Source organism: Gavia stellata, chromosome 2 (assembly GCF_030936135.1).
Source record: "Gavia stellata isolate bGavSte3 chromosome 2, bGavSte3.hap2, whole genome shotgun sequence".
Classification (NCBI taxonomy): Eukaryota; Metazoa; Chordata; class Aves; order Gaviiformes; family Gaviidae; genus Gavia; species Gavia stellata.
In genome coordinates this window covers 54,300,981-55,444,891 of record NC_082595.1, presented here as the reverse complement: position 1 = coordinate 55,444,891, position 1,143,911 = coordinate 54,300,981, and the positions used below count along the sequence as shown (strand labels likewise).

Here is a 1,143,911-nt window from a genome sequence, read left to right as displayed (position 1 = left end):
AAAATATCAAAGCCAATTAAATGTTGTCCTTCTCATAGGAAGCCATATTGCAGCTAGTGTATTGACTGCTGTTTTGTTTTCTCTCTCCAATGCTCATGTAGTGTGCAAAGATAAAGAGGGAATTTAAGAACTTGGAGATGCTGTAATCAGTAGAATATTTCCTAACTGTGGGAATTGATTTCCCAAATAACATTGTGGCTTAGGATTGTGATTTAGCATAAACCATGTAGCATTGTGAAAAAGATAACAGATGAGCTGGAACCAACTCTTTGACAGCTTTGTTGTTTGGCTGTATGGATCTGTGAGGTTTCTTCCTTAACTTTTCATTTACAGTTTGCAAGTAACCCGGCTTGTTACCCTAATCTGGGTGTTGTAATGTGGGACACATTGGAGTTACTTCTCTTGCATTTTGGGTGCATGTCAAGAATTTTTCCAGAACTCTGTTCTCCCTTGGAATGAGAAAATAGTCTTCTAAATACTGCGTAATAACTGGTATTTGAAAGTAAAGCCTGGCAGCAGAGGTTAAAAGTTAATCACTGAATCCTGTGCACTGGGAGACTGGATACATATATATATTTTTACCAATCTCTGACAAGCATACAAGGTGACATTGTTAGACAAGTATATTTAACTGAAGGTTTATACAAGAAATCATACCTATTCAATGTACTTAGATATATTATAGATTGTGTATTGAGACACTGTCATTATTAATATAGCAAAACTTTCCATAGAACAACAGCATCCCACTCCAAGCAAGGATTAATATGAATAAGTTGCAGTCAAACATCTCAGCCTATGTGTTTAGGTCACTTTTGTTTTGATTGTAGTGTAACTGTATATATTGAACATGTGCCATAATAGAGAAATACATTTTACCCCAGAAGGGCAACAGGTTTCGCTAGGGATTGGGTAAATCAGCTGAAATGCAGGGGCTGTGTGCTGGCAGATGTGTGTGCTGGCAGGTGTGTGTGCAGCCTGTTGTGTGCTGAGGCAAGAATGTAGTTTCTTATTAGGACTTAAGTCTTCAATCAGAGTGAGAAAGACACAGGGTGCCCACCAAGACATGTGAATAGTTAGAGGTATTGTAAGAGCATGTCCGGGCAATGCAGGGATTAGTTTAGAATACACTGACCACAGTGGAGGAGATAGCTCACAGCAACCCCACCTCCCAAGCGCCGGAGTTTAAAGAATTTCTTCCATCACCTCAGTGATCACTGAAGTTTCAAAGTCACCAGTTGTAGGTCACCTCTCCTCACCCAGGATGATTGCAGCTGTAAGATTTAGTAGGCTGGGATGCGTTAAGAGAGAGCAGAGAGTGAAATCTTGGAAGTGTGTTGTCTCAGAATTTAGCTGTAACTCCTGTGGTGGCAGCTTTGGCATTTCTCAGGGCTGAGACAACCCTGTCTCTTCCAGCATCACCCTTGATTAGCCCAGGCAGCACACAGATAAAGCTTTCCTACTTCGCAGTTCATTAGCAGGACTGATAAATAGTGTATGGCCCAACATGCCATTGCATTGCAGGAACAAGTCATTGCCTTTCTGCTCTCATAATTCTATTTTCATGATATGTGTTATGAAATGCAAAGAGAAAAGATATGGAGCCTGAATGTTTTTTCAGTCCGTCCTACAAGTTTTCAGTAGTAGAAACTGTGGTAATACCACTTCTGTGGTCTGAGAGACTTGAAAGATTGTTGAATTCTTATATACTATTTTATTCAGTCCTATTTTTCACATACCTTGTAACATCATGCTGGATAGGTGAGATGTGTCTCTAGGGTTTGTATAAGTGCCATATTTGAATGTATGTTATATATGCCCACACTTATAGAAGAATAGTAGAATAATATATTGCCATCGATCTGATTTTAAATCCTTATCAGATAAAACTCTAACATCAGTAGAAATTTTCTGCTTGTAAGGGCTTCAGGATTTAGTCAGTATTCCATATGTATGCAAACTGTGACACAGTGGTGATCAAAATCTTCATGAATGCTTTTCGATACATGGCCCAAACCTTGGTGTAAACCAGCACAATGCTGATTTTAGAGTACACCAGCTGTCTGGTCAGAAAGTGCAAATGCCTCTTATATCCCCACAGAGCATCTTTGTAAGAAAGTGTATCTGCTCAACTGTATGAAGCTTAACATTTGTTTTGAAGCTTATACACTTGTTTTGTTTGCAAATCCTTTATTTATGCACTTAGCTGTAATTTCTGTAATGTTTTCTGATGCCTGATTTCAGCTTCAACTTAATGAGTATTAATATATACTTTCCAGAAAGTGGAAGTAGAATACATTATAAGTTTGTGTAACTGGGATCTCATCTTTCACCAAGAACAAAACTTCTTTTTCAATAAGATGCTCACTGTTAAGGAGTTGGGCTACAGGTCTGCAGCTTTTATTTCGCTGAAGCAAATTCTGGCAGTGGTAACTGCAGTTGTGACATTGGATAAGAATATGAAAATGGGTAAGAAAAATAATTACCCTTTACATGCTCTCAGTATTCTTTGAAGGCATTTCTCTTTTACACATCAGGGTACATAAAGCATTTCCACCTTTCCCTTGCTTATTGTAGAAAATCTTTATATGTAGGTCAATTTTTAATAGACTAAATTTGGAGAATTGAAGTGCTAAAAGTAGAGTTCAAATGCTTGGGAGGAAATCCTCTTGATTTCTTACCTTTGTTATGTATTGGGTAGAATAAACCTTGTTGTAATTACGCATGCCGATATGCATATAAAAAAATATCCTGCAATTTGAGGAACTTAGTGGAAAAACTGGATACAGCTGTCCAAGCAACTAAGTGAAAAAAACAGGGGAGAAAAAAAAGTGTAAAACTTGATAGTTTCAGGCCTTTGGCAAGATCTAAAAATGTCCCCTTACACGATGTCTCCTCCATGAAACAAGTGTTTAAAAATATATGGAAAAATTATGGAAACTTCCATGCCCAAAGCCTTCCTCCTGTAATCTGAGATGTAAATAGTCTCTTGGCTTTATAAAGACAGGTAATCAGTCCCACTAAGCTCCAGCAAATACACAGGCTCCCAATAGTTATTAGTTGTAAAATAGCTTTAAGATGTCTTTACAGAAATGTAAATTTACTGTATAGCATATTTAAAAGGATGTTTTGCACTCTACAAACATGCTATGCATAGTCACAAAAGATATTTGTAGAGACATACATAAACTAAACACAGAATTAAAGAAAATAGGAGTAGAAGAGACCTCAAGAGGTCATTGATATGTGGAGGAGCAGATTCGCTTTCATGTCTCTCTTAAAGAATAGTTTTAGCTCAATACCTTGCATGGAAAGCTTTTTGCATTATTTCATCACAGTCATAGCAAAGCCTAAGCACATTACCTGACAAAATTGTAACCTGAGAGTATTTTGTTCATGCCTTTTATTATTTACCTGTTCTCTTTGGGAAATTAAAAAGTTTGCCAAACGTCATAAGAACTACCATTTAGAGTTACCTGGGAAACACTTTGCAATAAACTTTGGTCATGTCCCTGTTATTATATTGTTTCTGTTATGATCAGTGTATGTATTCATCAAGATTTTTGAAAAAGTCATGTTTGAAAGAGCATGGAAGAGAGAAAAATTCAAAATCAGGCTTCTGTTTATAGCATGAAAATAGGATTTTGGGGGTGCACTGAGTTTGGTTTTGATAATCTTTGTTTGCCTATGGAGAATGTCCTGCTATCGACAGCATTGGGTACCAGGACAAATTCGGAAGATAAATACCAATGTGAAAGGCAAGGCAAAGGTCTCAAAGGATTGTACTGAAAAATCACTTGGCTAGCTGTGTCATGTCCTTCTAAAGAAAGACATTTTGCAAGTAGCTTATAAGTATGTATTTGTGGTGCTGAAAATAGTACTTTTGTCCGTGAAGTTCAAAGCACACTATGAAATCAAGAAAATAATAGTTATCCCATTTCTCAGGTAGCAAAACAGAAACACAGCCAGTTAGAGACATTAAAATTTCCGTGGAAGACATTCACATTGTGTTTATATGTGGCAAAAGTGACACTTTGATCACTCAAGTCTGGTTTGAACTGCAGGAGAAAAAATAATGTGTCCCTATTTTGTGTGAGAAGAACGTCTAGTTGTTGATTCAGTCATGCCTAGTTTCTTTAGAAACCTACCTAAATGTTTTACCATGAGACCTTTACAAACCAGGGGTGATCTGCTTTCCTGTGGTGTTAAATCTGAATGTACATTTTACCATTTCTGCTGAGGAAACGGTAAAAAGGAAGTCTGTCCCCCAAATGAAATGCCTTTCTTCCCTGTATAATTGATGGAAAAAAGGTAGTTTACTCTGAAGACTCGCAAAATGAAATCTTAGCTGCCCTGTAAAGAATTCTGAACTTGCTCAGGGAGGATCTCCTTTTGATGGCCTTGAAAGATACTTATTTTCCATTAACTATACAAGGAATGTCAGCATTTTATTTAGAGGCATGCTTAAGTGACCAGAAATGAAAGTGGAAGCCAGGCAGATAGGACCCCACATCCTGTATTGCCTTGTAACCTTGAATGATCCTGTGTCAAGGGTCTGTATTTAGCACATTGACTTGGACATACCCTTCAGTCTGCATTTCAGCTTTCAGTTGTGTGGGAATTTTTTCCTATCAGCTTTTGGGATCTTAATTTGTTCCCTTCATATGGGCCTGTTGCCAAAAAATGGCATTGACCCCTGTTGGATTGCACAATTTGCAAACTGATTTTTTTATTAAAAGATAACAACTTGAGGTATGCTGGGCAGTGGTGAATTTGAAACATAGGTCACAAGCTCCCACTACTTTGTCCGTCACTCTCCAGTGTTTTGTGTGTGTAAACTGCTTTGAGTGATAACAGACATGTCAGACGGGCATGATATGAGTTTAAAAAGAGAGAAAACAGAGGAGTTTCTGCAGTGAGTTAAAAATCTGAGTTGATGGTATAGCTGTGCAATCCAAATGGAGGGGAAGCACTGCACGCAGGCAAAATAGAGAGACCTCCAAGGAAAGATGCTGATGCTTCCTTATGGCACACATTTTTGTTAAAACATGTCCAAAGTATTTTGTCTATGGGGACCATGGTCAGCCAGCTGTGTTGTTTCTGAATCAGTCACTTACAACAAGTCCTCTCTAATAAAGGTGTGACAAAGCTTGCTCTTGCTGTTAGTGGAGAATTCACTTCCAGAGGATTGGCATATCTGTCAATTTGCAGCAGACAAATTGTAGGGGTTAATTAAGATTTGTATTTGATATGGAAATGCTGCTGTGATTCCTTAAAGAGGCTGTCACATCATCATCAGCGCACAGCAGTGCCTAAATCAGGTCCCTTGGTTAATAAAAATTTAAGGGGAGAAAAAAGTAAGGGAAAAGATAATAGAAAATGATAAAATGCAATAATTAAAATAAAAAACAGAAGAAAGCCTGCAGTGGAAAGCTGTATTGAATGGCAAAAATGATGTGAGTGAACTTGTACGAACACTTCGAAGAAGTGCATCAGTAGGCTGTCTTGTGTCCCCCATCTACATTATGAGCAGAGTTCCCATTTTTCACATGGTCTACCTTGTATGGCCGTGGTGGAGTTTCCTAAATCTTTAGAAAATGCTTGAGTTACCATGTGAAATTGTAGGTCCAGTAGCTGAGCTTGTGAACATGGTTTAATGGATCAGTGCATGCCACCAGATCCTTACCTGGAGATGGGCCCCGGGCTGACCCAGAGCCAGTACCCAAAGGAATATGTGAAAAGCTGTGTTCTTCCTGGCTTAAGAAGTCATGCAGGGAGAGAAGGAAAGGAGCCGCATGCCTGTAAGGAAAGGTGGGAGGCCTATGGAGAAAACAACAGGGAGTTGGAGTGAACTGATCATTTAAATGTAATGGTGAGGGAGGCTTTCATTTGCTCTGTAACATAAGAGAGGACTTACAAACTCCACCACACATCTGTCATCAGAAAGGAGAGGGAACATCTTTCTCTCTTTCCAGCACAAACTTGGTTTCAATATATTTAAACCCGATGTATATGCCAGGCCTGAACTGCCTCTGCTGCTGCTGTTCCCACAGTGTCTCTTGGGATGTGGGTATCATATAGCATGCAGGAGCTGGAAAGCCAACGTTCACCGATCTGTCCATAGGAAGAGAAGGGAGGGATGTATTCTGCAAGTCCCTGCTGCAGAGATCACTCCGTAGGAGAATTCAGCTCTTGCTTGGATTAAAGCCTGTCTTGCCCTGACATCAATATCAGTGCCTACTCTGTGTAGAAGTCTGTGAGTGTAAGCAGTATGGGAATCTCCTCTGTGCACCTTGGCGTCCTGTGCCAATTATACAGCTTTCAAGCTGTAGCTGGTGATCTGTGCCCTGTGTCTTTAAACAGTTCTGCTGGTGATGTTAATCGTAGCCATCAGTCCCTCAGAGTGGAGATGATTTAAAGGAAACTGACAACTTTAAGCATTACACTTAATGTCTAAAAATATTAATTTGGTGATTGTTACAAGTAAGGCCTAAGATTATGATAACTTAAAGAGTTTCAGGGTTTGGTTGCATTGTACCCTTAATGGGGCTTAGCGTATAATCACTTTCCCTTAAATATGGTTTTCCCTGAGGTTCATGTGCATCTTTCACGCATCAGTGGCAGAAGGAATTAAATAGTGGAAAATATGGTTCTAAAACTATGAATATATTCAGAGGGGGACAGATAGAATACCTGACACTATTTAAAAAAAAAAAAAAAAGTTTTGCCGTTAACTAGTTTCAATTTGACAATAATGTCTCTCTTAAATCATTTGGTTCTCTAGCTCTTTCACCCTGTGGACTGTTGTGTGAAAGGTGTCCTACAAAACTTTCCCAGCTCTTCATCTTTTCTTCTCCTACCCCCTTGCAGTCAACAACATCTTGTCTTCTGTAAGTACTTTATTCTATGAATAACTGGAGAAAACTGTAAAAAAAACCCAGCACCCTGATAATCTGCAGACTAGGGCTAAAGCTTGAGGACCACTATTTTAAATATTTCCCTTATACAAATCTCTGGTAACAGGGTGAAATGGAAAATGAGAGCAACAGCTGACCTCATCATAGAGGAATACAGAAAAGACTCTGGCTAGGAATCCGCACAAGGGTAGATAGACAGTCATCTGAGACAGCTCTTGTGATTTAAGATGTTACCTTCCCCTGACTGTTAATTACCACTTTTTCAGGTAGGGACTACTGCCCCAACATTTAAGCAACAGCAGATTATGGAAGTACTCTTCTCCCAATGAAGGCTGTGCACAACTCACGCTAACTCTGTTGATTCTGCACTCATGCAAATGTAAAATCACTCACAAAATCTGTTAGTACAACTCTGTTATGAGAATAATGATTAACAGCTAGTCATGGCAACATCTAAAATTGCTAGATTGGCTATCTGTGCCTTAAGGCTCTCGTGATCTGTAGTACTTGCATAGCAGTAACCACTGAATACATTTTTTTCGCATGCAACAGTCTACTGTGGAGCCTTATGGGAAATACTATAGCACCGTATGGAAAATTTAAAAATTAATTACAGGAGTAATTTGCAAACAGTGCTTGCATCCTCAGGATAAAATTTGTTTGTTTCTCAGTTTAGTATTGTTAGGACTCAGGGGGTCTGAGATTTGAAAAGCCAGGACAAGTCTATCAATCATGTTCTCTCTATGTATAGTTTCAGTAACTATTCTCTTTTCACAACTTGTTGTCAGTTTGAATTTTATTCTTGGACCTAGTAAGATGGTTACTTTTGGTCTGTTGTGTTCCAACCTAAAATCTGAAGATTAAGCAACTTTGTGGAACATGTCACTCTTTATATTGTATATTTAATTATCATCATTTCTCTGTGATCAATGGGCTGCTTTGGAGAGTACTACTACTTTAAATCATTGTTGGTTACTGAGGAAAAATGACATTCTGTTAAATAAAATATGACCAAATGAAAATTAAAATACATATATATTTTTGTGTTTGTACATGGGACTGTTTGTCTGGCTTGCTTGTGCTGAAATATATGTGGAGGACATTTTAATTCGATGAACTGTACTTGAAAAATAACTGGGTGGTATATGTAAGTTTTTTCTGGGAACACTGAACATCTCTTTCCACCCAACAGTAAGTTTCAGAGAGCTGACATATTCCACGTTTACAATACTGTTGTGAGCTGTCACTTCTTGGAAGTCTGCAGGTTGTGAATGTCCTCACAGCTGGAGATCACAGAATCACTAAGGTTGGAAAAGACCTGTAAGATCATCAAGTCCAATCATCAACCCAACACCACCATGCCCATTAAACCATGTCCCACAATGCCTCGTCCACACATTCCTTGAATACCTCCAGGGAGGGTGACTCCACCACTTCCCTGGGCAGTCTATTCCAGTGTTTCACCATTCTCTCAGTAAAGAATTTTTTCCTAATGTCCAGTCTAAACCTCCCCTCGAGCAACTTGAGGCCATTTCCTCTTGTCCTGTCACTAGTCACTTGGGAGAAGAGACCAACACCCACCTCTGCAACCCCCTTTCAGGTAGTTGTAGAGAGCGATGAGGTCTCCCCTCAGCCTCCTCTTCTCCAGACTGAACAACCCCAGCTCCCTCAGCTGCTCCTCATAAGACTTGTGCTCCAGACCCCTCACCAGCTTCATCGCCCTTCTCTGGACACATTCCAGCACCTCAATGTCCTTCCTGCAGTGAGGGGCCCAAAACTGAACACAGTATTCGAGGTGCGGCCTCACCAGAGCCGAGTACAGAGGCACGATCACCTCCCTACTCCTGCTGGCCACACTGTTTCTGATACAGGCCAGGATGCCGTTGGCCTTCTTGGCCACCTGGGCACACTGCTGGCTCATACTCAGCCGGCTGTCGACCAACACCCCCAGGTCCTTTTCTGCAGGGGAGCTTTCCAGCCACTCGTCCCCAAGCCTGTAGCATTGCATAGGGTTGTTGTGACCCAAGTGCAGGACCCGGCACTTGGCCTTGTTGAACCTCATCCAAGTGGCCTCGGCCCATGGATCCAGCCTGTCCAGATCCCTCTGCAGAGCCTTCTGACCCTCAAGCAGATCAACACTCCCGCCCAACTTGGTGTCATCTGCAAACTTGCTGAGGGTGCACTCAATCCCCTCATCCAGATCATCGATAAAGATATTAAACAAGACCTGCCCCAAAAGCTGAGCCCTGGGGGACTCCGCTTGTGACCGGCCGCCAACTGGATTTCACCCCATTCACCACAACTCTCTGGGCTCGGCCATCCAGCCAGTTTTTTACCCAGTGAAGAGTGCACCTGTCTAAGCCACGAGTCGCCAGCTTCTCCAGGAGAGTACTGTGGGAGACAGTGTCAAAGGCTTTACTAAAGTCCAGGTAGACAACATCCACAGCCTTTCCCTCACCCACTAAGCGGGTCACCTGGTCATAGAAGGAGATCAGGTTGGTCAAGCAGGACCTGCCTCTCATGAACCCGTGCTGGCTTGGCCTGATCCCTTGGTTGTACTGCACATGCCCTGTGAGCACCCTCAAGACGAACCTCAAAATCCCTCACATCCCTCTTACTGAGCAGAATTAAAGCCCCCGTAAGCCGGTGTAGTTTGCTGCAATACCTCACTACAGCGCTTTGAGCTACAACCACTATCCATTTGTACGTTGCTAGGCTGCTTTCCCCTGAAAACAATGTGATCCCAGTGTGTGCATGTGTGTATACATGTCTGCTTGTCTCCTCCCACCTCCTGTTTTGGAGCCCTTTTACCAATGTCAGTTATCTTTGGGAAAAAGACAGAGGCCTCAAAGCTCTCATTTGTGTTGCCATGTGACAGCATGGTGTGACGTGGCCAGATTGCCCGGCCCTGATGTGGGAGGTGGCTGGAGCATCCTGCAGCTCACGTGCAACTCCAGCACCTTCAGTTCCTACCAGAGGAGCCAGGCTGTGAGCTGGGGGATGAGGGAAAGAGTACTAGACTTGTCTTTGGTCTGAGGGAACCAGGATTCAATGGGGATGCTAGGGCTACACAGACAGTTTAGATGTGTAGTACCATAAAAGTAGGTGTGTGGGCAGAGGAGAGCAATGCTTTTCACTCCCTGAATGTGAGCAGAGTCAGGAACCAGTATTTCTGTAGGGGCAGGAGGTCATACACAACTTCCAGCCAAAAGGGGAGTGTGAATGTGAGTCCCACTGGTGTAGAGGCATGGTCAGCAGGATGTGCAAGAGTACGGGAGATTCGTCTGGGGAATTAACTACCTATCATGCTACCACAACTTGGGTGAAGCCTACAATAGCACTGTAATGGTGTAGGATGCAGGAGTGGATAGTGAAACTGGGAGCAATGCTATTAATTTCAATAGTACTGGTGGTGTTTACGCAACTCTGTAAGCATCTATTGAGCATAATAGAAACATAGTAAGTGTTCACAAAGCTGAAAGTTCTCTATGACAGTAGAAAATAAAGTATTTTGTCTCATTGTCTGCATGTGTCTTGACAGTGCTGGCTTCATTCTCATGAGCTGAGTAGCAGGGAAAAACAGCACTTGGCCTTCTAGACATGTACAGATGGTTGACTGGTCAAAAGCCCTTCCAGTACCTGAACCCTGATTGACAGTGTCCTTTCCCCTCTGGATAGATTACCAGGCTGTCAAGCAATTTTTCTTCCCTTCATCCATCAACTTAATTGTTGAAAACTCTGGAGGTTAGCAGCTGAGAAAGTGAATATGTAGCAAAAATGTCACACTGGTCAAAATGGAGATAATTATTTTTTTTACACTATCGTTCTCTTCTATTCAGAGCTACAACTTTTTAACTTTTGTCTTTTGTGAAAAATTTAACACTGCCTCTTCCCAAATTTACAGGAAAAAATTATTAATGAAAAAATATTAATGAAATATCATTGTTTAAATTTTATTTCCAGCAGTGGTAATGTTAGCGGAACCAGTTAACTGTTATTGCTAGAGGAACTAGTTATTATTTGATAGCAATATTTTTCATTTCAGTCTCTGGAAATAAATACTTTTTTTTAACAGACATGTAATTTCTTCCTCATGAAGCAACGAAGTGAGAATCACCATATCGAGTTCCTAGAATCACTGCATAAAGGCTAACTCCGATGAAGAAACTGTCAAAATAGTGATCTTAAGAAAAAAAAATCAGTTTTTCTTTTAGTTCGGTGTATAAACAGAAAATTTATAAAATTTGAATATGAAATATAAAGCTTTTAATTAGTTTCTAAAATAACACAATTGTGGAAAATGACAACACATTCAAAAGCTTTACAATTCTTTCTTTTTTTAATGTGTATAAACTTCTACAGTTCTGATCAAGCTACCAAACCCAAAGGAAAATACCCTGAAATCTTGAAGTGCTCAGAATAAAGTATGAGGTACAACTGTGCATCATACTACCAACTGGACATTTTTTTTGCTGTTAAGGCTTTACATTATCATTATTAGATCCTTTTAATGCTCATACAGCAAAGACCTCAATGAGAAAGAAAGCATCTTGTTTCAGAAACCAAAAAAAAAACCCAGAAAAGAAACATAGAACTGGCATACCACAGCTTATACTGCTCTTTCTTGATTTAATTCCTCATACATGTGACTTTCTTCTCTTCTTTAAAAAAAACTGTAGCCATGGATCTCAGCCCATGTGGTGCAGAAGGTGATGCACCCCAGTACAAGCGTGCTAAACCATAATAGCTTCTTACGTTATTATAGTGTCATTAAAAACATTTGACATAGTGTAGTTTGAAAAAAAGTTATAGGCTAAACTCAATCATGAAATAAAGATGCAGCACTGAAAAGAATGTTTGGAAAAACCCTTGCAAAGATACCTGTCAGGTACACAGTCTCTTCAAGAGGTATGGTTTGCAGTCACTTTAGGGTACGACGGTCTTCAAGCTCCAGAATTAAAGAAAGGGGAAAATGAATGTATCTGCTAGTAATACATGTAAATCAGCTGAATTAATAAGAGACCATGCTATGGAAAAGTGGATTTATCCTACTGTTAATTTCTCACTATCAGAAAACTGCCTTGTTATAAAGCTTTAGTAAAATGCAGAGGCAACTGCAGTGTGGTGTGGATTAATTAAAATTCAGGCATAAACTGAGATTTACCTCAAGTCATAATTCCTGTAAGTAACATCCTTGGGTACTTGTTTTTGTGGAGGATCTTATGGAAGTCTTCAGGGAAAGTGGGAATGTCACCTACTACCATTGCTTCTTCCCTACTTTAAGTTCTCTAAAGCTCATTGCCTTTAAATTTCTCTGCTAATGTCCCTGCATTATGAAGGGAAGCAGATGGATCTACTATATAATAATTTCTTTAGTCTTCACTTATTGCCAGTTCCCTGTCTTCTAATTTTATTGATGCTGAGGTGGCTTTTGTGTCAGGCTTTTTTTTTGGGGGGGGAAGTTGGGGAGATGAGTCCTTTTTTCCATTTCAAGGTAATTCATCAAATGATTTTTTCATAACCTTGCAGTTGCAGACATTTATTTTTGACTGTTTAATTCCCCCCAGTTTATTATTCAAAGATCATCTGTTTGTAATGATTAAATATAAGCATCTCAGAAATGCATAATGATGCCAATTTTCTGCCTAGTTTCCCTTTCCTAGAAGCACCTTATCAGTGCAATATAAAGCCCAAGATGACAGCAATTTACACCTCTGCAGAGACAATAAAATGCAAATAACGTGGTTTAGCTTGAGTATTTTCCCCTGGAAATAATTAGTTTTACCTTCTCATTATTTTCCCTTGTGCGAAAAAATATGCACTAATAAGATGACTCCTGTTTTGTTTTGGTTTATTCATTTATTTATTTATTTAGCTCAGATAAGAATTTATCTATTACAAATGCCTATCAGGGAAAGTTGTGTATTTGTTGGATGCCACATAATGAAGAGGCGCCTGCCTGCTGCCTTTCACCACTGCTTGTTTGCAGAGTGACATTTGTGGGTTTCAGATTGCAGAAGTGCGTTTGTGTTACGCGCTGAAGCCACTAAATAATGAGGGGCCATAGAGGTTAGATACAGCACAGCTTCTTGGCTTGGATTTGTGATACACAAACCTCTTCTTTATGAATGGTACTTTATATGGGTTTTAGTTTCTGTGGGATTTTTGTCACATAGCCTCGCTGAACAAAACTGCTGCACCCTAGGGAGAACAGTATTGGTGCTGTCAGAGAACTAATTTTGGGAAGGCAGAGAATAAAACTGTCAGCTTTTCTGAGCTGAAAGAGTTTCCCAAAGGGACTTTTTATTTTGTGAGGAAAGCTACCAGAGGCTTGTAGCATTGCTGGTATTGATTTTAATGTTCCAGTTTGCAGTCTTTATTTGCAAGAGCATTTTGATTAAAATGACTTGTCTTTGATTTTCCTTCTCAAAATGGCTTTGATTTTAAAATTGTTTTTATGACGATTTATAACATATAACTAAAATGGTTAAAGTAATTTCTTTTTTTTAAAATCAAAACCACTATTCTGATTATTAATGTTAAAGTAATATTATGAGTGTGAATTATTAACATTACATTTTTTGAAGGAAGTCTCAGGTCATGTTTTGTTCTCAGGTTATGTTTGGTTCTGTGTCAGAATAAACTCAAATGCCAAACTACCATGATTTCTCATGAAAAAGAAACTCATAGATTGAAGCTGCTCTGTTGTTTGACTTCTGTCAAAATAAGTCATAGATAGCAAATATATATTGGTTCTTTTCACTGATTCACTCAAATAAGATTAAAGAGAATAAGAGGACACTATAAGTCACTTACTTGCTGAGTTACTGAACTAGAAAAATAATCGGATCATTAACTCCCATCTTAAAATGTAAGACTAGTCTTCTGAGAAGTTTAGTTAGTGCTTGCACCTGCTCTATAAATTCAAGCAACTCATCCCTCAGCTTTATTACCTCCATGACATCCACAGCTAGTGAGGTCCATAATTCCAGAGCACAGATGATTAATGTCACCCTATTTGGATTCCTTACTGTAGTCCAGAATCAGAGATCATCAGAAACTGCCTGCATCTGCGTGATGAGGCAGGCAGGGTGGGAGGGGACTGTTTCAAGTCTTTGAATTTTTTCCATCATTAAGCTTTTCGTTCCCTATTCTCCTGAGTGAGACTGGTCAGATTTTGTCCAAGAAGCTCTTTCCTACCGAAGATTTTGGATATAGAAAAATTGTAACTGTGAAACATTTCAGTCTCATCTACATTTTCAAAGTAAATTTTTAAAGCAGTTTAAATACATTTATTTTTATATGGTTTTTCTTTTGATGATATGTTAGTAAAAACAATGACATAAAATATTTCTGCTTCCATTTGGATATTTTATTTTGTTAAAGCTTTTGAGATTTTTACACTTCATTATTATTTGAGACAAATATAATTTCAAAATCCATAAAGTATGCTGAGAAACAAAATTTCCTTTTTTATTTTTTGTTTGCATCAGGTTCTCTATTTTGCTGTAGATGACTTTCGGAAAGGTCATGATGTGATTAATATATGCCTCCAGCCCTTCAGAAGCATATTCATCCATTTGAAGTTTTGTCCTTTTTTTTCCTTCCTTTTCATCTATCCCAAAGTTTCTGCCTCATCCACTCTCACCTGAGGACAGCCACAGAGATCTTCTTCTGAGGCATATATTAAATAAACAAGCTGGTGGCTTTGCATCTTTCCTTTCAAAATCCTACAATTATCAGACATACTATGTTAGAAGCACTTTCTAATGTATTAACCACATGTGAAAACAAACACATTTCTTGATACCATGAGAGCAAGCAAATCATGTATATCAAGGACGCAAAAATAACCACACCAGAGAGAGAGGGAGTAGATAAGAGAGAGGAAAAAGTGAAGATCCAGACCTGACAGTGATGGCAAGAAACTAAAGCATTAGAATAAATATTGCCATGCTCTAATTGTTATTCAGCATGTAAGGGTTCCCTTTCCTTGCTGATCAGCTATCAACTGAAAATCAATTTACTTTAGCAGAGAGCACACCACATGTTATTGTGTTATCTATACAAAAAATTGTATCCCCTTTGCAGTGCTGTTGACTGCCATCAGCAGTCAATCTAGAAAGTACAGCTCTGAGCTAGCTTGCACAGAGAGGATATAATAAAACTAAAAATTAGTAGAGAGTGATAATAAACATGAACGTAACGGTATCTGCACATGGAGAGTAAATGTGCTAGGGCAGTTCAGCCCTGAAAATAGCCAGTGGGGTTTGAGGCATGATGAAAGCCTACAAACTCATGAGTGGCTTGGAGAAACTGAATAGCCTTCATTTTCTTCATACAAGAGCAAAGAGTCACCACACAAAATGATCAGACTGCACATTCAGGATGCATAAGAGAGTCTTCATGCAACTTCTCATTAAAATCTTCACATCATCGCCACAGGGCACTGTAGATGCTGAAAGTATATATGACTCCCAAAAGCATATTCATCAAAGATTTACTTATCCAGGGTCATTAAATGCAAAAAAGTATGGCCACTGGCTCAGGGAGATCTTGAGACACAGGTCTCAAGATCCTACAGTTCACCAGGGGAGCATCAGTTCCTGCTTGCAGCATTCTCATATCCTTCCTGGGCATCAGCTGCTGCCCACTGTCAGAAACAGGACTAGGTGGACCTTTAGTCTTTCGCAGTATGGCTTTTCCTACTTTCACTAAAAATTGCTCGCATGCTACGGATTTATACAGTGTCTGACACTGTGATGGGTTTGAGATTTGCTTGTTATAAGAGCTGTCTTCTCTTGTGATTCTTCAAAGTCTGTTATGCTATAGGGGCTTGCTATTGTTTAAGACAGATATGGGGAATTCATCTCACCCAACTTTAGACCTCTACATGTGAGGTAATTGCCTGGATCCCTGCTCTGATCAGTGGAGAAGAAAATTCATGGTTAGGGTCATCTCACCTAGGAGGTGAGCTGCATGCTGTGGAACCTATCACACTCTGTAGAGGGAGCCAAGTGACTAACGCCCATGTAGACACCTACACCGCAGTCATCAAAATTTGGATATGTGAATCGCACTATGTCTGGAACTAGGTGACGGTCTAACTAGGAAAACTGAATGTTTTTTTCCCTGTTTTTGAAATCAGGAGATTTCTATTAACAGGGCCATTGCTCTTGACTGGCGTCCACATTGAAGATAATGTGTGGGAGCATTGATAAGGAAAGGAAGTAAGTAGTGAGATGTATCCTGGTTCTGCTTCCTCCCTCATGGAGTACATTGCATAAAAATGGAGGAAATATGGCTTTTTTTCCAAAGAGAGATTGGCGTATTTTCTAAAACAATAGTGCAAGGGCAAGACAGCTGGAAAAGCTGTCTGGTGTACAGACTTTAACCAGGTTTGAGGTCCACAAGGGTGTTACAGACAGGCTTTGTTATCCAGAAAGATCCTTTATTTTCTTCTTGAGTGTAACATGTCTGCAGAAGATAAATACAACTAGAAAAATATATTAATTGCTTTATTATCATGTAGTTCCTCCAAAATCACAGTTCTACAATTCAAAGGGCTAGGGCTGAGAAAAATGATTTAAAACACTGCTGGCTCTTAGAAGCTGTGTTACGGAAATAAGGCTGCCTAAGAATGATGTCAGACAGGAGATGTTCACATAGGAGCACATCTGAAGGGTAGCACTTGGAACAGTGGACAGGTATTACTGAGGTTCAGAGGAACTGGACTGTATAGCTCCTGGTGGTTGAATTCATTCACAATAGAATTGTATCCAGGTATATGACATACATAATTTTCAGTATTGTTTCTGTTTTCAAGATAAAATCATCTGGCCTTCTGCTATATGGGAGCTTGTTTGTTACCTGAATGTTTTTCTTATCACCAGTGAAGAACAGCTTCCCAAAGTCTATCTGTATCTATACTTACAGTTATACCTATACCTTCGACTATCTGTATAATTTTTTCTGAGCTGAAAATCATTCTCCTTGATTCCTCTTTGTCTGCATCTATAATATGTCATTGTTTCTTCATGATGACACTTAAATTTCTCACCACTCCTTCAGCCAAATGAAATGTACCACAGTGTTTTGAAGATACCCAATCTACCTTGAGATGGGGTTCTTCATATAATCTATGCTCCAGATGTCGTGTTTTGCATTGTTAATCTGAAAGGAACTACTTGCTGTCATGGTGTAATCTTTTGATGCAAAGATGCAGCTACTGGATATTTACTTGAAGGAGAACATACAATAAAAACAGCTGACGATTATCATTTGAGTCAAAATGGGTGGGATTCATTTGACCAAATTTCAGCTACATGTGACCTAGCTTTATACACCCTAGTCAATAAAGAGGAAGAGTCACTTCCAAGGCACTACTCATCACATCCTAAAGCAGAAATCTTAGCTAGGGGAAGCTATCGGTATGACTGGTAAGGGAGGCATAATGGGAACCTGAAACAGCATACATGCTACACGGAGGCAGTACAGTGGAGAAGAGAATGTTTCCTTTACAAATTATTCAACAGAAGGAAGCCCTTTGACACCTTTTATTTGTAATGAAAAGGTAGGTCTCTGAAGGAAAATGCTTGCTTAATGAAATATATTTAATCAGGGCCTTCATCTTCAAAGAGGCACCACTGCACATGTCTGCTCCCCTCCTTCACAGAAGACATGTTGACTCAGGCTAAAAGTACTGAAATGTGCTGAGGCTAATCTTTCCAGAGGCAAGGCAAAAGGAGTGTACTGTGTTATGGCATAAAGCCTTTCCAAGTTGATCTTTATTATGGTGAATATTCAAGTGCTCAGAAGTGTGAGGAATGTAAGTTCAAGCTTCCAGAAAAATTGATCTGCATGGTGATGGATCAATAAAAGACACTGCAGTGGATCTTAACAAAAGGTGCCTCTTACCCCGTTCAGCACACACTGAACATTAAACTAGCTTTTGGGGTAGATGCATACCACAGTTTTGAAGTTTTTCTTCTTTCCTTAAAAATAAAAACATCCAAAAATCCTAGGGTCCTGTGCTGGATCTAAGGACTCATTGCCTATAAATCTGGAAAACAGTTTTTCTGTGGTCAAATAAATCTCTTCCTTGAAAAAAACCCCTCTATTCAAACAGCAATGGAGGCTCAAAGCCTTCCCCCTGGAGGCTTTACTCTAAGGTCTCCCTGACCCTTTTGCTAAGGGGGTATCACAACCCAGAGATCCAAAGCTATTTTAAGTGGTGCAGTTGGAACTTACTACACGTTTAAATTCTGAATTACTCTTTATTTTTCATAAAGTGCAGGAAATCTTCAGAATGGGCAGTGCTTACGTGTTTGGGATTGTGCTTACTGTAATTTGGTTAGGTGGTATGAATAACTCAGACATCTGCTCTGAGCAATGACTTTGTGAGTTTGAGCACTGGCTGAACATTGACTCACGTGTGGACAGGGAACGGAGACACAGGTCTGATTCTTGGCCCACCAGTATGCACTGATCAGCAGAAAATTATTTTGGTACTCCCTTGTTCTGTAATTTAAATGGACAACTATCCTTGTATGTGCAGGCTTTAAAGGAGGCAAAAGAGCAAAAGGTGAGAGAAGAGATGACAGCGAAGCATTTAAAGTATTAGCATACTTATCCTGGTGTGTGAGTTGGAGCTTTACTTTATCTAACGCTGGAAGCTGCTCTAATATAACATGTCTGTAAGCACATACCCACCCTTTGCCATGGGGTGCTGAAAGCAACAAGAGCCACTGCTAGCTGTGCAGTCAGACACAGGACTCTGGAGATGGACCAAGATGTGTATGGCTCTCCTTCAAAAGAGACAGGCTGTATATCCAGAGCCAAAGCCTGCGTATTGCTGATGTATCTGAATTTGGCTATTTTTCAAAATGACTGAGAGTAGCATCAGAAGATTTGGGAGCCTGAAAACCAAGTGTGGCCAGACTGTGTCTATTTCATTAGGAATCAGGACTTTCTGAGGTCTGAGTTTATTTCAGAATGGCAGCTTGGTCCTCTTAGCAATTTAAAAAACCCTCCTGCCTGTCTTTTCATGAACTGCCTGAGCTTGTAACACATCAAATAGCTCTTACCCTCCTGTACATTGGTATACTACCTTCTTCTGGCTCCAGCCATGCAGTTGTCTATACTTCTGAGTACATGTTGTACCTTTATCTCCTGTAACATTTCCGTGGAGGGGCAGGTGATAACAATGATTACTGTACAGGTTTGAACAATATTTTCTTGGTTTGTTGTGAGAATTCTGTGGTAGGGCCACCTAAGGCTAATGAACAAAAAAGAAATGGTGTCAGCAGTGGTTAAAAGGTAATTTAAAGAACTCACAGCAGGAAAAGAAAATGCTGTACACAAACTAGTTTATAAATTTCCGACCTTCTACTTAAACAGAAGTAGGTGGTAGCTTCCATATTGTGAATCCAAGGCTTTTTTATTGGAAATCAATCATTCCTTCCTTGGGAATCCATTAGAAACTGTTAATCATAGCAATCTATTGCACCTCGCTGATAGGTTTTGCAGCAGTCTGATCTCCTGGACTTGTATTTACCAATGATTTAGGATGGCTGGCATCTCTAAAAGACATTAATTAGCTGTACTCCTACTGTGTTTAAATTCTTGCATAAAGACATTGTATATTAATCATAGTTTTCCTCTGGGATTACGGGGAACAAACTTGGTATGTTTAGGAGCTAGCTTGATTTCATGCTAGAGAACTGAGCACATTATTCATAAATAAAAATGCAACTGTGAATATAAGGGGAGGAAAAATTTATAATAACAGCACAGCTTCAGATGTTTTTGTGGCTTCAGACCCTCCTTTGGGAACGTATGCATTATGTTCCCCATCCCCCATGACATTAAAGTAATTCTTGGCCTCTTGTATTTTCTCTCCAAAAAGGATTCGGGCAAAGAGCTGGCTATAGCTTGAGTCTCCAGCTTGGATGGAAGGGAGCTCCTTGAAGAACTGGGAGGATATAGAGGACAACTCAAAACATTTGTTTTAAAGAACAATAGACGTTTTGCATCCTGATATATCTTTAGTTTTTACCGTGATCATAACCTGCACGCACGCCTCTCTCTCCTTGGATATGAAGGCAGGGCCCCTTTCCAGCTGGGTGGAGAAGGTTCTTCTCTTCTGCCTGCTTTAGAAGGAGAACAAGAGTGTGTGCCTAGCGCAAAGGCACATGTCTGCCTGCACTCACACATGGGCTGGTCAGGAGTCAGATTTTTTTCTGATATGGGGATGACCTGAAGTAACCTTCCTGTCAGATCCAAGTGTATAAGGGAGAATATTAGTACTGACCACGTTATTATATTTGTCAAAATTTGATATTTACTAAGACTCTTTTAAACACTATGTATGCAAGCAGAAAGCAGGTATACTTTTGGGTGAGTACCTAAATGTTTTCAAGACAGTATTTGGACCTCAGGCGTAAGTATGTATTTTAATTTAGTGGGAGAAAGGGTTCCTGTTAGTAGAGTAACAAGATTAATTATCTTGTGATGTATTTATGCACGAATCTGAAATGCTAGTCTGAGCAGTGTAAACTAGTTAATTGGGAAGTTTTAACATCAAAAAACTTATTAGACATTTCTGTGTTTTCTAAGAAGGTAGAAAGCTTAATCAGCAGTGCAGTGACTTGAAGGACATTAAACAGTAGATGTTTATTTAGTAACTTGCTCTATTCTTAATCAACAATAGTTTATATATGCTTTCAGCTATGTAATCTGAGGAAAATAACATGTTGAGAAAGGGGAGCTCTTCTTTACAGCATAAATCTGTAATGTGTCATTTATCTTATTTGTAGTAAGCAAAGAGAAACCTTGTGGGTCTAACTTTCTCGTTGTTAGAAAGCTTATTTGAAGATTTATAATAAACTTTTACCTTATTGTTCTACTACGTAAACATAAATATTTATTTTAAGAATGCCATTAATGTGGTGTGTTTAAAAAGATTTATCTTACTAAAAAATGTATATTTAACTGATTTTTGTTTGTCCAAAAGTCCAGAAACATGCAGCCATACATCAGGCCCTGTTGGTGAGGTAAATGCTTGCATGTATTTTGATTAGAATAAAGAATGCTTTTCCAGTTGTCATGTAATCCACAAGTCAAGTTCTGTTGACTAAATACAGCATGTTTTTTGACCTCACTGTACAAGCGTGAAAGGGTTAGGAGTCTGAGCATGTCCTCTAGGGATGGCTATTAAATCATGTTTTTCACTCCACCTACTCAGGATCCACAGCCTGTCTACTGACAGGAATGATCTGCACCCTCTCTTTCAAAAAAACCAAGAAGGTCTTAGCCTTTAAAAACACAACTGGTTTCCCTGCCCACTCTTTGTATAACAGGGTATTTGCAACAAATGTTCCTAACAATGAGGAGACTAAGGTTTGACCTGAGGGGATACACATTTCCCATCTCCCTTTTGTACACTAGATCAGGCTATGGGGAAGTATGGATATGGAATGTGAGTTGGAGGGGCACTCGCTGCTGCTCTGACCTGGGGATGGGGCACTGAGCAGCACTGATATCAAACGTGAGGGAAAGGGACTGCAAGCATGGTAATGCTGTACTGCCCAGTGGTTATGGCACTACTCTGCTCCTGAAAAAACTCATATGCTTTATCCAGTGGATGTTACACAAAGGCAGAATAGGATGTGATGAGCAACAGTCAGTGAGAAAGGTTGCTGCTTGTGTGTGAAGATAGTGACAATTCTTGGAAGTTTCTCCACTAGTATTCGAGTGCTGGCCTAACCAGTGTCACATACAGAAGTACGCTCTTGTCCCCAACCTCTGCTCCACTATTTACACACTTACAGTGACCTCTTTAACCCCCTTTCACCTCCTCATCACTCTGGAAGCTTGTGCTCAGTTGCTCATCCTGTGTGGTTCTCACTGAGCCCCCGTTCCGTATGCATTATTTAATTTCACAGGCATGGTCCAGACGCTTTGCTCTGGAGATACTTGGCATTTAAAAAGATCATTTGTTTGAACCTTTGACACTGTCTCCCACAGTATTCTCCTGGAGAAGCTGGCGACTCGTGGCATAGACAGGTGCACTCTTCGCTGGGTTAAAAACTGGCTGGACGGCCGAGCCCAGAGAGTTGTGGTGAATGGAGTCAAATCCAGCTGGCGGCCGGTCACAAGCGGAGTCCCCCAGGGCTCAGTTTTGGGGCTGGTCTTGTTTAATATATTTATTGATGATCTGGATGAGGGGATTGAGTGCTCCCTCAGCAAGTTTGCAGACGACACCAAGTTGGGAGGGAGTGTTGATCTGCTCGAGGGTTGGAAGGCTCTGCAGAGGGATCTGGACAGGCTGGATCCATGGGCCGAGGCTAATTGGATGAAGTTCAACAAGGCCAAATGCCGGGTTCTACACTTTGGCCACAACAACCCCAGACAACGTTACAAGCTTGGGGACGAGTGGCTGGAAAGCTCCCCTGCAGAAAAGGACCTGGGGGTGTTGACTGGCAGCCGGCTGAATAGGAGCCAGCAGTGTGCCCAGGTGGCCAAGAAGGCCAACGGCATCCTGGCCTGTATCAGAAACAGTGTGGCCAGCAGGAGTAGGGAGGTGATCGTGCCCCTGTACTCGGCTCTGGTGAGGCCGCACCTCGAATCCTGTGTTCAGTTTTGGGCCCCTCACTACAAGAAAGACATTGAGGTGCTGGAGTGTGTCCAGAGAAGGGCGATGAAGCTGGTGAGGGGTCTGGAGCACAAGTCTTATGAGGAGGGGCTGATGGAGCTGGGGTTGTTCAGTCTGGAGAAGAGGAGGCTGAGGGGCGACCTCATCGCTCTCTACAACTACCTGAAAGGGGGTTGCAGAGAGGTGGGTGTTGGTCTCTTCTCCCAGGTGACTAGCAATAGGACAAGAGGAAACAGCCTCAAGTTGCGCCAGGGGAGGTTCAGGCTGGATATTAGGAAAAAGTTCTTTACTGAGAGAGTAGTGAAACACTGGAACAGGCTGCCCAGGGAGGTGGTAGAGTCACTCTCCTGGAGGTATTCAAGGAGCGTGTGGATGTGGCATTGTGGGATGTGGCTTGATGGGTATGGTGCTGTGTGGTGTGGGTGGGTTGTTTTTGGTGTGGGTTGTGGTGTGTTTTGTGGTTTGTGGGTGGTTTTGGTTTTTTGTGGGTGGGTTTTTTTTTTTTTTTTTTTTTTTTATGGGTGGACTTGATGATCTTACAGGTCTTTTCCAACCTTAGTGATTCTGTGATTCTGTGAGTGAGCCCAGACTGACAAGTTGGATGTCTTCATCATTATTATCTGCTCTTCTGGCAATCTATGTGTCATCCACACATTTTACCAGCAGTGATATTGTGTATTATTTGAGAGCATTAATAAAATATTTTTGAATTAATCCCTGCAAAGGGATCTTCCTGTTAGAATATTCCTCACTTCAGTATGAATCTCCATTGACAGCTGCATTTGAGCATCTGCCAATTAGTGAGTTCTTAATCCATTTAATGTGTTCTTTACTGGTTTATAAGAGACTAATTTTATAGTAAGACTCACATGTGGTACTAAATCAAACACTTTATAAAAGGCAAAAGTTACCAATTACTTTTGTCAAGTTAGAAATCTCATCAAAGAAAACCATAGATACAGTCATCTTGGGGGCTGAGGTACAGAATCTGAATCAAAACGTCTTCTAAAGAGAAAAGTACTTAAATATTTTGTTAGGGCTAATTTCACTGAGGGAATTTAGAACTGGGAGCCTGAACTGTAACCCAGGCACTGGCTCTTCCTTATCTTCTGAAAGAAAGATGGTAGCTTCAGGAGAAGACAATTAACTTTCCTAATGGAAAGAGGTGCAACACAGGGTAAGGTGTCCAAATTCTTCCCTCCTCTCCTTCCTTCAATCTCTGTTTCTGAATGATTAGTTTGGATGTCTCCCAACTCAGCCTTTGTGCAGCCCATTTTTAGGTACCTGAAAGGATATCTGCATAGGCTGTTGCCTACAGATATGCATGTGCTCTGCCTCAGTCTAAGCCAGGTAAACGTAGGTCTCCACTGGTCAAGCTGCCGTTTTAGCATGGCACTCTACTAGAGTCAATATACCTTTCCTCTTCAGAGGGAGCAGCGTTATATTGCACTTAGTAGCCCTTTCTCTTCCCAGTCCTACTGCCAGAAGTGAAAATAATAAACTCCGGGGTCTTCAGCTGAAGGCCAGGCTTTTAGTACATCAATGCTTTTGTGGCTCTAAGTATTAGCATTTGGTAATAGAAGAAAAATCTACCCTGAAAGTGTAATGTGAGGTCATTCAAACTAATATCATATGAAATTTTTTTTTTTCTTTTTTTAAGAAGGCAACAGGTGCCTACAAACTGAGAACACTAGCTGCACCAATCTTATAAATATTAATAGGTCAGAAACAACTCTTAAGATGTTCCATACTAATAGTGATATTATGCAAAATAACAGCATGCAAGGAAAATCATGTAGACTTTTGGGAAATATAATACTCTGTCTTTCCAGATCTATCCAGACATCTATATCATAGTTTTAAAATACCATAATTCCCTTCTATATGGCATCAGTCAGTTTTATGATCTTTAGGGTAATTTAACTGTGCAGGTGTCGAAAGATTTAGAGTTACTGTCATCAGCCATTCCTTCAGGTAATCATTGTTACTAGAGAAGATGGGAGGAAACGGATTTAAATATAAAGATCTTGACAAATTTGAGAAATGGTCTCAAAAAACTAGGTTGCAGTTCGATAAGAGTGAGAACAAAGACTATACTTAGGTGAAAATAAAAGCAGCACACAAGATAGGAAAAAGGCAACTAGGTAGAAGTTCCCAAGGAAAGGATCATGAGTTGTATTATAAATATAAATATAGCCATATGGGGTAAGGTCAAAGCTCCACCTAGACTAGTGTCTCTTTCTGACAGTGAACAACATTTCATGCTTTGGAAAAGACTGCAAGAAACAGGAAGGGCAGCGTGCCACCTCTCCTGATGCACTCTTTGCCCTTCTGGCACTCTGGATTAGGAGCTTACTGAAGCAGAGTCACATCTCCAACATCTTATTTTAGAATACCTTAGTGGATCTTCCATGATTTATTAAAAAAATGTCTGGACCTATTCATATTTGTGCTATCCAGATCATCCTGTGGCAGAAGGTTCCACAATTTAATTGTGTACTGTGTGAAAGTTTCCTTCCTTTTGTTTGTGTTAAACCTGCTGCCTATAATTTAATTGTATGCCCCTTATCTCATATATTATGAAAAATAATATATCATTGTTCCCTATTTATGTTTTTGATGACATGTTTTTTTTTTAATTTAAAAAATAATTTTATAAACGTTGGTTATGTCTTTCTAAATTTTAAGAAGGGTCCTACTCTATGTAATTAGTCCTCAGAGGCCATCACATACTTCTGATAATCCTTGTCACATTTCTCAGTGCCTCTTCTGATTCTGCTTTACCAGTTTCTGATGTCTGCTATATGATTTCTGATATGTGGTGGCCAGAATAGCACACAGCATTTGACATATAAATGCACAAGGGTTTTATCCAGTGACCTTATGCAGTTTTCTTCCTTTTTGCTTTCCTAATAGTTCCACATATTCTAATTGTTCTTGTGACTGCTGTTGAGTACTGAACTAACGTTTTCAAAGAATTGTTCACAGTACCTCCAAAGTCTCATTTCTGAGTCATAAAATCTTATTGAAAGCCTGTTGCTGTACATATAGAATTACAATTGCTTCTTTTCATGTGATATCTTTTGCATGTATTGACACTGAAGTTCTCCTGAAATCTTTTCATGCTTTATCAAGAGATCCTTCTTCAGCTAGTTTCAGCCAGTTTAGCTGTAACTAACCTGAATGTGGGAGCTGGGACTGCACCCCAAGTATTAGTCCACCTCTGACTTAGAAGTGGATCTGTATACTTACATCATTTGTTTGCCTATGTGCACAGCCACTCAGAATTTAAGTATGTATGCGTGCAGATACCTCATTTGTGATTACCCAGCTGACATTTATGCACATCAGGCATCCACAAACATCTGTGTTTGCCTGTCTCTGAAAATGTGGTCCTCAGTGAATTAAATGACATCCTAATTAAAAACATAGCTGCATGCTACACGCTGCACAAGCACTATGTGCGTATTTTACAATCTATGAGTCCCAGGACTGAAAGAAAAGTCAGTCATAAACTCTGCATGTTGGTGCTATTGGTGTCAAATTCTTCTCAAAAGTTTAATAGATTGCTGTGGAATGGAGTCTGTAAACTGATTAATGACAACACCAACATTGTGGCCTAATTGGACTTTGTATAGTTTTCAGACAAGGCTGAACTGGAAAAAAAAAAAAAGCTTATAGCTGCTGTGTATGTTCTTTGTGGACAAATGTGATTTCCCTTTGTTCAATTTTATAACTAAGAAAGAATTATTATAAAGCCATCACCCAAAATGTTAAAGGTAAGCAGAAAACTAGGAAAATAATTTTCAAAATGAGGTGTGCCCAATTAGGTGTGAGTTAGCTGAATGCCTGATTGCACACCCAATTGGCACATTAAATTTATCATGGTTTCTTATTCAGTTTGGGTAATTGTGCATGCAAATGAAGAGGTAGTCATGTAACCTATAATTTCCATAACTAATTGACATATTTGCATGTGTAATTACTTTCTTCGTAACTGAAACTCAAATTTTGACGACCTTAAGGTTCATGAAGAGCATAAGGTTTGGTCCTTTCAACAGGAAATGAAGTTCACCCTGACAAAACGGAGTTCACCTCAAAAATGGGGAATTACCTTGCCAACCTAGATTATCCTAAAATGTTCTTTTGCTGACCTAGGAAGGAGGGATACCAGCCTGGATCACCAGTGATAGGTGACAAGATCCTGGCTAAATGTAAGCAACAAGAATCTAGTTACAAAGAGATTATTCGTAGTAGACACTAAGTCATTAAGATTTTTTTTAGAAAGAATAAAAATGGGAGTAGCTGGTCAGCCTGTCAAAGGTTTCTATACTATATCATAGATACTACCCAGGCATCTATATATTAATGCAAGAAACTTAATCTCATCACTGTAACTGCATAACAGAGATGGGATAACTCATATGACTAGAGGATGAACATAGATCGGTGTCGTATGCTCAAGAAGGACAAACAAGGGAGAAGGGAAAAAGTGTTATCTTGTGTACATCAGTGGTAAAAGGAAGACTAGGGAAAATGTGGGCCCTCTCTGGAAGGAAGTGGGAGACCTGCTTACCCGGGATTTGGAGAAGTCTGAGGTACTCAACAATTTTTTTGCCTCAGTCTTAACCAGCAAGTGCTCAAGCCACACTACCCAAGTCACAGAAGGCAAAGGCACGGGCTGGGAGAATGAATAACCGCCCACTGTAGGAGAAGATCAGGTTTGAGACCGTCTAAGGCACCTGAAGGTGCACAAGTCCATGGGACCTGATGAGGTGCATTTGCAGGTCCTGAGGGAACTGGTGGGTGAAGTTGCTAAGCCATTATCCATCATATTTGAGAAGTCGTGGCAGTCCAGTGAAGTTCCCGTTGACTGGAAAAGGGCAAACATAGCCCCATTTTTAAAAAGGGAGAAAAGGAAGACCCGAGGAACTACAGGCCAGTCAGTCTCACCCCTGTGCCTGGCAGGATCATGGAGCAGATCCTCCTGGAAACTATGCTAAGGCACGTGGAAAACAGGGAGGTGATTTGTGACAGCCAGCATGGCTTCACTAAGGGCAAATCATGCCTGACACATTTGGTGGTCTTATTTGACTGGGTTACAGCACTGGGGAAGAGCAACTCACGTCATCAACCCGGACTTGTGCAAAGCATTTGACACTGGCCTGCATGACATCCTTGTCTCTAAATTGGAGAGACATGGATTTGACTGATGGACCACTCAGTGGATAAGGAATTGGCTGGATGGTCTCACTCAAAGAGTTGTGGTTGACGGCTCAGTGTCCAAGTGGAAACCAGTGACGAGTGGCGTTCCTGAGGGGTCAGTATTGGGACTGGTGCTGTTTAACATCTTTGTTGATGACATGGACAGTGGCATTGAGTGCACCCTCAGCAAGTTTGCCAATGACACCAAGCTGTGTGATGCGGTTGACACGCTGGAGAGAAGGGATGCCATCCAGAGGGACCTTGACAGCCTTGAGAGGTGGGCCTATGTGAACCTCATGAAGTTCCACAAGGCCAAGTGCAAGGTCCTGCACATGGGTCAGGGCAATCCCAAGCACAAATACAGGCTGGGCGTAGAATGGATTGAGAGCAGCCCTGAGGAGAAGGACTTGGGTGTGTTGGTTGATGAGAAGCTCCACATGAGCCGGCAATGCACGCTTGCAGCCCAGAAAGCCAACCGTATCCTGGGCTGCATCAAAAGAAGTGTGACCAGCAGGTCGAGGGAGGTGATTCTCTCCCCCTACTCCACTCTTGTCAGACCCCACCTGGAGTACTGCGTCCAGCTCTGGGGCCCCCAGCATAAGAAGGACATGGACCTGTCCATGAGGAGGGCCACGAGGATAATCCAGAGGGCTGGAGCACCTCTCCTATGAAGACAGGCTGAGGGAGTTGGGGTTGTTCAGCCTGGACAAGAGAAGGCTCTGGAGTGACATTATAGCAGCCTTCCAGTACCTGAAGGGGGCCTACAAGAAAGCTGGAGAGGGACTTTTTACAAGGGCATGTAGTGATAGGACAAGGGGTAATGGTTTTAAGCTGAAAGAGGGTAGATTTACGTTAAATATTAGGAAGAAATTCTTCACCGTGAGGGTGGTGAGGCACTGGAACAGGTTGCCCAGAGAAGTTGTGGATGCCCCAACCCTGGAAGTGTTCAAGGCCAGGTTGGATGGGGCTTTGAGCAACCTGGTCTAGTGGAAGGTGTCCCCGCCCATGGCAGGGGGCATTGAAACTAGATGATCTTTAAGGTCCTTTCCAACCCAAACCATTCTATGACTCTGTAATTCTAGATGCAAGATAACAGACTTGCTTGGTGTTGAAAGTGTAAAGTGAATGCCAAAACTCTCCGGTTTACAGTTAAAGAGAATAGGGAAAAAAGACTGCATGTATGTTGACAGATCTTGACAATTTGGTCTGAAAAACCAAGATGAAGCTTAATGGCAACACAGGTGGGAATAATCGGCAAAACAGAAATAGGATGAAATACGAGATCTTTGAGAGAGAATGTGGGATTTATGGTGGACCACAAGCTGAACATAAGTTAATAAGGTTGTACAGCTGTGAACATCATGTCTGGGATGTATAGCCAGAAATGCAGCCCACAGGATTTCTATTCCTCTCAGACCTGTATTGCCAATCTGGATTGCTGTGGTCATTACACTTTGAGAAAGATGTGAAGTGACCAGAGAGAGTCTAGGAAAATCTCTAGAAAAGATGGCCTTTGGGGAAATACTGAAAAAAATGGACCTGAGTAAGACACAGAATAGGAAATTACTGGGACAAGGTAACAGACTTTAAGCGTACAGACGTCTGCTACAAAGAATGAGAGGACAAACTATTTTCCAAGTCTTTGGTAGATAAAGAAACAGTAATAGGCTTTGTTTTCAGCAAGAAAAGATCAAGTAGGAAACACTTCCTACTTATAAGGGAAAGTGACAGTGCTAGTCAAAAATATAGCTTGGTGCTGTATGAGCAGACATCTGCAGAGGTTGTAAAATTGTAATTGCTGGAGATATTAAAAACAGTTTAGCCATATGTCTTTCATGAACGACACACGGATAATTGATCCTGCCAGAGTTGGCCTAACTGATATTCTCAGGCTTACTCCTAACTGCTCTTTACATAATTCTGTTATTTTACGTTTGTATTTAAAATTATGCATTTTTAGTAATTGCTTAAGCTTTCAGAAAACCAGAATTGAAAAATTTTAATAAGCCAGCAGTGTATAGTTTCACAGCTTCCTACAGTTCCTGTTGTTCTTTCGGTCTCTTTATTTAGTGGTTGTTTTCAGAAAAACAGTGGCTTAGTGGCTTAATGTGCTTGTCCCTTTGGAGGGAGCCTGAGAAGAGTCTGGAGGCAAATTCAGTGTCCATGAAGGCTTTATTCCTCTGAAAGTTGGCTAAACCAAGCAGTCAAGGCTGTCAAGAGTTGGATAGTTCTCAAGGTCTCTCAAGAATAAAATGGCTCTGACTTCCAGTCTATTTTTTGTCATTTCTTATCCTGACTTCACACTATGGGAGGTAACTGTGGAAAAGGTACAAAACCCCCAGACTCATATGATGCACTTCTGAGGGGAGCTCCTTTTGATTCTTTGATCCAGAGATCCGAAAGCTGATAACAGGTACTGGGGAGGGAACACAAGTGGACGCCCATACTGGCAGAGTCTTCTATCTTTCCTGAAATTTGTATCCATAAAAGACATGTGCAGTCTCAAGCAAAATGCTGGAATAACACCAAAATCCAAAGTTTTAATAAAGTAGTTATGACATGTTTTTAATGAAGATTACTTGGTTTAATTATTTTTAATAATTTTGATTAGGACAAGAGGAAATGGCTGCAAGTTGTGCCAGGGGAGGTTTAGACTGGATATTAGGCAAAACTTCTTCACTGAAAAGGTTGTCAGACATTGGAATAGGTTGCCCAGGGAGGTGGTTGACTCGCCATCCCTGGAGGTATTTAAAAGACGTGTGGATGTGGTGCTTAGGGACATGGTTTAGTGGTGGACTTGGCAGGGTTAGGTTTACGGTTGGACTTGATGATCTTAAAGGTCTTTTCCAACCTAATGATTCTACGATTCTATGATTATTTTAATGAAGATTTAATAAAGACAATAATGAAGATTCATGGTCAAATTTTATAGACTTGAAAACACCTAGCAATACACACTAGCTAGCATAACTTTACAACGGGAATCAGTGGGAAGCCCACCTTCTTCAGTCCTTCCCCACCCTTCCCACACCAGTAGTGACCGGGCTAGGTGGGGGTCTGCTGTCGCACTGCTTGGATCTGTGCTGTGTCTGCACCTGGCTAGTGTAGATGGAGATGGCACAGTGGGGAAAATCTAAACCACAATAGTAGTACAAAATGTGCTCCACCGGCATGACCCTGAATTGAAGCTGGAAGCCAAACTTGGTGTATCTAGAGAAGAGAGAGAAATCCTCCAGAACTTTGTGGGATTACTTGACTATGCCACTATTTCATGAAGAGGAATATCAGCTTCTTAGATCAACATATGCCAGAAGGGCCTTGTGTGAAACACCCAGAAAAAGTCAGGAATACTCTTACTGTTAAGAATAACAATTTATATCGCCCATGCTTGCAGTCCTGTAAGTATGATTCTGAATTTACTACCTTCAACTCTGATAAATAAGCCTCTCCTTTGTCTTACAGCAAAGCCTGCATGGTATTGGGGGGAGAAATGAATCTGAAATGAAAAAACAGTAGACAGAGGGGGCCTGCTCTGACAGAGGCAGTCAGCGAGCATGGGTTAGGGTGTGCTGGCAGCTCAGAGGTGTCCACCTCCTGGGGACTAGCTCGAGGGTGCTGGCATCCAGCAACCAGACTGCCAGACATGTCGGGGAGTGACAAGGAATGTTGTGTTAGCAGCCTCTGAGTCTGCAGCAGGAGGTATCTCTAGAAGTGACAAAGAGGAGCTCTGTCTGAAGGAATCAGACAACAGTAGATACCGGTCGGCCTGGGATCCCACTTGAGCTCCCAGAGCCACAGCCTGCTGGCCACCACGCTGCATGAAAGGCGCTGTGATGAGCAACCTTTGAGAATGATATGAGTCAGTGAAAACTAGCGGTGCTATGCAGAGGTTTGCCTTACCAAAGGCTGTTGTGCAGTCAGATCAAGCAGGCGTTAGTGAGACTCCTGGTCTCCAAGGATTGCTGTGCAGCAAAACCCAGCACAAGCCAGGTTCCTGTACCGGCAGCTCGGCTGGGGCTACAGCTTCCTTTCTGAGAGGGGAAAGGAGAACGAACACATTTGCCATTTATATTGTTGACAAAAAAGATCACTGATCTTTGCAAATTCAGACTCGACATCATAGCCATGTTCTTCTAGCTGCTTTTTAAAACTCTAAGGATCTCTGCACTATGAAATAATCGGGCATACATTCACACAAGTGCTCTCTTCAAAATATGAAATGAAACAAACTGATGCTGAAAACTCAGTTGCATAATTTCTGTGAGAGAGATTGTTTTGTTTGGTATGTGAATGCTGCCGTAAGACCCATTTACAGTTATCAGGATTTTTCCTTATAAGTGTATATCTTCCCTGGGCTAAAGTAATTACATTTAAATGACGGTTTGCTTTCAGAGTGCTGCAGAAAGACAAATATTCAGACTTCAGAGCATTCACAGTGAAATGGTGTCATAGTAGATGCATTTCAGTTCCACTTGCAGCAATCTTGATGGTTTAAGGAAGATCCACAGAACAAAATTGTTCTATGTCTTATGAAAACACATGCAGAAGCTGCTTTCCTTCTAATATTTTAACAAGGAATTTATTCAGATGTTATTGCTATGAATTAAATTTTTGTTCTTGCATCTCAATCTCTCTCATATGTATGTATATGCCCATGGCCAAATCCTGGGTCGTATTTTTTGCAGTCAAAGAAGAAATAGCATAGCATGAGACCCCTAACATTTCTTAATAGTAGGCAGTGAAAAGAATTAGGTTGGGAAGCTGTAGGTAGGTGGCATTTTGAAGATGTCTCTGAATGAGCCTTTACATTGTTTTCTACAGAAGGGTGTCAGCTACCATCTGTCTAGAATACATAGAAAATAAAATGACGGACTTAAATTTTGAAGCTTTTCCAAAGAGGATTCTTCCAAGATTAAAGTGAAGCAAAGCAGATCTCCTCCTTAAGGATGTATTTTACTTAGCAGTCGCTAATAAGAATTTTTGTACATCACATTTGTATTACTTGTGTAGTTGTAGATATGATGGTAAGAACTTGAAACAAGAATGTTTCTCTTCTGCATTAATTTTGCTGGACTCATGTTTCTGTAAAAATGTTTCATTGATAGGTTGGCTTTGTGAGGTCCTTTCCTCCCAATGTAATCAAAAGTTAGGGTAAGTGGAAAAGATCATTGTCCTTTGTATTATGGCTAAGGAACACAGGTCTTCTCTTTCTCTGTGGGAAGTGGTGGTAAGGTTGATGTAAAGATAGTGAAGGTATGCAGGAGGTACCCTGGAAACAGGGTACCCAGGAAAAATTTTGCATCTCTATTATTGGAGGGTTTTAAAAAATAAGACAGGGAGAAATCTGTTGGCAATAGTTTAGGCACAGTTTATCTTGCTTACTCAAGATCCCTCCCAGTTCCGTTTTCTATTATTTAGTTATTTTTATCACACATCTCAAACTGTGTTGGGGTTTTTTTGTGGTTTTTTTTTTGGTGTTGTTTGATTGTTTCTTCTGCTTTTTGGGGCCTTTTTTTTTCTTTTTTTAAGCTGCATCCTTCAGTACTGTGAGAACATAAGCTGTCAATGAAAAAAAGTAAGTTTCTACCTTCAGAGAAAGGCTGAAATAATTGACTCTAAGGTAGCCTGAGGACACAACACAAGAAGGATGTAACAGTAAAACCCCATTCTTAAAACAAATCATTCTGGGAGCAACGGAACCAAGGAAGCCTAGTTTCCTGTGGATTCTTGCACAGCATTTCTTGCCTCTCCACCATCATAATCCCAACATTCTGCAACTATTCCATGCCCCCTACCATGATACCTCTCATTCTTCTACAAGCTCTCTGTAATTGGTCAGAATAAGAACTTCATTTTTCTCACACAGCAAAAGATACTAATCTTCCCCAAGAACATAATTTGCTTTACCTACCTCTTTATAATGCTGCTCGGGCAAGCACCAATTGATTCAAAGCTGTGGAGATGGTGACTGCTGGCTGCTGCTGCTGTTGGGCAAGATCTGCCCCTGCCTTTCCACCACCAGGTACACCACCGGCACTCCACCGGACTGGTGGTTTTCATTGCACTTGCAGGAACTTTGTGAGACCTCAGTACCTCTGCAAAAATTTGATTAATATTACTTAGTGCCCAAAAGTGACTCTTGGAGACTGGTGGGCAGATAACATGATCACTGAAGTCTCAACTAAATTAGGTAAAATAAATCTTACAATTTCCAAGATAATGAAGTTTTTGGAAACCTGGCTCATGGTTTCTGAACTGCTGGAACTGTCAGGTTGGAACAAAATGTGCTTTATAATAAATAACTCCACAATCTAGTATCTTGCAAGCACTGTCACTGGCTGCTTTAAATAAATACCTTTCTTTGCCAGGAATGTAACTCCACTCTTTCATTTTAACCTCAGCAATACGGAATTGTTCTGGTAAACTAATATATCTTTCTCTGGAATTGAGAAAACTACAACTGGTTCCAAGTCACATAAAATATTTCAGAGCTGATAAAAGATGTCCTGCAGGTCTGATTAAGAATTTAATCACTGGAGAGCAGCATGTTCTGATATCAGGAGATGTTTTGGAAATATGCTCATGTGTGTTTACATCACCTGCTTGCAGGAAAGGACAAAACAAACTGATACTGATTCTTGTTAGAATTCCTTTGTTTTGTCTGCAGATATGGATTTTCTTAAAAAATATGTTTAGATTATTTTTCCATTGGACATAGTGATTATAAAACCAAAGATCATCTTTGGAATCTAATAACCTGACTGTAGTTTATTACGTGTAGTAACTTTTAGAATATTTTGTGTGTAGAATTTTGGTTTTGATAACTAAAAGACAAAATACTGTATTAACCTGAAGCACATACATGAAATATTTATTTCCACCATGAGCTAAATAAATATTATGAAATGTTAACTTTAAAGACTCAGAAATAATACTCAGAAAATTATTGAAAGGTAATATTGCTGAAGGACACTCATTCAAATATCTCTTAAATTTCCCTGCAATGATTTAATATGACAGGAAAGAAACCCCAAAGACTCTACAGCAGCAGGAGTTCACGACTTTTTGCTGTGTTCATCTAACCTAATCCAGTTAGAAGCCCAGATCTGGAAATCATAGTTCTAAGTCTTAAAATGGGAGGATTTTTACCCCTTTGCTGGTGATCTATTGTTCTTTTCTGGTTGCACGTATAAAGTAGGAAATGGACATGAAACAGACCTGTCATCAAAGGCCAGCCTGCAAATCACATTTGAATACTAAGTGTACTGGCAATAACACTTCTTCAATGCTATGCTTTTTCTATAGTTAAACCAACAGTAAATGGTAGTGCCTTTAACTTCTGCAACTTATCCCTAATCTTATGTTGACTTTATATTCTCAGTAGGATTTGGTTGTCCTCAGGCCAGAAAAAAGCTTACATTGTTACTAACATTGAATTTGGGACTTACTGTCATCACATTCTCTGTCATCTCCTTTTGGGCTGGAGCAGCAGAGTAAGTCGTGACATGGAGTATATGATACTGAAGCTTTGGATTTCATAGAATATTGTATGGGAAGTTGAAGTGCAATATGACATTGCTTCACGTGTCTCAAAAACAGTGGTAAGAAAGAAATGTCTCTTTCCCTTGAAAGTGATGACTACCTGTGGTCCTTATTTTTGATATTTGGACATTGCGTTTAGACTAAAAATTTCTCTTCTCCAGAAATTCTCCTTAATGGTTTTTCTCTTTTCCTCACAGGTAGCTCAACAAATCATCTAGGAAGCTTGGTGATGTAGCAAGACAAGGTCGGCTGTTTCTTTGCATTACCTTCTTTCAGTTCTACAGCAGTTGAAAACATGTTTTTCCCCTGAGGCCAGGGGGGCAGAGGCAGAGGCTGCCCAGGGAGGCTGCACCAGCTCCGTCCTGGGGGGTTTCCAGCTTGGATGGGGCACAGCCCTGAGCAGCCCGCTATGACCTCAGCTCTGAGCCTGCTGAGGCAGGGCTGGACCAGGGACCACCTGAGCCGCTGTCTAGCCTGAGTTGTCTGCGACCCTATGGTATATTAGTGCTCTTTACCTTCACTTACTATAGTAGTCCCACATTCTTACTGATTTCTGACCACACCCCTCTGGGTAAAGATGAATTTAAGGACAAGACCACATTTCGTGCTGCCAGAATTCACAGAATCACAGAATCACATAATCACTAAGGTTGGAAAAGACCTTTAAGATCATCAAGTCCAACCATCAACTAACACCACCATGCCCACTAAACCATGTCCCACAACGCCTCGTCCACACGTTCCTTGAACACCTCCAGGGACGGTGACTCCACCACTTCCCTGGGCAGTTTACTCCAGTGTCTCACCGCTCTCTCGGTAAAGAAATTTTTCCTAATACCCAGCCTGAACCTCCCCTGGCGCAACTTGAGGCCATGTCCTCTTGTCCTATTGCTAGCCACCTGGGAGAAGAGACCCACCTCTCTGCAACCCCCTTTCAGGTAATTGTAGAGAGCGATGAGGTCTCCCCTCAGCCTCCTTTTCTCCAGACTGAACAACCCCAGTTCCCTCAGCTGCTCCTCATAAGACTTGTGCTCCAGACCCCTCACCAGCTTCGTCACCCTTCTCTGGACACTCTCCAGCACCTCAATGTCCTTCTTGTAGTGAGGGGCTCAAAACTGAACACAGGATTCGAGGTGCAGCCTCACCAGTGCCAAGTACAGGGGCACGATGACCTCCCTATTCCTGCTGGCCACACTGTTTCTGATCCAGGCCAGGATGCCGTTGGCCTTCTTGGCCACCTGGGCACACTGCTGGCTCATATTCAGCCGGCTGCCAGTCAACACCCCCAGGTCCTTTTCTGTGGGGGAGCTTTCCAGCCACTCGCCCCCAAGCCTGTAGCGTTGCATGGGGTTGTTGTGACCCAAGTGCAGGACCCGGCACTTGGCCTTGTTGAACCTCATACAATTGGCCTGGGCCCATGGATCCAGCCTGTCCAGATCCCTCTGCAGAGCCTTCCGACCCTCGAGCAGATCAACACTCCCACCCAACTTGGTGTCATCTGCAAACTTGCTGAGAGTGCACTCAATCCCCTCATCCAGATCATGGATAAATATATTAAACAAGACCGGCCCCAAAACTGAGCCCTGGGGGACTCCGCTTGTGACCAGCCGCCAACTGGATTTCGCTCCATTCACCACAACTCTCTGGGCTCGGCCATCCAGCCAGTTTTTAACCCAGCGAAGAGTGCACCTGTCTGAGCCACGAGTCGCCAGCTTCTCCAGGAGAATACTGTGGGAGACAGTGTCAAAGGCTTTACTAAAGTCCAGGTAGACAACATCAACAGCCTTTCCCTCACCCACTCGGCGGGTCACCTGGTCATAGCAGGAGATCAGGTTGGTCAAGCAGGACCTGCCTTTCATGAACCCGTGCTGGCTGGGCCTGATCCCTTGGTTGTCCTGCACGTGCCCTGTGAGCACCCTCAGGATGAACCTCTCCATAATCTTCCCCAGCACCGAGGCCAGGCTGACAGGCCTGTAGTTCCCCGCATCCTCCTTCCGGCCCTTCTTGTAGACGGGCGTCACGTTGGCAAGCCTCCAGTTGTCCGGGACCTCCCCCGTTAACCAGGACAGTTGATAAGAGATGGAGAGCGGCTTGGCAAGCAATTGTCCTTATTAGGAAGAAAAAAAGAATCTGAAACATGTAGAGTCAAAAAATCCAATAGTTCTGTGATTGAAACTTCCTTTATGGTCCTCTCCATCTGAACAGTAAAATGTCTGTCCTGTTTGGAATGGTCAAATGAAGGTTTTATTATTGAAGGACAGATGGGATCATTTTCTCTGTATGAAAAGAGATAGTCACTGATATGAGGAAAAATTCACTCCTGGTTTTTAATTTGAGATCTGAGAAATTAAGAAACCCCAAATATTTATCTGGTAATAACATGACCATTGAGTATTTCACTCAGGTGGACACACCTTTGTGAGGATGTCTATGCAGACAGCAGCACATAGACATTTTCAGTGGACTGTAAAGAAGTTGATTCTGAAAATGTCATGGAGGTCTTTACTTTGTGTATTGGGATGCCTTCTTGCCTCTAAATGCTAGCCTTTCCATGACTTTTCCTTTTCATTGTGGGCTATTACTCATGCAACCACCTGATAAGTCTTGCCCAGCAATGTCTTTGCCTTACATTTCAAGAAAGTTGGCCCTTCTCCTATGGAACAAAAAAAAAAAAGATAGAGGAAATTTCAGCTGCAGCACTGATAGCAATAGTAGGCAATATCAGCAAAACAAGGGCATTAGTGATTGCTTAACTCTACCTCATCTAGATTTGAGCAACTGTATGTGAGCTATAGGAAATATACCAGTAGCAACAGTTTCCTCAGCCATTGAACTGCAGTGTAAGGATATATGATACTCAGAAAAAAAAGTTCATACAGAAAAACTTCAATCACAGTATTTACCGGAATCACTTTTGTACCAGCACTATCAATAGTGGAAGTGGTGTCACAGACAGAGGCAGAGGTAAGGGGTGTGCCTGTGCTAGTCAATGCAGACTTGCTCAGCAGACATTGGAGAAAACTGGAAGTCATCTATTCTCTTTCAGATGCTTGTTTTATAAATGATACCGGTTCTCTTTGACAATGCAGACAAGTTCTCCATTGATGAGAAAGGGATCCTGGGGTGATTTGCAGCAAAGATAGCCATTTAGTCAGGTGAGTCCTCTCTTCCAGTCTCCTACTCTAGGAGGTTTGTGGGTGGCTCTACAAACTCAAATTCACCTGCACACACCACAAGTTGTCTTTAAACCTTAACTGTTACTGCAGGTCATGGAGGTGTTCTTTGAAATACGTTAGCATGCCTTGCCCGCAATGGTTTTCTCCACTGCAGAAAAGTCTGTGCAGATTAAGAAATTTTCTCTCACAAAGAGCTTGCAGAAAGATTTCTGGCATTTTATTCATCCCTTTTGTAAGGAAATGGGTCAAATAAAACTCATATATTTGAAAGAGAGTCAGGTTTTTAGGGACAGCTTGCACATATTGCTATTTATGTGTTCAGTACTTTACATTTGAACTGACATAGGGAGAAGTGACATGACAGGCATGGCTAACCTGGTGTCAATGCAGAATTGTTAATGGCAAGGCTGCTCTCTTCTCTTACCTTATTTCCATCTGCAGCTATAAAATGATGGGCACTTCCTAATAATTTTTGATGTGGGCCTTCTGATTTCTCCTCACCACATGAATGTATCGTATAGGAACTGTAGAAGTGTGTGAATGGTTTGAGGAATATGGCTCATTATAGAATAGGATGTCTGTATGTGTATGTTTTGTTTATTTTTTTCATCATGGTAACAGGATTGCTATATCAGATCAAACCACTGGCTCTTCATATCTTGTAGTCTGCCTCTTGCCCTAGCTAATATCTGAGGGTTTAAAAGACAAGGTAAAAAGTCCTGTAATGCACCTGGACCATTGGGCAGTACTCTGGATCTGAACTGGGTATAGACAAGATTTCTATCTGACCTCTTTTACAAGATATGTTTCTATATCTAAGATTTTATTATCTGTTACTTCAGATGCATCATTGCTATAGTAATACAATTCACCCTTTTCTTAAAATAAGTCCATAATATTTGATGCAATGGAAGGGTCTTAAAAATCTACAAATCACTGTGAATCCCCAAGAGTTTTAATTAAGCACTAATGGGGCAGACCAGGAATCATGATGCTTTTGCATACAGAGAAAGACAGAAATAGAAAATACTTTAATTATTATTATATTGCTCATTTCTTTCAGAAACAACCCATCATTTTTATCTCTGGTTCTTTGTTACTTGGTCAGGGTCTTTTGTCTACAGCTAAGATCATAGTGGTTAGCTGAATCAAAATAACATACCTGCTGAAGGGGATATGAATGCATTATTGTTATGCAGCTGACCTTTTGTCAAGAACATAAATACATACTCAAAGACAAAGAAGAACTGGGCGTAACATCAGGGTTTCTTTTGTAAAGTTTTCAGTTTACTGAAGATTTAAATTTTTAATTGCTATTAGTCCATGTGAAAAATTTGGTGTGCAGATGGAAGGCATCACTTCAACAGGCTGAGAATGCATAGCTGATTAATCAGTGAGCTGGCTGGAAACCTGTGTTTCGTTCAGTTTCCAGATCTCCCATAGACTTGCATGACCTTGGGTAAATCCCCCGTGCTAAGCCCTTGAAAGAACATCTCTCATTTTATGCATTTCACAACCCCTGTGCAATGCGTAGGAAGCCATATAGCCCAGCTTTGTATGACCTTCTTGCTGATTTACTATGGGAGGAACTGACCCTGCATTACTTAATACTACACAGAGCAGGACCAGAGCTGGAATTTAGGCTGAGGGAATCACAGGACAGTTCTGGTTGGAAGGAAGCTCTGCAGGTGATCTAGTCCTACCTCCTGCACAGAGCTGAACTGTTGTCAAAGTTATACCATTTTGCTCAGGAACTGACCAGGGTAGTGAAATTGTGAAAGTCTCAGGATGAAGCTTTCAAAGACGCTCTGTGCACCTGTTCTGGTGCTTACCACTCTGATGGTGAAACTTTTTTCTCTTGCTGGCACTTGTGACTATTGCACCTCCGAGAAGAAAGTGGTTTTGCCTTTTCTGTAACCGCACTTTAGGTTGTGGAAGATTGCAGTTAGTCTTCACTCTTCGCTTTCCCTTCTCCAGGCTGAAAGAACCCTGTTCCCTCAGTCTTTCCCCATGTACTTGCAGTACATGCAGTACATGCAAAACCCATGTAGTGCATTTTGCAGTCCATGCAAAAACCATGCCCCTAACAGGCCCTCCTCTGGCCTGTCTGCAGGTCACGTCTCTTGTACTGGGGTGGCAGAACTGGAGACAGGGCACCACATACCTCCTCACAAGAGCCAAGCCAAGCAGAATAATTGTTTTCCCCAACCTACTTACTGTAGTCCTGTGAATGCAGCACAGCATGCTGTTAGCCTTCATCACTGCAAGGATGCACTGCTGCCCCTCATGATTAACTTGTTTCCTACCATGATCCCCATGTTTTTTCTGCAGAAGAATTACCCAGCCAGCCAGTCACTAGCCTGTATTGTTGCATGATTTTTTCGTGCCCCGAGGCACTTAAATTTATCTTTGTTGAAGTCTGAATCATTGACCACAACTTTGAGCTAGTTTTTGGTCCAGCAAGTGGTTCACCCACCTTGTAGTTTAGTCATCCAGTCCCTCTCCCCAAATCTTACAGAGATATTTTTAAATTAGTTTTCTGTATTCCTAGTCCCATTGTTATAACTTAAAATTTTGCTCACTGAGTGAATGACAGTAAAAACACAGAGGGGAAGCAAGTTTTCCCTTTTCATTTAGCAATAAAGATAATTGGTTTTAGTGTTTGAATACACTATCAAGCAGAAGCTGTTCTGGACAATGTCTATAGCACAAATATTGCAATTTTATTGCAGGGAGAGAGGAATACTGGGTCAGGCTGACTGGGGAATAAATAGTGCCCACCTCAGTTAGTGCCAGGGAGCACTACCAAGGATGGAGTATGATGGCTCTGGCTGAGAGGGTGACAGAGGAGTGCTGAGCATCTGCACAGGAGGTCTAGTTCTGGGGACTTTAGGTATGAACATTTTGGCATGTCCTAAATGCAGCAGAATAATTATTCCACAAGCTACAAGTGGATACTGAAGATTAATTGTCCCAGCTGTCTCATTCACTGTTCACTTGCTGCCCTCTCTCCTTGTAGGTCAGTTGTCATTTTGTGCAGCTTACTGGTTGTGCATTAAACTCCCAGAGGGATGATGCTAGCAGGAGTTAGCACATTCAATTGCCCTGAAGCAGGAATGCTGAAAACATATACATGCAGTTCATTAAATTTTGTTCTCATTAGAGTTCTATTAAGTCCATTTATTTACCTCCTACTGCTATTTATCCTGTTTTCTCTGGAGTCATGTATTTACTGGAGTCAAGCATTAATGTTATTGATCAAATCAATTAATGTTATTGATCAAATTTGCAGTGCTATTCCTACTATATATTTAATTCAGTAAGAGGTCTGACCTCAAGAATAAGTCAAACAAATATAAAAGCAATAGCCTGTTCACTCTAAATGAAAACTAAATATTTGCTGTAAATGAGTAATTTCAACACTACATGTGCAATTTTTTGAGCATATTTCTGTTTCTCCATAATGGAGAAAGATTTGGTTTAGAGAGCACAATGAAGTATTTTTTCCTTTGTGAAGGAAAAAGCTCTAAAGAATCATGTTAAGAGAGGGAAGCAGAACATGTAAAAGCACAGCTGCCTGAAGGAAGAGGCAAAAGGAGACAACCATTAAGTAATTGGATTAACCTCTATTGGGCCTTTTTCAGCAGAGTGAGATTTATTTTGATAACATACTGTTTGTTTTATTCCAGGTTTGCGCACAATGTAGAAGCTTTTCTCAAAGACTGAAAAAGAAACTGAAGCATGCATCTCAGTAAAAGTCCCTGACTGGGTAATAAAAGAATCCATCTTTCAGTAACTTGGAATCTGGAACAAGGTTGTCCCAGTAGCCATAACCTGAATAATACACAAATGGAGATACTGTCTTATACACAACTTTCCGAATTGTAGCCGCAAGGACAAGTTAGGGAGGAAATGAGGAAGAAAGCTTCTCTCGTTTTACTTGAAAATGGATTTACTGAAGAAAAATTACCTATCTTATATTAGAATAAAGCATCAAAATCTAAGGCTTTGAAAAAAATGGAAGTCCAAAATATCTTTGATTCAAATAAAATATATTTTCCATTAGTTTTTTTAATTTTTCACTGAGATCTAAAAAAATGTATTGTGCTTAAATTGAATATATTTAGCTTAATTGAAAACCAAAGTTATTTCAAACTGGGAAAGCGAAAGCTTTTTGTTAGAAAAGATCAAAATATTTAGTTTTGACAATTTTGAAAGTTAAAAACCCAGTTATTTTCTGCTAATATTTTAGCCTACTGTACAGATACATAATTGAAAAATTCTTTATCACACATATAAATTTTGTAGCAACTGTAGGAAATGCTTATTTTGCTCAGAGCATCCATCTTAATTTATCTAGTTTCTGTATATTTTGCTTGAGGAGAACTTCAGCAAGGACGCAGTGCATTTTCCGTTTCTGTGGATGAGTTGTATCAGGGTTTCCTTTGTCTGGTCTGAACATAGGTCTGGTGTGAGAGTGGTCCAGCCCATGACCTTCAGCTGTATCCATCCAAAACACCCAACCCAGCCATAGAGACTGCATCTATTATTGAGATGAGGATGGGTTTGGGGCCAAGGGCTGGCTGGCTGATGTTTGATTTGAAAGGGACCAAAGTGCTGGCTACGGGAAACAGCAGGAACAGATGACAAAGATAATATTGCAACATTTGACTCAGAAGAGGCAAAGTTAGTTCACTGCTGATATTAAAAAATCAGACAGCTGCTATAGAGGAAGGGATCTGGTTTCCCTCCTTGTCCTTCACCCTCATTTAGTTAATTAGTTGGGCTCATTTCTCTAAGTCATGCATTTGGTAGCTATTACTTTCAGCTCAGACTTTGCAATGAATTTTACTAAGGGCTATACTTTACAACCATCTGGAGATTGAACGAGTAACGGAATTCGAGTCTCTTCTCATTAAGAGCATATCTTTCTGGAGTGCACACACTAATGTTTCTGTGTTTGTACCATCTACACAGTAGGATCTAAATAGGATTTTGGTTAATTTGTTGGCCTGGGACCAGCTTTGCTAAAATATCTCCTCTCTCCTCAGGCCAATCTGTTGTCGTTGTGGTTAGAAGGAGACACATTTCACCCCTTCCCTCTGAAAAGCCCAATTGCCCACAGAGGATACTGCAGTCAGCAGCCTGCCTGTCAGAGTCCTGCCTTCCAGAGGTGAGTGGGGTGATGGACGGGTTAAATGAAGCACAACCTCTTTTTCATGCTACCCAATGCCCTTTCACACATCTCTCCAAACTCCCGGAGGGTAGTTACAGCCCCAGGAGCTTTGAAATAGTGTCAGGACAAAAAAAGAGGTTTCACAAATACCTTGTCCAAGCATTGGGAGTGTCAGAATTTGTATAAAACTGGAACAGAAAGTGTTCTTTCACAAGAAATTTACTTGTTTTTTTCTTCTCTCATCAAAAAAGAAGAAGGACTGTACACAGCTGATGTCTCCCTATTTCTCCACTGAATAGGTGGGTTTTTTTTACAATGTAGCCAGGACATTACTTGTTGAATTATTTATTTTTCAACAGAGGACATGAACACAGAGTGACCCCAGTTTTCACTTGTGAAAGGCTCTTCACAAATAAATATTTTGAAAGCCAGCACGTAGGTGAGATGCCCTAGGTATGTTTAATTATTTAAGTTAACTTTCATCCTCTTTTCTCAGCAGGCTTAGCAATTTTAATGGACACTTTTAAGGGAGACTGTGACAAATGTGGTATCTCTTTTTGCTCTCAATAAGGTGCTGTGTTCCCTCATTTTGAAAATATTTTCTCTAGTTTCAGGAAGTGGAAAAGGGCAGGTTTATATCTTAGAAAACTCAGATTGGATTTGGATTTTGTTACAGCTAATAACTGAATAATACATGTTAGGAAAGATGTTCTGAAAATCCACTAAGGGGAAAATGACTTGAAAGATGTGACCAGGGTGAAAGAAATGCTTTTTTAGCAATTTATTTCAATGATCAAATTGCCCTGCCCCCAGGAGCTGAAATCCTAATCACACAGACAAATCTGGGTGACTTTCCAGCAAACAATAGATAGGCTTTAATACAGTAGGCAATGTGTTCTGGGACAAATGTTATTTAGTGTCATAATTTTAAATCTGAAGCAAAGATGTATTCCGGTTAGGTCACTTAATACTTCAGATAAACAACAGATGTTGATGTTAGGAGAAACAATGGTGTCAAAATATGAATCCAGAAGCTGAACCCTCTTCTTTCCTATAAGGCATGGAATGTTATCAAAAAAAGAGCATAATATTTGCTTTATAACTTGCTCTTTCATCTACAGGGAGCTGTAATAGTATTTTGCCTAGGTACATTTTTTTGTGTATATTCTCATAGCTGCATCATATGGATCATCAGTCCCTCAATCATTAATTTTCATTCTCATGCTTTTACATTTCCAAATGATTAACTGTCAGGTCACAGTCCCCCTGTGAACAACCTTCTACTCTGTAGTCCTCAGTTTCATCCCACCCTGTTATTCCAGTCCCAAAGATCATTTAGTTCTTTCCTATCCTCCCTGAATTGATAATGTTACTCTTTATTAGGTCTTATAAAAGTTTCATTTTTACAGTCCTAGTTATTTTGTCCCTGATGAAGTTCTTTGCAATTAAATTAATTTTGCTGAAGAACTTTCTCCTGAACCATAATTTCTCTAAATGTACTACCCAGCCTGGCATACTGATTTCCGATGGGTTACAATGGGATCTTTTTCCCACATGAAAGGCAGTTATAGTTTCTTTTTCAGTTCCATCAAAGTCCTTTCTAGTAATGCATGAAAATTTGTAAGAAAAATATTCAAGTCTCCTTAACACTGAAGAGATCAGACATAAAATCAAGTAAGTCTCTTTTCCGTTTGGATAAACTGACTACTGATTTAAATACACCACATGTTGAAACAATTGCATGATCCTAGGAAAAAAGTTAGCATTCAGTCATTCATATCTAGAACTTGAAATTGAAATTCACAGTGTGATTTATTCTAATGTTTCATAAGCAGAGATAATCAGTTAAGACACCAATCTGGTACAGTTACAGGCAGCACAATATTTGAGAAATCTTAGAAGGCAGCATGCTGCATAAACATTTCTCTACTATATATGAAATATTATAGGCTATACAGGACACCTTTCTAAAAAGTAGCAATGATATGGCACAACTGGGAGTCATTTTACTACGAAAACATTTAAGAAAAGTAGCCTTATGAGTGCATGGATTTTGTGCTTTACCCTGCTTTTTGAGCTTTATCCTGGGGACAATTACCCAATGCTATTGGATCCTTTTTGGACTGCAAAAAAGTTTATTTGGTTCCAGGAATTATAGATAGTGGGGACTTATTTCCATTTCATTTGAAATAGTGGGAAAATTAGTCAAAGAAGAAATTGTGAATATTTACCTGAATTTGACTGGTGGGGACAAACAAACCAAGATAAGAAAAAGGAGAATCATACTCTTCTAAAATGTTAGAAGAATCTGTCTAGAGAAATTATCTATTATTTTAACATTAGTTACTGTATTGGGTTTGTGTGTCAAGGTTTTGGTAGCGGGGGGGCTACAGGGGTGGCTTCTGTGATAAGCTGCTAGAAGCTTCCCCTATGTCTGAGAGAGCCAATGCCAGCCGGCTACAAGATGGACCCGCTGCTGGCCAAGGCCAAGCCAGTCAGCGACGGTGGTAGCACCTCTGGGTTAACATAGTTAAGAAGGGGAAAAACAACTGCGCAACGGCAGCTGGAGAAGAGAGGAGTGAGAATACGTGAGAGAAACAACTCTGCAGAGACCAAAGTCAGTGAAGAAGGAGGGGGAAGAGGTTCTCCACCTGCAGCCCATGGAGGACCTCATGCCAGAGCCTGAAGGAGGCTGTGACCCCTTGGGAAGCCTGTGTTGTAGCAGGCTCCTGGCAGGACCTGTGGACCCATGGAGGGAGAAGCCCATGCTGGACAGGTTTGCTGGCAGGACTTGTGACCCCAGAATCACAGAATCACAGACTAACTAAGGTTGGAAAAGACCTGTAAGATCATCAAGCCCAACCATCAACCAAAAAAACACCACCATGCCCATTAAACCATGTCCTACAATGCCACGGCCACACGTTCCTTGAATACCTCCAGGGAGGGTGACTCCACCACTTTCCTGGGCAGTTTATTCCAGTGTCTCACCACTCTCTCAGTAAAGAAATTTTTCCTAATATCCAGTCTGAACCTCCCCTGGTGCAACTTGAGGCCATTTCCTCTTGTCCTGTCACTCGTCACCTGGGAGAAGAGACCAACACCCACCTCTCTGCAACCCCCTTTCAGGTAGTTGTAGAGAGCGATGAGGTCTCCCCTCAGCCTCCTCTTCTCCAGACTGAACAACCCCAGCTCCCTCAGCCGCTCCTCATAAGACTTGTGCTCCAGACCCCTCACCAGCTTCGTCGCCCTTCTCTGGACACGCTCCAGCACCTCAATGTCCTTCTGTAGTGAGGGGTCCAAAACTGAACACAGTATTTGAGGTGCAGCCTCACCAGTGCCAAGTACAGGGGCACGATCACCTCCCTACTCCTGCTGGCCACACCATTTCTGATACAGGCCAGGATGCCGTTGGCCTTCTTGGCCACCTGGGCACACTGCTGGCTCATATTCAGCCGGCTGTCAACCAACACTCCCGTGGGGGACCCACGCTGGAGCAGTCTGTTCCTGAAGGACTGACTGCAGCCCGTGGGAAGGACTCATGTTGGAGAAGGTCATGGAGGACTGTCTCTTATGGGAGGGACCCCATGCTGGAGCAGGGGAAGAGTGTGAGGAGTCTTCCCCCTGAGGAGGAAGGAGCAGCAGAGACAATGTGAGATGAACTGACCACAACCCCCATTCCCCGTCCCCCTGTGCAGCTGCTGGGTGAGAAAGTAGAGAAAATCAGGAGTGAAGTTGAGCCTGGGAAGAAGGGAGGGGTGAGGGAAGGTGTTTTAAGATTTGGTTTTATTTCTCATTATCCTAATCTGATTTGATTGGTTATAAATTAAACTAATTTCCCCAAATTGAGTCTGTTTTGCCTGTGACAGTAATTGGTGAATGATCTCTCCCTGTCCTTATCTCAATCCACGAGACTTTTGTTATATTTTCTCTCCCCTGTCCAGATGGGGATGGGGAGTGATAGAGCGGCTTGGTGGGCACCTGATGTTCAGCCAGCGTCAACCCACCACAGTTACAATAGTTGTCCTTTAAATGAATTATTTTGTTGTTGTATTTCATGAGAGTTGTTGAATCTGACAAGCTCTCGGTGAGAAAGTTTTTTTTTTTTAATCCAAGGGAGGCTATCTTGTTATTTCCAGAGGCTGTAGAAAAAGGGAAGGTGGAAGGAGAGAGAGGGAAAAGCTAGAAAGAAGAGGAATCACAGAGAACTATTACCCTACCAAATGCTGACACTTTCAATCTAAGAAAAATCATTGTGGGATAAATCTGTTCAGTGAACATGTTCAAATGCTTTAATTCCAAATGGAATAAAAATAGTCTTTTAAGTATCAGATGATGGCTGATGAGCCAGCTTTGCTGATTTTCAACAATTACCTACCACAAAGCATAACATCAAAACAATTATTTAGATATCAATTTCTTCATTCTTAAGAAGAGAACAGGCTTCTGTTCTAGTGATATAACCTTGCAAATAGTACCATTTCTGTTGGCATTGTTTCTCTGATGTTCCAGAGATAGAAAAGAATTGCTTGTTTTGGGCAAATACCATGCCTCTGATGCTGATTACACAGTGCCAACATGTTTCAGTATTTGTAGATGTTGGATCTGATTTCACCTTTACATGTGGTAAAAGTAATTAGTAACTTGACTAAAGTCAGTGGAGTTTTTCTAAAATGACTAAAAATGCTTTTAGTTTGAAAACATTTGTCCTTGAATTATGAGATATAGAAACTTTGTTTCTCCAGTTATTTCAGTGGGGTTGTGCCACTTCCATGCTAGCAAAACTCCATTGAGCTAATCTGCAGGAGTCACACCTAAAATTTGCCTTTGTTAGACTAATAGATTATTTTGGTACAGACTTTTGAATCTAGGATTCGTGTGTTCTTACATGAAGGAAGACCTACCTATTTTGTTAACAATCAAATAGTACTACTTTTAGGTACTGTCTATTCATTGATCTTTAATATGATATCTGAGCTCAGAAAGATAATATTACACATTTCTCTGGGTCCAGAGCTTCCTGTGCTGTAATGCGAAATGTTGTTATTTCAGAATAATTTTCTTACATAACTTAACAGCTCCTCGTATGTTTTCAGTTTAACTTTTTTATTTTGTTGACAGATTCCATAAGCATTTTTTTTTTAACTGGATTTAAATTTGACCTTGGAGTATTTTCAAAATCAAAGTTTATTGAAGATAAAGAGAAATAAAGAGTCTTCTCCATAGAAGCAGTTCTTGCCAGCACTCAGAACATTAAGGTAAATTAGGAAAGACTATCACACTTGTTACTTACTAAGCCTGGGACACGTCTGCCATTAGCATTCTAACCAAGAAGGAACTGCTGTGTGAAGCACAGATAACCAGTTTTGGACCATCAGTGTCTCTATAGATACATTATGTCTTTCTCCATCACTGGCTTTGCCTGTTCCAGTGTTAGACTGGCAGACTTTTCAAAATCTAATAGTTTGTTAAAGAAAAATCCTTGCTAGGCTCCATGCTCTATTTGACAAGACATACTATATGGGACATAAAGACTGCCTCATGTCCAAACAGGATGAGAGTTCATTGTTCAGCTCTTTCAGCATGATTCATAAAGCATCTGAAAATGAAGGTGACCTCAATTAAGAATCGTCTCAATCTGCTTTTTCAGGTCAGATCAAGAGCTATAGCAATACAGCTAATGGCTGCCATGTCTCTACAAACTGTCAGTTTACCACCCTCTGCTAAACAAGATGCAGGAGAATCATGGGAGGAAAGAAGGGAAATGAGATATTGTTAAAAAGCATCTGTCAACAGGAATTGTCTCAAGAAAGTTTCTGAGGTGAAAGGCTCCTTTGACAAATAACAGGTTGTCTTTGTTGTGCTAAATCAGAGGAGGGTTGTAATTTAGTTGTCATTAATTGACTAAAGAAAGAGAATGTAAAGTTGATATTAATATGATTGGAAATTGGAAACTTACCAAATGCCCAAAATAAATGGCAGCATGTCAAAGGATAAGGCACTTCCACTTCAATAATGTACAGGAAATAGAGGTCATCCTCCTTAAAAAATTAAAAATTTAAACCATTCTGGTGGGAAACATGTCCCATGTCATAGCTCAAGTCAAGACATCTGAACTTTACCTAGTACTACTTTACAGTTTTTGACAAAATATTCTAATTCAAGAAGAGCCGTATGCAGAAGGTAGATAGACAATGTGAAAGCAACAAGGTAACAGTAACAGTAAAATATTATGTCAGCAAAACTTTCCAGTTTGGTGCAGAATCATAACTGAACCACTGCAATTTTGATAGATAGAGCTTAGCTACTAGAAAGCCTTCCATGAAACAGAGTTGTGTGAGCACTGTTTTGAGACCAGTTTCTTAAGGAAAAGATCTGATCAGACTTTATGTCTGTTCATGTCTGTTTTCTTTATGCAGTTGTGAAATGTTAAGCAAATTTCAACCAAGTTTGACAGAAGAGTTAGTTCTTAAATTGATTTTGTTCTAGCAAATGTTACATGAAGTGGTGCCTAGGTAGAGGAGAGGTGCCCATGTTGGTGCTTCTCTTGGTGGAAAAGCATGTGGAAATGGGAACAGCAGTAAGCCATCCAAATGGTGGTGCACATCAGTACATCTTTAACAGGCAGTGTCGTGACCTGCCTCTGACTTTGCTGAAAAAATGAAGAGTGTGCCATGCGGCTAGGTGACAAAGGGAGGGCTCATGACATTGTGGGAGTAGGCCATAAGGGTTTGGCAGGACATCCTGAGATAGGGAAAGTTACAAGAGTGTGGAAGGGACCTACTATCGTGGAAGGGACCTACTATCATGGAGGGACATGGGGGATTCATTGATTCGACTGTTGCAGAACAACATTCATTTTTGTGTCTTTTATATATTTGTTCATTATGACATTAATAATGCTGCTCTCCTCTATGATCTCAAACAAATATCTTCACCTTCCTTTTCCTTAGTTTCTCATATGTGCAATGATACTAACTTTCTTTCCGTATCTTGGAAATGCACAGACCATTTTTAAAAAATGTTTTTGTTATTAATCTTCTGGGAAACATCAGTCCAGGTAAGTCTAATTAAAATAATAGGACAGTGTGCAAGGTTGATTTTGGCAAGGATATGTCATGAAAATTTTATACAGAGAGGACTAATTCTGTTAATGTGTTGCTGGACTAGCGAAAAAGAAAGTCTGATGGCAAAAGTGTTCTGGAAAGAATCCTCGCAATGTGGAGAGAGGTAAACCTTTCAAGCTTGGAAGAAATAATGTGCAGTCTGATAGGCACAGAATGCAGAAGAGTACGATCAGTACCAGAATGAGTGAATAAATTGTGTGGGGTATATCAGACATGAAATGTCAATGTGAAACTTAGAAAGTTCCAAAAAGCATGCATATAATCACACTGATGAATCATTAGTATTACTTTTTGAAAGGACTGGCTTAGGTTTGCCTAGCGCTTTTTGACTGTGATCCTTCATTCATCTACTTCTGTCTTATAATTCAAACCACAGGTTATACAGTCTAAAAAAGAATTGTGTGTTTCAGCCACTTCCTTGCAGAGCTTGTGTTGATTATTCTTTGGGGACAAGTCAGGAACATAGTAGGTAACTAAGTTAGCTAGGTAGTCTGCCTACGTTACCTCTCTAGTCCATGAAGAGTGATAAACACTTTCAGAAGGTGATTCAGAGCAATCAGAATCAGCTTCTATCTTAAATGGATACATTAAATGTTTATAGATGAATGGAGAAGATATACACCAGTCTGGATATATTTGGTGGGAGGCAATCGCTGTAGTGTTGTATCTTCCTTGCTAGTGGACTAGAAGATATCAAGGGAAAAAGTGGTACAGCTGTCACACCACTTCTTAATATATTTAATTCCTTATGGAGAGAAGGTGAGCATTTTGCATTCTGATTAACAAAGAACCAAAGTGTTCCTGTGCCAGAGCAGTATGAGAAGAAATGGTCACTCACAACCTCATTTCTTCTTCAGATGCTGTCAGGGCTTCTCAGCTATATAGCATCCCATGAACAAAGCTTGTTGAAACATATAGATCTTGTTGAGAGTTATTTGTTCATTTCTTCCACTCTGCAAGACTCAATACAGGAACAATACCTCCATATTTATATATTCAGGTGATCAATCTTTTTCTGCTTCATGTGAATCTGTTGTTCTATGATACATTTACCATTAGGCAACTTTCCCTGAGACTGACATTAAATTTGTACCAGATTGTAAGGGAGAGTCCACAAAAGCACTTGATATGAATAAGCACAGCTGAGTGCTGGCAGGCTGTTAAACATTTGGGAGCTTTGAACCGGGATTTCCCAACAGAAGGGTCAAATGCAGACAGGCTTAGCACTGCTCCAGGGTGATAAATCTGAAGACACTTCACTCTGAGAGCATCAAGATGAATCAGAAGCCAAAATCATTTCACCATAGTCTGCTCAAGAAGGTGCTTTCCTCATACAGATGAACACCCTTTTCCTGTAGCATGACAATGCTATCTGTCTTACAAAGGATGTTGGATTTTGTTTTTAGTTTCTTACTGACAGGTTTTAGTACCAGTAAGAAAAATATTATTGGTAGCATTGCTTTGGTATTTGTGTAGTCACTGGATGTGTCACTTCTGTTGCAAACAGCTAATGAAGACAAATAAATGGTGCCAAAGATGGCCACATTTGCTCTATTTCATGATTGCTTGTGATATAATGGAGCACATACAACAAAACCTCAGCAAAGGTCAGCACACAGAATGGGCAATGGAGAATACATCTATAATTGTCCAAATGTCCCCTCTAGCTGGAAATATTTTGCTGATAAATATCCCAGGAGAAACGAGGATACACACGGATGAGTCAGAAATTGCCCTGGCCAAGTTCTAATACCCAGTCAACTTTACACATTAGGGAAAGGTGAACCTGTATGCAGAGCCAGCATGCACAGAAGAACCTTATCTTAATAGTATACCCTCTCTTAGTAGTATAAATTAATCACCTAATAGTAACAGATTGATCCCAACCCAGAGATGTAGCTTTCAATTTAAATCAGCCTTTAATCTGGCAGTGCCAAAGGGGGTGGTCTAACATAGTGCCTGCCTACCATGGTAGGTACTGATCTGTAAAACCAACGTGTTCAACAGTGGAGCAGGTATCATTACTTGTACGCTTCCCTCTAGAAGCTAGAAATTTGTAGCTAGGGCTACAAAGATGACTAGGGGACTGGAACATCTTATGAGGAAAGGCTGAGGGACTTGGGTCTTTTTAGTCTGGAGAAGAGAAGACTGAGGGGGGATCTTATCAATGCTTATAAACACTTAAGGGGTGGGTGCCAGGAAGATGGGGCCAGTCTTTTTTCTGTGGTGCCCAGTGACAGGACAAGAGGTAAAGGGCATAAACTTGGTCATAGGAAGTTCCATCTAAACATGAGGAGGAACTTCTTCACTTTGAGGGTGGCAGAGCACTGGAACAAGCTGCCCAGAGAGGTTGTGGAGTCTCCTTCTCTGGAGATATTCAAGACTCGCCTGGACGCATTCCTGTGCAATCTGCTCTAGGTGAACCTGCTCTGGCGGTGGGGGTTGGACTAGGTGATCTCCAGAGTTCCCTTCCAACCCTATCATTCTGTGATTCTGTGTAATTTGACTATGCATAAGAGATTTGTTAATGATGTTAGTACATGTGAAAGTCTTACTAGTGATAATTAGCATAGCTATATCACAGTTATATGCCATGAGGACTTACTTCTTGCAGTATAACTCTATGGTTTTGGTTTACTCTTAATCTCTTTCTGAGAAACATGAGTTTATACAAAATAAGAAAGACTACACTAAGAAAAGGATAGTGAAGACAGAAAAGAGAAGGGAATAATGGGACATGGTCCTGTGCAACAGGCTCTAGGTAGCCCTCATTGACCAGGGATGTTGGACCAGATGACCTCCAGAGGTCCCTTCCAACCTTAACCATTCTGTGCTTCTGTGAATAATCTATCAGTGTACTTGTTTAACTTGTATTTTAGCTTATTCTGAGATAAGTGTCCTGTGCAGAAAAAGATGCTTAAGCTCATGGTGGAGGAGTATTTACCATAGGAAACAAAGGAAAAAACACTAAATATATACATGCTTAGTAGAGCTTATCAGAAATAAATTGTACTTCATGAACGTAACTTATACAGAAATTTGGTTTTCCTTGAAATATTTCAACAAAAGTTTATAACTTTTTTTTCTTGGTTTGGGTGGAGGGGAAGACGAGAATGTCTTCAAGAAATGCTTTTCCTCCTGAGGGGAAGAAAGAGAAGGGGGGAGAAAAGAGAAGAGAGAAAGTAAAGCACGTCCTGAATACTTAAAAACACTGAAGCACTGAGGTAATGTGGTGCTGAGCACCAGAATCATACCATGTGCTGAAGCACAGGTGAAAACCGGAGCCTGTATTCTTATGAAACCTACTTACCCCTTCTCCCCCATTTCATCTTTTTCATCATCAAAAGATAAAAAAGGAAGCCATAGAACGAAAGAAGATTTCCATTACTACTGGAAGAATGATGGAACAGGAAATATATTTGTGAGGGTGATGAAGAGAAAAGTCTCCCTGGGTTTTCATTTTGTTTAGACTTTTGTCTCAAAAAATATTATTATTCTTATTTTCACAGAGGAAAATAACAAAGAATATGCTGATGTTATTTCCCCCCTTGAAGAACACGGCAACCTCTGAATTCTCTCGATATATTAAATGTAAGCCATTACTGTTGCTATTCTGTTCACACAACTACTTTTCCAGTCAACAGTTTCTCCATGTATGGTGTAGCTGTATTCTTGGAGGCACATTTGATTGTCTTTATTCTGATTGAAATGTTTGTTTTTCAAACAGTATTATTAACTCAAAACTCCTCTGGGAAATTCAATCATCTTAGATGCAGTCAGGTTATGAAGGTGCTGTTGTCAGTGGTGGGTGGAAGTCGGCTGTGTCTGCATATGCCACTGAGCTGGTGCAGAACAGGCATTGGTTGATGTTGCAAAGTTCTTCCATTGGCTCACGGGGAAATTAATTCCTTATTTCATTCACTGAAAGAATAGAGACCGCCTTAATGCACAAAGAGATTGAAACTGCAGAAATAGCTGATGAACAGACCAAGAAAGGCCAGCAGTGGTACTGGCTTTTCTAATGTGGGCTTCTTTTCTTCAGGAAGTGAACTAGGAAAACAATTGTTTTCACAGCTGGCTGCACTTTCAAGTGGAAATAATGCTCAGGCAGTAGCAGCCAGGTCTGGCTTGAAACCAGCTTTCAGTATGGAGTCTTGGTATCCCACTGCAATTCCCCTGACCTCTACAGCTGTTTGACTATAAAATTTAGCCAACTACCAACCACATGTTCTCTGAGCACTGTGGTGTGGAAAATGAATAGTTAAGTTTTCAACAGTTGTCTGATGACAGGTTATTTTTTGCAGGATATGAATTGTTTTGTTGGATGGTTCTGTTCTGCTGCACCCTTGGGCCTCATATCTCATCACTCAGACCTATACTGTTTATTTCCACAGACATAAATTTGGTAAGTTGAAATACACGTGTCAACTGTAGCCCAGCATTTTATACATGACTACTTTTTGTGAGTGTTTTTACCTAATCTGCTAGATACAACAGCTCCTGGGGTCCTTCGTTTTGATAGAGGGTTGTGCCTCTCTAGTGTAATCTAGCTGCATGTTGGCAGTCTGTATGTTGGCAGTATTCATGCCCTGCCTGATATTTCCAGGCCTGATACATGCAAGAAGACTCTGTACTCCAGCCTAATGGCCTTACTAAAATTAAGCCTCTCGGGCACAGACAAATTTTTGCAACGAAGATGCTGTCTCTATGGCAAGAACTTCTATAAGGGAACCAGATACTATATTCTGAATTATTCCAACACACAGCCTATTCTTAGTATTTATTGATAAGCAACAGTAACAAAGTAGGTGCTTTTTAATGAAGGGTTAAGCAGCACTGCACATCCAGCATTGCTCACTATACTGGAATTTACACAGTCCTCAGTACATTAACCATGCATGCTAAAACCCTAATGTATAGTGCCCCAGAGGTTTATTGAAAAACCACTACCAAGGAGATCTTCCTTGTTCTTCAGAATTGCAAATCTTCAGAACTCAGACACCTGTTCTCAAGCAAACACCTGAACAAGAGCACCCTCACAGGAAATCTGTGTTTGTATTTTTTGTATAAATATTAGTGGAAAGCAACACACGGATTTCTTTGCAAATTTTTGTAGATAACAAAAATTATATCAGCAAAAGATGTGCATGTTTAGTACCACTTTTGCTTTAATTCTTACCTCAATAAAACAGCACAAATAAACAGATACCCTTTTCAACATTACTTCACTAATGAATGACAATGTAGACTGGGGCTCTTCAAGTTGAAAAAAGAGTGTGACTGGGGATATAAAAGAAAACCATGAAATCAGGAGTATCATAAAGGACAGAAATAGGAAATTACTGTACACTCCCTTCTAGCACACAACTGCAGGTCAATCAAATGAAACTAGCAAGTGGCAGGGGAAAACAAACTAAAGGCTATGATTCTTCACACAGCATGTTATTACACAGTGGAGCCCATTCACTCCAAAATATTTTGGATGCTAATATTTTACAGAGTTTAAAAACTGGTTAAACTCATGAAAGAAGAATTTGTTTAAGGTTACTAATTAGAAAGACAACCCTAGTTCAGGAAACTTGTTTCTGCATGTTGTTGAATTTTCAAGGAAAATACCATATATCTACCCTATTCTTGTACTGTTTCCTAGGCATCTTCTGCCAGTGACAGACATTAGTCTAAACAGAGCAAAAATATGTCTACTTTTCTGTTCCAGTGGAAAAATTGTCTGGTCTGGTTAAGTGATGTGCTGTTTTATTACCTTTGAAGAGACTGTGCTTTCTTTGCCCTATCTTTGATGTGTACCGAGTGACATTTAATTTATGTAGTTAACTGGTCATGGAGTGAGACAGAAAAATGGAGATCCTTCTGACTTCCCATTCAAGATTGTATCTCCCAATCCAGTTGTTTCAGCTAAAGTGCACAGTGAGCAGGACCCTTCTGGTGTAACTAATGCAGTGCACTGCAGACTTACTTACCCAAGCTATTTCTAAATATGCTTCCAGGTTCCTAATCAACTCCCTTATCTAGCTGTGTCATAGACTTCAATATGGTTATAACCTAAGAAACATGCAAAATTAACTCTGCCAAACACCTCTTTCACTTCCAGTAGTTTCATATCATTAGGTGATGCTTCTTCCCCCTTCTTCATGTTTCATCTTGCCTGTAGGTTGGCCCTAGCTTCATATCTGGAGAACAGTTGAGATTGCCAGGGAAACTAACAGGTTTTACCTCTTAACTCTCTTGACTGACTGGGCAACACCTACAGCATTACATCGCTTTATTCTAATCATATGCAAAGATTCATAATTGTAATGGATAAGTGCTCTAATCTGGAAGTAATTTAGTGTTTATATTATTTGCAGGTATGTTGTTTTCAGCACTATGAAGAAGCTGAACTGGAATTGCACAATAAATGTTAATTAACTCCTGAGAACAACTTCTGTAAAATAATACTCGTTATTCACTTATTAATACAAAAAGGACACAACAGTGATGTGCATGGGAAATAAATTATTCAGAGTATGAAACAAGAGATGGCACTAATATATGATGTATTTGGTGCAGAGAATTCACTGGAGAGATCGGAAGAGAAATTCAGTGTGATCATAGTGGCAGACAAAGTGAATGAAGTTTGCCTCAATATGTTTAATAGCTAAGAGGATGAAGAAAAAGTGAGAATGTAGGAAGTTAAAATGGGATAAAATGCACTAGTCAAAGTTTGGAATGGTCAGAAAATGCCTACTTTATTTTGTTGTGGAGTGGAGAAGAATCCATAAATTTTAGTAATATGGAAATAAAAACACATTACGTCATTGATGCCGTATTGGAAGAATTGATGGTTTGAATGATGCTGTTGGCTAGATAGCTCTTTTTTCCTCCATCACAGAAAAAGGAAAAAGTAATATTCAATTTAATTCTTTAAATTGCTTCTTCTTTCTCTGTTGTCCTTACAGCAATTATGTATTTGGACATGTCCTTTGAGTCACTGACTAGCTTTTTAAACACGCACAAGGAGAAGAAACAAGGCAAAGCCAAATTTTAGAGACAGGATGATGAGAAATTTAAGCCCTGAACTTCGCCCAACGATAGAATAACTTGTGTGTGATGTCAGCCCTTTCAATGGTGCTGTAATTGAGTGAACTGCAACACTGTTTACCATCAACCCTTCACATACGTGCTCCTCTGCATATACTCCGTATGCAAAATATGTATAGAGAGACTTAGCATGACTATATGTTATCACAAAAATGAATAAGCATATTAATGTCTACACATTAAAATTTTACATATAAAATATTTTATTTATCATATGCTAAATGAAGCACACAGAGGATTCAGAAATTTTATGTCGCTTGCCTGCTTTTTATTAATCAATTGGTGTTTCATTGGAACTGTTCCTTATCTACAGCAAAAAAATGCCAAATAAAAATGTCTTTTGATTTATTAAAGAAGTCTTAATAACTTGATTTCAGTTATAATTTCTCATTTAAGTCAACATTTCATTAATTTTATCAACAAGTTCAAGCACTAAAAATAATTAGTAATAGAAACCCTTTAACTGTATTATACTATATCTTTATTATACCTTAATCACTTGGAGAAAGTACCTGCAAGGGAAACATTAAAACCACAAATGCATTTATCATTAATAACTGGAACTACATTGGTTTTACTCTGTATTTTCATTATGGTTTTTTTTCTGTGTCAAAAATTGCCAACACATGGGATCTTGGTACCAACCCACGTTTATCTACTAAGTGTGAAGAAAAAAATATTGAAAAGTAAGAGGAAAAAACTGCAAATGAAGAGAAAGATAAAACTTTTCAATTTTATTTTCCTATTTTCTGTTTATCAATGGGTTTTCAATCTTTTCTTTACAGCTTTTTCTTCTGAAATGCTTAAAAGGCTGTAATTCATACAAAAATAATATTTCTGATATAAAAAACTTAAAATGGAAAGGTCATTTAATCTGATAAAATAGCATATTTGAATAACTTTTAAATAAAGAATTCAGTAACATATTCAGTAATGGTAACTTATTTAGTATTCCACAGGCAAAACTGTATCGATATGGTCTCCATGAATTCATACTGGCATGGTACAATTTTTTGGTGTGGGATGGTTACTCAAATCCATAGATCCATTTAGAGTACACATACACATATTACATGGCCTTCCATCTAAATCAGTTTCTTTGAGGAATTCATTCCTTCAGACCTCCTTCAATCATGCTTAAGAAACATTGACAATATCAACTGTTGACAGCAATTGAGAGCTATAATGGCTTATTCAGTACAATAATATAAAATTCAGGGCTTTTTCGGTGTGATTTATTATACATGTTAAGCATGTTCTGCCTACCTCAGACTGACATATCTATGAAAGCAGGTGTATTTTTTTTTGAAGTCCAAGAGAAGAATTCAGGATCTCTTCTCTAGTGGGCATAGTGCAGATGAAAAAATGGAGTTAGACAAAAATTTTTAAAAATACAGTGTTGGCACTGACAATGATAAAGACCAGAGGGGCTGATATTTTAAAATCACTCTAGACGTTACAGTATGCTAAGGTAGGAGTAAACTATATTCACTTTCATTAAAGATGTAGGAAGCATGACAGAGCCATGCACTCAGAACTCTAAATTTGTCATGTTTGGTACACAGCTGAAACAGCAGAAATATCTTGTACTCTGGACAATTGAAAAGTAAGTATAGCCCAGCATGGGCTTGCTCTCCCCAGTCCTGTCATTGAGGAACTCACCATTGAAGGAGAAGAGGATCAGAGGCAAATAGTCTGTATCCACATGGTAGAAGGCACATTGCCTTTTATATTGCACCTGACTGGCATCTGTACCTTAAGGACCTGACCTTCCAGTGTTTTGAAGAGTGGAAATGCTCCAGCTGACTTCAGCGATGCAAATTCGGGCTTTTAAGCTGAGACGAAAGCTTTTGCCGAGGTTTTACTCCTGAACAAGAATATTATTGGCTGCCATGGTTTCATCAGTGTCTCTGCAGAGGAATGAATCACTGATTAGGAAATGAGCAGTTTACACCTTTGTAAATTTGAAGCAATTGTAATAAGTCAAAGAAAAAAACCCTCTGCTTAAAAAAAAGGAATTTCCCCCCCGCCTTTTATAAAGTCTCGAACAATTCAAACAATCCTTATGTTCTACATAGTTCCATGGGGGTTGAGGCAGTCAAGGGATACTGTAAAAATATTGTTCAGACTTTGAGCTGATTTATGCTCATATTGTTTGAATCCCACCCGGCTGCTGTCTATGTGCTTTCTTTTAGACTGTTTCCTACGTTACTTTCATTCTTGAAGAGAAAATAGAAGAGAAATGGAAAGCAGCCTATTGTTTATAGAACCAGGGACGTGGCAGCCAGCATCAGTGCTTAGGGGTGGCTTTTCCTTGTTTGGGTCTGCAGTAACTCTGTTATGAAAATACGTATTTTCAACATCAGTAAGTCCTTGTATTGTAACTCCCTCACCTCACTTACCACAAAAAGGCAAAACCTACAAGTCCAAGTTATGCTTGTTCCATTTTCATTCACTAGATAGAGTTATGTAAATAGTAGTGGCCTCTGTGAACCGTCACCTCTTCACTTGGTGAGAAAAAAAAATCCAATTAGAAAGTCTAGTGGAAACCTACTCCTGTGACATTCATAGTGTTCTTTGAGTGATACAGTTCTGTATTCGCTCTGAGCTTAGCTGTTCTCCTTTTGTATAGCAGCTCATCTTCACTGTTACCTATCGGGAAATCAGAAATATAGCCTCAGAGTTTGTTCACAGTTTGCTTTATAGATTTATTCTCATAAAGTCTAAAGTAATAAAAATATGTAATACAGCTGGATTTTTTTTCCTCATTCCTCTATGGCTCTACAAATTAGGACAGCTGCAGATGCAGAAGTTAGTCCAGCTGCAGGAATCTTAAATAACAGGATTTAATTTCTAGATGTTGGTGCTACTCAACGTTCCTGGAAGAGCAGTTGTGTCACTGGGATTCACAAAGCTTTTACTACTGATGAAGAGGTCTGAATTATGAGAAATACATTTCATGTAACCACTGTTTTCAAAGATATTTAAAAATATGCCATAGTATTGAATGTCAGAATGCAGCAGTTTCGACAAAAGCACCTCAAATGCTGTTTTGGAAGCTGGTTAACTTTGGAGAAGCATATATTTTCCTGGCATTTCAGAATTTATTGCTACACCAAGAAAAATGTTAAAGATATACACGAACTCACCTATAGCACATAGGGCTAGAATGGACATTGCAAGGTGATCACCCTTGCCCCTAGGCAGGATCAGCTATAATGGTGTCACTCCTGAAACATGTTTATCTAACCTTTCTTTTAAAAGTTCTGAAAATTCTGTAAAGTCTACCAGTTTTCCACTGATTAACTACCTTTACAACCAGAAAGTGGTTTCTAATGTTTAACCAAAACCCTTAAGTATTTCTATTTTTTTCTGATAGTTGGAGTGTAGGCCGAGAGTCTAAGTCCGTCTTTATTTCTGCAGTGAGAGGAATATGTGCATTTTCTTCTTTTTATCCTCGCACATTGGAATATTAGTCAGCAACCAGAATCACATTTGTTGAAATACTACACCATATAGACCAAAAGAGATGGTGCCTGCTTTGAAGGAAAAAAGTTTTTTTATGTATGAATATTTGTTTCACATAGAGAATTCCTAGTATTGGTATCTGAGGTTATACTTCTGTAGAGCACAAAGGCAGAAGCATTAAGCCCAGGGCTGTGGTTTGCAAGAAAATGTAACGGTTAAAAAGACTGAGCTGTTTTCTATTCTGTCATGAATGACTGGAAGAAGAAAGCAATGGAACAAATGTTGTTTCATAGAATCTTGTGGAAGGCTGGGGCAGGAGCTGTGGGAAGGGAAAAAATTTTATTGCTGTGATATCAGGCTCTGCACATCTCTTCCTACAGCTTAGACAGAAGATACTTCATTGTCTCATGGAATATTAGTGATTTTTTTTTCTTTAACAGAAAAGAACAGAAACATTATCTAGTATTTGGTACAATGGAAAAAAAAATTAAACATCCAAGGATGCCTTTGAACGTATTAAAGGAGCAAAAAAGAGCAAAATTAATTAACTTTAGTATGAGCAGTTGATTTTCTGTCAGGCACAGTGATGAGATCTGGGGCCTTCTGTTTTTCTGTCTTGTACTTGTGAGGGTATAATAGAAATTGTTGCTCATTGAAATTGGACAAGGGGATAGAACTCATTACACTTTTTCGTACATATTTTAAAGTTTTTAAATTAGATAAGCTTACCAGTGACTGTTTTGCTTTTGTCAGTTTTCAGGTTAAGACAAGAATTAACCCAGTAATATACATTGTACTCATGATCGTTAAAGACCAGATGACCAGGTGACCCGCCTAGTGGACGAGGGGAAGGCTGTTGATGTTGTCTACCTGGACTTCAGCAAAGCCTTTGACACTGTTCCCCACAGTATTCTCCTAGAGAAGCTGGCGGCCCGTGGTTTAGACAGGTACACTCTTCGCTGGGTTAAAAACTGGCTGGATGGCCGAGCCCAGAGAGTTGTGGTGAATGGGGTGAAATCCAGTTGGCGGCCGGTCACAAGCGGAGTCCCCCAGGGCTCAGTTTTGGGACCGGTCTTGTTTAATGTCTTCATTGATGATCTGGATGAGGGGATAGAGTGCACCCTCAGCAAATTTGCAGACGACACCAAGTTGGGAGGGAGTGTTGATCTGCTTGAGGGTAGGAAGGCTCTGCAGAGGGATCTGGACAGGCTGGATCCATGGGCTGAGACCAATCGGATGAAGTTCAATAAGGCCAAGTGCCGGGTTCTACACTTTGGCCACAACAACCCCAGGCAACGCTACAGGCTTGGGGATGAGTGGCTGGAAAGCTCCCCTGCAGAAAAGGACCTGGGGGTGTTGATCGACACCCGGCTGAATATGAGCCAGCAGTGTGCCCAGGTGGCCAAGAAGGCCAACGGCATCCTGGCCTGTATCAGAAATGGTGTGGCCAGCAGGAGCAGGGACGTAATCATGCCTCTGTACTCGGCGCTGGTGAGGCCGCACCTCGAATACTGTGTTCAGTTTTGGGCCCCTCCCTACAAGAAAGACATGGAGGTGCTGGAGCGTGTCCAGAGAAGGGCGACGAAGCTGGTGAGGGGTCTGGAACACAAGTCTTATGAGGAGCGGCTGAGGGAGCTGGGGTTGTTTAGCCTGGAGAAGAGGAGGCTGACGGGAGACCTTATCGCTCTCTACAACTACCTGAAGGGGGGTTGCAGAGAGGTGGGTGTTGGTCTCTTCTTCCAAGTGACAAGTGACAGGACTAGAGGAAATGGCCTCAAGTTGCGCCAGGGGAGGTTCAGGCTAGATATTAGGAAAAAGTTCTTTACCGAGAGAGTAGTGAAACATTGGAATAGGCTGCCCAGGGAGGTGGTAGAGTCACCCTCCCTGGAGGTATTCAAGGAGCGTGTGGATGTGGCATTGTGGGATGTAGCTTGATGGACATGGTGCTGTGTGGTGTTGGGTGGGTTGGTTTTTGGTGTGTTGTGCCTTGTTGTTGTTGTGTGGTGGTTGGCTTGCGTGGCTTGTTTGTGTGGTTATTTTTTTTTTGTTTTTGTTTTTGTTTTTGTTTTTTTTCAGGTTGGACTTGATGATCTTACAGGTCTTTTCCAACCGTAGTGATTCTGTGATTCTGTGATTCTGTGACATTTTATCTCAATTGTCATTATCATAGTATATAATTATTAATATATATTATTATTATGATATTGATGTTCACTCATGTTTGTGCCCTCAATCTCTCACTGTCATGTGTGTGATTTTTGACACAATAGTTTTCCCCCAGGTGTCTTTCTCACAAGTCTAAAATTGGCTTCATAAAGCATCCACTAGTTTGGATACTTTGGAAGGCTTTCCATTAAAAGAAAGTCTGTTTTTAAGCTTTAAAATAATTTTTCAGTTAATTTTAATGTACAAACATTAAATTCTAGTGAACAAACATGCACATTTAATATAAACTGAGCTATTGTCCTAGGTAAACATGTCAGTGCTCCAAAATCAAAAGCTTTACAGCTTTTTCACATTTTACTCTCCTGGAGAACACCAGTGATTGGGTTTGTTTGAATCTGTGCCTCCTGCATGTCTTCATGGTAGGAAAAATCTGATTTTCAGGGTCAAATAAAACAATAATTGGCATAGCTTCATCAATGAACCACAGTGAAGTGATTTGTTCAGGTCTCTGCCTTCTGTGGGTCTTCACAGTAGGCAAAATCCAATTCTGAGAGTCACATATAACAATAAATTGACATAGCTTCATCAATGTCAACGGAAGAACAGTAATGTAAACCATTACTAAAGTGACAGTAGTTGTGTTTGTGAAAAGATGAGACAGGAAGAAGAGAGTGCTTAATCTACCAAACTTTTGTTAGTTTCTCCAAGATGGACTTTAAACAGTTGTGCTTTATTCCAGCTTGAGTTATTGGACTTGATATAAAAAGCCACAGAATGAAAGATAAGTGCTTATTTTGGCTTTAAATCCCATGAATTTACAAATGTGTGCTGAGGGAGAGTGCTTAGTTCTCTGCATGCATGTGTCCGTATGAGTACAGGTGCCTTGCTGCATCCACACACACGCAGACATTTCTTCTCATCAGTCTTTGCATGCTATTGTTGCAATGACTGTGAACGCCATGTCCTCAGATTGCTGATATGGTGTAGCTCCACTAAATGTACTTCTCAAGTGATTGGTATTTGAGCTATCAACAGGGAAGATACCATCCACAGTGTGAAAAGCATTCATTGCTGACATCTTAGAAGACAACATCTATGCCATATGATTCTGGATTTAACTATCGATTGCTATTTTTTAAAAACAACCTTTAATGTGTACAAAAAGGACAAGTGGAGAAGGTCTTCCATACTATTACCTAGTGATCTTAGTAAAAGTATGAAGCAACCTCCCAATTTAATTTAAATAATTTTCTTTCACTTATAAGTTTTGGTTAAGACATTTATATGACAAAAATAAAAGAACAGAACTGGCTGATTTAAAAATGAAATACAAAACTCGCTCATACTGATAGTTCCATTACAAGCTTAAAATACTCAGCTCCGTACTAAAACTAAGTCTTGGCATCATAGCCAATGATTTTATTTTTACAACATATTAATACTAGAGAACAAATGTTAGAGAATGATTTTAACACTCTAAAAATATGCATATTTCTAAACAAAAGCAGAGACTGGTACATTCTTAGAAGCAGAAGACTGACAATGGTTGCATGCGATAGAAGTCCTTCATAGTAGAGGTCTCAATATGAAGGGTGAAAGCTGTCAAATGGTGTCATACTCAAACCTTGTTAACTGCTCTATTGCTGCATTTTTTTTCTGAGAATTTATGATGTCAAGTAAATTTCAGAAACCCTTTTTATTGCAGTGTGCCAATCACTACTGTCCATAACAGCTGCCCACAAACAGATGAATCTGTAAAATATCCCTATGAAAAATGTGGTCTACCATACCTGGATTAATTTTACAATATTACTGCCTTTGGTTACATGGACTTACCATTCTCACTAGTTGTAACCCACTGAAACTATAGGACATCAACAGCACTACTATAAACTGAAAATGCTAGACTAATTTTTCCTTAAATCATTACATTTCAGGCAAATTAGAGGCACACTGTTGGTTTTATTTCCTGTAAGCCAAAGCACCCAGATGTTTAATTTTCAGTGACATTTAGCATTTAATAACCTCACTGTCATTGGTACTAATTTTCCAAGTGCCTTTTTTGTTTTTGCTTTGAAAATGAATATGTGAAAAAATGCTTTGGTACTTCAATTTTCTCTTCTACTTTTTGGGGAAGCTTCCAAAATGATTAGCTAAATGATCAATCAGTTAAAAAAAGTGGATTCAGGGTTGGATCCATATGTCCTTAAAGTCTATAGAATTCTATTAACTTCTATTACTTATGCCCAGAGATGATAAATAAGTTGGCAAGGCATTCATGGGAAAAACACTCTGGAAAATTAACTAAAAAGGAAGAAGGTTTGCCTGATTTAAACAGCTAGGGTCTTAAAATCTTTTTAGAAAAGCATATCTTTTAATTGGTTTTCCTCTTCTACTTTTGTAATTTTTTTTACATTTTTTGTGAATTTGAAAAGAACACTTAATGTTATTTGACTCACCACTCCAGCTTCCTTGTTCTAGTTTACTAATTTGATCTATCAGAGAACATGTTTTCATTCCAATTGAAATGTCAGTGGTAGCTATGCAAGTATAGTATACCTATGTATACACTCACAGATAGATATATATATGTATATGACAGCAGAACACTGTATTGACTTCCACTATCTAAAAAATCACCAAGCAGTAGTGATTTATTCAGATTTTCTCAAGCCAGACTTACACCCACTCACATCAAGGTCAAGGAGAGAACAAAGGGACTCAGCTGTTTTGAGAAAGGGTGGCCATATCACTTTGACAGGAAGATACGATATTTAGAGAGGCATATCAAAGGTTCTAATCAAGTTGTCTTCATGTTGCCTTTTCTTCATTGAAATGCTACAGCTAAGCTCTAATTTAACAGCATGGTACTCAAGACTCCTCCTTTGCATTGTTCATTTTCTGAAAGAAAAAAAGCACAGAAGGTGAGTTGCACAATGAATGTGCATTTATATCCTTGTCATTCAGCTGGAAAGTGTGTTGGAGTATTAATGTCAGCAGCTTTATTTTCCCATTTCTTTGACAGGTCCAAAACCGAGAAGACCTTCACTTTGTAATGCCCCTTCACAGAATAAAAAAGCAACTGATTAAAGTGTTTCTGTTTACCCTTTACCATAATTACAATTTTCCAGTTAGGTGATTTAGTTTGAAAGAATGTTTGCATTTTCTGCTAGCTGGAGCTTAGCATGGGGTAGATGGGAGCATAAATGTATTTCTGAGCAAAATTTAGCACAAAAAATGAGAAAACTTTAGAATTATAAAAGCAAATATCACACTTATCAGGAAGAAACTGCTTATTACCTCCACTACTAAACACGTTCAGTGATTTGCTGGTTCAAACACCAGACAATATTACCTAATACAATTTGCTATTGGTGACTGAGACAAAACCCAAAGGTTTAGGATATGGGCATGCTTATTACCATTGATATTCTGAGAGAAAATTAAGACAAGATTTCAGGTAAAAACAAATCTGGAAAGAAGTTTGCCTGTGGGCAGAGTATCCTTTCTTCTACCTAAAATGAGACCACTTAGGTTTTTCTTAACACAGAACAAGAATCAAACCAAAGGGAACATAGGGATCACATTGGTCATTTGAGCAAGAACATATTTTTCCCTTTGAGAATAAGGAACTCATGCAAAGAAACAGGCTCAAAGTTGTAAACAAATTTTATCTAGTGAGTATTGGTAAAACAGAACCACCTTTTCCCCCATACGTAATGAAAGGGATATCTGGAAAGTGTATTTTTTGCAATACCTTTCCAAAAGGAACCATCACTGAGCAAATTAAATCACTGGGCTTTTGGATCAGGCAAAATAAAATTGTGTTCTAAAAATTTCACTCATTTCTATCGTAATAAAACACAAGACTGGAAATTGAAGAAAACTACTGAGAAGTATTTACAGCAATAACTAACACAGTTCTTGAGATGCGAGAACTGTAGAACAGATTGTTGTGTAGAGGATGTATCACAAGCAACATGCATACACAGAAATCCATAAACCAAGAGAAAAACCACAAAAGGTCACATTATTTCATTGTTTAATTGAAAGGTTAAGACTTCTGCATTGAGAGGTACACTCTGTATAAGGAGATTTTGCCAACAGGTGAATAATACGACTCCTTAACTATTTGGCTAATTGGGAATTTCTGGAGAACTTCACTCAGGATAAATAGATGGTATGAAAGCTAGAAATCTAGTGACCTTTTCAGGTGTATAAATAATACATGCTTCATATTTTCATTTGCCTTTGTGTTTCTTCCTTCCAGAGAACTAAAATGTGGCAGAAATATCACCTTCTCAAAGCTGGATCTTTAGCAAATTCTTCTTCTTTTATGCATAGTTCCTGCCTAGGAACCCTCATAAGGCATTTGATATTTCCTTTTATTTCATCAGTTACCAGCCTCTCACACCTTCACTTTCTCCTTCTCCCAGTACTATTTGTTACTCTTTTACTTTTTTTCATGGCTTCCAAAATCTTGAATCCTTGGAAAGAAGTGCTACTGATGGTATGTAACTGCAGGCAGTCAGCAGCCGAGTCCAAAGTCTTTGCAAAGTCCAAAGCAGCTTAAACAACTAGTGTTCTCCCTAAGGGAGTACGTCTTTCACTCATTTCTCACTATACTGAGTGGATTATACACTGGGATGCTGAAGTGAAAGTAAAGCGTTAAGTAGGATAGGAAAGGGAACAGACTTTCAGCTGCTCTCCTGAGTGCCTATGTCCTGGCAGATAAAGACATCCCTCTGCAACTGTGCTTACCGCACTTCTCGTATTATGTTGGATTAAAGCAAAGTGTCATAGAGTTTTTCTGCAGGGAGTTTGGCATCCAAACTAGACTATACTAAATAGTAAATGTCTGTGTATAAAAAAGCTGGCAGTGTAGTTCTAGAGGTGGGGATCAATGGGATAAATCTTTGCAGCAATGTACAAGTTATGTATGATCTGCCTTGTGTTTTAAGTGGAGACCCTAAATGTGGGACAAATAGCAATTTGTTTCCATTTTGTAGGAGGTGTATAGTAGCTGTATAACAACAGCTGTGGTGGGTTAGCCTTGGCTAACAGCCAAACTCCCACCCAGCCGCTCGCTCACTTCTCCCCTCAGGGGGGGAAAATAGGAAGAAATGAGAAAGCTCATGGGTTGACATAAAGACAGGCAGGTTGATTACTAATTACTGTCATGGACAAAGCAGACTGGGGGAAAATTAGCCCATAAAAATGTAATTACTAATTTGGATAGTGGGAAACAGAAACACAAACATTAAAAAAACACCTTTCCTCCCCCCTTTCCCAGGCTCAAATTCACTCCAGTCTCCAGCAGTTATGGTTGGTATACAGTGGTTCCTCTCCGCTGCTCTGTCCTCCTCACACTTTTTTGCCTGCTCCAGCACGGGTCCTCCACAGGCTGCAGGGGAATCTCCGCTCCGGTGTGGAGCACCTCCTCTTCCTCCTCCTCTTCTGACCTTGGTGCTCGCTCTGCTGCTTCTCACTCTTTTTGTTCCCTCCTCCTCTCTCTCTGTGGCATTGTCTGCCCTTCCTTACACACGCTTTCCCAGTAGGTGCCACCATTTTGGCTGCGGGGCTCCGCTGTGCCCTGGGGGGGGTCCGTTGGAGCCGGCTGGAGCCGGCTGGAACCGGCTGTGTCTGGTAAGGGGCAGCCCCGGCCTCTCCTCACAGAGGCCGCCCTGCAGCCCCCCGCTGCCAGCACCTGGGCACCTGCACCCGGTGCACCGGCACAGTTAATCACCAAAGCATCTTCTTACACAGACTTTCCAACCTTCCCTTGGAAACTGTGTCAGCAACAGGAGCAATAGAAATGAGCCATTGAGAAAAGCTCTCATTTGCTGGAAGGTTTTAAAATGGACAAAATCAGACTCCAGCTGTGACATGGGTAAGAGCGTGAAACACCGAATGCGGACTGAGGGCTGCCGTCAGAGTCCACGGACTGCACCAGTGAGAGCAGGCAGCTCTGGGGCGGGCAACTTACTCTTGGCTGAGCAGGGCAAAACTGATCTCATTGGGCTTGGTCAGGTCTTGATTTTCAGAGTTGCTGGAAATTTACTGTTCCTGTTGACTTCAGGAGGATTTTAGCATCTCGGAGAAAGGCGCACATTTTGGGGAAGAAGGGATTAGAAATGCTGATCCACCCGCACAACCAAACTGCTGCGCGACAAACCTCCCACGTGGGAAGGCTCACCAAACTCCACGGGACAAAGGACTCTTAAACCCCAACACAGAGCTGCGCAATGGCAGCTGTGCTATCTTCAGGTCTGGTTCGTGCACCAGCTCAACTGTTTTAGCAATTGCTGATACAGGCAAGCCATAGTTCCTGTGGAGGGGGCAGAAATCTCACCATTTTTAGTCTCTCAGTTTCTTGGTGGTCATTTTCCCAATTTTCTGGACTACAGACTAGCTATTGGAGATTGCAGGTTTGTCTGTATTGGTTGTGCAGTTGTATTTTAAATAACCGCTTTGATGAACATATGTGATTTTGGTACAGATGAAGTCCTACCTTGAATGACTGCAGCAACCATTTAGCTTTTCATATGGCAGAGTGTAATCCACAAAGTGTGTAAAAAGACTAGATAAGTATTGCAAAAAGCTCATTAGGAAGAAATACAATGCTGAGTGATTCATTTTTCCAGGATAATTATAAGAAATGCCACGTCTTCATATTCAGAAGATTCACATGTACTTAGCGGGGATAGAAAACTTACATATGTAAACCCTTGTCCTCCACTTTTGGATTCACAGGAAAACATATCACAGCCACTGGAACAAGGTTTATATTCTTTATTTCCCAAAATGGATAACAATCAGCATATGATTTAGCAATATTTCAGGCTAATCTGAGTAAAACCATGCAATTCAAGTATTTTTTTTAAAGTTTCTAGGTGAATTTAAAGAGAAAAATGCTTACCACTTTGAGATTGGACCTGTTTCTCCTGTTCTTGAAGGCAGTGACTGAGATTAGGAAACAGTTGTTTGTATTTCCAAAGCTTTCAGATATTTAATTGAAACATTATGGAAATGAGATCTGGAAGATATTCTTGTCATCTCCCAACTCAAATGGGAAGAAAGGATTAAGGCTAACTATAATGAACAAAATTTATTTTGTCAAAAGAAGCTGAAAAATAAAAGGCTTATATTATATTAAAATTTTGTCCTGATTATTTGAATTAGATAAAGTCTTGAATTAAATGAACTGATTTTCAGAAAGTTATAATCTCATTTTAAGACAGCTTTCACAGTAAAAACCTAGGGCAATAACATCCATAATATTATATACAAAATCACAAAATACCAAGAGAAAAAAGTAACTGGAAATATTAAAAGCCCCACTGAAAGAAAATTAAAGATTGTTATATTACCATGAAATATTATCTGTTGGCAGCTCTATCTCCAGAGCAGATTTCACAGGTGACAATGGAGGCATTCACCATGAACACATTTATCTGCAGTGTGTTCCTATGTGGAAGAGCTACTCCTAGGGCAGGACTTGTTCCTACCTCTTTCGAGAGACCACTGTCTAGACTGCTTGTTTCAATGACAGTTTTTGCAGCACAGGACCTGTGCAATATGAGAGTACATTAAAACCAAGAACCCCGTTCACATAAGGCCATGACCAGTAATCAGAGTACCAACCTGACCCAGCAGTGTAACAGCAAAGCTTTCTGTATTGCATTAACCTGTCAAAGACTCAGTTGTCCAAAACTCATGTGAGTCAATTATTTGATTAAGGCAAGAATGGGTCATCAGGGAGAGGGGATGGGGGAAGGGGCTGATGTTATCTTGAACTATGCTAAAAATAAAAAAGCAGTATATAGTTACTGGTGTGATTAGACTCTGCAAGTAGCCGGCTTGTACAAAGAGCATCATGCTGCTTCACCAGGTAACTATATAACTAAGATCACTGCTGTACATTTCACAGATTAAATGCAAAAATATAGTAAGGAAATACAAACAAATAGCAGCTTGCAAAAACGCATGATTATTTACATTGCCAGCCATACAGACAATTGAGATGCCAGTTTTCAGTCATGTGCTTTCACGTGGATCAAATGCCATCCCATCTCTTTCTTAAGGCAACATATCCATTATCTCCACAGAAATGCACAAAAGAAAGTTGAGGATTGGCAGATCTACTTCCAGTTCTCATACTGTTATCAACAGTAGTGTGCTGTGAGGAAGTCCTTCCATTTCATCTAGTAATATCAGCTACCCAGATTATTTAATATGCTCCTGTATGTTTTTTTTTGTTTGGGTTTGGGTGGTTTTTTTTTGTTCCCTGATCTGAGATTGAATCAAATAGGCATGTTTACCTATTGGAAATCTGGGTTGCTTTAGTTTCATGAGTGGCATCTCACATCATAGCTTTTCATCTGGCTTACGCTAATAGCGAATGTTTGGCTGGTATATTCTACATTTACATGACCTTTGCTGCAAGTCAATCATCTGATATACCCACAGAAGAAAAGTAGAAGTACTAAAATTATTTCATTTGTTTCTTGGGACCTTCATGTTGGTAAAACACTGGTTTTCCTCAACTTTGCCATGTTGTTTCACTTTCTCCACTCACTTTGGGCTTTAGAAAGTGAAGAGTTTGTATTTCACCAACAGGCAAGGCAAACAGACCATGCTTTTACTGTTTCAAGTTAAATAGAAATATTCATCATTAACATGACTTGCAGACTCAATGTACTGATAGCATATTGAGCTGCTCAGAGCAAGTCTGAGCTTCAGGCTACACTGGTCAATGAGACATAAAAATAGCACCAGTCACAGAGCACATTTTCATGACTTAGTGAGGCTTTTTCCTGTCAGCAATTTGATTGAACATTAGGAAGAAATGATTTAGGATTGCAGGTAGTCTTCTGATGTAAAAGCTACATTCAACATTTCACTCCCTAGATAAGATTAAAGGGAAAACAGACTCATATCAACACTGAGAAGGTAGGTAAAGAAAAACAAGAGCAAAAGAGGCGGGAAAACACACACGCTCACACACACAATCAGGTCAATGCTTTGTTAGCATTGCAGCCTTTCCATGAGAAACAGGGCACTTTTACATTTCTACCTTTGTGAAACACAGCTCATTACTGCTTGTTTTGCCTCTGCCCCACGGAAACTTTTTCCGGGTACATGTGTCCAAGTGGATCACATTCTTGCAATACAAGTACCACTGTAACTTCTGTGGACCTCAGCAGAAAACATAAAGTGCAAAATGTGAGCGATTACAGGACTGAGTGTCTCTACTGCCCTGGTTTCCTTGTCTTTCTCTTGGAAGTCTTTGAGTGAGTCTTTTCTTCCTTGTCTGAAGGGGGATTAGTGGGAAATTGCAGTCCAAATCCATTAGGTCCATTTAGGAAGACACATTGAAAGTAGCGGACAGGAGCTAGGAAAACAAGGAACAGATGGTTAAAGTTCATGGCTTCCAAACTGGGACTATGAGTCTATTCCATGTCCTTTCATTCCCATTAACTGAGTTCTAATAGCACAAATCTCTAGTATGATCACAAGCCAGGTTCCACATATCAAGAACATTTTAGCTAAAAGGCTCAGTGAGACATCTTTGTAGCACAAGATTAGAAATTATTGACAATTTCACATTTAAATCCTTTATTCCACTCAGTGTTGTGTCCTACTTCTCCGAGAATATTTGCATTTTGGGATAGCTGAATGGAAGTCCCTGAAACTCACACATGTATTTTTCACATGTATTTTATATCTCATAGCCACTTTCAGATACATTGAGGAGTTCCAGAAGGACTCACATCTAATAGTGGTAATGGCATATTTTATTAGGTCTTAAATGAATTATCTTTTATTCTGAATAAGGGGATCATAAATGAGGGTACGTTTTCCCCAGTTTTTCACAATCGGGGAGATTTTGTCCCTTCTGAATTTTAAGCACTAGCCTGTGTAGTCACACTTCTTTCCATTATGTTTTAAAGGCTTTCAAGAACACATACTTTCAGCACAGATGGAATTGACCTAATTTGTTACAAAAGCTGTGTTTTGCACTCTGAGATTAACGTTGACAAGATTTTAAAAGATAACTATTAGTTATGTGTTTAGGAAAATGATTGGAGGAATGTTGGCATCTGAAACAAGTTAGTTTTCATGCAATTGATTTTCTGATGCCTTTTTCTTTCCTCTGCTGTTCATTTCCTATTAAGAAAATTAGCTGTTCCCTGTGGTAGTTCTAATCTGAGATGGACTCCAGGGTTCCCTGTGTTATAAACTGACGTGCAGGGTTTATCTATTGACTGCCATGTCACAATAAATGGTGGAACACAGAGCGGTGTGACAGAAATGCTAGTATATTCAATCCAGTTATATTATCCTCCATGGTCTTCTTGCCTGACTCATGTGAAGGTTTAGTCTTTGTTATCTAAAAAGCACGCTTGAAAATGGAGTTAGAAATCAGATCCTCCTGCAAATGACTTACTGCTTTCCCACTAAATTGAAGACTGGTAACAATTTTTTCCCCCAAATTTTCAGTATTTCTGATGTTCCTCTGTGAGATGAATCTGAGATTTCTTCAGAAAACAGAGACAAAGCGACTCCCATGACTAGAGCTTACAGCCCAAATGTGACGGACCAAGGTTCCCCTGGGAGGTCTGACAAGCCACAGACTAGGTGCGTGATGTGGATGTGCTATGTCCTCTGCCATTGGCCATTTTACAGTGGCACTTGGGCAAGACCAGAAAGTTTCTGGGATATGTTATAGTTTCAACAAATAGACTTATTCCATCCTTGAACTAAAGTAACTTTTGTGAGCAAAACTAACTAAAACTGGCTGGATGGCCGAGCCCAGAGGGTTGTGGTGAATGGGGTGAAATCCAGCTGGCGGCCGGTCACAAGTGGAGTCCCCCAGGGCTCGGTTTTGGGACCGGTCTTGTTTAATATCTTCATTGATGATCTGGATGAGGGGATAGAGTGCTCCCTCAGCAAGTTTGCAGACGACACCAAGTTGGGAGGGAGTGTTGATCTGCTTGAGGGTAGGAAGGCTCTGCAGAGGGATCTGGACAGGCTGGATCGATGGGCTGAGGCCAACCGGATGAAGTTCAATAAGGCCAAGTGCCGGGTTCTACACTTCGGCCACAACAACCCCAGGCAACGCTACAGGCTTGGGGATGAGTGGCTGGAAAGTTCCCCTGCAGAAAAGGACCTGGGGGTGTTGATCGACACCCGGCTGAATATGAGCCAGCAGTGTGCCCAGGTGGCCAAGAAGGCCAACGGCATCCTGGCTTGCATCAGAAATGGTGTGGCCAGCAGGAGCAGGGAGGTGATCATGCCTCTGTACTCGGCTCTGGTGAGGCCGCACCTCGAATACTGTGTTCAGTTTTGGGCCCCTCACTACAAGAAGGACATTGAGGTGCTGGAGCGTGTCCAGAGAAGGGCGACGAAGCTGGTGAGGGGTCTGGAACACAAGTCTTATGAGGAGCGGCTGAGCGAGCTGGGGTTGTTTAGCCTGGAGAAGAGGAGGCTGAGGGGAGACCTTATCGCTCTCTACAACTACCTGAAAGGGGGTTGCAGAGAGGTGGGTGTTGGTCTCTTCTCCCAAGTGACTAGTGACAGGACTAGAGGAAATGGCCTCAAGTTGCGCCAGGGGAGGTTCAGGCTAGACATTAGGAAAAAGTTCTTCACTGAGAGAGTGGTGAAACACTGGAATAGGCTGCCCAGGGAGGTGGTAGAGTCACCCTCCCTGGAGGTATTCAAGGAGCGTGTGGATGTAGCATTGTGGGATGTAGCTTGATGGACATGGTGCTGTGTGGTGTTGGGTGGGTTGTGGCTTGTTATTGTTGTTGTGTGGCGTGGGTTTTGTGGTGGTTTTTTTTTTTTTTTTTTTTTTTTGTTTTTTTTTTTTTTTTCCCCCCCCAGGTTGGACTCGATGATCTTACAGGTCTTTTCCAACCGTACTGATTCTGTGATTCTGTGATTCTGTAAAAGCAGTATATTGTCATAAAACCTGCTATGATTAAAACCAATATTTTCTTACCAAAGTACTTTGTCAGAGATTTCTCAATCAGATCTTCTTTAAAAAATCCCCAAACACAAAACCCCCTAAAATTTACTCGTAGTGGGTGCCAGTTTGATAAAGAGAAATATCTTACAGGAAAAAAGCTGCCAATTAAAAACACATTTCTCTGTTTAAATGGAAATTATTTCTGCATATTCCTCTTATGGATATAAAAATAAAAATAAAAAAGTCAATAACTCTCTCTTCTTTATGAAGAAGGCAAGTAAGGCATCATGCACTTGCTAGCCCCAATAAATACCGATAAAAAATTTACTTAAGGGTAGCAAAAACGATTAACCCCCACCTTGTATTTTACATGCAATCAGAATGCAGCTCTTCTTTACATACATTCGCAATGTCCTGATACATACTAACTTACACAGCTACATACTTAGAAGCATTTTAAACATGGTTATATATTGTAATTATAGCATGCCTGACACCATGGTGTTTTCCAGAGGTGTTATCTGATCATCATTCTAAAATGACTGGTAGTACTGGCCAATGCAACCATTTAATTTGAAAATCTGACTTACAGTCTATTGTTAAAAGCTGCTAAACTCATGGAGGGAAAGGGAAAGGACAAACTTTCAGATTTGTGCAACTTGGCCAACAGCCACAAAATATTTACACTGGTCTGTAATATTAAATTTGAAAAATAGGCACAGAAATCGATTGGGTTTAAAAAAATAATCTAAAATTTATGTGTATTTGGAATGTGCAATGCTAAAGATCACCCTTGATTGTGTTATTTCTGAGATACCTGTAGTGTTTGTGAAGTGAGCCCTGTTGTTTGGTTAGTTGTACTTTTGTCGAGTGCAACATTTTGAAGTGACATTCAAATGTTTATGTAGCCTATTACTTATGATCTGTCTTCAGAAAATATCAGGAAAATGTAGGATAAAGAAGAAACTCAGGAGAGATAGGAATAGTTGCTACTTCCTTTTGTAAGACTCTAATTCCAGTAACTTAATTTGTTACCCCATTTAACTACCTGTGGTGAAACTTTCAGTGCTGAAATTAGCTGCAGGATGAGCTTGATTTTTTGGCAAAGAACCCCAAAAGAGCAATGTAGGTATATTAAAAAAACCCAAAAAACCCAAAACAGCAAGGAAAAAAAAAGGTTTTATTTTCTTGGTATAAAAAATCTTTTCTTTAAAAAGTGTCAGCATGCTAGGAGGTTAGAGGGGCAATGTTGAGGGCAGAAGACATCTGACTTTTGTGTCAAGGATGGTAAGACTGAGATGGGAGACCGTGGTGGAGACTGTGACTGCTCAAGGAAAAAAAGTCGTCTGCATAGTAGGAGACCAACACTCATCTAGCAAAGTGCCTGGGCCAGGTGATACTCGGGTTGACTGGAAGAAAAAACAGGTGATGTACAACTTGACCAAAGAGCTTGTGGAGAAAAGTGGACATAGCTGTGTCAAGAAATTGTGGCCAAGTGGCTGGAAAGTGATAGGGGAACCTCATGGTAAGAAGGGAGACAAGGGCTGGAGGACAGGGTATTTGCTTCTTTGTTTTTCACTTTGTGAAAGGAAAGGGCACTTTTTTCCCCTCACAAAAAGAGAGAAATCTTTTAAATTATTATTGATCTTTTAAAATTATTTTTGCCTGGATGGAAATCCGTTTGGAGTGAGAACAGCCAAGATGAGTTCCAGAAAGCAGAGAAACAAACAAGCCCGCCCTGGATTCAGGGTTTGTGTGAAGCTGTTCAGGTCTCATCAAGAGGAAAGGCTAAGTACATTCCATAGATATCCAACTAATACAAATATTCCATGGAGCTTATGTGTGCTCTTGATCTCTGAGTGACATGCATCTCACACAGAGGGCTGGTTTCAAGAAATGTGAGGAATATTGCAAGAGCACTCTCCTGCTGTTTTCAATTCTTCAGCAGAAAGGAGGAAACCAGCCTATTGAGGTCCCTTTGGATGGTAACACAACCCTCTGGTGTATCAGCCATCCTCCCCAGTATTGCGTCATCTGCAAACTTGCTGAGAGTACACTCTACTGCATCATCCAGATCATTAATGTAGATGTTAAATAGATTGAATATTCACCCCTGGGTTACCCCACTAGTTACTGGCCTCCAGCTAGACTTCCTGCCACTGATCACCACCCTCTGGGCCTGGCAGTTTAGCCAGTTTTCAATCCACCTCACTGTCTGGTCCTCCAGCTCATACTTCATAAGCTTCTCTATGAGTATCCTATGGGAGACAGTGCCAAAAACCTTACTGATGTCAAGGTAGACAATATCCACTGCTCTCCCCTTGTCTACCAAGCCAGTCATTTCATCACAGAAGGTTGTCAGGTTGGTCAAGTATAACTTTTTCTTTGTGAATCCATGCTGACTATTCCTGATCAACTTCTTGTCCTTCATGTGCCTGGCAATGGTTTCCAGGATTAGCTGCTCCATCACCTTCCCAGGGATCAAGGTGAGGCTGATCAGCCTGTAATTCCCTGGGTCCTTCTTGCCCTTTTTGAAGACAGGGGCAACATTTGCTTTCTGCCAGTCCTCAGGCACCTCTCCCACATGCCATGATTGTTAAAAAATTATTGATTTTGCTTTGAGGATCTAGTTTAATGTTTAAAGAGCTAGAATGCAAATTACATACTGTTTGTTGTTAATTGTTCTCTTTAAGCCTGTTGAATGGAAAAAGTAACAGGTAACAGGTAAAAGACAACTGGCTGACACAAGTCCCAGTATGGGACTAGACACTAGAGAACAAAGACAATCCCAAAGCTATAAGATTGTTGGAATAATTAAACGGTGATTTTTGACACTGTTCTATTTCCACATATTCACATAAGGCAAAGATACCAGCAGAATTTACCTGACTGAAAACCAGTGGACAGGCTCACAGAAGTCCAATTACATCCCAGAATCAGATCTAACTTTCAAAGCATGCACATCTATCGTATCCCCTACAGATACTATTATGGTGTCATCCACAAGTCCTTTACCATCCCCGATAGATTGATTACTCCATGTCTCATCCCTGGCAAAGGCGGTGAAGAGTTAAATCCATCTGTATATGGCATAAATAATCAATTTATGTGAATCTGTATAGAATATTAGAATCAGTGTATGAGAAAGCTTCACTTTCAGGTTTGAATATTGCTTAACAGGTGGTTACAGTTTTTTGCCTTATGGTGGCTTATATTGATTAACAGTCTTTATTTACTGTCTGGGCAGAAAGATTCACACTCAGCCATTTACATTTCCAAAGCATGAGAAAGCAGACACTGATGAAGTGACAATAAGATCCAAAATCTCTTCCAGCTGAGAGAAAGATTAAGAAATTGCTGGAAAAGAGAGGAGTTTTAAATCTGAATAGATCACCAGAAGAACTTCCCATACAAAGGGAATAAAGGGGTCTTCAGCCAGAAGATCCTTTCTGTGACAAATCTGGATGGGGAAAGATTTTCATGAGAAGCCCAGTCACCAGGACAAGGACTATTAAGCATCAGTTAGCTAATTAAATGAACCCTGTAGAGACACTATAAAACTCAGTGCTAGGCAAGCACCAACTTGTTCATTTACATCCTGCATATTTATGCTTTATAGATCCTTACATCCTAAGCAGTGTATTTTGGAATTTTTCTATGCTCATTTAGCTGAAGTAGTTCTTCAAGAAAACTGATAAATATGAGGGCACTCCATCCTTAGAGATGGAATAATGGATCTTAAAAGTCAAGGTGCTGGGACACTGGAAAAGAGTTTGGCTTCCAATACGTGATCCAGACTTTCCAAAGGATGATGGGCTCTAGCTCCACTTAAGCAGCAAGTCTGGTTTGGGAATTGGTAATTCAGGGGCTAAAGCAGAAAAAAAAATTTCATTTCCTCCTTTAGCTGTGTGCAGTCTAGTTGGGAATGTATTTAAACTCCAAGGATGTCCAAGGACCTTGTGATAATTTTCATTAAAGCTTCTCCTGAGTTAGTATCATTTAGTATCATTTTAAAGAAGACTACTTAGGCGTCGCTTTCTACCACTCAAAGTGCTAAACTACCACTGAAGTGCCTACTCAAGCAATTAATGGGAGTTTTGTGTAAGGAATTATGGTGATCCAAACAACAAAAAAAAATGTATTTTTTCATGATAGTCTTTTTTTAAGTTCATCTTATAAGGAAAGGGGATAGAAAATTCAGAGAGGAATAGAATTTACTAATCCTAAAGAATGTAAAAGTGTTCCTGTTTATGTGTTATGATGATTAAAGTCCCATTTCTACAAGGCTCAGATAGCTGTTTTTAAGGCAAGTCACCAAATAAAATACTCATTAAAAAGCAATAGCTTTTAGCAATAACAGTTTGGTTATTAAGGAAAAATTACAGAGAATGTGTGAGGAAACAATTTTTATTACTGGTGTTTTCTAGTTTGAATCAAATTTCTTCACTTAGAGCCTTTCCTAACAGAATTAAACAATTCAACAAAGCACAAAAATTCAGGCAATCATAGCATTAGAAACAACTAACTGGTAAGCAATTTTAAGAGAAAGTATTAACAATTGCACTAATTTCTTTCTGATTGCTTCTCAGGAATGCACATACTGTGTTTTGGTTCAGCAATCAAAACTGAACCACACAAGAACGAAGAAAACTTGTTCCAATGACTGGGGAGCTGAATTTTTTTTCACTTACTAGTGAAAAGAAGAGTGAAGAGAAACAGGTATTTTCCCCCTTGCTCTTCTTCTTTCCCTAGCAAAGAATTTGGGCTCTTTCCCTTAACGTTTCTGTAAAATTATAGTATGACAAACTGACCAGAGAAAGCACAGGGGCAATGGGGAAGGGAAGTGCTTAGCTGCACTGTGTAACTGACATTTGATTAAATCCCATTTTTCTGAATAGCAAAGCTGAATGTTGAGGGCCTATGCAGAAAACCAAATACGGTTTTCTTAAATTCACAATATAGTCCATGTTTAGATACTGGCTATTCAAAAAAAATGGTTTGCTTCAAAAATTTAGATTTATCTTTTTTTGATGAATCCTTTTCAACTCCTTTCTTATTATTGAGCATGCTGTACAGCCATATTACTGCCATTCCTAGGAAGTACAATGCTTAATGAGAAGGCGTAGTGGGAAAAGAAGAGGAGAAAACTTTTATATGTCCATTACACATAAGCAAGAAATAGCATTAACACTTTAAAATAGATATCTAAAAGCATCCCCTTAAAACGACATTTTTCTAGCATTGTCTAGACAATATGTAGACAGTAAAGGGAAAAAAAGAAACTGTCCCATGAGGATAGTAAAGGCCCTTTGCATCTTATTTTGTGTCTTGAATAAGGAAAGAAAATAAAGAATGGTAGGAAAGTAGCTCTCAAAAGCTACTTTCAAAGTGTCTGTGATATAACGCAATTAATTGCTTGTCTTTGCAAACACCATGCAGGTTTTCATATCAATTTTAGCAGGAGGTCTGTCAGATAATAAGTAATTTAATAAAAAAGTACTAAAGGTGTTTGAGTAGCAGAGTTAAATACGAGCAACAACTGTTACTACAGCCATGAGAACTCAGATCGCATGTTCTCCTTAATGAATCTTTTTCAAGCATTGTGGGACTGCAAGATCTGGAGAAGGTAAAATAGTTATACTTTAAAAGAATAAATACACCTCCTCTCAAAAATAGTACTCAACAGTGAGCAAAAAACACCCAGACGATTGTTCCATTTCTTAAGTGTGTCCGTGGTCCCAACACACTCAAGAAAATTGCTAAATACACAGAAGAAAGCAGCCTTTATCAGTGTTTCAATCAGTGGGACAAAAATAGTATCAGTACAAAGTCAGTAGTACATGTCCTTAATAACAATTTCTTGGTGTAAAACATGTTGTAAATGTATCAAATCAATAATGCTAGAAGGTCACTCTGGTCATATTTAATGTCATTAGAGGGGAAAAAAATCACCACAGTAAGAACATATATAAGGTCCCAAGACCAGAACTGGTTAAAACCAGTTATGATTTGTTACTTGTCAAAGTCAGTGCTCTTTTTGACACATAACAACAAAGCTCAATGAATGAGACCTTTATTTGAACAAAACCAATTTCTACAATAAAAGGTGAAACATGTTATTTCTATCTTTTAGCTTGAATGTGATAGATGACACATAATAACCATTTAAGGGAGAAAAAAAATCTGTATTTTGCTAACTGGCTCTTGTATTGTCTAGTAAGAAGGCTTAATGGATAAATAAGCTATATGTTTAGAGAAAAGTGTTATATGCTATGTTATGGTCACTGCACACAAACCATGTAATTCTCACATAAATATGTGAATATCCCCAAAGTGTGACATTCCCCCAAAATTCATTAAAGATTTATTTCTGTTAGACAGTAAAACCATGCAAGATGTAACAGTGCGACACATATGTGGTAATACAGACACTTCCAACAAAGCATAGCAATGATCAGAGTACACAGTCTTTACAATTTTGCTAGCATTGAGCTTTCAAAGGAGTCTGGTACTGGCATTATGTGTTTTATTAGTGAAACATAGGAGCAAACAGATGAATCATTCAAGTAATGATATTTAAGAGGGACCAAAAATTAATGCAGGCCTGATCCAGTCTATTAAAACCTGCTGGATTTTTTCACAGTCTGCAGTGGTAGTTACATCAGACTACAGTGGTATTTGGTGGGCACCGATACAGAATTCAATTTTATTGCTATTGCTCAATAACCAATGACAGTGTCTCGATAGGATGCACTGTGTGCTGATCATGTACCTTAGGCATGTTGACGTGACATGGTCTCTGCCGACTCATTCCTATGGCCAGCATGTTCAACTAATGTAATTACAACATATTGCATTAAAATAATTGTTTCTAAACAACTGTCAATCATTAAAGATTGATTTAAACATTACATACAAACATAATTATGCACACAAAACCCATATAAAACCAAAGAAGAGGGTAAAAACAATCAGGGATCTTACTATGTTAGCAAGAATGGTAACACATACTGGAAGTTAATACCAGATACTCATTCAGCTGTGAAGGCATGGGATGGAGGAGAGGATGAGAGGAGAGGAGAGGGGAGAGAAGAGGAACAGTGAATAAGTCATTTAAGGAACTAATGAAAGTGAAGCTGGTATTCGAACGATACAAGTGCTTTCTTTGTTTCAGTTGTCATTCTAGATGAAATCTTTATTAAATAAAGTTTTTTTTGGATGTGTGTAGTATTATGTATACACATTTATTTTCCTCAGTGAGAACTTTTCTACTGGGAGCAGCAGTACTTCTTTATGACAATAAAAACTCAGGAAAGAGACAGTGCTTTAAGGATGCTACTGACAAACCCTGATAGGCCCAAATTAATCCTGCTTAACATCAGACACTAGAGGCACTACCTTCTGGATTTAGCTCTAGCTAAATGATGAAATGCGAAGAGGCAATTCAGATTTCGAAAGGAGGAGTAACCCCTTGGAGAAGTTCCTCTTTCATTGACCATGGAACTTGTGCAAATATGCCCTTATTTAAGTTCTTATGATTTGGAGGGTCAAATCTGTGCCTGTGTGGTACTTACAATAAAAAATGAAGCTAAATTAGAATGTCTTCCCTATCCTGAATTTGCACGGTTCTAGGAACAAGGGAAAACAGAAAGAAACCATAGGAGCTCAATAGGCTGGCTTCTTTAAAATATTTCACAGCATCTGCTGTCAGTTCTGGTCTCACTAATTAAGAATTGCATCACATAATTATGATTTGTCCACTGGATTTGACTATACTGATGATAACCTGTAAACATGAACTCACTCCAACATCAGGATGCCTGTTTTCCAGCTGATAAATGTTTAAAACCAAAATCTATGTTGATAAGAAAGTAAGAGAGTTGCTCTGTCCTCTAAGCAATGTCCCCATTAGAAGAGAAGGAATATGACATTGGAGGAATTACTTTCCTAAAGTTCAAGTGGGATTTGAAGAAATGGCCATTTATCTGGAACAAAGATAAATAATCTCTGACTCAGAAACTGTTGAAGAACTACATTTTGTATAGAACTTCGCTTCCATGAGATATGTCATGGAAATGCATAATATGTACTTCTTGTTTCTTTTCTTGCAGTGTGATTTAAGAAGATATACCAGTCAAACTAAAGGGCAAAATAACTCATCAATGAGAAACATTAAGATGCTAGTTATTGAGATTTCATTTGTGGCAAAATAACTCAGAGATTTATACTACTATGTATTTATTTTTCCATTTGTCTTGGCACAAATTTAATGCATATTTATAAATGCTTGGAGCCACTTAGTTTAATTTTAGTGAAATGTCTTGACCCAGTTAAGAGGAAGGGAATGAAATCTTTGTCCAACAGGCATAAATAATATTACTAACTGGATTCATTTTGCAAAGTTAGGCAAATCAGATTCTCATTACTGGATCTAAACCAGCACGCTAAAAAATAATACTTTTTTTTCATAGTCTTTTTTTCCATAGGCTGTGGCCCTCACATGTTGTTTAGTTAGACCAATTTATCCCTACACTTATAGTAAATATAGGTGTGCCTGTAATAATTTGCTAGGCAAATAATTTTTAGGCTTAGCATGAGAAGTAATCAATTCATGAACTAATTGTAAAAACCCAGCTTTTGACTACCTTGTCCGTTGTCAACTTCTGCTCATCCTCCAACACATTTTTTCACCAAAGGTCCCTCTTTATTTTTGGGATCTCTCCCTGGGCTCTGATTTTTCCCTTAGTGTATTCCCTGGTAGAATTTTGCTCGTTTCCTTTTGATGTAAACAATCATTCCAAGATCAGAGGGCACATTGTCAAGTGTAATGGGAGAGGTCCGATAACATTTGTGGACCAAGATTTAGACTGTGCTTTAGACACATTGAACATGACTTAGGTTGAATGACAGCACCTACATGTGAAGTCATGTTCACAAACCAGGTCTCCAATGACAACAGAAAATATCCCTCCATTATGGACTGCAAATCTGTCCAGGTATTAAACTTAGTGCTGTACTTATGCATCAGCCACAAGAGCTAGCTAAATACATTACTGATATATGCCTGATAGTACAAGAATTAGTCCAGAATTATTTCTCAATTTTACCAAGTGACTATTTTGAAGTATTTTACCTAAAGAAGTCTCTGAAGCAGAAACAGACCTTTATATCAAATAGATAAAAATGGAAGGTATAAAGTTGAGTCTCTCCGGGTAGAGGGTGAGTGTCAACTAAAGAGTGTCAACTAAATCCCTTGGAGAGTACACAACGATTATGGGAAATGTGGTTACATCAGACTGGCAGTCAGTCACCAGTGGGGTTCTCCAGGGCTCAATTTTAGGGGCAGTTCTCTTCAATGTTTTTATAAATGATCTGGATGCAGGAATTGCCAATGATACTGAATTAGGAGGAGCTGTGGACTCTGTCGATGGTAGAGAGACCTTACAGAGAGATCTGGTTAGACTAGAGAGCTGGGCAATCACCAACTGTATGAAATTTAACAAGAGCAAGTGCCAGATTCTGCACCTGGGATGGTGTAATCCTGATTATACATTCCAATTAGGGGATGAGATGCTGGACAGCAGCCCTGTGGAAAGAGATCTGGGTGTTTGGGTTGATGGCAAGTTGAATATGAGTCAACAGTGTGCCCTGGCGGCCAAAAGGGCCAACCATGTCCTGGGGTGCATCTAGCACAGCATAGCTAGATGGTTGAGGGAGGTGATTGTCCCACTCTACACACTGGTGTGTCCTCACCTTGAGTACTGTGTGCAGTCTTGGGCACATCAATATAAGAAGGACATCAAACTATTAGAGTGTGTCCAGAGGAGGGTGACCAAGATGATGCAAGGTCTCAAGGGCAAGACTTATGAGGAGTAGGTGAGGTCACTTGGTGTGTTCAGCTTGGAGAAGAGAAGGCTGAGGGGTGACCTCATCGCAGTCTACAACTTCCTCATGGGGGGCAGCGGAGGGGGAGGTGCTGATCTCCTCTCTCTGGTGACCAGTGATAGGGCACGAGGAAATGGAATGAAGCTGTGTCAGGGGAAGTTCAGACTGGACATTAGGAAAAGGTTCTTCACTGAGAGAGTGGTCACTGGAACAGGGTCCCCAGGGAAGGGGTCACGGCACCAAGCCTGTCAGAGTTCAAGGAGCTTATGGGCAATGCTGTTAGTCATATGGTTTGCTTTTAGACACTCCTGCAGGAGCAGGGAGTTGGACTTGATGATCCTTATGGGTCCCTTCTGACTCGAGATATTTTATGATTCTATGATTCTATGACTCTATGATCCATGAGGATAGAGAAATTATCACTGTCACCACCATTTTAGAAGTAAAGTAATTACAGCTGCATTTTGTCAAGGGCTTGATGTTGCTGATGTGTTAGTTGTACTCAAAACATGTCTGGCAGACAGGAATTTTTAGGAAGTTTCTGGATCCTAAAGGAGTTTTTGTAGGAACTGGGCACTGGGCCAGCAGTTTTCCCTTTTTCAAAAACAGGGATGAAGGGGCCAAAAAATTCTGTGCTTGCATGGGGAAGTGCTTTATGAATGTAAAAACCTTAGGCTTTATGGAACCTCTTTGACAGACTATTTGGGATGTTAAAATCCTCTAAAATATTATCTTGGGTCTGACCTTATATTTTTAACAGTCGTTTTCACTGTTGATTGGCAAGGACTCTCTCTGCTCGTTACTCTTCTGGATTTATCTTTCAATGTGGTCTATAAAGTACATTCACAGTTGTGGCACAGGTAAAGCTTGCATAACAATAAGGAAATGTTCTCAGTAATTTGAAGATTGAGCTAGTAAAATTCAAGTGCTATTAACATGTAGCTACCATTTAGGTGCTACATAGAAATTGGACTGAATCAACCCTTCTTTTGTCACTGTGTTGATTACTGTGAAAACTTATGATTGTTTGCTGGGGAGGTGGACTTTAAACTGAGTCCAAGTAACTCTCATCGTAATGCAAAGCTGATTGAGAATCTCTCTCAGTAATTCCTAACTGTAAACAAATCGTGACAACATATAAACTCAAGGTAAGGTGATGGAATTACCCAATATAGCCAAAGATAAAAAAAGGGTATTAGTTTAGAACTAGGGATAGACATCCTCCTGTAGAAGACACAGAAGGAACCCAGACATTCTCCCCATGAATCTCTTTGTTTCAAAAGATAAAACTTAACCTTTGGGCATCTAAATAGAATGTCTGTAATTCATAATTTAGACTACAATATCACTATGCTGACAGGCTTTTTATAAGCTTATAATTAACATGAAAACTGATGTATTGTTCTCATTTGTGGTGTGTATTTACAGATTTTGAGTTTCAAAACTTATTGCAACCTATAAGAAGTTTTCCAGTGACATTTAATCAGTTTCATACTGGACCATAAAGCTTTTATTTTACCTAGCTACCACAATATGTCTCATATTTCCCCCTTATATGCCTTTTCTTTGTAGAAACAATCAGGAAAATTAATTCAAGTTAACTTAAAAAATGGATTAATTAGGCCATATAAAAGTGTTGTGTGGACACTTATTCAGAATTAAAGCAGGCTCAGTGAAATTTTCATCAATTCAGTTTCAAAATAGGTTAAACTAAATTAAATCAAGGTCACCTTAGTTCTTAATAAGTGATGACTCAAGCATTTAGCACTGTTTAACTGATCTCTTTAAACATACACCTCTTGTTAACACACAGTATGCCTCTGATTAGGCAAGCCTGCTGAGATTTAGTCTCCAAGTATTTCTTTAAAAGTCAACTTCAGAATAGTGGAATGAGTAACACCAGGTTGTTGGAAAGCCTGCATTTGCAGCCTTGGTCCTCACAATTCTAACAAACATGAAATGTCGAGACATTCCTGTACACCCGCAGAACAGAGGCTGTTCTACATGGACTCTTTTGCAAGCAGCCTTAGTGTACAGCTCATCCTGCTCTCATGCTGAGCGCTTGCACTGCAGAGTGATGAGCACCCTCAAAAATCTTACTGAATGAGAATATCCTGCATAGATACAGGTCTTGTAAATGAATGAGCACAGTTCTTATACAAAAAATTCTGAAACTTCTTAGAGTGCCAGTTCCTTCTATTATTTTCCAGCCAATGACACACTTTCTTATGTCCAGAAAATACAACACTAATATTAATGATTTATTGCTGAATTCTGGTGAGAAAAAATGATGACTCTCTAATATAAATTGTTTCCAGGATGCTATTACTGTTTTCATTATTACTTTCAGAGGCACAGCTGTTACAGTTAATGATCTCTTCCTTGATCTATATTTCTATTTTGAGAAAGGACATCATAGCTTTTCTCCTCAATATTTTTGTTCAGCTTCTTTGATCTAGTTGCATTCAAATGGTCAGCTTCAGGAGTATGGGTTTATCCAGCTGAAGTTCTGTAAGAAACTGCTGACAGAATACCAGAACCATCATACATCTGAGATACATAGACTGTCTGGGTGGCAAGGAGAGTAGAAAATATAGTATCTGCAATTCCTCACCTACCTATAGCTGAGAGCTACCTGTCCTGCAGTGATGACATTCCTGCCTTCTGTTTTGAATATTGTGCATTATTTTTAAAGTAGTTCAATGCTTCTATTTTATAGAACGGTACCAATATGTTTGTGCTTAATGAAATTGACAAAAAACACAACTTCAGAATAATGAAAAAGATTGTATTTTCCTCCAAAGTCTTCAAATGCTTCAGAACCCAGGAAAAAATAAAGGAAAGTGGTCTCATTCTATTTCAAAATAATGATTCATGGAAAAAATCTTACACATTTTATAGCTGACAAGTTTATGTTCCCTCAGCATTGAGGAAACATCCTTGACGGTCTCTCAAATTGCTCTCATATCAAATCTCACATTAAACAGAACTTTCTGGTTTTGCAGATTTGGAAATTGTCTTTGCATTGGAAAATATATTACGGGAAGACAGAAAGTGAAAAGCAATAAACCAACCTTTCAGTAATAAAACAATCACCACATGTTAATACAGACATGTAATGAATTAATCCACTGGAGTTGCTAGGTTTTTATGTGGTGATCACTATGTGCCATTGAATATCTTTTGCTGATAATACAATCAAATGATTCCTCTTTATGCTAGAAAACATCTGAGAAACTGTATTGCTCTCTAACACTGCAGAAGCAGAGCAAAAATCTGCCCTAGAAATGCTTTTTTTCATAAAAGTGCTAGCATAGTATGGTCATACAAAAGGTGTTCCAATGCTGCTTAATGATAATTTTAGTTTTCCCAGAGGTACAACTTCTTTGACCAGACAGCAAGTATGTCCAAGAAAGTTTTAAACCTCTAATAATGTATGAAGGTAGATGCACGAATTACCTAAGACTATTTACAGTACATCTATTAACATGGAAGTTAGCATGACTAGTTTGATTTCTCTTGACCTTCAGAATAATCCATACATTTCTCTAATTTAACAAAGAAATTTATACAGCATTACCATCAATCTCATTATTTCTCACTTTTCATGCTCTTCCATCACAACCTCTCCTTATTTCTGCCACATTTGCATATCTGTGGGCTTAGATAACAGCACAGTAAAAACATCAACCTCTTCAACTAACTGTATGACAAACAACACACATTTTTTCCTGAGTTTTCAGCCATAAGGACAGTTACAAGGTAATTGCAAATAATCAACTTTTGATTAATTTAGATTTTCATACTCTGGTATAAGCCTTAAAACAAAGTAGGACTTATATAAAAGTATACAGCTGTTCATATAAAGGGTATGGTAGATAGTCCTCACCACAGATCGGAATTTGTACAATCCTCAAATTTTACTCCAAGATTCAAAAAATCTGCTTCTGTGTGCTTGCAAATACATTTGTTATAAGATAGAAGAAAAAAAATGAAGTTCCAAGAATTCCCATTTTTTTTGTGAGGGTAAGTTTCAGTCTGGGCACAGGTGTCAATTTTGACATTTAGGACAGGAGGAAGAAGGAGAAAGAATTCTAAGTAATTGCTTGCAGCTCTACAGAGGAGTGAAATTTAGTATCTACTGCACATATCACCATTGTTTATGAAAGGTACAGTACTGCTTAAAATTCAGTTTAAATGTGGAGCATTCTAAAATTGAAGATATTCAGAGCTTTTTAAATTGCTTATTTGTCTTTATCTGATTGCTTTTTAATATCAGGGAAAGGTTGAAGGACTCTGATTAAAATCTAAGATCACATGAATCTACTCTATTCAGCTTTGGAAAGCTGAAAAAAGATTTACTGTTTAAATTCTTACATTAGCTCAGAATGTGTAAATCCTTTTCTACTTCCATTCATCAGCAAAAAGTATTAGTATTCAGTGCACTGTGGAAAATGCACTGGCTTCATCTGCAAGCAGAACAGGCAAAAGCTAGCAAGTTCCATCTCAAGTGTACATGACCTAGGATTTGGTCTCAACTTTTAAATTCTCTATGTGAGCAAATACCAAAGAACAACATTCATAAAGAGAAATCACTTTGATGTTTTTCCACAAACCTTTCATCCATTGTCTGAAAACTTATTCTTTTTAATGGACAAAGAATAGTTTGAAAATACTTACATAGTAAGTTCTCTTTGCAAAGTCAGTTATGAGGAACTGTTTGCACAGAGCTGCTTATGATCTGGGAAACATCCAGTCAAGAATAATTGCACAATGATAATGTAAAATTAAATTAACCAATCATAACAATTACTGTAAATGAAAACCACAGTAACACAGTTTTTGAATGATGTTAATTTTGCAGGAGTGTGGTGTGCAGGAGAAAGTCCACTGGCAGGTAAGTTTTAGTACACTCCTATTTTACACTAAATTTGGAATTTTGCTCCATAAGATAATTCTTTTCTCTCCTGGCAAAATCTTTGGTTTAATTTCATGGTTATTTATTATGATGAGCACTACTTGACCCATATGAATTCTATATTAATAAAAAAATAGTAACTTTTTGCTAGCATAGATTGTACCTGCTGTATTTATCAGTTAACAACATAATCATCAAGAGGAATTAAAGTCTATATCTGACTCTATAACTCTGTATTCCTGATTAAAAAAAAAAAAAAGAAAAAGAAAAGCTAAGCCATTCTTATATGTAAATGTAGTTACCCTTATACAACAGAGTCTTGTGAGCCATGTGTGCAAATATTTCCTTACAAATACACATGCTAACATTTGGATGCTTAACATTAGCATTTCATTTGCTTTTTGTCTTCCTTGGTCAGAGTGCTCTGTACTTGTTTAGTACTTTTTATGTTAATTGTTATTCAAATATTTTAAGTTTATACATATGGATAAATAGATATTTCTAAATACATAGATCCATACAACTACACATATATTACTCATTTTATATCATGTATATAGGACTCTAAAACATTCTACTTACTTATAGTAAAAGAGGTAAGAAAATTGTATACAACAAAACAGTCTGGATGATTAGAGGTGAAATTCTTTCCTCAGTAATTTAAGACAACAAAGTTGCACTGGGAGGATCCATATTTATATATAGTTCATATTTTCTGTGTGAACCAGTTGCACCTCCCAGGTGAAATTAAAGACTTCGATCCTTGTCTGTCATGAATCACTGCAGTTCCACTGAAGTCACAGGCATTAATTTATACTAGTTGAGAATCTGGAACATATTTTTATTTTTACCATAAACTAGGAAAAACATGGAGCTAACTGATAACACAATGCAGGGAGATTTCCTCTTAAGATGCCTTACATTTATTCACCTTTTCTCCAGGGACGTTGTGGAGGAGGGCACACGGTAATGGGAGACAATATTTATTAATGTGAGAAAAAAGAAATTGAACATGCTTCTCCTTATGTGGTTTTGTTATGGAACAGATTTTCTATGAGGAGCATATGCTTGTTTTAAATAAACAAGACAAATTAATTGATTTATAAAGTAATTAGCTGAATATATGTTTAAAAGTTTAGGAAGTTCATAAAGAAATAGCATTTGAGCAAATCATTCTCCATAGGAACAATATTCATGGATTTGATTTACCTGGCTTGCCTCACATCTTGTCTCCTAGACTTCAATGAGAGATGTGAAAAGGTCGCAAGGGTGAGCTTCTTTACAAAAAAACCCAAGAACCCAGAAACAAAAACCAAAATACAAAAAGGAAAATTTTGGAAAACAAAAGGAAGTTCCTTTACAATTAAGGAAAACCATGTACCTGATGTCAGGTTATGATGTCGTGGAGCTTCTTTTACTGGCGGGATTCCTAAAGAACAAAACAGATGACAAATTAATCTTCTGTTTCAGGCCAAAATATTTAAATAAATTTCAATAAGAAACAGGCTAGTTTCTTGGAATCAGCTAACAGATAGGAAACTGTATAAAACAGATTAGTTTTTTAAATGTGATTTTCCTAGTAAGTTATTTAAACATAGGAATTTTATGTCTAGTAAAACCATAGAAGCAAACAGCTTCTAGGTACTAGTCTAGCAAACTTGCACCAGTACAACTAACTAACTGTTACTCTTTGAGGTTCCAGGACTTCAATATACAATGTTTATATGCGAGTCACTGTCTTTAACCAATGTAGAGAAGACATTTATGTCTTAGACCACTAACTTAATAAATTACTGTAACTTATTACTATTAATTATCTTTAGAGGTATAGCAGAAACCATTTCTCTCTCTGCATATTACTGTAGGGAGGAACAATCAAGACAGTGCTGTATCCAACAGGTTAGTCAGAATATAGGTGACCATGAAGTCCATCTTATGTGTAAAAAGCACTTCTTGTTATCAATGTAGTTATGCTACAGTTTAAAGCTGGTGATCTAAACCATCACACAAGCTATGGAGATGAGCTTTGCACTACCTCACTAGGGAGCATAACAGCAGACTAAGTGGGGACTACTGATCCACTCGTCGGTGGATACAGTGCTGGAGGACCCTGCAGACAGGCTAATGCTGTACCAGCCAGGGAGGGTCACAGGCAGGCGCTGCTGCAGCCAGATTGGATATGCTGATGTAATCCTTGATATTCACGTGCAAAGGAGCCAGCAGACACTCAATTACTGGGGATTTATGCACAATTTCATCATTTTGGCTTACTTGCACATATTTAGAAAGGCTAACAAAGCTCCTCTTTCCAATCCCATGAAAAAACTATTGTTTGCATTTTCATTGCTGTTTGCAGAGATTTTCATCCCTTTATTACCCTTTGTTTTTTTTACCTTTCAGATGTTTCTTCTCAATTGGTTTTTCTAGCAAGGAAAAAGTAGCACAGTTCAAGGTTGGTAAATTGACTGCTGAATAGTTTATTACCTAGATTTTTCAAGTAAAATTCTTTGAAAATTAACAAATAGCAATACATTTCAAATAGCAATACATGCAAAATTGTAATCTCATTCTATTCTTATTGTAATCTTCTACATATATATGCACATAGAGAGTGAACTCCTACCTTCTTTTTCCTTAGCTGTCTTTGTTTTTTTCGTGGCTAGAAAGATTTGCAAGGAAACAACATTAAGTGACAGGCATCAGAAATATGGGGCCTTTAAAACAAGTACATTGCACAAAGCTGATCTCCCTAGTAATTGCCCTGGAATAGTAACTGTGCTAAATGTGTCTCATAGCATGTATGCAATGTATCTAATATTGCAACAGTGGCTGCTACCCTTAGTAGCAGTAGCAGTTCTGGGCTTTCTAAACAGTCGCTGGAAATTGTTTGAATATTGCTCATTGCAGAGTAGTTTGGAAACTCCTGATAAAGGCTTTAGGCACTAGAATTCTGTAAATCCCTAATTACCACCAGAATTCCCTAATTATTGGTTCCCAAAAAGCATCAGGGAAGGATCCCTCTGCCTATTGCCTGCTTTTTACCCTCTTTCCCAGAGAAATCTCTACTGTCTGAAACAAATAAACAAAAAAACCCCAGGATATGGAGCTAGATGGACCTTTAGAACCACCAAATGTGACCATTCTGAAGTCCTGCAGCACTAGATTCTGTTTTATTTTATTTAGTTTGTTTTTCTTTAATTGTACATTCACTTAGAACTTATGCTTTTTTCTTTTCGGCATCCTTTTCCTCAGCCCACAAACACAGACATTTGGTCTGTGACTCCATTCAACAAGGCAGACTGAAATTAAACAAGGTGTATTGCTTCAGGCGTCTGAGCCCATTTCAGTATTCCCTGTTGAATACAGCAGAAAACTGGCAGGCTGCCTTCGAACTGTTCATTTTCACTTCATGTCACCCAACCAGTTGTAATAATGCTTTGTTCAAAGTCTTCCAGTGCATCTGTTATCTGATTAACACTAGCTTGCTCAGTGCTGACTGCCTGTGTCTAGATCATCAAAACATGCTACAGAAGATGAACAAGGAAAATAACATAATTAGCTGATCAGAAGAGTCTTCGGTAGAGAACTGTGTAGCTGCAATGCTGTCAGTTTACCAATGCTGGTTTACACCAGCATTGTTCATTGCTGACGAACAATATGTATTAATCAACACTGGTATGTTCATTAATTCTTTCCATAAGGCATACCAGAGAAATGTAGTATTTACCTGCTGTTGGAATTTCACCCGTTGGTTCTCCAGGAAGATAATCAGAAATGAAGAGGAAAGGGGGAAGGAAAAGAATATGGGGTTCAGTACGATGTTTTTTCAAGACAGGTAACCATTTAAATAGATCTCTTTCATCTGCAACTTTTCTGCAGGATATTAGTTTGCAAAGAAATGTGCCTTAACAATGCGCGTGTACACAGAATTTCACACTGAAAACTAGGAGTCCCACTCTTTGAAGTACTATAATCCAGCATGCAATGGTTCCTGCAAATGCAAACACTGTGCCAATCAAAGCTTTCTGGCAGGCAAATATTTAAATAGAATTCTTTTTGAATGTGCATTCAAGGTTATAGCTGACCATGCTATTTTCTAAAAAATGTATGCAGTTTAATTGTTACCTCTCTTTTCTTATCATCCACACATCCCAACCAAAGACTGACACTGACCTTGAGTAGCTGGCATTCACCCCCGTATAACTGTTTCTCCTGTGTTATCAGTTTGCCTTGCCTTTCAAGAGTGAAATCTCTTGAGAGCTGGAAAAATTTTGACTACATCTTTGCATAGCACTTAGCACAAAAGAAGCATATATTCCCATGCTGTTATAATACCCATAATAATAAATGAAAATTGATCAATGAAATGGGATAGAAATTCCCTGCTATAAACCATCATTACTCTTTTTAAATCAAAGGAATGAATTAAACTGTGATTTGGAATCCAAGAACTTTTTACCCATTGCTACTTCATTAGTCCCAGTTTTATTTTATAACCCAATTTTAAGGAAAGAAAATAATCTCACTAGCCAGGCAAAACCTGCATTCTTTGAACCTAGACCTGGATGAAAAAGGAATATGCTCACAAAACATTTCAAGGTTTCCTTTGATTGAATTATCTCTGTATTTTCTTCTTTATCAGTTTTGGCTTCAGATGAACATGAGGTTCTACAGCTCACACCAAGTTGAAAATGTTTCAGTCAATGCTTTTACAACAGGAAGACTGAGCAGTTAAGTATGGTTTTCACTAACACATCCCAGGAAACTTTCATTCAGGTCTTCATTCATAAGGAGACTCATAAATGCCAGTGCTCAATACTTAGGCACCACAGGCATTCAGCGAAGGCCAGTTTTGCTGCTATTAAATGCTAGCATGCTTAAGTCCTTTAATATCTACATTTCTGCTTATGATCAAGCTCATACTTGCTGAAAGCTGATACATCACTGCATCGTGACCCATGGATTAATGCTGCTTCTCATTTTCAGAAGAAAAAAAAAAGATTTGCCTGAGGCACCAAATCTAGGAAAGGTGTTCATGCCCTCACTCCTTAACTGAGGAGTTCTTCCTCTTGATTGCAAAACACGGTTTGGTATTACTTCTTGCATGAGTAAGAAATGCCACCAGTTTTGTCCTCTGTTCAAGGTAACTGCTCACAATTTGAGAGTCTTTAGTCAGTATGCAGGGACTAAATTCTGAATTTCATTACACATTCAAATTTGATATGGGATCAATTGCTGTCAAAGACCATCCTGCATGCTAAAACAGAAATAGTGAAAAATAAGATCGTTTACTAGTTACTTTTATAATTGCATAGTAATTCACTTAGCAGCTTACTATAAAAATGTATTTGTTGTTAATTTGGGGACTTTTCAATCTCAAACTTGTACTTCTGTTTCTAACCTGTTATTCATTTAATGATACAATCTCCCTACTGATTTAAACCCCATTTACTTTTACAGTAAGACTGCACAGGATGTAATGTTTGAATAAATTTGTCCCAGGAAAAATGTATGGATTTATTCCACGTTCCTGCTAGACCTGAACTCCAAAATCAGTGAGTATTTGGTGTCCATGGCTATGTCTCATGCTGAATTACATGATAGCTGTGTTCATGTTATAGCAAGCATACTGTACATCTGGCTGAGAAATATATGAAGCAAAGCTATATAAAGCTCTAGAAATAAAGAAGGCAGTGGTCCAACTAAGTGTTCTTCTTTGGGTGGAAAAAAGTAATTAAAAATAGATAGCTCTGGTGCTTAAAATCTTGAACTAAATATATTCAAGGATGATTAGCTCAAAATAGGCACTGTAAACAGAATTACTTTTGTATATGAACATTGTTACTGTTTTTTCTCTTTTTTTTTTCCTTTTCTTTTTCTAAAGGCACGATTAACCTTTATAATGATTTCAAACAGCAGGATATAAGCTCAGGAATGTGCTACAAATATCCCTTTGCAAAGGTCAAGGGAAAATATCTTGGCTGTTCCTTATATTCACAATATGCCAGGGTAATATAGCTCTTGATAAAAAAGCATTGTAGGCAGTGATTTTGGCATAGAATGATCCTTATTGCAGAAAGCATGAGGAATTAGTCACTTAAATCTCTGATGCTTCTCTAATAGAAGAGAGTGCCATCAGTGGGTCTCTCAAATCAGTCAGAAGACATAAAATGTCAGTGAACAGATCCAGTGAACATAAGACTGAACAAATCTGAAAAATGGAACAAAACAGAGGGAAATTTACTTAAAATACTGGCAAAAATGGAAATAAACCCACCAATAGCTTCACAGGAAGTAATACTTTTGCAATGATGACTTGAAAACTGAACACTGCAATTCAGGATTGCAGGACATCCTTCAGTGTTGGCACAATTCAGATGCTTTGTGTTCCCCCTTTCCCTTTGGAGCTGGGGTTCAGAATAGCAGAATGTGTCTTCTGACAGGTGTTTAACAGTGAGTATGCGTCTTGTCTAACTTCAAGGACCTAACATAGGAGACTGATTTAGGAAGCTTAATTGAATCAGTTTGCCTTGCCTTGTTGTCAGCTTCTGACCTGGAGGAGGAAGATATCTGTGTCTCATGGGGCTTGGCCTTGGGTTTGGATGCTCTTTATACATTACTTTGCAGGAGAATAACACATGGTTTTGTTTTGATGTGCCAGGCACAGTATAAAAAAAGAAAACAAAGAACCTGTGCTATAGAGGCTACAGCTAATTAATCTGTGAAGGTCCATACTTCAACATTTTCAGAATTCAAAGTATGCAGTGTAAACACTGTCCTTCTGATTGTTGTCTGATCATGATTTGCAGTATGTAATATGCAATGACTTGCCACAATAACCATCGATCCTAGTCTTTATCTATTCACAGAAGTCTTACTGACCTGAACAAGGACACTGTCCAATGACTTCAGTGGAAGTCTTTGTTATGCAAGAAATTCCCCTTGAATCCTCCTTAAAACTCATCTAAAATGGAAATATTCCTTTCTCTTCTTTAATTTAATTTAGTTTTTTATTAAAGTAGGGAAAAAATAGCGTATTGAAACAAAGCCAAGAACATGCTTAGTGAATTCATGAAATAAGTAATTTCCAAATGGTAAAAGAATTAATGAAAAGGTTGTCTAATTCAGTTATGCTACATGCCATTTTGTTATTTTTAATAAACAATATATTTGCATAAAGATAAATCATGTGTCCACACTCATCTAAAATCACCAGAGCATCAATTATGCTACCAGCATAATTTACTTTGCTTTTATAAAAAGTAAAAATTGCAAACAGAGTTTGAGTGCTGCAGCTTCACAACATTAAATTATAAATGTACTTAGTTTTGGTGTGTTCAGCTGTTACTAAGCAGACTGAGTACAAGAGTATCTGTAGTATAAGCAAGAAAATAGCATTATCTAACACGACAAAATTGCAAAAATGCAAATTGAGACAACATGCATCTGAAAGGAAGGTTTATATTCCATAGGAAACAAGACATGACATGTACTTGCAGTGTTTTTCAGTTTGACTGGAAAGTAAAAAGAGGAAGGAAAAATGGTAAGAACAGTCAGGTGCAGCATAATACTGTTATGGTGGAGAATCACCTTATTTGTTCTATGTATTTACTGCATATCAAAACATAATTTTTAGTAATCTCAGTAATTAATAACAATCTAATGATGGATAATAAAAGTAGGGATGTTCTCATCTACACATGATAAGGATGAATAATACTAATAAGTATTTTAATTCTTCACTAATTTCCTTTCACTGAGAAGCATGGAAAAGACATTTTTTTAAACCCATGGTGATTACTTCACAGTGAAACTGAACTGTACTTCTTCCTATACCTGCAGTAATTTTGCTCTATCTTGTACAAGTGGCTGCATAGGAGTTATGATATGCAGAGACATTTATCACAGATGATGGATAGTGCCAGGTCATGATCTGAATAGTACATCGTATAATACCTGCTATGGAGGAAAATTAAACTGTTGCTGGTCCTGAGAAGTTGACGCATACAGGAAGGCTGTGAAGTCCAATTAAATGGCAGATACCCACAAATAATTAGCAAAATGAAGCTATTTAAAGCAAGCACTTTCAGAAAACAGTTCAAATTCTTTGCTGGCATAACTTCTTTGACATTGGTGGAATTACAGAAGCAGAAATTTGACCTTTGATATATATATCTCCAGAAAATGACAACAGGCATTGCAAGTACGTACTGTGCTACCTTAGCTATGGCATGACATATCAAGGCCATTCTATATGGAAAAATGGATCAAAGGGCCATGATTTTGACATTTGTCACATGCAATTGTATTCTGCAATTTCTTTAAATAATAGTTTCAAAAGTAATGAATGCATAAAATGCAGGAGGGCCTACCTGGTTTTGTAGGTGGAACATCTTTTTCATGTCTGACTGCTTCATGCTCTAGGTAAAAGAAACAGCATAACAAAATTGCTTCTAAGTTACTTTTTTTTTTTTTTTTTTTGTGTCTAAGAAGGATTGCATGTATATTTTTCAGGAATAAACATTCGTTTTCTCTTTCTTCATGCTGTTATTTTGGAAAAAAGCCACATGACTAGTTACTAACAGATTATCCACTGAGGGATCTGCCACAAAATAGCGAAGCTCAGTAGTACTGCACATAGCTCCACACATATAGCTACTATTAATGTTACTAAGAGTCATGCATGTATCTTAAGGAAGAAGTCAGTTAACAAGGTCTCCCCTCAGTTTCTCAAACGTAATTTGTATCTACTCTCCATTTTTGTTATTTGACAGGAGACTACAGGACAAGCTCAGTAACCATTCACTCGACTTTTATGTTGTTGAGTCACACATACTTCAGCTGAATTCCTGAAGTCTCAAACACATCCTATTCCATACGAATACATTTTATCTAACTGTGGAAAATCAGAGAACTAGCACTGCTTGGTAGGCAATGCAACTTTTGTTTTTTTTTCCTGTTTTCCTTTCTATTTCATAATTATTACTGGAAAAAAAAGAGAATTTCTGTTAGGTTGCTGGAAATAGAAAAGATGAAGAAGCATTGCTTTAAAAACAAGGTCTAGCACTATGTAATTTATAGAAAAGTCACACCTGCTTAACAGGAATTGAAAAAAAACCCACCCCACAGATCTCATAGCATAGCAGCAGCTATGGCAAATGCATGCAAATAGGGGCCACAATACATTTTAGAGCTGAGGAATCAATGGACAGCTATGCTGCCCTGTTTCCAGGTGATGTTTCCCACAGCTAAAAATCTGTGCATCAGGTTCTTTTTGAGCAAGAAGAAGGACACAAAGGTGGGCTGTAAAGTGGAAAATGTTCAAAATGTGAGTAGCCCCTGAAAAAATGACAGTATGCCTCAGCCTTTCTGCTACTTAGATGAATAATTGAACTCCTAGCAACTGTGATTTTGGGTGAAGATATATGCCGGGAAATGCCAAGGTGAAGACATGATAAGGAATTTCAAATGGGAAACAGTTTTATGAGGTGTGATTTAAAGCTTATGTCAGTGAAGAGTGATATTTTCCCCACATCTGGGCTTTTTCTGAGTGTGGCAGTATTTGGGGACTTCACTGAATTTTTTTTTTTGCTTTTGCAGTTTACCTTGCATGCTGAAGGCATGAAAGGTACTGAAAGTTAAAAAGCAGGCTGCATGGTAAGTTAAGGCATGGATTCTCTTCAGTTCTTTTTGACTGAGAAAAATTCTAGATGCAGTTATACTAAAATAATAAATTATTAGTAAAAAGATTTGATTATGTCTTTCTTTTTCTCTTTTTAATTCAGCAGGAGTATTTATTCAACCCAACTAATTGTTAACAGTGATTTTTAAAAAGCTTGTCACTCCTGTATTAATTTTTTTTGTTGAGACTTGTGATATAGGAAGCATAGAAAGAGTTGACTCCTGTACTGAATCAATTGGTTATGGCAAATGGACTTTTAAATGACAATGACAAGACAATATGTTAAATGAAAGTAATGGAAGGCATGATGATAGAGACACTATAGTTTTAAGCACAACTAGAAATTGCCAAGGGACAGTTTCCATATGTTAAAGACAAAAAAGCCACACATATCCAGCTATATTATAGGAATTTTTCTGATCAATGTAGATACCACGTACTTGCTGGCTTTGCCTGGACTACAGAAGACAAAAGAAGGTAAATTGTGATATGTAGATATAAAGAGAAAAGAGATTCTACTTTTTTTATTTTTATTTTTAATATTAAAATATTTTTATAGCAGTTAGTTCTCACTTGTTTTTAGCTTCCTCTACTCATGTAAAGATGCACAGCATTCAGGCCCCTAAAATGCAGGTAGTCTCTAACATGTTTAGACCTTTGCAAGTCCCACTAGCTTTCAGCTCCTGCTGAAATAATGTGGTATCCTGTCATTTAGCACAGTAATACATTTATGTATTCCAGGACCATTTCTCCCTGTGTAACAGTCTAAATCAGAAGTAGCTCCAGTCCAGTCAACAGATGATTGGAAATTTTGTGTGGGATTCAACTGATTTGCAACATCAAGAAAACATTAATTTACACTTTCAGTCAGGAGAGTGCTAGTCATCTCCAGAGGATAATTCATATCATTATAAAATGTTTGTTAAAGATGGGATGACTTACCCAATGTTTGAAGTTGCCTGTTTCAAGCTCAACAGGTATTGATCTGAAAACTTACAAGTTATTTTTGTAGTCGCTTATGTTAAGATGGCCAACCTGAAATACTGCATTTTCAGTTTGGTGCCAACAAACAGGAAAGACTTGGCAAGCAACTGTCTCAAACAAATCTTACAAAAAGTAGTCAAGTCATGATATTTCTAGCAGCTTTGTTTCCAACCACTGCTAAACCACAGTTTGAGCCTTCTGATTTTGCTCACAAACTAAGAGTGAAGCTTAGCTGATACTACAAAAAAATTGCGAATTTAGGAGTGGAAATCCTGTAAATTCAAAGATGTCATTTCTTCCTTCTCCAGACTTCTTTGCCTATCAGTAATTGCTAACTCATTAGATGTTCAAGTTAGAAATATATTGAAGTATTTTGCAGTAATTTGTCCAATTGTATTAAAAGAATTATAATTTATATGGTTTTGAAGAAGCTACAGCAGTTTATGATCAGACAAAAACTATCAAAACAATGTTTTTATTGGATAAACAGCTAGAGTGCTGTAAAACATCACTCCATAGTAAAATGATAGATTATCAGGAGAGTTTTTCTAGAAAGCTATATAAAATCACAAATTATACGAAAGTTCACAATAGAGACAGAACCATATTATTCTATACAACATCTATTCTGCTACTGAAGAGAAGAAAAAACATATACAAAGTAAGAATAGAAATGAGGTAGTAAACAACATCATTCAGCTTAAAACAAAAGAGCATTTTATTTTATTGAAAATATTCATCATCACCATCATCATCATGTCAAATGAAAAGCTGTTGTTGGCATCATTGTGTAAGATTTGGCAATCTTTCATTTCATGTTTTGATCAAGGCTACCCCCAGTAGAAATCAAGAGGTTGATATCTAGAAAAAGCCTTCAAAACACCTTTGTGTATACTGTCAATGATGATGAGAATGTTCTAATTCCTTGGGTGACCCTTCGGGCCTTCTATAAGAGTCAATATTTCTTGAATTTTTTCTGTCAGCATTATTATTACAAAACGTACAAGGTATAAATCAGAGAAAAGACGCAAAGACTTAGAAGTTAGTTCCAAAAACATTTTCCCCATGAGAAAGCCAGTTTAAGACCCATTCAAGTCCCTAATCCAAGTGGTGATTCACCCTCCTGCATCACTCCCTACTTGGGCGCTGTGCTGTAAATTCAGTTGCTTGAAAGGTCTGAGTTTAAAAAAACCCAAAAAGCCAGCAATGTCTTACAAGGATATTTGGGTCATTTCAGAGATCTGATTTACAGCTCCACTCCCTTTCATTAGCCCAGCTCTGTCAGAGAGACTGGAACAAGCAGCCCAAGAGCTGAAATGCCTTGACCTGGCTTTGGCTTTGGAAAGACTGTGCTTAGAATGGTATCTGCAGTTGCCAATCTGCTGGATTTGCTCAAAGAAGGCTTTATCAGTCACATATATCAAAATACCATAAAAAATATTGCAATGCAAATGTACTACATTAGAAGAGTCCTGAATAGTGTTAAAAACTCTGCCCCCCCATAAATCAGGAGAGAATGATTTGTTCCTACCTGACTTCTCAGTGGGAGTTGTCTTCTGTTGTTTAATTTTCTCCTCTGTATTGTGAAAGCAGCATTGTTAGAAATTCACACTGTGTTAGCAAAGGTGCATATAACCAGAAAAATATTTCTAGATGTGATGTTATAAATATGGTTCACAATGACAAAATAAATGTATGTCTTTAACATCACTATCCCATCGTGGCACTGTAAAACAACATATACGCATTAAAAGTTCAGACTGCATGGTGAGATCACGCTCCATGGAAAAAATAAATTACTGGGCCTAATGTCTCAGCCACCAGAAAACTGCCACATACCTGGTAGTGTCTTTCAGGTAGGCACTCAGGTGGAAACTTTATTCTAATAATACAACTATTGTAACTTTGTGGACATCACCTTGCTAAATGTCTAAGTTCAACAGTTTGGTATTATACAACGTTGAGAACTTCTACTCAGATACTGGCTAACCACAATTATGTATGGATGTATCCATGTGTGTCTACACTCTGAAGATAAGAAAGGTACGGAGACTCCCAAGCACATGCTAACTCACAGAGCCATATCCACGTGGGACAGTGCCAGCCTGAATGCCAGTTCATACCACCTGCTACTGGACAAGCCTACCTAGACCCAGCTGCATATCTGTCACAAAACCTTAGAGCAGCCCTAAGCTTCTGCTAATCTCATGAGAAAAGCTGCCCAAGTTCACATGCTCTTGAGCTGCCTGTGGCTTTGCTCAGCACCGTTCTCAGATGATGTGGACCCATGTCGACATGAGCCACCAGGCATGAGCTGCCTCTCCTCCAAGCAGGCTGGTGGATGAAGCTTCAGGCAGAGGTGCAGGCAGGACTACACTTTCTGATCAGGTGGGGTTTGTCTTAACTGCCCAATGGCCCAGTCAGGTGGGAACTGGGACATTTGTTTTCGGATCTCTACTCAACCCAGTTTGGTTGACTCTAACTTTCCCCTTCCTGATCCTGTCATAGCTCTACTCCCATTTTCTCTCTTTTCCCATACCTGAATTCAAACCCCTCTCCTAACCTCTACCTTTCACCATTCACATACATCACTACTTTTCTTTTTAAATATACATTCAGAACGTATTTCCCCTTCCTTTCCCTGATGGAAGCAGTTTACAGTCACATGCCTCTGGCCTCTTTCTTTTCCCCAAGACCTCTCCAAGGCATCAGATTCAAGCTGACAATGACTGGGTGGAGGTCAGGTCATGCAGGGATGTCTTGTCCCCTGAAGCCGTTCAACTCATCTGAGTGCTAGTTGGCTAGAAACCCTCCCGGGTAGTCTATCTGTGCATGCACAAAGCTGCTTGGCTCCTGAATATAAGCAATGTTTCCAGCCTGGCAGTCAAACATGTTCTTAAATGAGATGATGGAGGGAGGTACTGGGGAGGTGATGAGGGGCTAGAGCCACTTGTGAATTATCATATCCCTGGTTTACCTGTCACTGTACCTATGTACCCTCAAGCAGTCAACATCAAGAACTGCTGCTTTTTTTGTGGGGGCTATTTCTCTGGAACCCAAACGTCCAAGTTTGGATGCTAAATCCAAATCTGCACTCTGACTAAGTATGTGGATAGTACAGTATTTAGAAGAGCAGACTGTTGAGTGGTCTCAACATACATGACATTTCCTTTGAATTTAGCATGTAACTTCCAGAGGATTTTTTTTCTGAGGGCACAGAGCAGGTTTATCTTCTTCTCTGTGCTGATTTCTTTTTCACTTAGCTCTCTGAGATTCCCAGAGGTATACACTTGCCAAAGAGGCCTAAAAAGACTTTTATCATATGTCAATAGATGGAGAAACAGCCTCATTGCTGTACAGTCCATGTTTTTCATCCATAACACAACAGCATCCAGCAAGGCTACAGTGCAAGCATGGGCATGAAACATACAGCAATTGTGGTTTGTGTTTTGTTTGGTTGGTTTGGGGTTTTTTTGGTTGGTTTCTGGAAGGAAATCAGCACTGATGGGGGAAAATACAGGGAGGGATAAAGCTCCATGGTTACTGATCTTTTCTATTCTTTGGAAATAAAATATAGCCTGCATTGCTATGCTTTTCAGTTGTCATCTGGTAGGTGGTGATTTAATTTCTCTTCACTTGTATTAAGTTTAGGGCTTTTTTTCCCCCTTACTCAGCTATTGTTATTGTCAGCTTCTTATGAAAGCAGTGAATTCAAAAATCTCATCTCTATTTCATGGCTGTCTGTAAAGCTAGAAATGTTTTTATAGCACAACCAGCAGCTTCAAGATGCAACTTGTTGAGATAAAGTATCTTCTTCCTGCTTAGATGAGCTTTAGCATATAACAGTGCATTTCACTAATTTAGATTGGGGTATTAAGTTTTCCATGTACCAATAGACAAAAAAGCCCAGCATGCTGACTTTAAACACAGGCCCTGTACCATCCGCTGGATTAATGACAAGTAAAGCTCAAAAGGTTTGGAGCTTCTCTTTCTTTGGCTATTATCCCTGCTCGTTTGAACACTAAATAGGATATTTTTGCTTTTTCTAATTCTGGTGAGAATTTATAGCAACGTTTGCTCTGTAACTCTAGGAGTCAATCAAGTAAGTTTGTGAGTGGATGGCATGTCTGATCCATTGAAAAGTATGGGAGGGGTTTTCTTTTCAAAATGAATTAATTCATGAAAACAGTGTCTTGGACAGGCCTGTGGACTTGCATTCATCTGGGAATAAATACAGTAATTCTTTGGTATTCATTAACCTGCCTATTCTGCAACCTAACCATACAGCAACTATTGATCTGCTGATTCCACTGGCGAACATCCTGACCTGTTTCCTGGCAGATCTCCAGGAGGTGACTGTATGGCTTTTTTCTCTGAGTTTCTAGCCATTGGTTGTAACCAGAAGGAAAAATGAAGGAGCAGATTATTAAAACTTAAGGAGAACGCTCTCTACAAGGGAACACACTTCAAGAAGTCAGGAAGCTTCACAAAATCAATTATGTTCACCAGAATTCAGTGTGAAGAAAAGCAGTGAAAAAAAATCTGATGAGGGTAATACATAGTATTTTGGCAAGAACAGAAATATTTCGATTTTTTATGTAATTTCTGTTTACTATATCATGAGGAGTCAGCAAAAAAAAAAAAAAAAAAAAAAGAAATTTTGATGACTTCATAAAGCTACAAAAAGTCCAAAATAATTTTTTGTGAATATTTCAGAAAGAATCAGATTTTCTTCTGATTTTGAGTAAGTCCAAAGTTTAAAGTTCTGAAATCATTCAATGGAGAGAATTTCTTTCCTCTGCAGAGCTCTAGTTTTGCAGCACTACAAGCATTAATATTACTTTTTTCCCTGATGTATCTAATTTAAATGGAAAAATATAAAGCTGTAAACATTTCTCTGTGTTTTTCAGGCAGTTTCAGAAGAATTACATCAGGAATGAATCTCTTGCTTTACTTGCCCTCACACACATACACAAAACACTCTTTAATTTAAACATTTCCCAACAGGGTCAATCTATTTTCTGAAATTCTCTCGTTGCTCAGTCATGTGATACTTCTAAGTCTGATGGTGGGAGACATAGGAATAATAGTTTGAAGCTGCTCTGAATGAAGGTGAAAAAGGAGGCCACCACTTTGTACAGAATGAGGCTTTTATAATTCAGTCTGCTAACTCAAGAGCACTCATTGGCACACAGCAGGCAGAAGCAGTATTACCACCAGTACTTGCAGATTAATACTTCCAGTCATCAACTGAAACTCAAAACATCCACTGCTCTCCATAATAACCATTAATAAGAGAAGAGATCTTTTATGCTAAAGGAAATTTAGTAAGTCTTTTTTTTCCTTTTTTTTTTTTTCTTCAAGCATTTAAATTTCAAGGGCTTTAGTCTGGAATATACTGTACTATACTAGAGTAAGCTCCTAATCAGTCCAATGTACTGTTTTGTGACATGGTGCTCTTATGTTTGCGAAAGCCTCACCAGGGAAAATTATTTTTATGCTGCTATCTGGATGAGATCAGGCTGATTGTGCAGCAGGACTGATTTCATTTTGCAGGAAAGGTGAGTGGTCGTGTCACCTGCCTGGGCAACCCACTGTTTGGCTGCCACTGACCCCTCTCAGGATGCACAGAGCTGGATGGGGTGGCTTCCTTGCTAGGACGTTCCCACCTTGCTGAGCCCATCCGCACCCACCTGCTGGCTGAAGCACTCTGCTAACTGTTAATACACAAAAAGTGGTCAATGAGGCAAAAATAAAAGCTGGGGCTCCATGTCTTTGAAGGCTGGAGTGAGAAACATTGCTTTTTTCCCCCTGTTGACTCAAAACCAGCAATACAACTTCACTAAATCAGCTGCTCAAGTCTTGCAGAAAGCCTCAAAATGTCTGTGGAAATACTTAAATTCAACTAGAATATTGGATTACAAAAACAAAAGAGATAAATAGTAAATGCATAGGAGAAATTGTTTTCTTTCAAAAAAAATGCAGGAAAAGAAGCATAATAAGAAAAAGACTGCCTGCTTATCATTGAACACATAAGGTTTTAAGTGGTTTATCCAATCACTTATTCATGAGCACTTCATTTTTATGCGAAGTTCAAACAGCAACACTGCCAGCAAAGGTCGATGGGACGCTGATACTTGCTTTTCAGTGCCCACTGCATCTGGCAAGACCACTCAGGAGCGACGTAAGCAGAGCACCAATAGCTGAGTTTTCTATGAGGATATGCTCTTAGTCTTGTTTCTTCACACCAGACCCAACTGTGGATTCCTGAGTGTCTTCCTCCTCAAAAAGCATGATGAGGCACAAAGCCCTGGCCTGAAAGGGGGGACCCCTGTCCTGCTCACCACAGTCAGTTGTCTCTGGTTATTACTTACAGTTTACCCGAGTGCATAGCCATCCCAAGATTCTTTTTTTTTTTTTCATTTGTTCAGCTTCTGTTCTTCTGAGATTCAGAAACTGGAGGCTGCCTCTGTGCAGGCTATCATGTACTTGGTGAGATTGCAGCGCCTCCTTTTCGGGGACCAGACTCACTTCATGTAACAGCTGATTTACTGAAAAGGCTGAGATGGGATAATTCCCAGTATTCCTCTTTGATGTACTGAAGGGCAGTAGAGAACTCCTTCCCCAAACGCTGGCTAATGCTTTATAAGCTGTATTGCACCAATGAGAGAAAGAGTCACAGGAACTATGAAAAACTGTGAAAGCCGAATCCTTTTAGTTAAATTTCACCCTCATTCTTGTTCCTCTCCCGAACGCTGGAAAAAACAGTGACGCAAAGGAAAAAACCAGTGCCTAGCTCAAGAAAGTCTCCAAGTTTTGCAAACCACACGTATCCTTATTGAGTGGAGCCTGGAGTAACTGGAAATCAAATTACAAAACCTACCTGGCTTAGTCTGAGAGATAGCTTTTTCACGTTTAATGCGTTCATGCTCTGCAAATAAGAACCCCTACATTAGAAGGTTTTTTAATTTTTAGAAGATTTTAAAAATAAAAGATTCTCATTATGATTTTAAAAGATGACTTTGCATTACATATTCACACTAGACTGGAGAAGAATTTTTTGACAAATATCTTTCTTGAGAAAAGGTATTTAATTAATTTTTTCCCTAAAAAAATAAAAATAATGCCAAACAAAATTTTTTACTTTTTAATGTGGTTTAAGAAATGACAAAATTCGATTCTGTGTTTTTCAGAAAGATCATAGCATTTCTAAAATTGTGACATGCTTCTACTACTAATTTTGATTGCTATCACTGATCTTCTATATAGAAAATTTCTCCTTGATGTTTAATATAGAAATCATGAAAGTATTTTATTACAACAGAAGTGTGGCTGTTTCATATAGAAAGGCAAATATAAGTTCAGTATACTGCATAAAGAAAAAATAGCTTTCTATATTTCTCTGTTAGCCTGGATCCCATAGGTATATTGTGAAGCGGTAGCAATAATAAATATTATACTGTATTAAAATATAAGCTGTATGCAATTTTGTGCTATTTAAAAACAGTATGATACCCAAAAGCCAACATTATGAGACAGAAAAAAGAAAGATATGGCATTTCAAAGAAATGTTAAAATCATGTTTCATTCTGATTTATACCAGCTATGTCTAAATTGTGTAGCAGGTGAGGGCTGCAGCTTACCAAGAGATAAATCTCTCTATTGCTTGGATCAGAGCCCTAGCCAGAGAATTGCACAGACCCTTCCTCGTCTGTGTCCCCCTTGATTTTTTGCCAGTGCGAAGCTGCCACGGAGGCAGAGGGCACAAGCGGGTCTTATCTCAGCCCGAATTGGAAAATGGTTTCCACGCAAACTAGGACCTGTGAAACACATCTGGTCCTGCGTTACAGAGATAATAATTGAAAACCAGTTTCATGAGTCAAAATTTCCTTTGAGTTTGTGTTGAAGAATCCTATCTTAAGCTGCTAAAGCTTTGAACAACATAAAGAAATACCTTCCTCCTAAAAGCTGAAATAAAAATATTCTTTATCAACTTGATACTTACTGTGTTCGTGAGGTTTCTCTGAGGTACCTAGGAGTGAACAAAACAGGTGTATTTTAATATTTTTGTCACTGCAATGCAGGATTTAATGCACTTATTCATGACATTTGTAGACACGCAAAATAAACATTCCGTGAAATCTGTATTAAAATGTGCGACAGTTAGCATTGTCTTACTTATACTATCCAGCCAGACACCTGACTGGGACACTTAGTCAAGGAACACAGGCACCCTAAATTCCTCATTTAGCTAATGTTTGGTACAAATACCCTGGAAGGCTCTGCGCCTCCTCGGTGGGCTGCGTCGCCCTCACTAAATGGGGACCATAAATCAAACCTAGGGCAATTACCTTGCTAAGTGAGGTGCTCAGTTCAGTGCCCACTAAGGGACAGGGCAAGTTCAGATCATAAGGTGCCCAGCACTGGACAAAGCCAGAGAAATAATTTTAGGTTGAGTGAGGAAATGACACCTAGGGCGGTCTAAATGTAAGAGTAAGAGTCCCTGACAATTGCACCTGCTCTAGTGAGGTCGATGAATTTCAGATAGACACAGTGATACTCCAGGGAGCACAAGGATGTATTTGAAAATGTAATTAATGTAATTAGGGCACATCTAAACAAAAGGACTCATCATTCCAGTGCCACAGCTCCTAAAATTTGCGCTATTTCATTTTCCACTTTTTTCAGGAAAAACAGATGAGGCAAAACTGAAAACTGAGTTAATACTTTCTATGGACCTTAAGAGAACATTTCTCGGGTAAAACAAGAGCTCAGGGAGCTGTACCCGATGCCACTATTGGTGCTGCAGAAGGAAATGAAATGCCAAGGCCTAGCCCCCAAGCTGGATTTCTCTTCTTGACTTTTGTAAAGCAGCTGTTGTTTTTAAGAGAATAAAAGCTCCTCCACCTGCATGTAGCAGTCCACTGTGTGTGAAAGAGCATAATCCCACAGAGAGGTGCAGCAGTGCTGGGAATGAGCTGCCTTTGCAGGCCCAGCACCACGAGCAATAATTCTGCTGCTCTGAGCTCCTGGGCTGTGATTCACTGAGCTCCCGAGCTCCCACTTAGGGCAAAAAGTAAGTAACTGCTGTGCAAGCGCGTTTTTGTTTTGCATGTTTTCCCTGCAGTATAAAACTGCTCCCGTTTTATATCCAGTCTCTATTTAATCCAAGTTGTTGCTGTGCATTTAAGGAGACAGTCAGTGGAGATGGTGTGCACAGCAAAGCAAAAATAACGGGACATTTTTGGGGGTAACGGAGACTAAAAATACAAATTACGTGTATATACTTGCTCCTAAGTGAGGAAGCAGAAATAAGAAACAGCAAAAAACCAGGGATCCTATGATAAAGCCACATTTGTTATCTTTATGTGCATAAGAAAATCTTCGTGTAAATTTAGGCTCAATTGTTTTGCCTAAACACAACAAAACCCACAAAAAATAGTTCCCTAAACATCATAAGCTTTGGTAAATTCTATTGTAATTGAGTATCCATGAAATATGTCTGAAATTTGTAGAGGAAATTGATTTTCCATTGTGTCAAAAGACTTAGAGAGATATGTTCATCTAGCTATGAATTTCAATTTGCAAAAGGAAATTCATGGCAAATATGACAAAAAAATCTGAACTTCAGGGGCTGGTATAATGACTTACATAACTATCACAGAATATTGTGTCACATAACACTTTCAGTAACCACCAACAACGATCAGAGCTAGGCCACATAAGAATAGTATTAATTTAAAGACTCTTTACTGACACTGCTTAATGTATTCTACAAACAAGCTTTTATTATAGCGTCCTTATCTCAGATCTGCAATTTTTTTTAAAAACAGTAAAATCAAAGCAAAACCATTACACCTTAACTTTCTAGTGAAGCAAGTGCAGTTATATCCCTTTTTCTGCTGGTGAGTGTGAGTCACGGAGAATGTTTAAAGCAATAGGAACTCAGCTCAGGCCTGGCCCCTCAAGTTTAGGAAGGTATCTGTGTTGCTCTTGTCCATATTTTCTGTGGAGGTATTAATTAGCCAAACTCGTATAGTGTCAGTATCCAGGCAGAGCTTGAACACTGAGATTATGGCTATCAGAGCTTTTCCTAAAAGCCCAGCCTTCTTTTTTCTGGCGTTACACTCAGAGGACTAACTAACAGGACTACCTGTTGGGTAAATAACTGCTTGTTGTTCACATTGTTAGAAAACTCAGTCCTAAGTAAGTACTTTATCTTCATTTGTTTAACGCTTAAAGTATATTAGAGGAGGAAAAGGGTCAGACTCGGATCTAATGAAAACAGATGGATCTTTGATGAAATACTTGAAGCTACATAGGATCTGAACTGGATCAATGAAATTATCTGGTTCTACCCTCAGCAAAAATGTTTTTGAAATTTCTTTTGTGTCATTGTAAATTAAACTTGGTAACTGGGCTTGGTAGTTATCTTGCTGTTTTTCACATTCACTTCAAATTTTCTTTCACTCTAGCCTGCTATTCTAAATGCCAGAAGGGTATTAATTATATACGGCATATTTTTGTAAATTAGCTTCTGATATGGGTTCAGAAAAGAAATCCTATGGTTTATTGAACCATAAATTGGTGAGGCTAAAAGCAGAACATGCTTTTTGATTATAGCATGTCTATTTTCCATCTGGATAACAGTCATTTGCTGTTCAGACAGCAAATATATTTGTGAGTGTGCGCACTCTGTAACAAAAGAATACGTCATGCAGGAAAAGAAAGCAATGCCAGAACTATTTCTTTTAGTGAAGAATAACAAAATAATAATACATGTTGTAGCTGAGAAAATTATTTCTAATTGGATAGTTACATGTGTATTATAAATAAGAGAGTTACTTTCCATTAGGCTAAGTAAGAGCCTGCTTCATCTCTCATTAAAGAGGGCACAAAGACTCTTTAACAGGATTTGGACTGGGCATTAGACAAACACACCTATGATGTTAATCTGTAACAACATTACAGGCCAAAAGAGGAATCAATATCAACAGGAGTCTTTGAATGGAATTCTCAACATCTGTGCCTTAACCTTCCAGTTTATACATCATGACAAAGGATAAATCTTTGATTTCCTTATTTAAGATAAGTCCATTCTCCCTGAAAATTAACTCTAGACAAACTAACAATCTGGCCTTTAGACAAACTAATGGACATTTCTCCTTCAAAATTCAGTGGAAATACTCTAGTCTGTAAGAACTTAAGATGCCACATCATTCTGCCTAATCATCAATGCGCTTTTAATTTAAGGTTGAATAAAACAGTTTTGTTCTAGTCAGTGCATGGTTTTTCAGACTGTGGAGCAACTGTGTTATCAAAAAGTCAACTAGAATAAAACATATTCCTCACATTGGGCCAGTTCAGAATGTCTCAGATGATAATAACTTTGGAAAAAAAGCAATTATTAGGATTTATCACTCTGTTCAAGAGCAGCTCCCCGCCTTTGTGAAGTTATTGTCTGTATGCTTTGTCATTCAAAGGAGGAGTCAAATGTTCCCACAAGTTTTTTAGATCAGTGGACCTCATCCCTCATATCTGCCTGTGTCCTCCTCAAGTCCTACTGGCTGGCTGAGCAGCTGGCAGACTGTACAGAAAAAACAGTCTGATGAGCATATGTCTAAAAAAACGATTCCTCACAAAACAGATTAGCTCCAACAAGCTTCCCGTAAAGAGAATGGCGTGTGCTTGCCCTGACCCCTGCTCTATGTTAGGAAATTGCCTTACCAGTGTATGGCAATAGTTACCCTATGGATGGGTCAAAGTAAAGAAAGCAAGAAGAGTGTGGTGGTGGTGGTGGAACAAATAGAGGGAGCTGGTGTATGATTATTTTAACGTGCATGCTATGTAAGCCTTGTCCTTACAGAATCTCTTAATTCCCTACAGCTTCCATTTTACATTTCTGGTTTACTTTTAACCTAGTATTTTCCAGGATATTTGATCAGGTTTCTACACAATAAGGAAGTACTATTCCAAATTAACATGACAGGTATGAAATACTAAGCAATTTATCGAAGGTTATCTGAAAGGTTTGCAGGGAAGAAGAGAACTTGAGCTTCCAGCTAGCACTCTCTTACTCATTATCAGGGAGTGCTTGTCTGGGTCTGCGCAGCACCACACTCTTCCTCGGACCACTGTTTCAGCAGGACTCTTGTGACTAATGATGACAACAGGGTAAATTGTTAAGACAAACCCTCCTAAAATTCCGTGGTTTGCCATTATAATTAATAATTAACAACTAATTATTAGATATTAGATATTCGAGCCTGTAGGGTATTCACTTGCAACAGACTGATCTTTCTATTGCCACTTTCTGCCAAAAAAGCTGGCAGGCTGCTCTCACAGTTCCTTCTGCTTTATTTCCATTACCAGAGCAGCCTGGTCCAAGATATTTGCCTTCATACAGTTAGCCCGTTTGTGTCCCTGCAGTTTGGTTTGCCTTATACCTGAAGGCTGTATAGTGAGGAATGAGCTGACTCTTGGTTTTGGGGGATTTTGCTGTTGTTGTCTAGAACAACTTGTTTTTTAAGACTTATTTTTAACTGGCAGTTCAAGAGTACTTTATATACCTGGGAAAAACAAAAAGTAGTTCAGAAAGAGGAGGGAAGGGAGAAACTTTAGCATGGGGTAAATATAGTAGAAGTAGCAAAGAAATACAGACATTTCCAATATTTTTTAATGAGTTTTAATGAGAGGAATTGCTTCAACTTGAATCTGAGGTGCATGCCTATAGGGAGAATCAGTAATGATCCCAATCTTTCTTTGTTTCCCAGTTTGTCAGATAAAAAATAGAAATGCACTGGGAAGTGTAAGTCTTGTTGAAACAGCAATCTTGTATGATAGCACTGAAAGTTAATGTCTTTAAAGTACTATAAGTCTTAAAATCCCAGGAGGACAAATCTTCCATCGATGGAGCTGGAAAGAATAAAATTTCAGTCAAATGTAGATGAGGTGCATGTGCCGCATTAATGCATTTCATCTTTAGGCACGTGTGGTGACAGACCTGAAGAGCTTCCTCTCAATATCATCCTCAGCTTCTGACGTTTTCATATGCTCTTCCCTGAAATTATGGGATGGGAACATACAGATGAGGGAGAATATGCTTAACAAGCTTTCACTTTTAGTAATATCAGTTTTACATTTGCATATAGCTAAGGCAAAATGTAGCCAAGCTCAGGCCATGCTTTATTGCAACACAAATTACTGACTCATAAAAGGTAACTGAGTGAAACTGGGCAGAATAAGGTATGTAGGATGTTAGAGAGATGACATTTTTTTCTGAATATTGACTTCAGTTTATGTAAAAATAGTGTTGTTCACCATGCTGTATAAACAGTTGGAGACAAAAGGAGCACCTGCTGCAGATCTTAATGTTCATTAATATTTGAATCTTCAGTCTATTTCATAATGCCTGTTTGTGAAACGTGCCAAACTAACATCCTGGGTCCAGACTCCATGCAAATACTTCGAATATGAACTTCTTTGTGGAGCTCCTTCTTGACTATGACTGGATTTGTAAAACTATAATCTTTTCATATGTTATTAAAGGAATGTAAAATAATAATCATTAAGACAAGAATAAGATGACCTCATGAAAATCTAGGAAAGAAGAATTTTGGAGCAAAATGTCATTAGTTGATATTAGGAGTGGAGAACAATAAAAAATTATTAGCTTTTGAAAAGATGGACTTTTCCCAGTGTGCTACCCAAATTAATATGGTGATTAAAGCAGAGGGCTAATGACTAGCTTCTAGAGGAAGAACACCCTGAGCTGTCTTCGTTCCTCATGAAATGCTGCTGAACACTGTTTTTGCTTTAATTACACCTTTGTAAGAACACATATCTGAAAATGATTTCTGCATAGATAAAAAAGGAAATGAAGATTACCACTAGAAGAACTGTTAATTCTGGAATTGCATCTGAATAGAATACTTCTGAATGTTTATTTGCAGACACCTTTGCGCAGAGCAATAAAGTAATAGTTTATCCCATAGGGAAATTTTTAGCCAATTCACCATGTGTTATATGGTTATCCAGGTGTTTAAGCATATCATGCTGATTGACAGGTGAGAGTGTTGCTGACATGATGCCAATATGCATGTATTACACCTAACTTATAGTAACAACACAGGCCACCAATTACACAGATCACTCTTCAGAAACCACAGCTGTATCATAATCATTAAAATACTAGTTTAACTGGCTCCATTTATTGGTAGCAGGCACTGAATAAATTACTGTTGTACTTTAAGGCAAGTAAGAATGACTAACACAAGTTGTAACCATAAGTGCAATTGAAATGCTGTGCCAGATCTATCAATATGAATTGTTTTGCAGGTTTGTTGTTACATAAGACATACAAAAAAGCATAATCTCAATTTAACTTGAATGGACTACAAAGGTGTAACCAATTACAAGGTTTAGATTAAATCCTGTTAAGAATAAAACTGTGAGTATTTTTAAAAAAACATTGATGCAAGTTAACATCATTAGTTTTATGTGTCTTAACTATGAGTACACTGAAAACGAGGTGCTAGGGAGCTAAACACGGACTTTGCAGTTTAATGATAAGAATTCTAGATTAAATATCTGCATTAGTCCCTCCATCTAAGTACAATGAGAGTGGATATTAAATCAGCTATTAAGATTTATAAATGACTTTCTGCTTTTTCTCACCTTTCTTCTCTTTTGATGTCAGATTCTTAAAAGAGAAAAATTAATTAAAGGTTTAGGGAGGGTTGTTAAAAGAATTAACAACAAACTATCCTGATGTTCATTGCAGTTTGTTTTCTGTATTTGTTACTAAACCTAAACTATGTTCCTTGCTATAATCAAGTCAGAAGTATTGGTATCTCCAGGGGGCAATTCTTTGCATTCTGACAGAGATATAAGACAGATCGAACACTCTCTGCAGATGCTTATTTCTATCCATTAACTAAAGTGAGACTAGGGTGAATAGCTTTAACATAGATGACTAACTTTAGACATATAAATTTGCATGAGTTAAAGTTTCTTAATGATTAAGTTCATCTGAGGATCTGAAAAAGTTATTTAAATTTATGAATTCAGTGAAAAGTGTTGAGCCCACTGCACTCACCATTCCTCTGCCCACTTTCTACTTATATTGAATGGGTACTCTGGAGAGTGCTTTCTGGTCATGTCTTATCCTAACTGAAATATCTGCTACATGGAAAGTACATGAGCCTGGTCCCTCAAGATCTGGCCATCACTTAACAGAGGTTGTACAGATCATTAAGTTTCACATAACCCTGCAAAATGGACATAAATTATTTATAGCCCCCAAGATAGTTGGTAAACAGAGGTCAAATAAATTTCAGCTAACTGATGTAGACTTTTCAAAGCATTTTCTGTGTTTCATGCAAATTCTCCATTCATCACTGTTCATTGAAAATGCCGGGGTTTTGTTGCTTCAGCATGGGCAATCAAAGCTCATCAACGTATGGCCAGTCATCTATTAAATGAAAAATATCTTTAGGCAGGAGTGGATTTACACTGAAGAATATGCTGTCTGTAGCTTGAGACTCCCGTAAAGTGTTCTTCGGTAAAACCGTGTTATTTAGTTCTCAGTCTGATTCAGGAAGGCAATGTTAACTACTGGCTCGAAGATCCTTTGGGCTCCATCTTGTGGCTAGTTCAACGACTGTTACGTTACCTCTTCAGGGAGATGCTTACCTTCAACTACAGTCAAAATAGCACTGCTAGTTTAAGCAGCATAGTAGCATGTGACTGTTTTTATTATTTTCTCATACATAATACTGAATTTTTGACACTATTTTAAGAAATATTTTTACAAGTATTTCTACTTTTTTTTTTTCTCTGTTTAGGAATACGCATTCTATTGGGGGCTGTCTAATACACTTTGCAGTTATAGAATTAGGTAGTCCACTTTCTTACCCGTTGAGGCATGTTAGAAAACTACATAATGAAGGTGTGGTTCATGTTGCGCAGGTGGTATTTGCAGCTGAGCAGAAATCCCACGCAGCTGTGACCATTTGCTTTATGAATAAGAAGGCTGCCTTCCAGTTTTTCCGGTCAAGTCCAATGCTAAGCAGTTCTGAAATGCACTACTGCCCAGTTCTTCGTCAGTTTGGAAAGCATCTTGATTTTTATATACATTGAAAAAGGTCACTGCTGTGCCTTGGCCAGTTTATACCGCACTCTGTATGCAGAGCAGCAGTTTCCAAGCAATGGATAGGGTACCATTGCCAGGAGTAATTGAAAGAAATTGTCCTTTACTGGATCGGCAAAAATATGCAGTTTGGAGCTGGAATGTACATGCCTTGCCCATTTTCTGCATTTGTTTGATATTAGCTGCCCTCAGACTATAAACAGTTTTTTACACCATGATGCGTTTATTGGGAATGGGTCAAAATGTGGTCCTGCATAGTCTCCTGTCAATTTATTATTGATGAAACTTGTCAGATGAATGTGGTTTTTGGCTTTCTAAAGACTATTAAATGAATTTAAGAACAAGCTGCCAGAGCCATAATGCTGAAAATCAGAACAGGAGTCATGTTATCGATAGGGAACTAGCTTCTGCATCTCACTAGCTTACAAGCACTCATAACATCTAACTGTAGGCAGTCTATATAGGAGATGAGACTCCCAGAATACAACTACCCTAAATTAGATGTGCACTCTAACTTGCTCTTAAAAGCAAGACAGAGCTCTCTCTTTCTGTCTCGTTCATTAGCTGTAGGTAACCTGGAGAAACCAACTTCCTGGCAACTCAGGTTCGTGATTCACTTTAAACGGTGAGATGGTTCTTCTTATAAGTATGCACGTGGACTCGTAACTCACAGGGACTGTGCAATGGTTAAATCCTGTTTGGGTTTGGGATACTAGAATCACAGAAGTAACTAATCTTCAGGCAAGCTTTCCAGAGACTGACCTGGAGAGAGAACTTACTAAGCTTGTTAAGGTAGCTTGCTTGACATCCCCATCTCAGTCCATGCCCTCTTTAGTCAGAAATCAATAAGGTATGGGAGTTATGAACTGAAATGAGAAATTCCATTTTATGCAGAACTAGGAAACCTTGAAATTGGCTTTAATCTGGCTCCATTTCACACAAAGCATTTTTGGAACTCTCTGTAGTTATGAAATGTTTTTGAATAAAAATATTAACATTCCTTTCCTTTTAAAAGGGCATTTAAAACTGAAAAAATGTTGAAATACTTTGGTGTTACACTCTGTTTAGTGTTTTCTGGAGGTGCCCTGAAGCTGATGGGCTTTATCTCACATCACCAATACCCGTGTCTATTGTAATTCACTTGAATCCCTGCTTGCAGTGCTTTGAATTATGAGCAAGACTGAAAAATATTTGTGTACTGGCAGCCAAATTTGCTCTTGGGGATTTTAGGAAGTGCCTTCCTCATGCAAAGGTTTGCTACTTCTTGCCCTTTAGGAACTGACAATTTTTCATATGCTTCTATGACAGCTCCTCTATCCCACACACGTTGAAAGAAGGCATAACATGATGCTGGAAGCTGAAGCTGACTATTTTCTAGGACTTCAGTCGTAAAGTCTTAGAGAGCTAACCTTTCAAAGAGAAATGGTTAATGCATAAATTTCATGCACAAATTGTGCCTTAAAGTTCCTGTTAGTATCACTCGCATTCGGAGAAATCAGTGAAATATGTAAGCTTTCTCCATCTTAATTTTGTTCTTTTCTGTCTCTTTCAAACTCCTTCATGTCTGATTTATGCTATGCACAGAATGTACCGTCGATAGATGGCTTGCCACTCTGTATTGTTCATTATTCTTGTTTTTCTAGATGAGGGGTGTGTATTTGAATAAGACAGAATAATTGGAGAAAGCTTCTTATACAGTACAGTGCGTATGTGCTGCATGATTCACATGAGAAATGATAAAGTGGTATTTGAACTGTGCATGCTACTACCACAATATATTTTGGATAATGAGCCAGTCAATTTAGAGCACTGCCCGGCTACTTCTATTATTTTTGCAGCTGGGCAAAAATACTCTGTCCTTAAACAAAACCAGCAAAAACTGCCCCTTTTTATTGAGAGCCAGAGGAATACACATGCAGCCTGGAGCAATTTTTGATGATAACAGAACAAGCAGAAATATACAAAACATGATGATTTTGGGACTTAGCTAGTAATATTCAGTATTTTCTGAGTGGGGCCTGCAGAGACTGTGAAGCTAGATGAGGAAGCTAAAGCATGGTATGTTCACTTTTTGGAAGAGGCCTTATTAATTCTCTCCAGTTGTCCAGTTTAGTGCATTATCTACTGAAGACAGGAACATTGCTGAACCAGTTTTCCATAGTTACTAGAAAATTTCATTGGACTAGCATGTTTTCCACTACAATCACTACCTTTCTTGCTGACAATGTTGTTTATGATCTCAGCAAACCAGAGCGGGGTTTCGTCCCAAAATAAATAAAATTATGATATCAGGAGAACGACCAAAGCTGACTTTCAGTTTGCACCTCCATGTTTCTGTGAAATAGGTTGGTGGTAACCAGTAGGATGAGGTACACGCTGCCCTGAGCCAGGTGCTTGAAAGTATCCTGCCTATACTTGCTGGTAAAATCCTTTCAACAAATCGAGAAATCACAGGAAATTTTTTTTTAGCAGAAAATATATAAAAAAAGAAAATTAAATGGAAAAATTGATCCAACTTCAAAGAAAGTACAATAAAACTGCATTTTAAAATCAGTTTTGTTGGGGAAGATTATAGTTAAGGAGGAAAAAAATTCTAACCTGTGAAAAATGAACTAAGGGCAAGAAATAGGTATTTCAAGCAAATTCCCTTGATGTTCTTCTGTAATGAATGGACCCATAACCTGTGGCAAGGCTGACAGAAGTAGCACCCTTAACAATTACCTCACTCCTTTCTTTCCATTAAGGATGTAACAGTCCATGTGATAAATTCAAGGCTGTGAACACAGCAGGCATTTTGATGTCTGAAAACCAATGGCTGTAAATGTAGCTGCCAGTCTTCTGATTCTCCCTGCTTCGTGTGCTACTTTTCGTGCCTCAGCTGTTGCAAATTAATCTTTGGACAAAATATCCTGCTTGATACCTATTAAGCATGGTTGTTTTTGATAACCAAAATTAATTTTATTATTTTGTTAAACACATGAGGTGAAATTTTGGCTCCAGTGGAGTGAATGGAAATTTTCCCACTAACATCAACACAGCCAAGATTTCACTCATGAGCTGTTAAAACCGTTGAGACTATAATTTTTTTCCAGTTCAGTTAACAACTCTGTATAGAGATAACAGAAGAAGCAATAAATTAGCAGGACTGAAAATGTCTTCATGTATAGACAGCAAAGACTGGCTCCATTGTTCAATTCCAAATCTTTTTGAAATGACAAAAGACACTCCCTCCCCCCAAAAATTAACCCACTCCATCCGTAAACTTCAGAAATAAAAAGCCATTTTTTTTCTCACTTACTCAATACTAAATCTCAAATAATCCTCTGAAATCTATGGAAAAGTTCTGGAAATGTTCCAAGTTTAGTGAGCAAAATATGGCTTATAAACCAAATAATCAATAAAGTTGAATAGTTTAAAGAAAAACATCACCTTAGTACTAATATTTCATTATTTTTGCTGTTGAAATAAAATCGAAAAATTACAAAAAAATGTTTCAACTCAGCAAATCTTATTCTGAAGGACAACACTATAAATAGATATTTAGGGTCTGATAAATACAGTATATTTATCTTTAAGCATTTTAAGTAATGTTTTGTGTTCTGATTCAGGGCAAATTTTTCTACTAATCTGTTAAAATACCAAAGAACGACTTCAGCAAAGGTTACATGCATGCTCCATACATATCTGAAAAGAGGAAATCAAATGTGCCTAGGAAAGCAAAGAACAAACAGCCAGGTCAGCATGCACGATGCACTGCAAGTTTTGTTCTCTTTGATAAATCCTAACATGGTAACAAAGACCTTTCATTTTCTTCCCAGTCAGAACGATGAAGTGTCTGATACTGGGCTGTGTTGGCCTGTGGTAAAAGGAGCTAACAATACTGGAAATGACAACTGTATTATCACAGTAGGAGTAGATAAAACCGGCTGATGGTAGCACACGAGGTGGTGTATGTCATCGCAATTGTATCACTGAATGAAAGAAACATTTCTCACAGCGGTCACAGCCTGAAAGATACTTCAGTCAAGGGAAAATAATTGATTTACCTTTCTTCTCCCCCTCCTTTTTCACTGCAGCTGAAATGGAAATAAAAATACTGTATTTTCACAATCAAAGTTAATAACGTGTAACATCAGTAAAAATAATTCAAACACCTACATATGAGCCTTTTCTCTATGTATCTCAAACCATACATATATTATGCAATATAGGAATAGATTTCCTTGCCACGTGTAGAAACTGATGACCAGAAAGATGAAGTATTTCTTCACAGACACCCAGCTCTGCTATGGATGAGAGCAAATTCCAGCTTTCTAGATTCTCACATGTAACTTTAGTCGCAGACTCATGGTTCCTCCCAGACCAGACACAAAATACTGGGAGATAGAGGAATGGAGTGAATATTTAAAAATCAACAATTAAGAAGGACTATAAACTGGAATGGGAAGGCATGAAGGAGTAAGGAGAGTCTAGAGGAAGGTTATGAAGCATCATCTGTTTAAGAGAAATATGTGGCTTTTTTGCTATTAAAGCTTGTAGTGGTAAAGAAATTCATAAAAAAAAAAGAAGTAAAAAACCACCTGAAGACATGTTCAGGTTTCTAAGCCTCTGTCTAACATGGGGAATTACAAGACCGGATCATGCAGCAATCCCACCTCCAAATCCCACAGCGTGAGTTTTGTGGGAAGGAAGACTGGAAAGAGACTTCAAACTCAGTTTAAACAACCTGGAATTTGTTCCCCAGAGCAAGCTGTGCTGTGTGACCAGTATTCAAACTCTGGAGACAGAATAAAAGTTCTCCAAAATCTCAGCTTGGGATTCCAATAAAACATTGCATGTATCTGCAATGGGTACTGTGAAAACATATCAAAATTTTACTAAAAGGACTGAGGTGTCTGAAATGGGAGAGTTACCAGCATTTACAGATGACTGCTGCAATCCTGACGGAGCTGAGCCAAGCTCATATCTTAGTCCATTTGAAATCCATGCATTACCCATTCCCCAGCCTACATTTATAGGCCTGAACCTTCTAAAAATGTAGTTGCAGATGTCACTTTCTTTTGAAACATGTCTGTTAGAAGTGGCGGTAGTAGGCCTCTGCCTTAGGCTAGCATTTGCGGGCAAAAGAAGACAGAGGAATTAAAATTCCGAGCTCTTACTCCCCAGAAAAGGGTGCTCAGCACCAGGCTGCTGGTATGAACAGATCTGATGTGGCACTGGAACTGGAAAAGAAACAAGCAGAAGCAGAGCTCTGCCCTTCCTTTGGAGGATGTGCCCTGGTACAGGACAGAACGCAAGGGTGAGGTCAAAGGAGGGAGTAGGCACAGTCTCAGGTGTTTGCATTTTGGGTTTGGGTGCTGATCTCTGCATCTTCAGTGTTCTTAAAATGAAAAGTCCTTCTATTTCAAACTGTTAGTACATTTGGATAAAACAGATCAAAAAAGGAAAAGGTTAAACCTGAAATTACTGAAATGTTATCTATCAATGGCCGGCAGCAAAAAAACATTCAGATTTCAAAGATTTTTGAAGTTTTCTACCACTTATTCTCTTTTGAGAATGAAATAAATTTTTAGTATCATAAGAATGTCCCCAGCAGTAAAAAGGTTTCATACCTAGAATTAGTGAAAAACAGGCACAAGGTTTCCAGGATCTGGTCCTTTTTTCAATCACTTTGCTTTCTTAGGTGATGTGCATATCAAAGCTGTGAAGTGCACCTTTCACAAAACTGCTGTTACAGCAGATTTAGTATTTTTTCCACCAGAAGCTGCTGCAGAAGCCTCAATGGCTTTCGAAATGCGTACTTACATTGCCACTTGAAGTGTGGTGGAGGGACTCCCAAATCAGCAGAAACCCACAAGACTCTGGGTAGGGCTTATAAGTGAACGTGCAGTGCACCTCTGGGCTCCTCCTGACTTCTGTCCTGCCAGCTTACGGGGTGTGGCTCACCACGCTTCTGGTCTGGAGGCTAGCCTGGGCAGAGCAAGGTCCATCCATGCCCGCCACTGGTCTTATGGCTAGCTAATTTCTGTTGTGATGCTATTATATCCTGTTGTGACATCTGTTTGAATTTTTACCTTGGCCACAGTTTTTCTGATGGAATGTACTGTAAATACTCAACAAATCTTAAGAGACAGAAGAGACCTCATTCTGACTACTGTTGCCAATAGCATTCCTCTGATCAAATCCTGTTATTCACACTTAAAATGAGAAGGAATAAATGAAAATGAGCACAAACACCATCCTTTACATTGCTCTTTCAGAAGCTGAGCAATGTGTTTGTATCTGAAATGCAGCAAAAAGATGGATAGATTACCCAAGGAATTTGGTCTCCAACTGATAAAAAGCCAGATTACCTGCTGAGAACAAATGTGAGTAATATATTGTAGCTGGGCAGGGAAAGACATGAAATAAAGTAAAATGATGAACTAGAAAATGTGGTGCTCAGATATGAGAGATGCTCTTGGCTGTGTTCTTTTTTACCTTGATTATTTGGAGAAAGAACAAATTCTTAAGCCAACATTTTTTGCACTGCACTGATGAGAAGTATCTTCTAGTTCTTGAATTAGGAATTTTTACTTATAAACCTGCCTACAGAGGACTATATTAACAGCCTTAAATTACAGTCTTCCTTTCCTAGACCTTTCCAAATCCAGTCATACCTTTCCAGTTAACACAGATACGATACAAAGCAAAATACGTTTATCAAGGGTACACATCCCATTTTCAGGGATTGTGACTCCAGATTGACAACTACCCCAGAAACCAGAAGTGAGCACCATCATCTTTTATGTTTTGGGGATGGGGAGAAAAATCATTACAAACCATTGCAGACCTTCTTCAAAAATTTTTCAGTGGGGTGGGAAACTAAAGGTAAATTTCCAGTGGTGGAAAGGTCACAGAAGTGTGTCAATGTGGTAAGTATTTTCATGGAGAAAACCCATAAAATTCAGGTTCAGGATGGTTCTATTCTTTTTAACTTGTATCAGAAACTTGAATCTAGATCACCACTTTAATCCCATAGATAGTGATGGTTCTGAGGGACTTTTTTTCTGAGCTATTCAGCAAACAGAAACATTTCCCAAATCTTGAAAATGTCTTGAAAACACCCAAAATCTTGAAAATACTGTTTCCTACTCAACAATAGTCTGTTCCATGTAGCTTTATGGCCCACCAGTAGCCAGGAACAATATTTAGTCTGAATACTGTCAAAGAAGTGACTTCCACAAATTCTCCTGTTATTTTCTTATAACAAACAATTGGTTTCCGTCCTGACACATGAAATTTAGCTTCCTTTCTAAATTTACGATAATTAATTATGAAAATTTGGGCTATGAAAACTGCATTTCCATATAGATATCCAGTTCCTCTGTGGTGTTTTTGAAGAGCCCTTGACTTAGATTTATTATTTTCAATCTTAACTTGATGATAATAATTAATCTCAAAGGTAATCAGAATCTATTTCTCTTTCTATAAGACTTTTGTTGCTCTTTCCTAGTACACTCCAGTGCCACATTATCATGTAAGAATTTTGTACACAACACTCCAGACAAGATGTATCTTAGATTTACACAATGGCTTTAAAAAACTATATGCATTTTTCCTAATGCATCTGCATATGGAAGAAAGTCCTGCACTGACTTGTCTGCAGTAATACTTAGGTTCCTTCCTGAATTTACATAGCTAATTTAGAGATAAATTATTATTTAATATTACCCCTCCAGTATATATTACATTCTATTTACTGACACTAAATTTTCTTTGCCATCATGCTGTCTGTTCACCTTGTAAATTCAGGGCATCACAGCCCCTTCTGATCCTGAATTCTTTAACTAATTTTATGTCATCTGAAAATTTCATTACATTACTATTTCTATCTTTTCCTGTTAATTAAGGAATATAACATGAGTCCAGACATGGAATCATAAGCAATTATTCTGTAAATGGGCTGCAAGATGAAAATGAATCAATTGCTCTCTGCTTCCTAATCAGATATTTATTTCCTTCAATACTGTGCCTCTTAGGCAGCAGCTATTTAGTTTTTGCAGTAATTCCTGTACTGGAACTTTCCAAAAGCCTATTTAAAACATCCCATAAATGCTGTGCTTATTACTTTATTAAGATGTTCAAAACACTTATTACCAAGACATAATTTCCTTTTGCAAAAACCATGCAGGCTAGATCTCTGCGCTGTGATTTTCCAGATATTTGTTTTTGTTATGATTTTAATTATGATTTCATAAATTTTCTGACTGATTTTTAAATCTCTGAATAACCCTGGAATAATTTAAAATATTGTATTTACTCTGACACACTTGGAGACAGACAGTAACTGATTTGGGTGAAGTTGGTGGAAGCTTTGTCTAAGTTCTTATATTTATTTTGGTGATAGACATGTAAATTATGGCAAAACAAGATCAAATGCAGGCTCATCCCTTGTGTCAGGTACTCTGTGATAACTGTTCATATGCATGCTGTTATGCTGAAGTGAAAACCACCTCATGTAGGCAGCTATAGCAAAGCAGCTGGCATTCACTAAGTTGATACTGTCTTTGCCCATCTCGCCATAAATTGTCCATCTGTTCATAGCTTGAGAAGAAGGTACTCTTTTAAAATATTTAAGAACCATATAAAGTGATATTTCTCTCTCAGGTCTTCCTAACATATATTTTATCTCTCTCTTCCAGTCTTTTTGAGTTCAGAATTTCTCTTATCCATGTCAAGAGAAATTTTAATCATGTTAAGAAACCACAGTTAAAAGAACCAGTATAGTGGGCAACAGAGAGGAGAATTTAGCCTTTAAATTAGTTGGAGCATGTGTGTTTAGAATGATTCTCATTCAGTAGCAGGAAACACTTTTCCTGCCCTTTTCCTCCTCTGGTCCAGGTTTTAATGAGCAGGTTTGGAGAAATAACTTCTTATTCAATTATCTTCATGCATTTTATTATTAACGGGCAAGGAAGATGTTGCGGTTGAACTCCCCTGCATAACCTGACTAACCCTTTTGTCCAAATTTGTAAGACATAGCTGTCAGACCTACTAAGAAAAATTTAATTCACTAGATAACCCCCCAAAAAGTTTACAGTGTTTTTCTCTTTATTACCAGCAATGCCTTAATGAGAATACACAAGCACATCGTCTAGAATGAAAGCAACACAGGTGTGCAAGCTCTGTTTCAGATTACCAGGATTCACATTATATGGATTATCAGGCCCCCTGTAAAGCCACTGGGTAGAGGTGGTAAGAGAGTGGTTACATTCCTGAGCAAGTCCCCTTTGACTGTATGTGGAGTCTGGTCCAGCCTCTTATCAACAACTAAGGAATGGGAAATGCTGACTAACAGCAGAAGCCTGGCTTCTCCCATCCCTGCCTGAGTCCTTGAAACTTGATACCTAAAATGTATGAGGATTAATTCAAGCACACTCCCAAAGACAGGCACAAATCTGTGTTTGAAAGTATCGCAAAAGACCAAGGAGTAGGGCAGAGCTATCCAGGAATCTGCTCTCTCTGCTGCATCAGAGGGTGCCAATCTCTCTCTGCCAGTCTCACTTCAGATAGAGTGCCCAAAGCACAAAGTGTTTTTGGAGAGGGACAGTTTTTCACTGGATCTGTGCAGAAAAAAGTGCAATTGACAATAAACCAGAGGGATCCTGATTCTGTGAGCTGTTGAGAAGCACAGAGAGTGCGCAGAGAGTCAGAGAGAATCCTGGTTTCTGATCGAAATATTATGTGAAACAATAATATTATGCAACAAGAATTTTGTTTTATTGCATAAACATGTATAAATAAAAAGTTATAGATATGCAATCACAGGACTTTTCAGAGTGCTGTTGTGGAGATCTGGGAGTCCCAGCATACAGCAGTCCTAACCTCCAGGAAATACATAAGTATCCGTTGACATACTTTCATTTACAAACCTGTTTTGGCTACTGACTGTATATTGCCACATATATATGCAGATGCTACTTATTCAGCTTGAATATTTTCCTTAAAAAAAAAATTAAAAATCAAGTATCAAACCATAAGGACAACATTACCCTTCATAGTTTGCCATAAAACATGCCTCATATTTAATTTATAAAAACTGCTTCTTGGAATTAAAATTTTATATCCTTCCTTTTATAAAATTGTATTCATTCATATTATGTATGTTATTTCTGTTATTTTTCTCTTATTTTCTAATGTCTAGTGAAGATTTTTTACAGGGAAGTGCTGACTCACAATGGGAATTTTATACCTCCCACTACGACGGTCTTGGTATTTATGTATCTGTCATTATCTTAGTGTCTGACTTTTCAAGCTCTGATATTTTCTTGAAGTATTTCTTGTTGCTGATATTCAGCAATGAGGTTCTGTAATGGATGGGTCATTTGAACAGGCTGATATTGCAATTTTTATACACCTAATATATCTACCTTACCTTTAGCTTTTCTATTATTCAGGATTTTCTGTTGCATTTCTATATCCAGGTTGTATGAATTCGATTTTCACATTTCAAAAATGTATTTATCTTAACAAAGGGGTTACACTGTGGCCACTTCTATTAATGCAATGTACACTGGATTTGACAGACCTCTGTAAAGTGGCAAGTGGTAATCAAACCACTGCTGTTTCTCAAGGTGTCTTTTTGCTTGGCTAGTTTAAACTGAGATGTCCACTGAAGAAGCTCCCTGTGTACTCTCAGTTGGCTAAAAACAGTACCAGTGCTCAGAAAGGTGACCTCCTCTTCGCACTTCTTCACAGGGCAATGGCCACAAAATTTATAGAACACTTTTGCCTACAGAGGTTTTTCTCAAACTGTCTGCCTGATCTATGCGACATGTCACTTATCATTGTTAAGAAAGAGAGGTTTAGTGAAGCACAGCATCCCACATGGATGCTTAAAGCCATTTTTCGCATTGGGGTTACACTCTTCTGACAAAATGTCAATGTCTTGTCATACACATTCAGTGTCACTGAGTTAGTTGTATTTGGTTTTAGAAGTGCTGCATTTGTATGAATCCCAGCAGCTAAGAAATGGCTTATGAAGATCTGTCACATGGAACAGAAAAGACAGAAACAACTTTTAAAAACCTGCAGCCACTGAGCTGAACTGCCTTCAAAGTGAGCTTGTATAAGATTTGCTGTGTCGTGAACTTTGTTGACTAGAAAAAGACTGAATCCTATTGTAGACGCTAAGGTGGCGTCACTATACACATGTATACAACCTGAGATCTTCCCACTCAAGTTGCACTTTTCTGTTGCAGTCTTGCTCCAGGGGCCTTGAAGGATCTGCAATCCTATTCAGAACAGCCACTTTACAGACCTAATTAAGATACACAAGGCTTAAAAGGAAGGCAGCTAGCCTGATCATGTGTCTGACAGCATCTAATCCAAATATTTTAAGTTCTTATAGAGCCAGCTAGAGTCAAAGAGAAATGCTCTTACTGCTGTGAGATATCAGCTGCTCTCAGTGAGCTGTGCCGGGCATCAAGTACAGGCAAGGCCGTGTGCAAGCCACTAGGAAAAACTGAAGTGAGTAGTGCTCATCTCACTTGGGAAGCTAGTAAAGGCTCAGCATTAATAGTCCCCACTAAATTACGGCATTGCTCATCCAAATATCCTGCTGTTACTGTAAAAACCAACCAGTTCTAGTTCAGACTTCATCCAAGCCATTGTTCTTTATCAGAATAATCACAGGTGTCTTTAATGCGACCTTGTACTGCAGTGGACTTAAACTCAGCGTACTCTGCACTAAACATTCAGATCTTGGTTCTTGTGTCTTGACAAGCAGGAAACTGTAAGACTGTAAGATGACACAGCAACACAGAATCTTTTACGTCTCTTACAGTGTTTTAATCTATAGGTTAAAAAGTTAGGCCATGTGGAAAAATTGTGTGTGATATGAAGGTTCACTGGGAACATAGCTCATATTTTCTACTGCTGTAGTCTAAGGAAAATCTTGCATGTGTCCTATCAACTACTATAGTAAGAAGACTAAATTTTATTTAAAAAAAAGAGATAGTGGAGTTAATCACTTCTGGGTACTGACTTTTGTTGTTCTCAAATATACTGACCATAAACCACTTCATGTGCAGTCAGTGAAATTCTACAATGCTTAATTAAACATGTCCTTTCTTGAAAGAACTCAGTTTTGGAACTTGAAAGGAGCTGTTATTCACTGGTTGTTTCACTGGCTGATCAAACTGAGTTAATTAAGTCCTTTTTAAATACTTATTTTTTTGTATATTTAGGTGGGTGTTTGACACTTCACTGAAGCTAATTCATGAGCACTGCAGCTAAAAAACTTACAGACATGTATTATTTCTTTATAATATTTGATCTTTTGTAATGAATAGTATTTTACTTTTGTTATCACTTAAATTTAAATGAATCAGTCTTCAAACCGGAAATATTTATGGAGAGCTGAAGATAAAAATTAGATAAGAAACTTAATGGGAAGCTCAAAAGTCAAATACTTAAGGGTCTAATCAATGTTTAACTCTTCATTAACCTACCTATGTTTCACAGATATGTTTGCAAGGAAGACCATAGGCCTTGCTTGCCTGAAGCTCAAAATAAAAAAGCCAAGTTGTATTAAATCAGTAATCAATATACAAAAAAACCCCAGCACTTCAGTACTCCCTGTTGACTAAAGTAAACTAAAAGAAATGGTACAATAATGAGTCCCTATTTTTCTAATGTCCTTGACCTTGGACTGACAATCCAGGTTCATCTACTTTGACTGCTTCAAAGAGTTTCAGACTATTTAAGCCCTAGTTCCTTTTGTAGCACTTAAGCCTTCACTTTACTTCAGAACGATACAACTGTGCACAGTAATAGCTCATTGCTACTATTCTGCTGTATACTACCTACATACACTATGTGAAAAAGCTGCATTTAAAAACTTGCAAATGTTATCTTCCATAACTTTGTTAGAGACAATATTGTCTCATTATTTCTAGTGATCCTTAGGGAAAATCTAAAGATAGGAAGTAATATTATTCAATTATTTGGAGTAGTTTTCAAAACTGACCAGTAGTTTTTAAGATTGACTACTATATTCCCATGGCTCAAATGACTGTTATTTGTTAACAGTTCTTACATATTCTTATCCATGTTAAATTATTTACACATTTAACTTGAGAGACTGCTTTCTAATGAGCAAGTGGTATTTAATCAATGCAAATAGTGTCAAAGTAAAACTAAGTTTTGTTTGAATTTAGTTGAGATGAATAAATAAACCTGAAAGTAGTTAGTTAATTATAATTACAGTTTTATCACTGCCTAAAAATGCCTAGTATTTAAGAGGTACTATAAATTGTAATTGATTTTTATTTGATGGCTAGTGCTGATATTTCAATGTAAGAAGAGAGAGCAAAGCACAATCAAATAAGGTGTTATAGAATAAAAGTAAAATGCAATCTGAAATGACAAATTTAAATAGAAATAATTAAGAAATATAGAAATTAATTAAGAAATAATTAAGAAAGAAAAAAATAAGTTCTCATAACTGAGGTCTATAAAGTACCACTGCTACAGTTTCCGTGTATAGCCCCATATGTATCTCTCATTTATCAGCCAGGTAAAAAGAATGTCCAGCAGCAAAGGATGCCATTCAATGATATTTATGGATGGCTAAGTGAAGAAACTAGAATTTCATTTGGGAATACTGACACAATGGATTTATTTTCTCAACTGAATCTTATGCTAAGGCTCAGCTCAGCTTGGGATTGTTACCTTTTTCCTTAGTCATAGTTGAAGCCTTATTTTCTTTTCCTTTTGAAGAGTCTGGAAAAGATATCGAACATAAAAATAGAAGGAGAAGGTTAGTAATGTAAGTATACACTGTGCCCATCAGTACTATAACAAACATGCATAACACCAGATCAACCAAATGTGCAAAAGAGATAAGTGTTAAGAATTAGAATTTCTGTTTACTTCAATTTAAGATTTGAAAGCAAAACAAAAATAATTCCCACTAAATTAGCTGGCAAAGTTTCTGCAGTTCAAACCATGCACTCATTCCTGTGCAGCCTATCATTTCAGCTTGTCATATGAATTCAGTAACAGTGTCGTTACTAATTCACTCAGAAAAGACCAGAATTCCTGCTGCAGTATTGGCTCTGCAGGTCAGACATTGGTTAAAGAACACCACAATAAGGGTTATGATTTTATTATTTCTGAATCATGTCAGACATTGCTCCTTTCAATGTATCAGATCTATTAAGTGAGAAGAAGCTAAGTTTAGTTGCTTTTCACCAAAAGCCTGTAATTCAAAATATATAGAAACTGCACTGAGATACCAGCAGACCCTTTCATGAGGACGACTTGTTATTTCCCAACCACATAATGATAAGACATTACCCTTTTCCTTTAAGGCTGCAGGCGGCTTCACATCTTTTCTTTTACCAATCTCTAGAAAGAAACATTTAACATTTATCTCAAGTCAGGTTAGAGAAATAAGATGACACTTGAAAAGAAAGCAAGTCAAACAATTTGATATGTAGAGAGCAAAAAAGATGTGATAATTTAATGGATTTAACAGCATGGAAATAAAGAACAGGACAAAACAACGAGGTCATTCATTCATCCTTTTAGACTTGGATATGCAAAATAATAAGCCTTCGATACGTCATCAGTTTCTTCGTGTTTTGAGAAAACTGTACTGTTAAGCTGTCTCTCAAGTAGGCAATGAAGAATAATAACTTACAAAGAGGGAAGCAATTCTATAAAGCAGTTGGCATCAATGGATTTTTCTTTTGCTGAACCCCCCCAAAAAAATAATCCACATTGATACAATTAAGATATTACGAATACTGGTCTTGAAAGCCAGAGGCTGCTGATAAAAGTAAGTGGGAGTTTTCTTTATTCAGGAGTCACAAAAGGACCGGTTACTCATTCAGGACTCCATTATTTTTTTAATACCAAAGAGGCCATATGTGTATTGCCTGTGAACAGGATTTCACTTCCTGCATATATATAGCCTTTTAAAATCATAAGCAAGCTGGGTATAAAATAAAGAGCAGTGCTCATCCTTCGAATGTACATTCATCTATTTTGTGTCACAACAAATAGTCCAAGAACATAATGGTATCTTTAATTTTTCTGCAGTATACGACAAAGTATTAAAGGAGATGAGAAAAAACATTGATATTCTAGTTCTCTCTTTCTTGTACCTGACAAGGCAGAACCCAAGGACAAAAGAAAATCTAGAAGTTGGCTAAGCACAAAAAAAAGGAAAACTATGATCTTCTTGTGGTGCCCAGGTGAGACGCATGGACTGACAACAGTGACAAAGAGGAGAATCCTGAGCCCCAAGTGGTACCCTGGCTTCATTCCCTGGAGTTTTCACAAGGAATAATACATTCCTCCCAGAAGTGCATCACTTTTTACTGTATGTCTATTCAGTACTCTGCACTATGCCAGCCATAAACTGGACTGCACTGAGTATCTCCAGCTTCCAAAAAAATGGGACTTCATCGCTGTTTGTACCTTGGATGTGCCTTTATAGCTCAGGAACCATGCACCGTTCTGCTAACCTTTGCTGTTTCCCTTAAATTTTTGAGCTGTTTCAATACTCTCCAGAAAGTCATCAGTGCCCGCAAATCCTATAATTCTTTGTATTAGTGTTCAATATATGTCACATTGCAACAAACAGAGTTTTCTCTAAATAGACACTAAAGAATCCGTGACCTCTGTGTGCACAGCTAGCAGGCCAACGTCCTGTAGCTAAAAGATTAGAGATGTATGTGTTCATGTTGCCAACAAATTAGGAAGAAACCCTGACTTATACCCGTCACCCTCGAACACCTGGATCTGTCAGTAGCCTCAGCCAGTCTCATTCTCAGTCAACCACATTCTGGAGCCACATGGACCAGATTTAGTCTAGTTCCCTGCAGGAATGCCCCTACTATGGGATTTAGACAACTTGTTTTTGGCAGATTAACATTCAAAGGTGGTATAAAAACATATTTTAGTATTTCCCCCAGGATGCAAATTCAAATTTCCGCATTTAAAAGAAGCCCAGGTAGTTACTAGGGACTTTACTGGCGTTCTTTCTGTACAGCACAAATGTTGTTAAAAACAAAATAATGGATAAAATAATCTAAACACGAACCAGGATGGGTTTGGTTTTCCATCCTCATATATTCCTACTCAAGACTTATTTGTAGCACTGAATAGCTTTTCTGATATTCAGTTCTGAATTTCTTAACTTCTTCACTTACCTTTTTCCTTTGACCCCTCTGGATTCTTGGGATTTTTTCCTTTCAGAGAATCTGTAAGGAGATAATTAAGTTTTTTGAGATTCAGAAGATAGGACTGCCCTTCTACACTTAAAAGAAAAACCAATAAATATTTAAAAATTAAGACTAAAATTGTGAACACAAATGGATGCAACCTTGACCTGTCTTTACAGCCTCTCTAGTGACCACCTTATATTTTTTAATGTGCAATAATGTTAATAGCATATGCAAGAATAGAAGTTAATATCGATCACTCTGTCTGTAGAGACCTCACAGAAAGGAGAAATCGGAAAGGAGAAGCGGAAAATGCAAGTAACGACACAGGATTAGGAATTCTTAAGGCCTTATCCAATACTTTATGAAGATAGAAAGGATTATTCTGTTTTCTCTGATGGGCTGAAGCCTAGTTTTTTGACTCAGTCCTTCAGGGAGCATGCATTCAGGGTCAGCAAGCACAGGAAAAACATACATTATGTTGCATAAACACCTAATTTTTTTTTAAAAAAGCAATTGCCTCTTGACCTCTTAAGTGTATGTGTTGCGGGATATTAGGAGGAAGTAGTTTATTCCAAAGTGAGGAATTAATTTCATGGGCTTATGAATGTATGTGGTTTGACTGTGAGAATAGCACAGCTTGCAGGAAGCTGAGTAGACCCAATTGCACTCCATCTGACAGGATGTAGCACCTAGGCATCTAGAAAAAACATGCCAATTATTCCAAAGGAAAGTTAACTAAATCTTCAGTAAAACAGATAAAGCTAAAAGAAGATCCTTTCCAAAATAAGTTTAACTTTGATTATCTTCCTGGCTGCCATGGTACCAGGAAGCCATCCCACTTATCCATCTGGCTTTAAGTGCGAGTTGTAACAGAAGTTCACTCCCAGGGTGGCTGAAGCCATTGCAGAAATCACACTGTTCAGGGATAGGTACTTAAATTGGGAGCCTGATCTTCACAGCAGCAGGTGGACTCCTTCAGGAGATTGAGAGACAACTTCCAGTGTGAAGACTGAAACCCTTTGAAGTAGCCTCTGTGTTGACCTCATAGGAAGCCTTCAGACAACAGCTACCCAACTTGATGATTTTACTTCATGTGCACATCTGGGATCTCAAAGATCAGCAGCCACTGTTACAGCCACAGGCACAAACCATAGCCTTAGGCCTTGTGGGTTTGGTGGCTTATGCCCATGAGGTTTTTTTGTCATCCATGTAGCAGGACCTACAATTTATAGTTCCTAAAGCAGGTTCAGCACTTTTGACTCTTACAACTTGTGGATGCAGCTATCAGTGCAGGACACTTCCAATGGTGCACTGACTTCCCCACTCTCTGAGTCAAGACTACTGAGATCACGAGTCCTGTTTCCCTTCCAGGGAGCAGGTTTTCTTCTTCAGGGGTTTAAACAGGGACTTGCTGAAGACTTTTCAAACTTCTGCTCTCAACTGACCACTTTCCTGCTGGTCCCAGAAGGAGAAAAACATAAAGTTGGGTTGCTGCTTTCCTCCCGCATTCTACTGCAGGGGTGAAGCTGGGTCAGGTTAGGAAGATGATATAGAAAGATGCAGCAGCAGTATGTGAACTCTTCAGGATAAAGATCTAGTTCTTGTGCAAATGACAACAACAAATAAGCAGATGGAAATAGCAGGAAATATTAACTGAACAGGCACTGCTTTTCTGTGGGTGAGTCTCACAGCATAAACTTCTACTTTTAAAGAAAAAAAATGTCTGTTATAAGATAAAAAATGCTACAGGCAAGATGTTATTTCATTTTATTTTTACTTTAAAGGAAGCACAAGCATTGCATAGCAAGTGCAAATCAGCGCATTTGTTTCTTTAATGACAATGTGCTATTATCTATATGGCAAGAAAGAAATACACACTACTGACTTATTTCCCCTAGCAGTCTGTGCATAAAAATAAATAGGCTTATTATCCACACATAACTGACATAAGAAAAGATGCAAAGATATCCCAAAACATGGCAAAAGCAAACAAGAGGGGAAAAAGGAGCATTTGTTTGGAAAACAAATCATGGAACACAGGGTAAGAATGAATTTACGTTGTCTCTACAGCACAAATGCTGTCACTTTAATAACCCAGCATAGTGCAATTCTAGCAAATTTCTTAGAAAAATTCAGTGAGGAGTTATATATGATATATCAAGAGCTTTTAGTGCCACTGTTAGAGACTCTGGATGAACGAGCTTCTACTCTGATTAGCTGGGTAAGATATCTACCAAAAAACCATATAGCAAATTATACCATAGAGTTTCATTAGCCTCACATTATTTGAATGTGCTTATGTCAACAGAAAATCAGCTTTCTTATTCATTATTATAAATGGGCTTCTTAACTCTTCTTTACTTCAAGAAAAAGCTGAAAAGCTAGTTATAAATTCAGAAGGAGTCTTGAGATGTCCTTTGTCACAAGACAGCGGCAAGTATATTCTTACAGTGTTCTCCTTAATTACTGCCAATAAAATTAGACTCTAAGATTGAAGACATTTTATTCGCCTCATAAAATAGATAAGGGAACATTGTGAGGTTGTGATCTATAAAGTAACCCAGCGATAACTCCAAATTCAGGGATTTATTTTTCCTGTCTCTGCTTTAAATAAAAACACTATGCATCAGCTTATGAAAAATAGCCTGCTTTATGATAAGGTTTTTGGTCTGGACATCTTCCTTGTTCATCCAAACTTAGCCCATCCTTCAAACAGAATGAGATATGAAGATGCCTCTTTTATTGCCTAAGGTGCCAGGCAAACATTAATCATCACCAGTATTTAACACCTCATCTGAAACTGTTCCTTTATTTGGTTTTATATGAATAGTACCAAACTCCCAAGATACATAATTAGCATGTGGATGCAGTCTTAAAAATCCTTACTTTCCTGTGTTCTTCAATATATTTTTATTTGCCAGAAACATTCACTTTAAGAAACAGATTGTAAGACATCAAGTTGCAAAGAGTGAAAAGAAGGCCCCAATAACCTGGTCACCCTTTACAGAGGCCCACTGAGGAGGCTTGAAGAGGTGATGGAGAGGGGAAAGAGTGGCATGCAAATAAAGCTTTGATTAATTTATAAGCTACAATTGGGGCAAGTATGGTGACTGAAATGCGGGATTTATAGTGCTAAATATATGTTTATGTAGCAGAGTAATCCAGAATGCAATAGGGAAAGCACATAGCCCAGAAAGGCATCAAGATTCCTAAGGGTTTCTCCCACACAGCTTTTTAAGTTCTTCCTGCCGCCAATGTATTTTGAACTGAGCTAGTCAGCTCGCTATTCAGCACCCACATTTTTAGACACAGACACTGAAATGTGCAAATTTGATGCCTATCATGGGAAATAGCCATGGCTGCATCAGCAAGTGCTCTTAGGATCTGAGGGGCCAGGCTTGGCTGGGCTGGCCATCAGCGTTGCTGCAGTGGCTCAGGAGCCTGCCATGAGTTTACAGCTGGATTCAGCATCGAGTAGTAGGTCGAGATCTTGCTGATAGCAGCAATAATGCATTGGGCATATACGACTGTATTACATAGGCTAAAGAAAGTGGCGTGAAGCTCTAGTTGGTAACACTTTGAGTAATACGTTGGAATTGTTACAGAGATTTTCGCCTTGTTTTCCTAAAATGTAGGGAAGCTGATATAACATGGCCTGCACTTGATGTTTAAAATAATTTCCTGCCTGCCCCTTTCTGAAGGCTGGGTGGAGAAGGTCTAACCTCCCGTGCCATGTTAGAAGGACCTGTTAATAACTTAGTGGTTGAAGTCACTGACCTATTGAGCATGAGCCCAGGAGATTAAAAGCAGTGCCGTGGGAGCACTCAGCGAATGCCACGCTACAGAAGCCTGTTCAGGGCTGGCAAACCCCTTTGCGCTTGTTCTAAAGAAACTCTTGCCAAAGAGGAAAAATGTTTTGGGTCTCCTCTCTCTTTCTTTTTCTTCCCTGGCCCCCCCACGCCCCCCACCCCGTAATCCTTTGAAAGGAGCAGCAGGCTGAGCAAAGTTGCCATTCAAGTGCCTCTTCTAATTTTTCAGCACAACCCCATCAGGGAACAACAGATTATAGCCAGTCTGTGGAGAAGGCCACGGGACCCCAGGAGAGTTCAGATATACAGTTCTGGTCGAGATAACCAAGCTCTTGTAAATGGGACATGTGTACATTAGGAGTAGAATACACATAGAAGAACAATACATGAACCACAGAATTTGCAGATTATTATAATTTCATTTTAATTTCTGTTTAAAGAAATGATTAATTAGTGATTGCCCAATTAAGCAAGGGTGAGTGAACGAACACAGCTTTCAGGATTTTGAAAATATGTCTAGCAATAAGATTATTCCTCCTTTGGTTTTAGGGTTTTTTTTGTTCATCTTTCCATAGTGCTTGAACTAAACTTTTCATAGCATATAATGACTATAATTTAGAGTAAATATTAATATGTCTGTCTATATGGTAGATCTTTTTATCATGAAGATCCTAAAGAACATGTCAAATAAGACTTATCCATAAATCACTTCTCCTTTCAAATACAGCTATCTCTAGAAAGGAGGGAAGCAATAAGATGGGTAAAAAGCACCCAGTAAAATAATGGATGAAAGGAAATTTAGTTGAGCTAACCATCTACTTTGACCAAATTAAAAAAGACATGGGAAATGTTTGGTAAAAAATAAGACATAAAAGAAAGATTCAGACCAACTCTCGTATTGCAGGTGATTGACTGGATGAAACTATGGATTTTTAACTATAGTTTTTACAGAGTCCAGAAAGCATTGTTCTTAAATATTACTCAGAGTGGTTTTGTGATATTTGTGATATTTATTTAACTGATTTAATTTAATTAATTTTGAGACTTCTGAACGTTAATTGTCTCAGCATATTCTCTTTATTGGCTTTTTTTTTTTTTTCTGTTTTTTAATGCTACAAATCCTGTAGCATATTTTAACCAATTAAATGTTGATTGGTTAAGATTTATTGTGGGAAAGATGTATAATGACTATTTTAAAATTAATATTCTCATTCTACTTCGTGTAGTTTTCAACAAGTTTTATATTCTACTGTGTATTCTTACCTTTATCTTTTAAAGCTGTAGGATTCTTTCCTTTCTTTTCTTTAGCATGCTCTGTAAAAATAATTTATTAATTTTCAAACTAGAGTGATAAAAGGTTAACATCTAATACCTCTGGGATAATGATTGATTGAATAATTGGCGGGTTCTAACTGAGCCATGATACCAATTAAATGTGTAGCACAAAACTGTTTTTCATCAATTTTAGCATGCTCACAAAGTGAAACCATGAACTTTTCTTAAGTGTGATGAAAGAACAAAGATCACGCAAAACTTAATTCACTTTGCAGCTTGTAATAACAAAGGTTAACAAGTGTTCCTTAATTCTAAATTTGGACTTCTAAGCTTTCATACAGATGCTTCATATCCAAGATTCTATTTGCACTTCTGATCCAGGTAATGACAATTAAGTTTTATCATTAATTTACTAAAATAATATTATGTTCATAAATTCCCAACTAAACTCTACCGTAAAAACAAAATGGCCAATGCATTGCAAGAATTTTTTCTTGATGCACATGGATCTTAGGGTTTTGTACAATTTTGTCCTGCCATGTTACCTTTATCTTCTGTAGCAGCTGGAGAATTCAATTTTTTCTCTTTTCCAGGATCTGTAAAAGAAGTATTCACACCAATGAAGTGACAGTCAGGAGCCACAACTGACTGAAACTATGAGATTTAATCATAAGAGAGAATGAGGCATCTAGATCATATAAAAGACTATAACTGTATATTGGAAGAAATAGTGAAAAATGGTGTGATTGGAAGAGTTGTACGAAATGCACCTGTTTCTGTTCAGAGAGCTCAGTCCACAAAATATGTTTTATTGATTTAACTTTGACACCTATAAAATTTGCAAACTTCAACTTAATATGAGATAAGGATAGTTTTTCAACTTTCTTAACCAGAAAGGACGAAACTGACCGTTTGCCAGTTTTGACTCATCAGAGCTGGCTGTCGCCTACTTCCCTCATCTGGGATTGTCCGTTCTTGCTGAGCAAGTCCAAGGATCTCCTTATTGAAGCTATTCTTTTCTAAGGGTCAGATGTGTATCAGATTAAGAGAGCAACAAAATAGTGACAAATAGGAAGATGAACAGTTCTTTTTATTCTGCCTACAGAGAAGTAGTGAAGATGGCTAGGCCACACCATCCTTCATGGATACTGTATGAGGAAGGGCAGCCCCCTGTAAAAGGCATAAGAAATAACTTGAACCAGACAGAAAACAAGAATTCTGTTTCAGACAAAATGCGAGATCTTCATTCTGGTCTGATGAAACCAAAGCTTTTCCCACCAAAATTAAAAAGACAGATGAGACTGTCCCAAAACAGGCTAGTCAGAAAGAACAGAGACTTGGATTTTGAGTTCTTGCATGTTAAGTGAGCGTTTTAGACATCTGACTACTGGTTACACTGGTTTATACATGTCGTCCGAGAAATACTAATTAACAAGTATTTTCTGGAAAACAAAATAGTATGATGTTTTCCATCAGATATGAAGCAAAAGATTCTTTCTATTGAGAAACTTGGCAGTAATTCAGTACCAGAAGATCTTAAAGAACTCTGTTAGAAGACCCTCTTGGTTTCTACAAATAGGATAAGAGGTCAAGAATCCTAATGAGGAGGAGGTTGTGTTTAGCAGATAGATATGAAACTTGCAGCAGCTATAATGGGTAGCCGCAGTGATAATTGTTTCCTGCCTTAAGCACACACAATTCACAAATTGTCGCTTTTGTTATAAAAGCATGGAATGTGTCCAATAGTAATTTATCATGGTAGCAATAAAGCTTCTTGTTCATGATTTAGTATTCGGCTCTGTGTAACACAAACTGAGCTCATGGGGAATCTGAATTGAAGGAATCCAGGAATAATAAAATTTTATTTATGGTAGAAGTAACCATCAAGTGGAAAAACTTCATTTACTGTTGACATTGAAACTCCTGTTCTATTGGGGCTGATGTCAAGCGGTAAATGTTTCATTATTTTTCTCCTTCTGTATTGTGCTTCTAAAAAGGCAGTACTTCTAGATGACATAATTTTTAAAGGAGAAGACTTGGGAAAGGAATTTGTTGAACAAGGTCAATAGTGTAATTTTATTTTAATAAAGCTGTCTCTTTCCATCCTTGCTACATTGCAGACATCTGCTTCAGAAGCTACCCCTGCACTCCTGCTTCTACCTTCAGGTTTTGTATTCGCCAGTTTATGATTCAGTCACTAATTTTCAAAGTGAGAAAACAAACATTTATTGCAGATGTCTGTGAGGCATATACAGTGAACTAAGTGCCTCTAATAGTCCTAACAAAAATTCAACACCAATTTAAAAATATTAAGTTGATGGCAGAAATCTGTGCTAACAGAAATAAAACTCAGTGAGAAGACTGAAAAGCTTGTTCTTCTGTGTTCATGAGTTATGAAAAATTCCCAAGATAGATTCCATGTTTGGTGCAATGGCCTCTACAAAAAAAAGAGGAGAGCGGAAGACACAGACCTTTCTCTTTTTTTTTCATGAATCACAATTCAAATACAGATTTTGTGATTAATACAAGAATACAAGTAACACAGTGAAATACTACACTGTTATGCCTTTACCAAAATAAATCATTTAATGCACAATACAAACCCTTTACTTTCAGGATCCTGCCTGTAAAAACTTAAAGTTGTTGTGCACCTCCATTATTAAGAACACAGTTACCCAAATTGTCATAGAAGATGTTACCTCAATTATGCATTTTGAAAAAGAGAACATTAAACAATTTTGAACTGAAGCTTGAGTCATTACTGACAAAGCTTGATGTCCCATGTGATCCCTAAAAAAAGAAACCTTTGGGAAGGTGCTTCAGAGATATAGTTGTCATCTCCAGGAGAAAAAATGACTTTTAGGATGGTGTGGCATGTGACACAGATGTTGCTGAAGAATTTAAAAAATGACCCAGGACTGACCTGGAATTGTGAAATTAAAGTGTAAATAAACTCCAGCCATATTCTGTAGGACTGAACTTAGCGAGGTCTGTTAGACAGTCTGCCACAACTTGGCAAAACGACAACCTGTAGCACAAATTCCATGACAGGAGTCTTGTGTTACTTGCTCTGCATTGATTTGCAGTGTTAAGCTCATATTGACATCAGAATACATAACTGAGACCTGTAATGAGCCTAGCAGGTGTGGAGAGAAGAATTTTGTGTGTGAAATAACAAATATAAACTTTATAAGTATTTTTTTTGTGCTGGCATTGCACAAGTATCTTCCTTTCATCAAGGAAGAATACACAGTATTGGGATGAAACTTCTTTGGCTTAAACAGACTAGAATTTCTCGACATATCCATTATTACTATTATCAGATTTGTTGTATCAGTTCTAGTCTGTCTAATCAACCGTAATCTGCAATTCTGACTAGCAGCAGGAGCTCTGACATGGCTTTATCAGTTATAGGGAGAAGCAATATGTAAAACTATAGCTTACTTCCTTGTTTCATCTTTGGTTTATCTGAGGAAAGAGAAGAGAAGGGAAGAAAAAGTGAAAAGAGAAAAGAAAAAGGAAATATTAGAATACATGTTCACATAGGGAATCATTCTTAATACAATCAGCTAATGAAAATGTATTTAATTATATGTTGTCCCTAAGTGTTTAAATATACCTTGAAAGCGATTTCCACTCCATTGTTGCTTGACAGTGTATGTGAAAATAGTTCATGGTTCCCACCTAGTACCTTGCAGACGTGCAACAAGAACATAAAAAAACCCAGTCTCATATGACCTGCTTTAACTGATGGTAATTAACTCCTTCCTTAGTACTATTGGAAATCACACAGAAAAATGTTTGCCTTTTCCTCACTTCCTTTAATGCCTTAATAACAGGCAGTAACTCCCTGGCAACCGTCTGGCACTTGCTTGTGCCATTTTTCAAACAAACAGGGCCAAGAGTTAAAGCGCTGTCTTTTTCTAGACACTTTTGGCAGTTCTCTGCCTTCTTGCTCTCCTTTTAAAAATTAAAAACATGACATGCAACTTTGCTTTACTACTAATAAAAGATCAGTGAACTGAAATGTTGCTACAACCTTTTAGCCCATTTCCAGACCGTAAGGATTTGAGGTCAAAGCTGCAATAGCATGTTTGATTGCTAAAACCTTCAGGTTTGAAACAATGAAGCTATGTCCTGATTGCTAAACAAATAGAGCCACCAACACTCCAGATTTTCCTGCAAGTCTCCTTATACTTAGTGTTTCTCTTAAATTACAAATCTTAATTTTGACCAGGTTTGAATCCCTCTACTTTTTGACATGTGTCCTGACGTACAATAGCTAGCAGAGCACATGATTTCATTTCTCAGTCTAAAAGGCTCAAAAATCCCTTTCAGTTTAAAAACTATTTCCTGGTGCATACATACTTTCCTGATTAAGAAAAAGAGTCCTCTCTTTTCCTCAGATCTTCCAGATACCTGGAATCAGTGAATTAGGTACAGTTTTCTCTTCACTCAAAATGGGACTCAGAGCTGCTTCCATCACTGTATATTTTACTCTTCCATGAGAAATATAAGTACGTGCTAATATTCAAAAAACTTCCTGAAAGGTTTTTTGGCTCATTTGTCTTTGAGTGGTCAATGTGTTGGCAGTAGCTCCATACATATAGGGTGCATAAATGAGAAGCTGAGGCAATTGCTGTCTGAAAGTGTTTATGCTCACTTCTGTGCAGCAGAGGAACAGAGCTGCTGCCAGCGCTTGGAAGTAGCTGCAGAAATAGTTGAGATAGACATTACATGTTGTTCTTATTCCTTTGACTTGCAGAAACTGAATGGCTGCTGGCATGGGGAGATAGTGCTGCTGCTGCTGCTGACTGCTGTCATGAGAAACAGTTTGTCCCCCTTTTGAACTGCCTGGGTATCAGAACCGATGGTTTAGAAATCCCTGCTCAATGTCAACCATGTGAAACTATGGTTTGTACTGCTCAGTCCGTGCTCTTTATGACACAGTTAAAATATTTTGCAGATAAAGTCCCATCTAATGGTGGCACATTGTATAAGGGACAAATCTTAGAGCAAACGCCACCTCATTGCTGCATGAGATAGTCAAATAAAGGGGAAGCAGTGCAGATGGCTGGGGAAGCACTTGTATGGCAATGGAAAACAGTGTGGAGATACCCAGACTAACAATGACTGAAATCTAGGACAAGGCCCACCTAATTATAACATTTTCCATGACAAATAACAAGCAGCTGACAGCTGCTGCAGGGTGCCTGCGCTGGCTTGAGTACTGCTGAGTAAAGCTGAAGCTGAGAAACTGGAGAAAAGAAAAGGATAATAGCCTAACTGACCAAAGCTACATTAGTAAATATGTCCTATACCTTATTCTAAAGGTTACTGGCAAGTTTGGAAAAACTCCAGTATGATAAGGCTGAAAATGCCAAATTCATCATCAGGGCTCTAATTGCCAATTTGAGCATGAGTAAATACAAAAATCACCTTGGTAGACAGTAACAAAATACCATAGATTAGGATGCGCATCATATAAAGGAAGCCAGGGCTGATAAGCTTTTGGTACTTACGTCAGTGCTTCACTACTTTGCACCTTACCATACTAACCTAAAAAAGTATGGATTGCTTTTAAGTGTACAAGAAGGAAATATGCAGGATATAATGCTGAAAGTAACAATAATAATAAATATAAGTGTATATAATGGGAAAAGGCACATCTTTATCTAGATGCTTTAAGGCTCCAATTCTCTTCTTTTTATGTTCAGCATCATCACTCAGTGGCTTGAGTTTTGCTTTAGCCTGGATGTAGCCTGTCCCTTGGTGTTCTTGCTCTGATTGGCTTGGGAAACTGTATGTAGTCTTTGTGACCTTCTGAACTATGTGCCATCATCACGTTTAGTTCTTGTATCCATTCTTCTTCTGGTGTTCCCACTCCCAGACATTTCCATTCAGGCCACATCCATACCAATCCTAAGCTTTTTGCTACAAACATCTACAAGTTCTGGTCTCAAAAGCTTTTGCGTTTCTCTGCAGTGGACCTTCATGGCTCTTCATGGGGCTAATGTTTCATTTGGGATAAGAAAGGCAGCTCAGCTGAATTTAGGGGGCCTCTGCCCCTTTACCTCATTGCAAGTCACTTGCTAAGACTGAACAGTAAAGGCTGATCCCTGCCCAGGCTACAGGGCAGGAAACCTCTCGCAGGATCTGCGGGACACAAAGTCCCAGCACAGGACCTTGAAGCTGAAGCAGGCGGTCTCTTCACCTGAAGCTTCTGTGGGGGTTGTGGAAGTGGGACAAAGTCAGTTTCCTGGTGGAAATTCCCTGTTGCTCTGATAAACACAACAGAGCCCTAGCAAATAACTAGCAGAGCAATGGATTTAAAGGTTGCTGTCACTCAGCTGTCTGAATCTGAGGTTTTTGTTTCTGTGCCGTTGTATTTTAAGAGAGATAATGCCAGCATGCTTTGTTTTCTTTTTACCTTGCTCTGCTGCCTTCATTGCTTTTTCTTCCTTCTTTTCAGGTACCACTGCAAAACAAAGATAAGGTTTAAGTAAGATTTCTAGTTAGAAGTGTTATTCCAACAAACAAAGCTTTTCTTAAATGTTTACATATTACTTTGAGGCAAATGATTTCAAAGATTTGCAACCATGAGATACCTTTTTCCCCTCGATATATGACTACATAATAAGTATATTTTACCTATCTTAAAAAGAAAAGAGGAAAAGCAAACAGGGAAATTTTTCTTTCAGAAAATAAATAACAGCATTGTCTTCTAGATCTCAGGTGCAACAGAGGCTAAACTGCAGTGCATATCACATAACAGAGGAGAGAGCAAAGCAAACAGGTCTCTACTTTGCCAGCCCTGTGAGGGTTCCCCCACGTGAGTGTGGTTTTCTTTTTGCACCAGCAGAAACGTCCACTACGCATCCATGACGCAGCAAAATACTTCCACATCGCCTTAATTTTAAGCATGTAGTTAATCTCAGTCAGGACAGTGGGCCACAGTCAGACTGTGTATTACAGGTACCTAATTTAGACCTTGTGAATACTGCGATTTCTGCATGCAAGAAAGAAGAGTGAACCAAACTAGTTGGGCAGCAGGGCAGCTAGACATTGACTGATGCCAGGGGAAGCTGTTGTAACAGCCTGGGTCAGGATGTCTGGACATATCCAACTGATTAGTCACAAGCTTTAGCTTGCGCAGTTCCTAAATGGATTTGCACAGCTAGAGAGACAAGGGACAGAGATTATTTGTTCATGGCTCCACATGATCTAAGAGTAGGAGGTGCAGGAAGGAATCCCTTCAGACTTTGTTCTCTTAGGAAACTTACATAAATATGGGTATCTTCTGTAGTTTCTGACAATTTACATGGCAGGTTTGGCAATGTACAAGATTTCCTGTAGATTACTGAATATATTTAGCACAACAAATATATTTTCTCATCTAATTGAATTGTTTAGGCTTAAGTCTTGCAAATATGTAAACATATTTGTTTAGCTGTAAATGGAACGGCCAACACTTCACTTTTGTAAAACCAAGCTTTTGTAGCCATAATCTATAACTATTATGCTGAAGGAGAAGCGTTGCTTTAATTTAAAAAGGCATCTTCTTACAGTGTTTGGGACAAAAAATGTGGCATTACGAAAATAAGCTTCACTGTCATTGCCTAGTTTAAAAGTAGTGCAAAGAATAAACAATCAGCATAAACGGCATGATATAAAGCGGATGGTGAAAATTAATTTACATCAAATGACTGATAAGCATAGAAATGTCTTTGCAGCTACAGAATTATCAGCACATAACATCCCCTCAGCTTGTTATTTCAACCTGTCAAGCACAGAAATAATTTCAGTGCAATGTTTTGTTACAGCAAATCACAGTTGTACATTAAGAGCTTGGCTTTTGGAGCCAAGGTAAATACTGTGGGTCATGTTACGTTATCATTGTTTATGCTGAGAAATTCAGGGAATTTGAAGGACCTATGAAGTCCCTCCAGGTGTGCTCACTGCTCTTGGAGGGGTGTCCTGGTGGTGCTGCTGGGGCTGGGCTTGCAGCCCAGGCAGCAGGGAAGCCTTCTGAAGCTGCTGGGCATGATGGCCCAAGCAGGCCAGCCAAGTTAGTGAGCTACGGCCTCTCTGCAATGTCTGCCAGTGGGCTGGAGGCCAAAAGAAGGTTCTTCTGTTCCCAGAAGGAAACCTTTCTGAGATTCAGTGAAATGTCGAGTATGGACAGATGAACTGCTTCATGTTGAGTGGGATGGACCACCCTACACACATCAATCACTCCCTTGCCACTTGCTCTTGTTTATCCCAGGATGCTGTGGGGTGAGCGGGTGTTTGTGAGCAAGCTCCATGAAAACAGTGAAATATTGCACCTCTGCACCTCAGTTACCTCAGTTAGCTTATTTTATTGAAGATAATCTTCTGTTTACCTGAAAATCAAGTCTAGGCTGAAAGGATGACTGACTGGATCCACAGGAAAAAAAAAAAAAAGTGAGTACTCTGTTCCTATCTAAGTACCTAACTTTGTATTGGTGTTACTGGACATAGAGAAAGCCAACGAGGAGTAAAATCCCTTCATGTTTATTGCAGATGTCTGCTATTAACAGCCCTGTTACTTAGGCCCAGATTAGCAGGGCTACTTAACTCAGCAATAAACTAGACACCTACATGCCTAGATTAAACTGGGCATCGAGCCCTGCCACTGAGCAAACCAATGTCACAGTGCTTCAAAAAATCTTGCTGAAGTAGTTGGCATCTTGAAGAATAAGCTTATTTTAATATGGAAAAAAGGATATGAAAAGGGGCACCAGAAACCAGTCCCATATACATTCCAAAATGTATTTTTAGTTTCTAAAGCTGCAAAAGCCGCTATAAGAGTAAAATAAATTCTTGAGAACTGTTGTTTCCTCCAAAGCATGTTTATCCTTTTTAGATAAAACTAAAGCAGTTTTCGTTTAATTTCTGAAAACCAGAATACTGACAGAATAAAAATTAGAAGTATTTTCTGGATACTGAACTGCAGTCTAGAAGAGCAGTACAGCTTTCTGAGAAGATCGGCTATTTAGAGTCATCAAATTCATGTGGCAGTGGTAGACCATGAGTGCAGTTATGGTGAAGGAACCAGCCATCCTTGAGAAGCATTGAGGCTGCTATTTTAAAATACCAACTAGTACTATCAATAGTATTCTGGCTATGTAAAGAAGAACTTGCTGAGACAGATCAGAGCTTTAGTAACTTCTGGGAGCTGCCAGGTAGCATCAACTGGACATAGCAGAGCAGTATAGGGAAGGACAAACAGGACATTACGTTATTGCCTTTGTGTTTTGAGAAGGGAGGTGTGAGCTACTTTGATGATGCTGAGAGGTCTTATACCATCAAGGTAATAGGTGTCAGTTTAACAGTCTGTATAAATAGAAAGCCTGCACACATAGGGTCAGCGTTTGGAAAAAGACTTCAAAGAATGTTTTGTTTTGTTTGTATTAGGCAGAAGTTTTCTGAGTAGCTCAAGATTTCATCCCCTCCACTCAGCATTTTCAAAGTTGTTGCCACTTTTGAGTGGCAGCCTGAAAGATGATCTCTTTGTAAAAAATGGTCCCGTTGCAGGTGTTCCTGATTTGAAGAGCTGATCCTTTAGCCATATGACTTAAGTAACATGGATGCATTATAATTTTCTCCTCAGCAAAACATCAAGTGTTTAAAAAAAAAACAACAACCCAGATGTATTGGGTTTGCGTGGCAGCGCTTTGGTAGCAGGGGGGGCTACAGGGGTGGCTTCTGTGAGAAGCTGCTAGAAGCTTCCCCTATGTCTGATAGAGCCAATGCCAGCCGACTCCAAGACGGATCTGCCACTGGCTAAGGCCGAGCTAATCAGCAACAGTGGTAGCGCCTCTGTGATAACATATTTAAGAAGGGGGGGAAAAACTGGGAAATGGCAGCCGGAGAAGAGAGGAGTGAGAATATGTGAGAGAAACAACTCTGCAGACACCAAGGTCAGTGAAGAAGGAGGGGGAGGAGGTGCTCCAGGCGCAAGAGCAGAGATGCCCCTGCAGCCCGTGGTGAAGACCATGGTGAAGCAGGTTGTCCCCCTGCAGCCCATGGAGGTCCACGGTGGAGCAGATATCCACCTGCAGCCCGTGGAGGACCCCACGCTGGAGCAGGTGGATGCCTGAAGGAGGCTGTGATCCTGTGGGAAGCCCATGCTGGAGCAGGCTCCTGGCAGGACCTGTGGAGCCGTGGAGAGAGGAGCCCACGCTGGAGCAGGTTTGCTGGCAGGACTTGCGATCCCGCGGGGGACCCACGCTGGAGCAGTCTGTTCCTGAAGGACTGCACCCCGTGGAACGGACCCATGCTGGAGCAGTTCGTGAAGAACTGCAGCCCGTGGGAAGAACCCACGTTGGAGAAGTTCGTGGAGAACTGTCTCCTGTGGGAGGGACCCCACGCTGGAGCAGGGGAAGAGTGTGAGGAGGAAGGAGCGGCAGAAATAACGTATGATGAACTGACCGCAACCCCCATTCCCCGTCCCCCTGCGCCGCTCGGGGGGAGAGGTAGAAAATCGGGAGTGAAGTTGAGCCCGGGAAGAAGGGAGGGGTGGGGGGAAGGTGTTGTTTTTTTAAGATTTGGTTTTACTTCTCATTATCCTACTCTGATTTTGATTGGTAATAAATTAAACTAATTTCCCCAAGTCAAGTCTGTTTTGCCCATGATGGTAATTGGTGAGTGATCTCCCTATGTCCTTATCTCGACCTACGAGCCTTTTCCTCATATTTTCTCTCTCCTGTCCAGCTGAGGAAGGGGAGTGAGTGAGCAGCTGTGTGGTGATTAGTCCGGCTGGGACTAAACCATGACACCAGAAAACCAAACCAAAAGCACCAAAAAACCCTGCCCAAAATAATACAAAATAAAATGAATGCACATAAAGGCAAAAGTAGAAATTTGCCAGGAATCCATATTTTCAGTAAATTCTGTTTAAAAAAAAATTGATTAAATAAATGGAGTCTGGACTCACGTATTTACTTTGTCATTTCTCAGCAAAATTCTCGACAGCTTGGCATGATGTAGATCAAATGGATGGTTTCTGTGATAATTGTTTCTCTGATTCCATCATAAGCTCTTTGGAATCAAATGAGAAAAAGCTTAGCAGACATTGTTTTGTGCTGAAAGTAGCCAGCAGAGCAATTCATCAGTCAAATATTTCTGCAGTCTCAATAGTTGTAGGCTACAATCAAATTTGTCAGAATATTTTTATCACAAAAGAGTCAGGTTGCATAACTAGCATCCATACCAGAAATATGCATTCCAAAATGTCACTGATTTTAAAGCTATTTTGAGATGTTTGCTCGGTGTGAAGGAAAGCTAAAAGAAATCATTCTGACTGGAGACAACAAACACTTCACTTATTGAACCCTGAGGTCAGAGGCAGGAGGTCCTCATTGTGACATCACTAATATCAAGAAATCATGAACCTAAGAAATATCTAATATGATTTAGGAACTGTTCTGTTACATGAAGAAATGAAAAAATTCCCTGCCATAATGGCATTACAGAAACTTTTGTGACAAAATGCAACAAACTTTCATATAAGCTTGATAGTTTATCAGAAGTACAAGCTAGTGGGAATGGCCCAGACCTCCTCCTATGCCAGCAGATTAATTTTTTTAATTACCAAAGAAGAGAATTTCATCAAAAGCCTCACTGGTTTTCAGAACAGGACTGTTTACCTTCCATGAATATGCTTAAAAATTTTTAAATTTGCCAACAGCTACCGAATATTGGAAACCACGTTGCACCCAGAGAGCTGCTAATTCTAGATGGATTAATAGCAGAAAAATGGGAAGCAAGTAAATAAAGAGCAGCAATAAGGAACAAACACATACAGATTTAAAAGCAATGGTTTTGTTTAAACTTAGTGAAAGGTATAGCTATTAAAGACTACTAGAATTTGTCTGTCATCATAAAAAGTATATTTAGAAGAAATTAACGGCATTCCTTTGTGATTCTCACTAAGAGGCAAAAAGAACAGCTGTAACATTTTAATATAAATATCATTTTTCCCCTGGAGTAAAGGCTATGTTTGAGTTTCAAAATTAGCAACATCAAGTTAAATTTAGATTACTTGTTAACAAATAATTTTTCAGAAATTAACAATTACTCCAGAGATAACATCACCTATTTCTTTAATGGGGATTGGTGACTGATTAAAACAAAATCATTATTTACTTAAATACTGGGGAATAATTTCGGGTTCAACATTAGGTTGATTCTATGGTAAAACTGAGATGGTTGAGACCAGCATTTTCAGTTGTGAGACTGCTCTTTTGACAACAGAAACAACAGAATGATTCCTGTTTTATATAATAGAAACCTACAATTTCTATTTATCCTTAATGAACTGTGAACTTCCTAGAAAATTTTTTGAAGTGCCCCTTAATTCAGTAACTCATAAGGGTTGGATTCCATCCTGCAAAATGCTGGAGACATGATGAAGTCCTATTACATATACACAACTGTTTGCTTCTTAGTTAAATAAACATAAAATATGGTATTCACTAGAAAGATTTGAGGCCACTCACAGCAACAAAACATAGAGGTAAAAACTCTGTTTTTTTTTCAAAAACCCTGCTAATTCTGTTTGTAAACTTTACAAGTGACCTAAACAAAAACCTTTTAATAAAAGGGTAAATATAATCAGTGGGAATAACAATTTCAAAAGGTATATGACAACATTTCCCAGTAGTGGCCAAAGAAAACTTCAAGCTTCCAGAAGGGGACTTAATTCTGCAAGAAATAACTGCTTTGCTTCGTTTCATACCCTGATGGACACAGGCTTGGCAGGAATGGGTTCCCAGATGTTGAAATGTTGCCTTCATATGCATAGTACAGCATTACAGAAGAAATAATAATTTCTTAAAAAGATTTGCTCGGAAGCTTCAGGCAATAGGGGAAAGTTTTATTCAATCATCCATAGCAGCAAGACTACCTTTATTTTCAGCTTTGTCTGTCTAGAATTTGCTAAATATGCAAAAGCTTAACTCAACATACTTTTTTTTCCCTTTAGTTTCTCTGGTTTATCTGGTGGGAGTATAAAGAGAACAAATGCCTAAATTACTCTGGTTTCTGTTTTGCTCAATACAATTAGCTGCAGAGCAATGACAGCATTATGAATTTAGCCCATGAAGCAGGGAACTTAAAAACATCCAATAAAGGGAATAATGTATCAGCTTTGATTTCCTTACATTAATCTCCACAGCTGCGATTCTGCAACCCTTCCTCATGCTCCAGAAGAGCAGTCTATTACCTTGCAATTCAGCCTGGTTACTTGTGTCAGTATTTACTGGTTAACGTGAATGAGGCTTCAGGGATGACCTCTAAAATAAAAGAAGATGCTTGAATGATAGCAGGGTATTAAAGCCTGGAAATTCTCATTTCCCTACCTTTGACTTGTGGTGGACAGCTAGGAGACCACAATTCACAAGTCTGAGCTGTTGATACATGCAGTCCCATCTGTTTGAAAGGGAACGTTTATAAAGCAAGGTGGTCATTGATAAGAGTAAACATGGACTGAGAATGAAGTACAGTTTGTAACTTGCCATCCCATTTTCCATTTGCACCTAGGATACAACTGTCATCTGTAATGTTCTTGAAGGCAATTTGGAGCTAGTATCTTGCATTGTATATATGTAAAAAGTCAGACACTGACACAAACAATTAAATATTTGCTCAGCTCGAGCTTAAGCCCTTGAGGCTTCTCACCAGTCCCAGTTCCCTGTGCCTTCAGGAAAGGAGCAACCTTTGGAGCAAGCACTGATGTTCCCACACCTCCCACCTTCTCACATCGGCAATTCTTGTATGAAAGGAAGGCAAAAACTCTTTCACTGAACGTCCCTGTAAAACTTCCTGGACTCAGTAAAGAAAACAACTGTTTAGTCACTGGGTTTGTGCTGCAACTGAAGTGGCAAAAAGAGAAATATTACTCTTTGTGTCATGACTCTATAGAAGATTGGTTACTTCTCCTTTCTGCCTTTCACAAAAACCTTATAGTTTGAGTTAGGGTTAGAAACTGAATTTGATATAGTTGAGAATTAGAGTTTGTTAGGCTACAGACAACTCAGAAAAAAGACACCTGTCTTCTAGAGATGCTTTGAGGTGCTGCAAGGAAGAAGCCATTACAATGTAAAAGGTCCACTTTGTTTTGTGTGACACCTGTTAGCAGTTTTGTCACAAGAAGCTTTTTCATTAATAGTAGAGTCAACAACAGCATTCTTCCATTTCAACTTCAAAACCAAATAAAGTAACCCACCTTTTGACTTCAGAGTTTCCACAGATGCTGTAAAATAAAAGAAAACATTCCAGAAAACAAATTTTGCAAATACATAAAGAAAACTGAGATTGATCCTAACACCTCTTCCCTTGGGCAATATGCTACCTATCTGTGCAGAGCAGGCATTCATTTTTTTATGCAGAGGAAAACTGACACACATGTTGCTTGTTTGGATAGTCTCATGGCAGATGACTAATTAACCTGCAGATTAAAAGCAATGGAAAACAAGGTCAATAGATAAATTATATATGGAGCTTCAATAGCTCCACTATTTTCAAGTAACGAGGGTGAGAGAAGGAGTAAAAACAGGTTTCAGAATAGGCACATAACAAACATAGGTGGAGGGTATGTGATAGAAATATGCTTTTAAAAATTTCAGTAATTTGGGGAAGTTAAGGATTTTTTTTTTTTAGTTTGTTGAAAACTCAAAGCACAGAACTCTCTTAGTATTGATACAGGTGAAGATCCACTTTCAAAAGACTTGCTTGAACATATATTTTTTTCAGTTTGATTTGTTTATTATTCTTCATAATTTCATTAATTAAATCCAAATTAATTTAACTACCACATTTCTTTCTCATGATTCACACTTTCATTCTGAAGCACTGTGTCAGGTTTTTATGCTATAAAAAAGGACAGATTCATTTTTCTATAAATTGACTCTCTACTGCAGGTATTTTTTGCTTAGAATTTATATCTGAGAAAATAGAGTCATCTGATGAATGAGTCATCAAGCTTGGCTGTAAAAGGAGTTGAAAATCTTTATGCTCTCCCAAATTTGGATAAACTGGAGAAGTAGATTCCAGTCAGGAATAAGAAAAGCACCTAGCTACAACAATAAAATACGTGGACATGGGTACTTGGAATAAAAACAAAATAAAACAACCTACATTTTTCCTCCCCTCCACACTCTGAAGCTCCTGTTTTGCATTTTGGTCTCCATCCTCCTCCAAGCAAGACCCCTTCCTCCTTGAAAGGATAAACCTTTTAAAAGCTGAAATAAAAAGTTCTCACCCTCATTGTTCTTCTCAGCAACATTGATCAGATCTCAGTTCCAGAAGATCAAATGGCTGCATATATGCTCCACAGCCATTCATTTGCTCAAGTAACTTTGATTAAACCAGCAAATCTTTATATCTGGCTTCACTTTTTTGTCCCTCTATGTAATCCTGTCTCAACTTAAAATCAAACCAGATAAATGAGACTCTAAAACTTACTGTCTTTCAAGGTCTTACCATGTACTTTTACTTCTTTCTTTGCTGTTTTGGCTGTAAAAACAAACAAACAAAAATCAACTATTGAATTCTGACATGAATTAATTTAAAACATTAGGACAATTGAAAAGTAAGAGAAAAAGGGGAGAATATTCACCAGTTTCCATAATTTTTTCTTTCTTGTGTGGTTCTGAAAAAGAACAATAATTTTCATGTTACTAGTGGCTGTTGGATGTGGCATATTACTTTGGACTCTCAGTTTAGGTGAGCCCTTCCCTACTTTCCTGTCAAAATAAAACCTTTATAGTTGTCATCAGTCTCTTCAGTGGTTTTTACGCTGTGCAGACAGGGTCAGATTACCCATTTATAATGGACACCAAAATCACAGAATCACAGAATCACTAAGGTTGGAAAAGACCTGTAAGGTCAAGTCCAACCACCAACCCACCACCGCCATGCCCACTACACCGTGTCCCACAATGCCACGTCCACAGGTTCCTTGAACACCTCCAGGGATGGTGACTCCACCACCTCCCTGGGCAGCCTGTTCCAGTGTCTCACCACTCTCTCAGTCAAGAAATTTTTCCTAATACCCAGCCTGAACCTCCCCTGGCGCAACTTGAGGCCATGTCCTCTTATCCTGTTGCTAGTCACTTGGGAGAAGAGACCAACACCCACCTCTGCAACCCCCTTTCAGGTAATTGTAGAGAGCGATGAGGTCTCCCCTCAGCCTCCTCTTCTCCAGACTGAACAACCCCAGTTCCCTCAGCCGCTCCTCATAAGACTTGTGTTCCAGACCCCTCACCCGCTTCGTCACCCTTCTCTGGACACGCTCCAGCACCTCAATGTCCTTCTTGTAGTGAGGGGCCCAAAACTGAACACAGTATTTGAGGTGCAGCCTCACCAGTGCTGAGTACAGGGGCACGATTTAACTCTTATAATAAGGTGCTAAAAGGAAACTCTAGCAACGAGAGTTAAAATATCTGCGGTTTTACTTCAGGGTGGTCTAAATGGAGGCCTGTGAACCAGCCTTATGTGCTTCAGGACATCTGCCTTTCTTCCCAGGTACTGGAGAATAAGCGGAGCATCTGGTCCAGCCACTGCCACTCTACAGCCATGGGAGAAGGGCAGGGAGTCCTGGCCTCTTTTACATGAATACACAGTGTGGGGCAAGTCACAGCCCACAGGAGCTGATCACCAAAACAGGATCTGGAACCTAAAGCTGCAAAGCTTCATCCACCTAAACCCTCTACCCTCTGACAAACCATGACTGGGATTTACAGATTTTTAATGGCAGTTTCTGTAACGTCTCTTCCCATCTTGCCAGGATGTGCTTCAAAACCCCCTCAGAGAAGGAGTAGGCGTCATACCAGAGGGAAGAGGGAGAGACTGAACGTGTCTCGCAGAAACTGAGCGTGATCATCCATCAGCCAGGGCTGACGTTCACAGTAGCAAAAATATAGATGAGCTTTTTCTGTCTGCAGATGATGTCTGCAGATGCTTTTAAACAGAATATGTAAAGTTTCTGGTGTGCAGCTTTGGATCCACACAGGCACATTACCTAAATTCAGGAGTATCTGAGCTGACTGATTACAAGATAAAGGCAGTTTCTATTAAATACGTGCTTTTGCCCATGCTCGTTGCTTACTGGTATCTGATGACTATATTTTCTCCATGCTTATTGTAGGATATATTTGTATTAGTCCTGTGATATACAGTTGAGGAATATTAATGTTTAAACAGTTTCCACTCTAGAATCAAGATTTCCATGTTCAAAGTGATTCTGAATGTTGTGCCCTCACTAAAAGCAAGGTTATCCTTAAATTTGAGCTATCCTCGAATTGAATAAGGAAAAAGGAACAAGAACTGCCAATGAAAAATTAAATATGTTGATCAACAATATTAATATGAGTAATATTCACATTAAATATTAATTCATAATCAATATTAATTCTGAATGCACAGTGGACATCTAAAAGAGGTACACTCCACACAGAGCTATGAAAATAATTGATATTAGAAAAGACAGGCTCATCTGAAATACGAAAAAAACCCACAACTGCTAAGTTTTAAACAAAACATGTCATTGCTCCATACTCCCATTCCCAGTAAGTAAGCAACGCATGTAGTTCTATCTGAAATAAAATGTTAATTTTTGAGTTTTTAAATCTAACTGAGGAGCCAGCTTATATATATTTTAAAAGAAAATGTAGTTTGTAAAATAAAGTTTTGCTCTGAGTTCTTAAAAAAAAAATAATTGACTTTTATTTTTCTATTTTCACCAAAAATATTGGTGGAATTTCATCACAATTTCATAACTAATATCTTTCAGCCAAAATGTATACTTTAAAGCATCAAGACTAGTTGACTGAAATCAGGGACACTGCTTTAATATGGTTATATAAAGCACATTTTAATGTGTTTATTATATAACATATATGTATTTAAAATATCATAGGTGCTTTATAGTCACATTGTATATGAGACCTGAGATTCAGTGGAAACGGTCATTAAACAGGTTAATGTGGTCAAAGCAATGAGCCAGGAATACGAGTTTCCCAGCAATATGGAAAAGTGATGGAGCTAGAGACTGAGTTGGCATTAAATAGTTTATTGCCTGAATAAATGTTATATTTTCTTGATAGCATCCTGCCTTGGGTGGCAATCCTAGTATAGGTCAAGGAGGAGAAACATAGCAAAAAGTGAGAGGACAGAAGTTTGGGACTCAGTAGTGTGGCTGATTCAATGAGCTTAATCATAACAACAGCTGCAGCTTTGGTTTTGTGAAGCCCAAGTGCTCTTCAGAGTATCCAATTTCATATAGATATTTTAGGAGTCATTCTGTGAAATGAGAATTTTGATTGGTTTCGTGGGGTTTTCTGTTTTGCTATTGCTCAGGACTGCTTCCTGGAAACTGAAGGAAATGTAATTATGACTTTAGTGGTTCTGAGGCAATTATTTCTCCCCTCTCATTTTAAGATCTGTCAGCTCTCATGAGATCAGGGGACAGTATGACATTAACAACACTCAGCAAGTGTTTTTGCAAAGTATAAAATTTTCCATTTATTTAGCTTTATTTTTTTGTTTTTCAAAACTGCAAACATTAAGGAAGTTCTATAGAGTTTCACTTCCTATTCGATAAGTTTTACTTCCAGAAGCATATGAAATAAGATCCTTCCCCACAGGGAAAAGAAAAAAAATTAATAACGTAGAATATGACATCAAGCATTTCTAGTGAAATCTGACATGATATGAAATTTCAGGTGATTCCTGCTCTGATATTTTAATGGAATGAACTGAAACCTTTCATTACATGAGCCATAAACTTCAGGAAAGTTCAGACCTAGATCTTTCCTTTTTGTTACAGGTTATCATTGCTTGATCTCAATGTCTTTTTTTTTTCTTTTTTTTTTTTTTTTTGTTACTAATGAGTAGTTAGTATGACACACAAAAGGATATTGCCAACCAGATACATTAGGCATTTGCCATGACATTTGTAATTCTTTTTATCTTTAACCGATTTTCTATGTATATAAGACTATACAACATGATTTTGTTCAGGAAACTTTTGCTGGTAATATATTATTTTTCTACCACGCATGGAACTGAGATTTTCTTTAGTTTGACATTTCACCATCTTTATAAGCTCTGATGCTTTGAACAAATGGCTTTTTTTCTTTATGAAAATTGGCAAAAAGTTATATATAACATGTCCATAAAACCATATGAACATATTTTTTGTTTCATTACTAGTGGCATACTCCTAGACACCCCTGGAGCAGATGGGAGAGAGAGGAAAACCTGAACCTGCCTCTGCAGCTCTTCCCTAAGCTACACTCTTCCCTAAAGTGCAAACAGTGCTGAAAAGAATCTAGACTGGCACATTTGCTGTGGTGCACTTTAATCTTTATCACCAGGTTGGATAGTCAAAACTGTGACCCTCTGCCATCCACCAAGAGAGAACAATTGATATCCCATCCTAATTTGTATAGCTATGTGTGCACATATATGCATGTGTGTGCACGTGTGTTATCTCCTAATTCATATAAAGCATTCATGTCCAAGAAGTGTTCAGAGAAATAAAAATTGTATATGGAATCACACAGATTGAGAAAAAGTTTAAATAAATCTCATTTCAAGTGGATTTGCTGTTCTGTGGTATGCACCACATGTTAAATAGCCAACACCATTCTGTTTGCACTCAGTAGCTGCATAAAAATGGTGTTTTCTGTACTGTTGTTTAATTTTTGCCACAAGTATTTCAATGAATCTAGTTTTATATTCATTAAAGCCTACTGTTTTCATATTCCATGCAGTGCGTTGAATATTTAAATCCTTAGACAGTAGAAAGTTAGCCTGGTTTTACAGTCCTGTAATCTTGGTTTTATAGGCTATATGCCTGTCATTTCCCTTCTCAGACCTTCATATCACGTTGGTTAATTAAAACCAAATGAGACAGGGTGGTAAAGCTCTCCAAGATATCCTTTCATTAAGAATATTGTGAACATAAGCAGCTAGATACAGAAAAGGTCCCTTCAGTCCCTCCTGTTGGAGGGAAAGGTTGCAATACGAGCTCAGTCACGCTATTAGACCTGAGATAATCCACATGAGAAACTTTTGCATCAAACTAAATTTTTCCAGTTCTCCTGCTCCCAAGAAGTACTTGTTCTGCTTTATTAGACAGCCGTTCTACTTACTGGATCAATGGAGAAAAACTCAGTGCCACCATATGCTTTATTTATAATGATAACGGACTGGTCAAATGTATTTCTTTCTGGAATAAAAACACACCAAGGAAACCCCTTACTTGGTGAGATCATGCCATGCATATACATGTTCCTCTATAAATGAACATCTTTTGAGGGGGGTAACAAACAGTTTTTCTGATGGATTTTTGTGAAGAAAAGGAAAGCATGAGACAGTTCTCTATATCAGTATCTTTGTATTAGAAATCTGCTACTATGTTGGGAAATATTTGGGAAAAACATTGTGCAAAGAAAAGAAAGAAAAGAGGCCTAGGTGAAATGCAAATGCTTTCAGTCCAATCTATTGGGTCTGTAGATTTTCTTCACAGACAGAAAGCAATGGCAGCAAAACTGAGGATGGAAGTCTTTACCACCGAGCAATGTCTCAGGATCCCTGAATAAAGGAGAAGCTGACAAAAGGATTTAAAGACTTTCCTGCAGAGGATTATGCTTTTATTCAGGCTTTTGATACTGGAGTGTTATACTTTGGTGATTTCACTTAACAAAATAAATAAATAAATAAACGGGAGGTGGGAGATGGAGATGTTGCCTCATATCCAAACATTTGCTTTCAGTAGTTGCCTTAGCCTCATTTTAATTCAACTAATTTCTTGTTTAATGCAGCTCATGCATTGTTCTCGATGCATGACTGAAACTCAGAGAGGAATCTAGTATTAGGATAGAAACCATGAAATTGGCCAAGGTCCCTAATTTTGGGTGAATGTGGTCAGTCCTCAGCAAAGGCAAGCTAGGCACTTGTGTTTTCAAAATCCTCCCACATCACCATATATCAGTTTTGCAATAAAAGTCATTACGAGAAAGAGGCTGAACTGGTTGTAACTTGGTATACCTCTTTTTATGTTTCAAAGGAGTCAACAGGATCTGCCTTTTCCTCAGAAGGTGTACCCAACTGAAAAAACCCATCTTGAAGTTAGAAACAGTACATGGTCTTCTGTGTTATGTGGACATACTTGAATACAGATTGCTAAAAACCTTCATTCAAGTCTAGTACCCCTTTCTTACTCATCAGCAAGCTAGATGAAAAAAAGAAAAAAGAAAAGAGGTGATCAAAATGCACTGAGCACTGTCCCTAGGATGTGAGACTTAGAAGCTGGGGTCATTCTTAGATTTCAGATCCTTCTTTGAAGCTGATGGGATCTATCTTCCCATACTTGAGTAGGCAGAAAGTCTATCTTCTTTTTTTAGAACATCAGGTTGCATTAACACAGAGGGAAAGCAAACACCTTTCCACAATACTCCAGTATAATTGTACTGAAGCCTAAAGACAAAGCTGTCTCTCAGAAAACAGGCAGGAACTTTTTCCTCTCCACAGCCTGAAATGCTCTGTTAGTTTCTGCAACAGTTGTGATAATCAAGAGAAAAGGAACCATCATAAAGAGGAAATGGAAAGAATGCAGATTTCTGATGTCTGTCCTGCCAGCCTGGCAAAGCTCTCCTCAGTTAGAGGAAAAACATTCCCCAAGGGCTCAAGTCACAGGCAAATCAATTGCTCAAGTCAACACTCTTGAAGCACATACTTACGTGAATGTAGAGTATATTTGATCACTCCTAGGAAAACAACACACTTTCATCACTTTTGCCATATGAGAAGGAGAAGTATGAGAACTTCTAGGTTTTGCCTGTCATTAAGTAAACATGATGTGCAGATTAAATTAGCTAATTTAGCAACAAAAGCAATAGACCCTAAAAATTAATGCAATGAGATCCTAAAGGAATAAATTTAATTCGAAGTTAATGAACTTAGTACAGGAGTTCTAACTGTAGCTCTTGACTTAGAGCTGGGTACTGATGTCATTTAGCCTAAAGGAGTAGGGTAGAATAAGACACTGAGAAAAAGCTTTGGTATATTTGCTCACAGAGCACAAGCCAAAGGATGTGCATGTGGTTAAATACTTCAAAAGGCTTCCTTGACTGCCAACTTTTTCAGAGGGTATTTGCAGAGGCAGGGTCATGAAGGAGGACATTGACAGAAGGCACTAGGAAAAGTGTACAGCTCAAACAGTCAATAAAATGCTGGGAGGAGTCTACTGTATGCATGAAATAAACCCAGCAACCACTATTTCTGGGCACTCCAAGCAGCTGTTATAGAAGAGAAAAAAATAATCAGATTATTCGTGGCACTCTGCAGACTAAAGTGGTACTGTGCATTGATAACAACTTGTTTTGTACTTATAAAACTTCTTAATACAAAAACTTTCAAATCTGTAGTTGAAGAGTATTGTGTTTCCACTTGCACTCTCTCTAAAACATAACACTGCCATATCCAAGAACATCATAAATTGTAGTTGTAATATAATCATATACAGTACAGAAAACGGTAGTCCACACCACTGTTCCTCTGAAAATCAAGTGCCATTTTCATAATGGTCTCAATGATCAAGATGAGGCCCATTTATTCCCTTTCTAGCAAAGTCAAGGTGGTACCACTTCCAAAAGATTAATGCCTGGGAAGTTAATCATATATATAGTGTATGTGACAGTCTGGATTCAACAAAGCTTAAGCATGAGCTTAAATGCTTTGCTGACTCAAGATAGAGTTAAAGATATGTTAAGTGCGTTGCTGAAATTGGGCCCAATTCTTGCCAAAAGTGCCCTTAAATCATGAAACAACTTCAGGGCTATGAAAAATTGTCAGCCTCAGAACAAAACACTTTAAAAGGCCTTTTCCATGAAGAGTGGACACTTAAATAATCCTTTTAACTCTGTTTTGTGTTTAAATAGCATTTAATTTTGACCCTATTTTATTCTCATTATTGTTACTTTCATGGATTAAATAATTTCTTTTTTGTAGTTAACTTGCTCCCCCTGCCTTGCTCTTAAAGTAATGCCATTTTTGTGTTAGTAATATAACAGTACTTTGCTGCGTTGCATAGGGTGGACTGTGGCATTTAATAATATCTGGTGCTAACAAAAGAAGCAAGGCTGCATTTTTAGTGTAAGTGTCTTCACAGTTCACTATGATGTGAAAGGAAGTGTAGGAAATTATTTTAACTCTATATGATCCTGAGACAGAGGATACTGTAAGGAACGTATAAACGCAACAGTAGTATGCCAGGCTATGAGACTGGGCATTTCAACATCCTAGCAAAAGTAGCAAAATTATCCCGAATTCTAGGCCATTTACGCAAAAAGATTTTAAAAATTGGTGAATAAAAACTGGATTTCAGATTAGAAAGCTTAGTGTAAAATAAGCTATTTCATGCTCCATTTAAATAAATCCTGTATGTAAAGAATTCAGGGTTGTAAAATAGCATCTTCTAACATTGGAAAATTCCCCTTTGAGGGCATATATTGTGACATAAGTCAAGAATTTATTTTTCCTTTCCCATCCAGAGTTAGATAAAATCCAGTTTACATAATCCTGCAGGCAATTTAAGATCTCCTAGTCTGCAATAGTTTCTCAGACTTGAGGTGGGATGAAAATGTCAGTAGGTTGGAATGATTTGTGGAATTCATGTCCATCCACATAAGAGATTCCTGCAGATATTAAGAAGTGGCTGAGTGATGGACTACTGCAACAGCAGCAAGGTTTTAGCTGCTGAGGGTATAGTGCATTCCTGGCAGACCAGGAGCAGAGTCAGCTGTGAGGCTTCACTAAGCCTAGTGGAAGCTATCTGGGACAAACAGGTGAGGACCAAGACCCAGTTTCTCCTGTCCTTCTACTGGTTGCTGAGGACTGAGCTCAGATAATTTCCACCTACTGTGCAAAGACAGCCAAGCCTGTATCTCTCCCTTTAAAACCAGAAAGAAACTGAAGAAGTCAGAGAAGATACGATATTTAACTACCCAAAGAGTTAAGGTGGGAAAGAGGAAGAAATATGCTAACCTGGACTGAAAGGGAAGTATCTGTGATTCAAAAGGACTATAGAATGATCCTGAACCTAAGCCCAAGGACCCTGAGCAGCAGGATTAATCACAGAATCATTTAGGTTGGAAAAGACCTTTAAGATCATCGAGTCCAACCGTAAACCTAACACTGCCAAGATGTACCTGACACAGAGTCTCTTTAGCACAAAGCCTGCAGATAGCAGAAAGCCAACTATACATTTTTTAATGCGTTTTATTTTTCCTGTGTTTTTTTTTTTTAATATTTTAAAAATTAAAATACAGATGGTGTACCTATAATATTTTGGGCCATTTTATACAACTTTGTAAATAATACTAGACTCACCTTGCAGGCTGACACAAAGCACAGACAAATAAGAAAGTTTTCTTCTCTTTTCTTTCTGCATACTTGACACAGGAGTGAGGCTAAAACAGGAGGAAGAGACAATATCACCCAAAAATGTGTTTTGAAAGAGGTGGCAGAGGGCAGATGTATCAGGCTGTTTGGTTGGCTGTACAGGTAGGGTTTCATTATTTTGTTTACCAATGTATATTCACCTGCTACCTGAGTGAATATTTATTTTATCAGGAAATAAACTGCAAAGCCTATCCTTATGCATGCAATAAGCTACCTCTATAATTTGTCCCTGAAAAGTTAAACTGTAAACTCAGAAAATAAACCCTGAGAATGGCTGTGCTTATGTTAGGAAAAACTCTGAGAAGGTTAACATCAGGAACTGGAAAACTGAACAGAGTATTCCAGCTACAAGAAGAATTTGCTGGGTAACACCTGTACCACAGAAATACATGCAGAGATGCAAACCAGGGGCAATGGCTGCTTATAAAAAGAAATTTCAGGGCACACAGAGGCACTCAGACATAAGATCCTGAAGACACTGCAGGATGGCAAACTCTCCTAGGGTCGTGTTCATGTATGGTGAGAGAGAAAGAGAAAGAAACACTGTTTCTCTCGTTTTCCTCTTTCCAAAAGTATTTACATGGGGATTTGTAACAAACATACAATTTACATTGGTTTTTGATGCCTCTTCTCTTGGGCGATATATCTACACAAGAAGAGAACAAGTAGGTGGATGGATGATGGAGGGGGTGTGGTGTTGTGAGTAAAATATATTCTTGACGTGTGAGTCGAGAGAGCTACCTGACTGTGAGAAACCCGAAAAAGAATCCATGACAATTTTGCCTGTTCCACTGTGTTGGTAAATTGTTCAATAGATATGATGAATTTTATTAATCTTTTGTAACATTTACATGACTTTAGCATCCTTTCTACCTAATTCTGTCCTATACGTGATCATTAAAAGACAACCAATGAACCCAGCTCCTTAACAAACCTTTCCTCCATTTTAAATCTACCTGCTGTCCCATAAACTTTGTGTTATTTCTTTCTTTTTAAGTAGAATAGAACTGGTTATACCATATGGCAAGTACAAAGATTCTTCCCTGCTCCCATTTTAGTTGCTGTTGTTCACCTTGAACCAAGAATTAAAATCATTTGTCTGTTAAGTAAATACTTCCCATCACCAGTAGCACAGCTCTTCCTGCCTTAGGCAGAGTGATCTGAACGTCTTAAACTGATCCTCTGACCAGGTTTTTCAGTATAGCCTAGATCTAATATTCTGTATTTATTTCATGAACTCATTTCCTACATAATGTCCTTCTTTTTTTTTTGTGCTTCTTGCCAACAGTGGAAAAATCAGAGGCATAATAAAATAATAATTATAGCATAACTGACAGTCAGTTTGAGAGCTTGGATGCAGCTGATACCTGAGCACTTAAAATTGGCTATTTGTCTGTCATACTTATTTTATTCTTTCTGGGTCCAAAGTAAATTTCACTGATTTTTGAAGGGGATATGGTGCTCAAGAAGAGTTTGTATTATGAACCAAAAGGGAGGAATGAATAAGACTTTTTTTGCATGTGTGTGGAGATGAAAAGGGGAAAAATTAGGCATTAAAAATCAGTCATTAGGCAGTCAAGTGACAATACGAAATCTGTTAAACATACTGTAAAATTAAATTAAAAAATGCAAGACCATTCCTGGGAAATTCTAAATTGCAATTAGGATTTAATTTTTACAGTGTTGAAAAGGGTTAGATCTGATTTTTAAACCAGGCAAATCATCAGGGGAAAGCACTATCACTGGTGCTTAAAGAAGGTGCAGGAGCATTGTATATAATGTGAGGTTATCCCATGCAAGGACTCACAGGCTTCATCCACAGTTCCCATCCCTGACCCTAGCTAAGGGAGCACACGGGACTCGGTGGCACCGAGGTTCCTTGCTGCCTGCCGGGGAACCCAGTCACCCTTCTGTTAATCCGGTTGCAAACACTCCCTGCGTGGTTTGAGCCTGTGCTCCCTTCCCTGCCCTGCACCGCCATGCGCTTGCTTTCCTCACAGTGCCAAAACAGACCCAACAAAATTACCAAGCTGAGGTGTGATGTGTCAGTGCCCCACCGCTGACACCTCGACCGCTGACCCAGCAGAGAGTTAGCGAGAGCTGCGGGGTGCAGTATGTGGTGAAGTGTGGGAGCTCTTCCCAGGTGAGGCTCCGTGGGGACGGGGGCAAGGGGGAAGTTTCCCTCCCAGCCGCTTGTCCTGCCATAGGATGAGGCAGGTGCTCAGCACCTACACCCCCAGCTCTGAGAAACCCTCCAGAGAACATGCTGGGCCCAGCACACATGGAGTGCCTGAGGAAATCCTGTGAAAGGAACCGGTGCCCCTCCTCAGGGAAGAACGATAGGCAGCTATTTTGTAAGGCTAGGCCACCCTCAGACCCGTCCTGCTGGCACAGCTGGGGAGGTGATGCGCCATGGTGAAAGAAGAGGAAATGGCAACGGGGTTTGGGATGGGGACATCATAAGACAGTGTAACTAAAGAAGACTAGGGTCATGAAATACCTTCAACTCTGGTTTCTCCCTTCAGAATAGCATCACTTGCATATATCTATGAAACTATTCTGCTTTAAAGCCAAATACTATGCTCTCCAGCCCAGCTTCAGATGGGTGCCAGAGAGGTCATTTTTTCCAGTTAGAGAAAACACCACATATGAAAATATCCACTTCGAAAATCAAGTAACAGATATTCATTGAGGCTGGTTTCCTAGAGCAGCCATCAGTTTCCAGATGCAGAAGTGCTCACAGACTTCCAAATTCCACATTCACTCTCTTTGCTTTCTCTGTATAAATATATGGAGATAAAAATAGTGCACAGTGTATTAGGCAGGGTTTTCTTCACCAGTGACATTAACACCAGGAACATATGTGATGCAGAAGCACTGGAAGATGACCAGCTGTACTTTCAGTCTGTTCAGTCTGTTAATAGGACTAAACCTTCAGCTTTAGGCATTCTGGGGTACAGATTGCGATGTAATAAGATATTTGGAAGAAAATGAAATATGAAATTGGATAATGTATTTAATTTACTGTACTAATAGGCAGCAGTCTAGTTACGATGTTGCCAAACAAGCATATTTAATATTTTGCTATGGTGAGTTATTCTGGGGGTAAATTAATTTTCAGAGAACAGTGCCATTTGGGAAGGGGAAACAAAAATGTAGAAGGCAAAACCTATGGCTCTTTATCACTTTTAAGGCAAACTAGATATTTAGAAATGTGTCAGCACAGACAAACTCATTTTATTTTTCCATAAGAAGCCATGCCAGTTTTTCCCCTTTTCTTTATCTTAAGCAGATTACTGTCATCACCATTCTTGCCAACAAACAGACTCATTGGAATATTTTTCAAAAATGAGCACAAATATTGGATGCAAGCAGGTGGAATGAATTAATTATAAGCATATGGTTCTAACATAACGATTTCTGCAGTGTACTGTCGAGACATCTAAGGGTCTAGCTATACAACACACTTTGGCAACAAAGCTGCTTTAAGAAATTATCAGTTACACGGATATAAATGTTTGTGGAGCCAGACTTACTGAAATGATCCAGACTGAACACCCTGCCACACACACACATTTCTAGGATAGTTTTTAGCTCTAAGCCATGGCAATGGTGTGGTTTACATTGTTGTTGTCCCAGTCATGTTAGCAGAACTGAACAGCATCAAGCAAACACTGCAGGCAGGGACTCAGAACATTGGTGGTGCTTCTTAGGCCAGCTTCACACAGTACATTGTACCGCTGTACAATATGCCCTATGCTAGCGCGTATCGACTGCAATTCTATGCTGCAGGTCCTTTTGTGGTAGAGGCAATTGAAGATGTTCCTGGCTTGCACTGATCCTTGACCAATTCCCAATCTCCCCTACTGATGCAAGTTATTATTCCCTTATTTGGTGGAGGTGATCTCTGAGATAGACCACCAAAAAGGTCTGAATTAGAAAAAAACAACTAGAGAACAATCTTAAAGTAAAAAAAAAGACAATAAAAAGATCCCAGATCCACATAGATCCACATAGCCACATATAGTGGGAACAGCTGGAGGCAAGGAGCAGCAGAGGGAGTGGGCTGGCTACTCTTGTGATGCCAGCACCAGGTACAGCTCAGCAGCACAGACCGTGGTGCAGCATCAGCCACCCTACTTTAAAGTAGAATAATATTATGGTTTTATATTGATCACATTTTCACATGCAAATTCCTGGGGTTTTTTTGTTAGTTAATTTAAAATGTAGCAAAACTACAAATATCCCGAATATTAAATTGTTAGTAATTATATTGGGGTTTATTAGATTAAGCAGAAAAGTGACGTGGCATTTTTGAAGATGGCTGTGAAGCAGAACAGGTCAGAAATCAATAAAATTTGTAGATTTTTTACGCTCCAATCTGAATTGAGATAAGAATTTGTGCCATTATTTTGTTCAAAAATATTTGCTTGCCTTTTCAGAGCATATTTATGATTATCTAAGAGCTCCATTTTTGTAAAACCTGCTGTGAGACCAGCACTTTGAAAAACCAGATACCCTTCTTGAAGGGCTTGAATACAGCTTCACATGGAAACTCATTTCTGTAAATACTGCTTTTTATATCGATCTTTAGATTCAGATTCATTTTTTGGTCTCAAGCCCTGCAGAATGGCCCAATATGGCACCTTACAGCTGCTATGAGAGGACAAGCAACCATAATGTTAGAGAACAATGCAGATGCTGTTGTTCTTAACAAAGATTTCACATACAAATTATCACAGTAATTTAGACCAGACAAAAAAACCCCCAAACCACTGGCTTTTGTATAATCCAGCAGATGGTGCTCTGATGCAATGAACTGGTTCAAGAATACAAGAAATACACTGAATGTGAACATTTTATTCTTTTACCTGGTGTTGCTGCTTTTTTGGTGGCTGGTTTGGCGGCAGGAGTTTTTGCTGGCTCTTAAAAAAAGAGAACAGATGAAACCAATTACTACAAAGCGATATATTTCAGAAAACGAGAAATCTGAGGAAAGGCTTCCAATGAGGTACAGCCTGTAGCAATTTTTTCACTGAAGAGTTAGACAAAGAGATAACCCAAAGAGAAAAGAGCTGAGTTGCCTTCAATGAACTCAAAGGCATCAACAAAACAGCCAGTCAAAGGGCTAGTAAACTCTTGCTGTTAGGCACTGAATCACTTCTTTTAGAATTTCTGTCTAGTAATTCTATATATATTGGCAAAGCTGAGCAAAGCACGTACCTAGGGGTTCGGGCATGGCCTTGCTGCTCAAGCAGCAGCTGTGTGCTGGGAGCCTCCACATTTGATCTTGCAGCTATGAGAGCAGAAGGTCCTGAACTAGCCTACAGCAGCTGGAGAGGATTCACTGCTGTGAATTCAGCAGTGATGCTTCTTGGGATCCCACAGATATTCACGGTGGCATCCTTTCCCCTAATCTGAATCTCTCCCTGATGAGAAAAGGTGAAATCGGGCTACTTCTGCAAAGTACATTCACAGACACAGCTACACCAGGAATCTCTCTCCATCCTGAGGAATGGAGGAACATTAGGAGAAAAACTTCATGTTTGATCCTGCACTTGAAAGAGCAACTGCAGGGTTCTCCTAGCAGGGAAACAGGCCCTCTCAGCCTGCTTAACCATAGTCCTTCTGTTCGTGGTCTTTTCATGAAACATTTGCACTATCCTCTCTTTGCTGAGGTAGGACATTTCACAGAATCACAGAATCATTAAGGTTGGAAAAGACATGTAAGTTCATTAAGTACAACCATCAGCCCAACACCACCATGCCCACTAAACCGTGTCCCGCAATGCCAGGTCTACATGTTCCTTGAACACCTCCAGGGATGGTGACTCCACCACCTCCCTGGGCAGCCTGTTCCAGTGTTTCACCACTCTCAGTAAAGAATTTTTTCCTAATATCCAGCCTGAACCTCCCCTGGTGCAACTTGAGGCCATTTCCTCTTGTCCTGTCACTAATCCCTTGGGAGAAGAGACCAACACCCACCTCTCTGCCACCCCCTTTCAGGTAATGGTAGAGAGCAATATGGTCTCCCCTCAGCCTCCTCTTCTCCAGACTGAACAACCCCAGCTCCCTCAGCCGCTCCTCATAAGACTTGTGCTCCAGACCCCTCACCAGCTTCGTCGCCCTTCTCTGGACAATCTCCAGCACCTCAATGTCCTTTTTGTGAGGGGCCTATTTCCTTGCAGAATGAAGGTCCAAATGATGAAAGGTATGTACATCCCCAAGCAAACTTGGAGAATCTCAGCCCTGGATAGAAGAACCTAACTAGGCTACTGGACTTATTTACTCTTTACTAGTGTTTAGTTAATATTTTTTTCATATTAAAACAGGCTGTACTTAAACCACGATAATTTAACAAATATCCAGAAGCTAAACTCCACGCACTTTCATAATGTATTTTTTATATCAACTAGAAAATCCTCTAACTTAAAATTCACATTTCCATATTGTGAGAGGAAATAATTAATCATTTTAATCACAATCTGAATTACAGAATGCCAAAAAAATGTTAGTTAGTGCTTCACATGTGTCACTGTGTTATTACAAAGAAAAAGAATATGGCTAAATCAGGAATGTAATTTTGAGTTCTTCCCCTCCAGTCTTTTGAGAAGTTCATAAAAGATGCATCAGATTGTCTTGTGAAACAGAATGAAAACAAAATACAGTTTGCATGTGTGGAATTGTTTTGTTTCCATCCATTTAAAATTCTGCAGCACATAATTACATCCTAAAGTAGTTACTATCACATCATTGTAATTACTTGGGGTGCTCACCCCTCCTCCAGGGAAATACGTAGAAGATCTTGAAGAAGAGCTTACTTAGTACTACTTTCCTGAGTGCCTGTTCTTGCAGAAGAAGCAGGAGATCCAACACACATTCTAAAAGTGACAAGATGGACTTAATACAAAACTGCAGGACTCCTGCATTTATTCCCTTCTGAGCTCTCAGCTAGAGCTTGCTGGCCAGCGAGACTTTTTTTTACTTTTGTTCGTAATATCCATGAAAAGAAATTAAGCTAGGATTCTTTTTGTTCTACCAAAATTTTTTTTTTCATTTGAAATATTTCATTTCTGAGAAACTAAAATAATTTTAATTGATGAAAAAAATTAAAATTAAGGATATTTTTAACCAGAAACTTCTGTAATTTACTTATTTTTTATTTACATTTTCAGTAGCATTGAAACAGATTTTAAATTTTCTTTTGTAAGTATATGCTTTTTAGTTTGTAATTCACAAATTATTTCAGTGCTAATGACTCTGCACCTTTATATGAACAAATTTCAGCTGATAATTTCACCCTGCGAATTTCACTTGTGATGGAGCTGGGAAGTTTTCCTGTGACAGCTGCTGGGGTGTTCTCCCATGAGAGGAATCATGTGCTCAAATCAATAGATCCTTTAAGACCTGCTTGCAAAAAGGCAGTTATTTCACTAACAAGACGTTACTTGTAGAGTAAGTCCATTGAATCTTTTGTTCAACGTTTCTGCAATTTTGAGTAGGAAACCAATGTATAAGCTTCTCTTGATTGCCGAAAGAAATCTTTTAATAAATTCCTGCAAAACTGAGAATGTCAGGAGATTCTTCTGCCGTACTGGTCTGGAAAGATCATATAAGGAGACGGGAGCCAGTGCATTCTTTAATCACGAATTTGAATAAGATTTCAAAGCCCCATAACTTTCCTAATTTTTCTTCTATACCATACTTTCAGAACAGAGATCTGAGCAGATGAAGTCTTGCCAGTGAAACTGTCATATTATCCTTACTGTGTTGAGGCATTGATGCTTGCAAATTTCTAGAAAAGGAAGGTGTAAGAGTTCCCTTGTTAACAATACCATGTTCTCAGAGCATTTTTTAGCTATTTATGCAGAAGAGCCCAGCCCCTACCTCTCTTCTGCCTTGCGAGTCTATGTCTGAATCTGAGGTAACTAGATAGGCAGGGCCCTTGTTTTGCATTTGTGAAGATAAATTTGGTGGTCCTCAGCACGTTGGACTCTCAGTCTTCTCAGCCCGTTTACCAAAATTGCTGCCACTGAAAGCACGTTCAGCTGAGACCTCATTTGACATTTCCTTCCCCATGAAACCTTTGTTTTTGAAGACAGTGATAGAAAAGAGGGGAAGGCAAAACTGTCAGTCACAAAGAGGAGTGTGGAATCAGAAGTAGGATGAGAATGGATTTAGAAAGTAGGAGGCAGCTGAAGTCTAAACATGTCATTTTTCAATTATAAATGGTGTAGCTACTTTCTTCTTTGTATTTTCAACAATTCAATAACTATTATTTTGGATTATTGAAATGTACTGTTTGAAACTACATGACATATAGAAGAGATTGTAACCTATGGCACAGTAGTTTCTTACTTTTGAGTTCTTTGGACACAGCAGCTTCTTTTTTATCTGTAAGATAAAAAAACACATTTGCATAAAAACATAGGAAGGATAGGTAGATAGAAAACTGCAGTGTGTGCTTTAGAGGTGAAACAAAGTGCGTTTGAATGATGCAGTGAATCAGTTCACTTCTCTTTCACGGTACAGCTGCGCTAATTTAACCTTAAGTGTAAATGCAACAAAACCTGTGTGAATATGAACATTTTTTTAATTTCAGTATTGTAATATGTGAGATTTGACATGTGATTGAGTTACTATGGCTTACATGTACTAGCCGAGCCATGGTTGCTCACCATGTGCATATTGTCAGGTTGCAGAAATGCAAGGGAAGATGCGCTAGAAGCCTAAGAATAGAGACATGTAATGAATGGCATTATCTTCCTACAACTGTTGACAATCATACAATTGAGGCCTAATTTGGAAGACTCCACGTTAACACTTACCCAAAACTCCAGCTGCCACGTATTTCCCACATGCCAAAACAAATGGAAGATTTACAGTTAAAGAGAAGAGAGAGAGAATCCAAACCATCCCTCCAGTCCAGCCTGGAGAAAAGATGCCTGCTTCTCCAAACTTTTCCCAATGTTCAATTAAAGTTCAAGCTAATGCATTTCTTTCATGTTTGTGAAAAAACAGCACACTTTTACCAAAACTGAACCAACGTGGAATAGCTTATGAACCTGAAGAAACTTAGTCAGTCCTACATATGGACCATGTAAGAGTAGGCACAATCTGTCCCTGGTTGATTTAAATAAAGTTAAAATAATTCCGCTATATCAAAATACAGCATGGTCAGGCAGCCTACCAGAGAGATTTAATTAAGCTGTTCAGTCTCATCTACAGTTAAGGTGGCATTTTTGTGCCATTTTTTTGTAGGACTGATGGCTGAGAAGAGTTGGAATCTTTACTAAGTAGATGTAAGTGGGCAGAAGTACTCAGTGACAGCTTCTCTCTCCATTGTAATTCTTCTTGTTATTCTACCTCAGGGCATTTGTCTGGGTGTAAAAATTGGCCACTTTTATAACCATGCTTGGGGCTTTATGTACCTTTTTCACTAGTCTCATATGTACAACTAAGAAATGGTTCATAGAAGTCCTGTGAGACAGGAAGCAAAGAGATGCATAGAGTAGTGATAGAAATTACTCCCATGGGTGCCCATGAGGAAATGAACATCCTCTCTAATAATCTATGGAATGCCTAGAATATAGGCAGGATAATCATGGAATCATAGAATCGTTTAGGTTGGAAAAGACCTTTAAGACCATGAAGTCCAAACATAAACCTAACACTGCCAAGTCCACCACTAAAACATGCCCCTAAGCGCCTCATCCACACATCTTTTAAATACCTCCAGGGATGGTGACTCAGCCACATCCCTGGGCAGCCTGTTCCAACGCTTGACAACCCTTTCAGTGAAGAAATTTTTTCCTAATATCCAGTCTAAACCTCCCTTGGTGCAACTTGAGGCCATTTCCTCTCATCCTATCACTTGTCACTTGGGAGAAGACACCAACACCCACCACGATACAACCTCTTTTCAGGTAGTTGTAGAGAGCGATAAGGTCTCCCCTCAGCCTCCTCTTCTCCAGACTAAACAACCCCAGCTCCCTCAGCCCCTCCTCATAAGACTTGTGCTCCAGACCCCTCAACAGCTTCGTCGCCCTTCTCTGGACACACTCCAGCACCTCAATGTCTTTCTTGTAGTGAAGGGCCCAAAACTGAACACAGTATTTGAGGTGCAACCTCACCAGCGCTGAGTACAGGGGGACTATCACTTCCGTAGTCCTGCTGGCCACACTGTTTCTGATACAGGCCAGGATGCCATTGGCCTTCTTGGCCACCTGGGCACACTGCTGGCTCCTATTCAGCCGGCTGTCAATCAACACCCCCAGGTCCTTTTCCGTTGGGCAGCTTTCCAGCCACTCGTCCCCAAGCTTGCAGTGTTGCATGGGGTTGTTGTGACCCAAGTGTAGCACTCGGCACTTGGCCTTGTTGAACCTCATCCAATTGGCCTGGGCCCATGGATCCAGCCTGTCCAGATCCCTCTGCAGAGCCTTCCTACCCCCGAGCAGATCAACGCTCCCACCCAACTTGGTGTCATCTGCAAACTTACTGAGGGTGCACTCGACCCCATTGTCCAGACCATTGATAAAGATATTAAACAAAACTGGCCTCAAAACTGAGCCCTGGGGAACACCATTTGTGACCGACTGCCAACAGGATTTCACTCCATTCACCACAACCCTTTGGGCCCGGCCATCCAGCCAGTTTTTTACCCAGCGAAGAGTGTGCTCATCCAAGCCATGAGCAGCCAGTTTCTCCAGGAGAATGGTGTGGGAAACGGTGTCAAAGGCTTTACTAAAGTCTGGGTAGACAACATCCACAGCCTTTCTCTCGTCCACTACATGGGTCACATTGTCACAGAAGGAGATCAGGTTAGTCAGGCAGGACCTGCCTTTCATAAACCAAAGCTGACAGGGCCTGATTGCCTGGTTGTCCTGTACATGCCGCATGATGGCACTCAAGATGAACCTCTCCATAATCTTCCCCAGCACCGAGGTCAGGCTGACAGGCCTGTATTTCCCCGGATCCTCCTTTCGGCCTTTATTGAAGATGGCCGTCACATTTGCTAATATCCAGTCCACTGGGACGTCCCCAGTGCTTACGTCCACATGATGTCCACGTTATGTAATAATGTTTATGTCCACAACATATATGAATGATAAGTTAACTGTGCTCTTAAACACTAATACAAGAAATACTTCAGGGCAGAAGCTGCCAAAATAAGTAGCTTGCAAAACCAAGACTATCCCATTACTGATAAAAATACAAAGTTGCTTCAGTTTCTGTTGCTCTCTAAATTGCTGTGAAGAAGTTGATATGTGATAAGGTAATGCAAATGTCTGCCAAGTAGACTAATAAAAAGTCTTGAAAAATTCAGGGGAAAATACATTTCTGTTTGGGTGCTATGTTGCTCTGAACTGAAATGTTTCTAGGTTAATCCTCTGCTTCCACTAACTCTCTGTGAAAGCATGTTTTGCAGGCATTACTTCAAAGTATGATAATTACGACATTTAGATGAAATTAATCATGAGGCAGCTTTCAGCGACGTTATCTGGCTAAGGAGCCTGTTGAAGCCTTCAAGAAGTGCCTTTTAGTTGCCAGATATGGAAATTTTAAAAGGTGTATATTGCAGCGATATGAATCATTTATCACAATAATCTTCTATTGCTGGAGGTTATAAAAAATAAATAAATTGGCAGCATCATTTACAATAACAGACTGGATCTAAATAAAGCCCTCAAGTTCTTTCTTTCCTTTTTTCATATAAGTCATCATTTATTAGGACAACATACTTTAATATATTTTAGAGCCATAATTTGTGTTAAAAGAATCAATGTGTTTTTCCATCATCTGAAACACATAACATATAGTAAAGTCAGAGTAAATATCTGGACAATTTTTCCAGTAAGAAAACCTTGTAATTTGTTTTTTTTTGGGTGTATTTTTGTTTTGTTTTTGTTTTTTAAGAGCAGAAAAATTACCAATAGCTGATTCCAATACCACACTATGATATGAAAATGTAATTATTTTTGCCCTTAGGTGATGCTTTTCAAGCCAAGGTGCCTAAAGTTTGATTTCTAAAGCCATACTTATGCAACTAGGTTGGAATGGTTTACAGAAAATTGTCCAGAGGAGGTTTTGTAGGACCTTGAGCCATGGAGGTTCCTTTGAATGTATATAGCATTTACATCTGTGCACCTCACACTTGAATGAAATAAGTGACCTAAGTACAAAGAACTGATCAATTGGTAAATCTCACAGAAGGAGGGAAAACTGATCAGGACTTCTGAAGCCCCTAAATGTAGTTACCTGCTTTAAGGCACAAGGAGTACATAACTAAACTCAAAGGAAAAGAATACCAAAAATGAATTGAACAATGAGTCATATTAGTGTAATTAAAGCCAATGAGCATTTTGCCTCATTTGTTTTTGTTTTGCACAGGTCTAGGGTTTCACTTTTACTCTATGAGAGTGTGGGGGATGCAGCTTATATCACATCAGGTTTTTTACAGTCATTATGTCTTTTTCTTAAAAACAATAGCAACAAGCTCTCTGGCCTCTTGGTGAGTCTTGCTTTTCAGGTTAGTTAAGAAGAGGAATTTCCAGAAGAAATTAACTTTTTTTCCAAACGCCAGTGCTAGGCACCATATGAACATTATCCTAAACACATATTTGCCAATCAGCCTAGGAAGTATACTCTCCAGAGCTTTAGGCTATTTTGTCTTTAAAACTTTATATCTGAAGTCTGGCAACAGAAAAGGCAAGTGTATGACATGAGAATGACGCCCACACTTCCTGGAAGCCATGTAACTTCATTAGGACTCATATAACACACGAACATCAGTTTGGGTCCTCTAGCAGCCTTGACCAGTAGTACGGTCAAAAGCACTGTGACTGTCCTTGGTACTGGGGACAGAATTAGTTGATATCCAGCAACACGGAATGCATTTTATTTTCAAGAAAAGCGCTACTTCTAAAACAATGTAAAGCAATATTAAAAAAAAAAAGAAAAAAAACAACAGCCTTCAGTACTATAGGAGGAAAGACTTCAAAATCTGATGCTTCTGGTAATTTGGTGCCCAATCTGAAGCAGCCATTTTTTTAGTTGTTGAGGACACATTTGATATTCAGGTCTTCTTAAAGGTCTTATGTAGACCACCCAAATACTGAGAAATCCAAAGTTTTTGGATACCCCTCACAACCCTAGCCATGGACTTTTTTGAAAGCACCTGGAACAGGCTTTAACAAGCTAAGAACCATAGCTAACAAAATCATTCATCAGCTGTGGAGGACTGTGAAGCACCCTTTTCATTTTACAGTTATTCTCAGGAGATATTTGAAGACAGTTGTATTCTGGTCTGTGTTCTCAAAAAGCAAGCATGGTTGTACAAGCTCCCCTCTTCCCAGGTGAATGAGCAGATTTTTCTTTTACTGGCTCTTGAGAAAGATTAAAGTACAGTAAAACTTTTAAAAATTATTTTATTGAAAAACAGCAAATATTTAAACAAACATGATCTAACTTTGTTCTTACCTGTACAGGCTAAAAGGATCAATTTTGTATTCAAACTAGGAATGAGCATCTGGCAGCCAGCACAGATGTATCTCAGTGAAACAGCAAAGCAGTACTTTATTCTTTTGCCTCTTTTTAGCACATAGCTCAATCTTTTCCTCAGGCCTCGATCAGCATTCTTTTGAAGTGAACTAGCAATACACAGTAACTGCAAATGACATCTAAACTACACATGGGGCATGGGGCAAGAAAAGAAAAAATCCCTCTAAGCTTATATAGTGCCTTTCATGCCAGCAAGTCCCTAGAAGGTTGGTAATAAGCCATTAGACAAGGATGCCCCAGTGCTCTAGTACAGAGTGTGGTTGTTTGAGTTTAAACAAACTTCCAAAATGGAATATTTCAAAGATTGCTCTGAAGTGAATTCTAGATCTGGGGTTCACAAAATTTTTACACCTTTTTTAGCAATGGATTTATGAAACAGTGTACATTGTATGTTTGAGAACAGCACATCTTCAGCAGCTCCATACAACCTATAATTTTTATATATAAAAAGAAGTTCTGGGAAATAAATGGGTCTCAAATTGTAGTCTCTTGAAAGGCTTCTCTGTGTGTTTTCTTCCTAGAAATGTCTCACTCAAATATATATAAGCATATAAAAAATCTTAAACTAAAAGTGTTATTCAGATAATTGAATATTACAGAGACATTGTATTGATAGCTCTGCTAATGATGCATTGTTTAAAATAGCTGCCTAAACCCACTTCTACTATTGGAAGCATTATTTTATGTGTTGTACATAAACCAACCTTTCTCTTTGGAAGCTTACCAAAGAACATGACAGTAATATCAAATTTACAAACAGAAATGAATTTCAGCAGAAGTTGGCAATCACAGTGTCTGAACTGAATGGTAGCTAATAACCCAATCAAACATTGTGTAACCCAATAGCTATGGTTAAGGATGCTAAGAATGCAAGGATCCCTCTGTACTGGCTGATCTGGACTAAGCACCAAGACCCCAGGTAGCTACCAGGTGCCTCTGAAAGACATGATTCACTGAATCAAAAACTAAAGAGAAATTTAAAATGTTAAGCACTTGCTAAGGGAGGAATTCTCATCCTAAACCTCAGCTATCACTGAGCATCTACCTTCTCTACCTTTTAGCTGATGTTCATATACTAGAATGGACTTAATCAAACCCCACTGATTGGCTAATTACCTATGTAGACCCACAGAAAATAAGTTGTGTGATGAAGATGCCTCACACAACGTGACCATAGTTCTATCAGCTGACTCAAAGAAGAATGTTTCTAATAAGACTTACACAAATCTTGCATCATTACTTGATTCTTACCATTTATTTTGACTTAGGTTTTCAATTCATTTTGTAATTAAAAGTAGGAGAAGAAAAAAAGAAGAGGGCAGAAAAATGACCAGAAAATTCAAGAATCAGAGACGATTGTGTTGAAAATTGAAACAATATTTTCCAATGTCTTGAAGTCAATACTGTGCTGGTTCTCCAGAAAAAAAAAGGCTTCTGGTTGTTATTACTGACCAAAGCACAACAGAGAACATGCTTTGGGAGCTTGGTTCTGGCTTTGCAAATGCAATACAACAGCAGAGCTTTTAAGAGAATGCACCTTACAAGTAAGACAGCTAATGTTCCCTTTGCTGCCCTGAGCAAGAGTTCACAAAAGTGGAAATAAAAATGATAGCAGGTGGCATCTGATGGCTGAGAATTTCCATCACGTGAATGAAAAACATAATTAAAGTCGTCTAGAGACAAGTCTCAGTACAGTCTGCTCCTAAGCTAGCAGATGTACCAGAATTTAAAAACAATTTATTAAGTAGCAAGATTTGCAGTTAATGTGATTTACAGCGGTAAAAGAGCAAGACACCCCAGATAGCTGAGCATTATGAAAAATTAACTGCTATTGAACATATAGTAATTAAACAAGCATTTTCAAACCTCCTATTGAAATATACTGTGGTCTAGCATTTCTTTTTTCATTTACTTGGAGTTCTTAAAGCTTATTTCCACAAAATCATATTGATTTCAACTAATATTCCTACATTCTGAGAAGTGTTCAATACTGAACTGTCTTTAAGAATTTGTTACTCAGTTGCTTTTTAACTTATACTATTTTTCATAATTTTACACTAATTTTATGGCATTAATTAAGTAATTGTCACCTTACCACATCTCAAAGCTTTTGGGAGTATTTTTTGGTTTTATTTCAGTCACTTCTGAAACATCAGATGCCCACGCATTTTACCAGAGTGCCTACAAATTCTATTGTAATGTCTCCATTTTATAACTGAGATTTAAAAAATTTCATATTGCAGGGAATTAAAACAATATTGTTTATTCTTTTCAGTGGGCTTAAAATCTAGGAAGGCTCTATCAAAACTGCTCATACTAATGTAAGATCAATTTTTTAACATACTTTCCCAAAATCCTAAAATTTGACATTGGCATAAAAAAGCTGTTCAGAAATACCAACATTTCTCCCACATGGAAAATTCTGTGTTTGGACCAACACTTGATTTTGTTCCCTGTCTTAATCACTGAGCATGATATTGCCATATGGTCTGTGACAATGACTGACAGAAAGTCCTCTTGCCTTTCCAAAATATCATTTCTTGGTGAGCATAAGAAAGGCATCTCGCTGCACCGGCAAGGCTGAAGATGTGCACAAGGAAAAACAAGGTACTGTGCCACTGCTGCGTCACAGCAGTTCCCTGACCCATTCGATGACAGCAATAAACTCCCCAACCAGCGTTTAACTAGCTTCCTTTGAGAATAACAGGGAAGTTTATTGGCAGAGGCCAGCAAGCCTTGAATCCCAGATTGCAGGTTTTGTGTTTAAATCTCTCCAGGCTGTAGGACACAAAGTAAGGGGAAACTGCAGATGATGTTACTATTGTTGGGTGAAAATGGGAGGAAGAGGAGCTTCTGGAAAATAAAATCAAGTTTCCTCAGTACTGATAACCAGTGTGGGATATAAAGGGGTTTGAAGAAGTTTGGACCATGAAAAACTAGCTAACTAACTAACATTCTGTTGTTGATTTAGCATTCTAAAATTTTGACAAATCATTTTCCATTGAAGCAGGAAAAATATTCAAGCCCTTTCTTCCACTTTCTGTGAAGGGTGCCCTCTCTCCTCACCATCATCTCTATTTCCTCCCCACTCACAGTAGCAGGCTTTTTGATCATTTCTTAATTTCTTTGGTGTCTAGAAGTCTCTTCTGATCACCAGCCCTTGCACATGTTGCTTCTCCACTGCACTGTCTCCTCACACCCCTCTGTCCATCACTGTTTACAAAGGAGCTCTCCTACAAAGCACGGAGTGCCTGCAAGCCCTGAGCAGCAGAGCATCAGAGGCAGGTAGTAGCCTAAAGCCCACAGAGCTTTCCAGAAAGTTGTGTGGCAATGCATGTGGCTGAAATACTAAATGTTATTTCAAACAGATTTCCCAAGATCATTAAAAAAGTTTACTCAATAGAGTAAAAAATAAAGCAAGTAGAGAGGGATGTGAGCAAACAAGTGATTCACCTATAGTTGTAGTAAGAAACAGTCTGCAATTTAGGAATGGCCAATTTCAAATGTACCGGTGATTCATGGTTCCACAAATTAGCAATTTCTCCTTTCTGCCTTGTAATTGCTGAAATGGATTCAGTCTCCCCCGCTGCAGAGCAGGTGGAAACATGTTCCACTGCCTTCTGTATTCATCAGGAGTGGTTTAAAAAAAGCAAAACTCTGGAGCACAATGTGAAATCACAGTCATCCACACACAGGAAGCTGCAAGTGCAGTTAATTACTCAAGCTGCAGTCATTTAGGGAAAAGGTAATGCTTTTTGTGTAGCAAATGCAGGTAATAACATTAATTCCTAAAATTTAAGAATCAGCTCTTTTCCTGGAATAAAATGTCATTTGAATTAGTGTAAATATTATAACAGTTGAAAATTTTCTTCAGCATTTTTTACCTTTTCTTCGAACAGCATGGGGGATATACTCTACATTTTTCCTAAAAAAGTTCAGCACCAATACTTTTTGAATCATTCACAAGACAATTTTTTTTTACAGTCAGAACAGGCTTTGTTAGTGTATGTATGCTATGCATCCTTGTGATATCTCTTTCTGTACTTCTCAACACATTTTAATTTCTTTCTGTTGGCTAGCTGGATGTACAGATGGCATCTGTAGATATTATCACTAGGATGAAGATATTTTTTGTACTTCTGAACATAGATGCAGTCAGCATTCTCACTCTGTGAAAATGGAGATCTTGAATAATGTAATGTCCATCCGTTCATCTTTATATGTGACACACTACTCTAATTACACTCTCGTAAATGAAGCAAAATCTATGAGAAAGCAACCTCATGCAGAACCTACTGCAATCAAGCTAAAAATCAATGCACTTATAACCACAGCTATGTATGGGTTTTCTGCTTAAGAGCATCTGCCCATTCTATTATCCTAATCATTCAATAATACTTCATCCGACTTAGTCTCTCAGAGTTATGTATAGAAAAGCCACAAAGTTGGCTCTGCTTCTTGAAAAAACAGATCAAGAGAACAGGCATGGTCATTGGGAACATTTACTGAAAGGTTAAACAATTGCAACTAAGAGTGAAGTGTAAAGGATGCCTTATTATAAGTCAGGAATACCTCTAGTCTCTGAACCTTTCTAGGGGAAAGCCATCCAAGAGACTGAACTACACTTTCAAATAAGTGACATGAAAGTCTTTATCAAATATTTGTTCTTTAAAACTTAGTAAAAGCTTTTAAAACTTCTTTTTTAAGTCAAGGGAAACCTTACTTTTTCTTTCTATGTGTAAAGCAAAAGAAAAGAAAGAAAATCAGCCTGACCGCAAATCCTGAAGATTACTACTGACTTTATTTAGCTGTGGGTCAAGCCTTCAACTTGTCCATTGAGTGACAGCAGAAAATAGATAGCACTGCATAGGTATGTCATTGCAACCTGGCGGATAGGTCTGTGCATGGATGTTTCACATAGAATAATTATCCTAAATATCAGGCCTGCTGACTCAGATGTACATCTTATTTTGAGGGCACAGAACTGTTTTCCTTCATTAAAAAGATTAACTTTCCATTGTTTGAGGCATTGGCGTAGTCTAATCCTGTTATTTCTGGATGTGACCAGAAAAATAAACATTACATTAATCCCCAGACCAACATAAACAGAGTTGGTGCAATAAATTAGATTCTTTAATTAAAGGTACGCCACCCAGCTGCTTGCACAGCACAGGTACTTCATTCTACATATCTGAAAGTCCAAAGGCAAACTGATTGTTTGGTTACCTCTGTGGACTTTAGATTGAGTATGTATCACCTTCAAGCTTGATTATTTCTAGTATCACATTTCCCCAAAAAGTTCTTTACAAGACTGGCAATGCAGCGGTGGAAGAGATTGCTTGTCAGATACTAAAATAACATCTATGCTTTGCTCAAGGAAGATTCTTTTGCCAACTCATCAAAAAGACAGTTTGTAGTACAAGCCCAAGCCTCCTCCCTTTTCTCTGTATTTATTAAAGGGTTGACATTTCTAATTCTTTGCCAACCAGATCTTACCACCATCATTCAACATTTGCCTTTCTCACATCACTGTCTGCTTTGTGCAGGCAAAGATGGAAAAGAACAAACACAGAGAAACAGGTCTGGGCTGAGCAATACTCAGCATAGCCTTGAAAGTGCTCCACTCAAAATAGTTAGCAAAGGAGCCACTGAAAGGTGCTTAAAGCTTATTCATCTGCTGCTAACATTTCATGGACAGAGTAGGCACCTCAAACAGCGAATATTCTTCTCTTCTAGAGCTTTCTTTGCACAACACATGGGGATGGGCAAGGATGGGAAGGGAGACAGAGTTTCCTCTTAAGCTGCTTCATACTAAATGAAAGAGGAGGTCAGTCTTCCACCTCAGAGTCGCCACATCAATCACAATGGAGAGTCAGTCTTACGTTGAGCCAGTTGTTACTATGCGGTGAGGGAGAGACAAGGAGAAGGCAGGAAAAACTTGTTTCTAACTCCTTACCTCTTTGCATTTCATCTCATTTCTAGCTCTTGGACACTGAATCCTAACCATGTCATGGAAGGGCATAAGAGTTTGGTTTGCTCTTGGTTCCCAGCTGAAGAACTCTTTCAACAGGCAATAAGGGACAATATTTTCAGAAACACTACAGTGACTTTGCAGCCTCTGTACTTTTTTCAAAAGTGTTAGAAGTGTTTAGGAGCTCAGTTCTCACAGAAAATCAATGGGAGTTATGTGCCTGGCCTACTTTGACGTGCTTGTAAATCCCACCAGGTGCCATGCTACATCTTTAGGCACGTAAATATCTTTGAAATCGTGTTGTCAATCACTGCTGAAGGTGGAGCATAGAATTCAAAGTCCACTGAGTGCTTTGAAACTTTCAGTGTAGGTCATATTTGAGCTGCCTTTTGTCTTGTTTCAGGAGCAGACTCCCTTAACAGCCAGTTACATGGAAACCATGGGAATTGCTTTTCTGCTGTGTTTGCATCTTTACTCTTCTGGATTTTTTGCCTTGTCCCTCACTGTGACCCCATTTTTATTATTCTGTTTTCATCTGTTTGGGAACATGCAATTTGATTTTTACTAAATAGCCATATCTGTCTGTTGATGATTTCTGGAAATACCGATTAGAAAAGCAGGCTTTCCTATTTTCCACGGAAGGCTGAATACTTAGAGGATGACTACCAGTCATGTGTTCAGCTTACAAAAGCTTATAAAAATAATGCAGAAAGGAATTTACGTTTTTCCAACGAACCTGCAAGACAGTTGTCTTCAGCTGCATTCCTGCACTGACTTCCACTGCCTTCTCTTTTAGCTTATCATGTGTATCTCTAAGGATATACCTCCATAATGTTCAAGGCTAGAACACACCACCAGGTTATCTAGTCTGACACTTTGTTGTCAGAGACTCCTATATTTTAACTAGGCACCCTTTCAACTGATGTGTATCTTCCATTAGGTAAACAATCATCTTCTGCAGACATCAGGGAAAGCAATATTCCCCCTATGCTGTGGTAGTTTATCACTCTTAGTGTTAAGAACGTGTACTTCATTTTCAGTCTGGATTAGTTAGCTTCAGCTCCCAGTCATTCATTCATCCCAGTCATTCATTACTAGATTAAAGGGAGCTATAGTAGCCAGAATCTTTTTTTTCCTGTGAAGGTACTTAGTATCCACAATAACAAAGTCACCTCTTTCTGAAGAGATGAATAGAATACTTTATTCCTCTCTGTGAAGAATATCCTTAATTTGTAATAATGTGAGTGACTTTTTTCTGTCTTTTCTCCAATTTGAACACTGTATCGACATGCAAGTTCCAGTCTCTCCAGTGCCTTCTACACAGGTGATGTGTGGCCATGGTCTGTGTTCCCTGTTGCAAGGTTTATAATTTCACGTCTGTATGAAAAAAATATCAACCTCAACTTGCCATTCAACTTGTCAGTTTTAAAGCTACTTTCCAGATGTAAATGTAAGTGGCAATATAACACATGAGGCAGTATGGAATTGGGCCCTGAGGTTAGAAAGACTGTATTTGGGTGTCACAAGAGGATATAACTCTGAGTAATGGGATAAAATTAAGCAAGGGAAAATTTAGGCAGACTGGAATGAAATACTTCTTAACTGTGAGATCTATTAGGTTGCAGAATAATCTTCTGTGGGAATTGATGGAGGCCTAGTTACTTCAGACATTTAAAACTAAACTGGATAAAGCACTTGAAGATATTCTGTAAGGAATTACCCAGTATTGCCAGAGGGAAGGATTAGATGACCTAGTAGGTCATTTCCATATCCACTTTCTGTGATTTTGTTGTACAAAGCCCCCCAAACAGGAAATTGTTATCAAAGTCAAGACAAGTCAAGAATAGTGAATAACATCACCTGCTGGTAACTGTGCAGGAATCCTAATCCAGCATTTCTGTGGGTTAGTAAACACAACCAGTGCTGAGGGCTGGGTGCATAGCTTGTGTCTGAAAGCAGAAGCCTTTACTAATGCAAAAATGTCAGGAAACAGCAGGTGAGTGATGAGTAGGATCCAGCAGAGGAGGTGTAGGCAAGAAAAAATCAGGATGGCCCTGACATGCATAATAGTGTCACGAGCAAGTTATTAGTCAAGCATGTATGAGCCTGTAGTACAGGAGATGAAACCTGAAGCTCCAGTCAGCCGGCTGGGAAAACTAGATGGGTTTTGTAGGCTTGGGTGTATGGACATTGATTCATAAAATGATATTACCAATTGAAATAATAGTTAAGATGAGACCAGAACCAGGGTCTTTGCTAAGGGTTGCACAAACACACAGCAAGCCAAGCCATGGCCCCTGCAGAAATGTAGAAGTTGGTGAACAGTCTAGCAGAGAAAGCTGTCAAAAGGATATTGATAAGTAATACCCTAGAGAAGGATGATACAGTTCTAAGGTCCATAACTTGATCTTCCTTTTTGTGTGTGTGTGCTTTAACACGATTTGTTCCTAAATTTGCTCTTAACTTGTAACACACTGTGCTCCCTTAATTATTGCTCTTATACATTCGTCTGTATGAGGAATCACTAGGCAACTCATTGCTTGTTATTTCTGTTACTTAATTTTTCTCTAAACCTAGCTGCAAATAAACATGAATTATAGGTTCCTGTACTGGGTCTGTCTGGGAAGGTGTTAATTTTCTTCATAGCAACCTGTATGGTGCTGTGTTTTGGGTTTGTGGCTCAAACATTGTTAACACACCTGTGTTTTGGCTATTGCTGAACAGTGCTTGCACAGCATCAAAGCTTTCTCTTTTTCCCACTCTGCCTGTCCCCACCAAGCTGGGGAGAGGTTGGGAGGGGACACAGCTGGGACAGCTGACCCAAATTCACCAAAGGGATATTCCCTACTATATAATGTCACGCTCAGAATGGCGATTGCCATTACATCATTTGGTTTTTTCCTCTTTCTTGCACTTATTAAGCTGTCTTTGTCATGACCCACAAGTTTTCTCACTTTTGCTCTTCCTATTCTCTCCCCCATCCCATTGGTGAGTGGGGAGTGAGTGAGCAGTTGCATGGGTGTTTAGCTGCTGGCCAGGCTCTACCCACTACAGTGTCTTTTTTCATTTAAAAAAAAAAATTAAGCAAAGAAACAGTCAGACAGGGTTCTACGCCTCAAAACTCCTACCTTCTACATGTTGTAGCAGCCACTCTAAAAACAGGCCTGGCCAATCCAAAATGCACAATAGCATGTATACATGCACCCCAGTTCCTCACCACTGTAGTTTTTACCTTTTCCTCATACTTTGTCTAATAAGCCATAAGAAAATTCATGAATAAACATGTTTGGTTTTCTGTATGTAACCAGCTACTTTCAAAATACCTTGGGCTCTCTTGGTCTGGCTTCACAACTCCATTCTGCCCTTGTAAGCAGCCTAAATTGAGACAGCCTCTACACCTCACTGGCCCTTGCAGATCTGACATCAGGGTTCTTCTGAAAGCACCCATCACCCTCTCATCTGTTAACATCTATCGTGTGACATCTATCACATTAGAGAACATGAGACACATGGCAGTGCCCAAGCTGGGATGCTGAAAGCTGTCAGCACTTCAGTTATTTCCTAGCTGGAAATACACTCCTGGGAGTGGGCAGGGCAGAGTGAGGAGTTTCAAACCCTGCTCTTGAGAGACAACAGAGATGTCTTCCTACAAATGTGTGCAAGCACAACCCATTTCCTCATCAGAAAAAATCTGGGATCAACATTTGCATCTCAGATGAAGCGTTCAATCCATTGCAGATGGATCAACCCAAAGCCTTTCGGGCAGTGTGGTGTGCATCTACTCCTCTTGATCAGGGGGTATGCTAAGCATGGGTTTTTTCTAAGTATAAACTTATGTCATAAGGTATGTTTTAGTTCATTTTTACTTTTCTGGCAGTGCTGAAAGTACTGTCTTTCCAAAATGTTTCTTCTCAGAATGGTGCCACATTTGGATGACATTCTAACACCTTTCTAGCCATGAAAGCAATAGGATAAGGAGAGTAGGGAAATAAGTAACAGGTTCATCATTTCATCAGCAAACTCTTTAAATAGCCACATCTGAAAGCAAACAATGAAAAAAACCAGGCATATAGAATGAAAGAAAAAGAAAATTGGCCACCAGGTGTCAGTAGTTGTTCTCTTATTGTAATGGAAGGATTACTATCAAGACTGCATGGGTAACAGCTGAACCAAGAAGTCACAAAATCAAGTGGATTTTTTGTTGTTGTTCAGACCAGGAATTTAAAAACAATCAGAGGAATTTGTCTCCCTGTCTGTATAGAGCACAATGACAAAAGGCACACTGTTGATATATAAAATGGTCTTGTCCCTCCATTTCCTATTAAATCATTGGTTTTTTGCAAATTACAAAGGCTGGCCTTTAAAGCAAAGAAAGTATAGTTGATGAAAAGGCATGTGTGGTCAACCCATGCAAAAAAATCACGGTGACTCTTCTCTCAAGTGACTAGCAACAGGACAAGAGGAAATGGCCTCAAGTTTTGCCCGGGGAGGTTTAGGCTGGATATTAGGAAAAATTTCTTTACTGAGAGAGTGGTAACACACTGGAACAGACTGCCCAGGGAAGTGGTGGAGTCACCGTCCCTGGATGTGTTCAAGGAACGTGTGGACGTGGCATTGTGGGACATGGTTTAGTGGGCATGATGGTGTTAGTTGATGGTTGGACTTAATGATCTTACAGGTCTTTTCCAACCTTAGTTAGTCTGTGATTCTGTGATTCTGTGATGCTGGCAAGTCTTGTTTGCTCTTGCCTGATCACTTCCACTTTGCTCTGCCTTCCTAGTGCTATAACATCCCTCCTCCAAAGGGTGATTAAACATAGACCTTCCCCTCCACCTACATGATATCATTGGATGACAGGGTAGTAAGAATAACCTGGTTAACCTGGTTCTGTGGCAGTCATAAGGTAATGTTTTCAATTTTTACATCTAAGATTAACTTTTAGTTTATTTTTCCATGACTGCAGAGTGAGTTCACTTGATTGGATGGAATTGGCTGGATGGTCACGCTCAAAGAGTTGCAGTCAATAGCTCGATGTCCAAGTGGAGACCCGTGATGAGTGACTTTCCTCAGGGGTTGGTATTAGGACTGGTACTGTTTAACATCTTTGTCGATGACATGGACAGTGGGATTGAGAGCACCCTCAGAAAGTTTGCAGGCAACACCAAGCTGTGTGGTGCGGTCGACACGCTGGAGGGAAGGGATGCCATTCAGAGGGACCTAGACAGCCTTGAGAGGTGGGCCTATGTGAACCTCATGAAGTTCAACAAGGCCAAGTGCAAGGTCCTGCACGTGGTTCGGGGCAATCCCAAGCACAAATACAGGCTGGGCGGAGAATGAATTGAGAGCAGCCCTGAGGAGAAGGACTTGGGAGCGTTTGTTGATGAGAAGCTCCACATGAGCCGGCAATGAACGCTTGCAGCCCAGAAAGCCAACCGTATCCTGGGCTGCATCAAAAGAAGCATGACAAGCAGGTCGAGGGAGGTGATTCTCTCCTTCTACTCCACTCTTGTGAGACCCCACCTGGAGTACTGCATCCAGCTCTGGGGCCCCCAAAATAAGAAGGACATGGACCTGTTGGGCAAGTCCAGAGGAGGGCCACGAAGATGATCCAGAGGGCTGGAGAACCTCTCCTATGAAGACAGGCTGAGAGAGTTGGGGTTGTTCAGCCTGGACAAGAGAAGGCTCTGGAGGGACATTATAGCAGCCTTCCAGTACCTGAAGGGGACCTACAAGAAAGCTGGTGAGGGACTTTTTACAAGGGCATGTAGTGATAGGACAAGAGGTAATGGCTTTAAGCTGAAAGAGGATATATTTAGATTCGATATTAGGAAGAGATTCTTCACCATGAGGGTGGTGAGGCACTGGAACAGGTTGCCCAGAGAAGTTGTGGATGCCCCAACCCTGGAAGTGTTCAAGGCCAGGATGGATGGGGCTTTGAGCAACCTGGTCTAGTGGAAGGTGTCCCTGCCCATGGCAGGGGGGTTGGAACTAGATGGTCTTTAAGGTCCTTTCCAACCCAAACTGTTCTATGATTCTATGACTGTTACAGTGATGTCATTAAAATGTACCTCAGTGTTTGTTACCTTAAACCCCCAGAGACATTTCCTATTTTTCGTAGCTAGAAAGACATCACCACTTCCCTCTTCTGCTAACACTGCCTGTTGTGAAACATATGACACAATATCATGCATCACATATATACCTCTATCATAGTCATATCTTTATCAATGATCTGGATAAGGGGATCAGTTGCACCCCCAGTAAGTCTGCAGATGACACCAAGTTGGATGGGTGTGTTGATCTGCTTGAGGGTAGGAAGGCTCTGCAGAAGGATCTGGACAGGCTGGATTGGTGGACCAAGGTCAATTGTATGAGGTTCAACAAGGCCAAGTGCTGAGCCCTACACTTGGGTCACAACAACCCCATGCAACACTACAGGCTTGGGGACGAGTGGCTGGAAAGCTGCCCAACGGAAAAGGACCTGGGGGTGTTGGTTGACAGCCGGCTGAATATGAGCCAGCAGTGTGCCCAGGTGGCCAAGAAGGCCAATGGCATCCTGGCTTGTATTGGAAACAGTGTGGCCAGCAGGACTACGGAAGTGATCGTCCCCCTGTACTGGGCACTGGTGAGGTTACACCTCGAATACTGCGTTCAGTTTTGGGCCCTTCACTACAAGAAAGACATTGAGGTGCTGGAGCGTGTCCAGAGAAGGGCGACGAAGCTGTTGAGGGGTCTGGAGCACAAGTCTTATGAGGAGCAGCTGAGGGAACTGGGGTCGTCTAGCCTGGAGAAGAGGAGGCTGAGGGGAGACCTTATCGCTCTCTACAACTACCTGAAAGGGGGTTGCAGAGAGGTGGATGTTGGTCTCTTCTCCCAAGTGACAAGTGATAGGACGAGAGGAAATGGCCTCAAGTTGCGCCAGGGGAGGTTTAGACTGGATATTAGGAAAAATTTCTTCACTGAAAAGGTTGTCAAGCATTGGAACGGGCTGCCCAGGGATGTGGCTGAGTCACCATCCCTGGAGGTATTTAAAAGATGTGTAGATGTGGCACTTAGGGACATAGTTTAATGGTAGACTTGGCAGTGTTAGGTTTATGGTTGGATTCAGTGATCTTAAAGGTCTTTTCCAACTTAATTCCATGATTCTGTGATAGATGCATCCACGACACTGGATGTGCAGCTGCTGCAACCTAGCTTCCTGATTTAGGTAGGGGCTGCAATCGTCCTCAGTAAAGGCTTGGATGCTTTGTTGGGAGCATGCATGTATCAACACAACAAAATACAAGTCAGATCATGCTCCCTGATCTGGGGTGAGTGGATCTGTACACCAAGACCTTGTCTTGTTTTATCTCTGCTAAGCAGAACTGCTCAGGGAGGTACCTGGGTTTGACACCCTTAAAATGCTGATCAGGTCTTATGTTTTTAAGCAAAAACATTTTCTTCCTAAACATCATTTGCATTGGTTTGTGCCCCTGGTTTTTCATTAGGGAAATAATGAAAGTGTATAAAAATTTGGTATCTTTAATCCAGCTAGCACTGGTTTGGCATTCCAAAGATACAAATTATAAGCCCGTGGACAACTGGCCTGGGTGACATGTCTATACCCAAATTTCCCTGTGTGGAAAGTGGAGGAATAGGCACTGACTATCCTTCTGAAGTGATGTTAAGATTTACTATCAAAAAATGCTGCACAAGACCTAGGTATTTTTACTACCATTATTATTTGAAATTATGCAGCAATAACAGGAAGGCAAGATCATCAATGACAGCTGAATAGAGCTTTAGGTAGGAAATGATGTGATGATCCAAGCTGACATTTTCATTTCTTTATAAGCTCATTTATTGCCTATATTATTTGTTGTGAGAACCAAAACAAAGTGGGAAAGGAGTTTGCAGCAACCAAACTTAAAGACAAAAGCTGCATGTGAACATGATGAATTTTTAGGAAAGCTGATACAAGAAGGAACAGAGAAGCTCCAGACTGTTGAAACTCTGAGAAAGGGACCATCAGGAGACACTCTGTAAGCAAACTATGAGTACCTGAGAACACCAATCTCTGCATATTCATTTTCATGTAGGGCTGGGCACCAAAACTTTAACAGAAAGGGTCGCCTTTCTCAGTCAGATTGCAGGTTGGACCCCTCTGAGCTGATGTGTCCCAACCACCGGGAGCTTTGGGAGAGCCTGACAAAGGCTTGTCTCTGCAGAAGCTCAGCAAGCCCCTTCATGGGAATTTGGAGATGCAGCTCCTTCTTTATCCAGAGTAGCGCTGGATAGATTTTTGTAAAACGTTTTGAAGTGTGACTGTGCCAGACCCTTGTGTCTGACAATTATGTTTGTTTAAGCAAGACCTCTTAGTTTGTAACAATGGAATTATCTATTTTTCAGGACAATTAACACAATGTTTTTGTATGAGCTGAAGGTCAGAGGATTAATGTGGTTTTATCTACAACGCATTTTTAAAAGCTAATTAAGAATCATTCAGTTCACTCTGTACTAAAGACTGAGAACATTTCACATTAGATGACTCTTGCCCCTCTGCTGCAGCAGAAAGAGAGAGAGAGAGGAATGGAGGAAGAGAGGAACGGAGAAAGAGTGAGCTGGCATGCAAATAAACAAATACATCACAGGGATGCAGTTAATGGAGAGCAATAAAAAGCTTCATTCTGGTAACACTAGAGATAAAATTGTCTCTTGGACAAAAGGGCTAATCTAAAATAATAATCAACAAAAATATTCAGTATTTGCAATCACAAGCATTCCTTGTTAGAGGAAGAGAGATGGAGAAGAATAGAGGGAAGTGCTGCTCTCAGAGCATTATTTTAGAGATGTTTTTATCACCTAGTGTTTATGGAGCACCTCCTCCTCTCTCTCTCTTTCTTGCGCCTAACAGCCTGTACACACCACCATTCCTCTGTGGGGAAAGCCTGGTTAACAGGCCTCCTGTCAGAGGTGAGTCTTCTGGCAGGAGGTACATGAGGGTGAGGAGCAGAGGTGGGACTGGGGTGTCCGGCAGTCAAGGAGCTGCCTGCTGGCACGGGGATGGGTGTGGGTGGCGTTGAGGAGGCAGCACGCCCCACAAGCACCTCGGCTTCAGGGACTGCAAAGGTTGGGGGAAGCAAAACGAGACACAAAATCAGAGGCATCCAGAGGTAATGTGAGGATTTGAAAACCAGGGCGAGGAGTTTATTTTTAATGCAGCAGCCTCTGCCTAGCCCTTAATGGGAAAAGGTAAGAAAATTGGAAGCTGTTCCTATACTCTTGCTTTTGGATGCTTATCTACGCTGCTGATTCAAGCGTTCTGAGGTTTATTTGCTGTGTCTGCCCAAAGCATGCAAATACTATCAGACATTGAGGTGCCTCATTTTAAAACTGGGCTATGCACTACTATTCTGTTGATCAAATGTCGCAATTATTTCAGGCTTAAAACCTTTTAGGGATAACAATAGGTGCTGCCAATCAAAGCTAGAAAGTACACATGCATTCAAAGAGCAAGCTGAATGAGGAATAACAGCAACATGTGTAGCTAGAATATATTATGGATTACCATCCTCTTACACAAAAGCTAGTAAACTCTTCAAAATGCAGCAACCTACGGAGCTAATAAAAGGGACAGAAATGTGCGGATGTCTCGGTTTGTCTAATTTGTGTCTTTCTAGCATTGGTAGGATGACTCACTGGATTTAGCAACAGCTTGTGAAGATGAACATATTAATAACTTTATACTGCAGCTCTGCCATAAAATGTAATCTTTTACAATTCTGTATGCTCAAGTGAAATACAAGCTTAGAACCAGAATAAAATTAGAAAAGATATTTGAATTGTCAGCTTATTTTCTTTTTAAATCTGTATTTATACATTTAAATATGCAACTTAACTTGGGAAATAGTATTCCCTTTCATCCCCATCCCTTCCCCAGTGTACCACTCCCTACTGCAAAAGACGGAAACGTGTTTAAATACGGGGCTACCAGGATAGTACGCCAAGGTATTCTGTGTCATTCTGTGTATTTTTCTATTGAACCAAACATAAATTATTTTTATTCGCATCCATAAACACTTGAATAGGAAAGCTTATGTAGACCACGTATGACTCAATGGCAAAGCAGCCAGTTGCATATTGAAATTTGCATATGTAATCCGCAGTGTTAGTAAACAATGAGATATATATCCTTTCAGCTTTTGATAAAATTCAACAGATTTGAATAATCAGATAACAGAGCACAAGGCTTGCCTTGAGGACATAGTAACTATAGCCCTGAATCTTGCAATCCTATTTTAAACTTTTCTCCACGGTTCTAGGCATTACCCGAGTCTGCAGAAAGGTTCATCTGAGTACTTGATGGCTTGTAGAAGGTTATATAGAAAGCGTCTGACAAAGCAGCAAGTAGAACCAGTGTTTCTAGGTATTAAGATGATGACCAAACCACTAGGCTGACCATTTTGTTTCTCCTTGATTTTAATGAGACTTGATTTTAAGAAGACAGTTTCATAGACCGTGTCACTTACTGGAGATATGTTTGCATTTGTGCATTAAACATACTTGCAAATTTACTGAAATAATGAGAAAGAAAAGTTACAACAATTTTAGTGTAGACAAGACCCAAATGTTAATTTCTAATCGTATGGAAAAATTTACCTTTTTGTGCTAAATAGCATGAAACACAATTGATTAGGTTCAGGACATTCACTAACTTTATTTTTAACCTTTAAAAAAATATTTTCTGGGTGTCAATAAAGCCTCAGAAAGATATTTTCTACCACATTAAGTGGTTTGATATGTTGATGTTTCTATTTACTACTTAAAATTGATGAATTTGTGAAATAATTAATGCAAAAATCCATGCACTCCATCTAGTCTTTCCATGCCATGAACCCTTTGAAACTACTTATGCTCTTGATTGATTTAGTGTATAAGAGAAAGCAGTGTTTCTAATGTTTTTGTAAAAATCCCAAGCTCATAGAATTGAAAATTACATGTATTATATATACACATATGTATATGTATATATATAATGTGCATAAAATACTATCTATATAATATAAAAAAACATTACACACATATATATAAATACACTGTGATATATGTGTGTATATATATATCTCCAGCTTGGATTCTTAAGTGATAATGAATTACATACACCCCTATCTCAAATGCTTAAAACCCGAAAGTGCTTACAGTAAATAATAAGGTATCTACTGCAGAGAAAGACAGACTTCAATCTCTTACCTGCTTTTTTAATTTTGGGGACAGCTGTCTTCTCATGAGCTTTCTCTTTTTTTCCTTCTTTTTCTAAGATTTAATTAAAGGAAGTAATTTGATATGCTAGAACTCTGAATCATACACTCAAATATGCAGTCAGCCAAGTCCTGGTGGGCACATGCTGAAAAAAAAGTCACTTATTTGGGAGTTTAGTTCAGATTATTCCCTTATAGCACTTGCACCCAAGTAGCCACAGAGCAATGAGCTGAAAATGAAAATTAATCAGTATGCATCAACTATGGATGATTTAGACCCTTAATAATTCATCAAAGGCTAAGCGAAAATCATCCGTGCATGAATGTGGTACCTTTTAGCTTAAGCTCCAGTAGCAATGAGATCATTAAAAAATAATGAATGACACAAATATTTTTCCATGAAAGCAAGACCTTAGTGGATTTTAGATGCTTCCTGGGAATGAATGATCCAAAATGCTATTTAGATGGATATCAAGGCTTTGCAGGTTGGTCACTGCAAGTTTTGGTTGTGAATCTATAAAATAAATAAATAAATCTACCCCACCTTCAGAAAGTGGCATACCATGAACTGAGTGATATCTCCCATGAGTTTTGTGTATGGCGGTATAACTAAGTCCTGGTATATATGGGGACTCCATTAAGTTGTTTAACAAGCCCATAGATGGTCACCAAACAGGACTTCTTATTTGTCAGAAAAAGAGTTTAGAAAATATTGGACACTGAACACGTCAGACATCGGATACTGAAGAAGCCGTAACATGCAAATAGTGACTAAGCAACTAAGAGAAGGATAATACAGAGCCAGAAGCATAGGATTAACTTAACAAAAACCAATGGGATTTGAGCCAGGAGTGGGAGTAAAAGCTGAATGAGGCCAAAGACAATCATTCCCAAACCATACCTTTCTTCTTAGTTTCAGTCGTAGTCCTCCTTACATCAGCCTTTTTCTTTTCCTCTTTTCCTTCTAAAAAAGGAAATAGAAGTTCAATTGACAACTTTTACACAGAGAGCTATATATACACACACACGTATGTATATATATTTGGGATGGGAATCCTTGACTAACTGCCGTAGGTTCTAGATTTGATAAGCTGGTCACTTATTTAGGAGATTACTATCAGCAGCTCAGAAATACAGCTTAATATTCAGAGAGTGAATGTGGTGCTAAGGATAGAACTGGAACCTGTATGTACTCTAGATAATTAAAGTAAGTACTAATTCAAGAAATTATGCCCACTAACCTGGTGTAACTAAGTTTATCGTGGTTGATTCAGTAGCCATGCACCTGTTCTGCTTCTTTTATAAAATCTGACTGAATGGCAGCAAAACTTGCAAGTGGTACTTGGAAATAAGTGCAGAATGCCATGAAAAGCCTGCATATATAATATATCTTTAGAACTCTTTTTATGAATTGAATCTTTGAAACTGTCATTACAGGACTTCTATTATTCATGGAGAATTGCAGTTAAAGCATCATCTACAAAAGAACATGACTTGTTCTTTTAAAAGCATCTGCCTCTATTTTGTCAATTAATTGGACAACAGTAGAAATAAGGATAATGTTTTTGCTTTTTTCACAAAAAGCTACAACAATTTAATTACTTATTCTATGAATGTTACTAATTAGAAAATTGAAAGTTCAGTAGAGGAAATGAGGAAGCTATAATTCTTATTTTTCCTTTGGGAAATGAATCCCCATTTTGATAGGGAAGAATACAAGGGTACAAGAATAGCTGATCTAAATGCTTGTTTTAACTGTTCATCCACAAAAAGCCAAATTTGTTACCTTCAGTTTGTGCCGCATGGCTTTGGGTGTTGGTGTGGTTAGCAGAATTATGGTTTTCTTTTTTGGATGTTTTACTGTTATGAATGTGGATAAGAAACCAAGTTTTATTACCACACAAAATGGCACAAAACACAGGACCATAAGCCTTCAAGTGAGAGTCTTTACTTGAAAAATACTTAAGGTATAGGAATATTTTCTGAAGTCAGGAGATCTAAGAAGCAAATATGCTATTATCCCTTGCATAAACTAACATGAAGATAAAGGAAAAATGAAGAAACTTGCTTTTCACTTCTCTAGCTACTACAACAGACTTTTCTGCATGAAAAAATATATACAAACAGGGAATGAAAAAAATTACTTGAAATACTGCACAGCCTGCTTCCTAAACAAAAAAAAAAATACATGTATGTTTGATAGAAAAAATGCTATTTTCATAGAGTACATGAATTCCACAGTCTGTCCATGGTGGTTTCATAAATAAAGTTCTTTTGGCTATCGTGGAGGCAATGTATTTACTAATACTCAGGGTCTCCCCAAAGCATACTTCTGCTGATTTTCTGACAGTAGTATTTAATGTTAAGCAGCATCTTGATGTGTGCCAATTCTTCCTTGTTTTAGACAGCTTTGTTCAGTGTGTTTCCCTTGTTATTGTCTTGACAAAATGAAGCAGAAAATCCTTGCATGTGTTTTACAGAATGCTTCCGCCAGCGTTTGGTGTGCTTAATTCTCCCTGCTGAAACCCTGAGTGGACTGGACTTCAAGCTACAAATCCCTTTGTGTCATGAGCATGCTTTATGATACTCGGGTTTCTTAGGCATGTATAGAGCATCAGAGCAGTGCTCATCCTCCAGAAGCTTGTTTGGAGCTTCATTGTCTTGTATATTTTAATATTCTTGCTATTGTCTATCTCTAGGGTTCCCAGGAGTCTCTCTCTCTTTGACATCCAGAGACTCATGCTAGGGACTGTGGCTGCCTCCTCAAAATGGAAGACTCTGCAGCCTCAGGTTACACACAAGCTGTTCCACAGCTCCACTTTCCTGTGCCACATATGACTTTTCAGTGTTTCATTTCCACATGCAACGTACAACTCTTCTAATTTCTAAAATGCGGTTTAATTGTTTGTTTACTCTGCCTGATGTAACTGAAACGGTTAAACATATGAAGTCTATCAGTTACTGTCAGAGAAAAGCTTCCTTCTAACTTTCTTCCCTCCACCAGCCTTTACTCCTAGTAACTAGAGACTGAAATGCTGCTGGCACTTCTGTAATTTCCATTTTTTTTTGAGTGCCTCAGTTCTGGTGGAGCTGTTGACAACTCCACTCTTTCAGTTAGATTAATTTTTTTGCTTTCTTATGTTTCTGGTGCTAGGTGATGCACAGGAACAATTTGTAAGCCCAAGGTCCTTACAACCAAGTTTCTCTTTAATCAGAGACCATTTCTGCCTTTGAATCTGTAGCATTTTGCATGCTTCTGGGGCCCAGCTAAGCCACATGAAATCTACTCTAAGTTTCATAGCAAGGTTCAGAGCCATATGTGTCTTGAGAGCCATGAGCTGACACATGGAGCTTTAAGAAGTGGAGCTTTGTATGGAGGATGTGCAGGAAGTAGTAGGATTTTTTACTGCAAATAATTTAAGCACAAGGAGACTACATCCCTGGCTGCTAAGTCATTCTGCCAATTAATTCCACTGACATAATTTTCTTCCATCAAGCTCTCAAGTTGCAATATTCAGAGTGTCCAGGGAGCCTAGACACATCTATATTCGTTATGAATTTTCTAGAGGATGATTACATAGCGGTATTAAAGGACTGTGGCCCCTATTTCCCATTAGCGTTGCCCAATGCAAGATATGCACTCTTGGTCAAGTCTGAGAAAAGGTGTCACAGGGCTTCCATTCACATGTCAGCTGCATCTAGCCCCATTGACGTCCCTCACAGCTACTACTGACAAAAGTTTATGTAAATGAGAACGATGGACTTGGTAAATGGATATTATGGAAAGAGTTATTTCTGATTTAAGGAAGCAATCCCATTTCTTGACTAAATTTATTTCCTCTCAATGTGAGTAGCTCACATTTAGATTGTTGCATATTAAGTGTATATTTAACAGAGGCAAAAATTGTAATTTCTGAAGCAGTAAATGCAGTGGGTTTTCTCCAGATATGTACACAGCTAAATTAAAAGGCAGAGCAAATAATTAAATAGGAACTACGCAGGTCTTTTGCACTGTAAAATATGAACCCCATCTGTTAATTGAAAGTACTTATTTTTTTAGCTAGGAACAGTAACAGGACTACAAATGTCCATGGATCAGCTGCATAAAGAGGGATCATAACATGCACCAACAGTGGGTTGCACAAGGAAATACAAGGTGTTTTTGATGATTCAGGGTTGACTACAATACAGAACTCAAATGCAATTGACTATTGAAAAATCTATTGTTATTGTTACTGTTTCTTGATAATGTAATTAATGCTATTTTTTCACCAGGGGCACTAGGCCTGAACCGCATTTTACATACAAGGTGTAAGAGATGTGCATACAAAAAGACCTCACCTTCAAAAGCCTGCAGTGCCTTTACAAGAATGAAATACGGACATATGCAGATGGCAGAGTACAAGATGACAGAATCGGTCAGCAAGACAAGCAACCAACTTTGCATTTAGTCAAGTTTTTTCTGTAGAGTCTACACAGAAGTGGAGCTTTATGTAATACAAGGAGGAATCCAATGAGCATGAGAAGTGTGAATTAAAGCAATGACATGCTACTGAATGGCAAATTCAGGTAAAAATTTTTTCTGGAGGAAAAAAAAGAAGCAGCATAGAATAGTTTTTCTCGGGAAGTTACTGGAGCAAAGAGAACAGCCCTAAAGCAAAGAAACATCTGAGATGGAATTGTTTATTTCCAAATAAGGGGTGAAAGACCGAGGACACTGGTGGAAATCCAAGTAAGATTCAACAGACACCAAGAAAGAGGTGTTTCAATCTGAATTGACTTTACCAGCTTTGACAATGTCTTTGTGTTATTCTCCTGGGGCATCTACTAATTCTTGGACAACAGGGGGAGGGGAGATAACAGAAACATGCTAACAACGCGGCACTTGAAAACAGGCCTGGTAAGACCAGTGTGCTACTGTGCCAGCGCTGAGTGGAATCTAAATTTAGGAATGCATGTGAGTTACTGGGCATAGTGTCATGGGAATGCCAGCTGGTAACTGGAAGAGGAAGGTCCTCTAAGAGTTTCTTCTCCACATTGCCCCAGATGCTCCATGTGCTTATGTAGACACTGACTCTGGAAGGAATTGTCAGCTCATCCCATCCCCTCTGAAAAACTGAGGTAAGGAGGATAGCAAAGTACAGCCACCGGTACCTTCTTGTGGAGAGGCACGCATGTAACACACACTAACTAGTGGGACTGAATGCCAGAAACTGGGAGTAGTTTTGGTTCAGATAAGCCTTCTATAGTTCAGATACTTATACAAGGCTTATCTGCATTTATCTAAAACCCTGTTGTCAGGAAATCTCAGGAGAAGAGCTCTTGAGAGAGACTTTGGGTATTGCCTGGCTTTGTGAAATACTGCAACAGCTTTTCTTGCCTACTGATTCTGGTCCTGGCAGAAATGAGGAGCAGCAGAGATACATGTATACTCAGATACAAAACAGAACGAAACAAACATTAATTTAGCTTTTTCTAAGAAACAATAATTCAGACTGTGCGCAATAACTTCATTCCAGGTAAAGCTTCATTCCTTTTTTTCTGGCAGCATCTCTGTACATCTTAAGCTGTCACAGGCATAATTTTAAAAGACCATTGCAAAAAAACCTGTCGTATTTTTAAAATTGTATTTCCTTATTGATTTTGAAGAGATAGTTGTTCTTCCTTTGTTTTAATTGGTGACTGAAATCCTTTCCCTGCTGAACTCAATGAAAGTTTTGCTGTTGATTTCAGCAGGACCTGGATATCCTTTTAGATAGTAAAATAACTCATTACCTTTCAGTTTTTGATGACATTTCTTTCCCCTTTGCATGTTGCTTAGGGTGGAGACTGACAATGACGGATCAGTTGCACTTTTAATTCTAAACAATTTCACATACATTCACACAATAAGGCCCCTTCAGGTTTACGAACATTTTAGAGGAATTAAAAAAAATGCAAGGAGATATTTCTGTTTAGTTTAGGATGTCATGGAAACCCATACTTTTAAAGTTAAATTTAAATTTCAAGTAAAAATTTAACTCAGCTGTCTCTTTGAAAAAAAATCCCTTTCTGGGGTAAGAGTGTCCTTGTTGGTCCAGTTATTTTCTCTATGAGAAATAATTCTATCTTGTCTCAGCCAAACTACTGAAAAGTCAAGAAAGATCAAAGAAACCTAAATAGTATTAATCTAGAGTTCTTAGAATTGCTTCTTTTCACACACAAACACATTTACGTGTGTGTGCACACACACAGACTAATGTACTTTCTCTAACTTACAGGTGGGTGCTTAGGCCAAAATTAAGTGTATGTTTTTGCAAAGCTCTGTTTAAACCGCACCATTTCATTTCAGCAGAATAATGCAATACGATTTTTTCTCATATCGAGCAAATGAAAGACTAATGGGGCACACAGGTCATTGGAGATATAGTACATGCTGAAGTCCTAGGCAATCGGTCCAGCCTGATTTTGCTTTTTGAAACTGCTTTGCTGTTTTCAAATCCCAATCTGAAACACTATTTGGCAGCTTTGAAAATTGCTTATGGAGATATTTTTGAGGTCTGCAGAAAGTATGTAGTATCAATATCATGCTTGAAATTCCTAATGCTTTCATGTGACCCACATAAGTGTTCCTTTTTTCTCCCTGTAGTGATTATAGGCTCCTTTTTCATGGCTCTGTTGAATTAAGCACCAAAACTGTTCGTTAATAGCATGGGGCCATATGTTGCCCTCACTAAACAACACAGTGGGAAGCAAAGGAGTACAAATACCAGTGTAATGAAGCCAGAGTATGCATGCCAAAGGAGAAAAGTGAGGGCATGCCAACTTCCATGACAAGACCAGCAATAGAAACTCCATTGGACAATGGTCAGTGACAAATATGGTGCAAATATGATTATGAAGAATTAAATTCCCAGGGGAACACTGACTTATGGTACAACCTTCCCTAGCAAAAGCCAAACCAAGACAGCTAAGGCAGAAGGGTTAGCCTTCTCCCTCCTTGTAAGTGACATTCCTACTAGGCAACACGAATCAACAGGAGCACCAATTGTGTTACCAGTGCTGGGAAGGGTTTTGATGATGTTGTTTATGGGGCATGCTTTTGAGCAAGAATGTCTGAAGGTTAGGAAAATGGGATGACCAGGCTATGCAGGACCTCTTCTGCAAGGGTTTTATTTTTCTTTCCAAAGAAATGTGGAATTTCTGCCTTTGAAAGCCCAGAGAATCTTAATCCAAGTAAGTATTTTCCATTGGCAGGTGCAACATATACAAAAGATTATTGCTTTTCAGTAACAGTTAAAAAACGTTTTAAAAAGTTAAAATAATTTTCAGAGGTATTTGGTTTTGTTTTATGAGGTAGATTTTGGTGAATATTTATTTTTGAATGCATAATCTGATACTGTAAATTGGATTATTCTTCTTAATAATAACAATGAGAAAACATAGTAATACATCTAGTCAAGATATACATATCTTTGTACATATTTTTTCTACCTTCTAGTAAGCTTTTTTCCCAATGTCTGTTTAATTTTTTCTGTCTTATGCCAGAATAAAAGTAGTACAAAATAGCCTCACGTCATTAAATAAAATGTCAAGGGCTTTCTGAAACAGTGAAGATTTAGGCTTTTTTCATCATAGCTAAATCATTAGAGTTTACTGCTTGAATGTCTAATCTAAATCATTAAATAAATCATTTTGAAACCTTGTGCATTTATTTCAAAGGTTTTACTGTCTTCAGTACAGACTCATGGAGATGTAGAGCCCATATTTCTCAAAAAAACTTGCTTTTATGCTGTATATACAGTACCTTGTTAAAGCTACCTAAACTGTTTCTTCTAATAAACTATATTGAATTCTAGACCATTGTATTATGATATTTCTGACATAAATATTTTTCTTATTTCTTTTTGTTCTCCCTTGGATTCAAGTTTATCAGAAAAAGGATTTTTACCAACAAATCATGTCAGTATTATTAAAAATGTTCTAAATTTGGAGAAAATGTAAAAATTCTGCATTTTTGAGAGGTTTCTGTTGTATCTTGACTAACTGTCTTTCACTAGAAGGATTTTTTTTAAGGGTAATTGATTTTACAGTAGACAAGAAAAAAAGTTTTTTATAGAACAATCTATGTACAGAAGAGAAGGTGGCCATTGACAGACTGTACAGAGGCAGATTGATTTGTACGAGATTTATGCACTTCTATACATTGAGGGAGCTTGTCAAAATTTGTATTGGCTTTAGTAATTTAGATACTCTTGTTTATAATGTTATATTCATTAACTGAGGTATAGACTAGAAATTCTTAAGATAGTCAGACAGTGTACATTCTGTACAGCAACAAAGATAGATGCAGATTTCTATTTCAATGCCAATTTAGCCTCCGCAGGAGCTTTGGAGGAAGTTAAACATATTTCACAGCAACTCACTTTACTGCATTCTGCAAAATCTGTAATTAGAGGATTCAAACAGTGATCTAGAGAATTTTTTTCCTAAAAGATCCTCTGAAGACATTACAAAGATTCCAAATTTTTCTTTTTTACCTCATTTTATATCACAAATACCAGAAAGATGGCAAAGAACAGCCAGTATACTTCAGTCAAAGGAGGGGGATGTTTCAGAGCACATCATGATCCATTAACAGATCAGAACAGTTATTTTGATGACTCTTCCATGATAAATGCTCTCCCACTCAAAGATGCAAGCACAGATTTCTAGGACAACATAACCTGGAAAATTATACTCAAATACAATGCTGTTCAAAGTTTTTTTTGTGATACAATGCTCTTCAAAGTGGTACAAAGTATACCGTCTGTTTGAGATCACATGTAATATGCATTAAGATGCCTTCCACTGAAAGAAGGACATGCTATTTTAAAACAATTAATATGAAGCCTTACTAATAACTAACTAAGCCTCTGAGCTTAGTTTCAACATTTCTTGTCTAACTGCAGCACCTTCCTGAGAGGTTGCCCTGCCATGTCAGAGAGTGTAATATGGGAAGACTATCAGAAAGAAGAGTCCTTCTCAGGTGAATGGGGAAATGGAGGAAGCTAAAAGCTATGTGAGCTGAGCAAAAAAGTCAAAACCTGAGAAGGAGATTCACAGAGACTCAATGTACACTGCAGAGCAGTTTTAGGATGTCAATGGATAACAAAATACAAGAAAGATAGCGTTAAAAGAGGTGGAGAAGACTCCAGTCAAGGAAGAAGCACACTAAAGTCAAAGTTCAGATAGCCATGGAGAATAGATCTGCTCAAATTAGAGCTAGCACCAGCATCCTCCCTAGATGGCAGCATCAGAGTGTTAGCCAAGCTGAGAGTGCTGCTTCCAAGTCCTTGTGAAAGCTCCAGAAAAAGATAAGATAAAAAATTTAAAATAAGTTATTTTACTTCGTGGTTTGCCAAACAAGGTTTCCAAGCCTGGAACACAGGTAGAAGTTATGTATCAATATCTGCCTCTTCACAAATTCCCTTTCCCTCTTTCTCTTGTTTATTGTTACAGGATCTTTTGTTTTGTTTTGTTATTCTCTTCTGTTGGTGACCTGAAACTTCAAACTTTTCATTGAACTTGGAGTGTAATATCTCAAGACAGCAGTGCTTTTTGAAAAGAGCCAAGCCACCATGAAATAGGAGAGCAATGATCTGTTCTTTTCCCTTCTGACCAGATGAGTACAAAGCATTTTGCTTTCTGACCAGGAGATAGCTGAAAAGTTCAATTCACATGCACACACTTCAATGCAATTTATTGCCTATTACTAGAATATAGCGTACAAATTGGGATTGTCTTACATAATCACCCCTTTTCCAAAAGATTTACTGTGGAGGTGAAGGAAGCGAAAATGGCAGTGACAAGAAGAGAAAGACTGAGATTTAATACATAATAACAATATGCTGGTTTTCTACGACCTCACAAGTTCAGCAGAGCATAGTTTCTACTGGGCATTGGATACTATCCAGGAAAAGCTTTCTATCCGAAAATATCAAATAATCTAAAAATGTTAGAGACATCTGGCACGTACACTGCCACTATTTTCACCTTATCAGAAATCAAGAATTGTCCAAGATTACCGAAGAAGGCAGTGGCAAAACAGGGCAATAGGGAAAACATCTTAATCTAGAAAAAGAGTAAAATATTTTCAGCCATTACCAGCTACATGGTTTTGTATCTAGTGTTTGAATATCACTGAGCTGGAAAGCCTAGGGTCTAAATAGACTGGTTTAATAAATTTTCTGTGTGACAACCGTCTGTTACTGTCTATGGTTATACTTTCTTTCAGAGCTGGTTGCTTCTGTCAAAGGCTGGGCCAGTCCTTCCATGCTATATAAAGTACATTTCTCAATTAACAAATGCTTGTACTTGGTCCCTATTCTGAGAACTTATTATACTATCTTCAAATATATTTATGATAAGAAGAATCTTTTGTTTCAATCTGTCCCTTCACTTGATCAGTGATATTTAGTGAGGTACCAGTCATAAAGGTATGTAAGCATTAAGAAGTCACAGACAGATATCTTTTCAACTATTCCAGAGATATAAATTTCTCTGCCTACTCCTCTTTGTCCCTTCTGACATTGTGCCAAATATTCCCATAAATTACTTAATTATTTTCCCCAGGGCTGAAAGAAAGCTTCAGGGTTTAGGTTTCCTAAAGGCACTGTGGCATATTTTCTCATATATGGAAAGCACGCAATAACGCAATGTAACAGCTTTTCACAGCAGCATTTTACAAGTAATTCTTCCTTCATTTCCTCCAAAACTCTTGCATGAACGGTATTGTATCTTAGTGACTGGCCTTGAGCCTTTAAGGGAATTTAGTTGTATGATTCTGAGCGGATAATCTGCCCCCCAATTCATTTGCCAAATGGGTGTCTAATTTACATTCACAATTACCTCAATTGCATGCATAAATGAGCTAATGAAACACACAAATGTGTAACTGGTCATAAATAGTCATTTCCATGTGCAATTGCAGTAATTGCATGCTCCTCATGATTTTGAAAATCAAGAACTTAATGTTAATTTGATGCTAGTTCATGTTGTATAACAGTTATATTTAAAGATTAAGTTTATCACTCAGCAACTGCAGCAGTCTTTTTCTATTATGCCTTTTTTCCATTATGGTTAATTGGTGGATAACAGTGTTTAACATTTCAGGGACTTCTTCTTGCTGAAAAGCATGTTCAGACATTTTCCTAAAATAAGCAGGACTGCAAATCTATTTATATACTATATTGTGTCACAATATCTACAGTTTTATACTCCTTTAAACAGTGAGTTTATAAAGAAATATTAATTTGAGGTAAAAGAGATTTTGGGGAAAGAGATAATAAGTCATGTAACTTTTTTTATCCAAAAATTCTGATTCACAATAGTCACCTTACAGAAAGATCTAATTAATTTAACTCTTTGTTTTAGTCATAGGCTCTGCCAAAATCTAATTCTCATTTTCTGTTTCCAAATGCAGACAAATCTTGTAGCTCTTGTTACTTATTCTGCTGCCATCCCATCTGTTTTTCTCTTAGATTGCAATTCCTTTCTGAATAACATAGAACTAAGACCTCTGTGAGAGAGATTAGCAAGTACCATGGTGTGACTGAATGACTCCAAAGTATTATATGAAAACTGCTATATAATTACATGAAAAGACTCACGTGTTTTGTACTATTAAATTGTATGGTGTAGAGACCAAGAATGTATATTGCAGTAGTAGTTTTAAGCCATGGGACATAGTCCATTTTAAAATTAAAATGCATATTTCAACCATTTTATTGATATGATTAGACTGTAAACAATATAATTCAATTGTGGGGGTTATGTTTTAATCTTCTGAAGGTAAGATCTGACTTTGTATTTTCCTTTCAGTGGTTTTAACAATAGGAATAGGGTTGATAAATGCAGAGGAAGAAATATTATGTTCATTATTGCCGATAATACACAGAAACATTACTGAATAACAATAGCTGAAAGAGTAATCCAAAGTATATTAAGAGGATAATGTTGATTATGTTTACAATTAGATGGCAATTTATGGCTGAACACCATGCAAAGCATTTTACAGATTGGGTCTCAATCCTGTAATCTATTTCACTCAGGAAATCCCCTGAGCCACCTGTGGGACTACTATAAGGAATATTTAGGTCTTGTCATGCAAATACGATTGTGCCATTCATGTCCCAGGCCTAATCATTTGATCAGTTTTGCAATATAGGTTATATTTGTAAACAAAATTCATTTGAACAGAGAGTCAAGTTAATGCGTAGAAGCCAGTAAAGGAGGAAAAAACTCAAACTTGCCTTCGATAGCTTCTGGTTTCTTTCTCGGACTATGTTCAAGAAGAAGACGAGGTGGTACCATTTCCTTATGTCCTGCACATGAGTATACAGGTTAAGAAGCACAGAAAATGTATGCACTAAGAGGCTAAGCAGATTCACTGGGAGGCTGAGCAACCTTCAGAATTGTTCATGTTTAAAATATTACACTGTGCATAAAAGCTATTTTCTTCCAGACACCATAGGAAGGAAACGTATGTCTCAACAAATAAAGTAATTTATTTTTAAGAGACACATTTTAAATCAGTGAAGTCTAAGTGACTCAAGCATATGCTGAAATGCTTACAGTTCTATTTTTCTTCATTAGACTAAAAAAACTCTGAAGAATAATACTGTGATAATAATGTTACATATTCATGATGCCTCTTCTACAGTAAAAGCTTATTTTCTTCTGTCAAACAAATGATCTTCAGTTGTTCCCTCAAGTCCACTTATTATGAACTTCTTGAAACACCAGTAAAAATTATTATGTTTCTCATCCTTAAGGATTATTCTTAATTAGCCAACACCAACCAGGTCATGCACTATAAACACTGATGAAGTTCTGATTCCAGCTGCTGACTGAAACACCTCTACTCTCTCAGAGTGTTGAACTGTACTGTCTCACAGTATTGAACTGGGACTTTCTGTACTGTCTTAGCCTATGAGCAGATACCATGCTTTATTCAAAACATTTTTCACTTTGTTTCCCCAAAGATTCACAAACAGACCTATTGCACTCTTATAGTACTTATGCTTCTTTTCTGGTTTATAACACCTGTTTGCAGTCTCCTTATTTCCTTTTAATTTCTTTATCTAACATTTATGCTGAGTAGCTATCATGCCATTGTCATTTGGAAAGCACAAGTTGTTGCGACCTGTGGAATAAAACTAAGTGGTTAAATATAATATCAATTCAGTCATATGCACCAGCATGCATTCACTGCAACAGAGTCCACATGCAATCAGGCTGTTAAATCTCAGCTCCAGCTCCACATCAGAAACTCAAAGCCATGCCTCATGCTTGGTGATAGACTCAGAAGAGAAATAAAGATCTTAATGAGCCTTGGAAACTGCAGTGTCATACTTAGCCCTCTCATTTTACAAAGGTATGTATACTCATGTGGTGGGAAATCTTGAGAAAAACAGCGTCTTGAAGACAGCAGTGGGATTTGAGCACCATGGTCTTAATGCTATTGCATCTCACCAGCATATATACAATTGCAAGCAAATAATTTGCAAGCATGTAGTTTAGTTCATCTGGTAATTTGTATAAAATGTCACACACAGAGCCACTCAAACTTGACTCACATGCCCGAGCCAGTGACAAAATGTCGACACATTGACAAAATCAATGCATTGAAGACACCGTGCAACAAATGGTAGAAATCTTAGGTTTTACATGTATTTTCTGTCTTGGCAATAATCACAAGTGTGTATTTACCAAGCTCATCACAGAATGACTCTAGCCTTAAAATGAAAGGTAGGCAAACTTCAGGAATCCAGATGTCTAGCCATGATTTTCCAAACACTTTATGTCTCAAAAAAAAAAAAAAAAAAAAATCTTGAAATTGCAAACTGAGCTAATGTTATGCTAAATACCATTTGTTGCCAACCAGAATAGAAAAGTTATATCCATAACCTCTGTCAACATACAGAAACTTCATTAATTGAATTCCTAGTTCAGAATGAAAACAAAACCAATATAAAAATCAATGAAGAACAGGTAAATAATCTTATTCTTTCTGCTAGTTTTGATTAAAGTCCTAGACTAAAGTTTACTTCTTTTTTTCTTTGCTTTGTTTTTGCCTAAACTACATCACTTATCCCTAGATGGAAAAAGTGATAAATTTTATAACTTGCGCTAATTGTTTTGTGTGAAAGATGATAAAGGGCAGTGGCTCTGAATGTTGAGTAGATCAGTAATGAAGAAAAATAGTCAATAATTTGGACTGCAGTGTGGTATCTACTGTGTGGGGCAATGATCTAACACCTCTAGGTCAAAGTATAGGCTAGCCCCATTATCCTCCTGTTCTTTGCTGTAGTAGCAGCTTTCTAATGATTGCACCAGTGTTAGTTAGTATAATGCCAGTGCGATACCACTTACTGCTGATGACTTGTCAAGTTCTGTTTTATAGTTTTACAAGTTTTAAGCAAATCATTTATTTCATGCAAATTGACCACATGATCCAATATGAGAGTGTTTTAAGCACCAAAAGCTTGAGCTTCACAGATCAAAAACTTTCCCTTAGGCCAGAATGTTTGTTCTGAGCAGGTTCCCATCCACTCTGATAAAAAGCTTCTTTAATGTTTCCATGTGTTATTAAATGTCTCTCTATTCACTTTGATGGGAATGCAAAGGACAGTAGCTGAATAAATATTTTATCCATTCTTTTGATGAAATATGTTAAAGGGGATATCCTAAGTAAAATTTCTTTTCTCTTCCTTTTTCTCTCCTCTGGAAGTCATAAAGCACAAGTGGTTTTCTGCAGTACAGAGAACTCATAAATAGAAATGAGGAATTGGCCTCAGCAGATCAGACCATTAGGATTAATGGTGTCTACTATCTTGACTCCAGCAGTGGCCAGTTGGACACATATCCATGATGTAAATGAGAGGAAGGCAGGATGTTTTTAATCATCCCAGTGGACAATCAGATTAGTCCATGAATCATGAGAAGTCATTATCCAGATTACCACTATTATTATTGGACATACAGTTATCTCACTGCTTTAAAAATGCAGCCACAGAAGAGCACTGACATTTAGTGTCTGCATATTTATTTGTTTCTCATTTCAAATGTAGACTTTATTTTTCTACTATGTGATAAGCTGAAAAGGTTCATTTGACTTGATTTTGGTTTTTTTTATTAGGGTTTGATTGCTCCAAAAGATGTATTTGCAAACACAAAAATGTGCATACATTTTGATGCCTTATCTGTCCATGCAGTTGCGCTACAGATACCTCCTTCACATATGACATCGTAAACAGCTATCTGACAATAGATTACCAAAACAGTGAAATGTTTTGACTTTAAGCTCATGGGAATGTGCTCACCAGAAGAAGTGTCATGTTAAGACATGAATTGCTTCCTCCACTGCCTGAAAGGAAAGAAATATGCTGCAAAGATGAGCAGAAGGTTTAAGACACTAGATGGTATCGTGAATTCTTCATTAAAAATAAGCTACAGTCCTCAAGCTCCATGAAACTTCTGTCATCAGTATTTATTAAATCACTTGAGATGTCATGAAGAAATTCATTCTGACTTGGTTTATTAATATTTTAGATTTTATATTACATGATAAGGAATACAAGACAAACTTTAATTACCTTACTTTTCTCAATCTAGGAAGCGTCTTTCTACATGTGTCAAAAATGTCATGTCTGAGCATTGAGGATAAATTGATTTTTTATCATAACAGCAAATCATGTGGGTTTTCTTTCTTCCCTGATCTGCCCAGTTCAATTTGTCTGCAGTGCCCTTAATTGACATAGATAAAGTCTCTAAATTTATCTTTCTAAATCAGAAGATCATGGGATAAAAGAAAATACTTCTAAAATTATTCTAAAATTATTATTATTATTAAAGAACTAAAGGCATTGTAGACGGCTGAATATTCCAATTGTATATGGGGAGAAATAATGCCACCACAGAAAGCAATATGTGGAAACACTGTTCCTATGACTGTGCACTTCCTCATATCCAAATACCAGTTATCTGAACAGTGGGAATCCTACAATCCAACAGCACCAACACTTTGTTACAGCATCTGTCAAATAGCGCAGCAAAATGTCTTCCGATAAATCCCATTCTGCTGAAATGTGACATCTTTCCCTAATGACAGTAGGAATAATTAAAGCAAGTGTGCTCTTTGCAGAGTCATTTGTTATGAAAAGTAAATTAAAATCAAATGTTTCATGAAGCTTGGAATAAGACATGGATCAGCAGAATGAGGTAAGAATGCCAAATAGGCTTTTAGAAGATTGAAATCCTAACGGAGTTCCACCTTTCTGTCCAGGCTTCCAGTTTTGACATGTAAGTTGCTTGAAGTTAAAGATAAGCCTCTCCCTTGTTATTAGTCGTTACTCTTCAGACATTAGACTGCCACTATTCTGAGGAAGGGTTTCTCTGCTTATTAGTACATGTGCATGTAAGACTATGAGCAAACTGGTTTTCATTAAGAAATCTCCAGAGGTGAGATTGTGTAACTGCTTTGAACAACGCAAATGCTCATTTTGAGGAAGGAATGAATTGAAATACAGGTGCCCCAAATAGGCAGTCTTTCTAAGGAACACATCATAACACAATGGTTTTATATAAGCTAGTAAATGAAATGGTGCCTGGGAATGTTACTGGGTTCTGGAATTCAGACATACCTATCCTGCAACATTTTTTTGAATAGCCTCCAACAATTTTGACCTGTACCAAGTAGCAATGTCTCAAACAATTCATTGATTGGTTCAGTTCAGGAGTTAGCAAGGGCCAGGGACCACTCCCAATAGACAGCCGGGATGCAGCTGGCCCATTTTGACCTTGAGGAAGTGTAATGTCACTCTATGACAGAAGGAATCACACTAAGAGAACAGTTGAGTTGAGTGTGATTTACTAATCTAGATGTAGTCCACAAGTCTTAAAAGTGATAACAAAATTATGTCAAATGGAAAAAAATAGTTTAAACAGGGTCTTAATGACCTATTTGGAACTCAATTTTTGACAGTGGCAGATGGAACTAATGGATAGTAAAATGAGGCTTTTAAGGAGGTCTGTCCTAGTAGCCAACATATATTTCAGTTTTTCAATTACACTGAGGATCTGGCTCTTTATCAAATGGATAATTGCCCACCATACAGTGAAGCTCTCGGTTTGTATGAGGTTGATATTACCTAAGGAAAAACACTGCTTCCGTATATGCAGCAATTACCAGTAGCAATACGATGCTTTAAATTTTCATATTGTTTTACATTGGCTATCAGCCAGTTACTATTATGATGCATAAGAAAAGAAGAAAAGGAGAGATTGCATGGATAATGCCAAATCTATTCTTTCCACTTGCATTTAAAATACATTAAAAATATCACAGATAATATTGTAGCTCTCCATAGTGTCTAACTTATGTGTAAAGCATGTTATTGAGAGATACTCCTCCCTCAACACACAGACAACAAAACCAAGCCTATTATAAATAACCTAACAGCCTTGGGAGGCCATCCATCTATTAAGCTAAAAGCAAGGACCAGCAGGTTAACAGTGAAGGTGTAGGAAGGATGGATGCAGACTGATAATCTAAATGCTCTTTTGAATGGAGTAGGGGCAAGGATTAAATTTCCCTTCTCAAGGCACCAAGCAAAAAGTAGCAGCAACTTGATGGTCTTGTATTTTTAATATGTAGAGATCTGAGTTCATCCTTTGTTTTTGATGATGAATTCTTATATATATTTATGTATATTTAGACATATACATTGTTATATACTTATCTATATATGTGCATGCACGAGCATGTGTGTACATATGCATGCACAGATATCTATAGATATTTATTTAGTGATGTTTCTGAACAAAAAATGCTTTTTCTAGCCCTACTTGATTTGGTAACTGAACAGGCGTGAGATTTCATTGGTGCAGATTCCTGGAGGTTGTGTGAACATCAGTTAGTTGGTACGTTTTCACTCAGCCACCAAACCCAATTAAAGTCACAGCTGGGAATTTGTTTGATATTTTTTTCTTTTCCTGTGGGTTTGTATCTCACACAATGCAAGTGTGCATAACAACTGTATAAATTAGGCAGGCAAGAGCGGCATGGGTAGAGCTATGAGTGGGGGGTTTTTTTGCTGTTTTAACCTACAGCTGATGCTATTGGTCCCAATCAGAAATGTATGAAATTTATCGTAGCTGCACAACAGAGCTGTACAGTTAAGCACAACAGAGCTGTACAGTTAAACCCACTTACAACAATATATCTGTTGACAATTCTTTTCCAGAGATTTTTACCACACTGAGGCTCCAAAATCCCTCTTTAGCTCATCCATATCTTGTGACAGCTGTTCTAATTTTTGTGTTCAGAAGATTGAAGTCATTACGGAGTTAAAAGTTAAGTTTTAACAGTTTTGTCGTTACACATTAAGTAAGAATTCACACAGCCTTTCCTGACATTAAAAGAAAATTGAATTGAAAAAACTGAAATTTGAACTGAATTGTCTCCACTTCCTCACATTATTTATCCTGTGCATTTAGCAGGTAAAAATAATCCTACATGTTATGTTTAGAAATATTGAAAGATGGATCTCAAAGAACTAAGTCCTAGGACAGTGAAAATGACAGATTATTGTGTGGAAATGATGGGTTATTATAGTTATTGCTACATACTGAAATGCAAAAAGGCTGTAAAAGCAGATTATAAAATGAAAAGATATATTCAGCCTTCATCTCTCTCCCCAAATAACCTTTAATAAATTGGTATTTTATACACTGATCCCTAGCATAATTAACATGAATATCAGGAGTTGGTATAGATGCATACTTTTCACAATGTGAAGTAACCACAGGAAAATAATTAAAACAGAGAAAAGAAAACACTGCAATTAAATACTTGCTGCTAACAGTTAAACAGAATGGAGGGGACTGATAAGCTGTTATGATGAAAGGCAATAGACACTGACTATGCCATGGGATCATTGCTCAGTAATTTATGAGTTACTTGTATTTGGTTTATCTGTACATAGCATAATTTCAACTGTCATTAGTCCAACTACATCTCAGAAACAGTCAGTGCTAAAGTCAGAAAAGCTATCTAGACATTACTTCAAGAATGCTAAAACTTTATGTTGTCTTCAAGAAAGAGTGCATATGCCAGGTCTTGCTAAACAAAAACAGCCTAACACTGATAAAATCAAATTATAGACACTATAATCTCTTACAAAAGTTAGGGATATTTGTAGATAATGAATATGTCTAATATAGAAATCACTGGAAGTCCAGCTGAATCCAAATAGCTGTGACGCAAGCCAAGAAGTTTTTCATCTCTCTGAATCCTCTTGCCAGAGTGAGAGAAACAAGAAGTGAATGATTATGTTACTTGTCTTGTCCATACTTGACAATGACCTAAGAGTGAATCTATAACCATTTTTCTGAAGTTAGCATTTCAATAATGCAGTTTGAAGTTAGAGGGAAAAGAACTGAGAGATTTTATTAGGTCAAATATCAAGAGTAGGGCCCAAAAGTGCAGAGGTGTTGGCTACTAACTCCTGGTCCTGATTCCCACTGAAATCAATGAGAACTAAGTATTAGGTAGGCATTAAGTATCTAATACCTTTGAAGGTTAGCCTCCGTGTAATTAAGAAACTCAGTAAGCTTTCTCTTTCTTCTAAAAGTGTCATGGGTGTAATATTTTTGGAAATTACAAGATTATGACATAGTGATAGTAAAAAAATAAATATCGAAATTCGAGGCTAAAATTTACACCCTTTAAAACATATAGTGATGTTATGTTTGATTCAATACTCCTCAGCAGCTGTGGTTTCTACAGCAAGACAGAATACATGGCCTGAACTGTTTCAGGCTGAAACAATTTCAGCTAAAGCTGCTGATTTTGCATAAAGGGTAGGAAGAATTATGAGAAATACTTGAATGAAAAAACTGTAATACTGGATATAAGAATTATTTTAAACCAACCACATTTTGGTAACTTCTGATTCTTCCTTCCCTTTCCTTTTCCCAGGAAAGATCCTCTTTCTTATAAAGAGGTTATTATTAGAACAAAGAGTCCTGGGATTCACTGTCATGAGTTCCAACCCTTGTGCTCAAAGCCTCCTCTATGATTTTTGGGAAACTGACTTAACTTATCATGCTTTTCTATTCCACTTATAAACAGATATAACAGAAATTTAAAAAAAAATAAAATTTAATTTCGTAAGCATACAGCAAGTAAAAATTCCAAAGCTGAAATTCTATGAAAATGGAAGCTATAAAGACTGGGGCTTTCTTCCGATGCTAGAATTATTTAAGCTTCTTTTGTTTGGCACATGTGGACAGGGAATGCCCTCTGTATTTGTTCAAGAAAATATTTCCCTCTACATTTCTTCCTTTACCCCTTCTCTCACTCCCAAAATACTATAGCAATGCTATTATTGCTAGTCATACTTTTCAGAGTGGCACTGCCAATTTCTTGGCTGAGCCAACAGCTGCTTCTGATAATACCATTTGAAATCTTACAGTAAATTTGTCATTTCAAGTCTTCATTTGAATGAAATCCTTGCTTGCATATTTTTAGCATACTTCTTGAATGTATGTAGGGTCTTTCTCAACCAGACATTTAAAAGTTAACTTTTAGACAGTTAAATCTAGATAAGTCACCCGAGGGATCCATTTATAGTCAATGGAGAGAAATTGGTACCTTCAAAGGGTGATTCATCTTTTCTATCTTAGGCATCTTTTTTAGGATGAAATTGTCCTCTGGAGGCCTCCATTTCATACCATTGGCTATAAAGACAGCTAAAGGTTAAAGTTTAGCAATTAACTTCTGGGTATCTAAGTGAGGTGCAATGAATTGCAAACATCTCATTTTAAAGTTCTACGTAAAGGTGACACTACATGCCACTAAAGTATTCCAGGACTAAAATCAAGAGCTGTGCATGATTTTTCACAGTGTAACTGATGCTTAGTAACACAGTACTCCCCAAAACCCCAGCAATTATATGAATGAATATCACATAGAGAGAAAGGATTTTTTTGTGAAGCTTAACTAAAAAAAAAAAAAAAAGATAAAAGTATTGTTTAGTTTTAATGTGTGTGGGCATTGAGCGCCTTTTGAACTGTATGTGTTGTTTACTCCGTCAGATAATACTGAGTGTCTTGAAGGACAAAGTGAACAAGAGGAAAGAAAGTGAAGTACTAGAGGGAAGAATAGCATTTCCTGATGAAGAAAAAATAAGTTAGTCTTGACTGATTCTAGGTATATGTCAGTAAGTTGCACGTCTTTTTTGATAAAGCAGATATATGCAGAAAGAAAGTGGATGGCAAAAGAAAGAAGCACCTGAACGGAGAATGGTGAAAGGAATGGACCTGCCACAGCTAACTGTCACAGTGGCTGCAGACTAGATGCAGAAGGAAGTGGATGTAAGCAAGGCAGGGAGAGCACATGCTGCTTAGGCCACAGCTGAACACTCTTCTGTCCTCTGCATTGCATGTTCTCACAGCAGAAGAGGTGAGGAATTATTGCTAAGCTGGAAATGCTTCATGATGGAATGTATCTCGTCAAAGCATTTGTAGATGCTGTCTACGCTCTTTTTATCTGTGAGGTATGGTGACCAGGTACCGTTTCTGTTGTTAAAACTGAGCTTCCTCGTTTTCCAGCAGAGAAAAAAGAGAATCTATATTTGGATGAGGAGAGTAACTTCTCTCAGTCCCACAGTGGAGCTATAGGTTTTGCCTTGTTAATGAAAGATTCAGAAGAAAACTGGAAGCCCTTCAGTATACATTTTTCCCTCTTCATGATGTTTCAGTGTATTCAGCATCAGGAGGTGTTTAAAGATATGATTACATAGATCTCAGCTATTTTCCTTTCTGTTAAAGTTTGGAGAGGCTCATTGTATGGTGGTTAACTTCCCTAAGACAGTTTCAGGAGTATATTCTAAAGGTAATGGATGCATTAGCTCACTTTTAATTCTAAAATTATATATATTTTAGAGATCTATAACCTGGGCTTATACAACTAACTGAGGGAGAAGATTGTGGGTTGTTGTGTCTTGTCAAAGACAGATGTTTGCTTGCAGCCCATGTGATGTTCCTAGTTTCCTGAAATAGTTGGCATTTAAGAAGTAGTTGGCTGGCTTGGTTGGCTTAAGCAAAAGTGCTTTCTACAGGTCAAGCTTGCTCTCCAACTTTAGAAAATGACAGAACCAAGAGGTAAATATACGTGCATCCTTGTAGATAATCCTAAACTCGTTTTGACTATACTATTTGCTAACAGGATGTTGCCGAGCAGATGTTCCAACCTGTGAAACAAGTAAGTCAAGCCTTTTAGCAAGTCCCACTTTTAGCTAGTTTAGGAACACTTAGAACATTTGAAAGGGAAGGACTGAAGGTGACAAATTTTAATTGGTTAACACAAAATATCTTTCTAAGTGTTGGAAATGGATGAAACATTTTGCCTAAACTAATCATCTTTACTGGAAGAATAACCTGTCATGGCAAGTTTTGAACCCTACCAGCCGAAGTTTGGCAGAGCTATATGTAGCTGACTTCAGTGATAGTCTTTTCTACCAACATTGTTTATAATGTGATTTCAGCTCTATCAACAATTGTATCCCATCCCTTTCAGTAACTAATCCTATGTGTGTTCCAAATAGAAATACTGTCAGAAAGATCTGCGATATACATGATCATTGTCTGGGTCCTTTTGCAATATACTGATTTTTTAAAAGCTGATAAATAAAGGCTTGAAAAGGAGGCTTTTTCTTTTGGGAATTGTGTTTTTCCCTATACTTGAAGCCATCCAAGCTCTAAGAAAGAAACATATGCTCTTACAGGCTGACATTTGGAACTTAGGTTTTTAGGTTTCTGAGTTGTTTCCTTGCCAACTATGCCTCAAAAATATGGATAAAACTACTTTTGGCTTAAATAATTTTCTGCAAATATTTTTCATATTGAATTCACTTCTGACAATGATATTGAGTACTGAAGAAGGGTTGTGTAGTACTATAATGTTTCCATTTTTTAACCTACTTGAAATACCATCAGTATTTGTTGTAATAATTCTAACTGGAAATCAATGATGACAATGAGTCATTAAATGTAATAACTATTTTACAAGGTTACTGCTTAAACTTACTTTTGCATTTTTAATACGAAACTCAATTTGTTTATTATTAGCTCTTTTTTTTTTTGCATTTAACTTTTGCCTAACTTTCTAAATAGCTTAATTTCAAAACTAAAGTGGTTGAGTCTTTTGATGATCCTCCACAACACAACTAGCTTTTTTCAGACATTGTTAATGAATCTTTTGAAATGACCCTTGATTTTTAAACTTTATTACTGAAATATATGAAGTGGTTATAATATGAAATAGTAGTAATAAAATATAATACAAGTGTGAGAATACTTTTGTTAGTCTAGTCTCTCTGCCTTCACAGATTAGAGTGGATTATTTCCATTAAAATCAAGGATTTAGACTCATTTACACCAGCAAAGGTTTTGGCTTTCTTTTGTGTCACATAATTCTGACTCCTCAGAGTGGCTTGCAGTGAACTATCAAAGAAAGACATCCGTTCCTCTCTACAGAAGCAGAATACCACGCATTCCCGGGGTAGCTGCTTCTGAGAGAGTGAAAGTCGTTTGAAAATTTTTTTGGCAAAGTTACAATAAAGTGCCATAAGAGTGTTGACAGATGCAGCTTTGTGTGCCAGCATCTGTCTCTGATTCACAGTGGGATGATATAAACAGGGAATAATGGATAGCTGTTTTGCCTCTGTGGGATGGTGTCAGGATTGTGTGTTGATAACATCCCCATTAAGAGATCAATGTCATTTCAGAGTTTGACCAAATAGACATAGCTTTTGGGGTGAGAGGGGAGTCATAGACAAGAACCTCATTAAAATTGCATCAGTGGATGTCTTCTCATAGTTTTACATAACTGAATAGAAATGTAAAGAAGCAATATTTAGACTCCAAATGACAGCTGAAACTATTGCAAAAATTGCACATTAATAAATTAGCTAGAAATTTTTCAATAATTAAAACTTAATTTTCAGTTTCTCATACATATATTTAAAATTACTTTTCTTCACTTCTTTCCTTTCAGACTTTGAAAAGTATTCAGAACTCTCCCAGGAGATTACTAGACGAGTAAATGCTTCTGTTGTTCAATCATCTCCATTTATGTCATCAGCAGAAACAAATGTGTTGACAAGTCTTTCATCATAGGAACAACTTTTTTATAAACTGATGGAGAATTAACTGTCAACTCTGAAGATGAATCCAGATGAGCCTGGGCAAATTTTGGGGTACGATACTGCCCTTAGAGGCAGAAGACATGTTAGTTCTCAGGTACTTTTCCTGTTTAAAAAGTAAAACTGGAAAAGTTTCACAGCTCCCAAACTCTCCCTTTAGCATTTTACTAAAACAAATATTTGGTTTGTTTGTTTTCTACTGTAGGGGAGAGGGCTATTGAGTAGGTAGCATCAGAAAACATCTCTCCATAGAAAGAAATAATATTCTCTGGCGTTCTCTCTCAAATGTAAAAGCCTGTAACTCAGTCCACATTTTTTTGTGCTGAATTTCTCCAAACAAGAAGCAAATAACATGTTACTTACTTATTTATTACGACTGATTTTTTTATTGCATTGGGTCAAATATATCCGCAGAGAAACTACACTGCTATCAAAGTTGTCCCCACGTAAGTGTATTGTAAGAAGGTGAAAAGTTACACCCTGTCATTGATATATCCACAACACATCCTAGTCTTTAATCAAGTAGGAGTGACACTTAAAAATAGTTCAAGAGCCTAAAGCGTTTTGCTATCTGAACAGCAGAGGGCAAGTAATTAACTCCATTACTACAGCCCACCCACAGCAAATAGAGGCATTTTCACTTACAAAATTAAGCACTTAATGCTCTCAGGTTTTTTGCAGTAATATACTCTTGCAATATTGATGTACTTTTATACCAGTATCTCCATAAATCTTTTTGGGTATTAAATGGCAAGTATCATACTGACAATGTCTTGGAATTCTCTTACCACATTGCGTAATAACAATAATCCCTGCTCTTTGACTGAATACTTCTTGACAATGGAAGAGAAGAGACCTTCTCCCAAGGAGAAGGTGGGATGACTGTTTTACCCTATAGGATACACTCTTGCCGTGCAAACGTGCCAGAAATCCTGATGAATTTCTCCAAGGCAAATACTTTTTCAACAGCATAAGATTAGCAAAATTGTGTACATCACTTTGGCTTTTAGACCCTGGCATGGGAATACACAATAAGCATATGAAGGTAAATTGATGAAAGGAAATGGTATGGCCACATTCCTTTGAAGTCTAGCTATTACTGGCAACAGTTGTGTAGTAGTATAAGCTCAGGTAATTGGGTGCTTCACTGCAAAGATTTTAGGCAGGCTAAATTGACAATAATATCACATCTGTGCTCCCACTGTCTTTGCTGTCAATTAGGTAACTGTAAAGATCATCCAGTAGTGAGTCCAGTCTACTGTGAAATGCAAGTTGTTTAACCAAAACTAGAACACAGTAAAACTATGCACATAAGATAAACTTCCAAGTGATTAAAACGAAAACAAAATCTGACCATAAATATACAGTATGCCTGTGGGAAACAAGGGCACCACATTACCACTAAATACCTAAGAGATGCTTATCACTGTTAATTCAGCAGTACGCAGCATGCACAACCACATGCTGAGGTGGGCATGCAAAAAGGCAGACACACAAGGATCCACTTTATGTAGCTGCAAAATAAAAAGGGCATTTCATTGGAACAACTCCTTGATCTGCCAGAGTAGTTCAGGAAATGTGAATGTAAAGCAAGCTGGCAAACATTGCAAGGAAAGCAGGGGAGGAGTATGGCACAGGGGGAAGAAAATCGAGCAGATCCAGTTAACTTAAAGAAGCATGTGCTACATGCTAAAAGAGTGACCAACTAGTGTCCCTGAAATCCATCCACATAGATGAGGATTTCAAACTCTATAAGAGCAAAAAAATAGTTATGAAAATCAAGTTAAAGGTTTCTACTAAAATAGAACCTTTTCTGCTGCAATAAAATATAAAAAGACTAATAAGAACACTAGAAATATTACTCAGAACAAAATTTTGGAATATAAAATAGATCATCAAATACCTTGAATAGACTATATCCATGAAACTAGACAAAAGAAAGTCAGTGGCCTTCTGTATCAGAAAGACTATCTTGGATCTCAGAAATACAAGTACCAGTAGAAGAATAGAGGTGCCAGTCAGAACCAATGTGTCTCAGCATCTTTTAAAAAACAAGCTTTTTTTTAAATGCTGAGACAGTACTGCCCGTACTTGGCTGAGAAACTGTAGTCCAGAGATAAATAAGATCAGAAAATCTATCCTTTGGAGGAAAGGTGGTTCAGCAGTCCCTCTGAGAAATTGTCACTTATCACATGCATGTTAGACAGAAAGTAAAAAATATTCTCAAGCTCCATAATTCATCAGATAAAATCAGAAAGTAATTTTTTATACTGTATACAGTAGAGCTCAAGAGGGCTCTATAAATGTCTCAGTAGAATCCAGGGTACGTCACTGTTGCAGTCATGATATTCCATGAGGTGGAATTCTGGTTTAGCAAAACCTATCTGAGTTTATGGCTGAAACTCCACTGATATCTATTGTAAAGGGCTGAGAACGTCAAATACTTTTCTTTTATAAAAAGTAAAATAAAAGTCTCAGAAGTTAACTGATATTGATGTAATCATTGTGCTTTACAGAAGGCTCTGCATGAAACTAGTCAGCATCAGGGACAAATGCTGGCCAGAGAAACAAGAATACCAGCTAATGCTTCATGAAGCAGCTTAGCAAGAATTCTCCCTTCTGTGGCATCCTATGAATTCGCTGTGTACAGTTTACATACATTTAATTCATTTTTTAAAGCTAAGACTACAGCAACATGACAAAACTTTGAGTAAATGAACAACATTTCAGCCTCATTTATTAAAATCAATACAAGAGTATTAACTGACCTGCAACAGATTCTTCAGGTGACTGTCAAACTGTATTAACTGATGTATTTTGGAAAGTGAAATGAAACCCAAGGGTGTGAGTATTACTTTTAATTATTTGATCACTATGAAATGCCATCTTAAATGGTCTACTTAGCTATAAATTCTTGCATAAAATCTATATAAACCTAAAATAATCAAATGTTGCCAGTAACGAATATGAATTTTTCAATAATAGAAATATTCCAAAATTACTATAAAAGAATAAATACTGAATGGTATTGTTATTGCCGACATTATAAATCCATACATTGTGCCTAGGAAATCTAATGAGTGGGACACTGCTTTTATAAACTCAAGAATACAGAAATTCATATTTGGTGTAAACAATCCTACAAAAAGCCAATATAGCTATGTGAAGGAATCTTCTATGGGAAAATTTTTTTTTTCTCCTTCACAAATGGCAATATTGGATTGACAGAAATGATTCCTGGTTTGAAAGTATTGCAGTGTCAGGGTGACTGTAATTAAATTCCTTAGCTGAATTGCACTCAAATCTCTTTGTTTGGACAATGTAATTTACCATAAAATATATAAACTGATAAAAGGATAAAATATAGCAGATTTTAAAGCTAATTGGGTATTAGGGTTATTAAAGGGACTTAGTGTGGTGGTGTTCCCCGCATTTATCTATTCAAGAAAATGAATTACAGTAATATTTTAGTTCACAAAGGTCAGTGTGAAATGAGGACATTGCCTGAGAAAGGCAGTAACACTGACTAACTGAGCAGTGTTTGGTGGCACTCTCCTCAATGATTTCTATAAAGAGCACAGAGCTGGACGTACCTGGCCTTTACTTTGCTTCTCAGAGACATGGTCTGGATGTTTCAGCATTGCCTTTCACAGCTTGTGGGTTGACTAAAGGTTGTTTTGAAGGCCATGCTTTCTTTTACCGCCCACAAAAATGTATCAGGCTCCATCACAACAACCATTCACAGCATTTAACTTCAGATGTCAACAAATGACTTAGCAGGTCAAAAAGCAGTTGCTTTACAGGTGGAGCCATGGGTGGACTTTTGGAGACCCTTAGTTAAGGGGCTGTCCTCTTCCTTTTCATCTACAAATCAGATGATTTAAACTGCTTTATGACTTATTTCCGCTTTCTGGGGCCTCAGGCTGTCACCCTAGCTGTTCACCTGTAAGGCCAGCTGACCACCCAATGACCAGTGAACATTTTTCAGCTGTTTAACCTGTGTGTTCTCAGCACAACTCTGTCATATCATACTGAAATGACACAAGGCAAACATTGGGAGGCAAGATCAGACAGTCATGTCTTTTTTCGCCTGATATTCAAGTCACTATAGACTTCCCTATCTCCCTGCTCCCCTTCATCGTCTTCCCAGTTTCCTCGTAGCTGGAAATGTCAAAACTGAAAAGCACTCTTCTCCAGAGCTCCCTTCCCACAACATGTCTTCTCTGCCTTAGGAGAGTGTCAAACAGCCCAGTGAGCCATCTGGAAAAAAGGGCTCTGATGTGTCAAAGCTGCTTGCAAATGTCAGAACTATAACAGAGATCTTAAAGATCTCTATGCAAGTATTTGTGTTGTGTTTTATTAATGGTACAGCTGTGTAAGCCAGAAGTGGGGTGAACCACATCTGGTACAGGGGGTTATTTTTTAAATCAAAGCATAACTGAAAGTCTCTGGTAAGTTTTGCTAACCTTTCTCCCACTCTGAGCCTAGACCAGTCTCTCTGTATATAACTGGCTGTCTTTAAAAGTCCTAGAGGCAATATAATACTTTGCTCTCTTTTAATGGAACCCCCTACATCTCCATGTCACTCTTTGAGAACAGGCCATACAAACCCTCTCCTCCAAAATCCCAAGCTTGCTCATTTTCCCTCCACAAAAATCTGTGTCCTCGCCCTCCCCATTTGGGAGTCTCTGCTTCTCAGCTACATCCTTAGGACTTCCCAGATACATCCTTAGGACTTCCCAGCTCTGACTGGACCTGGGCATGTCAAGAGAGGACCTAAGTCACAAGGTAGAGCTAAGGAAACACATCCAATTCAGAGAAGTACCACTGGAGAGCTTCTTGAACAAATAACTGAGTAAACAAAGTTTGTAAGGCTTAGTGTGTCCTTAAATATTCTATCCTTGACTCTTTTCATAAATATCATTGCTTATCATTCCTAGGATTATGTCCTTTCTACAGTATGTCCTTTTGTGCTGGATTTCAGAAGGAAGCGTGTCCATTAAATAAGGTCAGGGTAGATTGACTTAATATTATAAGACGATGCTCAGTCATCATCAGTAGCTGTTTTTTGGCTAAGAATTAAGTGTCTGTGTTAGAACAGATGAGCATGGAGATGTGGGAAGAGAGAAGTTAAAGCACAGAAGTGATGGATCAGCTGAGATATTTTATATACTAAGAAAAATAATGGCAGTTCTATTTTTGAAGCATTCTGGGGTTAAGGCTTGGTATCTGTGGGGAAAAAAACCAGTAAGCTATTAACAATAAGCTCCTTCCTCCTGCATCTCAGCCAAAAAAAGCGTGGACAATTTTAGCAATTTCTACAGCCTTCCATTGATTCTACTTTTAACATAACCTTAATTTTAATTCATGCATTGTAGACAGAAAATTAAAAGCTTTAATAATACAGCCATTAGCTCTTATGCTTTATTAAAACTATTTGCACACTCTTGGTTGCACTTGTGAGACCTTTCAACAATACAAAACACACTTTTAATGCATAAAGGAGCAGAAACTCTCAGGGAAACAGAGGAATATTAGAACAGAGTTCAATGATGTAGGAAAGTACCTGGATAAAAATCCCCTTGCGCAAACATGTCAATCACATAGCGACAGAATGCATATTGATCTAACAGAGCAAAAAGGAAAAAAAGAGTAATGAAGAAAGTAAATTTAATATGTTGTTTCTATTTAACAGTGAAGATAAAGCTTGGCAGTGCGAAGACACATTTCAGGGATAGTCTTACTTATATGTTTGCTTTTTTTCCCTGGCCTTCAAGTAATTCATATGTTCAGAAAGAGGCAATTTATTGTCCAGATCTAATTCAAGCCTCCCAGCCAAGAACTTCAGAGCTACCACTGCCTCAGAGCTACCAACTCTTCTTCTGGGCCAGCAGGACACAGCGCGCGCCCTGGGTCAGCAGTGCGCAGCCTCGGTTTTGGCATACGTCCTGACCCCAGGCACAAGTACTGTGCAAACTGCTGCCTGGCCACAGGTCCCAGAGACTTTTTCTTATCCTTGAAGATCCATTTCAAATAGTTGCAGCCAGGTGATAGAAAAATTCAATCAAGTTTTATATCACAGTATTTTGCTAATATTGTTTTAACAGTATAATCAATATGTACATTTAGAGAATGGGAATATAAAGAGACCTCTGTGTACTTACACTCCTCTAACAGTGAGATTTTCCACAGAATTCTATTGTTTCACTACAGAATTATTTTCCAAACACTAATATTTACATATATATATGTATATATTAAATCTGGATATATATATTAAAATTGTGCTATTCAGAAATTAAGGCTTCTGAATCTAAATGAAACTCTGATTTCAGAAATGTTGATTGTCTATTGATTTCTCCTGTACATAAGCAGAGATGAAGACCTTAGTAATAATTTCTGGTGAAGAAAAGTTACCAGTTTTAGTTGAGTGCAAAAGAATTGCAAAATTATTGCTGCATTCTCCAGTTGGCCATAAAAAAGCACGTTGCGCCACTGGACTTAAAGGGACATTAGCTTTGAAAGTTAATGTTGATGACTATATGCCAACTCTGGTTAGCTAAGTTAGTTTCCAACTGTCTTTGAGTTAAGCATATTCATCTGTCTGTCCTAGACTGATCTAGCACAGTTCCTAGGCTACAGAAGTTACATCTCTTCCTCTCTCCACCTACTGTTGCATCTCTGTCCTACTTACCTACAAAGCCACTTGCTTTCTCTTTGCCAACTTCAAACCAAAATTATGCAGACTTTGGAATACTTAACATTTTTTAAATGGCGCAACTGTTATATTTAAATGCAAAATGACGTTCCCAGTTATATAGAGCTCATTGCATTATTTGCTTTCTTATGTAGTTCACTGGAGCATCAGTATTAGTTGATGCTGAGGCATTTATGTGATTGCTGCTCTGTTATGTTCACTGCCATAGAAGTCCTTGGGTGGAGAACTGTAGCTTTCAAGTCAGGATTTCCCATGCAATTGTAGAAGTTAGGAAAGGGTTTACAAGCTCAGCAAATATCCAATTATTTCTACTAGTGGATAGGAGCCCATGCAGCTGTTTTTTGTTGCTGAGAGGGCAAGGGTAATACTAGTCAGTATTGTAGAACCTGGGGCAAACCTTTCAGGACATACACAGGCCTGTGGCTATAAACACTGCTTTAAAAACCTTTAATGACTATTCTTAATATTTAAGAATTCAAATTTATCATTCTGGCTGGCTCCAGCTTTGGATTCCATCCTTAAGGAATTTAAAGAATTTGGCTGCAATATCTGCCCTAAGTCTATGTGCTAGTTTTCTGAAAAAAAGTAGCAGCATATGTGTGAGAAAGCAAGTATGTACAAATCTGTGCTCTCAGTAAGCCCATCTAAAGCCACTGAAGTCAGCAAAGTGTTTGCACTGACTTCAACGTACTTGCAAATAGGGCCTCAGTGAGTCAGTCTGTATTAATAATTAAAATACAACAATGCCAATTCTTTAGCCCAGAAAGCAAATGGCAGGGCACAGCTCTTGCCCACAAACCTGAGTTTTCCTTACCCCTCTTTTGCCAAAACAAGCTGCCTTCATCCATGCTGCCCACTAGGAAGACCCCTGGACTGTTTTGGAGCATCGCATGGAAGACTGCTAGATGGCATGGGACAAAACTATGCCGGGGGCACAAGCTGTATGGACAATCACAGGACAGAGCACAATCCTGTGATGGTTCTATTTAGGTTATGATATAGACATAGCCTGAGGGCCTAGCAGCTCACATTATTTCATTGATATTAGAATAATCCATTTTTAAACATAGTAATATAGACCAGGATTAATAGAGACTGTGGGTGTTTGAGGGTTCTTTTTTGTTTGGTTTGGGTTTTGGTGGCTTGCTTGTTTGCTTGTTTGTTTGTTTTGGGTCTTTTTGGTGGAAATGTGATTTGAATAAACTTTTTAACAAAGGTTTAATCTCAGTTGTACCTGAGAAGAAAGACTTTGTATTAATCTTCTCATAGGATTTCTTTAGGAACTCAACCTCTGAAAACTGGGATTTATAAAAAAAATTGAAGGCAGAATGTTAAACTCTGAATAACAAAAATAGTATTTCTACCGTATATGAAATAATAAGGTGCACAGTAACATCCCGCTGAAGTTCATGGGAATTCTGCCAATCAGCAAAGATTGAAATCTAAGGAAATTTAAATGAATACGATTTTTCAAATGTCTTTTCATGGCTAAAAATTCATTTTAATTTAAACTCTCCTGTTAAAAAGAAACTTTCACACTATGGTTTTCACCTTATAACTCTGTAACAGTGGCACAGATATTCATCCGAGGACTAATAAATCATGTCAAAGTTTGGGACTAGATTCTTACTGATAAAACCAGTCATAGATATTTCTGCCATCGGATCTCATCTGATTTACCCTAGGAGATGACCTATCTTTTTTAATTTTAATTTGAGTAAGGAATGATGCAACAGTAGGGACATCATAACAACCTTTCTGTGATTACTGTTATATTTTTTACATTGTTGCAGAAAAGCTGGCAGAACTACTCCCTTGAGCAAGGAAAAGTAAGGATTGCAGGATCGGGAAATCTTGGCAAAACCATATTGACTTCAAAATTATGTTTACCTTGGGTCACAGTGGGACTGAAATATAGAGCTGAATTTTCTGAGAGTACCCAGCTGGGCAGCAGTGGCTTATGGTGGAAAAATGAAGGACGAAAGTAGAAAAGGCAGCTTTCACTGGACGTGTGTAGCCCTGTCTCCAGCGATAAGGGCAGTTTAAGAGGCTCCTTCCTTCCCTCTACTCCAGCTGCTCAGTCCCACTTTCACTTTCCGTGGTTCAGCGCACAGTCCCTGGGGTCCCACTCTAAAGCAGACTTACAAAGTGATCTGTCAATGTTTGATGTTAATATGGATCATTTTGCTAATTTTTATCAGTTAAAGGCGGGAAAAAACCCCACAAAAAACCCCCAAACAAACAAAAAACCCGCCACCACTCTTGATTGCGCTCTGTAATCTTTGACCCCTACTTACTTAAAATATTTTGCTGTCAGGGAGTAATGTGCTTCATCTGCACACCACTGCTTTTTGAGAGCCTTATCCTGAACAGTATGGAGTAGATCCCACTGTGCGCTGCAGCTCTGTCAGAGCAAACAAAAACTGAAAGAGATTTGCACCTCCCAAGAGGAGCTCAACAATTTGCTGAACTTTCCGCTTGGTCACAGCAATCAGCATGAAAGATGCTGCTTTGATTTTATGCCTCAAAGGCTCCAGTATTTCAAATAAAACCCAGAATTAACTAGAATACAAATAAATGTTAAAAAATACTGCTTCAGCACACTATGCATGTCAGGAAGGAGGCTATGTCTCAAAATCTCTTCGATTTCTAGAAATGTGTAGTTTAGGCAACTCCTAAGGGGTCCAGAGCTGATGGCGATGAAATTCTGAGAGATCTGCCCAGGCAGATTCAGATATCAAGCCAGGGTGGCTGCTTTGATGCTCAGGCATAACGATTTATCTGTGGTTATCAGCTGAAAGGATCAGATAGGTGTGCCACACAACGCTGAGCTGCCTCTATTAATGTCAGAATAATCCCATGCCTGCAGTGTGGCAATTCGTACAGAGAGGTAGGTCCTGCCGCCTTCATTCATACAAAATTGTACCTAACGCCACGGAATAGCCATAGGGAAATTAGGGAACCAGTCAGTGCAACTTGGGAGTGGAAGAACCCAGGCTGGCTCTGACAAAGAGGAGCATATAGTTTACACCTCCATTTGGTGTTGATGCATGTTGATCCTTTATCACTTAATTTCTTCCTTTCACCAGGGTAATGGCATTTCTGTCCTTTTTAGGAGAAACTTGGAAGCTGTTCACATCGAATTACATCAGGCAGGTATATCATTATGTCATACAATACCTGACAACATGACAATGCCTCATATAATCTGATGCAATAAAAATTATTACGTTCCCTTTCCTTTGCTGCTACTTTCTTTATTGCTGCTGAGGACATGCACAGATGTAGGAACAAAACATAATTCCCAACGGGTCATTAGACAGTCTGTATTTTCCAAAATAACTTTACTATCAATACACTACATAATATTCTACTGAGCAAATCCATGAAGACTCAGGCCTATGTGAAGAGAAATTGGTCCTTGGTAGAGAGGAATTTAAACTAAAATGAATCTTTAGCCATGACAAACAGTTAGAACATTCTGGTTGTTTAGATTAAACTTATTTTATTCTTGGTAGCCTCCTCCTAGAGGTCTGAGATTCGTCTGGAATCTATTTCTACTGCACTTTTCTTTTTCACAGGTGGACTTTGGTCCTTGCCAGCTTTAACTCCATTCTCTCTGCTTCTTCCCTACTACCTTTTTAAGATCTTCATCTGTTTCCTCCTGGTTCTGTTTACCTTTCTTTTCCGATTTAGTTACAGTCTGAAGAGCTTTCTCCTCCTTAACTTTCGGTTTGGCCTTTATTAGCCCAACTTCTGTTGTTTTAGTCTCTGCCTGCTTGACCTTCTCAGTCATCTTTTCTTCTCCTTTTCCATCCTTCACTTCCTTTTTAACTTTTGCTTCCACTTTAGGGCTCTTTACTTTCTTCTCCTCTGCAGGTAATAAAGAAAAAGTTTTCAGTGTCATTCTTTCCCCCCAGAATAATACTCAGTACCATTTATTTTATCTTGTGTTATTACTAATGAGTATTTCCTTATCATTAACACCTTGCTCAGATCTGGTGAAAGCTATAATGCCCCAAAACCACTTAGACAGAAATATGGGGTGCAATCACATTTTGTCTTCAGTCCTGTACCAAGTATTTGGCTGATGCTAAGGATAGTAGGCTATGGCAAATAATATTCAATGTTTGTAATGACAATATGTTAGCTTTTATGGTATAAACTACGGAGACAAATCTTGGTCACGAAGCAAACAAATATGGAAGGTACTTCCAGGCTAAATCTGAGCAACTTTGAATTCAGAGATCAGAGCTAAACTCTGTTGTAAGCTGTAAGTGTTGTTGATTTAAAGTGTGGCTATTTGTAAGGGTTGCTTTTGTGCTCTGATTCTAGGTCTCTGCCCAAGAAGTCTTGAGTTCTTGAGTCTCCCCCTACACAAATTCCCCGGGCTGAAAGACTAGTCTGAGACAGGCCAATTCATGACTTGCCCTGCAGCAGAGTGAGAAGGTTTCCAAACAGAATTACTGAATTGTAAATATCAGTGGCTGAAGCTACACAGGGTTGGTGAGACCAGGAGTATTCCTTCTGCTTGTATGTATCAGCAGCTTTTTCTCCTCTGAGACATGGGTGCTGACAATATGTGTGTTTCTAGTTCACTTCAGTGGAAAATCCAACAGTAATTTAAGATGCCACTAAACATGATTTAAACTAATCTGTTTAGTGTGATGTTCACACTTCTGTTTTCTTCATAGCTCTGAAGGTCTCCATCCTTGAAGCAAAACTTGAATGCTACAAAATCCATGTCTTCTGTAAGACTCTGGACTTCTATTTCTATTAAGCCACTGGGCTGACTAGACTGATTTTATCAATATGTAAACTGAATAGTTCTACCTATTCTAAAGCAGAATGCAGATATTTTTATAAGGGACAATTCCTACTTTCAAACAAAGCCACAGCATGACGAAATACATTGCTGGCTAGTGAAAAAAGCATTTCCTTAACTAGTTAGAGTAAACATATGTATGTCAAATCACTTCTTATGGATAGGCCTACTTCTTTTTCAGGGAAATGGCAGTTCATAACTTTAATTTTCATCTTTGAAATTTCAACAAATTTTAAAAGGGATCACGCATAGAACTAACCCCTGGATGTTCTAAAGACATTTTAATTTTAATTTTATTTTTATTTCATTACAGTGTCATGTAGCTGATTTTTCATACCCATTATATTCTCTGCTCCCATAAAATGAAGTTAATGAACTTTAATGTAAATTCTGGTAAAAAAAGGTAGTGTAAATAAATAAATAAATAAGTACCTTTGGGAGGAGGTTTCTTTTCAGCTTTTTCATGTCTTTCAGGTTTGTCTTTTTGAATTACTAGAAATGAGTAAAATTGTATTTTAGGAAAAAAAATGACAAAGAATGAGAAAATATTGCTAAAACACAACAACATCCCTGGAAGTTTCACATTTCTTCATGATTCCTGTTTTTTCAGTTTGCAAAAATCTTGCTTCTTTTTCTCGGGTTCACACACTGGGGTAAAAAGGTTCAAAGTATCTGTTGAGATTCACCTAACCAGAAGAACCATTCACACCGATCTGAAGCTTTGTAGGGAATGTTTATACTGCATATTCCAGATGACGCAAACTTGCTCTGCTCAAGCTCTGAGCAGACATGGGCTTGATCTTCTTGTGCTCCAGCCAACAGGAAGCCGTGTGGCTACATTTGTCTTACAGAAAGGGGTTTTTCTTAGCTTGGGCTCACGGTCATACAAACACAGCCACAAGCCTGGTGCTCGCTTCAGAGCCCAGCTCGAGTGAGTTCATGTCTGCACAGGATACACTATGTAAACACACACTGCTATGTCCCAGAAAGGCTGTCAAAATTTTATGATGTGGAGACTTCCATCTTTCTTCTCTTGGTCGCCATCCGGACATTGCCGGAACAAAACAGCTTTGAGAGTTAATTACACTTCTTTCAAGTGATAACTACATAATAGCAACACCCGCTCTAACTGAATTCCAGCCTGGAATTGCTGCCTGTATGAGCCATGATTGATATTTAGACTTGTTTTTCTTTTTTAAAAATAGCTGTTTCTTAGATGACGTGTTTAAATAGCATTCATATCACTGAAGCTTTCTGGACCCTTTAACAGGGGCTGAAGAAGTACCCTAAGTCTTTTTATTGAGCGTGGGGGGAAGTAGCCACCCGATTTTCAGCTTATCTGTTCCCTGAATTTGGCCTGGACCTGAGCATCCTCATTTCCTAGGGACTGCAAGTGGCTGAAATGGCCCCTCAGCACTGGTGGTAGCTGATCCAGTTTAGAGCAGACCCCAGACAAAAGGGAGGTGAGCCTGGCAATGGATAGCTCAGCAGCACACCGCTGGCAGAAATGTGCCTTTGGAAGTACTGAGGGCAATGAGTGCCTTAGGGCCCTGAGTCCACCCACAGGGACTCGCGTGGCATAGAAACTCTTCAAGAGAGGGTAGCGCGCCTATATGTTACACTGAAGCAGCAAATCTCCCTAGCTACTAAGTGGCCAAATTCTTCATAAAATTTTCCAGCCAGTGACTGGAGTCATGACTGCTATTAAACACATTAAAACTCTAAGTGATTATTTGGTTAGCTAGCAAAAGATAAATGGGTAGACAGACTGGCTGATCATTAGGAATACCTCAGTGATTCTTGGAAGTTATTTGCTTTTCAAATCTACAGAGACACTGTGGGCATATATTTTCTCTGGATTACTTCAGTGTGATATCACTTTATTAAAAAAATCCTACACTTTCAAGTTATACACTGAAAGTGAAAAAATGACCAAATATCCCTTTAGAGGAGAGACTGGATGATGGCTACTTTTCAAAGTCTTTTAAGGCTTTAAGTCTACATTCCAGTTTTTCTTTCTTCATTCCTACTTTCTGTTTTACATTTCTTCTTAGAGTAACGTTGAGTTCAATAAAGACTGATTTGTACATTTGAATCTACGTTGTCTGAATAGATTCAAATTAAACCCAATTAATTCATGCATCCCATCATCATGAATTTAATCTGACTGCGATAACAGACTAATATTAAGATACAGTGCATAGTATTTTTTTCAAGACTTGACTAGGTAAAAGTAAGAAGATACAAAGACTGAAACCTAACTTCATTATAGAAATATTTGGCTTCCAAAAAGCAATGCATGTAAAAAAAAAAAAAAAAGAAAAAGAAAACCTCAGAGCAAAAACATTTAAATACTAAGTAATAATAAAAGTTAGTCTTTAAAAAATGGCATAACAGGGCAAGCTGATTGGATTTTTAGATCCCCCTGTCCAAATCATGGCTAAAGGTGGAATTATCAGTCAAAAGAATACTGAAAATCACCTGTCATACACAATATTGCTTCAGAATATATATGATGATTACTAGATATGTAAATCTTAACCGAAGTCACTTCTGCCATGGAGGACAGTACAGATCACGTACTGAAATGAAAATGTTATTGCAAAAAAATAAAGGCAAGAAAATGAAAATCTATTTTTGGATGTGATGGAAGACCCAGACTGAGAGACAGTAAACACCCTTGCATTAGGTCTGCACCAGACTGAAAACTGATACACAAGAGAAAGCCTTCTTTGCAGGCAAATTACTGAATCCCATTATGGAGGAAAAGACATCAAGGAATGCAAATCTAATAGTCATAGGCTTATTTCTTTAGCTGCACAAGAGTGATTCATAATTACCCCTGTGCATCGAAACAAGAGAACTAAGCAAGAAATATATGCTGAGCAAGACTTCACTGAGGGGCTGATCAAGACCCACTCAAGCAAAAGTGAAAGCACCCAAAAAATGTAGAGCATGGACTAGAAGAGCTTTATACTTTAAATAGTCATCTCTGCACTCTCCCAACCTATACAAGCACTAAAAATCTAAAATTGTACAACATCTAATAATAATCCACATCATTACCTTTAGAAGGTGCTTTCTTTTCGTGTTTTTCTGGCTTTTCAGGTTTCTCTTTGTGAATAGCTAGAAATAAATAACAACAAAATTAATGGTTATCAGAAAAGAGAAATGACGCATTTTAAGTGAGAAAAAGGAGAAAAAAGATCAAGAAACACAAGAAGGCACCATGGCTCTCCATGCAAAGAACCAGAGAGATTGTTTCAGCTGCTGCTGTCTGCTCTTGATGCCAAAATTCGTGATTTGAACTTTCAAAAACTCATCTACCATCCCTGAGGTCTGTGCCATTGGCTGGGGAGGAATGGCCTTTCTGGCACAACTGTAATCCCATGAAAGCAGTTAGTCAAGAAGAGTCATGCTTATTTATGTTGCTTACTCATTCATTTTTTTTGCTTTGTTTATACTGCCATTTATTGGTTTATTTTGGTTTATTGTTACTTTTGAGCTTTCTTGTTTATTACTTTGGTTCATTTCTGAAGTATTTTCTGAACTCCACATAACAACTATGTTTTTCCAGCTATGAATGATTAAACTCTATAATTAATTACAAATCTAATTGCAATGGCATTATAACGAATGCTCTTTGGGGCTTTTTGTTTGCTTTTAATTTCCACTTTACAAATTGAAATAAAGTACACTGTAGTGACTAGATTTCTGGTTCAGGTTTCAGAATACACCTGACTTGTGCAATAGTCACTGAGTGGTGGGTAGTCTGGAATATTCTCCTATGTGGGCTCTCATTTGCTAATTTTTTGCGATTAATGTTTACACAGTAATTTGTCCACGGGTGTGCAGAACTGATATTTGTATGTGTTTGTATCCCCTGAGGTAGCCTACAGGGACCAGGCGTGTGAAAACACTCAGCTGCCTATTTGACTCTGGCATATGAGTTTACACTAAGAACACAAAAATGTATGCATGAGCATTGCTATGTACTCTCCAGCCTTGTGTTGGTGTTTCAAAAGAAAGAATTGTGGAAGATAAAGCAGTGCTAGATACCTATTTATTGCAAGTAACTACTTAAAGAATTAGTCCTGCCCTATTCAATGCCTATGCAACAGCGCTAGTCAGTATTGCATTTAAAATGCTTTTTTCACACGGCCTGCCTCATTACCTTTGTTTACAGATAGTCAGGTGTTTTTCCTGGATGACCATATTCTCTTAGCAACCATACTTACTGCAAGTGTTGGAAATACTCAGAGATTACTGAGAGATTATACTAATCCAGAGTATAAAATACATTATCTCCTTTCCTCAGAAGAGAAACAACAAACATGCAGAAGAAATAGAAAATGCTACTCAATCTGTATGTCTGCAAACCTTTATATGATCTCATGATTTTTATTCATAAAGTTCTATAACATTTTTTCCAATCAAGGAAATTAGACAATTAGTTCTGGGGTACATTGAAATGTAAAATAAAATAAGTTCTGACATTAAATCATTACCTGCATGCCTTTCCTTTTTTTCAGGTTTTTCTTGTCTTTCCAGTTTGTCTTTATGTGTCACTAGGAAAGAAGAAATGTGTTCATATATATTAAAAAACCTGTGGAAACACTTAAGAATCAAAAGAATCCTACCAAGATAAGCCTTAGGAGACCAAATGGCAAACTGTGTTACTCCTGAGCTATCCCGTGCATATCTGCACAGCATACATCATACTACACGAGTGTGAGCAGACAACTCTGGCTAACAAGTTACTGCTTACCATCCAAGCCATGGTAACATGCCTCAGCTGTTTACTACAGTAATATTATTGCTTGCAATTGTCTGTCCATACCTGAAGAGAAATTTCCAGAAAACTGTCAAGGACTAAGGCAGAGCTCACAGTAAATACTGCTGCCTGCACTAGAAAGAGGACATCACCTGGGCCACCCCATACTCTGTCAGGCAGAGGCTCGTAAAAACCCTGGAATCAATCCCAGAGCATAAGAGCATCAAATGCACAAATGACGCATGTGTCACTTGCCAGCTGGCTTGAAACGGATAACCAGAAATGGATACGGATAACTAGTAATGGATACAGATAGCTAGTAATGGACACTAGCTGAGATCATTCCTGGGCAATGATGATCTCAGAGCCATAATTAGATGCCCAGTATGTGCAAAGTAAGAACTAACATTATGACAGTGGAAACTGTATTATGATATCCACTTATTCACAGAACATTTTCCACTCACTTTTCTTAGGATTTTAAACAGTAACTTTCCAGGCAATGGGAAATAAGCATGTGGAATTTAGAGCACTTCAGAAAAATCAGCTGTGAAACTGCAAGGTAGCTTTAACTCTAACTCCTGTGGAGATTTCATCCCAGTTTAGTCTAACGTGAGAAAATAAGGAAGTTCTTTTACAGTACTGTGATTTCCATATCTAACTGGTAGCAAAAGAAGAAGGGTAGGGAGTATTCAGGCTTTCACAGTTTTTTAGCAATATAGTGATGAAATACATGAGAATGAGATGCTGACATAGCTGACTGAGTCACTTGTAAGTGACTGAGACACTTCTAATTATTCTCTGTGTCATTAGATAGCTTTCCTAAACTTCATCACAGAAGTTCATTAGAAATTAGAATAGGATGTTATTTACTCTCTCTGTCATCTAAATCTTGAAAAGGGAATGTATTTAAAGTAGAAAATAAGCAGTTAAAACACAGGGATGCAGTGAAACTATGGAGTCTCCCAGTCACACTACAATGAAATGGGTCTTAGAAAGACACGTATCCATAGTTATAGTTTTAAAATATAATGCATAGTCCGAAAGCAATGTTTCTTAGTACTGTGAATACAGAGAATCTCTATATGCAGTAGTGTTTTAGTAGCAATTGTAGCAACAGTTCACTAAACAAAACTAAGTAATACATTTACTTTAAGATAAAATACACTTAGGTAGACAGAATATTATTTGGAATTATGACTAGTTAAGGCAGTATGATAATTCTTATTCTTCATTGGCTATCTGAGATTGGCTGGGATAATTTTTTCCTGTTCTAAGAAACTTTTACAAACATTAAATATTGTTCTTCTATCAAATCAAATTGAAGAGTTTCCCAAGCTTTCCACAAAATAACAGAAGTCTTAATGACACATTAATGTTTTAATATGGGACATTACAGTCTTTGCTCTGTCATTTTTCCAAATCTCAGAAAAAATTTCTCTTGTTACCACCATTCTATTTTCTAATAATAAATATTCATTTTAACAGAAACCTGAACTTTTGTGCCTGCCATTAACCTCTAGAGTCAGTCTTGCTAACTCAATGTATTTTAAATTATTTATATAAATTGAAAAGCTCCAATCAGAGACCATTAGAAAGGCCTAGTCAAGCACAGATTTCAGGAAGGTGCACGTTCAATTGCATTGTGAGACTCGTGTTCTTGGTCTGAAATAAATCAGCCATGGCTGGGTATTGGGTCTTCCCTTTTTTGGGTGAGTTATTATGACCATTGGCCTATTTGCTCTTCCAGAATGGTTTTCTTCCTCCAGCTTGAGACTTCATTAATCACTTTTTCACATAAAGGTCATGTTCTCAGAAGGCTAAAAGTGTTTTGACAAGTAGGTATGTTCCAACAAAATACCATTTTGCCAAAAAATCCCTCACAAGAGGCAAACTAGATGGCGGCTCTTGGAGCCCAGAGCTAACTCATGAGTCGTGGGTGGAGAGGAAGCGGTATCCTGATTCTGAGTCTTACAGCAGGTGGATTTGTAATTTGTTATTGGCATACACCACCAGCAAATTAGTAAATCCTCTCTAACACCCTCTCCCCAACGTCTCTGAAATGAGTCTGGGGAAATTTTTTTTCTAAGGCAGGCATCTGAAGCAGAATGCCTTCAGGGACCATGCCCTGTGTATTATAATTTACTCATTACGTTTTGCTCAGAAGTATTCGCAAAGACAAATATTATGCTTGGATTTTATTCAAGAAGAATAAAAAAGGCACCTATTTATGCTTTGGGCATCTTTTACATAAGTTAACAATACAGTAAAAACTTATTCATTAATCTCTGAATATAATTTTAGCGTTTCTGCAGAGTGATGAATTCAAAGTGATTTTAAAATCCTCATTCTCCTTCCAGCTGGTTTTCACAACAACTCCTCCATCCTTAAACATAATTGCGATTTACAAGAAGAGTCTAAGAGTCAATAGATTAGACTGTTTTGAACCACTGGTAAAAAGACAAAAAACATCAAATGCTGAATACATACCCTTTAGGGGTTCCTTCCTCTCAATTTTTTCTTGTTTTTCGGGTTTGTCTCTGTGAATTACTGGAAATAAAAAAAAACGAACCCACAATAAATCTGTAATCTGGAGGTATTATGTATACTTATTATTTCACCAAAGCGATCAAGGAAAAATATTTCTAAATACAAATAATGGATTTTAGCTCTGAGTCACAGGTACTAGATGATGTATAGACCTTCTTAATGTCAATATTTAATTCCAGGTCCAAGAGAAATATTTTTCCTTGAATAAGCCTTCAGATGTTAGACCATATTTTTGCAAAATAAGTGATTATTCAGCAACCTTAATCTAACCCGTGGGATCTCTTTTGGTCCCATTACACAAGCACCCTGACTCTAAGATTTCTGACAGAGGAAATTATTTTCAGTCCTTGACAGCATTGCTTTCTATTCTTAACAAAAAATGGCTAGCATATTGCTTTCCATGCTTTTTTTTCTTTATTTTTAGCTGCTACTAAAACAGCTTACTTCAGCCATAGGATGGATTAACAAGAAAACACCTCTTTCAATCAGAGCATAACTTCAGGAAGAGCAGCTGTTCAAAACACAACCGACTACACGTCCTGCTAGAAGCAGGCAAACATGAACCTTTACAGACTCTATTGCCCACCAACTTTCAGACCATGTTTTTGGATATGGTTGTATTCCACATCCTAATGATTTAGATAGACAAAAATGTTCCTTGGCAACCTCTACTACTAAAAGACTAGCATTTTGCAATTTCAGGGAAAAAAAATATTTTCTTTGCAAAACTCAAGTTTCTGTCAACAAGTAAACCACAGAAAAGACAACTGTGAGCTTTATACGTAAGCACAGTAATGTTTTTGCATACATTCATTTCACCAGCTTTGCAGCAAATGTCATTTCACAGAGGTGCAAGCGTTTTTTTGTTGTTTAAATATTTCCTCATTAAAAAATAGGTCCATGTCTTTAAGACAAATCATTGCAAACATGCAGCAATTTCATTATGTCTTGCAAGTGTTTACATTATCCAAATACATTTCCAGTCATAACAGGTAAATTATTGTTGATAACAATTAGCAGTACAGTGGCAAGAGATTGAAGGGAGACTTTTCAAAGCCTTTAAGGAATGTGGACAGCCAATTTACACTAAAAAAACAGGCTGTGAAGAACACAGCAGCACCAGCAATGTGTTATTGAATGAATTACAGACTGTAACTCATTCAATTGCTTTAGGACGTCTAGTGGCATACCAAGGAAAAGTAGTCTCCTCTCTCCCTATACCATGTAGAACTGAGACTGAATATTTTTGCAGAAACTCTAGCATTCTTTTACATCTTACATTTGCATTAGCAAAACACTTCGAGCCAGCGTGTTGTCAGTTTTGGATGGGGCAATATCACAGTTTTGCAAACAATAGCTCTTTAATGGTCAATGGCAGTGAAACATGAGCTTCTGCACATCGGACAAAAGCTCTTGTAGTCTCTATACCAAAAAATATAGCTGAACTATGCAGAACAGACTGGCAATCAGAAAGCTCGTTTTTAGCCACAGAACATCTTACTTGTGTAAGGGAGACTGTTGTGAATTTTTTTTTAGTTTATTGTAGTTTCTCCATAACACTTCCCGATTTCATGCTTTGGAAAAAACCCAAAATGAGCCTTTAATGACACTAACCGAATTGAGGGTCAGCAGACCTTAAAGTGGACAGAAAAATCTAATTTAAGGTTCCTCCACATCATCAAAATGGTATAAAGGGATAAAATGCAAGGAAATATTAATACTTTTATGGACTCCAAGCTAAAAACATAGAGAAGGGATCAGTTGGCTCCTTCTTGAGAAATAAAAGTAACTCGATGTATCTGGGCAGGGAGCCTGGAATGTGGATAAGCAAAGACCAGACTGGCATAAGCAGAAGCTATTTTTCTCTTCCCAATGATAGGCTGAAGGCGATCTCTGCTTAGTTCAAGAGCCCTATCCTGTGTGTTGATATCCCCATAGCCTCAGAGTTTGCTAATCTCAGATTGTAATGTTTACCATTACCTCTTATGGACACTGTCAGAGCTATGGCTTTTGGGTAGGAGCTTATCCGGGAAGGGCAGCTGTTGCCAAAAATTAAAGGGTTCATGTTTCAGGGCTGTGATGACTGGCCATTTTTGACTCTTCAATCATAGTGCAGCAGGGACACCAAAGATTTTTCTTTTGCGTATTAACTCTGTTTTTTCCCCCTGAAATGTTTTCATGTTCAGGGTCATATGTAGTCCTAAAAGCTCTGTCATAGAAAATACTTCACTATCTACAGATCTTTTCTAGATTTAGTCACTTGCATATCTGTTTCTTTGTAAGGGGCTTAATACATGCTCTTTTTCAAGCCCACAGCGCATAGGTGCAAGCATTAGGTTTTAGAAATAAGCCAGGCTGAACATACTGCCGTGTTTCTGTGAAACAAACTAGAGTTAATAAGATTTGTTTTTTGCATATAAAAAACAAAGAGAAAGCACATAAAAATGTTTTTAAGGCTGTGAAGTCAAGCACTCTTCAGCTGAAAAATGCTGGAACTAAAACTGCTCATTCAACTTTAATTCAACCATTTTATTTGCTTTATGACAGACTTTGTAATTCAAAGATCACCTCTTTTCTTTTTTTTAATAGGATGCTGGATTCATCCAGAAAAAATGAGAAGAATAATTAAAACTAGTTTTATGACAATTGTGTAAGCTAAAATTTTCCCACAACTTAAAAATTTTCTTGGACTTCCTTGCAAATACCAAAAAAGCATAAGCTCAGAATGAACTTATTAGCATTGGAAAAAATGTAACACCCCAACCTAATTCTCTCTAACCTAGATTTTGGAAATTGCTGAAACATTTTTATATGACTTTGAATGAAAATTCAGCCTGAGGCAAAAAGATGAGCAGGAAAAATTTCATCCTCAATGACTGGAGTGTGGTAAATTTATAAATCATTTAAATAGGAGCTTATAATGGAAAATTTTAAGGTAATTTAACAATGTATTCCAAACTTAATCATATAAGAATATTGCTATCTACTTCACATAAAATTAAAAACAAGAAGCATAGCATATACATGAGAGATTTTTCCAAATTTCAATCATCTAATAGTATATTTGATTTGCATCAAGTGGAAGACCTAGTAAAGGGGGATGTGATTTAGTTTTTCTTCATTAAAACGTTTGAGACAGAGACATTCCCCATCCCAAAAAAGCAAGTGCAAAAAGAAGAGATGTAATAAGGAAGCACTGATTCTATGCCTAAGGGAAGTGAAAATAGTTTCCAGCTGAGTAAGTCTTAAGTCTGCTGCTTAGTATAAAGTTAGGTGATGAGTGCAATAAGCATGAAGCAGAGATTGCTTGCTCCAGCTAACTGACTAAGTGCTTGTCTACAGAGCAACACTCAGGAAAGTTAAGATAAATGAACTAATACAATGAAGTTAGAGTGCATTAGTCAGAGAGCATTAAATCTCTGTGTAGATGCTTTTATTCAAAAGTAAAGTAACCTTGGATGGCTATAACTTAAGTCTTCTTGAAGGAATGCTCAAAAAAAAAAAAAAAAGGAAAGGGCTTGGTCTGGAGAGGGGCACAGGTTTCCAGGTCCAAAACAATAATCTAAGGAAAATCCAGCAATCAATGAACTGTGGAGGCAAGTGCACTCATTACAAACCACCTCAATTACCTGTGAAGGGGGAGGAGGCTTGCCTCTGAGTATGCCCAGATCATCCCCAGCAGGCACCAGACATGCACACGCTGCTCACTGCAGCGCCTAACCCTGTGCTGGATTTGGCCTTTCAACACTGACCGTAAATGCCTATATAAGAGCGAGACAATGTCTCATGAGTTACATGTTTGTACAATTTAAAGTTAAATTTAACTGCAGCAGACAGGGTAACATCCATCTGAACTGAGATTTAGGTTTGACAACTATTGGTGGCAGTCAAACTGCCCACAGCATTGGCTTCACCCTAGGCTGCTGTAAGCCCATACAGCTCAATAAATACTTGACAGCTGTACCTGAGCCACTACAGCTACATTGCTATCTGTACCATGTGTCCTAGTTCAAAGTTAACTCAGGTATATCTGTAGCCATACCTCCAGAAACCAGGGTATACCGCCCCTGTGTCAAATGTAAATATGCCATTTAACTTGCTAATTTTGTAGACTTCTGTGGGTTTCTAGTACACTGTGTATTTGTATGGTCCAGCTCTATTTATTTACTTAGCTGTCTCAAGTACCTTATCTTTCAGCTATAACAAATTAAATTATGGGGACACATTATATTTGTCTTTATAATCTCATAATTTATCCATATGCTAAAACAGATACAGCTTTATTCTGTGATGTTTAGTATTTGCATTATCAGTATGGCCCTATTAACAAGTCAATAGGGGTAGGAGGGACAGATACATGCTGTGCATAGTAAATAAAGTAGTTTTGAAGGGCCTGGAATCTATTGGTCATATCAGGCCGAATTGGGAGATACTTTAAGCAAAAAAAAAAAAAAAAAAAGAGGCTAGTGCTAATTCAGAGGCACACGAATATCTGTCCTAAAATTTAATTTATGGCTGTCACATTTTCCTCTTTCATCCTTCACCCCAACAGCAACGTATTAGTGAAGTGTATTTGGGAAAAGCCACACAGTAGATCAACCTTTTCCCATGCCTTCCCAATGCTAGTTGTAATTGAGATATTTCCCAGAAATGCAGGACAATTTGTTTCACTGCTAATATCAGTTTTTCGTAAAAATCAGAAATGATAAGTCCATTTGGATTATCATTGGACCTTCCATTAGACAGAAATTATATACTTATATATACCTTTATCTCAATATATTTTATTCTGTGACTCTGTGATTATTGTTCTTCCACGTTGCGAAAGTATTGCATAGTTACCTCTTGTTCATTGACATTAATAGTAATAACAAGTGTAACACCTACTTCTTAAATGGCCTTCAGCAGCAGCTCAGAGTCTTGCAAAGTCTGTGTATGTCACAAAATGACAGACTCACAGGACAGCTGTCCCAGGCTGAGCCAGCTCCATCCCTCAGCCTCTCCCCTCGGGACAACTGCTCCAGCCCTGACCATTGCAGTGGTCCCACACTGAACTCACCCCAGTTTATGGATGACTTTCCTGAAGTGGGAGGCCCAGAACTGGATGCAGTATCTAGATGTGGTCTCATGAGAGCTGAGTACAGGGGGATAATTAATTCCTTACCTCCAGTGACTGGCTGAACTCCCGCTCATACAGTCCAGGGTGCTGCTGGCCCTTGTGAAAGTACTAATACATCGAATACCAAATTGGAAAGACCCTATTTTGTAGTGAATTTGTGCTTATGTGTACATGTAATCATGAAATAATTTAATTTCAGTGCTCTTAAGCATGAGCAAATGCTTTGTTGAATCATTTCTCAGAGTATTTCTTCTTTTCAGGATTAAACTGACTAAGTACAATAATTGAAATAATAGACTTTATTACTAGTAGTTTATCAAAATATTTAATTAAAAGCCAATTTGAGGGCACAAGTTTGCCTGGCTCTTAATACTGTAAAAATCTTTCTTACAATTTCAGCCACTTCCATCTGGGACTTCCATTCATTGTATCTGTTCGTGATATTTCGGTACAATCTTTTCAAAATAAAGCTTAAGGATTGAACTCCCTTGTAAAGCTTGGGACTTGAATTCAGGGGGTTTGACTATTCAAAAATATACTTAAAATTATTTTTAAAACTCTAGTGTCCCCATATTTTTGGGTGGGAGACTGAAATCTGTTTGGAATGTTTGCTTCTGTTAAAAACATTCATTTTATCTCTAGATTTTTCCTATTAAAAACAATAGAAGATTTTATTTGCACACACTTCCTGGAGGTACTTTAGAAGGTAACAGTAAAATTCCCTAAAGATTCATGCCTTTATCATGCTCTAACTTGAGGCCAGACAGAATGTTTTCTTGTAATTGTTCCTCCTGCGTACAAGAAGCATTTTTGAGACTAAAAATGAAAATGAAAAATGGAAAAATATATTTGTCCTGTGCTTCAGTAAGTGATTGTATAATTAAAGACTGCATTATCAGGCACATGCATAAAGGGACTTAACTATGACATCTGAATGATTTTTTTCCAGCATCTTATAACTTCTTAGTAATCATTTCTGCAACGTTAATGTTCCTCTATGTTAAGCAATGCACTTTTGTACCAATGAAATGGTACACAAGAGGCTGTTTTGGTCAAGGCTGCAACTTCATTTATATTTTTAGAATATTGTGCTTGAAAGGACCTTAACTGGGATCCCTTGCTAATGGATGTGAGCTCATTATTGCCTGGCTAGCTCACTGATACCCTAAAATATTCATTTTAATACAATATGATTTATTAAGTAGTTGGGAAGCAGTTCTAGGCACTCTATATGACCCTGATTAGCTCAGAACTGGCAAGCTAGCACTAGAGGTGTAAAATACTATAAAAACATATAAAGAATATATACAGAAATGAATGTAATTGTGTGAGGGCAGGATTTCTGTATATATGCACTATTTTTAATAGGCTTCCTTCTTGCTTTCTTCTGCCATTACTAAGGATAGCAGTGGTGCATCAGAGAGATGCTCATCAAATTTTATGTGGCCTAACCTTTACAGAGGAGGCTTTCTTAGGCAAAAAACCCTGCACATATCCCAGGAAACCTCTTTGTTTACATGACCTCTGAAAACCAGTCCAAACCAGTTCCTCTGTGGATTTTTGGAAAGTGCCAGTTAGAGGAGATTGAACAGTCTGAAAAAAGAGTAGGTTCTTAAAATGGAGGCTTTTCTTATCTCTGATACACACCTGGCTCACTGTTAACTATGACTTCCTAACTTGGATGCCACTCACTGGCCTATAAATTCGCTTTCTTCCTTGCCCAACACACTTCACACCTTTTGCACCAGAGGAAGTTCATCAGCGCTCTACTTTCTTGCACCTTTGCTACAAAAAAGATTACTGGATAAGTTTGGGCAAGAGGATCTTATTATGAATGTGCATTTACAATATAGCCACAGAAACATAAAATTACATTATTTGTTAATGCTAAGGTATACATAACTTTTTGATCATTTACAGTCTGTGCCAAATGATCTTTGAATGCTTCTATAATACAACAGTGGTAACATATATAGTTAACAAATACACCGTATATTACATACATATATGTAGGTAAAAAGACAAAAAAAATATAGTTACCCTTTGGTGGTGTTCGTTTTTCATGTCTCTCCGGTTTATCTTTATGAATTGCTGAAAACAATGCAATGTAGAGTTATCAATATTAAAATAATTTTCACACGTGAAAATATCAGATGCATTCTCATAATAAAAATAATTAAGTTCTTGAAATATTATAGCAGAGCCATGGCTTTATCATCTGCATGTTCAGAATTATATACAATATAATTCAATTTTTGTATAGATATTCACAAAGAGAATATATATGGACAAAAATAATAACATTGACTGACTTTAATAATTATTCTGTTTTAAATTAAGCAATATACCTACTTTAAAAGCCAAGAATAGGTTTTGCTGATCTGCAACAGCTATACAGTAACATATGTTGGTCATGAATCAGAAAAAAACCCATGCTTTTGCTAAACATTTTTCTGTATGTACCTTGAGATGTTTATCAGGATTAGTATTTTATGTTTTCCAAATCACCTTTGGAAGGAAAATTGTTCTTTTTACTACATTTTCTAAATTTTGTAAAGCTCAAATGCTCAGTTGGTAGCTCCAATATACAATAAAAGGTAGAGTCAGTGCTGTATACAAATTACAGAGATAAAAGTTCCCAGGTTATGGATCGTCTCGGAGAATGACTCATTTTAATCATGCTGTATACCAACGCACTGAGAACTGCCTTGTTAGAAGAGGAAGTGGTGCAGTATTTACCTGGCCTTTCCATGCCAACTCTCAAAGAAAATTCCTCACCTGTGAAACTGATATCAAATTACTGCTATATACCTCTGTAACTGATTTTTTCCTACTGTCCTTACTGTGTCAAAACCAGGATAATATAAAAAATGCAAAAAGTTGAATTTGCAAAAAAGCAAACGAGAATTAACTCAAGCTTGCATAGCACTGTTTGCATACAGTGGTGGAAATATAAAGGCTGTTTATTATAGCTGTGCAATAAAGTCATTGAGACTCTACAGAGTGTCTGGTTTACAGTACTGTGCATATATTTCCTGCAGTAGGAAACTGGTATAAAATACTGGATCAAATTCATCTTTGACAAAAGCACATATAAATCTCACTAGACTTTATGGGAGATGCCTCCTTGTATTTTAGGGTAAGATTTGGTCTGCAGGGTCTAAATAACAAGAACACTGACCCCAAAATTAATCCAAAAGAGAAAAAGTTATGCGTATTACATCTCAACTCTAAGGAGCTACTTTAATGCCTGTTGAAGACAACTGAAGTCTTCCACTTATACCCTTAATTATTTGCTCAGGTTATAACAGGATGCATATTGCCAAAGAGATAGAGTAGAAAATGGTATTCTCCCTTCCCAAAACACTGATTTTTGCATAGGTCATTGAAAATGAATACAGAATTACTTTATTGGCTAATATTTGCATCTCTAACAATGCTTGTGTCTGGTTTGCAAGAAACATAACTGTTCTATGGTACCAGCCTATGCTGTCTTCAGATAGAGAGAACATTATTTCATGGAGCTATAGGGTAACAAAGGCCAAAAAATATATCACTGCTAGCTGCTTATGTATGGCAGCATGACTAAGCTAATTATACGATGTCATTAAGCTAAAAGGACTTTTTATTCAGTTTTCATCTTGTTCTTTGCAGCCTGGGTGTGTAGTTCATTTGTTGTTCTATAAACCTCAAAGGTTCCGATTAAGAAGAAATCATGCCATATTGATTTACTGTATTTCAGCTGAGCTTGGATTATTTTTCTTTCTGCAACTATGTGAGGGTTTTTTTTGCTATCAACTGATAGAATCCAGTTGCTGGATTTTCAAACTTTTCCCACCTGTTCTGCTTAAAAAGATGCATAAACTAGTTTAGGTAGCATAACTGGTAGGAATGGTGCAAGACCAGAACAGCCAGAGGATTCCTGCCTGATTCTGAGCACATCTGAGCGGTTCTCCATGCTGCTGCTCCAGACTGCCTCCAAATCCTGACTTAGTGCATTTAAAGAAAGCTGAGTCACTTCCTCCACATTGCAATATACGGTGGAGACATAGCTCACCCAGCTCAAGAGGTCATCCTACATATAGGTACGAATATGGGCCACCAGGTGATAAATCACTTTCTTCAGGCAGAGTCATCTGCAGGGACACATATTCCTTGCTTGCCTTAAAATGCCTCAGCTTTGGTGGGTTCCCACCATCTATTACGTGTCTCACTACAGAAAATAGGCCTCTCTTTCTTGAAAAAATAAGTATAATCCTTTGTTATTTCAAAAAAAGCCTTTTTAAAATTACTGTGGTTTAGGGAATTTCTTATTGCTAGTTTGACTGCAAAGTATATATGGAGTAATGACTGCTGAGCTGGCCATCTAATTAGCCTCACTGTATCAGTGGTGAAGCATACTTGACACAACTACTTCAGTAAGGTACACAAACAGATACTTTCTCAACAGCAGCACTGAGAATCTCATCTAAGTTGCTGCTACAATTAGGATACCACACATCACAAAAAACCCTACACAAATTCCTCGAAGTGAAATACATCTTCACAATATATAAGTGTGTGTATATATATTTTTATATATTGCAAGATGGGCCATCATTAAGATCTCTTCACAAGGTCCCCATTATAGTTTGAACCACCATAAAAAATTGCAGCCTGGAACACATCAATTCTAATACATTACAACCCAAATTTTCCCAGCACAAATAAATCTAGTCTCAATATATGCTGATCTTGATCAATTTACAAGGCAGAAGATAGCGACTCTTTGCTCACTCCAACATATTTAAAATAAGGAAACGCATTAGATTACTGGAGATTTTTTTTCTGTTCTAAGAGTTTTGATACACTCTGCTTCATCTTTTATGACAAATAGCTTTAATTTTCTAGTAATCACATCATATCTTATTGCTGAGTTGACAAAGCAGCTATAATATCATAGAAGACTTACATGGCCAGTTTAAAGCATGTAATTTATCTCTATCAATGTGACACATTGTTAATAAATCCTAAATATTATGAATTCATGTTTAGAAAAATGACAGAATCAAGCAGCAGCAAGGATAATCTTTGTCACCACGGCAACCATCCTGATTCTTTATGAGGTGACAGCACGGTTTATTAAATTATTGTAAGGGAGTATGTATTTTAAAAGCTAGATTTCATTGTTTGTTTTCTTCGGTTATCAAGCAGACATGAAAAATTATCTTTCCCCTTGCATTTCTTGGGTTTTGAATGGATAAGTACTTTGTTTCCTGAAATATGGATACTGCTTGACACCGACTTCTCTAGATATACAGAACATGCAGGGTGATTATTTTAGGTAACTCCAAGAAGGGAAGATAGTAGTCTCCTCACTGACCATTTCAAGATGCTGAAAGGAGATATATTAGACTATATTGTTAGCAGGCCGACATATCGATGTACTGTTGACCCAAAGGAGGCCCTCACAACAAGCTGAGGGTTGGTATCGCAGGCAGCTTTACTGAAAATATCCCTGCTGAACATGCAGTTTGGGTGCTAGCTTCCCCCACCTCTCACTCAGCTAATTTTCATCAACAGCAGTTCATAGTGTCTGACGACAGCCCGGCACTGGCTGCGCACTAGGATGCCCCAGCTCCAGGAAGATCAGGGTGGGAGAAAGAAAAAAAATATTACAGTCCCCTGAATCCGTGTGAGCTAGCGGTGCAGCACTGTGCAGATTTACATCAATGTGAAAGAAGAGCACAGCCCCTCATGGTAGGGCACGAGGAGGTTCTCCTGGTTCCTGAAACAGAGTTCCCTTCTTCGTCTGCTCTTGTGTTTCTGATTTTGATTTTTTATCTCCTTTTTTAACATAGCAAAATATATAGCATTATTCTTAGCTGCTTTATTTGTATTGTATTATGATAGCACCTATGGGCCTCAGCCCACGTGAATTACTTTAGGTACATGGAGTTATAACACGGCACAATATCCCATCTCTGTAACACAGGAGTTCAAATTTTAAGAGGGCTACATTTCTTCTCTTAGTGGGAAAGCACAGCCCTGCATCTTGCTTCATTCGAGGATGAAGTGGTGAGTAGCAATCTGACATTGCTAAAACAGCTCCTAGACCTCACCCTCTGCTGAGTTTCCATGTTACGGATGAAATATACCCTAAAAATAACAACCAACCAAATAAAAACTGTCAATGATATGAGAGGCAAAGTGAGAAAAAAAGGGATTATTCTCCCCATCTGAAACACAAGAATGCTTTACTCAAGGTAACCCAGAAAGTCAGCAAAAGAACTGGGAATTTAACTCTGATCCCTGACATTCAATATTATCCCCTCATGTTTAAAGCCATCCTGTTTCTACCTAAATACTGTAGTGAGGATGGAACGTAGGCTTAATGTATCTACTATTTTAAATGCATAATTGAACAGATGGAATTTCAATTGAAATGATAATACATTGTTCTTTCCAAGCAAATTTTACCAGTTGGTCATCTTTTTAATACTCTCTTACAGGTAACACAGCGATATACGCCTTCAGTGCTTTGACATTCTTTCTCTTATAAATATCTAAGTGTGAAAAGGAAAATGAGTCCTCTTCAGAGTCCTGGTGAACCAGAGATTAATAATTTCCTTTTGAGCAGTCAAAACCCTTACAGCTATTACCAGCAATTTACTGGGGCTATATCCTTGCTAGTTTATCAAGACTAATTGGTAGCAGGCAGCTGATTATCCTGAAGAGTTGGTGGAAATAGATACTGAAGGCAAGGCAGAAGTGAGTGGTGTTAAGAGCTTCAGAAGATGAGAGGGATGTCATTTCTAATGTGTTTCTAGATGCTATCTGTATGAAGAATTGTAGTCAACTCTCTTGCTGCTGGTATCCTCAGGAGAAATTTGCAATTGTGCAGCTGATGTCTATTTTTAATCTAGATAGTACCAGCTGGTGAGGGTGACAGTTATCCTTGTGGGGCTAGGAGGAGAATAAAGGAATTTGTGCATTAGAGCGACTTCCAGCTAACTACTAATACATCAGGTAGCGGTACTCCAGAGGAAAAAGCCCGAATTTTGCAACAGGAAAAAAACACGAGGGAAAAAAAAAAAAGAAAAGCACGAATTTTGCAACAGGAAAAAAACACGAGGGAAAAAAAAAGAACGGGGAATTTTTAGTTGGGGAATTAAATTGGTGTATTATGCCTATATCCAGGAACCAAAGACAATGTAACAGAAAGCTTTAAGTACCGACATTCAGTGTTGGAAAGTTTGAGTGGCACATATGACTAATTTAGGTGACTTCCCTTTTAGCTTGCTAGTACCACAGTCTTATCTCCACTGTTTTCTGAGATCTTGCCTTGTTCTGGGGATTCATAGCAACTTCAGGTTGGGGTAGAGAACAACTTTTCCGGAAGTCATGTGTCTAAGATCTTGAAAATGTGACAGGAGATGAATTGCCTCTTACCGATGAAAATGCTGAATGGTTTGTGTGCTCATCCACTGTGTGAGATACCAGGCCACAGTGCCTCTTAAGTATGGTTTCAGAATTGTTTATCCATCTCTTTGGAAATCACAACTACAATTTAGAGTGAGAATGAAAGCTTCTTTTTTGTTTTCTTTTTTTTTCTTTCATATTTTGCAGAATTATACAGCATCTCTTTCATTTGCTTTATAAGACTACTTTCGACAGAGGTTACAGAAGACCATTTCTCATTCTTCTTGGTGAAAACCCTCTGCTCTGGTGTATATTCACCCAAGACAACATGTTGTCCTAAACTGTAAATGTTGCTGTGAAGTGACGATTAGTCCTAAACCTTTTCAGCAAAGCTCAGCTACTGCGCCTTAGTTGCCTTTATTCCCTCCACTTAATACTTTGTTTGGCATCCCTAAAGAGCTATTAGAGTTACAGAGAACGTGACCCTCAAATATTTCTGACCAATTTACCTATTTTGAGTAGCATACAGCCAACAAGTAGCCTTTATGTTCCCCAAAGAATACAGGGATTGAACATGGCATTCCAGATATATGTTAAGACTTCTTTATAATGCCAGAACAGGACAAAAATAAATAGATTAGATTCCAGTTGAACAGATATTCAATTGTTTCCACACTATAGTAGTTTCACTGGTCTATAATAGAAATTCACTGTAGATGACCTGCTGACATCTTCATCATCATGCTGAGGAGTGCTTTGATTCAAGGGTGATGTTTTTTCTTATTTTTATTTTTACAAGACTATACAGCAAAGGAGATGCACTGAGAGGAAGGCATTTTCAGAACAGTGTGCATGTTATTTTCATAACAGCAAAAAAACCCAGCCTGTGTAAAGATTTTATTATAAACCACTCTTCCATAATCTCCAACTTTCTAAACTGAACTTACTCCACTCCTCCTTTTCTCATTATGTTAAAGACAATTATATATGTACATGCTTTTCCATTCTGCTACATTTGAAATAGCATTCCTTTTGCTATAGAATAAAATAGCTTTAGCAATTAATGGTGAGTAGAAGTGTATCATTACATTACTATGTACTTACTAGAACTGTTTTATCACAGAATCACTGATTGGTGTGGTTGACCTTTCCCCTTTGTTTTTATATGTTTAGGCATTTTCGTGTATCTACCAGGGCTGCTTAAAAACTTAATCCACATACTCTTCAATACAAAATTGTCTTTTAAAAAGTAGGAAAATATTTATTTTTCCTGAAAAGCTGAGATGAGAGGGAAAGTTCGACAGAAGTCCCCAAGGCTGGAGTATTAGTTGTAAATGTGGGAGCTGTTACATAGTTCTCTGAAGATTTGTTTCTTTGAGATAAATCCAAAAGTTGAACTACATCCTCCACCAAAAAATAAGGAAAGGGTTGTGGCTAATTGCAGCTTGAAATCCTCAGTTTACCAAGACAAATGGAACTTGACACAGTGCACAACCGTTCATTTTCTTTTCTTTCTAAAGCCCAACTGATTTTATGTTTTGGGTTTTCTTTTCCCTCTGGTAAGGTTTCCATTTGCAGCGGAAAAGCAATATCTTAACAGAAAGGTTTTTAAGGGGAGGAGGATACTTGCAATTATCTTTGACTAATTATGCTGTAAGCAGCACTGGCATCCTTCAGGAAGACCATACGCAGACTTTTTTATGTGGAGGAATGCTAATGACTGGGGTTTTGAAAGAATTAAAAGTGGAAGACACTAAAAGAACTTCAACCCTAAACATTTTTTACATAAAAGTAATTTTTATTCCAAGTATATAAATATGTTGAGACTGTTTTTTTCATTTGCAGACTGTAGTTCTGTACCTTGGTTCTGAAATGTAAAAGGAATGCTAGTTACACTTTGATTAAAAAAACCCAAAAAATAACCACAAAAAAACCCCCAGCCCAAACGAATCAGAGATAGAGCTATGTGATCTAAACCAGGTTTTCCTTTTCTTTCTGTGGAAAGTAAAATTCTCTTGACATGTTTCTCTTTATAGATTCCAGCCTGCAAAGATGTTATTGGACCAGTTTAAATTATGTTTTTCATAATCGATTTTATCAGAGTCTGCATTTAATTTAATGTAATTTTATGCAGACAGAATGCACACAAAAATTGTAGACCGCTAAGTAGAGCAAAATACATAGAAAAAAATACACAGTGATACATAAAACCTCTAATTTTGATTAGCATAAAAGAAACCTTTTCCCATATATATCTATTCAGTAGGGTTATTTCTGTGGAAGGAGGAAAAGATAGGAAAAAGAAATCACAAGACCTACCACAGTTCCTCTGCTCAGCTTTAAAAATGGTCGACTCTGCAGATCCTACCTTAATGTATTAGTCTTCAAATAAATATTCCTATAAATTCAATCACTTCGAGATCCAACTGATTTTTTTTTAGGGGCCTGGCATGCAGAAGATACTGTTTCTGTGGGTCATGAGAAAGGGGCTCTACTTGCTATATCCTCTCCTTGGCACAGTTCTCTCAGAAACATTCAGGATCCCCAATTTTGGTGCGCGGGTTTAACTGAGTTTTGGATGACCCTCACACTTACCAGGTCAGGCATTTACTCTGTCTTAGGCATAGCATGCTCTCAGACAGGGGGGAAACTGCCTAACACTCCCCTCTTCTCTTAGAGTGAGAACCTCCCCAATGCGCTGCTGCTGGGGCACAAATGAAGATTTCCACCAAGAAAACATGGACAGCTTCTCTTAAGGTTTTCCCTGATTTAAGAGGATAGCCTAAGCAGCTGCAGACCTCTGTGCTGCTACACTTCTGCCCAGGATTCCTACTAGCCTCATGGCTCAAAGTTCTCTCTGTATCTTTTAAAAGATAGCTGGCAAGTTTGCATTAAAATGTTTCAACTCAAGTTGCAACACAATCACTCTTCTTCTATAGGCAAAAGAACTATAATTGAACATCCCCATTCCCTAGTGGTATATAGTTTTGTTTCATCTGGATAATATGGAAAATATTTTGTTTACATTATAAAATGCTATTTTATAGTGGATCTGCTATTACTGTATTGATCAGAGTAAGTAAAACAAGATGAAATTGTTAAAAGAACATTAATAACAGAAATGGATGCCACAAAAATGCAGAAAATACATATCTGGAAATGCAGTTTAACTTCTGAGAGTTGAATCAATCAATGATTGTCATCTTTTAATACAGGGCGTACTTTACACAAAGATACGCAAAATGCTTTGTAGTAAAGTGTAGCCTAGGGAGACAGTGAAAGCCTTTTAGAGAGTTCTATAATAGCAACTTATGCACAGAGAAGTGAACATTACCATACAGCAACATAAAAGAAACTGAATTCAGAAGGCATTAATAGCACAAATAGATACATACTTTAGGGATGAATGGAACTGCATAATTAATTTCTAAGACACGTATATAACAACCACACTGGCAACTCAGTTTTCAGGTTGCATCTACAGTATTCTGCATTTCTTTTCTCTAGTCCATTTCCAATTTTTTGGTTGGAACCTGTTTTCTGAACATGAATATTACCTCCAGAAAACCCACTTGTTTTCTTTATTTCTTTACTCACATGAATCCTGCTTTCTGTGTTTCTAGTATGGGAAAAGGTTGTTGCTCAATGATACTGAGTTAAAAGTAAAACTTTCTAATGTATACAGGACTTCTTTAAGATAACAGATGAGTGGGACTAATTGCTATGGGAGTTTAGGAAAGAAAAATGTCTTTTTCAAAATATTGTTATGAAACCTAACTAATTCAAGAAACTTACTGCCATGGTCGTTTTGCTCCCTAATGTTTATGTACATACTGTCTGCAGCCTTGGGTTCATAGAAAGTGGTAGATGGATTACAGCCACACAAGAACTGTATCCCTGTTGAATTCAGTGACACCATGGTTCAGGGAGTCCCTGACTGAGGCAAATGCCTGGAGTATGGAGAACTGTTTTGGGAAATTATCACTGTATTTCTAACAGTTCTTAGACCCTTTCTGAGCCATTTGCATTGGTCACTCTCGGGCAGCAATAAGGACTTTTGTCCTATCCGCTGGGTGAGCTGAGCTTTTCATCTGATCATATATAACCATTCTTATGTACTTAATAGATAAAAATGATCTGACACACATTCTAGGACAATTGTAAGACTAAAACCTTGAATATTTGTCAGTACATTTTTCCCTACCCTGTTTGAATACCCAAAGCAGTTCTTTTTAGGCTTATACAGGCCATATATCAAATTTGCTTTCAAATCCAAATTAGCAAATCCCCTACCAGTCTACTCTAAGCAGCTTGTTCCTACCTCTCCCCTTCCCCAGGCAAAGCTGTCATAGATGTTTGCTTGATCACTCTTAAAAGGAGATGTAGGAAACGGTCTGGTTTGAGAACTTCTCCTTTCAAGAGCATTTTGGTGGTTGTTGTTAGCTCAGATTAATACCCAGATCTGAACAAACAAATAGTTTGTGCTGAATAAATTCTGACTGTCATAACCTTGGGGTGGAGAGTGGCTTAATGCGAGGGTTTAGAGTCAGGTCTGGGGGAACTGCACCTTGGCCAGAGGGTTAGTGTAACCAACTGTACCCTTGGAAACCGCCATGCCTTTTAAGAAGAGCATGATTTTTATGTATTCAGCATGTTAATAACCAGCCTAATACTCAGGCAACAATATTCTCATTTGAACTGAAGACAGACTTTGCTTTGCTGCAAAGTTTATTTGTGATTAACAAAGTTTCTTGCAACCTGTAACAGAAATTTCTGTTGTTTGTGGCTTCTTGTTTTAATCTATGATTTGATAACTGTGTTTTTTTAAAAAGAGAGTTTTATAGGCAAGTAAGGAGAATAGGATCATTTCATATAACTACTTTATGCATCTTTTTATCTCATACATAGGCTAACTCACAGAAATTTAGAGATCCATCTCTACTTCAGGGAAATCAAGTTTCTTTTGATTGTTTGTATAGAATAATCTTATGCCAATAAAAACCAATTTGGTAATACAGAGATGGTAACAGTGCCATGATGGTGCTTTATCTCTTACTCTGCTTTCTTTTTCATTGTATTTATTGAAATGAAAATTACCTAAAAAGTGGGGTGGGGCTGGGGGTGTGTGTGTGAAAGAGGGTTCAAGAGAGAGCAAGAGAAAGAGATAGACAGAGAGACAAAGAGAGGATTTAACCTAAGACCAAATAAAAAATCAAGGAAAGATATCTTACAAAAACTATTTACTAAGATTCAAAATATGAAGTAAAAAAATAAATAATTCTGGCCCCAGAATCTTTTTCAAAGGTTTCCAGCAGCTTAATCCTAAGCCCACATACCAGATTCATATTTCCCAGCCAGAATGCATCAGCTGTTTTGAAGCAGAAGATGCTACTTTAACATACAAAAACCACTGCTACATGTGCACAGCTTGTCAGGCGTACCCTGACTAGCTAAATGAGGAATCCATGTTCAGATTTTAGATTTTTAGTTACCCATAGGTAAACCGGACTGAAGTTCCAGAACAGTTTAATAATGAAATTTTAGCTATGGATGACAATGCTGAAGTGTCTGCACTTGCCTATATTTAACAGACCATTATTTCCAATGTTGTGCACCAGGTTTCTCAAACTCACAACTGATGCCAGTAACGTCCACCAAAAAAGAATAAATATTTCTCTTTTTCTATAACAATAATTTCTAGTAAAAAGGACCACAATATGAGAAAACATACAGCTGTCAAATAATTGGATTTGTCTCTAAAGGTTAAACTAACCCTGAAAAAATGAACAAGATTATCAGTCATAACCATTGTTCTAGAAAGAAATGAAGCCAAAACCACATTAAGCCTGCAAGAAACTGTTATTAGGCTTCTCAATACCTTTTGTGAAAATGCTCTGCAGTTTTAGCATGCTGAGAATATGCATTGTTAAAGACTGCAAAGTCCTCTACAGAATAATCTTCCACTACCTCCACTGAAAAACAGGTTTTTTTCTGGACAATATCAAATGTTCACTCTTTTCCAATTATTAAAGATAAATATTAGTGATAAGACTTGGACTGGCAAAAATAATTGTAATAAAAAAGCACTCGAGAGGCTTTTTCATCCTTTCTAAAGGATTCTGAAACATATTAGTCCTGTTGCATGTGCAAGCCCATTGTCATTATTGTACTTTTATTATCTTTGCTTTCAATTTACATCTCTAGGAGGGTGATCTTTGCTTTCTTTAGGCTTGTAATTATCATTACACTTTTCTCTGCTTCCTTCATTGCTATATAGTGTCTTTACCACTCTTGAATTTTTTTCAACATGTAATTGTATTGTGGTACCAGCAATCTTCTTATTTTTTCAGTTACTAAATTACATTCTAAAGTAAATTTTGTGCTAACATTTTAGCATTCACAAAATCTGCTAGCCAACAAAGCAAAAGATTGAAGGCTTGTCCATGCACCAAAAATAGGTATGGAGATTTGTCAAAAACTCTCAGCCTATTCATGAATACCACAATAACTGTGGGTTAGATCCAATACAAATACTTAAAAATCAGGCACAGCTATCATAATGTGCATTTCCAGAGTGAAATTTGAGAGAGGCTTCCTGTAAATGTATGCAAAAAGTCAAACTGTTCATCTTCTGGAGACAGCAGTAGTGTACTGCAAAATCTCACTGGGTCACTTTTTTGTTTAGGATGTTCAAATGCCACAACCATAAAGAAAGATCATTCACAAAGCTGTAGATAATGCTGTGCAGAGTGGAAAGGACTTTGATAACAGAAATAGTCCTTTATATGAAAACAGAGAATACTCCATAACCTAAAAATTTCATTCTGATTTTGTGGATCTAACTACTAACATTATGATACCCCAAAAGTCTCCAAATTAACTTGTACAGCCGGTCCTCCTTTGGATCCAGCCCTAACAGCAGTCAGGTGGGAAAAATCACAGATGCAATGTCTTGTTTTGTTTTAGAAAGCTTTTCTTCTTCAACTCTTATTTCTGGACCACAAACATGACAGGACACATTACTTAGGAAAAGCTACTCAAAGACATGTATACCTTGTGCTCAGAGGAACAGATTGTGATGTCTGTGAGAGTGCTACCTGCATGAGCTCACCTGAGCCCTCACCTCACCTCCCAGGGCTTTGCCTTCTGCGCTCATGAGCTTTAGCTCTGGGAACAGATTTCACTGTGCCTAAGCAGAAAAGCTGTTGACTCCAGACTTCATCACAGAACCCTCAGGAAACTTCTATATAGGCTTAGACTCAGGCAATGCAGCTCCTTGATGTTCACACCATTTAAAGAGAAGTCTGCCAAGAGAGACAGTAACAGCTCTGAGGAGCTCACAGCTGCCTGTCACTGAGCAGGCATGCGCAATGCTCTGCACTGGCCTGTCTAAGGGACTGGTGGCTTCGGGCCACATATGTTGTATTTCTGTAGCCCAGAAAAAGAGGTGACAAAATCAAGTATAATCAAGGCCAGATCCTAGCTGCCAGGATGAAATGGAGACCTCGAGTCATCTGGAGATGGTAACAAGTTATTTGAGGATGTTGCTATGTGAAAGCTTATGGTTATAGCCAGAAAGAGTCTTAGACCACTCACTTCATCAGTTCTAGTCTAGAAACAGCTTGTTGCAGGGAGACAAGGATGGGCCTCTGAAAAATGGAGGGAAAGATCTTGAGCACACATCCGGGAAGTGGAAAACCCCATTCAAAATCTGTTTTACTGCTCAGGCAGATGAAGCGTATTTGAATTTGGACCCTTTTACATCTGTGTGTATGAGTTATCCTGTAAGATACCAGCTCCAGAGGAACCACCAGCTCCTTTTCCACTTCCTTCACCCCAAAGATAGAAGACTTTCTCAGGCATTTAACTCCAGAGCATGGTTGTGAGCTTTGAATATTGAGAAAAATATTTCAAGCTGGCAGTTAGATACTCAGCTCCTTGGATGGAGGACTTTTAGGTCCAATCAATCATCTCATCCCTTCCAGCTGACTGATTTAAGCAGCTCCCAGTTTCTTTCGAAGGCTTCTCTGAAATCTATTTCTACAATCTAGTGTCCCAATACAAAGTGTAAGACATGAGGATGTCACTAATTTCCAAAGAAGCAGGCATTGCAATGTTGAGCATGGTGTTGTCCATAATGTTTTTATGGATTAAGCCTTCCCAGCAGTGAAGTACCTCCACAGTAGTCCCAGCCTGGTCAGCTACACTGGCCCATGATGAGCAGACGTCTTCCACCCATGTACCCAGTGTCTCTGCCAGCAATGTGCTAGAGCTTCAGATTCTTTGCACCCACTGTAAAACTAACAATGCATGTCTCTCTTTGGGAGAAGAGAAAGGGCAATGCCGAGCCCTTTTGAGATTCATACCAATGGAGTAAAGAGATGGAATGCTTTCTTATACTGTCTGAAAGTCTTCTTCAGTCCTAACATGAAGGATCATCCATAGAAAGATGAATGGTCCTGGACTTCAAGCCTATTCATTCCTTGGATGTCCTATTGAGACTGACAAAATGTGTCATGAAATAGAAGCCTGATCCAGTTCCAATTAACTTCAGAGAAAACTGGATTGTAATCTCAACACCAACTGGGGTGACAGATTCTTCAATACAGGGATTTACTATTGAGAATTTGATGGATACCAAATTCAGATCACATAGGGCTGGTTACACATCTCATTATTATCAAGCTGTGCTCGATTTCGAGAAAAAAACCCACACCCTAATTTTGAAAAGCTTTACAGCCTATCACTGATATCTCAAGCCTTCTAATACATTTTCATTTTGATTTAATAGAAGTTGAATTTAAGTTTTATGTTTCAGCATAACAATTTTCATATCTGAAAAGATTTCTATTATAAATCCTACTTGCTTCACTTGTCTGCTCTAAAAACTCAATGATAACTAAGTAATTTTTTTCAGAAGATTCAGAAGTAGTCCTTATTTTAGGGTTCTGCGTTGGCACAAGGTAAAATGCTTTTACAACACCTCACCATTATTTCTCACTAAATATTCTTTCTATATTACTATTGCTAAATGTTATTTCTATCCAGACATACACGTAACTCATATTGGCATTAATAGGAGTCCCACATACAGGGCAAGGGTACAGATAATATTATTTCTGTAATTCTATTGGTTTTTTATGAACATTTTTCAGATTTTCTGTATAATAATGAAACAGTCAAGAATTCTTACAGAGCAGCAAACAGTACAGCAAGTATTATTACTCAAGCTTCTTATTTAATGATTTTGTTAAAGAACAGCTTACATTGTTAGTAGGCTGACATGTAACTAATGACAGAATCTATATCACAAATATACTAGTTAATTCTCAAAACGGTTGCAAAACATTTGTCCTCTATAGTAAGGCAACTGACCAACCTTTTTTCAGGGAAGGTTCCACTTCACCTAAACCAAGAGAAATGAACAAACATCAGAGAAGAGATATCAAAATAAAAAAAAAAAAATCATATTTTTTCTCATGTTGGCTCATTTTAATTTTTTAAAAAATTCTATTCTTTGTATGCTAAATGATAAGCAGTCTATTCTGAGATTTTGGATTTTTCATAACACATCTCTCTTACCATAGAGGTTTTCCTGGGTCTGGGGTAGATAAATTCAATGTGCAGTAGTAACCAAGGAAACGTTCAAATCTGTGTTTGTGCCTCTAAATGTTAACTTGTGACTACAATTTACAATTTGCTTGATTTTATGCATGTATCCATGTTTTAAGGAAAGGCCCAGAAGTTCTGTTTTAGCTCCAAATAATAAAATGCATATGCAGGTTAGCAAGGTTGTAAATCTAGCAACACTTCCAGGGAAATCCAAGGCAAAAATTACTCAATTTCAGTGGAACTATGAGCATTTGATTGCTGCAGTGTGTCGGTCCACCTCCATGTGGGACATGGAATTTAAAGGATTGAGCCTGGGCTACTGTGGCAAGCGCGCAGCCTCAGCTGCACTGACTGCAGTGCACAATGGGCAGTGAGTTCACATGCACTTACTTTTTATGATATAATGCAGCAAGTTGCCTACTGCTTTTTCACACTCCTGGTAGTACTGATGAAATTCCACTTGGGCCAAAGACTGGGACTGAGGTTTCCAAACACTTCTTAGTGAGCATTCAGATCTTGACTTTTTGTATGTTGGGTATTTTATGACCTTTCCTACTTGCACTACCACTTATCCACTCGAGTATTTGAAAGCTTGCAGGTGCTTTGGGAGCTATGAAATGGTAAAAATGAACACTTTTCAAATTTCAGCAAGCTCTCCATATTTCTCCTTTTCTGTTTCTCAACCACATGAGAGATTGGTTTTCTGCTAGTTGTAAATCATATCTCAGAATAGGATGCCCAGTTCACAGACTCATATGTAGCAGCCTAACTATTAGTATTCACATATGGTGCTAATAAAAACAGCTCATGCACACATTTAAGATGTATAAATTTGATAATATCTGAAGTTTCTGAACAAAAGGGTAGAAGCAATTTTCAGTACATGTTGCTTTTTAATTATATTCTGGTACAGCCAAATAGAATATAAAATAAACTACCGTGAAATGAAGATGCCACTCCTACACTCACTGCTTGTCAAAATGACCAATACAATATGACATGATGATCCACTACTGCTCTGGTCATACCGGGGAACTACTATTTTATAACAGAAGGATAGTTATTTCAAACTTGAAACGTTAGCAATTTACTTTCATTTATCAGATTATGTCAGATGAAAAATGTTACTATAATGGCAGAACCAGAATTTCTAGTAAACTGAATTATTTGCAATATGCCACCCAAAATCCCCTTAGCTCTGCCAAAATGCTTTTTTTTTCTTTCCTTTTTTTTTGTTTTGTTTTAATATATTGTCCTGTCATCAATATATCAAATAAAAAAGTTCTAAGTTTCTTGGTCTATCTTGTATATTTACTGGGGTTCTTTAGATTCTTGCTGATTAAAAGCAAATAGCTATTGCCATTCTTTGAAGCAATATCCTGTTGCATATCTTGGTTGTGGCTTTGAAGTCTTGTATAAATTAGTGCTCTTTACTTCAAGATGTACTAATGGTAATATTTAATTCTGACAGCTTTTCTGTAATGGTACATTAAACACGAGATGAAAGCTAACAAAGAGAACAATTTACTGATTGGAATAGCCAATAGATGTTTTATTAGCAACAACCTTCAGTTTTCATTCTGTTTGACTTTCTTGTCTGTGAGGTTAAAAGCTGAGTAAGCCAACATAATGCATGTAAAACAGCAGTTAAAGCAGTTACAGAAGTCTTTACATTACAAATACCTTCATCACTGTCATCATCATCACTCCATACGATGTCAGACAGTAAAGAAATAAAGCCATAAAGCCAATCAGTGGATTCTTCCAATGTCTCATGAATGATTCTCAGTGGTTCTGTGCTGAGCTTGTTAACAGATCTTCCTGAGTGCAGGGTTTAAAACAAAAGCAGTTTGAAAAAAAAATACTCCTTCAGTGATTAAAGTTAATCTTCATTATATACAGGACTAATGATACTACCTCCTTTAACAGAAATAAAGATTGTGAATGTTAATTTTTATTATTCAAGGGTTTGAGGACAGCTCTCCTTCCTGTGCAAGACTGGTATAAACTGTATCCTACTGCACTTGCTGTTCGCAGAGTGGTTCAGGACCCAGAGGGTAATTTGGTCTGATACTGCGCTCCAAGTTCAGGCTCTTCTTCTGAGGCTTGGTTGGGCAAAGGATAAATATAGATTTGATTCTACCTAATAGTCATCCTTTTAGATAATCTCTTCCTTTCAGCCCAGTTTTTTTCTTTGGCCCAGGTCCTCTGCCTCTTGATGCCTGTTTAGAATTCACTGCCGTCTGTGTCCCACTACTCGTGTCACATATCCCCTTGAGCCCCCTCCTTTACACAAGTCCTGGCTGAGGAAATTGCTGAGCCCTGGCTTAACCACACAGACAGATCATATCGTTGCCATGCAGTACATGTAAAGGATGGGAAGAAGAAAGCTATGTACACTTGGTCCAAAATAAACCTGAGTCCAGAACGAAGGGGAATGCAAAGTCCAAATTGCAACACAGAGATAGCCACTTTCAAACACTTACTCCTGCGTATCTGGTTCTTCTCTTACTTCTAGAGTTCCTTTCACATACACTTGCGCACATCTGCATGCTTAACTAGTTCTTGTCTTACTGCTGCTGTAGGCAAGTAAGCTGGCAAACAAGGAAGCTGTGCAGTTTAATATGCTCCACCTTCCTGGGACCTCTAATGGAAGTGAGGCCCCTGTTCCCCACTGCATCCACACCCAGGGATAGCAATCATCAGTGGGTAATACAAGTATTCCCTTAAAGGCTTTTCCAGTGTGATTTCACCAGATTTCTCTCTGCCCTGTTTATATTGACATAGTATTTCAGGGGAACTTTCCAGCCTCTGACAGAGTATTTCTTCTGACCTTTCTGTTCGACAAACTTTTATTTTCTTGAAACCTGTACCAAACACTGCTTAGGAAGATGGACAACTCTCATTCAGGCCATGTTACTGTCCACTGTACTTGAAATGGCAGACTGAATGATTGCCCTATCTGTGTGAACTTTTCCTACAAATGTAGACAATTGAAGGTAGATCACAAATACGATTTGAGTCATTGGCTTAGTCTTGTTCCTAGGAGTTTCAATAGAAATATACACACTGAATTTAACAGTATCAAGATGGGAACCATACCTCTGTTTACCGCTATCTTTCTGTATGCAAACATTTTAGTAGGAAGTTAAATACAAGTCTCTTCAGAACTACTTCTGGTTGCAGTGTTCTGACTCACAAGCCAAGTCTTAGCAGTAATCAGAAGTAGTCTTACACGGACTTGCAGGTTACAAAGACAGGCAAAGTGCAGGCTTGAAGCAACTTCTTTGATGAACAGTATGAACAGCTGTTTTCTAAAAATGCTGTAATGGAATATGCAAGTAACTTTATTTGAAATATAAATGTATCACTAAATAATTCCTTTTATTTCTAATTAATTAATCTGAAACAGAAAAGACCAGGGTGATTTTCTATTATTTTGCATCTGCTTATTAATAATGTAGACCAAAGAAATATTTTGGTTAACGTTTTTTTGAAGATTGTATTATATAGGTATATGCTACTGAACAATCAGGCACATCAAATAAATTAATCGTGTGCCATGATGAAATGACATAATTGCAAAGAAATATGCATGATCTCTTCATTTAGTGTACTACTGTGTGCACTATTGTATTCAGAAAGATTGAGCAGTATAACAGGGAATATTTATCTTGCTTATCATAAGGCATTTATTTGTTTGCATTGGCCTCATGCATTGAGATGCAGAGATTTTATTTTTTCACCAGACTGCCACAAATGCTCTTCTCAAGTGTTTACCAGGAGAACGAGTACCTATATTTAGGCTATTAAAAAGTACATCTGCAACCCGATGCCTGGTGTCATTTGCACTTTTTTCTAATCTAGAGGTGCTAAGGAGTCCAAGTGGACTAACAGAATGGACATGGCCAGAGGGGTCTTAGCATAACTGAGGTTTTGATTCACAAGCAGGGATGGTTTCATTTCAAACAGCTGCCTTGATTTCCACTCTGGCTATCCACCCACCCTTTACCCACTGGTTGCTTAAGGATGGCTCAGTTCCTTTTGCAGCCAGAGGCTCTTACAGCTGCAAGGACTACAGCTGTAAAGTAAACAAGAATTGGTGTCAATTTATTTTAGTATACCGGTCTATCAACTAGCAGTTCAAGAACTGCTTCACAGGTAGCAGAGCTGTCCCCCCAAGCAGGCAAGGGAAATGCTCAGAGAAGAACAAGATCAAGAGCAGAGGAAATTATTCCAACCACCCCAAGGCAAGCCATCTTTGCTGATGAATCAGAGCCCTCAACGTCATATCCTGGTCTTTAATTCTTAACATCTTCATAGCAAACTATGAAAAGGGATTAGAAATTGTAAGTGTCCGGAGGCGAAATTCTCCAGTCACGCCTACGCTAACAGGCCCGAGTTGCAAATCCTGTTTAACATAAAAAGTTTAGAAAAATCTGTTCGGGGCTGTGTAGAGGACACTTTAGTGGTATTTGCAAAATTAAATTTTGTATACAAACAGATCCTGTGAGATCCACTTGCAGTCTGATGCAAGTGACACAGGCCTGGAAAGTTGTGTCCTTGTGCATAGGTCTTCTGTTTAACTTGTTTTGTGTTCCTACATTTTTAAAAAGTGGTGCTAACTGTAACGGTGTGTCCTAAAATGCTAAAGAACACCACACCAGGTATTGCTGAACTGAAAATTACTACTGATCAAATCCATGTTTTTAGATCTCCCCACAACTTTGACAATAGCAGGTTCTTTCCCTAGTAGAACAAAACACAAGAAACAAAGGAAGTAAAGCATTTCAGGGGGTAACAAGCAGAGACAAAGATGCCATTTGCCCCACAGACATGCAAAGAAAGATAACCATTTCCAGAGGATTTGCATACTCTTGCTTCAAGAGTGAAGCTGAGAGAATGCAGATTTTCATAACAAAGTTTGAGCTTGATATTTTGATGTAATTTAGATTTTTTAAAAATTTTATTTACTGACATCCAGCAAGGGTACAATATGATCAATTTTTTTAGAATGGTCTTGGATTCAACACATTCAGACTGGGTTAGCGGTCCTCTGTCCGACTTTCCATTTCTTGGCAGACCTTAGAACACAAATTATTTTAAAACTAAGCTCACGATGTACTTCTCTTGCTAGCATATGTTATATAGTATGCAATATATAATTTGTAACTAATCTATAACTATAAAATATAATTAATATATGATATATCATATGTCATATATCATCTATTGTCCCGGGAGTAGCAGGGGCAGGGTCTTGAATTTAAACTGTAAAGACCTTTATGAATACAGAGTATTTCTCAGATAGATACAGGCTGTGAAGTTCTACCTGTTGTGGAACTTGTAAACAGGGACTGAGCCAATAGTTCCTCTTAGATAATGTAATAGAAAAATACTAAATGTCTGTCGAAGGAGGAAGGACGGAAAGGAAGCGAATGTTACTCAGCAGGTTAAGCTCAGGGATGAAACATGCAATTAATATTGAAGACTTTTTGTTGACAGTATGTAATTTCATTTAATCACAGCTCAGATTATCCTATCTAGCCAAATGTACCTGAAAGCCAGGTGTTGAATCCCTGGTGATTTCTAGACTCCCTCAAAGACAATGCAGAAAAACATATTGTGACCTTCAAAAGGCTAGTCTCTCGCCTTCCTCTGACATAGGCTTATATGAATTAATTTCCAAAGATGCCCATCCCTTTTCATTAACTGGGAAGGACAGGAAGCCTGAAAAATGGACATGATACCTTACTTTCATATGACTGAGGTATGTGACATAGATCCTATTAATGCTGCTATTTCATATTTAAATCTTTCTTGTCACTGTACACTTTGGCTAAGCACTTAGATTTGTAACTTTACGTTCATAATTAATTCCAGGTCAACATGACTATTCACCTCGATAAATTACTTGCATTCCAAAACAGCACTGGTACCACCAACAATGCTTTGCTATAACGTTTTGTCATGACCTTTTATTATTGGTACAGTATATAAGATGTTTTTCAATTCAATAAAAGTTCAGCTCTACCTGTGCTGGCACTTTCGCTGCTATAAGAATAATTAACCGTTTTTTTACAGCCTGTTTTTTTTCAATAGGAACTTCAGAATTTTAATTCCAGAACTTTCTGGCAAATGCTGAAATTTGGAAGAGTTAAAGCTGACAGAGAAAGAATCCCAGTTGAATTGAAGGACTTTGTACACTACCTTTCAACAAAAACTTGTGGGAAAACTCAAGCGAATTTGCTTGGAGAATGTTTGTTACCTGTTATAGATATCTGCAAGAACGTTTTAAAGGTTGTTTGGATTTTCTTTGTTAATCATATGCAAAATTGGTTAAAACAATTCTTTAAGAAATAATTTCAGACGTGTTGTAGGTATTAAATACTTTTAAATCTCCGTATAACCAAAATTGGTTAAAACAATTCTTTAAGAAATAATTTCAGACGTGTTGTAGGTATTAAATACTTTTAAATCTCCGTATGTATTTTGAAACCGGCTTTCATGATCATTCCATCAAAATTAAACTGCTTTCAATTTGATTCAAAATGTGAGAACAACAATCCTGACCAACTAATTTCTTCATTTTTGAACTCTTCTTGGCTCACAATTTTAACTCCAATTGATCTGAAAATCGAATTCATGCCTTTAATGGTAATTAATAACTCACACTTAACACAACTCTTTGAAATCAACCAATGACAGACTTCCAAAGTCCTTCAATCAGCATTAGGTACGTTCTTGGGACAGAAGATACTTTTCATAAAGTCACGAAGTCATTTCAGCTTCAGTAAAATCATGGTATTTCCCGAACAGAAAAAACCTTTTTTTCATCAGGACTGATAATGGGTCCTTTAACAGTGGCTTTTGGCAATAGGAATTGATTAATCACATGGTATGATTTGTTGTAGCGCCTCAAGCAGATTTGGTTATGTTTCATGGTCTGTGTCATTTATTCCTGTGAAGTGCACAACAAAAAGTGACTAATTGATTTATCTGTGCAAATCACTTCAGTCATTATTCCAGTCTTAATAACTCTGACAGGAATGTAGTCTCCTATCAATCTTTTTTGCTTGTCAAATGGTTAAATATATACTCAGAGTTCAATCTATTTAAAAGGGTTTTGGGTTTTTTTTAATGAATTGCAGTGAATTACTTAATAATTGTTGGATTTTCATCAATTACATATTTTGACTCCAGTGAATTGAATGCAATTAATTTACAAATGATGGCAATTATCTGGTGTGAAGATTGATCTATGAGGTATAATCTAATTCATTGATACTGACAAGGTACAGCTGATGAAGACAGAATTGCTGTCATGTTTGATAAAATACAAAAGCATAATGCTAGTTTGTGAAAATAAAACATATCCTAGTTTTAGTAAAATATTCTCTTATAGAGACCCCTGTATTTTAATTTGGAAGTTTATACATTTTAAAAGTTTTTTATTATTAGCTCCTACTCTGTAGTCTTCTGAAGGGTAGTATCTAGTATATAAAACTCAATACACACATAAAGTCTTCCATTATTAGTATTCCATGGTGAATGGGGCGAAATCCAGTTGGCGGTCAGTCACAAGCGGAGTCCCCCAGGGCTCAGTTATGGGGGTGGTCTTGTTTAACATATTTATCGATGATCTGGATGAGGGGATCGAGTGCTCCCTCAGCAAGTTTCCAGATGACACCAAGTTGGGTGGGAGTGTTGATCTGCTTGAGGGTAGGAAGGCTCTTCAGAGGGATCTGGACAGGCTGGATCCATGGGCCCAGGCCAATTGTATGAGGTTCAACAAGGCCAAGTGCCGGGTCCTGCACTTTGGCCACAACAACCCCATGCAACGCTATAGGCTTGGGGGCGAGTAGCTGGAAAGCACCCCCTGAGCTGGGGGTGTTGATTGAGAGACGTCTGAATATGAGCCAGCAGTGTGCCCAGGTGGCCAAGAAGGCCAACGACATCCTGGCCTGTATCAGAAACAGTGTGGCCAGCAGGAGCAGGGAGGTGATTGTGCCCCTGTACTCAGCACTGGTGAGGCCGCACCCCGAATCCTGTGTTCAGTTTTGGGCCCCTCACTACAAGAAAGACATTGAGGTGCTGGAGCGTGTCCAGAGAAGGGCGACGAAGCTGGTGAGGGGTCTGGAGCACAAGTCTGATGAGGAGCGGCTGAGGGAACTGGGGTTGTTCAGTCTGGAGAAGAAGAGGCTGAGGGGAGACCTCATCGCTCTCTACAACTACCTGAAAGGAGGTTGCAGAGAGGTGGGTGTTGGCCTCTTTTCCCAAGTGACGAGTGACAGGACAAGAGGAAACGTCCTCAAGTTGCGCCAGGGGAGGTTTAGGCTGGATATTAGGGAAAATTTCTTTACTGAGAGAGTGGTGAGACACTGGAATAAGCTGCCCAGGGAGGTGGTGGAGTCACCATCCTTGGAGGTGTTCAAGGAATGTGTGGATGTGGCATTGTGGGACATGGTTTAGTGGGCATGGTGGTGTTAGTTGATGGCTGGACTTAATGATCTTACAGGTCTTTTCCAACCTTAGTGATTCTGTGATTCTGTGACTCTGTGATTCCAGTTTATCAGCATAGGTGTCCTTAGGTCTTATCTTCCTATTTCATAGACTAACATTTTTGTCATGCTTACAGCACTAAGCTTCAGGACAAACTCTGGTGGGCTCATTGAATTATAAGTATAGAAATAATAATTTAATTTTGAATTATAAGTGTATTGAATTATAAGTATGAAAACAATGCCAAAGAAAACTCAGACTCAGCATTACCCAGTAATTTTCTTTTTATAGGTACTTAAACTGCAAATATGAAGACTACAGTCTGTAGTATAAATCTTCCCTGGCTCTTTCTAATATCAGCCTTAGATAATTATAATGAGGACAAGTCCATAGAGAAAACCTCACCTGAACATGGACAAAGGCATTTTACCCAAAATGAGAACAAAGTAGATATAACTAGAATCTACTTGCCAAAATTTAGAAAGAAATTCACAAAGTGTCACAAAATATTAAGTAAGTTCAGGTACTTTTGATACAGCCATACACATGGACAGGAATGTAGGTTTAGGATGGGCTTAAAACGTAATTTATACGACTTGGTTTGATATCAGCTGAAAGGCTTCTGATTTGATGGATCAGACCCTAATTATGTGGTGTTTTCTGAAACAGCCAGACCTTCTTTCTAAAATAATTTGAAGCTTTATTTTTTCACTTTCTAAGGATTCAGTTGTCTGACTAGGAACACAGACCTTAACTTCAGATTAAAAAGGCGGTGCTGTTAAATAATTGTACAATGGCATTTTTAAAAATGCCTTTAAAGGGCATTTAAGAGGGTAAATTTAGTATTTCTCAGCTTGCCACCATTTCCTAGGAATCTCCTGACTGCGCGAGTCTCTTAGCTGACAGATCTATTTCAAGCATGATGTGAGAATTGGGAGGAGGCTATTGCAATGAACTTTGCAGCCCCAGCCAGCCAGATTGGGGGTTAGCAGAGAAGCAGTGGTGCCGCACCCTGGCACTCTGCTCGTGCCCATGCTTTGTTATCGCCAGCCAGCAGACCGCACGCACACACGCGTATTCAGAACACTGCAGGCAGAATGTCTTTACCAGGTGGTAAACAGGGATCATCGCAATGTTGTGAGTAGGTGGCTATAGCGGATCGCAACAGGATGAAGAAAGGCCAATAAAAAAAAGGAAGAAACACCGTTAGCAATAATGAACATCCTCAGCTGTCGCTTGACTAAAGGAAGCAGTTAAGGAGTGAAGCAAGGAGTTATTTCATCTCTGTGGGACTGCTGTTATGAAGCAGAAATTGGAGTCCATTAAAAAGAAAAACAATACGCTGTAGGTGTGAGATAATACGGTACAAATCAGACCAATATGAAAACATTGTTAAATGAGGCACAGGTCTTTTCACAAGTTACAAACATATTCTATTGATGAAAAGAATATATTACATATAGTTGGTTCTAGTGGAAGTACTTCGATTACTTCAACAGCAAATAACCAATTGTTACTGAAATGAATTACTGGTTTTGTTTGTTTGTTTAAAATCAGACATTTCACAGATACCATTATGGGCCAGAAATTTGGTTTGTGTTTTGTATCCCATGAAGTGCATTTAAGCATGCAAGACTTACTTATCTTCTTAGATCTTGCCCTATTCATTGTGTCAGTTTCTGAAATTTCATAGTTTCAACTTCATGACCTTATGAAGTCTGATCTATCACAATTTATCATCTTGTATATGCTAGACCATTTGGGATGAACGCAGTACTTGCAGCACTGCAGTACTTCATAGGCTGTCATTCTTTCCAGTATAAACTAACTTTCTAGGGGTTTATAAATCAGCTGTGAGATTTGCTGCAGAGTGAAACATGGGAAATAAGACGTCATCTGGGCAGCCCTTCTTTAAACTGCAATTGGGTTTAAAACCCTTTAATTGTTTTTATCATTATGGAAGACAGTGAAAAAAATTTGTTTTGTAGGTTTTAGGTACATTAGTGGAAGTCCCATATAATTAAATTAAGAAGTTCATTAAGAACTTTGAAATGGGTAAGCTGTTTATTCATGCTCTAGGTTGACACCTGTAAATACAGTAAAAAATGTATTTCAAAAGACTATAACACCATTTTGGTAAGTTCCAAGCTGAGCACAGTGAGGGCCAACACCTTTTTTTTTTTTTTTTTTTTTACATCCCACTCCTTTGTTCTGTGGGAGATTTGTCTAGGGTTTTGCATGTATGGAAACGCTTTTACCAATTATTTCAATTTGGTGAGACTGCGAAACACCTCTTGCACCAAGAGACAAAATTATTTGTTCTGTTAAGTTTTCTGGTGCTTTAAACTAAGCCAGAAGTTCATTCTTTTTCCTGAATAAGTGCGAAGGTATTACCAGTTTTAATACTGGTGGACATACTGTCATGAAATACAAGAGTAAATATAAGCGCACTCTTCTTTTTGCAGTTCTTAAAGTTTCCAGTAAACATGAGCCCAACAGAATGACTACAGTGTGATGACATTCCAGGAGAAAAATGGATGTATTCGTAATAATGATTATCTCACCAAAAAAAAAAAAAAAAAAAAAAAAAAGAAAAAGAAAAGAAAAAAAAAGAAAAAAACAAAAGAAACCGAGTAGAATAGCTGTGTTTTGCTTGTTTTGCTGACTTTCACTTCTCTTAAGGATGAAACAAACACTTTGTGCCTAACAGGTTTTGCACCTTACAGTTTTATGATGCAGGAGACTGAGAAAAAAAAGTCCATGTGTCAATTATACAGCACAAGTTGTTTGTAGTCCTGTTCTTTACCTTCATGTGTCTTTTTTCTCCAAAATACAGATGTTCATGCGAAAATATGGTTCCTAATTTTTTCTTTGTTTCTTTTCCTGTACTGGAGAATATTAATAGGTATACCATCCTGACTACCCAGGGCCATCCAGAAGCTTTCTGTGGCTACAAGACAGTAACAGAAGTGACAACAAGCTAAGACAGGGAAACTGTGACTTCGGACTGTGTTAGTCAGAAGCTGATGTGGGAGACCCCACATCAATTTGGCCGGATGTTTTGCCTTCAATTTATAAAGAAAAAAAACCAAAAAAACCCAGCATTAAAGAGAACATCTGACTGGAATCCCTGCTGCTTCTTGTGGAGCTGGGAGCTCCGTGCCCTGTTTGCTCCCCATTCCTGTCATTGACAGGCATTACCTCCACAGAGATCTGCCTTTGCTGCAGGTCTCTAAAAAGCCTCTTTATGGTTGAGCAAACTGAATTATCCACAGCAAAGAGCCTGCTCTTTTTTCTTTTATGAAAGCAGTCACAATAAGGTGGCAAGCTCACTGTGTTGTGTGTGTGTGCTATATTTTCACTTATATTATTTTGTGGATAGTTTGGGGTTTCATAGATTCGGTGAGTTTTCATTAGGTTTGATTTAGTCTGGCCTTTAGGCGACTGGCTAAATCACTGCCAATTTACTCTGAATATTGAACACTCTGGAGCTGAAATTAGGGTGGTGTTAATTAGCTGTAATTGGTCACAGAGATGGCAAGGAATTCTGAACACTTTATTAGCCCATTAGCAAACGTGGATTCCTGAGCAATCAATCTTTAGGACTAAAGTAATCTTAAATTATTTAGTTACATTTACCAATTAAAATATATAATCCAGTTATGTGTACAAGAAATGCATGAAATACATTCATGAATTATGAGGCCAATTAACAAGGTGTATTTTCTAACACAAAGGATGATAATAATAGCAAATTGCTGCAAAGCACACATCAAACCAAAATTAATCTTTTTTCTGCATTTCTGAAAATTCTGAGAATGTATAAGAGATCTTCCAAAGCGATATGTTACTTATTGCATATTCATACATGCTACCTGCATGAGATTCATAGTTTCTTATCTCAGGCTTTTGTAATGCATGTCACCTTCATATCACATTAGAAATATTTCAGTCATGTTTATAGTTGTACAATAGTACATGATAGGAATGCAGACTTTCATTTCTTTCCTCAAAGGAATGAACATAACACACTAAAGCGAAACACTGCAAAATTTAATTTCCTTCTTTTGGGTAGATAGAACAGGGGCGAATATTTCAGCACTGATCTAATTCTTGGCTCATGCTTTCCTCAAATTCCACTGCCAAAGCTGACTTGCAAATCCCGTCTCTGTTCTAACATCTGAACAAACTGACACACAAACACCAAGGAGGCACAGCTATACACATGCACCCATAACACAGGGTCTCCTGCAATATTTTATATCATAACCAGCACGTCCTGAATACTACAGAGTACCGTAGGGTTTACAGTAATCATGATCTGGATGTGTAAAATTACACAAAATATATATTAAATCTTTCTATGAGTGGAGCTTGAATTCATGTCATCTTACTTCAGGTACCTAAAACCTAAGTGTTATCCTCCCTCAGCCTCCCTCAGTTCTAAAGGCTCCTTTTCAAATACTGAACAGAGAGGGGCCCCCCCCAAAGTAATTATTTACCACATCAATTTTAGGATGAAACCAAACACCTCATTTTCACATAGTTACTTCTGGGACAAATGTCATCTTATAGAAATTGTTAAAATTCCCAAACTTGACAGTTTGCGTCTAAAAGAGCATGAAACCATAGTAATCAAGAAGCAAACCCTATGGGTTGGCACTCTGTAATTATAGAGGCAACATGAAGTTTATGGTCATCATTTAAAAGAATACATAAGAGCTAGAATACTTATATTAATACTTTATGTCTTTTTGGAATTATTTGCCTTAAAGATGATGAGAGCAAAATTTTTAATTGTTGAAATTAATTAAGGTGTGTGGCACTTTACCCAGCTCTCTCAGAGCTATCCCAGCTCAGGTCCTTGCTTCCTGCAAAGGGCTAGCTCTGCAGACGTGCACAGTATACATTTAAGTCATCCCACTAGGAATCAGTGTGAAACACCTGCATGAAAATCAACAGGATTAACTGTATGAATGAGTGACTGGTATCCTGATTACAAAGGTTCATAGATCCACTCCTCATATGGGAGGATGGGAGAATCTGCCCTTTAGTTATCTTTGTGTCTCCACTGAGATCTCTGGCTAGGTGCTTTCTATATACCTTATGTGGTTCTAACAGATGTTTTAATGAAATCTTGCAGTCACATAGATGCTGCTCAGTAGGCATCTCTAGAGTTTATCTAGTGCAATCCTTCTCAGTGACTCAGTGAGGCACTATTGCCAACACTGGATCTGGCCAGCCATGGCCATCTGGTCAAATCTTGAACACTACCAAGGATGGAGAATCTGCAGCCCTTCTCAGCAACCTGTTTCAGTGCTGCACTGCCCTCCTGGTAAAGACCTTTTCCCCCCCACTGTTCAACATGAACCTCTTGGGCAGCAGTTTCTGGCCATATGCGCCTTGTTATATCACCTGATACAACAAGGGCATCATCCTGGTAACTGTTTGTCATCTGTCATCTTTGTAGCTACCCTTCAAAAAGCTGCAGGCTGCTTTTAGATGACCCCTCAGTTTCCTCTTCTCTAGACTAACCGAGTTCAGCTCTCCCAGCTTGCCTCATTCGTATGCTATGCATACTTTCTAAACCTGAACTTCATGGAACTTCAGGTAAAGAAATGGGAAAGAAATTGAATGCACTGACTTATGAAAGAAAAGTGTTATTTAAGGAAAAATACACTGAATATTCTGTGTTTTATAGATTAAAAAATATACAGTTGAATATAATTTCTTTGGCAGCTTTCATTTACATTTGAAAACTAGGAAATTAATTTTAATCATGCTTGCAAAACTAAACTTATACTCCTGAAAATAACTATTCACTTCTTTTATGCAGGTCTGGTTATTCAAAGAACAGTGTCAAACCCAAGAGAAAATATCACTGGGTTTTAGATTTAAGGAGTCACTTAAAAATATATTCCAAATTCTACTTTCTATACGAAAAGACGGCGTTACCTCCACTGGAGGCAAAGGGCCAAACTGTCAGAGGGTGAAAATCATTCTAGTATCAATAATGCCAGCCAGGTGGTCCTATGTGAAATCTTCAGCTATTTCCCTGGAATTTTTATAAATCAGTGGTTTTCACCTGGAAAAATCAAACTGAGTAGGAACTCAGGATTTGAAACCCAGGGGTCATGATAAGACCTATGTAGCCATTGTTACATTTATGCAAATACAGAAAACAGTCTAATAAATCGTGGTCTGAAGGAACAAAACGGTTCCTTCTCTTAACATTTCACTATTGAGACCTGGGTTAGATGCTGGCTTAATTAATCACTTAGGAACAGAAACATCTTTGGGAAGGGAAAGAAACAAACTCATGAACTCAAAATCCTAAAGCATCATCTCTGAGAGGTCTCCACGAAATATTAACTCATGCTGCAGATTAAATTTTACATTATTTTATTTCTACAGCCTGGTCTGAAAATGTCAGTTTCCATCAATAACTTAGGGATTTAAGCTCGTTTAACCAACACAAAATGAACATCAGATTTCCATCTGCTCAGAAAGTTTCCTTCAATCTCCAGTACAAATACAGATTGTCATTGCTTAACATTACCCTAACTAGTAGATCGAGCACATGTGAGCTGACAGTCAGTTCAGGAATGGCTGTTTGTTTAGACTGAGTTATGCCCTGCTTCTTGACTGCTCGTTGAAAACATATTAAGAACTTGATTGATTGTTTGATAGTTAATATGGAAAAATAAAAGAAGAATATACTGGTTTCTCTCTCTTGGTTTATATCTACCTTGTAGCATTAAGTGTGTGGTGTCCAAATTAAAATCTGATGCCTGTTTTGGGAGCATTGCTCAAAAGGAACTTTATGTTTTGCTGGGACTCAATTGACTTCCTTCTAGAAACAAAGACAGATGAGAAGCAAGAAATTTAAGAGAGGTTTGTGATACTTTTTCTCCACATTTCAAGCTTCTGTGTCATCCATTGATCCAGGATTGTTTGGTTTCCTTCAAGCTCTATGTATGTCTCAAAAGGTTTTTAAGTAAATCTTGAGGTCAATATTGATATATAGCAGGGCAAAATTCTATGGATTTAACAGTAAACTAATAAAGTCCAGGAAATTAACTTTGAAACATCAACTCAATTTGTTTTGAATTAAAAGGCTGAAGTCTGAATTTCGATTCCTAGTTAATTATTGTGACAGATGTGGTAACTTTAGGGCTAGAGTTCTTATTTAAGAAGGAAAAGGACCCTCATCATTTGTTTTCTGCTTCACTTACATGTTTCCCAGCCATTCCAGCCTGGTTACCTCACAGAAGTTTTACCGCTGAAGTGGCTTGCTGAACTCTATGCATCCTTTACAAACATAGGTAGTTAATTTATTTTATTTTCCATTATATATCATTGCCACATCCAAGGTATAAAAATCAAGTAGCAATGAGGTAATTTCTATTCTTCATTCCTTTCTTCCTGTTTCTCAACCACAGTCACAGCCCTTCTACCACACACTTCATTTTCATCTTTGCCCTCAGTAACCACTATGTACCCCAAAACTTGATCCTGTTCAGTCAGTTTGCTAAGTCTTAAACTAGGCTAGAATTATTGCCCTATTGAAGACAAGGGTGTGACTTAGCTAATGTTAAGAATCTGGTCCCCTGTGCTTATGGTTTTTGAAGATGAATTTAGGGTTAGCATGTTTAGAAATGATCTTTTGCATATTTCTTGTCATTGAACTGGGTGAGAACATGTCAGAATACTCAAGGCAACTATGAAAGATTTTAAAATATATTTCAGAAAATGTGAATTAATAATTAGTTTTATTTTTCCTGAAATAATTTTATATAGAAATCTGACCATACATGCTCATATACATACTATATTACTGTCAACAGACACATTTTCAAGCATGAGGATGGGCTGCAAAATGGAGAGATTTAAATTATAAAGATGTATGAAGTGTAAACTAATATGTTCTGACATTTCTCACAATATTTCCGCTCTTGGTAAACTCAGCAGAGACACTGTGCTGGCTCCAAGAAGGTGAGAGACATGCATATTTACATAATACACATTCCTTAATAAATTTTTAAATTTTAATATGCAAGATGTCAAACAGAATATGCTGAGTTTTACCTGCAAAGGCTTTGTAATCCACCAAGTCAAACATTACAATAGCTACTGCTGACCAGGTAACAATCAGAGCAACAACAAGAAGCCATGCTGCTGGTGAGCTGAAGGTTGTCACGAGGTCTTCTGTAACCGATTTCTTGCCCACTTTCATGGATGATGAGGGAACGGATCCGTTCTTACCATCTATTATTGTCGTGGTTGTAGACACACGCCCTAGGCAAATAGTCAAAGCAGAGGAAATAAATAGAATGTAACACTTGGAGCCTAAAAATCAAGAATATGAATGTTGTCTTGAAATCGCTCTGTAATAAGAATATTTAAAATAAATGTAAATAATGCATTATTAAAGCCGGGCTCTTGTGCTTTCTGGAAGGAGTTTTTCCTGAACTGGGGCCACTTTTAGTATAGTTAATTTGGGAGCAAACATGGTGAAATAGCCACAACCAGCCTTTTTGATTATAATATGACATTCTTTAGTCTGCCACGAATGGCTACAGACCTAGGAGAGTGATTGATGAAAGCATAAAATATTATTACTCTCCAAAGGACTGTCTTGTTATGGGCTGTAGGCCAGATTCTCAGGTGATGGGATTAAGTGTACTTCCATTGACTGTAATGGAGCTAATGCGTCTATGCCACTAGAGGCTTGGCTGGAATTCTGCTGTCAAGGACATGCGTCAATAGCATTAGGAATGTATATACTCCATTTCATCTAACAGAAACATGAATGATTTACATGTCCAGTATCCTTACAAGTTGTGAAGAGGCTTGTAGCTGATTTTCAAATACCTTTGTTTGTGGCACATTTCACTTACTGAAATAACCTCCTGAAAAACAGGAGTTACAGTGCCAAAGCAGACTTAGTTCCAGAAAGCATAGGTTTGGTACTACAAAGGTGGTAGGAAGGTAAGTAGGTACAATAACTAAGTAAACAGTTGACACGCATTAACTCTTTAATGGACAATTAATAGTAGTGGCTTGATCTACTTCTTCCTGGGGTAGTAAGAAATGTTAATTCTGGACACAAACCAAAACTATAGTAACTGAAACCTGACCACATTTGAAAATTCTTAAATTACTCTTCTTCACAAAAGAAAGTGATAACCTAAACAGTCTTGGCTGGTATTTGTTTTCCAACATATACAGTAACAATAGTCAAAATATTCATAACTCCACAGTCAAAAACAGTGGAAGAGCACAGTATCCCCACTTAGCTTAGTTTACAATATCTGCTTGTAAGCTACTGTTAAAATATTCAAAGATATGTAACATATGTTCCTGGTCTGGTTGATGATACCAACTCTCATAAATTAATGTCAGTGATTTCAGGGGACCCTTGCCCACACAGAGATCTCAACTTTCAAGGAATCATGTAACGTCTGGTTTGCTCATACCTTTGCTTCTTACTCTGAGATAGACTATCTTCTGTCACAGCTGATACAACCTATAAAGCTCATAATTTTCCAGGATGACGGAGGTAAGGAAAGTGACAGAGCTGCTCTATACAAAGATAAATAGATTTAGTTTCACTTTTCACATAGAAAATGGCAAATATGTCATTGGAAACTATGAGTAGAGATAAGGTATAAGGCTGTTGAAGACTTTCAGATATTTGCCATTACAACATCTGTGTAGTCTCTATTTGAGAACCACTGTGTTGTTATTCTTTAAGAAATAAATGACGAAAGAATTAGATCCTTGGTATTACCCATAGGTACTTATATTTATGCGCAAAAGAAAAAACAAGTCTTCCAATCCTTATGCTAATGAATATTGGTTTTGTTTCTTTTTCTGTAGAAAGTAAGAACAGTACTCTAAATTGATACTGAAATGACCTTTATGTATCTCACATACATGTGTAGAACTGGGAGGGACAATTTTGGCATCAGAGGTTCCATAACTCTTAATCTGTCATATCCATAGAGTGTTCAAATTCATACCCTGAACTATTCTGCGTGTCTTTTGTTTATTATGTAGTGCATTGCATTTGTGTGTACTTCCCTTAGCTCTACCTTTTAAACTTGCTTCTGCCCAAGCATCCTGACAGTGATCAGTGACTTGCTTCAAGCCCCGGAAAGCTGCTCTGCTAAACAGCAGTGTTGTATAAGCAGAACAAGATTGGCATATTACATGTTTTTTGTTACTTATTTGAAATTTAGTTTTATTTATAAAATATTTATTCTGCTTATGAATAATGTCTATCTACTAGGGTAGAATTTATACAGTTTTTTATTTTAAAGTTATAAAACTATCACTGCTTCCATTTCTCCAAACATAAATTTTGGATCAAACATTTCACAGCAGGAGGAAAAATCTGCCAAGTGACAACTAGCAATAAAGATCAGCTTCCTAAAGTCAAATTCAAAATCAATAGTATTTTGGTATCCTACTGCATACAAAATGCAAGTAATTTGTGCATGCCACAGGTCATAAATGACACATTATGCGTTTTTTTCCCGTGGGGATATCAGTCAGATTTTATGATGTGTAAGAGAGGATAGAAAGGTAGTCTCATCTTGACAAATCTGATTAGTATCACAGCATATCTCCAAGGACATTGTAATGACAGATATTTGCACAGTTATAATACAAGCAATTAAAACTCTATATGTGTATATAGATATAGACATATACATGTAATTACCATTCAAAAGATCATTCCTCTAGGTCTGTTGCTATGTAAAAATACTCCCTTCCTATTTAGTATTCCGAACTTTTCAAATTCCGACTGCTGTGTGCCACCTTTGGTGAAGAAAATAGTTTCCCACGATTTATCAATCTGAGCAACGCTGCAGAGACAAAACTCAAGTATGCTAGAAGGTAATCTATTGCATGCTTTTGGCTGCTGATGTAGCCAAGTCAGATTTCCCCTTAAAAACTCAGGATGTTATACAATAAAATCACCACAGTAACATTCATTGAAGTGGGAGTGAACAGCTATTGACGCAAATTTGCCTGGAAGTCAAGTTAAGAAAAATGGTATTATACTGCTAGAGGTTCCCAATGCAGTATGATTCAGGAGTCTAAGAAAGGTCTCCAGTGTTCTTATAGGTGCTTTATAGTATCAGAGGCATCCTCACAGGACTGGCAGGCATCATCTACACGACATTAACTTCTGAACTGCCTGGAAGAACCCAGACAGGATGCCCTAACACACTGAAAATAGAAATTAGATTTTTATGTCCCTAGCTGCTAATATAAACAAAATTGACTGGAGGTGTTTATTTGAGGAGCAGCATTGTTTGCTGCGACATGATCTCATGTGGGGTGGATTGTATATTGATACCATCATAAATTCATGACTTCAAAAAAGACAAGGCAGTAACACCGAGATGATTGCCCTCCCCCCTACAACCACTGTTATTGCAGTACCTATGATGTTACCCTGACGCTTTTCTCTGCCTGGTCCCTGCTTTGCAGTGCCCAGGTTTTGTGTACATTTTTGCCCATCTCTTATCAGTGCTAACCTCCTCCCCAAACCTGCAGTGATGCTATTTACACAGCTAGACCAGTAGAGAAAGAGGGGACCTACACATGGGCAATGTTCCCATCAATGAAGCTAGCAGCAATTCTCCTTTTTCTCAGAAAAGTGCCAAAGTTAAGCAGAGCTCCTGCCCAAGAGGTCAGTGGGGTTTCAGGTGCCCAGTGGGGGAATGAGAAAGACAGGCATTTTTGTTGCTTTGAAATCATCTGATTTCAAAGAGCCTATTGAGTTTTACTTTTATAATTGATAGGAGTCATTAAGCAACAGGTTAAAATCAGATTCCTGAACTTCTCCAGACATCCTTGCCACCCATATAATACACATTTTCTCTCCCAGCACAAATTTCACTGTCTGTATTACAGCCAAACAGAATCCAAGTCAGTTTACTTTAGATGAACATTGCAATGGATCAGGAGATTCATGAGCAGATCAGTTGTCCCTGCTTTGGGGGAGGCAACATCTGTCACAGGAGTGGAGGGTGCAGCTGAAGGCTTTTACAATTTCAGCCATCCAATTTTAATCCACCACCACATGTCTGCTAGAGCCTCCTGGCACTTTGAGTTGTGATTGCTATTGATTTTCAATGAGGATGGAAACTTTAAAAAGTTATGTATACATTTCTATAAAAAGATTACTCTGGGGATATATACCTCTGACTCCACATCACAATTTCTCGTGCACACAGAACTACCCCATCAGGTCACAAATGTCACCTTTACATCAACAGATTGATTTGCTAAATTCCAAACAGCTAAAACTCTGAGATCCTTCCTATTCTCTGGTTTCAGAATTGTCACTTAGGATACAATCTGAACACCCATAAGGTCTTGTAAACATAAACAAACTTTGACAATTGGTAACAACTTTGAGAACACTGTGCGACTTTCAGAGTCCAGAGTGAGCTTGTAGTCCTGGCAGCTTAGATAAAATACCCTTTGTATTTGTGAGTTGAACCATCCTTAAGACATAATAAGCATAGGAGTCCATGGTTAAGGATGGGCACTTGATTTTGCAGTTCAGCAGCTATACCTTCCACTACGCCAGAAGAAAAACAAAGCAAAACAAAACACCCAAAACAAAACAAAAAATACCCCTCCTCCATTCAGATTCATTCAAATGTAAAATAGTAATTTGCTGTCTTTATGCTATTTCATAGTTATTTTATGTATTACAGTCCTCGTTCTACCAATACCACCAAAAAAAAAAAAAAAAATCAAGTAAAATATTTAATGTGAAATGGCTTTTTAAGGCTGGGCATATTAAAAGCAGAGGCCTAGTCATGCTATGCTACTGAAAAAAAAAGGTTGTTCCCTTTTAAACAATAATATTGTTGCTAGGGCAATTCAGCTGTCATGTGAGAAAGCTCAGTGCAGTCTGCTCTAAATGAGAGAGCTGGTAGATTTTGACTTGTCAGTTCCACTCCCCAGATGAACACTCCAATAAACAGGCTATAGAGTATTCTGGATTCAGGTCATTAATGGCTTCTGTTCGACCTATTCCACTTCACTTGGAATATTTAAATACTAATTAAGGGAGCAGAAAAGAGAAAGAATGACTGTATAAATTGACACTGTATGTTAAGCACCAGCTTGAGCCTTGGGCTTTAACCTGGTGACCTTACCAATTCACCACTGTTGCGATGAGGCAGGCAGGAGTCTCAGACTATGGTAAGGAGGGTACAGCAGGAAGAAGAGGACAAGGGATTAGAACCCTTCAGTGAAGGACTGGGCCATGGATATGCAGTAATCTGTTACATTTTTTCAGGCCTAGCACATCACCTTTAGTGAGTCCACAGACCTCTGCAGCTCTCATGATAATCACTCTTTTCCCATGCAGGGAAAATGCTTTCTACCACAAGAAAAGACTATACAAACACTTGTTGTCCAGGTGATACTTATGACTGACTGTGGCATCCTCCTCTTTTCATCTCTCTGCTGTGATTTCTGCACCCTTGGCTTATACAAATGGAAAGGAAAAGGGAATTTCTGCTGTGGTTAATAGTTAGTAGCTTGCAATAAAATATCAGTAACAATACTCTTTCCTGAAGTGGTATCGTGACTTTTGTACAGAAAGTTTTGCCTCATTGTAAGCATGTAGCCAATTTCTCAGCACTTCCATAGGCACAGGGAGTTAAAAACTCTTCACTGGTCTCATGCTTTTTGCCTCCTTTATACATTTATGTGGGAAAAAAATGCTGACCAGAGAGAAGAGAGACCCTCAGAACCCACTGTACACACCTGAACAGAAAGCCTCCACCATCTTATCCAGCCAGCACCAGAGGCCAAGAGATGCAGATACTGGACGATGAGTCACAGAGTGTAGAACAGCTCAGAGGAAGAAGACCAAGAGGAGTCCAACTGTAAAAACCTTTTGCTCTCCTCCAAATGCTTCTAAAGCATGTGATTACAGTGGATTTAAACCACTTACTATGGTGGCTCTGTAGTCCTGGTAGCCTTCAATAGATTAGGAACCTAGTTAGATACACTAATACGGATCACGTTTTCTATTGGACATACATGGTAATATAAAGGCAAGACTCTTCCTAACACTGAGAGGAGGCAGATGGAAACAGGGAAAGACAACTTAAATAGGCAAATTCAGCTTATCTTTGAAAGCTCCTCTCTCACCATTATCTGCAACAGGCTCTGTGAGTAGGGCAGTGATCTACAGTTCAGCCCAGAAATGGGTGGTGGGCACCCAGTGCAGATCTTCTGAGTATGAAGGAGCTTCTGCAAGTTGTTGAGCAAAAATGTGACCATTTTAGGAAAAGCTAATTTACTTAGAGCTGCAGCATAAATCTTCTCTTGAGATGGCTGACATTCAGCTATTTCTTTTCTTTTGTATCATATTATATCCCTGTACATATGAATGAATGAATGCTACTGGAATAACTAGAAGGGAATAATACATAAAAGGAGTTTCACAACTGTTACCAGAATTTACAGACTTATAAATTCATCGCACAGAGTACTGAAGCGTTGCTCTACAGTTTATGTAATTAAAGTGCAAAGAAAAAACCCCTCAAAACTTACCATGTATATATTGGCTAACTTCTCAAAATTAAAAGGTAGTCTTTCTGCAGACTAAAGGATTAGAAAGCTGTGACTGGGACAGTCTGTGACTGGGATGGTCTGTGAGGGAACATTTGCAGGTTTGTTGGTGATTGATAGTTATAAAAATGTAATATTCTTTATGAAATGTTGAAAACAGGGTTGGACATTATGCAGAAACCAATTCTACATGACAAAAGAAACAGAATAGAGATTATGGAATACAGAGAGGATGGTGCATGAAAATTAACTGAACAATTGAATTCAGAAAAGGCACTTATAATTACATATGGTGCTGTGTACTTTTTTAATTTCCTTTTCTGTTATGATATCTGTATTGGGGTTTTGTTTGATCAATAGAGAGCATATGATAATGTAAAGAAGTAAATTGTATTAATCTTTCCCATTCATTCGCCAAGAAATTAAGTACACCAACCTTTTGATCTCATTGATTTCAATAAGAAGTTTGTAGAATAAAAGATACATCCTATCAAGCCATTTCATTATCTAGCTCAAAGAAAGTGTGTACTTCATACAGTATCAGTAAATAATACTAATAGCAGTACTACTACTACTAAATACTACGAGGTGAAAACTAGAAGTTATTAATGTTGTATTCTAAGGAGTGTTACATATTTTGGGATTGTAATAATGACTGTTTCTTAGGATACGGTACATTACCATGTGCTATGTGGAAAAAAAACAAAGTAAAGAATGTCTGAAGAAAATAGTTTAACTAGTACTAATTAGAAACCCTCCAGAACTCTATGATCAGAAGATTACTTTCCAGTGATGTACGGCCAGCTTACGATAGGGCCTGGGCAACTGCATGAAAGGAAAAAGGACTTTTGAATACAAAGACATAATCTCTGACTCAGGAATTTCCTTTATTTCATATCCCTAAACGCTGAGCAAGCATTCTGGCAGGGTAGGGATTAAGCATTTAATGCCTGAACTTATACTTTTTCCTCAGCCAGTGGCTGCTGATGAAGACAAGACAATGCACCAGCTGGACCAATCATCTGGCATGTTGGCTGTTTTCATGCTCTTGCTGAACTTATTTTTTGTCAAATAATACCAAATAAATATCAAAGTCAAAGAAAAACAAATTTTTAACAATATTTCGTTTCTGTTATTTCTTCTCCATTGGTCTTTATTTGCGATGCTATTTGTATGGAAACAGGATCTTTTCACTTTAAGAACCTGCTGCTTATACCGTACTTGCGGTCATAATTCTTCCATTGTGATATTACAACAATTTCTGTGTCAATCTGTTGTGAGGATTATGGTGATTCTAAAAGAGAGGGAGCAGCAAGAGAAAATGAACTTTTAAGAAATAAATCTACTATTTTTATGCAAATGCCCTTCATAATAAAAAGGAGAAATATAAAATGTATGGGAGGATTTCTTTCCACATGGAACAATTTTTCAAAACCTGCTGTGAAGTGCTAGTGACTCTAAAGAAAAGAAATATGGAAAACTCAGAAACTAAGCTCCAATGTTTTTAAATAAATTTCTTACTATATTTTGTTCTTTCTCATATAATGTATCGTATACCTGGTATAAGTCACTTTCTAAAATAATTAATCAGCTGAAGCACAGCAGTTCTTCATCATACTCCAAGAATACCAACTTCCAAACCCCACATTTTCCATCTAGCTACAATTATTTGAATGCATGTATTTGATTTTGTTTTTTTCTGAGGACAGCTACAAAGATTACTTTAAAGGTACTTTTCTGTATATAAAAGATTGGTTGTATCTCATGTAACAAGTTGGCATACATGGTTAACTCTTTGCCATGCAGATTCAAATGATGGATTTGGACCATTGCTGTATGCAAGGAGTCAGAATCCCCTGAGGGCAACCTGGTCTTCACCCCCATGGGAGCCCTCCTGATCAAGGGGAGAAATCCAGGTAGTACAATTAAGGATGGTTAGTCTAGAAAAGCTCAGAGCATGGCGTGTGCTAGTAGGGAAGGAAGTCTTCTACAGTTGGGAAATTCAATTTCCTCTAGCAACAAGTGTAACTGAAAAAAAAGATCTTCAGGAGATTTTGAAAAGGAATAAGGACATATAACTGAGAAAGGGTCTCTTTGCTCCGGACAGATTTCCCCTGCAGAGAAGAGTGGGAACAAAAATCTTACCAAGTACTTCCCCCTCCTCCCCAAAATAACAGTCTTGATGCTTGCAAACCTAATAGGCAACATCTGCATGTTGGGGAATGCATCATTGGATCCTGTTGAAGAAATGCTAATACTAGCTATTACTTGTTCTGGAATAGGCCAAGGTATGAATTATAGTATAAGATAAATTACATATGAAGAAGAGGAATTCTACCTATTTGTATAGATGTCTTGAAGCAATCTGAGAACTTCACAGAGGGGAAGTGAAAACCAGTTTCAGTCAGACCCCCATTACACTGTGTTTTAAAATACAATCAGCAGTAAAATAAGTTAACTCCCTCTCACCTGACATACTTCTAACCTTTGACTTCAGAAAGCCTACTTAGGTCAGCACATGTCTGCAGGATTTAGGAGCCCATATCCCATTGAAAATTCATCCGAGATGAGTCCTAAATCACTTGAAAAGTTGAACTTCAGTGATTTGGAACCGAATTTTCATCTTTCCTTACATGTTTGAATTTCATGGTCCAGTAGAGCATTGGTCGATACTTCAAATTAAGCGGAGGAAAATTTGTCTCACATACCTTTGCAAGGAAGTGTAAAAAATGCCTTCACTTCATTCCAAAATTGCTTATAAAGAACATTATGCCAATATGACCTTTAACCTTCTGTCTCTGTGTGGTTGTTTCTTGCGTGCATATGTATTTCAAAGAGCTTTTATATTATTCTGATTATTCAAGTACAACAGACTCAGAAGGGATTAGTAGTTAGTTAGTAGTTAGAAGATCTTCGATATTGCTGAGCCTGCTGAAATAGTCTTATATGACTGATTGTATTGCGAGACTTTCTGCAATAATTCATACCTGAAATGACTTTAGAAAAAAAAGTAAGGGAAGCTCTAAGGACCATGTTTAAAAAAGAACAGGTTTTATTGGGAAATTTTATAGATCGTTTTACTTACAGCTATATCACTTTATGTAGTAATTTCTTGAAAACTTAGCAGACCACAGGGCTTAACAATAATCAACACAGAATAAATTACTTCTATAAAATGAAAAACTGAAGTACAGTTGATAAGAACAAGATAAGTTGACAGAACAAGTGCCAATTACTGCCCTTTAAACCAGTGACCAAGCATGGCAAAAGGACACTGAGCTCCTCCCTTTCCAAAAGGCAGTAGACTTCGCCTTTTCATGATCTGGAGGTTGGGCATTTAGATTTTTCTCTTTGAAATAACTCTTCCGTTTCATATGTTTTTTACATTTACTTTTAGAAATGCTGAGATTTGTTAAAAAATCCAATGTTTCATTTCCAGCTTCTCAGTATGCAAATGAGATAAGAGTGTAACTGAATTCTGAACGCACAATCCTAAACTATCAGCACCCTGAAAAATCCACTATTTGTTCAGTTCCACACCTGAATATTTTTATTCATCACTGGTAATATCTTCCCTTCTTTGGAAACAAATTGGTGGTCTAAAATAGTAAAAAGAAGTTTTACCTTCCTGTTCATCTTAGAAACCTGACATTTCAGAAAAAGATGCCAAAGGGATATTTAGACGTACTTGTGAGCTGATATAAGCTGAGAGGTACGTCTTATCTTTTAAAATGTCAAAATGAAGGTTGGAGGAAAATGGTTGCCGTTTATCTTTAAATAGCATGAAACCTTCTGCACCAAGAGCACTGTATGCATTCCCTTTGTTATTTGGAAACACAGCTCTACATATCCCTGAAATCTTCAGAAAGGATTAGAGAAAAACAGTGACTCTTTCTTTGTTATGGAAAAAAAAGAAAAAATATCTGTTCCCATCCGTAAAACAATGATAGTCATAATAAATATTGAAAGTCACTAAGATAAATAATAGGTTACAAATACCTCTGTCTTCACTCTGAACAGGTGTACCAGTATAAAGAAACTCTGTAAAGAAAATTCCAGATCTGTTCTTCCTCTGGTGGAACTACCGTTATCTCTCAAATAAGTGTGCCTAGGAATGATTAATAAGATGATTTGCTTGAATTCTTCTATTCCAAGCTAACCTGACACTGGAGGTAGGACCAACTTTGTATGTCTTAACAGACTGCTATCTACAGCCTCTGAAACTGAAAACAGTTCTAGCAGTAATTCAATGTACTCGCCACAACTTACAGTGCAAGAGTGTCTCACATCACAAGTCTGCCAAGTATTCCATATGGAGCTATCCAGTCATTACAGCATGCAAATATGGAGATCACCACATGGGTAGAGTTTGAAAATATATATATATATATGCATAAGTCATATTGAAAAGACCTGGTCCTAGCTGTCTTACCAGAGACAGAAGAAAAAGGCATTTTTAGCCAACAAGAATACAGAAATTTCTATACTAAGAGTTATGCAGTAAAAAAGAAAGATATAGAAAAGACTAAAAAGTGGAGAGACAAAATCCCTCATCTGACGAAAGGCGAAAACTAAAATAAGTTCTCATGGCAAGTCAGTCATCTATGTCACTGATATATCTCATCTGTAAATGACAATTTACTATGAAATCGTATTACAACTTGTACTGTCTGGGAGAGAGAAAACTGAAAGAGGTCTACTGAAAAAAACTGTTATGTGGCTTGCAAAACAGTACAACCAATTTAATGAGAGACAGTAGTTAGCTATAGTCTGTAGTAAACAGGAACAGAAGAACCGAAGTCCATCTTCTGTCAAGGAGATGACATATTCTCATATTCTAATAAATATGACATATTCTAATAAATATTCTAATAAATATGAGAGTACTCCATCTGTATACTTACAGAATAGCTAAAGGCAAGTCCACTACGTAGGCACCTAAAATACTAGGGAAACAAGGTTTTATAAAGCTTGCTTTGAAACTTATGGGGCTATCAAAGTATACCTGCGAAGTGCTTTTTGATATACTCTTTGTATTCAGTGTGTGAATACTCTTTGTATTCAGCAGTGGCAGTCGTGATAGAAATGGCTCCTCCGAAGGTTTTATTTTGTTTTTTCTTTTCTTCTTTTTTGGTGTGAAAGAATCCTTTGGAGAATATCCCTTCAGTTTTAGGGTATGAGAGGGCTCTTTAACTGACACCGAGGAATAGAATTCAGTGTTTAGGTAAAAGTTAATGGTGTGTTTTATAATTTTCTTTTTGCAATACTAATTCCAAAAATGGTAATCTGAAGTGGAAGTTTAACCTTGATAGACTACATTAATGTTATAATTAATCTCTGATCTTTATTTGGAATTAGGCATGATGTCAATGGGCAGCTGAGACACATAGGATACGCTGTCACAGTGAGGACAGTTGATCTTTGTTGAGGGTACATACTCACAATACATCTGTCATCTAAAATGTGTTCTGAGATTCTCAAGAGCTGGGAAATCTTTACATTATCTTACAAAGGTTTCTTCGATAGCAGTTAATGCCAGATACTCACATCTTAGAAGAAAACTTTGGTCTGAATGAGATTTAAGTAATCTGGTGAAAATCGGGTATGTTTTTGAGACTATTGACACCCATTCTAAGTAGCAAAATCTTTGACCAAGTAGGAAAAAGTCACTGTGCCCTCCCTTACTCACAGTCATTCCTGAACCAGTTACCATGAATTAGCCATGTCTTAAGGCATTTTATTGAGGATTATACCTTGGCCAAGTTTTGGAATGTGTGAAAAACTTGTCAATTCAAGCTTGATGAGAAAAGATCACTACATAGTATTCATGTACAGGTATAGAGTCTTAGGTACCTTTTCTTTTCTCCCTATGCAGATATTTTTATGGCATCTCATCTATACACTGAAAAGGAGGAAAACCAAGAAGATTTAGGATTCCTTGAAGATTACCCGAGGAAAAGACAAAATCACTCCAGTAATTGTATCCATTCTCTGCATCCTTCCTCCTGCCAGCCCAAATCAATCAACACCTGTCAGCAGAACAAGGTCATGACCAGATTTTAGAAATTGTTAGTGATACCTGACTTTTACCCACAAGTAAATTAACAACAAATGAGACTACTACTGAGTCTGTCTTGTACCCATACCTAAGCCTGCAGGACTTCTAACACTGCTAATTTTCACACTACCACATTCTGAACAAACAAACCCATAAGAGTTGCTCAAGAGCACAACGAATAGCCTACAGATTGGTTTAGGGAATCTTGCTTTTGTGAGCTGGAAACCAGGCTTACAAACTCTCCTCCTCTAATTTTATCTTTTATAATGGATAGGAGATTGACCTGCAATTTAAATCTTCCTATCACACCTCTTCAGATCTCTGCAGAGTAAATGAGATAAAATAATAAAGACCTCGACTGACCAAACAGATACGAGATTCAGAGTGGTCTCTAATATATCCCAGTGATAAATGTCAAGAAGTGGTTACCTGGCTACATTATTTAGCTCCAGAAATTGAGCCATTCTCTATAATAGTTCCTAGAAATATCCCTCTCTAGGCGGTGAGATATCCATGTGGCATAGAAAATAAAACCTGAAATTATGGGCAAGTCTGGATTAAAATGTATGCACAAGTATGTACAGTTCCATACCTCTCCACTATTACTTGTCTGAAGAAAATGTGGAATCTACATTCACCTTTTAGGGGTCAGCTATGACTTTTTCTTGCAAAAATGAGTGCATGAAAAGCAACACTTTGATGTGTGCACTTTAAAAAGCTATTTGTTTTATTTCCAAACTACAAGTGAAGTTCCAATTTCTGCATCAACTCTAACTTGAAATGTCATGAGGTTGTATGATAGCCATGAAAATATGCATGGAAGATACCAAGAAGTGGAAGATTATTAAAACAAATATTTTTTTGTGTGTCTTATATTAGTGTTATTATATGGGCAGGATATTTTCTTTCCTTAGTCTTTTCTGGTGTGTAATAATGGCATTACATAACTTTTGTGATTTGCAGAGAGAGAACTGGCAGAATTATCAACTGATGAATGTAGCTCAAGCTTTTCCTGCTTCCTGCAAAAGATGCTAACTTACTTTCCCACCTGGCAGAGTAAATCCAAATCCCAAATGAATGCTTTTTTCAAGTATATATGCCACAAGACTCCATATTAATGGTTTCCACATAAAGCCATAATGACATAAATTTAAAGCAACAATTTTTTTACTAAGCACAAAATTGCCAATGCTAGGACAGAACATGTTCCTAATGTTGTGAATATATCTATTTTTTCAGTATTAATTTGCTGAATCATAAAAGTAAAAATGGCTTTTTCCCTACCTCCTTGAAAACGTAAATATTTATCCATATAAAAGCTATAATGCCTGAGGAGGATGTTTTTAGTATAGGATTCAGGCCTTAGAAAGGAAAAAAGAATTTTGATCCTTGTTTAATTGTTAAGTTACTAAGAGAAGTGACATCTTAATCTTGAAAATGATCCATATGAAAGATTTACCTGCAGGCTAACAGTGCTTTAAACTTATTCAGTGACAGATAAGATAAATATCTTCTCTGAATTTAAAGTTATCTAAAATAGAAGGTGATTTATTTTTAATATCTATCTGTATAGAGTATGTCTAAAACTTCTCTTTATCCTACTAACATTAAGCTTCTAAGCATATAACCAAAACCAAGGAGAATGCATAAATGATAAGCCTGTGTGTTTGTAATATGCATGAAATAAAAATAATCTCTACTGAGAAACATATTTGTGTAATTATTTTAACAATGTAAGATTCCAAATTTTAGAAAACAAATTGAAACTACACATGCTTGTGCAAAGCATAGAATGTTGCAAAACGATCATGAATTTTAATTCAATCTTATCACATTTTTCTAATCGGCACTAGCATATAAATGGAACAGAAGTGTTGAAACGTCTCTGAGTTGCCCTTTTCGGGCACCTCTCTGCCCTATGCATGGATGGGGCATTCATTTACTTACATTTTTGGAAGGCAAATCTTTCTGAAGTTCATAACCTCTCTCAATTCTTATATCTACATTAAAACACTAGACACTGAGACAAAATAGAGTTCCACCTTATTTGGTCATGGAAGACTAATTAACTTCTAAATGGACTTCAGCAGAGCAGTCCTCAAATCTCGGTGATACATGTTAGAACAGAGGAAAACCTTTCCACTTTTTTCATGGCATAATCAGTCCAAAAAGCATTCGTAATGGTTAAGTCTCACAGTTTAAAAGATCTTATTCTGAGTTTAAAAAAGCCTTTATCTCGAGGTGGCCCCTCCATGTTGTTATTGCTAACTGGCACAGAAAGTGAGCTACACCAGAGAAAAATTTTGACCTGGTTGGAATGATAGTTTCTTTATTTCCTCCCATGGATTCTAGATCAAATAATCTTTCGCACCTGCTGTAAACACGCACAAAGTCATCCCAAAACCATTCAGCTGTCGTCCACAACTGTAACACCTCCACACGTCCTCTGTCATAGCAGATCCATATAGTAGGAGGTCCAGTATTCCGAGCCCACAGTAGCAGCAGGTGCTACAAAGTTTCCACCCAGCTTGAGCACCTTGCAAGCACATCAGAGACTTGCAGGACTTCTGTAATGCTCCTGGCATCTCACTCTAACCTTAGTTCTTTCGTGGTCACTCCCTGACTCTCATGGTGATAGCAAAAGAGAAGAACAAAGTTGCATACCTATGCCTGAAGTTCAACCATGATGCCTGAAAAGGCTATTTATGCATATTTGTCCTGATTTCATCCCACTCTCTTTCATCCAACAAAAAACCCCTTTTGTTCCATATCAATGAAATAGAGACACAAGCTGAAAGGACATTTTTCAGCCTGGTATTGCTTTCCAAACTGCCTGTGCTGTATTTACAGATCTTCTAGTGATGCTCAAACATGCCCATATAAACACAATGTTTTCCTATTTACTAAACCTTCACATAGTCTCAGGTCATATTCAAAATGTGCCATTCTGTTCTGGGAATTTTTATAGATCTTCAAATCTGGATTTATTTGCCCCTAGTCTTCTAACGTATATCCTCCCTCAGCTCACACTCTGATGTAAGGCCATAGTATTTTCCTTCAAAAGAGAGGAAGCAATGGAGCAATTAAGTGAAGAGCGAAGGCCATACTGGAAGTCTGTGAGGAGACAGAGCTGAAACTGGGTCTCCTGTTCGAACTTCTGGCTCATTGCTCCTGTACACAGTGTAATGTTTAAGCTAAATATATCACAGGCTTCCTCCAAGTGTAATTGTTCATCTTCTTTGCCCATCTTTTCCAGCCATTTATACACATTCAGCATGTGTACAAAGTTTCTTGAAATCTTTCCATCTTGGATTTTAAGAATACCAAAGCTACTGCTATTTTCTCATTTCAGGAAACTTTCAAGCAATTCTCTGAAGTTTCTTTAATATTAATGCAGCAGTCTCAACTCATAACTTTGTCAGTATAATGAAAAGAGATACAGATGTCCTCTGCAGATGTAGAAATTGATAGTCCTTTCTAAATTTTTAAGAAAGCTTTTGAGAGCTACTTAGCTATTCTGTATACATCTTTGCAAGATTTTGCTGGCTGTTATATTCTGGTCAAAGGCCTATTCATCATCTAACCTTTCTTTATTAATTTCCTTTTCTATTATATCAATAGATTGCAGCTTCAGCTGTAATTAGATAAGTGCTAATAAATAAAAAATGCATACTTTCATATTTATTGAAGATGAACATTTACATTACAGTCGATATTTTAGCCTTGCAGTTGCATTGACTGTATTTTTATGGTCGCATAACTGATAATTTTTCACTCACTAACAGAATTCATCCCGAAAAAAGTACAATACCTTCAGAATGCTATTAAAGTATTATGATGGAAGACAAGAATAGACACAAAGTGTATCTAAAATAATTAAATGACTAATAATGAATAAGATTCACAGTATGAAATAGAAGTAGGCCATAAGACATAAGCTATAACTTTTCTTGGCTTTTTATTTAAGGTAGCACTTTATTTAAACCTTAGGCTAGGTGCCACATAGGAAGTATGAAAGAAACTGTATAGGACGATGTTCTTAAAGAACTCTACCCACATACTGCACAGCATCCTGTGTGCTCCCCAGGACCTGCGCAGGCAGGCTACTTTTGACAGATTAGTGGAGTGCCTTTAGGTTTCTTCCACCATTGGGAACTGTGACAAAAAGTTTGCACCACCTAACCAAGCAAATAAGACTTAAATAAGACATCAGTCTTATTTACAGCTGAGCCTGTTTCCAAGTCCAGATCAACAGTTCATTCCTGCTCATCCTGCTGATCAGGGCAGGATTGGTATTGTTAGCTTTTAAGGGACATTCACAGGACATGTGTTGTGGGAGAGAGATGGAATTTTTCCCTTGTCACCAAATGGGCAGGTGCAGGTTAGATTTTCTTCCCTCCGTTTCTAGAAATGATCAGACCTGGTGGACTACAACATGACTACAACATGAGTCCCTTGGGTATTCATTCCTCAGAGGGTGCTATTCCCTAGCAAACCACTACAGAAATGGACTTGGAAAACCATTAAACATCAGGGGCTTGTTAAAGTCACTGTTCCAATGGTTAAGTGCTGAAAATGTTGTTATTAGGTCTGCAAGTATAAGAAAGTGTAAGAACTACTTGTAATGGAAAAAAAATGTTGGGATTTGTGTTATGCACAGTGTAGTTCTGTCTCAGCTGATACTTCAGTTCACAGGGTCCTGTAATTAGTATCACCTTTAGCCAGGAGTTAATTCTCTGCAGAAAGAAGTATAGATTAAAAAGAGTTTGAATGCTGAAGCACTTGCAGACTCATATAGTGGAAATTTGGGGCAGGTAACTTCTATACAGAATAAATTCAGGTCATACCTTCGGAAGGGTGCAAGCCATGAAAATGGTATTTGCACAAAAGGTCCACAGAAAATTAATAGTCCATGTGTTGGGAAGTTCACATTATTCATACCTATGTCCAAAAAAGTGTTCATGAAATGCTGGCTATAAAATCAATGAAGAATAAAATAATTTATGATTCCTTTATCTTCCCACTTCATTGCTCTAGCATCTAAGCAAGTTGGAAACACAAAACAAAAGAAATGTTTCTGCAACCAAAACTAAATCAGCAGCTTACTAACTGATAATAAAAGACTAAAAATATGTGCTTTTTCACATAGAATATGTGCTTTTCTTTTTCAGCTGATGAGAAACTACTGCAGTTCTAGTTTTATTCAAAACCATTGAAAATACTCTCTCCAATCACTGTGAGAATAAAAGGTAATATTTCTACATTTAATGTGGCAGAAAAGTTTGATTCTTCCAATTAAAAGAATGAAAGGCATAAAAGAAGAGGAAAGATTGAAAGCAAACATAGATACGAAGTCCTGACTGTAGTTGGAAACAAGAGAATCTTTTCCAAAACCAAATTCAGAGATTTAGCAAACTTCGTGTAGGTGACTTTCATTAAAGACCTAAGTAAGTGCATCTACTTTTTGAAGACATAGAACTGTTCAGTTAGACAAAGTGAAATAATTCTTAGCAAAAACTTAAAAGATAACAAGGATTGTGTTAGTAGTAATAGCAACAACAGTGATTTCAAAGGTATTAACTTGATTTATTCAATGTGTCCACAAATGTAAAAAAGTTTACAGTAAATGTAAAAAGTGGAATAAAAATAGGACTGAGGTAATGAAAAAGGTGGAAGAATATCTTCAAGAATATGAGTGTAGAGAATGTATCCTGTAAAAGCATAAATACCTTAGCTGAGTTTTCATTTACACTAACTTGAACCGGTGAATCTGTGGAAAGGTTGTGTTCACTTGTATATTCCTTAGGGACAGCCGACAAAAGCTGTTTTAGTGAGGAAACTATTGAGACAACTATTAAAAGAAAATATACTTTCAAAAGTATGCTGAAGTTTCTGAAGTTTAGAATATGATTCTGCAAAATCAGACTTCAAGACAGGGTGCAGTTTTTTATGAAGTGCACTAACCCTGAAGACTTTAACATCTCCATTTCTCTGTCTGCAGAAAACACAGAATATTCTATTTCAAAGTGCATTAATGTTGTATCTCATGTTTAATTTGTATTTACTTAAATAAAGCACACTCTAAAAGCGAACATACATACCTTTGGTATCGTTTATGTTCAAAGATGAGAACTGAGAGGAGAAAGAGGAAAATGGAGTACAAACAGGACTTCATAGGCTTTTGTAAACACTCCATTTTTTTAGCACACTTTACACATTTTTGTTTGTTTTGATACATATTCTTGTGCAAGAAAGAAAAATATCTGTGTTTTTTTGGGTGGTTGGTTTTTTTTTTTCAGTTTAGACATTGATCTCCATATTACATAGTGAACTACACACTCCTCACCAGGTATCTAAGAATATGAGTAGTGCAAGATGGGAAGAAGATCTAAGGAATTTTCTAGGGACTTACTAATACAAGCTTTATTTCACCATTCCTTTCTAATTCTCACACAAGGACCTAATATTAATCATAACCATTTGTTATGTCCTGTGTGCCTACATGGCCAGGAATTCAGACTTCTGCACAATTTTTGCAGCCATCGTACAGGACAAGAGGAAAGCGCTCGCTTCCTGCTTATTCACATCAATGTAGAAAAACCGGGAGATGTGGAAATGCGATTGCTAGGCTAGAAAACAGACATATACTAGCATTATATGGTGGTTTTTGTTGCTAGTTAAATGATTTCACCTGGAAAACAGCTGCTTCCTCCAGTGGGATACGGTTGACACTGGAATTGCTCCAATACAACCGATGCACATCTATTTTCAAGAGAAGATGCAATCCATATCTGTCTACCTGGGCATTTTCAGGGGAAGAAGGAACACCTGGAAGTTAAAATTGTTTTCACATTTGAGAAATGCCAAGAAAACGTAAACAGCTCAGTGAAAGAATAAAGGGGAAAGTGGCTGAGTCTGCAGATATAGGGAATCAATGATTACAACTTGATGATATTTGTAAATAAACATTATGTTGCATTCAACATCTCTTAGAGCGGCTCAGGGCCACAGAGAGAATGGACATGGGTTAGTTGAAATTTTACACAATGTTTGCAATGTCTAAGGAAAGATCATGTTATAAAAGAAATCTTGGGTCTTAGACCTGCAAAGATACTTGTCTAGTTTTAAATTTAGGCACCTATATTCCAGGGTCTGAAGCATTATTGTTAAAACTCATTAAAGACAAATATTTATTTGAAGACCAATTTCTGCTACGGCGAAAAATTCTTTCAGAACATGAAGATTTCTGAGGCTTGAGAATAGACTCAAATTCGCTGTAAGTACAAGAACCAAGAAGTACTATTGCTGCCTGTCCTGCTTGGAGTAGTGGTGATTTGAGACAGCAGAACTAAGAATCTAATAGACAGGATGATTAGGGGAGAACCAAAGGTGGGGAAAAGGAGGAATGAAGCTGGGTTGGGGACGCGTGTGTCTATAGGGAGCACAGGCTCAACCGCCCTCCTCCCTGCACTTGGGAATGTGGGACAACCACAGTCATGTAGCACTGGGAGGTGAGGCATCCCACTGAAAATGGCTCTGGCTGGGGGCAGTGAGGAAGCTCATAGGTCCTGAAGCCCACCAGATCTGGCTGCCTCCAGCAGAGTGGAGAGTGGAGTAATCTCTTCTCCTTGTTTGGGTTACTCGTGTAAAAAACCCCAGTCAGCAAGCGGAAAACGTAACACATGATTTATATACCTAAATATGGTAAGCACAAGAAATACTCTCAAGAATTTCAGTGTTCATTTTTGGAGAGTTGTATAGTTTAATATATACTTTACTAGAACATGAAAGCTTAAAAATATTATCAAAAAGTAGTACTATGTAAAATATTAAGGAAATCAAAGAATCTTTGCAAGGTAAAATTATTGTAAGATTCTAATGTAGAGACTGTTGCTTGCTACATGAAGTAAAGTGATTAGTCCAATGCAGTCCTGACCTCTAGGCACCACCACAGTAAATAATAATAAAAAATAAAATAGATCCAATGCTACTCTATAGTTCTGATGGCCTCTGCAGATGCAGTATTATTTCTGGTTTTCTACGCTTAGCATGACACACTGAAGAGTGGATAGCAACCACATTGCAAAACTAACTTAGTCATTTGTATCTCTTTTGTGAAACTGCCTTTAGCACTTCACAGTGTGAAATGCATTAGCCTAGACTGGGCAACACATGAAACAATAGTAAATATATTTTAAAAGAAACTTCCCGCTAATTAGTTTTTAAGACAAAAAGCTAGCCCTCATCATTGTTTTGCCTGTATAGTTGAAATTATCTTAATTCATTAACTCAGGCAAAATTGCACATTCCCCCCCACCCCAATACACTAATATCTGCATATGCACATTTAATTTACATTTAATTTTAATTTTAAGTGTGTGCTGAAGCCTCATCAACATTTGTAGCTAACCTTGCAAAGCAGAAAGGCTTTCCTGAAATTGCATTCTCACATATTTGTAGCTGTTTTCTCCATGATTTATAAAGTTAGTAAAGTCCCTTCTTTCCAGAATAACAGCCACCTAGCAAAGCTTCCCTTGTGATCTTTCTTACATGAGCTCTGTATAAATCACTAAAAGAAAAAAGCAACAAATCACTGGAAACCTCTGGTTCAATAGCAACTTGCAGGCAAAACATAATAAACTTATATTACAAAATCTATGGATTTCTCACTTGTGATAAATGCAGGGAATATGCATGGAGGTGTGTCTCTGGGCAGAGAGCCCTGATGCACTTGTTTCTGGAAGGGGAAGGAGGAAAGCGAGTAGGTTGGGAAAGAAGAGTTTTGGCTGTTAGTGATTTGGAAATTCATCACTTCATCCGGTTTATTAACAGCAGACTAGAACACTACATTATCTAGAGCATTTCGGGTGGCTTTTATGTAACCAATACAAAATTACAATGTCTAGAACAAGAGATGTGTTTTAGGATAAATTTGTCTCACATAGATTAATTTTGCTTGGGTGTCTGATAACAGGGCTACTCTTGCTGTGAAAAAAAATGCTTGTGTTTAGTTCTGAGTTGACATGCCTCTTACTAAAGTGATAACTTGATCAAATATACTTACAGATTAAAAAAAAGAAAAGAAAAAAAGCTTTTTAAGCTCTTCCTTTTTTGAAGCAGGAGAAAATCTTGTATCTTCAGAATTCACTCTCTACTACCAGAATAACATCTTCATTGACTTTACAGCTTGTGACACAAATTAAGAGCAGAGTGTGCAGTGGTTCTGCTCCAAGTGATAGGATGTAGTCAGCCATCTAGCCATGTAGCTGTCCCCAGCAGACAGGGGTCACATTCAACCTCTGTCACAGATCTTTTGCTATAATTAGTGTTATAATAATACTCCTGGTTAAAAAACAAACCAAACCAACAGTAAATATTTAAAGGGGTGAGTCTAACTTTGGATATCTCTTTGTGAAATGCTCATATTTTTTAATCCTATCTTGAATGGTGATGCAACAAAATCTCTAGGACAAAGAGGGTTTGAAGTTTTCCCTTAAAAAAAGAAAAGCAATTGACATGATACTAAATTTGTGTTACGATTACAGTTTAAATATTGGGGTTATAAAACTATATATAGCCTCAACTGTATCATATACATGTGATATCACCTCTTTGGGATGTTAAGTTGTATCCTGCATCATATATGCTCATGTACCAATTCAGTTGACTTCAGCAGGGGTTACATAGACAGACCTGAAGCCAAAATTAAGGTCCTACCTTTTATAAGAGGAAAAGGTCAAAGCAAAATGAGGATCTTAACATTTGAATAAAAGTATTAAATTATGCCTCTAAAAACAGCAAAATAGTTACCAGAAAACTATATTTATGGTAATTGTGTGAATTGTGAATAACCTCTTCACAAAGATTGAAACAAGATTTAGCCTTCCTGACGTGCATAGAGAACCACAACTAAAATCTATGTAATGGAATATAGGAAAAAATTGAATTCATTTACATACCAAAGGAGGCTACAAAGGCTTAGATTCATTGTGCCTTTGACAATTTGACTCCAGGCAAAGGTACAGAGATACTTTTGAAGTTGTGAGAACATAAGCATGTACAGCAAGTAGCAGGTCTTTACTCATTACATATTTGTAAAGGATTTTTTAAAACTATCTTTGAAGACAGAAAGAGGAGACTTGTCTAGTAAGAAAGTTTTTCTGTGCCTGGCATTTTATATTTTCCTTTCTTATGATAAATGCCTTCACATGGCACCAAGCAGAACTTTTAGGCCAGAGACAAGCTCATACTGTGTTGTAGGACTGATTCTAAAAAAAGCCCAAATCAGCCACAGGACTCAAGTGAGGCTTGTTCAGGACTTAAAGCCATGTCTTTTTCATCCTGATTTCTAAGGGCAAAACCCAGCACTGACCATGATTTTGAGCAACTGATTTGACTGAAATTGTAACATAGGTGAGTTTTAGCATATAAGAGTTTGGGATGAAAAAAAAAAGATCAGTATCTTCTACAGCTTTTCTGTTGAGCTGCCTCTACCTTACACGATCTGTTGTGTTAGCTCAGCTCTTTTCCTCAAAATCTAATGAGTCTGAAGAATAGTGTAGCTGCTTACTGTGTGCTTGACCATGTTCTTCTGATTATGTTCTCCATTTAGAGAAGGGACTAGAGTTACATCTCCTGCATATTACCTGCAGTATTATCTATCAGATATTGGAAGAGGGAGGAGAAGAGAAAGAGAAAAAGGAAAATTATTACAGAGTAAAAGAAGTATCAGAGGCTTTGAAGAAAAGGATAGAATGTGGGACAGGACAAGGTGTGTTGGCAGTGTCATCTGGTATCTCTGCTGCTACATATTAGTGTCTCTATCTCTACCTTTAGTCAAATATTTGGTAGGCATGTAGCATCCTAATTCCTGAAAAAGACATACATAAATCAACTGTGCTGTAGGCACATATTAGGAATAAAACTAGAAGCTGAATCTTGCTGGTCCCTTTTGACCACATACTGCTTAAACACATTCCCACTCGGGGATCTGAAGTCTGAATGGTCATGTTCCAATGCACCAAAGCAAGATTTATATAAAGACACAGGGCTAAGACTAAAATATGAAATAATCATAATTTCCAATGAAAATATTTAAAGCTGACAAGAGAAGATGACAGTGGGATCGTATGGGTAAGAAGTATATCTAGCTGTCCATAGCTTTAAGTCTTTAGATGCAGTGACTTTACAGTTCAGTTCTGCTTATCTACTTCATGTTCCCTGTTACCAGCCTGATCTCCCCATGTAAAGCAGTAAGAATATTAAGCCTGTACTTCTGTGTAAAGTTCTTTTTGACCATACCTTTGAACTCATTTTAAATTAGTGTGAAAACACGGTAGACAAAAAATATTATTGCTGTTTTACACCTATCTATACATCTGCAACTACTGAAGACATTTCAATATTAATCGTTAGTAATTCTCCTTCAAATGATGCTGCAGTGGGGGAAGGCAGGGAATATAAATTGTTGGAATATAATCACAAACTGAAGTTTTCTTTAAATGCTTTTAAAAATACACCCTTTAAAAATTAAATATGAAATTTAGAAAACCTGTGCTAAGGACTACACTTTCACACTACTATCTATTGAAATCACTTTTATTTAAACAAAAATCTATGATCAAGCCATTACAATTGCGAAGAAAATGAAAGAAATCACTGAGGCGTTGGAAATCACTGGCTAAGCAGATGGAGTCAAATTAAGCTAGCCTTTTTTTTAGAGTATAATCCGTTTGCAAATGCAAAGAATATGTTCTTAATTTCAATTTATTTTACTATTTGAACTCAATTATTATCTTATTCTATGTCAAGAAGTAATTAGGAGCTTTTTTTAAAAAGTAGAAAATATGTTTTCTTTCTCTAACCTTTGAATAAACATATGGGAAAGAAAATGAGCTCTATCAGTTATATATTCTTGTAAGATGCAGTAGCTAGAAACTAAATTACAAATAGTAGTGCATTTGTTTAATAAATCACTTAGGTTATCAAAACAGATTCTATTTAAAATTGACTTTTCCTATATATCCAGTACATTTACAGTACCCAAATAAACAATTTTAAAATGTCAGGTTTGTAGCATTTTAATTGAATTCGACTTTCAATCCTAATGAAGCTTGACAGAAATCACAAGTAAAAATGAAATCATTATCTAGTAAAAAAGAAATGCGTCATTTACCATTCCGTAGTGAGAAAGGCTGTATTCAGTCACCATATTAGTAATCAACCAAAAGGAATCAGTGTCTCTCTTCCATTCTTTGGGAAAAAGAATGATAGATGACATATGCAAAAAAGATTAAAACTGCTGTTTTGAAATCCAGGTTTCTTGTTTTCTGATTTAAATAATGATTAAAATTGGTGATTTATAAGTTTTTTCAATCATTTTGATTTTAAGCAATCCACTCTCTACTGCTTTAAATGTGGTTTAAGCTGGTAATATGATCACTGTCCACTAGTTCAATCTGCTTAAACAGAGCAGAAACCAGGGAGTATCAGCATCAGAAAGAAAAGGAAAGCTTCTCCATTTCTGTAAGCAGCTGACCTGCCTCAAAGAGGATGGTTTCTCCATCCTTAGTGTGTCCTGGACTGAAGCCAGACCCGCATTATGAAACGTGTTTTAAACTAAACCAGTTTCTGCTTTCCAGAGCAGAGCAGGAAAAGCAGCATGGATCCACCTCTTACTCAGTGTTTACATTGTAGACAATGGGTAAAAGTACTCAAAGTATTTATATATTAGATTTTTTTCAAAGAGTAGGTACCTGAAGGTGTAGATTGGGACTGTTGAGAATCTAAGTCGTTGCACAGACTTCATTTTGAAATCAGTGGGAACTGATCACCCTAATAACTTGAAAATGCTACTAGGCTTTTAAACATATTTCTCATTATATAAGTAACCTTAAAATATGTTCCAAATACTTATGAGCACAAGGTTCTTTTTAAAAAAGTGAATAAATGTTCATACCTACAGTCCAGCTGTTTGCACACAAGTAAACTGCACACACACTCTTTTAGCCCATCACGAAACAGCAACACGATGCATTAGTTTAAACCTCTGGTTTATAGGTTTTAAGGCTTCCTGCTGTCCATAGCTAGCTGACTTTCTAAGGGGCTACTTAAGGTAACGATATGTGAGAGTTTCTCTGTACCAACTGAACATGCATAGATACTTGTACCAGTTGTAACATTGCCCACAAATTCTTAAACCTAAACCTTAAGCTAGCAAATTTGGCCTCATGCTTGTTTGCCTCAACAGGCTATGAGAAAGCATCCAGCCTGCAGCCAAACTAACTAGCTCAGTTGTCCAGGCCCACAGGCACAGGGGAATCCAAGTTTTAAGGAATTTCAGTGAGAATTTGGAGCTTCTGTTCCCCCCAAGACTTACTTTTTTACAGGCAGTTCTTGGTTTTCTGACTTTTTGTCTCTCTGGGTAATTAGGCTGTTGACTTTACAATACTTCTGAACAAGAACAGACTGATTCCTTCAAAAAATCATTACCAGAATTGTTGTGTTTTCCTTACTCTGCTGCAAAAGATATACTATCTTCTTCTTTGTCAACATTGAAAGCCAGAAAAAGAAGACATCTTTTAATTTTGCAAATTCGCTTGTTGCAAATAAATTCTATAGAAACCTCCTAACTCAGTGCTTAAACAGCAGTCTAACTGAAGGCTAGGAAACACCTCACATGCCTTTAGCCATCAAAATGAATCATCTAATCTAATTTATTCATCTAGGCCCCTTTTGCAGTCGGCACAACTAGCACCTCTAGCAGCAACTCATGAATTACCATGAGAAGTAGCTATCTTCTTCTTGCCTGTAGTGTGACTTTGCTAAACTTTTTGCCAACTGGAGACTGCTGTTCGCGTCTGGCCATCACACTCCTGAAGTCGTTATGATTTTGCCCTCTGGCTCCTGTGTGTTATTTCTCCTACATTATCAGTTTCACGTATATTAATCTTCAAGCACACAGATCTTGTTAAATCTGCCTTTTGAAATGGTATACATCTTAAAACTTTTCGTAGTTATCGAATAGCCCGAGAAAAGGACTGAAATCCAGAAGCTAATTTTGATTTTGTCACTGACAAGCTGTGTGTGGCCTCGGGGCTAGCCTATCTCCTTGCAGCCTGCTCTGAGACAGAGGAAATGTGTAGTTGCACAGCTCTCAGCAGCAAAATAAGGACTCGTTGTCACATTTCTGTTTGACTCCTGCTTCTCTCTTGCTCCACTGGGGAAATAAGTTGTGGCAGACAAACAGCTGGCATAGAAACCTTGTCTTTCTCCTCTCCTCACCTCCCCGGATTAGATCAGTGCATGGTCTCCGGTGCATTGCAGCAGGCAGAGCTGAGTCTCTGTCCATTCTTCCCTGTGTGGGAGGATAAAGTGCCAGGGGACAGCCATCAGCCTTGCACTGTGACCTGCAGTAGGTTGGACTAGAAAGGACCAACTATAGGGCTGCTGCTGGAGCTATTGTGCACATACTGATTAAGCTGTATGTTGGTAGAAGCCATTTCTCAGAGGTGCCAGGCTTTTTGTATTCATATTTCAGCAGTGGCAGCTCTAACTACATCTGCCATTGAGTCCAGTCCAATCCCCGTATTCATAAACACAGCAGAGTAGCACAGTTAGATACCCGTGGCTTTCTAGGCGAGCTCTTAAGTGGGTCACAGGAAAGCCCCTGACCATTACAGAACACTCAGTAACAGCTGAAATGTAATAGTAGTAGTAGTAGTAGTAGTAGTAGTAGTAGTAGTAGCAGCAATAGCAATAGCAATAGCAATAATAACAATAATAATATAATAACATCCTGAGAGAGTTGCAAAGACAGAGTTCTTAGTGTCGGTACTGAGATTTTTTTTGTATACAGTTCTAGGGACTTCCACATTTTAATATCACATTTCTGTGGTTGCAATTACATATAATATGAGGATACTGAAGATAATCCTTTGGAATCTTCTCTTAAATATTTGCCAGCAGGAGACCTAGGTCCTGCCAACTTTCTAAGGACATTTATAAATTGCTCTATTCAGAGATCTCCTTTTGTCTTTCACCGGGTACACTTCACCAGTATTTCCACAACTAACAATTTGTAGCTGTGGAAATGAATAGGCAGCATGTGTGGCTTGCAATGCAAGTAGACAGGCCAGGGTCATTGCTTGGTGGTGACATTTTTAAGCTACTTAGTCTCATTGTCATTGCCGTGATGTTGACCTGAAAAAGCCCCCTATCGGCCCCATGCATTTGTCTCTGAACAGATCATGGTATTGACATGGGCTGTCAGAAAAAGATGCCTTGAGATGTGCACCAAGAGTATCACTCTGCCAGGGCTGGACCACCTCTCTAAACCAGCAGCGTCACTGGCCATGGCAGTGTCAAAGCCTGCATCATGTTGTGCCGTGCTCTCTGACGTGACAGCATGGCACCCCAAAAGGCAAGGAACCCGACAGTCTACCTGGTGTGTGGCTGACACGGTAAAACAGAGTTAAGAATACCTACCACGAGGAGCAAGTACTTTAATCCTAATAAAGTCACAAAGAACTTAGCAAATCACGGGCTGGGATGTAGTATTGGGGGAAAAAAAAAAAAAAAGAAAAAAGAATTGTGTGAAGCAAGAGGTATTTTAATTGTTTCTTATTTGTCCAAACTATATGTTGTTGCATTTCAGATCTGAACTTTCAGACTGCCTCGTGAGTGCCACAGATAGCTCCGGAGGAAAATAAATGCATTGAAAATTTAGCCCCAGGCTGAATTCTTAGTTTTCTGTCATAAGTAAAATTTCCATCTCGTCGATCCAGAGTTTAAAATCAGCCAATCAACATAAGTCCATTCCAAATATAAGAAACAAAACAAAACAAATTATATGGTCATGCTGAAGGTCAGGTTACTGTGGAGCTGATGCCCCTTATCACCTGAAGTCTATTGCTTTGTGCAGAAAAAACACAGAAGACAGACACCCAGTAATACAGCTAAGGAACACCTGTAAAAACACTATAAAAGCACTATAAAAACATTTTTAGACCCTCTGTTTTATTTTTATTTTATTTTAGGGTCTTTTATTGTCTTTAATAAGCTAAATGACTGAAAAGTCACTTCCACACTGATTGAAAAGTCTTCTATTTTTCCTATTGATTTTGGACTAAAAATATTGCTAATGCAGTTCCATGCTGCTTCTCTGACACTGATGGTATTAATGCACACATTTTGGAAGACAAATATTATTGCACAGATTTACCTGGTAGCAGCTACAAAATAATCAATGTTTCCAACAAAACTGGTTAGGAATATCCAAATAAACTAGCAGTAGCATTTGGGTTAGGGCTGTCAGGCTGAGCCACCTGTTTTGGCAGTATTTGCTGCCAGAAGCAAATTATAGATCCGTCCAACTGCAGATTAAAAAATCATATGCACATCGTCTCCTTGCTGTGGCTAACCAGACATAAGGCAAGGATTGTACAATTTGATATAGTCCTAATATCAACCCTTTAGAAGACAACGGGCTCACTCTCTTAATAGTGCTTAATTCAGATCTTCTTACTAATATCAACAATGGAAGATAAAAAGTAAAACTTTCATACACTGAAATGCTACATAACCTTGACAAGTGGAATAAAAATAACTTTCAGAAGACTGTTTAAAAGCTATTTTTTTTTGCAGCATCATTACTAAATTCGGATAAACAGTGGAGTAATCTGCACTGGAAAAAAAACGTTGGAATGTAATTTAACTAAAATATTCAGTATGAAATTTAAAGAAGGTTGCCTTTTAAATCTATCGCGTCTGACTGCAGTTGATAAAATATTGTTATGCATCTAAAATGTTATTTAAATATGAATGGTCAGGAAATATTAAAATACATGAAATATTCATATTTTAGAATACATATTTATTGATTAATACAGTTGCCTTTCATTCTTGCAGGCCTAGCTCTGGCTTACTTATTTCAGCACAACTTTCACTGACTCCTTTAGAAGTTTACCTGAATAAGGATTGCAGACTTGATAGCTTTTACCCTTCAGTAACTTCATCTAGAGTTCACAAATACTCTGTGCTCCTTATGGAAAAATCAGGGCCACCAAACGGAGCCATTCTGACTCTGGCAAATCTCCGATTATAAGGTGCTACCAAAGCTTTACCTGAGCAAAAGCTTGAGGGTGGAACCACCTGACATTCAGATGTTCCCCTTCTTGTATCACTCTAATGGAGCTGCCTAAGCAGTGTTCTGCAAATAAGACTAACGCTATTTTTAGAGGCGTACAGAGATCTAGCTTCAGTAACTGGTAGAAACTCAGGCTACAGGAGTGAAAAAGAAAAAAGAAAAAAACAGGAGAGAAAAGTAGAAAGCAATCCAGCAAACAAAATGAAATGATCCTGGAGTGAAAGTGTTATTCGCTAAGAGCAACAAATCATATTGACACTCTAGCTCAATTACACTGTCAAAGTACGTATCATTTTTGGTTAATTATATTTGAAAATAGTTACTGTACCTTCTGCTGTAATCTCGGCCATGATGATGATGGTAAGAGATACTCTGTTAAAAAGGTCAAGATCTACTGTGGCAGCTTAGATAATACCGGGTTGCTGGCTCTTGCAGGAGCTGCAGAATGAGAAGAGGGAGGTCCTCTGCTTTTTCTAATTCTGTTCCTTCTTCTTTTGCACCCCTTTGAACCTTCTGTTTCCTCTTCAGACTCCTGCCCTCCCAGAGCAACCTAAGGCCTTCCAGAGGCAACACTTAAAGCTCAGTCTAAAGTGTCAGCTTCTAACAAAAATAGCCACGCCTCACAGTAAATCCTCAGCATGTTTTTTCTAATATCCTAAGAACCACGCACACTTCAAATAAAACGTAAAAAGGCCCAGCTCTAAACAGGACAGGAACACATGGAAAGCCAGCAAAAAGTGAAAGAACTGGGATAGAACTGTTTAAGACTCCTGCAGCCTCGCTAGCATAATTGCAGTTCTTTGGGGGGGTATGTCAGGAAACATGAAATATAGAGTCCAAAGTAACCTTATCCATCCCAGCTCAACTTTATTCTTAGCACACTCAGTGCTTAGCACATTCTTCCTGGCCTTATTTGGTTTAGGGAGGGTCCTATGAAGCGTACCGCTGACTAAGGGGGAGGGTAAATTTAGGTGATTCTCCACTTTGATTCTCAGTCACTGTTCAGAGCCAATTAAGACATCACTTCAAACCTATGAAACTGGTAACTTCTTCAGTTTGGATTTTTTTGGTACTCTTCTGGTTTGCTGCGCTTATCACACATACCTGTGAAGTTCATCTAAGTATTACAGAACACTGTTAAAAACGTAAATAGTAGTAATTTATACAGTCTAAATGCATGAAGGTAATATGCAAAAATATTAAGCAGAACAGATTTTTTCTAGGTCTGATTCATGGAAACAAACAGCTCAAAACCTGTGATTTTAAACAAGATTTTGTAAAACTGAAACCAAGTAGACTTTTAAAACAATTTAGAGGAACAAAAGTATTAACAATTTAAATAAGAATAATGATTTAAAAACCTGAGCAAACTTGTCACTGCATTGCTTGCAATTTCACAGCTGTGAAATTATGTATGTGGGCAAGAGCTTGAAAATGAAATTAGCAAAAAAGTGCCCTCAAGCCAGCATACCTCTACATAAATGTCATCATCACATGAAATTAGAAACCATCTTAAACAGTTCTTACTAGGGAACCTATAGTCAGCTTGTCTCCTCTACACGGGCTGGCATTTGCACTTCTCATCTTCCCCCCAGGAGTTATAAGCACCTGGCTCTGTGGCAAAGTATAAGGAAAGGGATGTACTCACCCAGTGCACAAGATGCAGAAGTGAAGGTTCACTGAACAGTTTATAGTAACCACCAGGATTTTTCTCTTCCCTCTACTCTAACACACTTCAAACCTGACACATGTCTGAAAATGTTAGCCTTTTCTAACCAAAGCTTACAATCAGTGCTCCATCCCCTTTCTTCTTCAGGTCTACTGACCAAATCTTTGCACTGACAAGTTTTGATTACTCAATGCTCAGTAGTCAGTGCTTTTCCGATCATCCTCCTAACCCTCCGTTTGCTCCTTTAGCCTGCCCTTCAGAAGATCCTCCTTGCTAAGGCTGATGAAAAGAATCTAGACAAAACCTTATCCCTTCTGAAATACTCTTTCATGAATACCAAAATGTTCTGTGGAATCACATTTACATCAACAAAACAGCTGCCCACAATAGCTTGGTGGTTAGTAAAGGGTTCCAGGACGTGTGAAACTAAGGCAAAGCCCTTGTCCTTAATTACTTCTCTCTCTTCTGCTGGAGCAGTTCCATTTTATATGACCAGTTAAATATTTTGGGTCATCTGTATTTTGGCAGCTGTGATACTTACTTGAGATGTGAGAGTTACCATCTCTGCTGAATCCCCAAAGCACAGAGTTGATCAATATTGCAAGGTCAGGATTGCTTTCACTTGTATTACTATTCAAATTGAAGTAAAATAATAAAGCCTCAGTTTGGGTATATAAGAAGAGAACTGGGGAAAATATTCATGTCTGAATTATTTCTTATTTTATGTAGCAAGATCCTGAGATTGTGGGCTATACCCAGAGCTTCCTGTTTGTGTAACTGTATGTGTACAGTTGTCTGTCCCTCACTGTTTCCATTTTAGCTCCTACTGCCTGCCCTCTCGCCTCCATGCCTTACTTCCTTAGCTGCTATTTGTGCTCACCCTTAATCATGGGCTGATATTCTGAAATCAAAATATAAGAGCAGAGGAAGTGAGAGGATCCAACTGGAAATCAATTTTCCACAACATCAGCCCAGTGGCCAGAAAGGGAACTGCTTGGTTCTGCATCCCTTGTATATGCAAAACATTCATTCTGGGAAGCAGGCTAAAGCTGTCATATGCACAAATATCTTACAACAAGTATAGCTCTCAGCAACTGTATTGGAAGTTACAGTTGCTCCCTTTAAGGGGGGCAAAGTCAAGGGAGCAGGGTGTCATATTTACTGGAGATAATCATGGCCTTTGCAAAAATACACAAAACTAAGGTAAACCAAGTGTATGTGCATGTACATTTATTTTTAAAAATGAACATTACCATCTGAAAATTACACAGAATATCATATTTCTTCTTTAAGAGTCTAAGCAAGGGAAATTCTCAAAATTTTGTTTAGGGCTGGTTAGAAGTTTTGTTAAGATCTGAAGTTTAGTGCCTGGCTCAAGTTTAGGACTTTCTTCTAAACTAATCTGTGAAATTCACATTATGCAGAAGGCCAGCATAAAATCTATACAGCTCTTCATCCGACAAACTAAGCATTAATTCCCTGACCTAGCTTAAATATTGAACCTGACCCAGAATGCGTTTTGGTGGGAGCCTTCTCTGTCTAACCTGGTAGGAAACCTTCTTTTGTAAAATGTCCTTTGTCTTTCCTTGTTCATATTCCAAACAATAACAAAACTGAAAAATTTATAACTACTTTGGTTCTTGCAAGCGATATCCAAACCTGGACACACAGAGTTTCTCCTCATTTTCTTCCCATCAGGTCTCAGGTACAAGGTGAAAATGCTCTTGGCTCAAGTCAGCAATAGGTACTCCCTTCCCACTCACAGGGGCTGCATGGTAAATGAACTCTCCCGAGATCAGATCTCACATTCAGTGGTGATGGAGGGAGTTGTAGCAGCAGGTTAAGTATCCCTCCTCACACCAGATTCCTGAGATATACAAGTCTGTGTTAAAGAAAACAAAATGAAGGTTATCTTTGCTCTATAGTTGCCTGGATAGGGAAAAAGTAACAATTTTATGAGGAGGGGAGAAGGAAGTACTATATGCTGCTACAGATGTCTACGTGTAACCATATGCCTGATCTCAGATAATGTATATTTCATTGAGACTCCTAACTGGTGAATCAAAGAAAAGCAATTATTTGAACATTTTCTTTTAGGAAAATTTGAGAGGTTTACTATTTGACAGACTCTAATACAAACTCCTGCTTTTAGATGAAAAGTTGAGTTGTTCATGTAATCAAAGTAGGAGTATACAAACACTTTATGAGCTGATTTCTGGGTTGCCTTGATGATATTATTAAAAAGGGAATAGGGAAAGACAATAGATCACATTGAATTACTGGGTAATGAGAGGAGAAACTTTCCTACTGATACATGGAAGCATTTGAGGAATTGAGTAAAACCGCCAGTCAACAAGAAAATGCAGAACAATATTGGAGCTTCTCTGCTAACACATTACCAAGGAATTCTCAGAGTTCAGTCCTACAAAATCAAACTAGGCAAAAGAAAAGGGTTTTGTATCTCAGTGCTTGCTCAGCAGCACAGCCGGGTCAAGGAAAGGAAACTTAACTGTAACTGATATATCTGATGAATCCTGTGAGTATGTTGTTATCAGAAACAGCCAGTAATCAACTGATAAGAACTAAATATAGGATCGAAGTATAATGCTAGGGAGAGGGTGGATGGTGCTGAAGCCAGTGAATAGTAAAGACACATGCAGAAGCAAATATAGGATCAGAGTGATGTCTGTCACTGAGCTTTGATGTGCATATGAAGAAACATACTAATATTTGCTTGAGGCATCAGCTGGTTTCCACTGAAACAGACATTTCCACTCCTTTTTTTGTTTGATTTTTGTTTAGGAATGCTGTTACTTATAGATGAGATTTTCATTCAGTCCCAGTGGTAATACCCTGTGTTTTTCAGTATCAATAGGAGCACATATTCATATTCTGATGCCCTTGAAATCCTGACCAGTCAGAGATGTAGTTGTGACCTTCTATGGACCATTACACAACTTTAAAGTAATTGTTTTCAATTTGTGATTGATATTTCATTAATAACAGTTGCAAGATATTTGGAATCAACATGGCCAAAGTATAGACCTATTTTGGATATACTAAAGTACACCCAAAATGAAGAATTAATCAAGACCTAAGTATCATATCTGATCTAGGTTAAAGTTTGGTATATGTTTAAACGTTCTCATAAATCAGTCTGCATCATTTTTCAATCAGAGTGCTGCATACATAATACTTTTAAACTATTTCTTCTTTATTGTGTAGGAGATAGTTGGACTTTGTAGTAGATCTGTCCTATATTTAATGCAAAGAGCTGACAGTCAGTTAAGAAGCCCTGTCTCTGTAGGCAGACTGCTTTGAATGCAAATCAGCCTCTGCCTGGGGACAGCTGAGAAGCACACTGGGGTCACATCACCGTAGCACTCTGAGCTCATTAAGGGGCATTTTGTAGGTCAGGCTTCACAAAAAGAAATTACTCCAAAGCTACATGACAGAAACTCAGCACGTACAAAAGAAAATATCTATGATACTGAGTATTCCACTTCACCATAGACAATACTCCCGATTAGACATCATACTGCAAAACTGCTGATGTCACCTCAGTCTGGGTGTGTGACTGAATAATGAACCATTTCTAACATCCAAAAAGGCCCACTGATTATAAAACTACTTCCAGGAAACAAGGATGTTAGAAGATATCCTACTTGGTCTTCTTGCAAGCTGAGTGAGTGGACGGTCAGTGAAGGGAAATCAGGCTAAATCAGCCCCCTTGTTTAGAAGAGTGGGGTTTTTTCAGTGTTCTTTGCTCTAACTGTGTACCAAATATTACTATGAGCTGGGTTCAGGAAGGGCATCTATTGCAGCGTGTCAAGGTGGACTGCATTTGGATGAGCTTTAGCAGCTACATATTAGATACTTTTTCTTTTTCTTTGATCTACTTTATTCTTGCTTTTCTTAATGAGTATTTTTTTTATTAGCACCCTTGTGGCTTTACTTTCACACCTGGGAAATTTCTCAGAAGCTGTCTTACGGGTAAGACAACCTCCATGACAGTGAAGAAGGGAAATCTGGAACTGACTCTTTTTAAGAAGCGATGACAAAAAGTCCACTTTAATCGTCCTTTTCTTCAGGACAAGCTGCATCCGAGGTTGATGGTGTACAGAACATAAAAAGTAGCCAACCAATTAGTAGAGATGGAGGTTGGCTCTGACATAACATGAGTTACCCCTATCAGAAATATTGATTGAGAACTGTTCTAATATCCTAATGACCTTGGTGTGCTGGCTGGTCAAAAACGTTCTTTCAAAGCAAGATGACTTGACTTCTGATGATTTTTTCATTGAGAACAGGACTGACTTTTAAAAAAAAATGACTGCTTTTTCAAAATTTTATTTTAAACCGTTTCTATGCTGAAAGAACAAGACTCAGAAATATGTCACACAAATATATGTAGCAAAAGAACAAAATTGTTCCTGAACTTCTAATTTCAGACCCAGCTCCAAATTTTCACTAATACATTTCAAGTTTGTCTTCAGACCTTACTGTTAAAAAAAGTTTCAATAGAAAACAGCATATAAAATATATTTTTTTCAGATATGATCATAGTTGAGCACACTGCCAAAAACAGATTAAAAGAAAGACAATTTTTTACAAAAGTCTGATTTGAAAAGACAAAGACAAATACATGTTCTCATGCAAGTACTTGGGAAAAAATATAGGGTAAAACTAACACTCAAGTATCTACACTAATCTGAACCCTTTTGGGGATGCTCAAAACTATCTGCTCAACCTGACCTTCACAACCAAGGGGAAATCTCACCTTCTTTTCCATTTAATGGCTTATTCTTTTGTTTGATACGTTACATGTACCATGTGTTCTTAGACACTCAGGTTTGACTGGACCTCCCATAGTCACATTAGCCAATGTTTCCCCTTGTAAATAACTCCAGTCAAAACCTCAGGAGGCCCATCTGGATTTTGGCTATTTCCTAGCTTTTCTGAGAGCAGATACTCAGGATCTAGGCACAGTAAATTAAAAGCCACTTCCAAGCAAATCACCATTTATTTGGAAATGCAACAGTAGTGTGGAAATAGGCTTGGACAATAGAAGGTTAAACATCCTAGTCCTTTCTTGAAAGTTTAAGCAAGTCTTTTTGTCCTGGATGTCCCCATGTATGTGATACAGCTGCATCTCTAAGAGTGGTCCTGCAGACAGTGTGTGTCTCCTGTGGGGTTTTTTTAACAGCAGCATTTTCTGTTATTCTCAGGTCCCTGTTTGCCCTGGGACATTAGGACCTGCTTGAGTTATGCATTTCCACAGATGGGATAGATATCAGCTCCTGGCAGTGGATAAATCATTCTTTGACACCTGAAATACAAAAGTCTGCAGCTGGAATTAACCCTTTTTGTGCCACGAAGTCAGCCACCCACCCAGCAATAAACAAACATGATGCCAAATACTCAAGAAAAACTGACATCTGTTATTTGTCACACGTATACAGAGAGACAGATACAGAAGAAAGGAGAAAAAATAAAAATCAAGCAAAATATTTCAACAATTATCAGCTATAAGAAAGAAATTACATGACAGAAACCAGATTTATAACAAAATGTTTGTTTCAACAATAGCTATATTTTTTCTTCGTGTTTCCTCTTTCTTTCTCCCTCATTCTAGCCACAGTCTTGGACAGATCAAAGTCAGAATTGCAGATGAAGAATCTTCTTTATTATTATTATTATCACTACTTAAAAAGAAAATTTAAATGGGGAGCTTTTTCATTAGGCAATTTAGCTTCTTTACAGAGTGCAAGTGGAAGATATGGATCAGTAAATTCAAGCTTGTCAGTGCTGACAACTGCACTGAAAAAAGTATGTCTAAAAAATAAAGGATCTTTTAAAAGGAGAAATAAGTTTGAGCATTAATGTCCTTACCACTCATCATAGTAGATATATACTAATTTTCCTTGAATAGTACGCCACCATTTGTCACTGTCAATCACATTAGATTCCTGTCCAAGCTCCAACATATGTCCAAAGTCAACTTCCTAATGCAAACCGTAAAGAATATTTGTCTGCAAAGCAGTTACAGAAAAGACTTGCTACGTCTTCCTTACTGCCCCCCAACCCCCTGAAAGAGCAGAACACATATAGACTAAATGCAGAGGACTACAATGATCCTAAAGGGACGGTTAAATCATGTCTTTTTTCTGCATTCACAGTTTAAATGAAAATAAAAATATTACCCCAGAGACACAGAGCAGAAGATCCTCAGCTGCGTCCCCAGAGCTCGGAAGGCAAGGCAAGGACATTGGGGACTTTTGGAAGGTCCCGGATGCATTCCCAGGGCCTGAGGAAACTGTTCAGCTCTGGTACCACTGGCACAAACCGCAGCTGCCAAGGAGCTGCTGGCAGTTGGTCCCTGTGGGGTGAAGGGGCCGTGCAGCCAGATTCAGCAGTGCAGCATGTCGAGCTGTTGTGCCACCGTAAAACAATCCAGACTGGGACACAAGTATTTTCTGCATCAGAGGAATTTGGCCTCTAGTATAAAGGTTTGTGCTTGAGATAATTTTGTGGGTCTTGGAAATAATCATAACTGTACTTGTACATTTTAAATCCATAGACACTTTTTGAAGTGGGCATTTGGCTATAAAATCCCATTTTATATCCCTGATGCCTTAAAGATTTTCCTTTCTGATCACTTGTGGTTCTTCCCCTTTCCTGAGCTACCTGGACAGTTCAGACTTTTGCTCAAATTCATGCCTGGCAAAAGGTTTTGTGACGCAAACGTAACCTGTATATTTGGATTCTGCTTCACCTAACAATGCTACCTGATGATGAACATGGAAAAGCTATGTTTCTTGTTACTTAGGTAAGAGACAATTGAGAAGGGAGGGTTTTTTTTTTTATTTGAGAGAGGGAAGGTAGCTAGGGTTTTACTTAATCTCTGTGGAAAGCAGATATAACAACATTCCTATTCCCCACATTTCAGAGTGACAACAAAAAATGTTACCTGTTCTACAAATAAGAAACAGAGCATGACAGTTGGGGAAAGCAACCCTTTGGTTCAGCTGCAGTAATAACAAAAGCAAGACAGCATTGAAACTACACAGGTGCAGGACTGGAAGTACAATCAACCAGAACGTGCACTTTTCTATACTGCAAAGAGGTCCTGATGGAAATTTGTGTCCTCCGCAGTCCTGGGGGGAGATTATGCACAGAGGCAGAAGACCGCAAGCAGTTAGATGTGCATGCTACAAGCAGGATTATGGTCTCAGTCCCCTCCCTTTGCTACCTGACTTGACAGACCTGCTCTGAAAATGACACCATCCCGCTTCCTTTACAGCATTTGTCAAATGAGTCCTTCTTATCCCACTTTCCCCATCAGTGCATTTCTTCCTTTAGTTAAGAAACAACTCTTCATTTGTCACAAGAGTGCCCTGACAGTGACCAGCAAATGCTACTGGGAGACTAAGTCTCAATGGTCCTTTCAAATCACTCAGAGTAACGTTACCAGTTCTTCCACTCCATGCTAACACAGGTGGGCTGGGAAATAAATTTGTTCCTGCTCATTTCCTCCTAAAAGACTGTCATCAATGCATATTATGAAGAGAACAAAAGCTCCTTTCCCTTGTCTGGCTATGCAAGGTCTATCAACCCCTTCACTGGAGTCAGAAGGAGTGGAGGATCAGGCACTTAAAGCTGGTGGTCCTGAAGTAAACTCATGTCTTGAATAGTCCCGGTGTTTTTTGAGAAGTTAATTTAAACACACCTGTCACTGTACTTGAAGTACAAGTCAGTCGGAGGATATTAATATTGTCTTGAATTATTTAAAAGATGTGAGTAATGCTTCATGTACTATAAGACTGTTATCTGCAAAAATAACATCTATGTCAGTCATTGCTGGGCAGCTAGGATTTAGTCACTAACATCTATCAGTATTTGGAGAAACTGACTGCTCATGGCTTGGATGAGCACACTAGGTAAAAATCTGGCTGGATGGCCAGGCCCAAAGGCTTGTGGTGAATGGAGTTAAATCCAGTTGGCAGCCGGTCACAAGTGGTGTTCCCCAGGGCTCAGTATTGGGGCCAGTTTTCTTTAATATCCATATCAGTGATCTGAATGAGAGGACTGAGTGCACCCTCAGTAAGTTTTCAGACAACACCAAATTGGTGTTGGGTTGTTCAGTCTGGGGATGTTCAGTCTGCAGAAGAGGAGGCTGAGGGGAGACCTCATCGCTCTCTACAATTACCTGAAAGGGGGTTGCAGAGAGGTGGGTGTTGGTCTCTTCTCCCAAGGGACTAGCGACAGGACAAGAGGAAATGGCCTCACGTTGCGCCAGGGGAGGTTCAGGCTGGATATTAGGAAAAATTTCTTTAATGAGAGAGTGGTGAAACACTGGAACAGGCTGCCCAGGGAAGTGGTGGAGTCACCATCACTGGAGGTGTTCAAGGAACATGTGGACGTGGCATTGTGGGACATGGTTTAGTGGGCATGGTGGTGTTGGGTTGATGGTTGGACTTGATGATCTTACAGGTCTTTTCCAACCTAAACGATTCTATGATTTCTGAGTCCTGAGTGCAAAGGATTCTGCCAGATTACCAACTCTCCTTCAACTTTGTAAAACCCAACCTACAGACCCCTTCACATTGTTCCTTTCGATCAGGGATGAATAAGACAAAGGTATAGACTCTCCTTCCTGAGTAGAATGTCATATAAAAAGGTCAAAAATATTTCAGAAAGATCTCTGATAAACTATTCATTTTATCCACCAAAGACTGTGGTGTAGATAAGTTAGTCTGGCATGATATGTCTTCTTTCAAAAGGGCAGAAATTGATCCTACAAAATTTTTGTCTAAGTCTTGAAGAAGAGCAATAGTATCTAATGCAATAACTCAGGGAACTGAACTGAATGCAGTGTACTAACTAAAAAAAATTCTCACAGTTTATGCTAATAAATCCCTCCTGTGGCAGTGGTATGTGGCCAGGTATGTATAAAACACAGTCTTCAGTTGCACACCAGCAATCCATCACTGGGAGGAAAAATGAAAGGGCATTAAAAACTTTGAAATGCAAATTTTAGTTCCTTTATTCAGTGTACCTGTCTCCCATGATATGAAGAACATTTTGCTATGGAAGTTCGTTCTGATAAGTATCCAGTTCTGTTTAAAGGAGTTCACAGAGGAGACAGTTTCTGCATTCTGCTGCTTCCAAATGGAACGGCACCAGCACAGCAAACCATGCACCCCTGTAAAAGTATTGCTGTCTCAGTGGTTCATCAGACAAAAGTCATGTGTGAAGTACAAGAGCATTTCAAAGAAAGCAGTTCCTTTCCTGATACAGCATGAATGGAAGGAGCTTTTTATCACCTGTTGCTCATGCATTAGAGGAGAGGTCCTGGCACCAAAGAACCTCTTACTCTTGCTCATCCAACTCGATCAGTTAGAGCTCAATTTTCAGAGTGCCAAAGATCTCAGTTAAAGTAAGCGAGAACTGCTGGAAATTTCAAAAATGTACTTGTATTGTATGTATACTTGCATTGCATTTGCAATCGATAACTGTAAACATAAGTATTTAATTGAAAGCACGTATATGCTATGATCATACTGGAAAACAGTTATTTTTTTAAGTTATCCAAAGTTTTGCAGTCAGTTCACCAACTGCCTTTCTTTAAATACACAACATCATAGCAGAGAATTTGAGTCAGGTTATGGAAGGAATGTGTGAATGAATGAATAAATAGTAGCCACACGTTTTAAAGGTCTAGTCCTTTATTATTTGGTATTCTCAATGTAAAAGGACATGTAATATCTCTGTTACATTGCTTTGCAAACCTCGCTGTCCTCTTTTATTTACTTCTAAAATAATCTTGTAGTACACTCCACAGAATTGAAACTTTATTTCCATAACTGAGAATATCAAGACATTGGCTTTCAGTTTTCAGTTGAATTTTGTAAACTTTGTAAGTAGTTTGTTTTGCACTTCTTTGGACCATTACAGATATAACGTACAAAAACCTGGAGTTCATCAATAGAGTGTTAGCTAGTAGTCTCACACAGTGGCAGCAGCTTACCTCATCATAATCACTGATAGGAAGAAAAAGAACTTCAGTGTGCAAGACACGTTCCCCCCCCCCACACATCATATACACTTCCAGAGAATTTCTAAGGATTCAATTTTCACAGTAATATTACACTAATAATTTTCCTTCAGGTCTTGGCTAGATCCCGATGTGTTGCATGTAGCCAATGCATAAGCCTTGTGATACTGTGGGGATGGGAATGGTTACATGGCTCCAAATCTGCCTAAACATCTAGTCAGAGCTTTTGATCAGGCCTGCTGTTAAAATCCAGGCTGAGAGGATGCCTAAAAATTTCTGCTGGCACTTTCTGGATGTGTTCTGGGAGAGGTTGCCTTGTGATGGCTGGCTAGCTGTGTGGGATACCAGTTATGCAAATTCCAAGTCAAAATACTGGACAATTTTGGGACTCAGGAGTTCGAGCAGGGGCCCAGATGTAGAAGAGTATGTAGCCCCAGCTTGAACAGTAGCAGCGTTGTGGTTCCTGGGTCTGTGGCTCGGTGTGCTACAGCAGAGCTTGAGGAGGCACAGTGAGGATCAAGAGCTGGTCATCTTACTTTCTAGATTTGTGCTAGCCTTCACCAGAGGGGGTATTTGAAACAAATACACCTCTAGGACAGTAAACAAATATGGGTATATAAAAAAATTTACAAATGAAAAGTTCTGATCCAAGTGCATTCCCATACCCTGGTCTTGAGAACTGTTTTCTGCCATACTTTCAGATTAGACAGCAATTTATGTCCACAACTCTAAAGATGAGGCCAAGTGCCTCATTTGAATGTGTCTCACTTAGTTGATATACTTTTTACATTTCCATTAGGGTGATTTCTGTTGTGTCAAAGGTGTCTAAAACGAAACATTAAGATGTGAAATCTAAACGATTATTTTACAAACATTTGCAAGAATCTGGAACCCTGTGTAAGAAGTTTACACCTGTGATCACCTACTGTGTCTGTTGCTCAACACCAAAATAACATAGGGAGTAATCGTCTGTCACTATTAAAAAGAAATAAAACACAACTATTAAAATGTAAGCTCACCATGAGAATTTTAAATACTTTGACACATTTTTATAAAAAAACCCCACCACTTAAAAGCTGTTTTTCAAGTGATTAACATTGATTAATTCACCACTAAAAAGATTATTTGCATATTTTTTAGGATATATAATTAACATAGTGATTTGTATGAACACTTTAGTCTTGAAAGAGTTTTTAAAGGTTCTCCTTTCAAATCAAGCTGCTATTTTTGTATTCACAACCAGTAGGGAAAAATTAAGTATCTACACCTTGCTCTTTATACTGTCCATACTTATGTTACACAGAGAATAAGAGAGCGTATTTTGAGGCTGCTCAGAAGGAGCTGCTGGTGAGGGAAATACTGTGCCTGAGCCTTCTGATAGCTACACAAATACAGTGTCATTAAGATGGAGGAATTCCAGTGGCAATTGCAATTTTACTGGTTCTTATCACTGCTGAGAGAAAGCCTAGTATTTTGTAGCTGTTAAATTCAGAACAAAAGAACCAGACGTGGTTGTATGAGAAAGTATGTTTAGAAAGTGTGAATCCCACAATGCAAAACCAAAAGGACACGATATACCTGCATATGCAAGATGAGGGTGGTACACTTAGTTTTCTCTTATAATTTCTGACTTGGAAAAAGACAAAGAAAATGCAGAATTTGAAACTTTCTGTGCTATCCACCCACCTTTTTTAAGATAATCTAGCATTAACGCCCTGACGATCCTGACAGGCCAAGGCAAGCTGGTAACAGAAAACACCACCTCCTTTGCTTATTGAATCTTTGGCTGCTGTGAAGCTCCTACACTAATTTTGCAAAGAGAAAACATCCTCAAGAATACCCTAGGAAAAAGGGTAACAAAGCTGCCCATGAATTCAGCACAGTATAGAAACAAATTGCCTGGCCGTATCCACCAAGGAAGTACCAAAAAACCAGCAGAAAAAGGATACTTTCTGTGAGCAGACTGGTGTTTTTCTACTGCTGCTAGAAAAGTCAGTCTGTAGCCAAAATGCCAGTTCATTGGTCAGATTGTATCAATAAACCCCGGCTACTTCACAGATCAATATCCAATCTACATTCCTTTCCTGACATTTTAAAACCTTCACCATATTTTGGAGGCTCAGAGAGCCTACTATCACTACGCTTGATGACTTGTCAGCAGAAGGATTTGCCTTTTTATTGCAAAACCAGGCACACACATACTAGATCACAAAGATTTCCTTTAAAAGTTATTTATAAAATGACAGCTTCTTTTCTCTCTCATTTCCCTCTGGAAAACCTAGTATTCACAAATTTGATCTTTTGTTTTCCAGATTTTCAAACATCTCCTGAATCTTTACAATGTCAGATTGATTCTGTCACTGAGTTTGAGATGAAATTAGTCTCTTCTTGATATCCTTATTTCACTATTCTACCTCAAAGTGTTTACTAGGAATCCCTTGCGCTTATAATTTATTCCTTTAGCTTTAGAAATCACCTGACACAAAAGAAATACTGGAACAAAATATTCCCTCGGTATTTCTCACGCAGCTACCCCTGTCCTCCTCTGGCAGTTTGAGTACACTGCAAGGACATACAGACCAGAGGAGACTGGCAAGCCGTTCTGCCTGATTCAACAGGTCTGAATCAGGTTCAGCTTTGCCTGGTCCCATCAGGTTTCACCCTTACTCATTCGGGAGCACCAGTACCGGTGGCAGTCGATACCTGTGAAGAACTACCAAACTGCCACCATTCTGAGCCATGTTGCTCCAGTGAAAGCCTTCCACTACCCAGACAAATCTATTCCTTAACTGCATGGAAATGAGGTGGATTCCCATATACACAGGCTGATGAAGAACAATGGGTTACTTTGTCTTGCAAGGGCCATCAGGAATAAGCGGTACAATTACCCTCGGCCTGGTTGCTGAGACAGATGGTCATCACAACACAAAATATCTCTAACTACATCAATAGTTAGACTAAACTAACTTTATCTTGGTGGCAGAAGAAATGAAACAATTTCATGCAGTTCATTCAGTCTCTATCAGCAAAACTCCCACTACAGACATTCACCAGATACAAGCAACACTAGCCACAGGCATTTTCTCCTCTTGTGAGCCTCCAGCTACTGTTTCTTACCACACAGAGCCTCCACCTGTCACTTGAGGCAGGCTTTTTTTGTTACTTGGATATCACTGTATCAGGGTATATAGAGCCAATTACTGACAAACAGTTTCTCCTTAGATGACCACAGCACCGGGTGGGGAGCTGGCAGCTCCACTGCACTGTCTTTATGCTTACAGTGTTCTCATATAGAGACCATAGTTTCTTTAGTGACTGCAGAATCTCCAGTAACAGTTGTAGATGTAAGGCTGAATATAAACAACAGCCAAAATCAGAGACCCCAAAACACCAGTTCTCCTGATCGTCAGGTTTGTCTCTTTTTAAAAAAGAAAATTATGGCACTCGTAATCCCATTCATCCTTTGAGACCTTCACTGTCTTCTCACACCTACCAGCTGCCAGCTGATGTGATAGTTTGCCTAATTTATGAGACAGTTGCATCAGTGTTTCCACTCTTTCCATTTTAGTGATTCAGCACACTTACCTCAGTGCTCTCTGTCAAATCTCCTTAAGGAACATAACTCAGAATGCAAGATATGGACAACTCTATATTTCAAATTTGAGCCTAAAGTGGAGACTAAAAACTAAATAAAAGAGAAAGTTAAAAATCAAATTAAAATTTACATAAAAAGGAAAGATTTTTCATTCTGAACCAAGTGTTGGAGCACTGATGGTCAGTGGTGGGGACTAGCAAAAGATTCCATGGAAAAAAGTTTTGCTATAACACCACTAGTCAGCTGTACAAAGCGATGCTGGTCTTTCATTGCAAAGACTTAAACACAGTCTAGTAACAAAGACCATATAACACTGCATATCAGGACCAAAGGAGCCTATGAACCTACTCCTGCTCTCACTGTAAGTAGCTAAAATGTGCAGTTTTAAACTTTAATGTGGATGAGTAGTGCTATTAATGTACCCATGTCACTCTTCATTGCAGTCTAACACTTGTTTGGAAAGAGGGAAAAAAGCTTTCATGAGAATTGTGATAAATAGAAATATTCCCTTCAGAAACAGTCCTGTGGCTTTGTCCTTTGTTTAAGTCTTCTCTCAGGACTGCAGATTCTTACGTGGAGTTTACCCCTGACTCAAATTATCCTTACGACTCAGAGCATACTGAAAACACCTCTGATATCGACAAGAGTCCTTTTTTAAGTTGTATTAATTATTTTTGGTAGTTTGCCTATCGCTGAAGTCACTGAAGATTTCATCTTGACATGCATTTCTTTGCACCGAGATAGAACGAGTTCATGAATCGATTTACTTCTGCTGTATTTCTTCCTAAAATAAAAATATATAAGCTGTCTTTCTCACTCTGCTTTAAATATGCACAGACCACCTGGCTTAAACTGTCTTGGGATATCTGAGAACTGAATATAAATAATTCTATTAATTTTCACTGACTAAAGACTAAATCATAGGGTTCTCCTCCTACCCACTATCCACATTAGTCTTCGGCAGTTAGAAGCTGACTGAACTTATAGATAATATATCATTATCTTATTTTTTTATTGTAACTATTAGTGCAACTAAAAAGGAACTAAAAAGTAACATGGACTGAAAAGGAAAGTTGAAGGCAAAGGATTAGTCTTTAGCAGTCTCCTATCAGGTCACTGTTGAGTTGCTCAAACCTAAACACCTTAAAGGGATTTCTTTGTTGTCTTTGTATTGCTCCAAACCTAAACCCAGAAGGACAGTGCTTAGTGTTTCGGTAAAAAGGCGGGTTTCGCCACCCTGCAACAGAGCCTCCATCTGTACCTGACCTCTCAGAGAATATGAGAGAAGTACAGAGGGAACAGACAGTGGAAGCTCTCATCCCCAGCCAAGAAGAAAATACAGAAAATAACATATGCCTGCAAAATTTACTCAGAAAAAACCAAAATGTAACTTTAAGATGTATTTCACTGGAGCAATCTCTGGGGCTAGAATCCTCTTTTAGGTGGAATTTCTAAACTTGGCTATGGACAAGGATAGTCTAAGAAGAGTAAGCTGAGAGATCTGAGCAAGGAGACATTGAAAGGTACTAGGCTGGTGCTAAAACACTGTCCTCCTTACACATGCTCACCTTTTCTAGAAGAGTCTGGTATTCTTGTATTTGGAGGCTAGTTTTTGTGATCATTCACTAGTGAAAGAAAACACATCTGTATCCTTATTCAAATGACATGCAAGAAACTGTGAATCCCAACTGTTTTTCCCAGCAAAGGATGATGTGACTCTCTAACTGCTGGCTGATCAATTAATTTTAAATGGCACACACCAGTTTTCACTTTACCCTAAGAGGATTTAGTTGCAGATCAAGATGAATGGACTTTCCCTGACCTCAGTAAAGTTTAGAGTTGTAGAGCACATAATCAAGTTATACTCCACAACTAGACTTCCATGGGTTTAAAGAAAGACTTCAACTATGTTAGAAACCATTTATTTCAATGTATCAGGACTGGCATCACACTTTCCAATCATTAGAGAAAGTAAAGAAGCAGCAGCACCATCACACGCACGTCATGGCATTTATTGTTGGGAAAGGCCCCAAGAAAGAACTAAATACAATTTCTTAAAAATTGTCAAAGTCAGATTGTAGTAAAGTGCAGTTTTAGAAAACAGTGGGAGATATCAACAAGAAATGTGATAACAGGGAGCAATGGGAATTCATTTGGGAGTTAAGCTACTGTATCCTGCATCTGCACTGTCATTAGAGAAAACCATCTTAAAGTTGTTTGCTACAGGCACCCCATGTCCAGAGGTTCGGTGAATGCTGGCTAGGAAAGATGGATTAGAACTTGTTAGGGTCAGTAAAAAGTGAAGGGTTTACAGTGCCTGAAATACAGTAGAAGTGTCTGAATGTCATTTCTACAGTCAACCCCTTTGCATCCTGAATTAAACTGTAGTATTTTTCCATTGGCCATTTCTTATGATATTTGTAGTTTTTCTAGTAACAGAAGATAACAACTTGAGTAATAAATTCATTTCTCATGTGTTAGTGACAACCAGATGTTCAGTTCTAGGCAGCTAGAAGAAAGAAAAGCAATGGCAGACATGAAAAACCCATCTCCTTAGAACTTCAAGCACCCTGATTTCATTTGTTCTGCATGAGTGTCACTATTCCATGTGGAGACTTCTATGATATATTACTTAGGCAGCAAAGAATAGGAAATACCTTATGTCACATTTACTAAAATATATTAGATATGTGTTTGAGTCTGGCAACTTTGAAAGAGTGATTGCTTTTTGAGTACGCAAGCACAAGATATAAAGTACAGTATTTTTGTTATCTTTCCCCCAAAATATTAAATAACCATATCAGAACTGCGTTCTTTTTCTATGTTTTGCACAGATAATGGCTGAACTATCATTTTTCGTTAACAACTATAGCTTCAAGTCTAGAAGAACCTTGTCCTTACATCCCAAAGGAACAGAATCAGTCTAAAGAAAAGGTAAAACATGAAAAAGAAAAGATTAGTATTTTGCTATGAATGAGGCGAATATCTCTACTAGGTCTTTTCAGTGCTCCAAACTCTGAGAATATTTCAGTACTGAACATTTCTTCCATGTTAGATCAAAGTTGTCTGCATTTTCCATTAGCTGCTCAAGACTAGAATATTGAAGATATGTTAGCCTTAAGCAAGTAACTGTATTTATTCACTCACACTGGATAACAGATTGTATCACTCGCTATTTCTTCTCCCTGCCAACTCATTTCACAGTGCGCTGGTACAAAGAGTTTGTTGGTGGAGACGGAGTTTCACCAAAGTGGTCATTACTGGCCATCAGCATCTGCTCACTGTCCTGCACACAGGCTAGAGAAAACAGGGGAGGGATTTACAACTCCCTGTCGTAGATATGCAGTACAGCTTGTGTCTGAGCTCTTCACAAAAGATAAGCGTGTATTAGATATGTTATAAGGTCCTCAGTGAATGGGAGATCTAGGAAAAAACAGGCATAAGCCACTTTATTTCTCTGTTTTGAGCCAAGGGTAGGACAAAGTGTAACTTAAGTGGTAATTCGCAAGTAGGAGGGTCAGTACTATGGAAGCATGTCAGGTAGCTTGATACTGAGTAGTTCTGGTCAGCCCCGTAACAGAAGGAATTGATTTAATTTATAAAATGGTGTCCCCTGACCTCCTAATTGGAATAAGGATTAGGATCCAAGAAATGCTACAGGACCCTGAGAAGGGGGGATTTGCTCTCCTCAGCGATCATATTAGGCACTGCAAAAGAACAGCCTATGTTCCGGAAGTCTTTCCAAGGAATATTAGAAATGGTATGGAATTAATGATTGAATGCCAAATTCTGAAAAAGAATAAAAATCTTTATAGAGATGCATGGCAACTCTATTTCCAGTTACATACTAATCCGGATATTTGTAATAGCTAATAATAAGCCCCTGAATACCTTTGGCACTCCTAGAAGATAGCTTAAAATGATGCCTGCCCATCTCCAGTGATCTCCGCCACAGATAGTGGGATGGCCCGGATCAATCGCATGCCTGTCATACTCTGTCTGCCTCTGTCCCCCATGTACCACAGGACTTCTGTGAAGTTTGTAAAAAGCCTTCCTGCTTCTGTTTTCCTTAGTTTCCAAGTCACAGGAATTGTTCTCAACCTGGGCAGGGAGTTTTCATAGCCCGTGTACATGACCAACCTCAGTCTTTACCTTGAAATCGTGAAACCAAAGTGGGGGTAAGCTCATGCCAAATAGCCAAGATTTACTTTTCTTCTCTCTTGTTTCTCCTGATTATCTTTCTTTTCATTTAATACATAAAGGAAATAATATTCTCAGGCTGGAATATGCCATTTTTGTCATCATTAATTATGTTTGATTAGCAGTCTCATGTTATTTCCTATATATTCATGTATTAACCATTCTCATGATCAATTAACATTAAATCAAACCAAGTAAAATACAAGGTAAAATAGATACAAATCTCAAAACGTACGCAGAAATATCTAAATAAGAATGTAAGAAAAGAAAAAGAAAAATAACCTTTAGGAAACTTCCTTAAATTTAAATATCAAAAAAGGAAAAATAATTAATCAATGACACACAACAGGGAGTTTGATTACCCCATGAGAATACTTCCCTCAGGCCTTCCCAGCAGTTTTCAATCCAAGATATAAATAGCATCACAGTAAATACTAACGGCTGAGTTTCACATTAATTTTCCATGTTATCACTGTGCAGATCTTAAGGGATGCGTTCCTGAAAATGCCCATCATGTCCTTCTGCAAAATGAGCAGAATTTCAGATGGGGACCTGAACAATATGTTTTAGAGAGAAAAATATTCAGAATTTTTTTAAACAAATCTTGAAATAGAAGGAGCTGTTATTATGCAAAATCTCACACCTTCTTTCATACGAAAAGTGTAAAAAATATATTTCCACCTCTGAATCATATTTATGAGAATACCAGAACTCTAATAATAATCATCATATTTCCATCAGTGTTTATATTTTTTTATGTTTATATTCTGTGTCAGCTGGAAAGAATGTAGATTAAAAATGTGTTGAACAGTAACTCACCAGGCTCTCTATAAGCTTTGGAAATTCTTGAATCAAGAAAAATTAGTGAGTTTTCAATCAATTTACAAAAACTGATAGGAGGAGGTAAACGTTTTTAATAGTTGAAAGGAATATGAAACATTTGCCATTAGAGCAGCAGATTTCAGAGAGGGTTTTATATACAAACTTTTTTTTAGTACTTTTCACCGGTGTATATTTCCATCCTCAAATTCAGTGCTCTCAACTTAAATAATAAGGTAAGGCAGCCATAAATACATGCTGGGAAGGCATCATGACAAACTGGAACTCCTTAGAGGCACAGCTTACCGTCTGTGATCAAACTTGACATATCCTAATTAATATACAGTTTCAGTAGCTTTCAGAGACAATGTTTGACAGGTTCCAGTGGTCCTTTTATCATGTTTCAACTTGCATCTCATGCATGGAGATATGAAAGGTAGCCCCACTTACTTGCTTGAAGTTTCTTCTTTCAGCAAAGGTGCCAGAAGAGACTACTTCTTCCTATTCTAAAATTGTAATTTTGCACCAGAACAGAAGCCCACCCAGAAACAATGCTCCTATATACCTGTATATAACTTATGAAGACACTTTTTGTATTCTCAGCCAAGACATAACACTGAACATTCGTGATTAACAAAAAATAAAGTGTGGAAAATGTGCAAACATTGGCCATAATTTATACGTCTCTCACAGGTTGCTTTTCATCAGTGGTTCTCAAAGCTCTGTATCATGCGATGTTATTGACTGCCATTTTCAGGCCTGAGAAACAAAACTACAGGGAGGAATATGTATTTGCCAAGATCATCAATTACTGAACAACAGAGTTAGGAATACAAACCAGATTTCTTGGGTCTCATACCATCACACTGTTTCTAGTTATTTCTTTGATCACCTCTATACTCTTCAAGAAACATTTAAGAGAAGTTGAAAGAAACCACTTTATTGTTGATGGTTCAGATAATCCAGTAAGAACTAGGTGCATTTGATATTTCATTGCAGTGCGAAGCTTCTGACTGTATCAAATCCACTCACAAATTATTTCCATTTCTGTTTTTCCTCAAAACACACACTTACTTTCCTTTGTAAGTTTTAAAGAAAAGTAATTCAAAAATATTCAGAAAATAAATTTAAATAATCACAGGAGGAACATAATTTCCTGTTGCAAAGATATCCACTTACCTTCAGCTATTCTTTTTCTGTTCTTGTTACATGCCAGATGTTAATTTGGCTCACAACGCCTTGCATACAGCCCTATTGCAACTTTAATCAAGTGATTGAGAGAGCTGTTATTTCATTAGTGCATCCTTTTGCTGATCATTGTGCCACATTAGTCATAGATAAAATGGATACCAGAGGCTGGCTTCAAAAATTGCACATACTGGTTTCAACTGTAACAACACTTGTCTTGCCTTTCAACCTGCAAAAATGTCATTGTTCTAAACACTCTGGTCTAGCAACTCTTCCGTCTCTGTATAAAGGGCCTTTCATTCTAGAGCAATAACTATTCTTTTTGTCTTTTTTAATATTAAAAGAAAAAGGAAGAAAGAAAGTGACACGATAAAGCAATGTAGATGAGTATTTTATTTTGTTATTTTCAAAGGCCTCTTGACACGAGGGAAAGACTTGTTAATAATAATCAGCCAGATACCTCTTCCATCACTTGTGGCAAAATTGGCCTAACAAACAACTTAAAAAAGCACTATGCTACAGTTTCCTGGCCCATGTATGCAAATCATTCAGGGGAATGGATATGAGGAGTTAAGTATTTTTTATAATGGTTTCTAATAAGAAATGGACTCCACAGTGCAACCAAAAGTTTATATGGACTAAAGTAATGCTATTAATAGTCAGAATTAAAGTATTGGTATTACCAACTGTCCATTTTTTGAACTATGTGTGAAAAAGTTCAGAAGTTTCCACACAGGTAACACAATGACAATTATACAAAACTGAATCCTTTCGTGAATGACATATACCAGAGATTTTAAAAATTCAGACATCTGTGAAATTCATGCTATCTTCCCAGACATCTTCAGCTTCATACTATACTGACATAAGTCAGCATATAATGACAAAAACCATTTAGGTATTCACATACAGTCATGATTTTGCCATTTTGGAGCATATGACCAGGAGTCTAGGGCTCAGCAGCCCCGTAGTTGACTCCAGTGTCCTTCTCAAGGGCCACCCCACAGCCAGTGTCTCTCACTTCCCCAGGGCGAATCTGCAACTCTTCCTCTGCCTTCGTCTACAGAAATCAGATTCAGCATGACAATGAATGAGTCACTGAAGAATTCCCTCATATTAATCCTTAAAAATTGTGTTCAGGGAAGAATTTTTAGTAGTTGAAAGGAATCGCTTTTTTTGTCCTGTACGATCAGCTATGCAGCTCAGAGACCAGTGGAAAATGTAGCTGAGTTTTTGTCCAAAATGGGATATGATCTAATCTAAGGAGTATGTCAACTTCCTTCAATAGAGAAGCAGGCCTTTTAATTTTGAACCAGCAGGAGGGCCTAATTGGGCAGGTTAATCTTTCTCCTCGATTTCAACCAGAATTTGTAAGATAAATGCATTTGTAAATAGTCGTTCATTGCACCAAGAAAAGATAGCTTTCAGAATCGCTATTAAAGAAGCATTTGACATCCTATTATTACAGTCTAATTGCTGCACACATTCACAATGCCATAAAATTGTGAAAGGGTATGCTGTTACTTTTTGCTGGCAAGTGTATTGTGATGTAAAATGTGCAGAAGTATAGGGTATGAAAGAACTACAGTGAAATTCAATTACTGTACCATACATATAAGCTTTGAGGAAAATGTAACAGGAACATGCAGCTCTGTGTTACTGACAGATAATCAAAGTACTGGCTGCTTTTCACAAGTGTTGTCAGAACGGATTCTCTATTAAAGCTTCACTGTTTATTAATTTTATTTTTTTAAAAAGTAGAATATGTACTGCTACTTTAGAGATTACATGAAGAACCAAACAAAAGCCAAAAGAATGAAGTGCGTTAACAAAAATCACATTCAGACTCCTATAAACCCTCCTGCCTCCAAAACAGATGCAAGATAGCCCTGCATTTTATTATAGGTTTCATCAGTAGATTCAGATCCAGAGCTGTGATTAGGGCCTGAAAACCTTAGGCTGAAACTGAAAGATGCACTTCAGCTGCAAATATGTAGCAATTATCATGAAATGAAGTTCATTCCATATTTTAGCTAATCACCATGGAAACCTGTATTCATTGGCTCCTAATTGGAAACATTCCAGACCTGGAAAACATTGTAGGCTTAAGACTGCATAATTTCTTATTTAAGCAATTGTACTGTTCTTCTGTGTTTGTGACAGTATGCCATGGCAATTTTGGCAATAACCCTAGAGAAAATACATTTTTCTGAGAATTCTGTCTTTGCAAGTATTTTTCGCACTCTGGTGGGATTTCTGCCCCTATAAGATTGCTTCATCAAGCCACTTCAACCATTTGTGACATCAATACCTGGATAGCCACACACAAGTATTAAAGAAGGCTGCTGTTCCAGTAACTCTGGATTAAAAAGTAATACTTAAATATTGCTAAAACCAAAAAGTTTTAAAAAACCTTTTTATATACTTTTACTGAGCTTTTCTAACAGATTTAAGGCTAAATTTTCAAATTTTAGTATCAAATGTTAGCTACCTTTAATGCAATTTTTAGAAAAATGCTTGGACTGATTTAAGCAGAAATGACACACTGATTTCCATCGATGCATACCTAAATCCATCCTCCAGATTTGAAAATGTTCTAATAATCAAAAGTGATGAATACTTGTTAGGTTTCACTAATATTACTAGGATCCACGCAGGCCTTCTCTAAAAATCAGATTTTCGTGCCCCTGTACTCGGCGCTGGTGAGGCCGCACCTCGAGTACTGTGTTCAGTTTTGGGCCCCTCACTACAAGAAAGACATTGAGGTGCTGGAGTGTGTCCAGAGAAGGGCGACGAAGCTGGTGAGGGGTCTGGAGCACAAGTCTTATGAGGAGGGGCTGAGGGAACTGGGGTTGTTCAGTCTGCAGAAGAGGAGGCTGAGGGGAGACCTCATCGCTCTCTACAATTACCTGAAAGGAGGTTGCAGAGAGGTGGGTGTTGGTCTCTTCTCCCAAGTGATGAGTGACAGGACAAGAGGAAATGGCCTCAAGTTGCGCCAGGGGAGGTTCAGGCTGGATATTAGGAAAAAGTTCTTTACTGAGAGAGTAGTGAAACATTGGAACAGGCTGCCCAGGGAGGTGGTAGAGTCACCCTCCCTATTCAAGGAGCGTGTGGATGTGGCATTGTGGGATGTGGCTTGATGGGCATGGTGCTGTGTGGTGTGGGTGGGTTGTTTTGGTGTGGGTTGTGGTGTATTTTGTGGTTTGTGGGTGGTTTTGGTTTGGTGTTTTGTTTTTTTTTTTTTTAATGGTTGGACTTGATGATCTTACAGGTCTTTTCCAACCTTAGTGATTCTGTGATTCTGTGATTCAGTTAATTCACTTATTTTCCATCACCCTTTTACCTTTACTTTCCTGAATATTTTGATAAACAACACAAATCACCTTTTTATATGCATATCTTTTGTGTGTGTGTATATATGTATGTGTATGATCTCAGTTACATAATTTTTATTAAAGATGGCCAAGAATTCCAGTTGTATGGAACTTTTCAGAAAGGAGACTTTTAACTATAAGTTCCTAGATGATTGCTGTATCTTTCCGTTTGAAAGAAAATTGTGGCCCAGTGAATGCATTAGGAAAACTCATACCAAAAAATGTTCTTCAGGGATTATTCAGTTTGCTTCCCTAAGACAGCGCATCGTTAGACAGGAAGGAGTAAGCACAGGCTGGAAAAAATAACTATGTGAAATAACTTCTGATTTAGAATCATGCACCTAGACCAAACTCAAGAGTATTGCTACATTACAGAGGTATTGATGTTTGAACTAGCTGTTTTTAAATCAGTTCTGGTTCTTCTGCAACCACACTGTTAGATTACAATGTAAATGTTTCCCAGACTGCTATCAAAAGCACTCTACAAATGCGTTTCTTTCATCCTTTACTATCTTCAAGAAGTAAAAATGAATCTTTGTTAAGCAGTTACAAAAAGGGCACAAAATACTTCAGATTATTGAAATAGTTCTGGTTTTTTTTCCTTTCTGTGACTAGAAAGTTTTAGCATTCCTGTTCCCCTTCCTCCCCGAAACTCACACAAAATACGGAAAGAGCAGAGGAATATCCAGATACTTACACCCTTATATGCATATATACAGTTATCATACAGTGGTCATTAAAGAGAACATTTATATGTAAGATCCATGGAGTCTGGTACAACATTAGGTGGCATTAGTCTGCACAAACTGATAGCACTCGTTTGTTGGCATAGCATTAACTTGTGCAGCCTGATTCTTCAGTGGCGTGCTACTTCTTTCTAATGTCCATTTTCTGCTAGAAAATTAATTAAATGACCAGTCAAAGAACTTATTCCTCAAATTCACAAAACTAAAATGAAATGGGATTCTGTATGAAAGGTATGACCTTCAGGTGGAGTAGAGTACGTTTATTTGAGTTTCAGATATGCCTTCAAGTAATTAAACTAAGAAATACACAATTCCTTTTCATTTCCACAGGGCTTAGATTTGATGTTGCATCTTGACAGGGCAGTGTGTGACAAAGCCATTGGTTTGGATTTTAACTGTATCAAATCAGCTTTCCAGGTTCAACCTCCTCTGACAGCGGGAAGCACGGAGAAGTAATGCACCTGAAAGGCGGTTGCAGAGAGGTGGGTGTCGGTCTCTTCTCCCAAGTGATGAGTGACAGGACAAGAGGAAATGGCCTCAAGTTGCGCCAGGGGAGATACAGACTGGATATTAGGAAAAAGTTCTTTACTGAGGGAGTGGTAACACAGTGGAATAGACTGCCCAGGGAGGTGGTAGAGTCACCCTCCCTGGAGGTATTCAAGGAATGTGTGGACGTGGCATTGTGGGATGTGGCTTGATGGGCATGGTGCTGTGTGGTGTGTTTTTTTTTTTTGTAATGGTTGGACTTGATGATGTTACAGGTCTTTTCCAACCTTAGTGATTCTGTGATTCTGTAACTGTTTCAGTGTCTAGTGAAAGCTTTTTTGAATCAGCTACAATGACAGTGTGGAAGCGTATGAAAACATACCTTTACTGTTTCTGTTCTTCAGCTCTTGGGTTGACCTTTGGCTCTCAGTCCGTACACCCTCCACCTCGCCTTCCGCATTTCACTCTCTTAAGCTGCTGAGCATCAGCTCCTATCTTTACAATGCAAACTGCTTGTCACAAGGAGCCTCAGTATTATCAGGTTATTTGCAGTATATATTTAATTCTCTGATTTTCTTCCAGTGGAAATTACTTCAAATTCATGTCCAGTCTTGGGTGTTTTACCTACTGATGTTGCTGCTGCCTCGGCTTAGCCAGGGCCAAGGCCAGGGCTTTAGGGTCCCTGGCAAGCAGCACAGCTTCTCCAGTGCAAAAAGCTGCTGCCAAAAGCTGCTCCCATCCCTTCCTCCTCCCAGTAATAACTGCAGCCTCCTGCTGTTACTCCTGCAAAAGCAGCTTCTCTCCCTTTTTTTCAAAGCCCTTCTCTTTCTCCTAAACCTTCCTCTTTCCCAAGGAATAATCACCAAATAATCTTGTCTGCAATTCTTCCAGTGATTCTGTGGGCATGAGATGATAAAGGAATGCGGTGCCCGTTTTCCTATCAGGACAGGGAAGGACGGTATGTTAAACACCAGGGCAGCACTGCTGTGTGAAAAACTGATACTCTTTTTCCAAAAAGTGGCCATTGCGATACCTATTGCACAACACTGCTCTAGCTTATTTGCTAAATTCGAGTTTTCACCAGGGTTTTGCTGCCTCAGTAACTAAAAGATGTGAAAAATATTTCTTTCTAATTTGTTCTTTCAGCGAAGCAACTACCCTTCCTGTTGGCTGTGCAAATCTTAAATGAGTGTTTTACATATCTCTTACATTGACTTTAAAACCTTCCAAACTTTAGGAACCATTCTAATTAAACATCACGGCCAGCATACTAATTTGTCTGGCATTGAGAAAACCTTAAAATTTTGTTCTAGCACTCCTTCGAGTTTCAAGTCTTGATATATCTGTCAGCTAAAGTTTGGCTACATAAGGCTTCTCCTGCTACATCTCCTGAGAACCATATGAATAACCAGTCTGAATAACCAGCTGAATAACCAGCATGAGTTCATGCTTTGAATTCTTGTTCTCTAAAATCCATTCCCATAAATGGAACTTCAAAAAGATTGATGGTGTTAAATTAGAGCACACCTATTTTAAATCTGATTGCTCTTTTAATGATTATGTTCCTGTCAATATCTTCCTTTCTATATGCTTACCAGGTTGCTCTGTTAGGATGGCAAAGGGGAGGTTGGGATGGCAAAGGGGGGTTGGGAAATAAGGGTTTTTTCCCTACTTCAGCTGTGCAGAAAATGAATGCAAGAAATTAAAATTAGGTTTCATTAAATCAAAAAGCAAAACAAAAGAAATTCACTTCAGGTAAAATAATAAAAAATATTTATTATTAATTATGTCCATTGTTAAGAGCAGAGTTATAGATATCGCTTTGTTAATTTATATAGAAGACAAGTAAATAAAGGGCTGATTTGTAAAAAGTGGTTGTGGTTGCCATCTCTTTCCCAGAAGAGCAATGCTTAAAAGACTGTCACAGGTTGCATGACGTAAAGATTTACTTTAACACCCAGTCTTTAGTGATTTAAACAATAAAGCCCAGACTGGGACATTCCAGTTGATGGATAATGTGGGAAGTTTTCAGTTTTCATGCCATATGTAACGTGCTGTTTTACACCAAGTACTTTAATATTCACCTAACTGCAGACAAAATGACCAAACCTTGTCTTTCTCATTTTAAAAGACATCACAAACATCCAGGTTACATCATTCCCTGTCTTGGGATTTTCTTCCCCTCGAGACCAGTGGGGCAAGAACTTGTCTTGGAGCCACTGTTGTCCTGCTGGGAGAAGCTGCTGGGGGTCATCTTCAGAGACAAATATTTCTCCTTAGAATTTAACTTTTTGAGACCAAATACACCAACAAAAAAACCCAGTGAACAGTTAAGTGAACCACAAATAATGTTTATGAAAGGAAATGTCTCAATGCTTTCCAGAGTATACCCTTCTTTATACATTCTTCTGGTGGTTAATCTTTCTGAGCATAACTGTGTTTGATTTATGTTAGGTACACGTCTTCAAACAACGAAACTTTCCTAAAATCAGCATTTTACTTTCTGAAAATCAGTTCTGGAGAGAAAAAGTTGATGTGTGAACAAGATACATGTGCATCTAGCTAAGCTAAACCCTTTCTCCTATGATGGACAAGGAGATGCAGACAGGGGGCTTGAAATAAATGTGTTGTTTTAAGAGAGGAATTAATTTTAAATCTTACAAGGAAGAGATAAGGGAAGACATATATTAGTAGGATTCTGAAAGCAGAGAGGGCACTACAATTTGAAAACCTTAAAAACCCCATTTTATAAGGTTAATTTATATCCAGCATATTATTAAAGTCATTTAAGCACATTCTCTTTCTGAAAAGACTGTTTAGAAGCTTGGATAGTACAATGACAGGTGCTAATACAAAATATAGTAGTGCTGCATTAATTCAGATGGAATAGGTTGGCTGGGCTTTACAAAGTTGTTCTCATAATATTGTTACTTTATAATACTGTGAACAGCTAAGTAAAATTCAGAATTTGAGCACCATGATAATAAAAGCTATCCAAAATCTTTTTTAGCTTTTATTAAAGATACAGAAATGAAAAGATAAAAGAGTTAAACTTTATGACATGTAAGGAACTGAACAAGGCTAATTTTAAACAGCATTTTTTTCTATTACTCTCTGCTTTTTCTCTAAAGCTTTTAGAAATAGACTTCTTATATCACAGCTTTTAGATGGTAATAGCTGTCCATTTGGGATCGAGAAAAAAAAAAGTAAAAGCGGTTTAGATAGATGCTGTTGTTGCAGTCTGTGTCCTTCAGAACAAAAGAAGATAAACACAGACAAAAAGAAGATAAAAGAAGCAGCAAAAAAAAAAGGAAAATGCAGCTTCTGCTTCTGAGTTTCACTTTTGAATTATGGACTAGAGTTTAACAACTTTTTAAAAGGGAAACTATGATGAAGGCCATGATCTCCTTCTGGCTAACCTGAAGAGGGCACATTCCTCCTTTGGGAATGCATGACCCAGTGCAAGACTCAAGGCCTGGCTTGGGGCTTCCCTTCCCCAATAGTTTTTTTGCAAGGTGTTCGAGAATGGGTAAGTTTCTTTGCCCATAATGAGAAGAGGATCCTGTGGTCTGGACAGACCTTAAGAAGGTCTGTCTAACCTGCCCTTAAGAAAGATGATGTGAAACTTCTAAAATATGAAGGTTCCTCAAAATCATCAGCATACTTGGATACAGAGAGAGCTGAGAGGCTGCCCTAGCTAATCCAGGATGTCCGGTTACCCCACCAGAGACGCACATCCTTTTCTGCTCTCAGTGGTGCTGCCTGAAGAGGTTACTTTTGTCAGCCAGAAGAGGATGAAGTATTTGCCCTCCAGATAGTTAGTCTCTGTGTGGGGTTGGGAAAACCTCTACCAGCCTCAGATTATTTCAGAACATTTCTTTAGGAACCTCTGTGAGATGAAGATGTGTCTGTTTCTTTTTTATACAGCAGACCAAAAGGGAAAAAAAATCAGAAAAAGAGAAAGGAGATAAAAAGACATGCCAGGGAAAGAGTGGTGGTATTAGGGCTTTAGCTCATACTGTGAAGCTGGCATTTGCACTTAGTTATCTCCATCTGGCGTGGTATGTTCAGGGCATTTCTCACAACTGGCTGTGAAAGTTTTGGGTGTTAAAATGGAACCCCAAAGGTCTTGGGTGCGGGATCCTGGGGGGTAGATCTCAGTTCTTTCAGTAAAGAAAACTGGTTATGACGGTAGGAATATCCTACCCTCTTAGCTTTTTTATCCACCAAGTAAAGTGTAGTAATTTTTGGTCCCACACTCTTGTCTGTCAGACATGATCTCAGCACAGTCCTCTGTGGATAATTTTGTGATAATTCTTTTTTTTTTTTTTTTTGAAGAGAAGAACAGCTTGGCACAGTCAGTATAATACTGGCTTAACAATCTCTGTATGAGATGAATTCAGAAAGTCATAGAATTTGCATAGTAAACCAATTGCAATAATTACATTGACAAACCAAAACCATTAATTGAAGAACCTGTGTTTGAAGATAATGCCTTTAATTATAATGAGGTTAAATATTTCTGACAAAAGCAAATCCTTCCAATGACATGTGAGTTGGGAAGAGAATGATAATCCACATAAGTTCCATGGCTGTAACTTATTATTCTTCTTAGACTCAAACATGCAAGCAAGCTGTATCAGAAGTTGCATAATACTTATCTTTTTACCCTTGAGACTGTTGCAAATGTCTATCATTAAGGCAGCTACAGCTAGCCAGTCAGTTAGTGTCAATCAAAGCCTGTGAGGCATTTTACAAATTAGTCCCCATTGATATATAATGATATATGAATTAAAAGCAAGAGATGAAGCCATTTGTCATTGTAACAGCTAAGTTTCCAATTAGCCTATTTAGCTACTTTTATTGTATATGCCATGTGTATGCCATGCATTTTTTATCACTCAATGCATTTTAATTGAATAACACAACTGCTTGAAGGAGCTGACATTAAATCAGAAATCTTTGGGTTTTTTTAATCTACGGTGTGCATGGAGGAAGGAGGAGAATAACATTTCTTATTTTATTCTTAACTTCATTTTGCCTACATTATTCACTTCACATTTCTTCACACACAGAGAGACTTAAGTTATGACCAAAACCTTTCTGACAATATTTTGGGGCCAAATTTGGTGATAACAAAAGGTAATAGAGCATTGTTGGATAGAAAGAATCCAGAGTCGAGATATCTATCTCAGTGATGTAGACTAGTTTAAATCTGATGATGATAACTGAGTTGCTCTCACACTTTACCAGTGAAGCTGAGATGAGAAGCTAATCCATATTTTTCAAACAGTTCCTTGGGGTTACTTCTGCACACCTGTAGTGAACCTAGTCAGAACCATATTCCTTTGCGGATGTGTTGGCATACCCCAAAATGCATGGTCAATTTGCTCCCTAGAATATTTGACAAGGAATGAGGGAGCAGAAGAGAAGGTAGAATGACATTCTTGCAACTGTACTGCAGCATTTCTCTATTCCCTGGCTAGGCATCACCCAAAGCATAAAGAATCAATTCGGCAGCTGGCTGATAAGCTGCAAGAATGGAAAACTGATGCTGTGCCAGGAGCTGCTTTTCTCTAGTTAGAGTAGGAAACTACTATTTTAATTACTCTGTATTGCTCTAGATTTTAAGTGGTGAAGTATCTTTGTTTATCTCAATTTCCAAAAAGTAGCTCTTTCACGTATAATATTCCCTATCAGAACAGTAATCCTACCAAGATTATTCTTGAGTTATTTGCATTCTACATGCTGATTTTTGCATATCTGAAGCACTTTAGACATTGATTTGTCATTTGTTTGGCCTCTTGTACTCAGAGGATATGATAGTTCCACTAAATGACTCTTGGATGATTCTGAATTTTAAAGTGGCATAGAATAAGATGCTTTTCAAAGAACAAGAACAAAGAAAACTTCAAAAATAAAATAAAAAAATAAAAGGAAATTATGCATTTCACATAACAATATCAAATAGTTACACAAATCTGCTAGAGTATGGAAGAATAATCACAAGTAAAGGAGGGAATTTTTAGAAACTCTCTCTTCTAGAAGATTTCTACTCCAAAGCTTTTTGTCAGATACTGTTTTGAATTTTCAAAAACAGTCAAGGGATTTATATGTTAAAGTCCCGCTGGAAGTGCCTTTGAAAGTCTTCCCTAGGAGAACAGCCTGGAAGGAATTTTGTGCAAGGAGTAATTAGGAGTTAGTGTGTACCTGCTAGCTGAGCAGATGCAGAATAACACCATCTGTATAACAACTCTAATTCTGGAAAGAATTTAGGCCCATAATGTCACCTTTCTTTACTTATTAATCCAATTGTCCTCATTCACCACTATACTTTCCTCTGTGTATACTCCACCTACAGGAAGAACACCCAGAGTTAACTGATTGCATTTGTTTTTTAATTCTTAAAAAAACTCCCTCTAATGAGTGCTAAGCTATTTACTGAACTATTGTAACATCCTGCTACCACTTCTTGACATGAGGCTGAATATTATATGAACGTGGTGGAGCACAGTTGCTGCAGGGTACGAACTGACCGAAAGGTAGAAATAAAAGCAGGTAAGAGGGGAATGCAGGGAATGTTAAAGCCATGGGAAACTGCGGAGAAATAAGTGGGACAAAAAGAAACAGAAGAATCAATATGAGTCAAACTCCTTTGAGGAAGATGTTTTAAAAGGCTTTACAGGTATGATCTACCATCACACTAGGGAACTCTGTACCACTATTAAAATAATAGCAAAATTCCTGGAACAGTTTATAGGAGATCTTTATTTTCCAGATATAAATTAAGAATAAATACCATTAAAATCAGGAGTCTGAGAAGAGAGTTGATTGTTCTCTCACAGGGTAAATATAAGAAAGAAGTAAGAGCGTTTTACAATGAAGGACAGAACTGGCATAAAAGAGATCAGTGTATATTGGTGAGGAATGAATTCAGGCTGGAAATTAGAAGCTATCTAACCATCTCGAGAGCAGGGTTCAGAAAAATAATCCATTTTATGCTGGAACATGAGAAATTTATGAGGGCAGTTGCATGACAGTTTCATATGCTGGGAAGTGATTAGAAAGTGAAAAAAAAAAATAAAAACCCTCCTGTCAACTGTTCAGTTGGCCTGCTGTTTATCATTACATACTTAAACTTTAAGCAGCACTTATCTTCTTACTATATATTTGCACATAGCAAAGAAGAATCTGAATCAAATACAGCTAACATGGTAGAAATAATAACAAAATAACATTGAGGTTTAAACAGAGCTATTTAGGGGTAAGATTAAATTATGATAATATCTTCCATAGAAAATTTCAGTAAATCTGCAAATTCAGAATCAGTGAGATGAGGCTATCACCACATTTATTAGACAGACATGACCCAAGTGAGTCATTTCTGTGAGTGGGAAAAATCAAGGAAAAAAGGGGAAATAGCTTTTTGGAAAAATGAGAACTTGGAGTTCATTCAAGACAAACATTCTGTCGTTTCTTTCTAAGCACAATAGTAGGGTTAAACTCCTTACTTTGCAAGCACCAAATTATCCTAGATATAGCTCAAGCTTCAGATTTACATAAAAATATTGGTGCAGTAGCCATGTAACAAGAACCATATGAGAAGCATCTCTTTGAAAATAAATGTTTCAGTGTGCCTTTACTATTTATTCAAATGCCTTAGCATTCATGCAAGAGACCATTATCCTGTGATAATGTTCTGTTCGATTCATATTATCTCTCAGTTAAATTAATGTATGCTGTATTGCAGACACTTGTTAAAGTACTTGTTTGCTTAAAGCAGGGATATCATAGACATAAACATTCCAGTCATCTTGATATAATTCGGAGACCTGGGGCCCCTCACTACAAGAAGGACATTGAGGTGCTGGAGCGTGTCCAGAGAAGGGCGACGAAGCTGCTGAGGGGTCTGGAGCACAAGTCTTATGAGGAGCGGCTGAGGGAACCGGGGTTGTTCAGTCTGGAGAAGAGGAGCCTGAGGGGAGACCTCATCGCTCTCTACAACAATCTGAAAGGGTGTTGCAGGGAGGTGGGTGTTGGCCTCTTTTCCCAAGGGATTAGTGACAGGACAAGAGGAAATGGCCTCAAGTTGCACCAGGGGAGGTTCAGGCTGGATATTAGGAAAAATCTGTTCACCAAAAGGGTTGGCAAGCATTGGAACTGGCTGCCCAGGGAGGTGGTGGGGTCACCATCACTGGAGGTGTTCAAGGAATGTGTGGACGTGGTATTGCGGGACATGGTTTAGTGGGCATGGTGGTGTTGGGTTGATGGTTCCAATACTAGTGATTCTGTGATTCTGTGATTCTGTGACCTTTGCTAACAACTTATTGAGTAAAAGTCTGGATTTGGCTTGCCCTCTGTGTTAATAACTTATTAGAAATTGGGCTAAATTGTTATGCATAGGCTTACAAGCATAGCTAAAACTGTGAAGGGAAGATTAAAAGAAATATTTTGCAATTGTGAGGTTTGGTGATCCTGTTTCCAGACTCAAATATCTAGGCAGTTTCAATTCATGCAAAGCAAATGTAAGTAAATGAGTAAGAGCAATGCCCCCCTGCTTCAGAACACGATATAATAGATGGTCAGAGACAGCTTCTACTCTGGAGTCATGAACCTGCATCTTCACAGTGGGCATTTGACTCAAATTCAGCAATAGCTTTGAGATTTTCAGTACCATTGTCTCTGAGATAAATCTACCTGTTGTATATTTCTCTGTAGCAGAACACTTTCCAAAACAATGACATGGAGAGTCACCTCTTTTTTTTTATTATTCCTCTCTCTCCAAGGCATATCTGATTTGCCTACAGATTAGTGAAAAAATGTTTAATTACAGCAAGAATTTGAGGGAAAACAGGTGATTTTCTCCACATGTAGAAGTTTCCCCCAACAGCTATTAACTTGGTAATGTAATATTGTAAAGAATTGTCATGACATGTTCTTTGACTAGTACTATTTAACAAAGCAATGATACCATTGTCTTGAATGTCACCTCAGACATCTACTATATACAATACTTAGGAATGTAAATCAGCCTTTGATTGAACACTTTTCATTTTCATTGAAGTGGACATTAATCGCATGGTTTCCTGAGCGGATCTTGCCTTACTGTCTTCTATGCAGCGTTGATAATAATCTTAACCAGATCCCATCTTCAAACTTTTGCAAGACTGGATCTAGAAACACACCAGAAGATTATCACTTCTAAATTACACTATCGGGTGATGTCCTTGTAATGAGAAAAAAAAAAAATACAGTTTCCTCATACATAGGTATTGCAACTTCAGTCATGCTGAAGATACGGAATTTCCTTTTCATATCAATGGCCTTAACATACCCAAATGTATATTCCTGAAGTTTAAGATTTTGCTGAATGGCTCAACTGGCATTATAATACAGGAAAAAACCCCACGGAATTACTTACAAATTGTGGAATTGGCTCCCAACCCAAGAAGAGATTGGTTGCTATGGCTGCTGCTTGTGAAAGCAGCTGGATTCTTCAGCATCTGATTATTGTAATATATTAAGTGGCAATCTCCAAGCACCAGAATTTAAAAAAAAAAGTATATATTTTAAATAAAACCTGCATAGATAACATTAAGAAAACATTATCTATTTGAATATTCCATGTCTCTACATTCCTCTTTCTGTAATGTTTCAGTTACCAGGTTTAGCCAGATATGCTTTATAGGACTTGATGGACAAATTTTCTCTTTCAGTATTGTGAAGTCTATGCTCCTACTTCTGATAAATTCAGGTTGATGCTATGACATTTACTTTCACTTGTAAGGAGAGGTAGAATAATTCATTCATATCTATTCCTCTCAACTGTTACTTTCTTTTCTCTTGAAAGAAAAAAGGAAAATTAGGGATTATCTGGATTCAGGGTTACTATATTCTTAATTTTGAAACAAATTATTAATTGCTAGCATCAAACTGTTTCTTGAGTAACTTTTGCATCCCATTCTAAAACAGTATGGTCAATTTTTCTTTAGGTAATTTTATGGGTCAAAGAATCAATTGCAAATAAAAAAAATGAAGTAAGCATATCAAAACAAACTTTAATTCATAATTAACTTAAACAAAGCTGATTGTCCTCTTTTTTTTTTCCTGTTCTAGAACTAAAAACCAGGAGGTGTTTTGTTTCTTTGGTGCACAAGTCATTACTTATGCTTGTGTGATGTCAACTTGCTATACTGTAACAAGAATTTTCATGTTCAGGTATGACGACTTTCAGAGGGAATCAATTGTTTTCAAGCCTTAAGCTGCAATTGGAGAAGTTCCAAATCATTACCTAAATTTACATTCTATTCTGTCTGGAAACATATTTTTATAACCTGCAGACCTTGTCGTATTCCTTTTGAAGTCAATAGGAATTTTGCAATTGACTTCAGTGTGAAAAGAACATCCCTGTAGATTTAGGGATAACTGAAAGTCACAGAATCATAGAATCACAGAACAGCCCAGGTTGGAAGGGACCCTGAAAGACCATCTGGTCCAACCTTCCATGGGAAAGGGAGAGGGAGCCTAGATGAGAACTATTCCATTCTCCTGTTAGCCTGCTTAGGTATGACTCATTGTCTGTATTTTGTATTTTACTTTATTTTAAAATTGAAAGTGTCACAACATCTAGAAAAGACCTGTAGTCTTGCAGAGGATGGATGATTATGGACATAAGAGTAATGTTCTCTCAGAGAAATATCTTTTATGCACATGTACTGCTGAGACTTATTTCTTACATTTGAAGTGCAATTTAGCAGCCAGTAAAGGTATGTAGGAGCTTTTTTGTATAACAGGGGGTTAAATCCTGCTTCCCTTAATCATCAGGTAGAATCCTTCAGGAGTAAAGGACTTGACTATTAATTCTGCTTTGAAATGGAAAACTTGGAGAGCAGAAGATTTCACCACTTAAAAGAACAAGGTATACTGATATCAGTCATCTTAGAATTCAGATGGCTCTGTTGTTGCAAAGGCTGTGCTAAATATAGGAATGGTTTTGAACTGAGGAAGAAAACCTACAAAAATCTGCAGAAAACCCTGGTCTAGAAAAGGTTTTTTGCTTGTTAGACTTCTCACATATTTGAAATTGAACAAATGCTTAATTAAGGCCAAATTCCACTAGTTTACAGGAATCCTTGTTAGACAAAAATCTCATGATTTAGGAGAATAGTAGAACAATAGTTGCCAGATTTGGCTGATTTGTACTGTGAGTCAGAAAGAACAAAAAAAGGAATATTACTCTTTTTTTCTGCAGTCACTCTCATGCTATCTTTCCCTCCCAGCTTAAGAACATTAGCTCAATAAGCAGAGAGAGAAAAGGAAAGCAAGCATTCATCTAAAACAAATGTGATGATTTTTTGGCTGTGAAGACAGGTTAATATTTTTGGCAACTTACATTTTTCCCTCTGCAGCTGGAATTCAGCAGCTCATAGCTGTCTGCCAAAGCAGATGCGTAATCTAGGCCATTGCCTCACAACTGCTTTTGTGTGTTTTTAAAGGAAGCACTTTCTAGAGAAATACTGTGAGAATCTTAAAATTAAAGAGTTTGAATAAAAATGACAGGATTCACTTGTCCAAGCTGGATCAGAGGATCCAGCTGGTTGCACAATCTAGGTATGGAGATATTTTTTTCTCAGTTCTAATAATTACACATTATTATTTCCTCCCTAACTACCCATAAAATAAAGATCTAGCTGGTAGTTCTAATTCAGGGGATGCTGTATGGACGAAATCAAGCATTTTTCATGATATCCTATTTATTTGAAGGCAGTCATGATGTTATCTTGAATATGGGAAGAATTAAACCACCAGAAGGTTTACCTGTTCACAGTCCCAGGGATTCTTCATTTAGTGTCCTGACTTTATAGCTTTTTTTTCAAGTACGCTTACACTGCTGGGATGATATTTCTCTGTCCCTTTTTAATTTTGCTACTTGCTTCTCCAATGGTTCTGTTATTTCCTCTCTTTCTCTCTCTCCACACACACATACCATGCACATGCATATATGTACCTATTCAAGAAAATAGTGAGCAATGTCCTCCCATTTTTGACCTGGCCGGAAATGAGTGGGTTTTGTTGGGGATTTAGATACTGCTCTTCCCTCAGCTGTGGCCTGTGAAAGCGCTCCCACTAATATTCCCAGTAAAACAAAACCATTACACTCAGCAGTTTCAATAATGTTCTATCCAGTGCAGTATTTTTATAGTGCTGACAGACATCTCCAAATCAGGGCAATTTGGTGGAACTGTCATCTGCTACATATAATTTAAACATTTCTACATATGGTTCTCCACCTCTGGAGATCATCTTTGCTCAAAGTACAGGCAGCTTACAGCAGGTTGTTCAGGGCAAGATTTCACAGCCTTTCCGGGAAACCTGCTCCAGTCTTTTGTTACACTCAATCTGGTGTTGTTCTTTCAAATATATACTCAGAATTTCCCCTATTGTAACTTGTGCCTGTTGTCTCTTGTCCTTTCATTGCTGACTCCCAAGAATAGTCTGGCTCCTTTTTTTCTACACACCTTCATTAGGTGGTTGAAGACAGCAGTAAGATCCCCCTTAGTCTTCTCAAGACTGAACAAACCCAGTTCTCTCAGCCTTCTTTCAAACATCACGTGCTCCAGCCTTTAATCATCTTGGTGGTCCTCAGAAAAATTCACTCCAATTAGACAATGCATTTTTTGGTATCATTGGCATGTTGGAAAACCCAGCATGGTAGAAAGCCCCTGAGAGTGGAAGTCACAAGCTTACTGCTTCTTGCTCTTCCACAAGCTCTATACTATCCTTCTGTCTGTTCCAGCTCATGGGGTGGCTTTTTAACTGGGGGCATTTTAAGTCTAGAAGCAGTCTGCCCTCTGCATAGCACAGTTCCAAAGCCGATACTCCTTCCCAGCACCAGAACAGCTGAGGCCTGTGACAGAGATAGGTCCAACCAGCTCCATGTTTGTCTGGGAGGCTCTGCAAAAAACTAAAGTTGGTTAGAGCTTCCTAATAAGAGCTGGTATCTCATGGAGTAGCCAAGATTTTTCTTTGCCATCATTTCCCAGTCTTCTGAGGAAATGACTGCAGAAGCTGTATGGGCTGATCAATCACACCAAACTTCACCCATTCTCCATTAAGTCAGTTCAGGTGCATCTATACCACAGATGGTGAATGTCTGATTTCTGCATTGTCCAATAGTAATTTTCTGTAGATATGTGGATTCACATATCTGCGTATCTACCCACGTATCTATCACATACGTGGTTTACAGATCATGGTTTACAGAATTACAGTTAATCTAGAGGAAAAAAAAATACAACCCAAACCACTGAATTACTTCTTCATGGCCATTAACAGTGAAATAAGCAGGACATTAGATGTGAATTAAACATCACCTCTGTACCAGCTGATGCAAGGAAGACCTTGGCATCTACTTTGTCATGCTTTTCATGCTAAAATATTAATTCTGTGTAGACACAGTGTGTGGAATAACACAGACATTTTGTTCTAAAAGACTCAGTATTCTCCAAAAGCTTCCCTAGCTAATAACTATTTCTGACATCGATTGTGAAGTCAATATGTTTTAATGGAGTATTCTCTCTGAAAAGAAAATTAGTTAAATGCACATAGTCCTACATCATGAATAAAGGTATTATAAAAAGATGACAGAGGAGAGGAGAGGGAGAGGGAGAGGGAGAGGGAGAGGGAGAGGGAGAGGAGAGGAGAGGAGAGGAGAGGAGAGGAGAGGAGAGGAGAGGAGAGGAGAGGAGAGGAGAGGAGAGGAGAGGAGAGGAGAGGAGAGGAGAGGAGAGGAGAGGAGAGGAGAGGAGAGGAGAGGAGAGGAGAGGAGAGGAGAGGAGAGGAGAGGAGAGGAGAGGAGAGGAGAGGAGAGGAGAGGAGAGGAGAGGAGAGGAGAGGAGAGGAGAGGAGAGGAGAGGAGAGGAGAGAGAAAAACCCCAAAATGCCTAGATACCAAGTTAAAAACTTTTTGATCTCTAACTGAAACAGGGTTATCAGGGAAGAAGTCAGAAACTGTCGAGCATGGTATTAGGTAAACCTTAACTATGTGTAACAGCTTGTTGGCCAAGTTCATGACTGCATTTATCAAGGTCCTTTCTCAAGCAGTATTGTAGTGAAGGTATTGTAGTTAACATTGTCTTAAGACAAGAAAAAAATAACTATAATGAACCACAATGGGCATCGCTTAACTTTTTTATATTCCTGCCATGAAGACAGATGTGTTCCTCTTGTACTGCCTGGTACATGTATCCCTGAAGCAATAGCCACATGAGGTCACTGTTGTTCATACGTGAGTCATAAGCTTGAATCACGATATTTTCAGTTGACTGAAGCCAAAATGTGTGACTGGAAAATAAAGTTCTTTGTATTACAAATTAGCAAAAGTATGCAAAAAGAGTTCATTAACATGGATATATTAAATGTAAACATTAATTGCATAAAATACAGAGTATAAATTAATAGTTTTTTTGAAAAACAGTTAAAAATTACCTCATAGTGGCTGAAATGAAGGAAGGGTATTATCTACTATATCTACTGGAACTTCCTCTGTAGTAGTTACTCTCCTCTGTACCTGGTTATAGAACATTTGATGGGCTGTGCTGGCATAAAAACACCAAAAGAGTTTCAAGAAAAAATTAGAAGTTTGCAATTGTTTAATTGCTTATCTTTCTTTTTTTTCTTTTTGCTTTTACATGTGAAGTTTAGGGTCTTCAGATGTATGAAACTATAAAAGGCTGAAGTATTATGAGCAATATGAGATGCTCTGGCATTAGAGAAGCAAGTAATCAAAGAACCAGTGTTACAGCAAACCTGTGTACTGAACTGTGGTGACTGTAAATTTACTTAGCCTTTTTTTTGTCAATTCTTATCATATATTATGCCTATTATGCTGATAGGGTTTCTCTGAACAATTCATCCATTCATGTGATTATATCAACGTACATTATCATAACATCTTCTTTTAAAAGATTACATAGTATATATGATGAATTCAGTGTCATGAGATTTCAGAGAAGGTACATTTCTTTTTTACTAAATTCTTCTAATTAAAGAATAAGGTGTCATATTCGCCAATGCTGTATAGTCATGAAATTAAAAACCTTATCGTGACCAAAATCATCAAGAGAATAGAACTGCAATAGCAATAAAAAATGTCAGCTGAATTTGTAGAACTGTATAATTAAAATCTTACTCCCCAAACTGAATCAAATTTACATTGATATGCTGAGATTCTTTCAGTAAGGCATGTTTTTATGCTGATGTATTTATCAACGTGCATTTAGATGCAAAAACGTGACTTGTTCTACTAATAAAATAAAAGATAACTTTAAAAGTTGATTAGTTTTTGCAACATCTTTTATCAAAGTACCATGCATATTAACTTGTACATTTGAGCATAAAAAACCCTCTCTAAATAATATACAAAAAGACTACTTCAATAGGACATTAACACAGCAAAAACCCCAGTCATCTCCTCAACAGTTCTTGCATTTATTTCTTCATCTTTTAGCAGGTGAGTAAATAAAATCCCTTATATTATGTAATTATTTCATAAATTTGGATTTGCATATGGGATTTAAGAGACCATGGAGAAAACTTAAAAATTGAACATACTCACCTTTGGTAAAAGAGGAACACAATAATTAATCTTAAAGGACAGAGCCTGTATAAAAAATGGATGAAAAAGCAGGTCAATATAGGACCCTATCCCAAATTTCTACTGACAGTATATTGCCTTGAAACTGCAAAAATAAATTGTCCTTATAATTATATAACTATTAGCTCAAATTCTACAGCAGATCTGACTACACATAATGTGACCTCCATGTTTCTAGAAACAAAACATAGTATAATTACAAAATATAATTAACTGTACTAATTAAGCTATAAAATAGCAATAACTCTCAGTAAGTATCTCACTACAGTTTGTTGCTTAACTGAATTTATGGTTGTAAAGGAAAGCTAAAAGGACTAGATGCCGGGAGTGAGTGCAAGAGTCATCCTGCCCCAGAAGTCAACTAGATTTAGAAAACCTGTCAGAATAGTTGGTGACAAATCAGTAGCAACAGCATGTGCAGCAGATGGTTGTTCAACAGCGGAAATGAGTTTGAGTGTGCAAGCCTGCAACAGCTCTTCTGGTAGCTGGTGGCCCTACCACGATCTGAAATGACAAGAAGGGGTTTACCTCAAGATTTGTTAGCTGGGTCCCCAAAACAGCAGCTTAGCCAGCACTGCGCTCAAAGAGGAACCAAACCATTATTCAGAGAAATGTTTGATTGATGGAGAAGCAATAATGGTGTGTTTTCACTTCTAGAGCACAATACATGGAATCATGCAAGAAGAGAGAAACCTGTTGCACCCCCCAGACTCAGATCACTGCTATGGAACAACTGATCTTTTGTTTTGGCTCTTATGTCCAAATAGATCTTGACTTATTGTACTAATAATTTTCCTAACATATCTGACCTTTTAAACCATACCAGCTGACAATTGTTGTACAAGATAAATATATGAGAGGTATTTTCAGGAACAAGCCATATGACAAACAATTTCAACCTAATGTTGCTTAGGTGTTTATTTAGTGAGTTGCTTCTTTCTTTTGCTGTTTTTTTTAATAAAGTATTTCTGTCTAAGCAAGCAAATAAACTAACATACCTCCTGCTACCTTACCTTTACTCTCTGTAATAAAAATCCTTACTGAAAGAATTTGTCACAGGGTAAGGAGCATATTTTTTGAGTGGAATCCCTTCAAGATATTGGCAACACATCACTGGATTCCCCAGGAAAGGAAAAAAAAATCTTCTTTACTAGAAAATACATGTTTTAGTGCCAGCTACTATTCCACCTAAAAGATCAATAACCCAGGAGACTACTTTTGATTGCTGAGTGTTGTTGCCCAATGTGTCATTCCAGCAGATGATGATGGGACATGTGGAGGGCACTTCTATTCATTTCTTTCAAGTGAGTTTTAATTTATTCTTCACCTTTTCTTTCACTGAGAACTTCTCTCTCTTGCCTCAGTAACCTACTCCATTCAGTGTGTCTGCCAAACCAGTGAAGAGGAGATGGGATAATATATTTTTGTGTGAGTCATATGCTGGTAATACTCTGAGCTATTTTACTATCTGAAGTAGCGTAGCTCTTTCATCTCATAGGTAGTTTTACCACTACTGGTTAAAGGTTTAAAAGAATGTATGGCTGGTCTGTCTAAGGGGCATCTGACACACAGTCAGAAAATACATTGGGAAAATTTTAGATCAGTGAGGTTCAAATATCATTCAGAAGAAGCAAGCAAAAAAAGCCTTTCATCACAGCCTTGTGATCTCGAATGTAGCTTTTGTATTGTATCTCTATAGCTTGTAACTTACAAGGATCAAATTTGTAGCATCCTTTAGAGAAATTTTTGAGATGTCATTGTTTTAGTTGTTCTAGATTACATTTACAAGAGAAAAATTAGCACAGTCGGTGTCAAACCAGCCATAACTCTTTTATAAGGGTACACATAATCTAAACAAACGAATTATAAATTTTGCCTTTCTTTTTTGATAGATTCATCATCCATCCATACAGATGTAGGGATTCCTGCTGACATAGGCAAATCAGTAATTGAAGTCAGAAGTTAGACTTCAGAAGTCTAACAGGATATAATAATAATAATACCATGATTATCATCATAATTAAACTTGTGTATAGCATTAATATGAAGTAAAATAGTTTGTTCCAACTGTTGTGGCATTTTTTGAAACACCTTACTCTCTGTACAAAAGTTTCTTCTTCCAAACCATGGAAGCCAAGGTTCAGAGTCACTGAAGGCACTATATCCCCGATCACCAGAAAGTTTGACCCTATTCCTGTGGTACGTATACCACTTGTATACACCTTCCCTTTAAGCGAGTGTGTTTTTTAATCTCCATCTTACCAAGATACCTGGGACATGTAAATATGTAATTAGTTATCATCAAGGCACTTTTGTAATCCTTTTTTTCTTGGGAAATGTGTGTGTGCATGTGTGCACATTCTTGTGTGTGTAAACAGGGTCACAGAATAATTTAGCTTGGAAGAGACCTCTGGAGGTCATCTTGCCCAGCCCCCCTGCTCAAGACAGACATACATTCACTAATTAGGCTAGAAAGAGCAAATTATTTATTTATATTAGCATCCAGACAGCTGCAAAAAAGGCACACATTCATGAGAAAATAACCTCTTAGCTTGCAATTATGTAGATGAAGTAACACCATCTTTCAGTTACCTTTCTAACACATACACATTTCTCTTCACATGCATGTATATATATATACACACTATATATAAAGATACAAACACATAAGTTGGAACGCCATATGATAGGATGTGTAAATATACATATACAGCAGAAATCACATTTGTAAAAAGGAATATGCTTAAGTGAAATGTTCTAAAATACTATTCTTTTCCTCCTGAAATAAAGGTAAAGCCACAGCCTACTAAGAGAGCTAAAAGAGGTCAGAAGATAAGACCACTTGTGTCAGACCAACATTTTTAAATAAAAACATCATATAATGGAGCCTGGATACAGGATGTGACATTTTGAGAGCACATCAGTTGCCCTTCAGTGCATTCCGTATGAGCTTAACAAGTCAATGCTAACCTGGGTGACAACTAATTAAGACACTACTAATGAGGCTGTAAAAATCGGGGTCCTTAGAGATTTCTGATTACTGACATCTGTTGCTCTTTGGTCGTTACATGGGGAGAAATGTCCCTGAGTGAAAGTTTGAATGTTTCAAACAGGTTTTCCAGAGCACAGCTTTCTGTGGTAAATAGAAAACAAATGTAGTTAATCATGCAGATATCAGCAAAACATAGAACATTATGCCTTTGTGTTCATGCAGAAAGAAAATGTGTCTGATGTACATGTTTAGCTTTATAATAGCTTAACAGAACCAATATTTGGCATACTCAAATACTGAACTACAAACAAATGTGCTGTCACTCTGAAAGCTTTCATATGGTTGCAATTTTCAAATTAGCAAACTGAAAGTTATCTAAAAGGCAACATATTGTTATACTCTAATGGGCCATTATGGCATAACTTATTTACTTATTTAGTTATCTGTTCCAGCTTAAATTCAATTTCTCCAGATTTTGGACTCAGAAACCCCACAGGGCTTTTTTACAATTTGGCTTCTGCAAAGCCTGCTCCTTTCTCAAGAAGTAGACATTTTCTTCTGGACTATATTAAAGCAGCATGAACACTACAGGGCTTGGCAATATATCTGAGTAAGTGTGACCTGTATAGGCATTTTTTTCCTGTACTTACCACCCCTATTACAAGAATAGTGTAATGCAAAGACTCCCTTGTCATAGTATACCCTTGCATACAGTAAAGCAACAAGACTGACCTGAACCTGTTCAGAGAGAAAATATCTGTTCTCAGCACACAGGGAGAAGTTGAGTGAAGCCAGAGTGCAGCCAATTGACCTGGAAGGAAAACATCCAAGCTCCTATATTAGTTCCATTGATGCTATACTGACTGAAAGGCATTTATATTCATGATAATTTCCCTGTGATTTCTCTCCTGACATTTTATTTTCCTAGTTTTAAAGCAGAGAACATGAAAAAGGTTGCCTTCTTTACCCCATATACATAACCCCAACTCAGTAATGCTGTTTTCTCAGATTCAGCATCTTTCGCTGACCCAAACTTTAACTGCCCACCATGTAGATGTCTACATATGAAACAGTCACTCTAAACAAACTGGCTTTATAGTCAATGGAAAGCTAGTCTGTGTAATCAGCATAGAGTCTACTTGAGGATGAAATGCATCTGTAGCTTCTTTTCACTGTAATTATCAGGTCTCTGTTAACTACAGATATACCACATATTGATTTTTCAGAGATCCTTTTTTTGTCAAATGACTCCCAGAATTACCTCAATTTGTCTAATAATAACCCATTGCTCAGTGTAGTTACATCTGGAAAAAAACATTGAAAACATTATCTCGTTCTTTTGACTTTCATCTGAAGGGCTGTTTCTTTAAAGCATCAGATCTTTCACTCTTACATATCAAAGTGACTTTCTGAATTAATTTTGATCTTCATTTACAAAATCAGAGTATACACAAGTGAGGAGGTAAAGTTCTCATCCATGAAACTCAGAGATAACCACAGCTGGAATATTAGACTCAGGTTTAATTTAACATTTTTCTTTTTTCTACAAGCATCTAAAACATTCAACTCCATTTTGGAGTTTTATGCAGAGTCTACTGCAGTCTGTTGAAAAATTTGCATCGATGTCCACACTGAGTAGGTTCCAGATATTTAGATTCTTTAAGAATTTTGGGGAAAAAAACCTGAATTCTGAGTTAAATTTAGTATTTATACCGGTCAGTTTTCAGTGCTGTTGAATGACCTGGATGTCCTTATTTCTACATGCGTACTGTATAAGACCTTTGACTTTCTCTTGGTGACTTTTCTTACAAAGCTGTCTAAAAACTTTTTAAGATTCTTCTTAGAGCTGCCTTCAATTTTCTTTCAATATATTCCTAATATAGAGATGCCCAGAACTGGTCACAGTATTTCAAGTGTAGCTAGGACAGGAGTAATTATGTCCCTGTTAATGCATGTTCTTTACATATGTCAAGCAAATATTTGTTTCCCTTCACAGATGTAACATTAAAATTGCATATCTGCTTTGCTGCCTACTGAAGAATAATGCTTTGCTGCCTTTGAAGAATAATGAAAATCAGGCTATTACTTTCCATGGATTATCTTGTTTTATACTACTCCCCAAATGAAACTGTACATGTTCTCAGTGATATCTGCAAAATGTAATGTATTGTCTCCTATATCATGAATATGCCATTTACTCTACTTCTTCTGAGCTTTTATTTTAGAAAGAAAAAAAGACTGACTTACCGCTGATTCAGTAGGAGTCACCTTACTAACTTTAGCTGTTGACAATGTAGATAACCTTTTCAATTCACGGTTGTATGAGTTTGCTCTTATAAAATTATTATATGATTTTATTTCTCTTTCTTTGTTTTAGAAGCAAGTATATCATATCTATTAAGAAAAAACCCTCTGTGATTATACTCAAGCTATTTTCAAATTATTTAGGTAGGGTTTGCAGTCCCTAATGTAAAATTGTAGTTGAAATCCAGCATAGTCCTCAGGAGAGAATTGGAGATTTAGACCTCCCTGCTCCCAAGACTGTGTATTTAATATTAGTAGGATAAAATACACCAATAGTATTTGGAGCAGAAACCAGAAGCTGGATGATATGGTTGGACTTGATGATCTTACAGGTCTTTTCCAACCTTAGTGATTCTGTGAAGTTATCTTCCCTCCCAGATAAAGACTCTTGTCAATTGTTTGTTATAGCTGGTTTTCCCCTTTCTGCCATCTCTTTGCAGAATGGCCCATTTTTACCAGGAACATGAGAAAACATCTTACTACTATGGTATAAGTGGTGATTAGAACAGTTTCCTTGACAACAAGAGTAGTATGTAGCTGTTTCTCCAGATTAGTCACACAAGATCTAGTAGCTACAAGCTGCAGCAAGAACTATGTGATTAACAGGAGAGTGTGCAAGAGGGGTTCAATCACATTTTCCACATTGGCTAACACTTTATAAGACAACTATGACTCATTGTACCTTTCTAAATGAAATTCATAAAAGACTAATTGCAGAAGAACATTTTTTGATTCTGTTTCCATCTTCATATACACACCAACTGAAGACTGCAGGGAAGTTGCTATTAGCAAGATTTCAGATAATCTACTGTTTGTAGTATTTCCTGTTGATTTTTATTCACATAAATGATCTAAGAAACTATTGCTTATAACTATACTACATGATCTGTACACTGACCACCTCTTTCAGACCTTTTACTGAGGTTCTTTTTGAAGCTATCAGTGCTCTCAGTACTCTTGGAGGTAGGGCACCTACGTCAGATATTGTAATGGGCTGCCCAGGGCGGTGGTGGAGTCACCATCCCTGGAGGTATTTAAAAGACGTGTGGATGAGGCATTTAGGGACATGGTTTAGTGGTGGACTTAGCAGGGTTAGGTTAACGTTTGGACTTGATGATCTTAAAGGTCTTTTCCAACCTAAACAGTTCTATGATTCTATGATCAGCAGCCCAGGTTGTTCCCCCTGGTTACCATCATTAACACAAAACAGAACCATAAAATCATCAGACAATAACAGCAAAGCAAGACTTTTCAGTATGCTGTCTCACCTACACTTGCTACTCCCCAAAACCCCCTACAAAGGCATGACTCAATGACTTCTCTGGGGTGTATCTCTGCCTGAGCCCTGAGGCCTGCAACGCGCTGGCTGGTATTGCTTGGAGTGCATCAGAGATCCCATCTAGGAAGTGCACTCTAATTTCATTTGCAGAGAAACTGACGCCTGTGTGGAAGTGTGGGGAGGAGAAGAAAAGCTTGGAGAAGAGCTGGTGCATGCCCTTCTCTTGCCCCACCAGGATAACCTGATGCATCTATGCTTGGGCTTTGCTTTCTGTAAATCAGGACTCTAAGCCTGAGTCATAATGCAGCACTCATGACTTCCACCTCATTAGTAACTGTTTTCTGCAAATGGAAACCTTTAAGTTTCTTAATATATATTTCATTTTAAGATTGACCTGAGAATTAAAATCCTGAAGGAAGCCCCAAAGGCATCCTTTGTTACATTGGTATTCTGTATTCTATCGTGCTAGGTTTGCTACTGTTTCCCTTTCCTACATTAAATCATTTGATCTCACCCAACTCTAAGTAATTTATCACACAAAATGCACTGCTATTCACTATGCCAACAAATAGAATGCAAGTATTTCCCAGTTTGGCATACGGGGCATGTGTCACATCTTCTGACCCAATGACAGCAGTACACTGCATATAAACAAGAAGATAGAATTCCTTGACAACGTATCAGTCACCAGTTATCATCTGTCCCTCAAGACAGTGTAATAGACAATTGCTTAATAATCACCATCTTTTTTTTTTTTTTAATGAATAAGCCACACTTAAAAATCTTCTCTTTTAAGATAAAATGTACTCCTCCACTATTTTCTCATCGTGTCTTTTCCTCAAGGAAACATCTGAGAATCTTTTGAAAAGAGGTTTTGGCCTATTTGAACAAGAGTATGTTTCATTCAGCATCTCTCATAATAATGTATCTAATATAGATATTTATATATATTAGATACCTAGATATATATCTATATATTTTATGTAATATATATAATATATTTTTATATATAGATTGTATATACTTTATATTTTATATATGTATAAAATATATATAATATCTCTAATATATCTCTCTGCATCCCACCAATAAGGGAAGTTCACAGAAGTAATCAAAAGAAGTTTTCACGGCTTATTTGTTACAGGACTTTGACCCCATCTGTTGGAAGATTAAAAATGCCTGTTCGGGACTTCAGTTTTTGGAAAAAACAGGAGCCAGCTATACTATAGGGTAATTTTCTAAAATGTTGTAAATCTTCACATTGCTTGTATTAGGACATGAACAGAAGGAACACTCTTAAAGAGAAATATAATGATATAGATAATGATAAACATAATAATGATAAAGATAAGTAAATATAAATAGACATTTATATGGCAGGTCAAATGGAAAAATTATTCTGTTTTATTGAGAGATAATGATTACTTCTTATGACTAAATTTTATAGTGCTGTGTTATTTACAAAGCTTTGGGCAGACATTAAAACAGTCATTACCAAGGAGAGGATTCTCCTTTCATTCTGTCTCTGTTCTTTCACATAAAAGAACATATTGCAAATGTAAACACACTTTGAGCTGAATATATACAGTATTTCTAACACTCTTTCTGGCATCTTGCTGGCAGATGACTAGCTGTGATATAAAAAAATGTTTTTGTGACAATTGTTTTATGTGCTTTTTACTGAAACTTTCTTCTGATATATGCGCTGTCAGAATGCACATGCACAACATGTTTACGCTCTGTTGACCATCCATATTTAAAATACACCAGCTGAATATAAGGCAACGAATCTCAAATGTCTATGCATCTCAGCTCTGCAAACTGAAGAAATCCAGGTATCTTTTTAAAACTCACACACCTCAACCCCTCTGTGTTTCTATTTTCTTGCCTGTGTCTATTTACTCCATTTGTATGAACAGGAAGGAAAAAAGAAACTTGCACAGTTTATTATTACAGGCAGGATTAAGATTTTCAACACAGACACAGCTGAGGTGTCCCTTTTTAGCCCAGATGCTCCATGAATAGCCCCCAGAGACAGCATGTTCCTCTGAGACCCAGTTTTTTACTCATTTCTCTGTGCAGCTTTAGAATCCGTATGTAGTACAGGCTAACAGCAAATGTTAGCCTATACAACCAAGCAGGCACCTTTCCCCTCCGCAGGTTGTTCATTGGAGCTAATAGAAAAGCCTGTGAACGAAGGAAAAGGAGGTGCTAACTGTTCTCCCCATGCAGCTGTGGACAGGTTAGCTCAGAAACCAAAGTCGTGCACACCACAAGTGCAAAGCCACTGTCCGCTTCCCATCACACGAAGGTGTAGCTGTTAATCAGAAGTTTCAGTTGGCTGCAATGTTGTTAGAAATTGTGTGGGCCTGCATGAAAGTAATAATCAAGACAGAAAAGGCGTGGGAGGCTGAGCTCCATTTACATCTGTAAAATGTAAAAAGAAGGTCTTACTGCTTTGCAAAAGCCACAGCCCACACGGCAGCGGATTATTGCTGTGCAATTGATGGATCCATAAGCCAATTGCACGGTGTGTGGGGTGGATGTGCAGAGATATGAGGGAGAGAAGGGAAGCCTATGGTCTTACGGACTGAATATGCTTCTGGTTAGGTAACGGTTCTTAAAACAGTCCCACCATGTTGACTGAGATGGCTGTTCCCATATGTATGCTGTAAAAAGATCACCTTGAGTGAATCATCCAAAATAAGTGCATCAAGGAGAGATAAAGCAGGCAAATTTGGAGAGAAATGAATTAAACTCATACAAGCCGGTGTTAAAAAAAAAGTAACACTGATCGTATTTCTTTATTCATAATGATTTGCATTATCCCAGTCAGCTCTATCCACTCCTAGAATCTTGTTTGATGAAATGGAAGTTGCTTTAGTAATATAGTTTGCAGAGGGCATGGAGAACAAGATTTTTTATTCTTATATTATAACTTTATTACTCTGCATATTTGCAGGAGAAGTTGCCTACTATAAGGAGAAAAATGTTTATAGCTTGGGTATTCACTTCTGATATTCGTTTTTTTCACTTATATTTCATTTCCCATCTCATTTTTAGGTGATTAAAAAGAAAGCAACAAATAGAATCAAGTTGAAGACTCACTTATAATAGGGAGCTTTGGCAATGTGAAAACCTGCATGACTTAAGTAGCTTCATTTCTTGGTTGTATTTTCAATATTTTTTGATCAAACTAATATAATGGGAAAAAAGCAGAAGTGGGAAGAATTTCCAGTGTCTCTGTCTTCTTCTGTTTTACGCTGTAGCCACATGTTGAATGTACAGCTGCAGTGATTTTTTCCCCCAGTGCTGTTCAAGCAGTGATGAGAATGCTTCAACTAATGTTTTGAGAGTCAAGAAAAACAAATAAACGGGAAAGAAAGCCCCAGGACTAGCAAAAACTTCACCTTGAGAGTTTCCTGCAGGAATTATCTGCAAATGAACCACAGAGTTCTTAAGAAAGTTTGGGGTATGGAAGGGATTTTAGCAAGTGAAGAAAGAACTTCAGTGAAGTGAAGAAAGCTCAGTGACAGAAGCAACACCTAAAGGCAGTGAGAGCAAAAAGAAAGTGAGTCAATATGTGTGAAAAGAACAGTGTCAGGGAGTAAAACAGCTGAAGAAAAAGGGATAAAGAAAAAAAGAACAACATGAACAGGAATAAAATGTGATTGGAGAATATAGTTTTACTATGGATGATTTATTTATGTGAAATCTTCCTAACGAGTAGTAAAAGATTACTCCAGGCTGGTTAAACCTTCTTAGAGAAAATAATCCTGAGAAACAGACTGAAGGGGAGATTGAGTTTGGATTTTTACTGCATATAATGGTAGAAATACTACCGAACTCTTATCCTCAAATATAAATGGTCTTTTCTTTTACATTATTTAGCATCTTATTTACTATCATCTACCACACTGTTTCTTGACGGTCAGTCAAAAAGAGAAAGTTTTTTTAGTATTTCCAGGGAACTGTAGGAAAATGCTGGTAAAATTCATACTTGCTGAGAAGTCTTCAAGTCAATGTTAGTCTACCTTGGTTTGTCGTGCTTCTAGCACAGGTTCTTGGCATAGTAAGACTCAGTAGCTGGCTGGAGGGATGGATCAGGAACACGTGGGAGGTACATATGTATTGTTAGGTGAGGGCATGAGGAATTGAAACGTACCTCAAGAACTTAAATACCCAACAAGAAACAACACACATAATTTCCTAAATACAAAAATAGAGATAGGTGATTTGCATCCACAAAGAGAATGAAACAGGTCTCTCAAGGAGGATGGCTCTCTCCAGAGAGGAACGTAAAGAAATACCCTGGACCATCAGTAAAAGGCATAGGGAGAAGGGAGCAACAACATCTTAACAAAATATAGGAACAACTACAATAAAGTCCCAGATCTGATGGCCGCAGGAATTGACAAACCTTTCTTGTTCAAATCTAACCTCAAGGCAGAACATGAAAAATTGGAAAAAGCATTAATTGCAAGAAAACTGAGTGAGCTGAAATCTGCCACAGCTACAGAAAAAAATGAAATTAAATCCCTCTGAAATACTCAGTGAATTTAAGAGCAACTGAATAAATCTGCAATAAATCTTAACAGGATGCACAAAATAGGAGCTTAAAGAACATAGTTCTTTAATGTTGTAGGCTTTTCAATGTGCATTTTTAAATGCCCAAATATATTAAACATTTTTTTATACAGTTAAAGGCCTGATCTCTGTCCTGAAGAATTCAATTTAGATTTAAAGCACACCTTAGAACAAAAGTATTTCGTAAAAAGATTTGGAATTGGTAATATCAGGCTACACTGTTCAGGTGGTTGCTTGTTAAGCTTACGTGTGTCTCAGTGGTTTGTGAAATCCATGTTTCATGTTGCAAAAAGCACGTCAGAGATGAATTTCAATGAAAAGTTTAAAGAAGGAAAAGCTAATGGGATGAGTGAGAGAGAACAAAATAGACCCTAAATTTCTAAAAATAATCAGAGACTGTTACTTCTAAATAATCAGCTTGGCTGATTATCAACTTCAGGAGCCCATTATTATAAAGAAAAAAGAATCATAATTAAAGATCAAAGCTTAATCTAGCTTCACAGTTCTCTGGTAGGTTGGTGATAGCAGGGAAGAGGTTTACTTCACAGTTTTTATGATGAGATGATGGGGTTTTTACAGCATTGTTATACCTACCTTCCACCAAAAGACCTAATTCCTGTCCTGAGGAATTGTTTGACCTAAACTTCCTTTATTTCACTCTGACAGAAAAATAAAATAAATCTGAAAAAAAAAAACCCAAACCTGTTTGGGCGTTATTGTTATAACTAAACTAATATACGTTTAGTGGTCTGAAAGGTTAATAATTTTCCAACACGTATCTTCTTTTAGCACAATAACGTCTTGCTACTATCATCTCCACATATGAAATCTATCTCAAATCTCTGTGTCAGTTATATAGTTGAAGAAAATCACCATTCATGAAAGATAAATGGAAACGATCTTCTTCAAGTAGCACATACAAACCACAGCATAGTTTGCTATTATCCAAATTCAGAGACACAAAATGTGACACTGCTATTTGATAAATTTTTTATGCCAGTGAGCAAAACCTGATCCATTAAAGTCCTTCCCCTACTCTCTATGAACTGAGTTAATCACACAGCTGGAAGCTGTTCCTGTGTTCTTTGTACCAGCTTTCCGGGCACCAGGAGAGGAGCATCAGCACAGGAGAGACCTCTTTTCCTATGTCTTCCCCATTGTATAGTGCCGAGGACTCCTGCCTAAGAGCCAGGAGGACCTGCAAATTCAGATGGTGACCCCAAGCACTGCACACCCCCTGCACAGAAGGACCCTGTGGTCACTGTGCAGAAGGGAAGGCACAGCTCCTGCCTCTGTGGCTCTGACCACGGGACCTTCGGCAGCTGACCCTGTTGCTGCAGGGTTGGGGCAAGGAATACCAGGGCCCTGCTCCTGCCTGCATGCTTGCTGTCGCACTTTCCCACAGACTTTCCCATGCTCCCAGCCTGCCGAAGAAGAGGGCTTTTGGAAAGCTGGATCTCTTCACAGCTCTGATCTACAGCCTGATTCCATGTGGAGTTGTACAGCGTCTCTGGGAGGTGGTCAATTGTGGGCAAGGCCTTGGTAAGAAGGGAAAGTAGGAACTTCTTCAACTGGTTTCACTAATAGCAGAAACATAATGGGAAATTATATCCTAAAGCATGTTTAACGGATGTGAATCATGGCGGAAGAAGATGCCTGATTCTGGAGAAATTCCTACTGCCTATCTTTGGCAGCACTCTGCTCTAGCTGTTGGGAATCCGCTTTCAGCCTCTTGACAGGCGTTGCATTGGGAACATCTAACTTCCACCAAACATTTTACCAGGCAGCAAGGCACCAGGGTCCTTTTGCAAATGTTGCCTGAAGATGATACACTAATAACAAAGGAGGACGACAGAGGAGGGAGGGGAACAGACCAGTCATTTAGCACAAAATCAAGACACTAAGAACAAAATTATTCAAAGCTCCAAGGGATGTGAAGAAGAAAAAAAATCTTTAATTGCCCAGACTCCAAGGCTAGAAGCCCGGTTAGTAAACAAGAGTTGGAATGGCTCAATTATGAGCATGAATTTGTCCTCATTGGTATTACTGAGACTTGATCGGGTGATCTGCATGACTGGAATGTTGAAATTGACAGTTGTAATCTATTTAGGGAAGATGAAGCGGGGAGAAAGAGTGGAAAATGACACTTCGTGTCAAAAATGGCACTACTTCTTTCCAAGTGCTGACAGTGTAGAAGTGATCAATATTGAGGGTTTACGGGTGAATATTTAACTGGCAAAGCACAAAGTACCAGCTGGGATTTGCTGCAAGTTACCATATCGCAGCAGGAAGCCAGGTGGTCAGCTGAGTACCCATCTGTAATGCAGGAGGAATAAGTGGCTGTGTTATCAGAGGGACTTCAGCCTGAGTGACAGATGCTGAGGAACTTCTGATGTCAATGTTAAAACTTTTCTAGAATTTCAAAAAGTTACAGATGAAAATTTCTAACGTTTTACTAGGTAAATATCATGGTTACATTCATGCAAATTCCTAGATTTGCTGTTTGCACAGAGAACAAAGCCCAGCCAGCACTGTTTATGTATTGCTTTCAATGGGTTGATTTCAGAGAGTTGATAGCAATTAAGAACCAAATTAAATGGAGGGGAAAAAAAAGAGTGCAACAATATAATGAGCATACATTGAAGTAGGAACTGGAGAAAATAGATAAAGGAAACAGAAATCAAAGAATACACAATCATTTTATAATGGACCTCACTAGATCCAAGTAAATCAAGATGAATCAATTACAAAAGTGAAAAGGCCTTTTTGGCCTGCCATGGCTGTTAAGGTCAATAGGAAGAGAGACTATTTGGGCTTTTTAAAAGGATATTAAAAGCAAATAAAAGAGAAGAACAATATTGGCATTGTACTAGCAGATGGGGATCACAGAATAAAGAATAATAACACAGGCAAGCCACGTGTGCTCAGTGCATAGCTCTGTTCTGTGCTTAGGAGGGGAAAAAGCAGAAATTTTGTCATAAAGTAATGCTGAAGTACTTTCTGTTCCAGTGGTCACTCCAGAGAATTAAAAGGCAGTTACTAACAGCACACATTTCCAAATAAAAGCGTCCAGATGATTTTCATTGAGGAGTTTTAGAAAAACCTGGCAAAGAAATTCTCTGGACCATTAATGCTGATTTTCAGTAAGAGTTGGAGCACCAGAAAAGCCCCAGAGAAAAGGAGGAAAGCTAACGTTGTGCCAATATTTTAAAGGGGTAAATGAGATGACCTGGACAATTTTATACCTGTCAGTCTAACATTGATCCAAAGCAAAATGATGAAACAGCTGATATAAGACTCAATTAATAAAGAATTAAAGCAGGATAAGATAATTAAAGCTGATCAACACGAGTTTATGGAAAAACAGATCTTGTCGAGCTAACTTGATGGCTTTTATTGATGAGATTACAAGTTTGGATGATGATGGTAACTATGTTGGTTTAAAAAGTTTAATCTTTTGTGAGGTCATTGTGATGAATTTTTGATTAAGGTCATTTTTGATTAAGAAAACTAGAATGATGAAAAGTCAACATAGAGCATATTAAGTTAGTAAGCTAACTGATACGTCTGAAACTGTAGTTTTAAATGGAAAACAACCACAGAATATGTCAATAGCAGCTTGTACTATCTACCATTTTAATTATTTCTACATAAAAGGAAAAAAGAAATTGCTATGAATATAGTTTGAAGATGAAAAAAAGCTTCAGTGGCATGTTGTGAAGAGTCTACTTTCTATGCAGTTTGGGTAACTTGGCAAGCTGAACACAAGGAAACACATCTGTCTGAGCAGAGCAGAATGCAAAGTCCCGTAGCCAAGACCAGACAAGGCAATTCAGAGGGAACCTCTGGAGGAGCCTGTCCCAGGAAACAGAACCAAAGAATGGGCCTTAGAGGTCATGGGGGATGTACAAGATGGACAGGATCTCTCGTCAGGATGGCGTAAGAAAAAACGCTATGAGACTTTTTGCGTTCAATAATGCCACATTCACTACTAATATACTGTATTCACTTCTGCTGCCCACGTTTCTAGAAAATATTGAACAGCTAGGGAGCATTTCAAGAAATGCCGTGAGAATGATTAAAGGATTGGAAAACCTGCCTGGTAGTATAAGACACAAGGAGACCAAGGTCTTTAGCTTATCAGAAGGAAGATTACATATTAAAATGGCAACAATCTAGACAAGCTTAGAGTGAGAACAAAACTTTTAACTTTTTTAATTTCTGAAGGGAACTTTTCAGTGTTGCTGTCAGAAGCTGAGCAAGAACCAGTTCTTGAAAATGACCTTTAGACTAGAATTAAAATGCAAATTTTTAATGCTATATCTGTATCTTCTACTGAATTCCTAGGATATATTACATAATGCTTTGTGCATTCCTCATTTTTAGAAAACTTTAAATCACGTCTGGGTCAGCATTTCCCCAAAGTTTAGCTCAATCGCAAATCAGTCCAAGAAGACTTATGACCTCTTGCAGGAGGCCAATCTGGGTGAACAAAGGGACTCCATTTCACCTGGAAAGCCATGAAAATGTTATAAACAAACACAAACAGGGTTATTCTTCTCTCCGACCAATTGTGTGAGTTACACGCCCACCCCTGCTCTCAGGAAAAGAGAAGGGTTTTCCGAGATGAGAGTCCGGAAGAGACTCTTAGGTCTGCTGCCTTTCTTTTACATTTCCTTCTTACGTGTCACTCTTCATGGAGTCCATTAATCTGCTTGCGTGACAAAGTGAGACCGCGCTGGACACGAGCTGCCTTCTGTAGCTTGGTATCTCTGCACCGGCTTCCTCCGTCCCCGGCGGCGGGGCGAGCCGGCAGCGCTGCCGGCAGCGCGGCTGGGCCGGCCGCGGCGGCGGGCAAGGGCGCTCGCTGGCTGGAAAGCTGTGCACCCACCGGCGTCGGCACGGACGGCCGCCTCCGATTCCGGGTGCTGTGTCTACACATGAACACAGTGCCCTCTTTTGACGGGTTGCAGTTTCTGAAGAATACCAAGGTTCAGCTGCGGCTGAGAGCTACCAGAGCTCTTCCAACTGCTCAGATGGGGACCAGATCTCTCCACAAAGGCAACATGAAGGTTCCTTCTATTTTTCCATTTGCCCACCAAGTTTCCTCTTTGAAGATGAGCCTTTTTTTTTCCATTTTCCCATAGGACTTTTTTCCTCCGTTTCCAAGACTGTAACCACACTTCCGTCAAAGCTTCATCACAGAAGAAAATATCCTTGCGTTTTGCAAACGTCAGGATTCTATAATTTCACTGGTAATCAAAATATTTGCTGAAAACAGCCCATTTACTTCAGAATTAAAATACATTAAAATACTTTGTTTAATAGCTTATATTAAATAAAAAAGAAATGGAAATCTGATTTGACAGGGGCTTATGGAAAAGGCAACTTTCAAGCATGTTAACAGTAGAATGCTTAAAAATATATTGTTAACGGAAATGCATCCATGATTCCATGACAATGAAGCAAGTAGAAAAAACAATGGTCGCAAAGAATAATTTGACCTCCACATCGGCCAATTTTACAAGTGAAAGGAAATTCCAGTGCTAGGAAAATGATTTCTCCCTTGTGTTACCTTGCCCTAGGCAAAATGAGAACACATTTATTTTCCAGATGAGGTATGTAAGAAGCAGAATGTTTAAGCGACTTGCTAAAGGTTACACAAGTTTATAGGAGACAGATAACAAAAATCTACTGTGTGAATGTCCAGGGTACCTAACATATGAAGTGTTTCAAATCTCTGTTCAGTTCTACTGAAACGTAGGATCAATAATATTCATTTACCTATAAAATGCTTTAACATCCACAAGTAAGAAAGCATCAACTAAAAATAAAGCAGTCATAGCATTATTAGACTCTTTTTTTTTTTGCCAGAAAGGCACAGAAAATGACGGTGTCAGTTAAGAAAAACATTGTACAAATTACGTCCACAAAGAGCAGCAATAAGCCTCCAGAATGACAATTTTGTTAACCCTGCCCCTGTGTGAAGCAACACAACATGGTGAGGCACCCCTCCCCGCCTCTGATTCATCCTTTTTCCCTTTCACCCACAGACGGTGGAGCTGTCTGGGAGTTGCCAGAGCTGTTGCATCCTTGCTGTCTCTCCAGCCTGGGCAGAGAACAAACTCAGCAGCGAGGATGCAGTGACAGCACTTGGCGGCTATTGTTCTGTGGCCCGGGAGTAGGTTTTTGCCACTTGCGGTGTGCCACAGTTGGTGGCCCAGGAAGGTCGAAGACGCCCTTGGACACTGCTCTGCTGAGCTCTGCCCACATCTATTAAGGACCCTGTGCTGCATCCCAAAGCAGGAGGTCAGCTGAGCACCTGGCTGCACCACCCCTCAAGACAGGTTCAGCATTCAACCTCATGTATAATTTATTGTTATTTTCTACTAGCATTCATAATGGCAGGTATGTGATGGCTACATCATCTACAAAGTCAGTGTATGACAGAGTGCCAGGGACACATAATTTTCTTCTTCAATCTAACAGCTTGCTAAGCTTCCCTATCTTATTCCTTTCATATTTTGAAAACCGGCTTGTCCTTTGCCCACGTGCAAGAAGTTAGAATGCTACTGCTGCTACTTTGTCCACTCATTAGCAATAATAAAGTGCCTGGAAAATTCCCTTACTGGTTAGCATTGCCAGGTAGAAACGATACATCACATTCAAGAAATGATACATCACACTTAAGAAACTGAATACGTTAAATGAATGGATTATCCTTATTACTTTTATTACTTATATCTCATCTAAGGTATGGATGTTTTTGAATAAGGAAGTTAAATCTTAGTCTTCTCTTCACACCAGTTCCAGTGACCCAATATTTCTGCATAGAGGGGAAAAGGTTCCTGTTTTTTCTCTCCAGTAGACAGAGTGCATGACATGGCCTCAGACCTCCAGCGTAGGTTGGTAGGAATAACGGGTTTTCCAAATAGGAGCCAAGCACTTTTCCCTCTTTGCAGCAGCCGGGATGCATCACCAGGGTTCCTATTTCTGTCCTTCTTTTCATTCATGAAACGATGCGCCTCCTCATTTGCCTCACCCTCTGGCTAGTTGTTGTCTGGTGACTTTTACAAGTCTTAAATTCATGCCTGAAAGGGATGATACTGGTCTTCTCATTCAGTTAAAACAAAGACTTGCTTAGAAAATGTACACATTTAAACCCACCTTAATGTTTCAAATATCATTATTTTCAGTAGAAACTGCTTCTTAGTTAAATGGCTTTCAGGCATCAGACTATTATATGACAGACGATTTTGTCACTATGCAAAATGTGAAACCTGTAATCAACTTGTTATGGCATTTCACAAAAGTATGTGACAGTAAAATAAGTAAACTGTCATTTGGGCAATCAAGTCTTGAAATCCTGCAGGAGAAAAAAAAAGTACCTGACACTCAATCTTCATGGTAGAGATGAGGTTCAAAAAATTTAATACTGCTACAGTCTTACAGGTTTGAATAGGATTCTTACTGCAGTGTGCTTAAGCCTGCAATAATTTTGTATTATGTTTTAATCATGTATTTTCCCCCCTAATTGATTTTTTCCCCAGATAATGTATATGTACGTCACACAGCAAGGTCTGCTCTGTTAACAAGGTGTTGGTTAAATTGAAACAATATTTTCCCTTTACTGTTGATGACAACATTATCAATTACCAAACACTCTCAGACTGGTTTGATATGAGAACGGATACAGTAGGCAGGGGCCCATGCTGATTTACCAGTGCCTGCGACAGACTGGGCAGACAGGGTGCTGGCGGTGGGGAAAGGCAAGCTCCTACATGGCTGGAGTGCTTGGGATGAAGCGCTGCCAAACCCGTGCTGTGCTGGCTTTAACGGAGTTCACATAAAAGTTTTATTAAAGGAAAGGGATATACAAGCTGCGGTTCATGAGCCACTTGTGGCCCTTCATGCCGGTTCGTTTGGCCTGCGGCTTGTTCTCGGAAGTCCTTGTTCTCCCCTGTGGCTGCAGGTTTGATGCAGCGGGCTGGCAGCTGCAGCCCTCCCTGGGCTCCCCTCTCCCCCAGGCGCTCCCCCAGGCGCAGGGAAGGAACAGGCTAGGGACAGGCTTACAAACGATTATTAAGTCCTGCCAAATCACAGGGAAGGCACTGTGGGGGACACAGGCTTTCTGCCATTATGCCATTGAAAGGTGTGTTCCCTGATCCCCCCAAAAGAGCAGACACCATGCATATACAGGCAGTAGCAATGAGCTTTTATAACTGGAACTGTAAAATGAATCTGTAGCCTCCTGTTTCCAGTCATTGGTGACAGTCACAAATTTTGGAACTGATCTCTTCCCAGAGATGAGTTATAGAAATAAGAATAAAATTACACTTGATTAGGAGAAGAGTGAAGGGAAAGAGGGAAACCTATTTTTTTCTTTTTTTTTTTCTCCTTGTGGCCTCTTTACAATTACAAACCAACTGGTGAAGCCACTGAAATCTGCAAGTTAATATTTTGCATGGAATAACCTTCAGTGAAGAGCACTGCACAGCCTGGCTTCGCAGAAAATTGGTTTTGTTTTGACAAAGTTATGAACGTTTGGAAATTACTCACTGAGCACACACAACAGGCCTTTTGTTAAGCCTAACTGGGAACCTACAAAACAATATTACTGTATGTAGACCGCTGATCTCGCTGCGCGCTGAAGCTCCGGGGCCCCAAGAACAGGCTTAGACTGGCCTGGGAAAGGCCCTGAGGATTTGACCTAACAGGAGCTGAACCCGGTTTCCCAGGGGCTCACCTTGAGTGCTCGGGGAGCAGTCTAGTAAGGATTCAGGGGTAGTGCTTCAGTCACCCTTCCCCGCCTGCTCTACATAGTCATACCATAATCTTTATTTTTCCTTCCCAATATATAATTTGTAGCTTCTCTAATTGCACAGAGCAAGCAAAGGCAAACCTGCAGCAAGCCTAACTGTGGCTACAGTTGACACCTAAATGGCAGCTTACGGCTGGAGACTCTCACAGAGAATCTAAATGTCATTATTGTCAACAAGATTTAACAGAGATGGAGGAATGCCTTTCTCTTGAAATTTCAGCTTTTGGGAAGATTCATGCTTGGAAAGGTAGAAAGACTGGAACAGCAGCAGAGGGAAACAGTGACAGAGGCAGCACCAGCGCTCAAACAAAGGTCAGGGAACAGAGCAGTTCACGCAACTGACTTCTTTGACTTCACCTGCCTCTGCTGAGGCCTTATTCTGCTCCTAAGAAGGACCTTACCAAGCAGCTCTGGTCAAAAGCAGAGAGGACAAAATGCAGTCCCTATCCATACATCTGACATTGTAGGACAGTGCAAAAAAGGCTGCCCAACTCCTGCTGAAAAATGGGGCCCAGACAACCCAGAGAAGCCCAAGGGAAGGAGATGTTGAACAAGTAAGAGTGACATGGAGAAAGGTAGCTTGTGTGGAAAGGTAAGCCATAGACCAGGGGGAAATGAAGAACAGTGGCAGAAAGAGACACAATCACTTTGAAGCTCAGGAGAAGGCAATGAAGTAGAGATTCTTACTAAAAAGCGAAGCTATAGGAGAAGGTGCTGGGAAAAGAAAAGGATCGGGGAGCTCTAGGAAGCTCTAGGAGTCCATGGAGATCATCCTTTTGGACTCTGTCACTACTGCCCACATTTTCCGCAGGAAACCTCCCACTGTAATAAACAATCAGATCAGTTACGGACATATGGAAAGCACTAGTGTTAGCTTCCTCTCAAAAGTCTAAATGAGTGCAAGTTGCCCCTTCTCCTGTTAGCTTCCCAGCTCCCAGTCTTAGATACTCAGATACACCATTCTTGCCACTTCACCAGTTTTACCAGGAAACAATCGCTGTGGGTAAATAAGAAGTGTTTCCCATTGTTTTTTGACCACCCTGACTCCTCAGTTGGGCAGGATTCACTATACTAGGAGAGATCAGTACACAAAGGCTAACATGCCTGGGATGAGACAGAAGTACTTATACAGCAACTGCAGAGTCTACTGCTACGTCTTGTCTAGTTCAAACCTGAAGTTCAAACAACCATAATACCAGCTAATACCTGCACACCAATGTCACTTCTGTAAAATGCGTGAATGGCATGCTGAAGAAGTCAAGAAGGACTGTTTGAGTCCAGCAGTACCTGAGCTATTCTCTGCCAGTTGCTGAATGTCTCTGGTCTCTGAGCCTCAGCAGCTACACAGCTTTATTTGTTCTCACATACAGCTCTATCTAGCTATTGCCTCTTTAGGTCCTAAAGTGAATGTGTTCACTGTGTTTGGTGCTCTGCATGACCAGCGATTTGACAGGTCAATGCTGCTTCTGGTAGCACAGGAGCTGACAATCAGAAGGAAGTCCTTATGAAGTAGAGGACAACCAGTGTCACCTTTGTGTGTGTTTTGCTCCCCTGTGGAGTGCTCATTACGTTACAAGGCATTTTAGGAATCATAACTGTTCATTTGACAGCCTGCCAACTATTTTGACAAACCCGCTCAGAAATTGAGAGACAAACTGCATGGGGTTCTAGGCTTCCAGGGAGCTTCCAGTTTCACAGAATGTTTGTGCTGCAAACAAACATCCAACCTGGTGATGTTCCTCCAGTTCATAATTGTTGATGTCACCGCTAAAACTACATCTGCTAATGGGCAGCTCAGCAAAAAAGTGACCTGGTCCAAATGCAATGTCAAGACTGCTGCTGATGACACAGCAAGTAAAAGCCCTTGGAGGCCAGCTGACCAGAATTTGACACATCATTTCCCACCAACTTTATATACTGGGGGTGCTTTCGATAGCAGAGAAAGGCTGGACCATGCCACTAAGTACGAATGTTCCCCGTGGTGATGGTGAGCAGAACCAACTCCCTGAAACCAATTAGTATTTTTTCTAAATTTGCCCGGTCTTGTCCTTCTTTTCCTGCCCTCACCCTGCAGCTCCCGGCCGCTGCTCCGGATCCCTCCCAGTCCTCCAAGTCAGCCTCTTCCGATCTGCTTCCGCCTCTGTCCTCTGCTTTGGGTGGGAGGGAGACCGGTGCGGAGGGCAGGGTGGGGGCCGGCGGGTTCCTGGAGGTCTCAGGGAGCTCTCCCCGGTGCCGGCCAGAGCGGCGGCACAGCCGCGGAGGAAGAGCTGCCTGGGGGCCTTCCCCCTGCACCGCCGGCCGCGGCCCGGCAGGCGGCAGCAGCGCGCCCCACCGCGGGGCTGTGGCCGCGCCGGCTCCGCTGCGCTCCGCGCCCGCGGGCCGCACTCTGCCCCGCTGCCCTGCCGTGACTGCGGGCCGCGCCGTGCTCTGCGCCCCTGCCGCCGCCCCCCCGGCGGAGGGGCTGTGCCAGAGCGGCAGCGGGGCGGCGGGGGTCGCCGGCTGGGCGCGGCGCCGGTGGCGCGGCGCGGGGGAGCCCGGGAGGGGTGGGCGCGGAGAGGTGTCCCGCCGAGACAAAGGCGCCCGGGAGGGTGAAGCCGCCCCGGCCGCGCCCGAGCAGATAAGGCGGCGGCCGCCCGTCCCCGCCGCTGCGCTGCGCCGCCCCTCCGCGCCCTCCCGCAGAGGAGCCCCCAGGCGACGGGCTTCCACTGCTGGGGCCGCCTCAGCCCTACCGGGAGGAAGAGAAGGGGGAGGAAGGAGGGTGGGGGAGCGGCTGTGCCGTGGGCAGGAGGGAAGCCGCTCCGCGAGCGTGAACTGAGCTCAGCACCGCCGCCTGCCTCGCCTCGCCTCGCCTCCCTGTCCCTCCCTCCTCCCCTTCTCCCCCCCGCCTCCCCCCGCCGCAGCCGGCTGCGAGCCCGGATGGTTTGCGAGCGGAGTTGAGGGGGCAAACTTTGAAGCCCAGATGCCTCTGGGGCTGCGCGGCAGAGCGCGGCTGCTCCTGCAGGCACCTGCCGCCGCCCTCCCCCCGGCGCTGCCGCCCTCCGCGGGGGCGGCCGGCCCCGCTGCCGGCGGCCGCCGAGGCGGCGGGCGCTGCGGCCGCGGCTAGGGCGGGCGGGCGGGCGGGCAGGCGGCGGGCGCGCCCCCATGCGGGTCCCGGGCTGGGGCGCGCCGGCGGCGGCAGGCGGGAGCCGGGCGGCGGCCGGGCGGTGCTCTCCCGCCGCCTGAGTGGGCGCGGCGCGGCGCGGCGCGGGACGGCGGCGCGGGGTGCCGGGAGCCATGGGCTATTGCAGCGGCCGGTGCACGCTGGTGGCGGTGTGCGGCGCGCAGCTGGTGAGTGGCGGCGGGGGCGGCCCGCGGAGGAGGGGGGGAAGGCGGGAGGGAGGGAGGGGGCGGCGGGGCGGCTCCCCCGCTGCCCGGAGGGGGAGCCCGGGATGCGGGGAGGGGGCAGCGCCCGCGCTTTGGGCGAGGAGGTGGGCGCGGGGTCGGGGAGACGCGTGAGATAGCGGGGTGGGAAATCCGGGCTGCGTTACAGGTAGTTTCGCGGAAGCTTTGCCGGGGAGGCTGCGGTGGGCGCACGGCGGAGTTAATAAACTCGGGCAGTTTTCCCAAGCGTTGGCTCAACTTGGTACCTGCTTTCCTCTGGCAGGCCGGTGTTTGGCTGGCCTTACGTAAAGTAGGGACGCAGCCGTGTCAGGGGTGATGCATAGCTTGCAAACAATTTGCCGTACAGGTGTGTGTGTGTGAGTGAAGTTGTGATGCCTGAGCTTTTCTGCAGACGTGTATTTTTTTATTTTTCTGTCTTTCGGACTTATTGGTCAGTGTACATTATCATTGTATCGCTACGTGGTTACAGAACTACAACAATTGTATATTTATACTTACCTACAGAGGAGACATGTGGCAGCACTTGTAAGCTCAGCTAGCAGCCAAACTAGACCGAGTTTAAAAAGTAGGCACTGAGATACAGTAACAAAGAGACTGCCTAAAAATAGATCTCCTTAGCAAGACAGTTAGACTGTGCAATTGGATTGTGGCACCTTAAAAGTGACCGGGTTTAAAGTTAAGAAACTAAAGAAATGTCCCTTTCTGTAATATATACATGGATTATTCTATTGTTATCAAATCGGATACATGATGTACAGAATTCCTATGGATTTGGATGCAGTGACACACAGCTAAAGACCTATCAATGGAATATGCCCCATTTCTTATCTTCATTAGACCAAGTGTTTGTGTGCTAGCGGAACAGGTGCTGGAAGCACCTTTGTTAAGCAGTTAACCTTATAGCAGGGAGGAAATAATTCATGTTACTCCATCCTTCTACCTCTTATTGAGTAGTTTTGCTGAGAAAGTGTTTGTCGGTATCAATAGCAACCAGCATTGTCGCCAATTCTTCTCCTGCAGACAGGTACTAAGAGAACTACAGAAGAAAAAAGCCAGTAGATTTCAGGGATCAAAATCAGTAAAACGGTACGTAGAAAAAGGAAGATGTGTTAGCAGATCAGAAATTCAAAATGCCTGTGGTCTTTCTACCGGTTGTAATCAACCCTTAATCCTTTTGTGTTCTGGAAAGCATTTTATTTGTATATGCTGTTCTCCACCTAAGTTATCTGAGTCTTTGTAGCTGGATGTGTCTTATCAGATGTGATTTATTCATGCACGCTGTCTAAAAAAAGAATCTTGAATAGAAGTAGTGAATCTTGAGTGGAATGGTAGGAATGTAACCTTTTCCAGCAATTTGGAAACATAAAATTAATCACTGAAGTTCTTCAGATCCATTTAAGTTTCAGAGGCATACTTTTCATTTTTTTGCTGCAAAGGGAACAAAAAATGGTTTAAATTGTCCCTTTTATGGATAAAAGGTTGATTTATATTTTTAATACATTCAACAAACAGGAGGTTATGATGACGATGGAATTTACTAAGATGTTAAATTGTTATTGTTTTGAAAGTCTGTGAAGGAAAACATATTTGCTAACTCATGGTGACAAAAATACATGCAAAACTCATAGTAAAAACATCAACAGAAATGCCCTGTAGGAATGTATCAGCAGGTGGATGAGCAGGTAAGCTGATGTAGAATTGTAGCATTACTGTAAGCTTTCTAAAAGTGATTGTAAACGACAGGGTCAAATATATACGTATTTAGAAAAATAAATATTGTAGTCTGGAGTAGCTTAAGCGAACTTTTAACATATTTTCATAAACTGAAAGCAAACTTGGAAATTTTTACTGAGCAAGAGAATGATGTGCTAGCAGCAACACAAACCTCTGAATCACACTTGGCCTATGTAATGACATTTAGACAGGTTTGCAGAAGGAATAATCATTTACGTGAGAAAAAGTAGTTGGGAATGGAAAAAATTATGCACTTGATTAAAATCGCTTGTCATGTTCCTTCATGTGCCGTATACCATCAGATGGGAACAGGTCATGAGTTTTAAGTCAAGGAGACTTAACTCTCCTAAGCAGGCCTATGGGTGATTGATCAGTTGTCGCTGCTTTTTAGGTAAAGGCTACTTAAAGGAGCAAAGGCTGTCAAAATTCATCCTTGAGTTAGCAACCACGTTAATGCAGACGCAAATCAAAAATGAAGGACAAAGAAGTTACCTGGCCTGAGGAGAGGGGCGTGGGGAGCATTTCTACAATGATAACCATGCTTACAAGAAAATTGCATAAAACTTTTAACGTGAAGATCTTTTCTTACTGATGCCTGGGTTTCAGTTCTAAAATGGTCGCGTTTGAAGTAGAAAACATACTTTTGTTTGGGGAAAAAAGTTTCTAAAAAGACCGGTTTCTTCCATTTTTTTAATGAAAATATTTTCTTTCATCTCTGCAGAGCTAGGGTGTGGTGATCTAATTGGTCATTGTAGGCGCTGTAAAATAAATAATATTGAGGAATACTGCAGTTCAATAGAGAAGTTGTTGCATATCGTACGCATGTAGATGAGGTAGATGTCTGCGAATGGGCAAAAGAAGGTGGTTGTTTCAAATACTGGTGCAGGAGTAGAGCTACGTCAACTTGAGAGACCCTGTGCAAGCAGAATTATTTTCATAAATACATTTTTAATGCTTATAGCTAAGGCAACATACTGTACCATCAGATTATCAGAAAGCTCAAGGAATGTTTCTGCTCTCAAGGGCGTACTGATCATTGCTCCCCTGCTTATTAACATACATATACCTTCCTGTTTGTGCTCTCATTTGTACTATGGAAAACAACCTTTGACAGCTTATTTTCCTCTGCATTTGTAGCCAATGAGAAGAATTAACAGCAAGTAAGAGCTAATTTTGCTGATGGTAGGAACAAGGCATTCCCTTCTGTACACAAAGCTAATTCTCTCAATATCTTTTCATTTTTTTTAAGATAATAATTTTGGTCTCTCTTGTCCTTTGTCCTTCTGAAGAGAACCCAGGGCATAGGGGCTCTGAAGTTTTTTGTTGTCTGTCAACCATCCTGGATGCATTGAAAGAATTCTCTGCTGTTGCATTTTGTCCTTTAAACCTCTTTATTTTTGGGTGTCTCCTTGTCTATTAATAGCTTACATCACTAACACTAAGATCTTGTTGCTTAGGCTTTTTAATAGCAAGAGCAGCAAAGGTGAAACTGCCAAGATTATTGTGCTTTCTGGAAGGCTTCAAGAGCCCCATGGAAACCAGTTTGAAACCTTCTATGTGTCCTCTATTGCTGCTTGGGAAAACTCGGAGCAGTGGCAAAACAGTAAAAAGTACTGCTTGTTTTCAACTTAGAAGCTCTCTTCCCAAGTGCAGTGATGAGAAACAGCATTTCATAAGGAAACTTCAAGCCTCCAGAAATCATTGCCTTATTGTTTGTATCCATCAGGCAAAGATCGCCATACTCCCAAGGCTAATTAGATGACAGATAATTCAGCCTTTGCACTGCCTTCTCTCAGTTTCCATCTGAATTTACTGAATTTATTTATATCATACTTTTTGTACGTTTTGCCTGTTCTCTTTTTATTTTTATTTTTTTAAAGTAATTGTAATACCGTTCAGATAGTCCAGCTAAGTATTAAAAACTATATGAAATTTGTAAATACGCTGCATATATACCAAGGCTCAGCTAGTGATTCTGGGGTATTCAGTCTGATGCTCTAAACAAGCGTGTATTATAATGGGTAAAAACTCCCCAGTTTCTGAAAATCGGTGTCTTTCACAGGCATCGATTTGTAGCATTTGCAGTCTCTCCTTTTCCTCACTAGCAGCTCGCTGTTTGGGACACAAGCACACTGACACACAACTTGGCTGTATCTCTCTGCGACCTCTTCCAGTTACAATTCTGGCTGAAGCCACTGTCCGAGGTGTGTCGTTGTGGCAAAGCGGAACGACAAAGGCACCCGGGTTTGGTTGCTTTTGCTAACATAGGCCCAATCTTTATCTTTGCTTTGAGCGAATGAAAAAAAATGATCGAAACGCTAACAGCTTGTATGGAAATGTCCTTGTTCCGTCCTTTTCCACAAATGTATACTGTGAATTAAGAGAAAAGTCAAATACTTTATTTCAAAAACTGTATCACAGCTGATGTAATTTCTGTACTTATCTATGATACCAATGTCCATAAACATATATTTAGTTACCTCATTGCACACGAAGGCACATATTTGGTCTGTGGCAAATAAAGCGGTGGAACCAGTCAAACCCAGGACATGAATTACATACAAACTGGGTGGTATCTACCGTATGTCTTCTGTAACTTCTTCTGATGTCATAAGATGCCCATACTCTATATGGCACACATGATAAAAGAATGAGGAGTGTCCTGTTCTCTTCCAATTCTCACATGCATGATAAAACAATGGTATGTGTAACTACAGAGAACAGAGCTTGGTTCTTAGAGGAAAAAGTCTGCCATAGTGATCAGTCCTGTAAAGTTTTGGTTTGCCTTTTTTGAACACAAAGAGCAATCGTTACTATGCTCCTTCGAACACTTCAGGAACGGTGATCATGGCAAGTTCTAGTCTATATCACAAATTTACCTACAAGGTTTAGCACAGTTTAATACCATCCTCGCTTGAGGAAAAACTCATGTTTTAACAGTTTGCAGATTGACTTGCCTATGGACCTTCAGGGAGTGAGGTTTGCCAGATTAGAGCTGAGGTCCCTCTGAGAGCAAAGCGAAGGCATTCACACCAGTACCCCTGAGGATTAGCTACTCTGCAGTTTTATGTAATAAAGAGCATCTTTTTGTTAATATAGGCTCTTCTATCACGCATATCATCAGGGTACTTTCTAATAGCACACTAACCCGCATAACTAGTGTACGTAGCATGGTTTTTTTCTTTCATTTTTGGTATAGGGAAGTGGTAGTGAAATTTTGGTGTTTGCTTTCAATTACTGGGTTTTGGGGAGGGTTGTTTTTTCTTTTTGTGTGTGTGTTTTAATTGTGTTTCATTGTCACTGTTGCCAATTATTTTCAATAGCAGCTTTAGGAGAGAAGTGTCTGCAATGGAAAATTCTGATGACATGTACATGTTCCTACATTTTCTGCTAGCAAAAGGGGAATTAAAGATGTGGGTTTTCCATGTGGAATGGAAATTGATGTTGTTACAGCTCTTAGCCTGTGGATCTGTAGGTTTATCAATCTAGAAAGAGAGTAGAAAGAATTGGTTTCTGTGTTTTGGATAGTACTTCTACTTAAGTACTACCTCTGAAATTGTGACTAGGTCAACAACTTGTGTCTGTGCCTTCTTTAAAGTTCTGCTTCTTGCTTTTTTTCAATTTTGATAGGAAAGAAAGTGAAAGTCTTAAGTTTCATTGCATCCAAAAACATTGTGATCCTACTAGCAATGAAAAGGAAACAGTCTTTCAGCAGATGTATGTTTGAAAGCTATTGTATAACACTACGGAGTAGATTTTGAGATGTTGCTGGGAATATATGAAAGAAGGACTTGATCATGAATTCAGAGAGCTAACATCTTTTGTTGCTGTGAAAGAAATATGTAATAACCTTTTTAGGTTAAAGTGAAACCTTGGTAGAAAAGTAAACACTCTTTTTCTATTCTGTTTTTGAGATAAAATACTGAGGATTCATAACCAAACTGTTTTTTTCTGATAACTTGAGGTCAAAAATAGTGATGCATACAAAAACGGATGTCAGAGGTAACGGTCCATTATGTCATTTAATTTTAGTGGCTTGACGTTCACTATGAATGGTACAGTGTGATTTTTCGTAGAAGTGGGAATGAATAATAATAACCAATCATGCACTTCAAGAAAAGCAGAGTATGCTGTTTTAAGTTACAGGGGTAAAAGAATTCAGACCAGCTTAATAGCAAGTTTAATTCACTGCTTTTTGAAGCTGAACTTCTTTAGAGTTCAGTGAGCAGACTCAACATTCAGATACTGTGATGATGGGTAGGAGGGAAAGGTTTAAATAGACTGAGAGAAGAGGAGTTGAATAAAGTACCTGAATATAGGGACCTAGAATATCTAGCAAAGTTACTCTTCTTGTATAGCCATGAGGCAAATCTTTGACAGTAGGGATTAATTTCATATTGACGGAGATTTGAGCTAGCACCTTGAATGATGAGCAGCAGGGTGTTGGTTTTTCTTTTTGTTTCTTTACAAAAAGCACTAAGTAAGCATTTTTAAAAGACACTAAAAACTCTCTGTAGTGAGTCTGTAGTCACTGGAGAAAAACCTCTCATTCTGTAGTCAACAGAAAGGAGCGGGCTCCATTACAGGATGGTTCAAAGCAGAAACACAATGTTTTGAGTTGGTAGTGACTTTACTGTCCCAGGCTGAGCTGTGGGAATGTATACAGTGCAAGTGCAGCAGATAAGGTTTGTAAACAAGTACTTGGTGACTTGTTCCAGGAAAGTATCTAAATCCATTTTAGGTCTTCTCAATGTCCTGGTGCATCCGATGACATGGGTCTCAACATCTAGTTTCAGTTAGCATGAAGTTTTGAGAAACTTCCCTGGGCTTAGGGACTGGAGAGATTCAGCCAGTGTCTGCTCTGGAGGCTGATATCAGTGCCCAGTGAACTGCCTGGGTATCCCCCTACACTCCAAACTGCCTTTTTGGTCCCATGGTTCCACTAAGCTCAAGAGATTATCCCAGGTGTACAATGCCCAAAGAGACAGCTATGCCTAATGACATTTTACAAGAAAAGGTGTGCCCGAAATCTTGAATTTCTACAGGATTTACTTACGGTTCTGAATTTAAATGACGTGTGGCGGAGAATAACAATAGTGAGTATTTTCATATTTGGGTGGGGACAAGGGTATTGATGGTCTGACTAAATCAGAATAATCTCTCTAGGCTCCTCTGTGGTCAGAAGAGGGACTCCTTCAGGGGGCAGATCAGAGTGCCTGATGTCGTTTCTTGCCCTAAACTGCCCTTTAGAGTTGTGTCTGAAATAAAGTGGTCCTTCAGCTTAAGTAGGCTTTTTGCGGGGGGCAGGGAGAGAAGGAATCTCAGACCCATTGTATGCTGTTTTGCCATCCGCAGTTCTTACTATTAACATTTTCCTCCCTCTTGCATTTTCACTAGTCATTTTACTGAGGACCTTTTGATTTTAAGGATGACTGTGGTCTACAGATTGAGAAATACTGTTTTGGAAAGGTATTTGTTTCTTCGTTGGTTGCAGAAGGAAACTAAGGAGCCTGGTTTCACCAGAGCAATGTCAGCTTTTGTGCATATGTCCCTTAAGATCCCCTAAAAAAGTAATATGCTAACACCAAATGGATAAAACCAATTTATGCTCACTTTGGGTTTTGGGTGATTTTCTGTAGCTTCCAACAGGAGTGAGGAAGACAGAGACCATTGTAAATAATGTGTGATCATAAAGAGTATGCTGAAAATACAATAATTTAAAAGCATCAAATAGTTTATTGTCATCCAGATTAATCTTCATTTATTTTCTTATTATGGTGAGTGAAAGAGAGGGGCTGTTGAGTGCTACCTGACTTGTAAAGTAGAATGGACACAATAGTTGAAATGACATTTTCTTGCCCCTGTGGCAAATAAACATTTCACAGTTTGTTATTTTATCCCATCTCCCCAGATGCCAGCTGGATGGCATCTGAGAATTGTTTCAGCATTTTATCATTCTATAACCCTCTGATAGAAATGACATTTAGAAGAAAAATTACTGATTTCTGTGTTCACTAAAAAGTAAACATGCATAGCTAATAGTTCTATTCACCACAGATCATACTTATGCATTTTTAATAAAAACTTGATTTTAATTCATACATAACTTATGAGAAATGTTTATCAGTTTAGGGGTCTGCTGCTTCCCTCCTAAATGTTTACATATATCTGGATACCTTGAAAATGTCTTTCATTTGAGGCTCACATTTACCTTTTATACACAAACTTGCTTCTCTGCTGCCTGTGTAATGTATATAAGAAATGCTAATTATTGTACTGATTGCTAAAATCAGTGAAAGTACCATTTATGTGACATAAATGAATCTCAGATTTTCCTATGCTGTTTGCAGTAATAGCTTTCTAACATCAGGGTTTGGGGTTTTTTTTCCCTTTTTTTTTTTTTTTTCTCAGTTGGGATGTTAGGCTGCATCTCTAGTGGCAAGTCACCAGTTACATGTGACTGGCAAGTTACCAGTTACGTGACTGGGAATAGGAAAAGTCTGTCATATCCTATATTCATACCATAACAGATTGAGGTCTGGTTTCCTCACCCTTCTTTTCTTATGAAAGAATTCTTGTTAGTAGAATTTTGTACAGAAGGCAGCATATGATGTTAATTCTATTATTTCTGAGAGGCATGTCGAAATGATGATGCCTGTCATGTTTATAAGTCACATCACCTTTCAGAAGGCAAAAATCCAGGACCATTTGCAGATGGTGGGAGAGAGATTCATGCTATCTCATTTAAATGTGTAGTGAATAGGCTCTGCACCACCTTCTGGAGGTGGCTGCCTCTTTCCATCAACTATATAGGGATCTTTGAGTTGCTGCCCAGTTGGGAATGAAATTCCAGCCTCTCTTCTGCATGCACCTTTATTTGCTTCGTTATATAGTTAAGCCTGCTCATCTTTGATGGTATCTTTGTACTAAAGAAGAGAGGATAGGCTGTGGAACTCTTATTTTGTAGAATTTAGGCAGCATCAATGAGTGATGCATAACATTTCTTCTGGATGAATGGAAGTCATGCTAGAGGCCCAGAACAATGGTCAGAGGGCTGCCCCCAATACCTTGAATAGCATTTTCTGTCTCTCTGAGTGATCCCACAGTAGTGAATGAAATTGGTCTACAAGAACAAGATAATATTAAGAGATAGAGGGTCTTGAATCTAACATGCTGACTAACATTTGTGTAAGAAAGCTTAACTGTCTTTGGAAATGATGTAATTCCTTTCCAGGTGACTCACACCATGGGTCAATTTACTAATTAAAAATTCCTTTAAACTTCTTCATAGACAAACTACTAATTGGCCCTCAACAAGTATATTCTTCTTGTTTGAAGATAAAAAGCTTTTGTGAGGAAAGGAAGATAGATGCTACAATGTCTCTTTAGAACAATGCATGGATCTTTGAAAAGCCATTCTTCAATAATTAAACAAAATGTGAAGTTTGCAAATTTTTGCCGTGACCAACAATGGCCCAGCATTTTTCATTATCCTCTGGTCACAGTCTCTGTGACAGGCTGTTCTATTATAGAGCACAGAAACAAAAGGAGAAAAAAGCCCGTTGTGTGTCATTGCTGCCTTCACAAAGCCACAAATACATTGAAGTCAAGATACTGTTCATTGTGCACTTGAGCCACCAGTGACAAAGGTGCTGTGAGTACTACTGAATATCAGGCAGTCATATGTCGTTACATCACTGTTCAAATTGGCGGAGCAAATGACAGTAAAACAAATGAAAACATTAGCAGCTAAAGGAATGCAAAAGAGTAAGAGGCTTGTCTGAAAAAAAGAGTGGGAAATATGGATGTTATTTTTGCCATTAGCTATAAAGTTGGTTTTCCCTTTTTTCTTTCCTTTTCTTAATTTATTTTTAAGTTCTTGGCCACGCCCATCTCATGCCCTTGAGGCCAGTTAGCTTTTATTTTCTTTGACACTAGTAGCAGTCACAGGCAGTGACAGCAGCTGGTAACAAGCCAGATGATGGCACTGGTAGTGTTAACAGAAGACGTGGGCTTCAGTGTGTCCTGAAAACAGAGTTCATTGTCTTGGATTTTATCTGACTGGCTTCCCTGAGTGCAGAGCTGGCAGTAAATTTGGTACTCACAGAGGGAAAACCACAACAAACTGGAGCTAGGTGCAATATTCAGCAATATACCTAGTAATGCCTGTTTCTGGTGCTGGCAACCTCTCAGAATATTTAGAGGGGCTGCTGTCTGGTACAATCTTTTTTTTTCTTTGGTTTTTTTTAGATGAAAGCCATCACCCAGGGGTAGGGTTGTAATGGCAGGTACAGAAGAAAGTTGTTGGCCTCAACCGCTGAAAGAGATGGTGTCTGTTCTGTGTCGTGCTAAACTGTGCTTTTTCAGGTGCATAATAAAAGTTATTTATGGACACCGATAAAGTGGTATCTGTTGTATAATATCACAGATAGGCATAAGGACAATAACAAAAGACAGCTGGTTTAGTAAGCTCTATTTGCTGTAGAAATGTGCTGTTCTTTGTGAATTGAAATAAAAAAAGTGGGGGGAGAATGTTGTGGGTTTTTTCTGCTTCCTGGCATTTGCAATCATTCTTGCTTTTCAGTGTGGTTATAAAAACAGTTATGTGGGTCCCATGTCAGTATTATATTTGTCATGACTAGCACCTTAGTAGAGGACAGCTGCTTCTCTCTGCCACGCACGTACACCTAACTACCACTGACGATAACAGAAGTTTTGAGTGTAACCCTCCTTTGCGTTACACCAATGGGGGATGCTGGAGCTCTCATGGTTTCAGTTAATTAACGTGGGTGTAAAACCAGGAATGAAGCAGTGATGAATCTGGGACTATTCACATGCTGGTTCAGAGTGCAGTGCCTGTAAGGAGGCTTTGAAATTCCAGCAATTACTATTTGGCCCTTGTAACAGATGAATAAAAAAGGCACTGTCCGAATCTGAGTCTCTCATATCATGCTGAGTGCCTTCACTAGAAGGCCAGATATTCAGGTCCCCATCAACCTAGAGCAGACACAAGGAAGATTGGTGCGCAGAGGATATTTCCAAGTTGTAAGCATTTTATGGTAACGCCTCAGTCTGTCTCTAATTCCATCAGGATTTAAAAAAGGGGTGACCAGCAGATTTCTCCAAAGCTCCTCAGATGCTGTAGTGGTGCTTTGGCTGCTGTCACTTCCGCTGAGAACCGGACCAATTTGGAACAAAGAAGAACATAGAAGTGACACAGTGCCATCATAATGCTCTTAAGAGCTAACGTAAACTCAGCTGGAGAAAACCATTTGCAATGAACAACACGGTTTGGTGGCCATGCCAAACCCAAGAACGTATTCTCAAGAACCTCCTCTTGGCATTTTAGCTATTGTAATGAGTTGCGTGTGTATATCCTTAAGCACTTTCTTCTCTCAGCTCAGATCTGCATAGTGGGCAGCTCAGATTGGCTTAGGGAATGTAAACCCATGACTTCATGTTTGTGTAGGTTTCTCTTTTGTTGCTGTTTCTTGTTTGCTTTTCAAAATTTGAGTAAATTAGAAGTCCTGCAGTATTTGGGGTGACTAATTGGATTTCTGGGTGAGCACAAGCCCTAACTTTTTTTGGAAGGTGAAAACTGTTAGTCTTAAAACTACAGCAACTATTCCAGAGAGTTTCCTTGCTAATTTAAGACAAGACAGTTATACAGAGCTACAGTGATGAATGATTTGAACAGTTAATACTTGACATTTCGTTTTATGATTATACCATTTAAAAATAGCTGGCTTTTGACACACTGCTAGTATGTTTTTTATATGAATGAGAAAACCTAGATTTATAGTAAGTTCCCTGTTACCTTTTGGTGTGCGGTCTCTGGAGGATGACTGCACTGAAGTTCCTAGCTGCTCTGATGTTTGGTGCAAGTATTGACACATTCAGTAAAGATGGCTTGGGGAGGTGGGGACAGGTGAACTGGTCAGTGATTGAGAGAGAACTGGGGAATAGCAACACGGTCAGTGGTAAACTTTTAAAAAAAATATAAAAAAAAGTAATAAAAATTGTTATTAATTGTCTGAGGTATATTAAATCTCTGTAAAAGCAAAAGCTGGTGATACCAACAAGTGCTAGAAGAGTACTTTAGAACAGCCCCCTCTGAGGCAGTTTGGAAGGTATGGCTATCATAACTGGAATATATGGGAGATGCAAACCTTGTATTTTAACCTCTCCACATTTCAGGAGAACTTGATTCTAATCTCTGCACCCCAGGCCCACCTGCACAGTTTAGGACAAGATTTTTCTCTGATCTCATAGATGTCTTCCTGTGTCGGTAGTGCCCAGCTGTGGCGGGGATTTGGGGGAGACTGATGAGTGCATACTCAGTGTCCATGTAAGCTGTGAATGATGGCATCCAGGGGGCCGAGCCATGGTGGCACCATTCTTACCTCGACGCCGCGATGGCCACTGAGTTGGCCACATTCTTTCAGTGTTAAATGATTTCACAGTGAATTGCATCAATTTCTTACCCCCATAATACAGCAGGAAGGTGGAGGAGAAGGTTTGTGCTCATGCGGAGACCTGAGACTCTGGCACCGGGTTGTCTCTGATCTTCTTTAGCAGAGCCTTGTAGCTGAGAGCTTTTACCCTATTTATTTTGAAGATGTGAAATTTGTTGAGAGGAGTGTGCTGAGGCATGCTTGCTGAGGGAAGGGATGGGTAATCTTCCAGGAGCATTTCCATGTAAAGTGTCGACTTGTGTTTGTGAGGAACCTGTCTTGATGAATGATGTGGTCCCTGCCAATTCTGTCTTCCTAATTGTGCAGATCTTTCCTAGAGCGGTGCAAGTTTGTGCTGCCTTTTATGTAAGGTTCAACCTAAACCCAAATGATCGGTGTGCGATGGTGGGTAACTATTAATTTCTATTAAAAGTATTGTGCTCTACATCATAGCCATCCTAGAACTTGTATAAGGTCAGTATGCTAACTCAGCCACCTGAATCCCTTTAGAACGTCAAATTTGATAGACATAAAATGTGCTTAGTGAATATTTTTTAAAAGGTCAAAAAGTAAGGATGATTTATTTACTTCAATTGAAATTCAGCAGGTCTTAGGTTAAGGTGAGGGACAAAGAAAAGAAATCTTTAGAATTATGTTATACTTGACAGAATATTGATCAGTAATTGTCTCAGCATGAGCTGATGGTGAACTGAAAAGTAGTTTTACAAATTAGCATAAATATTTGTGATTGGCACTTCTTTTTGTTACATTGCTCTGCCTAGGTTTTCATGCCACACTTTGCCTCCACGTTAATGTTTTAGGATTGTTACACCATCCTAATTTTTTATTAAAAATAGGTTAGAAAATCCCATATTTCAGTTAATGTTCCTACAATGTAGGAAAATAAATACTTGCTTTGACATTAGCTTACTACTTTCATGAAGAAAGAAATGTTTTACAGTGTGGTGGTTTTACTGGATACCCCAGACTGTGAGTAGTGCTGCCATAAGGAAGTTGGCCTTGGAAAGGTAAAGCACTTTTCATAGGCATTTAATTATCACTTAGGGAAGACATGTCTATGAAGTTCTTCTGAAAAGAATACTTTTATTTTCAAAATATCATATAGTTATTTTCTTTTATAACCCCTTTCTTCTTGTGTCATCTTTAGTCTCCTTCTGATTGCAGAAGTCATACAAGGTCTTTCACTAGCCACGTAGCATAATCTTAAAGTAGGTATTTCTAGTGCATGTTATTGGAGATCTGTGTAATTTTCTGTACCTCTTTACTTATTTGCTGCAATACTTTCCCATCCATGCAGGCACCTGAGAGGAATTCCCACCTCAGCGCCTAGGCTGCCTATCTAGATGATGCAGGCAGGCAGATGCCCCCAGGGGGAAATTCACTGCTCTTTGTTAGCATTTAGCAAACTTAACTTAGGTGCTCTAAATCATGCTCTGGAAGAACCAGTATCTCTACCAAGTTGCTACAGAATATCGGGTCCTAAATCAAGTGCCTAGAGTACAAAGAATACTTACTGTCTGTCTGCCCTCACGCACATCTGCTCTATACTTCTTTGTGCTAAGTGTAGAGTAGGTTAAAATACAGACAAAACTTTTTTTTGCCCCTGTCTTTTCCCCCTCCTCTATATTTGCTTTCAATGCCTTCATCTTTGTAATCAGCTGTGCAATAGCACAGGCAAGCTCTCCTCATTAGGCAGCCTGTGATTTGTCTGGACCAGCTGTAGGGCCCTAGTCTCTTTTGGTGGCATGCTGACAGAGGATCTGGAGAATAAAAGACTCCTTTGCAGGGGCTGTTATCACTTATCCTGGCAGATACACTGCGTGATGGAGCGTGCTGCTTCTGAAGCAGGCCAGGTCTAAAGCAAAGTAGTTGGAAGGTAGATGCTCCACACACCCATGCACGTGCACACGCACACACTCTGCCATAACCAGATTTCTTAAATTATAGCATTTCCTTATGGATCTGCACAATACATCAAGAAAAGCAAACACAGAAGAGGCTATTTCTTCAGTCTTTCTTATGTAATAAGATGGATATAATTGTAAACAGGAAAGCTGTAAAATGGAGTTAATAAAATTTATCCTTATAAGGACTATTTACCCTCATAATGGTGACTGAGTCTCTGCTTTTCAAGAGCTGACAGGCACTAATGAAGTATGTGAGAGCGGCTTTCTTTCGTACCCTCTTTTTGTCACTGTTTATATTTTTTCCCTGCTTGGGTCCTACTTGTATTACTTCCTTGAAATGTCTTGGTAGTAACAAAAGGTAGATAGAGCCACTGTTTAGTTGATATTTGTTGTATTAGCTTGCCTTCATGCTGCTGCTATGAGGAATATTGTTTATATAGCTATAAATTAAGCTATATAAGCGCAAGAATTGCCTACTAAGTAGCTACTAATAAACATGAAATATTTGTGGACAGTCACTCTTTCTGGTTCTTTCATATGTCAGTAAGGCTTAATGAATCTTCTTGGTTGCAATTAGTGATCTGTTTGGTGACAAGGCAATGTCTAGCTAAACAAATCCACCTACATTTCACTGGACAATAATCTTTATTCCTATAGGTGGCTGTGGTTAAAGTGTGAGGGAATATCAGTTCTGTTGCAGCAAAACAGGAAAAAAAGATGCAGAGAGGCTCCCAAAAAATGCTGCACATCGTGGGCAAATGAATCTTTAGTGAAAGAAAATTAATTGACACTAAGTGAATGGAATGACAGTAAGGCTTATTGAATTCAGGAAGTGCAGTTAGGAAAATAAGAACTGGTCTCTGGTATAGTAGCAGGACCACCACGAGATGCGGGGATGAAGGAATGGGGAGAAGAGATGGAGGGAAGAAAAAGGAAAGAAAATACATCACAGACGGGATTGATTTTGAGTTTTGGGAATTTAATTTCACAGGGATGTCCTTCCCTTAGGCCAACCTCTTTTTATTCTGCTCTGAAATCTAAAAGGTCAAAATGAATAACAGTTTTTCAGGGATTCAGGGTTCAAATGAGATAAAGGGGTTGAAGGAAGCATGCCGGTTTGGAACATTTATTCGATATATGTATACATAAACACACATACATTTCCTGTCTATCTAACAGAAAAAAATGGATATGTCTCAGGGATGTGTAAAAATGTCATATTTGACATCAAATTCGTATTTAAAGGAGGGATGTGTCAGGTACTTCAGGTGTACTGCAGTGCATACATGATGACACTCAATATGTCGTAGAGTTGGGGACTTTCAGGGAAAAACTCACATGCCTCTACAGCTTGAATTGGAAATGTAGCTTAGGCACAGGCAGAGTCTTAAACAATGTGTTGAATAAAGTGTACGTAGAAGCAATGAATTACATGTCCATTTTCAGCTCAGTGTTGCAACAAAGGAGGCAGCAGCTTAAGCAAATATATCTGAATGAAGTCATAGCTCTGAATGTGTGTGTGCTGTGAGTTTTTAAAATAGAATCCTGTTGAACTGAATAGAGTCATCTTCTCCTACGCTGCATGGGTGGTACTCAAGACTTTAGGAGAATGGATGATCAATCTGATGCTAATGGAAGTATGTTAGAGATATGAATTTGTCTTGATGCATGTGTCACAGGCCAATTTGTCTTTAGCAGACCTATGAGCTGAGTAAATGATAAATGTTTCATATTTATGTCATTGAATTAAATGGGAAAGGTCATTCATTCTGCCACTTCCTACTGTTATTATCAATGCTAGACTGCTAATTTGGGAGAAAAAGGAAGGAGAGCAGAGGAAAAGAAAAAGTAACCTGGGTAATGAGTGGAGGTGGCAAGACCCAGGACCCTGCTGGGAACACAGAAATACAGAACTCCTCTTCAGAGCTGGTATAAACTCCAGAAGCGAATACAGATGGAGAGTGTTCATTGCTGGATTTTGCTGACCAGGATTCTCATTGGTTCTGGCCATTCATTAGAGGCTTTAGAACCAGGGAATGGAGAGGTCTCTAGAGACAACAGGGATGGACAAACTGTTGCACGCAGACAGGGCTGTCTTTGTTATGTAAGCAAGCAGTAATGCTGACCATCAGAACTGATGTTTCCTTTGGTGGAGAAATACCCTGCATTTCTGTTCATTCCAGTCACCCGTGGCTTGCTCACCTAAGAGAGAAGTCAGTGGAGCCATTTGGGTGGTGTGCGTGGAAAAGACTATATTTTTAGCTTATGTCTCTAGCAGCAAGCACACGCACTTCCAGTTCATTTTGTAAAAAACACTTAAAAATATGCTTAACCCAGTAATATAGAAGTTGGAACATAGTCTGTAGTTTATACTGAATATATTTAGAAAGTCTACTAAAATTCAAGCTTCAGCTCAGATTCTGCGATAAAGAAATCAACATAAGTTTAGGACCCTGCATAATGTCAGTGAGACAAGCTTTTATTCATAAATTGTATAAACGTTGATTTTTAAAGCAAAACTAAGCCCACAATAACCAGACACACAATAAAGGAAAGAATGGATTACATTTGGGCAACCGTAGTATTTTTAAGTCGACACCAGCAAGGTGGTAGTTTGCAGGTTTCTCCTATTTCTGAAACCTGTTCTTTTTCGCTTTTTCACTCACTTAGCTTACAAAAACATAAAATAATTTTCCTTTTCTGCTTTTCTTTTCATTTTATGTTAAGCAGTATATGCTTTGTAGTTGCTGAACGTATGAAAAATTTGTGTTATTTTGATTTTGTGGGGGGTTAATTCTTACTGACGTGAGCTTTTAACTTTGCTTTTTCTGAACCTGATTTTAGTACTCCTTTAAAAATATCTGTGTTTGTTTCCTACAGTTTATCAATCACCACAAAAAATTCTGTTCAAAATTTAAGTATTTACTAAAATCCCCTGAAGCTTTACTGGTATGATATTGATATGCTGGGCTGAACCATTTTTCCTCAGTTTGCTCTTCTGTACTTACTCATCCAGCTTATCTTAGCTGCTAGTCAGGCCCGAACACTACGTACTTTTGTTACTTTAGCTACTTGGTAAGCTAAGAAATAGTCAATGTAGTGAAAGCTGTTTAAATGAATTCCATGGACTTGCCTAACATAGGCTAGTTGCTTGTTTTCTCTGCAGTGAACAGGGTGAGCAGGGCAGGCAGAAGTACTTCTGGGGTGATGCTGAGGGTGGGGAAGGTGTGTCATCCCCCTTCCCAGCTGGGTTTAAGTGTCCACCCACTGTCCATGTTAGACGCCTGTGTCTGTTAGCTAGCCTGTTCTGGAGTCAGACACTGAGATCGCTCTTTTGGTACCCAGGGGAGGCTTGGTCCTTTCTGTCACGACGTGTCTGGAGAAGGAGTGGTGGTAGCTGTAGTGCTGCCAGTTTTTAACATAGTGGCTTGTTAGTTTGTGCACACAAGAAAACAGCCTCCATTCGTTGCCCTCTTGAGCAGACTGGGGCTGAAGCCTTCATTCCTCAGTCATCTTGAGAGTGAGTATCCTCGCCAGCAGCCCAGGTGTAATGGGAACATCCATCCATTTCTTAGTCAGTCTGGGCCAAGAATAGGACAGAGAAAGGAAAAAGAGGCCTGAGCTCCATATATGTGAAATAGAAGAGTTCTCTGAAGAAATGTACCCGGACTCAGCTCCTTGGACCACTCTACTCATTTTCTGTGATAGAGTTATAAAATGCATAAACAATATTAAGAGCAGACCTATACTGGGAATTCGTTTAGTGTGGTATTGAGTTGGGTAGAAATAATCTCAGTCACTTGCCCAGAGTCATGACATCAGTCAGTGGGAACTGGGTCTGAAACCTTAACCCTTGATGCTTTCCCTTTCAGGAGTGATCTTATTTAATTTCTTCTTTAGTAAAGTGGTTCAAAGCTTAGTTACAGGTCTAGGTAACTGGATTTTGACTCACCGCTATTACCAATAAACTAGATTCAGGCCCCAAGACAAATGTCTCTTCACAGAACAAAAGGTCTTATCAAAAACGTTAACTAAACTCCTAATAAAATTCCTTATAAAAACTACTTTTTTTGCAACACCAAGTTGCTTTGTCAGGAAAAGCAGGATTAAGGTAGAAAGATCAAACACAATTTTTATTTCTTTTTTTTTTTCTTGTACTCTAAAATATGGTTGTTTCTATCATCATTAGCAGTTATCTAAAAAAACCTTGCAAAGGGAAATTTCTTAAGCTTGCTTTCTTCTGCTAAGTTACTGGTCATGGTCTGATTTTATTCAATGAGACTTTAAAGCCAGTTTCAACAATATCAGAAAATGAGTATACTCTGCATTCTCTGTGCCTAGGAGAAATACTGAGTAAGTCTAAATCTGGGCAGCCTGATAATTGTCATAACATTGCTCTTTTCTGTTCATTCTCTCAGCTCTGCGCCCTCTCCGCAGAGCAGCGCCATGTGTACATAGCCTGCCGCACGCTGAGTTTGAGAGTCCCCTTCAGACGCGGGATGCCACGTGTGAGGGGCCGAGGGCAGCGCACAGAGCACTGGCACTATTCACCAGATTGTGATCTTTTGCCTTTGAGTATCCCTCTGTGCCTGTGTTATTTGTCTGAATAGCTCCTTAATGCGATTTTCAAAACAGCTGAAGATACTCTAATGTTTGAATTGAGGATTTTTTTTTTTTTTTTGGTCATTTTCCTGCATGCTCTTTTCAATGTGCCTGGGCCATGTTTTCCACATAATGGAGTTTTTGCTCACCCTTGTCCCGTGTTTTACATCCGTGGTATCCCACAGGCAGAATTGAGCTGTACTTTTCCTAATCTGTCCTTCTCTTTGGCTGCATTGTCCTTTGAATCTGGGGAAAATAAAGGATGTTGTGGCTTATTTGTTGCATATCCATCTGATTACTGTTGCTATGAACTTACTGCCATCTGCCAGATAAGAAAACACCACCACCACCACAAAACCCCCTTACAGTTAAAATGTTTTCCTTTATGACCTACAGTCTTCGTAAGTGCAGTTCTGGTACTGTCAGATGCATGGTGTGCTTTCTGGGCTTATCAAAGGTCAGTAATGTTTCTTCATGTTTCCAGTGTCTTTCAGCTCAATCAAGTGTGCTTTCAAAAGAGCAATTCTGAGTTTCTGCAAGCAAGACTGAAGTTTTTGAAAGTTGTCCCTGTTTTCAGTTACCAAAATCTGTTAAAATTTAAATATAAAATGCACATCCAAATGCCTTTCTGGCAGCTTGGAAAGTCTTGGCTTATGGGAGCTCTGTTGCAATTGCCAGAGTAACAGTCCATGAAACCTGTATATCAGCCAAGTGATTCAAGGAAATTATTGGTAGCCACCATTATGATTTTGTTTTCATTGGCAAAAACATTAATGTAGAAGCTTTGCTATCTTGCCTCAGTTTTTCATCCAGACTGTTAGTAGTAAAAAGTATGATTACTTCATTGGAAATGTGCTGCTTGCTATAATTCCTGGAATCTTCTCTGTTGTATTTTCTTTTCTCTGTCTTATTTTTATTTCTTTTATTATATGCATAAGAATTAATCAGATGATGATGTTTGGCATTTGTAAAGCTTAGACTGCTCCTTGTATTTGGCAATACAATGCTCAACCAGGGATCTTTTCCAGTTTTGATTACTTTTGAATATAATGCCTTCTAGCTTTTACCTCCTTGTTACTCACCTGTATTTGCAATTGTATATATTGTTAAAAAAGAAGAAATATAGTAGAAATCAGTTTCCTGACTACATTTTTATTTCTCCCTTTTTTCTTCCATACCATCTTCCAATAAAGTTTTAAAGCATATGTATCTGACTTCCTTTTCTATAGGAAGTGATTAAATATTATGTTAAATGTAATCTATAGAAACAGATAGGCAATTATATGCATAATATCAGATGCTATCTCAATATCTTTAAAATATATCCTTACATGAATGTTTACTCACATGCAAGTTATTCCTTCTTTAAGGAACACTGATAAGGAGTACGAGTAACTAGAATTTCTATGTGAGGACAAATCAATTTAGGAAAGTCTTAAAGTCTAATCTTTGTTAGATTCAAAGCATATTTTCCTTCTCTTTATCTAGCACAGGAACAAGACCAATTAAATTGACTTTGTGAATAACTGCGTTTCATGTTATGACAAAAAATGTACACAGTGATTATCAATGGGTCTGAAGAAAACGAAAATAATTATGGTGAAAAAAAGACATGGAATATCTTCAGTGTTTGGGGACATCTGTCCTGTTAATTTGTATGGCAGTAGTGAAGTTAAGACTACAGCCTCATTCTCGTAGTCACCATGTAAAAATATCAGCTAACATAGATCCCTGTGTGACAAAGCTGTCAGAGTGGTTGTGGTAGTATGCAAGTTTGGGTAAATTATCAAAGGTTACAAACTTTCCAGTGTTCCTAGTCACCTGGAGGAATATAAATATAGGCTGGAAGTGGTTATCACTGGTGCTGTCTCCTTATGTGGCCATTGAGAATCTTCTCCTTAATTCTGAAAGCTCTTCCAAGAACTGGTTGGAAATCAAAAGGATCCTGTCACTTTGCCATTTATGTTGCCTCATCTTTTGCAGCCTAGAATATGAAAAATTTATGGCAAATAATAAAGTATTAAAGATCTGTTTTTATATATTTGAATTTTATTTTTAAGGAGTGTAGTTTGCTGCCAGTGCTAATGCCTGCTGAGATGGAAGTTCAGATGCTAGCGGTATCGAAGACAGAGTTGAGAAGGTGACTTTAAAGTGGTGATCCTTTTAAGTAAAGGTCCAGTGAACAAGTCATTGTGCCTGTTCGTTTTGGAAATCTGTTGAAGGGTCTCAGCGTGTTATCACTAAGCTCTATGATAGTGTATGATGGCTTTGTTTTACTACCATCTATGTAACGTTTTTACTGACTTGTAGAGTTTAACCTCTCAGGGCCAATTCAGAAAAGTATAGATTTGTGTTGTTCACAAATACTCTGGCTCTTGTTATATATGTATACTCTCACAGTGCATTGCATCTTCAGACTCTCTTACTATGCTCAGCTAACTCATAGCAATATTTTGAGGATGACAGTCTCTCTGCATTTTCACACCAACAGAAAAGCTGAGGTTGCTGCATCGTTATTGATTAAGCAGTAACAAGTAATTGTACCGAAGTATAGTGTCAGTCAGCTTCATATTCAGCTCAACTGATTTCAAAATGCAAAACTTTCCTCTGAGAAGCTTTTTCTTCAATGTTAATATAATTTTATTTTCCAGGCAGCTTCAGAAATAAATATTGTTAGAATGATCAAAGTGAATCACCCATGTTTTCCAATTCAAATAAATATTTGTAAATGCTCATTATTAAGCTATGCGTGAATTTGCCCTAGTGTATTAACTTTTGAAAAACATTTTATACAGGCATGTTTAATCAAGAGCAACAGTGATCAAACCAGTAGCTATACTGATAGCGATACTCAGTCTGGGTTAACAGCTTTATTTTGGGATGTATTCAGTCCATCTTTTCGGAATCTCTTCAAGGATAGTGTTCAGGTTTTAATTAAACATAATAAAATTCGTTCTACCAATTGCAATTTTTATGTATTTCATTTTGCTTCGCCTAATTCCATGTATGTTTAGCTTCAAATATTTTCAGTTTTTCATTTATTCCTTGACTTTGTCCTAGAAAATGTAGCACATACTGTAAAAGTTATAATTGATTAATATTGTATTATTTTCAATTACCACTATACTGTAAATACTACTTAGATATCCTTACCAAATGATTATGTACTGTTCTTAAAATACTTACTTTTTTCAATGGTTGAGGTGGTATTCAGGAAAAATTTACATATAAATTACATCTCGCACTTGAAAAACAGCAGAACACACAGGACAAAAAGAGGAAAAAAGTGGTTCCACAGGTTTGCTCTTCTATCAAATGTGGCTTTCAAATTTGTCATTGGCAAGTGCTCAACTCTGCAAAGAGATTTAGACTTTGGAACTGAAAAGTGGATATTTATTCTACTAACTGACTCATTTTTTGAAGATAGAATCACAGTAGAGCTTAGTAAACATAGAAAATGCTGATTTTTTTTTTTTTTGACAATTGTTTTGGATAGGTTCTGATTATTTATATGGTGTGAAATCAGTCATACCCCAATGAATGTGTTTTTTGTCCTCCTGCTTATGCTGTAGAGAATCCTAGTTCTTTATCACTAGAAAGGAGAAGGAGGATTTCAGGCCCAGTTCCTACAAGATTTACACCCCTGGACAAGTGTCTAGTTTAGCTCTCCTTCCTTCTTTTGTGGCTCCTTATGCTGTGCAGGTCCTTGCACTTCACTGCTGCGTGAGTGTCGGTGAGGACTTGAGTGCTGTTGGCTTGCTGTAAAGGCAAATGCAGGGTTCCACTGTCTCGGTTTAATTCCTTTAAAGGTGCAAAGATTCTTTTTTTTTTTTTTTTTCCTCCCTAACGAGATTCTGACTTGAAAAAGTAGCCAGAGCTTTTGATACACAAGGATACAAGAATAACAGACTTCTGAAGCAACAATCCAGAATTCTGTCTGTTCTTAGTTGTTTCTAAACACAATTTTTTCCACCTACCTTTAGTCTTTATCATTTTTGAGATATGTACTGAGAGAGCTGTGTGATCCTATGATTAAAGACAATTTCACAATGCATATCTTAATGGTGTATCATAAGGTCAAAAGACTAAATCTGCAGAGGCTGCCTCTTGACATTTTTCTAAAATTTGTATGTGCCTTTTCTCCAAACTTTCTTATCAAAATTTTGCAATTTTTCTTATTAAGAAGCACATACTACACATATGCACACAAAGAAAAGACACTAAATTCCTCCATTTCAAACCCTATTAGCTGCTAGCTGAGTCTGCAGAGTCACCGATAGCTATTGTAAGCTGCTTGTCCTGCCTTATGTCAGTCATTAGTAGTGTCTAGAGTCGGCAGAATGCTTTGTGGATGGGTTTCACAACTGTGTGCTGACAGCAGAGGAGCATTCAGACATGCAAGATGTATGGTTCCTTTGACTCCAGGTCATGCAGAGGTGTCCATCTGAAAACCAAAGGATGCTCCTGCCGAACCTGGAACTTGACTCTAGAGTTGTAAGTCTTTACCATTATCTGCTCTCAGCAAGCAGTTAAGAAGCCTTTTGTCATAAGGTTTCATCTCCAGAAACAGTTGCTCAAAATAGCAAGATCTTACCCTCAATTACATGCTATGCTCATTCTTCTGGCTGTCATATGATCTGCTGTTAGTGACCTGATCTTGTAACCTCTCTTATGAACCTAGGGGTTGAGTGAAAACTTGGGATGGGAAAGAAGGCTTCCGTCTCCTGGGTAAGCTTTCTTATTTATTATGATTCCATTTTCCTGAGTCTTCAGCATCTTCAGGGTCTGGAGTGGTGCTCGGAGTATTGCCAACACTCTGGAGGACAGCTGAACTCCAACACCAGCATCTCCTGTGACATCATGAGACCTACAGTATCCAGTCCATGGATCCTGCCTCATACTGCACCAAATGTCTCCCTCCTTCATCTCTCTGTGCTGCACAGGGTGTCATTTTTCCCTTCCCACTTCTGTACTAGGTTTGTCCACGTCCCATCTGTTGTATCCTTGCAACCCACCTACTCTTTACTCACTTACTTTCCTAATTTGGCCCTCTTAAAATAAAAAGGCAAAGAGCTGTGCTCCAGTATATGGTTCAATATTAGAAGCGATAAACTATGATGTCTCTCTCTCCCAGCATCAGATTACTCTACCCGAGCCACATCATCTGAGCCCTGTTTCATGCCTCTGTCTACCTGTTCTGCTTTTCCTACTTTTCCCATTCCCTCCCACCATGATCCTTCCCATTCCCCCGGGCCTCCTCCCTTATTTCAGTCCTCCCTCATTTTTCATCTTAAAACCCGGTTCCTTCCCTGTTCTTTGTTCTGCTTTGTGGGAGTCAGGCTGTGTCTTCCTTCATTTAGTATCATTTGGCATGACTGAAAGCAAGTAAACACAACATTTTATTGCATTGACACAGAAAAAAACCCAAGTGGATTGAAGTCAAGTGGTATCTCATCTGTCAACCTCTTCTGGATATTGCTCTTCCATTTCAGAGACGTGTTTGAAGCAGTTCCTGAACTTCAGAGTATGTAAGCACATCAGGTGGGCTGTATGTTGTAAAGATCCTGGTACTGTTTCAAGTGAGGTCTGACATCCTCGCTAGGTCACCAGCTAATGGATGGAAGACAGATGTAGCTAGTGGAGCAGAAGGCATGTCAGGAGTCCAACTTTTCATCATAAATCAACACTTTTAGCATGGAAAATGCATAGTGTCTAAGCGGATAATGTTATAGCAAATTAAGAAGGTTTGATTGGTGAGAGAAATGGTGGTTTGGAAGCAAGAGGAGTCATTTCTCATGTGTACTTGTAGTCTCTGGCATGTGATTTTCTTCAATAGATGAAATGTGTTTCTTTAAAATATGAAACAAGCATGTGAACTTAAGCTGTGAAACTTTGAATTGCAGGATTAATGTGTGGACAAAAATGTAATTGCTGGCATGTATTTTCATCTGACTTTAAAAGCTGTTAGGCAACCTCCCAGTCCCAGATTTTGAAATGAAGATTCCTTTGCCACTTTCCAAATAAGTCAAATGTAAAATTGGAAAAAGCTTGTAATGTATTCTGGTAGTTCCTCTGCTGATTATCCTGACAGTGTGATTAATAAAATCACTATGTGATTTTACATCATACGGTCTTGGATAACAACTTTTGAAAGAATGCTTCATTTCTACTCAAATTGAAAATGCCTCTGTATAACTTATTGTACACCTTATCAGAGAAGGTTTCTTCTGTCTGTTCTTGACTGCAAAACCCACTGCATTAAAGAAAAGTGAAGAATACTGGATTTTGTAAAATACTGGCAGTCGGGCCAACAAGCTCTCTTAATGGGCCGGAGTGAGAGACATTGCAAGTATTTGTTATTCTCCCTGGTAGTTTCTGAGTCAGAGGGGGAAAGTGCTTCAATGCTGCTGTGGCCAAGGGAAGTCACGGTGGATGTGTCTGTGGTGGTGGTGACACATATGCTGTGGGGTCCCCCTGTGTTTGGCTCTTTGCTGATACAGATAGGATTAAGGTTGGGTGATGAAGCAGTTACCTGGTTGCTGCGGATGCTGTTTTCAGAAAAGCGCTGACATTGCATGGGGTACCAACCCAGCAGAGCAGTAGGTGACTCAACAGTACTTGAGTCTCACTGTTGACATGATTGGTCTGGATTCTGGGTGAAGAAGATCCTGAGTCCAAAATTTCATCAACAGGTACAAGGTCTGTAGTCACAGTCCCTTCCATGAGTCACACAGGGATTTAAGCAGCAACAGAATTACAGAGCAATGGCCACAGGCAATACTGCAGCTGTCACAGTGTCTGAATATCATGAATTCATTAATCACAAAGTTTGTCATAATGTGATTGTCCCTGATCTGGGGATGTGTGGTTGCCAGCAAGATTGTCAGGATCGCACTTTGACTCCCCATGGAAATAGTCTTTATTTACTGTATAATTAATTGGTAAGTTAAATGGCTGAATAAAACAAAGCCTGGCATTAAGTTTGACGCTGGTTTTCTGGCAGCCCCTCAGGGCAGTGCTCTCCCTCTCAGTGTTCCCAGCATAATAAATATCAGTCATCCTTTGAAGGACTTCCCAGGTAGGAAGGAAAGAAAAGAGAACAGTGGGAGCAGGGAGGTTGTAGGGCAAGTAGAGAGAGCAGAGTGAGGGACTTTAGCATGGGGGAAAGGGGAAAGTGGGGACAGGATAGGGACAGCATTTGGGGCAGGTGGTTAACGTAAGTTCTTCACTTGTAGCTGAGGATCTCAGGTGGTTCAGAAACACAAGCAAGTTATAGTATCAGCTGATGCACTCTAACATACTCTGCATATTTAAAAACACTTATCCCTTCGGCTTTCTGGTGCCTTTTTTTGGTAGGTATACTTGTAAGCACCAGGAAAATGTTTTAGAAGGATGGGGGACCATGTTTTCAGAAGTGGCCACTGCTTTCCGATAGCTCAATTTTAAATGTATAACCTGAAATACACCAGGACATAATTTCACAGGGGTTTGTAGCCACAGCTCCTGTTCACTGTATTTTGAATTTTGGGTACATTTGTGGAACTTAAACCGCAAGTTTACTTTGGATGGGATCCATGAAATTGTTGTTCCCCTTCAAAAATACTGGCCCAAAGTGATTTTCCAGACCCCATATGAGAGCATTCAGAAAAAATCTACTAGATTCTGGGTGCAATCTGTGCATTTTGTTCAACTCTGAAGGAAAGTAAAAGAAATATTATACTGCAAGAAGAGCATACAATGCTAATTTGCAACATCGGAAGTTTGTTCCAGTGCAGTTTACAAGTTCTGATTATGGGACTGTAGTTTATAGAAGTTAAAAAGCATTTTGTAGCTTATGAAGTAAGTTAAGAACTACAGCTTTGCAGTCTTCATCAAGAATCATTGATGATAAAGAGGGTAGAAATTTACTCTTAACTGAAGGCCTATGACTAATTCAGGCTTTTTTCCCTCTCAGCAGGGATAAAAGGGAAGGCAGTGGATGGCACAGGATGTATTGAATTAAAAAGTTAAAACCACAGAAGTCAGTGTAGAATTGGCCTTACGGTAACAATCAGAAAGCATTCAAAGAACAAGTCTGTTCATGAGTTTCTATCTAAAAGGTAGGTACTTTGTAGACAGGTAGATTAGATAAGGGATCAAATCCTGGAGCTCATGGATTTAAACTCGCTCGGTTTCTAACCCAAGGGGATTGCCATTCCTTTGGCAAGTGCCAGATTTTTACTGTGAGCGTAAGTGCTCAGAGCTAAATTGGGGCTGACTGCTGCCGCTGCTAAGGGTGGGAGGGCCACAGAACAGAACGTTGCTGCTTTCAACCTGAAAACTTGCCGAGCCCAATCTCTGCAGGGAGTCACAGCCGAAGGTCTGCAGGACCCCCAGCACAGCAGCGCAACAGCTCTGACCTATCTGTCTTCGTGCCCTGCTGAGCATGATCCGGGGTGGGGGGCAGAGGGTGGATCTTGCTTTTCTTACTTAGTTACCTTCATTTCGGTGCTCTGACTGAGCATCAGCTAAACGTTGTACAATTTGTTTACGATGCTGTATGTATTCATTAGATGTGGAGAATAAAGTAGCTATACAGTGAATACGTGGAAAAAAAAAATCGTGAATCAGTAGCTGGAGAAACACTGTTATTAGGCTGTCAGCTGTTCTCAGCAGAGACTTTCAGATACACGGCACAGCAAACTTCAGCCAAGTGACCTAGAAAGGAGTATGTTTTATCTAGGTGTCAGCCCACTGTGCAGCAATAAAGTATTGCAAGTTAATGGTTGGTGGCTGTGTGCTGACCTCTGATGGGCCTGCCCTGCTGCAAACAGATTTCTGCTCTTGCTCCGCCTCTGCTAATAAACAGCACAAGGTCTTAAAGCTCACATGCACAGGGAAGGCGTTATTTTGCTGGGACAATTTTTATTTAAGTTGGCCTCTTTCCTATCTTTCCATAAAACTACTGAGGCTGTTGCTGGTTTACCAGCAGGTAGAATGAGGCTGCAGTCTGCTGTGCTGACCAGAGTTAGAGCTGCCAGTTTCACTGAAGTGTCTTGACTGTCTGTACCCTTCTGCTGTCTTCCATATATACCATATGCTCTTTGGCTCATTTACTGTCATATTCTGTGTTTGCATTATGCCAGGTTGACTTGGATTTTACATGCTATAAGAATGCCACTATTACTATGGCCTTCCTTATATAGGAGCTGTTGTAATCGTCTCTCTGTCTAAGGCTTCATTTCCAAAGCAACACTATAATATTTAATGCTTTGAAATTAGGTTAATTGGAATGTGGATACCACCAGCTCCTACCTCATACAGTCACTAATCCTGAAGCACTGCTAGCAATAAAAATGAGGAGGAAAATATTCAAGGTGTCTTTGGTAGGGTATGGATTCTCCTAGCTCACCACTTCTATTGGTTTCTAAGCACAATAGCAATTCTTAGATCCTTCAGAAATTCAGACATGGAGGCAAAATCTAGCAGGAGCCCACACTTTTCACAAAGGTAAGATATTACCAGTCAAAATGCCTTGATGATGTAGGAATTGGGGGCTGCTTTGCCCCCAGCCTACCGTCTGGTGCTCTCAGGATCTCCGTGGGAACCACAGCCTTCTGAATGCGTGCATTTTTTCCAAAAAATATGATTATTTTCAAAAACACACAAGTGCTCTGGCAGACTGTTTTCTGGTAACCTGCTTTGAGTAGTAGGCGTGGTTTATCTTGAGTACTCCAAAGGCCCCCTGGAAGGATTATAATGCAATTAATTAACTAAAGGCATATCATAATGAATAAAGAACAAGATGATGAATTTTCTTTGCATGTGCATCTCCTAGCTTCATAGTGTGTGCAATTTGAGTATTCATTTGATGCAATTTTTCTGTGTATCACATTTTCCAGATTTCTTCACCTGCCTCCAGAAAGTTTGTAATTAAAGAAGTATAATCAGGCCCACATGTTCATCAGTACTCTTGAAAGCTCTCATAATTAATAGCAGGAGAAGGGTGTTACTGTAAGTGCAGACTGACCACTAGTGCTAGATGGGGCATACATATTGCCAGCAAGTTTTTGGAGATGCAGCATCAATGATATAAAGCGAATTGGAATTCTCTCTGATGGTTTTGAGGGGCACACATGGTAGTATCTGTAGCTAAGAGCACCAGCCGGCAAACTCACTTTGCTCTGTAAAGAAAGAGTGTAATCAATAGTGTAATGCAGATATCTAGATGTATAGATGCATAGAAACACATACATACCTGTGGACACATATGGAGCTGGGAAGTTCCAATATCAAAGACAAACCAAAAGGTATGGAATAAACGTTGACATGAATCCAGTGCATACTTCTTTCGTTGGTTTTGCAGTACCTGGCTCCTGGTTTCTGCTCTGACTGGTTAGTGATACCTTAGTGCCAGATAGTCTATGTCAGGCCTTCAACCCATGCTTTTTGATCAGCTTATGATGATATTTCCCCCCTCCCCACCCACCCTTACCCTTCTGGGTATCAGCAAGGCTGTAATATTTTTCTTTGAAATTTGGCATTTGAGTATTTTCACGTTGACAGGTTTTTTTTGTACTACAAGAATGGATGTTTGTGCCCCCTTTTTGGCTTTTTTGATTTATAATTACCTCCCCTGACTAGCCTAGCCAGCTTGTTCCTAGCAGATTGGCTCCTTATCTGCCAAGAAAGAGGCAATCAAAATTATGCAGAACTTCTCTGTACAAACTAGATTAACATTGCATCAAGCTCAAGCTTTCTATTTTGTAAAAGATTTACTTCCACAGCCTTTTGCTTCCTTCCCCCTTCCCCCCGCCCCAATCTTTGTTTGTGGGACAGACAGGCTTGCTGGAAAAAAAAAGTATAATCCTGTCCTTCATTGCCCTTTTAAGTTAATTCTCTGTTGTCTGTGAATGACTGAGGCAAACAGTACTTATATTAAAATCTGTAACCCTGTGGGTTCTGATGATTTCAGAAATCTGTTCAATGTACAATCCTGGGAAACTTTCATATTATCCTCCTGTACATCAACCTTTTGCAGATTTGTTTACTGTTTTTCTTAGAATGGGAACTTAAACAAGGATCAGATGACTTCCTTAGAAAGTTGGTGATCTCTTTATTAATACACTTACAGCCTTTGGTCTGGCCTGTACAGTTCCATAAAAATATCTGTTCTACTCAGGTGTTTACAATTTCAGGGACATTTTGTGAAGTTTCTAATCCAAGAAGCAGATACTGCTGATCTGTTCTTTTTTGTTTGGTTGGGTTTGTTTGTTTGTTTGTTTATTTGTTTTTCCTGGAAGCTTTTAGCTGTGTAGAATGTTACCTGGTTTATTTGCTTCTGGTAAATTAACTGCAAAGTTTTCTGATTTTCAGTCTCTCTTATTCTTTAACACTTTCTTCCTTTGTTTCTTGATTCTTTTGTGCTAATGTATGATTTTCATGTATTTTTCAGGCTCACATCTTCTGTGCTTTCAAATTCTTTTAAAACTGTTCTTCCACATAGTCTTTTCTGGATAGTTACTTAAGCACACTGCCCAGTAGAAGTTCATCTTTTCTCACCTGAAGCTAGATGGCATGGTTTGGATGTTTGGTTTTTTTCTGGGGCAGGTCTGATCATTGGCTCTTGTGCTCTTACCACTGTTTGTGGTGATATTTCTATCACTGGACTAAAATAAAGACTGAAATAAAATCTTTGAGCAAGCTTACAATGGAAGCATTTTTGTTGTCCTCTGTCCTCACATACTACAGATGAGAACAGATAATATGATTTGCTCTTTTTAGTAGTAGCATGCAAAGAGACACTGGAACAAAGGATTATGTTCAGGGTAATATCAATTTCCTGGTTGTTTTGTAACTAGATTAAGGGAAAGGGTGGGGGGAAGCCAGTCTACCTACTCCAACTAATGACTCTCCTCATACCCACCATTACTGGGAAAGAACATAAGATGGAGAGAGGCGGCTGAGCAGAAGAACAGCAGACTCCGGTGACTGGTATTGTTGACTGGTATTGTTAGGAAGCTGTTCAGTTTTTGGAGAGCTTTCCCATGAAGTACAGTTACCAAAGACAAAGGATTTTTCCTTTAATGTGAACCTGTGGTTTAGGAAGTTGCTCTGCAACTCAGTGTTTCACTGATAGAGTGTTTCACTTATCTTAATTGTACAACCCTTCAATGCCATGGCACAGGAGTGCGCAACTCCCATGACTTGTGATCCACAGGGGCTTGTGAGCTGCTCAGATGCTGTCCCCTGGTCCAGACCCTTCTGTGTGACCTGGTCACCCAAAGGCATAGCTGCACAAAGAACCTGGCTTGCCCCAAGGTGTCATTCATACCTCACAAAGGAGCAGAGGTGTGGCAGGGATGATAAGGGTTATTCCCACCTTATAAACTATTTCTTTAGGCTCCCTGAGGTGCAAGGTCTGAGTCTTCTGTCTTGCCTGGATAACTGTTTTGGTATGAGTCTTGAAGGCAGGTGGCTTGGTTGCCCCTTCTCAAGCGTGTATCATAGCTAGTGCCATGCAATCCCATCACATTCCCATAAATGCATCTTCTCAAAAGGCATGGCTTTTCTATCAGACCAACCATTGCCAGAAATGGACCAGGTTAGCACCTTAGTTATCTATCCCTAATTAAAATAAAATCCCCAAACCTTGAGTGATTTGGAGCATTAAGAATAAATGAGCCAGAAAAGTTAATTACCAAGAAGGGCATGCTTAGAGTAAGATGGAAGACTGATTGTATGTATGGGTGTATGTGTTGGTTTTGTGTTTTTTTTCTCCCTACTGGAGGTGATAAATAGGTTAAGATGAGGTTTAGGAGCAGATACGATGAGAGAGGAAAACGGGCAAGTGTGGATTTTGTCACTGACAGTTTAAGATCAAGGTTTAGGAGAAAGGTAACTCTGACAAGTTATGAAATATAATATTCTCAATATAATGTGGTTGATACATTAATTAAAATTTATACATTTATACATTAAGACCCATAATAAAGTTGGAATGTAAAAATGTGAAGTTTGGGGCTTTCTCAGTGTTAGGTTTTCCATTTGAGGCATTGTGTTTTGGAAAGCAACTATAAAGTGTAATTATAATGTCAAGTATATTCTTATTCTAGTTTCCGTACTCAACTTATTTGTACATTCCAAAGTAAATGGCTATCATGAGGAATTCTGTATCAAACTTTAATGTTTTAAGTTTAGTGAGGCTTTTGTTATATTTTGCTTTCAACTTTTGATTGTGGCCATTTATAATTCATCCTTTTGTATGATTATGCGTGAGGATAATCCACTAAGAAGAATATTCTTCTTCAATTAAACTTGGATGGAAGGATGGAGCTTTCTTGCTTCTCTGTAGGATCACCTATAGGATATGCATGAAAAGCAAATGAGTTTATCTAAAGTACAGCTAAACCTAATTTAACTAATGTAGTTACTAGCTGCTCCTAACATCTGTGAAAATAATTTCACTCCAGGCTGTTTTAATGTCAGCTTGCTTTTTGGGACTAATTGTGAACACACGATAATCATCATATATTATGTAAAACAAGAAAGCAAGGACAAGATACACAAGGTAGGTTTGTTTGATATCCTGAAATTACTCACTTTTCAGTTTTGCTTTGTCACTTTCTCTATTTGTATATTTACAGTTTATATAAATAATCTGTGTCTGTGTTTCCTTTGGCTGGGTGTTCCAGAGAGAAAAAGGAAATATAATATCTTTACGTGAGAGGAATAATTTTCTTTTCAAGAGGAAAGAAACTCTGCTAAGGTGGATAACAGTGAAAAGCCAATTTTCTGAAAAGACTATAGGCTCTTGCAAGCAGCCCACGGGAATTCTAGTTCAATTTAGTATAAAGAGCATAAACACTTGAAGACGAACTGGAGCAATGGTTTGTTTGTGGGTGTGTGCACACTTGTCGAACCGTGTGTTTGAGTCTTCACAGTGTGTTTGAGTTTTCATTGAACTTTGACTCCAGCACACGGTAATGGAAACAGGCTGTATTGTCCATGTACAAGCATGATTCTTCAGCTAATGAATGTGCAAATGTGCCCACTGTGTTCATTTCATGTAAATCATCTAGACATACAATGTAATTGATGGTGGAAGAGAGTCCATAGAACTCATTGTTTAATAACATGAATTGATCACCTTATTGACAGTCAAACCATCTTCTGAAATAACTGTAATAAATCAAAGTATAAAACCTCTCCTGTGTGTTACTTGTAGCCTTCCTGTGCTGGAAGTGTTGGGTTTTGTGCAGTTCTGATTTGAAAAGCAATTCTCCGAAAATGACATAATAAGGTTCCATTTTATATCATCTTTTTTCCTCTTGTAAGTGCACAATTTACAAGTAAAGCAGTATTTTTTTATTTTTTTTTAGCCAGCTACCAGCATACCTGGGACTGAGGACCAAGATCCTCACCATGGACTGTTAGTGTTAAAAGGTCTTCAAGATGAATCATGTGTTCAGTACCTTCATATTTGCATGTTTATAACAGATCAGAATTAGTAAGCAGTTCTGTTGACTCAGGAATGACAACCTCCAGTTTGTGCTGTCTGTGTTAGCTCAGGAGGTTTCATAGGACTAAAGTGCAGTTTTCATTTTCATCTCAGTTGATTCCATATTCCTCTGGTGTGCGTTAAATGTAATATGAAGCTGCACCCTAGTTCTGCAGTGCTATTTCTTTAATGTTTCCCTATGGAAAGCTGTGCCCTGCCCTGTGGTCAGTTAGCTGCCAGGAACTGGGATGGGCTGGTTGCAGCTCTTTCCTACCTGCAAAAGGCACCGAGTGCCATGAAGCTACTGGTGGAATGAGTGTGCTGGGGGAGCATAGTAAAGAGACTACAGAAAATGGTAGGATGATGAAAAAAACAGAGTAAAGACAGACGTCTTTCCAGGATTCATCGGCTGAACTGTGGTGCAGAGTGCAGTTTGTTGCTAGAGAGAGCAGTCATGATGCTGAATACTTAAGCAGAATGGACCTGTTGGGTAAGAAGGAGAACTTTCCCACAGACAATCAGTTTTTAAAGGTATTTAGGTGCCGATCTAATACTGATTTCACTGAGAGTTAAATGCTTAAATTACACATCTGACACACATTGACACTTTTGCTCTCTTGCATGCTACTATTATCTGCATAGGCATCTAAATGGTAGGAAGTGCTGGGCAAATAAAGATACGTTGAAAGAGAATATCCTCATTCATTATAAAAATGACCTTTGGAAAAGACATGATGTATTCAAAAAAATTGCTGTCGAGGTAATATGACCTACTACACCCATGCTAGACACCAATTTAAACAGAAATCTAGGTTAAATTGTGTTTTAATACCGTTGTCATTTTATTCCTCCTTCTCCTGTGTATTTATCAAGCAGTGATGTACAACTGACAGTAATTCTCAATGGCAGATAATTTTGTTGTTAAGCATCAGTGTCCTGGCTAGAATTCTACATTTTCCATCCATCTTTGTTGTCAGGTTATTATAGATTATCCATGGTTGTTACAGTGTTTCTGTTACTTAATGGTATGTGGTAGATATGACACAGTATCTGATATAACGGTAGACACGTGCATTTGTGTTGTGCTTAAATGTCACTACTCTCTGACAGTTTAGCTCTCTCAGCATCTGGCATGTAAATATTACTGGTCAACGTCTTAAATTAATGTGAAGCTACCCTAAGTAGCTTTGAATGTCATTACCTTAATTGGGCTGCATAGACTTATGGCAAAATTATTAAGGCTATTGTAATGTTGCAGAGGAGCAGTAGGTTGAACTCACTGCTTGTAACCTGTGACTGCAAATGTATTCCTAAGCAATTACAAAAGATATCTAGTTCTGGGAGTTTAGTATACTGTGATCCCTCAAAGTACCTGAATTACTGCAATGCCAAATGACCCATAATTTGACAGTTAGTTGCTGGGAGGAAAACAGTGGGGAAATCTTTTTTTTTTTTTATTCGCATGAAGATTAAGCTGAATCCTTCAACAGAATGCATTCTCACCACTCTAGGTAGTATTACTTGCAAGTTAAAAGGACATTTTTGATCCCAAACCACAGTTGTTCTTCTAGTAACATTTCCCTGATGTTTTCTTCAGGATTTTTCTGAGTTCCTAGAAAACATGAAGTGTTCACTTCAGCTAGTAAATAGGCTTTCGTTGTTATTTTAAGAATATGAACGATGCCGTTTAATTAGAATACAAAATATGAAGAAGACAACTGAAATGCTACTTCAAATTATTCTTAACTCTGAATATTCTGTCACTTTTACAGCGTGCAGTGTACAACCATGTAGAAGAAGCATTTTGTCTGATGCAAATTTTTTACAAATGGTTCTATGAAGGCACGTACGTGAGTGATGGCAATCAACTCTAAATTGATGATCTGCCCTACATGGCTTTCACATATGAAAAATGCATGGTTGGCCCCATCCTTAATGGATGCTGTTCTTTTTTTACTGCATGTTTTACCTATGGACCACTATGTCAAGTTAATATAAATTCAGTTTCATGGCATGTTCCATCTGTATGATACACTCTCTTAAAACTTCAGATTTAAACTTCTACATAAGGCAGGGATCAAATAGACTGTTTTTGCAGCCAAAGTTTGTGACTGACCAGAGTAGAGCAGCTGTAGCTCTGGGCACAGGAATGTACTTCATAGACAGGAGTCCAAGGCACAGATCTCTAAGGATACAACCATTGGGGTTCCCTGTTGACTTAGCTAAAAACATCGAGCTATTTAATTCTTTACCAAACTTGGGCCTAGAGCCTCAATATTTGACACACACCTGAATTCTGGAATGGTAGATGCAGGTATTCGTCTTACCTTTCTTGATCACTTATGGCAGAGAATTTCTGAATGACCCTTTTCAATATTTTTTTTTAAATTGACATGTACTTAATTTAAAATACTACATTTAAATATCTAAAATATTCAGCTGACATCTTATTTTGTCATCACTGCATATAAATACAGCCTGTAACTGTGAGCTTTACAGCCTATATATTCCGTAGCTGGTAGTCCTTAGTGGCTATAAAGGGTTTGTAATCATGTAAAAAATGTAATTAAGGAATTTTTTTTAGAAAAATACATGTACTTTTTGTTTAGATCGCCCATAATGGCTCCAGTGTGTAAACATGTAATTATGGAGTTTTCTTAAATGCTTACTATTTACTCAATAGGCCGTGAGGGCTACAGAAGGAGCTCTTTATTGCTTTGCAGATCATTGAACTTAGAGACTGCATAATAGCTCCTTTGAAGCCAACATGCGCTATTTTAATGTGGGTGCTGTGTGGAGTCCACATGCCCACAACCCATTTCAAAGAGAGAATAATAAAATTATCTTCTCCTAATAGAAAAAGCAGTTGTTCCACACTATGGGAGACTTCAAATGTTGTTTTGAAGAATAGAAACACTTACTGATTTAGGGACATAGGGTTTAGGTTTTTATTAGGTATTTTGTGACTTTTAATTTTAGGCTGTATGACCCAGATCGACATTTTTGCAGCTAAATAGTGACTAACTGAATATAGAGCTTCATAAAAGAAAATGCTGACATGAGTTAACGTTTGGGACACAAACAAACCAATTTTAAACTTTAGGAATCTGATGTTGTTAGGCTTTCAAGTGCTGGTTGCCAAGCTGTGAATCGGGAAGGACAGGAATGGTATCGAGAGTATATCTCTTCTGCCTGTTGTTACTGGTAGTAGTCAACAGTGTTTTCCTTCTGTTCAGCTTCCCAGTTTCAGTCCTGGAACTGGTCACTGAGGTGCCTAACATGCAGACCACTGAGCCTTCGGGGCCATGTCCGTAATAAGCCTAAATAAGTCTCTTTCCAGGACAGAGGTGAATAGGGAGAAGGCAGAAGCAATTTTCTGCATTAATGGGGGAGAGAAATGCTGTGAAGATACTCAGAAGAAGCAGGGCATGAGTGAGAAGAACCATATTTGAAGCACTTGCCAAACTGGATGGTGAATCTAGCTGGTAGTCTGTGGCAGGGAAGAAAAGCATCTCACAGGTGGTACAGAGACAAGGGTGGGAGGAATGAAACACCTTGTTAGTTCCTCAGAAATCATAGTATGGTTGTTTCTGTGTTCTAAGAGCTGGCAGCAAATATAAGTTAGTTTAAAGAAGCTATTTCTGCAGTAAAAAGGGGAGAAAATACACAGTATTGTGAAGACCTCAGTAGTGTTTCTGAGCAATGTGGGAACAGAAGACCAAAGCTTCCATTTTTATAATTTCATTTAACTTCTCTGATATGTAATTAGCTACATCCAGATGCCCAAGAAATTATGTCTGAAGAGTAAAAGTGATATGAATTCTGAGTCTGACAAGACTAATGAGCTAAAAAGCAGCACGTATTCTGATGACTGAGAAAAGAGTGTTGTTCTTTTCTTCTTTCATAAGAGCTTGTGACTACCAAGTGCCTCAAAGCAAAATCAAACTCCATCTCAAAACAAATATTTTTGCAAGGGAAAAGAGATGGGTCATTTCAATAAGTGTATTGTAAATACCTTAATTTCATGTGCAAGTTTAAATAAAAAAGTTGCTACAAATGAGAAATGGATGAGTTTGGAGAATAACTGCGCCTAAATATGAATGCTAGCATTCAAGTTAGAGAATTTAATTAAGATAAGAGTTCTTAAACTGCATCAATATATTAAGATATTTGAGATTAGTGTATTGTGAATGAAGAGTTTGCTGTAATGTCAACATGCATGTCAAAGCTAGATACAGCACCATGAATTAGGAATAACAACACTGTCAAATTTTATGTATGTCTTTCATTTCATTTTTATGATGTAGTGTAATGATGTTTCGTTAGCTGACTAATTTGTTGATGTTCTACTGTATACAAAAGGGCCATTAGATGCACCAACATAAAAATATTTCCTATCAGTCATTCTCAGAGGAGTTTATTAAAAGACAACATTGTGAATATCTGATTGGTTCCTAATCCAGTTTGTAGTTTGTTACTAGGGGTGCTAATTGGCATTGACTTCGTAGAGGTGAATAACATTCTCTCTCTTCTCAACTCTTGGACTGGCTTTTCCAGAACCATCAAATTAGCATACAGGTTGCACTGCTTTTACTTTTTATTGAAACTATTGCACTAATAAGACAGCCCCTTGCAGTCTAGAGCGTTTCAGAATTGCACTCTTTTAAAATATGTAACACAATCATACATGCAAGTAAAATACAAAGAAGAAAGATAAAAGAAGGCAACTCCTCCTATACTCAGCTTGTTTTTTTCCCCTCAAATGTACTGAAAATTGCTAGGATCTCATAGGGACAGGTGGGTAGAGGATTTCATGCCCTTCAAGATGAAGTATGTCTGCATTTTGAAGAGCTCTGTTACTGACATTTGTGGAGAGACAACTGAGAAAAGCCAAAATCTCCCTTTCCCTAGGAAGTGGTATGTGAAATGAGGCTACGTATTTAAAGATGACCCATCAAAATAAAGCTAGTTACAGCTGCAATGGAGGAGGAAAAAGTGAGTTGTTTGCCATAAGTGTCTGTCCATTCAGACATCTGTCTTAGGTTGAGATGAATTGTCCACAGGATAAACCTATTTGTTTCCACTCACCACAAGCAGCACAGAGTTTCTAATTTAGATAAAACCAACTTATTTATAGAGTTTGAAGTCGGATGATACAAATTTCACCATGACTGTGTTACCTGTGAAAGCCCCTATGCGTCACTTTTGGTGCATTGTTTATTGAGTGTATTGCTCAGAAATCTCCATAATCTTGCATACAGCAGCTTTTAGAAATGAATACTGTTGCCATTTGTAAGGCAAACAAAGTGTTTGTGTTCCATATAAAGCCTACCATGTCAATGTAAGCAACATTTCAAAATGCCTCTCAGTAAAACATACATCAGTGGAAAGTGTATGGAAAGCCTTTCATCCTAGCAACTAACATTTTGCTAATCTGTTGTTTATTCCCACACTGATTCTTCCTTCAACTACATGGAGAAAATCATACTTTGTTCCCCATGTCCCAACTCTGTTAATCCCCTTTTTGTTTTGTAAGCAGCTCCAATAAAAGAGATAGAGTTATATTTCCAATATCACTTAAGTCAATCAGTGTTGAGAACTGCTGTTTGGGGATTCCCTATTAAAAAATACAACAAAAAATAACATGTACAGGAAGATGACATTCAAAGTCCTCAGGCTGTGCCTAGTTTCAAAATACTCTTGTTTGTAACATACATAAACGCCAAAACCATCTCTGAATTGTTCAACTTTGAAGTTTTGTTTCATTTTACTAAGGGGTATTTTTTGGCAGAGGGAGAAAACTTCTCTTAGGTGTAAAATCTTTAATATATCAACCTCCAGGTGTAGACAGGTGAAGCATCCTTTGCAGTGCACTTCGTAATAAAATAGTCAGTGTCACGGGGAAAGTACAGCCGTCAGGAAATGCGGGTGGCCTGGAAAGCACCAGGACATTGGACAGCACCCGAAGGAGAGCTGGGGCTGGAGGTCTCCTCGGGAGGGGTGGTCATCCCAGGCCACAGGGGACCACAGCAAAACGCTGCAGGTGGGTAGGTAGAGCTGCACATGTTGAGAGCAATTCAGTCTGACAGACTGACGCAGTGGGAAGAAAGGCTGTCACTAGGCTTGCCAAATGGTCAGTGTCGTGTAAGCTGGGCGCATGTATTGAGATTCCTTCTTCTTGTGTGTAGTACTCCTGCCTCCTGCCCTCCTGCCTTGTTTTCCTTCATTCCTTCCCCTCCTGCTAGAGACAAGTGGAGGATGGTTTGGAAGAAGCAGTTGGGGAGGGTCAGTCAGTTCACGGACAGTTGAGATTCAGCATCTCAATGCAGTCAGTACATTTTATTCAGCTGAAGTCTGGAGAGCCTTTCTTCCCTGGGCTATGCACAGAGATTCACTGTGATTGTGTTTCCATTTCTGCCTTATGCCCAAACTTGTGGACTTCCTTATACAAAGTTGCTTGTGTTTATTCTTATTTTACTTTAAGCACTACTGAGCGCTACTTTATTCTTTCTCTGACAGGCCTACTGATTTTAAAAATGGCAGCATGCTACTGAGCTCCAGCCATACATCAGATATATTTCTCTCTTTTCATGACTTACAAGCCTGTGACTTGCCCAGGGTTGCCAAGAAGCTAATTATATCAAGTCATCATTTCCTTCTGGGGTATAATTCTCATCAGCGCATACTGGAATTTTTATGAACTTACTAAAAACCCCAGACAAAGAAATCTGAACCTGTTCATGGAATAGTGGGATTAAACCCAGTCCCCAGTAAATAATAAAAAATTGTAATCAGCCTCTTCAGGTACCTTAAAAGTCTTGAGGGAAAGGACATACAGTATGGAACGGTTAAAAAAGAGAAAGAATTGGACTTCCGGTCAGATTTGAAGGCATTTTGGAACTGCCATTAATGGTATCTATGGGTCTCATGATCAGCTGCAAAACTAACAGTGTGGTTTGCTGCACTGGAGTAAAAAATAGCAATTAAGACATTGTAGAAAGAGTTAGTCCCTTGTCTGAGTACTAGGCTAGGAATGAAAAAGAGAGAGATTTGCAAAACATTTTTTTTATAAACCAGGCTATCTGAATGAACATCACCCAGACAGGCAGTTATGTGTCTCGGTTTAAAGCTAGATTGGTTGCCAGTGGGTTCTTATGGCACTTTTGTCACTCTGAGTTTAATTTAGTGGTCCAGATCCCCTGAGACATTTTAACTCTGATGACAGAAAGGTCTAGGATACAGTATCGTCCAAGCCAGTTGTGAATTTCCTGCAATGTCTAGGCAATAAGTTGTGGTTTCGGGGTACCAGCAATAAATCTGCACAGACATTTTCTGTCAGAATGATTTTTCCGAAAAGGTAGTGCTTCATCAGAATTCCAGTTTGGGTGAAATTTAGAAAGTGAACCATATACAAGCATCCACACTCTCTTACCCAGATACGTCTTCCTGGGCTAGCTGGTGTTGAAACACCTCCATAGGAGATGAAACTCAGGTTAGTGTCTCTGCTATGCTTAATTTAAAACTTAGTCTCCCAGGTCTCAAGAAGTTGTTCAGATCTCAAGACCGTTTGCTGCTCAGTGTTGTTGCCTTAGTTCGTTTCAAGATTTTGTTTTAGTTCCAGTGCTGAATGTAGAAAGATTTTGAAACCTTGATATTTTTGTGGGAGTAAAGCTCTGCTTCTCTCCCCATTCTGTATTTGCCAGCTGGTATACAGCAGAGTGGTCTCAAAGCTGTACATGCAACTTGCCAGTTGAAGGGCCAGTACAGATTTCAGCAGTTCTTCCCTTCTTCTGTGCCACCTGGAACTTAGCGACAGCGCAGGATCTCTGCCAACACTGTTGTGAATGCTCTTGAAGAGGCGCACAGTTTGTTAACTATGTTTTGAGACTGTATGAGACTGGAAGGAGTTGTAAACACTACTGAGGGAAAGAAAACAATTGAAAAAAAAAAAGAAAAAGCAATGGTGTCATCATTCAGTTTGACAGGGGAACAGCAGTTTTGTTTTGAGCAATGTACCTAGAATGGTTGTCACATCCTGGCTCAGGAAGGTGACAGTTTAGTTCTACATATGGAGTATTGGGGCATGGGAACATTTGACAAGGCTGCTTTATTTATTGGTATATTTTCACAAGCTTGCAAGGGAACTCCCAAGCTTGGAGTGGGGAGGTGTTGCAGAATAGTGAACTTTTGACATAAAAACGTGTGCAATGTTGCTGAGCAGCACACAGAATCCTGTCTTCAGGTTTTGGCACCTGAGAAATTTGTGAGCATTCTGATGCAGCATCAGTGTTTGGGGTTTTTTTTTTAGTTTTGGTTTGTTGGGGTTTTTTAGGTGATTTGTGAAAACAGGATAAAAATGTTAAATGGTCTGCGCTTGATCTTCCACTAGCAATGCATAGAAGTGGAACCATTACAATTAATGAGTCACATAAATTTACCACTAATGCGCATTCTGATCTGCATTTCTTTACCAAAATTCCTGTCATTAAACTGGAATGAGTTTTGTCCTTACATTGTTTCAAGTAGGGCTTGGGTGACTCATAGGCTTTGTAGGGATTCTATGCATGACTTGATTTCACCTCCAGCAGAGAACAGAGCATAAGTTAGATAGCTAGATAACCTAAACAGGAGCAGATGGAAACACCATTCAGTAAGTTTTAAGTTGGGTTCTTAGTCTCCAGGTTGGCAGAGGTGCAGATTATCATATGCACAAGACAGCTAGCGAAGGAACTGAGTGGCTCCTGTGAGAAACAGATCGTTGGTCACGCCAGAATGCATTTCTTTATGGCCCTTTACTCAGTTTCATGTCTTCTGTTTTCTCTATCTCCACTCCAAAATATCTACAATAGAATATATGAAGAAGTCAAGAGCTTTTTTTTTTTTTCCCCTTGTAGTTCTGTCACATCAATCATGAATCTCAGGAATCTAACTAAAATAAAAACAAGGCATCATATGATTCCAGTCGAAGATGAAAATTTCCATTCTCTTCTTCAATTTTTAAGTTTATGTTCCTTTCACTTGGTAGATCTCTGGTCTTTTCAAATGTTTCAGAATTTGACAATAAAAGCATTTACCTACAGGGAAAGGAAAAAAAACCCAAAATCCCAAGACTTTAGCTCCTTAGGCAACACAAAACTTAACAGAAAGGTTCAACTAACCTGACCCAAGCTCTTCTTTAAGAGACTGCAGTTAATCCACCCTATTCAAAAGACATTAGTGTGCCCAGTATCTGGAAACACCATCTTCTGCTTTTAGGAAGATTATTGTACCAGTCGTCAGGTATTTTCTGTTGAAAGAAAAGTGTTACATTTTAAAATCTTTCAGTCTAAACAAGCTGCCAGTAGTCATAGAAGGGTTTCGCCCTCTTCCTCAACTCTCCATCTCTGTAATTAGAACTGGGTTTGAAAACTAAATGATTGGCTTTGGCATTTGTGTCAAATCACAGGAGGAATAAGGTAAAATAATTTTATCCTGCCAAGAAGCATTGTCTCAAAAACAGTAGACAGCTAACAAAGTGCTGGTTAGACTACTCGAACTGGGAGTCAGGTGGAACTCTTGAGCCACATAAAATCACGTTTGGTGATTGCTGAGCTTAATGCTGCTGTGGGAGTTATGGCACGAACCTCAGCAAGTAGGTCAGATGGGCACTGCTGCAGCAGACCCTGGGTCAGGAGGCAAAGGGTTCTGTAAGAAAAGGATCTCTCTGGAACAAATATGGACTTCTGAAGAAAGCATAGGGTTATATGTCCAAACAGCTGACAACTATTGTAGAAGACACAGCTGGGATGAAGCCTGTACCTCATTACTGATATTGAATATCCTATAAGAAAATGCCGCTCTGTTAAAAGAGAAGTAGGAGCAAACACTTTAAACTGCTGTATTACTCAGAGCTAAAATGAGCTAATGAGATATCATATATATTATGCAAGGAGTTTAATAAAAATCTCATGACAATTTATGTAACTTGGCAAGGGAATTTTTCCCAAATGGAAGGAAAGATTATCCTCTAATCATTATTAAAAAAAAAAAAAATTGAAATAAATGCAGGATATGTCCAGGAACCGTGCAACATGTCTTAATAGACTATTGCAGTGAAGAGGTTATGTGGTGTATGTTTAGAACAGTTGTACCTAAGTAAACAAAGGCATGCGTTTCTATGTCACACTCCAGAGATTTTTGTCTCTTCTGGATAAACCCTAGCTAGTATTGGTGCATTGCTCTAAGCATGAGAAGGACTAAATGCCATTTTTGGGAAATACTACAACCAGAATGAGACATCAAATAAAAAACAGGCTACAAAGGCATTTGCAGTAGGAAAATAAGACAGTGAAACTTCTTACCTTATGAAGACAAGAAAAGTGGATTTGACAAATACAGTGAGTTGCTTCTCATTCCCAAAAAGAGTGGTCTTTCTGTTAAGAGATAGTACCCCACTGCATTTGCAGAGTGATTTTATACCACCAAGGGATTAAAAAAGAGTCAAATTCATGATCCATACAGAGAACACTAAAACAGCAATGATGTTATTGATTAAGACTACATTTCCTTTTCTATTCATGTATTTGAAGTAATTGCTTGGAATAGATTTTTTTGAGAGCTCAATAAATTAAATGTAACCCCCCTGCACCTTAATAACGTAAAAACTATGACACAAACAATAAAATAATAGAAATCTCATCTTTTTAATGTCTCTCATCATATTGCCTAAACACAGCAGTGAAGTGAGAGATAAAGTTAAGATGTTTTAAACATGGAGTGGTTCAAAAGATATTGCATGCATATGCCAAAGAACACATACTCTTCACAGTTTGTGAGGTATATATTTTAAGACATGCTGTTGAACCAGCTGGAAAAGGTCCAACACACCTTTGCTGGACTGCAAACTTTACTGTGTGGACTTTTCAGTGGGAATTTTGTTACATAAAAAAAAAAAAAAGAAGGGTTTCCAGTTGTTATTTCCGTAGGAGATGACTAAATGAGCATAAAGTATTAAGCATACAACCAAAGAGCTTCTGTGTAGTCAATAACTATGCCTAGTAATTTCCTGTTAGGAAAAGATGGTGCAGAAATGCTCATTATTTTTTCCAGTTTTGGAGTAAAGATTGTTTTTAAAGAAGCTTAGTTTTTTTGTTCAATTATTCTGTCAATGATATTAACACAGGGTCTCAATCATGTTTCTTGGTTAATTACTGCTTCAAAATGCTCAAGTGATGGGCATAAAACATTTTTCGTGCTAAATCCAGAGAGCTGATTTTGCAATAAATGTAATTTGTCCATGAGAGAGCAATAAGTATCTTTTAAAAGCTACTGTGATACTTTCTGTGGCCTTTCCCTAAATGTCTGTTCTTCTAATTTTTGGCAATCTTTTTCAGCAGTGATTTAAGCAGAACTTTAACTACCAAGCAGAACTGGTTAAATTGAAACCTCCCAGAGCTGTCTGTGAGTTCATATTTTCTCTGCAAAATACTGTGCTTGAATCCCTACAGATTCCTTAGCTTTCATCCTACTGAAGTGAAGCAAATAGGAACCATGTATTCTGGCTTCCAAGACAAATCAGCAGAATATCTCTGTAGCCCCATGCAGACACGTGAGATCTTCTCACAGTTTTCTAATGCTTACAACATTAGATATAACTATATCTAATATGGATATATGGATATAACTATTTTTTTCATCAGCATTACACTGAAAGTAGATAAATGCAGATTTAGAAACAGAAGCCACTCCACAGCAGTACACCGTTTAAAAATGTGTAACAAAGCTGCATTTTTGCCATGCCCTGTTTGACTGTTTTTGTAGCTGTCAGTACCTGTTCCTTTTCTTCTCTATACATAAGTGCAGTAACTTCACTTAGATTCATGCACAGAAATCAATCTCTACTGTTAATGTTCTCTCCACATCTACTTCCACCTGTTTGTGGATATGTGAATGTGAGAGTTTGACTTTCGTAAAATTCTGCTCGTAATATGCATTAGCAATCCATTAGCCTTAATCATTTGTTTAGCCCAAAATGGGTTTCCATTAACACCCTTGTGGAAACTAAAATGGAAAAATAATTTGCTCATGAAAGGCTGAAAAGAAGAAATTTGAGTGATGAGTGCCTTCCTGATCTGTATATCTTTCTGATCAGCCAGCTGGAAAATAGGACTAAAATAAGCATGGTCATTGAAAAAATCAGGATCGCAGACTACTCATGCTGTTTTCCCACAGGACTCTGTAGAGGTTTCATTCTTTGACTCCAAAATGATTTCTTATAGAATCATAGATATTTGTGACATGAAAGATTTTATTTGGTAACAAGTCAGCCACCCTAGTTTAACTCTCTAGCAATGTAGTTATTCTGTCCCAGTCAATCACCGAGTGAGTTCTGATGGTTGAAGGTGAATCATGAATTTTATTTAAGACAAGGATTTACTAGTCTTTCAAAGGATTTGGATTTTTTTTCCTTTTCATTCTCAGACATCACTTCTTTTTTTTTTTTTTTTTTGTCATGTTATATAAAATGCTCCAGTATCAAGGAGTTCACAGGCAAGGAATGGAAAACATCTACCCTCAGGTATACTGTAGCCTAATGGTTTGCCCTTCCAACGTCTATTATATCCTCATATCTAACCTTTTCCTTTGGCTGATTTTATATTCTTATTCCTTATTAAGCATCCTTTGTCAGAACTAGTCAGTGTACTTAGCCTGTGTACTCGTTTATCTCTACAAGGTATACTGAATGCATTTGTAATAGTGTTTAACGGTGCATCTGGAGTGTGCTTTTGAAGTGACTCTTCTGTTCATTCCCAACTTCAGGGCTATGGTTCAGAATGAGGATTTCAACTGGATCCCAGGAACCAGGATTGCCAGGAGCAAACCTTACAGGCTCTTGTTACAAAAGCAAACTCAGGCCTTGGGAGAGGATTAGGGCTAGTTGAAAGTAAAAGCCTCTCAAATGTTTGGTATCAGGTCCTCAGCACTAACTGTTTTGCTCAGCAAATCTGCTGCTGTTAGCCTTCACTACGCGCTACTGTAGATCATGAAGGCATTTAGTCCTGATTCCCAGTCACGCCACACCTAATGAAGTCTTATACAGAAGGATACGTTCTTAGAGATTACACCTCTGATAGTTGTGTCTGGATTTCAGAATATCCCAAGTTGATGTATGTAAAATGTTCTTTTTGTTTACTTGTCAGCCTCATAAGTATTTTCAGTTTCTTCTCTGTGTTCTTGCTACTGTTATCTTTTTCTGCGCATGTTATAATTCTCCATGGTATTATAGATGCATTATTTGTAAGGAGAAAGGTAGCAGGGCTGTATCACGATACTGTTAAGGAACTACGGGCACTACTGGTTTCCCTTCCTTTAAGTAATTATAAACTTTTTTTCTCATTTTTCTTTCATTAATATTCTTAACGTCACTACTGTAGGCTACAACTGAGACTCAAGAAAATGGCACCCTAAGTCAGGCTGTACCATAGGCCTCGTTGGTGACCTTGGCCATAGCATTTACTGCCCTGTATGGCTGTTTCTGAATCTCTGAGAGAAAGAAATATTTTTTTGCCCAAATTTATTAAGTTTGGACATGTATAAATTAAAGTGCAGGCAAAACCTTGATGTCTTTCTTAATTACTAGTGATTTTCAGCCACCTTGTTGAATTTACTATTCTCTTAAAATGTAAGAAGATGATGTTTTATAGTATCCTGAGCAAATACATAATATGAAAAAAAATCAGAAAAAGTAGACAACTTACTACATTGTGGTATTTATCTCACTCCTCTAATTTTTATTTTATTCCTCTTCTGTGAGGATAGATTAAAGGTATTATGTAGTCAGAGAGCAGTTCTGATAAGGCTTCAAAGAATAATATCAGACATTAGTATCCTACAATAAAATTGTCTGGAGGAGGATTGCTACTTTGCTGAAAGAAATAGAAGTGGATGCTTCTTGGTCAGTAGGTTTTCCTTTTCTCTATTAGCTCCAAGGCAGAGAGAGAATTATGTGGGTAAAAATGCTGTAAACATGGTAGAAACTTTGTCATCTATGTGAGTATTTCCTGTGGTGTTTTTTGTGGGTTTTTCATGTCGTTTGTTTTTTTTTTTAATGCATACTTTGTGAAGTTAATGGCATAATTTAACATAAATCCTTGCCTTTATCTCTGTGGTGAAGGTGGAGCTGACTGAAAATGTTACATAACTTAGGCAATGCTGAAATAAAGCAGCTGACACTGGCAGAAACAAAAGCAGTCTTTTTCTTCCAGGTGAAATTACTGTACTGAAATAACATTTCAACAATAAAACATAGGAGTGATACACAGTGGGAGATCATTAAAAAGTATCCTGTCACTTGAATCAGACCATGTATTGTAATGCAGATTATATTGATTTGCTGCAAGTTTCAGACTGAAACTAGAGTTTCCCCCAAGTGAGCACAGGTACTAAATCTCTTTGAATTATGGTGGCAAGCAGCAGGGTAGTTGGTACAACGTCTCTCTTACCAAAAACTTGAGATCAGAAGGTTATTAGCAGGAGGTTTTCAGACTTCTTTCTGAAAGCTCAATAAATTATTCACCAACTGTATTCATACTATTTGCAGTAGTGCCGACGGATAGTTTTTTTTAAAAAGAGCAGTGCAGTGCTGTGCCTTTATTTTTGTTGTGAAGCAGAATATTATTCATGTTGTTCTTTTCAAAGATTAAGAGACATTATCTCAGGTAGAGGAAAGATACCCTTTCTCAAGATCTAAATTCAAATCTTCCACCTTATGGTTCCCTGCAATTACCAAGGCTGTAAGAACATTCCTTGTTCTTGCTTTTTGAAAATGTCCTAACTTTATCAGTTTTACCTTTGATAGATACTGTATCCCACATCCTCAAAGGATGTGAGCAGGAATAGGAAAAGCCATAAGAAAGGCATGTCAAGGCTGTAGGTCAGGCTGCTAGAATTATGCTCTCAAATGATCTGCTGTGACATTTGAAAGTATGAAATGCGATAGCAAACTTCTCAGAGTTAATCTGATCAGTGTCTGTCACACAATATAGAGGTTTCCTACCATTCAGGTGCAGTGATCTCTCATTCATGTCCTGCCAGCTGAAGCCCATGGCAGTACAGCCTGTCCTGGTTTCCATGACAAGTCACGAAAAGATCTGTGGGAACATGTACGGTGGCTAATGCCCTGCTCTGGGGAGCTGAGGGACAAATGACTGAGTGTATCTACTTCTGCTGAAGGCCAGTAACAAGAAGCCTGATTCAGTTACGTTAAGGTCTCTTTAGGTGCCCTACTAGTATGAAGCAATCTGATGGTCACAGAAACAACCCCTGTGTGCAAGGAGTAGCCTACAGCCCGAGCAGAGAGCATAGTACTGCGTGAGTCTGCTTACAGCCCCTAAAGGGTGAGATCCATCACCCTTGAACTTAGGGAAGGGGAGGCAATTAAAGAGAGAATGAATCTAGGGCTATACTGGATGCCACTTTTGCAGCCTCTGACAAGGAGAGGTTGGTTGTTGGGGATGAGCACAGGAAGCACAGCTTCAGACAGAGCAGCCCAAACCCCCACCGACTTTTGCTGACACGGTCTCAGCCTGTGTCAGAGTGCTGGAGTACAAAGTATTGGTGATTCAATGCTCATCTTGTCTCCTCAGCTCTTTCCTCTGTTGCAAAGATTGCCTATCTGAGAGTGGGACTAGGGAGTGGAATAAGATCAGAATTGCTCAGTAGCTGGTGGTGATACTTTTGAGGATCACACCACGAGTACTAAAAACTACTGTAGATTTTCATCACTTTTCAAAGAGACTGCATTCAGTTTCCTCTTTGGCTTGATGTATCATATCAGATCTGTCATATTCTGTTTCACATTAGATCTGGCTTTGAAAACATTATTTTACCTTTCTTTCCCTGAAAGACTTTCCAACTAAAGTGAAAGAGTGTATTGTAATTTTATTTTTTAGCTTGATTTAGTACTCTGGAGCAGGGTCTCTCTGTATTCATATATTCTTGCTGTTATTAAATTTAGCTCTCGTAGAAGAATAGCCTTTCAGGCTGTGCGTCCCTATTGCAGAAGAGATACGACATGAACATCTGCTTCCCTTTCCTAGCATTACTCTGTCAGCATGCTCACCTTCCATCTCAAGGAGCCCTCCTTAATCATGAAGAACAGTTCTTTCTCAGAGATCTGTTTCATCTTGGGCATTTTTGCTGTGCCTGTTGTGATGGTACAAAGTTGTAGAGGTGGGATTTCTTGTGGGATTTTCTTAATTGGGTTTCGGACTGAGCCTGCTATCTTGTGTCAAATAAATTAATGAATATGCAACATGGTGCAGGCAGTTCAAATCATCCTACAACCTTAAGTAGCCAATTTCTGTTAGTTCCTATCAAAATTATACCTTTTATAATTGTGGAAGGATTTCTTATACTAAAAACATAGCTGGGCTGTACTCCCATATTGTGCCAAAACTTCAGCCAAATGTGTGTTGCTTTGTACTAATACGGTAATTTTGCATAATTTGTGAATTTCTAAGGGGAAGGAGGGGAGCTGGCTGACCAGGTGCAAGTCTGAAAGCTTTTCAACATTGTTAAATTACTGGTATTTTGGTACAGGTTACTGAACACTGATTGAAAGGAAGTTCAAAAGGATTACAGGAAGAACAAAATCTAAATTGCGGACCTTAAGGTAATAGGTTTGTTCTGGACAGGGGTAGATTTTTGTGGCTATGACATTCATGAGGTTACACCTTTATAAAGCTTTTAGTCTGAAAAGCTTTTCCTCTTAGATTATGCAGTTTCCTGCAAACACAAAGAAGAGAGAATTAATACTATTTGAAAATGAGCATTTATGATTTTGACTTGTCTTCTCAATGTGATATCATAGAATCATAGAATGGTTTGGGTTGGAAGGGACCTTAAAGATCATCTAGTTCCAACTCCCTGCCATGGGCAGGGACACCTTCCACTAGACCAGGCTGCTCAAAGCCCCGTCCAACCTGACCTTGAACACTTCCAGGGTTGGGGCATCCACAACTTCTCTGGGCAACCTGTTCCAGTGCCTCACCACCCTCATGGTGAAGAATTTCTTCCTAATATCGAATCTAAATCTACTCTATTTCAGGTTAGAGCCATTACCCCTTGTTCTATCATTATACACCCTTGTACATAGTCCCTCTCCAGCTTTCTTATCGCTTTCTTTGTTTCACATTGTTTGTATTTTCTCTGATGTTCAAAATCTACTGGATTTTGAAAAACTGCCTGTTTTTCAGTAGATTGGTGTCTTTACCAAATGTTAAGAGTTTCAGCACACCATAGGATCATGCCAAAAGTAATCATTGCCTTTTTCAGTGTTTGGACCCTGATTTCAGTTAATTGCTGTTAGACTATTTTTTACTGTCTTTTAGAGGGCTTAGTAATACATTTGTCCCATGCTGTAGCCTTCTGGAGTAGAGCTAAATTAATGGCAAATTCATGGAAGAGAGCTAACTGTCAAGAGGGCTAACTGGCAAGAGAAACCACTGAATTTATCAGTCTGAATTACAGTTTAGGAAGGGTTGTTCCATGTGGAGTTCATACATAGCAGACTTAGACATGCCAGTAGAACAAATGGCATTAGGGATTTTTGTTCAGTAATTCTTTGATGTTTAAAAAGGTCAACTTGATCCGCACAGTTAAAAAATATAAATTCATTTCTGTAATCAACATATTTTTTGTTTCAAGCTGTCACCCCTGATAGCGTGGAGCTGCATTGAGAAAGAAGCTCATATATTAGATTCAGTTTTCCAGGAACATATTCCTATCAGCTGGGGTCACATTTGACTCCTTTTCAGACATCTAAACTGAGATTCTTTTCACCCAGTAAATGCTAAAAGCTAGTCATCTCACCCTAAGTGACTCACGCATGCCTTTTACCCAATGGAGAGAAACAGCTACATCAAGTAAGGGGAAATACCTCACATCCTTACAATGAAATGAAGCACACTTCAGAGGTGCCTGTTTCTCTCCATTGGTTATAGAAGATCCTAGGCTAGAGCACAGCTAGTCTTAGCTAACCCGTCAAAGCCTAACTTAGGAAGAATGATTGTACTCTTGATCCTTACTTCCAAGTTCATAATTTGTCACTGAAGCTGCTCGAAAGAGCTGAACCATGCAACCAAATTGCAGGAATGTTTGTTAAAAACTACTAAAAACCATCCAACCAGGAAATGAAAAGCACTTCCTAAGCTGGAGGTTAGGCATGTCCCCCATTTGAACTCTTCCTTAAAAATGTATGACTAAGCTCTGGAAGCAGTCTTTGACAAACAATGTTCTTGAATTGAAGAGCTGCACCATACCATATTACTATAAGAACATGTTACTAAAGTGAGAAAACTGAAAGGAAGGGGTAAAGGAAGACCTGAACACTTAATGTGAGTTAGCTGTTGGGTCAGTTGTTTAGATTCAAAAGAGGTGTAGGGAGTCTATGTAAACTGGAAACCCACCCAATAAAAAGGAAAGACAAAAACAGTACAGTCACAATGGCATATCTTGCTTATTAATGACCCTTTAATAAAAGATTCTGGAAGAGAGTTTGTCTGTAGTTCTTTTATTCTTTCAGTTAACTGGCAAAGCATGTGAAGATAGGGAGCTTTATGAAATGGTTTGGCACTCAGCAGAAGTTTTGCTCATGTGATGACATCCAGTTTTAAAAGGAGTATTTTTAATTACTAAAACAAAGGATACAATTTTTCAGCTAAGGGTAGAGGTACTAAAGCTTCTTTCTAAAGATGAAGTCTATATTGAAGAAGAAATTAAGCAGCTTGATGTTCACTTGTACATATTTTTGAAAAGGTAAAGATATGAGAAGTATGAATGCCACAGTACCTTTCCGAATGTTTTCTGACCGTTAAAATTGCTAGACCCTAAGAAATCCCGGCTTGCTTACTTGTTCACTGACTAAGCCTAAGATGTTCTTTTACGCGGGACTCATAAAATAATCTGCATATTGATAAATGGGTAGTGCATTTTCACAGTTGCTTTCTATAAATAAACAAGCAAAGTAATGTTAAAATATGGTAATAGCAGCACCAAAGTTTTACAATGATTTATTTTTCCACATTCATTATCTCTTTTCTTGCAGTAATTGTACACCACATTGCTTAGTTATATAGACAATGAAATCTTTGTTTCTTTATGTTTTGAGAAGTCATCATTGTGTTTGCTATTCCACCTATACTGGAATGTTGCCCTTCTAGCATTAACCAAAAGAAGTTTTCCCATTTCTTTCATACTGGAGTTAGTTCATCACCTTTTCCCATGCAGAATATACTTTTAATACTGCCAGAAACCTACTGGAAGAACGCTCTCACCTTCAATTCCAAAAAAGTAAGAATCTCACTATCATCCCTGCCCACCCCCCACCCTCCCCCCCAAAAAAAACCAAAACAAACCAAAAAACAAACCCGAAAACAATAATTGAGCAAAACCATAGAAAGCCGTAGTGTTTTACAAGATTTCATATTTTAACTTCTGGATTGCTTGTCAAGAGTCTAGTGCGTTCTACAGGGGATTTCAGTAGGTAGCCACCACAACCAAAAATTTGATCAACAACCAAAGAATCAATCTTGTCAACTTCATTTGTATTTAAAAGACGTTGATATAGAAGATCTCTGTGCAAGCTTAGGGGATTCTACAACTTCCCTTGTTGTTTGTTATCTATTGTACAAATACTTTGCAGTTCATCTTCTCTGTCTTGCCAATGTTGTAGCGTTGGTGTCAGTAGCAAGGTCAACCAGAATCGAGAGTTCAACAGAAAAATTTGGGAACAAAACCCTAAGAGTTTCTGCATAGCAGAGCAATCCAGCATAAGCATATTGGAAAGCTCTGCATGACATGGGTTGGCATGAAGCTTCATGCAGTGCTGAAATATTTCTTGTTTGGTGAGTGGAAGCAGTGTCAGTGCTGCTGTGCTTCATTGTCTCAGTTACTAAAAGAGTTTTGAAGTGCAACCCTAATCATAAAAGCATTGTTAATGCTTTGTGACAAATTTGAAGTTGATTAAATATTTATTTACTTTACAGGACACACAAAGAAGCTGTGTAAGTGGCTGTCATTTATCCCAAAGGGCTCAAAAAAGTACAGCAATCACAGGAAAGCAAGCAAAAGGAGAATGTTAGATGAAAAAGGCAGAAGGCAGTGTCAGCTTTCCTCCAGTATTTCCTACTCTTCCTTATGGTTCTCTATCGCATTCTTTTTTTATGTCTTTTCAGCTTTCCAGTGATAACTTCATACTCCTACCTGTGTCATTTCTACCAATATTTACTTATTCCTTTGCTTTACCCCTAGATCTTTGCATTTAGTGTGCCCTGTTGCAGTACAGCCAGTACAAATTGCTCAGTTTTGGGAGAGGACTTCAGGCTTCACAACAGGCAGAATTTGAGCTCTGTCTTTGAACTGCCTCTTTTATGAAATGCATCACCTATAAAAGAGCTAAAGAATATGACAACTGGTTTCTTCAGAGGGGATATAACTGGTTCATAGGCACTCTTCTGTGCCATTCAGAAAGCAGCTGTCAGACTAAATAAAAATACATGATAAACCAAACTCGTCTTTTTAATTGATTTTAATACAGCTGCATCCAGCCATAAAATGCTCCCCATTGAAGATATGGCAAATAGTGTGAATGCAATTAGTTAGCAATTAAATGTGCCTTCCAGAAAACAGTCTCCAAACCTTCCTGGAAATAACTTTCTTCTGTCATAATGAACAAAAGTTTTTTTTTGAGATGTATGAAACCACCAGGTTTTAGAATCTCTTCAGATCTGTATTCTGACGATTTGTATGCTCTTTCCGAAATTAATACGAAAGCTTTGGTGGGTGAGGCAATGGATGCTGGTTTTAAAGGGAAATACATAACCACGGCATATCCTAGCATATAGAAACTCTTTTGAAAACATTACTGAAGGGAACATTTTTACACAATGTTTTTATCTTTTGCCAATCCCGGCAAATGGATGATCCTGGAGAGTGCTCTGCAGAACTGTAATAACTTGTTTCACATTATCTTAAAGGTACAGTTAACATGATTTAGAGATAGCCTTCTGTTTGTATTTCTAATTTTGTAGCATTTTGTGATCAAAAGGAGCAATATATGACAATTATTCGCTAAAAAAATTAAACCACAAGTGGTAATCAGTCCATTAGTGTACCGCATGCCATACCTAAGTGATTCTGGAGCATCCTCTAGTGAAAGGGAAAGTCTTCACTGAACTTCTCTGCTTCTCATACTGATACTGCCAATTATCTCAAATTGATTACACAGATTATTCTTTCGGCACTGAATCCATTACAGCCTGATTTTAAGCATCCTTAGTCATATGAAGTCCCTGCCCTCAGCCACTGTGCAACCCTACAGTAGTTGTTTCCTCTGGATCATCTGCAGATTATTTGCTGCATGTGTTGCTGCATTCAGGAGGGCAAACAAGCATTTTCTAACATATAGCAACAAAGCTAAGATCAAAAGACCAAAAGCTGCAACTGAGAAGAGCGCTAAGGTAAGTCGAGAGTGATTGCCTCTGGTTAGCTTCCTTCTGTTTACCCACTAACCCACCACCTTCCTTTCTGCGGTGCAAATAGCCTTGTCATTGCTGATGACATGACAAGCAACAGCTTTTAATTTCCAAGCTGGTGCATCTGGATTTAGATTGTTGCATGACCATTATTACCCTTGTTCCTTTTTTTTCACTCGAGTCACTTTGGCTAACAGGAGTTATATCGAAGCACGAAGGCAAAATTGTCATTCACCTGTTCTCGGTGGGAGATAGGGTCCTCACAGGCTCTTACTGAAGGGTCGAAGGGAATTGTTTCCTTTGGAGTTTTTCTTTTACTGTGATTGTCTCAGGTACTAGTGGCTAATGAGATGGCTCCACAAACTGATCAGAAATGAGTAAAAATCAGACACCCAGTTCTTCTCAGTGTGTGTAAAGATTATGGCCAGTTTTACAGTTATGGCCAGTTTCTAACAGACCAGCACCTGGCTGCAGCTCATTCCCCTGCTAGGTAAAAGCCTGATATATTTTGGGCTTGTACAGGAGCTTGACTTCTGGTTACCTTATTGCTTTTGTGCTGGATTGAGGTATCTGCCTTGTTCAGTGTGCCATAGGGGCAGCCTGGTCCTTGAAGTAACCCTGCTGCGTGTGTTTTGCTGCCTTGCTCTTTGGTGTACTTGAAAGTCTGCTCAATTACTGAGCCTATCTCGGCTGCAAACCATTTCTTCCCTGCTTTCGTCAGGGGGAAATACCTCTTGATTATTGCTTAATCTCTTGATTTGGACTGCAGCATTTGACTCTCTACTGCAACAAGATTTGAAATTTTTACTGGAGAACTCTTGAGACTGTTTTCATCAATGAGCTTTCACAGCAGAATGAATCTATTTCACTTCCCCAGCACCTGCTAAGATTTCTTGAGCCCCTGGTTTGTGATACTTTTAAAATAATTTACTGTTGTTGTGTTGAATAAACTAAAGACATTTTAGTCTATGTACTTCTACGTAGTTTCCATTAATTGCCAGTTGTGGTTGTACATGTAAGGGGAGGTAAGACTTCCCTTAGTTCTCTAAATTTATCTTTATGGAGAAGTGAATGACCTTTATTAATGTGGTAGTATTACACATTTTTCCTTTTCAAGAAGTTTCTTTGAAAGTAGAGTTACAGCTGTAATATATTACTGTGACTAAGCATAATGAAATATCACGTTAAGAAAAAATTATTTTTAGTTGTCACCTAACGATCCCTACCTTTAGTTTAAGTACTCTCCATGGAATAACATGAGATTATTTTTACCTGAAGGCTATTTCTATTAGATGTATGAAAAATACCTGTAATTTATATAAGCTAGCTTCTCTCTTTATTAATGATTTTTGCCTATAGGACTTTCAGCACTTTACATACTTAAATGTATTGATTAATTTGACATCCTCTGGAAGTCAGATATAGTTTAAAAAATTTGAAAGCGTTTGTTTACTGGAATAATTTTTTGAACTGTAGAAAGAATACAGTGCTCATGCTAGAAAAAATTCTGATTGTGAATCTAATGAGGATTATGTTGCTAAGTGTTTTTGTCTCCTAGAAGGCAAGAAATGGAGAGCCACAATAGGACATCTTAATACCAATGGATGAGTGTAACTGACAGCTTCATTTCTGAGTTTTGAAGTGTTATTGAAAGCAGTGAGATACTTTGCATGTTCTGTAGTGTAGCATCCTTGGGTGGAAGAATGAAAATATGGAAATGGAAGAGATTTTGAGTCTAAAACCATAAATTTCCACTAGGTCAGCAAAACTGCAGTGCAAAATTGACCATAGTGACTACGTATAGAGTGCATTTAGGGGCTCAAAATAGCTAAACCTTACTGCATTTTTTATTTCTTTTGAGATGGGAATAAAATCCCTTCACTAATTCATTTGGGGGTTTCATGGTTTTTTTTTTGTTTTGGGTTTTGGGGTTTTTGGTTGTAAGGGTTGTTATTTTTTTGTTTGGTTTTTGTTTTTCCCCCTGTAGTGATAGGTAATAGATTAAAAAGAGTACTAATTATTTTGTGAAGCAGAGCTCCTCCCCTGTCTTGCATGGCACTTAGTGCCCATTTAGTGACATATTTCGTGTTACCTGTGTGGACTAAGAGTGTGAGGAAAGAAGATACAATATAGGATATGATTTACATAAGAACTGTTCCTATTCTGCTAATTTTGTAAGTTTACACAGATGAAAAACTTCACTTTCTGAGGACAAGTGAAAGGACTGGAATGTTGATTTTACGGGAGTAACTGCTCTAGTTGAAGACAAATGTATTTGATTTTTAGTTGATTCTAGCAGTGTGTATTTATTTTAGATTTATTTGACATGTTAAAAAGCACCCATCCAGGATTGAAAATGCCTTTGACATTTATCGAAAATACAGCCGTACTCTAAGCAATTGTTGATTCTTTCCATAATTATACAGCCTAGGACTCAGTAAAGCATATATATAACTTTAAGTACACACTTAAATGCTCTGATGGACAGGACAGCTCTGCTACTACATGGCAGTGAGGAAGAATGAAATGCAAAGGTCATGTTCTTGTCTTTGTTTGAGTAAATCTGCCAGAGCAAAGAAACCAGAAATTGGACAAATTTTACTATGTGGGTGCGGGACCAGCAGAGCCAGATTTTATTTCACTCTCTCTCGGAACAGTGCCAGAGAGATATGTGGCAGGAACTCGTCAGCCTGCAACACATCCAATGGCTGTTAAAACGTCTGGTGAAAATGAGACTTAACGTGATCTATGAGAGCTTAGGAGCTGATCCTGATCAGGGAGTTGCAAAGAATAGCCTTACCCTTACCTTAGGCATAGCTCAAACAAATGCAGTGTTACAATATTCAAAGCTAAGAAAATGTGGATCACTTAAAGATTTATTTTTTGTATTTGATTCATTAGGAAGAGACTGTGCACTCCAGTTAAATCGATGGATACTTGAGACCAGTTTTACTGCTTCCACAGCCTCTGTTCAAGTAGTCTTAGTTAGATGAATGGCCCGTTTGGAAGAAAAAAAGGGGAGAGGGGAATTCCTGGTACAATTCTTTGTAGATCTTGCATATTCTTTTACCTACATAATTTCTTCTACCACTTTATGCTTTATTATATATATAAGCACTGCGATTTAGGCCTCTTTCTGAAAAGGAAATGCCGCTAACAAAAGTTTAAATGTATGGCTCCTTTTACAAGTGTCTTGCTGCAGCCATCTGAGAGGATAAAGTGAACTATAGGATCTCCTTAATTATCATTTTAAAGGAGAAAAGCATAGGCAACACTGCTTTAAGTCACAGCTTAAAACAGTGACCCTGAAGTGTAGAAAGCTGGTAGCCCCATATTCACTTCATGCTTTTGATTACATGTCTGAATTCTCAGTAGTTTCCTAGTGATCACTAAATAAGAAATCTTATTTAGTGGTGAGAGGAAGTGAGTAAGTTTTATTAAAAACTCTTTGGTTGGAAAAGTAACTGACCTTCTGCTGTGTGCTGAAGACAAAAAGCTTGGTGTCACCAGGACAACCTATTAGGGGCTTGTCATCTGAGAAGTGTGGAATCCATAGGGGAATCTCACTCCTAAGGTAATGGAGCCTCCCAGCGCATGCTGTCCATACGGGTGTTGGATCCCAGGCTGTGACCACTTTTAGTCTAGAACAGGTCAAGGCTGAAGCAGATGGGTTCTGCTGAATAACTGAGCTAAGCACATGATGTGTTGCAGTGACTGCAAGAGCACAGATAAATATGCATCCACATTTTCACAGAATCACCAAGGTTGGAAAAGATCTGTAAGATCATCAAGTCCAACCATTAACAAAAAAAAAACCAAAAAAAACCACACCACACACCACCATGCCCATTAAGCCATGTCCCGCAATGCCCCGTCCACACATTCCTTGAACACCTCCAGTGATGGTGACTCCACCACTTCCCTGGGCAGTTTATTCCAGTGTGTCACCACTCTCTCAGTAAAGAAATTTTTCCTAATATCCAGTCTGAATCTCCCCTGGCTCAACTTGAGGCCGTTTCCTCTTGTGCTGTCACTCTTCACTTGGGAGAAGCGACCAACACCCACCTCTCTGCAACCTCCTTTCAGGTAGTTGTAGAGAGCGATGAGGTCTCCCCTCAGCCTCCTCTTCTCCAGACTGAACAACCCCAGTTCCCTCAGCCGCTCCTCGTAAGACTTGTGCTCCAGACCCCTCAGCAGCTTCGTCGCCCTTCTCTGGACACACTCCAGCACCTCAATGTCCTTCTTGTAGTGAGGGGCCCAAAACTGAACACAGTGTTTGAGGTGCGGCCTCACCAGCACCGAGTACAGGGGCACGATCACCTCCCTACTCCTGCTGGCCACACCATTTCTGATACAGGCCAGGATGCCGTTGGCCTTCTTGGCCACCTGGGCACACTGCTGGCTCATCTTCAGCCGGCTGTCGACCAACACCCCCAGGTCCTTTTCTGCGGGGGAGCTTTCCAGCCACTCATCCACTCAGCCTTTCCCTCACCCACTAGGTGGGTCACCTGGTCATAGAAGATCAGGTTGGTCAAGCAGGACCTGCCCTTCATGAACCCATGCTGGCTGGGCCTGATCCCTTGGTTGTCCTGCACGTGCCCTGTGAGCCCCCTTCAAGATGAACCTCTCCATAATCTTCCCCGGCACCGAGGTCAGGCTGACAGGCCTGTAGTTCCCTGGATCCTCCTTCCGGCCCTTCTTGTAGATGGGCATCACGTTGGCAAGCCTCCAGTCATCCGGGACCTCCCTGGTTAACCAGGACTGTTGATAAATGATGGAGAGTGGCTTGGCAAGCTCCTCCACCAGCTCCCTCAGCACCCTTGGGTGGATGGGAGGCTGACATCTGGTTTGGTGGCTCTAACTGGTCTGTGTAGAAAAATAAATAGCCTTACAATTAAAGAAGGAAAAAGAAAAACAGACTGTAAGATTATGCTCTCATTTAATTGAGAATTTTTTAGGTCACAGGATCCTACAGCATAGCCATAGACCTCCTTGACAGAAAGGAACCCCTTTCATTTAGGAACCTTTCTTGAAAATGTGTTTTTAATACAAAGTTTTACAGGCTTTCAAGAATATATTCAGCTTTAGCCATTTCAAGGAGGAGGAAATAGTGCAAGCTATCTTCAGTTTAAAACCTCTTGCAAGTAAGCTATGACCAAAAGAAAGAAGTGTCTGTCAGAGATTCTTAATTTTTTTTTCTGTGGGGATTTACTGACTGCAGGCTGCATTACAGTTGATCGATTCGTATTGTACAATTCTACCTACCCTACATGCGTGCAGAAACACAAAAGGATATTGAAATTCCAGCATGATACCTAGAAGTTCATTGAAATGGCAGTAACTGATACCTCTAAAATGAGTAGTAGTTCACATTGGACTGTCATGTTGCCAGGAATGTTTTCTTAGGAATGAACACAGAGACAAGAACTCAAACAATACATAACTTGTCCAATATTACTCTTATGACATTCATACTAAGCTTCTTTAAAGTCTGTGCTGTCATATCTACATACTGCCCTGCTCCCTAACCACATTCAAGCCTTGTATCTAAACCCACTTTCTTTCCAGGATTATTTTGAGACTTTTCTGTAAACCTCCCTGAGGTTGATGTTCATATTCTTTTGCTTTTGTGTTGTTTTTTTCTCTTCTTTTTTCTTTTTCTTTTTTTTTTATCCCAGCAGGAGTATGCCACTATGCGCTGAAGTAATAAGTAAGGATGTGTAGTCATGACAGAAAAGAAAGATTTATTACTAAGTATTGAAAACAATAAAACATGAAATGAAAGGAGACTATCTTGCCTTTACTGTCCTTTCAGAACAGAGGAGTTTGATAAGGGATAGCCATGGGTAGTTTTGAGGGTTGGTAATGATCTACTCATCCAAAAATGTAATATGCAAAAGGATTCAGGAAATGGGGCTGGGAGCCCTTCAAGCATTCTATAGTTACAGAAAGATCCAAGTGAGAAACAATTATTTGGCTTTCTATAAAACAACAGTACATTAAAAATGATGCTGTCCCCAATTGGGATAAAACGTCAAAAAATCTACTCTTGGTTTGAAACTGTTCTTAGTTTGAAATAAAATGAAATAATTCTATAATATCAGTTTATTCTATAATTTCAGTTTTGCATACTTTTGCATTGCTATAGATAGATTAATTCCCCCACCCTCCAAATGTTATTTTAAATCAAAGACTGAATTTTTCAATCTAAGAAATAAAATTCTAGTTTTCTTTCTGGAGTTTTGAATGTCAAAAGCCGGCTTTAAAAAACTGGCCTTTTCTTTAAAAGAAAACGTTTTATAAAAACACTATATAGCAACCTAGCTAGATTTGCAGACTTCAGTGTTCTGAGATGAATCTATCCTACCTTCATCTTAAATGACACATTAGACTGACTTTATCAGAAAACTCTGCCTCAGGTATGGGTACAATACTTTCATTTGTTAGAAACATTAGGAGAACAGGTAACAACTCAAGCAGAGAATCTGAGGTGCAGAGGAGTAAATACGGGGTAGCAATAAACAAAATCAGAAAACGAGAGATAAGAATTATTGTACTAGAAATTTTATATCTCTGGGCTTTTTCAGTTTAATAAATATAGACAGATATAACATCAATAGTATCGATATTAATAAATGGAGACAATTGTATTCCAGTATGTTGAAAGCCTGGAAGTCAATCCCCTCGCCTCCCCAGATAAGACATTGACAAGAAAGGAGAGAAAAAAATGTAGTTTCTGAAATACCTTGAAATGTGGAGGAAACTCCAGGCACTGGACTTCCATTATTCGTTTAATGAAATAAACTATTGCCTGTGCATCCATTAAAACACAAAATAGAAAAAACAGCTTAATTGTTACATGGGATAAGGGCTAAATAGCATAGTAGAAACTGAAACAAAATGAGAGGTTGACTTCGAAGTCTCGTGCTAGTGTCGGCGCTTATTGCCACATGAGGTAGATTAACATCAAACTATTTCTTAGCAGTGTTTCTGCTTGCTTTATTTTACCCTTTTCTTTCATCAGTTTGTTTTTTTTTCTTCCAGTGGTGTGAAGTGGTCTTGTAAAGCTGTATCACTTTCCTCTTGACATTATCTGCTGTAGCTGGAAGTTCTTTTGAGTGGGAAGTAGACATGTGTTCATGGAGTCTCATTGTGTAGTGTTTACATGTAGATGTATGCTAATCCCCCTCCTGCAAACTTAGCTTTTTAGATCCTTAAAATAGTCTCTATAAAATAGGCAGATGCAAACACTCCAGAGAGGTGCCTATGTGGAAAGAGGAGAGTAGAATTATGCCACCCCATTATATAGATTTGGCAGTGGATATATAGCTGCTACCAAATTTTACACAAGTGTGTTGCAAAGAAGTTGCAAAATGGGAAAGCAGCTGAGCTCAGGACAAGGAAGAAGATTATAATGAACCGTATGAAAGTGATACAGACATTTCCCGTATTGTCTGACAACTTAGTTTCAGTTGATTCTGATATATGTACTGTGGGAGAGCAGAGATGGCCAGAGCTTTCATGGAGACCTGGCCACATCTATTCCTTCAAATGAGAAACCCAGAACCACTGAAGGTGAGTAGCTCTTGAAACAGAGAAAACTCAAGATTTATTGGTCAAGATGGCTTAAAATAAAGGGTTTGACAGCAGATCTCTTACCCCTCCCAGCCCACTGTGTTTGTTGAATGGATCCTGTCCTGCTGTCATTCCAGCAACTTCTGTCAGCTTTCTGACCTACAAAGAATTCTGCATTGTCTCTTCTGAACCTCTGCAAAAGTACCTTTTTTATCATGAGCTCTGAGGTTTGGCTTTGAGCCTGTTCCCTACTTGTCTTAGGAGTCTCTTAATTTGCTTTTGTTGGAGGCTCCTAGCTTGCTGTGTTTCTCGATCATTCTGTGTGCTGCATCCTGCAATCAAACACGTCCACTCCAAGACAAGCATCCACTCCCATCCAGGAGGCTCCACACCCATTCTTAGCAGAGCATAGGCGGTGTACGTGCTGCAACTGGCAAATGCATAAACCAGAATGGATGCCTTTTGCCAGCCTTCCATTGGCCAGCTGAGTGATGGGTTAACATGGCAACACAGCAGGAGACGTAGCTGCGCCGTGAATTTGAGGAGCCTGGTGGTACCAGGAGTCAGAGTGCTTAGGAGGAGAAGAACTGTAAGTGGAGTTACAGCCTACTGTTGTGCCCGACGTTTAGGAAGAGGTGGAGAGACAGAGGTAATAACAACAAGAAATTAAGGAGACAGATCTGAAGGTCTGCTTCCTTTCATAATATATGAATATAGTATCAATTGTTTGTGTTAAAGGGTTTTGGCTGTCATTCCCTGCAGATTTATTGAGTGTGGAGGCCAAGCCTCCTGTTCCAAGTAATGGTGAATGATCAGTGACTGCTTCCAGGTAAATTCTTCCTCCGTCAGATGACAACAGAAAGGAACAGAATGATGTGTAGAGTCTGTCACTTGGTGATATGATTTTATTAAATAAACAGAATTATTTTTTAAAATGTAGCAAATCATAAAATAACTGAAAAGAATAAAAATAAAATGTTTCTCAGCTTGATTGCTGATTATCTAGCTCATTCGAATTGATAAAAGCTTGGGAGGAAAAATAAGCCCTGAAAAAGAGTAGAGCCAGCCATCACAGAATAAAGTATAGCATGATGAAAAAGAAATTTTGAGTGAACAAATTTACAATTGACCAAAGCATAGCTGCCATCTGTCCTTCAAATAAATGAGAATGCAGCTGCTCAATGATGTTACATTAGACTAATGTACCAAGGACTACAAGACTAAATGATGACATCTGAGTCATTTGGCATATATGAAATAGACATTGAAATAAATCACTGTCCCGGAGCAAATATCTCTTTGAAAACAAATGATCCTGGCTCAGCATTTATTCTTGATCAGTTCCTTCTCCTCACCTCTGTTCTGTAGTTGCAGTACCAATTGTGTAGCCACACACTATAAAAAGGCATGAGTGTATGATGTGCCTCACGCGGGCTGTGTAGATTAAGCGGAGGCACATGATTCACTAAACGGCAAAGGGACTTAGTGACTTAGTCAAAACCAATATGAAAGTGAATGGGTCACTTTTAGCCATTTGACAGTTTTGGCTTTTTAAGTAGGTCACAGCATTGGAATATTAACGTATTACAGTGAACTTAATTACATGCAACAGCAAGATTGTAAGGAAAGGATTTTAACTGTGGTTTCTGGATCTGCATTGAGTTCTATAAGCAGAGAAAAGCAGATGATTGATTTCCTTTCTTGTTTCTTTTGTAAAGGAGCCAAAATCATTTTATCCAAAGCCCTTTTTATTTGAATGTATAGACTGCAGATATCATTTTATAATGCTTAGTCTTAATGGTTAAGTGGAGAGTGTCTTGTTGAGTGTATGCCCGTATAGTTGGTTTTGCTGCTACATTGCTTTCTGAAAAGCAAATGGAAGTAATTTGAGAGAAAGAAGATGTCACAGTGAGAACCTGACCTGGACTTCACTCAAATACACAAACCTTGTAGAGAAGATAAAATCTGTGCTTTGAAAGACCTTGCTTTAAAATGCAAAGCTTTCTCCCACATTGATATCACCGATGAAGAACTTATTTCACAGAGGGCTCTGCTTTTAATTGTAGGGCACTACATCAAATTCCAGAAGATAAATGAACATGGAACAAATTTGTACTGGCTCTGTCAATTACTAATCTGACATCAGCTTTTTAGCTCTTGGACAAAGGGAGCTTTGAGATCCAGAGAAGATGACAAAAGGGCTTTTTCTTTGCGTTTAATTCAAATGTTAAATTTCTATCAGCTCAAGCACTATGTTATTAATTAAAAAAAAAAAAAAAAGAGAAGAAAGAAAAAAAAAGAAAGAAAAGAAGCTGATGTTTCCTTCTTTTCCAGAACGTGCACACATGCTGTTTTACTGAGACCTTTACAAGCGGCTGTTGGCTAGCCATACGCTCCTGAGGCTGTTTGATTATTGTTCACCCTTTCTGCAGAAAACAAAATACAGCAACTTATGCCATGACATTTTGTGACATTTCCAGATACGAACATCTGGGAAGTTTAGTGTGACAGTGACAGCAAAGCTGACAATGATTTTCCAGTGCCACGTACAGCTTGGGCATCTGCAGTCATTGCCTTTTCATTTTATTTTCCTCTCCCTCCCTGCCTCTTCTCTCACCCAAATGCTTAATACAGCCCTTCTCTATTTTGGCCTTGAAGATAGAATAATATCCCACATTTATTTCAAAGCTGTGCATGGAGCATTGTACATCAATTGCATCACAAAGCGGTTCAGAGCAAAAGGGAAGTGCATTCCAGCTAGCAAGAGGAAGCGCAGCTGCACAAGTTAGTCTAATTGCAGACATTGGGTAGATTTGATCATCAGATGTCTACTCTGCATAAAATGGAAGTTAAACAACTAAACATTAATTACGTCTATTATTGCATTTATATATTGAGATGAAAGGGAAAAAAAACCCAACAACCCACACATCTTGGGTAGTAAGCCAAAGGGAGAGAAGGGAAAAAACCAACAAAAAAAATGCCAAACAGTTGCTGCATTTAAAATGTAAAGTGTCTGTTTTGTGTGATGAAATGTGCACTGGAAGAAGGTAATGCTTTTATAAATGACTCAAACTTTAAAACTAATATGGTTAGTTAATAAAATAATGTAAACCAAATCACAGTACACTGAAACTTTTGAGAAATGTTATCAGGATCATCTTGAATTAAAATGCCATTGATAAACATTGATATGGGAGACTGTAGGGAGTTATAGACAGCAAAAGACAGGGCTGTGTATGTTCCTGTTGGATTTAAGTGCTGCATCTAACAGCCTGTGTAAAGGAGAAATTTCTGATGTTGTGAAATTATGATTTTCTGTGACCTAATGGTGTGAGGCACAAACAGTTAGTCAACATGTTGTTATGTCAACTTCCTTTTCAACTTAAACTATTTATTTGCCTTTTCTGGTCTCTTAGACATCTACAGAAACTGTGTTTTATAAGGAACAGTCTCCCTGTTGCTCTGAGAGCTAATACTGAGTGGCATTAGTGAAAACAAAAATTGCATAACCTATCTAGTGTGTTGTAGCATTTGCAGCTACAAGACCGTGTGAAAACCTCAAAAAAATTGTAGCAACCAGGCCTTAAAATTACATAGTGTCTTTTAAAGGTAATTTCAAAGACTAATGACTCAAATAAATACCTCCCTATCTTAAAAAATATTCAAATGGAAGATTCAGTATCTACCTTAAGTTCTACGCTGTTAGAACCTCTACTTTAGCACAGGGTGACAGCAAAGAAGTTTGCACGTAATTATTTTTGTTTGGATTTACTGCGGTCAAACAGTGTCCTGTGTTTGGCTGTGTTTAGACACAACACTGACCTTACAGGCATTTTTCCTGCTATGAGCAGCCTTGAAATATTCATAGTGTTGCTTTAAAAAAAAAGGGCTAAGGTTAAGAAAAAGGAAAGGTACAAGAGGAAAGAAGTAATGTCTGTTAGGTGAGCATTTTCTTCATGTCGTCTAGGAAAGTTCATATTAATTTATTCAGAATTGCTTTATTGGGAGAATGGAAACAGCCATGTCAAGTCCAGTCCACTGTTCTGTCCAGGATGGACGGTGTTCGTAGAAACAGTGTCAGCTTTGCAGATGGAAAATTATCTTCCTAGTCTAATACCAGACATTCCCCGAAACACAAGATTTTCTCTTCCTTGATAAATACTGCATTTCCCTGTTTTTCTTGTGAAAATCTCGCTAGTAAACTCATTTATTAGAACATTCCTTGAAGGCAAATGCTAAAGGAGTGTGGTAGCAGAGTGCAAAGGCCATAACTTGTCAATTGAAGGCAGAGAGTTGGCAGATTGGGCCCACAGAGCAATTCCTTGCTCAGACCAGAGAAGCTCCTGGAGTACAAGCAGAGCTGGAGGATGTTTCCATGTTGCGTTCTGGTGAGTGATTGCCTGGCCACGAGGCAGCAATGACTTCCGATAGCTAGGTGATTTTCTGCCTTCCCCTAGAAATATATAATGAGTCAGAGAGAATGTCTGCGTTTTTTAGACTGCCATTAGCCAGTGGTCGTTTCAGCCTGAGACAATTCTGATTGAAATAAAAGAATTTCCTTACCAGCTGAATGTATTAAAACAAAGGAGATTACCGTAATCTTAACTGGAAAGTGGCGTGATGAATCAGATTCCGCAAAAGGTTTCTCTTTTACCACTTCATCCCTTCCATCCTCCTCCTCCCCCAGCTTTCTCTTGAAACTCTCACACATCTTCCTTTTACTTTCCAGGACCCTGTGTCTTATTTTGCTTTGCCCCTTTTTATCCGGCTGAAAACCTAAGCAAAATGTTAGAGCAAAGCCCCAATACAGTGTCAACACCCTACAGAGAGGTTTCCTTAGAAGACAGCAGGCAGCAGGCTTGTATTTTCTGCTTCACAGTATGGGGATGCAGCAAATACGACCAGCTGTTCCATGGAGAGTTTTGGCACTGTGAAACCATTTTGTGCAACGATGCTCTGGCCTAGCCCCAAACTTCCTTTCTCCCAAGCTCCCTTATGCAGTGTACTGGAAAGCTCGGTTGGCTGGGGGATGCAGTGTCCCCCTTCCCCTCACCCCAGCCTCTATGCATCTTCCCTACAGTTTGAGCCACCTGTGGAGAAGAAATATTCTTTCTTTTGCTTTGTGTTGCTTTTGGCCCTTGCACATCAGTATCAGCAAACTTTGTGTCCCCTTCCTTGACTGGTGGCTGGTTCACAACGTTGCATCATCTAAAACACCTACTCTGCATTTTTGGCTTGGCTAAGTGACCTTCCGTTCACCCTGGCCTTTGCTTCCTCCTCTTGTGGCAAGGGCAGCAAATTCAGTCCTGTTCACTGCACCTCTGTTTCTTCCATTCCTAGGCATTTCTCCTGAAATTTTCACCTTTGTGAACTAGCAAGTACTTTACAACATATCTAGAGATGTTACTGCTCTTCCAGTGTGTCTTTTCCCATCTGTGTTCATAGCTGGAATCTGTTCATAGAGACCTTTTTTTTTAGTTAAACTCTGAATTAGTTCTCAAATTGTTTCTCAGGTTTTTGTGTGAATGTTGCTAAACAAACTTGGCAGACTTCCATGTGATTACTGTGTTGTAGTCTAACTGAGGACTAGTTTATGCATGTACATTGGTGGAAGTTTAAAAAATCCTAATGAATGATTCTTGCATCTGTTACTGTCCCTGGTTACTACCATAGCAATGTGAGGGTATTATGGGTACCCATGGGTGAGCAGGCTGTAATGCCAATGGCACAGGTACTGCTTGAAATCACTTTAGTTGCCATGTAAGAAGTTGCCATCCTAGGAAGTACGAGTGCAGACAATATACCAGAATTGAATCTGAAAGTAGGAAATTGAATAAAGTAGGAAATACCTCAAGCATTCTGTAATGGGATCCCAGCCAACCTATCTCAAATGGACCATGGAAATTTATGGAGTCAACCAAAATATAAAGCGATGTTAGAGGATATTTCAGCATCTGGTGGAGCCTGAAACTGAGAAGGTTCACTTGTGTTGTGACCCTTTTGCTACACCTCCAGGGTGCTGGGTACAGAATTTTACATGACTGTAACCCTTTAGCTAGTATCTTGTGCCCCACTTGTAAGAGAGACTCCTACAGGCTTTTTGATTGACATTGGTTCTCCCCCCACCCCAAAAATAATAAAAAACACACAGAATGGTGCTAAAAGTAGGAATTGCATCACATTGCTTATAAAACTACAAAGATTGCAAAGTATATATTAAGCTAGTTTTGTTAAGTAGCTTGAATGTGAGTTTTGCAAATGATTTAGCAAAATATGTGATATGGAACAACACAGGAATATTACAAAAATCAAAGAAAGTTAAAAAAAAATAATCAACTTCGTGGTTTTTCAGACCATAGCACAAATGACAACTGTTAGTTTTGGTTTATGTGCTTGTTCTGTCAATCCATCTATTAGGGGTTTGAGCTGTCTTACTGAGCCCCTGCCTGGGACTGCACACGCGTTGTTACATCTTCGATTTTCCCTCTGACACGATGCTAGCTTTCACCCTGAAGCTCAGTATTATTTTATGCCATGTGTTAATTTCTTGCATGAATGCCTTATTTACCTTCATTTAGAGTATGCTGCAGGTGGAAACAGAACAGTACTTACTGGCAATATTTTTGGTGGCAAAAAACTGAAGGACAGCTCAGGGTCTTGCATAGCTCCAGGGTATAACCACTGTGAAAGTAATTTGGAGGTGTGATTTGTCATTAAGGAGGACTGGTTTCTTAAATACTAGTGCTTCATAGGACTAGCCACGAGTATGAAGTTTTGCAGTCTCTTCAAAGCCAGCAGATCTAACAATTTCTGGGCTCCATCCAAAAGCCACTGAAGTCAATGGGAGCCTTTCCTGGAATTTCAGGCAGTGTTTGATCAGGCCCTCAGAAACATTTCTTTTTGTTTGAAAGTGTCTGGTAAGAACAGCTGAACTCTTGGTGCTAAAATTACAAATTTGTTTTATAATTGAGTAGGGTTCTGTTACTAAATTGTTATTAGGTATCAATAGCTGTTCTAGCTACTTTTTTTTTCGTCCTTGTAAGATACAGTATTTACTGAACTTTGTTCTGTTTTATAAGCATTATAGAAGTTCTATCCACATGATTTATATCAGTTTTCTTATAACACAGGTGCACTGAGTTTAGTAGTTGTAGTTACTGTGTATATTCAAAAAGGGTAGCTAGATACACATATACATTAAGACACTTTCACCCAGTGCAACAAGCTTTGTAGAAGATCCATTCAGTACTATACCATATAAAGGGATCATTCCTTTTCAAAGTTTTTCATTGTTTTCCTTTGTTACTTGGGTAGGTTTTGATTTTCAAAGAGGTCTTTAAGACATGTGCTCTGCATATATGACTTTTCCATCATCTTGGAGGTTTTGTGTATGTTTTGCTCTGCAACCATTTGAACCTCTATTAATGATCCTCCAAACAGTGGAGCTGGTATTTTCAAAGTAGTAGGGCACACATTTCTTCAGTTATTTTTAATGGCTAAATAAATGACTAAATTCCTTAAGCTGTTCGGGCAATGTACCTTAAATTTTTATATTTCTTCTCTTTCTCCTTCACTGTTCTCTTCAAAGGCTAATAAACCTGCTTTTCAGTGTTTAAAAATGTATTCAGCAATAGAGAGGTTTTAATGCTTATGTCAGTGTGTGTTTATGTGTGTTTGTGGTATTGGATGATTATCAGAAATAGATATTCGTATGTGTATGAATGCATGTATACATATATATATAAAAGCTTAAATCATAATTGTGATGATAGAGTAGAAAAGGAATGTAGCTAGATGTAAAGTGTTTTTAAGCTTCTATGTCATGTGCTTCTCTTTGCTTCTCCTTCTAGGGTTGCAGAAACATGGTTTGCATTTGCCTTGAGGATGAATGCAGGGGCTGCTTAAATTGCAGCTACAATAAATTCTTATTACCTTTGCGTTTCAAGAGCAAAAGTCCAGCAAAAGTAAAACCACAAGGAAATACCTTTAAAATTAAGCATATACAATAATAGTACACTAATATATTTGAGCAGTATAGAACTTGCTGTCGTAAGATACCATATGAGTCGAAAGTTTAGCACAATTTCTATGAACACTCAAGCTTCAGGGAATGAACTAACTTCTAAATTCAGATTTAAGAAGCAGCTTTACTTATTGAAAGGTTATTCCATAATTGCCAATTTCATGGTTTCTTGCCCTTTCCTCTGAAGCATCTGATGCTGGTCACTGTCAGAAAGAGGATATTGGACTAGATGAATTGGTCTGAATCACTATGACAATGGCTGTATTTGTTATTGTGAGGAAATGATCATTTCTGCTGGTATCTTACCAATAAGAGCACTTCTAACATGTAGGTGCTAGACTGAGAAACAATCTGTGATAACACACTTACACATTGTGATGATTTTAGAATGCACAACTTTTTAAAATGCAAAATTGCAAACAGATAAGCCTGTTTTTATTGGAAATTAATTAATGCCTTGTACCGTTTTTAAAAGAAACATGATCCAGTGTTCTGCTCAAGCTAATGAAAGTTCAGAGTTAGTAAATAATGTACAATACAGGATGGGTGGTGTATTTCAGATGAGCAGCTTATGTCCTTTTCAGGAAAACAAACCTGAATCTTCTCCCAAATTTCAGACCTTTATCGCAGTCATTTCTGGTCTAGAACTTGGACTTCTAGATGATATGATAATACCAATAATAAACTGTAATAACAACACTTGTAAATGTGATATTTTTATCCAGTTGTTTACTCTTTTCCTAGTTTCAGTAGTAGCGGCAAAAGTCACAGTCCTTTTAAAGTAGTGAGTGAGGCATCAGGGAGAGCAGATATGCTTCATGGGAAACTTTTCTGCGGAAGGTTACAAAGGGGCTTTGGCAATTTTTTTTGTGTTTTCTTCTTCTGTAAAAACTTTCTCCACTAGGTGTCCCAAGTACAAGGAACGTGAGATTCATGTCTTCTAGTTTTAAACGTTGACCTTTTTTCCCAAATCAGGCATTCCTGTTAGGACATGTTCAGTGTTCATTTTGCTTACAGTTAAAGGATTTCTTGTATTCCAGCCCAAGTACTTTTCGAAAAAGGATATCAAAAGCTAAAAAGGTGAGACTCAGTGTACTTTTAGTAATCTTTTTCTTGATTCCTGCCTCATGATGTCCATGTAAAAGTGACCTCCAGGACATCACCGGGACCTCTGTAAACAGTTAGCTGCGGGACTCCACAGAGTTGAAACAAATAGCTTTGAAGAATTTTGTTAGGGCTGTCCCCCTTAAGACTTAGGAAAAAGAAAAATTCAATCCTTGTCTTAGAGCACAAGCTGATCCTTCTGGTACCTTTGCATCAGATAATTCTTAAAGTTTCCAGTAATCTGTGAGAAAGAGAGACAAACTGCTCCAAATTCTGCATAAGAACATGCATGGAACCTGTAAATTGTTGGACGTACTGCATACTTCTGTGCTGTGGAGAAAAACACTTCCATTAATGAGGCCTCATTGGAACACACAAAAATATTTGGCAAGGACCTTGTATTGTCATTGCAGATTCAAAGGCAGCAGACAAAATATACATGTACTCTGTGCTGTTTGTGAGGACAGAACAGACTGATGCAAACTCCTGCTGAGAGGGAGCCAAGATGATCAGATCTGCTTGATCATAAAAGTTATTCACTGGCAAGCTTGCAGTTTAGAATGTCAAATTATTAGGTCCTTCTGGCATGTTATGATTTTCTTAATTATAATAAGTTTACAGATTTTGTTGATGAGGTCACCACAGGAGCATAGAAATGAATTTAAATTCCTAATTGCTGAGGGACAGTTAGCAGCAAGAGCACCTTTACAAACAGCTCTAGATGCTGCAGTTACTATGTTATAGTCAATGGAAATACGTGTGGTAATGAGCTGCTCTCTTCTTGGCTCTGGAGTTCTGAGATCCCAGGAGCAGTGTAGTCATCAGAGAACGATCTTCTGTTTGGATGATGGGAATTAGTTCTGCATGAAAAAGGGCAATGCCCTTCACACTTTGGAGGATTCCTTTGCTGCATTTATTTCTTTCAATGTGTATATGACTGCAGAAAAAGAAAACAGAATTTTCTGATAGCTGGTCCATGTACAGGGTAGGACAACATAGAAAAATTTCTTCTTTGAGATGGCAGAACACCCTAATGCCCACTCAAGGTATTATGAAATATTCTGTTTCTTATTGATTTTATTAAGTAGCAATCCTTCTGACAAAACTGTTTTGAGTTACCATTTTGCCATGCTTATGGATTTTAGTCACTTTTCCTTGCATTGTAAACTGCCTTTTCTCATTCTTGGTATCGAGGTACTCAACAACAAGGTCAGAGAACATTGTAGGTTGCCTCATACCTGTCCCCAGCTGTTTTATCTTCCCCTTAAAATTTACTTTTGCCAGAATCTATTGCCAGAGGAAGTGAATCTTCTCTGTATTTTGCAACAGGGGAAGAAGTTCCTCATGAATAAGAAGGAAGAAATTCTATTCACACTATTTAATGATTTTCCTCTATAAAGGAGGCCTTGAGAGTCCTCCCTGCCTTCATTCCCCTGTTAACATCCAGAAAGATCTCCAACACTTCATTACATTCTCAGATGACAGTCAGAATTTGACAACACCTACAGATCAACTTCTTGCATTTTTTTTTTGTTAGCAGCACTCCTAACTGTGCCTATGTTAGATAACAAAATTACCTGAAAACATCATACAGGCACAGTTTAGACATATAATCTAACAGTTCTGTCTTTATTGACTTCTGATATAAAGATCCTGGCTAAGTAAACAAAAAGAAAAAGGTATTTTTGACTAAGACAATGATGACCTGTATGGTTTACGAGATATAAGCCCTCATGACATCTCCTGTTTATATAATTTATATAAGAATTTACTGGCCATGTTAGGGACGGACCTAGACTCCCAGTAGCCTAGCATACTGTTCCTAACACCTTCCCAGCACATATCTTGGGAATAGCACAGTTACAGATCAACTATGTAGTGATACTTCCCCAGAGCATTCTTAGCCTCCAGGAGTTAGTAGTCAGAGATGGCATCTTTATAGTTAATATACCTAAATGGATTTCTTGAACTAATGCAGTCTTTCCTGGAACTTCTGTCATTCCTGGTTTTCTTAACCATGCCTTGAGTTCTTGCTAAAAATGGTATCAAGCTTCCCTATAGATCTCATTTGTCTGCATAATTTCACCGGTCATCATCTGATTCTGGAGGCCCTAATCTCAGTGTTTAGATGTTCCAGTCTTTTTATATAAAACAAATTAGACCCTACTAGAGTTTCCATGAGACTTATTTATTCTTTATCAAAACAAACCTGTTTTTGTCTAAAGATTATATAAACAGTTTTCAGAGGTTATAAAGCTATATTATTAAGGTAACGACTAGAATCTCTGGGTGATACATAGTTCCATCAAACTAGATGTAGGCAGTTTTTCCTACCTCTTTGAGAAGTGTGCCACTCACTGGCATATTTATTTAAAGTTGCATGGACTATTAATTAATACCACAATACGTACTCGTTTTGGAAGAGTAGTATTTTGCAGTCTATTTTTAAAGTAGCTCTAAATTCCCACAGTGTTTAGATCAAGTCACTGCATTTAAGTCGTTAAGCAAGCATTAGAAACTGAATAAGAAAGAAAAGCTACTTGCTTATACAGCACCAGAAGTTCTTAGGCATTTGTTGTCCATAACTTTATAATAGTGCATACCATTCTGCAGCTGGCTCGCTTTTCCCTATATTACAAAACATGATGAAGATTGTATTCTGCAATGGAGAAAGACCTGAATGTAGCTTCACCTCTCCTCTTCCTGACACAGAGATCACACTGCAACCTCTGCCAGCATACTCCCTAACTGACACTTTGAAGCCTGAGAATGCTGCATGGAGGTACATCATCCTTGGCATGAAAAGCAGACATGTCAAGAAACAGTGTTCAGCTTTTCTATTAATCACTAAAGTCTATTTTGCTCTCAGCTCTGAGCATTTGTGTGGTGCTTACCAGCTCAGTTACTTTTGTTATTCTTTTGGATATGTTTACACTTCGCTTGACTTTGAGAAAAACATGATTGTTTTGTCAGCCCTGGGAATCATTTATAGTTTCACATATAGAGGAGTAAGCATAACTGACGGTATGTAAATGAACTGCTTGTTTTATCCCAAAGAAGCCATCTTTAGATGAAATATAATTCTAAGTATTCTAATTCTGCTTAGTGCTCTGCTGCACTAGTTGGGAGAGTTAAATGGTATAATCTTCAGTACTCATCAGAAGCTCTGGGCAAGGAATGAACGTTTTATGGCTTATCAATCAGTGGCTGCCAAAGACCTTGCAAAGAAAAAGGAGTTTTGATTGGGTAATGTATGCATATCTGGAGACTTCTAGCCCTCTGAACATAATATATTGTACTGCCTGAACAGGTGAGCAAAATACTAGCTACCACATTAGGAGAAATCCGAAACGGCACGATCTGCAGTTTTTTAGAAAATCTTTACAGCTTTTCTTTATAGATAGGCTATATAGAACATCTGTATGAAGAATGGTTCTAAAGTACCCCTGTGCAAATATGTGGCTGTGTCTGGTGAGATCCTGTTTTTAAAATGACTTTCCCATCATTAATAGCAAAGTTTAAATGTTTCCTTAAAGCCTGTTGATCCGTGGAGCTAACTTGCCAAGCCATTTTCAGCAGCCAGTGCCACACAGGTCCAGATGTTGGTGCGTTGGGGCTGGGTTCACTGAGGCTGCTTTCAGCCTCATAGCAAATCAGGATCTGGTTTCTTTGCATCCAAACAAAGCTACCTTAACAGCTTTGCTGCTATCATTTATAACAATGGAAGTATCAAAATGACTATGTGTGGAACAGCTGCACCAAGTGTCTTCACAGTGCAGTGGCAAAGGTACTCTGCTCGTCCTTACAAGCACCAACATCAGCTGAGGTTAGAGGAGTCAAGTGGATTGTGCCTATAACTGAGGGTATTGAACCTTTGCTAAGAGGAGCTACTGGCTATTTCTGCTCTACTTGATGGGCAAGACAAGTGCTATGTGTAGGAGATACCTTTCTGCTTGTGGTTCATTTATATGAGAGAAATGCTCAACGGGTCAGGTTCAGACAGTGTCCAGTATCTTCACCCCACCAAACTGACAAAAAGTAGTGAGGTTGCAAGAGAGTATTTGATCCAATAGATCAAATCCAATACATTCAGTGTCTGAACCTCTTAAAAAATATTTCTTAATAAAACATCTTTCTAAAGAAATGGCTATTTCAGGAGTGTTTTTCAACACAAAGTGTTTTAGAAGATGAGCCTGGTGATTACAGCAGCCATTGTCAAGGTGTAAGGAATTCTAACTTACGTGTCAGTACGCTAGCCAGGATTTTTAAGAAATTAAACCTTTGTATTAAATTTCAGCATAAAATACCATGTAATAAACAGAGTAAGAGCTGTTACTAATTTTAAACTGATAGGTGCTTTACTCTGTGCAAATTAAGTATCACAGTGGAAAAACATTCAAACACTTTAAAAAAATTACTGAACAGTTATGCCTCTATAAATCATTATGTTATTGGTTCATTTCATCATTTTCCTGTCTTATTCTGATGCATTTCAGAGCTTATAGGCATACCAGGAAAGGCAAACCAGAGAGGTCATTGGAGACTGAAAACTCTTCTGAGTGTGGACACAGCTAATCAGGAACTCCAGCCCCTGAGAACAGGACAGCTCGTTCCAAGACTTTCCTTAGGAGGGAAGGACGGTGCAGCTCAGTATCACATTCAGCAGCTGTTATTCTGGAACTGACCAAGACAAGTGGGATAAAATACCTGCTTCTACAGGGATGTAAAGACAAGATCATTTGGAACCAAGTCAGAAATGTATCAGCTTTCAAGAGAGGTTCATATTTCAAAAAGAAGGGGGAAAAAAGGGTGTTTGGGGGGCTGTAACCTTGTTGAAAAGCTTTTTTTGGAGCAATGCAGTTGTGTTAAAGGCATGGGTCTGATGACTTAAGAAATGTAAAGCCAGATGTATGCGCATCTCCACTTTCACAGTTCTGTTGCCTTAGATTGCAGCTATCACTTTCAGCAATTGGAAATGCATGTTGGCAATTGTAAATCCATATGTGACATTCTAGTAAGGAAAGACAAAGCTGTAGAAACATAGTGCCATAAATGCACCGGCTTGCCTCCAGTGTCCCATTTTCAGCAGCAAAAGGAAATAAGTCTTAAAACTGTACATAAAGCTATCCTGCTGTATATTGCTATTATTCCTGATTCATTAAACACTTTCTTGCTATAATCAAACTTGTGGGAAAATGCCCATAGAACAAATGTGGAAAAATAAAGCACAATTGCTTGTGCATTATTGTTGCTATTAATCAGCACTGTGGGACTTGTACAGTAGTATGATGTTTCCATAGTATATCTTACATGTTCATAAGCAGTACTTCGTCTGTGTAAAGTATTACAGACAAGATAGCAATGAGAGAAAACAGAAAAAACCAGTAATTATATGTAGGCAGGTATTGCAGCTGGGCTCAGTTTAGTGCAAAAGCATGTTCAATATTTGCTGGAAGAAACCCCACATTATGCAAACGAATGGGTATGCATACTTGGATGGTCACCTGCAAGGTATCTGTGCTGTAATGGGGCAAAAGGCCAGAATTTTTGGTAGCCTAGCAACAGCACTATTCTGGACCAGAACCACCAGGGCATTGCCAGGCCTCTGATACCAGGCTTAGGAGCCCCTAAGCTAGTTACACTTGAAGCCCCAGTAGCAGCATAGGAATAGGGAGTCTCCTAGCCTGGGAGCTGGCAGATCCCTGTAATCTTAGCTCAAATTCTCATGAAAAGCAAAGGGGTGAAGTCAAATATTTTAAGCACTTCTGCCCTACATATCTTGGAAAGTTACACTTTGGAAATCGAAGACTGCAAGTTTGCTAAAATTACAGAAACAACTCAGGTAAATGGTACTGTTGAGTAAACACCCGTTCTGTGTGCTAGGGCTTTCCACACACCTCAGAAGGAGATGTGGCTGAATAACATTCATCAGGAGCAGGAACCAGAAGCAAAGTAGGATTGGTCAGGAGCACAAATCCTTTTTTTGCAGAAGTTATTTGTGCAATGGTTCCTGGGGTTTCAGGAGATTAAGGGCTGGGAGAGAGACGTTAGTCTTTGAGTCAGTAAGTCCATAAATATAAATTGTAACCTTATGGCTCTTCACTTTGTCTGTATGGCAGGGAAGACATCTGATTACAACAGGTGAAGAAGGTAAGAGATTAAAAAGCTCTTCTCCTACTTTGATTTAGGATTAATTTTCCTTGGTTAGTTTTGGTGTGTCTTCACTCTGTATTAGCCTCAGTAATTTGTGATCGAGGGTGAAGGTGTTAATTGACCTTTATTCAGTGCCAGCAGAGGTTATAACAGAGTTGCTGTGTTGCTGCTGTGTGGTAGGTGAACTGCTTGTGTGGAGGGCTGTTGCTTGGGTTATTTTGTACAGCTGTTAGTGCAGGTGTTTTGCATGTCTCCTGATAGATGATTATAGAAGAGCGTCTGTTCTCCTGAGCTTGAAGGAAAAAAAGTATGGTGGAGAGGTATTCAAATGCTCTCAATTCTTTAGTGATTTAGTGTCATCCTCACAGAAGCTAGATTGGTTACCAGTCTGAATGAAAACAGGACCTAAAGGCTATGCCGTACTTCCAGGGGGACATAACTAAAAACTCAGGTTAGTGAGTTTTTATGTGAGAATGAGAAGGGTGAGATTCTGCATGTATGTAAGGCTTAGAAATGGTGATAATGTCATCACATTATAAAGGATTTCTCAGTGGCCAAAGGTTTAAAAAAGTTGTAAGTATTTATTCGTCTCTGATAAGGATGAGTGGTTTGTATAGGTGGGTGGATTAAATTAAATTCCATTGTGAGTTATTCTTCTAGCCCCCTTCTGCAGCTTTCTCTTATCATCTCAGGACTGTTACTCAGAGTGTGTGGGAAGATGGCTGGAGTAAGATTGCTTTTTCTAGCTGGGTGTGGGAGGTTTACCACTGGATGTGGTTATTTTATGAGTTTTTCTGTGGTAGAAGGTTGATGCATGGGAAAAAAGAGAAGCTTGTTGAATCTGAAGGTACATAGAGGATTAGGGACTTCAGAAGGTGTTATTCTCCAGTGTTATCTTCCCTATAATCTTGTAGGGCTGCTTTGCCAATGCCATCTTTCCTATAGTCTTGTAGGGCTGTTTTGCCACAGGGAGATTGTGTTTAAAATAAATGCTATCCTGGGGTGAGAAAACCAGGATGTGAGTGAAGATCATGAATAATTACTGCTGGTGAGGTTTTAGCTTGTCTTGAAAGTTGCAGTTTCGTTTGTATTAGTCCTTATTGACAGAGACTGCAGTTGGACTAGTACTCTGATCTCGAGGCCTGGAGACCTAGTGACCCATAGCCTCTTCTGGGAAATCCTGAAATAAGTAATGTAATAGTCCTCAGAGTTTTGATTGCAAGAACTTTGATCCTCAGTATAGTGGTAGGAAACAGACAATCCATGGCAAGAAGTATTAAGGCAGTATTATGTCCTTATGTTCATTACTACATCTCTATGCCATTAAAGAACATTATCAATAATCTGTGCAAATATCCAAGATTAAAGATCTGTTCCTCTTAAAACACAGTGTTTATGTATGTGTCTCTGTATGTATACCTAGCATAAGGGTGGTTTGTTTGCTTATATAGGCTTGAAACCTGTCTCCCCTGATGCCAAGGGAAGAAGTTTCTCTGACTAGTAGAATTAAAACTTTGTATTGTATGGTCTTTGAATGTTCAAATACTTAAAGATAACCACTTTTACATTAAGGCTTCTGTGTGATTTTTTTTTTTTAACATAGATTGGACATACTTTGAGGGAAAGGTTGCTTTCAAATAATTTGTTGCATATTTAAAATAGTAACACATTGGTGAATTAAGTAGTCGACTTGTTTTTTCAAGCAGCATGACTATTATGGCCAGAGTTTACCTATCATGGGAAGTCAGACTAGGCTTTTGATAAGCATAGGCTAGGTGTGCTTGGTGACCCAAACAATTTCAGCATCTAGAAAAATACTTAACAAAGATTCTACCTGTTCTAATATCTGCTAGTTTGGGTGTGCTTTAATGATAAGGTATGTTTTGTTGATGCTTCTACTATAAAACCTTTCTTGCTTTCCATGTGAATCTGTAAATAACCTTTTCATGATCTTTGTTTTCTGCAAGTGAACTGAGGAAGGGCAGAAGGTTATTAGTTGATTATATCTTCAAGGCCGAGTGAATCATGGATCAGGTTTAATGGCAGGGAAGAGGAGAAATATATATAGTTGGACCTGAGATTTCACTTGGGGGGGAAAAAAGAAGATATCAATATAGACTTCTAGCTGGGGAATTCTAATCTGTGAAAGATATGACTGTGATGTCAGTTATTTCATGTAAGGCGATAAGATTTTTTTCATTCTTAAGAAATTGCGCAAAGGCTATTGTAATAAAAGCTCTTCTTTTAATAAGGAATCACTGGATGAAATTCCTTGGCCAGTGTTTTGCGGTAGGTTACACTAGTTAATCATGCTTAAAGCCTGTGAAGCCAGAGACATTCTTTCTTCCTTGGGTTCAAGCTAGTAAAAATATCCTTGCTGAGGATTTATAAAGTTAATGCTTGTGTACAGATTTATGATAGTTTTTGCACTGAGCAGAGAAATTTCATTTCAAACTTCATTTTGTATTATTGAATTCTATTGACCTAATATCTGCATTGCTGGTGGTCTAGAAGATGATCTAAAGAAGTCTTCAGATGGAAAACTAGATAGATTAAGTAAAAATTTCCAGCTTTATGACAATAGAAATGGGGGGGGAGAAATGCTTCTGATCAGAGTTTTCAAAACAATGGAATTTCTTTCTTTAACAGCAGAAAAGAGACCTAGTCCCAGTGTTAATGATCTCCATCACGAAAAGTGGGTAATCTTTTTTTTTTGTAAAATTAGCTCATTGATAAATAAGCTCTCTGAAGTGCAAGATAGTGTTAGGAAAAAAAAGCTGTCAGCCACTGAGGAGAAGCTGTGGAACAAAGGAAATGGGGGCAAGCATGGTTGGAAAGATGGTCTTGGTTAAGAACTTTGCTCTTCCTATCTTGCTTAGCTTTGTGAAATAAAAGCAGGTCTGCAAAACAGACATTTACAGTGTGATCTATGGTAAAATGGAGAGTGTTATACTTTGAGAGCTTATTTGTGTATGCTAGAACACAAAATTGAAATGCTAAAAAAGTCTTCAGTATAAGGTGGCTCATTTGCTAGTCAGTCACTCTAATGTAGCTCAGCTGAAATCAACTAGTGTAAATCAGTCTCCTGTGTTTACTTGTCAGATTGGGAGATGACTGCTTTTTTTGTTCTGCTTTATGTGTAATTGAAATGTTGCATTTTTTTTCAAGAATGTTCTGGTTACAGCTGTATAGCATTTTGCATGGCTCTCGAGTCAGCGTTCAATTTAAAAGATGTATTATACCTAAGAAGCATTTAAGATTAAAAGGCTGTATTTTGGGGAAGTAAATGACTATAGTTCCATTTAAATCTGCAACAGTGTTTACAATATAAAAGAAAAATCTTTGGGGTTTTTTGTACTACTGGAGACCAAAGCTTAAGAAGGCTTTATAGCAATACATGTTCTGAGATAAACTGTATTTTTACAGTTAAATTCCCAAAGTGGGAGATGCCTAGCTCTCCAGATTAATGCTGTAGCTGAAGAACTGTAAGAGACAGGAAGAGTAAAGTGCTTGGAAAACAAGGATGATTAACAGAGCTACACTTCTTTGTGTGTGTATAATCTTTAATCAGCCTTAGGATACATACACTTTGCAGTATTATTCAGCCCATAACCATATGCATTAGTATTTATAATCTGACAATAATGAAAGATTAGCTGTAACTGAGAACCATTCATCTTAGTGGTGACTCACTTCAAACGAAGGGAAAAGCATCTGCCCTTCTGGACTGGACCAAGCTTGGCAACAGTGCAGGTGGTTTCCCTAACACTGTGGGTGTGTGGCTCTCTGTCTTCAACCTGATTGCTCTTTATCATTATGGAAAAGTACAATAATTGTAGTAAAGTGATTACATACATAAAGAGGAAAACAGATAACATTCTTAGATTTATTTCTTTTTTACCCTTTGCTTCCCAAGTAGGCGCAGCTGAAGGTTTGACTGTTGTCAGTGCTTTGGTGTGGGCTGGGCTGATGGGCTTTCTGGTGGCTGAAATGAGAAAACCCTTAGGCTTTTTAGGGCTGATCGGAGGTGCCAGAAATACCGAAGAACCGATACTCAAATGTATTTAGGAAGCCAAATCCTAACTGATATAATTACAAATGCTTAAGCCCTTTTTGAAAATCTTGGCTTTGTGATTTGAGACATGTTCTTTCTCATCTCACAAACACCATGCATGTGTGATGGAAGGGGAGCATAAAGCATCCTCCTTGAGGTGGATGGGGAAATCAGCAGAATGGGAGTGTCTCTGATAACAACATGGTGAATTGAAGAGGCCATCCTTCAACAGATGGACGTAGCATTAGGGAGGTGGCAGCCGGCGGGAGAAGAGAGCAGGAAAGCAAAGCTGCACGCTCTAATGCTTGATATGAACTACATCGGCTGGCATTGTTTGCATCATCTTGCTCCAATACCCCCCTCTAGTTAATTGCTGAGGGAGAGGGACCCAAAATCAAATTAGCTCACAGGATGAAAAATTTAGACTAGTGTAGACTGTTTTATTCAAATCAATGAAATTGCAAAACCAAACAGAAAATTCGAAGCTTTCAGTGTGGGTGTATTTCCCAAATTATCCAAAGCTCCATCCTGTCTCTGGAGTTCCTACCTTACCTGACTTCTCAGAGAGAGTTGAGAAGAACAGGCAATCAAGAAGATAAATAGGAACATCAGTGTTTGTGTGATTAAGGTTTTAGGGAACTGGAAGTGTTTTCAGCTGTAGTATTTGTGTTTGCTTGGGCTATTTCTATTTACCAAATGATTAATTCTGTGCTGTTCTTGCTGTTTCTTCTTGGAGAGATGCTTGCAGAAGAACGCCTGAATGAGATGTCTTGCAATCCAACTCTGCCAAACCCTGACTCTCTTTATAATTAGGACAGAAATTGTTTCCTGGAGGAGCCTAGACTAGGCATTGAAAGATCCAGAGGTCTGACTCATTCATTATCTTCTTGGACTCAGATTAGCTGGACACTGTGCCAATATGGCTGGTCATCATGAGGGTAGCCAAGAGGTTAAAGGAGTTCTGAAGTGCCATAGAAAGGGTATGTAGAATAGTGCCAGTGCACCACAAAACCAGCCAGGATCTTGACCCTGAGTTGAGACATGTGGTCCTGAAAGTGTTTTATGGATAATGTGATTCAAAAGCTTGCAGCTGCTAGGAATATGATCTTCAAACTGAAACAACAAAACCACACCCTGCATTTGGATGCTAATTGTCAGATGGATTCTGGTAGCTAAATTATCTACCAGATGTAGGGTTTCTAGTAAATTATTTGAATAAAACCCAGAATAACTGACCATCTTCTAGTTCTGTCAACCTTGACCTAGATAATAGTACTACCACTGAGACAAAAGGGAAGTCAGTAGCAGGACAGTAACTGAGAAACCAACAAAAGATTGGTTACGCTTTGTCTTGATCCAGCCAGGCTTATTGTATGACTTCCAGTCTATGAAGGTTGTCCTTGTCATATGTTGATCTCTTATGTATTTAAATGCTCTGCAGGATCTTTAGAAAATTTTTGTCCTGGTTCCTACTTGGTTGTTAAAAACACAAATGTCCCTTTGTGTCTTTTGCTGGTATTACACTATAGTCAGCTCATTGCCTGGCTATACAGGAATTCTCCATCATACATTGGAGGAAATTATTGCCAGTAGTGGGCACCAACTAGAGCAGATAAAACAATTTGAAAGAACTGTGGAAAAACTTTGAAGTTTCCTTAACAGCCCTAACACCCCCTTTAATTTCTCATATTTGCTGGCTGAGAAAGAGAGGGTATTGTCTCTCATCAACAGCAGGACTGTTTGCCAGGCCTTTGACTCAACAGAAGAATTTTGAGCTTTTGCAAAATTTGCAGTTGAGCAGATGGACAGCACACAGGAGGCCAAAATGACACAGAGGGAGCCCTTAGTTTGTAGAGCATAGTTCGTGTCTGCCTCTAGATTATCAGCTTTGTGTTCTCTGCAAACAAGGCTGGTACAGAGAAAAGAGTACAGGACTGAGATTGAAAGAAAATCTTCTGTGATGAGTGAGAGCACAAAATGTGGGTCAAGACTTTTAAACCTCCTCCCTATTCTTCAAGCTGGATAGAGAAGTAGAAATTGAAGACTGATATACAAGAAGCTTTGCTGTCCCTTCTTACTCGGCACATGCCTTACAGTTAGCAAACATGCAGAGAGTTTTTGAATAGTTTCCACCAAAAATGTTGAGGCACGTCACTGTGACCTTGCAAAAGACACAGGGTTCCTTTCTAGTACAGATTCACTTAGGATTTCTGAACAGAAAAAGCTTAATGCACTAGCAACACAGAATCTGGCTCAGACTTCACAGTGACCCTGAAAAAGTGATTAATGCAAGAGGATAGCCTTTCCTCTCCAGAACTAAGAATAGAAAAGAAATTGAAGTCATAGGAAAGGTAAAGAGAAGGAAAAAAAGAAACTAAAAAACAATTAAGGCTTAAGAACTCATCTACTCCTCTCCCTCCTCAAAGGCTTCTTTCTTTGTTGCAGGCTGAGGCATTGGCACTTGACTCACAGGACTTTAAAGAAGAAACTCAGGACAGATTGTTCCCAAAAGACTTCTTTGATACTGTGGTCAAATAGTCATAAAAAATTCAGACTTGCAGCTGACAAAGGGGGAAAAAGTAAGCTGAAAAAAGAGAAATACTAATAGTAAAAAGGGGTCTGATTCTTTCCCCTTAGAACAAGACTTGTAGATAAATTCAGATGTCCTTGAAGGAAAGCTCTGAAATGTCATCAGTGTGCTATTAAAAAACAATACCCAACCATCCACTGATTTTACTAAAGCATTGCTCTTCTGGTGTAATGTATTAAAAAGTAAATTAAAAAATAAGGGCTTAACTGACATTATATTAGATCTCTCCCTAGCAATAACTCCCCACTCAGTCGTGCATCTCCTGTAGCTCTAGAAGGCTAAGGTCCATTGGAAAACATGTCTGTTGAAAGGAAAACAAAGTGTAATATAACAATACAAGAATATCTAAAATGTGATCTTTTCTTTCTTTCAGCCCAGCCATGCAATGAATGATTACCAATATACTAGGCAGATATTAACCCCAAGGGGACAGACTGGGAAATTCAAACAGACATATTTTTTTCCCTTTTCTATTTCACAGAGAGGCTCCCCAGGAGGAGAAACTGCCATACTTTTGGTCCACATGGAATGTCCTTGTCACTCAGCAAAAGGAAAGCATGCCTGAAGTGGGATGAGATGGCCTATGCAGAAATTAATGAGCTTTCTTATAACTTAGAAGACATGTAAAGGAGACTTCTATCAGTGAAATGATAGCCCCCCCCCCCTTCAGTGGGGCTGGTGGTTTACCTTATGTCTTTCAAAATCTCAGGGCTACTTGTGTATTTCTGGAAAATATGATTTTATTTAACTAAGAGGAAATACTAAGGCCAGGAAAACACCAATAATAAGTTTCAGGAGGCTTTCTGGGACACAACTGCTATTCTGGTCTCAGTCCCAACATGGATCTTAATGCAGTGTTGGCACCTCACAGTGTTTAAGAGCTCATTTGGCACCAGCATGCTGGTGCAGGCAGACCCACTGTGGCAATCCATAGTCAACTGACTTATCTTTTGAATATAGCAGATATGGAAACAATTCTGACAAATGTTTCTGAAAGAAATGCCATGTTGAAAAGTGAAAGAGGAAAATTAAATTCTCTTCCATAGGCTTTCAACAGAGCTCAAAAAAGAGCTTAGAGAGATGAGGCAAAGAGGAAGCCTGGTGAGAAGAGGGCTAAAGGGGGGCAGCGTTTCAGAGTTTGCCACCAAACTGGTATGTATACACATAGCTGGTATTTAGTTGGTACTTTGGCCAAGCTAGGTGCATGAGCGCTATCCACTTCTCCCCCCTCATCTTCTGATCACTTTGTCAGAGGTTTTTTGGGGGCTCACAGTCATTCCTTCATTTTCCCAGGAAATCTGCCCTTTCATTGGCTAATCTTGGTGGTATACACTGTTAAGGACTCAAGTTCAGGCATTTTCCCTACTGTCCAGATGCATGGTGTGGAATTTATCAGCTAATGCAAGATGCTATGGATCTTGTGTTACCAGTTCTTGGGTAGTACCTGCAGCTCAGGGGAGGACATTATGTAGAACTGAGTTACATAGCGTGCTGGTCTCATGTGTCTGCATTCCTCATTGTCAGATATCACTGCACACAATGTTTTCCTGCTTAGGTGACTTTAAACAGATTTGTTAGTGGAACAAAATACTTTCTTTTTTTAGGGGGAAAAAAGGCAAAATACACTATTAAGATTGTGTTCAATGGTAAAACCTACCATAGTGGCCCCAGTGTCATGGATAGTTTAAGAAGCTGGGTTATTCACTGCTACTTTTTTTCCTCAATGTTGATGTCATTTGAAGACTCTTTCATACTATTGGAAAGAAGTATTGGGGCCACCCAGGGCAATTATTTTAAGCAGGAGTTTCCTTAACCTAAGCTAGAATAACCTCCTTTGTCTCCCTCTGTGTTTGCCCCTAGCTGTTTATGGTTGAGTCGTGGTGATGTTGCACTAAGTTATTATATGGTCATGATGATGGCAAGAGGGAATGAAACTACTTCCTTTAGCCTTCCTCAAGGCTAACATAGATACTCTAGTTAAGAAACTTGCATGCTTTAATAGCAAGCTTATGTAGATATTCAAAAGTTTGGTTTATGAGGTTTTAAATATTAAGACCTTTTATTCACTCTTTTTCTGTCAGCTGAGATTTTTATGTATGCAGTCATTTACTACTTCTGTATCCTTCTGAACTGCATGAACCCGTTAAAATTCTCAAGTGAAAAATCGTCACCGTGGGGGGAACGCTCAATATGTAATAATGGGGTTTTGACAATGTTTTTGCCATATCATTCATGTTTTCAGCTTCTCTACATAAGTTTTGGGTTTTTTCTTCAGATTTAGGAATTACTGTCTATTGAAACCCAAAAGACCTATTATGCTTAATGTGTAATACGCACTCTTCCATTCGTAGAAGCTTGTAGTTTGAATCTCTTGATTATTGTCTCATACAGCTTGATAAATGCAATATATCTGTTTTCCTTTAATTACAAGTTCATGAGTCTCTTGACAATGTGCCTTTATGTTAACTGTTTGACCATGGTGGAACAGGAGAGAAACAAAGAATGAGAGAGACTCTGTTAGAGGAATTGAACTTGAGATTAGAATTTGGCACTGAGCTATAAGTTTAAGTGTATGATGTTTAGGTACCAGATTAAGAGGTAATTATGCAATGATACAGCATTATTCCTGTTGTTTTCATGTAGTGCAAACTACAGGTAAGTGATACTAACTTAGGGAGAAATACACCTTGGCAAGCATAAATATGCGCTGAGGAATACTCTCCTGTTATGCCTATGTTCTTGCAGAAGCTGGAAGAATGCTTGTAGGGAGCCTTGCTTTGAGCAGTAATAAAATTTATATATCTGAAGCTACAATGATAAATATTGTTGTTATACTTTCATCATACGCTGCTGAAGATCAGAGTTTCACACGTTGGCCCGAAATGTAGTTATGCATTCAAAACCGTATGAAACTCTCAAGACGTGGTGGTACTGTCTTTGTATCAACTAAGAGCATGGATGTCCTTGTTTTGGTTATTGCTTCTGTTGAGAGTTCAGATGAAGATTCAGGTAAAGAAGAAGTCATTGTGCAGTGCATCAAACCCCTGAATTATCACATGGTTTCTGTGCAGCTTACGAACAAGGGTAAATGCCTGTGAGTGGGATCTACAAAAGCAAACTACCTGCTTACTACCCGTGACCTTTTTCTCATTCTCTGTCTGAACTGGTTAGGTATAACTACACCTAAATTGAAAGGACTGTGGGAGACATTAGTTATATATATATTTTGGGACCTGAGCTATAGGTCAAGACAAGCTTTACTTGGGGAAACAGCTGTCAGTATTTCTAAAGCTGGTCAGTAGGTATATTTACAGTAGTGTTTTAGTTCAGGTGAACAGAGTGCTTTTTAAAGTTAATTTTTTGATTATATCCACTTACATCCTTTGGTTAACATGGTGCAAACTAGTTTCCTTTTGGATGAAGCAGACCTAGGAAATGGGCACTGTCACAATAACTAATCAACACAGCTGCTAATGGGCACCTAGTCCATGGGACCATGCTGTAGCTACTTTGAAATAAGAAGTCCATGTAATATCCTTTGTTTCACTGTATAAGTCTGCTCTTATGGGACTGCAGTATTTGCTAACGTAGTTGTAACAGATGATGCTGGTGCTGTCATCAGAATTCAGGACTCTAACCCTTGGAAAACCATAAACTGGGACAATTCACCTAGAGCCCAAGTAGAATTTTACTACCACTTGCTCTTATGACAGCATCTCTTGAATCAGATCTGGCAGTGAAATCTCTAGATAACACATAGGGACACCCATGTTGGTGCCCAGAGGACTCAAAATAACATTAATCTCAACTAATTCTAGACATCTACAATGTGAAGACTTGTCTGCAGCGGATGATATACTGAAATTTTTGGCAGTGAAAATAGATCAAATTGCATCCTAATAAATTATTTTATTTTTAGATGCCTACTCTAGGATGAAATGAATTGTTCCCAAGTAGTACCTCTTTTTCTCCCGACTTGAAAAAAAAACCCAAAACACCAAAACCCAAGACCTAGGGTGAGCAGCTTAACTATAGTCAGCTACAATGACCTACAAAATCGGTTTCTTAAATTGATGTGTTTCTGAGATTGAAGTCAGTTATGTTTCTTACTGATGCAGAGGAAAAGGTAGCTGCTCTAAAGTTTGTTTTGGGGTTATAAACTTTCAATTTGGGCACTACAAGGACAGGCATTCAAGGTCCACCATGTGTGGAATTCAAAATCTGTGCTCCGAAGTACTTGCAACATAAGACAGCAGTCCTATAAACGCACACCCAGCTTGGTATTTTATGTTGTCAGGATTAAATAGATGTTTTACTCTGGTCAGCAAAACATCTCTTAAGAGCTTACTTTCCCAATTTATTTGAGCTGAATCTCCATAAATGTTATGTTTCCATTTGCAGAACATATTGTTGTATCTTCTGAGCCTGTTTCATTCTGAGAAATGTACGGTAACAACGATTTTGCTGGCCTCTTGATATCATGGCCACATGTTTCTCAAGCAGGTGTTTGTATGCTGGAAATACTCATTTAAACTGATTATCAAATCACTTCTCCTTCATAGAATATTGTGTACAAGTGTGTTACTGTAGCAGAAAATAAGACAACATTTACAAAGATACTGAAATACTGTTTCAACATACTGTATTAAATACTCAGCAACAATAGTATCGCATTACTAGGCACTTGCAGTCTTTGGGTCAGGGCCAATGCATGATGTTGGTCTGTACAATACATTCTACATCCTAGAAGTTTAGGAAACAAAGTGATTGCATAATTTATAATTCTTCCTAAAAGTATTTGTGAAATCTTAAAGTTCTAGGGCAAATAAAATAGTCTTTAGGTTTACTAGTTGTAGTTAAGGTTGTGTTAACTACGATTTCATTCCAAATTTCTGGTTTGTTGCTCATAAACCTCTGTGACATTTTGCTTTTCCTGCTGGCATTTTCTAGTCATCTTCCCTGCCTGAAGGTGGTTCTGGTGGTATTATATTGAGGACTGTTAGCAACAATAACTGTTCTGCCATTTTTAAGTGTCTGAAAGCTAGGGAAAAAGCCTTTCCCCTTCAGTGACTCTTTGGATCTGTGCTTAAAGTGCTCCACTAGCCAACGAGGTGGGAGATAGAAAGCTGAAATAGCCCCTACTGTGGAAAAGCAGATTTCGGTGTTCTGGTGAAAACTGGTTTAGTTTGAGCAAATGAGGAGGAAACGATGAAAATACACACATGCAGTTTTTGTGTATTTTAAATAACCATTTTAATGTGATTTTTATCACAAAATATGCTCAAATAACTGTGGATATTAACCAAGCACATAGCAGTGGAAAAGCTGTCAGTTTTATATCCCAAATAGCACACTGAAATCCTCAGCAATAGGTGTTTGCTTACATCATTTCCGTAGTTCTTACCTTATCAGTGTCAAATAGGTCACTACATTTTCAATATGTAGCTGTTCTACATTAACCCTGAATGTAATCAGGCAACTAAACTTTGTACAAGAGGAAAAACTAATATAAATTAAATCATATCTAATTTTCATGTGAGTTTGCATGTATATGGCTCTTTCTGAGCTAGAAAATAAGCTTTACATAATTTTCGTAGGCTTCAAGTGCAACTTTTTGTTAGATATTTTTTTTACTGGAAAAATACTGCAGCCTTTCATTGGTTGTACAGTATCTCTAAATCTTCCTGAATGGTATCTAAAGCTGATGGCAGCAAAGTTGTAGAAATTCACTTCATGTGACTGATGTGAATTCAGTCCCTGTGGTAACGATCTTAAACTCTTAGCTCTTTGGTATCAAGGGAGTTGTAGCAGAAATGTTAGTCAATTGTTGGAACAAATATAGTGATATTAGAAGATAAACAACAATGTTCTGAAAGCTGATTTTTTTATTTTGTGCAGTGCATTGTAAAAGATGCGTTACTTCTGTACTTAATCCATGTTATGAGGAAAGTTAAATACTCAAAATCAGTCTTGTACAGGCACAGGTAATGCATTGTGTTTGGGATTCCTGATCTGTGATCAATGGTCTGTTTTGGTGTTCTTGAAACCGAGAGGTGAGAACTGAATTAGTGAAAGAAACATTGTTAATCATATCTGTCCTGGGCTTCTGATTATGTCCTGGGGTTTCTGATAGCACCTATGACAGTAACGTGGGGGGGTTTTAAATGCAATGTCTTTCTATGTATCACATTAATATGTGTGTTCAATTTAAAAAAAGGATCAAATGGTGAAATACCTCTTCATGTATTACCCAGATCTTTTGATAACAAGCTTTTTTTCTTTCCAAGGATGGGAGGAGGTATGGGGAATGGGAGTGGAACTGCCCCAAAATGTTCTGTAGAAATAGATGGGTGTGTTACTTACAGGCAACATCCATCATTGCTGACCTACAATTGAATACCCATTGTCTCTCATTAACTTCAAGAGGAAGTTGAGACATTTCCAAATGCCACCAGAAATAAAGAATATGAATTGGTTGATACAGTATTTTGAAGAATAGAGTGCAAAGCTGTTAATGAGCTGTAGTGGCTGCCTTCTCTAAGAAAGACAAGTTGTGTTAATCAGAAAGGTCACGCGTGTCAGATAGCATTATTGTTTCCTGTGTTAGCTTGACTTTACCTCAGTCTGGGGGAATTAAGATTTCAATGAACATTACTAATAGTTAAGACACATGTCTGGGGATGTGGATGCTTCTGCATTCAGCTCTGCTGGAATTTCACTTTTGATTTATTGGCATTGCTGTTAAATACTGCTTAAATACAACCAGCTTATATGTGTCACTGAAGCCCCTAGAGTCATGCAAGTGTTAAATTTATGGCACAGGAATGGGATCAGTGAAGCACAGCTAGTTTCAGCTTGGGTTTGAATGCTAAGAGCACCTTCATCATCCCCAAGGTTCAAGTGATGTAGTAATATTTCTTAGATATGCTGAAAAGAAAATAGAAAGGTTGTGGCTCAATTAGGCTGAGACGCAATTCATTTGGGAATTATCTATAGATAACAATTCTCTCCAGGTGGTCAGGCCCTCCTAGAGTTTCTCTACTTATTCAGTGATCTAGAGGGGTTAGAGAAGAACCTATTTGGAAGGAGTGTCCCAAAGACAGTGTAAACACAGACTTTGCTCTTTTTTTCTGTTATGTTCCTCATTTTTGTGGATGTGTAAGCTGTATTATGGCTAGCAACTATTAGTCACAGTGTTAAAAAAAAAAAAATCCCTGCAAATTTAGGCAAATACCTTCAGGTCTGTCTTTATTTGGTATAAAACACCAGTTTCTCCAAATACTAAACCTTCTTGACACACTTTTGTAGTATATGATCCAACCCCACATCAAACAAGTTTACAGTTTTCAGTGAAGTGCTGACTGAGAACTTGTTGAGCCTTTTCACAAGACAGTGGTTATCTGGATGAATTCCATCCTCCTGGTTGTCAGCAAATGGTTCAGATTTGTTACTGTTTTCACTATCTGGTCAGTCTGATTTTTGTCATCTAAGTCATGCACTAGGATTGAATTGCCCTGATTTGGGTGGTTGCTGCTCCAACCTGTGATTTCTTAGGCAACCTGAAGGGCTTTTCTGGAACAGGAGATCATAATTTCTCTCAGTTCTGGCATGCATCTCTATTACACTGTTTCCTGATTCCTGAGCATCCTGACCAGCCACAGTATTGCTGAAAGTAGGGTCAAGTTATTTTTGTTCTTTACTAGTGATTGTGGGACACTAGTTCCATCAAGGAAATGGTCAAATTGAAAAAATATTTTCTAAATAGTATTTCGCAATAGGATCTCCCAAATAAGAAAGCTGTATGCAGCATAATCCAAGATAATACCTTTATATTATTGTCATATTTGGGAGTTTTCTTTCCTATGATCATCATTTCATTATACATGTGTATGCAAAAAAGGGTATGTTCATCCATTAGGAGTTGACAAAACTGGTTGTGGAGAATACTTTTCAGAGGTAAGTGTGGGCCAGCCAGGAGTACAGCACCTTTCCCCTCAAGAACTATGATATCATACAAGAAGGCCAGCACACTTCTCCTGATGTGATCTGTGTCTTCCACTCCCATTTAAAGGTGTTCCCAAATATGTTTGGATACACAGCCAAGATGATTCTCTTCCATTTTAAAGGTCTCTTATTATCTGAGCAGTTCACAGTTCTAGTGGAGATCTATATTCTCTATACAAACTATTTTTCATCTCTTTTCATCTTCTCCAAGAAGTACCTGTGGAGCCACTAATTACAGAGAGATTAAAATAGACTTCTCAATAAAAAAGGAAGCTCAGCACTACTTTTTCAAGCCAAAACAGATAAAGAAGCTGACAATATTAAGAATTACAGGCCAACTGAGAACAGCAGCAACAGCAACAAAAAAGCAGGGCCAGCACAAATTGTCATAACTGTGTCAAAGACACACAAAACAAATACTCCTTTTTGGATAGCCAAAAGACAACACCATCTTTGAACATGCTACTATCTCAGTGCAAGGGCAGGGCTGTGCTCAGAGGATGTGACAACTCTGATTACATTGGAATACTGACAGTGCTTTAGTATCTGTCAGCTCATTCCTGTTTGTGACAAAGCTCTTCACCGAAGGAAAGCTAGCAAGTATCTACATTAACACTGCCCAAGTCTATCCCTCCCTAATTGTTTTTTTATTCTTAAGAAGAGAACAAAAACCATACCAGCAAGCATGGTTATTGGTAAAGTTTTGGAAGGTGAAACTTTAAATGCTTTGGCAGAGTGAAAACTTGAAGCTTCCAAGTCTAAATGCTCTAGATCGTGAAGAAAAAAGCAGACATCATGAGGAAGAGGTTTTGATTTCTTATACAAGAGTGGCCTGGCTTAAATGCTTAATGAAGGAGAAGATTGAAGATTAGAAATAGTAAAACCTTTCTTCTTTTTTTTCTTTTGCTTTTACTTGTGTTGTATTTTGTAAGGGCCTGGTGATTAAACCAGGGCATGCTCTTCAATAGCATTTGAAACTTAGTCAGATTCTCATCTCTGCAAGGGAGGTGCCAAAATGTCACTGTTAAATTTCTGTAGCCCGGTATTATGGTGAGACAGAGGAGCAAAAGCAGCATTTTACAAGTTGCCTGAGAACTTCCCTCAGGGCACCCGAGGTGCTACAAGTCAGATTAGGCTTGTCCCAGAAATCCAAACCCTGAACCTGACACTTGTGCTAAAACCTACTCAATCTTGTACCTGTGTAACAGAAGTGATTAGGGATGTGATTTATTTAAAATGTAATTGTCTGCTCATGTCCTCTGTCTTCAGTGCAGCTATTAATAATATATAGGTGCTTATTCCAGTGGATTATGATCCCTTTTTTCAAAGCTTAAATAGTTACTTTTTTACATTTCCTCTCATGTCTTTAACTGTCTGCCCTGTACATGTTTTACTTCATTACAGTAAAAAAGTAATAATAATGATAATTCTGTAAGCAAAAGCCCTACTAATCTATATTCCCACTCAAGCAGTGTTAAAGTATGATACATTACATTTGCATCCCTCTTGTTACTCCTTCTATCCCTTAGCCTTGTCCAGGGCAGCCTTGGTACAAATGTGGTACCAAGGTTGCTGCTGGAGACCTGAGCATGGGGAGCTCTTAGTGCTTCGCTTGCCCTCTAGTGGCATTTTAATGGCTGGGGATGCCCGTTGGGTTACGCTGCTGACGTCCCTAATTGTAGATGTATTTAGTCAATGAAGATGCAAACCCAAGAGGTTTTGTTAGCAGGACATCTTTGCTCTATGTTGTGTTTGAAATTGGAATCCATAAGGTAAAGAATATAGTATAAATGCAAAGAACTTCCTGGTCTTGCATGTGTCCAAGGGGGAAAGCTGCTCTTCCAAATAAAGTAAGTTACTCTGTTTTACAGGAATGCTCAACACATTAAAGACAGAAAACTGCAATTGAAAGGGATACGAACATTGTCTTGTTCTTGTGTTGCTAGAAGACTTTAATTTTATATAACTGACAGATTTTTTTATTGACATTTTCACTTCAGTGACTTCTGTAGAATAATGATAATTACAATTAGCTGTCTTTAAAGACATAATGAAATGCTAATTTACTTGCATCTCAGAAAATTCCCTTAGCTTAGTCACAAAAGAAATAAGTATTTGTTTATTTGCCTTAACATAGTATCCTTTTCCTCTAAATTGTGTTTTGGTATGTTTGATAACTAAAACTGTCTTCTTCCATCCACACTTAAAACTTTCTCTCTGCAGTGAGATGGTTACACCCTGTTTTCTAGAACAATGACCAAAATGCCAATTCAGATTGTGATCATGCAGCTGGATATTGTTCATTGCTCTTATGCAGGAAAGTCAGCTGCACAATAAAGCCTGCTGTTCAGTGCTCTTTGGCACTAGATAGCTTTTGCCACTGCCACATATACTGCTAATTATTGTTATCCCTCAATTTCTTCTTTATGAGCGGTGATGTTCACTGTGCAAGTCTGAAGCCTTTTTTTAAAGTTCAGTTAGATTTACTAGACTTCTCTGTAAAATCAGCTGTGTCAAGTTTGTCCTGCTTCCTTCTCTGACCAGCACAAGTGGTGGTCTGTGCATGTGTAAGACGTACTCTTAAGGACCTTCTTTCAAATAAGCATTTCTCAAACAAAATGGTCAATTTCAAGATGTTTTCAGCCTGTTGTCTCTCTGCAGGTTCTTGTACTTTTACAATTAAATATGTGATCAGATGATTGGGGTTTTTGGAAATACTGTTGCCATAAAAATTTTGTATGTTTTCTTCTTCTGATATAGTGATTTTAGACATTATAATGGACATGGTAGCATTTTCAATCTTGAGCTTTTAAGTTGATAAAATATCATTAAGAACGATTTCATTCATGTTGACACTTTAAGATGATCTACATTTACCAAGCATTAGCATGAAGTAAAAAGAATTGGATGCTTTTGTACTGGTTAATTACAGACAAAACATCAAATCTGCAAAAACAGCCTTCAAACACTTGCATGCTGAAGTACGTTCACTAATTTAACTTTATTAGATGTTTGCTGAAAGCATAAGTGAAGGGTAGAGTGTGTATATAGCTGGAAACCCATAACCCATGAACAAGAAAGTGGAAGTGCAGGTGACTGTCCCTGTGCTGCAATCAGGAGTTCATACCTATCACAGAAGAACCATATGTCATACTCTTGCATAGGCTTTCTCCTCTGCCCGCTGGAACCATCTTGCTAAAACACAGTAGTGGACTGAAATGCTGGTGAATTTGTGACTTAGTACGACTCATTGATGCTGCAATGATAGAAAACACTAACTTGGTAAGAACCTCAAAGCTCTACCAAGCTTGCTTGTGGCTACCGAAGTTATTTCTTTTTTAGGAGGGATGCTATGGTTACGTCTATATTAAAATTAATTTCCCAGTCCTTGGAATGAGACCATGATCTCATTAAAATGTTTACACATTCTCAGGTGCTCCTTTTGCCTGTAACAGCTAGCATGCTCAAGTATTTTTTTGTGTGTGTATACAATTCAGGAGATGGGATGCCTGGATGAACATTCCCTATGTGCAGTTTGCATGCAGTCACCCTGTCCCAGTAAGTCAGGAGTTTATTGGGTAGGTTGCCAGTAGGCCTTGGTGTCCAGGAATGAGTGGCGTGTTGCATTTACTGATATGGATATTGTCAATAAGAATCTAATCATATTTCCATGATATTAGCTCATTAATTTGAGATTGGTAATGATGAAACCAAAACTTGGTGGTCTTGATCTTTTTCTCTGTAGAGGCTTGGGGGGTGGGGTGGGGGGGGTGGAAAGTGAAGCTGAGGTGTGTTTGATTCCCTTGTCTGGACTGGAGAAGGGAGTGGTATTTCCATGCCATTTCAGAAGAAATACACAAATTTTCTTCAGGAAATAATGGGGAAAGCATAGCAGAACAGAAACAGCTCTTTAGCAACTGATGTGTTTTTTATTTATGCCCTTGAAATGCAAGACTTGATATCAATTCCAAAATTTTTATTAGTGTCAGGTAGCTAGCATACTAGCTAGGGACTCCTTTTAATACCTGAATAACAAAATGTCCACTTCCTTTTTGAGTCTGCTCAAAACTACTTGGTTATTTGTAACCAGGATCAAAGGTGACAGCAGACTATCTAAGTTTACCTATCAAAGGATTGTTGCACCTTTGTCAGTCACCAGCAACAGGCTACCGGAGTCTCCTGAACCTTGAAATCTTCAGTCACTTACCAGCTTCTGTGTTACCATAAGGCTATAAAGCAGTAGGTCCTTCAGCTAAGCCTTTTGATTGCTTTGTAAAAGTGAACTAGATAACCTTTTGTAATGATGGGGATTTAATGTTTGTCCTGTGTAAAGCCTGAGTTATTTCTAATGTATATACATGTAAAGCAGTGCTCAACACGTTCTATGGTGTTCTTTGTCTTTGTTAGATGGCCTCTCTTTCTGAATAGTAAGTGATGTTTACCTGTGAAATCAAGTGTCCCCACAAACCCAGCTTCTCCAGTAATTTGGGAAACTAATATGGAAACTCAATGGATTTGCATCTTTTTGTTTTCCAAGGCTGTTGTACACTTGATTCATAAACAGAAATTCATTTACATGCTATACTGTTAAATTAGTCTTTTCAAAGAACAGAAAGATAAGTGCAGAAAAATGCTTTATGGTATTGCATATCTTGAAGCTGTTTTGTCTGAACAGTATAGTACTCCCATGTATCCCCATTTTTCAGATACTTGCCTTTTGTTGCATAAGGCATAATGCTGAGTAAGACTTAATACTGAGAAGGGCAAACAGATTGATATGTAGGAACTGAAGATCCAACTAGAATAATTTATAATGACTTTCTGCCACTCTTATTATCATCTGAGGAATATGACAGTTAGACCTTTTTTCCCCAGCTTAGTTAAAGGGAGATGCTTCTTAGAAAGCTTTATTGCCCTTCCCTTTAGCTAAAGCTGAAAGAAAGTTGGAGCCAAAGGTAATGGATGAACCCTCTGTTAAGAGGAGGCTCCTACTTAAACTTATGAAGGTTTATTAGTAGACAGGGGACTGATACTGCTCAGTTCTTCAGAAACGGTGAGAACTTTTGTTTAATTACTTAATCATTTGTCAATCAAGACTAGATCTACAAGTAGTTTTAAGCATGTGCAGAGGAAGGATATATAGTTGAAAGGTAGTTTCAAGGTGTTGGTTTAAAATACATGGCTCAATATAGCGTTGATTATGTTTTCCCACAGCCACGTTGTGTGCCTTCTGCTAAAGTACATCTGTGTTTCAGCCTCCTTCATAGGCATAGCTGGGATAGCAATAACAATGCAGCAACATTTGGTAGGTATTACAGTCCTTGCTGAAGACCTTTATTAAACCTGATGGCCAGCCCAAGGCAGCCCTCTTAATTGCTGTAGTTGCACCATTGTCAGCATCTTCTTGGCTGGATAAGAGCATATCTGCATGAGCTGTAACTGCATTTTAGTTACTGTGTCGTAGTATTTTTGAACAGTCGGATCATTGGGAAAATACCTCTTCTACTTGTTTTCAAAGCTCCCCGTACAGGGACTTCATAGTAATAGGCAGCTTTATGGAAAAGCATATATTTGCTAATAATAGGAAGCATATAGCAGAACTCATAAGCTGATTTACTGGCTTCAAGCAAATAGTTTCCCTAAGATGTTGCATATAAACCTACTTTATCAGGGGCTTTGAGGTTGGCACGTGATTCATTCATATCCATGTATAACTTGTGTGGGTTTTTATGTGGTACAAATGTCAATCTGTTAGATTGTTTCTTCTGCTTATGAGTTGACCTGTTTAATTTCCGTAGTAGATGTATGAACAGGATCATGTGAGCCTAGGATATATGTCTATTTATAGTAAATCAGTTCCAATCAGAAAGCAACAGAAGCTCAGATCATAATGACAAGAGAAAGGTGAAGCTATGCTAAGTCTAACCAAAAGTCTGCCTGGAATAAATACCCCAGCCATAAAAATGTGCAAAGGATTCCAGAAACTAATGATGCCCTTTCAAAGGGAACCCTTGGAAGGAGGGGATGGGAGAGTGTGGAGACACTGCTTGGAATCAAGCAATGGTTTATGGGGAAGGTCAGACTGTGCTTAGCTGTCAAAGCTTGTAACTTCATCCTGCCATGCAAAGTGCTAATAGAGTTTGCACTATTTCTTTTGAAGAAAAGTAGGAAAGCATCAGATCCAGTTAAAATGAGCCTGACAGGATGCATGTGACTTATCCTGATTATAAATAAAATACAACTAGAAGAAGATAATCCCTTGTGATCCAAAGATCAGGAAAGATTGTGCTGGAGACTCTCAGGGGGATGGTTGCAAAGAGTAGGTTTAGCCTATTGAGTTGAATCTCCCTAGATTGCCTATTTGACTGAGGCAAATAGGGGAAAGACAAAGTTTAAAAAGATTTGTTTCACTAGGCCAAAGAGCCTTCTGTGATCAATTATCTTCCTCTGTCTCCTCTGGGAAGTCTCTAACAGGTAACACAACGAAACCAAGAAAGGCAGATGACTGGTAGACTTCATTAACATGGACAGCCTCCGATATTGCTACTTAGGTCATCAAAACTCATAAAGGATTTTCAGCAGGCCCTCTGGCAGACAATAGGTAACAACACCTTTCCTTCAGAAACAGTTACTTCTTCATGATGCCCTCGAGCTACCTTTCTTACCTTGCTAGCATTAATGTTGTGCATTGCCACTGCAAAGCAGCAGCTTCGAAGGTAAGTGGGCAAGAAGCCTGGATAAGTCAAAAAGAAAGGAAGAACATGTCATTGTAATACACACTGAATAGCCTGATTTGGAGAGATGGAGGTCTTCCTTTCTTTGTATCCCACAGTCAGGGTACAGAAAAAATCTCCAATGTATAAATAACACTTGGCTGTAATGAATGTGAATTAATGCATATATTGATAGTTGGAGAATTTCCTGAGAAGAAAACTGATTATCTAAAATATTTCAAGCAATCCATGAAACAAAATACAGCATATTGCCAGCCCTTTAAGTAAAACCTAGAGTGTCTGTTACTTCTGTGCCAATTTATACAACATGGCACCTGACTGCATTGTAAGTTTAAAACAATTTTAAATATTTCTCTGAACAGGTTTCTTTTATAGCTTTGCTCACAGTGTGTGTTCTGACTACAATGAAGTAAAGATAGACAAGTAGAGAGAACTTTGTTTTCATGAGTTATTTCCACAAACATTAAAAATGCTTAGCAGTGTTGCTTTTAATCTTTTTTTCATTAAAGGGGGAAAAAAAAGGCTTAATTTGGGGTTGTATATTTACATCACATCTTAAAATAAAATCTGCATAGTAAGATGGGTTTCTTGTATATGTTTTACTGCTGAGGATTGACAATTTAGTCACTTTTAAGACTTGAAAGCATTTCAGTTTCTGAGATGTAAATAATGTTAGTGTTTTCACACCCACTATTTAAATAGGTTTAACAACCACGCCATCAAAACTGCAGCTAGTGTGGCATTTAATATTGAGGCTTTGCATAAGATGAGACTTTTATTTTCATTCTCTCATAAATTCTTATCTATCATCTGATTCTGCATCTCCAAGGATGTCTGCACAGAGTTTGGTTCCCTCAAGAAGGAAAACACAGGTTTTGAGTTTTTATATGCTAAACTAGGCATCAGAGTTAGTGCAGGACCTCACAGGTCTTGTCAACTCACAGGACTTATATTAACATAAACCAAAGGAGAGAGGTGAAGATGATGGGTCTTATTTCTAGCTTTTTTTAACATCTCAAATGAAGCAAGACTTCAAAGAAGTGGAAAACCAACATTTAATTAACATGAGGCTGGAGCATTCATAGCTATTGCTAGCTGTTAGTCTGAGTCATTAACAGTTAACCAGATCTAAAATCTGCATTGTGTAGAAATCCAGTTTGAAATGCATGAAAAAACTTGAAACAGTCACAAAGTTTTGAAGGCGTGCAAACCAAAACAGTAACCTTTTCCTAATGGTAGTATAATTCATTAGCAAAATGCTACTACGTCTGCATTTCCTTTATGCTTTTTTGGGAGGCATCAGCTTGCTACTTTGGTTTTCTTTATCATTTTATCCATGGCTGGGTAGAATTTGAAGTGTAATTCAATATGCTTAAAAAAGCAAAACAATCATGTATAGCTATACTCCTCTGCAAAGTCAAGAACAAAGACTTCCTAGAAAACAACAATAGAATTGATGATGGCATTTGTTTTCCTCTCCAAATGTCATGAAGTTCAATAATATACACCCTGAGAAATCAAGTAGGAATGTATAGTGGGGGGAAAAATAGCAGAATACAGTTTCGAAGAGACATTAAGAACAGACCCACAAAAAAGGCTTAATTGAGATGGCAACATAAGTGTCCTTTGAACATAATAGCTGCAACAGCTTTTGAGGACCAGCAAGTATGTCCAAACTCTAGCAAGCTATTAGCTGAAAGGACCAACATGTGCCTTTTTAATGTGCCTCGTTTGGATCATTCGCATCCTGGCCAGCATTTCTGCCTCCCTGAAAATAGTTTATGAAGTTATTATGGTATTTTGTTTAAGAACACCATTTCTGCTTGGAGAGAAGCCTCTGAATAGATCAAGAACATTGTTCAGGCCTCTTTAAGAGTTTGCAGGTAATGGAAGGGGTCCAAAGCGGGAACTTCAAAAAGTATGCAGATAATTCTGCGTGAGTCTTGCTTTGAAAAGAAAAGTCTTTCATGACTCAGTTTGCAGCTGTCTGTCTACATTGTGTTTATTTTTGCTAAAAGCCTTTGTTATTGACCTAATGTTATTTTAGTATACTTTGTGATGGCGGGGCAGGAGGGGAAGAAGCACAACCCTCTTTTTACTGTCTCTGAATATCTTTAGAAATGAGAAAGTAGCAATCTCTGAATATATTCATAGTTGTATGACAAAATCCCAACCCTGATGAAGTAAATAGAAATTTAGAAAGATTACAATAGTATCAAGATTTGACTCTTAATTATCAGTACTTACAGTATGTTCACATAATGCTCTCCCAGTATAGATCAGTAATTGCTTGCTGCCTCAAAAGTATTTCTTCAATTATATCTAGGAGAGAAGAGTTCCCTAGAGCAGCTGATATGCAACGTTCTCTTTTATAGAAGCTAACCAGTGTTGCCAAGGATTTCACTTCTGTTGCCAGGTCAGATTTTCATAAGGGATCAAAACCCAGTGTGATAATCATGTTAATATTTGGTGTTCAAATGAGCTGAACATATTTGAGAATCTTGGCCTGGGTTTGAGTTGCAAACTATCTTGTGAATTGTATAGGTGAGAACTTCCGAGTGAGATGAATGATCTTTAGAAACTAATGAAATGAACATTCAGTAAGAAGCAAAAATATCTCTACTGCCCAATTAAAAGTTTTTACTTAAGAGTAATCTTTTCCAAATAAAGTTAATGGTAAGAACACTGGAAGATTCTTCACAAGTGAGAACATTCTCTATGTATGGCATTCAGTTTAACATTATATTATTTTTATAAAGACAAGAGACATGAAATCCCACCCCCATAAAGTGAAAGGGAATCTCTTAAATGTTTTGTAGGAAACTGAGATTTTTTTGCTTTAAGTCGTTTTCTTGGGCTTTTTTGAAAAGCAGAGGGAGGGGAGTGTTTGCTTTATTTTTTAATACTTTTATTTACTAGAAAGTGAAAGAGAAATCAAACTTATCTGAAAGACAAAATATAAAATTGCGTTTGATCTATTCTAATAACAGCTTTCTTTTCCAGGAAATTGAATGCTGATTTTAAAAATGTGGAATTAATGAAACCTAGACATACATAGACACCTGTATGTTCACTCAAATGACTCTAGTGGTTACTCAGGTGCTAAATGAAAAGTAGAACATAAAATATTTCAGCCTGAGAGGTTAAAATATTAATGAATCATAAGTTTCAACATCATGAGAGCTCTAAAAATATCTAGATGTCTTATTCAGGTCTGTTAAAAGGATTTTAGGTGGAAAGTCACTTTGGTGCTCTCAAAGTAACTATGGATATATATATGTAATCATATACCATCTTCACAAAGCAACATCATACTCAAATGAAGCAGAGACTCTTTATTGAAGTTCCTGTTCTAAGTAGGGTCTTCCATTTTGGAGATGTGACAAACTGTGGAGACTTCCACAGTATAAAGTTTATTGGGATATGAGTTGAAAATCTAGTGTTGAAACTTTTGTTATTACTTTGGGTTTTGTTTTTGCAAGAAGCACAGTAGTTGTGAGGAACAGAGGAATAACGTTAAGGATCTCTGCTGGAAAGAGTTGACAGCCCCTGCAGATTTATACTGAATATGAATTCACAAACCCACTGCAGATGAGAAGGTGCATTCAGCTGGATTATAAATAGACTGTAGTTAACTTTGAAATGCATCCATTTTATTCTGAGCTTCCAGCAAAGTCCTACAGATATGCAGCTCCAGTGAGAGCTCGAAAGTTGGCAATAAAGAGAAAATGACTGGGGTTTTATTTGGAGTCTTGTGACAGCTGTGGAAGAAAAAGAAATCCATACATTGTTGTGGCTGGCTTTTTTTCTACAAATAGTGAAGGAGTAGATAAAAAACTTTCTGTTCTCAGCAAACAAGTCCTTGTTCCAAGAGAAATGTGCTCTGTGTGACTGAAAATGTATACGGTTCTTGAACCCTTTTTTCGCTCTGTCCTTTCTTTTATGCTTAGATGCAGTAATGCCACGTGTGCTCCAGAAGAAGCCAGGTGCTGTTCTGTTCTTGTGGTCTAATGGAGGTGGGAAGGCAAGACTTCTGCTTTTGCCAGCAGAGCACAAGATATAGAGCCACAAGCTGGTACTCACCTGAACACACTGTTCAGTACCAGGCTTTTCCTGATGCCAGCAGTGAAGGCAGTGCTATGTGCTGCCCAGCCTGAATTCATAAGCTTTGTCTTGCAGAGGGTGACTAAGATGACTTGCATCCAAGGCTAGCAGGGTCCCTGTTTGACCAGAGTATCTGTGGAGTAGACTTTTACAGTGTAGCCCTGTGCCAGGTGCAGCAGAAGCAGTGTACCATCCTAAAGGGTATATAACAGCAAGCATGCTACTCTTTGCATATTAAGAAATAATCCTATGTAGGTATCCCCTTGCTACCACCTGAGGCAGAACTACATTTCTTCAGCCTCTTAAGTATATATTTTAGTGACTGAATGTACAGCATGTTCTTCTAACACACATCTCAAACACGTGGGGATGTCTTGAATTCAGATGGTCATTTCTAGCTTTTTAGAATGTGACTGAAATAGGCAATCTCTGTCCCATCACCAAACATGAGAAATGGTAATATGTGTGTGTTGCCGCTAAAATCAGAGCACAGCCCTGTAGATTCTCCAAGTAATTTGATGTTGCATCAGGAGACAGATGGCAATAATAAACCAGCAGAAAGCTGAGAGTCTTCAGCTTGCATTAGGAGCATGTTGGTCTCTAATTGTCTCCAGTTTTGGAGCCTATCTAACCATAAACTATTCCTAGAGGGGACATAAGGGTGAAAGGCAATGCAATTATTGCCTTTACACGGAGTGCAGAGGCCTTCAGCATACTACTTTGAACAATTTATTTTCTGCACAAGAGCTATGATGGTTTTCCCAAACATCCGTGTATGAGTGCTTACACACTCTGGAATTTGTCTTTGCACAGGTAAAAGAAAACAAACACAATACACAGTTTGATATTGCAGAGAGTTTGCCAGTGGAACATAGAAAGGATCAGTTTGTGCAAATGTGGTAACCAGCCAGAGGACCTCCAGGTAGTAGGTGAGGTGGTGTATCCTAGGTTGACACTGCCTGACAAACTCTAGTTCTTGGGAGCTTTTTTCAATGCTGATCTAGTCACTTAAGCATAAAGTAAAACCAGACATATCTTTAATCTCTAAAAATGAGAGACTAGTGCTGTTCCTCCTAAGACTTCACATACTTTGTAACTGAGGCCAGGAGAGATATTTGCCCCTTGATAAGATCCTTTATTATAGCTTCTGTACTGCTGCTGGATTTCCATCATAAAATAACTAGATAAGGTTTGTGCAGCAAATTAAATAGTTTAAATTTTACAGTTATGTTGTACTTTTTGATGGAGTTCTCAATCATAGTGCTGCATTCATGTTAGCTTTTGGGTTTAAAGGCACTTTTATTATTCCCAATTCCTAAGAGCCCAATTAAGAGCTTGTCTTGGCAGCTTTCAGTTGCAAGCCTACTTGCTAAGGTATTCTGGGACTGAGCCTGCCAGTCTTGGGATAGCCTGTGTTTTTCATGGTAAATGACTGCCCTCTATCTTCTCTTGAGTTGGATGTGTACATTGCATTACTAAAAGTGAACCAGGCCCTTCAAAAGCTAATGCTGCATGTGATGGTGGTGTTACAAATTATGAGACCTATTAGGTCACTTGGTACTGTCCAGATTGGATAGAATATTTAGGCAGAGCCAGGGTTTAGCAGGGCAGAAACAATTCTTACGTTTCCTATTATGTGTCCCTAATCACCACTGAGGAACTATCATCATGTACATGGCTGCCACTCCAGTGGAAATGTTTGGGTTGGTCCCACAGTTTGATCTACATCCAGCAGATTATTTTTGTTATTGTTCTTGTTCATAGTATCTTTTGCAGCATCTAAAAGATGTCATAGTAATTAAATAAATAAAGCCAGCATCGTAATTGGAAAGGAATTTTTAAATATTGGATTGCTTTTGGCACTGTTATAAATTACTTGGTGTTCATAGATTTTTTGTTTGTCTAAAACAAACTGCGAAATTTGCAGTTCTCTGGGTCATAAAAATCCCACATCACTATATGAATCCAATTATTAGACTTGTTAGAAGCAAACTAACATGAAACATTACAACTCTAATACTGAACAAAACCTAGCAATAATCTTCTCTATTCTTTCACCTCTCACTGCATTCTGAGCATTTTTCTTACTGTTTCTCAAGCTTCCAGGCACCATTTTCTTTCAAGAAGTCAGATCTCTATTCTCTCTGCATGTTTATCAGTCTCTGTTCTCGTGCTTGTCTCTCTGCTTGTCTCATTCATAACAGATACCAGTGCTGTGAATTTAAGGCAACTGCAATCATTGTAGTTGATGAAATGTTTTGGGGCAATATGAACTCTTTCATGCTAAAGAAAGAATATTGTGTTCAGTTTTTTTATTGCAAAACACTGAGAACAAAAACATACTATTGTTGCAAAATATTCTGCCAGTCTGTACACAAGGTCATATTGCCTTGAGAGCATGCTTCTTGTGATTATTTTCCAAAATTAATAACCATTTTCTTTTACATACTCATTTTTCCAATGTGACTGTTCTAATGCCATTGTGCCACTGCTGAGTGTAATGCACATTTACATAACAGCCTCCCTTGTTGAGTTTACTTTGCTGGAACTTAGACAAAAAAATAATTATTTACATGTAAATTGAGCACATTTGGTCATTGAGATACAATAAGCATAGAGCATAATGATACCACTTTTATAGCCATATTTCAAGGTACCAGTACACTTCATCTTCTTGACCCCTTTGTTCTAATGCTGGAAATAGATGTTAGCTGCTGAATGAGCTTTCATAGTGTCACATGCAAAGTTTTGTAATCAAGGACCTAAGAATCTTATTCCTTTGAACAAAAATAATAACAATTCTGAAGCTTAAGATTTTTTTTTAGCTTTTTGATGCCCACTGCAATTATTACGAGAGTTTCTGGTTTGCAGTTGCAAGGAGCTCTCAGCTGTCACTCAAAGCAAGTACTGAATCCATATAGCTACACTGCAATAGCTAATGTGTAGTGATGATGATGATTCTCTGTCAAAATGTTTGCTTAGCTTTAGAAAAACTCCCCTCCTCCTAGGAAAAAATCCTAAAAAATTTTGGAGGACTTTCTTTGGTAGCATGCACAGCAAGACATTTGAAAGGAAGCAGATGGTCCAGGGTGGGATGGAGACTTAACAATTCTGGTAGGGAGACTTCTTACTGGGATCTTGGGGCTCATACCTATGAACCTTAGACACTTTCCATATCGTCCAAATACTGGATGGTGCAAAATCCAATTGCTCTGACTCCTTGTAATATTTCTCTTCTCAGTGTGTGGCTTATGAACAATATTTTGCATTTCCCATAATTTTCCCCCCCGTGCATGCATTTCATTTTTGCTTGTACAAATGAAGTCAATAGTTGAATCTACTCAGTCTAGCACTGTTGTTTGCCTTTTCTAACAATCTCTCATCAAATGTGTGGAGAACTTCAGAAAGGAGTCTGTAAAACAAAAGAAAGAAACCCCAAAACTGTAAGCATGGAGTAACTTGTTTTAAGATGCTACATAAGAAACAGAATTCAAGTTTAAGACTGTCTTATAGATGCTGTGACTCTACTTAGCATCTATCATGTATTATTTGTCTCTTATGTGTGTATATATGCATATTTCTTAGGTATGTACTATATTGAGTTTTATTTCAGTAGTGTTAAATCTCAATATCTCTATTTAAAACTAAAAGACATATCTTTGAAGAAGTCTTTGTTCTTTATTTTCCACCTCTGCTCACAAGAAAACTTCTCCACCCAGTCCAGCCCCCACCCAAGTGAGTGAAATATACAAGGCTCAGATGCATTTTTCTCTGGTGTTATAGATGCTGTTCTGTTGTTTTCCCTCTTTTAAAGATGGCAAACTGAGATGCAGAGAAAGGCTAAGCTGTCGGGCAACAAGGAAAAATAAGTAGTTACACTGCACTGAATTTTGCATGGTGATGTTGCATGATTTGCCTGAGCTGTTTTCCATTGGATAGTCTAGGTATTGTCAACAGTCTTTGATACAAGGGCTTTAATCTATTTTTTTTTTTCTCTCTACCTCCCTCTAGTCAGTGACCCAAACATTCCCTCTAGAATGTTGTTTATTCTTTTCTTTGGTCTGGGCCAAGTGTAACAGTTTCAGCAGGAAGCTGAAGCCTTCCTGAAGTACCTGGTGATAGCAACTCTTAAGTTCTTGTATGCTTATCTTTAAATGTGTAAGTTGCTTAAAGTGAGATTTTCTTTCAAAAAGGCTACTTCTGTCATTTGTCAATTTTGTACTGTTTCTTGTTAATTTTCATAATCTCTTTTCTGCCTTCGCCTCATAATGTATTGCTATTCCTATCATTATTATGACTAGCCCAGGAAGGTATGTCTTCCCTGGTTTCTTTTACATGGTTTAGGAGTTTGTAAAGACTGAGGGAGTGAAAATACAAAGCAAACAAGGGAAGTTATCAGATAGGATTCATGTGTGAGGAAAAAGCTATGTGATCCAATCGGTTCACTAGCTCTTACCTGTGCTCTACTATTGGAGGATGATTTTATTGCCTGTTGAATTAATGTACAATTAAACTGACTGTATTTATTAAAAAACAATTTTGATATTTTTAACCTGTAATGCTTGAACATTATAATCATTGAGTTATCTGAGACTATAACAGGAATGCCTGACCAAAGCATTAAGGATGTGTTCGGGATTGTTCTTTATATTTTTTAGTAATAGGCACAAAAAGGAAAAATGAGGAGCAATATCAATATCTGGAAAATATAATTATAAAATTATGCAGCTAGATAATTATTCCACACTGGTTCTTGGAAAATAAACTTGGTGGTCTAGGGAACTTGTCTGTAAAATTTATGAGCTGGATCATCATGTTTTGGTGGGTAGAAAGTGGGATGTATTTTATTTCAAAATGACTGAATATTCTGAAGGTCGTTTGTCAATTTTAGCAAAATGGAGATTTTGGCCTAAGGGGATGGCATGTAAGCAGCTTCGCTTGCGTGTCTAAAGTACTTACTACTAAACCTAAGAAATCCTGAGTAGATGTGTGGCAAAAAGCCTCTAGAACAGATTTTCATCTGCCCTCTTGGTAGTTGCTATTAAGTCTTCATTTCCAGAAGACAGTCTGTGCTCCTGTCTCATTTGTGAAGTGGCCCATACAGCATTAATCTCCTTTGTGCACTGCCACAGACTTGAGAAATATGCCCATCTATGGACTAATTTGGGCATAAGCACTAAATCAGGGCACTTACTGGGTTAAAGTCCAGGACTCGGGGCCCCGGGTCACTCCCTCAACGTACATGTCATTGCAATTAGCCTAGGAATACAGATGCTGCTGCCAGAAAGAACCCAGATAGACTTCCCTGCACGTCTCAGTCAGAAAAGGCTGGTAGTTAGAAGGAGGATCTGATTTATGTTGGGAACCGAATTTTGTGTGGAGTCACTAAATAAGAGTAATGCAAAACCCTTCCCTCTCTCCACCCCCACTGTGCTTTCTGTGAAGTTAAGAGCAATAAAACATTTCACAGCTGTCCTCAGACACCCTCATTTGCCTTGGAAGGTTTTATTGGTAAGTATCTACTAGCTGATACTGTAGTTTTGCAGGCTGAGTTCAGTGTACCATAGTAAACTGAACAGCATCTTGCATATATGATATGATATATCACCTTGATACTAGTCAGCCTGTCTCATAAGCTAAACTGTTTTACTGGTTGATTTCATAGTTCATTAAAAAACTTGCATTTTCCTCCAACAGCTGAGTGGCAAATGAAAATACTGCTGGGTTGCAGAGACTATGCTACTAAGTAATTCTAGCCTAACTGGCCACGCCTCTAGTAAGCGGTAAAATCATTAACTGTGACAGCACCGTTATTAATAACATCTCATTCATCTCATATCCATGTTCCTTGTCTTCAGCTGCTTTTTCTTATGCATATTATTTAACGCTATTTAAAATTATTCGCTTAAAAAGAAAAGGGAATGGATTTAATTAATCTCCTTATAAAAAGCTCTGATGCTCTGTCTTCAAACAATTATGTTCTCAAAATTTAGACAGAAAATAAAACTGAATTATTCACTTATTTCCAAAAGGCATTCTTATGCAAGGCTTGATTTACCTTGATTAACATAGCAATTTACCACACTTTTCAAAAAGCGTTGATAGTATTTTTAGCTTAAAATAGATTTAGATACCTTAGCATTTCATACCGTATTCCATCAACACTGTTCAGACTTCAAATGATATTTAATTTTTGCAAGTACAATAAGATTTCATTTTAAATAGGTTTTGATAATACCTAACTTAATGAAGTGATATAGTGTTAAAGCTATGTTTTATTCTTTTCACTTTTTTCTCAGCACTTCCTTAGTTAATCCTCTAAAATAAGTTTTCATCTAGGCAGTGTGATTCTTAGGAGGTAAATGTCCTTTCCTCCTTTTCCCTGGAAGTGTTTAGGGGCAAACTCAAATTGTGTAGGCAATGATGTTCATGATGTTAACTGAAAGAAGTCAATGCAAAAGCCTGACAATACAAGTAACAATCTGAAGTAGGCCTTTAGCTTTGCTTTTGAGTAAGAATAAAGGGGTTTGATTTTTATTTTTTGTTCTCTTCCTTGCAAAAAGTCTTCTAAAATGGCTTCCAGAGATCATAAAAATAAGTGTTGCTGGTATAAACTTATAGAATTAAATAGCAGAGATTTTTTCTTGTTGTTACCAATTCTACTTTTTTATATAGTGATTATAAAAGATTAACTGGGAGCATGGTTACAATGTTTGCCAGGGACCGTGGCTGGTAGTAAGCGCTGTTGCAGTGTAAGTCTACAAAGCGCTAATGGTTTTAGAAATTTCTTTCACAAATATCAATGATCTCTGTGCCCATTTTCAAGAACAAGCCTTTGACTGTCCCTGAAGGTTGTGCAAGGTGTGCAAGTTATAATATGGCTCTGAGTCTGGTGAAGTTTTTTTACATATTCTTGGGGATGTAGTTTTTTGTGTCCTAGGGTAGCCATCCTTTCTGAAGTTCTCCCTTTTACACTAAACAAACAAAAAGGTTTGGTGAAAGCAGATAAGTATGAACCGAAGAAAATGGTGCCAGCAAGTTAGAACATAACTGAAAAAGCAGCAGCAATTCCTGTGCCCCCTCATGCTTGCCCACCCCCCCAAAAAAAAAGAAAGAAGGAAAACAAAAACAACCCCAACCTGCTAACCAAACAAAAATCCACTCAACAGATAAACATTAGGGCAAGTCAAATGTTCATTATAAGGTTTAAAAGGAACAAAAGAAAGACATGGATGGACACACCTGAAGTCTTATTTCCCAATATTTTCCTTTTTTTTGTTTTTGAGAGAGTATAGAAACATACTTGTATTAAGTGTAAACACAAATTATCATGACTCTTTGGTCCACTGGTTGGTCTTGGTCACTCACTTGCAGAGGCACCAGTCCTTCCAATGTGTATGTAACTGCCATACAAATGAGTTACCCCACTAATCTGGCAGCTAGGTAGATCTGGCGCTATAGGGGCTGGGTGCTTTTTAGGACCATGTACAGTAGCGCTTCACTTGCTATTTAGACATATCTGTAAAAGCATAGGCAGCAGTAATGATTAGGAGCTAAAACAAGCCACTTGATCTCTTTGCTTGCTCCCTTAGCACTGGTTTGTTTAATAATTGCTACTCTGCAAACTTTCATAGGGGCAAGGAGGTGAGATTGACACAACATCACTGACTACTTCTGGATACTAGGCTTTTAAATTGAGCCCATTAGAAAGCTGGAAATAAAGAAGGAAATGGCAGATATCACTTATCACACTAATTTATCTTTTTAGGGAAACATTTGACAATATGCCATACAGCAGGTTAATCTCTGAATAGTGTATCACGTTTTCTGTGGAAAATACAGTGACAACCAATGAAACAATTTCTGCAGGGATTAAAAACTGGCTTAAGATAGGAGTTGAAGCACATTTCCTAAATGGTTGGGTGTAAAAGTAGTGATCATAGAAACATAAAATAGTTGGAGTTGGAAGGGACCTTTAAAGGTCATCTAGTCCAACTGCCCTGCAGTAAGCAGGGACATCTTCAATTAGATCAGGTTGCTCAGAGCCCCGTCCAACCTGACCTTGAATGCTCCAGGGATGGGGCATCTGCCACCTCTCTGGGCAACATGTTCAGTGTTTCACCACTGTCATCGTAAAAAAAAAAAAAAAAAAAAAAAAAAAAAAAAAAAAAAAATTCTTATATGTAGCCTAAATCTACCCTCTTTTAGTTTAAAATCATTGTCCTATCACAACAGGCCCTACTAAGAAGTCTTATAAGTCCCCTTTATATATTGAAAGGCCACAATAAAGTCTCCCTGGAGCTGTCTCTTCTCCAAGCTGAACAGCCCCAACTCTCTCAGCCTTTCCTCATAGGAGGGTTGTTCGTTTTTGTGGTCCCCTTCTGGACCTGTTCCAACAGGTCCATGTCTTCCCTGTGCTGAGGGCTCCAGAGCTGGGGTCTCACCAGAGCAGAGTAGAGGGGATGAGGCACTGAAACACGTAGACTGCCATAGAAGAGTCGTGATGTTAGCAGTAGGGTAACTTCAGCCTTATTTTTTTCAGTGTTTACAGTGTTATGACCAGATTGTATGAAACAGAAGTCCACTAAGTATATTAAGGCTGGATACAGAAGCGTGCATTTAGTTCCTGCAGTGCTTTTCAGATTAAACATTTTTTTATAAAGTGGAAGACCCAGCCTGACAGGGACCAGAAGGAAGCTAGCATCCAACCAGGACATCATAGGAGAAAAGATACGGCAGTTCACTATTTTATTTTTATTTTTTAGGAAAGAAAATAAGACTAAATGGAGATCTCATGGGAATCATTCTGTACATAACTGATGCACATGCATAGCTACAATGGTAATAATGGTCAAATAGTTGAAAATTATGGGTAATGCGCTGTTTCTTAGACATTCTTGGACCATTTTTATTTCATCCTACTTTTGCATATAATGAACTTGAATTTTTCAGATTAGAGATAAAAATGTTTTAAAAGTATCCAGAAACAGAACTGCATATTCAAAAATCTAGGTAGAATCTGGGATTTTGGATTCATGTTTATTTTTAAATGGTCTATATTGAAATATTTAGAATTGATGACAGAACATGAAGCATCTTCTATGTCACCTTTTCATAGACTGCAGGTGTCTTATGCAATTCCTAGTGCCTTCAGTGTATGCTGAATCAGGCTCACAGTGAATAAACTTGGAAAAAGATCTATAAAGGCAGTCAAACACACCTCTGTGTGCTTTTAAAAAGAAAAAAATATTTTAAAAAAAGCTTTTTCCATGCATTTCTGAATTAATTTTCTTGTTTAAGCCTCTCAGGTTTTTGCTGCATCTTTTTACTTTAGTATTAAGCAGGCTTTAGCATATATTTATTTTAGTAAACAAGTTAAAAAAAAAAATCCCTCCAAGAATTGTTCCTTCATCCTGTTTTTATTATATAATGTGCTATTCCTGCTTTAATTAATCTGATTTTCAATTTCAAATCATTCAATTTAGTAATTAAAAAGTAGGTTTTTATGGTGCCATCCTGATTCATTAAACTTCATCTCCTAGTTCACTGTCAATACAGAAAACTTAAAGCTGTTCCTGGGGTTGTTCTGTCTTTTCACATGCTCTTAAAATAGTCTATCTGCACTTAAGAGGTTTTCTTCTAGAGCTCAGCCTGAGCTATCTGCCTAGGAGATAAAGTACATTTCCTTAGGCTCAAAGTCAGTTTCTGATAGACCATAGCCAGACCTCATTTCTTACAATTTTTTCAACTTAGTTTTTCCTAATGTTTCTCCATATCATGATGTTTCTCATTAACTCCTCTCCTAATGGTACCACACCACCTGAGGTGCTTTGACACTTCATTTCTACTTGGGCTGTGTATTCTGGTTCAGTGATGCAGGTTGATTCCCATTCATCACTAGCACAGTATTATGCCTTCCTGAATAAATCCGCTACTTTCCTAATGTACCAAATTACCGAAACCAATTTTGGTCACCTCTTCACATTTCTTAAACTGATCAGTGACTCTTGAAACCTTTCCTTAGCTTTACAGAGCAGCAGACCTCGCTGCCTATCTTTATTAAAAAAGGCAAACTAGACTGAAATGGAGCAACCCACATGCCTAAACAGGGGCATTAGAAGAATACACAACATGGTATCTAAGACTTTAGCAGAGGCCAGGCATGTAGGGTATGTGATTAATGGCAGACGCTTCTGGAGTAGCAGCAGGACAACACACAGGATACTTTAAAACACTAGGTGCTGGTTTTTGGGCTCCCAAATCACTGCCCAGAATTACTGCTCTCAAAGAAATTGTTATTGCAGTTAAAAAAAAAAAGTACTCAGTTAAAAATATGCACTTTACTTTTTTTCTTCAGTGATTTTAACAGTTGTAGATGCAATGCCTTTTCTAATTGCAATGTATAAAGCTGCCAAAATGTGTATCTGTAAGTGGTCAGGTCTTCTAAAAATCACAAGAAATATTGGAATAAATATGGCCCAAGCAAAGAAATTAAGGCCCAGGGTGTCTGCAAAGAGCCCATTTGTTCTAGCAAACATGAAAGAAGATGTTTTAAAGGCAGTAGTTGTTTCTGAATATGCTGTGGTCCTGCACTGGAGGGGGGGGAAAATGGTTGCTAAAATACACACACATAGACTTAAGTCTTACTTTTCTTTTTTCTCTTTGCAATTCCTTCAACCTGAGGAGTAAAATAGCACTGAACCATTCATATAGAATTTCATTTTCTGGTCTTTGTACTGCTGGACTATTTTAATTTCCTGATAGTACCAGAATATAACCACTTTGAAATTTCAGGTTTAATTTTTCTCAAAATTGTGAAAGCATTTTTTGTAGAAACGAGGCTTTCTGAGGACCTTTTTTTCCCTTACATAAGATCCTCATCTTGAAGAGGGAGGGGTGGGGAATGAATATCCACTTGTATTAATGTTGGAAATAAAGTAAGGCTGAAGTATAATTTTCGTTCAGTGAAGCAATGAAAATGAGAAGGGATGCTTAAAAAGTGCTAATAAAGGACTCGGTTATGAAGAAGCTGCATAACTCAGAGAGCACCCAGGAAATTGCCACTTATTCATATTGTGGTGAAACACATTTGACCCTATTGGGTAAAAAGGTAAATTTTTTTTTTGTGAGCTGAAGACATCATTATTTCAGCCATTGCATAGCCTTGACTCCCACACACAGCTGCACTGGTATTTGGGTTTGGGCATGCAGGAATAAGCATCACTGTGACAAATATGTCCTCTTTACCCAGAATGATTAGAAAGGGGAAGGGCAGAACCTGGTGTGTCTCAGGAATACAAGGAAAATAAGTAGGAAAAGATTCCTTGAAGAGTCTGATGCACAGTGCCCTCCTTGTTCAAGGCTTTGTTTACGAGCACTGTCTACCTTTGTGTTGTTTCATCTGCTCTGTTCAATGGAGAGATTACACAAAAAAAAGTGTTATGCTGCTTTTAATAAGTTCTGTGTCAGTGAAGTGACATTTCTTTGTTGGAAGAAGCCTGGTAACAATGGCAATTAGCTGATGCCTCTATACTAAGTATTTTCACATGCTAGTTTGAAATAAAACAGCACTTAAAAAGGATAGAGCAACTAATGATAACTCCAGGTGTATTCAAGGTACAGTCTCGATGAGAGCAGAGCTCTTGTTCTTTGTTTTTCTATGGTTCCAGGCAAAGATATCTGAAGAGATTTGGCTAATTTAACAAATGTGGTGTTACCTCACACTTGTCCCATTTAAGAAATAGATGAAGAGCTGTTTGCTGGTGGCTCTATCATTAATGACAAACACCAGCCCACAAAAGAAAGAAACATCTAAATTATTAACTGCCTGATCAGCAACTCAGTTGGGAATATCATTGGGTCATGAATGCTGGCAAGTTGTCGGGGAAACAGGAATAACTTAACCAACTGCTTAGGTTTGTTGAAAGATGAAACCCTTTTACTTTTTTTTTTTGGTAGCTAATGCTGAGCTGGATTAGCAAATGGTTGCTGAAATGGAAAACACAGTAATGCTTTTCATTAAATACAGACAACAGACAATTTAGGTTTTAATTTAGAGTTTTGATATATGGGTTTCTGTTTTGATTAATGAGAAACTCCCTGGGTTTTCATCTTTCTCCCCCTCCCTCACCTTTTCCTTGCTCTAACCATTCATTAATACCATGTATGGAGATTTCTTGATATCTTGGCAATTTGCAAGCAATTAAATAGTGCTCTGCCGCTCACTTTAGATTAGCTTCCCAGATATGATGAGCCAAAATTCCAAGTGGTTCAGGTGCCACCATTTCTGCTTAACATTTTATTTGAGGCTGGCTACTTTGCCAACCATATGCCTTTCAGGACCAGCAATGGGTACTTGCAATGGCTGAGGCAGTTTCCCTTTGTTCTGAATAAAAAAGACCAACTACATGGAAAGGGAAGTTGAAAGTCATAGCCAGGAGAAAAGCTGTGTTTGACTGGGAGTTAAAGTGAGATTCAATCTATGATTTGGAGAGATGGGGACTGTTTGGTTGGCAGGAGGACTTTCCTGCCTGCAGATAGGCTGTAGTAAGTTGTGAAATGGAGCCTATGGCTCTGAAACTCTCTCAAAATTATCTGTGACAAGCTCATTAGAATTGAGGGCTTGCCTGTTCCCCTGAGCATTTGCTCATTCTGGTCACAAGCAGAGTCCCCCAGGGCTCAGTTTTGGGGCCGGTCTTGTTTAATAACTTCATCAATGAACTGGATGAGGGGATTGAGTGCTCCCTCAGCAAGTTTGCAGATGACACCAAGTTGGGTGGGAGCGTTGATCTACTCGAGGGTCGGAAGGCTCTGCAGAGGGATCTGGACAGGCTGGATCCATGGGCACAGGCCAATTGTATGGGGTTCAACAAGGCCAAGTGCCGGGTCCTGCACTTTGGCCACAACAACCCCATGCAACAGTACAGGTTTGGGGAAGAGTGGCTGGAAAGCTGCCTGGTGGAAAAGGACCTGGGGGTGCTGGTTGACAGCTGGCTGAAGATGAGCCAGCAGTGTGCCCAGGTGGCCAAGAAGGCCAATGGCATCCTGGCCTGTATCAGAAACAGTGTGGCCAGCAGGAGCAGGGAGGTGATCGTGCCCCTGTACTCGGTGCTGGTGAGGCCGCACCTCGAATCCTGTGTTCCGTTTTGGGCCCCTCACTACAAGAAGGACATTGAGGTGCTGGAATGTGTCCAGAGAAGGGTGACGAAGCTGGTGAGGGGTCTGGAGCACAAGTCTTATGAGGAGCGGCTGAGGGAATTGGGGTTGTTCAGTCTGCAGAAAAGGAGGCTGAGGGCAGATATCATCACTCTCTACAACTACCTGAAAAAGAGGGAGAAGAGACCAACACCCACCTCTCTGCAACCCAAGTGATGATTGACAGGACAAGAGGAAATGGCCTCAAGTTGCGCCAGGGGAGATTCAGACTGGATATTAGGAAAAATTTCTTCACTGATAGAGTGGTGAAGCATTGGAACAGGCTGTCCAGGGAAGTGGTGGAGTCACCCTTGCAAGGAACGTGTGGACGGGGCATTGCGGGAGATGGTTTAGTGGGCATGGTTGTGTTGGGTTGATAGTTGGACTTGATGATCTTACAGGTCTTTTCCAACCTTAGTGATTCTGTGATCTGGAAAGCATCCTGCTGGGAGAGGGAAAAACAACAGTTACAACAAGGATCTCTTTATTCTAAAACTTTATCTGGTGAAAGAATTGGTCCCTCTTCACCTGTTTGTTTCCTGCTCCTTAGCACGTCTCCTAGCGCTGGTCAGTAAAAATAGGCAAAGGGTTTTCAATCACTGAATCATAGGAGTAAGGGTACCTGGCTACTGTAGGGTAGTATCATTCATTTGACCCCTGCTTAGACACTTAGAGAGTAGACAGTATATGACCATCAGTGACTATAATCAGTATTCACCAAATGTTAAAGGATCTATTATTCAGGAACCGATCTCCTGAAATTTTTCTGCTAAATAGGAGCAACCATTAGCAATCATTTCACTGAACATTTACTGAGGAAACAAATAATTCTCAAGTCTCAGAGTGGCCTAGATTTCATAGGACAATCTGCAAGAGTAACTGATGGGAAGCCTGGAATTGAGAGGCATGCAATAATCTTTGACAAGCAAAATATCAAAGATGAGGTTTCAAAGTATTAGCTGTCTTCAGGATTTCAGATTAAACCATGTTATCGTTAAACAGCAGTCGTATGGTATCTGAAGCGAGGTTTTCCTAAATTGTCATCATTGTAGTTAGAATAACTATTGAAGTAATTTTTCTCTTCCTCATTTTTCTATGAAGTGTTGTACCAATCTGATATTCTCAGGGTGGATGGATGAAAATAGGTGGGGAAAGTATGTACATAGTGCTGATCTTTAGCACTTAGATGTGCAACAGAGAAAATAAGATACTACTGGTTTGACTATTCCAAGTTGCTGCTTCTCTTTTCTCAGCCCCCTACAGGCCCCCATCCCTTTACAGTGCTTGAAATGGCTTGGCTTCAGCATAATTCTGCTATATTCCTAGGTCTGAATGCTGCCTTAACAACAGAGAACAACGCATCTCATTTAACTTGGCTAGTTGTCTAGACACAGTTTATACTTAGTGGAGAGAAACAAGGACTTTGAGGAAGCAGTTTGCTCCATCCAACAATGTAAATACCTGCTGTTGGTGGGAGTCCACTGACTTCATGGCAATGCACATTTCCTTCTATTGAGTACAAGCAGAGTCTGGAAAATCAGCTCAGATATCGGAAGTGTTTACATCTATATCTGGGCAGATGAAATGCACCAAACTGACAAAGGGTAGGTAAAATTATAGCTTGTATTTGGATATGAAAAGAAACCATTTCTCAATCAGACTTTTTCAGATCCTAAAGCATTTCCCTGCTGGTTAGGAGGCTTGAATAAAAATTATTCTCCAGGGTAGCAATCTAGTGTTTTGCATGACAAATTTCCTTTGGTATGTATTGTGATATGTACATCGCTAGATCTAGTTTGAGCTGGGTTTTTTGTTTATGGTACAAATAAAGTTATACGGTGCATATTCACAAGAGAAAATGTCACCTTCTTGCCCAGACTATCAGAATTTTCTCTTCTAGAAAAAAGTACTTCATCTCTTTTCTTGCTTAAATGTAGGAATAAGTTTCCTTTTACCTGAGCTAGCAAGATGATAAAATTGTCCAGCTTCTCTTCTTTATAATTTTGTTTGGTTCTTTTACAAGTGTAACAACAGCAAAATAAACTCTTTATATTGCCTGTTAATAAAATGGGGAAACAAAACTATACCCCATACTCCTCAGCATCATCAAATCCATTTCTTCTCTATTTCTAAGTAGTGTTTTTTAACTGCTAATCAAAGCATTATAAAGATTGGCTTCTGAAGGGGAGAAAAAAGGTTTCATTTTTTTTTTCCTTCTCATATTGTCTCTGCCGTTTGGTTATGGTTCAGAAGCACAACCATTTTGCTCTTCAGGACTAAATTCGTTTGATGCACTGTCAAAGTGCATTCAAATTATCAAAGTCTCATTGTTGCCCTAGACTATGGTATTGAAGTGAGAACACTGATCTTCTGGCATTTCATGGATAGCCTGAAAATATTGAGCTAGGAAACTGCAGATGAAATTACTCATAGTTTCTGCTTGTAGGTGATTATCTGTTTTCCCCTCCTACCATGTATTAAAATATTATTTCCCTGTAGGTTGATTGTTTTCCCTCTTACCATCTAGACAAAAGCTTCAATTTGTTATTCTCTATAGTGATCACTTAAACTGGGGGCACTGAAGCTTTCACAGCTGAAGAGCTGCTTTAATATCAAATACAGTTAGAGGAAGCCACAAAAGCCTCGTATACAATAAGGACTCACAGAAGAAGGCAAATATATTTATAAGTGGATTTTAATGAGAAGAATTATGGTAAATGAAGATCAGATTATCAAATGAGATTTAATTTTTAAGTTGTACTATCACTGAAATGTAGTACATGCTACTCATACCATCCCCTAACTGTAATGGACATCTGTGACAAAGTCTGGATTAAAGAGAAAAGGAGTTAGACTATATATGTCAGAACAATGAGGTCATTAACTTCTTATGTTGTTCTAAAACCTTCATCATCATCTACCCCCTCAAGTTTTTTATGCTGTGCAGAGGTATTCCGCACAACTAGTGTACTACTGCTTGCTACTGCCACAATATCATATGACATTTCAGCTTGTCTCCAGTAGTGTCTGAATGGTAAAATGCTTTTGTTCTATGTACATTAACAACTTACATAACTTCAGTGTCCTTCACATCTTGTTTACAATACTCAAACTCTGTTACTAAAGAAGGCAGGCCAATACAAAGAGCAGGTTAAGTAAAAGAGAAAAATGCTTAAGTCGGTAACTGATAAGAATTAATATTTTTCAAAAGCAGATAAACACCTATCAAGGACTGGGAACTTCAGAGATATCTAGGCAACTTAATACCATTAATATAGTCACTTGTAAAGCAGTTAAGTATTAGTGCTCTTGTGTCAATTACTAATGTCTCTGAGCATGTCTCTCTGAACCTCTTGGTGATTTTGGTTGGTTGGGATGTGGGTCCCAAACAAATGATATTTTCTACCTCTTTTTGACAAAGTGGCTTACTGTCCATTGAAGGTGGTTTGTATCCCTTAGCAAAAGGTTATTGTTGTGTCAAGTGACACCAGCTACTCAAGAGTAACTGATAATAGAAAAAAAAAATCTTTAAATGAAGAAAATCTTTAAATAATAACTTAAATCTGTTTAGAGGTGTTATTAGACCTGGCTGGATGATGCTCCTGGAAGAGTTTTCACATGTCTTTCTGTCTAGACATTTGTTGCAAAACAAAGAAAAGAGACTATGAAGTACAAATTGATGGTTGGAGGTTTTGCAAGGTCAACATGAAAAGCCCGAGGTGATTAGCACAAGGACGCTTTGCGTGAGGCATAAAGTTCAAATACTAAGTCTGAATTTTGGGTGACAAAGATCAAGACATTGCACAGATGAAGAGGGGTATAAATAAAAAGGAATGTCTTCTGTTCCAGCATCTAATAAATGATTACAAGTGCTTACAATCTACCAAACTTTCTTAGAACAGGCAGTATCACTCTTCCAATTCAACTTTCCAATTTGATCACTTTCACCAATCCAAAAAGGGAATGGTGCTATTAGTTCACAGCTCAAAAGCTGAGTCATCAACAGCTGGAAGACTTCAAAGGAAAGCAATGATGTCTGACAAATATTTGGATTAGAGGGACCATTGGTGCCTTGATCTGTGTGTGCTTACTACAGAAAAGGCTCCCAAGGGCTTTTCTTGTGCATGTAAAACCACTGAAAACACTTTTATTTCTGTATCATACTGCCTAGGCAAAATAGAGAAATAGGAGTTTTACCAGTTTTATCAGTTACAATTTCCATATTTATAGATTAAACTCAATAATTAGGTATTTATATCATCTACAGTAATTAATTTCGTCTGCGTAGCGTTGTAAAATATTCACACTTGACATGTTTAACATCTTTTTCTTATAACTAATTAGCAAAGCGACAATATTCACTTATTTCAGTTTTATGCAGGGAAGCAGCATTATGGTAAAATGGTCATTTGTCATTAATATGTGTAGCTGAGGAGGCTGTTTCTTCACTTTATAATCCTTTCAAATTACATATTACATTATATTAAGAACATGTTACACTGGTATTTTTGCAGCTATTTTTGTGCAGTTAGTAGGCATCCCAGTTTGCAGTCCATATTCCACTTGATCCTTGGCACTCATTGAATGACTGCTGTTCTTACTGCAACTAATTTGGAGTCTTGAAGGGATCAGGATCTCTGCCATCATTTGTTTTACTATGCTCAAGGATAAATAAGTGAATAAAATTGTGCTCTGATGGTTGTCAGACCCCTATGAAAGTGACTTGTTCCTTGCTTCTATCAAATTTTGGTAATCTTTATCTGCTAGAGTTCCTTAGCTGCAATATACATCTAGGCCAATAGTAGGAATTTTTTGAACTGTGGCCTGTAACTTAATTTGTTGGCTTTTTTGCCAATTTAGGGTTTTTCTCACTTTCTTGTGTAGAAAATACTATAGTGTATTTGTTGAAGTCTTTGAGAAAGCTTTTTGACTTTCAGAGAGAAAAGGATTTTTACTTTTGACTTAAGTGACTTGTTTCCTGGTGCTTCACGTGCTGCTATTTTTTGTTTTAATTTTCTCTTTCAAGTTCTGAGAGAGCTGAGCAACCTTCAGAAACTGAGGATATATCCTACTGAGCAGTTGTATTTTCTTTTAAATTCAAATAGTTGGGTGTTTTTTCTCCCTAGGGTGTGACATTCATATTTACGTTGTGCTGTCTTCAGAAAAGCTTCTGTTGGCCTTCAATTTGGCCCCAGTGCATACAGCGAACTTCTTTAGCATTTGAGAGGGACAGCCTCAGGATATCTGAGACCACCTCTGCAGGATATGGTATTCCTCCATGTCTGCCTTTTCCTCTATAGATACCTCTTCAGGAAGCTTCTTATATCTATAATTAGCTAAATAATGACAATGCAGAGTCAAAAAGTAACATACTTGTTTTCCCATGCCATACAAAATGAAAATAGTCTTTTAGGGCCAGTTTTCATGGTCACACATATTAAATGGCAAGGCACTGGCCTGTGGGCTCTCCCTGTTCAACAGAAAGCCAGGAGCAGTTCGTGATGGTGGTTGGTAGCGGTGAGATATGGACTCGTGGGAAATATACTGCAGTGCTAATGGTTTATTGTAAGTCTGTCAGAAAGATTAAATAATATTGGCAACAAAACTCATTCTTTGGGTCGTGTGTGTTTGAACACTTATGAACTGAATCAGTTTCCACTTCTTCTTATCATACATGTTTGCCCTTGTCTGAACAATCGCTGCAAACCTCAGGCACAAGAGCTTAATTCTTTACTGATGGAAAACAGGGATGGTAACCTAGTAACCTTTGTCTCATTCAGAGGCTTAAAAATGAGGCTAAGTGGTTCTTTCATGGTGGTAGTGATTATAGTGTTTCGGCTTATTCTTTTTAAATTACATTTAACTCACTTTTAAAAAATCAGAAGTTATATAATGCAGTTTTCAAAAGGACTAAACCAAGATCAGGTTTACTACAGCTAAATCCTTCCCCTTCTTGCCTGCTTCCCCCCCCAATATGTAAGTAGTATATAAAATTAACATGTTACCATTGTCACGAAAATACCACTTTGTCTGTCCATCTCACTGCAAATGTGATAAATGACAAAATCCAGCCAGTGAGTGCTCTGATTTTTATAGATATCTAGATACTGACAGAGAACATGAAATAATATTGTTGCTACTTCCTCAGATATTTAATCCTTTTACTTGTGTAAGTAATTCATGGTTTTCTTGGAATTCTTTTGCAGAGCTTGGAGTCTTAGCCAAATCTCATTCAAGACAACAGGATGACTTTAATGGATTTCAATGGCTACACAATCTTTCATCAGTATTACATTTTGGAAGCAGCATCTAGCTTTTATTGCTAACAAAATTTTCAATACAAAAGCTTAAACTACAAATTCTGGCTGTTCCTTGTCTACCAAAAATGTTCTGCCAGAGATGGAGTCCTATAGTAAGGCAATGGTTTTACGAAACGTAATTAGAAAAAGATGCATTTAACATGGTTTTTCTGAGAAACATCTGTTTCTAGGGAAAGAGATTTTAAAATATTCCACCAATCACCTACACCTACCCATTTTGCTGTGTCATATGGGAAGAACTGCTGAGAGACACGAAGGGAGCGTGAGAATAGAAAAACTCATTTGAGTATGTGAGGTTGGGGTTTTATTTCCCATTTTGCCCATTGGTAGTTAGACATCAGATTTTCTTTTTAAAGATTAACTGTTTTTTTATTTACATTACTAAATGATTGACGATCATCTAGTGATGAATTAGTAGTATAAATAGAAGGATTAATCTTTTAAGGTATAACGACTCATTATTTTTGCTTTGGAGTTGGTGCCTGTTTTATTTATGAGTGAAGACCTACAAGTAGAGATCATGAGTTACTTCCTAACAGAAAAATGGAAGAATCACTTCATAAATTTAAGAAAATATTTTCTTTAAGGCACATTTTGGGCACTTGTGAATTATCTATCTTGCTTAGAAATGCTGAAAGGTTACTTCTCCTCTCCCCCCTGTCCTGATATGTTAGTTACATCAGAAATGTTACTTTTGCAGTGTGGAAAGCACTATAAGATTAATAGATTATCATTACAGCATAATTCTAAAAGTGATTAGAGAATTCTAAGGGAACTTTATAGCACAGTCAAAATAATCCTAATTTATATGCATGCTTACATACTTGCTGGGAAAAGTCTCTGCTCATAGGTAAATAACTTGCTTTTTTAGGCTTGAATGAATAATAGAAGCTGCTGTGAGAGTGAATAAAATTAAACAAAGACATTCACTAACAGATTGAAGATAGGGTGCAAAAGCAATTAATCTACTGTAGGTCATAAAGAGGATAACCATATGTGGAGAGCAGTAAGAATGCTAAGACCAGTAACCTGATTTTACTTGTGAGACAAGTAGTGTCATAAAACCTAGCAGAGCATAAGCGCATGGACACTAGAACTATTCAGTTTAAAGCAGTGTGATGTTTCATTTATGGAGAGTACAAACCCTTAAGAATCTACTTGCCCTTTTCTCATGCTAGAGCAAGACTGTGAAATCTTGATGAAACAATATTTTGGTAAAATAACCCAATGCTGAACTATGGTAATGTGAATTACTACAAGATGGACCTAGTGATGTAACAGTAGCTCTACAAGATAGAGACTCAAATTTATCTTCTATAAATTGTACAAGGCTAGTAAATTTTCCAGTAACTTTGGATTTTACTGATCTTATCCCTGTTTTTCTTATTTGTTTGATAGCCCAGTCAATAGTACAGGAAAATAGATGATAGCTATTAGGCAGCCTGTGTGTCCTTAAAAAAAAGGTGTGGGGGGGAACCACCCCCTCAAAAAAAACCCCAACCCCAAAAGAACCCACCCTAACACCACACCAAAACCACCAACAAACAAAAACCCCTCTAAAAATTGCAGGGTTTGTTTTTTACTAAGATTATTTTTTACTAGAAATCTTACGATTCTTCAGTACAAATTAGACATCTAACTTCGGTGTAGATTTTATATCATCCTGGGCATTAAAAAAACTTTTGGAATTAAGTAACACCAACTATAAAATTTCAATAAGAAGTGAAGCAGTATCCTTACTTTCCAGGCCCTGCAGAGCTTTGAGGCCGAAACAAGTTCTGGCAAATAACTGGGAAACACGCACACTTGAAGGTGTTTTGGTGAGGGTCGAGTTATTTTGTTAATATATGTTTAATGGTTACACGTTACTGCATAAGTATATGTGAATTTACCAGTTCTTAGGAAACTGGGGTAATAGCAGTGACTAATATGCTTTGTGTAATCAGAAATCTGTTTGGGTCTAGGAAAAGATAATATAAAGTCGTTCTTTATGGGAGATACCTCTTTTGAGTGTATGAGAATATTTTTAAGAAGGAATCACTTAAATATTAATTCATCAAAAAGAGAAAATGAACAAAGGAAGTTATTTCTGTCAAAGGCATTAAAGATGTTTTTGGGTTTTTTTTCTCATGTTTGAATTGTGTTCAGAAGGAATGATGATGGTTAGATTTACGGAAGCTCTAAAACGCAGATTTTATTTCCACGTGTATATGTAGTGGAACTACAGGTTTTACTTTTAACTAATACATTGAATCTACTGGACTAAATGGAAATACAGCAATGACTTCCGGGCCATTAAGTAAAGAATACTAAATGTATAATGTATATATGCTATTCTGTCCTCACTTTCCAAGCAGATCATTTTTGTGTGGCATCACCTTGCATCGTCCTACAGGCGTGGCTGCTGTCAGTCTTTGGACTCTGTACGTTCCTAACATTCACGTGACAGTGAACAACAAAACATTTTTTTAACAATCTATTTTAAGTTAATTCTACACTTCAATGGATATGATAAAGGAGGTTTGTATGCATATATAGAACAGCTGCTGAGGTGGGCTTCTCAGGTATTAACACAGATAAACAATTTTAAGTATGAGTAATCTAGTGAAGGTGTAGGACCCCTGATTGGGTGCATACTGTATAAAGTGACAGGGCTGCCTTGATCAGAAATAGGAACAAGTAATTTCAGAGATTTTAAAACCTGAAATAAAGAATATTTAATGCCACTTGCAGATTTCTATAAACTACTCTGTTGAAAGAGTCTTTGTAAGGGGTAGATGTCAGTGATAGCAATAGCAGCAACACAGGTGTAACCCTGTGCCTGTAGGGGACTTCTCTCTGAAACAGTGAGCTGACACTTGACTGTACTTTAATCAATGGCAATATTTCCACTGGCTTCAGTGGTTTCTGAATGTAACCCTCTACATCTGCCGTAAACTCTTCATTGGAATAATTTCCAATTTTTCTTATTATCTTAACTTTCTGCATTTCAGAAGGGCAGTTCACCTTGGTCCTCATGAATTAATGGTTTTGTTATGGATGAAATTAACATTTCTTGTCACATAGCTTGCTTGCTGAAAGAGGAAAAGATCTTTTAGGATGAATAAGATCGAGTGTCCATCTAACCTACTCTATGGGCAGAAATCACCTATCCTCAGGCACATGCAGCTCTTGCAACATTTCCAAAGGTTAATTATTTCCCTTTGTGTGAGTATGGTACGTTAAAGCAAAGTGGCTTTAGTATTTCTCAGATTACAAATGTAGATGCTACGTAGAAATTTATATTTAAATATTGAAAACCTTACATAGCCTCTCTCATCTGAAGTTCAACTGTGTAGTCAGCAGATCTATACGGCTTCTTACAAAGAACACTAATAGGACTTCTTCATATAGAATAATTTCAGTTTCCTGTGCATTCAGAAAGTGTATTGGTGTGAAAGGGCAGGGGGACTGTAAATGTGGAATAAGCCATTTGTACATGTTAGCAATTCATACAGAAACCATTTGTGGTCGCTTTCTCAGACAGCTTTTGTTCCCAGCATCTCTTGGCTTATTGTATTGCATGAGGTTTTTTCTACCCCATGGTCAGGACTGGGTGATGATGCTGCTGTCACCCTGGCAAAGCACACTCGTATTCCCCTTGCCTTCATCTGAGGGAACCTGTCTTCTCCAGGTATCATACTGTTACAGCTAGGATCTGCCCCTGTGTGTGTCGGGATGAAGGAAAGATCAGAAAGATCCCGCTGCTTCAACATTTTAATCTATTAAAGACAAAATACAGAGCGCAGAGGTGGTTTTCCCCTTTTTCTTTCTGCGTAGAATGTGCTATGCCTAAAATAGGCAAATAATAACTGTGTATCATTAATCATTAATAGGCTAGTAGCAAAACACAGAATCAACTTAATCCTTTTGGACATTGATGAGTGCACACTGCCAGTTTAAATAATAGCATAAAAGGCATCATTGCTACCCAGTATGGATTTACCATAGTAAATGAGTTTGAGTTACTGTATATATTTTGCACTCCATACCCTGTTATCAATAATAGTCCTCAGGCCTCACAAAGGGCAACACAAGCAGGAAAAGAATAATTGCCATTCTGCATGGAGCCAGTTTATTGATGAGGTGGACAGAAGTAATATTTTTAGCCTGCTGGGTGTCCATCTGTAAGCAGTTTCCTGGAGCTGCCACTTCTCCTTTCTCTGGAAACTGTTATGGCTTTGTCTGCCCAAGGAAAATAATGAGATCCATCTATCAAACAGAGAACAAACAATAAACTCTATAACTTCCAATTAATTTGTTTTTCACCTCTGTTTACCAATGTGTATGCAGTTAACTATCCATCATATCATATATGCATGTAAAGAAGTACATTTTTTCAAAAGATTGAATCTGTTAACCCTTTTGTTAGCAAAATATATCTGCATGCCCTCCAGCTAAACAGGAGACTTGGAAAAAAATCAATCCTTTTGAAGTGCCAGAACCTAACAACACAGAGTGTGCTGTAAAATCATGCCATCCAATCTTAAGTCTGTATCTTCTGTTATGTTAATAAGTTATAGTGCATAAAAAAAAAAATCTTTTCATGTAAAAAAAAAAAGCATTTGTCTGGCCCAAAATCTGCCATAATGATTCATTTCAGGATGTATTATGTCTATATAAAATATAGAGATTCCCTTAGAAAATGCGTTGAGCTGGTACTTGAAGCTGGAGTGGCTTCTCCACCGCATTACGGTAACTTACTACTTTGTCTTAGCTGTACTTTCCTCTCTTAGGTTGTTTTCCATTGTTCATGCACAGGGATTTTCAAGGAATGTGGGAAAGGCCATACCAGATGCTGACCAAGCTATATAGTCCTTTTTGCCATTGATATGGTAATGTGAGAGCTTGTGGGGTTTTTTTATCCAGAACATTAGTCTGTTAGGGGGTTTTGCTTTTGTGTCTACAGTCTTGCTATTTACATAATTAAGAAGCACTTGAATCCAGGTATTATTCATCTGCTTAAACAGGTTTGTGTGCTATTTCCATGTGTAAAACACGCAAGTTCAATTTTTCAGGGCACAGATGGTGTATGAAAAAAACTAAGAAGCCAACTAGACAGAAACATTAAAAATCTGGCACTGTACCACCACACACACAAACACTCTCACACACACACAAAAAAAAACAACTGAGGAAACTGGGTCCTGGGAATCAACTTGTTCCTAATATTTCATTAGCTTTTGGTGCCTAAAAGGCTTGAACACTGAAGATGATTCAAAACAGTATAGTCAGCCTTCTCAGAAAATGTCTGAGGAAATGCCTAGTGCTAGAAAAGGAGTGATGCTTTAGATCTCAGGAATCTGCTGGGCTGACTATGAATAATGTTGTATGAATGGCTCGGGCACTGTGTCATTGCCATTAGCCCCTCTGAAATATGGTAAAATTCCACTGGGGAAGAGCTTGCTTGCTTTTTAAAAAGGAGATGAATCTGTTGTAAAGGAAAAGGTTAAAAGCTTCAGAACTGAAGTGTGGCAAAAGGAAAACAAGATGAGAAAGAGATGAAGCCAAGAAGAAAATGTCCTCCAATGTATTTATCTCTAAATCAAATCAATTTCTAGCTGCCCTAAATTAAACAATTGGTAGATGACATTTTATGCAGATGAATCAACGTGTTCCCAATTATAGTTGTATACACAATATCCAACATGCAGTCAGCATTTCAACTAGTATTTTTTAGCAAGCTGCTCTGAGCTCACCCACAAATATGTCACAGAGAGAAGTCTGTACATTCTGAGTAAGTGTGAATTAGAGAGGCAGATGTATAACCTGGGAAGACTTCCAGATTCTTATTTCTTAAAAATGGATGTGTTCAGCACTAGCTATGTTCATCAGGATTATTCTTTGTGCCACAACCCGTCATTAGTATGATGATAATTCAGAAATAAGCCCAGGCTCACTAACAGATCATGTGTTTGATTGGTCTTGGCCTCAGCCATTGCAATTGGTAAGTCTTTCAAGAATGAATGTCTGATGTGGTGCTCTCTTGTTATTTCTGTCTTGATATTGGGCGGCCAAATACTCAGCTAGTATAAATTGGCACGGCTCCATTCAATTTAATGCTTAGCTAATGATCTACATAAAAAACCACAACACAGCACATTTATTAGTCATGAATTTCTTATTAAACATCTGAAATCATGAAAAGTTCTCCTGCACTTCCCTATGTTTTTGGCTTTTGTCCTCCCATCTGGTTGTACGGTTGTGGTTTTAACTTCTATCCTTTATTACTTATGCATTGTTCGTTGCTGCTACTCTGCCTTTTTCTCTAAAGCAGCAACTGTGTATATAAAGCTGCTACACAGTCCTGGACTCCAGTGTAGTTAACTTAGTCTGAATTTCACCACAATTCCTTTAAAAGCCATCCATACGAACTGCTTTACAGTAGGATCACACCCTTATTTCACTAGACCTGGAATTGTCTGATAATGTTGACATATACATACCACTGCACTACAATATCTCACACACACTGCAATGTATGACGGAACTTGAACATTCATTGCTCTTGTTTTAGTAATATCTTCTTGGATAAAGGTTGCTAATAACAAAGCACATGTTTACTGTAGGTTGGCAAAAGGCTATTAAGCCTAACTGCTGTGGAAGGGTGTTTTCAAGCAATAGGTTTGGAGGTTCCAAGTACCCCAGCCTTAAAGTTTCAGTATCAAATGGGGGGATATAATTTACTGAATTTACTTTTATAAATTTTATTTTAAAGTGTGAGTTCTCATAAAATGAAGACTAGAAAGTAAATGTTGATGAGACTTTTCTATCCATATAGGGGACTACAACTGAATTAGGCAAGATTTTACTGAAAATCTTGATCAAAATAAAAGGATTTTAAGACCTGATTGTCAGCTGAAGTAACTCTGAAGAACTTCACTGAAGTCTACGGAAGATACATGAATTTATGTTTTCTCAGAGTAAGGCCTACGCTTTATAAAGGCTTATAATATGACATGGTGAGATGAGAAGAATTTGGCTTAAGATATTTCTGTAAGATCAATCTGTTTCATATGGTCAGACTCCTTAAAGCTAAAGTGTTTAACAATCTGATTCTCTTGCTATTTATAGTTCACTTCAGATCATAGACCATCAAGTAATGACAAGCAGATTTTCCTGAGTTACTCTGAACTGACTTTAGTTGCCAAGATATTAAAGGTTTTTTGGCACTTAATGAAATTTTACACATGATATTTTATATCCACTACTCAAGAGGCTGACTAAACTTGCATGCATCTACTGTCAAGATGCAAGATTGATAATGCTAGGTATATGTTGCCACAAAGAAAAAAATATTTAGTGTGAGTGGTTTTCTTTATATTATCTTGAATTTAAAAAAAATAGTGCTAAATAGGGCAGAAGTGCTGCACTGCTGCCTAGAGACAGTATGTAGAAAGCACATCTTTTGTGTAAGGATTGTCTGAGGAGAGAAATACATTAGTCTGAGTAATGTAGGCTCATTTCTGCAAGATTATTATGGTAAAGGCTTTGCAAGGATTTTTAATATGCGTCACACGCTTTCCAAAAGAAGGCTTACTATGATAGACTGAAATAGCTTGGTGGTTCCAGGTACTGTAATATTATGTAGTGGGTTTTTTCAAGTGCTTCAAATATTTCATAATTGAATAATATGACTGATAAACTTCTGCAAGTAAATGTGTAAAAGGCAGGTTTCCAAGCAGAACACAGAGACCCTTCAAGCTCTGTAGGAGATAAGCTGCCTGGCCTCAGTCCACTAAAGCACTTAAGTATGTACGCAGCTTTAAACACCTAGCAGTCCCATCATGTCACACATTAGGTATCAAACCGCTTGTATCAGTGAGACTGCTTGGGTACTTAAGTTTATTAACATGCTTAAGCTGTTTGCTAGGTCGGGATAGGTTTGAGGAACTAAGCCCAGAAAAGCACTTTCTTTAGGGAGAGAGTTCTGCACTGTGGGAGGGAGATGCCACCATGTATTGGATCACTTTGTCTCCAGAATGAAGTAGGAACTTTCTGTGGATGCTACAGCAAGAAGCTCTGTAGGAAAAACAGATCAAAAATTGAAAAATGGATGCACCTGCTGTTCTTTCTTATTTTAGTTGAATCCTTGTATGATTTTAATTAGTTTTTCTAAACAACACCTTAAAATGGCATGAATGATCCTTAAGCAATATCTGTCCACTGCTGCATGATTAATACTTTTCTAAACTGGAAGATTAGATGTGGTGCCCAATGTGTGATGGACTGTGAATTGTCAAGAGAGAGCTTTTGAATACTAAAAATATGAAAAAGAGCATAATTTGTTATGAAGAACATTCAGATCTGTTTCTGATAATATCATGGTATATTAAAAAAATAGAAGTTCAGCCATCTTGAGTTACTGTTTCTGACTTTTCAAGTTTGTTTCTTGGAAATAGAAAATATTAATCTGTTGGAGAAATACCTTCATTGAAAAAATAGATTGTTCTATGAAAATGGAAGCTGAATCTGATGTCATTTTTACTGATGCTAATTGCAATGTTTCGCTTGATGTGGAGACTGTAAAGAGATGCTGGACAGCCATGGCCCACAGCGTATTGGCAGGAAACTGAGGGAATAAAGCAAAGAACAAAAGAGTCAGATGAAAAGTTTTGGTCAGTGGAGAAAAGCTTTCAGCATTTTGTAAGAAGATGTAGATCTGGAGAAAGTATGACTTAGGAAATGGGAACCAGGAGTTCAGGCATCTGATAAGATGGTGCAAGGCAGGCATTGCAAGCTGGAAGAAAATCATCAAATACATAGAAGGAAGTGCCATGTCTTTGTGTTGTTTTATAGTATTTTGAACTGTATGTCAGTTGATACAGATATTTTTGGAAAATAAAATCCAAAGTAGACTGTACTTGTAAAGATCAAAAATTACTTTAAGCCTATTACTTTGGTACTATGTATATGACTTAATAAATCAGGTCAGTAATGGAATTAAGTGTTGTTACAAGGCTGCATAGGTATACTTACCTTCTGCTTTTATATCTTAAGTCTTTTTTCAGACAAAACAGTTATCATAATGTGCAAGTGTTCACAAAAGGAACTGCATAGATATATGCTACAGAACCTGAAATTCACACTTCGCTAATACAACTTTGTCATGCAGACAAGCCTTAGTTAATTTTATAGTAGATGCTAAAATGACATGGTGGGACAGGTTTTGTAGCTACAATTTCATCACCATTTAAGCAGGAGAGGTTGTTTTCAAATCAGTCTAAGCTGATACAGAACGGTTACCTCATTCTAAATAAAAGTCCAGGAGAAATCATGAGCTTTAGCAGACAAATGGAAAGAAAAAGGGCATAAGCGCAGAGGCAAAAGAACATGTATTTTTTCAAGGACATTAGAAGCAGGAAGGCAAGGAGAGGTGCTGGCTAACAGCTCTGCAGTGTCCTTACTTTTCTTACTTGCTCATTATACTTTGGAGTAGCCAAATGATTGATCTGGCTCAGTCTTCACCACAGAGGATGATGAATAAAGATGTGCTTGCTGTTAGGTGTTTCAGCTAGTAGAAGTGCAATACAAACAGACACTGAAGTCCTAAAAAGGGAAGATGTTAACCACTTCAGTTTAAGGTTGTAGCTTACTGGTGATGATTCACCAGTGTTTCAAAGAAATTGGTCACAAGGAATGAATTAGGTAAGATGCTATAGAAATCAGCCCCTGATGACAGTCTTCTGCCTTGCTTAAATGATCAGAAGATGCCACATGTTGCACTTTTTTTTTCTTTTAAAAGAGAGATATTAACAGTTAATCTAGGAGTTAGACCATTTTAAACCGTACTTCAGTATTTCTGAAACTGTTAGGAAAAAAAAAGCCAAATATAATTTTAATAGGAGGGGAGTTAAGTTCTTTACTAATGGAACTGTGATGTATAAAACTTATACTGTTCAGATTAATTTAAGGCAAGTATATTTATCCAAGCTGCACTAAGAAAATGTATGAAGTGAGTATGACTAATACTTACTGCAATAATTTCTGGCAGGGAGAGCGGAAGTAGAACAATTCTGTACTTAGTTACACACACAAAAGCCTAACTTCCTGTGAGGGGGATCAGGGCTGGTTTCTGCAGCTGTTGTCCACAGATGTTAAAATAAACATAGCTTGGTTTACATGCCGAATATTTGTGTTCTTGAAAGAATTTGGAGATCGCATTTTTCCTTTGGAGGTGTTAAGCTTGCCTGCTTGGTTAACAGAAGCTAATGCCCCAGCTATTCCCACGAGGACTTGGGCTCCTGCTATTTACCTCTTAAGGTAATTAGAGTTTCTCATGTTTACATCTGAGACCTCAGACCATAAATGAATTTAACCTTGCAACACCCCTGTTGAGATCTGGTGATCCAGACCTGAGATTACCCCCAAATCATTGTACATGTTGATCTGCCAGAGCTCCGGGAGACTAATCCTCCCTTCCTACACAGAGGAACCATACTGCTTGTCTTGCCTGTCAGGTTTTATGCATGAGAAATAGGGCGAATTTTACCCATAGGGTTTGCGTTTTTACTTTTTAGAAAATTAATATGAAAACTGGTTACTGAGCATAGTTTAAAGTCATCCTTGTATCATTTTTCTGAGGTATATTTTTCCTCTATAAAGCAAGTGGTAATAAAAATTTCACTTTGAAAGAATGCTATAGATGTGAAATGGTGCCAGTAATTTCAATGTTGTGTTACAGGGTTTTGAAAAATGAAATAAAATACTCAAAGCAATTAACAAATATCAGATTTCCATTCTAGATGCTGAATGTGAGTAGAAACTGTAAACGAATAATGTTTCATTCCAGCTGTTCTGGGAGCAGGTTTTCATGCACCATAGCCGTACTAAGCATAGCTGTACTTCTATTTATTTGCACAGCCCATCAAAATACCATTTTGATTAATGAGCTTTACTCTGTTACAGAATTGCAGAGTTATAAGTGATGGGTCTCTTTATTATAACAGAGAAGTCTAAATCTGTGATGTGTGGTAAAAGTTGTAGAGATTCTGTTAGAATCAAAAACTCTTTGGACAAAATTCAAATTAAGGTTCTATTTAGCAATAACGTTCCAAGGTGAATTTGGGTTCTTTGTTTCATGGAATGGGCAGTTTTTATGTGTACAGTCTGCAGTAGTAATTGGAATAGGAGCTAAAGTTTATTGCCTTCCAATTCTCCAGCATAGTGTGTTTTCACTCATTTAAAAGTTGGGGGTTTTTTTTATATCCGTTCCAAACTCTACTAAAGGAAAAGAAGATAATCTTCTGGCATCTTTTTTCATGGTGAAGACTGTCTGGCTTTGCTGCCAGTGCACCGAAGAAGCTGTTTTTATTAGGCGAGTGAGCAATGTAGCAGTCTTATATAAACAAATCACAGACAAGCTCTTGGCATTGCCTGAGATATCGCAGATTTTAGCGCTAATCTTATGGGAACCCTTTTCAGTTAATCATTAGTCACACCCTAGTGATAAAGTCATTGTAATTCTTTGTAGTGTTTTATTTCCTGTTGATTATGTGATACTTAAACTATCAAAAATTATATTCCTATTTAAAGTAGTGCTGTCAATTTGGAGATAGGAATTAAAGGTCTTCCAAAGAATTTTTCCCCATGTACTTTTTCTTCATGTTAATTGTGTAAAAGAGCTTTTGTCTGAATGTGCTTCTAGGGCTTTAATCATTCATGTACTTGCTAGGAAGCGGCAGCCTCTCACTTGATCATGTATTATCCAAATGACATTAAGTAATTTCCATATTAACTTTTCCATTTGCTTACAGTACTTACTTACAATGGCTGTTCTGTTGATTCTTCCCTGATCCTTCCTTTCTTTATGCACGGGGGGTAAGCTGAGACCTTGCCTCCTAACACACTCTATTTTGCTTCAGAAATAAAGCTGGGGCTTTCCTTGTCATCTAAGCTAAAGTTTTATGTCATTAACTGCTTCTGCTCACTGATAGATGCAGTGAACACAGAATTGCAAACTGTTTGGGATATCTGCATCCCTTTATGCTTTGTACTAGATCTTGATTCTCCATTGCGTTGTTCCCTTTGTCATCTGTTGCATCGCTGCAAATGGGAAAGCTGTACCATTAGGAATAGGGAAGTGATCATGTACTCAGCACTGGTGAGGCTGCACCTCGAATACTGTGTTCAGTTTTGGGCCCCTCACTACAAGAAGGACATTGAGGTGCTGGAGCGTGTCCAGAGAAGGGCGACGAAGCTGGTGAGGGGTCTGGAGCACAAGTCTTATGAGGAGCGGCTGAGGGAGCTGGGGTTGTTCAGTCTGGAGAAGAGGAGGCTGAGGGGAGACCTTATTGCTCTCTACAATTACCTGGAAGGGGGTTGCAGAGAGGTGGGTGTTGGTCTCTTCTCCCAAGTGACAAGTGATAGGACAAGAGGAAATGGCCTCAAGTTGTGCCAGGGGAGGTTCACTCTGGATATTAGGAAAAATTTCTTTACTGAGAGAGTGGTGAAGCATTGGAACAGGCTGCCCAGGGAAGTGGTGGAGTCACCCTCCCTGGAGGTGTTCAAGGAACATGTGGACATGGCATTGCGGGACATGGTTCAGTGGGCATGGTGGTGTTGGGTTGACGGTTGGACTTGATGATCTCAATGATTCTGTGATTCTTTGGTTCCAAATGGAAAAATTTTTTTAGTTGTTTAAAGTCATAGCAAAAGGGGAGTAAAGCTCATATAGTCAATCATTCTGTCCCTGGAAAGCATCATATCTTCATCCATCATATCTGCATGATCTTAAAAGCTTCTGATGATGGAGACTGTATAATATTTGCAGGCAATCTGTAACAGTATTTCAGTGTGTTCATCAGCAGGACGTGCACCTATATATATATTTTTGTATGATCATACATCCAGGCAACCTAAAACTTCTTCACAGCAAATAAGGGCCCCCTTGCTACTTGTCCGGTCCACAGTGGACAAGTGGACCAATTAATTCTCTTGCTTGCAGCAGCCTTTTACATGTTTTAATCTCTTGTTATATTTCCAATTGACATCTTGTGAACTGGCCAGCCCCTCTTCTTTATATTGTTTCATCACAACGGTAGCAGCACTGCAGTATAACAGTTTTAGGTTTCAAATTCTGTGGGTTTTTTATTTATTATTTTGTCTTTTTGTAAAAAAACCCAGATCGGTTCCCAAAAGACTGCTTTTTTCTTTTTCTCATCTCTTTTTGTCTGTGTTTTGTTTCTGTTACCAGCATTACTCCATGCAGCTTTGGGGACTATTTTTAGTTAACTAGTGCTTCATCAAAGGTGAAGGCCCACATACATTGTGCTTTTGTGGACAGACATCAAAATGGAGGCTTGTGTTTTAATTTCTCTCCAATAACACAGCTTTGCTAGGAAACAAGGTGATTAGGTGTTGATTATATAATCTCAGATATATCTTCACATTCTGAATTATTTTAGTACTGTTTCTCTAAAAGCAGTGCTACATTATAATAATTTGGTATAAAACATTGACAAGCTAATTGTAAAATTTGACTTTCAGAAGTAACAATATACAGGTTAATCAGAGTCATCAAAGCTCTTGGGTTTTTTTTTAAAGAGATGATTCTACTTGACTTGCCTATTGTAATTATTTGCAAAACTTAAAATTTTAACACAGAGAATAATTATGTTTCTTGGCATTTATTTTTATGTACACACATACATACAATATGGTGTATTTTGCTTCATTTTCATATTGTTGGACATTTAGTGGGTTTGAATTGAGAAAAGCATAACCTGTTTTCTCCTTTCTCCAGAAGTTAGTTTGTAATATTAAATGCAGGCACCTTGTCCCCAGCAGTGTCTTCAGCTGGTGCAGCAGACGAGGCACCAGGTGCTTTCCAGACACAGGATTTCTGAGCACATTCGCAGCATCCTGTTTTCTTGTCGGGGCCCCTGCTCCTCCTGGGCTGCACTGCTTCCTCTGCGCCCCAGATTGGAGCCCACAGCCCCCAGGGTTGGGTGTGTGTGTGGTGTGTGAATCAGTGGGGCTGGGGAGCCATGTCTGCGAGGTGGAGGAACAGAGCACACACTGCTGTGTTCGTACACCTCAGCACCCACCTCCCCCCAGATGACATCCTTGCACTGCGTGAAGAATTGTTCTTCAGAGGCTTTCCTTTCTTCTACTAATCAACAGAACGGATGTTGTATTCTCCCCTTTTTACTTTTATCCTCATCCACTTGGCTTATTTTTCTCTAGCATCAAACTCTCTCTAGCTTTAATTCATCTCTCGCACGGATAAGTCAAAAGCTGCAATTATTTACAGTGTGTGAGGAGGAGGGAGGGAGCACATTAATTTATAAATCATTTTAAATTTACTATTCATAAAAGGTGGCATATGGAGAGCTCTGGCCTCCATCCACTCAGCTTAGCCAGAACACAACAGACCTGTTTACTCAGAAGTAGTGCCAACTCTTCCTGCCTCCTCCAGCAGCCTCATTCTGCAGGGACCACCTGAAAGATGAGAAGTCTGCCTTTCCCTGACCCTGCACAGTTCGTGGCTTTGCTGCTGGAAAAGTCAATATTCCTTCCAGTTCTAATGCTGAGACTTTTTCCCTGCTAGGGGACTGAGTTGTAACTGTTGGCTTGTTTTGCCTCGATCTGCTTCAGCGCTGCTTTCAGAGTGGTAGTCTGGGGACTGGCGGCCAGGAGACAGATATTAGAATATTCTGTACAGGCTATAGGTTGCCAGTGGCAGTTCAGTTGGAACTGTGGGGAGGAAAAAAACCCAGAAATTATCTCAGCGTGTGATCTTAGACTGTATGCCATTTAATTACAGAGGACTGTAACTTTCTGAGATAAGCAACATGTAAAGAACACGTGGAAGGAAGAATATGTGAGTACTACAAAGGCTCTTCTCCAGATGTGAACCAAGTAGCACAGTGATAGGAATGGCTACCAAAAATATTTGTTAATGGTTGGTGAAAGAGAAGTTACAAGTAGGCGAATATCCTGTAACTCAGAAGAAAATTAAGAGTATACTGCTCACAAAGTATCCCCTGTGTAAGGAGCACAGGTGGATTGAAGTGGATAGCTGTTATCCAGCTGGGCTTCACACAAACCCCCAAAAAGGTCAGAGAAAACATATCATAAATGTTCATCAGTGCTGGCATATGCAGTATGCTTATATCTAGAAACTTATGTGGGCTTGTGCAAAAGATCGATGATTCATATGACACACCCAGAGAAAACACCAGGAACTGGGTATTGTAATACTCCGTAAAGGCCTGCGCCCTGTCGGCAGCTGCCTTAGACTGGATCCTGGTTCTAGCAGCAGCTGGTGGCAGGGAGTTGTCTGCCAGCCCCACATCCCTGTGTGAGCACATGCTGTGCAGTCAGATCGCAACCTTAGAACACGAAATGCATGACAGCAGCTCTGGTGTTGCTCATGCTGGCGATCACTGCGATACTCTTGCTCCTCCTTCCCACCTCTAGGTCCATGCTGCAAGAAATTTGAACTATTGTGTTTGCTTTGGAGCAGTCTCTTCAGTGGCACCATTCCCAAATATAGGCTGCCAATATCCACCCAGTTTTTAAAGGAGGTTGTTAGTTTCTTCTTTAAATTCAGCCTTATTTTAAATGAGTCTTGTCTGTCCCACCCTTTCACATGGGTGATGGGCTAGGGATGGTCAGGGCCATGCTCTGTAGCAGTTAGAGGTAACCTTTAAATTACCTGGATTTGCCACATTTCATCTCTAAAGAGCCTTTGAAATTGATTCAGGGACAGGTGCAATCTTCCAAATTCAGCTGGGTTCACTGCAGACAATACGACCCAGCTGTGGGTTGATGCTGAACTTTTACCACCCTTTGAGCTCTAGAGTTCAAATTAGCTGAGCTGGTTCATCTGTGTCTGCCAATGAAGTAAATGAAGTGTACTGGGGAGATTTCTCCCTGCAGAGTTTTGAGCTGTGGAAAGGCCATCTAGACAGAAGAAGATAAACATACATGAATCCTTCCTCTGCTTCAGTCCATGCGCACTTACGGTCTCCCACTCAGATGTGTCACCGTATAAGCAGGGAATTCTCCTTGTTGCATAATTGAAGGATGATATACATTTATCCCATATGTTTCTGAAACTGGTCCTTTCTGTACTGCCTAGAATGCATGTGGAAGCCCTTGGGAAAAAGCAGTATAAAATGGGGATTGCAAACAAGTGATCCTGAGACTTACTGGTGCCATTCTCACTGAATCAGTTCCATGAAAACAAATTGCTGTGGAACGTTCATTACACGAACCTCCTTTGGAGCTGCACTTTAATAACTCTCCTCCTCTCTTTCTATCAGCAAGAGCAAAATTTGTAAATAACACTCTGTAATGTGGAGCAGTGGATTCTGTGAGAGTTTTAAGCCTAGATATCTGATGCAGAAAGGGAGCTTTGCAGCTTAAACAGTGCACCACACTTTTGCAAATGGGCCCCTATAGTGTTATAGCAGGAAATGAATGACTTGCAGTGGACAGCAGGGGTTTTGCCTGAGGTTTAAGTACTGCAGCCCGTAGCTAGTGGTATTTTTAGAATGCTATTAACCTCAGTGAGAGCACTTGCATGCTTTAAGTGCAGCATACTCTTAAATATTTTGCTAGAGTAAAGGGGTAGTATGCTCAGCATCTAGTAATTTCAAATATTGGATTAGTGCTAAGGTTATACTAATCCTTTTATTGGTTTGAGTATTTTGAGTTCCAGGCTGTTTCTTTGTGAGGATATGCACAGGAAGTCATTTCAGACCTGTGTTTTGGGAATTGTGCATTTGTTTTAATAATGGGAATGCTGAGGTGCAAAAGGTTTCATTTGGAAATGAGTAAATAAATGATGGGGGAGTCAGAATATTTTATTTTCTTAATTAAAGTGAGAGTTTATGGTGCAAACGTGTAGTTAGAAAACAGCTAATTCTCAGCTGACAGGATTAGAATTTCCATGGAGAAATATGCATTCGAGGGTGTATTCAACTGTACTATTGCAGCATCTTATTTTGTAAATTGAACTAAATTGCTATCGCTGGTCATCGTATAAATGCTGTTACAGAATTGGTGTAGTAGTACTATAATTACTATTTTCTTTCTGTTAGATGGTAATCTTTGAATAGAACTAAATATCAGCCATAGTCCCCATCAGAGACAGTGGAAGAGGGGGAGGTTAGTTAACTGTTAAAAAGTTACTGTACTACTTTTCATTTTAGCTAGTTCATCTAGATCTGGAAGTCATTTACGCCAACACACAACGGGTCTTAGAAGAATGTAGTGATGCTCACTGGCAGGAACCTCGGGAGCAGAGCTGGAACACTCCTTTATGTTGTAAAGGAATGGACTCCCTATGGTTTTATATAATATTTCAAAATCTGAGAAGATGAAAAACATAAATATGAAGATTGTGTTTTACAACTAATTTTACTGAAAACACCAGTTGTATAGAAGTATAATGAGGGGAATCCTTACTTGTCTGTGCTAAGAGAAAGCATATTATAAAATTTAAAAGCCATGAAATGCAGAGCAAAAAGGTAATTGACAGCCAACAGTGGAAGCTTCAGTTTTAAAATATTGGACCATAAAATTTGAAGAATTTAAATATATGGAAATCAAATTTTTTACTATAGGGAGTGATACAGAGAGCGAGTCTTACAAGTGTTGCCCATTTATGCTAGTTTCTTATCAGTTTTAAATTCAACTTCCACAAACTAACCGTAAGTGCAAATAGTAAATTTTCACCATCCAAAACTATTCAAGTTTTAAAAGAAATTATTAGAAAGAAACCGCATTTTAAAGGCCGTATTTTTAATCATATATGCAAATTTAATAAATGCATGGTCTTTAAAGGTTTTGCTAAATCAGGACTTGAACTTACTGTTTTGCTTATGTGAGCAGTTAAACGCAATGAATCTACTCTAGAGTGGATAATATCCATTAAGACTGATTTAATCTAACAATTTGAAACTACTTAAGGGGTAGGTGATGCTTCCCTGTCCCACTGCCTCAATCCTACACCTGGTGGTCCTTCCCCCTTGTTTGCTTTTGAACTTATCGGCTTCACTGGGTCCAATTCAGCTCACTAACTTTGTAGAAAATCATAGACTTGAGTTTTCCAGATCACTATTATTACTTTTAATTTAGCAACATGAATCAGACTGGGACATGAAGTGGCACAGAATGATGAGAGATGGAAGTATAAAAATGGTATGAGCAAGACCCCTTCCTTTCAGAAGCTCACAGTGGCTCAAAATAGCATGTGTAATGTAATCTTGAGCAGAATGGGTGTTCAAACTGCATGATATGGTCTCTAAACTCTAGATCTTTGCAATTTCCTTTTTAATTTTAGAAGCTAGTTAAAGAATATATAAAATAGTATATAAATAGCCTTTCAATATATAGCAGGGGGCTCATGAGAAAGACAGAGACAGGCATTTACCAAGGTCTGTAGTGATAGGACAAGGGACAACGGTTTTATACTGAAAGAGGGTCGAATGACATTGGGCATAAGAAAGAAATTGTTTACAATAAGGGTGGTGAGACACAGGAACAGGTTTCCCAGAGAAGTTGTGGATGCCCCGTCATTGGAAGTGTTCAAGGTCAGGTTGGATGGGTATTTGAGCAACTGGATCCTAGTGGAAGGTGTCTCTGCCCATGGCAGGGGGGTTGGACTAGATGATCTTTAAAGTTTTCTTCTAACCCAAACCATTCTATGATCCTATGAAATTCTGAAATTTTAGAAGCTGGGTTTTTTGGGTTTGGGTTGGTTGTGTTTTTCCCCCCTCCCCCCCCCCCCCGCCCCATTTTTGATTCTTCTACCCGTTCTCTGCTACTGCTGTATAAGTGTATAACTGTAAGTGTTGCTGTCTGTGGTACAACTCCTTGGTGTTCTGAAGCATCCCCGAATTTGAGGTACCAACCTATATTCCTTCCACAGTCTTGCTTGAGCTACTGTTGCTGTTTTGTCCCTCGAGCTGCTGTGTTTTAATCTGTTGAGTATAAATAGCATTTGGAAGAGCATCTCTGACTTTTGAGACTCATTCCTGAGGAACATAAGCTCTCTGTAATACTCCTTCTCATGGAAGGATTTCGTGAGACACTGGTCTGCCACTAGCTCACATATTGCTCAGCTGACTGAATGACTGGCTCCCACCAGAAGGAAGAAGTCTTTCTTCCCACTCCTGCCTGAGCTGTCCTACCCTGTGGGCTGTGCTGGTCCCAAAGGGAAAGCAGCAGAAGTTTACCCGAAGAACCATGGCAAATTTTGAGGGTGGATGGATACACAGAGTTCAAGCAGTTTATTAAGAAATAATGAATGAAAAAAAAGTCTCAGTAAACAACATTTGTTGAGGTATAAGAAGGAGAGTGGAGACAAAAATGCAGGTGGAAACCATGCACAGTCGCTTTCCATGGTACAGAACCATTAGTTCAACTGCAGGAGCCACTACAGCTGAAGTGCTCTTGCATCTCCAAAGCAGCTTTTTCCAGCTAGCATGCTTGCTATTCAGGAGGCAAAGAGAGGCTTAAAGATCCAAGAAATAGCAAAAAAAATCCTGCAAGTTAAATATTTCCTGCATGTTTACCACTCTAAGGCAATCAGAATATTTTTTTGTCAGTGGTTGCATATACCCAGACTCTCCAGTCTCCCTATTCATGCCTCACTTGCCCTGTCTTTACAATGCTATCTGTGTAGATCTTGTACCTCAAGCAGTAAAAAAACATTCTCTTGAACTATTACCTTCTCTGAGTATTGCAGTAGTTACAAGGACTTATTTTGGTAAAAGTGTGAAGAAAGAACTGGGAGTATTCGTGTGCTCATTTGCCATCCCTTTTAACTTTATCTATTTTTTTTTTTCTTTTTAAAAAATGATGATTATTTATTGTTCTAAGTTCACTTATGCAGATGAGTTTTGTATGGGCTGTGCTATCCCATTGTTTTGGGTTTTCTTATTTGAAAGAACGACCATTCTGGTGAATCATGTCCATTGTTCCATGTTGGGAGACCTTTTGAAGTTTGGGGACTGAAATACTGGCAGCAGAGGCCCTTGAAATTAAGACGATGTTCAGAAACAAAAATTGAGTTTGCAATTTTATTTTATTTATGTGCATGTGTGTATGTTTGTGTGTGCATGTACATATGTGTACATACACACAAAACTTTAAAAATATGTGTGAACACCATACATGTACACACAGGGTTGCTAAATTGTAACGCACCTATTAACCTGACATGGTCAGCAGCTCTAAATGTAACCTCCAAATCACTATTGCTTATTTTATGATCTTACACTTCAAGTAAATCAAAGAAAAGCACATTTACAATAGAAGGCGACTGTTTTCGCAGTAGCTCTGGATGAGCAGCACCTCTGAAATTTAGAGACTGGAATAACTTGTTATTGTCTAATGATAGATTGAATTACTTTAGTTTAGGTATTTGAATTGGAATATTTGTCTTAGTCTTCCTTTATCTCTACAAGATATATACTTCAGCACATTTTTCAATTAAAAACAAAGACTCTTGGGCTGAGTTGTTAAATTTCAGCATAAATTTTTATTCTGAAGTTATAAGCCCCCAAAAATAGCAAGAGGGAAGATTATAACTGTCTGACACTACCTTATCTATATAGCTGAGAAAGCATCATACAATAAAAGAAGATAGCAGTGTCTCCCATTGATTGTTGTTTGATGAATGTAAGGCAATTTACTGGAATGCAATTAGCATTCACAATCGCGTTACCGTGGGGAATTTTTTTATGCTGGCTTTGAATTGAAAATCTATACATTTTCTGGCTATGAGTCATTTCTAAGGAAGCTTTCTTTCTTTTTTTTTTTTAAGGTTTCAGAACTATAATTTGGGAATGCTGAAAGGAAGTAAACCTAGAATTTTTACGTTTAAAATATGCTGAAGGACAAATTGTACAGAATATCTACTGCAGTAAACTACTTGGATTTAAATTTGTAATGCTGCGCATTGCTGGGGAATTAGTTTTTCTTTTATAGAAAGAAATACATATCTTGAAAAACAAATGGTTTCTAGATATGGATATCTTAGCAACCTTGAAATAAATTTATAAATGTATGAATTAAGAAGCTTGAAGTACACAGATTAAATAAGCAAAGCAATATGCTGAAACAATAAGATCTGTGTACGAAGGCAGGGTAACAATACTGTAAGAAGTAACAATGCTACCTTTTCACAAGCATCCAGATCACCAACAAGAAACATACACACGTGCAAGTGCTTGGTTGGACACACCGTTCTGTCTGCACTTCGAAGAGGTGTAAATTTAGTTATGTCCCAGTTGTGATTATTTCTGCATTACACAGAAATTATATAGAGATTTTAGGAAAAAATGCATACAGATATGTTGATTCACAATTTGAATTTTCTGTGGACATGTTTGTGAATGATTGTCAGTGTTACTGGACAAATCTCAGCTGACATGCAGAGGGCATCAATGAAAAAATATGTGTATGTTGTAGTCGGCTGTCAACATCCTCCTGATGATGACACATGAATACAACAGCTAAAGCAATCTGTATGGTGCTTTCTAATGGCTTCTGTATGTTACGGACCAAGTGCTGCTATCCTAATTCAAAGACTGCCACAGAGAATTATTTCCATAGAGAACTAGCTGTGAATGTTTGTTGTTTTCAAAATACAGTTATTTTTAACCCTCTCAGTTAATGTCGTCTTGCTATAATGGTATATAGTGTACCTTAACCACTTTAGGAGAAGCTTCTCTTTTATGTATTTGACCTTAGAGGTCTTACAAAGTACCATTCTCTATTGCACCTTGTGTACCTTAATCTCTGTGAGGTCTAGAAAGAATTGCTACTGAATTCCTGGATATGATATTAATTTTCCTACTGGGATGTTATCTTCTGAGCTTTCAGAGTATTTTATTTTTTTTGTAATGAAATTCTTTAAAGAAAGCATAACAGATAGGAATAGGAACAAAAGAGTTTCTGTGTTTATAAATATAACATAATGCTAGATCCTGTAATTTCTTTTTCTCCACTGAAAACTTCCTTCAATTTTAATGGTAACAATGGCATGGTAATGGTAATCTTTTTAACTGGGGTTGGCATTAATATTTTAGTGGAATTAGAATTGCTTGTGTGTCCCATCACTACCTTGCTTAGGAAAAAGAATGCTATCCCCGTATATCCCCATTCGCTGCTGCAATCAGGCTGCGCACTGGCATGTCTGCCCTCTTAAGGAGATGCTAGAGGCTTTGGGACACACCTTGTGTTGGTAATAAAGCAAACTTAATTCAGGAAGACTCACTAGGGTAGCAATGCAGTCCCCGCTTCCTGCAGAACTAAGTCTTTGCTGCATTTTCCTTTAACATCAGTAATCAGTTAATTACTTCATATTTTCCCCACTTTCTCCTTGAGGAAAAAGGCTGGCTACTTGTGCCACATCGACACAGCCTTAAATTTTCTGTCACTTAAGTTCTATGAAGACCTAAATCAACCAGTATGAAATGCAAGATGCAAGGAACGAGGTAAAATTTTGACTGTATGAACAAAAACCGTAATCATTTTCTAAAAATAAAAAAAAATAGATTTTTCTATTTCCCTGGCTGAAATACCAAAGACTTTATATTGCTGAGTTTCAAGGCTAGGTGTGTTCCAAATATAATTATTGCAAACAGTTTTCTTGAGGAGGGAGATTTGTATGCTTTATATATTAAACTTTTAAAGTTAACCTCTTTCATGCATCTCCTGTTCTGTATCGCTGTCTTCCTCAGACCACAAATTGCTTTGCTGTGCCTTTTTTTTCCTCACCAAACAGTCTTAAGGCTAAAAGCAAATAGTGGCTTTGTCCTGTATGGGGCAAAATATTTTCTTTAAGTCTGTGCTGTCATTTTGTGTTTGTAAGGCTGGTGTGGCACTTTCAGATATAGTCATCCAAATTCTGTCTTAGCTGCTATTTTTTTGGAACACACATATTTCCTGAGCTTCAGGGGAGTTCGGCATTTCATCCAATGTGCATGTGTAATACTTGTAATTGACTGCTGGGTGGTACCTACCCTGTGTTCAGACTGGGGAAGATGCTATGCTGCTGCTTTTTCTATTCTATGAGCAGTGATGTATTCTGTCAGAGGGACAGGCTGGCTCAGGAACCATCACCCAGCACGAAGGCAAGAGTGTGCCAGGCAGCTCTTTAAGTTACTCTGCTCCTGGGTGATCAATGACTCCTGGCTCCTGATAACTTTAACTTCACAGGAACCAGTGCACAGCAGGGGAGAGGAGCCACTGTTTGTTGTGTTATTGATAATCTGATTAGTGTTGTCTCTGTGAAGGCAACAGCTCCTGTTTCTTGAAAGGATAGGACTTGCAGCTTCATGCAGAGCCTTCTCACAGGGGCAAAGGCTGGTGTCCTGCCCCGTACAAGCTTGCTGCCATTGTGAGAACCTCTGTCTATCTTGAAGGAAGGCAGTATCAGTGGAAGCCCAGAGCCATTGTTTCACATGGAGGCAAGAATATAAAGATCATATGGGAGGGAATATGAGAGGCAATTGCTCCTGTACATACAGGAGCAGGAAGCAGGAGCCACTTCATGTTAGAATTTGGATGACTGCAGGAGCTCATAAAATATCTTTCCACTTCCATGTGAGGCAGGTATCCTAACTTACCAGGCTTAGTGCCACTTTCCCTCCACCCACCTCATGCCCTTCAAGCATTATGGGCAAGGATCCATTTGACTTTTTTTTATTTTTTCTTTTTAAGAACCTTCACCAGAAGCAGAAACTTTGCAGTGCCCTCATAAGAAGGTTGGTCTGTGTTGAGCCAATGCAAGCTCTGTGCAGTGTGTTGATTTCATTTTGACGCTGCTTTTAAAATCATTGGAGATTACTCAGGGGAGAGAATGGATTTTGGAGATCTTAACTCTCTCTACCAGCTATTGTATGCTGTCCAAGCCAGGGAAGACTGTTGTACAAGTACAGTTACTGCAAGGGAGGTAGACCAGAGTTACTTCATGTGGAAACTGGAGGAATTCCGTTCAGGCTAAGTGATGAGTGCTCAAGATACGCCAGTGAGTCTGGGTGCTTTGAGAACAGATTGCAGCAAACACAGTTGGCTTTGATTAAATATAATAAACATTGTTAAAATTTGGAAGATCAGGAATTGCTTACCTTGCTGGGGTTAAAAGCCCAAATAGTGTATGTTACTTTCACCAGTGCGAAGGGAAGTAGGCCGGAGGGGAGTCGTAATAGGTTGGAGCTACTTAGAAATGGTAAACTGAAAATATTTAAACCTGCTTTTAACTCAGCATCTGAAACAAAGAAGGTAACCCAGGCCCTCTAAAAACATGTCATTATCACCGTGCAAAGTGTGATTCATTTATAAAAATTTATAAAAAGAAATAAATAAACTGCTGCACAGTTTGCATTACCCATCAAGAGGACAGAGTAAACATTATCAGTTCAGCTCATTAAATCAAATACAGGATTTGAAAAATGTACACTGAGGAAGAGATCATAGAAGCTTCAGTCATAGCATTTTGCCCAGAATTGGGTCTTGGGAGTAACTTGGAAGAGAAAACTGAGTTCTGTCTTCCAGAAGTGATGCATATCTTGAGGTCTCATTTGCATCTTTTTCCTGATAATGAACTTTACAGGCAGCTATCAAGAACAGAACAAGAGCCAAAAGAACCACCTCAGGATTTATTAGTTAAAAGTCCTGAATGGGAACAGTAAGTGCAGTTTGTTTCAGAAGTATATTCTCACCTCATGTGTGTTCCTCTATTTTGTTCAACTACGTTTTGTTTGGTGCTGTTGGGATTACAAAAGTAATAGTATTAATTCATAGATGAAAAATAATTTTAGCAACCTGGTGTTAACACATTCGAAAGATACAAAGCGGAATAATAACAGAAGATGGAGAACAAAGTCGAGGCAGGAAAGCGGTGTCCTCTGAAACCACTGTGTGCTGAAGTCATACCAGTAACTGAAGCAGTGGGAGTTTTTCTCAAAGGGAAAAATGTCTCAAAACATAATTTCTTTTGTGAATGAGAAATGATCTAAGGGCCAGAGCTGATGCCATTAGGCCATAAATGCAGAAATTAACATGTGTTTGGACAACTAACTTTAATAAGAGGAGCACATCTGGGAAGAAGAGTCTGGCCAAGGACTGTGGTATATACTTTTATGAAGATGCTTATGAAACACTTTCAGAGTGGGGGAAAGAGACATGGCCGTCAGGTGCTGTGGAACAAGGACCTCCAAAGAACTGCTCTGAAGGGGAATGACAGTGCCTCTGAATCTGAAAGTCAGGTTCAGTGCCTTGCACAAAAAATTGCTGGGTAGAGGGACAAAACTGAGAATGCATTTAACTTAAAAGGGGTAATATGTACTTGGCTGTTGAATAAGAAGTAAAATACAGATAGGCAAGGTCTCGAGTAATTGATAGAATGGAAATTTCCTGAGAATTTTTTGAGAATTCTTATCAGAGCACGTATTCGTTATAAAGGATGGACTGAAGTCCTCTTTCATTTAAAAACAATGACAGCATGACCATTTCTGTTGTACACAGTACACGTGAAAGGAAGGTAGATGGTCAGATATTCAATACTGCCTTAGGGAACAGGGAAGTTAGAAGTGGTACTATGGGAAGACTGGTATTCCTAATCTGCTTTGTGTTCCCCAAATTTGTGTCTCTGTTGCATTATTTTATGTCATCTACAGAGCCTGCTGCACTCTGAACAAGAGCAAAGCCAGCTGCTCACTTGGTACTAGTAACTGTTCCAGTCTTCCCCTATTGCTCATCTTCTGTACCTCCCCCAATAAGATGATGATGCATTTAGGAAAGTAATCTAAGAATATCTGACTATGTCAGAATGCTAACTGCAGCTGAAAAGCTTCAGTTTAACTTCATTTAGGAAGGCTGAAGTTTCTGCCTTTAAGTTTGGCTGTAATGGACAAATGTCACCCCTACCTCCACAATTCTTCATGCTTTATAGCCATAACAACCTGCCAACCTATGTTTTCACTTCTGTAAGGCTAAATGTTACAGCACACGAGTGGGTAGAAGAATTACCTGACTGCAACTTTGAGAGCAAAGGGAAATCTAATGCTGTGCTTTATTCATTATTCTTCTCTTGATATGAGAGAGATTATATATGACAGAGAAATGAATAACGGATCTTTTAATGTTGCATAACAACCTTGGGCATGTCATAAAGTGCCAAGATATCTTGGCTAATAGCTATTGCTACCAACCATCAGTAGTAAAAAGCTTCTCCATGGAGATTAAAATTGCCATCAAGCCTATTACACAAGAAGATAGCCGAATAATACCAAAAAGAAAATCAACCTGTTGTAAAAATATTTCACCATAAATCACAGATCACAATAGATAATTGTAGATACTTTTCTAGATAATCAAGAGAACATGTGAGACTGGTCAAAACTCCTCACGACACAGGACTGGGAAGGACTGTGTTTGGGAAAAGTTGATTGTACTTTTCTGTGACATCAAGTAATGAAATCAGCTCTTACTGACTAAAAGGTACAAATGGAGTCAAGTCCTTGAAAATAAGTTATGTGTCTAATTAAAGAGTAAATAATCATTGTGGAACTGGTTGTGACATCTCAGCTGCAAAGAAGAGACCAGTGGCTTGGACACACGGAAAGTGAAACAGTCAGCTTTACACAGCACCCAGAAATGGTATGTTTGCAATGTATTCACTAGACATCCATTTCTGTCTTACTCATTCATTAAGAACTCTTAAGAAGCTGGAATAATGAACAAATTAATATACTTTCCAGGGAAAAATAACACTTGTACAGTATTCAAGGAAAAAAAAAAAGGTCCTGTTTCTCTTGTTTCAGAAAAGCAGGTTGTTGAAATGGGAGTATCAAGCATACTTTGCTTCAGTCTTATTTTATTTTTTTCCCTCGAAATAGAACCATCCTCCACAGGCAAAGACAAAAAATAAATTAAAATAAAAAAAAAATACTGAAAAAAGCATTACAAAACCAGGGGAAATAAGTAAAGAGAGCAATCCAGAACAGAGAAGGGACTTCTGGCAACTAAACTATGTGGTAATAGGGGGTTTCCCTGGGGCTCAGTACTGGGGCCGGTCTTGTTTAATATTTTTATCAATGATCTGGATGAGGGGATTGAATGCACCCGCAGTAAGTTTGCAGATGACAGCAAATTGGGTGGGAGTGTTGATGTGCTTGAGGGTAGGAAGGCTCTGCAGAGGGATCTGGACAGGCTGGATCCATGGGCCCAGGCCACTTGGATGAGGTTCAACAAGGCCAGTTTCTGTCTTGATTACAAACTAGAAAATCGTGGTTCCTTTGAGTTTTTATACTTCATTCAAGGTAATCTAGTTTTACAAGACTGTAAGTTCATACAAGTCAAATTGTGTTGGGTTTTTTGGTTAATATTAAAAAAATCTTGCTGTGTTCCCAGCAGAAAGAGTGTGTGTTTTTTATTGTGGGTACTCTCTTGAAGAAAATGTTTAACATGCGGAAACTTCCCTGGATGCAAAAGTTGCTATGAAGCTGTTTAGTGATTTGAAATGTTAAAACATCTCTCATGGGAGTGGATGAATGAGCAGTTGATTTGATCAGGCAAGTAGGAGACAAAAATTGTACAAATGTGGTTAATTTGTTCCAAACGCACCCATATCCTTAAGCATCTTCTACCTAGTTAGTGCCTTTTCTTGTGAATTTGCACTATATTATGTGAGAATATGTACATATTTTACTGAAAATTCCTCCTTTTGTAAGAGTAGTATGGGCTCTAATAAGCATTTAGTCTATCAGTATACAGGAAACAGCTCTTAAGGACTCCAATTTTATTTTCTTCCTTTTGGAAAGAGAGTAGGAAGTGATCATATTTTTTAGCAAGCTGCTTTGTATTAAACATCAAATTCAGTAGTTCCCATGGGTGCTATTAGATGTACTATCATAATGGCTGCTGTACTATTTGAAATAGCAGTTGGTGAAGCTACAGTGTGTACATAATGATATGAATGTTTCTGTTTGTGTGAGCTTGTGTACATTCATACCCATGCATGACCATTTTTCAAATCTCTTAATTCTTTGATCATATTACTTTCATGGGTAGTTTATGAACCAGACAGTCATTCATAGGAGCTGGAAAGGCTTGGTTTGGAAAACACAAAAGAAAAAGAACCCCCCCCCCAAAAACCCCTGAAACAAGTAAGCATTTATCTAACGAAGTAAACAACAGCATTTGCATGAATAAATCATTACTCTGTCTATTTGTTAAACTGATTGACAGAGGAAACGAAAGTGATATGCTAGAGTTGCACCGTTCCCCCTGCCTCTAACGTCTTGCTGCACTCCGCCTTGCATTAGATCATGATGGCTTGTACTGTAGTCTTTGCAAACTCTGCACTCTTTGCAAAGTTGCTCGAGTTGTTGTCATGACTTAATTAGACAAATTAGAATACAGAAAGTGATAAACAACTGTGTAGCCCCACCTGCCTGTTTATTCGATTTTAAAAAAAAGTCCTCATGACTAGGCAAACAACTCATGATAGCCTACATTCACAGCCTTTTTTTTAATGGAAACTTGCTTTATGCTAATTGTCTTGGTATAAGAGAGGTCAAGCCATTGAATGGATGAATTGAATGTTTTACAGTGTTAACATGATCTTGTTGCCTTTTTCGATGTCATGCATATCTTCTTCAAATGTATTGCCCAGTATGTTCATAGACACCATTGCAATCATTAGAGTCTACTATGTGGTGCAGGGTTCATGTCATTATCTTATTGTAATCATTATCTGAAAAATAGTTGATTTGTTCTTCAAAGTGTGTGAGGTTTTCATACTCTTTTTTTCTAGATACAATTCATAATGTCCACAACTCAAAAAGAAAATTAATGTATTTCTTAAAAAAGAAAATAAACATGGTGCTTCTTGTCTTAAACAATCTGTACAGGCTGCAGACGAGGTATGGTATAATTTCATAATCCATCCTTTCAGTTGTGCTGATTTGGCATTATCTTGCATCATATTGGGATTGCGCTAGCAGGGGCTGTGTCGTAAAGTGTACAAGCAGTGGGCAAACCAAGTCTCTGTGCTGGTAACTCCAAATCTATCATATGTATTGTGCTGCACATCTTAGTCTCTCACATGTTTTATTGGTATGGCAGCTGCCTGATTAGTATAATGAGTGAGTTGAATTTGAAGTTATAAACATTGTATCATTTAGGGGACTTTTCACTTTCTAGAAACAGGGTTACCTTTGAGGTGTTCCTGGCAGTTGAGATGGCTGTAACAGTCCCTGACAGCCTGCCTTGCTCAGTTCTTTCCCTGGAGCAGCAACTACGCTGCTGCTGTCAACCTCTATGAGGGGGGAGGTTTTTGTGCTGATTGAAGGCCTGTTTTCACAAAGAAAATGCACTAAAAATCTGAAAGCTGTTTGTCTCTCTTCTGCACCTGGTGTTTTAGATTTCCACTGAGTAAATTGCAACCTTTTTTTGCTGCGCTTTTTTTCCCCTTTTTTCCCCCAAAGGCTTAGCCTTTTGAATTTAAATAATAAAAATCATAGAACCAATTTTCCAGTGCCAGAAAAAAAATTGTAGCATCTACAGAATATCTACATCCACTATAAACCACCTGTAATTGCATAAATTAAAATGAGTGTTACTGCTAGTAGTTATTCTAGTAAAATAGTCATTTTACTGTAGTTTAAATTACTATTCTGAATATTTGAGAGTTGTGTTGTCTTTCAGGTTAACTCTTTGTCAGACATCAATGCTTTAATATTGATCCATATTTAAAAAATAGTATCTATACGTATTAACTATAGATTTATATCCGGCTTCTCTGGGGCTTCAGCGATTACGTTGGAAGAAGGCGTTACTATCCTTTAACAAGCTTCAATGAAAAATCCATGCTCCTTACTTCTGTTTTGCCAAGGAAATAAAAAAACAACCTAAGGAACTCCAAACCTATACTTAATCTTTACATTATCTTTGAAGATTACAGGAAAAGGCTAATTTTCAGCTGGCCTACACAGTTTTTCTGAGATGTCCTACATCTTTCCTAAGTACCACATGTACAGGCCCTGATTTCTATGTAGAGTTGCTCCCTGCCTGGGTTAATTGTACTTCGGTTTTGTTTTTCTCATAGCACAAATCTACGATCCTAGTGAAGTAACTGAGATGCAGTGAAATGTGTGAACGAATGGCAGTTCTGAGATCTTTTGTACCTTTCAGCAACTACTCTTACAAATAGGCTACTGCTTTTGTCACTTATTTAAATTCTGTTTCATGGCTTATTTGGGGAGCTTCAGTGTTTTAGTGCTGAGAAAGATTTTGTACCTGATCCAGAGATGGCACTACACTAATCTGATTTCACGGAGCCTCCAATTGGAGAAAGAAAATGCTATCATGTAAATACAGCAACAGCATTTCAGCTGTGATGTTGTTTTGAGAAAAGGGAGAAAAAGCATCTCTCACCAGCATCCAAGTGGCCTAAAACGGTAGTGTACGTAACTGCCAGAGTATGAAAAGCGTGATATACTAGAGCCATCAAAGAATGGACACCTGAACAGATGAGGAGAAAGAGTAAATGTCACTGAAATAGAACAGATAATGGCTTTTTGCTGCTGCATAAATGCTGAGGCCACAAGGTGAAGCAGAAGACATTTCAAAACAGGCAGCATTGATCCTGTGATAACGGTTCCATTAACATGATTTTATTTCTGTGACACTGCTTGATTGATACAGATGTAATAATTTCATTTCCCAGTTGCTGGTGCAACGGAAGGGTATTTCCTTAGTGAGTGCACAGTACCCCTTTCCTTGCACAGTCAGAGCTCCCACTCCTATCTCTGAGCAAATACTAACATAGCAGGACGTAGCGTGGTGACAGAATACATCTGTATTTTGCTTCGAGGCAACCATATGTAATTGTGTGTGGTCTTTTTATTACATATTTTTGCGGATAATCTAGATGCTTCCTGAAGTTTCATAATCCTTAAGTTAGTAAATTACAGATGTGCATCTGGCAGTAAGTTAAGTCATAAATACTGAAACTGCTAACAAATATAAAGCAGTCATTCTGTCAAAGCCAACACCAAAAAGAAATGAAGGACCAGTTTTCAAATGTAGGAAGTTAGTTAAAACCAGAAAACTCACTCCAAGCTGTATGAATTCTACTTACTCCAGATCTAGCCCTAAAAATGTTGTGGTTGTGGGTTAATTCCTTTTTATATTTTATCTTAAGAAGTCAAAAAATAAGTATTTTCTTTCTAAGAAATGTTATTGTTAATAAGGAAAGCAATAATTAAACATCTAACAAACATTTAAAAGGAAAATGTGCATTGTGTGTGTTTATGGGGTTTTTTATGGAGCAATTAACGACTGTATAGCTGTGATCGTTTAAGGATGTAAGTGAGGAAATGCCTGTAAGGAATATATATTTTATTAGAACAACTGATATAGTTGGAGGAGGGAGACAGACAACATTCCTGGCACACAGGCACTTTTTCCTGCATATGTTTGTTCTGTCATTCAGGAGTACAGTTCAGAGACTACAAAATATGCCATACATCTCTGCTGAAGTGGTTATAGTTTATGTCTTTAAAATTAATTTCTCTAACTTGTACAAACATATTTCAAGTTTTGGAGAATTTCAAAGTATAAAAGACCTTTTCAGTCTTGCAATACTTTATTTCATAATTTGCCTTATCCAAATGACTAGTACTGCCGTTAGGAAAAAAACCTGCACTTGTGCTATTATTCTGGAGCTCCTGTTTTGGTGGTGGTATTTCTTTAATGTGTTTCTGCAGGTATTCTAACTGGTACCTTCTTCTTGTCTGTTTGAACAGTAATAAAGATCAACATGCACTGGAACAAGAATAGGAGAGAGATCTCCTGGTCACTACCCAAGTGACTCCTGAGTAGCTTGAAAGGTACAAAATCAGAATAAATAATGAAGGAATATGAGCGACTAACTTATAGGTGATATAAGTGTACCTAGTTTGTCCAGACTTCCATTATTATAAATAAAGACATTGGGCAATTAGACCTCTATATTTTTTTCTCTTTTTTGCCTGTGCAGTAGGGAAATACTTAACTGCTGCATCTAGGGTATTGTCAAGATTAATTAGTTAGTGTGTGTTCAGTGCTATAAAGAGTATTATTGATATTAACCAAGTATGAGATGATTGAAGTTATTTAGCGTTGCTGTTCGTTAGAACATTTACAGAGGGAATTTACTGTGAACATATATGTTTACGTAGGGTTAGTTCTCATTCATCCTGGACAAACCAATGAGTAGATTTAGATGTTTGACGTGTCTTCTAGTTCAGCTAAAGATTATTATAAATTTCTACAATAAACATGCTACCTAGAAAAAACGTGCTCCACATTCACTTTTAATTGAATCTGAATTCTTAGTGAATTGGTGCAGTTACACCTTTGGAATTCAATTCATTAACAACCTCAATATTAAGTCATTGTACATTGTGCAATGAGAGGGAAGAATTGAAATACTTGAGCTGAATCTACCACAACAAATCAATTAAAAAGGCACATAGCATCCATTTTTCTCCAATTTACATCTTTTAAAAGGGGTTTAAACGTTTCATGTCGTCAAATATTAACTTAAACTCAGGTTCTTAATTTTTCTTCTGGTAGAATCCTGAATTTAACCCTCATCTAATTCAGATTTTAAATAGGTTCTGCAGCTTGTTTCTCAAGACCACCCTGTCCTAAAATGCTCTTTGCTTCATTGTTGCCGTGATATTTCAGGGGCTGGCATTAAATCTTTTTGCAGAAGTAACTAGAGCACGTTTTATAAAAGGGGTTTTATACAGTTAAGAACAGTGTATGAATTGTTGAATTGTATATGCATTTTCACAATCGCTGTTCCTATTTTGCAGAAATAACAACTATTATTACAGTTATTTGCAGCATTCTCTTGGGAAAATCACTGAATTCCCAGACACTGTTCTAGAGTATTCCTGTTACTATTTTCATAGAGACACAGAAATGGCCTGCCTGTTGTTTTGAAGCTTACATAAAATGTGTGATCATTTTCACTAATATCAATGGGGATTACATAAAGCAAGCATCTAAATTATTTGGAGATATGCCTCTAAACATAAAGCAGGTTCTGCAGGCTTAGAATTAATGCAATGTGTAAATCAGTATGTTGCATCACAGGCTGTGGTGGGTTGACCCAGGCTGGACGTCAGGTGCCCACCAAAGCCGTTCTATCACTCCCCTTCCTCAGCTGGACAGGGAAGAGAAAATACGATGAAAGGCTCATGGGTCAAGATAAGAACAGGGAGAGATCACTCAGCAATTACTGTCACAGGCAAAGCAGACTCGACTTGGGGAAAATTAGTTTAATTTATCACCAATCAAAATCAGAGTAGGATAGTGAGAAATAAAACCAAATCTTAAAAAAACACCACCTTCCCCCCACCCCTCCCTTCTTCCCAGGCTCAACTTCACTCCCGATTTTCTGTACCACCTCCTCCCCACGAGCGGCGCAGGGGGACGGGGAATGGGGGTGGCGGTCAGTTCATCACACGTTTCTGCCGCTGCTTCCTCCTCACACTCTTCCCCTGCTCCAGCGTGGGGTCCCTCCCACGGGAGACAATTCTCCACAAACTTCTCCGATGTGAGCCCTTCCCACGGGTGACAGTTCTTCACGAACTGCTCCAGCATGGGTCCTTTCCATGGGATGCAGTCCTTCAGGAACAGACTGCTCCAGCGTGGGTCCCCCATGGGATCACAAGTCCTGCCAGCAAACCTGCTCCAGCGTGGGCTTCTCTCTCCATGGGTCCAGAGGTCCTGCCAGGAGCGTGCTCCAGTGCAGGCCTCCCACAGGGTCACAGCCTCCTTTGGGCATCCACCTGCTCTGGCGTGGGGTCCTCCACAGGCTGCGAGTGGATGTCTGCTCCACTGTGGACCTCCATGTGCTGCAGGGGCACAGCCTGCCTCACCATGGTCTTCACCACGGGCTGCAGGGGCATCTCTGCTCCGGCGCCTGGAGCCTTTCCTCCCCGTCCTTCTTCACTGACCTTGGTGTCTGCAGAGTTGTTTCTCTCACAGATTCTCACTCCTCTCTTCTCTGGCTGCCCTTGCACCGTTGTTTTTCCCCCTTCTTAAATATGTTATCCCAAAGGTGCTACCACCATTGCTGACTGGCTCAGCCTTGGCCAGCGGTGGGTCCGTCTTGAAGCCGGCTGGCATTGGCTCTATCAGACATAGGGAAAGCTTCTAGCAGCTTCTCACAGAAGCCACCCCCGTAGCTCTCCTGCTACCAAAACCTTGCCACGCAAACCCGATACACAGACACTGAATACGATGAAGTACTTGCTGAGGTTTCATCTAATCAATGGAAGATTTTTGGGAAGGAGGTGGAACTTTAAACTATTATCAAGGTGCGTTCTGCACGGTCTTAACAAAGGCGGTTAAAAACACATGAAGAAAAAGTTGTAACATTTCTGAGGTATAGCATATCAAAGATATTTCTGTATTTAATACTTTTCAGGATATTTTCTGCCTGATTTTTAAGACAGATGTATTTTAGCAGATGACAAACAAAACAGATATTCTGCAGAGCATGGTTGCCTATATGGCAAAGAAAGAAAAATATGTTTCCAAGACTGCTATTATTTCAGATAACTCTTCTATTATGAGATTTAAATTTTCCCCTGACCAAGCTCGTATGCTGCTCAAATCCATAATAAATAGAATCAAGGAAAAGTTGACAAATTCATGGTATCTCACTAGTAAAGCTGTTTCTACTTCTAGGCCATTGTTTTACAGAAAAATAAAGTAGGGAAATAAGCAATAATTTTCTTATAGCTGAAGTGTTTCAGAGAACCGGTAATGCCTAATTTGTTTTGCTTGTTTATAACAAAGTCTGAGTACAAAGAGGTCACAGGCAAACCAGTAGAGCAAATCAGTCTCAAGACTGCTGTAGTGCCGAGTCTGCACATGGATGAGTAGAGTGAAATTCATTGGAATAACACCTATATCTCCTTGAGCTTACTGTGATTTGGTTTTATTTCTAGTAGTGTCTGAGAAAGATGTGTGGTGTGTTTTTGTAGTTTTATTAGTGTTAATAAATAATGCAAAGAATGAGATAAGTGAAGGAGTAAATTTTTCAACAGTGCAAGAAATTTTTCCCACCAGTGATCATAGTATTGTATTTAACCAGGATAGATTAAATTATTTTTATTCTGAATGTGTCATATAGGACCACATATATGATACAGGATCCCAGTTCTGTAGATATTCTTCTTTTTATAATGTGGCCTGTTGCACTGGCTAAGTGCTCAGGTAGGCAGGTTCCTGGTTTTGATGATACCAGGTTTTTAAGTTAGTATCTGTATGGGTTGTGCTAAATGGGCGTATATGTAAATCCAGATAAGTAATGAAGCATGCATACATTCTTCTTTATAATATATATGTAACATCTCCTTTAGTTCATGAAAGCAGGTTGCTGGATTGCTATTTATAGTGGGGTTGAAAACTTATTAAATGTCATGAATATTCATATGTCTTATATCTGATTATCCTGAAAGAAGTACAGTTCCCATAAATAAATACTCCAACAAGGAAATGAACTGCAATAGAAGAATAATGCATATCAGTGTTATCCAAAAAGCAGTGAAGCAGGCACTTCTAGTGAAAGACAAACCTCTGAATAAAACAACTTTTTTTTTACATATCTCTTATTTTCTGAATAGGAAAGGAATACATCATATGGAGGTGAATATGACTTGTCTAATTAAAAGGTGAACATAGAAAAGTAGTTGAGAATCACATAAATAGAAAGAACACAGATATTCCCTGAGAAATCCTGAACATGTTTTCTTAAAGTCTATATTCACCATGATCTCTCTTATGTTTCAAGCTGTATCATAGTTTGTATCTTAAAGAAGAGTTGCATGAATTTTATTTATCTTAATATGCCCTAAATGCAAATATTCAAGACTGAGTGGGAAATGATCTCTAGAAGCATAAATTGAAAGCTGATGAATGTTCAAAGTGTAGTCACAAATAAAATTAAAGGGAACTAAATACATGGTTCTCCCATTCTAAAGTAGTATAGAAAGCCATTTAGGAACAATTTGAACAGCTAGTTTGTAGAAGATTTTTCAAAACTTAAAAAAAAAATAGATCTGGAAAAGCTGAGGAAAGCAATTATGTTCTTGTGGGTGTTCTAACTGCTTAGGGTTCTGGTAATGCACTGCAAATCCAACTTAGATATAGTTCCTATAAATGCTTTCAGATCAAACAAACTTGAACTAATGGGAATTGCAAGTTATTTTTATAATCCTTTCAGCAATAACCATGCACACCACACTTAAAAGATAACATTTCTCTCTCAAAAGATAAAATTTCTCTCTTAAAAGAGGTGTTTGGAAAAAAGCTTATGGTTCGATTTTTGTTTCCAGTGAATTAAACGGAGTGATGTTCCTGCAAAATGAAGCAGCTACACCACCTTTGGAGCATTTGGGTTTGTTTTCTTTTTCTTTTTTTTTTTTTTTTAATTGCGTGGGGTGGGTGGGGGGAGGGGGCTTTTTTGCTTTGTTTCATATCCATTATATTTTGTGAATGAGATTACCACCAAGGATGCCCATGGCTGAATTCTCACCCTCCAAAACGGGTTACTGGGCAGGAGCAATTTTATTGTTATTTGTGTTGAGTTTGTACTGTAGTACACCTTAGCAATTCATTGCATCCTTCTCTTGAAGGTGCTGCCAACTGCAAAGAGGAAATTAGAGAGGCTGGGGACAGGTACCCACCAAATAGCTGGCTTGGCAGCTCCTGGCTGTGTTGTTCTCAGGGAGGTGCTGATGGTGGGGCAATCACAGATGTGGCCACTGCACACTTCCAATATCCTTTTTACTTTGGGAAGCAAAGCGCTCCCTCCTCCACTTGGGATGTTAGGGTGCTTGTAAGACATTCGGCTAGGAGTCTTCCCATCTCTGTCTCATTTGACCCAGTGCTCTGTGAGGATCAAGCAGACACCACTTCTGAGGCAGTCTCCCTGATATCCCCGGTGCAGGTTGTAACTTCAAAGCCACAAGCTAGCCTGTTGTGCACAAGTGCTAACAGCTGGGTTGCTCCAGACCACAGCATTGCAAATGAAACACTACAGTTTAAACGTGCCCAAGTTATGCTATGGGTTAGAGTGCATATAGATGAATAAGACACACCAGGGATAGTGCAGTAAGACTGAGCATGGATTACTCATAATTAGGATGGAGAGAATGAGTGAACGGCATACTAATTACAGGATCCTGAAATACCAACCTTAGTATCCCTTTGCAGTGATTGGCAACTACGAGTTCAGAGTGCTCAGTGGACAGCCTGAGCAAAAGCTATGGATACGTACAAAAATAAATTTGATGAGTTAGTATTTGGAAAATCCTTACTACTGCTGGCCAGATCTGTTTGTGCTATTGCCTAATATGAAGTCTACTTGAATCTTCTTTTACTATTAGCTTAACACAAGTTACTTAGTATCAACTTTAAACACTTTTGCCAAGTATAATAATCAGAAAATGAGGAACTAGTACAGTGGCATCCTATTTTAAGAAAGCAATAATTTCTTCCTCTTCAAAGTAGAAAAAGGACTTGTTTGTTAATATGGGAGAGAAATGACCCTTGAGAGAGAATAATTTTCCATGCAAGTTTCAGGAAGGCTTTATGAGGAAGTAGTATGCAACAGAAGAAGTCATCACTGAACTTCTGATGCCAATAAAAGGATCAGTTTCTTAGTTCCTATCTTCTGCCGTATTGCTACTCTGCATTGTATCAACTTCTTTTGCTGCTTCTGTTCGGTTAGCTCTAGGATTATGATAGTTTACAACGCCTTTTACACATTATCCCTCCTCTCATTTGATACTAAAATGTCAAATGACTCATCTGATTAGCCCTATTTCCAGCGTCCACCATTTCCTAGATGATCGTCAAAGTTCTCATCAAAGTACCTCCTTTTTTTTTTTTTTTTTTTTCCCAGGCAGCCCTTTATATTAGTGCAAGAGTTTTGTATTTTAATATAGTTTATCTTAGTTTTATGAGGGAAGGAAGACCTAATACAAAATTTGGGACTAGTATGAAAAACAATACTTTTTCGTTTTTATAACTGGTTTTGTTTTGTTAATCTTCAAGTCCTGGACCTTGATTCCTTCAAAGTGATTCAGCAAACAGGTCTATATGGAAATACAGTCTCTGCCTTGCATCTTGCCTGAGAACCTTCCAGACAGGATTCACAGGTCTGACTTTTACCAAGTACTCCAACCAAGTTCTCTAGGCAGCAACTATTGTCAAGAAAAGCAGAACTTCCAGAGGGCAATTCAATTCACATATTTTAGACGTCAGATTTTTGGACCGAATGAATGCCCCCGTAGTGGTCCCTGTTGCTTTCTTTTGGCTATAGAGGGAGCCCAGAGCTCTAGGTCAGAATAGATGCCTCTTTAGGAGAGCTGAATTTAAGATCAATCCACTATTTTTCTTCAGTATTCTCTCTTTCCTAGTGAATCTGACTTTTAGCTTAAAACACTGACATGGTGGTAAGGGCAGTTTATTTTTATTAATGGAGATGTTTTTAGCAATCAGGTTCCTCTTCTATATTTGATAGCTCTTAATAAGGCAATTGTTTGAGAAAGGTAGAAAAGTTGCATAGTGTGGCAGGGACTGGTGTCAGTGTCGGTTCAGTGACCACAGGAACTTCCGGGAGAGACCTCCAGCACCCATCCTTCCCTGTAGACTGTGTCTTTCATACTTAGCTGTATTTTTACTGTTAAAGAGCAGACATCTAATTATTCTTTTAGGCACGGTCCCCAAGTATCACTGCTGCTGTCACATCACTCCAGTTCCTTTTTAACATTTAGCTCTTAATGACTCTACTCTCGTATCTGTGAAAAGAGGCTCCCTTTTCTCATCACAACTTGCCTTTTTCATTTCCTGTTTGCTTCCATCTCTTTTAAAACATGTTCACAGTGTTTATTCTTTTCTTTGTTGGTTGTTTTTTTCTTTTTTCTTAATGGATTTGTATATAATTCCCAGTAATATTAAAGGGTCTTAAACAGGAATGTAAAAAAAAAAGAAAAAAGTTGGAATATCTTCCTTCTCTTGCTTAAGCTTTTTTTTTTTTTTCACTTGATTCTGTGGTTCTTTTAAGGCATTATTTTATTCTTGCTTTTTAAAGCTAAATGCAGCTGTCTAATAGACTATGTTGCTTTCTCTTAGTACTTTAATTGGTATTATACCTCCTTGACCTAGAAGAACAAGGGCACTTTTTCTAAAGCAAGCAAATTATATGCTTCAGGTTGTGTAGCAACATGGTGCTGACGAGCAACTCCTTTAAAGGAGTTCTGTAGAAAGCACTTTCAAATTACAATATACTGAACTAATAACATCTACATTTTTTTAGTACGGTATTCTTATGCTGCTGTTAACAATGCAAATCTAATCCCATCATTAAAGTCAATGTAGTACAATTTTCTATACCTAAATTTAGATCTAAAACATTTCAAATAATTTCCAAAATATTGTAATAAGAGTAATTATTATTAATCTATTATTTTCATTAGTTAAAATCCAACTTTGGGTATACTGAGAAAGCGAGAGATAAAACAAATAAAAAAATAGACTTAATTAAAAATAGGGACAAAGACAAGTCAAGATACAGAGTACAGTTTCTAGAAATTATCAAGCAAAAGCTATCTTCTCGTGCAATTGGGAGTAGAAATATGTGTGAACCTATGCTTCTTATTTAAAGTCTTCAGCTGTGCATATGGAACAAAAGCTATGTTGGTTAATCTCAAAACTTTGATGTGGCTGAATGTCAGAATTATGCAGCAGTGTTAGAGTTCAAATCATCTCTTAAACTCTGTGGGGACTGGGGTGGTAATTAAAGTCCCCTTCCACCCCCCCAAGGTCTGACCATTAATTCCTCTTTCTTTCCAGAGAGGCCTAAGATTCTCCTTCATGCTGCTTATTGCCACAGATCAGCAGAGCTTACGGTTTCTGTAACCAGGGACTGGATGTAGGAAAACAAGGGCTTTGGTGACTGGAATAAATTGGCTGCCAGCATGGGACTGTAATTGAAACACAAAGCTAGACAAAGCTCACGTTCCCTCTGCCCAGCAGAGAGTCATTTGCAATGCTCTGTGTCACTAGCACAGTCATGGAAGAAGATGTCAGCCTCACCTTTTTTAATTAGGTGCTGAAGGCTAAAAATATTCTCCTTGTATGCAATAGAAAGACAAGATAAGGTACACATGCTGACTCCCACATGCTGCAAAACTAGGAAGGTTGCATTTGCTGAATGGCAATTGAGTTAAAACGAGGAAAATGTAGCTTCAATGCAAGCTTCAGAAGGGAAAGCCGGAAAGAACCGTACGTTTTACTTGCATACAGAAAAATTCACCTCCCACACACTGAGCTCTAATAGCGGCAGCGTGTCCTGGTCCAAACCTACAGACATGCACGGGGTCATGCAGTTCTCTTGAGCTCTCTCCAACTGCAAACCATTGAGAGAGCTGAACAATACCACAAAGAAAAGAGAGCTATAGTTCTGCTAGCAAAGACATTCTGTCACCTTTTGAAACTGTATCTTCCTGTAGCAATTCAGAGACACTTTACTGGGAAATGGTATATGTATTTTGGCAGGAATTAAACTTTCTAAAGAAGATGTAGAGCATTAGGCAGCTAGCAAAAAGAAAGATATTTCAGACTTAAATAAAAAGACCAAAATAATTGTGCCATGAACAGTCCCTTGGCAAAAAGCTGTTAGCATTCTATTCTTGCTGAGTTTTGTCTAGTTTAAAACCATCTCAGCTACTCTGTATTGAAAAGCGCTACCATGCTTAAACTTGCATGTTGCTTTATTTGCATTCTACTCAGAGAGGACCTAAATCAAAAGCAGTGGGCAAAATACTGGACAGAGCAAAATATTTAAAAAACCAGGCCTCCTTCTTCTCAGATTTATTGATTCCCGTGGGAGACTTAAGTAGTTATGAAAAATTAAATGTGTTGGTGGTGATTTTTCCCTTTCCTGACACCAGCTGTCTAGTTACATCAGTGCAGCTACTCTGTCAAAAGGGTGCTGAAGTAGGTGATCTTTCAGGTCAGCTTTCCAGTAGAGAAGTGATGACATGAACTTCACAGGGTTCTTATCTTTAATAACGGTAGATTTTCCAGCAATTTGAGGTACATGTATGATAAACAAAAAAGAGTGAGAGTTTTATTTGGGTTGAAAGTTCGGTATATAGGCTTGGTTATTACCCAAGACAGTAAAGGAAGCCCTGACAAGTTTATCAAGGAGAGTTCAACTTTAATATAAAAATCTATATTTTGGAGGCAGACTGCAAGACCACCAGATTTTTAAAATTTTATTTTACTTTTTAGAAAGGCACTTGAACATAGATCTTTCAGAAAAATGTTTAGAGTTGTATGGCCACTGAAGAAGTCTAATGGCTGGGTTAGTTTCATAAGGAGAATTGTGTGACAGAAAATCTTATCAACTAGAAATGTAGTCAGCAAATTGGGATTTGTGATGAGATGAGAGAGACAATCATTCAAGGATGTCTGGATGAAGAAGAGTGCAAGTGCAAATGAAGAGGAGTGAATGAAATTGATCACCCGTCACTCAGAAAGATTAGTGATAATTAAACCACTGTGGCAAGATCTGATTTATCACAGTACCAAATCTCAGAGCAGTTATGGTTAGTGATGAAAATAATGGTTATCAAAAGTAATGTTTACCTTTAGGAAATCATTGCCATAACTTATGTCATGTCTTTTTTGCTAGTTGATGGAGCCCTGCATACCCCGTATCCCATCATGCCAATGTCTGAGTTGTGTCTACAGTAGTGGCTGGTGCAGCATGAAGAAAGAAGGCCAACATTTTGATTTGTCATGTTCTGTTACTGTTCTAGGAGTATATATGTGTATTTTGTGTTTTCTGGCAACAAATTTGATGATAGTTGCTAGTCTTTGGCACCTAAGATGAACCTGTATCAGATGACACAAAGTAGATTTCTGTACAACCATCCCAGATGACTGTTGCTATTGTCCATGCTGTTACTAATAGAAATTCGTACTTATGTAGTGCGTATGCTGCTGGAGGAGCTCCGAGAGGATGTTTTTCTCTTGAGGAAAGCACCCTGTCTGTGTCCACATAGCATGTGGGGCACTCTACTCTGGCATATTACTTCAGCCTTGGTTCCACCTGAGGAGAAAGCATTTCAAGTGCATTTCAAGCACATTTCAAGTTACAGTTGAGTTCATCCCACATGACTTAAACACAGATGCAGTGCAATGCATTTCTATCACTATTTGCAAGTGAAAAGGATGGTTCCAGTGCACTGAGTGAGTTACGTAGATGCACCCTGTGCAGCATGCATTCCTCCTGCACTACCACTTTCTTTGTTTTTCAGCAAGTCCTGCCAGATAGATAATTAGGAACCCTTCTGGTTAATTTCTGGCCTTAGAAAATATTATGATTGCCTACAGAATGGAAGTTTTCTTATTCTTCTGGCAGGTCAATTCCCAGTTTTACATGCTTTATCTGTAATATGCTGTATCTCTGTTTTTCTACATTTTTCCATAAAAGGCTACTCAGTGAAGTGTCAACACAAGATGAAGGACAGATTTGTTCTTGGTACACTAAACCAGACTGTATCTACAGAGATATGTGGATAAGGGGTTGGTTCTCTTTGACATATACGATATTTAGATCGATATAGCTACGAATGACAACTTGAGCATATACGCGTCTTATCTGTAATCACTTCCATCTATGGCATGACATAGTTTTCCAAAAAAACAGTACAATATTACACCAGACCTAAGTTTGTAGCTGCCCTTGTTCATTTTGTGAATGAAATCTTTTAAAGTATGTGTGTTTATGGTGTCTGTTCCACATAAACCTTTTCCAGGGTATAATTCATATTTTGAAAGTAGCATTGGGCAGAGGGAGACTCTTGTAGGCATATACATATTTAATCTGGGGAGCAAGTTAATTTTTATCAGGTTTATGTTTCCCTGGGGTGTCTATCCACCATCAATGATTTGTTTAATGAATGCATTTTAGCTATTGCTTAAAATCTCCCAGGATTAGAGTTCTTAAATATTTTAATGTCATTAGCTACCACTGGAAATCTCAGTGTCATTCTGCATAAGATAATTGTACCAAGGTGTTCAGTGTTCTTTTCAGTCACGTATATTTTTCCTGAATGTAAATTTTAAAGGAGGTTCTGCTTCTCCTACGTACACATTAGAAATTTGACGGCTTTCTCCTTGACACATAGTTAACCTTACTTAAGACAAAAGATAGTAAATGCTGGTTGCAATTATTCTGTGTGGATTATGTTCAATTCATGTGTCCTTCCTATCAGAGTTTTTTTTTTTTGTTTTGCTGTGTGGATTGCTTAGAATTTATTCTTGATCTAATCTTTTATGTTTTTTTAGTGGAGCTCTCTTTTTTGTATGCAGGCCTTTGCAATATTTTTCTTGAACAGTACAGCATAACACTGCCCATGATATTTCCTGCTGCTGGTTCCTGTGTTTGGCAGCATGCAGCATCACAAGATGATTGATTTCATTGAAGGATTCCAGTCAGTCACCAATGAAGCCTATGAAGGCAGTGTCTTTGAGGAGTCACAATGAAGTAATATCCAGACCAAGGAGATGTCTCTGACAGGAAGAGATACTTACACTGACATCTACACAGGTTGATACTGTTGATCATCTTCCCAGAGCCATTATTTTAAAATTCTACTAGGTTCAAAGATGTTAGTGGTCTTTCTTCAAATAAGTAGAATAAGAGGTTGAAAACAGCTGTAGTTGCAAAAACCGTGAATGATGTCTCTGTTAATAAATCTTTAACCATGGGGATAACATTCTTTATCTTTACTTGAGGTGCTGTACCTGTGCAGGGAATAATTATGTGAGTTTCACAGATGCCCTGATGAGAATTGTTGGGTTTTCTGTCCTTTTTTTTTTTTTTTTTTTTTTTTAATTATTCAACAAAGAATTTGTGGAGAACCTGGGTTTGCTTTCCTTGACCTCTAAATACCAGATAAGTTTGTCTGGCAATTTGTACTCCTTTGAATCAAGACACTAGATATCCATCCTAGTGGAAGTATTCTTAATGTTCTTCTCTGTATCATAGTGTAAGTCCTTCAGAGCTAGCTGTAAAGACTAGAAATTCTCCTTCTAACTTAAAGGAAATGTTTAAATTGTGAGAGGTATACTTTTCTGAGCCAGCACTGGAAAGTGTTCATCTACAGGTGCTCAGGTGGATGCTTCCTTGTCTGCCTCATTCTACCTGTGACAAAGCACTTGACCTGTATATGAGTGCTGAGTGATGCTTTAATTCATGAAGCTTTTTCTACACGGCTATGCTGCTGTGATTTGGGTGTACCTAATTAGTCTGGTGTAAATACACAACAGTTCTATCTTCATGTTCTGTCCACAAATTTCCTTTAGAATAGGTTTTCTTGATAGGGCAGTCTCTTTTCTTTTGGTATAGTTCATTATACAGCTCCAGAAAATATAGAAAACCATGATGGGCAGAAGCAATTAATGGGAGGAAGTAGAACAGGAAGAAAAAAAAAATCAGTATAATAGCAAAAACGATCAGTACAATAGCAAAACCGTTAGCTACATACAAGTCTTTCAAAGGCATTGGAAGGATGCCTGTCAACATAGTACTTCACCATATTATTTTATTTTTATTTAAATGTGTTCATCATCTAACTCCATTTATTACATATATAACAAAAGTAGGAATCACTTTTTATTTTGACTTTTGTGAACATGATTGACCAGAACTATATACAATAACTCAGGTTGACTCCTGCCAGTGCTTTGTAGACTGTCTTCAATACTTCCTTTACCAGAGCTACAGTAGGATTTAATTTCTGGTTTTTTTGTGCTGACATTATATTGATCACTTATACTTTACTAATTAATCTAATTTTTATCATCTTCTATTCTTAAATTTTTAATTCATTGCAGAAATTCTATTAGTCATTAGTTGATCTTATGCTTGTTTCAATTTCTATTGCTTCTGGTTTTGTGATCAAATAATTTTTCTCCTGTGATACTCCCGTTCTCCTCTGAATGTTATTCTTGAGTAGAAGATATTGCCTGTTGTAATTTTTACCAAATTTGAGGTTCTGGGAGGAGGACGACAAAATAAGAAAATAAGTGACTCCAGATATTCTCAGTCCTTTCTTTTCCAAGTTGGTGTCTATAATATGGTGAAATTTTACCTTAGGGAAGGTAACCATCTTCTGCCATCCGAGAGCTCTTTTGATGGTGCATAATCTAATACACCATACTTTCTTAAAGTAGTAAATATTTTTATTGCCATAAGGCAAAAGCAAATCAAGAGTGCAGAGAAAATTCTGGTTTTAGTCTTCTGGATTCCAATTTTAAAATCTTAGTTGCAAACTGATATGATATTTGGAACTGATCATGTTGATGATGAAAATCATTTGGCATCTGGCAAAGTCGATCCACTTCTATGCACTTAATGTTTCATTTATGGATTAATTTGTTTTATTTAATTAGCTGGGCTCTTGTACTCATTCCCCTGAAACACTGCAATGTAATGTTTATCAAAGAGCATGTGACCTTGGAGATATAATTCTAGCCATTCCCTTGTCTTCTGAGAATACAAAATCCATATGGTGCTCTCCAAAAGGAAAGTGTTTATGCTGCCTTGATGCCAAATTAGTTGTCATTACATTTGAATAAAAGGTGAACAGTCTGAGGCAAAATCTAATTATCGTCTATTGCTGCTTATATTCTTTGTGCAAATTGAACATTTACATTTTTTAATAACAATGCAGAAGATCAAAGTACATCTTTGTCAATTTTGCTTATTATTGCCATCTATGCTGGTAACTCTGGTACTGACAGACTGACTGGCAGAATAGCTAGAGAGCTAATTACTTGAAATAGGTTTCATGAAAGCTATTAATAAAGTGTTGTCACTATTATCACATGTAAAAACATGAAACACGTGCTGTATTGGATCACTTTGTTTCTGTTGAAAGCTTTGTTTCTATTGAAGAATGAACACGACTGAAACTATTTACAAACTTGTAATGAATTTTTCATTCAAAATAATTCATTAAGAAAGTGGGTAGATTACATTTAATGAAGGAAAATCTTTAACTTTTCAGCTAAAAACATTTCATTTCAAAATGCACTGTTAAAAAATGATCAACATTATTCACAAAAAAAAATACTCCTAAACTAAATAAAGTGTTCAATTTCTAAGTAGTCAAGTTTCATTTGGTATGAACTGGTTGCTGGAACAAGCACAACTGTTTCAAGTTGATGTAAAAAAACCCACCTCCTCTTGTTAAGTCTCTAATCAAACCAATATTACTAGAATAGAATAGTATTTCAAAGGCTAAGGATGTTCTTGGAAGAAATGTTGACATTTAAGAATACATTTGATCAATAGTAATAACATTAATATAAAAATTGGTAGGAACAGAAGGCCATAGGAGACCATTATGTAGGTCTTTAAGTTCAGTACTCTAAAAAAGCAGATAGACATCAAGCAATTACACAGTTCATGATGGTCCACAAAACACCTGTCCCATACAAAACAGGCCACAAAGCAGTTTCCAGTATTTTACATCAATTCCAACACTTAAAGGACTGAAGATCAAAATATAAAAAAATAGTGGGCCCCAGAGAGAGATAAGAGATTGAAGGCATTGCCAGTGTCCTAACTGCCTGCAGATGTGCCTGCAAGAGCACTGTCCTCACTGTGCCATTGGAAGTTGGACCTTGGAGACAGCTCCTGACATGACTGAGGCTGAAATTCCATCCTGTCCTCAAATCTGGAGATCAAAGCCCCTAATCGTATGATCTATAAATAGACCAGATAACTGTGAGAGCTGAAATCAAATGCTGTTTATTTTGTATATCTGATTGACTGCCAGTTTCTGGAGTGTTTGATGCAATAGCCAATCACACAGTCTACGGATTGAAACAAAAAATTCCCAGATTGTGAGGATCCTTCCTGGTGATGCTGGTACTCTTTAAATATTTGGGAGAAGCAAAAGGACCCGGTAAAGCTCAATGCACTTTCAGATTCAAAGAAATATTTGTGGAAATAGTTTCCGTTCTTGACTCAGCTCTGGCCAGAAGAAAAATATTTTCATTGACATTTGAAATGGTGCATTCAAGACAGTTCAGGGCCAGATTTCTAAGCTCTCACTCTCTATTTGTGGGTCACAGAGCTTGAAAAAGTTAAACTCCTATTTTCAGTTTATCAAAAGCATATCCCTTTGTAACACTGATGAGCATATTTTTCAGAGGTCAGCAGCTGACATGCTGATTTTCCCTTGAAAATACTCTCTTGACTGTGGGAGTAGGAAAATGCTGGTGACAGTGTGCTCCGTGCAGGACGCACCTGCTGAAGCTTCCAAGCAGAATTCAGTTTTGAGGAATTTTTACTTGTATAGCTTTTTAACTAGGCTGCGTCGAAAGAAGATTTCTAGAGTGTGTGTTGTTCACAGATGGTTTCATCAACAGCTACATTGGTGATGAGTAGACTTGATATCCTGTTTGGGTGTGCTTTCATATTAGGACAATGTATTTCTTGAGAGGAGTACGGCTGGACCTCTCTGTTCTCAAGTAGCTAAGAGAATTTTCAAGCTGAGCATGTTTTTTGTGGATATCAAATAGTCAGCTGCCAAGTAATGACACTTCTCAAATTCCTCAAGCTTCTAACAGAAATAAGTTTGTGGGTAAAACCAGAATTTTCTTGGTAATATTAGATAAATACTATCTTGCTTGAGCTCCTGAAAGCCACATTAATGTCTTTTACATGTAAAATACATGATTGGATTCTTAACATCTCAAATACATCCTTGTAATTTAAATGTTTTTTTTAATATGTATTAATTTTAATGAATGACTGGGAGGTTTATTGGAGAGAGGGAGGTAAAGTAGTGTCTCTGAAGCCTCACTGGCTAATCAAATTGCCATAAATAACCTTTGATAGTCTAGGCCCCTAGACGATGTCTCTCATCATTATGCAAGAAGTTAAAGAACCTGCAGAGGTTTGCTTTCAGTTGTTTGGAATGGTCCTGAATGTAAATCCTCCCCCCATGACAAATACCTTTCAGTAGAGGTTGTAAGTAGCGTGTAGTATGCCAAATCTTTGCTCTGTGTACATTTGGCAATGAAAACTCATCTTATTTAAACTGGCATAGACTAGCATTCATGCTCATGCTTAGGTATCAGTCATGGAAGGAAGACTGAGGGGAAAAAAGTGAGCACCCTTGCTCAGAGGTCTGGTTTGTGCTTGCTTCATGCAGTCCCTACAGCAAAAATAGAGAAACTTTCAAACAGCTCTCACAGAGATTTAAAAGGGAATGCAACAGAAGGTGGGACAATGCAAAAGTAAATCAGAGGTATGTGGACTGGGAGACTTCTTTCTGCAACTGAACGTTGCTGAAAATGCCAATCAGTCCCTCTGCATCAGCTCCAAACTCTTTTCTTCTTCTATAAAATAGATCAGTACTATAGTTTTATTTTTCAGCAAGAAACTAGATAAATGTTAATGTAAACAACTGTAGTTATAGTTTCCATTTTGAAAGCATGAATTTGACACCAAGAATTTGATTCAGTTGTCCAAAGTAATGACAAAAAAGCCAGTGTGAAAGCTGGCCAGGAGCAAGAATCATTTGATCCTAGGTCCTACACATATCTAAACAACCAACTAATTAATTTTCCTTCTGTTTTCTATATTCTTTATCTTGGATCATTCTGACAGGCTGCAGTCTCGTCCTGTTTAGATGATGCATTTGTTCTTATTGCATTCATGGCAGTCTGTGATTTACATTTACTTTTTTTATATATATGTTCATACCTTCTTGAAAATGTTACTAAGCATATTAATATGTGTGCAAGTGTGTACATTCACATTTCTGTGCAAATACAAAAAAAATGGGAACTTTGGAGGGATCACAGCAGGCTGAAGCTAAGTCAAATTAGGTTAAATTTGCTGTATTAGTATGACATTAAGGTATTCGGAATTTTACTAATTTAGACCAGAGTCACAAAGCTCGCGCTCTTTTCCTAGCTTTTTTGCTTGTAGTCTCAGCTGAGAAATTGGGTATTGAGTGGAACAGGAATCACCTGTGCTCTCTGGAGATATCAATTTAAAACTAGAGGTATTTTATACTGGTGAACAAATGTGAGCTCACTGGCAGCAACAAGGCTCGTAAAGGCTGGTCTGCAGTTTAGACACCATCCTGGTATAAATTGAGGACTTAATGGTTCAGACCTAAAGTTAGAAGTCAGAGTCTTTGTATTCACACAGTTATATCTGTCTGAATGAGAGAGGGAAGATGCAAACCTGTTTTGCAATCGTCTGTGGCAGTCTTGGGGTTGAAACTTTGAAATGCAGTTCTCTCTGGTCAGTATGGACACTACCTTTCCCAAGAACGGTTTCAAAAGTAAATTTTCCCCAGTGTGCCTGGTTAAGTACCTTCCTTCTCATCTTGCTTTGTTGTGCACTGGGCTGCACACCACATTGGCTGTATTTCAGTGCTGCCAAATGTGTACAGTTTGATAAGCACATTGTAGCAAATCTTCAGGATGATAGGCACTGTATAAATGTCAAGTTATTTACCCATTTTAAAGCATTTCATCCTCCAGAGCCATAAATCCAGCACCACTTGCTAACACAAAATTAGCTTTTTAATGTTGTAGGACCCTCCAACACTAACACATATAGTAACATCCACATCCTTTCTTCTGGGGAGACCGAAGGTTGATTTGTCTCAAAGGTGAAGCTTCAACAATTCAAGTGCTTTTTTCACACCGGATTTAGAATCACGTTAGTAGGCCATACCAGGTCTCAGTTCAGCAATTCTGTTGCCCTGCCTTCTCTTATGAGCAGTATGGACCAAATATGCTCATGTACATCAAGTGACCACTCACAGAAATCAGAAGAAGCAGGAAGCATGCAAGCAAGGGCAGAATAGGACTCCAGGTTTCTCACTGATAAAGTCAACGTAGGATAGCGCATCGTTTCTGTCTATTACTATATTTGCTTCATAGAGGATTTATGACTTCTTTTTCGGCAATTAGTTGTGGTCACCTGAAAACTTGGAAAAAATGGCAGAAAGCCTCCTTGTTTGTTTCCAGGCTGGTGATGTATTACACACCTTGTGTTTTATCTTTGTTGGTGTTCCAATGTGAATTACTTTTTTTTGTCAGACTATTTCCTTCAGCTTTCTGGTGCCCAAATTTGTCTTACTACTCTCATGTCCTTTTCTTAGAAGAAACAATCAATAGAAAGTGCTTTTAGCAGTGGCACAGCACAGTGGTTTACTGCAGTGTAGGTGCTGGGTGGTGTCAACACTGCTGACCACCTATATATTGGGATTTTGGTTAAGCAGCAGATATCATGTGGTGCTCCTTTAATATGTGTCTTTATGGTGCCTGGGCATGTCTGGAGTTGGGCTTTGTTAATACATGTTTGCTTTAGCTTCTCAAAGAAGACCTAAGACAAAATGTTATTTACCCATTTTAAATGCTTTTCAAAGAATATTTGTTCACATTTAAAGCATTTCTATTAACAACATAATACTGAGAAAAGGGAATAGAAAAGTATCAAGTATGAAAAGATATTCTATCTCCACGGGATTTTTACTGTTATTGTCAGTGGGGTAGGCCTTTATTGCTTATTGCTCATTATTATCTACCTGTAGATATACTTCATATGTTAAAAAGCTTTGGTATAAGATCCATTTCCCATTCAAGCCAGTATGCGTGAGATTTAAACTCCTGAGACCTAAGCTCCAGGGCAAATTTAGTCATACCTACAATACCTAAAATTACCTACAAGTCATAGTCAAGAAATATCTCTTTGCTTGGCAATGGCCCTAGTATTAGTACCCCCAAAGAAGTGCAGTTTGGCAAAGAAGAATGGCAGCCATAGCCACATTCTGTGCGATAATGGATGTTTCTGTCTTAGATGGAAGACCTCAGCTCTGGGCTTTCTTCAGCTCTCATGGGCTTGAATCCATAGTGTACCCAATTGCCCCAGCTCTCTCTGTGGCCCTGCAGTTGTGGGCAGGGGGGGAGCGTGGTCCAGCCCTGGCTGGAATCGGGCACCGTGCAGCTGGGACTGTAGGAAGCAAAGGGCAAGGAAGAAAGGAGTGACTGGGAGCCTGGCTTCAGTGGTCTGCAAAGGATCTGGCATGAATGGGATCCTAGACCAGTCCCTGAGGATAGGTGTACACTTTGCATAGCACTTGCTTTGAATGAAGAAGCAAACTACTGTCTCTTCTGCATCTTATTAGTTGCTTCTCCACAGCATAGTTGGGCAGATTCTTGGCTTTCTTAGAGACACCCAAGAGGACTTCAGAGTTAGCAAAAAAAAAGCCTGAACTAAGGTAACACATAATATCTGATTTTAATCTGGTTTTTTTTATTAACTCTGATTTAGATCATGGCTTTCATTACTTGCCTCGGGAAACATTTAGGCATGTGGGAAGCAGAAGGAAGGTGAGGGCAGCCTGTCACAGCACCTGCAAAACTTACGTGGGATCTTGTCAGTGTTAAAACTCACGAGTCAGGCTGGATTCTCCTGTTGTGGTGAGAATCTCGTCTTTCTTCTACTCAGTTCATCCTCCACTATTGGACTTTTTTTTTCTTCTTTTGTATAATCATCGCAGCCAAATATCTTTTGTCTTCATTTAGAATTGTAACGTCTGACTGAAATTAGGAAACATCAATCTCCAGATGGCTTGAGATTTTCACTGGCCTAAGTTGAGTTGCAAGAGAAAGAAATTTTAAAAAACATTGTCTTGGAACCACAAAACAGGATGTAGTGTTACTACACCAGATATAATTTTCATTTTGTAAGGAAGGTGTAGCTTGTCACGAAGCTGTTAGATAAAGCCTCACAAATCCTAGAGCCTTCATACTCGATCTTTTTTGTTGCTGAAGTTACCGAGGATTGATGTCTGCAGAGGCAAACCGTAGAAACAAAGAACCTGAATAGTAAGTGGGGAACTTCACAGAGGTTCCATGATGAAAGCCATAGTTTATTACTGGAACAAAATAAATTACGATAATGCAAATTAAAACAACTAGCTGAAGCAGTCTTTTAAATACCTTTGAGAATCAATGTAAAGTCATTTGAGAGATTTTTTTTTTAAAATTACTTAATATTATTGCCTTTTACTTCCTGCCTAATGAAGATAGCTTGGCTTCAGAAACATTAGTAAGCGCATTCTGTACAGGTATGTGGAAATACAAAGAATTTGAACGCATAAGAAAAAGCCACACTAATGAAATGCCTAATACAGATAAACACAGGAAGTGCTGTTTTGCATTTTGCCTGCTTATTTATTGTTCACAGAGACAAGTAAAGGTCATCTTTTGCTAATGGCATTACAACCTTGGCCTCCTTGGTATCAAAATGTTAAATATTGTAAAGAAATGTTTCTGTGAGAGGAGGATTTTAATTATAATAAATCTTTATGTTTTCATTTTAGCACCAGTCCATTTTCTTTCCATACTGAAGTTCTCAGTAATTTATTCATGACCTTTAACTGCTTTTAAGAAATGTAGATTGGGAATTATTGCTCTCCTCGCCATTGGAAGTGCCACGGCAGGAATGCCTTGAGAAGCTTCAAGGGATTTTATTAACGGGCATCGTATCACTTAATTTTAGATCTAGTTGCAAAATTTCGTTTGAGCTTCCAGATTGTAATATTTGCCAGGTGTGCTCAAATTAAAACATATGACTCTGAATCGTTTTTACACAATCAGTTTTTGCTGTATTATATGCATTACCAGTAAGCATTTACCATTAGATGCCTGGCATTTAGCATTAGAAGACCTGATGACTAGTTATTTGGCAAACATGTCCTATTTAGGTTTAAATTTTACATATTGGGGCCTCCCTGAAAGAAAATCTCATCAGAAGTTAATTATATAAAAATCAGTATCCACCAAGTGAATGAAGAGAGAGAACACAGGCGAGTCTGCAGATGGGAAGGAGAAAACTGGGGCAAAGAGTAAAAATGGAAATGAAGAAGGGGACTAAGACGTTTCTAGGAGCAAGACAGGGAGCAAATGAGGAAAGAAGCAGCACAGAGCTGTCAGGGCATGGCTAGTTCTGGCAAGGCATGGAGCGTTTTGGATGGTGAATTAGTAAGGGCAGTAACTGAAAAGTACCTGGGATCAGGAGGGAAAAAAAGAGAAAATAGGATGGGTAAAGTAGAAGTATTCAATGTGGGTCAGAGAAAATTAAGTGAGCTTAAATGAGTTAGTTTAGATATTAAAAATAACACCTCTGTGGTAAAAGGCTTCTCAGCAGGAAAAAATACCCTCTGCATAGCACTCAGTATGCTTCCTCTATTAAGCTGGCTGCTTCAACTTGCTCTATTCCTCAGTATATTATGTCATATAGATAGCCTAGAATTCAGTGTCTGAGGGAGCATGCTAAGGCTGTTTGAGTAAAGAAACTTGAAACTGAGTTGATAGGCTTGTACAGGTCCAGTTTAGTCAAAAAGCAGGACTGAGAAAATGAGCAAAGATTAGAAAGAAACTGAAGTGGGAGAAGAACAGATTGGAAGGAGAGGAAAGGTCAGGCCTGTGAAGATCAGGCAGAAGAGTCTGTTCCCCAGATGGTCAGTGCCTTGGGATGGCCTCCAGGGTTCCTGAACACAGCTGTTTTTCTGCTAGTTGTAAATGTTTCTAAAAACCTCCCGCAGATCCTGGACTGGTGTTTCAGTTGGTGGTGATCCAACAGTCATCTGCCTGCTACTGCTGCTACCTCAAGTAGAAAAACTATGTGGTGGATCTAAAAGCTCCCCAGAGAGCTGATGTTGGAACACTGATGCGAGTAAAACACCAAATAACGGGGTTTGGTTTTTTGCTATGCTTTTAAAATCAAACTAGGCAACTAAGAAATAATTTGCAGAAATAGCTTCAAAGGGCACAACTAAAGTGATGAAAGCAGAGCGTAATGTTTGGAAATGACATGGATGCTTCTGCAACTTCAGCTCCTTCCCCTTCTAACATATTTGTGAAGTTTTTTCTTGTTTACACTTCAAACAAAGAGCAGGATGGGCCTCCTCTGGGAATCCATCAATGCTGAATAATGAAAGGAAAGTGTTTTTTTCAATCTGACTTCTGCCTCACCTGTTGCAGAAGTTGGAAAGCCTTTAAGTAGGCAAAGGACTGCAGAAGAGAAGGGATCATTTCAGGATGGAAGTAGTTTCTACTTGCTCTGAGAAATTGTATTCTAAGCCTGCCAGTGACATCAAGTTCCTATCTTATGCCTGACAAGTGATTCAAGCAGACTTTTCCTGTGTGATTGTATGTTCCTCATTTTTAAGATTCCTAACCTAAGATGCAGCTTTGCAGATGTGAAGCTTGTCCTCTTTCTTGTAAAATGGTCTTCAATGTGTGAATTGCTGCATGTGCTCAGAACCTTGAAAATCAGGTCTTAAGTGTCTCATCCTGATCCTCAGGAAATAATGGATGCCTTGACCTTAATCTCTCTGTGCTACAGTTGTAATACCCAGTAGGGTAAATGCTGTTGTGAAAATAAATTAGTGAACTTCTCAGAAAATCATATGAAGCGTGGAAAGAAGCACCAGCAAAGTAACTCTGACAAAAATTAATAATTCTGGGAGGAAATTAATAACTCTGTCTTTAGAGCAGGATGTGAATAGTATGCTGCAGGTAATGCAGGGAGCCACATGTTGAACAACAAAAAGAAAACAAAATATTGAATTCTTACCTAATTAAGTAGGTGCTGTCCATAGGAGCCCTGAATAAAGTGGAGATTATGCAGAAAAAAACAGCATTCAGTCAAAGACATAATCATACTCTATATGCAAAAGGGGCTATGTAAAAGTTGCACAGTCAGCCTCTGGAATTGCCTTGCATTTGAGTAGTCAACCTTGCAACCATTTTAGTGTTCTTTGATTAGAATTTTGTTTCATAAAAACTCATGTGCACATAAATCTGTGTATATTTCTGCACAAATGTTTATTACACAGATTCTAATTGGGTGATTACATTCTGTTTCTGTAACAAACTAGATTTTTCCTATTCAAGTTTTAGTTTTAGTAGACCCTAGAGGCCTAATCCAGGCTTGAATTTTACTGTTCAGCATGATTGTAACAGTCTTTTCACCACACATGTTAATACTGTTATAAATTATTTGGGGTTAGTGTTCAATATGTTTTGTACTAAGTTTCTTAATGGAGTAAGTTGGTTTTCTTAGTGTTCTGACTGTTAAGGTCTTGTCCTGCAACTGGTGGTAACATTGTATGTACCAGATGACCTTTCCTGGGCATTTTGAAGTCTCTACTTTATAACTTATTATTATCCCTCACACCACCACCCCCAACTTGTACAGGTTACAATAAAGAGCTGTGAGATGTCAAGGTGAACCTACATTCAGTTCTATTGCCATGCTTGTTTGTGGATTCTGCCAAAAAAGTGATTCACATGAAGTGCAGGATGGTTCTAAAAGCCAAACTAAAAGCTCACATAGGATTTGAATATAGATTGGCTTGCAGCAGAACAGCAGCTGTCTTCGGTTTGAAATAGTGTCAAACAAAGGAAACGGAAAGTCGTTCTTCTGTGTGTGCATCTCAGGGGCGTTAGTCTGTCTTACTTTTCTAAGTGCAGTAGAGATAGGAAGAGCTTGATTTGTGCAGGTGATGCAGAAGAAAGTGTGGGTACCACTGTTACAAAAATTGATTTGGAACAGGGAAAAAGGAAATCTTTAAATTGTTGCTGTTGGAGGAGGACTTAGCCAGAGAAAGGAGCATCCTGTCCTTATTTTGAAAACATCTCAATCCCATCTTTTGCCAACTAGTCATAACTGCCAGTTATTGCACAGCCTGCCAGAAATGCATGCAGGCTTTCCATCTAAGTCAGTGAAAGGTTAGCAATCGGTGTTTCCATATATTTTTATTCCCATTATAAGAGGACTCCCAACCACTACACCTTATAAAAAAGTATAATAGCAGTACAATATTTTGATCTTTAGAAAGTGACAAAATCCCTTCCAGTGACTACAGTCTCCTCTTGACACAAGTTCTAAAGAACCTGGAAAGCTACTCTGTCTAGAATTGTAACAAACTGAATTCTCTATTTTGCAGAGTATTCTGCAAAGTCTAAATTGGCAAACTTCAAAGTCAGAAAATTGAAATTCAAATTGCAATAAAAATTTAAAAAACATAATTAACATGAAAAAATGACATTTTGCTTTAACATAGAAATATGCTTCTGAAACAAGAAGCTTATTCTGAAATTAAAAATAAGTGGTCCATTCCCAAAATGAAATTTGATCAAAAAGTGTACACTGCTGTAATAAGTTTCAATATTGACAATGTGCCTTTCTGTGTAGTTTTTCCAAAATAGAAGATACTTTCTGATGGAAAATTGTTCTGTCGAGAATTTTCTAATCTGTTCAAGTTGTGCCACCCTTTTATCTAAGCCATAAGAATAAATGTATTTCTTTGATTTGGGAATTCATTTCTAAGTAGGAGTAGAAGTCTCTTCCTGAGAATATAGTGCTTTCATTAAAAGTTATGCAAGTTTTGCAGTTGTGCATGTTGGTGTACCTGAACACAGTTTTCTCAGTCCTATCAAATAGTACGACAAGATTGTAAGATAAAAATATATATGAAGTCCTGTTTTAGTGACATTCAGTTTTCTTGTAAGATGAATGCACTGTAATGAAGTAGAAATATACAGAAAGGAATTTTTTTTGTTTTTAAGTTAGAGTTCATTCTGATTTGAAATGAAAGCTATAAAAACAAAAAGAGAGGTATAAATTCTGGATGCCTGAGAGCAGAAGCACCATTCCCCATTTCAGATTCACAAGACAGAGAGAATCTCAAAGTGGTAGGCTCCACTCAGCCTTGAAGTCTTGAGTTTGTTTGAAAGCATGTACTGTGGGGCTTCCACATTCCCCAAATCTCCTCCTTGGCTTTTTAGCTAGACTGTAGTATAAGTGAGAGCTTTTGAGATGGCTTTTAGCATCCTGGCTCTTGTCTTCTTTTCTGCCTACTACAGCATAAGGCCTGGAAGCTCAAGATACTCAGATGAGTATCTGAAGCTGGCAGGTGGAGTTGGAAAACATGGGTTCTCCTGTAAATCGACAGAAATTTAATAATCTCCATGAAACACAGTTTCAGTGAACCAGTATTCTCCTACAGAAGAATATACATCATAGAACCTCGAGGGACGTCTTTCTTCCATGGCACAGCTGTTTTGGCAAAACTGTCCGCTGAAGCCCTTTATTACAGTAGGAGAGCTACAACTAGCCAAATGTGCTCCAACTTTATCTCCTTGGCTCTGTCAGATGCGGCTGAGTAGAAAAAATGGGACCATTTTCAGAATGCATAATACTGACAACCAACGGTGACTGTAAAAGAAGCATGGAGAGGCATAGTAGTGCCGGACGAGTGATTAGCTCAGTGATTGATGTGAAAGTTATGGCTCTTTGGGAGGCATAATTTGAGCTAACCATACATATTGCTGGGTTCTAACTGAGCAGTAAAGACCTGATGCTGTCAAGGATTGTTCAATGGCAGCAGCAGGAATTGGAAAAGCAAACAGGGTGTTGAGATGTTTAAACAGACAGATAGAAAATAGTGGTATGTTACACTTAAGTCAATTATAACCACTCAGCTGGAATACGACATTCAGTTCTGGTCAAAAAAGATAATTCAGAAAACAGAGTATACATATGAAGGGAGGCTGAGTAGAAAGACTTCCATATAAAGACTCAACATATTATTTTAATTTAGAAAGGATTAAAGAGAAGAAATGCTAGAAATGTGTAAGTAGATACACACGGGGAAGATAAAGCACGCTTTCATACTTACTTTTTGTTATTGTATAAGAAAAAATGGATAACTGAAAGAGAATAAAGAAGAAAAACATACCGTTGCAAAATACAGATTTTGTAAGTACAGACTACGTGTGAATCTCATTTTCACAGGCAGGACAGAATTGAGGCCAAGACCTTAAAACAGTTTTTAAATGAATTAGACATTGCACGCTTCTTTCGACTTTGTATTATATCAAATAAAGATTTGGTAAGCAATATGCCTTTTCAGGCTTAAGAGTTAAGAAGAAACATCCCCAATAGGCAGATTATTCCATAACTGTTCATTACTTTCCCCAAGGCATCTTGTCATGCTCTCTGTTTGAGACGGGCTACTGGAATAAACCAGTGTTACAACTTGTTAATAAAAGTACACTGACCAGTATTTTGAATGCAATGTTTTTAATGACGTTAGGCCTGGCTATGTTTAAGCACTTTTCTGACATTGTGACTTAAGCTTCGAGAAACATACAGGCATTCCTAGAAATTTTTGCCATGCCTCCTATCAAAGAAGACTTCCAGCTCTAGCTCATTCTCTGTATATCAGTGATACAGACAACAGAGAATACAGACAAGAAGCAGTACAGAAAACAAGAAAAAGGTGTATTAGCCAAAGGAAATATGACTCAATATACAGTACGATGACTGACTTGACTTCATAGTCCTTCCCATTTATGAATCTTCTCCAACTCAAAATTAATTTTGATCTTTAACAAAGGCTTTTACTTATTTCCCAAATGAAAAGGTCATTTTTTAAGAGATTGTTGGTTTAGCACTTCTTTTTCTTTAAAATTAGACTGGGAAAGTAAAAATATTATTCACCTGAAACATCAAGGCAACCAAAACATTCCAAAACATCATCAAGCATTTAAGACACTTATGATTAATTAGCCAATCTATTAATGAGGGACTGAGGAGCAGTCAGAAATATTTGAAGTGTGCTTAATTAATAGTTTTTATGATCCCTTCGGTTTTTTGGTGTTGTTTGCCATTTCAGGCTGTGAAATCAAAGATTTACAAGCTTGCTACTCTTTGCACGTTGAATTCTGCTGTTGCTCATGTGGACTGCTACACAAGAGTATAAACTGCTGTGGTCTGGGGCCCTTCACAGCAATAATCTCTCCTGTTACATATCTGTACTTAAGAAAATAAGGCCTATACCTTGTTCATGCTTCAATACTAGATATAGTAAATAAAATACGGAAAGAAATCCTGCCTTCCCGAAATTAGTTGAATGGCAGTTTTGTTGGTCACTTCAGTGGGATCAAGATCTGAACAGAGGTACTCTAACCTGTTAGACTCTTGTCGCTAGTGATAGCCAACTGTAAAAGGATATGAAGTCAGAATAAGCCTGTCATAACATTTCTCCAGAATATTAGCAGCCACTGAGTTTGAGGTATTACTTTCATCTTTACTAACCCTGATAGTTCTTTCTCCTTTAACTTGTCCAATCTCCTCTTATATTCGTCTGAATTTTTATCATCCATATCCCACAGCTACACATTGCATCATCTCCCTTCGCTTGCTGCTTCATAGGTTTCATTTGATACCCCCTAGTTCTTGTATTTGACAAGATGGTGAGTGACATAATGCTTTCTACTATAGTACAACATAAAGTAAATTAAACATCTCACTCTTGCTTTTCTCTGATAGGGATAGACCAATGTGTAGTTCTGAAAGGGAAGATACAAGTTGTCCCACTGAGTTTTAAGCTGAAATTGTCACTGCAATAGAGAATTTTGCCCTATTATTGATGATGTGATAGGGCCCTGTAAATTCCTTTTATTAAAAAGAAAAAGGTCTTACAGCCTCCAAAGTACTTGTTTTAATTATAATGCAGAGCTTTTCTTTAGGGAGGAGTGATAAAATGGAAAGTACATTTATTGAATTGCATTGAGCATGGGCAGGAGTTCTGCTGCACCCGGGCCCTTAGCATTTGGTTTGCTGTGGATAGCTCCTCTGTCAACATACTTGTTCTTGTTGATTGCTTACCTGGAGGCCCCTAATTTTCCTTAAGTTTTACAAAGGTCAAAGAGGCAGATAATGCTCTAACATTTTACGTGGGTGTCCAAGAAACTAAATTTAAGTGTTGAAACACTTTAGATCAACACCTTTAATATTGGGGTCGTTGTATTCAGTTGATACCTTGCTCTAGCATAAGCAGATCACCAGCTATGGGACCATGGCAGAGGGTGGTAGGACAGCGGAGAAGGGAAAGAACAGGCTTGGGACAAAATTAAACAGCCGTGCAAGTTCTCCAATGTGTGAGAAATAGCTAAAAGTGCCATGCCATAATATTATGGCAGACCAATATGAACTGGATACAGATATCCACCCATGCAGAATTCACAAGATGATGTGGGTTTTAGGACTTCAATGTTGTCTTTCAAAATTCAGTGGGAGTCCTTCCACTGACTTTAATGAAAATTAAATGAGGCTACTCTTCGGCAAGGTGGTTAAGAACAGCTCTAGTTTTCAGGCATGCGAGTGATTGATTTCAGAGGGACCTGGTACACGTGTAAGTATTTTAGTGGATTGAGACTATATTGAATGATAGGCTGTCTGTTAGGACTAACCAGGATGTGAAGACCATAAAATCTAATGGAAATGGCAATATGAAAGTAGCAGACTTTAGTGTCATTAAATTTTTTGCTAAACTTGATGCATTTGATTTCCTCATTTCCATGCAAGAAAATCTTCCTTAAAACTCTATCTTCTGGTACTCAAATGTATTGTGAAATGTTTGGTATTATTTTGACAGAATTAAATATGCTCTTAAAGGTCCAAAAGGAAGCAGGTTTCAAAACCAAAACACTTACAAATTATACAAAACTCAGTCCTTGCTACACCAAAAAGGTAAATGCTTGGTTTTATGTCAGGTTGGTTTGAATTGGTAAGAAATGTCGGAAAAGATATGCTTTGTAAAAAGTTAGCGCAGGGCTGGTAGGTTGTTGTTTAGTGCCTGGTTTTATGCTGTCTGCACTCATTTTTGCTGTAACTAAACAATGGAATACAGTATCTGCAATTATTCAAATAGGTACATTTGCTTTCACATGCAAAACTATTATTTAAAAAAAGAAAGGGAAGAAATAAGCTTTTTATGGCTTTAAATTAAAAAATGCTAGTTAATATGGTAGAGCAATTTATAATTGATGAGGGGGTAAACAGGAAGAGCCAGCAGATCAATGTCTGGTTCCGAGCCTGGAGCTACCAGCAGGACTTTGGGTTCTTTGGCCATTGCTTGATTTACAAGATACCAGGCCTGCTGGCAACAGATGGGAAAAGCCTATCTCACAGGGGGAAAAGGGTTCTAGGACAAGAGTTAGCAGGGCTCATTGAGAGAGCTTTAAACTAGATTCAAAAGGGGATGGGGAGGTAACTGTGCTTGCTAGAGAGGCGCCTGGGTGTAGTTGTACTTGTGGGGCAGCGTGCTAGTATTTTTGAGAACCAGAAGACCTATCATCCTTCAAGGGTGAAAACTACGTGCTCAACTCCCTCGCTGAAATGCTTATACACCAATGCATGCAGCATGGGGAATAAATAGGAAGAATTGGAGATCTGTGTGTGGTTGCAGGACAATGATCTCATTGCACTTACTGAGACATGGTGGGATAGCTCACATGACTGGAAGGCTGTCATGGATGGCTATGTTCTTTTTAGGAAAGATAGGCCAGCAAGGCGAGGTGGTGGAGTTGCTCTTTATGTGAGAGAGCAACTGGAATGTATTGAGCTCTCCTTGGGCATGGATGAAGAGCGAGTTGAGAGCTTGTGGGTAAGGATTAAGGGGCAGGCTAATATGAGAGACACCGTTATGGGTGTTTATTACAGGCCACCTGATCAGGATGGGGAAGCTGATGAGGCCTTCTACAGACAGCTGAGAGTCACCTCATAATCACAGGCCTTGGTTCCCATGGGGGACTTCAATCACCCTGATATCTGCTGGGAAGGCTACGCAGCAAGGCATGTACGGCCCAGGAGGTTCCTCCAGTGTATTGATGATAACTTTTGGACTCAGGTGGTGGAGGAGCCAACAAGGAGAGGTGTACTACTGGACCTAGTACTGACAAACAAAGAGGGACTGGTGGAGGACATTAAGTTTGGGGGCAGACTTGGCTGTAGTGATCATGAGAAGACAGAGTTTAGGATCATGTGCAGTATGCACAAAATGACAAGTAGGATTGCAACCTTGGACTTCAGGAGGGCTAACTTTGATCTCTTCAGGAAACTGCTTGGAGAAATCCCATGGGTTAGGGCTCTAGAGGGTAGGGGGTCTCAAGAAAGCTGGGTGATTTTCAAGTCCCACTTCTTCCAAGCTCAGGATCGGTGTATCCCTAAGAGCAAGAAATCAGGCAAGGGAAGCAGGAAACCTGCATGGTTGAGCAGGGAGCTTCTGAAAAAACTCAAGTGGAAGAAGGAAGTTTACAGGGCGTGGAAGAAGGGACTGACCACTTGGAAAGATTACAAGAATGCTGTCAGAGGATGCAGAGATAAAATGAGGAAAGGCAAGGCCTCCTTGAAATTAAACCTGGCAAGGGATGTCAAGGGCATTAGGAAGGGTTTCTTCAAGTACATCAGAGGCAAAAGGAAAACTAGAGAAAATCATAGAACCATAGAATCATTTAGGTTGGAAATGTGGGCCCGCGTTGAATGAGACAGGTGCCATGGTGACAGATCATGCAGAGAAGGTGGAGTTACTGAATGCCTTCTTTGCTTCAGTTTTTACTGCTTCAGCCAGGTCTCAGGAATCCTAGACTTTGGAGGTAACAAAGAAAGTCTGGAGGAAGGAAGGCTTTCCCTTGGTTGAGGAGAGGATCAAGTCAGAGACCAATTAAGGCAACTGGACATCCACAAGGTCATGGGTCCTGATGGGATGCACCCACGAGTGCTGAGGGAGCTGGCAGAAGTCATTGCTGGGCCACTCTCCATCATCTTTGAAAGGTCCTGGAGAACAGGCAAAGTGCCTGAGGACTGGAGGAAAGACAATGTCACTCCAATCTTCAAAAAGGGCAAGAAGGAAGACTCAGGAAATTACAAGCCAGTCAGCCTCACCTCCATCCCTGGGAAGATGATGGAACAGCTCGTTCTGGGTGTCATCTCAAAGCATCTGGAGGAAAAGAAGGTTATGAGAAGTAGTCAACATGGATTCACCAAGGGGAAGTCATGTCTGACCAATCTGATAGCCTTCTACGATGGCATGACTGGATGGATAGATGAGGGGAGAGCAGTGGATGTTGTCTACCTTGACTTCAGCAAGGCTTTCAACACTGTCTCCCACATCATCCTCATAGACAAGCTTAGGAAGTGTGGGTTAGATGAACGGACAGTGGGGTGGACTGAAAAGTGGCTGATAGATAGAGCTCAGAGGGTCGTGATTAGTGGCACAGAGTCTAGTTGGAGGTGTGTAACAAGTGGTGTTCCCCAGGGGTCAGTACTGGGTCCAGTCCTGTTCAATATATTCATCAATGACCTGGATGAAGGGATAGAGTGTGCCCTCAGCAAGTTTGCTGATGACATAAAACTGGGAGGGGTGGTGGACACACCAGAAGGCTGCTCTGCCATTCAGCGTGACCTGGACAGGCTGGAGAGTTGGGCAGAGAGGAACCTTATGAAATTCCACAAAGGCAAGTGTAGGGTACTGCACCTGGGGAGGAATTACCCCACGCATCAGTACAGGTTAGGGGCTGACCGGCTGGAAACCAGCTCTGTGGAAGGGAGTCCTGGTGGACAACAGGATGACCATGAGCCAGCAATGTGCCATTGTGGCCAAGAAGGCCAATGGCATCCTGGGGTGCCTCAAGAAGAGTGTGGCAAGCAGGTCAAGGGAGGGAGGTTATCCTCCCCCTCTACTCTGCCCTGGTGAGGCCGCATCTGGAGTACTGTGTCCAATTCTGGGCTCCCCAGTTCAAGAAGGACAGGGAGCGGCTGGAGAAGGTACAGCAAAGGGCTACAAAGATGACTAGGGGACTGGAACATCTTTCTTATAAGGAAAGGCTGAGGGACTTGGGTCTTTTTAGTCTGGAGAAGAGAAGACTGAGGGGGGATCTTATCAATGCTTATAAATACTTAAGGAGTGGGTGCCAGGAGGATGGGGCCAGTCTTTTTTCGCTGGTGCCCAGTGACAGGACAAGAGGTAAAGGGCACAAACATGATCATAGGAAGTTCCATCTAAACATGAGGAGGAACTTCTTCACTTTGAGGGTGGCAGAGCACTGGAACAAGCTGCCCAGAGAGGTTGTGGAGTCTCCTTCTCTGGAGATATTCAAAACTCGCCTGGACGCATTCCTGTGCAGCCTGCTCTGGGTGAACCTGCTCTGGCGGGTCCAGAACCTGCTCCAGAGGTCCCTTCCAACCCTTATCATTCTGTGATTCTGTAATTGTCAAAAAAATGAAAGGTTTTTCTTTTGATTTTGCTTGTCTTAAGTTGATTTAAAAGTATCAGCCAACTCGTAGCAACTAAATTTAAGACAGTGAGGGTGATTCTGTTATTCTGTCCTTTTTTATTAAGAATTTTTTTTATTGGAAATATTTTTGCTAGTTGATTTAAAATGTTGGGACAAGAGGTCTCTTACCCCGTTCAATTCTTATTGACCAGAGCTTTTAGACATTTCATCATAGCTGGGAAGCCTTCAACTAACAGAAGGCAGCAATTTCTATTCCAACTCTTTTTCTGTCTGTCAGGACATGCTGGTGTATTAGTTTGAACGTTCTGGTTGTACTTGTTCCTGATCCTATATTAGAGCAGCTCTGAAGCTGCTCTAAAATGCATAGTATCATAGTGTTTGTTACAGAAATTCAAATGCTAGAAGCAGTGTAATTTTATGTAGCGACAGCAGCATAAAACCTGAAAAACACAGCAGTGATGCAAGCCCTCCACATAAATAAGTTTGTAAGAAATAGATGCTCAGTAAAGGGGAGTTCATCCAGCCTTTATTCAGTTTAAAGTAAAAATGTCTATTGACTTTAACTTTCATAGGCAGTTATTAACTGTAGGTGATGTCAATTTCTGAGAGTTATTTTACAAAAAGCATGGAATTAACATGTTTATAGTTAAGTCCTGTTTAATAACAGTTTTATATTGTTTACTAACCATCTGGGCATCTGATTAGACACTATAACAATCATTTGGTATGAGCTTCTTTACTTGCACTAACTGTGAGTTATAAAAGATAATGACTTGGAAGGGAAAATATACAGCTCACATGGGTAGCAAAAGCAATTGTTTTAGCTAGCCATGCTATTCTTTGTATTCTGATGCTTCATGTTCAGAAGAGGAATAAACCCTCAAAATCTCGTACTCTACAAAGAACCTGATGTATGGTGTGTGAAGGTTTGTACAATCTGCATGACCAAATCTGCAAGAGCAAAACAAAGATAAAAGCTGTTTTCTCCCAGGGATTTTGTGTTCGTAGGGACTAATAGCCAATTAACAAAAAAGGAAATATTTGATAGCTGAAATCCAGTAATATTATCTGTCCCAAGTCAATTCGACATGTAATATGTTTTTCCTTTTCAGCAATTTTACTACAATGGGTAATTTAAGCATTTAAAGAGAGGGACTGAACTGTTTCCATTTTTCGTAGTTGTTTTTTTCTACATAGAAGATGTTTTATCATTACATCAGTGACATTTATTTACGTACATAGATGTTCCATAAAGAAGATTCATTTGTATGGTAAGGGCTTTATTAAGACTGATAATGACCTCCTGAAGAATTATTATTATTATTTTAAATAATTTAAGGCTATAGAATTATTGGATTCTTCTTTCCAGAACTATGAGTAAAAAAGAGGGGAAAGCAGTTATACCTTTTTGTATGTGCATATGTTTAGGTAGATTAATGCAGGATTATTGAATAGCTTTGTAAATTCAATAAGAATACCTAAGCTCTCAGAAACATATCTAAGTTGTCAGCAACAAAAATGATGTAGACTCATGAACAATCAATAACTACTGAAAGTTTTGATTTTTAGTTAAATTGTTTCTCTGAATCTTTGCAAATCCTTGCGTGGCCAGTAGTCATAATAAGTATTTTTTTGATGGACCAGTGTGCTGAAAGGGAAAAATAAATGTCAGTAATTGATGATTATTCGTAATGGTTAAATAATTTCTTTAGACTGTTCCTGAGATATCAATTTTTTTTAAAGTGTTACATATAAATACAAGTAACTTTTCAAAGCAAAAGCAGCAAATGGTAACCATTGGGTTAGAATTAATAGCTGTAGTTGGTGACAACCAAAACCTGCTCATTTTGAAGTCGGTAAGTCTGCAGGCATCTTCACTTTATCTGGTATTACTATTCCGTACCATCTTTTATAGCTAATGACTGGCAAAGAGAAGCCATCTTTGTACTGAGTCCCCCTCCCTTTCAACTGGTAGATACATGGTAAATACAAAACTGTGCTGAGCTATTTATCGTGTACTTTTGCCAGTTGAAACAGTGAATGTACCTATTTAAATACCTCCATGTAACACATCACTGGCATTTAAGGGATTCATTAGGTCGTGATAAATAACTGGTTTTATCTGTTAGGTATGGAAAAATCACTGCTTTTTAAATCTTTTTTATAGCTCACCAAAAAGTTGTTTGTCACGTGAAGTCGTCCTTTGAGTGATAATCCAGAGAAGAACATAACATGACATTTTTTTGTTAGAAGAGGGTTGGTTTTTTTTTTGTTTCAAAAAGCAATTACAACTTACCATGGTGAAAAAAAATTAGAATCAGTAATGGAATAAAAATACCAGCAGACGAAAAATGCATAGACCCTGACCTGTAGTATTCTGGAAGCAGGGAGGGTATATGAGAGGATGGGTCACTGCACACTGCTCCTTTTCTTAGACTGTTCTCTCAGCATCAGCCACAGGCTACTGTCCGAACAGGAATAACAATATAGGCAGACCTTGGTCTAGGTATATATAATTGTGTCTAGTATGCCTGTTTAATATGGGCCTGAAGAAAATTGCAGGGAAATTATCAGAAAGGTCATTGGGGAAAAAGAAAAGACACTTTCTCCTCTTAATGATCTACAGGGGTCATCATAATATTTGGCAGAAATCTGTTTTGCAGGTGAGTGCCTCTCAACCAGAGACTTTCTTGAAATCCCTCCCTGAAATATCTATCATCTCCATTAGCTTTTGTGGATTCTGCAAATACTCTTCAGCTCCTATCCCCTTATTAGACTATAATTACTAAGTTAGAGATTACAAAAATTAAAACATAACTTTTGCCCTGTGCATGGCTAGAAATGTCTCTATTAGTGTTTAGTTATGGACCTAGAATTCCCCGATCACCTTCTTCCATACAGACAAGGATGTGACGTACCCTGTTCTAGTATTCAGCATTCTCAGTCATCCCTAAAAATGTTCCCTACCTTAAATCAGATTCTTAGTCCTGCCTCTCCTCAGGCTTTCTTACACAGTCAAAATGGTTTTTAATTGGTTAAAATCCTCTCAGCTCCTGTGGTTTGCGTTGCAAAAAATGTTGCGTGTGGAGTTCCCTGGTTTAATAGTTCAGGTCTGGTTTATAAAAGCACCTCTGCAGTTTCCCATTACAGACTGAAAAAGAAAATGTACACAGCTAAAGCTCTGTAAATATAATGATTAAGTAATTCATATATATAATCCATGAGTTGGAAATGCTGGCTTCAGTCCTGCAAATACAGATGTCTTTTCAGATGCGTGCTTTTTGTTTGTTATGCTTCAATGATTGCATTCCTGTTGCAAAATATTTCTTCATCCTGGGACAGTGAAAAAGACTCAGTGCTTCTGTTTAATTTTCTATCTAGTATAAATGAATTACTTTGAGCATCTTCTTTTGATTCTATCACTTGTGCTTATTAATGCTGAGTTATGAGCATAGAGCCTAGGAACAAGACATTTGCACCCTCCTTCTCTTTGCTGTCTGTGGCAAAGGGATTTGTATGTTCTGTTCTAAATCACTTCTTTTGATAAAGCGGGATTGACAAATATTTTGTTTCTCTTTGGATTTTAAAGGACAGATCCTCATGCATATTCAGTGTTACTTGATGGCTTTGTGAGATACAGAATGGGCATGGTACTGTTTCCCCCTGTACTAAGGAAAATCCTCGCCACAGGAGTAATGGAGAGAACACATTCAGTTCTGTGCTAGAGGACTCTTGCAGGTCCTGGTTAGCATGTCTCAAGGAAAAGAAGGAGTGTTAATAGGGCTGAAGCTATAACAGTTAAGTCCTCTGCCGTTTTTGTGGGCCTGCTGACAGTGAGTAGTGTAAGTCCTACCTGAAAAAAATTCCTCTTCTCTACCCAAATTTATACACAGCTTTATGCCAAGCCTCCAGCCCCCAGAGGACAGTAATTTTTTACAGGCAGACTTGCTTTAATTTCCTCTGGGGTGCTGAACATTTTGTTCTAATTAGGGAACAGAAGCTTAACTCAAAACAGAAAAACACTTCTATTTATATATGTTTTTATACGTGTTTTGTCAGTATTTGATCAAAACTTACGTTCTTGGTCATGCATGAGAATCCTATTGTACCAGGTAGTATATAAACACGGCATGAAAATATGGCCCTTGCTCAAAGAGGTTATAAGACAAGAAATGGCAGGTTGCTGCAGACAGATGGGGAAGTGGGTTGAAACAACGAGACAGAGCTGCTCAGCTGAAGAGGCAGCGTTACCAGCGTACCAGCGACTTAATCACTGTCAGGCAGCGGAAAGTTTCAAGGAGGGATTTAAAGGAGGTTAAAGAGGTGTCTCTGTGGATGCTTACAGGGAACTCCTATTAGACATTAGAGGCAGCTTTGAAGACTTTGTATGTTTGAAAATATAGCTAGTAGCAATGCAAGTGTCATAATTTGATCAGGGACAGAAACTGTGACAAATGAAAAAAAAAATATAGGAAAGGAATAGTCTATATAGTGCTTTGAAAATTGAATGAAGACAAGTCAATTAAAGTTTATGTTTAAATGGGCTGCATAGTGGTGGTATGACCAATGCAGTGCCCTGGAAAAGGGATCCTTGCAAAAACAGTAGGTATTTGAAGCATGCAACTGGCTTTGTTGAAGCAAGACTTTAGTGCCTTGCTGGATAGCTCTTTATTGCTGTGAAAAGTGTTTCTGCTAAATCATGTGTGAAATGTAGGGAAAAATGTGCAGTCAATATTTTTTTTTACAAGTGCAGTTCAAATAATTGTTCTTATTTCTATTTTCTTTCAAACCAAACATCAGTTATTTTCCTGTGTTACTTAAAAACGTCAGATTAATACATTTAGGTTTTTCCCTCATATTTGTACTCCATTATGACTAAGGCTATAACAGAGACTTTCTTATCATTCAGCTATTCCTACAAGATCAACATGAATACCTTCATAGAGCTGTTTTCCACATAGTTTATAGGAAAAGTAGTTTTCTGGCATATCACTTTGCATTGAGGCATGACTCTCTGATTGAGGTAAATAATTTGTATTGAATTTAGTATATTGTTTTGACTAAAAGGATTTGAAAAAGTGAAAACATCAAAATAAAAACTTCTCCAGATCTCTAGAACAAAGTATTCCCATTTCTCATCTCAAAATACTTTTTTCTGAAGTTAGGCTTTATTTCTCAAGTATTTAACAGAAAAGTAAGTTTCAGATTAAATCAAACGAAATATTTTCTTGACCTGAAACACCTTTGCTGTGTATTTTCCTTTTTATTTCTAACAATTTTTTGGCCTAGTTTGTTCTAGTTTAGTAGTGAGGCCTTTTTTTATTTTCAAAATTTATTATAAAATAGAGTACTGATCTGTCAAACATTATACCGTGATGGTGGGTCAAATTTACATTGCATGCAGAATTGCTGTGTATATTGTCTAGATTCCTGCTGAATCAAGTATCTTTGGATACTACACATTAGGGCAGATGACTATAAAAGTTCTCTAATTTTCATATGCTCCTTTAGCTTAAGCTTTATGTACATACTGGATTTTGGGTGACCTAGGAGTTGTATAAAGCAATGAAAAGCAGTTGCATATCAACTATTTATTTTTATCTTCTTGTCTGTCTGTCATGAGAACTCTTATGCTACCCCCAACAATAAGAGTGCTTCATAGTTTTTAATCTTTAATTCACCACCATATGGGATATATATTAGCCAAAACTGTCAATGGAAAAAGTGTAAATTTATTACAGGATTACTTTTGTAACCATGAAATGTATTTAAGAAAATCTGGCAAGGATCCACAAATCTATTTTTATAGAACTAAGGGATTTTGTAAATGGTATGAAAAAATTGAAGCAGTGTAGGCCTTAGTACTATTTCTTATATGGAGCCCACACACTACTAATAACTATGCAAAAAATGTTTCAATCATGATGCAAGTCTACCTCATAGCTCTGCAACAAGAAAATAAGCACTGCTCTCTTTCTTTTTTTTTTAATGTATCCACATTAATTCCAAATTATTCTCTTGTGCCGAATACTGAATTGCTGCAAAAGCTCTTTGGAATAGCAGTGTCACCCTCTTTGCTGTTTTTTGCTATCTGTGAAGATGGTTCTGCGTCTTCTAAGCAGTGCACATGTGCAGAGCTGATGCAGTGGGAAAAAGGAATGCCATGTCTGATTCATTAGTTGCAATTACTTATCATTATTCATTATTTATTTTGATTTATAATGGATAAAAAGAACCTACCCAGGGCCATTTTAGCATGAATGATAAATGGAGTCTCATAAAACGGTTAAACTGGCAACTACTGCTTGTCTCTTAAGTGGACAATAATTAATGTAAGATTGAGAAAATTCCAACCAATGCTTGCCTCACTCTTTTTTATGCAACTCTAATTACAAAATCTGGCCAATCTTCCCCAAAGCTAGAAAACGTCTGGAAAATTTTTAGCAAATGATGTAAAAACAAATTAAGGCCTTGTGTAAAATCAGGCACTTTTCTCATCACAGTCAACAAAACTTCTTCTTCAGTCTCAGCAGTTGATTCAGTCCAGAGTCTGCAGGGAACTAAAAACCTGTCATAGAAAGGTTTGAGTGAAAAATGCTTTTGTTCTTGCTCAGGTTATCTGTCAGATGTGGAACCTCTTCTGCAAGCTGGAAATGGTCTTTCGTGATACTTATGTAGTACAGCTACACTTTGAATAATTAAAATTCCCCACCAAGAACAGGAAAGGACATCAGCTGTTAGGATGTCAGGACATTGTTAAATACAATAATATTGTATATCAATCAATTTAATGTTTCCTAAAGCAGTTATATTGAAAAGTACCTTATACATACTAGTATTTTTCAAAAACTTATATCAGCATTATATTGGAAGGGGAAAGTATGTCCATAGTTCACATATTTTCACTGATTCTATTGCTGTTGAGCATTTTGGTGCTACAGTATTTCAATTTCTGTCTGCCTAGTAATGCTATTAACTTTGCTGTCCTTTGTAAAAGGAAATCTTGGTTCCTAGGAAAGCCTTGCAGATATAAACATAAGCAAAGCTCACTGGGCTTGCGGTCACCAAGAAAGCAATTTTAAATATCTTCGATTCAAAGATAAAAAGTTTAATTTACCTATCATCATGCAAGTATTCTTTCTCTTTTAGGAGCAAGAAGAATTTCTTGAAAAGGGCTGCCTGCCTGTCCTGTGGCAGGCATATCCTTATGATATGCTTAAAGGAAATTAGCTGTCTATTGTTGGTTGCAGTGATTTGCGAGGGCAGCAGTTGTCTGTATTGTGACTCTCAGTACATATAAATGTGAAGCAGGATTTATCCTTGGCCGACAGTCTCCAATAAAGCCAGGCCTCAGTATTTTGTGAAAACATCAGAGATGGAGGTCTTCATGTCTGTGCCTTGCAAAGAAATGAAATTTAGTGACCAGTCACCTATGGGATATTCCTTTAGTAAGACCTGCACCATGAAGTCAGTATAGTTGTAGGTAACAGGAGTACGGGTATTTTTGGTCAATAAATCTTGGAAGGGTCAACATATCGCCTGGTGCCTCCCTGAGTCTTTCTGCTGCCCAATGTGGTCTTCGAACGAGAACAGTAGGGGCACCCCTCAGCTCGTGGGAACACCATGTATCCTTCTTCTCTGGCTGTCTAACAACAAAAAAATGGTGTCTTGTTAAACAGAATTATCTGTCAATGTATAGGCATCACTTATACGACAGGCCATTGAAAAGATTCTACTGAGCCACATAGGAAGACGGTATGTCTTAAGCATGCTAGTGAATATATGTAAGTATAATACTAGTTCTACCAGCTGTAGAGCTAAAGAGAGTGCCTGGTTTCCTGCAGACTTTTGTCCTTTAATCTCTCAGATCTGTCTTCCATGGCAATAACATCTGTTCATTCCTGTGTCTGTCTGTGACACCCCTGCAGATAAAGCATTTTGTCATTAGTCTGCAACTAGGTACAGATTGCCTGGCCCAGCTGCCTTCAGATGGGGTGTGTAGCTGTTATATTCTGCCTACCTTCCTCTCAGGAAATTGTGTCTCAGGGTGTAGCTGTGTCCACAATTACCTGTGTACCTCCCCTTTTACTAGTCTCCAATTTTATAAAATCTTTCAGGAACTCAAATTCTCTCTGAGCCTTCTACTCCTTTGCTAAATCTACCTGCAACTGGCCCACTGGCTCAAAAGTTATTTAGGGGATGACAGGGAAAGACAAGAAGATAGCATAAGCCTTCTGTTCTGAGACATTTTAAAATTAAACCTATTTCTTAAAAGTCTGACTTTAAATATATATCTGAAATATCTTAAATTTACATGATAAAATGTAATATTTATATCTATACTCGAAAAAAGGAAAAGAAGCTATATTCAGTACATTCACAAATATGTGTAGGATCCACTGTATAGTATTTAGTCTGCAGTCTTCACCATATTAATCCTATAAGTAAATTTATGAAGTTCACTTTCCCAACAGGAGGAGCACAGTATTCGAATAATTTTTTTAAACAATATCTTGCTTGGATGTTTTTATTACCATTTATTGGCCAACACACAGGATTTTGATCAGCATATACAATACCAAGATTTGCACAGAGTTTATGTAAAAGTGAGAACAAGTGTGGTGACTGTCCTAGAATCATTTTAGAATAGACATTCAGACCTCTACTTTTTTATAGCTTCTTGCCATGTTCTCACACTTTCTGTATTCCAGGACTCCTTCGAGCAAAGGCTGATGTTGTAGACTTCTTTTCAGTCACAGATTTTGCTGTATAAAGAATATAAACTAGAAAGCTGCTAGATTTCTATTACACATACCTAAAAGCACAAATTGTAGAGGAGGTAAAGAAAACACTAATGCAGATGAGAATAATTGGCTTTATTTAATACTAGATACACTTTTTCCCCTCTGAATTAAGAGTTAAATTATGCATAGACAACAGATTACTCCCCTCTGTGCCCTGACACTTCATCACTTAATGGATAGATAGGTGGAACTTCGGAAATAAATTATTACCATTAAAAGGAAAAAAAATCAAGTGTAAGAACTTGATTACCACTACAAGAATTGTCCTAATATTAAGTCTGCAGCGTGTGCTGCATATAAATGCCTGGTTTGTGTGGTAAAGGGCAATATGGACGGCTCTGCTACCATGTGCTTACTAATTAACCAGCATTGAAGATAGCCTTGTCATGAGAGAATAGCCATCTCCAGTACAACTAGGAAGCAAATAATTTTGCTGTTTAGACCAAAAGATGAATACAGAAGCAGGCTGGATGCTGCTGGAACAAAAGGAAAGCAGCTCACAGAAGACTATTAGGTGCCAAAGACACTTTTTCATTCTGTATCAAGAGTTTGGGCACTATAACATTACTAGACTTATAGTTTTTTACTAGTAGCCCTAAACTGAATGGACAATGAAAAAGTGAAGCAGAAAGGAAGAGCTTAAGCAGACAGTGCTGCCAAGGTCCATTAGTTTTATTCTATATAATCAATTTTCTGCTATTCTTCCAACATCTTATTTAATGCTTCCAACACTTGCAATAACTTTTGCGTCTGCCTTCTCTTAAAATGCATATATTTATATGCAACAGTGAAAATAAGTTAGGGAATTGTTAGAAAATGAGTGTTTTATAATCAGTTTTGATAATTCTGTTTTGTTTTATTTTATTAGAACAGCCTTAGCTGAAAATCAGACAAATGTAATACAGTCCTTGCAGACAGTCTAGTTTTCCTTTTTAGTGCTAACAACACATTTGTGTGTGAACACCTGGTTTTAATAAATAATTAAAGCTGCGATCATAATAATTAAAGCTGAGATCATCTCATGCTTTTCAGAAGTGTCACACTAAGATAACTGATATTGGAAGTGTACTGTGAAGCAAGCTTTAGATTTTAAGAAGGCAGCTATTATAATAACTTTTAATAGGAATCATAGCAGTTAAAGGAAATTAGCAATCTATGGCAGTAATTTGGGAGTGCTGCAGTTCTCCATATTATAACTCTACATATAACTGTATTTCCCACCGTTTCTATCCCAACTAGCTGATAAGGTTAAGAAATTGGAAATGAAGTAATACAAGACATTTCCACTTGTGGGAAATATAAATAATTATTCTGTTTTGAACATCACAAAGTATTAGAAAGTATAATATTTTAATTCTGTGAGGATGCAGATTGTAATGGTAATTCCTAGAATAACTGGTTTTTTTTCTTGTAAGGAGTGTGGATCCTTCAAGCAAAGAAATACATAAACTTTTTTTTTCATGAGGGTCAAAACAAGTCTTTTTAGCCCACAAATATCATTCAGTTATTGACAGTGTAAAGCCTGGGTCACCCAGTCAGAAATGTACAGCTCCTTACAGAGGAGTTATACCACATAAAGCACTGCTCATGTCAGGGAGGATCTCCACTGACAACAGCGATGCACTGCCAGGCAGCCCTTTCCAGCCTAGTGGTTTTCATTCAGTAGAATTTGTTCACAGTATTCAATGAACACTTAAAAAGTGTCTTTAGTAAATGTGTAATATTGTGAACTTTATAGGGAAAGGATAAATGTCCTTAGGCCCAAGATGCTAGTTATTTTTGTTTGTGTAGCAGTATGGGAAAAATTTTTGGCAGCAGGAAAATTACTCATTAACCCTGTCTACAGTATAAAGGAGAGGCATATGGTCTTCCTATGAACTCTCTCCCTTTGTTGTCACAATTAAATACCACAATCTTTTTTCATTTACAATGGAATTTAATGCTTCTTGTATTGGTATTTACTCCTGAGTTATTCCTCTGCTTTGCCCTGCCCTGGCTTTGTACAGCTGGTATAAGAGGTTAGTAAAGCTGTGTGTCCCAGCCAAAGGGTCTATGTATGTGTCCTTCCTGTGTCTTGACTTGCTACCAAGGTGGGATCAACATGAGTATCAGCCACGCATTTCCAAGGACGGAAAACTTGGGTTCATCAGTCATAAAGGAGCCACGATGTAGTCTATCCAGATCCCCAGTTTCTACAATTAGGGGACCAAGAGGGGACCAGTACCAGAACAGACAGCTGCATGTTAGTCTAGATAGAGCCTTGGAGAATTTTGGCTTAGCCCTATTGTTGTTGTTATTATTCATTACCTTTTAAAATACTTTTTCTGCTCAAAACAAATGTGATAGAATGGCTATAGCAACTAATGGTAATCAGTGATCAAAAATCTCCAGCAATATTTACAGTGGAAGCATGATCACTCCATTATTATCTTTGACGACAGTTTATAATTGTTATGTGATTCTTAGATAGCTAAACTATAAAACAGCAAGCACAGAAATTGCAGGTGCAGGTTACACATCATATAAATATCGTTTAACTCCTGAGAAACAGCCAGGAGAAGAAGGGAGAAAAATAACCACGTAAGAGCCCTATGAGTCAAATGAAGAAAGGCTTCCAAAGACATGCTGTTCATGCAATCCAAGCAATAAGAAGAGGCAGTCCAATCCTTTTTAAGTCAGATATCTATCTCACCACTACAAACATAGAAAGCCAGTAGTTTGTGTTTGGTGCATGTCTCCTTGAGCTTTATTTTCCGTAACTTTCTACTGTGGATGTGCACCTAATGGGGTGTGGGTTGTACCCACACTTACTAATTTACTCATGCTACTTCACTACTGCTACTTCTGACCTCCTTCACCGGCAGAGAGAAGCCCCACATGTGAGGAATGGCAACCTGGGCTCTTAGCCCTATTCATTTCAAGAAAGATTGAACTCATCATTTTATGCCCTAATCCCTATTCTGAGTGAGCGTGTGCTCCTCTCTCCACATTATACTTATGCCACAGTGATTATACTTATACGCACAGAAGTCACGACGGATAGCTCATTGGAGGGGGGGCGAGTCTCTCCTTATGTCCAGGGAACTTAGGATGTGCACTACTGGGTGCCAGGTCAGTCCCATGAGAAGGAACATATTCTACTTAGGACTGCTTTAGACAAAGAAATAGCACCGCAGCAGCGGCCAGGAGCCAGCTCAGTGCCAAAGACTTTGCTAGAATTATGTTTCCTCATGCTCCTTCTGGTCTTCTGGCTCTTGACTGCTCCTTGCCTGGCTACCCACAGTCTAGCTGAAAGGGGTAGGGTGGAAAACACATTCAATCTGAGTTAGAAAGTGGACTATGTTGGTGTGGACCTAGATGAATTTGAGGTATTTAAACAGCAGTTTAGATAGGCTGATCTGGCTTGTTAAATGAGCATGGAATCATGACTTCTCTCCCACATCTAGAAATGCAACTACCTGAACAGGATTACAGCAAGTAGATGCTGCCCACACTCTCTCCCTTCTTTGTCAATGATAAGGAACTCTTGAGTCCTGAGCAGATGGTCTAATACCTTGATGGACTGTTGAATTAATATTTACCTGAATATTTAATCTGCCTTTCTAACTTCACCAAAGTTTTCTATAATGTTCTGCATTAGCAACAAAATAAACATATTGTCAGGTTAAGATTAGATTAAAATAATCTATTATTAGTAAAGGACTTGTTTATAGAAAATAATCAGGAATTTATAGTAGCTGTATGACATGATGAACAGTTTTAGTCATAGGACTCTGAGGAAAAAGAAAATATTTTTGATATTAAGGACACCAGAAAACACAATAGTTAGGGGATATTTTAATGCACAGAAACATTTAATATAATTTTTGTAGTTATTTATGTATATGAAACAGCCTTTGTGTAATAAGCGCACATAGTAAATCTTGTAAATCTCACATAGACTTTTGTGCATGTTCCTCCATATTAATGCATTCCAGACCACTGTTGCACAAGTTTTTGGTTCTTATTCCTTATACATTTGCCAGGATGGCATACCGGGGAATCAAACATGTGACTCCATTAGTAATACCAGTGAAGTAAAAAGCCCCAAAGAACCAGGTTTTTAAAGGTGTTTAGATACTCTTTGCTTTCAGTGTGTGCCAGACAAAGCCATTGGTAGCTTAAACCTGCGCAGTTTCTTTGACATTGGTAAAGTTACACCTGATAATATTGACAGTAGACTTCCATCACTTTGATGAAAAAGGCCAGCAAACATCAGTTTTGGCCTAGGCATTAATCTTTATTACTGCAGTCATTTCAAACCATTGTTTCTAGAAATCTGAAAATTGTGTCCCCTCAGTGTATGTCTGATGATTACCACTGAAAAGAAAATTTCGGGAAACTGACAACTGTGTGAGTATATCTGGGTATTGTAGGTGAAGTTTCACACCTATTGAAAGAGATTGGTTGCAAATCCATTTGTTGCATTATTCTGTGTGATTATTAGCCAGCAATGTGCCCTTGTGGCCAAGGAGGCCAATGGCATCCTGGGGTGCATCCAGAAGAGTGTGGCTAGCAGGTCAAGGGAGGTTATCCTCCCCCTCTACTCTGCCCTGCTGAGGCCACATCTGGAGTTCTGTGTCCAGTTCTGGGCTCCCTGGAGAGGGAGCTGCTGGAGAAGGTACAGCAAAGGGCTACAAAGATGACTAGGGGACTGGAACATCTTTCTTATGAGGAAAGTTTGAGGGACTTGGGTCTTTTTAGTCTGGAGAAGAGAAGTCTGAAGGGGGATCTTATTAATGCTTATGAATACTTAAGGGGTGGGTGCCCGGAGGATGAGGCCAGTCTTTTTTCGCTGGTGCCCAGTGACAGGACAAGAGGTAAAGGGCACAAACATGATCATAGGAAGTTCCATCTAAACATGAGGAGGAACTTCTTCACTTTGAGGGTAGCAGAGCACTGGAACAAGCTGCCCAGAGAGGTTGTGGAGTCTCCTTCTCTGGAGATATTCAAAACTCGCCTGGACGCATTCCTGTGCAGCCTGCTCTGGGTGAACCTGCTCTGGCGGGAGGGTTTGGACTAGATGATCTCCAGAGGTCCCTTCCAACCCTTATCGTTCTATGATTCTGTGATCTTGAAAAGAAATACGTATGAACAACCTTCCCTTTAAATTATTTGGGGTTTTTTGCTTGCAAATTGTACTAAATTCCTTTCCTTTAAGCCTGTATGAGAGCTCCAGAAGATAAGCAAAATGTACAGAACAATCCCATAGGTCAAGTTGCTTAGTATGCAGCTGTAAGTGAGTAAAGGTGCTTACTAATTATGGTGAAAGTGGTTATAGAAGAACTGTAGAGATTAGTGCAAAATAGAACAGAGGCATCTGACAAAAATGGACACTGTACTTGGAAACAACAGCAGGAGAAAAAGCCACTGTCTTGGATTCTTATTCATAGGTTAGTCAGATAGTTACAGTAAATATTTTTCATATTTGTCAAACTAAAGTGCTATGGAGTTTATTTTTAGGGTATTCATGATTTATTTAGAATTAAGACCTATAATTTCCAGCAGCTGTCGTTCTCAGTATAAGGATGACAGTGCTTGTGCCCAAGTGGCAGTCTCATTAACAAAATCTCTGCTAATTTGCATATCAGCATAAATGTACTATAAATTGTCTTTTGCCGAAGTCTAGATAACATTTTTAAAAGACTGTTGCTATCTTGGGTGGGGGAGAAAATTCTTAAAGAATGGTCTGTTGGAACCTGTAACCATGGTAACTAGAAAGCCGACTTGCTATAATTTGTTGTAATTTAAAAAATCTAATACTGATTTACTTTTTACTTCACAAAATGTAATGGAATCTCTAATAAAGAATCCATACTAAAAAGTGTTGTGCTTCTACCTAGTGTTGAAATTCACTAAACTGTATTTTGGGAAAATAATGTGGTTTATCTGTAATATTTAAATAAGTTTTTGTTTTCAGTTGTAAGTCAAAAGATTTTATCACAATGACAGTACCTATGAAGTTGAGTTAGAGTATATAGGTCTTGGACCTTCCTAGTGAGTATCTAGGAAATATTTATGTAGGGCACTTTTAACAACACTCTAATGAAAATTCTAGCTGTATGTGCTTGCATGTTCTCCTTCCACCATTGACATTGCCAACAGCAATTCCATGCTGTTGTTGTATTTCCACTTCAGGCAGTTGTTTTGCACCAGTACCTAAAACCTATATCCAAGACAGCTAGAAAGGGTAAAAACTATAAGCTAACACTCAGAGTAGCCCTACCTCCCCAAGCACTGTTTGAGGAGCTGAATGGGATGGAGGGATTCCTGCAAATCAAGACTCTTTTGGAAACAAGGAAAGAAAGGAAACAGAAATGTTAAGTCAACTCTTCCCAGACTGGAAAAAGGAATTGCTCTCTTTAATTACGTTTTAGAATTGGAGAACTTTGAAGTCAAGGATTAGCAACCTTCCTACTTCGGGATTTAAATAAAATAGCTAATTAGCCCCTAAGAGAGAAAAGGAGTCCCATGAAGTTGAGCTTTTGGCTTTGTTTTATGTTTCCATGACCTCTGAGGATTATGAAGGTTTTGTTTTGGAAGTAAAGGACCGTTTTGTGGGAAAGTGTAACTCGAGGGGATTCCTGCACAAGCTGATTAGAACCTGTGGTGTCTTTGTGCAGAGACTGACCAAGTGCAGATTTCTAAGAATTACGGCCCAGATACTGAAAGAAAATTACTTCTGTCAAATGCTTTGGCTCTCAGTGCTTGCCTAACAAAACACATATTCTCCATATACCTTTCAGTTGTGGTAATTGCCTTGTTCAAGTAAAGACATTTTTATATTTTGCTCTTACTTCCAAGGCAAGGGTGACATTTACTGTTAATTCTTGAGGGAAAGACAAATTACAATCTCTTTTTATACTATCCCTTTCTCTGACAATCTTTGCAAGATCTTCTTCTACTCCAGTTGTGAAATACTAGCCTGTTTCAGTATCTGAAGTTCACAGGTGGGTTCAGCATATACAAACCCCTTAATCCTAATATATGCAAATTTAGTGGGAAAAGCTTTTGAATACGCTGAGTTAAAAAAAGGGTGAACTTCGTATCACTATTTGTCATGTCCACATCAGTAATTGATGGCAGTTTCAGAAATTGCCATTAACTTAGAATATCACAAATGAAATGGAGAGTTTTCAATATCAATCAAAATTTCAATAGATTAAATAGTTTCTATGTTGAAGCCTATCCATTTGAAGAATAACCCACAAGGCAAGCTGTCTTTTTACAGAATTTATATGCTTTGAAGCATCTTTCTTTCTATCAAGAATGAATATATGATATAAACTCAGGAAGATCAGTTTCTAAAATACATCTAGATTTTATGAAAGAGTCATAATGGAAGAAAACAAAGTGATGCAATTAGTGCAAGTCAATCAGCCTGAAGCTAGAAGTAGTAGGGATATCTTATACCCATATTTCTGCAAGTCAAAATTTAGCACTTTCTCTAACAAGTTTCATTTGGGATCTTCTTACAAATGAACTTTGAAGTGTAGTTCAATCTCATATATGACATTTTGTCAATAAATACCTTTGAAAATCAGTATGTCTGTGAGAGAGAAATGTCAGCAGGATTTCGCCTGCAGGTGCATATCTGCCATTCTGCTAAATTCTAGCTCTTCTTGGAGTTCCTCTTGGAGTTCCTGTTTTATTATGTTATTTCTAGGGAAAATGCTTTCTTCTATGGGCATTACAATCTTGAGACAGCTCAAAATATTGAACTGCTTTAAAAATAACACTCTATTAATGAAGAGAGACCTGAGTCAAAGGGTAGTATATCATTATGTAATTAAAAGGTACATAAAAAATTTATATGCACAAGAGATAAGACTTCAAAAGTTCAAATTTATCTTTTGATTCTCTGATTGTTGATGGGGGGAAAATTAATTTTGCATGAACGTAGAATCTTACATGGAACTTAACTTAAAAAGGAAGAAAAATAATCTCCATTGTCCTTTTTACAATAATAGGTGTAGTTCCAGTTTTGGGGTTTTGTTTTGGGCTTTTTTTTAAACCGTCTTAGTCTATTTTTATGCTATATTTATTTCCTTTCTGGTTGCATGGTTAATTTAAACTGAAATTGTTCTAAATTAAAGTCAAATTGCCCTCCTTTTCTCTATTATGATAAAGCCTCTCTGTCTCATACAACTTTTCTCCAGAGGAAAGCTTTTACTTTACTGTGTTTCAATGGTGGGTCTGGCTTCATACAAATACATCTTTTGAAACAGCAACAACCAGAAGCTTCATAAACTACTGAAAGTATGTATTTTTCTACAACTAGAGAAGAAAAACATAATTTCTATAAATAGTGTTCAAAGAATTTATTTTTTCTGCTGCTCTTAGCTGGAATATGTCTTGGTCCTGACAGTATTGCATCTGAAAAAAAATGTTCTTGGATAATCTTCTATACTAGGTTTTACCATAATTAGTTTCATGACTGATAATCAATTTAAAGTTCTGTCAATCAATTATCATTTTTTCTCAAATCTGTGAGAGTACATCCTGTTTGAAAAAGCTACTAGTGTCTCCACAGCTGTCTTTGCTGCTATGTGTTTGGACCAAAGCACCATTCTCCCTCCCACCCTCCCAGTTTTCAGGTGCCAATACCTACTCAAGATCTATGATATGTTATCAGTAAGTTAAATATCAGAAACCAATTCAGATGAGATAAATGTGAATAATAGGAAAGGAAGGTTTTATGCCAGCACTGTTTTTTGTAGTTGTGGGCAAGGTATATGGGAAAGGAAAAGTCAGATAAGGTGGGGGAGTGTGAACTCAACAAGAAGAGGACTGGTGTTAGGAGCTAGAAATGTAGCTCAGGAGGACAGAGGAAGAAGGCATCAAGCATAAGGTAAAAAAGCAATCAGCAACCACAGGAGTAACTGGATGGCATAGATGCTCAGCAAATCTACAGATGACTCTACATTGGGGAGAATAGTTGAACTGATAGAGGGAAGGGCTGCCATACAGAAAGACCTCAACAAATTAGAGGAATGGATTGACAAATCTCATTCAAGTTCAACAAAAACAAATACAAAGACTTGCTTCTGAGATGGAATAACTCATGCAGCAGCACAGTCTCAGGACTGATTAGATAGGAGCAGCTCTGCAGAAAAGGAGCTGGGTGTCCTGGTGGACCAAATTGAGCATAGTTCAGCAGTGTGACTTTGTGGCAATGAAAGCCAACATCATATTAGTAGTCCTGTCTAATAATGGTCTATATTAGCAAGAGTGGAGCCAGCAGGTCAAGGAAAGTGATTCTTTTCAGCAAAGGACTGACAAAATTACATCTTGAGTACTGGTTCCAGTTTTGGGACTCTCAGTACAGTAGAAACATTGATCCAGGGAGGATCACTAAGACTGTTAGGCAACTGCAGCACAGGACACAGAAAAGGCTGAAGGAGCTGTGCTTGTTTAGCCTGAAGAGGAGAAGAGGTGGGGATGGGGAATATAACTCCACTCTTCTACTCCCAAATGCAGAGAACAGACTCGGTCACTGCAAAACAAGAACAGTTGCAGGTTGCACCAATGGATATTACAACTAGTTATGAGAAAAATGTGCCTTACTAAGAGTGGTTTGACAGTGGACCAAGTGTTCAGAGAAGCTGTGGAATCTCCGCCCTTGGAGATTTTCAAAAGTCATCTGAAGACTGCTCTGTGCAACCTAATCTAACCTTGAAGCTAGCCCTACCTTGAGCAGAAATTTGGACTAGATGACTTTCAGAGGTACCTTACAAATTAATTTATCCTATATTTCTATGATTCTGTCTTTCTACCTTAAAAAAAAAAAAAAGTTATTGGTTTTTTTTTAAAGTTTATCAATTGTGATTACAAGCTGTAACTCCATACATACAAGAATTCCACATCTCTGTCAAGTCAAGGGTACAGACTTTAGTCTGTGTGCCTTTGTGTTTTTGACATGCTACAAAGCAGTAATTGGAAAACCTGCTTCAGAAAAACTGAAAGACCTCTGCATTTCTATGATGGCTTGGTTTAGTACTCCTTGCCTGAAGTGTTTAGTTGTTGTAAGCAAATTATACTCTGCACAGGGAATAATGACTGTATACGTAATAAATGTTTTGCTGGCCTGCTATTTGGCTGTAGGTGGCAATCTGGTATTCTGACACTGCACAGTGTCAGCTGCACAGCTGGCACTGCATTTCAGGGAGGTATATCATGGACATCCCAATTTTTTGACTTACCAGAAATTTTCTTTAAAAGGTGTTAATTTATGTCACTACTTTATAACCTACCACACAGAAATATTTATAGAGATGAACTTTTACCAACTAAGTAAAGTATAAATGGGCAGCTGATTCTCAGGTTGCAGTAGGATACACACACCGCTGGCATTGGCAACGAGTCAAGCTGACATCAGTGAGTCCGTGCACAGTGTGGACTAATCTGCTGTAAAATTGTGACTATAATGAAAGCAAAGTAGTTCACAACTTTTTTTTTTTTTTTTAAATACCTGCTAAATTGCTGTTCATTTAGAACTGCGCAAGTACTTCTGACTCATTCACACCCTTAGCATGTAGCACGTATGTACTTTTTACCAAACCAAGCCATTGTCTGATTTGGGGGGAGATCGTTAGTGGTTAGGAGTATATATTCTTCAGGGAAATGAATATGGTTCTTCCAGGGGAAAAAAGGTTTTTGTACTATTGTAGACTAGTTTCTAGAGGACTAACTTAGCGTTGTGTTTTGCTTCTGGTGAAATTCTACTGCTCTAAGCTCCACTCCTGCCCTGAGTTGTTTGAAAAGTTTTCCCTAGTCTTCAACAGTCTGTTGTCCCAAAATGAGGCCATCCAAATGGGAGCTGTCAAGGTTTTATTATTCCTGTTCTAGGAGACCCATGGCATGGCCTTGATACCGTATACTCTGAGACGTTTAATGATGCAGCAACTTCATACCCTCAATTAGAATACTACTTGCATATAGAGAGATTCCCTGAATTGTCATATCCTCAAATCGCATCTCCTCTATTACGTAAATGAAGTGTAAAAACGGCTTACAGCTCCTGCAAGATGCATTGCTGTACAAAGAGCTGCTCATAAAATTACTGGATAGAATGAATGGATTAAGAACATTCATGCTGTTACTTTCAGTGGATTAAATCTCTGTGCTTTTTATTTCAAGTTAATCAGCACTTTGTACTGCAGGACGAAAAACCAACAATTCTGTTCACTAAGCCTCAATAGTAGGAATCATTATCATGCCAAAAACTTTCATTGCCATGAATAAACTGCTGAACTTTTAGCGATGCCAAATTGCACTTCCTAAGTATGTACTATTTCTGTTCTTTTTAAAGTGAGTATAGAGGTTTATTAAACGATGTAGTCAAAAGTTTAGAGTTGAAAAATTTTCACAAATAATCTAAGCCATGTTATTCATTCTGTCTAAATTGTAGTATGCACTCTGTATAATACACCTTAATATACTCCCACACATTATATTAATTTTTGCTGAAGGTGGTTGGATGACATAGTGTGGGGTTTTTTTCAAATTGCATGTCTTAATAAAGAAGGAGATTTTGTTTTTGACTTTCTGAATGCACAAAAACCCCATACTACTTTGTGTTTTACCCTACAACACTCAAGCAAGTGAGGAATATTTTTCATAAAGATAGAAAACGCACAATTGTGAAACCATAATAGAATCCCTTGTGCAACATTAACTCTGACCTGCTACATGGAGTGGCTCTCATAACTATTATATCTTACACATATTGTAACTTTTCAGTTGTAATGTGTATTTACAAACTGTAGGCAGTCTTTTGAAAAATACGTACCTGCTAGTTCTTCCTAGCAGAAGGAAGTATAACATTGTCTGTGCCCTTATTAAAAAAGCATAATAAACTTCATTTATTTTCTCTAATAAAGGCTCACAGATGTGCCACATCAGTATCAAAACCTGAAGAATGATGACTAGATGATTCTAAACAGGTATCATGTGTCTAATACCAGTTGTATCAAAGTTTGTCAGATCTTTTCAAGGTATTGCTTATTTTATCAGACTAATTTTAAAAAGAGGGCTGAGGGCTTTTAGGAGTTTTAAGCCAAGGCATGTTTATGGCAGCTAAGGTATTCTGGAAATACTATGGGAGTTGGCATACTTTCTGCTTCACCCATGTGCTGTATCCCCATTTTCAGCCCTCTCTTCTAGAAGTAAATGTTTCCCTTGTCAAACACCTTGAGACTAAATCCCTGTTTGGGCACCCAACCAGGTGATGTTTTACTGTCAGTCTGTACCTTAAGCCACAAAAGGGAAGAAAGCAGGGAAAATCTACACCATGCATAAGCAATCATTTCAAATTACCTTGGGTAAAGTTTTGGGGATATTCAACCATCCCAAAACTCTCATTCAGGTAGGAGTAGCTGCCCTCCCCAGGTAAGTCCTTCCCTCTTGCTCCCTAAAGTGAAATGTTGCTTGTAAGAATGACCAAAGTTATTGTCATAGCTTGTGTAGGGCCAAAACTAACTTTTTTTTTACAGTTTCTAACTATATTATATTTTATTTAGAATATTTCTTTAGCTTGGAAACTAACCTAGGCTGTAAAAAAATAATAAAATAAAATAAAGATCTATAAATATGAACTATTTTATGTATAATCTGAAGAAATCCCTATATAGGTCCATAATTTAAATGCTAGAATTGCAAACGTCTGTCAGTCAAAGTAAGGGCTACTGTAGTCTCATAATAATGGCGTAACTCCTAGCTAGGTAAAAAGTGTTAACAAATGGTCCTACTAGAAACCCCATACACTTCACACATTTGCTGTATGAGACTACTGCGTGTCTGAGATCACATTCAGCGGAGTTGAGAACAGATCTCTAAATTCTCAGTTCAGACTGGGTATTAGTTTGTTCATGCGACACAACTAGCCAATGCTCATGTGGGGCAATGGCAATCATCCTTTTAACCCCAACTTGTCCTCAACAAACCTCTACACATAAGTATAAACAGCTGCCAGGAAAGATAAGAAGAGAACATATTCGTCTGTCTTAGAGCTCAGTGTGCTTCCCCTAGGCTGCAGGGAATTTATTTCTTGGAAACATGTAGCTGAAGGATGCTAATTTTGTCCTGACTAGCCAGACAACAGACAGTGGGATTTGATTGAAGACCTGATACTTCCAAATTATGAAAGCCTTGATGTACCTTTACCTCCCTTTAAGCGCCCATGTTGTATTAAGCACAGTTAAGCTCTTGAGATTTCAGTCTTCATCTGTGTTTGATGTAGTATTCTACTAAACATTTCCATTTTGGATGGGAAATAAGGATCACAAGTGGGAGGACCTCGTATCTGTTTCTTCTGTCTTCCTAGGCAGTGGCAGTGTTTACTTTTTCCCGCCTTTTTAATTTTATTTTATTGAAATTATTGTCCCTCTAATGTTCATTCCCTAGTGTATCTCAAAGGTTACAAATACAACAAATATTACAGGGTGGATTTTTATCTACTTGATTTTATCTTGACTTTCTGAGTTTGTCCTATCTCTGTACAATTGCTGGTAAGGTTATAACAGATGGGACCCATTAAATTCCCAAATCTTTGGAAGGTCAAAATTTCCCTGGAATTCTTTATCACCCTATCACAAGTCATAGTGTCATCCTCACTGAAAGGTGTCAAAAGTTAGTCCAGTTTTCCCTGATTTTAGCAGCTGTATCTGGATGCAGGGTAATTCTTGACCCTACTCCTCACCACTTCGTGGATGTTTGCATGCTTTTAGACTTGCCAGCATACCAACAAAGATTGTTGCTCTCTAACCCATTTCTATCAAAACGAGACAGCATTAACACTAAGGCTGCATTGAACCGGGCCATGCTGGCCCATTTAAGAATGACAGCTTACGCACTTACATCCACAGATCCATGTTGCACTGTGTTTGAGATGAAGGGCAGTGGGGCATGTATTGCTTTAACCCAGTTCAGTTCTAGGCAGTGTATAACATCCTATCACGGCCTGAATGATCATAGATAGCTTTCGTAGCTTTTTGTTTGCATGTGCACTTAAAAGGTGCCCCTGGACTTATGGTATGGATTACAGTAGGTCAAGCAATGCTTAACTGTATCACTTCTGCATCAATTCTTCAGTCACTGGATAGAACTGATGGTTCTTTACCAAAACACCTAAACACCTATGTATTTGAAAACAGGAGCTCTGGGACATCATCCGAAAGCCATTAGGTTCTGGAAGGTCCTGTTTACTTCAAGCTTGAATAGGGCCCTAATAGGACATGCCATTTTGGTGCCATGGTGTTGATGAGGCAGGGGAAGAAGCCGAGCTGTTGCAGATTAGTCAGGGCAGCTTATGGTCTTTATGCTTCAAAGTATGTATGCAGTTGCCAAACCAACAGAATAGGTCAACTCTTTTTTTTATTTTTTTTGCTAAAGGACAAGATGCCAGAAACAAATAGCCGGTAAAATTATGATGTAAGCTAAGTATGGGAAAGTTGTTACCGCAAGAAGTTTCTCAAAATCTCTATAATTCAAAAATATTGCAAGTACTTTGTGGAATAAGCTAATGTCCATCTTTCACAAAAAAATTTAATATTCTTAAAAGAACTCTTTTTGGATACTAAATGTTAAGAACAGAGCTTGGTTAGTGTTTGCAATAAATACTTCCTTTTTAGTGCTATTTAGCTGAGTGATTTGACTATATACTCTAATAAACATTGAATGAATAGTGGCACAAGTAACCACAAGCAGATACCATTTAAACCCCAACCTTACTTATCTGAGAGTAGCAATACTTCCCCCTTGACCCAGGACCTTTCCATACTGCTTGTAGCTGCATGGACAATTTATTGAAATTATTTGGTCAAAAATACTTCCCAGATAAAGAATTGGCATGAAATAGATTGTCTTGAACAAAATTACTTTGGTTTAAAGTGTTCTTATGCATGCCACCCAACAGAATTAAGCACCTTGCATTCACCCAGAGCACTTCCCATGCTTTGCTGTTATAGTTGCTTGTGTGGCAAAAACTGATCAACCCACGTGCTGCTTCCCCAGTTCTGAACTCAGCAAATGGTCTGTGCGGAACTCTAGCACATGGGCCTGTTCTCTTCTGACGACGCATGTTATCTTATGGACCATTTTATAGCTTGCACTTGTTCAGTTTATACCTTATTGGATACACTAATAAATGGACTATCCATGTAGTTCAACTCTTCACTTCTGAAAGGTGAAAGGTGTCATGAAAAATAAATAACTAAAAAGAAGAGGAGGCCAAATGCCTTGATTTCAGTGTGGCCATGGGAAATTTATGCCTGCTGATGTATACCTTTTTTCTACAGCAACACCAAATAAAGAATGGTCTATATTCTGCTAAAAATAAAGGATACTATTTTATGACTTAGAGTCCTGAGCTGCAGTCAGATCCCTTGGATGTACTGAATTCCATTCTGCCAGCCCTTTTTTGGGGAGTCTCTGAGATGTGGATTAAGCTCACTGTGACACAAAAATTATAGTAATTTATAAAAGCAATTAAATGTTTCTTAAAAACACTATGTGTAAGACCTATTCAGGATGGGATTTAAACTGTAGTCAGCTTGCTTGTTTCTGTGGTCAAATATAAGTGTACTTTGCAAGGAAAGGATAACAATTTGTACAGTAGATACAAAACAAAGACATTTGGAAGATAGTAGCAGCTATTAAAGAATAGAACAGCAATATAAGAGAAAAACATGCTTAGAGAATCTCACCTCAGATATGCCAAGCAAACAACAACAAGATTATTCAAATTTGCATGCATCTCTGTCACTCAGAATATTTTAAAGTATTTAAAGCAATCTTCTCCTGTTTGAAAACAGAACAAAACGATGTGAATAAGTTCCTGCACATTCCAAACACTATTGTTTGAAGTAATGTCTTCGAGGATACAGCAAAAATGGATTAGGCATCTCTTAATTAAAGCAAACTTTGAGTGAAATTATGTTTTGGCTCTGGGTTTTGTGATAGCAGGGCTCTGGGCCAGGATAGAGGTTTGAGGGCTTAGTAGTTCTGACAGCTCTCTGGTAGCTACTGTAAGCTCTGATTCATTCTGCTTTTCTAGTAGGGATGTACTTCCATCACTTGATGTTAAAAAAAATAGTCCTATAATTGGCAGCATCAATTGTCTGGGGACTGAGAGGGAGGAATTTTAAATACATCTCTTCAGGCTAAAAGGATACTCAATGTTTATTTAGTTTTAACAGAGATACACTTACAGGAGCCTTTATTCTAATGTCGTGGAAGATTCAGCTTTTTTAATATAATTATTTTTAGGCCCTCAGAATGCCTTCGAGGTATGAGCTAAAAGCCCACAGCCTTGGTTGTCATCATATATTCTGCTTTTGTTGGGTGTGGGAAGTTACTGGGAAGTTGGGGTGAATGCTTTATAGGTTGCTGTAACCTTCTTAATATTTGAATCTATCCAGGTTTGCCTCTTGATTTCTAAAAGGGCAATATTTATTTTTATATTTAACCCCGAGACTCACCCAGTCTGGTGTCTTTAAAGTCAGGAAGTGCAAGGACACAGACAGGGAAAAGTCTTTGGGTCTTTCAGAAAAGCTCCATCAATACTGCATGGCTGAGAGAAACAGCATTTATTGTAAAACAGCTTCTTGGGTGCTCCTCTCCATGCTGTGTGGCTGCAGCAGGAGTAGGAGCGAGAAGCTGGCATCCTTTCCCTTTCTCCCAACTGTCAAAATCCTCCTACAACCTTGTGTTTTCACCAGAACTTTCTACCACATACTCACCCATCACTCGGCCTCTGCAGCATATGTCCTTCTGTGTATTATGGAGTTTTCTTGGCTTACCAAGTCTTTTCATGTTTGAAACAGAAGTACCAGCTTTTCTACCTTTCTAGAACAATTTTGACAGCTGTAAAATTCTATTGACTGCACGAATACAAAATATAATCCAACCTGAATCGGTGACAATCCCTGTGTGCGTATAGAGAGAAAAAAATATGCCTGTTTAAATACCAAAATCTTTGGTGAAATGATGTGAATGGACAGTTTGAAGCAAAAAAGTCAAACAGTATAGAGTAAAAAGCTTTTCAACCTTTAATCCTATAACTGTATCTCTGTATTTCAGTTGACACACAGCAATGTATTGCTATCTAGCAGTGTAACTCAAGAATCAGGTGATTTATCAGAAAAGCAGTAACTGATCTTTCATTTCCTTATTTCAATTTCTTCTTTTTATGCTCTGAAGAAAAATAAACAAATGAGGAAATTTGAAGAAAAAAGTTTTAAAATCAAGAAGGTTACACATTTTTTATTACTTTTTTTTTACTCTCTCATGAGGTATATATTTCTGTATTTGTTCTAAACTCAGACATATCAAGAAAAAGTTGAATTAAGTGCATCTACATATATCAGCTATGAAAAAGATTAGAAGCGACTAGGAGACTGTTCATATACAGGTTTTTAAGTCCTTTTTTGACAGGTTAAAAAGGTAGGGGTCCTGTTTTCTTCTTTTCCCAGAGTTTGCAACTGACTACATTGAAACTCTGTATTGGGCGAATAGGGAGGTAAAGATAACAAGAGAAGAAGAAATGTCAGAAATGACCTTTGTTAGATTACTAAAGTACCCCTGTGTGGACAGGGATGCTTACATTATGCTCACCAGCCCACTACACCCAATAACCAGTAAGGAGTCCGTCTTCTTATAATAGCTTACTGACTAAGCTGCAGGATCCCCATAATGGAAGGGGGCAGAAATGTCCCAAAGGCAGCTAAGTTGTCAGAATGACTCACAAAATCTTCCCTTTGTTTCATTAGTCCTAGAAAATTATTTCTGTCCCTGAAAATGGCCAGTGTTAGTTAAAGTATATTATTTTCCCTAAATTTGAACCAAGCATGATTTGAAAGGGTTATTTGGTGGCAAATACTCATCTTCTGGACCCAGTCTTGCCAGTTATTCTTCTGGGAGTTGCACAAGTATGTATGTTTTCAAGATACCCAATTCTGAAACAACGGCTGCATTAAAACTTACCTTGCTTGTCTATCATTGGGTTAGCTAAACGCGCCATGCAAGCCTTAAGTTTTTAATTACTGTGTGTGTAATGTGATAGCTGTATAATCAGCTTATCCAACAATTTCCTAGTGGAATTTGGCCTGTAGATCTTGGATCATAGTAGTCAATGCTATGAAACTTAAAATTTGTCATGTTTCATCAGGGTACAGAATTTTCCATTGTTTCACCTCCAACTTGCACTCTCTAAAGGAAAACAGTGCTGTTCACAGAAATGCCGTGAAAGAACACTCTCAGTGTGAAGGTTCACATGATGAGGGTAAACTTTTTCTTGCTGGCAAATCACCTACAGAAGATTTCATTGTTTATCAGTTTGTGAGGGATTCCAAATTCAACCTGTCTGTTCTGGAGTTGTATTTTGCTGCCAATCATTCTGACACTTGTTATGTGCTACAAAATATCCACCTGCAGATCACTTATGAGGTCTTCTCCTGTGAGCAATGCCTCCAGTATTTGTTATTTGCAATCTATGATTAGCATGCTAAGTTATATGATAATTTTCTGTGATTTAAATTTCTATAAAAGTGAAAGATTGGAAACAGTGTCTTTTCCCTGGAAAAATATATATCAATGCTCCTTATTGGCTTGGATAGGAATAAAATTAGATCGATTAACTACTAGCTATATCACTGATAAAATATAATGGCAATGCACTGATTTGGGAAAGGCTCTTCTGTGAGCTCTGCTTTTATCTGTAGTACTATAGAGAACTACTGTGCAGGTGCCTAATATTGAATCAGGATGAATGGAACTCTTAGGATTTCTCTTTTGTTGCCGAGTTTTGCTGGGTTTATTAATTTATTGGGTTTAGTATTTTGTAGAAGACCCATTCATGGCTTAGGACTCTTTGTGTGAATAACAAACAAAGTGATGGTCCATGCCCTTAAAGTCTGATCGCAAGTCAGAGACAATTCTTTCAAAGAGGCAAAGCTGATGAGTATGATAGGCAGCCTGTTAACAATCTAACTGTTATGAAATTTTGTGATGGCTTCAGAACAAAAAAAAATTCTATGAAAGGACATGAAGGAGAATAATAAGGTTGTTCTGCATGTGTTTAAAAGGAAATCTTCCAAAGTCTGAAAAGCAAAATAGGATAAAAGAAACAGATGTTTTTAAATGTAGTAAATGGATGGAGGTTTAGATCATGAGCTAATCAGTGGCAGAAGTCAGTCTTTGTGGCTGATGAGAGAGAAATGGTCTTGATATTTGAGACTGATATTTGAGTCAACAGTGAAGGAAAGGCAACAAGTGGGGTGGAGTGAAATGGATGCCCCTGAGCAACTCACTGGAAACAAAGATCCTTGCAACAGTGTTATGAACAGAGATAACAGAGCAAGATCACATACATCCAGGCCAGAAAAAAAGATGGTACTGTGACTGAGACTTCAGATGACAGAGACTTTTATAATTTTTATATGCATGTGCAGTTGGAAAGGCGAAAAATACATTAAGATGTTATGCAGTGAGAATCTGCAAGGTTAAAGCTAAGTAAGTACTTAGGTTTTTGCAGAATATTCTCTGGTTTAATATCTTAATTAATAACTTCAAAGAACTAAATGACATGTTAATGAAATTCATAGATAATGAAAGTTGACAGGACATGCAAACGTATTTAGGAGAGAGAAGGTATCCAAAGACTGGAAGAACTGGTTAGTGAGAAAATAATGTAAATGCAAATGTAGTAAAGCAGGATTGTTTACAAAGTGCTGGGGTATTAGAAAAAAAGGCCCATGATCATTAAAAATTTAATATCTTTAGGTAAAGATATGTGACAGATGTGTGCAAAAGATTCAAAGAGTTTGTTACGCATTGCCAGTGTTAGGTTATAAAAAGTTTGGTGTAATATTGTTAGTTTTACAGGAATAAATGTCCGTTGGGATTTTTGAAGTTGCCTGATTAAAGAACAACTGCTGTAAATTATAATAAGTTTTACATGTTTTTTCACCACATACTCTACCAACAGAAGAGTATTTTATATTGTACATTGGAAAGTCATGGTATAAGACCTGTTGCTTAAAAAAAACCCTGCATGTGAGTGTTCTTAAAATGGATCGATTTGGTGGATTATGTAAAGAATATATAAAATCTATACAAGGTTCTTAATTTCAGAAGAGAAAATGTGAATAATTATGTAGACTGTCTAGTGAAACTAAGTGGACTAAACAGTTCCAGAATTTAAGAATTAAGAAGACTTAGAATTTCTTTAAGCATGAATGCAAAAGATACTTGAGCTGAGGGAAAATATTTCATAAGGAATAGTTCAAGTTCAAACCAGATAAATAAGTAGCTGCTTTTTTTTAAAAGGATTTGAGTGTAAGCAGATAACTTTTTTTTTAACTAGTCAATATGAAAGCTACATATTAGAATTCAGCACACAGTAGGAGTGTGAGAATTACCAAATATCAAGCCAAGCTACATCATACAAAAAGTAATCAAAACAAGAGGTCTTTAACCATGCAAAATTGAGAACGAAAAAGGCTCTTTATTCTAGGAACAGACAGATGTTAAAAATGGCTTATTTGTCCCCAATTCTAAATTAAAATCTTGTCAAAACTTTAAGTAAAGGCAATGGTGTGGAATATGGAGAAAATTATGAAAATGAGGACATGGAAATGTGATTTACTGCTTCACAGGAAAAAAAAAGCTTAAATAGTTCCATGTAATCCAGATGGGGGAGATTAGGTATTCTTCATTCCAGAATTTTGAAAGAACCGTATGTGAAACTACAGGTCTACTAGATCAACCTATACCTAGTCAACCTTTCCCAGCTGATACAATATACTCAAAGAACAATGGTAAAGCCTGCACTTAAAATTTAGAGGGAGACATTAAGTGACTTGGAATAGTAGGTTCATCTGGCCTTTGTAGTGTGCAAAATTTTAGAACAAATTTCAATTGAAATTACAATAATATGTATGAAGGCAATTAGAAATGGGACAAAACATGTTTTTAACTTCAATTTTTCTTTGATAAATAATTTTCTAGGCAAATGACATGCAGTAAAGCTCATCTGTTTGGACTTTAGTTAAATATTTGATTCAGTGCCAAAGAGTAAATTAAAAATAGGATTACTACAAGAACTTTAATGTGCTGCAAGGAAATGACTAAAGGGAAGAAAAACATGCATGATATTGAAAGAAATAAGATATGCTGCAGGGTAAGGGGGTTATTGAGGGATATTTTTAGCATTGGTTTGTAAGGGTTCTCATTTAATATCTTCCTTAATGGCCTTAGTCCAAAAGGTAGGAGGATGTCATTGGTATTTGTCTATGGTACATGCTTAGAAGGATTTTGTCAATTCAAAGAAAAACTGCCACAGGAAAAGGAAAGAATTAAAAAAATTTGAAGACTTAATAATAAGAACGGGAACATGGAATTAAATTCGTTAGTGCAGTGGATAGTCATAGATTCAGAGACTGTTACAAATTTGTACAATAAACTGGGAGATAATCAGTAGGTGAAGAGGAAAAAGTGTTGGGTGCATTACACGACTGAATCATCAAAATCATTCAGACGTGAAGAAAGCAAACTCAGTTGAGGGGTTGGCTCTGAAAATGAAAAAATGCTAATGTCGTTGTGTAAGGAAGTATTAAGGCCTCCTCTGAAAAGCTTTGTAAAATTGAGGTTATTAAGTCTAAGAAAAAATTAATTTACAGTGTAACTGATGAATGAAAGCAGCCCAAAAGAGTAAAGCAGGGCAGCAACATAACAAGGTGGAAGATACCAAGAAGTTGAAAAAACTAATCCTGAGAGCAGATATGATTGTTTATTATAAATGCACCACAATGATAAATACAGGAAAGGAGAAAATTACAAAGTTAGAAAGTAGTTATACCAAGATAATTAATTGGCTATAAACTGTCAGTTAAATATTTTAAGCTGGAAATTAGAAGATTTCTAACCACAACAGCATTTTGTTTAAAGCTTTCCATCAGAAATAGAAAAATAAGAAACTAACTGCTTTTAAGATAGTACATATTTACTTCACAAAATAAATTACTTGGAGTAGCACTACATTAAAGTCAGTGAGCCATAAATTCTTTTTCAATTCAATGTTCCTTTCATAACCAAAGGGAAACATGATACAAGTACCTGAAAGATATTTCATTTTTCCTTTCCATTATTGTTTTTAATGTGGTGCATAGTGATAACATTACTGTAAGAGTGCTGGAATATAATGTCAAAAAGAATAAAATTCCTCTCTTCCTTTTGGCTCTAAGATAGCTCTTTAAGAAATGTGATCGTAGCTTCATCTCTTGAGACTTTTAAAACCAGATTCAACACGTTACTGAAGAAAAATACTGTAGGGAACAAACTGACAGTGAAAGGAAGAGGCTTAATAAGCAGTTTTTCCCCTTCCTGCTTCCTGGAGTGTCAGCCCTTCTGATGTTCTTTGCTCTGGTGTGGTGTCTCCTGGTCTGCGCACAGCGCTACTGCCTTTATGAATGCAGAGATTAGCAAAGTCACTAGCGCAAATGTTCAATAGCTATTTTCAGATTTAAGTCATTTTCTATTTCACTTTTTTCTTTTAATTACAACAACCGCTCACCCGTAAATTGTGCATACCCTTTGATTGTTAATGGGAGATTTAATTTTCTGGTTGAATATTCTGTTGAATATTCATTCTGATTGAATATTTGACTCAAAGAAAATAGCAGTTTCTGGAAAGTAATAGCATATATCCAACAACTATTGAGAAAAATATAGAACTACAGAAGTCGTGTCTTTTCTTTCTTTTTTTACTCTGAAACCATAAAATGGACAAACTTTTCCGTGAAAAGTAAGTACATTCAATTTTCTGTGAGAAACTTTACTTGCAAATAAAAGCAAAGCATCTTCTAAGACTTTTCTGAATGTAATCAGTGTTGCTTTGGGAGTAGAGCAGGAAAAATCCCTAGACTGTCACATCAGAAATATCTGCTTTTACTCTCATAGGGAAAATAGTATTTAAATGCCAAACTGTGCCATGACTGTAAACTTCTGGAGTCATTGTCTTTTTAGGTAAACCTAAAGTTTCACAAGTTACAACCTGCAAGCAGACCATTCAACATTCATGGAGCCTTTTAGACCTAACAGTGTTTCATCGGAATCCAAGCAGTCCATATGTACATTTTAGCTTTCAGAAACATCTATACTGTAGGGAACAAGTCTGCACTGGAATGGAAAAGGAAGTAAATTGTAACCTATCAATATTTCTTATCATCAGCCCCTTTTCCCGAACTTGTACAAAACTTTTATCGCATTGGCTCAAGATTTTACAATACATCTTTTTTATACTTGAATAGATTAACCAAGTTAACAATTTACACTAGGATGATTGAATTCTCACTTTGAAGGTCCAAATTTGAAAGAGAAAATAAATTCATTGTGAACTTTTGTTAACACTGGTGGGGGGAAGGAGAAAATTTTGCTTCCTGGGTCTAGCACTGAACCACTGAAATTGCCCATTTTAATTCTCCAGATGTCTTCGTGAATTACTAATCTGGCATAAAACGAAAGCAAAACTTAACTCTTGCTTTTACTGCACCTGTTACAAAGGCAATATTCCTTCCTATCCTGAAGAGAGCATTACAGTTTTAAGAAAGCGCTTGCTCTGGCCTTGTGTTTAAAGTCTACGCTTTTCTTTAGAGATGTGTAACATCACAGTGCTAATTCTTATGTTCTTTGTAGAGCACTGAGGACTTCACTGAGGTCAACAGGAAACAGTAGCGTTGCAATTATTTAATGGCACCATTTTCAGCAAGAACGAGTTGCTAGGCAAAGTATTGTTAGGTGTACTATAAATTTAATAACATATTATTACATGTGTAAATGGCCTAGAAATACTCCATTTAATAAGTACATCTTGTTAGTTGACACACAATTATGTTAATGCAATAGAATTGGAGAGTAATTTAAATGTAATTATCATTTTAGGGCTTAAAAGATAAATCGTACAGAACATGGAACTTGTTCTCATAGAGTATGTCTGAAATACCGTTTTACCTTTGAAATTCATTTTTTTTCAAATGGAGTAGAATAAGAGTGATTTGTAAATCAAAATACAGTTGTGCTGCTCACTGCTTCAGTTCGGTTTCAAGTTCAGACTTGCACAACTAAGACAATAAGAAAACATATCCATAACTGAGGTTCAGAATAATCATATGTGTATTGTGGCTTCAGTTTTCTGTTTTACTAATACATAACCTAGTAATAAATAATAAATAATTCATCTGCATTTGTAACCCTACATTATATTTCTTACCAAGCTTGCTTCAGTATCTATCTGTCTATCTATGTATATTCATGTCTTTCTTTTTTATAGAGATACTTTAAGTTTCATTCGCTGCCATCAATGTTGTGATAACACAAGTTTTGGAAAAAATAAACAATAGTAATTGTGGAATATTTAGTGATTCCACTAAATCCTTATTGTTTAGTGTTGGTATTTAGAAATTGGATTTTGTTATGGATTTAAATATTATGAGATATATACCTATTTTCTACATTTCATGTCTTATTTTGTAGTTAAAACTCCTCTTTTCCCTTTTAGGATATCTTAATAGTCTTTTTTTTTTCCACATCATTTTTGTCACATCACATATGGCTAAATTTAAGGTGCTGTAATCCTTAATATTATTATTTTTTTAATGAATAAGTGCTTAAATATTCAACCGTAGCAACATATGATTATTAGTTCTTTTATCACAGAAATAGATAATTAATTATGGTCAGTTTTCATGGTCCACTTTTATTTGCTTTGATCATTTTGCTAATAGTTTACTACTGAATAGTTTCATTAATCGTTTTTGAATGTGTACAATTTTTTTTCATGCTTGTTTTCCTTGAGTAATCAATTTCTTTTCCACAGTATTCTTTTTATTGGTAGTATGTTCTTTAATATTCTGCTTAAATTTTTCCTTTCGTACCCACAGGCTATTACTCTCCTTCCTGTGTTCATACATCCATTTTTCTTATGTTGTTAGCTTGAATGTATTTTTAGACTGAAGTTATGATTTTTCTTTTTGTGAACTATAAACTTAAGTTTTTCAACCTTGGCTTGTTTTTCTTATTCTCCTCATTCAATAACATTTTTTTTCTCCTCCTCTTCGTATTTTCTCATGTTTTTCTGTGTCCTCCTTACACTGAAGAGTCAAGAATACAAGATTTGTGAAGTAAGAGTGAACAAGCAAAAATAGACACAGTTATCGTTATGAAGACACACACTCTGTCAGCGAGGACCTAAAATTTTATTCTTTTTATGGAAATCATATGATTATGTACTTGCTGTGATTATTATGGCACTCAGTACATATCACAGTAGAAATTCAGCTGTCTGGGTAATTTTATTCAAGAAGGTGTAGGCTCTTTCAGCCTTTCAGACTCACTTTTTTTGTATTGTGCTTTTAGACTTAGGGCAAAACCTAATCTAGTCTTAGATGTCTAATATTAACTTCCACCACACGTCAAAATTTTAGGTGTCTATCTCAGGTGTCAGTATAGTCAAAAGTTGAGTAGCAGCTCTAGCTGCCAGAACAACTACCTAAAGTCCTTACTAAGTAGGTGGCAACAGGCCGATGCCTCGAAGACCTGCAGTGTTGGTATGGATGCTTTAGCCTGTTTAATGTGAGTGTTTTCTCTGTTTTGGTCATACATCTGACTTAACCAGCTGCAGAAGGCAGCATGGGTTGCTTAAGCTAATTGCCTGCCTCTTGTGCATGGTATTTATAAACCCAGTAAGAAATGTTAGTCACCTCCTGACTGCCCTCCTTGCATTGCCACCTTTTCTTTGCCATATAGCTTCAGCAGGAGACAGGGAGTTTGTACATTGACGATACCACTGAATGGGCCTGCTCCATGTAGCACACTTTTGGAGAACACCAAAGGCTGTACGCAGCTTAGAATGAACATTGGCTGCTTTCTGGATCAGTGCTTAACCACTAAGCTGTTAAACAAGTGATAAGCTCCAAATCCAATTTTTTAATGGAATTTAAACAGACTTCATGTCTGTCTGCATGATTTCACATCATAATGGAGCCTTTGGTAAGAAATGTCTTCTCCCCTGCCTTTACAGGCAATTTTGAGCATGCACAGATGAATAAACAGGGTAAGACAACCTTGTTACTTTAACCACCTTCAGAATTAGTCTGCTGGAAAGCAGATTTGTTGGAACTCGGTTTGGGGACCACATTTGGGGACCACATCCTTAGAATACTAAGCAAGGTCTTCTTAATTCAGAAAAAAAGAAAATTATTTACAACTGTGTGAAGCTGTACTGACAAATGTTTCAAAAATCTAGAAACTCTGTGCAAAATCCTCAGCCTGATGTTAAGGCTGCTCTGCTCTATTTTGTTTTAAAAAGTTGTTTGCAACACAACTTGTTGGGCAAATGGAGAATTCGTCTTGTGTGTGACATTCTTGGTACCTTTTTTAAGCAGCAGGGATCTCTGGCTGTCAGAATGGTCTATAGGCATAAGTGTTTTTCACTAAGGGCACTAGCATTATTCCAGCCATCTATTCTAGAACAAATTCTATCCAATATGACTTTTTAAAACTGGTATGCTTTTCACTGTTTTGGTTATGTTTGACTGAATATTTTATTTGAAAAGTGTCCATTGATAAGTATTGGCCAATCAGCACAAGCTACCATTCTCCTCAGGAAAGCCTGGTCTCATTCAGGTTTCATGCTAGAGTAGATGTAAAAATTAAGTTTAATAATGAACTTTTACAGAATCAGAATTGTATTCAGAATGTATTGTGATGGAGGAGGTAAAAGGGAAACTGCAAGACAAGTAATCCAAAACCAATTTGATAATCCCAATGGCTTAGTACAAGCTCATTCAAATGACAGAGCGTCTTCTAAGGGATATAAATTAACATTGTACATGAAATTTTTACTTCTGTCTGAGGTGCAAACCTTGTCTTCATCTGCTAAGTATAGTTTCCTGAAGCATAAACCTGTCTCCATAAAGTGTCCTTGAAAAGTCACTCAGAAAAATTTGCCATCTTAACAACAGAACATACAGGGAAAAAAAAATTAAAAAGAAAGAAAACAAAGAACTTCTCAATGGAAACTAAGGCTGATGGAGGGAAATCATTTTGGCACAGGGGTAGTTTATCTCGAGTGGCAAGGGGAGGAGGGATGAAATTGGAGTGATACAGCTTCGCAAGTGCCTGTCCCTCCACGATTCTTAACAAGAGGTATTTGCCTCTAGAAGACAGGTTTAAAAAGCCTGCTGACATTCTTTAATATTTCTTAAAGCACTATCATCCTCCGTTGCGCAACAGTTACAGTCTCAAAAACAGAATAAAACTTGCACATAAGGTTCTTTCAGTTCTCTGATGGAACATCTATAAATAACTTATATGTATACAATATAATGTGATGTATTGGTTTTGGTCAATGCTACCTAAAATTGACTTACATTTACTTCATACGTGCTTTTCCTGTATTTCTAATTGCTCACATTATTTTTCCTAATACACTATTTTCTCTAAAATAATACTGTAAGTTTTGCAAAGTGATGGCTAGGCAAAGAGGAAAAACACTGAGTTAGTGGCATCATTGAAGGCAAGTCTGCAAGATTGCAAGGGAATTTAATAGCTATCAATTTTTCTCTGATCTCCTTGATGGCCACAGTATACATGCACCCCTTGGTGCATATGTGACTCAGAACCGCCACAGCGTAATCTCATCTTTTCCTCAGGTCGCTGCTGGGAGCCCTGGGAGAGGGGACATACAGAGTGTATATGAAGGTTGAGGGTTATCATCAGGATCTGGGCATCTTGCTGGACAATCAGAAGGTCATAAAGGACAGGACAAGGAGCAAGGCTATTGTGGCAGTGGTGGTTTAAGGGTGGTGGTTTAGATGACCTGCCCAGTTGGTCATATTTAATGTCTACGTATCAATCCTTTTGCTCCAGGTCGGAGAAGTCATACTGAAATGCCTGGGTTTCACTGGGGCAGCAGTGTGTCACAAAGAAACCTGGGCTGTAAGTGTCAATGCAGCAATGGGCTCAAGGATGTATCAATTCATCTTCTGTGCTTGCTAAAGCAGTGGGTTAGGCCTGCTTTAGAAAACTCCAAGATACGGATGTTTTGTTACCCTTTTTCAAACCTATGCAGTAAAACAAACTAGATCTTATGGATTAGGAGACTATTTCTGAAATGTTTGGCTGAGGGCTTACCAAAGGTTCATTGACACCAAAATACTATTACACAATGACCTTATTTCAACAAAGATTAATAGAAAGTTGACTTTTTTACTTTATACAAATTGTATACCAGAGAAAAAAACATAAACCTTCCCCTTTTTTTCCTGAGGTCTGTATCTGTTGATCAAAGGAAAAATTCAGAATTGAAAACTGTTTTCATGATGTGTCATTCCAAACCATTAATCCTTTTTTTCACTGTGAGGTATTTTCTTCATCAGTGAAGGCAAAAAAAAAAAAAATTAAAAAAATCTATTCTCTTCACAAGAAGAGCAAGACAACAGGCTTTCTTCTGTTCCCTTTTCAGATGTTAAGTTAATTTTGTTGCTCCATTTTCAGGAAGAGCAGAGACAATAACATCCACAGTATGAGAATTACAATTATACTCATTCTTGCGGTTGTGCAAGTTGTTAGAGCAATCTGTATCCAGAGAAGTAAACTATAAAACCTATTCAGAAAATCTTTTTCCAAAGGAGCTATTTCAAATCCAGAAGCCTCAGTCTGTAAAGAAAAGTGCCACAGAATTATCTAATTGTTTTGCCACAGATTTCTTTTTATCTCAGCTCTTTCATCAGTTTGTGAGTTTGCTTTTTGTTTTGTTTTGTAACAGTACCATTTTCAATCTCTTCTTGTCTTTTCTCCTTGAAGAGTAATACTGATCCACAGTTTGACCTTTTGCCAAAGAGTTTTGTAGTCTATAAACCCTTTTCTCTCCCTCCTACTTTCTCCAGAGTGATAGCTCTCTGGGAAATGTATTGCTTCCTTCCCAGGCTATCAGGACTAATCCAGTCAGGGACCCCCACTCCTTACTATGGAAGGTGCTGCAGGCATTTAAACTGGAATGTTCTTCACCTATTGACAGTTTCTTGGTTTGGCATGTGGGAATGACCATTGATTTATCTCATTCAATGTTCTGCCTCTGTCAGTGGCCTATAACACACAATGCCAAAAAGGAGATCACGCACATGGCGTCTGAACAATTGGGTTATTCTGAGTGAAGTAGGATGAATTGATTCTTTCAACCTGAATGTGAATATTTTTTTCAATTATTTTCTTAACTGGTCTATCTATGACTGCAGCATGCCTGACAGTCCCTTATCAAGAGTTCCTTTGTCTGAAATAGAAAAGATGACGAGCTGGCCCTGTGTTGTGACATAGGGTATTCTGGAGAAAGCCAGATACCAGATGTGAGATTCAAAGAGAGCCCTTCCTCCATGCAAGACGCAGAGAGTGGGGCGCCCTTGTCAGAGTCCTTTGCAATCACAGCATTGGTATGAAAAGCACTTTCGGCCAATTAGGTTGGAAAGATCACCTGTGCCTAGTATCATGTTGAAATTCATCACAGGAGAGATTAAAGAATGGAAGTGTCCAAATCCCTCTTTCTTCGGGATAGGCTTAAAGATACAAGACTTTATCTGTAATAAAATAGCTGACCAGAACAAAAATACTGCTAGCTGTTAGCGTGTGTGTATTTGAAAACATTTCATGATTTCATACCGCTTCACTTAAAAAGATAACCAAAACCAGACTAATAATTCATGAGCATTGCACACAGTAATCACAAATGGATTTTTCTGATTGAAAACTGAAAGTTGTTTTATGTTTACATACAAGTCAGATTTTGATTCTGTTTTTTTTTTCTGTTATTTAATCTTGTCATTTGGGGCCTTTGGGAGATAACATGGCATCACGTTTTCAAATGTCAGAGCCAGAGGTGTTTTTTTTTTTAGCCGGAGTTTTTTTTTCCAGGGGTGGGGAGAGATGGGCTTAGGACTTGCCTAATTAAAAGTGATTTGTTTTCATGATGTGGATGAAGTGTTCTTGCCAGATGCCTAAGATACCTCAGAGATTCAGGCAGAATTTTCCTTGCATCATCCAGGAAATCCTTATCAAAACACAGCTTGGATCTCTGGCAGCACTGGGTGTATGGTTTGATAAGTGAGTCCTATTTTCTTGTCTGCACACCAGTCCTTTGTAGCAGAGGGCATTTATTAAGGAAACAGATGGGGAAACATCAGTTATCTTTTGTGCCTTCTGTTTTCTATAAAGGCCAGCAAGACAAGGCAAGCTCAACCAAAATAATTGAAGGCTTCGTAGAATAAGTCAGGTAAGTCAGGGGAGAATAGATTCACTACAGGTCCAGTAGCAGGATAGTTCCTGATAAAACAAAGTGTTTTTCATGTAGGTTAGTAAAACAGCTCAAATTTTGAAAAACCATAGATCTTACTTTTCAAAGTATTTTTGATCAATGAAATTACATTATACTGATGCAGGTTGTTGTGCTAAGTATACCTGTAACTGGTATAAACCAATTCTGAACAAAGGTTCTTTAAAAATTGAGGGTCTCAGAGGTGGTGAACTACCACCTGCAGTTTTTACAGACTTCCACAGAAATGGTCAAGAATTACAAAAATCCTAAGAAAGTTATCTTTAATCAGAATCATAATCTTTAAGAGCAATAGTTTTGGTCCAATAAATAGCTTCTGTAGTAGTAACTCAGGTCTAATGTGTTTATGCTTCCTTTAGTTTTGTGGTGGATTGACCTTGGCTGGCTGCCATATGCTCACCCTGCTGTATTCACTCCCTGTCCTCAACAGGACAGGGGCAGAAAATAAGACAAAAAAGCTCATGGGTCAACATAAAGGCAGGGACATCACTCACCAATTACTGTCACGGACAAAACAGACTCAACTTGGGGAAAAATTAATTTATTGCCAATTAAAATGGATTTGGGTGGTGAGAAACAAAAACTAAACACTTCCCCCCACACACCCTTTTTCCCAGACTCACCTTCACTCCTTCATTCCCAATTCCTCTACCTCCCCATCCGAGTGGCGCAGTGGGGTGGGGAATAGGGGCTTGGGGTCAGTCCATGACAGCTCCTCCCCGCTGCTCCTTCCTCCTCATGCTGTTACCCTGCTCCAGCCCGGCCTCGCCAGGGACTGCAGGGGAATCTCTGCTCAGGCACCCGGAGCTCCTCCTCCCCTCCTTCTGGTCTCACCCTGGGGCTCACTGGGCTGTTTCTCACACTTTTTTCCCTCACTCGTTGCTCCTGGGCAGCGTTTTGCCCTTATACACACATTCCCCGAGGCACCACTATTTTGGCTGCGGGACTCAGCTGTGCCCAGCGCGGGTCCATTGGAGCCGGCTGGAACCGGCTGTGTCTGGTAAGGGGCAGCCCCGGCCTCTCCTCACAGAGGCCGCCCTGCAGCCCCCCGCTGCCAGCACCTGGGCACCTGCACCCGGCACAGGTTTACAAGTAAAATGCGAGTTAATTAACAATACTAGAATGGAAACGGCATGACTTAGAGATGATTTCCTTCATCTGAGCTTTGTTTGTGGCTGAGCTTCATACTTTTAATAACTATGAGGTTTTTACTTCTGTTCACTGATGAGAAATTTCTTAATTTATGGTGTTGAATTAAATAAATAAAAAGGTAATCACCAAAATCTGAGGTGATTTCTCATAAAAATCCTCCTGAGAAAAACATCAAGGAAAGGGAATAGTACAGGTTAATACGACTTCTCTCTAATTTTTGAGACAGTCTCCACTATATACGTGCATGGAATTACAATAGTTTAATTGGATTGAATACGGAAATGCTGCCTTAGCAGGTATTGCGCAATCACCCGAAGTTGCGTTAGGCGATAGCCCGTAAAACAGGCTCTGGAGGGAGAACATGGGGTTCCTCAGCTGTACATACTGCCACCAGTGAAGGACAGAGTGAGGACCTCAGTGATACGGAGAAATGGCACAAGTTAAGAAATGCAACAAGAATGAAAAATATCAGTTAACATCCACGATAACACTGTAACTCTTTAACAATTTCTAACACTACCTCAAATATTTGTGCAAAAAAATTAATTATATTTCCCTACAGTGTGTGTATATTGGTTCATATTATTTTGACTATGTTGAAATATCTGATGTTATTCCTCAGACAATATTACTAGGTTGCCTGCTAAAGTAGCCGTAATATCTAGATACAAGCAGAATTATTTTTCTTATTGCCTACATTAATGACCTATATGGTTAAAAAACACGGAGAGAGAAGCTCAGATTTGTAAGTCCATATTAGACATGTACATAAGTAACCTTTTTTGCAAGTACTAAGTGTCCACCTAGTTCAGCTTACATCTATGTTTGCTGGCTTTAAATAACAGGAAAAGACAGTTGATTCCCTACCTTATTATTTTCTGCGTCCAGATCTCTGTCTTTTTCAATCATTACCTGTTTGCCATTGGTATCGCTGTTGCTTCCCAAGGCAATGAAATTGTCATAGCATAGCTACTATAATGCAGTTTATCTATAGACTTCTGTACCAAATAGCTACATACTGTTTGTGTTTTCTGTTACCGCTAGTCATTTCACTTTGTGGATTCGCAACAAGAAGAAAGTGCTATAATCATGGTTTAGAGATCTCTTAAAAATAATCTTTTGTATTTTTTTCTTCTTCTGAGAAGATATGTCTTGTGTAGCATAATGTAATTGTAGAAGGTCAAGGAGCCTAGAACTCACAGCTACCTGCATCTCAAGGAAACTGTGCAAAGTCCTAGCTAGATGATAAAGGGAGGAAACTCCCTTATTCAACCCATTTGCCACCATCATTGGCATAAAAATAAATGTCTCATTCATGTTCTGTGGTCCACAGCAAGTAGATTGCTAGAGATATTGAAAGCTTCAAGGTGGACATTAGGTATATAGGAAGACTTACAACCCTAGTTAGCAAGAAAGTCTTGTGTGCCTTGCCCACCACTCATTATTTCAGTTACCTCTGCTCTTTTCAAAGCAGAACTTGAATTTCTTATGCTTAGCATAAGCTACACATCATTACCCAAAATTACTACACTTTACCACTAGTGCCAACTTCACCTTCCATTTTATAACTCAATAAGGTGTAGCTTTTTTACTGGCCACCATTCAGTGGTTGGCAGGTGGCTGATGAAACACTCAGTGGAATTTTCCATCTGCTGTTCCATTCTTCCTATCCAGGCTTCGTAGGCCATTTATTTTCTCCTCAAACATTAAGCTCGCAAAAGACTTCTTCTGTCTTGTGCTCCGCCTTGCATGATGTGCACTAATCTGCCATATTTGAGTGATATTTTTTCATTTGAAAATACACTTAGTGATTTGTTCTTATTGCAGTGACAGTTTTGAGTGGGGGTGTATCCTATAACAGTTACCAGACGTGTCACCTCTTGATGCCATGCCAGCTAGTGTTCATCCCATCAAAGGGCTACTTAAAATAAGGAAGTGTTCATATTTTGTATGTTTTTAAAACATCAGGAACACCATCACATTATTATTAATGTACCTCACAGTCTTACATTTTTTTTTGGCGTACGTTATTAGAGCCAGGTTATAATATAGGTACAGATGTTTATTAGAAACAGATAGATGGCTCTCTTCTGGTTCTTGATAATGAAAGGAAAGTGCCACCTCACAGTTGTCTTCAGTGCAAGCAAAGGCTATGTACCTTGCTGGTTAGGGCTTTCAGCAGGACTGAGGACATGTCAGCTATTCCCCATGCTGGAGTATTCAGCTGTTGTTTGGGTGAATTTTGGTAGGTCTCTATCCTTCTCGTTCTTCAGGTCCTTATTTTTAAAATTAAGATAGTGGTGTTTCATGTCCTTTTGCAAGAGTCTTCGGATAAAGGGCACAGTAACAGACTTCTGAATTTATTTATTTATTTATTTATGCTTCCTAATGACCACAGAGGAGCAGAACAATTGAAGAGGAATAGCTGAGTAGGATCAGCACAGCAATACCTATCCCAGGATAGACAAAAGTTACCCATCCCAAAGGATGGATAAATCCAAACTGGGCCCAAGGTTTCTTGTAGTCTCATTTGTTCCGTAAATACTTGACTTGTGGTTCAGCTTTGCCCACCCCCTTTGCCCCCCTCTATCTTGACATGTAAATGGAGCCTTTCACAGTATTTTTCAAATTTTTTAAACTAGTGTTGTTCAATATCAAGGTTATGTAACATATGCAATGAGATTAAAATGAAAACAAATGGATAAGGAGTTGTAAATAAAAGAAGTTATTTCACTTTATGCTCTCCTAATTCCTGGTCTTTCCCATTAGCCACTAGAAAGCAGTTTTTTACAGGACCTGAGAAGAGATTGCTGTCCTGCAGTGTTACTGAAATGTAAAGGGGGGATGTCTCTGAAATGATCATGTTTATATGTTTTGTGAGTTTTCTTGTTCCTGGTTTTGTTCCTGACCCAATTTAAATCTTAACACTTTGAAAAGTCTGATGGCATAATATTCTGTGACTTAAGCATAAGTATACATATTCTTGTATGCTGTCAATGGGCATAATTTTAATATGATTTGTGCCTTTGCAGTAATTTTATTGCAAATTAAATTTAAAAAAGCTGTAAGCTGCTTCAAATGGAAGATAAAAAAGCCATATTAGATGAGAACAGAAGATCACCTAGGCACAGAAACTTGCCTCAAGCGGCAGCCAGTAGCAGTTGCCTAGTGAATAGTGCAGGACCCTGTACAGCATGGTCATTCCTTCAATTTACCCTCTACGGTTTCAGCAATTGGTAATTATGAGACTTCTTAAACCAAAGGCTATGGCCAGACCATCGTTTTTAAGTGCCATCAATGGACTAATTTTCCATAAAATTCAGTAATTATTTTCTGTCTAAAACACAAAAGCCTGTGGCAATATTTTTCCCAGTTTCATTATTCACCCTGTGAAAAAATATTTTCTTTTTTTTGTTTTCAGTTTTTCTTACATCATTGCAGCTGGCTGCCCCTACGGCTAGTTGTAGGAGAAATAATAAAACTTGTTCCCTACTTATTTCCTTTCAATCATCCTTGATTTTAAAGACTTTTTCATATCCCCCTACCGGTCTCTCTTTACTGACTTCAAGAGTCCTAATTGGTTTAGCCTGTCCTCAGTAGAAATCCTCCACTGTTGTGATCACCTCTGTTATATTTCTTTGTGCTTTTCCAGTTTTACTCTGTCTACTACTGCAAGTGTGGTACTCTCTCCAATAGTGCAGTTCTGTTTCATTGCCCACTCTTTCCTAATGATTTCTAAAATCTGTGTTTGTTTATCATCAAGCTGACATTTTATGCTAACTATCTGGAATAATTTTATAATTTCCTTAGTACTAATAGTTAATTTAGAACCATTCACTGTGTAAGTTATAGTGATAATTATCACTCTTTTAGATGAAATGGATGGATCAGATTCAGTTTGTCTGCACTTAGGCAGACCAGATGTCCCTCTGGAGGCCTTCAGAGACACATTCTTTAATTGAGTGTATCAGAAATTTGGTGGAGGTTCAATACCTAAAACACAGACAGAAGCTAGGGTCCTAAATTAGGTAGATTGGACCTCACCTCTGCTTTCTAAATAGACGTTACAACTGTGATGGCCCAGTGTCTTCTTTCCTAGGAAAGTAGTGTCTTTACATGGGGAAGGTTTATTTGCTCGGTGTAAGGGTTTTGCATCCATGTATGTGGTGAAACCTACTTCTGGGCAGGGAATGAAGGAGGAGACTTGATCACAGTTTAGCAACATTCACCACAGCAGGAAAGGCAGTTTCACCTAAGGGAGGGCAGCTATGCAGGAGGCAGTTGTTCCTACCTGAGTTTCTCACAAAGAGACAACATGAACGTCACTTCAAAAATATCGTAGATGCTGACAACCATTGGCAGCTCTGGGCAGAAATCTGCTGGCACTTTGTTTAGTTGCCCACAATACAAAGCTGTCTTTACACTGGAGTTTTACTTTTTGGCATGATTTTATTTGTATAGTGGGATAAATTAAGGAAAAATTTGATGATTCCTGTTTTTTCTTCATATTTTCCCAGATGTGCAAAAGCTTTATCCTTTCCTTTCTTCTCTCCAGTGTAGAACAACCTATCAATAGCATGGCATTTTGAATGGGCGTTGATCCTTTCTTTCCTTGGCTGCAGTAACAGAGCAGCAGGGATGAAAGAGGTTGATTCTGCTTCGGTTATTTTTTTCCGCTCAGAAAGAAGGCAGTTCTTATTAACATAAGTTCCCTTTCCACCTAATTATACTATTTGCCAGGGAGGTCAGTTGCCTGCATCTAAATTGTAAATGGACTTCTAATCAGTATGTCATCGGGCTAGAGATAAACCACAGGGTAAACCATTACCCCAGTCAAAACAGTGCCATGCAACACAAAGGAGGAACCAGCAGATTCAGCATTCACTGCATAAAGGTATGCTCTTGCTTTAGGAGAGAAGCAGCACACACAATATTATCAGATTATCTTTTCTTGACTTAAAAATACTCTCTCTAGAGAGGTCACCTATATCACTAAGAAATGCACGAACATTTGATGTTACGTAAACGTTAGTTTTTTCTATTGTTTCATTAATAATAGGAGTCCACTTTGAAAAAGACATTGTAGTTACCCTCAAATAATTGTATTAAAAGCTGCTGTCTAGCAAGGGTTAGAAAGTCAGTAGACACGCATCATTTAAAACACTGACTAATATGACTGTAGGAAAAAAGCTCCACTATTTGATTTTTTGCAATCTTGTGTAAGATAGCATACATTATGAAATTAAATTGAACACTATTAACCTTCCTCTCCTAGTCTAATCCACACTAAACTGGTCAAAAACAATTATAAAAACCTCTTTTTTGACAGGTCATGATTGGATAGATGATTGGTTTTTGTATAATTCGAGGGGGTCATTTACTAACAAGCCAGAACACTTAAAATGGCTAGATTTAAGCAGCTAACCTAAAATTGTCAGCTTTTTTTTTTTTTTTTTTGCCAGGCACTGTCTATCACAAGGCTCATGATTATTTCTTACAACAAAATATTCAGTGCAACAAATTAGTAGATTCTGCTATGTTGGTTGGGCTGCATTCCAATTACAGCCTTAGTGATGCTGGCTGCCTTCAGCACTGCCAGCACAATAATTATTGCTGAGTTTTCTAGACCTCATCAAACCAGCAAGGTGATCACCCCCTTGGAACAGCTGGGGATATGAGGTATGGAAAAGTGCAAAGAAATTGCTGCAAGTCTGTGCTATCATGCCAGCAAGTGCCACTTGAATGATGGCAGCTATTGGCAGGGGTAGGGCTCTGCTGGAGGAGAGCTTGCAGCAGTTCTAGATTATAGCTTTTGCTGCTTCCAAGGAGTATTGCTGTGGGCATTGAATTAAAGAAAGCAAATTGGAAGGTGGGGAAAACAGAGATTTGAAGGCAAGTGTAGAAGGGGAGATTGTGATTTGTGACAATGAAGCAATTTTTGGTTTACTGTATGTGATCGGCTTTTTTATGAAGCAAAAAACTTCCACAAACACCATAATGTCACTATGCAGCCCTCTCCAGCCTTCATCACATAATTAAGGTACCAACTGCTGTCAGCAAACTGATGTCATTCTTGTTACAATACAGAGAAGTATACTACTATTTAGTGGTATTTTACTATATGAAGTACAGAAGCAAAGTAAAAAAAAAATCTTATTTTAGATACTTCACAATATTGTCATCATCAAAATACCTGCTGAGAGATTACTACTGTGCTTGAATGCATATTTTGGATGAACAAATGGGTTTAATCCAGGATACTCAACACTAACATTTACACAAAATAAGCATGCAGTAAAAATCAGAGTTTAGCCTCAAATTAGTTGATGTAAATTATCTCCGTGTAAATCAGAGAAATATTATTGACTGCAGTAAACATTTATGCAAATAACCCTTTATATCCCTCTTTAGTATATCTGTTTCCTTTCCTGTTTCTACTTTTGTTTGAAATTTTTAATTTTGATCCAACTACATTTTATTTTCTGGACAATCTACGCACAGAGAAGTGTAATATTTTGACACCATTCTCATCACTGGGATACAGTGGCACCTATTAGCAGTTCACTGTGGAATACAGCAAGCATTCATCATGTGTGTTTAGTCTTTTGTCAGAGCTTTGCATCTATCCTTTTCCTTGTCCCTCACATTTTTAGCTTTTCAACCTTAACATACTGGGAGTAGAGCTTTGTGATACACTATGTCTTAAGATGGAACTTTATTATAGTCCATTTTTCAATATTTGTAGGTTGATAAGGCTTGGCTGCAAACAATATTTCAGAAACAATGTACTTAAGAGAAGGAGATATTTGTATACGTACATGAATTGGCATACTAAAGAGGTCAACATACGCTATTAGTACAGTACTCATTACAGACTAGCTTTTTATTAATTACATTTGTCATCAAGGCTAGGGAAAAGGAATGGCTAACCTGCCTTTTAATTTTATTATAGCTTTAATGTTGGAAGAGGCGAGAGAATGAGACTGTAATCTGTACTGCTTACTTATATTACAGAGGCTGGGCTTTCCACGGGCAGTCTATGGGTTTTGTATTTCTTTAAAACAGAAACCTTAGGGTCCTACTCATTTAAACATATTGTTTCATAAAAACAGAAAAAACTTTGTGTCTTCCTTGAAATGTTTAATGCGATCTTTTTGAGGGCAATGTCTGACTGACTCACTCTAGCTGTCCACAGGGCTTGGAATGGGGACCCCTACCCTAGTTGCCCCATGACCTAAGGTTTTCCTGTAATGACTATGACAGCATAGAGTGTTTCATATGCTGCCTTTTTTCCTTATAGTCATGTTCCAAAGCAGATTGAATACAAATGGTGAAATACTGAAAATTGCTGCAAATTGGCTGGCTCTAATCAACAATTCTTGAGTTGAATCAACAATCTTGAACTAGCCTATGAGAATACTCCATTTTCTTTACAAAAAAGAAAGCTTCACCCTTAGGGTAGAAATTTCTGTTTGTGGAACTGGCTTGTAGACAATAATCAGTGTTCCCCAGCTGTGATTGAATTTAAAGGTGCTGGCCCTGGGTCACTGAGCATCTGGAAGATGAGATCTCGAGACCTTGTGCTTGTCCCTGGGACTCTGGTGCAGAAAGCAGATGACAAGCCTGACTCTTAAGGTAGCCATATTGCAGAGAAGATGCATTGCTACCTTCAGCACTACTTGGAGTTCCCTAAGGACTAATGGCTTTAGGTAATAAGCAAAGTTTAGAAGCTATGGACTTTTCTGACTGTAACTGATGTCGATTATCTCTCTTCCATAAAGTGGTCTGCATAGTTTAAATGTCAGTTTCCAGGTTATGCCAAGGCATGAAAATGTAGCAGGTGCTTCACATGTTCTATATAAGAATAATGAATATTCCAGTAGGAGCATCTTAAGAGAGAGATTTCTGTAAGGTCAGACAAAGTCAGCATCCTGTTTATCCAGGTTTAGTTGTGGAATGAGTGACTATAAAGCGAGGAGCCCTTTGTGCCTTACAGTTGTGACATGGATTAGCTATCATTCTCTCTCTTGATTTGTGGATGCTCTTTTATGTCTGAATACAAGTAAAACCACCGTAGTGACTCTAGGTCGGCTATTTTCACTTGATATAGTCCTCTGATACCAAATGCCCAGTTCTTATTATCACAAGACTCAGTCCTGACAAGATAGTGCATGATCCCTGCCAAGACCACTCAAAATTATTTGGCTAATAAGGTTTCTTACAGGTGTGCCTTTCCTGCTGAGGAGTAGAGACTAAGTTTTTGTTGTTGTTAGAAGGTAACTTTTTTCAGGTATTAGGCCACATTCTATTTTTGGCTGAAGAAACATACACAGAAGATAGTTTTACTACCTCAAGTTAAGGTACCCAAGATACATCCTCTTGTCAACTCCAAAAACAGCATTATCACACCTTTGTTGAGTTTACAAATGTAATATACTGTAATTTGAATCACTGTGTAAAAACTACTTGTAACTTTGTGAATGAAAGCGAGACCTGGTTTATTGTCAAATATTTCCATAAAGACAGAAACAATTTGAAAGTATTAGATAAGGCTAATCTTTCTGAATGCTCTCTGAATGCTTGATTTTGCCTTCAGGCTTTACTGCAGGCAAATTCAGATTGTGCAATTATAAAATACCCTTAAAGCTTAATTCAAAAGTATTTTTATGCTCAGAACTGGCTCAAGGCTTCTCAGTAGTGTCAGTAAAATTGAATTTTGCCACCTTAAAGATGAGGTGTGGGATCCAGGGCTTCAATGCTCTTGCTAGCAGAAGGATGCAAAGGAAAGAGAGAGGAATAGGGCTAGGGCAGTGAGGTGGAAGGGAACACCTGAGAGATCCATCTTGATCTTCCCATTGTCAGTGGCAGAATGGGAGAAGATGGGGTTGAGCATGTTGGCAGTGTTTAAACCTATTCCCACCAGTTGTCACTAACCAATTTATCATGATCCCTCCTTTGGCCACAGTCACAGCTAGCCTGTCTCTGCAGACGTTTGATGTAAGCAAAACAGGCATCAAGCCCAAGACCATGCTTATGACCTACCTGACTTTGTACCAAGTAGTTTTATGAAGCTAACAATGCAGAGCAATGCCTCCAGTGAAAGCTAGATTCCCTGTATGTTTAAATGGTTTTGTTGATCCTTGATTCTATCTTAAGCTTGTACCAGTAAACTGGCACAGCTTTTGTAGGAGGGTCCTATAGCTGGGTCAGGCACTATGTTGCTATACTGCTTCCAGGCCTGAGCTGGCACACAGAGACATCAGCTGTGTCTGCCCTACACTCTCTAGTTTCAGAAGCACTGTTGGAAGAGGCAGCCCTCACATCTCTGCCCCTGTGATATAGGTCTGCACTCACTAATTCTGTAAATCTGGCTTTCTAAAAGTAAAAATCACATCTAAGCAAATATATTAAGCTGTTCTTATCTATTCTTTGTTAATAAAGATATTTATTTTTTTTGTGCATGCAGCTCATCTGATTTTGAATGTCCTTAAAAAACACATGGGCAGGTTTTACTAAATGCTTATTACACTCCTAGCTGGGACCTGACAGCTGAGTATTTTGTGTTATAACATTATCTTGGTTTTAACCTCATAGTTTGACCCAATTTATCAGTTTGAGTCTGAACGACTTTTGTGCACATTCAAACCTGACCTTCCTGGTTTTGGTGGAGTGCAAATATGTTTTATTAAAGTAATGCACAAATTGTTATTACAAAAGTTCATGAACAGGAAATAAAATACTTTGTAGGGATTAAAGCTTTTAGCACCTCTAAGTTATTATTACTTATGTTCATCCTGTAGCTAAAATACTAACTTCGTGATATTTAGCCTCATGGGTAGAACAGTTTACATGAAATTGATTTTTCAAATTTTCTTTCAGGCATGCAAAAGGATGTGTTTCTGATACATACCTAAATCTTGTTACTGTTGGCCAGCCAGAAACAAGAAACTTTGTAGACTTAAAACATACACATATGCACAAACACACACAAAATTTGCTGTAACATGATGTTAAGATTTGTGATCTAAATTGCAGCGTGAACTTAAGACACCAACCCATATAAGCTAGTCATTGGGATCAAGTGTGCAGTTGTATATAAAAATTTGCTCTGAAGACGAATGAATTGAAATACTCTTCTTGTTTCAAGAGTATTGAAACCTACTATACCTTACAAATTCTGAATTTTTGTTGTTGTTTTAAGTTATTAGCAAAGGTGAATTTGGTCTTCTACAGTAAAAAAAAAACTATAGACATCTAAGACACAATTATCTCTACATCTCTGTGTAGCTATATAAAATGTTGCCATGAATTCAAGTATTTGCTCCAGGTTTCAAAATTTTACATGTCTTAACTACAACACTTATTTAATTATTTCTTTATCATAATTCTACCAATATGGTTCCTATAAGATTATTCTAAAATTAATTTTGGGAAGCAGCATTAAAAATACCAAATAATTCAGTGTAAACTTAGGGATATCCCCCATTTTTTTTCCATCATTTATCTCTCTCATGAATATCGGTGTTTCATAACTTGTGGGGAGAAAGTATTTTGCAAGAATAGAATTTGTTGATCAAGCATTTTGCCAGCAATTTCCTCTTTTTTTCTGCCTGCTTACACAGGAGGTGATTCTTTCAGGGAAGTACTTGGAAGACAGGGTTTTGATTTTGTTATTGTTTGAGTCACTGGGTCTCCATGTATGTATGGTGGAGTCTAAATGTTTATAAATCGTGAATATAATACCCTGAAGATATGTTCAGTGCGCAGTAAATCATTTTTATTTAAACCAACTGTCAGCTTCACCAGCTCAGCTTTAGCTAGAATCTTTCTTATTTTCATATCATGAGTAATAATAACTGAAGTGTTATTTAGATAACAGTTCTGCTTCTCATTACTACATAACAGAAAACCTACTGTAGAAAGCTTGTATTTACCTGTTTTTTATTATTACTATGTTCAGTTAGAGAAGGCAGCAGCTGAGTCTTAAAATACACTCTGTATGTGTGGAGAGCCCTGTTGTCCTCAGTAGGTCACAGCAGAAATCCGCTTGTACGCAATACGATGCAGGCGATGTGGTCCTACATAGGATTTTTAAAAACTATGATTACTTTCTTATCAAGTGTGGTGGAGGCCTATTCCTTCTCTCAGCAGCATCAAATGGATTAAGGAGAGGAGCTTGGTATTATTATATACGTGATTCCTTTAAGGAACCAATGGACAAGTGGAAACTAATTCCGTCTTGATTTTAACTTGAATTACCTATGCTTGTGATAGTTTTTATTATATGTGCTGGGAACGCCATAGTGTCCGCAGCTCTTCACAGAACTTCATTTTAGTTTTGCCTTTCTTCTTACAAAAACAATTTCAAATCTTTTTTTCTTTCCCTGCTGCCTTGCAGTAAGGGACTTGACTCACATGCACATGCACGCTTACAGATGTGTAGCTGTATTTTGTAAGGATTTGACTTTCAAAATATTATTCTGTTTTTCTGCTGGGTAACTGTGGAGAATTCATTGAGTAACCGGGCCCTGTATCTCAGGATACTATCTGAAATTTTGATGAAAAATTAAATGAACCTCTTCAAGGAATGGCACAAATATATGCATTCTGCCTTAAAATGGTGGAAGTGCTGGGGGAGGGTTAGCTGGGGATGTTGCATGTGATGCAGGTAGGTTTTAGCATTAGAATTCTTTTATAAGGCAGAGGCCCAAAATATTTGTATTTATTGGGCTCTTTTTAACTTCCTATGCCATAGAACCAAGAACTGAAAGTCGTTAAAAACCCATATGTCTAACTTAAAAACACAAGCAAATGATTAGAAGCTGTGGGCATCTGATGCAACGCAATTGAGCTGAGGAGACTTAATGAGTTACTGATTAGAGCTTAATTTCTGTAGCTCATTCTTAGCCTGCACCAGTCATGATATGAACCACAGTTGCTTAATTCTCCTTCACTGTGATTTAAGCTAATACTCTCTTCTTCCTTTGGAGTGAACTGAGCGCCTGTTACCATGACTCAGCTGGTGAGTCCACCAGTTGAGTGTGACTCTGTCCCAGGCCCCAGCATACTGGGTGCCTCTGTGCTGTGTGTGCTGTCCAAGGGCCCTGGCTGGCAGGGGCTGTACATACTGGCTTGTATATGTGTGCTTGTATGCACTTTAATTTATATCAATGCAAAGTTTTGATTCTGTATCATTATGAAGTAGTTGTGGTTGAGTTTCTTCTCAAGGAGCTTTCTGAGGAAAGGCACTTTGTCATTTTCCATTTTGGAGTTTATGCTATAAATCATCTTTTGACTGGTTTCTCCTTTGTGGTTCCTGTCTGGAATTTTAGTCCAATCATATACTTTAAGAATCATCTCAAAACGGTTTTCTTTATCCTCTAGAAATTCAATTCTTAGATCCCTCAAGGTCAGTAACACTGTTAACCTGTTAACAACCAGCCTCTGACAAGAATCTGCAAATTTTTTGAGCTATTCCAACTTGACAGTATACAGGCTGATTTTATTTTGTATTTATTTTTAAAACAGCAGAAGTCTGGAAAAAAAATGCATTAGTAAAAATGGTTTACTGTAATTACCCCTAACTCTTCTATAATTTTATCAGTGATCACATAAGATAATCTGTCTATGATATTGCATTTATTTGGAAGCCCAAGAAGATGATGTGGTGGATGTTTGTTTTCTAACATTACGAACTGACTCTCTATAACCCTACATTTTTAGTTTACTGTATTATTAAAATGGAGTTGAATTAAAACAGATTTGTCTTTTCTTACCATAGTGTAATTTTTCATCCAAAGCATCCATTTTTCCTCTTTCCTGTTCTTATTTTAAACTCTTTTTTCCAGAAGAAGAAGAAAGAAAACAGACAATTCTTTATTCCTAGACTTTAAAGACGAATATTTCTTTGTCAGACCTTTTCTTTTCTCTCCGTAATGTCCTTGAAACATCATTAAACATTTGAAGCTGGTGGATATGATTTTGAGAAAGAAGTGCAGTTGTTTAACCAAAAATTTTAAGGTTTTAAAGTAAAAGGAAAAAAAAATCTTTCAAAATCAGGTCTGTATTTTCTCTTGCTATGTAAGGAAATCCCTTATGATTCTGACATCTGTGGAAGAGGAGGAAGCTACATAATACTGTTTTTAATAGATTTTGTCAGTACTTTGTCCTACTTTTCACTTTTCCCCTTTTAGAAACACAGACCCAATGAGATTTTTTTTGAGTAACTGCACGTAGTAAGTCCATATTGTTTTTCTGTTTGTTTGTGGGTTGTTTTTATTTTCTCTCCACCTTCATCTTCTCAGGAAGTGGGAATGAAGATCTGGTTCTGTTCTATATTTTCCATTTGATAAATCTGCGATGCACCTTGCTGTGGTAGTCTGATCTTCTAAGGAACAGCAGCTGCGTTTCTGCAGCATTTTATCTCTGCACAGCCTACCAGAATGCTGCCATTTCACATATCCAACAGTCCCCACAAAGAGCTGATTCCTTGGAGTGACAGGAGAAAGTATAATAGCAAGTCTGCCTATGGCAAACATGAGGTAGATACACAGGGACAGAGGTGGTGCAGACTGGTTTCCTTGTTCTGCACAGCAAATATTTACACACTGCCTTGTGTGCCATGTTTTCTGGTAGGTCCTCCCACCTGAAGTTTCAACATGACCACAAAATCTGAGGGAGTGGTTGCTTGGTACTGAAGAACTAACTAATCATCAAAAAAAAAAAAGTAGTACATTGGTGTGTGGGAAGTGAGGATTTGCACAGAATAGCCATTTATCCAGCACAGCCCCATAAACAAGTTTGGTGGAACTACTGCGTCTTTCACCAAAAAAAATATAAAACAAAAAAAAACATGCTTGATGCATCATAGTGCAGTTTCCTTTTAACCTAAAGTTGCAGCAGAAATACTATGTTTTCTACTTTCTTATATAATTAACTACCGTGCTGCAATTTTCCTCTATAATTGGCATACTTAACCGTATGATTTCCTACTGGTTGAACGGTTTGCGTCATCCCTTGTATTTTTTTGCTTGCTGAATCCCTACTGTTACTATACTAGAAGCTTGTACAGTCTAGACGCTTTGCTACTGCTTTGCTATTGTCATTTACTCTTTGTTCAGCTGATGAAAATAAGAGCTCTGTGCCCAGAGTGAGGATTTTCCCTTTGTCACCTGTTTAACAGCATTTTGGGTGTAGCACGTCTTTTGCTGATATCCCTAACAGACTTCACACAGACCTACATAACACCACTTTATGCCACATGTTGGTCTTTTTTATATAAATGACTATGTCAGTAGTCAAGGAAATGTTCTTAATTATAAACTTAGAAGCACAGGGAGTCTGAGATTTCATGAAATTCCTAATACAGCTTGGCCTTCCTTTTCTCTCTTCATCACATTTTCACCATTAGAATATTATATCTTGCGATTCTGGGAACTCTTCTGTGATGCTGCTTTTCTAGGGAGCGTTGTAGAATAGCACAAATCAGTTCATTAAGGTCTTGGATGATGTAGGACCGGCATATCTTTCTGTCAGTAAATCTGTAAAATAAAATGCTAGGCAAAATACCAAGACTGGCTATAAGCTGGATGCATTGTGTGAAAGGAATCTTCATTTTAGAGAGGAATTCAGTGGTTAACATGAAACCCTGAACTTTCAAATTCAAAATGATATGGCTGACAAACTTCCCCAGGGTTATTTTGAGAATCCCTATCTTAAAGTTCAACATATGCCGGTAAGTACTGTATAGTTAACACTCTTTATATTTGCAGTGCTGGTGTAAGTGTAGGCTTGTCTTTTTAATGGCAAGTTTTCTTACTTAATTTCAAAAAGAAAGTGTTGGTGTGGCAGTGGACTGTGGCATGAAAATTGAAAAGCTCTCCCATAGTTATATCATGCAAGAACAGTGGTGAAGAGTAGTTAATTATTCATTTAGTACTTGATCTCAAAAGGTGTTATTTTTTAAATGAATGGAGTATGTGGCAGATACACCTAATTCAGTTAATCCACAGCATAATATGAACTGAGTAAATAGTCACCTGTCATTTAATGAAACTTTATAAAGAAACAGCCTGCTTTATCTTTCTTTTGTGTGTGTGGTGGTGGCATTGTTGTTGTTGTCATTATTATTTTTATTTATTTCTATTTTTATTATTATTTTTATTTTTATTTTATTTTGATTATTCACATTTTCATGAAATGCATCTATTCACCGCTCCAGTTAGTGAAATTGTTGGAATTGTGTCAAAGAAACTCCTTACCCTTTCTGTTTAAACTCACTTTCACCGTTACATTGCCTTCTAATATTCATGTCAATACTAATTTTATCAAAACATGCCATTCTGCCTATGGGTTGGGGTGCAGTGCTGTATTTTTATATAATATCTGAGCACCAATTAAGGGACAACTACTATTTGAATTCTGAAATTATTTCTACTGATACTGTTAGAAATGCAGTTTTTCTACTTTGTGATCTATCTGCTTGGAATGTTACTGCTTGAAAACAGTCATCAACAGCCCAAGATTGTCCCTGGATTCGCTTTTTAAAATTAAGTAACTAGAGTCTTAGGTAACAGCTTATATTTCAGCTGATGTTTGTGACAGTGGGAGGACGTAAATGGGAGTCATTATCAGTAGAACCAGGTCAAAAATTTGCATGCATTTGGTTACAGGTAAAAGCCCACTAACAAGATAGCTGGGGATAGAGGGAACAGAAAAAAATCAAAAGGTAGGGAGATAAGGGAAGTAAAGAGACAGGACTAGACTGAAGGATGGTGTTTGTGAATAGAATCAAAGTAGCTGAGAAGATGTCATAAGCCTGCCATTTATTTTCAGCACCGGTACCCTAGAACATTATAGCATTTGCTGGTGTGTAGCATTTGCTCGTGGTTTAGACAGGTGCACTCTTCGCTGGGTTAAAAACTGGCTGGATGGCAGAGCCCAGAGAGTTGTAGTGAAGGGGGTGAAATCCAGCTGGCGGCTGGTCACAAGCGGAGTCCCCCAGGGCTCAGTTTTGGGGCCGGTCTTGTTTAATATCTTTATCGATGACCTGGATGAGGGGATAGAGTGCACCCTCAGCAAGTTTGCAGACGACACCAAGTTAGGCAGGAGTGTTGATCTGCTTGAGGGTAGGACGGCTCTGCAGAGGGATCTGGACAGGCTGGATCCATGGGCCGAGGCCAATTGGATGAGGTTCAATAAGGCCAAGTGCCGGGTTCTACACTTTGGCCACAACAACCCCAGACAACGCTACAGGCTTGGGGATGAGTGGCTGGAAAGCTCCCCTGCAGAAAAGGACCTGGGGGTGTTGATCGACAGCCATCTGAATATGAGCCGGCAGTGTGCCCAGGTGGCCAAGAAGACCAACGGCATCCTGGCTTGTATCAGAAATAGTGTGGCCAGCAGGAGTAGGGAGGTGATCGTGCCCCTGTACTCGGCTCTGGTGAGGCCGCACCTTGAACACTGTGTTCAGTTTTGGGCCCCTCACTACAAGAAGGACATTGAGGTGCTGGAGTGTGTCCAGAGAAGGGCGACGAAGCTGGTGAGGGGTCTGGAGCACAAGTCTTATGAGGAGCGGCTGAGGGAGCTGGGGTTGTTTAGCCTAGAGAACAGGAGGCTGAGGGGAGACCTTATCACTCTCTACAACTACCTGAAAGGAGGTTGCAGAGAGGTGGGTGTTGGTCTCTTCTCCCAAGTGACTGGTGACAGGACTAGAGGAAATGTCCTCAAGTTGCACCAGGGGAGGTTCAGGTTGGATATTAGGAAAAAGTTCTTTACTGAGAGAGTAGTGAAACATTGGAACAGGCTGCCCAGGGAGGTGGTAGAGTCACCCTCTCTGGAGGTATTCAAGGAGCGTGTGGATGTGGCATTGTGGGATGTGGCTTGATGGGCATGGTGCTGTGTGGTGTGGGTGGGTTGTTTTGGTGTGGGTTTTGGTGTATTTTGTGGTTTGTGGGTGGTTTTGGTTTGTGTTTGTGGGGGGTTTTTTTTGTTGTTTTTGTTTTTTTTTTATGGTTGGACTTGATGATCTTACAGGTCTTTTCCAACCTTAGTGATTCTGTGATTCTGATTCTGTGATTCTGTGATATAACTAATGATTTGTGTTTCTCCTGCAAACATACCATCCTAGTGAACAGTTTAGTATCTCGGTAGAATTGCCCACATTAATATTTTAGCTAACTGAATATAAGTCAGTAAACTGTCAGTGAGAAATGCAGCTTTCATTAAAACAAGAAGGTGAAACATTGCAAACTCATTTCATTTTACTGCTGACGGAAGTATTTTTTTAACTCGGGACAATTATCTTGGGTATGGGAAGGGGAAATGCCTAATAGATGTTTTCTGGTCTGTTCTAATCTATTTATGCTTTTCCTTTTTAATCATAGGTTTCTGTGCTCGAGAGGCAGATATTTGACTTCCTTGGTTATCAGTGGGCACCCATCCTGGCAAATTTTATACACATTATTATAGTCATACTTGGCTTATTTGGAACCATCCAGTATAGACCTCGTTACATAACAGGAGTGAGTATTTAATTTTATTTACTTATTTTGATGTGCATGTAAAAAAAAAAAAGTGTTCCAAACTCCATTGCTTATAAATGAAACAGAAATCTTATCTTGGTTTAACTTTCTTCTGTAATATTTTACATTTACTTATTATGCTTTTGAGACACCTGCAATAATTAAGTGGTAACAACCTAGAAAAGTTGAAAGTCAATATGAACTTGACATGACAATAAGAACTTTCAAGAAATGAAGTCAGTTAAGAATTGCAGTATCCTCAGAATTACAGGGATTTAGAGCTAGAATAAATGCTAGCCATAACTTTCCTAGATACACTGGACCTCCCCAACAGATCCATGATTTATTATAGCTACTCATTATTGTTATTAACCATAGTTGCTGCAGTGCCTATCTGTTATGTATATCCATCCTAGAAATTATAGTCCAAGTTGAAAATGAAGTATGAGAATATGGTGAGAAATGCAGGTTTCATGGTTATGGACTGAGGGCTCCAGAATCAAAGTAAGGATTTGGATGTTTATATTTTTAATCCATTTCTTTTCCTTATTTAGCTACCCCTCATACACAGACTCAGTATTGCTGTGCTCTCTGGTACAATACAGTATTAATAAAATCCCCATTTCATACTCCGGGTGTGGTTTTTTCCCCATTTGTAGGTCTATAAAGACCAAATAACAAATCTGAAAGCCATTGTTCAGAACACCTTTTGTTAGAAATAGATTTGCATAACAAAATTTCTATTAAAATTGACTGCTAATTCAGTTAAAGCTTGTATACTTTTCAAAGACAGACAGCAGTTGAAAAGATTTGCCTATACACAATGATATTTTCATGTCAAATGAAAATAACTTCACTAAATTTGCACCCACTTCTGCAAAGTCTTTTTCCTCTTATACTGTTCCATCATATACCAGTAATCACTCAGGAGACAGAAAGGTTTTGCTTCTACCCCTGTGCTACCATCCACATTGCAGTAGTGTGATGCTAACAGTAATACATTAACATTTGTGTTTGTGTTTGTATCTATCTCTGTGATTTCCTATATGCAGAAAATGTGGGTGCACACCTATAATGTCTTTATGGATGCACACAATTTAATATATTCCAAAACATTTATTATCAACATTGAAAAATATATTGCAAGCCTTCAATATTTAGTCACAACTCTGGGAGTCACGTGAATGTGAACTGGAGTTTTCTTTCGTTTCTAGTGCTTTGACTGGTACAAAAGGCTTGAAAATAACAAACCAAAATTCAAGCAAGTGTCAGTTAAATAAAAAAAGTTCCATTCCAAGACTATTCCAAGGCTTAAAAATGAGCATGAGCATAAAATGCTGAGATAAACAAAAAAGCTAGATTTAAATGGCCTTTTCAACAGAAGTGCAGAAAATTACCTGCTAACAATGATGAGTGCATTGTGAATGGGGAGGAATACCAGGCTTATAAACAGGTAACATTCATATGAGTTTCTGGATGATGCTGTTTGTGCCACACCATCCTACTAATTTTCACACATGTCTTTTCTTAGAGCTCCCCTCACCATCACTGTGTAGCTCCCCTGGCTTTGTGAGTTTGCATACGTGCATCCTCTCAATGAACTGGATAGAACCAATCTAAGATCAAATCGTTTGTCTTGCTCAGATTTCATAATAGACACCTGAGTCTGCTATCTATCACAGACTGCTTAGATAAGGAAACAATGAAACTTTTGTCCTTCATTTAGTTGGATCAACAGAGGAGTGCTGTGATTTTTTCATTTCTACTGCTGCTCCCTTTGGAGAGTATCTAAAGTCAGGATGAGGGAAATGGTACTTGTCAGTGGAGGGGGAGATAAGGGAAGTGCATCCTTTTCTTCAGTTCTTGTGGGCCCAGAACAGGCATCTTGTTGAAGCTGGGCAAAACTCAGTGGTGTCAGCTGACATCAGGAGTGAAATTATTAGTTCACAGGCGAGAAGAGAGAAAACAGCCTATCAGCTTGCAAGGGTGTAGCTATAAGGTTTTCAGGTGAGTGGATGTAAATACTGAGACTTCGATAGAGTCCGCAAGGGTCAATCTATCTTGAGTGGACCCTATAGGACCCTTAATCTACAGTCATGTTAGTACCTCAAGTATAGCTTGCTTCAACAAGATCACAATAAATCTCCTTTTTACTGTGCATGCTTCATAAAGTATACAGCAAAAATGTTTTCCAGAGTTTGTGAATCATAGGTTAAAGAGAGCAGGGAGGTTTTAAGGTGAGATTTAAAGAAAGTGGCTCAGGGAGAAGATGAAATAAGTTTTAGAGAGATGGGACACCACAAGCGAAAGTGTGTCCTTGAACTCGCAAGAGTCACAGGGAAGTTCAGAAGTGGATGACGGAAATAGGTGACTGTTTGGTTTCAGGCCTTGGAAAATAGTTCAGATTACATGGGATGCAGGAGTTGTTGTGGACAAAGAGGACAGGAAATTGAAGTTTAATATCATCAAAGGGGTTAATCTTAATGTAGGTTCAGCAAAAACACATTCATTTTTGCTTGTAAACCTAAACCATTAACCAGTAAATAAGCAATTGATTCAGGAGGTGAAAAACCTGTTCTGAGGGTGGGAATGAGTGTCTTTTCAAAGATGTGTTTTCAAAAGATAACAATTAAGTAAGCCATTTTTTTGTGAAAACAATAATGATACAAGGACTGCTTAACAGCACTATGCTGAAACAAAGAATTAAGAATTTCAGTAGGTTAGCCAGCGTAATGACTGAGATGTAAATGTGGTTTTTAGCAGTGCTGTCATAAGATCCATTAATGCAAATGCCTGAGAGTTAATATAATACAAATGCAAATTATTAAGGGTTCTGGAAAGTAGCAATGTTCTTTACCTGGGTAGGGCTCTGTCTGGAGGCTCAGTTTCTCCCCATTCCTTCTATACAGGGCTTCCAGCTGTGCTGATATGCTGGATTATTAGTCACCTGACTAATTTAGTGACCTTCTACAGTGGAGTAACTGCATCAGTAGACAAGGGAAGAGCTATGGATGTAATCTATCTAGACTTCTGTAAGGCCTTTCATATAGACACCCACAATCTGGAAGACAAGGATGGAGAGAAAAATAAACTCCCCATGATCCAGGAGGAAGCAGTTAACAACCTGCTATACCACCTGGAGCCTGATGTCATCCACCTAAGAGTACTGAGGGAGCTGGCAGAGGAGCTTACCAAGCCACTCTCCATCATTTATCAACAGTCCTGGTTAACCAGGGAGGTCCCAGACGACTGGAGACTTGCCAGTGTGATGCCCATCTACAGGAAGGGCCAGAAGGAGGATCCGGGGAACTACAGGCCTGTCAGCCTGACCTTGGTGCCGGGGGAGGATCATGGAGAGGTTCATCTGGAGGGTGCTCACAGGGCACGTGCAGGACAACCAAGGGATCAGGCCCAGCCAGCACGGGTTCATGAAAGGCAGGTCCTGCTTGACCAACCTGATCTCCTTCTATGACCAGGTGACCCGCCTAGTGGGTGAGGGAAAGGCTGTGGATGTTGCCTACCTGGACTTTAGCAAAGCCTTCGACACTGTCTCCCACAGTATTCTCCTGGAGAAGATGGTGACTTGTGGCTTAGACAGGTGCACTGTTCTCTGGGTAAAAAACTGGCTGGACGGCTGAGCCCAGAGAGTTGTGGTGAATGGAGTCAAATCCAGTTGGCGGCCGGTCACAAGCGGAGTCCCCCAGGGCTCAGTTTTGGGGCTGGTCTTATTTAATATATTTATCGATGATCTGGATGAGGGGACCAAGTGTTCCCTCAGTAAGTTTGCAGATGACACCAAGCTGAGTGGTGCGGTTGAAACGCCTGAGGGACGGGATGCCATCCAGAGGGACCTTGACAGCCTTGAGGAGTGGGCCTATGTGAACCTCATGAAGTTCAATAAGGCCAAGTGCAAGGTCCTGCACCTGGGTCGGGGCAATCCCCAATGTCAGTACAGACTGGGGGATGAATTGATTGAGAGCAGCCCTGCAGAGAAGGGCTTGGGGGTACTGGTGGATGAAAAATTGGACATGAGCTGGCAACGTGCACTTGCAGCCCAAAAAGCCAATTGTATCCTGGGCTGCATAAAAAGTGTGAGTGACATAAAAGTGTGATCAGCAGGTTGAGGGAGCTGATTCTCCCCTTGTACTCAACTCTCCTGAGACCCCACCTGGAGTACTGTGTCCAGCTCTGAGGCCCACAGTACAAGAAAGACATGGACCTGTTAGAGCAGGTCCAGAGGAGGGCCACAAAAAAGATCAGAGGGATGGAACACCTCGCCTATGAAGAAAGGCTGAGAGAGTTGGGGTTGTTCAGCCTGAAGAAGAGAAAGCTTCAGGGAGACTTTATTGCTGCCTTTCAATATATAAAGGGGACTTATAAGAAAGATGGAGAAAGACTTTTTACCAGGGCCTGTAGTGACAGGACAAGGGCCAATAGGTTTAAACTGAAAGAGGGTAGGTTTAGCCTGAACATAAAGAAGAAGATTTTTACAATGAGGATGGCAAGACCTTGGAAGAGGTTGCCCAGAGAAGTTGTGGATGCCCCATCCTTGGAAATATTCAACATCAGGTTGGATGGGGCTTTTAGAAACCTGATCTAGTAAAAGATGTACCTGCCCATGGCAGGGGGGTTGGACTAGATGAGCTTTAAAGGCCCGTTCTGACCAAACCATTCTGTGATTCTATGAAAGAAAAAGAGTAAGGAAATGCCACTGAATGCACGGATGTTTTCTGGTTCCTGCATTAAGGAAAACGTTAGCAATGTCATTCTACTATTCTCTTAAAATTTCTAGAAAGCGTTCGCAGAATATATAAGACAAAATGTCCCATTTGTACTGTATGTTGTTCTCTTCTCCAAACAGAGGAATCCTGACAGGTGAAGCCCACCTTATGGTTCTCCAGTGCTACAGAGGTAGCACTGTAAAATTAAGTACTTTGTTTCTTCACTGCCATGGGAAGAAGATAAAGGAATGTCTAGTGGAGCTTGACAGCGACGTAAACAGAGAAAAACTTTGAAGTGAATTAGGAAATACAAGAATTTGAGGAAAATCATGTCTGGGAGGTAGATTCCACTGTAATTTCCACTGCTTATTTGTACCTTCTAGACCTGCTATATTTACTACTTCTAGAATTAGTTCCAACAAAGAGAGATTTTTTGCACAATTCTGTAGGTTTTATTGAGTAGTCTTCTAGACAAAGCAAGAGTGATAAGAAAGTGAAAAAGCATTTGCACTGAAGAACAAATTCTCCTGCCTTGAGCATAAAGTGAAGATCCGATACCAGTAGGAGAGAAAACTTTTAATCCAGAAGGAATTAACCTTGTTTCAAACCTGTGATAGTAGGAGATTGTATAAATTTTTTTCTTGGAATGACCTATTCATTACACAGTTCAAGTGGACTTTGGGTGTGTGTGAAGCAAAATTATGCAGTGGACAACAACGTTACTAACATTTCCCAGGAATTAATTTTGTTCTATTATTTCCTTCTCTTAGACATAATGGTAACACCCCCTAATAGTAGTGAACATAATAGGGACTCATACAGAGTACAGTATACTAGCAGAAGAGAACAAGGATCTCAATTTGACTCAAAGCAAATTTGCAACCTTTAATAGCAAAAAGAATCTTGTACAGGATAATACCTGGTCACATTAAGTCTTGGAGAAAAGGATATATTATTACTGGTACATTACTTAACATGTAATTGCTGATATATATTAAAAAAGAGAAAGACGCAATTACATTATGTCTGAGCTTCTTGCAGCATCATCAGTGTGCCAAACCATTAAGCCCCAGAGAGTATAACTGAGTTAATATATGCCTTTTTAAAGACTAGATGTTGTCAATGGCTTCAACACCCCTAGTGGGATCTACTTAATGCCTTCTACAACAAATAGCCCTGATTCTACCAGATCTGTTTTGGAGTATTTCAGTTGTATATTGCAATGTGGTATCTTCCATGTTTTTTAAGTGTTTCAAGTAGTACATTAAAGTGTGCAGCAGTTCATCTCTCATATGTACCTACCAGGATACTATCAAATAACATAAACCATGCCATAGAAAACTGTAAAGCCAACAACAGCAGGGAATCTGCAGTTCTAGAGCCATGCTCTCTGAGCTACTTTTTAAACACAGGCTCTGTATAGTTAATGATTTGGCAAGAATTTTTGGTGAGAAAACATTTCAGGAGACCATTTTGCTAAATCTTGTAAGACAACCAGTTTTTAGTTCTTTTTCCTGATGAAACAGTTATTTATAGTAAAAGGAAAGGATTCTTATGCTTAACATTTTTTAATAACTGAGTTCTTCTAAGATTAATTTACCTTATTGACCTAATCTGATTTATTTTCCAGATACTTGTTTTATTTAAAGTAAGAAAGTGCATGTACTCAAGCTCACTACAGGAATTATTTAAAAAATATATTTTACTTCTGCTTTCTTTATAGCTGTTGGAAAAAAAAAATATATAAAAACCCATTTAATAAAGAGGAGAATGGTCGTTGGATATTCTGGTCAGCCTGCAAGGCACAAAGCTATTTAAGTCTGTGAAGTCAGACTCCTACCTGAGACTGCTCTCTATAAAGGGGTTTCTCTCAGGAAGTACTTTTGTCTCCATTCTGAGACAAATCATTCACTGCTTCACCTTAATTGTACTTATGTGATAATTTACCATGTTGCAACTAAAATGTAGACATTTATTTATAGAAGGAGGCTCATAGTCACACAAACTACTTCTATGTTCTACACAACTTTTCTGAGCAAATGATAATGTGGGGACACAAGCAATAATCTTCTGCATAATCATTGTGAGCTAATGCCCAATAATACTGTAAGTACAATTAAGTAAATAAAGACCTTGAACATTTTAGTAGCAGCTTTGTCTGTTGGCTGTCACAGAAGACTGTGAATCAGGATACTGATTCTGTTTCAAAATGTGCCATTGGCAAGATGTTTTGTTTGCTAACATGTCGTTCAAGCGCACATAATGATATTCCTCAGTTTTTTCCTTGATTCAGTAGTTTGCCATGGGTAATAATGAATGTGAATGTTTATTCTGTAGTTTGTATCTATGCTTTTTCAATGTATTCAGTTACTGAATACAATGATGCTAATATTCAACATAGATTTCTGGTATTTTTAATTATAAATTAAGCAATAAAATAGTTAGCTATATAAATAAATAGATATTATATTTACTTATATTTCGAAGAAGACCAGCCTCTTAAACTCACATTTCTGGCAAGTGAATTTCTTTTCTGCAAATATCACTAATACCAGCAACAGAATAATTATTTTTTTAGGCTATTCTGCTACTATGTTTACTAAAGTCTTTGTTGAATGTTAACCAGAAAGCAGGCTGAACAAGACTGAAGTAAATCCACTTAAAATTGGCAATGGTACTTGTAGGAAACATTTTTCATTATCCATGCTGTTCTCAGTGTAAAACTTCCAGGATTTATTGGTTTCAGTCAGGTTGAAAATATTGTGATGCAAGTTGATTTGTATTTTAGTACTTACAGGCCAGATCAAAACTAGGAATTGTGTGACCACAGAGGTTGTATTTCCATGTTAGTAGAAAAATCTGTGTCAGTAAAAAGTTACATAATGCCTAAAAAGTCAGAGGTAACCCAAATGTATATATACCCACTGGAAAACCTAAGACAGAACAAAAAAGAGAGGTGTCTCAATGACAGGCAATAAATGAGAATGTTGACAGAATAGTAATTTCCCCAAATAGTAGAATCCCAGAAATTAAGCACCATATAGTGAGTGTGTGCCTTAAACAGGGAGGACATAATAGCTATTTTGTTTGGGAATTGCATGTGTATAAAGAAGTTCTTACATCTGGGAAAGAAATAAGTGGAGATACTCATCCAGTAGTTTCAAGTCACAGTAATATAAGCACACTACCGCTACATTTTCAATCAGAAAGATCAAAAAGATTTAGAAAATACAAACTATACAAGATGGAGATGATAGCATCCCACAAAGTGGTCATTATGGAAAGCTCTGTCTGCACCTAAATAGAAAAAATGCTCAGTCCGGCCAAACTTTAACAAAATAGTTCCCTAACGCTTACTCATTTTATTCATGGGGGTGTTGACTGAAAATAAGTCACATAGAAAGTTTGCCCTCAGTTGAAAGTGAATCAGATGAGTTTGTTAAAAAATAATTATATCTGAGTCATCAAATAATAGTGACTACAATATTAGTGATCACTGTGCCTCAGGAAATATCAAGAATCAAACATTTATTAGTAATCCTCATCTTGGTGAAAAATGGGGAATAAAACCTTGATCATAGTTTAGGATTCCCAGAGACTCCCCAATTAAAAAGGACACAAAGCAAAGGAGAAACAGCACACTCATATGGCTGCTTAGTAGAGACGGGTAACTAAAATAAGCACCTCCGTGAGAGTTTCTGTCTGATGAAGTAAATTAAAGAACATTATTAAAATTATAATACAGCATAGGATTGTACAGAAGTAAGAAAAAGCTTTGAAGAGCAAAGTGCATGACCAAGAGTATGAGGACAAACAAAAAAGTACTGAATAAAAATAGAAAACTTAAAAGAGTACTGGTAAACCTTCAAAATGAGTGTTGCAGAACCATTTTTGGGACACTCCGCTAAAGCTCCAAATCATGACATGAATTAAGACTATTACAGTGCTGGAGAATCCACCTCAACCCTCAATTAACCCCAAGTTTCATTCATGGTTTCATTTTCATTATGCCAGATAAATCGATGCTTAATGAAGCACTGATATTTTATGGTATAGTAATTACTGCATAGGGGCACTTTCATGAAATACTTTCTGTGCCATGAATAGCAACGTGAATTCTCCTTAGCACTTTCCATGATAAGTATTCAATATCATTAACATTCTTTTCGTTACAGAATTTGTACTAAATAGTTTGGTTGAGGGATGCTTGCTGTTTGTTGAAGCTCACCTTCCTAAAAAGATCCTTTGTCCTGGTAACCTTTACAGTAATCCTCTTTCAGATCTTGTCAGTGTTTTCTGAAATATCTCCATGTTCAGAAATACCTGGAGCAAAAGCATGTTATTACAACTTTTTCTCTTAAAAATGCTTATAGAAAATTACTGATAACAATTTGGATGCCACAGAAGAGTAGAGACTGAGATTCTTTTTATAGTCTGTCCTTTCACTACTGGATGCAACCTCCATAAGAATGACCTTTGTAAACTTTGCTAACTGCTATTTTATTGGAGAGTTTTGCTCACTTCTGGCAGATGCTGTGAAAAATCAGTAGGGATATAAGTAGAAGACTGCCCTTTGGACTTTAAATAATATTTGCGGAAAGGGATTTCAATTCACAGGGATGCATGATGTATAATAGAGTGCTTTTGCTGCTGTTGTGTTAAAAGATTATAGTATGTTGTGGATTTAAATGTGCTTTCATTTATATTTAAGAGGACAGGCTCAGCAGTTTACTTTTGAAACTGAATCTAGCCTACTTTATGGTAGGGGTGCGAACGTGAAGGGTGTAGAAGTTAATGAATAGCTAGTATGTCAGTGTCATAGCTGTAGGGGTTCGACTAATCCAAATTTTGAGTCTAACGCATCGCACACAGACAGAACTTGAAGAAAGAAAAGCTTAACTATTCCAGTGGTCAAAAAGTCATTCTTTCTTTATGCTTACTGGTTAGTTTATTGATGGAGTCTTAAATGTCAGTTTAAAACAGATGGTCTGCTTTTTTACCTGATAATCAGTTCAGAAAGCTAATCTAGGCTTCGATTAACTTGGCCTTTTGATTTTGCCTTCTCCTTTTAGAAATATTTTGGTAACTTGCAAGAGATCTCAACAGATCTCATATTTTTCAGCCCTTGAGATTCATCTGAGCCTTGTCAGAAAATCACTTCTAGTATAATATTATACAGAGTGCATCTGTCTTGACTGATTGGAAGTAGATGAAAGAAGGTAGCCTACAGTAAATTTCTCTGGCATTTTCTGCCTTTTTTGACTCTTAACTTCAAAATTTTTATACTATTTAGAAAAAAGACCACACAAAATAATTTTTTTTCATAGAAATTGTCTGAGTAAAGTTTGACTACTTTCATCTGCTCTCTTCACTGGAACATAGGTGTGAGGCATTGAGATACAAAAGGATTAATCTAAAGGAAATTATGAAAAGGAAATTTCTTCTATGTTCAGAAAACCTGACCCAACTTCTACTTAAGAAAGTGTAAATACTCTTTCAAGATTAAAGAGCACCCAGACAGTCTGCCAGCTCTAGGGAAGCACAATGGAAAAAAAACCCCAGTTGATCAGAGAACTAGTCAAGATGTAAAAAGGAAATTATCCCAATTAAGAGAACCTAAGTCTGTGCTTTCTCTGAGTTTTGTATAGGACATTACTTTTTCAGAAGTCCCCTACTGTCAGAAAACAGCATTCTAAAAAGAAAAAGTGTACCAGTCCTCTGGAGTTTCATTGTAGATAATTGAGTGAGAAGCTGTCAGACTTTAAGAGGCCTTTTAAATAGTAAACATTTTGAAAACATAATAAACTCTTCTCAATTATTTGAGCATGAAATCTATTAGGTTCTTAGAGCCACTGAATCTTGAAAATTAATTTGAGATGTTTTCAGAAAATATAGTGAAAGAGACCCTGGACAAGACTCCAGAACAGTTTACTTCAATAACAGTTCTGCTTGGATTTTTGTTTTCTTTTAGAATGAGATGGATTTTCATTAATTTTCAGAGTGTTTTTTAAGTTTTCCATTATAACATCCTTTTAAAGATACTTAGCTAATACTATTTTTTTAAAGTGTTATATATGTTGAGCACTACAAGATGAAAAATTATAGTTTGCATCATATAATGAAGTACAGCATTGATTTCCAGGAAATTTTATGCAGAACCTGTTCAGTGTGTGAAGCTGTCTGATATTTTTAATTTAAATCCTTAATTATTAGTTTCATAGCAGTTTTAACTGGTGTAGAATTCAGCTACATTCATCCTTTCCTAATGCTTTTATCCCCTTTCAATGACTCATATTCACATTTAAAAAGTAGCCATTCAAAATGTCTCTCTCTCATCCATTCCACAGAAGAGGAAGATGGTTTTCCAGGGAGTCTCCACTGAGGAATACAGTTCTGTGTAGAACTGCTAATAACATATAGCGTATTTTCTTTCCATTCAAACCAGATAGCTCACTAAAAGAATCCCTGGAAAGGTGCCAAAACATGAGGTTCCTCTGCATTTCATTTTCTCTTTCTTTAGAATACATCTTCTGGTTTGTCGCTATAATGACAAGTAGGTTTTATTCTACAGTTTTTTTGTGGTTGGTTTCCTTTTTTTTAAGAACAATCAGCCCTTTTTCTTAAAATAATGTCTAATTGGCGCTTTGTAGTTGAAATACTGTAAAAAGCATGGAGAATGAACAACTTAGCTGACGATGTTTTTAACAGATACTCAGAGGAAGAGATTAGAGAGAAAATCCATGGGGTTTGCTACCTCTACCTAAACTGCAGTTGAAAGCCTTAAAATTATTTCAAACCCCCAATAGCTCTGGCCAGCTAGAGATAATTAAACATCAAGCAAGGATAAGGTAATGTTTCCACTGCTCTGAGATGACCTCTGTAGATCAGTGCCAAATATTTCTCTATATCTAGAGTAATCAGATTTCCTCGTACTTCCCACAGTTGCTCCTGTACCTGTTGCTAGGAATTTCCATGTTGTTTATTCAGTATTTTTTGTAGCTGCCATATATCAATTACTGCTGACATCTTGTACATGTGTATAGCATGCATTCATGGAGTATCTGTCCACCTCAGAGCTTTTGATGTCTCTGTCCTGTGTCACACTACTGAAGTAGGGAAGTACTCCCCCCACTGCATTCCAAAGTGGGAACTGAAATGCTAAAAGACAGATATTTTCTCAGTACCAGAGGAAAAGCTGTGATAGATCAACATAGAATCGTAGAATCGTTTAGGTTGGAAAAGACCTTTAAGATCATCAAGTCCAACCGTTAACGTAGCATTGACAAGTCCACCATAAACCATGTCCCTAAGTGCCACATCTAAACATCTTTTAAATACCTCCAGAGAGGGTGACTCTACCACCTCCCTGGGCAGACTGTTCCAATGCTTGACTACCCTTTCGGTGAAGAAATTTTTCCTAACATCCAGCCTAAACCTCCCCTGGTGCAGCTTGAGGCCATTTCCTCTAGTCCTGTCGCTAGTCACCTGGGAGAAGAGACCAACACCCACCTCTCTGCAACATCCTTTCAGGTAGTTGTAGAGTGCGATAAGGTCTCCCCTCAGCCTCCTGTTCTCCAGGCTAAACAACGCCAGTTCCCTCAGCCGCTCCTCATAAGACTTGTGCTCCAGACCCCTCACCAGCTTCGTCGCCCTTCTCTGGACACACTCCAGCACCTCAATGTCTTTCTTGTAGTGAGGGGCCCAAAACTGAACACAGTATTCGAGGTGCGGCCTCACCAGAGCCGAGTACAGGGGCACGATCACCTCCCTACTCCTGCTGGCCACACTATTTCTGATACAGGCCAGGATGCCGTTGGTCTTCTTGGCCACCTGGGCACACTGCTGGCTCATCTTCAGCCGTCTGTCAACCAACACCCCCAGGTCCTTTTCCACCAGGCAGCTTTCCAGCCACTCATCCCCAAGCCTGTAGCATTGCCTGGGGTTGTTGTGACCCAAGTGTAGGACCCGGCACTCGGCCTTGTTGAACCTCATCCAATTGGCCTGGGCCCATGGATCCAGCCTGTCCAGATCCCTCTGCAGAGCCTTCCGACCCTCGAGCAGATCAACACTCCCACCCAACTTGGTGTCATCTGCAAACTTGCTGAGGGTGCACTCAATCCCCTCATCCAGATTATTGATAAAGATATTAAACAAGACCGGCCCCAAAACTGAGCCCTGGGGGACTCCGCTTGTGACCGGCCACCAGCTGGATTTCACCCCCTTCACTACAACTCTCTGGGCTCCGCCATCCAGACAGTTTTTTATCCAGCAAAGAGTGCACCTGTCTAAGCAATGATTCGCCAGCTTCTCCAGGAGAATACTGTGGGAGACAATGTCGAAGGCTTTACTAAAGTCCAGGTACATTTTGAGAGAAGATGGAGATAATTTTTTTCAGTCATATTCCAAATGTTACTTTTTTTTTGCCTTCCAAACAAGAACCTACATAAAAATCTTTCTGTAAATCTCCTTATCACAAATCTCCGTTTCAGAACTTCAGGGATGTTTCTCATTTCCCATCTGTACTTAACTTTTTCAATTTTTCATGTTTTCATTTTGATTTTCAACTCCTGAAGCTCCGCAACAAAAGGGACACCCTAGTTTTTTCAAGCTTTGTTCCTGTTCCTATGAATACCATTACCAATGAAGATAAAATTTCTGAATGACGCTGAAAGGCAAGATAAACAGTGAGCAGAGCTGTAAAATGCACTATTAAACATGTTCCAAAAGTTCCATCGCTCCCTATTTCTATAATTTACCTCTCAAGGGCACTATTTATTAGCAGTTTGTTTTTATGGGTTATTGTATATATTTAGGCATAGATGTTAATGCCACATACATTCACGTGGGGTAAACTTAAGTGTAAACAATAAATAAATTTAAAATAATAAAGATCATAGTGAATCAGAATTTTATGTGCTGTGAACTCAGCAGGTATGATTTGACTTATAAATGCCTCTAAGGACAGAATTTTGCATATCAATATAAATTTTACTTCTAAACAAGTCTAGTACAGTAACATTGTAGTTTTACAAGTAAACATTATAATTTCCTCTATACCAGTTTGAGTTACCAATGGTGCTGCTGCTCACTTTGGTTCTTATCTGCAGTATCTTCCAATCATACTGATCGTTAGATTTTTTTATTTATTTAATTCATTATTTTATGAAGCTCTACAGCTGTTTTCATTGATTTCAGTACCAATTTTGGGTGAGTGCGTACATAAACAGTTTTGGTTTCCATGCTGCTTTATTCAGCCAATAAACCACTTAAAGATTCTGTGGTGCTTCTGCTCTGAGACCAATGGGTGGTTTTTTTGCTTTTTTTTATTTTATGGGTCAAAAAAATTTAACATTTAGATGTTGTGGGTTGAGTGTCCAGCCAGAAAAATAAAGCACTTATTAGAAATAGCTACAGAGGTTTCCAAGTTAATTCAATCACCAGCTTTAGGAAGAGCCTAGGTTTTGGTCCTTGGGTAAAAATTTTTGTTAAAGGATAGCATTCTGTAACTAATGCATAAACAAGCACAATTATTGCAGCCAGGTTTCCTTTCTTAAATGTTTTGAATCTGTCATAAAACTGAAAATAAAATTATGGATTTTAAGGTGGCATCATTTATTTTAACTGTTTGCTGTTAAGCAGTTTGGCATTTCTAGTCTAGATCTAAAATAATCTTCTTCAAAACCTTTCTATCATGTACAAAAAAGTTACTCATAGCCTGTGACACTGGGCACTCTGCATATTTCACCTCATTATGCATCTGCCTGAAGAGCAAGTTCCTGTTTGAAATTTAATGTTGAAACAAGTGTGTCACTGGTTTTACTTATGAGTTTGGTTTTACCTACTCACTACTTCTATTTTCTGTGAAACAAGAAGCAGTCTTCTGGCTTTAGTCTTGTTGAAATACCTATTCATAGATTTGAAATGTTTTTGGTGGTACAAAGGGTACAAAGTTTCTGGGTTCTACACTGCTTACTGTACTAGTTAAGCCAATTTTGGATTTTGTCTTGATGTGCTGTATTCTGTAAAAATCTAGATCCAATTTCTGTCTTGAGAGACTTACCCTTGTAATAAATTTAATTCCTACCAATACTAGTGGTTTTGCCTGCATGTCTTAGGTTGATTGACAGTGCTTTGCCCTCATAAAGATGTCATTGTTAAATTCACGTAAGTATAGGCACGGTGTGAATAAGCAGCTTTTTGTGATACGTGTCTGTTTTAAGATACATTGCTCTTTCTGTGTCAGAAGTCTCTTTGAGGTGACTTTATTGACACTGACTTTTTACTGTTCAATAACTGAATTCTAGCATAACTGATTCTTAAAAATGTACAGTTTAGTTTATGGCCACAAAAAGTCTGAAAATGGGCATTGGTCAACAGTCTACATTTCAGCTCAGATACGGATAAGACCACAAATAAACAAAACTGCATATATTTTTCAGAGACCTAAAACTGATATTTAGGTTTATTCGAAGTACTGCACAGGAGTTAGATTTACTGCAGAAATTCAGGAATCTATAATTTAGTTTAGTGCAATCTCTAATTAATGTGCAAAAATGTATAAAGTCAAAAAAATGCAAAATAGAAACAAAATCCAGTTCACTCTGAACTTACAGAAAGTGACAGGATTAAAAAAGAATCCACATGTTGTTGAACTAAAAAGCCTCAAAAGGGCTGACCTAAGGAAAGGCATACACTGTACACAACTGTAAATAAACAATTCCACTCTGGAGAATTTACCCATAAAAATGCAGTAGCCACAGTACTGGTTAAGAAAAATTGTTGATATATGAACATTAAATACATATATTTAATTTTCATGTCTTAAGCCTGATGTGAAAAGTAATCATTAATGTAAGCTGGAAGTTAGAATAAGTTAAATAATATGACTGCAATGTCTGAAGCACAGCCACTGACATCCTTTTTGGACTTGAAGATAAAGTCTGTATGTTAGATGACAAAAATTAGCAAAATGGTCATGAAATGAGGTAAAGAAGTCTTAATCCTTACATGCTGTTATTTGGACTCCATTGCACTTTAAAACATGTGACTGTGTAGTAGGAGGATTCCTGTACAAACCATATCACTGAGAGTCTGTAGGAACTACAGAGGTCTGATTAAGTCAGCGTAGTATCACATATGTTCTTGCAAGACAATGACTAGAGATTTTAAATACAATGTTGCCTTCCCTGTAAGACTAGTCTTCATTCCACTGGTGGGACAGAAGGCGGGACACTCAGATTTATCCCTTTCTGCCATCTGGGAAACAGATGCCAAGTAAGTGCTGGCAACACTGAAATCAATGAGGATTTATTATTTTCTTCAGAGGAGTTGGGTTTTTCTCTGTGTGTCACCAGAGTGATCCTCATCTCCAGCTGGCACTAACACCCATTCTCTGCTGGTGCCAGGTATCCACGTTCTCCTGGCCATGGCTCAGGGGCTGTGTAGGCCTCCTGGCAATCCAGTCGATGCTCTGCACACTCAGACAAAGGTACCCAGAATCTCACCTTTCAAAAGAAGAAAAATCCTTTTGTAAAACACATAGGCTTTCAGGCAAGAAGCACACTTAAAAACAGTGCAAACTTGCTATGGAGTTACGCAAGGAGAACACAGGCTTTTCTTAAAATTTGCAGTTGCACTAGCATGCCTTGTGAAAATGTCATATGGACAGGATATTATTTCAATTCTCTGAACTGTTGAACGAGCCTGTATAGATAAGTCGACCAACCTGACACGGGTAGTTTGAAAAACTAGAAATGTCCTGTCTTCAAAATTATTCATTTTCAAAAGTTACCCATTGGGTATATATTTATCTATGTGTTTTAAAAATTCATTCTTATCCTGATTAATTTGTTTATACTGAGTGGTTGTGGGTCTCTTCAAAGAGATCAGTTGGTTAAAATACTCATTCATAGGTTTTCCCACTACTCCTGCTTCATCTGGATACAAAGAGAGGGCTACTCCATACCTGATTTCATCATCTATAAAAAGGGACAGGCAAAACATTGCAGAAATGTAAAGCACAAACCAACCAACTGAAAAATGGTTGTGAAGACAATAATTGTGGGATCAGTGAACAATTCATAAGTTCTTAAAAAATATTCAAATGATCTTTCAGAAAAAGAAGCTAAACTCATATTCACATTGTAGGCAAATTAAAATGCTAAAAATATCTGTAGGGCTAACATAGATTTTGCAACAGATTTTATATTTAAGCGGTACCTTGTCAAGTAGGATAGAAAAGAATAAAATCGCAAAAAGCAAATTAAAAATATCTTAGTAGAGATGAAGAAGTACAAGCTCAGCAACTTTTCTATCATAGAATCATAGAATTGGTTAGGTTGGAAAAGACCTTTAAGATCATCAAGTCCAACCGTTACACTGCTAAGTCCACCACTAAACCATGTCCCTAAGTGCCTCATCCACACAGAAAAATGAGCTGAGGAGTCAAACAATGGGTCAGTGCCAGAGTCAGGAATACAAATTGGCTTCCCTCACTCATTCCAAATGTGAAAAAACCTGACTCATAACCAGACGCACAGTGAGTAGTATTTCTCCAGGATGACAACCTCCCGCAGCATCCTTCAAGATGAACCACACATTTCTTCACTGAAGGGGTTGTCAGACATTGGAACAGGCTGCCCAGGGAGGTGGTTGGGTCACCAGCCCTGAAGGTATTTAAAAGACGTGTGTTATTTACTGTAAAGTAATGAATATTTTCCTAAATTATTTAATGTTATCAGCAGTTATTTCTTTCTCTGTAGGAAGTCTATCCATACTTGTGCCTCATCATTTCAAAATAGGAACTGTTCCTAAAAGAAAAAGAGAGTTTGAGAAATGTTAGAGTAAAATTTTCTTGTCTTCAAAGGGAACAAAATAGAATATAGACTTAATCACACTGTATTATTCTTGGCCTTGCCTCTCTATAGAAAACCTTTATTTAGTAGTTAGAAATCTTGCTGAATGCTCTCTCATCGCCATTCATATAACTTAGGTCCTTATATTCGATCTTGTATTCCTTAACGTATGCCATGCCTGGGCGATAATTAGATACTCTGTCATCTCTGGGCTCCTGGGCTTGGCTGTGGTGCATCTTCTCTGCTCAGATCCCCTTCTCAGAAATGGAGTCTGCATAGTTCTGCTGCTTATGGCCTCATGCTCTAGTTAACCTGTCTGTAAAACCTATCCCTCCAAGGTTCAACTCTCTGAGAGCTTTTTCTGTCTTTTCAGTTTTTCTAAGTTCCTTTTAATCCTCTTATCAGCCTTCGTATCTCTGTCTGTCTTTTTCACTGTATCTATGAAGCAAAATAAGTCCCTAGGATAAAGAAAAAAAAATTGTCAACATCTTTCCCCATCTTCTCCTGTTATATTTTGGAAATTCAAGTTTTTATTCCTATCTCTACAAACAAAATGGGATAGCCAATTTATTGTTTTATTTTTGTTTTGGCTTGGCTGTCTCCTTCACATAATTACTACTTCCTAGTGCTAGGTTATTCCCTGCTAACTTGCTTCATGCCCTGTTCAGATAGGGTGGTGTGCATGTTGAACTTGGCTGATTCCAGTTCCACATCTGAATATAGTCTTATATATATTCAAGACAAACCACCAGACTCCCTGAGTTTCACATATACATATTCCTCAGACCATTAAAACTATGCTAGTGAGATGAGCTGCAAAATATTGGCTGAGTGATGAGTGATCTCTCATGCTCCAGTCACAGACTCCCAGGGAGCTAAGGGTACATTAAAGAACAGTATGTTGGACCAACACTATTTTTGAATGAGTTGCCTAATAGTACATAAGTATTTTCCCATTATTTGAATGACAAAATATTTCAGTATGTTTCTGTGCTTCCATAACACTAACTCAGATGTTCAGTATCAACTTCAATGTCTAGCAACTATCCAGGTTTCACTCAATCAATTTGGCAATTTGCTTTTACTTCCAGTAGTGTACATTTTCAAAGAAACTGGCATTTATTAACATTAGCAATTTGCATTTGCTTACATTAGCGTCTCTGTGAAATCCAAGTAGAGATGGGAATGCTTCAAGCCGCGGTTGACTTTACCAAGTCAGCCATGAGTTTACCTTATAATAAAAACAAAATTGCTCACATTCACTAGCATTTTTCTGTTGGTTTATTGCTATTGCTAGAAGCCTAATTTTATTACAATTTAAATTTGACATGGAAAATTTTTTTTTTTTTTTTACAATGAATTACTTTCTACCAAGGTATTTCAAGTCTAGCTATGTGGGGAGGGTGGTAGGTGAAAGTAGAATATCTCAATACATTAGTGACTGCTCATTTGAGATACGAGGGAATAAGATTTAAGGTTCTATAGGCTCTGAATTGCTCCTACCAATCCTGTGCTGGTGCTGTATTATAAGGCCATTGTCTGTTCTCAACAACTTCTGTTTAGGTGTTTAACTTTTAAAGTGTTTTGTATTTTTTTTCTCCAACACACTTTGAAAACAGATCTGAAATGTGAAATCTCATTTTGTGTAATGAGAAAGTTTTTTTCTGGGCAGCTTTGTTAAGTATCCTATGGAGGATTTTTCGCTGGTTTGGGTTTGTTTTTTTCAGGGACATCTTAGACTAGGTAACTATAACATTTGATGCTTCCCATCTCATTTAAATCTATCAAAGTAGTCACAGTCCGACCCTGTTATTACTTGAATGGGAGGACAGTTTGCATTTCTTTACAGTGTAACCTTTATCATGAGGGAGTACAAAAATCAGAGAAATGTAAGCCTTTTCCCTATAGGGGTCGACTCTCAATGAGTAATCTATCATCTGGCTCTCCATCTATTTTATGTAATCTATTTGAAGCGCTATGGTGAGTGGTGAGTGCTGATTGTCAATGACAGCTGTGTTAAGCTAGCCAGGAATATTCATAAATATGCTTGTGCATAGTTTTCTGTTTCATTTCTCTGATATTTGGAACTAATTATACTCACTTATTCGGAAACATTTACACTTACAAATGTTTACTTGAGAAGTTAAATATTAAAAGCTAAGGTATTTTTGAAAACTAATGTTTTATTAGAATACTGTTTGTTTATGCCAGTCTTCAGAGGTCCAGTGCCTATTACAACTAGTTAGCTTATCAGTCTAGCAGAGACAAGGCATGCTATTTTCTTAGCCAACAGCACATAAAGTAGTAATGAAATACCATCATTGTAACTCTGTTTTAATTTCTCTGGGCCAAATGAGCAAATGTTTTCTTAAAACTGGGTGAACTCAGAAGGTCCTTCAATGCAACTTAGGAGTGAGGCATGGTTTCACCCCCTTTTTTTGTTAGCAGAATGCCTTTAATTGATGCATTGTTATGGCTCAAAGCCCAATAAAATTTTGAAGACAAGCAAAATTAGAAGGTACTTTTCATGCTTAATACCAATTTAGCAGATGGGTGCCACTTTAAACAGAGTTACAGAATTAGTTCACAGTCAACACTTTTTTTGAACCTCCAGATTCTTCTAGAACAGTCATTTGGAGGTTTCCTACAGCTCAATAGATGTGTGTTAAAGGCTTTTGTTTTATTGGGGAGAAAGATGAGAGGAGACTGTCACCACTTTCTGTAGAAAAAATCTACAACAGAAAACAGACTGTAGAAGGAAATAGGAACATGGGCACGTGAACTGCAACATACAGACAGCATCATGATGCCATAATAAGGCCAGTATAGTACAGAATTTTACAGACATTGTGGTTGGAAGGGACCTCAGGAAGTCTCTAGTCCAACCTTCTGCTCAAAGCACGGTCAACACTGAATTTATATCAGGTTGCTCCAGTTGAGTCTTGAAAACCTCCAGGGATTCACATTACTTGTTTTTAATCTTTTATACCAAAAGTAAAAACCCTTTTCAAACTATTCTAGGTGGTTTAGATTTGCACCAACTCTTATGAAAAGAAAGTTACTCCTGTAGCTTTAAGGACAGGATTGTAGCAGGATGGGTAAAGATCTGGATAATACAGCCATGCTGAATCCTTCTTAATATGCCTCCCTTTGAAGCTGGAGTGCACTGCTTTCAATTATACTTCTAATTACATGTACCAAGAACAAGAAGACCATATGACAAGGGGGCATTTAGAATGTCAAGGCATATCATGAAATGTGCTATACCGCAGTGAAAACGGATTTCCACCCCTGTAAGGCTTTCCTGCTGTAGAACTTCAGGGAGGAGTAGCATGGTAGGAGAATGGAGAATAATGTTGTTAACAGTTTAACTATTTGAAGTTTTCCTGAGCTATAGATGAAATATTTATATCTACCAGAGGGAGAAATGCTATTAATCCATTCCTCATGAAAGGCTTCTAGTCAATAGTTGTGTGCATGCTGTGGTTGTCACCAGTGAAAATGGAAAGCTTTTAATATACATAACGGATAACAGTTGTAATCCAAATTCTCTTTCTTTCCTTTCACTAATCCAGTGGATAAACTATATCTTAAACAATAAATAGCTGCATTTTGGCTAGCTTCTTACTTTAAAATGCTCTCCAGTTCTGAGTTTTCTCTCACCATTTATGTAATTCTGTATGTCCTTCCACAATAAACGCCCAAAAATTTGCCTCAGGTTTTACCAAATGTAGAGAATTTTGCTGTAACTACATTATATATGACCTCAGTTTGATTCTAATAAAAATTGCAGCCCACAAAATGCAAGGCAAAACTGAATATTCATTCCTAACTTCTTCCTTAGAAGGTTAAGAACCCTTTTGAAAGCAAAAATGAGTACAGAATATGACATTGCTTTGTACAGTCTTTAGCAAGTATTGCAAATATTGTGAAAAGATACTAAGAATGTTAAGAGTAAAAAAGATTGAAGTTGATGCTAATGCAACATCTAATTAGAAGTTTTTCATTTTACTCATTCATTCAAGTAGTTGAACTACCTATTCTTTGATTTTCTGTGAATACACAGCTGTGTGGAGTCATGAGAGGCTTGCTGAACAAAGGTATTCAGACAACTGAGGAACCAGTCCTACATACACCTACGTGCATGTTTTAACTTTTTACATATCAGTAAAACACTGAACTCAGCAGGACTACTTAGACATAAAGATAAGTACAAACACGTTTGGGGAATTGTGGCTATAAATTCTGATCCAGAAAATGATTGACTGAAAAGAGGATTTCCACTGGAGTTTGATACAGACCTAAAACAGGACAGCAAAAACAACTTCTCTTTTTCAATTAAATCAAACTTAAATGCAAATCTACAACATGAAAGGATTTTTGCCTACTGAGCTTTCTACCCCTCATAAACAGAATGATGACTTTGCATTCCAGATCTATGGAGGATGTGCACTTGCAACAGGAATTTTGAAGACGTCTTACCAAATAAATATATCTGGTCAACCTTGCAAAAACACTCTGGAAAATATTTATACAACATATCAAATGAATTTACGTCTCTCCCCATGTCTTCTCTTCCTGGCAATATTCTCATAAATGACCTTCAGAAGCATGAAACTTCAAGGTTGAGAGACACAAAACCCCTGTGATTATAATCATGTACATTTGAACACTTGCGGAAGTTGAATGCAAATCCTACATTCATGTATAATATTCTTAGTTCACTGTATTGATTATTCAGGTAAGTAAAGCAGCCATGCACACATATAATTTCATATGATTTATGAAACAGCCTAAACAACAGAAATACGTACTATCTTCACCAAAACTAAAGAGAAGATCGAAGTATTACTGTTAAGCTTGGTATCTAGTAGCCAATGCATCAAGAAGTTGTCTTGTATGATGTTGGAGTAAAATTTTTGAGTAATAATATATTCACATAAATATCTTTTGATTAATTGTGAAGTAAAAAGGTCCAGTTTACAAAATTTTATTTCTATGCATTTGCAATTTTGAAAATGCATTTATGAGCATTATCACCTGCTTATGCAAGTAATAAATTATATGTTCTCTGGAAAATTGCAGACTAATTTCACACCTTTTAGTTTAACTAAACTTTCTTGGCAGAATGCTGGGATATGAATTATCACCGAGCAAAATGCATGGTCTGAAAGGTTGCTGCTCTTAATATCATTATTAATCACCTTTGTCACAGTAACTTCTGAAAGCCAACCAAGAATGTGCTCTATTGTGCTAAACAGTGTACAAATACAACAGTGGTGGGATAAGATAGTAACTTGGAGAGAGAAGTTAAAAAGTAAAGAGAGAAGAAGGTAGCAATCACAGTGACAAAGGCAGGAGTAAAGCTGGACTGAGGAGACACTTCTTGTGTTTTATGGCAAGGACATACAATGGCCATACACCAGGCTCCCATTTTGAAAGGGATCCCTCATTTAGATCCTAGCACCTAATGACCATGCACTAAGTCAGACTGGACTTTTGGTATGGTTTTCTGGGGGTGTCAAACTCCTTGGAGGGGCTGGGAATGGGAGCATCACCCCATGCACACCCTCAGCATGCTGAAAGACTGCTGGAGCAGGAGAGAAAAGCATGGCCATGCAGAAGCTGAGCACAGGGAAGTCCAGTCATAACTGCAGAAAGGTCTCAGAGGCTGATGCTCCCTGTCTGGTTTCTTTCTGTGATTGTTAAGGCAGGAGAGTCCCTCTGAACTTTTACCTCATTTGCTTGGGGAACAGAGAGGGATCACTTCGGCTCTGTTTGTCCAGTGTCTGCTGTTTGAATGCTGCCAGGATACAATTATTATGGAAGAGTTTATTGGCTATCTTAAAATAAGAGCTTGCAGGTAAGTGTCTTTTCAGCTTTGTCTCCCTTTCTAACAAGACGACACATTAGATGCCATACAAGTTATTAAATGTCTAGCCTGTATCAGATACAGGACAACACAAAAAGATCACACAGTTATCACAGGCCAGCAGATGTGAGGATTTAAAATCCTTGTCTGGATTATAGCCCTGGTGTAAACACATGGGAAGCTATTGCTTTCAGTGGAACTTCACTGAATGTACCAGCTAAGAATCTGGTGGTAAGGACTGAAAGTAGCACTGATAGGATGCTTTTTTCCCCGTAGTAAATGAAAAGAAATAACAACAACAAATCATCAGCATAAGAGTAATTGTATTAGAGACTGAAAATAATCTGTATCTATTTTGTCAACACATTCCTCTCTTTCAAAAATCTCATGATATTGCAGATGCAGAAGTTGGTTGAGGTCTTGCTATTTGTTTTTATTATATGAATTTAATTATCATGGAAAGAGGCAACTTGATAGCTTTAGGAAATTAAGTCATGGTTTTTATCCACTGAACAGGCACAAGCGTACTGTAGTCAACATCTGTGTCAGCATCTGCATTATAACCTGCCATGTACCTCATCCTAGGACAACAGGTGAAAGAGTAGTTTAGTTCTAATATTAATGTATGTAAATTTTCCATGACCAAGCAGTTTAATCTTTGAGCTATCTGCCACATATAATCTAATCAAAATAGGTATTTTTACAGCACTCACCACTGTAGTTTCTGAGTGCCTTACAAATATTTTACTTTATTAGCATTTTAAAACTGAGAAAATTAGGTTATATTTCTATAAAGAAATATAAAGATATAAAGATAACATCTTTCTTCCAGCATAATCTGCTGCTTTAGGAAGTTTTTTTAACCTCTTTATTTAATATTTTTTTTAATTTTTTTATTTTTTTCTTATTCTTCTTCTTAGTCTATTGTTTTTATAGAGGAGATTTCATAACATCATTGCAAGCACTGGTAAGGGAATTCAGTTTTGATGGGTACTGTCTGTTAGGTACCCACTACATTTAATAAAACCAAAACCCAAAGTTCATTCTTCAATAGGATTACATTCAACATTGCATTTTGTCCAGCCAGGTACCTCATGCTTAGCGAGTACTTAAGTTCCATTGACTCCAATGGACTTTGCTTGGAGTTAATCATATATGTTTACATGTATTTTCAAATGGCTATTAAATTAGTCACGCTAGATTAGAGTATTAGATCTCAAACACCTGCAGAAGATTTCTGCCCATGCAACAGATATTACCTGATGATGACCCCAGGGTTACTTCATTTATTGCTGTTAACTAAAGTTAAGTTGATCCATCCTGTCACAGAAGACAGATGGTTAAGAAATCTTTGATTTGTCTTTCTGAAATCTTCATAGATTTGGACCTGGATTTAGAATCCGGTGTGAAATTCCTGAGTGTGCTGAGTAAATGTTTTCAGTGCCAGCTTAATATTTTTCCACTTTACTTATCACATAGCAAATGTACTGTCAAATTTTGCACTGTGTGGAGCTTGCTAAAGAGGAAACACAAATGGACACGCAGGAGTAACGTATGGTATGCACACAGAGAGAGTGTAAACATTAGTAAACAGGTTCCGCAGCAACTCCAGTATAGGTCATTAAGAAATGAGAACTTTGAAGGGAAGTCATGCTAAATTGTAGCATTGTGTCTCTAATTTTTAGCCCTTGAAACCAGTGAACTGTGAGTCAGATTTAATTATTAACACATTTGGGTAGCAAAGGGGAAAATACTGAGGGATAAGAAATTAAACAAAACAAGTGACTGCTTGTGTGGGTAGTAAGAAACAGCAATGTTTCTGTTATGAAGGTAGAAACAGTCGTCATAGATACAGAGAGAGCTGGTTACGGAGCCAGTTAAAACGTCTATGGAAAGTCAGCCAATATGTGACAATATTGCTGAAAGTGAGCGGAAAAGGATAGATGTGTGGGAAAAAACTCAACATAGTGGAGTTCACAGTCTACAGCTATCCAGTTTTACTTCCAAGGGTAAATATAGCAGAATTATTGCATCTCTGATTCCCAAGAATTCATGAACTCATGACTTTGCTTAGAGCTGTATACTCTAGGAACAGAACAGACACCATGAACTGAAGTTCTTGGGTCCTGAGCTAACACTAGAGCAACAAGTGTTGCAGTTGAAATAACTGCAAACATTTTAATGGTCTTCAAAAATTCTTTCAGATCAATAACCTTTGCTGGCTTTAAAAAAGGTTTTAAAAATTTTTGCCAGGAAGTATGATAAGATGCTGTTGAGGTTGTTTTTTTTTAATTTGTGGAATCTGTTGGAAAATACAGCAACATTTTTCAGATTCATGTGTTTGCAAATGAGTCAATAAAGCCATCGAAGCTTCTCAGACATTTGGCCACAAAGCAACAAGAGTTTAAAGGTAAGACTATAGATTTTTTAGTAAGGAAATTACAAGAAAATAAGCAGATATCCTTCATAAAAAATAAAAAAGAAAGAAAAAACCCAGTAGTTACTATGCCAGGGAAAACATTGAAGACTGCTTACCTGATCTTTCTTAAGACAGCAACACAAGGCAGGAAATCTCATACTACTGGGAAATCTCTGAATATGCCAGAAGCAACTGACAAGTCTAAAGCTATTCTTGGAGTACAGCAAAGCTACAAACAAGGTAAAAAAATATTTCAACAGTATGTCTGACAACAGAATCAAAAAATTAAAGACATGAGTTCAGTTGTAAAGTCAACCTTGGACAGAAATGTTTTTAGGCTGATATTTGAATTTTACTGCCTGCTCAGGTGATGTTTGAATTACTTGCTGGGTATACTTGCAGTTTTCATTGCGTCATTCAAAATGAATCTGATCTAAACCAAAAATATCCTTATAAATAACATTGGAATAGGAACTTTATAGTGGTATCTATAATTCTTTATTTTTAATCACATTAACTGGAAAGGAGGATAACATAGTAACGAAGTAGCATTTATACTGATGATCTAACAGCAGTCATGTAAATCTAGTTAGATATATTTTCCCCTTCCAGGTCTCAAACATTTCCATTGAGAACAAAAATGAACCCTTATTTGAACAGTGGAGCTAAAATCCTTCTTTGTTATTATTAAATACAGAACTCTGTTTTTTTTCCTTTTATTCTTGCAGTGCTATCGGCGCATTTAGAATTTAGTAACATTTTGAAGTTTATTCTTCTGGCTACAAAATGCTGATCACAGCTTAAAATGTCATCACAGGAGGGCTCTTTGAGTAAAACAGCGTCCCTTTTTCTCTGGAGGCATCTAAATTTGTTGGGCAGGTCTCCCACTTGAGAATAATATGTAACAAGCAGGAATAAAAATGTACTTTTTTACACTGGGATCAAATCTCCAACATGTTTTTTTTTGTGTTATTCGTTACTTTTCTATCTGCAACACATTTTTTTCTTTGTTTTACCTTAGACTTTTAAACCCTGATTTGAAGTCTTCAGAATTACAGGGACCACTGCATAAGACTCTTGTCCATCTATAAATTGCCTTCCTTAGCATTTATCCTGCAACAAGAATGATCTTATCCAGATAGAGGGTAGTTAACCTTAAACAAGTCCATTTTAAACACTTAGACAACCGATCTTTTACAAACATCTTTCATAACTGATCTTCAGTTCAAGAATCAGAAAGAAGTGTTATTTATATCACATAACAGGTTCCTGTTAGGTATCTATTACAGAAAGGGTTAGAGCAGGTCTACTCTGCGTTGTTTGGGAAAGTTTTACCTCTCCCTGAACAATCTTCTTCCTGATAAACTACCATTTAGAAGTACAATGGATATCATAGCTATTTCCAAATCAAGACTGGTTTTCATGAAACTGTTCTTTAGTTTGTCTGTGGAGGTGACACAAGCCTTGTGATATATCTTTAAAAAATGTAAGTCTGAGGATAATAGTCTTGGTATTTTCGAGTTCTGAAACTAAATGGACCCAAGCCTTCTTTTCTGCTTTCTAATTCCTAAGGATTAATATAAAATGAGAAAATTAGCCATAATGCCTACTCTTACAGCATTCTGTTAATTATATTTCTGTGTCCCAGACATGCTATACTTTATGTATCCGGTTTAGGGTCCGTTTCTTACTTGCTTTCTAACATGTAGGGAGTGAAGGAAGCAAACTAATCATACAAAAGGTTATGAATTTGCTGGACAGCACATTGTTTCTTTCCCTTGACTTCCTGTGATATCTTTATTGCTATGCCAAATCCACAAGATTCGGAATAGGTTGGGTATCAAAAGGCATATGGGAAGGAGCTGCAGACTTGCTACACCAAACAGATATTCTCTCCCAATCTGTCATAGCAGTGATTTATACATGCTGGCTACAGACCATTTTGAGGAAGGATTCTGAAGACTGCAATTCATGCCAGAGTCAAGAATTTAGGGGACTAATGTATTTATTAAGACAAAGATTCAGGACTTTACTGTAGTTAGGCAGATGTTCCCTTATCTTTCTTTCATCAATAAAAATGTTGCACTGTAGGCTTTTTAAGGCTTAATTTCAGAAGGTTTATATATAGTGAGTGGTCTTTCAGCTTCCACAACAAAATAAGGTATTAAGACAGAAATCCCTACTGAATCAAAACAATTGTACAGACCAGCCTCTGGCTTCTTTCCAGTGAGAGTTAGGAGATCACATCTGCAGTCTGCACTGCAGACCTTCTATAAGACTTGCCATTTATTAGTTTGAATGTTCTGCAAGACTATCCCATGGGATAACTAAAAAAAGATTCACTTCATTGCTTCCTAATACACCTTCAGCAGGCAAAAGCATCGGCACACTTAGAAGAACAGCTCTAGGGTAAATAGGGAATGTGAGGTAGATATCCCAGCTGCATAGCAGCCTCTTACAATGCTTCATCTGCTTTCTGCAGCATTTTATTCCAAAATGAGTGCCACGGGAATGTCATCATGACAATAGGTTCCCACTTAAACTGGGAGCCAACAAGGTTGCCACAGAATTAATTCAGCCAAAGGCACTGCAAATATTGGAGCTGGGCAGAGGACCAGGGTGCACTATCTTTTTCTCCCCATCCATTCACCCCCAGGCAAATGCGGTCTCACATTGGGGGAGGCAAGCAAGTGTTCAGCAATGGGAAAGGACAGAGATTTCTAAGGATTACCCTCTTCCTAGGTCTGCCTTCTGCTACTCAGCCCAGTTAACACAATGAGCACTTGCATAAGCCCTGAAATGAATCCGTTTTGATACTGCTAAGCCAAGACTTTTGGATTCCTTTGGACCAATTCTGTCTGGTGGGGGAGAGTTGGTTTTCTAATTTTATAGCTAGATCTATATGACAAGTCTATGGGTGTTCTAGATTTCCATCTTTTCATTTTAATGCCAAACTGCTTTGCAGTTACTTTCATTGCTTTTCTATGGAAGTGTGGTCCTGCAGCTAAGAGATTGCAAACATAAGCTAATTGTTCTTTTATCTTTCTTGCCATTTCATTAGTGTTCTGGGACAGAATCCAGCTGCCATGGAAGTTTTCTTAATCCTCCAACTCTAATTTCTTGCTGACCACTACTGACCTGATAATGATATTCTGACATTTTTCTTCTTTTTTTTTTTCCCCTTGGAGTTTTATACTTATCTTTCTGGCTTTTGTTCCCAAGTGCTTATGTGAGGCACAGATCCTGTCTACATTTTAGAATTATCTTTTTCTTCTGTCAGTGAAATTACCCTTTTTATGCCTTAAAAATGTGACCGTATTCTCCAATGACCTCTTGTGGCTTATGTATTTGAACGTTATCTTATTTACTTAACCTTTCACTCACTCCTTTCTGCTTTGAGACTTTTTCTCTAACTCTCTTTGCAGCATTAATATTCCTACCTTCCTTACCCTCCTTTCTTTGGAAAGTCTCCTGTTTGTTCTCTGTATTACTATTGCCATGGGATTTCTGTAATGAAGTAATGAGGGCAAAAGAATTTCTAACAATGACGAGACATGACCAGCAAAAAGCAGAAAGATTTGGGCAATCCACTGAAATTTCTTGTAGATGAAAGGACAACAGAGCTTTTCTATGGGACTCTGTTTCTTTTGAACTATCGTCAAAGAATGGGGACATATCTGCTGAATACTACTGAAGTCCCATCAGTGTGTTTACTCAACGTCTGAAGTTCTAAAGGAGGGTGGGGAAAAAGAAATTACTAGATCTATTTAATGATTTACATAATGATAGTCAGGTTTGACAATAAGTGTTTACACATAAAGTTGTCTAGCATTTTCCATTACAGGACCTGATATTTAACCACTTCTATGAGTGCACTACAATTAAGCCCTTCAAACTAAAGTTTTGCCTAAGTCTATTTATTATTTTGCAGTTAAAGCAACTCAGCCTTTCTGATCATTTAGATCAATGGAATTAAAAACAAAAAAATCAATGGATTTTTTTTTTATAGCCATTACACTAATGAATTCTAATAATTCTTTTTTGCAATGTCAATGTGACATTTGACATGGAAAAGAAGAGGGAAGAGATGCCACAGGGCATCGTTTCAGGCTGTCATTTGTCCCCATTGCAAATTCATGTAGTTTTGTTTGAATGGGCAGTGATTTCAAATTAGGGTATGGCAGCAAACTCTAGGCAAGAGAGCCAGTGTGCAGCCGTCCATCCTGCAACTAAGCCCAGTGCTGAGGGAGCAGGCTCTGCCCCTGCTGAACAGACAGAGAAACCCTGGGGGCTGCACGGGCCCTCACTCTGCCAGTGGCTCTCCAGGCTCAGGCAACTGGCACCTTTGCAGGATAGAGAACAAAAGAGACCATCCTTTCTTTGCACCAGCCATGTGGAGGAGAGGAAGGAAGCCATCGTTCACTGCAGGGAAAAGGAAGAGGGCAGAGTGCAGAAGTCTCCAGCCCATATAATTGTGGCTGGTGGGGTGTTGCCTCCTGTGATTTTGTTGCCTTGATTGGCACAGGTCTGTTCTGAGAGGCTGAGTCTCTAATGGCTCATGTGTAGATCAACATCTCTCTGTAACAGTGTTTAGGGTTTCTTTTTGTTTTCAATGTTTCCTTTAGACAAGATAGAAGGTATTTAGAAAGATATTTATATCTATGTATTAACAGAAGACTTATCTGGGAGCTAAAAGAGCATTATCCTCCTGCTGTCATCAGCTGATGTGGAGGAGATTGCTCATCCCATGTTATTAACTGTGGCTACCTGACTGTGTAACACCCACTATCCACAGTATAAGCACAGTTGTGGAAATACCTGCACACACTCTTTTACATACTCTGGAACAAGAGTCTATTAAAGCTGCAAATGCAGCACCTGAGACTGAGAAAGTTCCAGAATTGAAGCTGCCTGTGTGACCTTTATTTAGCTACCTCTGTTTTTGAATTACGCTACAGTCTTTAATTGCGTGATCAAAGTGAGCATCTCCTTATTAGTGCACAACATGGGTTTCTCCCACTGGTAATGAATAATGCCTTCAGCACCCCAGACTCATTTGCAGCAGAAATTTCTCATCTCTAACATGGGACTAATAACCTATTACGCTGCCCAGCCAGTGTTTTAGGAAGGTAATCCGTGTTTAAGATGTGCTCAGAAGCTGCAGTAAGTCAGCTAGCCTAAGAAAATCCAACAAACAATTGAATGTGGATGATATTCAGTAAACAAAGCACAAGGCTGGACTGGGTGATGAAGGTAAAAAGAAATATTGAACAGCAGCATCCAGTGAATGTCTGCTGTGACACATGAGAAAGAATTGGATGTTGATGTAAATTAACATGGGTAACTTCTCATTCTCACTTTTCTTAATTTTCCAGTAATTTACTTAAATTTCCTTTGGATGCTTGGATTGTGATTGTGATTGGACAGGAAATTATTTTGGAAACATTCAAGCAATCAGGCCAGCAGCATACTCTAATTTTATTCAAGCATGAAATATAAGAATGAACTTTAGCTTGCATAGTTACAAATTTTTTCAATGGTCACATAGTTACCCTGTTGATCTTAAGGCAACAGCAATTAAAAAATGACAGTATTTTCCTACTGGGTGTTTCAGTACTTATTTCCACATACTGGGAGGAGTATGCACTTGATCTGGCACTCTGAAATGGAATTGGAGAGAGAGAGAAACCTGTTCAATTTTCATTATACCTTACAGAATTTGGAATAATTCAGTCCAGTCTCTTCAAAAACCCATTGCTTTTCCAAGCAAAGTTATCAGTCTGTCATGCTGTTGTCTCCTGTCATAAAACTGTCATCACAATCTCTCTGATGTGGCAATGCTGGGGGCAGTGGCGAAGCTTCTTGGCTCAGCGGTGCTCAGATTTTGTATGGCAAGCTAGGTTGCTGCAATGAAAGTCACATGGCTCTTCTGCCACAATGTGGGAGCTACTATGCCTTTCATTACTAATGTCATCAAATACCATCTTGACATCTGGATATATTCCCACCCCATTTGAAGTATCAGCTGTTTATTCCTTCACTGTTGACCTTTCTTACCCCCTTATAATTTGTTGAGCTATCATCCTTTCAACAACCTGCTTTTTCTTTTTTTCTGAAAAGTGTTGGGAAAGGGTCTGTGTAACACTGAGTGTTTATCAAAATAATGGGTATGCTTTTCCATCTGAGCTGTGCACAGGGTCATAATGCCAAGAAAGATCTTTAATAATCAAAGAATCAGAGGAAAAGCTGGGTTGGGAGGAACTTCTGAAAGTCTTCTCACCCAACACACCTCTCAAAGCAAAGCAAAGCTGTGTAATCTTATGTTTCAAGGCAAATTTTGGACCCTGTAGTCATACTGTTGGGTTTCTTGACTGTATTTGCTGTATCTCCTAATGTTGTTATAGAAATTATGCTGTAATTGATTGTATTAATGGTATAAGACAAATTCATATGTATCTTGTACCTTGCAAATCAGTTTAATGCCCTCATCATGTAATTCTCAAGAATTTTTATAAAGACTTGTTTAAATTAAAGGTTAAATAATTTCCTTAGATTCCAATTTGCTGAGTTAGGACTGCTATAAAATGAATACATCGTCTAGCCCTACCTTGAAATAACATCTATGCTGAACAATGGTTGTTTTCAGGTGATACATCCAAACAGAACTGTAGCTATATATTAATTTTATTTTCTACACCATACACATATTTTAATGATGGATTTACAAGAACTCTAGAACACTACACTCCAGAGGTTTTTTTTTCCTGACTGTTTTCCAACAAGTCCCTAGCCTTTGGTCTTTCATTAATCACCAGTTTGTTGTAGAAAATGATCTTCTGAAGTTGTAAATGTTTAAGAACTAGTTTAACTAGCTGTTTTCACCTTGTAATCAGTACTTTGTGCAATTTTTTTTGTTTGTTTGTTTCATCACAGGCAATAAGTAAAGTTTCCATGAACCATTTTCCATTAAATTCCTCTTGGGAATGTGAAAATGACAGACTTTTTTATGCTTAGAGAAAGAATGTGATGTTTTTACTAGAGACTACTCTGTGATTAAAGGTTCACATTCCAAATAGCTGCAACTTTTTATTTTACCTTTATATGTAGATCTAATTTTATTCTGTTGTAGTTGTTAGTTCTGATGCAGTTATGGTCTCCATGGAAGTTTGGGACCCTGACTCATGCAATGAGGGGAAAAACATTTTAAAAATGTTTCTTAATTAAAAGATTGACTAAACTACTGATAGAAAAAAAAAAAAAGTTCATTAAATTTCTGTGGGAATGGTGTGTCATCTCTGTAGAACAAGCTAGGGCTATTTAGAACATCTTAGCTATATGTTGCCATATATTAATCTGTTTGAATCCCTCACAGTGTATCCAATTCCTGCATTTGCAAAGCTTTCCTGGTTTCAAAATGTGTAAAATGAGGTGAGGTGGTATTTTTGCATGTTTTTTTTTTTCCTTAGAATTATATAGTGCACAATACTTAAAACTATGCTCCTAATCTGCCATAGTCTCTGCATTTTATTTTAAAATGGACTTTTTGTCCTTTATTTTATGTTGTGATTCATCTCATAATGGCTTTGTTCATCAGTGTCTTATCTGTAGATACCGTTTTCTTTCCCTTTGACTACCAGTACCATATCTTTCTTTGTTAAAAACATGTAAAAATGGTTTTGGCAAAACCCACCTTCCGTGAATGCAAAAAAATGCACAAAGACATAGCCTATTAGTATCTCAGCACTAGCATTTCTTTCTATGAAAGAAATGGCACTTTCACGGTTATACAGGCTACCCATGTAAAACCTTTATTTGGCACCTCTGCATACTGAAACTGTCCAACTAGCTGATAAGCAGGCACCATGCCACTGAAGCAGATGGGTATATCTATAGAGAGCCAAAAGACAATGTATGTGCATCAAGTGTGGATGTTCGTGGCAGGCTTCCCAGTCAGTGATGTCTTAACGATTAAATGTCCTGAGTTTTTGCATCTGTAGTTACAGAGTTGCCAGCCTTACTCCTGGATGGTCTTTGAAAATCTCTCATGTTTTATTTTTAAAGAACTTTTTGAGAATGCTTGATCTAGAAGGTACTTGAGACAAAAAGGTTAACAGTAAAGGAAATAGTAAAGATAACCTTTCCCAGTCCGGAAAGACACATGCGCTCACCCAAAACTGAGATGCAAACTGGAGTTCCAGAGGAAGGAGAATGAAAGCATTATTTAGGGTATTCAAGATATGCAGTGGAGAGAATCAACAGGTACTTCCAGAGAAAGAAAATCAGATACAATCAGAGAAATGCAGTTACCATAATTTTACCAAAAAATAAGTGTTTGGAGGTTACATCATGAATCAAAGAGACTCAAAGCCATGAATAAGGAACATTATGCTATTCTTTGATTGTATCACATTTAGGGAAATAGAATTTGGGCAGTCTATGTATATTACGAGGGCTGGACCACAAAATTACCTGATTACATCACCAGTTTATTCTCAGAACTGGGAGAACGTATTGCATGCAATATTTTTAGCCAATGTTTTTTGATGCAAGTTGAAAGTGAAGGAAAAGACAGTTTCCCTAAGATATGCTAAGAGAAGGTTTTTCTTTGTTTCCTGAATAATACAGAGCCAAACATGCACACAGAGCCAGGTATAAAGCCTCCTGAGGAAGGCCATAATTCATCCAATAAAGAAACAAAGTGTAATGTGTTCTGGTGATTTGAGTAAAGTCAAATATTGATTGATAAATGAGGAAGATATTTTTAGAATAGTACTTCCTTTGAATATATGCAGTCTGGCTTCAGTGTGAAATGAATATTTTTTAGACACACATAGTCTTAAATTTCCCAAAAGAAATTAGAAAATGAAGTCCGTTTTGCATTTTATGCTCTTTTAGAAAGAGTGATGTTTGAGTATCTAATTTTATTTTATTGTTATAGCTTCAGATTTCTTTTTTATCTCATTGAATACATTCAAGATTGAAAAAGACTGAAAAAAAGCCATGTTGTATTAAAACATACTGGTCTTGCCAATCAGGCAGTATTGCCAATCAGATGTACCAGAACAGAATAAAGGAAGGGGAAGTGTGTTCTTTATCCTCCCCTCTCCCCTCCCTGTGGCTCATTAGCGTCACTCAGTAAGTCAGTCACACTCTTGTGGGCACCATGACGATCTCACAGGTATTCACCCTCTACACAAGGAAGTTGCATCTAACCCTGTGCTCACCATACAGTTTCATGAAGCTAGTTTTTGTGCCTCTAGAATTTGGCTCCATCCACTCCAGCTGTCTTAGCCTTTTAAACAACATTCAGTCTGGCTCCATAGTACAGTTGATTCTAAACAGCTGTGCTAGTTGGGGTTCCTTTAAAGGTGAACACTCTGCTGTATGTTTGTTATCTCCAAAGAATGGGAAGTGACCTTTGCAGTTGACTGGTACTTTCAAAACAGCCACCAACGTCACAAACCAATGACTTTGAAAGTCTGGGTGCTCTCTTCTCCAACCCTGAAACACCAACTCTCCTAGTATCTTAGCCACCTCCCAATTTTTTTCGAAAATTTTGGAGTGGTCTTAGGAATTTCTGAAAATCTGTGCTTTAGAAAACAGTTCAGAGAGAAGTAAGAAAGCACCCAATAATCCTCACTTATTTTTCCTATGATAAATAGATCTTTAGCTTCAATTAAATCTCCTTTGGAATATGAACACCAAGGACCGAACTCAAAGCACTGTGAACTCAATGGTCAGGCTCCTCATGGCTTTGACTGTTAAGGCATTAAGTCAAAGAAAATGGAAGGAAGAAAACAATACCTGGGAAGCTGAATACAAACCTCTCCCTTTATCAAAAAGGTCATATTGTAAATTGCTTAGTTTTAGCAAGAATTTTGATGTATTCACTGAGGGAGATGGATTCCCTTTATAAATAGTTGCAGTTGGCACTCAAATACTAAGGCATCAATAAAAGAATCTAGATAAATGTCAGTATAGTTCTGTTCCTAGCAACAGTATCTATTGATTTATTTTTTGCATTCTGTTAAAAATGAACACTGAAAGAATTCTGAGTGTCCTGATTTGTATTTTTAATAGGGAATTTAAATGGGCACAGCTGCTGAAAATTCCATTAAAATAAACTGTTCAATGAGTGAATTATAATCAAGATTTTTCTTTTTGGGTATTTCTGAAAAGGCTGGAGACACCAAGGAAACAGTCAATACATGTGTAGCTCCACCAATATGCTGATGTCTGAAGCAAATTATGGCTTCCCATCTTTCCAGTGAGAAGTGCTTCTCATTAGATTACAGCAAGAATGTATTTCTTATGTGTATTATATCTGGACAAAAACACGTTGCCTTTCTGGCCGCACATTGTCCAGTTCAAGGAGGAGGGAGAGACAATGTTCCCACCCAGTTCTGATCACTCAGCAGAATAGGTAGGTTCCTCCTAGGGCTGCCTGAGGTTGAAAAGCACCTAGAGAAGTGGTCCTCAGGTGGTGAGGCTGGTTTACCCTGGGTGAAATGCAAGCATATGGCAGGGTGAGCACAACACAGAGTCCATGTGGAGAAGCACTGCTACCCCACAGAGGGGCTGGGCAATTAGTGAGGCATATTGGACTGCTCTCAAGAACTGGTACCACCAGTGGAGCCTCTTAGTAGGGTGGTGGTCCCCCGACTGGGCAACGGCAGGGAGGGAGCAATACCACTTCTTCCTAAGGGGCTATTCACATATTCTACAATTACACAATCTATTCTTGAGCATTTTTCGAAACATTTCTTAACAACTGAGGCAGACTTGTAGATACAAAACTATCACTTTTGTGCTAAATGTGTGGGATTTTTTTGCAGCAGGTTCATTCCACAGTAAGAACCACTCTCAGGTAAAGCCTTGGATAAAGCAGTAGCAGTTTATAGTAGCCTTGTTCATGTTTCTTTTTCATCGCTAATTCATTGGTAAAATGTTCTGTGGTGCTGCAAGTTACAGTGAAATTTTACAGAAACAGTTCCTGCAGTTTTCCCCTAACATTTAATAATAAAAAATACCCGTAGAAGACAGCTTGAATTCTTGTGAATGCAATTTCTACACTGATCACTATATACGAACTCTGATGAAATCCAGGGCTTGAAATGCTTAGTGTCTTAAGAATGTTCTAGAAGGCAGAGTTTGGAAAAATTCATTCAAAATATTTCTAGCGCTTGCATTGGAGAAACAAATGACCTCCAAAATCACATCATTTTGCTTTCTGACTTTCTTTATTTCTGTGTCAACTATAATAAGAATTTAACAGCTGATAAGAACTGCTCAAGAAATAATGCCATTTCAAAGCTATGATTTCAAGTTTTTGGATCTTGTATAGCATTGATTTCTAGTGCTAGTAGCTCTGGAGGTAGATCCTGGTAGATTCATGTTGGAATTGAAGGAGAGGGGTAGAAGAGGATCTAAACAGCGCTATTTTAAGGTTCACTATTGCTTGACCAGCTTAAGTTATGTCTTGAAAAATAGAGATATCAGTAGAATACCGATATAAAGAAAGCATTTTGAGCTCTATTTAAGTGAGAATTATCTGTATATTATTTTCCTGTTACTTACATTTAATTAGTCATTTCTATTTTGAGAGACTTTATAATCTCTTCCACAAACAAAAGAAAGAAAGCTGAAAAAACTAGGAAAGTAACATAAAAGGAAAAATATCAATCCATCTGTGAATATATGCATGTATATGTCTGCAGCTGGGTGAATATGTACTGTGTTGCAGTAAATTGAGTATTCAGATATTTGAAGTTGCTTCCTGCTGGTGAATGTTTCACAACAAAGATGTGATCAAAAGAAACATAGGAATTGAATGATGAGTGAAGCCAAACCAATTAAAACCGTACTAAGTCAAAAAGATAAAATAAATATGTCCTGTTAAAATTCCTGCCCTACCTTACTTTCTTTAGTACATAAATTGCACTTTTATTAAAAAGGTCATGAGCTTTAACATATGGATGCAGTAGAAACCTAAAAAGAACCACCAAAAAATAAACCCAAGAAGAAGAGAATTTGAGATGACAAGAAGAAAATTTCTCTGCTCCATATTTGTAAGAAGAATGGCAGAAATATTGTATTTTTAAAGGAAACTCTTTTTAAAGTAAGTTCTTAGTTACAGAACACGTTCATCTGGGGATCTAGAATATTTGTAACACCCTAGTGTAACATAGTAGATTGACTGAACAATGCTAAAATGTAAGTGATGTATACCTGTGTGCTTACTTTTACATTTTGGCCATTCACCCTTATAGCATCATGTGAAAAGAAATCATTATTCATTAAGAATAGAGTGACTACAACTGAGAAGATGTTGTGTACCTTTCTTATGAAGGCTGTATGAATGGGCTGATATGGCTCCTGAGCTGATCATGGGCTCTTGGAATAGAGGTTTGTCATTTAGTGTTTAGGGTAATATTTTAAGATGGTACAGTTGGACACTGGAACAGAAGCTGAAAAACAAATGAAAGTGATGCAGTACCCAAAAGCAGCTGTCATGTTAGCACTTCTTCCAACCTTTTCCACTAAAACCTAAAGAGCTTTGAATCCAAGAAAGAGAAAATGAACAAATGAAGGATTCAAGCTTAAGCATTAATGGACCATCAGTGTGTGTAGGTTACAAGAGACAATAGTTCTCAGAAGATGTCTCTTCAGCAGTCCTTTGGGGATATTTTACGCTGGTGGCATTTAAATTGCTTTGTTCTTTTTGTTTATGTAGAAAAAAGGGAGTGCATATCTACATAGTGTGGTGTTACTATCTCATTTTTGGTGTCACCGGTATGAGATTTTTACTGGGCTCTGTGACATTGGGAATTTTGCCTTGGAAGAGTTTAGCTTTCCAAACAGCAAGGGTAGAGTGATTTGTCTCAGACAATGAGAAATGAACCGAGCCCTGGAAGTGCCTTTTCCTCTCAATTGACTGTAATGGGAATCTAGACACTGCTCAGAGGAGGACATCTGCATTGCAGACATCTAAATGGGGGCAGATGGATACCACTCCGGCAGTAATGTGCTCTGTAGAAATCCAGCTTCTCTTATGTAGAAGGAGTTGGAGTTATGTCTTCAAAAAACCCATAAATCTCTGCTGTGCATTCTTGGCCCAGAACAATTCTGGTACACAAGAAAATGGAAATAAAACAGAAGAAGCCAAAAGAAAAAAGAAGCCCATTGAGCCCCACTCAAGCTATAACTCCCTGCCTATGAGTAGATTGAGTGGTGACTGCACATCATAGCAATGGGCTGGGCTCTGGGCTGTCCCTTCATCCATTTGTGACCTGACCAGAATGTGCCTCAGCTTTCTTCTTGCCTTTTATGCTATGAATCCTTCCCACACAAATCAAGGGAAAAATAGAGTTAATACACTCCTATATAAAATGAGGGCTTATAACTGAGTCCAAGGAGCTTGAAAGTTTATACATAGCCACCGGGTATATAGAAGCCTCTGGGAAGAAATTTTAAGCAGCACTTGCTCTATATCTGCAAGCAGTGACTGCTCAGGAGTAAAAAAACAATCCAACAGCCAGTTTTGGCAGAGGACACTAATTATTAAAGTGTAATGTAAAGGAAATAAAATATCAGAGATATTTTTTACCTGAGGGAGCAAAGGGAAGGTGAAAATATATATACATTTGTGACTGATAAAAGGCTGAAGAGCCAAGGACTCACAATGCCAAAGGGTTAGAAGATTTCCTGGTAAACACAAGCAGACAAAGTAGTCTGTCACTGCAATTTGAGACAGAAAAGTCCAACAACTCAAAAATGGATCATACAAAATCAATTCACATTTGCTTAGAAACAGAAACTCACAAAGATGGACAGTGCTCTGACACTGTAGCTATGATTGTTTAAAAATTAAAAAAAAAAAATAAGGCAAGAAAAGGTCTAAGTCCTAACAATAAGAAGAATTCAGCCAAGCAAAACTAGTGCAAGCTGCATGCTGTGACAACCCACAAGCAATGAAAAAAATCCAAAGGATTATATCATTCTGCAAGAGCTTCCCAGTACATTCAAGAAAGTGAATGAATATTTATTAAAGTTCAACTGGTTGCACAAAGACTTCTGCCTCCAGGAACTTTATTATTTGTTGTCAAGGCTACTGGTTTTGGCCCTGAGCTCTCTCCCATTGAGGCCTATAGGTAACTGGGCAGAAGACTTTCATCTGGATCATTATCCACCCAAGGGTACTGAGGGAGTGGCAGAGGAGCTTGCCAAGCCACTCTCCATCATTTATCAACAGTCCTGGTTAACCAGGGAGGTCCCAGACGACTGGAGACTTGCCAATGTGACGCCCATCTACAGGAAGGGCCAGAAGGAGGATCCGGGGAACTACAGACCTGTCAGCCTGACCTCGGTGCCGGGGAAGGTTATGGAGAGGTTCATCTGGAGGGTGCTCACAGGGCACGTGCAGGACAACCAAGGGATCAGGCCCAGCCAGCACAGGTTCATGAAGGGCAGGTCCTGCTTGACCAACCTGATCTCCTTCTATGACCAGGTGACCCGCCTAGTGGGTGAGGGAAAGGCTGTGGATGTTGTCTGCCTGGACTTTAGTAAAGCCTTCGACACTGTCTCCCACAGTATTCTCCTGGAGAAGATGGTGACTTGTGGCTCAGACAGGTGCACTCTTTGCTGGGTTAAAAACTGGCTGGATGGCCGAGCCCAGAGAGTTGTGGTGAATGGAGTCAAATCCAGTTGGCAGCCGGTCACAAGCGGAGTCCCCCAGGGCTCAGTTTTGGGGCTGGTCTTGTTTAATATCTTTATTGATGATCTGGATGAGGGGATTGAGTACACCCTCAGTAAGTTTGCAGATGACACCAAGTTGGGTGGGAGTGTTGATCTGCTCGAGGGTCGGAAGGCTCTGCAGAGGGATCTGGACAGGCTGGATCCATGGGCCCAGGCCAAGTGTATGAGGTTCAACAAGGCCAAGTGCTGAGTCCTACTCTTGGGTCACAACAACCCCAGACAACGCTACAGGCTTGGGGACGAGTGGCTGGAAAGCTCCCCCACAGAAAAGGACCTGGGAGTGCTGGTTGACAGCCGGCTGAATAGGAGCCAGCAGTGTGCCCAGGTGGCCAAGAAGGCCAACGGCATCCTGGCCTGTATCAGAAATAGTGTGGCCAGCAGGAGTAGGGAGGTGATCGTGCCCCTGTACTCGGTGCTGGTGAGGCCACACCTCAAATACTGTGTTCAGTTTTGGGGCCTCTCACTGCAGGAAGGACATTGAGGTGCTGGAGTGTGTCCAGAGAAGGGCGACGAAGCTGGTGAGGGGTCTGGAGCACAAGTCTTATGAGGAGCGGCTGAGGGAACTGGGGTTGTTCAGTCTGGAGAAGAGGAGGCTGAGGGGAGACCTTATCGCTCTCTACAATTACCTGAAAGGGAGTTGTTGTAAGGTGGGTGTTGGTCTCTTCTCCCACGTGACAAGTGATAGGACAAGAAGAAATGGCCTCAAGTTGTGCCAGGGGAGGTTTAGGCTGGATATTAGGAAAAATTTCTTTACTGAGAGAGTGGTAAAGCATTGGAACAGGCTGCCCAGGGAAGTGGATGAGTCACCATCCCTGGAGGTGTTCAAAGAACGTGTAGACGTGGCATTGTGGGACATGGTTTAGTGGGCATGGTTGTGTTGGGTTGATAGTTGGACTTGATGATCTTACAGATCTTTTCCAACCTTAATGATTATGTGATTCTGTGATTAAAAGTGGAGCACGGTTGTTCTTTGTGTTAGGTTGCTGAGAGCAGCAGTTCTGCTTAAAACAGCTGGTTCCCACACATTCAATAACCGAATCTCTCCTCGGCATGAGTTTGGCTCCTGATTCCTTTTGGAGTCAGGCTGGGTTTTCTGATCCTGCTCTGCACTGGAGGCTTTCTGCTGAGGTGTGGCTCCTAGAGCTGGACTCTCCACCACACTGTGCTGCCTACACCCTTATCAGCTCTCACGGTAAATCCTCAGGCAATGGGAATGGCAAGGAAACAGCAAAATGTGCAGGGAAGATTAAATTAGAGAATGGTGCCTACTAAGCGGCCACGTGAAGTCACCCTCTAGACCGCTGTAGTTGCCACTTTAAATGGACTTCTCCCATGGGAGTCTAGGTGAGGTCTTTTACTAGTTCCAGGAAAGTGGAAACAGAACTTTTGCTGTTTGGTGCTGAAGAGTTTCAATCAGGAAACATCACAGAAGGTTGTGACAACTAAACCATGGGCTTCACTCTTCAAGAACAGCTGACTCCACCAAATAGTTGTTTCTATTTCAGAGGGGCTTTTCAAAGGTAAGCAGAGCTGTAGGCACCTCAGAGATTAACTAAATGTTATCAGTAAGTTTAGATAGTATGTTGGTGCTAAGTATTCAGAATTCCACTTGTCAGATTTGATGGAAAAAAGTTAAGTTTAAAGATTGTATTTCTAAGGGATGTGTCTTCACAGACAGAGGAAACTAGGGGAAAACAACTTCAGAACCAAAGGTAATGATAATTGTGGACAGTTGTTACTGCATTATTTGAAAGAGGTGCTCCTTCCTAGGCATGCTGGGCTCAAGGTAGTCTTTGAACAACTCAGGTACTGTTGTCCAGGTAGCATAAACATTCACATTTTTAATTACTATGCCAAATGTAGTAATTATCAGTTTAGAAATGCACTTAGTTTCTTTTTTCTGAATGGAGCATGGAAGGGTCTTGGGGCATAATATGTTCAGATTTGGAAGAATCTAAAACTAAAATTGTGTACATTCCTAAAAAGAAAATAAGTAGCAAATCACTAATCACAACAACAATTCAATTGCTTTGAATTGCACAAGGTAATATCTTGTAGGTCTGGAGCCCTTTTATCCCTCAGTCAAACATGATTGAAGTTGACTCACATATCCAAAAATAATTTGGGAGCAAGAGAAATGCCATGTAAAGTTCTTGAAAACAATACTTAAATTTAAAATGCTCATAGCTATCAGAGTTGTTCACTATTTATACTTGAAAGGTATGTATGTGACATATTCCTCCTTCAGGCAAAGTGACAAGAGTATTAGATGTGAGTTCTGGTGACCAGGTTTATATCAAAGGCAGTAGGGGGCTACCTGGACCTTTGGTTCTTGTGCCCTTGTGATCATTTTTCTATGAGCTGTGGAATTAAGTCTAGTCATTTAATTTCTTTGACCTTCAGTTTCCCTGTTAGTAATATGGAGATAATGCATCCTAGCCAACTTTGAGAGAAGTGTGAAGAGGGATGTATGGATTCTTAGTACTGTTACAAGTATTTTAATATTTCAGTTTCCCATTCCCCAAGAAAGAAGACATCTTATATTAATTTGTGATGATTCATAGCAAATTTTCAAACCGGTAACTACACAGTATCAATAAATCATAAAGTAGGTAATTCTTCTCATAATTCTTTGTAGAGGGTTATAAATTCATGTTTACTTGAAGAATGGTAAGCGTATTTTACCATATAAGAGCTTTATTTACATAATTTATTTTACAAAAACAGTAACTTTTACTGATTGGCTACAACTTTGCAAAATAGTATGTATTTAAATCTTCAGTCTTAGCCTTCCAGTTATACCTCTTACCAGTGTGGATTTCCATAAAAATAATATGCTTCGTTGTCACTGCTATGCTTCCTGTCAGTATCTCCTGCTTGGTCAAGTGTGTGTTCATCAAGGTTCTTGTCTTATTGATATGTGACTGCTGTAACATTGTGGTGGCTTCTGTCAGATAATGCAGCTGTCTTGAACTCCCACATACGAGAAAAAAATACAGCTATAGCCCTTTGAAGAACTCTTATAAAATGTGTTTCTAATTAGATACATATAATAGAGAGTACCAGAGGGATTTGTTCGTTGTCACAGACCTTCAGAGCTGAATTTCCGCAACAATTTGCTGAAGCACATAGACAACAAGAGGCATTTATGACTGCATGTGATCCAGAGATAAGAGAAGTGCTAGATCTGAAGCATCTGAAATAAGAAGCAGTGGGAAGCAGAAGCATCCTTGTATTTCAAGATAATTATACTCAGTGTTTATCCGCAGAATTCAGGCAGCAAACACTTAATATAACATTTCACAAGTAAGCAGTTTAAAACATACTTTTTAAAGACATTTTTAAACCTTATCTGTAGTCCAATAACAGCAGATGTTTTTTAAAAGAGTGTATCTAAAAGCCAGATAAATTTGTCATTTTTTTGGTGATAGACTAGACAGTGGAAAAGAGAATTTTCACTTCTTCATGTAAGCATTAGGCTCTCTGCTGGGACAAGCAGCTCCAAAGTGCTGTGGAGTGTTCTGCTGGATGTGCTGTGCACAGGGAGCTTTTTAATCAGCTGTTGCTTACATGCAATGTGACAAATTGTGCCATGAACAGCCGTTCTAATTAAACCTAGTTTCCAGTGGCTCTCTCCCACATTTTTTTTCCCCTTCATGGAGACCGATAAAAGATGATCCTGTAAGTTTTTCTCTGTATGAGGACTTAATAGAGTATCTCTTCCCATTTGTAGGCCTATTTTCCTGAAACTTTTGTGAAACAAAATCTTTGAATCTTCTAGCCTTTTGTCCAGTTTCCTTAAAAATCTTCAGGAGATTATGTCAAGAGAACAGATATCACACATGGATATTACTGCTTAAGTCTCATTTCTTTGGGAAACCAGTCTAAATGCAGTATTTAGAATTCTCAGTATAAGAAATCCAATTATCTTTGTGTGTCAGAAGGAATGTTTGTATTAACTCCATCAGAATATATGTGGACTTGTATATAACATAAAAGTTTAAAACAATTGGCAAAACTCAGCAAGTTAAAATGCTGCAAATTTAGAAAAAAATGCCAAATTAAGGTTATTGAACCTAAATTAATGTATCCTTCTCTTGTTCTGGTAGTTATTACACTCCATGTTACATGTGAAGCCCGGTGTACCATGAGCAAGCTACAGGAAAATGAAAAGCTCAACATACTTAATTTCTCAGAGCTGGGTTTAAAAAAAAAATATGAGTGTGCTCAGACCATGCATCTGAATTAAGTTACTATGTTCCAAAATTTTATGAGCAGCCTACGGTCAGAGTAGATGTGCATTAGAGAGGCCATGAAATCTCCATCCCTGGAGATATTCAGACCTCAACTGGACAAATCCCAGCACAATTTGATCTATGCTGGTTGTGCTTTGAGCAGAGATTGGGCCAGGTGACCTCCAGAGGGCCCTTCTAACTTATATAAATCTATAAGCTATGACCAGATCTATGGACCAGAAAAAGCTGTCCTATAAAGTATATGTAATCTGTATGCTTTAAATTACCTAGAATTACTTCTGTGTAAGGCAATTCAAACCTTTAAAACTGTGTTCCATCAAATAAAAATTATATTTATCATAATTCTTTAAAATCTGTACATGGTCTACCTAATAGCTAGGCTGATTGGCAATTATTTGGTTATCTATAAAAATAAGAAGTTGGAACAGGCCTAAATTTTACTCATGTTGGATGTAGTCTCACTTTAGATCTCCTCAGAAAGGACAGAATTGTATTATTTTCACAGTATCTAGAAGATAAAGTAGAAAATGGCATGTTGAATGACAGACAACCTGATGCAAAACAGCAATTCCAATAGAAGTGAAAGAATCCTACATAGGTTGTTACTGAATCTAGAGAATAAGATTGTCATTCATGACAAACAATGGTTTGTCATACATTTTTTGTAAGGGATGGATAGTGTACAGTCTGAAATATTGTCTGCTTATTCAGAAGTTGATATAACCCAGAGGTGTGCAGAAAACAAGTGTTTCCTGATTTGGGAAAGTAGTTCAGCAAAATTTAATCAATACAGTTTGGAGAAAAGACAACAAAACAAGAAAAGTAATTCTGTAAATACTTGAGAGAAATGGATTGGTGATATAAAAGGAGCAAATAGCCCCCAGCTATAACAGGTAGGGAACAGTGTTGTGTCTGTGTCATATTTCACCCATATGTAGTGCCATGGGTCAGTGGAATGAAATTAGCAAACATGCAGAATTGAATTGTGAACAACTACAGGATGGCTACAACAGCCATTAGAAAAACAGTTGTAGATCCTAAGGTTTATTAGATGATGGAATAATTTGTCAAGGGAAGTTCTCAAGCACAAGCTTTAGTTAAGAGTAGCAACAGCAGGTCAAACTTTATTATACAAGATTGGGAAGGGAAACGTAGTTTCCAGTCCTAGCACATAAGGTCTTATGAATACAAAAAAGAAGCAAAGAAGTAGTGGACAGAAGGAGAGAAAACATGTACTCCATTACTCACATCAGATATGTGAATAAGAAGTTTGGCAACCACCAATGAACAGATACTGCTTAAGCATGAATACTTCTCCTATAAACTGTAAACCAAACTAAAACCACCACCACCACCCCCAATTGTCTGTTTAAAATACAGTCTAGCCCTGAGGGTGTTGAATAATTATGAACCATGCTTTGGAATGTCACAAGATATATTGATAGAGGCAGCTGTCATGACCAAATCCCTCCATATTTTGTAGAAATACTGCAAAATAACTTATATATATAGGTTCAGTTTCTTGACACTAAATCCGAAGTGTTGCAGAATCCAGTGCCTACTTAAATTAGGCTTTGTTATTTAGTAAGTTATATTTGAATAACCATTTGAATAAACAGCTCTGCACTTCTCACATATAAATGATACTATGTGGCTCTCTTGATATTGCAATATTCGCCATTTGAACAATAATAAGAGATCCAGATTAGTCTCAAATTCAAATGTCAGATCTATCAACTGTTTTCTCAGATACAGATTTTCTGGGGTGACCGAGTACTCACTAGGTCACTCTAGATTGTGTCAGCGAAAGGGAAGAATTTCTTCTTGATTCTCTTTTATATGTAACATTTTTATTCATATGCACCATATTTATTGTCTGATTTTGTCTTGGATTGAACTAATGGTCTGATGAACTAAGTTTATAGTGAAATTGCAGTTGATAGTGAAATTATTAATGCACTGTTTGTCTCTTCCTCCCTGCAGTATGCTGTCTGGCTGGTCCTTTGGGTTACATGGAACGTGTTTGTTATCTGCTTCTATTTGGAGGCTGGGGACCTTTCAAAGGTAATTTAACATTGGATACATTTAAGCCATGAGCACTGTGTTAACGTGCCCCAGTCGAAAGGCTGTGTTCTATTTTACTCATCCTCTTAGTTTTACTAGAATGAGTGTAGTATGGTGGAAATTTGGAGTATTCTGGGTATGTTAGAAACTTTTAATCTAGACAGTAGTGAACATTTGTGTTTCTGGTAGGAATGTTATGACTGAAGACACAGTTGAAATCCATAGGAAAAATGTATTTTCCTAAGAATGACATATTTATAGGGTTTTATTGACACTGTAAGTGATAACACATAAAGTGGCAGTTGGTAGTGGGCTCAAACCAACATCTCAAACCAAAACTCCTACTTTCTAAGGTGTTCTCAGAAGGTTGGCTATTTGTGGAATAAAACATTAGCAGTGGTAACAAATTATTTTGTTAAAGTAATAAGCTTCAACTAAGTCTAAATATTGCTGTCCATGCTGAGTTATGCTCACAGTGGTGTGAGCTGACCCTGAAGGAGAATCCCATGTGTGAAAAAGATCACATTCTCTTCTTGACTCAGGTATTTAATTGCCATTCCTGATTAAAGGGAGTTTAGCCCAACTGTAAACTACAGATGTAATTCTCTGATCCTTTGTGAGTTACTGATATGTTACGATGAAGAAAGTTAAACACAATTATAGGAAGAATAAATGAGGCAAAGGTACTTCCTTACCTGTATTTTCTTTCAAATCACCCCCAAAGTACAAAAGATACTAGAAACTGGGATATTTCATCCCCATGTATTCATTTTTTTCAAAAGATGCAGACTTCAAAAGGATCAGAATTTCATTTCCTGAGGGTGTAATTTTCTGCAGGTAAAATGTTACACTTTCTGGGTTTTATACCTTCAGACATGCCCAATCTCATTAAAAGCTTGGCAAAACCACAGTAAATAAAAGAACTTGTGTATATTATCTTTTATTTCGTTAAAATGCTTTCTGTATTGCTAAGTGAACTAATGTATATAACAAACACAACACCTGTTGTACAATTTTGCTCAACCCAATCCACCCTCTTTCCACCTGCTTGTTTCAGCCACCTGCATTCCTAAACTTGTAAATGTTGGGATTCTTATCATGTCTGGGGAAGTGAAAGTGGGGCGGGGGGGGTGGGGGTGGGGGGAGGAAAGGAGAAGCAGCTGTTTAAGCACTGTGTTTTAATGGGTATAAAAAGAGCTTTAGAACACTAGTAAGTGCTACTTGGAATAAAGATTAGCCAAAAACAGTATCTAAACCTGGAATTGATTTTTTCTGAAGTCTAGGCTGTGTCATCTAGAGTGTTTCCCAACCAACCATATGGTTCAGGCTTATATTTGGATGCAGTTAAAATATGTATTTGGTGTTTAGAGGTATTATTTGTTCCAGTGATATGATCTGCCTTGACATATCCAGTAGAGTATATTCCTTCCACTTAAGTTGGTTTTCACACCAACAGCATTGATAAAGAGAGGGAGAAAAGGAAAAGTTCCTAGAAAATGGATTTAAGAAATAGGTACACATCAACTCATTATCTGCAAAAGGTCTAATTCACATATGGGACACCACTTTCCTCTCCCTTTCAACTGCACATGGTACATCAAAACTTGATGATCAAATCTTCTGCACGATCTAGGGCCTAGAAATATATGTCTAGTGGAAAAATACCCACCTGTTTGGACGGATAAAACTTATCCTCCTGTTCTAGATCCTTTAGAGGCTCCAACTGTTTTACAGACCTAGGTATCTTACGAAATAAATCATTTTAAGTTTTATGTCTCTCAGTCACATTCATACGTCTTGCACTGAATCTTCTTTATTATTTATATTTTCATCTGGGAATAACTGCAACTTCAAATCTGTAATGATACTCCCGTGTATTTTTTTGTGCTTGGAATGGCACATAGAACCTTAAAAAAGCTCTGGGTCTGAATTGGTTCTAAATAGAGACTAAAAAATAACCTTTAGGTAAGTACCAGAGGGATGCCTCTGAGGTTGTAAACCATGAAAGAGGATCCTGCACAGCATGGCTTTAGGAATTGATAGGTTAAAATTACAGCCTAATAATAGTTCAGCTGGGTATAGTTTATTTCTATATGTATAATTTATAGCTTTCTACCAAATAAAATAAAATAAAGGCTTTTTAAAAAATTTTTGAGAACAGCTTTTACTCTATGTGTACGTACATCAATTTTTCCATCATCACTTGCTGATACAATGGAGACGAAATATTACAATTGTTAATATATCTTATTACAAAAGGCTTGCTAGCTTCATCTTTTTTTATTTTAGTTGTGGGGGTGGAGGTCATGACATTTTTACAGCTTCTCCTTATTACACCAAAACAGGACTGCAAAGACTTGGAAATTTTTAGTACAATGAGGTAATCATCTCTGAGGAGACTAAGGAGGCTCAAGGATTATTAGTGAACAGCCATGCAAATCTGTTTGCATTATACACCATTACAATCATATGTATCTTCTGGAAAATATCTGTATTTTCTGTCCTTGAGGCACAGTTGTCTTTGCTGAAACTCCTTCACAGCAAACTGGAATATTTATGGCTTAGAAGGTTTGTAACAAAGCGGAAGTGCAATCACTTGTTCTTAACTTTGATTGTTAAGTGGATTTGTGAATGAATGCCTAGAAAACCCACTTCTCAGACTTATTTTCAGTGTTACTCTTCAATAATATTTAATTAGTCTGTGTATCGTTTTGCTTGCTGATGAGTTCCATACACAGTATAAGTAGGACTTTAAGGTTTCAGGAGTGGTAATATTTATTTTGGCCTGTGGCTAGGCAAATGTAGCATATGAAAAGCACAACCCCATCTTGAATGAGGCACATCAGAAGTACACTAGTGAAACAAAAAGGAAGACAGAAAGCATCTCTGAGAAAATGTAATATTTCAATGATTTGTTTAAATATATCAAGAAAGGACACAAGGAACTAGATTTAGCTATCTCAGAACTAAAAAAAACCCAACCCCCCCAAAATCCCACAAAATGTTAACAGTCTCTTTAACATTTTTTACTTTCTCCTTCAGACAAAACTCCCATTTACTTCTATGGGATTCAGCTGCGACCTCTGAATAAAGACCTTCAGTAGAAAGAGTGCTACAAATACTCATGTAATGAAGAAACAGCACTCTTGCTTAAAGGCATTTAAAATCTTCCCCTAATGATGTCTAAGGATCCCACAAGCAGAATAGAAGCAGAGTAAGAACTACCAAACTCACATTTTTAGTTTAAAAATGAGTAGACAATTTTTCGCTGCAAAATATGCATGGCTGAGGTTGCACTTGTCCCATCACAAGTGTGAGAGTGTAGAGATGCTGCTGCTGTCTTTTACTGGGAGTCAGGGTAGAGGCTGGACACGGGTGCTGGACAAGGGGGACCAGCTGGGGTGCAGGGTCCAAAGCAGCCCTTGCTGCACATGGTCCCAACCTCATGCCAGTACTTTCGATTCTCCTTGCATGCATCCCTACTTGTGTGACCAGATACAAGAGCACTCCTCTCACTGCTGCCTGGCTGAGCTCTGGTATCACTTTTCCGTATTCCCTACAGTACTATGTGAATGTGACCAAGAATACACTTTTTAAAAACTTGTTTTAACTGTCAAAATTGACTTAGTTTCTATTTGTGTGGCATTCTTGACATCTTCCTTATTTATACCTAAAAACATACAAAGGTTACATTTAACATATTAAATCATAAGGTTGTACTTATATGTCTTTTGACACAAAAATTAGATGTTTGAAAGTCAAACACTGCAGTATCAAGAAATGCCAGAATTAAGGTTGCTTGTATAACCATAATTTAGCTCTCTCTGTACGTTCATTTTTATATAGCTTTTAATTATGCAGTCACAACTGTATTTTTTTCTTTTTCATGATCCTTTCCTTAGTCTTTGTACAGCATGGCCTATTTTACAGATAAATCAGGTTTGGGAATTGAGTGAGGCTGCCATACTGGATCTAACTCCAGTATTGTAGCAGTCAGAAAAAGTTTAATAAAGGGGCAAGAAAAAAAAAAAAAGATTGTGCTTTTCTTACCATGTGTGGCCATTACATACTCTGTTTTCTTCTCATTGGCCATTATGTAATTAGTTTCCATACTTCATACAAGTAAATCCTGTACTTCAACTCTGCTCTGAAAACATGTAGAATAATACTGTGACAGCTTATGTACAGAACTGTGGCACCTAGGAACCCTAAGCAGTGGCAATAGTATGTATATAGCTCACCATGTGTAGTTAAAATGCAGTTACCTCATGACTTTAGCACTCATTCTACAGATCTGAGTTGCAAGCTACTGTTCTTTAAAAAAAAAAAGTTGCTGTTTGCATTCAAATGAGGTTACTTCCTTTCCAATATCATCCTGAGCTGCAACACAGGGAACATGAAAGAATAGGAAAGATTAAAAATATACACCTATTTAAAATTGAAATTATTAAATGTGAGACAAAGAACTGAATGTATTATAGCTATTAAAATGTAAACTAAAGAAAAATATGTAATCAGGTTGTTTTCTGCCAGAAGTTTTAAGGGAAATCAAATGTTTCTGAACACATTTTCTCCTACTCACTCCAAATCTCTGCAAATATAAGATAACTTAGACCCACAAAATCACAGACTAATTCATGTTGGAAGAGACCTCTTAAGGTCACTTAATCCAGTCTCCTGCTCAGAGCAGCACCAACTTCAAAGTTAGAACAGGTTGCTCAGACTTTCAGCCAGTCAAGTTTTAAAAGTCTGCAAGGATGGATATTTCACAACCTCTCTAGTTCTTCACCATTCTCATTGTGAAAAATTTTCTCCTGATATGCAGTTGAAATTTCCATTGCTGAAATCTGTGACATTGTCTCTTGTCCTTTCACTGTGAACCTCTGGGAAGAGTCATACTCCATCTTTTCTAACACCCCCTTTAGGCTTTTAACCGAGATTGAGTACTTCAGCTTTCTCTTTGTCCTTTCTGTAGTTGAATTCCTATTACCAACCACACACAGCTTGTTGCACCTCACAAGTGAAAAGCTAATTATCATGTGACAAATAATCAGTTCACTTTTCACAATTCTACATGCTTTACTATGGAAGAAAAATGAAGGGTCTTCACATAAATGTAAAGCTACATAGTATCTTAAGTAAAATGGAGACAGGTGAAGGTTATCCTTGTTATCTGGAAGAAGTAATAACACATTCAAAAATAATTAGAATCCTTTAGTTCAAAGGCAATTCAATTTATATCAACATTTATGTTGCCTGATATTGTATTTAGGGAAATATTGAAAACATTGCGTATAAACCTTGCAGTCAAATAAAATGCTGAAAATATGTAACTCTTCCCCTTTCCTGCTGAGGTAAGTATGAATCAGGAAGGTTAACCAAAACTTGGTGAAGGTTCCCCAGTAACTGATAGGGAGCAGAAGGAAGGCAATATAATGGCATTGCTGGGGAATACCCCTGGGGAGAGAGACAGCTCTGGGAGTGCAGAGGAGCTACTGGAGAAATTAAGATTTAGGGAGAAAGTTTGCTGCTGTTTTATTATCTGCAAGTATTACCCACTCTGTAGCTGAACTGCAAGTTTGTTTTCCATATCATGAAAGCAGAGTAATAAAGACAAATGTAAGAAATCATGTAAGTGGGATTCCCCAACTGCCAATGTACACTGTGGTTAAAATCACTGTTTTCATACTCATAGTCATAGTTCATAGTAAACTAAGGCCAGAAGTGACTTCAGAATATGGCTAATACATTCTCCTGCCTCCAGCCAGGCTCAGAACCAACCTGGACTATGGGAGAGCATCAGATGCAAAAGGTCTTAAGGAAGAAATGAACAGTTTAGGAATCCAGCCACAGCTGATCTTCATGTATTAGCAACTTTTCACCACTGATAAGTCCACCTTTCCCTCATTGACCTGAGATGTTAGACCAGGATTAGCCAGATATGGCTGACTTTTGGTGGCTGTAGTGCAGTCCATCCCTTCTCTTTTCCTTTTCCATTGGATGACACTAATGGGAAGAGAAAGAGGCAGCAATGGTCGTAGCACTTCCTGCCAACAAATTAGCGTCAGCCCTGCATTGCTGGTGGGGATAAATGGAAGGGGTGGGAGGAAATACAGAACCTGTGTTTCCTTCTACCATTCCCATTTGTCCCCACGATCTTATCTAGCAAAGTTGTAAAGATAACGAGAAATAGGCACCTGCTAGTATTTTTCCACTTGAATATCCTAACATTGGCAAGCACACACCCACCTATGTGTCTGACTTTCACGTGCCACTGCTTGGATTGATACCTAGTTGCTCTGAAGTGCAGTTTATATCCATATGCAAATTAACTGCAATAATGCAAATTACTTCAGGATATGATTTGCATAGCTTGTCACTCATGATGCTTAAAAAACACTCTGACTATGAGTGCTGAACACTTTATGCAGCTAATGTACTCTGATTTTAAAGGGACAGTTTGATACCTAGATGAAGCTGGTGAAAGAAGGAAACAAAAGAAATAGGTCATTCATCTTCAGTGTAACTCAGTTGTAACAAAGCAATGAACTTGGCAACAAGATTGAGCTTACACCAGTTACACATTCATTCTACATTACTTCGTGTCCAGTAGTATAACCGTTATACTGCTTTGATTCCACATTTACCAATTATTTTCGTAAGGAGGTAGTCATTAACAGTTAAATGTCAATGTTGCACATACTCTAATAAAACAACCTGCAGGATGTTTAATTTTGAACATATTACCTTCCTTGGATGTTGTTTTAACAGATGTCCTGTTAAGATAACAGAGAAATTAAATTAGTTTTCAGCTCAAAGCATCTGGTTAACTTTGTAGGTAAATGCCTTTGAGCGGTAAATCTGACCAGGGTTTTCAGATAAATAGCTATCAGAATGTTTTAAGTAAATGACTTTATTTTTTCACTTGTATTACTCAGGGCAGATTTGACATGCTTGATCATATATCTAACAGATGAAAATTGAAAATAGTGCTGGCAACCAGCAGTGTTAGGTTATTCTGAGGGTAGTTTCATGGGTAGAGACTATTAAGCATGCTTATGGTTTCAGATAATTTAGTTTTGCACCAATTTTTAAACCTCAAGATCTTTATCAGCTATAAGATAACTGATTATAAAATTTAAACTATTTATTACTTAGACATAGCATATGGTGGAAAACATTTAGATAAAAGTGGAATTTTTCATCTCTTTAATGGTGAAGCAAATTGTGATAGCATATCATTCAAAGTATAGAAAAATATGAAATATGGTTGTATAGATTTTGCTTATTGTACAAAGTTTATATTTTAAAATTCTGTGATATATTTTATGTTGAGTTCATGAATAAACATATATCTGCATATTGATTTATATATGCACACTTTTCCCATAATCTAATAGTTATGCACTGAATACAGGAACACATGAAAATGAATAAGTGTAGTGACTGATCAGATGATAATTCCAGATGATAATTTACATGTATGTGTACATATTGTATGAATATCATATATGTGTGTACATAGGTATTAAGTACCTTAGTTATACTGTTTAGATCCATAAGCACATATAGCATATGCCTTACAACTGCATATATTATAGTTACATGGAGGTTTTAGTATATATCTAAAGGAAGTGCCATGAATATTTCTGCAGGTCTTTCAAATGCTACAGCCAAGACATTGCAGAAAAAATAAATATATATTTATGAGATTACTTTTTAATATTTATTACGTATATTGCAGTACCATCTAGTGGCCCCAGTTTGATATCAGGGTGCCATTATACTATAAGCCCTAGACACACATGATATAAATAGAGCCTGTCCTAAACGGTACATAATCTTAGTATGTGATAAAACGGAATAAGAAGTGAGAACCAACAAATAGGAGACTACAGGGAGAATGCAAACCAGTGTTACAACTTTGAAATTCTTCATGAAGTCTGGATTTTCTCAACTTTCTCAAGTTTTTCCCATGTTTCTCATCCCTGTGAGGGTGGATAGGCAAGTGACACAAAGCCCTGTAGCATTTCCTGGTCCCCCTCTCTAAGGAAATCACTTTTGAATGCTATAGTGCACCATTGCTAGCATTTCACCAATTGTTTAAGGCACTGGGGGAAAAACTACTGATTTTGCTTAAAATGAAAAATCAGAAGATAAATTTATTGCCAGTGAAGCAGATGCTCAGAAGGTCACAGCTACAGAATGCACGTTTGCTATGACAACTCCTCTGGGGAGTTGTCTATGCCTCTCATAGACAGGACCTTTCCTATGTGTCTATATATTGGGCTCTGAAATCAGCTATGGATAAGGGCTGAAGGATTATTTACCATAGTTGAAAGCTGGGGAGTCTGCCAGACCACCCACTCATCTTTTGTGAAAGTACGAAAACATATGAAAATATGTACTGCTTTTTAAAACCGAGTTAAATGTCACTGTCTCATGGTGTCAGGTTTTCATTTCATTATTTATTCTTTTTGAGTCCATATGCAATACTTTAAGATAGTCCTTAACAGTTTGTTGTTCTAAATGTAGGTGCAATGGCTAGAATATACTTTCTCCACATTTACTTCTCCTCTAAATGTAAATAAATAATTGACCTTCTAATTATAATCTATCAGATAAGCTTCATCTTGTGAACCAGAGGTCTACCAGAAATTTCAAGGCAACACTAAGCCCATACAGTTTCCGAAGAGCTTTGTATTACTTGGAATTTCTGAAGGAAACCTTTCTGATCCTTATGTTCCTGAAAATTATGCCAGTGTTAATCCAGTAGGAAATAAAAATTCTCTATTGCCTTCAGCATCTTTTCACATATGAATAAGCATTTATTGAACCTGGGAAAGCAACATGAGCTGTGAAGCACTCTCCTTTTTTGATCCTGTTTAATATTGTCCCCATCCCATAGGACAGTGTGAGTGCAGCCAACAAGCAGTGCCGTGTCATTTTTATCGTACTCCTTTCTCACCACTGCTGTGGTAGCAGCAAGCTTACAGACCATAAGGCCATGCACTGAAAATGGCTGCGGTGGCTGATCATCTCTTATAGTGGTTCATCATCTTTAATGCTCCGTATTTGCAGTTGCCTTTCTGCTGGAGGGTCCCACTCCTATCACCCTGCCAGAGCACTGAGGCACTTAACATTCATGATCTTTCTCTGGGCTAAAATACACGGGTGTATCTTAAGCCGCTCCTATCCACCACATAAAATAAGTTCTTACACACCCCCCCAACTTTGCACTGAAGCAGGTGAGTAGCTGCTAGAGAAGACATTAATAAAAGCTAAGGAGGCAGTAATATGTTTAAACGGTCACAAATATTTCAAAGTGAATGTCTACCCTAGTCACAGAGTCAAGCTATGCTTTCTGCACCCCAAGAGAATTTACACTCGCTAGATATATCTCCTTAAACATTTAAACAGATATTTCCAGAAACATGGTGCAATGTAACTATTCAGGATACAAAATAAATTAATTTTTCATCCTGTAAAATTGCTACCTCAAAACTGTATAATTAATTTTAAATATTAGAAATTTTTTCTTTTCATTTTCTTCCTTTCTCGTTCCAATGAAAGGGATGTTTCCAAACCTGCAACTGAAAGGCAGCAATCTGTGGTATATGGATAAGTGAATCAACGAATGCCAACTTTGATAACTCTGTAGGATTTGGTTATGAATTTTCGTTAATTGTCCATAATAAATTATTCTCTGGCAAAACCTCATTGACTTCAGTGTTGTCACACTGCAGCTGACAGTGCACTCTCAGCTTGTTTTGTTTTGTTGATTCCATATGCTCAGAATGAAGGACTAGCTATGAAAAATATTTGGTCTCCTTTTCTAATAATCCACTAAACTCAATGATTACCTTTGTGAATTTATCCCCAGAGTATGAGTTCACTCTAGTGTTGATGTTTTGAAAACTTGCTGCTGCTGTTTCAATGACATTAATTTTAAGGGGCATCCTATCTATTCAGGAGTAGACTGCTGTACTAAGGCATTATATCCCACTTATCAGAATACCACAAACACCTATTTGGGTAGAAATTGGATTCTGGTTTTTGAGGGTAGTATTTCATTGATTAAATAACCTTACGAATTGAACAAAAGTGTGGTTTATTGTGGGTTTCATTCTAAAACCCTGTTCTACAGCAGGCCACAGTGTAACTCAGGCTATTTTTCTTCCACCCTACAATAGTTGGCTAATTCAGCAATAATGAGGTGATAATAACGTGCTGTGTCTGCGTATCTCACTGGTGTCTTTAAACTGCCAATGAACCCTTTTATAGAAAAACTGCTGTTTGCAATGTAGAGGGAGAGTAAGATCAGAGTACTCAAAACTATGTGAAAAGAAATAGTTCCTCCTCTACAGATAATTGAGACATACCTCACTACTCAGATGAAAAAAAAAGGTGTTGGGTTTGTCAGGCTTTTGACTATATCTTAAAAGTGAATTGCTCTCCCTATATATATAGGGGTCCTGTCTATGACTTCCAATCAGATGCGCAAAGCAATCTCTGTCTTCCACTTTCTTTCCTTGGCAGTTTTATATTTGTCACTCCTCTCTTTTCCTCCCTCAGCTTATTAAAGCTGAACACTTTTTTTAATCTTGGCTTTGCTCACTACTGGCTCATTCCTCTGATGCTCAGCACATCCAAATGTATTCTAGCTGGTTTTGGCTAAACTGGCAAGTTTTATTTTGCTTTGGAAGTATGGGGAAACACTGTATTAGAGCGAGGTTTCATTTAGGTATTTGTCTTTAACTGCCACTTACAGAATACACTAAATGTTGTAATTCTGTACTTCACTGCCCATTGTAACCACATGCACTTGATTCGTAGTGTTCCCACAGATGTTCCTAAAACCCAAGTACAAGACATCTGTCCTGCAGCAGCAATGATAGGGATTAATTTGCATTAGGTGGAGAAGTTAAGCAGTTGGAACATATTTGTTTATCTTAAAGTTTGATTTAAAGGAAATTTTTAAAAAAAATTTCTCATTAGAATATTCAATATCATGTTTATGTAGGTGTGTTTGTTCTTTCATATGTTGCGTATGACATCATAACACAAATTTTAATGAAACATTGTTAAATATGTTGCAGAGATAACCTAGATAATACACAGTATAAAAGCTATTTGCATAAGAATAATGTAAAAATAAGGATAATGTAAAAATTGATACTGTCTGTTGTGCAAAGGTTATCTGTGCACATTAGTGTCTACCCAACTGTAGTTAAACCTAGGTGTTCAAATGGCCGTGTAAGAAATACTGCTATGGGTGATACTGAAAGAAATTCCTCCTTTGGAAAAGCTTCTCCTTAAGCCTAGGAAACTAATCACTCGCTTTTATTGGGAAACAAACATATACATACATATATACATACATATATATTTGATCGGTGTTTTCTATTTCATTTGACAGCACATATATGCCATTCTGTGTCTGATTCTTTTTCTTTAATATTATTTTTTTTATTTCTTTATTCTTATAGGTATGAATTCTACAAAAGAAGCAAATTCTGTTCTTAGCTCTTGTTTATTTTACTTTTTTTGTTTTCATCAGATGTTTTCTTGTGTTATGAGTGCCCTGGTTTACATTGTGCAAAATTATGCCATCTTCTTTTAGTTATTCTGTATTGAATAGTTCCTATTTTACTTGCCAAATACTATCAGTGCCTTTCTGTGTGGTTTAAAGTATTTCAATCACATAAGTAGTTTCAGCTCAGCACGTGGATATACAATATAGCAAAATTTGTGTAGAATGAGAAAGCTTTTGAGCTTCTGACTATGCATTTTTCACAGTTGACAAACAATGATGGGGTTCAAAGCACAAGATGTTTCCTAAAACTACAACTTTTGGCTGTTGTGTTTGCCTTCCTGAATTCTGTGGTTTAATTTCTAATAGAAGAAAAAGTTATGAGCTCAGACAGCTGTTTGGAAGAAGAGGTTACAGGAGTGCTTAGTAACAACAGACTATGATACTATGTAATTAGTTTTTTTCTCTCATTAGCATATACAACCTGCTACAGGAATGAGAATATAATGATAATTGCCAGACTCTTGGGTTTTCACACTTGGAAATAGTGTGAAGTACAAATCTGAAGTAATTTGGATTCTTTCAAGAAATGTCTCTCTCTGCATAGTGAAAGCAGGAGCTTGTAACACACTATGGAGACTTAATTTTGATGTTACATGTCTTCCAAAGCATCTCCAGGAGATAATAGTACTTATCCTGATTCAGGCCTCAAAGTGAAAATGAGTGCAGCAATGTTTAACTTGTCATTAAAGGATGTTTGTCTGTCTCACAGTATGTAGCATTAATGATAGATTCTGCAGAGTAGAGTTGTCTCATATGAAATGTCGCTGAAGACTAAAGTTTACTGAGAAAGTTTACGTAGGAAATTCGTTTGATACCTGTACCCATTCTGTTTAGCTTTAGGCAATGTTTTCAGTTGTTTTTCACAGGCACAAAAATGTGTCCGTTAAAAAGAATATATAAAAAGTAAGGTAACTTTTTTTACACTGATATGATTGCCTACTATGTAAGACAGTACTCCCTTGTTTCCTATCATAAAGAAGCATGCTTTCAAAGTTGTTAAGTATCAAGGCAGTGCATAAGAGGCATAAGAGGCAGTGCAAAATATTACAAACATAAGTGGCAAATTGCATATGAGTATTATTTCACATACAACTTAGGTCTTTGATAATGCAAACTGTAAAAATTATTTTCAAATATTATTCACAAAATCTGCTATTTATTTAAGATGGTGGGTTATAGGCATGAAAACATGGACTCAAGGAAACCAGCAAGCCACTGTGAGTCCAGAGGCTGATGATGTGTCTTCGTCTCCTTCTCAGCGGAACATGGCATCCTCCCATGCCCATGTGACATGTCCCTTCCCATGTGTAATTCTTCAGTCTCTCTCACTCCTCCTTTTTACACTTCCCCTGTTTTCCTAGACACCTGCCTGATGCAGGTGGTGATGGGCTGAAACACTTTTTGGAGATCCCTGCTTTTCTGCCTAGACTGCCAACATAGCTCAGAGTAGATACCTGACTTCTAGACAGCTAAGGTTAAATGAGCTGAATCCAACCCTAAGTGCCTATCACCCATTGAATTCATGGTAGTTAAGCACAACAGGATGCCTTCCTTTAACACCAAGCTCCTAATATAGTTAAAAATCTGGTGCATGGAGCCTAAATTGCATTTAAATTGGAATTTGAGTGTTTAGTCTATTAGTAATTCCTGGAAATGGGGTTTGAGTTCTAGCAAAAAGTTCCTTATGCTGTTTTGAAAATCCTGCATTTATTGATTTCCCTTCAAGAAAGGGAGAAAGAATGGCAATGGTAAAGTTTTCATTTATAAACATACTGAAAAACTGCTTCATGTTTTCAGTTGGAGTTGCATAGTTTATTTATTTGATTTTCCTCCTTCACTGATTATAATTTTGTTTCAGAGTAAGCCAGTGATGCTGCATGTGAAATAAATTGAAAACCTGCCTACCATGTCCATGAAACAATGGGACTCAGTTTTGAAAACCTTATGCAAAAAGTCATACCAACATGCAAATGAATAATAAGCATTTGGGTTTTCAGTTCAGAGCATGGAATAGTTGAATTTCAAAAAGTGAGATCCTTAAAAAGGCAAACGAAGTAAGTGCATGCTTCAAAGCAAAGTGCAATGTCAAGAATTTGTGTCTTTATATTGATTGGTACTATAGAAGACACTCATAACAAGAAAAATGGAAACACTGCATGAAAAATTCAAAGCAAAAGATCTGCTCTGAAGATTTGTGATACTGAGCAAGGGATATATATTCAACCTACTTAAAAATTTAAGGGTACATTTTTATTAATGGCTGTTTCTTTTCTGTAGTATTTTCTTTGTGATGGGCTTCATAGTACATGTTAGACAAGGTAAAAAGGGGAAAAAGGCCAACTGTTGAATATGTAAGTCCTTGAGCAAATAAATAATTTATTTTACTTTTTTAGAATTAAATATTAAACTGTAGAATTATGGAATACCTTTATTTTATACATAGAAAGTCATGCGGTGCTATGTTAAGTATAAAGTCCTTTGCGATGATGATTTACTTTATCATTAGAATAAAAAAGGAAAAAAAAAGATAAGCAAATTACATATTCATATGTTGTGGATGTATTTAGAAAGATATACCCGTGAGTCCAGAATGCCCTGTCTCTTTTGCTCCTCTGCTTAGGTTATGCTAAATTACTTAAAATAGAATTATAGAAACATAAAGATGGAAGAGAGCTCCTAATAATATTTCTTGCACATATAAATTAATAATAATATTATTTAATCTGTCTTTAACACTTGGTTAGATAAGTGATTCTTTATAAACTAATAAAATGGATTGCATATCATTACCAAGTAGCGTGGTTTTGCATGCAGGAAGTTTTTCCTAGTATCCAACCAAAATTATTTTACTGAATGTCTTTGACCTTTCCTGAACAGGCATGGCAAACATTGTCTTTATAATACCATCTACATGCTGAAAGACATTTATCAGGCTTATTCTTCATTTTTTTCTCTTCCCTAGCCAAAGCAGATAAATTTATTTCATGTTTCCTTATTGCTCATATTTTCTAGGTCTCTTATTCTTATTGCTCTCCTCTGGATTCTTTCCGTATACTCTGTATCTTTTTTAGCATGCAGTATCAAAAAAAAATATTCCAGCTGAGACCTCACCAGCACCAAGTAGAGCAGACCTGTAGGACCTCTAGTATTTTATCTATAAAGCTGCCATTAAAGCTTTACTGAATCAGATTTTCTGGGTTTTGCACAGTGCTACAGGGTTGATTCTCATTTCTGAGTCACTAGTACAATCTTCTGCAGTTCTCTTTGCCATATATTGCTACCTTGCCAAATGTTACTTACTTCCAATCTGTCTGATTTCTCTTGCCTACAGGAAGTTCTTTGCTCTTTTCTTTATTTAATTCACCTTGTTGTTCTTGGGTCATCTCTTCAATTTGCTGAGATCATTTGGGTTGCAGTCCTGTCCTCTGCAGTGCTTGCTATCCTTCTTCTGCATAATATAAACAGTGCTCAATTTTATCACCCAAATAATTCATTAAAATATTGAGTTGAATCTGGAGTGGATACCCACCTTCTGCTTCAAACCCTTTCTCAGCTTAACAGACAAATACTAATAAATACTTTTTGTGAACAGGTTTTAAACCAGCTGTGCAACTGTTGGTGGTGATTTACATCCATTATGCACTTTCTTAGTTTGCATGTAAGTGACATCACGCAGCCCGGTGTCAGAAGCCAGAATAAAGTCAAGTATGTCCTATCTACTGCTCCACCTTCCCAAAACCACCACAGCCAACTCACCTGTCATAGCTGAAGAAGGAAAGTTATTTTGATATGAATGGCTCTGGAAAGCTCATATAAGTATCTTTTTCATCTTACAATTTCAAAGAACACAGGGACTGATTTTGTTATAGAACCTCAGGATCTAATACAGATTCACTATTCTAAAACTGTAAAAAAAATGTCTGTCTGTCTTTCTGATTCTCTGTGGTTGCTCTTTCAGCTTTTTAATTAGTTCCGCTTTTTTTTTAGGCAGAAACTTCAGGTGAAATCGTGTCCCTATTCAAGTCAATGCATTTACTTTTTTTTATTCCCTTGACTAAAATGAGGCCAGGAGCTGACATAGACTCTTCAAGGGCTTCTCAAAGTGTCAAGTCTTATCCCTAAAAGCATGATGATGTCTTGAAAATTCTGCACATCAAAAACAATTTCATAATAGAAGAGAAGATTTTAGTTTCATTGATATGGAAATCATGTTATGGAGCATGCATCATGCAAGCATTCAGTGTCTAAACCGACACTGTGTAAGGCATGCATAGATAATTTTCATCCTCGCCAAAATGTTGTTAAATTAGATTTAGTAAAAAAGACGTACTAGTATTTATCATCACAAAACACAGATAAACATGAGTAATGGTATGAGTTCTGTTTTGTTTTTTGGCTTTCATATTTCGGTGAACTTGGAATATAAAAGATGTGCAAATGTTAGGGGATCTGAATCTGTACATGAAGAAGTAAACATTTATTAATCTATTAAATATCATCTGCTCACTGAATGAGCCCGTTATTTAACTGCAGAAAAGGAACATGACTTTGTAGTTCAAATCACTTGACTAAACCTTGGGAGATTTGAGTCCATTTTTCAGCTCTGACCCAGATTTCCTGTAAATCAGAGCTTCTGCCTCAACTTCTGCTCTCAGTTCTTGCCACTGCAAAACAAAGATGATTGCAGCTGCCTGCATGCAAAGGACAGCACCACAGCGAGGTTAAACTCAGTATTCCTCAGGTGCCTTGCAGTACTAGTGGACACACCTTACTCTGATGGTTCACCATGTGTAGTCCAGTTCACATGGCGGAATTACTTGAAGACTTGCTCGTAGAAATGGGTCCCATTAAGTTTTCTCATGTATGAATTGTTCCCTTCCTCAGTGAAGTTACAGCCTATTGCTAACAAGACGACTAGTCATAAGTACATTTAACCTTTCTTCTGCTCACTTTTGTGATGACTACGGTTATCATACTTGTATAGTCAAATTATTTATAGAATTTTTTGAGGAAAAAAATGCTCATATTAGAAACTGTTCACCTCACCACCTAGTGACTGACAGTCAGTTTGGTCCAAAGATATTTTTCTTTTTACTGATTTGATGAGTATAATTGGATTAGATGAGTCTGTTCGGCATATTGAGCTTCAAAGCTATAGGGCATTTGCTTTCTTTAAGAAGCTGGTGAGAGTAATCTGAAAGATAAGGAAAATCAAATGCAAGATTAGCCACTTTTACTTTTTCTTTCTGTATCATTTGGGAAAAAATTGCTATCCTGAAAAGTCACTGATAAAAACCTAAAGAATTTCAGGGTTCCTGAAAGTTGTATAGCTGCATTTTTTAAAATAATATATTCTTGGGTTTTGCTCACTAATTCACAGCAGTTAGTGAAAAAATATTGGTAGGAAATGTGTGGCAGGATCCTTGTGATGATTTCTTTTGTCTGGGTTTTGGGTGAACAGATATGGAAAACAGACCTGGAGAACAGATCCACAATTCAATCTGTTCTATATTAACTAAACATGGTTGTAACCGTACCTTCTTTTACTAGTTATCCTTGGGTTTGATGTTATAGAAGCCATACGAACAATATTTTTCTGGAACTAGTATACTCACCCACTTAATTAAAGATAAAAACTGGTCACGATGCAGCCTGGCAGTTTAAATGAATCCTTACAGCTCAGTTTCATTTTTTGTGGCACAGAGGAAATGGGGAAAAGGAGAATGATAAACTGAACAAGTTTCTTTTAGAATTTCAGTGACAATTGCTTAAAGGTCATTCATGTATCTCTTAAATTATATTTACTTTGGGGATTGTGCAGGCTAAACATTTGTACAATATTCTAGGTTCCTAAAACAAACATTCTGGCTTAAATCATGATGATTAACTACAATACATTTAAATGAATACTGATGCACTGAAAGTTTCTGTTTGTCATAATTTAAGGTGTCATATTTTGCTATCAAAAAGGTGATTGTCCCTGACAAAAACTATGGGAAATCACTTTGAGTAAAGAAACTTTAACAGTCATTCCTATGGCATAAAATGAAGAACAGCTGACTTTTTTTTATAAGAATCTCAGGAGAAAATAAAGTCTGATTCATGCTTGAGCATCACTTCAGATTTCGAAGTATCTGAAATAAATTTGTAAACAATACGTATAAGAATCACATCATCCGTAGCTGAACCATAGCAGTAACTGAAGGTGGAGGTAAGAGCAACTGTTTTTAGATTACAGAAGAAGAGAATAGGGATATCCTACCCCAAAAAGAAGAATTTAGATATGCAGAATGTGATTAAATCCTTCTGGACATCTAACTTAACACAGAGGCCAACACCTCCCTACTGTAACAAAAATATGATGGGACGTTTAGCAACCACAAACACTTAAGCATTAGATGATTCATCAGAACTATCAGTAAAGGGAATTCTATCAGAAAAGTGATTATTTTTCAGCCCAGTGTGGCCTCCACCTACAGCTACCCCTCCAGGAGACCTGAGGGCTTTCTGTGGGAAAGAATGACATACTGAGAGTAAAGTCATTTCCAGTGGTGCAAATGTAATCAGATAGAAAGCCAGGGATTTTGCTATAATGTTCTGTCAGTAAAATGCTGCTAATTTCCCTTTTTCTTCTTTTTTATAGTAAAATATTAGTTGATAATCAATAAGCATATAGGAAACAAAAGATAGAAAACAAAGAGATAATTTTCACAAGGAAAGAACTGGCCAGTGGATCCTAGCAGGATTTGTGCTAGAACCTTTGCTCCAGCAGAATATTCAGCATTGGTCAATCAAAAATGATGAATAAAGTGAAGCAACAGAAATAGCTGACTATATAGAGAGCTTCAGGTTAGTAAAAGTTAAAGAGGCTGGGTAGAAATGCAGACCGACCTTGCAATCTTTGTATTTTACAAAGCGGCACTGATAAGACAGTTTGGCCCTGATGATAAATATACAGTGATAGGCTCTAAATTAGCTGTTAGCACTTAGGAAAAAGACCTAACATGTGACTAGTTAGTTCTCTGAAAACATAAGCTCAACACTGAAAAAACAATGTTAAGACCTGCTAGGAAAGGAGCAGATCACCAGGCAAGGAATACCACTGTCAAAAAACATGGTGAACCCCAGTATTAACTACTGTGTTCAGTTCTGTTCATTTATATCAAAAATAATGAATAAAATTATTCAAGAAGGAACAGGGATGCCAGAATGGTTGTATGAGCTGTGAATGACTGTCACAGCTTCTCAGAGTAAAGAATATTTTCCTCCAGTATCTGTTTTACACTTACAGTGTCAGGGCTGCAGTTTCAGCTTAGGCTATGGTTCCCCTGCGTTTTTGTTTTCCGGAAATAAGACACGTTTTGATTTGTTGCTTGTAAATATTGCCCTCTTAAAAACAGGAATAAAAAAAAATCCACAATAAAAAACTGAGGGACAAGGACAACTGGCCAAAATTATTTAGGAATTTTCTTGTAATTACTTGGTTTTGCTTTTGTAGCTGGTGAATCACCCTGTTTACCTTCCCTCCCTCTCCTCTTCTGCTCCAGTAGAGCAGAGAGGAAGACATCGGTGATAATCCTCTTGGACTGAAATATTTTACACTTGTTTGGTGGGTGATAAATGCTGCATTCCAAGGGGATTAGCACAGTGAAACTTCACTAAAGGAGTGAGTTTCTGTACGCACACTAAACAATTCAGAGCCTTTTTGGATCAACGGTAATATCCATAATTCTTCTGTGGGAAAAACTAATACAGGAACAGCAGCCACATGAAGTTAAACATTTTTTGAATAAATTATATTATTCTACTGCAGCTACTGTGCTGTGAAAACATTTAATTGTTGTGGGTTGTTTGGGGTTTTTTTTTTCCACTAGTTCACACTAGTTTGTGAACTTCTGTTCAGTTAAACCTGAACTGAGTTAGTAACATGTACTGTGTCTTCTCGGGAAAGAAAGGCCATTTTAGGCAACTTAATGGTCTAACCCAGATGAAACATTTGTAATGATCAGCATTACAACCACCATAAAATCTGAAAAAGCATATATCCTAATAAATACAAAGGGTATAATATTGCAAGTGAAACATTTCTACTTTTAGTGGATTCCTATAATTTCTTTAAGCATTACAATTTCATTAAAACCAGTCCTTGAAAAGACATGCTGAATTTTCAAGAAAGGCAACTGAAAGAGCATTTTGCATTTCCTCCCCAAATCTATAAGCATTTAAAAATACTGTTGAGAGCATTCAGATTTGCTTCTTACCTTAGTGAAAATAATGTAATAAGTACAGCATGCTTAAATTGCGAAATCAATTTGATGATTAACTCCCTTCTTCCAGATATGTCAAATGCGTGGTTTAAAAAATGCTATTGCTTGGAATTTCTTCAGAAATTCACAAAATAACAAGGCAAATAGCCTATTCTAACACTGAATACAAACAATATGAGATTTAGGCAAATAGCCTATTCTAACATCGAACCCAAACAATATGAGATTTAAAGGACCATATGGAAAGAGCAAAGTGAAATTGTTCTCTGGTTTCTTGATGTTTAAACACAGAATGTAACAAAAAGTCTTACAGAAAATGTTAATTTATGGACATTTTATATTTTACTTCATTTTTCCTATTCTGTCATGTACTACCCCTCGTCATGTCCTAATGCACAGGCAGAAGGCTGCAGCGGAACACCAGGAAAAAAGAACCCACTAACCCATCTAATACTAGATATTTCTACTACCAGATGGTGTCATACAGGTGATTTTAAATTGTGAGCTTTATGCTGGAGCTGAGTGCTCCATCTGTGACAGACATAGCTACCCAAGGTGGAAATACTGCTTTTCATCCATTTCCCTGATAGAGATTGAATGCATTATTTTTTAAAAAGCCATGCTTTGAGCACAGTTATATTTACTTTAAAGCACCTTTGCAAGATAATGTCCAGTGAATTGATGCCAACAGATTGAGGCGTGCTTGCTCCCACTTGTCTTTGTAGTCATTATGCAGGTTATTGCCATACCTGTTCTCAATATTGAAAGTGTTGGGGGGAGGAGGGATTTGCATAATTATCTTTTAGTTGCCTTATAAATTTTAGTTTATGCAGTTCTTCCTTCAACAACATAGGACTACAGACTAAGAAAAAGTAGCCACCTTGCATGAACCTGTTGATATGTGATGTTGTGTAGAAGATGGAGGAATGATAGGCCAGAGTGATAGAGAGCATTCAGCCCAGATGTGAAATGATTCTTGGGAATATTGATATACCTTCCCTTGAATATTGAGATACCGTCCATTCACCAGCCCCTTTGGCAGGTTTGGGGGTTTTTTTGCAATGTACAAAGTGCTCAGACTATACATAATGTAGGCTGTTTTAGGAGAAATCTCTTTTTTTTTTATAATTTCATTGAAAAGTTAAAAATGAACTAGTGAAGACAGAATTCAGAAAACATTGAATGTAAGAGTATTCTCTGTCTTCAGTGCCTTGACCTGAATTGCACAGCTTAAATGGTAGGCAATGCATTTAAAATAAATATTAAGCTCGGAGAGGAGAATCCTAATAAATCACACTACTGTATTTTTCTGAAGATAATGTCATTTTTACTATTTGAAAAAAGGTACCAGTAATGACTAATTAGACCTTGCATTTAATGATAAAATATTGTAAATTTTTTTAAAACCATCATATAAAAAAAGCCATCAAAAACTGCATTTACAGTTCATGGCTTAGAATAGGGTATTTCATGGCTTTGTTCCGTCTTTCCAATATGAAATGCACTTATGGTGGCAGAAGATAAAACAGTGCCTCCTCTGCTGATTTAGGCTATAACATTTAAATGCTGCAATATCTGGAAAATCTGTCTGCATCTTAGTGGTTGTGGTGGGTTGATCCTGGCTGGATGCCAGGTGCCCACCAAAGCCGCTCTATCACTCCCCTTCCTCAGCTGGACAGGGAAGAGAAAATACGATGAAAGGCTCATGGGTCGAGATAAGAACAGGGAGAGATCACTCAGCAATTACTGTCACGGGCAAAGCAGACTCGACTTGGGGAAAATTAGTTTAATTTATCACCAATCAAAATCAGAGTAGGATAGTGAGAAATAAAACCAAATCTGAAAAAAACACCACCTTCCCCCCACCCCTCCCTTCTTCCCAGGCTCAACTTCACTCCCGATTTTCTGTACCACCTCCTCCCCATGAGCGGCACAGGGGGATGGGGAATGGGGGTGGCGGTCAGTTCATCACACATTTCTGCCACTCCTTCCTCCTCACACTCTTCCCCTGCTCCAGCGTGGGGTCCCTCCCACGGGAGACAGTCCTCCACGAACTTCTCCAGTGTGAGTCCTTCCCACAGGAGACAGTTCTTCACGAACTGCTCCAGCGTGGGTCCTTTCCATGGGATGCAGTCCTTCAGGAACAGACTGCTCCAGCGTGGGTCCCCCGCGGGGTCACAAGTCCTGCCAGCAAACCTGCTCCAGCGTGGGCTCCTCTCTCCATGGGTCCAGAGGTCCTGCCAGGAGCCTGCTCCAGTGCAGGCCTCCCACAGGGTCACAGCCTCCTTTGGGCATCCACCTGCTCCAGCGTGAGGTCCTCCACTGGCTGCAGGTGGTTATCTGCTCCACAGTGGACCTCCATGGGCTGCAGGGGCACAGCCTGCCTCACCATGGTCTTCACCACGGGCTGCAGGGGCATCTCTGCTCCGGCGCCTGGAGCACCTCCTCTCCCTCCTTCTTCACTGACCTTGGTGTCTGCAGAGTTGTTTCTCTCACAGATTCTCACTCCTCTCTTCTCTGGCTGCCGTTGCGCAGTTGGTTTTCCCCCTTCTTAAATATGTTATCACAGAGCTGCTACCACCGTCACCAATTGGCTCGGCCTTGGCCAGCAGCGGGTCCGTCTTGTAGCCGGCTGGCATTGGCTCTATCGGACATAGGGGAAGTTTCTAGCAGCTTCTCACAGAAGCCACCCCTGTAGTCCTCCTGCTACCAAAATCTTGTCACTCAAACCCAATACAGTGGTAATTGTTAGTAATTTGTTGGACTGCTAGAAATATTCTCAACACATGCAAAATAGAATAATAAAATATTTCTACATTAATGCTGCAACACTAAAAATATCTAAATATTATCAGAGAACTGATTTGATGGTAAACACCAAAATTTTTCCTTTTCATGGAATTTAAGTTTTTAGCATGTTAGACAAAAATAATACTTGTGACAATAAAAATGCACAGTATTGGAAAGTCCATTGAATCTATTTCCATGTAGATGAAATATTATGTGACACTTTACTTTCAGATTTGTGCTCTTAAAATTGCAATAAAATTTTTTAACATAGGATTATATCTCATAGCCAAAGTTACACCTTAATCACCAACCTCAAAATCTGGGGAATGTTCAGTGGAATTAGTCAAAGTTTTCTTAAACAAGTCCTGTAATAAAGAGGTTTACATGTTTCACCTCTTTGCTTAAGACACATTTCTAAATAGTTCAAATAATGGATATAGGATTTGGGAGATGTTTTTTTTTTTTTTTTTCAGGGCTGACTGTATAAAATTCTCTGTAGATTGCATAAGGACTGTATCTGTGTGTGAGAATGCTGAAGGGTTGTGCATGGGGTGACTTTTGTGTGGTACACACACCAGCACAAGCAGAATGTAGGTGGCAGGCTCAAAATAAAAAAAAATCTGTGTAAAAACAGTTCTATGCAGAAAACCATAAATATAAAAATATTTTTACTCAAGGGATATGACATTTTGGGGCATTCCTGTCTTGTTGCCAAAATCAGTGTTTGTTCCTTTTTATTGCCTCATTACAGTACTGGTACAAATAAGAACAGGTAGACAGGTTTTTAAGTCTTTCCCTTGTCTAGTCATTGGCATTATTTAGTGAGTTACACTTTCAAACCCCTTTGAAGGTTATTAGATACCATTCTTGAGACACATTTACTGACAATTGGGAGCTATAAAGGACATAAATTATCTCACCAAATCTTTGCCGGGGTACTGTTTGCCTTCAGGTCCTATACTGAATTTTGTGTTTCTTTATTTTTTCATCTAGAAACCGTTTAGAAAAAATAGAATTGGAGCTATGTATTTAAAGTCTTTTGTAATTCTGGGATCACATCTTAAGAGTTGTGTTTGTAGTAGATACGTACATATCTTTTGTAACAAACCATTTTGCTGAAATACTCTAGCATCTTCCTTTTACCTTGAGGATCATAGAAAGCAATGTAGTTTTCACCAGAACATGAGGTAAAGTTTTTGCTTCTGAGGATGGAAAGTATGATTATTAAATGTGGTCATTAAATAATTTTTTTTTTTTTTTGCTTATACATTTCAAAGGTTGCAGAAGTGAATTCAAATTGAGAATATTCTCAGTAATTATAACACGATGATGCTAATAAGGGATGTTGTAATGTCTTTAATATATACAAAAAGTGTAACAATACTGTGAACATTCACCTGCCTGTGAAAATTTTAGCATGTGAAAAGGAAGGAAGGTAAGGAAGAAAGGGAGTTGGAAGTGTTGCAAGAGAGGTTGGATGCTGTACAATAAGAGCTACAAAATATTTTTAAATGAGAAGGATGTAGTTTTTTGTAAAGATAACATATTTAAGTAACCCAGTTTAAAAATAATGTAACTTGTCTTACCAGAAATATGATATTCATGAATTTCTGGTGCTTTTTAATGGGAAAATCTTTTCATTCAGTCCAACTTTGCGTCATCAGATACGTCATCTGTCGGAAAAAGTCATTAAAATGGTAACTCCTGCTGAGGGAGAAAATAAACCCATGTGTTGTTGGGGTATAGTAAAAAGGTCAAAGGTATTTCTTGGAATGTTAAAGAAATTTTTACTTTATACTTGCTATGTACTCTTCTGTTGAAAATTGCATACTTGTCATCTGAGATTTAAGTAATCCATTTTAAGACTATGAGAGCCCATTATGATCCTCTAGTTTTATCTTTTGAGTAACACAGTCCTTTGAATTTCACTGAGTAATTTTTCAAATTCTGATGGACTTTCTTTTTATCTTACAGAAAGAAACTAATTCTAGTCTAAAAGATCTAAAGTAATGGAAAATCCATTGTTCTAGATAAGTTTTTCTACTGAGTAGGTATCTCTAGCGTTAAAAAATTTCTCTTATCTCATCTGAATTTATTTAGCTTCTAATTCCAGCCTGTACATCTTGTTATACCTTTGCCTGGTAAATTTAGCATCTTCCACCATCAGAAATTTTCTTTTCATATTTATATTGTCTTCCTTCTTGCACCACTCATACTGTTTCATCTTTACCAAGCTTAAACTATAAAGATTACTACTATTAAACTACTAGGTTAAATTAAAAAGATTGCAACTCTTAAATCTCTCACTGTAATTCAGGCTTCCCAGATCCAGAATAACTTTTTGAGCTCTTCCCAGAACTCTTTTCACTTTTTCAGTATCCGTTTGAAAGTGAGACATGAGAGCTGTTTCTCAGTAATGGTCTCAACAGTGTCAAGAATGGGGTAAATAAAAAGTCCAGTTCAAACGTGCACATCCTATGTATATGTTCAGAGATTGCATCTATTTTCTTCTTCATTATTTTACTCTGGGAATTCTAGTTCATTAACTGCTATACATCTCAAAATCCTCTCTGAGAATGATTTTCCAAAATACGTGCATTCATCAGAAAATCTGTGACCTGCATTCCCAGTTCCTCATTATAAGATACTAAAATGTATTATTTTGAAAAGTCCACCTTACTCTGTAATTCAGGTATGCATGTAGCACTGTCTGAATGTTATTACTGTTCATCCTTCCATCATTTTTGTATAAACTGCATGTTTTTGCTAACATGAATGTACAATTTCTTCTGGATAAATTAATATTGGATAGTAATTGGTCAAGATCTTTGCACTACCCCATTAGAAATTCCTCTTCATGCAATTGTTCCCAGTTAAACAGCTGTTTTCTGACATTTGCCAGTGAACTAGTTTTTCAAATGATTACTATGTGCTGCAAGGAATTTTGTATAATGCTAATTTTTAATCTGAATGTTGTGCAGACAACTGCCTTTACAGAAGTTGTATTATGTCAACACACTTTCCTTTGTGAACTGAACTTGTCACCTCATCAGAAGTTTTGACAAGATTTGTTTTCCATAAAACTGTGCTGATTGGCACTAATTATGCTACCATCCTTTAATTCTTTAGTACTTTTATGTTGCATCAGCTTTTCTGTGACTTTGCCCAGAACAGAAGTTCAGCTAATCAGACTATAATTATTTGGGTCATCATGTCTACCCTTTACAAAATATGCTACAATAGATAATTACAGGCGTTTTTTCCTTTACATTATGTTTTATAAACATAGTCTTAGGTCTCCACATAGAATGGAAAGTGCAGTTTTGTGTAGTATGTCCTTGAAAAGGACTCAGATTTGCAGGCCACAGAACAGACTGTCCCACACAGAACAGAGTACCTGCAATGCACACGGAGAGGCTGAATATCAATTTTCACATGACATAGAGTGCATACTGATGATGCTACTGGAAAGGTTACAGCCTACTTAAACTCTTCTCTCTCCTTTAAGTCACCCCGTATCTAGATAATCTCTTTCAGTGGTATGTTTTTAAAGCCTCTGTCATATTTCAGGATTGTTATCCCTGTCCTGTCTGTTATGGCAGGACATCACAGAATATATGCCCCAGAGACACCATGAAGATGGATGAAGATCACTACACAGAATGTGTAGTTTTCAGCAACGAAGAATCAGACAGACCTAAATGTATTTAGAAAAGGCACCACAGAATATTTATTGATTCTGGATCTTTAGTTCTCAATCTGCTGATCCTTATGAAGTTATAATCTCAGGGCCAGATCCTCAACCAGGGTAAAGCAGTGTCAACAGGCAATGCTCTGTTGAATGCCAGGATGCCACTATGATTTCTACAGCAGCTGAGCGGCCACCTTCATTCTGAAATGGCATTAACACAATATTTTGCTTTTACTCCTGCAGAACAGTTACAAGAGTTGCATGGCATTACCAAAAACATTTCTGATGTCTTTAAGCATTTACTATGCATTTGGAGTGTTTCCGGTTTTTTTCAGATTAGTACATGAAGAGGTGCCCTGTGTAGTCATACTGAAGAAGAAAAAACAGAAAACTGGAACAATCAGAAAAAAACACTTCAGAAAAAATATCTAATATTTTCATGCCTGCTTTTGCCCCTTCAGTGGTGCACTTTTAGGAAACAAAGTTTAATTTCTCCGCTTTACAAACCCAGCCTTCTCTTGTGCAATAAATGAGGTTGGCATATATAAAGGGAGTAGATATGATTTGTAATGTTATTTTACCAGCTAATCAGATATACGTTTTGTTGCCATCTTGATCTTAGAAAATAATTGGAGGACAAAGTGTTCTTGAAATGTGCCAGCAAAAATATTGGAAGTCCTTTTATTGTGATGTCGCACTGCAATTCATTGAAAATCAGCAAAACTGTATATTCAGGGATTGAAAATACAGTACAACAACCCTGGTTTCTGTGTGGAAGAAGAAAACTGTAAACAAAATCTATTTGATCATCCAGATTTATAAGAAGTGTATTAAAATGTATAAGAGGCATAAATAAATTTGGGAGAAGGTAAAATGTGATCTGCATATTATGCCAGAATTGAGGATTCATAGCAGATGTCACCTTGAGCAACTGCTAACACATGTTCATGCACATGTACATGTACAAAGCTTAATCAAGTTATTTTTACAGATAAAAATACTGCCCATTAAAGCTTTTTATTGGAATTATATGAAATAACACAGAATAGCCTATATTTTTATGTAGTTTGCATTGCACTGCAAGGAATCTATGAATCATCCCTGGTCCAGAATTCTCCTAAGGAGATTTTGTCTTAGGAAATGTCTAATGCTTATTACTATTAGGGGTTGAACTTATCACTTTCATCAGATGTTTCTGTTAAGTTTGGTAAAATCAAGAAGGAAAAAAAAATAATTATAAGAACTCCCACCTGTTCTGGAGGCAATATATTTGTGTTTGATTCCATGTCCTGGGAAAGGCTCAGATGTTGTGCTTTTCAAAATGTTCTTGTAATTGGTTTGCAAATTCCTTGAAATAGGTTTAAGGTATTTTCTTCTTAAGTGAATCCAGTAAATACTGATTTAGTATTTTTTCTATTTATCTGTCATATTTGTTGGTATAAGTAATCTGGTCTTGAACAGCATTGAATTATCTGTGATCTGTGAGTAATATATGTGTTATCTGTGTATTATATTGTTATCTGTGAACAGCATATGTATTACCTGTGATCTGGGCCAAAGTAACTTGAAGATGAATTAAGATTAATAAATTTGAAGAGTTATGATTCCCCTCCTAAGCTATGGAAATTTATGGTTATCAGCTGAAGAATCCAGTTCAGATTTCTGAATCTGATACACAATTTTTCTTTTGCCTATTAATTTTAAAACACTGTAACACATGTGGTGGGGAAATTAAATTTCTAAATTATAAAATGTCTAGAAGTCCTTGAATTTCAACTTTTTGAAATACATGTATCATGCTGGTCAGTCATTAGAGAGGTTCTAATTAATTCACACTTTTAGCTGAGACATACTTGCCAGTTACTCTGTCTACAGGTTATGTTTGCCTTCCATCCAGATTTAGTCTGCATTTAGTGCTTATTTGTGGCCATAGGCTGTTGTGAATCCTTAATAGTAGACCTCAATATGATGTCTGACTTCGTGTAAGTGTGCTTTGCATTTCAATGGATGGTTTCATGTTTTGAAGACAACCATTTAACTTGGAAAGCCAAACACAGTCTCATTCTGGGCAATGCCATAGAACTTGATCCAGTTTGTGTCACCTAAAACTGTACCTCTCAAACTATCTGACTAAATATTATTACTGTATGCCATATCAATCTGCTTTTTATAGAAATACTATTAATATATTAACGTTCCATTGTGATCTAATGAAGATGATAAAGTTTTGTCTGCAAACCACATCAAAGAGAATTGGTGATGAGGTGATATATGAATTTTGAGAGGCTTTTATTTTTGTTCTTTCATTTTATTCAGCTTCTTTTACTATTCTGTCATTTGATTGTGCTGCACACTTCAGGGTTTTGTGATGAGAAAAGCTGTCCTGGTTTAAACAGAGTTCAAGTTACGATTACAGTTCATAAAGTTACCTCACTATCTAAAACTAGATTCCCAAAATTAGAGGCAGCTCTTGGAAAATTGCTAATGTATTGCTTGTGTTTGGAATATCTTTTAATTCCAGTATTCTGGATTATAGCTTTGAAAGCAACAGCTGCAGCTTTGGACTCTGCTGGTACAGCCAGTTTGTCTCTGTAAATTAAGGAAGGGTGCTGTCTCTCAGTCCTCTTTCCTTTTTTTGTTTTAATTGTTTCTTAATTCCGAATTAAGATGAAAACAAAGTATTCTTTTTCAATATTTTTATTGCCTTCCCTTTTTATCTCCAAAAGTTAAACAAACAGAAATATTAGCAATGTAGCATAAATAAACAACACATATTGAGATCCTAACTTTAAAGGTTTTGGTCTGTAATAAAAAGCAGGTGAAAGTGGGGACTTAGAGCTAGTGCAAGCAACAGAAAATACACCATGGATAAAGTACTGTGTGTCAATGCAGCAAAGAGACAGAAGATTCTTGGATGTTTTAGATTCTTGTATGTGAGACTAGTTTCTCTTAAGTAGACTAGTTTTTCTTAAGTCTAATCGATTTTCATTAGTGGTGGTTGGAAAAACTGATGAAAAGTTGCATTAACAAAATTAATACTTTACAAATTGCCCCAAAGGGTTAAAAAGAAGGCCTGTAAGTTGAGTAATTTCCATAAGTTACTGTGCTCATATGTTTTAAAATAATTAATGTAGTTTTTATAGTTAGACATGTATTATTCTTTAAAGATCTAAAGAGCAAAAAGTCTTGTACAATGTTTGCTTTTTTGTAGGTAAAAATTAGGAGTGCTTTTCCTCCCTGTTTTCCTTTCTGCAGAAATTCACTGTTTAAAGATATTTCAGAGATTTGACAGGATTATGACATAATAGGTGTGAAGGGATTCAAACCTGATTAATTAAGATAGCATGTTTTTTCTTACTCTGATTTCAGTAGTACCTGTTTAACCACTTCAGAGGAAAGGTGAAGGCTAATTGTGTCCCTTGGCTCCATATTTAAGGATAGGAAAACATATCAAACAGTTTTGAGGGAAGAAGAGAGTAAAAGCGCAGAGAAAAGAAAACCAAAGGACAGATTGCAAATAGATGGGAAAAATTGGTACATCGACAGGCAGTTTTTTCACTGGTACAAAGTTAAGGAATTTTTCCTTACTTTTATTCCTTTGCACATTTTTATTGTGTTTGTGATCAGTTTCTAGCTATTGGAATGAGTTTTATCATATTTTGCTATATTTTTGTGTCATAGACTAAATTATGTTTCACTTTTGAGAGGTGGAAAGGGGTAATACAAGAAAAGGAGGAGAAAGTGAAACACCCTCAGTGCTCATTTTGAGTGAGAGGTCTTTATTCCTGAGCTTATCTGCTATCCAATTTCTGAAGACAATTTACAGGAATAGAGACTACTGAGTCTTGGGTAGAATAGAGGGAAGGAAATCAGCTGCCTTTAATTTCAATTTTTATGTTCAGTGGAAAGCAAGGGCAAAGAGCAAGAACAGTCCTGCCAGGGCAGGGCTCCTTTTTTACAGGGTGACTTCCCATTTTTCAGCTTTTGAGATGCAGTTGCTCGACTATGAAATTCCATGATGCATATGGAACTTAATGACTTGAAAATGTTACAGTTCCAGACAGTTTTGGTACCAAGGAAACTAATTTTTCTCTTCCATTTTTTCTTTGATTTTAATAAGATTACAAACCTGTTTAATTGTAATCTCTTTTTCTGAAAGAGCCAAGAATATAACTATTTTTAACAAACAAAAGAAAATGGAAGGTATTAGAACGAACTTCTTGAAGAACCATCACAAGCAGCAACTCTTTCTATAAAGATGGTATGTCTTTGACTTTGTTCTTTCTTAATATAAATACAGAACAACAGGTATTTTGAGGAAATGCACATACAACAATCCTTTCCAAACCTAACAGCCAAAACATGATACTCCACTGCACATTTATCTCTCTTCCTTAGGTCAAGGTGATTAGGGAAACACACGGGGTAGCTGTTAGTTACATTGCTTAGAGTATACTCAACATAAGAATCAAAAAGTATGGAAAGGCTAAAATCATGTTTAATTTGCTTCTCCCTGCAGGAGAGGGAAAAAGAGGGAAAAAGAAATCTAGAGAGGTGATGGATTCATGAGGCTAATGATAATTCATGTCTTAAATACCTGTCTTTATCTAACTACATGTCACCGTTTCATACAGCTAGCTTCTTCTAGTATATGTGCATAGAAAACACATGTACTCTCTATGCTTCCCTTTCAGTCTGTCCTTAAGATTTGTGCTCACTGTGCTGCTGTCAAATAAATAGTCTACTAAATGTTAATTACAGGATACATTATTATCAATGTTTATATTCAGAATTTTCAGTTTCATATAAATTTACACATATCTCCAGAAACAAACATGGCCAACCCTACCATATTTGAAGGGATGCTATTGAATTTTCAAGACTAACATTCAGGCATTTGGAAAGGGATGTCCCAATTTATTGTTCTTTTGTGAAGGCAGTATTACACAGAGTGTGAATAGATGGTCATACACAACTTTTACATCAGGCCCACTGCCACTTTAAGTGCACAGAGTGCTGGTTAGGGTCTAAAACAGTAGCACAGTATTTCTGTTTGTGACATCACTTATTTGTTACACATTATCCAGTCTCTGCACAGAGTAAGAGCAGCGTTCTCTTGAAGGCTGCCTTTATAAGTTTTCCGTTAGAAGAGTCACCCCTTTGATAAAAAAGAGTATGTATAGTGCTTACCCTTAATAAGGACACTTTTTTTTCCCCTCCCTGATGAACTTTCATTTGCAAGCAATATAGTAGTTATGAATTAAAACACATTATATATCAGAAACTAATGCATGCTGAGGTACTCTGCTGAAACATCACACGAATAGATTTGAAATAGTTGTGCAAACTGCATCCTGATAAGGCAGTCCAGTTTTCCTTGCAAACGGTTTGCCACAGGCACAGTATTTACAGAACAGGAAGACAAATCAGGCATTTCAACTCACTAGCTATTCTTTGATCTGATGGGAGCTGTTCCTTTTATCTAAATTTTATTTTAAGGGTGCCTAATAATCCAATTACACCGCATCTAAAAACTCTGGTCTATCTTTCTAGGAAGAATGCCAATACTAGTAACAATAGTCCAGAGTAGTTTTCAAGAATTGTCCCAAAACACTTCACATACATAAGCTTGTGTGCTCATGTTGTTCATTCAGTGCTCTAAAATAGTGTTTACAATGGCATGTACCAAATCCTCTCAGCCAGCTCAGCAGTTCATCACACAAGCAAAATCTTGCAAGTTCCCCAGATATTTCATAACTCTAAGTCTTATCTGCACTGGTTTTGTCTCTCCTGGAAGCTGGCACACTGAGTTACCAAATGGTTTCTCAATATTATGCTAAGACATTGGTCTGCTACTGAACAGAGGGAAGCATGCCAAATACTGAATCACCAGTGTTACTTTCCTTTGCACCTGGGATTTTCTTTGGAAAGTTCCCAAGCAATTATTATGCAGGCCAGAATCTGCTTACCTTACGAGATCTGACAAGATCACAACCTGAAGAGACACAGATGGCAAGGCATTCCCATCATCACCAGAATCCACAGGCAAATGAACAGTTTTCTATTCAGATCTGCTTCCAAGAAGACTTAATATTTGATGGATATAATTATGTTAAGTGAGTCTGAATCCTGGACTAGATATGGAACTATATTTGCAGTGCATAGACAATATATCTCAGTTATGGATATATGACAGTGCTAATATCTAAAATATGTATACACAGCAAAGGGGTCCCAAAGGAAGATGTATAAGAACTCTATAACTCATTATTTTGTTGGCCATCAATCATATGGAAAAAATCAATACCAAACAGTCCTACCAAAGAAAAAAAAAAAGACGACTTTCTTTGCAGGGGGATTTCCGTGCAAAGGATCTGGAAAGGGGTCTGTATACACACACACACACACACACATAAATATATATATATGAATTCAAAGGCTATGGACCTGAAAGAGTCGTGGGAGAGATACAGGTGTCACTATCAGAAAAAAAACCTTAACTCAAATCTCCCTTCTGAGGCAGCTGCAGTAGCAGTGGAGCTCACAGGAGTGGTTCCACTCAGAAGGCAGAGGAGACACGAGAATATAGACACCCTATGATAAGCCTAATCACAGGGTCATGGAAGTCATTCCCACTTTCATTTCTGACTCAGTGAATACCTTATAATATTACAAATTGGAATATCTTCCAAGTATGGACTTACAAGGAGGTGCTGCTACTAGATCTACACAAAATTTCAGCAGGCGAGGCTGAGAGACTTGCATTTCGAAACACTGTATGGCTGGCAAAAGAGGGTATTTATCTGAGTGATGTAGAGTCTAAATCAGGCCAAGGGGATTTAAACCCCTCATTCATTTTAAACTGTCTAATCACTATACTATCAAATACAGAAGAAGAGGCAAAAAAAAAAACCTCTTCAATTTTACAAGTGATGCATCGTAAGAGAACATTTTGTTAGGAAATGCTCGAATCAGTTCTTTAAACATGCTTCTGATTAGGTGTCCTGCAAAGATGGGTTCTGCAGCAAAGATAAAATGCAACAAATTAAAGGAATTAACAAGACTGAAGAAATAAAATATGCAACAAGTGAAACGTTACTGTCCAGATTACATATACATAAAGTCAAGGATTTGTACCATCTGCATCCTCTGTTTTTGAACTCCAGATATTTTTGAATCCCATCTTTTCTGACAGTTGTTGCTTTGCAGTCTGTTAATCTATCTTTCCAAAATCTCTCTGGATTTTGCTTTTTTTAAAATGTCTATTTTCTCTTTCACGGAAGTAATTTTGCAATTCTTCTCTCCCTCCATATCAAGATGCCTTTCTCATATAGTTGAATTGTAATGCTTTGGCTCAGAAATTTTGCAGTCCTTTTCATTGATGACAACCCATGATCCTCATGGAGCACCTACAATTCAACTACAGCAGCAAAGATGAGTCTGCCTTGATATCATTTATCTGCCTCCTTTTTCTGGTAGCTTTGTTGTCCTTCAGGGCTATCATTTCACCAGCAGTGAAATTGTGCTTATAATATATATATTTCTGTCTGGAATGTAGATGAAAGGAAAATGAGTCTGATTGATTGATTAATATGCTAAGAAATGTTATTCTTCTGACTCACTTCAGGGTGGGAGCAGACTAGTGTCTGAAGAAAGAGACTTTTTGTCTTGTGTGTTGTCCAATCCATAAATAAATACAGGGAAGAATATCAGCTACCCAAAGGAAGAAAACCCTCCCATAAAATGCTAAAACACATTTGCTTGCATACCATTGTGTGATAGCCATCATCTCAATCCTCTATGCAATTATGACACCATTTTGCTTTACAAAACTGCTGCAATTAGCATCTTTAAACATAGCCCTTTCAAAGTAAGCTGTTTAGCTCAAATTTATCAGCATTTTCATTGTATAAAGTTTCATCTTAATAATCCATGAAGGTCAAGCTATTAGCAAGACACACACAAGCTCCCAAAAAGCACGGCTGAAGCGCAGTGGAAAATTCATGACACTTAAGTGACTTAGCTATAATTCCTTTTCATCTCAACAGCCCTTAAAACTCTCCACATGAAAACAGCAATAACCTTATGACAGTTGCAGGGCAGTGTGTTTTCTGGACATTTGCTCACTTTACTTTTTTTTTAACTTAAGGGTAATGTACAATGTCAGCATATTTGAAAGAAGTTAAAGGCAGAAACAGACTTCAAAAATAATATTTTTTCATAAGAGCCTTGCAATATTTTCAAGAAATAGACAACTAGTAGATGCACTAAATTTACATATGCCTAGTATTTTCTGTGGATAGCCTGATCTTTATGAACAGAAAAGAAAATCCATTTCAGTTTGTAAGTCCTTTTTTATGCCCCACAATATTATTTCTAACAAATATTTGTTCAGCTGCCTTTCTGAAATTGTTTCTTCCTACAGCTCTGAGGTCTGCATAAGGCTGTGAACTTTATACATTAATTTATACAATAATTTGTCTAAGAAGAGAAATTCCATCAGATTATTTTAACAATTTGTGTTTCAATAGTAAGATATGAAAATTAAAGCATTTGACCACAAATGATCCCCGTGTTTTAATTTTTACAACATAAAATAAACAAACAAACAAAAACTCCAAAAACCCGGACACTTTCAAACATACTACTCTTCTTCTCCTGCAGATACCACCATTAAGGATCCAAATGCATTCAAATTTGATCCACTCTTGGTTTAGGTTTATGTCATGGATGTAAATTGCCTTCTCAATGCCTTTAGCATTGGATTTAATAAGAAATTTTTGAAACACTTCATGAAGTGCTCTTTATGGCCCTAATCTTGCTCTCCCAGGGATCTTCATATTTTATTTTTAGTTTACATTTAATTCAGATTTGTCTCAGATGTTTTTTCTGTGTATTGTGTGCACATTCTTCTAATTTACCCATCTATCAGCTGTGCGAAATTCCATGTCATTAGTAGAGTTAATGGGGCAAGCAAGTGTCCATTGTCTAATGATACATGCATTCTGATACAAAAGCAGATGAAATAACATTTAATGGAGTTTAATAAGGAAAGGTGAGGGAGGTTTCTGCTGCCCAGATCAGTGTTGAGTGACAGTAGTCAGTGCAAAGGGAGTAGAAAACAGGCAGCTGATGTCAGTATTCAACCATTTAAAATAATTAAGCAAGACACATGCTCATTACCTGCTGTGTTACAAGTATCCGATTTGAACACCTTTTCACTTGCAACTTACTGGTATTAACATGCCTTCTAAGGGGAACAGGCTGGTGGCTTGTGGCATGAAGTTTTTGCTCTTAGAGAACCACTTTTAAGCTAGACTTAGGCATGCATTGCATTGTGGCCTAAATGTTAACGAATAAATGGTTTCAGTTTTGAGCCATGTTATCTACTGCGGTAGCTTTAGTTTATTATTTGTTATAGCATGTTTTCTACTGTGAATTTTGCCATGGTCAGTGTGGCTGGTAAGTAGGCAGATCTGTGTGGTCCACCTCCATAGACCTGCAGTTTGCCAAAACTTATGCAGTGAACAGGGAATGTGTTAGATCCCACTGCTTTGTTATGTCATCCATCTATGGAAATTATTACCTTCTGTCCTGTCACCTATATAGAAGGGTTTACATGCTTGACTACCTACTCACAGGGATCAAGAAAATAAAATCTTGTACAATAACTTCAGCAGCTAAAAATAATCAATCAGAGAAATTCATTTGTCCTAGAGCACAAAAGAAACCAAAATCCAATCATTCCAGCTTAGGTCATCTTCTGTGCTGTACTTCCAGTGGCCCAAGGAGACATGTTTCAGTTCAACGTAATCAAACAAAAAAACCTGACTCCTAATTGTGATTTGTGTTCCTAGACAGTGATCATCAAATCCCAAAGTGTCCTTGAAGTTATAATGAGTAAAATCAGAAGTGTAAGTCATTTTATTTTACACGCTTACATATGTTTCTAAGTGTGTCTGTCCTTTGTTGCTTCATGTAGAGACTTTCTGGGCCTAGCTTGATATTTTTTACATTTTTAATAGAGATGGCTATTTGCTTAAGGACAGCAAGTTCTTCAGTGCTGGAATTAATGAATAATATTTACATAGTGCATATCAACGCATAGAGGATTTTGAAAGAAGATGAATCAGTAACTTAACTGGCTGTCCTGTACTAACTAACAACATTACCGTACTATTCAACATTATATAATTCTGATTGTTGGTGATTGTCTTTCATTTTTCTAATTAACAAATACGTAGAACAGTTTCAAGATTAGAGCAACAATCTACCTAAATACGTTTGGTATACCCACCCTATTTTTCTATTTTGCACTTTATTAAGAATGGAAACAAAGGAGTGCAGAGGGTTTCTTCTCCCCTGAAGTAGTATCGTGTAGTGAAGGATTTTATTATTTTTTTGGTCTGGGAATATCTTAGGAGACTTAAAAGTCAAAATGAGAAATTAACTTACCAAGAACTGAAAGTAATTATAAATTGTAAGTTCACAAGAGTCATAAGCTTAGATTATTTGTCCAGTAGAAGTGAGCCTGATTAGCTTTCCCTCTCTGTCACCATGGCAAGTGTGTGTATATGTATACGTGTATGCACGTGTCTGGCTAGTGGAAGTCAAATTGCAATTTTTTATGGGATTGTTAAAACTTGCAAGATGCAATGCTCTCCAACAACAAGATTGACTGTGAGTCTTATTTCTACCACCAGCCTCTATGACTTCATATAACATTCCAGAATTCTGATAAACTGTCATGGGGAAAAATGATAAAGTGATTTATACTCAATTTCGCTGGAAGGGAGAAATGCAGAGGCTGTCAGTCTGGGTCTTCAGAAAAAATGACTTACAGTTCATGAGGCAGCTCAATAAGTCTATCATTTCCCATCAGCTCCTATCACTGACAGCCACAGATTTACTGGATGGGGAAAGGGAAAATGGCTGAGTTTTGGTGCCAGGTGAGTTGACACTATTACTCCATCAACCAGACTTGTGTAGACAAGAGGCTACCATGAATATTTGATAGAAGCTTCTTCCCAGAAGTGCCTGTAGAAAGCAGTAAAGTTGTTCTTTCATTTCTGTATAAAAATCTCTCTCTCTGTTTGGCTCCTGTTGAAAATGTCCGTTTGCAAACTGCTAAGGTTTCTCTGATTTATTTTGTGTGTGCACATTTGTTTCACTCACCAGTCTGTTTTGTGCCACATGGCTTATTTATAGCCCTCGCAGAATGAAACAAAAGAATCCTCAGTCTGCTGGGATTTCGTATACAATGCATTTGTCACTATCCGTCTCACAAAATGGCAATACGAACACAGCCTCAAAGCCACCTGTGCATGCCCAGAGAAAAGAGGCCTTTGATCTGCCACAATTACAAATCATTAAAAATACATATGTTCCACTTCCAGGCAGAAAAAGATTCAGGTCAAAGCTGAATAACTTACTCCATATAGATTCATGTTAAAATAGATCAACATAAATGGCTTCTATATTATGTCAGCTTTCTCTTGCACAAAACTTTCCCGGCAATTATTGGCGTCTGTTCAAAGAGCTACTACGTATGCTACCTGCATTGTTTTGAGGATGGTTGCACAGCAGGATTTCTTAACAGAACTCCAGATTTTCCTCGCTGATGCTCGGATGCTAAATTATTTAGCTTTTTTTAATCTTAAATGATCAGTAATGGATTTGGTCCCTAGATGTCAGCATTAAACATTCTCTTAGGCTGGATTGTTGTACTACAAGGGTGGGATAATACCTGCAGATGTTATTGCCTGTTTGCTTTTTAAGACAGAGATATATACTTCCAAAGGCGAATTTAATATGTTAGTTAGGAACAAGGCTGTGATGTTCTCACTCACACTGATACACCTAATTCTATGTGCAAGTCTAAGTTGTGAGTCAAACACCACTACACCTGAATCAGTCATCAGAATTATCTCTCTATCCAATAATTACCTACAGTAATGAAATATTCTCCAAGCTTTTGCTTGTGTCTGTGGCTTAGACAAAATACTTTTAAAATATTTGTTCAGTTACAGAAAGTCCTTCCATCACCCACCCACCCAATCAGAAAAAGAGTTGAAGAGTTCACAAAAAAAAAAAAATCTTCAAATTATTATCAAATATGACTTCTGTGGAGAAAAAGCAAAACCAAAACCAAACAAAAACTCCAACCAAACAAACATCCCCAACATGAAATATCATTTATATAGTTTTTCAGAATCCTCTAGGCCATCTATTCAAGACAATCTTTCCTCCCAGATCTTCAGTTAATTTCTTAGATAATAAATAAATATATAAATAAAAGCATTATATCCCCAGAACAATCATAGACTGTCTTCATTTGTGATAGTGTTCGAGTTTCCACAGGAAAAAATTAATTTATTATTTTTATTTTAGAATCTGAGAAGGCCGTAGCAAGGATGTCCAGGCTTTGCAGCTATGACTAACCTGGCGCCAAAAGTGTTAATGATTCAGATTTTATTTGAGACAGATGTTTTTTATTATGCTGTGAAGATTTAGAATAACCTTAAACCTTTCAACAATTATAGAAAAGTACAGCTAATGCATAAAATGATGGGTTTTTACCTGAATTTTTAAACCAATGCTAACTGTTTGGTTTGGTTTTGGTTTGTTTTGCCTAGAAACCAAATACGCTTCCAAAATATTCTTTGGGTGTTTTTTTTCCCATGTGCTTGAGCTTTTCCCATCATTGCTAATAGGTACCATTTCTTTTTTCAAATACTGTTCTGCTTTCATTTGCTTTAATGATTGAAAACTGTGTGCCAGCTCTATCTTTAATCTTTTTCTCTTAAGCTTTGACAATCTCAGTAAATACACTTTCTAACATAGAAAAAAAAATTTCAAAGTCAGATCAGATTAACGTGTTTGTCATTTGATGGACCATTTTTCATCTAGGAATAATAAAAACAAAGAAGTGTTTTCTGATTCGTATTTCTGTCTCCTGGAGCTAGAGATGCAGACTGATGAAAACCAAAAGTGTGTCATAAATGGATCAGACTGTGTGTAGACAGAGTAAGGAAAGTGCAGGATGACTGCAGCCATAGAGTCCTCATGTTGTCGTATTTGTCATCTGTCATGTTAGACTCTGAGTACATAGCAAAATACACATTAATCTAGTCTGAGAAATACTAACATCTATTGCCACATGTTTTTCACTCCTTTTTTTCTTGATTTATCTAAATGCAGGAGATAGTGATGTTATGGCAGAGCCTCAAAATTCTCTATTTAGGGAGCAGGAACTCATAGGAATCCCTGCATCACTTCACTTTTTGTCTTCTTTATGTTCACATAGCTGATCATAAAAAGGGATAACAAACTAGGATACCAGGGCTCCATAATCTTTATCACTGTAACAGTTCCCTGCTCTCTGCAATGACTGAAGCATTGAGTATGAGCTGGAAGAACTGCATTTTTTCAGAATGTCAGATGATTTTTCACAACCTGGAGCATCCTGTATCTCTGTGAGTGAATATTATGGCAGAAAGGCAAGGCAAGGAATGGAAAGAAAATGGAGAAGGGGATGAGAAAAGAAGGGGAAAATGGAAAAAGCAGGAGGAAAGGCGAGGAAGGGGGAAAAGGGGAAATGGGGAAATGGAAAGGGAAGGGGAAACGGAAAGGGAAATGGAAAGGGAAAACCATAAATGGCAGAATGTTTCTCAATTAGCTGGTGGTCCTGGAAGAATCTTGCATTTTCTGACCCTTTAATTCTAGCTTGAGTTGGGGTTATGTGTCGGGAGTGAGTTTTCTTTGAATTTCACTCAGTTTAAATTGACTTTTGCTTCTTGTAGCATCAGCTATGAAGCATGAGCTACAAATCATAGATTTATGAAGTTTTTTTGAGGTGGCTTAAATGTCTCATTTGAGTCGAGATCTTGTCTAATTTTATCCTGTTTTCCACTTCCCTAAAGAAGTGCCCACCTCGACTGAGAGTGCTAGGAAAGTATTTTTCTCATAGTTTCCTCTCCCATCTTGCCTAACTATAACTGACTGACAGACAAATCAGAAGTTACAGATACCTATCCTTTCTGAAACATTCTTCAAAAAGCTCTGATGACACCTGGTACACCTTCAATTTGTCGTATTTCCTAAATGAACTGTATCCTTTCTGGGCTTCTGATTTCAAACAAAGACCTGCAATGCGAGAGTAAATGAATTTTCAGTTTTAGTCCATAGTTCACATTTGAAATCTATTTGTATCACAAAACCACTATGAAAGCTGGCAAGAGTAACAGCAGAAGAAAACCAGAACTGAGATAATCAGGCATGATGAACGTATAGCTGAAGAGTATCGCATGGGCAGCTTCCACACTGCCTGCCTGTCTGCCTTCCCACCATTTCTGGCACTGGTTCTTATATTTCTTTGAAAATCCTGTTGCATAAGAGTCTTATTCTCTCCCTCTGATTCTGCTCTCCCAAGGACAAAACAACCAAATATGTGGATTTTTAACCAAAGTCTGTGGATAACCAAAGGATCTGGAGTCAGTGCAACAATACCCTGTCTTCTGTACTGGCAGCAGTCTTTCTGTACAGATATTGCACATTAAAGTTATCTTCAGGAAGAACAAAATGTCTTGTGAATCCCTCATTTACAGTTTTGCAAGTGAATATATGCATGATTATGTGACATTATCTCCATTTTTTTTTCTAGTAAAGCTATAAGAGCTGTTAAAGGTAGAGAGCCTGTGGAAAAAAGGTATTAATTGCTGTCACTGTTATTCATGGATGAATTATATAAATTCTGCTGTAAAACTGGGCTTGTAAGAATACAGCTGCTGAGCTGTTTTCAAACTATATGCAGTTTAGGGATAGGCGAATCTGGCTATTCGCTAAATTGCATCACTCTACTTTTCTCACATAGGTTAACATGGATGCTAGTTTTTTACAGGATGAGAAAGTGTGTATCTTGCTCAGGGATCAAATACTTCACTTTCTAGTACTTGAATCACCCCTCAGATTTTTTTATTATATTCTCCATTTTCCAGTAATAGAGTGCTGTTTCTGTATAGCAATTCAAGGTGTAACACATGTCAACTTTTCCATTTCTTGAAGTAAAATCATAATGGATCGTATATAAAGAACAAAAGATGGACCTAGTCCATGTTCCCGCTAAATGAGAACCACAGTAGGCAGAATGTGGCTTTATTTCTGTGAGCCTTAATATTCTGAATTTTCCAGTCCTGTTCAAGAATGAGTATAGAATCAGCAGTGAGGAAAGACTTACGCATTAATAAAGTTAATTCAGGAAGTCCTTAGATCATACTAAATTATCACTGGTGCCAGCAGAAGCCTTGAATGATAACTGTCTAATGATAGTGTTTAATCTGATAGCTCAGAAGGAGACTATGAAAATTACTTTATTTTAATCCGTAAGAAAAAAATAAAATTAGGCAACAATTAACAACTGACAGACATTAAATGCAAAGACACATCTTGACATGGCTGATTTTTGTAAGGGTACCTTTATCCTTATGGCAGAGAAAATTGCAGAGAAAGGATAATTTTTGTTCTGTCTTTTCCCCATCATCAGATAAACAAACCATAAGGAAATTACACAGGACTACATTTATTGATATAGCTATACATATACACCACGCCTCAGACACAGTTCTGGCAATAACTAGAAGGGTGCAAAGCCTTGTGAAATACCTGTTTGCAGGGGGTAATTCACTTGAACATTATAATGCCATACACACTACAACATCTAATGAATAAGAGTCAGGGTCCAAAGTGGAGTCCAGATCCCTCAGTTACGTTTACTGCTTAGGCTAACATATTTCTGGAGAAAAAATGAAGGATGCTGATCATCACCAGGAGGCAAGGGACAATTCCCTCTGTGTGTTTCTTTCAGCTAGTTTCAGAGGTGCCGATGTAACAGGTGCAGATGTAACAGCAATGCCTCCATCCTGTCCTGTCTCCAAACTCCTTGTATCCTACAACACCCTGCCTCCACTGCCCCAAACTGGTTGCAAGGCCCAGTCAATCACCCCTACGTGTAAAGATCTCAATCCCCAGCCTCTCTGTTTTCTGGAGGCCCCAATCCACCCCAGCCCTTCCCTCCCAGTGCTCATCCATCACTCCCTCACTTTTATAGCCCCTGTCCTCATACCTATTCAGTATACCTACACTACCCAGGCCTTTTTCTCTTCAACTTCAGTTCCCTGCTGTACAAACCCAACCACTTCAATACGTGTCCCGGCAAGCGTTGCTCATTGGTCATACCCTGCGACTGCCTCAGGGCTAACTCCCTGCTACATTTCTGCTGCCCGTCAGCTCTGCTGATGCCTTCCAGGTAGCTGCTGGAGTTGGTCCATCCTCCACATTGCATGGCTCCACCACGTCTCCGGCTTTCTTGTCCACAGGAACTTCTACTCATTCAAATATTTGGGCTGACTCAATGCACATCGATAGACAGCTCAGAGAAAAAATGTGGAATGTCTGGCAGTCCTATATAATGCCTGGCAGTAGGCTCCTCAGGGCATGATTCAGACACTGTCAAGGGAATAAGTGAGGTGGATAACTGCTGTAATATTGATGATGGGCTAGAGAGGAGGCCACATGTCACTGCAGCCTTACTGTCATCTGTTGATGTGAAGCATGTGCCACCCTGGGCAGTTCTCACAGGGTCAGGGAGAGAGCCAGCCCACAGGAACATTGACTTTTCATTTTGTCAGTAGCATTGGGGTTACATGGGTGACATGGCAGCCACCTGCCATGGGGGAGATTTCAAGTTTTCTTTCTGTCCTGGGAAAGTCAACCCTAAACCTCCAACAACACCAGAAAATAATTTTGCAGCAATATTCTCTTTAGAGCTAGTAATACTCTTGATCCTTCAAGCACAACCTGTTATACACCATTCAAGATTATTTAGACTTGAGAGAGTGGAGGTATGGCCCTGTAATTCAGAACACGGGGGCGAAGAGTCTCAGATGCCCATAGGAAGATCAAGGGACCCGAGGAGCTTTGTTTCCCTCCTTATCTTCAAAAGCCTCAATGAAAATAGGCAGGTTTGTATGAAATATCTTGATTTCCTCCAATTGACATTTGCCAGTGGCAAACATTTCATTTGGTGAATTTGCAACCAGCTCTCCTTCTCTGCAAGAAAAATCTGACAGGAGACCAAATTCATGTCAAATTTCTTTTGTAAATGGAAATCTGACAGTTTTCTGGCATCAAGGACTAATGATTTGATTGTCACGTAGAATTTGCAACAATCCAGTTCCAACAAGCTGGAAAAATCGCTAACATGCAACACTTCTTCATCTGCCTAAACATACAGATATATACAGAAAGCACTGATGCACACCAGATTCCATTATTTCGTTTTCTCTAAAATACGCGTTTAAAAATAAAGAGATTGAAGGTCTCCCTTTTTCCACAAAATGACAGTCACCACATCTTCTAGTTCTTCACTGACTTGTTGGTATTTAGCGTGACTTATTTCCTTCCCACTTGCATCGAGACATAACTCTTTAACGCTAATCAAAACAAACTATTTTTTGAGTATCATTTTTAGGCTGTCTTAGCCAAATGGATTTCAACAATAGCAGAGTACCTCTGCACATGCTTGGCCATATTAATATATACTATCAAGTCTGTTGAAGATCTTACCTGAAACACTTATAACTGTTCTTGCTTGTACCTCTTAACTATTTTTAAAAAGCTTTTGATCTTTAACAATGGAGTCATGGGTTCTTTACAAGTTTTGCCTATTCTTTCTTAGAAACCTTGCTAAGCATAGTATATATTACCTGGAATTTCAGTGCTTTCATAAATACTGTGTTATTAATAGTTTGTTTCACTGGAAATAGAATAAGAATATTTAAAAATCTTTCTTTTTCAGCTGAACATTTTGCTTCCTTTTTCAACTTGTGAGTTTTGTGTTAATGATTGACAATACAAAACTTCAAATGCATTTCAAAACAAATAAAAATAAAAATATTTTTATTTGTGTCTACAGTAAGCTTCCCTGAATCTGCTGATGTTCTCATGGAACATTTTTATCATAGTAAATGAGCATTTCACAACAGAAAATGTTTCAAAAATCTTGGTATGTTTTTAATTGCCTTTGTGCATTTCTGGCTGTGTTATGACATTTTGTGAAATTCCTCCACCTTACTCTGAGCTTTTGATGATCCCTTCAGGTTCTGTTTAGACTTTGTTATTCTACACTTTGAAGAAATGAGTAAGGTAGAATATCACTCTTATTTCCACTGAGATAATTCTGTACAATTTCTACTGATATTTTCCAGCTGTCTTTGGGGCTGATGATCAGGGTCTTTATACTAAACCTATGTAGTTTCTTTACGATGTGTCTTTTGCTTTTCTATTCGCATTTTCATACTGACCTTACGATGCTTTACTACCTTTACTGCCTTTCTTCTTCTTTAGCTTTGCTATTCTATCTTGTATTATCACACTTTTAAAAAATTGTACATAGCTCTTACTGTAAGTAATTCATTCCTTTTCTTTAACATTCTGATTCGTATTCTAGATATTTCACTTTTCTTAATTCATGACACTTTCCTCATTAAAGGATAAAACTTGGCTACTAATACTTGACAAGGCAATTAATGCAGTACTTTTTGGGAAGATAAACTGTGCTTGTTTAATATGCTTGCCTTGTAGTAGTTGGAATTTTATTTTTCTGATTACATTGGCAGTGGAAAAATTCAGTATTAAATCTTCAGTGTAATGTCAGATTTTACTTCTTTTTTTATGACCTGTATCTTGCCCTGTCCCTTAAATAAGAAGAAAAAAAAAAAAAAAAGAAGTGCATGTTATTGGACTGTGTTAAAGCTTAAGGGTTTGGGGGTTTTTCCTCTTAGTGTGATTTAAGCTATCAAAGTAGGTGGCCTAGTTGCCTAGCATACTATTCTCTGCCTCCCATAGCAGCTGATTGAGTGAAATGATATGAATTTTCATCCCAGTACTATCAAACTATTTCAAAAATGGTATAAAATGGGCATGTCTGCTCAGAGGAGCCCCAGGAGTTAATTTTTTCCACATAGGAATCAAACAGAAGCTCAAATAAAGCTTATCCTTTTTTCTTTCCTTAATTCAAGTTACTTTCTACCCAGTGGGATGGAATAATTTTTTTCAGTTCTTTAAGGGAGAAAATTGTTTTGTTTTCCTCCTTGGAAATGAGGGCCTTCATGGATGCCTGAGCTTCTATGGGGCTGTGAATCATGCTCTGAGAAACCTATTGCCCTATGTTGGTCTGACTTCAGGGAAAGTCAGCAGGTTTCCAACATTTACTTCAGAGCCCTTGAAATCAGAGTCTGAATCATCCTGATTTTTCGAGTTGGAGGACCTCAACTCATAGAATCACAGAATCACAGAATGGGTGAGGCTGGAAGGGACCTCTGGAAATCATCTAGTCCACCCCCGCTGCTCAAGCAGCATCAGCTATAGCAGGATGTCCAGCAGGATGTCACTGGGCCCTACAGAAAAGAGTCTGGCTCTCTCATCTTCCTTCCTTTCTATCAGGTAAATTCCTTTCCTTGCTTGGTTGATGAGGAGTCTCTCCCTCCTCCATCGTTTCTCGGGACTGCCCTGGGGAAGATGGGTCTCCACAAATGCCTAAGCTCATCTGGCACTGTGAATCAGACTTTAAGCAATGGTTAATGCATCGTGGGTAACTAAGAAGCACCAGTCTCATAACACAGGCAGTGCCTTTTGGAAAAGAAGGAGACTGGAAGGGAAAAAGTAACATATGAATCCTTTTATCTTAAATTTGAGCAGATTATAAATACTCTTAGTGTGTCATTGCTCTGTAACATTGACAGAAAGCAGATTTAAAGAAACTGAAGTAGTGTCTGCTTGTACTTGACTCATTCTAAACCACCTGTAGTAAATTCTTGTTCTTTAAATTTGGTTTCAAATTGCAAATGCAAAAACATGTCCTGAGCTTAAGAGAGTGGAATTTCTCTTAAAATTATGTCACAGGAAAAGGGATCTGAATCATTAAATGGTGCTACCCATACCAGAATAGGAAAATCAGAATCTTCTTACGTACTGTTCCAGACTTTTAGAGCTGAAACCTGAAGGTGAATTTTAGTTAACTGAAAATATCTTTCAAATTTGGAGTCAACCAAAAAACAGCTGTCAGTACAAATATATGAATCTTTGATAAACTCATCTCTCAATCCCTATCATATTCTGCACTCAATGCACACATAGACTTCTAGGCCTTTCACACAAATGTCAAGGGAGTATTCATTCCAAAGGCTGCAGAGATATATCAATTTATTTCACGTCACTGAGTCCAATAGTTCAAATGCTGAATATTCTGATGTATATTTAGGATAACACATAATATCAGAAAATATCCATCTAGATGGTGAAATCAACTGAGAGAAATACTATTACTGATAGAACATGGGTTTTGTGATGCAAAATGCTTTGGAGAAAACATTGGGGGTTTGTTAACAGAAATAAAAAGGGAATGGGGAAAGCATAGCGGGATGAAGACATAATTGTTCAAAGATGTTAAAAGTTATTTTTATAGGACAGATTGTTAGAGAAAATAAAATATTTATGCTATTTATTTGGTGATTTGCTATTTCCCGGAGTTTCATTCACTTTTTTGCATAATGTAAATGTATTTACAGCAAAAACATTTTAATTTAATCTACCTGCACTTTTTATCAAAACCACTGTACTTCCTAAATGGCCTTATGGTGTTTGAGAACTTAAGCTGTATATGTTCCAAATTGCTTAAAGATTGGAAATCTGCTGCTTAGGAGCACAATGTAGGAGTTCGTGGTGATGCACGAAAAATAGGTGTAGCCCAGCAGTGAAGCAATACAGGAGACAGCCAAAATACACGTCAGCAAAACTGGAAATGGAAAAGCCAGTTAAAATCATGATATCCCTCAATGTAACCTCACTTTCTCTGTGTAGTAGTTTTATTGGGATTTTGCAAGTTCGTTCTACATATGTATATTCATTGAAATAAGATTCAGTTATGTTCGAAAGTAGAACTCTTATGTTTAGAGTTTTCAAAAAATTATAATATGTATCTTCCTTTATGCTGACATATACTTTTCATTAATGCATATGCAACCTAAAGATGTTGGGAAACAAAGCTCTCTATTCTTTTTACCGTTTTGGTGCTGCCTGACTTTGGGAAAGTAATTTAATACTTTGGATGAAAATTTTGAAGAAGGGGTCTCTAAAGTTTGGCTCTTACATATTTCTGTGCTGGTGACATGTTCTTAGAGCTATTGAGTACAGCTGGTTGTTATGTTATCATTTTTATCTCTATGGCAAATTTTGACATAAACAACCTGTTTACTAAAATTCACAGAGGAGTGTTTTGTCTTCCCAGTGCAGGACTGGAAATATGACTTGTAGAAACACTGGTTTTGGCTGAAAATTTGGAGAGATTTCCAAGGTATACATTTATGGAGACATTTAATGAATATGTTTGCCTAATGGAAATTATTTTTCCAATTAGAAAGGTTTGGGGAGTTTTTAACATGTCTGTGCTTTGATCAGTCCAACAGCAACAATTACTCTCCCTTGGCTGGGTTTTTCTCTCATATGGAAGGAAGTATGCAAATAATGTCAACATTATGACTGTGCACTTTATACTTGGATGATTTAAAAATTCTTGCATATTTCATAACGCTGTCTGCTACAGGGGCTGGTTGAAGGCAAAAATGCAAAAGCATTCCCGGCCTCTTTGTCTTTCTTAACACAGGTTCAGAACAGTTATAATCCAATGAAAACTAACACTGCAGTAGAAAGTCTAGTTAGCCATACTTATGCAAATAATGTTTTACACTGTGCCAAAATTAATTGTGTATGTAAATGTGAATACTGTAATAATGGTATAGTAGATGGAGCATTGGCATGTCACATCTATGATCATTTAAATCTAACCTGAAGTTTTAACCACAATTAGAAGACTGTTTTAAGGTTATTACCTGTTAGACAGTAGTCCCCCATTATCTTTAATAAAGAAAACATAATTTATCACAATTAGGTTTATTGGCAATTCTCAGTCTGTGTTCAGCAAAATATCAGGACTGAGGCAGCATGGACAATCCCTTTATTCCTTCCATCCCCAAAGGTGATTTTCATGAAGTCATTTCCAAGCTTAGTGATAAACAGTATGAGGATCCCATTTTAAAAAATCAAAATTATGAATTCTGCATCAGTTCCTATCACACATCTCGTTCTTCCCCAAGTTAGGCATTCTAGGCAGTTCAGTTAGCAGACAGGACAGTTCAGTCAGAAAATATCTCGAAGTGTATGACATTAGATATGCAGGAATCAAAAAAATATGCTTTACAATACTTACATTCATGAATAAGATTATATTAGAGAGTGATGTTGAATACTATGATGGTAAATCTTTGTCTGTTTAGAGAGAATAAATAAAAGCCAACACTATCTTGAATTTTGCAAGTTAGTCTGTCCACCACTTGGACTGTATTTCTGGAAAAGCTGTAATCCCATTCAAGCTTTTTCCTCTGTTCTGGAATGTTTGAAATGCTATTCCACCACTGCTGAAAGTGTTACGAAACTGCAGCTTATGTACAAATGGCTCAACTGACTTCAGTGCATTTGTTTGTCTCAGAGGACATCCTTCCTTATCAGCTGCATTTAACTTTCGCTGATTATCTAGTATAGTGAAAATAATTTTTTTTTGCAGCATTCTCTGTGACTCAGCACTGACAAATGCAAAATGTTCACAGGCAAAGACAAATCTCTAGTACACGTCTGCCTGTCTTTTGTGCAGTTGCTTCATGGGAACAAGGGAAAATGTGTGAAAATGAACAAATCTATTTTTTATTCCTTTTATGTATGTAATTTCTGTGTTTCAAAATCCTGCCAAATATTGTTCTAGACCAGTGTTAGGGTGAAGCATGACAGCATGGCTCTATTTCAGAAATTAAAAACAGTAAACTCCTGGCCTAGCCTATGATATATTCATATTGGACTAATCTAAAGGACAGTCCTATTCCTGGGAATATGACAATGGATGTAGACAAATAATTACCTTTGTATTACTTGAAATGTAGTAATTACTCTCTTCTGGAAAAATAAACGTGAAGTGACTTCATGGTATATGGAACTTGCTTACTGAATTTGGTATTAAAGGTACATATGGGTAGTGATAGCATGGTATGAGGAACAATAAAATCTGCCACCCTTTCTTCATGATGGAGGCTTAAGCAAGAGCAGTATTACATGTCAGGATAAGTTTTGTGTTCAAATTATATGATTTTTTAATTTTCTTTCAAATACAATGAGTGACCAGAACAGAATTGAAGGGTTTGTGTTTGTAGGGCTTTTTGTTCTTAAAGAAAACACTGAGAAGTTATCATTTCTTCTTGGGGTTTAAACACAGTATTCACTTGCAGATGCTGTTCTCCCTAACAATCCATTTCCATTACACCAGCACCACCTCTTTCAACCGCTGTAAGCACAGTTGTTCAGCATCAGAAACATACACTCGATGCTTAAGAAAAGTAAAAATAGATGCAGATGTGGGAAATGTAACCACATATTTTGATAAGAATAAATTATTATATGCCAGAATTTATTGTTTTGTAAACTGGTGCAATGAGAAGGGAACAATCTGCCTCAAAGCACAGGAATGCAAAGTAGTACAGTATCTGAAGAAATGTATATAATGAAGAATAAAATTTTACTCTTTCACTTGAGATATAAGATCCATGTCTTGAAATGTGCTGGTTTTGACCTATGAGCAATGGAGAATTTAAACAGTCTCTTCAGTGCAGTAACAACACAATACATTTATATAGCATCTTCCCTAAAAGAGTCACAAGGGACCCATCTGTGATCTTGCAGCTTGTCAAGCATACTGGCTCTGACTAATTTCTAGTGTGGTGAAAGGGAAAACGAATGTTGTTTAGGTCTCCTAGACAACAGTCTATGCTTCAAAAGTAAACTGTGCAATAGGTATATATTTGATTCAAATTTAGGATTCAATTTGAGTGTGAAAGAACATGAGTATCTGGCATTGTTTGCTTGAGCTGCTTCAGATGGACAAATAAAACTCAGACAGGCTTCAGTATTATTCAGTTCTGATAATATATTTTTTTTAATAGATATCTAGACAGAAATATTTCTCCTCTTTTTTCCTTATAGAAAAATTAATTCCATTAATTTTAGTGTATTGATCTTTCTTATAACAGTGACGTTTGCTATGTGTAGATTCTATTTTCTAAATGGGCAAATGCATACCATAAACCAAAAACTACTAATGCATTTCTTTGTTGCTCTTCAGATATTATTTTTAACAAAACATTATTTTCCATGCTTTAGACCTATATTTCTCCTTATGCCTAGTTTAACTTTCCCCATAGATGTCTGCTATCCTCAATTGCCAACCCAGGTACCATAGTAATATGAATTAGACTGAAATCTTTGTAACAGGCTACAGAAAGGGAAATATTCTCCACAGAAAGTAACAAAGAAGTAATTACATCAGCAGTGCTCTCCTATGTACTGGTGATGACATCTGTAAAATCAAATTATGAAACAACCTCAATGTGACTTCCAGCATATATGTTGTTATATATAAACATTTGCACAGTTGATTTGAACAACACTGCATGGATTAACTAACTAAATGAACTGATGATATTCAGCTGCATCAGATTTCAGGTGAAATTCCAATTAGCTGAGCTAAATTCAGCTAACCTTTTTTTCCAGGACTAGTTCGTGGGGAAAGAGGGAAGAAATCAACCAAAATACTCTAAATGATAAATAATGTAGACAATTCTTCAATGGCATTTTATCCTGAAGAAATAAACTTTCTACATGAATTGTTGAATTTTGGCAGTGGAAATTGATTCAGAGGTTCCACTCTGCCTGTTAAATAATGCTAAAGCACCATAAAAGAAAATTTTTTTTTCTATGAAAATTAATGTTTGCGGTCTCCCAAATTAAGAAAAGCATTTTATGATAATTTGCCTCCATACTAATATTGCTTTTCTCTAGCAGGCAAAATAATTAAGTTTGCTTCTTTATTCATTCACTGTTTTTAAAATTTGTCATAGCCACCACCACTGAAGTTTAAAAATATTAATTCAAGAATCCATAAAATTTAAATTATGCCTTTATAAAATTAGATGGGCTTGCCAGGTTATTTTTCATTTTAAATACTATATTTGAATATATAACTAGATATGCTGGTTTGTAAATGGTGACACAGACAGACATTTTAGCAAGCAGTCTGAGTATAAAACAGACCTCTTTGGTTGCCAGTCTGTATTCTCTCAATTACTTTCAGAAGCAAAAACTTGCCATATTTACACGTCTGTGACAATTCTGATGCAAAATAATTAGATAATTGTAATTAACAAGTATCTTTTTTCTCTCATTGAAAGACTTGATATATCTTTCGAGAACAGCTGTTTGGCTGTCAAAATTGGCCAAGTAGCTTTTTCCTGTTGAGGAATGTTTGCAGGAATCATTTTACTGCTGAAAATAGTTTGAAAGTTCTTTCAGCTGTTTCATCTCAATGTTAACTGCAGCATAGTTATCCATAGGAAATAAATTTAAATTACTTGTTTTACGGCATTTTAACTGGAACGTGTGTACACTTTAAGATAAGAAATGAAAAGGTAAAGTCAGAATAAGAGATAAGATTTAAGCCAAGTAAAGCAGTTGATAGTAAATTACTAGTGATTTTTTAGATGAGCTTGCTTTAAAACATACACATAAAAATGGACTCTTTTCTTCCCTCATAACAGCTTTCATAGTCATGTAATTCTACAGTATTTGGAGGACCTTTATAAAATCACATCTCAAACCTCTGTGCCATAAATCCCTGACATGAAGAAAACCCTTGTAACTTCAGTGGGACTCTTTTCTGGTACTCTGATATTGGAAAGGAAGGGCTGGGAAAGTGTAGGATGCAGGATTAGTGCCTAAATAAGAAGAGCATCTAGCCCAGTGAATTAGGGAATGCAAAGGATGACAGACTGTCAAGTCACTGACAGTTTTCTAGTTGCCCCCACCCCATGGGAGAGCTGTTGCCTGACCTGGAGCGTGCAAATGCCATGCATTCTTCCACAGTTTCCAAGTTTCACAGCAGCATGTCAGAGGCTGGTGCACAAGAGCAGATCAGTCTGTAAGCTGCTAACTGGTGAAAGCTGGAAGAATGCACCAGCGAAGAATGGCTGGATATGTGCCTGCACATGTTCTCCTCTGAAGCTTCCAAAACTGGTCTAGGTCATAAAAAAAGACACCGGATGCTCTTACGGTTGAGTGCTGTATGGATGGAGGGGGTTTGTTTTCATTCTCTGGGAGCTGAAAGCTCAAAGCAATACTGCGTATTCGTCCACCAAAATGCTGTTCTAGGCTTTTTTAAGGTAGAAGGCTTTGCAGTACCACAGCCTTCATGTCATATTGGCACGACTTAACTTGTGTCAGGTTATATTTAAGAACAGCCTGTTAGAAGAACTTCAGAGTACACATGGTTTAAGCACCGACATTTGGCCACAGATGCCACTGTGAGATCCCAAATTGCCATTGCAAATAGCTAGAGTATTAATGGGGAATTAAATCTCTTCCCAGTAAAAAATGGAGACAGCATCTTCTTTTATGCTTCCCTGCCCTGTCTGAAAGACTTCCCTTTTATAACGGCTGCATTTCTGCCAACTGCCTCATCTCTGCAGCCAGGAACTATAAAAGCAAAGTGTCCTTGCCATTTGGGAAAGATGTTGACAGGAGGTAGATGCAATGATCCCCTGCATACTTATGGCATCAATTCTTTCCCGGTAGCATCACATATGAATAAGTGACTAACTGCCAAATGTCATTCTCTGGAATGGAGACATTTAGACAGTACTGGAGAGTCTAGTCTGGGTCCCTAAAACAACAAAACTCAAGTTCTCATCTCTGCATAAGAATGAGCTTAATTAGTATTAAAACTGAGTTTATTACTAAACAAAGTAAGTGGGCTTAAATAAGGCGCTGAAGTGAATGTTCACACTTTACAGATAAACTTGTATGGTGCGTAGGAATGACATAAGTTAAAGCATTATATTCAGCAGTGAGTTGGCCATTGAATTTAATGAGAATATAATTTATTTTCTGAAGCTAAGAGGACAGCATGGATCAATCTTCAGTTCTGAAAGTTAAGCAATGCATTTCAGTTTCATGTTGACTGTAGGAATTCTATTAAAATTTGGGTAAGACTTCCAAGTCTTCCTGTGCCTAAGTGAAACAGGTCATAATTATGAGACTATCCCCTATCCTAATACGTAGTGAGGATAAATGCACTGAAGTGATCTGGGTTTTCAAACATTACAGTGTAGACCTGGTAAGTACCATCTACAAAGTTAAAGCTGTGTTTTCTTCAATGCTAAATTTGGGCATGCAATGTGTATGTAACTAATGCTTGGCACACCAAGCAGATGGCAAAATGGAGCTCTGCAGGTGTCAGTGTTCGGAATATACAAGGATGGTTGATCTAAATGGCTGAGAGCTCAGGCAACATACAGGCGGTGAAGCAGCACATGACTTCTTCAGGTCATTGTACTTAAAAAATTGTAGTATGTCTTTATATTAGTAATAACCTATTTTACATGGATGAAAGTAATGCAAATTATAACATTTGGAAGGTTATATTGTAATGTAGGTACAGTTTCCACAGAAGTCCTTGAAGCTAGCATGTTATTTACTAGGAATTACTGGACAGCACATGCCAAACAGTGCCTACTAGCTATTAGGCAATTCAAATGTCACTGCAGAGGCAGCTATTTGAGAAAAATAAAATTATGGTATCCTTAGGCCCCTCAAACTGAAATGATGGTTGTCCATTGGAAGCAAGTTCACTCTCCTTACAGGAATTTGTGTAGCTTCTCTTTCTAGATACAGTGTCACAAGGTGTCAAAGCTAAAACTCCTCCCTGTTCTCACTTTCTATGTAGCCTGTGTTGCCTCTTAAACGACTGTAACCTTTCAGTGAAGAAAGAAACACATCCTTAGAAGATAGGTTTTAGAAATAAAAATACCAAACATTTCCTGCTGTATAGAAGTGTGATATGTTACAAGTAATCTTGGAAGAAATGGAGTAGTGGGCAGAGTGCAGGTGGAGTGTTCAGAGCTGCATGTATAATTCACACTTAGTGTGGTGAGTGCTATAAAAAAATAATACATAAACTCAAATGCAGATGGAATTTATCACATATCTCTGCTGTTTATCACCTGAATATCACCAGTATGTATAGATGCATCTGTATAATTTAATCTTATTTTCCTTCTAAAAACACATACTAGATGCATATTAATTCCTGTATGCAGAACCAGAAGTGTTTAGTGTAAAATATGACTAGGATGTTGTGAGGTTTTAGCTGGAGATAACTTGCATAGTGCCAGAACAAAATGCACCTTTTCCAAATATCATGTTTGCTCCTCAGTGAGTGGTCTGTCACATCAGTGCTTCATTCTGGATAGCTCATTCTGTTGAAATGCACAATAATTAATTAACCTGTAATAAAATATGACAAGACAACAAAACCTATTAATGGTGTCAATCATTACAGCACCCTAATTAAATGTATTATGCTTCATTTCCATAGCGAGGCCAAACGCCGATTTCTGACAAGTAGAGCATTCTGGTTTTGCCATTTGATTGAGATCTGCAGGGTAATCCTAAAAGAATGAGGAATGATTGAGATGTCTATCTTATGTTCTTGCTGTGGTAAATAAAAAATGGCCTTTGGGTCTTTGGTATGATATTGAAAAATGACCTATTAAAGGGGAACAGTAGGAATTTGAATTACAGTATAGAATTTTCAGTTTTCTGAGAGGGACCTTCCTGCTAGTTTAAATTATAAACACCTGAAAATCCAGTGTAAATTGATGTTGTATTTACTGTGTAGCAGTCACTTTAATATGCTTGCCTTGAAGCCTCAAAAGCAAAATCCTGTGTATTAATACTATGACTTCAGAAAAGCGGGGAGAAGGATAACAATTGATGCTTATAAATATGAAGCCTGCAGAGTATAAGCAAAAGAAATTTATAGAGAAAACCTTGAACAATTCCTACAGCAACATCAGCCCAGCTTCATTCTGAACTGTTGAGCCAGAAACGTGAGAAAATGAAGTGACTGAAGCCTGTCAGAAAAGAAAAACAGCTAGTGGAGTGGTGATATGAATCCACAGACTGCAGCATTGAATCCACTATCTTCTCTGCATTGATTAAAGACTGTTACTATTCAGGTGAATTGAAACCTTCACTGAAGCCATGGTAGAGATGAGCACAATAAAAAGTTTTTTGTCATTTGTAACTCAGTAGGACTCTGAAGTAAGGAACTGATTTCTTCTTTTTTTGCTTCAACTGAGTTATATTGGGTGGCTCATGGAAAGAAATACATATTGTTTATGTTTCTTCCCATAAATACCTTGGTTTATAGTACATGTTAGCAATCAGATTAGGTGAGATTTACCACAAGGCTAAACTTTCCAAATATAGCACTACCTTACTGCCATGGCTTATAGCTTGAGTTCATCCAGTTTGCATAAAACAGTGCACAACATGTGCTCTTTCTAGACTAGAAGTACCAGAAATACCCAGATTAGAAGCTACCTTCAGGTTTTATTAGCACTGAATTTCATCTGTTATTTTGTCGCTCTGTTATTCAGCATCACAATATCTTGCAACTCTGTTGCACATCTCTGTTCCAGTTCTGACTATCCTGAAAATTTTTTTATTGTAGAAATTAGGAAAAGTTTTGAAGTCTCAGACATTTGCACATACTGCATGTATTCATTCTTCAGTTAATGTAATCCAGTTCAGGTGATTTGTTTCTATTCAGTTTATCATCTACTGATTTACTTTATCACTTTATTCTAAAACCTATTCTACTGGCTTTCCAGTCTATGACATTTTAGGATCATGCCCCAAAAAAAAAGAAAAAGAAAGAGGAAAAAAAGAAAAAGAAAAAGGAAAAGGAAAAGGAAAAGGAAAAGGAAAAGGAAAAAGAAAAAAAGAAAAAGAAAAAGAAAAAGAAAAAGAAAAAGAAAAAGAAAAAGAAAAAGAAAAAGAAAAAGAAAAAGAAAAAGAAAAAAGCATTAGTAAGAAAGAATTAGTCTAATTTTTCTGCTGTGATCTTGTCTTCTTTGAGTGCTCATACAACACACTGATCATCTATAGGCACTGAAGACTTTTTTGCTGATTGAACTCTTCTAATGAGTCTAGAAAAAAAAGGTTCTTTTCTGAGTTTAATGCATTTACAAAGTACTTCCTCACACACTCATTTTGGCCTGTGTTGTCATGCTTTTGTATTTAACTTCCGAGATATTATGTTCTTTCTGTTCTTCTAGTCTGGCCACAAATTACAATTTCTGAAGGATATCTTCTACTGCTAATAGTTTCTTTTACTTTTTTTGGTCTTCATAAAATCTTACTGGTGAGTGTTTGTTGTTCTGACCAGCATATTCTTTTTGGGACACGCAAAGTCACTAGAATTTATGCAGCCTTGGACAACAGACAGCAAGCCAAGAAGAAGTCACACCACAGCCTCTGGGTCGATGTACTACATTGCTAGCTAATGATGTAGACACACCCATTGTTTACTCTGAATCTCCTCGCTGTGTTTTGAACACTACCCATGGTAACAGCAAGCATTTTATCTTTTAAGCTTTTTCTTTTCATTTGTTTTTAACAAACATCCTTGCTTTCTCTTTTAAAAATTCAGTATTACTCTGGTTTTTATTTTTTTAATGTGTTTCCTTCAAGGATGCAGATAATGAATATTTTACTATGACTGTTATAAAATGTCTCTTATAGGCATTGTGCCATTTAACACAAAATGCTAAATAGAGTAATTTTACATATATATATGAATATATATATTTTCATAGAATAAGAATATAAATAATTGGAAAAAATAATTTACCTAGCAATGGAATATATCAGGGACTGAGGATTCCACACTGAAAATTAGGTATAAAGTCTGCTAAGATGGTAGAACACCCTCAAAGAAAAACATTTTTAATAAAAGCAGTTACACATTCATCTACTACAAGCAAAATCCTAAATCCGTAATAAATATAGCTGCTATTATTATATGACAGAACAGTGAAAAGCAGATGGACCTTATTTGCAATAATGTAGCTGAGTTGAAGGTATTTTTCCGCCTCTCTTCCTGCATTAATAATGACAGGTGGTGTTGGAGATAATTTTAACCAGATTATGATGAGCTGTAGTTCAGATTCAAAGACTTTTTTTCTAGCTTCTCATGCTTGGTATACGACTGAACATACTTTTAAATGCAGTTCTTCAAAAACAGCATTTGAAGATTTGTGTGTGTGAGAGCTGATGAGGTGCTTGCCTTTTCTGAAAAGAATTCTTTGAAAAACTTAAAAAGGACATTTCAAAAAAAGATTCCTCTGACTTTCATGTGAAGATACCTATTTTGATATGAAAATGCTTGTAAATGGAATTTCCAAATAGCAGATTCCCCCCTTCTGAAAAAAGGATCACAAACTAGATGAAGAACAAAAAAGAATCCTGTGCTTACTTTAGACCTTGCAAGCTAACAAGGTAGTGTATTAATTGTAAACTGATTGCAAGGTAGTGTTTCTTCTTTTTAAGAAGCAAGTAAGTATATAAATTTATGTGGTACTTGGTTTACCTCACAGCTCAGTGAGTTACCTTCAAAGTTAGCTCAGCCCTTGAAGAGAATTTCATTTTCTTAACTCATATTCTTTGAGTTTCACTTCTGTGCTATGTGTATTTATGCATATGAATGTATGCAGATATGTGCAAATGACTGCATATGTTCAAACTTTCTATAGTTGTTTGTCTGTATGTAGTGGGAAAGTAAAGTAAAATAGTGCTTAGACTATAGTTTATAACTCAAGTGAGGGAAGAAATGATTTGTGAAAGGGTTAATACCCGTAACAGCCCTATTCAGCTGAATGAAGATACATATTAATGAAATATTAAATAGAGAACTTGTGCTTTCTGTCATTTGTTTGTGATGAAAAGTTTCATTTTATGAAAAGCAAAGTGTTTTCAAACATATGAAACTGAAGAGACAAACAAAACAAAAAAATGCATTGAGTCCAGCCACAGATTTATTTTAAATGACATCTAAATTACCAGGCTGCGATAGTTCAAAAAATGGTAGCTACAGGTATTTAATAATTTCAAAAGACTTCATTTGCTTGGGAAAAACAGTGTAAAGAACAGTGGTAGTTGAGCATGTACCCACTCACTGGGTCTGAATAATTACAGCTTCTGAGAATTTTTGTTTCTTCTGCCTGTTGAGGCTAAAATTCAATGCACTTTGATCCTGCCATCTGAAGTCCTGCTGCAAAACTTTATATCATTGCAAATATATTAAAGTAATAATATGGTGCTGCCTGAGTATGTGTTTGAATTCATTTTTGTCATCAAGGAACTGTTCCTGTCCTGAGGGAGAGCTGGTGGCAGATGCCCGGTAGCCCAAGGCTGAGGCTAAGGTCATGGGCTCCTCTTTGCTTCTGTTTGTACATCAAGTGACTTTCTTTGCTAACTGTTTTGCCCAGCTGAATCCTCACCCGTACTTGCAGCAAGCTTACAATCTGTTTAAAAATGCAGTTTAAGCAAGAATGGGTCACATAAGTAGAGAGTTCTCTTCACCTGGGCTAGGGTTATACATAGCCATGACTTCAGAGAATCCTTAGAGGCGTGATAGTAATGTTTGCCCTTCTCAATGTGAGCTCACTGAGTCCACTGGAAAATGATTCAGAAAACAAAGACATTTCTTCCAGACCAATTCCCTGTCATAAAGAGGATCTGCATAAGGCTCAGTTTTCCTTTAAAACACCTTGATGCATTTTAGGGTTGTTCCAATCCAGTATTTTGACTTGTTGTTGGTGTGAAGTGTTTGGTAGATCCTTGTAACATGCTGTTAAGTCTCACTCACATGCACAGTGCAGTTGCTCTGCACAGTAACCCTTTTCAGACATGGGCTTTGTTAGTTACTGCCCAAAGTAACAAGATTATTAGCAATACCAACAGATATCTGCTGCTAAAATTTATAAACTTGCCAGGCTATGTGTTAGATTAAAATTTCAGCCTTGAATCTGTGATACTGTTATCTTGGTTCAACCAAATGTAATAAATCTACCTAATTTAACTAATTCAGTAAATGAAGTTGTGCAGCTACTTTTATTGCAGTTTAAAAGAGGCATTTTTCAATTTAGCGTAAATTGGAATCTGTTTAAACTAAACTGAAATAAACTGCTTTTAAACTGAGTTACACATCCACAATGGAGTTTAACTAATTAATTTTATAAAAAAGCTTAAGTTAATAAACCACAAATCTCTTGTGTGAACAGAACTTTATTCTTCTTGTACAAAACTGATAAAAGACAGTTAAATAAGGTTTCCTTGCCTTAATAGAAAAGTGTAAAAGGAGTCATATTTGACACATGGTAATCAGATCACATCTGTACTTTGCTGAAATATGCTTAGATAGAAAGTAAAGGTATGAATAAAAATTTGGCTTGGTTAGAATGCAACAGTAAGTGTAAACACAAAAAAAATGTTTTGTGAGAAGATATAAATAAATGAATCGCACCTCTCTGAAAAGCAAGTGCTTGTATCATTAGGGAGGAGTGAGAACAAAATGAACAAAATATCTTCGTTCAGGGGCTGGATTCTTCGCTGCAGTGAAGACAGTAGAACTGCGATGATTTCTTTACATTAATTAATGATCTACCTTCTTCTAATACACTACTAAAATGTGATTTCTTTCATACACAAACCTGAATACAGGCCAACAAAGTTTTTAAGAAAAACATTTAAGTTATTATCTTCAAACATGTGCTTCAGTTCTGTCAAACTCCTGAGTAAAGAGAGACAAGCACATGCTTATGAAATTTTTCCATCTGGGACTCTGCACCATTATTATTAGCTCTAACTATGTAAGTACAGGTTCTCTGTGTTATAATGGAGTTTAAATGAAAAGAGAAATTGCTTTTGACTTCAGAATAACAGACTACCTCAGAAATATTTTTATTATAGAGGACTGAGGCCTCTCAGTGGATGAGAGGGGTCTGGAGTAGTATAGCTGTGCTGCAAAAAAGAGCACGTTCTACTTTGTATAGGTACCATACATAGATCATACCCATAGGGAAATTGTGTTGAAGATCACTTTCATCAAGCTTCGATATTTATTCTAGATCACTAAACTCTTTCCCAGCAAAGAGCAGCCACATTTATGCTAGGCTGCTCAACAGCAGTCTCACATGTGCCAAATGCAGCAAGGTAAATCTCCTCACTGTGACACCAGAAGAGGAAAAAGGAAAAAGAGACTCGTCACAAAAAATCACAAACACTTCATGTCTGGAGCCATGGAGTGGTTCAGCACCATTTATTCATGACTTAGATTTATGTTGAATCCTTCACTTGAGCAGTCCTACCCTTGATATTGTCTTGCTGAGGTCTCCAGATATTCTGGAGGTAAAGCACACTGCACAAGTAAAATGTAGAGAAGAAAGTGATGGACACCTTCTCACCAAGGGGAGAGTCTCCCCTTTAAGCCTGCCCTTGAAGATGCATGGAGCTGGAGCTTGCATCAGGACAATTAAAGGGAGGACTGTGGTCCTATCATAGAATCATAGAATCATTTAGGTTGGAAAAGACCTTTAAGATCATCAGTTCCAACTGTTAACCTAACACTGCTAAGTCCAAAACTAAACCACATCCCTAAGCGCCTCATCCACACATCTTTTAAATACCTCCAGGGATGGTGAGTCAACCAATCCCTGGGCAGCCTCTTCCAATGCATGAACAACCCTTTCAGTGAAGAAATTTTTCCTAATATCCAGTCTAAACCTCCCCTGGTACAACCTGAAGCCATTTCCTCTTGTCCTATCACTTGTCACTTGGGAGAAGAGACCAACACCCACCTCTGTGCAACCCCCTTTCAGGTAGTTGTAGAGAGCGATGAGGTCTCCCCTCAGCCTCCTGTTCTGCAGGCTAAACAACGCCAGTTCCCTCAGCCGCTCCTCATAAGACTTGTGCTCCAGACCCCTCACCAGCTTTGTCGCCCTTCTATGGACACGCTCCAGCACCTCAATGTCCTTCCTGCAGTGAGGGGCCCAAAACTGAACACAGTATTTGAGGTGCGGCCTCACCAGTGCTGAGTACAGGGGCACGATCACCTCCCTACTCCTGCTGGCCTCACTGTTTCTGATACAGGCCAGGATGCCGTTGGCCTTCTTGGCCACCTGGGCACACTGCTGGCTCATCTTCAGCCATCTGTCAACCAACACCCCCAGGTCCTTTTCTGCAGGGCAGCTTTCCAGACACTCATCCCCAAGCCTGTAGCATTGCATGGGGTTGTTGTGACCCAAGTGTAGGACTCGGCACTTGGCCTTGTTGAACTCATACAGTTGGCCTCGGACCGTTGATCCAGCTTGTCCAGATCCTTCTGCAGAGCCTTCCTACCCTCGAGCAGATCAACACTCCCACCCAACTTGGTGTCATCTGCAAACTTGCTGAGGGTGCACTCAATCCCCTCATCCAGGTCACTGATAAAGATATTAAACAAAACTGGCCCCAAAACTGAGCCCTGGGGGACACCACTTGTGACCGGCCGCCAACTGGATTTCACTCCATTCACCACAACTCTCTGGGCTCGGCCGTCCAGCCAGTTTTTTATCCAGCGAAGAGTGTGCCCATCCAAGTCATAAGTAGCAGTTTCTCCAGGAGAATGCTGTGGGAAATGGTGTCAAAGGCTTTACTAAAGTCTGGGTAGACTATATCCACAGCCTTTCCCTCATCCACTAAGCAGGTCATCTTGTCATAGAAGGAGATCAGGTTAGTCAAGCAGGACCTGCCTTTCATAAACCCATGCTGACTGGACCTGATTGCCTGGTTGTCCTGTACATACCGCGTGATGGCACTCAAGATGATCTGCTCCATAACCTTCCCTGGCACCAAGGTCAGGCTGACAGGCCTGTATTTCCCCAGATCCTCCTTCCAGCCCTTTTTAAAGATGGGCGTCACACTTGCTAACCTCTAGTCCCCTGGGACCTCCCCAGTTAGCCAGGACTGCTGGTAGATGATGGGAAGTGGCTTGGTGAGCACTTCTGCCAGCTCCCTCAGTACCCTTGGGTGGATTCCATTCGGTCCCGTCGGCTTGTGGGTGTCTGTAGTGGTGTAGCAGGTCACTAACCATTTCCCCTTGGATTGTGGGGGCTTCATTCTGCTCCCAACGCTATCTACCATCACAGGTGGCTGGGTACCCAGAGAATAACTGGTCTGACTAAAGACTGAGGCAAAAAAGGCATTAAGTACCTCAACTTTTTCCTCATCTTTTGTCACTATGTTTCCCCCTGCATCCAGTAAAGGATGAAGATCCTCCTTAGCCCTCCTTTTGTTGCTAATGTATTTATAGAAACATTTTTTGTTCTTTTACAGTAGTTGCCAGGTTAAGTTCTAGTTGGGCTTTGGCCCTTCTAATTTTCTCCCTGCACGACAACCTCATGACATCCTTGTAGTCTTCCTGAGCGGTCTGCCCCTTCTTCCAAAGGTCATAAACTCTCCTTTTTTTTCCTGACTTCCATCCAATGCACTCTGTTCAGCCAGGTTGGTCTTCTTGCCCATTGGCTCGTCTTCCAACACATGGGGATGGCCTGCTCCTGTGCCTTTAAGACTTCCTTCTTGAAGAGTCTCCAGCCTTCCTGGACTCCTTTGCCCTTCAGGACTGCCTCCCAAGGGACTCTGTCCACCAGGCTCCTGAACAGGCCAAAGTCAGCCCCCCAGAAGTACAAGGTAGCAGTCAGCCCTCCTTACTTCTCCGAGAATCAAAAACTATCATTTCGTGATCGCTATGCCCAAGACGGCCTCCAACCATCACATCTCCAACAAGTCCTTCTCTGTTCACAAACAACAGGTCCAGCGGGGTGCCTTCCCTAGTTGGCTCCCTTACCAGCTGTGTCCGGAATTTATCTTCCACACACTCCAGGAACCTCCTAGACTGTTTCCTCTCTGCCATATTTTATGTCCAGCAGACATCTGGTAAGTTGAAGTCCCCCACAAGAACAAGGGCTAGCAGTCGTGAGACTTCTCCCAGCTGCTTATAGAATATTTCATCTGTCTCCTCATCCTGGCTGGGTGTCTATAGCAGACTCCCACCATGATGTCTGACTTGTTGGCCTTCCCCCTGATTCTTACCCAGAGACACTCAACCCTGTCGTCATAGTCATTAATCTCCAAACAATCGAAACACTCCTTGCCATACAGGGCTACCCCACTGCCTCTCCTTCCTTGCATGTCCCTTCTGAAGAGTATATTATGATTGTCGTGTAAAACTGTATCAGACAATAGGGAGAAACAAGTCTAAGGCCATAGGTAAGATCACAAAGAAATTTTGGTTGATTAGTCCTGAGGGAAAAGAAAAAAGGTCAAGATCCACCTTAAGAAAGTACTGTGTTTCCATAGCAGAAGGCTGACATGGAAAATCTAACTCTTTTTAAACTGTGTGTTTCATTCAGGATAAAATGTTGCCAGAATTCAGTTATTTAAAAATAAATAAGCAGCAGCTTGCATGTAGATAAAGGTACCCAACTCAATTAGGAAGGAATTTTTTTTTTCCAAATCTGAAAGCAGGCATTATCCTCCTTCAATAGAAAAACACAGCTGTGCAGTGCTGAGATACTAATGCATTCTGCATTCAGCAGATTGTAGCAAAAACAGACATTCTTATTTTGGATACAATTCAAACTTTTGGCAGTGTGTTCCAGCTTCTGAGGTCATTTACATCACTTCATTACAATGCACACACATTGTTCATACTTTGTTATATGCTGATTGACTATAAGTAAGTATTTGCATATTATTGCTCCATAGCTTATTGAGAGACATTTCATTTCAGAATTTTAAATATTTAGTGACCAGGTGTTTAACTGCCAAATACAAATGATCATGTCTGTTTCTTATGAGGAAAAAATCCAACCAATCCAGTAAGACATTCTCAGTATCCAACCAGTGAAGTGTGTAAAAAATGTAGTGAGCTAAATTTTGGGCTCGTTTAAAACAGCATCAATGTGCCATTATTCCTCTGAAGCAAAAAATACACCACCAGATATATTTGATTTTAATTAAAATCAGAATGTGGACTCTAGTGTATCAGTATGTTAGTGATATTTTATGTCAAAACACAAATACAATGGATGGAATCACTAGTCATGGGAGTAATAAAGGAAAAAAAAGAGAAAACATACTTCAAGCTTTTTTTCCATGGTTGCTTCATCTTTTCCCAATCACTCACATTTCATATTTGTTCTGCTTTGTTTTCAGTGGTTTTGGTTTTGTTGGGGCTTTTTTGTTTAATTGATGACTCACTGTTAAGACTCTTTAGCATGTACCTAAATTAAAATAGCTTGATTTTCAAAGTCATAAAGCATCTTCTGCTCTCCTTGATTCAGTAGCTTTCATTATTTCACAATGGAATGACTATTAAGATGAATATAATGGGATCATAAAAAAGACAGATGCAGCCCTGGGTTATGTTAGGTAAGGTATTTCCACTAGAAGTGGGGAGGTATTGAAGCTATTTTAGAAGGCATGGCTGAATCTTCATACAAAATACAGGGTATAGTGCCAGTGTTTGCATTGAAGAATCAAGTATTCAAAAGCAACAGATGTAAACAGAAGCTATTGGGATGATCAGAGGTTTGGAGAGCTTGCAAGAACTGACTAAGAGAGTTCAACTTATTCAGCTGAATAAATAAAAAAATGTAAGAAAGAGGGCAAGAGCAGGGTGTTCTGTTCCTGATATCTCTTCCTGCCTCTGTGAATTAGTGTATTAGAGACTTCCCGAGCTGTAGAAAGCTGTTCCATACTAGCAGCCATCCTTGTCACTTCTTTATGTGTGCTGTGAATAGTATCATAACCTCGTGTCTGTGATAAGTGGCCTGAAGTGTGTACACAGTATTTGAGATTTCCATGCAATGTGTGTTTGTACAGTGGCATAATTATGTTTTCCATTTTGTCTTCTTTTGTTTAGTTTCCTACTTTGTTTATTAGAAAATAATTCAAATTTTCTATATGTCTTCGTATTGTTATTGATGTTTTCAGATCTGTAATCATTCCAAAATTTCTTTCCTGTTGGTAATATCTAATTCAGGATCCATCAATGAATTTATAGAATTAGAGATTTTGTTTTCCTTGTGTGCTTTACTTTGCAGTAGTTGGCACTGAATTCCATTCACATATTACTTATCCAGATAGCTAACTGGTCCTAGTCCTGGTATGCAGGCTACATCTGTATTGCTAGACCTAAAAGGATTTAGGCAGGGACTGGATCACTGGCTTAAGTCCATATCCTTGCATTGCTTAGCCAGGTCCCTGACATATTTTTTATCCTGTGCCAACCAATCATTGCCCAGACAATTGACAAGCACCATTTGGAAAAGAGGGCTGTCAAGAGGCTTCTTGAATGCAGCTGTAGGAAACATGTAGGAAGCCAGTTTAGCAATGTGTGTACAAGCTACACGCTTACAGCTGTCCACTGGACCAGAGAGCAAGCCCTAATCTTTTTTATTTACTACTATACACATTGTCATAGCAAACAGGACTAGAAAAGATGATGAAAATTAATTTTACACATGAAACTCCTGACAGATACTTGTGTAGCCTAGTCTTATTGTCCAATGTTTTTAGTCATTTGAATGGAGCTTACAGATGATGACTGCATAGCTTAGTTTTACAATTAGAAGAGTTTTTATGATATTCAAGGAAAATCTTCTTTTTCTACTTAAACCTGCTGCTTTTGTCCTATTCTCATATAGAGGTAATAGACCAGTTGCTCAGCAGCAATTGTTACCGTGTCCCCCCTCAGATTTGCCTTTATGTTGCCAAAAATCTTGAACTGTTTCCTCAGATTTTCATGACTGCAGCTCTTCATCTCTGCTCTGCTACAGACATCTCTGCCAGACCACAACTTTGTTGGGGACTGGTGCCCACAACAACTGCTTCAAATTCTCCAGTTGAGTCATTGCCAGTGCTGGCATGAGAAAAAGATTGCCTCACATGTCTTACAGAAAATAAAGCTCTTTTGCTTCTTAATATAGTATTTGCTACTTCTACAGTTGTGTGAGAAAAAACTTCTTTCTATTGGCCTCATGGTTCTAAGACCTGCAGCAAAAGTAACATCTGTTTTCTTTACTTCCTTTAAATCACCCAGCCATTTTAAAGAGAAGCATCTTGCTAAATTCTGGATGTCAAAACAGCTGTTAGACATAATTAACATACAAGTCAATGCTTCCTCTAGTCTGTCTACCTGTCCTTCCTGAGTTAGCTATAATCATTGGCATTAGTTATTCCAGTCAGTGCCCTGCTGATTCTCAATTATCATACATTTGACCATACAATAGGATTTCCAGTTCACCTGTGTGTTTCCTGTACTTCTGACCTCAGCATGCAGATATCCATCAGTGAATTCCTCACTGTCCAAGCCTGAGAAGAATAATGTAATCTCACCACCACCACAACCACCACCATGACTTTAGCCTTCTGACCAACAGCCAGTATTTATACTTACCTGTAGGCTTTTGTCACTGGCCACCACTACTGATTTTCATTAAAAGCTGCAAAGTGGTGTGATATTCTCAAGGTGAATATATTCTTCCTCTTTTTCATGACATGACCTCTCTCCCTCCTTACCAGTTTATTGAACTGTATCCCAGCATCAGACCAGCCAAAGTATTCTTGTCAACATCATTGCACAATTTGGTATTCATCTCCACATTTAATTTGCTCCTCACTGTGCATGTCTTCTCTTCTTATTCTTTCTTAGCAAGTAAGGGTAGACCAAAAGCTCAGAAAATGCAGCCTGTGATGTGAATTAAATCATCAGATCTTCAGGTCCCCATTTGTTAACCTTGATATAGCCATTTGTAAAACATAATATACAGAGAATATATGTAACCTATATGAAGTCAAGTAAAGGCACAGGGCTGACAAGAGGCCCACCTAGCCCTCCCCTCCCCCATATGAGAGAGATTGTACCAGTGGTATTTAAGAAATTGATGTAATTTCCCTAACCTGAAACTGTTTTTCTTCAGGGATAATCCATTACAAAAGCCCTTCAGAAGATGTACAGGGACAAAACACTTTTATCCACTGTATTTCTTATGTTTGCAGTATAGCGGATTCCTACCAATTGTCTCCAAGATTTCTGGGTGCCAAGACTCTCATTTATTTTAAGCGATCTGGACTGTCTTAATCAGATGCCTATATTTCATTACAGTGTATAGATGTGCCTTCTTTATTCATGGACTTTGAAAGAGAATGATTGATGAATGGAGTTTCTTAATCAGAGGTAATGATTAAAACTTCAGCTTTTAATACTTACTCTACATTATGGACTCATTTCTTTTATTACTTTAACTGAAAGTATTGCAGTCATAAATGTTTCATCAGACAAGTTTAGAGAGCCTTCAAACCAGCAAAGTATTCTGTTAGGTCAGATGACAGCTAAAAGTTTGAAGGATCTCTGGTTGAAATGCTGAGGTCTGTTTTATGTTCCTTTTGCATCACAATGCCTTATTTTGGGCCCATTTTTCAGCTAAATAAAAAGCACGTTTTAGTCGGGTAGACTTCTAGACATTTTCTTTCCTTTTGTCTGAATCATTGAGGTAAAGTAGAGAGGAGGGTGTGTCCATAGAGGAGGAATGAGCTCTTTGTAAAATAAGCATCCCCTCTGTGAATTGGTAACCTAATTAGTATGACCACTAATGTTCTCCTATATCTTCCAAATATGAGTAGACATTTTGTTATTAGGAAAATAATTTTTCTACAGTGTTTTAATTAATCTTTCTTTTCTTCATGTGATGTTCCACTGCTTGAAAAAATATGTATGTTTAAATCTTCATCTGCTGACAAGCAGTGATCTGATTTGATATACAAGTCTAGCAAAGGCCGTTTCTTTAAGGTAGGAATGCCAGTTGTTTCTTGTTGGTTTATTTATATCTGGGGTTTTTTATTATCAGTATTGCATTTAGAACTTCAAGTCTTCTATGTTTTTACATAGCTGCAGTGCCAAAACAGAGGATATTAATACACTAAATGATTTTTTTAATTTAAAACAGATTTTAAGGGCTAACATGCTTTGTTTAACAACAAAACAGTTCTAAATCAGTCAAGCTATGTGCAATTAAAAAGTAGATTTTAAGATGAGCTTAATAAAGGATTCATAAGAAAGGCTATAAAGCTATTGAACACTAAGCTGCTATAACTTAATATGTATTGAGAATTACTATTTTCAACATTTTGCCTGAGTTTCCTGTAGAAAACAATTGCTTTTATAAATTGTGCTTGTCTAATTTTCTTTATTTTTCGAATGCACAGTAGTACAATCTAAAAATAGATGTTGCTGGATTCATCTTCACACCTCCTGTTTTCCATACGTTTAGAAATTTCTCATGTGTTTATTGTCACACACACCACACACAGAGAGATAGAGCAGCTATGCCTCACTTGCCAAAGGCAGTTTATTTGAACTTCGATAAAGTTTTCTGTCCCTTCTATGACAAATCATTCAGAATGGTCTTTATTAAAAAGCTGCCTCTTCATGAGAAAGCCTAAAGTAAGTCCTGTACATAGTTTCACTAGAACTTACATCTCACCTTTTAAAATTTAAACTCCAGGGTCCCAGCATTCATTAGCTTCCCAGGGGAAAAGAAGGTGCCCTTCTATTCAAAGGAGTTGCCCAACTATTATGATGCAGTATTGTAAATATCAGACTGTCAAAAACATGATTCTTTCCCAGCTAGGTCTTTAACTGTTCTTGATTAAAATTATGACTGTTTCTGAAGCCTGACGTATCTTAAATATCCGATGAAACCATCTCCAATCAAAGTTAGGATAAATGGGCTCAGAAAGTTGTCCTATGGCAACAGATACTGTTCTTACACGTTGTGCTTACGAGACCCCTACTTTGAGATGTTTTACGTTTTGAATGCCAGCAACCACTTGAGTGCACAGAATATTAGAATACTGATTTGAAAAACAGAAATAGATGTTCACATTAGCTGGTTTTCTACTTCCCTCTCTACAAGATTTATAAGTATGTCAGCAGGTATGCCTGGACCTCACTTTAGCTTCTGGTAATTCATTTGCCTTGTTGTGCTATTATTTATGTCTACTTCATTGCCAAAATAAAAAGGATGCCCAAGTTAGGTTATGTTTTATTTTTATTTTATTAACTACAGTCTTGGTCTCTTGTTCCCTTTTTCTTGCTTAGTGCCATTACAGACGTTTCATTTATGAGTACTATCAGCAGTTATGAAAGAGCAATAAAAATGATTGAGGGTCTGGAAGGGACTAATTTATGAGGAAAAGGAGAAGTGCTAAATATGGAGTGCCTGTCTAAATAAAGATTCATGAATGACATGCTAAATATCTGTGTTTTAAGAGGGTAAATGAGAGAGGAATCGGGTAGGGTGGTTCAAAGAGCAGCAATCAGGAGTGACTGAATGGAAGTATGTAAATGAAGGATTTAGGCATATTTTTCTTTATAGCCATATTTTTCTTACAGTAAAACTGCGTGCAATAAGAAACAATCTCCCAGGGGTGCTTAAAGCAGTGCTGCAACTTGACTGGATCAAACACACCATTAAGATGCTTTAAGAAACCACTCTTCTTTGAATCAGTAATAGCTTTTGTATACATATCTCAAAATGCTCTGCAGCCAGTACTTAACACTTTATGACACCTTTTGTGTCAGGTGAGGAAAGAGTGTTAGCGAACAGAATCAGTCTAGACACAGATGTTTACAAATGTTGACATAAATCACTCATGACTTACATCTTAAATGCTTTAGTTTGAATCACAAAATTGAGAAGAAAGAAATGCTTTGCCTAGCAGCTTAGTTACAGTGCTCAGAAAATCTCAGTCCCTGGTTCCGTCCTCTCCTTTATTTATAGATATTTGACACTATGTCTCTTGTCTCCTAGAGAAAGAGCCAGTCACCCATATATAGAGCTAACGACTATGAAGTTTTTGAGATGCATTATTCCTATTTTCAGCTAGTTAAGCTATCCTGCTTCCTAGAAAATGCTTCTGCATGAACTGCAGAAAGGCACTGAGAGTGACTCTGTAGCATGACAACCGTGGCAGTCCTCTGGAATTTGGACAGTATGTGTCAAGTTTCCCTGAGCAGAGGAGGGAGGGTAACTTCCAAAACCTGGCAAGTATTCTGATACTGGTCATCCTGGTCGTATCACATGTATATTCTGAGACTGTGTAAAAGGAGCCTAGAGAACTAAAATGTTTCATTCATCCCCAGCAACATTTTGTTTTCTGTTTTACGCATAATATTGTATTTGCTTTGATCTGCAATTTTTTTTTCAGTTTGTCAGTTCAGCTTCCAAACCAAAAAAAACCCTGACTGACAGCTGCCAATCATATGCAAAAATGTTGCTGTTCCCTTATAAGTCCCAAACATTCTTCTACCTGTAAAGCCGGATGACCTAGAAACATTCACAACATTAAGATTAGTGAGAGAAAGCCAACCACCAAATATCTCACAAGAATACCAGTGAGACAAGCAGGAGAGGGGAACTCTGAAACCTGGGAAGAAGCTCTCCTCTTTTTAGAAGATCCAGCATGCTCTTATTTTTGCAGTGTGGAATTAGAAAGAAAAGGAGTAGTGACTGTGTTTCCCCTACTCTGGCATTTTATAACCTTATTTCCCTATTAGAACATCCTGCTGGGCTGGTGATGTTCAAAAAATGTAGTTCCATTTCAGTCCCTTCATAAGATGCACTTCTCAGAAGGTGAGGAAGCGGTATAGGATGTCATGTTTGTAAGAGAACATGGAATAGAACTGCAGAATCGCAGAGTGGCTTAGGCTGAAAGGGATCTCTGGAGGTCATCTTGAGCACCACCCCCCCCCGGCTCAAGCAGGTCCACCTACAGCCAGTTACCCAGGACCATGTCTAGACAGCTTTGGAATATCTCCAGGCATGGAGACTCCAGAACCTCTCTGGACAACCTGTGCCAGTGCTCAGTCACCCTTGCAGTGAAAAAGTGTTTCCTGATGTTCAGAGGGAACCTCCTATGTTTCAGTTTGTGCCGATTGCTTCTGGTCCTGTCACTAAGCACCACTGAAAAGAGCCTGGCTCTGTCCTCTTTGCACACTCCCTTCAGGAATTTACATACATTGATAAGATCCCCCTGAGCCTTCTCTTCCCTAGGCCGACCAGTCACAGCTCTCTCAGCCTCTCCTCATATGATAGGTGTTCCGGTCCCGTCATCATCTTTGTGGTCCTTCGCTGGATTCTCTCCAGTATGTCCATGTTTGCCTTGTACAGGGGAGCCAAGAACTGGACCCAGCACTCCAGGTGTGGCTGCACCAGTGCTGAGCAGAGCGGAGGGATCACCTCCCTTGCACTGCTGGCAGTGTTCAATGCAGTGTTCAATGCAGCCCAGGATACCATTAGCCACCTTTGCCATAAGGGTGTACTGCTGGCTCACGATCCCCAGGTCTTTTTCTGCAAAGATGCCTTCCAGATGGTCATCCTCCAGCATGTATACTGGTACCTGGAGTTATCCTTCCTCAGGTGCAGGACTTCACAATTACTCTGCTGAACCATGATGAGGTCAGGGTAATGATGCTCAATTTTTAAAGGAAAGACATTTTTTTCCTATCATTCCTTTTTACAGACAACCTCTTCTCAATTTGCGTTTTAAGTTTGGTCCTTCACCATTAATGAGGCAGTTCCCTTTTCACAATTGGCTTGCTAACATATACTCATTCAAATCTTGCCATGGATCCTGCCAGTTTGGACTGGACAAGACCCAGTCAAGATCTGTGAGCTGGTCAGGAATCAGTATGTTTGGTGTGATTTTTAGTTTCTTCAGGGAAAGCTGATATCTGAAGGTCTTTTGATTCTTAGCATGCAAGGACTATTAATTTTCTCTATGGCTGCTAATTTCATGTCTTGCAGAAAAGACTCTCCATTAGCTTTCATATTTTTCTTCTTTTACATCATACTTCTTGCAAGAACTAGAGCAATTGTTATTACCATAATAAATTACTTCTAACAGTATCAATGAAAAAACTTGGAGGAGAAGAATGTTTTTTTTATCACCCAATCCTGAATCCTAAAAGCTATTTTGGACTTACATTGGTTTATGTACCAGTGTTAATTACAGAACCAAGTAATAGATTAATATTTTCTTTCTATAATACAGCAGTAGGTGTAGAGGTTGCACCATATATCATCTGTGTTCATAGATAAGTATGACTAATGTAGTGTACATCAAAAAGAGATCTATCCTGAGGTTCTATGCATGAGTCACAGAAGCCATAGTATTATATTTAGAATAATAATCAGACAAGAAATAACAGACTTCTAAAATTTAATGAGGTCATTTATTTAAAAAGTGTATTCCCCATTTATGTCAAGCTGCAGGCCAGTGTTATATGTGCTTGGTTCTTTTCCTTTCTTTCTTTTAAATTCTTTTAAACAACCATGTGCAATGGAGCTATAAATTCCCATAACATTAGTCCATAACTTTAACGAGGTAATATGAGGTGTCTGCAGTTTTGTTTCATAATCATATTGCCTGCATATTGTAGGAATCATTGTGGTGAAAATAAACATCTTTAATATAGACTGCCTTATAGGTGAGTAATCCTTATTGTACCACTGTAGGTGATAGAGGCAACCTAAAAAAAAAAAAAAATGCTTCAAAGATGGCCAAGCCCAGATACTCAAATGTAAACAGGTAGGAGATTTACCTTTTAAAAAGGTCAGGAGTCAGCAAAGGTGCATTGCTTCTTCCTTCTGCTTGGAAGAGAAGTAATGATGGTTTAAACACCACAGGAACTGCTGTCATCGTTTCCTCTCAAATGACAGTCTTGTCCAGTTTCTGAGCTACTCCTGGAAAAGGGAATATAGGTACTAGTAACTTAAGCAAAAGAGCAGGTTACAAATATAATTCCTATTCTTTGGGGGTTTAGGGTGTATTTTTTTCTCTGTTCCTTCTGGAGTAGTATAGCTTCTGAAGAAAGAGTGTTTTGAATTAGTTGCTTCTCCTGTCCCCTATATATATCTGAAAAAAATACCTCTCTTTTTTTTCTTTTTTTTTTTCCCCAAAAATGTACAGGAGAAAAGTGGTGGACTGTCAAGAAAGAAATATAATTTTTTACTATAAGCTGCAATGACATGTTCTTTTAGCTTCATTTGTACCTATCTCTAATGTACAGGAAAAGCAAATACTGCAAAATCCTGGTATTTTGAACAATAAGTACAATTTTATATGGAGAGAAGATCTAGGTTTATTCATGAACATGCTTGCTGAACCATGAATAATCCTTTATAAAAGAAAAGACTCTCTAAATGTTAATGTCATCATTCTTTTATACATTCCATAAACTCGAGGACTGTCAGGCTACAGGGCACCATGTAGGATTATTCATGAGAGAGTCTCTTGCCATAGAAAGGTAGAGATATTTCAGCACATGATTTGAAATAATAATGGGGAAACTTTTTGCACTTGTCTGTGTTTGTTTGCTTTTTTTTTTCTGAGATCTCTTTCGTCTGTTAATAGCTTAACCATACACACAGGACAACATAAATTAATTATTCTAATATTTCAATTGCAAATTATATTCTTTTCTGCTCCAGTCCTGGAGCTAGCTGCTAGTCCTGAGTTAGTTGACATTGTTGGCTATTATCTAACACTGCAGAATTGGACAAATTGCTTTAAAAACAGACAAGCAAGCAAAGCAAAACAAACAAACAGCCCACAGGAAAAAGGAGGAAGAGGTTTTTTCTCAAAGGTTTTCTATTTAGGCCATTAATTACCTCCTAAAATAAATCTTAAAAAGTCACCTTCATGATGGGGTGTTTGCTATTCTTGTATTGGACATGCGAAAACAAGAGGTTAATTTGAAGATTTTTGTTTAGGTTGCTCTGCACTTTGCACAGTATACTAGATACACAGAATCTGATTTTATCACATAGCAGAAAACAAAATGCATTAGCATTAAGTGAAGTACTTTGTTGATACTTACTGAAGAAGAGGACATTGGACTGATGCCAGCATGTTTGGTAATTAATTGTGGTGGTCAAAAACCATGATGCTGTCAAAAACTCTCAACTTCTATATAATGCTGGTGTGTTTTTATCCTCCACAGAGATAATGATTGGGTTGCTAGGAAACTTACTTGAGTTTAACAAAGAGTAATGTAGGCATCTCATCTATGGAAATGATGCATGAGCCAAAAGCTGTGTTACTTAAGGAGCTGCTTACCCTAAAATGCCTTTACTTTTAGTTTACAATGGGTGGACAGGTGCACATGTCTCTTCACAGAAATATTTTAATGTATTCTGATTTGTTAGAGTGTATAAATGTACCTTAATCTGACTCTGAAGTGCAGACTTCCCTGAGACCTGATGGGATCGTTTCATTACCAGAAACACAAGTGTTCAAACTGTATCAGTGGAAGAACCAAGGGACCCTACCTGTCTTGCCTGAGTCTGTCTCTAACAAAATAATTCTGCAAATCCAACACCATGTAAGCAGAAAGGGGGGTTTGTCCCTTAAGAAAGAGAGCTTTAGTTCTGATTCTCTTTGCCTTAGTCCTGAAGACTAAGCTGTCTTTGTGTGTTGTTTGATGGTGTCCTTTCACCTATCCAGTCTTTCCCCTACAGCTAAAGAAGAGGCAGCTTCTTGTGCCTTCCCCACTCTGAAATACAGTAATCCCCAAGATCATTCAGACAACTCCAGGGGCAGGAGCCTCACCGAGATGATGGGGTGTCTTAGATGCTGCCCCTATGTCAGGACCGCCCTTACACAGGGTTTAGAATAGGTTTCTATTCAAGGAAGAACCTATATGAAGGCAGTGAAGACCCTGATATACCTCTTCTTACTCTTGTATTTCCCACCAGGCCAGAGCTTTATCCTGATTCATTCCTGTTACCTGCAACTTTAGGCAGACACAGTCAAGGTGATAATCTGACTTTGTAAATTTTTTGTAAAAAAATCTACAGAAACATTCTGTGTCTTGGTTGAATGCTAGTGGTTTTATCCTTTTTGAATTGTATTAAAATTTTCTGTGAGCTTTCTCTTCTTGGAGTAACCATGGCAGCATAATTAACTTACCTGCTATTTCCTTCTTTCCCCTGTTACCAAGATCTTTTCTAGGGGGTCGTAAGTATATATAAAAATAAAACCCCTCTTTAAAATAACATTAGGATGCTTTGCTGACATTTCTACCCTCCCAGTGTTATGATCACTGAGAGCAGATTTGCTTTTGGCAATGGGAGCATGACAGCTATCACTTGCACTGTTCAGGCCACTTTAGCATTGTTGCGGTCACAGCAATAGCATCAAAAACTGATGTCTGATGCTCTTCAGTAGAACAATTTATTTCTATTTCTCGCTGTCAGAATAATAATGACATAAGTTTAAAATAACAAGTCAAAGAGAAAATGAAAACAGACCTTATGGGCTCCAGCCTATTTACCAGACTCCTCACAGTCAGCATCTGAAACCGTAGACATGCAGGATATTGAATATGGGTTTCAAGTGTGCTGGTGAATATAATTTTTTAGTTTTAAGTATCATTTCACAGGGAAAATTATTTCTTTAAACTTCAGTCAAAAGTACTCACTTATCAAACTGATCTTCCTAGAGACTGTGGAAATGCCTCTGTGGAACTCAAGTCACAAGCTTCTTTATGTTTTTTTGTGTATGTGCTGGCATTAAACGTATGTTTTGGTCAGGAATAGCTCCTTATAAAAGAAATATTTATATAGCCAAGAAGATTAATCTGAAACAGAGTGGTAGGGGGGAAGTATCCCAGCCTTCAGGCATCCCAGAAGAGGTAGATATAAGATTTAGAGAGATTGTAATCTACATAAAAAAACTTTCAGAAATTAAACCTATGAAAGTAATGAGAACAACATTTTTATTGTTATGAAAGCAATTGCAGAACTGAGATTTGATTAAGAGAATTAATGTAGCTATCCTGACTATAAGAGAAGAATCTGAAAAGATGAGAGAGGGGAGACTTGTGCAATATAGGGGGTTTAAATCTGGTAAAATCAGAAAGGTCCTCTGAAAGGTAAGCAGTTTATATCACACCACCTGTCTGTATAGAATGTAGGCTATGCTATTATTCAGATTTTATGGTGTAGGAATGTTGCTGTTCTAAAAGTAAAAGCAATAATCAATATTGTAAATGCGATTATTGTTCACTGATTATCATAAAAATGAATTTGTGAATTTGTCCAAGTCTGCATGACTGAATTTGAAAGAAAGAGAAAAAATCAAGGGATTCTTGTTTCAAAGAGATCTGAACTAAGAAACACTGGTCCTTCATGAGACTGAAAGAATTTCTATTGAACTCAAAAAGCCCAGAAAATTAGTTTCTTCGGATTCTTCAAGATCAAATGTGCCACTGACTGAACTTCTGTCTAGTGATGAGCAGAAAATTGATGAGTCTGATGATCCTGCAAAAGAGACATTTTTATTTCATTGTCTTCATTGAAACATAGTCATAAAGTTAATTGATGCTTCTTCTCCAGAGCTTTCAGCAATGTTTTAACATCTGCTGTATTCAGGAGTAGTTTTTATTCATTTCCGGCATCCAAAACACTGCAGAGATCAATCTGTGCTGTATGACATAAAAATAACTGAAAGGATCAAAAAGTTAAAGTTTCCTTTTATATTAATAAAATTGCTTTCAATTGAACAAAATCAGCATTAAAAATAGTAAATGGAAGTCTTGCATTCACAGATTTGCTAACAAATTTGGCAAGCAGAAAAAATATAGGTAGTGATAAAGGAAGAACTGAGGCTTAGGTCTTGTGAAGATTGTGACCATCTAAAACACACATTGAGCAACAGAAGTACAAAATGTGACTTAAAAAAAATAGTAATTATTGAGATTCATCTGACCATGAAGGCATCATCAGACACATCACTGACATAAAAATTCTTTAGTGCCCAGTGACCCTGCACATGTCCAGAACTGCTGTCATTTGTGGATCCTGTTTCCCACCAAAAATCTAAGATTTGTATGCCTGTATTCTCTAAAAGGCCTAATCTCTAACCTAATATAAACTGAATTTTTGTGGCAGTCTAGTGGCTAGATTTCTTGTATAGGAAGCAGATCATCTGGATTTAGTTCTTTCCTTCCCATGACAGCATTCAAAACCAAAAAAAAAAAGTCTTCCAACTACTAGAAAGATGCCTTAGTCAACAAGCTATGCAGAAACACTTCAGAATAAAAATCTCTCCACCATTTTGAAGCAGAGACTCTGCAGTGAAGAACTCAAGAGAGGAAGTGTATAGAGGAGGGAGCATGAGTCTACAGCCTTGTGATTGGCACATTCATTTATAAGAAAAAATACTAGTTCTGTTCTGTTTGTGCATTTTGTGTTTCAAAGTCACTGGCTAAAATATTGAATAACATCTCTTAGAGAACAGATCCAAACTCTGATCTCTTCTCTCCTGATGAGCATCTTATTACTGTACTTCCTAAAGCCCTGTGGATCTGAATTGTTCCCTGCAGTGATACAACTTCAGAAAGACAGCATGAATGCATCTCTAGCCTGAATAGCAAACAGCGTAACACTTGGCGCTTTTTCTGGAAATGCAAATTTTAGGTTGGACCCCTCTCACTATTCTGTTCAAGACCTGGCAGAGGGGGTTGGATACCAAAGAGAAAGAAATTACGTAACACGGGAGTGAATATAAGATTGATATAAGGTGTTTTTTATGTCAGGCCTTTTTTTATATGACTTAACATTTCTTTTTAGCTTGTTCACCGTGTGAGATTTTTAGGTTACGGCTCTAGTACTTAGCCCAGTAAGTCCAAATTTCATTGGGGATCAACATGCTTAAAATTTAAACGCTCCAACACCCAACTTGTAGTCACCGAAGTTGTTCATTAGAGCTATCACTCCATAACTCAACAACTATAGTAACGTGGTTAATCAGGCATGACGTCCAGTCTAAAAACCCATACTGTCATCCATACAGTTAACCGTGTTCACTACTAAAAAACCCTGTGCAGAACTCTGTGTTAAGGATCCTCTTGTTAAGATGCAGTTTGTAAACCCAAGGGTTGCAAAACGCGCTCAGTGCTCATTTCGCACTATCACTCCTTTAGCCACAAGTGCAGCCCCATAGGAGAGATTTTCAGAGCACAGCTGTTGGTGCTGAGGAACTGACTTGCACACTATGGAAGGTTCAGGGTCTGATCCCGTGGATTTAATGCCTGCAGCAGTGGGAAGACATTGGGAGGTTCCTAGAGTACATCTGGTTCATTTTGCCCAAAAGGGCTCCCCTGCAGGATTTCTGGGACTGCTCTGCTCTCTGAAGCCAGGCACAGCAAGTGAGGTGATCTGCAGTCCTGTCCCAAACTGAACCACTAAATTAGTCTCACCCTTGTGATGTGAAAAACCTGGAAAATTGGGGGATTTCAAATCAAAGTCTAAAAGGATTCTTGGATCTTGAGCCAGCTACATGAAACCATGTGGCCTTAGAAATGCCCTGGGGTGTCTGGTTAACCCTGCATGCAAGGCAGCTCTGACATGGGCCCGTGAGAGGAGCACCCATCTCTGCAGCAGCAGTTGCACACCAGGCAGAACAACCCAGGCTGGATCAGCACCTACATTAGGGAAACCCTACCACCCCCTTGGCAAGGCCTTTAGTTCAATATTAAGACACCAGAATTTCAGCACCTTTTACACACAGGTGTCTTGTGTGCCATGCTATGCAACTATGCTGTGAGTATTGTGAACAGACACACAATGCTATGGAGCAAGTCTTTTCATCCAAAAGTAGATACCTGTCATCTGCTCATCTGAATCACTCCTTAGGCTCCATTGACTGTATCTCCATTGACTGCAGCAGAGCATTATAGGTCCATATAATGGGAATGTAGATACTTATCACACAAGCAGATACCTATGTGAGACATGAAGCTAGGTGTCTTAATCTTGCCCTGGATTTGTTTATTGAAATCAGAAGTTGGCCATGCTGAAGTTCCCAAGAGCTTTATAAGCATCAGCAGAGTAGTCTTGTTCAAATCATTCACATTAGGATTATTCAGATCAATATGAACCTTTATAAATGTTGAGCCTTTATGAAGGAGTAGATTTTGAAAGGGCAAATAACTTCAGCAAGAGAATGTCAGTGTCTCAGAATAGACTCAAAAAGCTGGCTTCCCTTCACAGTGAAACGAGATTACTTAATGCTGTGTGTTATTTGCAGAATGGTGAGTTTTTCATTTACAACATTAATTTATTTTTGGTTTTGGAATAAATATGCTTATGGAGTAAATTTAGGATTTTCAGTTCTACAGGATTTCAGTAAGATAGTAATTTTTAGAAATGAATGATTTGCAGGGAAATCTTGCAGCCAATGAAAAATTCTCCCTCCGTTAGGCTGCCGTTACTCATTCCTCTCTTGCAGAAGAGCAGTAACTCATTTCTCTATGTGCTGAGGGACAGATTGTTCTTCTTCACATGCAACAGACAGAGACAGTGCCTCACAGCTGAGGGGCTGAGGTCATTTTGCTATACTTAAATCACTTGTGTTAGCTTTACAGCTTTTGTTTTACTCTGTCTGCTTCCTTTTACTTCCCTCTTCTGCATCACTCATCCTGGAAAGTGGAGGACAAGATCTCCCTGCTTTACAGAGGCAAGAGTCCCTCTGTAAGAGGCAAAGAAAAATTGTAGAGCTATAGATGGGAAAGGGGGGAAAGGCTGGAAGCTGGTAAGCAGGGACATCTGTGTTTTAAGAACAAGCTTAAATGTGGGAGAATCGAACTTCAACATGATATTATTGGAAGGCTAACTGCAGAATAAATGTGTTTCTTAAAATGTAGCTGATATGGAAGTGTAGCATTTGAAAAGAAAAACTGTTTCAGAAACAGAAAAAGGAAATGCTTGGGAGGAGATGAAAGTGATAAAGAGGGTAAAATGCTGAAAGTTTTTTTTGGAAAGGAGGTAGATGAGTGGTGGTGGTATCTGAATAGGAGAAAATCAAATCCACAACACCCTTACAACCTTTTTGAGGGAAAATGCATCAGTAACTCTCCGGCAGTAACATTCATGAAGGGTGGGCCATATACTCATGAGAAAGGGAAGAAAGAAGTGAACGTGGTTTTTGGTGTGTGTGTGGCATGTGCCTGTATTTAAGATTTTTTATGTGGCTAAAAGTACACTTTCTTTCTTCTCCAAGCTTGTCCTTTGTACTGAAGGAAAAAGAAAAAAAAGCTTTTAGCAATTAAAATCCCTAAACCAGGAAATAACAAACTGTGAACAGTAAATTTTACCTGAAATACTACCTTAACACTTGAAGAAAGGCTGAATGTCTTTCAAGAGCTTTGGTTGCCCTCAAGCCTTGATATAGTACTGTGGTCTGATACTTAGAAATCACTCATATTTTTAATGGAGAATCTGTATATGCTGTAATGAGAAGCACTTATTGCAGTCCCATCAGGGTGTTTGCATTTTTAACACAAAGAGTAATGTTGTAACTGAAAAGTGGACTCATCATTTTTTTCTCTGCTGTTTTTTATATATTATGCAAACCATAACCTATGGCAGATAATAACTGGCACAGGATTTAGAGAGAAAGGGCCTTGCCTGTTTTCTATTCCTGAAGATCCAGACTTTCATTTGTAACAAATTAAGAACTAGAAATATTTATCTGACATAACTTTATGTTAAAATTGTTTTCAGAACTAAATTAAACTAACTTTAGGATTGAGATTATAGCCAAGCAATTTGGATTTTGCATTAATTCACATAAATTTGTTGAAAACTGCAGTTTCATGGTCCGGACATACTCAAAGAATTGGGTCAAAATTAGCAAGTGGTTTTCATCAAGAAAGGGGAAAACATAATTTTGTAGCAACATTGTTTAGATACTTGTTTTGACTTTTCTCTTTGAAAAAAAGATTTTTTTTTCTTTAAGTAATACTAGAGTATCTTTTCGGAAGACCTAATCAACCTTTCAATAAGAAAAAAATGCTTTTGATTTAAAACATATTAGAATGTATAATAATAATTAGAGTTCGACTGTTAATTCCATTTTTGGTGACAAAAATTGAAGAAATTACTTTTGTACAAATTGAGCCATATTTGCACACTTTGTTAATGTTATTGTTTGGCCACTGATTGGAGATTTTAAATTTATTTTTGCAACTGAAATCCATGTATAAAATACACCTCTTTATTATTTCTGTGACCAAATAATAGATAGAATGGTTTCACTGAAAAAAAAAATTGTCTTTTTCAGAGTGCAATTACTTCAAGGTATCATTTTTGCACTTTGCATATATAATAGGAATGAGTAATACCATTCCTTGCTTTCAAACACTTCATCTGTGCTTGACATGGAGAAAATGTCATTCATTACATGGCTGCTAAGACAGTTTCTGTTCATTGACCCCAATTATACAAGCTATCACTGCTCAGGCTTAAGAAAGCACTTAGGCACACACTTGAGTTCCATTAATGGGACTTGTTGAATGAGGAAAGGCAGACACAGGCTTGAGTGCTTTGCTGAATAGGGGCCATCTTAGGCACTGGCCCTGCCATCATTAACATCTTGTGGTACAAGAGGAATCTCATTGATTTCAGCAGGGCAGCTCACACAAGTAAAAGGTCCAAATTAAGCACACATCTGAATATTGGAAGAATCAGAAGCTTAATGTATGTCTGTGTAGTTAACTGCAGGTAAGTGCAAGCTAGCCTCATCCACAACACAAACTGGCCGCATACATACCAGCTCAAATCCTATGGCTGTTGTGGTAAGTCTGGGAGGATACTGCTAGACTATTTCTTGAGCAGCCACTGTCTCTGCTACTTTGGGCCACCGTACACCATTGCACAACAGCGATACACATCACAGGTTCGGTTCTGGAATATAGGAGAGGGAGAAACCCAGGCAACAGAAGAGTCCATGGCTCTGCATTGAGCACCTATATCCCAGTCACAGTCTATGAAAGAAACTAGAGTGGCTAAAAACATCATTCACAATTGCACAGTTCATGTGGAGCTGTCAGAGGTAGGGCATTGGAAACATCTCTCCAGCTCTCACATTGGACAGCATTTGCCCAGTAAGGGATTCCTCATGAACCATTCACAGATATTAGGGGCCAGGGCTGGATAGGTGCTTTCTCATGAAAAGGAGAAAAGGTGATGGTAGCCAGGGGAAAACAAGGAAATTAAAATAATTTTATTTAAAAAGTATTTTTTTGCAATATACACACATTCCAGAGAAGAAGGGAAGCTAAGCGTAAACATCTATGGTTAAAAAAATACTAATCATTAGTTGTGTCTGCACAGAGCACACAGTTTTCAGATGGGCAAAAAATCTGTAGGGAGACAGTATCTAATTCTGCACCAAATCATAAGCCAAATTTATAGTTTGTCATTCACTTCACTTTGCTTATTCCATGTTTTTATTGCTGAAGTGGTTTTTACTTTCACATGACAGTCCATTGAATTTAACACAAACATCTAACTCCTGTCATTCTTGACAGACTCACCCATCCTTGTAGATGCGCAAAACAGCCTTTCTCTTCCTTATGTTACTGTGAAAGCAATGCACTGATGCTTCAGGTGCAGAACTTGTTGCTAAAAATATAACCTGCCAACAAGGAAACAAATGTATAAATTGCCTTTGGCCAGCCATCATACTTAATTGGTTTCCTAAACTGTATTACCTCCTACGCACATGCTGCAACACTCTTGTATCAGAAGAGATAATACAGCATCATGATTTTTTCAGGGGGAAGAAAGGGATTTTAATGAAAATGCCACATTTAATAAGAAAACTCAATAATATTCAGTCTTGGTTGTTCCAGCTGAGAAATTAATGTCTCGCACTTATTTCTGGAATTCAATAACTGAGAGTGAAAAAGGTAGAGACGGAGAGTTAAAAAATACTTGGCTGGGCTAAGCATATAAGGTCACTGGAAATGTTGGTGGAACTGATCTAACAGAACTTGCTCTTTAAAGATTTTTTGCACTATTTTTCAAGTTAGCTAGAAGGGAACTCCCCATCTGCCTAAAGGCTAAAAATGATAACACCGTTTTACTGCGAGGCAGAAGCTGTAACACATGGAGTCCAAGAAAATTCTGAAACAATTTGGAGTGCTACATCTTTGTACGACCACCACTTTGTACGCAGGGACAATCACTGAATGCAACTGCTCTTCAAAACCATGGACTGGAATTGGGGAAGACCTGGTAGTCAGGTATTGAAACAAGCAGGTTTTGCATTCATCAGCTGTTTTCTGCTTTAAGATGCTTTATTTGACCTAAAAAGCCCTGTATAGAGACCTGCTGACTAGGGACCCATTCTGTGGAGTTATGTGCTTAATGTGACAAACATGAGCAGAACCATTCACCTTCATGAGACTGTCCTATGTATAAAATTGAGAATGAGTGCTTTTAGACCTCAGGAGATGAAGTCCATTATTGTCATATATAATTGTGATCAATAGAGATATTTCAATTAGACACTCAGGTGTGAATTAGGAGAGCCTCTGCTGAGGAGGTGTTTGAGAGGAACCGACTCCTTTTCACTACTTGACCCTCACTCAACAATAGCTGAAGCAAGATTGCTGCATATGCAGCAAATCCCCGCACATCAGAAAAAAACAGTGGGCAGCAGCTGGAAGGTATTTTGATAAAAATTTTAGCATATAAGGCTTCCTAAATTTCCTTGTATTTCAACTGAAGTCATGCTATTTTTGGTGCCTGCATTTTTTTAAATGATAGTTTCACAATACTTGGTAAGACCAAAGTTTTGCTTATTCTTTTTTTTCCCTTTTTAATTCTTATTGTGGTATATATTTTAATGCTTAAATGAATAAAATAAAAAAAGAATAAAGAAAAAAGAAATGTTGACTGAAACTGAGTAAATCCTTTCATTTCAACACTTCTTTTCTTTTTGAGCAAGGAAAAAAATTTACAACACTACCAATTTTCCTATATCACTTTGTTTACAGAAATGTGTCAGTTTAAAAAGAACAAGTCTGAACATTTTACAGTGGCCAGCTTTACACTTTCAAAAGGAAAATCTCCAGCTTTTTATTTTGAAATTTTTTTTCATATTATACCCTTCAATTCCAAAAGTAAAAATTAGACAAGCAATTTAAAAAGCCTGGACATTTTAAGTTATTTTATAATCCAGACTAATGTGTTTCTTCTAATCTGGGCAAGAAAAAGCTTCTAAAAAAAACCACAGTAGCAAGTAAAAAAACCCCCAACTTTCTGTGCCAATGTAGGTTTCTAATTCAGGGCTGAATATTAAGCATCATAGTTTATTCAAGCTGAAGTGTACAGAATTTAGGTAAATGCCCAATGGACCATGCTTCATTCATTTTAAAAAGTCAGCTGATGGAAATGTTTATTTGGCTAATGATGATGGTCCTTATCTTTTACAAATAGTGTAATAATCAAAGCATTTTCCCAGTTGATGTAAAATCTGAGTTATAGGTCTCTACACCAGATTTCAAATCCTGATCCACTGCTTCCATGGAAAATTTCTCTAGTAAGTGGGGCACAGAACAGCTGGGAAAAAAATAGGAAAACCAAAGCTGTGCCACAGTGCAGCAAACTATACAAGTTTTATGAGGCCAAAAAGAGAACACGAAAGCATCTAACTCCTTAGTCAAAAGGCTAGCTTACTCCCCTTGAGGGGGGAAGACCCAGTTCAAGTCCTTGTCCCCAGGCTGTTTTATGTATTATTCACTAAAGAATTATTTCATGGAAAACAAAAATAAGGTACGTAAATCACTGCGAGATAAATAAGCTACTTTGAAACAAAAAATTGTTCTTTTCAGTAACTTTTATTTTTTTAAGAAAGAGAGACTATTTCACTGTTCATTAGATTAGCATTGCAGGATGGGATGACATCGATGTCGGTGTTGCTCTTGGGCTCCACTCATACACTATTTCAAAGATAGTTGTCCTTTGGATAAGCACACTTTGGGGTTTATCTAAGAGGTACACAAATAGAAACAGTTTGAATGACCTAATCACAGAATAACTTAGTTTGGAAGGGACCTCTGGAGGTCACCTAGTCCACTTCCCCTGCTCAAAGTAGGATCAGCTATAGCAGGTTGCCCAGAACCATGTCTACATAGCTTTTGAATATCTCCAAGGGTGGAGATTCCACAACCTCTCTGGGCAACCTGTGCCAGTGCTCTGTAACCCTCACAGTGAAAAGTTTTTCTTGATGTTCAGAGGGAAGCTCCTGTGTTTCAGCTTGTGCTCATTGCCTCTGGCCCTGTAACAGCACCACGGAAAAAAGCCTGGCTCCATCATCTTTGCACCTTCCCTTCAGGTATTTGTGCACACTGGTAAGTTTCCCCTGACCTTTCTCTTCTCCAGGCTGACCAGTCCCAGCTCTCTGTCTCTCCTTATATGACAGGTGTTCCAATCCCTTCATCATCTTAGTGGCAGTATGTCCATATCTGCCTTGTACAGGGGAGCCCAGAACGGGACCCAGCGCTCCAGGTGTGGCTCCACCAATGCTGAGTAGATGGGAAGGATCACCTCCCTCGACCTGCTGGCAGCGCTCTGCCTAACGCAGCCCAGGATACCACTGGCCTTCTTTGCCCTTGTAGCACATTTATGGCAGGACCCCAGGTCCTTTTTTGCAAAGATGCCTTCCAGATCATCATCCTGAATCCTGTACGGGTGCTTCGGATTGTTCTTCCCCAGGTGCAGGACTTTGCCTTTCCCCTTATTGAACTTCTTCAGATTTCTGTTCATCCCTATTCTTAACCATATGTACAAAATATAATTATCCTCAAATTACAGCACTTAAACTTACGCGATTGCAACTTTCCAAGTGTTTGAAGTAACAAGTCCTCAGGTAGCAGTAAACCCTTGCTGCAAAGTAACAACTAATGTTTATTTTCTTATTCAGATCTCAGTTGTCTCAAAATAGAGTCACTGAAAGGTTTTGAGCTTTTCAAGTACAGTATAGTGTTATGGATGTCTCCTGTTGGCTGATTTAGAAATCATATAAGCAGAGAATATCTGCTTCTTTTTTTTATTTAACTGTCTGTTGTATTGAATGCAATAAATAAATTGACCTGTTTGTAGCAGTGAAAATAAGGATCAAACCGGAGTTCTTGTAACCATGACAAGCAGAGTAGTCATTGAAGCAGAAAGGCTCCCCTGCACCTATTGAATTGTTTGTACCTAAGTAGCACTGTCACCCTCCTCGGGATTTCATATTCTCGTGCAAGCAGTGATTTAGCTATGGTGGCTTAATCAACCCCGTCTTGACATCAGTCTAGTTTTATGAGCTTCAATAAATATATTTCAAAAAGAGATGTAAGATTCCTCATTTTGTTATTCCCAAAATCTAGGCCAGCACCCAAAGTGTATGCACAAGCATCTTGTTAATGTTGGACATGAGCAGTATGCTTGAAATTTGGGTGAAGAAACACCAACTGCAAGAAAGAAAGAGGTTTGGAGGAAGAGGAAGGACACCAGTCTGTGTGCACAGGGCTAGGATTCTTCCTGTAATTCTACCACTCTTGTAAATAGCTCTTATAAATAAAGAAACAATTCAGACTTATAAAGCACAAGTCCTCTAATGTAATTAGGTAGTGCACAATGAATGAAACAAAATAGAAGGGATCTGTCTACTAGCACTCCCAGCAAGGAAGAGGCAGTGATTAATAGGAAAAGAAAGCAACATATTGGAACAGAGCAGCAGTAACCATGGAAAGACTCAGACTACCTGTAATCCTTATTTCCAGGAAAACAGAGCAACCTTGCATAAACAGGAAAGTGGTGGCAACAAGAATTAAATCTGTGTTTGTAGCCAGTTCGGGGATGAGAATGAGAATATGAAGATAAAGTTCATTACTACCCTTTTAAAGGACAGATTAGGAAGTCAGTGAGACAGTGTGGCTAGACATAACTTGCTAAATATCAAATGGCTGGCAAACACTTGAGTACTGCCACACAGGAGAGAATAGATTAGATATGACCTGTCTTTTAGGGAAAATTGACCTGCATCCAACATCGCATGCCCAGTCTAAATGTAAATCACTCCAGACTCCCCCTGTAGTGAATCGAGAGGAACAAAACTTCTCTCCAGAAGCAGTTCATCTCATCTTAAAAAAAAGTCGAAGAATATTTATCTCTACTTTTCTTATAGAAATCTTCAGTAAGTTCAGATTTAAATGTGAAACCAGAAGGTTGGGCAAAATAGATTTCATCAATAAAGGCTAGAGTGATACCATTTTAGAAGGTTTTTTTGGTTTACTTTGGAACCAGAAATGGGTCTCAACAAATTATTTATCCCTACAGCTGCCACAAGGCTGTACCTAGGATATTTCTAATATGTATGTCAAATCTGTCATAGTTTTTCAGTGTTTGTGAAATCCGTTTGTTAGTTTTTCAAGCACCACCACAGCCCTAGATAATTTCTCCCAATTTTCATTACCTTTAACAAGAAAAGACTGTTATCATGGAAAAGAAATTCTGTAAGGATTATTGAATACATATAATTCACTGTGCTGCAAGAGTGTTTCCAGAATTAAAGGCAATATATTTGCCCCTTCCTATCTGCCTCCCTAGGCACCTGCTTCTGGCCGTTGACAGCAACAGGACACAAGGCAGGATGCATTTTTGGTCTGACCCATTACAGCCATTCTATCCTACTTTTGCTCCTTAGTTTTCTCTTCTTCGTAATGCTACACAGCACCAGTCACTTTGGAAGAACACAAAGTTAGTTAGCTTTTGAGACATACCAGAGTCAAGATCAGTTGTCAGATTTGTAACACCAATTTCCAGGAGGGATTATTTCAAAAAAACAAATTTAACCACACTAAAGTGACTCCAAAACAAGGGTGACAAAGATACCCAGGGTAAAAGTTAAAAGGTGATAATCCCTGCTGGAGAACAAGAGCACCTGGCTAAGCTTCAAGAGCTCAAGCAGCAGGACAGAAACACTAAGTGTCTAGGCATGCAACTTCCAGTACAGATATTATTAAGATCATCATGATTAGAAGGAAAATATTCACTCCTTATCCAGAGGTGGACAGAGGGTGGGAAATAATACTAGCCATCCCTTCAAGGCTTCTTGTATTCTGATTGTCCTGGCAGGCCTGTGTGAGTCCAGCATCAACAGCTGTGCTCCTTCTCAGGCAGTGTCAAAGTTGCCCAGGGATGGCCAGGCTTTTACAGCACGGTACAATTTGTTCAGAATAAAAGAATAGAGGAAATAGATCACAGAGCAATAAGCAGCTTGTGGTCACGCCTTGTTTTCCTAGCACTGCCTATTGCACCTGTAGGTACTAACTCTCTTTAGGTTGGGACTTTTTTGTTCTGGTTTGATGTCCCCTATCCTACCAAAGCAATGTGTATTATGTTAATATCTATCGGAGTTATGGATAAATTATAGGAACAGGTAACAACCATGTACTTTAACACATGTATATGCACAGAAACACATATAACACTTGTAGCATACTGATGCAGTAGTTTTTGAATATTTCATGTACCCATAGCATCTGTCATATGTCAATAGAATATTCATTATTACATGCTTCCAAAACATCTCATGTTACTGAAGGCGACATCCATTCTACTGCTGCATTTTACAATTATGCCATTAGATCAGTGAAAAATTTGATTCCAGCCGATTTGTGGAGGCAGCTGCAATGTAACCCCTGCCACACTGAAAAGCAGAAGTATTATACTGAAGGAGTATGACCAAGTGCTAGCGTTTTAGAAAAAGAAAACATTCTGAGGCCAATGGCCAAATGCAGTAATTTGATAAGAAATTCCTAAGAAAGAGAATGTTTATAAATGTTTGCAAACATCAGTGGCACCAAGAGCTAGGGAGCTGGACAGAGAAGTCCATATATTTAGTGTCAATGCAGCAACAGAATATTCTCAAACTGAAAGAGAATTATAAGAGGTTTGTACAGCTTGCTAATAGATAGCAAAGGCATAGTGCTAGGAAATAACCACTAAGTAAGAAAAATGTGAATTAGATCCTGAAGTGCAACACACGCGACTACAGTATGCAGCACTTTATTGTTTTTGATGAAGCTCAGAAGGAAGAAAATGGCAAATCTGTAAAGCAAAGGCAACACTTGTTCATGCTGAAACTTGCACAACACTCTAGGAAACAGTGAGAAACTCACATAAAGTGAGGTTCTGCATTGCACCTAAACGATTTCTCAAAACATGCATAAGATGTCATTGAGAGTCCAGTAATCATGTTCACACCTGCCAGACCATCCAGGAAAAAGTGTTTTCTGTATGTGAACAAAGTTAGCTGGGTAGGTAGGATGCTCCAAGAGGGAGGAGAATGCACTATAAACACAGAAGAAGGGGTATTGGAAAAAATCAACAAAGTCTGTCAGGAATGATGCAAAGGGCAAAACATTTTCTCGTGCCAAAGAGTATTATTGGCAAAGAGTAATGTCCATCAGAGGACTCACAGACGGTACAAAGAAGGTGTTAAGAATGTCAGGCTAAGCAGGCACCCTTTAATAGCAAAGGAGCTGAGGATCTGAGACTGAGGAATCCTGTTTGGTTCAGCCACATTTCAGATAAATCAAGTGAAAGGCATCAGGCTGAGCCTCAAGGGCTTCTGCTTATGTGACAACATCACACATTAAAGGATGAAAATATGGAAAACTGTCCTAGATTGGGAGCAGTCCCTCCTCAGTGGCAATAACACAACAGACAAGAAAAGGGATATTGTTTTGATCAGAACAGCTGAAGAATGATCTTCATTATTAAAGGAAAAATGCTTGAGAGTGTGAAGATCATTTTGCTAAATTAGCTGTATACTTGTATACCTGGTCCCAGCAAGTCAGTTAAGAAATTTCAGAGCAGAAGACATTTTCAGGAGTGAAGAGAAGCAGAGGGTGGGAAAACAGGTTGAAGGCGGTGCCTGGAAAACAGTCTATATGTTGTAAACAGTTGTAATGCTAGGCAGTTGCAGTATCCCTGTAAACAGGTTTTGTTGTAAGAAACTTCTACTTTAGTCTTACACATTCTTGTACAATGCAAGCAACAGACATCAAGACAAAGCTGAATACCTTCAAAACATGAGACTAGAGAACATCCAGGTCTTCTGTCAACCCCTTACTTTCCCATAGACAAGCTGTACCCCTCCAAACTGTCATCTGGTACAGGCTGGATGAGGGAGTAGCAAGAGCAGGGCTGCTCTGGTATGGGGGGATGAGCTGAGGGGATGAGGGTGACCACAGTACAGGCAGTGCGCTCAAGGACCTGGGCACAGTCCCACAGCTCCAAGCAGGATCCACATGATGGCAGTGACAGGGCTTGTGGACAATCTTAGACAGCAAGAGGTAATGGGTCAGGTCCAGGGTCCGTCCAGGCGAACAGTAGTATGTGGCCAGAGTCAGGGCTGGAGACAAGGCTATCCGGTTTATAATCCAGCAAGCCCAAAGCTTACATGTGGGCTGCCCTGCTCCTGGTGTGGATTCAGTCTCTTACAACTTAAGGTATTTTTCAATAGGACTATGTTCATTACTCCAGAAACATTTAATGCAATGCTAGCAGTGGTCTGTTTTCTAAATGTGCAGGACCACACACTTAGGATTTAAACTAGTGGCAGATGGTCCTACTATGCTTTACCGATTTTTTTGAACTGATGAGGATACATTATTTAGAAAAATGTAGTCAATAATTTATCACAAGTCTTATGGTATTAAAAGACCAATGTTGCAATAGTGCATCAGAAAGCTTTGCTTTCCCTGGGTTAAAGTAGGAGAAAAAGTGTGTTTTATTAATATTTAAGAACTGTTCTATAACTGGCCAGACCGGATTCTTATTGATGAAGTGTAACAATGTCAGTCATATGCGGTAAGAGTCCTCAATGTATTCCTTAGTTTGTAATGTTAAAACCATGGGTTTTCAGTTCTGTGAGATTTTAATACAACAGAGTGACCTTAAATCCTTTGAAAACTGTGAAAAAGCACAGATTTTATAGTTTTGCCTCTATAATACATTTATCACATAAAAGTTATTTCTGTCTTGTTGTATGGCAGCCCTGGAAGTGGCCCTTTACATTTGGCTGTAAAAATATTTGGTCTCAAAATAAGCATTTTTCTCATGCTGCATGCTGGAGCAGCATGCTTCCTTACCACAGTTTACACAGAAGTTGCTAATATCTTAGTAAGTTTTCTCTTTCTTGTTTCTAAAGCACACTCTGAATTGTATATGAAATCTGGATTAAACACCTTGTTGGAAATTAAGAGTGCCTAGCAGGAATTTCTTACTTTGAAAGCAAGATTCTCTGTCTAGACTAAATTCTTTCCAATCGGAATTACCATTGATTGTAGAAATTACTCTGGATGAAGCATACTTGCAGATACTAATAATAGCAATAGGTTCCACTAATGCACCTTAGCATTGAATCCCAAAAAACACCACAGCAGGACTGAAACAAAGGAATACAAAATTAGCTGAAATGCCAAGCTGGTCACTTGTTAAAGAATCATTTGTTTTCTTATCTGACTGAGCCTCACCTACCCTCTTTTCACCACTAGACATGTTCGCTCTCTTTCTCTCACCTCCCCTCCCAACTGAAATAAGAATTATACTTATGTGCTTAGAAGCTGAAACCACCGTGTGCAGAAGCACTGGGGAAAACATCTATGATGTTGTTAAAATATTTATACAGCTGGATTCAGTGAGATGCAGCATCTCCTTTTAAGTTAACAAGCTTCTGTCAACTACTAGATAGAAAAAAAATAAAAGACACCTTTAAAGCCAACCCCTCCTCAGACAATTTCTGTGGTAAACTTATGAACCATGTAATTCACAACATCATTTAAAACACTGTGCAGTGCCATATCCCAAATACAGACCAGAATATGCACATAAGTACATGTAGAATACACATATACTATTCTTAAGTCTCTATGCTTGGAAAGATTTTGTTTTAGTTCTAACTCTGGGAAGAGAAAGCATTTCCAAGAAAACAGGAAAATAACTTGGTCATTGTCAAGGTGCAGCCAAAGTCACCCAATTGTTTCTCTGAATATACATTCTAGCTGGTAAGGTGGGAGAAAGCATTTTCCTCATAGCAGCAGTCAGAGCTGGGTTGCTCCTATGTATCTTACATAAAGCTATTTGCCAGGAGTAAATTAAAGGTTAATGTACAGTATTTATTTCAGTCAGCCATATCATTATTTTTGCACTGACAATAACATCTGCAATTACCGATTTGAAATCACTACTTTAGAAAACAGAAAAAATTCTTTATGCACAACCACAAGACCTTGCTGCTGCACCATATTGTTGGCATATTTCAGCACACACAGACTGGCTGCTCACATAGAAAACCTAGAAGACACGAGCAGTGGAGGCTAGCAAGCCTCGGGGTGAATCAAACCCCCTTATGGCGTGTGCCTGTCTGTCAGACAGGTGCGTATACATATACCTTATGGTTTGGGAAACTTAATTTTCTGTGTGAGCAGTTGGGAGGAGACTACCTTTCCAGACAGACCGTAGACAAGCCACTGTTCTGCTCTGGTCCAACAGCAGGCAGCGTTCGTGGCCCCTTCCCACTCTTCCCCCCCTAACAGAGAGTCTGAAAATTACAGGCTGTACCTGACCGCTCCTGCAAGCCCCTGGAAACACCTAATCCCCCAAGGCGGTTTCCTAACAACCTCTCAAGATTAGCTTTTGATTTTTAACTCTGTTGTGTAGTTCTGGCTATGGGGTCTGGACAGTGTTAGTGCCCAGTACTGCCCATGAATTTGTTTGCAGGAAAATTCACCTATTCCACAGAAGGGACGATACAGAAAGCCAAAGGCAAATATTTGTGCAAGTTTTCTTCTCTTTGGTTTTGCACAATGCTTCCTATTTTAGATGCTGAAAGGTTGTACAAATTTTTAGTTTGGGATTTAGATATGATTTCACAAAAAAGTAATTGTTTTAGACCCTCCCTGAAGTTAATAAAGGAACTGCGTCTATTTTTTACAATTGTAAGGATAACAAATAAGTGGATGCTCAAGAAAATGATGTTCCTGACAGTTTTACTGCAAACAGTGGTATGACAAAAATGTCAGTTTTATTTAAAAGCCATTAGGGGCCATTTTTGGGGTCAGTGCCCTGGAGCAGACCTGCCAGTTCCATGTCTAATTTGGACACAAGTTGGGATCTGATTAGGACTGAAACTAAATTATAAGCAAACAAATAAAATTCCCAGCAACTGAAAAAATGGGTTTTGGCTAGCTCGACTGATAAATAATGACAGGGTCAAGTCAGCTTTATGGATTAATCTGTATTGCTTGTTGAAGAAGGCTCATTTGAAAAATGTAAACAATACCAAGTCTAAGGTCACGCATCTAGGAAAAAAAAGAGGTAGGTTATTCCTGTGAGATGAGAGAATATATTGGATTGCATTGATGCTGGAAAGAGTTTGGAGGCACGAGAGATCAAGGAAGTCTCAGACACTGTACCTCTCAGGATAAACATAACCTATGGATATAGAACATTACATTTGTAAACAGCTGTTAGTCTCCTGAATGCATTTTTGCTGTCGACATTTTTAAAAGGATAACAAACAACAAGAGAGGAGTGGGAAAAGACCGGGCCTGCTGAGTGCAGACGGTGTCCAGCTGTCCCCAAGGGGGAAAAGAATCCTTGCCCGTAAGTTGGCAAACCTCATCAGGAGGGCTTTAAACTAGACTCGAAGGGGGAAGGGGATGAAGCCAGGCTACCCAGAGGTGAGCCTAGGGGTGATGTGCCATTGCCGGGGGCAAGACCGATAGCCCAGCTCAAGTGCATATACTCCAATGCACGCAGCATGGGCGGCAAGCAGGAGGAGCTGGAAGCTATCGTGCGGCGGGGCAGCTATGACGTGGTCGCCATCACAGAAACATGGTGGGACGACTCGCATGGCTGGAGTGCTGCGATGGAGGGCTATAAGCTCTTCAGGAGAGACAGGCAAGGAAGGAGAGGTGGTGGGGTGGCTCTGTACGTCAAGGAGTGCTTTGATTGTATAGAGCTGGATGATTGTCACGACGGGGTTGAATGCTTATGGGTAAGGATGAGGGGGAAGGCCAACAAGCCGGATATCCTGCTGGGGGTCTGTTATAGACCACCCGACCAGGGCGTAGAAGCTGATGAAGTGTTCTTCAAGCGACTGGCAGAAGTCTCGCAGTCGCAAGCCCTTGCTCTTGTGGGGGACTTCAACTTACCGGATGTCTGCTGGAAGTACAACACAGCTAAGAGGAAACAGTCCCGGAGGTTCCTCGAGTGTGTCGAAGATAACTTCCTGACGCAGCTGGCAAGCGAGCCTACAAGGGAAGGTGCCCTGCTTGACCTGCTGTTTACGAACAGAGAGGGTCTGGTGGGTGAAGTGAAGGTCGGAGGCCGTCTTGGGCTTAGCGACCATGATATGATAGAGTTTTCAATATTTAGCCAAGTAAGGAGGCGGGTGAGCAATACCGCTACCATGGACTTCCGGAGGGCAGACTTTGCCCTGTTCAGGACGCTGGTCGGGAGGGTCCCTTGGGAGACGGTCCTGAAGGGCAAAGGGGCCCAGGAAGGCTGGACCCTCTTCAAGAAGGAAATCTTGAAGGCGCAGGAGCAGGCAGTGCCCATGTGCCGTAAGAAGAGCCGGCGGGGAAGACGGCCGGCCTGGCTGAACAGGGAGCTTATGCTGAGGCTTGGGGAAAAAAAGAGAACTTACCACCTCTGGAAAAAGGGGCAGGCAAGTGAAGAAGAATACAAGGACCTCGTTAGGTCATGCAGAGAGGGAATTAGGAAGGCGAAAGCCCAGCTAGAGGTCAACCTGGCCACGGTCGTGAGGGACAACAAAAAAAGCTTCTATAAATACATTAACAACAAAAAGAGGGCCAAGGAGAATCTCCATCCTCTACTGGATGCGGCGGGGAACATTGTCACGAAGGATGAGGAAAAGGCTGAGGTACTTAATGCCTTCTTTGCCTCAGTCTTTAACAGCCACACCGGGTATCCTCAGGGTATCCGTCCCCCTGAGCTGGATGACAGGGATGGAGGGCAAAATAGGCTCCCCATGATCCAGGAGGAAGCAGTTAACGACCTGCTATGCCACCTGGACACTCATAAGTCTATGGGGCCTGATGGCATCCACCCAAGGGTGCTGAGGGAGCTGGCGGAGGAGCTTGCCAAGCCACTCTCCATCATTTATCAACAGTCCTGGTCAACGGGGGAGGTCCCGGATGACTGGAGGCTTGCCAACGTGACGCCCATCTACAAGAAGGGTCAGAAGGAGGATCCGGGGAACTACAGGCCTGTCAGCCTGACCTCGGTGCCGGGGAAGGTTATGGAGAGGCTCATCTTGAGGGCGCTCACGGGACACGTGCAGGAAAACCAAGGGATCAGGCCAAGCCAGCACGGGTTCATGAAAGGCAGGTCCTGCTTGACCAACCTGATCTCCTTCTATGACCAGGTGACCCGCCTAGTGGATGAGGGGAAGGCTGTTGATGTTGTCTACCTGGACTTCAGCAAAGCCTTTGACACTGTTCCCCACAGTATTCTCCTGGAGAAGCTGGCGGCCCGTGGTTTAGACAGGTGCACTCTTCGCTGGGTAAAAAACTGGCTGGATGGCCGAGCCCAGAGGGTTGTGGTGAATGGGGTGAAATCCAGCTGGCGGCCGGTCACAAGCGGAGTCCCCCAGGGCTCAGTTTTGGGACCGGTCTTGTTTAATGTCTTTATCAATGATCTGGATGAGGGGATTGAGTGCTCCCTCAGCAAATTTGCAGATGACACCAAGTTGGGTGGGAGTGTTGATCTGCTTGAGGGTAGGAAGGCTCTGCAGAGGGATCTGGACAGGCTGGATCCATGGGCTGAGACCAACCGGATGAAGTTCAATAAGGCCAAGTGCCGGGTTCTACACTTCGGCCACAACAACCCCAGGCAACGCTACAGGCTTGGGGATGAGTGGCTGGAAAGCTCCCCTGCAGAAAAGGACCTGGGGGTGTTGATCGACAGACGGCTGAAGATGAGCCAGCAGTGTGCCCAGGTGGCCAAGAAGGCCAACGGCATCCTGGCTTGTATCAGAAATGGTGTGGCCAGCAGGAGTAGGGAGGTGATGGTGCCTCTGTACTCGGCTCTGGTGAGGCCGCACCTCGAATCCTGTGTTCAGTTTTGGGCCCCTCACTACAAGAAGGACATTGAGGTGCTGGAGCGTGTCCAGAGAAGGGCGACGAAGCTGGTGAGGGGTCTGGAGCACAAGTCTTATGAGGAGCGGCTGAGGGAGCTGGGGTTGTTTAGCCTGGAGAAGAGGAGGCTGAGGGGAGACCTTATCGCTCTCTACAATTACCTGAAAGGGGGTTGCAGAGAGGTGGGTGTTGGTCTCTTCTCCCAAGTGACTAGCGACAGGACTAGAGGAAATGGCCTCAAGTTGCGACAGGGGAGGTTCAGGCTGGATATTAGGAAAAAGTTCTTTACTGAGAGAGTGGTGAAACATTGGAACAGGCTGCCCAGGGAGGTGGTAGAGTCACCCTCCCTGGAGGTATTCAAGGAGCGTGTGGATGTGGCATTGTGGGATGTAGCTTGATGGACATGGTGCTGTGTGGTGTTGGGTGGGTTGTGGCTTGTTATTGTTGTTGTGTGGCGTGGGGTTTGTGGTTTTATTTTTTTTTTTTTTTGTGGGTTTTTTTGGTGTTGTGTTATTTCTCTTTGCTGGTTTTTGGTTTTTGTTTTTTTTTTTGTTTTGTTTTTTTTTTTTTCTTTTCAGGTTGGACTCGATGATCTTACAGGTCTTTTCCAACCGTACTGATTCTGTGATTCTGTGATTCTGTAAAACATAGCAAGAAATACAGGAAACCCAATCTATTCAGTTTGTTCACAGAAAATAAAAACAATCTGGATAATGACCAGAGAATTTCTAGCGGATTTTTGTTTAATCTGGGAGAAAACAAAAGTTGCAGTAAAAACTAATGATTGAAAATTCTAGGTAGATAAATTCAAAGTGCTTATTTATAAAACAGAAGTAATTAACCTTCCCTAAAGAACTGGAGGAGCCCTCATTACTCAAAGTAGTTAAGCCAAGATGGTATACTATTTTGGATTCTGTACAAAATACCACCAGACAGTATCTTTGTACTTGGTGAAACTGTCTGAAATTCTCTGTCCTGTTCTACAAAAAATGAAATATCACATTAACACTCCCCTCTGACTTTAAAAACTACATATCTGGTAATCTTGAGCTTTTTCTCCAAGGAGCTCAGCATTCTGCAATTTCCTGAAATCCTGATGGCATTTAGCATCTCCTATTTCCCCTTATATTCTCCTGGCTAGTGAATAAAATAGTAACCAAATGCCACAGGAGAAGCCTTGGTTCTATGCACATCTATAGGGATATTTTTCTATGGATTTTTATGACAAATCAGGATATACAGCTCTTTTGAAATCTTACCTAAACCCCTGAATCGTTGTTCACTCTGCATATTGAGGTCTGGTCTGCAGCTATCTGCATTCAGACAGGAAATAATTACATTTACATATGCAAACGAAATCATCTCCAGTAACCTAGGTCTTGGAGGCAAGGTCATTGTATTAAACTGATTACTTTTATCAAACTATCCTTAGGAAAAAAAAAGAGAGAGAGAACAGACTTATCTGGGCTTCCATAGTCCTTCAATCAGTGCTATATTTAGAAGCCGGGATCACAGAGTTTGAGTGCATTTTACGTGGTTGGTTGTGGAGTCTGATTCTAATTGCTTCTAATAACTTTGAGGATGCTTTTCATGAAGTGAGGCATCACTCATCACAAGCAATAATGCCACAATTATGCCTTTCAACAGCAGAGTCAGCAAGGTGAATTATCCACAGCCCACAGTGAATAAAACTTTGTCTTTTTTAGACAACTATATTGACAATAAACTGAATTTGAGGCAAGAATTTGGATCATAAAAGGGTTGTTTTGCCAGATTTTACCATGACTTTGGGAGCTGCAAGAAAAAAAACAAAAGAAACTCAGTTTTAAAATATGTCACAGATAAGGAGGATTTGTTATTTATTTTTATTAATAAAACAATAAACAGGCTTGCTTTGATATTATTGAGCACAGAGACCCTTGACTTTGCATGTTTAACTAAGGATGAAGGTGACATTTTAACTTGTGTTCATTTGGTAGAAGTATCAAACTTCAAAAATGTATTTGTTCAGAAATGTTAGTAAATTATTTAATGAAATGTTACAGATTTCATGTCATCTTTATAAAGTTATAACATCCTGTCATGCTGTCCTTTATGCATTAGAATTTCAGAACTGAAAGCCACTCATACATTAAGCAGTCTGGCTCACAACAAGGTGTTCAACTTGACATTTTGAAGAGCATGGCTATTTCTGTCCCCTGTTTTTTCAGCTTAATGCATGATAATTATGCATTTTAAAGCATTTTTACTCTAATTTATTGCTCTCCTTGAAGCAGTATTGCTCTTGAATCTCACAGAGCATATATTTCATAACAAGTATAATTAATTTTTTTTTCAAAGCAACTCCTTTGTGTGTACTCTGTTGCATCCAGTGTTATTTCTCAGAATTTGATATAGGTAAATTTTGGGGAAAAAACAGTACCTCTCAAGCTCTTGTTTATCTCTTGCTCTATACATACAATGGGAACAGAAATATCTGTGCTTCTGTGAAAATTAGTATCATACATAGTGTACCTTTTTCAAACGCAATGTGTACTGTAAGATAGTCACACTATGTGCTTATGAAGAATGCAGGCCTGGGCTTCCTGTGTAACTTAGGTTGTGAAAAATTCCAATTATCATCTCTCTTCTTGACTGCAGGGTTCTATCTTCCTAATTTTAGGAATCTGACTTAGTCTAAAATAGCCAGAAGAATTAAATTCCCACTCTATTTGAATTGGAGGTTCACAAAGTAACAAGATACTTGCTTGTGTTATGTGACTATATCTGCTGATTTATTTCAGTTACACTCAAAGAGATTTTATTCACAAACATTTGTACAAAGACGACTTTATTCATCAGAATGGTCAAGGAAGGGGAATGAATGATGAACAGTAGAAAGAATAGATTTATAGAGTATTCACAGCTAGTGGAAGGCATCACGGCCCTTTATTAAAGCCTCTTTTTTGCCTTTATCACAAGAGGCATCAAAAACTGTGGATATTCATGTATAATTCATTAACAAACAAGGCATTTTTCCTGTTTATAATACACAGGTCATCCATTCTTGGAGCAGAAATAATACCATCTGATTTTGGTGATTAATCAAAGTGCACAGAATAAATAGGAAATAATTATACTGACCAGTTATGAATAAATTCTGCAGGAGGTTAAAAACTGTGCATGCAAGCTACTACAAATAAACAAATACAAAGATTTAATTAACAGGTTGCTCAGGGATAATTTGCGGAATGACTGTATTCATCAAAAAAGTTGTTCTCCATAGTTAGTAAAAGCAATAAATGTTCACTTTTTAATGTTTTATTGCAGTGCTTGAACAAGCAAAATATGCTCATATACTCAGCCCTCCATGAAGTAAGTTGGGTAGTTCCACTATTTAGGACATAATCTTAGACATCAAAAAACAATGTGTGAAGTGCAGAGCGCAAAAAGGTTGGAATATGAATGAGCAAATACAAAACAAGTTGTTGCATGGGCAGAGTAACTCGTAAGACCCGATTTCCTACAATTTTGCATCCTTTGCAGTCATTATTGTTGTGGCTGCCCCCTGCCCAAGCAGCTTATTTTTTCACAATACTCTCCTTTTCCCCTTCAGTGGCCTCCACGAATAACCTTCAGGTCTTCCCCAAATCATCGCTACCCTCACTTCTCATCTGTGATAATACTTCAGTATGCCAACAAAAAAACAAACAAAAGCATTTAACACAATGCTTCGCACCCTGTCACCCTGTTTGCTACCTACCTGGTAGGGCAAGAAATGCCGGTTGTGCTGAGTTGCAAGCTGTGTTTGTGCTGGTTGCCTGGTCCAGGTGCATGTGCTGCCCGGTGACCCACCAAGCCAGCCCGCAGAAAAAATTGTACACACATTTTAAGCTTTCCCTCAGTGGATGTAGTAATAGGTTGTCTCTCCTCTTCCCTGTTTCCTCTCTTCATGAAATTTGTACGAACTTAATATCTAGATGTCTCTGTCAGATTTGGTTAAAATCTGCCAGAAAGCTCAAAAATTACATAGGAGAAGGAAAGAAGGAGTTCTACAGAAAGAGAAAAATAACAGACAGGCAGTAGGATGCTGGAAGCTTTTTCTTTTTTCCTTGGAAAACTAACCTAAAGAAGTTCCTGTAATACATCATTAAGTATAGAGCTTTAAATACTTATTTACCAGCTAATTAATACATAAGATATGGGATTCAGGACACACACGCCGTTTATGTGAAACACTAGCTGTAATTGAAAATAACAGTTTTCCAAAGACAGATGATGTTGTGTAGGATCTGTGGCAGGTCTCAGCAGGCAGGTGGTTAGTATGAAGTATGAAAAGCCTGCAGAAATGTTAGTAGTAGTTGACTAAGAAACTCTCATTTAATCTTCGGAATGGTGGGAACTCAAAGTGGATGTCACATTTAGCTTTGGTGGTTTTTCACTGCTTGGCAGCCAGAAAGCCCAGGAGAGACATGAGCAGCCCTGGTTATTGAGAGCAAACATGGACACAACAGATCTGTCAGGTTCTCCATCTCCATGCTGAGCCATCCTTTGACACAGCCAGTGAGGTACCTGCCTGTCTCTCCATTATAAATGTCTGGGCATTTCCTGAAGGAAAAAAAAATACCAAAACAAAAAAAAAAAAAAAAAAAAAAACCCAATATATTCTATTACTGGAAGCGTAAGTAAACTTTTATGCTTCGTATAAGAAATCACCTTCTGACTGATGGAAAAGCCTACCAGTGTTCATATATAGCAACCAGATAACAGAGAGAGTTTTTTGCACCTGCGATAATACTTTTCAAGTTTCTTACTGTTAGAGGAATAAAACTACAAAACAGAATAAGCTCCTCTTCCTTTCCCCCCAAAATACCTAAGAACTCCAACTCTTGTGAATAATAAGTTAGCCAGATGCTTCTTTTATTAATGACACTAAACTCTTTTTTATTAATGGCACCTCTTTTTGTGTATGCATATTGCCTAGGAGTATTACTCATCGACCAAGAATTACTCTGCCAAGTGCAGTTCAAACAGAGGACAAAAAAATGTAAAAGTGCTTACTATTTCAAGTATGAGACAAAAAAAACCCCAAAGTCTAGGGAACGTAAGATAATGTAAATGTTAGAGGTGGGTAGGGTTAACTTTATTTAGGATACTTTAACTATGCAACTCTGTGCTTTCCCATTTTTCCCATATTTCTCTTTGGCTGTGGTTAGTTAGTTCCTTTTGTCTAATTTCTCTAATATTTGTGGGTTTAAGATCTCAGTATTCTTCTATTTGTTTCCATTTGTTTTACACACATGTATTTACAATCACACTCAATTTTAATAAAGAGTTGGAAGATTGAGGTTGTCCAAAAACTGTATTTCCTTGTGGTTTGTGACTTGTAATTCTTATCCACTCCCAGCCAAGGACCATTTTCTCCTCAGGCAGCAATCCTTAATATCTTCCATGCAAAAATACTGCACACTTGCAAGAGAACAACATATCTAGGAATTAATTTCCAGCAGGCAAGTTTTAGTATAAACTCTCTTTACCTTCTCACACTGTGTCTAGGAAGTACAGAAGCCCATTGATTTCAGAGTGTGGTTCTGTTGCACCACCTTCCTTCTTTGCTCCTGCAAGAACTAGAGCAAACACAGCACTAATAAAGGTAGTAGACTGTTTTTATCCACCCCAACTTTAGATTTCCATACTTGCAACTTTTAAACTAGCTTCTGTCCAACATACAGGTATTAATAATTCTTTTGTGTGTTCCAATTTCACCACAGAGCTGGATGAAAGGAAGAATGCAGTATGGGTATCATACTGTATATTCCATTGTTGGTTGCTAGTGCAAGCAGTTACACTTGCTGATAACAAAATGCATTTATCTTCAGTGACATTTTAGATAGCTCCACAACCTGCTGCGTATTCTAATGAAACCTGTACCACTACCAATTAGACACCTGCAGAAGTGGGCTATGCAAATGCCTTGCCCCTCAAATGCTGTTTACCCTCTCTCATTAAGCTTTCAAACTAAATTATATCACAGCTAATGGCTAAAGACTTTCCCCTCAAATTTCAGCGTTGCACGGAATTTAGCCAAACATCTCCCACAGGTTTTAAGGAGTTGTGTGACTGCAAGTCTTTGAAAATGGATTTGCATTGCTTCCCCTATGCCTAACCTAACCCTGCACCTGATCACCTTCCTTTCCTTGCACTCATGCGCAAACAGAAATGCACTCCCTCCTTCCCTCCATCCCTCCCTCCTCCCACCCTCCATCACTGTGACAAAGTATTCTGGTGGGCTTGGCAAACTGCAGATTATTGTTATACTTTTCATCTCTGGAGGTCCTTGAGTTCAAATGTGTCTGGATGTAAGTCATGCTTGCTGTAAACAAATATTTGTTGGTTATATACACAAGATAGAGAATAAATAGCAGGTATCTCGCTTATGAGGTTATATTTCCATCAAGGGTTTCCAATGATATCATAAACCATGAGAGAAAAGCAAACATGATTTATGAAGTTGCCACAAGTCCCAAGATAGAACTATATCTTGGTAATTCACACGTACCAGTTTGTTTCATGCACATCTCAGGACCTGTTCTAAGCCCTGCCTGGGACACAGTCCCCGTCTTGCTTTCAAGAATGTTGCATTAACCTTTTATCTGCTCCTGGCTCCTGCCGTCGCTGCCCCATATTCCAATTTGTCTGGCTCCTGCTCTGGTTGCTTTCATCTCCTTCTCCAGGGTGCTCTCTGCTGAATGCCTTGGCAGAAGCTGTAAGCATTACCCCATATCTTTTAATTACACATGCAAGCATGTTTTGAAAGCAAGCTGTGCGTTCGTAAGTCAAAATTGGATTAGAAGATGCCTAAACAGTTTGTGCTCACAAATGAGTATAAATATGTGAGCATCTCTGAAAATGTGGACAGCACAGATTTGGTAGTAGGCTTTAGATTCCCCTTTTGCAATTTTGGCCATATCCTTTTAAGCCTTTTTTGAAGAAAATATCTCAAGAACAGCTAAACAGAAACTTAAAATCTGATTTACAAAGCTAGAAGGCAGGTAGTGATCAGGTATTTTACTGAACCTTGATGTACTATCACTTAAACAAGATCCTCTTCACATGTCAGTAATTGTAACATGCCACAGAAAAGCCGTCAGTGCTCTGCAGAAAGAAAATTTGTGTCTTTCCAAGTTAGACTATTCCAGCCACAAAAGTGGCTTCCTTTTTGTCTGTCTATCTGCAGTTACCATGAAGATTGAACATGCCTATGACTTACACTTTTTTATTGGTCAATTTCTGTGAGACCAGTTGTAAGAATACCCTTGGTTTCTGTAAATGACAACACAAATTAATGTCATTGTATCTTCATGCACGTTCTTGTATTCTAAAACCGGAAAGTGGAGGACAGGCTGAATCTCAATACCAATTGAGCTTCACTTCCTACGTATAACTTTACATTTTAAGTCGTAGCCAAAGCTAGAATGAATTTAGGGCATTATACCACACTTTAGCTGACCCTAAAACAAGTATGTTGTGGGGTAACCCTGGTGAGCAGCTCAGCACCACCCAGCTGCTCGCTCACTCCCCTCCGGGGCTGAGGTAGGGAATAGGGAGGGTAAAAGTAAGAAAACGCATGGGTTGAGTTAAAGAAAATTTAATAGGTAAAGCAAAAGCTGTGCGTGCAAGCAAAGCAAAATAATCAAAATGTGAAGAAAATTAACTCCATCGCAGCCGAACCCAGTACAAACAAGGATCTAAAATGTAAGTGGGCTAGATATATATATCAGGATTACTTTCACATCGTTATGTAACCTCTTGACAGTATGCATTATACGTGTTTTTAATTCTAAAACATATAATCTATAAAAACACAGGTCTCTCTAACAGTTATTATTTTTCTAGAAAAGAGGAACAAATACTTTTTAGCTTTGCATTCAAGTTCTTATTTGAGTTTTTGCCTTTGTATTCTCACTATGGTACTAATAAAAAAACTTTCCAGTTCTAGCTTTGAACAACATGGGCAGAAGATTGGACAGAAGTATTACTCTGACAGAAACGTCAGCAGTGTAGTCTTTCTAGCTATCTAAAAAACGGCAAGAAATTTGCACAGTAATGTTAGCTACAAATATTGCCTTTAGCACAGTTCACTGTAGCTGGCTATAAAGTAAGCACTTACAATGTGAGCTTATCTTTATCACAGAGACCCTTGCTCAAGGGGCAAACTGTGTGAAAAGGGAGGTCAAATGACTGTTTAGTGAGCAAGGCTTGCGTTTATTCTCTGGACGGGTTTTTTTGCCTTTTTTTTTTTTTTTTGTTAGCTTGCACTAACACCTGTCTAGGTGACAGAAACCATTTGAGTTTACTTTATTTGCTATTGCTCACAAAACCTCAGAGAATAGAAGTGTGCAATTATTCTGGGTCTTAAGAAAATGAAAATTTTAAATACTGCAAGAAGCCCTATCGCTAACCTGCTTAGGTTATTTTTCTGACAACACACAAGATTTTCCTGAATCACAGAGAGGCACTGTTGTCCATCTCAGACTGAAATATTAATTGTTATTGATTAAAATATGTTTCTGTTGTTAATTCAGTGTTGAGGAAAATATATTCTTTTTAAGCTTGTTTTCTGTGTAGCCTGCATAAGAAGATGAGAGAAGTTTAAGACATTAGTCTGGGTGGACTGCTTTTTCTCTCACAGCCCTAGCCAAAAATCCAGGGCAGTCAATGGAAAGATTCCCTGGGTGAGCATAAGGGAGTTCAGCACCCAGAACCCACTGAAACAAGTAAACTGTGCTGCTTCATAGCAACAGCTTCAGCCTCTTTCAACTATCAATGAGGGTGGCTCAAATTCCTAAAAACTGAAAAAAGTTGCAGTTGTAGCAGTTATCTCTGTAATATTTGGTGTTTTGCTTGAATTCCTGTTTCCAGAGTCAACATTCACCATGCAGTTACCTTTCTATCATATGAATAACCTAATGAAGGATCTCAAAAATATTAATTGAAAATGTTTTAATTACAACCCTCACATTTGTTAAGAAACGTTTGAAGATGTGACACACCTGTACCCAAAATTGTTTGGAAAAAACCAAAAGGAAACATTTCTTTTTTTAAAAAGTCCTAATGTTTTTAAACTTAATCTCAGGATTCTGGGAGACAGGATCAAGATTTTTTTATGGTTGAGGTTGAAAGCCAGCCCAGATATACAGGGAGAAAATCGGGTTGGACACGGGTTGGACCCTTTCTCTTACAATTATTCTATGTCTTTCTTAAGCCAATACGTGTTTCCTTCTGAGAATATTTAGAGTGCATCCGTGGAAGGGGAGAGCAATATGAGAAATTGATGATCATCCTGCTACAGGAACTTGTCAGCAAACAATTTTTTTTTGCTCCCTAATAAGTCTTTCCAACCTTCTCCCCAAAATACTTAGTCACACACAGGTTAATAGTTCTCTCAGGGTCCTTTTGGGCTATCTGGGTTACTATGACCTGCTAGCAACCATGAAAACGCTAAGACTTCTCTAGTCATTGAAGAGACATCGGCTTCTTCAGAAGGTTATTAATTTCATTTGCCTTGGAAGCCTATCCATTACCCTCTGTAGGCCAGCTGGCTAAGAAGGGAGCTTAGATGATAGACTGAAATCTGTCCTTTGGATGACTAAAATTAGGTGGGCTACACCCCAATCTTTGTTGGTAGCATTACATAATGATTGCATATTAAGGAGCATTTGGAGCTGTTCCCATACAGCCAATACTATTTTACCAAGTTTTGGTTTGGTTTATGGAACAACTGAAGGATTGTTTTGACAATATGCTATTGATCTGGAAGAATCGCAATCAATAAGTATTATAGCTACTCAGTGACTAGATTATTAGAAAAATAAATTAGGAACGATCCTGCTTGCAAATAACCATTATTTCACATGATGGGTAGAAAAAACTTTATACATGTCATGGCATATTGTTCATTTGAAAACACAAAGAGACCATTTCTAATGTTATAAATTTCTTTTATTGATCAGAGATCATGATAAAGTGCTTTGTTTTGGAGTGTTCTTTGTCTAAGTCCTCTCTTTTAAATTAAGAATCTATTTTACATTACCACAACCCAAAAGAAAAACTATGTGCCTGTATGTGTACCAGCAAGTCACTTCTCTCTCTTCTGTTTCAACATAACTGACTTGGCAGCCCTTCTTATTAAGAAAAAAAAATCTGTTTTTTTCTTTCTCCAGGTGATCTTTGTGTTCAGGCATACCAAACATACTGTTTCCTATTGTGGCTTATGCTACAGGCGATTCTGACATTTGCATTTGTACATCATGTGTCTTTTGAAATAAAGTGACAGCTTAACTCTATGTTGAAAGCAGGCTTTTGTATTGGTATTGCTCTATAGTTTGTTGTTTTGCTTTGCTTTGTTTCCTCTGGAAGATCTCACGATCTGCTGTGAAGAATTTTTGTGTTAAAGAAGGAAAAAAGAAGTATAAATCCCACCGAGAGAAAATAGCTGGTGCAGAGCAAAATTGTCACAAAGCACCAGACACTGATAGAGATTCAAGCCTTTGGGTCTGCAACAATAAAAATACACCAAGGTAGCCATAGATTCCCTACAGGGGAATTTGCCCTTTACAAGCACACCTCGCACACTGTTGATCAAGGAAGGACAAGGTCTGAGAATACAACTGCTCATCCTTAAACAATGTAGAAAGAGGTTATGATGGAGAAACACACAGAATTCAGTATACAGAAAGAGGTTTCCAAACTGTGACATGCACGGCTCTGGTCTCCCTTGTAAACAGCAATAATCAAAAGCATCTGGCTGCCTGTGTATATGGGTTTGACTTACTTGGTACTAGGCAAATGCCAACTCACAGATAATCACATGCGAACAGCTGACAGAATTAAAAGTAAGTGGATAGAGGCAGAGGGATGAAGATGGGTTTGTGGAAAGTGGAGAAAGTACGGGGGTACAAAGGAGATAGATGTTAGGAAAAAGGCTTAAAGGACAGAATAATCCATATACTGTTATTTTCATGAGGTTATTTTTAATGCAAAACTGTCTAAAAATTCAATATCTACAATGTAGAAGTTCGGAAGCCAAATCAATACAAATCATTGCTGCTCAGGTCTGTCGCAGATTCTCACTGAATGACAAGATGAGTTGAATACTGAACCTGAAGCACGGCATACCAACTGCCTTGGTATAATTACAGGGAAATATCAGGGCAGAGAATTGATTGATAAATGACCACAAGGTTTAAGAGAAAAAGGGTTAAAAATATTAGGCTAACCAATTCCAAATATTAAGATAATGCAGCCTTAAGAGTAAAATTATGAGTCTGTGGTACAGAAAGGCGTTGAGGACAAAACCAAGGTACAGGGAAGCACAGTGCCTGTCCTGTGTCAGCCCGCATGGCTCAAGCCCTCCTGTGTCAAGCACAGGAGTACAGTGCTGGCAGCATGTCCAGCACTGACCAGTCCTTTCAGTAAGTGGAGCAGATGGACCGCAAGTGCTGTAATGTGCTGAGAGGAGACCCTTTTACTTCCATTCCCTCACAGTGAGTGCAGCTGACCCATGAAATTACAAGTCCCGCCAGTTAAAAAGCATGACATCTCAAGATCTGATCTGGAAATGTTGCCTTCCCTCTGTTCTCCCACCCCTTCCACATCTGGGAATAGAAGAGCTTTGTCAGAGCCAGCATGCTCTTGACCTTTTTGAGTGAATAAGACAAACCTTTAGCCTTGAAAGATGCACTAGACTTTCAGTTCCCCTTTTCAGCTTGCGCATGTCTAGCCAGATGTCTGCATAGCTATTGCACCGCTTCCTGCACTCCTTGTAGGAAAACTGTGGAGAAAACGAGAATTATTCTGCATCCAGCAGCAAATGTTCCCCATTACACCTTTAATATATGCTCTCCCACTTTATGGCTTGTTGCTATTGTTATGCTAATCACTTTTTGGTGACATGGGAGAAACTTTCTTCTCACTTCCAAATAAGCATGCATTTCTTTTCTCTCAGAACCCAGTGACCTGACAGGCAGGTTCAGTTACACACCTCCTCTTTTTCTTCCAATTAGAGAAGTGTCACGTACCAGTGCCCAGAGAGAGTTTATGAAGTACTAGATTCATTATTGCCTTCAACAGACATTTGCAGACACCCTTTGAAGTGATAGAGATGAGCTTGAGGCACTGAGAGAACCACACTTTTGCAGTGGTCTCAGTGATCATCCAAGGGTGAGCCAGGAGTCAGGGGAGCTACAATATCAGAGGGCCTGAGGACAACATTCATCCAGAGTGAGAGCAAGCCTACTGCAGTGGTTAAGTTACAGACAAAGACGACTCATAACACCATGTTCACAAAAACATCACAGTGCATATACACCACAAAATGTTTCCTCTTTCTTTAGGTGGTTTTCATTGCACAAATGCAGGGGTTTCTATTTTTCTTCCCTTGTTAGTTTAAATCTTAATATATTAGTCTGTGGCACTAATGTATGCAGTAAAATATGCAATATGGCTGACTTAATACTGCCAAGCCTTAGCTTTTGAGAGATGATTTTTCAGTCTTTAACTTCAGAAATACTTAACACTATTTTAGTTCTAGTTTTTGCATTTAAAATATAAGACCTTGTTATGCAATATTTTGCTTGAAAATAATTGAATGTTTGGCTCTTTCAGTGGAATCAATGCCACTTTGTAATTTTTTTTAGGTTTGCTTACTATATCATTATTTTTTAATTAAGGTGAGTGTAGCACTCAGACAATGGTCCATGTTTCTAATCTACAGAATACTGCAGGTGGTATCTACTCTCCAGTCTACAAATTTCCTTCTCCAGGTTTTATGAAGGTACAGATTCTGGAGAACAGGGTAGTAATTCATTCTCTCTACTGATCCAGTCCCTGGCCTTGCATCAAATGTTAAAAGCAATTTTCACAAAATATTTCTTCCTTCCTCTTTCCTCTGATAGATTCCATAAAATAAGTCTGTGGGTACTGGTAGAAAACATCCATAAGGGACTAAAGAAGAAAATAATCTTCTTTTCTGTGTGCTAACAAATGTAAGCAAGGAGTGAAGCAGCATAATAAGAAAACATAAGGACACTTTGAGAAATGCTGTTCTCTACTGCAAAAACATATATGGTGTCCTGGTCTTAAATAGTACTTTGAGGTGTTCAACGTATGTGACTAAATGTCACGTTTATGCGCAGATCAAGAAGTGAGAAACAGGCAAACCTGAGGCCTGTTTTATGAAAATCTGTATTTTAGGGTGTAACGATATAAATGGCAGATGCTAATGACTAGACGTGTCAAATCACCACCTTCCCATCTCACCCTGACCAATATTCTTACCTTTTAAAAAAAACAAAAAACCCAAACCTTCCAGAAGATAGAATCTGCCTCCTGGAGAATTTTGCTTCCTTTAGAAAAAAAGATTTGCAGATACCTACATCAGCACAAAATGAATGCCTTCTCTCTTCCTGTGCTTATTCATCCATTTCCCACTACTCCCTGCAGGGGAGGAGAGGTCAGGAAGTGATTCCTGCTACCTACCTGCAGCCTCCTCTCTGGAACACCGCATCCTTACAAACAGACTTTATCTTTCCTGTGTTGCTGTGAGATAAGAAAGTACGATCTCCTGTTCAGGAACTGGCAAGTGTAAGAAAGAGAACTGGGATTTTTTTTTTTCCTGAATTATTAATATCATTTTACCAAATCTTGGAAATCTGTGCAGATCTTTTGCATCTTGGGCCAGTGTTCCTATTAACCATTACCTACTTGTACTCCAGTAAAGGAGAAAATTTAAAACAATGGGAATACTCTTTTCTAATGACTGAATACTACAGAGACCATCAAAGTGAGAGTCTGTATGCCGAGAGCGAACAACATGTCGGATGGTATACAAGACACTAAATAAAGACACATTCAAAAATGTATTGGAAAAAGCTAGTTTTGTAAGTGTAATACACTGCCAGAGGAACTAAACCAAGTTACATTTTGTTTGATGAGATGGTCTCCCTGGGAATCCTGTGAAAATGTCTTTAGGTTTCCCTGAAAAGCAGATCTTGCCAATTGAATACATGGGTTACGGCTCTGCAATACTTATTTATAGCAGCAGAACTCAGTCTGTAAACAAGCACTACACCCCGTGTAATTTGTTATGTTATCTGTATTTTACTGTGATTAGGACAAACAGCCAGATCAGTCCTACTTCTTGTATTTACAAAGTAGCCTGATAGACTGTCAATACGGCACTTTTCTGTAAAGGATAAGGACAAACTGTGCAAAGCAGGCTTCTCCTACCCCTTTTTTCTCTTTGATCATTACTCCTTTCTTTAATGTTGATTTCAGCCAAAAAAGCACCACATGACCTTTGAGAAATGCCAGGAAAACATTATTTTCTCTGTGCTGCCCCGTTTGCAGACATCAGGTACATTCTTACTCTAAGCCCTGCTCAGCTTAGTGGATCTGAGACAGGTCATGCTAAAGTGTCTCTCGCTGCACTCTTGGGGATGCCACGCACCCCTCCTGACCTTCTCTGGCTGCTAAATGTGGCTGTGGGAGTTTTGCTGATGAACAGCATTGCACCTTCATTTGGCTCCCACCGTTGCACCTCCTTAGGGTGAGGGAGGAGCAGCAAGCAAATGCTGGTCCAATATCCCAGTCTGACTCGCAAAGCAATACAGCTGCCACTTCTGTGTTTTCTGCCCTTTTTTTTTCTTTCCAGAATGACTCAGCTGCATTCTTTTTCAGAAATATCCCAAAAGTGTAGAAATTTTAAATGCATGTAATATTAATAAAATCATCAAAGCATATATGATAGGAATAAATAAAGGGAAATTCAAGCAGTTAAAAATTGTAGCTTTTCTGCATGCATGACTTTGTGTGCAGGTGCCTGTGTCTTTAGAGTGTGAATTTCAAACTGAATAAAAAGCTATCTGTGAACAGTTACAGAAGTACAGGTTTCAGGTTTTTATGATCCCACAATTTTTGACAGCTGAATCTTAAAAAAATACCTCTTGGGCATAAATTGTGTATCAGGGCTTTTACACTGCACTCATTCAGTCAGAAAAAAAAAAAAAAAAAGGAGATGTATTCCATTATTATGACTGTACTTCCTTTGAAATTCCTTGGGACAGATACTCTCTTCTTTCTTCTCTGTATAGTTTCTAGTAAGTTTTTACACCACTATAACATAGCATTTGGCATTTTGAGGTGCCCTGTGCCAGAAATGCACATTTTATCTTTCACTGTACGATAGAAGGAAAGGTAATGATTTAATATGATATGTAGACTAGCATACTCAATCTTTATCTGTACTAAGTAAGGTATTGTCATTCTGTAACTATTTTAATTGGCCCTTAGGTGGACGAAGGACAATACTTCTTTATTGGCGTTTTCAAAGGAAAAAAGTCTAATAGAGGACTGGACTGGGTGCCCTGTCCTTTCTGATGAACAGCAAAGTGTTGCCATGCTCCTTGCAGAGCAGCCTGGAGGAGGCTGGTGGCATAAAGCATGCACATGTTTATCTATGCTGGTCAAACCATCCTCACTCAAAATAGATGTGATTGACTGATACAAGGCCCAAATTAGTTTAGCCACACCTTGTGCGGCTACAGCAAATTTTCAGCTTTGGGTTAGGGCGGTCTTGTTTTGAAACTTCTGCCTCTCCTACGCACAGTTTCCTTGTTTACTGTCAGCAATGCTTGCGTTGGCTCCATGTTATATTTACACAAAATGGCAACAGGCTCTGGTCACCGAAGACCCATGTTGATGTCAGCCCCGAAGTCACATCGGGTGAAGCACCCTCTCTTCTCCATTGGGCAGGACATGTCCCGGGCCAGCCATCTGCTGACATCCAGGTCCTTCATCCAGCTGCCTCGCACTTGGCTTTGCCCCGGGAGCCCCTGCAGACCATCCCGTGGCAGAGCGTAGTCATGCCCTGGCAGTCAGGATGTTCCTCCCATATTCCCACAGCCTCTGAGAATGAAAGAGCTGGTTTGGGGCCCTTCGCAAAACAGCGTGACTCCTTTTGCAGGGCAGCATGGTGCAAAGAGACACGAGGAAGAGAAGGCAGAAATAAGTGTCGTCTTTGTCCCAGCCTCTTCATGTTGCTTCTGGTCATGGGTGTACAGACAAAAGCAAAACAGCAGCTCTGCAGAGTGGTTTTCCCTGCTGTCTAGGGAAAAGTAGGAGGTTAACAGTAATGGGGAAGTAATTTTTTGCCTTTCTGGCAGCACCAGAGTTTCAGCTGGATTAGGTGGTATAGGAATATATTTCTTCTTGCTTTCTGCAGGTGTGTGTAGGTAGTTTAAAACAGTCAGAGCCATGACTCCGGTAAAAGAAAATACAAAATGGAAACAAACCACAGCACTGACAACAAATAAAAATCATGTTGTGGTTGTGCCAGATACAGTCAGAGACACAAAAGAGATGTTATTTAGTTATGTGTTCCTTTCTTTCTGATGATATGTTTGCTCCCTGCTCTGCATTTTGCAGCTCTTTATAGGGTTGAGTATTGTGCAACAGAGTGTGAGCGGATGCCATGCTTCCTTTGTGAGCAGCTATGTCAGTGACAGGATTTGAGCATATCAGGCAGATGTTTTATTCACTAAGGCTAAAAAGCCATTTTCGGTAAAGTTGAATATGGAATGATGGGAGTGGTATCTTGTGTTAATATTGTTTTTTTGGGGGTGCCAATAAAAGATCAAATCGTTTGGCACATGAGATATAAGAACAGCTGTGTTTTTATAATAATGCAGGGAAAGAGATGACCATATTAAATTGTATCTCCCCAAATCTTCCAAAGCAAGAGGCACAATTACATTAGAACACTATAGAAACTCAGCAGGTTTTCTTGGATTTTTATTCAGTTCTGTGCTGTCCAACTATTAAACCCTGTTCAACAGACATGACATTGCATGATATACTTCAAAGCCAGAGCCTAGGCTTTAGGGACTATCATGAACTGATTTATTTGGGAAAACAGTAATGGTAAAACACTATTTGCAGACTGTCCACATGAAAATTCCTACACACATCTCTTTGGGCTTGATTCAAGATCCATGAAAAACCTGTTTTAGTGCCCAGGCCTTGTGTGAAGAGCCCTGACTATTGGAAGGAACAAAGCAGGAAGAACAGAGAAAACAAAAATAAAAAGAAAGGATTGACTCACTGCTGTTAGACCAAGTCTGCATTTCATGTAAAAAGGCAGAAATGTTTCCTTTGTGACTGATACTGGAACTTAGCAGATTTTGGTGGTTTAAGTTTTTGATTTAATCAAAAACTGTGTGGTATTATCTGGACTTAGAGATTTCCCAGAAAAAAAAAGTATACGGTCTTTGCACTTCCTGCACACAAGACAGATAATTGACTCAATCCCCCTGTCATCTGCATTTGTCTGTCTACAGGGAAAAACACAGTGATAACATCAGCAATTTGAAATAATTGTCATTTAAGTATGAGCTGGATGAAAGTTCATATTACTGATGATAGGTGCCTGGTGCTCTTACTGTTGCATTGACAGCAGCCTTAATTCTTTTGTTGTTGTTGTTGCTTGGATTAAAAGAAGGAGCAGGAGCAGGTGTAAAAAACCAGATCACAGGACACAGGACTCCTTCCTCCCCTCTGCCTACCTCCTTTTGCTTCCCCAGGACATGAATCGATGGCCTCAGCCAGAAGAAAGCAGTGCATCTTTCTTTTCTTTCTGTGACACCAGAAGGACCCGATCTGTGTAGCACCTTTTTAAGATGCTATGTTGAGATCCTATTTATGGTTTCCAGCCATGATAAAAAAACAGACTTTCAAGAGCTTTGGTCCTGCAGTGGGGAGCTGAGCAGCACTCAAGATGAAACACAGGCTTTCTCACTGGGGTAGGATCTATTGTGTTAGCAGTCACTCAACAGCCAGCTCTTTAAATACCACTTTTTGCTCAAACATGGCTTGAGACAGCTGTGGAATAACGTTAATAAGAGAGGAGACTAGAGAAGCTATTTAAATAGATATATCAGATTTATGTAGCAAACAAAATGTACTAAATTCTCCTAGCTGAGTAAAGATATTTTTAAAAAAATTCTTTGTATGGTAAATAAGATACTGAGCCAAAAATTACATTAAATCTATATAAATTGTGCAGTCCTGTTCAAATAAAAGGATTTATACAGATAATTCTATTAATGGTATTGATAGCTATCTGCATAAATCCCAGCTTTTTCAACAGGAAAACCTGTTTCTTCATTCAGAAAGCATCTGGACAACATATAATGTACTACTGTGATCGTTACTTTCAGTTAGGAAGAGAAGGATGGTATTCTGTATGTAATTATCATATACATTTTCAAATAATGCAGGAAGATATTTTTAAGGGTTTTTTTTAATAGAGTGAAAAATAAGACCTTTGGTTATCTTTCAGAAAGCCAGCGCAAATCTTGCATATGAAGTCTCATTTTTTTTCTGCCCAAACCATCTGTAACTCTTGGAAATTTAAAAAGCCCTTATTGATATGAGTTAATTCATTTTTATCGAACAGGAATGAGTTTATGCAGAAGAGGTATTGAAAAATTCCTAGATACATTTCTTAAAAAAAAATATGAATTCTGCACCCAACGGCTTAAATAGCTGTGTGGGTTTTGATAATTGCTTATGAGTATTCACAGTACTAGAGCTCTGGCCAAATAGTTAGTGGAGGGGCTTTTATGATCAAATGCTAACATTTGATTAAGTTTCTCTAGACGTTTTCCTTTGTATTGGATCAGAATCCTACCCGATTAAGCCTGGAGGAGGGATGTGTTTTGAGAAAATGGGGGGGGAGGGGAAAGAACATTCATTTTTTCGTCCAAATAGCCTACAAAAAATTGTTTTGCAATTTGCAAGTTGTGGACCTGGCCTCAAAATTGGAAGGAGCACCTGGGTCTTTGTCAACCTTATCATGACTCTCGTAACTAAAGGAATGTTTGTACTTCCAGAAAAAGATTAATGTACCTATAGCAATGTAGCTGTACTGGGAAGGTGTACGCCTCTCCCACAGCTTGCATTTGGCCAAGTGACCCACACTGAGTGCTATGATGCTGCAGCTCAATGGCTATCCAAGCTAGTTGAGACCTGCTCAAATCTATGCATGCACTGCAGCTGCAACTTTGACGTACCCTTGGAGGGCCTAGAAGTCCATGTAATAACACTGCATCCAGTAGCAAATCTCCAGAGAGACGCAGAGAGACTCATGCCCAGCTTACTTTTGTCTTGGTGGACACACTTTTCTCCTGCGCTGATTGCATTTTGCCTTTTAGACTGTAAACAGTAAAAACGTTGTGCTTGATGGTCAATTGCTATGGGGAGGTCTAGAGATGCACTCCTCGGCACAATCTGTTTCTCAGTGGTGGAATGTCAGGTCTACGCTGGGCAGCAGAGCAGGAAGCAGGAGCAGCAGGTCCTGCCACTGAGGTGCTGAGCACGGGGTAACGCTACTGCTGGTAGAGGTGGGCAAAAGAAGCCTGTAGGCACAATATTCAGGACAAAATATTCTGGGAAGGCTTATAGGCACACTGAACATCTTCTGGAAAGTCTAAAGGATTGAGCTGAAAGGGAGCAAGCAGAAGGGGAAAAACAGATGATGCTCTTTATGTTTGTTTCTTACAACTGACAGGAAAGATCTTTAAAAAAAATTCTTTGAAGAGGGTTATTTATTTCTGATTATTTTATCGCAAGTCCATGTCACTGATGTGTGTTTTGATATCTGTTCCTACTCTTAAATGGTTCAACCTGTTCCAAAGTCAGCAATGCATCTGTTTCTGCATTCCCCATGCTTATATACAGTGTGCAATCATTAGTGAAGTCTGTGGCTGATATTTTACGCTCCTCCACACCCAAAAGTAATGAGAAACTGTTTTATAGCCACTGTTTACTTTATAAAAAGAAAATTTTCACAGAAGCTGACAGAATCAGAAAAAGTACTGAAACTGTTGTTAAGAATTATAGTTATTCCACTAGGATTTAGGGCACAATTTCTTTTATAACTTATATTTTATTGAAAGCTTTGATAGCAGTAAAATATACTATCAATTATTTTGCAATGTTCATTTATCTCTAAGGAAATTTTCAAGGCCAACTCTAATACGAAGTATCTAAGCAGAAGGAAAATGCAGAAACTGCAAATATCCATATCTGAAGTAGCAAAAGGTTTTCAAGACTACCTGCAAGGTGTCTGCTTTATTTCACACTGGGGAGATTGTTCACTACCTCTAAAGAAATGGTGTGCCTTCTCCAGTAAGACCAATATGTAGAGCCATAACAGGGAAAAAAGAGGGTTCTGCATTCCAGGTGTTGGATTTCCAGAGGTTCACTCATGACAGGGCTGATTCGTTGGTTTCAGAATGGATGAAATTCACTCCTTCAGGCAGTCTGTAAACAAAAATCACTTGCTGCATTCAAATCTACCTTAAGCTCCCAAGTGTGGGTTGTTACTGATATCCTAAGTAACATGCAGGGAGCAATTTTGTTTCATTTATATGCAATTGTCTGTCTTCCCAAAGCTCCAAGGAAGACTTTTGGAAAGGTTAAATATGAGGCACAAACTTCAGAGGAAGAAAACAAACATGGTACCCTACCTCCCATGAAGACCACTTTCAGAATAACAACTGTCCTGAACTGTACCTACTGCTGAGCAAACACATGCCAAAGCATCACTTTATTCACTCAGAATTACTTTGGGGTGGTTTTTTTTTTTTTTCCCCAATTGTTTTGCACTCCAAAATTAGAGCAGGATACATGGAAAGCAACCCCAACCAAGCCTTGCTATCAAATGTCACATCAGGGTTTCATCTTATGTTGCAACAAAGGGAATAATTTCTGATGTAGTTTAATATCTACTGCTGCATCTGCTCAGAAAATGAGGTAGTCTTATGAAACTTTACAGGAAAAATATATTTAATTATCTTACCTCTACTAGGGAATGTACTAGGCTGAATAGCTGTAAAGTGTATTTAATGCTATTTTAAAAGATAAAAACAGTGTAGGGGGAAGATTTACATTTAAATCGTATTTCAATCAACCTTAACGGCGCTGTTTACACAGTAAGGGTATAAAATGTTAGCTCATTAAATATGCACAATGTTTTGCATTGCAGAAAGGATGTGGATTGTACTTTTGATTTCCAAGCAAATTAAACCTGCTGTCAGAAAGCACACTGTAGCAGGGTACACTGGGCTCTGTGGAAACCAATTTAAACAATTTATGCTAGTGCTTAAAAGTTGGGTGAATTGGATTTCAGATAAATTCTCAGTGACAAGCTTAGGTTCCTCTTACAAGAGTAGAAAGAATCCTCATCTTATGCAGGCACGGGATGTTTCCCCTTTTTCTGATCACAGATTAAGGGCTATACTTTTACCCTCTATGCAGAGTTTCAACCATGGGTTGAAAGAGTTGGAGTGGGAGATCCTACACAGAAGGCACAAAAAATTTAATGCAGCGAGACAGCCTCCAGGACTTAGCAGCAACCGGCTACATCGTGCCATGTACACATCAGGGGTCGATCAATTAACGTATATAGTTTGCAGACCAGCCCACTCATCCCTAGCCGCCTTCTGTGCAAATGCAGCCAGCCCAGTCAGTCACCCCCTGTTATCCTAGTTTCCTTTCTCATTTCAGTTCACAGCCACATATAAATGGTTTTTCAGGCCTTTGAAGGCTGCATAAGGGGCCAGAATGTGTATCTTAAAAATTAACTCATTCCAGTCAATCTACCTCATCATATGGTTTTCCTTAACCCCTATGCTATGAAAAAGAGGAGGGCAAACCCTGCCTATCCAGTGCCTTGTGGGTTTTTTTGTAAGGTGCAATTAGTAAACTACAATGCAAATGAAGTTTTCAAACACCAATTTTCCGCTCCTTTCCAGTGTTGTAATGAACAGCCAGGGACATATCTTCACGTGTAACTTTTTATGGCATTCGCTGTGCTTAAAAAAGATACACTAAGAACTTTCCAAACACTGATTCATCATCCAGCTGAGAAAGCTGAGAATTCTCCTGTTGGGAAAAAAGTTTGTGATAAAGATGTTGCCATGGAGTAACTGCCAACATTTAATTGAAAAGCGTCTCAAATAACTGTATGTGTAACATAAACCAAAACAAAACAATTTTTAAGATAACCAGATATCTAAGGTAAGATAATTTTATTGAACAAGTATAATTCCTTAGTAATAATGCATTTATGTCTTTAGGTTAGAGGATTCTAAATCCCTTTACAGACTGCATGCACTGTCTTTACTGTATTCATAAAGACAGGCAAAAAGTTCTAGATGGTACTCTTAAAAATTAAGTGACTCAGCGAAGTCCTTTTATGATTCTTTCTCAAAAAGAGTCTGGGAGAATTTATATTGCCATCATATCCTCCCAGTCAACATATTGTTAAATTGCTGCCACTACTGAAGAAATTGGGTTCTGTTTGTACAACACCCAACCGTATTTTCAGCCATCTTATCTCTGGACAACAATTACAGCGAGTCCAATTTCTAGCCATAAAGTCTATGTTTCCAAAAGTGGCATCTGTCTCCCAAAAGACTCCCATCAGACACTTCTGTTAGCATCCTTCAAGTTTCCTCTGGATGAATCTGTCATGCAATTAGGTTACTGATGGGCTGCCGTGACAAATAGGTTGCCGTTTGCCTTTTGATGTACTTTTGATTTTGATGCTCTAAGTATTTTCTGCTTCTAAATACTGTCTTCTGGGAGCTGTACCCACTCTATTTTATCTTTTGAATAAAATACTTGCAGCATCATCTTTTCTTTGTGAATCCAAAGAGCAGACTATAATGTGTCATCTTTTTCCCAAGAGTGAATTTTATTTTGCACAATACTTATTGTTTTGTGGAGTAGTCTGTAGACTAAAGAGCATATTTAGTTACTGTTTTTCTCTGGCCTGAGAGTGTTAACCAATAATTCCCAGTCCATTACTAATAATGTACAACTGATTAAATAGGCAGTGAAATCTTTCAGTTGGTAAAATACGTGTTCTCATTTTTCCAAAATACCTAAATAGTAATGTTTTCTGTGCAGCCTTCATTTGGCTCCGCTGCCTGTGGCTTACGATACCATCTTTAATTATTTTATGATTTACTATTTTTCCTCAAGATCTCTGCTGTGTTCACTGTACAGTAGAATGGATCTGCAGGTAAATCACATCTAAGCAATGAAAAAGACTATTGTCCGAAGGACCTCCTTTACTGAAGTTGGAATAGTAAGGCAGAAGCCTGCAAGAGAGGGAAAAACTAAGACAGCTATTGCTGCCCTGGAGGCCTAGGTTCTACTCCTGTCTTTACTGACCAAATTTCTGAGTGATGCTACTGTCCACCTTCTAGCATAACTTTTGCCTAGTAACTCTATTCTTTTTCTTGTTCCCTTTTTTTTTTCATTAATTAAGTTTGCACTGAGGTATTTTTCTAAGAGAAAAAGAGTGCTATCATAAAAATTTGGAAGATGGAAGGTCAAATTTATCTTTTTATTATTTGAGTAATTCTACAGTTAAATTCAGCAGCTAGTTCTGAGTGCTTTAAGCTATGTTGGAAGAGTATTAACTAAGCAAAGCCTGATGGCCTTTAAATTGAGTTATACAACTGCTTTATTGTACAAGATCAAAGCCAAACAATCATAGAATGCACTCCAAATTTCTCACTGATGTAATTTTCCAATTTTTCCTGTCTTTTTTTTGCCTTTCCCTACACCAGTATGGAATAATTCAGGTCAAAGAGACTTAATTCATTGTTAAAATTATTTTTTTAAACTCCAATCAGTGTGAGCTTTTATAAAACTAACTTCAAAACCTTGTGCATTGCTGCTTCTCATTACCATGTTTAATGAATAAATTATGAATGCAGATTTTAATGACATAAATGTGAGGATATTGCTTTTGAATTTTGCAACACAACTAGAGGCAAAGAAATAAAATGTTCCCTTAAAAGAAATGTTTGGAACAGCAGGTGGTTAGGCAACTGCTTAGCTCTTCTGCACATGAGCAGTGACTAATCCTGTGTTTCATTTATGCAAATGCGTAACAATTCAGGATCTACCCCTAAACAAGGCAACTGATCTGCAAATAAATTTGGGCTGAGTATTGAAGAATACTGTTGTCTGAGGACTCCAATTCTAGCTTTATTGTATTGTTTTCTCTTAGTTGCTTAACATCCTTGTAACTTAAAAAACAATTTGCCTTAGTGTTAATGAGGCATAATTACTTCCACTTTCTGAACATCGACTAATTTTTTTTAAGTTTCTAAGTAGAAATACTAACACTTAAGAATAGTCTACATTCACACTCTTCATTTAGGCAGTTAAAGGATGGGTTTTCCCAAAGCAGTTAAGTGATTTAGGAATGTGAGTCTTACTAGTTTTAAATGAAAAGTCCTGGTCAGCATAAGGTAGCATAAAAGTTTTAGAGCTCTTAATACGCTGGAAGTCAAATGTATCAGAAGATGTCTATGAGCTAAAAACACTTTGTCAATGTCCAGGTTATAAAACAAGAAGCCATAAAGAACTAGAAGTAAAAAACATAAAATCATAGAAATTAAAATTACAAACTTTACCCAGGTTGACCTATATTCCAAATTCCTCCCACCAGTCTTTCTTAAGTATGGACGTGTCCTACTTTATTTTTATGCTGTCATCTTTCTATTGCAAATAAGTAATTAACTCTCCAAAAGACGAGTGTAAGTTAAAAGAGTAAATACCGAAATTTAGGAGAGAAGACTTCTAAGTTTTTTCATACAAAACCTCAACTTCTCCATGAACTTGTCTTTAACGCTGAAGCTGCTGCCTGTTTCATTGTGTTTACCAATGTGTTCAATGTCTTCTGCACACTTAATGATATCAAAATGCTATTATGAGATAAGGAGGTGTAGGTCATTATGTTATATATTACTTAAAAGATGATTTTTTTTTCATCTACAAGAAGTTGCAGGCTTTATGTATTAAGGATGTTGCCTTTGTACTGCATACTAAGGAAAAGTAGTAGAAATGATACCAACTAGCAAATATAACTGCTTGTTCAAATATTAATATACTCCCCATATAGTCATTATAACTAAAAGGAAAAAATTGCTTTCGGGCATTTCATATTCATCAGTAGTTCATGAAATACATAACAAGTTATGACACATCTAATAAAGATGAAAGGGATTAAAATCCTTGTGAATTTTTAATATGGATAATAAAGGGCATTAATACAGCTTAATTATATCGATAAATAATTAAAATGACTTTTTAAACTATGTTTTATTTTTATTTGAAATAACTTCATGTGGTATTCTTGGAGGAATTATACACATGGCATTACAATGCCAGCCGCTCTACAAGGGGAAGTAAAAGTTGCTTTATTGATTATCTGAGTAAATAAGGCCATTTAAAACGTTCTTAGGACATTTCAGCCAGGATGTTGTATCTTTTTTAGAATATCCTTTTAAATCCAAAATTTAGATAAATATTAAATAATAATGAAAAAACTCAGTGGTCTGTCCTGGTTAGATGGCTGATTGGGCTGCCACTCTTAAGGTAAATCAATTTCTGTAGACATCATCATACCAAGGAATAATATGGCTGGCTTTGAAGGGGACACATTTGGTTTTCAGTCAGCTCAGGTACAGCTGAGTTAAAGGAAAGGTAAGCATTTGATTTAAAACCAGAGGCTTAAACCAAAGGTCAATACTAAGTACCTAACTTTACCCCAGTGAATTACTGTAACTTCATTACTACAGCAAAACAAGCTAATATTTCATAGGAGCATTAGGTGCTTAGCAATTCAAGGTTACACACTTTTAGCAAGATCCGTACCAAACGCTCAGGTTGAAATTTGTCTATTTCACCTTTGCTGCATTTTCACGGGGGAGTGCACCAGTGCACTTCACTTTCTCTCTTTCCTCATCTCTGTCTGCATTCCCTAGCTGGAGCCTGCTGGCACTCACCTAGAATCATAGAATCATAAAATATCTCGAGTCAGAAGGGACCCATAAGGATCATCAAGTCCAACTCCCTGCTCCTGCAGGAGTGTCTAAAAGCAAACCATATGACTAACAGCATTGTCCATAAGCTCCTTGAACTCTGACAGGCTTGGTGCCGTGACCCCTTCCCTGGGGACCCTGTTCCAGTGACAACCACTCTGTCAGTGAAGAACCTTTTCCTAATGTCCAGTCTGAACTTCCCCTGACACAGCTTCATTCCATTTCCTCGTGCCCTATCACTGGTCACCAGAGAGAGGAGATCAGCACCTCCCCCTCCGCTGCCCCCCATGAGGAAGTTGTAGACTGCGATGAGGTCACCCCTCAGCCTTCTCTTCTCCAAGCTGAACACACCAAGTGACCTCACCTACTCCTCATAAGTCTTGCCCTTGAGACCTTGCATCATCTTGGTCACCCTCCTCTGGACACACTCTAATAGTTTGATGTCCTTCTTATATTGATGTGCCCAAGACTGCACACAGTACTCAAGGTGAGGACACACCAGTGCGTAGAGTGGGACAATCACCTCCCTCAACCATCTAGCTATGCTGTGCTAGATGCACCCTAGGACACGGAAGGCCCTTTTAGCTGCCAGGGCACAGTGTTGACCCATATTCAACTTGCCATCAACCCAAACTCCCAGACCTCTCTCCGTGGGGCTGCTCTCCAGCCTCTTGTCCCCCAGTTTGTAGGTATAACCTGTACAACTTACTATTATAACTGGTTTGGGCTTACCAGCTGCCTTAGTTTCTCCCTTTCTGGTGCTGAGAAGTCAGGGAAACTGTTATTACAAGCACCTGAATCAGCCAGTGCAGCAAACTTTTACAGGGAATTATTTTTTTTTTAAGAGACACAGATGTATTACTTGCAGTACTGCCACCTGATGACACCTTCAACATGTCTAAGTGCCTCCAAAGGTCCAAAGGGATTTTGGACTCAGGCGAGGCTGATTTCTGCCTTCTCCACCTGAAAAGTTCCTTGGAAATCTGGCAGGAGTGTTTCTTAACAGCTCTAGAGACCTTTAGTCCTTCCTTCAAAGTACTCTCCTGGTCTCAGCAGTGATCAGACCAAAGCCTCAGAGTTACTAGTTGTGTCCTGACCTGTTCATAAAGGAATCGCAAGTGTTCACTGACAGGTGACTGTCTTGAACTATCCCCGTCCTCCTGTTTGACAGATCCCTACAGGGAAATACTTAAACTGCAACACAGAAAACAGTATGCCAATAAGCAAGCCAACACCTATATTAATAAAACATTGAAATACCTGCATGTTTATCACAACCTCCACATAGTTAACTTTTGAAATATTTATTAAGTGCCTAATATTTTGTGGAGTTGTCTGTATTCTTATACTAAAAAAAATAAATCCATATCCAAAGCAGTGGATGCTGACAGGAATTCTGAGCTTTTGGTAGGAGCCAGACTGCATCTTTGCAACAGCTCAGCAACACCTGCTTTCCAGAGATAGAGTGTGACTGGTGCACTTCTTGTCCCTGAGGAAACATCACCTCTATGGCCTCCCAGCAGAGTAAAATTAAGACTTTTTTTCCTCTTCCTACTTACAGCTGAGGGTAATTGAATGGGTCACGAAGATGAGGGAGAGGAAAAATCTCTCACTGGCCAATGATCTTACAAGTCGTGAAAACCTTGAATTAAAAGAAAACAACACCAGAGTTGCCTGGAGGATAACAGCTTCATAGACATCTATAAACTCCCCTCTCTTGTGTAAATATTCAAGGGAATTATTTAGTCATGTATTAGAATGAAATAAGTCACTACAGCTGAGGTGAAAGATTTAGGATCAAGGTTTAGTGATTTTATTTCACAAAAGATTTATAAGTTCAAAAAAATGCTTGCATTCAAATTAAGAGGAAAAACATACAAAAAATGTACCTACAAAGCATACAAGAAGAGGAGAAAAGGAGCAATAGATGTCCTTGCTTTTAGAAAATTGAAATCTTTCATCCAGAAACACTCAAATTTGAAAAGGAGAAAAGTGACAGAGTGCATCCACTTTAGTGAAAGTGGATCATGCCATTTCAGACTCTCAGATGGCTCCCTTTGCAGCAGATGACCTCCAGAAGTCCCTTCCAACCTCAACCATCTACTAAAGGACATGTCCCCTCACACAAGGAGACCTCTTGCCAGCCAGAGGGAGACCGAGGTATCCCATGGGCCAGACTGCCTGCTGAGTTGGCCCTGAGGACCTGGCTCAGAAACCCTTCATAAAACAAGGTGCATGTCCATGGTGTAGTTCATCAGCTCCTGGCTTGTACCATGTTTGAGTTGAGAGAACGCAGGGCCATACATGTATTAAGTGCACAATGTTGCAGCATCTCATCCAGCTCCACCTCAATCTCTTCTGCACGTCTCCCTTCATCTTTTTAAATTAGACCCTCCACATCCAAGGGTCTTCTTAACACCTGTAAATGAATACACAGTCTTCTGTAACCATTTCAGTCATTCATGTTCTTCTCTTCTTTTATCCCTTTAGAAAGACCTTTGAAAAGGCTCTGAGGTTTTTGGTAGGGATAGGATAATTTTAATGGAGGCAAGTAATAGTGACAATAGCCAGCGTTAGATACTCTGAATTTGCAATAGGATTAAGGCACGTGTCTCTTGGCGTTTCTTTAGAAGTCCATCCTAGCCCCCCACTGACTGCTGTTTATGGAAGTCCTCAGGTACTTGTTATGACTTTGCGTTTTTCCATTAAATTCTACATTTGCCTTTTAAGCCTACGTAAACTTGTCCTGGAGCTCAATATCCCACAGCAATGAATTTCACAGCTGAATTACAGTTTGTGTTACAACAGTTTATGTGTGAGCCTTTAACTAGCTTTTTTTAGCACATGTTTCAAGACAAAGTGTCCAGGAGTCCATGCAAAGCTTCAAGATATGGGGGTCCTATTTGTTGATGAATTTCCTTTCCTTGCTACTCGGACGATCTTCATGACTTCAAGCCAGATAACAAAACTGCCTTCTTTGGCATCATATGCTTTCAACCTTGTACTGATATTAAGATTGAGGTTACAATAAAGAAACTTGATTTCTCACTATTTCATTGCCTGGACCCATGAACACAACTTGGTAAGTACCATTCAGTATCCAATGCCTTAAAGACAAAACTATATTTTAAAATTAGGTGAAGGCTATAAAATCTTGTGTCGAAACATTTTGATTTTTGTATTGCTAAAGCTCCATCTTAACATGCCATTTATTTAAGGATTCAAAAGACCTTATGATTTTTCCACTGTCTTCAGTATTTAATTAAAAAACAAATTCTCTCTTTTCAAGAATTTGCTCAAAACATAACTATATAGTCATCACAAAAGGGAATCTCCATTTCATGTATGTTTGGGGTGCTCACGCACTTGCGAGCCTTTTAAACAATTCAGCTAGGTGACACTAATACTACTGCTTATGGGAGAAGTTCAAAATGACAACAGTATATAAAGGGATACTGCCAAAGCAATAAAGGAGAGCAATGTCAGTAAAAGTTACTTAAAGTCAGGACTGAAATTCAATTTTGGTTCTTTGCTAATAATATTCAGAATTACCACACCTTAAAGAAGAATATCTTTCTCCATGCACTAAAATTGAATCCTGTTCTTTAACAAAAAATACTTATAAGCAGCTACATAAATAGTATTAAAATACCTCTGTTGACATAGTAAATTCTGTAATCTCCCCTTTCTTTTTCTATTTTATTTTGCTTTTTTGAGCGTGGAAGAACTGCTTATCAGACCCTAGGTAAAACTAAGCATTGCTTGGATTGTTCTCATTTAATGCATTGCAACGGTCCAGGTTTGAAGGAGTTTGAATTTTCTTACTTCCGTTTGCTGGATTTTGGGGTGCATTATGGATACCTAGAACTCTGGGAGAAGGATGTCTTTACAAAATACAATCTCACAGTGGGCAGTTAGGAGACTTTTTCAGAGTATTCAGACATGCCAGTGATTAGATGTATCTCAGCTAAAATCCATGCTTCTGAAAACAATGGGCAACTATGTGTTCTATGTAGATTTGAAACATCTGATAATAAACACCCATTGCAAAATATAAAAACCTTGAGTTTCTCTTCTCAAGATTGCTAAAGCTATGTTAACATTGTACATGTGACCCAGGGTCAGAGCCCCAGGCTCTCACCTGCCAAGTCAGCTGTCATGGCCAATTTATGTCCGTAGCTTCATTTCCCGGCTTTGGCTCTCTGTTCAAGCAGCACAATTTAGGGCCAGTTCCGCTCAGCAACTGGTTGCTGTTAAGGGGAAGTGATTGGGTGCAGTTGCTCACAAGGATTTTCCAGAGTGCAGGCACAGCTGTTGTGAGAAGGGACCTTTGTTTTTCAAAAGGAGAAGAGGAGTTCAAGGTGAAGGCTTAGCTGTTTAACTTGCAGCTGGTTGCTGCTTGGTCAGATGGGAACTTTGGAGGAGGATCAGCATTACTAATTGTATTCAGTTTTCCTACCGCTTCATGGCAGTAAGCTGAAATTTTACTTCATTGTGTTCTTAATACAGTCTATTGTTTTTGTTTACCTATTTAAATAATATTTGTGGAACAACATCCTATCTTTCATGTGTGTAGTTTGACATCCTGGGATCTGACGGATTTCCCAGCCTTTCTTTAAGTTGGATAGTTTAAAGAAAAGTGAGAATAGTCCAATGAAGAGCACCCCTTAAACTCAGGGGCTAACATATTCAAATTAAGTACGTTGGTAAGCTCCAACTCACCCACTTATGCTACCTCCAAGGGTAACACATGCTTAAGAAAACAAACCTAGCGTTTAGTACCCAGCCTAAACAGTCTAAAATATACTTCTGCAAAGAGAGGTAAAGCTGCAACCTTCCCATAATCAGTCTGCAGTTGCTGGAAGGTGCTTGTTGAATGTGAGGGTCTTGACGGGACGAACCACTTTGAGTAGTACCTTACGCAATGCAGTAAACAATATCCCAATTACACACCCTAAGAGCAATTTTGAGGAATTCTGTTATGGATTCTGGTGAAAGTGAAGCGTTGCATCACCAGCTGATATACGTTGGCATAGCTCTGACCAGAACATATGGTTATGATTCAAAGCCTTCGTAATATTGTTTTACATGTCTAGGATTAAATGACTTACTCTTTCATCTCTTTTCCATTTGTTCATTAAATGTAGGAAAGAAGAAATTAAAAACTACCTTTTGGGAAATTTGTGGCAAACGATTTCAACATAAACTAAGAGAGAAGACATGGAAGAGAGTTGCTCAGCAATTAGATTCAGCAGCAGAGTGTCTTTTTGTTGATAGACGGAAGACAAAAAGCACATGAGATCTGAAAGTGAGAAAAACTGTAGGATTCAGGAACCTAGTGATTAAAAACTCAGAAGAAAAATGGAGGGGAATGCTCAGCCAAAAATTTGAAGACCTAGGATGAGCTGCAACCAGAAATTAGCCTAAAAGAAAATGATAAACTTTGGATAATTCTGACCTTTGGGAGGCAGATTGTTTCTTCTTAGTAAAATATTAAATCTCTGTTCAAGTCTTTCAAATGCCTTTCATGACCAGGGGAAAAAATCTGAATTTTGAGCCTCTGTTGAATCTGTGAGGTTTTAAATTATGATTTCAGTTCCAAACTTAACACTGTCAACTATTTTCCAAACGTGAATTTCTTTCATGGGCTTCACTTACACTTTCCTTGAAGTTCTTAGACTCATTCTACTGCAGCTGTGTATAGCTCTGTGTCTGGGGGGGTGCGGGTGGGCAGTATGTGTGTTTTAAATAAGTAACTAAAGCCTACAAGGGAGGGAGTGCATCTGACAGTAAGATACCTTAACCTGGAATGTTTGTATCTGTTTAGTGCTGTTACCTGCTACTTTAGTCTTGAATATTTCTTTTTGTGAAAATTTAAATTTTAGTTTAAAGTTTATTATTTCTTGAACATATTTGTTTCCATTTACTATCATGTTTTCTCCTTTACGAGAAAAGCTTAACCTAAGAGAAATGAGTTAGAATATTCTACTTTTGTACGTTTACTGAAGATAGCAGAGCAAAGTTTGCAGAGATTTCTGGCCCTTATCATATGAAATGGAAAAGTTGCTGCCAGGATTAACGCAGTAAAATAAACAGAAATGCTTGCTTCTCTTTCCTGTGCCTTCACCTGTTTAAGAGTTCTAAGTCATATAGCCTTAGTCAAAAGCAGTATCAGGGTCCTCTTTATTATTTTTTTTTCTTTTGAGGAGTCTGTAATCAATCTTCAAGTATTGCACTCCCGAATCCTTTTCTGAGACAGGCATACCTTCTCCTCTGTAGTTCTTGAGAGATGAGCCCTCTTCCTCCCCTCACATGTATTATTTATGTGAGTACGCAGGAAAGCTGAGAGGAATAAATTGGCAGATCCGCCATTGCGCACCATTCAGCAGAAAGGTTAGGGTGCACAGCACCACAAAAAGTGCACCATAACTTTCCAGACTTCGTTGCGCACTTTGGAATATTTTACCTCTTTATGGGCAAGATGTCTGGTTTCTGCCAACATACCTGGAAATAAACCATGACAACAAATACTTTTAAGACTTGTACACTGCAATAAATGAACCCAAAAAATAGCAATAATTCAGAGCACACAAGATTTTCTTTTACTACCTGTAAATAAGAAAAAAGTCTAGTAAAGAAAATGCAAAGGTAGACTGTGTTTCAAGTAAGATATTTTGTGCAGGTTATTCATATCTTGTATCTTCCCTAGGCAGAATTTTCTCTCTGTCTAGTCACTATGTAGAAAGAGGAGGGGAATAGCTATTTTGGGAATTTTGCCTACACCTGTTAACTAGGTGACAGGAATGGTGGGAACAGCAAACTTCTGTGAATGTAGGCCAGCAGTAAGTTGCTAGCTTTCTGCAGAGAAAGAGGGGAGTATTAGTATAATCTCTTCCCTGGGATGTTCCTGGAGTGGAAGAGCACCATAACATCTGCTGAAATAGGCACTCCTGCATGGCTAAAGAGCTGCTTCAGAAACACATTCAGTCATAGCAGTCCCAAAAAACCTCCTTGACCTAGTCTAACTCTAGGCAACTGCAATTCAAGCCTACAACCCAGTGCAATATGCAGCAAGGCAGAAAGAAATGCGCATCTGAGCTGGACTACCAACCTGAAGGTGCAGTACATTGCTATGTGCAACTGTGAAATCCCTGAGCCAAGGCACAGAGTGGCTATTATCTGAAAGAAGCATCCTAAAAATGTAAAAGTCATTGAAAATATCAAATTCAAATGAAATTGTAATTGCATAAGAAGAAGTATAAAGGTCTGAATGGTGTTTCTAAAAGGAATTATGCACACGCAGGTACACTGCGAGAGTCATAGTTCTTCAAAAGTGTTTATGGTCTCTTTCACTGTGTTTTCATTCTTAACTATTAACAATAAGAATCCAATGCAACTGTGACATTTTATGAAGGAGAGAGAAAACTTTATTTACCATAGATGAACATTTAAAACCAGAAAGTTAGAAGATACATGAGGAAACTTCTCCTGTAAGCATCTCCATTAAAGAGTTTCTCATCTTTAATGATTGCCTTCTATATTCATAGTCTCCTTCAGAGCTTTGCATGCCATTTAATTCAAGACCACTTCTGCTAGATTGTTGTTTGCTGATAATCCTTTACTACTATTCATATTCTGAGTGTTGTAGTAATATCCTATCAATCTCTATCAACATGAAGGCTGCATTTTTCTTATGTGCTTTACAAACACATATAAAATGCAAATACATACAAACACAACACGACTTTATCTCTTTGTTTAAAACAAAACAAACACTGAAAAAAATGTTTTATTTTTAATTATATTTTTTGTCACTGTGAGATTCCCATGTTTTTCTTTAGAGTTTATTCAAATGTTTTCAAGTCATAAATTAGACAGGACAAAACACAAAACCCTGGAATATCATTTCTGCGCTGGCAGGTAAACAGAGCTGCACAGTATATTTTAGCTAAGGTTTTCTTCTACAGTCTGCATTTCCTCCTGAATCTGAGCACAAAGTAAAACTGGGGAACAGAAATTCGTGTTTTTACCCTGTACTACTCATTTTAGAAAAGCAATTTTTCTAGATTACTGAAAGCAGACAACTAAGATGAAGAAAATATTAAATTATGATATGTTTTACTGAAGTGTCTAAAGTTATTTGTGATGGAGCAAACTAAAAAGTCAAGTTACAATTCAAATTCCCTGTTCACAATACACAGTTCTTGTTTACTGATTTAATGAGTCTATAAAGCTTAAATTTAAAGAGTTGTCATTAATTTAAAATCAAATGTTGGTCTTGGATTTCTTTGCAAGCTACTGATATAAAGGATGTAGGACTGTGCACTATTTTTTTCTATTGATTTTGGACTTTTGCTGCTTGCAATGTATTTTTTCCTCTGCATAGTCAGTTATTCAGTTGACTTTGTCTGTTACCAGTTTGCTATTACTTTTGCTGTAAGTTCTAGCTGGATGTAGGAGAAAGGTTTGTTAACCAGGGCAGGTAGCTCACAGGATTTAGCAGGGCATCCCAGGTCATTGTTATGTGCCATGGTCTGATCACTACAATTACAATTTTCCTGTCCTGAAAAAACTTTTCTAACTGCATGTATTTTCTCATTTTTACATTGGATGAGAAAAACTTATGGTCCTCCATTCTACCTGTGAAGAGAGAAAAATCTGCATGAGAAGAGAAAAGGACAAATAAAGAGAAAGTGGAGCATGTTGCTTCTCAGTTACTGCATGCTGAGAAATTCATCTTCCCTAGTGTCTCCATCTGACCTGATTATTCAGATTACCATTTTAAGCCAATGTAGAAAAAGGTACCTCTGGAGTATGATTTCTCTGCCCTACATTATATAGGGCAGAGGCCTATACATATATAAAGGAACAAGATGTATTTACCTCTACAAGGGACAGTTTCCTTTGATTGTAAAGGGATCCCAGACATCTTGCTTAGCTTGGCTTTGCTAGCCCAAAAATCATTACATTTTAGATGTATAAAAATAAGTGAGACAAATCCCACCCTAAGTGCCTAGAGAAGAGTTAGATCGAAGCAAACCTGCACCTTACTTCAGTCCCAGTAACTACGCTGAGTAAATAAAGCCTGCCTATATGACACTCAGGTGGGATTCAACTGATGGCAATGAATAAGTCAGTCAGTTTCTCTCCTTTGACTGTTACTGGAATTATATTTAATAGAGTTAATGGGCTCTAGGATACAATTTGTCTAATGTACGAGTAATCATGTAATACAGGTCATATAAATCACAGCTTAAAAGTTAATGTTTGCCTCCACTGGCTGTAAAATGGGAGTCTATAACATAACAGTAAGGGAGGAGCCTAGCATCGGGGCGAGAGCACCAGGCTTGTAAATGCCTGGCTCCCAGAATGCAGTCCACAGCTTTTGGTTACAGACCGAAGCTATGCCATATGGTCAAGCATTAAATAGCCTAGAAAAGTTATTTATTCTGATGTCTTCTGCTGTCTTCACCCTCATTCATTCATTTAAGCTAAGTTATACTCTCTCATAATTAATTGGGCTAAAAGCATGCTCACAGACCCTTGTAGCTGCTCAGCTGACAGGAGGCAGCTTGTTAAGTCACCACAATTCAATTGTGTTTGATCGTACTGCTATAATCTGAAGCTTTGGCTTTCCTCTGCTGTGGGTTTAAATCACAAGTAACTTCCCTGAAGACATTAGATTTATTTCACAGAATAAAACCAACATGAGAAGAGAATCAGGGCCTCAGGCCACCCGGCTTATACAACGATAAATGGGAGAAGGGGAATTTATGGATGACGTCAGCAAAGAGGGTCATAAAACCAAACTTACAGCTTGAAATAGCTGTACTAATTAAGAAAGTGGATTGCAGAAGTTGGAGATTGTAATGTAGATAACAACACAGTACAATACCATAAAGAGTGGATTTTTTCTTTTACTAGAAATCCAACTGTTGAACAACAGCTAAAACCCACATGAGTCTTGAATCATGAGTGGATTAACTTAATCAGAGGCATAGGCGTATATATCCTGCACAATGGAAACATATAGCTTAGACAAATCACTTAAGTGAATATGAAGCCTTTAGATACCTAAAGTGAGTATTTCCTATCACATTGTAGGTATCTGAGGCGTGAACATGATTTGATAATTCAGTTAAATATATTAAAATGTAGAAGCAAACCCAACACACCATACTGTTCAGCATTACAAAACAATTATTCTATTCAGTCAGTGCTTTAAAAACAAGCCCATTCCAGAACAGCTGGAAGCCTGCAAGTGACATTTATAACAATTGCAAGTGGTAGTTAACATAATGTAGTAAAAGAAAAGATTGACTCTTTTGGTCTTTTTTTCCACATATTTTATTTTTAAATTTATATTTGGTTTATGATTTTCATGTATTATCTTGCCTATTCTTTTGTCTCCCCTGAAAAGTTCTAATTAGCTGTTCTCACTGGCTTTGGTGCACCTGTCAGTAGAATTCCTCCTATTGCGTTTTAACATGCCCGAAATCTGGTCCAAAGTGCTTTTATACCAGTTTGTGCATTTTGCTTGTTTGCTTGTTTCAAATTCAGATACACCCCTGTAAGCATGGGTTTCTCTACCAAAATGAATTGTGCCAGGTATGCTGGTATAACGGTGCTCATATAGCTGATGAATTACTTCTAAATGTACCTGTAAATAAAGAAGGATTTCTGTGGTTTTTTTGTAAATCTTGACAAGTGACCTCTCATGGGTTTGTGCCATTTAGGGCAGATGTCAGTAAAAAGCAAGGTAAGCCACACTAAAGAGATACTCCACGATGACTCATGCCTGAAGAAAAAGAAAAGCATCTGGGAGCAGAATGTAAATGCTTGGTTTGAAAGGCTCTGGCGTGTTCTTGTTATCTCAGTGAAGATGAATCATTAGACTGACTAATACCAAAGAAGATCAGTTCAGACTCAGATTCCCAAAACCATAAATGACCCACTGAACTGGATTTATTTTGATAATACATCAAGACATGGTGCTGACTATGAATGCTCCCGTTAGCAGTGCAGTAGTATGAATGGATATTTTATTTCAATGACCAGCCAGAAGCTATAAATTCAGACCAAAGAATGAAAATCATTCATTGATGAAAGGCCAAAACACACCATAGCAGGTGGTCAGTCACCTCATGTATCTTTAGGCAACAAAATTAGTGGGTGAAGAGATAGGAGCTGTATTTACTTAGGCGTCCCATGGGCTTAAGAAATGGTGAAGAAAGGCTGAAGCTACTCTGCTGCACAGAAACAGCTCCAAAGCCAAGTTCATGGCCAGATTCAGCAACTGTGGAACCAGTCCTGAAAATGCCTTGCCAGGTATGGGGAAAATTGAGGTAATGCTACATGCCTTACAGTACACCACAGGTTTTATTTACCTGCCATGTGGGTAAGCTCCAGACCTCATCCATCTCATCTGCTGTTTACTAGGATTTTTATGTAACTGATGTGATATGGTCATATGGTGCTAGGATTTGTCCTAGGGAGCCCGGTGCTGCTTACTGCTAAAACACAGGCTGCTCCAAGGCTGCCTGCACAAACAGTGTGGGCACAAGCTATCAGGTCTTCGGGTTGCCCAGGACTTTAAGCACTCACGCTGGCTTGGCTGCCCTGTATATATCTCCTTAAGCTTTTCCATAGTGTAGTTGTATCACCTAAGTTAATCTCCTGCTCTGAGTGCCTCTTTAGAGGTTTCAGCCATGCTCCAATGACTGTAGAAGAAGTGCGAGTATACCAGACTTCAAAATGAGACCCTTCAGCCTGATTCCCTAGTGCTGGTCAATGAGAATCTCCACCACCATGCCCATGCTGCCTGATTCCCAGCACCACAGGGCGCTGGAATGAGCTCATGCAATAGTTACAAACAGCAATTTTAGCTGTTGCACACAAACACAAAGTATTTGGGATTTTTTTAAAGCCTCATGTTTGAGGAGGAGGGTATATTGGGGGTCTTTTGTTCGTTTTCCACTGATTACTTCCAGACCCTCAAAGAGGCATACCAGACTTCTGATTTCAAGACAGCAGGAGAACAGTATCATCAGCCCTAAAGCACCATGTAGCAGTATTTTCATTCCTCCCAGACCCACTTAGATTTCTGCACGCAATTCAGCTCATCTGAGCAAGAATTGATTAGAGTTTATTGTGCTCCATCCACATTCCATAAGCAGGAATTTTCAGAGGAAAAGACAGCCAATGACAGCATGTTGGAGAGATCAATAAGAAGATGTTTTTAGAAATCTTTATGCTTAAATAGATTAGTACAGGCCTAATGTACTATTAAAAGATATTCTGAAATCTTAGTGGATTCTTACTTCTTGTGTTGCCAAACTAAGAGTTTGTAGTTGTTGTGACTTCCCTGCTGTACAATTTTATTTTGCTGCTGGATCTGGTCCAGTTCCCCTAGCAGTCAGGAGAAATCCAGCCACACTAGCAGTGGTTGAACAGTTCTCATGCTGAAAAAAGCAGAGTCATTATTACAGCTGTTATTGTGGCATAGCCTATATTTTAACATATAATTTTCTGTCATATAACACCAATGCCATCCAAAACTCTTCAACATATAGGAAGTTACAAGTGTATTTTACAAATTTGTGTCAATGCAAAATATGGTACTTCATTGATGAGATAATTCCAGTTCTTTTACTGTAAGAATAGGTATGACCGCATCTTAATATTTGCTTTTGTGGGATGGAAAGATCCAGAGATCTTTTCTAACAGTGTTTAAACAAAAAAGAGAATTAATCCACTATTTGACCTTCTGACTTTGTTTTTTTCTTCTTGTGGCCTGTGCTGGGAAGAGTGAGACACCGTACAGCTTTTAATAAGCCTTTGGTGGTCAGTTTTAGTCATAGAAATAATTCAGAATTTCTTTCCTTGCCTTTTTAGTTTCAAATAAATTAATATTAAAATGAAAAGAAAAAAATAATGGCTGAACTTTTTCACCACGGATTTCAGGATGGTATTCTTTAAAATTCTTTTTTTTCTCAGCTTAATAATTATGGTTGGGAACTTGTTTCTCCCCTCCTTTCATAAACCTGACAGAGCAAATTATAAAAACTGCTACCAGTTCAGATTTTACTGTAGACAAAGCCTTGTCTGAGATTGTTCATCCAGAGCACAGCTTCAACTTCTGACAGCTTCTGAATCTGTGTAACCTGGGTTTTATTTCACACATTTTGGGCTGTAAATCTCTCACATCTCACTGAACCTTATCAAAATTAGTGTTAATGTCTGTAGTAGTCAGAAAATGAAGGAAAGGTCAATACCATCAATTCAGCTTCAACTGAGGTCATGCCAACATCCAAGACAGATCCTCATGTAAAATATGATGACTCATCTCCTTGAAGAAACCTGCAGTGTGGTTTATTTCTTGGTTATTATAAAAGATGTATTTAGTCATCAAGGTCTGCTGCTGCCAGAGAAAGGAAAAGAAAGTGTTGTCTAGTCTCTCTGACTTTGGGAACAAAGCTGGTTTAGTTCTCCGATAGCAGGCATCTGTATACCTGTCTGGTCACAAACCAGGTGTTGTTTATTCAGGGGTGTGATAGGTCTTACTGAACACAAAAGCATTGTGCATTTTATCAATATAGTCATGTTCAGAGCCAGATAGTGCTGTATACAATAAAATCAGGGAGGACCACACAAACCCTCACCAGCACAGTCTACAATCTGATAGATAATAAACATCCAGAGAGTGACAAAGTGAAAAAGAAGGGGAAAAGTCAATACAACTTCTGCATTTGGCATAATGCCTTCTTTGCATTGTATCTTTCTCTCTTTTAGTAGAAACTTCTGGGCAAACCTGCTGGCCCCAGAAGTTGTGACCCAGAGCATACAAAGCCCATCTTCCCAGAGAATAACCTGTACGGGGGTCCCTTCCACAGAATGATGAGCCTGAAAGCTGTGGGAAGGAAGGAAACCTTTGACGGAAACTTCAAATTCTAGGAATCAAAAGAGCTGCTCTCAAAAATGTCACTCTTCTCTGTGTCAGTTGCTGATGGTTACCTGGTGTATCTATAGTCAAGTATCCTGGTTCAGTACATCCCTTTATTCCATGTGTCTGTACAGATTTAAAGAAAAAATTTTTCTTTCGGTCTGAAGTTGAAGGAAAGGCTCAGATATTTAATAGGAAGGACATATTAATTTAATATAACAGTGCAACGTGTAAGAGTACTAAATATTGTGTGAGTTCTAGTCCATAGTAAACTAATAATTTTTGAAACTATGAAGTCAAACAAAATATTTCCTACCAATAAAATTAAACTTTATTGGGAACAAGTAAGGTCTAATAATTTAATATATTTGGGTTGTGTTTAAACAAGACAATAAGGCATTAGAAGCCTGGAAAGTAAGGCAAGGCATATAGATGATGAAATTCATGAACAAGCAGCATGTACTGAGGAAACTCCCTTGATCATTTGATAGTTGGTATTGAAATACTTCCCAACTGTCTTTTATTCACAGTCTCGAAAGACTGCTCCTAACTGTCCTTTTCACTATTTGTGGGTTTTGATCATGCTGGAGAGCTGAGGATGAGGCAGCAGGGACAGGAGAGCTGCCCAGAACACTGGCAGTGGGATCCCAGAACTGAACCTGATCACTTCTGGCACAGGGACATGGAAGTGTTATGCCCGCTTATATGGGTGGCAAAGAGAGAAACCTCCTGTTTCCTTGTAACATCCGCCTGTGGGCTTTTCAAAATGGATAAATATTGCTAAAATCCATATCATCTCCTCTTTTGTTGCAGTCTAATGCTATGAAAGTCTGGCTTTACTTTGAGTAGGAGTCACCAGCTGCAGCTGTCTGACAGTGAGCTATCTAAGGCGAAGCTAATCAGCTTGAGGTAATCATCTGGGTAGGTGGGATGATTCATCCATTGCAGGTGGCAGTCACTCCTCAGTCCTGCCAAAGGAGCCTAAACAGCTAGCTCAGTCTAGAAACTTAGCAGTTAGTCAGCCAAAGATAGGTGAGATGAGTCTTAAGCTCTGCACACAAAATTACTCCTATTTAGTAAGAAGCTATCCTTAGTCACAGAGTGCCTTAAGATGATAGATGCCAGGCGGTACCTTTCACTGAAGTAGGTGCAAGAGTATTTCAAAGCAAGAGTGGTTAAAAGCTGCACCAGGGGAGGTTTAGACTGGACATTAGGAAACACTTCTTTAATGATAGGGTGGTCAAACACTGGAACAGGCTTCCTAGAGAAGTGGTCGATGCCCCAAACCTGTCAGTTTTTAAGAGGCATTTGGACAATGCCCTTAACAACATGCTTTAACTTTTGGTCAGCCCTGAATTGGTCAGGCAGTTGGACTAGATGATCATTGTAGGTGACTTCCAACTGAAATAGTCTATTCTGTTCTATTCTATTCTATTCTATTCTATTCTATTCTATTCTATTTGCAGTCATGAACTTTCTGTGGGGTTGGCATTTTGCTGCTGAAGGCCAGCAAGAAAATCTCAGGGTCTTGTTAGCTGATCATTTTTACAGTCTTTAAATGGGATTATCAGTCATAGTCCTCAAAAGAGTTATAAATTAGCCTCTTAACAGTCACAGTTTTTCTAACAAGCTGCCCCTGTTCTCCCAGTTTGGGGGAAAATCCTTGGGTGGGGAAAATCGCTGAGCCAGGGAGCCCAGACAAAGGTTTTAAGTCAATAAATTTTATTTCTTTTGACCAGTTATCTTAAAATGGGGATATATAGTAGTGATTTCTCTGCTCAAATTTGTAGATAAACTCCCCCCAGCAATGAAAAAAAAAAAAAAAATTATGTGCTAGGCTGTTTTTTTATCTATCATCAGCCTTTGACACCAGTTCTGCCTTACTGCATTGCTCTGGAATTTTCCCTCAGACATGTCCCACACCCCATTGGGCAACTACTGGCATAGTTAAGTGAATCTTTATCCTGCTGTCTGTCCTGCGGTATGGTCTGCATCATCTGACAACACCTGTAGGGAAAAGTCGAGCTCTGCCATTAATTACAGTGTGTTGAAAAGACTAAATTCTGTTTGTTTCATTTGTCTTGGAAGTGCAGGTGAATAAATGAACCGGTCCAAATGTCCTAGGTTAGTGGATAGTTTTAAATTTCAAACAGACTTTTCTCAAGTGATCCTTGGGAAAAAAATATTGGCTTTGGATGCACATCTGAAATCAAATCCCCAAAGATTTTCAATCTTTTCCATTGCACTCCTTTTCCTCACCTGCTTTCCAGGGGCAAAAAGGAGTGAGAACATGAAGTAAATTATACAATCCATTCTGTAATTTGTTCTGAAAACCCAAATTTGTTTTTAAGCTGGTGTAAAAAAATGGCATGTTTGAATGAAATGAAAAATAACTGGGCATAAAAAGGATATTTTTCATTGTGAAATTGCGCTTTTTTAATTATTGCTGACTTCTTGCTGCTTTGATAAATTAGTCAAATGGTAAGAATTGGTGATGGTGAAAATTACAAATGAAGGAATATGTATGCTATTAGCAATACAGGCTGATGTTCTTTCTATTGGTATTGGAAAAATTTTTCTGTCTGTTCGTCACCAAGAATCTGTTCATGTCATTTCTTCTCCACATACTTAAAAGTCTGCTGTGCATACAAGCGGGTCAGAAGAACAGTGCCTTTTATTTTTTACGTTATCATATAGATTGCACAATTCACCTGTGTTTCAATATTTGCAGTGCCATCACTCCAAAGTTAAGATTAAAAAGAGTTGATTTTAGAACAAAGAGAAGCATTGTTATTAATTTCCAGAAAGTATTAATTTCTGTTGGGATACTGGGCAGCAGCTAGAAGAAAATAAGGTAAGGTATTATGGGTCTGCCTTCATAGAGGATTTTGTCTTTTATGGTTGTGAGCTGTATACTGCAAAGTTTCTGTGAAAACTGAAAGTGTTTGTGTGGGAAAGGGTAAGAATGAGCAGTGGAGCGGAGCTGAGCTGTCTGCTTAAAGAAACCTATTATGTCTTTCTACATTCATTTGTGGAGCTACACAACACTACTTAGCTTCCACTGAGATATCCAGAAAACACTTTTTTATTACAGCTCAAGGTAATTTAATGCAATTCAGGGTGTTTTCTTTTAGAGAGTTTTTCAATTGCCTCCTGCACTTTGAAGTCGTGGAAAAATACTAGAGCAGGAATAGTCAAATCTGCTTATATGGTAAGAAGCTTTATATGTAATATAGCTTTGTCATTTCCATCAGTTTCCTGAAATAAAATACCACCTGTATTAGCTGCCAGATAGAGCTACAGGTAAAATTTATTTTCAGAGATCAGCTTGATGGTCTTTTTTAAGTTACCAAGGTCATTATATCTAGACCTGATGTTAGAAAAAGCGAGCTTGGAGAGAAACAGAGATCCTACCAGTCTGGAATTGTATTGGAGCTCTTTGATTCTATTACATGCATCACAGACTCCCTGGTGTAGCCCTGCAGAAATCTGTTCTGAAATGAGCCTCAAGGACCATGAAGAGATTGATCACTTATATAAAATAATGTTCTTTTTCTGGTTTATTCTGTTTGCGCAACCACCGGAAAAACATTTCCTTTCTTGACAAAAGCATTGTTCACCATCCGACAGGTCTTATGAAGCTAAAAGAAATACTTTATTTTGCACCAGTAGATAGAATTCTTATTAAATACTTTGCCATTATGTTAAGTAATGTTCTGGGCGCCTCTTGGCTTCTATTTTTTTTCTTGCAAAGGCATGTTAATTGTACCTTCTTTTTTCAGTACTTTGGATGCAACTTGACGTGAGGATTTATAAAAACTCTTACTAATTTCAAGTGTATTGTACAGAGTTTGACCACTTAAGTTTATTTAAAAAAAAAAAAAGAAAGGAAAAAAAAGAAAAAAGAGATAATTTCAGATGGATTGACTTCTGATATGTGTAAGTCCTTTAACAAAAGGAAAGAAGTGGAAAGAAGATATCAATGTGTTTGGAAAAAAAAAAAAAAAAAAAAAAAACACCAAAAAATCAACAAAATGGGGAATGTCATTCTTCTGACATTAATTCAGCAGGATGTTTAGGCTGATGCTCAACTTTCGCCATTTAAAAGCATTAGACCACAGGTCAGGCTGAGATTTATTGGAATCCTAAGTACCTTCCTTATCTGAGCCTCTGAATGGAACACTTTTTTATAACATGATAGTTTTTTAAATATAATTCAAGCTTAAGGAAAGCCAGGTCCTCATGTATGGTTTTGACCTTCTCCATTTCTGTGGGAGTCATCACTGGTCATCTGCAGTAGTGGAAGATGGTGGAGAAAGTTGCCAGAGTTCCCTAAAGATTTTGACATTTTAGCAAAATTGCTAATAAATGAGTATTGTTTTTCTGATGCAGCTAATCTTCTTTTCTCCAGCAATACAGTTCCTTTTGATCTTTAGTGAATTGTTTACATGTTTGTAAACAAAAATCTAGTGGGGTAAATGTCTGCCTGGGATAGTAGCTGTGATATGTACTATACTTTCTTTCATGGGTGATATTATCCTCATAAAAATACTCTCTAACTCTTTAATAATTTGACTTTAAAAAATAATCCTATCACATTAACAAGAAAAACTCTAATTGACCACAAGACCAATAAACAAAGTAATGTAGTATTTTTTTTTCTGTCATAACTCTGATGCTATCATGAGAAAAGATATCTTGACTCTTAAAAGGCCATTTTTCTTAAGCTGTAGGAGGATTAACAAGGTAATTATAAATCTAGCTGAAGGGAAGACTTATGGACTCAGTCCATAATTATGCCTAAAATTCATTGTTTTTATAGTGAACTCAGTGGAATCTGCTGGGATTTCAAGCACTGTACTTAGACCATTAAAATAAATCCTTAACATTGTTACCTAGGATTTTATTAATTTTTTTCCGTATAGATCAAGTTATTCCTCATGTAGAGATTTTGTTTTAATTATCTAATTTTATTGAACAGTTAATGATGCAGTTTTGTAAAAAAATGTCTTCTAATGGTTTTATGCATTTCAATATATAAAGGTATACAAAATTTGACCTAGGTTCAAGGGAGGACATGCTGAAATTTTGAACCCAATAGGGAAAAAAGATGTGTTCAGCTATTTCCTGGACTAGGGCATGAATGACCTTTTTATGTACAATCCATAGTCCCTGAATATGTAAATGATGCATTCTAATCAATATATAGGAATAAGCACTAAGGTAGAAATATTATCATTGGCAAAAACATCCCCATATAGCTGACAAAAAGTGAAGATGAAAATTTATTTTTCTAAATATAACCTCATAGGAAATTTTTTTCCCCTTAGTGTGAATTAGTGATTGGTACTGAAGGGCAAAGAAAAAATTAGATTTGAGATAGATAGGTAAAATAATTATACTAAAATTAATATCAATATCAATGTGAAAGATACTAAAATATACTAAAATAAAAACTCTTCTTTTGAAGCCTTAAACTGCAATTCAAGAAACCTGCCATGTTTATTGATTGATGTGGGAGCACTACAGCAAAAGCTTTAAAGTATGAAAACTTTCTTGAGGAATAGCACGTAGGTGTCAATAAACTGAGTTTAATGTCCTTACTTCATCCTGAACAATGGTACCTTTGAAAGAAATTCATGTAATTTGATCCATTTGTCAGGCTGATCAAGACTGAGATCTCCATTAACATAAAAAAAAGAAACATTAACAAAAAAAGAAATCCTACAAAGAATCGGAAATTTAGACAAAAGTGGGTGGAAATGTATTTTATGATTTTATTAAATGTGTAGAAATATCAAACGAAAAAAAAGAATTTGAGATAACTTTATATTGTCCCCAAATGCTTTAATAAATGCAAATGTGAGAGAAAGCTTTGAAATATTATTGAAGTACATGTCCCTGGTTATTTTACAAAGTCTAAAATTCCCATTCAAAAGCATGGCTTTTGTCCAAAGGCAATTTCCCTAGATAATCAAGGAGCCTTTGCTAACACAACTGTGCAATGCACTTTCTGTATGTAGACTGACAAATGCATTGAAAAGAACACTAAATTTGTTCTGTTTCCCTGACCCAGCAGAAAAGTTCAGAGGTTTTTTGATTAAAATGCATGTTTGACCTTGAATTATTAAGTAGGGAAAAAATCAAGTATATATAAAAAAAGTTTTATTTTGATAGTCTTTCTGTTCTTCAGCCTGTCAGCCAATAAAGCAGAACATTTAAGTCTTACTATCAAACAGCTATAACTACTCTGTCAAGCGTGACTTTTTAAACCTGTCAAGCAGTCATTCTTTTTCTGCTGCAAAACATCTAACTTCAAGCTTCCTAGCCCTCTTCCCAACAAAAGTTTCAGAAAAATATGCGGCAAAATCCCACCTTATAAAAGCCTTTTTACAAACTCTTACTCAAAGATAAATCCTGAAAGATAGTACAATTAACATTTCTGATCAGAAGCTCTGTTAACTGATGTTTCTGCACTGAGGTCAAAGCAACTTCTATAAACAATAGTTCAGTGGGGAACTGTGTGAAACAGCTAATATTTTGGGCCATTGGTTACCACCTGTCAAGAATTAGAGTGCTATAGTATTTTGTTATCAAACTGTCAGTATTTGATTAAAAGTTGTATTCTTTAGTTGTAGCACAGGTTATGTAATTAAAGTGTTGTCTTTCTGTACTACCACCTCAGCAGGAAATTCTAACATAAAATCTGTACCATTAATAAGCTACTGACAGTAAACGAAAGTGACTTTCTCTGGCACTGGATAGTGTTAGAAACTTATATATGAAGCTGCCTAATACATTCCGCTAAGAAATCTCAGTTTTCAGCAGCTTATGACTTTGCCTTAGGTCAACTTTTCATGCTGAAATTTTCCATACTTGCTCTCAGCTTCAGACTTTTCTTTTTCTTTTGGGGAGATGGGTGTTAAATTTCAGCAGAGGTTCAGGAACTTCAAAGAATGAGAGTAGATGGTAGTTTTACCAAAACGACTTCCCAGGTATTTGTCTGATGCATTCTCGACTATTCGTACTTCAGAACAGCATTTTAGCAAAAGAAGTGAAGACTGGTGTTGGAGATATACATCTCTTCTCCATTTGAAAGCCAGATTTGGCCAATTTAGTGGAGTCTTAAAATTTCCTGGTGCACCTGTTCAGTGGGTGCTGTCAGGATTTGTCACAGATCCCCTGTGGGTGATCCAGGCACCTTGCTCCTGCTCTTATCTCACAGTGTGCCAACTGCACTGAGCCCACCAGAGCCCTCCCAGGAACAGAGCACATGCCCCAGAAGCAAAGAGGTTTAGGATCAGCAGATCCTTCCCATGTGGCCTGGGGAAACAGTGAATTGTAAGCCAGGATTCCCGTTTGCATGCTAGTGTAGCTTTTCCAGGAATAGTAGACTACAGATCTATATCTTCAACTCTCTTCACGATTTTGTAGGAGCTCCTGTTGACTACTGTGTTGTAGGCAGATGGCAAACATTGCTTCTGTATCTTACAAAAATACCCCAAGAAATTGCACAAACTCTCTTCTAGAAGATCTGAGGCTGTCACTCCATCATCCCATGGCAATTTTTCTCTACTTAGCCAGGGAACCGTAGGAAAAAGTGAACCCTTTCAAGAAGAGCCTTTCAAGAAATAAACCTGCTAGTTCTTAACTGAGAATGCTCTGCTTTTTGAAGATCAAATGGCTAGGTAAAGATTAGCAAAGGGTCTTTATAAACATTTGGTTTTGACTGTCATAAGAAGTTGGGACCATCCAGATGTGTCCCCAGCTGGGGTCGGTTCAAGGTTGGGATGTTGGAGAGAGTGCCCAGAGTGCTTCTTCAGGAGCAGAGAGTACCGAATCACTAAAGATTCTTTCCACATATAGATAATAGGAGGTATTCAGTTCTGGAGGTTCTTTGTTGCCCTGCAGCCATTTTCCAGTGCCTCTGACCCTATCCTTTCTTTTCTCTAATAAAAAAACGCCAACAACCAAAATTAGGTATAGAGCTATTTTTTGCACAGACTATGCACTTATACTAACAACGTTGGCAACACATAAATAAATTCATATAGTTTTTTGAAGACTTACAAAGCCATATGACAGAAGAGACCAAAATGTTTTTCATGGCTGGATCCTGGGCTTTGTTCTAGTTGTCCTCTGAGGAGAAGATGACAGGAAAACCAAGTAAGAAACAAAAAGCCAAAGCCCAAGCCCAAGATAATTTGTCTTTCGACTCAGCCTCTCTGAGCAACATTGCGGACCCCTACATCACCTTCAAAAGCCCAAAACCCTCTACCCCGGAACTACACTGCTGTAAGCTTTGTCTCAGGACCCTGTGGTAACTGAAATGAGCACAGTAAAAGTGGAAACTGAACTAAAATTGTACAACTATTTTGTTCACAGCTTAAGTACAACAGTTACGGTCCTAGAAAAGAGGGACAAAGAGCTCTCTTAAAAATCCTGCTCACCTTCACACTTTACATCCCTCAAGATCTTGCCTTTGGGAACTTGACAAAGTATATCAGTATATGAAAGACACACTTGGGTTTAGCTGAGTATTTCTGATCTGTGGCCAACTTCCTAGCCATGGTAGAATAAGGCACTCTATTCCTCATACTAATTGAATAAAAAAAAAAAAAAAAAGTTTCTCACAATACAGAGTTTTTCTATTTTACCAGTATGGCAAGTTAACTGCTCCCATTGTCTTTTACAAAAAGGAGATATGAAATCAACCTATACTGTGTTTTCTGAATACCACAGTGAGCCCTCAACTGAGTTTGTGGCCATCTTTGCACAGGTAACAGAAGAGGGCAGGTAGTGACTAGTGGCTGATATTTGGAATTAGCTGGACACCTCCATTTCTGAAGTTTTCCCCTTTATTTCATTGCAATAAACACATATTTTGAGATGCAAAAGGCCTCAGGAGATGTCAGTCCTCAAAGTAGAGACTTGAACTTGCTTATTGAAACAAATTCACAACATGTCCCTGTAATTTTCCAAAATGTTTTTACTCTTCTTTGAAAAGCATACTGTATGTGGGCAGAGGCAATATTGACAACATTTTTCTAAAGCATAATGGACTCTTCTAAAAAGGTCAGTAACATACTCCATTTTGAATATGTTCTGTACTGGCCTAAATTATTGCAAAACTTCCCAAGTTTTTAGTAAAACCATCACTCTCAGGGAAACGAGCAGAATATCAGAAATAAAATGTATAAGTTCGAGTGTGCTTTAAAAAGTATCTACCTGCAATTTCAGAACTGCTGAGAGTGAGTCAGAGCAGGGAGGCAGGTTTCTGCATCCACTGTAAAACTGGGCAAAGCCTTCTGCTTTGTCCTGCTTAGCCATAACATTTTTTAAGGGCTGGTTTTAACAGAGTTACTCTGAGTAATTAGTGGAGCAGGATTTTCATCATTGCACAGAGCGGCCCCTAGGAAAAAAGATTGCAGATCATCTCAAAATGTGTCAAAGCAGGAATGTTTTCCCATGGAAGAAGGAGTACAGGGTATTGTAAATGCCAAGTTCAAAGCAGTTTTACAGCTGCGGTCAGGCATCCTAAGATTAGTAAATACACAGCATGTCATAGAATATGCAATTAAAATGATTTATATACACAAATAGAGAACAAAAACTTACTTTGCACCCACCCTTTTTCCCTCAAAACAATAGGAAAGGAAGAAAACAGCATATCACAGCTATGAGTCATGTTGTTTCAGTCACTACTGGAGAACAGCCAGAGATTACAATGATGATGATCAGCTCTATACTGAATGAAATGGTATTGCTTAGCGACAGCAGAGAGGCTGAATTTGTGACAGCAATTCTGGAGACTTACACTGAGCACAGAGCAAGGCAGAACAAAATGGCTATAAAAGCATCCACAGCCATGTTTCAGCTCCATAGCTAGTATCAGTGGCAAGTTGCTTTGCTTTGTTTTAGGTTAAACACACAGAGTCAGTCTACATCATGATTCTTAAAAACTTCATGAAGCTGTATGAAAGGATCAACCTATAAATGGAGGACTTAGCAGAAACACAGAAAAGCAAACCTTCTGATTTTAGAAAATAAAACCATCTTTTTACTCTTGGTACTGAAATGCAAGACAACAGACAGATTTTATAACGTTATAGAACATGTTACAGAGAGAAGAAAGAAGCTGTTAAAACACCAGGACATTCTCACCAAGTCTCTGGGGCTAGTATGAAATGATTTGCTGCCTTTATATTGCTTTGTAGATTTTCATTCACAGTGAATGTCTGAATTTGCATATAATGGTTAACTCTTTGAATTCCCTTTGCAGCATGTTATTATTCTCTAATCCTTTACTTTTCTGAGAAGTTAAATTGGTCCTTGGTAAACCGTTCGCATCAGAGATTTGCCTTTGCAGATATCTAGGCTTTGCAGATAGGTGCATATTTCCCAGACTCATACAGAAACAAGCACCTCCAAGATGATAAAAAGACAATACCAAATGATGTGTCTAGAATATATTCCTACTGGGTTTCAAATCAATTCTGGGTAGGATAGTATTAAGACCTTTCTGAAAAATCCATATTATTCACTAAGCTGAGTACATGGTGCCATTGAAATTTATGTGGTTCATTCTTTAACTTCTGCACGGGGCAAAGTCAGCTGGGGTAAAGAATATGACTGTATTATATTCGGAGAACAGATACAAATGAAATATGGAGCAAATGGTATAATGAGTTGCTAAGAAGACAAGGTCCAATTCATTATTTTTAGTGTCACTGAAGACACTATCTCTGAGATCAAATGAGAAAATGGTGGGTTTTTTTTTTTATTCTTGGATAGAAGAAAGGACCCCCCGGAATGGAACACCACCTCACTATGCAAGACCTTGTACAAATACAGAACAAATTTTAATTCTGAAAATTTTTAAGTATAAGATAATATGCTGGAAAAGCTCCCCCGCAGAAAAGGACCTGGGGGTGTTGATTGACAGCCGGCTGAAGATGAGCCAGCAGTGTGCCCAGGTGGCCAAGAAGGCCAACAGCATCCTGGCCTGTATCAGAAATAGTGTGGCCAGCAGGAGCAGGGAGGTGATCGTGCCCCTGTACTCGGCGCTGGTGAGGCCACACCTCGAATACTGTGTTCAGTTTTGGGCCCCTCACTACAAGAAGGACATTGAGGTGCTGGAGCGTGTCCAGAGAAGGGCGACGAAGCCGGTGAGGGGTCTGGAGCACAAGTCTTATGAGGAGCGGCTGAGGGAACTGGGGTTGTTCAGTCTGGAGAAGAGGAGGCTGAGGGGAGACCTCATCGCTCTCTACAACTACCTGAAAGGGGGTTGCAGAGAGGTGGGTGTTGGTCTCTTCTCCCAAGTGACGAGTGACAGGACAAGAGGAAATGGCCTCAAGTTGCGCCACGGGAGGTTCAGGCTGGATATTAGGAAAAAGTTCTTTACTGAGAGAATAGTGAAACACTGGAACAGGCTGCCCAGGGAGGTGATAGAGTCACCCTCCCTGGAGGTATTCAAGGAGCGTGTGGATGTGGCATTGTGGGATGTGGCTTGATGGGCATGGTGCTGTGTGGTGTTGGGTGGGTTGGGTTTTGGTGTGTTGTTTTTGTGGTGTTTTTTGTGGGTTTTTTGGGGTTTTTTTGTTTTTTTTTTTTTTTAGGTTGGACTTGATGATCTTACAGGTCTTTTCCAACCTTAGTAATTCTGTGATTCTGTGATTCTGTGAAGGGGGTTTATCCTATAATGAAAAATGTTAACATTGCATTCAGGTTAATTTAGTGGCAGGATTGGTCTGAATAATTTTGAATTTACACTAACAAGCTGAAGCTGTAAGAAGTGTTTTATAATTTTGTGGTGCAACATGGTTTTAGGCAGTTCTGAGGTCATGACTAACTGCCACACATTTTGGTGTAGGCTCTGTATTACTGTATCTTATTCCTATGTTGATGTACTTCACATAGATCCATGGCATCTGGGATCTGGAAAATATTACTCCTTTTTAAGGTCTAAAAAAAATCACAGAACTTTTGGATTCCTTGTTAGGTTTTGGTAAACTCAAAAAAAATTTACTAAATTGATTTGAAAATAATTATTTTCTAAATGCTTTGTCTACAAACTAAATAAGATTAATTTCTAGCCATTTCCGTGGAAGTAATCAACAGTGTGCGACAAGTTTTCAAGTTGCAAATCTTGGGGAACAATTTTTTTTATGCCGTCATTATTCAGCCCTACCAGGCAGATCAACAACCAAAATGCAGCACAAATCATGTGTATTTTGGCTGGTGAAAAACATATGATGCAATTCCGTGTATTTAAAGCATACTGCGTTAGAGCATTGACTGTTTCCTTGCTGGCTGTAAGAGTTTTGTTCTCTCTGTATAGATTTAAATTCTTATGTCCAAGATATAAGACAGTTGACCATAAGAATATGAAAGTATGTACAGTGTCAGTTCTACAAAGTAACAAGTAAACTCACATGGGAGTGCTCTGTGCTAAACCATGGGTATATTGCTAATTCATTTAAAAACTTTTCACAACATTTTAGTCTTGTGACTCTCATTAACATGATAAGAGTTGTCTCTTACGATGGGATCTTTTCACACAGAAGCCCAATATAACGTTCTGAGGAACCTGCCTACGTATAGGACTTCTGAAGTTGATTTTGCTTTATGCAATGTCTGTAGCCTACCTTAACTCTTAACATAATGTTTCACTATGAACCCTCAAAGCTTTTCAGCATGTGACCAGCTCCAAACAGGATGTCCATGAGGTGCCGGGGCTGTTCAGGTGATGGGACTGACCTGACAAGAGGATATGTCCCAGGCACATGACCCTGCCTCCCCATGCCCCTCAGATCTGCAACAAACCTTGCACCCATGGTTCTTAAACACTTCTAATTGCCAAGGTAATGGGCTTCCACAGCATCTTTGCTACAGCAATAGCAGCATCAAATATCTGGAGTCACAGAGACCATTGAACAACATGTCCAACCCAGACCAGGGACATATACAGGGAATTTCCTTTTGAAGCAGGGGTAGGTACTCCCCAGTCCCACAGCATGCAGTAGCTGCAGGAGATGAAGCAAGTGGTTGAATACTTGTCCTTTATGTGACTAAGAAATTTAAATTTTGTTCCAATCCCTCAAAGCCTGCAGTAGTTACAGTACATCAAAAAGGCCTGTGGAAGGACCCTTGGCATGAAAACATGAGCTTTGACCCATCTTTGCGTTCTTTCACCCAGTAACAATGAAGATCTTTTAGCAAAGTCTCTTCATTGCAGATTGTAAAACTATACAAGAAAATAAGGACCTTCCCCTCAACTCGTTTGTGCATATTTTCTCCCTAGCATTAAGTAACAATTGATAGGTTTTTGAAAATTTTCTGTAGTACTCACAGTCTTAACTTTGTTCTTACTCTATTGCTACTGTTAAATCTCTGCAAATCTCATAAGTAAGGAGAGATGCTTCTTAAGCTATGCGGTAGTGCTACTTCCTTTTTCACAGAAGGATGATACGGGGGGTTTTTTTAATTATTTCATTACTACAGGCTTTTTTGCTTTTATCCCTATAGCAGGCATATAATTAAGCTTGGTATAATAGCAAAGTTTTGTTCCTTATTAAAGTATTGTCATCAAGTGAGTTATGGAGTTGGAATAAAATTACAAAGACATCTCCAGTGAAAAAGTTAATAATATGATTCAGTAACAGTTGTGGTTTTTTTCAAGGAGTGGTATGATAGGAGAGCAATAAATTTCAGTTCTATGAAGAATAAACCAAAAAGTATGTTAATGAGCACAATAATTTATCTCTGTTTTAGTGTGCTTGTGCCAACATATTGTTCAGCCTCATAGTGAGGAGGATAAGGTAGGTTTTACCATGACCCCTGGTGGAAATTGGGTACAGAGGACCCTCAATTTAGAAGGATAGTTTGGGACCTTGTACCTCTTGCCAAATAGATTGGAAAGGCTCACTTTATTCTCTGAATGCACTCAACTGTATTGAGAAAAAAAATGAGCAAGAGAAAAGCAAAACTTAAAAAATGAGAACTAAGGGAACACTGGATCACATAAACATAATTGCTACATTACACTTCAGCTACAAATGTGCCATGAAGCATTTTATTGTGCCTCGCATCCTAGTTCTGCCTGTGAGGTTTGTGCAGAAAGTACCATTCCAGCAGGTTTTGTCATGCAAGAGCGCTTTTGTGTCAGTAATTTGCTAATGCTGTCACCTTACAGAATGCAGCAGCATTAATCTTAGGAGTGGCACGTTAACATTCCCCAAATGATCACAGTAGTCGAGCACCTGCATCTGGTCTCTGCCTGCTGCTAGTGCTAAACCCTCATCTCACAAAGATGATCTGCCTTTTCATCTTAGGTTTGATCTGAGAAAGGGAGAATTTCTCATGAGTAGGGTGACTCCAGCACAAGGCTTCTGGCTCCAACAGATCAAAAACTCCAAACTGACCAACACACAATTATAAATCTTTAAAATATCAGTCTTGTTGTGGGCTTTCCAAATGCACTTATGCACCTTATTTTATAATATATGTTGGCATTTGTGGGTGCCTAAGCAGTGGCACTTTTATTAAACAAGAAGGAATGTCATTAGCTCCAGCTGACCTCATGCATATTACCATCAGCTGCAAAGCTTTTGTTCCCATCCACATCCTAGCTACATACATCCCTTGTAAACACTTTTTAAAATCTGGCCTTTAAAGAGCTTCAATCACTTCTCAAAAGGGTCTAAGACCTATAGAAAATGGATCTTATACTCCCTTTCATATAGAGGTGAAGAGCATGACTCCATTTCTAATAATATTTTTATTCTTTAGGCAGTTACCAGATGTTTTTCTTTGGTAGGTAGAAAAGTAATCAGAATGGAAAGAAACATTCAAAAAAATCTAAACAATTGACTCTTAGTAAATATATTTCTAAAGTTTGCAACAGTGAGATCATATGCTTTACCTGTGTTATACAACTGCTGACACACCTAGCTGCCATACATCAAAAATCTGGACTCCACAGTGATGTTATAGACTGCGTTGGGACCAGCAAGGTGATCAGCACCTGGTAGCATAGAAGTCAGCAAACACTGTGCCTAGGCATGGAATAACTTCCTGGACTGGGCACCCAGAGCTAATTTCACAAGTACTCAACACTTTCTGGAAATTCTAGAAGAGGCAACATTCAGCCATAATTCCACAAATTCACCCATAAATTTGGATTTCTACAACATAAGAAAAAATCTGCAAAACCGATAAATATACAAGAGCAAAACCAGATTTCTGGCCTATCTTAGAATACCTGCTGTGAAATATTGAGACAAAACCACCCAGCTTTATAAGTTTAGAACTTTTCTCTTAGATTTCCTAGTTACACCACTGTAACTTGGAAATATTATGAGAGTTGTTGGAAGCTACGTTTCATTTATTTTTTATCATCTCGTTTACATTTGTCACCAAAATTCATATAATTCTGAAAAAATGCAGAAGATTTTTTAGCAGATGAAGACTCAGCAGCAGATGTCTAGCAATATCTATGCATGCCAAAGTAAGAACTGTGAGGTATATTTCCATTAGATAAATATATGTCTTTGTAAGGAATGCTCTAATAATACAAGATAGATTAAAAAACTTGGAATTCCTTTTTAATATTATTTATGCAGGTTTTTTTCACAGCTTCATACAAAGTTTTCACTAGTGTTATGTAAATCATTTTTAGGCTGCAGTGGTAGTATGCAATTGAGGAAACTGTGTGCCACACGGAGGTCACGTTAATAGTTTACATCTTGATAGGGTTGTTAAATTCGCCTTGTAAATATAGCTAGTAATTGATCTAGAATGGTAAAACATTGATTATTGTTCTCATTTCCTCCATAGTGAGGGTTTTTACACACTCAGTTAGAACCAGGTACAAACACAATTCATTTGGTATTCAGTGCTATTGATGGAGCAGAACTGCTCACCAGGAAGGAGGAGTGGGAATTGCTTATGGTGGTGATGCTACCACCAGAGGAGGAATTTTTTGTAAGCTCTGAGTATCTATCCCTTTGCAGTACTCATTGTTGTGGTTTACTTGGAGGAAGATGAATTTGGGGGCTAGAAGTCTGTGGGCTGACAACTGACACTTGTAGCCGCAGATTGATAATATATTAAATTGAGATGTCATCTGTTACTTTATAAGCAACATGGAGTATAAAACAGTCTTGATGTCGCAAACTTTCCTTTTTCTGAACTGTAAGTGAAGTGCTGTTGAAGAAACATCCTACTGCATACTGTACAGAAGAGTTTACAACAATTATGTATACTTGCAATGATGTATATTTTGCAAGTCATTTGACAGCTTAAAATGCAACGAGGCTGTCTGACACAGATCTAAATGGGGTAACTCACAAACATACAGAAGATATTACAGTAGGCTGTGGTTTGTTGTTTTTTTTTAAGGAGGGCTTCTCTCTAGAAAAATATTTTCTCAGAAAATAATAAATTCAGAAGGTATATTCCCCTTTGGGGCAAAGTTAATTCTCCTAGCATTAGCAGAAATACTGCAAAGGGCAATTTAGTTACTCTTATGGCTATCTAGCCATTAGTGACAATAATCTAGAAATCTATAATATTAAATACTTATGTATTCACCGACATCCTCAGAGATGAGGATTTAAAAATAAGTCAAAACTTCCTTTGCAGAATGTACTTTTCTAAAAGCACTTCATTTGCAGCACCATAAAAGGTGATAGAAATTGCACTAAGACTTTAATTCCCAACCCAATCAGGCTCGTGAAAAAAAAGGCTTCTAATTGCCTAAAATACATTTTGGATCTACTCCTTGTTTACTTATATTAATTGTTAATATATGAAATAAATAAATTGTTCTAGTCTTTGTCTTCTGAAGGGAAATTCTAGACTACTGTTAACTAAAGAAAATTCTAATCTTGTATCTTCATTAAGCAAAATAAGGGAGAGAGGCAATTTGGTCTAATGGCCCAAAAACAAAGTTGGAAAGGAAAACTCTTCAGTCCTAATTTGGCAAAATCAAGTCACTTTCCTGACTCAGTTTCTCCACCTGTAATGATTTTACTACTGCCACTATATACCTCATGCTATTCATTAATTCAAAAGTGCCTTGAAAATATAAGGAGTCAAATGTTGTTATTAAATCACTAAACAAAATAATTAAACTGTCTAAACAGACTTACAAAGAATAATTAGCAATTAAACAGGATGCTATTATCTGTGCAGTGTGATGATGAGAGCAAAACTAGGAGAATGCAGAACCCATCTGAATACAGAAGAAATAAGCAACAGTGAAAACTTATGTAAGTTTCAATTCATTAAAATGCACCTAAATGGCTTCTAAATACATTTTTGTCTCATACTAAATCATCAGATTTAAGATGTTGAAAATAATTTTCCCTTCTATTTACAAATGAATTTCGTTGTTCAGCTTCAGCTCTACATGATCAAGCAGAAACTTTCCTGAAAGTATCAATGAAATGGTGGCCTCCAGAAATTTCATCAGTGTCAATCATAGCTAGTACTACTATAGGTAGTACCAGATCTGTAACATATCCTTAATCTGTGTGTTCTTAAAACCAAATATTCCCTTTATCTTCCATCTCAGTGTAAGTCACTGGGAATTGTAACTGGCATCTCTGGGCAGAATATGACATTTATTTTAGAACTATGTGCTTTTACAGTTTATAAGTAGGCAAGTAGATTGTTAAACACCATGTCATTGCAATGGTTGTATTGACAGAAGAAGAGAAAAAAAATAAGAAGATATGACGTGCAACTCTGAAAGAGAACCAAGCAACTATCTCCGTTATTGGTCTCTTAAAATGAAAGGACTAATTCTCTTTGGATAAACAACGGGTGTGATTTTCTGCATGAGTGTGGTGACCTCTTTGAATCATCCTATTAAAGGCAGTAGTAAAGTATAACATATATATTTACAGAATCATAGATTATTCCTAGGAAGTCCAATTTGAGAGTAAAACCCATCAATTCTTAAATCAGCAAGCTGAGATCTGGGATGCTGGTTCAGATCTGTGCTTTGCCACAAACTTGATCAGTCAAAGTGTCTTAGATCCAGATTTTTCAATGCATTTAAATGCCTGTCAAAATGGATGTAGGCATTTAAATGCCATGGAAATCCTGGACAATTCTCACTTCCCCACAAGGAAAAATGTGATAAGAATATTCTTCTGCAGAGACAGGAAACTGTGGACATAAGTACAATATCTTGATTTATTCAGGCACAATAACACTACCTAGAATAGGTGAAGATGCAGAATCACGTGCTCTTCTCTGCAGTGAATGTGAAAATACCAATATTTCTGTGCTGTCCCAAACAATAGACATATCAGGGAGCTGCAATGTCAATAAAGAGATGCAAATACTACATAGTTCATATATAGAGTCAGGCTGCAGAACATTCAAATGACCTGCTTTATACAGGCTGACTTCTCACCAAACCCTAGGAATGTGGAGGAGGCATTCAATTCACGAGTGTTCTCTTTTAGAAGCTTTTCCAGATTGTTGTGTCATCATTAAATATGTAAAAACAAACAACAGAAAAAAGGTTTCTTCCTTTGGGTACAGTGGAGAGTGGAAGCAATACAACAGGACATCTCTAGACCATATTTTCAAATAGGGTAGCTTCAAAAACATTGAAAAGGAAATTATTTGGTGAATAGGCCGGATCACCAACACAAGATAAAAATATTGTACAAAACAAAACTTGATGTCATTTCTTAGAATAGAACATTAAAATATATCTTAGTTGCCCATCATCGGAATAACCAAGTGAAGGTCTATAAAGAAATGGGGTAATTTCACAAAAACAGTTGTGTGACCTGCTCACAAAAGCCTCATTTTCACAAGTAATGTAAATACTCTAAAGACTTTCTCTGAGATGCTGTAATAAAAGTGTGTTTGATCATTTAATTAAAAATCCTAGGGAATCTCAGGAAAGATTTAAGGAATATTTATTTAGATGTTAGCGCAAATGTGCAATTACCTATAAATCCCAAGAAACAAACAAGAAATATTAGTACCTTTTAATCAGAAAAGCACATGATTTAATAAGAACTGTTAGGTGAATAACTATGGTATGAAGTCTGAATTTTGAGTGGTTCACCAGTTACTCTAGAGACTAGTGGAAAACAGATAAAGGTGAGTTCCCTCACTTTTTTAGTGTTTAATCATATCATGTAGGCATCAGACGGTCCCAGCCTGGGTAGTGAGAACCAGTGAGCACAGCAGTGAAGTGATCAGGCAGAGACAGCTCAAGGCAATGGAGGGAATCTCAATGCACTGCCCAAGGGAGATAAGCAAAAGTAAATGCAGAGCAGGGCTAAAAGTGTAAGTGCTCCTCTTCATGTGAAGAGCTGTGATCAGAGATGTATCTCGGGGAAGGTATGCAGTCATAAGTAAGGTGGCACAGGGGAAAGGCAAGAACTAGGAGTAGGAATGGACTGTTGGAAGCCACCAAAGAAACCTTATAATGACCTGTTAGAGGCAACCAATGAATTTGCTGAATATGCTATCTCTCGGGGACCAAGCCAGCCCTCTAGGAAACTGACTGTCACTGCTGGTTGACAGATGCTGGTAGTTGTCTGATAATTGGTCAGAGCACTCAAGACATTTTCTTTACAAATTAAAAGACAGATACTGGTTAAGGCTGCATCCTTTTGTTTTATGGCTTAAGGGCTGCATGAGGTTGACTGGTTTTGCTTAACCATCCTTTTTCAGCCATGATTATACCACATGGGTCTCAGCTGCCCAAATATGCTCCATCATCCAACCATCTGCCAAAGTTTATTGTATCCTCATGAAGTACTTCACCTGTTTCAGTTTAAGAGAGGCAGGTAAGTTTAAAGAATGTAACTAGTTGGTCTTTGGTAAACTGACTGGTATTGGCGGAATTGCTTTTGACTAAATGACAGATCTGAGAAGTTGGTAACCTCTAGCATACTGTGGAAGTGAGGAGGTCTTCAGCCAGCCCAGATCCAGTGCAAAAAAAGATGTTTCTGAAGCCTACCTTACTTGCTGTTTATTTTGTTATTAGACTTGCTATAACTGACTGAATTCAATTGCCTGAGTTCTAACACATTTTTGCATGTAGATGAGCATTTTTGATTTTCATTATAAAAAAAAAAAAAAAAACAAAACCACGAAAAAAGAAGAAAGTTTTAAGGCAAGTATAAATAAAATTCATTATTAAGCTTCCCTTTTGAAAGGCAAGCCCTGAAAAGCATTAGGACAAAGTGCATTACAGCTTCAAGAAGCACATGGCATCAAGAAACACTAATGCTATATGAACGAATGATCAAATGTACTGATTAAAAGCATAAAGAAGTCATAGTAACCCATGCCAGCTCAGCCCTCTTGCACTGTATCATCCTGCCTAGAATGTGCACACTCGGTGAAATACAAAAGGATGGGCAGAAATAAAAGAATTCATTTTGTCCCATTTATTAGTCACCTCCTGGTTTTCTGGATACTGCTCAATAATAGGGGAATATTCTTCTCTATCTCTGTTGTGAGTTACATTATCTCAGATTAGTTTCACATGTTTCATAGAACTGTGCCTGAAGAAAGAACTATTACATGTTCTGAACTGAATACTGATGTGGCATTAACAGCCTTTACAAATAAAGCTTAGAGGTTTAGATGACAGAGTAAGCTATGTCAGGTCACAGCAAACTAAGCCTTTTAGCATCATGTATGTTCAAGTCAAATTTATTAGTTTCTAATGAAAAAAACTGGCTCAAAAGCTTGGAGGGTTTTCTAGTGAGTAAAAATAAATGAGCACAGCCTCTCAAAGCCAGAAAGATCTAGTTTAAATCCCATAAAAGACCACTAGAAACAGCCTGCCAGACGGATCAAAAAATGTTTAAAAATAGTAGCTACAATAGCAATGCACTGTATGATCTTGATGTACCGGAGGAGGCAAGTTTGGAATCAGTACCTTTAAACAAATGAAAAAAAATAAGCTGGCCTATGTGAAAATGTGCAAGGACTTTTCTGCAACAATATCTGTAGTATAGCTTTTATACGTATGGTTGACGAACAACCAAGGAAGTCTAGCAAATGTTTGCAGAAGCTTGTATGGTAAACACATAAGACTATTCACAGCCTACATCCATTGCAAAAATACTTGGGAAGTTGAAGTGTTGCATATTTGGAAACGCTAGAATTAAGTTTGTTACACAGCTGCAATTCATTCCTTATTGTACATAAGCATTACGATATGGTTCTCACGTAATGTTCGCATCCTACTATTTTCTGCAAATGTATGTCTTACACCTATGTTCACACAAGGTACAGTGATAACTTAATGCTCACCTTTTTTTTTTCTCTTTGTTCACTAGGTGTCTTGTGATGTAGTTATTTTATGCTATTCAAAATCAGTTACCTCTGCCTCAGTGGCTGGCTATCAAAAAGGGAGGAGAGTGAAAGAGAAATGGCAAGACATTAGGCCTTTTGTTTCCTCCTTACCAAGCATATTGTCTCAAATACATATTCAAGTTGTTTCAGCCACCCTTTTTACCAGGAAAAGGGTAGTATTATACTACTTGCCAGAGCAAAGGAAGTAGAAAATGAATTATGACCCTAAATGCAAGGAAGATGTGAGATGGCTTTTTTATGTAGTCAGAACCATGACACCTTTATTTTGTTTAGGTTAAATACTGATAGCCACATAGTCACAGCAACGTGGATCTTACTGCACAAGCCCATCCAGGGCCTCTAAGCAAGTGGCTGAATTATTTTGTGCACCTTCTTAATTAATACTGTTACGTAAAATTAGCTAAATTAAAGCTAACCAAGGCACATACATCTAAGCCGCAAACTCACACTGAATTTCAGTGTCACAAGACAAACTTTTCCTCTTTGAGTAGCTCAGTTGGTGTGAACCTGCATACAAAGCCCACGCTGAAATAACTCATATGTCAGTTTGTAACCTAATTATCATAATGACTAGACGATAGATGGGATTCCAGTAGAGATTATTAAACTAAATATTCATTAGACCAATTGCAGTACGGTTATCTAAGAAAACTCAGGGTCTGGATCAGTTAAAATAGAATTAGAATTTACTTATTTTTTAATACACAATTTCCTGATCACAGCAGAATCTACGAGATGTACTCAAGATTTCTGAGAATAAATATTGCTTATGCAGTATGGCGCTAATGGTGTTGAAAGGAGGGTTGAATGATAAAGATTCTGCTCTGAATTTATCAGATGTGTTGAAGCAAACATTATATACCAATGTTATTTTTTCTTGTCCATAGTTCTTTTATATAGAGGTGACTGGTCCTTCTACTCTTTGTTTTCAGTGTACGTATTGCATTTACAACATATGTATCAGTACGCTCTGTTACCTTCCTCTGCTTGGTCAGATTTCAATGTCATTTTACCAGACCTGTAGTTTTCCAGGCCAATGTGTATTTCTATACTCAAATGTTACTAAAGTGAATGAAGCAGAAACAGAAGTCATATTTTAGAGAGATTTTGCATTAAATTAGACAGTTTTCTTTTTACTGATCCAATTGTGATGATTTGAATATATTAACATCAGGGAGTTTGCTAATAAGTATTTTCAACAAGCTTTATACTCTTTCTGCATACTAAACTAAGGAAAGAAGTTCATTGTCTTGATAGATTAATTTGAAATATATTTCTAACTTAGACATCAGATAAATAAAGTTAGCTTTGACTATGATTTGCTGACAGTAATACAGTAAACAACACATTAAAAGATTAAACTTTTCACAGATTCCATATTGTTCATCCTTTTCTATGCATTTTTTAAAAAACCTTGATAGAATGAATGAAAATGTTTCACATATGCACTTGATCAAAGGAGGTATTGTTCACTTTTGATTTAAGGCAAATGAATATGTACTTGTCTTTTCCTTCTATGGGCAGATTAAGACCAGTGCATAGAGACTTTAGGGTTGGTGTTCACTGGTGAATAGCTTCAATGGGGCTTTAAAGAAAAGTACCTAATTTATTCAAGTCCAGATAAAGCCATCTCTTTTGCACTCAGAACATCATAAGCAAGTGAAAACAGAATTTTAATGTTTGTCCCAACATAACCTTTATGTATAAACACGTGCAACGGAACAGTAGTGGCTGCTACTTTTACAAGATGACTATTGAACATACAACATACACACAGAGATATACAAAATATCCTCAAATTAACAGTGTGTATTTGTAGCCAGGTACTCAGACACATATAAACATATACATATCTGTTAGGACACATGTCATTGTTTTTTCAATTTCAGGAAATCAGCAAAAAGTATGCATTGAGGAGGACAAGAAAGAGATTTCAATATTTCGATGAATGGAGCTTAATTCAACTACATTTACATTAACACAAGCTTTTCCCCTCGTATCAGAAGAACTTGGATAAGGTTCTCTTCCAGCCCCAGGAATATCAAGAAAAACAGTAAATAACCCAAATTATCTTGTACCTCTTTGAAGTTCAGGCATTTAGATTATGGTAGTCATTGAGGCCAGTGGAAAATTGTTGTTTCCTTACAAGACACTTTATCACAACTATCTTTGGCACCTGTAAAAACAGGAGGGTTAGCAGTTGCCCTCTTAGCACTACCTGCTCCTCTCCATTGACTATAACTCAACCAGGGAGGTAGCTTCGACTAGATACCTAACTTTTAGAAGGTTAAAGTTAAGTGAGTTTAATCCTGCCCTAACTTTTAGTACTACAAATTTTAGGGGCATTTACTGTATTTGCTATGCTCATTGGTAGCCTAGTACGTAAGTTATACAAAATGGAATCATATCTAGTAAAAGATGTAATTAAGATATAAGTAAGAGAAGCCCCAACAAGAGACTTCAATCTATTCCCTGATGTAGGTTATTGTACCAAGAGGTTGATGTCATTGACAGATGACAGGGGTCGTTGTTCACTGATTTCACTCATTGTCCTTCCTTATATAGAGAGAGAAAGTGAGTGTAAGTATGTGTATACATGCTCACACATGTATATAGGTAGTGATATATATCTGTTTGCCTGTATCTCTGCATCAGTTCGGTTCTGAACATTTCTCCTAAAGATAATTATTCTTAACAATGTAGAGACAGACCCAGGCAGATTTTCAGTTATATTATGCAATGTAAAGGTGGCAGCTTAAAGAACTTGATGCCATTTTTTAGCAACGGGCAGAGACCTTCTTCTGTTTCTGCAATCCATAGTTTTGGTGTGAATGGTTAAACAATGTGCAGGGCTTGATAAATAAATGAAGCTCTAACTCTATAAAATATATCCAATAACTATCCCCTCACTGATAAGATTTTCCATCTCATCTGATCAAGGAGTTTGCAATCTTCCATTTGGGTTTTATCAAAGATTTAGTTCTATCTTGTTACAGATCATTTCCATGTTTAGTCAAACTGTCTGCTCTGTATCAGAGGAATAATATACCTCTAAGAAAGTAATAACCGGATTTTAATAGGAAATGTAAAGTATGATTGTTCACTTTGATTCATCATTCAGTGGTAGTATCAGTAACTCCGTTTCATAGAATTATATCCAGAGATCCAGTGAAAGTGTTTATCAGTACCGAGCAAACACTGCCGCTAATGACTGATTTAGAGAGTTGCAACATTGAACAGAACATGGCCCTTGCACGTAGAACAGGAATCATAAACTTTGATCTGCTTGTTATCAGGAAGACATATTCTATATTAGTCCAATGTTTAATATCTAATTTGAAGCTAGCAATAGGAGCCTTACCTGCTGATATTTCAAAAGCATATGAACTCTGTGCAGGGATCAAGACACACTGCATCTAATACATCCCTAGGCATGTTACATGAATATTGGCTGATAATTACAGCTAATAGCAAAGGATGTTAAGTAGAGACTGGAATTATTCAGGATAACGATCACAACAGGTATGATGGCAGCTAAGAAATGGAATAACACTGAGTAGGAAGTTAAGACTTAACAGATATGAAAATTGTCATCTGAAAATGGAAACTAGGAAAATTACTTTCAGGTTCATACAAAGAGAGCAGAACTTATACACGATTACCTGTCTCACTAACCACAGACTAAATTAATTACAGGTAGGCTCACTTTTGCAAAATCTAGAAGATATCCAGGGCCGCTTTGTTTGCAAGCAGATTTAAATTTAAAGATTCAAAATCAAGTGATATCATATCTTAATCTTCTGAATAAAACATGACCCAAACATGCTCAATACTGCAAGCTATTTCTGATTCCAAAAATTTCATTTGTGTTACTGTATTTTAACAAGTCATTTTAAGATTACAGTGAACATTAAGAGATGCTAAGCTTCAGGAAATTCCACTGGCTTCAGGTTTAAGTGGGAAAAAATTTCTGGAACCTATTTTATCCCTATTCTGCCCATTTAATAAAAACACCTTATCAAACTTATTGGACTTCATTTTTTAAATTCTGACTGTGTCCCAAATAAAATTTGTCATTTTCATCTCTCTGAACGCTTGAATACTTGTTTATAGCATTATTTTTCCACCTACTATTGATATCTTAAATGTGTTTTTTTCTGTATCTGAGACTTTTTTATAACTGAGCATTCATGACTTCCTCTTATTCTTTGTGGCAATTTAACATTTATGTTCAAGCTAATGCTGCCAAAACAATCCCAGGTGCATTAAATTTCCACACTGTCTCCTTTTACTGAATCTGTAGTTTTCAGTTTGCAAACCAATTCCTCTTTACAGAATTAGATAACAGTTAGTTGCCTGCAAAATTTATAGCTTTTTAAATTTTTTTACTTTTTTTGTGGCTACTTAAATCAACTTCATCATGCCTAATATGAATTCTGCAGAAAGTTTTGATATTACGAATACAGTATGTCTCTTGTCTTCTTTCTAGTTTTTGTGGTGGGTTATCAGATGCTTGTCAGAGAAGCTGGTGGTTAGTTCCAGTGTGAAAGCTTGGAAGTTTGGAGTTTTAATCCAGAGCAGTACAGCCACAGCAAAATGCTGGCAGAAAGCTGGGAACTGACTACAGTACTGCCGCAGTTCCTGGAGGTCGCAGGCACCCATCAATCAACCATTTAGTTGATTGACCTAGAAATAAGTTTTCCAGTATCACAGACCCCCAGGAACCTTGTTTCAGAGTCCTCAAATTTCATAAGCTACATGAGTTCATAGCTGGTTAATGCCAAGTTTCCAAAAAGCTCAAGAAGTTTTGGAATCATACATACATGTCAAAGCAAATAATCTTCTTAATTTTCAAGCAGAATTTCAGTATTCTTCCAAAGGAAATTCCACATTATATATTTAACTAAACCAATTCTTTTCATGCATGAGGGAATTTCCAACTTATCAAATAGTTGTTCTAATACCAGGTATTTCCAGGTGAAGTGTCCTCTTAGCACATCTAACTTCAGAAAACATGCAGTTGGCTCGCAGGTTATACATATATGGAATATTATTTATTTTTCATCTGATTTATATATATTCCAGGGTATCTATACTTCCGGTTTAATTTCTTAAGTATATGGAGTTGAATTGAATGCAGATATCTACCTTGGGATTAGTATCTAGATCTGCTCTAAAGCCAAAGGACTTGCAAACAAAGAACATTTTAAGGTGTGATTCACCTCATACTGAAGAAGATTTCTACACCTGGTGAGATGATCCATACCCTGAAAGTGCCTTTTCAGCTCCATTGACTATATGGTTGACCAGCTCAGAATTAGACAACCAAAGCTAGAGAAATGCATTCCAGCCATTACAGGTCATACTCTTTTTCAAGAGTTCCACAGAATGGACTGTGCAGTACTATAGGAATCATCCTGTCAAAAGTTGGGGACCTAAGAAAGAAGAAAATTTTTATAGAGAGTCATTCACTTAAAATTACTTCTATAAACAAGGCTCCCTTTTCTTGCATTAAAACTGCTCATATCTGTTAGAAAACTCCAGGGAAAAGTGTTATATTTAAATTCAGTTGTTTATGCTGTACATGTTGCGTACTTCCAATTATTATATTAAATATATCAAATCTCGATGGAATGACTGGTGATAAGTGTTACATATTTATAAACATTATATATTCCCAGAACCATGTTTTCAGTCATTATAATCATAGATTCACATTGCTGAATGACTCAGTAGGTCAATTAGTTCATGTCCCCAGCCTAAATACGTATGAAAACATGACAGAAGTTTGTCTATCTTGCTCTGAAATGCCAGCAGCGATAGATCACACAGACTCCCCAGGCAGTCCTTTCCAGTGATCTCCTCTCCCTTGGCTTCAGAAACTTTTTTCCCCAAGATCTAATTTGTATCCTCTTTGCAATGTAGTCTAGTTCCTTGGCCAATGATGGGTGTCTCTCCATCATAGGCAGGGAAACAGGTTACTCGGTTCTTTTCTACAGCTGATTATGCTCTCAGTCTTCTCTCTTCTGAGCTAGGAAACCCTAGTTCCTTCTATATTTCTTCATAGGTCTTGTTTTCAGACATCTGCTCATTGTAATTGCTCCCCTCTGGCTCCTCTCCAGTCAGTCCACAGTTTTTCTTGAAGTCTTTTGAGCTGAAGCCTTGCCAATACTAAGCTAACATGAATTGCATCAGTGCTGCAGACTGCCCTCCGGTTTATACAATCCAGAAGGATGACTCGTTTTCTGCAGCCACACAACAGTCTTGACTTCTAGTCAGTTTGTGAACCGTGATAACCTTCCACTCCCTTGTGAGAGAGCAATGCCCAGGCTGTTGTTACCCGTGCTGTGTTTGCACGTTTAGTTATTTCACCCTAAGTGTCGTACTTTCCACTTGTCCTTGCTGAATAGCACTTTCCAGGACAAATCTCAGGTTTCTCAAGATGATTTTGAATTCTACTTCTTTTCTAAAACATACTTGCAATCTCTCAGTATACACTTAATAAGTCTTTTCTCTTTTCAATCATTCATGTAATTAATCAAAATATAATAGTATTGGACTCACAACAGACCACAACATAGCATCACTTAATACTTCTTTCTATTATGACCATGAACTATTGAAACTTCTCTCTGGATATAGTTTTCCTTTTTGGAGAATGCCTTGTGGGTAGGTCAGAACAAAAATGGTTTTGACAACATTAAACTTTGTCTCATATGACATTCTCTTCAGTATGCTAAGGAATCACAGTATATTTACCAAAATCAGCAGGAAAACCATACCCAGAATGAAAAAGCTACCCATGCCACCATCAGTATGGAAAGATCTATTAATGAGTTCAGTGTACGTCTTGGAAAGTGTTTATCTAAATGTCTGGTCTCAGTGTGACAAATTTAACCTCTGTGAGAGTCCAATTAATTTAATGGAATTATCGGCAGTACAAAAATGAAATAAATTCGGAACTTATTTTGGATTAAGCTGTAAGTCTCTACAGGTTAAAAGACTGAAAAATATGTGAGGGTAACTTAAGGATGAAGTTTTACAGGATGATGTGTGCTCAGCTCAGGTGACACATCAGTGTGTAATTAATACTATAGGGCTGAGGTGCACTAGGGCAGAACCAAGGAGTTTGTAATTTCCTAACTTTTGAGGACTAAACTATGTAATCTTTATTTTCAGGTTTAACTCTGCCATTCATTTTTGAGACTAGATCCTTTTTTTATTTAAGAGATGTATGCCTTAAATGTAATAATACTTTATAGACCACTCTTTCAGATTAAATTAAAGCGTTTATTTTAGGTTAGAAGCATATAGGGCTTTACTGCTACTTTCTCCAGGCAAATTCAACTCCTGGTGAAGTCAGAATTGCACTAATGTACATCATAGAAAACTGCTCTCATGCTAGGAATTCAGGGAAGCTTTAATACTTCCAATGCTTTTGTTCAAGAAAGAAAAAAAAATCAGTGATGTTGATGTAAAAGCTATGTGTCTTTGTGTAAACAAAAGATCTCTCTTATAAGTATTTTATGAGTTTTACTCCAAGGAAAGAGACAGAGCACATGTGGTATATCACTGGCACTTCATAGTAAAGTGATTATATAGATACTGCAAATATGAATTATTTATTGAAGTTTATATAGTTTTCCATTGGGCACATATACATTTCCTTGAAAATATTTTTACCCAGTCTATATTTAATAAACCAGATATACTATATTTATTCCTTGACCAAAAAGAATGAACGCTACTTCTTTGAATTCACAGTATTTTGCAATATTCTTAAGCACCAGGAAATCAAAGAAGAGCTCTCTGTATCACTCTTCCCCCTGAGACTGTTCTGTTGTGTATACCAGCTTTCCAATTCAAAGTAATAAAAGCATCGATCTTCTAACATCTTGACAGTGGAGTTCCTCTAATTCTGCATTAGCACTAAACACAAACAAAAAATTTAGTATAAACAGCCCCAAGAGACACTTCAACCAGATTTCTGCATTTCCCTGGGCTAAATCAGCTCCTGAAAACTTAATTTAAGAAACTGACACAGACACTACACTTAGAATGGTAAATCTACTCCCCGTCAGTTTCTTAAATAAAGTTTTCAATCACTGATTCAGTCTACAGAAATAGAGCTCTGTTCTAGTTACTCCTCTTAAGCTACGCTCATTAAAGATCATTGCTCCTAGTGTTTCATCTTGGCTGGAAACTGGAGGGTCTTTGGATAGAGAGCTGGATACTGAAGAGATTTTCTTAAGTGAAATTTTAGCTAGCCAGCATGAAATGCTTGCAAATAAAATATGCACACCTAAGTACTGTAATTATATGATTCAAATTGAATGAATGCAAGGGAAAGAAAACATTTTGAAATAAATCTCTTAAATTTTTGAGTGCTTTCATTTCTTTATTCCCGGTTACTTGTGGTATTTCATTGGCAAGATAGAGAAGAGTCCTAATTGTAGCTGCATCATTAAAAATCTCTACAAAACCTTTGGGGCCAATATTTATGCCACTCCAGTGCAACCTTTTCCTTCCCCATCTCACTGAAGGAGACATGGCCAGGTTGTATCAAGGCAGAAAGCATGTAAGCTAAAAATCTATTCTTCGCTTCTGGAAGTATATTTTCCCTGCAGATTAGCGTGCAAGTCAGACTTGAGTTGCTGTGCTTTTACTACTGACATGCTCCCTAGTATGTTATAATAAGACTTTGATATTCATGCTGCAGGAAGACAATCCATTCTGTAATCGGGCTTGTTTGTTTGTTTGTTTGGCTCATTTTTTGTTTGTTTTTTGACAAACTGCAACAACACTTCTAAGTATTCAAGGAAAGACACTTTGAATCACAAAATGACAGTTTGGAAGGTCACCTTGTGCAATTCCCTTCACAAAGGAGGGCCAATTAAATGCCATTGTTCAGGTGCTTTTTTGGTCAAATTTTGAATATCTCCAAGGATGGAATTTTTACCTCATCTCGGGCACCTGTTCTAGTGTTTGGCCATTCTCATGGTTAAAAAAAAAATAAAAAAAATCCTTGCATCTGGGCAGAGTTTACTGTGTTCCGACTTGCATTTGTTACCTCTTGTCCTTCTGCTGTGGACGTCTGAGAGGAGCCTGGCTCTGCCTTCCTTAGGCCCTCCCATTAGGTAGTTACAGGCAGCAGTAGCATCCCCACAATCCTTCTGCTATTAATGCTGAAACGGCTCTGTTCCCTCATCCTCTCCTCAGACGTCCTGTGCTCCAGCCCATAACTAGCTTGGTGGCCTTTGCTGGACTGGCTCTGGTATGTGCCTCTCTCTCTTGTACTGGGGAGCCCCGAACTGGACCCAGCCCTCGAGGTGGGCTCTCACCAGTGCTGAGCAGAGACAAAGGATCACCTTCCTCAGCCTGCTGGCGACACTCCTCCTAATGCAGCCCAGAATGTTGTTGGCCACCAGGACCCCCAGGTCCTTTCCTGCAGAGCTGCTCCCCCGCCAGTCAGTGCTCTGCCACAGAGAGAGCTCGATTCTCATTGAAAAGTGAGCAAACTACCAATGGTCCTGTGTGAGAGCGGAGACCCCCCACATTCAAGCTGTCTTGGGACCCATCAATGTAAATTTGAACTGAAAGGCAATCTTCCCTTTTGCACAACCCTGTGAGATGGAGCAAAGCATCCAAACATAAGTCTTCAGCAACAGTGGAGCTGACGCCTGACATGAACTGTCACTGAACTGTCGTTAATACATAGCTGATCTAGGAATTAATTTTTAAGGGTGCCTGCCAGATACTAGATCCTACTTCTCAATTAATAGGGTTTTCTGTGTTGTCTTTCGTAAAATATCTCTTAAATATTGCGCTCTAATACCTGAAGTAAAAAGCAGGGACAAAGAGTGTTTAAAAGAGGAAATATTTGGATCACTCTGTATTATTTTTCTTTATATTAATTTTAATTTAACTGTTAAAAAGAGAATAAAGCTTTTACAAGACTACACTGGAAAATACAATACCAAACAACATTTGTCACATCATTAAATAACATGGTTTATTTGTTAACCACTACATCTTCCACAAAATACCAGACGAAAATATTTGTATCTAAGAGGAAAGAGAATTAAATCACAAGAAACAAAAGCTGATGTAAAGAGTTTTAGGAAGAAATAGTGCGATATCTGGAAAATAACTTGTTACCACCTAACAACACCATCAGTTCAAAACTGTAAACCTGCACACTGAATCCACATAATACTTTTTGTACATCTTATGTATATTATACAGGCTGGTATATAGGTTGTACGAACTGGTGCTAAGTATAAGATTAGCAAAATAATGGATCTTTTTATTGAGGAGGTTTTGCCATCTTAAAGTAGGTGTTCTTGCATTATATATAAGAACACATATATTCTTACATATGCAGGTAGTCCTCTATGCTTTAGCAGCATTGCATGCCACGTAGTCAACACCTAAAAGACTGACAGGCTATTCATCTATGGATTAGTACCTTAACTGGTTTAAATTGCCACAGTTTCTTTTGCAGTACATGAGGTACTTTCCTTCAAACTAGCTAAAAAATCTAGCATGACATCATGATATTATTCGTCAGGGTGAGCTTCTGAAAACTTAATAAAAAACATACATTTACCCAAAGTTATGCACTGAATCTTTTTAAATGGCTTTGAATTGTTCTTAGGAGGCTGCAATTTACTAAAGCAGTGGGCATTGTCACGTCTTAGCAATATTTCACAAGAGGACAGGACACGTACTTGAAATGTTTGCTAACACCAGCTTGTTTGATATTGTAGTTTGTTTATTAATGTAGGTGACAAAGTTTCTTTTTAGTCTGTTTCCATAAGACTTGTAACATCAGAATAGAAGTTTGTGATTAGCTTATTTTTTATTTCTGAACCCAGGATTTGAACCCGTATCACCTACACTGCATATGTGGGAGTGCTAACATTTCCCAGTTTGCAAATGCAGCCTAAGTGGCCTAATAAGTCAAGTTTGGAGAAGTGTAATATTTTCTCCTGAAAATGTTGAAACACATTTTTTGCAGTGTTGTTCACATTCCTGTTCTTTTCATTTTGAAAGCTAAAACTAGCTAAAACTGGAATTCCTGAGTAGCCTCATTATTCAAAATTATTTCTGAGGCACAGTGTAGGGAAAAAAAAAGAATTATCAGCTCTAGAAGAGGAGAAACTGTGCACCTTGTTTCTTAGAAATAATTCAAATAATTCTCAAATGCAGGAAGCAGCCAATATACAAAACATCTGTAATTCACTCTGTGAATTCACTGTGTACAAGATAAGTTTGATCTTATTATTTCTGTATTTAGATGACAGTAGTGGCTAATCAAATTAGTTTTAATAAAACTAATCTGTGGCCCATGCTGAGTGACATAATATCACACCACAAAAAGAAAGAGCAATTTCACCTACTGTTAAATTAATTACTGCATGTAAAGTGAAGAGTTTGATTTATCAAATCTGAATATAGCCTTAGGTATTCTAATAACCATCATCACCTGCAAGGACATGAATGAACTCTTTATGAACTAAAGTTTATCAGAGTCATATAACGTGTTCCTGTGACAAATGTCTTTTTCATTTTGAAAAAAAATAGAACCTTTCAGACAGGTACTAAAGGTGGTTTTCAAAGTCTGTGGGCTAAGTATAGCTCAGGCAAAAGGAGCTCTTGCCACACATGAGCACCGAAAACTGGGACACAAGTTTTCCTATGTCACCTGATGGAGTTGCAGCTGTGCAATCCCTTAAAATTGGTAAAAGTCACATCTAGGTGTAAAATGTGTCAAACTAATGGTCAGAAATGTCCTTGCTGTAAATTTTCAGCAGTGTTGCAATTGAGACTGCGACACACAGGCTTTGTGCTGAGTGTGTATTGGTGTGGCTTCACTGATCTGACTTTTGTTTTACTGGCCCAAATTTGCAAGCTACGTGAATGCTGTACAGCTTCAGATCTGAATCTAATTCTGTGGATGATGACATTTATCAGCCTGGTCAATAGTGGAATAAGTTATAGTGAAAGACCCTGAAATAGTCGATGCAGGATAGTTATTCCACACCATTTCTTGAACAGGGGTAAGGGCTATATGGAGATAACCCACACTTCCACTTCTGCCTCTGTGCTTCCTTACCATCAGTCTGTGGCTGACTTCCTGCTCAACATCTTATCTAGGTTCCCTAAGCAGCTTTTCAGAGTCCTTCAGGAATACTTAGCACTCTCGTTCAACTGGGTCCTTTCTATAGACTGCAGAGGAATTCAAACCATTTAAATCTGGCTATTTTATTTCCTACTGAGAATGCAGGTGGGTTGTGAGGACTAGCTATGCATTTTAAATTGATGCTTTAGCTCGTTGCAACCTACCCACAGAAGTAAACCCTTTTGAAAATATTCACCTGGTCTAGATTTGAATCAAACTGACTAAGATGACTCCACATACCTTTTAGTCATTTCCTGACTCATCCAGGCTTCTTTTTAATTACTCTGAAATCTTAATGCATATAAAATCACTGCTGGCTAGAAGTGCTTAGACTACAGAGTATTAGGTACAACATGTATTTATCCTTGGCCTGGTATTTCATGAAGCCCTTCTGCATGACAATGATCTCATGTTTCCTAAAACCACTTCTGGGATAACACTGTTTCTGTGGTCTGAGAACTCTCTTCAAGTCTACTTACTGTTTCCTGCATGCGCTGCAGGTTATAGATTTTTCTAGATTTGACAGCAGAGGCTTATTCAGACAAAAAAACATTCTTCACTGTAGACATGAGGTCCAGCCTAGGGTCATGAATGAATTGAGCTGTTTAAAGCAAAAAAAAATAAATAGACAAGATAATGATTTATATTTTAAAAGAGAGTAAAAAGTCATAGGAAACAGAAAACGAAGGTTTGTCACAGTACACATGCATTTTGGTTTACAGCATCTAACACTATGTAATAACCAACGCCAAGGGACACTGAACAAACCTCGTCAGCTGGAATTTCTTTCTGCATACACTCTATAAACCTACTGATGTTTAAGTTCTACACCATACACTTCTGCATCCTTCCTTACTAAATGTTGGACCATGCAAAATTTTGCCTAGGACAGAGATGATGAAGGAAAGTATTCTTGAGGTGGTTTGGCAACTCAGTAAACCATTTATTCTAGAAAAGGGAAGCATTTTAAGGACATTCATTTCATCCTGTTATTTTACTCAAGGCCTAGACCTTTCTGTTTGCAGCCAGCAGAACTCTGTTCCCAGCTTACTGGAAGCTCTGCATAGTCTTTTGGATATTATCCAAATATACGATGTCCTTGTGCTTAGAAGGGTTTTATTTAGAAATAAGAGGTTATTTATATTTGTGTCTGCAAATACTAAGCACTATTGATCTGTGTATTTGCCTGCGTAAACCAAGACAAGAGTTATACCTCCTTTACCATTTAAAAAGAAGAGGAAAAAAAATCTGTCCCGAGAGGCTAAAAGACTTAAACTTCTTTAAAAGCATTATGGCTTACTCATAAAAAGCTAGTACTGATATATTGTGAAAGCAGTGAAATCATGTGTTTTCAGTTCAAAATGAGCCACCAGGGTTATGGAACCATTCAGAACATTCCCTTCGGAAAGAGATCCAGAAGCACATTGAGTTTAATACAATCACAAAATTCTTTGCTAGTTTTGTTTTGTGGAACACAGCTTTGGTGTGGGAAAAGAGACCATGTGCCACCACCTTGTTTCCAGCTCTGGACCCCGGCCCTAAATCAGGCCTCTCAATTCCACCCCGAAGCAGAAACTTTACTTTCTATGATATCTGTGGGATCATAATCTTCTGGTACCCCAGTAAATATTTAAATTGCATCTTTGTACCTTCAGGTACAAACTTCAGAATAGATTTGTCTTTTGGAATGAAAGAAGCGAGTTTTTGTTCTGGTTAATAAGATCCCATGCCCATCACTAGGGATAGAACAATGTCGATCACCTGAGGCTGGAAAACTGGCCACTGTACACTCACATTAACAAGTTTGGAGGCAAGCTGTTTTCCTTAGAGACTAGCAATTTGTCAAAACTGAAACTTTTCAAAACAAGATATTACATTTGACTCAATTTCCTTCAACAAATTTTCTCAATTCCAGAATGATATCCCTGATTACTCCACAGTGAGAAATAAGTAAGATTCCACAGAGTTAGCTACTATTCTGGGATGTGAGTGCCTCTGGTCAGCTGCCTATTTCAGTTATCATTGAACAAGCTTAAATCCTCCAGAAAGTCATTTTCCAAGAAATTACAAAAATTCTAGTGCTCAAGATCTTTGCTAAATATGTACAAGAGCTAAATTAAAATTTCTGTGTGATAGCACAGGGACTGCAACTTCTCAGTCCCAGTGATAAGTGACATTGGGCTACTGGGATGGGCTTAATTCTCTTGTTCTGCAGAAAAAATATTCAAAGGATCTTAGCCCAGAACATTCTTAATCTAAAAATATTCTGTTTAAATATGAAAAATATTCATGGGATAGTAATAATCATTTTAACCTTGCAAGTCAAACTGAAAGTTTCTACTTTCTTTTTATGATATTTTTATTTGAAGAACTATATAGATAGAAACTTTTTGAACAAAGATGTTAATGAAAAATGTTGATGCCACTGAACTGATTAAATTAACATTCTGGAGTTTGGCAAGTATCTTTTTTTTTAATGAGTTGAAACAGAGCAGATTAAAATTGTTAGGTTTGTCAATGTACATAGTCCAATACTAAAAAATATGATCTTAATTAAGATACATTGATTGCAGCTCTAACAATTTCTTAAGATTATTGATAAGTATCATGTAATGGAATAGTAAGCAACAATGTCAACCCCTGTATAGTAGTACCTATGCTTTTTGAGGACTATTTTGTAGTATTTTATTAATATAACACTCCAGTTTCATTTTAGAGAAGAAAATCAGGACACCTGAGTCATCTCTTTCTTTCATGCTGGTATCTTTATAACTAATTCAATGAAATCTTCAGAAGTACATTGGAAATCACTTCAGATACACTTGGAACATTTTTAACAGAATACTGAGAAAAACTAATAGCGAGACAATTTTTGCTGGTTTTCAGGTAGGAACTTCAGAAGTAAATCTGTTGGGTGGATTCAGACTGGTTAAACCTTACCTGCTTAATGACACATACGTAAATCAAATTCCATATCCACTTTGGAATTATACTGGTATGAAATAGTTTTGTAAGAGGAAATTAAAGAATAGGATTCTAGGTTACTGAAAAAAAAAATATTCAAATGAAAGGGAAAGCATCACACACATGCAAAATAGTGGAAAGGCTAAAAATCAGTTCAGATGCAACAGGATAACAAAAGATCAGGAATTTCAAAGATCCACGATCCCTACACAATTACACAATAATTATTTCCTCTATATCAATTGTGGATTAAAAAGCAAAAGACAAAAAAAAGACAAAAGAAAAAAGAAACACAGCTTCCAAGCTCTATTTTGATCCTTCAGTGAGGGCAGTTTTTTTCTTTAGATAGGAAAAGGTTTGCTTGCCCGAAAAAATGGTACTGCCTCATGGGAGCTGGTTTTAGTGGAAAAGTGAGATAACAGAAAAAAAAAAAATGCCTGTAGAGGCCTCTGTGCAACCGAGTCATCTGGAACTACAAATGCTTTCAGACCCTGATCTTTTATCACTGAAAACTTGTGTGATAGTTCAGTCTCCAAGCAGCCTGTTCTTGCTAGTTTGAGTTTGAAAAATGAAACAAGTGTTTACATAGTTGTATTTGACAAAACTTGTACAGAAGCTTGGCAGGTTTGCACAGATTTCAGTAACTCCTAATTAGAAAAATGGAAGAAACTTACTTGCCATGACACAGCAAGCCACAACCATTGAAGTCAGTACAATTTAACTTCCCTGAGTCTGCGAGATCTCCCAGACTTTCAAAGAGAATCACCCTGAATCACTGCTGCCTCTTTTTTCTCTTGGCATTGTGTTTGGGATCTCCAAGCTGCACCCAACAAAAATCATTGAGAGAGTAATATATTGTAATTGCTACATAGAGATAGTATACTTACTAATATGTACTATTGGTAATACAATACACACAGAGCTGTCTTCATTTTGAGCACTGCTGTCCTCCTGCTGCTTCTTAATGCAAAGAAGATTGTATTAATTTCTGGCAGCTTTTACAAAGCTTTCTGCTGCCATGTTCTGTCATCAGCTGTCCTCAGCCAGAAAATGTTATGTACTGTGCAGTTAACCGCAGCAAAAGTTGTTATCTACCATACTAAACACAAGCACAAAATCATCGGAGCTCAACATTTTTTACAATCTAAGCTGAAATAAAATTACAGACTTAATCTGAAGACGTCTCAGTTTATAATCTCTGAGATCTGTCTATGACACCGCCAAACTCTAGCCTTTGTCTAATCCAGCAGTACTTCTCCTGAGCACTACAAATACCAGCACATCTTAAGAATATCAGCAAAGATGTCCTACTAAATATTTTCCTCTATTTTTTTTCCTCCTTGATGAACAGCAAAATCTACTTTAATGCACCAATTTTCATTAACAGGCTTTACAAATACCAGCAGGATTTACAAAAGCAGTACAGTGATCATCAATAAAGCTCATACAGATGTATTTGTGTGTCCATGAAGGAAGCAGCTGTTTGTTGAATTTAGGATAATGAAATCTTCCTTGACATACAGACTGTGAACAACACCATATCAGCATGCCCAATGTGTATCAACAGCTCTTGTTAGGTTTCATAGCTTCAAGGCTTATCAGACCATTTCTCTGCATTTCCCTGAACAGTGTTTGAGCCACAGATGTTGGAAAGACAACAGACGGCAAATACACTGGAGAGTACAACAAATCCCCAGCTTCCAGTGTAGACTTTGTCTATGTCCACTAAGACTGTATTCAAACAGTGAACAAAGTAAATAGCAAGTGGAGTTTGTCCAAAAATAGCTCTAAGTGTTTTCAGCATAAGAGATGTTAAAGATAGATACGTCATCCCCTCCTTGGCTTACACAGTTCTACAAGGAGATTCAAGTCCTTCACAGTTTTCTCACTAAGAAGTAAAACTTTTTCGTAACCTGGGTGACCTTCACTACTAAACAACAGGAACTGCTCCGCTAATATGGTTGCGTATAGGGGGACATGGTTTGAAAGTTATAGGCAAGTTCAAAGCCCATAACAATTTATACCTGTGAAGGTCTAACTGTGCAGCAGCTGACTTTGTAGTGAATAGGCTCCTTCTGTATTTATTCTTATCCCACATATTTTGGGGACAGGGATTTACAGGGTCTAACTTACATGTTGGCTTGTCAAAATCTGATTTCATTATCATTCTTATTCCAGCCAAGTTTGACCTGAGCCGTGGATGATGCCTAATCTTACCAGAACCAGATTTCACATCTGCGTATAGTTTTGCTTTCTGAAGTTGACCTTGTCTGTTAACTGGTTCAATACATAATAGCCATGCTCCTTGAAAGCTTTCTCAACCACATTTTTCAAAGTTGGGGCTTTCAGTAGGATTTATTTGTTTTTACTATTATAAAGAATTAAGGAATACCACATTTCTGTGGCAGGTATCAGGTCTATTTTATGAGCAGAGGAAAGAACACAGCATTTTACTGATTACTCGGAGATAGAAATAAAATATAGATCTGGTAAAGATCTGTAATTTTTTACTGGTAAGCACTAAAAGACTATTCCTGAATGAAACAAGATTATTTAGTCCTAATCACAGCATTCAACTTAACTGCCAAAATATGATTTGAGGGCAAGGGAATTTTCTAAATAACAAAATATTTCAGCAAATCATCTAGGGATAAATTGAGGGATGGAGGAAAGCTGGACTTTGTGAAGTTTTATTTACATATGTAATTATAAATATTTTAAAGTGTGATTATATTTCCTGTGTAACTTGTGCTTTTAACGTGTAAAGTTTTGGATTACTGCACCCTTTGTAAGCAAGCATAACTGTCTTTAGAGCAATGATGTTCTAACAACAGAGCCCAGTTTTGATTTTATGTTTAGCTCCTCCTGATCCATTTTAACTTCATCTGGCAGATGCAGAACAAATACTCAGTTCCTGCAAGCCAGTTTATCCCTTTCTTTTTCAAGGAATATATTTTCCATCCCTTGTCTGCACTTTGTAAAATATGTTTAGTCCATCATGATTCTTCTTCAGATATTGCAAATGATAAAATAGAGCCAGACAATGAGTCCTATTCCTTCATGCTGCATCTCTGATAAGAGACTAGAGGTTAAGAATTTTCCGTGGTAACTAGAATGGCTTAAAGGTCTTCTGACAATAACATGATGGATTCTAATTTTAGTCATGCAGGAATAAATCCGTTACTTTAAGAAAATTATTCCAAAGATCCCCATTCTTCAACTTCTTACACCAGGTGAGAAGGCCAGTGTGTTACTGAAGGGCCGTAACAGCCCAGACTCTAGAAAGAAAAATAGTTTTCTGGCTTCATTGTGAGGTAAAAATGCCTATTTCCAAGAAACATCTGGCAGATACTTTCCAGTGTCTGCAGCTTTGGTAGGGAGCGGTCCAGAGAAAGGAGAGGTTTGTTGGGGGTGAAGACCTATAGCCATACCACAGTTAAATGTATCTATTCTTGGGAAATTTGCATAGTTTATACAAATGTTCACTGTTGCTTTGATCACCTTCAAACGCTTGAAGTTAGTTGCATGACTAAATTCACGTGAAGCATCATTCATTTTCTCATACAGCTTATTATTTGCTGGATTGGGTTGCTGTGATAATGTAGGGTAATTATTCATCGCAAAAATATTTATGGTCCTTCCTGCCGTCTGATAGCTGGGAGTGCTTATGCAGGGCAGTATTTGATTTTTTTTTTAAATGTACCAAATTTCTGTACTTTTAAACAAGAACTGCAACTTCAAGAAAAAACATTCAGCTACACTACAGTGTCAAGTGTAATCATGGATCAATTGACGTGTCAGTCATGACATTATCCAAAACCTCTCTGGATGGAGTTACCTTTGCATGTGTTAATGCAAAGAGGGAAAATAAGTGGGACTGAAAAAATGACTATTTTTAAAGGGAGGGAAATGCGGACACAACATGTCAGCTACAGAATGGCATGCTATTCCTTTTGGCATGGTAAACCTAATTAAATAGTTACATTGTAAAATCTTTATGAGAATCTTAATTATTAATGTCATCAACAGGCTGAAAAAAATGTAGGTTAGGTGTGGTTTGGCTCTGCAAAGACGTTACTTAAAAGCAATTTTTTTTGCATGACTGAGCACATGTGCACACAAACTAGTCACACTTTACAATGAAGTTACACTTACAAATTATTTATAAAGATTTGGTAAACACTGTAGGCTATTACAGAACCCACAAAGTCCATAGTTTAGTTACAACTATGTATAACACCCTCAAATGTGCAACCAAGTATAATTTATGAAAGTCCTATCCATGGTATTGTTTATGATGTATATTAATCATTTATTAATCCTTTATGAACTATTTATAAATGCAATCTTAATGGAAAGCATGGCTGACTAGTTACTCCATTGCACTAGCTGCATGAGAGTTAAAGGTTGCAGGCCTCTGCCCCTCCTTTTTAACAAGCTAAGCGGTCTTTAGACAAGGCAACACTCACTAGCTGTTTCCTTACAGACTCCTAGGAAGTTAGAAATCTGAGAGAGGCATTGCAAAGAGGTTTTGCTTGAAAGCAAATGTACAGATTCCCTTTTTTACATCCTCTCTAATATTTCAGTAGAGCTACCACAGGTCTGCTTCACCGGGTGCATGAGATAAACTCCTTGCAGATGACCCACACATATTGAAGTCTATGAAGTCTTGGTTCCTGAGGACTCTTGTTTAGTTTGGTACATCAGACCACAAAAATGTGGGCTGTATTTCTAGGAACTGAGCAGAGGAAGGTTGCTGTGTAAATGTGCACACCCATCAGTCCTTATGGTTTCTGCAGGAAAAGGGGCAATGTAACAGAAATTACTGTTATAGCCTAGGCTACCATGATGTCTAGGAACAGATCCTGGGTTGCAGGATTATTCTGCTCCAAAGCAATTCTGCCTGCCAAGATACAGCTACTTGTGCTTGCTGCAGGCAAGCTCCGCTAGCTTTCATGTGACAGTGCAGTTTTATCGCTGCTTTTTGCTTCTTCATGCATCCTGTGAAATCTCTTGCTGAGGCATTTGATACAGGAGTACCTTCCAGCGCATTAATTCTTCACTTGTTCTTTTGCAGGAAACAGATCTCATTCTGACCTTTAATATCTCAATGCATCGTTCTTGGTGGATGGAGAATGGGCCAGGCTGCACCGTGACCTCAGTAACCCCAGCCCCAGACTGGGCACCAGAGGATCATCGTTATATCACTGTCTCGGGGTGTTTTCTTGAATATCAGTACATAGAAGTGGCTCACAGTTCTCTTCAGATCTTCCTTGCAGTAAGTGTTTACAGATAGCTTCACTTCTACCACCCTTTCTAGATTTCTTCTTGCAGAACGTCATTACCAGAATAGTAGAGTATTGTAGCATTCATTCACAAACCCTGGCTCTAAGCGTTAGTTTTGTTATGAAACTCCGCTGTCTTGGAGCTAGTTCAAGACACCTGTACAGGAAAAGCTCCAACATACATGTTTACTGCTGTGAGAACCGCTGACGTGACACACCCTGTTTTCCTGACCTCCATTTTGACCATTGACTATGCCACAAATCATTTTTAGCAGGTTACGTTCAAATTACGCTATAGGATATAAGTTGTGACGTAATAAGAAGTTACAGCTTATAATCAATATGCCCAGAAGGAGAATGGGAAAGGTTCTTTCCAAAAGAACAAAATGTTATACTTATATGAAAATCAAAACCAGAAATCTTAAATCTTTTTAGGAGGATAAGAATTCACTGTTACACTGCAGAAAATTTATAAGGAATGAAAACATCTTGGTTTGGGGAAAATTGATAGTTTTTTCAACCATATTTACCTGTAATAATAATTTTCACAGAATCACAGAATCACTAAGGTTGGAAAAGACCTGTAAGATCATCAAGTCCAACCATCAACTAACACCACCATGCCCACTAAACCATGTCCCACAATGCCTCGTCCACACATTCCTTGAACACCTCCAGGGATGGTGACTCCACCACTTCCCTGGGCAGCTTATTCCAGTGTTAATTTTGCCTTATCTCTGACCTAGGTGAAAAGATGACATAGACACTGAATTAATTACATTGAATGACAATCTGCATTTTTATATTTGCTCTAGTGATACGTATGTGTTTATGCCCAGGTGGAGAAATACATGACTCCAAATAAAACTGTTACTACACATATAAATATGGACCAGTGTCTGGGTACATGACTCCCTCTATACAAATTTTTTGTTCAAGAGATGCCAATGTTTTGTCCAAAGAGGGACCATACTGGCAAAAGAGAGGAAATTTGGTTAGCCAGATCCAGAAGTTAATGTAAGGCAGTTGGACAGTCCATAACATACAATGTGGCCCTCATTTACCCAAAAAGTAAGCACCTTTTCCACCTGTTTATTCCCCAGGTTAGGTGTAAATGGACAAGTACCGGGTGAGTTCAGGACCATATATCTCTGTGTCAATATACCTCTGTTGTCAATACACCTCTGCAGGGGCTTTGTGTGTAAAAGGTTGGTGGCTGATTCACGTGAAAGCTCAGCTACCTCCCTTCAGTGGAGCCATCCCAGGCCTCCTCAGTGCTCCTCAGCTTGCCACGTTGTAGCAGAGCAAAGGGACCTGACCAAGTAGGTAGCAAGGCAGGCACTAGACAGGTCTGGAAGACAAAAGCAGCCCTTTCTCCAGATAGTTCACACCTGCAATTTTGATAAGCTACAGCTGGTCCAAAAGAGACAAAAGAAAAGTGCAACAAAATCAGTGTGAATAAGTAAATAAGATTAAAAGAGCTTTACAATTTTATTTATAAGTAATTGTTATCACTCAAGCTTAATTCATAGAATCATAGAATCATTTAGGTTGACCCTTAAGATCATCGAATCCAACCATAAACCTAACTCTGCCAAGTCCACCATTAAACCATGTCACTAAGTGCCACCTCTACACAACTTTTAAATACCTCCAGGGATGATGACTCAACCACTTCCCTGGGCAGCCTGTTCCAGTGCTTGATAACCCTTAGAAATTTTTCCTAATAACCAATCTAAGCTTCCCCTGGTGCAACTTGAGGCCATTTCCTCTTGTCCTGTCACCCATCACTTGGGAGAAGAGACCAACACCCACCTCTCTGCAACCCCCTTTCAGGTAGTTGCAGAGAGCGATGAGGTCTCCCCTCAGCCTCCTCTTCTCCAGACTGAACAACCCCAGTTCCCTCAGCCGCTCCTCATAAGACTTGTGCTCCAGACCCCTCACCAGCTTCGTCGCCCTTCTCTGGACACGCTCCAGCACCTCAATGTCCTTCTTGTAGTGAGGGGCCCAAAACTGAACACAGTACTCGAGGTGCAGCCTCACCAGAGCCGAGTACAGGGGCACGATCACCTCCCTACTCCTGCTGGCCACACTATTTCTGATACAGGCCAGGATGCCGTTGGCCTTCTTGGCCACCTGGGCACACTGCTGGCTCATACTCAGCCGGCTGTCAATCAATACCCCCAGGTCCTTTTCTGCAGGGCAGCTTTCCAGCCACTCGTCCCCAAGCCTGTAGCATTGCATGGGGTTGTTGTGACCCAAGTGCAGGACCCGGCACTTGGCCTTGTTGAACCTCATACAATTGGCCTGGGCCCATGGATCCACCCTGTCCAGATCTCTCTGCAGAGCCTTCCGACCCTCAAGCCCTTCAAAGGAGATATCCAGGCTTATTTTTCTGCTGCCTTATTTTTTGTGTGTAATGAATGATGAACAAGAAACTCAAGGAATATATAGTTCAGGCTCAATTCTGATCCTGATGCACCAAGGTTTTTTGTGTGTCTGTGCCTAAATAGAGCTGTGCTTCTAGATAAGCTCATTCTTTGCAAGCCAGAGGAATGGTTCAGAATAACAAACCATTGGTAATCCACTGGCTGTAGCCAACTACAGCTGTTTTTATATTTCCATTAATGTTACTGTAAATGTGATTATCATAGGTAAAGAGCTACACAGTATAAGTCAATTTTCCAAACCTGGTGCTTGCAACTTTACTGTTTAAATCATTTTCACATTTCCAATTGTGGGCATAGGGTTCTTTTTCTAATAGAAATGCTAGCATAAATTCACTATCATATTAAATGTGGTGAGAAACAGAGGAACTACCTGGTACTACTCAGTGACATATAACACAAGATTAGAAGAGCAGATATTGCTTGGTTTTCAGCAAACTAGCTTTTAACAAACCCAAGCCTTAGATCAGATTTATCTTCAGTTAGTAGAAAGAAATTAATCTTTCCTTTCAATTTTCTTTTATGGGCTCTTAAGTGGATCTTGCACTTTAACTGTAAAGCTATAAATTGCATCCTACAAATTGGTTACAAGCTTTCTATTTGTATTTCTGTATGTTCATGAAAATGATCAAGCTAATGTTGATCTTGGCTTTTTCACGGGCTGGTGGCACTGCAGTATGTTATTAAGGATGTTTTCTACTGCCTACAGATAAAAAGTTACAAAGACATTCAGCTTCATTGAGGACCACTTATATCAGTCTTTGAAAACATTATACTGAGTGTATTTTGTACAGCTTGCCAATAAGCTCACAAGGAATCCAGCTACAGAAGGTTAGGCTTCACATAGATGTGATATTTGCTGTGGATTACATAGTGGAAAGAATATGACAGCTAAGATAAAAGCTATAAAACCCCCATGGTTTATACTTCCTAAAAAGCAAGTCTCAAGGTGGGCTGTCGAATATTTCAAGCACTGCAGACAGATACTCTGCTGAGGAGATGCAGAATACTAATAGTCTCCAAGAGACCTTGTCTCCCCAGAGGAACAAGTCCTAGAAGCAAATAGCACCAGATTGTGAACCATACAAATGCTGCTGCTAATTTTGTGCACGTCAACACAGATTGCAGGTTTTTTAAGAGTGAAATTTTGGAGAATTTTAATTTCTCCTACTGCTTAAACAAAGTAGTAATTAAAGCAACTGGAAGGTTAAATGATCCCAAAGGCCAGGAGAGTCCCTAGTGTGCAGAGTGGTGGGGTTCATTACATAATACCGGCCTTAGAGACTACAGAGAGACAGATGTGATGATGCACAGATATTTTGCCAGCTTCTCCTGACAAGTGGATTTTGCTCAGGATAAACAAACAACTGGACAAAATTGCTAGTTTAGCTCACGCTGAAGAAGTAACAGAAAATTCAGTTTGGTGGTCTCTATACTTTGACCAGCTGAATGCTCATGGTTTAGAAAATCTTCAAAATGGGGAAAAATTATTTGAGAAGTAATGAATGCAAGAAAATGCTCTGATAAAACAAGGATTACCCCAATTTGGGTATTTAGCATTTATGCATGCAAAACAGGGCTGGAATAATCTACAGTGATCATAGCAAAGCAGCCACAACCGCTCCTTTGTCCCATGACACAGAGCACTTACTGCATTGGGTGACACTGGTGGAAGACTACAGCCTCTGTAGGCCCTATCAAAAAATCAATCCTTGTATCACAGATATAAAAAATGACCATATAATGCACATTTATGTCTGTCTTCTAGCCATTCCCATGTCAGTACATTAATTCTTGCTCAGCCACTGTCTGATTTTTTTTATGTTTATGGAAATCTGTTTTGAGAAACTTCCACTGATTTTTCACTCAATTGTTGTGGTAGTTGCCTCTCTGAAGTGGTACACCACCAAAATCTCAGTGCCACACACCATGCTTGTCAGTTTTCACTCTGCTCCATACCAATACCTCCCAATTGGTTCTTTTAAGACTGAGCCACATTGCTATCACTTTATCTCCACATCTTACCATCTTCTTCCAGCAAGTTAAAAAGAGAGAGGGGTTCAGAGTGAAGAAGGGAGAATGTGCGGGAGGGGAATCTATTTCATTCTTAAGTGCAGCTTTACAGCCTGCAGTGCTGCAAAGTAAACAAAACATATTTTTAGGGCACCACCTGCAGCACGTAGCTGTATCGAACTGAACAGAACTGCTAAGGGTGTGATTAGTTCTGCTTTGTGTGAAACCCTGGGGTCTGGGAAAACATGTGGGTAGGTATTTCTATGGAACAACTCCCTCCTTTCCTGTCCTCCCCGCTTCTTAGTGAATATCATAGCTGAATCTGTAAAGCTGAGATCCTAGCTTCATTGCACTTTGACAGCAACAGTAATATATTTAATGCTGTGCTGATACATGGAGGAAACATGCATCATTTTGGCCACAGCTAATTCATTTGTTTTGTTGCACAAAGCTAATCTCTACAGCTGGTGTTCACATACTGGGTGAAATTCTCCACTCCACTCAACCTGGACCATCCAATGTGCTCTGCAAGGACCACAACTCTGCCTGTCCTTGGTGCCTACATATTACCAAAATGCACTGGTCTGGTGATGGCATGACTTAGATACCCATATGCTTCAAACATTGAAGTGTCCTTGTGTGCTTAATGATTATTGATTCTTGCTGCTTACATCAGAGAAACGATTTCATTTTCATGACTACTGGGTTATCAAGGATAGATATACTTAAATCACTGATCTCTGGAGAGACTTGTTCCAGGTAAAGAATGAGGTCAGTGGTACTAATGGAGATTTGATTTGCTACTGGTTTATGAAATTTGAGTTTCATTCTATATAATATTTACGGAGTGGAGGCTGAATGAAAGTTCCCATCCCCCCGTAAGTGATAGGAGGTATACCTGCCACTTCGCCATGGGGAGGGTCATGCCTGGGAGGTACACAGTGCAGGGTATACACCCCTGCTAACCTTGGCATGTAACGTCAGTGCTTAAGGTGGTCGTTGGCTCTGTGTATAAATAGTATATGCATCCCAGCTTTTCGGTCACACAGCTAAAAAAGTCACAAGCTCGCAGTTTCACAGGCACCCACACCCATCAATTCTGCTTACAGATCCTACACACAGTTTTCTTCATTTGCACTTTTTATTGAACTCTTGTCTTACAACAGAAGGTGGAAATCTTTTCAGTTTAGGCCCTGAGCTGTGTCTCAGGTCAGTGGGTTCTGCTTCCATCCAGGTCTACCACAATGTCCTTGGAAAAGTCATTTCATCTCTCTGTGCCTCTTCCCAAGTGCTGCAGAGAGGAAAGCATGCCTAAATATTTCATTTTCAGTTTATAGACACTGTACCATTTGCGTAGATAGGGATCTTTTGGATCTCTCAAAAAGCCTCTAAATGTGGATGGCACCCAGTACAGTAAGACCTTTGTGTGGTACAAGGAAATTATAATAATGGTAATTGCATTTCATACAGAAATGGAGCTCAGATTCTCTACATCTGTGTTTCACTCTTTGATTATGCATGACCTGCCCCCACTCCCACTAGGCTGTTCTTGCAAAAGTCGACAAATTAAAATCCATTTGTAGATCAAAACTCTGAAAATATGCAAATAAAAGATCAGCCTTGGAGATAAGTGTGACAGAATTACATATCTATTTGCCAACTCAGGATTAAAAGTATTTATTATGCTTGTCTTTTACTCCTCACTTACACGCTCACAAGTCTATTGATTTTAGTGGAACTAAGTGCCCGAGTTATGGGAATAAGACTAATGTCAAGGCATCACCTTAGCTGATTTGGTTTTTAGTTATATAGCCCTCGAAAAGATGAACTGTGTAATATTATTCCAGTAAAACGAGTGGGTAAAAAGCATTTCTTATGTACTGTATCTACATTATTGATGGTAACTTACATACCAAATAAATAAAACCATAAGTAAACTGTTATATAAAAGTACTGACCATTTTCATAGTGATCCTGTCCACTGACTTTTATGTGCTGTATATTAGTCTTAATTCTTTTATGCTCCTTCCTGTATTTACACTTGAATATATGCTTCATGCAATCATTAAAATTATTATTTCATGCTTTAAAATTTGTAATATATAATTATCCATCCATACTAGTTACGGTAAATGTATACTATTTGGGATTCTGCAAAGTCTGCGTCATGCATAATACCTTTCAAGCTCTGATGCTGTCAGATTGATTTAAAACATCATGAAGCACAGCTGTGTTATTAAGATGTAATAATACAGCTATGCAGTTAGAACGCCAGCTTCAAAATCTCTGCTCTCTTTCAGACTTACAGTATGTCCTTCGGCAGGGTGCTTAATTCATGCCAATTATTGTCTGTACTATACAAACAATGGTTCTTAAATATTTCAGAAAGATGTTGCCAGGATAATTCCATTAAACATAGCAAGGTAATCAAATAGTATAGAAAGGTGGTCCGTGTATGTATTTAAGCACTTAGAACAGTAGAATAACATTAAAGTTCCCTGCTTCTCTCAAGGATTAATAATAATTAGAATAGGGTACTCTTAAAATCCTTAATGTTAGCATAGCACAGGTGACTAAATAGTCTCATGCCCTTGTGGAGAGATGGGAGTAGTGAGTAATAGTGTACTCTCATAGGAATTTCTTTACTGGACTGTCTATTTGTGCTTTAGACCCACATGCTCAAATATGTTTCTAACACTGTATCACTTAAAAGCCCTCAACAGTGCTGAGGACAGTATGGTTGCAAAGCAAAGCAGCAGCTCCTGTCCAAAAGAACTAACCTTCAAAGTACAAAACAAGCCAGCCAACTCATAGGGACAGAAAAAAGGGGAAACACAGGAAAACAGAGAGGGAATACCAGTTTGTAGTTTCAGTATACCTCCTGTTTGACTATTGTCAGCTTTTTGTAGGCATGATAGAAAAGCCATAAAAAGGGCTATGAACCAGAATAATGAGTAAACTTTGCATTATCTGATGGAAAAATTCTCCTAAAAGGCAGATAAAGAGAAAAGTGTGTGAAAGTTTGAAATTTATTAAGTGGCTGACAACAAGCTGGTGGCTCATTAGCGGTGCACTCCCAAACTGACAGGAGGGGACAAGCCAGGTAGGACAAGCCACAGAGAGCCTTGCAGGTGAATGGAGTAGTTGAATTTCACTGTAAGAAACTAAGGAGAAGAAATGGAGGAATAAAGCAAGCTGTGGAAAATCATCTCTGCAGTAGCCTTCCAGATGGGCTCAGTCTAGGCTGAGGTGTTGGTCAAGAGCAAGGAGAGGACGTGGCACACACAGAGGTAGGATGCTCCTCTGAAGCTTAGACTCACTGAGTGAGAGATCAGGAGGGCATCAGCAGGACAGCAGAGGCAAAAGGAACAGAGAGCTTGTGAAACTCCTGCATTTAGAGCAGGAAAGGGAAATGAGCCTTCTGCAAGGGAAAAGTAAATTCTACCTCTTTTTTCTTTTTCCTTTTAATTTTTTTTTTTTATTTGGGAAGACATTGACGAGACCTGAGCAGAAGAAAAGACTAGCAGTTCCTCCAGACACACCAGCAAATGACAGAGCAGGGCTAAAAGAAGCGAGCAGTGGGTGTAAAGCATGTGGGTGGGTGTATCAGCAGGACAGACTGCATGATAGGAGGAGGGGCAAAAGAGCGAAGGCATGGGAGATGAGGGAGGAAGTCATAGGAATACATGAAAAAGAAAAGCTGCCTACCTAATGATGTCATTAGGAATGAAGCAAACAGCAAAAGAGTGTTTCTGTGGGTGCCAAAATATGCATGAGTGGAATCAAACAAAACATAAGTTGGCCCTGGCTTGTCCAGGTTGAAATGCTAAAAGTAAACAGGCAGATGCTTTTGTCAGAGCTACGAAGACTCAGGGCAAGGAACAATCTAAGAACTTGCACTGTATTAAAGGTCAAGTTCTGATGCATAATACTCATCTTTTAAGTGTCACAAGTTGATGTAGGCTTTGGGTTCTGCTAATAAACCAGTATATCCCATTCCTGTGCTCAAAATACATACAATGTGATGGGGGGGGGGGGGGGATCTACTTGCTATTAATGCAAAAAGCCAAAGATCTTGCAAAAGGTCTGACCGTCAAACGTAACAGTAAACTAACACTGGATTCTTGATATTCCAGTCCTCAGTCCCTTTGTGCTGACCAGAAGTGGCATATAGTACATCTATTTGCAGTAATAACCCTGATGCCATTTTCCTTTCTAGCCAACACAAAGGTCTTCACTTGTGCCGGAAGAACATCTTGCACGTAAAAGTTCTCGCTCAGATTTACCCTGGCTAATTTTGTTTCCCCACCTCCTTTTTGACAGCAGCCTCCACCTCTTCCACACACATACACTCACACACATACCTTGCACATCAGCTGCCTCCTCCTGCACTTGTGGAGTGGTGAGAATATTTATACGTGAGAAAGGAGACAAGAGCTTGTGTAATCAAGTTTTGACTCTTTGAACCTAATGGGGAAAAATAACATTATTTAATTAAGGTGGAGTTCCTTTCTAGGGCAACACAATGATTGAAAGAAAATTGATTCTTAATGATATAGATTGGTACTAGAAAGACTGGTTCTTCACTGCAGGACTGGGCAAAATCAGCACAATGGGAAGAGGGTATGAATCATTGTAAAGTGCTAATTCAATAACACTGTTGTGCCGTGTTAGCAGAGATGTGACATCAGGTTCAGGCATCTTTGACACTGCCTCAGAACACAGTATATTGCTGTTTCTCTGTTTGACAATAATGTTAGAGCATATGTCATTAGTGTTTTGAAGGATTAATATAAAAAGATATTTTTTTATGCCTACACGTGTTATCTGTTTTTGCTTCTATCAAATTTTACCTGCATTTCTCCACTACTCCTTGCAGAAAACTGAATTGTACGCATCAAAGCATAAACTGTTTTTTAATGAGCAGGGAGCTTTGCAGTAGAATTGTATTCATTCATTTCCCTAAAAGCTTCCCTTCTTAATGAACTGGGCTCATATAAAGCTAAGTTATATGATAATTGTCTGAAAACAAGTTTGCTCCGACTCAGTGGAGAGAAGTCAGCTTTAAATAGAGTTACCTGACCAATGCACACAGGATTGTCTTTGAGAGGTTTATTTCCCTCATGGAATGAAAGGCAACAGCACCAGCATGAGCTGAGACTGGAAGAAGCAGTTCTGCCTCTCACAGATCCTCTTGCACTAGCAAAGGCAAATAGTGAATGCGATTTTTTTGTGGGGGATCGGAATTGTGATAACCAAGAGCTGAACGTTAGACTCATTACTTTGAGGCCTGAGGAAAGTTTCCTGAGAATCTGTTTTGACCATCTCATATGTATACCTTCACACAGGGGACTCTGATTCTGGCTGACCCTGTAGGGTAGATAGTTATATGAAACAGCAATGAGATTATGGTTCCCTAGGTTGAGTGCCTCATGGCTGTCCTGGGGCTATGTGATGCTGTGGGCTGGTGGTGCTGTGCTGACTGGTGATGCTGGCTTGCTGACTTGCTTCCTCCCATAGCTGGGAATTAAATTATTCCTCAGTTCTGGTACTAGCACAGTCCTGGTACTGTTCTTATGACACTGTCATAACATAAGAGCTGCATGTGAACACTTTCCAGCTGTATGCAAGTCAGATGCCTTCGATTGGCCTTTTTTTACCTAGTTTTGGTGAGCGTCTACAGGTTTTTTATGTTTTGAAGAGATTCTGGACAAAGAGCCTAGTCCATTTGATTTTCTTTCTCTACAAGTGAGTTTGCATGGTAGAGAAACCAAACTACACGTGGTTTAGATGTAAGAATAATATAAAGAAGAATATCAATAACAATAAATAGCACAAGCTTCTGTAATCATAAGTATTCCATTACAACATGTAATTAAACAAAAAGAAATCCCTCTTCATACTGAAAACTCATAGTCAAGTGCCAGGTTCACCAACCCCATTCCTGAGCTGATTCGGAAGGTAAAATGAACACATGAACGATGCTCTTTAGAAATATAAGAAAAACATCCACGGTACAGATATACCTCAGTATCACCATGCTTGGTATTCTTGCTGATATTACAGCACTGCCTTGTTCTGCCGTATACAATTGTGACAGTTATTATTTTGCCATTTTGCTCTACACCCCATAAAGAACCTCTAGTTCTGGAAGCAAGAGGCCTCAGTTCATGAGTTAATGTAATTTTTCCCTGAATGTAAGAGGGAGTGATAAAACACAGAGCCAACTTCTTCACTTGGTAATGGAGAATAACGTATTTTCCCAAAAAATGCAGAAAAGGCCTGTACTATGACTGGTTTTCAGGTAAGGCTTTCAAATTTGTGTCGAAACTCGTATGGTATACTTCATGTAGTATACTTCATCTTTCATTTTTGTGTGCTGTTAGCACAGCTTCCTGTGCAAAAGATGAACTGAGCACATGAAAGTAAAGCATTATCTATGAAAACGTAGAACTACCCTGTTTTGCAGCTTTAGTCATGACAATTCTGGTCACAACACCATGGTTCAGAAAATCTGGTCTGTTAAACTCACCGAAGACAAACAATGTCATCAACTGCAACTGAACCTGTATTGAAGGTACTGCTCAGTGATAGATTCCTAAATTTCTATAATACAGGTTGAGTGCTTTTGGTAGTGCTAACTAACTACCCCACTAAAAATACTAACTATGCCTAGGGAAAATGGAAATGTAGGAAGTGTTTAGACGCTCCTTATCTTTAGAGTGTGTAAAATAAAAGCAATAATATTACATGAAGAATTCTGTAACTTTTTTTCCCAATTTCTAGCACAGTTAGCCTAACAAGGCTTTCGCCTTCCAGAAAAAAAGTACCTAGCTTTCTGTGGCAACTGTGTACCCTAGGACCCTTGGAATAAGTGTCCAAGGCAGGCCAAGAAAAAGAGATTAGAAAACTATTCGTACTATTTTTGATGACTGAAGTTTATCATGCAATCTCAGAAGTAGAGCTGATTGGGAATTTTCTGAAGAAGAAACATGATTCTTTTGGAAAATGCATCTGCCCTGTAATGTTTTGTGTTAACATAACAGTGTCAATGAACTTCATTTAAAGCACAGGCAAGTGACAATTAAAATAGTACCTGGTTTCCTGCTAGATTTCTCAGCTGGATGCTTGGGCTCTGGACTTTCATGGTACATATATACTTGGACAGGACACATCCTAAAAACTGCAACATGATTATCCATAATGATTAACTTTTGCTACAGTCCCTGTCATGCATTTGACCCAGACCAGCTATCACTGTCCCAGACATTGTCAGGGCATGGGTGCAGAGGTAGCATGAACCAGGGAGCATCTGTGATAGCCAGTTTCAATCTGCTCGTCTTGTTCTGGAGGATAAAAAGAGCTTATTTGTGTGAACACAGGCTGTGCCATACCATTTGGCCTCCAGGCCAGAAGACAGTCTCTGGGTTATTTCAGTTGCTACTATGTCTATACACTCTTCTGTACACCCACGATGCCATGGCAATTGCACACTTAGAGTCTGCGTTCCCTAGAGACATAGTAATACCAACACTAACCAGACCTCCAGCTAGTGTTTGAGTCATGCTGTGGCCCCACAGCTTGGAGTCCAGGAAAGGAACATGAACTGTAACCTAGTAATGTGGGAGGAAAATTCATTGTTTGTAGGAAAAATCCAAATTTTTTGGTGCTTATGTAGCATGCAAAACAATGTGTGCAATAGAGAAAGATCCTCTGTAGACATGTCCTAAGGATTCTTGGCTCTCTGACTTCTGCAGTGCTACAATTCTAAGGAGAGTGGAGTCTGAGATGATAACTTTTTGTTGTAGATTTTCTGAAGCTTCCAGCTGAAGCCCAGATTTTAAATGACAGGTAATATTCATTAGTGAAAAATGTCATTCTTCCATCCAACTGAAGAAAATGACTCTCCCTTGAAATCAGAGGTAATCTGTTCTTTGCACATATTCTCAGTAGGCATCAGCCAATTCTCACCACTTCTTTAATAGATGTTATCTTCAGCACTGGTTGGACAGTTAGAGAGCACATTCATGCACCGCTGATGTGTTTGGGGGGCTTTCAAGATGTGCTCCTTAGCAGCACCATTCACCTAAACTGCAGCGCTATTGAGATATCAGATTTTCAGTACCCGACTGCTTGAAACTGATTGGCATGAAGTGATTCATGTTTTCAAAACCAATAGAGCAGATTTTTTTCCCAGCAGGCAGCATTCTTTTAACTCTACCCTTGAGCTCTGCCAACTTAATCTCCATTCTTTTCTGAACACGGTAAAGGAAATAGCTATTTCTTAATGTATACAAATTCATAACGAAATGTTGGGACTTTTCCTCTGCTTTATTTTATTTTTGGATGTCCAGGTTTTCTGTGAACAGGTTGGTCATGTGTGCATAGCACAACCTGAGGGAAAAAAGCATTTGCAAAACCACAAGAGCGTTTGTCTGCTGCTGATTGTTGCCATAGATGGGAATTCAACACTGACACGACAGAATTTATTTTTCCTCATACATAGATAATGATCAAGTAGTGACATCTGGAATCTACCCCAGAGGTTCAAGTCAATAAAATATTTATAGCTGCCATTTCCAGCGAGGAGGGTGTAACAAGAGCACACCAGAGGAATCTCCGACATTTTTGCATCTATTGTTCTTCCTAATTAGTTAACCGTTTCCCCTTCCACATACTCGTCTCTTAAAGATTAGGGAAAGTAAATCTGGGACTGAGACACAATTCCCTGTCTCCGATTTAGGTAAACTGCTGTTGAAATGGCCCCGTTTTCTGTGAGTGCTCTGTTGGGAAGTGGCTACTGACAAGGGGCTGGACCCTCTGGTCCTCCTCGCTTCCATGGAAGCTGGGAGGAGTGCAGACTGACCACACACAGCTGATTCACAGTGAAAACCAGGCACAGAAGTCAAGGCGATGCCAGGCAGTCTCATCTGAAGCACTCACCATTTTACCAAGAGATTACCAAGGCGTTCCTTAGTAATTGAATTCAGTGTATTCAGTCGTGACGAGCAGGGAGAGTAGGTGGAAGAGAAGGACTGTCAAGCCTTACTTCAGACAATCCCATTCTTCCCGTTCCTCTCATTCAGTGAGTAAGTATTAATAGTCACTTATGCATAAGAAGAAATAATGAGGTTTAATGAATCTCCAAAGATCAGCTACTTCATAAAAGCAAATGCCACACTTTTATCAGTTAAAGGCCTCCAAGTCCAACATCAGCAGCAGAGGGAATTTTTATTTTAAAGTAAATTGCACCCAGTTTCGGTAAATTATCATAGAATGATTACTCGACTTTTATCCAGTCAATATTATGCCTCCCTCGTGAATTGGTTTATTGTCAGTATGTCTGCTTCAAAACATGTCTTCCCTAGAAAGCACTCCTTCATTCAGCTTCTGCCGCTGGAAACAGGCAACAGCTTGAAGCTCACAGCTGCTCTTGAACAAAGCAAGTAGAGATGCAGAAAGGCTGCCGAATCCATAACAATAAGCACATCATGACATAATTACAGTAAATCTCCGGAGTGGTCTGTACACACAAAATGCCATATGTTCTGGGTAGAGGAAGTGTGCATTAGTAAAACCGGAGTATAACATAAGCATTTTCCACAGTAGTCCTGTTAGCATGAAATTGATTTTTTATCTCAAAAATTAGCATTGACAGAACAGGGGATAGTATTTGAATGGTCAGCTAGTTAGACAGCAGGGATATAATTAATATCCTGAAGGGCAAGAGCAGGTGATAGCAAGGTTTGGGGGGATTTTCCAGTTATAACTGTGCATAATCTAATAGCTGGTGCATCCATTTAACCTTTCTTTGATATAGTCTTCTTTCACCACTGCGTGTAATAGCTGTTCTGTTTACTAAATGTCTTCATTTGACTTTGAACAGGTTAATAGGATTTACTGCTTCTGCAGCCTGCCTATACAAAACAGGTTGTCAATATGGACGATACTTTGTGGTCTGTCAGGGAATAATAGACTGCTTTCTCCATCCCTGCTTTTAGAAAGTGATTTAGTTTCCTGAAGATTTAGATAGAAATGGGAGAAGGGCGGGGGGGCGGTATTTTTTCTGTGTGAGTCTAGCATGAGCTGGCACTGCTAAATAGCCACTTGGCATTTGCTGTATCAGCTGGTGGTGCGTGCTTCATTTTCAGATGGCAGCCTCCTGATTCTCCGTTAGAGATGTCTGCAGAAATTTTGCTGTGGCTAGATACCGACTGTACAAAATACATAAGCCAGATACATTTCAAAGATTGCAGTGGACTCTTGCAAACATTTTCTGTTACAAACTGCATGAATTGATCTCATCTTCAAAAGCATTAATCTCCTAAATCATTGTTTTGTGCTCTGTCTGAACCTGCATTTTAGGTTTCAGTGGCTTTGTGCTTTGTAAAGATGTTTCTAAAATCACTGTGTGTCATAAGAAAAGGATTTTTCCCCTGGCTGTTAGCTCTTTCTTGCCATCATTATTGCTTCTTGCTGCAACGATCAGAATATAACGATGCAGCAAATTTTACAGGCATGTAAACTGCATGATCTAAACAAATTGTAATTTTCTAAAGTATCAGGTCCTTTCCAAATGCCATCTGTGTGTTTACACCTTTATGAGTTGTGAAGCTCTGACTGACTGAAAGAGGTTCATGTCATTAAAGATGATGATACTGGTTATATGTAAAACATAGGTAAGCAATACGTGCTGCATTTTCAGTCTCGTTTTGATCTTGGAAATAGCACTGCCAATGGGAGGTTCACTGTGATTATAAGAGCCTGAAAATTACCAGAAATAGTAGTCATTTAATCCTATGATTTTAAATATCAGGGACGAACAAAATCCCACCACAGTACATTGTATTCTCTATCCTGAAATGCTCCTTTTGTGTAGCTGTTCAGCTTCCTGAAACTTGCTGATTCATTTTAATTAAAACAGTCTAGAAGAACATGAGCAAGAAAAAGGAATGAGTTTTTGTTTCCTCGTCTTGTAATTGTCTGTAAACTAAAAAAACCCAACAGGTTTGTTTACAAAGTCATAGGAAGGTATTATCCTTTTGCACCCTTACTGGGAATCACCTCAGATGGTGGGAAATGTATAATCAGTCTATAAACAAGAGTCGATGTGCTTCCAGAATAACAAAATTAATCCCACTTGTTTCCAGGCAAGGGACAACCACAGATGACAGTTGCCATCAGTGGACTGAACTAGTGCCCTGCACTTGAGCCACGTTTAATCTGGGGAGTCTGATCTCTCAGACCACCTCTGAACTTTGGGCTGAACATTGCAAAGGTGCCTTCTTCAGCACTAGCACACTTAACAACAGGCTCTGTTTGATCCACAGCTCCTTAGAGAGCTCAACTCAGCGCAGGAAGCTTTGAACAAGTCTCAGGGGGAGTTCTGAAGAGGGTATGAAAAGCATTTAGACCATTAACTGCCTCATAGAGTGATTCAGTGGCATTTTTGAGTTAGCTTATGCAGCTGCATAGATCATTCAGGAGCTTTCCTCTAACTTCAGGTGTTTAAACAAAACTGCACTGAAATTAAAAAGGAGTACTTTTCCAAAAGACTGTTAAAAGTTTTTTCTGTCCCACACAGACCGCCAGCTGGAAAAGTACAAGCAGTGTTTGGGGTCTTTAACAATAAGTAGGATCTAGAAGGATATAGTTGCCATATCAGAACCTTTAGCATCTAATACACACTAGCGTAATGCTTTGTGTCTTCTAAGTATGGGGTCAAAAGCTAAACTGCTGTAAGATTACAGAATCTTAACTCCTGGTTTGTGCACATGAACACAGAGGTTAATTTATCATCACGTCTGAAAAGCTAACTCTTTTTTTAACTTTATTTTTAATATCTTAGGGAGGTGTACAAGAACCTACCATTGTTTTCCACCATCTACAATTACCTTCAAAAATCCATTCTTCAGATAATTTTCAAAATGGGTTTTAAGAGTCTCTGTGATTACATATGAAGAATTTTTTTATACGAATCCTAGAATCTAGTTTTTTTCTATACACAACAATTAACAAATCAAAGACTCAAATGGTGAAATTCTTACTCAAATTTTTTCAAAGAATGTCTGAGAAACTTAAGTTTGACATGAAAAAGACCTATCAGCTGGAAATGGTAAATATCTGAATTGCTAAACCATTCAACATTCCTCTCTATGGCTTGCCTACTGAAATTTGAAAACATTACCTGAGTTGTATTACCATTTTCTTATTCTAAATTAAAAGTTACCTCTAGTGTTGTTTGTCACCGTTGTTATTCCTTGATTGTTGATGCTGTTGTAGTTGTAATTTGATTTCATCATGTATAATTATTGTCTCTTCATTTGATCACTTGGAATATCAAATATCATTCAGGGTGAAATCAGAAACTAAGTATCATATACAGCCAGATTGTCTTTGTAGAACTGCCATTGTGTACTATAAATTTATGTTTGTTTACCAAAGCTACCTTAGCGTTCCAGATAAGCGGCACATTACATGGAACACACGTTCCACAAACGTGCAACATTACCGAGCTTTACACGAGTTACCAGAATACAGTACGTCTGTTTGATTTTTTTTACCCTCCTTTAACATAAATGGCAGTTGTCAAAATTGCAACCTGTTAACATAAACTTGGGCATCATTCAGCCAGCCTCCACACACAAAGGCACTTTGGCTATACTTCACACAATATGGGGCCTTTGCTCTCCTTCCTGATAAATGACCGCACTGAAGCTACAGAGACAGACAGACTGCCATGGAAGGGCATACAGCAATTTGGAACATGCATGGGGCTGGATTTTTTCAACACCATCTCCATAATAATACACCTGCGACTAAAGCAAGTGATTGTAAGTGGAGCGGATGCATACAGACAGATAGATTAAGACAGTAGTAATTGTGCTTTCACTTGATTATAATATTAACAGGCTCCAGGTGACTTCTATTTTTTACAGCATCACTCATCTCGACAAATCCCAGCAGGCTTGGAAGCAGAGTAGAGATGCATCCTGCTTTTCATATGAACCTGTTTCCAGCATAAGCACTTAAGAGAGTTCTTCTGTCGAAAAGCAATTAGCTTCTGCAGTCTAGGGTGCCATTTAGAATATCCAGGCTCATGTGTTTCATCATAAAATTGACCTTTTTAATTTTTTATGTCTGAGATTCCCCACTAAAAGTGTAAGCATTAAAAAAAATACAACCCTAGAGAAAATACTGAAGGCACACATAGAATTTATTAAAGGACGTCTGGCCCTAAAGTGCTGTGGATAGCAACTCCATCTGAATATAATAAATATGAAGTATGCAGTATTGTGTGCTTAATTTTTAAATAATTGGTGTTATTAGGTAGTATAATGATACCGATTACCTAAAAACCATGGGAAAGCAATATGTGCTACATTTACAGACTCACATTTTTCCTGTAGTAATTGCTTTTCCATACAAATAGTGTCTGCTTGTTGATATCTTTGAATAACTGTGTACTAATTATCTTAATGTTCCAGAGTTTGTTTCCTTTTATAAAAATACTGCCCATATTAGGAGTATACTTTTTGACAAAATTTTGCATCATTTTGATGTAACAGAGACTTTCAAAAGACATTGACATTCAGGATACGCAAAAAAATACCTCTTCTGAGGTATTTTACTTGAGTAAAAATATTGCCAGCAATAGCAACATCTTCCCTCCATCTCTGGGAACTATCAAGTTTCCATGGAGACATTAGAGAGTTTCGATAGTGCAAGAGTACTCAAGATTCGAAGTACAAATAGATGTTAAGCATTAGGAATTTTTGACAGAAGCTGACATAGTTTTAGACCAGTCCTTTGGTACTTTTGGTCTAAAATTTAGTAGCAAGTTTCACTTGCATCTCTACTCCTTAGAAAGAAAGAGGACATGACAGAACCTTCAGCTCTGCTTGAAAGTGGTTTGAGGTCAGCTAAGATTCTTGATGCTGACATCTGTTCCTACTGATGATCTAGTATTCGATATTCCTACAAAATGATCCTCTGTTGTAGCAGGATAGAGACACAGTGAAGAGAAGAGCAAATTTAGAAGGAAGCAAGAATATGCGTACATACAACACACATACACGTATATATGTGTGTGTGTGTATGGATATAATGATTTCATAAAGTTTAACTTGGCTGACTGCCTCACAGTCACTGTATTTCTTAGAAATGAATGAAGCAGAACTCACCACAATCTATACAGAAGAGATCTTCACACGATGTGCTGTAGAACACAAATATGACATGTAAAGAAATTGTCAAGGTTTATGGCTTGTGTCACTCATTTGGCTGTATTCAGGTTCAGACCCAGTCTGTGCTGTCTGGATACTAAGTTGTAGAAATTCAGCAAAGACATTGTTGTATAGAGATTATATAGACATCAGAATAACTCAGTGGTCCATCAACATCAAGACCCTATCTCTGAGACTGGCAATGAACAATGTTTCAGAAGAAGCCATAAGGTAACTCAGTTCCCATAATGAATTAACTGGGTAATATTGGTCTGAATGTGACACATGAGAAATAGTTTTTGCTTGAGGATAGGCCATCCTTGAAGACAGCACCAAATTGCTTGATTTTCCAGGAGGAAAAACCAAAAAAAGCAAACCAAACAAAAAGCACAAGAAAACCCATCTATCCTGTGTCATTTAATCTCTTGAACGCCCCCTCCTTCTCACCTCTGAAACTTTTCCATGCAGCAGACTAGGTCACTTCTCTTTCTTCCTCTGCTCATTGTGGATGCTCTAGCTCATTAAATTGTACAGCCCCTTTCTCTTTTTATCATTTCCCAAGAGCCCAGTTTTGCACTTCTAAAACTGGTTTATACTTACAACTTTATCTCTATAGCCTTTCTCTTGTCTTCCTTGCTCTTCCTGCCAAATGGTGCTGTTTTTCTTGCACCCTCTTTCTTGATGTTTACTGAATCACCCTGAAGCCTTGTGTTTTATCTTAAAGCTTTTTGAACATTTGAATTTATGTAAAAGACTACAATCACCCTAACCTTTTTCCTGGTCGTGCGACTTACACTGTTTTCTAACAACTCCTCCCCAATCAGCAACTTTTCTCTGTTCCAAAGTCCTCTTTGAAACTCTCTGTTGCCTTGTTCTCATGGCAAATCCTTCTTCTTCTCAGTTTTTACCCCATGGTGTATTCATTGTATATGTTTGTCTTGTGTTATTTAGACACTAAGTCCTTTGGGGCACAGGATGTCACTTTATCTACGTTTATAATACGGAGTGTAAAATTATTGCCCTCTGTAAGGCAAGAGTGAGGGCACAATTATTTGGCTGATAAATCAATTTGAAGGAGAGCTTCCAATGATTAATGAATCTTTCATATCAACTAGGACACCTGCTAATTGTTTTTGAGGTACTGACAAATGTAACAGTTGTTAATTATACCAGCTGTAGCCTGCTTAGTGCTCAGGCAAAGTTTTACCATCATTGCAGTGGCAAGGAGTCTCTGAAAGTTACTTTGCCATCGTTTCCTTCCTTTGGCAATACCTGCTGTAATAATAAATTTTGTTTTCTGGATTTTGCTTGTTAATGAGTCATTTAAGCTTAAGCTCCCACAAGCCACATTGTGAGGAGAAGGAGCATGGGCAAAGATGGAGAACTGAAGCAGCCAGCAGAAGAAAGCACTGTACTTAGAAAACTAATTTTCTTCTAAGTATGGTAGATTGCAGCTCCCTGAAGCAGAGTCCTTGCTTTCAGAAAACCAATTTCTGGCAGATTGCAGAGGTTATTCCCCTTTGGTTTTCCGGCATCATAGAGGAGATGGGAATGGAGGACCCTTTCTCAGGGGGCTGGCAGCTTCACAAAAAAACAGATGGGACCTGACAGGCTATTTCCAGGAGATGGAGTCTCTGAAGCAGGAAGCAGGGATGCCTGAATGACTATCGGGAAAGCTCCTGCTTTTAAACTGGGTGAATCAAGGACTCTTTTGACAAGAGGCAGCATCCTTTCACAGGCTACCAACTGTCCTGTTTGTTATGTGACAGTCTTATCAGTCAAAGGTTGTATTAAGAATTGTGAAATATTTGGCTAGAGTAATATTTGACCTGTACAGCACAAGCTGTCTTTACTTGGTTTTGACAAGGACTATTTGTTTTGCTGTTAATTTGTGCCCCTCCCTTAATCTCCAGCCTCCACTGTGTAAAAGATCCACCTCACAGATAACATCATATCTCCTCACCCTGGGCCGTCATTTAAGTTTCACCCACAAGGGACTCAAAGCATCCCACTTTTTATTATTTCTTACAAATTCTTTAAAACTAAAAAGAAATTATTTTCTGAAAATACTTGAAATTTAAACAGTTAGAGGTCTGCTCGTGACAACCTTTGAAATTCTAATCTCTCATCTTGAAAATGCAATTGAGTGTTTGCAGAAGCTGCACACTACATCTGTCGGAAAAGAGCCGTCCCTAAGGAGTTAGCTTTGTGCTTCACAGGCATGCAAGCGGGTACTCTTCTTCACCAGCTGCAGAAAAGCGTGCCAGCTTTTTAGCAATTGATGAGAATAAGCTTCTGCAAAAAAAAGAAGGCTGCATGAAAAGGGCCGATATGTAGGTCCTGATCTAATCTGCTGAAAAAAGGCTGTAAGTTTGTAGTTATTGGAGAAAGATAGAAAGATAGATACTCCAGAAGGCTGTTCAGCTCTTAGATGCTCATTCTACTTAAAACAGAGATATGCTGAAAGTGCAGATATAGGTTTGGGCCATGGTTTGTGTGCAAGACAATGTGTATGGGCTCTTTCTCGGTGCAGGAAAGGACCTGTGAACAGAGATTGAGGTCTCATATACAAGGGGTGTGTGAGAAACAGTGCTCATTTCAAACAATTGACTTGGAGCAGGTGCTTCCCACCCTTGGAAAAAAAGGAAGATGGCAATAAAACCTCGCCAACGCAGGAGGCAGGAATCTAAATATGGCCTGAACCCAAGTGGTGAAAGTTATGGCAGAGGATTAAGAGTCCATGCAGTGACTCTGCAGCTTTAAGTAGCCTCCTGAATTCCTGCCCCTGAGCTGTGGCAGGGTCAGATGTGACCCCCGTTGAATCACTGCTGATGCTATGGGTGCCTCTGAGAGCTGGTCTATGGGTACAGCACTTGCAACTCTGTGCCCCATGCTCTCATTTACAGCTGGGTGATTCTTAGAAAACAACTTTATCACTGCACCTTGCAGAGCTATTCCTGGGGATCCCTTCCTCACCTTGGTCTTTGATCCAACCAAAAGCAGCCATTATTATGGCCAGACATCATTATATCTTGCACAGGCATTCAAGAAGTTTTTAAGCGGCTTTCTATCTTCCAGGAAAGGCACTGCATCCTAACATGGTTAATACAGTTATTGCTTGTTGTAATATTAGGAACAGGTTTCTAATATCTTTTGCCATCATAAACATGTATTTCAATGAATTTCAAATATGTATGAAATTAAATCTGGTGTAATGTAAGCATTGTGTAAAGCTGAATTTTTTGATGCATACCAATGTATTTGTAGCTGCACATCCATTCACATAACAAAGAAATGCATAAGTTCATCGAGTTTTAATTAATAGAGTCCTTGCCAATTCCTCTTTAGACCTTTATTATCCCTTTCTTTTAATGCACTTCATTCATCACTTTTAAAAATTAGACCAATTTAGTAACATAATTTGAATCCATAATTGAATTTGCTAGCTACTCTCAGACTTTACAAGTTAATCAAATGGCATAGTTTTAAACACATTTTCAGAAGCTGGGAAAAACTATGTTGGTGTCCAATCAGCCCATTTAAAATGGGAAACTCTCATATCTCATTCTCAGCCAGGTTCTGTACTGATTAAACTTTCTCTCCTCACAAATAATAGACTAGACTTTTTCCATTCCTTGATAAAAATTAATAACATAAGGCTATGAGGAAGGATGAATAAAGTATAATTCTAGTTAAAAATGGGAAATGACAAATAAATGAAAAATGCTAAGTGAGGCGGAAGAGAGATGTGTAATTGAGCAGCGCTAGAACCATATGTCAAATGCCTTCACAGGAAGAGGCAGGAAAGGAAAATCCCAACAGTAGCTGTGTGAAAACACCAGAGCAACTCCTTCTCTTTCTTACCAGAGTGCTGCGGACTCATCAGGGACATCTTACGTGGTCTAGCATTTGACAAGTTAGCATCTCTGTTTCTGTGTGCTGTCACCCAAACAATTTTTTTTTTTTTTCCCCCATTCTCTCTCTCTTGGACTAAAAGAGCTATTCAAATTAAGCTACTAGAAAGTAACTCAAATAAATTAGGCTGGACTGACATGCATGTTCTGTAAGAATGAGGCACTGTATCAGAAAGTTGGTTTGTTTTAAGCCAATTTGTTGCTTCTATCAGATTTGCTGCATGGATTTGTGTCAGTCATGATTTGAAAAGTCTGGTAGACAAATAATGTGTATATATACGTGACAAGTTTCTGAGGATGTGTGTGCATCTGGAATAGGAGAAAAGAAAATGTTGGATCTTCATGGAAAATAAGGATTTGAAAATTCATGCAATGCCATTGTGAATGTCTTTAGAATCAGTTTATTTTCCTGCCCCCAGCCGTATAGCTTTATCAGCAAGAGCATAGATCTACATGCCATTATATTTAAAAAAAAAGAAATCTGAAATCTGCTCATGAAAATGACTTAAGCTATAGCAGCAGAAAACTGATTTTGTCGATATATTCTACATCTCTCTTAGAAACCTTTGCTCGTGTGGCTGTATTGATTCTCAGTGCAGATATATGCCTTCATTTTAATATTATCCCTCTGTTTTTTCCTTACTTTGTTGGCTTGTGGGCAAAAATGAGCAAATCATTCAGTGCAAACAACGTAATCCTTTGCCCTTCCTCTCAACAAAAGAAATATTGTTTGCAGAGCGTAAAATATATAACATTTAGCAGCACCGGAAAGTCTTGCAAATGACATGTTGTGGCTTCACAACATAATTACTATTAACTCTCTGAACTCCTTTCTTAACAGCTTTCCTGGGCAGCCAATAAAGCCACCCCAGCTAATGGCATGTAGGCAGCATGGCTTCACTGGAGACAACAGGCAGTGAGCCCTAGATGGCAGGAAAAAGAAACTGGAAAAGGAGAGGCCAAGTGGTAGCAGTGAAGTGAGAGATACTTCTTTCCACTGCTCTTGCTTTACTTTCTTTGTTTTTTTCCTTTGCTGTTAGCATCACCCAAATATTTTCATGCCACTTCCTCTTCCCTTTCCTCCTATTGCCAATTTAACAGAACAAAACAATGACACAACAGCTGCCTAACACATGTGCAGTCTAATCTTCACGCCATTTATGTGAGAAAACGTTCAACCTTTCATCAGCTTCACAGCTGTGAGACTACCTACCTCTCAGACCATGAACTTCTTTCAAGTCTTTGATATACATTTGATACTGGGATGCAACAGCAGTAATTGTTTTGCTAAACAATTGCTGATTGAGACTCCCTCCTCCGCGCATGCAGTTACGTTTGTCGGCCAGCTCACCTAATTCAGCATTGTTGTGAACTCAGGAACGTGCTGCTGCTTCTTCAGCGGAAAAGGAAATTAGTATAGCATCATTGCACAGTGACGTTTCGCCACATTTCAACTTTTCTTTCAATTGGTAAAAGCCTAGGGTAGTTTCAAATCACTGTACTATTAGTTTAAATGTTTCTGTATATTTTTATCCTAAATGGAATATACAATAAGTACATTAGATATAAAGAAGAGTACCGTGGTTCTTTGTTGCTCTCTATTTCCATTAAGTAATTAAAATGGCAGGAAAATTAAATTTAAATTCCCTTTTATTATTTAGAAGTTATTTTAATGTCTTACTGAAAAACTAGTGTTCCTGGCACAGTTGTTCCTGTGTAGCCCACAACAGAAAGAGGTAAACTAGTAAATTGAATTAGTTATATTTTTCTAGCTTATTTTCTGTCCTCATTTGGGGTTTTCAATAAAGATCCCAGAAATATGGTACTAACTTTATCTTTAAATAGCAAGAAGAAAAAAGTCTGAGAGCATTCGTTGTTATAAAAAAGACTCTGGGTATCAAAGTAAGTGAAATAGTACTTAGAGCTTCAATTAACATTTGGCTAAAGGCCAAAAAAAAATTAACAAAGATCTAGAATATACTTCTCAGACTGATTTTTTTTCCTGATAGAATTATACTTTTAAAAGTAAGTTCTACCAGACTGTAACTCCCCAAAACCTGGGCTCATTTCCAAATTTAAGCTTGAAGATTTATTGCATTTCCACCCTCTATTCTGTTTCCCAGGCACTATCTGCTTTTGGCAATTAATACAAATGTTATGGGGTTTTATTTGCTTCACTGCAGCATGTGAACTCAATTTCTTTTCATTTGTAGCTTTAAAATAGCATAAGCCTCTTTGTGACAGACTTTCACGTTGCACCGGTACTGTTTACTGAGCCATGGACTCACACCATCACAGTCAGCTATACAGACTGCATCCCTTTTATTTTAGTCTAGATACGCTCACTTTGTGCCATATCAAGGCAGGAATTTAGACAGACAAGTGTTATAACTGGGTTGGAAATAGCTTTTTCAGCTGTCTGACTAATGACATACATAGCTTTACATGGGTTAGGATGGAAGTGGAGGAAGCCCCACAGCTAAGAAGATTACATGACCACTCCAGGCATTAGAGCTTCATTTATTTTTATTGTGCGGAATGATATTCATGTGAGGACTCTGACATGTCGCATATCTCAGGTTGTTCCTATGTTCATTTGCTCACACCCTCACTTACAGACTAGCAAATGTGTCCAAACAAACCAAACTTTATAACAAGCAGCTCCAACCAAACTTCAAACGGTGTCCACTGCCAGCCATTACTGCTGCAAATTCTCTTGGAAATAGCTGGTGTCTTTGACTGTGGCTGAAGCAGATATCAACATCCGATTGGAGCTGGTATCAGTAAATCCTGTAGAGGAACATTTCAAACTTGTTCCCTTCTCAGAATTTCTGCTCAGGAAGAAAAGGGTTCATCGGACACAGAAAGGAAAACTGACTGATCAAATGCAGTTGAGAGTAGAGTCATCCCATGTACGCCGATGTATACAAAACTCCTAGGTGGTCTAGAGCCAGCCTGTTTCCAGCCACAACTGAGAACCGGCAGGAGAGCTCGGCCACCAATGTAGCTATCAACAGCCCTCAGGGCTGCAGTAGCAGCCAAGCACAGGGACAGATGGCCATCCCACAACCAAAGGAAGCATTCTCCTGGGATGGGCTGATAGGGTTTGACAGTGACTCTGTTCTGGCCCACCAGTCCCAATACATGCATCAGTATGACAAAATGAAAATTACACCCATTGTCCTTAAAATCAGTCTGTCATTCCTCTCTGTTGCACTTTTGAATGGGTTGCAGGAGTTGACTCCTGTTGTGTTGCAGCATCCATTGAGAATTTTGAAGATGACAACCACTCCTCCCTCTTCATCAGAGTGTTTCTTATCTGTATGGATCCTCCCAAGACTTTTCAACAGGATGAACAAAAAGTAACTAATGATGCTTAAATTAGATTAATGTAGCTTCATCCCTTTGTGATCTCCTTTATAATAATAAAGTGATCATCAGTCCAGTGTTAAGGGAGCTGTAAGAAGGAAATGAGGAACTTTAGAGAAAAAGTACATCTACCTCACACAACAGAAACCATCCAGAAATACCCAAGCTAACCCTGAGCAGCCTAGTTCAGAGGCTAGAAACACTGTGTTCCGCCTGAAATTATCTGCCTGTGAGACAACCATTTCTTTAGCCCAGTTGCAGTGCATTTTAAATTGCACAGTTGTTGCACTCAAAGGCTTATGTGCTTGATGTATGCAGCTAAGAATTTATTGAGAACAATTAAAGATTTAACAGTCTTATCAAAACACAACAGTTATTGTTAGTCCGGTTGCAATGATACTAATAGTCATAGTCTAGCTTATCCAATTATTAGAGGAAAATCTGTTTAACAAAGCAGTTAAAATTGTTATGCAAAAACTTCCTGGGACCTACCCCTTTCTCTGGTGTTATACTCATCCCTCCGATGTTCTTCTGGGTCTTAAGGCCATGATGTTAGTTTTACTTGTACTGTATCACAGTCTGGAAGAATGGTAGCTGAAATGCAGCATCCTTTCACCTAGACCATCCTGCTACTGAAAAGACAGGCTTTATAATTACATACACTGGAAATATGGAAAGATGGTGGAAAGAGTTATGCTTATTCCCAAGATACTTTTTTTTCAGAGGTAACCACTTTTCACAGCCTTTTTCACAGCCTACTGGGGGGGGGGGGGGGAATATCTCCTTTTATCCTATTTTCCTCTGAAAAATGAAAATGTAGAAAAGGCAAGAATGAGGAAAACTGAGGGGAAAAAACCCCAAGATTAAAATATAGTATTTATGTGATTATACACATGAAGAAAATTAGACATTCTTGAAAATTAAAACAAAGATGTTTAGTCTTCCATTCATCTCTACCATTAACAAATATAGGTCTGGTGGTGGGAAAGACAGCTGAAAATGTAAACTTTATCAAAACACAATAACCCGAATACCATGGAGAGTTATGAAAGATGTAGGTTATTCTCCTATCTAATCTGCCCTTAGATTTGCTTACACTAAACCATCTGAGTTACAAGCTTCCTCTTAGTACCATGCTCTGGCTGTCCTCATTGATACCACTTGAGTATTAATGGGTGTACATCTTCACTTCATGGTTATGCAAAAATACCTCAGCAAGTGTTATTGTTTGCAAGATTTGCCTCCATACTGAGGTACTGTCGAGCTCTTTCAGCCATACCATTTACAAATCCTTCTAGTTAGAAAATATGCAACCTGGTTTGCTTTTTGAGTAAGTAAACACCCGCATACTCAAAACCCATAAGCATCGCTGCAAATACGGGTGAAGAGCCAGAAAACTGGTCTTGCCCACTGAAGACCCAGAACTGAAATTTGAGTTACAAGATACTTACATAATAATCTCCCAACAAAACAAGTATTTACATTCATTGAGTTATACAGGGAACAGCTAAATGCAATTTCTGTGGAAGCAATGTAAATGTCCACTTTTCAGGACTGTGAGATAGACCTCAGCTCCTGTCTAAACGGTCAGTATAACTGGCTTGGTAGGACCTACTGAGAAGGAATTCAGACTCTCTCAGCTCTGTACGTATTTCAGAATATCCAGGCTGCTAGAAAAATTACTCTTGATGTCCAAAGAAGTGTGAGTAGGAGCCCTGCTGTGAAAATTTTTTTTGTCGTGGGTTGGAGCTGACATTTATAACAGCAGTAAGCAATTGTTGTAGCTTAATAGCATGATGCATTCTCAGTTACTGCTATGTACACATATCAGCCAAGATAGCCTCCGCTATCAGCCGGTATCATCCAATCTAGGTTAGCAGTCAAGAGACAATGATGTGTCATCTTGTCACAGTTAAAAATAATTCTGAGAAACTTAGAGTATCACACAGTTTGTCAAGTATACTTAATCGAGTTAAAGCAGCTCAGCCACTGATCAAATCCCTGTGGTATCATAGTGACATAATAGGCAACAACACATGACAGTACAAATTATGGAGAGTCTTAAATGATAGGTAAATAATTTGAATTACAAGAATGGAAGTGCATCAGGGGATGCTGGGAGTGCTATAATAAACCCTAAATGCAATGCTCTAATAGTATTGCATCTACTTGCATTCTTGATCTTGTTCACAGTTTCTTTTATCTACTGATGAAATATACATTAAATCACAAGTTCCAAATGATCCATTTTGTTTTGTTCTTTTAAAATCCGAATTCACACCGGTGTGATTTCTGTGTGATGCCCATTTTCAATTTACCACAGGTATTTTAATGCATCTCATTTCTGTGTTTCCTATTTAATGAGACATATACCACACAGTAGTAAACTGTGAGCCGGCATTGTTTTTCAGGTTTTATTCAGCTTTAAAAAAAAAAATCCTGGTCTGATTCTCCCCGCCTTGCTTTTGTATTGTCACTGTTTCCTAATTCCCTGTGGGGCTGACTGGAATATTAAGACTTGTTACATTCAGCAGTACAGGGGGTTCTTCCTGGATTGCATCTACTCTGAAAGGCACTGACAAGATCAGAAAACAACTGCCATCTTTGTGAGTTGTTCCTTTACTGTAATTTAGGAAGGAAAAGAAAGGGAGTCCTAAAAATTATAATGAAATCCATGAGAGTCCAAAGGACACCAGACACACATCCAGTGGGAGGAAACAGTTCCTAAGCTAATTTTATTATCAGCTTATGCAATTTGTGGTAAGTTACTATTCATTTATTTCAAGTCAAAGTCATTCATTCTTTGACAACTTAGTCCAGCCCATGCATGGAGATGTATTACCTGATGTCTGGTGTAGGTCATTGATATCTGCCTATCCAGTCAAATGACCTGGATATTTGTATCATCAAAGAAGCTACAGAGACTTTTCTTGATGTGCTGATTATCCAGGGCCATTGGCAGAGTGGGGTGGAGAAACACCCATTTGTGCTTTATTTTCACTGGATTAAAAATGCTTTTCTAATCATGGGAAATTAAGTAAGTCTCAGAAAATTATACTATTTTAGGAGGACTGTCTTTTGCAGCACAGATAAATAATATGTGAAATTCCCCTATTGCGATTGCCTGCCCTCATTTCAAGAAAACAAATGGTGGCTAATGAGCTCTGTAAATATGCCAGCTTTCAGTGATATTTAAGACAAATACAGCTGTATCTATTTTCCAGTTGCTGGTAAAGCACTGTTAGTTTCTCCCATTTCACCCACAGTGTAAAAAAAAATCACAGAATCATTAAAGTTGGAAAAGACCTGTAAGATCAAGTCCAACCATCAACCCAACACCACCATGCCCATTAAACCATGTCCCACAATGCCTCATCCACATGTTCCTTGAACAACTCCAGGGAGGGTGACTCCACCACTTCCCTGGGCAGCCTGTTCCAATGCTTCACCACTCTCAGTCAAGAAATTTTTCCTGATATCCAGTCTAAACTTCCCCTGGTGCAACTTGAGGCCATTTCCTCTTGTCCTGTCGCTAGTCACTTGGGAGAAGAGACCAACACCCACCTCTCTGCAACCCCCTTTCAAGTAATTGTAGAGAGCGATGAGGTCTCCCCTCAGCCTCCTCTTCTCCAGATTGAACAACCCCAGCTCCCTCAGCCCCTCCTCATAAGGATTGTGCTCCAGACCCCTCACCAGCTTCATTGCCCTTCTCTGGACATGCTCCAGCAACAAAATGTCCTCCTTGTAGTGAGGGGCCTGAAGAAAGAGAAATTTCTATGTCACATCAGAGGGTTTCTCACCTTTCAACCCAATGAGTTACTAAATCATGTGGACACTCTTTAAGAGCCTTCGGTTGGAGGTCTTGCAATTTCCCCTCATCTTCAAAAAAAGATTTTTTTCTTTTATTTACTCTTAGGTTAATAAGTACCAAACTAAAACCTTATTTTATGGTATAAGAAAAGGTTTTTAGGAACACAGAATTGGCCAATAGTTTCAATCAGTTTGAATCTGTATTCTTCAGCAAATAAAAAGTAAGAATGAAAATGCTGCTGAGCTCTACCACTCACACCAACAAAGCTAACCATTTTTGCCAGTGCTACTGGAACAACTACACCATCTGTTGACAGAAGGTCACAAGATCATTTTAGCGCTGAAGTACCTGAAATCATTTCACAGAAATAATAAACCTAGCATAAGGCTGAAACATCATTGATCTCTCCTAGGTTTGCACAAGTGACACGGGAACACAGTCATGGGGACAGAAGAACATTCAGATGACAAACCGTCTCGTGCTGTGCCTTTAGTCTTAGAACAGCCTCCGTTTAAATGTGATCCATTTAAAAGCATAAAGTTGAATTATTTTTTTATTAAGAATCACAAAGATAGTAAAGTTCAACTGGGTCCAGTAGTATTCAAGGCTAAAATACGTCTTTTGCTTACTTTCCAGTAAAGGACAACTGTCTCTCGCAATGAAACTAGATTTTCAACACATTCAGGAAATGTTGAGGACCAGAACATTGATTTGAGCCTTAACCAATTTACAACTGCTGAAGCGTATCAGGATGATTGCAGGCTCACTCATCTACAATTTAATTGACACCAATTCTCTAGCACCGGTGACAAGCAAAAAAAGGAAGAATTGCACGTTCTCAAGCCACATATTACAGAATATTGTTTATCAGTAAATAGATTCAAATACTGATATTTTATCTGTGCCAGGTTCAAATCCTGGACAGTGCATTGCTGTAAAGGTAATGCTGTACATACTTTGTTGTGCTGGGGAACAGTATACATTAGAGATGAAGCATTTCAATAAGTCTATAAAAATCTCCGGTTTTCTTTTTGCCTAGTAGAATAGATTTGTAGTTGCCATCAGCAAGTCTAATAAACTACAACAATCAGTGACTCAATGAATTATTATGCAATTTATTCCATGGAACCATTTTGAAATACAAATATGATTTCTGCACTCAACAACAAACAACAACAAAATTTCTGTTATTGCTGCTTTCACTATTACTGCTATTTTCATAGGACCAGCTCTGGCAGCTAGATCTACAAAGAGACTAATCATCTAAGGGGGGGCTTTGGTAGAGTAGGGCTATTCACGTTCTATTAGTGAGATTCAGACTACGTCCAACAAAATGTAAAATCCCTTTGCAGACAGTGCAGAGAAGGCTCAGAGGTGATTCAGCACATCAGACAGATGCCCATTGTCAGGCACCATGAATAACTATTTACTGCCTTTGCTCTGCTGATGTCTCACCCTATGAGTACCTGGAGCCTGCATTTGCTTGAGCTTTCACCAGTAGACTTCCCTTAACATCTAATATTTTGGTTTTGCTCAGAAGTATCAGTCTTGCTGCCACTGAGCAATTACGTAACAGTATTTAGTCTGTGCCCCCCTGGCCTCTGATTTTACAGTTACTCTGATTTTACAGTTAACTGCAGGTGATGCCTGGCTGTAAAACATGCTTCTGATCACCTGCTGACCCCACAGTGCCCATCCCGGGCACTTGAGAGCCATGCAGCTGAGGTACAAATATACGGACTGAAAACTGACCCTGCAAAGAGAAAATGGTGGTGTGTTTGCTTCTGACTTCACAATTCCAGTGCTTACTAAAGGTAGAGGCAAGAAGGCTGAATGAACCTCTTGGCAGCCATGCCAGAATCACAAGTTGTGAGCTCAGACCCAACTGGAGTCCAGGACTGGACCCTGCACCAGGCACAGCAGATGCATTCACATCAAGGGCCAGAACGCAGAACTCTTCCCTCTCCCACCTGCTTAGAAAATTCATGTTTCAGAAGTGAACACTAGGAAGGAAAATGGAAAACAACTTTTCAATGTCTAGTTTCCCTAGGGCAGCAAATCTTGGGTTTAAATTGCAATGAGGAGGATACAGAAGCAGCATAGTACTTCTATGCTGAATATAGAAGTAGGGAGTTACTGGCATGGATCAACTAGGCTAATCAAAGAATTGCTACCGGGGAGGCTTCTAAGACACTTTTCCACTCCTCCAACAAAACAACTGTCAGGAATTACATAGGTAGAGCTGACTCTGCCTTGAGGTTGGAAGAGGTAGATGTGCTTCCTACCCTTTTTTCATATGATCCCAAGTGTTCTTTAAAAATGGATTATAAGCCTGAAAGGTGGGATCTGGGAAGCAATTCTGCACATATACACCCATGTGAAAGAGAAGAAGGTAATTTATGTGATTATCAGAGAAAAAATCTTACATCACCCCATGAGAGGGGACAGAGGAGGGTTTAGTACAGCAGTTGCCAGCCTTTTTCTTAGACTGGCCCCAGGTTCCTACTATTGCTTCACTAGGAGCTCCTACTGCAGGCTCCTACTGTTGGCTATCCCTTCCACACCATTTTTGGACACAGCATGTTACCTTCAAGACAGTCAGCACTGGGACCTGGACAGTGGGTGGGTGAAGCCACATGCAGCATAATCAGTCTGAGCTTTTCTCTGCCTGGCTTCTGCCTCCCATTCACTCACCATTAATGGGGGGCTGGGGTGGGGGATTGCAAACTAAGGGGGACAAAGGCAACCAAGGGGATCCCAGTGGTGGATGTGGGGAGAGGCCACGTGCAAGACAGATTTTACATCATATGTGTACACCATAATGTACTCATTCCTTGAACACAATCTTACTTGAATTGAAGAGGCAGAAGTAGCACTGAAGGGCTAGGGAAGGTCAGGGCAAGATATGAAGATGAATGGAGCATAATCCAATTTGCAGCACTGCCTCTTCCTTCCCACAACTCCCCTTTGACCTGCAGTGCTGCCTTGCATTAAAGAAAACATAAAGAAAAGCATTGCCAGTCACAAAAGGGACAGACCTGCTACTACGACCTCTCCATACTTTCATGTTGTCAAATCTCACTAGTTGACACACCTGGTCTAGAAGAAAATACTGCCTTTCTGCTGAAGACAACATGCAGTAAGGAGCAAAAATATTTAGAGCTGCTAAGGGAAAATGAGATGAGTATCTAGGCTGGAACTAACAGAGGGAAGAGGAGTTCTCACCTTTCAAAGGAATATGTTGTCACTCACCAGGATCTGCACAGAGCAGCATGCCCGTTGTCACAGGGAAGGGGTAGCTGTCATGGATATTGAGAGGTGCTGAAGCTCCCTACAATTGCAATTGTACTGAATCAATCTAGAGCAAATCCTACATGAACTAGTGCCTGTGGTGCAAAGCCTAGAGTCCCAGGCTCTTGGTGCATGCCATAGCCACCAGCTCCAGTCCTGACAACCCCCAAAGCACCACCAGCTAACAGGGAGTAAGGCACCATGACATCTTTCTGTCCTTTCCCTCCTCATGGCTAGTAAGCTCCCACCTGAGCTAGAAGACATATGGAGAACAACTGCAAGGTTATATTCTGGCCTAAATTAGTCATTACTGTGCTGGGGTTAATTTCTGAAGGGAAAAATTTCATTTTCCTCAGTATTCAAAATGAGGGGCTTGAAAGGAAAAAAGTGCTTGCTGTGATACCTTTGAGTGATGTTCTAGGAAAAAGCTTTCAAGAGTACTGGCGTGGGACATGGATCCCATGCTAAAGAGAAGAGGTGATGGAGCTGCAGTGTAGCTAGAAAAGGAAATGTCGTTTCGACGCTTGGATTCAGTGTGTACCATGTGCACTTAGAGACGTCAGGGCCTTCTTCCCTGGTATTCACACATACACACAAAAACTGCAACATGGCCCATTTATTTTAAAGCACTGCTGCAGTTTAACACTGATTCCAACTCCAGCGGAGCAATGTTAAGTAATAGAGTGTTGGTTTTAAATGTACTACACAGGAAATATGTCCAAGGGATTTATGTATATAACTCCTCTCTACTGCTTGAAACGCTTTGTCCCTAAGGGCTCTTATTCACTAAACTGTTCGTCTGGGTTTTGTGCAGCACAGACATTCAAAAAACCCCAACGCTGCTAGCATGTTTATCAAGTAAGGTGGCCAGATGTTCAGAAACACCAGCAAAGACTGAGGTTAAACATCTCCCTCAGGGGTTCCTCTTCTGAAAATATTTTATGATTGTGGGTTATTCTGAAGAGTAGTGAACTGCCTTTTTCTGTCGACTTCCCGTGGCATCACACAGAGCACAGGGAAACAGAAGCAGAATGACAAACAGGGAAACTGAAAGATCAAGAAAGGGCAGTTCTTTACATTTCAGAAGCACCCTATCATTTCTATTAATATAAAAGACTAGAATCTGATAAAGAAGATAAAGAATTATAGTTTAACATACAATATCGTATTATAATGTAAACTGTCTCTTAAGCTTGATGAATAACTGAGTTTTAATGAGTTTCAGCCTAAGTTAAAAAAAGATTAAGATAGCTAATGTGAATAAACACAAATTATTTCATACATCCTGTTACAAAATGAGAAAAAAAAGCACCAGTAGGTCTGTCAAGAATTGGAAATTTTGTTTTGGGGTTTTTTGGTAGTTTGGTGGCTACTTATGTATTTTCTGTCTTCACATATGTCCTTTATTTATGTCTATACTCTCTCCAACTCTATGATTATTCACATTTTCACGATCAGGCATAGGGTGATCATTTTGGTGTGGCATAGACTTTTTTGCTGAGAGCAGTTTCAGCCATGGTGAGACAGCCGTCTGCTAGCAAACTTCCTTCGTGGTGTTTTACCTTTAAAATATTTCCAGAATTATTTTACTAGAGAAAGGTTTGTTTCTATTTTTTTTTTTTACTCCTGTGCTTTGGGGTTTCTTCCAAGAACGTATTTGCAGTCATAATTAAGAAATGTGTTAAACCTTCTGTCAATTAGCCTAATTGATGTAAAAACCTGATTGGGTCCTGAGAGAAATGAATTTCCCTAGCTGAACCTTATCAAAGAACAGCTTAGTGCAAAATAAGGAAGAAACCAAAACATGCAAGGCTGCCAGAAAAAAAACTTGTGAAGCTTTAAGATAAGGTGAAAGAAAAATTTCTGTGTGCGACATGCTGTGTAGGTGTTTTAAAAATAAGTCAAATGTTTTTAAAATGCTTTCCTTCTAGTGCATAGGCCTAATATAAAGCCTTTAAAAGTAAGAGTAGAAATGAGGAAGAGATGCCTGTGAGATAAAAGATTTATCAAGAAATAATATCAGAATGTGGGAAGAATGGGGACTGTAAAAAGGCAGTTGTTAACAGGCCAGAAAAGCAACTTGCTTTTTCATTTCTTTTTTTTTTCTGGAAATGCCTATTACAGAATACAGCGAATACAGAGTGCATAGGGGGTGTGATGACAGAGGCTTTAGCTATATGATGCTATTGGCAGAACTGTGTGTAAACTGGTAAAACCACAGGTAATGGTGAGCGCATAAAGCTCAAACCTAGATGAGAAAGGGCTGCTGCAAATTCAGGTGTGCACATGTGTGGTGGAAAACTCTTAGCCAAATAATAGGCTCAACTGTCAAAGTATTTCTAAAATATTCCAAGTTTCCCCTAAGAAGACCTTCTTTTCCTTCAGGTCTGATGAATTAAATATTGGCTGAGAGCCAGGTACTAATTAGTTCCAATTTTGCTGATAGAGGAGTTTTATTTGTACCTGAAATCACACAGGAATTCAGTCTCTGAGTCAGGATTAGAGCCTGTGTTCTTAAATTCTGCTCCGAGTATGAGGACACAGTGACCTCCTGTTAAGCCACTTTATCTCACCATATCTCCCATTCCCCGCTTGAAAAGGGAGGTAATAAGTTACATGCTACTCTGCTATAACCTTGTTGTAAATCCCTTGGCTTATGTGGAGGAAAAAAAAGGAATTCATTGGAATTATTCGTTTTTGTTGGCTTGAAGGTATATGTGGGAAAGACAGTTCAGATTCATCAATTTTGATGAAGAGCTGGACAAGTGGTGCTACATGCAGACCTTCTTCTACTCGGCAGGTTTTACTGTATTTAATCTAGATCTCAAAAATGGCTTAAGAAGTTGCTTTATTATTTTGTGTGTTCTGATTTCTGCTAGTGCACTCTTTCACTGCCATAAAATGCCTATGTCACATCCACTTACCTTTTTCTCATAGTGAGGACAGAAAGGTTAAGCAGACGCAACAGGAAACATTCTTTTTGATGCTAGTGTCTACACTGAGCTTTCCTTGACCCTGTGTTTTAATATTTACTTAACTAGTTACTAAAGCTGAAAATAAAGCCTAGATGACATCAATGTTCAATGCTGGTGTGCCACGATATCAGAGCCTTTAAAGAGTGATGACTGGATGCTGTCAGACTGTGTTTACCATAACATCTTTTTCACCGTGGTTAGTCTGAAGAGGAAAATACATTCCCTGTATGTAGAAATTCATAAACTGTAAGAAGCAGTGAGACTGGAGCAACAAGTTTGGCCCATCTTGTTGCACAAAAATCTCTCTCCCTCTCACATACACATGTGCACATATGCATGTGCACTCACACATGCACATGTCCTTTGCAGAGAAATACTTTAAACCAGCAAAAATCTAGCAAGTACTTTTGCCATTTTTTCATCCTCTATTGAAAGGTGGCAGGGGGGAGGAAGGGAAGGGATGTCTGAAAGGAAATCTTCGCGTCCCTGGAAAAAAAGATGGAGGAAACACCATGATTAATAAGGAGCACCATCTATTTTATGCACCGTACAAATGAGTGAACACCTCACAGAGTAAGGTGAATGCAAATGGTGGAGACCTAACTTCTAATAGAGAGAAGGGGTATATCCCCAGACAGGTGCAAAGAAGAACTTAAATGTGGTCAGTGGAAAAAAGTGAAGGAAAGGCAGGGTCTTCATCTGTCTGACTGGTCCCAGTTGTGCAGCAATTACTTGCACTAGTTTGTATTAATAATCAGGAGACCATTAATCTCAGCAAGGCTGTCTGTGGAAAGTAAATACTACAGTAAGTGCAGAGATTTGCAGAATAATAACAACACTAACAATATGTGTTTCGAGTATGTTGGCAACCCTTTGGATCATGGATGTTGAAAGGCTTAAAAAGTGAGTGTCCTCAAAGGCTACATCTGTATTCATAATAAGAGAGGGCCAGAGAGAGAGCTCAAGCACTGGACTCCTGATAAATTACGTTACTGATATTTTAGCTTACGCCCTGCCTCTGAGTACTCCCACAAGTATTTTCTACGACAGTACATGCATACATTTCTGGAGATAACTCCTTTCAGAGACCTCTCCCAAAAAGCAGGATGGTTAAGACAGTGCCATGTTTAGCTCCTTCAAGCTTACACAGTTTCCCAGTGTTACCCCAAGACGTTTTGAACCCTCAAGCACCTCCTCATACCCACCTGCTACATCCAACAGACATGACACAACCCTCAGTTTTAGGTCCAGGAGTAGTTTGCAGAGTTAAAGACAAGACAAAATCAAGGGAACATCTCAACATAGACACCAATATGAAACAAGAATGTTTTCTCTTGTCTCTCCTCTGCCTTGCCACCTTCACTAGGAGAAAAACTTGGAGAGGTATGATATGACACAGCCAATTTATGGTACAGCAACAGTATACTAGAAGGCAAAACGTCACTCTATTGGGCTGTGACACAGCCCTCATTGTTTCAGACACTTTGAACTGAAAAAAAAAAGAGAAGAAAGTGGTGCCTCAGAGCTGTAAGTCCCACTGTGTAGAACTGATAGGAGTCTCAGTTGAGTGCTATGCAGTGTGCGCACAGCCCCTGTGCTCTAGCCAGAGCTGCACCACAGCGGTGTGGACAACAGCCAGTCTACACAATTTGGCCTTGAAGCCAGAGATTGGCCCTTGGCCCTTTCCTATTTAGCAACACAGACATAGCCAGAGTATCTTTCCTTGCATCATTAATTACCCAGGTCCCATGAATGTACTCTATTTTATGAAGATAAAGTATTTCCAGTTCTTTAGGCAGTGCGGCGCCTCTGCCTCATTAGTGTGGCCCTATTCCATGAGACACTTGATTTATGTCACTGTACAACTTCCTGTCAGTGCTAGTTCTACAGTTCACTTCTTTTAATATGTTTTATGAAGGCTACTTGCTGATGAGGGAGGGCTCCACCAGCAGTGCGCTGTCCCAGCGTACTCATAGCCTTCAGTCTCTGCACCTGATCATTTCATAAAAGTGGATGTCTGGCATTGCAGTTCTATGGTGATCAGCGGAGAGGAGCTGTGTTTGCCTTAGGCAACCTCTTGCCAGTTGTACAATGCTTATTTTGAAAGTTTGTCCCTCTGCACATTTCATACTAATCCACAGCCCTCTGTAGAATAGAGAAGTCAGGAATAATATGCTCCATAAAAAATGAAAAATTAAAAGAAAAGGAAGAAGTGAAAGAAAGAGTTAAGGTGACAGGTTCCCTCACTCTCTTTTCTTTGCCCTACTCCCAAGTGCTCTTTACCTTCTTTAAATCTTCTGCCTTTTGTTTCAGAGGTATATTTTAAGATACTACTTTCTTCCTTTTTGGCGATTCAAATGCAGTTCCTGACCTAAGGGTTGAAGCTTTTGAGGTGTGCCTTCTTTACCCATATTTCCATTTTACATATTAAGCTGAGGTCTGGAATAAGCTGGTTACTCCTCTCCTGGGATTCTTTGGATTTAATTCAGCACTTATATAAATAGCAATACAAATTACATATCTAGTAAATTAGGTGTAGTAATACTGGTGTAATATGCACCATGCTACTTATTACTGAATGTGCAAATTGAAGTTAATTTTCTTAAGAAGAAAATAGTAAAAGAAATCATAATACAGTTGAAGGTAGTTGTACTCCGCTGTACCTGAGTGAGTTAGATACTAATTGCAAATATTTTATTATCACTACAAGTTTCTCTGCTATTCTTCCACTAAAGCAAAGTACTCATTTTTCCCCATTTATGTAATTGTTTTCTTTCACAAATACTACTATATACTAAAACTGTTGCACAACAATACTGCATGCACCATATTAGGGTCACAAATCATGAAGCCGGAAGAAAATGCTGTGATTACCTAGTTTAACCTCCTACATAAAACAGGGCATAGAGAGTCCCTGAATTAACTCCTGCCTGAACTACAGTTTAAAATGCATTTATTCTTGATCTTAAAATGTCCCATGATGGAAAGCTCACCACAATTCTTATTAAAATTTACCTTTAACTTGTCAAAATTTCTAGCATTTTGTCCAGATGCTTACAATACATTTATCTGAAAAATTGCATTATCCTGTTATTAGCAACATTTACTCCCTGTTTGTATGATTGGTGATGAAATGTAATCTCCTTGGCTTAGGTAACCTGCTTAATCTCCTCCCGCTAATCCCTTAATCATTCTCACAATTCTTCTCTGAACCTTCTCCATGTTTTCAAAATCCTTTTTGGGGTGTGGACATAGAAAAATATTTTGAAAACTTGTGTGAGTGGTACCACTGTTAAGTACCGACAAAAAGTAGCACCCTTGTTTAGACTCAGAGTTCCCATTTAAATAACCACAGAGCGCACGATCTGTTTAACAGCAGTGTTAAACTGGGAATCCACACTGAGCTAATTATGCACTATGAACCACAGGTCTGGAGTCACTACTCCACAGGCACCCCATCTGTGAGCCAGGCTTTCCTGCCTTTCTGTGTTCAAACACCTTCTTTGCTTCTTGGAATAACAAGAGGTCCAGGTTGCTCTGAAGGAGTGTGAGCCCTCTAGCCTTTGCATATTCTAAACTCAGTTGATTTTTAAGATTGTTGTGGGCATATAGAATCTCTGAACCTCCTATTTTGTTCTGCTAGACTAGGATTAACCTCAAATCACCAGGCTTCAGTCATCTAAAAGTTAGTATCTAGCTGAAGCCAGACAGCCATGGGGCTTCTTTCCTAGCCATGGAAGAAACCAGACACTTCTAGAGAGATTAATCCCAGCCTAATTTAGATAATTTAGATGCCTGAAATAGGTGGGAAGATTTGTTTGCTCTGTAGGGGCCTGTCTCTCACCAGTCACTACACAGGAAAGCTAGACAGCATTTGTTTTCACATTCATGGGGAAAAAGGAAGATAATTACAGTTATCATCAATTACGTTCATGATTTGGAAGGTGTAAATTTCAGAAGCTGCTAGAACAATGCTGAGCAAGTGAAACCTGAGGGCAAAACTGAGGTCTGACATTTCTATCATGGTCATTCCCCTGTGTCACAAAGAATGAAGTAACAAGCAAGAATATTTGGCTGTTAAAAGAGACATCAGTGCATTGGTATTCCATTAATCCCTCACTAAGCACAGGGTGTGCTTTGATATTACCTTGCTGGTTTTGGAAAAGTGTATAATCCATGACAAAGATGGTGTAACTGGAAAGTATTTCAAAGTTAGTATACATATCACAGTCATTACATTCAGTCAACATGTTATGTTAAGGTTAGCTGTAAACACTGTTGCTGATTCAACATTACAGTATACTTGTGACTAGATTACATCTTTCCATGTGTGATATAGTGGTTGACTGGGGGGAAAATGGAGTTGAGGGAAGTAGCACGAATTGAACAGATAGATGATTAATAGAAACTAGATGACCACGATTCTTGTTGCTTGATAGCAGGAAACAGAGTAGTTGGCATATGGAAGACAAAAGGTATTATATTAGAATATAGAACCTCCCCATGATAACATCTGTTAGAAACAATATCAATGTGAAGAAGCCGTAGATAATAAAAGCATGCAAAAGGGTGCATGTGAAGGATGCAAATGATGACCCTAAACTGATTGAAAAAAATATCATTATCAGGAAAGAACCTCAGTAGTGAAAGACTGTGCCTGACTGAGGCAGCAGCAAGGACAATGAAGACAACTGCACTACTTAGTGGGCTCAATAAGACCTCAAGATCAAGTAAATCGATACAGGAATGAAGAAAACAATATGCCATCATCAGGACCTTCATATTTGGTACAGAAATGTAATGACCTAAAAAGGAGGTTAAAAGGAATTTGGAAGGATGTCTCCAAAAGAATACAGAAGAGTGTTAGGATGACTCTGTCAGACTCAAATCAGAAGGATGGCAAATCACTATCCAGATTCTGTGTTGAAGTTTAATGAGATGGCTTGACCAAATGATCAGAATGAGGAACAAAAAGATCCCAAAGCAGGCTTTTGTGCTAGATGCCATCCTCCAGATAAAATAGATATCTTCATCAATCGCAATTAACATTTCTCTGAATACCAGTAGGGCTTCACATCTGTTTGCTGCCCAGTTGTATAAAATCTTCCTCCATGGCTACATTGCTGTATGCTGAAGATCAGAGTGAAATTCAGAGGCACCTGCTAATCAGGCACATATTAAGCATGAAGTCTAACACCTTTTTGTGGAATTATGCCTTTGGTGGCAATTTTGCAGACTTTTCATGAGAAACGTGTGAGTACCCAGGCTTTCTGGGCACATAAACAGCCACCTGCCTCTGCAAATCTGTTGCTTTCATTGCAGAGGAACAGCAGGCCTCTGAAAATGTGAACAGAGGACTGCAAAGGCTGTCAAAGAAAGATCTCCACTCTCACCTGTCCAGACTGAGCTCAGACCTGAGCACACGCTTATCTCCTCTTTCCTGATGCCCTGGTTTCCACAGAAAATAAAATCTGGGCACAGATGCTAAGCAGGACCTGTGCTTGTCCCACCCAGGTCCCCAGTCATTCAAATGAATCACAGAATCACAGAATCACTAAGGTTGGAAAAGACCTGTAAGATCATCAAGTCCAACCATATGAAGGGACTAAGACCACCAGAATACAGCAGCTTAGCCAAACTGGTCATTTAGACACAACCTGTAGCACTTTTGGAAATGGGATTTTTCTGCCCTAACGAATTTTGAGTGTGAAGTCTGCTGGCATTTTCAACTTGAATTTTAACTTATTTCTTCAGTGTTATTAATGTATCTGATCTGCTTCAGTTCTCTGGGAAACAGAGACCTGCTTATTGGACCTGTGTCAACTCTGGTTTGTAGTTATCCAAGCAAAGGATCTATTTTATTTGGGTATCACATTCATATGTCAAACCTTGCAAATTGTACCTTTTATCTCTGATAAGGCCTGCTGCCACTCCAGTCCCTATTCCTTGAATGTTTGGATGCTGTTTTATTTGTCTTGGCATAAAATACTGGGTTTTTTCAGACTCTGTTTGCTTTTCCTCCATTTTCTATAACTCTAAATTTATTCTGCAATGTCTCTGGCCTTCCACTGGACTTGCATACCTAATGTGTTATATCTTGTACGTTTCCGTGTTCATGCCGCAGACTTGTGTTACTGCAGATTGCTGATTTACTGTCCACTAATACTGTGTTATACATTTTCCAAGAACTGTGTATCTTCTTGATCATTCAGAGATGGTATTAATGTTTTACTGCACTAAACGTGAAAAAAACAAACAAATCTATGAGTTTATGAAAGAGTAGCTCACCTGTAACAAGAATAACCTTCACAAAGATAAGGTGATTTATTTTAAATCTTAGCTCAAACAATATATTAATGCATATCTTCAGAATTACAATAACCTTCCTAGTGATGTGCACGACATTTAACAAAGTAGTAAAGCATAATAAGGATGGAGTGATTAAAAGACAATTGTTTTCCTCCATAGTGAAGGATTCCAGGATCTATGCACCTGATTAGCTAGGATTATCAAGAAATGTTATGATTCAATTGAAATTTTCTTGAGTTTGTCTGTGTGGAAAAAATACAATTATCACTTTGCATTTACTGCTGTCAAATAGGATAAAATAGATGGCTAAATTGATATGATGTTTATAAAAGATAAAATTTTGTCAAAAGCTCTCAAATCCCACTTTCAAAATTCATTCACACACTTCTCCACTTAAAGGTCATCAATGAGCTCCTAAGTCCCTAGGTCATTTTAAAAATGGGGCTTCTATGTCATGTTTACTTTATATAAAATATTTGTCCACTCTGCCCAATTTTTTTCTCTTATGTAAGTATAAAAGTGTGGAAGAACTTGAGAAACTTTCTGTCTAAATCACAGAGCAGAATTTGGTAAAATGGATTGCTAGTTTCCTGCAAATACATGGCCTATAGAAGTAATCACTTTTCACAGTGGTTCTTAACAGCAGGACATACATATTTTTGCTTCAGTTATCACCTCTGGCACCTTGTCACTGTGGAAGACACAAGTCCAAAGTAGCTGGCAAGGGCTGTTCACTAGCTCAAAGTAAGGTTTTTCCACACAGCATCAGCTGTTTGTCAGATTCTGTTTTCACTCCTCCTAACAGAGAGCGATTTCCATATTTACCTGCCAATGCCAAGCTATTTAAGAATGGTATTTGTTGGATATGTTATATTTCAGATGATTAAGGTAAGGTTTGGGTTGGGGTTTTTTTACTATTTATTTGTTAACTTCATGAATTATGCAAAAAGGCATGATCCATGGTGCTCCAGCTGTGACATACACAATGGCGCAAGTGAAAATGAGGATGCTGAGAGTAGCCAGTTGGTGAAGGCGCCTAGTTTTGTTTATTCTGTAAAGTGGGATGGTTTCAGGAATAAATATCCTAGCTCAATAATGTTGCAATTCCCTAGCTATTGACCTGATAATCGCATAATCATTCCAAATAACTAACTTAACTTCCTAACCCTTGAGTTTTGATGAAGCAGGATGCCTTCATGCTCTGCCAAACTACTTATCTAGAGATGGGGCCAAACTGTAGTGTCTCTTGTGTGTCAGTAGATGATTTAAGGTGTCCATGATTAAAGGAGATGTAACAGACAGCTGTTAGACAGTATGGACATATTCTCTTACTCACATTAGATAATATACTCTACCATTAGGGCACCAGTGAAAAATGAAGGGCAGGTCGGCATGCCTGTGTGCACCCGAGCACATGGTCTATTTTTCCATCTGTGCTGGCAACTCTTCCTTCCCCTCTGACAACACACTTTATGCCTTCAGGTACTGTTTAATTTTTCTCCAAGCAGTTCTCCAGCGCATTATATGACAATTAATGTTTTTCATCTGCTTTTGGAACATTCTCCTGATGCTTCCTAGTAGGTACTACTTTGTTTGCTGCTGACCGGCATGATGTATCTGGATATTTGAAAATAAACTAAATCATAGAAAGCATTCCAGATGAAAGCTCTTGAGTTGGAAACATGATTAGAACTGACCTGCGGCAACAGAATTTTTTGTTCCTTCTTCTGAGAGATCTAACTTAACACTACGCAAACTTTCCCTAAAACTCTTATACCTCTTTCACTAACTTTTAAAGGTATCAGTAGAACTTTGTCCACTTACTGTGGATATGTAAGAAACCAGGGGAAAAAAGTCTCATTAAATATGACACATTTTGCCTTTACCCTATGTTTATTGTTGCTATGCAGCTGCACAGCTCGGCTGTCTTCAAAGGCGGCTGTGTGAGTTGGACCTCATTGCACAGTGTTGTATTGCATTCTCTTGTGTCTCTCCAATTAAATTATCCTCCCTGCCCTTTATTCTGCCAAGGCAATACAACCAGATGAAATAAGGTCATACTTCTCAATTCTGGCAATGAACTGGCTATGTAGGAGAACTGAACATCTAAGAATTATTTCTTCTCTGACCCTCAGTAGGATATAACATAGTCTTTCATTATTCAAAGGCTTGGTGCATCTGTTCAAGTCAATAGCACCACATCTCTATCTACCAAAGATCTATTCTCTGCCAGCGCTGAGTCTGAGAATTACAAAGAAATGACACTACAAACAGTTGGAATACAAAAATTTAATGTAAACAATATTAAAAATAAAGCATTAACACGTTGCTGTTATTCTTCGCAGAGTACTCTGATATAATGGATTAATAACAACATAGAGTAGGATACGTAGCTGTAGTACTTTTCATGCTTTCCATCCAAAATCTCAAACCAAAAGTCATAATGATGACTGGAACCTTACAGTGTCCTGGTGAAACAGGCCTTATTATCTCCATTTTACAGATTTTGTAAGAAAAAAAAACAACCAACAATAAAACAACTTGATTGCGCTGTTTTGAAGCTCATGTTAGGGAGTACTGTGGCTCTGCATCACAGAAGTGGGAGCTTCTGGAGGCAAGGAGAAAGGCAGAGCATTTTCAGGGACAAAGAAGAAACACAGCTGCTGTACCAGCATGGTGGCTGCCATGTGTGCTGCTGCCAGAGCAGAAGGAAAAGGGCTATGGCCTTTTCTCTCACTTCATGCAGTCCATTGCCAGTGTGGAGGCTGGAAGGAGATTGTCCTTCTGTGCTGGTGCAGAAGCTTCCCCTCACCTCTCCTGCAGGGTGCCAAGGCATCCCAATCTGCCACTGGAGGGGCTGCCCTGAGTGACCTGTGCCTGGAGCAGGTGACAGAGCTGCAGCCTTCACCGCATGTGGGTTAAAACTCCCACAAACCTCACATTTTTCATGAAGACTAACATGTCAAAGTACTGCTATCACTTGTGTTCTTCCTACCAGAGCAGCTTCTGCACCAGCATGCTAAATAGCCTCTTACTGAGACCTAGGGAAGAGATGTGTGCTAGCTACTGAGAGCCACACAGAGCTTCAGAGCTTCAGGCTGATGATCACTGCTTTAGAGGATAACAAGAAACATGCCCGGTTCAGATGAAACATTTAGTTTTAAATGGGCATCTGATGTCTGTCGATGGCAGAGGTCTAATTTAGACTTCCTTGATCACCGTGGCTGGCACACTCCCAGATACTGCATTATATTAACAAGGTTCATAAACTGTCAGATATAACTCATCCACTTAAGTCTCTGCAATGAGGCACAGACTCTGAGGACACGGCCTTTCCGAGAATGTTCTCTCTTTATAATTCGTCATTCCCCCCAAATGCCTCATGCGATATGATGTTACTGGAATCTTCAGCTAAAAGGATCAAGTTTTTTTGGTCACACGTAGTGCAGAATTTATTCATATGTATTCTGCCACCCCAGGCAGCGACTGGGACCTTTGCCATCAAGCTATTTCCATTCGGGCCAAGGAGATCACTATTTTTCATGCTGAATAAACAAGGGGTGATCTCCTGCCCTTCAGCAGAAGGGCTGTAAGGGGAAAGGTGCCTTTGGCCATGGAATTCAAACTGTCCTTCCGCTTGGAGGCTCTAGAGGGTAATCTCTCTTCGTGCCAGCCAAAGCTGCATGGTGTGATATTCCTTTAAACTCTCCAGTGGTTCTCCTTTTGCAGAAAGGTTTCACAAAGCCCTTTGGCATTTGCTTTTTGAAGCCTGCTTAGCTGATTTTGCTGAATGGAAAAGGTAGCACTGAAACATATCTTTTATTATAGATTACAAAGGTGGAAAAAGCCTGCAGTAGGCTAATGCTGAGAGGAAAAATAGCATTGAAACATGAGCTGAGTTCAGTTACTTTAAACATTAGATGCCACAGGAAGAGGTTTTATTGACCTTGACACCCCCCTGACACTTGATGCTGTTATATTGTGCATGTAGAGCAAAATGTTTGTGCTAAGCAATGCATTTGCTAGATGTATGGATCCTAGGGAGATGCAATGATGTGGAGCACCCCATGCAGACTGATTAGTATTTTCACTGAAATACCTCTCTTTCCTTACTCCAGAGCATGAGGCTTGGGGGAGCTCTTTGGTTAAGATAAGTTCATTCTTCCTCATCTTCCTTACATGCATTGCCAGAGAGAGAGGCTATCCTGTCAGATATCCCACCTTCCCACCTTGTGCACAGGCACAGACAGCCAGAGAGCACAGGCGAAGCCTCCCCCTGACTTAGTCACCTTCTTGGCAGCTCTGTTGCTGATGGCACTATCAAAGAGATCTGTCCATTCCTCTGCTGTTAGTCCACAATTCCCACTGAGCTTCTGAAAGATATTTTAATAATCAATCAATGTTCAGATTTTACCACTTCAGGCCATATTCATCTAGATCACACCATCTAGAGCTTTTCTTATGAATGCCTTATTTGGTTTTCAGTTAAAGTAATGAACTTGACCCTTCAGATTGCTGAGGAGCTGCTTCAGCTGAGCTGTGTACTTTGCATACCATACATCAGTCTGCCTTGTCAACAATGCCATCACCAGCCTTCGTAGGAGCACTTTGATCAGAGCTTTATTAGGCTGTTACACCATGACCACCACCATGAAGACAGTGTAGTGCCAAAGCTGTCATGTACCATGAAGCTTCCTGACCCTACGACCACTATCAGAGCCTTCAAATAAACAGCAATTCATCACAGGGAAAATAAATAGCATCACAGGGACAGAGTCAGTTGTTACTGGAAAGTCTCTCTCACCTCTGATGAAATGTTCTGGCTCTTGCCATTTATGTGACAGCATTGTTCTAACTTAATCTAATATGTAATGATGGAGAAGAGCAAATTACCTGTGCTTCCTTTCTGAACTTTTACTCTACACAGTTTTCATGGTTGGCCACAATCCTGAGAAACTGGCAGACACAACAACATATTACTCTCTTTCTCATCCTCTACTCACTCTCCTCTGAATGCTTCTGTTTCCCAGATCCGAGGGCCCAGTGTTCATACTCACATCATCAAGGTTCACTTGCCATATGGGTGCCTCAACACAGAGGGATGGGTTTTCACTGAACAGAAGCACTCATACGTGCTTGTTTATCAGGAATTCAGAGTCCTCTTGTACCATCAAAATATTTCCCCCTATACAATCTGCACAAACTTCAAATATGCATTTATTTTTTTTCCTACTGCCCCTCAAAAGCGTGAGTAGCATTGATAATCAACTGTTTTTTCTTAATGCGGTTCAATTTAAAATGCTAGGCATTCATTTGGTGGGCTGTGAGCAGTCTGTGGCTTTGTTAGATCTGCAGCATAAAGAACCAATTTTTCTTATCCTAATCCTATGGCTGTCTGGAAAAGGTGACACACAGTTAGACATAATGATAAGAAAAGCTACTGCTGCCAAAGGCAGTCGGATACCAAAACCAGATGATTAAACCATTCCAAAGCATTCCCAGAAGACAAGAGGGGCAAAAGGTCCAAAGTTTTTTTCCACAGAAGTTTTCTTGCTATAAAACCTTCAGAGCAAAGCCCACATACAGACATTTGTATGCTTTTGCTTTAATAATCCATTCCTATTATTAACAGAATGACCAGGGTGATACGTATTTTAAAGCCTTTTACTTTAGGTTTTTTGTTTCAACTTCGTTCTTTGTTTTGTTGGTTTGCTGTTGCTGAGTGGATAGAGGCAGCTGGCCTTGTTTTAAAAATAAATGGGATGATTTTTCCCAATCTGCACAGCTCTAATGGCTAAATCCCTCCGACGTGAACAGCAGCCACTGCACACTGTTGACCCCTGTACAATCAGAGCTCTGTTCTAACAGTGACAGGTTGGGTTTCAAAGCTTCACCATGAGAGGAAACAGAGCAATAGACTTCTACATTTTCAGGACTTCCCATAGACTCAGTTTGGATGGAATTAATGAAAACATATAACCAAATATACCCTTTAACACTAATCAAGTGAGAAAAGGTAAACTGAAGACAATTCCACAAAAGCAGAAAAGAGAAAATTAAAAGTTCCCTAGTTTTTAACAGGGTTTTTTTGCAGCACTAATGCCTTCAGCCTGCACTGAGCAATGAACACTTGAGCTGCACCCAGTACCTGCTGAATGCAGCTGGTGGAGAATTTGCTCCTGGTTTCCCAGCCCTATCATTGCTCTAAGCTGTGATCCGGGCATCAACACAGGTCAGCCTGCTGTGGCCTCCCCTCTGCCCCTTGAGACATGCCTGCTTCAGCTTCCTGAGGGAATCCAGCAGAGTCCCAGCTGGGGCATTTCGCCTGTGGGAGCAGGAATGTAAAGTTCAGCACCGAGCCTCAATCTACAAGATGCTCCACAGTTCAATTAACACAGAGGACGGCAATAAGCAATCCCTAGTTCCATCTCATACAAGCTGGTAGCCCCTGTATTTTGGGTTGTCTTTGATGTGTGAAGCAGGAGAAAGGACATCCTACTCTAGCTGTGAGATGAAATCATGGGAAAGCGCCAAATATGTTGTTATCAAAAGCATAAATCACACTGAAATACCTAGGAGGAGGGAAGATTTGTAGAAAGTTTTAGGCCAGATTTGCAGAAAAGTCTAGCTAAACTTTCAGGAAATTTGGGTCAAGCCGAGTGTCTGTAATACAGCTTCAAAACAGGTAGGTATCTCTTGCTTTCTACCATTGTTAAAGGTTTGCACAGCTCTTATCTGACAAGCCACAGTGCTGTGATTTTCAGTGCCACTGTGGTCTCTCCAATTCATCAGGTGAAAAAGCTTGCCAGGGAAGACGCTAAGGGAACGGCTGCCCTGAACAAGACAGAACCGCTCTCAAGCGCCCAGCAGCATTTCAAACAAAAGGATTCTAGCAGGTCTTCACGGTGATCTTCAAATGCTTATACAAAAAGGGAATCTCCAGAAAATTGAACAGTCCACTGAGAAATAAAGAAAGACTTTATGCTAAGCACCTTCTAGACAGCTGATATAAAAAAGATTATGATGCACTAGTTGAAATAAATGCAATTTTTATCACGCTCCTATTTTCCAATGTGTCTAGATTTATCTGTATTTATGATTCATGTTTTTACTGTGCCTGCTGAAAAAATAAAATCAAAAAACCTCAGGGGCAGCTTTCAGCTTAAGAAAGGAAAGAAAAAAAATTGACAACTACATAGACTAAGAAATTAGGCTTTTGTTTTGGTTTGGTTTTAAATTTCATGATTGCCCAATAGATATTATTGTGGACATGGCAATTTAACATCATTTTTCTTTAATAATTATTTTATTGCACACAATAAAGCTACTTGGCCATACTAACAAATTATTCTTTCCAGACAGCACATAGATAGTTAATTCTGTAGAAGAATGACTGCAAGGCCACGCAGTCTACGTTCCCCATCAGGAATCTGGCCTGATATCAATAGTTTTCCAACGCTCCTTTTATGATGAAAGATAGTTAAACTTGGAGGAATGACAGAGTTCTCATAATGTTAAATGTAAGCACAAATAAAAGCGTACCTCAACAGAGTAGTTTCCATGGAACATAACTTGAGTTTTATATTAAACTCTAGCAATGATGTTCACTCACTGACGAGGCACTGCTGCAGGCAGTGAAATCATGCTTGAAACGGTTTTTGCACAGGGCACCTTTAGAACCCCCATGGCACTGACTTAATTCTACAGATAATGAGAGAAAGGTCTCTGTCTCACCTTTTCTGCTAAATAATGAGTATGATTTTTCTGATAATCAATACACTGGAACCTTTCTAGATAGTAATTCTCCAGTTCTTCAGTTTCTCATAATGCGTGTGTGTGTATATATATATATCTCCAGCCTCCAAAAATCGATTTTAAAGAAACACTGTTCCTTAAGTGCAGAGCATTACAAAGGCTTTATATGTGCAGCCCGCTGTAAGCTCAAGAAATACGATTAAATTGCACATGGGTAGACATGTAACATTACAGCTTTGCAATATAAAGTTCCCAGGGCCAAAATTAACCTCTATGTAATTCCGCATTACTATTGCTTGAACTAGTCCATTTTTTGCTAAGGTTTTAAAACCACGGTGTTTGTAGAATCCTGCAAAAACTTAATAATGAAAAGTAAATACACAAGCCTCAGCTGTTTCAGAAGATACTGTAGCATCTTTCCATAGGAAAACACAATGGTTTTGTGGTTTTTAAGTCTAAAGTCCATTTCTCCTGGCAAAGTCCAGTTACAGAATAAAACACACTCATTCAGTGAAGCCAAGACCATATACTATTTCCATAACCCTTAACTCATTCATCTTCATCTTGAGCCTTCTCCTCATCACCTTATCCCACTCAGATCTCACCCACTTTTACTTTTTGTTTCTTCCTTGCTGTCATTCTTTTGTTTCAGAAGTCTGGCTTAACAAAGATAACTCCTAATAATTATCTATATAGACATTGCTCTAAAAGAGGGAAAGGTGGGGGCCTTGACCAGGAATGATGGGTTTTCATATAATAGCCTTTTTCCCAAATCTAATGGTATTTGCAGTGTATGAAAACATTCATCTCCATAAAAGCAGTGAGAAAAAATAGCAAGACAGGATTTTGATCAATACCGATTCTGATTAAGTTTGATCACAGCACTTGACATTTTAAGCAAGTCTGGAAGTACACTCACAGAAAACTCAGGATTTGCTAAGAGTCTCTAGCAATGTAACAGGACACTGCTGACTTAGGTAGAGAATATTCTGTCTACTTTTTTGTTTGCCTTGTATGGCTCTAATAAGGCAATAAGATGCAGTAACTTAATCCCATAATTAATCTCATTGCAAAACTTTCAGTAGTGCTGTTATATTGCTGCTTTTTTTAGGCTTTTGCTTGTCTTTGTTTCTCCCTTGGCAGAAGGAAAGATGGTTTATCAAGGTGTTTATAGATGAAAAAGACTAAAAAAGATTTTAAAAGTGTTTAAGAACATTATATATAAAAATGGTCATCAGATGCCATCAAAGTAACACCCAGGGAGCTGATGCAGGGATGGGCAATGTGTCACTTTTAGAAAGAGCAATATTCATTTATACTCTCATATGGATATATCAGGGAAAGTTGTAAAGAGCAGATTTTTTCAAGCTGCAGAAAATGAGGTTCATAAAAACGTGCATTCACTAATCACTATATGTATAAATGATCAGGAGTGTTGTTAATGGTGCCTTCTCCTCTGGATGCCCGTACTACAGCATTAAATTGTGAATAGGACAGATGTAGACACCTAATCTGGATGGATCTGGGATCCAGAACTGATCTTCTGTTTGTTGCACCTATTTCTTTTTATCACTACATCGTTTATAAAAGAAAGCTTGGTTAATAAAAAAAAAAAAAAAAGGAATGCAAAGGAACAAGAGTTTTCAAGCTAGCTTTCCTAGTTCTAAACTGATTTTCTAAGACAGTCAGGCTCCTTCTCTTCTTTATCTCTGAGGACTCATTCCCTTCCTTCTCACATAAGACACAAATCTTTCTGAGATACTGAATCAGGAAGACTCTGCTCTGTTTAATTCTTATACTGCACTCAGCACTGCTGTGTTTGAGGGCTTTCCAGGAATATATTAAACAATGTGACTAACCTCTATCATTTGGATTTGGGGTTTTTTTCCTCTCTTCTCCAGGGGGAGGGATGTGTTCAGTGAAGTGTTTTGTTTAGAATTTCGTTTATTTTGTGCTGTACATATAGGTATGTTGCAGTGTGTTTTTCTTAGAGAAACAAGGTCAAAGAAATGCATCTTGCACTATAACAAATGTGATAAATTTTGCGAGAGCCCTTCATCCGTGTGGGAATACATTAACAATTTTAGCTGACTGGTCCCCAGTAAATCTGTGCTACATGCATAGATGAACTGTACCCTTCCTACAGGAAGTCTTAGTCTACTGGAGAGGAAGCATGTTCCTGTTGTCCATCCCAGAGGTCTCTGTAGTCACCATGGGCTGAGGCCATTGAGCATCCTCAAAGTAAAAACTGCCTCTTGTGGTTCTGAACCACAGCTCTGAGTCTGTGCCCTCTGCTGATGGTGCAATTAGAAGATAAATCTTGAATGGCTGTCACTGGATCAGAACTGATAAACTGCTTGGTTAAAAAAGAGGAAAAACAAAACACTAACGTGATGTTCAAATTAAAATAAAATTATTGTGTGTACCAACAAAGGGTTGGATAAATGCGTGAGATGGGGAGGTTTACTTTATGAACTCTGATTGTCTCATGGGAAACAAAACTTCCATTTGTATTTAGAACAGAACAATTTCTAGCTTTAAGGCACTCTTTGAATCAGAAAGCTCATCTGATGAAATGCTGTAGGATTTACTTATATATCAAAGGAGTTCCCCAGACATTTAAGGGATGCAACTGAATACAATTAAAAGATCAGTTGTAAGCACAGTTTGTGATACAGTTTGTTCGCTCTGCTTTGTGAGAGAAGTTTAGTTAATCACATGTGAATTTGCGGTGGTTTAGCACATAGTAAAGTATTCAACTGTATTACAAAAAAAGCTTTACCACTGTGGCGTACTAGAGATGCAACTATTCAGCTATCTTGGATCTGATGGTCTGTAAAAAGAGAACAGAGAAACTATTAAGCCAAGGTTCACATCCAAGAATGGAATCATTTATGAACAACCTTTCTGGGCCTAATTTGTTGCTGAATTAAACCTCATGTAATGCCATTGAAGTCAATGGGGTTATGCAGGGCGTAAGTCAGTGGAGCAAATTAGCCCTCTGTCTTGAAGCCAAGAAACCAAAGGAAAGAGTGATCCAATAAAACAGAGATGAAATGCTGATATTAGCTGAATGCCACTGCTCTTGGTACAGCGCGTTCTTTGTGTCCAGCAGTGAATATTTCATCCTTCCCAGGTGTAAAATCTTCCCAGCAGCACTATAAGGCGGATTTATAATAAATGACCAAATTAATGATTTAGTTCTGTTGTAATCCAGCTTCTGGGCTCCCAACAGGAACTTAAGCCGTTAGCAGACAACATCTATGCTGGCTGCAATGTGATCTCCAAATCAAGTCTTGATGTCTTCAGAAAAGTCTTGGGGCTGGCCTTTTTTTTTTTTTTCCTTTAGCCATCTCTCACCCATACAGATGTTAGAAGCTAGCATTCATAGGTATGGAAAGCTTTCAGAACAGAAAACTGACAGAAATACCAAGAATATCTGTGTAAGAGCTGGAGTAAGTTAGGCTCGGTCACTGCCTCAGGTATGAAGGCACTAGGAATCAGAATGGATTTGTTTGCATTTCAGATATATGGGTAATGTTCAGGGCTCTAAGAACCCACAATATTGCAGTGATTGTAGGTGTGCCTTGGATTAATGAAAAAAAAATCCACTTGCACTATCCAGCATTCATAACAATACCTGGTCTTCTCTCAGATTTCACCCTTTTTACTGTCTGACCCACTGATTACTTTGTCTGAAATTAAAATCATCATCTCCCTCAGCCGGAGATTATGGGTTTTGCATCACGCACACAGAGAGCTCAGTCCTGGCTGGAGCATTTAGGCATTTTTATTATCCTTATAAAGAACTAATTCCCAAAGTCTACAGTTGGGTTTGAAGCTCATGAAAAGATCTCTGTGAGGTGACCTGTACGGAATAACACATTTCGACAGCACGGCTCACTTTTCACTACAAAGAGATCAAACAACCTGAATTCTTTTGACATCCTACTATGCAAACTTCAGTGATGAACTAAAGGATGAAAAACGGTTTGTTGGCAATCAGTAGAGAAAACTCTTCAGACCTACATGTAAGGGAAGCCGTGTAAAGCATGCAACACATGGCACATGCTGCTGCTCCAGTACTTGTTCTGTTGCTTCTGGTGTAACCTTTCAGCGATGACAAAACTCGGTGGAGGGACTAACAGGACTCACATGATACTTGGCCCATGGCACATGTGATATTGGCCATTTATTCCCTTTTTTTATTTTTTCATGTGATAGTGTAAGATAAGCAATCTACTTAAGAACCACTCCAGATTTTCATTTTCTTTAAATCCTCTTTACAATTCACTTCTGGGCATGCTCTGAGGAGACTAATGAAGGGAACAAGATACAAATTCGCCAGCTGCAGCATGAGATGCTGATGTAAACACATCCAGACCTATCCAAAGTGCTAGATATGTCTTGAGGCTTGGGGACTACTGCAGATACAGGAACAAGTCCCACTAATTCACAGCCCTAATTTCAAGCGATAAAAATATCACTATAAAGCCGGTTTACAAGTGCACTCAATTTGTCCTCGGTTTAGCTGGAAAGGTTCTGCTAAAAAACAAAGTTCTGCTAGAGGGTCGGGTTTTGCTGGATAGCAGAGCTGATTTTGACAGAAATATTTATATCTGTGGCTAAAAGTCCATCCATCCAACCACCCATTTGGTTTTCTGGTTTTCAATAGTTAAAAAGAAGCCAATTCGGAAATGGAAAAATTTTGATCAATTTTTGGAAGTTTTATTGAAGGGTGTGTTTTTCAAGAAAGATGCAAAATTCCCCTGACTATTTCCAATTAAAATTACCAAACTGTTGTGAAGAATCATCATTACCTCATCAAACAGAGTCTGGTGAATTTTGTTATTTCTGTTTCTGTTGTTGCTTTTCTAAAACCAACTCTTGTTTTTCTATTGTATTTGCTTTACATCTAACGCTATTACGTTTTGTTTCAGCTGGCGGGCTTCATCTATGCCTGTTATGTTGTGAAATGTATTACTGAAGAAGAGGACAGCTGTAAGTACTAAAGCTTTATTACACACAAAATGAATTCTTCTTTTTTTAAATCACCCCTCCACTATGCTGGCTCTTGCTGACTTCAGTCTAAATGCCTTATTATACTGTAGCCAGAACATCCTTTCTGTCCACCCTTCTTGATCTAAAACTTGCAAATGCCTGAAAGACAAAGGAGTCATGAAATGGAGTTTAAAAAATACATACTCCTTTCTTCTGAAAAAATCATTGCCATTTTTTTTCCTCACAGCTTAGCTTAAGACATAAAATAAAAAAAGCAAAAATCCCAAATGGCAAATACAAGCTTTTTTTTTTTCCCCCCTCCTTATTCCAGATTGTTATTAACTATCTTCACAGTAATTGGTTACCACTGAGGGTATAGCTCTTCTGTGTTGACTTGTGTGTTGGCTTGTAAAAGCACTTCTGGCAAAAAATAGCTTTAGATCATTGCAGGACCTTCATTTATGAGAGGTGAAACTGTGGAGCTCCTCTTTGTTCCTGCTGCTCCCAGGGTACAATTACAAGGAGCGAAATGATTTCATATAGATGTATGTTTGTGTTTCTTCTGCTTATTTATATCAATAGAAGCCTGTTGAGCAGAATTTGCTCTTATTACATGCTATGGAGTCAAGCCATTTCATTTTTTCTCTACTATAACCTTGATTTTTTTAAAAGGACCACTGCAGCATTTCAGTACATCTTGGGATTCGTACTAAAGCACTTTGGAAACAAGTATCAAAACCTCATGTAACTTTGATAAAATATACACGAATCCTAGAGTGAGCTCTGCAACAGGAAGCTAAAGGGTTTTTATTTGATTGAGAGCACTGCTAGGGCTGGTGGGGGTTCCTTTGTGTGTTCTCCTGCGTAGAAAATAGCTGCAACCCTATAATCTATTGGCAATACAGTGCCACTGTGAGCCGTCAAGGAGAGATTTAGTGCTGAAATCAAACCACACTTTGGAGGTCTTTCTGACTATGCTCATTTCAGTTGTCTTTGTGTTTCTGTGGAGGCGAGGAAGGCATAAGAGTAAAAAGAGTTTGGGACAGGCGTGTGGAGCAGGGGTATGTCACAAATAGGTCTTGCCTTTTGAGGGAAGGACCCAGTCATAGGTGCTTTCTCCTGCTCTCGTGTTAAGTGCATTCACTATCCACAGGGCAGGAGGAGAGTGATTCCTTGCCCCCCAAGTGAAATCCCATTTAATATCATTTTGCCCTCTCTTCTAAGGGCTTGAATCTTTTTTCCACTCTTCTGCAATGCTTTAGGGCATGATATAAGTAAGAAGTGAGGAAGGGACTTGTGGCTTGGCTCACTAAACAAACGCAGAAGTCAGAGCACATTTGAAAGATTTCTCCTGTGGTCTGTAAAGCAACATTCCTGGCAGCAAAGTGCCGTGGCCAACACGGTATTGTTTTCTGCTCACTGCGGCAGGAGCTCCCTGTTGTTCAGAAGCCACAGATCGTCATGCTTCTTTGAACCTTTTCTTGCCATTGTCTTGCCTATTTTGAGGCTTTTATTACTTTGTTAGTACACCTCAGCCAGGCCTCATCTTCCAGCCAAAGAGCCATCTTACCCATCTGTGAGCATCTCTCCGAGGTACCGGGGCCAATCCCCACCCAGCGCAACGAAGCCAGCACAAGCTCAGGCACCACAGCTTCACCTCCGATGAGGTTTGGAAGCATGGCTGGAAAAAAAGAGAAAAGGGGAACTTCTGTGGGTGAGTCGTGCCAACACTGTAATAATGCTCAGATCGGATTTGGCCCCTCACGGTATCGTAAAATTAAAGCAGCTTTAATTTTACTGAAAGGCTGCATTTAATAGAGAGTAAGAATGATTTTAGTTCTCTCTCTGCTCAGACATCCATCGGGACATGTGCTGAGTGCTCGCTGTGACAGCCAGGGGCTGCAGCCCATACAGATACCCCCTGCTCAGGTTTAATTTTAAATTCTTTTATTTCCATTTAGATATGTTTTCTCATCTTTTCCCTCCCTTTTGGCAACACATCCATCTATTGCGCTCCTCTGAGAAGTGATGTATCCCTTATGGATGCCATGTTATTTAGTATTTATACTCCAGAGGAAGATGCCTAAGCGTAACTTCCTCAGTACGTTCACGGATGGGGTCATCTCATGCAGACCGAGTGAGTGTGAAGGAGAAAAGCTTTCAGAAGAAGTGGAATATGTCCCAGAGCCATTCCTAGACCATCCTGCATATGCAAGTCTTTGGTCCTGAGGTCACTCCAGATCTGCTAGCTGTGTTTCTCTTCTCATAGTCTCCTCTTCCACTTTTCCAGTTCCTCACCCCTGCATGCTTGCTATGCAACCTCTGTGGCACAGAGCGATGAAGACATTCCTCCTGCCCATGGTGTACTCCTTCCACCAGACTTGCTGGACATCTAGCAGAGCAGAAAAAAGCTTTACTCTGCTGCCCACCAACGCCTGCCTAGCATCCATGCTTGTGCTTGCATGCAGTTTGGCAGCTGGTGTTCCCTCTGTGTGCTAAAGGTGTGTCAGCTGTGAAAGATCCAGTCTTTCTGGTGAAACTAGTCATCACAAAGCAACTCTCCCACACCACTGTCCTGCTTTCCCAGCTTCTGAAGTGGTCCGTGAAGAACAACAGAGAGACACTGCTGTCTTCTTATCCACCTCTATATTCACAGACATCACAGGAGAAATCTAGATCTCCAGTTTTCAGAACCACTCATGCCTGTAAAAATGGGATGCCTCACTCCAATCACAGGGGGCCATAAGGATAAACATATTGGGTCACACCGAAGGGCCATTTAGCCACAAGTCCTGTTTGATGAGACAGTCAATAGAAAAAGCCTTTCTGATGAGACACAGCCAACAGAAAAAGCCTTTTGCTTCTCATGATGGACGTAGTGAACACCCATACACTCAATCCCATTTCTTTTGCTTTGCTAATGGGCCATGGGAGCAACAGCAGTCCACAAGAGGAGCAAAAGAGACAGAAACACTGAGCCTGGCAGGAGTGGGCAGCAAGATATATGACTAGAGAAGAAGTCATGCAACATCCAACAGCCAGACAGGGCATGTTCCAGATTTTAACCAGAGGAACATATCGGCAGTGCTCTGGAGCAGAGAAGGTACCTCATCTTCTGTTGGCACAGAGCCTCAACTGTAGAAACACAATCAAGTTGCTCTTAAGCTGCTTCAGCTGAATTAGCTTTGCTCTCAGAGTAATTGGAACAAGCTGAAAGAATTACTATTTCTCCATTCTTTATGCAGATTTTATTAAGAGAACAAATCAGTGAGGGTAGAATTAAGCAAACATTTCACTAAGATTAACCTGCTCTAACCTCACTAAAGGATTAGGAATGGAACAATACAGTGATCAAATCAGGGTCATAACTAGGGCTGAATCAGCAAGTCTAGAGGTTTTAATTACTCACACACCAAATAAATCCAGCAGCAGGCACCCTAAATCAAAGCAAAAGTCCACACTACCTTTCATGAGAACAGTCTGCTTTGGGTTAATTCTGCATCAAGGATTAAAAAGGAAGCTGCTTTCCCTCCTGGTACAGTCCCAAGCAGTGCTCTAACGCTGGGTGCACCGGAGCTGAATTGCAGCACCCATCTCCAAGGGTCAGACAAGGGTGTCTTTTCCCCAGCTACTTCTCTAGTTGGTGGTTTGTCACTCCCAAAGGTCCCTTTTGCATCACGTTCCCTGTAGCTGCATAGGGAGGAGGAACTCCGAGGCTCGAAGCATCTTGGGTCTCCATCCGGGAAAGACGAGGGAGGAGGGGTGCCCCACGGGGCTGCTGCCGACTCAATGCTCTCCTCTTCGCTATTGCCACTGGTATGCCTAAGCCATTGTCATTCTTACCTTATTAGCATTATTAGCTGCAGCAATTAAAAATAAAGCATGAAAATGTCAGCAACGATCATTACTTGGAGGCATTCAACAGCTGTAAACTTATTGGAGCTCCTCATTTGTTTTCCAAAATCGTATTAGGCCTGCATTTTTCAAAGGCTGCACATTATTTTTAATAACACTGAAATGTTCATTTAATGTCCATTTCCTCACTAGCAATTTGGCTCCCTGCTATAAGCTGTTACTGCCTTACTAAAAGAAAATTCAATGTATTTTTGAAAATGTTATTAAATATACAGATATTTTGTGGAAAACCCTGGAATGTAAGCAATAAAACAGCATCCTCCTGGGGCTTTTTGCCTGTAAGCAATTAAAAAAGAAACCTGGGTTACTGAAGTGGGAATTCTGCACTCCCCTTGCAGGTTCTGTCGAGGGAAAGGGGACTGGCTTGTTATTAGAGGGACACCTTTAGCTGGGAAGGAACCCCAGCCTAGAGAAAACCATCAATTCAGTCTGTGTCCCATAGTGAAATCTTAATCCAGAAGGCTCTCTTGCAGACCCAGACAGGGAGAAGAAACAGCATTTACCTATCATAACACAATGCCAAAGCAATCAGAGAATAAACATGGCCTGTCTGACTGTTCCCTGAGTATCATGAGGTACAACCTTTGTACTGTCTCACACTAGCAGGGATCCAACTTGCACACACACTATCTTGTTTTATCTTGGCATTGTTGCAAACTGCAAAGCAAAAGAAATCGCAACTGGGTTAGAAAGGTTTTTGCTGCATAATCCCTTGAGCCCAGCTTTTGGGGAGGTCTGGCACAGAAGCAAAGCTCTAGATAACCCTTTAAAATTATTTCACACCCCTTATAAAAGCTTGAATTCAAGATTCTATTTGAATTACTGAAAACATTCAGGAAGACAATACCCCAAATAGGGAATATCTACTGGTGAGCAATACAGCATAGCAATTATGTACCAATAAACTCAGTGCCAAACAGCAATCCACTCTGGGATCTTAGGCCTGACCTGGGAAGTACGAAGATGATGACAAATTTTTTCATTTAAAAGACAAAATTAAATTCATTAGTTGTGACAGATGTGAAATTTTGACAAACATATGGGAGAGGTAGAAAAGCCTTTTATTTTTAGCTCTGTTACAGGCTGCCTTCCACCTCTGGGCAGGTTATTTAACCTCTCCATACTTCTGTTTCCCATATTTAAAATGGGAAATAATGACAGGGACAAACTCACAGGCGTGTTGCTTCATGACTTTGAGCTTCTGGGATGAAAGGCACTATTGAAGTGCAGAATATGCTCAGGTATCACTTTATTGCTATGCCAAATGCTTTTCACAATCTGCTTAGCGAGACGTTACAGAGAAAGAATACCTCGGCTTCCATCCCTGCTTAAAAATCCCTAAAACAAAGGCAAAGAGAAACCGGTAGCAAACGTTCAGCTATTAATTCTGCTTCTTTATTTCCCTTCGCATTTTGTGGTGAATATGGCTGTAAATTCTGAGACTATCAGGACAGGAGAAAGATAGGAAGGAAGCAGAAACTAAGGCTGAGGGAGATGGCTGAAGATGACTGCATCCATCTTTCTGCATCAGGGCTGGCCTTGAATATATCTCTGGAGGTTGCTGTCCTGGGTAGCCTGGCAGGTCTCGTCCCCCCAGTTAAAAGGTGACACCACAGCTGCAGTGTAAGCTGCAGCCCTACCAAGGCAGCATTATCTGTTACGCTAGTGTAACACAACACAAGATAGGAGGTACCAGGTCTATCCAGCCCAAGATCCAATAACCAGCAATGAAGAACCTCTGATGCGTACTGTAATACTTATTTGCCCTATAGGCATATAAGAACACAGCAAGTTTGTGGTTCCCCAAAAATCCTGGCAGTAATTTGCAGTTCAGGGACTTCCTTAGCCAGAAGTGGTCTCAAGTATTTCGTTGCCCACAATGGTCTTTTCTTCCTGAAAGTGTACTCCTATGGTTTTTATCAAACACAGCCTCCCAAGAGAAGGAGTTCCAGCACCTCATCTAAACATTTGGTTAGTTTTGCACCTACCATTTGTGTAACGTATCCTGCGTCTTTCTCTGGAAAACAACAGTCATTCCATCTTCACCTTTTGCATCTTCATCTTTTTTTGTGCTGCCACAGGTTTTATAGACCATCATCAACTGCCTCCCTCAGCTGATGTGGGAATATTACAGAACCTGTGATCACTTTTTGGTAGTTGGGAAGGGGTTTCTGCATCTTCAAACCCTTTACATCGTTGAAATAATAGAAGCGGAATCTGTCATAAAGGAATAGCAGTATCATGAGGAGAAACATATTTGCATTTTTGGGCCCCTCACTGATGCCACAAAAAGTCAAGGATAATATTCGTATCACATACCTACAGCCTCATGTAATTAGGCCTGCAGTTAAAACTAACAATCAAGATTTCCTCCACAGTCAATGGAGGCAGGGATGTAACTCCAAAGAGCAATTTGCCCTATATGTGGTAGACACCTCTCTCACGACAGGGTGAATCACTGGTCTGACTTGTTTGGTTAATGCTAAGGAGAGCCTAGGCAATCTGCAGAGGGAACATAGGAGCAAATAAGCGTAGGAACAAATACAAGCCAATATTTAAAACACAGTTGTTCAGCTGTTGAACAGGTCATTCACAAATGAGAATTCAATGAACAGGCTACAAAAGCTGAAGCTACAGCTTGTTTTTGTTCAGCTGCACTCTCCAATTCATAGCCTGTGGCTAAATTAGAAGCTTTTTCCATTTACTTGTTTCATTTAGTGTGGTGACTGCTACATGAACTAAGTAAACCAAAGGGAGGGAAATGGGATGCCTTTGGCTGTCAGGATGCTGATCCCAGGGTACTGCCTCATGCTTGTCATCCTAAAGAGAGCTGTCTTGGAGAGCTGCAGTGCCACCAGGAACATTTAGGAAATTCCCTGAGATGCCTGTACAGCATCAACCTTTTGCACATATCAATAGCTGCCTCCTGTGTCATTATTTCTAGTCATGTCCTGTCTTGGAGGGGACCTTTCCCAGAGCAGAAGGCTGGTGTTGAGCATCTCATTCTCACTGGTGCAGAGCGCAGGCGCTCCGCGTCCCACAAGGCGTGCTGGCTGGTTAGAAAGCACAGGCTGAAAATGTCTGAGCTGCAGAGTGTGAGGCTGAAGAGCAGCGGGGAAAGCCTATGGCAGGAAGATATGACAACTGAAACTGGCTGCGTTTGAGATGCAAATGGACCTGAGTGGTCCAAGGTGTCATAGGGCTTGGCAGATGTTACACAGCCTGGTCTGTGATGATTTGGCACTGCACTGCAGAGAGAGAAACAAACTTAAAGCTCAGAGGAGGTGCAGTTTGTTTAAATAATACCAAGTAATTAGTCTGAAGACAAAATCAGTGATGGCATTTTATAATTACAATTAATTTAAAGGTTAATATCCTTTGGTGCTAAACTCTTATTTAAAATATTTACCAGGAAAGGAAATTAGGATGTTACTATCTAGATGCATAGAATGCTTCTGGGAATCCATGCCTATTATCACTAGAAAATTAGGTTAGACTCAAAGCGGGAATTTCAATTCATTTTAGTGTATAATAGATGGTGGTCAGGGCCTTGAGTCAGAAGGGTTGCTTAGGGTAGACTGTACGATTTGCATTTTCTTTGTTTGTGGGATTAATTGCAAATGTTTCCAACAAAAGGGCTGGGTTTATACATGAACAAGCTTGACATGAAAAGAAAATTGGTTATGGATTGCTGCCTTCATAACTAATGAAGTTGATGTTCAAGGAATCCCTAGGAGACAGGGCTGTGGTATGAGGCAAATACATAAATAAAATCACACGGAAGAAAATGGTGGTGTTGCTGGCTCCATCTATGATAATTTCTCTTCTCCCTCGCTGTCTTCCCTGTCACTCCCCTTGCATCCATCACCACCTCCTGTGGGGATTGTCAACCTCAAGTTTAAAAAATGTCTAAATAACAGCATAGAGCTTGAAGGAAGTAACATTTCCATTCCAGCAGCTCATCACAACGGGATAATGCTTCGTAAAATCAATGCATTGTAACAGCCAGGGGGATATACTTACCTTGCATTATTTTTTTGAACTATTCACCACCCATGTTTTACCTTTTCAAGAAAGACAAGTTGCAGAAGTATTGGAAAAGATCCGCACATGTGAAAAGGGAATGAAGAGTTAACATCTCTTTTATGAAGAAAGATACATTTCATACCAAAACGTTTTGAAAACATTGTCTTGTCATGAACTAATTGTTTCAGGAGGGGAACACAAAGAAGTCCAGATCATGAAACAATGTCCCACTCATTTATGTCAAACCGGTAGCAGAAATGAGGTAGTGACTAGTGATAGTTCTGACAAGAAAAGCTGCAGATGATTTGAAGAGATGCTCAGGTTGTTGCCGCAGCTGAGTAGGACGTGGTCTTCCTGGCCATGAAAATGTTTTGACGTTTAAAAGTAAACAAAACTCATATTCAAAATCAGGAAAAATCAGCAAAATCTGAGACTCTCCACAAGCTGAAAATTGCATGGAAAGTGGTTTCAGGCAGACCGTCTTGTTTTGTTTTGATGCCAGTGAAAGGCTTCATTTTGATGCGAGTCATTTGTTGCTACTTTGCACTGAATATGGAGGGCAGGCTTTGGAGGTAAGCCCTCCTGCTCTGTGCCCGAGGGAGCATCTCCTCCTTTGCCCTGACAGAGGGAGGGCAGCTCCGACCCCATTGAGCGCAGGTAGAGGAGCAGCCCACAGGCGGCCCTGCGGGTCTGCTGGCCCCCTTCCCCACCCCGGTTTCCCAGACTCTAAGGGCAGCTGGCTGCCTCCTTGGGGGTTCAGCCAAAACGAGCGGGTGTAATAGCGCAGGTCCTGGCCAGCCAAGCTCAGTCTGGACTGAAGGACAGATGCATCTTGGAGAGGAGCAGTGATGAGCTGCTGCGGGTGGACTAGACTCATTAACCATTTCCAGTGGCCCTGAAAAGGACACCTGCCCACAGCTTCTTAGTGTCTTCCCTGCTGATACAGTCAACATGAGCTCCTCGCAGTTTCCTACATGCCTGGGACATAGCTTTGTACTAAATTATTTTTATCAGCATGCCTTCTGTTAAAGTTTTCCTTACTACTTTTCCTTTTAAATATCTAGATAGGTCTTCATTAGTATTGGATTGTTAACTTTCATAGATTTGGGCCTTAATTCTCCACTTTGTTGCACCTACTAATGACTCTTATTCTAATTTATTAGTGTGGTGGTCACACTTGGAGGCCACTGCCCCAGGCATTTTCTTTTTCCTTGTTTTTTCTTTTTTACTCTCTTTATTGCTTGCCCCTAGCAATGATAGACTAAGAACAATTTTTCCTAACGGTTCATTTGATAACTTGTATGATCATTCAGTCTCCCCCACATTTTCTTTAATTCTTAGAACGATTTCTCAGTCAAAAACTATTTCAAGGCTATTTTTTTTGCTCAGTACTCAAGCATGAACATTTGAAAGCAAATGGCTATTATCCAGCAGTGTCCAGGTCTGTCCAGTTTAGAAAAATAATATATTCTTCAGACTATTAATGTTCTCATAGCTGAGTGGAGGTCTTTTACAGACTCTTTACTGAGCATTGGAAAAGCCCCACTGCAAGCTTGGACAAGCCTTGAAAAGCCTTGCAGGGGTCAAGCAACAGTCTACCTCACTGCAACCTTATTTCCAGGTCTATAAGCTTGACAGGTGGCTCACTGCATTTATCAGCTACAAAAAGCATCACTGACCATTTCAGTCCAGTATATCTCATTGCTGCAGTTATGATCCAGCCAATTCCTCCTGGCCTCTGGCTCTTGTTCTTGCCTGCCCTTTCCCTGGTCCCTGTTTCTGCCTTCAGCTGCCAAAGCCTCACTTGTGCGTCCCAGCCCTTGGTTGATTACTCCTAGCTGCTTTCACCCTGGCTCCTTTCTGCTCAGCCATGACCCTGGTTCCCACCTCCCTGACATGGTTGCTGCAGCTGGCCAGCCCTGCCTTGCTGAGGCATTGCTCCATAGCATAGTCTTCCTCGCCTCCTGTCCTGAGGCTCAGCTGCTGACCAGACTCCTTCTCCACCTGGGAGTCTGAGATGCATTTTAGCTTCTCAAATTTCTGGACCCTCAGCATCATTCATCACACAGAATCACAGAATCATTAAGGTTGGAAAAGACCTTTAAGATCATCAAGTCCAACCATCAACCCAACACCACCATGCCCACTAAACCATATCCCACAATGCCACGTCCACATGTTCCTTGAACACCTCCAGGGAGGGTGACTCCACCACCTCCCTGGGCAGCCTGTTCCAATGCTTCACCACTTTCTCAGTAAAGAAATTTTTCCTAATACTCAGCCTGAACCTCCCCTGGCACAACTTGAGGCCATTTCTTCTTGTTCTGTCACTCATCACTTGGGAGAAGAGACCAACACCCATCTCTCTGCAACCCCCTTTCAGGTAATTGTAGAGAGCGATAAGGTCTCCCCTCAGCCTCCTCTTCTCCAGACTGAACAACCCCAGTTCCCTCAGCCGCTCCTCATCAGACTTGTGCTCCAGACCCCTCACCAGCTTCGTCGCCCTTCTCTGGACACGCTCCAGCACCTCAATGTCCTTCTTGTAGTGAGGGGCCCAAAACTGAACACAGTGTTCGAGGTGTGGCCTCAGCAGCACCGAGTACAGAGGCACCATCACCTCCCTATTCCTTCTGGCCACACTATTTCTGATACAGGCCAGGATGCCGTTGGCCTTCTTGGCCACCTGGGCACAGTGTTGGCTCGTATTCAGATGGCTGTCAATCAACACCCCCAGGTCCTTTTCCGTCGGGCAGCTTTCCAGCCACTCATCCCCAAGCCTGTAGCATTGCATGGGGTTGTTGTGACCCAAGTGCAGGACCCGGCACTTGGCCTTATTGAACCTCACACACTTGGCCTGGGCCCATCGATCCAGCCTGTCCAGATCCCTCTGCAGAGCCTTCCGACCCTCGAGCAGATCAACACTCCCACCCAACTTGGTGTCATCTGCAAACTTGCTGAGGGAGCACTCAATCCCCTCATCCAGATCATCAATAAAGATATTAAACAAGACCGGCCCCAAAACTGAGCCCTGGGGGACTCCGCTTGTGACCGGCCACCAACTGGATTTCACTCCATTCACCACAACTCTCTGGGCTCGGCCGTCCAGCCAGTTTTTAACCCAGCGAAGAGTGCACCTGTCTAAGCCACGAGTCGCCAGCTTCTCCAGGAGAATACTGTGGGGGACAGTGTCAAAGGCTTTACTAAAGTCCGGGCAGACAACATCCACAGCCCTTCCCTCACCCACTAGGCGGGTCACCTGGTCATAGAAGGAGATCAGGTTGGTCAAGCAGGACCTGCCTCTCATGAACCCGTGCTGGCTGGGCCTGATCCCTTGGTTGTCCTGCACGTGCCCTGTGAGTGTCCTCAAGATGAACCTCTCCATAATTTCCCTGGCACCAAGGTCAGGCTGACAGGCCTGTAGTTCCCCGGATCCTCCTTCTGGCCCTTCTTGTAGATGGGTGTCACGCTGGCAAGCCTCCAGTCATCTGGGATCTCCTGGGTTAACCAGGACTGTTGATTAATGATGGAGAGTGGCTTGGCAAGCTCCTCCGCCAGCTCCCTCAGTACCCTTGGGTGGATGCCATCAGGCCCCATAGACTTGTGAGTGTCCAGGTGGCATAGCAGGTCGTTAACTGCTTCCTCCTGGATTATGGGGAGTTTATTTTGTTCTTCATCCTTGTCTTCCAGCTCAGGGAGCTGAATACCCTGAGGATACCTGGTCTGGCTGTTAAAGACTGAGGTAAAGAAGGCATTAAGTACCTCATCCTTGGTGGCAATGTTCCCCCTCCCGCATCCAATAAAGGATGGGGATTCTCCTTGGCTCTCTTTTTGTTGTTAATATATTTGTAAAAACATTTTTTGTTATCCCTTACGACCATGACCAGATTGAGCTCTAGCTGAGCTTTTGCCTTTCTAATTCTCTCTCTGCATAACCTAACGAGATCCTTGTCCGAGATCCTTGTCCTCTTCTTCAGTTGCCTGCCCCTTCTTCCAAAGGTGATAAACTCTCTCTTTTTTCCTGAGTCACAGCAAAAGCTCCCCGTTCAGCCAGGCCAGTCATCTTCCCCACCAGCTCTTCTTACAGCACATGGGCACTGCCTGCTCCTGTGCATTTAAGATTTCCTTCTTGAAGATGGTCCAGCCTTCCTGGACCCCTTTGCCCTTCAGGACCATCTCCCAAGAGACCCTCTCAACCAGTGCCCTGAAAAGGCCGAAGTCTGCCCTCCGGAAGTCCATGGTAGTGGTTTTGCTGACCCCCCTCCTTACCTCACCAAGAATTGAGAATTCTATCATTTCATGGTCACTAAGCCCAAGACGGCCTCCAACCATCACTTCTCTCCCCAGTCCTTCTCTGTTCGTAAACAGCAGGTCAAGCAGGGCACCTTCCCTGGTAGGCTCCCTTACCAGCTGTGTCAGGAGGGTATCTTCCACACACCCCAGGAACCTCCAGGACTGTTTCTTTTTGGCTGTGTTATATTTCCAGCAGACATCTGGTAAGTTGAAGTCCCCCACAAGAACAAGGGCTTGCAATTCAAAAATCCAGTGTTTTCTGCTGAGTGCAACCATGAGCTGGGAACAACCATGAGCTGGGCTCACCTTGAATGCAATATCCGCATCCCTGCTTGGTCCTAATGATAGGGAGTATCAGGTTGAGATCCCCATCAGTACCTTTGTAAGGGTGTTGACATCAGGAGGTGTTTATCAGATTTCACAAACCTGTGTACCTCACCAGTCCTACATCTTATCTCAGAAGGGCTGATCAAAGAATTAGCCAGGGGTTCAGCAGTAACAGAGACAGAAGAAGGTGCTGCAAGCCCTTATCCAACAAGAAAGATGATAAGAGGAGACGAATCTGGAGGAAAAGTCCCTGTGAAGCAAAAAATTACAGAATAATTTTGACTATTATAAAAGTAAACATCATGGAAATAGTGGCAGTGGAGCAGCGTCTGAGCTGAAAAAACTCCACTGAAATTTGTGTAGGGGTTTCCCTTTGCTGCTCCTGTGGACATCATAATGCTCAGAAATGCCATGAAGTTACAGTTTAAAAATCTGAGGTTTTAGTTTCACCTTGCAAATGGGTGAGCTAAGACCACTCACAGGCCATTACTGGCTCTTTGGCAGAAATGCAGTTCACTGCACCGCAAGAAACAGACAGAGTGTCCAAGTCCTTACGCCATTTCTTAACCCCCCCGTGCCTGCAGGAAGGACACAGCCTCATGTGTTGGCAGACGCTCCCCTTCCCCTTGCTTTTACCAGGGCTTGGTTCTATCCTGTTTTGCCAGTCTAAATCGCTGTGCACTCAGCACAAAGACCAATAACGTTTGATTATCATTGTAAAAAAACTTTATTGAGATTGTAGTCAAGCAAACCTCCCACTGTGTACTATATTGTGGAACAGCCACCAGGCCATGCTCACAGCATAAAAAGGCAGCAGCACTTAAGTGTTTGGAAGTGTCTCCACCAAATACTGAGGCAGGTAGCAGGATACTGGCAAAGCTGCAGGATCAAGGGTGTCCCCATATGTTCTTTTATATTTTTTCCCGTATGTCACTTCCAAAGTTATTAAAACCAAGCCTAATTTTACTCCCCTCCATTTTTTCTGAGTTTGGCCAGTTTTTAGCTACCAGCATTTGCGCACAGCTCTCTCTTGCCTCACATACTGACTTCTGCACCAACAGTGCCTCCAGTGATCTTATTAGCTGTAGTTTGTTTGCCATCTCCCCTCTCTCCCAGCTACGCGTGCAGTGGAGTGCCTTGCTGTGGCAGTGAAGCTTAATCACTGCATCTCCGAGTCCAGGGGCCAAGTCTTTGGCCTCCAGAGCCAGTGTACATAAGTTTAAGACCTCACATGTCAGATGTAGCACATGTACACCACGTGTTCTGTCTCTGCTATACTACACAGGAAATATGTTCAGTCATGACATGCATGTGCAAAAACCATCCATGTCCACATGCACATACTCTTCCCTGGTCAATAGCACTTTTTAAATGGTACCATCTTTATTGCGGGTAATTGTAAATTTTTAACATTATTTTAGTGTTTTAGATTAATGAATATATTTAAGGACTAGAATGATGCCAAGTACTGTACAAACATGAATGCCGGCCCTGTTTCTCGGAGCTTGCAATCTACCTATTAGACAACAGGCAACTGGTGGGTACAGGCAGAAAGTGAGCACAAAGAAACTATGAGCAAATATTATTCACTGTGGTAGACAGGAATATAAGGGCATTGGCAACCTAATTATTGCCAACAGAGCAAAGAAGAGTTTTAGGGAAAATAATGAGAGAACTTTTTGTGAAAACATTCTCACAAGGGGAGAAAATATTTGGAAATTTTAAAAGTATGGAGGTCAAGTTGGAAGCATGGGGGCAGAATTTAGAATTTAGAACTAGAAGGAGGAAAGACTGATGTGGAGTCTCTACAAAAGGCTTTAAATGTAAGAAGATTTAACTTCTACTTGATGTAATATAGAAGATGAAATCAGTAGCAGGATGCAGAGAAGAGTAACCTAGCCAAAAAGATGAGACCTGCAGCTTTTGTCTCCCTAACTCTGCATTTGGTGAGTTCAAAAGAAAGGAACAATTGTGGTGTTTGACACTGAGAGCCCTGGGTAAATCTTACAGCTCTGTCAACAGATAAAAAAGTCTTCCTCTTCAATGTGCAAAAATAAGCTTTGGAAATTAAATTGTGCACAGCCCAAACCAAAGTTGACATCTAGCTTATATCCTCAAGTGACAGGCAGGCTTGAGGATACAAGTGCCATTGTTCACTATCAAAGGTAGCAGAGAAGGTTAGGGAGGAGCAACTAAGAGTTCTGGTTTTAGCCATGCTGAACTAGAATTGGTGTTTAATTATTCATGGGTAAATATCACAAAGAGAAGCCGAGATTTCAGTTTATAAAGAAGGAGCAGAGTGAGCACAAGCCAGGTACTCAGTGACATCTCAGAGGGCCAACAGCAGCATTTGCGTTTCCAAGTGCAACTACCCCATTTACAGGAGGTGGAGAAAAATAAAAGGCAGAGGTTGCTGCTCATGGGACTCCAGCAGTGTGCTGGTGGGAGAACCATCAAGAAAGGAGATGAATGATCAGAGGAGGAAGGTGAGCACCTGCAGAGGAGAGAGAGGAGGCCAGTGAAGCAAAGGTTTCAGGAAGAAGAGAGCAGCAGCTGTGCAAAAGGTGGCTGTATGACCACGGAGAGGACCATGTGCTCTGGGTTACCGGTACCCAAATTTGGATAGGAAGAGATGATCTGACTGTGGTTCCAGCTGCGTGCAAGGGAGAGAACACAAGATGGGAGAAAATCTTCTACAGAAATGGAGGAAAATATCTCCAGAAAGTGTTTGAAAACATCAGAAGAGAGAGAGAATGAGACAAGCAGGGATAAGGGTGCGTTGATTTTTTAATGAAAGGAATTCACATGTATTTGTGTTGGGAGGGAAATGCAAAAAAAGAGAACAAGAGAAAGAATCTGTCACTGGGATAAGCAGAAGTTTTACAGGACAAAATTCCTGTGACTGTAGTAAAAGAGGAAGGGACATGAACTGTAAAAGGAGTGAAAAAGGCTGGCAAACTGAAGAAAGGAGGACTACTTTATCAGCTTGCTTATACAAGAAACGGGAGACATGGTGTGCAGAGAAACAGGTGGAGATGGGAGAAAGGAAGCAGGTGAGGAGGTGATGGAGGTGTCTGGGATGGAACTAATAAAGCTGGAGGAGCCAAGCTTCTTCATCAGGGAGATGGACAAAGTGAAGGAGGAGAGGAGGAATCAGTGACAGAAGTCACGCTCATTGCAGAATTACTACCGAGGACATTTTAAAGAAGGAGCCACAGGCAGGAAGCGGATGCTGTGGTGAAGGCAGGGTTGAGAGCTGGCAGTACATTCACTGCTGTGAGAAGCAAGACCTCATGCATCAAGGGTAGTGGTGAGATAATCAGCAAAACAAACAATAGTAGCAAAGGAACAAAAGAGAGGGCTTGAAAGCAGTCAAGAAGTCATCCACACTGCAGGTCACAGGTTAGTCAAGTACGTGGCTGTTTCCCAACCTTTCCCTTTCCTTTTCTTTGCAGATAAAGCCACTAATCTCCTTCCCCATTCCTAAACTCTATATCCTTTCATATCTAGTCTGCACTGATTTTTGCATGCCTACTAAAATGCAAGGAAAGCCATAGCGTCAGTCACATTTCTATACACATATGCCCTAAATGACTCTTTGGGTCACATGCTAAGCTAATGTAAATTATCGTTGCTTCAATGAATTCACTGAAGCTATAAATACATATATTAGCTGTGGACCTGAATCTTTATGCTTCTGTACTTATATCTTACAGAGGAAAATTCCTATAAGAATAGTGTCTAGTCATCTGGTTTCTATTCAGTATCTTTCCTTTTGCTTTCTACAGGAAGATGTTATTGCTTTTATTCCACACTGTTTCGTTTCCCTTTGTCCATCTATTGATTTCATCCTTTCATTATTTCTTGCTGCTAGTTTTTAGAGAGCCCCTTCTCCCATATGCACATCCATGCTGATGGGGTCTTCTTTGTGCATCCCAGTTTAATGGTCCCTCTATACATCACAAACTTCCAGAAATGAAAAACAAGAAATCCATTTATGCCTCTCATTCTGTCCTGATATACAATGGAGACAGTGGGGACTGTGACTGTGAGCAAAGACTGAAACTTCGCATCCCTGGGGGTACTTAGTAATATAAAATATGTCCCTATTTTGAGCCATATGTCCTGTTTGTGTTACAGTTGTAACTGCAGTCATATGCCTGACAAGACCCTTAACACCAGCAAAGGAAGAAAACACTCTGGCTGAATTTCTTGTAACACATTTTACAAATAAGTAGCACTGTTATTATCCTCTTCAAGTCCAGCTAGGAAAATAAGCATCTCAGAACCCAATATTTCAAAGGAATGGGATTCTGTGTTTGTATGTGCACGTGTGCTTTTACTAAAGCAAAACATGACAAAAGAACTACTTCTGATAACAGTGACATGAAAGATGAATGTAAAATAGAATAGTCAAAAATGTGTTTGATAGATGAGGTTAAAGACGGAAGCCTCTGCAGCGGTTCAGCTAATGAGCCTTGTTTTATTCATCTCATGTTACTGCTGCCAGGAATGTATCAGTCGTACGACACTTTTAGTGACCTTTCAGGCACAGTCAGGATAAAATGCCTGCAGAAAGGGCAGCATTTTGCATGCTTTGAGAAACTAGCTCAGAGTCCACAGGGAGCTTTTAGCACAGTCTGGACACTGCAGGCTTTGCAGTGCTGAGAAACTGCCACCATCAAGAAAACTTGCTACAAAGAAATTACTGAAATCCTTTTGTATTAGAGTTTGCTTTCTATTACCTACCTTTACCTACCTTGCAAAGTTTGTTGTTGCGTGTAAGAAGCCATTGTATGCCTACAACAAGGTCACAGCAGTACTCTCTGCCCTACCATCATTCGATTACACATGTGGGAACTTCCACCGTCGGTTGAACACAGAAATGTCTGTACAAGCTTGTCACTTGACAATCTGGCTTGTTAACACTCTGTGTTTACTCTGTACAACAGGGGAAGGACACAATGCATGCAGAGATATTCCTCATGCATCTTTCTCTCATGCCCACACAAACTCATTTTCTGAAAACAACTCTAGAATCACCCTTAAGACCTTTTGCCCCATGACTGCAAACCAGAGTATCTATGCCTGCAGCCTTCTAATAACGGTTTACTGGTTGCTTTAAGGGTCTTGGGAAGTACACAAGAAATGCAAAGCTGGGCAAATGCGTATAAGCAACATCCATAAAGTGACATTGGTTGAATCAGTGAGACATTCAGTCCAACACAGGTATTTTCTGACTTGTGTTGTCAGAGGTCAAGAGTGAGAAAAAAAAGGAAAACTGGGCAAAAGAACAACAAACAATAGCTACAGCAAAGATATGTCCATTCTTTTTGCTGCAATCTTTGTATTTGAGTAAGAGGAGGTTTATTTCCTCTCAGCCCAGCACTTCAATCAAAAATATTCCTATAGTGAATTCTTCATTCTGTGCCTATAATCTTAGTATGCTTCCAAAAACATGATCCCATTGTAATAAAGTTATTCTGATAGTTACAGACAGTGAGTAAGCAGGAAGCAACAAATGGCATTTGTCTTGATTTTAGCAAGATTTTGACCCTATGAAAGGTTTTAGGCAGGCCAGGGAAGCACTGTCCAGATGCAGTCATCATAGGTTGTGTGCAGAATTGTTTAAAAGTCTATTTGAAATTTAGTTATCAACCAGCTGGGATGACATTTCAGACAGGATCCCACTGGGACCTTGGCTAGGGAAATAATTCTCTTCATTATTTTTGTTAACAGCAAAGGTGATAGAGGAGAGAATATTTGTAAAAATTTCAGACGAAACCAGACTGGGAGGGGTACAAGCACTTGTGAAGATAGGATTAGAAGTCAAAATGATCTTGAGAAGTGGCTTGAAATTAAGAAGATGGAAGTCAATACAGACAAGTACAAAAGAACTCCTGTGGGGAAGAGTCAATCAAGTGTCTTCAGATAAAATATGGACTACTTGGCTAGACTACAGTTATTGTCAAAACATAAAAATACAGATATGGTTATTAAGCGTTTGTATGATGCCACTGAAAAAAGAAGAAAAAGAAAAAAAAACAAGAAAACCACCATATTATTCCAGGTAACATACAGAAGACCTACATGGCAGTTGTTCCAATTCGTCATGATCTGTGCACCACACTGTAAGAAAAACATAAGCAGACTGAAAAAGGATTTTCAGGCTTGGAAATCTAGAGGCTTGGAAAACATGGGCTGTGAAAAAACTTTGAAAGAACTAGGTATGCTTAAATCTGGAAAAGATGAATAGCATGAAAATAGTTTTTGAAAATGCTTAAAAGTAGTTATAAAAGAAAAAAAATGGCTCATTTGTCTTCATATCCATAGAGAGAAAAGGCCACAATGTAGAAAAGTAGTTAATTTGCAGGAAATTACATTTAAATTAGACATTAGGAAGTTAGGTGCAGGGAAAGGCAACAACGGAGAGATTATAGAACCTCCTTCATTGTAGATGTCAGAGATTAATTTAGTAAAACATCATTCTGGGATAGGAGTATACGTAATGTTGCCACAGAGCACAGAATTGGCTAAATTATTTCTGCAGGGGCCATTCTTGCCAGGGAAGAAGGTGGATGACAAGTTCAACATATCTGTGGTTGTAATGGCGACATACTGTACCGGTCCAGTCTAGTGTTTTGGTGTCTCTTTGCTTGCAAAGTAAATGGTGGACAGAGGGGTCCAGGAATTTGATTTTCTAACATGTCTGGAATGCGTGTGACTGAATTGATAAGCGTGGCACACATTGAGGGGTACCTTAGTATGAAATAACCTCATAAATGCAAGTTTTAAGGACTCCAATGACTGTGAAATTTCTCAAACCAGGGGTTATAAATTTACATTTTGTGGTTTTTATGTGAAAGTTACTGCATTTTCGATCCACAAGAAGCTATCCTCTATCAAAGAACCTTTTCTTTTTTTTTTTTTTTTTTTTGCTTTTAATGTACACAGAAACAGTCTGTCAGTAGCGGTGCCCAGATCTGTGAAAAATACACTTCCATACCTGTACTCTTTGGCCCTTTCCTACCAAAGCAAAGTCAAATTCACATCTGCTATGTAAGAGACAGTATTTCAGGTATGAGAGCTGGCCACAAATAACCTCGAAAAGCCAATAGTTGGGTCTCCTGGTGCAAAGGAAGCAAAGGGTGCACTTTTACCTGTATAAAGAAAGTGTTATAGCAGAGAAACAGGGGTCTCAGGCTCAGATGAGACTGAATTGCCCTGGAAATTGTTTACAATAAACATGAGAAGACCATCGGGAACTGGCAGTGGTGTGAATTAATAAATAACTCCTACCCTACAACCTTCCTGCAGACCCGCAGTGCCTTGAGAGAAATGCTGGTTTCCTTAGATCTGTGAAGCCTCATCTCTGAAGCTCATATGAATTGTTCCAAACCTCTGTTCATGCATTTCAACCCAAATGTCAAAGCAGGGAATCAGAGAAACTTCTGTCTCTCAGACAGAGTCAGATCAATGTGCTCTCTCCTCTACATCACTGAACCACAGTATGACAGCAAGCCAGACACACTAATCACAGTCAGAAGCAATGCATTCATGCCAATAAATAAATGGTTTTCAGCATTTGTAATATCTGAATAACATGTTGTTTTGTACTCCAGTGAGGCAGTCTACTTGAAAAAGGGGGATGTGGGGCTATTTCTGATAGGCAGATGGCTGTTATAAATCCCTTATTGTCTTTCTGTGATTTTAAAATTAATTTGATTTTAAAATTAGAAAAGGGAGTTTGCCTTTCTCTGCTTTTTTTACCTTTTTCCTGCATCTCCACAGTTAGCTGGTCTAATTTTAACAGATTATTACGGGGTCTGCCAAAAGTAATCTGTGTGCTGGGTGGTTCTTGAATGATAGTGCCTATCACTTCTGAAAAGATTTGCTAATGAAAGCAATTTCCCCACCTTTCAGTTGATTTCATAGGTGGATTTGACTCTTACGGCTATCAAGGTCCACAGAAGACATCTCATTTACAGCTACAGCCCATGTATATGTAAGTACTTAACTTCTGAGATATTCTGCAGAGTGGCAGGCTGATATTAAAGGAACATTAAGCTGAAAGATGACGTGACTTAAAAATTCAGAATAGGTAGAAGCCTTTTTTTTTGAGACTGAATTCGTGCTACACTTAAGCATCAACATTACTCTTCTGTTGAATTATAATGATTTCTCATGGCAGGATATAATGTGTCACAGTTGTTTAAATAACATCCAGCTCTCACCTCATTTTCCCCCATTTTCATTCAAGCAGTTTCCACTCAACAGCAATGAGAATTCGGTTTAGTAAAAACATAGTCAAATCTGACAAAACTTGGTTGCAAAAAAGTGGGTTTTATTAAATTTTATCAGAAGTTCAGCAACTTGCTAATTTAGTGGGTGCATTTAGCATTTGTCTTACCAGCACATCTGTTCACTGAGGCACCTCTGTACTTCATTTCCAGTCTCCACATTAAAAAAAAGAAAAGAAGTAACAACACATGGCTTTTAAAACCAATTTGAATAGAAGACAATATTCTACCTAACCAGTGAGAGTGACAACTCCACCTACTGCCTAGAAGTGCAGCCTGATATATTTGGGGATTAAATGGGTAATCAAATCTCAGCATATACACACAGCTGGAGTACATTCACACTAGAGCTAACACCCAACCATAGACCAGTCTAGGAATAATCATCTCCAAGTATGTCTTGCACTCATGCCAGCTGCAATTCAGACCAGTCCTGACTGCCCAGATAAATCTTACCTCACTGCTGCAGCCTATTGAAATGTTTTTTATTTACCATCACTGGCCTACACGGTAAAAGCACAGCACAGACCAGCTCACAAAGAGGCAACATTTATTTTTTTCCTTTGTTTCTCTTCTGAACACTTCTTTTGTGGAAAAGAACTGAATACGGGCAAACACTATCCATCCCAACATACACTTCCGTTCACCCTTGAATGTAATTTCTTTTCTTCTGATTAGTGGAATCAAGTCTGCTAATGGATTAGTGGATTTTTGCATGGAACTGGCATTTACTCCTTTATCAGCGGTACAATCAATTCTGTGGTAGTGCTTAGGATTGGGCCCTTTGGGAGCTTTGCTAGGAGCTTTTTAATAATCCCAAATTACAATAGTGCATATCTCCAATGCCATCTTAACTTCAGCTTCCCATCTGTCTGTGCTCAAGTAAAGATTTTTCACCTGCACTTTTGGCACAGTGCTGTGCATTTAGAAAATGTTATTTCCTTCCTAGTATTATGTGTGGCTCATAGGTACTTAGAACAATTCTAATCCTATTTCTTTCTCAGTATACCATACCTTGTCATCAACATATGGAGTCCTCTAGCTGAGATATTATCCCATTTTCTTTATGCTCTCAGCGTTTCTTCCAGAACAGCAGATTGCATTTACTGAGCATCTTCATACAGACTGGAAAGAAAGCTAGACCTGTGGAAAAAAAGAAGGCAATATTTTTAAACTTGTAGCTGAGACAAATAGATATATGATTAATCCATGTAAACTGTGTTCCGCCTTATTTCAATGCTGCTTTCTCACTGGAGTATAGGTGATTTCACTGTCTTAACTGAGAGACAGAAATCAGTATGTAAGCTGATGTTTTGTCCAATCAACCCACAAAAGTATTGCCATGTCTTAGCCACAGTCAAAGACACTTCATGTTTCCCTCTGACTGTATAGTATGTGACAAGGTTCTCTAGAATTGCTATAGTCTGTCCTTAAGAGACTTTTACAGCATTTAGTAATAGCTTTCTGTTATTTACAGCTGAGGTGCACCAGGAACACATGCATATGTATTCACACTGCAGTTGCTCTGTACATGTAGGCAGACCATTAGGTAGAGGAGTGACTAATTCGAATGTCAAATTAATCAAGCCATGGTTTGATCTGCTTGTAGCACTATTTACAGCAATATTACGTACTGGAAATCAAAACACACTGATATGATAACAGCAGGCCATACTCAATGTTTTAAAGCTTTATTTGTTGAGAGGAAGGGTTTGGTTCCCTAGGAATCTTGTTCAGCAAAGAACATAAGTCTTAGCCTCCATAGTATTCAAGAAGAGAAACAAAAAATACAGGACTTTACATTACTCTCTGGCCAATGTCACCTGCACTTTACAATGCTCAGCATCTCTAGGGGATGAGTAAAAGATTAGAATCATTTAACATAGAAAGGGAGAGGCGAGGCAAGGCAAGGGATGGAGAGGACAGACCTGCTTTATTGAGTCCATTGCCATACTCACACGACTGTCCAAGGTATAATCATATCCATCCAGGATACAACTATACCCATACATATCCATATAGCTGTATTCATATAACTATTTCCACTATTTCCACTATTTCCCATGTCTTTGAATCCATAGGCAGTGGAGGATGTATTAAGCAACATCCTGTCTAATTCCTGCAAAAGATCAAGAAATTATAAAGACAGCTAGTTGCTACCTCTGCATCCTCTACTATTCAGGCTCACATTGGGTGCAACTCATGTGGAGTTCTGGGTTTATGAGAGAAATAGGATAAAGTTGTCTTTAAATCGTCTGGGTACTAAGTATTTCCAAAGGCACAATAGCACCTCTTTTTGTTGTCTATGGTGTGGTAGTACCTATAGATGTGCTAGGCATGCTACGAAAGTGGAGGAGAACATATGGCCTCATCTTTGAAGAGCTTACCAAAACAATATCAGCTTCTAATGGTCGCACAGATTCTGACAAAATGCAAATTTCAACATGTATTTCAATAATAAGCACAGAGAACCCCCCATATATTTACCAGATCAACTCATATACAGAAATAGTACAAATCCTGAAGACTTGCAGAGTTGTGTGGTAGCTCCCAGTCATCATTCACATGCTACTTGCTGACGTGAATTGATTTAGTGGATTGTGATGACAGAATTCCATCCACATAAACTTTTATTTCAATTCAAGCCAGACAGATTTACATCCAAGTGACTTGAATCAATTTTAAATGTTTTATATATGCACAGTTTAATAATTATCCTGAAGGAATGCTGGGTTTAGTAATTGCTAACTGTTAAGACACACTGTTTTGCAACCAGTTTCCTCCTGTGTGCTAAAGTTAGCACTTCATTTTGTTAATTTGGAGGTTATACTGAACCTTCACAAACTTACATGTGCAATTAAACAATTATACTGATTTATTCAGGCTCCTCATGTTTACATTTTTATTGTGTCAGGACTTTTTTAACTAAAGAATTATTACTTTGTATTTGTGATATCAATCAAGCTCTACGTATAAGAACATTCGAATTCATTTTAAATGCACATAATACATTTGTGTGGAATTTCATCAGTTAGGCAAAACTACCACAAATGAACAGGATACTTAAGGAAAAAAAAAACTGATTTATGAAAAAGAAGTGTTATCTGTAGATAGTGAATGGAGGTGACTATCTCTGACTACTGTTTCCTGAAATAGTGTAGAATTATTAGATTCAGTCTGACTTTGTTTCTTTTCTCTGTATTTTAGGCTTTGAATTCCAGTCACAACTCTCCTTATCATCTCTCCCAATTTCACATTTAATTTAAATCAGCTTATTTTTTAAAAAGAAAAATATATTCAATTTAAAATTATGTTTTAAATAAAACACTGGTGTTTTGGGGAGAATTCTTATCATGATGTGTTTATCTACCTGTTATAAATGGCTGGTTTTATTATTTACGTGCCAACAGTGTGCTCTATGCTGCACAAGCCAAGAAGCCTAGACAGTCCCTTCAAAACAAATATGCTTTTTAAACAGAATGGGACAGAACCGATACTCATGTACCTCCTTGCACTGTGGCTACAGCTGATGTCCTAAAAAGCAGCTTCCTGGCATTTTGTGCTGGAGATGCCAGTGCTTAATTCCATACTATGGGACAGCAACACAATAAGATGGTGGAAATCAATTGTCGAGAGAAAATTCTGCTCTTGGGAAGTGATCGAGGAAGGTGACTAAACACAGCACTGGTTCTGATGCACATGAAAAAACACAGTTATGGTTGTGGAACAAGACTGCACTGCATGATCACTGCTCTAAAAACAAGAGGAAAGAGGGAGGGGAGAGAGATTTTTCTTTATGTTTTTCACAATAAACTTGTTTGCTCAAGAAAAGAAGAAGTGAAGCAAAGAAAAAGCATGCATGTCTGATGCTGATGCCTAATGCACTGGAGAAATTGCTCAAAAGCAGTTCAGCCCTCAATTGAAGCTTGCTTTCCTTGTATTCTGTGAAGTCTGATTCTTTCTATTTTATATATATACACACACAAACACACATACTATATATGCATAGAAACACACACACCTATATGCACACAGACCCCTTTATATATATGTGTGCATGTGTGTGTATATACATATATGCCCACTTATGTGTATTCTGTTACACAGGACTATTGGTAGGCATTGCTTTTCACTAGAAGGCGCTTACAATAGATCCTGGCTAATAGGATCCTACCTTTCACCAAATGTTAGAGTGCATTTGAGTCAATAACTCAGAGATGGAAGGGTGTAGGAGGGGTTAATGTATTTGCCTTACTACTGGGTCCCATCTTTTCTCTCTGTTGTATTTACGTATGCATTGTGCTGGCCATGATCTCCTAGGCTAAAGCCCTAGGTATTTGTCTAGATAATTTCTCATATTGAAGGTACCTACTTTACCATTCACTTGAAGTATAGATGAAACATAAGCAAGAGACAAAAAACAGCACCTAGAGTATAACCACTGTGACACTTAGCAACTTCATGAAGTTCAAATCTGCTGTGTTACTGTCTCCTCATGTTCGTGGGATTCAGACATTATCAGCAACATTTCATTTAAATAAACTACCATCTAAGCCTTGTCTAGCAGCCAACAACATCTTGTCTGTTTTAGACTGAAGGCTGGAGTTGCAAAACATGGGTTTGGGACAGAACTCTTCAGGTGTACAGGGCTGTGACACTCGCACATGCACTCTGCTTTGTGAGTGAGCCTTGGGCAACTTTCCCAGGCACCTTCACTCCAACCCTTCTGTCCTGCATACTGTGTCACTTCTTGCTTTTACAAAGACAGCTACATTTCTGATGGATTATTATAGGTCAGGTCATCTTCCAGTTGACGCCTGGATATGTAGTTAAGACTATAATTAAATATCACTCCTGCCTAGAATGGTTTAGAAAACCTGTGCTGACTTCTCTGACAATGATGTTCCAGAGAGAACCAAGAGATCACCTGAGCAAACACCTTGCTTGTCTGTCCTCTTCATCCCATGTGCAGCTGAACTGTTAATGGTTGGTGGATTACACTTGCTTGCAAAAGGGCACCAGAACAGCAGGGCAGTAATCAGGTAGGTATATGGTGGATTATATGTATCTTTCTTTTTCTGTCTTTCTTCTAGGTCAAAGTAAACATGGGGACTACTCAACACAGGCTGGAGGACCTGTCAAAGAAACTTTCAGGATGGCCCCCTGGTTCTTCAAAGAGCAAAAAAACCCCAGTTTTTGTGCTAAAAAAAAAAAAACCAAACCAACAAAAAGCTGATTGAACCGTGAGACAAAAAAACAACAGACACCTTCAGCCCCTCTTTCTAACAGGTACTAAGGGAGATGCCCCGGACCCCCACCTTGGACCTCCTGCCTCCCAGCACCAGAGGTCCAGAGCAGAGGTGTCGGTGCCATCTTCTGGCTCTTCCCTGCCCTGGCCATCGCCAGCACGGCCCATCTGGATTAAGACATGAACCCAGCCGATTCGGTGCTTTCGGAGCCCCCTCCGCACTCCTGGCCGCGTCGAGTCTCCTTAGTCAACACATGTCTAAAAATACCAGGATGACCTTGCAGCAGAAGTCAATAGCGCGTTGTTTGCCTTGAAGGCTGTACAGTTCATACTTGCCTTAACCCAACTGCGTTGCACATCAGAGAAACTCAGTGCAAGCTTTCTGAAGTAACGTCCTTTAGGCTCAACATGCTGCTGTTAATTCTGAACGATTTCTAAATCAGTGGTTTTCTTCTGTTTGGTTTTGTTTTGTTTTCATGTCAGGGAATAAGGCTCTGTTGCTCCACAGCTCCAGAGCGACTGAGTAGAAAACTGCCAGCTGTCTGAGAAGTGCTTTACTTTTGAGGCTCCACAGTGGTCAAGAAACAAACAGTTTATAATGGTTAAAAAAAAAAAAAAAGAAATGAGATCTTTTGGGGGTTGGGGTGGGGAAAGGGATAACATAAACTAATAATTGAACCTACTAGAAATAAGCAGCAGAAACAGTGCTTCTTAATCCCGCTGTTTGTATTTATCACACTGTAGGTGCTTTTATAGCTATCCCTAAATGTCTTTTACTAACTACAGAGACATCTGCAGATTTCTATCAACAAAGGCCAACTGAATATGTACTAGCTACGTTTACTCTTTTATATCTAATTTCAACTGAAAATTCTCTGTAAGTGAGCTTTTTTTTCTAATTGCACCATAAGGGATCCATATATTTTATTTTTTGGTTTCAGTTAGGGAGGGCGGGGAGGGACTAGTTGAGTTGAAGAAATAATGGAGACCTTTTTGTGGTATATTTGGGGGATCCGTTGTGTGTTAGAATGTGTATTTTATCTTCCTGTATTATTGTGGCTGAAAAAAAACCTGTGCTGTTACGTAGTTGGCAACAAGATGCCTTTGGGAATTTTGCTAGTAGGTCAATGTGTATATGAAATACTCTGAACTCCTAGGAACATATGTTTTGTTCTACATCTGATCTCTATTTTCAAGCACTTAGGTGGCTTTCATTAGGAAAAAACCAATATTTTGCTCAGGCTTTTCAAAAACTTGGATTGTCATTGTTTCTTTGCTCAGACCTTGCATAGGCAAACGCACGCACCTACCACACCTGAGGTGACCATGTAGCTTTTGAGGGTAAGAGGGAAGGTCAGCACTTGGAAAGGCTCGAGCTGCCCCCGAGCAACTCCATTTTCCTTGCTGGCCAAACCCTCACACCCGCACAGCTCCCAAGCTCCCACGGCCTGTGCTCTCACACCACTCATCCATCCCTGTACAAACCAGTGCCCTTTGCTGTATCTGCATGGATGTACAGTGTCACAAGCAACAACTCTGGACAATGACAGAGGAACAGGCATTCACCAGTGAAAACAAGATACGGGACATGTTCAGGAACTATACTTGCATTTATTCAGTGAGATTTTTATATATGTATATATGTAAGTGTGTGTGTGTATGTCTATGTATATAAAATACACAGGAATAACTATTGACAGGGGCTGCATAACCCAGGAAGCATCTGATGTGTGGGGCCAAGGGCTCCAGTCCCAGATCCTGCTAGGGATTTCCTGTGTGAATGAGGCACGTCCCCTAGGCCTGATCTCGTAAAGCATTCATTGCTGATTTGGATCTCAAATTTAAATTTTCAGTCTTGGGTACCTGAAATTCTGTGTTCATTCTGGGTAGAGCTGCTTTTCACCCCCTGGAAAATCATGTAGCTTCCAAGTGCCAGGCTGAAATTTCCCATAACTTGAATAATTTCAAAAGTTTCTACTTTTATGTAGTATTAAATATAGCAGATGTATAGTATTAAACACAATGTAGAGGTTTAAATGGAATGAAAATGTCATAACAGGGTATTTTAGCTTTCCCTGTATACCAGTTAATCAAAATCATATTTCTATAAAAATCATTTTTTAACGTGAAAAGAAACCAGTTTAGGCACCTAAGCAGCAATCCAATTTTCAGAAGACAATTTTTCATACTTTTCAGTGATTTCCCACAGAATGGCAGCTACTGGTAGTTAGCAATTTTAGAAGTCAGAAAATTTAATGAAGTGTCTACCCGTAGCTTTTAGGCCTGATTTTAATTTAGAAAATTTTGGCCTTAATTTCTCTGTGTCTTAGTCTTCCCATATGTAAAACAGGAATAATATGTGCCTCACAGGCTTTTTGTGAGGTCTGAATTGTTAATGTTTGTAAAGTGCTTAGGAAATAGGAAGCAAGTCTAACTATTAAGGATTACAATATAAATGCGTGTTCATATATTACATATAGAGTAGATATACACACACTCACATACACACAGTATACATATATATACACATACATACCTATATGAAGTTGGTATTCATAACCCTGCTTAAGTTGCAGTTAGAGCACCACCATTAAAAAGAAATTAGGACTGTTGACTACTAAACTAAATGATTAGTGGACAGATCTCTTCTGGAAGCAGTTTAGAGCACAGTAATGTGAGATTATCTGGATGACATTTTTGATTTGTACAGCTGTATCCTCCTCAAAATCCAGTAAAGAATGTTATTTTTCTAGGCTGGGCTTTTGTTATAAACTTAAATATTCAGAAGGCAAGAGATACAATCCAAATGTGTCTTTTTTTTTTTTCTCTTCTTTTTGGCATTTGTTAATTCTGAATGTATTTTTAACAAAAGTGATTTTTTTGACTTACTAGTGTAATTTGCATTTTAAAAAAATAAATGGAAAAAAATATAGGTTTCCAAGCTATTCATGGCCCCCTGCTACTATTCACAACTTACAGAAGACTTAGAATTACTGTTCCCAACTGAGCAACAATGCAGGATAAAGAATCCTGTTACATTTACATGATGACAATCCTGATCTGTGCAGTGCATGGATGTGACAGCACTGAATAGATGTTGCCAGGTCATGACACCATTTTAACTCTGACATAGGTAACAGGTATTTTGATTATCACTGATACTAAAAGGTATCTTTTACCAGGCTGACTGCAATAGAGTCTTCAATTAGAAAACAGGGGGGTTGCCCATTCATCAGGAATTTTAAGCCTATGATAGATTTACAGTTGCCAACACTGTTAAGTATTGCAAAAGTAATCCTTGTTAAGAGGGAGCTATGTAACATGGGTATTTCCACTGCATTAGTTTTCTTTTATATGCTGTTCATTGTCCCTAGACTGAAGTGATGAAATCCTGTCTTGGGCAACGTCTTTATAGAGCTTACATACATTGACAGCTTGCCTGAAGCCATTTAATAAAGGCGGAGCAGAATAGTATACATTTCAAGATACTCGGTCATGCTCTCCTGAGACTATTCCTTAGAAAGAGAGTTCATTAATTATTGTCATTAGGATTTTTTACGCCATGATTATAGTGCAAGTGATACTTTTCAGTCAGGTAAGGAGAAACGGTTTGTGCTCCACTTGCTTAATTTAAGTACTGGTTGCAATACTCAACTGCCATACAGCATTTTGACAAAGGTTAGTGCAGTATGTATTGATCCCTGGATGTCTTCGGATAGGAGTGGCTATTAACTCAGTGTCTGAAGGTTTTGATCACTTGGCCTCTCACCCTCCATTTGAGCACACTGATAGTAGGCAAAGCAAAACTCCATACACCATGAATCCTTCCAGCTTGTAATATTTTTATTTCTAGTCCTCTGTTTTCTTTTTCAGTGCAGTTACTCAGAGGATGAGGATTTTTCTCACAAAGATGGAAAGCCCCATGAATAGTCTATGTGTATGTACTGCTTGCTTTCTTTCTACTGATGAGTCTCTTCAACATAGCTGAGACAAAATTGATAGACAATTTGAGTTTGTTTTCTAGCTAACCTGAATCTGGCTTCTTCCCAGTGCATGTCGATAGGTGACAGACACTAAAGGTGAGATAGGTTTTATTGAAGAACCGATGCATAGAAATACTGCAGACAGCACTGTGTCCACTGCTCCTTGGAGAAAGACGTAGACAGTCATTATGCTAATCAGTCCACTTCAAACTATATGCAATATTAGAAGCAATTACCGTGCATAAAAGAAACTGCCCTTTAGGCTGCAGTTATTCATTCACATACAGAAGGGCTGCAACACAGAATGAGTCAGTAAAAGGTGTTTACTTCCTGTAGTCACTAATACGCTTCATCCCCACTCATGGACTGGAGAAATTGTCTCTGTTTGGTCTCATGTCCTGACAAGTCCCTCTGTTCAGACCTTCACCAAGAGGGGCAATTGCAGCCAGTTGGAGTTGTGACCTTTGCGTAGCTGAGTGGGATAGAAAGAAAGATATTTTACCAAACGTGGAGTTTTAAATAGCATCATACATGCATTTGTTGCGCATCTCTCTCCGTATGTACAAAAGATGGGTCTTTTAAAATGCACTATTCCTTTATCTCTCAGAAACCAATTGAGACAGATGTCTTTAACAAGCATCTTCCAAATTCTGCCAAGATCACTTAAGAGTTTTTTCATCAGGTCCTATCAAAACACCATCTTTTCTGCTCTCTCTTGAGTAGAAGACTTAGCTTTTGGAACTTCCAAATGCCTTGGGATTATTATTTTGGCTAGATAGGAGCACTGTGAAACCCAAGAATTAAAAAAAATTGCTTGTGGTCATCTCTGATTCAAAATTGAATCTCCTGTACAAAAGCTAGACTTCTGCATTCACCAGTGGAAGAGGATCTTCGCTGCCATCTGTTACCTAACCACTTTCCTAGCTTTGCCTTTGTCCTACTGGGAAATAGGTTATATGGAGCTAAACGTGAAGAAGCATGTTCATATTCAGCTTGTGCTCTTCAACAGTCTTCTGTTCTGCCACGCAAAATGCTATTCCATATATATTTAATTTCTTTCTCCCTGTCACCATCTTCTTGTCCCATTCTTACTCTTCCCCTCTGCCTGAACACAACCCCAAATACCCTCCCCAAATTACATACTGCTCTTTGTCACATCCATTGTTTCAAACCGTTCACATAATGATGGTGATGACAGTCATGGAGGACAGTGTTACTGTGGATATATGCAAAACTGGAAAAAGAGGAAGCACAAAGGTTACGTACGTCCTCCAAAGGCCCCAGACACAGGGAGACACTTAACAGAATGCTAAAGGTTGGCAGTGTTACAGAAGCTGTGAGGTACAGAAAGACCCAGTAGAAATCATTTTCAAATCTGCAATTACATTTGCTAAAGCTATAATTCAGTGAATACGAAGAGAGTAATAAATATCCAGAGCTACAAAAGGCACAGGTGAACTAGAAGAAAATTCTTAGAAAATATGTTTGTGAACACGTTGACTAAATCAGATTCACATTTCAGTCTCTTCAAATTTGTCTCTCATTTTTTTTTCTTCTTGGAAACATTTGGATGGTTGATTTCCGTGCATGCAGGTGTTCAGAAAGGAACTCTTTGTTCCTAGGAGAACATGTATGTGCAATTGCTTTAATTTACATGGGATGCTCAGTATTCATGCATCTACGTGCATCTGTGCTAAATGTTGGCTCATTTCTCTCCACACATACAAACCTATTATCTCAGTATATTACATGGTGAGGATACAAAACCACACACAGTCTCTCCCCTTTTCTACTTAGCTTTTCCTACCCCTCCCGTCAAGCAATTCCAAGCCCTGAGTGTTTATTTTTCAGATGGGCATTCTGCCTACAAAAGTTACAATTTCTGATACTTATGTACTAACGGATGTGCAAGCGTGGTGCAATGTGTGAACAGAGTAAATAAGAAAGTCCTTTCTGCAAAGAGTTTATATGTTAAATAAAGTAAGTAAATGAGACCATTTCAATTTAGGAAAAAAAAAAAAGAAAAAGAAAAATATGATCTCACAGTTCCACTCTGCTGTTAAATTTTGATTACTCAAAAAAGTGGGTGGCAAACAACTTCAGGAAAAGGAGAAGGGCAGGAAAAAAGGGAACTTGGAGCACAATTATAAGGTGATATGGTTAGTTTAAGCATGTACATATGAGAGTTGAGGAAAAGAATGAGCCAATTATATCTTACTAGAGTATCCAATTAATTTATGATAGCTCCGTATAGATGTATTATATCATATCCTACATTTTTAAGGCATCTAAAGCAGCAGCTATGGAAGAACAACATCGAAGGGACTGCAAATTGATGCCATCACAAAAGGTTGATGGATTGATTCAATTAATCAGTAAGTAATTTCTAAGAGTTCTGCAGGGATTTATTTACCAAACACTTACATTGTTTATTTTGTTCTCTGGAGGTTATGTGTACTGTCATTTTTCTTCATTATTCTTCTTGTTTCATTCATCAATTTCCAACAAATATTTTCATGCCGATATGTGGTATGTTAGGCATGTAAATTGTTCACATTTACTGATTTAAAGCAATACACTCAGAGCTTCCAGTAGCCAAGAACTTTTGTTTATTTCCCTCAGGTCCTGAGAAATACTACCCATCTATAATTAATATAAAGATGTGTTTTTCATTTCATCTTTGCTTTCCCTGTCTGCTCAACATGACAGGGATGTGCGGTCTTGTCTAACATAACACGTGGGTACCCGCTTAAACTTTAGACAGAAACTTACTATGAAAAACATTTTGAACATAAGGTTTGGACTTATATTTTGTAGTTCAAATCCAGGAAAACAATGTAAGAATATTTTAAGAATGCAGCAGTTTCACTATGTTTTCCATAGGATTAAATATCTTTTTTATTTTAATATTGTCATAGTATGTGCTTCAAAATAAATACATGGGAATGGTCAAATTAGATCAAATCACAGATTACAAAATGGCAGATGCTGGGCAGGACAGAGGTCTGTGAAGGACAAAGAATTGAAATGGAAAGGAAACTGTGCTTTGAAAGTGCTGATTCTCATTTGGAAGAAATTTTTTTATTTATAACCGGATGTATCATTTTCATTCCTGTTTTGTGATTGCTTTGGCACTGAATCTCTAAATCAAAAAGTATTTCTCATTTAATCATTGCATACATATAAGTGGCATGGGTGTGATTTTCAGGCATCTTCACTGGCCAAAATCTGACCCCACTTTTAGGTGGCTAGGAACAACTTCTCAGGAAAAAGTAAAAGATCACAGTCCCAGTGACAAGAGCCATGACAGTCTGCACCGTGTGACGGCCTTCCCCAGTGGAGTTAGAAAACTCCACCCTATCTAATAAACTGGTGGGCATCAGAGGGATGGAGGCAAAAAAATGAAAGTACAAAATCTAAAGTCTAATGAAGATGAAATCATGGTACAACTCTGATTACAATCAAAAAGTTTGTGGTACACAGGTAATGGTGGGGAGACTGCCAAAACCAAGGATAAGATGTCAGTGGAAACCGTGTCAGCATGAACAAGTAGCTGAGCCCTATACCAGATACCCCTGGCTGACTTAAATGAGTAACAGTACCTGGACTGCATGAACGATGATGCTGTGCTGTTCCTTGTGTCTGCAAAGATGATCTGGGATCAAGAAAGGCAGCACATGGTCACATTGTAGATGATGGTAACAGACAGGCAATGATTTCAGAGAGCCATGTAACATACAGACAGCACCATTTGCTTCTATCTTCCCTTTTTCCTCTGTCCACCACTTTTGTTCTCTTGGAATTGTTTCCAATAATGCAAACAGTTGCTAGAATTCTTGTTCTTAGCTTTGATTTTTTTTTTTTTTTATTTTTGCATCAACAATCAAAAACTATTTCTTTCTTCCTATCAAGTTTGAAATTTACACATCCTAAAATAAAATGGGCTGTAGTCTTAAATACAAATATTTAGTTCTGTCCTCAGGTCTGGTTTATAACTGACAGATGGAGCCAGACACTTCTCAGTGGTACCCAGTGACAGGACCAGAGGCAATGGACACACACCGAAACACAGAAGGTTCCCTCTGAACATCAGGAAACACTTTCTTACAGTGAGGGTGACCAAGCACTGACACAGGTTGCCCAGAGAGGTTGTGGGGTCTCCATCCTTGGAGACAGTCAAACCCAGACTGAACATGGTCCTGGGCAATCTGCTGTAGGTGGCCCTGCTTGAGCAGGGGCGTTGGACTAAACAATCACCAGAGGTGCCTTCCAGCTTCAGCTGTTCTCTGAGTCTGTTATTTGCCTCTCATTTAAGCTACATTTGTTTCCTATAGGAAATATTCCTGTATTTGCATCTCAAGAGGATGCAAAAATCTTGCTTGTTTTGCTGAGGGAGTCTCAGAATTAACCTTTGTAGTGAAAATAAAAGTTTTATGTTTAAGAAAAAGCTTTCAGGAAAAACATCCATTTCTAAAATACATTTTCCCTTCTTTGAGTCTCCTGCAGTTGGCTACCTGGATGAAATCCCAGCTCCATTAAGGTCAGTAGGAATTTCGCTGCTTGTTTTAGTGAGAATTCAGGATCTCACTCTTTGCCATTAAGTTGCCTGAACATTTGCTTTGCTTGAAAAACAAAAACCCCCAGCAATTACCCCCAGTAATTTTTAATGCCTTTACAAATTTCTGATTTTTTCCCCTTTCACGCTCAGCATTTGTGAAATGCATGGTCTGGTGATATAAAAATTTTATCTATACTCATTTGTGCTGACCTACATAACTTGCTCATTGCCACATTTGTGCCAGTAAAATCTTTCTATCATTCCACTCTTCTGTGTATTTCATTTCATGTGAATGAACATCCCTCCAGGGGCTTAGCACCCTGGGAGACTTTCTGCAAAACATGAGTATTAAGGGGGAATCAAAAGACATTTGCATAGCTATTTGGCCAATGTGATAGTGGGAATCTGCTACATGACCTCTTTTCCCTTTATAAATAGATGTTAAATATTAGTTGTAACCTACAGTTCTCAATCTAAGTATTTCACATCCTTCTAGCTTCTTGCTCAGTTGCACGGAGTTCTTCAGACTTGGTAAGCTTTCCATTGAGCAATCTAGTTCAGCAGCAGGGACATTTTTGCACATAAACAGAAAGATAAAACACAACCTCAAAAGATGGGCTAATGATATCCAGTGCTTCTCAAAATCCAATACTTTTGCCAAAAGCAGCACTCAGTCTGGAGTTTGTCCTGTGCAAAAATGCCTCTTGTTCATTAATTCACAACCTGAAATATAGTTCCTGACAAAACTCTGTCCAAGTGAGACCCCACCCTGACAGTCACTGACGGGTACAACCTCATATTCTGCTCCGTGAAAGGAGATATATGAGAAACTAGCACTGCTTCTTCAGACCTGTTCCCTTGAGTTTGTCTTTTTCACGCCTGGACACTTGAGACTGTTGCCCCACAACAGTCTCAGTTCTCATCGCATGTTGGGTGATTAAACTGAACCACTGGTCAGTGCCAATTAAAATTAAGCAGGGTGACAAAAGTGACAAAGCATCCAGTGTGTCAGTGGTGCTGTGCCACCTGAGCAGGGCCAGCTCTTTGCACACGTGGAGCAGAGAAGTCCTTCAAGCAGGGGCAGCCAGGAAGGGCAGCAAGATTACCACCCTGCTCCCCATTCCCTGCCCCTTGCTCCTGCCAGAGCTCCAAACACCCGCATCGTGCACTGGCTCCAGCACCAGCAGTTCCCGGAGGTGACCAAGAGTACCATCCAAGAGGCCACATCCTCCTGGCACCAGCAGGAGTAGCAGGTCTGGATCTGCAGGAATCTCTTCCCAGGTCTCTGCTTTAACTTGGATCATGCCTTTCTTGTAGGAGAAGCAGTCCAACTTTTGTCTGGCTCCAGGTTTTTATATTTGAGGTGACAAAGCCCTGCCTTGCTTCACTCCTCAGAGACTTTGTACTTGCTAAAGAGTTAGTTCTATTAGAGGAGGGAGTTTTGGCAAGCAGGCACAACACTCCAAAACTTTTGCATTAGGAAAGTTTACAGATCAGGTGCACTTCTGAAAAATAAACTTTAGGTGAAAAAAGCTAAGTCACTGTTGGAACTTGGACATCTTCAATCCTCTTTTATCAGTGTGAAGACGTCTTGAGCCACATGCATAATTATTGTTATCACTGCTTATTGATGTACTTATTTGCTTTACTTATTTAAATTTAAATTTAAATTTCCTTATTTATAATTCCCCATTTCAGTGGGGAACATTTTACATTTAGAAGTACATTTTACATTTAGAAAAATCAAAGGAAATAGCAGGAAAAATTGACATGGAAGTGTTATAAAACACCAGAGGACTGCTGTGTTAACCATCAGGATCAATCTCAAAAGCCAGCCCCAAGCTCAGACCTACAGACCATTTACACTGAAAAAAACTTCTCAGTCCTCAAAGCCATCCAAATTATGGCCCGAAGCTGTGTTTAACTCAGGTTGTTAAATTCTGTTTAACTGGGTTGACTGGTGACTCCCTGAGACCTGGTTGGACTCGATGATCTTACAGGTCTTTTCCAACCGTACTGATTCTGTGATTCTGTGATCTTCCAGTCCTACCACCTTTGCTGTAGCTTGCTCTCTTAAGGGCTCCAGGCTGGTGAAATGAAAGTTCATCACTCAGTTTTTCTCCCTGAATTATTCCTTTTCTGCACTTCACTTTTCATCTGTATTGTCCATAACAGAACCTGGAGAGAGAGACCAGACAGATTCCTAGAAGGACGTGCTGGCACATAAAACTACAGGACTTTCTGGGGAAATACAGATGGGGAAGGGTCCCTCAGGCTCAGCCTTCTCAAACAGTATGGGGCTGTTTGCAGTTGTAAAGAATTGGGCTCAGCAGCCCAAGCTACCTCTTCAGGCACCTTATTTCTTTGGTGTCCATGGGGAGAGTTAACCTCAAACCGGACCCCTAGTTTCACTGAAAGTCAGCAGATCTTAAACTCTTCTTGGGTATTTAGCTCCTTAGGCCTTTTTGAAAGCCCCACCATGCTTATTTTCAGTTTCAAATTCTTCTGAAATGGAACAGAAGGACCTTTGAATATCAGTGCTCTGTGAATAGACCCTGTGGACAGGTACACTTCGCTCAGCAGGCTAAATAAATGCAGTAATTTAATTCAGCCCTCGAGTTTCAGGGCTCCACATATATTACACTCTCCTAATTTCCCTGAGATTTTTCACAGCTTGTATGGAGAGACAAATAGAAACTTCATCCACATCTGCGCTGATATTTTTATTTTGCCATTGGTGACTTTTATTTGAGCTCCCGATATAACAGATGCATGTCAGTAATAACAAAAATAGCTGATCTGCAACAGCCCCCACACTGCGACAGTTTGTACAATACTTTGTTACCCTCTAACTCCATCACTTCAGAATCCCTTCCTCTCCCATCTGTCCTAAACAAGTGGAAGAGGCTTTCTGCTAGAAAATATATTTTTTTAAAATACCTCTCCGGATGATATCGTAACAACTCTGCCTTAAGAAAAACACCGTTAGCCCTTCCAGTGTGTCAGAAGGGAATCTGCTACTAATTACGACTAAGATCCTGTCAGTTATCTGAATTCGCTGGCAATTCTCGTAAGATTCTGAAGAAAGTGAGCAAACACATTAACAGGACTGTGCCAGCGGCAACTCACTATAATACCCTTCCCAGCTTTCTAAAACCTACTGTGGGCTTACAGCTGCCACAGCTTTGTGCCACAGCCCACGAAAGACCTGGGGCCGGCGCGGGCAGCCTGATCCAGGCTAGCAGCTGTCTCAAAACAGGCACATCCATAGCTGGTGAGCAGTGCGATAGCTGACGATCTTTTTGACGTATCTGGAGCATATTGGAGATTTGGACAACAGAGGGAAAAACCTGTCACTCAGGTTCCTTTACCTGAGGAGCTAAGTGGAAAAAAAACCTTCCTAGTCCTGCTCTCCTAAGTAAAACAGGGTATGCCTTGAAGTCTCACACCGGCCTCCCCGGGGGTTTCAGTCTAGCCGGTTATACCGTGCTCTTCATAGGATCCAAAAGGACAGAAATCTTTCTGATGCCTAGGTACAGTCAGTGTTTTTGCAGAGCCAATTCTTCCCCAGAAGCCGTTCCTGCAAGCCTGGGCACACCGGACACACATGTAAACCAGAAAGGACTGCTTCATGTGAAATAATAACCCGAGACATATTTATTACTGGGACCCTCTCATACCTCTCTGGAAGTGTATATGGGCCATCAGGGGAGTGAGAGTGTAAAAAACACCCGTCTGAAGGCTCCTGCACTTGCTAAAGGAGCATGAAGTGGGCTTAGTGAAAACGAGAACCCGGTCCAACCCTCAGCAGGAGGGCAGATTAAGTACTGTCCTTCTTCAAAGCTTTTTATAGCTTTTCATAAATAACAATAGGTGCAGTAGCTGATTCTTTTTTTTTTTTCCAAAATACACAGCAATGCCTATTTGGCAAGGGTTTGAAACACGGGATTTCTCAAGCCGAATGCAACCGCGGAGCCTCGCTGCCGGGTGCCAGAGCACAGCAGCTCTCTTACCCTGGCCACGGTTTGATACAATTCATATTCCTGCACAGAGGGCAAGAAAATTAGGGGAGGGAGGAAGAGTAGCACAGATTAACAGGCAGTGAAGATTGCAGTATATTCAGTAAAACCTTAATGAGAGAATCCCATGGTAACCATCAGGCTTTAGCTTTTGTGCGCAGCTATCTGCAGAAATGCCACCAGCACGTGTGTGGTTTGCTGCTGACGCTTTCTGCTAAAGAGAGAAAATTTGTGAGAAGGTCTGGATTACTCACAGGCTTGGCAACGGGACATAAAGCTAGGGGCATGGCACATGCGTGTGAGCGTGGTACATGTACTCTGGTGTCCTGGAGAAGATGATTTCAAGGTATTAGGTAGTATGTACAGGAGCCACAGTATGGTATGGGCAGTTAAAAGGGAAGATAGTGAGCTTAAACTGCTTTTAAAACAAAAGGATTTTTTTTCTTTTTCAAAGTAGCAAGTACCATTTAATATAAGGTATCAGGTCATTTAACAGCTGTCTGGACTAAGAGTCCAGGGTCTTTCCTCTTATTTTCTCATCTTAAACAGCCTAACTTCACTCTAACTTCTACCCAGATTAGTACCAGGCTTTGGTCTTAACTGCACTGAAAAGAATGGAAATCAACAGTGTTGCATATGAACAAATTATCAACCCATGCAATGACAGGCTCAGAACAAAGGTCTTCTTCCAAATCCCCTTGGCTGTGAAGGCTGACAGTGTCACTGTTCTTCCTACTGCAGTGGTTTCCTGGAACAGGGATCTAGGATCAGACTAGCCTGAAATAAATGTAACAGGCTTTCAAATTAATAAAGACTTAAAAAACATTCTGTTGTTAGCAACTCAGGTTTGGCACATGCTGATAGCGACCAAGAAACACTATTTAGGGATTGCTTACTATGCCTCTCTTCAAAAAGTAGCCTTATAGAAACCTAAGATCATCAATTACTGCTATACAACTGTATTCTGTCAGACTCTGCCACAAACACGAAATCTGCAGATGCCAGCCCTCGCGTTGCTGCGGGTGAACTGCAGTGGCATGTATTATGCGGGGAGCTGCAGAGTCTGCCTGCAGAACCCGGGACTTTGGGGCGTTCTGTCACTGAGGAATTTGCTCTCTTTACACATCCATGATGGGTTTGCAGGTCTGAGTCACACCAGCGAGTCACGCTGTCAGCCAGGAGTAACGTTAGGTGTCGGAGTCAGTACAACACTCAGGTCTCAGGCCATCGCTGCGTCTCCCCGCTGCTTGCTCCCTGCCTTTGGCTGATAGCAAGGGATATTTCCAGCCCATGTTACCAGTTCTTGTTGGTTAGTAGAGAAATGCCCTGGATACAATGGGCATCTTCCAGGGACCTTTCCCAACCTGAAGAGAAGAATGTTTAATATTTCTCATGCCAGCCTGAAATAGCTCCTGAAATGGAAGGAAAGGTAATGTTAAAGAGGAGATAATTACTCTAGAAAAGATGGAAAAAAGTCAGAAAACTATTTATTGGCTTTGGAAGTGAGTACAAAGAAGTGAAATGACAGCACACCTTAAAACTGCTTCATGTGCTGGCTGAGTCTTGGGCTGTGTTGTCCAATTTGCTCAGCTGGCAAAGCTGACATGACAGTTCCACACTCATCAGAATTAGGGCCTAACGCCTTAGACAGATCACCTTTCTTGGGTATTGTGTTTCCAAATAAGATCCTAAGCTGATGTAAAAAAATCTGCTGCTGTTATCTTCTTATTCGCAAAGAATCCCTTGGACTAGAAATGCATCCCTTCCTTTATTCCATCACTTGTAATTTTGGTACTTAATTGAAAGTTGTGATACCACCTCTGAAGTTTCTTGCTAATGAAATGCTGTCTGTCACAGCGTAAATCTCTAATATGTAAAGGAACTTCAGAAATGCAATGAGAAACAACCCTGGGCAACCTGCTCTCAGAGTCCCTGCTCAGTCAGGGGTTGGACTAGCCCATCTCCGGAGATGCCTTCCTACCTCAGCCATTCTGTGATTCAGGAAAATGTGTCTTCTTGCTGGGCAGCAGTGGGCATCCTCGTCAGCTAGTAAACAGAACTTTTCATATAAGACTAGCATGGCCCTTCTTAAAAACTCATGGTCTATATACTTCTCTGTTACATAAGTTTAAGCACACAAAACTGTAAAACATGCTGTGCCAGAATCACTGCTTGTAGAAGATTTAAATCAGAATGCAGCTCAGTACCTGCCTTGAATGCACAAATGGTGATGGGAAACAACTCAAACTTTAAGACAGTAAGGTGTCTGGAATACACAGTACCCCAAATCCTACCTGTGAGATTTGGAGTACCTTATCACAGCGAGTTGCTAGATCTTGAGCTACTGTGTAGGTTGAATTCTCTTAGACACCCCGAGGAGGTGTCTGGTGCTGTTCCACTTCTTTCTTAAGAAGGGTACCAGAAGGTCATCAACAGCTAAACAAGGAAGGCAAGTGCTGGAAAGGAGATGTGTTCCTGGCAGAAGAAGATCCTTAAAGAGTGACGGAGTTTTAGAGCAGGTGGAGAACCAGGGTGAGTACATTTCATATCAAGAGAGAGCCTGGTCAGGTTTTGCAAGATCAAACCATGAGTTGCCTCACTGCTTACCCAGGTGCAGGTGGACACAACTGTTGTCTCAGTTGATGTGACAGTGAAGTTTACTCCTTCCATGGGTAACACAAGTCCAGGCATGGGACATTGCATTTAGGAAGCTTACTGTGTAGAGTAAATGTCTCATGTAAGTAAATGCATCTTTGGAGTCTCTGAGCAAAAGCTCTGTATACATGCTTTCATAGGGAAGATGAAACTCAAGGAAACCACAAGGTCTGAATCAGGGTTAGGATGCTAGGAATTAATGTGGTCAATCCATGGAGGGGAGGCACCTCAGCAGATGCTGTTGTAGTCCCCCTGACTTTTAAGTTTGGATTTTCTCCCAGATATGCATCAAGGTCTCTTCTGTGCATTCCTATGTATTGCCACTAGGTCAGCCATGGAGTGTGTAGGCTGTGAGCTCTGTTGACTGTTTACTCCTAGAGGTAGGTGGCTTGCTGGGAATCACCTTCCACAAGTCACAGTGCTTGTGTGGTCACCACCTGCCATGCTCATACTGATACAAGCAGCCCCTAAGCATCTGCGGTTCCACCCCGAGAGGAACCCCTTCTTTGGCTCGTTAACACCCAGCCCAGGGTGTTCAGTTATCTCACTGGAGCGGCACTGGCCCTTATGATCCTGTTTTGGAAGAGATTTTGTATACTGGCATTTTTATCATGAATAATATCTCTACTTTTTTTCCCTCTGTTCATTCAGCTGTTTTATTTCACCCTGACATGAGGTTTTGGAAAGGAAAAGACACTCTTTTCACAGGGGTTATAGCTTTGCGCTTCCTGCTTGCTAGACCCTGTGAAGATGAAATGTTTGACTCCAGAGGTGTGTTTTAGCAGCTTAATAAACAAAGAGGTAGCACTCTTGACCACCTTGAACAGTATCAGAATCTGCTTGCTGATTTGTGTGCACTTCAGCCAGCCCCTGGGATGGTGAGCAGTGCTGGTGGCTGGCTCTGCCTCTGCTTGTCTGTGTGAGCCTGTGCGTAAATGAAACGCCAGTGCTTTGACATTTTTCAGATGTGCCCTGTGGTTCATTGTGTGAAGTAAGGTCATTATTGCTGCTTTAGTTGGCGAACATCGCTTTTGTGTCACCCAGTCCAGAGACCAGCGATGCATTGTCTATTGGAGCTACTTCAAAAATATTTTTACAATAATGATCTAGCATCAGGTTAAGGTTATCCTCTAGATCAGTTATCCATTGCTCCTGGGGTCTCTAAAGTACATCATCTGTTAGTGTAAGAGCCTCTGCTTCTGCCTCTAGTAGTTTCCATAATGGAAGTATCTATTAATTCATTAATGCAGATTAGCTTATTGAAATGTTTCAGATGCTGCTATACACATTTTATTGCCATATGAAAGAAAAAGATACAAATCGTCAGCATGTCCTAGTCATGTCTAGTCTTTCACACACATTTGGGACTGGTGAAGTGTGTTTGACCCTCAGACTTCCCATAACATCATTGTCAGATCCATAAATCTTTCCAGATGCCTGGAAGGAATTTTCTTCAGTGTCACTTCTTTCTTTCCTTTCATTTTCCAGGTTAACTTTGTTTTTTTACATTCCAGAAGTCCTGATAGGCCAGGAGAACTTCTTTTTTGGGCAAGCTATCCTGACCTATTCTTTTAAAAGATTCATCACATTGATGGTCTCTATTTTTCTTCAGAATTTCTGTTCCTTTTTTTGCAGACACCAGTACATGTTGCTACAGGAATTTCTACTCCAGGCTTGTATTTCACTTTGAAGTCATGCCTTTGTAGGTTTATGATCATGTGCAAAGCCTAGATGGTGCAGAAGCTTAGGATTTGTCAAGAATATCCCCTAAGGTTTGCAATCTATTTCAGCTATACTGCACAGTATGTACGGACATCCAGTGACAGTGGTAAATTCTTTTCTATTTGAGTATAATTTTCCTGTGATAGTTCTACACTCTCAATCCTTATGCTCCCAAAGTGTCTCCTGCAAAATACTGCTTTGTCCACTATTTACGGCATATCTACCTTATCAGTGTTGTGACCTGAATTTCTAGGAACATACCCTGGAACACATCCAGTGACTTTGTTGCTGCCATTTATTGTTGTCATTTATTGTGATTTAAAAATTATACAGCCCCTGTGTTCTCAAAGTTCTCATCAAATTTTCCCAATAAGATGTGCTTTTTGCTTTTTATTTTGGGCTTCATAGCAGGGATCTGTATTAATCTGTGCTAGGTAAACCATCATGATTATTATGGATTCTGATTTTTCCACCAAGAAGTTGGAGATTTGAAGATACTTTATTGTTTTCACTTTGTTTGAACAGGTCCAGAGGTACTTTTTTCCAAGGTCTGATCAAAGTGACTCACACAACACCAATTTTTATTTTGCTATGATTCAGTTTTAGATGGCACTCCATCTTACAAGTAGTGCTATTAGGTTTTTGTTGAGTGTCTCTATATACTAGATTGTCAACAGCAAGGACTCCTATTCCATCTAATATTCCACCGTACCCTTTCTGGACTTGTGCAGATGCTATATGAATATGCGAGAAGACATATTCTTGAAGAGCCATCTTCTAGACAGAGAAGTGAGTCTACTTTGACTTTGTCCAATCTGACACAGTGTCCAGAAGCAGACTGTAATTGCTGAAGAGGGCCAGTAAGTGATGTCCTCTACGGAGGTTAGACTGTAGCTGGGCTGTAGAGAGGAAGAAAAGACGAATGAGACACTTGCCCAAGGGTCGTGTCCTGCATAGTCACATAGTCTTGCAGAAAAAGGGAGAAGAATGGGAGCTGCACGGTAGCTCAGGCTCAGCAGAGACAGTCTACTTAGTTTTGATGCTTGATTTTGGTAGCTACAGAAGGCCCATGCTCACTTATCTCATGCTAGTGTTGGTAATCTCAACTGCTGAGGTTTCCCCCTTTTTCAGTTATGCTCAGCCATATGTTGCTGTCCCCTGTCACTAATGGCAGTCATGATGGCACGTGTGCTAGTCACACTGCATTTGGAAGTAGCTGAATCCCTGGAGTCTGGGAGGCATCAGGTATCCTTTAAACACACCAAGAAAAGCTTTCTCAATCTTTTCTGCTGGAAGATGAGTTCATAGGTATCCCATAGACTATAAAATTGATATTATGCTTCCTGATAAGGCAAATGTTATTAGGAGTGGCTCTGCTGTCATAGCTATCACACAGGCGTCAAGATTTATCCAAATACTTACATCTAAACGTGCATTTGCCCAGTATTGCCTTCGTGACATTATCAGCCTTGCTGATATAAATCTTATGAAAATTGTGGCTTAGACTTGACATTCCAAGTTGTTCTGCCTATTCTGGCAGACCAGTTCAGGTAACATAACCATGTGGAGTAAGTACATTTCCTCATACTGGATTGCAGCAAAAGAGAAAGCGGCTGCGCTGTTGCTAAATTCTCCATCCCTGGTCTGCAAGGACCTGGACTGTATTTTTCACTGTGCCTATGTTGTGCAGAATGCTTTGCTCTTACACACTTCATGAATATTCTTATCTGACAACACTGGCACAGCTTTCCTTCTCTATTGCCTCTTCCACCTTCCAGAAAAGGATGAGTTTGAGCTGGCAGATGTCCTGAAATCCTAGACAAATGGCCACTGTCCACACACAGGGTACCTTTTTCTCCTCCTTAGAGCAAGTCCAACATAACCGAAGTTCATTAAAACCTCCGGGCATGTGCTGTCCGATTAATCTGCGCATGCACTGCACATCTGCCCAACCAGTTATGCACAGCCATTGCATAACATATGCACAATGTGCCAGATGCCTGCTGTTGATATAGCACATTTGTGTGCTTCTCATCTGGGGACTTTTGATCAGAAAAATGCAAGACACCTAGCCAACAGCAAATTTAGCTGGTCTTGGAACATCAACTCTTTTGGCAAGAAGCCCTGCTCAGGGCATTTTTCTTTGAATGATGTGGTCTGGCAGACACTACATTCTTCCTGTGATTGTGCTCTGCCACATGCTTTCCTTCAACTGCTTTTCACACTTTGATGTTGTCTTAATACTTTTTTCCCCATTTATACATATGTTTTCTGGCTATATGGCTGTCCATCATATATATTTCATTAATTATTCTTATGACCCAGGAAGTCATCTTTGGCTCCTTTCCTGTCGTCCTCTGTTCATATATTCATTGTGTCCTCCCTTGTCTGAAATTGCTCTCTCTTTTCTCATAGAGGTGGTTCATCTGACTACTGCAGCTGTTGTTGCTTTGTTCCTTCTATACATATTTTTCCATTTAAAACCATCTGATTCCTGAGAACCACTTCTTCTGCATATCTCTTTGACTCTATCACTTAAATTGTTCCAAGAAGTCTCTTTGCATCACCTTCAGATTATTTCCTTTCTATTTTCTATAGAAAATATCGCGTTGCTTCTATGTGACAAAAAATTCATCTCTTTTCCCATGGTTCAATTCTACTCTGTCACCAACACTTGTCTTGGCGAACTCTGACCAGACTCCTCTCATCAGCATCTGAGGGGCCAGAAGGAGGGTCTGGGAAACTACAGGCCTGTCAGCCTGACCTCGGTGCCAGGGAAGATCATAAAGAGGTTCATCTTGAGGGCGCTCACAGGGCACGTGCAGGACAACCGAGGGATCAGGCCCAGCCAGCACGGGTTCATGAGAGGCAGGTCCTGCTTGACCAACCTGATCTCCTTCTATGACCAGGTGACCCGCCTAGTGGGTGAGGGAAGGGCTGTGGATGTTGTCTGCCTGGACTTTAGTAAAGCCTTTGACACTGTCTCCCACAGTATTCTCCTGGAGAAGCTGGCGACTCGTGGCTCAGACAGGTGCACTCTTTGCTGGGTAAAAAACTGGCTGGATGGCCGAGCCCAGAGAGTTGTGGTGAATGGAGTGAAATCCAGTTGGCGGCCGGTCACAAGGGGAGTCCCCCAGGGCTCAGTTTTGGGACCGGTCTTGTTTAATGTCTTTATCAATGATCTGGATGAGGGGATTGAGTGCTCCCTCAGCAAATTTGCAGATGACACCAAGTTGGGTGGGAGTGTTGATCTGCTTGAGGGTAGGAAGGCTCTGCAGAGGGATCTGGACAGGCTGGATCCATGGGCCGAGGCCACTTGGATGAGGTTCAACAAGGCCAAGTGCTGGGTCCTGCACTTGGGTCACAACAACCCCATGCAAAATTACAGGCTTGGGGGAAAGCTGCCTTGCAGAAAAGGACCTGAGGGTGCTGGTTGACAGCCGGCTGAATATGAGCCAGCAGTGTGCCCAGGTGGCCAAGAAGGCCAACGGCATCCTGGCCTGTATCAGAAATAGTGTGGCCAGCAGGAGTAGGGAGGTGATCGTGCCCCTGTACTTGGCGCTGCTGAGGCCGCACCTCGAATACTGTGTTCAGTTTTGGGCCCCTCACTGCAAGAAAGACATTGAGGTGCTGGAGTGTGTCCAGAGAAGGGCGACGAAGCTGGTGAGGGGTCTGGAGCACAAGTCTGATGAGGAGCGGCTGAGGGAACTGGGGTTGTTCAGTCTGGAGAAGAGGAGGCTGAGGGGAGACCTCATCGCTCTCTACAGCTACCTGAAAGGGGGTTGCAGAGAGGTGGGTGTTGGTCTCTTCTCCCAAGTGACGAGTGACAGGACAAGAGGAAATGGCCTCAAGTTGCGCCAAGGGAGACTCAGGCTGGGTATTAGGAAAAATCTCTTTACTGAGAGAGTGGTGAAACACTGGAATAAGCTGCCCAGGGAAGTGGTGGAGTCGCCATCACTGGAGGTGTTCAAGGAATGTGTGGACGTGGCATTGTGGGACATGGTTTAGTGGGCACGGTGGTGTCGGGTTGGTGGTTGGAGTTGATGACCTTACAGGTCTTCTCCAACCTTAGTGATTCTGTGATTCTGTGATTCTGTGACCTTTGCACTTTCTTCCATACTAACCCTTAAGTTTTGTATGGACATCTCCAAACTTGGCATCAAGTCATTCCTTTTCTTCTACCAAACCCTGCCTAAAATACTTTTTCCTAGTCCTAAAGGTCTAGTGTTGAATGGCTAATTAGATTTTTCTTCCTTTTTTAAGGAAAAAAATTAAACTGTTTCTTCTGACTTATGTAGCTGTCACCTTATGTTATTGTCATTCTCCAGGTTTTCTTCCTTCTCCTTGACTGCACTGCTTTTCCCCTGGGCCAATTTTAGTCTCCGCACTCTTTCAAAACTTTTCTGTAACAAAGCATTATGGTTTGTATTGCTAGAATTACAGAAAAATCAAAATTACCTACCTGGGCACACATGACATTTCCAAAAGACCACAATTCAGTGAAATGAAAATGGAATTTAACCAGCATTATGCAAGTCAGTTCTCCTTGAACAGGACTTTTGGCCCCTGACAAATTTCAGTTCTTTAATTCAGTGGAAGAGCAGCTCAAACTTTACCTCAAAACCAGTCGTCCCCAATAAACTTATCACAGCTGCATTGACACTCTACCACTAGTTCAAACAGCGGTTCGGGAGCAGTCTTTGTTCCAGAGAGCCGTACGAAAGCAAATTCCAAATTCTCTCAAAGCAACTTACTAGGAAACATGAAAGCATGAGCAACTCAACTCTGGAATATGCTGGTTGCTGTTAGGATGATTTAATGGCAGGAAAATAGCTCAGATTTCCCTGTAACTGTGGTAATACAGTCTGTACAGATGATTACCAGGTTGTCATCTTTAATGAAGTTGAAAACATGCTGACAATTCAGTAATGTTTTCTTTTCAGCTGTACAAATGCTCTGGCAACAGATTACAGCTGGATTGTAAGTATTTAACAAGAGCATTATAAAAAGAAAAAAATAATTGGGATGAGAGAGGAAAAGAGATAAAAACATGGAAATAAATTAATTAAATTAAAAATAAATACTTTTCATTACTCTAATATTTAGAACTACAACAGCAGAAAAACTAGTCCACAGCGTATTCCCCTCACTGGTTTATGTACCAATTTTAAAGCTGTCTTTCTGCTTTTATTTTTCTTTCACTAGGAAAAAAAGTAGACAAATGAACTTCTGCAAACTGTATCCATTAAATAGAATGACACACCAAACATTTCACTGGATGCATTTTAGATAAATGTTGCTATTATTCTGACTTCCAGCATAACCCATAGTACTTCAATTTTGTTATGGTGATGTGTGCTTTGGAGATCTAAAAGTCTGTCTTGAGGTCAAAGATTCTTGTGGGTACAAGCACAAACCTCAGCTCTGATTTGCAGTAGAAATTTAAAAGTAAAATTTAGTTAAATCCATTTCTGATTTCATGGAGGTATTTTCACATCAGAAGGTGAATAAAAATGTTCAGTGCAGGATACAAAGTAAGAGCAACGCCTACACAAAAGGATTTTGAAAATATCTGCAGAAACTGAGTGAATGTGTGTGTTTGTCCATTTGTGCATGTGTATGCATGTTGCAGGGGAAAGAGAGCTAATAAAAGTATTGTAATGACCCATCTATCAAGAGTACGATTCATCTCTCATTTCAGTGCTGTCCAATAGCAAGCCAAGTATACAGATCTTTTAAAAGGCTGGCAAAACGAAGAAGCTTATCCTCAGCATGCAATAGGATATAGATTCACAGTCTTTATTCTAGCTCCCGGTGTAATACATAAAATAGATTTTGTCTACAGGAAGGCTTAGGGTACCTACACCAGTTTCTCCACCCCTGTTTTTCTGGTCCTTTAGCGATGCCACTGACCAAGAAGCAGGTACAGACACCTTCTCCCAGACCTTCCTAGACCACCTCTACCGTCGTTGATCTGAGTTCAGGATAGACAGTATTCTTGGAAGCAGCTAAATAGCTCTACAAAGAGTATATGGCATGTTTGCCCCATGCAGAAGACATCCTTCATTCCAGCAGGTAAGAAAAAAAGGCCTACAAAAAATTAGTATACACCTCTCTTGTCTAAGCTGCTCAAAACAGCTGCCACACTGTGCATGAGCAGTTTCTATAAGGACACAAAAAAATTTCAGTGTAGCTGTCCAGCCATGTATACATCATGCTAGCAGGTTTAATCAGGTCCGACATCAATGGTATCATGGCAAATACAGCAGAATCCTCCATTCATTTCTGGGCAGTTCCAGTGCAATAAATAATGAAGTAACTTGTTCTACATATTTCAAAATGTCCTAGATATCTATCAAGGTCATTGAAACAGAATTCAAACCATATGCATTTAAAAAAAAACCCACAGGGTAGACGGTAACAGAAAATGTTGTCTAGGATGAAGAGAATGGTCAATTTGGGGCACAAATGCAAGGAGAATACAATACAGAAGGCACTTGATTAATGCTGTTTATATAAAATTTAACAGAAGTTGCTATGCTGTATTTGCCATTTTCTGTTTTAAGAGTGCTAATTGTAAAGTATATTTACAGCAGAAAGCCAAATATTCTCCTTCCATCTAACCAAGCTATAGGCAAATCGCCATGCAAGGAGAGTTTAAAGTTCTGGTATGCTGCTGTTTTCTATGAATCATACACAGTCTTACTATCTGACACCCTGTAAACAACTATTTTAAAAACAACATCAGCAGTAAATACGTTTAATTCCCAGAAGACACATTACAATTGCTCTGCTTAGTGTCAAGGGGTTGGATTCACAAAAGAAACAGTTGGTGCTTATCTAAATCTATTTAGCACAAGAAGGCAGGCTACCATTTCAAGACTTGTTCATCAGTTTGGTATCAGATTTATTCAACATCTTTGGATACCATGAGAGAGAGAAGAGGGCTTTCTTGGGTTTTTCTGAATCATCCATCTACACGGCAAGCACAGGTGAACGCAGGACATGCTGGCTCAGTGCCACCCCACCACCAGCCTCTGGAAGAGCAGCTCTCGTAAGCTCTGCGCTGACAGCAGCAGCCAGTGCCCAAAGGGGCCGCGAGCTCAGCGCCGGAGGGGAACAGCCACAGCCACCTTCATGCCCAGTGTCACCTCGCAACCAGCTTGAATCACCCAGTCACCTTTTTTCTCCTGGCTAAGGGGAAGACATGAGCATGAGTTCAGAGGCAAGTTCAAACTTAGGCTGCTGGATTTACAGTGCAATGCCACATTTTCTCTGGCACATGCATTTGCAGGTTGCAAAATAACTGGGAGAAGAAAGTTTGCTATTTTTGGAGTAATCCAAGAGCCTGCTTACAAATGCACCATGTTCAGGTACTTTGAAATTAGTATCTCCTAATACTCTGTCCCATAATACCTTTTCTAGCAATGGCTCTCCTGCTATTTTATACAAGATTACTCTACAGTTTAATAAAGCCTTTGGAGAACTCCCTGTTTAAAGGGCTCTGGCATAAATCAGTTGGAAAGGGTTGTCGTGTTATGTTGTGGCTCAGGTTAAGTAATGCCAATCAGTCAGATCTCTGGCCAAGCAGACCTCTGTCATACTCCTTGCTTCTGCATGATTTCTGAATTTTCAGGGCATTTTGCAGGCATCCGTAAGCAAACTCTGCCCATGCTGCAAACTGAACAAAGGCAATGTAGTTGTAATCTGGTGCTGGTACTTCAGCTAATTTGTCTCCCTCAGCTCCTGTCTGCCTGAAGAATCATCTGGAGACATGTGCATAGTTCTTTTTTGCAGTTTGTGTTCATCTTTAGCCTGCTTAACTCAGAAAACAAGGCTTAAGCAATTCTGCAGCCCGTATTTGAGGGAAAACTTTTGAATTTGTTTGAAATAAACTGGTCAGAGGGGGAGAGATCACAGTTGTAAGTGAGTCCTATAAAGGTGGGGTTTGGGTGGCAGGCATTTCTAGATAGACAGCTGGGTAGGCTTGAAAAGAAATTGAGGGAGTGGCTAATATCACCCTTCAGTTTGGAAGCTGCAATGAAGACAGACACTAAAACCAGGTTTCATCAGTGCTTAGAGAAAAACTTCTTGGGCCACTGTGACATTAGACATCATGTGGTACCTGAAGTATACAGCTGGAGACATTGTGAAACAAGGGTGGTAAGAACATGTTGCAAAATATATTATGTAAGATTTGTATATTGTCAAAATTTTACTTTGTATATTTATTTCTGTAAAAAGTTGTTGAGGACACTGTTTCCCAATGATGATTTGACTCTTCACAGCAGTAGCACCATAAGATGCTCAGAGCATCAGGATGAACAACCTGACTATAACAATAAAATCAGTCACTTCATAAAATACCTGAATGTTTTAGACATTTTAAAAAATGAGTGTATTGAAATATGGGATATTCTGCCTAGAATACGCCTTGGTTGTTTTACGAAATGATTTGTTTCACAGCTGCACTGTTATATACGTAGCCTGAACTTGTGAGACCCTGAGAGCAATACAGTTTTGCTGTCTGCCATCACCCATGGGTCTCTTTCAGCTGTGGTCCCACCAAACATGCTTTAAATTTCACCCACCACTTCCCCAGTGTCTTACTATGAATTTTACTGAATCGCAATTTGTAGTTTACCTAGCCTGATCCAATCAAAGGATGTGGGAAAAAAAACCACCCTGTGATCATCTCCTTTATTTTTATGAGATTTGGGGTCAGATTGTTATTACTGTTTGCATTTTTTTCTTCATCTTCCTGGGTGTTTGCATTTATTCCCAGTATCTACATATCTCAGCAGTATGTACACTATCAACGTAACCCATTGCTGCATGGAAGATAAAAACTGCCCTGGTACTTCAACTTGCAGAGCAGATGACTTGTTTCCAGCCCCCATCTACAGTTCAGGCTGAGTAGCAACCTCATGTTTTAACCCTGGAGACTCTCTGTTCCAGTCCTGAGTTTCAGCCAAGAGACGATTATAACCTTTGCTCCTCAACTTAGATTATTTACTAAGTTGTTAAATGATATTAGTCTTCAGAATCACCACGAGCCTTTGGCTTTTAATGGGGTGCATCCATATTTACTATCACTCTTTGTTTATGGTATTGCAGTCAGCTTTCAATCTGCATGACAAGTTTCCCTTTCCATCTCAATTTGAATTAATTACCAGATTACAATTTTGCGCGACACCGTAATTAAAGGCAGGAATGCAATCCAAACATAGAGCATCTACAGCTTTTCCTTCACTCATGAATGTTGCGATTCTATTTTTAAAAGCAGTTAATGACTGTGGCAAACTGTATTCCTTCTAAACTAAGGCTGCTTGTTGCTTGTAGCTCTTTTATACAAGAAGAGAGGAGCCAGACCCAGCAAGTATAAGCAAACGAAGGCACCTCCAGATGCCTTTTTGATCTCCATCAATCATGATAGCACCAGAGTATCATCAGTATTAAATCATAGCACAGGAACAGTCCCTAGCACATAGTGCAGATAGCAGCAGCTGGGATGAGGAAGAGTTCTCTCTCAGCCCAGCACTGCATGCATTTAGACAGACCAAACTGCCTTGTCTTACTAAAATGGTAGGCAAAATAAAGAAATGGGAAACTTACACCTGCCACTGAGCTCTTCATTATTTGATTCCAGGTTCTTTTGCACGCAGCATTGTGCCTGTGATCTGACATGCAGTCAGGCTCCAACACTCAGATTAGACTGCCCTAGAGAGCAAAAAGTATGGGACAGCCTCATCAAAAAACATAACACCAGCAGCCACTCCTAGTATTATGTGTTAATCTAGTTTGGGGTGAAGAGTAAAATTAAATTTGCTTTAGTATTTTCTATACATAAAACAAGCTTGCGTGGATAAAATAGCTTTGGATCATTAACAGAGTGCTGCGTATGCAGTCTGCTGAAACAACAGCTGGATCTGTCAACAGACCCAAGCTAAATAGACTAAACAGCACTTTGTACCTTGTGTATCGGACACAAATAGAAGGGTCTGCTCCTGTTGGTCTTACTGTACCTTCTTTTGGGGTTTTGATACACTTTATCTTGATCCCATCAAGAAATCTTAATCCTGGTCCATGAATGTTTTTTACAAGAGCTAAAAGTACCTTATCAGCTCTCCCCTTGCTTTTCTTTAACAATCACACAGTTACAGAGTGAATGAGACATGCTGCAGAAGGATTAACTACTTCGACCTGATGGAAAAAGCTGTAGAGTTACATGTGAGAGTTTAATACCTGTCTCTTCTCAGAAACCTAGTGATATCGTGTCTGCTCACCCTCCTGATCGCATGTGATAGATTCACATTATTCATAGGATCAGTAATTCATAGGATTCCCCCACTATCACCTTTTCCTTTCCCCCTCTCCTTCTTCACAAGGTATTTTCCAGTATACACCATTAAACTGGAAAATGTAGTCTGTCAATAGCCTCAAAGTGGTCCTTGCATCTCAGAATAGTGCAAAGAAGCTTGATCTGAAATTATGGGTATAAACAAAATTCAGACAAATCACGATTGGGTCAGAGTTTTCACGGAGAAAACTACCATTGCAAGCCATGCTTACGAATTTAATTAAAGAATCTTCATGCCTACCATTACGGAGGCTCTTTGTCAGAACTGCCAGCTTCTTGTTATATCTTTTGTCCTGTGTAACTAAGAAAACTTTGAAAGAGTGGTAGAATCTGTGAAAATATGATCTTAAGCCATAAAAAGTACATGATACTGACTACTGAAACAGTCTACTTTACTGATCAAAAATGTCATAAAGAGACATGGTTCTTGCTAACTGCCTAGTGCCATCTATTGATGAAAGAGTAAAAGTTGAAGGCATTTGTTGCAAAATGTATGCACACAATGACCTTCAGCTAGACAGCACAGGAGGGGGGAACCAGTTGCAGAGCCTCCACGGTACTTCTGCTGAGGTTGGGCTTTATGCCTGTTCTTCTTCCCAGACTCAGAAGATCTCCCGGGAGCTGCAAGAGGCAGGCGCTGTCCTTGTGCTCACTGTATGCCTTTGTACAGGCTCGGTATTCACCCTGTTCCTGGTAGCATTTCTCTCTTATGCTCACTGTCAGTAGGGAATGGAGGGGTCAGTACTCCCCCAGGATCCATGTCAGATGGCAGGAGGTTTTTCCCACTCCACACAGGAGAGAACTGCAGCCATCTAGCTGTGCCTCACTTCTCACCGAGTATTCTCATAGCCAGGAAAGAAACATCACAGGTATGAATCAGTTCCAAATTAGGAAACCTATTTAAGCCTCTGCACGTGAGCTAGCTATTGGTGGAATTCAAGGCTTCAATACATTCATGCACAGAGTCAAGTAATACACCCAGGAGTGCCCCACTGGCCTCCAGCTGTTCTTCCAAAAGGGCATGGGTTTCTGCAGCTGGTGTGTCATATCTGCTAAACCATTGTAGACATCTCAAGTGACATTAGACTCCTGTGCTCAGAGAACTGAGTCAAGGCAGTAGACAATACCATCCAGGGAGTTTTCTGGTTGATTCTTTGCCCCAAATGAGACACCTGTGTTTGCTCTGTTGAATGACACCCTAAATGCCTCTGACAATAGTGGAAGTCTAGATACCAAGCTCATGTGTAGATGTCTGAATTTAGACGCTTTTATCTGGAGCTGAACCTGAGCTCATGTGTCCAAAAACCATCCAGCCACTCAATACAATGCCACTTGTTCAACACCTCCATTTAATCCTTTCCTTGACACCTCAGTGTGATTGCTGCCCTGGCTCTGGTCAGAGGCAGCAAATACCTTCACTGAATTGTTAAAGCTTCCCATCTGAAAGGTTTTATTTACCTATTAATAAGGGAGGGAAAAAAAAAGTTTTGGAAAGATAAGCATACAGGCTGTGGGATTTCTGGTGTACATTTGTGAAACAACGTTAGGAGCTATTCGATTCACAGCTCTTCCATTCTGTCTCCATCACATTGCAGGACCCGTTCACTGTTGCTGGAGGTAGTCATTGACAGCAGAAGTCTATAGACAGCTAAGCAGTGGTGGCTTTAAGTGAAGAGATCAAAGGTCTGGGCTAGATTTTAAATTATAAATTCCAGAGCAAGGAGACAATTTTGCCATTACTTAAGGCAGCATTCAGGGACTCAAGGCTTTGGGAAGCAAAAGTTGTAAACTAGGAGTAAATGTGCATGACTGTATTGCTTTAAGGTCTGTGATTTTGGATAATAAATAATTATGCAATAACTTTTCTTTCTGAAGCAAAGTTATTGCTCTCAGAGTGTTGCAGGCATGACAAGTAAGTTAGACCTCTAAGGTAACCACAGGGGCATAGGAAGCAGCAGTCCAGGGCATGATCTGAGAGCAGTGTAAATCTCCTGTGAGAGAAAGATATTGATAGACATTGAACTGGGAATGCACTCTGAGCAACCAAGAAAGTTCAGAAGAACAGTTTAACCTCACCACTATCTAGACCCATGTAGAAAATCAGCGTGGAGGCAGAGAAACCAGGCAAGGGCACAGAGTCAGCTGAAACTCTTTCTGCAATAGCCACACCGAGCATCCACAGAGCGGGAACAGAGCAGGGGATGAGCTCTTCTAGTCCTCCACTAACCCAAGTGATTGAATAGTTATCAAACTCCTTAAAACTGGCCAGATTGTTTGCTGCCAAAACATACTGTGTCTGAACCTTTCCACTCACATAGTTAGGCCCTTTCTACTAATTGAAAACCTTACTCTATTAATGGCTAGCTTATTCCCAACCCATCTGATTGTGTGCAGTGATAAAATACAATGGATCCTTGTTTTCTGAGCTTTTAACTCTGCTTCTGTCTTTGAATCACATTAGAGACTCTCAGCAGGTATGAAAGTCCCATTGAGCTAGACACCCCACTGGGATCATGCACAACAAAACTCTGTCTCCAAGTTTTAGTGATGTGCTACACACAACATTATCTATTTCCAGACCAGGGTCAAAATGAGCAGTTGCCAAGGCAGAATTAGTCTGGTTAATGAGGTTTTCATTCCAGGAAAACAAGAGAAAGTGATTCCTCATATCTCTGTTTCCATATAATAGCTACTTTTATATAACGATCAGAGTAGGGTGAAATACTGTTAGTGATTCAGAAGAACAAAGTAATAAAAGGGCTTGAGTAGCTTGGAGGGAAGAGAATGCACTGAACTTTAAAAGATACTTAATGCATCCGTAAATAAGCTAAGATAATATTATATACAGCTCATGTAGACTCTCATAAGGAGCACTAAGAAGAAGAGAGTAATGACTCGTAAGAAAATAAAAACTAAGAAGGATAAAAATACACATTTGCTCTTCCCCCCCAAATCTCAATAAAGATCAGGAGGGTGTCCTAAAATTGTACCCTCCACAAAAACCCTGCAGTACTTATTTGGCAAATGAAAAAGTCTTCAAAGTGTTCCTAATGCTACATTTCATTGCTATGTGTTTTTTTCCCTGCTAATGAATGCCATGATAGTCATAATGTATAATGTATAGAGATATTGTTTTCTTTATATACATGAATTACTAGTCCAATTGGTCAGAAATGTTTAAACAGTACAAATTTTGGTTTTACAACGGCTTTTCTCCCAAGCAATGATTTTTAAAAACAATACTCTCCAGCCTCCCAAAAGCCAGTGCTTTCACTAAAACTGAAATTCGTCCCCTGTCTATTTTTCCTTCAGTCATAGCATAGAAAAGGAGAAGAAAACATTAGGGGAGAAAGGGAAGGAAAACCAGAAGAAATATGATAGGGATTGATGTTGACAGAGGAATCCCTCTGTTCCCATCTCTCCTCTGAGCGCTCTCTATTCATGTCATTCATGCCTGTACGTTACACAGTATGAAGTCAGTGAGCAGACCTTGGAGCCAAGAAGGGAAACCATGGGGTTATCCCAACTATTCAGCTACAACAGTGCTCTCTTTGTCTTCTGATTCCTGTGAAGCACTTGTTATTTCATGGGAAGCAGAGTAACTTCAACAGGAGGGATTTAGGTTGTTCTCACTGGTACGCTACCAATCCACAACCTGGGCCAGATGTTTCTGGAGGGGGGGGCTTGTATTGCTTCAGGCAGAAGAGGGCACTTTTTTGTGTCCCAGATCACCCTTTTAGTACTAGATAAATAAGGGTGTTCTCTTTTCATTTCTTTTTTAAGGTAAAAGGGGACTAACCAGTGTACTTCCTCTGCAGCCTCACTGGAGATCACCTTCAGATTAGCTTCACTAGGGCAGGCTTAAGGAGGAGCACTGAGTTTGGGAGTTTCCTGAGGATGATGGATAAGATGGAAAATGAAAAACACAGTTCTGGAAAACTCAAGAGTTCATGTCTAGGTTTTGCTTAAAATTTATTGACTTAAATCACGTTCTCCAAAATAGTTTTGACTCCAAATACTAACCAGAACATCTCTGAGCCACAGTCGGGATTCCCGGGGTGCACAGTACAGGAGAGGGCTGGGACCTGGCAAGGAGCAGCAGGAGGACCCCTCGTCCAGCAGCCTTGCGGCTGGCTGTCCTGCCAGCTACCCGGCAAAGCTGAGTTTGGGGACACTTTTGCTGTGGTTGTGAGCAGCAGAAGTAACAGGGCCTCGGTGACAGGGAGCAGCACCACGGCGGGAGCTTCCAGGTCACAGCAGCTTCCTCTTGGCTGCCAGACCGGCTGTTAGCATCAAATGAGCTGTCTTAGCACTGACCACGGTTTGTCCTTGTTGGCGCTTAGGGCCATGCATGGGTAAACAGCAGCAGTAATAACCCGGTTACCAACAACGGGCAGTAAATCACAACTTTTTGATGGATGCAACAAGGCTTTTCTCTACCTTGGTGCTTTCTTAAACTGAAATGTCACTTTGCAGCTCTTCATATAGATCCATGCATACTAAGGGTGGAGTCACTGTCGGAGTGTCCTACACCCAGGCTCACCATAGGTCAAAACTTCCCTCATTCAAAGCATGAAGATCTGTTCTTTGCAGCCACATGCGATGCTGCAGCCCCAGCAGAATGGTACTGCCCTACTCCAGCAACAGAAAACAAGGGAAATTGTGACAGCATGGGCAGACTTATGCTTGTAAACCATGTATTGCAAGGAAAAGCCATAGTTAGGAGTGCAGCTGGCCCCTCTGTTTACAGTCAGAACCCAAATTCCTTATGGACAAATGCTGAAACTCTTAATCTGCAATAGTGCTTCTACTACTAATGGTGAAGATAAATACTTCTGTTTGCCTTTTTTCCCATCGGAGTGACTATTTTCCAAAGGTGACTTCTTTTTTAATAACTGTGCTCTACAGACATAGTGTTTTGCACAAGGGTAATACAGAAAGGCAAGATTATTTGAATTGCAAAATGTGTGACAATGTCTAAGAGAGTATCTTGTTTTAGACTAGAATAGATATATCTACAAAGTATGCTATTCTGCAGAAAACATGCAGTAAGATATGCCAGTCTGCTTGATCAATAGGTAGAAAATCCACTCTCTTTGGCAGTAGGTGAGTACATGGGTGCAGCTCTGTTGATACAGTTTGTTGGTCCATGAAGCCGAATAAGCAGAGCTGGTGGTATTGGTGTAGCTAGATGTACCCAAATACTCCTATCAGAGAGCTTATTTCAGCTGATTAAAGCATTAAGAATATTTCTGTTTAAATTTTCCACCCAGAGAAAAATTTTTTTTATGCGTCAAAAAAATGAACTCAGGTGACAATGTGTTTATTGGTGTTAGAAATGTCTTTACAATTCTTTATTTTATAGTGATGCTGAGGTCTCAGGTGAGGACTGGTCTCAACATGCTATCTTTGATAATTCATGTGAAAAATTCCTCCAAACTTGGTCAAATTGTAAGACCATCACAATCCCACAAGTGCAGCAAAGACTGTTGAGTTCTTAGCCAAATAATTTGAATATTCCACCTGTAGTGGTTATGTCATATTTCCATGTGGCTTTTCCTTACTTACCAGATTTGATATGCCATGTCCTCAGAATGAAAAATCTTTTTCCATTTTGGTCTGTAGCAACTGTGTTGTATCTTCTCTGCAGTTTCTCTGCAGTTCTTCTGCCACGATTTTTTGGGATGTAGGAAAAGAGAAAAGTCATTATTTCACGTCTGTTTTCCATATTTGTTCCTCCACTATTTTTTCTTTCCACAGAGTTCAGTATAAGGGACAGACCTCTGAGGGACAGTGTGGTGAAGAGTAGCAGTATCCTTACAAATCTGCTGCTGCAGAACTGAAACAGTGTGTAGTCAATGAGGTTGGCGGTTGCAGGAAGGGACAGGGTGGTCTCACAGGAAAGGGAACTGCACATTGCCCCAGTTCTGCCAGCTTCAAATCTGGGAAATGGATTCTGTACCACTGTCCATCACAGAGTTTATGTGATCCTGACCAGGGCATTTAAACCCAGTTACTCACTGCTGGGCACTCACTGTGCCCAGCATCTTTCTCTTCTGGTTAGCCATCATAAGACAACCAGGGCCAGGCTTGCAGAAACACCAAATGTTAACCTCTGACACTTTCTTCTTCCAACCATACATCACCTCATCCATTGGTACTCTGTTCCTCACTCTCTTTTTTGATCTTTCTATCAACAAGATGGGTCTTTCTGTGGGAATACTGGATTTAACTTTATCATAAGGAGTGTATATAACAATGGGTTAGAAGTCTATCAGTCTGGCTGGAGTCTATTTTAGGCTGAGTAATACTGAACAGTGCTAAGTAATGCTGATTCTACCAAGCTAAGAGTTAAGGTAGTGCTGTTGACTCAAGCAGTAGTTGCGTATAGTGTTACAGATATTACCTACTTCTAGCAGTTGTTTGCAAGCTGGGACAGCTCCAGACCTGAGAAGGCACATGGCACCGGCTCCATTGTATGTATCTGTATGACACACACGGAAGCATCCCATAAAAACAATGGGAGAATAAGTACTACAGTAAACTGGGATGAATTTGGTACATAAGAGAAGCTTCAACCAGGGAACAAAGGCTCCGCTGGTTATCGGCTGGCCAGGAGTTTGCCACTGTTGTGCTGCCTATTGCGCTGCCTGGGTGAAGGAAGCTGCAGGGACAGTGCTGACTGAACTGCGTGTGACAGAGAGGTCAGACTCCCTGGCAGAGGTGGTTTTTGAGGGAGAGCCATCAGCACAGTAAACGCAACTATAAAATTAGCTTCAGCTTTTACCTAAGGAATGATAGCTTCCTGATCAAATCCCTGGTTTAATCTCTGATTCTACTAGGCAAGTTCTGATTGACCTTGGAGTGACACTGAAAATTGAAATTCTGCTCTCAACTAGTTTACTGCCTCCACCAGAGCCTAGACATGCAGCTCTTCTCCAGCAGACTTTCAAAGGTGTTTAGAAGCCCCAGGGTGAAGGCTGGCATTTAGTAGACAGACAAATAAGCACAAACAGGTTCTAATAAACTCCCTTTGAAAATTAGATACTTAGCCAGCTCAGGCATTTCTGAATAACCCAGCAGGTGCTGATCTGTATCTTCATAACTTTTTGAAAAAATGTAGCTGCTTCTGCCTCCTTTTTAGCTGCTCACTTTAACTGTACTACCCTAACACACTGAGGTGCAATGACTATAAATTCACTACTAGCAACGAACTGTTCAAACCTGGAGTAATGAGCAAACTTTTAAGTCCCTACATAAGTATGCAAGAAACAAATGTTATGGAGCTGACCAAATTGCTGAATTTCTTGCACTGATGATAAATGCACAGGAGAGGGGGCTGTAGGACCAGACTGATTTTCACTGAAGGAGCCTTGCAAAGCTAAACACATGATGATGGCTGAAGGGTGATAAAATTAATGAGAAAATAGCTTGAACTTTAATGTCAGCCATTTTTTTTCAAATGTTTCTAAATAGCTTTGTGTCATATATAGCCAAGACATATGGACCTTAACATCAATGCATGCTCTTAATCTTACCTTTATGTTACAACTGCAGAAATGTATCTCACAAAGGTTCTTGACTGCGTTGCATGACATTAACACCTTCTAGGACTATGAGATCAGGGTGGCATAAGTGTTGGTGAGTGCAGAAGGGGCAGCCAAGTGGAAAACAGGCTCCTGGAGCTGCTGAGATAGGTCAGTTTGAAAGATGGGAACTGGAGAGCAATCAGGATAATTTTACATTTGTCCAGTAGAGACATAGAGTTTAGAGATAAAAAGAAAAATAACTTTCCTACCATAATATGTCTATTCTTGTCATTTTGTTGTGTGCACAAGGTCTGGTACAGGTTGCCTCTTTTTAGACTTTTTTAAACTTAATTTGCAAAGAGTGTAGCAATAATAGTTGCATCCCCCTTGTAACTTTTGTAAGATTATCCCCGATCTGATTACAGTGGCTCAACTATCACACCATGAGATATCTTTCTAAAAAATATTCTAGAAGCTGAACAAGAAGATGGCTTCAGCAGTTTTAAACACAGGAATCCACTATAGATGCTCCCCCAAGTGTAAATGAACTAACAATAGAAAGCTCCCAGCAACATTTACTAAGGAGCACCTATCATGCCTTTACAAATAATCCAGACTGTCCTCCAGAACTCTAATATATGTACTGATGCTTTGTTTCCCACACGCAGGGTACTATGTCTTGTTCAGACACAGTTTGTTTCCTTAAACTGAGCTTTTGGAGTGTGTGTCTTCTGTAGTGCCCAACTTGGAGATTCTAATGCAGCCTTGGCATCGCATTTCAGGTGCCTCTGATGCCATCATCGGAGTTAAACCACATATTACATATTATCGTTTGCTAATGTTTATGATGTGTTTGGAATCACAGTCATACTGTCTTTAAAATCAGAAAAGACAGAAATTTAAATGTCTTCTGCCATAGAAAACCGACCCTGTGGAATTGTATTTTTGCAGGTTTTATCACATTATCTTCTATGGTAATGAGAAGCTGGTGCTCTTGATTGAAGGGCTTTGCCAACAACAAATTCGTGGAAGTGTTTTGGATTTTTTTCTACCTCAGAGTGAATACTTGAGGATTTTTTGCAGTTTTTCCTAGAGACCAGTGATGACTCATGGTTGCTTTTTATCTGACCATTATATTTTTCAGTGTGCGCACACTTACAACTCACAATGCATAATTGTGAGACCATCTGAATAATGGATATTTAGCATCAGTGAAATTCTATGCATAGAAAGGTAGTCCTGGACCTGCTTGAGAGACTGGCAGAAGTGAAGAAAAGTGGGCTCCTCCTACCCCATCCCTGAACAGAGACTTAGAGGAGAGGGAATGACTTGCCTTCCTGATGCAAGGTACTTTCTCCATTGCCTGGGAGAAAGCCAGGACTTGACCAGATGCCTCCCTTTTAGCTGACCAATGTTAGATGAAATGAGACGCCTAGTCAGGGCTAAATCAAACCTTGTTTCAGCTGAAAAATTCCCTACATGTTTTTTGGTAACCTAGGCAAATTTTAGCTCTTATTTTCATCCCAAGCCCTATTATGAGATGAGACAAGCTATGTCCCTGAAGGCTTGACTAAAGCAGATGCCATGGTTATTTTCATTAAAAAATACAGTAGGAGGAGGAACTGTACCCAGCTTTTACACAGCAGGTGACTTATTAGATAGTTCATTCAAGATGTGGGGGATCCACATCAAAGTGATTCAGGGGGAAACAGAAAAGCAGGCAGCCAAAGCTGCTGTCCCTGTCAGCATGATGACTACAAGTACAGCTCTATTAAGCTGCGGTTTCGATGAGGCCAAGTGATCATAGACTATGATTAAGACAATCAAAGACACCACAAGATGGTCAAGGATACAGGTCTTTTATTAGTATTTGGTCTTGGACATAACTGAGGACGTTGGAGCTGTTGTGAGCTATGACTTGCCTTTCTACATCAGGATGAGTAAATCCCTTAATTCCTCCCTGCCTGCATTCCTCAGTTTGCAAAATGGTTTTGCAAATGTGGGACTGTCCTGGCTATGCTTTTACTGCTTGAAAGAGTAAACTTCAGACACAGGACAAGCTGTGGCTCCTTACCCACCTCTCACACCACTTCCCCACCTCCGGAGACAGCCAGCAGTGCAGATGAAGCCCGCAGACTGCTCATCCTGAGGGACTCCAAAAGGCACATGATGGCTGCCCTGAGCCCAAGCTGGCTGGTCTCTGACTGAAGGAAAGCCTTAATAATCTATCTATGACTGGCTACTGAATATACCAACATTTTTTGCTGGCAGCTTCTCATCTTAGGTTCCCTATTCTTTATTTTTACGAAGTCCCTGTCATAAAGCCCTAATGTAAACTGTGCACAGAAGATGTTTGCAGAAAAATTTAAATTGTCTTGCAGTATCCAAAAACAATACTACAATCTCTTGCATGCAATGTCCTGGCACCTCATCTATGAGATCCCTAAGCAAGTAAAGTGAGGCATGATCTCCTGTATTAGACCAGCTGGTAGAGCTGCAGAAAACAAGCAAGCTTTCAGGCACAGAAGCCCTTCTTCCCATCTCAGGGAAAAGCTCCTGATTTAGAGTAAAGAAAGGCCTGTGTGTCCCAGACAGAGGCATCTGTCCAAGCCCAGAGGAAGGGTTATGTGACGAAGGCCACAGTGCCTTTGCTCCAGCACCGCCCAATGGGTTTTGCTGCTGTTATCAGTCAGCCCAACAAAAGGTATTATTTCTTCTTCAAAAATTGCTGCATATGTATCCTTAGACTATCACAATTACAACAATGTTGCCATTTGTATAAAATAAAACCCTAAATCATCCCACTAACAGGGAGCAATTTGTTCTCCGCCTCAGTCACCTTTTGTCTTTCAGAGAATGTAACCCTGTCCCTATCGCCCGAGTCTGCATCCAATGGATGCTAAGGGAGCATCACAGGAAAATAAGCTTCCTTTTGGAAACACCTTCCTTTGGGGACCGTGCAGGGTTTGTTTTCCTCCCTCCTCCAAATAGCAGCTGCTGAAAATTTTAAAGGTCTGTTTAACCTTCAGCATTTTTACACAATTCTTGCATTAAGGAGAGGAGGAAAGAAGGAAGACAGGAAGGAACTGCCAGCACTACGCTACTCATCCTCATGGTTTATTTTGTATAATGCTTGCTGTGTAACAGTCCATCTAGCCCATTGTACTCTTGCCAAAAGTAGTCATAAAAGATTGCTCAGGGAAGAGTAAGAACAGGACAAGTATGTGCAATGCATACCCCTAATGCTCTTCCAGCCATCAATTATTTCCAGCTTGGGGGCTTTCAGGGCTAGATATAGCTTCCATGCATTTAGTACCTTCTCTGTGAACTTGTTCCAGCTCCCCTTTTAACATCTACCTCTTTTGGTTGAGAAGTTAGATCCACGTCTCACAGCAGAAAGAACCACCTCCTTACTTCACATATACATACACTGAATTTCATCTGCCATTTTGCTGCCAGGTCACTCAGTCTTGTGAAGTCTTCCTGCATCCCACAATTAGCCTTACTACCTTAAACAAATTAGGGTCATCCACAATCTTTCTTTGCCACTGACTGAACTATGGCTGTCTATGAATATGTTGAACAGTATAGATCTCTGGATGGGTCTGAATTACGTTGGTAAAGTCCTCTTGCCTTCAAGGACTGACTCTTCCAATTCTGTTTCCTATTCTTAAACAAGTTTTTTATCTTTTCTTTTCTATGGTAGCTACCTAGTTACTGTATTTTAGATGTTTGGTCTGCTGCTAAACTAAATATATATGGCAGTCCAAGTAAAAGATGGCAGAGCACACAAGCAGGTATGCAAGCACAGGAGCAAGGTGAGATGACAAGTTTGAGATGATCTAGGCTGTCTCTCCCAGTGCTTTCAAGGATAACTTCTGCAACTTATGACTGCATCTAGCCACCTGGAGTCAGAAAAAGAGCATTCTAGCCTGATTACTGGGAAAAAACCTTGAGGGCACCTAGTTCTCCACCTTCTGACGTGGTCTGCACACCCTCTATGTTTAAGGAATGACAGAAGCCCAAGTCCACTGAAGGATCCACAAAGCAGCACAGCCTAGCCAGCCTGGGTCTGCACACGTGCTGAGCTGCGGAGCCTCTTTGTACCCTCTGCGTGACAGCAGAGTCCCACTTCCCTGCCACACGCAATTGCAGAAGAACAGCTGTGCAGAGATGTCCTGCTCACCAGAGCTGAGCCAACATGCTCTTCTCACCAAGGATGAGCTATGGCCAGAGTCAGAAGGTGCCTTCCCCACACTGTCCTGGCAGAGACCTGCCTGGGTAGTGTGGTTGTAATGGCTGGACTCCCCCTGGCTCCTTGCCTCAGATCTCCAGCATCTCCCCTCCCTTCTCCATCCTGAGCTCTTCTCCATTACTGGTGATCATCAGCCAACAAAATCTCCCTGGCAGCCAGTTTCAGCGGAGGTGGAAAAGCTCTAGACAATAACATCGTACCTCACTGGCTGGCATCCCACAAGCGTGTGCGTCTGACTCTAATTTTGTTCCAGGGCAGCTACTTGTTTTCCTTTCCTTCCCACCACCAGTCCAAAAGAAAATAAAAGTCATCAGAGCTTATTCAAGCCAGCTGGCCGCCTTAAACAGACACCAGCCCTGCTTGTAGCCCAGATGTATGAATACTGAGAGACAACTCAGTGTTGTACCTACTGCCCCACTCCACCGCCACCAGTGTAAGTGCCACCTACTATCAAATGCTCTGTCCTTCTCATCCTCACCATTACACTGGCATTCCTGGGAGTGAGGGCGTCCGCTCAGGCAATCAGTCTTGTCCGGGAGTCCAAGGACATATAGAGGAGATATGGAGAATATAGGGGATGTGGGGGAGCAGGTTTTGGGCTGTACACACTGGTGAAAGAGAGGAGAGCCCTTGTCCTGGGAAGCATTAAGGATGGCATCCCTCTAAATGCTCTGTGTAACTGAGGGTTTAAAGCACCTGCTGGACCAGAGGAGAAGACAGGGTGGGCCCGGAAGGCCCTTCAGGAGGGGTGACAGGTCCTGGTTTCCCCAGGGAACCCTGCGGTGCTGCTGGAGGCAGCTCAGGTGGGCGGATGCCTCGGCAGAGCTCCCCCATGTCTCCCACAGCTGACTGGGTGGGCTGGAGTGGAGGAGCGTGGGTCTCCCTGCAGCAGAGGGAGGCTTCTTCAGAGGGACAAACCGGGAAACATGCTAAGCCTAAGGCCTGCGCTATTTTTTGTTAAATGACCCGCTTCAAGCTGTTCTAGAGTTGCTCAGCAAACAGACTTTTGACAAAAGCATCTGGTGTGACTTCCGCACCGCCCTGGGGCAGGGAGGCTCCTCTGCAGCATCAGGGACGTCTTCTTCACCTCAGCCTCTGTGGGAGAAAAGAACAAAGTTATTTCGGGAACTGAGTAACAACAACAGGGTTTGGCTCTTGCCAGAAATAGTGCACAGCATTTGTCTCCTGATTGCTACCCTGAGGAGAGTACTCGCACTCGGAGCCCCAGCCACCCCACGCCTACCCTGCACGTAAACCCAAGGGAGGTGTTCACAGCCATGTTCCTGGCACTGGTCAGCTCTGGCTGGCCCAGGCCTGGGTATACTTTTAAGAGTGGTACCAGGTGGGGTCCCCTGAGATATAAGAGAGGGATCCCACAGGTCTCTGGTTCATGGGCTTTCAGGGGGACAGCTAGGTTTGCAAAGAGAGCACTCACCACGTGGAAGTACAGATAGGTCCTGAGGAAAACTCATGAGGAAAAAACCCGCTAAGACCCCAAGTTTCTTCTACCAGCACCAAGGAAAGTCTGCTACTAGCAGAGGTCAAACAGAGCCATGTTCAGTTACGGACTGACATTGATGTAGACAAGCGTTTCTCTGTGCTAATAGGACTTTTGTGAACCAGGATAACAGGAACATCTGGTAGGCACAACAGCACTGTGAGTCCAGCTGGACATTTTTAATTCTAATGATCATAGGACAGACACGGGTGCTTGTGCCCTGATAGACATGGGACATGCACAACAATATTTATCTACACTCATAAAGCAATTCGAGATTTATTGAGAACTGCTACATTCAAAGTCTTGACAAAACTTTGAATTACAAAACCATTTTCTTTTCATTTCTAAATAAAATAGCAGCACTGCTTAGCAAAACTATTTTGAGGAATGTACCTAGTGTCAGGTTGATCCCTGTATGACTCTATAACCTTAAACACGGCATAACTCTAGCCCTTGGACTCTTTTAGTAAGTTAAGATAAACTATAGCTATGGTTCTTTCCAATGTTTAAGCAATATAACAACTAAGAATTGTTAGTATTATGTTTCTTCCTTTCCAAACCGAAAGACACCAAACTAGGACATTTCTACCTGGTAGCAAAGAAAAAGAAATTTAAACTATGTTCTTTCCTTCCAGTGATGTAGTGAAATTTTTTTTTTTTAAAAGACAAACTGGTTGTTTGGTAAATAAAAACTTAGGTAAACTTGCCTATTTGATAGATGATAGCAATAAACAAATACTTTCTTCATTGCTCCACACTGAAGTAGATAAAATCCATTTTCCTATGTTTCTCCTTGGCTACCCCATGGCTTTCCATCTTGGCCTTATATTCAATACATAGTCAGATATTTTCACTACAGACTCACTTATTCTTCTTGTTCTGTGGCTAGAAGCACACCACACATGAATTTATGTACTACCACTGAATTTCAAGGGAAATGGAAAAACAGGCAGAAAACTCAGATTACTCACCGTTCAGTCTCTTCCAAATGATTTGGCAAAGCCATTCCACATTTTCTGTCACTAGATAAACAGAGAGAAGCCAAATGTTTTGAAGTTTCAGTCACTAGGGACCCCCAGTGACGTTAATGCTCCTGGAATGTCATTTGACCGGTTATACTGAATGGGTTGTTTTCTTTGCCCCTGAATGGAGCTTCTCCTTTAAATAAAATAGTAAACAATAATCATCATTACAATTCTTCATAAAACCTTCTAAAATGAAATATTAAGATTTTACTCTCTTGTGTGCCTTTGAGGACGTTTAGCTGAATGTATGAAATGGAAAATTTCCCTACAAAGCAGAAAACACACCAGTGCCAAGGGGATGCTGAGGACAAATGCCTGAAAATCATCTATCAGATCCTAACTAATACTTCTTCGTAAAAGGAACTTATAGCAGAAAAATAATAACAGAAACCATCCTCCTGCTGTCCAAACCTGTAGAAAAGCAAGGGAAAAAAACTTTAATTGTATCTGCAGCAGGAAAAACAAGGTGCAGCACTTCTTGCCTGTGCCACATGAGCAGTGATTCAGAAACTGATGTACTAGGGAGCCTCCGGACCTTCTCCCATACGCGTACACACTATCCCCTGTGGTGCCTATGGTGTCTCTGCCATTACAGCATAAAGTGAGGCAGTAGAGCTTCACCCTCGTCCCCATGTAGAACCTGGCTTTCTCTGCTGCCAGTACCTGGGGGGCTGGGAATGACCTGGAGGCTGATCCTGCAAAGCAGGAAGATGGTAAAGTCCCCAGTTAAGAAAATCACACAAGGAAATTTACAGTTGAAGAAAATGCTAAAGTCCCATTGAAAGCAAAAGGGCTGAAGAACATTTTTAAACCCCATTAGCTTCAATGAGAATTAAATGTGATTAAAGGTAAGTGCATAATTTTGTGAATAAGAATTCTTTAATGATCCTTAAATCTACAGCTGTCTCATCAACATTATCTAGAGTGGAACCAGAAATTATTTCCGATAGTCTGAGGCTAAACTACTTGTAAATTAAAGTTTATGATGAGCAAGGGACAATGATTCATGTTAGAGATCTACAGTTCCCCCTCTTCCTGTCAATCAAAACTAAACCTAAATCTTCCCCTCGCACACACAAAATCCTTAAGGGTTTTTATTTTTGCCCATTTTTATTACTTTATTTGTAGTTTTTATTTTCTTTTTAAAACTGGATAGAGGTTATCTAACAATGATGTTTGCCCGGATCAAGACTTCATAAAACCCTCTTAAAAATTGATGGTCTCATAAAGTAGCAGTCAAACATGCAGAAATTGTATTTTTCATAGCTTAACTGAGCAAATCTATGAAAGAAAACCTATGTAGCTTTAAAACATCAGCAGCATGCACTGCCAGCTCTCATCCCACTACATGTAGGTGTTGTATCCTGCAGCGCCCCATCCACCAGAGCAGAGTCAGCCCAGACCCTGCTGTCCCACAGCACTGCTGAGCGAGCTTAGGGCCACGCGTGGGGCAGGTGGCCACACAGAGAATGCCCAGAGGTGGGCAGCCGCAGAGTCCTGGTTCCATGTCCCAGCGGCGTGTGAAAACAAACACCCCAAATCACAGACCCAACAGTCAAGGTTCTGTATTTATGAGCAGTGTTAGTCAACCTTTTCATAGTGCTGGCTTCTTACTCAAGTCAGGTCTTTTCAGGGTGTTCACTATTCCCTACATATTTGTTGAAATTAAAGTGTGAAGGGAAAAATCCCTTACCTTATAACCTTTGACAACTTGACATTCCATAATTATACTGGATTTTTTTTCCTTTAAAATTGCTAGGCAAGACTAAAACTGTAGTTTTCATCTTTTTTAATTGTCTCCTCATTCTCTAAGCTTCATTCACGTTCTGAAATACCAAGTTCTAATAATAAAACAACAATTTGCAACAGGAAGTTTAAATTTAGTGAGTGTTTCGGGGTTTTTCAATAAAATAAGAAAAACCTAAAGAATGTTTATATATTTAATATTTCTTGCCTTTGTCCTTGTACTCCGCTTCTACCTCTTTTTACATTGCACTCTGAAGAAGAGATGGGGAAAGAGCAGCACTATAGAATGAGAGGTCATTAGTATTTTTGGCCCTTTCTAATCTGAAAAATGAAATGTTCTTACTATTTTTAAGGAGAAAAATTGCTTCTCCTCCTGAAACATTTATCATATTCTACAGGTTTCTACTCCATATGGTTGTACACCCTTACACTGTGGAAGTCTGACTCAGTTGTCCCCTAACAGTATCCTTCTAGTAGTTCTTACCTTGAACACAAGATATCAGGTTTTCAGCCCAAACATCTTGAAGCAGGTCAAAAATGGTTTTGGCATTGGATAAACTCTAGTATTACTGAAAAGAAGAACACTAAAAACTTAAGCAAATAATGATTGCACAATCTTTTGACTGGTATGACAAGGCTTTGACCATTAGTTCTTTGTGTTTCGAAATTACTTCCACGCTGGAGATGTCAGACTAGGAAATTGGATCTGACTCTCCACATCCTGAGACTGGCAAAACGCAGAACACAGCATCATCATTTGATCTTGGTAAATTTTATTTAACCACTGGAGGCCTGCTGTGTCCCTTCTATGTCCTTCTGAAAGACTCTACAAATGGGAGACACAGACCAAAACATATATGTAGAATTACAGGTTGGGAATAAAACATAAAATCTTTCTGTTTAGATGAACTCCGCTCTGAAAGCTGAGATTTTTTAAAATAGACTCTTGTCCACTGTACAAAAGTAGAAATGGTTCTGAGGCATGAAGCGGATCTAGACCTAAATGTTCCCAAAGCTTAACTGAAGGTATTAATGTGCAGCATTGTGGATTGAAACTAATGCTACAATAGAAAAGTGCTGTTGTTTTTAATCTTGTGCTCTCTGATCAGATCCAGCTCTAAACACACACGACCTGGCTGCCAGCTGAAGTAGCAGTTAGCCCTTGAAGGAACGTATTCCTGGTTTGAAACTGAAGAATGACACTCACATGGATGTTTTCTTAACAACCGCTCTGTAGCTTTTACTACAATAAGCATTTAATAAAATTGCTTTATTGCATAAGCTCCATGTTGATTTTACACAGGGTCCTACATTTGCTAAAGGTTTCCTTTCTAGTCAACTGATGCGTTTCACACTGATGATTTTGATTACAGATCTCAGAACCAGTAGGGAAGGGAATTCAGCCTTGTGGGTATTGACTTGGCAGGTGAAGGAAAGCTCTCACGCTGACTTTTCATGTATTGTTTATAATATAATCTAGAAAATACTAACCACAGTACTATATATGTACTAAATGTATTTTAAAAACAAACATTAAGCCCTTCTATGTTTGGTTTCCTCTAGGCTACAGCCAAAGCTATTTGAATGCTTTAGGATTTGAAATTATAATACCCTCCTGTCTGCAGTGGAGGTCTTTCCCCCCAGCCCAGAAGAGAACAGAATTAAAGCACTTACAGTGGTTGCTTACTTTGGTGCAGAGCTTAAAGATGATCAGTGGACGAGCAAAAAAATACAAGTACTACAAGCAAAATCTGCAAAGCAAAAATCCGTAGCAGACAACACAATCACTTAATATACGGCAAGATATCAGGAAGGAGAATAATGGCTTGGAAACCTCCATGTTCAAAAATGGAGAAAGAAAATTGAGAAACAAAGAGATCTGTACCGATAAAGTCACAAAAGTGGCGATTCAGGAAGCAAATCTGTAGAGGAGCGGCGGCAGCACTTCCCAAAAAGGGGTAGAATAGGCAACCTACTTGTTTTCCTGTGAATTCTCTGCAACAGGATTTCCTCGTCACATCATGTGGAGCCATGTAAATATGCCCCCTTTGGCTACGTGACAGGAATCATTTCCTCCACTGTTCTTGCAGGGAAGGAAAGCAAAAAAGAGAGGTCAGGATCTTGGGGATTTGTATTAGCAGATAGCACTTAGTCAGGAAAGGGATAAAGATTACAGGGGAAGTGGTGCTATTGGTCTGTAATCCTTTTCTGTCACACATACTTTTTAATGATAAGAAATATGTGGAAAAAATGAATCTTTACTATTCTTCACTTTCAATTTCTAATTGGTGCTCAATGCAGGAGATAAAGACTTCAAAATGTATGTAGAACAAGCTCACGAGCTTAAATTTTCTTAGTATCCACAAATGTGAAAGTAAAAATTTCTCTGCCCAAGTTTTCAAATGCTTCTGTGCATACCTCCGCCCCAAAAAAAGGAACTTTGGAAACCAGGCATTTTAAATGATGGCAAATTTATTGGCATAGTCTTAGCTATGTTCTCTCTGCTTCACGTATGTAAATACTGAATAACAGCTTAGGTTTGATAGTCTAGCTTCAGCGTTACTGCACATTGTACCACACAACCAAGGAGAGTTAAAATGGTATGACTGTGTGCCTAGAGCATCTTTTCACTTTCCAAACTGAAAGTTCAAGGCGTCTATTTTCAGCAGCATAAGAACTGTGGACCTTGCCTAAATGAAAGCAAGGCAACAGCGGTGCTGGAATCCTTTAAATGCTGTAACCCCATTCGCATGGATGCAGTTTTGCCAGTTTAAAGGCTTGAGCTGGTCTGGTTTATTCCCAAATAGGAAAGGGAAAAGACTGCTCCAGTATAAAAGCATCCAACATATCAACATCCACATCACTGCATCAGTATAACTCCCAGGCAGAAAAATGCGCTGCAAGCAAAGCTGTTAACCTGGAAGAAGCACGTAGGCTTCCTTAATGGTCTGTTTGCAGAAAATACCATGATTCTTCCCAATAACACTTCTGTGTATCTCCGTGCTCCAGCAGAGCTGGGACCCTAATTCATGCTTAACACAGCCACACAGAAAAACACCAGACTCCTGCAGCAGCGCCATGCCTAAGCGCTCAGGTGACACGAACAACTACTTTTATCAGGTCCGGCCAACATGCAGAAGTTTCACTGGTTACAAATGGATTCATAAAACCCAACACCAAAAAGGACTCATCTAATAGATTTGAGCCTTATTTCCTATCTATGTAATGTGCAGAGTACACTTAATGCATGTTTGATAGAAAGATAACTTCTAGAAAAGCATCCATCCTTGAAGACTTTAAGCACTACAAAATCTATTACGTACTAGACATGTATGTTGAAACACACTAGTTTATTTTTTATTATATTAAGGCCTTTTATTGGAACAGGTCTAACACATGCAAGTTAAACTCCTTTGTACAGCTGCTCTGTCCTTATTGTTAGTTACTCACAAGCTTTTAGTTACTGTATTTATTTCCACCCTGCTCATGAAATTATTGAGCAATGGCAGGACTTGCACTAATCCCCATTGAACTCTGCTGGAAACAGCCCCACCTGATGATCCTTTCCTACTGAGAGTTACTTCTTGAATTCGGTTACCAGTTTTTCATCTATTTCACATGTGTATTAATTCTGTTGCAATGTGATATGTTTTAAAACAAGAATATCATGCAGCATTAAGATAAACGCTTTACCCATTTTTAAATACGTGCATACTTAGTCAGTTTTAGACCAATTTCTTGTCCTGCTGGTATGACTTAAGGAAGCTGGGAAGACACTATCTAGAGGTACATGATGTTAACATACGCTGCTAACCGTTTTATTTAAATAAACATGTCTTGGTTTGGGCATTGTTTCATTGACATTGACGCAGGTTATACCAGTTTACCTTCACTGGCTCTGAATTGCATCAATTTAACTTCACTGATTTGAAATCATGCTGTTAGAGCTGTATTCAGATCAATTCTTAGCTTACAAACTTTTACCATATACCCTATAGTCGTGTTCTGAAGGAACTGCAGATAAATGTTTTCAGTGGAAAATAAGAAGTACTCAATAAATGCACTTCATTAATATTGGCAGCATAAAGAAAGCCTATAGCTGTTTCACATACGAATTGCTTAACCAGTAGTCTTCTAGCATTAGACCTTTTCACATGCAAAAAGTTCATAGGTGATAAAAACTTAAAAGACAAATCTGACTGCAATTACACAGTTATATGTTGATCTCCCACAGTTGCTCTCTTCTCTTTATTTTTATACTCTCTTATAAGCAGATCAAATCACTCCAAGTAGCAAGTGAGGTCACATTAAGTCAAGCAATCACAAGTAGTCAGATACCTCCTGATCTAATTAATATAAGGAACACTCTTTATTGCAATTATATTTTCTATTTTTTATAAAATTTGCCACTGTTCATGTAAAAGTGAAACTTCTGACTTGGCACTGAAGAATATGATGGTGTGAATTTTCTCCATGAGTCTAATTCGTGTTTGTCTGAGGTTTAAAGTTATACCAATGCTTTTTGTCCTGGTGCTCCAAAGCTACATCAAGCGAGCTAATCTCGATTTTTGTCTTCATGAACAGAGATTCATATAGCAAGAACCCATCACAACTGTTGGCTTCCCAGCAGACAGGCATATGAGTGGCTCCTTGAGAAGGCTCCTGTGACAGCTTGGCATTTTTGAGATTTTTTTTTTATGTTGCTGATAAGCATACCAGATCCACAAAACAAACTGCAGGGCTTTCGCCACAACCTTGGCTCACCAGCAGTCTCAGATTCCACTCTGACAGCCTAAGGATTTTGTTTTCTGTCCAGACAGTATCTTCAAATGTTACATTTTTTTCCCCCAGTTATGCTTCCCTGGCATAAGAGGTTTATTGATGCCCTTTCATTACTCCGGGGATTGCTTCAACATCTCTTTTTCTTATTATAACTCCATCCAGGATTTAATCTGCAAACCAAGCAACTAACCTTACTGTTAGGGGCAAGACGTACTAATGCTGCTTCTAATATGGCTACTAAAACACAACTTTTGTAGGGAGAGCGCAAACCGTTTCCTACCGGTAATTATCAAGTTCCTAGTTGAACTTTTCTTTAAAAACAGCTTTCTATTGCAGTCTGTAGATTGCCCTAACTGGCCTACACTTTTTAACATTATTACTTTTGGCCTGTTTTAAAGCAAGACATGTGAGATAAGAGAATATAGGAAAAGACTTTTAGGAACAGTTTTTTCAAGGTTGTCAAGTACTATAGGCAAAAAGACATGTGATGTGTGCAGACTTATTGCTGGCGCATGTACAAATGTATGGCTGTTTTCAGCTGTATACAGTAATTCCTAAGGCAAAATGCATGCCATTTACCAACACTCTTTTCAACATATGCAATGAAGTCTTTAAGAATCATCCTTTAGCTTAACTATGGGGTAGCAAAGAATGCCCCATGCAAACAAACAGTGCATAGCAAAAATAGCGAAATTACCTTTCAAGGAAATCATTTAACTGATTCCCTGCTAATTTCTGTGTCTTAGCAGCCCTTCAGAAAAGATGTGCCACCTGACACTGTGTTCTGTCATATATTGGATGTGTACTGCAGCAAGTAAACTGTTAAGTTTTGCCATGGCAGTTTGCTGCCCATTCCCATTTCTGATGCTTCTCAGTCCCCATTGCAGTCAAACTATCTATAAAATAATCTATACAACATATAGAATAATCAATATACCACTACTTTAATTTTGCAAAATCATAATTCAGCCTCCTTTTTTCCATCCAACTGTGAAGATTTCCCGAGCATGGCACCTTTACATGAAGCTAGCCTTAGAGGCTGGAAAACACAGGGGGTTTGCAAATTAGGGTCAAAGCCATAAAATGAATCTTTATTTTGACCTGTGATGGTATGAAACCAGCATCATCTTAGTCTGCAGAATGACTCACTGAGTGTAAGCAGACATTACTGCTTGTGGCAGTAATGAAAATAAATTTGTGGAGAGGAATTACAGTATTTTGCTCCTGCTAGTGAATTAGATTTTATTCTGGCTTTTCTTTCCTTGGTAGAATTGTCACACATGTCCTACCAAATATTTGCTTTGGTACACTAGGTAAAATCCCACTGGAAATTGGACACATTATCTGAGCAAGGGAAAATGTTTAGATTCCTGCCTTCTTACACAAAAAGAGTGTGAGGTGGAAGGTGGGTTAAGTTCCTGGTGTTAGCTTATGCATGTAAAACCCTCACAGCACACACATGCTATTCAGTAATGACTACAGCCCACCAGCGGAATTCTTATGAATGCGGTCTTCCCTAGTCAAATGAAGTAAAAATAGGGAGAAGTATCTGAACATATATAAATTTACTTTTAACTACAGAATGTGCTATTAATCAGCTGATTTTACGTGACACGCTGGATGTTGAAATGACTGTATTTTATCTGCGGTATGGCAACACCTCGAGTTCTCAGGTGAGACGGGGGGATTCACCGGGCCATGCAGTGCTGCAGCTGAAAACACTCCTGGTCACACACGGCTTGTGGTCTAAATAACTGAGACAAGCAAAGGGTAAAAGAGGAAACAGAGATATAGGAGTATCTCGTCCAAGGTCACACGGCTGGTCAGTCACAGAGCTGAGATTAGGAAGGGGGCCCCTGGGTCCCCACTCCAGTGCCCTCGCCGCGAGACTCCGCTGCCCGTCCCTGCTCAGCTTCCGAAGGCAGCTCTGTTTGTTACAGCAGCTCCTTGCAGAAGCAGTAAGCCTCAACAGAGTCACAAAGCGTGTAATGGGAGACTCTGCTGATAACAGCCAGTTTCGTTGAATTACAGAGACGAGCATAAGGAAGCCTTCAAAATCATTCTGAAATTTGGCTTTAAGAAGTAAAGAAGCATAATTTTAAAATTGCTAATTTGAATAGCTCTATGTATCCCCACTGTCTGATCAGGTTAATTACTTCATTTATTTTCTGAAATCCTTTTAAATTATTAACATTGTAAAAAAAACACTTTAGTAAAAAACGATAAAAGCATAATTTGATAATCCTGTAATAAGGGTAGACAATTGTTTTAACAAATGTTCAACTGTTTTTCAGGCCTGAAGCTAAGAAAGAAAAGATAGCAATTTGCACATCAGAGAATTACAACATTTTCGAAAATGTAGCTGCTAAGTCTTTTATTTTACAAAACATTCTATTTGTGCATCATTCTGCATAGTTAATTAAAACAATAATAACTATAAAATGTATTCGGCCTTCAGCAGAATTTACTCTCGCTGTGCTGTTGTCAGGTAATCCTGTGGCCAGCTATTAGTATAAAAGTAACTTCAAAAGCATATTAATAAAAATAATGTAGTAATGAAGGTTTCTTTCTTTGCGCGAGTCTAAAAATGCTGATGTAGTTTGGAACGGTCTCATGCCTGTATTGCTGCTGACGGTGGTAAGTAACTTCAGCTTCCTCAAAATGACTGCATCGCATCAAGGCTGTGCATCGAGGCATTTCATTCCAGGTTAATGCTGACCAATGATTCCGGTGTTGCCTGCTGTTAAGGAGAAAATCGGTGATTGTGGGATCCATGGAGCATAGTAGCTTGATTCAGGTGTGGTTCTGGGACTAACACCAAATAAGCCCACCTGGGAAAGCAATCTGTGGTCATGAGATTCCCAGCTCAGTCTCTCAGTTTTAAACTCAAGAACTTAAAAAATATATACTGCTGCTCTATGAAAAATTTGATGATTATGTACCTTGCTTCACTCAGGTGCTTCTTTGCGTTTTTTGAAGTTGAAAGTGATTCCCAAGTTATGAACCCAGGTGACATGAGGGATGATAATATGTTAAGAAAGTCTAGGAAGAATAAAAGATTTGGGTGAGGTGGAGGAAGTAATTTCCATCAGCTTAAGCTGCTGGTGAGTCCAGCCCTCAATGGGAAATTGGATTTAGCAAGATCGGGAACAGAAACATGGTCATGAGTCCATCTACAAAGCTTTAGGCTAAACACAGAGCTTTGTGGTAATTTCAGGAAGAGAAAGATGTGATAGGAAAAAAGAGAAAGATACTAAAAATTAGTGATGCATACAGACAACTGAGAAAAAAACAGTGTCACAGGTATAAAGGAGGATTTTGAAGAACTGTGTGTAGGATACATAGTTCCAACACAAGAAAAGAGTTAAGGGGGATGCATCGAGTTTGTAGATGCCCTTTAAAAGATTACTTGAGACATTGATAAGATCTGTTTGGAAAGATCAATAAATTTCAAAAAAGCATTTTTTCTCCCTAGCCCAGATGTGGATAGTAAGCACATATGTGGTCCAAAAGGTTTGATTCATTTCGGCAATGCTTTCTCTGCCTGAAGAAACTCACATACATGGAATATATTGATCTTGTAATTCCAGTGATGTACCAATGCTCTCCCAAAGGTTTCTAATGAACGCACATGCAAAAGCTATTTATTGGAATTTCTGGAGATACTTCCAATAGTTATATTTTGAAGGTTGTTTCCACAGTGCTAGATAAAAATAATGGCACAGACTGTTTTCAAAATAAATACTGTAACAATTAAACTAGGCACACAGTCCTTCTTCCTGATTTAATTAGGATGTTCATAAGAAATTATTCTAGTGCATGCCTTTTTCTAACCTGCACTTTCTGTAGAACACACATGACTCTCTCACCTCACAAGATGAACAGAAGCCCAAGGAGATCACTATATTTTCCTTCTAGCTGCAGAAACATACCGCGTAACTATTAAAACGAAGTACTGTCAAGGATACTTTCTTTTGCGTACTGTAATTTGGATGCTGGGAGGATTTTTTTGGCTGAGTTATATGACTACATCTTTTTTACCACCAAATTCTGCCCATGTATCCCACCTAAATTCAGAAGCTTTAAGAGTTCTGCTCTCACTGGGCAGTCCTAGAAAGCTGTTGTCATTACTGCTATACCATTGTGCCACAAGCTTTTGTCACAGAAGGTTACACATATTTTTGGTGAAAACTGTCAAGCCAGCATAGCCAATTTATAACTTTTGAAAGCAGGACCATGTCTAGAGTGTAATCGGTATATACGGATGCATTCTGAAGAATGTAAGACAATACATTATATGTGGAGGGTACAGAATAGTGAGAACTACAAGTGTTGAGGGGCAAACATGAGAACCTGAATTTTTATTTCATTTTCAAAATAAACATTTGGTTAAAGACATGTCATAAAATACTCAGAATATATTTGCAATGGTAGGCAAAACAGAAAATGAAAATTTTAAATACTTTGAAAAAACACTTAATAGCAAGGTAAAAAAGAATACCCCAAAAAACCCCAAGTTCTACACCCAATGACCCAGTACCATGCTGCCAGTTACTGCTCTACATAGGAAAATAAGTCTTCAAGTTTCCTCAGAGGCCATCAGCATAAGCCCAGAAGAATGAACGTTAGTTACTCATCTTAAAAATATTAATTCTTTTTAGTAAAAGTAATTTTCATAAAGTTTCAAGAACTACAGCCTTGGGAAATCGAGTCCTCCTTTTCTATATGTATATGTACACACACAGAGATATATAGATATATGTACACATAGCTGGTACAGACAGCACAGCCAGCTTTAGCTCTGCTGTATTGCTAAAAGTGTCCAATCAGGTTTTAAAATCACTGTAGAACTGCTTCAGTGATTGTGCGTAGTAAAGAATTCTGCAATTTGCTTATATGCTTATATGCATAGCCTAGGATTTTCTTTAGCTGAAGTTTTATGTAAGCTTGTGGTCTTTCATTAAAGGAAAGAAAGGAAGGGAGGAAAGGAAAGAGGGAACTGAGGGAAAGTAAAGAAGGATGGAAATTCCCAGGCAATACTTTGTAAAATTTTACAAATTGAGAAAAATTGAATTAATTGATGCAATAGCCACCAGAACTTCTTTGTTCAGTGTGAATAAAAAAACCCACAACCCTAAATTCAGGCATTACCAGAACTGTGGCAGTCAATTACATTCATTGTTTGAAAATACAAGTGCCTGCCCTGGATCTCAGCTGTGGAATTTAAAAATCAGGCATGAGTAAAAGGACCACCCGCAAACATACCTATTCAAACCAAACCCTCCACTAGTTTTAACAAAGAAGAAAAAAATGACGGACCTTGCTGCATTCCCGGAGGTAAGCAAATCCAGGTTCTAGTGGACGACGATGGATAGAACCTTCCAAAATTGGGGATCCCTCACAGAGAATGAATGCCCTGCCAGCTGCTTCCTCATACTTCATTTGCAAAGCTCAAACGTGTGAATCTGTGGAGTTGACTGGGCGGTATATCACAGGGAGAAAAGTAATCTTTCAAACAACTAGACTCACTTCCACACAACTGTGCTGAAACATGATGAAGTTCTCGTGAAACAAAGAGCTCGGTGAGAAAAAGGTTTATCGCTGTAGGACAATTTATTTTAATCTGTTATCTTATGCAAATCCAGTAGCGCTGCTATCTTTTTAGTATCTTCCATAAGGTTTTATTTGAAGTCTGGATATGCTCTACAGAGAGTGTAAAATGTGTGGATCTAAAATCACTTTTTAAAACAAGAACGTTTTAGCAGCAGAGTCATTCTGAATGCAAATCTGACTCATGGTTTCCCAAAACCTGAGCAACAGCCAGCCCAAGATAGACCACGTAAGCTGTCAGTCAGCAGCAGAGCAGCCTGTTTGGGAACCATGCATCTGGCCCTGTATGGGCTCCTGCTTCATGCACCCAGGCACCTACCAGCAGTGCACTGAGCAATGGAACCAGCATCCCTCGCAGACTGCTTGTTCGCTCACCAGCTCTCTTGGGGAATTAGCGAGTGCCATGCAACGCAGCGTCCTATTTTGTCAAATTGTTGAGGGCTTGTGGGGGCTTTGATTTTTTTTTTTAAATTCTTCTTCCTTGAGGTGGTTGTAATATGGATCTGTGTGAAGGCACGATGGGAAAGGCAATTGGTACGTACATGATTGACTAGCAGACCACGTTATCTTTACCTCAGTCCAATATTTCTTTCTATCTACTGTTATGTAATTTCATACTTTTTTAATATGCCTGAGAGAATATATACAGAATACGGTAAAGACTTGTTGCAAAGCATACGTATGTCAAGGACCCATGCAGCCTGTGGCTCCCTGCGTCAGGGAGTGGTGGGGCCTCCTCGGGAGCTGCCAGGCAGGACCTCACCAGCCAGGGCTGGTCCTACCATCCCAGCCAGAAGCAGGGCAGGATGGGGGGCACCAGCGGCAGCTGGGACCAGCACGGCTGCCCATGGTTCATGGTTGGGACCAGCCAGGCATAGGCCACTGAACTAACCTCAGTCCACAGCCTGGCAGGGCAGGGGCAACTCATATTTGCCTCACGCTTCCCCTCAGCTGACTACGATTAGCATCGCCGTCCTGAATTCCCCAGGACCATTTTTCCCCTGCTGTGCTTTAGCACACGCATTTCTGCGTTAAGTTAACAGCTGAGCAACGTTGCTCGCTCTTGCAATGACATTGTCTTTCTAGTTTTTTCTTTAAGTTCCAGCTTCTTGAATGGCAGGGTTGCAAGTTTTCCACTTTGTATTTTCAAAGTGAGCTTTGGGAGCATAAACTCTAGAGGCTCAAATAAGAAAAGATAAATAAACGTATTGTTTAAAAGAAATGATTTCTCTATCTGGTTTTCCTGCAGGGGTAACTACAGTCTGTCATTGCACAAATTCATTCACGCTGACTTTCAGGTCAGCTTGGGTCTGGAAAAAATACAGCATTTTCAAGCCGAAGAGCCCCCAAGCCAGCAGATGTTGGCAGTTGGGGGTGCCTCCATTTCCAGCCTTCAGCAGGGCAGGGCAGGCTCCCCACGTGGCTTTCTGGGGGGCCCAGCTCCTCTCCAGAGCACATAGATACTTCAGCACCACGCAGGGCCCTCCAAAGCTGGGCTGGCCCCCTCCAGTGTCCTCGACACCCCATGCTCTGTGGCAGCTGGAGGGCTGCTGAGCTCAAGCACTGAGCCAGACAAACACATGGAGCTGCTCCGGGTCCTACGGGGCCTGCGTGAGCCTGAGCTAGTGATCTCACTGGGGTTGAGGGGAGAGCACACAGACACCCCTGGTATCCCCCACTGTCATCTCCCCACTTGCAGACCTCCTCCTCTTCCTCTTACTCTAGTTAGCCCAGCCCCATGCCCTCTCAAGCAGAGCAACTGATTAACTTCTGATTAACACTCTAGACAAAGTTTGGGGTGGAAACTGCACAGTCCCTGTTAAGTTACTGAGTTGCTGCAGGATCAGCTCCATGACATTTGCCCTATGTGATGATGTAACCGATGATGTCAAGGTCTGAAGATACTGTCTTCAAGCAGAGGCACTGGCATACTGCCCGACTCTCAGAGCAGAATGTGCAGACATTCCTCTAATCCCCTTAATTGCGAGTACCCAACAACCAGGTATCATTTTGGACCTATGTGGATCCACCTGTTTTTAATTGTTTAAATTATATTTGTGAATGTCACTGTATTGCTTTAGTACACGGCTCTTACAGGCACAGCTTATTCCTAAAGGCGCACCGCAAGGATGGCGCTGCTTCTGCTCGCTCGGATTTGTTTCTTTGGGGACGGTTTTTAACAGGATGCTCTCAGCTCGTTCAGAAGACCTTACCTCCGAGCACAAAGTCGTTATGAAAGTTAAACCGCCGTTTGCTTCCCAGCGCCCCCTCTCACTTCCCTCCCCGTGCTTTCGAGCAGAAGACTTCTGGGGAGCGGCGGCCAACGCTGCCCCCGCAGGAAGAGGAGAGGAGGGCGCAGCCCGGCCGCAAGCACCGGGACACGGCGGGCAGGACGACCCGGGGCGCGGAGGGAGGCGCGGGGCCGCGGCCGGGCCGTGCCATGGGAGCACGCACGCGGTGTTTACGGCTGAATGAGGGGCGGGGCCAAGGCGCCCTTACGTCAGAGCGGGGTGGAGGCAGGCAGGCAGGCAGGCAGGCAGGCAGGCAGGGGGAGGTGGGCGCGCCTGGCGGGGCGGCCGCCGAAGGCAGTGGGCGGTGACGCGCGGGGCGGGGCGGGCCGGGCCGGGCCCGGGGCGGCTGCGAGGGGCGGCCGGGCGCGCTGCCCCGCGGCACCAGGGGTGGCTGCCCGTGTTCTCCACGGCATGGGGGTCGGGCTCCGGCCGAGACCCCGCGGGCGGCGCTGACCTGAGCGGCACCCACCGCTGCCGCCGCTCTTTCCCCCGCAGCCCCGCAGGGAGGAGGCCGGGTGACGGCGGCCGGCGCCCGCGGGCGGGCAGCGCGGGGCTCGGCGCGGCGGGCCGCGGCGCGCGGGGCTCGGGACCCGGAAGCAGAAGCGGGGCCGGGAGGCGGCTGGATGGGAAGGAGCGGCGGCAGCGGGCGGCGATGGGGGAGCAGCAGAGCTCGCTGAGCGCCCCGCGGGCGGCCGCCGCCTCGCCGCCTCGCCCGGCCGGTGGCCCGCGGGAGCCCGGCCCGGACGAGCCGCCGCCGCCGCTGCGGGAGTCGGCCCCGGGCGGCGGGGTGGCCGGGCCGGAGCGAAGCGGCGAGCCGCCGCCTGCCGCCAGCCACGAGCGGCGAGGGGCCGAAGAGGAGGAGGAGGAGGAGGCGGCGGCCGGGCCAGAGCAGTCGCCGGTCGCGGGGGAGCCGGTGGCCCTGGCGGAGGAGGGGCCGGGACCGGAGGGGGGCAACGGCCGCCGCCCCCCACCCCGGCGGCACGTGTACTGCACCGTCTACTGCGTGGAGAACGACCGGCCGGCGACGGCCCCCGCCTCCCCCCGCGGCGGCCCAGGCGGCGGCAGCGGCTCAGGCGTGGGGCAGCCCCCGGCGCGGCGCGGGGTGGCGGCGGGCGGCGACCCGCTGGCGGCGGGCGGCAGCATCGAGGTGGTGGACTTGTACCTGCTGCCCGAGCCCTTCTCCGGGCTGATCGCGGGGGAGTTCGGGCCGCTGCTGGTGCTGAGCTGTCGGGTGTGCCTGGAGGAGAAGCCCATCAAGCCCCTGTCCTGCTGCAAGAAGGCGGTGTGCGAGGAGTGCCTCAAGCGGTACCTCAGCTCCCAGGTACGGCCCGGCCCGGCCCGCGCCGCGAAGTTGTGCGCAGGGGGAAGACTTACACGGTGCAGTCGCAGCTCCCGGCCACGGTGCCGCCGCGGGTTGTTGGGCGTGCAGCGCGGGTCGCGGGCTTGAGCAGCTCCGGGCCCGGCTCCGCGGCTTCTGCGCCTGGCGAGTTGAACTCCGGCGGTGGGGCGTTGGAACCTTTCCAGTCCCGTACGGAACGCGTTTGGCAGCCGCCTGCCTGTGAGCTGCTCATATAATGACCATTTGTTCCCGAAGTGTGTGTCTGCGCCGTGTTACGCAGCGTGTCGGGTTGGTCACTTTAATATTTTCAGGCTCTTCCCAACTTTCAAAGAATTTTCTCTTTGAATTCCCAGACTTGCTGTTACGTGGCTGGCACCAGCTTCCTTTAAAGGGGAGTGCAGAGAGTGATAAGGAACAGAGTTTGGGAGCATTAGCAGCTCCCTCTGAGGCAACTCCTGGAGTTCGGGGCTGGGGATTTTGGCTGCCATCCCGCAGCCCCTCGCACTGCTCAGCGCCTGCGCTGCCGCTTCTGTGTGCGGCTGTTCAGTGCGCACTTGATGGACTGTGCGGCCGCTTGGCCTGTTCCTCTGAGAGTACATCGCGTTTGGTATTACACCAGTTACGTCAGATTAAAATAGTGGGGGGGGTCTCTGTGACTATTAGTGAAGAATCACAGTTGCAACAGTAAACAAGAACTTCTTTGAGGGGAGAAAACACAAAACAACACCTTTTCCATCCTGGGCAGATAGCTACTCCCGTATAAGCTGCTTATGTCTTCATCACTGTTTTGTTAGTAAGAACTGCTGTTTGAAACCAAAATCAGCAGCTTGAAAGCAAAGCTCTGTCTTCGCTAGTGGTTTTAGTTTAGCATCGCACAACACTTGTGCATTGTTTCTGCTGCTAGTGTAGGCATGCCCTAAACCCAAAGAGCAATGGGAGAAGTATGGGTATGTGGGAAAACCAGATAAACCCTTTGCTTACCACCATTATGTTTTTATTCAACAGAAACTTTTGGGATGTGCTTGGTGGAGATACGCTGGCGTGGTGGTAGAATGAATTTTTACACCTGTTGGGGCTGGGAGCCATGCTGGGGCAGTCTGTGCTCCCGCTGCGCTGTGTGCATAGGGACGGGATGGATGACTACAGCTATCCCCACGCACTATAAATAGTTGTCAGGCTGTTCTGACCAGGGAACATTTCACTGCTTGGAAATTGCACGTGCTGGCTGAAGTGAAGCACATGCTCCTCTCCGGGCATTGGTAGCCTATGTAGCGTTTAGTGGTGCTGGTAGCGTTTGTTCTGGCTAATAGTAAACTCACTAGCATTTTTATGGATCACCTTTGTTATGTTTAGATAACAGGGAAGGGCTTAACATGGGAACTGATGAATGGGAGAAGCAGACTTGTGTTTTGTATGTCTCTTGTAACACTGAAAGTCAGCAACACTTAGTAAGTCTTTTCAAGACCATGCCCAGAGCCCAGAATGGTTTGGTTTGCAGTGAAGTGGTGGACTGGAAACTCTCAGCAGGTTTTTAGAGTGTATTGCCAGTGCACGTTTGTGCCACCTTCATATTTGCCACTGAGGTCATGTGTCAGAATATTGTCTTGCTTTGAAGCTGGAAATTGCAAAGTGGTGTGATGCCAGGGTGGTCTTCTCTAGCTCTGCAGGTGCCTGCAGCCTGCTCTACAAGTTGACACGATGAATCATGGTAGTTATTCCCAATTAAAACAGGCAGTAAAATATTTTAAGGAATTGCCAGACAGGGTCATCAGTAATGACCTCAGATAATGAAATTCAGATGTCTGTAGTGTAGGTATAAATACTGAATTCCGTTATATAAGCCCCCCTTTTTTTTAAATCACTGATGAAAAAGAGGTGGGTTTAGGGTATAATACGTCTAAAACAGTTGAAATGTCACTAGATGAGCCTGTTTTGTCCTGTTTGTTTCCTTTGAGTAAGAAGGGGTGTAGGATCTTACAAGCTTTGAGGAAAAAGTTGTATCAAAGCAAGGTTCTGCTCAAACCCGAAATAGATTAGTTATTAGCTGTGAGTTAAAGCAATACAGAGAGTAGCTTACGGTGATCTATGGAAGTTATGTGGTCCGATAGCTAAACCCACACCGAACAACTCTTCTGCCTGGTTTAGGCTGAACTCTTGGAGGATGATCCAGCAGCTTGATGGCTGGAACAGCTGGCTGTCCTGTGAACCAGGTATATGCCACATGAAGTGGGTTTAGCATTGGCAGCTGTTGGATGCGTATGCAGGGATGCCCTCTTCAAGGAAGCCACTACTTTGGCTGAGCACTCTGCAAAGCTTATCCCGGCAGCTATTAAAAGGTCTGTTTGGCAGATTGCCATATGGGTACTTAGTCCTGTGCATAGAAGGTGGGGCAGGGATACAGATGCAGAGGAGGGGTTGTCTGCAGCAGCAATACGGATCTTGAGGAGGGAGACTCACAAAGCATTTCTGTGGGCATGTTGTTACAGATGCTGTTACAACCAGGCAGAATTTTAATTGCTTGATAAATTTGTTTAGGTAAAGAGGAAACAAAATACCCTCAAATAACAGCCCAATGTGTTCTTCTCCATCTTCCTTTTTTGAAAAGAACAAGAAAGTGATGTATCTTTCCTTTGTGCTGTGGAAGGACCTTGTGACTCATCTTGAGGAGAGAGAAAAGGCTTTTCATGTCTGTTATATTAGAGGAGTTTCTGGGAAGGATGAGTGGAAAGGCTGCATAGGATAGAAATAAAGTCACCTTTCATTTTTGAGACTTAGCACTTCATGTAGCAAAGAAAAAAAGAAAATTTACTGCAAGTTCAAAAGGAGTAAATGTTGAAAAGCTGTTTCTGTTTGAAAATTTTAAGATTTTCAGTTTGGATACAGTCAGCTTGATTTAGGAATGTACCTGAAATTGAAAACAAACAAAACCAACCAAAGCTCCCAGCAGCAATATGCATTGTTTAGATCTGGTTTCCTTGTGAGAGAAGTAGCAATCTGTGCCCTTCGTGTGAGAGGACACTGGCTGACTCCGAGTCTCTGGAGAAGCAGTGGTCTTTCATGCTGAAAACGTGGAGTATGTTGGCAGAAGCATAACGCTTAAAATAATTCACGTTGCCTTTAATGTTTGTGTGTGTTTTCCCACTGAAGAAAGCTAGATTCTTGATGATGGTTTCATCGTGATTTCTGAAATGATGCTTAATGGAGTAGCAAAGTAAAAACCCTGTTAATGCACTCTGCCTTCTTCTATGCAAACATACAACAGCATCAAAACTTTTGCCTTGGAGCCCCTTATAGATCAGAAAATCAACTGACGTTTTAGACATAGTTGAAAAGAAGATTATCCAGATGAAAATATTCTAACTACAGAGTTTGCTCGTAGTGTTACTGGCATGCTGGAAAATGAGGGTAATTGATTAAGGAATGTCACATCTGAAGGTCTTTAGAGGTCAAATCTAGTCTTTCTTATCACCAGCACCTTGCTGCATAATCCTTTCGAAGATTTAATGGCTGGAGTAGAAGCTTAGCAGGCGACTGTGGAGCGCCCAGGCTGATCTGGAGCCTGACTTTTGGTAAATTGTGTAACTTTACCTCTGCCTCAATTTAGCTATTCTTTCTCCCAGCCTAATACTTGCACGCCGCTCAGGGCTTTTCAGGGTCTGACTATGACCAATTTATCTACCATTCACAGAAAAATTTCTGTGACTTTATTCTCTTGGACCCAGAGAAATTGAGGGAGGGGTGGGTATGGGTGATGGGTTAGCATGAAAGAGGTTGTGGCACTTGCACCCCAGGACCTGGTGTGGGTCCCACAGAGCCTGGGTCAGGTCCCAAGAAGCCCCATCTCCAGGAATTGATGCAGCCCAAAGCTGTTCTTTGTTGTTATGCTTAATCACGAACGTAAAACAGATGAGGCTGAAGAGTGTGAACGTTTGAAGTGTCAGTGCTCTTCCAGGACGATGGTGCTCATGGAGGCCATCTCCATGGGCTCTTAGGTATATGCTGGGTGAGATTGGGGTCAGAAGAGTGGAAGAACTGCTTCCCGTTCAGCTGGGAGCTGTGGGCTTCTACACTCGTGCATCCAGCACACAAACTGGGGCCAGGGGGAAGAACTGGGGCACTCAGTCTCATAGATGTAATATTACATTCAGATCTCCTTCACTTCCTCTCCATTTAACCTGGCACCAAACCTGGATTATTCCAGAGGCTGTGTGCACACATAGGTTTGCTAAATGAGTGATTCACTTCCTAACCTCTCCCGGCTGCTTATACATCTGAGTCAGAAGGAGTATTTGCACCTGCTTTTGCTTTTTGTCCATTTGTGTGTCTGGTGTGGGGGGGTGGGGTTTGGAAATTTTCTTTAAAAATAAACAAATAGGTATGGGAAGAATTTTGACTTAAGAAGAGAGGGAGAAGACCTAAAGTCTAACTATGTTTTTATATTTAACTTATCCTGGACTGGTAAAGAGGCTAAGCTTTATATGTGCTTTCTCATCTCCCGAATCTGTAAACCTGACAAGTGCTATTCAGAACAACAATCTCACTCCTCACTTTTTAGCAAGTATTAACTAGACCAAAACAATATTTGCAATTTCCTAACATTTATAAAGTACAATATGTTCTCTAATAAATATTTGAAGCTCTCTCTATATATATAATTGTATCTATATTTGTTTCACTTTTCCTATGAAGTGGCTGTAAAAGTTTTATAGAAACTTTGGTGATTTGACTGCCTGCTTTTTCTACATGCAAATCATGAAACTTGATAATCCAGTTTTGATCCTATGCTCATTAGTGATGCTTTATTTTGTAAATCTTGTAATTCTCTTGGAGCAGTCATTCTTATGTTAAAGGACTTTGGGTGAGTTAATTTTAAACAGCATACTCTATTCTCAGTCAGATATTATGCTCTTTAATTATAGGAACTGTAAGGAGATTAGTGGCTGTGAGTAAATCGGAAGGGATTGTTGGGGGTAGGGAGGGGCTGCATCCAACAGTGTTCTGTGCGTGGTTGGTTTTGGTGGGACTAAAATCGTGCTTTCCTCTCCTGAGCATGAAATGTGGAGGTTGTCTTCCCTCTGCCTGGGACCTCTTACCAGTCTTCCTCTCTCTGTGACCTGAGATCTTGTTTTTGACCCCTTTTCTGTGAATGATCTCTTTCTGAAAGACCTGGAGAAAAAAAGCAGCAGACTGTTACTGTCAGGATTTTTGTGGGGAAAGTGATTATAAAGCCATGTAGTAAAGAGGACAATTGAGGAGCAGGCTGTATTGCCTAAAACCAGTACCAGCTTGGAGCCAGAAGGACTTGACACCTGAGTGCCTTTTCAGGTGTCTTATGGTATCATATAAGTGATACACCTTCAAAGCTGTAGTCTGATGGCTGATGAAAACCAGCCAGCAGAAATGTAGGCACCAAGTGCTGAATCATCTGATGGTTAATGGGCTGCTTGTGCCCTGACTCAGACCAGAGCTCAGAAGGGCCACTGTCATTCGGTGGGGGGGAAGCTCTGTGTTTGCAAGGGTTATTAATCCAAAAACATGCTCTAATGCTAGCTAGCAAGTTGCTAGGATGGCTGTAGACTGGTTACCAGGAGGTGATGGCACGGCGAGCGACCACCCTCCAGCTGACGTTGCAAGAGCACAGAAGTTTACAAAGGAGGAAGAGAGGTGCAGGAGGAGAGGAGGATATAACCTGCTAGATTACAGGCTTTCTAAACCAAACCAGCCACTTCAGCCACTGTAAGGTGGCTATGTTCTCGAGTAGAAGGAGGAGGCAGCAGATAGACCCAATCCGTCAGCTGTGAGCTGCAGGAGCACCTGAACTTCTTCACTGTCATTTTCAGCAAACAGCTTCTGAAAGTCTGTCCTGTTCTCCTGCCATCATGTATGTAGTGCCAGTGCTGAAATGCTGCTGCTTAGCCAGCTGCCCAAGGGTTACTGTCACAGTTCAGGATGACACCCAAGTGCCTTTAAGATTGTAAGCATTAGTCTTTAAAGTTGTCTAGGCATATAGCTAGCTTTTAATCCCTCTTGAATGCTTGTTGATGGGTGCAGTTTGGGCCCAAACTTAAGTTTGGAACAAAGTTTTACAAAATCAAGCATTGCTGGAAATACTTTTAAATTCTTTTTAAAGAAAACTAGTTTTGAGCAGTGTTCTTGAATGATAATACTGCCTAGTTGCCCTAGTGTGTGTAGGTCTAGATACTCCGTCAACATACCGCCACTTTGTCTGGTATGTTTGTTCCCTGTGTAGAAGTAGCTGCAAGCTTACTCTACATGGACAGTTATGACTTCCTCTTGTTTCGGTAAGTCTTTGCCAGATGTAGAGCTGGAATATGTGGCCATGGTTTCCTAGCCATGCTGTTATGAAGTGAAGGGGGAAAAGAGTGGCTGTTCTTACAGCTAAGAAGATTTCTGTTAAAGCTCTGATCTGTAGGATCAGAGATGTTGGGAATAGAAAAGATGGTGTCACTTTTGAACAGTTGCAGGAAGGGTTTTGCTAATGGGGGAAAGCCTGAATTCCTGGGGTGAGGATAAATAGTGTCATAAAATTGTTGATGTTGGAAGCAAAGGGTGAGGGTAAATGGCGAGACCTGCAGTGGTGCCATGAATTTGTTGGTGTTGATAGTAAAGCTGATTTTGAAGGGTAAAGACCCTATGAATGTGAAATTGCAGTGGGAGATGAAGGAGAACCGGGTTTGTTTTAGCTTGGGTTGAAATCTAATTTTGAAAATGCGGAATTTCTGTCAAGCAGAAGCCCTGCTTGTCAGCTGCCTCCCATAGCCAGCGTGTCGCACCTCGCTGGTATGTCAGTGGTGTGGGCATTGGGGACCATAGATGGGCTGAGCCATGAGAAGACTGTCTGCCTTGTGCCTTCCCTCCCGCTGCTCCTACCAGCTGTTTCCAGGAGCCACCAGGCACAGGTATGGACTCAGTCCAGGGAATTTAAAGTGAAATGAGTTGAAAACCAAACTGTTGGTCTTTAATGGCCCAAACAAAGAGAAATGAAGGAGTTAAATGGGGGTTGGGAAGGCCTTCAGCTCACTTCTGCCCCATTCCTCTGTTTCTCCACCCAGAACAACTGTTCTTCCAAATGCTCTGGGGCCTCTTGGCCCTTCATTTGTCCCTTCTTCTTGTGCAAATATCTTGCTTCCTGCTGTCTAAACTAGCCAGGCTCAAAGAAGATACGTATCTTACATGTCCAGGATGTAAGTACATTGTCAAAGTGATTAACAGTTGTAAGGGATGCAATTTCTTCAAAAGAATTTAAAGTGGTGAAGAAGGGCATTACTTAGCCACCCAGTTACGCTGGTTTATCTGTCTTTCAGTATGCTTTAGCTGCTTGCACTTATGTTTCTTTTGCTCTTTTTTAATACTTTCTTTACGAATTATATTTATTAAAAAAAAAGTCCTTGTCTATAGGATTTTATTAGCCAAGTACCTTTGACTTTTTCCAGTATAGAAAAAGTGACAGATTTGTCTAACGATGAAGAGGCTATTTAGCTTTTGAGTCTATTTAAGTACTTGAAAAATTTTTGGTAAGGCAAAGAAATGATTTTTATTTGGAAGTTAATGTGAACATAAAAATAACAGCATTCCTGTTGAATAGCCAGTTATTAAATGTATGTTTTTCTGCTATGGCACACATGTTTATTTTACAGGTAAATAAGCCTTGTGATAGCAGTTGCTTAATGTAAGTGAAATGGAAAAAAAATTAGGATGAAAAATGAATTCAAGACTTTATTTGTAGAGAAGAAAACTTTGGATTTCAGTACAGAAGGTCAGAAGTTTAACAGTAGTTTAAGCCAGATTTGGAGCTGAACCTGAAATGGCTTAGAGTCCACGTTTACCTTAGTAGCTACCTCACTGCTTCAATTTAAGATTGATGTATATTTTCGTTGACAAGCTTGTTGGGATGTAGGGTTGCTCCTGTTTATTTACTTAACTGTGAGAAAGGCTGTGTGCTTCCTAGATACAATTTCATGAAAAGATAAAGAAATTTCTAAAGCTGTTCCACTTCCTTTTCCTTATGAGCTTGCTAGTAGACTGTAGTACACTTACAAAACTGCAAATGTCTTTTATAAGAAATATCAGATTGAAATAATAATAAAAGTACCTTTCCCCTTCTGTGGACTATTTTTTCCCAGTGGTGTTTTTATTAAGTACAATACAAACTATATTGGATATTGTAGTGGAAAATAGAAGGGGCAAAGTTTAACTTTCTCAAGCCTGGTCATGCTGATGCCACTGTGTATTGTTTTCTATCACTGACACGATACGAATGGCAGCAAAGGCGGGTACCTCTCCAGTTTAATTGGTTTGGCTCCCTGGTCTCGTAGGAATGGTGGTGTATCAGGTCAGGGGTGTAGCATGGGGATCTGAATGACTCTGTCCCTTTAGCTTGTAGGAAAGGGAAGTCCTATCCAAACTGTTTCAGCTGTGATGTGGCTCTGTGGGCTTGCTCACACAATACGAGGAAGGAAGAAGAGCGAGAAGATGATTGCCAGGATGGGAAGGGCTTGGTGATGTTGTAAGAATCGGGTTGCCCCAGAAGGTGGGCTTGCTTAGGGTAAGCTTTCGTAAAACAAAAGGGAATCATGAAGACTGGTGCCCTCTATATATAAAGTGGATCTTTGGCCTCTGTTTAAACCTGCGGCTGAATACTGGCTGGTTATTCTGGTAGATGGTGGTGAGAAAGTGAAATGGGACTGGCTCACTCTCTGGTTTCCTATTGGATGTGGGTGGGCAAGGAATAAATCTAACCTCAGGAAACAAACAACTAGCACCCCCACCCCCCAATTTTAAATACAGTTTAAAGTATGTAACTTTAGTACAGGACTTCCAGGAAAATAATGGGTTAGTGCTTTACTGGGCTGCTGGAAGACTTGTATACTCTATAAGGAGCAGAGAGGGGTGGAGTCGGTGCAGCATGCCATCTGTGACATGATTACAGAGGTGCTGTGAGAAGTGCTGCTTTCCTGAAGAGGCAAAAAGAAATACATCACTATTGTCAGTACTATCACTGCTGTATGGGGCCAAAGAAATGGTGGAGGAGGGCTTCTTAGTGCTTTCAGCTATTTTGATGTTGCTTGCTGAGTGAGTGCACTTTGGGGAGAGGACACCTTGTGCCTTTCCATTCCAGCGCACCTGTGCAGTGCCAGGTATAATTTGTCTGCTTAGAAGTACTCCTCTAAAGGCCTTACGGAAGCAAGTACGTAAACTGCTCAGTGCTTTTTGAAGTGCATGTGCAGCTCAGCTGTGCAATAGCTTGGAAACTCTGCTTAGTTAACTTTATGGTATTAGCATGCAGCTTAAAAAGGGGAAAGAATGTGCAACTTAAAAGTTTTTTTGGAATGGATAGAGCCACAAAAGAGCAAACATGCCCCATATAGTGTTTAGATGCCAAGTGTTGCATACCAGCTACAAAATGTGTATGTTAGGACTCCAGGGAGAATTATGGTGGTGGAAGTGTACTTCATTGTGGTGGACTAATCCTACTTGGTGTAAGGCCAGGAAATCAGTTGTAAAACACTGGAGTTCTGTCTAAATGTTGTTGCTGTTAGAGACTTATGGGTATTGATGTATATACATGGCTATCTAAACCTCAAGGCTGAAGTGAAGTACATTAAGATACTCAGATTTTAATAAAGTATGCACATATCTGTGGTACCCATTTTCCTTACATATGGGCAGTGGGAATTAAGCAACCTCAGCAATTCTCACCTGTTTGTATAATGGAAAGTAGATTCAGACTTGCTTCTGTTGTATTTCTCAGTAACACTTGAGAGCAGTTTTCAAACTTGTGAAGATGCCCATTCTTTCAAGGCATTATCTGGAGTTGTAACTTTATTTTAAATTACTGGCAGCTTCCCAGTCTCTAAGATTTAAACCTTCTTTGGTAGTGAGTTGTGACTACTGCTCATGGACATTAGTGAGTGCTTTTGCCTCAGTAGGTGTTTCATGTGAAGGCTTGATTTGCTGTTCTTTTTGTGAGAGTAACTTGGCAAATCCTGCCTGAAGTATCCCAGAGTGTAATGCTTCATAAGGACATCACCTAAGCCATTACAGATGGAGACATAGCCAGACAAGGCCAAGAAACCACTTCTAGTAAATGAAGGATCTAAAATAAATTCTAGATCTTAATTCTTTTTCTTTCTATGTCAAGAAAAGCAGACCTACTGTCTAAAGCTGAAGGTTTACAGTCATTTTAGCTAGCAGTGCTGCTCGCCCTTCCTTTAACTTGGTCTTTACTGTTTCTGCATCATCTGATCCACCCGCAGAAAAACTGATCTGGGTTAAAATTAACCTTTTACAACCATTCTTACTTTTTTTATCTTACCCAGTTCCTAATTGTCTCATGCGCAGCGTGCAAACGTTTATTCCCCCACAGTGTGGTACCGAATAATGTGTCCATGGCTAAGCAGGGCCATTTATTTTGGCAACTGTGACAGCCTCTCAGAACAAAATGATTGAAAAGGCAGCGTGAGGGAAGGGGAAAGAATGTGTCCAAGGTGTCTGCACGTGGAGGTTTTCATTGGAGCTCAATGAAATCAAACCTGCAATTTGGTCCTGTCGCTGCATCATTTCCTCTTTCACAATTCAGACAGAAGTCATGGCTTGTCCAGCGCCTGAAGGTGCGTCTGCACCCACAGCTCTTGGACAGGTGTGGTGGCTCGGTCCAGAGTGTTTCTCTGAGCTGCTCGCAGCACTGAGGCTCTCAGTCCAGCCCGGGCTGGTACCCACCAGTCCTGTCTCTGCTGCTTGTGGTGTTGTTAAATAAGAAACTTTCAAAGAGCTGGAATTTTAAAGCATCTCCAAGTGTTTTGTAACACAGAACAGATTATTCCTAAGGCAGTTTTTGTAAGTGAAGCTTTTAATGTGAATATTCTTGCAAATGGGACACTCTTTTTTTTGTTCTTGCTTATTTCAACAGTTTTAGTTTGCTGCAGCCAAGCAATGCCAAGTATGTTCGTTATTTTCTTGAGAGAAGTTTTTCCTGTGCCAAAGAGCTCTCAAAAATACTTCCTTGTTGCTACTTACCTGTTTGAATAACAAGTGAAAAGAGCTCAAAATGATAGAAGGATTTTGGGGGTTTTGTCTGAGTTTGGTTGTTGGGTGGGCTTTTTGTTTGTTTTGGGTTTTATTTTTTCTTTTTGCAAAGACACAAAATGCCTGAAGACTGTTATCAAATGTCATGTTATTTAAAAATGCACAACGGAACAAGGTACAGCACTGTCGTGAAGAATTGGTGTGCATCATCTTGAGATCTTGGCTTAAGAAACTCTTTGCTGGTGAAGGTACTTTTTGAGCTTGGTCATACAGTCTCTTGGTACGAGTACAAAAAAACCCCTCATTCTGAAGGCAACCAAAACTAATTCATTACTATTCAGATATATTCTTTTCCACTCTAATTGACTTCTTATGTTTTTGTAGGTGTACTGCTTAGATTTTTGACTCATACAAATTTTAAGCCTGTTTTTGCAACAAATACGGAATTTTTTTAAGCTGTATGTAATCTACAATTCTAGCATGTGCTGTGAATGGGCTGTAGCTACAGCTTTCACAAGTTAGAAGCATGTTTCTTAGTGAGAAACATTGAGATGTTTGTTTGGGGGAAGAGGAGGAGACAAGGAGAGGGTCCCTTCTCCTTGCCTCAATAATGAACTGGCACCAGAAGGTAAGTTTTCTGATACTAGCTTATCATTTAGCTTCTGTATTGAGTTCTGATTTAGGAGAATTTTAAGTTTTATCAGTTCTTATGTTGAAAAGAAAGAGCAAGAGGTTATTTGATGATTTTTCATGTGATGATTTTAATTTTTCAAGTAGAAGCCCACCTGACTGTTGGAACATTGGCAGGAGGCAGCACATCTGGGTTAATGATGACAGATGATGCAGGAGGCTTGTAATGATATTTAAGGATGTAGTAGAGAGAGGAGAGCAATGAGGTCGCTGTATGTGGGGAGGGTTTATTTGGAATCTTGAGCACCAGTGTTTAAGATAAATGGCAGGAACCAGGAAGGACTGCAAGGAGAAAAGTGCTGTCACACAGATGCAGAAATGTTTGGTTCAGCATAATGAGAACTGGGAGGAGAAACAACTGGTGTCTCTAAATGCAAGAGAGGATAAGTTGGGTAGGCATTTCTGAAGAAGTTTTGGCGCAACATGAACTATAGAAATTGCAGTGAATTAAGTTAGGGTAGAAACCAATGTGAGCCTGCGTATTTGGGAAAGAAGGGAGGTATCTGGGAGAGCACCTCCAGTCTCTGTGAATTTGAAAGAAGGGTGTAGCATCTGAGCAGCTCTCAAAGCCAGCACCTTCAATGCCAGCAAGAAGGACTCACTATGTGGCACCATTATGTGCTGAATTTGGCCCAGTTGGATGGGAAGGCCACCTGTGCTTCTGCTCTGAGGAGAAGCTTGAGTCCACTGAGGAAATGATGGTAGAGTTTTATTGTCTGGCATTACTTTTTTTAACCATTGAACACAGCAAAGGATTTTCTATTGCCCCACACTCACCTGCAAGTAGTTCACTTCAAACCATACTTTGTGTCCAGCATTTTTTGTCTTCTGTAAGGAATCTGAAGTCAAATATTTCACGCTGTTTTTAGGAGAAATGGCTTTTAAATAAATTTGAAAACTGTGGTTTTGGTTGGACTGATCTGGCTGAATCTGAGCAATTTCCAAGTCAGGTCCCCTCCCTCCACTGGCAGAGAAGGGACTGCTTTGCTGTTACCTGACTTAACCTAGGCTATAGAGGATGCCTTTGTGAAATAACTCTCCAAGGGCATTCGTGCAGGCTGTTGTATAAAGCAACTTATGAGAGAAAGAACAATTAGCAAAGACCAGTGATTGTTTTAGTTTCCACAGATTGCTTTTATATGAGAACAATGAACAGAACAGATGGTTAAGGTACCAAAGAAAAGCTATGTAATGTTGAAAATCAGTCTCTGAAATTGGCTGGTTTGAGTGTGGGATTTGTTTTGTGTGGTTTTGGTTGGTTGGTTTTCTTTTTTTTTCCTGGTGAAACTAACCAGCTGGGTGAATATGTTGTAAATTACTGGAAGGTGGTAGCTGGTGGTTGTTGAACTTCCTTGTCTTTCTATTAGTCTTTAGTTTAGCTGAATGCTTCACTTGACAGGCTGCAGCATCTTCATTCTGGATTTATCTCTTCATGTCCTATTCTAAGGTTTTTTCCTTCCAGTGTTTTTTATACCAATATTTGACAAGTTTTGTGGAAGGATTTAAGCATCCTTAAAGTACTTAAGTTGGCTGGCAGGTAGTCTTTTGATAGCTCGAGGTGGTTGCAAGGTGACGTATCGGGGATTCTGGTGAAATCCATCCTGGCTTTTTGCTTGGCCTGGTGTACATAGATAGGGCTTTGCTGCTGAGAAGGCTGAGATGCGATAAACATTGAGTTTCCTGTATTCATCCCAAAATATACCTGCAAGCTGCCTAAATGAACTTGTTGAAGCTGTTGTGCTTTATAGCTGCTATATTCAGAAGTTAGATCCACAGGGAAAATAAACAAATCTTGCACAGAGGTAGAGGCTGGGTAGCCAAGCACACGTGTCTTTAAGTCTTTAATGTCCAGCATGTGTTTGCACCTTTGAAGACTGTGTAGTGTTAAAGGATATTTTTATTCAACTAGTGTCAAGTTAGGTTTATACCAGACTAAATTGGTCTCCTGCATGGCTTTAGTTTCATGTAGTGTCTCCGAGTTCACCAGTGAAGTCTGGGAAGACAGATTCCACAGAAGCTCTAATTGATTTAATTTTTGGCTCTGAAATCAGTATCAGGCACTAATCTGATCACAACAAACCTACTTCTGGATTTGAACAAACCTTATACAAACACGAAGACTGATATATGCTGACACCAACAGGCATAGAAACATTAAAACCACTTCTGAAAGGTGTAGGCTTATGATTTTTCATGGATTACTTCATATATGTAAGCCGTGGTGGAAGAACTGATGAGAACTGTATCTGGAATATATGAAATAAGAGTATATCTTGGGTAGTGACCTATTGAGACGCTTGAAAAATACAGAAGTACCACCACCCAAGGAATAAGAAAAGGCAGATGAAATGAAGTAATTGGCTGGCTAATATGTATTTTGAATGGGTTGTAAAATCTTTATTTATGACAGGAAGTTGAACTTCTTCAAAAGGTATATGCTTATCTACTGAGTGCTGTAAAGATCCTGGAGAGTGACCTCTGTTCTCACCAGCTTCCAACTTTTGCTCTCTTTCTCCTTCCCTTTCCTGGATGAACTTCCTTTCCATGGTCAGGAGCTTTTTAAAGTGGTATTTCCTTTCCATAGCAATCCTTTTGCTTACAGTATTTGCAGCCATACTCTGAAAAGGTAGAGGTTTATACAATTTAAGACTCACCTGGTCACGTTATAGATTATTCATTAATGTCACTAAAGTGAAAGTTTTGTACTGGAAGAAATCAAACACCTGGTGCTGTGCGATTTCTGAGGGAAGGAATTGTTATTTGGCCATGGACTCTTCTTATCTCTTTTGTATCTTGGAAGTGTTTGTCTTGATTTTCTTCCTGAGAATGTATAATGAACAAGGAGAGAAAGACCTCCTTGCGGGAGGATCTTTGTAATCAGATGTCATGTCCTTTTGTCTATCCAGCTGCTTTTGAGCAAGTATAATCCACGTAGCAGATTTCTCCAAGAGAAATTGTACTGGTGGTGTCACGCTGTAGTGTTCAAACTAAGATGCTTAAGCCAAGGCTGAACCTTCCTGACATATCAGTTACAGCTGGCTTAAGAAGCCCTTCACCATTCCTTGCTATCCCTGGACACCTCTGGAGGGGGGGCTGAACGATGTTCACATCAGTGAAATTACAGCTTTTTGGTTTTTTTCTTTCCCCCCTTACTGCAAGGTCATGGGAAGCATTGTTACTTGTGGCTTGGAGGACTTGGGATTTGTCTCTTTTCTGGACTAGCCTATGTTACTCTCTTACTCAACAGCTACCTGTGATTGCAGCACGCTGATTTTGAAGATCAACCTTGATAGCCTTGTGCTTCTATTACGCAGATATTTTTGATGGTAAAGTGGAGCAGTTGTGAAATTTGGCAGTGTAAAATCATAAAAGCTCATGACAAAAAGTTTTTTGAAGACAACCCCATCCCCCCAAGTAGCAGAAGAGTTATTGATTTTGTTCTCCTTTTTCTTACCTGTCTCTCAAGCTCTAGAAATGAGGAGAAGAGGGTGGAGTAACCATGAGATTGAGATTTCATTTATCTGCTTTTCCTCCTTTTTTTCCTGCTCTTCTCTTTGAGTGTAATTTAGTTGGGGGTGGGAGCGCAATGGGAAAAGGAGTTAGTCTTTCTCTGAAGCAATAGAGTTCCTATCCAGAGTGTTTCACAGGTGACACCCTTATGTGTGATGGCACAAGGGACAGGTTTGCTCAATAACAGCTTTAATGTTTCAGTTAAAGCTGTATACTGTGTAGGATGTAATAAGAGGTGTTTTGATTCTGTGTAGGTGATCAAGTGCTCATGCAGGAAGTGACTAATATGGCTAGGCAGGTAAGGCTGCACTAATGAGACCAGGATGAAAATAGGCTTTATTTAAAAAAGAGCAGCTGTCACTATCCAATTTAGAGAACACATCACATGGCAGTAGGAAGTTGGTGTTGATTTAGCATACTGTTGCTTTGACCACTTATTCACATTTTAGAAATTATATTTTTTGGGTTTTAGGATTTAGAGAAGTTATCTGCATATATCATGTCTTGAGTTGTACAACGGATATGTTAATTGTGCTAATACTACATGTTGCAAACCCAAGCAAACAAGAAATTCCTCATAGCTTTTTTTAACTGGAAAAATACAGAATTAGGATAGATGATCAGTCTTAGCTGTCCTATAGTGACCACAGTGGAAAAACCTTGGAATCATGCCTACTTGTATCTCCAGTTTAGACTACCTTAAAAATGAGTTTTGCTTCAACTCTAGGGGGAAAGGATTATGGGTTTTGGTATGGTTTCATCTGAAACTAGTTCCAAACTTGTAAAATTCTAAACATGTTTTTTGCTCAAAAACTGTAAATTTGGGGGAGTGGTACCTAATTGTTGAAATTTCCTTGAACCTGTAAATAGTCTATGGAATGACACTGACTACTGTAACAATGCAAATATCTGTGATGATAATCAAACCTTCGTACTGAAGTTAAATTACAGATTATTCCGTGAAAGAGGAAATCTATACATTTTGCACAGCTTCCTTTCTCCTTTCATGTTTCCTTTTGGATTTTTATTTTTGGACTCTTGCTATTAGTTTCCTTCTGAATTTGCATGCTGCAGGAAATTGTAATACTCCTGGAATATAGGCAGAATTGTGATGCTCCCATCTTAGTGGCAGATGAATAAAACACTCCTAGTCTCTTCTAGTGGGCTATTCCCTCCACTTTCTGGGTTTTTTTAATGTTTTTTCCTTTGTGTATTCCACTTTTCTGGTTAGATCTCTTGAGCAGTTTCTGCCAGTTGGCCAGGTTGTCTTTGCTGTACTGCACTCGAATTTGAGGCTCAATGGGGTTTACTTTCCAAGTGTCTCTAAAAGTACTTCTGTTGCATGGTAGTCAATACTGCATGTATGCAGTTTGTCTAGTCCCATGTAGGACATGAATCCGCCACATTCTGTCATAAGATGTTTATCTGCTGCCATAGCTTAGGAGGAAAATCATTGAAGTCCCAGATGAAATCAGCAAGTGCATTTTTTCTTGAGTAAAAGTATCTTCCGTCTATCACAGTTGCAATTGATTGTCTGCTCTTAGAATTGAGCAATCCTAACCCAGATTTCTAGATTTTCTTGGTTTCTTCCAAATGGAAATGTTCCATCCCACTTGAATCTGCGGGGAAAATACTAGCAAGGAGTTGGTTTGGATACCTCAGAGAATGAACTTTGGAGAAACCCATTTATTTTGTTGTTCCTGCCAGTACATTTAAAAAAAAAAAAAATCACATTTAGGCTATTTCACTAAAAATCTTCAGTGATTGAATGGGGAACTCAACATTGTGGGGTATCTGTCTTCATGTTTAGAAGTACTATCCACAGGGAATCAAATGATACATGATGAAAAACTGCAATTAAACACGTGCAGATTTTTCATTAGGCGGCTTAACTCGCTAGTAATTCTGACAGCATCGAGCTGTCCCAGTCTTGTGGGATTTGAGCAAGATTCACTCTTTGTCCTTCCTGGCAATTTTAGACCCCTGTAATAGCCTGTGGTGGATCCTGGAACAGGGTGGTATTTTTCTGGTGTGCGTACATGTTCCTTTCCTGCCATCCAGGAGGAGTGGGTGAACCAAAATGCAGCAAGAACAGTGGGATGGAGGTAGCAGAGGAATTAAATTGGATGGGACGGGAAGCCTTGTTTCTGGCTGCAGTGCCATGCATGACGTGGGAGCTGAAGGCGGTCTGCATGCCGATGGCTATCCTGTAAGGCTTCGGATGTGGAAGATGAAGGCTAACCAGGACTGGCTTGGCAAAGAGTAAGAACAATTTGGTGTGGGGAGGCCCGGCGCAGAGGGGCCTGAAGAGATGTGGGAAGCAGAGGCGGCAGGGGAGGGGAGAGGCAGGGCGTCTGCTGGCTGGGGCAGGCTGCCTGCGGCTGAGGCTGCAGGGATCTGCTTGCTGTCTGCATTTGCTCTGCCTCGGATGAGATGTCTCCTGGCAAATCTCTCTTTAGCAGCTGACCAGCAGAAAATAACTGCCTAGGGCTGCTAGTGGTTATTCCCTAAGTTCAAGCATCAGATTTTTTCCTCTATATGTGACGATTGACTTCCAGCTTGCTGACAAAGTGTGTATTCTCCCATACAACTGGTTTTGAGGACGATGATTTTTACAGCTTTCATGAGTCTAGGAGCCGTGAGATGAGAGAGGATAATGTAATAGTGAAGGTACAAGAACTGTGTCATCATCGTCTTGTTTTTTCCTGGCGGCATTAGAGCCTTCCAAGGTGATCCTAGCCAAGTCTCCTAATCCAGACTTCTCACAGGTGACCACTTACTGCAGTGACTCAGTTTGAGAACTGCCTTTTGGCACTCAAAGTCACTAGGAGCTAAGCTTTGAGGTAAATCAAGGTGGCGTTAGGAAAAAGACATTCTTATTAGCAAGACATTCATATGCTATATTGAGAAATTAATAACTTTCTTTAGAGGTTTGGTGTGCAGAAATAGCTGAGGATGCACATTAAAAAATGCTTTTATGATCTCTATTTTATCATTCTTCCTGTGGTGAAATACTTACAAACCTGTTCTTTCTTACTGATTTCTTACAATTTTGCTAATGAGAAGTCAAATGGAACTGTAATTTGCACTTAGTTTTAAGCATAGCCATTTGTACTTTGGAGACATAGCGCACAAAATGTGCACAGAGAAATTAGCACTGGTGTGGGGTTTCTTACTTTTTTCCTGGTTTTACTAGTATTTACTAGTTTCCTGATGTATATAATTTTGTCTTCTTCATAATAGGTTGTTCATTGTGCAAAACTTGCACAATGGTTCTGCATGTGAAAGTGTGAGATGTAACTGATCATTTGGGGGAATCATTGATCAGATGGAAGACTCAAAACACTTTCTGCTTAAACTATATATAAGTAATTTCTTCATTCTTCTATAATTCTTAGCATACTTACATTAAAATATTTGTACTAAACATGTGTTTCAGTAGAGGTTGAAAGTAGACTCTGGAGACCTCATTATTAAAAATGGCGTTATAATTAGGATACCCTATGCACCAGAATATAACAAAGGATTAACTTTGCCTTTAATCAAAGATGTTTCATTAAATCTAAATGATTTAATAAAATGTTCTTAAGCTTTCCCTTGACACTGCCTTACCACTGCTTGGCAGCAAGTGGCTCGTAGATTTAAGTGTAAGCATCCTTTAGCTTTTTCAGATTTGTCATTTTCACCTGAGTGACCCAGTTTTAAAGGATTATATTTTAATATAAATTTTAACAGATTTGTTTAGTTACTTTTTTCCCTTGCTGTTTGGGTGAATTACCCTGTTCCCAAATGAAGTTTGACAAAAATAGTCTTTTATCTGCTCTTTCAGATGTTTCAACTATGTCACCTTCAATTTATGTAGGGAATAAATAGAGTATGGGAGGGAAGAAAGTCAGAGTGGCTTTCATTTGGTTAACCACTGAATTTCAGAGGTGCCATTTTAATGCTAGTATCATGAGTTACTTCATACTAAAAGTTTAGCAATCCTGTGTGTTTGTAGGAAACGGAGTTGCATGGGCACACAGTGGGACATCAGCTGATCATACTAGGCAGGGACGAGTGCCAGGGACTAGCTCTGGAGGGATGCTTCTGCCATCCCTCCCTATCCAGTTGGGAATAAGGGGGTGGGAAAATCACTGAGCTTGATCTCTTGCCACCAAGGAAAGTGCTGAGACATGTTTTAACAAGTACTAGAAATCTTAACCTTCGGGGAAGGTCCTTCGTTGGGGATTGTCGAGCTGTTTTTCTGTCCTACTGGTGCTGCCAGAAATTCTCAGCTTTTATGATACTTCTGGTTCAAAAACTGATAGTATATTGGGGTTGTGGTGGTGAATCAAAAGCAGGCACATGTTGACAGAAATTCCAAAATTGCTGAATTTACTAGGGAATTAACCATGTTTGTTCTCATGCAGCGATGTTTTGATTCTTTTAGAGAAATGTCAGTATAACTCAGAACTTAGTTCTGCAGCAGGATGCCACCCGTTCCTCTCGCTGCAGGCAGCATTTTGGTAAAAAGCGCATAATAAACACATCACTTATCTTGATGTTTGGGTGTGCTCCCCAAACCACAAAAGTCACAAATACAAATATTACTGCCTTTCTTTTGCACAGAAAATCAATGTGCTTTTGGGGCAGGAGTTTCCTGGGCAGCAGCAACAGCAGTTCTCAGTGGCAGCTCCCACTGTTTGGTACAGGTGCAGGTTAAAAGACTTTGCAAGTGCAGAGCCTTCCCTGGATGAAGGTACGGGGCAGCAGGAGCAGTTCAGAGGGTAGCCAGCCTCTGTATGTGTGTTATTAAAGTGAGGCAAATTAGGTGGATTCAGAAAATTTTGAAGAGTAGACTTTTTTTCCCCTTGTATGTCAGGCAAGATGACATTACGTTCCAGGGAAAACCTGCAGGAGAGAAAAGAGATGACTTGTGGGAAGGGCAGGGACTTCCTAGGAAAGGCTGAAGTGGGTGCCTCTTCTTTCTTTTCCCTGAATTTTCCCTTCTCATCTTCTTCCTCTCCCCAAACAATCTAGGGCAGCCGTGACTGCTTTCCCCTTTCCAAGATAAACCACTGCAGCTAGCCAGGCCTCTACAGAAGCTTGTATTGGTGGCAAATGATCATCAATGATTGCTTTAAAATTAGAGGGTAATTGCGGTTTGCAGCTAGTAGGTAGAAGTATCTGCTCTGGAAGACCTGTTGGGTTATTTTTCTAAAAAAAATAATAGTTCTTATCCCATTAAAAATCTGAAACAAAACTAATATTTTGAGAGAGGCCATATTTGGATAGACAGGTCAGTGGTGTTTAACATCATGTGATGTGCTTCCATTTCAATGAAAATATCAATTAAATGCTAAATTGGATACTTCTGAAAAGTTTTCATCTCCTTGCTGACAAACATTCTATTTATTTTCTTGTCTCTTTGTCATGAAAGCTGTAGATCCTTTCTTTTTGGTCTTGCAAAATACGGAGTTGGAGAGATGCGTGTCCTTGTGTACAAGCCATCTCATGCATTCTGTTACCATGCTTTGTAATGATTCCTTTCTCCTCCTGTGCTGCTTCAGTTCCTAGCTGTTAACCTCTCTCCCACTGAGGACTATATATATTCTTTGGAAATAATTAATGAAACTAGAATTTCCTCAAGTAGTATTGAATTCAATTACTATTGGAGTCTGCGGTTTCAGAGGTGGAGATGGATATAGTTGACACCTCCTTCACCTCACTTCACCTGCCCACCTCCTGGTCCCCAAGCTGCAGTCCTTATTGCTGGTAGTTGGAAAACTCTGATACCTACTGGTAGGAGCAAAGCTGCTTCTTCAAATATTCAGTGTGGCAATCCAGTTTCTGGAGCCCTGCAAAAGTTTAATGCTGGCAGAAGTGATGTTTCAAGGTATCTAACAACCTGTTCATTACTCTACAAACCCTTATAGTCAATAAGCTTTGATTAATTTTTTTTTTTTGTGGGGTGAGGGTCTAGACAAGCTTGAAGTAATTTTATCTGTAAATAGGCAGGCAGTATCTACAGGAATGATAAGTAGTGGTTTTCCTCCAATTGTAAGCAGTCTCTTCCTACCATAACTGTTTTTAAGTTAAGAGTCTCTGGAGGTGGTATCTTTAGTCTTGGAACAGAACAATGAAATGCATTTAGTAAAAATTCTTTGCAGTGTATGTCAAGTTAGTGAGGTGTCCTGTTCATAATACATCTTTTATAATCATTATTTTATTCTTACAGTAAACTGCTTCAGTGTTTTGTAGCATGTTTGACAGTTGTTGGTAGAGTTCCTCCCTGCTTCTTGGTCCGAAGTTGCTGAGGATACCTATTAAATTAGTTGTTTCATTACAATTATCACCTAGCTATGCCAAAATACAGGCTGCTTTCTGAAGAACAGTAATTTTAGGACGTGTGTGGGAAACACTGATACATAGACTCGCATGGAGAAGGGATCAGGTGCAGCCCTCCAACCTGGTACTGTAGTTGCCATTAATTCTTTTTACTGAGGGGAGCTGCTGAGCATATTTCAGGCTTGTAGCTTCCTAAAGGTAAACAAAGTTAACACGAGAAGTATCTGGTACATGATCCGAAGGTGTAGATTGACATGACAGGTAAGATGACTGGTGGCCAGCTACCTCTGCAGGAGCCTCTGTCCTTGGCTGTATGTTTCCCACTTTTCTCTTGGGTTGCGAACTAGTGATCGTATGTCACGGGGAGAATTAATTCAGCTGCCTGATCAATTGGAAGACTAATTTAAAAACACTCCAGTCTCCTATATTAGTCAGCTGAAGCTTCTCTCCTTGCAGCCTTGCGATCGCACTCTAAAGCGGAAAGGGAGAAGGGAAAGGTATATTGACTTCTTCCATAGTTTTTAGCCATTAGGCAGGATGCAGTTTGAGATGATGGCAGTCTTGGCTGATTGTGGCCTGATGGAATGGCTGAAGGGGTCTGAGACCTGGGGAGGCATACCTGGACCAGCTGATATGTGGGAGGTCTGGCTGGACCTGCACCCCAAACCTTTCAGGCCCCAGTTAGATCACATAACCGCAGATCTTGGGCTAAACGCCCAGTGATACAGGGTAAGCCTGGCATAGCATCCAGAAAGAGAGGTCTGTGTAGGCAGAAGGTGTCTTTTGTCTTTCTATTGCAGGCCAGTCTCTCTAACCAGCCAAAAAGGATGGTTGCAGGAAACTGAATTAAGTGATTACAACAGTTATTTCCACCTTTCTCTTCATATTTAGGCACTGGCTGGGACTGTTGTTATCCTCAAAGGAGCAAAAGTGATTTAAAAACATGATGAGGCAGGGAAGGGAAGCCTTATTTTACCTTGTGGTTTTTTCCTCCTACATGCAAGTATTTCCACAGCCTTATCTGATCACAACAGTATTTTTGCAAGAATCAAATCTCTTCCTCACTGTTAACTCTGAAATTTTAGCTAGGAGTCTAACCTAGGGCATTTTGACTTATTCTACCTCCATTCTTCACTTGTGCCTCACAGCAAAAGCAGGCTCTCAGAGCACAACATTACATGCAACACATTTGTCAAATCCATATCAACATTTTGAACTAGTAAAGGCTTTGTAGTAAGGTCATATTATGTTGTTATACTTTTCTTAAACTTAGATTTACATACATAAACACCAGATGAATAAGTGGTAGTGTTTTCGGGGGTTTTTTGTGGTTTTTTTCTTGTTTTTTAAAGAGAATTTCGAACAAATGGGAAGTCGTAATTTCTTCTCTTGTGGAAAACCTGATGTGGAAATGAGTATTTTAACAACCTAATCAGCTGATAGAACTGCCTTTAGGAATTTAAATAAGCTTGCTTCGTGTTTTCTTTGCTTTATGAAAAAGTGGTAAGTGGAATATATTGTTCTGAACACAGTTATGGTTTGTTTTTCCTGGTGTAAAACATCTGCGTTGTCTGCTTCCCCCCTTGTTCTGCTGTTTCGAATGACTTTGTGATGTTGTAAAGATTCTAGCTGCTTGTGACAAACAGTCTGCAGCAATCAATACAGAAACACTCTCTGTTAATTGAGGTGAAGACTGTCTTCCAGCTTCAGTTGGGACCCAATTCTGGCAGACTCTTGGGGAGACTGACCTAACATGGTAATGACCCCCAAATTACAGACGGAGTTTGATCAGCAGGGGAATTCACTCTGCTAGTTTGGCTGTTAAATACACTGTGTAGAAATCACTGTGTAATAGATGAGTGCAGCTCTCTAATGGATTAGATCAGTTGTGGAGCAGAATTATTCTTTCAGCTTTCATATGAGAAGTTTTCTTCTGTGTCATAGTTTTCTGCTGAGGTATCTTAGGTAACAGTTTAACTGTTTGATGGGTAATTTGCTCCTAACTGGGGTGACACTTTTGCTTTGCTTTCACTTCTGCTTCTCCAAGTATGGATCAGAACCACCGCTTAAGCTTTGCCTCAGGCAGCTCCCTGGAGAAGGCTGTGCTGTTTGCACTTCTTAATCTTGTACGTTTTCTCCCTTTTGTGGCTGTATCTGTCATTGCATTAGTTGTGTATTAAAATGTGGTTTAAACTTACAATGCATTATGAGAAATAACTTCATAAAGTCATGTGAAATTGAAGCTTTAGCACAGTATCTGGGGTTTGTCCAAATGACGGTGTGTGGGGAGAAGCCTGGAAGCCCGTTCTGTGTTGGCCTTTCCCAGGAAGTATTTATCCCTGAAAATGGGTCAGTGTGCACACCCGTCCTCGTATCGCTTAAGCTATGTAAAAGTTAACAATTTGTTTCACTTCGTGGTAGCTTTAATAGCATAGCTTTTCACTAAAAGCAGCTTTGTTTATTGTACATAGGTACAGGTAGGATGAAATAAGTCTCTTTTCAGGAAGGCAGAGCAAAATAACTATTTATTATTCAAATCTTAGCTATTTTGTAACAACTTGATTGCATGAACAAATTTCTTTAAGTTACCTTGTTTGTAAGGGAAGCCAAGTGATGGTATTTTAACCTCATATATTCCACCCTGAATCTTAGAAATGAGGTAGGTTACTATCATTCCTGACAATCATCTGCCAGTTAAAGTACTCTTCAGGCGTTGTTCTGCTTTTCCTCGCACCTATGCAACTCTGCTGTTTCTATATTAAATTTATCAAGTAAAGAGGGCACAACTTGGTTTCATGTCTGATAGTCAAGAATGAAAACATTAATACATGCACAAGAAAACTCACCTATAACCTCAGACCTAGCAAAGACATGGAAACTAAATAGTAGGTAGCTTTCTTAAGGAAAGCAGGGCAGTTTAAGAATGGCTATAAAATGCCTGTCCTTTTTTCTTCAGGGAATGTAGATGATCAGGGTGGCCAAGAGAATAGTTGGGAGATTTATGTTATAAGTTCTTGCTATTTTTAAGTCATCACCAACATCCATGGCAACTCTCTGTTAGGTTTTGTAGCCATCTTCTGGGGTGGAATGGTGAGGTCTGAGAGGAGAAGCATGCTCTTGCCTATCTTCATCCCTTGATTCTGAGAGCTGTTCTTTATTTTATGCTAAACACCACTTTCAGTTGGGCAAGTATTAAGCACCATGAAATGTTTTTGTAGATATAACAGCAAAAGATAACAGCAGCCATTGCTGGTGAAATCAAAGGTTTGACTAACTGTTGCTGATGATACCAGCTGGGTTTATCTGTATTAGAGGCTCCGTAATACAGATTACTAAGTAGGTTGCGCAAATATATGGTGGTTTGGACCCTATTTTAATTGAAAGGGGAACGCTGGTTGGCATATGTGAACTTAGGAGCCTTTTCCAGCTTTTGTGTCTGGCTGGGACAGACAAATAGAAGAATGAGCTATTGATCTCCTCTTTTTCAGCATAAGTAGTTGTAGGATAAATTGTCACTGTTGCTGATGCATTTTGCTTGGCTTCACCTGAAGACTGAAGTGATGTTTCTCGATGAAGATTGAGATGACCTATTCTCACTCTTCTATAACAGTTTATGGGTGCTAACTTTTTGTCCACCTTTTAAGAAAAGCAGGGGAAAGGATTTGGTTGTAATACTTATTAGTGTTAATAGTTAACAGTATTATTGCATTGGAATTTATCTGAATCTGGGTTAATCCAGTCTGCACCTGGTGGAGATCAGTGTTTAACTGTTCAGGACTTTGTTGTGAGACGAGGAAACAGCTGTGTACCTTTTTAAGCATTGCTCCTGTAAGAGAGCAGCATATACATAAAAACTATCTGCTCAAGTAACTGAGCACGCTTTGGTTTAGTCGTCTTAACTGGAAAGGGAGAATAGGATTCTGGGTTTTTTTGGTTTTTTCTTTCTAACCTATTGTTTTCTGAGGCAAGTATTTAAATGAATTACAATAAACAGTCATGTCACAATTTTCAGCATGCCTGACCTCCCAAAAGCAGGAAAGTGAGGGGTGCTGCCCCATGGCAGGGGGAAGGCTCCTGCACTGCATGGTCGGCGGCTGCTGCTGCTGTGCCTGCGTCCTGTCTTATTCAACCTGCTTGCTCCTTGCCTTCCCAGGGTGTAAGCCTGGGCTCTCACAGTTTGTCTGGGCCTTACCAGAGCACCCGGATGGGCAGGGTAGACCTGGGTTAGGCTTGGCTGGTAACAAATGCAAGCACGGATGGCAGTTTCTCCAAGTCTTATGCTGGCTGTAGGAGAACAGGCTGTTCTCCTCTGAATTTAAAGCTGTTGATTAAAGAGTTAAATAAGATAAAAATCTATCAGTTATTTTACAAGAATCAGCTGTTGGAGTTGGCTTGTTTTGGTTCTGTGTTATTTGGCTGGGATGTTTTTATTCCCTTGCTGGAAGCCCAACAAACCATTACCTTATGAAGGTCTTGCTTCTTCGCTACTTGTATTTCCTAATGCTACTGAATCCCTCTGCGCAGGGCTCACTCCTGAGATGGCCAGGTTATTCGAGCATATCATGGTATGCGGATGGTCTCCTGGCCTGTGCTTCCTTTCTGTAATCTTTTCCCACATCCGCTTGGTTTTAATGTGGTCTTTTGGTCCCACTCCTAGGCAGGAGCAACTGCCTCTGTTTTCCACCCCAAAAAAGGCAGGTATCCAGCTTGGTCTGCTGTCCCCAAAGCTCTTCTTTCATGAGCATCTTTGGGTCTTTTAGTGAAAGTGAATGTGTCTTCTAAAGAATAGAAAAATTACCATACCCGTACTTAGCTAGCATTGGTAGTATGCATACCTGGACAAAGTAAGAAAGCTCTTGTGCATTTCCTTGTTACTTTTAATGAATGCTGAGAGACCTGTGGGTTTGGGTCAGGTTCCTCCAAGGTTTGCAGTTTCTGCCACGCTTCCTCCCAGGTTACCTTCCTCCACTGGGATTTCCCCCTCCCTCTGCCCCCACACATGCCCTGGGAGGAGAGATGAGAGATTGCTTTATCTCGCGCTGCTCCAGGGCTCCCAGAGGTTGTGAAAGCTTTCTGCCAGAGGATCTCTGTTTAACTCTGGCATGCCTCTGTGTCAGAGAGTGTCCCAGCTTAGCGGGCAGCCATCCGGGTGCACCAGCCCTGGTTTTGTCTGGCCACGGGACTAACCATTGCCTCTGCTGTGGGTTTCAGCTCACAGTGGATGCCAAAAATCAGAGCAGAAAGCACGTAACCTCCATACATGCTGATGACGTGCACTAGGTTTGATGAGTAGTAGCAGGCAGAGGCATGACTTAATGCAGCGTAGTTTTTCTAAATGCATTATGGAGGTAAAATTGTTTCCTTTTTTAATTCATTTGGTGCTAGCGAAAGTAACAGGAGATGAAAGGGCTGAGAGGGGGAGCTCGTGCAGGTTGATAATTACTTGTTTACATCTTGTGAAGGAGAATTTCAGTATTAATTTGTTTTTCTACAAGTAATTTTCTATAGATCCTATCCCTATGTGAGCAGAACAAATAAAACCTGAATGTTCCTTTTGATATCAAATCTATGTGAGCGGGTAACACCTGGTCCCTGTGGAAGGAACGGAGAAGGAGTAGAGCTTCATGTCAGTGAGTCATCAAATGAAAAAGCAAATTAAGAGGCCTTTAAGAAAGAAGTTTTGGTTGAGTTTAGGTGTGTTCTGAAAAATGTCTTGCTAGTTTATTCTCGCAGTTTTTTTAGGAGAGTCTTATATGAGACTGTGGAGGGGAAAAAGAAGAGTTTGAACAGGAAACAGACACTGTGGTTTGGGGTTTTGCTCCAGGCTGCGGAGGCCAGTTTTGCCAGTTAAGATTTTGGTTGGTTTCTGGGGCTAAAGCCGCTCTGGTTGCCGCCTGCGCAGGTGATGCCAGCTGCGGCCCTCGCTGGTGTGAGGCTGCACCATCCCACAGCACCCCTGGGGATGTGGGTTTGTGTGAGTGTGCTCCCAAAAGCAGTCCTCAGTGTTATGGATGAAGCTGGAATCTCGGCCTGTGGCCGAGGTTGTGAAAACTAGATGATCTTTGAGAATTTAAATTTATGTCAAATACGCATTGTAAGCATTCAGAACACATGCTTTTGGAGCAGAAAGGTCAAACCTTTGATGTACTGATGGTGGTTGGACTGCAGTTATGTACACCGTGATTCCCTCCCAGTTTCTTGCTTTTCAATGCCTTTTTCCTGAAGGATGAGATACATGTTCTTCAAAGGCCCTGAGACTTTGCTTCTTTTTGTGTCTTTTTTTTAGTGTTGACAATGTGATAGTTAATGCAAATCTCGTTAACAATGTGACTAGAAGAGGTGGCATCTGTTCATGCCTGTAATGTTTGGGCCCAAGTGACTTTCTCTTTCTGAAGGTCACATGGAGCAGGAACCCCCACCTCATTGTCATGGCTTCATCCACATGTGTGGCACCAATGTGAAAGGAGAACAAAGACTTTGTGTCCTCAGAGGACATGAAGGAGGTCATCCTGATGGACCCTTTCAGGGTTGGTCTATGTGAGCTTGTGACACAATAGAAATCCGATTATTTTTTCTTAATGGAAGTCTCTGGTTGTACTTTTATTAATAATAAATGGCCACTTTAAATACAACTTTAAATGGACGTCTGTCACAAATATATACAGAAATTCTTCTGTTTTTTTGTCTTTGAATACCTGTCAGACATTGGTGCTGGGAAAAGTTACATTCCTTGGGCTACTTTTAGTTCCTGAGATGGGGAAAAGTGGAATTTTTTTTTTTTTCTCCTAGACATCTTAAAGGTGCTGTTGACATTTGTCACCTTCTTTGAATTGCCTCAATCACTGTCCTCATTCTCCACTGACTCTGAAGAAAGACTAGTCATTCTAGTTGTTTTGGTGGTCACTGATATTTCCTGGCATGGCAGAAAATATGAATTAAAACTGAAAAAGTAACAATTATTAATTCAGTGCCAGCGTGCAGGAGATCCTCACCATTTTGAACTCTTTCTGGATCCTTTTGTGATCAGCAATATGTGCCCCGCTAAGGCTAGTGAAGCCCTTCCCTCTTTAGGAGGGAAGCGACAGCTGTTGACTACAGATGATGGTTGGCAGAGAAGACGGTGGGGCAACTTAATGAGAAGGGGTTTCAGAAAGTGATTTATTGCAAGTCTGCTGTATTGAGAAATGAATAAAAGGGGGAATAAAAATGAAGCATACCCCATGGAGTATGGTTTGTGAAGTAATGAACGACAGGCAAGAGCTTGTCTGAAGATGTTCAGTGGAGGAGGTGGCACACAAGAAACCCAGTCTGTTTTCCTCTTTGGTGGTGGTACAAGTTAAGTAGCCCCTAATCTAATGACTGTTAGTTCTAGCTGTTAATTCTTGCTTCTATTGCAGCACTGAGGATTTGTACCATTTGATAGTAAGGAGGGAGGACGGATGGACTGAGAATCTGTTTCAGAGGACTTTTTTTTTTTTTTTGTAAAAAGAATTTGATGGAGAACATCAGGATATCACTGGCACAAATCAGAGTAGGGGATCCAGACTGCTGAAGTTAGTACTCAAACCACAGAAACGGTCATGGAACCACAACCAACAAGGCAGGTGCAAAATGCTTACTAAAAGTTTGCACTGTCTTTAGTTTGCACTTGTTGAATCATGTCTAAGTGGGTTTCATTTGGTTAGCACCTACCACTATGGAGTCCTGAACCATGGTGAGCCCTTCAGGTATTTTCCATGATTATTTTTTTTAAAGAAACCAAATTCAAAATTATACTCTCTGCTTTCCAAACCTACAAGAAAAGTAATTCTTCACTGATTTGCAACTTACCAGCAAAAATGAAAGAGCAATGTTTCCGGTGAACTAGAAAGCAATGGGATTTTGCTTATAAATAAAAGGAACTTTAATCCATTTATTTCTTCCCCTGTAGAATATGAAGGTCCTGTAGACCAGACTGTCCCTTCACTTGCATCCGTGCATTTCCAAAATATTTTTTATGCATAACATCCTTGGCAGTTTACAGGGGAGAATTTGGCGCACTAGTAGAAATTGAATTTCTCTATGGATGTGCAGATTAGACATGGCACTGTTTTTTCTTTCAGCATTAGTAGGTGAGAAGTAAGAACAATTTACTGGTTTATTTAACATATGCATCTCTGAACTAAGAATAAAGTTTCAGTTAGAAAATGCTCATTTGTATGTGTGTATTTTAAGGTAGAATGGCCCCTTCTTTAAGGAATATAGCCATAATATAGCTGCCCAAGTACAGCCTGCACAGGTTACATTACATCCAGCTTGGGCCAGGTTAAACGACAGGTATAAATCAGTGCTTCATTGGTGTAGTTTGAAATTTGCTTTCTGTGTAGCTAACAAAGATTTCTTTAGAAGAAAGCTCAGGGGGCAGAAATAATTTTCTGACTTAAAGTATCATGCCATCTGTTTCTGTTTTCTGTTGCTGGTATCACTGCATTTTGGGGCAGTAAGTGGACTAGTGTAGAGTCTGGTTCCAGCGCGTGTGTGCCCCCCCCCCCCCCAAAAAAAAAAAAAAAATTCTTTTCAAATAAAATGTCAAGAATTGGGGGGGAAGGTATGTATTGCTCTCCTGATAGTTTAAATGTTACCTTTCTGTAGGATGAAAGTCATAACAGCCTGCTTTTTCCTTATGAATTATAAGCAGAGCTAGCCCCTCCTGTGATGCTTTACAGAAGTGAAGCACAGCATAAGAACTGGATGCTGCCTGACATTTAACACTGTACTGGAGCTCAGCTGCTTTTAGACATATCTGAGTCGTTCCTCATGCTGTGAAAATACATCATGCTGTTGCGTATACTGAGAGTTCTGAAGTTCTTAATACACAGTGGTATTTTGAAATTCAAAGACTTAAAACTTGGGGTTTGACATTGTGATAAGCTGGTATTGAAGGATAAGGCTCTTAAAAATAAAAAAAAAAATCAAGGAAAATAATAAAACCAGCTGTTTTTACCCGGAAGAGATTTTTGGGTTGGTTTTTTTCTTTCTTTCCCATTCTGTAGCACCTCCTGGGTCTGCAGCAGCAGGTAGCCTAACAGGCTACCTCTAAAGCTGTACTTACATCAATTGCTGATGCTAGTGCACAAACAAAGATGGACTGTTTTGTAAGACAAGGCTCCATTGAAGTTACTGCTAATAAGCAAACCAGCTCTGTTCATTTCAGTCCCATTCAAAACACAGGAAAAGGATCAATCTTTGCCAAACTTGAAAGGCTGAAACTATTACAGAGGATAAAAATATTTACTTCAAGTGGGTGTAAAACATATTTTCAAAATAAACACTGAAAGCACACTTGACTCTTACCACATATATTAATCATATTCTGTGTGCATGAAATATAGAAAGTGTTCAGCTTTGTATTCCTTCGTTTTATAAATGCAGGTTTGTTCTAACTAGCATGTAATATAAGCAGTGCTCCTTAAGTACCAGCTTCGATGCCAGATGCAATGTCCCTTCTCACTGTGAGGTGTTACTGTGTTGTAGCTTAGTCTAGTCTTAGGAGAAGGGCTTGCCTATCTTAGCTTTTCCCTAATGCTTAAAAAAAACCCCAAAACCCTGAAGTAGTCTATTTGGTTTTAAATTGTTGTACCTACACTTCTTTAAACAGAAGCGTGTACTATCCTTGCAGTAGTGCAATAGCTTTTTATATTTCTGTAGCACATTGTTTTCCTAGTTTAGCATGTTTGAGTCGTCTAGTGCTGGATTGATCATCTTCTGCTTTATAAGCACAGCTCCATGATGTACTGGGTGATTCTTCTGAGCAGAGTCACTTTAGTGATGTCATATGCTCAAGTTCAATTTTCACATGCTGCTACAGATGAGTTAGTGTCCTACAGGTATAAAATATGGACATTCCCCATCATGTAGCTTGTGGGGTTTTGTTTTGTTTTTTCTTTTTTTAATACCTTTGAGTACATACTCCTCCTGTACTTACACTGATCCATGTAAAAAACAAACTGTTTGAGCCTAGCCTTTTTTGCATGTGGTAGAACTCTGCTCACCTTTTAGAGCTGGAAATGAAATTCGTGGAATTTCCCTCCTAAGAGTGGGTGTATTGCTGGGGGAGCTGCCTCTCTTCTGTACTGCAGGCAGATCTGCTTCCATCCTCACCTGCCTGCACTCTGAGCTGAGGCTACTCAGGACACCGCGGCAGCAACTGCGTGCTGAGGTGTTCTCTGCTGTGCTGTGGTCTGGGACAGGCTGCCACCATCCTCACCCTGCTTTTCTCTCTCTAACATATACTTAACCCCTTTGTTCTATGTGGGTTTAGCTATGCTGCTGAGAGAACAAAGGTAGTGCAATAGGGATTTTTTTTTTTAAATCGGTGTGAACCTTGGGTTTTATACGATTTTGTTATGACTCTTCTAATCCTCTGGCTCCTGACTAAATTAGATATCATTCAGTTAAAGCCTATATGGCTCCATTGCTCAGGCCACAATGACAGGGTTGTGTTGGTTTTTGGTTTTTTTCCTCCTTTCTTAGCTTAAATACTGCATTACTGGAGTCTCTGACTTGTCTTCTGGTACCACTATGCAGCAGCGAGATCTGCATCCAAATCTGAGGTGTTCCTATCCTATTTAGTGTATTGTTTGGCAGATTCCCATAATGGAGCATGTTAAAGAATAAGCAGTCTAGGGAAATCAAACTTGCCAACCTTGAAACAGCGATTTGTAGAAAGAGATGCTGGTTGTGCCATTAAACCCCTTTTTCTCTGCACAGAGATATTCAGTAAGGAAGGAGTTGGGCTGGTGGTCAGCTCCACTTGTACAGTCAACACTCATTCATTCAAGATTACTTGAGCCGGACAGAAACATGTTCAAGCCGGGTCCTTGCAGACTCAAGATCCAGCAGGGTTTGTTAACTCCGGCTCAGTGCCAAGCAAATGCAACTCTGCTGCTCCCAGACCAAGTAGGATCTGCTGTTTTGGCATGGAGTCTGAGCTGTTAAAGCCTGCCAAGCATGAAGGGTGCAGACCTGGGTCCAGCGTTGTTCTCGGATTCAGGAGCTCTGGAAACAAGTTGCAGATATCTGGCCATATGGATCAGCTTGGGACCATCAGGGCTCATTCGATCAAGAACAGTTTCAGCTCTGTTAACCTTGAGCTTGCTTCTGTGCCTGTTCTTGTTTTGGTTGTTTTTTTAAGGGTTTTTGGGGGGGTTGTTTTTTAACTCTGAGTTCTGGGAAAATTTATTAGCTTGGTCAGGCCCTGGCTCAGCTAACACTTTCTGCATATGCAGTGTAGCTTATAAGGAGCTTCTTGGAAGCAGACTGCAGAGGCACTGAGCTTGCTGAGTAGGAACCAGCTGAGGGCTAGCACTGAGTCAGAGCTGCTCGACTCTGATCATCCTAAATTGACTTCAATTTCTCTGTGCAGTGATTCCCATCACATTTTGCAGTGAAACAATATACAAATGTTTCCATTGCCTGCTTTCTCACAGCCTTCATGAGCCATGATAGTGGAGTGCTGACCAATAGACACAAAGCATGTAGTGCTGGATGAGTGCTGCTAGTTAGGGCTCGTGTTTTGGTTTCGTGGAGTACATAGCCATACACTGAGAGTATACATTTAATAACTGCAGTTGTCATAAGGGTAATTAGCTTTTCTGTTTGGATTTGAAAATACCTTCTGGAAAAACTGCAGTGTGCTGGAGTAAGTCAAAATACTTTTAAGATTATGTGCTTGATTGTCTGTGGATTGTTACGGTACTTGAAATTAAATTTTCTCACAAAATTCACAAATGCTTTCTTACTTCTTCCAAGCAAAAGGTCATACAGCTCTTCTGGGTTTTTCCATATGCAGGTGCAGCTGGGACAAGCAGATATAAAATGCCCGATCACAGAGTGCAGCGAACACCTGGATGAAACAACTGTCCTCTATAACCTGCCCCACGACGACATCATCAAGTATAAATATTTCCTGGAACTCAGCCGCATTGACTCCAGCACCAAGCCATGCCCTCAGTGCAAGCACTTTACAACCTTCCGGAGGAGAGGCCACATTCCTACCCCTGCCAAATTGGAGAACAAATACAAAGTGAGCATGCTTGCCAGGGCTATGGGTTAGATGGCGCCGCAAAAGTAGGACGGCATTTGGTGGGCATTAAATGAACTTTCTTGCATCACTGGGGCTGTGTGCAAGCTGTGATTAGGAATATGAATCTGTAGTACATCATTGATTAACTACTTAATTGATTTCTAACAGTTCAAGCAGTTGAACTTCAGTCCTTATTTCTTTGGCAGGTGGTGTTATTTTGTCCTGACACACAATTTAAAGAGTGTTTTCTCTCTGACATGCAAACAATATGGTCAGAAGAGACTGGGGAAGGGAAGTTACCACTATAACTGATAATTTTAGACACAGAGCTCCAGCAAAGATCAGTTTTCCCTGAAACTCTGAGCAAATGAATGCTGGGCATTTATGGTGTTAGGCTGTTGGCTTGCTCCTTCCTTAGAACTAGAGCTCTTGTCTGTCTTGCTTCTTGGTTTTGATTTCTTCAGTCCCTTACCAGAGGTTATACATTACTGTAGTCTCATCACTTACAGAAAAGAAAACTTGAGAAATATGGACGAAAAAACCAAAAAACACTTTTCCATCATTTCTTTTAGTAGAAGATTTTCTTATACTGTGATTTCAATCAAAGCTAAAAAGCAAGAGATTACAGACAGAAGAAGTTTTGAGCTGCTGAAGGTGCATCTTGGTTCCAGAAGATGACGGTTCTGTCTGCAGCATCATGCTCTGTGTTAGTTTTCCATCCGGTTATTAGATTTGTTGTGGTTAATTTCATGATTGAGCTGGCCTTTCCTGGACAAACCAGTTCTCCTCATAGGACTTCAGATGACTATTTAGATAGCCCTAATTACACAGCATAAGATTGAGTCCAGTATGAAGATTAAAAGGTAAAAGGTTGTGTATCCAGTGGAGTTGAAACCTTGGTAAAGCTTACTCTGAGTTAGGAGCTACTTATGTATAGCTGTGCAGTGCATGAATTACATGCCACACTGTCTGCTGGACTCAGCATTTTCAGATTTTTTGGCATCTTATGCAGAGGTGGAGAAATTCAAAGCTGCAGGTACAATTCCTTCTGCCCACAGCCATTCTCCTTCACCCACCCACCTAGCATTCCCTCAGGTGTAGACAGGATGTGCAGTCCAGGGTAGATGAGATGTTGTAATGCTTGTGCAGCAGCTTCTCTTAAGGCGCCAGAGCCTGTTACTGTCCCACTGCTGTGGGTCACAGGTGGTGCAGCTGTTGTATCATGGGATGCCAACTCTGAGAATGTTGACTGTTCCTCAAGGCACAAAATGGGTTGTTCTGTCCACCAGTGCTCTTTTATGAGTTAAAATGCTATAGTTAAAATGTTCCCACCACTTCCCTACAAATCGTAATCAGAAGGAACAGGAAGCTGTGTGATGCATGGAATAGTGCAAGCCAGAAGCAGTTCCCTGGTCCTGTGGTGATGCATTATGTGTAGTTCTGATCTGCAGAGCACGAGTTTCCTCCTGGGAACAGACTCTGGCAAAATGTGTCCTTGGAGCTGTGGCCAGGTGGTGCCTGGAAAAATGTCTAGTTGATGTTGGTCAGAAATATAATCAGGAAAGTGCTAGCAAACAGCATGGACGATCATAGTCCAGGGCTTCAAGCTGCTCCCTGAACCTGTGTGTTTTCTGGCATAGGTACAGCTTTAGTGACTTACTTTAAGCTTAGCCCAAGAAAGAGTTTTGCTGCAGTGATAAGATTTAAAAGGAAGACTATATATAAGATCATGTATATGTGAGTAATTACATACACATGTAGCTGTGGACCATTATTATCTCAGTTCTCTTAGATTCTCATGTGATTGTATAATAACTTGTCTGTGCCTTGAATTATAGGCTCTTCGGAGGTACAGACTCATTTTCTTCTGCATATAGCATAGAACACATCTGACTGGAGACTGGGAGACTCACATATTCACATGCAAGCAATATAAACAGCAGTTGCACCAGAGGAATTCTGCACCAGCAGTGGAAGTGCTGCCTTCAGAAGAACTGAGTCATGGGTGGGGAAGTCTATGCACAAGCCTACTAGTAGGATCACTGCACCCAAGGGCTCAGTGCCAGTACCCTCACTGTACCCTCACTGCAACAGGAAAACACTGTAGAAACCCATAGTACATTTGAACAGATACTTTTGAAATGTTATTGATGGCATTCCTAAAATTTGATGCACTACTTAAAATTATAAGTAAACTTAACATCTAAATTTAAAGAGGTAGCAAAGTTATTAGATTAATGTTCCTTACTATAGCTGTTCTATGTAAGCTAAACTGATCAAAGCCCAACAGTTCAGTTTGCTGCTGCTGTTTTACATTTTTGAGATCAAAGTCTTAGTGTGCTAAGCCTAGAAAGTTAGTGGTGCATGTATGTTGAGAGAGAAGGAGGGGAAGAAAAGGGAAACTTGCTATCCAATCCTTTCTTCTCTCATTAGTGCCAGTTAGGATAGCACAGTGACTATTTAGTTTCCTATATCAAATATTTGTATCACAAATGGATCCAGCTTTAAGTAAGGAAATACCCCTGGCCCCTCTCTTACGACCTAAATTGGGAGTGTAAGACTTGGTTGTAGACAAGATCCTAATAAACCTTTGGTCAAAGCTGGTATGCCAAAGTGCAAAGGAAATGGGCAAAAATTGAAAAATTGGTAGTTCAGTTCCTATGCATGGAACAGATGTGGGTTTCACAACAGTGAGTATGTTGGCTTGCTCAGTGAGGGGGTTTGGGGGCTTTTTGGGTTTTTTTCCCCCTAAGCCCTGGATTTCACCTGTTGTTTTAATGTTAGTTCTTTGACCTGCCACCTGCCATAAAGAAACAGTTCGTGGTTCATGGACTCTATTTCTGTCTTATCAACCTGTGAGATTCATAATGAAGTTTTCTTGTTCACTTCTGTCAAGAGATACACATCACATAAAAGAAGGGCTTGAGTGCTTGGCTTTGGAAATGTACATGTTTTTTCAGTGCAGTTGTTATATAAACTATCTTTTGTTTGAACTACTCAAGAGTTTCTGAAACTCATTGCTCTAGAACTGGTAGGAATCTGTACCTGCAAAGATGCTGTAATAGAGCGGCTCTGTGTAGTTCATATCAGTTCCCCCCTTTTTGGATCAGATTTTAACCTTGAAGTCGCAAATATCTTCATGGCTACACATCACTTAATCTGACTTGAGCCTGAGCGGCTGCGCACATGGTGATTTTGCTATGCTTTCCCTCATTGCTCTCAGCTGTTCATTCCTGCCAGCTTGCTTTTGCTCATGTTGATGTTTTGGTGTCACACTGGGAGCTGGATCAAAAATCAGCTCCAATGGGATACAAGATTTGTTTGTTTTGTTGTTGCTTATTTTCAGCTGGTACAAGAAAGGGGATGGGTTGGTGATGAGGAGGAGGCAGCTGTTTTAGCAGGAGCCCATGGTTATTTTGGAATAAAGTGACTATATAGCTGTAGCTAGAGACTGTAATTAATGTAATCAGTTAGTTGCACAGTTAATTCAACCATCCTATTATATAGCTAGCATTCCACTAAGCAGCAGAAAATCCCACTAAGCTTTTGCAGCTTCAGGCTCTCAGAATATTTTTACTGTACAGTCAGTTTTGCTATCGTCATCTCACATCAAGCAGTGTTTTGTGTTGCTGTTACCTACCAATTCTGAAAGGTCTTCTCCTGGCAGGTGAGGAAAATGATAGTTAGAATAGTTGGCAGTAAAAAGGCTAGCTAAGAAAATGGAAAATATTAGCCTCAAAGGTCAGTGTTTCAGAAAGCTGAGAACCAGAAGGGTTAGTATGAGAAGTTGTGTAATGTTTTCTATTTCAAAGGAGACTGACCTCCAGATGGCATAGAAGTTTGTGTATATGTCCATCCTCTGAATTCTGATCTGCCGAAATGGAAGTTGTAAAATAAGTGGAAAAATATTTGTGTGAGAAAAAATATATTCACAAAACATTAGATTAATGTTTTGGGTTTTTTCAGGTATAGTTCATCGGCTTTGCTGGACTATAATATATTTTACTGCTTTAAATTACGTATAGATAGCATTTCTGTGTCCTCATTATGATGATTTCGTGCACTAATACTGAAGCATAAAGCAAATGATACTTGACTTTTTTTCTTTCAAAAAAGTAGAGAAAGAATGGAGTAAGAATCTGTAAGACTGCTGTAATTGCCCTGTTGTGTTCCTATTTCTTAAGCACACTGGTGTCACACTGCATCCAAGTTTGAATAGGTTTAGGGTTTCATTTTGCAGCCACTAGTTCCAAGAAAAGTAAGGTTCATAAGTACTTAAGAGAACATACTTTTCTTTGCCTGCTTGATGTATGTTCAGACAGTATTGAACAACAGAGAAGTCAAGTGGCCCATTCAAAATGTAACAACTATTTACCAGTTTAGTTTTGTGGAAGATGCTGTCAGGGGTGGCAGGTGGAAGAGGAAACTAAAAACTCCAAACCTGGTAATGAGGTAGACAGTTCCCACTAGTTTACTTCAGTTAGTCAGGGCCATTGATGGCAACAAATGTTATTCTGAGTTCATGCAGTTATAGCCTCATCCTGTATTTCAGTACTTTCTAAGTAATGTATTTGGAAACATCTGATATCAGCGTGCATGTATAAGATTAAATATATATCCTGGTGGCTGCCATATTTCTTGCAATTATATGCATGCTATAAAACAAAGATAGAGCCTGCAATGAATTTGTGTCAGACTTGCACCAAAAAAACTCGCTCAAAACCAAACCCACAAAACTTATGTTTTAAATTTTGTTGGCATTTTGTTTAAGAAAGAAGCTATAACTTGCAGCTTGCCAGATCTGTTGGTTTGGGTTTGTATTTTTTAACATTCATGTTCCATCTCACATATCTGAATACTGCAACTGATAAAAGCTTTCAGGTGGCAGAACACACAGTTGTGGCTACAAGCTTCATCTTTGGCTGAGGCATAACAAATACTGAGTAATACAACGTGATGCCTGCTGTAATCTGTCTTTCCAGCAGTAAGTCACTGTGACATGCATTATTGAAAAACGTAAATTAAAAGTTGGGGGGGGGAAGAAAGGAAAAAAAAAGATACAGACATAGTGGGGAGGATAGTCGCTAGTAATCTATTTTGTGCATATTGGTTTCTAAAGGATTGTGGAAACATAGATCAGTGCTCTGTGTTAGTTTGGTTAGTAGCAATAAATATGCTATTTAGGTTCTTCAGAGTGGGACTTTTCCTCTTTCCTATTAAAGCTGTTTTTATTATGAGAATTCATCTGGGAAGCAGAGATGCAGGATAGTGTATTTCCTTTGGTTTAGCATCTGTGCCAGTGGACCAACAAGTCAGAGACAGGGCACCAGTTATATTTTGTATTGCTTTTGTTTTATACTTTATCTTGGCTTTAGACATTACTGTGTTTTCATGCAGAAAGTAATGTTTGTAATCCACATGTTGCAGCTTTGATATATTGTTTCCCTACAAACAAGTTTCATTTGTTGTGCTGTCTACCTGTGTCACTGAAGTATGTGATAAATGCAGTTTTCTTCTGTGTGAGGTATCTTACCATGTCCCTTAGCAAAAATGTCACTTTGTAGCTATAGAAAGCAGTAAGTGATACTTGCACCAGGCACAGGGTATTAGAATTTCATCCACTTTAATATTACACTCTCTTTGAGTCTGCTTGATATAAAGGAAATGTATGTATTCTAACACTTAAATGCATGTACGATATATTTTTTTGCAAGGATAATGACTAGTAGATGGAAACTGACTAAAATGTTAATGTGTTGTAATAAGAAGAAAATCTGTCAACTTCTTGATGCTGCTTCCCTTCTTCGCACTTTTGCCTTATGCCCAGGCAAAGGATCCTGGAGAGGGAAATGCTGTCTTATGGGTAATGAGAAAATTATTAATTCTCTTGACCATTAACTCCCATTCTTGCACTTGCTGATCTGTAGATGTGGATTGGCATAAAGAGGTAAGCTGAAGTGATGCATTGAGCAGCACATCATATAGTCCACCATTAAAGGTAAAATACTTGGTTAAACAGTGCTGCAGAGACAGAGGTACATCACTTGATACAAATGAAGCTATGCCTGTTAGACACTGCTGCAGTTTTAAAAAAAAAAAAAAAAAATTGCTGTCTATAGGTGAAGTTAAAGACAACCACTGAAAAATGGGTCACCTAGGGTCATAAAAATGCTTAGCTTGAGCCATTGTGTCAATTAGGTTTTTAATGTGAAACATTAAAGGCAAAAAACTAAATGCTATCTCTGTGTTTAGAACTTGAGGAATAGCATTAAGGGTAGCAGACGGCTTAATTTCTTGGTCATGCATCAGAGATCAGATCGGCTTTGTATTAGCATGCTGGTAGTGACGGGTGTAGGAATTGCACATATAAATCATAATTTTGGCTGCCCCCCAGCAAAATACTTAAGGGAGATCAGAGGGCCTACTTTGAACTCTAACTGGAGCCGAGGCAGCACACCACCAGTCGGCATGTCTGAGCACAGGGCACAGCAACCAGTGGGAGCGAGGACGTTGGAAATACGTTTTGGAGGCTTCACATGTGACTACACCCTAGGATGTAGTTTGCTGAACAGCACCCCACCACCATGCGTGGCCAGCACAGACGCATCTGTGGTTCAGTGGTGAACTAGGACACAGATACAACCAAAAAGCCTTTTTTTGGCTGGTTGAATTCCTCAGTCCGTCCATCGGCTGGTACAAAGCCAGGGCACTGCCAGGCATGGACTGCTCCTGGAGCTAGCAGACGGGGCTGAGTAGTCGCTGGAGTAATGTGCCTTCCCATCTTTCAGGCTGAGATGTTTTGCTGCCGAACACAGCAGAAGTGAAGGTGTTGCAGCGGCCTAGATATGCCTGTGTCTAATGTGGCTTCTAGTTCTTGCTTTCCTTAGTCATGATCCAGGTGGAGGCTTGTCTTTCATCAGAGAGGCACATTGCGGGTGCTTATATTTATTACTTCTACAAACACAGCAGCTGCCATAGCTTTTTTCAAATATAAAAAGAAATAGCCAGGCTCTGGAGGAAGACATGATGACGATGGTACCTGTTTGACGCAATGTTTTAAAACCCAGGGAGTGGGAAGAAAAGATCCTTTCTCAATTTAAGGAGCTTGGCTTGTGGTTTTTGCCGTTAGGTGTGGTCTGTAGCAAGCGGGCCGTTTGGCACAGCCTCAGCTCGCACTTACGCAGTCAAGAGCAAAAGGAGGTGCCTGACTTCCAGGTGGTAGTTGTGGCCCTTGGCTGAGACCCTTGCTCTTGGTCCCTTTTCCCAGGACCATTCCTGATATAAGCTTCATAACCCATTCTCTGTAGAGCCCCTTCAGAAGATGAGGTACTCCCTAGTAATAGCCTTGGCAGTGAAGTTTATAACCAGAAGCCTGAGATCCACAGCACTGAAAACTGGCTGCTAATTCTTAGGTAATCTCACACATGTATTGGAGGCAACTGAATAGGCTTCCTGCATTTTGCCTTTTGGCATTTGAAGCCACATGGTGAATTCGGGAAGCAGTTCCTATGCATAAACCAAGCTACTTGTGCCTTGTATGATTGGGGCCTTTCCTGGCTTTAGCAATTACTTCTGTATTTTCTCTCTTTTAAAAAGAAAAAGAACAAGTTAGCTTCCACAACTTCTTATTTTTTTTAAAGCAGACCCTTCAAAAGGTGTTAGACCTTTGCTGAGCAGCTACTCTCTTAATTGAAGAGCAGTGGTTTTAAAACGGGCTTTCCAGTTGGGTCAGCGCCCAACTTGCAAACCTGTGGTGTTTTCTCATTTATACAGATCCAGTGTCCATCTTGCCAATTTGTCTGGTGTTTCAAGTGCCACTCTCCCTGGCATGAAGGCGTTAACTGCAAAGAATACAAGAAGGGAGACAAGCTGTTGCGTCACTGGGCCAACGAAATTGAACATGGGCAGAGGAATGCCCAGAAGTGTCCAAAATGCAAGGTGAGCTGCTGTCCCTTAGCTTGCAGGTAGTGGCTTCAGACTGTTTAAATATGTATTTAAAGGAAATATTTGCAGCTTCTGCTAGGCATTGGAAATGGAATTCATGCTTGCTGTCCAGATTCTTGTCAATGACCCACTGAGAAAAACAGGTCAGATGTTTTACTTGCTGGTTCCCACACTGATACTGCAGAATCTCCGCATATAAAAGAAACATTATGGAAATCATAAGAGGGAGCTTTGATGTATGCTTATAATGAATGTGTGTTACAGAATAAATTATTCCTAAAATAAAGCTTTAAAGAAATGTAAAGCTTTAGAGAAATCTGATGCCCTTTGTCAGGTGTGCCCAGGTGGCCAAGAAGGCCAACAGCATCCTGGCCTGTATCAGAAATGGTGTGGCCAGCAGGAGCAGGGAGGTGATCGTGCCCCTGTACTCGGCTCTGGTGAGGCCGCACCTCGAATCCTGTGTTCAGTTTTGGTCCCCTCACTGCAAGAAAGACATTGAGGTGCTGGAGTGTGTCCAGAGAAGGGCGACGAAGCTGGTGAGGGGTCTGGAGCACAAGTCTTATGAGGAGCGGCTGAGGGAGCTGGGGTTGTTTAGCCTGGAGAAGAGGAGGCTGAGGGGAGACCTCATCGCTCTCTACAGCTACCTGAAAGGGGGTTGCAGAGAGGTGGGTGTCGGTCTCTTCTCCCAAGTCACTAGCAACAGGACAAGAGGAAATGGCCTCAAGATGCGCCAGGGGAGGTTTAGGCTGGATATTAGGAAAAATCTCTTTACTGAGAGAGTGGTGAAACACTGGAATAAGCTGCCCAGGGAAGTGGTGGAGTCACCCTCCCTGGAGGTGTTCAAGGAACGTGTGGACGAGGCATTGTGGGACATGGTTTAGTGGGCATGGTGGTGTTGGGTTGGTGATTGGACTTGATGATCTTAAAGGTCTTTTCCAACCTTAATGATTCTGTGATTCTGTTTCCCAAAGAGCTTGGGTGAATTCAATTTCTGAGTAAGGCAGAAAGTATTTTATCAACAAGTTAACTAAGGGAGACTTTAAGATTTGGCTAAACCAGAAGTTTTTTTATGATTAAATGTCAGTTCTTCACAAGCCTTTCTCATGAATTAGTTTAATTTTCAATAATGAAGTACAATCCCAAACCCTAAAGATGTCATTAATCTCTTCCAGGATAGGAAATCCTCCCCACTACTCAAATGAGATGCAACAGCCCTGCACACCCCTGCCACGGCTGCCCTTAATGAAGGTGGCCATTATGTTTGTTCACTGTTTTTTTCACAGCATTTATCTCCAGCTACTGACAGAGTAGTAAGTCAAAACCTTGAGAGCACCATGGTGGTGGGAGACTGTCCTTTTTTTACAAAGGGAGTACCTAATCTGAACCTATCTATTGCTCTACATCTGCTTCATGGAGAGGACAAAGTAAGGAAACTGGAACATTTGGTAGGAAATAAATATTGAATGGGATAATTCACTTCTAAATGTCTGAAGTGTACTTTTGTCACACTTTGAGCCTTATCCTGTGCAAATAAGAGAATGTTTATCAGTTTACTAACTATCTTATTTTGGTCTTGGGAATAAATGCCTGTGATGCCATAGCCTGAAATTGAAAGATTTCAAAGCACTTAAGAAAAATTCAGAAAGCTCTGAAATCAGCAGTCGGTTGTTTACTCTCACATACACATGACATTAACAGAGTTTTTTTAACAGCTTCCTATTTGGTAAGAGTTGATAGGTTTGAGCCAGTTCTAAAAACGTTCACTTTCTGGGGAGTCTTACAGTAAATCCTCTTACAAACTTAGTTTCTTTTACAGTGGGAAGAAGTATGTGTTTTGTTTTTTAATTCTTTGACTTGTGTCTGGATTCAGATTTTATGACAATGCAAATGATATAACTATTGAAATAAGTTGTCCAAAAAAAGAAGAATATGCACCAAGCAAAAAAGTACAAATGTGAAAAAGCAGGGGGAAGAGGGGTGCTAGCTGGAAAGAGAAAGAAACTAAAACTGGTAACCCAAAGGTGTTTATCCTTAATAAGTTTAAAATTTAAAACGCCAAACGTACAACTGTTTTCATTGTCTTCCAAAGGGAAAGCTGGATGCTTGAAACTTATGCAGGTTAAGTCACTAATTTTGAAGCCTCAAGTTGCATGAGTTTGGCTATTAGTTTCAAAAAGACTTTAGCTTGCTTTTCTTAATCAAAAGACAATAAAACCCCCTGCATGGTGGGAGGCAGTATGGAAAGTTATGAAACTAGCACAGAAAAAGAACCTTTGTTAACAAGTCCTTTCTGGTAATGTGGTATTATAAGTGAATATTGAAGAGGGAGTTCAACCTTTTCATAAACTGTATTGCTACCCCCACTCCTGATAGTTTTTTCTCAGAGGTGAAAAAAAATTCTTCCTGCCTACATTCTCCAAAATATTTATATCAACATGTTGTTTGTTTGTTTTTAAATCAAATCTGTAATTAGCAAATAATCAAAAGAGCCACTTAGCCAGTGGTTAGTGGTACTGTTCTTTTTCTTTTTTCTTTCTTAATTGGTTATTGAGTAGTTATAAAAAATATATCTTATGCAGCATTCTCCATCAAAGCATTAATAGATATCTGGGCACATGGGGATAGACATATCAACAGTTAAAAATTTGGAGTCAGGGGGATTGGAGCTAATACTTTCTCTGCCTCTCTCTCCAGCCATCACCCCAAAACCACTATATAAAATACCATTGAATCAGGTGACTATCATATTTTCAAATAAAGTAGAGAGAAGAGTGACAGAGAAAACGGAGTTCGTAACATACTATTTGTTTTATCCTTGTCCTAGGTCCACATAGGCAATGTTTCAGGTGACAACATATTTTATTTTGATATGTGCATATATTCTACTTAAAGAACCTCTTTCATGTTTTGGTTAAAAATTTGCAGCAGCTAAAATTGACAAACAGATTGAGAAAAGTCAAAATTAAATTGTGTCAAGATACTAGTATTCAATCTTTACGCTAAAACTGAAGCTAACAGAAATTAAAGATAGAAACTTCAGTAGAGGTAGAATTTCTTAACTGAGATAACTTATAAAATTACTGGTAATTTCCAAAGTGTGATACTGATTACAGTGTAGACTGTGACCATGTTTTACAGATATCTTCTGGACATAATTATATATACAGATAACAGATAGACGCAGACCCTTTCTTTAAGTAGCCATACCACAGAGAAGTAGAATGCACAATTATTATCTTGTCTGGGTGAGAAAATGGGAACACTGTTACGGGGTGTGTGTGTATATATAGGCAGATCCTTAGGCAAGTATTCACAAGTTTTTCAGTGGTTTTGGTAAGTGCTTTGAAAGAACATAATCCTTTTTAATGTGAATACTAGCGGGCACTGTTAAATAAGCTTAAACTTGATTACTTTTTCCTGTAGGTGGACACAGCTTTAGTGCATCTAGTAGGAATAGCTTATCTTAGAGAGACCAGGTAAATATATCCTTACATAAACAAATAAAAATGTTACATGCTGTTAAAATACATAATTGTAGATTCATGTTGTGACTATATGTTAGTATGGAAATACTAGAAAATGCTACTTTTTAAAACTATATCTTAAATTAATTTTGACATTTTTTGTTTTTAATAGAGCCTTTTCCAAATTTATTATATGCTATTTTGAGAAACTCAGTGTAGACCACTTTTCTCAACAAGACTTGTCCAAAATGTGCTGGTCTTGTTCTAGAGGGAGCTGGCTAATGAGTGCAAATTTGCTACATATTATTAGATGCCTTTTCATAAAATATATAACCTTACTTGTCTTTCTCCACTACTGTTTTAAGGTTTTATTTTTTACAATTTCTTGCAACAACATGTCTGCAGCAAAATGCCTTTTTTCCACGTGTTTTTACTGTACAGCAAACCAAGGAAGTACTTCATGTTGGTGTTATCTTACCACAGATTTCAAAAACAACACTTTCTGAGGAAACACCAAACAGTGACTCTAGCTTAGAAAGCTTCGAACAGCAGCAGAAATTTAAGTAAACAAGGATGTCAGTGCAGATCAAGGTGTACATACTTCTTATCTGTGGATTCACTGTTCTGATTAATGTGAGCGTTATCAAATAACTCGGGGCATAGTTTTTGAATGTGTTCTGCAAATTTATTTCCCCTCCTCTGGAGGGAGGAGAGTCCTTCCTTGTATATGAAGGGATAAAGCTGTGCACCAGGTTTTCCTCAGAAGGAGGAGAAATGGCCACTCTCATCCTCAGATCTCTTGGAAGTGATTTCCCTAGAAGACTTCTGTGAGAGGGCATAGTAACATGCAGAGGGGGTAAAGTGAGGGTCTGAAATAGCCACTGTGCTACTTCAGATGTTTCCTTAAGATTCTTGAGCGCTTTGCTGTTGGTGTGTAATTTTCACCCCTCTTGTTCTGGGAGCCATTCTTGGGTTTCTGAATGACTGAACCTTTCTCCGTAAGGTGAGGGTATGTTTTTGGGTTTGAGCAGACTCTGGGTGCAGGATGAAGCCACTAACACTGAATGCTTGGAAGCAGCAACTGGGCTTGCAGTCGTTGTGCGCTCACCTTGCCTCCTCCACTGTGCTGCCGGGGAGCCTGCAGTTAAAAGGCACCGAACCCCGCACGGCCACAGCTAACTGTAGCGAGCTGCATTCCCGGCCCCGTGCATTCCCCGCTCTGCCTGCTGTGTGCCACACTATTGTCAACAGAGCAGGAACACTTGTGTGATATCTGACCCGTCGTTGATCACTTTCCCAACCTATAGATTTGTAATCCATCTCTGTCAGTGGATTATCCTGAGGGGAGGGAGGCATGTCCACGTGAACCAGAGATGAAGTTGATCTGGTGAGATGTCATGTCTTAGGCTTGAAAGCAGCCTGACCGAATCATACAAAATTCATCTGGCATTTTCAGTCTGCATGCATATGATAGGGAGTCCAAGCCCTGTATCTAAGGGGTTTTATTTTTTTAATGAATTCTCTCCTCAATAAAAAAGGAACGTGTTTTGCAACAAAAAATATAGGCACATACAACCAGGTGTTCCAAATTTGCAGCTTTTGAAGACAGTTATGTATGTGCAGATAAGTATTCACTAAAATTTTTTTATACTTTTTGAAGAAGCGACAATAAAGTACATGTAATTGCAATATGTGTCCGTAAGAAAATAAATCCTACATCAACTTCTTTATGTTTTAAGAGGACAGTATGTCTGGAGGATTTAGAGCAGAAACAAGTAGATTTAGGAGTGACTGGAGTGATGCCTGGCTAACTGGAGCTGGGATGCTTCTAGGAAAGCGTGGGTAGAAGTATGGCAGTCCAAGAGGTGGGTATTTCTGAAAGGTGTTGAGGGTAGAATGTATAAAGCTATTGCCAACAGTTCCTTGAAGGTTTTGCTACCGAAGAAAATTAATTCATTTTTTAAATGTGAAGTAGTTTTTGGTATTAGTGTTTGCATCTAGGGTTTTTATAGGCTGCAGGCTTGTGAAGATTTTTCATTAGGATGGATGGTAACTTAATAGATTGGGTTGGTAAGTTGGAGAAGATAGAGGAGAGTTCAACAGTTTTGATTTAAAAAGAAGAAAACCACAGTTAAATTAGTCTCCTAAGATCTAATTACTTCATTTACATTTTTAAGATGGAGATATATCACTGAATCAGCAGATAAGGAAAGGTACTTCTAGAATTTCAAAATTCTATATAGTTGTCTGAATTTCAGTCTCATGAAAAACTAACTGGAATTAAATTTCAAAGTTAATTTGTTAAAATACTCTAAGGCTCTATGTGCAAAATTCAGAATTGAAATTCCTTAATTTCAGTTGAAGTTAATCAGTTAGGAATTAAATGAAATAAACGATGGCTCCATGGGTAGGGTCAACATTTTTTCATATAAAACCTGGAAAGTAAAAGCAAAAGTCAAATTGATAATATCCCTTTTAGAATAAAATAGCGTGTAACTTAAGTTATGCTTAAGTTGGTATAATATTGGGTAGACTTTTTTCCTTTCCACTTTGCTTGCAGTAAATGCTTAAATGTGGAAGTTTTGAAGTCAAGTAGCTTCTAAAGCTCATCAGCAATGGTATTTTTTCGGGTGCTTCTGGGAAACAGTGCACTTCTGGTACAGGTAAGGGAATGACACAGATGAACCAAAGAGCAGGCTTCCTCAGGGTAGAGGGGGATAACTACCTGGTCAGTCTATTTGCATCCTTTCTATGGGAGGAATGCAAGTCCCCTACGTGCTCACCGGAGAGTAACGTTTTATAGCCCAATCCTCTTTTTTTGTGAATGGCTTTCCCCTCTTGTGCTTAAAAGAAGTATTTGGAAGTGTAGAAATACAAATTCTGAGAGTGCTGTAGTTTGCACAAGGATGTTGACAGATGTACTTGGAGCTACTTTTAACTACATCTGCCCTGGAATCTTTTACCAAAAGTACTGCTGCTGGAAAACATCAGTTTGTTATGTGTATCAAGTGCCAGTTTCAGTAGCCATTCAGGTGGGCAAGATTTCTCAGATCCCAGCTGAACACTGATCAGTACCAGAGCGCACACATGCTTGACCCTCTCAAGAATGTCAAAAACCCCAGGAGTCGTGAGCATCTCTTGAGGTGGGAGGCTTCACTTGTTCCTGAGCTTTCAGCATCCCTAGCACTTGCAGGGCCTCTGAGTGCTGATGTCTTGCCTTTATCTGTACCCCCCTGCAAAATAAATACATGTAGATATGGATAAGAATTTCAGGAGGCATTCATTCATCGCAAGTTTCAGCAAGTAAAATTCCAATTGGATGTAAGGGAAGAAATATTCCCAGGGAGGGTGGTGAAGTGTGGGACAGGTTGCTCAAAGAGACTGTAACATACCCCCACTAGGAAACTTTAAAAATCCAGTGGGACAAGACCTGGAGTAATCTGATCTGACTTTGAAGTTAGCCCAGCTTGGAGCTAGGGGTTGAAATAGACGATGTCCGAGGGTCACTTGCAACCTCAAATTATTAGGTAACTTTATCTGCTGTTTCACTGTGGAGCATGGTCTTGGGACAGAGGGGTCTTTAGCAATTTTGTGAACTAGGAAAACACTGTGTTTACCACCCTGCTAGCTATATTTTTAGTTGGCAAGATATAGAAGTAGCTATGTAATCGTAGTTGATTTAGTGAAATACTCAGCCCCAGGACTACCTCGTCTCCTAAGACTCTCAGAACTATTAACTAAAACTGAAGCCTTACCAAATCTCTGCAAAGTAGGTAAATGTACTAGTTTTGCTGAAGACTACATGGACATACAAGAATAGAGTTATTTCATGCAGGTGAACAGCAGAAAGATGGATATGGAACTTCTACAGCATCAAGCTGGGCTGCCTTGCAGGCATTATGAAAGCTTGGTGTAATTCTTTTATACAGTTTGTGGAATCTTTCTTTTTTTACAAAAAAAAAAAAAAATCCCATGCTTTTCAAATCATTCACTGTAACAGTAGAGCCTTTATGGCATTTATTACAAAATGCCAAATCAATTTATGATGGTAACAGGAAAGGGAGTGGGGCCACAGGTGGCACAAGAGGGAAACCCATCTGTGGAGGGGTCAAACAGAGTTCACAACTATATTTACTGTGCTGCTTTTATTTTTAATAAAGTTTGGTGCTAATGTGTCTGAGTAATAAAAACAAGTTTTTCAGTAAGGGCAAGGATCACTCAGATTCTCATCTGATTAAAAAGTGTTTAAACAAAGAAGGAGAATTAAGTAGAAATTTATGTATGGAAATCTGGAAACAACTATAACTCATATTTGATGCTTTGAAACATGCCTTAGAAAACCATTATTGTCTTAGGACAGCTGCAGTATTAATGCAAATGCTGAGTTAAGCAGGGGGTTGCTTGCAGTGTCTTTTCATCTGATGCATGGACTGTACCAGGTAGTGCCTACCTTCCTGTGCTTAGGGAGGGGGGCAAAAATAATCTTTTCTTTTTTCTCTTCTGCTCATACAGATCCATATCCAGAGAACAGAAGGGTGTGATCACATGACCTGTTCACAGTGTAACACTAATTTCTGTTACCGTTGTGGGGAGAGATACCGCCAGCTCCGGTTCTTCGGAGATCACACGTCAAACCTCAGTATCTTTGGATGCAAATACCGCTACCTCCCCGAGAGACCACATTTAAGGAGATTAGTGCGAGGCTCTGTCTGTGGTGAGTGGATAAATGCTCCTTGTGGACAGCTGCACAATGAAGTGATTGGGTGTGTGGGGGGGGTGTCAATAATAGCTAAATAAAAACTAGTGGTTTAAAGTATTGGATGAGCAGCCGGTTGTTTAGTTACATAAAAGGTGGTTTATTAAATATATCTAATATAGTATTTGCACTTCCTTTTTGGATGGACTGTGTATAAATAAGTATTGTATTCTCTTGTGATAGCTTCTGTTTCCTAACCTTTTTTAATAATATGTAAGCAAACTGGAAAAATACTGTCAATATGCATGTTGCTGGCTGTGATTGTTATTCTAAAAGCATATAGGAGAAATGGATCAGAGTAGGAACCTTTTTTAAATGAACTTCTGTACCAAGGGTCCGTTTGAATAAAACGTTGTTTGGATTTGAACCTGATCTGGATTCAAATCACTCAGGTTTGCCCGTTTAAATAGGAGGACACTGATCTTTTAACTGTTAGCTTTGGTTCAGATAAAATACAGCTTAAAACAAAATACAACTATATATATTAATTTCTGTCACAGGAGTATGATGCCAAAAGCTTGACTTTGTTTTATTTCAAAAATTAAAAAAAAAGGCACTCCTAATTTGCTTTTGAACCAGGTGTGTACCTGTCTCAACCTATAGAAGCCCAAGAAAAATACATTACCAAGTAGATTATTACCTTATGTGGTATCTTACATATACATTAAGTTCAGTCATTGTAGTGAGTTTACAGCAAGTAAACAGCTATCTATAACATTATAGGAAATGGTTAAGTGTCAAAAACTGGGGATCTGTTAAGGAAAATAGGACTTTTTGTACGTTGAATTAAGGCATAGAAATTGGAGATGACTTAGAATTCACCTAGGATGAGGAAATGCTTTGAACTTATCAATTGGTAATATTGAATGTAGAGGTAAAGGTAAGAGACTGAATGTGTGGAAACAGAAGTCAGCAGACCTGCAGTGGAAACAATATTCCTGAGCCAAGCATGTTCCAATAAGAAAACTAGGTGATTTCCATTTTAGAGTAACACAAGAGTTGGCACGCAAACTCATAGGCCTGGTAATAAGAATGCTGATCTTGCTGCTCTGCAAAGTTATGGGAGACTCACAAACCTGGAATGCTTGTTTAACAAATGACAGTAAGTCATCCAGGCCCATTAGTTTGACCTCAGGAACTTGCAAGGCTTTAGAACAAACTTTGAGAGAGGTGAATTAAAGACACAGAAATAAATAGGAAAGTAGATAAAAATTCAAAATGATTGGATGTGCCTACTCCAATACATATTGTAGAGATAAATTCCAATGCATGAGAAGATCTAGTCTAGATTAAAGACAATGCTGGCACTAGAGCACATGGATATAAACTGTTCATGAACAGATTTAGGCTTAAAATTCAAGAACCGTTTCAAAGCACTTAGGTTTCAGAAGAGCTTTTAGTAAAAGCCACAATGGCAAACAACGTAAGCGGTTTTAAAATGGATCTTGGTACATTTGGTGGAATTGGTATCTGATAGCAAGGGATTGTGCTCAGAGACATTGCCAAGTCTGTGCTGCTCACATGCAGAATCATGGGTAACCGTATTCCAAGATTAAAACTTCTATGTACAATGGAGATACAAATATTAAATAAGTGGGTTTTATCACAACATAGATCTGCCAAAAATTGTTATTGTTGTCTTAATTTTTGCAACGGTTTACATGTAAGGTATCTAAATATGCAGTTGACATGTTTTAATGCTACATGCAAAGTCCAAAATACAGATGCATGTACTGCATGTGCATAACTACTATTAAAATTATTTTCTATTTTCCCTGTTTGTTGTTTTAGGAAACAATAATACATGACCTTTTCCTTTTAAAAAGAAACAGCCTTTACTAGTAAGAAAGAAAATTACGTTATTTGTAAATGGTGACTTGGAGGCAGTAAAGAAATGTAGAAGAGCATATATGAGTTAAAGTTCAGTGGTGAAGATGTATATGTTCATATTTATAAAAACATGCACAGAGAAGTTATTTTACTTTCACTTCCTGTTTGCAAGTTTACTTGTTATTTGCCTTAATTAGTAAACCAAGAAAGACGAGCAAAGCTCAAAGCCTCAGCTTAAATTTCTTACAGGATTTTCTGTTAAAATTTTCTCTCCAGGACTACCTCTGTTATAACAGTGTAATTTCTCACAGGAATATGGTTATCATTTAACTAGAGACAGAGCTAGCTGAACCTGCCAGCACATGTAGTAATTGCCCTCATTTTTACAATAGCCCGTTAACACGCAAGTTGACAATGATTCAAAGAATTCTTCATTGATGCTCATGATTTTAAATCCCTGTCATCTCTAGAATTCTGTATTTTAGTATTCATCCTGATACTTTTTATGAATAACTACCAAAACACTGCAGACCCCTAGCAGAACTCACACATGAAAATCAAAAAATAAAAGTTTAAACAATTTACAACAGATTAGAATTCAGGAATTCGGCTCACTGCTCTTCCTCCATTGGATTAGACTTTGGCTATCATTGGCATATATGAGCCAGGCAAAAATTTTTACTTTATTTCCACACAAGCATACATGTGGGCATGCAGACAGTTTTTTAAGAAGGCATTATATCGTTGTAAGATTATCTCTCCTGACATTTTTCTTCTGGGATGCTATAATCCCTAACTGTGATACAGTGTCAGTTCATTTTGTGGATTCTGCCATCTTGAATGGTGGAAATTTGGCAAGATCAGCTATCTTTGTAAAACTTCAACAGAATTGATCTGTGCCTGTTAATTGGGTGAGTGTAAAGGCCTTCCTAGTGAGTTTGTCCCCAACAGTGGTCAATTAGAAGTATCACAGAATCACTACGGTTGGAAAGGACCTGTAAGATCATCAAGTCCAACCATCAAGTAAGATCTCACTCCCTGTCTATTTCCGGTAATCATTGTTTTAGACGCTTCCTTAGTTAAGTTTTGTGCCTGAACCTTTGCTTAGTAACTATCAATAGATGCATCCTTCACCGATTTATACAGTTTTTCAGTTTCAGCTTCCACAACATTTCTGGTAGGGGCTGTAGGATTTCACTGTGTGTTGTGTGGACAAAGTACTTCCATTCCTCTTGGGGGTTTTTTATTGATTCCTGATAATTTCATTGGTTACTTCTGTTATCATGAAATTGAGTAAATAATAATAGCTTGCTTACCTTCTCATAGCTTTCTTTTATAGACCCTCCATCAGATTCTTCTTTGTCACGATCTTTGATTTATTTTTTTCTTTTCTTTAGAACTGAGGCTTCCTAGTCTTAATCATTTAAGATGAAGTTGAAAATCTAGAAATGTCTCATTCTGGTTAGGTAGCTAGAACTGTAAATGTAAATGTGTTGAGGCTTTATCAGGCAAGAGGGGAGCATTATCATCAGTAGGTGTTACTGTACAAGCCTGGGTTTTAGTTCCATTCTGAGAGTCAGCAGAAGATGTTAGAAAGAGGAGATGGTACCAGAGAGATAGGCTATTAGGAGCATAGTCTCTAAATTTTAGTAACGTAGCAAGAAGTAAAGGTTGGATTTCCTGTACTAAAATGCCTCTGCTAGTTAGCTAAGTAGTGGAAATTAAGAGGAAACATTATCCTGGCTGTCAGTGGGAGACTGGTGAGGTGTTGCTAGATACATTTTCTTCTGTGACTTTTTTTACTTTCTTGGTATGGAGAGGAAATATTTAAGTAAATGTGGTGATTTTGTAGCCTTGTGCAGGGAAGGATTTTTGGCTTGTTTCTACCAAATCTGGGTGGGTGGGGTCTGTAGAAAGGAAAGAACATTTCATGGCAGGCTGCCACGCCATCACAGTTCTGTTGAGAAGCAAGTGTTTGTGCCTACAATCACAAACTGTTCTGTAATAAAAATAAGGGGAAAAAAGCATTTATGGCAGTATAAATTTAAACATACTTTTCTCATAAACCAATGATTTTGTAAAGGTAAGAGAAATCAGAGGGAGAAGAAAATAAACTGGGAGCAGAAGTAGTCTCTGAATGTGATGACGTTTCTCTCCTCCCTTTAGCCAGCAGATTTTTTAGAGAATCTTTGTCCTGAGACCAGTACAGTAAGGTGAAATTGCTTTTACCCTTTAGTCCCAGTGGACTTAGAGATTTCATTTTCATAGTAATTATTTGGCTAAGTTGTTGAAGGCAGAATGATTGGTTATAACTGGAGTTAGTGATGATTTGCACAGAGAGGAAAAACATGTTCAGCTGTCTTAAATGTACTTAAGATGCCACTTAAGTACCACCTGAATTCAGTTGGGTGAATTATATTCAAAATCAATTGCTAGGTACTTCATGGATATGTAATAGGACACAACATGTAATGATGCTATTAAAGCAAATGAAGTTTTTTGCATGGCAAACAGCATTTCAAATAGGATTCTGAAAGCAGCCTATTTTCAGATCTGACTGACATGTACTCCTGTCCCAAGACAGAGTGCAAGATTAATTTTGTATATGCATGGCTTTGAGCACTGCAGAAGGAAGCATGCATTTCTAGGATCCAACCTTCATTAGCAACTTTATCATTTAAGTCAGTCTGATTTGTAAGAAGTCTTCTATATACAATTGATAGGACTCTTGAAAAACAGGTGCAAACTTGTATTAGAACTTAAATCTACATAAATATGACTGTTCTGATTGGTAAGTGGATACTTATAGTGGCTCTGTTGCTTAAACATACCATGATATTTAGACAAAAATTTTTATTTCTCATACGCTAGTCATTAAATTTGTTTTCTAAAACTAGTATATTAATTTTATATTAATTTTTTACACAGCAAAGAATTCTCTAAGGATTTATGGGGTTTTGTATATATTACCCTAAAAACCACAACCAAACCCAAAGTTATGCAGGGGAGAAATATTCCTTCATGTTTCCTTAAACGCTTCCTCATTTTGCAGAAAAACATCATTCTCTATATCACAAGTAATGCAACCCCTCTGAGACACCTGCAAATACAGTTACTACATTATGCTAAGTAACCCAGCAAAGAAATTATTTACCATTAATTTGAGTAGAATTGTAAAAAGGTTCCATTTTTAGGCTTGTTCTATTTAAAACCATTACTTTTTAAGTTATCCTTAAAAACTAACTTTGAACGTTTCCAAACTGGCTGTCATAACCTACTGCTGAGTTCATCATATGGACTAATGACCCAAGATTTTATTCAGCTCTGGGGCAAGCTTACATTTGCTCTCTCTGCTAGCAGTCTCGGAGCTAACAAACATAGAACAGTGGATCTTTGGGAGGTTTGGTGCCTGCAGTAAACATCCTTAGTCACAGCAGCATTTCTTAGTGTTTCACGATGATTAAGAGCCTCATAATCCTTCACGCTATGACAAACGATGTGTGTCAAACTGAAACTGGATAGAAAGTAATGTTCAATTCAGATGTGAAGCATTTCATAATTGTTTCATACATTGCTGACAAAAGTGATTGGAGTGAAAGGTACATAGCTGCTGCTTTGCAGTGATTGCTGCTGTTCATACTCTTACCCAATGGGAACTTGTGCAAGTCGTCTTCACCTTGTGTTAACTTGTTCCTTAATTTTAGTTTACAAAAGTAAAGAAAGAGAAAGGATTTAAATGTGGTAGATACCTGAAGAGAAAAAGTATTGTTTTGGTTTTGAAGTTTAACCTTTAGAAAGAATGCACTGATAACCAGAGGAAGATACCATCCCATGATGATGAAAGGTCATTTTATTCTATAAGATCTTGGAACTATGCAATACTCATCACTTCATATCCAAAGGCAGAAGGAAAAAGACCATCAGTCATGCTTTATTTCAGCTCTGAGTTAGTTTGTCAAAAGTAAGGAAACAAGTTCTTAAACGGAATTAGCTTAGGAACCATTCTTTGTGTCTGCAAAGAAATTACTCTAGTCAAAAGCTAGCTTAGCCCCTTCTTCAGACTCTGTTACTGTGTACTTAGTCACCAGTTCAGTGGTTTAAGTTTTTTATAATTTTGGTACCAAATGTCATAGCTTTCTAACATTCTAATTGCATGGTTATTAATAAACTAAAGAGAGTTCATACCTTAACACAATCTTTTATAAGCTTTACTTTGAAATTGTTAAAGGCTCTAGTAATGTTTTTAAATGTTTTTAATTGCTCATTTTTGGAGTTTTCTTGAGGCTTTCCATCACTCTACATTCCTTCTCCTGTCTACGCTTAATTTATTTGACAACCTCTGTGTGTATAGCATGCAGCGCAGTGGAGTCCTGAGAAGGTCTACCATTAGGGTGCCTAGCAACTAGAGTAATACCAATAATACTTGCCATTTTTTTTCTTCTAGGAATTAATGTTTCCCACCCACCACACTCCTATGAAATTTAAAAGCTATCAAAACAGAGCATGAAAAGGACTAATTCATGTAACAGCTGTAAATATTTCCAAAATGTCTCATTTTTCCTTCAGACTGCCCAAATTAGTGGCTCAGGTTATGGAGAGGTTTACATCATTATTGAATGAAGTAATCCGTTCACTGAAATCTGATACAAGTGACTTGAGAGAGGGAAGGGCAGGGAAGAGAGAGGTAACAAACTCACTTTTCCTCCCTTTCTAGAGGTGATCTTTCAAACACATGCTTAACTTCAAGAATCGCTTAATTTCAATTTCCTGATCAAATTGCTGGTGCATCAGTAAAAATGCCTGCCCTGCTGCATTTTCAAACAGCTGAGACGAGTGACATCTTTGATCCAACTGCCCGGCCAACACAGCCAGGGAGATTCTGCCATTTAGTTGAAAGCATGCAACACAAGAAAGATAACTTGGATTCAAAGTTAAGTTTCAGTTTAAGTGTTTCAGAAGGAACCCTGCCTTCCCTCCATGCATTTCTACAGATCATGAACTCAGCAGAAATAAAGAATATGAGCATGTTTCATTTCTTCTTAGTGTCTTATGCTTTAGCTCCTGAGCTGCACAACCTCACTGCCTTACTCATGTAAGAGCAGCAACATACCCTTTTAAATGTTGTTCCGAAATAGACTTGGCTGTGGTTTGATTTAGACCTAAATCACAACTGTATATGAGGATTTCACCATAGCCTTTTAAAGCAAGCAGAAGCGTATTTAGAGGCGATGGTCTCATCGCCTTGAGCTAAGCTAAACTCTAAGATGCTGGTTTGCTTGGCATCTTTCCAGGGTGGTTGCTGTACAGTAGGATTCCAGAGAAGCCAAATGATAGTAGCTATATAGCTATCGCATTCCTGTCGGTGCCTGAGGGATTTCAGAATGGAAACAGAAGTAAATGCAAGCTAACTGTTAATGTACAAAATAATCTGTGCTCAGAGAGTTGTGGTGGGTGAAGAGGGCAAAAAGAAATGTGTGCAGGGAGCTGGCTGAGTGGTGATAGCTCCTAGCTGGATTTGTAGGATGAATTTACAAATACGAATCTTGGTAAAGTATTAAAAAAATGAACCAGCTTTTGTGAGTCTGATATAGAAATATTTATGGACGGTTGGAAAGGGAAAAATAAAATGCCTTCTTTGAATTGTTTAATGAATTTTGCATTTCAGCTGGAAAACTACTCATTACACCCCTAATACTGGTTCTGGGACTGGCACTGGGAGCCATAGCTGTTGTAGTAGGTAAGAATTACCTATGTGAATGAGCCTGATTTTGATTTTGCAGTGACTTTCTGTATGACATCTCAGTGTTTTCATCTCAGAGATGTACACAAAGTACAAATTTCATAGATACCATTTTAGTGTAAAGCACATGACTTTTTTCTAAAAAATTTGTCTTTAGAATATTTTTTTTCTTACTTGCATTTTATGTCTATTAGCAATATTTTTTTTCCAAATTATTTGGTTGTTAAGGCTTTTCTGAACCAAAATCTTTAACTAGTATAGTTAAACTAGTAAAAAGGCCAGAGTAATTTAAACATAGTGCTGGGGGCTGGCTGATTTGGACCTTCCCTTTAATCACCCCAGTGCATCACACTTCTGAGATCTTGGCCACGTGCGTGGTGAGATTTTTGGGGCATTTGGCATAGTCCCAAGAGCCCTCCAGTTTGAAGATGCAAAAACAACAACAACAAAGCAGCAAATTGGGATGAGTCAATCTCAAAGTCTGATTCAGTGTATAGGCTGCCAAATTTGGATTCCATCACAAAAAACAGTACTGTGAACTCATTTGACAGGCTGCCCAGGGAGGTGGTTGAGTCACGGTCCCTGGAGGTATTTGAAAGATGTCTGGATGAGGTGCTTAGGGACATGGTTTAGTGGTGGACTTAGCAGGGTTAGTTTTCGGTTGGACTTGATGATCTTAAAGGTCTTCTCCAACCTAAACGAGTCTAGGATTCTATGATGTAGTATTAAAGCTCTGTTAATGTGGTTGCATTGATGTGGATGTAGTTATTCTAGCAAATCTGCTCTTTGCCTGGCTTAACTGAATTCTCTCACAGAAATTAAGTAAGCGGTAATGATAAATGTACAATTTTGCTCATGTAAGTGCATATCCGCTATTTATAGTAGCAGTAATATGTCAGTTGGGGATCATACTCCATTGAAAATTTGCAGTGTATGCCCAGCCCTGAGGCATGTTGGGATGTGGCACCTTTATTTTGATCTAATAAAGCCAAAATATACCAGGAAAATTATATTAATGATTGTACATAACCAATAAGCGTATAACCAAAATACCGTTACAGTTTTTCTAGACTAATTCTGGCCAAATAAGGAATATTGCTATGAATTTCAGTATTTGGGCTAAGAATACATATCTTTGTCCTGTATCAATATTGTTAGTTGGATTCACTGAAGATATCTATAGATAGACAGATATCTTAAATATTCTTTTTAGTGGCATTTTTATGCCAAAAATATAGGCAATAAAGACTCCTTTATGCCAGTAAAGCTTATTTTGCTCACCAATCTGGTATAATCTATGCTGGAAAAAACCTACTCTTTTGCTTATGTTAAAAATCAAGCGGGTTTTGCAGTAATACAATAGCAATAATAGCAATAATACCCAGTATGCCACTGAAGTCCTGTCGTAGGTATGGCCGGATAAGATACGATCAAAAGCAGTATGAGTAGTTCCAAAAACATTGATTATTTATAGGAAAGTTTTGGTTCTGAGGTACTTACAGGAATATTTACTGCCAAAAGAACTGTTAAAGTAATCTCAGTATCACAGCTGAAAACCATTTTACACCATTTGCATGGCTATTGAGCAAAGCAAGGACCCTGGTGACTGTAGTAGTCTTTTGTTATATGTTGTTACTGTAGTGGTGTCTGAAAACAAAATCTTTCACCATTTTGGTCAGCTGCTGGCAAGAGAAAGGGGGAGATGCTTCTCATTTGGGTTTGAAAGAGTACCTCTTATGACAAACTTTTTCATTTGAATAAATCTTATTTATTTATTTGTTCTTTTTACAGCTTCCTTTCTCTTAAAAGACTTTTAAGAATAAATAGTTCCCTGTCCAGGCAAAGATAAACATTTGGTATTACTTCACAATAGATGAGGATGTTTATAAAAATAAATAATATTAAAAAAAAAAAAGCAAAGTTGCCGCTATTGCACGTGAAACTGGTTGAAAACTAGTTCAGTTAAATCAGCCTTGGATTTAGATCTAAGGATTGCCAAAGTGCTTTTAAAAGTTTTGAGTTTGTATCTTATACAAAACAGCATGGTCCAGGAATTAATTTGTCAGAGATGGGAGTAGGGTTAGTGGGAATTTGTTGTAAAGTAAACAAAGTGTAGCTTAACTCATTACCGAAGAGACTGTTGCAGGCTAATATTTTTTCTGCTTGTCCAAATGCCTTGTCTAAATTCTCTTGAGACATGGAAAGTTGCATCTGAATACTCTACGTACATTGAAAGAACACAGTGCACACACAAAAGATTGCATTTAATTATGATTTTCTTCTTATTTTCTTCTTTTTGCAGGTTTATTTGTGTTTCCTATCTATTGCCTTTGTAAAAAGCAGAGGAAAAGGTCACGGACAGGTATGCCCTGGTAAGGATGGACCTTACTCACCTGAACTGAGCTGGTCCTGCAAGGGCTGTATGTGCTTTGTGCAACAAAGCAATACAATGCTGGTAAGAGCGTAAAAGCCACCGCCCTGGAAGAAGAATGGGGGATCTCCTGCCATCTTCCCTCAGCTGAAAACACTACTGCAGACCAGAAAGCCTCTTTGCTCTGGTGCGCTCTGAACAAGATGGGCCCCCTGACTGCTGCTTTTTAAATGTTTTGGGTTTTGTTTTTTTAATTATTACTTTGGAGGGGGTTTTTTGAGTCTAAGTTTCTCAACTAGACAATCAAAGTCTGTATTGTAGCCACAACTCTACTACCGATTTGGCCTGTGAAGAAAGCATTTAACTGCTAACATGTGCTCCGTTTAACTTGAGTGTTGGCCTTTAAGGGGGAAATGCTTAGAAGTGTTTGGACTCTTACTGTATACTGAGCATACTACTTTTGGTATTAAAAACTATTTCTGTAAATAACTTCCATCACACAGCATTCTGTTCAGCATACCGAAACCCCGTCACATGCCAGAGCATGACAGCTGGTTATCTTCTGAGTCCTCCTGCTAGTGGGCAAGAGTGTAGATTACCACTGCCAAAATGCAGTGCCTCAGAGGGAAATATCCTTAGGATTGAAGCTCCATGATACTTATAAATATGCTGATTGGTTTCACATTAGTATTTAATTTATGACAGTCTATTAATATTGATGGGGGGTGTGATAGATTTGTTAGAGTACAGCATTTTGAAACTCTCCCAGTAGAGAAAAAAATTTGAAGGGTTTAGATACAAGAAGTGTATCGGTGGCCTGTTCTGTCCCAAGATATCCCTGAAGTGTGATGCAGAACGTACAAGGAAATGTGTTTGCAGAGAAGCTGAAAACCTGCTCTTCTGTTCTGACTTGGTATATAAGACACATGCTACACACTGGTTATGTGAAGATTGAGTTGATGAAATTTTATCACTGAAGTAGCACGTTTTGTTTGTTCGTTTGTTTTAAGTAGGCTACATAACTTTTAGAGCATCCACTGATGTCTCATGAGGAAAATCTCTGAATTTTAGGGAAGGAGAGGGGTCATGAATTCTTAGGAGACAATTTCATTCTTATTCTCTGCTTCTAGTGTTTCTCTTCCTGGCCCATTACAGATCTGAAGAGAATAGCTATTCTTGCTCTTTTTTTTTCATAACTTCAGAGTACCCCTGTTTGCTGCCAGACCTCTTTCTCAGCGCATCACCACAAGAGCAATGTAATTCAGCATTAGGAATCAGCTACTGAGAATTTTTTCACTTTTAGTTATAATCCAAATCTATCATACAAATATAACTTAAAAGAAAAAAATAGAATAAAATAAGTTTCTATAAGCAGAACACTGAAACAATAAAGTAAGGAACTAAATAAGAGAAATACCTACTTTATACTTTAAAAATACAAGCTGATCTTAAAGAAAAGAAGATTGGATTTGTACTGTGAAGGTACTTTTTTTTTTCAGTGTGTGTGTTTGAAGATACATATATATGTGTGTGTGTATATATATATGGGGAGAGGGGGAAGCAGGGAGATAAGCTATGTCCTAAAGAATCTACAGACTTCAAAATTTAGGCCCGCAAATAGCATATCATTTGAGAGGATGTACTTTGCACCACTTTCTTTGCAAATTGTTATTAAATGTGAATCTAGTTGTAATTTTTAAGTAAATAGTATTCTGCCCCACCAACATAATACCATTATAAGATACTCACTTTGACTTCAGAGCCTCAGTGGAAGAAACTGATGAATTTTGTTTACCTGGAAACACAAATATCACTTAGCATAGTTGGCTAGTATGCTTGTTTTCTGTCAGCTTCTGGTTTTGTTTTCTTGGGGTTTTTTTTCTTGTTGAAACAGTGTGTACAAGCACACCATAGTAGTCAACAAGTACTTAATATTTCCATTTGAATTTAAGGGCATGTTGACCCTGTTGTCCTAACAGTAGAAATAGTACCTTTCTAAGATTTGCAGATTAAGCGGGGAAGCAATGACATTCAGAAGTAAAGTTCAAAGCATATTGTCAATGCAAATCCACCTGTTAATTAGATTTATTCTGTTGTGACACATCAGTTTTCTATTTGTGTTCTGTCTGAGGTTGAAAGCTGCCTTAAAATCAGTCTTGTTTTTGAGTGTGTTTTCTGAGGCTATACATATCCGTTGTCTTTGGCTTACTCAGGGATTTTTATTCCTTTCTTTAAATGTCAAATAATGAAGATATTTTTGTATTATTTAGAAAAACCTTCAGACCTCAGAGAGTGAGATATATATAGAGATAGATTTGGGTTTGCAATGCAGTCTGTAATATGGTGTCAAACTATTCCACTTGAGAATATTTTAGTACTTGATTTTATCTGTAATTAACTATACAGTGGATTAATTTCCTTTCTTTTCCTGGTTCTTTATAAATATGTGGGATAACCTTACAGTTTTTGTAGCTGTTTTCACTCTGCCATGTTTGCCATTTTCAGTTTCTGATGGGAGTTCACTAAGATCTGAAATTAAGATGCTGGAATAAAGAGCATAAAAGGGAAGACAATAGATTTGCGCTTCTTTATATTCAGAAAGCATATCATTGTGGGTGGAGGAAAGGAACACACATTTCAGCTCCTACATTGTCATTTCATTTAGGCCATTTTGATTTTATCGGAACAGATTACATCAAAGGGAAATGGTTCTTCATTTTCTACACACAGCAAAATGAGGCATCTTTGACCTTATAAAGATGAGAGAGTCTAATCTTGCTTTCTCTGTAGGAAAAAAAAAGGTATGACAATAATATTTGCCTTTCCTCTTCTGTAGAACAGCAGAAGATTCCAGGAGCCAGGCAGAGTAGAGATACGGAAGTCTTTTTCCATCCATATAAAAATATTCCCACTTGAATAGTACATAAATACAATTTTTTATCAATATTATGTAACATAACCAACTGAAATATGAAAAGTAGTTTAGTACAAAACTTAATTCAATAAAATGTTAGCTGTTAAACAGCTCTTCTCATATCATAGGAAATCTTATATACATCAAAGTAATGTCATTTTTTTTACAAGCGTTAATTTATCAGTTTGAAAGAAATGGAATGAACTTTGTGGTAAGGAAATTCAAGGGTGTTTTCCTTTCATTATGTAAAGGTGTTTTGCTTTTTGTAATTGTACTCTAAAACCATCAGACTGTTCTACTCCATCTTTATTAGCAGAAAACTTCATCAGGCAGCTGAATTAACCTGCTAAGTCAGATTTCATGCTACTGTATGCTGATCATCGGGATTGCTTTCACTGCATTTAATATTTAAGATTATTTATCCTTGTGTGAAGTTCTTGCTCACTGATATATGTATTCAGACTAGGAAATGCTTAAATCCATTCTACACAACTTCTATATCTAGCTTGCCTGGAAATGGATTTGGCCACGCATTCAGGCCTCCTTGCAGGCGTGCAGTTGGGGCTGGTGCCCTCCTCATAGCACTGTGCCATGTGTGCCCAGTCCTGCTCCCGCTGGGGAGGGCTGGCTGGACACGCCAGTCCGGAGGGGGCTGCTTTCCCTTTCTTCACTTTGTCCACTAAGAGTAATTAGTTGTATTTCATTAATTGGGTCAAGTTTCAGGGCTGCTCAACCATGTCAGTGGCAGGATGAATCTGACTGCTGTGGCCTCTCAGAGCATAGTTAGGTGTATTTGCAGAGCTTATCCAGGAGCTTGCAATTGGAAAATAATTGTGCTTTTCCTTGTGTCAGTCTATTAGCCAGTGAGAAGAAGAAACTGAGTAAGAATACAAGCGAGAGGCAGAAGTGCAATTCTAAACAGTCTCGTGCTCTAGTTGACCCTGACCCATCAGTTTTAGTTCCGTACAAAAAAGTCTGTTGGGCTTCAGTTCTCACCCCCTCTTTAATAAACGGCATATTCATATCTCTCAAATGTCATTAAAATGCAGTGCACTTTGAGTGATCTGTTATCTTCCTTTGGGGCAGTGCAAATGTGTAAGTAGGGGAGGATTTTGATGTGACTGATGCTGACTACTTAACTCTTCCTGGTATGTTAGGGTTTTTTTTTTTTTTTATTTACATCTATTTATTGGTTCTGAAAGTTTGATCTATGTGAAGTTTTACTTTATTAAAAATATTAATTTGCAGGGACTCTTGCCAATTTGACTAGAAGGTGTTTTGGATCACCATCAGGTATTCTTCTAGCCAAGGGGCTTTCTGCTCTTCCAAAGACTGCCATAGCTTGTGTGATGTTAAGTGGTGTGTAGGTAGGGCAGTGATTCTGTCAGAGGATACAAATTCTCCAGTGACTGAATGGTTTCTCTTGCCAGTTAGATCTGAGAAACTGTTTCATATTCAATGGCCAGATAGTTTGCTATGCAGACTCTTTAAGTTTTTTAAAATTTTGTTGTATTTTGTTTCTTAAGCAATGCTTGCATAATTCATAAAGCTTGGTATGATAATTGTGTGCTCCAAGTTGTGGATAACAGCCATGGATTACTGTTACTTTTATAATCTATATTAGATCTCTGATTTTGCTGATGGAAAGAATCCTACCTGAGGAAACTATTAGAGAGATAATTTCTTAGTTTCTTTTAATTTTGCAGCCTTATAGTTGCAGCAGGTCAGCTCCATTCCTGAAATCAGTCATGGCCCCATTAAACCAAAGAAGTCGTACCCATTTTTATGCCAGCATGGAATGTGGCCCCAAATGCTTTGATAAAAATATTTGGAAGTGTGTTGGTAGCCATTGTGCAGCAACTTGAAAATCTGGTTCACTTCTTCAGAAGTGCAAACTCCTATGGAGCCAGTCCTCTCACTTGCAGAGTGATACTAGTGGTGTTTAATAAGTGCAGAAGAGGGCAGGGAGTAGGGAAGACTTTCTAAATGACATTCTTACTAAAGCAAATTGTCAAGGGAAGGAATGCTAGCTTTTAATGTAATAAAGAGACCTTCTTAATGCTTTGAGTCATCAATAAAGTTAGAAACAACATCCACAGACAGTGTTAAATAGCATATCTAACATTCTGTTACACTGAAGAAACCACATAGCACAGTGTAAGAATTGGAATAGCAGCTGTTCAATATTTTTTGGACTTAACTTTTTAAATGTTGTGTGCCCTCTTTTTCAAGTCTTATGTGTTATGTTGCTGATATATTTGGTGGCTTGTCTTGCTACTGTTATAAGAAAAACCAGCTGAGCCTTGATTCAACTGCAAGACTAGCAGTGTTTTGACTTAAGTACTGCTCAAGCTATAACACAACACCCCCAAACTTTTTTCTTGATAAAACTAACAAATGCAGCTTTTTGTAGTTACACAGGACTGTAGCTTCCTGGCTGATTCATCCATATCATTCTGTGCATAAGGGCTCAGGATCTATACGTTCGCTGTCCAGTAAGGAATGGAATGCTCATATTAGGCAGTTAATCACTGATGCTCCTCTTAGCCTGACAGTTAAAGACCATAAGGTAGAGAAATAAAAAGTGATCTTGGAGTGTGTACTCTGATTTCACAAGTAAAAGTGTGTAATAAGCTTTAATTACTTACTCCCTAGTGAAAAATAAATACATAAATTTCTAAGCGTAATTCCAGCTGTTTATTTCTAAATATGTTTTAAAAAAATAGTAGTTATAATAGCAATTAGTTTATTAAATGCATAGTGTGCAAAAGAAAACCTTTTTGGAGCTTATATGGCTTGTCAAAACTTGAAACATTAATCTGAAGTGTTTTGGATGGATCAAAGTCAGAAGAGGAGAAATTTACTGTGTAAAAATATTTTATATTTTTAGCATAAACATGATTTTGCATGTACCTGCTTAAACACAGTTGCATGCTAAACTCAGTGTTTTATCTTGTTGAAAACTTGTCAGACTGAAAACAGTATTGTTGAAATTTTAACCTACTGTCACTGAGCATGATGTTATTAATACAATGCCACATTTACCTCATTTTTAGAATGAAAATCTACTTACAGAATCCAGACAAGCCGTTCAGATATTTTAAACCTGTCCTGTAAAAGTTCTGATGCAGCCAAGAAACATTTTCATGCCTTATGCAAGCTCTGGGTAAGCAGATGGATTCAGTCTTTAGTCATGAACTATATTTTTGCATAAAAAATGCGCTCTTAAGAGTTCTTCATATCAATTTACATTCTGTTGCTTTGTGTCCAGAAAATGCAAGGACGGGTAGATTTACATTTCACTGTGTTTACCATCTCATAATAAAATGTTTACAGTATTTCCATTTGTTATACACTTTATTTCCAGTGCTCTCCTTTCCCTTCCAAATTTCATAATTTGAAACTGACTTCTGAAAATGGCTGAAGATGAAATTGGACCTGGAAATGTGATCTCATAAGAAGTCGTTTCAGTAATGCTCTATACCAGGGAACTATCATTTGTTGTATTTAAATTACTTAAAGAGATTTCAGCATTTTGCTTTTTCTTCAGGGCTTTTCATTTTGCATTTTTTAAAATTTAAACACCATAATCTTCTTTGTTACATAACTAACCATCGGACTCCAAACAACTTTTTAAGGTATTTGTTAATCCTTTTGACTATGGTAGAGATGAGATTAATAGGTGTTGAGAAAAAGAAAACATGATCTCTGTTTCTTAGGAGGTTTTACAAACTGAACAACTCCTTAATTCCATGACAATTCAGTGAGAAATCCTCCCCTGCCCCCATCTCTTTTGTTTTGCATATTTTAAGGTAAAGAATTCCCTTTAAAATAAGGTTAATTTGAATGGTGGAAGGTGAGGGTAGTGAGATGATAGATCACATCCTTGTTAGTGTACAGGCTTCTGGCACAACTGGCCAAAACACTGCAGATTCATTAAGAAAGCAATTTCTAACTCCATGTTTGGACTACATGCAAACTAGATGCATCAGTGATTAGAACTTTCTGTAGTAAATTTATTTGATGACTAAGAAGTTATAAAAACTGGAGGTAGGCAATACCCATGTAATCAATGCTTGAGTTCCAGTACTCATTGTATTTTGTGCAATGAGAAATTTTAAATGTGTAAGTGCCTTATTGCTTGAAACGAATGAAAGGTGTTCCCCTCCATAGACCAATATGGGAATTTCTGTTATGTGGACTGCTACAGACATATTAAGCCAAAGTAAGCAATACTGGTTTGCTCAGAAAGTTGAAAAACGCTATGTTAGTGAAGAAGTTCTCTTTTTATGAATTATAAAAGTAATCTGGCATGCCTATTTTAATTCTGATGATCTCATTTCTGAGTTTTTTAATTTGCTGTTCACTCCCCCCATTTCCCTTCAGACTTCTGCAGAAATGCATCTTATATGTGTTGTCAGAATGAGTTTGGTCTTCCAGCATAACCAGCTAGGAGTTTTCAACCACTTAAAGAAACGCACCTTTTGGAGAAGAGAATTCAGCTGAAGTTAGGTTAGACCACAACCTGTGGCATGCATAGCTTCAAACTCCAGGACTCAAATGGGCCGTTCGCACTAATTCATGAAGATGGAAGCGCTGAGGAGCATGGAGGTGTGCCTGTAGCTAGGTTGGGACTTAGAGCAGTTTAACAGCATTTCAGTGCTACCCAACTTGAACTAATACATCCTGTTAATATAAGTTGGTAATTCCTCTGGGGTGGGTATCTTGATGGACTAAACCATCAAATAAGCCTGGTGGAACAGCTCTGGGATTTCATGCCCTTCGTTGCATGGTAGGAGGTATGATCTGAAAAAGTAGTATTTGTTTTACCATCTTTAGATAGCTTCAAAATGGATACTATAGGGTTTATTTCTTCTTCTGGGATTACTTCCTTTCCCAGAAGACAGTGGAATTTTACCTTTTATGATCTAGATTTTCTAAAGGAGCTGTTTTTTCTTACTAACATAGGTCCCACTTTTGTCCATCATCTGGAAGTTAGGTGCCAAGAATAAGCTACTTTTCTAAAATTATCTTGAATTATATGAACTTCTGGTAGAAATTATCTTTTAAAAAAATACTGAGGTTAAAAAGGTAATTATCAGAAGAAAATTGAGTTGTTAATGGGGGGGTAAGAAGAAAAATTATGCTTAGAAGGTCTGTTTATTGTAGATTCATGATAATAAAATGGTTTGACTATGTTACATTTCCTCCACTAAGAATTTGTGAAGGAAGGAAAAGAGGTAGAAATAAAGATGAGAAGAACCTTGGAACCTTTTCTTCTCCTGAAATTCCTGAGTTTCTCAGAACTGTAGGAGAGGCGCTTTTTTCCCCCTGGAGTTCTTAATTGGTAACATAGCTGTCGCTTACAGTGTTATTTCTTCATGAAGCATCACACATGAGTGTGTGAATCAGGATTCAGCTTGCGTATCTGAAAGTTGATAGGGAATTTGATTTAGAGCCATACTGCAATAAAATTATAGGTGAATTATCACTCTTACAGATATCGTAATAACTTCTATTTCAGCATTATCTCCAACTTCTAGGCATTAACTAAGTCATTCTATAACCCACTGAATAGGAGGCACCATGCATTAAAATATTTCTTCAATCTTGTAAGTTAATTTTAAAAAGTTGTTTCCTTAAATGAAATTCTTCTCTCTTACAACCAGCAGGCACACAACCAAAATGCTGATAAGGTTTTTCCATTATCTTTCTATTGCATTTAGCTGATAATTATAGTTTTTGTTGCTTAGTATTGCAGCAATGGTCTTCACGCTGTAATAACTTGACGAAAATATTTGGTAGCCTTGGGCAATATTTTACAAATAATCCATCTTCAAGTTGGTATTTTAAACGTATACCAATAATCACTGTTGAGTGTGCTACCTTTGTGGCTGCTTTAGTTCGTGTCAATGCTTTGTAAGGATTATTTCTTGCTACCCTCTTCAGAGTGCCTTTTAATTTAGGAGGTCTAGAGACGGTTCACTGAAGTCTTCTGTTGAATCTACCATAGTAATGTCTGACTTTTAAACTTGTCCTGATGAATGTATAACTAAAATCTTATTCTTTAAAAAGCTATAGTAGACACAGGTTGTATATGCACATGCACGGATACAAGGGAAGGTATTCTGCCAATGTTTGTCCTGCTGGACAGGACCTTTTGAACGTAAGTGACTTTTTTAACAGTTTTATTTTCAAAATGTTACCTCACTAGTATTCAGTAGTAGGTATGCCTCTGTACTGCTTCACTTTGCTAATTATGATCATGGAAGGCAGTTTAATTTAAAAGACTGCGATGAATCTGGTATCTGTATTGAGAGTGAAGTTCGTAAGTCAGAACTTACAGTACTTCGTTTCCTTTAAAGGCATTCCTTTCACTTACACTGATATCCTAAGCCCCTGTTACCAACAAACTGAAAAAGTGCTTCCCCATGATGAAATGGAAGAATGTAAAGTAGCATTTGAATGCACTCCACCTGTTTTAGAATCAATATTCAGAAATAGGGGGGGTTGTGGATTTAATGAATTGTGGGAAGATCTGTATTGCAGAGTTCGTTCACTTTACAATGTCATCTAGTAATGTCTACCTAATAAAGTTTTGAAAAAGAAAAATAAAACTTGTCTGAATGTGTAACTTTTTCTTTAAACAGTTGTATGCATGAATGACAGTTGACCAGGTCCAAGGAGTCTTGCTTAAATCTATAATCTTTGATTCTTACATAATCTGAAAAAAATCCTACCAAATGATTTAAACTTCAGAGTCTTTGTGTTCACACTGTATTACAATCACTTCAGTCTTTAACTGCTTTAACACTGAAAATGAAACCAGAGGTAAAAAGCCAGTTTACTATGATGAAGATTTTTATGTAAAATACTCCCTGGCATGTGGTGTCATCTCTAGGCTACTGCTTTCATTTTTAAAAGCTTCTTAATATGCAACATAAAATTTTACCTTCTCATGAAATGTTAAAATGCTAGCTTAAAATAACCAAATACAAAATGAGGAGAAAATATGCTGGAGTCCAATTTTCCCATTTCCCTTGTAGGACTACTTCCTAAAGCTCCATCTCTTTCAAAGACAGCTTTTAGAGAAAGCAGTCTGTAGCTGTAAACTTGAAATAAGTTATCCATTAATTGAATGAGGTGCCTCTTTCTCTGGAAAGGTACTGTTTTCAGTTTCCACACTTCATGAACTGGCATATTGATGGAATGTTTTGTCTGATGTGTTGGGGTTTTTTTAAACACTGTGCCTAATTATGAAACTGCATTTGCATGTTCATGCACAGGCAGACATGGTGCAGACAAGGTAGCACACTTGCCTACAGTTTGTTTCTGTAGGAAATAAAGCTGAGAAACAATTCTCTGCAGTGAAACATTCAGCAAAAATCTTGAGGCCTGTGCTAGGTGCCTCTGGCCAAGGACAAACCTTTCAGCCCTCTCCCCACCCCCTTCCAAAACAGTTAAGATTTGCAACCAAATGTCAAGGGCATCATACCAGAGGTTCCTTATCTGCAGGAATCCTAGCATGCAGTCTGCAGCAATGAAAGGATGGTTGGGACGCCAAAGAAATCAATATCCCTAGAGCTGAAACTGAAGTTAAAGGCTAACTTCTCATTTGCAATCTCAAACTGTTTGACAAAGACAGAAAAGCAGACTTCAATTATAAACATGGTATCTCTCTAGGTAAATAGGGCTAACGTGCTCCACGTGGATTACAGATACACAACTGTAATTTTTAGATGCTTCCGTTCAGATGACTAATGTGCTTTTGCAGGTGCTTGAAATAGTGATTATAGGAAATAAAGATACACATTTTCCCTAAATCACTAATGCAGTTATGCCTGCTTATAAGAAATTACACTTAATTACTTTTAGTTATTAATACTTAACTTTCCAAAAATTTTGAGCGAATGTTTGAATTTCTCATGTGTTTGCTTAGTAGTTCGGCTTCAGCAGCCAAAAGAGGCACTGGTGTGTTAGAATGTGGGATATGTGAAATACCAGCTAATATGAACAGAATGAGAATTAGCAGCCACGTGGGTAAAGCTGTCATGTTTTGGAAAAGTCAGCATGGCTTTTATGAAAGAGTCTTGCCTTACCAACCACAAAGTTTATTTGTCAGGTCAGCAAGTCATCTTGTTTACATAGTCCTACCTGAATTTCTAGAAACCTTTGTTGGAATTCCTTACTAATAGCCTCAAATGAAACCAAGTAGATATGGGCTAAGAGGATCTCACAGGGACAGTGTGGACATTGTATGGTCAGAAGATACAAAAGAGTTGGAGTGAGTAGCTTTGCGGTGAAGGGAGGATGCCAGTTGAACTCTGCAGAGATCTGTGCTGGGACTTCACTCTTGAATGTATTTGCAAATGATGTGAAGAAAAAGATAAGTAATGGGGTAACAAGTGATACTGATGATGGAGAGCTACCCAGGACAGTAAAGATGAGAACTAGTAACAATGATTAAATGCATGGGTATGGGTTTTGGACAATAACAAAATAGAGGAAGGGTCTTCAGCATGGGAATGGTACAACTGATACATAATGATAATCATGATTGTAACAAAGGTCTCTCTATATTTGAGTGATGCGGAAAAGACAAAATAGTGACTGAGTATTCCTTTATCTGAGGAGATGATGAACCAGGGAGTGTCAAATGAGGCTAGCGGGAGCTGTAACAAAAAAAAGGGGAATCTTTCTGCAAACAGTGAAAGACTGGTGGAAACTCCTGCCAAAGGATATTGTAGATGCTGAGGGCTGAAGTGGAAACTGGTGCAGTTTATAGCAGAGAAATTTGTGTCGAGTCACTAAACGTACAGATACCCTGTCTGTATGTTTGGAGGCCTGAACGGTAGCAGATGGTAGTATTTGTTTGCTGTATCTTGCATCCTTCCCCAGACATCTGATTTTGCTGACTGTCAGAGATAAGGTATGGGGCTCCCTGAAGTGTTAGATTCTGAACCATTATTTCTAGGTCATCCTCTTTTTATCTTTATATTGAAAGTCCCTATGCAGAGAGAATGTCATAGTAGATTTCAGCAGTGATCCATTGGGGATGGTGGAGAGATGGCCTCTCCCATCCTACTTGGCTGTGGAAAACACTACCCCACTTCTCAGGTACAGATGCTGATTGGCAAGATATAGATTTGCAAAATTAAGAAGTGCTAAAAGCCCATCCACTTTGTAGTGCTCTATTCTCACTATCACATAAATTTGTTCCACCTGATCTGAGCAGTGCTCTTGCCTCAACTTAATTTCCACCTAGCTTGTCCACTTACCCTCTTCTGGATGCGCTCATGGTCACCTCAGCCTTTCCCAGGCTGTTTTTTTCTCCTCTTCCTTCACACTTCCCCTGTTGGAATACTAACATGATCTGAAACTAACCTTGGTTTTTGCTACCCTGTAAGAGTGATGGACACATCCACATCTATGTTCTGTGCTGGCCCAGACTTTACCTCCTTGACCAATTTAGAAATAAATAAATAATATTGCTTCTTTCTAGAAACCTTTATTTCTTAATGAGACAGCTGCAATTCTAGGTGCCCATTGCCCACTTTTTTCTGCCTTCTCTCTAATCAATCCCATTTTATTTTTTAAATGATGATTTCTATTTTGTTCGCTTTCAAGCTAAAAAATGCTGGACAATCTCCCAAATCTCCTAGCAGATAGGAGGAAAAGTGCAGTAAGTCAAAATAAAATTACAAAGCTGGTTAAGCCTGAAAAGCAGGATTGTGTGATTCAGTTGGACTCTGCTAGAGATTCCCCCGCTGATAACTGTGCACTTGCATACTCCTCATTTTGTGATTTTTATTTGTATTTTTTTAGCATGTGTACGATGCATCTAAAGAGTTACCTGCGTGCTTGTTTTGAGTGGGATATTTTGCTTTGGGGTTGGGGGGGTGGGGGTGGTTTTGGGGGTTTTTTTTAAGGAAACCGTATGAGCCTGTGGGTTAGTGAGGGGTGCCATCGAGCCTGGAGCCTTGCTGCGGATGGGTTTTGGCGATAAAACCTGTGACGCGCTCCTTCCACAGTCACGGTCCCAACGGCGCTGTGCAGTCTAATGAATGAACATCCACGCGTGGCATCAGGGCACCGCGGCCTTCAGCCGCTGGGGCGGGAACGTGGCCGGTTCTGGCGGCGGCTGTAGAGGACCAGGTAGAGCCGGGGCCTGCCAGCGGAGCCCGCCGCTGGGGCAGACCGGCCGCACAGCGCAGCTCCGTAATTCCCGGCTCGCCTGGCTGCCAGCCAGGCAAGAAGCCTCGTTCCTTCCCGGGCAGGAGCGGGCCGGGCCCGCATGGGAAGGCGCTGCCGCCTCGGCCCCCCGCCGCGGGACGAGAGACCTCGTCGGGGCAGGGAGGGCGGGGGCCCGCCGCTGCCTGCCTGCCGCCGACGCCCCAGGCCGCCTGCCGCCACAACCAGCGCCGCTGTGGGGAGCGAGGCTGCGGCGGCCGGGCGGGGCGTTAAACGGCCCCTCAGGGCGGTGGGGCCGGGCGGCCGCCGCAGGTGTTCCCCCTCCGTCGTGAAGCCGAGCAACGGCGCGTCTCCCGGGCGCGGTCCCGGGCCGAGGCTCACCGGCGGCCCGCGTCGCGCGGTGGCCTTGGCGCGCAGAGGAGCGGCTGATCCAGTGGCTTCTCTCCTGGGGCCCAGGCGTGATCGAGGTGATTGCCCTCAGCCATCCTGTGCCTGTCCCTTCCTGCTTAAAAACTGCGATGCAGAGTCTCGCTTTCGACTCATACCTCGCCAAATAAAAGTAATGGCCGGCTCACATCTTCGGTGCATCACACCAAAACAGCTTTACGGAGTAGAAAACGTTTGGCTGGGAGCGGGAACTGCGGTGGGGACGGCGTGTCTTCGTGAGCAGTGCGGTGTGGCAGCACCCACCCTCCATCCCGGCCTCTGTGCCAGCAGGCGCCTGGCTTCTCACAGCTCGCCACAAGCCTTCTTGATTGTCACTTTTTTATTTTCAAACAATGGACATTTTAACCTTTAGTTTGACCATGTGTTTATTAAAAATACTTTCAAAAACGTGGCTTCATCTTCATTTCATCCGACTTTTATGAGGTGATGGACAAGTCCAAGCTAATAATAAACTGGCTAGTGGCAAACCTTTGCCAAGTCAAACAAACATTAATTCAGCAGAGCTTTCCAATAACGCCTCCAGTGTTTCGGACCTTCAGTGTCTGCTGTTGCCTTTTTCTCAAATTCCTTTATAACAAGCACTTTATGTCACCACTCCTCTTACGATGTTATTTTTAAAAAACAGGTTACTTAGATGACAGGCAACATATAGCCTCCATTTAGCTATCATTTATTAATTCATTGTAATCTTGAATTAGCTATTTTGTGACTTCGGATCTGAAAAACAAGCACTGCGATTTTATCTTTTCTGTAGCAGTAAAAGGAGACAAGCTAGAGAAGGCTGACTTTTCCTCTTCCACGAACGAGCATTCAAGGACTAAACATTTGTCAGAGGACAAAATTGTAAGAATTGTACTTCATAAAAACCAGCCTACGTGGGCACCCTGTGTCAGCCTGATCAGGGATAAATGGAGCAGCTGTCTCTGCCAGAGCTATTCATTCAGCTGACAGCCTGGCAGATGAGGAGCACCCTGAAAAAGGCGGCTGAACGTGAGCTGCAGTAATTACTTTGTTTGTGGCAACCTGTCCTGAGCTGCCATTTTCCCCAGCTACTTGAGGAGTGAGTGTGGGGCATGTGCACGGGAACTCAGGAGGTCCCAGAGCTCTGGACTCGGTGTGCGTAGGGTGCTGGCTCCCCCTGCGCCCAACATATTACCAAGTATTGTATTTTGGACTGTCATCTTTTCAGAGCACTATGTAGATATGAAAAAAGGGCATCCTTCAGCACAGAGTCTGTCTACTGTAAAGTTAGCTAACAAATATCTCCTAAGCTGTGAAACATGGATTTTTAGAAGAACACTTTTACATGATGCAGTTTATGGTGCATATGCATGATCATACTACTATGGTGTGAAAGCTTCTGCTCTCTTACATTTTTAATATATATGTATGTAATATGTAACAATAATTTATGTATTGTAATGTAATAATATATATAATTATGTCATATATATTCATAGATAGATAGGTAACAACAGCAAACCAATAGCATTAATCATTCCTTGCTGGTTTGTCGTGTTACAGAGCAAAAGAATTACAGTGAAATAATTTTAACTGCTGCCTGTTTTCTTGTCCATGTACACTTCTAGGGGTTTTTTTAATTATTATAATTTTGCTAATTTGCTTGTCTCAATGGCATTTTTTGACACTGAATTTTCTACGTTCCAGTGTAGAAATTTATTTCTTTGCTTCAGTAATTGCCTTTTTATATAATTATTATCTACCGCCTTTAAGATAAGAACAAGGAACTGGGAGATTGTTGTGGATATGAATGTGTGTATGTTGAAAAGTGACAGGAGAACCAAGAAAAGGCTTTGAAGTTGTAAAGATGATGGCAACATAGGATTAGCAAGAAAGGAAAATGACTGTTGTGAAGGCACATCTGATGAGAATTTTATGTAGTTGTTTAGGTTAGAGACTGAACCACGTTAGATTTTGATGTACCTGAAAACCATAACACAACTCACTGATGAAAAGCAGAGTCCAGTCATTGTTTCTGACGGTTCCTGTGTTTGTTAAGGCATACAATATTTAAAATGAGTTGTTCCATGAAGAGAAAGATTAACAAAGTCTGGTTTCTTCTGGATTTATTTTCTGTGCCCTTCCACCATAACCTGTCTTCACCTAGTGCATCCTATACGAGCACACTTCCCATTAAATATCTCTAGTTCTGCCGTATGTTCCCTAAATTCTCACCCGATGCCTTCTCCCCCTCTCTAGCTCAGCAAGAAGTAGCACATGCTCTACTTTCTTTCTGAAGTATGTAGGTGCCAACTGATCATTTGCTAGAGCTGTGCTGGGTGCCAGACCAATTTTCAGGAGCTGGCAGGCTGGCTGGCCTCCCACCAGGTAATGGCGACCTGGTGCTTCGCTCTTTCTCCCAACTGAAGCATTCCTACTTTAGTCACTCTTGCCCAGGTACTGATTTTCAAAAATCCTATAGGAACTTGACATCTTCAAGCATCGTTACTCTAGGCCACCACGCAGTGTGGTGTTACAAGCCTCATTTCTTTAGAATCCCAGGTTAAAGTGCAGATTTTCACATGTGCATATATAACGTTCTCCCTTTAACTTCAGTGTGAGATTTCATTTTTTGAACATTAGTATTAAAGCACAGCAGTGATAATGAGATCATTGAAAGTGTGCCAACTGTATGTTGAATACTACCATTAGCAGGGGGGATGAAAATGTATAAAGATGAGGAGAAGAGGTACATAGACAAACACAGAATAAATTCTGGAGCTAGGAATAGAAATTAAAAAGTACCAATAGTATTGACCTGATCTTTCCTGGCTATGGAGACTATTTCTTCAAGCATCAAGTCTGAATAGATCAAGAATCTCCAGCAAAAATTTCCTGGAACTGGAATTTTCTAATTCCTTTGTGGTGCTGTGTTTGTCACCAGCCAAACAATTGCTAGAGAAGGATATCAAAGAAAAACTGCTGATAAAAATAAATTATATTGCTTTCCATTTATTATTAAATAAGAATATATTTTCTTTAGTTTTACATTTTAAAAAATGTGACATTTATATAACAAATGAGAAATTACTTAGCAAACTTCACTTTCGATTATCACTGTTGTGCAGACTAAAACAACCCCGGATCTTCAGCCATGGATGCTTTCTGAAACTGCACAAATGTTTCAAAGTCTCCAGATAACTTTTCATCAGTCATTTGAATTTATTCATTGTAAATAACTCTATTGATTAGGTTTATTCTGTAAATGCTCTAGCCTTAAATATTTCAGAGCTGGTTTTGGTTGTTTTTTTTTTTTTTAATAGAAAGAAGCTGTTTTAAAAGCATGCTGTCAAATTCTAAGAACGTGTTAAAATAGTTTCAAGATACTGCTCTTCCACTAAGCTAAACTGTGTGTTTTTATCATTCAGTTTGTAGTTTGATTTAGCTCAGTTAGCAGGGACTTCTGGATGAATAAGGCTTTGATCTACAAAGATACCTGAGCAGTTGGGCTACCTGTGACATTATGTTGTGTATCTGTGATCTGTGTACAGGTAAACATCTCTGTCCACTTGTTGTGTACCTGGAATAATTAATTATGCACATGAAGACTATATAAAAACTGATGTCAAATGCATTAAGGGGCCTGCCCTCACCATTTTTTCCCCTAGAGCATTTCTGTTGTTGTAAACTTAGATGCTACAAATAATATTATCAATATCTATTTTTCAACTTTCTTAAAATTATTTTCCTAACATCATAACAGTTTCCTCTCAAATATTTTCCTGCGCTGGGGAGACAGTTTTCAACTGTCTCACCTGACCATGTTCAGTTAAGGCATTGCTCTAACTAAAAGAACCAGCCAGAGATAGTAATTAGGGACTGACTGACTTAAGAAACTCAGGACAAAACGATAGACCAGCATAGCTAAAGCACAGCAGTTATGTTGTGATAGCTATGCTAGTGTAAGTGCTTCTTACGGCCATTCTGTTCTGAAGTAAAGTTGCTTTATCTTGGAAAAATCCCTGCATTTGCTTTTTTGGAATAGCAGTCTAGAAGCAAGTGCTCACCCACCCCTTTCTGGCCTGCTGGTAGCGGAATGACTAGTTGACTATAACCTTGCCTGTTGTTTTGCCCTAGTAGACAAGTATCCACAAATTTTGGTTTAGCAGGAGCCATCAAGTCCACCAAAGCCTGTGTCCTTACTTAGATGGAGGCTAAAATCAGTAAGGGAAAAAGTTCACTTTCAAAAGCCCCAACATAGTTTAATATAAATATATACGGCAAAATCTTTCTTATTCAGTCTGGTTATGTTGGCAAAGAGGGAGAGGAGACAAAGCACTTCATTTTGCTAAATCTCTCATGTTTATGCCTGCTTATTTTACTGACAGCCCACCGTGCCAGAAAAGGGAACGATCAAGTGGGTTAAGAGTTGTGACATAAGATTTATTGTGTGTTAGTGGTTTACATCATGTTTAAGTAATATTTTATGACACACTCTTCTGTAAGCAGGTACTTAATGAATTTGTGCAGGAGTTAACGAAAGTTAAAAATGACCCAGTAGAAGAACAGCACATCAAGCATATTTGTTATTATAAATCAAATTAAGGCATTTTTATGAGACATTTTGCATGTAATGAAAAGGAAAAAATGCAGCCATTTCACTGAATAAGAATATTGTGCTCTTTGCTCATTAACAGAAAACTAAATTGGAGTAGACATAATCACTGAAGTACTGTTCAGAAAAGCACTGAAATGGGATAGGGTCACTATATGACCGACCTTAGTGGATTTGATGGATGCGAGGTATTTTTGAAAAGGTGCCATGTACTTGGGAGACTGGCGTCAGCCTTATCTGTTTGAAGAAAGCTCATTTTTTAAAGGGGAAGGAACTGCTTGAAAAAGGGGTGGTAAAAGCATGCATCTTTGAAAGTTTTTTGCAAAATAATGGACTATAATTATGTTTTCAAAATAGATTTTAGCCAGATGCATAGTCTGCATTTTATTGTGCATGAGTTCAAAGGTAGTTGAAGTTAGAATTATCTCCCTTTTTTGTGTTCAAGTGCACAAGAAAGATGTATTCACCCACCACATGATTCTGCTGACCCTGCAGAGACTTTTATCAGAGGCAACGTACCATGTCTCACATGGTCTTCAGTATGTCACTGCCTCAGCACGGAGGCTCTGGCTCTCTGCAGGCTTGACCTAGACCATCACAAACAGAAATTTTTGCCTGATTCAGTTCTGGCCTCTGAGCATATTTCTAAGCCAGAGAGCCACAGCATAAATAGTGCGTCTTGAGAAGCCTCAGATATCCATTAACGTAGTTTGATGTGTGTACAAACAAAAGCTGCTGCACGTGTAAGTCGTGATAAGCCACAACCAAATGTGTTTGAGTGGATTGAAATCTAAACAAGTCCCATTCCCACTCACCCTGAAGAACCAGGATCTTTCTAGAGCAACTCGTAGGAGCCAGGAAGGACTCTTATCTGGGAGCCGTGTAGCATCAGCTGGGAATAAACAAGCATAAGAGTCGAGGGCAGCTGAAAATGGCCCAGCATTCTTAAAATGTGAGAAAAAAACATTACCTATCACTCCATTATTTATTCTAGAAATTGCCTTGGTAGCCAGTATTTTTTAGACTGATGTGTTCAGATTTTATGTCTATAACTGTATTTTTAGATAACTGATACAAATCACAAATAGAAATCTTTGTTTATGTGTCACATTTTACCAATCTAACTAGCTAAAACTACTTTAGTTGAAACATTACTGCAGGTAGTACAGAGGCTGAGACTAATGTTATTTATTCATAATTCAAAGTTTTAGCATGTCTGAACATACTGCTTTCAGCAAGAAGGTGACAGCAGTTTGATGTTGATTCTGTGGAATGTTATCAGGCACTAAGCATGCAAGTTTCTATCTGAATGTGTTTTTTTATACGGATTTTTATTTTATTTTTTTAAGGTTTATTAGTTTGACCTGGGAGACAATAAGGCAGATCACTGACTGCTTGCATGGAAACATTTAGTTGAAGAGATGAATGAAACTTGCACCATAAAACACACACAGAATCACAGAATCATCGAGGCTGGAAAAGACCTGTAAGATCAAGTCCAACCATCAACCCAAGACCACCATGCCCACTAAACCATGTCCTGCAATGCCACGTCTACATGTTTTTGAACACGTCCAGTGATGTTGACTCCACCGCCTCCCTGGGCAGCCTGTTCCAATGCTTCACTACTCTCTCAGTAAAGAAATTTTTCCTAATATCCAGCCTAAATCTTCCCTGGCACAACTTGAGGCCATTTCCTCTTGTCCTATCACTAAATATTTTCTTCCAGGCATTACAGTCTCAAGCTGGTGGCTTCCATTTGAAACTAAAGCAAAAGAAAAGTGGTTTAAATATTCTGCAGAAAGAAAAAGGATGTGTTAATAACCAGATTTAGATTGTAGATGATAATTATTTTTTTCAGTCTCAAGAAATGCATTTTTTCATGACCTCTCTCCCTTGCCCCCACAATTTGACAAACCACTTAGATTTTTGTAAACTGATCTCTCCACTGATCATAAATGTCCTCTTCTTTGCTACCAGCGGGCAACATATTTGTTTCCAAACCTTGGTCATTTTTCTCCTAGATTTTCAGTCCCTTTCTACTTCTTAGTAGAATATTTCACACCAGACTGTGGACATTAGGAGAGCACAGGCAGAACAGAGTGGGAACGGCCACTCCAAGGCAGATTTCTGATCCTCCAGAGCCTGTAGTGTTCAGCCAAGCAATGGCTTATGTACTCACTCACAACAGTCTACCTGAATCAATAACTTCTGTGCTTAAGAGCTTGTATGAACAGGTGTGCTGGATCAGACAGAGTCTGATAACATATGACTTGAGTAGTGTAAGAACTTGTTAAGCACTCTTGGAGACTCTGCAGGGTCTTCTGGAAGAGAAGGGGTATTTTTGTATTTTGTTGGCCTTACAGGTATTTTTAAATGAAATTTCCCAATCATTTTTGAACAAATGCAAATTTTCGTTTATCACAATATCCCATGTCAGGGAGGTGCACAGCTTAGCACACATTACTTGAATCAGTATGTCCTAATGATTGTTCGGATTTTGGAATTAACACTAGATGCCAATATATGTTGATTGGGAACAGACAGTGAGCTATCAGCCCCTGCTCACAGCCTCCATGTCACTCATGAGACTTGTGTGTCCCCGCTGTATATATCATTATGTAAAATCCTCTCTGTTCTCCCTCACCCAACATGCCTTTTCCAAGCTGAGGAGCCCTAGCCTGCGAGGTGCTTACACAGCAGAAATTCTTCCAGTATTTCGACTGTCCCTATTGCTGGTCTCTGTTCCTTTTCCAGTTCTGGCAGGTCTTTTTTGAGATGGATAGTATACTAGAGAAGGTAGATGAGATGTTCACATGGTTCTGAATATCTGGGAAAATAGGGAATTGTATAACGGCTTAATCATTCTTCATGTATGATTGGCTTTTTTGACTACTAATGAGTAAGGAAGTGAAAGTTCTTTGAAAATATCTGCTGTAACACCAAGATCTCATTCCTGAATCCTGGTTAGTCTGTACTAGGTTGAGATACGGTCAGATTGCTTAACACAGTGAAGAGACACTAGAGGTTAAGAGGTTGTTTCAATTTCCTTCTTGACTAGCTTTTTTTTTCCTTGTGGAAAAAGAAGAAAATTAGTTCTGACACCAGTTTTTTTAAATGAAGTTATTTGTTACTCCATGTTTCCTCAAATGTAGATTTTATATATATATATGTGTGTATATATATGTCCTATATATATGTGTATATATATGTCCTGTATATATGTCCTGTGTCTTCAATATTATGATCCAAAGAATAGCTCTAGTAGATTAAAGTAATTATTCTTTCTATTTTAGAATCCCGTCTCCAGCAGTGAGAAGCCCTCTTGATTATTGCTTCCAAAAGAGCTGCAAGAAACCATGCAGTGCGCAGATGCTAAATAATCTGGCAAGAGGAAAAATCTTCCTTCTAAATACCAATAACTAAAATACTGATATATGCCCAGATGGGAAAGGGCTTGGGTCCTTCCGAGTCCTTTCTCACAGTTCTGGTATTCTTGTATATTCAAACAGTTTTCAAACCCCACTTGTCCCTTACCTAGAGGGATAACCAATGTTTTGTTAAATGATTCAAAAAGTTCCCCTTTCACCTATCCACCGACTTCTTATGCAACCTGAGAACTGAAGGACAGATTTTTTTCCAGAAGGAAAGTTCCCTGCTTGCCATTTTCTCCACCCACAGTAGGAAGTTAAGTCATTGGAAAAACTTTCAGCTTGCTTACTGACATTGTGGACATATATGTATAGCCAAACTCTTAGACTGAATGATTTGTTTTGCTTTGATGGTTATGTAAAATAGTAAAATAATTAAATAGTCTATTTTTATATGCAGATTATTTTTCCCTCTAGCTTTTATATATATATAGATATACATTATTACATGTTGCAGTATTCATTATTATATTAAAGTATATGGTACTATGTACATGTTATATATGGATGTATATAATTTGAATCCTGTTAAGTATTGAAGTTTTTTTTTAGTCCTGTTCATCTGATTGCACTAGTTACGCTAGTTACTAGGTAGATACATAGTTATGTTAATTCTCACACACATGTTTAAGCAACAGCACTGACAACAATGCTGTATTTAACTGTACATGCAACTATGATAAGGCATGTATGCTAACAAATCCTTCCCACCATAGGTAACCAAAGATTAGGACAGCTCTATTTATTATCTGAGAATGGAAGTTTACATGCCGGAGCCCACTGGAAGTGCTAGCCTGAAACAAGGATCCCATCCCAGCTAAGCAGGGTGAGTGCTAAAAGGCAGAATTGGGTAGGAAAGCAGTTTGGCTTCCACAGAACAGACAGCAACATTCTTTCAAACAAAAGGCAGAGTAGCAAAGCCTCAGAAATTGAGCTTTTCATTACTACATGCTGCTTTCAGCACAGCAGATGAAAAACTGGAGTTAACTGAACAGTTGGAAGCAAGAACTGTTTTCCAGGAAAAACCTACCTTGAAAAGTGCTTTGCGTACACATTGGAGTTGGGGAGGCAGCCGTGTGATTTTGCAGTTTGATTCTAATTGCGCTCTGACAGGCTTGTATCTTCAAGCTCTTGGGTTGGGGCAGTAGCTGAGAACAGGCACTGTTTAGTATGATTTGATTACACTTTTGTGAAGCAGTTTAAAAATACAAAAATAGCAGATAGATGCTGTGCATAATAGTAGTGAGATTATTGTGCCAGTAGTGTATTATTGAGGCCTGAACCTCTGGGTAACTCTCTTGCAGCTAGACAGCATCCTAACATCTTCAAGGTGTCCTCAAGACAGGTGCCTTCTGCACTTTCCCTCCTTACTTGGTTTTCTTTCTGCACTCACACTCAGCATAACTTTCACAGTTTCCCTTTACAAATCTACCTTGATGCACATTTTTTTCCCTGCTTCTGAAGACGAAAGTACAGCCCACGAGGGCACATGTGCTGGTGTGCAAAGGGAGGAGATGGTTCTCCACTGGGTTGTTCCCTTGGTGCTGTGGCAGAAGGGTGATGACGTGGCCTGATCTGAGAAGACGTCAGGCTGCAGTCTCTTTTGTTTCTCCAACTCTGGAGTTCCTGTGCATCCTGTATTTCATCCTGCCTGACTCCCTATTGAAGCCTGACAAAATGTTCATTCTGTGCATGCGGTTGCTCAACATCTTTTGTAAGAATCAGGAGTGTGCAGGGCTCCTCCCTTGGCTAGAAACACCAAGCACCAGTGATGCCTCGGGAGCTCAGTGGAGGTCGGACATATGTTCCAGGGAGCAGGAATGGATTCCACTGGCAGAGTGTGGACCCAGTGGTGTTCTGAGACACAAGAGCCCCATGCATGCTGGAACAAACAGATGAATGATAAATGTTCATGCAGTTACATTCACCAGCTCTGTGGGGAATTATTCCATACTCTCAGAAGATATCTAAAGACTTTGTTAAGAGTATAGCCTACAAACTCTCTGTGGGCTGAAAAGAGGACTTGCACAGGATACTTACTGCAACTCTCATATCAGCCCTTAGGGAGATCATGATGGGTATTCCAGCGAGTTTGTAAAGGCACAGCATGTGGTTCATGTCCATCCTGAAGCAGAGCAAGCCAGTGGAGACCTTTTCTCTGAGGCGGTCTCCTTCCTGTAACTTCTCCAAAGAGCAACCACACTACAGCAAAATGTCAGCTTGCCTGTAAAATCTGCCTCCAGCCTCCTTAACACAAGTACATACAAGCTCCTTCTCTCACCCCATCCTTGCTATCTTTCACCACACCCAAGTCCTAAGGACCAAGCATGGATCCCCACCCACATCCCTTCTAATTACCAAGACTGTTGCTCTTCTAGTGCTGAATCGCCCCTAAGCCCTAGTACTGCTCTCTGTCCCGTATCAAATCAATCCTACCGATTGTACCATGATAGCCTAAGCTAAGAGCCCCCTGAAAAAGCTTGCACTTGCTCTTACCTAACTCTGCTCATGGTGATGCTAAGCCAAGTGCCAAGTTTCAGCCTCATTCAACTGCTGAGTAAACCTGGTCAAATAAGCTAATTTTATCCTAGACTCAAATATAAATGAGAGTCTTGCAAATGGTGGAAAAGATGATGGTGATTTTGGCAAGGAGGAGACTGTGGGTAGACACTCATGCTAACAGGGATGTGTCTGTGCAAAAGGAGCACACTGGAGACCTGTAGGTGCCTAGTTGTCCTTACCTGCTTGGTGTAAACACCAAGTGGGTGGGCATCTGAGAGGGGGAGGCCAGATGAATCCCTGGCAGATACACACATTTAAAAGAGTTTTCAGTGCTGATGTTACAGCAGGTGAACGGTAATGCCTAATCTTCAAATATCGATGATATCAAGTGATAAATTTATGTTTCCTATGAAAATGAAATACAATTCAAGCTTCAGCTTAAGCTGTGTTTCAAAAGGTGACCTGGTTTTAAAGTGTGAGTTTATAGCTTTGGCTAAGTGTGTAAAACATGTAGCACCATCAAGTGGTAAAACGGTGTACTGCTTATTCATACCAGTCTCGAGAATAAAAAAGGGGTCAATTATATAGTTGCAGGTTATAAACGTGCCTAAAGAATTTTTGAATACATTTCACTGAGGTTATTTGAAAAAGTTCCTGAGGTTTTCTCAGGAAAAGTACAGGATTTAAATGCTTGTGTTTCCAGCAAATCTAACTTGGATCAATCATTGTTTCGGCTTGAATGTATCATAGTAATCAATGTCGGTATTTTTCAGTCTGAAGTACTGAAGTTGAGTTTATTTCCAGGCAATCAACACGGAAATAATGTTCATTTTAGGATAAAAGCTGGTATAGATTTTTCTGGTTTTCTCCTTCCTTTCTGAAGCCTTAAAAATGTTAGTTCTATAAAATGGGAGCAGAACTAGGAACCTGCATTGTTACTAGGCTTGCTTAACTTCTCCTTGCTGGCCATTGAATGGGCTTGAGTGGGGCCAGCCCCTGGTAAAGACAGTCTGCAAAAGAGACAACTGTAGGCAGGCAAAGTGAGTAGAAATGAAATACAGAATTTAAGGCAGCACAATTAATTTGGCTCTAAAAGAATAATAACAACAAAGTCCTTTGCTAGGCCAAACGCAATTATACAATCTGAAGATATTTTAAATTATTCACTAATCATGCATCATTTCAATTAGTACCAGCCTTGGTACAGATAACACTTAATATATGCATAACTTGATTAAGGAAATAATTGACCTACCTGTGGGGTAAAATGATCTATAATTATCCCGGTTGATTGTTACATAAATGTTTGTAATTTTGTCACTGTGTGCTTATCAAATAAGGATAAAAAAAGATCTTTTTTTTCTACCAAAAAAAAAGAAAAAACCTTGCTCACATTAAAATAACCTTTTTTGTTACTTAAAAATTTATTTAAAGCAGACTTTAGTGGATGAGATCACACAACCGAAGAGAAAGAAGAGACAGGCAGATGACCTGATCTCTGAGAAGGAAATAGAGATAATTTGTGCCAGGCAGGAATTAAAAGAGCAGCAAACCAACCTGAATAACAGTGAACAGAAAATCCTTATGTTACAGTCAAAGGTATTTTTCCTGCTATCACTAAATAAGTCAAAGCATTTATTTGTTTTGACTCCTCATGTTTATCTGAGGAGAAATATCTAATGCAGAAAACGTCTTCATTTTGCTGTGGATACAGGAGATTAAATTCAGCTAATCAGAAAAGAAAATTATTATTGTGACAGTTTAAATTCCTTTCTTTAAAACTACTTTTCAGTCACATAAGCACAATATTTTAGTAACAGATGAAGACTTAATTCTCTACTGTTTGTTTGAAATCAGTGTTAACTGAGTCTAGGATTCTGATAATGGGAAGTAGAGAGCATTTGCAGACTCTAGTAGGCTACTTGAAAGTCAGGATGCTTAGCGTTTTCCTACATCCATAGCTTGTAATGTTATACTTTTCATATATCTCTTGGACTTTCAGAAAGGGGCATGAAACTTTGAAGGGCCTTTTGTGAGATCTTGACCGAATTTTAGGAAGCTGCATGCAGAAAAAAACTTCAAAATTATTTTTTTAATACTGGATAAACTTGACTGCAGTAGCTTGTCCAGCGTCAGGAAAGGAGAATGTCCTTAGAGGGAAAGGCTGGTGACTCCAGCAGTAGGCAGAAGTGCACAAAAACCCTCTCTCCGATTGTCCCGGTGTTAGGTGCTAGAATCCCAAATACAAATACAAAGAAATACATGGTACTTAATAAAATGTCACTCCTTACTGATTAATCAAGACCAAAATATGTAAGGGTGCCTCTTTTAAAGTATCATAGAAGAAAGACAGACAGACAGACACCTTTCAAAGAGCACTGGGGACAGAGACATGGATATATGCTGAGTTTTACAAAGCCTACAACAATTCTTTTGTGTAATTCCCTTGTATAGACCTCAGCCACTCATTGTAAGAGAATGATTGATAGCAGCAGTCTGCTGTCATCCCCCGAAATGCAGCACTTGGGGGGGAAAAGGAAGGGTTGTTGCATCCTTTGTTGTCAGCAGGGATGATAATCTGGGGAATGGCAGCACAGTGCTCTGCAGGCAGAGGTGTCTGAGCTCCACCCAAACACCAAGCCAGCTCCGAAACGGGAGCCATGTATCCCCACGTTAACACAGCACTGAATCCAAGCTAAGCTACTTTGCCTTCAGCTCAGCTTTCTGGCTGGGGCTCTGCGTAGAGCTGGCTCATGACCCTCTGAGCTGTAGCGCAGGCAGACTGCACTGAAAGGCAAACTGCTTTTCATGCCTGCCTCAGAAAGCTTTGGCAGACATACTCTGAGTAATGGAATGTTTCATTCCAGGCCTTTGAGAGGGGTCTGCTCTATAGATCACACATCCTTCGGCTTGGTGCTCATGTCGTCTTGACTCTCCCTGAATTTAGAATTTGCAACACCAAAGGAGCAAGCAGGTATGTCACTTTACCACATGGATAAACCCATGGCTTAACAAGGAGAAACTTGCTTTAAGAAAAACGCAAAAGTACACAAACATGTTAAAAAGGAATATGTAGTCTGTGATTTAATTGTATTTATAAATTAAATTAAAAATGAGGAACCATTAGAGCCTTGTTCTCTTTCTAACCGCTCATGATTAAGCAAAAGATGAAATCAGAATGTGCAGCAGTTTTTCAATAAGCAAGCTACCTTTTATCCCAGAGTACTGTCATCACAAATTAGTGGTGTGGTTTACAGGTAAACTGTCAGTTAAACAAAATTTGAGTACTCATGTTGATGTTATTTTGCCTCCTTATATGTGTACCATTACCAAGCTAAAGCAATGTGCAGAACAACAAACAGCCGTAGAGCAGCTACTTTCTAAAAAGAGAAGAGAGGTGCTGAAATTGCAAATGGCTGTGCCTGACATGGAAGAGAAAATACTTCTTAAAATAGCAATGGTGCAAGAGCAGATAACAAGCAGTATCAGGTGATTTGGTTTATGGTAGTTGGGATTTTGAGGGCACAGGACTCAGTTCTAGGCCCATTCTGTTTTCAGTCATCGGCTTGTGCTCTTAGGGAGGCTGAACTCACTTTAACTGGGCACACAGTTCTCTGAATGCACTCTGCTCTTTGTGATGGATTGATGACAGTTATTCCTTATTCACCTTTTTTTAAAGAGAGAAAATAATGAAACTTTATTCTGATGTTTGCTGATTCTATGATTGATTCTGCAGAGGCATCCTTTCTACTGTGAACCCCTCTTAAAGAAATCTTAATTTTTTTCTATTTTTTAGAAGAATCAATCTCAAGTGTTTTGCATAAGTTGGAAAATCTTAGAGAATCTAATCTTTCAGTGACGCGATTCATATCTTTGCATGATGATGCTAAACGAATGCATATATAAAGACATAAAATAGAGTTTATATATAATCCGTTTCTTCCTGTTAAAGTTATTTGTTAAAGAATTACAATTTTCTTTTTGGTGATCTAGATAATAAATAGGCAGGAATGTTGTCAGGTTGGTTCAGTCACTCCCAGTCACATGGCAGGATGCATTTCCACTTCAGTCTGGAGATGTAAGATTTAAGCCCCAGAAATGGGCATTACATCCAGCAACACAGCAATAATTAAATGTGCTAGGCCTTCCATCGGTATCAAAAGCACTTCAAAGAAAGAACTCCTTTAAGAGGTTGAATTAAACACTTCTCAGCAATAGCTTATGTACCAGCTTCCCAGTGCATACATACATAGATGAATGCTTTCTAATCCAATAGAGAGTCTAAACAGTCCCAGTCAAGAATTCAATTTCTGAGCTACATGTGAAAAATAAATTCTATCCTTGCTTTTAGAATAGCTTCTTACCTTTTGGATATAAAGAAAACATTCTAAGAAGACACAAGTAACCATGTCAGTTCTGCTATTTACTGTGCTTTTGGGGAGGTGGGAAGCTTTGGGGGTATAAATCCGCTTTTTGAAGCTGCTAAAATGTTAATTGCTGGTCTGAACAAAAGCCTAGTGGAAACCTGACTTACAATCCAGGACACTTACAGCTTACACAAGGTGGCAAGAATGTTCTTTAACAGAAAGGAGGTGACTGTAGAAGGGGTGGATGCACAATGGCGTGCAGACTTGGTGAATACGCAACAGTTCTCCAGACAGAACATGGCGTTAAGTACGTCTTAACAGTGACTCTTCTACAGACCTTCAGCTCACATCTAGCTGTGCAGAGCAGGATTCAGTTGTCTGAAAACTGCCTCTGCCATGTCGCTTCAGGTATTGCAAGGAGTCTCACCTGGCCTGGAGCTGCTGCTCCTGAGTAGCACTGGCCTGACATCAGGGCTGTGCTGCACCTCTCTGCTCTATTGAGGCATCTGAGACTCCCCAGGAACTCCCAAGTGACTCTGGATGTTTGTCTGTAGGTAAGTGAACGCTTTCCATACAGAATAATTCAAGTGCTTAAAGTTAAATGTCTAGTAGTATTTTAGACATCCCAGGGTATCCTGCCTGTCCCAAGATGCCACTTCACAGATCTCCCACAGATTCTGTCACACATGCCAGCTCATGTGGGTATCTCAGGTCTTCTGGGACACCTAAAATGGTTCTACATGTGTATGTTTAGGCATTTTAATTGCCTTCCTACATTTAGACACCTAAGTTTAGCCATATGCCATCTGGTGCTGAAAGATACCATGAGGGATTCAACTCTGAGCTCTTGCGGTTGCAGTTCATCTGAACCACTCTAGAGCTCTGTGTCAGGATGGCATGAACCCACACCTAGAAATGGTGGGTTTCTTTTGTACTTTAACATGAGAGATGACCTTTTATTTTGACAAATAGAGTATTTCCTCTCACAAGTTATAATTTTATGAATGAATGTTGAATTGCATATTGTGGTATATATATCCTTTAGAAAGTCCTAAAAGCATAATGACTACTGAATTGCCCTGTAGGAAATAAAGTCTCAATGCTGTAGCAACAACATAGCAAAACCTCATAGGAAGGAAAGATTGATTTATTTTAAAATAGACTGATTTCAGTCTGTCATACTGTGATATCCACAAACACTAGGATGCATATAAGCAGTTTGCCGAGCATTGAGGCACTAAGGCACGATGTCCTGGCAGCCTGTCCAGGATTGCTTGCAATGATGTGGGGAACAAGGGACACCAGGTTTGGAGCCCCTCCTCACACTTCCTGTGTTCTTCTTAGGAGCATGCTGATTTGGGATGTTTCTTATCATGTCCTTCAGAAAATGACTGTGATTTATCTTTCTATCTTGCCCAGCCTTTGTGAGTCCCCAGGATTGTCATTGTCTCCATTTCAGATCTGCCACCTATAGGTGTCAGCAACACATGCCATAGCCCTTCTCCTGCTGGTATTCTGCTCTCATGCATTCACATTTGCTCGCCATTCACATCAGTATGAACGTTTTTAATGCAATTTTCCACAGCCCTGGAAGATTCACAGAATCACACAGAATCACAGAATCACAGAATGATAGGGTTGGAAGGGACTTCTGGAGATCATCTAGTCCAACCCCCTGCCAGAGCAGGTTCACCTAGAGCAGATTGCACAGGAATGCGTCCAGGCGAGTTTTGAATATCTCCAGAGAAGGAGACTCCACAACCTCTCTGGGCAGCTTGTTCCAGTGCTCTGCCACCCTCAAAGTAAAGAAGTTCCTCCTCATGTTTAGATGGAACTTCCTATGACCAAGTTTGTGCCCTTTACCTCTTGTCCTGTCACTGGGCACCACAGAAAAAAGACTGGCCCCATCCTCCTGGCACCTACCCCTTAAGTATTTATAAGCATTAATAAGATCCCCCCTCAGTCTTCTCTTCTCCAGACTAAAAGGACCCAAGTCCCTCAGCCTTTCCTCATAAGAAGGATGTTCCAGCCCCCTAGTCATCTTTGTAGCCCTTTGCTGTACCCTCTCCAGCAGTTCCCTGTCCTTCTTGAACCAGGGAAATTCCTGAGCTTCTCTTTTCTAATGAATTGTAGGCACTCTGGTACATGTTGGCAAAAATTACAATTAGCTTTTGTGAGTTACAGGTTTTATTCCCAAAAGTCTCCCAAGCTTCTGGTGTTGCCCCTCAATATTTCAGCAATATATTAACGATAAACTTGCCAGTTTCCTGGCCTGAAATTACAAACGAAGATTACAATTCCCTTATTTCTATGCAGTCACTTCATTTGTAAATTCTAGTCTGAGCCAACCTTCATATTCTCTCTCTCTGTTTTATTGGATTCTGGTGAACTGTCTGGTGTGCCTTTCCACTCGCTCAGCCTTCATTGTTCACCTTACACTATCCCTTTTCATCCCAGACAAACTGGGAAAAAGTTTGAGAGGAAGGGGAAGAGACACCTTCCATTAATAGGAGAGCCAGAAATCTATTCAGTAATGGAAAAAAGTATTGAGTTCACTCCTGAATAATCTAAATGCTCTCTGTGAGTTGTCGCAATACTCTGTCACTGGCTGTCATGTTATATATTTATCAAAGACTACCTCAGCGGCTAATCAGAACTATATTGGTTATAATAGAGATGTCAGCTGGCATCAGATAAAGATCTTGATCCAGATTCTCTATGCAGCATTTACAGTTGGGAGCAGCTGCTAAATTTCTCCTGAGATTAGGAGCACAGTGATCAATGCCAGATAGCTGATACGACATTCAGCTCCACAGATCCCTGTTACGAGAAAGTCACAGAATCACAGAATCACAGAATCACTAAGGTTGGAAAAGACCTGTAAGATCATCAAGTCCAACCAAAAAAAAAAAAACACCCACAAACTACACCACAACCCACACCAAAACAACCCCCACACACCACACAGCACAATGCCCATCAAGCCATCAAGCCACATCCCACAATGTCATATCCACACACTCCTTGAATACCTCCAGGGAGGGTGACTCCACTACCTCCCTGGGCAGCCTGTTCCAATGTTTCACTACTCTCTCAGTAAAGAACTTTTTCCTAATATCCAGTCTGAACCTCCCCTGGCGCAATTTGAGGCCATTTCCTCTTGTCCTATCGCTAGTCACTTGGGAGAAGAGACCAACACCCACCTCTCTGCAACCCCCTTTCAGGTAATTGTAGAGAGCGATGAGGTCTCCCCTCAGCCTCCTCTTCTCCAGGCTAAACAACCCCAGCTCCCTCAGCCGCTCCTCATAAGACTTGTGCTCCAGACCCCTCACCAGCTTCGTCGCCCTTCTCTGGACGCGCTCCAGCACCTCAATGTCCTTCTTGTAGTGGGGGGCCCAAAACTGAACACAGTATTTGAGGTGCAGCCTCACCAGTGCCGAGTACAGGGGCACGATCACCTCCCTGCTCCTGCTGGCCACACCATTTCTGATACAGGCCAGGATGCCGTTGGCCTTCTTGGCCACCTGGGCACACTGCTGGCTCATATTCAGCCGGCTGTCAACCAGCACCCCCAGGTCCTTTTCTGCAGGGCAGCTTTCCAGCCACTCGTCCCCAAGCCTGTAGCGTTGCCTGGGGTTGTTGTGACCCAAGTGCAGGACCCGGCACTTGGCCTTGTTGAACCTCATACACTTGGCCTTGGCCCATGGATCCAGCCTGTCCAGATCCCTCTGCAGAGCCTTCCGACCCTCGAGCAGATCAACACTCCCTCCCAACTTGGTGTCATCTGCAAACTTGCTGAGGGTGCACTCTATCCCCTCATCCAGATCATCAATAAAGATATTAAACAAGACCGGCCCCAAAACTGAGCCCTGGGGGACTCCGCTTGTGACCGGCCGCCAGCTGGATTTCACTCCATTCACCACAACTCTCTGGGCTTGGCCATCCAGCCAGTTTTTAACCCAGCGAAGAGTGCACCTGTCTGAGCCACGAGTCGCCAGCTTCTCCAGGAGAATACTGTGGGAGACAGTGTCGAAGGCTTTGCTGAAGTCCAGGTAGACAACATCAACAGCCTTCCCCTCACCCACTAGGCGGGTCACCTGGTCATAGAAGGAGATCAGGTTGGTCAAGCAGGACCTGCCTCTCATGAACCCGTGCTGGCTGGGCCTGATCCCTTGGTTTTCCTGCACGTGTCCCTTGAGCGCCCTCAAGATGAACCTCTCCATAATCTTCTCCGGCACTGAGGTCAGGCTGACAGGCCTGTAGTTCCCTGCATCCTCCTTCCGGCCCTTCTTGTAGATGGGCATCACATTGGCAAGCCTCCAGTCGTCCGGGACCTCCCTGGTTAACCAGGACTGTTGATAAATGATGGAGAGTGGCTTGGCAAGCTCCTCCGCCAGCTCCCTCAGCACCCTTGGGTGGATGCCATGAGGCCCCATAGACTTGTGAGTGTCCAGGTGGCATAGCAGGACGTTAACTACTTCTTCCTGGATCACGGGGAGTTTATTTTGCTCTCCATCCCTGTCTTCCAGCTCAGGGAGATGGATACCCTGAGGATACCTGGTCTGGCTATTAAAGACTGAGGCAAAGAAGGCATTAAGTACCTCAGCCTTTTCCTCATCCTTCGTGACAATGTTCCCCGCCGCATCCAGTAAAGGATGGAGATTCTCCTTGTCTCTCTTTTTGTTGTTAATGTATTTATAGAAACATTTTTTGTTGTCCCTCACGACCGTGGCCAGGTTGAGCCGTAGCTGGGCTTTTGCCTTCCTAATTCCCTCTCTGCATGATCTAACAAAGTCCTTGTATTCTTCTTCACTTGCCTGCCCCTTCTTCCAGAGGTGATAAATTCTCTTTTTTTCCCTGAGTCTCAGCAAAAGCTCCTTGTTCAGCCAGGCTGGTCGTCTTCCCCACTGGCTCTTCTTACGGCACATGGGCACTGCCTGCTCCTTCGCCTTCAAGATTTCCTTCTTGAAGAACATCCAGCCTTCCTGGGCCCCTTTGCCCTTCAGGACCGTCTCCCAAGGGACCCTCCCGACCAGTGTCCTGAACAGGCCAAAGTCTGCCCTCCGGAAGTCCATGGTAGCAGTTTTGCTGACCTCCCTCCTTATTTGGCTAAAAATTGAAAACTCTATCATTTCATGGTCGCTAAGCCCAAGACGGCCTCCGACCTTCACTTCTCCCACCAGACCCTCACTGTTCGTAAACAGTAGGTCAAGCAGGGCACCTTCCCTGGTAGGCTCGCTTACCAGCTGCATCAGGAAGTTATCTTCCACACACTCCAGGAACCTCCGGGACTGTTTCCTCTCGGCTGTGTTATACTTCCAGCAGACATCCGGTAAGTTGAAGTCCCCCACAAGAACAAGGGCTTGCGACTGTGAGACTTCTGCCAGTCGCTTGTAGAACGCTTCATCGGCTTCTACGCCCTGGTTGGGTGGTCTATAAGAGACCCCCAGCAGGATATCTGCCTTGTTGGCCTTTCCCCTCATCCTTACCCATAAGCATTCAACCCTGTCGTCACAATCGTTGAGCTCTATACAATCAAAGCACTCCTTAACATACAGAGCCACCCCACTGCCTCTCCTTCCTTGCCTATCCCTCCTGAAGAGTTTATAGCCACCCATCGCAGCACTCCAGTCATGCGAGTCGTCCCACCATGTTTCTGTGATGGCGACCACGTCATAGCTGTCCTGCTGCATGATAGCTTCCAGCTCTGCACGATGGCTTCCAGCTCCAGTCCAGATGTTTGAAGGAAAACTGAGCTGTGGAAGAATCAGGTAGGCTGGGCACTGACATAAGAATCAGGCAGACATTTTTAATTCATATTAATAAGAAGAAAATAATTTTCTGCACATGATTCCATCACAGAGCATGTTTCATACAATGCTAAGCATTGAAACATAACTTCAAAAACCACACAAGGTATGTATCTTCATTCTTACATTCTGTTAGTTACAGCTGGAGAAAAAACACTTCATGGTAGGAAAAAAAAGAAACTATTCAAATACTTTATCATCAGACCATTAAGATAATTTGGAACGTAGTTTCAGAACCATTAGAACAATTATGAAAATCTGCTTATAAAAGTGGAAATGTAAGATTTCAAAGTCAGATTAAATCACTAAAGAGCAACCTTTTCAGGCCTTTTTATTGGTTAGAATTACTGTCTTCCACTGCAGGCCTGCCATGACATCCAGTTCCAGGTACTATGGCTCACAGGAAGGTAAAACAAATACATAGTTAGAATGCATTCCATATGATTTTGCATGTACTAGGATAGTACATCTCATGCATCCTTACAGCCTGGAAGAGACCTTAAGAACATCTGCTAAACTAATAAGAAAATTCCATTTTGCAGAATTGTGATCTCTTAATAGAATCTTATGAATCAGGAACACGTGTAAAGGAAAATATTGTCCCAAAGTAGACACACCAATGTGAGAAAATTAATGTAGTGCTTCGTATTTCCACTATGTCCTCAGCCCCAGCCTTGTCTTCCACTACACATGATTTCCTTGTTTACTGAGGAAGGAAGAGGAAAGAGGGTTTAGGATAGGTTTCATCTTGATATAAGAAAGGAATTTTTTACAGTGGTAGCAATTAATCACTGGAACAACCGGCCCAGGAACGTGGTAAGAGTCCCCATCACTGAAGGTTTTCAAGATGCGATTGGATAGGGTGCTAGGTAATCTGGTCTAGGCTGTCTTTCCCATGAAAGGTTAGACAAGATGATCTTCTGAGGTTGCTTCCAACCTGGGCTGTCCTATGGTTGTATGGTTCTATGAATTCCTACTTAGTTACTGTGGTAGGCTGGGCACTGACATAAACACCCCCACCACATGCCAGAATATCAGTCAGAGGAGCACATGTTGCCTCTGCTCAAAGGCATGTAAGAAAGGGTGGTAGTCATCAGGAGGCACAGGAGAGGACTTGTGGAAGGGAGCATTGTTGGAGACACCACTGGAGATGCACTCGTGGGAGGAGATGCTCTGTGCTGGAGGAGGTACGGCTCTGAGGGACTGCAGCCATGGGTGACCCATGCTGGGGCAAGGACACCCACAAGGGACTGTGGCCACAGGTGACCGCACAGGTGGCCCAGGGCAGGGACTCCCCTGAGGGACTGCAGCTGTGTGTAACTCACAGTAGAGTGGGGATACCCCCAAGGGACTGCAGCCCCTGGAGGAACCCACGCTGGAGTAGACGAAACAAGTAAGAAGCAAGGGGAATTGGAGGAAGAGACTAAGAAGCAAGGAGTAGCAGAAAGAAACCATTATGCACTGACCCCAGCCTCCTGCACCACTCGTTGCCTCACCAACGGGACTGAGTGTGATGTGTGGTGCTGGGCTGAAGTTGAGTCTGGGGAAAGAGGAGGAAATGCATTTCCCTAAGTGTTTATCTAGTTATCTTCATGGGAGGTTTTTTCCCTCAATACCCAAATCAGTAATTAAAAGTTTATGTTAATTGGCAATACCTTGAATTAACTGAAATTCCCTAGTTGTTCATCTATACTTACCAATTTAAAATGACATTCATAAACAAAGAACATTCTGATTAGTTATATTTCTTTTGGCATTTTTCTGTAAGAAGGTTCACCAAACAGGTATCTACATAAGCTCAGCCCAGTTGCTGCTTTGAACAGCCTGTGAGATTGTGAAATATGTTTTGTTCCAGCTGTAGGTGGAAGATGCTGAGCATCTCTAATTATGTTTTCATTTCTTGTAATGTAGTTGTGCTTAAAATGTATTTCAGGAAAGGGCACTCAAGGAAGGCAATTACTCAGCTCACTCTTCCACCATTAGTCAGCTTCTCCCAGGGAAGGGTCATGAAGATTATGTTTGGCATGAGATCAAGAGATATCAAGAGGTTTTGCAGCAGAACTTCCAAGAAATCATGGCAAAGGTTATTTGAGACTAACTTGACTTTCCAAAACCACTGTCATTGTTTTCCCAAAGATGAGAAGTTTGATTCTTTTCTAACAGGAGTGGTTTTAGGGGGTGGTTAAGTCCAATTTGATCTGTATCAAGGTCTTTCAACACCAAACTCTTCAATGAAATCAGGTTCATAGTGGTTTTCTACTCCTGTGTATTGAAGAATACCAGACAGAGTATTTCTTTTCCATGGTCAGTAAAAATATATTGGACTTTTCAGTTCAAGTGAAGGTAGTGGGAACCAGCTTCAAAAAAAATGAGGACCTCAAGTACCAGGTTATTAATCTGTGGAGCTCCTTGCCAAAGGATGTCCCTTAGAGGGCTCTAAAATTTGTGGGTCCGGACCATGGAGGCCAAATATGTTCCATGGAAGAGAAATCCACTGAGATTCATGTCCCTGAATTAGAAGTCGTTGGAGGATAGGAAGTGTAAGGGAAAAAGCACGGTTTTAAATAAATATTGTGCTAAGTGGATCTTTCATATGTGTCTTTCATCTGACCCAGTACAGCAGTCTTGGGTTCACATATCTACAGAATGTATGAGAGAAAAAAAATCTTTCTTTTACAACCTCCAGGCTACCTCCGAGACTCCTGTGCAGGAGGGAGACAGAAAGACCTAGAAACATTCTATGCTTCCAACCATTTCTGATATTGGATATCCTAGTACCAGAATAGACATCACCAATGGTAACATCCTAGTGTTCACAAAGCTCACCTGGCAGGTAATATGTTTTCCCTCATATCAACATAGTGGATGAGGGGAAGGCAGTCAATGTTGTCTACCTGGACTTCAGCAAAGCCTTCGACACTGTCTCCCACAGTATTCTCCTGGAGAAGCTGGCGACTCGTGGCTCAGACAGGTGCACTCTTCGCTGGGTTAAAAACTGGCTGGATGGCCGAGCCCAGAGAGTCGTGGTGAATGGAGTGAAATCCAGTTGGTGGCCGGTCACAAGCGGAGTCCCCCAGGGCTCAGTTTTGGGACCGGTCTTGTTTAATATCTTTATTGATGATCTGGATGAGGGGATAGAGTGCACCCTCAGCAAGTTTGCAGATGACACCAAGTTGGGAGGGAGTGTTGATCTGCTCGGGGGTCGGAAGGCTCTGCAGAGGGATCTGGACAGGCTGGATCCATGGGCCAAGGCCAAGTGTATGAGGTTCAACAAGGCCAAGTGCCGGGTCCTGCACTTGGGTCACAACAACCCCAGGCAATGCTACAGGCTTGGGGAAAAGTGGCTGGAAAGCTTCCCTGCAGAAAAGGACCTGGGGGTGTTGATTGACAGCCATCTGAATATGAGCCAGCAGTGTGCCCAGGTGGCCAAGAAGGCCAACGGCATCCTGGCCTGTATCAGAAACAGTGTGGCCAGCAGGAGCAGGGAGGTGATCGTGCCCCTGTACTCGGCTCTGGTGAGGCGGCACCTCGAATACTGTGTTCAGTTTTGGGCCCCTCACTACAAGAAGGACATTGAGGTGCTGGAGCGTGTCCAGAGAAGGGCGACGAAGCTGGTGAGGGGTCTGGAGCACAAGTCTTATGAGGAGTGGCTGAGGGAACTGGGGTTGTTCAGTCTGGAGAAGAGGAGGCTGAGGGGAGACCTCATCGCTCTCTACAACTACCTGAAAGGAGGTTGCAGAGAGGTGGGTGTTGGTCTCTTCTCCCAAGTGATGAGTGACAGAACAAGAGGAAATGGCCTCAAGTTGCGCCAGGGGAGGTTCAGACTGGATATTAGGAAAAATTTCTTTACTGAGAGAGTGGTAACACACTGGAATAGACTGCCCAGGGAGGTGGTGGAGTCACCCTCCCTGGAGGTATTCAGGGAGCGTGTGGACGTGGCATTGTGGGACGTGGCTTGATGGGCATGGTGTTGTGTGGTGTGGGTGGGTTTTTTTTGTTGTTGTGGTGTGGGGGTTTTTTGTTTGTGGGGTTTTTTTGTTTTGTAATGGTTGGACTTACAGGTCTTTTCCAACCTTAGTGATTCTGTGATTCTGTGAACATTTATCAGTTCCAATATAGAATTGAAAAGTATTAAAGGAGCTTGTATGGACATATGTGTGTATGTAGTAAATGGCAAATGATAGAGGTAAATCTGTTACTTTATCTCGTGACCAATAACAGGTTGGTGTTTTGGAGAAAGGAAGCAAATAACCTTGACTTAAATGTTGCAACAAAGTGCAGTTGGATAGACGAACTGAAAGCTACGCTGGACAATGCAGACATGGATAATATTGAACTGCAAACTGTTAAAGCTTTATTGATGGATCTTGTATCTAATTTACAAAAGAAGGTTAACGCCTTTTCCTTTATCTAACCTATGTGAGAAGAGTAGGGAGCCTTAGAAGAAAATACATGCAACTTTCAATAAATGCAGTAAATTCAACTTTCTTTGAAGTGGGTGAAATTCTTGTACTTATTCAATATATTCCCTTTACAGACTTCCTGCATTAGTTTTTGGGATGCTTTAGGCAGAAAGTCACACATTTCCTCTTACTCAAGCGCTGGTGGAAAATGGAGTTAAAAGTATTGCTTACTGTTAAGAGGTAAGGTCTAGTGGGTGTAATATTGTTCTCTAATAATATAATTGTATAATTTAGCTTAGTGCTATTTTTTATATTGTTCTGTATTTTTCTAGTACCTTTCGACTCATAGAGCCAGAACCCCACTGTGTGAAACTGCAGACTAAACTGAAGTCCGTGTCTATAAAACTTACGATGCAAGTAACATCTTCTCACTGTTGTATGCTGTAGTAACACTGACATTTCACACTTTGTAGTTTTAAATTGCAAGATTGCCCTAAACATTAAGTATACATAGAATAAGACATGAAAATCAAAAGAACTTACTAAGGGCTAAGGAAAAAACTCTGAAACAATATTGAGTGTATTCTATTTTCATTTTCAATATTTCATAAAAAATTGGAATCCACAATATGTCAAGAATTGAACCTTTAACATAGACCATTTAGCAAAGAACTCAAGAACTTCTGAATGGAAGAAACTAAATTGTAATGTCTGGTCTGAGCACATGACAGTGTGTTTTTCCAACTTTTTAATGAAACAAAAGAAACACAGCCTTTCCATCCATGGTGTATTACTAGAAAGTTTTAACCTGCCCAATGCTGGGGGATCTAACTTTTTATCACAACTAGAATGTTGTGCTCACTGAGGCCTGCCATTTTTCTTACCAAATGCTGCAGTTTATCCTACTTAAACAATCATTCAGCCTGAAGGACCAACAATTTCAGCTGGTATTTCACAGTTCTTAGACTGTTTGCACTTGTACAGTTTTTCCTCATTATTTTCCATGGAAATTTAATAAGAGTTTAAGATACTCAGCATCATGCAGAATCCTGCCTTAATCTCTACCTGCAAAATGCATGTAGTTACTCCCTACAAGCAGAGAGAGATCCACTGAAGTCCGACACTAGATTGAACGGCGTCGCTTTTGTGTTGGAGGACAAAAAACAGTCAGTGTAATGCCATAAACATAATAAATGTATTTGATGCCTTTTACTGTTGTATTGTGAAAATGGTGTAATCCGAAGCATACAGTAACACTTAAGTGTTTAAAAAATGGAATAATTTGGCTTTTGTTTTACTCTGTCTGACCTCTTAAAAAAAACCAAACAAAAAACAACTGTCTGTAATTCCAGCATGACAGGAGGGACAGTGACCTTTCTCAGGCAACAACTGAGCTGCCACAACTTGATCAAGACCTTTCAAGACAGAAAACAAAGTCTGAATTATGCAAATCTCTTCAGACAGAGAAGTGGAACAAAATCTCTCACAAGGCAAATTCAATGGGGAATTTCACCAAATCAGTGATATATGTGGAACAGTAGGAAAATGGGTCCTGCTGTACTGTAGGTAGAAAATAAATCAGTTACTTTACAATTAAATGACATAATTTCAATGGGATATTAAATTTCTAATCAGATTTACCTTTAAAATGCTGATTTCCTAACTGTATGTTACAGGAGAATATTAGCTTGTAAATGACTGATTTCTTTTCCTGTGTAATATGCCATGAGATGAATATGTTACTATGGCGCTCATAAAGATTACAGGTTTGTTTCCCTGGAGATATTTATGGATCTCTTAAATGTAGAACTAGTTTCGTTGTTTGCCAATACTTGTTAGGTAAAGCACTGCGTGGATTTTCTTTACAGAAGAGTGCATTTCTGGTGTAGAAAAATAAGTAATATATATGAATGTAAAGAATAAATCAAATACAGCATCTAATAATTTAGTAAAATTTTCTGTTGTTCAGTAATTTGAACAGCATATGTCCCTGTAAGGTTTTTAATTAGGCTTCCACATAGACAGTGTTGTTGATATTGTTATAGCCCTGTAAGTAAATTGGGTGTTCAGTTTTCATTATGCTTCACAGAAACTGCTTAAGCTGCTTTAAAAACCTCTGCCTATATTTGCAGAAAAGTACATGTTCTAACTATACTGATAGTTTCACATGTTGAGAGAAATTTCTCAGCTGTTTCATGCATTTGTGGCTGGATTTGAGTTTGGGTTTTTTAATACAGAAGTTGATGGCATTTCTGAGCTTGAATCTTGTCACGGTAGGATGTCTTTTTATTTGAAATTATATGAGTACAGGAATTCATTCTTCTGACAACTTCTGTTCTGCTTTTGTAAGTGGTAAATTCCAGCCTAAGGAGATGTCAAAATCACAATGAAGAGAGGCTTGCCTAGAAAAAATAATGATAATTCATGTTTTACAGTAATTCAAATTCAAAACCACCAGCATGTGCATATTAAAGCAAAACATCATTAGACATATAAAAATTAAAGCTGCCTTGGCCTTAATTTTCTAATTTGTTAGAAAAGCAAAGTTGAGAAATAAGTAAATTTGACACTTTGCTATGTTCCACGATATTTTAGGGAAAATAACTTATTTTCTACCTCCAGCCCCACTGCATAATAATTTTCTTTTGGATTTGTTTTTCTTCAACTAAAGTATTACGTGTTGTTAATTTGTTTGGACAAACAAATGTCCAATACTTCCTTCATCTGCCTTTACTCTCTTGCTATGTTATTTTTAATATTACAGGCCTAGAGAAGCTGTGCATCCTCAGTGTGTCCTGGAAGGCATTCACTAGTATCATATACACAAATTAGATACGGTGTCTGACTGACAAATACGTGGATAATCAGCCATGGTAAATGCAGCGTTGCTAAATTAAGTATTCTGGACCTTTCCACAAATGAAGTTAACATGAACTGGTAATGCAGTGTTGAAGTTATGTTGGCACAAGCAAAACCTAGAGGAAATCTGCAGTGCACTGTGAACTACGTATTGTCACCCCAGCTTCCAGTGAACAGTAGGACAGAGACCTAGGTACTGGAGAAAAATAATTCATTTTTACCTAATCTGCTAAATATACGTAGGCGCTGCCAGTATTCCTTTGAATGTATTCCCATGCTTCTACCATAGGAGGTACTACTCGAAACCCACAGGTACTCAAGTGAGCCAAATACTCGTTCACTTCAGGCACCTGACTGCTTCACCGTGCCACTGTTGCACCAGGTACGCCTGTTTGCTCAGGAGAGGAGCTTGCTGCTGCCGGCACCCTGGGACTCCCTGCTTCCCCCGGGCAGAAGCCCCAGGTGCCTTCCCTCAGCGGGCGACAGCCACGGCGTAAGGCGCAGCACAGCAAGGATGGCGAAGAACAACCGTGCAGCCGTGGAAGCCGGGTGCTGGCCAGGGCCAGCTTCAGAGCTGAGGGGTCAGCCCAGGCAGGGGGCAGAGGCCTGGGCCCACCGGCTTGTGGGAGAGGGTCGCAGACACCAGGTTTGTCCTTGGGACACTGCGGTCTTCTGTGGGGAGGTAACAACTCCCACCTTTGCTACTTTTGACCCTTAAGCCAGAAGCGTTGCTTGTACTCTTGCCTCAGAGCCCAACATTTAAGACTATATTTTCATATCAAAAGAAGCAGCAGGCCGTACAGCCGGTGGTCGGGCAGCGGAAGGGCACTGAAGAGGAGCTCCCCTTTCTCACACCTCCCTGGCAGGCACGGGGCTCTCACTTGCAACCACAGCAGATGCGAGCTTAACCCAACGGGGCTTGCGGGCACTACAAGGATGGCTCTCAGCCAGACGCCGGGAGGCCGCAGGGAGAGGCCTGTCTCCCCGAGGGCGAAAGCGCAGCAGGCCGGGCGGGTCTCCGCCCCGAAGGGCTCTTCTGCGCGGTCATCCCACACGCGCAGGGGTCGTTCCCGCGGCGTCCCACCGCCCGTCCCTCACCGGGGCCCGCCCCCCCGCTGAGGCGAGGGGGCGGGGGCCGCCCCAGGTGAGCGGCGCCGGCGCTGCCCGCGCCTGGCCGGCAGGTGGCGTCGCCCGCCCCGCCCGGCTCCCGCGGCGCGGGGGTGGGGAGCGGCAGCGGCAGCGGCAGCCTGGCGCCGGCTGTCAGCGCCGCAAGAGCCGCGGGTCCGCGTGGGGCGGCGGCTCCGGCGGACGGCAGAGCTCCCCGCGCCATGGAGCCGCAGGCACAGGGTGAGTCTCGTCGGGACAGAGCCCTCCGGGGCGGCGCGGGGGTCCCGTCCCTTCCGCCGGCGGGGGCTGCCTCTCCGCCCCGGGGAAGGGCCGAGCCCGCGCGGGGACAGCGGTGGAGGTGCCCCGCGGCGGGGAGAGCCCGAGGGCGAGCCGCGGCTCGGGGCACCGCCCGCCTCTCCGGCCAGAGGGCCGGCGAGAGGAGCGCGGTTTGAGGTACCCGTCAGAGGCTCCCCGGCACCCCGCTGGCGGTCGCGGCCCCGGGCTCCGCCGAGGAGCGCGGCATGGCCCGGTCGGCCGGCGGAGCGCCAGGGGGTCCTCGCCGTGCGCCCTGTCCTCCATCCCGACCCGGGGTCCCTGTGGCTTTCCTTCTTTTACTGCGTGGTTGGGAGGGTGATGTCCGTTTTCCCCGTCTGCTGGTTTTAAACGTTTCACGGTCAAGTAGCTGGATTACAACTTTGCCTTAAGTTACTCTCGGTAAGGGTGTGGGGTTCCTGTAGGTTGGTTGAAGGAGTCGTGGCTGCCCCACAGAGGCCTGGCTGACGGCCTCGGGGGATCATCCGGTCGAACGGCAGCCTCTGCCTCTCGGCGGGAAGGCAGGAGGGTGCGAGCCCCTGCCGAAGTGGCAGCCCTCTGCCTGGGGGGCTGCCGGCGAGCGGGAGGGGCGCCTCCGGCAGCGGGGACCCTACGGCTCGACCTCCCGCAGAGCTCTCCACCGAGGCCAGCTTGAAACTGGATGTGCCAGAGCATTTCTGCGGATTGGAAACACGGCTTTCATTGATGTGAAGTGAACGCTTTCTTTTTCTGTTGCAACAGTTGTGATTAAGTTAGCTATTCATCTCTCTCTCTGGGTAGTTAATTGGCCTCCAAAGAACAGAAGACACTTTTCATGCAAGGTTTAGATGCTGTTCGGGTCAACCTAAGGTACTTAGCATACACGGATCTTGCTCACCTTCATGGTCTTGCTTATATTTTGTGAAGAACTTCATGACTTCGCCACACATGTCCGTAAGTCAACAGTACTAAGCAGGTGGCACAAATATTTCTGCGAAGGCAGAATGTTTAGAAACCATTTTATGTCATCTATAAAACAGGGAGATGAAGTAAGGGGAAGACACATGCTCATTGAAATTCACTGACAAAGCAGCCTTCCAGAATAGTTAAAAACAGTCTTAAACAAATATACATAAAAGAGGCACATGTTGATTGCAAATACAGTTGTATGTAAAGGAATACAGTGGGAAATTCGAGTTCACGATGCTTGTGAAGGAGAAAGCCTTTCCAGCATAAGCGTGGTGCACGTGCTGTCCTAATGGAAACATGGCTGAAGCTGAGTGGCAAAATAAATAGATCTGTGACTCAGTTCCCAGGGTTTTTAAAAGTCATTATTAAGATTATAGCATAAGACTGTTATTTAAATGAATTTTCCAAATACATCTGTACAAATACTACCGTGGGAGCTCCTGTTCTTTAAACAGGAACTTCATATGGTAAAGGATTTGATCACTTCTTGTTTTGTAGTATTGATGGTAAACAGTATCTGTTTCTGATTAGCCAGGTAGTGGTATATGTGCATGCGAATTTTTTACCTTCCCTGACTAGTAAGATGAATAAATATAACCTTAGTATGTGTTAAAAATTCAAGCCAATAAATGTGTTTTGCTAATGTATGTTTTGGTCAGCAACTCTATTACTGCCATAGGTCTTTATGAAATTCTTCTTTTGAATGAGTGTCTATTGGCTAGTGAGACAATATAAAAGCATTTTGTATTGCTTAATTTTATCTAATTAGGGATTCTTAGCCCTTCGTTTTTCCGCATGCAATGCAGAAGCTCAGGGGCTTTTTCTTTTTTTTTTTTTTTTCTTTTTTTGTAATCTTAAACTTAGTTGACAGAAAGACAAATACAGGACTTTCAAGGCTATACTCAATTCTTAAGTCACTTTTTTCTTCTATTTCTCACCTGTGTGTTTTATTTCTACAGTTTCTCAGAACAGTCTCCCATTACTTTAAAAATATCTTTCTTTGGTACACTAGCAGTACAAGCTAAGATTTTTGTGGTAGATACTTGCACGCTAGCAAACCTTTGTTCCAGAATGTCCCTCTTTCCTTCTAGACTTAATTCAGTGCATGCTACTGCAGTTATGGAGCCTTGCTGGCAAAAAGAATTTAACCTGTATGTGTCTAATGCAGTTGAATTCAATTAAGTATATCTAAGCACTGGCCAGAAATCTGAATTTTTCAATCCCACTATGCAATTTGCAGAACATAGTTATAGGAGGTTATTAACAAAACAGTAGCAATTTGCTTGGGAAAAAAGCCCACTTCAAGTACCTGCTTAAGCAGCAGGAGAAACGTGTATACGTTTTAATAAGTTTATGAATTGCTTCTAAGGAACCTTTAGATGCCCACAGAGAAATGAATCCTGAATGGTTTGTTCCAGTGTGCTCTGCTGGGGGATTGCATTTCAATTGAAAATACAAAGTACAAGTTATAAATTTGAAAGCACTGTTGTATTTCTGATATTTAACGCTTTAAAGATTTTCTTCAAAAGGACTTTTCTACATAATTGTGTTGTTTGTGCCATTTTATATTGTCCTGAAGGGAGGCTATGCCTGAGTAGATCAATTTCATGTTCAACAAATACACACATGCAAGTATAAAATGTAGATTTCTTCAGAGCATGAAAATAAATTTTGTCAGCATTTTTACATAGCAGCATGAATCAACTTTATAAATCTTAATGCAACTGTTGACAAAAAGAAGTACTATTACATGTAACGGTACCAAGGTACTGCATAGAGGTCACAGTTAATATCAGGAGTTTCTGTGTGGTTCAAGGCACAACATAGCATCTGTCCATACCCCAAAGACTGGGAAAGTTAAATGCTCTGATAGTGATCTTAAAGCAGTAGAGAGATTTCATGGACTGAAACAGAATTACTATTATACTTAAGTATATTGAATATGTTTTGCAGCATTCATGCTAACTAGATGAGACAGTCTACCAGACAGAGAATAATAGTAATTGATGTTAAAATATTTTCTAAAGAAATAACCGTATGTTCTATGTAAACAAATTCATATGTAGAATAAAAATCATAAATTGTACTTTACACAAATTGTACCTTTAAGCCTCTGGCTGCTTATATCTTTGATCACTTTTTCCTCTTAATGGTCCCAGAGCTAGCTGACCCCGGGAACACGCCAGCTGTACTTATGCTAGGTGCTAAAAATTCCATAACAGCATCTTTGTTTTCCGTCCTATGTCTGTCAGTCATTTTTAAAGTGAAAAGTTTGGAAGTCTGAAGAACAATGTTTCTCTCTGAAAGACAGGAAAAGCAGAACTGTGTATTTGCCTCTCATGATACTCATTCTACTCCAGGTCCAGATTAACTGACTATCCTGCATAGTCCTGCTTTCTAGTTTAAAACTGTTTATGTCCTCTAATAATGACAATGCCATGGATGTCTTCATCTGTCTCTCATCTGACAATCCTATATGACTTTTAACACTGGAGCTTTGCTCTTAATACATCTCTCTCCTTTAGCAATACTTCTTTTTTTTTCTTGTATCCAGCTGTAATCGTACCTCCTCCTTTCTCTGTCATGTCCAGTCTTGATTCTTATGCTGATGAAGCTTTGGTGCTTTCTGCTTTTTGCTCAGCCAGCTTCTTGCACTTCTAACCTCTCAAAGGATTTTTGAGGCATCTCCCTGTCCTACCAATTCTTCTTACAGATGTTCTGCATCCTCTGCTAGTTGTGCATTGTAGCCATAATAGCTTGCTGTGGCTATGCATGGGCCTATAAAGTATTGTGGTGAGAGCTGTAGTTCGTTCAGCTGTTGGACTCCTCCTCCTCGAGGCCTGTGTCTCACAGGCCTGCAGCACTGCACTGCTTTGCTCTGCTGTATGCAGTTGACATGCTCCATCTGTGATCCTCAGGCCAGTTGCATGTGACATGTGAGGTTACAGAGCAGAGAGGCAGCATCTGGGCACGTGCCATTTGGCTGGAGCTTATGTTCAGAAGAAAATCATTAGAAGGCACAGCATTAGCCCAGTGGCTCTCTCCCTGCCGCAGTGGTACTCATCATCTCACAGTTGGACGATCTGAGGTCTCCCATGGTGGAGGCAGTGGTGAGGAGTTACCTGTGATATGGTGTACAAGACTCACCAAAACAGGGCGTTGGCAGCTTGGTCAGCATTCTGTCTCCCTCTTTCTCCTCACTAGCTGCTCAGGTGGTTTCTAACACAGATGTGAATCTGAATAGAGAGTCAGTCTCATGGGAAGGTGGAGATACAGAACACGTGGAGATGTTACTTCACTGCAGCAGCAGTGCTCTGGCTGTCACACCAAAGCACAGTCTTGCTGGAGAGGGCAGCATCTTCCCTAACCTCATGTTTGGGGTTGGTGGCTTTACCAAGGAGTACTGACTGTTTTTCTTCTGTGTTCACCTTTCCCTAAGAGCAGAGTAAAACTAGTGGCTTGGGGCTGATTTAGTGTAATTGTTCTATGAGAAGAAAATCCCTCTGCTCGGGTAAGTCCATCAGCACACAGGTTGGTTAGTGTTGATACATGTGAGAAAATGGGAAGGATGAGGGAAGGGGAACCTTAGTTTTCTTGCCTAGCAGCAGCTTCTAGTTCCTTCCATTATGAGAAGTGCATTTACATTCCCCACCTATATCTTTGCAAGGAAAGTGCCTGGCCATACATGCTTCTGAGGCTTCAAGATTCACTCTTGTTAACCAGGGGTTTGTGCTGTCTCCTGACTGCACTCTGGAGCTCACCATTGCCCCGCTACAGAAAGCAGGAGAGAGGACTTCACAAAGGGTCAGGAGGATATTGGGGTAATTGAACAAGCCAGTGATAACCTGCATATTTAACTGCATGATGGAAGTCTCAGCTGCCCTGTTAATAAGATCACATGAAGACGAGGTCAAGTGAAAATGGTAGGGTTGTAATTTATAACAGGATTCTTAAATATTTAATAAGAGTGACCAGAGCTTGATCATCCTTTTTATACTAAAAGGAGGGAAAATATATGCATGGAATGAGTTATCAGGTATATCAGATTTTAAGCAAATAAATTTCTGAAATCAAATGCAGTGCTTCTGGTTTACCCTTTTGAGCCTGTACGGCTTTCAGCTTTATGACACTTGTCACAGGACAAAATTCAGTTTGCTAAGGCTGAGAAAATGTGAATGAGCCTGTACTGCTTTCAGCTTTATGACACTTGTCACAGGATGAAATTCAGTTTGCTAAGGCTGAGAAAATTTGAATGAGCCTGTACTGCTTTCAGCTTTATGACACTTGTCACAGGACGAAATTCAGTTTGCTAAGGCTGAGAAAATTTGAATGGTTTCATGCTACACATGAAAACTGAGAAGACAATACTGTGGGATTTGGAAAAGAGATATAAAAGAGATACCTCCTCCAAAATCTAGGGCCAGTCTTATAAGGCATTATAATTTTTACCAGTTTTACAACCATGAAGATATAAAATGCAGAACACGCAAAACCAAACACATTCAACCCTAAAACATGTTTTTAAATTCTTGCTCTATTTTTTCTTTTGTATCATCTTATTTTCACAGGACTGCTGGTATGAGTCCTACTGTGAGGCAGCACAAGTGTAGTCTGAGTCTGTTCTCAGTCAGTGTTCTCAAGGGCATTAGTGGAAAGATGAGTCTGCTGATGCTGTTCCGATGTGCCTCGCTGACTTGTGCAGTACTGTACAGAAATGCGTGGAACTTTTGAGGTGCTTTGCTTAGGCCATGTGCTGCTTGAAGGTCAAGGATGTGGCACAAGCTTGGCAGAAGATTGCAGAGGGGTTGAAGTATGTTCTGTGTGGCCATGTTTAGAAATTTAGATATTGTTTAGTAGCTTGTTTTAGCATAATCCTGGAATTGGGGTTTAGAAAGACTGTAGTCAGCCTTTGTTTCAGAAAGTGTTTTAAGGGTAAAATTAGATCTTTCTTAGTAATCAGAAAATATCTCTTGGGGTAATACATAAATATGAGATCTGGGCAGGCTAGTTTTATCTGGTTTTATTTGTGTCTCATAGAAATGCACAGTGGCAATGCCAAATTTTAGAAATGTAGCCTGCTGTAGTCATATCGCTGCTCTCTAAACTGGGTATTTTGGCTGCTGCATTCTCTAAACCCATTGTGTATGAGAAATGGTGAGAAGAGACTGACAAATCTGGTTTCTTCTATCAGATGTCACACCGACGTTTTCCAAAACCTTGGGCATACTAGCTGATTTGTTTGATTCTCTAGGACAGAGGTAATGCTGCTTAGCCATCTTTGAGATCCACGGATCAAAATCATATAATAGCTAACTAGGCTGTCACCATTGCACTTCTGCGTCCGTGGCGTGGTTAAGTGTTGCAGATTGATAACTGTAAAAGACACAGTCATTTAGCAAGTATTGCACTTTAGCGCTAAATCTCCTTTTCTTTATCTTGTGCTGTCTTTTATTCCCTTTCTCTTTCAGTTTGTGAAAAGAAGTAGAATGTCAACAGTGAGGATCTTTCTGCAAATGTTCTTATCTGAAAGTGTAAAACAAATTCAAGAACGTGACATACGTGAAGTAATACCACCTCAAATACCATCTTATCATGATGATAATAAAGGTCTTACACAGAGTTTTCCATTTTCCCTCTCCTGCTTGGCACATTTTACCTTTTCTGTGCTTGTAGGACTTAAACTCTCTGGATAATAAAAAGGGCTTCTAAAAGGCTGTTCTTTTTAATTCCTTCTGTGCAAGATTTCTTGAACTTTTTGATTCTTTTTAACTTATTCCAGTAAAAAGGTACTGTGTTTATATTAATGGTATGGGGTTAATGGCCTGGTAAAGTGAAGGATCCATTATTGGATCCCCAAGCAGACAAGAAAGTTCCCACTGCAAATAGTCGCATGAAATACTAGGAGTTTTGGTGTTCTTTCCACACTATGTCCTGAATCACAGAGTCATTAAGTTTCAAAAAGACCTGTAAGATCGTCGAGTCCAACCATCAACCCAACACCACCACGCCCACTAAAGCATGTCCCGAAGTTTTCTTATGTAAGGGTGGTTGCTGAAAGACATCTCATTTTCGTAGCTGAAAGCCAGGGCTTTTACAACAACCAAACAAGAATAATACGACAATAAAATTTATAAAGACAGTTTTACAGAAATAAGGAAAAGTTGTGGTTACATGTGTGTATCCTGTCGCTAGACACAATAGCTTCTCTTGTTTAGTCTTGTTCAACTAATGGACTTTCAGATGCTTAGGAGCTATGTAGTCAGGGAACCAGTTCTTGGGCAATTTTTACATCTTTGTGTTTCTAGGCACTGAAGGAGAATCCAGGGAGCTCGGAGAAGCAGGTAATGGGTATAAAGGTCAGAGGGAGGTCTAATGCACTGTGCCACTTCCAGAAAAGGGAAAGTAACACTATGCCTTGAGCAGTTAGTTCCTTCTGAAGCAAGGAGGGCTGTCAGGAAAAAATGCTTTCTTCTGGGTTTTTTTGTTGGTCTTCTGGAGTTTGATTTTTGTAAAGTTGTCCTGCTGTCACCACTAAGTTACCTTAGCATGCAGTTGTCCTTGCTGTCCACCAAGAAACTCATCAGTAAAGTGTTTTAAAGTAATGAGAGTACTTAAAATATGTAATGGAAAGCAGTCTCTTTTCAGCTTTGCTGTTCTAAAGGGAAAACTAGACTTGTAATGTTTTTGTAAGATAATAGAATTTAAAGTACTTTTAACAACAACAGATTCCTCAAAATCCAACTCAAGATTCAGCAATTAGTATAACACAGGAACTAGGGCTCTAGTGGTGCTTTTGGCAAAGAGAGATACAAAATTACAGTCTGAAAAAATTTTTTATATTCATGCAAGCATAAAGTGTCTATAGATATGGTGTTGGTTCTCCCAGTAAAAGGTGTTTGCACAAAATGTTTTTGTAGCAGTCAGTGCAGTTTATTTTCATGTACTTTCTTGCTGAAAGGGCTACTTTTGTTTGCTGGTCAGTGAAGTTGTTATATGCTTTCCCAGGCCCCAAGGGACCAGATCCTGCCCCAACTATTTCTTCGTCTTTTGAGAACTATTCTTTCTGGTTTTTCTTTCCATTTGTACAGTCTGATTTCTGTCTGGGTTTTGCTTTAACTTGTGAAACACCTTTCCTCTTTAGCCATCCAAATATGTAAGTTGTCTCTCTTTAGTAATTGTGCCACATTTTGAAGTTGTATTTAATAACTGCCTAATACTTAAAGTTACTAATTTATAAATTGTAACTGAAAGCATGATTAAAAACTATGTATGGTATGGATTTAAAAGGCTGTATGATTTATTATCTGTAAATATTTATAAATGGTGGCTGAAGGGAGCTGATGCTTTCCATGCTTCTTCAGTAGAGTTAGTTTTTTTCATGTTCACCTGTTTGTTCAGGTGTTCTCTTTTCACCAGTTGCCTCATCAGGAAATTGCCTTGCCACCTGGGTGGAACTAAGGTGGTGCAGGTTTATGGTTACAAAAAGGTTGCTCATAATCATCTTAAAGTTTTAAAATATTTTTGCATAGTTTCCTTGGAATAATTGTTTTCATTGTGCTTTAGGTGGATTTAGTAATAACTTGTCATGCTGCTATTGGCTCAGGCATTTTAGGTGTTATCTAATTCCTCTTTCTATGTTTCACACTTTAATTAAAATGTTCTTAACTCCACTGAGTAGATCACAGATAGGTCACTCTAGGAAATGCTGACAGATTTTTTAGAGAATGATGCGGAGCGAATGTGTTTAGTTAGAATGTCTTCTGAAGGCCTCAAATGCTTTATGTTCTTTCTCTGCTGGGTTGGTGCATGCTAAATTTTCATTAAAAAGTGATCAGAGATAGTTGTATTTAAACACAACCAGATTTTCCTTAGAGACAAGTAAAATGTATGTACATTACAGAGTTAGAGGGGCAATTATGCCAGGAACAGAAGATTATTTTCTGCTCAAAGTATTTTAATAGGCAGATGGCAGCTATTAACTTATTATTGTGGGAGGAAGGAATCAAAGTCATAATCAAGGAGAATGATGTTTGCCATGTAATTAAACCATCTAACCAGTGCTGGACACTGTTACATGCATATGAGAATACTGAGGAACCAATGAAGCCATGTGGTCTTGCAAGAGTAAATCCTACAGTCATGTTGTGGGTCAGGTGGTGCAGAAGCTTTGATAGCAAAGAAAAGATGATGGTGAAGAAGGAATGATTACTTGAATAGCCTGACTGATTAAAAAAAAGGCTGCTGAATATGCTGAAAAATGTCATTCATATAAACTGAATCACAGTGCAGTGGTGAAGATTTAAATAAGGTCTTTGCAAAGTTAAAAACAGATATTGTCAGGAAGCTGAAAGTCAAATACAACAGGTAGAGGAAAAAATATGTCTCCCCTTGTGGTTTTAAATTGCTTAAAAAAATAGAGGAAGCATAGATAATGAGCAATATAGATGAAGTCTGCATTAAGCAGAAGGAATAAAGAAGAGTATGTAATGGTAATAGTTTGTACCCGTTCGAGAGAAGTTCAAAGATGGGAACTAGATTTAGACCTAGATCCAGAATTAGAAGGCAAGGCTGCTCAGTTGTGTCCAGGTCTGCACAGAAATACGGAGCATGGACACATCCTGAAAGGGGGCAGCAGTATTCTGGTCATAGTTATATGCTGCACGTGGGAATCAAGGACAGGGAAAGGGGATGAGAGAATAAAATTTTAGTAATAAAGTTGAATAGGGATGAAGATGTGAATGGAAGTTATTAGCAGAGATACAAGCATTGGAATACTTGTTCATTTCAGAAAAGTATGTTGTGTTATGTCCATCCTGCAACAGCATCCTCAGAAAAATCCTCTTATGTAAGGTAGTAGAAGAGAAAAGAGGAGACAAGGACTGTCTTGTGGTCTCCTTCGAGACCTTAAGGTACTGAAGTTACAATAGGCATGATAACAGACTGGGTGATCTGTATGGAGTAGGGTAGAGGATTGAGTGATGTTCTTACCACTGAGTGTGATCTAATGCAACCTTGAGGGGGTACCAACTTGTGCCATGTGCTTAGCTAAACCCCTTCCTTGTCTTGCCAATTGGCCTGCCATTACCTGTATCCAGAACAGCTGTCAGAGAAGCTGACCTTCTGTGGTTCAGGGCCTATCTTCCCTTGTTGATCTTCAAGGAGGAAAAAACACACGCTGTCTGTGATAGCTGCCATTTTGGCTGGTATCTGGGGGTAAGTCGGGGATCTTGAAGTCTGAAACAGTACAGTGTGGCTGGAAGTGCCATTTTCTTGTCTCCTGGTCTGATAAATAGCCCACCCTCCTGCGATATGGTCATTTGTGTAACTCAGGCCAACTGCAGAGGCATGCCTCCTGTCTTCAAACCCTACCCAACAGAAGGAGAGGCCAAGAAACCAGTTTCTTTGGGAACTTCATGGATATCCGGGGCCCTAAACCCCAGATGTCTCCACCCACAGCCTCACTAAGCAAACACATTTCTTTGTGATAGCATGCTACAAAACACTGAGTGGGTAAAGCTACAAAATTAACGATGCCAAAAACTCTGAAGGCCTTAACGTGGAGCTTAACATTAAGAGCAGAATAATAAATACCTCATTTCACAGTTCAGGGTGCTGGCAAAAAAAAGTGGAGGAAAAACAAATGAAACTTTGAGTCGAACAGGCCCAGCTCGATGGTGCTATTCTATTTGAAAAGTATTTTGTGTCACCTGTGTCCAAAGAATTAGTGTCACACTAACTCCTAATTCCAGGTTTATCAGAGCAACCCAGCACAGCAATGGCTGCCTAGCTGCAAGGCAGTGCATTTGCAAGAAGCAACGTGGCACAAATTAGAGCTGCTTTCCAATATATTTGGAGTATGTGTTTTAACAAATAAAAATTTTATATTTGTTTTATATAAAACAAAGGGCCTGTGCAAGGGAATACATGGCTTTTATCTCTGGTTAAATGGATTGTTTTCAAATAATATTCATATAAATGAGCTTTATTTTTATTGTTTTTAAATGGGAATGCAATTGTGTTGCAGGTAGATGAATCCAAGAGTAGGTCAAGTTTGTTTAGGGAAGCCTGGAGGAGGTCTACACTGTTAGATAACCCACCCGAAGAAGGCAAAAGTGCACTGGTGCAAAGTAGCTAGTCTTAATTACGAAGGGGTTAAGGGATATTGCAGACTGAAGCAGGTGGTGCTTAAAAATTGGGGGCAGGAGGGAAGGACACAAGACATGCCTGCTCTGAGGAGCATGTTGATTCACTGCCTCTTCTTGATGGCCATGAGCTTGTACATAGTCTAACATAAACATTTAAGAAAAACTCTGGGGACAGGAACTGTGCCTTTATCCCAACTTAGTGAGTGATTTATTGTTGTTAATTTATAATTACGATGCTGCCTACAAAGCTTAGTTGCATATCACGGACCTTTTGTGCCAAGCAGTATGGAAAAAGACAGTCCTGGTCCTTAAAAACTGTAATCTTCACTCTCCCAATGTGAGAGATTGAGCAGACATAGGGGAGGATAATTTGTCCTTTCTCAGCACTCCTAAATGTGTACTTTAGTGTATGTAACAATGCTGAGACATTTAATCTGTATGAAAGCAATGGGAATAATGAATTTGAGCCTGAAGAGAATAAAGAATCTGTCGTGCGCCCAGTTATAATTTCCTGTGTATTTTCCTAGTAAATTTGCAGGATCAAAAGTGACACATCTGCCTTACATGTTGAGATAGTCGGATGCGGGTGTGGGGAAAGCAAAGCAACCTGCTGCCTGCAGCAAGATTTTGCTCATTTTTCAATTAGACTTATAAAGATCTTGTTACTTACATGTTTTGTGATCTAAAGGATACAAATTATAGCTACTTGAAGAATTTATTGTTTAATTAAAACATACAATTTTATCACTTCTTGCAGCACAGATACTTTGGAAGTTAATTGAGGCAGCTTGTGAGTTTAACTATACTGCAGTTAGATTGCTATCTAGTGATATTCTTTTGCACCTGGCTTTAGAAAAGTGCAATAAACCAATCCTTTCTTGGGAGAGAAAGGTTATTAAATCCTGCTACTAAGTTTCAGTGATTTTGATTCAGTGAAGCAGATTTGTGAGCTTAATTATACAATTGATGGGATCGCAGTCACTTCTACCAGCTGAGGATGGGACCCAAGGTGCCTGTCTATTCTGAGATTAGAAAAATGTACCCTCGTGTATTTTTAGTGTGAAAGGGTGGGTTTAAGAAATTTAACTGACAACTTCCACCTCTGACTGCCAGCATTTCCATGTCATAGCTCTCATCTTCCCCTGCATAGCTTTTTCTCTAGTCTGATTATGTATGCTTTATTTCTTCATTTGTTTTATGCAGTCTGTTACAGTTTCTAGAGTACCTTATTTGTAGAGAACAAGTCTCTTTTGTGACTCAGTGTCATCCACTTTCTCATTCCCTATTATTCCATCGTGACTTCATCTTTTTTCTTTTTTTTCTGTTCTGCCTAAAGAAAGAAAAAGAGATGATAACCCTTCCACTTGTGGCATCTTTTTCTTACCCTTGACCTCACAGAAAGTTGTGCAGAATGATCAATAGACAGCACAGTAAGTGGTACAATACTGTCATTACTTTCACTATTGACATAATAGAAAGAAGCATCTGCTGTCTTTAAACTGTTACAAAGCAATTGTTGTGAAATGTATTTCCATAGCTACAGCTTAGAAAGCAATGTTGCCCTTGTCTTCCCCAGGCAGGCAGGATTATTATTTTATACAAAGAGAGCTAGCTATTGGATACAATTCAGAAGATCATGCCTGCTGAGCATTTCTGGACGTTTCAGATAATTATTTTGTTTGGAAGATCAGTTCTCAGGTTGAAGCTTGGTACCTACTTTTAATAAGTGATATATATGTTTTTACCATGATTGCTATTCTCAGTTTTATCTGTTGCACTTCTGTCTTTGGGATGATTATCAAACTCCTTACCAATGTATATGGCTTCTCAGTGCAGTGTCAAGCTGTGGAGTCCGTTTTCTGCCAGTTATTTGTGTGTAGATTGTCTTTCTTCACTGGCATAGGTTGGCAGCTGTGTCAATGGCTTCTAGGGGAAAAATAACATAGAGAGATCCTCAATGTATGATTAATTTATTTTTATTTTACCAAAACAGGGAAAAGAATTAGCACAGTAGGACTGGCTGTTTATCCAGGAGCTTCAAATAAAAGTGTTCCTTTGTGTGGAAACCTGCTAATCTATCTCATAGCTATGGATAGATATATTAATGCCTGGTTTTGCAGGGGTTAAGAGATGGAATGGAAAGCCTTAGTAAGGTCTGTAGTGACCTGCTCCAGGACGACTGGGGACACTTTTTCAGAGATGGTAGACTACATCCTAGTGCTCTTGAACACCCAAAAGCTCTACTCCCTCCCTCTCCTTGACACAAGCCCCCACCCAAAGCCCAGTGTAGAGAGGAAATGTGAAGACACTTGCCCATCCATATCTTTCTTCCAAAGAGCATAGTCAGAGGAAAAGGAAGATTGAACCCCCATGGTCACAGGAAATAGAATCTACAATTTTAATAGTTACGCTTTTGATCTATTTGACCTGTGTGTCTAGAGTTCTTTCCTCTCTGAATCAAGATTAACCCAGCCTCTAGTTTTATTTTCCAATCATAGCTTCAAAGTCAACTTTCCTTCTATTCTAAGTCCTCTAGGAGAAAGGCAGGCTGTATGGTGATTTCTAGGCTCAAGCAGTTCAGACTTGTCCACAGTTAGAAACAAACACAGAAGGGAAGATCTTCCTTCAAGTAGCTTGTTTTCTAGGTGGATCCTCCCATAATAACTTCAGAGTGGAAAAAATGGTACTGGAAATCCTTGCAACTTTTAGTAGTTTCTCTGATTAATTTAGTTATTTACTGTACATGCTTCTAGTCCCCTTCTTTCTCCCCTTAATCTCTGTATCTGGCATTAAGACTACATTATAAAAAAGATCAAAGACACTAATGCAATGTCTGGACAGTTCCTTTGTTCTACTTACCATTTCATCTCTTTGAAGACTTAATTGCAATTTAAATTTGTAAACAAGTGCTTTCCAATTTTAAATTAAAACAGTTCTTCTGCATACCTTGCTATGCCATTAGCTACAATATAAAAACATGTCAAAAGAAGCTGTAACATGTAATTTTATTTCCTAGGAGAGTTATACAATCAGAATATGTTTTCTCACTATTTGATTTCAATATTAGATAAGAAGGTAGGTATTCTGTTTTTAACTGGTTGAGAAACAAAAAATTAGACTAGTAAAAGGGCTTCAATTCTTCTGTTTTGTTAGCGTAAAGGATCATCTATATATTTCCCTGGAATGGATGTCAGAGAATGTACATGAGCAAAAATTTGGTGTTCTTGCCTTTAATTTTGCTGTCATCATGCTTAATTTAACAGACATCATTGCCAATAGTGTGTGGAGTTTGTATTTTTTTTTTAACAAGGTCAACATACAAAAATTAGCCTGGTATGTAATACTCTAGAACGTGAGATTAATATGGAGAAAATACACAAAAAGCACTAACTAAAACACCTTCATCCAGTTAATCTTCAGATACTTGAATGAGTCTAGAAATCTGTCTTAGATTTTATCATTGTATTCTTTGGTTAATTTAAATTATGTGGAGTAGTTACAGATCCTGTAGTTTCTAAGTGGCTTATTTGTCATCCCTACCATTCTAGTAGCAAACATATGCACAGGTCAGATCAACGCTGAAACAGAGCAAACATATGCACAGGTCAGATCAACGCTGAAACAGTTTCTTGCATTAAATCTGATTTAAAAGCAGACTGTAAAGCTAGTTACTAGTCTTAGCCACACCTACCATGAACTTTGGGAGAAAACTCAAAAATGCCCATGAAGTGTTTCAGCATGCTGTAACTCCTTGTATGGTTGTTGTATTATCTTGTCGTATGAATCTTTCAGAAGATCACGTTAAATGTGTTCCCCCAGCTCTCCACCCCCTACTTTTTCTGTATAAATATCCTAATACAAAGGGTTGTTCACTCAGTTGTTTTGAGTTGGATCCTTCTGTATGACTTGCAGTTCCTAATTACTGATAATCCCATCCTTTTCATATTTCCTGTGTATTTTATCTAATTATATCACAGAATCACAGAGTCATTAAGTTTCAAAAAGACCTGTAAGATCATCAAGTCCAACCATCAACCCAACACCACCATGCCCACTAAACCATGTCCCGCAATGCCACGTTCCTTGAACGCCTCCAGTGGTGTTGACTCCACCACTTCCCTGGGCAGCCTGTTCCAGTGCTTCACCACTCTCTCAGTAAAGAAATTTTTCCTAATATCCAGCCTGAACCTCCCCTGGCGCAACTTGAGGCCATTTGCTCTTGTCCTGTCACTAGTCGCTTAGGAGAAGAGACCAACACCCACCACTCTGCAACCTCCTTTCAGGTAGTTGTAGAGAGTGATAAGGTCTCCCCTCAGCCTCCTCTTCTCCAGACTGAACAACCCCAGTTCCCTCAGCCGCTCCTCATAAGACTTGTGCTCCAGACCCCTCACCAGCTTCGTCGCCCTTCTCTGGACACGCTCCAGCACCTCAATGTCCTTCTTGTAGTGAGGGGCTCAAAACTGAACACAGTATTCGAGGTGTGGCCTCACCAGTGCCGAGTACAGGGGTACGATCACCTCCCTACTCCTGCTGGCCACACTATTTCTGATACAGGCCAGGATGCCGTTGGCCTTCTTGGCCACCTGGGCACACTGCTGGCTCATCTTCAGCCGGCTGTTGATCAACACCCCCAGGTCCTTTTCTGCTGTGGAGCTTTCCAGCCACTCGTCCCCAAGCCTGTAGTGTTGCCTGGGGTTGTTGTGACCCAAGTGCAGGACCCGGCACTTGGCCTTGTTGAACCTCATACACTTGGCCTGGGCCCATGGATCCAGCCTGTCCAGATCCCTCTGCAGTGTCTTCCGACCCTTGAGCAGATCAACACTCCCGCCCAACTTGGTGTCATCTGTAAACTTGCTGAGGGAGCACTCTATGTGAGAGTAAGTACTAAAACTTTCTTTAAAGTAAAAGCCAAACAGCTCTTTGCACTGATTTATACCTACTATATGCTTTCCCATACTTTGTGGGAGCTTTTTTTTTCTGTTGAAGTAACGTGTGCCCTGACAATCACTAGTCTACCTGTTTGTGGAGGATAAATCAGTTACACATGAGTATATTATTAGTGTAGTTTGTTGTAGGAATATAAGCTTGTATGAGACCATAGGGACCTTCAGATCTTGTCCCCAGTGACCTTAAGCCACAAGAAGAGGGGCTGTCTGGAAGAGATAATGAGGGAGGTGGGCTGGGTCTTGCATTCATCTTTGGGCAGAGTCCTGTGATGGCACATCCCAGAGCTAAGTGTTGATTGGGCTTGATTGCAACTGGAAGAAGTGGAGGGAAGGGACTAGGCAATGAGGACTCCTCAGCTGACCATGGAGTATGAGGGGTGGGAAGTTCATGGCATAGTTTCTAAGATGGCTTCTGCTCCATTGGTGCCTCTTGTGTGATTTTTCTGTGGAAGAGAATTGCTGAGCACCAGGCATACCAACTGAAATTAAATTCAGGAGAACCAGGATTGACTTCATCTGGGCAAGATGGAAGAGGAGAAGAAAACAGATGCTAGTAAGTAGTGGTGTGTGGGCTCTGTCCTCATGTGCTATCTGTTAGTGGCCTGCTTGAATGAAACTTGGAAAACCTCTACGTTAGACAAATACAATAAGGTCAATGCCTAAAATATTGTGCTGTTAGTAAAGGACATAAGAGATACAGGACATCACCAGTGCAATGGCTTCTTGTGATGGCTGGTAATCTATTGGATGAAGCTCCTAATTCATTCTGGGAAGCTTGCAACACCTATGCTACAAAGTGAAGCAGAAGTTATTCACCCACCCAGCAACTAAATTGCTATTCTAAATGAGTGTAAAGTTAATTCCTGATTCCACACCTGGATATTGGTATAGCAGCTGTGCATCTGAACAATTTTAATAACCATCACAATAGCAGTTTTTCCAGTTTTGACCAGAGCTAGAAACAAGGCATGATCTTCAGTATTTCTGGGAAGACTGGGAAAGCGGAGCAGGGAATGCAGCTTGAATGTGACTCTTCCATGAAGAAGCACATACATACTAGTCAGGAAGAGGAGGAGCATTGGGAACCTCAGACCAACCTTTTTTTTTTCTCCTTTTTTTCTTTTTTTTCCCCCTTTTTTTTTTTCTTTCTTCTGCTACCAAATATCCATCCAGATTTTATGTTAATCTTGAAGACATCTCAGCTACTTTCCCTTCCCAAAATGACCAAACCTTCCATGGCTCATAACTAATACCTGTGCATCTTTAGGCAAAAATACTGTCTCTACCAGACCAACTAGCTGTGTGTTGTCAGGTTACGTAGCTGGGCAGGAGAGGAAAATGGCTGCCCAGGATTTTGAGACCGTATGAAAGCAGTACTTATAGTAGGTTTATATGGCATTCCTTAAAATGCACTGGAGGGTGCTAGGCTGCTCCTTGGAAACCTGCCCTTCAAGGATGGCTACATCATTGTCAGGGACTTACAGTACTTGCCTCGGTCTGGAGACTCTAGTTGTAAGTGTGTGAGATGACAGTATCTAGAAAGAGAAGGCAGTAACTGCAAGAAATGTTCTGCTGTCTTTGCAGTGTAGCACAACACAGATACCCACAAGCTCTGAGCAACTGGTATATATGTGATCCAAAGCAGAGGTCTAAGCTCAAGGCTCCAGAGCAGTATGTTATGTTATCAGCGTGCCTGAGCTGATAAGCTGTGTAACTTGGCAGAGAACAAGCTTGTACTGATGCAACTGTAGTCTGAGTTTGAGCTGGTGGATGCTGACCTATATAGTGCTCCATTTCAAATATAATACTGTCCTAATTGTAACCCCTCTGTTTATTGTTGCTGCTTTAGCAATGTCATTGACTATGTAGAACTTGACTTTCATTTAGCAGGATTAAAGCATCATTATGTATTGGTCTGGGGAGTATCAAATATCTTGCAGTTCTAGAATTACAATGAGTCTCAGTGCAGTGAAGTCAGTTAAATTTAATAATCAGGGGTAGGAACCCTAGCAGAGTAAGTTCTTTTAGTGTCTTTATTTTTGTAAGCATGCAGGTAAACCTTCTTTAGCTTCCTGCACATAAAACCAGTTGGTAATTTGGCAGTAATGATTCTGACCAGGCATATGTTTGTCACTTCATATGGAAAACTAATTTAACCATTGGGAAATGTTTCACTTTGAAATTTTATGCTCCCTATATTTTGTCAGAAGGAGCCTTAACTGAGGCTTAGTAAGTAATAAGTATTTTCCCTAATCCTGTAAGTTGGGAGAAAGAATGGCTTAATTTTATAGCTTCCCCATACTTTCAGTAAACTATTGGGAAAACAGAGGCTTGAAATGTTACCTGACCAGATTCGCAACTTCCCAACAAGCTTATTTTAATAAGCAGCTAATGATCATTTGAATACTATTATTTAAGATAGCCTAAATTTAAAGGAAAAGATGGGTTTTGTGTAGAGATCAGCAAATGGAAATCGAGGTGCGCTGTAAAAGCTGTCATATTCCAATGCTGCAGGAAAGATTTGCCTTGGACATGTGATCTGTATTTTAGTTTCTGTGAGAAGTTACAGATTATTTATGTAACTATAGATACATTATGACTATGTATAGATATATAGTTATCTATATAGATATACAGTAGGTAGATACATTTAATTCCAGGTGAATTGGAACCAGTTAAGTTCCTTCTACCCCCAAAGGAAGAAGTGTGAAACTAACAAGAAGAGCTATGTTAAGTGCTCAGCTGCAGCAACTGTATATATAAACTGAATGTCTGTACATGCACCCAGATGAATATCTGCATTGCGAAAGTGCAGGTTTCTTTTTTCCTGGGTGAAGTACATAATTCTTGGAATTGAATGTACATGGTGAAGTATAAAAATGCAGTGTTATCTTAAAATTTTGGCTTTTAGATGCCTAAATCTGTCACTCTTCTATATAGTGTAGAAAAATACTTAGATTCTAGGACTCAGCTCTAACCATTTAGCTGAATCAACTCATCCTTGTGTGTGTTTTCATGAATCGTTAGATTAAGTGTGTTTAACAAAATGTGTAGCTAGATTAAATACACTAAATAGGATCCTACCTTGTTCCTTGATTCTTGAAGGATTTTACTCATGTGGTTAATTCAAGACATATCAGCAATCCCACTGGGCTCTTGTATTCTATTATGCATCTGTGTCTGGTGCATCTATAACCAGTGTCTGAAAGGTATATTTCCCGAGCTGCCTAGTTGAAAGGACCCTACAAGGAAGGTTGAGGGGAGGCTATGCTTCCTGCACAGAGTAGAAGGTGGGAGAATATTTTGGGGTCAGCAATACTAGCAATAGGAGCTGGTTTACTACCAAAATCATTACCAATTCTTACATATATTGGTGTGAATTTTGCTGCAGGTTCCTGTTCTCCTTGGAGACTGCAAAACTAACAAGTCGTCTTACGCGTAGGAAAATGTCGATAGCCTAATTTCCTATGGTTTTGTGTCTTGTGGTTGGCTGACTTCCTTGAATCAAGTTAATACTATAATTCCTCCTGAGGCTGTGCTGAACTCCTCCTGGGTAAGGTGCTGTAGGAGCCTCACAGAAGGTGTGCTTTGGTGGAATGAATGCCGTGGTGCTCAGAAGTACAAATTTGGACATTTTTTTTCTGTTGTGAAACAGATTTTATGAATGATCCTTCTTCCCCATTTGGTTTCTCTGATACCTCATATAAGGATGAGCTCATTTAGCATTCTTTCTGTGAAATCACTTTAAATCTTCTCTACCAACTGACTGTTTTCATTAAACTTGTTTTAAGAGACCTCTAACTCTGTTTGAAATCTAATACAGGATTCAGGGATTATTAAAGGGGAAATAGCGACAGACACATTAAAAAAAAAAAAAGAAAAAGAACAACAAAGTCTTGGGAACCTTGCCTGCATGCTTTGCTGTGCAATTGCTTGAAATTGTGCATTGCTAAATTCTCTAGGATATTAATCACAGGGACAGAATTCTACATTTACATTCTCAATAGATGGAAAGACTTGACATCTCGTCTGCCTCAGGAAGCCCGTTTTCTTCCTAATGTGTTCAGTTTTTTATTCCTCCCTTTCCTAAGCTGAAGGCTAAGACAGGCAAATTATAGAAATGGTCTGTGAGGGTAGCCCCAGACAGGATCATACGTACTGATCCTGATCTTGGACACTCAGAAGAAGGAAAGTAGCTGGAGGTCCAGTATAATTGTTCGTCCTTCACAGGTTTAAACTGAGCGATCAAGGTATGCTTCTGTCTAACATTTAGAAAATTCAGATAGTATGTATGGCATTTGCTTCTGCAAACTGTGTACATCTGTAAGGTTCTCAAATTACTACAATCGGAGGTACTTATACTTCCTATATTGCTCAGTGTACTATTCAGTATTCACATCAGTGATCCACATTAACTAGCTTTCTTCTTCAAAAGAAAAAGCTTTCTTTTTTCCTTTTTTTCTTCTGTATTGTTAGAATCAAGGAAATGCTTCATCAGGGACTAGTGGGGTCCAAGGTGATTGCTTTCTGGGAATGAGTGGTGCTTTCACATATTAAATTGCTTCTGTGCAGACATTACCATCTGATACTTCCAATAGCTTCTCAGAAGCAAAGAAGAGCAGAATCCAAACTACCTTTAGCAGGAAAAGGTTGTTTTGTTTTTCTTTGTTTTTTTCCTAGTGGGTGACTATTGTATCATTCTTAGATTTTAGGGGAGGTCAGTATCATAGCTGAAATAATTGATAATGGTTGTCTTGACCTTTTTAACTCTTTACTTTAAGGCCTTTTGGAAACCCAGTCTTTGCATGAAGCAGATGAAGATGTGGTCACTGATGTTGATTTCACCAATATGATTTCTGAAGAAGAAAAAGAAGAGTTAAAGATTGAGCTAGCCAAGGTAATGATTTTGAATTTCTGTGAGTGTTACTGTTTCTACTTCCTTAAACTGAAAGATATTAATTGCAGAATGAAGTACACATCATAAAGGTATGCTCTTTCTTTCTAGTAAAATTATTTTAGGCTACAATAGTGTGAAGCAATTAATTTCCTTAGATATTTTTTGAAGATTAAATATTTTCTACTTGATGATTGTGGAGAAAGTTAAATATACCTTATCATTTTAGTCAAGACATGTATCTTTATAAATAAACCTTCCTTTATAAAGAATTAAAGGTGTTCTTATTAGATCTATCGTATTGTTGTTACAGTAGTTGTAACACCTGATGGAAAAGATTCTTTGTGTGGTGCTCAGAGGAAAAGCTGATCATGATGGTTACAGAAGAGACTGATGATGAGAAGCACAGTAATTTCACCGTATTTTTGTTTCCTTTGGCACTGATGTGTTTGGAGAGGTTTATATTTTTGGTTTGCATTTGTTCTTTGCTTAATTAAAGAACTTCAGGGGATGTCATGACACCATGAAGAGGTTTAAAAATAATACTAATAACAAGTAGATGGCAGGAAAAAGGTGTGAACCATGTGGTCTTTTTATTACAACGATTAAAGAGATTGTCTAGATTTGGTCTACAATGGGAGGGTGGATTCAGTTTTAATTATTGCCGCTGAATACCACAGAAACAGAAGTGAAATTCCAAAATGGCAAATGAGAGAATGGGAAAAAGAGAGGTTTTACTTATTTTAAATAAGAGACAAATAACAGAAATCACAGCTGTATGAAGGGGGACAGTTGTTCTTGTCTTAATTGAAATAATGAATTTTTAAGACAGTAGGTTGGAAACTTCACATAGCAAGACTAAAATAACATTTGAATAGTAGGAAGCCCAAAATTTGGGACTGTGAGCATATACCCTCAAAGTGTAAACTGGCTAGGGAAAAATCACTCCTTCATAATTGTTCTGTAGCGCTCGGTGAAGCATTTGCTGCTATTACACACAGAATGGGCGCATCCAGAGGACAGTTCTTTTGCAGAGATTGATCCCTGTCTTTCATACAACAGAAATATTTAAATTAATATTAAGTTGTAATATTAAATACTCTAAGAAGTCACTCTCAACTCATTTACCTTCAGCACTGATTTAGGATTTTCTAGTGAAACAAAAACCAAAAGACTGGTTTTTCGCTTTAATGTTTTATCAAGCCTTGTGTTTCTGAGTTGCTATTTAATTTTCCTTTGCTGATCCTTTCACATCAGAAGAAGGACGCTGAAACTTTACATGTTCAGTTCATCACATATCAACGAGATAAGAGTTGGGATGTTCATTATTGGCTTTTTGTCAGGACCAGAGGCAATGGGCACACACTAAAACACAAAAGGTTCCCTCTGAACATCAGGAAATACATTTTTACTGCGAGTGTGACTAAGCGCTGGTGCAGGTTGTCCAGAGAGGTTGTGGAGTCTCCATCCTTGGAGATGCGCAAAAGCTATCTGGGCACAGTCCCAAGAAACTGGCTCCAGGTGGCCCTACTTGGGGGGCTTGGGCATGATGACGTCCAGAGGTCCCTTGTAACTTAAGCCAGTCTGTGATTATCTTCTCTTTTCTGGTGAAAGGGACTTAAGAGGCAGATGGAAACAAGGAAGAAAAAAATAACTTCCTGCAACCATCTGAGAATGACATGCCTCTCTCAAGAGAATTAACCTCAAGAGTTTCTGGGCATCCTTCCTGCTTGCTGATTCCTGTGGGAGCAGGGAATTCTCAGTGGCTCATGGTAGAAATGCTTTAATTCATGTACCAACACACAAGTAAGAGATTGCCTTTCAAATATTATGATCTTGGCTGACCTAGAAATTATTTTCTGAATTGCTCGCAGCAGTTTACTGGCATACAGCTTATGCTTAAAAACAAAATAAAACAGGTAATTATGCTAAGAAAGGTTTGGAAAACTTGAATTCAAAGTGAACAAAGTCTAAACTTAAATGAGGCTTATGATTCTTAGAAAAGACTGTAAAAAACATGTAAGACCTTGACTCCTTCAGAAAGAAACCTCTGTGGGAATTGGCTATTGTTTCCTATTGAAAAGCTCTTAGTCTTTATTTTCAAGACCCCTCTGCTCCACTGGTGGTAGTTGTGTTTTCTTCCATGTCCTTACGTGTTAGGTAATACCAGTTTGAGCCTGTAGGAACAAGCACCTTTCTTCTTATTGTTCTGAAAGGTTCAAATCTTCCTTAATGCTGCAGTCATTTAATGGTATAATGGGGAACTGTTGTGAGCACCTGTTGTGCATGTATTTAAACAGAAAAAAACATGTTCCATCTCTGTGGTGTGTATCTGCTGTATATATTCTCTGTCTTCTTCCTCTTCCTCTTTCCCTCCCTGACATTAGGAGGGGAACTAGCACTACTGTTTTTCTGACAGGTTTGTTATATTCTCTTTTCCTTTTCCCCTGCTAGTAGTCTCTTTGTACTGGAAGCTTTTCAGAGCATGGACTAACTCTGTTCTTCTATTTGTAGTCTGGCTAACACAGCAGGGCTCTGACTCTAATTGCACCTTGGAATTTCTACAATGCAAGTAAAATGAGTAACTTTTGCAGGAACTTCTAACAGTCATTTGAATTAACAGAGGTCAGTCTGACACGTTGGAATAATAGCAGAAAATTGTAGTCCAAAAACTTTACGTAAGGCCAGAAGCTTGTTAGCAGAACAGATTATTTTTATTTTTTTTTAAGTCATCCCCCTCGGTGTGAGGAACATGGTACAATGACTCCTGAGTCATGATGGGCTTGAGGTTTTGAGCTATCTCGCTCACTGCTGTCAGTTGTCCTGCCATTATGCTCATCAAAGTAGTCATTTACTCCTTGCTGTCTTCCCCCTCCCATACCTTCACAAAAGCAGCTATGTGGTCTGATCAGAAGATTTCTGATGCATAGGTTCTAAGTTCAGCTATGTGTGTTGCTGCACGTTTATTCCCAGGTTGAGGAAAGATGTGAGTACCTTTTTCTGCAAACTTATGGCTAATTTTATTTATCAGTGTCCCTGATGTTTCTGGGTGCTGTTCACGCAAGGAAAAACTTTTAAATCAACAGGTACTCAGCCTGGAGGGGTAAAATTTGAGCTATATGATGTGGTGCAGAGGTGAAGTGCCTGTTATTTTTTGTGCTATGTTATTCTGTTCACAGTTACAACTATTTTCTTTAAAAGGCTACCATAGTAAGGTGCTCATGTTTCCTTACAAATATTTTATCCATTTTAGTATACATGTTATGATACTCAGCAATTTTGAAAAGGGGTAACAAATCAATAACAATCACTAGTTTACTAAATACAATAGCTAAGCAAAATTTAAGGGTCCTATGGACTGGCTTCATTGAGAGACAGTTTTTCTGTATGTTTTCTGTAACTTTCTTTGTGTCTTCTGACATAAAAAGGATTATGTGAAAGAATGGTGTAAAGAAGATGCAGTCTTGTGGTTGGTTTTTATGAAAGCCGATGAAATGAAGGAAAAGATTATTTTCTTCCTCACAAACTGAACTTCTTTCTGTTATCAAGTACCCCTCATAGTTGCTCTTCCTACCAGTGATATAGCTGGTCGTTCCTTATTACATTTTTTCTTTTACATGTTTTCCAACTTTCCCTACAGGATATAGCTATGCAGAGAGTTGATGTTCAGTTCTAGCACAGGCGGGCAGATGCATGCTGCAGTCTGGCTGCCACAGTGGTGCCTGTGGTGGTGAATTGTGTGAGCCTGCCCTGAGGATCCATGGTATTTCCAAGCCATGGTTCCACGATGTGAGAGGTTTTGTAGCACTGCCCTTTCAAACTTTCTACCGCTGCTGTTTTCACCTGCATGCCTCCTGGCTGGTTTTGGCAGCATGACTAGGAGGTGCTGTGCTGTGAACTAGTGTAATGCAGCTGTGCAACGGTGAATTGTGGTGGTGCAACTAAAGACGGGTCTCCACGGGGGCCGCTGGCTGTTCCTTGGGACAGCACTGGCTCCACGACCTCCCTGTCAGGGGACTGTGGCCTTGGTTTCTTTGCTGGCTTTGCTGTAGTTGCCTGCTCCTTCTAAAGGTTTTGTCAGCACATTATCACGCTGCTGGTGTTGGTTGTGTAGCTTGCTTTTTATTTCTTTAAACCTTTCTTTAAATACCTGACAAAGCCTCTCCCTCAGATAGTTCTCACTCCTGAACAGCCATGTCTGCCTGCCTTTCAGGAGCGATGTATGCCTGTGGTGCACATCACAGACCACGACCTCGATGGCTGTACTGCTTTAATTGATCACTGCCTTCCTCTCTTCATCTCCAGCCACTTGTTCCTGCTCCCTGTGCTGTGCCCACACAGGTGCTTGTGCACCTCTCTGCACTGAATCTGGGAATTGATCTGGCTTAAAAATAGCCCTTGTTTTTTCCATGATGGCTTTTACCTGGTTCAGCTGCCTCTGGTGAGGAAGGCTGTGCAAACAGCCAGGCCAGGGCACTAAACGTTTGGGTGGTGTAGTGGTAGGGAAAAAGGTTGCTTAATGTAATTTAGAAGTACACATTTAACTATGCTGCCTTCTGTTTTCTGTTGCGGCCCCTTAATATTTTAATCACTTGCTGCCTTGATCCTTAAAACAAGCATAATAAATACTCAATTTACTATTCAGCTTACCATTCAACCCATTCATCACTATTATTCCAACCAATAGCTGAATCTTTCCACCTCCACATTTTACATAGTATTTACATGTGTATCTCAGAATATAGATAATACCAACTGACATAATTTTTTATTAATAGTAGTTTATCCAAAATGCTCCGTTTTACTGAATAAGTACTTTCTGGTTTGGTTTTTATGAGCTGTTTTGTGAGTGTCTACTGGAAAAAATGGGAAAGGATTTTATGTTAGAGAATTACTGGGGTGTTTTTTTTCAGGCATGCCAGCATCTTAAAAGGATCTTCAACCATCTAAAACATACAATTTGCCCTAAAATAATCAAAAAAGGCAAAACAAGGGAAAATACTTTTTTGTGTTTGTGTGCTGGATTTCACTGGACTTCACTGTCCTTCTTCCGCATTATTAGTCAGTCCCAGATTTCAGAGTTATCTATCTATAGTTGTGGATTCTTTCCTGGGGGGTCACCTTTGTGTGATTTACATGTTACTCATGTCAGCTAATCATGGGAATCGTGATGTCTTAGGTGATCAGCTCCTCTCCTTGCTTTTGCGCATGTCCCACACAATAATAATAGAGGAAAGAAAAAACAGCTATTAATTCCAATTCCTAAGCCCACAAAAAGGGAGAAGGGAACTTAATCCCTATATGATGCATCTCTAGTCTTCTGACTCTGTTGCACTTAGAAAGAAAGGAAATGTGAGGATTAGAAGCTTGTATTTCTGTTGACTTAAACCGTAGTTTCATAATGGAGTCTGCATTTATAACAGTGGACTTTTCAAAAATGCCTAAGCAGGTGATGACTGACTTCCATGGGAGTTATGCATGTAACCTGCTTAAATGCTTCTCAAGATCCCACTCTAAGTCCCTAATCCTTTCTGCCTACTTCGCAGTCTTCAATCACTGATATCTGAGCACTTGAGGGAGGCTTTGTATCTTCCATTATTTTAAAATGATGGAACTTGAGGAGGATTTTGTCAAATCAAAACCACACTCTGATCTCTAAAGAAAAATAATTTATTATCTTTAATACAGTCAAAATTGTTGTTCATACTTAAGCCATTGAGTACATGGTTAAAGCTTGCTTAGGGCTTTACAGCTTTCGATGTCTATTCAACAGAACAGATGGAAAGTAATTTTAACAGAAGCCCTCGAATGTTTGCATATCCAGGTACCTAATGATCAGCCTAGTGCTAGCCCATATGGAAAGCATTAATGTTTAAGTACACGTAAGCATAGTGGTATTGGTTTAAGTTAAGTTCTTTAGCAGTGTTAGTCAGGCAGACTTGTGCACTAAGAGGTTTGCTGTGGGTGGGAAACAACTAAAGGGAGCTCTGAACTGCCACCTGAGCTGACATCTGTGATTTCTTCTCTCTGTAAGCGTTTAACCAGTTATCCTCTCAGAAGAGAAACTCATGCTGCCTCTTGACAGCATTTCATTTGCAAGTTAGGAATATAATGGAGCATAAAGGATATGGGAAGGAATAAAGCAATTTTGGATTGTTGTGTATTCTCCTGGCAAAGTGTTGGCATCACAGGCATCGGTGAATACTGGTATCTCCCTCACTGAGGTCCTGATTTTGCCTTGTGTTCGTAGTCTTGCTGCTTAATTCCTGAGCTCCTTGAATAATTCAGATAGCAGGTAGTGATAAGAGAGAAACTGATAGCTGGGGGATTCAAGGGTGAGATTTTTCAAGAACAATGAGCTTGCAGCCAGTTTTACAGGGAAGTAGGTTGCATGAGTGTGTAAAATAAAAATAATGCTGGTATTGACATCCTAAATACAGCCCTGGAGGTCAGCAGCTCATTCTGCTGGTGCTTGCCTTATTCCCTGTAGCCTATGGAGTTACATCACAGGGAGACTGTGGTTCCAGGGAACTTAACATATGGTAATCAAATACTTTACCATATGTTATCCTATTAACATATGGAGGAAGGAACACAGTTGGTAAAGGAACTTCTAAACCTGAAGTGAAAGGCAGCTGCTCTGGTGTCACTTGCCCTTGTGCTTCAGTACCTCTGAGTGCTGCTTGTATAATTGGTTTAGGGGGCTTCCGGATGAAGAATGCAAACCCTGCTCCCAGGAGTGCTGCCCAAGGGGGGAGGATCCTGAGCCGGTGGCAGGCTGATTCAGTGGTCCCTCGTGTCAGTCAAGTGTTCTGGTCCTTGCCTTGCTGAAACACTGTCTTGGTTTAAATGTTTGAAATAATGTCCACGGCAGGGAGAATTGTATCCCGCTGTTTGGGCTGAATGGTGTCTTTACAACTTCGCACAGTTTTGTTAATGACTAGGAGCTCTGAAAAGACTGATCTGCTGTCTTCTGAATGATTCTGCACTTTGGGTAGGACTTGTTCAATGGTGTTAACAGTCCATCTGCTATATATTTTTATTTTACTGTTTTGAAATATGTAGGTCCTAAAATACATAGACAAAACTCATGTGACAAGGATGTAACTTTTTTTGATACTCTCAAGTCATGTGTTACCATGCGATTTTTTTTTATTTTTTTTAACCTGCTCCTAAGAATTTGCGTTTATTTTCTTCATGAGTGGAAGACTAAAAAGCTGCAGATATGAAGCTAAAAGCCTGTGGATTCAAAGAGAGCTATCTGCCTGAATAATCCTGTCTTTTCTTGTTCTGCCCTTTCCCATTTTACTTGTGAATGGAAAACTGATGTTTAAGACTCCTAAGGCAGATCTTGGTCAAGTAGCTCAATAGCCACTTCCTTACTGGAGAATTTTCTCTCTTATCACATGCATGTGTATGATGGTACACATAGGTGACATAGTTTGAGATATTCATTTAATGTAGTGTCAGCTCTGTTCTGGACATGTCTTTGTAATCTCCACAAGCACTTGAATCTCTTTGTCTCTCTAGTCACCTATGAAAAATGCAAGTTTATGTGAGATTCATTTATTCTCTTAACATATGTGTTTATCGTTCTGTGGGAACAGGCTAACACCTTTCTCCTTTCTCCTCTCTCTTTGTGCGTCTCAGCTAGAGGATGAAATTTCAACTTTGCGGCAAGTGCTAGCAGCCAAAGAAAAGCACCTGGTTGAAATTAAACAAAAGCTTGGCATAAGTCTGATGAATGAGCTGAAGCAGAACTTCAGCAAAAGCTGGCATGATATGCAGACCACTTCTGCGTGAGTACAGACCTTGCACAAACTCATTCTTATATGTTGTGTAGTGTGTTGGGATACTGTCTTGATGAGCCCTGGTGTGAAATTTAGCAATTGAAATACCTGCTAGGAGGAGTAGATGGGAGGGACAAACATGTCAAGCTTCTCAGAGCAAGGAGACCTGGAAAAAACCCTTCCACGGCAGCAGTATGCTTTGCTGTTGTGTATTGCAAAATCACAGCAACTAAAACTGTAATAGCACTGAGAAGATTATCTTCCTGTCCCATGACACATTCCTACAGAGTCCTTACTGAGGAGAGAAGGGACCTTTTTTAACCTCAATGTATTGGATTTTTCAACTTTCAAAAGAGACAATGTAAAATAATAATAAAAATTAACTAAACATTACCAGCTATTAAAAAAAAATAGTACCATTATCTGAATTATAAAGAATACTGGCAGGATTTTCTGCTTTTGGTAGTCCAAAAGAAACAAAAAAAATTATTGGAGTAACTGTACCATCTTTGAGGTTATCATAAGTCCTACACACGTTGAGTTTTTTGTTATTTTCCAGCAGGATGTTCTTAGGCAAGTCCCTGAAGCCTCTCACAGCCTTGGTTTACCACTGTGCAGAATGGGTAGCTAGTTCACAAGTGTTCAGTGAAACTCGCCTGTGTAACGTGTAAGCAGCTTTGGGTCCCCAGGGTGAAAGGTAATGCAGAAATGCAAAGAACTGTTACTCCACTGCTGTTGTTGAAATGGTTTCTGTCTTCCAGGAGGGTGCCCTTTAAAAATGCACCAGTTCTTGGATGAAGAAACAGGGAAGGGAGGTTATTTGGGCTGCAGCTTGCTGCCAAGACCTACTGGTGCCAGCCTTTGTCTCACATAATGAAGGAGTTAAAAATACACATATGGACATAGTGATAAGACCTATCCTGAATTTGCCACAAAAAAATGTTCAAGCCCAGGATAGGTAGTGTTGCTTGTAAGCTCCAAACACTTTTTGCTCTCTATCTCTGATAGAGTGTCACTGAGAGAGATGGTGAATTCTAAAGCTCTAGGAAGGCCATGATAATTACTGAGGAGCTGGTCTCAGCTTCATACTGATCTTTATATGTACACATATGAACATAGCATATTCCTCTAAAATTTTTTGGGCTGAATTAATAGCAACATCGGTAGAAAGAACCACCCACCTTCATCAAGTGCTGTCTGAAAAGTTATTTGACTTTTTTTTTCAATTGACATCTGAATTTGACACTTTTAGGGAAAAGCAAGAGTGAGACCCTCTACAACAGAGCTGAGCTGGGAGTCAAGAGCAAGGCAGGCAGGGCAGTGGCATCACCCATGAAGGAGCAATCCCACAGTACTTGAACAAAGAGAGCAGAGCAGGTCCAGTGACAGTAAACAGGGTCAAGCGAAAAGTTCAGATCTCCAGCTGAGTCTGTAGTGATGAGCCAGGTCCAAGGTCAAGCCAGGAAGTCAAATCTGTGGGTCAAGATCAGTGAGGTATCTGGCCAGATACAGGCACCAGTAATGTTTGTGCCATTGAAAATCCTATGTTCATGGCCCAAGTGGTATATAATTCTGGCTGACACTCATCCCAGTACACTGATGCCAGTACAAATCATGGTAATCTGGCATTCTTTGGAATGGATGTGTTAAGTAATAGAGGTGATTCATTGTTGCTGCACCAAAATAGCAATGGGATAGCATTACTCGCTAAGATTCTCTGATTTAGTAAGGATGAAAAGCCTGTTTTAAAAAAGTTCAAAATATTTACATAACTGTACTATAGGCTTCTAAATCCACAATCAGTGATTTTAAATTTTAAAAAGATGTGCTTTTAAGGAGGCAAATTTTGCTTTCATTCAGTCTTACTGGGTTTTGTAGCTGCTGTGCTTTTCTGGAAGTTAAAACCACTTTTCTTTAACGGGGAACTTTTCAAAGCCAGAGAACAACTAAGCACCAAATTTTTGTCCTCTTATTGTTAATAATCTTTTTTTAAGCTCTCCATTTAGGGTTGCATTTTTAGGGTTAAAGTGGACTTAGATGCAGAGGGGTGGACTTCTCTTAGAAACAGTTCTGTAAAATGTGCCTGAACAACTAGTTAAGACTCATGACCTAACTCACAGGATGGATGCCACCTGGAATTACTGAATTTAAACTTGAGATTCTGACTATTTTTAAGCATTTACATTTTAAATGTTGGCCATGGGTAGCTTAGGAGTTAGTCTGATTATGTTTGACATGTACATGTCAGAAATTGTCATTAAAGGGTTGTTATGATTAAGGAAGAAAAAAAAAGTCATAGTTTTCGTACTGAGGAAAGCTAGAGCCGGAGGTCAATGGATTGATGTCCTCCATAGATTGAAAATTATGTCAGGCTCAGCATACAGTTCTGTACAGTCTGTTTCCTTGTCATTAATTCATGCTTTAAGGTATGTAAAAGCAATTCTAACTACCTCTAGTAAGACACTACATTTGCAACAGTAATGTGCAGCTTTTTTTGTATCAAATCAGCTTTTTTTAATAAGCTTTGTTTTTCTCTAAAGAAAACCTGTAATGTTGTTTGCATTTTTCAGCCTTGTATGAAATACACCTGGAAGTACGATAACCAGAATCATAATGCATTTTTCAAGTTCCTTGTTCATTTCCTCTGCTATTCTTTAGTACACTGATTTTTTAGTATAATCTATGTGTTAGGGAAGGCAGGGGGTTCCACTATAAAGGATATCAGTAACTCAAGTTTAATTTGCTTTCATGGTGGTAAGGCATTCAACTGGAATGACTTCCCACACACACCTTTTCAAAGACCAGGTTTCCAGTGAATAGAGGTGGGTGGATATTCAGATAGCTTCTAGCAATGCAGGTTTTTTATTTATATTTTAAACATAGATAATTCATTCTTATTTAGATGCTAGAAGCAGGGTAATATGGGCGGATTTCGAAGTTATTTATTTTAGCTTAAGAAGTCATTAAAAATGTCTTTACAGGGTTATTTACAAAGACCATAACTGAGCTTTTCTAATTAACGTTTTGCTACAAAGGAAAGGTTTTATGTAACCTGAATGCAGTATGTTTACTTAGTTAAAGCTGTTTGATTAGTAGTGCTTCAATAAAGTTCCCACAGCTCTCTCTAGCCTTCCGTACTTCAGATTTTAACTGCATAGTGCATTAAGGTAAGAAGATAGCTTCTATGAAGATTGACCTAGTTTTATATAGAATCACAGAATAGTTGAGGTTGGCTGCAATGTCAGGAGACTGTCTAATCCAACTCCCCCTTTCAGAGCAGGGTCACTTAAAGCAGGGCCCTCAGGAGTATGACCAGTCAGGTTTTGAATATCTCCAAGGACGGAGACTCTACAGTCTCTCTGGGCAACCTGTTCCAGTGTTCAATTACCCTTACTGTGAAAAACCTTTTCTTTTTGTTTAAATAGTTCTTGTATTCAATTTGTGCCCATTGCCTCTTGCACTTTCACTAGATACCACTGAGAAGAGTTTGCCTCTATCTTCTCTACTCCCTTTCATCAGGTTATTTATACACACTGACGAGATCCTCCCGTGAGCCTTCTCTTCTCTAGGCTGCCCAGTCCCAGCTTTCTCATATGAGAGATGCTCCAGTCCCTTCGACATCTTTATGGCCCTTCGCTGGACTTGCTCTAGCATGTCCATGTCTGCCTTGTATTGGGGAAGCGCAGAACAGGACCCAGCACTCCAGGTGTGGCCTTAACCATGACCAAGTAGAGGGGAAGGATCACTTCCCTTGACCTGTAATCACTCTTCTGAGTGCAGCCCAGGATACTGTTAGCCACCTTTGCTGTGAGAGCACATTGCTGACTCATGTTCAGCTTGTTTTCTACCAGGACCCCAGGTCTTTTTCTAAAAGGCTGCTTTGCAGCTGGTTGGTCCCTGGTCTCTACTGACACCTGGGATTATTAATTCCAAACTGCAGGACTCTGCATTTCCCGTTGTTGAACTTCACAAGATTCCTATTGCCCCATTTTCTTCAGACAGTTAAGGTCCCAAGTAATAGTATTCTTCAATGCAGTTACAGAATTGCATTGCATTATATATGGAGAAGGTTAGAAGGGTTAATTTATCCTCCTCACCAGTTCCTCACGTGAAGCACTAAGGACATAGATCCACAAGATACCTTGGCCTTTGCTAAGCATATATGTTGTAACCATGCTCAGCTTTGTCTGTCCCTCAGCTTTTAATTTAGTGCTCTTCTGTACTTCTCTGGAGAAAAACAGTAGGACATTATAGTGTTGTCCTCTCCGGAGATATTTTGGTACTACTGAGTTTCTAAGGAGCTGTTGTATCTATAAAATTACCCAATAACCTCACTCCAGCCTAATAGTTCCCAGAAGCTCCTTCGTCATTCTTTCTTGAAATGTTAGCAACTGTTAGAAGGCATGAGCCTCCTCTGTTTTAAATGGATAACCTTTCAATCCATGGATGGAATAGTAATATAACTACAGAGATAGCTTCTAGGGAGATGAAAATGATTGGGTTTGCTACTAACCCACACCCCCCCAAACAATATGCCAGATGTTGAGACCACTGTAAGCAGCAGTTCTGCCATGGCCAATGAATTATTAGAATAGCTAAAAACTTAAAGAAAACCCATTCTGTCCTTGAGGGCTGTAGTCGTGAAATGAAGTGAAATGTCTCAAAGCCCATACACCTAGTGATTCCATCCAGGGGATGGGGAAGCCTTTGATGTGATGGAAAGTGGACCCATGCAAGACTGCCATCTAGGATAGGAATCTCACAAAGCTATGTTCTCAAAATTACTTTTCATCTTTTGCCCTCACAGACAAAAATTGTCACCTGTTTTAGAAAGGGAAAATCTCATTAATTATTGGCCAGAATCAAGAGAACTGTAAGTGCTAGCTCCAAACAGCATGTCTCCTAGACAGCGCCTGGGGCTTTCTCAGGTGCTGGCTGTCTTTTGAAGCCTTTTTAGGAAGGTTTCAATATTGCTCTGCTCTTACATGTAATACTTAGCTGAGATCTGGGACAAGAGCATTCAACATGGAGTTGGCCTTTCCCTCCGGAGATAGAACAAGGCTCGCTTCGTTGACTACTTGTTGAAAACTATGTGAGCAAGCTTAGTTCTGCTGATAGGGAATGTTAGGACAATTGTATGGGTTTCCACAATAGTAGGAACTTAACATTTGTAATTCAATGTTTGTAATTACAACTTAACGTTGTAATTCAACTTTCTGCCAGGTGATGAGAAAATAGTTGCGCTGCATGTGTTTTGGACTTACAATCTATGCTACCTGCAGTCTTCATTAGTATAACTTTAAATATATAGTTATGTGTTCCAGAGGTTCAGAATTTTCTCAGGAAGTCAGATGTAATTTGTGGACAACCACAGCCCTACTGTGACTTTTAGGAATTCAGTATACCATGTTCCCACACACATACTTGTTATGAGTGATAGTAAAAGAAATGTGGGTGTTTCTGTTCATTGCAATATGTAATCACCTTTTGACATTTTCTTCTGTAAATTTGCAAGTAAATGCAGCAGTTGTGTAAGTGAAGAAATAGGCACGTTAACTTTAGCAAGCACGTTACCTGCATGTGAGCCTGTGCTATATGGAAGTAAAGGGAGCCTCTCACGTCCACTGACTTCATGTCCTTTGGGTCAGATCAGGCAATGTTCATGCCTTCTTCAAAGACAATTTTTTTGCTGCTTTTCCACATGTATCTCTGGTCTTGAATTTGGAAGGTCAGAGTAATGGAAGGTAAAGTTGGAGAAAGGACTTTGAGAAGTTAACTTAGCCTATTCTCATTGTCCCTTTTCTAAAAGACGTATGTCCACTTGCTTACAGCTAATGGAAATTCCCCTGCAATGTCAGGTCAGATCAGATGTTCCAGATCAGTGAATATAGTGTTAATTTCTCAGGGAAGAACCCCCTGTAATTATGATTGTGCACCAGAAAATATACACACATGTATTGTAGATACCTGTATGTGTGTATATCTAACTGAAAGGAGGGGAGGGGAAACCTGAGTGTAAATTGGAATATCTGAAATGACCAGGATTAAAAATATCCAGGAAAGAGGACAGAGGAAAGGTGAGGAAAGGGAAAGGAAAGGGAGAAATAGAAGGAAAAGGAAGAACAGCAATTAAGCAAAAGGAAAGAGAAGGAAGGAAAAGGAAAGGAAATGGAGGGAGGAAAGGGAAAGAAAGGGAAGGGAAAAGGAAAGAAGAAGAGCAGAGGAAGAAAGATGAAAGAGAGGAAGAAGAGAAAGGAAGGGGAAGAAAGGAGAGGACAGGAAGGGGAAGAAAGGAAAAGGGAGGCTGGGATATGTTTAATCTGCGTAATTTTGTTGATCTAGTGTACAGTACAGAGCCTACAGACAGTGTTACTGGCATAGTTTAAGGTGTGATGAACAGTGACGTTTTGGCCTGGAATGCCTTAAGCTTATCTGTGCTTAAGCCAACATATTGTGGCTTTTCCACCTGGAGATTAACTGTACCACAACGGCTTGTTTTATTCCTATTATATGCTGCATTGCACAAATAGTGTCTTTCACACAATTGTATCCCAAATTTTTCCCAAGGTTTTGAAGATTACAGTGCAGGACAGCACAGAATATTTGTCACCTTTGTCTGGCACCTTTCCTGACCCGTGACTCTCTCCAGCCTACTGAACAGTTGTCTTCATGTAGCGCACACAGATTTCTGGCTGCAGGCAGGTCCGCTGCGACCTGCAGAGGTTCAGTTCCCTCAGCTCTGCCCGTCCTCTCTCTGTGGGAGAGGAACTACCTGGGGCATACTTCCTTTGACTGATTTAGGCATATGTACTCATCCAAGTGCCAGCACAGTTTCAATTAATTCTTAACGTACCTGGCAAAGGGAAGAATGTCTAAAAAAAAGTACATTGGTGGTTGTTTGTTTTTGAAGTTGGAATGAATTTCAGGTGAGCACTAAAAAAAACCAACCCTACAACAACTTAGAGTTCATTTGTGGGCAAAATGGCAATATGAATGCTCTTTGAAAATGTTTTATGTACATGTTAGCTGCCATTCATGTATGCATTTATTTCATTTGAGCATTGGCATAACTTAGTTAATGCTGAGCCCCATTTTTCACAGAAAATCAACAGAAAAATAGTTTACTAACTGAGAGTTTCTCAGAGACCCAGATGCTTTACATCCTTGATTCCAGAAATGTCATTCTTAAGCTGACTAATGGTTTGAAAACTAAGAAGAAGCAAACTCCATAAGGCATGGCTTGTGCTACCAGGCTCTGCTCTACTGTATGGTTTTGTTGTTAATTGTTTGCATTTTGTTGCATCTAATTTAAGCTTTATCACAGAAGAGGGTTTCTCAAATGGATTAATTTTGCCAGCAAGCATTGGTGGAGAGGCAGAATGCTGAATGAATATGTACTAATTAGCAGATGTACTAATTTTACAGAAGGTGAATTTAAATTATTTATAATTTACTGTAGTAGATTGAATGTGCAGCTTGCCATGCAAAATATGAATATTGTATTTGTAGCCTACTTCTGTCAGCAGTCCACGTACTGCACCTATGAAGCAAGGTTAGATTTAATTCTGCCATGTGAAGGGCAATTCTGTACTGAGTTGAGATGAGATCAAATAGCATGCAGCATGATTATCCTGTCTTATCCTGCAGATGATGTTGGTCATTTAAACTTCGAATTCTCTGACATCTCTATATGTTTGCTGCCTGGCTATACTCTATATGAAGCACCATTTCCTTTGCACGTTGTGTTTTATGAAACAGTATCTTCTTTCATTTGCCATCACTGGCTGTAAAAATCAGTTAGTGGGCCCTGTTGTCATATGATAGTACAACCTAAATGCAGTATATGAAGCTGTCAGGTGAAAAAGCAGTCAAAATATGCTGCAAATCTACTTTGCCTCATTAGTATGTTACAGTACTGGAGATGTGAGTTATCTTTAAAGCTTCTTTTAAATGTGTTGGGCATATTATCAGAATATAACTGCAATATCAGCATATTTTATGATAACCTCTAGTAATCAGTTTTAGAAACAATTGCTTTTGTTAAAGAAATACCCTATTTTAAAAAACAAATTATAATCAGAAGATGATGGACGAAATTATCAGGTGAATGTCATATAAAAAGGTAATGTTCAAAATGACACAGGTGAGTTTTATTTACAAGTTTACAATTGTGACAGCAATTCACATACCATGTTTGTTTAATCTTTCTTGTCTATGAAATACATTATAAATATTTACTGCTAAGTGAAAAGCATGGAATATGATCCTTGTTAGCCACTACCAGCAGTTCTTCTGTACTATAGAGTACGTTTAGATGCCACAAAAACAGAGAAGGAATTTCTACTCTAACTGCATAAATCAAGTAGCCTGCTTCTACTTTTACTAATGCTACTGGGCATCTGGCATAATGCTGTTAAACTCAGGGAGGTTATGGTGACTTTGTATTAGTGTACGAAAGGCATAGAGCCTAATGATGTATTTGTATAAAATCAAATGCCATGGGTTGGATGGAAAGGGGTATTTCTTGAATCTGTGTATCCTAAATTCTCTGAGTTAGTTTCTGCTGGAGCATTTCTGCCTTAAGGTTCAGGGTCACTGACCTTCTTTCAGTCGATGGCCGACTGCCTGTTGAGATGCTGTCACCTGTCCTGATGAGCTGGGTGGTCTGTACTTGCCCAGTGATTGCCAGCAATGGCTGCTCAAAGGATGAGAGTGTACAGGTATTGTAGATGACTTAGCATGTTGGAGCAGTTGGTGGTGTTAGGAGGGCGTAAGCCATATGTACACCGCTTTTTCCAATGAATAAATGTTCGTAGGTCTTACCTGGCATACCCAACTTTATTTCTGCTCTTAAAGGTTTCTGAAAATTATGTAAGCTGATCAGTGAATTAAAAAAGCCCATGCAAACTGGTGTGTGTTATGTGAAGATATGAAAATTGCTGGCTCAGATTATTAATGCTACATACAGCTGCGAAGACTCCAGAAGTCAGAAAGAATATGTTGAAGATCATTGTTACCAGAGCGTTTGGCAAGGTATAAAATGAATGCTGTAAATATGACATAACTACGATGATAAAAATATCTGAGCCAAAATACTGTGCTGTATATCAATACAAAGCATAACTAACTACAGTAAGGCAATGTGCTCTGTGGTAAGATAACTTATTTATGAATAAGGCATAGTGATATGCATAATGCTGGAGAGACAGGGATGGTGGGGGCTTGATTTTTAAGCTAACTATCAGGGAGCTCTGCTGAGATGCCAATTATTGTTTCTTGTCTCTGCTGACAGGTATGGCATGTTGCACTGCATTTTTACCTTTTATTTTTTTGTTCCTTAAAGCTGCTCTTCAGCGTTGCTGGGGGAGGGGGGAGGTTCATGTCAAAGGTAATTTTTGCTGAAGTTGGTGCTGAAAACAGGCCAGTTGTGTGACAGTCTCAGCTGGGTTTACGCTGTTATGTAATGCCAAAAGCATTAGGAACATAAATGCAGTCTCCATGTCTTCCTTGCTAGTGGAAATACTGGGGAGGATGTTGGATTTATGGGATTTACAGAGAAAACACAATATTAGTTGGAATGCCAAGATCAGTGTTGTTTCAGCCAATTCCCAGAAAGTGTGTTCTGACCAACATAATGTTCAGAAATATGTAGGGGACTCTAATTTTCTCAATTAAAGTTGAGTATGTCTGCAGCATTTGGGACTATTCTCTTAACAGTTTTATGCAGTGTGAAGAACCTGCAGCAGAAAGGCAAGACATGGAGATGTTTTTTCATAAAGCTAAATAGGCCTGTCAAGAAAATGAAGGTGTCTTTTTCAAAAAATTATTTCAGAAGGTTTTCTGCAAAGTATTTTTCTAGGTACGGTCAACCTGTACATAAATAGGTTCTGCTACCAAGGACCTTTTAGACCTGGAAGTCAAGTCTTGGACTTCATTTTGTCGTCAGCAAAATTCCACTTGTGCTGAATGGTTTAAGAAACTTCTCTGTTAGGAAAATGTCTAAAGGCTTGTATGCGATAATGTAGACATTTTAAGAAATGCCCACATATATATATGTTTTTTATATATATATATAAAAACCCACAGGCATTAGAACATTTGATTTTTTTTTTTTCATAGGCAACACTTATCAAAAATCTACAGGCTCATAGTTTGACCAAAGCATCATTTTAATGTCAATTTTAGGGTCTCATCCCACTTTATATGAGAATATGTCCACTGACAGCAAGAGAATGACAGAGCTATTAAACTAGTTAAGCTAGACAATGAGGCCTCGATGAAATAAGAGCATTGCAATCTCGCTATGTTCAGGGACAGACAGCATGGCTGAGGAGAAAGAGACCCAGTGAAAACAATCTTTTCTGTCTTCTTTGTATTCTGCTAGAAGAAATGAAACAGGCATAACCAGTGCTCTTACCTTTCTAACTATAGTTTGTGCTCCTTCTGTCACTGTTGCAATGGTTTAGCCCTTGTTGTCATTCAACATTGTGCATGTGATTGATTCAGCTTATCTAACTCAGTTTTCTAAAGATTTGGTACCCTGGTCTAAGTTGCTCCCTGTAGACTGCCTTGCTAGTCAGTGAAAACAGAGACAAGCACCTTCATAGAACAAGCCATTTCACTTGGCGCTTTTAGAACTTGTTAGGTTAGTAGTCTGTAAAGTATTTTGTGGTTTAGGAACATAAAATCAAAGCATTTGTGTTGGGAAAAATTATTTGTTGATAGGCTGTTGTCTGAAAGAATAGAGCATTACTTGGCATCTGCCTTCTAACCTGTGGTTTGTAAAACACAGTCCTCAACAAAGGAATTTCAGCAATAGGTACTGCTAGGTCTAAAAGGACCTGACATAAAATGTGATGTGCCATCTTACAAATGTTAATCTTCTCTTATTTCCCCTCCAGCATCCACAAAGTTATATTGCTTTCATATACCTAAAAGTAAGAAGAAAATACCCTGTTTCAGGAATTACGCAGTAGGATTTTTTTTTAGTAATCTCCAGTGTATTTTGGTACACATTCGCAATCTTACAGATCTCTTTCAAAGGAGTAGAACCAGTGGAATGGTATTTCTGAATTTTTCGTGGTCATTTCTTCAGTTCTTGTCTGCCAACGCACACCACAGGATACAAGACTGATTATAACGTGCTCTCCTTTTGTTACTAGGTCAGTACTTCTAATTCTGAGCTTGTCTGCATCGCTGGGAGTATCAGATAATTTACTTGGAAGGAAGCCTCTGACATGCTCAGAGTTAGTTTACTCAGCAAAAAAGCATCTGTGCAGAAAAGCTTATTGATTACTCTGACAATGCAGCTTAACTGTACTGAAGGGTTTGTGTGGGTCAAAGCATATATTCCAGATCAGTAAATTAAGATGATTTTGTGTTTGAATGTGTATGCTATACTTGAAATGAGTGACTTCTAAAAGGATTCAGTGCTATTAAGAATATGCATTCGCTGTCTAGATTTTTTCATCTTTCTTTCTGTCTCTTGCAAAACCTTCTTCCTTTAAAGAAATTTTTAAAAAGTAAAATTGTAGCATATGGAAACAGATTTGATCAATTTTGTCTAATTTGAAATATCAATAAATCATTTTGAAGTGCATCTTTTAAATGTACCTAATAAGTATATGCATGGAAGAGCAGAATTTATATGTCCTGATTCTTTTCTATGCTTTAGACAGCAGATTTTGCTACCAAGTCAGTGTCTGCTGCAAGAATGCTTATTTGATGTAAATTTATAGAAAATATATCAAACGGGTATTCAAGAAATCACTGCATTCTACTTTTAAACAGCTTCTGCTAACCCACTCAGGGGTTGTTATCTGCAAAAGGGCAGAGACACAGTGAAGGATTGCTCTGGAGAGTATTTTGTTCACATTAGGATTAAACTGTGCTTAGGAAGCTGTGCAGAAGCAGGCATCTTTGTAATTTGTTTTGTGCTATAGTTATTATATTTCTTAATCTTTCAGTGGATGGGACTTTAAGATGTGGAAATAAGGGAAAAGGGAATTAATTGTAGGGGTTTCTAATACTTACCACTATTTCTGTTCTATTTTTTGTTTCCAGTTACAAGAAAACGCATGAGACCCTGAGCCATGCAGGACAAAAAGCAACAGCAGCTATCAGCAATGTAGGAACTGCTATCAGCAAGAAGTTCGGAGATATGAGGTATAGGGATCTGCTGTTTCTGTGGTCTTATTTTGAGGACAAAAAGTACAAATCGTCTGTCATCTCTTCTTTTCCTTCTACATTAGTGTTTTAAAGGGTCAATCACCTTGTAGTCAGAGTATTTTATAGCATTCATGGTTTCATCCAAAAAGAAGGGATAACGATGAATGAAGATGTAATTCTTATTTGAGTCCTGGTTTAAAAAAAACAACGTGCAATTTGAAATCCTTTTGTAATAACTTTGCAAGCTCAAGGAAGTGTACAAGTAAAATGGGACAAAAAATTGCTGTTAGATCTTTATTAACCCAATTTTATTCATACATCTGAAGAACATCTGAAGAAAACAAGCCTGCCTTGGAGTTGCTTGTGGAAAGATAAATAAAAAAAATATTTCAGGCTATTTTTTATCAGCTTTTTCAAGATGTACAAAAGCAAAGTTTTGTTCTGCAGTTGCATGTATAAAAAAAGATATGATGAAAGTAACAGGAGTTGAGGTCAGGAGAACTGTCACTTAAATGCAACTTAAATGTCAGGCTTTATATGTTGATGTATGTCAAAAAGTGTTGGTCTTAAAGTTCCTCAGCGTGAGAGCATGAATGAAGAAATTGTACACTGTAAACCAGCACTTCCGTTTTCAACTTGGTAGCAGGGTTACAGAACTTCTTCTCAGCTGTTTTAGGGAGTTCATTTTTTGTGATGAAATAAATGGGCAGGGGTAACTCTACAATATGTTGTTTGAGCTGCAGAATTAGTGTCTCATTTATTAGATATATTGGTATGTACTCACTTTTTTGGTCATTTTGTAATGTATGAGGTAACCATATCCTAAGATTTGTGTGAATCCGTTTTACAGCATTTCAAATATATATGGGGTTTTTTGCTGCAAATGGCTGAAGCATAGTTCCTGGCAGCTAAATTTTTTTTCCCACTTTTTTACTTTTAGTCTGATTCTTAAGAAATCTTTAGAGTCCCTCCTTTATACCTACCTTTTACATACAGCTTAATAAACCCAATACAGAAGTACTACTGTTTCTCTAGGTGAAACTAAAAAAGGAAAATCTTCATCGCTGTATGATCTGTTTTACAATGTCTTTTTCCACATTGCAGTTTAAAATGGGTATCTAGTTGAGTGACTTGCAACCAGGGTATGAACGTAAATTAAGAACTTTTTGACTTGATACAGTTAAACATCCATAGGTAGTACATGCCTAGAAAAGGATATCAGAATAAGGAGGCATGCAGTTAGATTTTCCTGGTACATGTTTTTAGCATTCAGCAATCTGAAAGCTGAAAACTTTCTAAAACAGAGGTTTGAGCGTTCATTTAAAGGTCTTTGAAGGGGTTTTCTTCATGAATTTATCTTGTTTTTTTTAATTTATTTTAAGTTGTATGAGCTTTTGACATTCATAACACCTCATGTCTCCCGAGATGAACGGATAGTTATGTGGTAAAGTGTGTGGTGTATTTATTTGTTCATTCATTCCGTATTCTGAGTCTCCCTGGTCTCTTTCCTTTGATGCTTTCTGGCTCTTCTATAATGAGAAACAGTGAGTGTAGTCCTTCTCCTGTCTTTCATGTCACTCATGATTTCCTGTGGTTTTATCATATTTCAGGTCAGTTCCCTCTTTTCCAGGATGAAGCTCCAGTTGCATGAGTTGCCTTTTTCCTACCTTTGTTTATACTTACTGCCTTCCCTGCATTCATTGTTGTATTCTGTATTTTTGAGAAATGCATGAGATGTGTGTGCTGCATGTTGCACCAACATAGCCTCTGTTTCATTTTTTGTTCTTTCCTAACACTTCTTCCTGTAACAAAGACAAGCCCACTGCTCAGTGAAGAGGTCCTGTTGCCACTTCCATGCTTTAGATCCTACAGCAGTGACCAAAGAGTTGGTGTGCCTGGCTCTTGATCATAGAGGGAAGGATGACTAACAATTCAGTATTTCTCAGGTCCAACAGGACCTTGTGCTTTGTGCTTTGCATAGGGTGTAAGATTAACTGCAAAGGCAGAAATGTCTTCACTGTAGTAGAGCATGCTTTTCCTTTAGTATCTTCCCTAATTAATCACTGTTACCAAATTCCTTTGTCTTACCTATCAGTATCAACCCCCACCCCCATGTTGATCATGCTTCTGACTAGCGCTTGGAAAGCAGATGGGTGGTATTTATCTCATTAGCCCTTTAGCCAAGAGCCTAAAGCAGAGGCTAAATACGTAAGCATTTTGATTAATCGAGAAGCTTGTTTCTAGTAGCTTTCTTTGATCAAAATTGTTACCTTGAACCTGGCTGGGAATTTTTCAGGAAAATATGAACTACCAGCACTCCCATTTTTTGTGGACGCTTACTGTTTTCAGTTAAGTTCTCAGTTAGGAGAGCGTTCTTGACACTTGATGATGAAGAAGCAAGCAGTATAGCCAGTATCCCGTAGTTACATAAAGCATGGCATGACTTGGGCTTTCTGCATCTGCTGAACATCCTAATTCTGGAGTAATGGTCAGTATGCTTCCCTCAGCAACAAAGCTGGCCTAAGATCTTGGCTTAACTTGGGCAGGTGCAGTTCTGTGTGGGGTCACACTGCAAACCTTATCCCTTAAATGACCTGGTTTTAAAAACCTTCCCCTCTCCCACTCCAATGCCAGCCATGTTTGGGGGAGTAAGCTGTAAGGGGGCATGCATTCTTTGTTTCATTGTTTGTTTGCTTTTTTGCTAATCCAAATAATTTTATTTCAGTGATCTAATATATGGATTATCACCACCCCTTCCCATAATGCTGATTTAAACATACATCCGACTCTGGCTTAATTCTCTTGGTTAGGCATTAAGGCTGATAGTCACCAATGGCATCCAGATGCAAATCCCTGTTCTGCTTTCATTCAGAGCAGACACTTGAAACTCATTTCTAAAATCCAGATAATCATCATAATTCCCAGTATGTTCAGCAGTCTGGTGTGTTTGGCCTTTATCCTCTGCCTGTGGTGATGGTGATTTTGAAAGGGCTTGTAGTCATCCTGACTCTAAATATTGAAGTCTGCCTTCTTTGTGAAACAAAATTCTGCATTCCAGGTTGCCTGCTATGTCGACTGTACAGAGCACCACATGAAACACATATATTTCTGTTCTGAAGATGCAGGGTCTTTAATTAATAGCCTGAAAGGTATTTCATCTTGTATTATCTCTAAAAATATTTACTAGAATATCATATTTCATCCACAGGCCAGATAGACTCCCCCGAATGTACTATTTTTCTATGTTAGAATTCAAGAAGGTGAAATCTACAAGAAAGAAAGAAAAATGACAAAATTCCGTGTGTCCCAAAGAACAGAGAAGCTACCCTTTTGGGACAAAGTGCTTTTCATGCAGCTGCTGTGCTTCTCTTTCATCCCCACCCCAGCTTCCCAATGTCGCAACTCTAATTCATTTTGTGCATGAATAATCATTAGCATTTTATATCTTCTAATTTTTTTATTAATCATTAGTGCTTGTAAGGTCTCTTTACAGTTGTAACGCATTCTATTTAATATTATCATGTTACTAGAAATACAAAAAATACGTATGAAACCAGTATACACATACTTTTGCTTTGGTATACAAACCAGGCACTAATAATATAGTTAAGATAATAGACTCTTCATAAATAGCTCTTGTAATTAATGATACGCCATCAGGATTTTTTTGTTGCCCCTCCACCCCCAACTCATATTATCTCCTTTAACATTTTCTGACATGTAGAAGGAAGGCAAAGGGGAAGAGGGGGGTCCCAGGTCACTCATGGGGCAGTAGCATGGGCTCAAATCTCTCAGAAGTAGAGGTTACACTGACATTTCAACATGGCTCTTGCCATCTAAAGTACAGATGTGGTACGAAGTTGAGGGTATTTATCCCTTGCTCCTTTGCATACTGGTAAAGTTTGGATCTTTTAATGCAGTACTGCTGGACTTCTCTGCAGCTGTCTATGTGGATCTAAGAGTTTCAGCCTTGCTGATGGCCTTTTTAGAAATAAGTTGTGATACCAAGTGGGAGACTTTCTGGGTTTTTTTGTTTGCTTTAAAAAAAAAATAAAAAAGGAAACTATGTACACTACACTGCTACATGCACACTACCACATACATTACTACTACACAAGTAAATGCATTTAAAGATTAAGCTAACAAAGGCATGCATGCAAATTAGGATGTCAGCAGTTATACTGCTTGTACATCCTTCATTCAACTGTCTCATACATTTTCTTTAATTACATGATTGCACAGACCCCTTTCAAATTCAATGCCTGGGATGAGCCAGCTCTAAAGATGAATAAAGGTAATAAAATGCCTCATTCCTGCCGGGAGTTGGAAGGCACATGTGGAAAGAGACAGAAGATTGCAGGGAGGGAGAGCTTGGAGGCATGACTGTGGCAGTTGAATGTGCCCCCAGAGATGACAGGAATCAGCACAGAAGGCACGTGAGGTCCCAGAGGGGTGGAAGAAGGCAACGTTCATCCCTCTGGAAAGGGGCAAGGGAAGTTCTGGGAAATACAAACTAGATACTGGGGGAATGCATTAACCTGTAATTTTCTAAGCGTCTAGAAGATAGCATGATGGCAAAAACATCAAAGGGTTTGTTAAGAGCAATTATCTTGAACTGACAGCACCTGTCATAGAGGACAGAGAGGAGGCAGGAGGTGTGATAGAGCTTGACTTTGATAAGGCTGTCCATACTGTTTTCACTCCTGTATGTGAACTACAGAAATACAGTTTAGGTATTACTGCTTTAGCAGGAAGAGGGTATATGGAGTTGAAAATTATTTTAAAAGAATAGGTCTCAGTAGCTTACCATAATGCAAGATTTTGCAGGCATCTGTCCTGAGTCTGTTACTCTTCAGCATTTTCATTACAGGTTTAGGTGATGGCATTATGTGTACACTCACAATCCCCACATGACTGCAGTGGGAGGGAATGCAGGTACCTTAGACAGCAGGTTTAGAATTCAAATTTATTTTAAATGATAAAATAGAATTGAGTGTAGGAAAGTGTAAGGTGCTTTACTGACAGATGGAAAAAAATCAAAAGCAAAGATGGGGAACACTGACCAGCCAGCTGGGTAGTGGCTTTGCAGATAAGGGCCTAGCAAGTGCTAGGCTGGTGGCTCACAAATGTAGCAGGAGTCAATGCTGTCGTGCTATCATTGCTAATACATACTTAATTCCAGCAAGTGTTACAGGAGTGTTACCTGTAAGATTCAGGAGAGAATTGCTCTGCTTAGCTCTGATGAGGACTCAGCTGGAGTATTTGGACCAGTGCAAGGGCACCACCCTTGGAAGGGTGTGCAGGTGAACTGGAAGGAATGGGGAGAAAAATGAAAAAAATTAAAAATCAGCTTCAGAAAATACAGTCAGTGAGAGTGTCTGGATGAGTTGGCTTTTAGGCTAGACAAATGTGGCTGAATAATGAAAGGAGAGGGAGGATGTAGTAAGTTAATGTGAGAGATCAGGAAAAGCATTCAGCTATAAAGCTGAACAGGTCACAGGTTATTTCTGAAGGCTGTAAGATCTCTCATTGGAGGTTTTTAGAAGCAGGTTAGGCCACTATCTGTTGGAGATAGCTCAAGTTTAATTAATCAGCTTTGGTGCTGTGGGAGTTCGTTTTTGCTGTGCCTTGTTGTGCCTTTTTGGGTTTGTTGTGGTGGTGGTGGAGTTTTTGCACAGCCTTTTGCTGTGCATTTCCAGGATTTCCGTGATCTGGGGATGTTCTGGGCACTTAAAACTATTGCTGAACTCATTGGGAGCTGAATTCCGTGAAATATTGTAGCTGTTATCCCCAAAACTACCATTCTTAAACCTCTGTGTCGCTGATACTCCCTATAAAGGAAATAATAGTAATATTGTCTTGCTTCACGGTGTAATTTCATAAGCATTTCTTTTGCTGATGGGTGAAGCAGTTGTTTTCTCTCATTTCTACTGACACTCACCCCTTCATTTGTGCTGGTTTTTAGAGCTCTGCAGTAACACAGATTTCCTATCATATGGCCGTACAAGTATCTCTGTTAGCTTGGAGAAGGGGATGGCTGTTACTGGGGGTCAGCAGGTAGTAAAAGGAGGTTACATATGGCAACAGTATTACTTAAGCTGGTCTAAGCAGAAATGTGTTGTGAAGATAAATCCATGAATGTTTGGGAAGCACCAATATACATGATGACAAGCTCTGTAAATAACCCTGAAGAAATCAATGCTTTTCTTCAGAGCAAGGTATGAATATTGTGCACTAAATAATGCATCACACCACACTTTGAAAAAGGATGTGAAAAATAAGTATTGAAGGGATGGTCATTAAGTGCACACCATCTTTCTGGCTCACTGCGTGAGGCAGGTGTTCCCTTGAAGTGGTCTGTAATTAAAGTCTACATCAATAATACACAGATGAAGGAGAGGCTGTCTGCTTCATCATTTCTTGACTTTGGAACCTTAATGACATCCTTTGAATATTGTATATCAGTGTGCTTCTCCCAGTTCTGCTGCCTTAATTAAGTTTCTCATGAGCTGGAGAACAGTGTCAAAGTGTTTCAAGTACTGTTTTCAACAAGGAACAAATATTTCATAAAATGTCATTTTAGGAATTAAAAGCCCCTTATTTTTTCCATATGCTTCTCAACTGAGAGATGATTAAGAAATCCAGATGGAAAAAAAGACACTTGCTGCTGATGTACATGTACAGTTTCAGTTTGCCTATACTTCAATGAGATTAAGGTAGGATTTTGTGAGGGAAACCAGTTAGCATTGTTTAAATCTGATCTAATGAAGAGAACACAAAGTTTAGCAGACAGAATTTCCATTCTTCGTTGCACACAGAATAGGTGACTGCGTACTGAAGGAGTGTGTGAAAATTTTTGCTTTGAAGGAATCTCAACTGATCCACGTTCTAGTGTGAATTCAAGCATCAAGATTTGAATTCAAATGGTTTTATTTTTCTCCTTGGGCAGTTTGACATGCCACAGATATAGATGTATATTTTTGTTACATTTTCATAATACTTTTAACTCTTGCTTTTCTTTCCTTGTGCATCCACCACAGATCGCATTCAATTGGGTAAGACACGTTACTCTTCTTGAATACTGCCTCTGTATTTGACAGGATTTGTTTTATGGAATGTAATGCAGTAACCTCTTTCCTTTCAGCATTGTTATATATGATAAAAATGTATGCTACTTACATTGTAATGCCTCGTTTTTACAGCATGGTGAGTATAATGAGGAAAGGACTGGACAAAGTGGCTAGAGTGTGTTTGCCTTTCTCTTGAGTAGATTAGTCTCAAATTCAAATAATGAACACATTCAAAAGATGTTGCTATTGGGAAAACCTATTTATATGTAATCCCATTCTCTCAACCATCTTTTTCTGTCAGAGGTAGGAACGCGAACAGCAAGTGCTCAGTAAAAATTCTATTCAGCCAACAGAGTTTTATAAAGATTGTATAAAGAGTTTAATTACCTCCTCTTCAATAAAGCAAAAGTATATTAGTCATGAAGCGTACAAGGTGACTCTTTAAAAGTCTTGAGTCCTGGGGAAATTTCCAATAGTAGGCCAAGTTCTTAACATGATTAAAAGGGTTATTTATATTTAGAGCTGGAATTTATTGATGCTGTAAAGCACTTCAATATATGATGAATTATAAAGCAATTTTATGTGTGGTGAAAGAGTCTATAAGTGGTCTGGTTTTACGTCAGTTCACCCAGCAGAGGGGCTGAACAGCCCCGAATCCCCTACAATCCCTCTGGCCTTGTAGTATTGCCAGTGCATGGGGCAGCTCAACAATTTTTCTGTTCAGCTAAGTAATCCAACATGGAGTCTTACTTCACCAAGAAAACTTACAAATGGGGCGTGCATTGACCTTCCTAACTTACTCTGACGTGAAACCAAAATGTAATGTTTAGCAGCCTTTGTCAGGAAGGATCTCTGTTCTCTGCCTCTGCACTGATCACTGTCACAGACGTGTCTGTCTTTAAAAAAAGGTTAATGTTTTAGGCTTCTAGTAAAAGAAGATGTAGTCGCTGTTCCTATAACTGGCATCCTTACCTCTTTAGAGAAATTAAAAGATGAACTCAGTGAAATGTGTACAGTATTCAGATTGTCTGTCACATGCCATCTCTCAGCTGTGTGAATTTAATTTGGCACAATGTAATCTTCTTACTTAAACCTTCATATTTGGAGTGTTTTGTTATTAGAAGAGGAGCAGCCTATGCTGAAATACTTCCAAATTCTTATTTTTGCCTCTTTGTCATGTGTTACAAGACTAAAATGGCAAGCATACTTGTTTAATTTAACTAGGATTGTTAAAGATTTGCTGCATTTGTGAAATGTTTGGGCTAATCTTCTGTAAGTCTTAAAAATGATGTGAAAAATTGAACATGAAACATTTGCATTGTCTGCTGTCAGTTCTTGTCTATCTGAGCTTAGCAGAAGCCTTAAAATATATACAACAGCAAACAGTTCGTATAAAATCTCTCTGTCCCACCTGCTTGCCAAATAGCTCTTTCCTCCCTCCTCACCCTCATTTCTGAATCTTTAATCTGGGAAAAAAAAAAAATTTCTTGTGTGTATATGGTCACAGTGCTGCTCTGAATTTGTATAGTTTAGAACAAACACATGTGCTGTTTATATGAGAGCTTTCATTTTTTAACGCTATAATCACGCTTTGCTTGATTGCAGCCAAATGTTGGCATCCCTTGAAGTAAAGCTCTCACTGTTCTCAATCAGACCAGGCTGCAGCTGTCAGTCAACACTGAAAGTAGCCATGCAGGAATTTTTAAAAGAATATGTACTCTTGCAGTGCACAATTTACTTATAATGTTCAGATCTAAATGTACTTATGGACAGTTCTTACACTTCAAATACAGATTCATATTGAGAACAGGCTTGATGCTTCCCAGCAGCAGGGAATAGGTGATGATATGATAGCAGAGTTGGCTCAGGTGGGAGAATGCAGCTAATATAAGTCAAGTGGTTAGGGTGAGTGGTGTTGAAGGCATGCAAGAAGATTTGGGGATCTTAGAGTGATGCAGAGGCTCCATCCTCCACTTGCCAACCTTCTGATACTCTTGCTGCTGGGAAGTCTGAGGAGGGAAGCGTGGCAAGGAAAGCTGGACAAGAGCTGTGGAAAACAGCTTTCTACCCTTTGGTAGTGTTGAGGTGTGAAGGAGGAGGTGAAATGTCCTAGAGAGATGGCGACAGCAACTGCTGTAGCTGAGAGAGCTGCCTCTCTGGTTGAAGAAACCTCTTGTTTAGGTAGCCTGTGGTGCAGGAGCCTAAACAAATTGGGGCTGTTTGGCCAATGTACGTTGCAGCTCTGTATATGTTCACAAACCTGAGGTGTACTGTGCTCACCCAACACAGAGCTTATCGTCTGTCACTGCAGAACATGGAGGTAGCTCTCTGTTCCTCTGTCTCATGTTGCATGTCTCTATAGATAGCAGGGGTCGGCATCATTTAAATGGATATTGCCAGGAACTGTTCTGCATCTTTCTTTTGAGCCCTATTAAATTGATGATCAGTTGACATGAGAATGTAGTGGTAAGATCTTCAGTGCTGAAAGTGAGCTGGAATTCATATGTGAGTTTGACAAGCTGTTGCCATCAGGAAAGGGAGAGCATCAGCACTCTTGAAAATATATATATATATATTTTTAAAGTTAATTAAAAAAAAATATATTTTATAATCCTGTTGCAAACTGGATTTTACAGCTTTTTTTCCTTATCTTTTGCTTTCATCCCACAGTTACTCTATTCGCCATTCCATAAGCATGCCTGCGATGAGGTAATAAGCTACCCATATTCAATTTGCTATGGTGATGTTCAACAGTGTAATGAAGGGGGCATTTGCATACTTTGATCCTGATCCTGCAGTTTTTAGTTGGATGAATAGTCCCACTTCAGTCAATTAAGGTTATTCATGTAGATCAGGGCTGCGGGACAGGCCATCTGTGGTTTTTTTCCTTTTAATTGTATTAACTATTTAATCTCTTGTACAAGCCTTTGAGTAAACAAAGCAGTTCTGAGCTCAGGTTTGTATTACTGAATCTGAAATTCAGTTGTTTTACTGTCTCTAGAACGTCATCCAAAGCCCATTAATGTCAGAGATGCTTTCCACTCCAGCAGGCTTTGGCTCATGCTCCTATGGAGGGATTTTACATGAGTGCTTTCATATTTTAATGGCTATAATCATGCTTTACTTGACTGCAGCCAAATATTGATGTCTGTGCAAGTAACGCTCTGACTGTTTTCAATAAAATTAGGATCCAGCTTTTTTACCACCATAGCCTATAAATATATGAATATCCCTACTCCCTGCCAAGCATATGGGGAAAACAAATCTAACTATGTGATGGATGCTAATTCATTCAACTTCAGCAGGTGGATAATTTAAGACAAGCATTCACCAGTGTGACCTTTGGGTCAAACATAAGTCATAAAACTGAATTTCTCTCTCCTTTTGACCCTTTTTGCCCTATGAAAAGTTTGTCACCTATTTAACAGAAGCCAAAATTAAATCTGCATTGCTTTTCCAACTGGCTTTTGCTTGCCCTCTCCTTAAACTAGGGTCAGTTTAACTTAGACTGATGAGGGATATGATGTAAATGTATTTGCAGAAATAGAGGCCATCATCATGCTCCTGGTGAAGTTCCCAGAATGTGCAAAGAGGGTGAAGCAGCCATTGGCTTCATCACTTTGCAAAATGAAGCACAGGCTCCTGCATAGGTTTGCCTTTCCCCGATGATGACACAGAAGCATAGGTACCTGCCAGGGTAAAGTGATTCTGCCTCATTGTTTCACTGTGAGGGTACCCTCTGTTATGGTTAAAGATCACTGTTATGTTTTATTTCACATAGGAACAAATGGATATAGTGGTTTTAGTACATCCTGTTGGCCGTGTTGTTAGGAGGTACCCTGCACTTTCAGTGGTAGTAGTTTCTATAACCTCTTTCTGGTTATACCACAATAGACAGGTGGGAAAAAAGTTGAAGAACTAAATACTTGATTAAGTAACTGCTTCATTATACTGCACTGGCCTTAGAGAAATCCTGTCACCTCTTTGTTTCTTATGGTAAAGAAAGTACAAGAGGAACTCTGCTGGACAAGAGTTTCTGAGCTGCAGAGCCTTCACTAATAATGAAGCACAAAGCGTGCTATAGTTGAGCTCTCAGTTGTTGAACAAGGAGCAGAGAACCAGAAGAAGGTCCCTTTTGCCTGCTGTAGATTTGCCCAGGTCCTTTGTGCTGGCTAAACTGCTGGAGAATGAGACAAGCTTTTGTACTCACTCCAGCTTGCCTGCTTCTAGTATGTCTTCCTACATGGGATAGCAATTATCAGCAGTAGGGAAGCTGCTGCGAAGAGGAGAGACATCCATCTAAACAACTGAGGGGCAACTTGAGTACAGATCTCTATGGGGATCTATACTCTCAGTTCAAAACAGCATATGCATTATATTCATAATATTACATGGCAGATACTAGTTTTGGTCAGTATGTTCTGTTTGCAGGAAGAAATGTAAAATATGGAATGCATTTAAAATTATAGAGAAGCTTTGTTTCAAGTTTTGGAGAAAGAAAGAAAAAGCAAGGTTGTCAGGCAAGCCAGCAAACCAAGTATGTGATTTGCTTTAAGAAGGAAAATCACAGCTGTTGCCTTTTTTTTTTTAATTCTTTTAAGATATGTTCAACTCACAGTTTTCCCAAAAACAGTGTTGTGTTCTATGGAGAGTGAAAGGCAAAGAAAAGCTTAGCTTTGTCAGAGGGGCACTCTTGGAACACAGTTTCCCTAGAGTCTTTGTCTTTGAAAGCAGCAGGATACACCTGCGGTCACAAAATCATGGATTCCTCAAATGCATTTGGGACCCACTTCCGATGTAGTTCTAATCTCCGTCATCCTAGCCTCAGGACATTCAACTGCCGTCTTTCTAGTTATGTAGATTATGAACTTGCTCATCAGCTGAAAAAAAAAAGTTAATTTCATTACAGCGACATCACAAATGCGTAAAACCATAGAAATGCAGCACTACAGCCAGTGTTCTCTGGTGGTTCTTCTGAGACCGTGGTAAATGTATCCAAGGGTAGGCAGGCTGGTCACTGTTTTCAATTACTAGGCAGGTTCTGCTTTTGCAATTTTGTAGTTAAAAAATACTCATTACCATAATTGGATTTGACTGACAGAGCACAAGTGACTGTTCATACCCTGTCAGTCTATAGCCCTGTGCTGCCAGCCAACCTTCATTCTGTCCAAGCATTCTTGCCTGATAAGAACTGATCAAATTGTGGAGTTACTCCATTATGTTTACAACTGACTTTTCTTTCCTTCAACTTCCTTTTTCTCCTAGGAATTCTCCAACTTTCAAATCGTTTGAGGAGAAGGTTGAGACCACTGTCACAAGCCTTAAGGTAAAGGTTAGAGGCAGAGTTACATGGCTGTGCATGTTAAAGTGTGATAGCTTAGTTGTCCCTATCATTTGTACAGGAGACTGATTGAATTTGCTGTTCCATCAAGAATTTCACGGAACTGCAAAAGCACTAATGGAAAATGAAGGCAATATGCAGACAGATAGTCCTTCTCTGCTTTGTTACTAAGAAATTACTTCTGTTGTCTGCCAAAGTAAACAAATGTTCTCAGAAATGCCAAAAATACGGCCATACTAAAATGGTAAGCAGAGACATCTCACAAGGTGTGACCACGGTTGATTATGCTGTGCAAGGCAGAGCCATGTGCAGATGCAAGGTCAGATTTTGAAAGCATTGTGGCCTCATGAGTTTTGTGATGTGCCCTGCCAGACAGATGCAGCCATGTGCCTTGCAGAGTGAACTTTCATCCCTGAGCTACACTCCTTTTAATACTAGACATGTACTCACCAAGTGCCCCTTACTTAGCGGGTGGGAGCTCTCGTATAACTCGGGTGTGATTCACACTACCTGTGTGGCTCTTAGCACTGAACTTGTCTTTCTTTAATGTAGGTGTGTTTCCTCTCAAATGTCAATGTTTTGTCTGGACTTAAAATTTCAAACTATATTGACATATTTGCTGTGGGACAGGAAGATCTGATGGCAAAGTTACCAGTTATCACTAATAGCACTTGATAAGGCTCTTATTTGGCAGGACAGAGCATGGCACATTTGCAGTGAGCTAATCTTTGCTGCATGGTAAGGCACATTCAAGGGGAGAAACAAGAGGGTTTATCTCCTATCGGTTCATGCTCATCAGATAAAGTCAAGTGTGCTCATAAAATGGCATTTTACTTTGCTGCAATAGAAAGATTCCAACGCATTCCAAGTACAGTCTGTCAGTGGACAAGGGCCAAACTGATCACTCCTCATTTTAGGGGGAACTGAAAATACTAGATTAATGTCAAAGGGCATTACAACTTGTAAAGCATTAAAAAGGCAAGAAAACGGCCTTCCACTTGGGACAGAAGTACATTTCTTGTTACAGAAAATGCAAATTACAGCTAGAATTGAAGCAGCAGGTGCACAGGGAAGGTCTGTCTTTTCCATGCCACTGTGAAATGGTACAGCAGACAAAATTTTCCAGTCAGTGCCTGAGGAAAGTAAGCAGCAGAGCTTGATTTATTTTTATGTTTCTAAAGATGCATGTCCATCAAAGAATACAGAGTTGCTCTCTCGTTTCCACCTTTTGAATGTTCACATTTATTTAGTGATAGGCTGTTTTGACAACTTTAAGTCAGGATAGTGTAGGACAACATCATCTCCATTGCACTGTGTCAGAGAAGGAAACATTATCTTAGTTTCACAAGTGGGAGGCAGCATCCTTAGGAAGACTAGGAGCATCCCAAGGAGCTAGAACAGAACACAGACCTCCAGAGCCCCAACTCAGTGCCTGCACACACCTTCCTACTCATTCCTTCACCTTAACTGCAAACGCTTTTTATACTCAACCTCACCGTAGGAGATATCATTGATGCAGGGGGGTGCATCAGCTTGGAAGGTCTGGATTCCTGTCTGTTGCAGTCAAGCCTGTCGCTTGCTTGTCTCTTTATGCCCCTTCTACCCATTTAGGTAAGGGATGCAGCTCACTGGGACACCTGAGGTCTGAAATGGATTATTTTTTTTTTTTTTAGTCATTCAGTCACTAAACCTACCCTTAGGGCTTTCACTTCTAGCTCCCGAGTTTGCTTCTACAGTACTCTAGACTCCACAAATCCATTCCTCCTACACTTACAGCCAACCTGTGAGAGGGACAGCTTAAAGCCTTTTGCCCTGCTTTGAGGGGTAAAGGACAAATGTGAGTGATGCCCTTTGTGCATCAGGGGTGGGGTGTCTGTTTCCAGTCACCTCAGTGTGTCATTCAGAAAGAGGAAAAGTCAGTTCAAACTGCACAGCTCTGAAGACCATTTCTTCTCACAGTGATCTGCTTGAGGAGCCTGATCATATTTTAAGATTAGGAAGACCACGGGGCAGGGGGACAGGGGAGAAATCATAGGCTGTCCCTTCAATTCTAGGATCCTATTGTGGTCTGAAAAAGTGGAGAACTTCCCAGAGAGGCTTCTGACAAAAGAAAAGAACAGCAGCAGCATTATCATTCCCCCCGCCCCCCCCCCCGGCCATTAGCTACAGGTCATCAGAGGTCCTACAATGTTCTGTAGTCAGCCAAAACTGATGTTCAGATTTCATACATTTAGAAGTCAAGTTTCAAATTAGATTTTATTTGCTCTTAGAGGTTGGACTTTGGGTTGCAGCTTTCTTAGGAGAGTGTGTTAGTTCAGCTTTTCCTGGAAATCAACAGAACTTGGGTGCCCGACTCTGTTTACCTTTTCTGAAAATCAGAACACTGATGAATTAGATGTTTGTGTAAACAGTGGGGTATTGGCCAGAGGCATTCAATAAAGTGACTTACATCATTCTTGTTTTCAGATGGAAGAGTAGATAGAAAAGCAAATAGAAAATGAAACTGCATTAATGTTCCTGATTTTTGAGGTGTCCAAATTCAGATGCACCTATCTATCTGAGTAATTTGAAATAGTGCAGGAATAGCCTACTTTCACAATTACTCTGATCAGTCCGAATCAATGTTCTTTTGAGAATTTTAATTGCCAAATAAAAAAGTCATGAGTTTTGCCATGAAAACTTAATAGTAGCTTTGCTAGGCAGTGGCTGCTTTGTCACTGCAAGTTCGGGCCTACCAACATTTAACAATATATATATTTTGTATTGCTGTTTGCAAAAATCAGTGGTAGACTAATACTTTCTGAAAGTCAGCACAGCCCACTAGACTGGATACAGATTTTTCACCTCTTGAGATGGGAACTTTTAATAACTGTGACTCAAATTGTCAGAGCAAATATCAAGCCTACTACTACCTTATTTTGTTGAACTTCCAAGCTAGGCAAGCTCCTGTGCTAGCTGATGAAACAAAGGATTATATAGAATTAACCCTTCGGAAACTTAGGACGCAAAGTTCATTTAATTAAAATAATCTTCCTAAGCATTCAGTGGCTGACAGGTGGGAAAAATGCCAGCTTGTCTTTAAGTCCTGCTGCAGTTCTAGGATGGAGTAAAAAGTTTTGCCCTATTTTCAGGCTTGAATCAACTTCGAGTAGCTCTATCAGCAAACCAAACCACAAAAGAACATTCTCTTACCAAGACAACCTAGTCAAAACAGCTTTGTCTCTTCATTGCTTAGTCTTGACCATTTCCAAATCTTTAGATAAAGTTCTGTCTTTGTTAGGAAAACTCTTATTTCAGAGATTTAGTCATATTGGGGTTTTTTTTTAATACTTACATTTACAAATTCGCAAACTGAAGCATTTTGAAAGTAGATAACCTGTGAGCACATAGTCATATGTTTCATTAATGTAATTTGATCTCCCTTCCCCCCACCGCCCCAAAGGAAAATGCTGTGGGCAGTTTTATATATCAGTATTTAGACAGCTACAAGTACCTAAAGGAAGACAAGATGCTGCTGTTGTTCTTTGGTTACTATGTTCCTTCTACTGTCCCAAAATCCCAGTATGGTTTATGTATTTTGAGAGCGGCTGTGTTACCATTGCTGGCGGATGGGCCACTTTACTCAGCAAACGAGCCAATTCATTTTAATACCCACCTCTTATTCAGCCTGCACAGAACTGAAAAAAACAGCGAAACCGGTGTGAGCTACTCATGTAAAGAACCGCACTAAGTTTACTGGTAGGATATAGGATCCTGCCTGGGATCTGCTTAGGGACTGGTTCCTTTAAGCGTATGATAAATGCCACTGGCAGATTTTATGATTGCAGCCTAGAAGTTTAGAAATTGGGGGAGGAAAGGGGTTGCTTTGTTTGATTTCTTATAGCTTTTGTTCCAAGCAAAACCCAGCTATACATGTTCTCTGCCTGCTTTGAACAGTTCCCAGCCCTCCATGGTCATGGGGTGGAACGCAAATGGGACTTGCTACAGTGTGAGCAGAGGAACTTGCTGTTCTCTTTGCCTTGTTTCAGACTAAGGTTGGTGGGACAAGCCACACGGGGGGCAGTTTTGAAGAAGTTCTCAGCTCTACAGCGCATGCCAGTGCTCAAAGCTCTCTTGCTGGCACCCGTCTCCCTGAGAGTGAAGAAGAGCTTCAGTGTTAGAGCTCAGGCCCTCCTGAGCCTCACATGCCTCTCCAGAGACTTGCCCAGGCAGTGATTTTTAGACCTCCCTCGCCACCCAGCTTGCGCAACAAGGTTTTGTCAGCTTTGGAAGATTGTCTCCCTGGCCTTGTTCTGGAGAAACGTTTCCTCTCTCTATTTGTATTTTGGATGGGCCATTTTATCATCAGGTACTTCATACACCATAGAAACCACATGCAACTCATTGACTTACAATGCTCTGAATTCTATGTAAAAAGTGACCAAAATAGTTTTCATTTTCACGTAACTTCCCTCCAACAATCTCCCAGTCTGTTTCTTATTTCTTTTAATTTACTGTTTTCTATCATCTGTTGGTTTCCAACTCCCCTCTCAGTGCCACATCAGACAGATGGACCTAGAACTGTGCAAAGATTTCTTCTGCCAGCAGTAGTTGATGTATCAGCTGTCTACCAGCCATACCAGGTGCCCTTTGCTCAGGAGTGTCTGTACACAATCTATTTCCTAACAGAATTAAATCACTTATTGTCACAAAAAGTTTTTTCTCCTTCACTGGTACAGTCTAGCATTGCCCTCCACCCATCAGTCAGCAGAGTTAAGGAGGACAGGAAGAGACACCCAGTTACTCATATAGGAACTGAACTGATCACACCTGCTTATTTAAGATGATCATTGTAGCTGGAAAAGCTTCAGTTTAAAAACATGTTCCATTGCTTGTTCTCTGTGGTTTGATAAGACTTGACAATGTAAGTAAATTACAAAGGGAAGGGGAGCAGGGGGAGCTTCTAATAATTTTGCCTATCTTCCCCTCAAAAATAAGGGAAGGTAAATTTATGAGCCTCAGTCAAGATACAGCCTTAAGTGAAAGAATACAAAACCAATAATTGGCTTAAGATGTGCCATAGGTTAGAGAGCCCATGTCTTCAGTCCGCGTTTCAGAGCTGCTAGCATAAACCCTGTTATCTTACAATACCTAGGATGAGTAGGTACTTCACTTTCGGCGTCAAATTTTGTCGTGCTTCACTCCAGGACATAATTCCACCAACCGCATTATATCTGCTTAATCAGCAAGAGCCAGTCATCTCTCGGCTTTGCTTCCGCATGTTTTCTTGCATCCTTTTAACATTTTTTCTAAGAAAAGAGCAGCATGCTTGTCACACTATCTTGCTGTCTAGTGAGCACATGTCAGTCTGCATGTTGCATTACTCAGTTCGCCAGGCTGAGATGAGCACAACTTTTTCAATAAAGTAAAACAAACAGTCTGGCTACTCTCAAAATGGATGCATTTTTTGAGCATAAGCCAAAGCTTCAAATCAGTGTTAGTGAGTTTGACATTACAGACTGCTTAAAATCTTGTGAGGAAACTTGGCTGTAAGTGATTTTTTCCTATGTATGTGGCTTTTGTTACAGTTTTTACAAAGTTGGAAGTCCTTTCATAATGTTCTACTGGACATAAAAAGTTAACTTTTGAGATTTATTTCAAATGCCTCTTTAGTGTGATTCTAGTATGGAAGCAAATATAATTGGGTTTTTTTAGTGCAGTTTTCTTGTAACAGTTTGCTAGCTTATTTTGTGGGTTTGTGCATAAACGTGAGTTTATTTAAATAAACAAGATATTAATGGTCACCTTTGTGTAAATGAGGTTATTGATATTCTTATTAAAAATAAATTTCTCTTACTCTTTTATACTTCATGATGTTTTAATTCTGTGTATTTACCAGTATTACTGTGCATCTCTGAGCCTTGCTATGTCACAGCAGAGTATCAAGGTAAATTGCAAGAACATAATCTGCCATTCCTACAGTTTTTAAAATCTGTTCAGTCCCTTCTAGACCTGAAATGCCCCATGGAAATCTGTGGCCAAAGTTTTGAAAATTTTGAGGTTCAAAGGAGAAAAATAATTGAACCAAATTCAGTGGAAGTGAAATGCACGGCAGAAAACACCTTCTAGGTCTAAAACTGTTGACCTTCTTGCCAGCAGCCAAACCAAGGTTAAAACATAAAGTCCAAGCACTGCCCTCTTCTACAGGACACTGATTTAGACCTTGTTTTGTTTATATATTTGTGTATATACATATACACATAGAAAAATGCTTCTGGGAAAGCAGTAAATTGATTTTAACTACATTCATAAAGAGCATAATTTAAAGAGCTTGTGCGAGTATGACGTAGTAGAGGTAGGATGCCAGACAAGCTTCTTTTCCATATAAATGCTTACTTGTTATTGTCATTACAGCAGCTGCCACTGTGTGTAGACTCAATGGTGATATGAATAGATCAGGAAAAAGACAGGTTGTGTGTCCAGGGCCTAGCACACTTCTCCAACACGTGAACAGCCGTGCACTTCAGTACTGCATTAAGAAGCCTGAAGCCCCACAGGCTGTTTGCTAACCTATCAACACGTCATCACGAAAGCCCGTGCTTTCCGATCGCACTTTCTCCTCCAGTCTCTTTCCCACCAATTCCTATTCCTATTTAAATGCAGCACCCACAACTGACACAGAAAAGCATCCTGCAGGGCATAGAAGAGAATGTAATTTTACACAAAGCACCCGCTGGATTTCTTTAAGCAAAACCAAACCCCACACAACGCACACTCGAACCCTGTCTCCATTTCCCAGGATATTGACCTTTCTTGCACCACTGCACTGCTGACTGGGGTCCAGTGCTCCGTTCCGTCCCCCAGAGCCCCTGCAGAACAGCCACTAACCAGTAAAGCCTTCTGCTGCGCTGGAGGAACCGACTGTTCCTGCTAGGGTAGCGCCTGCCCTCTGTCTCTATCAAACATCTCTTCAAGGCCGCTTTTCTTGTTTGTGAGGAATGTTCTCCCTTCTCTTCCAATGCATCTGTAGCTTTTTCATGCAACACTCAATACAAACTAATAGAGACTACAGTTTGTACACATCTCGGTGGAATAAAAATGCTGAGGAATGATGGGCCCTGGACAAAGCTCAGCCATCCCCACACCATCACCCTTGCAGTATGACCGTCAGCCACCAATAACCACTGAGCGGTTTCCTATTGCTCAGTGAAGTGCAGCCTGTTCTTCCACGGTCTCCACAGGGCACAACTGCTGCCTTGTGGGGTTCCCCACGCAGACCTGGTGTTCCACCTCTCCCCTGGGCCAATACGCTCTGCAGATGTTGCGCACTGCGCCGGCTGCTGAGGCAAGAGCTCACAGCAACTCTGCACAGCGGTCTGTGCCTCTGCCAAAGGCACCAGCCGCAGCACGAGCTTCGGTCAGGCCCCTGAGGTCTGCGCAAAGGAGACATTTCCTGGAGTCACGGTGCCTGAAGATGCGTGCTCAGCTGCATTACCTACCTTTAATGGGGATGACATTTGCATTTAGTTTTATGCTGCCTCATTTGACATGAGGCTGAAGCCAGAGAAGCTAGCTCTACCATGTAATTTTTCCAGGTGCAAGCTTTCATTATGTGGCAATTGTGACATCGCCCCAATCTCCAGCTGCACACATGACGCAACAGCAGTGCAGTCTGGCCTCATTAGGGCATTTACCACCACTACAACTTTACTTGACTGTACTTTTACATTAGCGTTATCACTTCCACTAAAAACTGTCATTTGCAGCAGAATCAGTACCAGCATGTAATAGCATTAACAAGGGACGGCCAGCTTTACATGGGCGTACAAGCTTTTGCCTTAGGCTGCGCAAGCTCCAAAGGTCCCTCCCAACCTCGGCTGTTCTGCGATTATCCGTTACCCGTGCAAGAGGCTGTGAAGTTGCCAGTCTGGGGTGAGGGGGAGTCAGGAATACTGGCGTTACGGAAATCTCAGCACCGTTCCCTGACACAACGTGAGCAGTGGAAAAATTGTGTGAAACAATAAAAGTATTGAGAAAATGTAATTAATGAGATTACCAGTTTTATCCACCATCACTTCTTAAGGCTTATGCACTCCAAAGAAATCTCATCTCTAAGTCTGGCTCTGTCAAGAGCTTCTACAGAAATGTACTCACTGGTCTCACTTCTGTGTAGCAGAGTGAAAAGATACTAACCCGTTTGATATAGAAGGTACTTAAATCCATACGTACTTAGAAGTCACAGAACAAGACTACCTGTGCTAGTCAGTGCATTACATGAACAGATCAGATTGCATTCAACTAATTTTTAAACTTACCTGAATTTCCCCAGTGAAGAATCTATTTGTAACTGAGACTGCATCAATCAGAAGCTGCTTAAAAAAAGAAAAAACCCAAAGAAACTCATTCTAAATATTTGGTCCTTGATACAACCTCTAATCTGGGAGGTAACTATCCTACCTGCTCCTACCTAAGCAGACCTGGGATTCTCAGCAGTGAATGCACAGAAGAAAATCTGCTGGCAAAATTAGTGATGTTATGGGAGGAAAAATAATGCACAGAATGTAAAACAAAATATTTATTATAGCAACAGCATTTAGGAACACTTCAGGAATGTGGATGAGATGTAGCAGCTACTTGTCTATTCCTTTCTGTGTTAATCAGAGATACAAGCTGGAGTATTTCTGGGTGAACAAACTTCCCTGCAAAATGAAAGAAAGGGAAAGTTAATTAAAAATGCTCTCATTTTCCTGTGTGTGAAAGGTTGGCAGTGAAAGGTTAGCAGTGATGTTGCTTTAGGCTCAAAATAAACACCAAGTTATTCTTTTAAGAAAGAGAGTACTCCCACTTTACTCCAACTATGGAATAACTGTAAAAGTAGTTACAGCTACTTTTCCCCAAAAACTTACAAAAATCTTTCATGCGCTATTAGGACACTTAAGGGCTGAAGAAAGGATGCACCCTGACCAGGACAATCCCATGCTATGTATCCAGCTACAGGAAACCATCCCAGTTACAGGTGCACATAGGGTATATGCTCTAGGTTCTACTGAGGCACCAGCTTAGTTTAAGTTACTGAGTTCTAGTAG

The 1,143,911-nt window shown here is 39.0% G+C and overlaps 4 protein-coding genes and 2 long non-coding RNA genes across 8 annotated transcripts in view; 5 read left to right on the top strand and 1 right to left on the bottom strand.

Moving 5' to 3' along the window:
* Nucleotides 1-200,349: 200,349 nt before the first annotated feature.
* LOC132319185 (uncharacterized) lies at nucleotides 200,350-203,911 on the top strand. The gene is made up of 2 exons (XR_009484469.1): nucleotides 200,350-200,902; nucleotides 203,168-203,911. It is a non-coding gene; the product is annotated as an uncharacterized LOC132319185 (long non-coding RNA).
* An 8,046-nt stretch (nucleotides 203,912-211,957) lies between these two features.
* Nucleotides 211,958-219,800, top strand: LOC132319187 (uncharacterized). Its single transcript, XR_009484470.1, has 3 exons — nucleotides 211,958-212,062; nucleotides 214,963-215,174; nucleotides 217,770-219,800. It is a non-coding gene; the product is annotated as an uncharacterized LOC132319187 (long non-coding RNA).
* Nucleotides 219,801-370,286: 150,486 nt separating this feature from the next.
* On the top strand, nucleotides 370,287-915,966 carry NKAIN2 (sodium/potassium transporting ATPase interacting 2). The gene is made up of 6 exons (XM_059835455.1): nucleotides 370,287-370,340; nucleotides 615,010-615,147; nucleotides 662,007-662,087; nucleotides 840,082-840,282; nucleotides 895,339-895,399; nucleotides 915,881-915,966. The coding sequence occupies exons 1-6, from the start codon at nucleotides 370,287-370,289 to the stop codon at nucleotides 915,964-915,966; spliced, it is 621 nt and encodes a 206-aa protein (XP_059691438.1).
* Nucleotides 915,967-978,193: 62,227 nt separating this feature from the next.
* Nucleotides 978,194-1,038,718, top strand: RNF217 (ring finger protein 217). Its single transcript, XM_059835638.1, has 6 exons — nucleotides 978,194-978,862; nucleotides 1,012,287-1,012,520; nucleotides 1,020,294-1,020,458; nucleotides 1,028,441-1,028,642; nucleotides 1,036,180-1,036,251; nucleotides 1,038,557-1,038,718. The coding sequence occupies exons 1-6, from the start codon at nucleotides 978,194-978,196 to the stop codon at nucleotides 1,038,628-1,038,630; spliced, it is 1,416 nt and encodes a 471-aa protein (XP_059691621.1). The 3' UTR covers nucleotides 1,038,631-1,038,718.
* Nucleotides 1,038,719-1,102,369: 63,651 nt separating this feature from the next.
* On the top strand, nucleotides 1,102,370-1,139,006 carry TPD52L1 (TPD52 like 1). Of its 3 annotated transcripts, XM_009819496.2 has the most exons (7): nucleotides 1,102,370-1,102,480; nucleotides 1,110,128-1,110,276; nucleotides 1,122,331-1,122,432; nucleotides 1,129,476-1,129,490; nucleotides 1,132,176-1,132,214; nucleotides 1,134,771-1,134,831; nucleotides 1,138,875-1,139,006. In XM_009819496.2, exons 1-7 carry the CDS (start codon nucleotides 1,102,433-1,102,435, stop codon nucleotides 1,139,004-1,139,006), a joined length of 546 nt encoding a protein of 181 aa, XP_009817798.1. In that variant the 5' UTR covers nucleotides 1,102,370-1,102,432. The 3 variants fall into 3 exon arrangements, with proteins under 3 accessions (XP_009817798.1, XP_009817800.1, XP_009817801.1); XM_009819498.1 differs by lacking the exon at nucleotides 1,129,476-1,129,490; XM_009819499.1 differs by lacking the exons at nucleotides 1,129,476-1,129,490; nucleotides 1,132,176-1,132,214.
* Nucleotides 1,139,007-1,143,385: 4,379 nt separating this feature from the next.
* The window catches only part of HDDC2 (HD domain containing 2), a 9,050-nt gene continuing 8,524 nt past the window's right edge, over nucleotides 1,143,386-1,143,911 (bottom strand). Inside the window, exon 6 of the mRNA XM_059835696.1 lies at nucleotides 1,143,386-1,143,524. Within this exon, the coding sequence (XP_059691679.1) occupies nucleotides 1,143,430-1,143,524 (95 nt within the window). The 3' untranslated portion in view covers nucleotides 1,143,386-1,143,429. The remainder of the gene's footprint in view (nucleotides 1,143,525-1,143,911) is intronic.

Coding starts and splice junctions, on each gene's coding strand:
- NKAIN2 (XM_059835455.1), top strand. CDS start 370,287: ATGGGCTATTGCAGCGGCCGGTGCACGCTGGTGGCGGTGTGCGGCGCG. Junction 615,148..662,006: donor GACCTCGTTACATAACAGGA/GTGAGTATTTAA, acceptor TCCTCCCTGCAG/TATGCTGTCTGGCTGGTCCT. Junction 895,400..915,880: donor TACTGAAGAAGAGGACAGCT/GTAAGTACTAAA, acceptor CCCACCTTTCAG/TTGATTTCATAGGTGGATTT.
- RNF217 (XM_059835638.1), top strand. CDS start 978,194: ATGGGGGAGCAGCAGAGCTCGCTGAGCGCCCCGCGGGCGGCCGCCGCC. Junction 1,012,521..1,020,293: donor AATTGGAGAACAAATACAAA/GTGAGCATGCTT, acceptor TCATTTATACAG/ATCCAGTGTCCATCTTGCCA. Junction 1,028,643..1,036,179: donor AGTGCGAGGCTCTGTCTGTG/GTGAGTGGATAA, acceptor TTTGCATTTCAG/CTGGAAAACTACTCATTACA.
- TPD52L1 (XM_009819496.2), top strand. CDS start 1,102,433: ATGATTTCTGAAGAAGAAAAAGAAGAGTTAAAGATTGAGCTAGCCAAG. Junction 1,102,481..1,110,127: donor TAAAGATTGAGCTAGCCAAG/GTAATGATTTTG, acceptor TGTGCGTCTCAG/CTAGAGGATGAAATTTCAAC. Junction 1,134,832..1,138,874: donor CCACTGTCACAAGCCTTAAG/GTAAAGGTTAGA, acceptor GCCTTGTTTCAG/ACTAAGGTTGGTGGGACAAG.